This window comes from Vicugna pacos, chromosome 7 (genome assembly GCF_048564905.1).
Source record: "Vicugna pacos chromosome 7, VicPac4, whole genome shotgun sequence".
Taxonomy (NCBI): domain Eukaryota; kingdom Metazoa; phylum Chordata; class Mammalia; order Artiodactyla; family Camelidae; genus Vicugna; species Vicugna pacos.
This window is the reverse complement of record NC_132993.1, coordinates 21929521-23082953: the sequence shown is the minus strand read 5'-3', so window position 1 is coordinate 23082953 and position 1153433 is coordinate 21929521. Positions and strand designations below refer to the sequence as shown.

Sequence of the window (1153433 nt, the reverse complement as noted above, 5' to 3'; positions counted from 1 at the left end):
AAAGTGTAGAAGTAGTGGCATGGCATTCATTATTGGACTATAACAAATGAACATACTAATTAATAAGTATCACTTGTTTAGAGTCACTGAACACACACCCACCCCCTCTTCTGCTGGAATCCCCAGAGCAATCACCCCAGGAGATTTGCTCCATGTAGTCTCATTGCCAAATACTAGATGATCTATAAATAAATGTTTAACTTTATCACAAACTAGCTATCTAATGAGATCTTCTTTAACAAGCAAATTATTTTGTATATAATAAAGCCTGTCCTGTATAGATTTAAACTGAGAATCCCATAATAATGGATTTACAGCAATGCTTGAATTAATATTGGTATGATGACAAGACCAGTGTTAAATTTAGCCATCCCAGGGGAAGCATGTAAGTAGTCTTTTGGGCTTTATTGGAAGAGAAAAAGGGTTTTGTTTTTGTTTTCCTCAATTGTTTCTTTATTCAAGACCCTCAGCCCACTTCTCATTTTCAAATACACATTTTAGTCAATTAAAATACAATTTCTGTTTTAAAATGTGTACATATTAGTTTACCCAAAGAAACATTTTCATATTTAATATTATCCACAATTGTTATAAATCATGTAATTTAATTTTGCTCATTTTTTATATCTCAGAAAGAAAATGAAAAAACCCTGTTTTCTTTGCTTTCCAGTAAAGGAGCAAGAGAGCCTTTTGAAATTTCAAGACTTCTAGCCAACCACAGTGATTCTAATATAACTTAGAATGTTAGCATTCATTTAGTGGCGTGCCTGTGCTGTGTCATAGAAAACGTTTGTAAGCAGAGATTTGAAGTGCATGGATAGCAGGGATTCCACGCCTTACTGTTATGATTTATACTAGATTTTGGTGACTGTTGAATAAAGTAAATGACTCTTGAAGTCTTACCTCAGATTTGGTTTAAGTGAGTAGAATATGCCTTGACTGAAATAAAGAAAAGCATTTTTTAAAAAATCAGGTGTGGCCAATCCAATAATTACCTTTTATGGGCAACTTTTCAGTTGCTACTTTAATAACATCACTTCTCCCCACATATAGAAGACTGTTGTTCAAGCGTGTCAGAGCCCAAACCACATAGTACTGTACAGACTCACTTTTCTATGTAAGGACTCCATTAAGGTGGTGCCTGATGACCTTGCTGATCCTACTGCTACCATAGTTCTATTCTCCCCCCACAATATATACACCAAAGTCCTAATCTTGCAATAACAAACAAGTATTGAACTGGGATACTTACTGTGGTTAACAAAGCCAGTGTTATCTATTACATGTTTAGAAAAATTTTTGTAATGGTTCTTATACTAGTTTGCTAGAGCTGTTACAACAAAGAACCACAGACGAGGTGCTTTAAACAACAAAAATTTGTTGTCACACAGTTCTGGAGGCTAGAAATCCAAAATCAAGGTATTGGAAGGATTGGTTCCTTTTGAAGGCTGTGAGGGAAGGATCTCTGTTTCAGGATTCTCTTCTTTGCTTGTTGATGGTCATTTTCCTATTTCTGTTCACATTATCTTCTCTCTGTGTGTGTCTCTGTGTCCAAAATACCCCTTTTTATAAAGACATCAGTCATATCGGATTAGGGTCTACCATAGTAACTTCGTTTTAACTTGAGTACCACCGTAAAGATCCTGTTTTGAAATAAGGTCACATTCTGAGATACTGGGGGTGAGGACTTCAACATATGAATTTGGAGTAGACACATTTAACCCATAACAGTCCTTCATATGAAACAGACAGTAATTTACCATGAAATAATTAGCTAAGTGATTAAGAACAAGGCCTCTGGATTCAAATTTGATGAGTATAAATTCTGGCTCTACCTGGTCTTCAGCTTTCTGTTTCTGTATAAGCTCTTTGTGCCTCTGACTTTTTATGTGTAAGACAGAGTTGATATTATTAATACTTAGTTTATTGGGTTTTTCATGAAATCATAATTGTGTGTACACATGAACACATGTATGCATATGCATTCCTGGCAAATTAAAAAATGATTTAAAAGTGTTTGCTGTTAATATTATCAGTTTTGTATTCATCTTGTCTTCTCAAATAGATTAAAGGTAAATGCTATGTTTTAGCCTCTGTTATACTCATGATACCTTGTCACATATAAAAGACTTATTATTATTGCAAGGTGGACAGTCCTTTTCTTTTTAAATGACCTGATAATTTAAAATAAGGTATTCAGGAGGGTAAGACACTCAAATCCAATTATTTAAACAGTGTACTAGTTGAATGAAACTTGTGTCATTTTCAACTACTGTTAGAGTACATAAAAGAAGACATTGATGTAGATATAAGCTGAAGAAGGTAGTATAACTTACTACTTGCAGAGCATGGTTTTTGAGTAAAACAAATGTTCTTCCCACCCTCTTCTGTTTGATCTTAGGCTAATTGTTTAACCTTCGAAGTCTCAGTTTTCTCGGGCATAAATTGAAGTGAATAAAACTAGTTAAATTATTAAGGCTGGTAAGCATTAAATAAGATATATACAACATCTGGCAAATATCCTGTTCCATTTTAAATTCTCAGTGAGTTGTCATTACATATATAAAGTTTGGCAAAATACTAAATTTCTGACCCAGATATTCCCTAATGTATAAAATTGATATCTGACCTCTCAGGTCTTCATTACACTAAATGTTGTAATTTTTAACTAACAAAACATTCTCAAACAATATGAAACAAACTCAATGAAAAGTGTGTATTTTTTCTCATTCAAATAATATTATTAAATTAATTCTGACTGTAAAAGTGCAGTACTTGTCTTTTGGTGACTGACATTTCATTTAGCACAACATCCTCAAGGTTCAACTATGTTGTAGCATGTGTAGAATTTTCTTTTCTTTTCACTGAATAATATACTATGGTCTGCATACAACACATTTTGTTTATTCATTCATCCATAAGTGGACACGTGGGTTACTTTTACCTCTTGGCTATGGTGAATAATGGTGCTATGCTTATGCGTGTACAAATATCTCTTCAAGGTTCTGTCACACTTAAAGATGGCTAAGATGATAAATTTTGTGTTACGTGTTCTTACCACAATTTAAAGTGAAAAAAGACATATAGTCCACATAAAATTTAATTTTTGTGTATGTTCAAAAATATTCAAAAGTCTTCATCAAAAAAGAAATTTATGACAGTAGAAATTTGTAAACAGAAGTCAAACTCACCAGTGAATTTTTCCACATACTTCAAAGTATTTAAAAATTAAAATCTCAGAAATACTATTTTATAGTTGTTCTTGGTGTTTAATTCCAGGAACTCAATATTCTAGGACTATTCATTATATTTAAAATACCAGTCAAAGTCTGTGAAAACTGAATTAAAATATAATGTGATAGTCAAACAATGTTGTAGCTATCTCTTGGATAAGCACTATGACACGTTGGAGATAACGACTTGAGAGAAATATTTATACTTTCTTGTTTTTGTTTAAATATTTATAGGGGCATAACTTTTGAATGATGGAAATCTTTAAAATTAAATACATTCTTTTGTCCAAAGTGTTATTTATGAAAAGTGAAATGCCTATGGTGGATGTAATTTTTTTTTCTTTTTTGAAGTTCTTTATTGCAAATGTTTTTATCGTCGGCACCATAGTAAGGTTGAACCTATATGTGAGAATCAAGTTCAATTATGAATATATATAAAACAGCAAAACCTGTGGGACATTAAAGAAATTTTAATAGAAAGATGATCCATTTCCCTAAGAAATCCTCTTTCTGTGGAATAAATGTAAAAATTTTATTGGATTGAGACCCATGGAACCTGAACTTTTACTTCTGGTTAGCCAACCATTAAAGTATATCTTGATTGATAGCAAGTCATATATGACCCTGAGCCTCAGTTTCATCTTTTGTTATTTTATTTCACAGAAAGGATAGCTAATCAGAATAAGAAATCAAAAAGAATTTGAAAACTTAAAGTATTGTAAATTATCATTAGGGAAAATGGGACACATATATCTTATTCCATGATTCATATTATTCATAGTAATATTTTCCTTTTTGAGTAAGCTATTCCATTAAATAATGAGTCACTAAATTATTTGAGGATAGTGAGTTAATTTTTCAAACTGTCTTATGATTCTGGTACTTCTACAGTTAAATTGATCATTAACGAATTCTAAATTAGTCAAAGGCATAAAGCAGAACTACTGTGATTAGCATAATTCTTGAACATTGTGGACCCTCAGTAAATGTTTGCTGAACCAGTATTAATTGAAAATATGAAGCATTTATACTTGTACAGCATGCAAGTAACTATCTTTGTGAGAGCATAATTATATAGTTGTTTTGCTTTTGTAGACATAGCAGTGATGCAAAATAGTGTCCTGGAAAAAGTACAGGATTCAGTGTCATACAGATTTTTTTTGAATCTATTTCTTTCCCTAAACATGTGACATGAGCAAATTGTTTACTTCTATAATTCTCACTTTCTCATCTACTAAAAGAAGAAATAATAACATTATATTTAGAAAAAGAAAGATGTAAATGTAGTGTTATCAAAACTACAAATTGAAACCAGCCACCAGATTTTTACATCAATGGAAGTAAAACTTTTATGAAGATAAAGAGGCAATGGTTGTATTAATTTGAAGTGTATCAGTGGACAAGATGTTCTCCAAAGGAATTTTTGGTAATAATCTGAGATTCTGTTATATTAGAAATGGAATTCAGTCTGAATGGTAAACAAATTTCAAATAAATTTTAGTCTACTAGAAAGTCCAAAACTAGAATAGATCTTTTTTCCTATTTTAAACATAACCTTTTGGGAACCACAAAAGACCTCCCAGTAAGTAAAGCAATCTTGAGAAACAAGAAAGGTAGAAGCATCACATTCTCTGGTTTTAAACTATATTACAAAGCTATAGTAATAAAAACAGTGCAATATTGGCATTGAAAACAAACACCTAGAACAGAATAACCCAGAAATAAACTCATGTATATATGGTCAATTAATTAACAAAGGAGTTGAAAATATACAGTGGGGGAAAGGACATTTCCTTAAATAAATGGTGATGAGAAAACTGGAAACCCACATGAGAAAGAATGAAACTGCACCACTATCTTACACCATATGCAAAAATTAACTCAAAAATGAATTAAAGACTTGAATGTAAGACCTGAAACTACACAGCTCCTAAAAATTGTTTCTTATTTCTTTGTCATCACCGTGTTCATGTTTTCCTCTAGCCATCTGAATATATGCAGTGTATTGAAATAGTCCCTTTAAATATGCTAACTCTATTAAACGTGTGATTTTTACTGTTTTTCCCTCCTAATTATAAATCATACTCTCCTTTGAATTTTCATGCACAATATGTGAGAGAGATTTTTGCAGTAGCCCTCACAATAACCACCTCCCAGTGTTCGTGCTTTTGTGTGATCTCCTCCCCATGGGTGTGGACGGGTCCTGTGGTTTGCTTCTAACTGGTAGAACACAGCAAGGGTAACAGGATATACATGACTATTTATATGGAATTATGTTACAGAAAATTGTAGCTTTCTCTTGCTGGGTTCTCTCTCTTCCTGTTTCTGTGAGGAGGCATGCAGCCATGTTAGGAAACCCCACATGGTGAGAAACTACAGGCAGCCTGTAGGGATGAGCATAACCTCCAGCTGACAGCTGAGAAGACAGAAAATAAAAGCCTAAAGCTAACAATATGCCAACTGCAAGGAACTGAATGTTGCCAGCAACCAGATAGGTGGGACCATGACTTCTTCTCAAGTCAAGCCTCCAGATGAGAAACTAGCCCTCACTGACACCTTGATTGCATCTTGACTGGCACCTGCAGAGATGCAGATAAGCCAAGTCTGGACTCCTAACCTAGAGAAACAGTGAGAAGATACATATGTTGTTTTAAGCTACTAAGTTTGTGGTGATATTGTTATGCAGCAATAGATATTACACATTTTAGAGTTAGGGTTGAGGGAGCAGGTGGTACAAAAGGGAGGCAGCAACCATTGGCTGGCACACAAATGTTGTTGGTGATCCACCCACTCACTCAGTTGATGTAAAGCCGCAGCTGGATCTTCAATTACTTTCCCTTCCCCCTGGATATTCCTTCAGTTTCTCTGACTCCTGGCTAAGTATACATGCATTCAGCTCTGCAATAAATGGTCCTGGCTTATACAAGACGCCCTTTCCCTTGTCACCAAGGTGAGGGGCAACAAGAATGAGCACAAGTGTCATTCTGAAATCATGGGATTCCAGCTTGTGTTCCTGAGGTTCCAGACTGCTTGTAAGCCTCCCTCTCTGACTGCCTGCCTAGGGAATTTTGGGCTTCAGCATTATGTGTAGAGACAAACTTGCAGAAACTGCTTGGCCAGTTCTCAAAGTTATATATTATCTAATCCCTATAAAAATATAAATATAAATATATACATTTATATATAAACATATAAAAACCTAATTTATGAAGATATAAATAAATTTTCTATGTAAATATGTTGATTTCCTACTGGTTCCACTCCTTTGGTGGAACACTCACTCACTGACTGATACACCCGGTAGTTGGTGATCAAGTGCTGAATGTTGTGAATCTTCCATTTGGGTGATGGACTTTACTGTATTCTTTCAGTAGTGTTGGAGATTGCCTAGAATGCAATTAATTACTTGGATCAGTTGAATCCTCTCAAGGCTTGCTTCAAGATTTGTTAGAGTGAATACAGATCAGCTATTACTGTGGACAAAATTGAGTCTCATTATTAATTCAGTAACCTTCTCAGACCTTGCTCTGAGTTAAGAGGTCTTTCTGTCCCGGCTGATGGGAAGATGAATTCCTCCCAGCCCTATGTGAGCTCCAGGAATTGATAGTCCTACTACTTCAAGTAATTTTCTCCTTATAATTGTGCAATTTCTTTTTTTATATTACAGTCATATCAATATTCAGCTAAAACTTGAAGAGACCTCTTTGAATATTTGTACAGGTCCCCTTTTCATAATATCCTGCCCCCAAATTCTATTTGCATTAACCTACTTGATTTTTGATATTGATGCCTTCAAGAGAATGAGATCTCTTGTAAGATTGCATCTGCATTTCCCCTCTCTGCATGAGGCTCACCTCCTTTGTTTCCCTTGACTCAGAGATCACAGATCTGTCATACTTGTTGTCACACATGTGAAAATCAGTCCAGATTTCTAGTGTTTTAAGGCATTTGAGACAATCCAGTCGCCGTTACTCCATCATGGTTGGAAGCAAATTACCATTGACTCTGTTATGCATTTCCTCTTATCTTCTCTTTTTATTTGCCATCATTTATTATTGTAGGTCATTAGCTCTTTGTGATGATTATTATGCTGCCTCGCCTATTCATATTTACACCAGATAGGTATAAATAGATAAAATGCTGATACTTTTTTTGTCTATGGTGAAATCCTGGAATAGAAAGCAGAGACATTCACTGTCAAGTGAAACACTTCCTGTGACTGTCTACATATTTGTAATTGGCTGTCACAAACTGACATAAGCCACTTTTTCATTCTGAAAATGACAGGCCCTTTTGGTAAATATCAGGAGTCTTTGATGATTGGATGCAGGTGGGGTCTGGATGTACTTATCTCTAAGCGCTGCTGCTAGGTTGTGCATCACAATGAAAACAAGTGCATTTCTGCCATTTTGCAGTTCTGCCAGGAGAGCAGGGAAGCAGCTTTACATGTTGTACATGTTCAAGGTGTTCTCTTTGACCTCAAAATCACAGACTAACACCTCCAACAATATGACAATGTTTTTACATTAGGAACAACACTGTAGTTGAGCTAGATGACTGATTCTTCCATGAAGTGGAGGCATTATGGACCAAAGTGGTGTAGATCCCAAGTGCTGAAATAATAGAAACCCATGATTAGCTCACCGAGATATGCTGGACTGGGACTCTCTCCCCACGTGTGGCAGGGGCTGGAGGCTTGGAGACCTCTAGGATCTCCCCTAGTCCATCACGGGGTGCATTCTCTCCAGTACTGAGAGACTTACAGGAAGCAGACGCTTTGCTCTCCTTGATCCTCAAGAGCAGTGTGGGTCTCAGGGACCATCATGATCACTCCCCTGAGAGCAGAGAGGACCCCTCTACATCCTGGTGCAAAGACACACAGGAGCACAAACGGGTGAAAACTCCAGCTACCAGAGAGCCTTCTTTGAAATGTATTTCCATTTTGAGATCACATGTGATCTCTATGTCAAAAGAAAATGATGCAAAAATCATTAACTAATTTCCTGTATTATTTCTACCATGGCCTCTCCTCAGCAAATATTCTCATTTTTTACAACTTTATTGCGGTGTGATTGACAAATAAACGTTGTATATATTTAGGGTGTAAAAGGAAAAAAAACGTTGCCCTACTTCTTTCTATCTCTCCTCTCCTTGGTTTCCCATTTCATGTGTTTTGGTGCATTTGAAGCTGTTCCATAGGTTTAAGAGTTTCTGTTCATCTTTCTCCGTTACTTTTTTTTTTCTTTAAAGTTTGGAAACTGCCTCAGGTAGTAAGTTGAGGCAAATAGGAAAATCACCTCCTTTGTTCCCTTTTTCTTCAGAATTCACTACCTGTTGCCCAATGATAGAAAACTATCATCTTATCATTTTACATATATTGTCCTATCTTCTACATGTGCATAGTGAGAGGATAATTCTTACAGCAGTTAGTAATACTTAGGCCCGTTTTGTATTATATGAATATTCTATATTCATATTCCTGTTTTTCTATTCCAAAATACTAGCTATGTTAGTTCACTATGAATTTAAAAAATTAGATTGCTTTGTTTCTAGAAATAAGAAAAAAATAACTTCAGCATTTAAAGCAAATACATCACAAAACAGTCACAGAAGTAAGGATTTCATACGTAACTGAAGTGAATTTTTAACTTTCTTCCTTATGGAGAATTAAAGGTGTAAATACTCTATAAAAGCAAAATTGGTACCTGTGAAATACCAATTTAAATTTCACTTCAGTTCTTCAAGTGAAAAACACACATGAAGAATAACAAGTGCAAATGACACGTTTTACACGTTTTTCTCCTAATGATTTGTGGTCCTGTGGCTTCATTGACTTTCCTACCATTTGATGTTACCACTCTCTAACATAACCCACCTACCATAATAATGTTAGTAATAATTATATCCCACTGGCTTCTCTTACCATGCTTTCATGTGGCTAGTCTTTTATTGTTATTTCTTGCTGAGCTTTTTTTCCCCAGCATTTTAAATTCCCCACTGCCTTAATTTAAAGTTACTGAAGCATATAAACAAAAATATCACTTTCCTTGAAAATAGCTTTTTGAGGCTAGTAAAAATTCCAAATATCGGACTCATTTTTTGGGAAGAAAACTCTAACTCAATATTATTAGCATAAATCTTCTAATAAAAGACTTGTTTGTAGAGTATACAACAGTTTGAAGGACTACCCAGAGCTTTGGAAACTAAGCTCTAGGTAGGTAGTATTATGTTACATTGTGGATAAAATTTTACTGTATAGAGCACACTAGAATGGCTTAAGATATTTACACAGCAAAAAGAGAAAAACAGGGTAGGTTTTACTACTATCCAATTTCAAATCCAGCTTTGGGGATTTATATATTTACATACTTCTTAAAAAATGAAATATTCTCTATAAGGGCAGATCACAAGAGGCCATAAGTCATCTTGAAGACATTCCTTTGAAAAAGACAACTTACAAATGAATTATATTCAAGATCCAGAGATTTTTTTTCTAAAGAGTTATTTTGGTGATAATATTGGAAAATTAGTAGACATATGTGATGATTACACTTGTCCCTAAAATGTTATATTCAAACAAGAGCAATATTTAAGTGTGCTATCTTTATAACAGCTTAATTGAACTATAATTCATGCATCAGAAAGCTCACCATTTTTAAAGTATACAATTCAGTATTTTTAATATAATTACAAAGTTGTGCATTATCACTGTCAACTTAATATAAAAAAATTAACTCCTTCAAAAAATTCCGTACATGTTAGCAGCCACACTCCCTTTCCCACTCCCCCAAGCCACTGGAAATGACTTACCTACTTTCTCTCCCTGTGGACTTTCCTATTCTGGATTTTTCATACAAATGGAGTCATACTGTTATATAGCCTGTTATGTCTGGAGTCTTTCTTCTGATCTGTCCCCATGTCACAAGACTGCTACTCCAAAGAACTCCTCCAGTATATTCTCCAATACTACTATTCTCTCCAGTACTACTATCAGAGATCTATTTCAGACCACCATAATTTCTTATATAATTTGCTGTATTCATCTACTAAATTATTTGTTTATTATCTGTCTTTGTTTACTATCAGTCTTTAATGCTTCTCAGTAAGCTAAGTGAGAGAGAGGGAGGGATGGAGAGAAAAGAGGATGAACAGGGAGAAAATGAATTCTTGTACTTTCATCGTGTGTTACATTGAGCTACGCAATAAATACTCACTCATGTTTGGAATATATATATGAGTGAATGAATGAATGAATGGTTGCTTGCATGACTGGAAGGCTTACTATTCTGTAGTCTGTTGCCATAGTGATTTTTCTAAATGTAAATCTAGTCATGCTACTCTCAAACTTAAAATCGTTTACTCCATGACCTTAAATATGAAGTCCACATGATGTGGAATCTAAGAATAACTGTTGCATTGATTTTCACCGCTCTTCCACGTACCAGTATTTAACTCGTAATCAGCCCTTTGTTTTTTCTGTCGTTTTCTGAAAACACCATTTTATTGATCTCCATGTTTTTGTGCATAATAAAGTCACTTATAGCACTTCTTTAGACATTCACTTCCTGAAGGAAGTTGAGCAGATTGCCTACGTCTGTCACAGGGCTATTAAGTTCTATTATGATTTTTGGTTTAGAATTTGCCACCTCTGCTTCCCTTTAGAAGTTGAGACTTTCCAGGTAAAGATGGAGTCTCTGTATGCTCAGGGTCTTGTAGACTCCTCTGCACTCAGTGGACACAAAATATATATTATTAATTTTTTTTTAAATAGATGTGCTGCAACAAACACAAAAAAATGATCTGATGCATTCAGGCACTTGCAGAAGGTTTAACTTGGGCTGGATATCATTGGATTAAAGGTATTTTTGTTCTTTTTTTAGGTATCAAGGTAAATTGTAGACTTAAAGTAAGAGAGCTGATACTTTGATACTTGAGGAAGTTTAGACTTACTATTTCTGCCTTGTTATATATTGACCAATACAAATTACAGGAATTTCCAACAAAGATTGGGGAAAACATAGCCACAGAATTTCCTAAGAAAGTGGTACTTATTGCCCTCATGTATTTGGAGATGCATAGCTTATTCACCATGTATTTGGATATGCATATCTTACTCAAAAATTATTAAGAATTTTAGATATATATTCAAACATTATTATCTCTGTTTTACACTCAAGGAAATTGTTAGGCTCCGAGACATTAATTAACTTGTCCAATTTCATACAGATAAAAGGAGAAAATTCCAGAGCTGCCAAATTCTTCTGTATCCTTCTAGACCCAGACTGATGGAGTAGCCACATTACTGTGTTGAATTTTGATAGCCTCTACAATACAAAGAAAAGTGAAATGTCTGCAGACTCTTTACACCAACAGTTAATGCTTTGTCTAGGAATCATTCTTGTTACATCCACTAATAGCTTGACTGGAATAAATCACACAGCCACATTAGATGCATATATTGTTTGTAATTTTTATGTTTTTGAAGACCCTTTTATCATTGTAAGATCTCCTTTGTCTTTAGTAACAATTTTTGGCATAGAGTCTATATTAGTAAAATCTGCTATTAATATAGCCCTGCCAGCCCCCTTTTGTTCACATTGTATATCTTTATCCATCTTATTATGCTCAATCTGTATGTCTTGGAATCTAAAGTGTGTCTCTGGAGAATAGGGTTTAGTTGTATGATGTATTTTTAATCATTCTGCCATTCTCCAGCCTTTAATTGGTGTGTTTACTCCATTCCCATTTAATTACTGAAAAAGTTTTATTTGGGTAATCCATTTGTTGTATATTTTTTATGTGACTTATATCATTTTTTTCACTTTTCCTCCTTTACCACCTTCCTCTGTATTAAATAGATGTTTTATAATACATCTGTGTGAAAAAAAATTGACTTTACCCAAAGAGAGATCTGGCCTCTGCCCTTAATTCCTGGAAAGTAATATCTAAACTCTTGGAATGCCTGGCCCAATGAGAGTGACTTTGTTTATGTGGGGACTTTGAGCCCCAGCAGATAGTAACAGTGTGATTTATTATGAGGATTTTGGGTCATGAAGTATCAACTGGACCTCTAGAGCTTCTGGAGGCAAAGAAGAGCCACTTTCTCTCCTCTCTTATGAGATGCCCATTGTATGTATGTTGGCATGCTTGATGGTGTCTCTCAGATCTCTGAAACTTTGTTCATTTATCTGTATCTTTTTTGTTCTTTATGTGTTCTGCTACATAATCTTAATGATTCTATCTTCATGTTAGTTGATTCTTTCTTTTGCCAGTTCAAATCTGCTATTGAATTTCTCTAGTGACTTTTTTAAAAATTTCAGTTATTGTACATTTCAACTCCATAATTTCTATATTATTCTTTTAAAAAAATTTTATGGCATTGTTGCTGTTCTCTATTTGTTGAAACATATTCACATACTCCTTTAATTTTCTAGATATATTTTCTTTAGTTACCTGAGCAAATTTATAATAGTTCATTAAAAATCATTAAAGTTCCACATCTGGGATTCCTCAGAGACATCTTTTTTCGCTTTTTTTTTCTTGTGTATAAGCCACACTTTTCTATCTCCTGTGTCTCTCATAATTTTTTGTTCAACACTAGACATTTGAAATAATAGTAATCAGATTTTACCTAATTTGTTTGGATTTATGATTATGGCTGGTTGTTGTCATTGTAGTAGTTTGTGGATAATAATTATTTGTTTAACACTTTTCCTGGACTAATTTTTTATAGCCTCTATTATTCATCAAGTGCAGCCACTGAGGTCTATGCTTCATTGACTTCGTGGTCAGATAATGATCAGACAGTGATATCCTTAACTCATTTGAACCAGTGAGTCTCCCAGTCTTTGCCTTGGAGCTCTGCATGCTGTGAGGAATGCTTTTAGTGTTCCAGCAGGGAGTTGACAACTCCAGCTTAGCCTTCAACTTCTGCTTACATAGACCGTCAGGGTCAGCCACAGGTGAGAATTTAGGCCCTTCTCAGTACTTCCCTGTACATTCACACAGCCCTGCACCTTTATGTGATGTTTATATCCACAAGAATATGTCAAGAGCTTTCACAAGCTATTTATGGAAATCTCTTTTTCATTTAGTCCTTTTAAGACTTTTCAACAGACTGCTGTTAGATCCAGTGAGTAACATTATTAGCAAACAGTGATGTTAAACCACTGCTGCTGATGGTTTTCAACAAGTGTCCTAGAGAAAGGGCAGTTCACATGGAGTTCAAACAGAGTTGTTTCTAAGTCAGATCAAGTAAAAACAAATCCTGATAATGAAACTTCTCAAGGAACTGACAAACATGTCAAATAGTGACAGTTCTTTTCAAACTCTGTCTTGCCATTTCTAGTGACTGCTAGGTTTCCAGTTTTCATAGTTACCTTATTTACAAAGCTGTTGATTTTCAAGGCTACCACTGAGCTGAGAAGTATGGGAATAGGATAAGTTAAAATGCCACAAAGCTCACTTTTTTTAACTGAAATTTAGCCATTCTCTAGATTGTTTCAAGCTTTTGTTTAATTTTCATAGTTCTGAAAAGTGTTGATTTTGACAGTTGTTGCCAGTGTTTCATTGTTTTTGTAGAGGATGGACTTTCAGAGGTCCTGCCTCCACCATTTAGCTAACTTTGTATAAAATAATTAGAGCCAAATATGAAACATGAGATTTATATCAATCCTAAGATGCAGGCTGGAGAAAATCAAAATAACAGGAAAATAAAAGAAAAGTCAGATTCTTAGGGCTCATTTTATTTTTATCACCGACTTCAAAATGAGTGAAATAAAAATAAGTGAATGAGAGTGTGTGTGTGTGTGTGTGTGTGTGTGTATTTGATTTACCAGGTTTTGGACTCTGTAAAACAGGTCCTGACAAAATATAAAATTAATATTTTTCATGATTTCATTATCCTGAACCTTTCAGAGGCTAATGGATGTGTTTTATAAAAGCCTATTTTATGTCATGTTTATATTGATCCATATAACATCTGCTAGTCTAATAGAAATACACAATGGCAGGTTTCCTTGGTGTTCCCAACAGCCAGCAATGGAGCGGAATTTCAATTAGTCAAGTGACAGTCAGCTGCAACCCTGAAAGAATGAGATCAGATAATGTACAGAATGATGTCCTTATGTTGGTCTGAACAGCTTAATTATGAGCACCACTTATTTATTTGGTCATTGTATTATTAGAGTAGATGCTGCTTTTTCAGTGACTTCTGGAAATATCCTTTTCTTCCCCTGGATGTTTTAGTGATCTTGCATCTCAGAGTGTGATTCAAACAGCCCAGAATTCTACTGGAAATGAGAGAGATAAAGAGCAACAGGCAAACACTCTCATGCCAGCACTCCTGAGACTTTTCAGGGAGAGGAGTCTCCTTTCATTTCCTACATAATAACTGTGACTTTCATTTTATCACATGTGGTATTTAATTCATCTGGTGGTTCCTGCTCTAATCCAATCTGTGACTAAGCTATCATTTTGACAAGATGAGGTGAAAGAGGTTAGGAAAATCCTTATATTGCTATAATTTATAAATGTTTAATGTGAGAAATCTCAAAGAGAAACTTTTTCTTTTTCTCTAAGGAGAGGCATAGGTTATTATGGTGACTTTGATATTTTTAAAAATCATGTGTGCTTTGCCCATGTTTGATACTAAATGAAGATAAATGTTCCATCTATGTCTAATTATATTATGTTCTCTCTACTACGACCCAAGTAGTTTTGATGAATTTACATTTATCGTTAACATTATATTAAGATAGAAATACATGTGTGAAAATATAACTGAATAATTGAGATTTATAAAGATTGATTTTTAGTGGCTCTGCTTCAAGAATCCTAATATTCCTTACATGCCTAAATTAAATCAGACACATCTCTTTGATGCCATGCATAATAGCAGTGGTGGTGATAAAAATCTCAAAGTGGAAATCCAAAAGTCCTTTATTTCAATTGGCTTGTTTTAGCCAATTAAATGTAAAGTGACACCTGTTAATAACCACATTTGGGAACTTTACCTCTACCACTATTATCATTTACCAGATTCTTGCCCAGAGTCTCTTCATATTTTTTCCTTGAACTCATGGTGTGGTTATAATGAATCTAAAAATATCGACCTAACATAACAGCTTTGAAGAATAACTTGCATTACTAAATGCATCACTTAAACTAAGAAAATAATTTATTTCAACAACAACAAAAAACCTGTAGCAGTACCTCGGTTCACTCTTTTACAATCCATTTAATGCTGTTTTTTGTGTGTTTATTTTTAACAAACACAAATCAATATGAGACACATTCTACTACCAGTTTAAGAAGTTTGAGTCAGAACAATGTGCCCTTGCCTTAAAAGTTCTTACTATATAAACCTTGAATTTGAACTCTAAATAGGACAATAATTCCTTTTGTAACCAGCATTAATATTTTTAAAAATATGGAAAACGATTTATCTTTCTCCATGATGAGAACTTAATTTCAATGAGTTCATCATATTTTATGAACTATAGTCAAGTATTCAAATACACAGGAAATTCAATGAACTTGTGTCTTTACATTGAGAAGTAAAGTAGTTTATTATTGACGTTACTAAATAACAAAGCATGCTTTATTCATTATGTTGCTTGTGCAGTGTATGTATGTATGTATATATATATTTGTGTGTATATATGTACTGTTAAATTTGGTATTAATTTCCCAGGCATTCCATGATGATTTTTAGAGTTACACTTTCTCTCTAGGTTAGTTAGTAAATAAAATAGAGAAATACTTAAGAAATTCTAAAACCATTTACTTAAAATTACCTTATAATTGAGGAGTGATTTAGTGAGAAATTATTTCATGTTAGTTCCAAATACCACAATTATATTTGAATGCACACACATATATATTTAATATATGCATAGTCTATGAAATGCATATTACTCTAAATTAGCCACAACTAAATGTAAGTATTCAGAGATTATCAATTGCTGATAAATTACTAAACTACTTGAGGATAAATTCTACCCATAGGAATTATGAACTGAAAAGAGAAAAATTACTTTAAAATATTTTTCTTTTTCTGCACCTGTAAATGCTGCCTAAATCACTTCTGTTATGCAATAATAAGGTTGTAAAATGTCTTATTTGTTGCAGTATGAATGGGTACAGTAGACATCTCTAAAATTTTGTTGTATGGCAGATGTTTTGTACTATTCAGATACCTGATTAAGTCCTGTATCATACAGACTTCTCCAGAGAAACAGAATCAATAGGGTATTAATGTAGGTGTTTATGTATCTATTCATAATGTATATGAAATAAATATATATATCCATATCTATGCAGTATTATGTTTGTGTATCTACACATGAATACCTTACTGTGTGAGTATATATAATTGTATGCATATCTATTCATATTATTTAGAGACGTAGATATGGATATCAATATAGATTTATTTTAAGGTATCAGCTCATGCAAAGTGGCAGCTGGCACATCTGAATTTTGTAGGGCAGGCCAGCAGACTGGAAACTCAAGCAGGAGTTGGTGTTGCAGTCTCATGGCACAATTTTTCTTCTGGAATCCTCAGTTTTTACTCTTGAGCCTTCAGGTGATTGGATGAGGATTACCCACATTATCAAGGGTGATACTTATTCTCTACTCAGAATCAACTAATTTCGTTAACACACAACCACATGTTCACTGCATCAACAGTCTTCACAGAGATGCCCAGATCAGGGTTTGATTAAATCACTGGTTACTTTAGAATAGCCAAGTTGACATATAAAACTGACTACCGCATGTGCATGTCTATGAATGTAGCAAATCAAGGTCTAATTACCTTAGGCATCTGTATATGTTTCCAACCTCATTGAATTTTATCCCTTAGATGCTAAATATTTTTCTATAAGGACAGCAATTAAGTATATAGAGGAAAACGTTACACTAGTGGTACCTGATTTTTCAGGTATCAAAACATACTGCATATAAAACATGTCCAAAAGCTTTGGATTAGGTATGAATTCAAAGGTCAGCTCTGCCATATACTAGCAATGTAACTTTGAACAATTTGTGTAATCTTGCTGAACTCAGTATCTTCAACTGGAAAATAAAGATAAATATTTGCTGGCACATAATGCGTCCAGCACATCATAAGCATACCTAGCTGACGTTTTATATGCGGCAGGAAAATATTTTGTTATTTCAATTGCGTTTAAGATCAACAAAAAGATGTTTGTGTTATTTATGATTCATGATCCCTCCACTACTTAACTATCACCCCCCTACTCTGTCTTTTCTAAATCAGTGGGTTTTAATAATTGGAACATCTGTTTTCTTAGCACTGATTCATTCTCACTATAAAGAACTTTCACACTCTTAGAGGAATTTAATTGCTCACTTTGAAAGAGCTGGGGCAGAACTAAATATATTTACATGCAAAATGAAGGACCAAGAATAAGATGTTTGAAGAGACCGAAGGCTGGAGGCTGGGGAAAGTTGACTGAGAATCCAAAGGAGAGAGAACTAGAATTTTAGAGAAAAGCAATTTTGATAGAGGAGAAATGTTCAATGTTAATTGTTAATTATTATTATCACTGTTATTGTCCCTTATTCTAAAACACATTCTCAGTAAAATTCACGCTTTTTACTTTGCCTTCTGAAATATATTTAATTTTAGAGAAATAAAGATCTCATTGAATTCTGCTTCAGATTTGGTGCCATGTAATAATAACAGTAATAATAATGACAGCTTCTGGACAAGAGCCACACTAGCATTTTTGTGATGATCATTTGGTCCTGGGATGAGAAGAATAAGATAAACCAGTAAAAGAAAAGAGACAACAGAGTCTAAATAAACCCAAGTATGTACATAGAAATTGTATATATGAAATGAGGCATTTCATATTAGTGAGCAAAAGCTGGGTTTGTTCAATAATGTCAGATAAAATGATGAACTCTTTGAGAAGAGATGGGGCATTACCCCAAATAATTTCAAAATACATTATAATTTTTAATATTAATTAAAAGCCATAATTATACTAGGAGAAGATTCAAGCTCTGTAAAAGCAAGGATTTTTTTTTTGTCATGTTTATTGATGTACCTTTTATTCCTAGAAAAATAATAGGCACATGGTTGCTATTTAGAAAATATATTAAATTAATTAATAAATGCAGCAATAAACATCAGAAAGCATACTTTGTTTTAGTTTATCAGATTATTTATCCTAAAATAGATTGTCATGACTAGCCAAAATTTCTTGGGCAGCAGTTTTCTTCTACTAGTTCCAGATATAAAGTAAGTGGCTTTTGACTAAAACCACTTCCACAGAGTCCACCTCTACTCCATACTACCCAGAAAAAAAACATTTTTCTACTTTTATGGTCAATATTTCTAAATAATCCTTAAAAATCTTAGCTCTTCAAGTAAGACCTAAGAAAACTTCCACATGTTTATGGAACGCAAAGGGAAATTTCTGTTAACCGATAGATAACCTGGAAATGTAACTAGTATCATACTCCATTACCAGACAACTAGTCTTGCTTTCAGTCAAAAATTAATAAATGCTTTTAAAATCAAAAGATTGTTCAGAATGGATGCAGTTTCCAAGGTATATTTCATGGAGGCAGCAAACTGAAAATCTCAAAGAAAATGAGGCAGTCATTGGTGGAGAGAAGAGAATAGAGCTTTCAACCAAGGGCAATGAAATGAGAAACTGATAATTAAGGATTGAGTTAAAATTGGAAATTTGAGCCATCACTGGGGCTTCAGTGAAGGAAGTAATGTTGAGCCTCAAGACGTGACCTCACTTTTATAGCTTCTTTGCTTCAGAATTGCAGTGGAAGAGGGCATTCTTACTGTGTAGTTCATTGAGTTGGTGTAGAGTTTGGAGCTGGACAGATGTTTGTGTGGCCTCCTTAAACCACCTTTTGTGATGCTATTGTTTGTGAATTAATTAAAACACAGTGATTTTCTTCACACAAAACAACAACAGCAAAACCCAGTGAGCTGGCTTGGGTCCCAATTTACCTATATGAGGACTTATTTTTATTAATTAACTGAAATATCTACATCATTCATAAATGATTTATATTTATATATTATATATATTTATATATAATTATGACTTAATTTATAGAAAATTTGAATCTTAAGATATATTAAAATGTGACAAATACACCATGGATAATATATAAGACCAAAACAACAACTCAAAATCCTCAGGTAATAATTTATGACAATGTTCTATACTGGTAATGTGTTCCTCTCCACCACACCAGAGCAAGAGAAATTGCTGGCACATTGCAATAAAAAGAATCAAGTAATATTGTTTGTGTGTCTTCATAAGAAACATCAATGTAACTGCTTAAGATATTTATATTATTTTAGTATTTCTAATATTCTAATATAAAATGCCATTTTAGAACTCACTTAAAGAATGATAAAACATACTGAATTTCAATTTGCATGACTTTCTAGACCTAGTAGAAAGATTGTCATGTCCTCTTTTTAGTTTCCTCAGTTATATATACATATTTTTTAACCAAATTTCTTTGACCACCTCCTTCAATAAGTCATAATTAATATTTCGTATTCTCTTGGTTCAGGGCACTATCATACTCTATGAATTAATTTTGTTGTCCTTTAATGTGTGGTTTTCTCTTCTATTGATTAAACTGAACATTTCCTCCCAGGGCAGCATGCTTACTAATGATTTTATTTTCACTTTACATTATCATATTAAATCCAGTATTTCAGAAGAACTGAGGCAGTTTTCAAAATCAAACACTCTTACCCCTCAAAAATTGTGCAGTAACCATAGAAGTTTTGCCAAGAACACACAAATTATAATGGATAGTTAGCTATTTAAAATTTTTGTTTTGATTATAGGAAGGTTAGTGAATACAAAAGAAAAGGCAATATATGTACTAATTATAAATATGGACAAAGACAAAAAATGTTAACGATGACTCAGTTACCAAACAGCAAGCTTGAGAAATACATCTCTTATATTCTGAAGGTTTTAAGAGCCACTCCAGTACACTGTCAGCACTCTCAGGGATAAATAGTATCTCTAATTTTGAATTCATTATCCCATTACTAACTTATCTTTCCACATACAGTATTGACTTTTTCTGTGTTTGAATTTTAAATGCATGAACTGTACTATGTTTGAGTATGAGAACATACTAATTTAGTGCTCACCTTACTATCTAAAAGATTTTTTATGGAAAGTATGATTAAGTTCTGAATAAAACTTGATTTGAAGTAGTGATGTAGCAATATAATGTATATCACTAAAGATGGACAATGAGAGGGAAAAATCCATAATTTATCTTCATTCACTGGTAACATAAGGTATAGAAAAATAAGGTTAGCCTCTGATTCTTAGGAGCAATTTTCTTGGTCACAAAAAAACAGAAATAAAACAAAACAAACAAATAATCAAGCCTCAAACTAGCTATATAGTATTAGTTATTTCCTAGGCTTCAAAAGCCAAATTACAAGAACATTCAGTAACTATCTAAACAACCCAACCAAAAAAAAAAAAAAAAGAAAGAAACAAACAAACAAATAGCTCAGGTCCTGGTCAGACAAGAAAAGAGAATTTTTACTTAATTTTTTGCAATCAATACATCGTTCAATGCTATATTTTTATTCATAGCCTCACTTTTAATAAACTTTCATCTAATAAATTTCCTTTATGTCTAAGCACTATGTAGTATGCAAAATCAAGTAGAAATCTGTAATTTAGAGAAAATGATGATAATGAATAAATTATATTTAGTCAGACAATACTAATTGCAGATGCAACAATTTCCTAATATCAATTAAAAGTTGGACTATAATATTTATATAAAGTGAAAATATAGTTTATGGACTTTTCATTCTATGATCAACATTATAGGAATTATCTTTTTTTCTATTTTCCCATGATTTTCTTATCTCCCATTGTTCAAGAAGATCCTATAAAAATTCAACTATAAAGTCATCTGTTTTTAATTACTGCAGAATGACTTATACATGTAGTATTTCCTTTTTTGTATTACAGTATTTATGAAATCAGTACAATCAGAGTATCCTCTTACAGATTCTAATAATGGTCAAATGACTTAACTAGCAGAACATTACATTTCATCTACTTTCAGAAGTATAAATATAAGACTCCATTTATTTCAGCATTGAGTTAATAGATTCATGGTCAATTCTCAATTTTCTCTGTTCTATAACAGAGGTAATTTTGCAAAGATAAAAGTGAAGACAGCCAGGATTCAAGATTGTGAGGATTTTAAAATGTATACTTCTGAAAATACTGAACATTGATAAAATGATACATTAGTTCTCGGATACAAATGGACTGTCCATCTGATTACAGTGATGGTAATCAGAACAAGATGTACTTAATCCTTGCGCTACAAATGAAAAAGAGAGTTTCTTCAAGGTGTATGAGTTTATAATATTCTAGACACTCCAAAATAATAGTAATAATATGGTAAACTGGAAGGGCTAAGTGCAATCAAATAGGATTTTTTAATGCCTTTCCCAGACTGCCTACAGGATTGCTCTCTGAGTGATAAAGAGGAAAGTGCAGGGCTGTGTGAATGTACAGGGAAGTGCTGAGAAGAGCCTGAATTCTCACCTGTGGCTGACCCTGACGGTCTATGTAAGCAGAAGATGAAGGCTAAGCTGGAGTTGTCAGCTTCCTGCTGGAACACTAAAATCATTCCCCATAGCATGCAGAGCTCCAAGGCAAAGACTGGGAGACTCACTGGTTCAAATGAGTTAAGGATATCCCTGTCTGATCATTATCTGACCACGAAGTCAATGAAGCATAGACCTCAGTGGCTGCACTTGATGAATAATAGAGACTATAAAAAATTTGCCCAGGAAAAGTGTTAAACAAGTAATTATTATCAGCAAACTACTACAATGACAACAACAACCAGCCATAATCATAAATCCAAACAAATTAGGTAAAATCTGATTACTGTTATATCAAATGGCTAGTGTTCAATAAAAAATTATGAGTTGCATAAAGAGATAGAAAAGTGTGGCTTATACACAAGAAAAAAAAAGCGAAAAAAGATGTCTCCGAGGAATCCCAAATGTGGAACTTGAATGATTTTTAATGAACTTTAACTACTATAGGCCACCTATCAGAGAAAATTAATCATCTTTAGCAGTAACCCAGTGGGCTACCAATAAATGAGAGGCTGAAATCTCTATGCAAGAGAATCTGGACAACTTTATGAAAGAAGAAGTAAAATAGGATTGAATTCAATCTGATATTCTTCATTCAGTATTTCTGGGTCCACATTCATGAGGAAGTTGGTCTGTAGTTTCCTTGTCTTTCAATGTCTTTGTCTGGTTTTAATGATGGCTTCATAAACTGGAAATATTCCCTCTTCTACTTTCTGAAACAGACTATACAGATTATATCATTTTTTTACAATCTTTGGTAAAATTCTCTTGTTAGACCATGTAAGTACTGGAGATTTCATTTTCAGGAAGTTTCAAACTATGAATTCCATTTATGTAATAGGTATATGATTATCCAGGTTTATCTATTTCATCCTTAGAGGGTTTTGGTAGTTTTTGTTAAGGAATTGGTCCATTTTATTTAACTTGTGAAAGTTTTTGACTGTAAGGTTTTTTTATAGTATTTTCTTATTTTCCTTTTCATGTCTGTGGGGTCTGAAGTGATGTCCTCTTTCAGTACTGCCATTAGCCATTTTTGTCTAATTCTCTTTTTTCTGAGTCATCTGTCTAGAAGTTTATCAATGTCCATAATCCTTTTAAGAAGCCAGCTTTTGGGTTCATTGATTTTCTATATAATTTTTCTGTTCTCAATTTTATTGATTTCTCCCCTTATCTTTGGTATTTCTTTCCTTTTATTTTCCTTTGCATTAAATTTGCTCTTAATATTCTAGGTTCTGAAGGTGAAACTTAGATTATTGATTTGTTCTAATAAGATTTTAAAGCTATAAATATATTTCTCTGAAAGTGCTGCTTAATTGTATCATTGTTATTACATTTTCATTCAAAATATGTTTTGATTTCTCTTGAAAATTCCTTTTTGACCATTTGCTATTTAGAAGTGTATGATGTAATTTCCAAATATGTGGTGATTTTCCAGGTACTTTTTGTTGTTACTGATAGTTTAATTCTACTGTACATTAGACAATGTTTTATATGATTTCTACTCTTACATGTTTTAAGTTTTCTTTTATGGCCCTAAATGTGATCTTGGTGAATGTTCCATGTGCACTTAAGAAGCATACGTATTCTTCTGTTGTGTGAAGGAGCTTTCTCTAAATGTTAGTTAGGTCAAGTTGAATGATAATGCTGCTCAGATGACCTATGTACCTACTGATTTCGTGATTACTTGTTCTATCAGTTACTGAAACATGAGTGAGATCTCCAAACTTAATTGTATATTTGTGTATTTGTGAGAAAATGGGTTTTGTCTTACATATGTGAATGTTCTGTTGGAAAGTACATACATATTTGATTGTTACAGTTATATCTTGTTAGATTACTGATTTCTTTAAATTATGTAATGTCCCTCATTATCTCAGATACTGTTTCCTGTGCTGAACCCTGCTTTGTCTGAAATTAATATAGCTACTCCAGCTTTCTCTTGATAAGTATTTGCATGGTACATCTGCCTTGATCTCTTTATTTTTAACCTATTTATAATAGTACATCTAAATTTAACATGTTTCTTATAGGCAGTATATACTAGGGTCTTGGATTTTTTATATAATTCTCCAATCTCTGTTGGTTAATTGATACATAAAGTCTTTAAAATTATTATTGTAACAATTGAATTAAAGTCTAGGATTTTACTAGCTACTTTATGTTTCATTTCTTTTTGTTTCTGTTATCCTTTGTTCTATCTTCTCTCAAAATAATTTACTATTTTATGATTATATTTTATATTTTTTTGATTTATTATTGATAACTTCAAAAAATTTTAAATATTTGTGCTAGGGTTACTGATAGATATCTTTAATCAAAGTATACCAACAAATACTATTATATAGACTCATATGTTGTATTTCTCACAACAGTGTATTCTCAATTCCTTCCTCGCATCTTTTATGCTATTGTTGCTATACATTTTAATTTATTTATGCTATAACCCATAGCTCATTGCTGTTTTTGTTTTAGGTAGATTTTTTTTTAGATCAAATAAATAGTTCTTTTGTTTTACCTTCCTTTATTTAACTTTTATTGTTTTTTTTCATCTATACATGTGTCTATATAGATTCTAGTTTCTGTATAGTAACATATTTCTTTTGCCAAAGGAGGAAAAAAAAACTTCCTTTAGAAGTTTTATGGTGTAACTCTACTGGAAATTATCTCAAATTGTGTTTCTTTAAGGAAGTCTATCTTTCAGCTTCATTTTTGAAATCAGAGTTGCACTGAGTAAAGAAATCTTTGTTGCTGGAATTTCAATTCCTCTCAGCACTTTAAAAGGTTTCTCGAATGTCTCCAGGCTTGCACGCTCTCTGACAAGGTAGCTCTCGCACCACTTTGGCTTCTGAGACTACCTGGTTGAGTCTGTAACAGGAAAGCCTTGGAGAGTGTACAAATTCTGCCGAGTCTTTGGCTTCTAGGTCTTTCTTTTTCTCTTTCAAGTTCACTGTTGCCTCCACTAATTTGTTAACTCCCGTCGTTAAATTCTTCTCAACCGAGCGCAGCTACGTCTCCCAGTTAAGTGGCCACATTCTGCCTTTCCCCGCAGGTGATTGTCTCCTTATGTTTTTGGCCAGTGGGTTGCACTGTATCTTTCACTCTCAGGAAATATTTACAAATTTGTGTTTTACAATGTGGAAATTTCTATGAAAACATAATGTGAGTTATCAATCCATAAGATAGATAACTAATAGAATTTACTATCCACTTGTTATAACTTATAAATCATTGGGATGTGTCACTTAGAAAACTTTTTGACAAACAAGGCATTAGCTTGATAGACACTCCTGGAATAATGGGGCAAGGTGTTCTTTGCTTGCCCAATATTAAAGTACGGTCTTTATTTTCCTGGTTTTTTTTGTTGTTATCGTGTGACGTAAAAAAGTGTTTTGCATTCCTCTGCATTCTACCTGGAAGTTCAAGTCCAAATTCCTTTAGAAGGAGTACATAGGTAACTCAGTTAAGCTAGATGGCTGCTAGTTAGGTCCTGAATTTACTTTTTCTGATTATTTGAAAAGTGCTTTTTTCAGTCAATACCACTGATGAATTTAAAATAAAACAAAGCTAGAAAACAGCTTCAAGAACCCCAGCCACATTCATAGCCAAAGCAGGAATGTGATCAATTAGAGCTAAGCACAAATAGCTGAGTGCTGTGTTTTTCTGAGTTTTATTTCTTACCTGTGTATAGAGAATGTAACGTTTTAAGGGACGACTCTAAAATGCCCTCAATTATCTAAGAACTCTTTGACATGCTTACCTGGTTGTCACCTCAGTCTCACAATGAATAATGTTCTCAATCAAAACAGAGACTGTTTTTTTAAATTGTCTCTTGAGACACTTCTAAAAAAAAAAAGGAAATGTAGAATGCAAGCTCTAGATAACAGATATTTGTATTGTTTTCTAAAGAAAGAAAAATCTTTCCAAATACCTTTCAAAAAGAACATGTAGGTATATCTTTGATATACAGCTCATCATAGTCTGCTTGTCAACTCAAGAAGGATGAACACTATACCTGTTGTTCTTTCAGCATTCCTACTTGGCACACAATTTAGAATATGCTGTTAATTGATCTTCCACTTACTTAAAGGACAAAATAAATGCACAGCTGATTAATATAGCATTAGCGTTCTCAGTAGTTTTTAGACAGTGGTTCTCATTCACTTACTGAATTCACTGGGATAAAATGGAAATATGTTCTGTACTGAATGCTATGTAAAGAGAATTCAATTTGATTACAAGAGTAAAATATAAGTTGTATTAGAAACAGATATCTTTGATTCTTACATTTTCAAGTGAAAGAAAAAGTATTGCTTTGAAAACATAACTTATTTAGGTTAAGTATGCTAGGGATGTGTTGCCGAGTCCAAACTTGTTCTGCTCGCCACACGACAGGCCAATAAATCGGGAGATGAGGTGTGGGGGAAAGGAATAGCGACTTTGTTCAGAAAGCCAGGAGACGGAGAGGATGGCAGACTAATGTCTTGGAGAACCATCCTGCTCTGGTCAGAATACAGGCTCCTTTTATACAAAATACAAGGGAGGGGATGTGGTTGATGGTTGCAAACTTCTTGCTGCAGGCAGTCTTTGTTCTTGCAGCCATCCCCGTGGGCTAGGTCATGGTGTCCCCATAAACTTCCAACAAAACAAAGGTTATTCTCTATTACAGGTGGAGAATTGGAAACAATAAACTAGGCAGTATTATTAATATTATTAATTTGTTTTTACTTATTCTAACTTTTTTAAAGAAAGAAAAATATTTGATTACCCTGCACACTATTCGGAGTTTAGTGCTTTGGAAAAGAAATTAAGCCATCAATTTATGGGTAAAATGTAATAAAATTTTTATCATTTATTAGTTTTTACTATGTACCAGTCACTGTTTCTAGAGTTTTATATGCATTATCTCATTTATGTAAAAGACATGATATCAGTTAATAACTTTTCAAAGTGGCTAGTGTGAACGGAACATACTGCAAACCGTATCAGTAAGCAAAGAATGCGGAAACCCTCAAGTCATCAGCGGCTGCCACCACCCCCCAGTGAAGACAAGCCTGCAGCCCGGCCTCTGCAGCCACTCACAATGGTGCACCCTGAGGGGACTCGGAATAAGAAAGGACAGGATACTGGCCCTAGATAGCTAGGTGCTTGTCAAAGGAACGAATTCAATGAGCCCAAATGTTTGCTTCCTCCCATACATAGAAAAGCACTAAATTCTTTAACTCGAGATGCCTGGTTTTCTTTAGTTAACAGGCAATCTTTTAATGTTCCAACTACCTGGTCTTTGTTGTAAAGCTCCTGTATATCCTAGCTCCTCCCCTACCTCTTCGGAGCAGTCCGTCAGAGCGATCTGAGAGGCTGTCATCCCAGCTCGAGTCCTCCCGCCAAATAAAACATGACTCTCAACTTTTAGGCTGCGCTTTTATTTCAGTCCACTCTAGTGTCCTGGTAAAGGAAAAAGTTGTTATGCCAATAGGGAGATAACATAGATAGTGAGGACATTTGAAGATAGACGTTGAGAAGGTCAGCATTAAGACACTTAAAATTTTTGCGTTTTTTCTTTTTATATAAAAATGTGGATTGTTAGGGAAAATTGTCACCATATGAAAGAAAAAATACTTAAAAAAACAATCGTATAAAGGTAAAACAAATTCTTAAGTATTTAAAAAAATAAAGTTTGTATCTAGCTCTAAGGTAAATGGTATTTTAAACAATGAAGAACTTGATTTCAAATCTAGCATTTTTTTTTAATGAAATGAATTAGGTAGAGAAAACATTATTTTGTGATCTGGGGAAATATCATGAAAGTACTCTAGCTGTTTGGAAACAATCTCACCACTTCTTCGAGAGTAATTTTGATGGGTTCTGAGGGGTTCTGAAATAGTGATCTCACGAATTTTGTGTTTCAGTTAGGAGGACAGAGTTTAACATGATGAATTTATGAAACATCCTGTAACTACTCAAGATATGTCACAAGTGAGAATATAAGAGACTACTGAATGCAAGTATCTGAGCTGAGTGCTGTGGATTCTGGACAGCCAGCCAGCAGGTACTTGCGTGTGTAAGGGAGTCAAAGTAAATTTTTAGTATGATAAGAGGAGAAGGAAAAAAAGATTGTTGTGTTGCAGGGGACCGGCAAGGATGTAGAGCATTGTAGTTTGTTGTGCTCACTGTAGTAAACATATCTGAAAATTTATAAGCTACTAAATTTATTTGAAAATTAAATTGCCCATATAAACTTATTGTGGCTATCTTTGGATTTTAAGTAAAGAAAATTTTTCGTGTATTCTCATGATTATGTCTGATGGATTGCTTTGTAAAAAATAATTAGAAGAGAGCTCAATTTAAATTATCTATTTATTTATTTTTAATCGAAGTTATAGTCAGTTTACAATGTGTCAACTTCTGGTGTACAGCATAATATAGCATAGTATATATATAGTATACATAATATATGTATTTGTTTTCATATTCTTTTTCATTATAGGTTACTACAAGAAATTGAATATAGTTCCCTGTGCTACACAGTGTAAACTTGTTGCTTATCTGTTCTCTGTATAGTAGTTACTATCTGCAAGTCTCGAACTCCCAGTTTATCCCTAACCCCATCCCTACCCCCTTACTGACCCGGTAACGATAAGTTTGTTTTCTATGTCTGTGAATCTGTTTCTGTTTTATAAATAAGTTCATTTATCTTTTTTTTTAGATTTCACACGTGAGTGGTATCATATGATATTTTTCTTTCTTTCTGGCTTACTTAGAATGACAATCCTTGATTTAAATTATACCAGTTTTCTTGTTTTAAAGGAAATGTGATAATTATACACAAGGCACAGAATTTGGCAGTTGCCTTCAGTCTTTAATATTTATAATAGTTCATAAAACTTCATCCACTATTTGTATTCTATGACTAAATTTGTAAGATTTTTCAGCTCTTTTTTGTTATTTACTTTAATATTCTAGAACTGCATTAAGGCCAAAGTTTGAACTAATGTCTAAATTAAAGTAGGAAAATTCCTTTAGCTATAAAATCTACGTACTGGGTAAACAGGAGAACAAAAAGACCTTCTTAAGAACATATGCAGATTGATTTTTGGACACAGTAGCCTTGAGTTGTCTGATTAGTGGAGGAATCTGTAGATTCATTTTTTTTTCTCTTTCACAATCCTTTGGACATCAGTACCAATCCAAGTAATAAAGAATTATTTTTCTGACTCTTTTTCCTGTTTTTAATTGAGAATTGGTTGTGATTGAGAAGAATGCCTGCATAGTTCATATCAGCAAGGAGAAAACAAATTAAAAAATTGCGATTTTCCAATAGAATGAATAAAAATCATATTTAAATGCCAACCAAAATTCCATATTTGTAGCTTAGCCAGTAAAATGATAAAAGTAGAAAAGGTGATAATATGCAATCTAATTTTACTTTCCCAGACCTCAGAGCCAATGCTAATATAACAGAAGAATATTAAACTTGTTATCGTAACACTGAAGTCTTGAGGACAGATTTTACCATTTCCTGGTTTTCCTCAGTCACTGAATGACTCTGAGCTTGTTTCCTCATTTGCATAATTACACATTTCACTATTTGATACCCTCTTGATAATCTCATTGCAGATATTAAATATGATAATAATGTAAAGTTAAAGGTACCCAAACAGAAAAAGCTTCTTGAAAGCATTTGTATAGGTAAGTGAACATCATCTCTTTTGAACCTCTCCTATTATTAAAATTCGTTTTTTATTTCCAAAGTTGTTCTTATTTCAAGCCTTCAGCATTGGAATTACGGAATTTTTTTGCGTTTATCTTTTCCTCTTATTGTGTGTGACTTTTTAAAAAATTTATTACATTGGTTTCCTCTCAGAATATATACAAACTCAGCTAGTGAGTAGTTCAGTACAAGTAATACATCTATAACAATTAATTTTTATACTGTGTAGATAGGAAGATGTGACTTACAGCCTCCTTTATGAAAGATGATTATCTAGTACCTCACAATTCTTCCATATTAATTATGGATGTACTCAGCCAATGAATTTATAAAAGTAGAAATAGTTTTTAAAAAGTTTTTATCTGTGAATGGGCCTGAGGATGGGAAGAGAAATAAATGAGTATGTGTTGCTTTAAATTACAAGTTTTTCTGTGTTTTTATAAATATTTTTTCATCTACACGTGCTACTCTGGCAAAAATGAAATTTAGAAATAACATGAAAAAGGAGAGCAATACCTTTCCTATGTAAATTGATCAAGTGGCTTAGACCCAGCACTTGAAATATTATGAAATGGAACGGTCAGTATCCCAAGACACTTTGTGTGTATGGGGAGAAATGAGGCAGTTTTGTTTAGGGCGTTTATTTACACAAGGACAAAAATTGTTGTAGAACTTCACTGCTCATTCTTATCTGTTCTTATCCTTAATCTGTTCAGAAGTAGGTAAAGGTGGAAGGCTATATACAGACATTTAACTCAGTTCAACAAATCACTGATTTATTGCCTGCTGCGCGTTGTGTGTTGTGTTGTACTGGGTATTAGAGATACAAAGGTGAATAGTCATGGTCCACGCCCCCGTGAAACTAAACAGAGAAAAATATGGAGACCTGCATGAGTTGCCATTTTACCATTTTACCAGTTGCCATCTCACTATATTTCATGTTACCTTCAGAATCCCACAGAAAATTGTAACTGCTGCGTGATGGAAAGAGTAGGGCCGAGGGAAACTGCGATGGATGTGGTGGTCACAGAAAGGAGGGAACTGACATAGGGGGAGATGAATAATACCTGGCGAATGAGAAACTGACAGCCATGTGAAGAACTAAGCGACGTACTGAGAACAGGAAGGCCAGAAGCCTCACTGAGTAATACCTTTAACATATCCAGGGAGTACAATGAAGACCAGCACAATAAGCAGAGAATCAGTCGAGAGTGGCATGAGGGGAAGTCGGAGAGGCAGGCAGGGACCAGGCCCTGCAGCACCATGGAGGCCATGGAAAGGAGTTTCGATATTATTCTAGGGGAAATGAAAAATCAGTGGGGAAGAAAGGGTTAAAGTTTAGTGTTCTTTGAAAAGATGACACTACCTGTCAGTAAGGGGAGTGGATGGTGGGAGATATCTCTGTGAATTAGAGATACCAGTTGAAGGCATATCACCTTTAGTCTGATAACTGGTCAGGACAGCACAGCTGATCCCGTGATAACAAACACCACCAAAATATCAGTGACTCATAGCAACAGAGGTTTATTTTTCACACACACAGCGTTTCTGTCCTGGCTTGTCGAGGTCTCTGCTGTACGTCGTCACCATCCTCAGGCTGGAATCCAGGCTGATGAAGCATGTGTTCTCTGGAACATTGTCAATGACTCTTTCAAAAGGGAAAAAGACTAGGTAAAGCATAGTTATCTCTAAATATGTCTGCTAGGAAGTGGCAAGTCTCACCTCTGCTCACATTTTATTTGCTAAAGCAGCCGTGTGGTCAAACCTGATGTCAGTGGGACAGCAAAGTCTAATTCTCCCTCAGATTAGGAAAATGGATATTGATTAAAAGTAGTGTTGGCTACTGCACCAAACAAGAGATGGTTGGATGGTTGTGGCTTGCTCAAGGTAAAGACCATGTGATAGAAATAAGTGGAAATATTCGAGATACAATTCAGGACATGAACTAATAGGACTTGACAATGAATATGAGAGTGGAAGGAATGAGCTGACTTGGATGAAGTTTTTGGCTTGAGTACCTGTATGGATAGTGATAGATTCACTAACTGAGATGGGGAAAATTGAGGGCCAACTAGTATTTTCTTTTCCTATGAAAAAGAAAATACGAGTTAGATTCCAGCATGTCTATAAGATATATAACTGGAAATATCTTATATTGCCATCTATCTATCTATCTATCCATCTATCTATCTATCCATCCATCCATATCTCCAGTTCTGATCTCTTTCCTGGCTCCACACTTAATATCTTACTCTAGAATAAGATTAGAATACGAGATGGAATGAGATCACTGAAGGATACAATTCATTTAAACAAGAGAAGACAGTTCAGGAAAAAAAAAAAAAGGCCCAAAGCATGCATATTTTGCAAGTAGGGCACAGGAAGACCAAGGAGAAAAGAAAACTGCCTGTTAGAAAGAATGAAAGTCAAGAGAACCAAGAGAAAAGTGTTTCGAAAATAAAGGATAAGCCCATGAGTGAAAAATGCTGCTGTGAGACCGAGGAAGACGAGAATAGAAAATAAGCTGCTGCATTTAGCAACCACAGAAGGTGTTAGCAACCACGACAAGAGCAATTTCCATGATTTGGAAGGAAGGGTTTGATCTAGATAGTGTGAATACACGAGATGTTAGAAGACACAAACAAGCCCACTGGTAATATTTGAATCCCTGAGATTGGATTAACTCATCCGTAAAACGTATTTAGAGAGTGAGGGCAAATGGAACAGAGTTTAGAAAGCTAAGAAGCGACGATATTTAAGAGGAAAGTAGAGGAAGATAAGGAGACAAACAACATGAAAACAGAAGACAGAGAAGAATTAAGAAAATTAAAATAATACATCATCAAGAACCGAAAGAGTGGGCAGTTTCAACAAAGAGAATGAATGTGTCAGAAGGGAAGCTCAATCAGATATTCAATGGAGCTGATTATCATTGGACTCTCATCTTACTGAAAGTGGTTGCAGTTCTGAGGCAGAGCTCCATCCGCTTCGGCTGTGTCCCAGAGTAGGATTCAAGCAGATGCTTCAGTACAAACAAACCGTAAGGAGGAGGCCACCAATGACTAGCTTAATGTTACAGGGTGATGGAACATAAGCTAGGGTGGAGAGTGAGACTAGCATCAGATGCCAACGTGAGTTTTTTAAAAATTTTAAAGCTACGGTCTGGATAGCAACACTAAATATGCCAAACCATGACTCAGCTTTGAGGGGACAGATAAGTTTGCAAACAAAGATGCAAGGTTAAGGTAAAGTAACTGCTAGTTCAGAGTACTTCTTATATACTGAATTTTCCTAATATTTTTTGTCTTCCTACTGCTCAAAACTGACTCCTCGCATAATATTCCGTTCCCTGCCTCCCTATCTTTGACCTTCCTAGGGTGAATCTTATATATCTGGTAGTTTACTGAATTTCACCTGGACTAGAGTAAAAGATTGCAGAGGATTGGATTGTAATTGCAAATAGTAAATCGAGGCCATATTGTAAGAATCATTGAAGAAATAAACGAAAAGTAGTTATTTTGAGGTATTCAGTATGTCATAGGTGGATTTGAGGAGGGCATCTTTGGCATCTCAGAAAAGATTTAAAATTAGAGGTAACAGAGAAGGAATTAAAGAAAGACTGTAATGAGAGATAAAGGTAAAATGCATAGATAGAAGCTAAACATTAAAATTAAATTTTCAATCAATTGAAATTGAGTATAAATACTGAGGGATAGGCCTTGAAACATGTATGTCTGTGATTAGATATAGAAAATATATGAAGAAAAAATAGAGTATAAATACAGAAATCCAACAATTATAATGAAGAGATTAATATACACTATGGTATAGTTTATAAACAATATAAAATGTTTTAAAATTTAACTTAGGTAGAAGGATGAGAAAAGTAACAGAAAACTTCAAACCCTCCCCATTGGTTAAAACCCAGTGCAGTCTATTTGCTTTAATCAAATTCCCTAAATAGTTATCTTATGGGAAGTGATTACGTATAAATGTCCATAAAGTAAAATGCAAATAATCTAAACTTGCAGTCAAAATCTAATATTAAATTTCTGAGAAAGTACCCTTTACTGCAAAGAGTATTATTCTGATCATTAAACTTTATAAACTAAATCTGATAATGCATTTTGTTACTTCTGTCCCCTCTGGGTTCTTTCTCGATGCTAAATCCCATTTCTTGATATCAGAATAAAATTAAACTCATACCATAAGAAATATTCAGGCATTCAACAAACTTCTTTTGAAATATACCTTGCTTTTTGTCGCTGAAAGTATTGATATTGGCAGTAAAGTATGCCCAATAGAGGACATAGAACTGTACTGTATTACCAACTCTTAATTCAGCTGTTTATTATGAAAAATAATTACATTAAATGGTTAGTTTGTGAAAACTCAAAGGCCAGGGAATAGGACCGAATTAGCATCCATGAAGATGAAACTCATGCTTCTATTTCTCTCTTGGTATATTCTAACTGCCATATAATTTAAGAATAGTCATAAATTATATAATTGAGGTGGTATCCTACAGTTAGTCTAGGTTCAGAAAGATGGAGCAGAACTATGGAAGGGTGATTGATTCAGGATAATTTTTGATCCATTTACATAAAATGTCATAGAAATAATGACAATCTCATCAGTCATTGGAGTATGTTATTTGAGCACATTAGGAAGACATTAAATAAATTTTTGTATTCTGAAACTTGGGGAACTAAATTCTGTTAGAACAAAGGATCATATAGTTTCTCAGAATGACAAATCAAACCAAAATCAATATTTCACTACTCCAGTATTTTGCTTGTATTAAAATTGAAAATTAAGCCAATTAAAATGTATTTGAAATGTCTGGGGAAAAGGAAATGGGGAAGAACAATCATATTTGTTAAACAATAATAGAATGTAAATTTTCAATTTGAGATTTTTATTGGCACTGAGTAGTCAGTCAATAAATATTAGTATTCTGAGTTCTGCACCCAATTCTAATTTTCTCCCAACATTGTCAAGCAATGCTCAAAACACAAACTGAGTGTCCTACAATTCAACTCAATTCTGACACTATTAACCAGGAGATGACATCAGATTCCAAAGGTAAAGGGCTCGGTCCCATAAGACTGCCCCCCAATTTAGAGGTGAATTGCAAGCCCAGGCTGTTAGCTGTGCTTCTGACTACCAGGCTACAGATTGGAGGTTCCCATGAGCCCCTTGTTAGTTTTGATCAATTCTTGGAGAGTCTCATAGAACTCAGGGGACCCATCTACTCACTAGATTGCCGATTTATTGCAAAAGATGTTAAAGGGTAACAACGAACAGCCAGATGAAGAGATGTGTAGGGTAAGATCTCTAACAAAGGAGCTCATGGAATTTGGGGCCCAGGACTGTAGCATGTGGAAGCTTTCTGGTTCCCTAAACTGGAAGCTCTTTGAACCCACCCCTTTGGAGTTTTATGGAGGCTTCATCACATAGGTATGATTGATTAAGTCCTTGGTCATTGGTGATTAAATTCAACCGTTAGTCCCCCTCTCTTCCCCAGAAATCAGGGGGTGGGACTGAAAGATTGGTTCTCTTGGCAAACAGCCTCCATCTTTAGGTGCTTTCCAAAAATCACCTTGCTAACTTAAACCCAGTTGTGGTAGAAAGGGGCATATTATGAATAACAAGACATCCATTTCGCTTTCATGGGACTGAAGCATTGTCAGGCACTGAGGACCAGAGACCAAGTAGTATAACAAATGATGCTCCCATTGCTCTTATCTCTCAGGGAATTCCAAAATTTCCTAGAACCAGGCCAGGAACTGGCTGAAGAGCAAATATATATACGATAAATATGTATTTGAGATATTTGAATGACCAAATATTATAGTTCATATAAATCACAATATCACAATTAGCAATTAGTTAATTCTTTGTGTTAAGTTACATCTTATTGTAATAAATGTATATGATATACATATAAAAACATGTAATATATATAATATATTTATAATCCACCTAATTAGACTCAGAACTTAGACAAGATTCTTGTTAAAGCTAAACTATGTGCAAGTGTTATTCGAATCTATTACGTGCTTGATACATATGACTTCCGTTGTACTGTTTAGTATTGCCTGAAGTCTGAGCTCGTCTGATGCAACTAGGAAAAAGAAAACAGATCAGCTATACAGAACGTGGTTCCTGCCCATTAGTTTCAGCTCTTATACTTTATCTAAAATGGACCCTTAATATGTAAATAGCTCAAAAGTACAAACCATGGCACTAGAAATTAAGCAAAGCTTGAAATATTATTTTCGTGAGAATGTGGCTTGGGTGAGTGGGTTCTAGCTTTCAAAATGAATTGATTTCTATATATTACAATTCTTCTGTCATCTTATCTTCCAGTGTGTTGTCCAGTGTTTCAATTGCTGCTATTTCAATGAAAAATGAGTACATTATCTGCACAAGAATTCTCATTTTCAAGGCAAGCAAACCTAACATAGCTAAAACCAGTCCCTTCATTTACCAGAAACTGCCAGAGAATAAAAATAAAAAAGGATGGAAGGGATGATTTGGTATTTTGACATTCTACTTTACTCAAGATTCAAGATGACTAAAGATCTGACAGGAAATAAAACAGTTTTGAAAAGTTGGATAAGGTGACACAATTGAATCAGACAATAATATTTATAGAAAGTAGCAACTTCTGTGAATGGTCATTTATCAGAATGGATTGACTAAGTTTAGTGAGCAGGTCCAGGACATAAAGCAATAAAATAGTAGCAAATGTACAGGAAAATAATTCTTACAAAGAATATATGGGATAGTTTTGGGAAATATTTTTCAATACATTATTTCTTTCAACATTTTGAGAAGAATGTCAGGAACACATATCAGTGTTATCACTGCTTAATAAAACAGTGATTATTTTTTTTTAACTTGCCAAAATCTGCAAACCTTAGAAAATGTATTTCATTTTACATTTTACCTGCAATTTGTGGAAATGTAGCCATCTGTTTCGAGTTTATAAAACTATGTCTTCGGTCAATAAGTTCTTGTTATATGTGCACTGTGCACCTAACACTGGAGAACCACACACACACAAATAGTAAAACTTAGTTAAGTAGAATTTTTAGATTTCTTCCTCAAAAAAATCCAAGAAAAATATTTTTTAGTAAATGAGATGTATATATAGCTAAAGGGTGACTTCTCTAAATAGCAACTTTTCCACAATTCTATGAATGTAAATATTAAATAGACGTGATTAAATGAATCTGATAGTGACTGATCACATTATTTTACATTATTTCTTTCTCACAATATGAGTCAGGAAAAAGAATACCGTAAAATTTGCTAACCCTTATCCAAACCAAGGTAGGAAACTCAGAGCAATTCTTCAAGAAATTTGTCCTTTGCATAGGTCAAAAATAAAACAAAACATGAGCAACAGAAAAAATATAGAAGCAGAAATGGTTTCACAGAAAAATGTGGAGCTGAAAGTTATTCTTGGCTCTTCAGAACCTGCTGTTATTGCACTCATTTCCTTTCTCTTGATATGCTTCTCTTTTATAATCAATAAAATTTAGGTCGTTCATATTTTATTCTAAAACTGCTTTTAGTTGACTATGATGTGATAACAGAAGACGAGACTCTTGAGTGTGTTTGTGTTAAATAAAAATGCCTCAAAAAGATTGAAAAGCTTTTGGAACCATCAGAATAAAACAATAGGAGTGATGGAATGAAAGGATATGATAGAAATTCAGGTATAGGGAATCCTGCCCATAATCTCTTCAAATCACACTCAGATTATACCTGCTGTTAGGACAGGTTCTATTAGGAAATAATCTTTAACAAGCTAGAAAGAATGTGATGTAGTTGTGAAATGCAAAGAGAACTAAGAGAATAAATAAATCATATATTTACAGCATATATGGAAAACTTCATAAGTATTTCGAATATAAAGAATGTCAGATCTATCTTCACCTCAAAAAATAAAAATGTTGCCATCCTTGGGCATCTGAGATAGGGGCATTCTGAGCCCCTGAGATGGGAATACCTTGATTTTGATCTGTGATGGTGGAGAGTTTGACCTTAGGCAAATAGACGTGCTGCCTCATAGGAGATTTTTGAAAAATTGCATGAGATCTTCTGTGGCCTTTAGAAGGATCTTGAAGAAATGTTTGACTGGCTATGAAAGATCACACAGATTAAAGAGAAAAGTACCAAAGACTTTAAATAACAAAAATCAACGGAAAGCAATTGAAACATTGACAATGACAAAGAAGGAATTTTTTTCAGTAGTCCTGTGAATAACAAATTTCAAACCCATTAGAGGGATCTCGATGTGCAAACAGCCTGCATATCCCTGATACCAGTGGCAAGAGGCAGAGCCAACACAAAGTGTAAACAAAGAACAATCATATAAGTTGCCTTCAGTTCCAAAGTTTCTGTTGTCCTGAATCTGTGCACACAAATAATTTTCTGGCCTAATAAAGCCATAGAAAAAGACTTGGCTCAGGGTTCACAGAAGACATGGTTAATAAGTTGATACCTTCCACTGTCGTCTTCTGAAGCTAGTTGCCATAGGGGCCTTATTTATTATGAATTATCTTTCTGGCAATAAGGTATATGTCCCTAGATAACGTTAGGATGGTGATGAGGAATTAAGGCAAAAATAATATAGGTTTACAACCTGGAGGGTTATTGTAGAGCATGAGGTGCAGGACAATGGACTAGAAGAACTTCATTACAGATAAAATACTGGCCAACAAATTAACAAAGACTGTGTTCATGCATTTCAAGAATAAGAAGGATTAGGTTGGAAACAATCACCATCTACAGATGACTGGATAAAGAAGATGTGGTATATTTATACAGTGGAATACTACTCAGCCATAAAGAGGAATTTAAAAATGCCATTTGCAGCAACATGGATGGACCTGGAAATCATCATTCTAAGTGAAGTAAGCCAGAAGAGAAAGAAAAACACCATATGATATTGCTTATATGTGGAATCTAAAAAAAAAAAAAAGACACAAATTAACTTCTTTACAAAACAGAAATAGACTCACAGACACAGAGAACAGACTCACGGTTAAGTATGAGTTTACTCAGAGGGTAAAGTGGGTGGGAAAGGATAAATTGGGAGTTTGAAATTTACACTTCTTGGGGAGTGACGGAAATGTCAGGTATCTTGATCATGGCAGTGGTTTCATTGGTGTATAGATCTATCAAAATTCACCAAAGTGTACATCTGAAATATGTGTAGTTTACCGTACAGGAATCATACTGCGATAAAGTAAGTGAGTAAGTAAATAAATAAATAAATAAAAGAAGGAGAAGAGAAAAAGGAGAAGAGGAAGAGGACTAGAAAGAGGAAGAAGAGGCGAGGTAGAGGGAGAGAGGGAGGAAGAGGAAAAAGAAGGAGGAGGTAAGATTTGAGCTGTGTGAGGAAGAGGTACAAGCATGAGCTAAGTACAGACACTGTACAGAGCACTGTATAGTTGGGGAGGGCGTAATGATTTCTTTAACTATGAAAGGCAACTCAGATTGGGGAGTAGGGCAAAGGTTTTGGTCTTCATGCCATATTCATTATGATTTCCTGATAAGAAAGTAGTTATAAGTGCAAAGAAGAGTCACAGGATAATAGCTTCTCAGTGTGAATTGGGAGCTCAGAGGTCAACAAGTTTAATCTCCTATTAGACGCCATGTACCTATTATCTGCCTATGAGAGATTAATCTTGCAGCTTTGTTGTTGGAATGAAGAAAAGTCTGTGACTTATTTATATTGATTTATGAATGATTATATTAACAAAATTATTAATTCAAACAAAGAAGACTCCTCCCTTACGAAAGTCTCAAATTGCACAAATTAGAAATATGGTAAAATGAGAAATATTTGACCCAATTCTGTGTCTGTCTAAATAATCAAGACCATGTTCACTGCTCATTAAGTTGATTTTTCACAAATGGCCTTCATAGAAAATGCACATTATCACAACCCCAACCTAAATGATCATTTAGAGAAATCCCAGCTCAATACAACGTATGAATTAAAGGTGCTTTGGAAAGGATGCATTGCTCACTAGGCTGGAGATGGGCTTCTACAATGTAGATGAGTTACGGGAGAATTCTGAGGCTGAAGAAATCATACAGCAGTGACACAAAAAGTAAAACAGCAGACTTCACTCTTGATACCGTTCAGAACCATGGGAATGGAATTGAAGTTGTGTCAGATTTTAAACTTTACAACAGAACATAGTTTTGAACTTCACACCACTAGATAGCTGTTAAAACTTAGCTAAAATAAGCTATGTTCAGGGAGAATTTTCTGAAGGATACTTAATACAACCATTCTGCTAGATTCTTACTTACCACCAAGGGACTCGCAAAACACGCAAGGTCAGGTGCTGAACCTCAGTATTATTTGATTAGCCCCAACTTGCCACACCCCGTCCCCATTACACCTGAGCCAGACACACAGAGTGAAGGGCATGGACCACACACTGACATCCACATACTACAGGCATCACTGCTTTTACTGACTGTGCTTTGGTATGAGGAGATGAAGGACTACATTAAGGGTTCGAGTGGATATTGCTGCTAGAATTACTGTCAAAAAGCTACTGGAGTGGAAAGTATTTTCTTTATGAAGATTTTTGGGAGAAGTTTATCATTTTAGTATCATCAGTACTTGTGTCTTTTCTAGTTAATTTGTTTTATTTTCTCTTTTGGACCCTGTGAATTATATATAACTGATCATAAAGGTTTACTAGGGTTCTGTTGCTGTTAACTATAAAGTTGTCAGGGTATGTTTTTTTTATCAGCCTCAGTTCTGGTTCCATGTGATATTTCAGCCCATGTTTGTTCCCAGATCCTTTTCATCTACTTACAGTGTTTGGCATCTTGCTTCATTTCATCTATATTTTATTTACATTAAACACTTTTGTAAATCTACTTTTATCAAATAGATTTTTTGGCTAAAATGAGAGGCAAAAAGTGGGCAACTTTTCCAAAAGCAAAATTGGGTTATTTGAGGATGGAGGTTGGGAATAATGTTTAATGCAATATTCAGTATATAGCAGCATTAATAGGGAACACTTTTTTAAAACCAAAGTATAAAAGTCATTAGGAAAACATATCTAGTTGAGATCTTTCTGTTCTTTCATAAAGAAAATAGCTACTTAGAGAAGCACTTCAGTCAACAAAATACTTTTGAAATCTGATTTTTACTCAATATAATTTAATTAGAAGTAAACCTGTAGACTTTCTTGCACCATACACAAAAATAAACTCAGAGTGGAATAAAACTTAAATGTAAGACCTGAAACCATCAGACTTCGAGAAGAAAACATAGGCAGTATGACCTTTGACATCAGTCTTAACAGTAAGTTTTAGATATGTCTCCCCAAGCAAGGGAGACAAAAGCAAAAATAATCAAGGGAGACTACATCAAACTAAAAGGCTTTTACGCAGAAAAAGAAACCATTCACAAAGCAAGAAGGCAACCTGATGAATGAGAGAAGGTATTTTCAAATTATACGTTTCATAAGGTGTTAATATACAAAATATATAAAGAACTGTCAACTCAATATGAAAAAACAAATCAGATTTAAAAATGGACAGAGGACTTAAATGGACAGTTTTCCAAGGAAAACATGTGTTTCCAAGCAAAACATGAAAAGATTCTCAACATCACTAATCATTGGGGAAATGCAAATCAAAACCACAGTGAGATATCAACTCACACCTGTCAGAATAGCTGTTATCAAAGAGACAACAAAAAATGAAGTATTGACAAAGACATGGAGGAAAGGGAACCCTTACACATGATTGGTGGGAATATACATAGGTGCAGCCACTTTGGAAAACAGCATGGTGGTTCCTCAAAAAATTGAAAATAGAACCACATTAAGATCCAGCAATTTTATTTCTCAGTATTTATCTGAAGAAAATAAAAACACTAATTTGAAAAGATATGTGCGTTCCAGTGTTCATTGTAGCATTATTTACAGTAGCTAAGATATGGAAGCAACCTAAATGTTCATAGATAGATATATTGATTAAGATGTAGTGGTACATATATAACAAATGGAATACTACTCAGCAATTAAAAAACTGAAATCTTGCCATTTGTGACAATATGGATGGACCTAGAGTATTATGCTAAGTGAAATAAGTAAGAGAAAGACAAATACCATATTATTTCACCTGTATATGAAATCTAAAAAACAAAACAAATGTACAAACATAATAAAACAGAAACAGACTCAGATACAGAGAATAATCTGGTGGCTGCTAGAGGGGAGGAGAGTGGGGTGATAGGTAAAATAGGGGAAAGGGATTAAGAAGTACCAACTTCAAGTTATAAAATAAATAAGCCATGGGGATGAAATACACAATGTAGGGAATAAAAGTCAAGAATATTGTAGTCACTTTGTATAATGACAGATGGTAACTCAATCTATTGTGGTGATCATTTTCATAACACGTAACATCAAACTATCATGTGGTACCCCTGAGACTAATATAATACTGTGAGTGAGTTATATTTCAGTTTTTTAATAATTAATAAAAATAGCAAGTGAATAACAAAAAATTAACTTTAGGAAGATCATAGATAAAGGTAAAAGCTGAATCTAAATATGTAAACTTCTATCAGAAAACACAGAACATCTTTGAGACTTCGTGTCAAGGCAAACATTTTTTTCCTTTACAAAAGATGCATAAAGAACTAATCCATAAAAGAAATAGTTGATAAATTAGACTTCATCAGAATCAAAAACTTCTGCTCATTGAAAGTAACTATTTAGAAAACAAATAGGAGAGCCATAGACTGAGAGAATTTTTGCATATATGTATCTAACAAAGAATTTGACCTCCTAATATATAAGGAACTCTTTCAAGTCAATAAGATAAAGAAAACAATCAAATCGAATTCATATATGTTGAAGCTTTTCTCTTCTGATGGACTAAAGTAACTAATAATTAGAGCTGTTGTTGACTAAACATGAGAATGGAATGAAAGAAAAGAAAAATAGAGAAATGTGTCATTAAGTGTTAGATGTGACTGATAAAAATCAAAGTGCTCAAGTCATAATCTGTATTAGTCATGATCTAAAAAAATTTGTATCGTTCATGTCTAAAATGGTCTTTAATATATAGTAATATGTTAATTATCTTCAGTTATTGCTAAGATATTTAGACTTTTTAAATTTAAAATAATCCTATTTTATGTCCATAGTCAAAATATCTAGGGGAAAATAAAAACAATGGTAGTGATATGTCCTCATGGGGAAACTGTCAAATAACTGAACTTGACTCATTGTGTACTACTAATCAAGAATAATGTTGTTATGCGTACGTCAATAAAATGAGCATATTTATGTTTAATACAGCTTGTCCTATATTCCCAATGTTTTATCCCTCCCTGAGATTTTGGCCTGATTTTTATTTCTTATGTCAACATTAATTACTGGCCCCTCTCACCCACTGTACTGCCTGACAAGGAAAGTCTAGAATAGTGTTTTAGTACCTGTTACAAGAACTCTCACTCATTGTTGGTAGAAACACAAAGTTGTACAGCTACTTTGGAAGACAGTTTTGAAATTTTTGATAAAGTTAAACATAGATTTACCATACAATCCAGCAGTTGTATTCGTAGATATTCACCCAGCTGATCTGAAAACTTATGTTCAAACAAAAACCTGCACAGGAGTGTTCATAGCAACTTTATTCATGATCACCAAAACATGAAAGAAACCAAGGTGTCTAAAATAGGTAAATACAGAAACAAACCATGGTACGTCCATAGAATAACATAGAATGGATTCACAAGATATTAATTCACGCAAAAATTATGGATAAGAATATAGCTGTATTATATCTTTATGACATAACCTCACTGAAGAGGGTGGTGGGGAAAAACGTGCTGACCTAACAAACTTTGAAAACGGTGTGACTGGAAACTGAAAGCCTAAAGATAAAAGGAACTGTACATAAACAATATGAGTTAGTTAGCAGGCTTGTTTCCCATGGGGGTAAGAGTTCACCACTCTAATACCATTATACATGTATATACTGGAATTGGATAATTAAGTATACAGATAGCAGAGGGTGGAAGCCAGGTTCTTACTGTTGGAGTGGGAGGTTACAGATAAGTAAAGGAATGACCCATGTGGTAATGGTTTGGGTCAGCTGTGGTTCAGTGGTAGTTGCTCAAGATCAGGTTTTGCACCATGAAATTTATTACAACTTACGTGATTTTCTCAATTCCTGGAACTGCCGTTCAGTAGAGGTTTGAATCACAGTTCGTGAGTGGTATCGTTTTTCACAGTGTCCAAATTGAAAATGCATTGTTCATTCATGCAGTAAGAATTCAGATCATGCCCCTTAAACACTCCCAGGCATTTTATTAGTTATTACTGTATGTCCAGTATTTTGGGGTCAACCGTATATATATGTCATGTGTCTGGGGTAAGTTCATTATAGGTACTGAAAGAATTGTGCAGCCCACGAGTGCACATGCGAGAGAATTTTTTGTCCTGTTTCATACTGGAAAGAGACCTGGCACATGGAAATTCTTCAAAGTGATAGGTCCCTTCTGAGGAGGCTCTGCCACTTACGCTTGCTGAGAAAAAAACAGGTGTCATGGTGGGTGGAGGTGCGAGAATAAGGAGGATACGTGGCCACGAGAACTTTTTATGAGTTCTCACAATGCAGCTCAGATTCTTCTGCCCGCAGAATTCTTTCTAAAAAGATGGGCTCGGGAGGAGGTCAAATATCTTCTCCATAAAACCAGAATATCTTATTTAGAATGAACAGATTGCTTCTCAGCCTTGCTTGCATATTGGAATCCTTTTTGGAGCTTCTAAAATTGCCATGCCTGAGTCCCACCCATGGCCAGTCAGAATCTCTGATGGGGGTGCGGTCCAAGCATCAGTTGTTTAACACCTCCCCGCCCCCCGCCACCCCCAGGTGATTCTAATTGCATACAGGATTGAGAGCTCTTTTGATAGAGGAATGTTTAAACCCCTATGAACCTTAGCCTTCTGGAAGTGAAGCTGTTTATATGGGGGATACATATAGGATGTTGCCAGATCTTAAAGCTAAGCTTTTACAACTTTCAATTTAAAAAAAAGGAAAAAAGAAAATGGAGAAAGAAAAAAAAAAACTCACAAGCACCTAAGAGAACCAGAGAAAATGCTTTAGGGACAACCTCACATTTTATGAAAGAGTGACCTTAAAAATGCTTATATTTAATTTTTTTTAACATTTCTTGACATAATTAGGCAGGGGCATATTTCTGACTTCTAAAAGTAAAAAGTCAACCAGGGCTGGAGTTACAGAACCAAGACGAGAACTTGGGAAAGTAAAAGGGACAGGATACCGGGTTCTTTAAATCGTGCAGACTAGAGCATGTCTCTCAGGTACTCTGTGTATTCAGGAGCACATCCCTGACATCACTGGGTTCCTAAATGTAAAAAGTATAGGTCAATTGTGAAGATAACAAAAAAGAGCCTCAGACACAGGATGCCAGGAATCACCAAGCAGTACTGAGGTCTTAGGTCTAAGTAGAAATGAAACCTTAACTCTCTGAGACAACTCTCATTAAAGAAGAAAGAGAAGTGACTTACGATATTCAACTTAAAGCAGAATGAGAATTTTTAAATATTTTTATAAGCTGTTGCAAATGTGACACTTTGATTCTACACATTTTATTTCACTGTTTTAATACAGGGATGACTTGTTTTTATGATCTTAGAGAAATGAGTATCAGTGAATAAGTGGTGAATTGAGGCACTAAATGAACCTATATTCTTAAAATATAGGTTCTTCTAGGTGAGAATAGAGCTTATAAGTGTGTACATCTTAGTATACAAGCTGCTTTTTAAGATAAGTAGCATTAAGTTATCACAACCTGTATCTGAAATCTATTAGCTTAATAATTTCCAGAAATCACTAAACTGAGTATGATGTACCAAATTGGGTATTTTATTAGACCAGTGAGTCTTCTAGTACTATGAAAGATTCACTGGGTCTTTAAATGCAGCCTAAGAGAGTGTGTTTGGCCAAGAAAAGAACCACTAATTATCTGTAAACTCAGAATGATCTTTAAACTTTCAAAGTAAATGGTTCTCAGAGGGACACTTGCCCTTCTAGCTCCAGATGCTCTAAAAACTGTAACAAACTGCGAGTAGTCAGGTGTCTCCTGAGAAGTATGTTAAATTTGGATTAATATCAGTTTAGGATAAATCTCAAGAGGAATATCTTCACTCCCCTCTACTAGGTACAGATTATAATCAATCAGGTATAAAACACCTGGAACAATAAAGCACCCTTTCTCTCTCCTTGGTACTTTAGATTGATTTTTCTGCCCAATAATATACCAAACTCATTGCCCACTATCTGCCCAGTGTCCAGCTCTTAATAAATATTGTATGAATTAATCAGGGATTGCAAAAATGAATATATTGCTATCCATATCTCAAATAATTTTAGGCCAGACTCAGCAGTTGAACAATAAACAGTTAGAAAGTGTCTACTACATGCCAGGCAATGTGCTAGGTTCTAAGAGCACAGAATTGAATAAGAGTTTTATTAACCCATTTCAGAAAAAAATCCACTTTCCATAAGAAATTAATAATATTTCATAATGGCTAATAGCTATTTCATATGTCTAATTTCAATTAGAAACTCATTTTATTTCTACATACCTCAGAAAAGTATAATTGAGAAAATACTAGAACTGCTTATGACTGATCTGTTGTCAATGTCAGTATAACGTGCTGGTTAAAAGTAGGCCTCTGAGTTCACATTCTGACTTCCTTGCTAGCTGTTTGATTTTGATCAAGGGTCTTAGTATTTGTAAACTTCAATCTCCCAGTTTGCAAGGTGAGGAAATGAGGATAGTGCGTGTCTCACAGAGTCATTGTGACAATGAAATGGGGCCATCTAAAGCTGAAATATACTAACCACTTAGTAAAAGCTACTACAATTTGCATTCAATGGTGGGGCCTGCTTTACAAAACAGGGAGACTCAAAGGTGGTAATTTCTCTGCAGGCTATGTTTGCAGAGCAATTTACATAAAATTGAGAAAATGTCTTCAGTCTTTGTGCATATCAGAGAATGGGGAAAGGCATGCATCTTATGGGATATCTGAAGTGCCACCAGACTCTTGGCTGCTATCACCATTATTATTTATTACTTTATGTTACCACTTCATGAAGAGTGTGGAAAATACGTCTTATTAAACTCAGCTAGTTGCCACATTTTCCAATTTTTTAATACTGAACTGATGTTGAACAAAGAAAATTACTGCCTTCATACTCCTGACTGAAACAAAAATTCTAAAGAATATGAGATGCCTCAGTAGGAAATCTCACTGTCAGCACTCATTCATTCATTCACTCACCCATTTATTCATTTATATATGAAAGAATAGTAATGTCAATGAGGAGCATTTTTGGAGCAGCAAACATTTCTATCTCACACTAGTTCTATTATAATGATCAAATTAAAACTGAATTTATCAAAAACAAAGTTCTTTTTAAATCTCCTGCTAGGACAAGAAAGAAAAGCAGTTTGCTGCGTCAGTTGTTTCCTGAAAAACAGAAAAAAACAATGATAAGTCTGTGTCAATCAGCAGGTGATTCCAGCAATGACCTTGTGTGATGGCATGTGGTGGGGGAGCAGTAACTGTAGAGAATTTTAAATTAAACATAGGTTGATTTTTTTTTTTACCACTTTTAGAACATTCTCCATAATTAAATATATATGTTGGGAGGGGCAAAAAAGGTCACAAATTACAAATTGCAATTTAAAATTGTGAACTGCATTGCGGGCTTAAATGTGGTCCATGTAAATGCCGTGTAGCATGGGGAAGTCTCTCATGAGGTCACATCGCTGCAACAGTATTGCTCTTTCCACTCCATAGTGGTAGAATTATCATTTTGCCAGTATCTAAAGAATACATATTTATTTAATTTTAACCTGTCATTCATTTCTGAGCCCTATCATTCAGGCAATGAATGATTGAGAATTGCCAGCTCAGCCACCATTGCCGACCACCAGCGTACCTTGAATTTCCCAATCATTCTAAACTCAGTGCACTCCTCTGGGCACACATTTGCCCTGTGGGGTCCCCACATTGAAATGGCAAGATCTGAGCACAATTGGGGCAGCATTTGTAAACCTCTGCATTCTCTTGTGACTGTTTTCCCCTACTGCCTGTGCATCTTGTTAGTGCTAAGCTTGGATCCACACCATTAGAGCAGTAGCCCAGCTGCTGTCATTCTCGTTTATGTAGGGCTCCGGCTAAGACAGACCAGCTCTGAGAAAATGTCTCTGCTCCCCATTTTATCACCCAGAGACAAAAACTTGAAAACATACAACCAATTATTTGAAGTCTTCCCAAGGCTCATAGGATAAGGCCAACTTCCCTTCCAAACTCAGGAAAACAGCTGAACTAAGGTGGATAGGACAGGTCAGGGCTGATCAAATCTAACATTTAGAGAGGAAGGACCAATTACGATGACTGCTAGGAAGGAATTCAACATACCAAAGAAGCAAGTGTTTTCAATTGGTTTTCCTTTTTAATTTGAGAGAATTATAGGTGAAATTTTCCATTGTAAGCCACAATTCAGTGAGGCTTTGTTATAATTTTATACATATATCCCTGATAACATTTCAGGTAACAAAACAGAGATTATGCTCAAGATGTGTGCAGTGAATTAAAGTGTGGTACGAATTTCTTTAAATTAGCAAATAAAAGATGGAACCGTCTTTCATGAATTTAAATACACTCTAGATTATGAGAGTTTGTAGCTAATTTGGAGGCTGCTTTCTTTTACTAGGTGAATTTTAAGATTAAAGAAAATTTGAATGTTTAAATTTGGGTAGGGGAGGACTTCAACATTCGACAGGCGAATGTACTCTAAACGTTAGTTCTCCAATATGGCTGGGCTTTAGAACCATCGGGGAGATTTGCAAATTGTTTTTTGACAGTTTAAGAGTAAAAACACTAACAAATTATCACACATCATAAATTGTTAAGATGCACTCTCCCATACCAAAGAGATCAATATGGAAAAAATAGTCCAATCTAGAACTCATAAGAACCATAAAGTTGGACTTAGAGGTTTTCAGCCAGAGGAATGATCTAATTAAACTTTTCCTAGCATTGGGAAATTAGGTAGAGGAGTAGTGAATGTAAAGCCAAAATAATTGTGAAGGATCTTATTTGTCTCTCAAACTGTGAGACAGTTTCTAAAGGAAAATACTGATGGCTAGCTAAAGTTGAAGGGATTTTTTGACACCAGTTGGAGGAATAACAATCATATAAACAATGTAATTATGATTATTTTTCTTCTTTTTTTTGAGGGAGTATATAGATGATAACTGTTTTGGAAAAAAACTATACATAAATGATTTGAACTCTGTAGACTAATCAGGTGATGTGGGACAATTTACAGGCACATAAAATATGTGGAACAAAATGTCAAGGATTTATGTAATGTGTTACATCCATTTCTGTTGGTACACATCTTTTCTATCACCAAGTCATCACGTCTATTGACATGGTATTTCTTCATTAAAGAAATATTTGGACTGTGCAAAAACAAGGAAGCTACCATGTGTAGACTTCCAAGATAAATATTTACCTATTTACTAAGTATACACCCATATTGGATTCTTTATCCAAATCTATTCTAGGAATTAAAATATTGAAAGAAGGAAATATGAAGTTTAAAATTTCTATGGGCTTTGACTTAAGACTTTCACAAGTAGAAATTTATACATTCATGTTTTACATACTTACTATGCACAGATATCCTAGCATAGTAAGTGCTAGGTAATCAGCAATGAAGGAAAAATTAGTTCCCTATTCTCAAGTTTTCTTGATTCTGAACCTTACATGGTTAATCAAAGAGTGTGTCTTTGTTTTTGACTATTAGTAACAGAACACCCCACGCAAGCTGGTTTAAGCAGGAAGGAAATGAACTTGCTCACAAAACTGGAGATTCAGAGGTAGTGCAGGTGTGCTCGCTGATACATCCTGTGGCTCCAACTTGAGTTACCTCTTGTCTCTGACCTCCTCCCGGTGAGGTTATAGCAATTCTGGGCCTCATATCCATGAAAGGAAAGTCCAAAGAAAGAGAGAAAGACGGAAAGTGGTTTCTAGAAGTATTCCTAGAGGATGTCGATGAACTTTCTCAGAAAATTGCTCTGAACATCTCTGTGTGCCCAGATGGGTCCATTCCTTAGCCCAACACTAGCAAAGTGAGCATGATTACTTTTTTTTTTAACCAATTATATACACTCAGGACGTGAATATAGTCACCTTTACCTGAAACAGTGGGCCTTATAGGAGAGGAGTGGATTTCTGAACATAATTATGATTCTCTTAGGAAGACAGATGGAAGAAGGGATGTGGTTGGCAAAAAACAATGTTCACTGCAAGGAACGATCAAGACACCAGGGTTTGTGTAGGTAAAATTTGAAAAATTGCAAATAACTTACATGTTCCATCAGAGGAGGTTTTAAAAAGTATTTTATAAACAGTATAGATAAACTTTCTGTACTGATGTGGAAAATGGCTCTTAGAGCTAAATAAAAAGCAACATTATTTTTGTTTTCCATAAAATATTTAAATATATCTGAACATATCAAATACATGTGTATGAAATCTACATACACACATATACAAATAAAGATATATGGGATGTACCAATAAATGCTATTTTTAAAATATAAATATTCTGTTTTACAGATGTACCAATAAATGCTATTTTTAAAATATAAATATTCTGAACTAACTTAAAGTGAAAAAATCTCCTAGGTAATTTATATGCTAAAACATGTTAGATAATTGAGTTTATATGCATTTAATATTGAAAAAACAAAATGTTTTAATAATTTAATAATTATAAAAGCTGTTAATTTGAATAAAAATGATTATTAATAACTAAACTAAGTAAATAGATTGATTGCTAATAGGAATAATACAAAAGCACTTTACTAGGTAACCTTAGAAAGAACACAATATTCCTCTCAAGTCAATAAATCTATTTAAATAATAGCACAATTCTGGAAAACTAGTATTAGATATTGTAATTCTAGTTGGTTGAAATAGTACACGTTTACCTGAATGTTATATTATAAAACACAACCCTTACAAACTGCATTTAGTATCTAGTTGTTGAATTCAATTTAAGATACTAATTATAAGGAAGGAAATCTCCAAACCTATGAATATAAACATTATAATAACAACAATAATAATACGAAGAGTTTGAAGGAAAAACAAATAGTTGAAAAAAATGAAAGTAACTCCACCCCTACTAAAATCTTTCGCTTGTACTAACATCTGATAAAACTGAGACTCTACTTAGTTTTGTAAATGCAAGATATATAAGGAACAAAGGGTCGCTCTTGCATAAAACAATGCTGAGAATTTGCTGTTCCAGCACTATAAGTTCAAACATTTAATATGTACAACTAAGAATGTTAGTAATAAAGTTAAAATAATTAAGTAAAATTTATTCTTGTATTTTAGAAGTTAACTCGACAGTGGTAATATTTGGCTTTGACCTTGGTTTTGGCTAAATATTTATGCTAATAGTTCACCATCTCCCATGGGACTAAATGGTACTTGGAGAGATGTCAGTTATGTGTGTATGCTTGGTAGGTATGCATATGCATTATATATTTATATATATTTACAAATATGTATTATATATATATCTTTACATAAGATGTATTTTTGTGTGTGTACGTATATGTATATATGTGTGTGTAAAAGAGAGAGGGAGAAAAGAAATTCTTGAAAATTCTGTAAACTTTTAATGGTAAATAATCTCTGTAGAATGTCATCAATGGAGCCTTTATTTCCAGCATATATATTTCTATTTTGAGTGTTCTATTTTAACATTGATTACATTTCTAATGAGGAAAATCAAATGAAGGGACAGCACAGTAGACTCTGGTTTTAGAAAGTAAAGACGAAGTTCTACTTAGGGAACTTATTAGAGTGTATTCACACTGAAGCAATCATCCAATTAAGACTGAGGAGTAAGTTAAATCTCATTAGGGCAATTATTCATTTAATTACTCTGGTGTGAGCATAGCCTTGGTTTGAGAAATGTGGAACATCAGCCTGTATCTAAAGGGAAAGGAGGTCAGGGCCATCTCCCCAGCAAACCAATTTAGGACATTTAAGTGAGCTGTTCTATAAGCCAAGAAGAATCACTTTTTGAAAAATTAGCATTTAAAAGGAGAGTATGCTTAATTAGTATTGGACACAAACCCCAGACACAGACATCACCAGAGAGAGATGTCAAAAGTGAAGTATTTTTACAGTCGAATGGCCACTGGAATAGTTCAGCATCTTTATCATCCCAAGTACAAGTTGTATGTCAGGTCATTCATTCATTTACTCTTTTCTTTATTCAATATGTAAATATTTATTGGATGTCTAATAATGTGAATAAAAAATGTATGTTGTTTTGTTGTGCTGATCAGGCATGAAAGAAGGGTCAGAGAAGCCAAGAGATGGAATGGGCCTTCTCTGCAGCAATGTGAATTGTAAGGATCCAACACGCTGTCTGGAGTCGTGGATCCACAATCTTGAATAGTGACCCACAATCATTTCCTTTATTCCAAGGACTTTTATTTTGCTGTGTTTGCATCTTCATAGCTATTAAAAGGCATCTTTGTGATGCCCACCTCTGGTCCCTTAATATGCAAAAACTGAACCACTACTCAGTCTGATGCAAAAGTCTAGATATTTGCTCTGATATGCTACATGTGGGATTATACAGCTAAACTCCAAGAATATTTGCCTTGTCTCTATAATGACATTAAAATCCAAAACAAACCAAAGTTACTCTTGTTGCATTCTTTTCCCTCCCTCTCTGCTCCCATCTTTACCTTGTTATCCTGGCATTGGATTTGCGAGGATAAGCAGATGAGGTCTTTTTCTCATCTCGCTGCACCACTGAAAAGTTCATGGAATGAAATGGATCTGTTTCCCAAAAGGGGAAAATCAGAACTCTTTGTTTTCCTGCACTTGCAAAGCTGCTCAAGCATAAGGCTCTTCTTATTGACTGTGCATCTTCCATTTAAAAAGAGACTCCGGGTTTATTCTGGGTTCTTGAGATACAAAACAGGGGAGAAACATGCCGTCTGTTAACTAGATCACATGAGTGATTCTTTTTTAGCCACTGTAATCATTGTCCCTATAGAACAAAATTCAGTTTATTTCTAAATTTGTATAATACAGTTTATAAGTATACAGGTTTATAATAGCATCAATTACAAATTTTAATATAATGTTTTCAGCTAAAATACTATTTTACTGAAGTTTTAGTATACTACTTACTCAAGTACTGAATGCAGTTTAAGTCTTACCAGGATTCTGAAAAAGAAAATTATTTGTGACTTGACAGTCTCTGTGTTGATCTCCACGCCTCTGAATCTCATGGAGTATTTAATCCCTCCCAGAATTTTTGCCCTTCCCCAAATGCTGTAAGCAATCTTCTTCCCAGACAGGAAGAATAGTAAGACCCTTTCATCATTAATCCACAAGATCAGCATTAAGTCAGAATTGCTCCTACTCTGATGTTTTAACTTCTTTCTAGTAAGTAATCTCCTGCTTCATTCACCTGTATCAAAGGGAGTAGTTAAGCCTCGTTTCCAATAATATTCTTGCCTTTCTTATCTCCTTTTATCTAAGCAGCGTGGAGCATAACGTGTGCAATTAGTTGATGTCATTTTTTTATGTTTGTGACTTTAAAAAGTAAGACTACCTTTCTGGCATGTGTCCTTTTATGTAAATAATCCTTATAATGTGTATTCTGTATGTTATTTTATGTTTTATGTATTTGTACATAAAGATTAATATATAGGACCATGCAAATCAGACTGTGTTCACTGTACGTTATGGGTCGTATATGATATTGTCAAAGTCAATGTTGACTAAATGAATTTAGAACCTATTTTCTAATGTATATCTTCTCTATCAATTTTCTCCTTTTGCTGTAATGACTTACCACAATGTTGTTTTACCGTGTTTACAATGTTGAATTACCAACAGTGTTGTCTTCATGGCTTAAAACAACATAAATTTTCTGTCTTACAATTCTGTACGTCAAAAGTATGACAAGAGTCTCATCAGGCTAAAGTAAAAGTGTTAGCAGGGCTGCATTCCTTTCAGCAGGTTCTGGGTAGGATTCGTTTCCTGGCCTCTCTGGCTCTTAGAGTCACCCATGTTCCTTGGCTAACCGCCTCCTTATCTCCTTATGTCTTGACATAGCATAAGTAATGACAGTTCAAGTCTTTCTCACATCACATTACTCTGACCTTTTCTGCACCACTCTTCCACTTTTAAGAACCACTGTAATTACATTGGGCTCATCCATATAACGAATGATCACCTCTCTATCTTAAGTCCATACCTTTAGTCATGCATACAGAGTCCCTTTTGCCATCCAAGGTAATATGTTTTGGGAATTGGGATATAAGTCTCTTTAAGAGTCATTATTCTGCCTACCGCACCGCCATTGTACGTTTCTAGCAATATGGTTTCTGTGGAAATTGTACTGTCTGGCCTCTCACAAGAACTAATGGCGTCATTGCCCCTCGGCTGTCTCCTCTAATTTCTGCTGGATTTCCTTGTTCACCAGACTGAAGCACTTGCCAAGGTCTGTTGTTTAGAGCTCCTCAGATCACTGGTGCTGTCCCAGAGAGGTAACAGGACTTGACATCTTCGGCATAGTAACCAACCTCTGTTGCACCCTAAGTTTCCCCAGAAATTTCTATCATGTGTATTTCATCCAGATTTTCTCATCATTATATTCCAAACCTCCATCAAGCTCAAGTCTCCACTCACGTTGTCTCTGTGACAGTCACGGTGATATGCCCCAACTCCTCTTCAGTACAGGACCTGTATCCCAGCTGCTGGGAATGTGGTCAGCAGACACCATTTAGTTGTCAGTCCCAATTCAGCCTCCTCTCCTGGGGGCTTCCCCCTCCAGGGGTGGCTTTCACGCAGTGTCTCACTGACCTCAAGGATATAAAGCCTAACTCAGAACAGCCCTGAAAGCCCGTTCTGTACTTTCAGTGCTCCCCATGGAGTAAGCCAAGGCTATGATGGGCCTCCAGTGCACTTGGACTTTACCCTCTGCTCTCTTCTGCTCCCTTCCTTTGCTTCCATAGAGTTTGATCCCAAGAGCACCCCATTAATAAACATTCTGCAAGCTAATATCTGTTTTAGATTTGGCTTTACAGAGAATCCAAATTGCAACACCCTCTCAGAAAATGAGTTGCCTTTCATACTAATATATATTTTTATTGTCCTCATAAGTTTCAACCCAAATATTCCTTTCTCTTAAGATTTTTCATCACCCTTCCAGGCAAACTGACTTATTCTTCCCATGCTCCCTCATATCCTAGAACATAAAACCTTTATTATAAGAGGTTAAACACTAAATGTGTAAATATTACCATTCCTCTTTATCTACCACAATGTATGTTCTCTGAAAATAGGTGGTGTTTCTCTTTCTTGTTAGCTCTCTAATGTCTAACACAGAGCTTGGCATAAATATGCTTTTAATGATTGTATGAATAAGCAGTCACTTCTGCATCCATTGATACCCGAATTTAGTTAGGGTTCATCATATTACTGTTCATACCAAGTTGGCACAGCATATCAAATCTTCTCTGTGCTGAATGTGTACTCCCCCCATGCCCTACCCCCATGCAATCACACTTTCCTACATAATTTAGGAAAATGAAGAGTTCATAGGCCATGCTAGGTACGTTAAATTCTTACCATTTAGAATGCTTTTTGCAATTCTTCTACCCAATTTCTGTTTTCTTACAGGTTGCTCCCTGGTTCTGAATCACGTCTTTCCTGTCTATCTATCTATCTAGGTTGCACCTAGCCATAGTCCAGCTATGAGGGGATGGTCGAAATCTGTAATATAAAATTGATAATAGAAAAATCGCATGAGTATTGCCTACCTTTGGGTAGATCTAGAGTTCTTTACATTCTTAATGGGTCTGCTTTCTTGGGGAGGAATTTGTATTCAATCAGAAAGTTTGGAATACCAGTGACAGTTCAACTTGCCCCCTTAAAAAAGTTCTCAAGCCTCTAGCTCACTACAACTTTTCTCTTTATTTCAGTTGCTTAAGAATTAGGAATTACCTTCTATTTGTTATATATGTATATAGAAAACTTATTTTCTTCTCCTGAGCATAGTTATATTTTTCTCTGACTTTCACAGCATTGTTGACACTTTAATGCACTTTCCTGTTTATTTGTGATCTTTATCTGTTTATTTGTGAGTATGCTGGGATCATAGAGATGCAGCAACAGCTGTAAATCCCCGTGCCTGATATCTGTAAAATCCTCGTATCCAGACTGATTTTCTTCATTCATGAGTCCAGGAGACTTCTTTTGGTTGGACTTTGATCATGCTGCTTTGCTCGTTTTGTGTATTTAATCCAGGATATCTAAAAAAAAATCTTTGTACCAGACTCGGAAACACATCTAGGAGGTGTATGATGCTTCATGGGTTCTCATGTCAATGATCTCATGGTAGAATTACCATTATGTTGTCAGCCTGATATTTATCATTGTAGGTGATTATGCTGAGACTAAACTTCAAGTCCAACAAAAGTGATAGCATTTTTCTCTTCACATTGTACCCGAAGTTCAAGAATGTTGCTTTTAAATTTATCCGTACATGGGCATATTTTGAAATGTAAAATGACAAATTAAGTAAAACCATTAAGAATTTGTGTTGATTACTTCATATGGCATGAAAATAAGAACTAGGATTCACAAATATTCTGGTACTGTCTTATTTGTATATAGCATATTTACTAAATTGAAATATTACTCTAGAAATAAAGTAACTCTGAAGTCAAAACTAGAGGGAGGTAAACAAGTATAAAACTTGATAACCAGACTTCCTAAGAATGAAATAGAATGAAATTGATTTAGACAGAAAACACTGAATTATTAAGTAAAATGGCAATCAGAACTAATTTACAAGATTGAGACTCCCTCCAGCTGGACATGAAATAATTGCAGTAACATTCACAGTGTTTGGACAGAGAAATAATCTGTTGTGGAATGAGCTAGAGTTAGTGATGAATGATGTGGAGAAATTATATTTTTCCTATTTAAAGATGGGGCTACAGATGGCATTACTGACTTCTGAATATAGTAAGAATGGTGGAAAGTAACAATTGGTGACCTAGAGTTCTTCCCATGCTGAGTACAAATCTGTCTACTGATTCAGTCTGTTCATAAAGACCTTGCTATTGGTAGCTTTCTCTTTTGGACTCAGAAGCTGCATGGCACTCATCAAAGCAGGCTCCTCACTTATGAATTGTGTATTTCAGAGTCACCCCTTCATAGCTGTTCCTATATTATTGCATCAGGGATGTTCAAGGATGATGTCCTCCTAACCACAGTAAAAGAATTTTTCAGGATAAATAAGTAAAAAAAAATAATAGAAATATAGGCTCATATTTGTTTTCGGATTTCTTGTATCATTTTCCAACTGAATTGAGCACATGTGGTTGGACTTACTAGAACACACCAACTTACTACTGGTTTGAAAGAAATTAATTTAACACAACCAGTCTTACTTGGTAACGCCCTAGTCAAGTGTATCTGTGTCAATCGATCAAGGACAAGCATCTTGGGAAACAATGTTCACAGTAAGCTGGCTTGGAAAACCAGAGCATTTAAGGATGTTACAAACAAATTTAGTATTCACTTTGAAAAACCTGCATCTTTTTATTACATCCTCTTAGAATAATAACATAGTGGTGGAAATTTAAGATCGAATTATATATGAAATGTTTGACATAGAGTAGGTGCTGAAAATAACAACTGTCTTCCCCTTAGGGTCCCAAAGCAGGTAACATGTGTAATTGAGGAGGTGAAAATTAGATTATTAACGTACGTGGATCGCTATAGTTTAATTGAAAAGTACAGGCCGGAATCAAGACATGAAATTGTCCTATCCCCTTGTGTAAGGGGAAGAGGAGAAAGCTCAAAGCCAGTCTAGGACAGAGGCAAGGAGGGAAGAGCCAAGGATGATGGTCATTTGGGTAAAGAGTAATTTCTAAATATTAGTTCTGTAACCAAATTCTCTAGAAATTGCCTATAAATATGCTAACCATAGAAGCTATAGTTTCAAGTTATAGAAACAATTGTTGATTCAAGAAAGAAAAGGGTATATATTTTAGCATAGGTTTATTTAAATTCTAAGAGATTCAAAGGCAACAAAAGATTTAAATTTGTATCACTGTTTCCCAAATTTTCATCAGGCATTGGTTAGATCTCTTTGTTTTTCCGATTCACCTCTTACTTCTTATCTCTCTAATCAAACTTTTTAAATCAAGCAATTTCTCACAGGCTCCTAAGCCTTTCTTACCCATGTGAAATTTTAAAGAAAGCTGTCTCCACTTTAATTGTATTCTCTTTCAGTAAAAATCATTGGAAATAATTCTGAGCTTACATCTCTCTGTAGTCCTTTCCACTTTCATTCAGTGAGCTTATCTGAAGTGCTAGCTGGGTTCTAGGTGTGCTGCCATGGACAGTAGACTGGATATAATATAATAAACAAGGTCCTTCCAGTCAGGCAGCTTCAAATATGTAATGGGATTATTGATCCCTGTCAGCGACAGTTTAGTTATTAGAAATACATTTGTTTTAAAAGTGGATTAATCCACATGTGGTAAAGTGCTGTATTTTAAAAATGAATGTTGAAAACATCAGTCTATGTGATTGCACGCATTAAAGAAGTTTAGCATGACGATTGAAACTTTACCAGGTTTTGGGTACTTGACTTACATTATCTCTATTATTCCTTATAACAATATTATGAGTTTGGCAAAGGAGACCCTGAGAGTCTTGGCAGTGTATCCAAGGTGTATCCAGGCTGCTAATAAGTAGTACGAATAGCCCACCCTCTTTCTCCCACGTGGCATTTGCTACACTTTGCATTTGAAACCATCAATGCACGTAACAGTTCCACTGCAGAGATGCTTTAACTGTCATATTGTAGTATATTTTCTCACCCTCACCTGATTTGTACACAGAGTGCCCTTAATGAATACTGGATAAAAATTATGCTTATGATTTTAGAACATTTCGTAAACAATGAAAAACTTCCAGTGAAGCTCAGAATTGCAGGCTACCAACACAAATGAGGCCTGGGGTATGGTGTGTTATAACATTGGAAATGCCAAGATAAATTTAAGATTGGTTTGTTTTATAACTTCAATTAAAAACACTAATGAGGTTCTAATGTCACCAAGGATCAAGAAATAGAGTAGGGGAAAAAAAATGCAATGATAGAAATGAGAACTTTTGCCTGCCCAGGATAATTGTGGACAGACAGCTCTGTGATACCAACTGATGTGATAGGATTCTACTTGGCAACATTATTTCAAATGAATTATTAGAATTTTATTTTGCAATGTAGTTATTATTAAGAAATATAAAAGATATAAACTTTGTTATTTATAGTAGGATATCTGAAGATGTCTTTAAGCTTCATGCTTTCATTGAATCATTACACTTATGGAGTTTTTAAGAGATGTTCTGTTACAACTTTTTTAGTATGGCAATTCATTATGTTATATAATTTTAGTAATATGTTTTATTAATCTACTCATCAAATACTTACTGAAAATTACTAGGAAAAGGATCGAACATGATATATAGTCACTCTCCTAAAGAAGCTTATAGTCTAGCAGGTGAAATGGCACGGATGCACTGATGGAGAAAGAGAGAGAAAAGGACACAAGACAGGATAGAAAGGATAAGCATAGTTAGAGAAGAAGTACTCCTGGATGCTTCATGGTGTTTGAACTTATCCTTGAACAATATGTATTATCTTAACAATATGTATTAACATACACGGGTGAAGTCTTATAAGATGGCCAGTTTAGCATCAGATTTTTCAATAACTTGGAATGAGTCTGGATAGTATTTTTTATAAAACAGAGAATTACTGACAATTTATAAAAGAAATTTGAATATATAATCAGAATAGTAATTCAAGAAAGAGTATTGTGGTAGTTTCCTGAAGGTTGGACTCATCAGTGGAGTGGACAGTAGACAAGAAACCAGTTAACAATCCAGGTGTTAGGAAATAAGAGACTAGAGTGAGGACCATAGGAATCACAAAGGGATTTCTGGCATAAATATGAAAAACTAATAGAACAAGACTTGCAACTCACTGGATTTAGGGGTTAGTGCTAAGGGTGAAGGAGTAATTAACGAATAATGTGAGTTTTCAAGATCAATAATAACAGCAAAATGTAGAAGCTATGGGAGGAGGTGCTTCACAACTACACTCTAAGTTTGAAATGTGTGGCTTGAGTTTGGGAGGGAGGTTGGGAATGAAAGTAAGACCGATTTAGGAATTTACAGAGAGAGATGGCAACTAAGCCAGTCCGGCATTGACAACAGCATGGAATGTCCATAGAGAGTAGGAGAACGACCTCAGTGGAGGTGAGAAACGGTAGCTTGGGAGGTGAGGAGATGGAGAGACCAGAGAAGTACAGAGAGAACCTAACTAAGCACTGAGGAGCAGGAAGAGTGTTCTTAGAGGTGACTCGGTGAATAACAGGAAATGCTGCAGAGATAAAGAAAGGTGTAGCTCGGCAAAGAGCGTCAGCTCCGCAACCTCGATGTGCCTGTACAGTGTGCACTCGACCGTGACTCCGAGGATGCTTTCCTCTGTCCCCTTTGAGCCTGTGCACTGTCTTCTGGTGCCAGCATTTCCCTTGTGTCCACTCCCAACCCCAGCCTCCACTATCAGGTATTAGAAGTGTAAAGATTATGAGACCAGGTTTAAAACCAAACAAGATACACAAGTGTACATTTTTCCACTTAATATGGAAATATCACCATCCTATTCCAAACACATAAAAGAAATTATTTCCTATTTCTTATTCAGGTGGTCTGTGCAGGCTTTCTTACCCGAGTGCTGCTATGAGGTTGTAAAATCAACAGAGACTTGTCTACTAAATAACAGGGTACACCAGGAAGGGCCACTCTGGTAACTGAAAGAGAAATTTTCAGGATCGAAAGAAAGGTATTATAGATTTCTCAATTGATGGTAAACTTAGGGATTTTTTTTTTTTCTTTTGCAAGAGGTAATCTTACAAGATACTTAACAACGGTCAGATTCACCATGAGCAATAGTAGACATTATAAAGTACTCTGGCATTTTTAAGCATTTAAGTATGCTCTTTTTGTTTATAAGTGCCAGGATCAATTTCTGTTGTTATGCAGGGCTGGTTGTGTCTAGATGCATGCTTGAGAGGGTGTGTGTGTGTGTGTGTGTGTGTGTGTGAGAGAGAGAGACAGAGACAGAGTCTAAGAGCAAGAGGAAGAGGTAGAGGAAGAGAGAGGATAAGAGAAAGAAAAAAAAAGAAGGAGGGAGTCACTCTGCTAGTATCTCAACGTGCTTATTTTAAAATAGTATAATTGTAATATTTAGAGCTGTGATATCTTAAAGTATCTTCATCTTTACAAACTCTGTGCATGAAATGAGAAAGAAAGCACACTTCTCACAGGGGCTGGTTGCCCCAGCACTCACAGAAAGGAGGCTATTCATTTTTTTGTTTGTTTGTTTGTTTGGGGGGGAGGTCATTTATTTATTTATTTTTAAAGGAGGTACTGGGGATTGAACCCAGGACCTCATGCATGCTAAGCATACTGTCTACATTTTTGGTCATTTCTTTCCTGCAACATATTTTGTAATAAAATCAGGTAAAGGAAGTGGCCGGTCTCTGACTCTAAACCTGCCCTCCTGGGTGCTCTTTCCCGTCTCATTTTTATTCCAGATCTGCTGCTGTGAGCCACTGCTCTGCCTCCTCTCTTGTTCCCTTGGCCTTCACTGAGCAGTGATCAGTGATCAAGTTGTAAGCTGTCTTTTTTTTTCCTGGTTTATGAACAGATCACTTATTCATTCATTTAATCACCACTTTTGTAAGTCACATAATTGGATGAAGACAAACAAAAGTCTGAATAAGCTGCTTAGGTAGACCTCTGGATATAATTATTTATGACTTCTTGATGATGCTTTTCTTTTTCCATCTGTATCCCTTCTTTTCTATTGGCCTGACACACAAAAGAAATTAAATTATATTTCAGATAATTGATACTTCTACTTACCTTGGCAAAACCAGGAGGACCTTTATCTCATTACAATGTGAAAAACTGTAACATGATTGAGGATGTGGAAACTATCTCAGCTCAGGTTTCTGTAACTATTCTGATGATCTGAAAGCCTGTTATTAAAAACATTCACTCATTCAAAATGCACACACATTCATACTTTCAACTATTTCGTATGCTGTACTGTCTACCCCATCATCATATGTACAGAAAGTTACAGTGCAATGTTATTATTTATCAAAATAATTCAATTTCTAATGGAAAAACTAGGACCTCATTGTGAGATTAAATGATGCTTTGTGGTACCCATGGGGCGTATTTGGGTGTCTCCCGAAAGATAAATCCTGGAATGAGATATCTATGCTATCGAGAAGAAGATAACTGCATTCCTTGTTACCATTTTGTGCCTTCCCTGACCTAATAGTAGTACATTAGGGGTTTGTTCTTCTATCAATGTCAGAAGACTTCTGGTCTTATCCAGATTTATATGTGAGACGCATTGGCTGGTTAATACGTGCATGTTTTGAGAAATACTAGTTTTTAAATGGAGATTTTGAAAATTAAAATGGAAACCTCCTTACAGTACCTGAAAGTTTTACCATTTCAGATTGTTTCATTAGGATTTCAGTTTTCTATAAATACAGAGCTAGAGGCACGGATAAAATAATGGATTAGGCACAGGAGAAATAGTCTGAAATTTCGTCTCCATCAGGGCAGCTCACGATATGCCTTATTGCAAATGCACATTTACACAGTCATCCTTAAGTGCCAAGTATCTTTTGAACACGCTTTGGATATTTTGTTAGTTTTCCGTTTTGTGTGTCCTACTTCACCAAGGTAGAAGCCCAAATTTGCCTCTGTAGCCTTGCTTAGAGATACAGTATAGGTTTCTTATAACCTTTCAAAGGATCACTCAGAAGAAAGGAGCAGGAGGATGGTGGCCTTGAGCAGATTCAGTATTGCTGGAGAGGGTGGCAGTGTGCTGCAGAGAAAATTAAAATCACAAGCTTTCTGCAGTAGACACCATGCAGGCTTCCAGACCCGATGTCAGCCGTGTGGCCTGTGCAGAAGCAGCAGAATGGCTCCCATGAGCAGCACATGGCTGTGATTCAGCTGTTGCTCTTGGTGGCATGGCTTCCAAGCCAGATTTTCAGCTCCTCCTACAATTGATGAAAACGCTGTACTCTCCTTTATCAATTTGTTTTTGCTAAATTTGTTAGCCTAGGTTCCGATGTTTATAAATAAGAACCTTAACTGAACTGAGCCCCAGCGTATCGGGGAACTTGCAATTTCAAATCTCAAATGCCAGTGAGAAAACAGATCTTCTAAGCAAAGCGGACCCAGTATAATCCATTCATGAGAGGCAGTGGCGGGAAAGTTAATGACTGGGACTTTGCTGTACCCCCTCTAATGCACCCGGCTCTAGCTATTAAGTCATACCATTACACTGGCTCAGTCTTCTAATTTATGAAAGAAACTGGAAATCTATTTTATTACTCAAAATCTTCCAACTTTATAAATATTGGCCATTAAGAAAAATGTTTTAAAGCATGGTGGGATCAGAAAAAACATATCTATATTCTGGATGGGGCCTGTGGGCTTTCAATTTATGAACCTAGAATGATTTTTCATGCTGCTACCTTTCTCTGGGATATTAAGCTGAAATGACTTCTTCTGTAAGAAGTATTTCCTGACTGCCACCCATCTATTGGCAGCAGGCAGTGAGTCGGAAGATGTGACAGAAAGAGTAAAGAGTCAGACACAGGGCTAGGGGGATGGGGTGGGCAGGGTAAGCATTATATTGGAAGAGAAACAGTCATTTTTGTTTATATAACACTAGGCTATTTAAACGTGAAAATGAAAAGCCTGGATCACACTAAACTTTTTTATAAACCTGAAAACATAAAAATAACAAGAAAAAAATCCCTGAAAGATATACACACAGACACACATACTTATATACACATACATACATATATGCCAGGAGTAGGAAGCCAGATTCATTCTTGTAGAGTTAAAGATAGAAGTGGGGGGAAAAATAAATTTACTACCTTCTTATACTTCAAAGGGTACACTAATAATGAAATAGAGTCCATATTTCTTGTTGACCACTGCGTTCCCTAGTTGCACCAGCTGAGTAGAAAGTCAGTATTTGTTATATCAATTATCATGTATTTATGAGTACATACTGCAGAATAAAGTTTGCACATTCTACCGGAAGAAGTATTTGTTTAGTAGAATTTATGAAAAATAACCAATTAGAACCAGAGAAAATTTTAGACATAACCCAGAACAGCTATATCAGTTCACCTATACGAAACAGGCACAATGAAATAAATCAACTTACCAACGTCATAAACATTCTTGTGGCAGAGATGGGACAAAGCCCCGCAGACCCTGGATCACAGCCCTGACATGGCTTTAGAGCTGGAATTTGTGTTACACTCTATTAAAAAAATAAGTTGTTTTTAAATAAGCATTGATTTGTCTCTTGACCTTAATGCCTTCTAACGGGGAATTTACAAATCCAGACACTTCACATATGTGCAACAATTGAAATATTGACATGCATAATTATGCCTTACATTTGGTTTAGCTCCATCTTGATAAACAATTTTTCTACTGTTATTCTATATATGATGTTTAAAATATTAAGTTTGTCTGCATACAATTTGAATTTTTTTTAAACAAAGTGTCATGTTGGTAAGGATGTTTCAGAGATTTTCTGGAATGTTCTTTTATTATGCCTCTATGTCCCCATTTTCATATTTTTGCCATGTGCTCTCTTGTTGATTGCTTCTTTTCCAGATAATGGGAAACAATTTCCAGCCATGCACTTGCTACATACAGACTTGTATATGAGATGCCAATATACATGGCCAAGGGCTATGCCTACTATGCAGGGGATTTTATGATACAGTGTCCCCATCTTCATATTCCTTAGCCTCTCTGGGGACCATATACCACCTCCCACACCCATTCTCTTCACATAAATTTTACAGTATCATTTTAAATTATGTATTTTCTATTTCTTACCACATTGTTAAAATCTAGAAAAAATACCTTAAGTTAAAAATAAAGCAGATTATTACTTATTTTTAAAGTTTGTTAAAAAAAAATCACACCTCACGACTGCTTGCTGCCAACCACAGTGAGGAAGTAACAGGAGCCATAGAATGAGCATAAGATTTACCGTTAAAACTGGTTTAAATGCCAGTGACTACAACCTTGAACAAATGAATTCATTCTACTCAGTGAACCTCAGTGTTGCCGTTTGTAAGATGTCAATAAAGGTACCAGTTTTGCCAGGTTGCTGATAATATGAAAAATGGATCCTGTTCAAAAGTTTAATAAATGCCATCGTGTTTTTAGTCCTTTTTGTTTTATTTAATAGCAGCTGCATGACAGTACACTCCTATATGACATCAGTTCTCTTCTAAAACTATAGCTGCGTGCATCTCCAGCATCCGTTACGCTCTGTCCCCATTACACCGCAGCCTGCGGTGTGGAGGTATTGATCCATCATGAGCTCCTGGGATTGAGACCTCAGCCCTTCTTGACACGGTAGACTAGCTCAGGAGGAAACAAGTTGAGTTGTTCCAATTAAAACTCTGAACTTTCATTTAACAATTACAGAAAGAGACAGAGCCTCTCTACTTCTGGATATTTTTAACATGAGCCAAACCCAGGGCAAAGCAAAAACATGTAAAAGAGCCTGTGCAAGAGAAGCACAGGGATATAATTGTAATAAATTGTTGGCGAGCATTTTAAGTCACTGCATACCATGATTGGAGGCCATCGACTGCAAGTTATTTAGTCATATTTATGTTATTCAGCATTTACACCATTTCCTAATTTTTATGCTTTAAAAAGATTCTACAATATGCATTTTTGCCTCTTTCTAATATTGTTTCCTTCAGATTGTTTCCCATAAGTCGAATTATTGGGCCAAATAATGTAAGTGTGTTTACAGTCTTGTAACATATTTCTACAGCGCTTTCCCAAACTGTTGTGACCATTTATTCTCCTTCTCTTTATTGATGTGTGAGAAAACTTGTTTCCCTGCATTTTGTCCAGTTAGGGATTATCTTTAAGAATTGTTTTTCAGAATTGAAAGGCAAGAAATGTTCCAAATCATATATTAGTTTATTATTCCTGAAGTGTTGATTAGTTGTGTTTTGTTTTAAATATGCTTAACAGTCATTTCTTAAAAGGGTCTTTTCCAGACTTAGAGCAGGATTTTTAAATAATGACAAATTAAAAGACAAAATAAAAATATGTGTAGTATATAATTGCAATGATGTAAAAATCAGCTAGTCTTAGAAAAAATAGTAGAAGCAAACACAGTTGGATCCTGGTTTCTGTCCTTAAATTGCTGTCCATTAAACATCCTTAAACTGACTTTAGTTCATTCATATAGGATTTTCAATTAAATAAAATTAAATGAAACTTTAAAAAAATATATTAATGAATATTGGGTTTTACATTTGTCACAGGGCAATTGTGAACTTTCTCTGTAAACCACAAAATACTGTAATAATGCTACTTTTTATATCACTATTACTACTAATATTAATAATATTATGATGACAAGGATGATACTAGAACATTAGCTAAACAATTATGACAAATAAAAAAACCTAAGATTAAAAGCTGCCACCCAAATACCTCACACAATTTAAAAGAAAAAAATATTACCTGAAGATTGTTTGGAAATGAACTCCGTAAATATATAAATATACGAATGAGTTAAGAGAGAATCATTAATTATAATATTATATATAAAGCGTGCTTTAAGATGCTTGAAAAAGTAGCCAGAGAATAAATTTCAAGATGCTTGAGAACATTTTAATGTTGAAGAATTAAATCTTTAGTCTTTCTAAAAATGTGCATGCTTATCATAAAATCATATTTAATCTCTACACAATCCCAGCTGTTACCACACAATCAATGCCCACTCCTGTCTATGACCAAACGTAACAAAACTTGCATTTTTCTCTTCATCTTTAGGAATGTCATGTGAACAAATGGGTCATTCCCTCAAAAGAAACTTAATGGAATATAAGCAGAATTCTAAAATTGTTAATTCTGGGATTTTATAAGGAAGCACATGCTCTCTCTCTCTCTCTGGCTTTCACTTGCTCTTTCTCTTCCAAAACAAGAAAAAAGAAAAAAAGACTTTATAAGAGAATTTAAATTGCATGAATTCATACCTACCAAAATCCCCACAGCTGGGAGATGGGGAGATTTCCGGAAGGACAGAGAACAGAGATTCTGAGAAGGAAAAGTAATGAAGTGTATTCTCGTTAGTGTTAATGGCTGTGCATGTACTGTTGATCTGAAAAGTAAGGAGACAGCAGTTGTTTCAAGTAAACCTGGATGGAACGAGTTAAGACTATAATTTCAATGGTTATTTTATAAGATTACTTAACTCCATGCTTTGACCACTACTATGGCTCCCCCACTGCTTCATAGGTTAGCACATTGTGTGTCCTTTGTCTCTTTGAAGAGAACAAGAGATCTAGCTGCTAGCAGAACTTGTCATATCCTCTTGGGGAGATCTTAGATTTTTAGTTATCCCATTATGCATAAGAAGACCATATGTTTTGAATAAGAACACAATGAAAACTCAAAGATTAAAATATTCCACATTTTGCACCCTTGTTCTAAAGATACTTCCTTTGAGTAAGTTTACAAATCTGAAATGATTGGGATGGAGCCAGTCCAATTCTAATTAGCAATATAATTAGAACCTCTGTTAAGGTTTTATTTAATGGATTGCTTCTGATTCTTTATATAACACATTTCCTAGGTAACATTAAGGAGAAACTTTTAAGGGATTCACTATTTTTTACTATGGTAACTTATAGACATGAATCCAAAATCGTAGATATATTTTTATATAAAAATAAAAGAAATTTTGCTTGGGGCCAGTTTAATCATATTCAAATAATAAGTGTAAATGAAAAGAAATGACACAGATTTGCATTTTCTTTAGATACACCGTACAAGAGTTAAGCATATGTATCATGATGCCAAAATAAATGTGCATCATCATGTGAGGAAGAAATAAATTGGTTGGAAAGAGAAAACTAACAAGAAAGAGTGCCAAAGAAAAGTAATCTAGCCCAGTTTGTCAAGTCTATAGCAAATGGCCAGTGATAAATAACATAGATGCAGAAGACAAAGAAATGTCACAAGGCTGTTCAACTTGCAATCTGAAAAGTGAAACACAATTATATTCTTTCTAATGTTTAATATCCTCACTAAACATAGATGAAAAACTCCACACACATAATCCAGGTTATATGTTGTTAGGTTTGTTTTTGTTTTCCCTCTAAGTATCTCCTACATTCAATATTTTCATTTTGAAATACACTTTATTAATGTAAAAGACTAATAATTCTGTGATAATATCATCTGTTTACTTCATCAAGAAATATATAGCCTACCAAACAAAGACATAGACAAAAACATAGACCGTTGTGAGTTTTTAATTCATCTTTTTATTTGTTTTTTTCTACTTGAGCTTAGCACCTTCTACAGTACTCAAAACTTTGTTTTTAATGTAATTACAATGAATTATCAGTAGAAAGATACTCTTTTGAAGTAATTCTTGGTTCTGGAATTTTAAGTGTAATATTTGAAATAAATCCCCAGCTGAGTTGATCATTAAAGTTAAAAATTCATCTAGATTTAATGTCATATATATATGTGACCTTATTTCTTCATCAGAGTAATAGCAGAAAAACTTTCTTTTGTATTTCATTAAACAAAAACACCAACTCACTTAGAACACATATTGTCATTATATGTTTTATATAAATATTTCTAAATCTCAAAATCTAAAAACATGTAGATTTTTTTTCTAGCTCTAGGAAATTTCTAAATGACCACTTTATCTCAGTTGACAGAAAATTTACTAGACTTATCAAGTCTAATAATTTAGTAAATATTTTTATAACTTAGCTGGATCAATTTTCTATTTTAAATCCATTTACTTAAAAACTCAAAACAACTGAGTTTCTATTTTAATTATGTAGGAAAATTCTTGCAGCTTGTTTCAACTGCAATTGAGAGTAGATTATTAAGACATTCTTTATGCAACTTCTAATGATCAAAACTCTTCTGTAAGAGTTGAAAGAAGAGGAAACTTTCTTATTCTATTCTATCTTGGAGTACATGTTACTTAATTCCAAAAAATAACATTAGCCATATTAAATCCACTATATGATAAGATTAGTTTATGTGCCTATACATAATTAATTTATATAATTTATATGTAATTGACTTAACAATAAATACTTATATATGTTAAGAGACTTAGCTACAAGCAATCTAGGCTATCCTGTCTATTTAGTGATGCACACACATGCACACACACAGTATGAAATTCAGACTCTCTGTGTTCAGAATTTTAGAACTTCAAAAGTGAATTTACAAATGGTTACACTCAGTGGAATACAAGAGAAAAAAAATCTCCAAATTTGCATAACATTTTAAATCTGTGATTATTAAGAAAATCTCAAGGATATATTTACCATAATTAATTGTTTGATAATTTAGAAAAATTTAATAGAATTGCTAGAATCTATTAGAACTAATGAGATAATTCAAAGAACTAGCCAGAGAAAAAGCAAACATTCAAAAATCAACTTTTTCTTATGGTAAGAGAATAATATTCCCATATGCAACAACAATAAATAAGTAGGAATAAACTCAGTAAGATATATTTGGAACATATTTGATGGAAAATTTTAAATTTTATACCCACATTTTTATAAAGATTAAATGGAGATGTGTGTGGGAGAGTTGTTAGTTCCCCTTGTACTAATTTATAGGATCTGTGCAATTCAAATTAAATATCTAAAGAATGTTTCTTGAACTTAATTAATTAGTTGTAAAGCAGTCTCTAAAATAAATATGTATCAAGAACATTTTGAAAAATGAAAGCTATAAGGATACACTAAGGCCTGCCAGAGATTGAAGTGTAATATAAGTCAACAAAATTCATCTGATGTTACAGCAGGAGTAGACATACCAGACCAGTAGAATAGAAAGAAAACCTCAGTGATAGATCATGGTGTGCAAAAAGAACTTACCAGAATGCGGTAGGCAAAGTGATGTCCCCTTTCCCAAAAATGACTATGTCCTTCTCCCTAGAATGGATGAGCATGTTACCTTATGTTGCAGAAGAAACTTCATAAATGCAATTAAGATCTTGAATCTTGAGATGGGGAAATGATCCTGGATTATCCAGGTGGATCCGATCTAATCACAGGAGTCCTTAAAAGTACAGAACCTTTCCTGACTGTGGAGGGAAAGAGACTCAGTGATAGAAAGGTCAGATCAATGTGACATGAGGAAGACTTGACTCACCTTGCCTGCTTTGAAGACAGAGGAAAGGGATCATGAATCAAGAAACACGGGCATCTCTAGAAACTACAAAAGGCAAGAAAACAAATTGTTACCTAGAGAATCCAGAAATGAATACAGCCTTACAGACACTTTGATGTTAACCCAATGAGACCTGTGTTGGACTTCTGATTTACAGAATTAAAGCAGAATAAGTGTGTATTAGGTTAATGCACTAAATTTGTGGTAATTTCCTATAACAGCAAAAGAAAACAAATGCACAGAAGATATTGCAGCTTCGTAAATCCATATGGCAAAAGTATTATGTGATATATGTCACTGAGACAATAGTTTAAATTATTTTAAAAGATGCAAAATACTAGATTTCCATTGCATACCTTACGATGACAAAATCCATATCAATTATGAAAGCAAACAAACAAACAAAAAGGAAACCATACTAATTAGAAGATAATGTAAGGGCTCATTCATTTCTTCCTAGGATGGATCGGTTCTTTCAAAGCACAACAGCATTGAAAAAGTGATAAAAGAATAGAACAATAGACCATGAAAGTTACAGTGGAAAGGTATCAAGAAACAGTGTGAGAAATCACTGAAAGACAAAGAATACACTAGGAGAGAATAACTTTAAAATATATATATAACAAAGCATTAACTTTCTTAATAGGCAAAGAGCTTATGTAAATGAATGACATCAGCAGTCTGCCCTCTGTATCAGTGGATGTGGAATCTGAGGACAGGGAGGGCTGACTGACTGTAAGGGGCTTAAGCATTCCAGAATTTTGGTTTCCACAAAGGTCCTGAAACCAATGCCCCACAGACACAGAGGGACGACTGTATTCCCAATTTAACATGATCAGACCCATAAATAAAAATAGAAAAAGAAGAAAAATATTCTGAAAACTGGTTAATCCTTATGACTTGTCAGTTCCAGATTTGTGAATTCACCTACTTGCTAAAGTTTATTTGTAACCCTAAAATCAGCATCTGTGGCACTTCTGCAGTCATTTATGGATTATGCAGAGCAGTGAAAACTTTGAGTGACCAAAATGCACACGTTCCTAGCTGAAGGTGAACAGGGTGATCTCTGCCTTCTTGTTCCAGCTCTCACACTGTAAACAAGGGTCCTTTCCATGCTCTATTTAGTGCCATATTTCTACATTTTTATGCTTTTTTGTTAGTGATTTCACTATTTAAATTGGCACCCAAGTGCTGAAGTGCTATCTAGTGTTCCTAAGTGCAAGACTTGATGTGTCTTATACAGAGGAAATGCGTGTGTTAAATAAGCTTTATTCAGTCATGAGTTACAGTGCTGTTGACCATTTTGAGTACAATGCTAATGAGTCAGCAGTATGTATTCAAAAAGGTGTCTTTAAACCGAAGCATACGTACAAATACTATGTAATGATCAAGTTGATAAAAATGTTTTGACCTCAGGCTTGCAGGAACCCACTTCTGTATTGCCCCTGGGAGCAATGATTCAGTATTCACTATTTCGGTGTTTGCAACAACTTTATAAAATTAACTACTATGAATGATAAGAATCAGCTATGATTAACACTGTGGGAAATATAACAACTAAAATATGTTTAATTTTTCAAAATTAATGGCATTATCTCTTTTAAAAACATTATATAGGTTTCAGGTATATAGTGTTATAATTTGACATCCGTATACACTACAGAGTGATCACCACAAGTGTAATTACCTTACAGTTGACTCCCTACACCTGTTTCATCCACCACCTAAATGATCTTTTCTTAAATATTTACACTTAATGTAAAAAAAAAAAAGTAGATAAGATATGCAACTATGCACTGTGTGACAGTAGAAATTAGTAAAGTCATTCTATCAAAAAAAGATGGCCGTAAAATCTCTGTGTACCTTGATACAAGTCCTATTTCTAGTAATTTATTCTAAAGGTATAACCAAAGATGTAGATTCATATAGGCTCCTCTTCACTCCAATAATATTTATAAAAGTAAAAAATTACAAGTTAAATAAATGATTCACACTAGGCAATATGGTACATCTGTACAATATAAATTTTAGAGATCAATAGAAAATGTCCATTTTATTATGTTATTAGAAAAGCAAAATGCAGAACTGTATATTCAACATTATTGAATTAAAAATATATATGATGTATATATGTTATATATATGTTTATATTTTAACAACCTAAAATGATCACAAATGATGGCACTTTAAAAACTCATAGTATTTTTACTGTTTTTACATAGTATCACTATAGTGACAAATGATTTTATATTCTTTCTAATTGTTTATATTTTCTACACTATGCATATACCTTGGAAGAGCTATGTATGAGCATATACCTCATAAGACCTATTCAATCCTTAATAAGCTGAAGAATCAGCTGTTAGAACATCCATCTGAAGACTTACTAAACTCCTATAGCACTTGCAGAGAGAGAGACATCACTCTAAATCTATCACTTTTTTTTCCTGTTACAGGAGCTAACAAAGCATACGCAATGGTATCTACACTATTTTTCCCATCTTGTATTTTGGGTAAAAAATAAATTTATAGATTGTCATTATTGTTGTTGTCTTAGTTGTTTCCTTTTCCCAACTTTCCATTTTCAGTCTTCAGGAATCATTTTGATTTAGATACGTATGATACATAGGATTAGTTTTGCTTTGTGATCAACCTTGAAAATTATTACTGTTTTGATAGGCAAGTTTACCACATACATTTCTTAATATGACTGGCAATTTTCTTCTTGTCAGTAACATTTTTTGATTTTGTTTTTTCTTGTTATATTTTCCTTTTAAGTTTTTGTTTTGCGTAATTCTTCAGATATACAAGAAATTGTGTATTTCTGTTTTACTTGTTTTAATATAATATTTGAACCCTTTCCTTTTAAACAATATCTATTTCTTGCCTATTCTATAAACAATTATTGATTTTGCCTTTTTTCCTTCCTCCCTTTTACATCCAATTTAGTCAATAACATTATTTTTCTTTATCTCTACCTTTGTGCTATTAATGTGCTTATATCTCTGCAATGAGATCTGTGAGTTACTGCATATGAGGCAGTCAGCTAGATTATCTCCAGACCTTCTTATTTCCCTAACTCCATATGCCAACTCCCATTATTATCATTTATGCCATTTATGCTGGATCTATATACATTGTATTATATTCAGTTACCTTTATGCTCACCTTTGTTTCAGATTTTCAGTAAAATATATTTGGACTTTTGGCTAAGATTTCCCTCAGTGACTTCTTGTTTGGAATTTATCATCTAATTGTTTCCCAAGCAGAACTCATGCGAACAATATCCCATGAGTTTTTTTTTAAGTTGATCATATCAAAATTGTAGTTTGTCTTTTTTTTTTTAATTGAAGTACAGTCAGTTACAATGTGTCATTCTGGTGTACAGCACAATGTTCCAGTCATGTATATACATACAGATATTCATTTTCATATTCTTTTTCATTAAAGGTTATTACAAGATACTGAATATAGATCCCTGTGCTATACAGAAGAAACTTTTTAAAATCTATTTTTATATATAGGGGCTAACATTTGTGAATCTCAATCTCCCAAGTTTATCCCTTTCCACCCCTTCCTCCCCTTCCCCTGGTAACCATAAGATTGTTTGTATAAAATTCTTACATATTCAGAACTCTTTGGTTGTAACTTTCATCCTATAAGCACTACTTGACTTGATATAAAACGCTTGGCTCATACATTCTTTCCTTGACTAAATTGTAAGTGTTCTCTTTTGATTGTTTATTCTTAAGTGTAAGGGAGAGATTCTGATGTGTGTTGCCTACAGGTACAACACCAGTATAGAAGTTTTTTTATTTAGTAAATGTTATTCTCAAAATAAGGAACTATATCTGATAGGAGAAAAGCCACAAAGAAAACTAGGCCTATTTTTAGACAGTTGCACTGAAACCTGTTCTCTGAGGAATGGCTTCACACTGTGCTAACAAAAAACATACAACAGAAGCATTCACAAGCAGTTAACTAAAATCATGTTTGATTTTTCTATATGTAGATATTTAGCATGAAAGAGCACAACCAAAAGAACTTCAGTTGTATAATTTGACCATAAAGTGAAAATTCTGGCTGTATCATCATTTGAAATGTCTTTAAATATACACCCACAACTCCTATTTCCTCTGTAGCAGATTAGCTGTTAAATTATTTCTGTGGCATCATACATTCCAGTAAAAAATTAAAGGTTCCTGTTAGGAACATGTGTTTATGTAGATACATTGACAGGCCAGTTTACATCTACCCAAGAGTTTTGAAAGAACTCAAGGGTAAAATTAGGAAACCACCGGCCAAAATGCACAAACTGTAATTATAAACAACTATATTATTGAGAAAATCAGATTTTCCATACACAGCAAAGATATAAAAATCACCGTTGGTGGATTGCAGTGACTTTCTTACTAATCTCCCTGCCTTTAGATGATGTTCCTACGGTTCAGCCCACACACAGCCACAGGAGTTCTAGTCCACAAATACCATTTTGTGTATCAATCCCTGGCGAAGAAACCACTTTCTAAATAAAAGACAGGCTCCTCAGTATTTAATACCCTACTCAGTATGACATCAGTCTATTCTTCCAATTATATTTCTCCTCATTTTTCTCTTAGATTAGACCTCTTGGAAAGGTCTAATCATTGCTCATGTAATGTATAAAACGGAGTTCTGTCTTTGCTTATATCCTTTCCTATTTTTAAATTCCTAAATTATCCATTAGGTTTTCATGCCATCGCCTTCCCCTTCTCTCTGTGTGAATATCTATCATTTCATTGAATAGCCAGTACAAATCCCACAACTTCTGTGAATTATCCAAATGTTGCCCCTCTTCCTTGAGATTCTATAACTCCTCTTGAAATAGAGATAAACAGACACTAGATTTGGAAGATAAATGCTTCAAGTAGGGGCTGCTTGGACTTACACATACATCATGTTTTTAAATTTTAGAGAAAAATAAACACATAATAAAAATTCCAAGGCTCTACACTTTTATTTAGTACCATATTAATCAAGTAGTGACCAAATAGGGTTTAAGAACCAAACAGTGTTTACATTAAGAAGTCCATTATTATATTTCACTACTTCAGTAGGTCAAAGGATGAATCCGTTCTATCTAGAGGTGCCAAAATTGTTGATACACATGTAATTTCTGATACTAGCTCTTAGTAAACTAGGAATAGAGGAGGTCTTTATCAGTATGTATCTCAAAGCGAGTGTAGATAAATGTCACAAAAGTCATTGGTGATTTTTTTAAGATATTTCTGTTACGTGAGAGACAGGATAATAATGCTGCTAGTACAACTTTTAAAATGTTTTTCTGGAAGACCTAGAAACCAATGTATCCTAAAGGAGATGATAAACAACTATTTGCAGGTGATGGAATTTTCTGTCCAGGAATCCCAGAATGTTCCTAAAAATATAATGCATATTAAAAATGAATAAGCAAAATAAAATATGTCTTGTTTGTATAAGAGACAAAAATAATTTCAATTATAATATATTAACTTAACATAATTGAAATAAAAATCAATAAGGAAACAGTACTTCAATTGAAAAGGGTATAATGACATGAAAAAATCTCGTTCACTCTTAAATAAAAAAATGTCAGTTTAATCAAATAAATACCATATTTTATTTAGAGAGTAAAAATGAAAGTAATTATGCCCAGTATGGAAATAAACAAAGATCACTCAAATTAGAACAGCAAAGTCGATTTATTTACAGCTTGCTGTGACAAGGGAGTCAGCCATCATTACTTGATGGGTTTGAGTTAACAATACTGAGCCATGTCCGCATGTCCGTGGGTCTCTTCATGAAGATGATATTTTTGATATGGAAAGATAATCAAGTGCAAATAGCATTATTATAGTATGATTCAACTTTTATAATATGCATATATGTGTGTATATGTATGGAAAAAGTCTGAAAGGCTATATAGCAATGTATTACCATTTATTTCTGAATGATACAATTGCAAGTGGATTTTAATGCTTTTCAGTAAACTATGGGCATTTTACAAAGAAAATATATTACTTTTGTAATCATAGAAACACCTGTGACACTGGTTAATAAAAATTTAATACAGAGAAACCCCTAACTCTACCAAAAACATCACAGTGTTTAACTATTAGACAACAGAGAGGTACTGAAAAATATGGCTTTGTATGTGCTTTAGCTTTTTCATTCCCTCAGCCAAATGGCTTTCAGGATAGGCAGAGCAGCCTGATAGAATTTCAGTTAAGGAGGCTCTTTGGATCTGTACCTGGAATGGAACTGTGGCTTTTGTTTTGTCCCCCCATACTACTCATACCCTCAGGGCAGTTTATTTCAGTTTATGTTCCTTCAATCTGGTTGCTTACGTATAATTTGGAATTTATTGAATTTGAAAAAAAAAGACAAGAAAGAAATGGAGAGAGAGAAAAAAGGAAGGAAGGAAGGAAAGAAGGAAGGGAAAGAGGCAAAGAGAGATGGAGCGAGGGAGAGAGTTAGCCACTGTCACTTGAATTTGGCAGAGACTTGAAGGCAAACAGAAGAAAAAATGAAAGACTTCAGGTATTCCCTGTTGGAGGTTATTAGCGCGGGGCAGTTGTAGGCAGGCTAAATAAAAGCGAGCCTTCCTTTCTGATTGGTAACGGGTGTATATTTGGTTTTCTCTGGTTGGTCCCAAGTTGCAAGCAGGGACAAAAATTAGAGAAGCTATCAGTTATTAATCAAGTCCCAGTCATTTGGAGCCAATTGTTACAGGGTTATTGTTTGGCTTCCTAGATTGGTTTTCAGAGATAGAAGTCTGACTTTCTCTATGTTTGACCTACAGATAGTAGTTTGGTTTTCTAGTATGATTCCTGCAGACTGTGGGTCAGAATTCTGCGTTTATGTGTGGTCTGGGCATTGTCTGATTGTGTATTCAGTTTCTTACCAGTGTCACAATATTTGACTAGAATTAGGACACACACACTATCAGCAGGTGTGCAAATCAGTAACATTCTGGGAAGACAATTTGGTATTTTACATTGAAAGCCTCAAATTTGAAATTACATTTGAAATGGTGATTCCACATCAGAATTATGCTACAAAAATTATTAATGATACATAGACAGGGACACTTACTGCAGCATTGTTTAAAGTAATTAAAAATTAAGAGGAAAAGCTAATGTCCGCCAATGGAACAGGAGAAAGATGAGTTGAATAAATTTAGTTAATCTATAATTAAAATACTATTCATTTACTAAAAATTAAAATCATGTAAAATTATTTATTATCAAGAGGCTTTTTAAAGGATGAACATAAATTTTCTAAGCAGTCTGAAAAAAACCACAAAATGTCATTATAGATAAAAGATGAAGAGAGAGAGACTGAGAAGGAAAGAAGTTAGGAAAAAAGAGGGGAGAGAAGGACAGAAATTAAGATAGATTCTGGAAGGAAAATGATAACCTTTGGATCCTAATAACTAAAATAGAACCTTACAATTTACCAGGTGTTCTTCTAAGCATTTTACCTACGTTAACTCATTTTAATTTTCATCGCAACCTTAAAAAGAAGGTTCTTATTATACCAATGAGGAATCTCAGACCCAGCAAGATTTAAAAACTTACCAAAATTACGGGACAAGTCAATAGTGGGCTGGAATTTGAACTCTTGTCCGACTCTAGATCCTAGCATGTTATTTTCTCCTTTCTGCTGTTTGAGGTTGACCAGATGTTCTGCAGCTATGTGTTAGTTTCATCTCTCTTTAGAGAATTTTTTTTTATTGAATATAAAACCTTTTCTCACTTCAATTACATGGTGCTGTGCTCTTCAGTTTATTCCCAGTAACTAGGGGTCTCTCTAGAAACGTACTTTTTCACATTGCTTAAGTGTCTTCAGCATAGATAATGGCAGCAGAAGTTAAAGAATTTATGGAAATTACATTTAATTATTGTACACGTATGCGAAATTAAAGGACATTGTCTCTAGGACACAGTAAGGACTAAGATTGTAATAGATGACAAATAATGATTAAATAATAAATGAATATAGTAATCTATAATAGTAACTAATAGCCAATGCCTGTGGGATGCCTATCACATTAAGATAGAACACAATTGATATTTATAGCTTCTGGTGATATTTTAAAGTGTTAATTACTATACTATACACATATACAGTAGTCTACAGTTATTAAAGTTTTTTAAGAAGAAAAGCATGATAGCCACTCGTCCTTGACTTGTACGTTTTAGCCAAAACATTGGGCAGTTGGAGGAGGGTTCGGAATGACTTTTTTTCTTTGTGCTGATTTTATCTAAACAGAGATACTTTACGCCATCTTCTAAAAGTACAAGATTGTCTTTTTCTCAGCTTATCATTAATATAAAAGACAGCATTCTAAAGAAATTTGCTGCATGCTCTGGGGATTGTATAAAGGTTAGAAAAATATAACACACAGTGTAAAACAATTACTTTCTCAATGATAACATTTTGGAAAGAAGGAAAAAATATGTATTCTCATGTTATACATTAAATGTATAAGCATACATGTAAGTTTTGTGATCTCAAAAGTTTAGGTTAGCTTGCTAATTTTAATATGATATTAATGTTTTTCTATGAGTGAAATTTCTTTAATTCAAAATATTTTTTTTCTTACAGTACCTAAAAGAAGTGCAAGGGGGTCAAATACTCATTTTATAAGAGTATTTAAACTATATAAATTATTTAATTTAAAAAATGGAGTGCTCTAACACAAAATTTAGAGTTGTAGTAGAAAACAATACAAGAAATATCCAATGAAAGTGAGTTTAAATACAAATAAGCACTGCTAATTCCCAATTATAATTTTGTCTTACCCACATATGAGGATAAAAATTGGACATATATTGGATTTTAATTTAATCTTGGAACAAACAAGCCAATGATGCTAGGAATAATGAGCCACTGATTGTTCCAATTCACATAAAAATGGCTTCAGTAGGTGCTATGACTCTCAGCTCATACATATACATTTACAAAATAATCTAACTCCTCCTTGCTCCCATTCCACTCATCTGGAAGGAGATTTCATTTTCCACTTTTTAGTGTTCTCTACAATTATGAGTACCACATGGTCCCAGAAAATAGTGAAGACAAGTAATACAGCATTTTTCAAACTTTTAACAAAAGTGAAACAATTTTTTATGATATATTTATCCCATTAGAGTTGTTAGACCCTATTAATTTAGTGAATTTTTTTAATTCAATAAAAATTCTGCATATAATCCACATATGCAATGCATATGAGCTATTAAAGGTTCATGACCCACAGCTGAAGAGCACTGCTCAAATGAGTCCTATTTCTCCCACTGATATCGCCAACCTTCTAGGCACAGTGGTCCCTTGGCATCCTGTGGCAGTGTGCTTCTTTTACTTCTGCTGGATAAAGAGATATTTATGGAGGCAGGAAACCCCAGTGCTTAAGGTTCAGTCACTTGAAATCTATTATATAACTAATATACCTGACTTCCCACTGCCTAATTTCTCAGAATTGGAATAAAGTGTCTTACATCATTACCCTCGGCAGAACAGGGGAAGTGCCTTTCCCTTTCCTCCTGCTTCTCACAAACCCCCTCCACCACGGTTCACAGTGCCTGTAATAGACTCTCTTCTTAGGGTTTGGCTTTTTCAAAACCTGTGAAGCAGGAGTTTCACATATGCAAAATTCCTGATGCAAGTTGTTTTAAAATAGTTTACCTTCTGGAAGAGGGGTTACAGGAAAATATGTGAATGATTATTTTGAAGTTATCAATCAGAATTTGAGCAATTCAGTCATTTGAACTTTCTAGAACTGAGCCTCCACTTTCATTAATGAGATTTGTGAACTCTTTAATAATCCAATTTAGTGATTTTGCATGAATCCATCATTCTAAGTAGCTCAATACTACTGGTATGGTCATTTTATGCCACCTTGCTTTTAGGAAATACCTGCATTAGTACCCGTTTTTTGCTTATCTAAATAAATCTGAAGAGTATTTTCTCTTCTAACAACAGCAACAAAAAAAAGCTAAAAGCAAGAACAGCCTTCAGAATTTGTCCTGCAGGGAACATAACAGAGCCAGCACACATCCAAGCAGCTAAAGCGGCCCCACCAAGACCCTTCCCTGGGAACTACACTCGGCCTCTGAGTATCAGCCACTGTAGCTTTGAACTGTGTCTATGAGCATCTATGCTTTATCTCATTTTACTTGTAGGTTCATTATCAAGATGTCCTAAGCTAATTGCTTCTTCGAGTTAAGCCATTTCAGTTTATGAGAAGACTTCATAGGAACTCTCTACTTTTGAATAGGAGAGGCACCTCTATCTGTATATTCTCTCTGTGTATTCTTATATTGATAATGATTAAACAGCAGCTAAAATACTTATAAATTATAGAATCAGCCATATTATACATGAAATCTTACTACTATCCATGTAACTTTGAGCCACTTAATCATACTATGCTTTGGTTTTTGAATATATACATTGGGAAAATACACCTATCCCAAGGGGGTAATGATTTAAGATGGTTAAATAATATAATATATATAAGATTCCTACTACAGTATTTGTGAACTAAATGACAGAGCACCTCCTCCTGCTTATCATAATTATCATTATTTTCATTATAATCATAAATATGACTATATATTTACATAATCAGCACAATTTTTTCCCTAATACATGTCAGAAACAGTACTGGGTTAATACTAGTGCTTAAGATGTAACTAAAATTACATCAAAGCCAAATTTTCAATCACAAGTCAAAATATTGGTCTCTCCAGGGAGGATAAACTATATTTAAGATGCCTGAACAGCACACTAACACTTAAATCAGTTATTTAAATAATTCACTCTCAGGCTGTAACCTCTTTCTGAAGATCTGGCCAGAAGCCTGGATCTCCATTTTCCAAATTATGTTTGAAGGAACTGAAGTCGCATGAGATACTCCTGAGGAAAAAGAGCAGGTTTTCATGAGAAGTAACTTGGGGAGCACTGTATTATGTCTTCTTTGGAAATTCACAATGCCACAGTGCATTAACACCTCAGAGAAGATTTTCAGTGAAAAACTGTTTAATTGTGTTTATCTCCAGTGCATTAAACTATTTGACCTTGTAAATCTTTTTAAATTATGACTTTTGACATCCTTTGGAGTTACTGTTATGTAAAGATACCTAAAAATTGTTAATAAATTAGGCACATCTATATAAGAACTATATAAACCTTGAAATGTCAAGTCACTAAAGAAGTTTTAAAAATATACATAGTATCTGTGTGCATGTGTGTATATGTATATGTATACGCATATTTTAAACTTGTTAATCAGTTGTTTTTAGGAGGTAGATTTTTAAGAGTATTTATTTTTCAGTAATCCAGATTTTCTGTATTGAATAAACATTTCTTTAAAAAAATCAGGAAAATTAACAAATAAGGTATAGACTTATTGTAATTTATCTGAATATTAAAAATTAAAATCTTATCTTAGTAGTTATTATACATGTCCTAGTATGAGGGTTGTTATGTAACACAAAACGAATCTTTTGAATGAGTAACAATTATCTGAATATTTAGTATTTGTGTAACTTAAAATTTATGCCTTTGATTCTCTATTACTAATACAAAGAGATCCGTAATTTCCTAATGATCCCCACATTCTAGACACTATACAATAGAAATTCAACTTAAAATATTGATCCATGGGTCTCAGATAGTTACTTTTAACCTGTAACATTGCCTTAACAACATAGAATAAAATTGCCAATGTAAATATGACACAACCATAAGGTGCACCTATGACAATAAAACAAACACATTGATCCCACTGATTACTAAAATTGAAGAGCATACAGATTTTTCATGTGCAAAGGAAACAAACAGGGAATGACTTTTATATTATCTAAGATTTAATTAATTGAAAACCTTTTGATTCAATTTTACTTTAATTATTTTTATGGTATTATTTATCTTAAGTAAAAATTAAATAGAGCTGGTTATTTTTCCCGGGAAAAAATTTATAGCAACTTTGAGGTGCTTAAACACAGAAGTAACAAAGCATTAAGTATAATAACAAAGATTTAAATGCAATCTATCTTTTTACATAGTTCAGTAAATCAAATAAGGTGGACTATGTTGCCAGCCATTAATAGAAATTTACTCTCTAGTTGGTCAACAATATTTATGGAGTGCCCAAAATTTTGCAGTTCCTGGAGTATATAGGACAATAACAATGTTTATTTTCCTGTAATTCCTTCACATCTTACTTCTTTAAGGCATGTAATCACTCTAGGAATGATATGAAATTTTTCATAGCTGTGCATTTCACACACTTACACACATATGCTGTCTAGAAGCAAAAATTCAGTTCTTCTACATAGGCATAAAAAATATGTCTTACATGTTTTAGGTGATCAAAATCCTACAATGAAATTCTTGATCAGTGAGTACATCAACTTCAGCAGTCTGTTAGCTCTTTTCATCAGTGCCTTGAAACTGAAAGAAAATCTAAGGAAAAACTGGCAGTCTGCTCCTCTGATAATCTTTAGAATTGCCATTAATGAGGAAAGATGATATATGAGAAAGTTGCCTTCCACTACTGTTCTTTATCTAACATTAAGGTTTAGTGAGTCTGTGTGTGTGCGCTCACTCATCACGGAAAGAAGTCAGGATGCATCATTTCTGCACCACAGGAATTAGAATCAATCTTCTCTGTGAAGGAGTTGAACTTTAGACTGAAGTGTAAATCAACATTGATCAAGAATAACTGAAATCCAAAAGAGTGAAGAAATTTTGCAAGACCACTTCCCTGCTCTAAATGAGTTTAACTTCCACTGCCAAACGAAATTTACTCCAGAGCATTATGGTAATGCACAGATGAAGAGATGTCAGTTACTCTTAGGAAAGTACAAACTTTCTCAAGGATGGTGCCAGAGAAAAATTTAATTTACAGGAAGAATAAAAATATAAGGGAGAGGAGAGCCAATGAGATTTGGTGATAATTTTGGGGTTTTTTTTAATATATATTTTTATTGTATTATAAACAGTTAAGAGATCTACCGTCTTGAAAAAATTTTAAGCACACAATACAGTATTATTAACTGTACACACAGTGTTGTACAGCAGATCCCTAGAATTTATTAATCTTATATAACTGAAACTAAGATTTTCAAATGAATTTGTATAATGTTAGATTGTGAGCACTTTGAAAGCAGTAAGATTCATGAAGATCAAAGAATGTATTCACTAGGAACAAGTAACAAAAAGTTTATTATTTTTTTCCAGAATTTCTAGATTAATAAATCAAAGAACTATGGTAGAAAACAGTTTAATGAACTTCAGATAAGGAGTTTATATGAGTCTTTAAGTAAGGGAGAAGATTTGGTTGAATAACCCTTTTCAGAGAGATGGATTAACAGACTGATTTACTTACGAAAGAGGCATCTTTTGGCATTATATAAGGGCCTGGTTTCAGTCCTTTCTTGATTCATTATCAAGCAAACATTTATCACATGACTGCTATAGGTGGGTCAGTATGCTAAACACTTAGATTAAGGGGGCATACTATTATGTGGGGAGATTTGCATGTAATGAGAAATGACAGTGTTGGGGTTAAGTGGAGGGGGTGCAAGGAAAGGCTATAGAAAGTCAGCTGTTTGGCTGAGTTGTTAAGTAAAAGCAGTTTTCAGTTGGTGAAAGGGCATTTATTCTGATTAGTTAAATTAAAGAATAACAAATTAGTTGAAAAGGTGATTGAGGAGTGGAGAGGACAGAAAATGAATGGGAGGTAGTCCGGAGATTAACCACTGCAAGAAATCGTTACTATCCTATGGCTGGAGGTCCTGCAAAGGAGGGACCCTAGCCACAGGTGAGTCAGGGCTATCCTGTTGGTAGTTGGCACCACAAACGAGTTGCAGCCGTTTTTAAAGACGAAGGAGGAGGTACTTCTCTTCTGACTTCTCCCCTTCTTCCAACTTTCCTCAAATTCTTTCCCCCTTCCCCCAACAATAGCCAGAAGCAGAAGGGAGCTGGGAGGAGAAACAGGGAAACGGAGTGTGCAGGTTTGCCCTTGTACTCACCCAACATAGAAACTTGTTTGCATCTTCATGGAGCTTGGCCTTTATCCATAGATGTATGAGATGTAGTAATTTTTCTAAAGTAATGAATGGTAAGTAAAGACTGTGTTTTAGGTAAATCACATTCCAATTGTTGTATGGGTAAAGGAATTGAAGGATGCAAGACAAACCGGAGAAGCCAGCTGGAAGACTTGCATTAGTTCAGAAAAGAGGCAGGATTCAAGGGTAGCAGGATAAATGTATCCCGCTGAAAGGAAAGAGTGGGGCAGGAGTAGATTAGGCTGAGGAGAGAAGGTCGTGGTTTTAGAAAATACTCAGTTTAAGGTGTTCCAAAGGAGAAGTGCAGAATAGAGTCTGCAGCTTAAGTGCTGTCAGAAAAGAACATTTAGTTTTGAAAGCCCTTGGTTAATACAGATAGTAGTTGAAGCCATGGGTGTGGTTGAGACAATTCAGAGTGAAAAGAGATATAATGTCAGGATGTCCCCGGAATGATATCATCAATTCTAACGAGTGTAAAGAAAATCAAGTTATAAACGTCTCTGTATCATTTTGTGAAAATACAGCTTATATGGATGAACAGGCAGAGAGCAGTGGAGGTGAGCTAAGCGATCTGTGAAGGGCCCTCTTTTGTCCGCTTAGTGCCACTAATGTGCAGTGAGCTAAGCAAAGGCAGGAAGCAGAAGAAAGTGGATAAAGTCTCAACCGTTTTAAACAGATAGAGGGTGGCTATTGAGTGTGAAGTGTGTGTGAAATAACAATCCTAAAAACTAAAATTCCCTTCTGAAATTTTAGATTTTAATATGATTCAACAGATTTGTGTCTCTGTAAAAGAGATATTGCCTATGCTTTGTCCTGTGGATAATGAATATGTTCATAGATATAAAACTGCTTAGGGGAGGGAATAACTCAAGTGGTAGAGTACATATTTTAGGGGAGGGTATAGCTCAAGTGGTAGAGCACATGCTTAGCATGCACGAGGTCCTGGGTTCAATCCCCAGTACCTCCTCCAAAAAATAAGTAAATAGGTAAACCCAATTACCTCCCCCCAAAAGATTTGAAAAAAATTTTTAAAAAGACATTTAAATTCATATCTTTGACAGAATTCTTGATTTACAAATCAAGTTAATACAAATCAAGAATTCTATCTGTCAAAGAGATTATATACATATAAAATGTGTTAATATATGTGCATATGAATATACACCATTAAAGAAGTTTGCCTAGAACAATAAGTACTGATTTGAAATGCCCCACAGTAATCTGATACGTGATAATATGCAAAAAAGTTATAAAGGGAACATTTCTCAGTTCAAAACATTTTAAATTAAAGTATCTCATACAAGTAACACCTGAAAATCAGTGAAAAAAATGTAGAAGGCTATATATTTATAATCACAAAAGTGAAAACCAGAAATTTATCTGATTGGTTGATGAATCATGGAATATTTTTAAAATAACTGGGAAATCACCAGGCAAAGAAAACACCCTTCTCATCAGAGCAGTTTTAAAAGACACTAATATGTGAGTTATTTATACACACTCACCCATACATATATTTTAAGAACTACTAGATATCTTGAAAGCAATCACAAAATCAGTCTTCAGCTTAATCCTCATCTGCATTTTAATGATTTCAAAATATAGCCACATTCTAGGGCTTGAGGTTGCATATTGCTGCATTACTAGTTTCATAGCATTGTGACTTTCCATCTTGGTGGCAATAAATTCTAGTAAACAGAGCCATTAACAGAATTTTTATAGGGTCAAATGGAGCAATGGCACTAGAAGTCTGGTGCTAAGTAAAATCTGAAGGCTACTATGTTATACTTAACTATTTATTACGGCATTAAAATCAGGTCTTCCCAGGGATGTTTGAATGTTTTTCATGATCTTTTCTCCCCCTGACAATTCTAGCTTTTATGTGGCAATTTGGAAAAAAATGATTACATAAGATTTCATGAAGTTTGAAGTTTTCATTAAAATATGAGCTTTACAAAAGAATATGGCATTCTAAATATAAGTAATTAAAATTAGGTGGTAAGTAAGAATGCCCATGATCATATTTAGAAATATCTGTGTTACATTTGAATACACGTAGTAGTGATTTTGAATATGCATAACATTTGGAGCATCTTTAATTAATAAAATTCAACAAAACTAGGATTCCCTAGTTCTCTAAGACTATGTCAAAGGTTAGCTTAGTCTTAATAAAATGAAGCGACAATATAATGTTACTCTGTAAAACCACCTATAGTTCAGAAAATTGTTCTTTACTCACCTAACCATCTTTTCAGGTTGTAAAAAAAACATGTTATAATAAGTTTTGTTACACACATGTTATTTCACGTGAGCATAAAAAATGAAAAACCTATGTAAACTTAAATTTTCTATTTTGACTTTTATTTTGAGCACATAAAAATAACTTGCATCTTGAAATAACAGGCTACATCATTATCCTAGATATCTTAAAATATCAATTAGGTTTTAACATAATTTGGAAAGATTCTAGTTTGAAAATAAATTTCATGTTGTATCACTAGTGGTATGGGAAATTATTTTGGTTTGTTCATGGGCAAACATGTTCTATGTAAGCAAAATGTGTTTCTTTTAATGCAAATTAGAAAAAAATACAAGTCAAATGTCATACATATGATTTCATAGCTGTTACTATTAGGGCTGAGGATAAAGTTAAAATATAAGTTTTAGAAACTAAGTCGACAAAATAATGTTCATTAAGAAATAATAGCAAAAATGGCACATTTAGATACGATAAAAATCTTGAAGGTATAAAGGCGAATAACTGATATTGGAGAAACAAACATGTAGTTCCTTTTCTCTGCGTTATTATGAAAGAAACTGAGGTGCAGAGAGATCAAATGATTCACACAGTCTGACAAAACTCTTAAGTACAAAAGCAACTCAAAGTATCTGCCTCCTGGTACAAGTGCCTTCTGCTATAGGAGGATCAACCACCTCCCCTCTGCTACCTCCGTCACAATTGCACTAATTAGCGTAGAATTAAGTGTGAAAATTATGGGTGTACCCATGTAATTAACTCTTTCATGAAAAATCTTAGACTCTGCTTCAAGTAATCAATGCAAAACAAAACTACCCATAGATGCAGAGGTACCTACCCTCACACTTTCTAGAAACAAAATAAGTGACAAATTGTCTTAAATCACCCATGTAGTTTCTTTGTTATAAGAATGGGTGTTCATTCTTTTTAATAAGTTTTGATAAAATCGTTTTTGTATTAATTTTCTTACTAAATTAATATTTAAAATAAGCATTTGTTCAGTCTGACTTTCCATCTCTTTACCTGTTTTGTTCTCATACCTTGCATGCCACTCCATACATAAATATTTCAACAAATGGTCAACTGGAATATAATTTACATACATTTATTCTTTAAATGTATTACTGAAGCATAGTGATTTGGGTTGTGCTTACATTATTGATGTGTTTCTGCTCCAAAACAAATGCAAGACTAAAAATTCAGTAGGTGGCTAATAGCATTTGTACTGCATCTTCTATAAAACTTTTCCCTGTTGATCTTAGGAGAAATTCTTTATAAGATAATTTTAAAACTGTTTTACTCTTTGTATTCTCTTCTGAGGGATTTATAATGAGCTCTACTTTCATTAAGATGTCTCTCAAAATGTGCCAGCCTTTAACACAATCACAATTTTGATCATTAATTCCTAAATTAAGTAGAACTTAGTAGATTTTAATGTAAATAAAAATGTTCTTCTTTTTAAAGTCCATAAAAACAGAAACTTTTTTATGGATGTTCTTTTATGTGTCTACCTATGAAGTCTGTTCTGAGGTCTGTTCTCTAAGTCTGTTTCCTCATTGTCAGGGAAAAATATTCTTATTTGAGTAAGTGATATTTGTGGGAGCCCACGATTGGGTTATTAACAAATTGTAACAATACCAGCCGCTTAGCTCCTTGAAGATGTGCATAGTAACGGCCTTGAGGTTTTAGCAATGACCCAGGCCCCCGGCTATAAACGCTGGGCGTGCCTGCTGTTAGTCTTCTATCCCCAAAACAGCCTTGGGCTGGAATGGTAAACAACTTATAAAAAGCTGCAGACTCAGAGGTGAGAAGGCTGGTTAGCCAGTGACGGGTAAGATCCCCTGAGGGGGGCAACCTAAGACAGGCACAGCTGAGTCCAAGTTGTTAAGCAGCTGATTCTCATAAATTCTGCCCTGATAAGCTGAAAGGCTCAACACAATTAATGATTCACCAAAAAGGGTCTTCTGACCTTGAGCCAAACACCAGCAATAAACAAAGCCTTTGTACTCATTGTGATCCCACCCTGTCCTTCCCTAAATTCCTGCGTTCCTCCTTTGATTATACACAATAAATATGGGAGTATTTGAGAGGCTCGTGGAGTTGCCTCCTGACTCCCTCTCACTCTCTTGACTTTTCCACAGAGTCTTGAGTAATTCATTCCGTCTCGGTGGGACGTCTGCTGGCCAGAACCCACAACTGGTGATGAACCCACAGTATTTATATGTGTCAACTATATTAAGAAAATCTACAACCTATTTGACAATTTACCAAATTTTCAAAATCCAATTATATAAATTGTTTATTATGAAAGCCCAACCCTTTTTCACCCTTTTGTCAATATTGTAACCATTTTATATGTGGCACGCCCGTAGCAAGGGGAACAGAGAGGTGGAATACAAACTTAGTCATGCTGTTTGATTATTGATTAACATGGCAATTAACCAAAGTTTCCAAATCTAAAATTAAGGATTTCAGTTTAAGTTTTCCACATATAGACTATCCACAGTCTTTTAGGAAGCCAGTTAAAATTTTATTATGACTAATTAAAATCACAAGATACTGCCACACACCTTTTAGAACTTCTTTAAAAATAAAGTGACTACACCAAGCGCTAGTGAAGATGCAGAGTGATTAGAGCTCGCATACATCATTGATGGGAAGATAAAAGTGCTTTGTCACTTTGCATAATGGTTTCTCAGCCTCCTGTGAAGTTAAGCATACATGTATCATCTGACCCAGAAATTCCATTCCTAGGTCCTTACCCAAGTGAAAGAAAAATTTATTTATGCAAAACATTATGTGAATGTTCATAGCATAGTACCTCAGTTTAGACATGTATAAACATATGAATAAACACTCGTTGATGGAATACTGCTCCGCAGTAACATGGAATGCATTCGTGTTAGGCCAATAATATGGATGAATATCAGATAGTGAAAGAAACCAGCCTCGAAAGACTGTAAACCATGTGGTTAGTATATATGACATTCTAGAAAAGGTAAAACTGTAAGGACAGAAAACAGATCAGTGGTTGCCATGGGCTGGGAATGGAAAGCAGGACTGTATACTAAGGGGAGAGGGAAATTCAGAGACATGATGAAACTATTCTATATGTTGATCATAGTGCTGGGTGCTTGAATGCATGTGTTTGTCAAAACGTATAGAACTGCACACTGAAAAAAATGTGAATTTTCTGTGTATAAAAATTATACCTTAATAGCAATAAGGAAAACGTTCCTTATAGGAGTCTTGGAAGTGGTGTAGTGAAATAGGCGTCGTACTGGAAATAAGCAGTTCTGACTGCTTGACACTGATTCAACTCTTTGATAGTAGTATGGCTTCAGTAAGTTACTTCAGCTACTTGGGTTTCAGTTTTCTCATTTAGGTTTCAATAACTAACTTTTAATAACTTTCATAATATTAACACATAGGTCTATTATGAGGACGAAAATGGTATCACAGATGTGAAATTGCCTAAAATGAATTGGTTTTCCTAAAATAATGTTAGAGTGATGAAGCTTTACCGTTGTCTGGATCCATTAAAATACAGAGAACCCCAGTGTTTCAACAAAAATGTTGGTGTCATAATAAATACATGGTAAGAATAAATAATGGTTTGGTGGAATCACCTGCATTTTATCCATCAGCACCAACTGCATGAACCTGAAGTACAACTAGCCAAGAAAACAAGAGTGTATATTTTACACTTGGACTAATACTAACTTACAGGATATGAATTTTTATTGCAGAAAACAATCTTGCTTTGTGTTCCCACAAAATCTGGCAGATAATGTTTTAGAATATTCAGCATACTGTTCAGAAAGAAATGTTTTCTTACCTGACACATGGAACTTTGCACAGTCTACTAAGTGATTTGTCATTAAATAAGTGAGTGAGACATTAAATTTTAACTGCACCACGGTGACCTTAACATCTTCTTATTTACATTAGTGCCGACATTTGTGAAGCTGTTGTTTTCATCCTGCCACGCTTGAGGGGAGCTTGAAGCACCCACTGAGTTTATTTTTCTGAACTTGCTGTAACAAAACATGTTGTTGCTATCCTGAAGTAGGAGAGCACAGCTCAGAATACCATGCAGTCTTCCTCTGAACTAAATACCGTGTGATCCTTGCATTCTTGTATTTCATATTAAGCAGGTAACACTTTTTACAGCTGAAATACCAAGTGAGATAATGCAGCCAAGGCAATATCCAGGTTGTCTTGATTTTTTTGAAGCTCGCTTAAATCCCACTATGAGATAGTTACACAATTAAAATGACTTTTCATTATGGTTTCAAGCCAGAGCGTGGCCAAAGAAAATCAAAGATTATTTTTTATTTTAAAAACACCTTCCCGAATTCCTCACACAACGGTTATTGTAAAATTTGAGGTTGTGCAGTTTTTCTGCACATTAACGTTACGAAGCAGCATTCAGTATAAATAGAGGAAGTTTAACTGGGATCAACACTTGTGAAGTGACATTTCTGTGGTTACTCTGGTCTCAAGAGGGCATAATGCTGTACTGTTACATCCTCTATTATTCTGCAGTCGTATCTGATAGGCCCACCAGGCTAACGTGTGTTCTCTCTCTGATGTGTGTAATTGCCTTCAAACAGCCCCATTTAAATCTCTAATAAGCATTTCAAGCTTTACATGTACAAGGCTGAACTGTTGATTTAATGCCCCAAAACCTACTTATCCCTAAGTGTCCTGCATCTCAGGTTAATAAAAAAAAGATTTAACTTTGTCCTACTTTCTCCGTCATCCTACATCCAATCCATCAGTAAATCCTTTCAGCCTAACCTTCAAAATGCATCCCAAATCTCACAGCATCCACTATTACTATTAATTAAGCTATCACCATTTCTCACCTGCAATAATCAAATGATGTCCTCACTTCTCCAGTAGCCTTTCTATCATCTATTCTCCACATAGTCCTGATTTTTAAATATAAATTAGATCGTAGAATGCCTAGTATCTTCCAAAAAGTTTCCATCTGAGGTGAGCATAAAAATGCAGCTCTCAGATCCCTAAGTGCTGGGAGCTTGTGGACCGATGATGGAGCCAGCTTATGCCTCTGAAATCCATCATCTTATTAAGACTAGACTTTGCATACATCAGTCCCAGCCAATGACTCAGCATGCCAGAGACAGTAAGACAGACTCTTTCACAGGCATCTGCAAAAACCTACACCAAAAGAAAAATTGTACTCAATGATGAAGAACTGAGGTCTTTCTCCTAAGGCCAGAAAAAAGGCAAGAATGTTTACTCTTACTACCTCTTCAACATTGTATTGAAGGTCCCAGCACTGGAAATAATATAAGAGAAAGGAATAAAATATATTTAATTGGAAAAGAATATGAAAACTGTTTTTATGCACAGATGACATCAGTCTGTATAGAAAATCCTAAGTAGTCTATGAAATCATAAGATCTAAAAAAAGTACTTAGCAATTTGATACGATACAAGTTCAATATATGTATGTAAGTATATGTGTATAAAATTATGGTATTTCTGCATTACAGCAACAAAAATTATAAATTAAAAAAAATAAAGTATCATTTAAATAACACTAAAATAGAAAAACTTTAAAGGGATAAATTTAACAAAATAGGTGCCTGACTTTTTCAGTAAAATATACAAAGTATTTCTGAGAGAAATCTTAAAAAGCATAAATAAATAGAGCAATATTACAAACATGGATCTAAGACTCAACATTGTTAAGATGATAGTCCTTCCCAAAATTAACTATAGATTAAACAAATTCCAGTTAAAATAACTGTTTTGTAGGAATTCACAAAGATTTTATATGTAAATGGCAGTGGATCTAAAACAGATTAAATAATCATGAAAAATAGCAACAAAGTTGGAAAATTTATACTACCTGATTTTAAAGCTTATTATAAAGCTACAGTGATCAAGACAGTATAGTTTGATGTCAAGAAAACATATGGAACAGAATAAAGAATCCATAAATATACATAAATGACCAACTGATTTTCAATGAAAGGTGCTAAGGCAGTTCAATGGGGAAAGAGCAGTCTTTTCAAAAAATCATGGTGGAATAACTGAATAGCCTATAGAAAAATACAAATACTGAGCCTGACCACACTCTGTGTTCAAAAATTAACTCTGAATGGACCAAGGACCTAAATATAGTAGAAAAAACAATACAACCTCTAGAAGAGGACATTGGAGAAAGTCTATGTGGCTTTGGGTGATCAAAGACTTCTTAAGTAGGATACCAAAAGTAAATTAGGCTTCTTCAAAATTTAAAATTTGTGTTCTTCAAAAGATACTGTTAAAAAATAGAACAGACTGGGGGAAACTATATATCTAGTAAAAGATTTACATCCAAAATAAATAAATAGCTTTTAAAACTCAATAATGAGCATGAAAGAAGTCCAATAAAACATGTTGGTTTACAGAGATATTCCACCTGAGGCATATAGAAATGGCAAATAAACACATGACAAGGTACTTGGCATCATTAGTTATCAAGAAAATGCAAATTAAAAACAAAAAATGCTATTAAACGTACACTAGAATGACTAAAATGAAAAAGACTCATGAAATCAAGTGTTGGAAAGGGATGTTGTGAACTGAAGCTCACTCACTGCTAGTTAGAATGCAAAATGGTAAATCGTTTTGGAAGAAATTAGGGGAATTTATTATAATATTACAAATCCATTTACATCATGTCCCAGGTACTCCACTGTTAGGTTTTTAACCCAAAAGGAAACAATAGTCTTAATAACCAAAAACCTAGAAAGAACTGAAATGTTCATTATCTGATAACATAGGGAATCAGCTTATGTTATATCTAAACACTAAAGAAAAAGGACAAGCTACAGATAGATGCAACAACGTGTGGGCATTTCAGAAACATTCTAGGTGAAAGGAGCCAGAGGCAAGGGCTGCAAACTATACGATTCCATTTATATCAACTTCTAGAAAAGGAAAAACTATTGTGCTACAGAGCAGATTAGTGTTTGCTAAGGCAGATGGCAGAAGACATGATTACAGAGTGTTGAGGGAACTTACGGAGATAATGGAAACGTTCTCTCTCATGACTGTGGCAATAGTTACACAACAGTACACATCTGGCAAAGTCATTGAATTATATGGCTAAAATGGATAAATTTTAGTTTTGTAAATTAAATTTTAATAAAGCTGACAAAAACAAAGCAAAACAAAAAAAGTATTGAGGACCCAAAATAGCTTTTGTTATTTATTTATTATAAATTGATACTGCAAAATTTTCAGCTGTGTAATTTATTAATTTATTAGAAGATAATTTTTCTGTAAACTTAACACTGTTCTGAAATAGTTTATCAGTTTAAAATGCGCATAATATATAAATATTATGAACATAAATAAAAATATGTTTTACTGTCTTACAAAATAAGTCCACTACCCTTTAACATAAAAATTATTTTGTGAAAAACCTATATTTAAAGAACAAAATTAACTTCATGAGAATAGCATTATTTTTCTTAACATTTTTTATTGATTTATAATCATTTTACAATGTTGTGTCAAATTCCAGTGTTCAGCACAATTTTTCAGTCATACATGGACATATACACACTCATTGCCACATTTTTTTCTCTGTGAGCTACCATAACATTTTGTGTATATTTCCCTGTGCTATACAGTATAATCTTGTTTATCTATTCTACAGTTTGAAATCCCAGTCTATCCCTTCCCACCCTCCGCCCCCCTGGCAACCACAAGTCTGTATTCTCTGTCTATGAGTCCATTTCTGTCCTGTATTTACACTTTGTTTTTGTTTGTTTGTTTGTTTTTGTTTTTGTTTTTTAGATTCCACATATGAGCGATCTCATATGGTATTTTTCTTTCTTTTTCTGGCTTACTTCACTTAGAATGACATTCTCCAGGAGCATCCATGTTGCTGCAAATGGCATTATGTTGTTGGTTTTTATGGCTGAGTAGTATTCCATTGTATAAATATACCACATCTTTTTTATCCAGTCACCTGTTGATGGACATTTAGGCTGTTTCCATGTTTTGGCTATTGTAAATAGTGCTGCTATGAACATTGGGGTGCAGGTCAAGAATAGCATTATTTTAACATTTTTGCAAATCTCACTAGTGTCTGGCTTGATAGAAAACTGGATTTTCATATCTATGTCTGTATTTAATTTGTTGTGATTTGCTTATGAAGAAAATCTTGTGTTACATAAATATTTTGAGTTGGGAGGAATATTTTATAGTCTTTTTAAGTGATAGTTTCTTACAAGTGAGTTACATTGTGGAATATGAAACCCTATAAATCAACTTTCTGTATTATTGTGCTGTACTTTAAATGGATCTAGTATTACCCAGGCATACAGTACCAAATATTGGCTCAGATACAAAGAAGTAAGACCTGGTAAGCATTCCTGGTGAGGGAAAAACCTATACACACACAATGGAAACAATCTGACGTTATCTTTTAAAGCTAAACAGATATGGACCTTAGAAAAATGTCCACATCTGTGCCCAAACAGACAAGTATGGAGATATTCAGAGTGGTATTGTTTGTAATACCAAAAAACTGGAAAATTTCCCAAATACTCATCACTGAACAATGTATAAATAAATTAGAGCATAGCCACAGAATGAAGTATAAAAATATATAGCACTGACAAAGATTGACCAAAAGCTGTTCAACAACATACACAGATTTTAGAAGTGTATTGTTGGATGAACAAAAATAAATTGCTTAAGAACATACATTATATAATACCATCTTAAAGTCAGGTTTTAAATAGATAAAACTGAACAAATTATTGTTTAGGGAGATATGCCTTGTGACAACTGATAATCACAGCGATAAATAAGGAGACAATTCAAAGTCACGAGGACCTCTGAGGGGAAAGCAGGAGGATAGAATTAGGGAGGAAGACAGTATTTTCATTAAAGAGTAATGTTTTAGTTCTAAAGTTGGTATTTGTTTTATCATTAGTCCTGATTATGATTCATAATTTACATATAACTTGCACATGTGTTATATATTTTATCTATATACATGTTATTAGATTATTTTAATAGAATCATTTAGTCTTGAGGTAGGTTTAAGATATTACATTGTCCACTTCCATGATGATATGTTTTCTGAAGAGTTTTGAGTGGAGGACTTTGCATCTTCTTTATAGTCTGCTGATTATCTGCTATGGTCGTACTTATTTAAAGTGGGACGTAACATAAAGTAGTATCATATATGATAAAATTTTCTTGGTTGTATAATCAAAGAAAAAGAAGATTGGAACCATGTAGATTTTTTTTCCAAAAAGCCATAAACTATGCGCATATGTAGACATATGTCACACAATTAATTGTCTTATGACTCGTAACACAGTTGAGACTGAATCAGTGACGCATGTTCTTTCTATTGTTCTGTTAATTTCTGTTCTACACAAAGACAAGCAGTGCCTTACATGAAATATGCCCAGAAACTGCACCACAAACATTCATTTTTGTGAAAACAAATAAAACTCAGAAGCAAACTGAAAAGATTTCTCATTCTATCCATTGCATTTTATTTTGGCTTTGGGGGGTTCTTTTCAGACCCATGCAAATTCATTTAAGCGCTGGTGATGCAATACAACATTTATTTTCATGACTGCTCTATCAAATTTAACAATCAGGCAGTAACAAGAGACTATATATTTTCATGGCATTCTTTCAGGATATTAAAATATAATAACTTTGAATTCTGACCTTATTTTCAAGGTCGGATATACAGTTCACAAAAACAGCATATTTATGGTTGTGTAATAGAATATTTGATGTTATGCAGAAAAAGTTCTCTGTAGGATTTTATAGGAAACTATCACCAAAATATTTTATTTAGTAAGATCCATTGTCGAATGTGAAGTGATACAAAGAATAGATTATTGTTTGACACGCAGCCTCAGTGGAATGGTCACAATTGCTTTTTGGGCAACGTTAGTAATGTTCTTTTTTTTCTAATTATCAGCTCTTAATTTTATTTCATATTGGCTTTAATGTCTTTCAGGCTTAAGACAGCTTTGTAAGAGTTAATGTACTTTACTCTCATTATAAAGGTGCCTTTAGGAGTCATATATTTTGATTGTAGTAAGTAGGCTGTGTTATGTTAAGGATAATTATCATCGACAAATTAACACATTTGGAAGCCAATAAAGAACCAGTAGATTTATATAACTACAGATGCTCTGAAAGGGAAAGAATATGTACTCTTTAATTAATAATACAACTTTTATTTCTGGAGCCGCAATAATAAAAGAAAACCAAAAGAATTATTATAATGTGTTGAGTTTTTTCACTTTGAAAGACTTCCTTTTTTATGTGCCATCAATAGTATAAGCCTATTATGATAAATCTACTGTTATTGCCATTTATGCTCTTATAATCAAAAAAGTATATATAAAATATTAATTATATTATAAAGCACTATAAAGTGCATCATTAAGAAGGATACCATTTTTAGTTGTAGGTCTGCCACATATTCTTTCGTATCTTGCATGGACATAAATAGTAATAACAAACGATGAATTACCGTTATATTCTCCATACTCAACACTGTCATCCTAATATATGAAATGTCTCTAATACTAATAATTTAAGAGTTATTCAACTTGTGGCCCCTTTGGACTTAACACTCAAAGGCCATAATCCTTGAAGATGAGGGGTTCTCTAAAAGTGAGGGATGCCTGATTCTATTATATAATGCTGGTTCAAGAGGAGATGTTATTGTAAAAAATATACCATCCACCTGTATTGCAGTTGCCTCAAATAGGGAAGGATAAAGAACACAATCACACTTAAATGCCAAAACCCGAAAATGGTAAAGAATAATAGATCTTCTTACTAGTACAGCCAACACCCTCTGTACTTTCAAGTTAGGGATGCTTGAGGTATGTTCCTCAGTTCTTCCATGATTCTCTACGTGTATATTCATTTGTAATTCCTGAACTTGTTGGAATGCTGGATTTAACCCAGTCACTAATGTTCACTGGTCATATGATGACAATTTGGAAATTAAGCTGTGGAAGCTATATCCTGAACTTATATCAACTAAAATGAAATTGAAAAATGCTGGAAATATCAAGTGAAGAAGATGACATCTCTCCAAAAGTTTCAAACTTATGCCCATTAATAACTATTTTATTCTAGATCTAACTGAAACCATTGATATCTTCCTCACTAGTACCCCAAAAATGTTATCCAACAAATACAATTTCATGTACTAACAAACATGTACATCAGTAAAAATGAACAATTTGATTATACACTTCTCTAATTGATATTTCTAATTTGCGTAAAATGAGGTTGATACATATAATACCAAATGCAAAGGTTTTATCTGAGTTCACTTGAAAAATAAAAATGTTTTAGAATAAAGACAATAGAAAGACATTTTCCTGAATTTTCAGCTTCTTAATTATAACCTCTATTTCTCCCATTCCCCTGCATACCCTAACTCTTCACACATGCCAGGTGAGAGAAATAGACAAGCATGAACTTCAGGATTTCCCTATAAGTATATGATGGAGCACAAAAGTGACATTAGGCTGGGGAAGGAAAATTGAAATATTTCTTACTGGCTATTGGAACAATCTCCACATCAAGCATGCAGGCCTAATGCACACAGAATTATTTTCAAGGAGGTTAGACTTACTCCTAAATAAACTTTTGGAGGCTTGATCTCCGCAGAGTTAAAATCTCTGAGAGACACAATATGAAAAATCCTAAATAAAAGCATGGCACAGGGAGAAAAAAATGACTTATGTCCAATGACCTATGTCTTATTTTTTGATTTTCTATCTTTAGAAGTAAATACACTTCAGAAATTCTACTAAAAAAGATATTAGAATTTTAAATAATGTCAAAAAGTACCTGCTTTGTTGGAATTTACTAAATTTAAAGACTTGTACGATGTTTCATCTACCCATTTTTGTACAACTTTTATAACAACAGAGATTTGGAAGAGTCAAGTGCATCTTGTGAAAAAAAAATCAATAAGGTAAACTCAGATTTCATAATAAATATATAATTATGACTAAAAGAGTAAAACCACAGAATGGATAACCATATATCTAAAAGTCTTGTTGGAAAAGTCATAATTGCTAAACATTAAAAAACAAACAAAACAAAGCTATATCTACTTGTCTTTTGCACATGAATTAATCAAATTCATGTGGTAATTTACTAGACCACAGTATGTTTTTCTGGAAGAGCCTGCCTAAAATTTGGCACAGAAAGATTTTCTTTATCTCAAGACACATTAGAATAAAATTTAATACATCAGTAGAACATATTTTCCATTGTACTTACTCTATCTCCCTTAAGATAATGAACATTTTGGTAGCTTAAATTCAAAGGCTGGGATGAAGTCCAGGATGGGAGGATACAGGAAGGCAAGATGTAGGACAAACGTCTCTGTAGGTTAACATCATGCCAGAGTCCTGCAGAACTGTCTCCGGGGTTTTAGTGCATCAGAGCCAGTTCTCCTGAAGCTGACAGAAATCTCTGTGTCTCTAATTGTTATATAATTGTAGAGGAATAAGATCACCCTGCTTTGCTTTAGCAAATGGAATTTTTTTCTAGCAAGCTCGATACCAAGGTTCAGTTGAAACAGCTGCGCAGCTCTTGCATGAACCTAGCAAAGGCAGACCTTTAAAGCAGAGACCAAATTCCATGCCTTCTAAGCTCCTTTGAAATAGAAAAGAAGCACTCTCTTCCCAATATGAATAATGAGATATCCTCCCAAGGTCATTTTCAGTTGAATGAAAAATCAACTTACAGGGAGATTTTTCTACTTTTCGCTCGTAACGATCAGAATATATGACTAAAATTGAGCAGAGAACAATTGTAATATCCAGTGTTTACACCACATCCACTCTGCTACAGTGCCTCCTATTTTAGCAATTTGTAAAGCCCTCGGTCATGCAGTGTAGACTGCGGTAGGGTAGAGACCCTTAGTAAATATGTGTGGAATTATTCTAAGACTTCCTTTTTTAAAAATCCCATTTGCTCACTTTTAGCATAAGTAAAAATTATTTTTAACTACATTTAAAAATTTCAGACAGTATTGATTGACTTTTGATATAAAAGGTGGAAAAAAATCAGCATTCATGCCCTACCTAACATCTCCTGGCATCTTGATGTTTAATTATCTTGTAATATTAAAATATAAATAAAATATCATATTTATATTAAAATATAAAATTTATATTAAAATATAAATAAATAAGAACTCAGTTAAGCTACAGTTATACAGTTCTCAGGGTTACAAAAATGGATGTAATGCAGCCCTCAAGCTCAAAGCGCCTCATGTGGTTGAGAACAAAGAGATCACAAGCTAAGATGAGAAGGACTGGGTGGGGTAGCGCAGGGTTGGTTGGTCAGTTTGTGGGATGTGTAAGACTTCCCACTAAGAGATACAGAATGCTGTGCTGTCATGGCAGGTACAACCACATAATTCTTATTGTTGGCAGAAAATGAGAACATGTCAATACTAACCTGTTCTCTTTTTAAGGCTTGAACTTCCAACTTGAGCATTTCCATCCTCTCTAGGAATCTTTTTAGAAAAATTAGCAACTAACTTGAAAACTAATAGAACAAGTTTCAGCTGGAGACTTAACTTTGAGTCAGTCGTGTCTGTAGATGTGGACCACTGCATGGTCATTCTTTGTATGACCATATGTACAAATGTAGGGACCATTTGTAGCCCTAGGAGAAGGAAGTTGTTCCACATGTAGCTGGGAGACAGTGAGTTAGAACATACTATGGGATTGATAGTTCTTCCACTTCTGTATGGAACAGAGAACTTTCTAGGAATTAATGCATCAGTGAAAACAGGAATCACAGCAACAGTGAGTGTGGGGAGAAGGAATCCCAGTGACGGGCAGCGAATCTTTTTTTGTTGAACATCAGAAGTTTCTATAAAAAGTGACTTTGTTCAAAAGAATGTGTGAGAATGTTCAGACATACCTGTGCACGGGGATGCGAAAGCTTTTCAGTGGACAGAGTTCTAGAGTTGAGCGAGTTAGGAGTATGAGCCAGGAAGATAGTAGTCTTTAGTAAATGTCACCTTATTTGTACCCACAGGCAGTGGGAGCTGGAGAAATTCAAGTTACTTTAGAGAGATTCAGGTAAAACTTGACTCCTTTCATCGATTTACCCAGGGACTTCATTAGATGACTGAAAAATAAAGTTGCCCAAAGTGGAATCTGACTACCAAAGGGAGTACAGGTGGTCTCATTTCACTAACTCCAGGGAGCAGCCAAGAGAATACTTTCCAGAAATAAATATATATGGCAGTATCAGCCAAAGAACCAGTAACATACCTTGACAATTAAATTTTACCTTTTTTGCTCTAAGGGTAACCTTCCATAATTCCTTCAATTGGTAGATCTATACTTTGCAGTTAAAAGAACTTTTGGCTCTTTTATCTCTCTTCAAATTAAGACTTCGGGTACAATAGGTTTCATATTCTCATAGTAACAGCTTTCTTTTGTTACTTTGTTAAAACAGACCTTACAGTTATAAAGAATATTATACAAAGTAGGATGACTTGAAAGTTTTTTTTTCCCAAGAGATACATTTTTTGCAACTTTTAAGAAGGCACAAAGTTAAAAGACATATGGAACTCAAATTATTCTATAGATATAGAAGGAAAAATTAAAACAAATCATGATGCATTACTTTCCTGATCACAAATGCAAGACCCAGTTGTCATCCTCAGAACTGGAGCCATAACGTACCCAGTGTGGCATCCGCAAGTGTTGCCAATCACATTGAATGATAGACACATAAGTATTTGCAAGGAATCCTAGGCCACACCTGTGAGCATCCTGACATTTGAGCATCTCTTCGATAGCTTGGCTATGCGAGCAGATCCTTAGAGCAGCTCAGATAATAAAGTCCATTCAGATATTCTCGCCTCTACATTTCACCACCTGCAGCTGAAAGCACCTTTTAACAACTCTTCTCAAGAGGCTGCAGGGACCACCAGAGATAGCACACTGCCAGAAAAACCATTCACAGGAGAACCATTCAGCATTATTAGCTATAAGGCATTGATTTTATAGCTGTGCCCAAAGAGTGTTGCTTGAGAAAAATAGGAGAACATGTAAGATATTTGCCATTCTCACTCATTCCCTTATATTCATGGAAAAGGTATACTAGGAAGGAAATGGAATATTTCGAAGCTTAAAGAGGGTGAAATAAAGACATATAAACATTTCTTGAAAAGGGGAAAATTCTCTTTTGTTCTAAACAAGTGATCAAGATGTTATACCTGTCACATCTGAGATGCAAGACAGAAGAGGCACAACAGAAACCTTCCATATCTCAGGGATTGAAGATTCATTAATATCTCTTCTCATTCCTCTCTGCTCATTTTTTGTCATGAAAGGACTCTCACATGTATCTCTTTTCCTCATAAAGATAGTTACCTTAGAACACCTTTGGAGAATCAAAGGACATTTGAAAAGGAATTAAAAGCACAAAAAATAAAAAATAAATTATTGGGGAATTATTGTGTTGTTTTTGTTACCAATTACTCTTCCCCAAGGAAGGAAGGGGATCAGCATTTATTTAAGATGATTGGAAACTATACCTGGCAAAACACTGTAATGCTTTTAGTAGCAAAGTTACAAAGAGAAAATGCTCTAGTGTAGTAAAAAGCCAGTAAAGAGCAATGCAATTTGCCTTTAGGAAAAATAAATCACAAGTAAAAACGGCCTTTCTCTACTCTCCCTTGAGGATTTTTATAAGAGCATTTCATTGAATTTAAACAAGAGGATTTGTGCATTTAACAACTGTCTTAGTATACTTACAAAAGAGAAATTGATGACAGTTTTGAAATAATTTTAATATTGTGGAGGTAATTAAGAATAAGAAAGAACATTTGCTTAGATTGCTTATAAAATAAAGAATTGGGAGACATTTGAAGGCACAGCCTGGTTATTAATAGCTGTTATGGTCTAGTGATGTAATTGGAGCTGTTTTATGCATTGCTGCTGAAAATGTGTAAGCAGTAAGGTCCTGGATGAGCATTTTTAGGATGAGATGCATATAAAAGAAATTTAGATGAGCATTGGTGGGGGATGGCATTCTATCATAGAATGAGATACTTATTTGTTGTCCTCAGTATATCTGTCAAAATGGTCCTGCAAATGAGCTCATGAGCTTATCTCTTTCCAGAAACGGAAACATCCTGTGTTATACAATAAAGATCATCATCATCTTTCTGCTCCTCTTCCTCCTCCTCCTCATCAGAATGGCTGCCATTTATTGATTTTCAAATGAGCTAGCACCATACTAAAGAGTTATCATATTTTACCAGTACCATTATCTTCAAAATTTCTCTTTCTTAATTTCCTCCACAGGTAATAGTGCTAGACATTGTGATAACATGACTCCTCTGAGGGTAAAGTCATAGATTGCCTTAGAGCAATAGATGGTGACCCTGAGTTTTATAACCAGGTAAAATCTGACTAAACACTGGTAACTCAATATGTTTCAAGTTAGCCAAGCAAGATATGGCATTGGTTATTTATGTTTGGTCTTTATAGTTAGGTAGTATTCCCAAGATCAGAATGCCTGGTACATAGTGGTGACTTCCATTGTTTTAACTTGAAAACATTATTCCTATTCTCAGGTTTACAACTTTACAAGGAGTGTGGAAAACAAAGCCTATCCCAGCTTCTATAGGCAGAATTTACGTGACCAGAGTGTCATGTGTTCTCTAGATTATATGGTAGACCCTAGTCATGAGTAACTATTGAGCTGTTGAAATGCAGCCAGCCTAAAGAAAGAAGCACAGTGTGAAAATGCACACCAGATTTTGAAAATTTATTATAAAAATGAAGTAAAATATTTCATTAATAGTTGTATATTGATTACATATTGAATAATATTTAGGGTATACAAGGTTAAACAAAATACATTAAAGTTAATTGCGTCTGCTTATTTTTACTTTCTAATGTGGCTAATAGAATATTTAAAATTACATCACTCACATTTGTGACTTGCATTCAGTTTCTCTTGGACAGAGCTGTATAAACAGATACAGGATTCTGGAATAAAAATGATGCCAATGAACTGGGACGAGTGAATGAAATATCCTAGCTGTCCTAGGGAATGCACTAGGATAAGACTGCCTGGTTCAAACAGTACTGTGAAACAAGACATACAAAGTCAGAAGTATTTCAATCAATCCTATTTAAGAGCATATAAGTAGTGAGTCTTTATTTGGTCTGTACAGTTTTTAAGTGATATTACCAGTAGCTGTTACTGCTCGTCTTCATTCTGTGATTCCTTGCCCATTGTAGCCTTTCCCCAACCAGCCATTTCACTCACAGACGTGTATCTTGATCAGGAAGGAGTGCCAAGGAGAAAAACCTCAAATGCAAAATTTGGTATAGAAATATATATGTGTGTGTATGTGTGTGTGTACACACATACATATAACTTGTAAAATATGTATGTAGCATTTATTTAATATATGTAATACAAATGTAAAATGTGGCATATAAATATATATATGTATAATTTATTGATTTATTAGGGCTGGCTCAGGTTATAAAGGAATTTCTGTACTTTATGAAAGAGGTTGGGTTTCACCATGTTAACAGTAGGGAGAATACTGATGGACTTAAAACAGCAGTGGCATGAGCAGATTTTTATTTTTTTAATTGTCTTCTAGAAAGATAATATTTGCAATGGTGATCTTTACAAAATAAGAACTATATTTTATTTTCTGTTTTCTTCTAGAAAGACATTATTTTACAATGGTGATCTTTTTTTTTTAACAGTTTCGTTATAGTATGATTCCTGCACAGTAAACTACATCTATTTCAGATGTACACTTTGATGAATTTTGATAGATGTGTACACCAATGAAACCACCACCACAATCAAGATAGCTAACATTTCCATCACTCTCCAAAGGGTGCAAATTTCAAACTCCTAATTTATCCCTTCCCATCCCCTTTCCCTCCTGGTAACTATAAGTTTGTTCTCTATGTCTGTGAGTCTTTCTGTTTTGTAGATAAGTTCATTTGGGTCCTTTTTAAGATTCCACATTTAAGTGATATTTTTCTTTCTCTTCCTGACTTACTTCACCTAGAATGACGATCTCCAGGTCCATCCATGTTGCTGCAAATGACATTATTTTATTCTTTTTCATGGCCGAGTAGTAGTCCTGTATGCGTGCGCGCGCATGCGCGCGCACGTGTGTAATATATACACACATCTTCTTTATCACATCAGCTGCCCATGGACATTTGGGTTGTTTCCATGCCTCGTCTGTTGTGAACAGTGCTTCTGTGAACACTGGGGTCATGTGTCTTTTCAAATTATATTTTCTTCTGAATATATGCCCAGGAGTGGGATTGCTGGAATGATGATCTTTACAAAACAAACATCTGATCATGCCACTGCTGTGTTTTAAGTCCTTCAATGTTCTCCCTATTGTTTACATGGTAAAACTCAAAAAGCTTTGTCATAAGGTACAGAAATGCCTTTATAACCTAACCCAGCCCTAATTCTCTACACATACCTTCCCCAGTGTCTACATTCCAGCCATGAACAACCACTTCAACTTTCTTCTGGATCTTTTTACAGTTTGTTCTTTCTGCCCCAAATACCTTTCCTCCTAATCCTGTTTGCATCCTTGCTCACTTTATTTTATTTTTAACTAGCTTTAGCTATTTGTATTCCAAGATGCAGTGTAGGAACTTTCTCTATTTGGGCACCTTTCCCATTCACCTCCAATCAGAGATACATGTCTATCTTTTATTCTGCTCTGGCTACCTGTATGTGACTATATGTATCAGAACTTTTCACAGCGTTTTATAATAATCCTTTAATTTTTTTTTTAAATTTTAATGTAGACTCTAGAGTATAAAGTACTCACCTATTTACGTATTTGTGTGTATATTTATATACATGTAATAGATATATTTGTGTGTATAGATAAATATAGATAGATAGACAGAAATCTTTCGCTGTTTAACCACCCTCCAGAGGCTTTGAGCCCAGCTGTATAATCCCCTCTGCCCCACCCCAGCGACCTCACATCTTGCAGATATCGTGTGTGGACAGCAGTTGTGTATTTGAGGCATTCCACCTTGTTCTAGAAGAACTCAGTCTCTTATGAACACCGTGGCTTTGAGAGATGTCAGTCAGCCTTCTGAGAGCTGGAAGCCTAGATCCCAGCCTCTCATAAATAACCCCAAATATAACATATCCCATGGGAAAAGGGAGTTTCTGTTTGAGGCTCCCACAGTTTCCAGTCTATCATACCAGTAGTTCTTTGTGATCGCCAAAAGCTTTTATGAATTTTTCTCTCCTAGAGACCCCTCTATATGGGTCAAGCCTGAAGCTCAGGATAAAATATTTTAAAAAGAGTTCCAATGGTTGTCAGTTCATCCTAAATTTTGACTCATCTTGTGATCATTGCTTCCACAACTTTTTGCTGTCTTTAAAAATGGTAACTTTGTTATTTTTCCAACTTGCTTTAGCCTGTCCGAGGGGGAATATTGGCCACCCGTGGTCCTTTATCCTGCCCAGAAGCAAAGGTTGTAAACATCTCTTACTTGTATGCTTCCTATAAAAAGCATGTTAGGCTGCCTTCATTCTCATTGAAATCAGAGTCTTATTTAAGACATTTACTAAGTGTCTAAATGATAAATTATTGAGTGACTATATGAACAAAGAAATAGGTAACGTATTTGGCTAGACTGCTGATTTTGCTCTAGAACAGAACTGATTGGAATTCTGTGTCCTTCACAGGCAGGGTTGGACTGTGGACACTAATCACAGATAGCCTCAGATTGTTCAACTGTATTACTATTACCTTTGTTAAATAGTTTGTGTGTGGATTGAATGAGATCATTGCATGTTACAGATTTAGCAGAAGGCTTGCCTCATCATAGGTTCTCGTTATTTGGTAGTCATTCTTATTATTAATATACGTGCAACTCACTGAACTTTCCAAAAAAGATCTGAAAATCGTCACAGAATTTTTCAGATGAGAGTCACCTGATCCAGTAATTCTCTGAAATATTCTGAAAAATTTTTTAAACTGGGATTTAACAACCACCACAAATGAGGTCAATATAGAATGTAAAATCTATATTACTAAGTATTACATTAATTAAATAGTTAATCTAAGCAACTGTTTATATGCAACAAGTCATAAATAATATTGTGTGATACCAGCATGATTTATCATGTTTCCATATTTACAACATTATAAACTAGAAAAAAAATCTATTCAAGTACAACTAAGGAAAATATTTCTCTTCTGGCCTAATTTTTATCTTCTCTCTTCATCACCCATTAGTCTTGTTTTTCACACACTGAGTCTCATGCCATCTGACAAAATGGTCATTCCCGCTTGTCAGAGTCTTAGTAGCAATTTAGGTGAACTCTCTTTCTCTCCACTGTTCTCTACTGTCGTATATCAAGTGCAGAGCATACATCAGCTAGCCACTCTGTTCTGATTTGTTCTTGCACAGAAGGCTTCATTTTTCCAGTATGTCAGTAACTTCTGGCTGCAGAATAGTGAGAGATTGGAAACGTGAAGGCAGAGAGCATGGATTTTAAGATCCACTCTAAACTGTCTGGCTTTTCACAAATTACCTAACTTCTCTGTAGCTTAGTTTCTCCATCTGAGAAATAAGGTTAAAAATAGTAACCAGGAAATGCAAATCAAATGAGATATCAACTTACACCTACCGGGATGGAAAAAAAAAAACACTCAGAAAATAAAAAGCATTGGAGAGGATGTGGAGAAATTGGAAACTGTTGGTGAGAATGTAAAATGGTGCAGCCACTATGGAAAACAGCATGGTAGTTCCTAAAACCAAATTAAAAATAGAGTTACCATATGATCCAGCAATTCCACCTCTAGGTATACGTTCAAAAGAATTGAAAGCAGAATCTCAGAGGGATATTTGCCCACCCATCTTCATTATAGCTCTAGTCACAATAGCCAAGACGTGGAAGCAACCTGAGTGTTCGTCAACTGATGAATATATAAGCAGAATGTGGTCTGTATATGCAAAGGAATATTATTCAGTATTGAAAGTGAAAGAAATTCTGATGCATGTTACAACATGGGTGAATCTAGAGGATATTATACTAAGTGGAATATGCCAGTCACAAAAAGACAGATGTTATATGATTCTACTTTTATGAGGTATCCGAAAAGCCAAATTCTTAGAAACAAAGTAGAATGGTTGTTTTCAGGGGATTAGGGAAGGAGGAAATGAGGAGTTGTTATTTAATAATGTATAGAATTTCAGTTTGGCAAGTTGAAAAAGCTTTGGAGATTGATTGCACAACAATGTGAATACACTTAACACTACTGAACTGTACACTTAGAAATGGACAAGATGGTAAATTTTATGTTATGTGGTTTTTGCCACAATAAAAATAGTTTTTACAAAGTAGTATCCAGTTCATGGGGCTACTGTGAATGTTAAATAATACATGTATAGTGCTGTGTTAAAGAGCAATGGCTGATACATTATACATACTCATAATTGTCGACTAATTACTACTTTAGAGCTGAATGTCTGCTATGTCCACCGTTTCTCTTTGGTCATATGTTCTCTGTGGTTATATGGCTTGCTGAACACTGCTGAGGCAATGAATGAAGTTTATACAAATTTACTTTTATAACAGAAGAGTGCTTGCAGGTTCTTTCCATCCAGGGAGTTCACCCGTAGTAGGCGTAACTCATGGCTTAATTCCCGCTGTCAGGAACGCTTGGCTCTGCCACAGTTGGATTTCTGCTATGTAACCATTTCACTTATATTACATACAGGCTACAAAAATCCACTGACACTAAATAAAAATATAACTGATAATTTCTGTATGATTTTTTCTAGACTCACACAGTTCAGAATGGGACTTAGATCACTTCCGTAAAATGACGTATTAGTGTTTATAACAGTGTGTGAACAAGGGGTATTTTCTCTGATTTTAAACTCCACCGGGATACGTCATTCTCGATAACCTTCTGTCTCTATGCTTAAAATCTTTGGGAAAAAAAGATAAAATCAAGGTTGAGGTATTTTTCATGTTTATCTAGTTTTAAGAAAAAATGGTAACCATCAAGCACAGCTGTGATTTCTATCATGATCCGTTATTTTTGTATGTGATGCAGAATTTGTAGCTTTGTCTTGTTTGCAAGCTTACCAAGATTGCTTTTTGCCTATGATTGAGAAGTGCTTTGCAATCCATTCCTGTGTTACCTCTTCCATAAGAGCGTGTGCTCTCCTCCTGTCACTCTTCAGTCTGTCGCCATGAAATATGTACATTGCTCTGAGGCATAAATCTCCATCTTCAGTGGTATAATGGGCTATTGATGAGTAGTCTAAATTTTTAAGATGAGAAGCAAGTAAAAACCTATTCCATAAAATGTTGTAACATGCTGTATACCTGAAATAGAACTCATAGAACCCCCTTCATCATTGTAGCAGCTTTGATTGTAATCAGTTTTAAATGCTGTGTTCCACTGAAATGGGTTGATCGCACACTTTATGCAAAGTTAGAACACCCAAATATATCTCCTTGTCTTTTTTTGTCGTCACGTAAATGAAAACTTACCTCCTGCGCTTCGTAAAATCTAAAAATATTCTATACGCCCCATCAATGTAAAACAGCATCTATCCTTGAAACCTAGACCTCAACTACTCAGCTGTTATCCAGATGTTTGATGTGTCCCTTAAAAGTAACAAGCTGTAAATACCTGTAAATGGCATGTAGCTTTTACAAAAATTGTAATTCTAAAACTTCCTCATTAATTATGGCAATATTCCATTATTAATAAATCTGAATCAGTATCAGAATGTGGTGTTTTCTCTCTTACAGTGTTTCTAGAGGACTTCTAGATTTTCTCTATGTCTTTACCCATAACTTGGAATGAATTAAATTATTTTAGTTGGGTTAACAACACTGTTGTTTTGGCAGTTTGAAAAACATAACGGGACGATAAAGGTGATGTGTGTGCTCCATGTCTATTCTACAGAGAATGTTCCTGTGGCTTCCATAGGATCATGAGTTTCTTCTGGAAGTGTTCACACACCTAACTGTATACTAGATCCACTCCTGTAAAAATGGTCAACACCTTTGCCTAGAGTAAGTTAAGTGTGCCTGCTCTTGAGCTTCAGTATTTCCTACACTCATCCTTCTTTTGACCTGACCACGTAAGTTATAATGTCTATTTTGACCACATTTCACAGGAGTCCAATTCTCCTAGAAATACCAACATACCCTCCTCAAGTACCCATGATTTTCCTCTTTATCATCCATCATAGCGTATTAGGTTAGAACCCAGAATCATCACTGTTTTCTGTCATTTTCTTTCTCTGTGATTTGGATTCTGATTTAAATTTGCTTTCTATCCATTCCTGACCTTAGACTTTCTATTGGCAGAGCAATTCTCATGGGAAAATCATGTAAGACAGTTATCATCCACAAAACTCTCAAACTTTCACCTGTCACCCAGATTCCCTACTAACTAACCCCCGCCTACCTGCTTTGCGTATCATTCCTCCCCGTGTGCTGAACTGCCTGCCTCTGCTCTTCTTTGGCTATGCTTCTGAATTTGGGTCGGTTATTCCAGGCCTGTTTCTCGAGGCAGGTTTCCACCCTGGCTTCTGATCATCCCTTCTCCCGGATGGAGTTGCAGTGGTATGAATTCCCTCCATACTTCATGCCTCCACCTGTCAAGTGGCATGAACCATAAGAATAACACATGAGGATTGGACTTGAAATGAATAGTTTAAACATCTGTTTTATACACAGGGACTGTGGGATTTTGCTAAGCATAAACCACATGTATTTATTATAGCAAGGCCACCATCTCACTAGCCTATTTTAGATACAAATCCCATTTTGTTTTCTTTAAAATTATCTGCTTTTTAATCATCTTTAATGTTTCTTAATATATTTTATTGTTTTCTTGTAATGTTAGATGGCCTATTCTTATTTAATTTTCATACCTTTAGAAGATAAGTATTTTAAATGCTTTTATGTAACATGAAGCTATAAAATTGGAGAGAAATTTTTTGTCCTAAGTCACTAGATCAGACTGCAAAGAGTCTTTCCTCTCTTTTGTCCCCATTTTAAATAAATACGGGCACTTTATCCCCTTTTTATCCTCTTCTACACCTATCACGTTTATTCACAGAGTGGCAATTGCTCCAAATCTACTTAAGAGCTTATCTAGTTATTTACATATAGGAAAGTAGAGAGTATGGGGGTGATACAACCAGAGCCAGGCACTACACACAGAAAGGCTTAGTCTTATGTCTTTCAAAATCATTCAACATTATTGAAACCCTTTGCAAAACATCAACATACTTGGTGGCCTTCACATTGTACCAATATCTCTAATATTTACAGAATGAGGAAGCATATGGCTAAAATCAAGTTATTTAGTCCATTACACCTCTTCATGTTTTTTATTATATTAACCTACCTGGGATATACCACTCCAAACGTTTTTGTATGTTAATATTTGAATTATGTGCATTATAGACAGTGTAATTACATACATTAGAAATGTATATCACAAATAAGTTATTATAATTATACACATTATATATGTATATGTGAGTACATATAACACATTATGTTTACTTAGTAGACATAAGTATATATTGACATATGTGTATACATTAAAATGCTTTTTAAAAATTCCTTTAACAGTGTTGAATTTTCATGACATTCAAAATCAAACTGTCCTTTCCTTTCTCCCACCAACCCACTTCCTCAGCACACACATCTACAGGTGCGCGCGCGCGCACGCGCACACACACACACACACACACACACACACACATACACACACAAAGCCAGGGTAAGCAAAAAGTGTTTTCTCTAAGGATTAGCCAATTTGATTAAGTTGTAGGTATTTTTTCTTTAATGATTCAAGTGTTTCTCTCTACTAGAGTCCACATTAATAATGCTCATTTGTTTGTATTAAATACGTAGTATCAGCTAGAATGTATCACCTCCAAATAAAGAAAGCTATTTAAATTGGCTTAAAGAAATATTAAACTCATCTCAAAAACAGTAACACACTATTCAGAGAAAAATAACAGAACTTATGATCTCTACAACTTGACATCAAATTAGATCTAGAAGGAATCTTCTTCATCCTTTTTAATTCCATATATTATGTATTATAATCCATCTAAATTATTCATTTTGATGCTCTGTATGTGTGTATTTTTAATTTTTTGCCAGTGTGAACTCCTTCAGTCTGGTTCCTGAAATGTCCCCGTCATTTTATGAGCACTGTCTTACTCTCGAAACAAAAAGATCACTCAGACCCTTCCACTTCCTCAACCCTGCAGTCATCCTGTAAGGGAATAACTTTGATAATAATAATATTTAGAAATCAAGATTTGGGAACTAGGTGTGTTCATTAGTATTAAGGTGTCATAGGTTCTATAAAACAGAGCTGGAATATGTATATTCAAATTATTAGTTCATCCTGAAACCTCACATTTCAGTCCAGCACAGCAGGATACTTTCTTTTCTTTTTCTTAGTTCTATTCCTCTCCTCCTGCAATGAAAACCCATACTCTGAAGGGCAGCAATATATTTACTTATTTGCTGAATCCAGTTCTACACACACATACAAATAGTTTTTGAATACTGGGTAACAACAAAGACATTGAGTAAAGTTCAAGATGTTTTTCTAGTTTTTTCTATCTTAAGCCTGAGCTTATACTGTGAAATTACTTGACATGCTTTGTTTTGTTCTGACTTGTAGTTATGTCATCAATTGGATATACAGTTAGTTTCATTTTTTGTTTGTTTTAAATGTATATTTGTTAGCATCCCTGTTGACTATGTTTATTTCTAAACCATGTAAAACTTTAGCATGACTTGAGAAAACAAAACCATTCAGAAATAAATACATATATATACACACACAGTTTATTGTCACTCCTTCCTCTGTCTCTTCCATTCTCTCCCCATGCTCCACTCTGTTGGCAACAAACTTTATTTGTTTATTTATTTATTTTTTCAAACATAAGCATATGTATGCACACCCACACACTGGAAATATCTTATCAGTTTATCGATAGCTATATTGTACTGTATTGCATGAAAGTGAAATAGTTCAATCAGTCATTGAGGCATCAGCTCATTTCCTGTATTTTGTAATTATTAAAAAAAATACCACAATGAATAGCATCAAGTATAAGTATTTGTATGACTGGGGGTGTCAATTATAGTAAATTCCTATAAGCAAAATTGATAACGTCTTAGTCTACTCAGGCTACCATAACAAAAAACACAGACCTGGTGGCTTAAACAACAGGATTTATTTCTCACTGTTCTGCAGGCTGGGAAGTCCAAGGTCAAGGTGCCAGCCAGGTAGTTTTTATTCTGAGTCCTCTTCTCTTACCTCACAGACAGCCACCATCTTGTCTTGTACTCACAAGACCTCTTTGTGCATGTGTGGTGAGAAAGAGAGAGAGAGAGGGATCAAGTTTTATGGTGTCTGGTGTCTCTTCCTATAAGAGGTCGAGACCTCTTCCTTATGATCTCATTTAAATTTAATTACCTCTTTATAGCCCTTATTTCTAAATACAGTCTCATTAGGGCTTCAACATACGAATTTTGGGAGGACACATTTTAGTACACAGCAGATGTTCCAAAAGGTATTTTTCCCTGCCATGCTTTAGACTTTTCTATCATTATTTTTTTCTTTCTTTTTTTGGTAAAATATATATATATATGATAAAATGCAAAAATCTCAATTATTAATTCAATAGGTTTTAAATTATCCAATGCAAAATATAGAACATTTCCATCACCTTAAGAGATTTCACTTATGCCCTTTTCTGGAAAATATACCCCCTTCCATAGGCAACCACTTTCAGACTTCACTTAGCATCATGTTTTTGAGCTACAGCTGTTAGTGTGTATCTTCATATTCCATTGCTTTTCATGCAACAAATATAAATAATATATTTATAATATATTATATTTATATATATATAAATTTATAATGTAATATATTTATAATATATTATATTTATATATATATATAAATTTATAATATATTTATAATATATCTCAATAATGTTATTGAGATTCATCCATGTTGCAACATGCATCTGTAATGTTTTTTCCTTTTCACTGCTAAGTATTTTACTGCATGAATATAACACAATTTGTTGATTTATTTTCTAATTGATGGATATGTAAGTTGTATCTAACTTTTGGCTGCTGTAAATAAGGCTAGTATGATCATTCTTATACAAGACTTTTTGAACTCATACGTTACCATTTCTCTTGAATAAATGCATAAAAGTGGACATGTAAATGTTATATCATAGAAATATGTTTCATTTATAAGAAACTGCCAGTTTTCCAAAATGTTATACCGTTTTATGCTCCTTCTAGCAGTATAGGGTATTCTAGCCACTCCATTTTTTTAAGCAACATTTGTTATTGGTAGTCTTTGACTTTAGCCATATTTGTGTGCATTCATTTGCTTTCCCTAATTAATAAGGATTAATATTTTTTCATGTGCTTACTGGTTTCTGTACATTTTCTTTTTTGAAATGTCTGTACAAACCTTGTGCCTGTTTTTGAGGGCAGTTTTCCTTTTTACTGCTGTTCTGTAATGTTTCATTATGCAGGCTAGACATAAGTCCTTTGTCAGATAAATGTGATGGGAATCTTTTTTCCAGTCTGTGACTTGTCTTATTTATTTTCTTAATGGTGTCTTTTAATTCAATTGCTTGCCTTATCTCTGAAAGCATGGTTTAGATTTCTTCCCTGGAACATTACATAGTGCAAAGATCTTGGCAGTTTCTCAGAACACAAAGGGCAGGTGAGGGCAGCCCAAGCTTGGATTCACTCCTGACTGATCCTGGAGATGTAGAATCACTTCCATCCAAGCTGCCATGACCTTAAAGTAAGTGCTGACCTCCTGGAACTGCCCAGGAGACCCTCAGCATGACAGAGAATGTGCATAGCTTTTTTCACTGTTGACTCACTAAAATAAACTTCTAGTTATAAAGCACTGCTTGTGCAATTATGATATTTAAAGTTAGCTGATCGTTATAATCATACACTCTATATTATCAAAATAAATAAAATGATATGGAGGTTTGTTTTTCAGTAAGCTTCTTTTTTTCTTTCAAGTAACCAGAAAGAATAAAGGAATGTGAGATGTACTGGTAGGTCGCTGGGTTTTTGTGGGAATCGGTTTAGACATAGGAATGACTTCCTTTTTTATCACCAAACTGTTTCTTATATATAGCCCCGGTCACAGGTGAATTTGCCCTCTGTGTCCTCCAAGCTGGACTACTGTGAGGAATTCCAATCAAGGGTTTCTTGAAGAGCTTCTCGTAAGTCTCCCTAGTTGCAACCAGGGGAGAACACAGCATAGAGCTTGTTAACTGCCTCTGATTGTTAACAGTGTGTGCCCTGGGGGAACAGTGAGGTGGTCTGTCTCTAAATAATGCCTCCAGCTATGTAAACCTCAAGGTGCTTCATTTGATATTAATGGCTGGATCAAAACTCTTATTTACTGAAAAGCCTCTTTTAGCCACTTGAAGATGGAGAATTTTAAAAAGCTCCTACCATATCTAGGGCTTTCCCATTTTCTGTCTTTATCCATTTCAGTTTGAAAGCCAGGGTCAGGTCAGCCTGAAAAGAAAAGGTAAGCCTACATATTTCTCTCTCTCTCTTTCTTTTTTTTAAGCTACAGTGACTGCTAAGTATCGATGTTACTCTTAAGACAAAAAAAAAAAAAAGACACAAACAAAAAGCAAAAACAAAAACTGACACAAAAAGCACCATATACTCTTAGAACAATTAACCTTAAAAATTCATTTCTTTGAAGTATATACATATGAAGTGTACACAGACATATGTTTATATAATATATAAATATGTATTATCTTATATACATACAAATGGCAAAGAGTTAACAGTCAAAATTATAGCCCCCAAGTGGCAGAAATTAATGATGCTACTTATAACACATTTTGGCATAGCTGTCCCTTTGAAGCCATTTGATATCATAGTACACAGACCATAAAGTATTTATGTCCTGTGCTTTGCTTAGCCCACCCCTGAATGAGGAAAGGATAAATGCAAAAGTAAAGCCTTTCCCTAACAAATATTTTACAGGGCTGCTAACAAAAAGTCAAGAGTGGAGTTTTATCTCAGCTCACATCTCTCCTTCTTGCTCACACTCTGATGCTAATGAGCCCAGCAGTGGCCAAAAGTTCAGTAGCAAAAGCCAAGGGAATAAGGAGCTAGGGTCCTAGATGATGACACATTTAAATAGATGGTTCTTGGACATTGAAGTTGTTCCTTTAAGTAATCAAGTATAAACACACCCATATTCTGTCTGCAACAAAGAATGTAGCTCAACTAGGTAGTTTATTAATCCAAATGCACAAAAATATTCATTCTCTTTGTGCTTTTTAGTAGTAAACGAAGCATTCTAGCCCACTGATACACCATTACTTCAATAGAACAATAGAATGTCATTTTGTCTGTTTTGCAATATTTTTTCTTTTATAATTGAGCAAACTGAGGCTTGGAGAAGTTCTGTAGTTCTATATTTTATAAAACTTGTATCAAGTTATTGATTCAAATATGCTTTTTAATTCTGTATTTATAATAACTCTCTTTATATAAATAAACTCTTTATAATACCTATAGAATAATAATGCTGAAAACTGAGTCTTTAATTGTTAAGAAATTGGCAAAGGGAAGATATCAAAGATCAGTAGGTCGGAGGTTAGGAGCACCATCCATACATTTGCACTGGAAAGGCATGAAGAATGGGCTTAATTCCTGGACCTGGTCTGGCAGATGGAACTGGAATTCTAAGAGAGGTGCCTTGTTGACGTGTAGTGAATAGGAGCATTATGGAGCAGGGCTAGACTCATGGGAGGGGAGTGGGAAGGAGTGGGAAGGATAGGGTAGCGGGGAGTGTGGGACTCATCAGAGTGTTTTGGGACTCAGAACAGGTTTCAGGCTAAATTGATATTGATTGAAAAAAAAATCAGAAGTCAATTTGAATGAAATTTGACCACGGAGAGTTAGGAGAATGTATGCCGCGTACATTCGAACATAGGCTGGGATTTCAGACATACTGATGTGGTGGAGACACATCATATAGACATTTGGTTCTCAACTGTTGACTCCTCGAAAAGACCACCAGAAAAGCTTGTTGATCAATGTTAGGCTGATTAGATTTACTGCTGTAAGGGAGAACACAGGCTTGGCAGAGTCTTAATAGTCTCAAAAATGGGAAATTAAGGCAAGGGATTTGTAGAGTTTTAGGGACAGAGCTGGGTGATTTTAAGAGGGTCTTCCAAAACTAGAAATTAGTCAAACTTTGTTAGCATTTAAGATATCATAACACCAGATTGGTGGGCACGTAGAGGCAGGGATCTTGAAGCACGTTTTGATCAGGAAGCTGTTAGCCTTGCGGAGTAAACTGTTTAGTTGGTTCATATGCTTGTCTCCTAGAAGCAGGTGTTTCCTGGAGCAGGCAGCTAAATTGCTTTTGCTTGGTTCTAGGATAGTTTAATACAGGGACAGGAAATTATATTGAGTTCAGTTCCCATAGCTTAGAATAATTAAATTCCAATAGCTGTGTGTTTGTGTGTGTGTAAGTGTGTGTGAGAGAGAGAGAGACAGACAGACAGACAGACAGAGAGGAACTGAAGGAGAGATGGAGAGAAAATTATAATTTAATGAATGTGAATACTCATCATCCCCGAGTTGTTCCTGAGAGTTAACTGAAATGTAAAACAGAACTCTGATAACTCTCATATTCCTTAGTCCTGTATGCTGAGCATATGATTCATAGTCTAAAGTATTTTTCATAAATTATGACTTATAAGCATAAATTAATTAATTTGCCTGGGGCTATAAACATACATAAATTAATTCATCTGGGGCTCCAAGGAGGAAACAGAAGTATCTTTCAATCCTGGAAGGTTTAGGGAATTTTCAAGGATCAGTTTCCTATTAGTGATTTTCACCTTTTAGTTGACCATAGAGGCCCACCCTGCACTCATTATTGTTCACTCTACCAAAGCATATGGCACTTAGTTTCAGGGTGATGCCCACTGTGCTGAAGGGAAGCCCAGGAAGGAAGCATGTATGAGCTTGTAGGAATCTCTCTGGTCTTAGGGACTCCAGCTAATCAGAGACAGAGAAGGGAGAGCTGACCTTAATAATATAACCATTACTAAGTCTTTGCAAGGAGACAGACAGAGATAAGGAGAAGAATGCTTCATTGATAGACAAATTTAACACATTTAAAGCAGAAGTTTCAGGCATATTAAAACAATGTATTTTGATAGCCTCACACATTTTTCTAGATGCCTTTGGTTTTTGCCTAAAAATATACGAAGGAAACTTACTGAAAGGTATAACAAACACCAGCAGGCTACTTCACTAATGACTGTGATGATTCCACATCTCTATCAAGTACTTTGATTTTTCTGTGCTAATTGTCAGGGTTTCATATACTATCCAAGCCTAGGAAAGAAAGAATTCATCAAACATTTTAAGCATTATAAAAGCCGACTTTTATCCACAATTGTTTCACATGTCCCTAAAATATGTGTCACCAGTTGACTTTCTGACAAAAATTATATGCTCCCAAATTAAGAAAACTAGTAACTAGTAATATATTGATTTTATTCTGAAAATAGAAACTTGTTGCCTAACTACATTATCTTTGTCTAATTTCCCAAGGAACAGTCAACCTAGAAGTTTCTAGTCAGAAGCCTTTGTATTATAACTAGAAAGCAATACTGAAGTATATTCTGTTATTGGAGCTGTGCAAAGATAGAATAACTGCTTTGTCAGATAATCGCTTTAATTATCAGAACTGATAAAGAATTTTGTGACTCTAAGAGTCAAGCAAGAAGGAGCTTCTACATTGGGAGAAAGGTTGGAGTAGATCACATTTAAAATACTTAGACTTTCCTAAAGAGAATTTAATGTAAGAACTAGCTCTAAAACCTTGTTAGATAACTTGGTGTGACATCACATTTCAAAATACTGACCAGCGTGGCCTTAAGCTTTCCCACAGTTGGATCAGACTTCAGACAGGCTTCTTCCCACTTCTAGGTCCCTGGCCTCCCTTTCCTTTAGAGCATTTACTTTAGAAAACTGTACCTGTAAATTCTGCCCCTTTGAGACATAAATTTTTTAAAGGATTCTGTCAGCTTTACAACCCAGGACTGTCTTTCTCAAGGACATGGGAGCCATCTCTTTGAAGTGTAGTCATTAAGGAAGATGGTGCCCCATCTCCCTGTCTCTGTGGGAGGACAGGGGGAGCCTGACTCAAGGAGGCACCTTGGTCCAAGTTGTAAGACTATTACAAATGGTACAGTGTAACTAAAACAAGATTTCTTAAAGGGAAATAAAGCCAGAAAATTAGGTTGATTTAGGTCTTGGAGGTTCTTGATCTTGATCACCAAGCCAAAGATTTTGAATTTTATCCTAAAGAATGATTGGATAAAGAAGCTGTTGAAATATTTTAAGCTAGAGAGAAAAGTGGTCACATTTGCATGCTAAGTGCACTTGGCAATGATGCAGTGGTTTTCAAATGCTTTTACTTATATATTCCCTAAAATTATCTTGAAAAAGATATAGCAACTCATAAAGATGTTTTCTCAAAACCAATATTTTGAATTGGCATCTTGTGAAGAGGACGTGGGAAAGAAAAACCAGCATGATGTCTTGATCACAGGAGCATTCTCAGGCAGGTCAGTTTTAGGGAAAGGCACCCAAGGAATTGAAGGAGGTGGAAAATGATTCCCTGAAAATTATCTGGTTTGATGTATTTCTCCGCTAACCCTTACCACTCCCATAGATATGAATACAGCATTTTGAGTACTGCTGAGGAATAGTGCAATGGAGAATATGAAAACTAGAGACAGAGAGCAGCAGAATATTTTTATATTAATCCAGACAAAAGATTTTTAGTGCACGAAATTGGGCAGTGGAGGTAGGTTTTAGCTTTTGCTGAATGAAAAAAAAAATCACTCCAAACTTACTGGCATAACAGCCATTTGTAGTAGGTCATGAATCAGGTAAAGTGGATGATATTGGCTGGTCATGGCTTGACTTACTCATGCATCTGGGATGTGCTGACAGGTAAGCTGAGGCCTCCCTCGTCTAGGAAGGCCTCGTTCACGTATAGTGGCTACCTGTCAGTTGGGGAGATGAGGGTAACTGGGGCATGTGTGTCTCCTTATCCATCAGGCTAGTCCAGGTTTGATCATGTGGAGGTGACAGAGTTCCAAGAAAGAGCAGAAACAAACAAGACATCTGGGAAGCCTAGGCTTGAAACTGACAGAATAGCACATCTTCTGCATTCTATAAACACAAGTATGTCACAAGACCAGCCCAGAACGGAAGGTCAGGGTGCAGACACCAACCTGTGGCTGCGAAGTATTGGAAAGTTGCATTTCAAGAAGCATGATCACAGAGAAGGGTTACTTTTGTGGTTGCTTTTGAAATCAGCTGCAATGGTAACATGGACGGCACCTCTAAGATTTCAGAGTGGGACCACTTTACAAAGAATATTCTTGCAAAAGCAGGTAGGTTTTGTCAGTGGAAAGGCAGTCTAGAGAGTGGAGATGAATGAAATAGCTGAAGTTTGGTTGGTCTAATATGGTAAAAACAGACTCAGGAAAGAAAGAGTAGAGGTAAAAGATGAAAGAATGTACAAGTTTGGGTAAATTATTGGCTGTAAGAAGACAAAAGTTCTTGCTAAAATTCATTGTCGAATTTTATTTAAATATGGATTTAATTAAAATTCTTTTTAATTGAAACTTCCTTGGTCAATTAATCTATATTTAAATTTGGCCAACTTTATCATGGATTTAGAGAAACAATGAATATTAATCTATGAAAAGGCCTTGGAGACCATCTAATCCAGTTTTCTTACTTAACAGATGAAAAGGTAGAATATATTATTCTAGGACTTAATCCAGAATCCACAGCAGTTTTCATGTTATCTGACTTCCACTCAGGTGTTTAGTTTAGGTTTTTAAGGATAAGGTTTTTTTAAGGGTACAACTGCTTTTCAAAAAAGTAAAACAGACAGTGGCCTAGTCCAACACACTTTTACATAAAGATAGTGAAGTATAAAAGTACAGTCACTTGCTGAAGGTAATAGAGCTAGTTGTTGGCACAGCTAGGGCAAGGATTCATTTGCCCAAACTCTCCAACTGTCTGCCCCCTTCCTCTGCTTTGAGGCAGGCAGAGGAGCAAAGACAACGAAAGGAAGAAAACAATAAATGGTATTCAAAGGCAGAACATAAATCCCGGATGACTGCCTGAGAAATATACATATGACTGCAGCTAGAACATACACTTGTTGTGTAAACAGAGTGATAGATGTGGTTATAAACACACACACATGTGTGTATGGATGTCACTGATCACCCTGAGTTTTTCACTCTCACAAGATGCAGAGCTTCAGACTCACAGATACAGGAAGAGAATCCATCTGTGAATCTTTCATCATGCCCATTTTTGCCTTGGTCTCTTCATCAGATATGATCAGATGGTAGCTAATCAGTGCTCTGTTTAATCAGGTATCCTGATTAATAGTAGCTGTACATATTTTGCAGATAATTACATTTCCAAACATTAAAATTCAGGTAAATATCTCTGACATTAAGCCTATAGCAAACAAAATATAATTTTTCTTTGTTGAATCAACAGCCCTAATAGTCCAGGGTTATGATGAGCTTCGTTACCATCTTATTGCTGAATTGCAGTATCCACCAAGTTCCTTCAGTTCCAGAACACCACACAATAAGTAGACCTTATGTGTAAAAGAAAACGGAAGAGAAAGAAATTTCTCTGTCTGCACATCCTGTATAGAGTTTCCTGTATCTGTTTATAAATTGTACAAGTTTACAAATGCTCATTTCGGATGGTAAATAAAGACTGAGGAAGAAGAAGCCGTTAGCATCTCGATAGTTACGACAGATGGTGTTAACCATGTGAGAACGCTTGCAATACAGAAAAATAAATTGTTACACAGCAAGGGCTCTGTCTTATACAAATGCTTGGTATAATGCAAATCAATTAATCCTCAGTATTTTAAAACAACATCAAGTGAAAGATTTAGTTACCAAGAATTAGGGAAGAGTATAACAAAATTAAGTAATAAGCAAGTAAATTTAAATATTCATTCCAGATGTAAAAAAAAATAGGATTTGGTAATTCTCAGCTTTTAAATATTTTCTGAAGCTAAATGTGAAAAGGCAGTGTAATCTCTGAAGCAGACAAGTTTTATTAAAACAATAATTTTACTCAAAGTAACAGAATTTGCCTATGACTAGAATATAAGCTATTAAGAAAACCTCAAGGCAAAAATATTATTTAAAACCAGTTTCTCCTACAAGTTGCTTATGGGAATCATAAGTAGAAGGTTTCAAGGTTGAAAAAAGAGTCATATATATGTACATGTATATGTATATATGTATATATAGTTATTTTCAAAAATGAATATCAAATTTCTGATGGAGTCTTTTTAAATTGCAAAATAAGCTTATGCCCAAGAATGTGTGTATGTTTGTGGGGGCACGTACACATTCTTGTGTGTATGCTTTATGGTAGAAGAAAAAAATTATCAAATTTCTTATCAACAGTCCACGATCACTTATTCATTCAAAAACCGAGGAGGGCTGGGTTGTCCTTGTGATCCTGGAGACTTCTGTCTCTGGATGTTCTCTTTTACTCACCAGTCATTGCTATAATTAAATATTTGAAATCGGTATAAAATTTTGACAGTTTTAGGAACAGGGTACCGCAGTCAAACACATTGTCAGTCCTCCTCCAGGTAAAGTGCCAAGAGAAATATCAGATCTTACCTAGATATGGGCTCAGCTTACTAATTCCATAGGTAGAGCCTGAGATCTTGCTTGTCATTTTGGTCTAGACCACTGGGCTTCAAAAAATTTGTTCATATATCTTGTTAAAAAGCTTTTAAACCCGTGTATCCCCAAATGAATTTTTATTTTGAATCTCATCACATTTATTATTGTCGCAAAAATATAATTTCTCTAGAATTGTAAATAAATGTGGCCCCTATCTACTACAGAGAATTAACACCCACCATCAGACATTTTAAAATATATGTGGTCAAAGTTTCTCTAAATGGTCTGAAATTTTACATCCTTTCTTTTTCTCCTTTAAATCATATTTCCATTCCATTTCCTTTATAGACAGACTTAGTGTAATATTAATGCCATACATGTTTATTCTTACATGTTTTTGGTGCCACTTGTAGCTTAACTCCAGGGGACATTATTCACATGATATATATTCTTTCTTAATTCTCTGACAATAAAGTATGTTAATTGAAATTTTTTTATTTTCCAATTTTCCATAATCTTAAGGTCCTGATTTAAAAAAATTTCTTTGGAGGTCGAGTTATAATTAAAGCAATGACTAGTACACAATTAGTATAAACAATTATGTTATATATTATACTAGTTATAAATTTAAAACAATAAAATTTTATTGAAAATTAATTTAAGATAACTGGACTTTCTTTTATAATTAATTAATGTGCTATCAATTAATAGCATTAATTGCTAGAATATGACAGAGTTCGGTAGCTAATTTTCACCTTCAGATGTGAGATCTGAGATATCTTGTTTGCATAAGTAAGTAGGTGGGTCTGGAAAGACTTTTGCAGCTAGAATCTCTGAACTACCGAGTTATATGCCAAATATCCCCTAGATATCTTTTTCCAGACTCTATAAGTTTCTAGTAGTGGATGACTGGATTGGTTCTCCCTTTAATTTTGTGGGAAAGAATGAAGTAAAAATACCTGATTTGGAACATAATTGTTACTCATCATTAGTCTCGTTCACTTTTTTCAAAACCAACACTTACTTTAGTGCCTCCAAGATTTTTTTTTTTAATGCCTTAAGAGGCACACCTGTCTTTTGTACAGTATGAGATGAATACCCTAGTTTGGAGACCAGCAGACTTGTCTTGTTTGTTCTCTGCCCTCTTTATCATCCACGTGCTGAGACTGTATTGCTGTGTAGGCACCATTCACCTCATCTTTTCCAATGTGTGCAGAAGTCGTGAGGATATGATTACAATGGAAATGAAGAAGAGACAACAGAACATTCCATAATAATAAAGCCATTCTGAAAGGCAGAGTATAAATTATTAAAGGAAATGACTGTATCTTACTTTAAAATATCCAGGGACAAAATTTTTTAATTCTTCTTTAGTGATTTTAAACTTACGAACAGTCCTTCAGAACCCAAACCATTAGCAGGTAGAAAACCTTCAATATTGCCAAAAAGATGATGGAAATCAGGAACTTTTCATTAAAACAATGCCTATTATTCCAAAGATAGGACTCTTAAGTAATCTGAACTAGAGTAAGTAGCTTAGACAGTAGGTAGTGGGCTTCTACCATTTGTCAGACTAAAAGCTCAATACTAACCAGTATCAGTAACTCCCAGCCACCTAACAACTTGTGAGAGAAGAGAGAAACTAAACTGGCTCTAACTGGCCAGTGAGACAGATTTGGGCTCAGCTTTCCCCATCTGCCTTGTGAGTGTGGAGAAGATCTCTGAGGTCTCCATACTCACCTCTGGCATCATTAAATGTGAAATAATCCTGCCAACATAAAGTTCATCTAACAAATGTTCAGAACTTGACAAAATCAGGCGAGTGTTTCTTCCAGTTAAATAGGAATGAGAAGGTGTAGAGAGAATCCCCCCCTTGTAAGACAGTAGATTGACATACATGCATAGAATGACCAATTCCATCCATTCCAGGTAGTAGATCCAAATGTCAAATGTGGTAACTACTAGCCACATGTGGTTATTTAAATTTAAATTAATTATAAGTAAATAAAATTAAATTTTCAGTTCTTCAGTCATATGAACATTTCAAGTGTTTAATGGCTCCATGTGGCTAGTGAGAATCTCACTGGACAGTGCAGATACAGACCATGTCCGTCATGGCAAGAATGTTGCTTTAGGACACCATCACACAGGTGGAAAGCTATTTTCAAATTTTTATAACAGACACATGGGTTCCTTGTAATAAACATAAGAATAAATATTAAAATATATAAATATTATATGGGTAATACAATTTTATATGACTCATCCTTAATAGAAAGAAATAAACAATTTTAATAGATGTTAGCATCTTTAAAATCACATGAATATCATTTGATGTATAAAAAGATGAAATATTTCTATCAGCCTGCAGTTGAATAAATATCTAAAATTAAGCAATGTACAGGAAAAGGTCAAGTCTCTAGTGTTTAAACCAATCTCATTCTGTAAAAATAATGTGTACTAAGTCACTCACCCAATATTGAGAAATAGACAGTTAAAACAGGTAATTACACAAATAATAATTTTAATCTTGATTTTAAGCTTTTAAAGCAGGTATGTCATAGTTATCTCTTGTGATACAGATGTATCTGTGTGTGTGCATGTGTGTGTATTCATGTATATCTGTGTATATATATATTTTTAAATCAAACTTTATGCTTTACATACTCATCCAGTTTAAATGCATAATTTGAATAATTTTGATAAATGTTTGGCTATGTAACCATACCACAATCAGGTTATAAAATACTTCCTTCATCCCAAAAGTTCCAATGACCCCCTTTGCAGCCATTCCCCACCCCAACACCGGTCCCTGGAGACCGCTGATCTGCTTCAGATCAATGTAGATTAAACTTGTCTTTTCTGGTTTCATATAAATAGAATTATACAGTATGTACTCTTTTATATCTGGCTTCTTTCATTCAGCCTAATATTTTAAAGAATAATCCACATTGTTTTGTGTATTAATAAGCAGTGCCTTTTGATACTGAGTGGTTATTATTACATTGTATACTGTACTTTGTTTAATCATTGACAGGATGATTGACACAGGGTTGTTCCCAGTTTCTGGCTCTCATGAAGAAAAATTCTTGTTATGAATATTTGCACACAAGTTTTTACTTGGAAATATGCTTTCATAACTCTTGGGTAAATAATTAAGGGTGGAATTAAGTGTGGATGTGATAAGCATAACTTCAAAGAATATTTCAAGCTATTTTAAAAATGAGTTGTACCATTTTCAACAGCAATATGTAAGACTCCTGTATCTCTTCCAGTTTTAATTTGCATTTCCCCGATAACAATAGAAGCAGCCTTTCAAGTGCTTATTGGTCATTTTTATCCCTTCTGTGAAGTATGTGTTGAAGTTTTTTATTGGGCTGTTTGTCTTATTATTCAGTCATTAATGTTCTTTATATATTCTTTACAAATTCTGGATACAAGTAAACTATGCCCATTGTATAAATTATATTGTCTCTTACTTTGTAGTCTGTTTTCTTAAAAGTGTGTTTCAAAGAACAGAACTCTGCTTGGCTCCTCCTTGCTCCAGGGGAGGCTGGGTGGGTGTGGAGGCCCAGCTCCTGCTACAACCCACTAACTCCACCCTGGGGAGGCATTAGAGCATTGCCTGCTTCTGCCAGGAGGGGAATGAAGATCAGTTCCCTGTGTACCCTTGGAGATACCACCCCACAGGGGAATCTGCATGTGACTATGCCACCCGATTCCCTAAGGATAAGAGGGAAATGGGCTGGAAAATCAACCTTCCGTATTAATATGCAGTGCCTTTTGATATGAGTACTTTTTTTTTCCTGTTTTTACTTTTTATTTAGCAACAGATTGAGACCGCATAACTCTCCCAGTTAGGTTTAGGTTTGGGGGGAATTGTAATAAAGAGGAGATATGGAACACCAGTAATGGTTAAGGTCTGGACAAAAGGACAGAATGCTCACGAGACACCAACGGATCAAAACGGGTGGCCCTGGAGGCATCAGGTGCCCATCACTACATGTTCCAAGTGTGCACGACCCTGACTTGGGGCAGAGGTGAGACCAGGAAGCACCAGGTCCTCTCTTTATCCCAAGTGGATGTCAACTAGAACTTCCTACAGAAGAAGTTGGGCTTGTAGGTCTCGCCTGTTTTCTGGAGCCAAAGTCATGCTGACCACTGGTGAGAATTCAGGTGTCATCTGGGTTCGTTTACCCCCAGGACTGAACGTTTATCGCTGCCGGGTACAAGTAACTCCATCCTGAGACGGGTGGGTGCTCTCAGGTCCACTTGAAGTCTGCAGAATCTGAAGACAGGAAAAGGAGCGGTTCCATAGTGTAATGGTGAGCACTCTGGACTCTGAAGACAGGAAAAGGAGAGAGTGGGGCTTATGCTTTTCTGAGAGATGGCAAGAGCATGAGGGTGGAGGGCAGACTCCCTGTGGCGGGGGTGGGATGGTGCTCAGTTCAGCTGAGACAGGTCTGTGGCCAGCATCTTGGTTCCTTCAATGTAATTTTGCCTGTCAAGCTTTTCATTCTGGGAGTGGGCTCCAACGTCAGCTGACCCCACGGACAACAGCATGACATTCTCCCCTGTGGCCTCCTCAGACGTCAGAGGCACAGGAATACTGCTACCTTCCCTGGTCAAGTCTGACTCAGCACCAAAAACTGTTTTCAGGGCTCCTCTCCCAGCCATGTAAAGGGAGTGGTTGAAGTCGGACCCCCAGGTTTTCTTTCCCTCCATGGCCCATGTCCACCTTGAACTTGTTGGGGCTGTGCGGTTCCGCAAACTTCTTAGTCAAGTAGCTTGTGACCTGCTCGCTGGTCAGGAGTCATGTTCAGCACAAGCCTGTTGGAGAACTTGCCGACCGCTTTCCAAGGAATCACGGTCTTGGCCCCCGATCCAGAGAAGGCACCTTCAGTCCGTGGAGGGAGAGGGACGGGACCACCATCTGTGCATCAGGATGTCATTCTTGCAGTAGTGCAGCAGGGTCTCCGCCCCCACATCCCTGGCATACTCCTCCAGGTCCATGTCAGTCTTGTCTAGCTCCAGCTCCTTCTCCGTCATGGGGGGCCACCTCCTCGTTGATGCCGGGGATGAGGACCTTCCCCTTCCTGTCCTCCAGGGAGCCCGTCAGGCGATGAGATTGGTCATGGCCTCGTGGATGGAGCCACTGCACGCGTCCCAGTGCAGGTCTCTGTGCTACATTCCACCTCGATGAAAAATTAGCAGATGTGCCGTGATACAGGGCTTGTTCTTCACCAGCCAGTAGTTGTCAGAGTTGCAGACGTAGTCCCCGTCCTTGAAGAATGTGTCCTTCTGGGCAAAATTCAGCATGTCCAGGCCTTCGGAGCCAGATTCCTCCATGCCTTCTGGACAGAAGCAGACGTTGATGGGAACTTCCTGATTTGTTTTCTAAAAGACCTCCAGGGTGCTCATCCAGCAGGCTACTTGCCCCTTATTATCCGTTGCTCCTCTCCCATCCAGTTTGCCGTCTGATTCCACCAAGGTGAAGGGCTTGCTATCCCAGCCGTCCTCCAGGGCTGCCGGCTGCACGTCCAGATGTCCACAGATGCACACCGTTTTCTTCTGCAGGTCTGAGCCCAGTTTGCCGAGTAAAAGAGGAGGAAGCGGTATCTCCAAGCCATCAGGGAGCTTCTGGTTCCCGATTTCCCCAGCTGCCTGATGTCGGCGTTGGCGACGTCCATCATCCTCCAGATCTCCGCCTTCTTCTCGGTCCGAGAGGACCCACTCTGGACGGCCATGCATTCCGCAAGTTCTTGATGTAGCGAGCCTGATTCTCATCCGCGTACTTAAACAGGGCAGTGAGGGCCGACGTCTTTCCACCTGACCACAGGCCTTGGAGATCCCACCTGTGGCCACTGAGCAGGTTCCACACCACGTGTCCAGGCCACAACAGTTCGAAGTGGGGGTACAAATATTTTGTAGGTGTTTTAGCTGAAGTAGGGTAGGTATTGCCAAAAAGACTTTATGTTTTTAGGTCACATTTTCCCCCATCCTCTGGCAAGAGAAAACACTTTTCTTGACGATTTCTCTGTGCCTGTTGACAGTTCTGGGTTTCAGGTCTCTGGACTGCACTGTCTGGGATGTTTGGGAAAACCAAGGAATTCCCTGCCTTGCCTTTCTGGGGTCTCAAGGTCCCTAGGGAACACACCTTCTGCTTCCTCATTAAAGAGACTTCCTACGCCTGCTGGGTTGTATTTCTGAGGGTTTTTAGTTTTAAGGAGGAAAACTAGAGCTAATATTTCTATTTTGCCAGGAAAGATAGATAAATTTTAAAATCCCATTTATAATAGAATAAAGATATCAAATGCCTAAGAACTATTTTGTCTAATTTTCATATAATAAAAGCTATGTAAGATTTTACCTCCGAAACTACAAACTTTACTGAGTAAAATTAAAGAGGGCAAAAATAAATAGAAAAACAAATACTTTGCTCATGGATTTGAAAACTCAATATTGAAAAATGTCATTTTTTTCTGTAATGGATATATAGATTAAATGCAATCCCAATCAAATTCCTAGATGTATTTTCTGAACATTAACATGGTGATTATATAAAAAAAATTATATGGAAATTCAAATAACCTAGAGAAGTCAAGACAATGTTGAAGAAGTCATCCAAGTTGGAAGAATTATACTGAAAGATTTTAAGACCTACTAGTAGTTAATGCAGCACAATAGGTTCCCAAAGGTAGACACACATACTAGTGAAATAGAAAGCTCAGAACAGACCTGCCTATATTTATGACAAAGCTTACATATAGTGCAGTAAGAAAATGGTATTTTTAGTAAACAGTGCGTGGATAATTCTCCATCTATATGGGAAAAGTAATAATCTGTCTGTCCTCTACCCCACACAATACTAAAAAAGCCAGATATGTTGTAGATCCTTAATGTGAAAAAATATAACATTGAATCTTCCAAAAAAAAGAGAAAAAATCTTCATGACTTTGGAATAGGCAAGTATTTAATGTGCTAAACACAATATCCCCAGCCATAGAAGTACACTAATATTAAGAACTCCTTTTCATCAAAAGACTTCACTGAGGAAGTGAATAAAGAGACCACGGAGTGGGAAATATATTTTCAGCACATGTATATAGCAAAGGAATTGTATCCAGAATAGAACAAACAATAAAAAAGGCAGACAGCCCAATTAAAAAATTACAAAATATCTGAAGAGATATTTAACAAAAATACTAGAGAAAAGTATTTTCTAGGTTTTGGAATGCACATGTCTTCAAAAGTGACTTCAAGGTCCCTTCTTGGAGAGATCGCCCAGCTTCAATTATTTTCAAGGATTTTATCTTAAACCATCTAAGCTTTACTGTGGCCACAGCCTACAGGAAAAGATGATGATCCTTTAAATGTTGCAGTAACAATAAAGACTGGATATTTATTTGTTACCTTGGTAGGGAGAAACTGTCAAAATACTATATAGCTAATGCTCATAAGTAGTAAGTTGATCGTCCTATAGTTTTCAGGTCGTGTACTGTGTGTAGCTTTCTCAGGGTCTGTTTATGATCTTCTTAAACTAAGACCTCAATTTACCTGGATTGGTGACTAGCCCCAATCTCAATTCTTGTAGATATCAGCTTCCCTAAATCCAACCTTCAAAACTAGCACCAAATACCAGGTTTGTCCTTCGGTAACACACCTACTTCTGGAACCAACCTTCTAGACCTCTCTTCTGACATTTGTGAGTAGGGACCTAGAATTATCTTCTATAATAGAAAGAAAACCCAAAATCATTCACATGAGGATATGACCTAATAAAAATATGGTTTCAGTTAATAAGTTTCATGATATGTGATCAACTTGTCAGCTTAGTCTATCTCTTAAGAGATACCTGGCATAATCATGAAATTCCTAAGAGCAAAGAGAATATACTTAACTTCATTAACATTAGCCAGGAATTAGGACAAAATTATCAAGATCATTGCCCTCCTAGTAATTATTGAAATCATTTCTGAGTAAATTATATCTCAGTCTAAATAAATATCCTCTGTATTAAGAAGGAATTACAAAAAATGTTTAATTAATTTTCACTGAAACAAAGTAGTTCTGTAAAATGTTGTTCCCTATCCAATTTCCTGAAATTTGGCACTTAAATAGAACTCCCCGTATACTTTTAAACCATTACATCCTCATAACCGAGTCAATTTCATAGTTCATCACAGAACTGTAAATGACTTATAAATTCACCATTAGGGGCAATTATACATTATAGTGGTTCTGAAAATCACTGGATTTTCAGTAAGACACAGCAGACACTAAATTTGAAACATCCCTTAATACACATCATATTAAAGCACAGGAACAACTTACAAAACTGCAGTTGCTCTTAAAATTCACTGAAATTCCAGTCTTACAAGGAATGATTTCTTATCAATATTTGCAGAGCATCAGTTTATAAAGATGGCCATGCTCTACAACCGTTCAACCTCATTAAGAGGATATTAAGCTCTCTTTCGTAGGAGAAATTAAATTCAGTCTCACTATGTATCTTGCTGTGTATATATATTAAGATTTGATAACAGATGCTTTTTGGATAGGCTTAATCGACTCTAAATGGTCACCCAGGGACAAAGCCCTGAGCACTCATGAGCAAAATCAGTAGCTTCTCATCTTGTATGATGTGAGATGCTCAGAGAAATCCGCACCTGCAAACCTCCCTACCCCACTGACTTTACCAGAAGAGTTGCAATTCAGTTACTCCTCACATACTCAGTGAAAGAATGGAAGCCCTTTATGTGAGATATAAATATCATCTGACAGGGTATCATTTATCATTTTTCAATCATCTAACTATTATATAAATTAATTAAATGCTTAGTAAGACCATAGATGCTTGCTTACCCTTAGGAATGACAAATTTTGATTCGGGTAGAAACTGTCCAGAGTCCAGTGAAACAAGCATCTTTGGGCGTTGTAACTATGAAGCTTGAGCATTCAGGGGCAACTTCAGATTTGTCAGGCAGAAAGAGTAGAGAGCAGAAAAGAGGATACAGAAGGGTAGAAATAGGGACTTAAAACTAAATTTCACGTGCTTGGAAGTTGGGATATACTTTACTATTGCCCAGATGTTGCAGAATCTTCTTAGAGCCGTTGATGGATTCATCTGTTCAGTCTGTATATATGCAGATCAGTAATCGTTGAGCAGTCTGATGTAGCATTTACATGCTTATGTCATATTAAATGTAGCATTCATCCCACCTTTGAATATATGAAATTGCCAGAACACAGGAGAGATCCCAGTTTGCCTTTTCGTATGACAGGCTGGCTGCCCAAGCTCTGCTGTATGGGAGAGCCTCCTGGTTCATTTCTCTGTATTATAGAGATAGTCTTATGAACTTTGTGTCAGTTATCACTGGCATTTAAGAATATATGTATGTATAGAAGAATATGTATGTATAAGAATATATATATATATATATATATACACATACATATATATATATATATTTATATATGACTGAAACATTATGCTGTATACCAGAAATTGACACATTGTAACTGATTATACTTCAATTTTTTAAAAAAGACTGTATGAAACTTATCCTTTATCAGTGATGGTATCCAGATGAAAAAATATGAGACAAGTGAGTCCAAATTTTGTTTTTAATATCCACATTATTTTTCCCCTTCATGCTCTGCCGAAAGTTAGAAATGTCTCAGGTCTCAAAATAGGTTATGTGTCATCGATTTTTTTATATAAGAAGCTAACTTCCTAATTAACTCAAATTTAGAAATATATCTAATAGTTAAAGTTAAATTTACATTAAACCCATAAATAAAATACATTTTTCATCTTCCTCTATGCGCTATGAAACCAACGTTTTTGGTCAAGATATTTTTCTACTTTAAGCTGTCTTGTAGTTCCATAGTGTCTTGATCCCTTGACCCGGCCCCAAAAGTCATCCCATAGTTGAGCCTCTACTTCCCTTTGTGGCTTCTCTCACTTTCCCAAGCTTACCTTTGGTCCCTGGGACTGGGGATCTCTCTGGCTGAAATTAAAACAAATATTCGTTGAATATGTGAGTGGATCAGTTGGCTACTAAGAATTCAGTTCTCTGTCTAAAAATTGAAATTGATCATACTTTAGGTTTTTATGATTCCTATCTCTTGAGTTTTGCTTATTAACTGTTTCATTGTGCATGAAACAACTTAGAACTTCCTTTTCTTTAAAGTTAATATTGCAAACCCCAGCTCTAGCCTATTAAGTCATCATGCAATCTTCACAGCCTTACACTGTATGTGAGTGATATTTCAATACAATTATCAGGAAATGAGAGAAAAAGAATACTGTCTTATTGGACATCTGTGTGTAATGGAAGAGGTCTCTTTAGGTTGAAACTGTGATGAACTTTCTCTGGGACGCTGCTTTGCTCACATTACAAAGGAAGTACATCTTTCTTCAGTGTTTTTAGAGCAGAAATATGTGGATAATTAGGACACCAGAATTCTGAAACAGAAACATTTTGAGTTAAACCTCCCACTTCGGGTAAGAAATGAGTTATCTCCGCAAAGCACCAGAGTGCCTTTTTTCGCATTTATTGAGATAAACTCCCTTAATCAAAGCTTGAAATAATGCCATACTCTCTTAATTGTCATAAAGTGAAAGCAAATTGTCTGCAATTGTATTGTGGTAAAATACTCAGCAAGTGCCAATCTTATGGAAGTGACCTCACATTGTAATACAATGAGCTTACTTTTGCTTGCTTCACTTTAATTGCTATTCTAATTGTAAGAAAGAAACATAGTGCACATGGATGATGCCAAAGAACAAAAGAACATGTATTGGTTAAAGCTCAGGTTAGAGAACCAAAGCGATATATCACTAAATAATTAAGCAGTAAAACAAGATATGAATTGTTTATCTATATATAATTATTTCAACTTGATCTGAGCAAGATGCTTAATAACACATATTGGTTTTATCAAAGTAGATATCTTATTCCACCCTGGATTCCACTTACTTAGGTACTGGTAAAACTAACAGGCTATTTAAGCTGGGAATCATTAAAGCTATATTGTTTCTGATTACAGTAAGTAGGTAAGTAAGTTTAAATGATAAGAAGTTAATAGTAGTAGTAGCAACAGTTAATATTTAGTGAGCATTTACCATGTGCCACTTTTCTAAGAATTTTATATGTGCTAACATACTTCTTCTGTTACCTTATTCTCACAACAACTCCTTAAAGTATATATTATTAGCCCTCTTTTCCTGATAAGGAGACTATCTCTTAATTTGCCCAAGGACATGTAGCTCTTAGGTAGCCTGCTAATACAGAGTCAGACTCAAGGGCCTCCCATCTTAACTGCCACACTGTTCTTAACTGTATCAGTGTATACATGTTTGAATTAACCATGAGAAGCTAACTTATTATAGGCAAACTCATAAGAGAATAATTTGTGATCCAGGTGCTAATTCATTGTTTGATAACTTGTTAGCAAACTTGTGTTATTCCGTCAGCCCATATCTCTTTCTGATGGAGAATTTGACACTAACTCCAAATTAGGTTGGATTCCAATTGTTTTGTGAATATAGAATCAGAACAAGAGAGGTTAAATATTTTTAAGGGATCTTTCTATCAAGTTTCAGTAATATGATGAATAGGTCATTCATCTTGGGGTATTTTTTTAGAAAGAAACAGCGCTGTTAATCTATGGTTGTTTCTGGGCAATACTTTTTCTCTGAACATCATAATATATTCCCCCTCTGGCTTCTTCAAAATGAGGGACTAAGGATTTTTTTTTTCCTTTTTAAAACTTTCTATTTCTGGCAACAGAACATGAATTCATTTTTACTTACAATAGTTTTAAGTATCATTATCTAATTTTTATTGTACAAAAAACTTAAGTTACTCTCTTTCATACCTTAGAAAGTCAATATAATTCTATAGGTTGTAGATGAAATTCAGAAAATATTGAATCTGAAGAATGAAAATCTTGCAGAATTACCAAACTAAACATCTATTAATGACTCAGAGTCTTTGAACTTATCTTCAAATTAACAGAAATTATGGAAATTCAGAATCACCAGAAGAATCCAAAACGTAGACAATTCTATTTAGTAGAGTAAATCAAGTCATGTAAAGAGATTTGTTACAGTTCAAAATCCCATGCCAAATTCTGAATCACCTGTGACAGAAAAAGCATAAATGGTCTAGTAAGAAGGATAGAAGAAATGACCAGAGAAAGGTAGACTTAAGTAGCATCAAGGAGATTACCATTAATTTTTAGTGACATTAAGCATCTTTCCATGTGCCTATTGGTCATCTCTGTGTCTTCATTAGAAAAATGTCTGCTTAGGTCTTCTGCCCATTTTTTGATTGGGTTGTTTTTTTGTTTTGTTTTGTTTTGTTATTGAGTTGTATGAGTTATTTGTATATTCTGAATATTAAGCCTTTGTCAGTTGCATCATTTGCAAATATTTTCTCCCATTCTGTAGGCTGTCTTTTCATTTTGTTTATAGTTTCCTTTGTTGTGCAAAAGCTTATATGTTTAATTAGGTCTCATTTTTATTTTTGCTTTTATTTCTATTGCCTTGGTATAGTGACCTAGGAGAAAATTACTACAATTTGTATCACAGAATGTTTTGCCTGTGTTCTCTTCTAGGAGCTTTATGGTATCTTGTCTTCTGTTTAAGTCTTTAAGCCATTGTGAATTTATTTTTGTGAATAGTGTGAGGAAGTGTTTTTCATTGATTTAAATGTAGCTGTCCAGCTTTCCCACCACCACTTGCCGAAGACACTGTCTTTTGTCCATTGTATATTCTGGCCTCTTTGGTTGAAGATTAATTGACCGTAGGTGTGTGGGTTTATTTCTGGGCTCTCTGTTCTGTTCCATTGATCCTTATGTCTGTTTTTGTATACCACAACTTCTTATCCAATCATGTGTCAATGGACATTTAGGTTGCTTCCATGTCTTGGCTATTGTAAATAGTGCTTCTATGAACATTGGGGTGCATATATATTTTCAAATTAGAGTTTCCTCCAAATATTTTCCCAGGAATGGGGTTGCTGGATCACAGGGTAACTCTATTTTTAGTTTTTTTTAAAGAATCTCTATATTATTCTCCGTAGTGGCAGCACCAAATTACGTTCCCACCAACAGTGTAGGAGGTTTCTCTTTTCTCCACACTCTCTCCAACATTTATTGTTTGACTTTTTAATGATGGCTATTCTAACCAGTATGAGGTGATACTTCATTGTAGTTTTGTATTGCATTTCTCTGATAATTAGCGATATTGAGCATCTTTTCATGTGCTTATCGGACATCTGTATGTCTTCACTGGACAAATGTCTGTTTAGATTTTCTGCCCATTTTTTGATTAGACAAATGAATTTGAGGGCAATTCAGCCCCCTGAAAAGTGCTTTGTTGGTAAACACAGACCTCCAACTTTCACTATACCACCATTATCCTACCTTCTCTTTGCCCCATTTCTTCTACTCAAGGAACAGTTAGAATTTATCTCAAAATAACATGTGCCTTTATATCATTGCAAAGAATTTGTGTTAAAAAGAGATAATAATATGTATTTTATGGGAGAAAATTAAAGCTTGTGTCTGAGATAACAAATGCAATATTAGAATATACCCAAAGAAATGAAACGCAAATCATTTCTACTATCCCACCCAAGTATGAGCTCAGAATTTCTCCTCTTGTAAATATGCTTGTGGCTTTCTATTCTTCTCACTCGTGTTCGGGTCTCTGTACACATAGCTGTAATTTGTTGTTGCAGCAAAATTCCTGATGTGGATCAGCAAACTGTGTTTACTAAACTCAATGTGCAGTTCTGAGACATCACTGGAATTATTATAAAATGGTCAGTGCTACTTCGTGTTTATCCTGTTCATTTTCCACAGCTTCCACTGAGCTCTCTGCAGTCACTGGAAAGATATTTTTCACCACAGAGCCTTAATTAAATCCAGGAAAGGATGGGTCTCTGCTGAGGTGACCTAGGATGTCTCATCTCAGGGGACCTGTAGGTTTATGTGACAGGCACTTGCAGAATTTCACCTTGGAGAAAGGAAAGAAAATCTTGAGAATGAGTTGTAATTTTTTCCTCTTTATTTTAAATATTTGTATTTTCTTAAAGAAAATTCTTTAACATGCTCCATGGCTGTTTAAATCCATTACCAATGTTCTTTACCAATTCACTGAGGCATAATCCTTCCCATTGGTATATCTGAAAGCAATACACAAGGAACCTGTTTTGTTTAGTAGATATTCCAAGAATTTTTTGTTTACATTGATGTTTAAAATAATAAAGCCAGTAGCCACGCTGTCAGGCCTTAATGTTTATATGTGGAGATAGAGACATAGCTATAGGAAAACCAGTGTTTGAAATGAGAGGTTATTTCCATGGCATGAATGATGTTATCAGGAAATGATCCTGTTGTAATGCCTCCTCCATTTTACTGATATCTGATAGTTCACAATTAGACCTCAGGATTTTTGTGTTTTTTTTTTAATTTCTTAAGTTTAGATGAAGTGGAAGTTTCCTACTGCCTTCAAGTGTAGTTCAAATGCCTTGCTTAGCATAATATGTACCCAAAATATAGTCCCTGCCTATCTCTGTAACCTTAACATTCATCTCTCATGATTTTTTCTGTGCTCAAAGTGATCATATAATGTCCAAACTGAACATTTGGGACCAAAAGCAAGTATTGTTATTAATTATGCCAGGACAACAAGTGTAAACTAGGGTGACCCCAGAAAATGCAGGACATATTGTCACCATGTCACTTGCTCTAGACTCCATGTATCACTTATAATGTCCCAGAGACATCACTCTGTTCCCACCTGCCTATTGTTGACTGTGCTACTACTTCTGACTGAATTTCACCCCACCTACCACAATTCAGCATGCCCACGGGGCAAATTTGCTTCGAGTTCAAGTGAAGCCCCTTTTGTACCACTGCTGAGTCCAGGTCATGACTTCCCAATGGGCACATGATATGGTAAGTAGAGTATACAGCCTTTGTCCCATTAGAGATGCCCAATGAATAAATGGATGGAAACTCCATGCATTAAAATTGTAAGTCATCTCTCTTAGAGTATTGTTAAATTCATCTGGTATCCCTGAGAGGATATTTTAATGAAGAAAAGGAGAAGAAATGTGGGTATTGGTTGCCTTGTAGGAAAAAAAAAAGGAAAGACGCATCATTTTGAAATGGAAAAGAATTCAGTAAAAACATCATGCACAGTGAGAAGACTTTGCCTTCTTCACAGTTTCACGAAGGTCCAGCCCCATGTGAAGCTAATCGTTAGGTTCCAGGAGTTGGTTTATTCTTAGAATGAAGTGTTTTGTTTTAATTGAATGAGCCTAGTACTCATTTTGCATTTAGAACAGATTTCTAAATTAATTTTTTCACTCCCTCTTGTCATCAGAAAGCATCTAAGGTAACGCAATTTCCAACAATTTAAAAACAAATGGCTTCAATTCAACTGCCCTATATTTTATGCCATTTAAAAAATTAACTGTTATCACAGCTCAATGTGCCAAGTGTCAACCTTATCAAATTTCTCAGTGCCCAAGAAAATGGATGTAATTGCTTCCTCTCTTTGATATATTGTACATAATTGGCTTCCTATCACAAAGCAGCTGAAAAATATTCACAAATTCTGAAAGAACTCTGCATTTGCATGTGGATCATAGGTTCAGATGTGTATTTTCAGTATAATGTAAATTGTGACAAAAGCAAAAGTAAGTTTCAGTTGATAAAAGGAAACCAACAAAAACAAATGGAAAAATCCAGCAACACTTTTGAAGATTATTTTTAAATAAATAAAACTATTGAGGTCAACTCTATAAGATCTCTTTGACAGTTTCTGTTCCTATTAACGTAATTGCAATTGCGTGCCACTTCAAATGTTTTAACATAAATAGGAGTGTTAGTATTGAGACATAGATATTTTTTGTGCTACTTAGAACCCCATATGGGACATGGGTGCCCATAATGACATTTATTCAACTATAATTTATGGAGTGCCTGCAGTTTGCCAGGTCTCCTGAAAGAGAGTGTGTACTGCTTATTTGCTTGACTGTACCCTTATCACGTTGACTACTAGCAAGCTCCAGATACCTCAGATAGTGTCCCAGGGGAGCTGGATGGACTCACCAGTGTGAAATGCATTGCTTATCTGCTAAGGGAACGTAGCTGTCTAAAGGACCCAGCTGCTGTACTGTGGATCCAACATTGTATTTATTCCAAGGTCATACTTCCGATTAGCTGCTTCCATCAATGTAAAAACATAGTAGGGGTACCAAAGCGGTCCATTCTTGCCCCACCTGGGACTCCTCTTATGGAGGACTTTAGCTCAGAGACTCACCACTAGCCTGGCTGAATTTTCTTAGAATCCTGCAGTCTGACACTCTTTGTACACAATCCTCCATTCTTCCCCTTCTCCTTCACAGGTGTCAGACCTGCATCACTGCCTGTAAGCTCTCGCTACCTTGTCCTGGTCCCTCTCTTTTTTCCTTTACTGGCACTTCTCCCAATAAATATCTTAAATGTCTACTTCCTTCTTGACATCTGTTCTGTAAAGCCCCTGAAACACACTATATACTCCTGCCTTGAGGATTTATATCTCAAATGCTATCTGTTCTCAGGCCATATTGCATGAAACAGAACCAGGTACAAATCTTGAGAACCATGTGAATCTCTTTACCCAGATCCCTACCAGGTTTGAGCAAGCACTCCTCAAACCCTGTACTCTTGCCTCTGGGCCCCATACTGCCTCTGCTTACCTCCCCCTTCAGTGGTCCATTAACCTGAGGTTAAATGGTCCATAAACTTGAGGATAGTTACCTTTTTGAGAATCTGATGAAGTTATATAGACCCTTTCCCAGAGAAAATTACACATGCACACAAATACAAAATAAAGTATGTACTTTCAGAGGTTTTATGTATTAAGGATCCATAACTAAATGTTACTCTTCTAAAGAAAGGAAAATAGTCATAATTATGCCTGTCGATAATTATAAATTGACAGGACATTATGGAGATAATTGGTGAAATCTGAACAAGGTATAATGATTATCTAACAGTATTATATCATTGTTAATTTCCTAGTTTGATAGTTACACTGCAGTTATGTGAAATAATATATTAGTTTATAGGAAGCCATATTGAAGTTAAAAGTTAGGGGGCATCATGTCTGCAACTTACTCTGAAATGGTTCAGAAAAAAATTAGAGGTACATAATAAACAATAATAAATGGAAAAAGAGAGAAAGGATACAGCAAATATTATAAAATGTTAACATTTGGGAAATCAGAGTGAAGGGAGTTTTTAGTAATCTTGAAACTTTCCAAAAGTCAGATACCTCAAAATAAAAAGTTTTGAAAAAAATTAATCCCATGTGATACCCAAAAGCATATTTTTTTTAGTATTTTAATTAAGGCATATGGGCCAATCACCTTCATTCATTATCTTAGTCAGAAGTACACATTATAACATCATTTCTGTTGTATTCTTCATCTTAATCAGTGAGTTAGTACCTAATAACTATAAATAAATAATGGTAAGCTCTCAAAAGTATAAAATAGGAATAATGATTACAATTTTTAAGTCAAAAATAAATAAGTAAATAAACCCACAAATGAAAATCTGCTATTGGTAATTCTGTTAGAGAAATCAAGATTCTAATTAACAAGCTGATCTTTGATCAGTAGCATGTATGGATACAGGTGATTGTGTGTGTCTGTGTGTTGAGTGTAACAGATGCAGAAGCTTTCTGACTAAACCAGTGTTCATCTCTGTCTTCTCTTTCTGAGCTTTTGTTCTTTAAGCTTTCAACAATGTCTCTTGGCACTGTGGAGGTATTGCTGGGATCTTTTCCGACATCTGGCATCCACGAAACAAATGACTATCAAAATTACAGAAATTAAAATCAAAATGGTTAAAGAGAGAAGCCTAAATTGTGTTAGAGAAAGAGATCACAAATTTTGATCAGCACACAGTTTGCTAAGTAATGTGACTGAATATAGAACAATTAGAAAAACATAGCAGAAGTACACACAAAAGAAGATTTGATTCCAGATTTCCGCCTGTTAACTGGGGAGAACGAAAGGACTCCTTCAATTCTAACTGAGGCCATTCTCAACTAGCCAAAGCATGTCTATGCTTACAGTTTCCATAGGGAAAATTGCACAACCAACACACAGCTCCATGCTCTAAGTATACCATCTGTTCTCAACACGTGTATGCTCCTGTGGACATGACCCTTCTCTGAAGTTTTGTATAGACTTGTGGAATGACTAAAGTAGAGGTTAAAAAATGTGGTTGTCTTCAGTGCAGGCAATATACAGCAGTGTATGAAAATAATACATAGTTTGTGATATGGACATAAAGAGGACGAGTCTTTCTGGAAACAATAATCCAAATTAGAGACGTTGATTCTGGATTCCCCACAGAAGCAGGGTGGTTCAGATGTCCTAGGGGAAGCTGTGTGCTGCCACCCCGATCCTCCTTCAGGACTGAAGGATCCCCTGATGCTGTGTAATACATCTCAGACGTCTGTCCTCTCAGCTGACCGTCCTCTGCTGAGGAGTTACCTTCCCCAAAGAAACGCGCCCTTCCTGAAGGCATGACTGGTTGATGTGGGAGTGTATGAAAGTCCAGCTTCCTTTATAGAGTTATCATGGGGCAACTCTGATGGCCCAGTCCAGCTTCGAGGTTCCCATGGGACAAAACCTTGTTGTGACTGCACCGCAGCCCAGTTTCTACTCTGTTCATTTCCACTCTCTTCTACTTCTGTGCAGGCATTGTTCCAAGAGCCATCATCAGTTAACCTCTTGCATGCTAATATGTGTCTCGGAATCTGTTTTCCTGGAAACTGAACCTGCTGCAGTTGCTACTGAAAGTGGTTAGGGAAACAGATTCTAAGACAAAATTTTGGATCTGGGTCACACATTGCCTGCCTAGCAATGAGGACCTCTTCCTGGCAGTAAATGGAGCACTGATACACCCTGATATACTGACACACAAAGTGGTGGTGTAGTCTTAAGATAATCATTAATGGTAAACATGGATGGGGTTCTGATAGAAGGAAATAACACTGGTCATGAAAATGTATCAGGTGGATGACAAACAATACAAGAGGGCCAAAGATGAGCTCAATCACTAAGTGGGGAATAAGAGTAGATGCTGCAGGAGCTGTCAGACCCGGCCAACTTGTCAGAACAGGGATCACAAGACTGTATATGGGACTGGATTCTGAAGGTGCTGGGGCAGGAGGGCAGAGGAAGATGAGGGCAAGTTTATGAAAATGGAAACAGTTTCCTGGGATGTGTGTTTAACATCCTGACCTGGACCCTAGAAGGCAATGCAAATTTGCTGTGAGAATGGCTTCCAAAAGCCTGAAGAAACTGATGGCCACACCAAGTAAACGAGAAATGCCAGGCCTTCCATGACAGGCAATGGGAAAACCAGAGCAATCTCTGCCTTTTCTTCTTCGGATTGCTTAAGTATGCAAATATGTTGTGAATTCTGGAAAGACACTTTGGAGTTAGTCCAATCCAGCCTCCTCCCAAATGTAGGTCTTGTATGTACATCACAAATGATCGTTCTGATAATCCACTTGGCAATAAAGTTAGAAAGTGCGATTTATACTAAAATACGTATGTTATAGTGAAACAAAACAACCTCTGTCTTAAAAACAATATGTCTCTTGTAATTAGAGTATACATTTAGAATCCTTTGGTAAATCAGAAAACTAACCAATACCAATCTTTTATTTAAATCAAGATTTACCATTGATACACAGACAGACAGACAGACACACACAGAAGAGAGTTTCTCAAGAGGTTAAATCAGTTATTCTTTGGAAAAAAATATAATGTTCCCGTGGCAAATTGTCCTTTCCTTGTAGCTTGCCACCGGAAAATAGCATGTGTCACTATCTTCTTACTGGCAAGATTAAGGTGAACACAAATTAAACTGAGGATTCTCCATTTCCTCCATACATTCATATATCTTATCTTTGTGACATTTTGGAACCCTTCGGTGAGCGCTTTGAATGTGAAAGTGGAGGTGATGATTGAAGGGCCAGAGTGCAATGATAGTGCCAGGCATAAAGGAAAGCTTGAGCGCAATGACGAGGGATTCAGGGAGACTCACATCTCTCACTGCTAGCAGCTCACTTGACAGAAATATAATCAATCATCAAAATCATCAGCCTTAGGTCAGAGACAAATTTGTTCAGGCCAAGGGCTGGAGAAATCTTGTGAGAATCACCAGACCTGACTGGGCTTAATGTGCTTCACGACCAGCCCACTTTATCTCCAGTAATCACTCACACACATGCGTGCGTGCACACACACACACACCCCGACATCTCTCCAAGCATAGCATGGTGGATGGTTACCACTCAGAGTAAATAATTCTCTCTCCTCCATTGTCAAAGACCTGATATATTAGAATCTTCATCTTCCTTTATTGTTTTCAATATATTTAAAATTCTTCTTTTAAGGAATATGTCCTTCTACCTAAAAGAAGATATAATTATCTTTAAGTCTCAGTAAGATAAATATGTGCTTGGGAGCTTTCTAAATAAAATCCCTCATTTATTTATATAAAAATAATTTGTAAATATTGAAATTAACTTCAATAATTAAGCATATCAAAACCCAGACATGCAGAGAATTGGAGAGCAGTAGATGACAGAGTTGACTGACATTTGGGAGTCTGGTGATCAATTCAGTTTTAGTATTGTCATCTGAACTTAGAATTTTTGCATTTATCTCTTGAATTAAACTTCTCCTACAGTCTATCAACAGTAGTCCATTTAACCAATGTCCAGGAGAAAAATATTTTAATTAACTGCTTCAATATTTTAGATGGAAATATTTCCCTAAAATATGTTTGGATACGATGCTTTAGTGAAGAGATTTCTGGTCTAGTGGATAAGAGCACAGATGAGATGGGAAAGCCAGATTCTAACTGCCTGGTTTTCAACTTCAGGCAAGTTACTACAACTCTACGTGTTTCATTTTCCTTGACTATAAGATAGAGATAATAATAGTTTCTAATTTATGAAGTTTTCATAAGATGAATTAAACAGATTAATCTATGAAAGCACTTAGCCCATTGCCTGGAACATAGTACATTTTCAGTAAATGGTATGGCATTAGATTTTATTCCTTAGTTTAAATAATGTGAAAATTAAAGACCATCTTCGTGTAATTTGTTGCATTTATTTACTAAATCAATGTTTACTGAGTGCCAATTATGTGCCTGACACTATTCAAGGCTCTGGAAATTCACGAGCAAGAAAACAACAAAAATCCCTGCCTTTGTGGAACTCCCACTTTATTGAGGAGGGCGGGGGAAGACTGGTAATAAGTTTTTTTAAAAAATTATAGTTTGTTACAAGGTGATAAATCCTTTTGGGGAAAAGAAAATGAGAAGTAGAGGATGGCAAGACTGAAGATGTGTGATTTCCATTACGGTAGTCAGGGCAGGCTTTACTGAGAAAGTACCACTCTAGCAACAATTTGAAGGTGTTAAGGGAGATATTTGGAGGGATCATATTAGAGAGAAGCAACAACCAGTGTGAGATCCTAAGACAGGACCACATTCCAGGGACAACAAGGAAGCTAGTGTGACTGATGCAGGACAGAAAAAGAGAGTGAGGAATGTGATCAGAGAAGAAACATGGCAGCGAAAGGGGTTGTGGGTGCACATTCCTTGGATTGTTATAGATCCTTGGTTAGACTTCGGCTTTTACTCTTGAGTGAAATGGAGAGCTGCTGATTGGTTCTTAGGAAGGCTGACAGGTTCTGATTTATGTTTCAACTAAATCACATTGGCTGCTGGTTTGAGAAGATAAGATTTCAATATTGAACCCAGTAGAGACTCTGTTGCGATAATTAGCATGAGAGTCCGAGATGATGATGACTGGACCAGGATGGTAGCAGTAGAGGAAATGAAAAGAGACCAGATTGTACATGCATTTTGCTGGCAGAGCCAACAGGAACTGCTGACATGTTGGACTCAACATGTGAAAGGAAGAGAAGAGTCAAGGATGATGACAAGGATTTTGATCTAAGTAGCAGGAACGATGCATTTGCCATCAGCTAAGGTGAGAATTACTGCAAGTAGAACAAATTTTCAGGAGAAGATCAGGAGTTTAGTTTTGGAAACACTATATAGGCCGTCCTCTCTTCACATGGCAGTCCAGGACTATAAGATGACTATGCAAGCTGAAACTGGCCAAAATAATTTGTAAAACTAACAGGAAAACTATGTGTCTTGAGTTTTTTACAAAAACTTTAAAGAAAACTTTAAAAAATCTGAAAATTTTTACAAAACATTAAAGAAAACTTTTCTGTTGAAGAGTTGTAAGTGTAGAGGGAAGTGAAAATGTAAAAAAAAATAATATTCAACATACTGTAATTTAAAACATTAAAAACACTGAAAATTAAAATGTTTGTTTCCTGTAAGAAAAAAGTCATATTCAGTATATTGAACAGTGCTTATCCTCTTCTTATTGTCATATAATATGGAGAAAACATCTTTTCTGTCTTGGCAAATTGTCATATTCCTTTCCAAGTCTGGATCTCTTGTGCTTCCACTGCTGTGAAATTTTTGCGAGAGTTTCTTTAATGTGAATTTCTTTGTTGGCATCATTTCCTCTGGGACATCATCATCTTTTCCATTACAGCCACTTTCCTCATTTATGTCAGTCAATTTGCCATCATTAAGCTCCTCTGGCAGCATATCTAGAGTTTTTCAAAGGGAGATAATCTTAACAATTACAAGATCAGCTATTTCTTCTTTAAATCCATTTATGTTCTATTCTAATTTTACTTCTAGTGTTATCAGCTATCGCTTTTCCTTTCCTTGCTGCTCTTTCTTTTTTGTTGGACAGTATTCTTTCTCAGTTATCACTTTTGCAAAATAAAATGTGGGTTTATTATTGGGAGACAGGGAGGTAACACAACCACATGCTTTGCTGTCTGTGCATAAACTCAATAGCAAATGCACAGTGATCAGTTCTCAACAGACTTTGAAATAAGTGATATGATTAATAACTGATAATGAAATCACTGATGATGAAATGTTCCTGTTATTTATGTAGCAACTTGTGGACTGAAGAGCTTGCAGCAAAGTTTGTAACTTATGTAATCACTTAAGAGTTAATATACTATGGCAACTGGAATTTGAATTGTATTATTGGAAGGCTGATTTAATTTAAAGTTTGGTTACCAAAAAGTGTGTATACTGGGACCACGCAAAGTGAGGACTGCCTTATTTAGGTGTCTTTTAGATAGCCCCATGTATATGTCAAGGTGAACAATTCTGAAACTCAGGGAAGAAATCTTAGAAGGGAAGAAAACAAAATCAAAATTTGGAGTCTTTGAAAGCAGGAGACAGACAACAGTTCTGGAGCAACTTTAAGATTTTATTATCATGTTTATAATGCATTCCAAATACATAGATTTGGTGTTTTATTTCAAACACTGTGTGTCAGGGATCATCACCTAACTTAAAAATTCTCATGTCCAAGTTTATATATTCTATAGAGCACTTAATGATTTCCTGCCAAGTTGTTATTGGTAGAGTCTCCCAGTCCCTGGATTTATACTTTCTAAATTGACTAGACCACAGAGCACTCTGTGATTGTCGAGAGTGATACAAGAATGAAATGAGTTAGCTTGTATTGGGTAACTTTATTCTTTGGTTTAAAGCTTTATTTTAAGAAACTACATTATTTATGCAATTAAAGAAAATTCAGGAAGTCACTGAAATACTCAAAAAACATTTATCCAAATGCATCACAGAGAGGAAAAACCTTCAGAACTCCATAGCATGTGAGTTCCCAGAAAGATGAATCCAAGAATTGTACCTGAGCTACCTGAGTGTACGTAATAATCTTCATGAGAAGTATTTAATATAGCTTTGGGAAAAAGTAAAACCAGATAAAACAAACTATTTTGCTTTTATGACTACTTAAGCATGGCTACTTGAAACTCTCTATTTGTATTCTCATTCAAAAATTATAAATAAAACTCTCCTTTAGGGATGATGATATTAACCTCTGATGGTTTCTTTGTAAAATAATGTTGAAATGTAGCCGTATTCTTATACTAAGAAATTTGCTATGTTTTGATCTCAATAATTCAATATTAAGAATTAGAATATCCAGAACATGCTGTATAAGATCTTGAATTAGAGGGGAAAATATTCTGGGATTTTAGACAATGAACTTTGTTATTCTTCCTACCTGCCCACCCCATGTACTGGGCACGTTGATTCTGGGCACCTCTGTTCAACAAGCTGCTCTCAGTATCCTCCTGCTTCTGATTTTATCATGTCTCTTTCCTCATCATGGTGCCCCTTTCCTTTTGATGCCTTCAGATCTTTATAAGCTGCATCCTAACTATCTGAGATTCCTTCCTGTGAAGCTGCACCTTATCTTCCTCTCCTAGGCAAATCTGATATATTCTAGATCTTCCCTCCTACGTTTGCTCCCTTCAGAATGTGCCTGGCGTGTCCTAGTGCTTAAAAATTGGTGTAATCAATTGTTAGTAGCTAACAATAGATTAATACTTCTATGGAGGTTTGCATTTTAAACGCTATGTATACAGTTCAATCAAAAAGAATATGGCTCTAGTGGTGGTGTTTCCGCCACCATGGCTGACTCCTTGGGAAGATATTACTGATTAATAACCTGAATCACTGTGCAGCTGGTCTCCTTAGCAACCACTGCAGTAGGCTCTTCCTTGAAGCTTTTTTTCCCAGTCTAAACTCTGAGCGAGATCTTGAAACATTTTGCTCTTATAAGGACATTGGTGGGATTTCTTTTCCCCTGAATTTGAAATCAGAAGTCTCAGAGCTTAAAGGCAATTTCAAGGTCACTTAGCCCAATCGTTTAATTTTATAGTTGTAGGACTTGAGAACCAGATAGGTTGGATGACTTACACAGGGCCCCCAAATTTCCTAATAGAATTACTTCTTAAACTCCTAGTCTCTGTGTCTTGCCTTTCTCAAATGTAGAAAAGATGTAAAACATGTAGTTGAAATACAGAGATTTAAGCAGTGCCTCCATAGTTGCCAGTGGAGGACCGAATGCTATAAGGCCAAGGAAGTGGGTGCAGAGCAGTTACCTGTGGGCCTCAGCTTCTGTAGTGGCCTGGATTGGATTGTCACTGCGGGGTGACACTGGGTTGGATTGTCACTTTACGCTACACAGTGAGGAAGACACTTCAGTCAGAGTTTGCATTTTCAACAGTCAAGCAGCTGAGCTCGCTCTCTGACCAAGAACTATAGGAGATGAATAAATCAAGGTTAATATCCCGAAGAGTGAGATAGACACTGAAGGCAGGTTGGTATTGGGACCAAGAGCCCATGACTTCCCTGTACACAAAGAATGGCTGTGAACACCTTCCTAGGCTTCATAGAGAGCAGTTAGAGACCAGGACTATTTATTTTGCAGGGTATTTGTAGCATGTGAATATAATTCTGAATTGTTTAGGTGACAGCTCAACTCAGAGCACACCCCACAATTAATGAGGCCAAGGTCACAAGTTTATTCCTTTGAGGACAAGTTTAATTTCATTCTGTTCATGCCCTCTGACTGCAAACTGCCTCCATCCTTAGGGAGGGGGAAGAGCTTTCTCCTACTGGAAAAATAACTGAAGACTGTGCTCCCCGTCAGGAAAAGCACAGGATCATTTACACATTGGCCTAGGGCTCATTTTTTTTTCCCTGAATAAATCATTTAATTTATACCCAAACTCAGGCGAATAGAATGGTTTAATGGTTTTGTTTCACTTTATTTTAGACAATCAATCTAGTTGTATGATGAGAATTAGTTGCAGTAGGTACAAGGAAAAATCAAATTCTAGTTTTTTAGACTGAACAACTATGTAGGTATGTACAAAAATACTGGTTCTGACTCCAGAATCCCCTTAACACGTGCATTTGACTCATCAAAGAGGCAATCAAGGCTGACGTTGCCACTGAATTGAGCAGGTGTTTTAGTTCTCTTTACAAAGGGACTAAATCAATCACCAAGGAAGGAGAAAGAGAAAGAGGAAGAGAATTACAATGAGAAGAGAGAAGGAGAAAGAAGAGATAAGAGCCCAAAGACATTTTAAAACATTTTTCTTCTATTGACTTTGTAGTTTTACCATTAAGTTTATCTGTAGTTCATCTTAAAGTGTATTCAGTCTAGTGTCTGCTTATGTTACAGGATTAGGGAGGAAGCTAGTGATATTTAAGGAACCAGCTCTCCATCAACATCTAGTAAGCTCTCCTGCTAAATTGTTAGTTAGTTATTTATGTGCCTTTTTCCCTCCATGTATATTTTATGATATGTTTATCAAATTTCACACAACAATCTTATTGAAAAATTAATTTTATGAAAATAGACATCATGATAAAATCAAACTGTCCCATCAAAGAGTATGACCTATCTCTGCATTTATTCAGACCCTCTCCTATGCCCTTTACTATAATTTTAAAGTTTTCCTCACTCTCTATTAAGGTAATTCCTGTGGTCTGCTTTATACAAATATTGAGGCTTTAATATTTTAATATGAAAACAAATTTTCTGTCACCCTCAAATCGCTTTCCAAACTCCTACAGACTGTTGGTATAATTATTAAGCCAAACAAACTTAGAACAGTCTTTGAATAATTATTTTAAGCCCTTGCTGCAGAGATGGAGCCCACAGTTGGTTGTACTCTTACTTGAGTGCAAAGGCTGAGACATAGAGCGAGTATAACATCTTGAAGCCTTCACTGAGACTGCCAGTTTGCGTTGTGTTTGAGAACAAATCTCTGGCTTGGATGGATACTTTATTGCCAAATGAAGAGCAAATATAGTTCCTGATAAAATTAGCATAATAGAAGCCTGCCTGCATCCGTACAACTGATGTGATGGTTGGCTAATTATAGGTTTGGACTGGGGAAAACGTATGCGTCTAAATATATTAGAAAATATACAAATAAAGCTAACCAAAGTGTAAATCTAATCGGAGAATTGAAAAGCAGGTGCTTGATGTAAGACCCACATTTGATACTTTAATTCGTATAAAAGTAAACTGACAGAAATTGCCTGTTAATTTTAATTGGGAAAAAAAAGACAAATATTTCACAAAAATCAATGCTACTAAATCTCTGAGGCAGTAAATCTCAAATGAGAGGGCCGTGATTTTCAGGATCTCATAAAGTGCTTGGTGTTATAAGATAAGCAAAATAAGTGATTACTGAATTTCTTGAAATAAAGTAAAATGATAAACTAAAATTACCAAACATATGCTTTGTAAGGGAAGTAAAATAATTATATGGATATTAACCTCAAAATCTCCAGAATCCTAAGATGCTCTCTCTTTATCTGCAATTTTCTCTTTTGCCTCAGTTCTCCCTCATTTAGTCTTCAAGTTAATACCTACTCCTTAATCAGATATCAGTTTAGACTGAACTCTTAGCTGGAAATTCTTATTAAAAACTCTTGCCTGCTGACCAAGATTCAGTTAATATTTGTTTAATGAATGAATGAATAAATTTTAAGGAGGGAAAAGCCCAGGAATTAACTTATATCTTCCTTTTTTCCCCTTCCTTCAAAATCCCCCTTATCAATCCTCAAATCAAATTATCTGATACTGTGATTGATCTTATCCAGGTTATGTCAAGACTATTTTATAAAAATAAATGACTACATTAGTATCATTTTAAAATCCTATTATGAGGCATGGAAAAATTATGGATTCAATATACCCTTCACCTTTATAAGGTATAGCAGAGCTCAGAAGAAAGTAAGTCATATATCAAGATAAATGAAAAATAAGTAGGAAGCAGAAAGTAAGCATGGTAAACTGGGAATGATATTTCAGTTGACTACTCGGCAGCATCAGTATGAAGGAGCTTTGGTTCTAATATGAATCAAGGGACAAGAGAACTTTTGGGCTGATTCAAGTTGGGAAGCAGGGTTAGTTGCAAATATAAAGCCTGAATTCTCAAATGATAACAGTCACAATAAAGGGGTAGACTAGAGATAAAGCTTTAAAAATCTATTCATGGAGTTGTGGGAAATGTGGAGATGTTGGTCAAAGGGGATCAAGTTCAGTTATATAGGATAAATAAGTTCTAGAGATCTAACGTACAGTGTGATGACCATAGTTAGTAATACTGTACTGTATACTTGAAATTTGCTAAGAGAATAGATTTTAAATGTTCTCACCACACACACACATACACAGTAACTTATGTAAGGTGATGGATATGTTAATTATGTTGGCTGTTGTAATTATTTCACAATGTGTATATTTATCAAACATCATGTTGTACACCTTAAATATATACAGTTTTTATTTGTCGATTATACATCAATAAAGCTAGGAGAAGATGAGAAACAATGAAGCTTCTAGAACAAAGAGCTTCCCTTTCATCTTTAAATTTCTAGGCTTCTGTGATTTCTTAGCAAGGTGTGTATGTACATCTTGCTACCTATGTCTTGGTTTTAAAAAGGGAGTTACTAATTCTCATAAAAATCAAATGATTTTTTGAAAATCTTCTGTTCAGTAAAGACAAACTTTTATCTTTTGATATGAAATCTTGGAGGGAAAAAAAATTTACCCTAAGAATTCTTAATTTAGGTTCAGAATTTACAATTATAGTAACATCGCAGCCTCCCAAACTACCAAAAAAGCAACAAAATCAAAACAGAACAAAGACATTAAAACATTTGAAATAGAACTTCCTGATAAGGAAGCTGATAAGGAGTATGTATAGAAAACTCAATAGCAAATGTCACATTTAAGGGTTAAATATTAGAACTGCATATTCTAGAGAAATATCCACTATTGTTAACTTCTATCTGATAGTGTACTGGTGGTTCTAGGCAGTGTAGTGTAACAAGAAAAAGCAAAGAATTGTTTTAAGGACCAGAAAGGTAGGGAAGAAATGCTATTGTTGAAAAACTATGCAATCATCTACGTAGGAAACCAGGAGTCTCTACAAATGAATTAATGGAGTTGGTAAGAGTGTCAACAATCTCTCTGGATATATGATTGATAGTAAGAAATCATGATTTTTCTTAAATATTGGTAACAAAATGTGAGAAAATATAATATACATATAATATAGATAAGATACTTAAGAATAATTACAATGAAGATATTTAAGTTCTTTACAGAATAATTTAAATAAAATTTGAAAGACATTCTCCAAAAAGGTTTTAAATAAATGGAGATATAGCTGCTGTTATTAATAAGTAAACTCAATATTGTAAAGATGCTAATTTTATCCAAATTAATCCATAACGTTAATTGAATTGCAATAAAAATTCTGATAGCCTGTTTTGTGGAATTTAACAAGGTGATTCTGATTTTATATGGGTGCCCCAAAGGATCAAGAATTTACAAAGGGAATTTTGATGAAGTGGAACAAAGTAGGAATACTTGCACAGCCAGATATCAAAACCTATTATATAACTATTGTGAAGGCAGTGTGGTGGAAACATCATTGATGGAAGAAGAGTACCTAGGCCAATGGATAAATAAAGATCTCAAGAAGAGAATCATAGGTAAGCTTGGTATGTGATTGAGGTAACATCATATTAATGGGAAAAAACAAATTATTAAATAATTGCTTCTAGACAATTGTATGTTCACAGGTAAACTTTTAAAATTGAATCTCTGTCTTGTAAAATACATAAAAATCAGTTCCAAGTAGATTAAAGCATAATTTGATCTTATTTAGAAGAAATAGTAAAGAATGAATATTAAAAGATCCAAAAATATTATTTTAAATTACATATTCAAGGGGAAAATCTTACACACATTTATTCAGCTAGGTGTACAGAAATGTTTATATTTTTATAATAATAAAAAAAGGAAAAAAGGAAATAGCTATCAAAAGAAAACTGGACAGATAAAATTGTGATTTATCTAAAGAATAAAATAATTTGCAGCAATGAAAATGAACAAATCTGAGCTACACGTAACATTTTAGATAATGCCAGAAATACAATTATAACCAAAAAGAAAAACAAGTTTCAGGAAGAAGAATATAGTAAAACATAATTTATATAAAACTTTAAAAACTTATGAACCATGTAATATATTTGGGGAGGGCATAAACGCATGACTTATTCCAGCCAATGATCTGTTAGTGGAAGTAACAATTTCTCTTTGAGTAAAACATTTGTTGTTTGTATGCAACTCCAGAAATCTCTTTTTTTTTTTACTAGCCTGGAGGCTAGCCAAGTTCAAAATGGTGGCTACTCTGTTTTTCTGGGTCCCTGAGTGTCTACCTACATAGACTTTTACCATGAGTTAGAAATAAAAGGTTGTTTTATCCCGTGAATATAATTTGAGTGATAGTTTATTATCTAGTCTACCCTGACTGATGTACAGGTGTAATTAGCTCTGATGTGACAGAGAGACTGAGATTCTACTATAATCTTAATGTTTCTTTCCTTAAATGGAATTATGAATAGAGATTCATTACTTTTTCTCAGTTATATTTGGTTTGAAACATTTTTGGCAAAAGAACAAAATGAAATATTTGATAAACTTAGCCTTAAATAAAAAGTTGATAAAAACGTAGATTGTGTAATGAAGTAGGGAATGCCCAGAATAGTTTTGGAATTAATATTTCCGACATACTTTAGGATAAAAGCAGATATTTTAATTCTACTTTTTCCTTTTTTTTATTTTCCTTTCTCTCTCATTCAGTCCCTTCACTTTCCTCCCCACACCATCTACTAGACTAAAAAAAAATTTAGAATAAGCATTGTTCTGCGTTATCAGGCAGCATGTTCTTTCCTTGGTTCCTATACAGGAACATGCGTGGGTAGACTACTGAATCAGAATCCATACAATTTTTTTTTAAAGAAAATTATGAGGTAGATGAGGGGAGAATATAGATCAGTGGTAGAGCACATACTTAGCATGCACAAGGTCCTGGGTTCATTCCCCAGTACCTCCACTAAACAAACAAATAAATAAACAAACCTAATTACCCCCACCCCCACCCAAAGTAATTACAAGGTAGATGATGATGATGATGATGATGATGACAATTCATAAATAGCACCTCAATAAAAGAAATTGCAAATGATAAAAATTTAGGGTAACTCAGAGAAACCCTAAGGAGACGTTAGTCCTTTTTCTTGACTAACATTCTATAACTCTTTCCCTCATCATGGATGAAAAAATAACCAGTTAAAAGTGCTTCAAGAAATAACAAAGGCAGAAAAAGAAAGAGCCAGTAACACAACTGCATTTCAGAAGATGTGAACTGGTTTTACAAACCAAAAGAGTTTTGAGTCATGAAACACATTCCTTCACCCTGCAGAGCACAGCTGAATTAATGCTAATTACTTGCTTACTACTCAAAACACTTCAATTTATTTTTATGGTGTTACATTATTGTAGTATATGAACTGAATAAATAATAGAATGTTAATTCCCCATGGTAAATTAAGAAAGAAATGAGCGTAATAGCCCCCTTCAAGGAGAAGTGATAGGAGCAGTTTCACAATCCATTTATGAATCATATTTATTAGCTTCTCCGGAGGGACTTCTATTTAAAAATCAATAATTTCTTCCCAATATGCACAGTTACCTAGAAATTAGGTATATTATGCATGGGAGATTTTGTCACAGGAAGTTTTGCTATAATATAGTAGTTAAGTGCATAACTTCAGGGTCTGTCTAAACTGTACTCCAGTCCTATCACTTACTTGCTATAAAACCTTAAGTGATTATCTTTTTGCACCACATGAGGAAGACAATAATTCATTCATGTGCTTGAGGGTTTTAATACACCAAGTGCTTATCATAGAAGCTGGCACATACGTGTTAAATAAATGACATAAACAGCATCATCATCGCTGACTTGTGAATTAGATGTTATTACCAGTAGTTGATGCTCAGAGAAGTTGAGGATCTGAGACGTTAACTAACTGCTGCAGTCTTATACAGATGTAAGGAGAAAACACTAGTGTTGCCAAATTCTTCTGTATCTTTACAGAGCCAGATTATTCATTTGAATATGCACCTAAAACTGTCAGTAGTACTAATTTTGAGTAATACATGCAAATTCAAATATATACAAGTGAGCACAGTAGGTACCATTTTCCAAGATAAATTCTGTGGCCATGTTATCCCAAATCTTGATTGGAAATATATGTAATTGTTATTTATCAATCTAAGTCAAGGTTGAAGTATTAAACCTCAACTTTCTCAAGTCTCAGCTTCCTTACTTTAAAATGACCACTTAAATAACAGTAGCAGAAAAGAGAAAAAGGGAACACTTTCAATCCACTGATGGACTTGGACCCCAAATTAAACTTGGCCCAAGTGCCTGAAGTCACCAGTGTACCTTCTGTGGTGTGTGTTATGGTTCATTCATTTTTTTTTTCATTCAGTAAATATGTATTAGATGTCTGCTAAGAGCAGGGAGTTCTCTAAGGCCCTAGGCACACAAAAGTCTATGCTTACCTTGGAGAGACTCACTTTCCAAAGTGGGAGGACAATAATGAACCAAGTTGACAGTAGATTCAATAGCCCTGTGATAGAGGTAAATAGTGTGCTCAACTTCCTTCATGAAGTATATGTCTAAAGAAGTGTTCTGGATGTTTTTGAAAATAATAGTATACATGTAGACATGGAGATGAGAAACCAAACCATCTTTTTGGAGAAGGACAGAAAAATCAAATGGCTGAAAGTTGGATAGACACTAGCTATGTGAAAGAATGGTGAAAACTGACATAAAAGATGTTCTTAAATTCCACAGTGGGCTTCAGATTTATGGCCACAGAGTTGGAGGGAAACAAAAAAAGTCAAGGATGAGAGTGACATATTTACATTTACATTTCAAAAAATCACTATGACTACAACCTACAGGACAGTAAGATGAATGCGTTTCCAGTCATGCATGCAACCTTTTATTTATTTATTTCTTCTTAAGCGTAGTGTTCCAACATATGTTTTGCTCACCTACTACATGTCAAGCCATGTTACACATGATGGAGGTAACAGTGAAGAACAAAACAAGCATCCGCCCTCTTTCTCCCCCTCCTCCTCTTTGTCTCACTCCTTCCCTCTCTCTCACAAAGCGTATTGAAAACTGTTAGAGGCTGATAGTAAACAAGGATAGATAATAAACAGAATAATATAATAGATGAATATAGTAAATCACGTGGGAAATGATGAGGGTTTGAAATAAATCTCTAGTAGTAGTATTAGAGAGGCATGAGGAGATTGGAGAAGTACTTAGGAGGTAGAATTTATGGGGCATGGAGATTGACTGAAACTAGGAGGCAAAAGAGAGAAATGTATAAACGGACTAAAGTTTCAGTTCTGGCTTTTTGATGAAGTCAAGCCACTGGCCTAATAGGCGAAGTCAAATGGTTTGGTACAACTTAAGGCAGCCATTCTGAATTTCAACCATCTATTAATGGATAGCCTTTCACTCATTCGACAGGATTAGAATCATTAACTCATACCACACACCAATGCTTAAACAGGTATATTTAGAGAGGAAATGGATGCATTTGAGTTTCTTATACCAACTCTCTTTGGCTCATAGTCATCCAAGATGCAATGGACCCAGCACACAGCGTGCAAGTCTGATACCACCACCACCCCTGCCCAAAATGAGCTAATCAAACTATTATGTCAGGATCAAGTCTTTGGGGGAAAGAGGGAGGAAAGTGGGAATTATAGAGCATTTAGGAACATCCAGGAGGTGGAGGAGTCAATCTCAGTGGAAGCCCAGATCATGGTTTGTACACACAGCCATGCATACAAGTGTGGGTTTATATGGAAGAGATTTCATCTTAAAGGGACACAGCCTAGAAGCCAGGAATCTTCGAATCAGCCCATATGTTCATCTATGTTAGTAAATATTTTATATACAAATGGCAGACTCTTAAAAATGGTGCCTCTATGCAGGGCACACACCCTAGAACCAGATACAACTTTTGACTTTCTAACTTCTTTAACTTGGCCTGTAACTTTTTTTTTTTCTGAAGAAAAATCATTTCTAATCAGCCAAAAATAAATTCTTCAGAAAACTCAAATTTTGGACAGATTTTTCATCCTGTTAATAACTCTATGGCTTTCACATTGGCTATTCACTCCAAAGCCGGAGAACCAGGGATGTAATATTTTGCAGCTTTCCTTTCCTTTCCCTTCCTGTTCACATCTCCCCTCTCCGCCACATTCCCTTAGGTAAAATTTACTCATCACAACTCTGGTATCTGTTAGGGACAGAAGAGAGAGTGTAGTGGAAATATGTTTGAGTTCCGGTTTGGGGTCATTTATTCCACTTTGAATGGTACACATTGCTCTAGAATTTATCGTCTATTTATCATAGTCTTCTCTTGCTTCCCTCTCCTATACCCTCTTCAGCCACTCCCATCTTTCACAAACTCCTGTGTGGCAGACTGCCATTAGAGAGCCAAAGGGGACACCACTACATTGGCCCCCCACATATTGTGGCTTTCATTTATTCTACCCTGCTCCCTAAGGAAGATCAGTCATCTGGTTCTCAATTCCTTGCCGTGTTGACATTCAAGAGGACAGGTTGCTATAGAAGTAACCAGAGCAGCATGTTCAGAGTTTGGCCACCATTTCTGAATGGTCAGGAAAGACCTTTAAAAAGAAAAAAGTAAAAATAGAGTGACAGAAATCTCTAAGAATAAGATAAGACAGTACTCAATTTTTGAACTTAAGAAATAGAGAAATCTTTCTGGAGAAATGAACTGACTTATTGCCTCAATGAAGAGTAGAAACACACAGAGATCATATATGATGCGAATATAAACAAGAAATGTAACTTTTATAGATGCATTCTAGCCCTGATAATTAATACCCTCAAAGTAAGTGGCAATGAATATGAGAACTCATTTCCTAAATAGAATTTTGGAAGTAACTGACCTATACTTACCATAAAAATGCTTCCTTGATTCGGGTTCAGTGCATCACTGTTATATTTCTATAACCTGTTTAACATGTGGTCAAAGACAGCCAAGCAACGGGCCCAATTACTAACAAAGTGAGACCACCACCAGACAGAGTCTACAGGAGATTTTATTTCCATAAGGCATTCCCGGCTCTGTTCCAGACCTGACTAACATTTCAAGCAAGCCTGGGTTGCTTTGGGTCACAGTAATTAAGTTAATTAACAAAAGCTAATGCAGCCTTTCAAATGTGTAAAAGGAATGTATCAATTCAGAACATTTTTCTTCATTCTGGAAGCAGAGAGGGAGCACATAAAATAATTATTGCATAGCTGATGGGCAAATAATTTCCACTTGTCCTCTACTTAGTACCACTCTTTACAGTGAGCCTGAGCTCAAAGAAGGCTTGGATTTCTCTGTTTTTCTTCAAAGTAAATCTAAGAGTTATTGTCTAAAAAGATTCCTGAATTGGTAATTCGTGGAACTTCTATTAGGAGCTCCTATAATTTCCTGTGGCTATCTGTTCATTCAACACTCACATAGACGAGGGTCTACTTTATTAAAAGCACTGAGCATTATAGTTATGTAAAGGAGAATAATACATTTAAATTCATTCAGTAAGCAGTTCTTTCATATGTACTAATAAATGTTTTCTGCCACCAAAAAGTGTATAAACTAAAAGGAGGTCATTTATGGAAATTAATATTATAAAATAAAAATTAAAGTAATGTAATAAGTCACATGCTTAAATGGTGGTATAAGAAATTAGTTCAGAGATGGAAAGATTACAGCAGAAGGCAATCAAGAAAGCTGAAATTAAATATACACTAAACTCTAACCACAGTGCGTGTAAGGGATTATGCCAGATAACATTGATTGCAGAAAAATATACCAGTAGTTTACTTTTGTACAGGATATAATCAATGTCAGTGAACAAAAATAGACTCAATGTGTGAGAAGCGCCCAAGTACAAGGGAAATAATTTCTACAAAAATTTAGAAGAGCCAAGTCACCCGTTATGATGAAAGTTTTTATGTAGGAGGTAAGGTTTGGAGTAAGCTTTGATTAATAGTTGAAATTTGATAAAAATGGTACATTTTAGTTAGAAGGAAAATTTTCAGCAAAATTCCTTCATTTGAATGAAAGATTTCTAAAGTTAGCATTTGTCTTGTAGATGACACCAGAATCTAGGACCTAGGATTGGTCCCACTTGCTCAGAAATCTGATTTTGTCAACATTCCAAGAATGGGTCAGTTGCTAAGGATGAGACTCACGTTAATCAAGTTTGCAGAGCCTGAAGTAGTAATGAGAATATCAATTTATTAATTTACCAAACAAGCAGAGGTACTCTGGGAAGCCAACATCTTAAGGAAAGTTTGCCCTGTGAGCAAGAAACCAGAGCAAGAATGTAAGAGGACTTTGTTTTAAATATTCGACATTGGGTTACGTTAGTCACTTACCTCCATCTCCAGAATAAATAAATTCCAGGCAAAGTTAACCGGGTCTTTGAGTCTGCAGGTCAGTCATATGAAGGAATTGCTTGTGCAGTCAGATGCATGGGTTACTTGTCTTCCTGGGTCCCATTTATCTATACCTTCACAACAGGTCTGCTCAACAACCTACTGAAACACATTCTTTATTGGGGAGGAAATGTGTCTAATTGTATTCCAAGTTTGATATTGTTAGGAAATCCAATTAGAACTATGAACTGTTACAGCGCTTAATTCACTCCTACGTAGTAAGTAGTCTTTATTCAGAAGTAATTATGGTCATTATAAAAAAATTTCAGAAAATACTAAAGTATACAAAATGGAAAATGAAACTCTCCTTCCTCTACCCACTGCTGCCTTAATTCCTCTCCTCAGCTGTGGCTATTGTTAGCAGTGTGGGGTGTACTTTTCTAGCACTTCTTTGTATGCTTATGCAAATAAAATAGTGCATGCGCTATTTTTAATGTAATCAAACGACATATCCTGATCTCCACTTGCTTCTTTCACTTAAAAATAAACTTATGCATAATCTTCCTATGGGAAAACTCATAGTGATAACTCACTCTTCATTCGTGGCTCCATAGTATTGTATCTGCAGTTTGTAGCCCAATCTATGCATCCAATCCAATATCATTCCAATTGCAACAAAAATCCTTGTCCATTTAATGGAAACTTAGGTTTGTCACTTCCTATTAGGATGAAAATCTTTGTACATTTAGTGATCACTTGTTTGGGTAAATCTTCTCATAGGCTAAATGCCAAATGACATATATATTTTATATTTTGAAAATGTGCATAGTTTCCCTACACAAAATGGTATGAAGCATCTATATACTTCTAGCAAAAGGGGATGGTAGTCCTGATTTTCCCATGTTTTAAATAACGTGAAGTTTTAGAAATGTTTACAATATTTGCCAGTCTAGTCAGTCAAAAGGCGGCTAAATTTTGTTTTAATTGGTGTCTCTTAATTGAGGTGAGCTTTTATGTATATTATTAATCATTTATATGATGTGCATGTGTGTGTATGTGAGAGACTGGCTTTCCAGATTCAGTGCCCATTTTATTCAGTTGTTTATATTTTAAAAATTAATTATTAATATTTATTTACAGATTAAGGAAATTATGTCATGTGTATTATAAACATTTTTCAGAGTTCATTGTTTGTTTTTTAAGTTTTGTTAGCAGTGAATGATTTGGAGTTGTTTTTGTTAAGAAAGGTAAGAGGCCAGCTCTTTTTCCTCAAAACATAGCTAGTTATCCTAACCCAATCTACTGACTAATGGTTTTCCATCACTGAGTTTTAAAAACCTGCATTTATCATGTACTAAGTATCCCTTATAAATAGTTCTGTTTTTGTCCTCTATTTGATTCGCCAGCCCCCTAAGTCATTATTGCGTGGTTTTAATTAGCACAGTTTAGTATATCCTTGACAGGAGTAGTTCTCTACCATGAAAAAACCTTCTTTGGCTTTTTAAAATTATTATTACACATTTATTCATCCTAATAAAGTTTAGGAAGTTTTTTTCAAAATTGAAATCAAGAAGTAGAATGAGGAGGAGGAGAGAGAGTAGTATAGAAAGTTATGACACTAATTGATTTAGATGTATTCAGTTTACATTTGCATTTACAATGAATTGATGTGACTATTTCTATGCAAACATGAGGCATCACTCTCTAGTTATTAAAGTTTTCTTTCGTGTCTTAATAAACATTTGAATTGTGTGTACATATATCCTGTAGATTTCCTGTTAGATTTCTTCTAGGTGTTTTGTGCTTTATCATTTTAAAAGGCATCTCTTCCGTATAGGAAAGCTACTTTTTGGTGAATGTTTAATTTGACCTGATCACAGTACTGATTACTTTTTAGCTAATAATGGTCATCATTAATTTCACTCTTTCTTTCCCCTTATCTCCCAAGTCCATGCATTTGCCAGTTCTCTCATTTATGCCTCCTAAGTACCAGTAACGTTCAAATCTGTTCTGTCTTCTCTGTTGCTATAAACCATGCCCAAATCCAAACTTGTTATTCCCTGGACTATGTCATGCTCAATTTCATCCTTTACTAGAATCTGAATTTGTATATTTCACCTCTGTGCTTAAAATTCTTCAGTGGCTTCCATGCATAAAGGGGGAAAATATTCAACTTTCTTCAATTTGCACCACGGTCTCTCAGTCCCCATTGTTTCTTCTCTGTAATTCATATTTTATACCTCACAAATAGCCAACAAAACTTCGTAAAATTACTGTCTCTGGACTTTGAACTTCCTAAAGCACACCCTCAGTTATCTCTCCTTCCACTAGAATAGCTTTAACGACCCCTTTTAGAGGAAGCATGGTATCTTCCTCAAAGTTGCTCCAGTCCCACACTGAATTCTATGTATTTACTCAGTGCTCCCATAATACACTGTGTACAAATCTATTTCATATTACAGTTTGCATTATAATTATTTATTTAAACAGTTGTCAGCCAAATGTATGGAATTTTTTGAAAACAGATTCTTCTTCACATTGATCTCAGAACTCTTCCCATATGAACTTGTTTAAGTGAATGGATGAATGAAATATCAAATATTATGTTAGGCATTCAGTTCTAGCTGATGCATATACAACATTGAACAAAACACAGAAATACCTGCCTTTATTCATGTTACATTGTAGTGGATAAAGAGAGTCAATAAAAAAATTAAGTAAATATGTAGTATATTGGGAATCAGTAAAGCTTAAATAAATGGAGAGAATAGCATGTCATGGACAGAAAGTTTTAATTTTGTAATGATAGAATTATCTCAGAACTGATCAGTAGGTTCATTTCAATTAAAAAATGCAACAATTTTATATTCAAAGTTGAGAAATTGATTCTCCTTATTTCATAATAAAAATAAAATTTAATGAAAATTTCAAAAGGTGGTAGAACTAATGAATTGTAGAGCTCAGGGAGGTTGAAAAGTTATTTTAGTAAAAATTAGGGGGATAATATGGAGAATAGCATAAACTTAAATTCAATTTTTTATTATTATTGGATTTCATGGATATTAAAAATAAACCTGTCAAATTGCTGCAAAAGTGTATGAATGGCTACTCTCAATTTCTACTCTGACCTCACTGTGGGTGAGGTGCATGTGGAAGTGAGAGAGGATGCTCAGCTTCTCCTAATTTGCCTCGATCTTTCCTGTTTGTCAGAGAACGGGGTAATTATAGACATCAGTAAGGACAAATTTTAGAATATGTCCACAGACTTGAAAGTCTCAGGGAGAGTCAAGGTTAGGATTTTTAGAGGTCAGATATCTGAGAGGTTATTGAGAGACTCACCATCATGGATATTAAAATCACCAGGATTCATGGCAGGAGCAATTTTGGAGAAAACAATAGAGAAACAGGAGGTAGGAAGGATGAGGAAGACCAGTCTGGGGTTATGTGAAAAAGCGTTCTTCAAAATGTGGTCCCCAACTTTTTGTTACTCGTCCACATTGAACACTATTAAATCTAATAATAATTTTAAAATGAACTTATGTTATATACCTATTTTATTTCCTTGTCTGTAATTTATTTTTTTATTGTATTTGTTGATCCAAAACAGATTGGGGAGAAAAAAAAGGGAATGGTCCTTCGTCACAGATTGTTTGATAAGCACTGGTATAGTTGACTATAACAAGAAGGAGTTATGGGTAATATTCTAGGATGACGTGAGAAAACTGGTGGTCTATATGAAGAATAGTGACTGGTCCAAAAGTGTTAGTGAGGTAAGATGATCAACTTCCCCCAGGTTGCCTGGGACTTTCCCGATTTTAGCACTGAAATTCTCAGGTCCCAGGCAACCAGGATGGGTACAAAGAGAACATCTGCTCCACTTCACTGCTCAGTGGTACCAGTTATAAGGGAGAAAACACAGCCACCCTCTTTCAATCTTCTACTGATAATATGGAAGCCCATGGTGGGGATAGTCTCATCCAGACACCCAGGAACGGTGTGAATCCCTGGAACCATGTGACTCCCTCTTTAGTCCCAGAGGACAAGGACTTCCTTACTGCACCATAGAAACAGTAGGGAAATAGCTTCCCTCACAACCTCTGTAATGCCCAGCTCCCACCCTACTATTGCCAAGGGCAGGGTGGAAGCTGGGAAGGCACAGGTTTACCTGGAGCAAGCACAACATATTTTCTCTCATAAAGATGGCTCAGATCAAGAGCACTAGTTAGCAGTTCAAAGTTCTGCACTATCATTGACCAAAAAATAGTTGAATTGGTTAAACAATTAATGTTGGTAGGCTATTTTAGGTCAGCCCTTTTAGAATGTTGAGGTTGATCACAGCTTCTCTTCATCCAAGGCCTAGGATCTTACTTTAGCAATTTCAAAATCTTTAGGTCAGTATGATAGAGATTAACAGCACCCAAATTTGGCCAAAAACATTTGCAGCAGAAAGCCATTTAAATAACATATGCCAAGGACTGGATTTATATACCATCTGGTAAATACATCTTACCAGTTGGGAAACTGAGCTGAGAAGATGAATTAAAATAAGAAACATTGGCTTAATGAATTTGGGATCAGAACATAGATAGCTGAGTGGCCTTAAGCAGCCATTCATCAAGCAGTGGAGGTTTGGTGAATAGATATATTCGTCCAGTGGAGGGAAAATTTCTGGTGACAGGTGATGAGATCTTCTCCTCTGGACCATGCTAGACAGACGACAACAGATTTTACTTTCTAACTTTTCATTTCTCTAGACTCCATGGGGACTATCAACTTTCAGTTTGCATTTGTGACTATATGTAGTATTATTCATTCCACGTTACATTCTTGATTACATTTTAGGATGGCTGCTCTATGATAACATGTAGAGATGTATCTTAATCTTCACTCTAAATTGCCTTAAAATGGCACCATGGTATCAGCTGCCTCTGAGAAGCCTTTCAACAGGCAGAATTGAACCTCATGGTTTGGCAGCTAATTCCACACACGTGGTTCACAAGCAGTATTATAAACTCCTGTCATAGAGAGTAGCCCTGTCTGCCTTGTCCCTAAATTGAATGCCCTATCTTAGTACCAATGTAATTACCTTTCTATAAATAGTAAATTCCCATATATGCAATTCCCACCCCCATAATATAAAGCTGTAACATTCTAGCTTAGGTGGCACCTTACAGTAATTTATGGGTAATGTTGACAGTGGATCCCAACTTAAATTTGGATGTGAATTATCTAGAAATCTTATGCAGAGCCATAAGATCTGTTAAGCAGATTCAGGGGGACTGGGGAGGGCTTTGAGAGTCCACTTTTATAACAAGCATGGGAGATGCTAGTCTGACAACCACACTTGGCATAGGAAACATTTAGGGGCTTTGTAACAGGCATCATCTCCGAGTAATGCTTTTTGCAGGCTTCACAGTAGCAATCGCTCCCCCCAAAGAAATTCTACTATTGATGGTTTTCAGCAACTCAGTCTCTCTGCAGCGAACCCTGCTGCAGGCTTTTTCAGTCAGATTCTTGATATCTTTTGCCTCTCAGGAAAGTTCCTTTGAGCAGATGGATAGCTCAGGGAAGCTTAGTTAAGATCCTAGGCACTGTTGTTTAAATACATAGTGACTTTAGGCAATTTAAAAAATTTGTGTAAAATCTCAGTTTCTTCAATAATCAAATGGATGAAATAATGATGATGGTAATTAAAATACCATGTAATCCATAGGAGTGTTATCAGGAGCAGTGGATGAGGCATATAAAATTCCAACTATGTAGCACTCAATACATACACATTTCATTTTTATTGATATGATTATTATCTGGTTTGCATTATCTCATGGAATCATTATCATATCTTTTCCTCAACACTTTTCTAAATTCTGGGTTATCTCGTCCAGTTTACTTCAGCTTAAAGTGAGGTTTCAACCCCTCACGAGGCTATGCAAGAGGTTTATACTGTAGTAGCCATCAGTACCTCTTAGCAATATCCGAATTCAGACCTCAGTGAAACCTGAAACAAGCTCCAGAATCTTCCCAATACCCTTAACCCACACAAAAGCTTAGGTATCCGAACATATGAATTTTAGAAATTCCATAGTTTTCCAAGGTATAGCTAATATGCTTTGAGTTACTTAAGAAAAATACTATTCTCTGCTTAGAGCAGAACCCATCATTCAAAGCACATGTTGGCAGCTGCTAGGTGGTAGCGCGATGTTAAGTGAGAAAGGTGAGTTAGCATGAGATAATTCTGTTTCTTAGACTGTTTGCCTATCATTAGGCTGATCTTTTTTTTTTTTTCTGTGTTTAGCAACTGAAAAAGACCTTCAGGAATGGTTTAATTAATCCTTGACTCACGTCAATTTTACCCTCCACTGGGTAGGCACTAAGAATTTGTATTTAATAAAGCTCGCTTTCTCTTGGATCACCTGCTGATTTCTGCAGGAGACCTACCTAACCCGGTAATTTGTATTTCTATTTAAAATTAAGTATAACCAGCATTTAGGTGACTCCTATTAATAGACATCTCCAGGTGCGGGAACAGAGTGCCTTTCTGTGTAGCCACAATGCACTTTTGCTTTTACTGTTGGAAGTACTGACGTTCACAGACTTGCTTCTCTGCATACTCCCTGAAGAGCTTCCCCATTTTCCTGGGAGAGGAATATCATCAGGGATCCACAGCGTTTTAGGTAGCATAGTATTTTGATTTTTTTAAAATTTCATCACTTTTGGTCACAGCTGTTCCTGATTAGTAGAGTGGACATTTTCCTAAATAAGCAATAAATTCTCACAAACTCTGAGACATCCCACACCATCTAAAGTAATTACCTACATCATAGTTCTTAACTTTCTAGGGTGAATGGAAGAGATGAGATGAAATAAAAGACTTTAGAATTTATGCTAGGAGAGGTAAAATTGGGTTGATTCATAGAGAAATGAGGCAGTCCTGAAATAAGTGGCTTAACTGTCACAAGTTCCCGCTTAGACTTTCTGGGCAACTGATGAAACACAGAGAGCTGTCATCTCAGTCACAGGAAAGAAAGCCAACAAATCACTCACACGTCAGATTAAGTGCCTTTTATTCTGTCCTTACCTACCAGCCAGATTTATACTGAAACCAGTCCAGCAAATAAACCCATGGAGAGGAATTTTCCAGAGGTGACAGCCTAGAGAGGAGGTCTCGCCTACTCTTAATATGCAAATATGAACCTTGTGTTTGGATCCTATTAAAAGTCCGACATCCCAACTTGTGTCAATGGCTGGGAAGACTGGAAGCTAATGCTGGTCCAAAATTACTGGCATTGTATTTTCTCAACTCTATGCCCAAGAGCTCTAGCCAACTGATCTCAATGCTACCTGGAACATTTCATTTACTAAGGAAATTTTGGAATCATTTTAGAACAACATGCAACAGTGAGTACCACATTTACCACAATTAGATACTCAAATATTGGGGAAAAAAAAGCTTTTAGAAACCAAAATTATCTTAACTGAAATAGCCATTCATTGTAGATTTTCCAATACTTTTAACTGACTGTATATTTTTATAGAAATATTACTGGGTTTTAGGATGTTTTGACCAGCATTTTTTAATGTATACTGTAAACATCAGTATTCTCTCCTGGAGAGCTATGATCCCAGCATCAGTGAGAAAAATGTCAGTCACGCCTGTGACTGTGTAAGTACACACACAGACTAGCTGACTTTTTTGACGGATTTGTCTACTGTAAGGATTCAAAATGATCCAGCTGGTGGAATTGTCAACATGGCCTATGTATCAAATGTTGTCAGGCTCAGTTGAAAATTGAGTGTAGTTTTTTAGCATCACTAACAGTTATCTTACTAAAGCTGCCAACATGGCCACACATAGCTTGCTGGTGTCTGAGAAATTGAAGTTATAGAAGTACTATGGGACACATCTAGAAAAGATTAGAGAAATACCATGTGATATATTGATTGGAGTTGCTGTTTTCTCATTTGACACTTGATAAATAATTTGTATTTTCAGTGCTTCTTGTACCCTCAGTAAACAAAATTATGAGAAAGAAGTTTGTGATATCCCTCTGTGTGTGTTTGTGTATGTGTACTTTGAAGAAAAGAAAACATATGAATCATACAATTCACATAGGAAGAACTCAGGAAAGTGTAGCTAACTTTAATTCCAAAGTGCTGAACACACACACACACACACACACACACACACAGATTACTTAAGGTGAGAATATTTTGTTTGATGGAGAAGTTTCTCCCAAATCCACAACACATTGCTCTGTACTCTTACGCAGTTTTCACCATTTAACTTGCACTCTTCATATTTTGTCTTATAAATTTCTCTAATTATTTCGAATATCGCTTTTCTTATTGACAATAAGATTAAAAGGAAACAAAAACACTAATTCAAAAAGATACATGCACCTCAATGTTCATTGCAGTATTATTTACAATAACCAATACATGGAAGCAACCTAAGTGTCCATTAACAGATGAATGATTAAAGAAGATGTGGTGTAACAACATTGTAAAATTATTATAAATCAATAAAAAATGTTAAAAAAAAAGAAGATATGGTGTATATATACATATATATATCATGCAATACCACTCAGCCATAAAAAATAAGTAAGTCTTGCCGTTTACAACAACAAGGATGGACCTGTAGGGTATAAACAAATAAAGCAAAACAAACAGACTCATAGATACAGAGAACAAACTGGTGGTTGACAGAAGAGTAGGGGAGAGGTGAAATAGGTGAAGGGAATAAAAAAGTACCAACTACCAGTTATAGAACAAGTAAGTCACAGGGATGTAATGTACTGCACAAGAAATATAGTTAATAACTTTGAATAGCATATAATCTATAAAAATACTGAATTACCATGTTGTACACCTGTAAGTCACCTATACTTTAATAATTTTTTAAAAGTCAGTGGTAATGACTGTCTTCCATTCTTTTGTATTCCCAAGGAATTGAACAGTATATCGAGAACAGAGGAATTGTGAGTGCTGTAAATAATAAATAAATGCAAATGTATTTATTGAATGCTTCCATGTGCCATGTATGGGCACATGCTTCACCAAAGGTCACTACTTTTAACAGTGTCCTGCATATTCTTTCAGAATATACACACACACACACACACACACTCTCTTATAAAATATTATCTAATAAGACCATTTAATATACATGGTTATTTTTCTTGATTTAAATAAACAGATTGTTTTCCCATGTCACAACACACATATCAACTTCATTTTATTTAATGGCTGCAGAGTATTGTATTGTATCAGTGTACTATAACTTATTTAACCATTCCCCTGTCAATGATCATTTCCAGGTGTTTTTGCTATTACAAACAAAGTTATAATGAAGATCCTTGAACACATTATCACAGCATAATTTTGCAGGTATATCTGTAGAGATAATTCCTATCCACAGAACTGCTAGCTCAAGAGTGTGACCATTTTTCAATTGGATGAATATTGACTATTTGCTCTCAACATTTATACTAATTTAAGTGTTCCTGGTGCATCTGTACTCATACTGTTAACTGTTGCCCAACTGATAGATTAAAATTATTAAGGAGTTCCTTTCAAGATGTTTCTGGATAGTTAAATCAGGATTTGATAGAGAAACCCACAACATAACTCTGGGTTCAGGGTTCCTGGAAACTGTGTCTTTATGTGGACAACTTCATTTTTTTCCCTGTAGAAAAAATCCATAGTTTGTATCACATTTTCAAAGGAGTTTGAGACCCACTCCCATCTACACTCACAAAAGTCTATTTCCAGAAAAAAGTTTAAGAGATAGTCATTTGATTTATTTGTTTTTTACTAATTTAATCTAGTTGTGAAAGTAACTAATTTTAATTTTTTTCTAAATTCTTGATTTTTTTAACTTGCTGAAAAAAAAAAGCACACCCCAAATAAAAGAATGACATCTCTTTAATCATTATGTAAGGCTTTTTTTTAAATTTTAGAAAATGTTTTACTGATTCCAACAGTACCTGAACCAAGACTGAGTCACCAGCATTCTTCCCTCTCTTCCCTCTTTTCTTCTGTCTGCACCACAGCTCCCCTTCACAGCCACCATTTCATCCCTCCAGCCTTTGTGGACCATGCTGATTTGCTGTTTCCACCCACTCACTTGTTTTCATCAACGGTTGCGTAAGTGTATAAAGCAGGCAGCCATCTCTGTGGTATGACTTTAAGGTAATCCCCAATTAGTCAGGATAGGTGAGTTTATGCTGCAGCAACAATAACCCTAAAGTCTCAACTGTTAGAAAACACAAAGCTCCTTCAGGCTGCTTGACTTTCATGGCTCTTCTGTCTTAACATGTGCCTTGTGATCTCTGTGGCAGGACAGCAAAGAGCAGACAGAGTCAAATGGCAGCTCTTTAGTTCCAGCCTATTGGTTAGACGTCATCCTATGTCCCTGCCTACCTGTAAAGGTACTGGGATGTTTACAAAGCAAATGTAATACTTGAGAGTTACTGCCCCTGCCACAAACATCCATCCAAAAATATTTTTTAGTTATGAATTCCTAACAGTTTTGATTAGCATGTATCAGATGTTGAGCTGAGACTTGCATGTATTAGCTCATTTAATCCTCATGAAAATCCTACCATAAGTTTGAAAATTAAGTCACACAGTGGTTATATGGCTTGCTCAGTACCATCCAGAGAGTAAGCAAAAGATACAGGAATATCCCAGAAACCCAGCCGTGCACCTCCAGAGTTCCTGAGTTTACCCGCTATCTGCACTGCCTTTTCCGTATTTACATGTATGCCACGAATACTTAGCCAGGTCCTGTTATGTATACGGCACTGCAGTGTGTGCTAATAAAATACCTGATCCAGGTCCTGGGGAGCTCATAGCCTTATGAAGGACACAGGTCAATGGGGGTGGGAAAGTATTCAAGGCTAAGAGACACGCCTACCCAAAGGTAAAGGTATGTGAGAGTGTGTGGTGGGTTAGGAGAGACTGGAGTGCAGAGCATGAGGGGAGGAGCGACAAGATGTGACTGGGAAACCAGGCAGGAACCAGACTGTAAGACCTGCTGATGCCCGAATTGGCCACTGGATACCAATTACGAAATGGTAAGCATTGTTCCTGTTTGCATTTCTGTATTAAAGTCCAGTTCCCCTGAAGGAGTAGCCTCCTCTAGGGAAATCATGCTGACTGCTTCTGCCATGGTGGCTCCTCCTCCTCCTCCCATATTAGTCTCCAGGCCCCCTCCCTTAGGGAGATGCCTTCATAGTACTTACGGTTTTTGGAAACTCACCCCTCTCTTCCATCGGCCTGTACTGATTGAAGGACACATGTGGTCATGTGCATCTTTAGATCCCCAGCAGAGAGGTCAAAGTGCCATGAAAGCATTTAATTCCTTATTTTTGCTCTCTGTGTTCTCTTGAATAACAAGATATTTCTCAAAGTCTTGGTTGCCTTAGTCCAGTCGTAAAATACTGGGTTTTTTTTTTTTTCAATCTTCTTTCTTGCTGCTAAGATTTGGTATCACAGATAATATGAATGAGTAAAAATGTACAATGTGTTAGCTACTCCCTAATCATGAAAAGAAAGATAGTAAGGGTAAATAGAAGTCAAGACATGCACACTGCCTGGAATACCTATCTCTTTAAATTTAAGACAGTTTTTTTCACTCTTCATAGATGAAGGAAAAGCAGTCTTGTCAAGTTATACATCAAATAAGTGTTTTGTAAGGAAACTCAGGTTGTAGGTACTTCTCTGGAACATCATCATCTGCTACACCATTAACCAGTTTTCTCTCTTACTACTCATTACTTCCTAAACTGAATACTTTTCTCCAAATAATTGGTGTAAGGAGAATAGGTGCTTAGCTATCAGCGTCTGTCATGCTGGGAAATGTCAGCAAGATCTCAGATAAATTCAGAGTTGCAATTGGAATTGACTTCACTTGTCTATTGGCCAGAATATTCTCAGGTACTATGAACAAATACAATTTTAAACCATCTTCTGCCTTTCAGGTGTAACTGAGTTTTCCTTTCCCGTGTATTTATTAAACCACCAAAGACCTGAAAATAATTCTAGGGCATTGTCTTCTTCTGCTTTCCTAACACTTATTGTTAAAAACCTGCTGGACACCTGTACTTCCAGTGTCCCGGATGCTGTACTCTGACGGCCTTAGATGACAATGTCACAAAGATGAGTCGGCATCATTTGTAGTCTGTCCCAGTCTTTACTGAACTTCCTGACTCTGGAGACATCTCTGCGGAACAGAAACCTGAATTGTATTTAGCCTGTTGCCTCCAGCTGATTTTTGTGTTGGCTTGACATATCCTGCCTTTTATATTGTGTTACTTTCCCTGATTCTGTTGAACTGTTTGTTAAGAAGGAAATCTGATTCCCTTGGCATTTTTTTCTCTTTTTTTTTCAGGAGCATAAACATAAACACAGTGTTGGCACTTTGTCTCCCTGAGTCTCACTTCTGTCCTTCTGAGCAGTGTATCTATGCCTGACCTTTATCATTTCTCATTTGTATTCTTCTGTCTCTGTAATGCCGAGTGAAGATACTCTGTTTTATGTTATCCCTTAAGGGCTTTCTAGGAAGGGTCAGTCATAAGTGATAAAATATTGCAAACAGGTATGACTTGGTTTACTGATATGTTTCTTTAGCTCTAAGCTGTTACCTGAGAATCTTGGCACTGGAAAGGGCTAGCCAACATGGGAAAAGAACAGCCACGTTTTACAGATAAGTGAACAATGGCCTGGAGAGTAGGACTGATTGAGACATTGTGGTTCAAGGCAGAGGTGTGAACACAAGCCCGGGGAGCCAGAGTCATTTCCACCTCCGCACCATACAGAGCTGTCCTCTTGTGAATATTTGGCTTTGGGGGTGACCAGGATTCATGCCCAGGTATGTGAGAATCCAAAGAAAGACAAGAGGAAGATACACTGCCACATAGCGAAGCTGAAAAGGGGTTGGATACTCCTTTCCCCTCAGGTTCCCCGTGACCTGAGCATAGCCAGTCGAATGACTCTGTCCTGGTTCCTGAGAGCATGAAGCAAAAGGAAGGGTCAGTGAAGGATTGGTTATGGTCGCTGCAGTGGAGTGGAGAGTCCGATGGTATCATGACAAGAGTTCAGAGTTCTGGAGTCCAGTAAACAAAGGATGACTAGAGGCGATGCCAGTTGCAGAAGTGGCAACCAGTCATTGGTGATGTCCCAGTTGTCTTGGCTCTGCCTTGCCTGGGTCTTGCCATGGCCTGTATCTGGCCTTCCTGCAGGCTCCATGAGACATCCCCCACCGTTTTAACACACTCATTTTCTACTTAGGTCACCCAGAGTCTGTTTAGTTATTTGCGACTGATAAAGTAGCTGTAATAAACCCATTAGGGATGCTGCTGCTAATTCCTCTTGTCTATTTTGTCAGATCTCGCTTTTTGTATTTATTCAGATTAAATCCCCTGTCTGTTTCACAGCACCTGATACCATAGAAGGAGAAATGAAAGGAATAAAAAGGGAGGAAGGAAAGAAAGGGTGGGATAGAGGAACGGAAGGAAGTGGGAAGCAAGAGAGGACGGAAGATAGACTTCCACATTCTCCCGTTTCTGAGGCTAATCCTTCAATAAGAATCAGCACTTCTGATCCAGTAGCTCCGGTTATTTTTGTCATCTTTAGTCTCTTGCTTCATTGGTACCTTCCCTATAAACTTCAAATGCATTCAAGTTCTTTCTTACTCTTAAAAATCAACAAAGCTTCCCTTAGCTTGTCTCCTTAAATTTCCATTTTATTGTTTTCTTTTCTCCTTTTCAAATACGAAGTCTTGAAATATTAATATTTCTGACACAGCCATTAATCCTTTACAAACTGCCTTTTCCCCTTACTATTTATCCATCTTTCATTTACTCAGCATATATTTATTGGGTACTTACTGTGCTTCAGACATTGTTCTAGACAGTGGGAACACAATGTAACTGCATTTTTTTTTAATCAGTTAACCTGGGTGGAGAGAATAAATAAAAGAAAAATACTACTAATAAAAAATACAATGGCTATACAGAGACGTAAACTAGGTGGCCACTCCTGACTGAGTGATCGGAAAAGGTCTGTGTGATGAGATGATTTATAAGTGGTGTGTGCTGTACTGAGTGATAGGGAAGTGCCTTGTGGGAAATTGTTTGTGGACGGTGTGTCAGTATGTATAAGGCTAGTGAAGTCATCCATGCAAAATAGGATTTTTTCGACAAGGAAGATAGCACTTGGGGTTGTGAGTAATAGAGGAATTAATGACATATTTCAAATATAAAAGCCTTAGAACTTACTGTAGGATCTACTGGATGACATGAAGTGGGAAAGAGTGTAATCAAAATTACTCTGGACTTTTGGCTTGAGGAACTGGGTGGATATTGACTAGATGTTATACCAAGACAGACTCTGAAGAAAAGGGTTGTGAGCGGCACACTGAGCACAAACAAATCAAAATTATGATTTGGATATGTAAGTTTGAGGTGTCTATTAGCCATCCAACTAGCTCTATCAAATTAGTAATTTGATAATTTATATTATAGATACCGTTCAGAAGTCCTTAGCACGTAAATGGCATTCTAAACCAGGATACTAGAAGATAACTCTCTAAGGACAAAGAGTAAACAGAATAAGAAAAGTGGCCAAGACCAAATCCTGGATACATTCCTACATTTATATTTCAAGTAGGGGAGGTAGGTCCCCTAAAGAAGACCGAGAAGGAGCAACCAATGAAGTAGGGGACATAAACAGAAGAGGGTGGGATCCCAGAAGTCAAGAGAGGACAGAAGTAGTGAGCAGTGTTGAAGGCCAATGAAAGTTCTAAGAGAGGACAGAGAAGTAAGCACTGCATTTGGCAACACTCATTTATTGGTCGCCTTCATCAGCACATACATCAGTGGCCTTCATCAGTGTACTCTCAGCAGAACGGTGCAGACAAAAATCTGATCGGATAATGGTTGATCGGGTTGAGGAGAGATTAATAGATAAACTAGGAGTAGAAACTACTGGCAACTCTTCTGAGATACGTTTGCCTGTGAAGAGAAAAAGTAGGGCAGCAACCATCGGGAGCTGCGTCCTCGTTGACGTGCCCTGTACAGTGAGACCTTTCTTGTCCTCCTGACTCTGTCGAAGCCTTCTTCTCTCATCACTTTATCATCGGTGCTCTCCAGTATTGTATTTAAAAGGCTCTTCATGAATGATTTCATTCATGTTGATTGCTTTGACCAATTCATATACTTAATTTGCACACTTAGTTCCAGCTGCCTCCTTTCATTGAAACACAGAAGTCTTACAAGCTCCTCAGACATAACAGCTTGTCTCAGGGCAACCTCACGCCAGCTTTCTCTTTTGTGTGGTCCATATCCTGCCCACCGGAAACACTCACATCCTTTGTCCTGACAGATCCTGGGAGTGGGAGGATGACTCTCAACTCAGCAATTTCTCCTTTGCTCTGCTGGTTACAGTTAGCTTGCTTATCTCTTAGCTTTTATGTATAATATATTTTGTTATATTTACAAATTGTTATTTATTTTATTACATTTATATTTGTAATATAACTTATTATTATATATTATATATATATAAAATAAGAATCAGACAACAGTCTATCAAGTCTCCCACCTCCACCTTCAGGAGGCACCTGTGAAATTTTCCAGGTGGTCCCAGTGAAGGACCCCTTGAGGCAAGAAGCTGGAACTCTCCACATGCCTCTTTAGTGTAGTGATGGGGTTGTAGGGTTGGGATTTATAACACATTTCAAAAATCATCCTCAAAAATGCTCTTTTCCAACAATCTCTGGAGCTTTTATACCTAAGATGTGGGGAATGTATTCAAAAGCCATAAAACCTTTTTTTTAGCTAAAGCCTTAGAAAATGTTTGACTCTGGCACCTTTTTTTTTTTTGGATGATTCTCTTTATTTTATCTTGGTACCTCAACAAATACTTGCCTTTAATGTCCTTCCATGTCCTATTTTATAAAGCGAAATTTCTCATTTCTTCAGGGTCCTGGGACCTCTCTGAATCTTTTAGGGCTCACTGAGCGACAAGCAGCAGAAGCTAAGGCTGGGCAGCATGTCACCTGAAAGAGGAAACCCAGTTCAATTAGACTCTCCTTCCTTTCTTAGACTCCATAACTGACTAGTTATGAAAATTGATCATTTTTCCTGGAATCCGTTCCTCAAATCTGGCCTCTCCCTTTCATCTGGCCACCGTTGCCCTTCCTTAGACCTTCAGCTGGACCACTGAGATCCTCTTGATCACATCCTCCAGCCTCAACCCTCCAAGGCATTGTAATCGGCTTTCAGAATCGCGTATCTGCAACTATCCCTCTCTTGCTTAAAAATCTTTCAAAGACATCCCATTGCCTGGTGAATAAACTCTAAACTCCTTCACAAATTAGTCTCTAATTCCCTCTCTAGAATTATCTCCTGCCAGCTCCTTCTCACACATACACATCTCCAGTGATACTGAACTACAGTCTGCACGTAGGGGTGACAGCAGGGCACTTCTTAAATCGTGGGAAATAGAGGAAATAAGTTATCTTCTCCTAGTTAAAATCATACCACAATGGAAAACGGCAGAGAAATACAAATTCACTTCAAAGAGAGAGCATGATTTCTATTACTGTGGGCTCATCATGCCAACAGACCAGGAGAGGAAGAACAGAATTTCTGGCGGTAGCAATTGGCCCAGATTTTCATGAGATGGTAGACTTGCTGCTACATAGTGGAGGCTGAGTGGAGCAGAGAGAGCAGGAACTAACTCACTGGGGAGTTTCCTGGCGCTTTGATAGGTGGTAGTATGCGTAACGGGCCAACCACAGTCACAGCCCCCCAGGCGCGCTAGTCAAGGGCTTAGACGCCTCAGGGATGAAGAGCTGAGGACCGGCGGGAAATGAGGGGAATTTACGATGATTGGTAGAGAAGGAAGATGATAAATATCAATTCCTCAGGAAAAACTGCAGCTGCAGGTATATCTTACCCCACTACAGGTCCTTCTGTAAGTCTTTCTTTTCTTTTTTCCCCCCCCGAAATTGTGAGTGACCACCAACTTAAAGCACCACTGACAGGACAGATTGAATCTAATGGGGGTCAAAATTGGATCTGAAGTGGTTCAAGGGGTTTATCTTCCCTGCCTTCAGTGCCTCAGCCATCACCGCTATCCCAAGGCTCACAGAGTGTCTGATTAATGACATCTGATCTTACATAATGTTGCCTTGGCCCAAGGAACCCACTGTACATTTGAGGCCAGGTACAACAGTGGGCACATAACCAGAGAATCCACTGGTCCTACCAAATGTCCCAGAAGCTTCCAGCCTAATAGGATTTTGGGATGCCCTCTTAGAAGTATATCTGAGGTGCTAGCTTGAGGACTGGATGTGATCAGTCAAGATGCAGTATACACTTTGAACCAACCATGATTGGGAGATGCTATGTTCCTTATAACTAGAAGACGGGTTTGGAAACAAAGGGTAGATGTAGGAAGAAATCTTTTTATCCCACCTGGTGATTCTCTTGAGGAATTTGTGTTTTCCTTTCCTACAGCTTGAACTTTCACCAGACTAGAGATCCAGGGATGGAAATTTTTCTACCAGGAAACGTACTGAATGTCTGTTGGCACTTAAACTTGACTGCAGCCTGTTCAAACCGTACTGGTCCAATGTTCTCATCCCTTGTCTTAGGCCCTGAGTTTAGCAAAGACTATCCAGGGCTTCAATTCAGACTTGTTTGAAAATTCACTAATCTCACAATCTTATCTGAAACCTAGGTTTCAGCCCATTCGGGCCTCTGGTTATAAAATAAGAATCTCATTTAATGATGCCTAAAGACTCTGGATTTCACACTGTGCCTTGAGATGATAGTTGACTGACCTTATTCTGTCATTTGTTTTTCACTCAGTGTTTCAGTGACACTTAACGACAACCTTCTGACTTTCCAAACCTTGAAACTGCCATTGCCCCAGTATTTCACAAATACTAGAGATATATAAACAATACATCTCCTTCTCCGTGGGTCCCAGCACCGTTCAGCACGGGTGAGCATCTTAATGATTGTGATACTGCAGCATGCCCGCTTACTGTCATCAAGCTTGGCATCCCTTCCCGAGGATTCGACTATGGGGAACTGGAGCTTAACCTGGTTGCAGGAACTCTAGGAAACAGTGTAGAACATGATCCTCAGGGTTGCCCCCCTATGTGGGCGAAGAAGAAACAGTATTGGTTCAGCAATAAACCCGGAAGCAATAATCCCCCAACCCTTTCAGCCTCCTCTACTCACTAGCAAAGCAGGCTTCAGGGACAGAAGAACCTTCCGACCAAGAAGTGCAGATGCTGGCAGCGGGCACCCTCTCAGGAGGTAGGACAGAGGGGACAGGCAGGGCATCGAAAGCATCTGCTCTTAGAGTCAAAGCCTGGAAATGTTGAAGTTTTCAAGATACTTGTTCCTTGTCAGTTATCTCCCCTCCCAACAAACCCACAACTTTCACAAACTTTCTGTTTCACATTCCAAAAGGACTATTGGCATTTTCCTGATGCTTCACCAAATGAACTGCTCCAGGCCTTTATACACCGTCCACAGCACGGCTTAGAATGTCCTCCGCTGATTCCACCGGACAACTATGCGTCATTCCAGAGAGTTCAGATTGTCCCTCTTCTCAAACACATTATCTGCTTTCCTGGTTATCTTTGTGAGTAAGTCACTCCTGCCTTTCTGCTTCAGTGGAATTTCATGCTTCTCTGTATTACGGTTCTTATCACATTGTATTGTCACCCAGTGCGTATTCCCAGCTATGCCAAGAGGTTCCTCATGGCCTTACTTATCACGGCTTAGCCTAATGTCTGATATAGACTCAACAGTTATGCTCTGAACTAACGGAGTTAAAGAAATCCATGAACCTTGAGAAGTATTTTCCCTTTTGGTTTCGGTATCTCGGTGAAAAGATAGACAACCCATATGATCCAGAAGCAAGCAAAAGTTAAGTTCATTAGAAGCCGATTACCAAGTCATCATCATATATTACATACACAGTTTTAAAAAGGGTACGTGACGTCCAATTACAACAAAAATGCAAGCAAACTGAGCTCGAGAACAAATGTGCCTGAGGGCTTGATCTTTTAAATAAAGACTTAATTAAATTACCAGATAGTGACTGTTACTGTATTTCTTCCCTCCTCCCATGCTCTAGAGTCCTTATCTTCCTCTTTCCTTTTATTTTTCTCTTTAGACCTTAAAACTGTAGCATCTGAGCCCCACCTAGAATATAAGCTCCTTCAGGATAGGAGCTTTTATGTTTTTGTTTTATTATTGAATATCACAGTGCCTAGAAAAATTGCCTGGCTCACAGTAGAAACTCAAATACTTATTAGAAGATTGACTACATTTAACATTTTAAGCAATATCCATATGATGTATTACTTTGATTAAAAATTTTATCAAAAAAATACAAAAATTAAAAGGTTAGAAAACAGTATTGCTATAGGCAGCATATAATTTCTATGTTCAAGGTAACAATTTGAGTTATTTTAAAATTAAAATATATATTAATTCAATTTTTAAAATACAAATACTTGAAGTTATGAGGGGTACCTTTTAAAGCAACAAGGAAATTTAATTGGAAATATCTGTACTATGGAATGTGATAAAGAATTACCATACACACATGCACATAATAAATTTAGAACTATTATGTAGCATCTGTCGAATTTCTCATTATTACAGAGTTGTTGAAATTTGTAACCAAAAGTAACCAAGGAAAATGTATGTTCTCATTTCTTTTCTCCTTCAGTTACCCCATGTTGTTATATATATCATTTAAGCTACAGCAAGGTGGCTTGAGTTAGAACTTTCCATTTATTTGTGTATCAGCCTCTTGTCTACCATTGCTCAGAGGATATTTACATTATAATTTTGACCAACTATATACTTTCACTATCAATTTCTAATTTATTACCAATTAATTGATATAATACCAAACTTACTAAAAATCATGAATCTTCAAAAAGGAAGAAGATTTGGTGCCATTAGTAGAGAAGGAAGAATCTCTCTTTCTAGGCTGCAGCTCTTGTCTGTGATTGCCGTCCCTGACCAACTTGCTTCTCCTCTGAGCTGCAGCAATGGGTTGGGGAACGCAGGCTTCCCTGGCTTATGACACTAAGCAATTTCTTAGTCTGAATCCCCCTGAAGTTATTGTTCCTATAATGTTCTCTGTGTCACACTGTGAAACGAAGCCCTCTGTGTTAACAGCCCAAGATTTTGCAATTAATTACCAGCTATGGAATCCCTACGTGTTGCTTCACCTCTTGGAAGTAGTTGGAAAGTAGTGAGGCAAGTGTTCCTTTCAGCTTTATATCCCTTTGTTTTGAATGAAGGGGTTGGGTCTACTGCTTGGTAACATGATGGGTTTTGAAGTAAATGTCTCAAACGGAAGAAAGAATAAGAAATCTGGAAGGGGCTTCTGAATTTATCTTTTGGAAGGACAGGAACTATGAGACTCTGGAGAAAACCAATAGCAAGCTACAGAAGGTCTGGAGGACTCCAGGTTGGATTAGAGATGTCAGAAGTAACTAAGGTGTTCATCTAAGGGCGACTAAAGGAACATAAAAGGATTTGAATGGTTTGTCTTGGCCGAAAGCACTTTAAATGGAGAAAGGCAGCTTCAGTGCTTATTTATAAGCTTAGGTAAAGAATTAAATTGAATTTCATTGTGTTGTTTGATAGCTCTTTCCATGGGTTTAGCGTATATTTTACTGGATTTCATCCTAAGACTATCTTTTGACCAAATCAGCTTCTCCAGAATAAACTATTTCAAAGTAGCATCAGCCCTACCTTTCTCTAAAAGGTATTTATTCCTGTTCACTACGTAATGAATAGATACACATTTTATCCACTCCTTTGGAACAGTCACTTGCTTAGTTACATAGTAATAATCATTTTATTTGTTGAATGCTCATGTGCTATGCATTGTGTCATTTGATCTTCACATCCATTTGGGAAAGGGGCCGTATTTTCTGCAGTTTATTAACGAGGGTGAGACAGGTTAAGGGATTTGTGGATAGAAAACTCACTGATGGCAAAGCTAATACTTGAAGTCCGAACATTTTGATTAATGGAAGTTAACACTCAGGAGCAAGACTTCACCAAGCATGAACAAATTTCTTCTGAATAGCACAGGGAACTGTATACGATATTTTATGATAACCTTTAATGAAAAAAGAATATGAAAACGAATATATGTATGTATATACATGACTGGGACATTATGCTGTATGCCAGAAATTGACACATTGTAACTGGCTATACTTCAATTTTAAAAAAATTTTAAAAAATAATTGAATGAGAGGCCTTCCAAATGCATAGCTCAGGCTTCACCACAGAGGGAACCAGGATTTTGAAAAAGCCACCTTTGTAGCTAAAATTCACGGCTCTAAGAGAGGAACCCAAGTCTCATCCCACCAGTGTCTCATTTACAAATAATGCTGAAGGTAGCCCTCCAGGTCATACATACTCACAGAGGATACAATAGGACTTGCCTATCATTGTTCAGTATTGAATGAGTGTAAATTGAGGGACTGTTGGCCTCATCACTGAGGAGTGGGCAGGGCCAACGCCTTGGGGCCAAGTTTTATTTCCTCTATCCAGGGAGGGAAACAAAAGGAAGAGTCCCAAAAGAGACTGGAAAAGTCATTTTCTTTTATAAAGTTCCAAAAATCAGAAAATGCCATTCTAGCCTTTCTTCCTGGAATCCTGGCTCCTAATTAAAGTGACCCAGGATGGTTTGAAGAGCATGGCCCATGATGGTCTCCAGTGCCCTGAGCAGTGGAGAGGGAGCACAGCTAAAAGGAGGTACTGAAACATCCCAGGGTAGAGCCTGGTAGTGGGAATCTCCCACGGGGCTACTGCTAAGAGCAAAGAATGGTATGAAGCAAAAGGCAGTAAGACATCTCTGGTAGTTCCTCCCAGAGGAGACAGTCCAGTTAGGGGCTGCTTATGCATTTATTCATTTACTAAACTAACACTTACTGAGTATCCTCTCTGTACTGGTACTAAGTCCCTAGGATGCAGAGTTGATTAATTGGCCTAGATTTCAGGGAGGGGAAGAAAGCTTTCAAACCAGTGGGTGTGGCCAGCTTCTCCACTGCTGATAATTCATCTTGTATTTTGCTTTATCTTATTTTGGAGAGAAGCTCTTCTGCCCATTTCTGGAAGGGGGAAATGTATCAGGAAAATACAGTGCCTGCCCTCAACTAGGATAGGAGGAAAACCTTCCTGCTTCTCAAAACTGGATTATTTACTGGATGACCTAAGATTTTGTGCTCTAGGGGTGGAGGTCTTTTTATGATGGTTGATCAAGCATTTTTGGATGAATTATCAAACCCAGTTAAGGAAAGGGAAGTGAAGGAACAAGATTATGAAAGAAAGGTGTTTTTTTTTCTTTTTTTCTCCCTTGCATTAATAATATACTGGGAAGTAGTGACAGGGAAAAGAAACTTGGGTCCTAGAGTTTAAATCCTTGGGTTCCATTCCAAGGACAGCTCAGTCTGGGAGTGGGCCTGGGAAGAGCTTGCCAGGAGGATGAGTTACTCTCAGTTACTGAGCCAAGGTGAGCCATATTTTCAACTCTGTGTCTGGAGTGGTAAGATACCATCCAGGATTGTCAGTACAATCAGACTATGACCAGAACAGGGGAATAAGAATGGTTTCCCCAAAAAAGTACAGATATGGGCACTGGATAATTTGATGTCTGCTGGATAGTCAACCCAATTGGTATCTACTACATCTTTTGCCAAGACATATTAAATTATCTGTCCAGGGAAAAGTACAATAAATGTATTAGTCCTTTATAAAAGCTCAATAAATACGAATACAACTAATGTAAATTGAGACTAACAACTTTTAGGTATATGCAATATGTCCATTGTTAAACTTGAAAACTTCGGTTTTAAAGAAAATTATTTTTAAAAAGCATATTAAAAGCAGATGTGGAGTATTCAATAAATTGTTTTAGAATAACTAGGTAAACTTCTGAAAAAAAGTAAAAATAAAGCTTTTTCATAACTTGCAGCATAAGAAAATGGAACAAAGGTAAAAAACTTGATATCATAATAATATTAAATAATCTATGCAGGTGTAAAATATATTGGGAAGATTTTTTTCTAGATATGATATAAAACCCCAAATCCAAAACGAAAATGTTCATTAATTTTACATTACAAAAAAAAATTCATTGACAAAACTTCCATAAGCAAAGTCAAAAGAAAAAGAATTTGTTTCTTTAGAAGATACAAAGCATTGACATATCAATGAGAAATTGTCTATCAACTCAGCAGAAAAAAACATGAGTAAACAGTTGGAACAAAGGAAGGGAAGGAAGAAGAAAAATTGGGAAGGGAAAAAAGAAAAATAAGGAAGAAAATTCACAGAAGCAATGCAGATAACTTTTAAACATATTGAAAAGATTCTCAACATCACCTACCTTGAGATGTGAATTCAAACTAGGATTCCACTCCCACTCATCAAGTAGATAAAGATAATATTTAATAACATATTGTATTTGCAAATGTATATAGAACAGGACTTTCAGACATAGAATATAAATTGAAACAACCTCTGCGGAGTCTAACTTGGGACTATCAATCAAAGTGTAAGACACACTTTCATATTGATTCCCCTTCTTAAGATTTGTCCCATGTATTTACTGACATGTGTGAGAATTGGCTCTTATTCAAGGATATTCACTGTATTCCTATTTGAAATAGCAGAAGATTTCACTGGCCTTCAATACATGTGATGATTGTTTAATGCTGTGATAGGATATTATGCAGCTATGAAAAAGGTTTTTGAAACTAAAAGAGTACTGAAAGAGTAAACTCTCTATGTACTGAGATGAAATGACCTTACTTTTTAAAAATAAAAAAAGTAAAAAACAAGGTACATGTATTATGCTGACTTTCTATAGCTGCTGCTGTAATAGTGGAACACAAATTCGGAGGCTTTAAACAACACACATTTATTGTCTTACAGTTCTGCAGGTCAGAAGATTGGCACAAGTCTCATCAGGGTAACTCATATGTCGTCAGGGTTTTATTCCTTTCTGGAGGCGGAAGAGAGAATCTGGGTATTTTTTTGCCAGCTTCCTGGGATCACCCACATTCCTTGGCTCAGGGTTGCCTTCGTTCATCTTCAAAGCCAGCAACATCTCATCACTCATACCACTCTGGTGGTCACACCTCCTCTATGGTCACACCTCTGTCTGATCACAGCTGGGAAGGGTTCTCTGGTTGTCAGTATTCATGTGATCAGATTGGGGCCATCTGGAAAAACCAAAATAATCTCCCTATCTCAAGGTGCATACCTTTAATCACATCTATACAGTCCCTTTTACCACGTAAGGTAACATAGTCGCAGGTTCTGGGGATTAAAGATGGACATCTTTGGGGGACATAATACACACTCATGTGAATAAATTCTAATGCTTCTTTTAACATGAAGACTGTATATATGATTAAAAATAGCACTAGAATTTTATGTAAAATCATTAATGATGGTTGCCTGAGGGAGACAGGAATGACATAGAAGTGAGAGGGAGACTTTTTCTTTTGTGCCTTTTGAATTTTGAATCATGTAAATTATTATCTTACAAAACCTACATGCTTTTTAAAGGCTAAAATCAAGCCTCTTTGCAAAATATAAAATGAAACTATATGTGGATGGATTTCATTCCAGTCTGGAACTGTGAGTCCTAGTATTTGATGGGTAATAAATGTGGCTTGGAAACACTCCAGGGACCTTGTGAAGGAGAACCAGTGATGAGGGAGCTAAGGGGACAGCACTAGAGTGTGGTCACCAGAACATGGCAGGAATAGCAGGCGTTGCTTCATTGACCTGTTCCTGCTGCTAAGGTCTCCCTTTGTTTTTATGTCAGCAATTCCGCAAGATCCTGAAGAGGAACTTGCAGGACAACCAGCCACAGGGGAGAAATTTTTAAAAAGGGGGAGGGAGATTCTGCTTCCTTCATTAGCATTATCCCTTTCAGACTCAGTGGTGCTGGATGCTTTGATTATAAGACAGACTACAGGGGGTGAAATGAAAAAAGTTGGTCCTTCTCTCAGGTTTTGAAACTGTGGCCTGGAGACACAGGTTTTTATATAGGAAGTTAAATGCCACTGTCATAGTAGCAAAAGGTCTTCTTATGGAGATATAGTTAGTTAAAAATGACCAGAGATATTTTTCAAGTAAGGGATGCAGTCCCCTCCAAACAATCATTAAGAAAATGACAAATGATTGACTAGAAAGTTAGGCAAAGATGCCAGTAGGAAATTCAAAGATGTGAAAACACATGAAAAGTTTAGCCATAATGTTAGAGAAAATTCAAAGCAAATCAAATTTTGTGAAAAGAAACACCATTTCACACTTAGTAGATTGGCAGTTTTTAAAACTTGACCATGATAAGTGTTGACATGGATGTGGAGAACATGTAACTTTTCAGTGCAATTTGGCAAAAGCTAGTAAAGGTGAACAGACACATACACTAGGACATAGAAACTCCACCACCAGCTATGTACTGATGAAACAAAAATGTGCAAGGTTGTTCATAACAGCTTCAATTTCTACCTGAAAATGATAGAAACAATGTAAATAGCCATCAGAGTGAAAGTAGGTAAGGGAATATATACAGTCCCTAATGGAATACTGTATTACAGTGAAAATGAATGAACAAAAGGAATGAACATAATCACAGATTTATTTTTCAAACAATGGTAATTAGAGAAAAGCAACCTGTAGAAGACTACATACAGTCTGAGGCTGTCCTAACAAAGCGCCACAGACTGAGTGGCTTAAACAACAGACATTTATTTCTCACAATTCTGGAGGCTGGAAAGTCCGGGATCAAGGTGCTGGCTGTTCAGTTCCTGGTAAAAACCCTCTTCCTGGCTTACAGACAGTGCCTTCTTGTTGTGTCCTCACGTGGTGGAGAAAGAAAGAGAGGAAAAAAGCCCTCTGGTGTCTCTTCTTAGAAGGGCACTAATCCCATGGTGAGGGTCCCACCTGCATGACCTCATTAAACTTAATTATCTCCTAAAGACCCCATCTCTAGATACTGTCATGTTGGGGACTGGAGCTTCAACACATGAATTTGGTGCGGAGGGATCCAATTCAAGCTATAGCAGTGCCCTGTGTATTAAATTAAAAAATCTAAAAAACATCCATATTATCAACCCCTCTAGTAAAAGTATGAACACTTGCAATGGGAATGATGAACAGCAGTCAAAATGGTTAGTCCCCTTGGAGATTGGGGCATGGCAGGTGGGAGAGGAGAAAGAGACGCATGAGAAAATTCAAAAATATTTAAAATATCTTAATCTCTAACTTTGGTAGTTGTTTTGAGTATTTGTCATATTCTTAACATCTTTTTTTGTATCTAAATTATTTTTAAATGTTTAAAAACCACAAAGCTTTCTGTTATTACGTACAGCTTTGTCTCACATTCTAAGTTTAGTAAGACTCTATGGAACCAAACTTAACAGTTTCACTGAAAAAAAGAAACTAAAACAAATATACTACAATTAAGTTTATCTTTCAGTGAGAGAAAACTCACAAAATGATGCCTTAACCAAGACCAAGGTACCAGTTTGTGTTTCTCATATGTTACTGAAGAGATAAGACACAGACAAGGAAAGAAGTTGAGTCCACAAAATCTTTATACACCGTGGTCCTTCTGGTGTTTTGCTCTTCATTGTCAACATATTTGTCTTTCACTTCTTGACCCAAGTTGTTTGTTCCAGCTCCAATTACGACATCTGTATTTCAGCCAACAGCTAGAAGGAAAAGAGGGGAAAGGCAAGCCATTTCCCTTTATGGACACTAAACAAGAAACCTGAACAGACTGCTACTACTTGCATTCTATTAGGCAGAACTGTCACATGATTATGCCCCACTGCAAGGGAGGCTGGGAAATAGTTTATTCAAGGTCCTCATGTGCATTATTCTCAAATGTTAATTGCTGTTGTTGATACAAATTTTTTGAGAAGATTTTTTATTATTATTATTATTATTATTATTATTATTATTATTATTATTATTATTATTACAGAAAGGAATCTTTTGGATTATTACTGATCCATTTATTGATTACAAAACCAGAACCATATGACTTTTAAGTAGTGTAACATTTTAAAACAATGAAAATGCATAATACATTTAAAATACCTGATATATAACACATTTTTATCTTCAAGTGAAATAGTTACTGTTTTTCCAGGTGAAATTTACAATTAAAAGCCCTTCTTCTCAACCTTCCCCAGAAATTCCCATATAATTTGGAAGATTGCATTTATTTTAAGATGAAGTTTTTGCTTCATTTATTGTAGATATAGCTCTGTACCTATTAAATATATTAGTGTATATTAGCAAAAATGTGTTTTTTCATAAAAATGTTTGATATCTCTTTTTCAACTTTAGAAAAACTAGAAATATAGAAAATTTTCTATAACCTTATTAATTTTTAAGATCTGTTAAAGACTATGATCCATTCTATCTCTCTGCCAGTTATATTTTTGTAAATTTCTTATACCACCATTTGATCTATATAATTTTGATTTTTTAAATAAAAGTTCATTAAATTAATCATTCCTTTTATCAATGTGAAGCAAATATCTATCACCTTTAATGCCTTTTGCCTTCAATTTGACTTTTTCATAAATCATGAGCATTATGTTTATATATTCCTGATTAACTTTCATGCATCCTTAGTTAGATGCACAAAATTTGGATCTAATTTAAGGATTTAGATCTTTAAATCCCAATTAGAACCTCTAATTGTTCTAGATGTGTTTCTTATGAGCAGCCTATAGTTGGATGTGTTTTTCAAATATTTTATTTATATAAATATTTTCATAAACTATGTGGTGGGTTATTTTTCTCTCACATAATTTTATTTCTTGCTATTTCCTTGGTCTTCTCTTTTGCTATATGAATTATGCCTTTGTTCCACAGTGATTTGGAATTCATGCACTTGTAAGTCTTCAAATGATTTCCTTTAAGTTTCTCAAAAACATTATTCAGTATGTACTTCTCAAATTAATCAAAATAAGTCATCCTTTGAATATTCTTTACAAGAGACTGTAAACATAAAACCCTTTATGTTTATCCACTTTCAACTTCCCATTTTTCTTCTGCCAACACAAACTTAGTCTTTCTTGTAATAGACTGATCATTTGTACAAAAATAACCGCTATTATATTACATTAAAGTAATACTTACTTTTGAATTACCCCATTTTTGTAACCATAATTAGAACAATTATTTTAACCTTATTTTTAATCAGTTTTAATATCCTCTGTCTGCCTTCTATCTCACTGGATTTGTATCCTTGCGCTTTTAATCTCGGTTCATGTTTTGGTTGGCTGACAGAAGTCTTCCTGAGATCACCAAAGACATTCATTTTTGAAATATTTTATGTCTTCTATTTCCATCTTACATGAAAACAGTCCTCAAGGATATAAAATTCTTTGCTGGTAATCTTTTCATCTTGAATGTGTACTGATCCATGGTTCTGAACATTTTTTGGTTTCAAACATCTTTAAGAATGTGAAGAAAGGTGCAGGCCTCTACATGGAAAACAAGCACTTAGCTATTAAAAATACTAACAGAATTTTACAAGGGCTTTTATAATTCAAGGGCTGCTTGAAGTCCATACATTAATTGTCAAATTAAGAATTTCTGGAAAGATGTTTCTAAAGGGTGTATGAAACTAATCTTCCAGTCCTTTGTCAGTAACATGTTTTGCCTACTTAAATATTTATTTATAAGGGTTTATCTTCATTTTCATTGCTTATGTTGGGTTGGAGTTGTAATTTGGTTTGTTTGTTTTTAATTCCTTTTGCCCTGGGCTTTAGGAGGCTAACCTACTTTATAGAAATGCATCAATGGCTCTCTTGTCCTCTGGCTTTCTACCTAAGGGAGCCCCAGTCCAGGAAGGTAGCCCCAGGCTCCCTCCCTCCATTCTGTTGTGTGCTGTAGGTTGGCTGCCTCCCTCCACTACAGCCCACAGCTCTGGACAATGGCCCCGCTCCAGACATCTACTTTCTTTGAGTTCATATAGACACTCCCTCCCTTCCTTTCAGGCCTAAGATGACTGCACCAGTATTACCAACCAATTCTCAATCCATCTCTCTCTCCAATGATTTCTGCTGCATTGCATCCGTGGTTGATGCATGCTTTCTACTTACTGCATTTTCTCTATTTGTCTTACAGCTTCTGCCCTTCCTTATGTCAGCTTCCATCTCTATGTGTTTCATAAAAGAGGACAAGAATTGCCAGTCAGTGTCCACCATGGAGCAGCCTCCTATCCCCACCAGCATACAATGGCCCATGTGGGAGACAGGCAGCAATCACTGCCCCAGCCTCATGAAGACAGGTGAGTGGAGTCACATGATAGAGTGAAACGTTTAATAAGGAACCTCTCCGAGGTAGCCTAAAAGCATGGTAAAAACTCTGCAGATGAAGAGAATAGAGCATGTAACTGTCATATAACATTCTTACTTTTCTAATATGTCAGTTTAAGTTACTCTTTTCATATCCAATATTGATCTAGAAACTGCTGCATTGGAGTTCTGGTGGTGGACACTGATGTAACTTCTTGCTTCCTTCCAAGATTCTGCCCACTCCTCCAATCATGTGCCCTACTGCATACATGTGCGGACATGTACCCAAAACCACATACATTACCCCTCAGACAGAAAGGGCTCCACTTTTAATGTATTTCTGTGCCCTACATTTACAACTTTTCATTTAACCTGCTTTTTCCTGTTTCAGGGAACATAACATTTAAGGCAGGGGCAGAGGAATGTGTCAGTTTTTTCCATTGACCTTACATGGAAACCAGAAAAGTGTTTTTGAAGTGTTTGAGTGATTTTGTTCTTGTACGTTTGTGATTCACATTAGTATTTTTCCAGCCAATGCTTGATTATTGCTTCCATTCCAAATCTTTGGCTTTCTTCCTCCAGAAAATACATTATTCTTAGTTTTGATCCTGGTTCTCTTGTCTTCCAAAGTAAAAATTCTTTTTCATTATTTTCTTCTTTCTTGATGAATTTCTTTGAGAATCAGTTCTGCTGCTTACACTGCCAATAAAGTTTTTAATTCTATCATCACGATTTCAATTCCTTTCAAACTTCTTTTCACTTCTTTTCTCATTTCATTCCCTTTTTATCTCAGTTTTGTTGCCTTTACATCTTACTTTGTGGATTTGTTAAAATTCCTCCTATTGCATTTTATCCTGGTAATTATTTTTCTATGACTCTCTCTGCTCCAGTTCATAGATAATTCATTTTCATTAACTTACAGGTACCAGTTTTTAAAGTTTCTTCTAATCATTGACTTAGTAATGTTTTTTAGAATTTATTCTCACTGTGCAACTTTCTTCTGAAACTCCACATTTTGCTGCTGTTTTTGTTGTTTTCTGTTTACCTTTCCTCAAAAGACAAGTGACCTGACCATAGAATCTGCCAACTGGGAGAAAATTTGCATTGCCCGTGTCCCTACTGGTTTTTCACTTGGATGCTGATGAGATCCTGTTTTTAGACTTACAGCTGGAGCACTGGTAGTACTCCCTTCCTTAGCCCAGGTCTACTAGGCAGAACTGCTCATCTCCTGCAGATCTGCTGGACCATAATGTAGTCTTTCTGGGAGCTGCAGTCTCCACCATGATGCAGCCAACTGGGGAAACAGGTTTGGCAATCTTAGGCAGCAGAATGTTGAGAGGGAGTGACATAAAAGTGAAAAGAAGAAAGGCAACACAGAAATATTTTCCATGTAATAGAGCGAGGACTCCCCAGCTTTCTAACTGGGATGAATCAGTTCACTGATTCATAGGAACTGATTTAGTAAGTAGGAGAAAACTAAATTGTCTCTTCTGTGTCACTTATAGAAGGTGGCCTGCTGTTTCATGAGGTGAAGCGTAGGCAGGCCCCAGATTGTTTTTCTCTAACAACTTTCATCATTTACTGTTAGTGAAATTCGTCTGAGATTTGGGCATTTGGTTGGCTTCCAGAGTGAGTTGTTATTTGATTTTTGTTTTACTTCTTGAATTTCAAATGACAATTTGAAGGTTTTCAAATGAAAGCCAAAGTCTGTTAACTAGGCACAATGTTAAAAGGATTTGTACTGAAGTTCTTACATACGAACAGTGTATTTGTGCTGGACAAATTACATAGAGACATAAATATATATTTTTCTTGCTACCAACTACTTTTATTTAAACTATATTAGGCTCATAAAACTTTCATTATTTTTATAAGAGTAGACTTTGAATTTATCCTAGGACATGTTATCATGCTGGAAGAGCTAGTGATTTTTAGAGCACCGTGGTGTACATATAGACATAGCTCACTAAAGTTGCTGAGTAGGTTTTATAGGTAAAGGTAGTTTAAACAATTATCATAAAAATAGCATGAGACTTGTACTGAGTAATCTAAAAATATATGTTTTCACTCTGGTTTTGTTGGCACCTAACTGTGTAAGCTTAAGAAGATTGTTTAATCTACAGATTTACCACTTTCTCCCCACTGAAAGGTAAAAATATCTTCCCAAATTATTTTCCAGAATTGTGATCACACATGACATAGAGAAAATAAAGTGGTCAACAACTGCAAACTACAATAATTGATTTAATAGTTATTTACTTGAGATACCGCTAGATGACATTTACATGCCAATTTGTTTATTTGTTTGTTTAATGTTTACCTCTCCTTATTAGAATCCAAACTCTATAAAGATAGCCTTTTTGCTACTTTGATCTGGTCCATATCTCAAGACCTAATATCACTTCCTGTCCCATAGTGGGCACTGAGTAATTGTTGAATAAATAAATGACTAAGCCATCAAGGTTTTGGTGATACACACATAAATAGTTTACAGTCCTTACCTACTGAGTCTCACATTGGCCTTAACTGTAAGTTTAGAACATTCTGTGTAAATGTGTCCAAATGGAAGTTCATAAACATAGAGTAAAATGTGCTCATTAGGAACAAATTCAAATCCTGAAAAATAAGAAGCTCAAGGTACTTAGACCAACGCCTCTTTTTTTTCTTGGATCTATTTTACTTTGATTTCAGTTTCTGACTTAAAAGTCCACTCAGCTACTCTTTATTTAAAAGAAATACATTAACTGGTTCTTGCAGAGTTTACTCACCATATATAAGCAACCGACTTCTTAATATACATGATTCTTTTATCCTATAAACCCAGAAAGACTTGAAGTTGAATATCAGACTTAATCATAATATTTCACTTGGAGTCCACATTTAAGAAAATATTTTGGATCTGTCTCTATTTCTCCCTAAGTTTAAACAGCTCAGAGTCATTATCATGCTGGAAAGTTAACAACTGTCCTTCCATCTCCAAATCTTATCAGTTGTTTAAGAGATCTATTTGTTACATATATAAATATTTACCAGTTTGATATGGAAAATTAATCTCAAATTTTAAAAATTCTAAATTGATTAAATAAGGATAGCATGCCATCCAAATAAGTAATGTAAATCAACATGTCCAGCAGACAGATTGCTGTTTCCAAACCCTGGCCCTTGCTTCACACAATTATTTATCCTAAGTCTCAATTTCCTTATCTGCAGTTGAGAATAATGTTGATACTTACCTCATAGAGTTTTGCAAAATCTCAGTGAAAAAATGCAAGTAAAGAATTATAGCTCATAGTAATTGCATTTTTGAGTGCTTACTTCCTGCCAGGCTCTCTCCTTCTGTGTATGTATAGGTCATTCATTTAATCCTCAGAAAAGTCCTTTTAAGTGGGTATTACTTTTATAATTTCCAGTTTCCACGTGAAAAACTTAATGTACAAAGGGTTAAAGAGTGTGTCCACGATAGTCAGGTTGGGATGTGGAACCATCTTCAGTGGAACATTATTCTGCCTACCACGCTTACTGAAGATGAAAATACAGTGTACTACATGACTGACTAGGTGTGAAAGGAGGAAGTAAAAGGAGGGGAGGATGTTCGTGGGGATAGATAAGTAGGTTATTACAGGTGTCTAAAATGCTATACATAGAGCTGGAAGCAAAGGGCTGGATTATCTCAGGGTAAGAAATAACTAACTACCTGTAAAAATTAGATACACTTTCCCAGAGGAAATGGAAATTGTCCTGGATCTTCAAGGGTCACTGGAAGCTTACCAGGCAGCGAAGTGTGGGAAGGGTGCTTTAGAAACCAACTGGGCAATGCCAAAGAATATAATGCAAGCTACCGATTCCCTGTGCAATTCTAATTTTCTGTTTAGTTACTCAAGAGCAGTGTAAAAATGGAGTTTAGCTGGATCTTGAATTCAAACCCGAAGTAAAATGTGAGCTATTCCAGGGACACCAAGATGAACATTACCCATTTCATATGCTCCATTTCACTACAAATGAGCAGCTTTATGACCTGACTCCCTTGAGAGTCTTCAAATAGAGATTTAATTAGAAAGCATCAGAGAAACTCATCCTGAAATAACAAAGGCAGTGGTAGCCATAGGAAGACATTACCCTGGTGACAACTTGGTGTGCTCACTGCAGAGATGATTTAGAAAATGGACAAATGAGATTATCCCTGAGGACAGAATTTTGCAATATCACAAGAGATATTGGTATATGTAAACTTACTTTAGGATGATAAGTGTTTCTGAATGTATTTCATTCTCCATTATCTGTGGAAATTCATCAGAGAGAAGGTTGTAGGAGATATAGTAAAACAGAAGACAGCTCTCTGAAAATGATTGCTCTTTCTGTAATTATGAGTAATTTATTATAATTAAACATTTGCATTATATTAAGTTACCAGTGTTTATAATTAATATTTATAAATAGGATCTAAATTTTTGATTGATAAATGACTGATGTGGCTTTTGATGATTCGATCCTTATTTCATACTGTTGGTATAATTTTCTAAGTTTATGTGATCTCTTCAGAGGCAACTATTCATTATGCAAACAGTGCTAAAATGCATATATGCATGAGGTTGCAATTGCAATCTATTCTAGAATCATAGATAACCTCTATTTTAGGAATAACTGATTTTTGTCTAACAGAAGAAATGAGGGACACTTAAGTGTCTTAAATCACTTTTCCTCATGTATAAGGTAGAACTAGCTGTACGCCATACCATTTTGTAATCTTTGGTCCAAACAGCTCTTGCCAAGAGTTTTTTAATTCCTAGGTATGTTTCTGTAAATATCTGAGGCTGACAAAGCCCATATTTGAAGTAAAAATATTTTTCACCTACTGACTCATCAATCAGAGTTTGGGAGGACAACTAATAGGGTGCATGTAGAAATAAGGTGGGGGGAGTGGTTCTCAAGATGGATGATCGTAATGTTCGTAATGTAAAATAAAGGAAAAAGAAGGGAAAAAAAGGAAGAGAAGGAGAAAAAGAAACAGTAGCACATACACAGACATACAGCACCTGTTAATAATTAAAAATCATTAATGAGCTTTCATATTAAACATATATTTGAGCATCTACTATGTACCAGGCACTGAGGATACAACAGGGAACATATCTCTCTGCATTCACAGTCTTCTATTCTAGTCTGAAGAGACAGACAAGAACAAGAGGAAATTAATACTAATAGAAAAATAAAGCCAGAGAAGGATCATAGAGAAGTGAGGAAGGAGCAGCACTGGTCATGGAAGCTCTCACTGATAAGGGGTCATATCAGAAAGATGTGAAGTAGTAGAAGCAACCCATAAGGGCGTTCGATGAAAGAGCATTCTAGACAGAAAGTGTAGCTATGCCAAAGTCCTGAGATGCCTGCAGTGTTCCAGTGGGGAATCTAGCGGGCTGGAGTGTAGGCAGTGAGGACTGTAAGAAACGAGATCCTGGACCTTACAGGGGGTTGCATCATGGCGGTCTTGTTGGTTGTACTGGGGACCTAGGACCTGTGCTGTATGGTACTGTTGTCACTGATCAAATGTAGCCACTGGGCACTTGAAATCTGGCTAGTGTGACTGAATATTAATTTAAATTAAATTAACTTAAAGTAAAATTTAAATATTGATACTTGATTCAATTATTGGGAAGCTTTTATGTATGTTTCAAATAGCTTGGATATGTGAATATATTTTTTATTGTAAATTTAATCAAATCTAAATATGAATTGAGTATTTACAATTAAAATTCACTGTCTTAATTGAGATGTGGTGGATGTATAAAATACACACTGATTCAAATGTTTAACACAAAAAAAGACTTTCAAATATCTCAATTTGATAATCATACTCAGTAATCATATGGATTATATGTTTAAATGATCATATATGTAATCTGATTATAAACCATCCTACTAGGCAGAGTGTTATTAATTGTGTCAGAAGTGAATACTGATACATTTATATTTGAATAATATAATAGAGCACCTTCTGGAAAATATTTTTGAGAAAATACAGCAAAAAATAAAACATGAGCTTATTTATTAAGCAATTTCACATGCAGAAATATATCATAGAGAAGTAAATATCACAAAGATAAATCTATAAACATGTTCCTTGCAACTTAATTTAAAAAGAGCCAAATTAAATAGCCCCAAATAGAGGATACATTAAATTAATCATGAAATGTTTATACAATGGAATACTAGAAAGTAATTTAAATTATAAATGTATGTGTATCAGTATGTAAGGATAGTCATAAATTATAGAGTGAAGAAGCTGACTACCACTGTACATTCAAATTTTATAACATATTATTAAATTTCATAAAATATAAATAATTTTATATTAGTTTATTGTATTTTAATTTAATTACTCATACATTTAGCTTAAATTCTATCTTTCTGAGAGGTCCATGTCAAATTTTTAAGTGTTTTTTTATGACTTATAATAATATAGGTCATTTTTATTTTCTAAGATTACATACATTTTTGTAACATAAAGATGTTAAGAATGCAAGGAAAATTAGTGTGAAAAACTAAATTTTTATTCAGGTTTTATTGCTGAGGGACTTTAAGAGTACAATTTGAAAAAAATGCATATATGCTTCAAAATCATAGGTCATTGCTGAAGTTTAATGGTCTCCTTTCAGTCATGGAGATGAAATTTTAATAGGTACTACCTCTGGTAATAATTCCATTCTTATAGTTAAATGAGTTTTAAAACACTTGTTAACTAACTTTTGCATGTATGTCAATGAAGTACTAAGGAAACACTTCTAACACAATACTATGTAAGCTATTATATAATAATGTAATACAGGTCACACAAAAAAAGAAATTAAAATAACAGAAAAAAAAAATCAGTGTTTAGTTCAGAAGAATTCCCTGGTGCACTGAGCTCGACCTTAATTGAATCTAAGTTCTACTGGGCTTAAATAGACTGCTTTATTTCTGTTTTGTTTACTGTTGCTGGCTGTGCTTAGTCCAACTTTTGCATAAGTAAAATATCATTTGCATAAGTAAAATATCGTTATGACTTTCTTAGTGGAAAAGAATAGGGGACGTTCATTCAAGGAGTGGAAAACATTATTAAAGATTACAAGAGGCAGAAATGCGCAGAATACAAGGAAAGGATGTTAATGTAGCCTTGCTGACGATTTAGAGAGAAAAAGCGTGTGCAGGTAAGAAGTGGAAACGGATGATGGAGATCCTTAAGGATCAGTACTGAGGCCTTCTGAGACCACCGTAAAAACCTGTGAAGGCTGCAGATCGGGGAAGAGTCGTGACAGTCTCTTTGGAGACTGCAGTGATCACTATTAAAGTCATTGAAATTAATAAGACCTAAAGACTTCTTGTAGACCTGGAAGTCTTCTTTTCTTTATGTGTTAGCATATGTGCTCATGACCTACTCAACTTCATAAACTCAACAATTTTACAATAGGATAAGCCAGGGCTTAAGTAAAATGCTACCTTTTATTTACAGTGAAGCCCTTCTATTGTGCTGGTGATACAGGTCAAGGATCATAAATGCAATCATAGGCCTCCCATAAAAGGAATACATATTTTGTATATTCAGAGCTTGTGCCGTTGACCTTCAGCTTGACCCAAACAATAGGATGGTGAGATTGCTTATCCTAGGACGTATCTTTCTGACTTTCTTTAGGAAAATGCAAATATCCATCTTCCAGAAAAAACCCTTTAAGATTTTTACTTACGCTCTCTTGATCTCCTTTACCTTCACTAATTTTTTTAAGAAAAATTACCGTCTGTGAACTACTTTTAGTGAGTTATATAAACCACATTTAAGTGTAGACCAGATACAGAGTATCTGAATAGCACTAAGAACATATCTTAATCTCTCAATTTTCTAAATTATTTTGAAGATTAATCCATGTGATAGCATAGATTCCACTGAAACCAGCAAAATGTTTAATCAGAACACAAAGTTTAAATGTAAGTCTTGCTCCATGAAATATTTTTACATTTTTCTGAGATAGAGAAGAAAGAAGAAGAAAAAGAGGAAATGGGCCCTTTCAGTCTTGACTACGTTTATATCATTTTCATGTAAAATGCAAAATAAACTTGGGTTTAAGAAGTTAAGGAATAATACCTGTGTGGTTTATGCTATGACATGATGAGGCATCAAAATAAATGACTTTGCTCAAAGACTGAATGAGGCATAGCACACTCTTCGCAAAAGAAAACACAGTAAATTGCTCAAATAATCAAAAGACTACAGGCATTGAAGATCATTGAAAGACAAAGTCAGAGTCTTCAGAAAGGCCAAGGAAATGCTTCTGTTTTCAATCTCGTGTTTAAAATGATCTCTGTCCTTGTAAGCTGCGAAAAGCTGTAGCTCCAATTCTATGGCCCAGTAACCTTGTTAGCGGCTTGAGAGAGTCAGGTCAGAATTCTCACCCAATCCACCATTAACTTTTGCCATCACCATGACAACTTAGTGCTGGTTAAAAGGGCTCAAAAGCCCGTTAGCAGAAAATTAGGTTATGAGCTCTTCATTTTCCTTGTTGAAGTAGTTCCTAATCAGTTCTCTCAGCTATGACCACTCAATCATAATATAGTTTTAAATAGATTGGATGTCTCACTCAGGAGCAAATGGGAGTTCAGATGAACTCTATTTCTGTTTGGACCATTAATAACAATAAATCCACTGCAATATCAGGGACTTTATGGAGAACCTTCTTGTGGAGAAGCACAATGCATTTCACATTCCTTGAAATACATTTCGGCAAAAAGTTTGCTCAGAAGTAGCTGAGAGCTAATATTGAGCATTGCGTTGCTCAGTATAATCGTTTCATATATGCCTCCTCTCTAGCTATTACTATCTTATTTAAGTGCTTTAATTTCTAAGCATGTCAAATATATTCTCAACATCAACTTATTCAACCTTTTCTCATATGGAATTCTATTGAGTATTATTTATCAATGCCTATAGATTGTTTTATTCATCTACCTCACTCTCTTAGAAATACTGATACAGTCTACTAGAAGGCTGTGCCTCTTATGTAAGCATCAATTACACGTGGAATCTGAAAAAGCTGAACTGGCAAAAAATAGAGAGTAGAATAGTAGTTACTAGGGGCTGGGGAATGGGAGAATGGGGAGATGTTGACTAAAGGATACAAACTTCCAGTTAGAAGATGAGTGAGTACTCGGGATCTAACGCACAGCATTGTGATTATAGTTAACAGTACTGTGGCGCATACTTGAAAATTGCTAAGAGAGTAGATGTTAACTATTCTCGCCACAAAAAAGAAACAGTAATTATGTGATGTGATAATTATATTGCAATATGTCAGTGTATCAGATCAATACTTTCTACAGTGTTATTCGTCAGTTATACATCAATAAAGCTGGAAGGAAAAAAAAAAGAATCACTCTTCTGTATGGGCTATCTCCATTCTTTTCCTCTAACTCAACTTTTTTTTCCCCTGCCTAAGTCATTAGTGATCTCTTCAAACTAAATTCTTCACTTTCATCTCTTAACTGTCCTTTGTTAGATTTCCCTCCCACTAGATTTAATAAAGTCTTCTCATTTACTTCATAAGCGTTTTGGTCCTGAGCATAACTTTAATCCTGCACTCAGTTCCCCCTTGTGGGTTCTATTCTGCACTTACTCAGCACCTGCTTCCACCCGTGCTGAGAGCTGAGTGCCCTCCGTAGTTCTCTCGTGGCTGGACCAGCACACAACCCCACTTAGAATATTCTATAGAATCTTGGTCATTTCAACAGTTTCATCCTTGAACTCTTCTGACTTTCAGTCTGATATTAGCTTCTCTGAACAGAATTTTAGGTACAGATTCTCAAGGAATAATAATTAAAATCATCTAAACTGTTTCACTGGTTTACAGATGATTGGAAATAGAATACAACCTCTAAATTTCAAGAAACTACTTGTTGACTTTGAAATATCAACTTCCAAATACTTTTTTCTATATCTATATCTAAATATTATTCTAGAAACTTACTTATAAATTTAAAATACCTTTCGTAGCTATTTATTCTTTGACATAAACTGGGAGTACATAAAACTAAAAATGTCAAATATATTTAAAGTCAGGTAGTCTGCTAAGCCAACAATAGCACATTCAAGGCAGACAATATGTTTGCTTATTTAAAAAGAAATCAATATGTCCATCATATACATATGCTTGAATAAACTTGATTGATTATTCAGCCATCTCTCTGAGTGTCTAAGGATTTTTAAAAGCTTACTGTCTAGTGTCCTCTATATTCACACTCTTTACCTACTTTCCAAGGATATACAATTTATTGAGTCTAAGCCTTTTACAGGTATGAGTGTTGCAAGGATATGCGTGGAGGAAGCAGGGAAGAGTCTCCAAGTTACAGATTTCTTCCTTATGGGACAGAATGGAAACTCTAAAAGTATTTTTCGTGTGTTTTGTTTATTACATAGTTTTGCGAGTCGTGTTACTGAATGGACTTCAATTATAGTTGGTATCTTTATATGATACTTTAAATATTCAGCAACTCAGGACAGAACTGCACATAGTTATAATTCAGCCTTCTTTTAAAATGTTTTTAGCATTACTGTTCCTCACAATCTGTGTTTTTCCCTCTTCATGCTGACCAACTGTTATGTGTTACCTCCCCCACTCCATCGCTTTCCGCAAATACTCTCAATCCATACAGGACTCAGACATTTATACGTATTTATTTATTCAGAAACTATAATTTGGAAAGCTTTGAATATTCTTTGACTGACTGATAACATTCTACTATAGGTTCTTGAATTTAACAAATGACCCAAGAGCTCACCTAAAATAATGTAGCTCTAAGAGAGAAATCTCAGGTTTTAGTAAAGGGATTTGAGGGGAGGGGTGGGAAATAAAGGAACTCTACTACCTGTGTACCTAAAGCTACTCTCAACCTTACACTCTGGAGCACCCAAGGCTGTTTAAGGATAATACTTGAGGGAAAATTTTTACTCCAAACGCATTTTTCCTATCTCACAAAAAGATATATATCATTAAACCATGTAAATGGATTTTAAAACTCTCCATTTAATATTATACCAGTTCTTTTCATTTGTGTAATGAACGTAAACATAAGGCATAAAATAAATATATGGTGCTATGAGCATTTAATAAGTGACCTAAAGGTGCCATGTTACATAAATGGTAACCAGGCGTTAACCTGTGTTAACTGTTGTCCTCACCTAAAGTTTTATTTGCTTAATTAAGAAAGCATTTGTCTTGTCAAAGCTTCTTTCCTTTTCTTGAAACTTCTTTTTCTTGCTATGAGCATAATCTCATAAAGTATGAGCATGTTCTCAGTAAATGAAAGCAAATTCCCTATGACAGAAAATGGAAGATAATTAAATAGAAAGATAAGTTAGTGGCTTTGCTCTTCTTTACTAATACAGCACATTATATTTTTCCTGTGTCTGGGGAAGTACTGTTAACTCATTTCAGAATGCTTCTGTGAGTGTGGAGGAAAAGTCCAGAGTGTCCCTTCCAGCTTCTGGTGGCTTCCAGCCATCCCGGGCTTATAACCACCTCTCTGTCTCAGTAGCCACAATGCCTTCTCCACTTCTGTGTGTGTGTGTGTGTGTGTGTGTGTGTGTGTGTGTGTACGTGTGTGTACGTACTCTCCATCTGCCTCATTCTTAGGAGGATTTAGGATTTAGAATTTAGGACATTAAGAAGCCACCTGGATGACACAGTAAAATCTCCCTAATCTCAAGATTATTAGTTTAAAAGACTTTTTTTCTAAATTGACATGTAAGGTTCCAGGGATGTAGATGTCTTTTTGGGGGAGGGTGGGGGGAGTTCATTTTTTTCCGCTCACCACAGAGATATATGTTGTTTAGATTATGTCTCCAATTCCATGTGGAATCATAAAGCCTATATTTCTATAAGAGAATCTTAGTTGTTTATTACTCCAGTTTTCCCCATCTCTCCCCAGCAGTCGTTCTTATTTCCTGGAATAGAAAGAGAGAAGGGATAAAGGTACCACCTAAGTCTGTTTCTCTAATTAAGAAAATGTAAGTGTGATAGACACAGAGTTACATGCTGATAAACACGCCCTTTCCTTTGCTGAAAGAAATTCAGTTTGATTCTGAAGATGAAGCACACGGTTCCAGACAGAGACTCATGATTTGTCCCCTCCTTTCTCAGACTTCACATGGCCACATTCGACCAGTGATATAAAGGAAATCTGCAAGTCATTCCAGGAAAGGACTGTGCTCTCCCACCAAGTTCAAGCTTTGAATGTACGTACTGGGGAGGCAAGAGGTAAGCAAGAGGGGAAGGATCTAAGTCAAACCATTTTGACCCAAACTGCTGCTTTTCACTGGTTAACAGGTTTGAAGTTTGTAGTTTAGGAGTGTTTGTGATCAAGTTACTGGCAATGAATTTCTTTTGCTTGTGTTTCTAATTGATATTAATTTTATTAAGTATTTGCATGAAGATATTTCATAATCTTAGCTTTACGTCTCTACATTTAGCTGGTACATTCTGCTTGATTTTAAATGGATGTGTTTGCCACTGCTTATAGTGAGGGGAAAGAGTACACCTCTGTGGTTTTATACCTCATCCAGTTTTGGAAATATGCCTGTATGAACACATATGCCTGTGATCTATGATAAAAGAGATAAAGCAATTTGATTTTGATACTCAAAGAATTTTAAAATTTTATATCTTATTTAAAAATCTAAAGTTGATAAAAATCAAATGCTAAAAATCAAAATGCTGTCCAAATAGAAAGCTAAATTTCTAATAATGATATGGTGTTTGGATATTCATAAAGAAATATGGCCTGAATTGTCATTTTCAGAAACAAAAATCAAACAATAGTAAACAAAAGGCAAACACAGTTACATGCTATAATGGAGCTGTACAAGGTCAACCTAAAGGATGTGGCATACCTATATTCTCTTCTCATGTTGTCCTCCCAAAACAGGATCAAAATTTGGGTAAAAAATATTGGTTCAAAAAATACAATTACTGTGCATTATCTGTCACAAGATAGTGAAGTCTTAGTGATCTGGAATGCTGCTGTTGAAATACAAGTGCTGTAGTTTGTACAATACTGAACAACCATGTATAATTGAACATGGCCTCTTTTAGTTTCTATTTCCTTGAAAACAATAAAAATCACTGAGAACTCTCCATAATGGCAAAATGTCAAATGATGCTGATAAAGCAAAACTGAAATGACTGGGAAAGTCCAGAAATTGCAAGTGAAATTCAAAAGGATTTGCATTTGCTGTGTAAGTTGGCTGATGTGGCAAATCACGTTTAATGCTGACAGCTGTTAAAAAATAATGATAAATGAAGACCCAAAATAAGCAGGTAAATGAAGCAAGCAAACTAGAGCCACTGAGGTCCTAATAGATGACAAGAAGTTGTCACATGGGTTGAAGTCCTTTGAATGGTAAGAAACGTGGGAGGGAGCACGGAGGAACTGATTTACTAATCTCATGAGTTTGAACCCTGAGTGTGTATCTTGTTTCCACATTAATATTTTATCCATCTAATCTGCTCCAGCTTGTGACTGAAGTGGTATTAAAATACAGATTCTATATATTTTTAGGTAAAGAAATATCTGAATTTATACACTCCTAGATGAAACTAGTTTGAAAGGGAAATTGTTCAGGCATATGTTTAAAAGTAAATTTTATAGCAAAAATTCCAGAATAATTGGCAAACCTTAATGTTATTTCCCACTCCATCCTGGAACTGCCTAATATTGATAAACATTGACATTGGAAATCTATAGGTTTTGAGACTAAAAGAGCATTCCAGGCCTGATTCATATTGAGGCAACTACTATATACTTCGTCCAAATGTTGTCTTTCATATAAATGACAAAAAGAAAGGTATTTGGGGGAGCACATGAATGGTTTTATGAGTCAATTCAGTATTATAATAGGAATTAATGGTAAGCTTTTTCAATCAGTTCTAAGTAATTCTGTGTTACCAGGAAAGTGCACTGGATAATGGGTATCCATGTACATAATAACCATTTAAACCAGATCTATTAATAAAATAACTTCAGTGGGGATGATCGTGTATTTCCACCTGCTAGATCAAATGTCTATGAACGCACTTTGTAAACTTCAAGTTGGCTCATCAGTATGAAAGAGCACATGCCACGAAGGATTCTGGCCTGGTTTCCTCCAGCCAAGGAAGGACAGCCTTACCCATTTACTCTACTTTCCAAACAAATATTGTTATTTTTTATATATGTCATGATGTCAGAATTAGGGAAATGATGGAAAACCGAATGGAGGATTGCAAAATGAATCGATCAGTGTCATCAACCAAATACTGAATAGAAGTCCAGAATATGACTGAGAGTATAAGGTTGGTCATTGCTGCCAACATGTATCAATATAACTTATTTTTGTATTTTGATCTTATATCCAACCATCTTGCTGAACATGTTAATTCTAATTATGTTCTATAACTGACAGTTTGTTTTTTATAAAAAGAATTCCATCACATGTGATGACAGTTTTGACTTGTCTTTTCACTTGACTGATCATGTATCTTTTTTGTCTGTCTATTTAATTTATCTAATGTTGTTTGCTGATGCCACCAGTAAAAAGTGAAGTATATGGTAATAGTTGATTTCTTTGCTTATCCCTGATTGAATGAGAAAGCTTTCAATAGTAAACATATTTTTGCTGTAGAATATTGGTGGATAATTTAATATGTTTAAGGAGGTTCCTTTTCTTCCTATGTTACTGAGCATTTTAATCATGAATGAGTACTGAAATTTATCAAATACTTTTTCTATGCCTTTTGAGGTCAGATTATTTTCCTTTCATCTATTATTATGATGAATGTCATTTATAATTTTTTTAAAGCCACTTTTGTATTCCTATAATATACTTGGCTCAGTCACGATACATGATTTTTTTTATTTCAAAAATTTTCATTTTATTTTCAAATATAGTGAATATCAATATGAATAACCCATTAAAACAAATGATCTTTGAAATCGTCAATAATTATTTAATGTTCAAAGGGCCCTCAACACCAAAAGGATTAGGAGACAGAGATGATCTGTAACTTTCCTTCTGTAACATCTTCCTCAAGTTTGAGTATCAAACATGATTTTGTTTTATTTCCTAGATTTGTTGTTCTCACATTTTGCTAACGCACTTACAGATAAGTTAATGTGTATCTCGTTTACCTTTCATATATGTCCTTACCTGTATTTAAGGTTGTAGGTTAAGTCGGCTCACAATTGAGTAATGTTTTCTCTATTGTCCATGCTCTGCAAGAGTGTATGTGATAGTAATCCTGACATTTCTTGAGGCTTGCTTTATGACCACATACATGCTTAATGTTCATGTGTGCTTCCTGGGGAAAATGTGGGCTCTCTAATTGTTTCATGAAAGGCTCTATATAAGTGCATTAAATTAAGCTTACTGATTGTACTATTCAACGTTCATTTCCTTCACTAATTTGTGCTGTTGTTCTTAAAGTGATTCTTGGCATGACTATGATAATGAATCTGGCAACTTCTCTTTATGTTTTATCAATCTTAGCTTTGCATATTTTGATTGTATTAGGTGTATACAAATTTAAAATTTTTATATCACTCTGGTGAGTCAAAGAATTTTTTCGTTGTGTGGTTTATCTCTTACTCATATAAAGTTTCTTGTGGATTAGGCCTCAAGCTTGGGGGTGTGGTGCCTGGGAGATAAAATTGCTGCAGTATGGTAGTGACAACTGGATACATGGCTTCATTGTCATTTCCTGAAGAAGCAGTAGAGAGGGTAGGAGGAGGCTATCTAGTTTCAGCCTGGAAGGGACGCATGCCATTTCTACTCATGTTTCATTGGCCAGAACGAGTCACATGGCCATTGAGGGTCAACAAGGGCCTCGCCCCTGTCATTCTCCCTGAACCTGGCAGAGGGAAGCTCCATCTCTGAGCGTTCTTAATTGTGAAGTTATAAAAGGAAAGATAGAACATTATATACTAACTTTTAAAGCTTTCACTTTGAAGTAACACACATTAGTTCCACTCACAACTTCATTTTTAATTATAGAAAGTAAAGCCAAAATAGCAGTTGCATAAGTCTATCCATGTTTTTAGTTCACTGCGTGTGCTTTTGGTAGTTGGGATATGCAAAGCTCTCTAAGAAACTGTGAATAAAAGAGGACGAAAAACCCTAGTTCATTAAATAGACATATGAGAAGGGAGATATTTTAGAAAGGAAAATTCCCCTCGTTATGCCCAAGGCCACACCGGTGCCTGTTGTTTGCACTCCTAGTTCAAAGTCCACTTTTTCTCTGACTCTTTTAAGAGGCGCTTGTCAGTTTAAATTTCTTGGCTGTCAGCTACAATGGTGATGTGTTTCATCTGGCTGTGTCAAGCACGTCACTTTACTCCTGTTCACAATGAAAAGAGTTCAGCTGGCAAGGCATGCTTTGGGGAAGACTTCAAGCCAACTAAAAACCAAACTTACCTTTCAAAAAGATTCAGATTAAGTTTGACGTGAGGTATGGCATCCTGGACCATTCAGACTGCAATTAACTTTGACAATGTTCAATTGATTACACCTTTCATTGTGATTATACTGAGACTGTGCTGCATATTAAAACTTTCAGGATGTTAGCTATCCAAAATTTAGGTCTCCTTTATCTGCAACTGCAGAGGTATGTAATTTGACATTTGTCATAAAAAAAATTTATTCTTTAGAGAAAAAAATCAGAGATATCTCCACAATGCCTACAGGAGAATTTTTAGTAAATTCAAAATTATTCATTTTATTTTTAGCTCAAGCCTTACTTTCTAGCCTTATTTTCTCCCCAACTACCACAAAGATTGGCACATACCAATATACGCTTAAGTTCAATTTATCGAGGATTAAACAAACAAATAAGTCTAGAATGTGAAGAGAGTTCCAGTTCTGCGTCTCTGTCATTCATTTAGCAACACCTTCCTGCAGGGCACTCTGAGCACGCTGTCTCTACTCACGGTAGCGCTGCGACATTCCATCCCCAACAGAAGCATCTCTTCCAGGAGCTCCTCCAGAAAAGAACGAAAGTTCGTGGACATCAAATATCCAGAAAGCATCTTCTTTTATCTATTTTACTCTAACCGGGTCGCATGTTTGTATGTGCACCATTCTCTGTGTTTGGAGTGTGAGGATTTGGCTTTATCCAATTGAAGTCACTGTCAGGAACAGAGGGTGGGGAAGATTGAGGTCAGATCCAACCTAACATCGTGGCTGAGGAAGGGGAAGAGAAGTACCAGCAAAGGTGATACAAGTACAGGAACTCTGTATTATTTATTGTTGTAGCTTCCTATCTGGTATTTATAGATGTTCAACAAAAATTTAAAGGGTGAAAGAACTATGGTCTTTCATATTTTAAACTTTTGTACTACACTAAATAGTAAGTTTAAATTATGCAAAGGAAGAAAAATGAATACAGATCATAACCACTGAAAGTACATTGAACAAAACTGAGAACAACTTTTCATCGTTTTTTTTTTTTTCCCCTCAGTTCACTCCCAACCCATTTTGCTGGCCAGTGCTTTCTTAATAGCTTTCAGAGCTTCTCTGTTCCCACATAAGTGAAGTCTTCTTTCAGCTACGCATTTACTGTTGGCTCAGGAGGTGACTTCCGTGAATTAGAAAGTTTCCATTTTCTCCAGGGGAATCTTGCCCCTTAGAAGATTCTGGGAGATGTAGCTGTTTTATTGCACTTCACAAATACTTCTGTTTTTACAAATTGAAGGTTTGTGACAACCTGCGTTGTCAGATGATGGTTAGCATTTTTTAGCAATAAAGACCTTTTTAATAAAGTTATGTACATTATTTTTTTAGACATAATGTCCTTGCACACCTAAAAGACTACAGGTTAGGGTAAACATAACTTTTGTATACTCTAGAAAACCAAAAAATTCTTGTGACTCACTCTATTGTGATATTTGCTTTATTGAACGCACAATCTCTCTGAGGTGTGCCTGGATCTGATCCTGAGTAATAAATGCTCTGCCGTTGCTGCATCACTGAGTATAGTACTGTGGTCAAGAGCATGCGCTTGGCTTACAGTTCTGGCTTGAAACCTTATTATTCCAGTTACTAGATGTGAGTCTGGAGACCAGTTGTTTGCATTTCTAAGCTTTGTTTCCTCATCTGTATAAGAGTGTAATTGCAGTACCAACCTTATGGGATTGTTGTGAGAACTGAATGAGTAATTATAGTAAGGTGTTTAAAATTGTGCTCAAGTAACTACTATTATTATTTATTACAATCACCATCATCAACACTTTTATTACTGACACTACTACAACTACAACTATTACTACATTCATTATCTTATTATAGATTTGGGAAGTGTTCACAGTAGCCTTTGTTGAAGGTGATGCTATGGTGTCTGTTCAAGTCTGATTCCAAAGTATATTTATGAAATATTTTGCCCCTGACTTTTTAAATTCAAATAAAATTACATTTAAAAAAGAAATTACCACTCAAACTCAATTACCTTAGCAAAATACACGTCTTGGATTTTGTCCTCTTAACTCCGGTACATAAAAGTCTCTGTTGAAAATGGATGGAACACATTCTAGGCTAGCTTACCTATATTTCCGGCGTAGTTCACAACTCAACTCCATCTTCTGAGGAACAAATAAATTCGGGATAGCTTAAAATGAAAAAGTGGGACCAGATGTGAACTAATTTGAGGGGATAGGAGAAAACTTTCAATATCCTAACCCAGATAAAGGTTAGAACTTTGTCAAAAACAAACATGGTCTAGTTAAAAATTAAATAATATTCCTACGTTTTCCTGGAAATGGATAATTTAAGATAAAGATAAAAATATTCCTCATAACAGCTTTAACATAGTTTAAATTCAGAGCAGAGAAACTAGTTTTTCAGTTGCTGATGTATGTTAGTAGTACCCAAAAGTTAAATCAATGGTTAGTGTGTAGGTTTACACAATTGTAAAGAAATACCTTAAGTATATTTGTTTATAGATTATATACTATTATATTTAATATATTATAAAATATGTAAAAATAGAAAATAAAAAGGATACAATATTTCAAAATTTATTTTATTTTTAAAGATTTTAAATACATGTTTCCCTCATAGACACTATGATAGAAAACGCTTTGCTAATTTTGAAAATCTAGTAAAATACTTTGTGTCCACAAATTCAAAGTTTGATTCTTAGTTCAGCTGATATAAATAATTGATTTGAATGTCTATTGCAGGTAAATACACATCATAATGAGGCTATATCCAAACCAAAGAACTACTGTCAACTGTGCTTACCACATCATATTAATATTTCAGTTACATCCACAAACACTAAGTTTTTACTAAAATTGATCTGGTAAAATTTTATTTTCCCTAATACAGGTACTTCTTTTAAGCTAATTAGAAGGTGCTGCCTTTTAACATTGTTAACAAGTAGGTTGAACAACCATGGAAACATTCACTTAGAAGATTTTTAAATATGTTAGAAGATTTTATTTCTCAGTTTGAAAATCTGAATATCTTTATAGATGACACACATTTATTTTTCAGTAACAAAATCACATAATGGAAATAGTCACCATAAGCCATATCAAAAATTCGTACTCTAGAGCCCAAATTTCTCAGTAACTCCGTAACTACCCATTCACTTGTTTTTTCATTTTTTCGGTTTTATTAGGTAGCAAAGAGTTGGAAATATAAAGTAACTAACTACCCATTAAATTTTAAAATACTACTGTGCTTTGAAAGGTCACTTTTTTTCTTTAATATTTGCCTGAAACCATATAAAAAAATTACATATTTGGAAAAACTTTTCTTTTTCTAAAATAAAAAATGTATAGTTCATACCTAAGTTCAACTTTTAAGAGCCAGCACATTTCTAAGTAATACATGTGATTGTCAAGGTCATGCCTCTACTCATTGTATGGTATTTGATTTTACTATGTATAAAGATTTTAATTTTTTTAGTTAATAATTGTGACATAGTAAAGCATTTTGTACACTCTTCTTTTATTTTGCTTGTTATAATAGCTTGGCTACAAATAATGCAATAAATGCATTTCATGTAAGATGCTATCTCCTCAACCTTGTCTTCTACTCATGTTAAAAAATGCAGTCAAGGCAACCAGTCTACTGTGGTTACAGTCACGTTTTTTCTTTAAGCTGTATTTTAATTAAAATAATAATTTACTATTGACATTTTAGCCAATGCATATTATTTTGAGAGGTTCACGGAAAAAAATAATTTGAATATATCATCACCTATCAAATTTCCTAAGCTAAGACTTGTTAGAAATATGTATTTGCATCCAACTGTATAGCAAACTCCCACACTAAGTAATTTGATCCATTAGTTGCTTTTCTAAGTCTTCAGCAATATTTTCTACATATCTTTTAACGGTATGTTCTGACAAAAGAACAAATTTTAGTTTAAGTTCATATTATTTTTCATGTATTATTTTAGCAAGTTTTACTGTGAAAGAAATAATATTTCTCCAATGATATCTTATTGTTCTTTTTCAATACTAAGAATTCTCAAAAAAAGCCTTCTAAATATTTACCACTATGTTGACAATCAGTTATAGTTTATAAAGTATTGTACTGAGCATTAATGTTTTTAAAAATCACTGAAACTATTGTAGAAGTTTTTATTCCTATTTTGTATGCTTAGTTTTAAAATATATATTGTTATTCATGATGCTTTCATATGATAATTCATATCTAAAAATGAAATATTTACTTGAGATGTTGAACATTTTAAGAATAATGTTACAAATCCATGTTACAAATATTATCTTTAAATGTGAATGTTGAGGACAAACATCTGTTAAGATCTGATTAGTATATCATTGTTTTAATCTTGTTCTGTGGTTAATGAAGAAATATCAGGTCTGCCAATTTAACATAGAGATTGAGTGAGAATGCTAGCGGCAATCTGTATCAGATATTGATAAAGGGAAAGGGCTAAAGTTATTATGGTAAAAAATTTCTTGAAATTGATGAAAAACATTAACATACACATCTAAGAAGCTCAACAAATTCTAAGTAAAATAAACTCAAAGAGATTCACATACCTCATAATCAGATGGATGAACCAATGACAAAGAGAGTCTTGAAAGTAGCAAGATTGAAGCAACTCATATACAAAGATCCTTAGCAAGATTAACAACCGATTTCTCATTTGAAACCATGGTGGCCGGAAGGTTGTTGTCTTAACCAATCCGGGCTGCTATAACAAAATACCATAACCTCAGAGACTTACAAACAACAGAACATCTCACAGTTCTGAAGGTTGCAAAGTTCATGGTCAAGGTGCCAACATAATCAGTGTCTGGTGAGGTTCCACTTCTGGTTCTTAGGTGGCCATCTTCTTACTGTGTCCTCAGATGATGGAAGATGAGAGACAGCTTCCTGAGGTTTCTGTTATCCAGACACTAATCCCATTTATGAAGGCTCCATCCTCATGATTCAATCACCTCCCAAAGGGCTCACATCTTAACAGCATCACACTGGGGGTGAAGATTTCAACATAATGAATTTGGGGGGAATACAAACATTCAGTACGTAACAGTAGTAGGAGGACATATTCAAAGTGCTGAAAGGAAAAAAAACTGTCAACCATAAATTCTATGTTCAGCAACTTTCCTTCAGAATTAAAGAACAAAACGAGCATTTTCAGAAAAGCAAAAACCGAAAGAGATGAAAACTGTAGGGCTATTAGACTTGCCCTACAGGAAATGCAGAAGGGAGTTTTCAGGCTGAAATGAAAAGACATAAGATAAAGCTGAACTCACAAGATAGTAGGAAAGAGTTTTTGTATCCTGTTAAAATTAAGTTGGTACTAATTCAAATTAGAGCATTAATTTATTATTGACTATGATTCCCAGGCAACCATTAAGAAAATAACTCACAAATAAATAGTTAAGAAACAATAAGAGTATCTAATTAATAGATGAGAAAATATCTATTTAACACATGTAAAGTACTAAAGGGGGAATTAAGGAACAAAAAAAGTTATAGCATATAGAAAACAAACAGCAAATTGGCAGAAGTTCCTTTTCAGTAATTAAGTGTGAATAGATTAAACTCTCAAATTAAAAGGTAGAAATTGTCAGAATATTATTATTTCCCCTAAGGTCAGGAATAACAAGAATGTCTGCTCTTACCACTTCTATTCAACATTAATCAAAAATGTATGTGGAAATACAAGGGATCCTAAATAGCCTAAACAATATTGAAAAAGAGGCAAGATGGAAGACTCGTATATGATTCAAGAACTACAAAGCTATTGTAATTAAAATCTTGTGGTACTGGCATAAACACAAATGGATAGATCAATAGAATAGAATTGAGATTACAGAAATAAACTCATGTATCTATGTTCAGTTGATTTTACACAAGGGTGCCAAGACCACTCAATGGAGAAAGAATAGTCTTTTCAACAAATGGCACTGGGACAACTGAATATCCACCTTCAAAATAATAAATTTGCATCATATGCAAAAATTAACTCAAAATGAATCAAAGGCTAAATATAAGAACTAAAACTATAAAACAGAAGGAAACATAGGCGGAAATTTTTGTGATTTTGGATTAGGCAGTAGTTTCTTAAATATGACACCAAAACCATTAAGAATATTAAAAAAAAAAAACTTGTAGAATGGGAGAAACTGTTTGCAAACCATGTATCTGAGAAGGGCCTGAATATATAGAGAATTCTTAGAGCTCCAGAATAAAAAACAAAATAACCCAAATTTAAAAATAGAAAAAGGATTTGAATAGACATTTCTCCAAAGAAAATATAAAATGTCTAATAAGCACATGAAAAGATGTTATTAAAAAAAACAGAAAATTACAAGTGTTGGTAGTGTCAGTAAGGATGTCGAAAATGTGGAACCCTCATACATTGCTGGTGGGAATGTAAAATTTGGACAGCAAGTGTGGAAAAGTTTGACAGCTTCTCAGTAAGTTAAACACAGAATTACCCTACAACCCAGTAATACCACTTCTATGTATATACCCAAGAAAATTGAAAATGTTCACAAAAAACTTGTACATAAATGTTTATAGCAGCATTATTCATAATAGCCCAAAAGTGAAAACAATCTAAATGTCCATCAGTTGATGAATGATTTGGAAAAATGTGGTTTATCTGCACAATGGAATACTATTCGGCCATAAAAAGGAGTGAAGAAAGTCATGATACATGCCACGGCATAGATGAAGCTTGACAACATTATGCTAAGTGAACGAAGCCAGACACAAAAGAGCACCTATTGCATGATTCCATTTATATGAAATGTGCAGAACAGACAAATCCATAGAAACAGAAAATAGCTTATTGCCAGAGGTGAGGATGAATTGGGACTTTTAGGGTTTCTTTTTGTGTCTAAAATTAGGTAGTGGTGAGCATTTCACAACATTGTGAATACACTAAAAGTCACTGAATTGTATATTTTTAAACGGTTTAAAAAGAAAACTGTCCTCATGAATACTAGCCCACATGTCCTGAAATGCATTTTCACAGTCTCACCTTTGGGAGATGCCCTGTCCAGAAGGACTGTATTGCAGTGCAAGATGTTTCCCTGTCTGCTGGCCCATTAAGTCCCACCATTGCAAATATAATTAATCACCTGCCCAGAGTAAGGCAACTGGACAGCAGCAGCTGTGAGGTTGGAGAAATGACGCTGTGGTCAGCTCCCAGACACATGATCAGTTAACCTCTGCACAAGGAAGTCAGAAAATAAACGCAGGAATACAGGCAATGACAAAGTGCTGCAGAAAGAAGGCTTTATATCAGAAGCGGCAGTTTAAAGGAACCTTGAAATTTAAGGGAAATGTAATCATAACGTAAGGAGTGGACATTAAAAGCAGAAGCAACAGCATGAGCAAACATGGAAGAATGCAACAGTGACTAAAAGATACACTACGAAGAATACAGGTTTCCCTAGCTTTCTGAAAGGAGGGTATTCCTGTGAAAACTTCCGTAAGCTGAAATGGCAGAAAGTGAAGAAGCAATTACTTAAGATACGTATCTTGATAACGGATGCACAAAATAAATCGGGGTAAAGCACAGATGCTCAGAGTCACAGTTCAAAGCTATGGCGGCCTGATGCTGGGACGCTGAGTGCAGTTCCCGGGGAAGGGGCTTGACGGGGGCTGCTCTCACTGCTCCGGGTGTGTGCTGCCTCTAGCATGACCGCAAAACAAACGCGTAAAAGCGAAAATCCTCTTTGAATTTCTTTCAGTTAGTGAAAATGGGTACTGATGTAGGTCTTTCATAAAAGCAAAGTGGCTTAAAGAGAACTTTTGAAAAGCAGGGAGTAAGTATATAAACTGATGCAGGGTAAGTGCAGCTCCTCAGAGTGGGCTGTGAATTTGTGGGACCATAATGAACTCAAACCACAAACTTAGATCGTTCCTTATTACTATTGTTATTGTTACTATCAGTATTATTATTTTAATCAAAGAATACAAAATTATTTTATAATAGCTCTGTTTCTTTTGTAGAATGTCACTCATGAGGATGCTAATCTGTCATCAATGACTCTGTAACCAGAAAACTGGGGATTTTTTAGATCTGAGAATCTTAAAATTTTGCTGTCTCCCAGTATTTTTATAATTTGGATTCTCATCAGTTTTTTGGGGGAAAAAACATATTCAATCATTTTATGCTTTCAATAGAAAAAATTACAGACAGCTGGGCTTTCTTACCTTATGCTCACATTGACAAGATCATTTTCTATTTTAGGGAAAAAGCAATTTCAGTGCCTGGCATCCCTTGTTTCCTTTCTCCACTCCCCAGCTGTCCAACCTTCCAGAAAAGTATTTACCTTCAAGATCAGGATGGAACCAAAAGATTGAATACCTCTAAAGTTATCCTAAGAGGTTAAATTCCTTACATAATGATATTCAAGGAGATTAAAGAGGAAGGGAGTGATACTCTACAGGCAGATGGTAAGAAAAATTTAATAATGAGAAGGCTAGATTGTGAAGCATTATCGGACATGGATAAGAGTGCATTGAATAGCCAATGTGAGCATTGATGAGGGTATGAATTAGGGAACTGGCAGTACACATGGAAGGGGGAAGTGGAAGCAGGGAACACTGCACAGGTATTTTGGTTAATGATTGGCTATAAGACAATGAAGACAAGGAAGTCAAGTTTATAAGCCAGGGTGTTGAGAAGACTGGAGAGACTTATGTGAAGGAGAGATGAAAGGAACAAAGATATATTTCAGAAAGATCATGATTCTTATTTTAAAGCATGCTCAGTTTGAGTTATCAGTGGGAATTCCAATGGTGGGTGTCTAGCAAATAACTGTTAATTGAAATCTGATACTCAGAAAATGAATAGGAAGGATGATTTTGAATTTGAGACATAACAGTTTAGAAACAATATTTAAGTCTATTTTAGTGGAAGAGAATATTTAGGAAAATTCAGCAAGAAGAGTGTCTTCCTGACTATTTCTAAACCAGCATCATATGCTTATGCTTATAAACCCCTTAAAAATAAAAGGGAATCCCAGAAGTGCTGAAACTATTCCAAGCAAAAATTGTAGACTCTGTTCCGCTTGAACTTGTCTTCCTCTCATGCCTGTTCTGTTTTCCTGTGGATCTGACGTAGTGGATACATCTATCATTTACAAAGTTTTATTCAGGGCTTACCTTTCTGGATCTGCCAAATGTATAATTCAAGATGAAATTTCTCCCTGATTCCCTTCAAGAATTTAGCTCCAACTTTCCCTGACAGCAATTCCTTCTTCAGTGTAATATTTGTTGCCACATTTCCCTCTCTCTCCCTAATTTATTTTTCTTACTGCAAATCTTCTTAAATGCTATTCATCCCATCACTGATCATTCTCTCCTGAACCTACCCCAAGCAAGCATTTGTTTCCTACATTTGAACAAAATGATTCATGTCAAAGTCATGAATGATTTAGTATTGCCAAATCCAAAGATAAATTCTAGTGTTCATCTTCCTTGACTTTCTCAAAGCACTTGACACAGTTCACTCTTGCAAAACTTTCTTTGCTTGGCCTCTGGGAGGGACACATCATTGTTCTCTTGCTGTCTCATGGTCCTCACTTTTTCAATAGACTTCATGGGATATTCCTTCTCTTTCCAACCAGTACTCTGTTTTGGGACCTCTTCTCATCTACACTCAATCCCTGGTTATTCCATTCAGATTCATAATTTTAAATACAGTTTGGAAACTCCTGACTCCCAATTTTTACTATTCCAGATCCAACTTCTATCATTACACAAGACTTTTATCCAACTTCCTATTTAATATCTCCACTTATATGTCTAATACACTCTTAATTTTTCCCTACTCTGTTTCTGATTCAGTTTCTCTATGTGAATAGATTGTCACCAACATTAACCCAGATGCTCAGATCAAAAACATTGAAATCATTCCTGTTGCCTCTTTTTTTTTTTCACGTTCTTCATCTACTCCATTAAAGTTCTTCAGTTATACATTCAAACTATATTGTGAAATCAGATCTTCTTACCACATTTGCTGCCCCTCTCCTAGTCTAGGTCCTCGTGTCTAGTCTAGGTCCTCATAATAAATAACCTGGATTACTGACACCATATTCTACCTGGTCTCCCAGCATCTGCTCTTGACACGCTCATTCCACCACACACACAGACACACACAGCTGACTGTATATAACAACCAAAGATACCCTTTCTGAAATGACCCTCTTGATCATGCCTCTCCCTGCATAAAATTGTCCCATAGCATATACCATAAAAGCAAAGAATCTACTGTGGTTTCACACCTTGTATAATCCAACTCTTAGCTACCTTTTGCTCTAATTTCCAACCACCCTCCCTCCATTCAACTAACTTTCTAAAAATGTCGATATACATTCCTCCTTTAAAGCCCCTATTTGTCCTGCTGCCTAAAAATACTTTCCCCCAGGTGTTCATCCTGTTTACTCCCTCACTTAATTCGGGTGCCAGATCAAATTACACCACCAGAAAAAGCCCTCCTAAAGGCCATTTACTCTCCCCTTACTCTGCTTTATTTTTCTTTATAGTACTTTTCAATACCTGATATTTTATTATGGATTAATTTTTCCTGTCTTCCAAACTTTAGCATCACGGGGATAGAGAATCTTTTGTTTTGATCCTCACCTTATCCCTGGTACCCAGGATCATGTCTGCTGTAGAGAGGGCTCTCAGCTATTTGCTGAAGAAATGGATGAACAAGAGGATTATTAATAGTGTGAGTTAATATAAGAGATGTATTGAAAAAAGTCCACTTTATTTGATTGACAAGAGGCCTTTGATGACTTCAGACAGGGCAGTGGTATAATAAGGGAAGAAATTAGAAGAAATTGAATATATTTTTGCAAATATTCCCAGAGTATGTGGAGGAGGAGGGTATAATTTTGAGGATGCTAAATAAACTATTTTTGATAGGATAGAAGATAATTTTAGAAAAAATGATTTCAGTAATTTGTTTAACTTATTTAAATTTATAATTCATTTGTTTCTTATATGGGATTGTTATATCTGTAATAAAACACACTAAAACTTGAGGTAAACAAACATTGCTTTGCATATTTAACGTCCAAGGCAATCCATGAGACAGTTCTCAAAGGGAAGATACCATAAATTTCTCTTCACTGTAAGTTTGGACGCTAATCCAAAATAAAGAGCTTAAACTGTTAGGTTTTTAGCAAGTTCTTACATGGGAATCCTTGTTCTAAGACTATAATAGAGATTTAACTTACTGTTTTTCTTCAGTCAAAGGGAGCGAATAGTACAGGTGAGAATGAGTGATTGAGCAGAGTAGATCACAGAATTTGGTAAATTAGTTGCACAAGAAATTTAGTACGCGTGGGAAGAGTACAGATTACTGGGAAAATCTAACGTAAATAAGTAAGCATATTATGACTTAAACCTAAGCCTTTCGACATTATTTCTGGCCAGTGCTTTTTGACATTACACTACGTCATGAACCCTTCCTGCTGTCATTCACAACGCGCTTTTTCATAATCTGCAGTTTCAGCCGTTCTGGAACTTTAGCTGCTGCTATAGGGAGTGGTCATTTGAGTTATAACTATCTATCCTGGCAACAAAAGTGACAGTGTTATGAGGGGAAGGATCATTTATTTGTTACAGCAGTCTTACTCCCCATCTATACATCCTCCCTTTCCCAGACGCACGCACACACACACACACACACACACACCAGAAAATTCCAAAGTACTGTAGTTACACTGAAATAAACAAATATTGACTTCAAAACAGCTTTATCAATGCATGTGTTTCAAATAGATTACAAAACCACATGATGTTTGACTTTGCCCCGGTTTTGCCCCTCAAAATAAAATAATTATGATTAGGTACTCTTTCTCTGGGCCTTTGATTCTCACTACTGTTAACTGCTTGGATGCTGGGACACTGGAAATGTACATCTATCTAAGGCAACTTCGTCAGCCGAAAGGCATTTCAATTCTCTTTCCAAGAAAAAAAATGCTGCTGCACTATTTTTGTTATCTGTTCATCAAACAAATCAAATTTTGTTTGATCAGTTACTTCACATTATTAAAAGATCATGTTATAGCACAAACTGGTCATTTTGGGATAGAGAAAGCAAATTACATTGTAATTCAATGCAGGCTGACAGGTTTTAGATCAAAGACTGGTTCCTGGCAATTTTCATTAATTAAGAAACTATCTATAAACATGAGGCTTGCAATACTTAATTTGAATTCAGCATGGACCACTTTCTCCTGGTGCAAACAGAAGTGTGTCACTTACTTTTAAATGAATAAACATGTAACCAGTTCTTGCATTAAAGATAACATGCTGATTATTCTTTTAAAAATTACTTGTGTTTCAGTAAGTTCACTTTATTAGATTTTGGTGTTCATGGGAGTCAAGTACCTAGTATGTACCAGTTAGATTCCCTTTGCCCCGTGATTTCAGATAACGTGCCTAAGCCTGGCTTGTTATTACAGACAGTTATGACTGGTTCCCCAGAGGATCAGGCTAAAACTCCACATCCTTTAGTGCAAACCCAGCCCTTTGAAAGCGAAAGAAGAGCAAAGTTCACTATGGAAAATTAACAAATGTCTCTAACCCAGACAAAGTTTCTCCGTTGTCATGACATGTTTTACATGTTTCGTATTCACGTTGTATTGGAATGGGACTGTGTAAAAGAACATTGTGAAATTTCACTGGCAAAGGAGAGGGTTTTTTTCTTTATTGTGTATTATTTAATCAGAACAAATACTTTGGAGTTGGGTTAGAGAAAGCTGTGCCCCAGTTCCTATTTTGTCCATCTAGGAAATACATCAACACTTCCCTGATATGCTGGTCTTCAGACCAATTTTTATCATCTTTTATAACACTTCCAAATGCCAAAGGGCTTTGCACAGTGTCAGTAATCATCCGAAGTCATTCTTACTGAGCTTCTAGTACACCACGCTTTAGGCTTGTGGGAAGAAATCATCTATAATCAGTCAACTTGTGTTTATTTTTTAAAAATCAGGATAATAGACTATGACCTCAGATGCATAGTTAGTGATGCTAGGTTGAAGAAGTAACGTATGAGGGGGCAAATAGCAGTGTTAGATGATTTGGGGCTTAGCATGGAGGAGGGAATGAAGAAGTGGGGAAAATAAAAAGCTGAGGAGTGTGAGGTAATCTGGAAAGAGCCTGTGCTGCGGAGTTTGAGAGTCTCCCTAAAAATCTTTGTGGGAACAGTTAGAGTAACCAAATAGCAAAACCCCAAAGCATTTACAGTTAACTGGGTGACACGGTATCCTCCCTGAACTCTAAAATACAAGTGGGGGAGGGAAAATATCACCCCCAGACTCAAGATGCTCACTGTATTAGCATCTGTGTGGGAACGAGCAGAAAGATTTTGAGGTACAGGAAGGATCTAAGAACAGGAAAAGTCCATAACAGCCAACCTGCTGCACTGAAATGCACATCAGGCCAAACTATGGACAGCAGCTTAAAAAAGGAGGGGCGTGTATGAATCCTGTAACTGGTACACAAGAGGCTTATTGTAGAGTGTGAAAGCTGGAGCAGTCTAGATCCTGTGAACTCTCAAAACTGAGTAGCCAAGGCTGCCTTCTTGGACAGGGATGAACAATGGGAAGAGACTTCTGGAATATGATTGAAATTAAGCATAATGGTGGTAATAGAAAGGAAGGAAGAGAAGATTCAGATAAAAATAGAGAAGGGAAAATCGCAGAGAGCAGAATTCTCAGAAAGCTGTTGGGAACACCACCTCTCTCCAAAACCTTGGGGAACTAATTTTTTTATGGAAAAATGAGCAAGAAAAAGGATTGAAATTAAATTCCATATAATGTTGCTATATCAAAAAAATAAAGAACACATCTATGAAATTAAGACAGTAATCTAATAAGCTAAAAGACATTAAGAAATAATTCAAAGCATAGAAGAATGACATAAATCAAAATTTCAAAATATTTAAATAAGGTAACAGAACTAAGGAAAGAATTACAAAATAAAGGAGAAAATTCAGAAATGAAGAATAAATTAGAAAGAATGAGAGAGCAAATGAACAAAATAGATAATGACTTTAGAGAAATAAAACTGAAAAGAATATATTAAGAATTAAAATGAAATATATAGATAAAAATGATTCAAGAGCAAAAATATGTATTGAAGATACTTGGGGGAAAAAAAGATTTAGTATACAGATAATACGAGTACCTGAAGGAAACCAAAGCAAGACAGGAAATGCTAAAAATTATAATTAAAGAAAACTTCCCTGAAATTAACTAAACATTTGTGAAACTACATGTTCTCTGCATACCAGGGAATATTGACTAATACCAAGACGTAACTGGTAAAATTACTGAATTTTAAAAAAACAAAACAAAACAAAATGCTTTAGGGATCTAGGCTAAAAGGGTATGTGATATGTAAGTGAAAGACAATTGGGTATGTGGTAGATTGTTTGCAAAAATGGCCCAACGATTCTTTGTCACCGTTTTTCAGTCTGAGGTAGTTCTCTCTCCATGAGACTAGGCTTTGGCTAATGAGACAAAAGAAAATATTACTCAAGCAGAAAATTAATAAATACTTACACATTGAACTGTGCCATCCCTTGCTGCTCTTCAGAACTTTATGAGCATCGTGATGAAGTCTGGGTTAGCCTAATTTATGATGATAGACATATGATCCAACCATAGTCATCACCCAGCTTGACAGCACCAAAAGCCAGACGGGTGAGTAATGTTCCTGCAGGTCAAATGTGGGACCATTTGGGCTCCTATTGGGATAATCATAGCAAGGAATTGAAACCCATTGTTAGAGACTGAATGGGCCTTCCTAAAATTCATATGCTGAAGTCCTAACTCACCTACTGTGATGGTACTAGGAGGTAGGGCCTTTGGAAGGCCATTAAGTCAAGAGGGTGGAGCTGTCGTGAATGGATTTAGTGCCCTTGTAATGGCGACTCCAGAGAGCTAGCCCCTTTCCACCATGTGAGGACACAAAATGTGTCTTCAGTATATGAGCCAGAGGAGAACTTTCACCGGAGCCTGGTTATACTGACCCCCTGATCGTGGACTTCCAGCATCCAGAACTGGAGAAATAAATTTTTGTTGTTTACAAGCCATTCAGTCTTTTGTATTTTATTACAACAGCCCAATCAGACTAAGACACTCATTAAATGTGTTTAAATCCATGAGTTGATGATGGTTCCAAAAAAGGATAAAATAACTAATTGGTTTCTTGCAGGAAGTGTTTGAGAACAAATTTATTAGTGTGGGAAGTGGGAAATAAAAGGAAAAAAATGAAACATTTATCTTCCCTTATCAGGATGATTGGGTACCAAAATAATAGTTGAAGGAGAGCCTCTATGTATAGAATTATTCCATCCTGTAAGTGAAAAAATAAATGACAGCAATGGAATATCACCATTGCATAACTCCCATCAAATTAATGGATCTAGTCACAGCATTCACACGTTCACAAGTGCTCATCTCACAGAAAGAAGGACAACTAAGCAGCATGTGACCTCTAATACAAGACCACAGTATAACCTGCAGTGTTGCCAAAGGAACTGAGCCTGAGTCTAATCAGACCTCTGCATCAGCTGACAAATTGTGGGAAATACAGAGGGTAGAAGTGTATCCAAAACTGCAGGTCAGATGGACTTAGATTCTTCAAAAAAATAAATAAATTGTAAGAAAAAGTAAGGATAGAATGAAAAAAGGTAAAGTAATAGTGACATAAGTGACATATCCAAAAACCACCTCAAAAAACTAAGAGCAGAAAAAATTAAATATAGTTTCTCGGCATGTATACTTGAGGAATAAATCACCAGTGACTTAACTTGTTTAGGAATTTATTGATTGCATGCAATTTGCAAGGCTCTGTGCTACTCCCTAGAATATCTAGGGGATGAAACTCTGAAGAAATGCAAAGAGATGATTACTGTAAAAGTAAAGAAGGTAAAGAAGATGTCTGTGAGGAGAAAACTGATGCTGATGAGGTGGGACACACACAGGGCCTTCTGGTGTTTTAGGCATAGTTCATTTTCTTGACATGTATGGTGTTTACCAGCATGTTGGTCTTATAATTTATTAAGCTTTTTGTCTGTGTTGTATATTCTTCTGTATCTGTCTCATTTACATTTTAAAACTTAAAAAAGAAAAAGAATTTCTATAGATTAGTAAAAGCAACTCCATGGTAACACCCATAAATAAAGCAGGAAATCACCGTTTTTGTTTCCTTGACGTTTTCTGTCCTGGGTAACATGGTCCCTGTGCAGTTACCCAGAACTGAGTTCTTATTTCCAGACTGATTACCTGCTTTAGTTTTCCTTCTATGTCTCTAAAGATCAAAACAGACTATCAAGTAGCAAGTGCTCAATAAATATCTGTTGAATGAATTAGAGTCTAGGTTCAAAGTTTTTAACATCTCTTAAAATTAATGCTAGCTGAAGAAAAACTGTTCTTTGCAAGGTTTAAGAGGAGCTGGCCTTGTCATTTGAACTCTTCATCATAATAAGATACCCACTAAGGTGCTTTCGTGAATGTGCAGTTTCTATTTTCCTGATAAGTTTCCAGATCATCTTTATTACATTATCTTTTGCTTGCCTAAGTAAAAAAGGCTAAATCATGCCTTTGTAGAATTTAGGTGCATCAAATGAATCATGGTACAAAATATCCCTGATTCAAAGCTAACAAATTACAGCTGAAATCCCAGTGAGTATGTAGGATGAGAAAATAATGTTAAACCAATTGCGTGATCCTCACATATTAAGCCTTTCCTTGTTCTCCCAAAGGGTCATTGATATTTAGGTATTGGTTACTGTGTGTCAGTCCACAGATCAGGTAAATGCATTTTGGTTTCTACAGCGAGAATGACAAAGCATAGGACAGTAATGAAAGCGTACATAAAAGCCTGAAAATGGCTTTGATTACTTGTAGTTGCTAAAAACCCAGGAAGAGGTGAAGCCAAGACAGAGAATGTTCTTTGAGTTGTTGCAAGCCTTTGATTTTTTTCATTCTAAGTGAGCTTTCTCTTGCAATTTGTCTCTACCATAAATGTCATAAAAATGAGAGGTTCTCAGAATGACAGAACTGGGAGAAACCATTCAAGTCCCCCCACCATACCTGATCCATTCAGGAGGTTTCAGTTCTCTGTACAAGGTTATGCAATTTCTCAGGTAGAAAGATACCTCTCGGTCTCTCCAGATACCCAAACTGTGTCTCAGATCTATTTGATTCCCAATTTCTCTGATGGTTCCTAGGCATAACTCCAGAAGCAATGTAATCTGTGATCAAATATATTCTCTGTGAGGACCCTGTAACTTCTGATTGATGGTATGTAGAGATTCTACGAGGCTTTTGTTGTAAGTTGGTGACTGCCTGCAGTATCGTGTTAGCTATAGAATCCTCCTCCCTTGTGATTTCTTCCTGAGTTATCTGTTTACTTACAAAATAAAGGTGATCAGAATTCTGTGTTGAAAATTTTTTACCTGCTTTCTTTACTGCATTTTTCTGACAGTCACCCACGGCATCATCTTTCTGAGGCTTCATTAGGTTTATTACTAGGAGTACTTAGAGGAAGAAGTGAAGTAATAGTTGGCTTTTGACACTCAAAATAGGCTTTTGCAGTGAAACAATGGCCCTCTAAACAAGGATATTTTTCTCAAGAGAAGATTTTTCCAGTTTCTTTTATAACATTCTGGACGCTAATGGTGAAATCTGAAACACTCAATTCACAGAGTTCTCTAGTAATGAATGAAGTGATGTCTGGGACCATGAGGTCACCAGGCCTGCTGATCAAAGGGAAGAGGAGGCTAAGGTGTAGGTGAAAGGCCAAGGGAAAAAAAAAAAAAGGATGAAAACGCATAGTAGAGAGGATGTAAAAGAGGCAGATATGGGGGTACAGGCTTATCACACACATACCCCTGGCATAGGCTGGGACAGGGAGAAACAGCGATTAAGTAACTGAGGAAAAAGGAGGAGTCTTGACCCCACTCCCCCTTTGGAACCTTGAAAGGAGGATGTCCTCAGTACCAGAGGTTCAGGTTGAAGTTTAACATACAATAAGTCCTAACTCGCTCTTAGTCACCCTTCTAGAGCTAAGCTTCAGGTCAGGTAAACACTCTACAGCTGATTGTACTGGATCCAACACCTTAGGGCAAGTATTTTAAGACCTCTGGGCTTCAAATTCTACACTGGTTAAAAATAAAGAGACTGAGAGAAATCCTTTTTGATCTGCAGCTTTAAAATCTGACGATGGGTTTGCTTAAAAAAAAACAAAAATCTGTGGCCTTAGTTTGCTATTCAAAAAGATGTTTCTGGTAAACCTGTGTATTTCTTCTCTCTTGTATCTCTCTGTTACTTATATTTATTTTTTTTTAACAAATGATGGGAGTTAGCTGGATATATTGAGCAACAGTTTTATTCTGTAAGAAAGAAAAAATTTATGAAAGTTAGAGAATCACTATTTATCGTAATAAAGCAAACAGCATTTCTTCAAGAATCTTATAAAGTACAAAAGCAGAGATGGATCAACTAATCATATAGATTGCAGAGAAAGTAAAATAGAATATGAGCAAAATTATCTAGATTAAGAAAAGTTATGTGTGAATGTCTAAATGTATTTATGTTTCACTATCAGAAACATTTTCCGTCTATAAACCATATTCTCTCCATTTGGGAAGAAGTTTCTCCTGCAAGAGCTTTATGACCGTGGGGCAGGGGGAATTCCTACTTCTTCTTAATATGACTCTCTTCATTTCCATGCAAACAAGAGAAAAAGGAAAACCAAATACTATTAAGTGCTGGATTATTTCCTCTCTAGGCTAAAACATTTTCTTAACTAAAGCAAAGACTCTCTTATTTTTAAAATTTCTACATGACTGAATTGTCATAAATCTACCTTATAATCTGCTCAAAATAAGTGATATATTTTTTTAAAAAATCTGGAGATGTTACCGAATTCAGGTCCAGAAGGTCACCGCTCAAAAGTCAATACTTGAGAGAGACATAAATTGGTAGAAAGGAAAGTTGCTTTTAGTCAGAATTCTGACAGTCTGGGGAGATGGTGTCCTCCAGTGTCCCCCAAAGACCATTTCTGAAGATTCTGCTCAGCCATGAAAGTTTTAAAGGGAAAAGGAGAAGTAATCTCAGTTAATCATTGAGATAAGGAGTCAGAGTCATCATCGCCATCCCCCACTGTGTGCAGGCTTGTCAAGACTTCTGATCTTTTCTTTAGATGCTAGCTTGTTCACACACTTTCTTTGTGAGATTACCACCCAAGGGCAGTGAGGGGTGGGGGGTTGGGAGCTAGGAAAGAGATCTGGTCATCTGTTAATTACTTATTCTCCATTTCTGCTTCTTTGATCTAGGAAAGAATCAACATGTTAGGCAAGGTACTGTGTGATCAAAAGATTTGAAAGGTGTGCTAGGGCTGGAGATGAGTAGAGCACGGGGGCGCCTGATTTAAGGTTAGTGCCAGGACAAGAGGGGCCTCCTGCCCAGAGGTCTTTCCTTCAAAGAGCTCTTTCCTATCAAAAGCTGCTTACAAAGGGCTCCTTCATAAATATCTCCTTTTCAGTTAATGTTATTTAAGCACTGGGCTTATCTTATTATCATCACAGCAACAGAAGACTTTCCTGATGATCACATAAATGAACTTGAGGAACATCTCTGGACCCTGCCTCTGCTGGGAAGGTACAGCTCTCATTCTAATGACTTCATTTGTCCTCTGGGTCCTTGGACTTTCAAGGAGGAGAAAAAGACATAGCTTTCCTGGGGCTGCGGTTATCTGACTCATGCTTACTTAAAATAGCACTGTTATCCACCACTTGTCCTGGTCACAGCAAACATTGATAGAGATATACTTAATTGAAGGAACTGAAGGCTAATTAAGATAAATGTATAGACAAAGTAAATGAAAATTTTATGGAGGAGATAAAGTGAGACTGAAGACAGGAAAAATCAAGGTCACAATCTATGGTTGGTTATCGTCAAAGAAGGGAAAAAACATGAGATAATTGAAATGATACATATTTTATGGAAAAAGAACAATTTTTGGATGACCACCAAAAAGACAGGACATATGGTAGAAAACCTTCAAAAATTAAATACCTAACCTACAGAGAAAAAAAATAAAATAATTCAATAAAAGTCACTCACAGAAGCAGAGTAAAATAGCTAATGCAATTATTTGAATGATTAAGAATAATTGTAGACAAAAATATTTGCTATTGAGAAAAATAAAAAGAGTTTTTTCCATATTCAGGTTGACTGGCTGCATTAATCTAATTCATTGGATTGATTAATCACTTAGCTTTGTTTTTATCAGTGCAGCCTTGTGTCCTAAGGCCTTAAGCTCTGTAGGGTATACTTTTAGTCCCATTCCCTTTAAACCGAGTCTTTGAATCAATTAATCACAGAATGCTTACTTACTGGGCTCCATGTATTTGTGTCTCACAACTAATATGTGTGATTAAAATGTATTTTTCACATAAATCACTAATATCAAAACTCAACATGATTATATTTTTTTAATTTAGCTCAATAAATAACATTTATTAAACATCAACTAACTATACACTAGCTCTTTTTCACTTAAGCAGTGACCTTTTTTTGGAAAACAAACAGTGTAGCTCATTTTAAACAATTTATCTCTTTAGCCAGACATTCCTACATAACTGGTCTTCTCTAGCCTTCAGAGATCATCTTTTAATGCCCAAATTGCTTCTATCCAATTTGGTCAGAGGAAGCCAAGTCTTTGCCTCTTTCTATTTTTGAGAAATCTTAGTAAGTGCATTTGTGTTACATGCAACCTGATGGTTTCTTATTTCCCATCTTCTTAAGTCCTCCATTCTGTCTAGTTTAGATACTGTCTCTCTCCCATACTGTGTCATCCTAAACGACAACACAAAACCTTCTCTTAGTTCTTCAAATAAGTGATCACACCTGGCTATCAGTTTTATGAAAAATTTTCCACATCTTGGGCATAATAGAAAGATAAAAGAAATGCAAAACTTGAATGAAAAAGAAAAAGATAGATATTCCTAGTCATGGACCTTCGCAGGTTCTCCTACTGGATGGAGGTGACTCTCAGCCCAAGGCTACTGTCACTTCAAGAGGCCAGTTCACCAGCCACTTAGCGGCGATCCCCTCTCTCAGGTCACCCTGCCTAAAGCCTAGACTCTTACCCTTTCCGAAGTTCCTAGCGAGGAAACAAGAGCATCCCTCTGTTGTTTTATGTTATTTCATTGTTTTTATTTCCCTGGATGTAAACAGTGTCACAGATGCAACCTCATCTAAAAGAAAACAAATTCTTCATTACCATGCCTATTTCCATCAATATTTGGCTTATCTTTACCTCTAAACGTTCCCTTCTGGACTAGGATAGTGGCCTTTAATTAGGAAAAACAAAAAACTTATGAAGGTCATTCCTTTCCTCCCCAAAGTTAAGGTTAAATCTGCTCTCAAAATTGAGTTCAAAATGTCATATTCTAGACAACATGAAAAAAATTGACAGCTTAAAGCTGCTGGGTTTTTTCCCCAAATACTAACCATTTGAGCTCTAGTAAATACTTGGGTCTCATCCTGTCTATGGTACTTTTACTACATTAGAAACTGTTTACTGGCTAGTTAGTATCCAGTTGGTCCTAAAAATCCAGCTGTGTGAATGATATCAGCAGAACGTTTCTTAACCAGTTTGCATATGTCTGAGTTTATGGATGTTTTGACAGCATCCTTTCTTAGCCCCATATGTTGGAAACTTGAAAAACACAGGATGCATAAATTGACTTTAGCTGAATATTGCTGGAATATATGGAACTATTAGTCAGATCATTTATTATCTAACTGGATCTCACCTTTAAACACCATGTGAGAATTGTGCACAGCACCTTAATTGTTTTACAGCATAGAAAAAAGCCCTATACACATAAGACATCAAATTATTCACTTAATATCCCTTCTCCCAAAAAAAGAGCAAGAGAGACCATCCAGAACGTTACATAAGACAGAAAAGTGCAATTATTTTAAAATCTTAGATATTTTGGAAAAGAGCCAAATATGTAGTCTTGTTTCCTGGAAATAGTGCCCACCCCACTCAATATTAAATTTTCCAATTTACATGAAAATTAAATACAGGTTATACAGGGGGCCAAAGGCAGACTCTAACTGGGTTCTAATCCAAAGTTTGGGAATAAATATTGGTTGGAAATTCTTTTACAATTAGCACAGAATATAATGGCCAAGTCCTCAAAACTCTTAATGGAAATATCTATGCTTTGTGAGAGCCTTGAATAGATCAAGCGCAAAAATAATGGGACAATATTAATAGAGCATGTGCTTTCTGTATCATGATGATTAGAAATTTCTTATGAACCAAATCAGGAAAATGAAGAGACTATGATACTGATAACAAGAAGAAAAATCATGCAAAGAGCAATTTATCTTAACAATGAAGAGTTTAAAATATTTAATTATACAAGAATATGTCTCCAACAGCCAGTAGTTTTTAATTGATTTTCTCAAACTAGTTTATGCTTACACATAGCCCAACTCAAGCTTTTCTTTTCCAGCAATCTGTTGTAGATTTGTGATGGATTTATAAGCTTTCTCTCTATGGCTAGACCTTGTTTTTCTCCTCATACCCAAATTTCCCTAGAAAATAATTAATCCAATCTTGCCAAACCCTGTATCATCTTTACTAGTTTATTATTTTATATAAAACGTGCGGGGATTATAGCTGGCTTGGTGACAGGGAGCAGGCTTCTGCCACCACCATTTATTTTCTTCATGCATGTGTGTGTTTATTCACCCAAGTTTAATGAATAAGAATGATGGTTCTATTGGGTTTATTTTCTACACTGAGAAGATAAGAGTGAAAAGAACAAACCATGTCTGCTTGACGAGGCTAATCATTTACCAAGAGATTCTTACTGGTTTAAGTATTGAAATTTTTATGTATTAATTATACAGAGAATATTGATATTTTTATTACTAAAGGTGCTAGTAATATAACTGGTTCATGAGACAAATTAAATCATTTCCTCTTTGTTCTTTCTAGAAATTATGATGATTCATCCTAACTAAAATAGGTTTGAAAAATAGACAGACAGACAGACATGACTATTAGGTAGCTGTATCCTGTTATGGTAGGTCAAGGACTCTGTACTTACGTGGGATAATCAAACTGTCCTGTGCTGTGAAGACATCGTATCAGTCCATTCATTGGAATGGTTTACATCATTTATAATCTTTAGATCTCCTAATGAAAATTCTCTATTAGATCAACAAAGCATCCAGAATTAATCCGGAAATGGGGATGATTTGTCATATCTGGTACTCTGGACTATGTGACATACATTTTAAAGATATTTAAGATAACAGTGTAAAAACCTTAATTTGGGAGTCATATCTAACTTTAATTAAAAGGATGAAATGTGAACTAGTTAGAGAGAAGAAATCTGCTCAGTGCAAAATGATCAGAATCACAAACCAGAGACATTTACCATAAAGATGATGCTGAGAGTGTCAGAGAGATGAGGATGCTGTGGGGAAGCTTTCCAAGGACCTGCAGCACCCACTGAAATCAGCCACTTCATATTGAAAGGTAGACACCAAGGGTTTTACTTTAAGTGCCACCATATTGATAGGATAGTCTTTTGATTGAGCTTAGTTTTCTGAATTACACCCTAATAAAGAAAAAAGATGAGGTACCAATTATAAAGTGACAAAACGTTAAATGTATAAAATTAAATGTACGAATGAGGATGCTCTGAGATTTTGGGTACAATATTGAATATGTCTTTGTCTTAGTCCAGAGCCAGAGAGTTACTCGGCCTCAGGAGCTGAGTTTCCATGGAGTGGGTAAGAATCCATGAGCTCTTGAAATTAAACCTTTTCATCCTGTATTATACTCTCATGTTAAAAAAAGAGAAAAGGAAAAATAGTATATTAGTATTATAATTAGTTGTATCATAATAGAATTCATTTAATTGTGTACTTCATTTTTTTCTGATTCATTTAATTAACCTCAGGACCAAGAAAGTTTTATTTAAACTTTTTTATTTTGAAATAGTTATAGACCGAGACCCACAAGAAGTTGCAAAAATAGCGCAGACAGGTTTTCTGTACCCACCACCCAGATCCGTGGGATGGTGACATCTTACATAGCTATAGAGCTTATCAAATGCAAGAAATTAACTAGAACAGTACAATGAACTGGCCTACAGACCTTACTCAAGTCATCATTTTTGTATGTCTTTGTGATTAATGCCATGGCAGTTTATCACATACAGTGATTTATGTAGCCATCATTATAATGAAGATGCAGAACCATTCCATCACTACAAAGTGCTTACCTCATGCTGCCTCTTTAGAACCATATCCTACCTCCTCTTCTCTATCCCCTGGCAACAGTAAGTGTTCTCCATCTTTGTAATTTGCCATTTCAGGAAGACAGTATAAAGGGAACCATACACCATGTATACTTTTGACATTGGCTTTTTTTTCTGGCAGCAGAATGCCCTTAAGGTTGAACCAGTTTGTCTCACAGTAGTTCATTCCTTTTTCATTTCCAAGTAGTATTCCATTGTCTGGATGAATCACAGTTTGTTTAACAGTTCATGATGAAGGGCATTTGAGTCATTTCCAGTTTGGGGCTATTACAAATAAAGCTGTTATGAATATTCATGCACAGATGTTTGCATAAACATAAGTTTTCATTTTCTAGGATAAATGCCCAGAAGTACAAGTGCTGGGTCATATGGGAAGTATATGTTTAACTTACAAAGAAACTGCCAGACTAATTTCCTGAGTGGCTGTATTATTTATATGTCCACCAGCAATACACAAGAGGTCCAGTTTCTTAACAGCCTCATCAGCATTTGACATTATCAATATATTTTTTAAAATTTTAGCCATCCTAGTAGATATGCAGTGCTGTCTCATGGTGGTTTTATTTTTTAATTTTTTTTATTGAAGTATGGTTGATTTACAATGTTAGTTTCAGCTGTACAGCAAAGTGATTCAGTTATATATATACTTACATATATATTTCTTTTTTCTTTTCAGATTCTTTTCCATTATATGTTATTATAAGAAATTGAATATAGTTCCCTGTGCTATTAATTTGCATTTACTAAGGACTAATATTGCTGAACATCTTTCCTTATGCTTATTTGCCATCTGTATATATTCTTTGATGGCATGTCTATTGGAATCTTCTGTTTATTTTCTAATTGGATTATTTGGTTTCTTTCTATTGATTCTAGAGAGTTCTTTATATATTTTGGATATGAGTCTTGTCTAATATGTGATTTACAAATGTTTCATTTTCTTAACATAGTTTTTCCCAGAGCAAAAGTATTTAATTTTGATGGAATCCAACAATTGGATTTTTCTTTCATGGGTCATGCCTTTGGGGTCACATCTAAGAATTTGTTCCCTAATGCCAGATCATGAAGATTTCTCCTTATATTCTTTTCAGAAATGTTGTATAGTTTTACACTTCACATTTATATCTATGGTCCATTTTGAGTGAAATTTTGTGTAAAATGTGGACTTTAGGTGAAGGTTCATTTTGGGGGTGAAGGGGAATTGATGCATTTGTTCCAACACTATTTGTTAAGAAGACTCTCTTTCATTAAATTGTTTTTTCTCCTTTGTCAGAAGTCAGCTGGGCATATTTTTTCATGTCTGTGTTTTAAACAGCAGAAAAGTCAAAAGAAAAGAAGGTCCATGCTCACGCCAGCTACACAGAGATAGAAAAAATGGTCTTTATTACAGGTGGGTCCAGCTGAAAATTGGGGTGTATATTACTATATTAGAAGAGGATAATGAATATTCAGGGACAGTTAGAAGTCTCTACTGGTGCAGTTATCATTGAAAAACAAAAAATGATTCAGCAGTTTGACAGGTTTTCCTTCCCCTTCAAGTCTAGTAAGAAATGAGGTGGCTGATATGTTTGGTTACTGAGGGTCCCTAAGTCCTTTCTGCCTGCCTCACTATGCAAGCTTAGGTATTTAATTCCAACCCTTTTGCCTCCCTGTCTCCCTAATTGTGTGCTGACTGCGGTATTCTAGACTTGAGCCTGGTAGATCACCCTTGATTTATTTCAGGTAACTCTGTTTCTGTTTCACTCATAGTTCACATAGTTCATGATCTCTCTATTTCTGACTCAAGTCTGGTTGATATATCAGCTAATAAAGTGTCCATGAAATCCAATATTTTTGGATCTTGAGATTGCCTTGATTTAGATAAAACCTGATAAAACTGCTCAAATGAAACAGCCACCATCCCTATCTCTGGACACTGAAAGTTACAGGGAGAAATGAGTGACACAGATGGACGGTGAAGCTAGATTGACTCTCAAGGCAAGTGCACATTTACACTTCCACGCAGGTGCCAGGGAACCTCAGGCTGAAGCTACAGGGTGGTTGAGAGAGCAGAGATCTGCCCTTTCTCATCTTTATTGGTAGTGATTGTGTATCACTTGATGTTGGAATGGCACCCAAGGGACCCATGACATGGTTCACTCAGGTAAGAAACAACTAAACATCATTGGAAAATCTGCCATTTAATCAAATGCTGAGTTCCCAGAGAGGACTGCGCTGGTCAGCTCATAGTTGACCTGGCACCAGAGTGCTGCTGGAATGGGAGCTTGGCTAGAAGGAGGAATGAATGTTGTCAAAAGACCCATTGTGTGAAAAAACTGACATTCCTGTTACTTTATTATGGGTTTCCTTTTAAAAGTGTTCAGTTTTGTAAATGTGCACTAAGCTTTCACGAGTGACAAATGGAGAGGTAGACTGACAGAATTCTCCGGGGTGCCCTGGAAAGATGATTGTAGCTCTTATTTTTTTTAAGCATTGCAATTATGAATATTTATGGTCCCAAATCCTTTTTAAATGGCAGAAAACCGAGAAGTTAGATCAATAATAACTCTATCAGCATTCATGCTGGTTTATATGACTAGGTCCAAAAAAACTTCACATACTTACCAGTATCAAGTATTAAATCTTACCATTAATGGCAGATGCATTTTGTCACATTTATCATTGAGCTTTGACACAAATCCAGAGAGGGTGTTTAACAATCATCTTTGACTTACATTTCACTGAACTAAAAAGATGCGTTTGGTAAGGGGAGGTACCAAGAGCACTGCATTTGTGAGCAGTAAGTGGTTGAGAGTGTGGGCTTTGACGTCAGAGGAACTGAGTTCTACTTTTGACACCACCATTTAATGGATGGCAACCTTAGTGAATTGCTTAATGGTCTGCACTCAGTTGTTTCACATATGAATGAGGGTGCTATTATCAAATACTAAATATAGCAGTTATAATAAAGGAGATAGTCCATATAAATTGTTTGAACAGTTATAGAATATTTTATTCTTATCACATACTCCAATATTTTGTAAATATTTATGTATTCATCTACTCATTCAACAAATACTTAAATACCTAAGTATTTATTGTTGTAGTAGACTAGAATTTAACAGTAAATAAAACAGAAGAACACCTTTGCCCTTGAAACTTTTTTTTTTTAATGCTTGAAGTTACACTGAGCAGCCAAAATTTTGCTCGACTTACTTTAAAATCGCTCATTTTTACTGCATCGGAAACAACTGAACTTCAGTGTGCACATTATCACTAACTCTAATCAGTCTTGTCTCTTTAGAGATGAGCCCGGGAAGCTAGTCTCAATTCCAATGCTGACTTGATTTAATAGGAGAACACCTCTCTTACAAAAAAGGTCTTTAGTAGGGTCCTTGTCTGTGGATTTTGACAGACACAGGTGGTAACACCAACTGCATCGCTAAGCCCTTAGCTGTACAATAGCTGTTTTATCCATTCAACATGTTTTTAAAGCGCATGGGATAGTGTGTCACCAGCTGCATCCTGTGCTTTCCCTTGTCTCATGTTGGATGAGAGTAATGAACTTGCAACTTTTCTTAAAGAATTAAAGAACGAAAGTTATTTCAGAGAGAGGATTAAAAGCCCTCAAAAGCACGATGTTAATTACATAGAACCATTTTTCTTCAAGAGACTTGTTTTTAGAGAAAAACATATGTTGTTTTATTTTTGATAAAAAGGCGTCTTTCCTAGATCTATTTAATTGTACTGGCAAAATTTGGCAACTCCATAGGACTTTTATTTCTTTAGTAACATCTTCATTTCCTGTTTAACATGTACATAAATAATCGCTTTTATAAAGAAAAAAAACTCACTTTATCCCCATAGTTTTATGTATTAATCTAAGATTTAGCATACCTTTAATCATTGTTTCTTTTCATGAAAAATTTAAATGGCTCATTCAAGTGATCAAAATGATTACCTACTGTTCTTGAATTGCACATGTAGTTTGAAATAGGATAAAAAATATATAAGTTATTTCTAGGGTCTTTTATAATGTTTCAGTTTCTCCAGACAGAATAACGTCAGTCATTCAGAGATGCTCCTCACTTCTGCTTGTCCTCTTGCCACGTCTATTCTCATGAAATTTTTCCTTCTTTTTCCTTCCCTTGCCTCCCCCTTGCCCACTTTCCAAATGTAATAGAAAATGGAGAGCCAGGCACACCTAATTTAGGCAGTAATCAGAAGAGAAAGCTTCATTTTCCTCTTATCTCAGGACGATAAAGCAGACATAAACATGGCTGTCAGATTTTAAAATTGCTTTACAAACTACTCAATTATTTATTTTTTTTACCTTAATGATAGGTTGCCCAACATAAAAATTACCTCCTATAATCACTTATTCATCATGAATTTGTACAACCATTTCTCCGCTGATAGCTTGAAGAATCATGTACCAGTTTCAAAAGCAGAATCTACTGAATTCACAATAATCCAAATCACAAGTCAGATACCTTTGATCCAAAAAATTTTTTTTCCTGTCTGGACCATCTAGATTGTATTCATAGCTCAGAGACACTAAGAAACTGGGCAGTTCTCTGTTTTGACCAGTAAATATCAATAGTGTTAACATCACTGATAGTCAAAGATATTTTATTTTGGCAAGTTTCACAAACATCTTAACAAGATGCACTGAAGTGAACTGGGGAAACAATGAAGTCTTTAATGCTCACTCAGGTTGCCAGAGTATTTTCACTGAAATCAGATAATTTAGTCTTAAACTAATCACATCAATCTTTCTACATCTTTTCCTTCTGTCATAGATCTACAGGGGAACAAGTAGACGCATGTAGTTGACCCCATCAGGTCAGATTTTGTAGGTTATGGAAACAGAGCTGTCTTCAGCATTGTAGGTTCCTTCCCTAATATAGAAAACCACATAGAAGGAAAAATGACCAGGTAACCAACCCACTGCTGCATTTTAACGCTGAGATGATTCTGCATGGCAATATTCACCTTTAGGCTGAAAGTATTGTTATTATTCTCCTGTAAGTGACAGCCAAAGAAGCATTTTGACCAAAATATTTAAGTCATTATGATGATCTTTGGCCAATCAGCCTCCTCTTGCCACTGTTCAGTTCATCCCAAGCCCAAGAAACAGATGTCTTATTTGGTGGGTTCCTTGGCTGCCTCTCGACTTTGTTAGCGTCTAACACACTGCTCTTTTTCGTGAACGTTAAGTATTTAATATTGTAATGAGCCTTCTGTTAGGAGTTGATGTTACATACACTCGGAGTTTATCAGATTTACGCAGTTGTATTTGGCTTCACATCATTTGAAAAATTAAGCAAAACTAGGCTTTAAAAAGCTCTTCTTTTTAGAAAACAAAGGAGTGTAGCTTCAACAAGTTACTACTGGCAGGAGCTACTAATGTGAAGGGAATAATATCGTTTATTTTACTTGAGTTTATTTTGACCTTGCTATTCTGTGCATTTTTTTTTCTTTTTGGACTTATGCCATTTTCAAGAAACAGTTCATTTTCTCAAATGAAGAAAGAGATTGTGAGAAGCAGTCATTCCAGACAATCTCCAGAACACAATTTCAAGCTACTGGCCCAAAGTATTTGGCACTTTAGGCAATAATTTATCATCCTCCGTTAGACTGCCATTTGAAATCATCACAGTTTTGTTATTTTATCTTGAATATTGTGTTCTCCGGGACTGCCATTCAAAGAAAAATACACCAAAATGTAGATAAAACCAATCATTCTGTCATTCTCTGTTCTGTGTCTTAGTGGAGATGATGGTGACAGATGAAAATTCTTTGAAAGAAGGATTGCCTGTGTGTATCAACCCAAACGTAACTTGTTTTGCATTGTCAGATAACAATGCTGACTGGAGCAATGAGAAAATAAACTTGGGCAGGGGCATCCGTGGAAAAGTCCATCACTCAATTTCTACCAATAATAAATAAATGGAGAAAAAAATATATATTCATTACATGGTTGAAAGACCAGAAGCCCATAACATTTAGAAATGCAATTTCCAAACATCCTGTGAGCATTTTCAGAAGCTTTAGCTGAATATCAGTAGGGTGTTTGTTCATCCCCCAAGTCATGTTGTTATTATTTTTTCTTCCCCATGTCTCAGTGTGTCATACTTCCTTTACTGATCCAGTGAAACATAAACGTTGACAAGGTGTGGGGCAGAGCTGCTATTAAATTGACGAGCGTTTTGGGGAAGAGAGAATTTGGTGAAACAAAGTGTCTATCCTGGAGAGGCCACACTTACTGAGATAAAAGCATTTTTCAAAGCTTCCAAATTAAAGTGTTACTATTAATCAGCTGACATTATTATTAAGTCCAGATTCGCAAAGTTTTGCAAACATCTTAACAAGATGCACTGAAGTGAACTGGAATGATGAATGTCTGATGAAAGATCATAAAATCACTGGAAATACTGTTTTGCATTTTAAGGATTGTAACCTGGATCTAAATACATAAATTAACTGCATGTTTTGACTGACCTGAATGGGCTGACCAGGTGATAGTCAGACCAATAACCGAAATGGAAAAGTCAGCCTTTGTAAATTGGATCTAGTCTTCTCCAAAATCTGGGAATTGAGTGACACATGAAAGCAGACTACTTAATAGACAGTGGGTACACTTTCAATTTTACCTAAAATGAATTTATTTTCTCGACCTAGTGTTTCATTTTCCTCGAAATGAAAATAGTCACGTGACTTTCAGGATATACTTTGAGTACATAACTTTGCCAATCTTAACGCTCACAGTATTATTCTCAGAATTTCTTTCTATTTTTTGCCTGTTTTATAACATGGAGCAAAAGAAAAAATTGCCTTATAGTACAGAAGCTCTAAAGTCAGTTTAGTCTAGAAATTAATCAGGCTGCTTCTTTTCTGCCCTTGGACTTTTGTTTGTAAGTACCCCATGATACCGGGCAACACAAGAGCTAACTCTGTCTCCCATCAGACTTTCATAGAAAATGTATCTTTAGGCGCATCCAACCTCACCAACATGCTGGCTGAAAGATCCTTGGCTTCTCCTCTTGTTCTTGCTGAAAAATATCTCTAGGTCAACAGCAGAATAATTGGAATTAAGAGTACTGCAGAATTGTGTGTGTGTGTGTGTGTGTGTGTGTGTGTTATTTTCTTGAGCTATAAAATTGAAAGACCAATATGAAATATTTCAGATTGGATACAAAAGTTATCATTATCAGAGAAATTTTCAGTCTCTTCCGTGATAGAAAGCAAAACAGAAGAATTTTTCTCTTTTAACTCAATCAGTAAGAAATGGACTTTAATCTCAATTCCTTTAGATTAATGTCATATGTTAGGTATAAATTGCGAGGAAGCTAAAACCGTCCATGTTACAGCAGAGGTTAGAGAAGGAAGGGACCCTCAGAGATGAGAGATTTGAAACTCCTCACTGGAGGTCAGAGAGGTTGTAAAACAGTCACTTGAAGCAAAGCTGGGGCTCAACCATCTGTCTTTTCTCACAAGTATGGATCCTGAACATATTTATCCAGGAAGGGTGGTATTAATTCAGATTCCATTAACCAAAAATATGTTATCATTTGACCTGGTCTTTAGGTATTTAAGTTTTATGCTCTCTCTTAAAAAGTAAAACATAAAGTATATTATAGAAAATATGTTTAGCCCATTTGAAAGAACTATATTTAACTACTTTATCACATTGATTAGTTTTATATAACTAGATGCTGCTACTTACAGACTGTGGAATCACAGGTCACGAACTGGAAAGATCTCGAAAGGTCATCTGGTTTGCCCTTCTGTCTCCTAACCGCTGAAACACCCTTCTATTCATTTTGCAGCAAAATCTGCTAATGGAAAGAGGCCAGGCAGTGCCTGCAAGTATCTTGTGAGCAATCAGTCTAGTTGTCATCACTGTTGTTATGTCTCTGGGTATAACAAGACTGTCTTCTTAAAGTATCCTATAATTTAGACTTTCTCCCAGATTTGATTATTGTGTCTCCGCGTTAATACAATTTGGAGGAGTCTTACAATTGGTGTGTCTGCTTTTACTCCGTTTTACGTACAGAATTATGCCCTAAATTGTCCACGTCATTGTTGCTGTATTTTTGTCTATTACATTTAAAAACTGTGGTCTAGTTTTGTTTTATAAGTGGTCAAGGCATTTTCATTTTTATCTGATAATTTCTTGGACCACGCTGTCCAATTATATTGTACTCTATACAATGACAAGTAGCATAAATCCAGCATGGAAAATATGTGTATATTTACAAGATATAGCTATAAGTTAATGAGATCGATTGGGCGTGTGACTTGGGAACACAGTTTTATAATTTTATGACCATCCCTTATATAGTTACAGATTTATTTTCCCCCCAAACGGTTAATATTTACAGGGAAAACTGCCCTTCAGTCTTTTTGGAAACAGAGTTGCTGATACGTAAATTCAGAAATTCAGCCCTGCACAATGCTTTGCAATCATCCTATTCCAGGAGTGGATCACGTAAATTGGACTGGACTGGGAGAGCTCATAAAAGGTGTTCAAGCCAAATAGGCAAAGAAAAAGAAAAAACTCCCAGGTCAGCTACTGGTTTTTGCTAAGTGATTTTCACTTACTGGTCCACCTATAAAATCAACTCCTTTCCTCAGTCACCTGTCCTTCCTCCCATGCTCATCTGAAAGAAGGATTGGGAGGAAAGCTGAAAGGCTGACCTCCCATACCTGGTAGGCAGATGGCCCCTGCTTTACACAGTGAGTTGGTACAGTGACAGTGAAAAGAGAGAGACAGTGTACTGAAAACAATAAGCACGAGGTAAATAGGACTGTCAGGCTGTTGTGCTTGTTTAATTGAGATTACCTGTGATCAGGGCCTTGGGTTACAAGGTAAAGGAAGGACCCGTGTAGAGAAGCACAGGGAGTAGGGTTGGTGGAGAGACGGAGTCAGGGGCTCCCTTGGGTGATGATAAGGCAGGACCCTGCCACACAGAGTAGCTGATCATGGAGGATTCTGTGATTTTAAAGCTGTGTCTCTGAAACACCTAAACACCTAGGGTGCAGGATGCCTTTTTCTCTCTAAATGACCTTCAACTCAGAAACATCTGTTCTGTGTCTGAATACACAGGTTGCTGTCTGTGTGTTACTGGGTCACTTTCCTGGGGTGGGACCTGTTCTGGTTACTATTAGATGATAGTATAATCCATCCCCTTACCCTCAACTGTCCCTCTAACACCTCCAGCTATGTGGTGACATTCTACATCCTCCCTGTCCAACATCACAGCCAGTGGCCATATGTAGCTACTGACCACTTTGTGGCTAGTGTGAGTAAGGAACTGAAGTTTTAATTTTAATTAATCTAAAATTGAATAACCACTTATGGCCGTGGCTTGGAAATGGCATTGATTTGGCAACGTCACAAGCTACATTACTTTTGACATCCTGCGTGCATTAGAGGTACTCACCTCTAGGGGGAGCCCAAGGCCTTTGCTGGTACCTCTCACTTCTTGCCAAGAATAAACCCAATTTTTAGTCAGACCCTCCTTACCCAAGGAGATCAAGTGTTACTCAAGGTTGAGAATACAGATTAGAGCATTGAGCAGTGAATATGGAGCTAAAAGATTATAATGACAACGTATATCTTTGTTAATCCACAGAATCTGCATGGTCAGGAGGCAATCAATGTCTGGGGCCCTGGGAGGCAGAAGACTTGCTTTCTAGTTCCCACAAGCCCCCTGGGTGTACTCTGCTATCCTTCCTTCTCCCTCACCTCTATTCTAAGACAGGATTAAGATCTTTAGAAGCCCACCACACTTAAAGATTATGGTGTTTCATTCACGTATCACTATAAAGAAAAACAAGTTGAGAATAAATTAAATGTAAAGAGGTCTGCAAAGTTTTTTGAAAAATGCTATTGCACTAAGCACAAAGGTGCATCTGTTTTCAGGTAACCAGGGACCTCCAAGTCTCCATCCCAACCACTTTTTTTGTCAGTCCCACAGCTATTGCCCTGCTTTGGCAAGATTTCTTGGTCTTTTGGGCAGGCAGCCCAAACCAGCCCTCCAGGGTCAGTGAAGTAAATGCTTTCTCTTATTCTATCCCTCACTCCTTTTCCTCTAAGTTTGGATCTCCCTCTTCCCCAAGTCTGAATTAAAAACTGAAGACCTGGGGAGGGAGGGTATAGCTCAGTGGTAGAGTGCATGCTTAGCATGCACGAGGTCCTGGGTTCAATCCCCAGTGCCTCCTCTAAAAATAAATAAATAAATACACCTAATTACCACCCCCCCCCAAAAAGTTAAAAAACAAACAAACAAACAAACAAAAAAACGAAGACCTGGGATAGACTTTGGGGAAGGGAGGGAGGGAGGATCCAGTGGCCATGATTTACATTGTTCCTTTAAGTCAGTGGTTCTCAAACTTGGGCAGCACATCAGAATCACCTAGAGGGCTTGTTAGGCTCTATACCAGAACATCAGACTTAGCAGGACTGGGGTGTAGGCCTGAGAATTTGCATTTCTAACAAGTTCCCAAGTGATGCTTATAATGCTGGTCCAAGGACCATGCTTTGCAAACAACTGCTTTAGGTCTTGCTTTGGAATTTAGGGTCCAAACTCCAGCTGGCAATAAGTTGTTCTGGCTTCTTTGCCAGCTCTATCATGTTTGTGTGTATGTGCATAGGTGTGTTTATATTCCCAGGGGACACTTGGAGGAGCAGTTGTGGCTGAGGGCAAGATCCAGCATTTCTGAGTCCCCTGACTAAGTGCAGCCTTTAAAATACATCTTTTAATGGTGCCTAGTGACAGGACCCAAGTGTTTCTTCTACTTTCTATCCCCTTTTCTTCTTTCCATGCTGCCATCTTTCATTAATTAGACTCTACCTTGGTGATCTTATGACTTTTCATTTCCTAAGCTGTATTTCAGAGTCCAGGATATTGGCTAAAACAGAAACAAGCCAACCAGCCACTTCTGGAAGAGATAAGAATCAGAACTGTCCCCCATGACATTGCCATGTTTTCCTGTGCGCATGGGAGAAGCAGAGCCTGAGGTGATGTTTGCTGTGCTGACGGCAGGTCTATAGGACCAGGCTTTCTTCTTTGACGTGGAGGAGTTAAGGTTGAATTAGTGGTCTTAAGAGGTGATGGAGGAAGGATATGAGGCCGCCTAAGAGCATATCCTAAACAGAGATAGAGTTAATGTTGGGAACTTGGTCATCACGGGCTCCAGGGGAGCTCATCTGTGAATGGGCTGCTCATCAGAGTCCCCTGTGGGGCTTTCTCAGAATCCAGCAGCCCCAGGGGGACCTCACTCCTGGAGGGTCTGATTCAGTGGATCTCATTTCATAAATGAGAGGCCTGAGAAGACTGATTTAATACCACACCTACTGGCATAGTTGGGCCTGAAATTCAGTTGCCTGAAACAACCAGTGCCGTTTCCACATCTGCTGCCTCTCTTTAAATTTGGTGACACTAATGATTCTCCCCTCAAAGAGAAAAATCTATCTTCATCCCCTCACTTACAAATGGCAGCTTTGCTGGTGGCTGAGACTGTAAGGGAAAAGGAATTGTAACTTTCTGACCCTGTCACAACATTAAAAACTGTAGAAAGAGGAAGCCTGTATCACGCTTCCCTCTTCTTTGAGAGCAGTCCGCTTTTGTAAATAGTCCACATATCTTAGGGCTCCAAAGACATACTTTATAATAAAGTCCAGATGTTCACAGACACTCTGCAGTCAGTTTCAACCTTGGATAATTGCACTCTTCCTATCCAAGGGCAGTTTCAACAGGGTATGATGTATTTTGGTTTTGCTGTAAGTACCAGTAGCTTAAGAATTGCTGTTATAACAACCCACTTTATCCTGGCTAGTGGCTGACCTCCAGGGAGCTCAAAACATTTTGTTATTAGTTTCTTATCAGTTATCAAAACTGAGGACCTTCTGAAGGAGATAGAAAGTCTTATTACTTCCATTTTACAGATACAGCAGTCAAGGCCCAAAGGCTAAATGATGGTTTTATAGCATCATGGAATTAGGAGCCCTTATTTTTCTGGGGTCAGTGGCCTAAGAGCTAGAAATAAAAATAAAAACAAAAACAAAGTCCTGCTGTATGGAATATTTGCCATGTCATCTCCTAACCTAAAAGAAAGTAGCACTTTCTTTCTGGCAAATTTGTTATTACTTTTACTTGACTCATCGAAGAACAAAACATTTTTTTTCTTTCTCTTCTCATTTTCTTTTTTTTTTTAAATAGATTTAGGCATAAGATACTAAATACCAACTTTTTCAAAGTTTAACCTGGATTTCTTTTGTATACACAATCAGCTGTATTAAGGGAAAATAATCTCCCTGGACGTGGAGCTTTGTGAAAGCATAGATATCTGTGCTGCTTCACCATTTCGTCTTTATTCCGTCCTGTCCTTGTGACGAGTGAGGCTGCGTGTGAATGCTGACAGTCCACAGGAGGAAGAAGCAGCCGCCAGCCTCCGTGGTGAGGTCCTCCCGTTTGATCGCGGAGCTCCGTCTGCCGGCTCCCGACGTAATGCCCCGCCCCCCGTCACGCCGGTCAGAAGTTACCTGTTTACTCGTCTGAGTTCCTGGAGGGCAGCTGTTCTTCCCTTTATCACTGTTCCCCACACACGTGCAAGAGAGCCTTGTACGTATTAGGTATATGAGACCGATCGATTCAATTTGCCTCCTTAGGAACTCTGTATACTCTGTCCCGCCCCCGGTAGGCTACACCGCATGGAAGCCAGCCCGGCACTCTTTTGGGTTTCGCCAGTGGGATGCATCTGTAGGAGACCTGAGGGCAGGAGAGGGGGGCTGAGGTCAGACTTCTGTCTCCTTTCTTGAGTTGCCATGGGTAGTGCTATCCATCGTGACAAAAAAAAAAAAAAAAAGGGCCACATGACAATGTTCAAAAACATTTATGACACTTTGTACAGAAATGACAGCCATGGACTTAAAGAAATGGAAAGAGAACAAAACAAAACAAAGGCAAACCGTTTAAATGCTCTCCTTTTCAGAAACCTGACATTCATATTAGGCTGAGTGTCGGAAAACTGTTTAAGGGAATTTATACAGTTCGCTGTTAAAAGACAGATCAATGAGACTTTTCAATAAGTTCTAACATGCCCATGTTTGCATTTTCACATTGTTTGTTTTTATTTATCAGTGAGTTACACACACATATGCCTGAAGGAGACCTACTTGAGGTGGATATAAGATTACTCATCCTGAGCAGATAATCTTTCATTGTTTTTCAGAAACACCCACTGTTGCCCACAGTCAGCAGTGCCAGCCTCTGTGGTCAAGGTAAACTTGCTAGAGTCATAGGGGACTTCTCTGCTATCTGAGATGATTTGGTTCCAGGTTATTTAGCATTGACCAATTTTGAATCCTTGTTTTATCTTACTCAATGCCATGTTAAACCCTGTGTGATAAATCTCAAAAGGCATTCACAAATCACAGATTCTTAGAGATGACGTATTTCCCAACTTTGAAACTCCTTAGGGGTTCTTAGCTTTTCCGCTAACATCCGTCACAGTTGAGACCACATGGTTTCTTTATTTCTCTGTGTTCTTTGCAGCCCTTGGCATGATGACTGGCATGTTGCAGGTACTCAGCCCAGAATTGCTGGAGTAATCTAAGGGATTGTCTCATTCATACCTTAATATTTAAAGCAAGAAACTTCTGCACAGAATGTCTTAGAGATGGTCACATAGCTTGCATCTGAAACCTTGTTTAAATCTGCCTTGATAATTTGACTAAATTTGATCCTTTTTCTAAGGACAGCTCATGAATCTGGAGTCAGTTAGGTTGCTTTTTCTCTTTACTTAAGTCTTCTCTTCTAATGTAACGTGCAAAGTTCTTTTCTTTCTCTTTTTCAAAAAAACCGACAGTATCATGATTTCAATTCACGTTCATTTAATTGTACTCTAGTTTGTTACTATTTCTCTTAAACTGTGGCCCCAAATGTAACCTATAGGTTTGGTCTCATTAGTATGGGATGTGACAAATTCTTCTCATATTCTGAACACTATGCTGATTTTAATGCTGAGTGAGATTCCATTGTCTGCAGAGAGTGAGTTATTGCATGTCACACACCTAAATGAAAAGACAACTGTTAGCATTTTTTGAGAAAAGAAAGTCAGTGGTATACCAAATAACACACCATTATCCAGCTGGTCAACTGAAAAAGAGGTCCTTCTTTAAGAGAGTTTTAGGATTTTAATTCTTCTGAATAGAGGGAGCTTCTTTTGTTTAAATAGCCTTCATCCTGTGTCACAGAGAGGCAAGGTGCTGGAAAAAGCACATCATGAATACATGAGCTTTTTTTATTTGGGCAAAAATGCATTCCATAGACCGTTAAAAAAAAAAAAAACAAGTTTGAGAACACGAGGCAGCAATGTGGATCAATAAGATAGATGACATTTTTAGAATTTTTCAAGAATAGGTAGTAATTTCCACAAAGTAGACTCACTATTACTGTTATAGCCAATAGTTAAATTGAACAGATTTTGCATGCCGTATTTACTCCCTAGGAACCTAGGACATGATAAATTATATCTATTTAATTTTAACTCCTTGCTTGAGGTACAAGACCAAAACATTGGTGGAAGGATGACCCTACCATCCATGTGCATGCTTAAATGCAATTCAGTGGGGGAGGGGGAGGCAGGTTGAGTAAGACCAAAGGAAAGTCTTCTTTAGTTTACCAGACTGAGAAGTACGTATGATTGGCCCTTGGATTTATTAATTAGAGAAAGTTGTGTTAAAAACTTTTCATTTAGATCAAAGAAAAAGCCACGATAGATTCTTCATATTATACAGGAACTATATGTGGTCTTGGCCATTTAAAACCCTCTACTATACCTTAAGTCAGTTAAAACCTTCATATACTTATAAGTAATTATATTATGGTACAAAGAATCTATAGAATTAGGACTAAAAAATAGTAAAACTTTGACAAGAAAAACTATCTGAAATGCACTGTGTATCATGGACCATTTATGGGAGAAAATTTCTCCAACTCATTCTTCCAGTGCCGTTCCCAAACTTGCGGAGCGCAAGTACTCATTTAAAGATGTAGGTTCTCAAGACCCACACCTTGAAATCCTAATTCTGTAGGTCTTTAGCAGGGCTTCATAAACCACATTTTAAACCACATCCCTACTGACCCTGATGCGAGTGGTGTTCAGCCCACTCTCGAAGAAACACTGGATGAAAATCATTCTGAAAGAATTGCCATTTTGGTTGGTTTCCAAAATAACTGTTATGCTTTACCCTCAAAGTAAATTTCTGGGGGGAGTGGGTGCTAGGGAGAGAAGAAAGGCGAGGCAGATTGATGGATATTAAAAAAAAAACTTTTATTTTAAATTAATTTTAGACTCACAGATTTGTAGATTATTTTTAAAAGCCTAACTCTTAAACGGCCCCTCTATGATAATGAGCATGGTGAAATGGTAGTATACGTGTGTGGTAGAAACACGAAGACTTAGCTCCCTGTTTGCTTCTTGCCTATCTTGTAAAATGACTTGCCCACATATATTTATACAGGCTTCACATATTTTAATTTAGAACATTATCCCCATTTACTGATCTACAGTGTACACTCTTTTTTTTCATATTTTATGCTTCAAAATATGATGCCAATTAGCTTAGTAGGTGGAGGAACCATAATATTTAAATCTTCATAATATTTAAATTAAGCCTTAAAACTACACAATTTTAGAACATACTCTGAAAAGTCACTGCTAAATTTAACATTAAAAACAGTCTGTAGTTTGTACAATAATAAATAAATTTTATCCAGCCATCAAAAAGTTGAAGTTTTTTTTTTTTTTAGCCATCATGTAGCTGTGTTAGTGACCTGTGCACAACCTCTCAACAGAATATCTCCATTAAGTATTTCGATTCCATAGCATGGCTGAATTTTGTCATTTCTGCATATTCAACGTGATTTTAAATATTTATTTAGCTTAATTCAGCATGAGTCTTTTCATCCTGGATTGTAACGCTAGCCTCAGAACATACAATGATTGAAAGACGGAATCATTATGTATTAATGGTGAAAACTGAGTTAAAATATGTTTTAACACACTTGTGAATTTCTAAAGCTGACAGCAATAAGGAATAGGCTAAGAAGACATTTTCTCTTTATTATTCATATTAAATATGCCACTTTTATATTCTGTAGGCAGAATGAGACCCATAAATATGATAATTATATTTGAATACTATGTAGTCAATACGCTTAGAAATTAAATGTGTTGAAGCAACCAAATTCTTCTCTTACTGGTTGCTAGTAAAGAAATACCTCCTCAGTGGGGGACAGCCGTCACTGTTAGTTAAAAGTCCCTACTGTGTAAATTGGTATTTAGGTACTTTCTGAAAAGTGAGGGTTTTGTTACAATAGGCCATTAAAGCTTCTTCATAACAGTTACGGCCAATCACAGCAACCCTTCTGTGTTCTGGGTCACTGACCTACCCCATAAAGCCACTATTGTGCCTGTCCCGCAGCCCTGGGGCCCTATTAAAGATCTATTTCAGATCTCAGGTCCCTGTTGCTAGAAGGCACATGTTCTCAAACCCCCGTTACAATGCATGAATAGATATAACAATTTTTGAATTTGAAATTTCCATTTTACATAACACAAACGGTCTAGTTTTCATTTCTTAAAAAGCATCACAAATGTTGAAGAGTGTATGTGTGTGTTTGTGTGTGTGTGTTGGTTCAGCGGGGAGGCAGGGGAGGACTGGGTAAGACTCAGACTATTACAACTTTGAAACACTTTGAAAATCTTTTTCTTAAATTGCACACTGGACCCAGTAGAGCGCTAATAAAAGTGCTTCTCAACTGACTATCCAAACACTTTCCCTCTCTCCTCTGACCTAGAAGATCGGACCAGCCAGTAAAAATGCAGCAAGTTCTCTGCCAATTCTCCCTTTTTGCCCTGCGAAGAGTTCCCACTGTAATAGACTTCACAAACGTAGACAGCTTCTGCTCATGGCAATGCTAAGGTTGTGGGCCCAGTAAATAGCCATTAGATTAATAACTGCTCAGGACAGAAGGATGATGGCTGAGCTCATTTGGTCTGAGGGGTGTTAGCCCAGCATTGTGGATTGTACGTTCAATTCTTGGCTCAGTGAGTGATGGGTGATTTGACACCGAACTTCAATAATTTCAGCTTTGATCTTCCTGCCTGTAAGATGTTATGACACTAATGTCTGTATCTTAGAAAGGAGATCATGCGGTAGTTAACTTAAGAAACTGCTTGCACATGAAAGAATCAATCATGGCTTGCCATCCTTAAAAGTGTGAGAACACATTTATAAATGATTTGAGTGAACTTCTAAATAATATAGCAAAGTATAAAACTAAGTTGATTTGTGTGAACTTATCAGTAAGTTGTAAGTAAGTCCCTCAAGTGGTCTTTTCATTTTATTTCTTTCGTAGCATCTGAGACATTTTAAATGAGATAGAACAAACCACGAACCATGAAGGAAAAGGCACACGTTCTGTGTCTGGTCCTATGATGTACACCGATAACTTTAAAAACTGCACATTAGAGGCAACTCAGAATAAAAATTTAAACTTTCAAGCAAATAAAAAAAAGTTGACACTAATTTGAATTTACCCAAAGATATTTTGATAGCCCTCATCAAAATGTCTTTCCTAAAGTTAGGCAGGTTAGATAGCTCTCCTAGAACAGGTCATAATGCATAGCATGCTAATATCAGAAGCCAAATCAAAGGAGTCCAGCAACAGGAGTAGACTTGTGTCTAATATTCCCAGCTGACCCCTGTAGGGTTGTGTCCTGACTCTCAGGTGACGCATTCTGACCAATACACAGCTCTGTACAAGCTCCACACCTATGTGATACATGATCTTCCGCAAGTTAGCTGATCAGTCGTTCTCTCCATGTCATCATCTACAAACAGAAGTAATAATAGTACCTACCCCACAGGGCTGTTGCAAGACTTACCCCAGTACAGCACACAGAAAGCTGTCTGACATAGCGTCATAATCATAGCAATTACAATTTATTATAATTCTTGTATTTGTTATCATTATTAGGTGTCTTATCGTCACTCCCAGCTCGTAAGCTCTTTGCATCTCCACACAAGAATTAATATTTGATTTTCACATTGTTCTTACTGAAAGAAAAAGTGAATGATTGAATGAATTAAATAATCAAATTTTTTTAAAGGCAAGCCCTTGAGAAATAGGGAGTTTGTATACTAGAAGAAAACGTAACTAAAGCAGTATACTCATGTCGCCCCTTAATAGTTATTATAACCTCAGGCAACATCCCCCTTATTTACCTATTCTCTATTTCAGGCAGATAGGGATGCTTCTTAAGGAGGCAGCTGACCTTCTTGGACAAAGAGAGAGTCTTGATTGAGATAAGAGAATGGCGGTAAAAATAATAGTCCTGGGGTAGATTTTGAGGAGCCTCATTCACTTTAAAATAACTCAGAAACCAAAGGAACAGAAATTGAGAGATTAAAGTTGATCCAAAGTCTCACAGGCCATTCCTGGAGAAACAACAACACAATACAACAACTACAACAATAACCAAACACAATGTAAAATACCACAAAAGAGCTTGCAGGGTAGGCGTCAGGAGGTAGATAAGTGCTGTGGAGAGAAGCCAGGAAGAAAAACAATTCCACTCAGGGTTTAGCCTGGAAGAGGGAGGTGAGAGAAGAGAGAAGGATTTGGTGACATCAGGAGATGATCTGATATCTTGCCGAAAATATCTGGGAGGGAACAAATGCTTGTTCTCAGAATATTTCCTATCCCCAGATTTATCCCAGGATTTCTAAAGTTATTCTAGTTGATGATCAACGCATCTTTAAAAATGCAAATCAAGGAACCCGAGTGGGAAGAAATATTGGACATTCATGCATTAGTATGAATTACACTTCCTTCAATTCACTCTTTCCACAGTCTCCTCATCTCCATAAATAGTAACACAGTCCTTTCAAGTTACTTAAGTCAAAAGCCTTGGAATCATCCTTTTCTCTCAACCACATCTAATGCATCAGCAAATTAGGAATATTCTTTTCCGTTCAAATATATAGACTTTAACCAACCACCTTTCATCACCTCCACTGCTTTAGTCAGGCCAATCCATGATCATGTCTACTCTGGATCATCCAAGAATCGCTCACCAGTGTCTGTGTTTCTGCCATTGCCTCCCTGAAGCTAGTCAATCTCATATCACTACAGCAATCAGAAAGACTCAGTTAAAATTAAGACGCATTATGTCACTCCTTTTCTCAAGACCCTGTGATGGTCTCCCAGTAGCCAGGGTAAAAGTTCCAGTTCTTTCAATGACCTACAAGGCTCTTCAAGGTCTAGCACCCCCACTCCACGCCACCCCTTTACCATATCCTGCTCTAGATATGCTCCCGCCTTGGCACCAATTTCCTTGCTGTCCCTCTGCCTTAGAATTCTCTTCCCCAGGTCACTGTGTACATCAGTCCCTCCTTTTCTTCAGGCTTCGGATCAAATGTCATCTTCCCTAGCAATCCTACTGAAGATTTCCACCCTGTACTCTACTTTAGAAATGTTACTTCTTAACCTATTTCCCATCCATTTTCCGATTTTTTTCTCATCAGTATTTATCACTATCTTACAAACCCTGCATTTATACATTTATGTTGTTTATTACTTATCTCTTCTACAGAAATATAAATGCCTTGGGGACCAGGGTTGGTGTTTTGTTTTTGTCTTTGTTTTTGTCTGCTGTTATATTCTCAGCACCTACAACATCTGCTGCATTGCAGGTCCTCCATAAATAGATTCTAAATAAAGTGAGTGGTTCAACTATCTTAAATATATATTTTATAACTTAAAATCCAGCTGTAGTAGCTTCTCTAGAGGCCTTTGATATGCCTATTTGATATCTATGTGTTGTGGGTGGGGACAACTTTGACACAGAAAAGTAATTTAGGATTGAGGCATTGGAGCACAGCAAAGTATTAGTGGGTCCAAACATAGAAGAATGGGAAAAGTGGATCTCCGAGTACCTAGAACGTATGTAGAGGCTATTGGCCAACTGGATGCCATCTTGAAGAAGTTCAAGAACATTATGAGGGAAAAAAAAAACTCAGTAAGCCACATTTCATCTATTTTATAATTCTCCTTCCTAAGATTGCTTTTCCTTCCTTGGTCCAGGAGATTAGTAAAGATTCTCATTGAGCACCAGTGCTCTAGGACTCCATTCAGAATATTGGTTCCACATACAAAGAGTGTGCCATGGCCCTACACTCACCGTTAACCTGCTCTGCAGAGCCTCAAGTGGGAAGTAAGAGGTGGATGGGGGTTTGTTTATTCTAGAATATTTGTGGAAAACTGGAGTTCTATTCATCATACCTTTCCCCTTGCCAACTCCTGCTCTTTCATTCTTGCTTCTCTTGCCCAGAAGATGCCAGTGGCAGAATCTGAGAAAAGACCTGTTGGGATGGGCCAATGACAAACAGAAGGTGTGCATGGAGATGGGGTAAATGATCCGAGGCTGGACATCTTTGAGGATACCTGGAAAGCTAATTTGCCCTTTTAGAGTAATATACTACAAAAAGGGAGAAGAAATACCTCCTAGAGAAGACAATACTTAGGGAACAAAAGGAAGAAGTCATACTTTCACAGATTATTTGTGGAACTGCCAGACAGGGAACTGTTAGCTGAAGGCAGCTATACATTCATTCACAGTTATCGTCCTTATTGTCCATATCATCTTATTCAATCCAGCTTCTGAATTGCACACATAGTAAAGAGTAAAGATAGGGGAGAATAATTAAAACAGGACCCTTCCATTACTAACTTGGATTGTCTTACTATGATATTAAGTATGTTTCTGATGCTTATTGTCCAGATACTGCCAATGCAATGCTTGAAATAAGGGGAAATCAAACAAAATATAACTTACAAAAATTATCCAAAACCTGGAAATAGGCAAAAGATAGTAATGGTGATTCATCTTAGTCCAGTACTACATTTGAATTTCTGTCAACATGGCTATTTTATAGCTCTGTAGATGCAGGGGTTAATTTGTCAACTTTTATCCAGTAGATTCAAATAATGTCTGTCCAATGAAGAGATAACCTCTCAGTTTATGGTTTATTATGTCTTAAGACACTAAACTAGTTTTATAGCTACTCCTCTGATTTACCCCAATATTTACATGTATTAAGTATATATATATCAACTTCTCAAATGCTCTTTGTACTAGTTCTAACATCTTACTGGTTCTCTCATTAGTAAATAAGTTGAATAAAATCCTTGACTTGGTCATTTTACTTCTGTATGAAAGTTATATTTTTAATTCTTTCAGAATTATACTTCATAATTAATAGTCTGACAATTTTTATTAGCTCTCAAGATCATCCTATGCTCCAGTTAACTTACCTAATGGGACTTAGTACATTGGTAAATAATTTCATATGCTAACTTCAAAATCTGATACATCACATTGATCATTTGTCTTTCCTGTTTTCTATAACCACATCACCCCTGCCTCCCATCCAAGTCATGACATAGCCAATTCTTTTCTTTTAATAGGTCCCAATCCATGCTTGGCCTTCATGACTTTGTAACAAGTTATTTGTCAAAATTAGCTTTGCCTAAACTACTTAGTTAGGCATTAGACAATTAGAAAAATAAATATTTAACAGGTCAGATTTCTATTTTTTTTCTATCCTCATCGCTCTGAAAGTAGATTTGTAAGTCAAAATACAAGGCTTTACATTTATAATACACTAAATTCAACAGAGTGAAAAATACTCAGTATGTCCCATGAAGGGTAAAGTTAAAAAATAATGGCACCCAAAAGTCATAACATCATTAAAGGTTATGCTACAAGAAAAAATTTGTAAAGAAAACAGTAAAATAGAACAGTCATAAACAAGGCTTTTTTTTTTAAACAACTGCTCTGCTTTTTGCTACTATAATATGACACTTTCCAAGACTGTCAGCAAGTTTCTGAACATTTTTGGACATCATTTCTTAAGGAAATGTTTTCTTCTAGCTATGGTCAAATGTTTCTTCATTATTCATATCTCCATTAAAGGAAAACTGTAATATAGGCAAAAAAGAAGCATTCCTATAGATTATTTTACATGTAATTAAAATATTCTATAATTTGGTTTTATTTCTTATTCATCCTTTCATGAAAACTTATTGTTATTTTTAGCAATTTTGTTCTAAAAGATGGATGAAATACTGATAAGGAAATTAAATAAATGAAATGAGAAAAATTGGTAAGGTTGCATAATGGAGTTTAAGAATGTCATTTCTTCTACTTGCTGACTGAATATCAGTGTTGGCTAACATAATTTAGAAGAGTGTTAATATTCTTTCTCCACTGTCATTGGTAAATAATAAAGAATATAGAGTTAACGGGAAAGGGAATATAAATGACACAAACTTTTATTCTTCGTGAGATTTCCTGTAATATGGTATTTAAATTAAAATCCTGTTCATCTGAAATGCTAAACTTTATGTAAAAATTTCTGACAAACACTAAAAATTAAGTTATTCATTTAGTTCCTATTCATGTTCCAATGGTCATCCTTCCAGTTTAAATTTATGAGTAGTTTTCCTTAAAAATAAAATCAGTTTGTGCCAGATCAACTACCATTGATTGAGATGCCTTTAAATGTTAGCTAGTATAAGCTAATTTTTTTTTTAAATTGAGGTCAAGTTTGGTTGGCTCAAGGTCACACTAATAAATCGCTTATTGTCTACTAATGACATTTGCTGAATATTACTGTAGGCTACATTTTTAGCATTCCCTCTGGCATGCTGAGATTAGATGTGACAGTTCTTGGCCGGAATAAAACACAAGGTCGATTCTAAAGAATATAATACTCTATTTTTTCCATGCAACTTTGCATTTGCTTATCTATAATACACAGGCAGTTCGTTTTAAAGCATGGGACTTATGAACCACTAGCAGCACATGCTGAATCCTTCTTACAGGATGCCCCCCCACATTGTCCCAGCCTATATGTCTATCTCCTGAGGCCTCAGCAAAATCCCTGAGAAAGTAAACACAGTGGAGGTCAAAATGTTCCGGCTCCTACTGTAAGAGGTTGAGGGAGGTTATCCTCCCACTGCCTGGGGAGGGTGATAGATTCATCAAGAAGAGAATTTCCCACTGAGATACTGTTATAAAGGATGATTGGCATATGTAAATCTATGAGAACTATTATTCAACTCTATGATGAGCTAAATAAATTGTGTAGAACACCAAATAATGGCCATTATTTATGAACGTACTTAGGAAAGACAACCGATTGGTAAGCTTACAATAGGAAGAACAATTTCGAAATGTCACAAATTTTGCTTAGTATTTTATTTTTCTTCCTAAAGCCTTAGAAGGAAACATAGTAATAGTAACAATAACCCTCCTTTGGCCTGAGAGCCAGCTTTGCTCTCATAATCACCCTGTTGCATCCACTTACCCTGACTAGAATCAACTAGTAAATGAAATACGACTGTTTACTTGAATTTTACTCTGTATGAAATGCAAGGCTCGTAAAATTCAAGCATTTTTCTCAACCAAACATGGATACTCACTAGTTTTTAAAAAAATCTTTAAAATGACTCACAATCTCCAATACGAAGGAAACTGTCAATTTAAAAATTAAAATACAGTTGTAATTACCTTTCTTGGTATGGCTATTAGGACTGAGCTACGTGGCACAACAAATATCCTAAATGTGCAGTTACGAGTTAGTTTTGTTTTAAGCTAGGTCTTATCTAGAAAGGCACACCTAGAGGTGGGGTGACGATCCTGATTACAGGATTATATTTATCAGTAATTCAGATTATCCGAAAACTGAAAGCAATACTCTCACTCTTAATTTAAATATTATCCACAAACCACAAATACTATTAGGAGAAACTCAACAAAAGGCCAGTAAGTACACATTTCCTTCTGTGTGCAGCTCTCTGTCTGGGCAGGGGTCTAGGAAATGTTACTGTATGTTGATGAAGCCTGAGCTATGCTACTTCAACTCTCCCTATTAAATAAAGTGACTGTCAATATCTGGGCTGAAGCTCCGGAGCACAGATAGCTCTTTATATCTGTAAGGAGTGCAATGAGCCGTCCAAGCTAACTCAGCAGAGAGAACATTTACTAACAAAATGATTGTAGGGACCCATTGACTTGATGGATGTCTGGGATTGTATGGAATAGAGAAGCCCATGATGAAAATGGTAGCAGATTTGAAAGCCTTTAACAGGCTCCTTTATCCATCCTAGCGTGGTTTATTAGCATGACACAGGCTTCCTGTTTTCACTCTTTTTAATGATGCTGTTCTATGAACCAATGAATGTTTTCATTTGGAAAATAAGAAAGCATTGACATATTATCTGAACTGTGGTTTCTTTAGTGATGCCGAGGGAATAAATATGCTAATTCTGTGCTTTGAGGAATGTACTGGGAAAGGCCCATTACTTCACTGACTTCAGTGGATAATAGGCCCAGGTGAGAAAAAAAAATATTACATACCTTGGAATATTTCATTATGCAAAAGTTTGACTTGGAAAATGGAGAATTTCAGTGACACTTGGATATACATTTAGATGGTGATTTTCATATTATAGTCTCCCAAGTCAAGTTTAACTCATCATTTGTTAATTATGATACCTGAAACAGATTACCTCAAGCCTTGATTCTTCATAAAAGAAGCAATTACTATGAAAAGCTACTACATAAATCTTGGGATAGTCACAAAATCTTACACAAATAATTTTTTCATATAGGAATAAGAGACAATCTTCTTCACAAACACACAAATGTACAAAAACACATTCCTCGAGGAAACAGTATTTTCTTGGCACACCAGGGCTTTTACAGCAGGAGTTAAATCACAGCAGAAGTGCCAACTGGAAAGAGTTGTCCCTGGCTTTAAAACTGGAACGAAACAACTCTCAACATTTGCAAAACATTCCTTTATTATTAGAAATAAATTATTTGTATAAAAAATCGCATGCGTCAACCATTGCATTTATTTTTAGCACAACCCAGGGCTTCAATCCGGTCAGCCATTACAAGAAACAGATTCATTGTCTTATACAAGTTGAACAATGTGGGACGGGAACGGGAGTTCTCACAATCACAGAAAAATACTTACAAGAATAACATCAGACATGGTTTATTTCAACAGCATTTTTTTTTCACAAGCTAACATTAGTTTTCCCTTTGTGATTTTTTTTTTTTTAAACTGCTCGTGAGTAAGCAATAATTTAGCTTGACACTCATTGGTTGTATTGTATAACACGGGTTTCTTCACTCCCTGTATTGATACTTTTGGTTTGTGGCTACTTTTTGTTCCTTACAAGATTAACTATTGATTTGATTGATTGTAGTCTACAGAGATCTCCAGGAGTGAGTTTTTGGCGGTGTCACTGTTCATTGTTTAAGATCACATACCAGAGTTCTTCACATTGTATCATTTCCCTGTTTCAGATTGAATGATTGCTGTAGCTGATATATGTCGTCTTGGTAGAGGAAGCTGTTAAGACAAATTAAGACAAATTATAGTACATAATAATAAATTATTTTGCTAAAATGATTTTAAAGTTCAAATCTTGGAATGGCTATTTTTATGATACATAGTCTTTACAACATGTTACTTTAAACCATGCTGTAGGAATTCAACGATGGTAGAAACAAAAATGCAGAAGTTTTAATCTGTAAAACCACTAGTCTCATTTCTATGTTTAGCAGAAAACTAAAAATGTGAATGTCCTATTTTTTAATAAATTTAGGTGAAATTCAATTTCAGTGTGTATTTTGATTAACAAACATTTACAATATTAAAAAATGAAAGAACAGATTATAAATTATTCTATAAAATACAAAAAAATATTTTTTTTACAATCCAAATTAAAGACCTCAATTCTTTGAGTCTGATTTGATGACAAAAAAAAAAAGTTAGTCATAATTTGTTGTGCTTTGAGAATGAATGTATCTTCCATCTAAAAATAATACTCTAAGACTCTAGAAGTGAACGCAGTGAAATACCCATGTGTATTGCCAACATATGTTTGTGGCCTGGTTTCATGCAAAGGATACAAATGGAGATGTTTGAAAAAATAAATAAAGACTCAAGGAAGGAAATGAATATTTAACTGTTCTGGTACCAACTTACTATGAAGTAAAACTAAGTATTATAAAATTATTAGAAGGATATGAATAAGAAAATGTTCTAAGTCAAATTTATACTCATACTTAAAGTTCCAGAAATACAAATCTAAATCCAAATAATCCCTTTGGGTTTTTGAAAGATGTGATGGAACAAAATCTCTGTTCTAAAGTGAAAATGTGATGTCCTATTTTTCAGTGAAACTCAGAATGAATAATCATAAGAAGAAAGACAAAAAATGCAAAACACGTATGTATTTCACTACATAAATCCAATTCAGGGTGAAACAGATTTATAGACAATAACTTAGTTCTTGAACATTGAATAAGAAAATTGTAAAATCTCTTCTCTGAAATAATTGGCAATCAGACTCATTTTATTTCAGTGTACATAAACACTGAAAATTGACCAGACAAGTTCTTACCAGCAACTGAGATCATACAAAGTCCACAATCACTAAAACTACTGCAGATAGCCCAGGAAGTGCTAGCTGTAGATGTTTTTGCTATTTTTTATTTTATTGAATATTATAAGCTTTGTGCCAAAAACAGGTGACGTATCTGCTTATCTTATCTACGTTGCTCATGTTAGGTTATTAGTGTGGCACAGTAGAAAGGAAGTGGATCTTAGACCTGGTTGTAAATGACATTCTCTTTCTACAAAATGAGTGAAAGAAAGGTCACTGAACCAGGTCATCAGGCCTCAGTTTCACCACTGGTCCACAATCCACAGTGTTGGGTTTTTGTGAAGATGGAGGCAGGGGAATGGCTGTTGTCTTGGAGAATCAATATGGAATGATGCTTTTCTAGTTACCTTTACAAAAGGTAAGGTGTCTGTTACCTTCAGTGTTGTGTGAAGTGAAACAGAATGATTTTTATGATCCCTACTTTTATATTTTATTTTTATTTCTAATTTATATAATATGCTCATAGGCCTTGAATTTTTTTCTAGGAAAATAAAATCTGTACTTCAACCATGTTTTTGAAAAACTTTCATATAATCTTTGAGATGAGATGAAGAAAAAGTTTCATAAGAGTTAGAAAAACAAACCCTAAAAATATTGCTCAACTTCACGCCCTATTTAATATCTTTAACAGTGACTTAAAAATGTCAGGGATAGTTATCAAATTTGTCGATAACTAGAAAGAAAAATTATGGTTGAAACAGGAACAAGAGACAAAAGACCCTGAAGAAGATGATATTCAGATGTTAATCTTCAAGGATCATACCAACTTGAAGACTCTAAAGCTAATTAGAAATTAGTGAAGAAAATTCATACTTCACTTTTTGAACTCCTGGAAGTGACCTCCAGGGAAAAAGATGGTAGAATTCTATTAAGAACTGAGACTATGATTTACAAAAGGAACGTAATCTTCATTTTACTAATAGAAAAGGGACTCAAGGCTTTGGAAACTGATGATTTAGTCAACTTTAAAACAATGGTAAGGGGCAAACTGTGAATGGCAGATAGCTTTCGAGAATCTTACCTTTTTCCTTGCAAGAGGAAAGAAAGAAGGATGCTAAAACAATAGCATTTTTGAATTTCATGTTTTCTCTTTTCTATTAACCACAGGCCAATCTACAGGCGTATCTCAAAGATACTGCCGGTTCGATTTCAAACCACAGCAATAAAGTGAATATCGTAATAAAGTGAGTCACGTGAACTTTTTTGGCTTTCCAGTGCGTATAAAAGTTATGTTTCCACTATCCTGTGGTCTATTAAGTGTGTAATCGCATTATGTCTAAAAATACAGTGTGCGTACCTTAGACAAAAATACATTATTGCTAAAAAGTGCTAAGCAGCATCTGAGAACCCAGGGTTGCCACAAACGCTCATTTTGTGACAAAATGCAGTACCTGCGAAAAGCAATAGCGTGAAGCACAATAAAGCAAGCTATGTCTGTATATTTTCGTGACAACGGTGATAATTTTACTTTTATCCCAGAAGTATTAAGAGCAAAACGGATCAGAGACGTACATCTGAGCATCTGGTGATGAACAGGCTTACATGAAGATCAATTTTGAACACAGCAGCAGTGAATTTCCTGCGCACCCCACACTGTGTTCATAAGCTAGAGAAAGCCGATCTACCTCCAGCAGCAGCTGCTTTCATGAATTATTCACGGACATAGCCTAAGGAATACCATGTCACAGCATTTGTTAATTGGGTACAGTTGGTAAAATTCATACGTATCAACTTTGTTTCTAACTCTCTTTCCACACTTTTATGATACAACATTTGACCTTTTATGTGTAAAATGTAGTATTCTGCAAATTCAGTCATTAACATGGATTCATTTGGTCTCCCTTCCAGCTTCACATTGCTTATATTTATTCCGTGTAGATTTAGAACCTTTAAAAGCTTAAATATGAGATCAGAATGTCTGGCATTAATAAGCCATCTTGAAGAGGAAATTTCTAGTTTAATGGACCTGTAAGGTACCATGTCTATAAAGGAAAAACACTGCATGTATATTATAAATACACACTTAATTGGTCAGAAAAAAAAAACCTAACTGTAGAATAGTAGCCGTAATTATCAAAATCCTTAACGTATGGGGGAAAAAATGGGATGCTAAAACAATAGTTTATGAATTTTAAGTCTTCTCTTTTCTATTGACCACAGACCAATCTATGTTTTCATAGCAGCAATGGAACTTTGACCTTCATTCAGTGATTTACAGTTGACAAACACTGTCATCTATGTCACTCCATTGTAGTAATGGTGGTTTATCGAAAGTCTGGTAGCAGAACGTATAAGAATGTAGCAACGTGGATACTGTTCCAGTGGATAAACCAGCCCTGGATTTGCGAGAATAGGCTCCACCCATTTTGAGAGGAGGAGCTATCTGGAGTCTGTGGAGGCAAGGTACCAATTACAGAGAGTTGAATGGCAAAAGCTCTTCCAAGATTCTATTATGCTCCTAAAGACAGAAGGCACATTTCTAAAAGAAAAATATTGCATTTAAGTTACTCAAGTAATTGGAACTTTTAGAGAGTATGTGATTTTAGAAACAGTTTTGACTCAATTCAAACCGTTAGTACCTGTTGTAGAGTGAACAGAGACACAAGGAATCCATGACAGCTCATCGTGTAAATGAGCAAAGGTGGACAGTGGTTACCTGGCACGGAATTGCAGAAGAATATGTGAAGATTTCATACACTGTCCCTCTTGAATGTGTAAAGTACAATCACTTTATCAGGCCTATTTTATTCAACCCAAACCACTCCTGGAAAAGATGAACACTACACTGAAATCTCCAAAGTGCGATTTAACCCTCTTTCAGGTAGTGATTGACTTCATCTTGGTTCACCTTTTTAACTTTCTTTTACCTTCCAAAGGTGAGCATCTGTCTCCTCCAGAATTTACTGGCTTAACCTGCATACAGGCCCCCCATTTGTAACCTTTCATTCTTATTGCAGAGAAAATAGGGAAATGCACACATGCTACATAATTTCCATCTCAACATCAGCAGAAAATAATAGAAGGAAAATAAACTATGTGAGATTAACCTGGGATTGATCTTTATCAATACTGGAAATTTTCCCTCAGGGAACCAATTTATTTTGTAAAGGAGCGGGAAAAGCTAATTAATATTTGTCCTTACCACATTCCAGAGGTGACTCTGGGATTTACAGGTATTTATTTTACTGTCTGTTTGGTTGTTTCTATTTACAACCATATTATATAAGTTTTCTGGGTTGCTGCTGGTAAACAGGTGTATCTGATGAGTCATATTGAGAAGTGCCAGTATTCAAAGCGTATCATTGGCCAGTTCATTGGCATCCTACAGTGGGTTTTAACTGCACTGATGCTTTCAAGGCAGAAAAACACAGATAAAATTCTGCCCTGAAATCACCAGCAATCTACTCCGATGTCTTTGAGAGTAGTTAAAGTAACATCTTTTGGTAAAAGCTCAAATAGGCCCACTATTAGTAAACTGCTTACCTATAATCAGAGAGGATTATAACGATTTGATACCAAAACCCATCCTTATTCTACCTTCTCTTGCACCTTCTCAAGGTTTCATGCTTGCATAAGGCTGAATATGTGGGGAGTGTTTGTGAAATTCGTAAAAGGGTTCTTTGTCTACAAGTGACTAAATTTGATAGTCATAAGTTGAAGGTCATCTTCCTAGAGGATCTGGCCAGTAATTCCAAAAAGGCTGATAGTAATTGAAGCCAATAAATTTAATTAATCAATATTTATCTTCTAAGGATGGTCCAACATATGTGGCATTAGCATAGATAATGTTCATTTGGAAATCTTGATATAAGGGAAGGTTTGTGACTCTAGTGAAGACTATAAGTTACTATGATAATTAAATCAGAGAAAATCAGCTCAATGTTCCCTGTATTTTGGGTCAAAAGTACAGAGAATAGGGGATACAGCCTGCTGGAGGAATGTGAGAGGAAGAGCACATTTTTGCAAAGGGTTTTATCCTTAATTATTAAATATCTATGTTGTATTCCCCAAAGACAGGAAGCCACTCTAATGCAAAGACCTTAGCTTTTATTTCTTTTTGAACCATCCACAGAACTTTGATATATGTTTTTTCACTGTATTCAGCTTTCTGGTATTTTGCAATACATAGCCTCAGTCTATTTACTATTCTGCCATTGATACCAAGCTGGACTTGAATAGCTCAGTTAAACTCTACTGGATTAGTTTGGTACCAGTGTATCATTATCATGTGCTTTTTCAAGGATGATCATAGAAAAAGCAAGATAGGTGAGGAAAGGAAAAGTGGAGTGGTAGCTGTGGAAAGGGTCCTATTTTCAGGGTCATGAGGCTTTCAGAGAAGAGCTCTAATTACTGTAATATATTCAAGAAGGAAGTCAAGGGAAGGCAAAGAAGGGGGCCACTTGGGGAAAACAAATATGAACTATGACTTAACCTAACATGTTGGCTAACTAGTTTTCTCATTTCCCTAAATACCTAAATAACATGTTGTTTATTTGTGTAAGATCTTCCATAGCATGCTCCCAAAATACTAGTTAACGATTAAGTCTAGCGAAGAGTGAGGAATACTGAACGAACAAAAACTGGAGAATAGTTCCTAAGTGCTGAAGGATAATTTTATAAATGGAGCATAGTCGTAAGCTTCAAGATGTGTAATGCCTCAGAAGAGAGACCCTAGTGTCACATTGTGTGAAAGAGATTTTGTGTTTAAGTTATGGAGAGGAGCGTGGTTCTGACTGCTGCAATGGTTTCACGGTGTACGAGTACCACTATGCCCCTGGAACCAGGAAGCACAGTCCCCAAGACTAATTAGAAGGACGTTCAACGTACATCTGTCAGGAAGTGCTCCCGCTCTTGACCATCGGAAAGTCTACGGATGACTTACTGTTGGTTTCAAGACTCTCACAGAGTTCACTTTTCACCTCGCCATTTGGTCTGTCATTTCCTTTTTGGGTCAGTTTGCTTTGCATGGTGGCAGCTGTCACCACAGCCTTGAAGCTCCTTTTGCGTTTCTGAACGTTCTGCTCTGGATGAAAAATTATAATATAAACCTTGGGCATGTAGAGCATGCCCAGAGACACCGAAGCACTTAAACTCATGGAGACAGTAAGTGTTGTTGTCTGGATGTACATCTGAGGGAGGAAAAGAAAAAAAAATAATCAATGTTGGTAAGTCTGATCTAAGGTAAAGCAAATAACACAACCATTTTCTGAAATTATTCCAGCTGTTCTGCTAAAGGTGCATTAGAAGGTACTTGTTGAAATTGCCCTTAATTATAGTCAAGCATTCCTTTATCCTCACCTGCAAATGTGGGTGAAGTTGTATTGTTTATGAAGCCCAATTCCTTAAAACAAACAAACAAGTAGTCTGATGGAGCTTAGGTTCCGTTTTAGATTTAATTAAGCATATATAACGAAAGGAGCAAAACCAGTCTAGCAAAAGACTAACAATTTATGTGATACAGCCCTTCTTCAGGGAGCTATCACAGGGTCAACTGTTATTCTTTGCAATAAACTTCACCTAGAAGGTAAATTACTTATCATGGAAATAGAGTGGTAATGAAATAGTCCAGAACATCACTATTGTACACTATTGCTTGAATAATGCCAGTGTTTGCATCTTCACCTAATTACTTAATTCCAGCTTCCAAACCTGATAGATCACAAGCATGTCATAAGGAAAAGGGCTTGATCTTTTTTAAACAGCCCCCCTAAAGGACAATTCCGGAGGGTTTCTCAATGATTTTGCATCAGATCAAAATAAACGTGAGTGTTTTTAGAAAACGTGTACGACTTCCTCCTTCCAGGTTGGAAATGTGCTCTTTGGAGACAGGGTCCTGACATCTGCATTCTGAAAATCCTCCCCCTGTGCTCATTCCTTATCCTTATTCCACTGAAATTGACTGCTCTGGTACTTACAAAGAGAGGTCCCTCTGGAAGATTTTTCCTCCTATAATCAAGAGGTTAATGAGCTGAAAAAGCCAAACCTAAAATCACCGCTTTTGGCTTTTTCATTATGGTATGAAAACAAACAGGATAGTATTTTAAAACAAACATGATAGTATTTTAATCTTTTTTTTTCTTCCCCAAGGTTATTGAGGTATATTCAAAAAATAAAAATTGTAAATATTTAAGGTGTACAACTTGATGTTTGGATAAGCATATATTATGAAATGACCACGGCAACTTGCAGGACTGCCAGCGGCTAGGGATGAGAGAAAACCAGATGGAGTTTATCTTGTCATGATTTCAGGTAGTGTCTGTGGAAATGTGGGCTGATTAGCTGGTCTCTGTGCCCACGGGACCAGATTCACCTTAGTGACAGTAAGCGTAAAGAATAGCATCAATCCTGAATTCTACCCTTCTCTGCTGACTTTGGACCTCTGCTTAGGGCTTCACCAAACTGAGAGAGGCTCAACCTCAACCTCTGAAGTTCTGTCATTTTTACAGGATTTCGGGAACATCTATTTCCACCAGATATTTTGTTTCCTCTAAATACAACCCATGGGACTGTGATCCTATGAGACCTTGCCACATCTGTGGTTTTGGACATAAACAGAAGAGACCATCTTGAATTTTGTTACCCCAGTATCCTCGGCAGCAGGAGAGAATGAAGGAGGAACCTTGGGCTCTTGGGCATAAGCTCAGGGACTCTCAGCAGGAAATCTCTCTGAAGTCTTAATATTTACAAAAATGAATGGGGATTTTACATTAAGCTGTAAAACATTTATTCCCATATTAAAAATATCATTTCATATTTTTAAAATAGTTAATTAACATTCCATCACCTCACATAGTTACCATTTTCTTTCTTTCATCCTTTCTTTTTATTTTTTTGGTGGTACTCAAGTGCTCCCCTCTTAGAAAAGTTCGAGTACACAATACAGTTTTGTTAACTGTGGTCACTATACTGTATATTAGATCTCCAGAACATAGTCCTCTTGTATAACTAAAAGTTTGTACCTTTTAACTAATACCTCCCCATTTTCCCTTCCCTCTGTCTCTGGTAACCATTGTTCTTCACTCTGCTTCTAAGTCTGACTGTTCTAGATTCCACATATAAGCAAGATCATGCAGTATTTGTCTTTCTGTATCTGGCTAATTTCCCTTAGCATAACTTCCTTGAGGTTCATCCATGTTGTCACAAATGGCAGGATTTCCTTCTCTTTTTAAGAGTCAAATAATATTCCATTGTAGTTATATATCACATCTTTAAAAATAAAAATATTTGATCTATTTATATTTTTCATATACCAAGCTCAAAATATAATTTCTCCTAAATAACTTCAAATACTGAGGCTATAAAGAAACCATGTTTTAAGATTATTAAGAGATCTATCTCCTTTATCATATCTATGATCTTCTTTAATACCTGTTCACTCTAATGATATCTCTGAAAATATGAAGTTGCCAAATTGTATCTGGCAATCTCCCAAACCGATTGCATCCATTTTAATAAAGGATTGAAATATATTTACCTCCAAGGGTAAATACCTGAATGAGCCTTATGGTTGCCTTTTCCTAGGGTAGAATATTCCTTTTAACAGATGACAAAGCCTTCAGGTAAATAACTGTCCAAACCATGAAGAGAACTTCAGGCACCAGTAAAGAGAAAGAGACCGTGTGAAAAATCATGTCATGTAGATTACCAAGCTTACTGTTCAATTCATCTACCACTAAGGCTGTCCTTTGCTTAAGACCCTATCATGAGTACAGGACTACCCTTCAACAAGGTGACATTTAGGATTGGTTTGTTTTAAAATTTACCTCCTCCAAGAAGTCCTCCATGATAAATCTTACCTTAATGATAACATTTCAATTTTACTTCAAAGAACTAATGCATAGAAAAATAAATACAGTGGAGCACTTGCTAATGTGTAACTATGTGACTATAATCATTTACATGAAATTTGTAATAATTCATATGAAGTATGAAAGTATGGGTATAAAGTTCCTTAAAGTCTGTAACTTATATTTTTTTTAGAAATTATACAAGATTCTAGATACAATAATTACTCAGACGTTGCTCATTATTTTTAAATCTTTGAAACTCTTGAAGAGCTCCGTGATTTACACAAATCACACAGAATATGCTTTCCATAACTTTCCACTCTGTCAAATGGACATCAGAGTTGATGACGTTTTAAGTAAGAAATTCAAAATGATGAGTTATGAATCCAGATTCTAAGTTGGGCTCATGCCTCCCAGCCTCAACAGAGACATGATTCAAGTACATCCCTCAGCAAAGCAATGCATTGCTACATGTCATGGCCTCTCATGCTACCTGCCAATGAGTGAAAACCTGTGTTAAATTAGAGAGAATTAAAGATCTGCTACAATTAAGAAGGTCCTGATAAAATGTGAATATGTGCCTTTAAACCACATAAACCTCCCTAAGCTTTGCCACCCAGTTTAAGTAACTCATTATTATGAACACTCATAAGCTTCTCATGTGTTGGTTAATCCTCTTGGAATTCCTGCTCCTTCTCCAGCTAGCATTGCTGCAGAAAGGCCACGCGGGAAATAGGCTGCAGAGAAAGAGCACGAAGATAAGGAAAGGACAGAGCCAAATGCAAACCACACACGTAAATATTCCAAAGCCACTCACATAGGTAACTATCAGCTTCGTCCCCGTCAGACCCTGCCAAGTCCATTTAACTTAAAAGCAAACAAAAACCAGACAAAAACCCTCCAGACGTCAAACAGCCACAAAGTGATGGGAACACCCACACTGATGAGTTGGCTTCTTTTTCTATGTCTTAATCTGTTGGTCTTGCCAAAACGTATCATACTGCTCCAAATAGTATCGACAATAATTCATAAATACCTTCCTACTTCAAAATCTTACAAATTTTATCTGCTACCAGAAATATAATTTTCTACCCTTACTCAAAATAATTTCTGTAATATATAGTACATTTGATTTTGCTAAATGTGAAGCATGAAGAAGATTCTGGAATGCTAGCTTCCACATTAAATGTATTACTGCAGTCTATGCTTTCAGCAAACCAACTCCAAAGAAGATGCAATAAACACAGACATTGGGATCAGACAGTACTATGCTTAGTGTTCCAAGCTCTCCATTAGACACCACGCCTGCAAATTACACCATAATGCCGATCTTACTATTTGCTCTCTCCTAAAGCAACTCCCAAAACGTTTTAATGTGAGTTTGATACATGAAAAGCATCTCTACAAAAATTATACCCTAAGATCCAAAACCTTACGGTGACCAAGTATTTGTTACAAGGCCTTGGGCTGTGAATAGACTCAGTTTTTAAACTTCATCTTTGAGTATTTAATGAAATGAAAATGTCATATGTACTATAACCTCCATGAAAGCAAGAAAAGCAAAATAAGCAAAGAAATAAAATGCCACCTGTCATTCTAGAGAAACTAACCTCTTAGCATCCTGCAGTATAGGGTTCTCAAGACCTCCCATACTTAAGAAGAAATAGAAAGATTACATTAAAAGATTGAAAATGAGCACTTGATTCCAAAAAACTCATGGATTTTCTTGTATACCTGTTGAATATTCTAATTACTTGAGCCATGGAAGGAAGGAACATGTTTAAGCAGAACTGAGCATAAATTCCAGCACCACCACTTACAATTTTTTTTAAGGTAAAGAAGTTTACAGAGAAACTCTAGAGTTGCCTTGTGCTAAAAGTCCCAAGTCGACCCACCAGATGACAATCTAAACTCTAATAAAACTTTTCCAGCAACTGAGCAGATGTGAGATCTTATTTTCCTCTCTGACCTTTAATTTCCTACCAATGAAATGGGGAAAATAATACTTTTCTCATAGAAGGGTTATAGATGGAATGACATCTTTATAAAATGTTTCAAAGGCACAAAATAATAGTAGCTCAACAAAGACTATGTGCCCTCCCACTCTGAATCTAAGAGGATGCCAACAAAGCATCCTTCCAGGTACACAGAACAAGAAAGGGGCCTATTGCCCAAAGCAGTCTGGTGACGAGTTGATAGCCTTGCTCTAACTATATGATGTCAAGGAAGAGGATTTTGTAATCTTCCTTCAGAGAATAAAATTTTGCTCAAAAGTCAACTCTTACTTGCTGATGTCAAGGCCATAGTCACTGTCTATGCTACTGGCCTGGAATAGCACACCAGCTCTCTGTATCAAAGTTACCTCCTATAGAGCGCAGGAGGGAACCGTGTAATCGCCTTATAGTCAACATAAATCCACTGAGAGATGCTGACAATGGTACTGGATATGCTAATGTTACCCTCTTTTGTTCCAACCTTCTTTTATGCCCCACCTTCTGCCCTCTGTCCCTCCAAAATATTAGTACTTGGGGGAAGAGGAGTGTCTTTTCTATTATGTCCACTTATAGCCTGTCACTTCCTCTGCCTCCACAGCCCCTGGACATTTTGAACCCGAGGCAGTCAGATACATTGAAGCAGATTTAAATGCTCTCCGGATAAACCAGGGAGGAGACGGCACAACGGAGCAGGCTAACGTGACATCTTTTCAGCTCCCTCTTCATTCTCTGACCAGATCGTGTGTGCACCTCCAGGTCAACTGAATGTAGGTCATGGCTTGGAATCATTAAAGACCCTAGGAAGAGTGAGGAGGGAGGTGATTGTATTATTCCAGGAGAAAGGTCAGGCTTTTACTTTCAAGCAGCTCCCTGCACACAGAACTCCGTAGGCTCTGATAGCCAACCTGGTAAGTTTTCAACCCCTCAGTAACTAAGGTAGCTTAGATGAAACCTAACACCCCAAACAAGTTTGTGCTGTGAGATAAGAAACAGATTATTTATTCCTGAATATTTCTGCCTTGGCCCGGATGGTTTAATCTCCCCTTTGCCACGATCAGCCAGGTTCCTTTTGGCTGCTTTGCACACATTCTGATCAGTGAGAAAGCTACACTTCCTCTGTTTCTGTCTAATCTGTTGTCTATTCCCTCATCTGTGTGTCTTCCAAAGGGACACCTGCACTCACAGATTTTCTTCTGCTTTTCAGAAGGGCTTCGGCCAATGGACTTCAAAATCTTATTAATTACTAGAAGTGATTTAAACAATCATTTTAAAGATAGAGAGGTTTATGGAGAAACTCTGGTGTTGCCTTGTGGGTGGTACAAATGTCAAGTAACCCATCACGCAACAATACAAACTGATAAAACTCCTGGCAGTTGGACACAGCAAACCCCAGAGGCTATAACCCAGTGCTTTGGGCTGAGCCTAGATACTAATGAACAATCCCCAAGTTTGTATCAAACATTTTACCATTGTTTCTGTTTTGTTCAGTTCAAATACCTTGCCATACAAATCTCCTTCTCAGTCAATTCTGAGGGATCCTTCTCATCGCTCTACCATCTTTACATTGAACTACCCCAGACCTCAGTCCTTGGACATCTGTCTGGCCACATTACTCTCTTGATGCTACCATTTAGAATTATGGCCTTAAACCAGGACCAGCCTTCTGGGTGCACTACCTGTGCACAGGCACCTTCTCTCAGAAAGGCCTCACTCTTGGTTTAATGTTCTGCTATCACTGTTTGGAAATTCTTAATAATTTTTCAATAAGGAGGCTTCCATTTTCATTTTTCACTGGGCCTCACAAATTATGTAGGTAGCCCTGCCTTTAAAAACATTTATATGCCGACACATTCCAGGCTTCCCTCAGGAAACTCAGTCACCTCCTAGGTGTGTCTGACGTGCTATCTGCAACTGACAAGCATCTGAATCCCATCTTCATTCCTCAGTTTCTTCCTCACCTTAATTCCATCTTTCCAGTTGTTGGGACGAAAACATAGGAACTGTCCTTGACTCCTCTCTTACACTCACACTATCTGGAGAATAGGTTCTTGCCTCGTACAGGAAAGAATTCAAGAACAAGGCATAGTAAAGTGAAAGCAAGTTTATTTAGAGAAACACACTCCATAGACAGAATAGAGTCCATCTCAGTCAGAAGGGAAAGAGGCTTAGGAGATACATACTCCACAGGCAGAATGTGGGCCATCTCAAAAGGCGAGAGAGAGGCCAAGAGATGTGGGGTGTTTAGTTTAAAGTAAAAGCAGATATACACTCCATAGACAGAGTGTAGGCCACCCCAGAAAGCAAGAGACAGAACAACCACGAGGTGTGGAGTTGTTAAGTTTTTATGGGCTCGGTAATTTCATAGGCTAACAAGTAGGAAGATTATTCCAACTACTTTGGGGAAGGGGCAGGGGTTTCCAGGAACGGGGCCCATGCCCACTTTTTGGCCTTTTATGGTCGGCCTTGGAACTGTCATGGCACCCGTGATGCCATGAAGACTCAAGGTCTACTGGAAGTCAAATCTTCTACCATCTTGGTTCTAACCAGGTTGTCTTGTCCTCAATTGCTGTGTCATTCCTTCAGTGGTTGTGTCCTGCCCCTTCTCCTTCTGTCTCATATACATGACTGAATTCTGTTAACTCTACTTTAAAACCTTGTTCAGACAGGTCATTTTCACTACCCCGACGGGTACTGCATTGGTCCTAGCCAACATCATCTCTCATTTGGATTTTCACTATAGACATCCTGTTGATATTGATGCATTTCTCCTCTTCCTCCCTTCTCTCTGATTATCTGACTGACTTTTAACACGGCAGCTAGAATAATCTCATTACTCATAAATCGGGTCAGGTCACCCCTGCTCTCAGAATGCTGCAATTACTCTCCACTGACTGTGTCCCTACAGTGGCCTACGAGGTCCTCTGAACGAAACTGGCTTTACTCTTTCTCTCATTCATTCTCTCCCCACTGTGCTGGCCTGGCTAATCCTGGAACACACCAAGCCTTCTTCTACTTTGGGGATTTTATATGTGATAACTTGCTCCTTCACTTCCTTTGGGAAGTGTTCCTTCCAGAACTGTTCTTTCTCAGTGAGACCTTTCCTAAACACAAAGTTAAAAATTGTAGCCCCCACCAGTCCACCAGCATTTATTTCCACAGTTTTATTTCACTCCTTGGCATCTAACATTTTCTAGCATTAACCTCTATATATTTTACTAATTTAACATATATATTGTCTTTCCCTTAACTAGAAGAAAACTTTCACGAGCCCAGGGATTTTTACCTGTTTTGTTCACTGCTATAAACTCAACACCTAGAACATTGCCTGGGTGCATGAATTTTCTGTATTCTTTACGGCAGTATGAATCCTTACTCTTGAATTTGACATTTAAAAGAAACAACCCATGAAAACAATAAGTCAGATTTTAAAGCTAGAAAATATATGAAAATTTGAGGGCCCCATCCGTGCTTCAAATCAACCCCTAGGCTGGGACAGAAACTCTCTGCTAGATAAACAGGATGCTCTTTTAAACTGTAAATATGGCAATAATGGGCTGTTTTGTTCTCAGTTTAGCAACAGACAATACAAATTGAAAGTCAGTGGTCTCCACTTTGGGAATAGGAGAGCTCTGGGCTCTGCCCTGTATCCCTCCCCTACTTGAGAAACGTACAACTGAAGGTAATGCACTCACGCTATTTACAAACTTCCATAGACTCAACTCAAAGAATTTAAGGAGACAACGTATAGTAAAATATGGGCACAGCATCTGGCATACAGTAATCTATAAACAATAGCTATCGTTGTCAATACTTAACCTTGACTCTACTCTGTGAATCGGCCTCCATTCCTTACACAATAGAGACATGAGTGCTGCTCTCTCAAAATCAGCCACACATATTTTTAGCCTTTTTAATAAGGAACACACACGCACAAATATAGGCTAAAAATACTTGTTCATAAGGAAATACACTTTATACTTCTGGGAAACACATTCAAAGAGTCATAGTCTAATTTCAGTCTGGGAAAAACCACCATCCAGACTGTCGTGTCTCTCCCATCAGGCAGAAATCACAGTGCTGCTAACCCGTCCGCAGGTCAGAGACACTGCATTGTGTTTTCATTAGTGGAGCTGGAGATGGGTTTGCTCCGATCCATTTGCTGTGTCCCTCATGGCCCCTTTTGGCCAGGACACATGTTAGCAAAATGGAGAGTCAAACCAAAGGGCGAAGACTATAGATGCAGAACTGGGCTGGTTCACACGTGAGGTCTGAATCCTTAACCTCGGACTTACTGAGAATGGGGAAACCAGTTGCACAGAAAAATAAAGCCTCCAGCAATAAGTGAGATATCAGCTTTGCAAAGGGTAGGAAAAGTGTAAGGATCCTCTAAAGAGGGCAGGACAGATATTAGATTTATAATGAGTATTTATAATTAGATATACATGCTATTTAATATTTGGATTAGCACCTAATTTATTTTCTATTAAAACTTGATAGACATTTCTTAAAGTAGATCTTTTAGAGTATTATTAAATAAAATGCAGTCTTTAGTTTTCAATTACTCTCCGTAAGTGTTACTTTTAGAAACAGAATAAAAAACAGTCTTTCAAACAATGGTGCTGCATTTTCGACTGTGACATATGCAAATGAATATGAAGCCTCTGCTTGCGTGCTTATCACTTCCACCTTTGCAGGCATTTTTTTCCTCCGTGTTTCCCTCCTCAGACTCCTGCTTCCATTCTGCCTATTGGCCCTTTATCATTTCACAACAGCATGGTCAGAACTGAGAATAAGAGTAACAGAGATACCTTTAATTATTATGACTTTAACAGTATCTATTGGAACAGATACTAAATGTAATAAACAGAATATCTACATGAAAAGAACAAAAAAAGTCCAAACATTTTTATTTTATCTTTTTTTTAGAAAGAAGCAAAGGAGAAGAAATAATTACTACAAGAACAAAATTTATCGATGGGCTGTGTAATCACACGCACATACACAGACAGTCCCCAACTTTGGATGGTTCAATTTGTGGTTTTTTGACTTCACGAAGGTGTGAAAGGGATGCTCATTAAGTAGAAGCCATATGTCAAATTTTGAATTTTGATCTCTCCAGGGCTAGTGATACGTGGTACGGACACTCTTCTTGTGATGCTGGGCAGTGGCATCGCCACAGCTCCCAGTCATCCACGTGGTCAGGAAGGTAAACAAGCAGTCCACATACAACCATCCTGTGCCCGTACAACCATTCGGTTTTTCACTTTCTGTGTTCAGTAAATAACAGGAGATATTCAACCATTTATCATAAAATAGTCTTTGTGTTAGAAGACTTTGCCCAACTACAGGCTAATGTACATGTTCTGAGCATGTTTCAGGTAGGCTAAGCTGAGCTTTGATGTTTGGTAGGTTAGGTGTATTAACTGCATTTTGACTTACAATATTTTTAACTTACGATGGGTTTATGGGCGTATAACCCCGTAGCTAGTTGAGGAAGATCTGCATATATCTCCATCCGTCTATCTATCTATCTATTGCTAGATAATCCTATATTTATCATTGTCTAGAGTTAGAAGCTTTGCTGGAATTTAAATTTTAGGAGAAATTTATTTTGTAGGTGTATTACTGAAGGAAATTTGGTAATCTTACGGAAATAATTTCAACCATAGTTTTCTAAAAAGCACTAAATCATTTCAACTAGATACTTCCTCTGTAACAATAAGGCCAGAAGAATTAAAGCAACGGGTACTTCTGTGGAGGCATAGATGCTGTAGAAATACTATTTTCCCCCTGGTGATATTACTCAGTTCCCGGAAGAACCAAGAGGATTGATGTTATGGGCTGAACTGTGCTCCCCTCACCCCTTGCCCTAATTCACATGTCCAATTTCTAACCCTCAGTACTTCTGAATGTGACTGTATTTGGACATAAAGTCTTTGAAGAGGTAATTAAGTTAAAATGAGGTCTTCAGAGTGAGTCATAATCCAACCTAACTGGAGTCTTTGGAAGAAGAGGTTAGGACACACAGTCACACCAGAGATGTGTGTGCAAAGAGGAAGAACCATGTGAGGACCACCCAGAGAGAAGGTGGCCGTCGAAAAGCCAATGAGAGAGGCCTCAAAAGAAACCAGTACTGCTGACACCTTGATGTCCATCTTCTAGTGTCCTGAGCTATGAGAACCTAAATGTATGTTGCCTAAGCCATCCAGTCGGGGACAGTTTGTTATGGCAGCCTAGCAGGGGAACACAAATGGACAGTTCAAATCACTCAGAGAGCTTTACAAGCTCTGTGATTGAAGTTGTTTTGTGCTTGAACATACTAATAGAATTTCAAAGATCTCTGATATTGACCCAAGAGGTGAATGTAGGTGCTTACTGCATAGTAAGCACAGCCATGAGACCTATCAGGATTGAGGATGAGGTGTCAGCATCACTGCCAAACATCTCCTGTATATTTACCTCTCACAGTAAACCTATAGGTTAGGGACGAGTCCATTCCAGAGAATTTTCCAGAGAATTTAAATGGCATTTTCACAGTCACACAACTCATGGTGATAACGTGGAGGTTTAAACTGGTTTGGCTGACTTAGAAGCCTGTATCTTTAGCACACACCATATGCCTCCCATAGATGTATATACAGAGATGTGAAAGAGCAGTGCTATTGTGACTTGAATCCTTCCCAAGTCAGAAAACCATCCTTTTTCTAACAGAGTTGGGCCAACCTTCTTAAAAATAACAGAGTCTCAGTTAAAGCACATGAATTAATATTTAACTGAGAACTCAGAGGATTTTTTTTTAGACTGCTGTTATCCATTAGCTACTTTCTTCATTAAAAAAAAAAAAAAGAAATGTGAAAAAATCTCATTATGTGTCCTAGAGAAGCTCTGTCTTTCTTAGAACTATATCTTGTGAACTTGACAGAATTATCTAGCTGGAAATATGGACTTCAAGAGCTGGATAAATTCATCTTTTTAAATGAAGGTATTTAGCACTGAGTTTGCACTGGCCAGAGCAGAGGAGTACCTCATGGAACCACTGACCACCAGACGGGACAAAGATTCCCTATGTTCAGAAGACAAATTTCCACAACATTGTTCCTGCATAGGCACTGTTCCATTTCCACAGCCATCGGAGACAGGCTATTGACAATTTCGTAGGCGAGCAAACTGGGATTCACAAATACAGATGAATAACATATACTGAATGGAACAACAACAAAAAACAAATACAGATGAAGAGACACCAAGAATTAGCAAATACTTACAGAAACCTGACACTATGAAAGAGAAGCATCAAATTCCACAAGAATAATAGTAATAAAAAAATAGATCCAATAGAATTAATGGAAGAAGACTTTAGGATAAAAATAGTTACCACTGCAAAATTTTGAAAAAAAAAATTATCATGGGGCTCGGAGGACAAAAATTGGAACAAGGGTTACCAATGCAGCCAGGACTTGAGGAGCCAAGATTCCAGGGTCCTAGAGAGAACTGAATCTGAAATTTGTACTAATTTTTTTCTTGAGATTTTGGTGAACCTTAAGTGTGAGGAAGCAACAGCAGCTTCTCTGGAGGAAAATTGCAACATCCATAATATCTACATTTTAAAAATGTACAATGTCAAGCGTCCAGTAAAATATTACCTGCTACCAACCAAGCATATCAGGGCATAAGAACGAAGTACCAAAAACCAAAGAGGGAGAAAAAAACCAAGAGATAAAAGGCTGTTACAGATGATCCAGATACTGTACCTCAAGTTTACAAAAACTTGAACATAAATCTGTTGAAGAAAATCCATAATAAGAGAAGAGAATTTAAAGAGAGTACTGGAATATAGATATATGTATACTTAGAAATTCAAACAAAAATTATAGGGCTGAAAAATACAATAATTGAATTCAATAGATGAGTTTAACAACAGATTAGATACAGTTCACGAGATGACTAATGCACTGAAAGATAGATCAGTAGGAAATATCCACATTAAGGCCTGGAGATGATAATGAATTTTAAAATATAGAAAAAATGATTAGAAATATAAATAATGTAATAAAATTTGAATATGCATGATTATGGAGACTTAGAAATAGAAGAAAGATACACCAGGCAGAAAGAAAACAATTGAAGAGATGCTAGCCAAGAATTTTCAAAAACTGAATGATCATCTATAAAATTGCATAAAGTTACCAGATGACCATATTCTGGGTAGTTTTAACAAATTTCAAAACGTTGAAGTACAGAGTATGTAATCTGACTGGTGTGGAAGTAGGGTAGAAAGCAGAATTAGGATGAAATAAATTAGAAAAGTTGAAAAGTTGTAGGATACAATTAAAACAGGCTTCATCTATATTAGGAAAGAAAAAACTGTGCTGTAATTATTTATCTTACAAAACTAAGGAGAGGGTGACAGAGCGATAAAACCCAATGAATATAGAAAGGAAGGAAGAATAAAGTTGAAAGATAAAAATCAATAAAATAGGAAACAAATAGAAAATAGGGCAAACTAACAAAGCCAAAAACTTCTTGAAAAGACTAAAATTAACAAACTACTCACAAGGCTAACCAAAATTAAAAGGATAAGACATGGTATAAAGTCAGCAGAACATATATGTAAACTAGTTCTGGACATTCTTATCCAAAAAATAGGTTAAAATATATACTTAAAATTTAAGGGCAACCTAAAAATGTTAAAATAAAGCCTAAGGCTTCTGAACTATCAAAATGGAAAAAAAATAATAAATGAAAATTTGATCAGCTAAAAAAAATTCAAAGGAAAAGAGAAGAAACATGAGAGTATAGTAAATAGGAAATGAAATAAATTGGCAAACATAAATCAGTAATTTTCACGATATAAATAAAATTCCCCATTTAAAAAAAAACACAGATTTCAGGTTGGATTTTAAATGAGATTCCAATAAGGAGAAAATTGTATATAAAGGCTGAAAATTAACTCTTCAGAAAAGATGTGCAAGAAAAATGTAAACACAAAGAAAGATGGAATAGTAATATTAAGATGGAACAAAATCTAATTCAAGACAAAAATCTTAAATTATACTAAGAACGTATCTATCTGTATAGCTAGATAGCCCCCTAAACATTATAACAACGTGTTAAGCAACAAGTCATAAAAATGCTGGATGAAACAGACAAATCCATAATCATTGTGAGAGATTTTAATTCATCTTTTCAGAGATTTATATTTAAATATATGACATAAAATTAAGGATAAAAATAATTTAAATAATTCAAGCAACAAAACTGCCATTTTAACTGTCTTATTTTAAAATCGAATGGACTCTTCACAGAAATCCATCATGCTTTATTAGATCACCTAAAAACAAAAATGAAAACAGGAAACACACAGGCTACATTTTTTCCCCTCAAAAGGCAATCAGATTAGAATTAAACTTAACAAATAAGTAAATATTCATTTTTACTTGGAAGCTAAATAGCACCCCTGTAAGTAATTTGTATTAAAAAGGAAATGACAAACTAGATAGAAACAAGCAATGGGAACAGTACCTATGAAAATCAGTGAATGCAACCTACGTGCTCAAAGGAAAATGTAACCCTGAAACAGCAAGGTTAGGAAAAAGGTAAGTCTCAAAATTAACCACAAAACTAGTCAAAGTGAAAAAATTAAACTCAAAGATGTAGGGGAAAGGAAATACCTGAGATAAAAGAAGAAATGAATAAGATAAAAAAAACTAAAGCCAGCAGATGTAACTAACAAAACCAAGTCACATTTGGTAATATTTGATGTAAAAAAAGGAGATAAGACATGACTAATTAACACAGAAATTACAAAGAGGATATAAATATAGATACAAGTTAGATTTGCAAATTATAAAAGCAAATTCTGTATAACTTTATGCCACTAAATATGCACATCTAGAAAAAAAAAATGCAGTTTTGCCCAGGAAATAGATATCAGACGTTAAGGGAAAAAAAACTGGATAGACTGAGAACCATGGGGGAAAATCAGAAAGGCAGTAAGCACGTGAGTGACAGAAGGATGCTAACTCAGCACGGAGGAGAGGGCCAGAGTTGCTCACCCTACACCACTGAGTGAGACCAGAATAAGGAAGGTGCCCACCACAGCGCCCATTCTGTTCCCACCTCTCACCATGTGACATGTTTACATCAATACCTCTTCGGTGCATTTGCTCTTTATCAGGTAAGGCCTAAGACCTTGGAGAGTTTACAGTCCCTTTCAGAATGAAAGCTCCAAGGTTCTCAGGAAATACACTGGCAGAAACAATTTTTCTCAGGTTCAGTCTCCTGCTCTAAATCTTCGCTGGGGCCTCACTGCTGTTGGAAAGGACGAAGGCAGTGAAGCACCTCCTGTTCTGAAAAGGTGACAGTGGCAACACAGGGTCTCCACTCACCCCTTTATCTGTCCACTATCTCCTGGGAGCATGGATATTTATTACGGTGGGCCCCTTTACTAAGATTAGCCCTAAGACAAGATGAGCTGGGGAGGCTATAAATGCAACTCTATCAGAAAGGGTGACAAATCTACATCCAACCCTGCCTCGAAGACTCACAGCCCTCTCTGTGTTCCAGGCCCTAATAAAAAGCGTCTTCCATAACTTAGGGATCATGACTTCTCCAACTTCTCTGCCCCAGCAATACTGTAACCTACGCTTACCACGCACCTGCCTAGATCCTGGCCGTTCTGGACTCATCACGTCGTCATTTCTGAGAAAATCTACTTAGGGATGTCTTTAGGTGTAAGGAAATCTTGTTCCTAGGACCAGTGCTTCTAGAAGATGCAGATGAAGGTCAAAGTAGCCAGGTTTCTATAGAGCAAACACCTGGGACCTAATATTGCTTTACTTTGTACAACTGTCCCCTACCATGTCTGATATCGACACATGGGACTTCCTGGATGTCAACTGTGGCTGAAGCTTTCAGGAAAATTAAAACTCTACCCATACGTATGTTGACTTCCCCAGGTCATCATGCCTGGCCATGGTGAAGGCGTGCTGCTAATATCAGACCAGCGATCTGCTACGGTGTGTACTGATCACACAAATTGACATGAAGTACCTCACACTGGAGACCCACTTCTTTGTGGTAATGACAGCTTTCAGGAAAAGATAAAATTACTTCAAATAGGTCCAAGGCATTGAAACATCCAGCAATCACTGCCTAAGGAAGCCGTGGGTGTCACAAAACAACCAGTGAAAGGGAGAGCGTGCTTTCAGCAGATCACAACTGAAAATCTTTTTCCAACAGATAGAAACTCTATGATGTGAAAGAGAGCTTGGTTGTTCTGCCATACCACCCAAAGCTGAAAAACCTCAGCCAGCGTTAGCAAAGGCATACATACTCTGATTGAAGCTCTAGCTGTGCTTTAAGATGACCACGCCAGGCACCCGAAGAGACTTAACGCAGAGCGTGAAGGAGAGGAGCCTCTGTACAATCTTTTATGAGAAACCAACCCAAAGTCTCTCCCACAGAGTTTGGTACAGTCCCCAGGACCATTTCCTGACAGTCACACTATCTACCTGGTAGTCCTGCAAATGATACACGTTCTCAGAACAAGAGACTCATGAAGCATAGGCTTGCCAAAAATCTTTAAAATCTATTCTAGAGCCAAGAATCAATCAGAAATCCCCAGAATCTAAGTCTCCTGGGATACTGAACCCAGAGGTTATCTCAGATTTCTCTCTTTCCAAAGAGCCTAGCACCATACTTGGCTTCAATGATAAGCTGGATGTGGCTGACCCATTTCGTCCCCACACAGGTCAACTGCACCACTGCTTAGGTCTTGAATGGCCTGGCCTGTTGGTACGTAACTGAGTTTTCTCCTGCTGGGGGTCCATGTTGTTCTGTTGAGACTAAAGCCAACAGGTTTATTCCTGTAATGATCGATCTGCTTCCAAAGCAATGCAGCTCTGACATGAAATATTCCCTTGAACCATCCAGAAGAATACTCTGAATTTTCCTGAACTCACTCAGCTCATTGCCTTTCCCTCACCTATAAACCAGTTTTAGGGTGCTTTGTGACTCCTGTTCCACAGCAAACTCCTCTAAATGCCCCGCCTCTTCTTCCTGCCTCCACCCTGTGGTCTCAACTAGAAACTTCTCTCCTCCTATAAGTATTTCCCTCCAGGCTCTTATGTGATGGTTGTTTTTATTCTCTGAATCCACATTCCTCAGGGAAGGTGATAAAGATGGGGCATTCCTTACTCCCCTTTGCTGCCTGTGGATCATTACGGATGCATCCTTTGCCTCAATAGCCTGTCTTTTAAAACATCACAACATTCAGCTATGCCTACTCCCTCCTCGTTGCTCTCTCTGCCGTCATTTGCCCTAATGCATCGGATGTTCTGGCCCCGGGTCATCATAGTCTTGCTCTCTGTTCCAAGCGATGTGCTTATTTTGGATGAATTCTACATCTGTGTACGTGATTGCTCCAGTCCCCTGACCTACCATTTCCCTAACTTCCTCATGTTCTGTGCTGTCCTTTGCTACATCTCATCTTTCATGATTATAGCATGGATCTTAAATATTGTTTTCATTTCTTGTTATAAGTTCTGTAAAATATTTTTGATTCAATTTTTTGTTTTTTGATAAGAGATTATTTACATTATCTTGTATTCTCCTCTAAGTCATTCCACTTTCCACTTATAATAACTAGGGAGTTATGTTCACAGGCTTCAGCGATGTGAGCATTGTTGCCCACGAGTGACAAATAGCTAGTATCCAGGAGGGATGTTTATTTCTCATTATTCATAATGCATGTTTCCATATGGAAATAGCTTACCAGGCAGCCTATCAAGGTGCCAGAATTAATGTAGATGCATGCATACACGGATCTTTGGAAATGGAAGTGGTCGTGACTTGTTCCCAGTATTTTTAAATTGGGGCTGTTAACTTAGACCGTACTTCACTGTGGTGAAATCTGGGCTTTTCTAAGTGTGAAAATGTAAGTATTAAATAGTGTAAACTGCATTTTCCTAAATAATAAAAAAGTAAACCTAGCTATTATCAAAGTCTGTGCAGTTATAACAGCTGTTTTATACATTACAGTGTCAACATTTTTAATTAAATATTTTATATTCAGAAAATGACTTTTCACTTCTAAGTTTTTATGTTAATAACCAACATCGCAACAACAGTACTTACTGCAGTTTTTATTGCAAAGGTCCTGTAATCTAAATTAGGTGACGGGTTAAACAGGCTCTCAGTGGATGGTATAAAGATAATCGCCATGTGTAATACTATACGTATAAAATCGTATCTCAAAGGCCACGAATCAATTTATAAACAGAGTTTTAGAACATAAAGTATTCTTAAATTGGAGGACCATCTGGATGCTATTATTAAAACTGTTTTCCTAAGAGTAGGAGTAGAGAATTATGTGGATAAATTATTCCACTGGTAAACCTGATAGATTGAGTTCCAAGTATATTCGAATTATTGATGCTTCAGTCTTCAGAATAACTGCGCCCAAGTGGAACTTTTAATTGCCATGGAGGAAATGGCATTGTGTACGCTTTATTTTAATGTTATGGGAAAAAAAGTTCTTGTTTTTTTTCATTACTTTTACCAAGCAACTGAAGTGCAAAGTTATAAATATAACAGCTCATCAAGGAGAAAATTATGATAAAAAAACCCAGACATCTTTAATTGGGAAATGGGTGTGGCAGCGGTATCAGGATGGGTGCCCCTCCTTTCGTTGTAAGGAATCATTTCTGGTGGCGGTGCCTCACCAGTCAGGGGCTACTGTGATGAGAGCTAAGGTGGCCGTTTGACTGGTTTTCAACCAATATAATGTGAACAAAAATGACAAATGTCAAAAAGGTGTTTTACAGAATTTATTACAAGAAATCAAGAAATATTTCCCCTTTTTGTGACTGGGTATTTATGACAATGAGGATGGCAAAACTATAAGACAGAAGAAATAGGGATCCTGAATCACTGCATGGAGGAGAGCAGCCAGTCAAACCAGAAACAGTCTCAGACCATCATGTGACTGGGAAATAAAATGGTGTACTCAGATCGTATACTTTGAATTATTTTTCTACAGGTGGTGGACTTGTACTGCACAACGGGTTCCTCAGCCCCTCTGATGAATGTGGGATGGCTGAGCAGGGTGAAGGATAACGTCTATCGCTATGGCAGAAAAACGAAAGTACGATTTTCATGCAGACTGTAACGACTGACCTCGTCCATATAATTACTATGCTCTTACAAAGTGTCTAGTCTAGCAAATATAATCCCAAGACGTTAAATTTATTCATAGGTTCAGTGACCTCACTCTTAGGTTGGAGAAAGAAGGAACCAAGCTGGGTTTTCTATTACATTTTCAAAGAAGAATCATTTTAGGCCCTTTATATAGGTTTCAGTACCTGAGGGAGTTTGTAGAAAAGGAAGCCTATGTAATTCAGTGCTCCTGAAAGGAAGTTGGGCTGTCAAATTAATAGTCTGAAATCCTGAAGTCAGCAGCTTAGCATTTGTTCCTGATGTACAGCTTTCTCTTTTGACCTCTTTCCCTTAGCGAGTGTCATATCCGACACTGCCTCTAACCAACTTCTTTATCACTGGAAACAAATATCCCCAACCTCTGAACATGTAAGGAAAAAAAATTAAGCTACAGAATTATCATTGAGAACTCCTCTCTCACATAGTAAACTTTGAGTTCTTTGAATTTTTATGAAATCTTTGAATATTTATATTTTGTTTTTCCTGCAAAGACCTTACCCTGTATCCTTTTCAACTAATGAATTTCTGTTGTATATGACATTATTGCCCTCAATTATTTACTCTGCCTTTCCCTATAATATGATTACATATCTTTGTCCATTGTTAGAGGATTTCCAGAGCCACTCCTTGGGGAAGGCTTTCTTCTCCATCCCACCCTCACTAAGGTTCATCATGTGATATGTTGTAAACAATGAACTGTGAACAGATATAATGTGCACCAGGCTTAAGGAAAAACAGCAAGCATCACTGAGTGGTTAGTCCTTGCTCCTCCTCTTGGCCAAGAGAACGGTATCCTTCAGATGGAGGCTGTCCTTCAGCAAGGCAACTGTAATCCCTGACTTTCAATACAGGCAAGAAATAAAGCATTGCCGTTTTTGCAAACCACTGATTTTTGTGTTGCTCATTTACAGCAGCACCACTAGTAAAATCTGACTAATACATTATGGAGACAATTTTATGCAATTGAAAGCTCATTTTAATGAGAGAGTCAGAAAGCCAGTGCTAAATGCTTGACTTTGCCATCCCTAAACATGGTAACTCCAGGCCAATAAATTAACTTCTATGTCTCTTCCTCTCGTATAGAAAATAGGAAAAACTTTCCTAATCTGATGAACTAGCTGGGTTGATTGTGAATAACATATAAACAAGTTTGGGGAGTACCTTTGAGTGTTAATATTATTTAGTATTGATAACATCCCTCAAATATTTCTGCCTCCAGCTTTTCTGTGAAATATAAGAGGTAATTTAGGAACATCTTGCTTTCATGAAGTGTTAATAATTGTGATAAACAAGACAACCAAGCCAAAGAGGTAATCAGAAAACAAGATCTGGTCGTCCTGGCTGAGACCATGATCTGGGGAGGCACTCAGAAAACCCTAGTCAGGGTGGGGAGAGTAAGACTCTTCTCTTAGAGACTGGGGGAAACCAGAAATTGAGAACCAGAGGGGAGGAGACTTTCTAAAAACCTAAGATAGTGTTTATTATGAACGGGGCATTTTGAAAGCATTTCACATGCATTCTCACTTTAAATGAATTCACACAACTCTTTGAGGAGATGTTACGCATATTCTCACTTTGCAGATAAAGAAATGAGGCACAGAGATGTTTGGCCACTTGCCCAAGGTCACAATGAGTGGCACAGCTGGAATTCTAACCCAAGCAGTCTGGCTCCAGAGTCCGTGCACTTCCTGTAACCAGATCAGTGAGTCCATGACTCTGCAAAGGATAGGGAGCAAAGTTCCACAAATTCTGGGGAAAAAAATCACTGGACTCAAGGGAAGAATATAAGAGAGAACTGATAATTAATTAAGGTAAATTTGTCCTTTCCTTGCTAAGAAAACATACTGCCATCAATGCTTAAAATATGAGGAAAAGTAGAAAGTGTTAGTGAACCTTATTTGTTATTCAAGCCTGCAGTTTCTCATTAGGAAAACATTCTATTTAAAATAAATAAAAAATCAGATATGCGGATGGATGTTTATTTACGAAGATGTTCATCAGGAATTACTTATTAAAAAATTTAAAATTAGCTTGACCTAGTGGCCAAAAATAGAATGAATACATAAATAATGGTACTGCCATAATGGTATTTATAAAAAAGTTTTAATGACATGGGAATGACACAATTTAAAGAATAATATATGTTGAGACAGAATTACATTTATACTATGATCCCAAGACAGACATTTATCTCTAAGGCTGAAGTTAGAAGGACATGAGCCAAAACATTAAGCCTGATTGTTCATATGAGGCAGAATCATGAGTGATGTTTATTTCTTTCTGTTTTTTTGGTCTACTTTTAAAAGTTTTTTCCAAAATATGTTCAAATTACTTTTATAAAATTAAAAAAATAGTAGAACCCAAGCAAAAGAGACAGGTTTTTTCCTTTTGCAGACACGTGTTTTATTAAAAGACAAACAACTAATGAAAGGATAAAAATGAGATCAGCTTTTAGTGGCAACCTCTTGCCATGGAGGAAATGAGATGAAATGAACTAAGCAAACCATTTTCACCATTATCACTATCCCTTATTAACCAAATTTAGAGATATATGAAGGATTTGGTATGATTCTTTGAACATGACAAATAAAGCTAATTGCCCTCATAAAGAATTACTCTTGTCTTTGATATAAGGATTATCCTAATGAATTATGAAACAATTTTTTAAAGTCCATAGATTTTTTTATTTAGAAACATAATAACTGAATAATTTTGCAAATATATACTATCCACATATGTATTTGCTTACTGTTACTTTTGCAATCCTTTTGAATGCTAATTTGAATTTATCAATATATTTTCACAAGGTCAACAAAAATTTCTTTATAAAATATATCCTTCTTCAGAAGAACTATACATTGTAAGCATTCAGTCCATTAATATGTATTGATCTATTTTATTTGCTTATTTACATTTACTGCAAGACTAGGCAATATGAACTCAGAATTGAGCAGCACCCACTTTTTGATGAATTCCGGTGGGCCGAAAGATATAGAATTGCTATCATGTATTTTCCTTCTATTTTAGGAAATTATAATCTTCTCATGAGACTAATTTCCATTTTGGAACATTCACTCATTTTTTGCAAAAACAGTCAGTTATGACATTCAATACAATAAACTCTATATTTGTATATTGTATTTTACATGAATGCATGTTTTCCATAATTAGAATAATGTGAATATTAAGTATTTGTCAATAGATATTTGAAAGTACCTCTTAGATAATTTCCAAGTTTATTAATCTAATTTTAATAGCTGCAAAATTTCAGTCCTGTTGACAACATATATTAAAATAGTATCCTGATTTTATATATTTAGATTTTTGTTTTTAACTTGGGGACATATCTCAAATTACACTCCTCTTCACCCTCTACCCTTGCTTCAAAGTCTGAACTTTTAGCTCCTTATAATCTCCTCCTTACTTCATACCTTATATTCCTCCACATATTTATGCATATCTTTTTCTCAGGTGTTTTTACTTCAAATATAACATTTCTTTAAAATTATTCCTAAAAATGGATTTATTTAATCAAAAACATTTATAGATTCAATTAGTAAGGATTCAACCAAAGAAACAGAACCAATTCCTAAGATACAGATAAATAGATGGTAGCCAGATAGATGACAGCTCCCTAGACGGTTAGCCTTCGATATTCTTGGTCCTTTAAAATCCGTATCAATTTTCATACAAACACACCACATACAACTACGTGTGCACACACACATGTGCACACACCCTTACTGGGATTTTGATTGAGATTGCGTTAATGCATAGATCAATTTGGGGATGCAATATCTTTACAAAATTGAGTCTTTCCATCCAGGAATGTTATATATATGTGTATTTCAATTTCTTTAGATCCTCTTTAATATACTTGTATATTATTTTGTAGTTTCAATGTAGAGGTTGTATTTATTTGTCAGTTTTATTTCTAGGTATTTGATATGTTATCATAAATGGTTTCTTCTTAAAATTTCATTTTATAATAATCCATTGCTTCTATACAGAAATTAAGTTTATATTTTGATCTTGTATACAAATTCACCTTGTCCAATTTACTTATTAATTCTAAGAAATATCCGTAGTTTCTGTTGGAGTACCTCTGATATCTGTGAATAATGAGAGCTGGTTTTTTTTCCCTTTTTAAATTTTATGCCGTTTATTTGTCTTTCTTCTTATCTTGCACTGGATAGAAACACCAGTACGATAGTGAATAACTGATAGTGGGCACTTGCGTTGTTTTCCCAAATTCAGAGAGAGAATTTTCCATAATTCAACTTAAGTATATACTTGCCGCCTTTTCTGAACTATTCATCAGATTAGTGTGGTTCTTTTCTATTCTTATTTTGATAATAATGCTTCTTTAGTTATAAATGGATATTGACTTTAATGAATTTCAGTTAAGAACTGCAATTTTGTACTTTTTCTTCCTGTCTACACAATACATACTTTATTTGTTCAAATCTTATTTTCAGTCTTTCAGTGGAGTCCTATAGTTTTCTTAAAATAGGTACTACAGTTTCTTGTTAGAATTATTCTTGGGACTTAAGGTCCTATTATAAATGGGGTACTTTTTTCTTACATTTTCTGATTGGTTATTGGTAGGATACAAGAAAGATGCTGATTTTTTTTTGTTACTCATAATATCATTGTTTTGTGCCCTAAAATTTCTTATTAATGTAAGATGCACTTATTTGATGTCTTTTGATATTCTAAGGATATGATGGTTGAGGGAAAAAAAGATATTTTTACTCTTCCTTGTCCAGAACTAGAGCTCTCAGTTCTGTTTAATGTCTAATTGCATTACCCTAAATTTCTAAAAAAAAGTCTAAATAAGATAGATGAGAATAATCACCCTTATTTTGTTGCTGACTTTGTAAAGATTGCCTGTAGAATCTCATCATTATGAATGATTCTAGCTTTTTGTTTAAGATCTATGTGCTTCATTATAAAATGGGAGCATATCTTTATTATTAGTTTTCTCAAAGACTTTTTTTCTTTTAAAAAAGAACAGATTTTGAAAGTTTCATAGTTTTTTTTTTCATAATCCACTGATAGGATCACAAGGTTTTTATGATTTGACCAGTTAATTGGATATTCTGATATATTTATTATCTTCTCATTTTGAAAGTTTTAATGTTCTGTTGAATTGTTGCTCCCAGTATTTTATTTACTCTTTTATATCGATATTCATAAGAACAGTTAGTCTAGCACCTTTTAAATAACATGTATATTCTTAATAACATATGGCCTTACAATGACTAAGGCATCTAAAGAACGACTATATGTTCTTTAAAAATAAAAACACTTAGTATTTAAGGACAGGAGAGAAAAAATATGAAAATATATTCTGTAACTAAACTAAAATGTGTTTTATAATTTAAAAAGAATACATATTCTTATCATAAGTACCCACTGCATTAAAATGGTCATGCAAAGACAAGACTTTTATAAAAAACATCAAAGAATAGTTTTGACACTTAATAAATTTCTTCCATTTACCATTCTCCAGCATATCCATCTGGGATATGTTCTCGTGAAAAAAACACTGTCATTTCCTAGCCATACCAACTTTGGCAAATGATTTAATATCATCAAACTCCAATTTCCTCATCTACAAAACTGTTATAACAATGCCATCTCTAATTGCCTCACTAGATAACTGTGAAAATAAAATGAGATAATGCATGTGAAATTGCCTCATAAACCATAAAGACCATAAAGTGCTGTAGGACATTTTAGATATGTGGTGTTGACCATAAAATTTCAATATCTGCCCTTGTCACTTGCCTACGAGAGACAACAGATGCAAATAAAATTAAAATGCTGAGTAACAAGAAAAAAGACAGCGTACCTTGTATATAGGATTGGAGATTCATCAGCCTAATTATTTCTCTCTCTATTCCCTGATTCTTGCTGCTATCACCATCTACAATGATGATTCATCCAGTTCCATGGCGTCTCGATTTCTTGCATTCTTCATTTCTTGCATTCTTCACTTGCCACGTGCCCTGCACCCCATTTGTTTTAACAATAACTGGCCCCTGCCAAAGTCTCAACTTCAAGCATCCTAAGCTCTGATAAGGCTACTCTTTCAAGTCTATTCCTTTCAGTACCAATGTCAATAATTCTTCAGCCTTACAATTTCCTCCAAAACACCAGTGCTTAAGTCCTCTCTTATTCCTCTATTCCTTCCATTATCTGTCTTAGATTTCATTGTCTATCATTAAGATCATTGCTTTGAAAATACCCTCTACTTCTCTGTTCCTCTCTCCTGTCACTGCTTGTGTCCCAAAAATACAATTCCAACTCTGTTTAAGCATAACTCACTACTGTTTCTATGTCTGTACACATTGGAAAGCTAAGACTGAGCTTGTTGTTAACTAGCCTCATTTAAAATTGTTAGTAATAAGCCTCAACTTTGTCTCAATCAGCCTTCAATTCTATGAGACTGTCTTCCTCAGTTCTTCAAGAACATGACCAATTCACACACCTTTCCTCAAAACTGCAATACCCACTCTTCTCCTCACTTCTGTCTGAAAACTAGTTGTTATTTCACTGAGAAAACAGAAAAGACAATTAGAGAACTTTCACGCACTTCTCTACTATCTTCCGTAACCTACCGGCTTCTGCAATAATCATTTCTGTCTTTTCTCTGGTTACTATCCCAGGCCAGCACACTGCCTGGGCATGATTCCACTTCCTTCTCTTTCATCCCATCTGAGGACTTCCCTTCTCTCACCTACATTATCAATTTTCCCTTTTCTACTGGATGATCTTATCATAATAGAACAGGCCATCATATCCCATTTTATGACACTTGTTCTGTGAATCCCTAATTTCCAAACATTAAAAAAATATGCATTTTCATCATTTTGTGGTAAAATTCAGTGAAATCATCTCTATTAGCTGAATCCACTTGTTTCGGTCTCAGTCTCTCCAATCAGGCTTTCTGAAAGTGGTTTTCATTAAGTTCACCTCCATGTTGCCAAATCCAAATGACCATTTCTCACTTCTGACTTGATTTATGTCTCAACAACATTTGACACATTGAATAAGCCCAATCCATTTCAGCTGCTTTACTAGGACAATTTGGAATATTCTATCTCCACATTCCAAAGCAAAGCACAGATCGCCAACTAAACAGAATTTGTAAAGGAGGTATTGAAAAATTGTATATATCTTTAATACTTAGCTGACCACCCATCTTCATCCTCAGAAGGAGTTTAAGGAGGCCCAGAGATAGACTAGAGGTTGGATAGAAAATTTCCTTGGAGAATTTTCTTCCACTTCTGTAGCTTTGTCCCTCCTGGCTTTCTAGAGGAGGGTTTTACCTCTCCTGTAAGACTAGTGTAGGAGACTACACAGAAAAATGGCTTCTCTTGCAATTTTGGAGACACAGAAGAGTTGTGCCTGCCACCCAAAGGGCAAAGGGATGACTGAATTGGCCTTTGACACCAGAGACAAAGTTTAGAATGAGAGACATTAAACTCCTACCAGGTAAAGTGGGGAGTACATTTTTTCATGTGTGAGCCAGATGTGGGCAAAGAGACAGAAGAAAGATTGGAGAGAGAAAGCAAATTTCTCTGGAGTCTCCTTAAAGGTATTTTGTCCTAAAGGGATGCCCAGGGAAGAAACGGGATTCGAGAACATCTCCACAGAGGATGCCTGCCCACAGTTAAGCTGCCTACCAAGTAGTTGTGGTAGTTGGCTGAAAAGGCATCTCTCGTGACATAAGGTCAGATAGAGACGTTTCCAGGGATGCGGAGCTCTGAAGATTCCACGTACATGCCCAGTGAGAAATGAGTCAGCTCGGAGAGTAGGAAGTACCAGTCCAGGAAGACCTGTTCTGCCCTGTCACCTCTCCTCCCTCCCATCCAAGCCCTTTTGGATCTGTGAGGCATCAGAAACCATGAGGCATCAAGAACAAACTGCAAGGGGGTGGGGGAGGAACTACCTTTGTTAAGCATTCTCAGTCATGGTATCAATCACAAAATACCCATTGAAAATCATTGTTTCTCTCATTATCATATTCCAGCTAATAGTATGTAGCTGTACAGTACAGTGGAAAAGAGCACGAACCCTGAGGATAGATATAAATTTCTGAATAAATAAATAAATGGAGGAGAAAGGATAGGTCTTCTTTAAAGAAGAATTCCAGTTAATGAATGGAGAAGGAATGAGGGAAATAGACATTCATCTTTAGATCATCACAGTAGTAATCACCATAGGCAACATCCAGTCGTCAATGCTAAATATTCATTTGGGGAGATACCTTGAGACTATGCAAATATGTGTTTAAGAAAACTAAGAAAAGTATCTACCCCAAATAAAGAGTAATTAATTACACTGGGGAAAAATTAAAACTTTACAGTGGGAAAACCTGGAAGAAAACGCTTTAGTCAGATGATCAAGGTTAACTCAGCAGTGGTAAGACATATTACTACATATTTCTACGTATTACCTAAGACATCATATCTATCATATAATGCAATGATAAAGACATATGACCTGTGTGATCATCTTTCCAGTGATACATAAATTCAATATAGTCAAGAGAAAAGTGAAGGATATTTTACATAATGTCTACAAGAGCTACAAGTAACTGACAAGTATTATTCGAAATTCTCAAGGTCATAAAAGTTGAAAAAATCCTAAGGAAAGATCACAGATTGAGAGGAAACCCTTGCATACTGTTGGTGGGAATGTAAATTGGTACAGCTACTGTGGAAAATAGTATGGAGATTTCAAAAAAAAAAACTAAAAGTAGAACTACCATAAGATCTGGCAGTATCACTCCTGGGCATATATCCAAAAGAAATGAAAACACTAATTGGAAAAAATACATACACCCTAATGTTCATTGCAGCATTATTTACAATAGCCAAGATATGGAAGAAACCTAAGTATCCATCAACATACAAATGGATAAAGAAGATGTGAGATAGATAGATAGATAGATAGATAGATAGATACACACATACATATATAATGAAATACTGCTCAGCCATAAAATTTTTTTTTGCCATTTGTCAAAATGTGGATAGACTTGGAGGATAGCATGCTAAGTGAAATAAGTCAGACAGAGAAAGACCAATACCATATGATATCACTTATATGTGGAATCTAAAAAATAAAACTAGTGAACATAACAAAAAAGAAACAGACTCAAAGATATATACATGTGAAGAGGGATAATACATGGGTAGGGGATTAAGAGGTACAAACTATTATGTATAAAATAAATACGCTACAAGGATACATTGTACAGCACGGGGAGTACAGCTAATATTTTATAACAACTATAATTGGAACATAACCTTTTAAGACTGTGTATCACTGTGTTGCAGATTTAAAACCTATATAATATTGTAAATCAACTATATCTCAATAATTTTTTTAATTTTAAAAAAGAGATTAAGGAAGCATGACAGCTAAGGACAGAGTGGGATCCTGGGTTAGATGCTGGGCACAAAATAGGTATTAGTGAAAAACTGTTGAAATCTGAATAAAGTTGGTAGTTTACTTAGTATATTAATTTATTCAATTCAATCATTTTACCACAGTTATTTAAGATGTTAACATTAGAAGAAATTAGGGAAGGGCATATGGGAACACTATGAACTACTTTTACAACTCTCCTGTAAGTCTAAAAGTATGTCAGATTGAAAGTTAGGGAAAGAACAAACAAGCAAACAAAGTAAAGGAATGAATAGTTTTCCAAGGAAGATGTACAAATGGTTAATAAGCATGTGAAAAGATGCTCACCATCACTAATCATTAGAGAAATGCAAATCAAAACCAGAATGAGATACCACCTCATACCCATTAGAATGGCTACTATCAAGAAAAGAGAAAACAGCATGTGTTAGCAAGGATGTGGAGAAACTGAAACCTTTGTGTACTGTTGGTGGGAATGTTAAATGGTATAGCTGATGTGGAAAACAATAGCAGTCCCTCAAAAAATTAAAAAGAGAATTACCAAATAATCAATCCACCAATTCCATTTCTGAGTATACACCCAAAAGAACTGAAAGCAAATCTCGGAGTGATATTTGTATCCCTATGGAAATAGCAGCATTATTCATATTAGCTAAAACATGGAAGCAGCCCTTGTGTTCATCAACAGATGAATGCATAAGCAAAATGTGATATATTCATACAGTGGAATATTACCCAGCCTTAAAAAGGAAAGAGATTCTTACATATGCTACAACACTGATGAAAGTTTGAACACTATGCTAAGTGAATTCAACCAGTCACAAAAATATATATTATGATTCCACTTACATGAGGTACTTAGAGTTGTAAAAGTCATAGAGACAGAAAGAACAATTATGATTGCTGGGAACTAGGCGAGGGGAGAGTGGAATGGGGAATTACTGTTTAACAGGTATAGAGCTTCATTTTGCACGATGGAAAGAGCTACAGAGATGGATGATGGTGATGGTTGCACAACAATATGAATGTACTCAATATCACTGAACTATTCTCTTAAAATGGTTCAAATGATAAATTTTACATTGTACGTATTTTGTCACAATAAATTTTGTTTTTTTTAAAGTTGGGGAAGGGGAACTTGACCAAGGGCAGACATTTGTGAGATTGCAAATGTGCTTAGGAGTTTAATCTCAGAACAGAGGATTTTGGTAACCTCTATAAAATTTTTATATGGCAATTAATCTCAGGACTTTGCTTTTCCAATTTTTGACAAGGGCTTACAGTGAGAAAAAAATTTGTTTTTGATCCAAGATGTACAATGTGTACATATAACTAAAATTAAAATTTCATGAGACAGAAATTACCCCTTGCACCCACTACACACTCTTACATTCATTCCCTTCCTTCCTCCCTCCCTCCCCTAGTCTTCTCTCTCTCTCTCTCTCTTTCTCTCTCTCTCTGCTGATCATGACCCAATAAAGAGATTTTGTGATCCACTGAAGGGATTACAACAACCACTAATGTGACCTTATCCAAAAGCGGAAAGACAAAATTTGGTCCAGAGTATAGAGAACTACAGCTCATTATCTGTTTATCAGATTTTCATTTTTCCAAAGCCATTTCATCCAGACCTGAGCACCAGCCACCACAGTTTCTATCTCAGGTACTTTAGCGCGCGCTCTGCCCCAACGATAATTACCCTACAAGAAGGCCTCAATTTATAAAGCATTTAGTTACTTAGTGCTTGTGATGTAAATGTCACAGTTCAAATACTTGATGGAGGAAAATATGCAGTGAAGTGCACTTGTTTTGAAGATAATTTCATTTAACATCTCCCAAGCAGGGCATAATTAAGTTATTCTGTCACCCGAAATGATGGAGGCTTTAAATAAGTAACAGCTGGTTACCCCAATGATGGAGCAACTGCGGGCAGCCCTTGGCCAAAAAAGCTGTCCAGGCCCAACCCAGGCAGTAGCTTACAGACCCATGATGATGAAGGAAGTAGCTGAAATGGAAGGACATCTGGAAAAGCAATCAAACAAGTTCCTGTAGTTCAAAACATGATATTTCAACAGCATTAATGTGCACAAATATTAGTAATAAGTTCTTGACTGTCATTCGTGTACTCAGATGGGTTTCTTGTGTCCAGATACATTTAAAGTTGGCCGTTGCAAGGCAATGAGCATCTTGTTAGAGACTGCCCTCATTTTCAAATTAACTACCATTTAAAGACTATATTCAATCCAAACAAGAAATTAAATATAATTCACTCATTACTTAAAAAGTAGCGCCATGATTTTAAAAACATGTTATGGTAACCTTATTCCAAACCAATCTGATTTTTTTTATTTCCTTAAAAACTCTAGCACAGATTTCTATGGAACCAAATTTGCAACAATCGCCTTAACAAGTTAGACTTGGTTTCATAAAACAAATGTGATTAAAAATATAAATATTCACCTCCCTTTTTGGAAAGCTAAGTAAAGTTGCATTTGTGTGGACCTATTGCTAAATGTTTGTGTTTTTTTTTTTTTTTAAACTTGTCAGTGTCATTTGATCCACATGTTAACAGGGAGAAAAAAATGAGTTTGATTTATGTATTTTATTTGTCTACATATCAGAATTCTTCTTAAGTTAATATGGTTAACTTTTCTGACCTGAAATTTTGAAAGCATTTACCAGATAAACTCTCCTAATTGGTACTTTTATTATGTCACTTATTAAATAAGAATTCATCATTATTTATTAAGAAGCATTATTTAGCAAGCAAAGTTAAATAAACAGGCATTTTTAAGTGACAATTATGTATTAGGCACACAGTCTCTATCCTCAAGGAGCTTACTAGTCATGAGATAAAACAGATACAGAAATAAGAAATATCACAACAATATGCAGAAGGCTTGTCTTGAGATACTGAAGCACAAAGAATCAGCACAAGACCCAGACTGGGAGTTCAGTTATAGTTTCCTGAGGGAGATGTGACTACCCTTTTTTTAATTGAAGTATAGTCAGTTACAATGTATCCATTTTTGGTGTAAAGCATGATATTTCAATCATACACATACATACATATATTCATTTTCAAATTCTTTTTCATTATGGGTTACTACAGAATAGTGAATATAGTTCCCTGTGCTATACAGAAGAAATTTGTTTTTAATCTATTTTACATATAGTTAATATTTGCAGAGGACTAGATAAAGAAGCTATGGTATATTTATGCAATGGAATACTACTCAGCCATAAAAAAGCCATTTGGATGGATCTGGAGATCGTCATTCTAAGTGAAGTAAGCCAGAAAGAGAAAGAAAAATACCAAGCTTGGTCTTGATAGAAAAGTCAGATACAGGCGAAAAAAATAAAAAAATAAAAAAGCAGGAAGGGTTTCCAGGCAAAGGAACAGCAGGAGCAAAGGCATGAGAGTGTAACATAGCATGACAGGATGCGTTGATTCCTATAAGTAATGGTAATATGTAAGATGGTGAGTGGTGTCTGGGGAAAGAAAGCTAAAGTATTTTCACAGACGTCTTCACATGAAACATTGAAGAATGTTAAAGAGCTTGGTCTTTAAGGGGATTAAAAAAAGAATTAGCAACAGAGCTTTCTATTGGAGTTTTAAAGCTGAAAATGAGGGAGACACACCTGAAGACTCAAAAATCTTCTGTAGTTACCCTTCTGCCAAAGCAGCAGTTCTCAGCCCTTTTGGCCTTCAGAACTTTTACAAATCTGACAGACTACTAAAGATACCTAAGTGCTTTTGGTCATATGGGTTATAGCTATCAAAATTTATAATATTTGAAATTAAAATAGAAATTTAAAGAAACTATGAATTTATTTTAAACAAAGATTTAACAACATTTAGCCATTATGTATTTAAAAATTAACACATTTTAAAAACATGTATTCATATTATATTTATATAAAATATAATAAATATGTATTTATTTAAAACATGATTAAGTAGTGGCAATTTTTACATTTTTACAAATATTTTTAATTCTTGACTTGATACAAGACAACTGGATTCTTCTATATTCAATTTATGGTCATATCTTGGTTAAAGTGTATAAAGAAAGTTCACCTTGTGCACATAATATAGTTGGAAAATGGAGGCGTATTTTAATAGCCTTTTCAGATCATTATAGATAGCCTTCTTTGATACTATCCAATGACTTTACTGTAGTAGTTTCTTAAAGGTTAGTGGTAATGCAGAAACCAAGGAAATATCAATGAACTTCCATATGCTACTACATTAAAAGCCATTGGTCTATTTCGTATCCTGAATGAATCTTCCATCCATGCATGATCTTGTAACACCATGTATTTATCATCCAGGAAATAGTGGTTCACTAAGTTATACAAGCCTTTCACGTTGGCACGTTTCCTTATACAGTAGCAAAATTTACACTTGTTAATGTCACCATTGATCTCATTACAAAAGTCTTTAAGAATTGAAAATTTATCAAGCTCACATTAATAGTACAAGTTTTCCAAAATTCTACTTTTTTGCTTGAAAGCTAAAACTTTATCATTGGCAACAAATACTGTCAGTTGTTTTCCTCGAAGTGACAAGCTTATTCCATTCATTTGAAGGAAATATCTGCCATATAAGTAAGTTAGAATAACTGTAATTAGTCTGTCAGTCAGTCCTTCAAGTCAAAATGGCACTTCCTAAGAAAAGCAGCTAGTTCAGCTTGCAACTTAATCTCATGTAAGATTTCTTCCATAAGACAACAAATCATACTTTGGTAAGTATTGGAAGTACTTTTTTCATCATGTAGAAACCTGGTAAATTGAGATTTTATACAACTGATAATTCTGACTGCTTCATCAATAGCACTCAGCTGAAACTGCTTTTTTCTTTTTTTTTCCCCATAAATGTAAGTGCATGGTGGTAATAAATACAACAACTAATAATAGTTTTGGTGTTGGTGTCTTGATTCATGTTAAGATGCCAGCAGTTTTAACAAGCACTTTTGCACCAATTGTACAAATATCAAGCCAAAAATTTTAAAAGATGGTATCTTAGTATTATTATGAAAACAGGTTTTATGTCGCAGACACTTAAAATGTTTCAAAGGCTCCCCAAGTGTCTTCAGGCCACATTTGGGAAAATGCTATGCTAAAGACTCCAGTCCAAATTCCTGTGGCTAACATCTATGCATAATCTGGTTCCACTCTATTGCTGAATTAAACCAGTTTTATCACTTGAAAAACAGGTCTTTTTCTCTCACCTCCTAATTTCATGTCCTTTCCCAGTCTTCATCACATATAAACATTTTCTTCTTTCAAGATCTGGCCCAATTCATTTCCATTCACATGTTTCTACAGTATCAGATCCGGCATATGATTGTATGTTGATGGTTAATTTTATGTGTCAATGCGACTGTGCCCCAGACAGCTGTTACAACATTATTTCTGGGTATGTCTGTGAGGATGTATCCAGAAGAGATTGGCATTTGAATCAGTAAGCCTCGTGAGTAAAGAAGTGCGCCCTCACCAAGGCTGGTCAGCATTGTCGGATCTGTTGAGGGGCTAAGCAAAACAAAAAGGCAGAGGATGAATTTGCTCTCTTTGTTTGACCTGGGACATCCATCTTCTCCTGCTCTTGGACACCAGCGCTCCTAGTGCTTCAGATTCAGACCAGGACTCATACCGCCCCACCCCTCTCCCACATGTCTTCCATTCTCACGCCTTTGGTCTAGGACTGGGCCTTCAGACTGGATTATACCACTGGCTTTCCAGGTTCCCCGGCTTGTAAATGGCAGGTCATGGGACTTCTTGGCCTTCATAATCAGGTTAGCCAATTTCCATAATAAATCCTTTCTTATATCTATCTATCTATCTATCTATCTATCTATCTATCTATCTATCTGTCTGTCATCTATCTCCTATTGGTTCTATTCTCAGGATAACACTGACTAATAAATATGCTAATTATGATTTTTCTTTGGGAATTAGAATTATCTACCAAAGTAAACTGTAAAATCTCTACAGGGAAGTATTGCCTTATATGTCTTCCGATTTTACTATAGTACTTTTCACAGATTTGAGCATATAATAATAATGATATTAATAATATCCTGAATTTTATAAATCAATGTTTTTAGAGTAGGTCACAAATATACAGTCTCTGTATATGAAAATATCTTTATATAGGAAATATTATAATATTATAAATTATTTTCATAATACCTTTTATTTTGGGTAATCAATATATATCAAAGATATACTTATAATATGGAATATCAATTTATAAAGCAATGTACAACTCATAGTATACAAATATTATGATAATGTAGCTATTTATAGTGGAAAGAAAACTGGACCAGGAAAAGAAAAACTACATTTAAGTGTCCACACAGTACAGACTTAGAAAACCATATGGACTCAGAGCAACCACAAAAAGTATTTGAGTCCCTTTGTCTGTAACAGTGAAATGCTCCTTACTGTGAAATTTAAGTGAGGACATTGGTGAGAAATGTTTTTTTGGTAAACAAAGTAGTGTTCAAATGCAACCTTTTGGTTTAAGTATTACCCTGAGACTTGCACACTGATTGCAAACCAGTGTCAAGTATGACTGGATGCACAGCACAACAATTAGGAGGACTTAAGACCCATAAATGACACATTTTGAGAGTTAAATCCATAGTACTCCACTTAGCAGATGACTTGAATATTGGTTAAGTATTATGTGTGTACATATCTCACATGTAACCCATATAAAGGAGAGGGGCCTCATGGTCCGTTATTAACAATCTAACTTTGAAAGCCTTGAGGAATAATAAGGCTCTGAAAAGATGATATATATTTATACAAAGCGCTACAAAGAAAAATTTCATAAAAACCTTTAGACTTCTTTTTCTCCCCTTTATAGTTTTATTCTCATCCTCTGAAATCCTCATCTCTCTGAAAGGTACCCTTGCCAGCATACGTGTTCTATTCAATTCCTCTTTCTCCTACTTAGATCCTCTGATGTGACCATTCCCTTCTCTTTAGATAAGCCTCTGATTAAAGCACTTTTCTCCCATGCTGAGGACTGATCTCTTGAAAATGACAGCAGTATTTGCTGAATAAAGTCTTCCATCTTGGACATAAAATCCTAAAGCTTTAACAATGAAAAGTCAAGCCTCAGAGAGCTTTGCAGTCAATAATCATAGCACCTTCACCAAAAAGGTGGTAAGCATTTCTTACAGTGAAATTGAAAAAAAGAAATCCTTACAGAATAGGAACTATGCCATTGGACAAATTCTCTGGCCCCATTTTATGCAGATGGTTAAATAGGGACGGCAGCCTACCTTTTCAGAGATCTCAGTGGGAATGAGGTGCTCGTGGACTCCAGACGTACCCTTGCTTACCTCTGCTTCCTTCTCCATCTCACTCACCACGCTCCCTCACTCCCGCTTCCTGGTATTTCCTCCCAAGTAACCTTGGGACCTCAAGTCTTTGGCTCAGCATTCTGCTTTCAGAGAAATCCAAACTCACAGAATCACCATCTTTTGTAGAAAGGGCACTACATTCTAGACTCTTCACTTAGATAATCTCTAATCCTGGAAGAAGGCTGGTAGGCTTCAATTTTAAAGACAAGGAAACAGCAATTTAGAGACATTAAGCAGTACGCCCAAGGCTGTGCGGCAAATGTGTAACAGACCCAGGATGTGTGTCTACCTTTGGACCATTTAACGCTGAAGTTACACTATTTCTTCTATGCTGTGGCAATTTGGTCAATAATTGCAAACATAAATGAAATAATTGTTTAGTCTACATTTACCTTATCCATTGTGAAGTCTGAGTTTAGAAATCGCTAACCAAATTGGCTTATCTTTACATTTCAAAAGTAAGCATTGCTCTACAAGCATTAGTGCCATCTTACGAGTTTCATGAAATGATACACCATTTTATTTACAGAAACAGAATTTCCCTCTCCATAAAATGTAGACAATTTTCTCAGTGGAGCCTATCTTCTTGTTTTATTTTAATGAAACTTAATCCAGCACTGTAAATGTTCAAAAACGAAGCAAGTCCTAAAATAGTGTGTTTCTATTATCTTCATTTTACAGGGAAGAACAATTCAATCGATATTGCTGTTTGCCAATTGCGTTTTCATAAATGCTTCATGTGCTTCTTCAAGGAACTTCAGTTTAAGAAAAGTATTACTCACAAATTTAGAGTGCTTGCATCTTATAAATATGTAAATGTACAGAACTTAACAACTTTGACAAAGTTTCAGACTGTTGGAAGTAATGGGACATCATACAAACAACAATGAACTGAAAAGGGCACAGAGATTCTCCTTCTGATTCTTGGCCTGTAGCATCCATGAACTTCTGGTCAATATATTTTATTTACTCTTAGCAGCAGATGCCTTCTTTGTAAAATCAGGTTAATAATCAGAAGGACTGTTGAAAGAATAAGATGAGATCATGGTGGAAATAAACTTTAGAAATATAAGAAAATAATAACTCAGTAGATGTGGAAAGATTCTGTTTCCAGTCTAGCCTTCAATGAATTTCAGAATGTTTAAATCATTCAGATAGATTATATGTTTCCGTAAGACCTGTTTCCTTGTTTGTCTTTTTAAATTGGTGTCTGAATAGGTAAGTTGACTTCAGAGAGAAATAATAAGATAAACTATCCTTTCTTTCATTGTATAGTCTTAATTATGTAATTATCCTATAATTACACAATTAGCATTCATGAAGCACTTTTTATGTGCCAGGAACAGTACTAAGAACTTTTCATTCATTATCTTATTTTAATTTAATCCTAACACAGCCAAGGTCTTACTCATTTTTTAATTATGAGGAAATTTGAGCTATGTGGGGGACATATGATTTGCACAAGTGCCACACAGTGAATCTTACAGGCAGTCTCCACCCCAGGTTTCCTATCTCTTGAAGCCTGGTTCCTGCTACTCATCTCATGCTAGGTCTTTATTAATATGATTGGATCTTAGAAACCATATAATCATATTTAACAAAATAGAATTATTTTCATCAAAAAATTAGATTTAACTCATATGTTGAATGTAAGTAGTTTTATTATGTGACAATCATTGATTTTACGGATAAAGATGTAGATAGATTTATCGATAGGTATTCCTTATATATAAATCTCAAAGTTGAGTAATTCTGTCAGGTGGACCTCTTTTCCTTGGCAAAGCTGATATATAAGCTAGAATTCTGATTATCTGTCCATCAAAATAGTAGCACTAGCAGAAATCATAAATGAATGTTTATAGTGACAAACCCATTTGAATATTGCTTAAAATGCTTCTCAAAGTCCATTAAAAAGAAATCTGTACTAGAATAAAGGTAAAACATATGAGAATCGGCACCTGTATGTATGGGGAGGGCACGAGGGCACTGGGAAGGTGTATTGGGGTGCCATTTTGCTGAAGAAGGTTTTGAAGGTGTTGCTGTCGTTGGAGTTAGTTTTTATTTAGAGTGTATAAAATACTTTCATCTAATGAAATTGTTCTATTAGGAAGTTCCCTCTCCCTTTTTAAAAAAAAGTTAATTATATTAATTTATTTAAGAAAGAAAATGGAGATTAAAAAACATTGACTTTAAGAAACCAGAGACTATGGTACAAAATGCAACTACATTTTGACTAACAGCAGGAGAATCGGGGAGCCAAGGATCAGATCTGGAGCCCAGACTGTCTGCCACATGGCGAGTGGGGGCAGGAGCAGCCCTAGAAGGGAGCAGAGAGCAGAGGACACAAGATGGAATACTACTCAGCCATAAAAAGAATGAAAATAACGCCATTTGCAGCAACATGGATGTTACTGGAGAATGTCATTCTAAGTGAAGTAAGCCAGAAAGAGAAACAAAAATACCATATGATATCACTCATATGAAGAATCTAAAAAAAGAAAAAAGAAGACACTAATGAACTAATCCACAAAACAGAAACTGATTCACAGACATAGTAAACAATCTTATGGTTACCAGGAGAAAGGGGGAGGGAAGGGATAAATTTGAAAGTTTGAGATTTGCAAATATTAACTACTACATATAAAATTAGATAAAAACCGTATTTCTTCTGCATGGCACAGGGAACTATATTCAATATCTTGTAATCATCTTTAATGAAAAAGAATATGAAAACAAAAAAAAACAAAAAAGACTAGGGACCCTGGCTCAGAGACATTGACTGAAGTTTCCCCAGACAAGGAAGAGAGCAGCATTCACCAAAAGATTAATAAGCATATGCTAAGAAAGTAATCATTATCTTCCCCTAAAGAACAGATTTTAGCAGAAGATGGGGTCTGAGCTGTTGGGGGAAAAAAAAATCCTATGGCAGCCTCTGTGTGAGAAAAACTGAGCAGATGTGTGCATTAGCATGGGGTTTTAGCTGTGCTGCTTTGGAAGAGACAGTCTCGCTGAGTGCAGCATCTAAAGCTTTGCTCCGTCGGTTGCTAGCTCCGTGACATTGACCAAGTCCCTAATCTCTATCAGGCTGCTGTCTCATTTTCTAAATTGGAATAATAATGGCCACCTTAGAGTTTTCCACTATCAACTCTCGATGGAGGTCTCACTAATCTGTCTCTGGTCCAGACACCTCCCCTGTGGTTCCCTCTGGAAGGGGAAATGATTTAACTGATGGATAAGATTAGGCAAAGGCACTAAGACAGCACAACTCAGCTACTTCCAGCCTCTCTTTTTGGAATCAGCTGGCTGTTGGAGGCACATTCTTCTTTCTGCAACTGCTGTCACGAGGAACAGCTTCCCACAGCATGACTGGCAGGGGAGGTCTCAGCTCTGCAGACCTGCTTGCTCTCTCTTATAATGAGTCTCAAGAACCAGAGTTGATGGCCACGGGGGAAGGGCAAGGTGTCTGTTAGGAAGCCAGCATTCAGCTCTCAGATCTAAGCTGTATTTTCCAACCTAATTTACCGTAAGAATATGATCATTTTCTTTCTCATTAATAACTGTATTAATCTTGCAATTGGTTTAGAATCTACTGAGAGAAGCATGATTGTGATTCTCATGCACTAAGTCTTCTGATGGAAAGTAGTGTATGTTGTCATCATCTTTTAAAGAAGAAATCTCACCGAAGGGGCATAAAGCAAACTAACAAACTGACTTCCCTGATGTCAAACTGTTTGCTGATTCATTCTTCATTGAGAATAACTTTAACCCAGAGGCTATGCTCCAGGAAGGAGTTAATAGGCTGATAATCTCAGAAGAATGGACAGACCCTCTGGCGTTCCTCCTGAAGATTCCTTGAGGTTAAGAGGAATATAGCACCCTGTAAAATGCCCTGTTTTATCAACTTTTCTGTTCCATTCAGTTTTTCTCTAAAACCTCAAGACCCCAACCCCAAGACGGGCTCACAGTCTTTAAGACATGAGCCAGCTGTGACTCCCTTTGCCGGGCAAAGCCATAAAGCTGCTCTTTTGTTTGCTCCCAAAAGTCTGCCTCTGAGTCTGAATTTGCTTTTTTGGGGGCCGAGACTGATTTTTTGGCAACGTGACCAGTAGCTCAAATAGACAGGCGCACTACTTAGTATACGTAAACTAAATATCATTTCAAACAATCTTAGAGAAGACCTGCAAATCACATGCAGCTTAATTGTCAGTGTCACACTTGATTTTAATGATTGGAGGGGGTGCTTTTATAGCCCCATTAATGTACCACAGCATAAATACTCAGGTATTTGTGTTCATAATTCATATTTTTAATCTCTTTAAACAAACAAAATCAGTAAAATATAAATCAATAGTACAGGCAAGTAGCATACTAATTGTTTGCAGGCCCTTATGTAAGTCCGCCCGAAGGAAATGCCTGAGGAAGACAAGCAAATGCTTACCGTTTTGTTTTCCTTTATTTCAAAGAGCTCCTAGTGCATCATCAAAAAAACAAAAACAAAAACAAACATAAAACCCAAAACAACAAAACAAACCAAAAACCCACAACTCAGGTCTTCAAAAATAGAATTTGAATGCCACTGCTACTGATTGAAAATGCGGCACTTCAAACTGCACTTCTTTGGAAAATGTGTCGCTACTCTGCACAAAATGCCATGTTTAAGAAGTACTCCAAAGAAAACTGAACACTGGTGAATACCCTGTGTTGAGTAAAATAGATGACTGCTAATGAAACATATGCTCAGTTAAGTTCGCAACATCAATAAGTTCCTGTGAGTATTTACTAATGGGCTTCTTAGAATAACAAAATCATTACATTAAAAATCAATCAAACAAAAAACCAAATGCAACCTATACATACACACACACACACACACACACATATACATATATGTATATAAAATCACTGGATATTCTTTCAAGTAGATACAGCTCATTAATAATAAAAAACTTTTGCAAATTATGCTATAGCCCTGGGGCAGAGACAGTAGCTCTAACCAAAAGGTCAGGAAAGAAGTGAGAAGGAGACAATCCCACAGGCAGGACTCGGTGAGACGTCTGAAAGCCAGTGCTCTGCGAAGCAGAGGGCAGTCCGTGAGGGGGCTTTGGAACAGAAAACTGGCCGACAGCCAGCTCAGCAAGCCAAGGTTTGCCCAAACTTAACGGCAAAGTCAGAAACCAGAAATATAAATAGGAATGAAGAAAACCCAAAGGCGTTAGCACTAAGTGGGGCGAGCAGATTAAAATGCACCGATCCGGGGGGAGGCTACTGAGCCTGCAGCAATGATGGTTAACAACAATCGGAAGAGATCTGACACCGCGAAAAGTCTTGACCATTTTCCATTCTAAGTTTGCTAATTAATTGTATGTGGTGTAGAAACCAACTATCCAGAATCTTAAAAGTAGGATAGTAACTGAGGTCCCCCAGTTGAAAGATTCCTGTGACAATCGCTGACAGATTTCCTGCTAATGAATGTCAGCAAACGTAATCAGAGCTTTCTGCTTTGTAAGTTAACATTTAGATATACATTGATGTGTTGCTATGTGTGTCCACCAATAACAACTCACTCTTGAGGCGACCAGTGATGAAAAGGCCCTGTCTCTGACTAGGCATATGTGCACAGTGCCAACACTGTTTGCACAGTGACTTTTGGTCAACTCAGTCACCCCTTCAGAACACAAGTCCAAAGTCAAAGACTTCAAAACTGGAAGGGACTGAATTCGGTGGTCTTCTAACTGGGTGCCACAGGGCTCAAGAGTTCTAAGTTCCTTAATGATTGCTGGGGTGCGGGTAGCAAGCTGGAGTGACACTGTGGCCAGAGCCATGTCTCTTCATCTTTGTATTTGGTTATCTCACAAGAGATTTCATTTGTGAAATGGAGTTTTGGTATCAAAACTGGAAGGAAAGAAGAAAGGAAGGAGAGAAGAAAAGAGGCAGGAAAAGAGAGAGAGAAAGGGAAAATCTACAGATTTTACAGATCAGGCACTTGAGGGCTAGAAAGGATAAGTGACATTTCATACATTACTGGTGCACATAAGACTAATCTGAGGCCTTCTGATTCCTCCTCCATGACAAGAAGTATTGGTGGCCAATTGCTTTTTCTATAACATCTGTAATTTGTCAACCCCTCCCTCTGAAAGTAAAAATCACTCAGAGATCTGTTTCACTTATATGACTATCACTCACTGACTTGGTGACCTTGGACAAGTCATTTCACCTCGAGGCTTTCTGTTGCAGTCCTAGTAGGGTGGCTGCAGGAGAACGTGGGGTCCTGCCCTTACACAGAGCAGTGCTTCTCACCCGCTTTTTCACATTGCTGGCCCCGAGGAACCTCTTCAGACATTTTTTTTCCAATTTCTCCATAAGGAAATTTTAACACCCCAGATATACTGAATATCTCTTTATGTATTAAATACTTATTGGTACTTTATATATTAAGAGAGTAAGATATTTATGCTACTTCCCCCAAAACCAATTTTAATCCTCTGAGGGCCAGTATCACCTCTACCGAGAATGCATGAAATAGGGTAATATTAAATACCAAGTACATGGAAGGAATTCAGTAGGTAATGGGAACAATGACTATGGCCAATCTCAGCATGAGGAAGCAGTGAAGATCAGCATGGGGTCAACATCTCCCCCAAATGAAGGAGAGGAGCCGCATGCGGAAGAAGATGGAGGCACACGTGGGAAATATCACCATTTATTACATATGCTACCCATGTTTGAACTTTACATTTGCTATGTCATTCATTTTCATAAGACTCATATAAAACCCTTTAAAGATGAGGGAACTTGGGTGTAGCAAGTATAAATAAGTATAAATAAGTATAAAACAGTGGATGGAGGGGCCATCCTTCAAAGCTGGGTATGTCTGTCTCCCGAATCCAGGCCCTTCTCATTAGCACACTGTAACCTAATTTGGCACTTTTAAGATTCATCAGCCTGAATTTACTCATTTACAAAGAGAGATGAAGCACTAGGCAGGCCCAGTTCTAACTGCCCCACCCGGGCAGTCTCCTTGGCCTGCTGATGTCCCTGCCCCACTTCAGTCCTTGCAACAACTCAGAAACTAATTTAACATCTTAAAATTCTTCTGGGTGGAATGTGTTCTATCCCTTCTGAAGGAATTGCAGTATTTCTGTAACTGGTATATGTTAAACTTTAGAGTTTATACCAGAATATGGGGTTAAAGCTGCATGTACTGATGTAGAAATGTGGGTCTTAAACGATACGCGGCTGTCACCTACGATGCTCAGGGTGTCCCAGCTTAGATGGGAGGCAGGACTGGGCAATCAGATCAGCCTCGAAGGAGAAGCAGCAAGAGGGCATTTGTCAGGGCAGTTTAGGTGGGAGCTTCCTGCTTCTTGAGTGGACCACAAAGTTCAAGGGAATGACGAGAGTGCAAAGCAATAGATTTCTAGATGTGGACCAAGAAATCAAGGATAAGACAAAAGCATCCTTGAAAGGCATCCTTGATCCTGACATGTGTCCTAGAGAAAGCCGGAGACAGATTCTGGAAATTTAAAGAAGTTAGGCGGAGACCCCCAAGAGTTAGAAGATACAGCGAGAGAGGCGAGCTCTGAGGCCAAAAACATTCTCAGAATTTACCACAGGACACAAGAGTGCTGCGTACTGGGAGGGATGGCTTTGCGTATTGAAGCTGCAGCTACTTTAAGAAACTTAATTGTTTTGATGCTATATTTTTACCTAGAATATTTTCTCTTACATTAAACAACAATGATGATGACAAAACCTTGACTGTCCATGCACGCTGAGCTGTGTTGGAGGAAATAAAAGGAAGGTGGTGTCCAGGGCCAAATAGAAGCCCACCTCCTAGTCAAGACCACAAAAGCAGAGTGATTAGCATTTTGACCTCTGAGCATCAGTGGGGGCCTCAAGAGAAAGCAGTGCCTGTTTCTCAGGCCCCACGGTACCAGACCCCATCTTGGGAAGCCCCTTCTGACCCACCCCCAGGGGCAACTGAAAACTCTACTGCAGAAACACTCACCCACACCGAAGACACTGTGTCTCCAGAAAAGTGGGGGGGAAATGGCACTGCTGGCTGGCTCTACTATTTTTGCCTGCAATTAATATTAAATATTTTATAGTATAATTTACTTCTTGACTTTTCCCTCCTTACTTCTGCCCTGTTTTATACCAATGCATACAAGCTACACTTCGGCAATAAGTCCCTGTAAAAGGTAAGTCTAATGGAGATAATGTAGCTTTGGTGTCAAATTAGGCCTTTTATTACATGAAATTTGATTATGGATCATAAATTCTGTATTTATTTTGTATTAAGTGATGAAAGTAACTTGCTAATTAGAAGAAATCAAAGTTGTTGACCTATAGTGAATGTCTTTTACATTCACTCTTGGCGTAAAATAGGATATTGTGACATGAATATAAATGTAAACTTATTTTGTGACTAGATGTGTATCTTTTTTTTTCCCCCAAGTCTCCAGGAAAACAAATGTAGACATCTCCACTTCAGGAGAATTTATGAGAGATTTGTTCAGAATTCAGATCTGCTCTCTTTTCAGGTTGTGAAGTTGTTGTTTGTCCCCGAGCTCTGAATCCACCTTGTGTACACTCTGGTTGTGATGCTCCGATGGGGTCCTTGTAAACTACATTGCCTCTTGTGGGTGGAATTTCTGCTTCTTGTGCCAATAGAGGGTCTGGGAGGGAGACTGGAAGACAAGGCAGGAGGAGAAGGGACTCCCTCCTTCCTGAGGGTGCCCAGCAATGACCCTTCCGCAATAATGGTTCTGGTCTCCATTTCCTGCCATCTCTTTTAGAGAAGCCTCCTGTACTCCCCATGAGAATTCATGAAGCCAGGCAGCATTCTTCTTCGAAGGAATGAGTGGCAGGTCCAGGAAGCTCTTCTCTGTGTCTGAGCTGGACAGGGCTTCCACCTCAGAGGTCTGAGTGCCCGCTCGGAAGGACCCCTCCTCTGAGTCCTGAGGTGCCAGCTCTGTCACACAGCAAACTCTCCCCGCACCCCCAACACCCAAAGTGTGAATCTTAAACCTACAGGGCCCCTCCTCCCAGCTTCTAGGTTCTGAGAACCTAGTTTTTCTCTTTATTTCTCCAGGCCTAAAGAGTAGTAACTGATTCCTTTTTTTTAATACATCCCTCTCTGTGTTTTTTTTTAAATTTTTTTATTGAGTTATAGTCATTTTACAATGTTGTGTCAAATTCCACTGTAGAGCACAATTTTTCAGTTATACATGAACATATATATATTCATTGTCACACATTTTTTTTTCACTGTGAGCTACCACAAGATCTTGTACATATTTCCCTATGCTATACAGTACAATCTTGTTTGTCTATTCTACATTTTGAAATCCCAGTCTGTCCTTTCCCACCCCCCACCCCCTTGGCAACCACCAGTTTGTATTCTATGTCTATGAGTCTGTTTCTGTTTTGTATTTATGGTTTTTTTGGGGGTTTTTTTGTTTTTTTAGATTCCACATATGAGCGATCTCATATGGTATTTTTCTTTCTCTTTCTGGCTTACTTCACTTAGAATGATTCTCCAGGAACATCCATGTTGCTGCAAATGGTGTTACAGTGTCAGTTTTTAATGGCTGAATAGTATTCCATTGCATAAATATACCACATCTTCTTTATCTAGGCATCTGTTAATGGACATTTAGGCTGTTTCCATGTCTTGGCTATTGTAAATAGTGCTGCTATGAACATTGGGGTGCAGGTGCCTTTTCGAAGTAGGGTTCCTTCTGGATATATGCCCAGGAGCGGGATTCCTGGGTCATATGATAAGTCTGTTCCTAGTCTTTTGAGGAATCTCCATAGTGTTTTTCACTGTGGCTGCACCAGTAGTAGCTGATTCTTGAGCTTATTACCATTAGAACTTCAGCGCCCCTTTAACTTTTCATTGCCCCAACACCTTTTTAACCAATACATATATATATATTATTAAATTACTTCCTATATATATTAAATACATATATAATTATATAAAATTAATGTATATAAAACATATATATTAAATACATATATTTTAAAAACCCTGAAAGATAATTAAACAAGGCTCAAAATTAACAACTTTGATCTATCCAATATCTAGCCAATATTTTGTTACTGTTGTTCTTTTTATTTTTATTTTTTAAGTTTTTTCTTTCAGTTGGCTTTTTTTGTAATAGGGTGACACATGTGATTCTCACTCCATGAAACTACTTCTAAAAGAGGGAAAAGAGACAGAGAACTATGATTTGCTGCCCAAACACATGTAGGTAAGCATTATTGTACGTTGCAATTTCACGGGGCAAATTTTTTGTTCTTGTTGTTTTAAATGGAACCGAACACAGGACAAGAGCTGCTATCTTTAATAACTGGCCTCTTTACGTCTGGAAACTCACTGGGTCTTCAACTTTATTTCTTTATTTTTGTTACTTTTGTTATTGGTGTATGAGATAGATACGGAAACATGCATAGAGAACATTAATCTTGGATTTACAGCTCGATTAATTTTATATATGTGACACCCAGAGCCAGATATAGCTCATTTCCAGCACCAGAGGCTTCATATTTCATAAGAACTCTCAGCCGTAGATGATTCTTTACAAGGAAAGAACAAAGAAGAACAAGCTTATGTTAATGTCCAAGACAGAGCATAAAATATTTAGTGATGTCAATACGAGGCCAGTAGTTTGACTGTTTTAAATGAAAGTTATAACTGATATGACTGCTCTTCCCTCCCTACTGTAAGTTAAACAACTTTGTTGACATCTTATAGCCCCGTGTTTAGGTCCATATTTGGGAAATCATGAAATAGCTCCATTCTTCTATTCAGGAAAAAACTTTTAAAATGCTTCTTTTTTTGCCAAGGATCAGGTCAAATAGGAAGGATATCAGGATGAATCTTACATGGTCCTTGCACTGAGCGTAGGTAGCGCCAGTCATTGGTAAACGTACACAGCAAAGGACGGTACAGATTCAGTTTGATAGGGGTAAGGAGAAGGAAAGAAAGAAGGAATTTATGGGGCAGTAGGTTTGGTTCTTTCAAGGCAAAAGGAATAGAGAACATGTCTTTCAGAGAAAGCATTTTCAGGAGCAGTAAAAAAATTTAGAATACGTGGAGCATAAGGAGAGATGTGGGCTTGAGAGAAATGTACTAGGAAGTTTGGACCTAGGGAAATCTATGAAGATTTTTAATCCAGAGGGCTTTCTTTTTTCCCTTCTTCTTTTGCTTTAGTTTTAGGAAAGTAATATTGGATGTATTGGAAGATACACTTATAGGGCAAAGGGGATTAGTGGTTAGGAGATTGGTAGACTTTGGTTAGTTTAGGTGAGAGATAAGGAAGCCTTAAACCTACTGGAAGTAGAAATATGGAAGAAATAAGACCAGATTTAAGAGGTTTCTGGAAAATTTTGGGACTCAGAGATTTTGGTGACAGACTCTGTGTGGGGAATGAAGGAAACAGAAGAGTCAAGGGTCCCTGGGGTCAGGGAGTGGGGCATGAGCAGAGATGAGAAATTGAAGGAAAAGCAATGATTTCCATTTTTGATTTGTTCTCTTGAAATACCTCCTGGACCTATGAGTCGATATGCTCAGTGGCCACTGAAGATGCAGGTCTGGTGCTTAGAGGAAAGGTCAGAGGTCAAAACAGTACATTTGGGAAATGACATCAGGAAGGAGGATAAAGGAGTTTGCCCAAAGAAAGAATATTGAGTTAGAAAAGTAGGGAAATCAGAGTAAGAACAGCAAAATTTAAGACAGAGAGAAAGAGAGCAGAGCCAGCAGAAGTCACGGAGAAGGAATATTCACCGAGGTTGGAAAAGAGCCATGTAAGTGTGGTATTTTATGTAACCTAGAGGCAGTCTGGCCGGATGTGCGTCCTGGAGACCCACATCCGGGGTCTGACTCCGTTCTTTGCCACCTGGGACTCCATGACCTGGATCAGCTGCACTCAGAGTCTTCAGCACAGGATGGTATAATAGTAATTACTCCCTACGGAGAATGGGAGGCATCAGTAAGTGACCGTACAAAATACGCCCAGAATAGTGTTTATCACATAGGAATAAGTGCGAATAGGCTCCAGCAATTATGAAATACCAGAGGCTCAGTTTTTGCTAGTTATCCAAGGTCTTTCTTACATAGCTTTTAATGCATTATAATATAAATTACGAGGTACTATATAAACCCGAAGGGAATTAGACTTAATTTTAATTGCATTACATTGAAGTACCATTGTGTGAATGTTTGCTTATTTTGTAGGCCATTAAGTTATTTGGCATCTATTATGCTATCCTTAGCTTTGTTTCTTAAACCATATTTAATTTTTTTGACCTTTTAAAAATAAATCATCTTTAGTGCTGGACCTTATTCTTATAATTCCCTTCTGAATCCTTTCTATTTTATTTACACCCAGCTGGTAATAAGATATTGATCTGAGTAATGGTAAGGCTTTGTACTCACATTACATAATTTATGAATGGACCGCCAAAAGTTCTGCATTGATTATTTATTTTAAATTGCAGAATAGTTAGGAAAGTAAATGTTAGTATTCCTATTTGGCAAATTATTTAAAAAGTGAGTACAGAGCTGGAAAATGATGTGTTAAAACTCATAGAAGAGTTGAGAGAGCATGGCTTCATCATGGAGGTGCAGTGAAACGCTGACTATTCAGAAATTAGCCTCCCAGAGCTATAGCATTTCCAGATAAAGAAATAGTAGTTCAGGGTGACAGAAGTACTCGTCCCATACTGGACTACCCCTATGAACACAGCTGAGAAGAACTGAGGTCCCCCAGAGAACCCTTGGGGCACTGAGATTTTAACAATATGAAGCCTAAGAAGCCTGGGGAAAGTGGTAATGGGTGAAAAGAGAGGAAAAAAAAATAGGAAGAGCAAGTAAAAGAAAGAAGGGAAGGTAGTAGACAGATCAGCAGCAGTGGCCGGGATATAATATCGATTAGAAACAGCAGCGTAAAGGACAGATTATGTAAGAGAGCAAGCACTTGCCATCACGGGGCGTGGGTGACTCTGGACCAGCCAGATCAGGTTGGACAAGTTCTAGAGACCCAGGAAACGCCTCAGGAGATCCAAATACGGAGCCAGAGAGCAGGTACGGCTGGCGGGTGTCAGAGAGTATGACAATCAAGGCTGCTACAAGAAGGGAGAATGCAGTGCCAGTGGGGCCCGGAAAGAGCTGGAAGCAGCTCTGGGCAGACCAGCCGTCAGCAGTCTGGACTTCGGTCAGCCTGGAGGACTCGGGTGCAGCGGCAGGCCACTTGCAGCAGGAGTGACCGGTGCCTGGCAGATAACAGAGGCTCGTAAAGTGTCTTCAGGGTTTGATGACTAGACCTGGTTTACTTTTTTAGAGCAAGGCCAGCAGCAAGGCCAGATTGATTATAGTAACCATATGACCTGTAGGAATATAAACCCTTTGTCTTAATGGTGAAGAACCTGCCATTATGAGTAAGTGACTCTGTCTTCAAATATTTGGGCAGCAGGGGTTGGGAATATTCATTCCATGAGTGAAAAAAATAAAACAGATTTATAATTTGGCAATCACTGAGGAATGGGAGAAAATGGAAAACAGCTGACTGCCCCTTTAATGCGATAGCAGTGAAAGGCACAGTATAGTTCTGTAGTGAGGAGCTAAGTAAAAACAGGATGGCAGCCCATCTGTCAGGTAGGCAAATAGAATGCGACCAAACCACATGGGGTTTAGAGCCTTCCTGCAGGATCTGTTCACAGGAGAGGGGAGATGGAAGTTTCCAAAATTATCCACTTAAAGTGTTAGAGATGCACTGCAGATATTCTTTGTATATTAAAAAATACAGTGTCTACTATCAAAAACACTAAAAATCTCATTTTAAAAAGAGATGAATGTTTGTACTTAAGAAAGCTTAGTAAAATGCAGATTCTTAGTGTTCTAAAATTATTACATGTTTTATGTATGTTATATGATACATATTATATATAATTATAATATCTATAACATATAGTGTAAGGGTCCACAACAGAGCTTCAGATTCTTATTCCATGTGAGTTTTTCTTACTAAATAATTTGAGAATGCTCTTAGCTACAATTTAATGCTTACTTAACACATTTTCAAAATTAGAGACATAAAAATGCTATTGACTGAATGTCAATAATTTATAGCTTAGGGGTCTAGTATAAACACGGAGTTAGAAGGACAGATATAACTATCAAACGTGATGTGGAGGATACAGGTCCTATCTGGTCTTTGGGAACAGTTCCCAGCTCCACATGCCAGGTGGTTTCAGAGATGCTGTCGAGCAAAAGACCTTTCTTGGCCAGCAACTACAGGGATGGCCATGGGTCCCAAGTCCTTCGTTAGGACTTCATTCTTCTGACAAGTGGGACTGGTTAAAACTAAAGGAATGAGATTCAAGAACAGTGATTCCCAGGAACTGATATATTGTTCTCAGAGAAAGACTTTGTTTTTCTGCTGGAGTGGTTAAGGCGAGTGGATGTGATCTGAGATCATTAGCCTTCATCTTCTCCTGTCAGGAAGAGGAAGCCTATCTGCATCTGAGAGAAGGCCCACAGGACAAAAAGGCAGGCATAGAGCAAGGAGAGGGAAGAGATGGAGGATGGGCTCAGAGCACATGAATATGAGATGAACATGAGTTGTGGCTCTGACCAGCTTACCAGATATGTGGCTGACAGATACTGACCGAATTACTTTGGCTTTGGGAATGTCAAATATTGACGTGGCCATGCTACTAGAAAGCTAGGAATCTGGAGAGGATACAGTTACCAAATCATGATATATATTTTTTTCATAGAAGACTTGTTTTTAGCAACAAAACACGATGGCACTTTATCAATAAATATTCCAATCCTGGCATATTTACAAACTAGTTTAAATCCTTTTAACTTGATATGTACTTTAGATAGATGGTGTCAACCTATACATTAAGGAGTTGTTGTATAGTTAACCACCACGGCAAAACACAGTTACTACCCATCAAATAGCTTGGTGCTCTTCTGCCTTCCCCAGGCCCCATGCAGGTAAGGGGAGAATGTGACTAGGCTAGATGGACGACAGGTGAGCAGTGAGATGTATCACTTCCGGGCTGAAGCATTTAAGAACCAGTGCTTGACCCTCAGCTGTCTCCCTCTGTCAGTGATTATGAAGGCTATATACTGAGATAGAGGAGCCACCAGATGGAAGTATTTTTCACTGCAGAGTGACCACATGGAGGACAGTGGCTCTAGAGGGTCACCAGGGTCACCTAAGTCACAGTAGGCTTTGCATGAAAGAAAAATAAACCTCTGTTCTGATAAGCCATTGGGATTTCAGGACTGTTACCATGACATACTTTAGTCTGTCTTCACTAACATTTCCTTTTTTGTTTCCCATTTACTTTGCTCATAAGGTCAAGTTTGACAATATCTGAGTAAGACATTTTCAAAAAAGAGAGCCAAAACCTTTTTACAGAAGTACCATTTTGGAAATGTAGATGTGATTAATGGAAACTCCATTTTCAAGGAATCCTATAGATATCTGTAGTTACCAAATGTTTCATAATTAATTACTGATCAAGCTTTGCATATTGCAATTTAACAAGATACAAGCTTATTAAATTTAAAGCGAAACATTTTAGCATTCACTATAATTTTTCTATTTTCACATTCAGTTTGGGTACATCAAAACTGTCCTTCCTTGGGAACATGGACTGTTTCCCACTGATTTATTTATTTTTCCTTTTTGCTACATTTATAATGATGATATGTATGAATAGCATCAGTGTTCTGATGGTTTTGCAGCTAATAGCTTTTAATTTTTTATGTCTCAATAGACAAACAGTATGTTTTTCATCAAGCATTTCACCAATTATTTTCCAATTATCCTGCTCAAATCACGTATATATGTAATGAAATAATTTAAGATATCAATTGATTGTCCCTGGTTCATTTTTTCCAATAAAATATTTACCAGTGTTCACAAAGGAGACATGATTTTGTGCCTGCAAATTTACAAAACTCTGCTGGAAAAGAACTTATTGCCCACTAATTCCAAATAACTCAGCTTCTGTTACTAACTATAGTGCAAAATATCAAATCCACAAGCTAGCAAGTCATGATAACTGGTAGTGGAGCCAAATTATAGAGGTCTTTCAGAGGAAGAAGGGAAAATGAAGGTCTTCAGTTGTGCAGCTGGAGTCCTTTTTCAGTTTCAAATTTTCAAAGTGTAATAATGAAAAGGAGAAACAACTCTTGTCACCAATTAGGTTTCAGATTGATGGATGTAACCAAACTCTTACGAGGAGAAAACTGATTTGTTGTATAAGCAGATTTATAGACACAAAAACTATAACCATTCTGCTTTCCTTCTCTCGTCACCTAAATTTTTCCTAGTGTCTTTTTAAAAAATTTTTTTTTGTTTTTGTTTGTTTCTTTTTTTTTTTTTTGGCAGGTGGTGGTGGTGGTTAGGTTTATTTATTTATTTTCAACAGAGGTACTGGAGATTGAACCCAGGACCTCCTGGATGCTAAGTGTGCACTCTACCACTGCCCTATACCCACCCCACCTCCTCTAGTGTCTAATTGTGTAGGTTTACTAATTAATCTTATCACCAATTAACATGAACATTGACTAGAGTGATCCTGATTCAACACCTTATGAATCTCCTATTTTTTTTAATGTTTTAAAATTTCTATGTATTTATTTATTTCGAGGGGGAGGTAACTAGCTTTATTTATTTATTTTAATAGAGGTACTGGGGATTGAACCCAGGACCTAATGCATGATAAGTGCACACTCTACCACTGAGCTATACCCTGCCCTCAACCTTCTGTATCTTCTTGAATGGACATTCAGACTGTAGCTCTTTCCATGAGATTCCTTATTGAATATATATATATGGATGGGTTTCCCTCACATCTCTCCCATCTGAAGATGGTTCCTATTTAACGAAGGCAGTCCAGGCTAGTGGTGGCTTGGCAACTCCTCAGAGTCTGGGACAAGAGCAGTATTCCCCAAAATCAATGGAGCAAGAAAGGGGCAACTGCTCAGCTCTGCATTTGCCTGTAGTGGGAGGTAAGTAGAGTCAACTTAGGAAGTACTGAGTAAACAGAGCCTTAGTCTCAGCTGTTCTTCCTATGCGTCTCCCCCACCCCTCTATTTTATGACGCTTCGTTCAAACATATTTCTTGCAAAAATCTTGCCTTGGCAGTGTGGATTTCAGATCTTCTGTCTATTCTGACTGGAACCTCCCAGAAGGGGTTCTTCTTCCTTAGCAAGCCCCTTCTCACCTCTAAAATCCACAGTCATCATTTAAAGCCTCGAGAATTCGTTTATTCAAGAACCATGTCTTGAATGTCTGTTTGTGTGGCCTCTGCTAGGAAAGAAGGATGAATACATGAGAGGCAATTCCTCCGTTGAAGGAGGTAACAATCTAGTGATGAAGACAGATGCAAACTGATATGTAAAATGTAATGTAGTATATCACATGGGCACAACATACAAAGATACCACGGAAGTTCAGGGAGAGGAAGCTAATCCAACTTGAAAAGGTTCTCAACGACATCTTCCAAATCATCCACAGTCAAGTAAGTCCTTCTTCTACTTTCCCCACGGAAATATCCATGTGTCTGTGTGCACTGTAGTTAAGAAACTGATTCTGAAGCCTGGCTTCAAACTCAGGTTCTGCTTGTTGCCTAGCTTTGTGATTTCAGGCAAGTCACCTCCCCTCTCTACTCATCAATTTCTTCATCCATCTCATCTATAAAATGGAATAAGAATAGCACATAACTTACAGCATTGATATGAGGATTAATCTGGTTGATACATTTAGAATATCCTGTTAAATCAGTGCCTGACACTTAGTAAACACTCAGTTAATATAGGCAATAAATGTATAATGTTTCCTCATCTGCAATCAAAGATTATTCATATAACTATAACCATAAGCTTTGATAAATTGTAATTTTCTTTGGGAACTTTTCTATGTCGCCAAAATTCAAACAGCAGGGACTCAGTAACTCCTTGATCGATATTTTTCCTGCCTAGACTCCTGGATTCTTCTCTTTTCTGAAATGTAATTTGTTTGTATTTGCCCTCCACTCCTGGCAGTATTAAAATACTGACTTTCCTCTGGCCAGAGTCCAGGATGATAGTTGAGCCTGAATGAAGCATCCATTACTATTAACAGAAAGAGGTACATGGCCCCTCTTTGCAAGAAACACTGCCTTACACAACATCCTCCTCTTCTTCGATCCTACTATCCTGTGACCCTCCCTCAAGTTTTCCACGGTTTCAATTTGTTCAATAATAACCCCACTTCTGTCAGTCAGGGCATCCTTTCTGGGCTCTGGATGGTCCGTCTCCCCATCCCCACTCCTCAGTATGAAATCCCCTTCACTGCCATTGTCTCACTCATGGTGATACTGAAAAGCATCTGTACTGGCAGGACAGGTACCGGATGGCAACAGAGGAGAATGATTAACAAACCCTCATCTTAGAATAGTTACTGACTATGACTGAAGGAGACAATTACACTTCCAGCTTCAGCTTTTGGCCTCAATTGCATGTTTCATCAGACCTTTGTGTATTATGTATCTTTTTGGTATTGTAAGTGAATGAGGTTTGTTGCATTGCATCAGTGAAGGGTTGAAATGTAGGTTAGTTAAGCTAAATGAGTTGCCTCACAGATAAATGGTCTAGCATGTGTTTTGAGGAATGGATAGCATGCATACGGGAGAGTGTAAAGAAATTTTGCAACCCTAGAATGACATGAACTATATGACATTCTGTCCTATTGAGCAAATCAGGACAATTCGTAAATAAATATCAGACAGTAATTGAGTTTGCAAGTACTAATGTCATAGTGAATGGAGAGCATCAGTGGAAATGGTTTTACACAGACCTGGCCAACTTGATCTGTGGATGGTTGTCTCTCAGGAACACAAACCTGGATGTGGGGACTGAACAAACCCAGTAACTGTTGCTGATTCCTAACTATCCCGAGAATGGGGTATGTGTAGGTAGGAAGAAGACAAAGAATGATTTCAGAATCAATTTGGGAAGCATCCTGGAACTCTGAAGGCAGGGGCAGGAAAGTGAATATTTGACCCTAAAAGCTATTTTTAATTTTTTTTGACTTATAGTTAAAATATTGGAATAGATATGTGACTCCTGGAAGAGATGGCTGGTAGCATAAGTAACATGATACTATGAGATTTTGATTTCTGGAATGTTGCTTATGGTACCAGAAAAATAGACCCTTGAGGAGACAAAGTACATCACTTTGTGAGATTCAGAAAGTATGTATTTGTCCAGAGAATGGCTGGTATGATCATAAATAATTTAAATTGAACATGGAGGGGGGAAGTGAATAAAAGCCCACATTAAGTTGTGAAATCAATTACACATTGAGCACATTATAAAGATAAATGCAGTGTAGAAACCACAATATAACCAAGTAATAATAAAAGTAAGCATTATTGCCACTCATCGAATGCTTACTATTTCCTGGGCACTTGAAAGATATCTAATTCAATGTTCCAAGGTCCCTTTGAGGTAGGTAATTATTTCCTCCAACACACAGATTGTTTGAAATTGTGCTTAAATTTAATTGATTTGAGCCACTTGCTAAAAATCTCACAGCTAACAAATGGTGGTGATCCTGTTTGAAATCAGGATCATCTAACTCCACAATTTGTATCATAAACCATTTTGCTGTTTGGCTTCAGCGTGGTACCTAGACATTCAAGGAGAAAAGATTCAGGAAAAGGGCACAAAATGTCTTAAGTGACCACAGACTCATCCATACACAAGATATAGGTAATAAACATAACATGATTGTCATGATAATACAGGTGAGGCTTAGACATTCATAAGTACAAATAAAATCAGGAAAAATGGGACAATTGTTCCCTTTTTTGTTATTCGGACAATACTGGAATAGAAAGCTTTAACACACACACACACACACACACACACACACACACACACACTGTCAGTTACAAGAAGGAAAGAAGAAATCATCTGAAAACCCAGATTCTATTCAGCTGTAGCAACACTGCAGTCCCCTGACCAGAGAAGGACCTAGATAAGACACTCTCAACACAATCACAAAGCCACTCGGCAGCGCGTATTTATCTATTGCTATATGACTCAACTCCTTTGGCCGAAAGCAGGAGCCCTTCTAAGTTCTTTTCTAAGACAGACAGCAGCAATTTAAAAGCATTAAGCAATGACAGTGGACACTGTCCATGGGTCAGAAGAAATACTCTTAAAAAAGACATAAGTTCAAGGTTGAAAAGAAGCTCAATATGACTCAAGAGTTGATACAGCTTCCAGATGAAAGCTGATGTGATCTTAGTATTCATTGGGAAATCTATCAGATCGAGTTCCCTGATACAACTGACTTGTGCTATTCCGACCTTGGTTGGCGTACTCTGTGTCATTCTTATCAAAAAAAAATTTGAAATGGACTTATTGAACGTGGGAAATGGAAAATTAATAGGATATCTATGAAGGACTTTTGAAGGGAATAAGCACATTTAAAATAAAACCAAAATTTCAAAATGACCATGGTGGTTGTCCTCAAATATGTAAGGATTAAATTATTGCCATGTGGGAGATGGCAGATTAGTCTTGATTTTTTAATCCCATCAGTATAAACTGAATAGAGGTACAATTTAACTCAACCTAAGGAAAGACTAAAGTCATTACTGACAACTATATTACAAGCTAGCTGGCGAGATAAGAGCCTTTGGTCGAGGTGTTCTGGCATCAGGTGGACTTAGACTGGTTAGCATCAATTCTTGATGGGTCATTGGATTCAACAACCTTTAATATATTTCTCAGAGCAGACACTGATTTGTACATACTCCTTCACTACCCCGTGATACATATTTAGGAAATATTTGGACCAAGGTTTGCAGCCAGTCTTTAAACATGACTAGCTTGAAGATCTTCATTAGCATCTATGTGGAGATTTAACCTGTGGCCTTGGACTCATTAATATCACATCCTCCAAATCTGAGCTTCTTACATAGCCATGGTCAAAGAGTGCTAGTGAAGGAAACAGGTAAATAGCGACATGGAGATATTCTTAAAATTCATACATGTCAACATATTGAGAAAATTGTGTTTATTTCCTATGGGGATACCCATAAGCGGTCCTCCTTGGAAGATCAGTATTGCCTGGAGCAGCAACCCATGGTCTCCACGTATGTGGGAGGCTCAGGTGTCACCAAAGGCAAGCTCAGTGGAAAGCTTAGTATTCAGTGCTGTGCTGCCCATACAAGTCTGCTCCAATATGACCCATCACTTCCTGCTTGTCCTATGTTAAATTTCAGTGGTCAATGATGGCTATAATGAACTTTGACACAACTATGGGAAAGCGATTTGAATTAAGTGGTCTTAGCAAGACATCTCTTTGAGAATTTTAAAATGGACAAATCCATAGACAACCAGGTAATTTTATATAATACCTCTTGGGTTTTTGGAATCATTCTTCCTTCCAAGGTGGATTCTGATGAGAAAGGCTCTCTGGGGTATGCCTTTTATCCTACTGGGGAATGTTCTCATAAGGCCACCACAAAGAGTATCAAGAAGATAAACAGTAAATGCCTCAATGAACCACTGTGTTGACTGTATGTTAATAGGATCAAATTCAAGGAAGAGTGGGAAATTAAATGTGAGAAAAGGCCAAAGGATGTATCAATATGAATTTAGAAAGCCATCAGAAGAATGCAGATCATTAATAGTAGAAATAATTCTTCAGTCAATTTAGTAAAACTTCAAGTGTTAATGTAATGGGAAATCCCAATGGGACATTTCTCAGCTTTGGCTGTGAGTTAAAAAATACATAAGAATGGCAAAAAGACCAAGAGAGAAAAAAATAGGAAAGAAATCAGTGGCAAAATCACACATGGAGTTGGATCCAGAAGCATGTTGTGTACATAGAAAAGACAGAGTTAAAACAAAAATTTGAGATCCTGAGGAGAAAAACAGCCAGTATAAGAAGATGAATCTCTAGATTAGAGATCTTGATAATGCCACAGAAATGAAGTTAAAGCAGGACTTTTTTCCACATGCATTAAGATCTAATACTGGAGGATAGAGAAGCAAAGGACTGGGATTCGTTTTCTTCTCTACTCCAAAAGCAGAGGAAGAAAATGGGTCATAATGGTCTTCAAGCTACTATACCCCTTCCCAGAGGAAGTCGGAGGATGAAACTGGCCTGATCAAGTGGTAAACACAGCTCGTGGCTGGAAGGAGATAGCTCCTGGCCAACCCCATTCTCATCTGTGGCCAGTGGCTACTTTGTGGGAGGGGACCTGTAGGCTCAGTGCAGACCTCCATGTTATCCACCTAACAGGCTGGTTCAGATGGGAGCTAGTATTTGCTGGCAGCAACGTAGGTGAACACGGTGGACAAAGGGCCCTCTGCCCATCTGGGCCAAGCCCAATCCCTCGACTCTGGGCCTCAACCCACGACACTCTAGCCTCTGTGCCTCCCTTTTCATGCTCATAGCCATCCTCGCCACTCTGAGCAGACCGTAACCAGCCAGCATCTGCTCTGGCTTGTCAGGCTGTTGCTCTGCCTGGTGCCCTCAGCTTGTGAGACGGCATGGTGGATGCTGGAACCTGCAGCTGAAACACAGCCACGGGAGGCCTCGAACATTTCCACGCTGCCTCTGCACTCCTTAGAGGCAAAATAAGAGAAGGAGAAAACATTCATCCTGATCATGCCAACCACGCATCCAAAGTTGACTTGGACGATCTGAGAACAGTGATGAGATGGACGAATCTGAAATTTCCTCCACGCCGAGGTGCTCATTGCGCCACAGATGGAAAGCGCCCCGGGGCCCGTGCTGTTGCTGCTGCCATCCCTCAGGCAAGAACCAATGCGGGACACTAGGAAAAAAAACTCTGAAATATCCCTCACTGTCTGTGGCCTCAAGGTTTGAAGATAAACTCACTATTTTTATAGGGCACAACACCAAAAGCTACAAATGGTTTTCTTAATATGCCAAACGGGAGAGTTAATATGTCATTTTGTTTCAAAATGTCAATTATAAAAAGCCTAGTGTCTTCCTGTAATTACCAATTTTCTGGATTCTTGTGTTTCAGAAGATGAAATTATCTTCTTTGTTGGCTTTCAAAAATTGGACTAATTTCATGCACCCAAGTATAAGTTTGTCAATAAAGAAATTGAGTTCTAATTTAAACAGATGTGGGGACTATTTCCAGAATTCATAGGCTTTAAAACTCTCTTTACCATAATAAGATCACTCTGTTTAGAGTGAATGGGTGCAGTCCCCACCCTGAAGCTTTGGGTAATTTTCTATACGAAGAACCCCAGCGCCAGTCTGTGTAAAGGTAAAAACAGGAAACACAGCATGGGTGTTTCATCAAAGACGGAGGACACTGGACACTGAGGATACCCGAACTCCATAATCGCTTTAACTTCCATCACTGGCTTTATCTGCTTCATGTCAGTTTTAGTATTCCTTTATATATTGAACTATAGTCAGTTTACAATGTGTGAATTTCTGGTGTACAGCATGTTTCAGTCATACATGAACATACATATATTCATTTTCATATTTTTTTCACCGTAAGTTACTACAAGATATCGAATATAGTTCCTTGTGCTATACAGTATAAATTTGTTGTTTATCAATTCTATATATATTAGTATCTGCAAATCTTGAATCAGGACTTCTTAGGGAAGTTCATGAGGTCACTAACAAATCTGGACCACGCAGCTGGGAGCAGTTTGTTCCCACAGCCACTTCGCAGCCAGTGCTCACACGGCAGCATCATGTAGCTCCTCTGTAATATTTTCACAGGTTCTGGTGATTAGAATTTTGCATCTTTGGGAGGACTTTATTCTGCTTACCACAATTATTAGCCATTGAACTTTATGGCATCTATCCAAAGAACACTGGTCTCTTTTTGATATATCTTTGCTTATAATTTTGATTATGTGCACGGTACACTGATGTTTCTGTGCCTTAAATATATACATAAAGTCCTATTCAATTCTTGTAGGAAATAACATGAAGATTTCAACTTTTTGTTTGTTACTTACATTTATCTTATAAATCTAGTCATTAATCTATTACAGGATGTCACAGGTATTTACCAGACATATTTATACAAAAGAATTGTCCATTATTTATCTGAAGTTCAAATTTAATTGAACGTCTATATTTTTACTTAATAAATCTGGCAACCCTAACCTAATAACATTTTTTAAAGTAAGTTTGGGAAATGATGACATTATATTACTGAGTTGAGATGTAAAATGGAATCGTTTTTGCTTATCAGCACTTCATACAGACACAAAATATTTTAATATTATAAATATTAGTAATTTTCCTTCTTTATACGTTAACAATTCCAAATTCACTTTACTATTCTAGAGCACTGAGACTGCAGGATTTTATGATAAAACCGTATTTTAAAATAGTCATGTAACTCTTCTTTTGATATTATGATAGATGCAGTATTTCATTTTAATAATGGGAGAGGTGACTTGAAGTAGACCAATTATTCCAAAATAAAGGCAAAGTACTGGAATTGTGGAATAAGATATGAAAAAGGGAATGTAAGTTAATGAGAAAAATGGGCAATTGTGTCCATTTGTAAGCTGCTTTTCACTAAAATATACACTAACAGAAGAAACTCTGAACAAACAGAGGAATCTGAATTGTTCCTCTGGAAAACTGAAAGAATTTGTAGCATCATCTGGTAAGACCTCTTGTAGGAAACTGTGAGTGAGCAGGACACTATGGGCCTTCCCGGGACAGACCCCTCCCTCATGGCCTCTGTGTAGCTCCTCTCTGAAGTACCTAGGTAATAGTATCTGATGCATATTTCCTGAGTTTTTCAGGTGCTAAAACCACCACCAAATGAAAGAAATTAATTAATTGATGATCATGAGCACCATAACCCCCAGACTTTCTGGCGCCTAAGGATTGAGCACCATCAGCCAATCAGAGGATTTTGCATGAGCTGATCACATACCCTGAGATGCCCCTTCCTTACTTTGCCTTTAAAAATGCTTTGCTGAAATCCTTCAGGTAGTCTAGAGTTTTAGAGTGAGAGCCACCCGCTCCCCCCACACCTTGAATTCGCACCTTTACAATAAAAGCTGCCTTTTGCTTCACTCGGCGTCAGCAGATTGGCTTTGCTGCACGTGGATGAGCGGATCCAAGTTTGGCTTGGTAACAAAACTAAGACCCAAATCGAATGCTATTGATGATATTGAAATGGTTACAAATAGAAGCTGACGTTTGCTCGAATTTTTAAATGACTGAAAATAAATAATTGGTTAACAGGTTTCAGAAGGAAGCATGCTGGCACGTGGGACTAAACAGACCAAGCATCTGTGTCTTCCTGACACAGAGTATGAAACCAGCGGTGGGGTGGTGAGAATGAGAACCCTTCGATAACTCCAAATCATGTAATAGCTTTAACTTATTGTAATATTTGGAGAAAGGAAACATGTGAACCAATTTGAAAAAGAAGCCACACTTTAGGAATTTATACTTTAAGGAGTTCAAATTGAAAAATGTCCTGACTTACCTTACTTCACCTAAGATGTGTTCCAGAAATTATATTGAAGTGAATATCACTATGTAGAAAGATAGTTTCCTTCTGACTGACATTAAATTGGGGCTGTTTTCCTCTAGAAAATATATTGTTCTTGCTTTTTAACCATATATTTCACACATAGCAATCAGGAATCACACAGTTTAAGATTACTTCCTGACAGAATATATTATTAGAGTTATTATTAGAGGAAATAGGAAAAAAAAAAACCCTTATAAGCCAACTGTGTTATAACATCTCCTCTTGTACTTAGTCATATTATAGTCATTAAAATAGTCATAAAAATAATTTTACTCTAAACACAAAATCATATCATAATTGATATTAAATAATTAGGCTCTATTAAAGCAGGTGAAATGTGAAACATTTAATATTTGTTTGGGGCTAGGTCTACACTTAAAGAGTAGGGTGCAGTAGTTAAGGTAGACTTCTATGACAAGAACCTAAATGTAAAATGTCTCAAGTTCCCGAATGCATCAGCACAGAGAGTAGGGAAGGTATAGGATGGAGCCTCTCAAAGCAAGCAGGTTGATTGGCTGTGAGATATGAGGAATCCCTGTCTCACCAGCACCACCATCACCAACACTGGAATTACAAGTAGCAGCAGGCTTATCGAATAGTCATCTTGTCTGAGGAATACTGCTGCTATCCCCATTTTATAGATGACAGCTGAGGCTTACAGTATAACAAACCCAGCACATCGTACACGTATGTAGCACAGAGCACATGGCCGGACAGGGATGTATATCCCAGCAGCCAGGCTCCACACCCACGCTTGTAACCACTACACCATGCTGCCTCCATGCAGTCAGGCTGAACACAATTCAATTGCTCATGGTGTTATTTAAAATAGTGTAAAACATATAACTATTGCACGTTGTGGTCAGTTAGAATTGACCTTAAAACGTTCTCTGTGTTAGAAATATGTCCTTCATTTTACAAAATACATATGCACTTCTCTGTTTGCCTTAGAAGGTTCTCAGTCAACAGGAAGATAACTCTTCTCACCTACATGGTTATCATACTGGCATTAAGTCTTAAACTACCATGAATTTCTTTTCAAGAAAATAACCTTTCTTATTTCCAGCTACCAAAGGACTTTAAAGCACAGGGTCTCTCTCAGGATCCACAGGATGAGTGAAATTCGGGGGAAAAAAAAAATCAAATGAGAGAAACATTCAAAGCTATATGAGGGAACTTGACTGATTCTTGCTACCAACATTCTAGAATTCGTCTTAAGAGGGCTGCTGAGGAGACATAAGTTTCCTCTCTCTTCCTAAGGCACTGTGGCAGAGCGATTTATGATATTACATTAACTAGAAGTACGAGGAAAATGTGGCAGAAGGGATAAGGAACTCACTAATGTGAGGTGAAATCAAAATCAATTTCTAACAAGAGATTACTTTCCACATTAGCTTCTCTGGGGTCACGTTAAAGTCTTCCAGCCAGTGGTTCATGACTGATAAACAAGGAGTACAGATAAGTAGAATGTGCCAAAGAAAAGCAAGGTAATGCTAAACTGGCAAAAATCTGATCAGCTAGGAGATGTCCACTGTCAGCTATACCTTATAGCTCACCTTTGTTTAGCAAATCAATTTAGAAATTAATGTGGAGTGTTATGTACTGAGCGCCTTTTTTTTCCATTTTCCTGCCTACGCTATCTCAGTAAAACTGAAAGAAACATATGGTGTGAGCACATGCCCCATAGGGCTTTTTGGAAAAGTAATTTAGACGCTGGATCATACGTTTGTATCATGCTATGTTAATGTGAACCCACTTGATTAAGGTTTATGAGACTGATGACTGCCTCAAGCACATTTATCTTCTAAAATGCTCCCTGCATTCATTTGCATCCTTCACTACATATGCATAATAATTTTCATGCGCATTTGCTTAAAAATTAGGTCATGCCTCTACGTGGTTGACCATTTCCTATATAGCGGGCAATTTTCTTTACAATCAGAGCATCTCAGAGAAACTGTGAGGAAATCAAATATCCTGGAGGCAATTACATTCCCTAGGCTCTAACATTCTAAATGAGGTTGGAAGATAGACCACCTAGTCAAGCCCTGTTTTACAAGTAAGGAGCCAGATTCAGGGAAGATAACTTGCTTTAATTTATCCAGGCCACAGAAATGTTAAGGAGACAAGAACCATTCAGTCCAACTATTTTCCCCACTTCTGTTGAAACCCACTTTCTGGCACACATTGACTGAGAACTGGCCAGAAAATGTTTACCACTTTCCTGCTCAACTAATTCAGCTGAGAACTATTTGCAGTGCACTTTGTCAGGCATTGTGGGGCTGGCAAGAAGTGAGAGTCAGGAAGAACACAAAAGGATGGTGATTGTCATCTCTTTCTGAAGAGCAGTTGAATGGGAACACAATCACAGATAAAACCATAGATGCATAGACTCAGAAATGCCCAAAGAACAACACGGAGCACAAATTTGGAAATGTACAATAGTGGATGTCCAGATAGAGCATGTATCTGTTCAGAATCTGTAATGTTTTGTAAGTTAGAGAACGATTCCTGAGCTGGATAATTTGGTAAGAAAATCGGTTTCAACGAAATGAAGGGTTGTGAAAGACAAAGTTTAGGTTTGAGCTAAATGGTCAACAAGGGGTCCTTTTAGTGTAAGAAACCTTCATGGCATCGCTGATGATGCCTATAACAATTTTTATTAAGTGGTTATTCCATTATTATCATTTTAACATCTATTAGAATTCAAGCTCCACGAAGGTAAGCCACAGCTAGCTCAGTAAACACTGTCAGTATTGAGCAGAGGGAAGGTGTTAAATAAAAGTTGGTTGATTGAGTAAACATTTAAAAAACAACAAAGCGGAAGTGTGTAGAACAGCTTTACGACAGAAATCTGGGAGTCACTCTTGAGATGCAAGTCCAGGAGTTCGGCTTTTATATTATCACAGAAGCCCAAATTTATCCTAAGGATTTGATCTTGGAAGTGGGAAGGAAAGGATGGATCTAGAAGAAGTTTCAAATGAATAACCTAGTTTGCTGACAGTATAAATAGGAGTAAAAGGGAAGAGGAAGTCTTGTTAACACTCAAGTTTGGATCTCTGAAAAACAGAGATACCATTCAAAGAAAGGATGAGTTAAAATAAAGATTCAGCAGATCAAGCATAAAGGTGAAACATAAAGCAGCAGCTGAAAGCATGAGCCCTGTGTTCAGATGGAAGAGGTGCAGCCCGGGTACACCTCATTGCAGCAGTTTGCATGTAAGGATTCTTGACTTACCTTCCCTGCATCTGTAAAATTCATCTCATAGAGATGTAACGGGATCGTTTATACATGAGAAGCTTAGCCTGGTTTTTGGCACAGAGGAGGCATTCAGTAAATACTGTCTGTTTCAAACAGGATAACTTTGAGTTTTAGATATCTTAATTTCACAATTTGGGTTTTGGATGGCTTTCAGATTTTGGTTTTGGATTGCTTAATTTCACACGTTTGTACCTGTGAAAGAGCAGGGATTAAGGCAGCAGTAGGGAAAGCATGCTTATAGCAGAAGCTGTGCGAAGGTTGAGTGCTTCAAGGGGGTGGTGCCTGGGAGGAAGGCCAAAGCCAAGGGTAAGTTGAGCAGAAGGAAGAGGAGATCAGGAAGACAAACAAAAAGAGATTCAAAGCAGTGTGGTTTCCCAGAGTGCAGGGAAAGGGAAAATATAAGATGGGGGTGGAAAGGTGCAAAGCTATATTTATTAGCAATCACAGATGGAAGCATGTTCTGTATATAAAATACACTAAAAAATAATAATGTGAATTAGAAATAATTTGAGGACTTTCTTTGGAGACACGTCCCTTATAATCCTATGGTACTGACTGCCTCTACTCATTGCTGCTTTTCTTGCCACTTTCTACACACATTTTTCTTTTTCGTTCCAAATGTAATTATTTATTTCATGCTTGTCATTGTCAGTTCTTAACAATAAGGAGGCAGTATAACCAAATGTTCAATCAACTGCGGTTTGATTGGACATTTTAACATGGGGAAAGTGCTTTGTTGAAGAAAGGGCAGTGTTACACTGATAAGCTGCCTGCTGATGTAAACACTTTACAGCTTTATGACAGGCTCACAGTCTACCAATACTATTTTCAATTCATTTCAATTTGTGTGAATGAGGATTTTAGAGAAAACAGGTGGCAGGAGAAACATGGCATTTAATCTTTCCTGAGAATGTGAAATCTACAAAACTGTATGTATACGTGGGTGTGAACTGTGTATGTTTTATATACTTACAAAGGTTACGTAGGGAGCTGTATTTTACAGAATTTGGGACAAGACAGCAGAAAACAGCACATTCCTTGATATTTTTCTGTGGATACACTTGACTGAACAAATAACTTGGTGAGTCTAAAATTGTGATGAAAACATTCAACTGATAGCAATTTTTGAACTAAAATTTTTTTTTAAAAATGAGAATAACCTTAAGTCACCCTTAAAACAAACAAATCAATGCCCCTATAATTAGTGTTGTAAGTTTAATTGATTCAAAACTACTCCCTGTGAACCAGATTCAGAACACTGTCAAGTGCAAAACTTTGCAGTTTACCTCGAGGACACAATACGTGACTTTTTCAAAAGGATTTTAAAGAGAAACAACAAAATAATTGCAAATTGATGTCCTCAGATTTTATATGCAAGGTGCTCAAAGTTGCACAAAAACGAGATATATAGCAAGGAAAAAAATATTGAATGAATTTGGTCACGACCATGACAAGCAGAGGAAATCAAGATTACCCAAGAATTTGCCCAAGATTACTACAACATAAAATCCATTTCATGTCCAAATGTTATCTAACGACAATGGTGATTACATGTTTAAGTCGGATTCATAATCATCTAGAAATGATTTGACTTTTATTTTTAAAGAGCTTGCCTTTTTATTTCAACTATCAAAATTGATTTGAATATTATTTAGCAGATTTGTTTACTGAAAATCATAGTCCACCAGACAGTATTGTCCTGGTATTCTTATCTTTGCTTATATTCACACTGATTTTTACACAACTTTATTTTAAGACCGAATATCCTTCTCCTGGCTAGTTGCAGTCATCAGCAATTAAAAAGAACTGCTTTCTCTCCTTCTGCCCAGACCAGAGGGAAAGCTACGGGGTCTTTCTTGAAGTTCGACTAGATAGGAACCTTGGGGCAGCCAGGGAAGGTTCGAAATCACACACATAAACACAGACCACACAATGCAAGCACCTCACCTCCACTCTGTCTTCATCTGTTCCCAGTTCAACTGGAAATGAGTCTCTTCTTTCCACTGCCACAAGTCAAGCCCCCATATTTCTTGCCTGGGTTTCTTCAACAATCTTACCATCATCTTTTTTCTTACCCTTGCACACTATAACCCATCTGACTCACCACTGGCAGAGAAAACTCACAAGATGTGACTGTACTGAGAATACAGCCATGCTCAGAAAAGATTCAGATATACTCAAGTCCCTTGCAAATGAAGCACAGACTTGGCTCAAGTTCCACCGCGGAACGCCTGCCAATTATCTGACGAGCCTTATTTTGTGAGGAACCATATAATTTATTGTTCACGCTGGGAAATACATTTTCAGAGTAAAATGAGTGCTATTAACAACAGGGCAAATCGGGACATATGGTCACCCAGCTCTCCTTGTGACTGTGCTAAACCCAGAAGAGTTCTTCAATCACAGATTTTACGCACAACTCCCTGACCGTCTCTTTTCTGAAAGTTTAAGCCCACTGCTCCTGTTGCCTGGAAGATGGTTTCCATCTGTTTCTGCCTACCCTTTGAGGCCGATTTAATCCCCACGTCCTTTATGAAAAATTTTTCCATCCCTCAAGAGGACAGGCTCCCTTCCTTCTTTTGCTATCCTTGGCCCCAAAACTTCCAACTTGACCCTTAGCCACCATTATGTTCCTCTGCTTTGGACCAGACCTCTGTGTGCTTGGTTTGGCTCTGTACTTGGTATTTGACCCTAAACAACTTCTTACTCATCTTTGTATTTTCCTAAGCAAAGATCCTTGCATATAGCAAACATTTAAAAATACAGTCATCAGTTGTAATCTGATACTTCAATTGTGACACTTAAAAACTTATTTATTTAATATTGGCATTAACCCAAAAGAAGAGGAACTTCATCAACCAAAGATCTAGAGTCATTTAAACAAATTGAAAATGACTCACCCATTTTGGCATCTAAAAGATTTTCTCAAGGTACATATGACATACCCAAAGTCCCTAATAGGTACATTCATGTTGTCTTAGACAAGGATTTCCTGAGACCTTCATTAAACCATTCTATATGCAATGATTTCTATTTTATCTTAAATTTGTTTATTAAATAAAATAAAACCTAAGTATTTGTTAAATAAAATTAAGCCCCTCCATCAGCCATCTCCCCGTATCTCGATACTATTCTATAGCATTAACAAATTTGAACAAGTTTTATTATTTATTTGCTGCTGTTTAAATAATGCACTTGAATCTTGAGTTGCCAATTTTAGATTGTTTGTTGACTACTCACAGTAAAAGTTGAGTGATTTAGTATGTTTATGCAACCCCCTTCTTTACTGACTCTCCTTAAGTACTTCCCAATTTTTTTAAGGTATGTTACTATTTTTAATATTACAGTGTTTATAATAGTTACATTCACTTAAGTGTTAACATTTCTGTGTTTTGTTCCTAGATTCTTTCTAACAGTGTTAAGATCAATATGAAAAGCAATTGCTGTATTATGGTTACTAAATATTATTCCTTTCAGATTCCTCCAAGTAGCATGACTGGACTCATAGGGAAAGGATAAACATAATTATTAAAACCCTGCCTTTTAAAGGGTAATTGGACACTAGGGTCTAATACATCTTTTACAATTACTTTTTAAGTTTCTTTGTTTCTTCTAGGTCATATGCAATTGCCTCTAGTATCTGTCTCATATCAGATATGCTTTTTCTATTTTGTTGGATTCTCTCTGGAATAACTCATACATAAGATACGTAGGCACCGGATTTTCTGAGCCACATTTATTTTCAGCCTCACATTGATTGATAGTTTGGCTGGTTCTACAATCATAACTTTAAAATACTTTTCCCTCAGAAAGTCTTGGCTCATTGCCTTCTAGAATCCAGGGAGGCAAATGAAGTCTGATTTTTATTCCTTGTAGGAATGGTTCTCCCCTCACCAAAAGAAAAAAGTTCTTAGAATTTTCTCTCCATTAATAAAATTTTACTAAGGTAGGTGGTCCTTTCAGTTTTAAGAACTGTCTGTCTTCAGTTTGTGAAACTTTTCTTCTGTTAATTTTTTTATGCTATTTCTTCCCCTTCTTGGTCTCTTTCTTCTTCTTAAATTTGTTTATTAGCTATATTTTGGGATCTTGATTCTAGGCTCAACATGTTGTAAATGTTCCATATTATTTTCCCTTTTCTCTTTTCTCTTTTTCTTTTTGGTTTTACCTTTTATTTTACCCTCTAGCTCATCACTCTGGTCTTTAGCCCTGGCCACCCCATGTTTAAAATATTTAACTTTTTATTTTCACGTTCATAATTTTAACTTCCAGGGTCATTTTCTTATTCTCTGATTGATCTTTTCCATAGCCGCCCATATAGTGTGTCTGTGGGTATGGTTAGTATTCCCTTGACTCTATCTTGAAATGCTAATTAAAATTCTATTTAAAAAACTTCTCTTATATTTTTCTGAATCATCTCTGGTTTTGTTTTTTACACAATATTCATATATGTACTTGTCTTTTTAAATTATGCTATTGGCTTTCTTCAGCTGTCATGACATCTTTGGCTGTTAATGTATAATTATGATTGAAGGGCCAGGTTGATTGATACAGATTATTGGTGGGGTGCATTTCCCTTGGGTGGGTGGGCAGAGTGTGGACCTATGTAATTATTACCTAACTGGTTTCCCTTAAAGACTCATGGACACAGGCAAGCAAGCAGACTGGGGACCCACCACCCCTGGAGAAACTTACTCTAAGAGTTGAGAAGTTTTTCATATTTCTATCCTGTATAGATGCTGCATTCCTATTTCCCACATTTCTATGTCTGTCTGAAATAAAATTACTTCATGTTCTGCTGTTTTCTCTGAATGCCCTGTGTCCATATGAAGAGCATATGTCTACCACGGGATAGTTCCTATGCTTTAGAGTAGAATTCTGTAATTTTAACCTATACCCTCTCTACATTTAAAGTAAGAGCAGAAAGGAGAAGTAAGGGGACCAACAGGCCCAGCTATTTTGAAATTCATCTCTTTAAAAATTTTTCTGTTGGTCACTCCAACACCTCCTTCAAGTCCTTCTGTTGGCTTTAGGTTTAGAATTATTTGGGACTTTCATGGGAAGAATCATCTATGTCTCTTGAGCTATGCTTTTCTTCTTTTAATTTCTCTATAGATCAGATCCATCCAACTTTTACTTTTCGGGATTTTCTCAAATTATTTTGCCTGCTGGTTCTAAAAACATATGGGCATCCCTTGTTTTACTGCACTTCATTTTATGGTGCTTTGCAGATACTGCATTTTTTACAACTTGAAGATTTGTGGCAACCCCACACTGAGCAAGTCTATCAGTGTCATTTTTCCCAATAGCATTTGCTCACTTCATGTCTCTGTGTCACATTTTGGTAATTCTTGCACTACTTCAAACTCTCTGATTATTACTATATTTGTTATGGGGATCTTTGACGTTCCTATTGTAGATGTCTTGGAGCATCACAAACCACACCCATATAAGACAGAGATAAACTATGTGTTCTGACTCCCCCACCGACCAGCCATTCCCCCGTTTCTCTCCCTCTCTTCAGGCCTCCCTATTCCCTGAGACACAACAATAGTGAAATTAAGCTGATTCATAACTCTACAAGGGCCTCTAAGTGTTCAAGAGAAAGGAAGAGTTACACACATGTCTCTCACTTTAAATCAAAAGCTAGAAACGATTAAGCTGAGTGAGGAGGCATGTCAAAAGCTGAGAGAGGCTGAAATCTAGGTCTCTCGTGCCAAACAGTTAGCCAAGATGCGAATGCAAAGGAAAAGTTCTTGAAGGAAATTAGAAGTGCTGCTCCAGTGAATACATAAATGATAAAGTGAAACAGCCTTACTGCTAATATGGAGAAAGCTTTAGCGGTCTCTGTAGAAGATCAAACCAGCCACAACATTCCCTTAAGACAAAACCTACTCCAGAGCAAGACTCTAACTCTCTTTTATTTCATCCATGATGAGAGAGGTGAGGAAGCTGCGGAAGGAGAGTCTGAAGCTAGCAGAGGCTGGCTCATGAGGTTAAAGGAAAGAAGCTGTCTCCATAACATAAAATGGAAGGTGAAGCTGCAGCAAGTTATCTGGAAGATCCAGCAAGTTATCCAGGAGGTGGCTCATAAAAAACAGAATACCAACATAGACAGAATAGTCTTACAGCAGAAGAAGATGCCACCTAGGACTTTCATAGCTAGAGAGGAGAAATCAATGCCTGGTTTCAAAGCTTCAAAACGTAGACTGACTCTCTTATTAGGGACTAATACAGCCGGTGAGGTTAAGTTGAAGCCAGTGCTCATTTACCGTTCTAAAAAGCCTAGGGCTCTTAAAGAATTATGCTACATCCACTCTGCCTGTGCTCTATAAATGGAACAAAAAAGCCTGGATGACAGCACATCTGTTTCCAACATGGTTTGATGAATATTTTAAGCTGAATGTTGAGACCTACTGCTCAGAAACAAAAATTCCTTTCAAAATATTACTTCTCATTGACAATGCACCTGGTCACCCACCCATGAGGCACAATGAGACTAGCGTTCTTGTGCCTGTTAACACAACATCCATTCTACATCCCATGGATCAAGGAGTAATGTCAACTTTCACTTATTATTATTTAAAAAAAAAACATTTAGTAAGGCTGTAGCTGCCACAGATAGTGATTCTCCTGATGGATATGGAAAGGGTCAGTTGAAAGCCTCTGGAAAGGATTCACTATTCTGGATGCCATCAAGAACTTTCACGATTCATTGGAAGAGAGCAAATATCGATATTAACAAGAATGCGGAAGACATTGTTTCCAACTCTCATGGATGCCTTAGAGGGGTTCAAAACTTCGGTGGAGGAAGTAACTGGAGGTGTGGTGGAAATAGCAGGAGAAATAGGATTATCAGTGGAGTCTGAAGAAATGAATGAAATACTGCAATCTCATGATAAAACTTGAACGGATAAGGAGCTGCTTCTTATGGATGAAAAAAGAAAGTGGTTTCTAGAGATGGAAACTACTTCTGGCAAAGATGCTGTGAAGGTTGTTGAAATAACAACAACAGATTTTAGAGCATGGCATAGATTTAGTTGATAAAGCAGCAGCGGGGTTTAAGAGGATTAACTCCAATTTGGAAAGTTCTTCCCTGGGTAAAATGCTATCAAACAGCATTGAAAGGAAGAGTCAATCCATGTAGCAAACTTTATTGCTGTTTTACTTTGAGAAATCCCCACAGCTACTCCACCCTTCGGCAGCCACCACCCTGATCAGCCAGCAGTCATCAACATGGAGGCAAGACCCTGCCAAAAATATGATTTCCTAAAGGCTCGAGTGATGGTTAGCAATTGTTTTTTTTAGCAATAAAATACTTTTAACTTAAGGTAGATACTTTAAGAAATTAAACACAACACTATTGCATAGTTAATAGACTACTTTTTGTTATTACCATAGAAGGAATACTATGTATGTTTGTGCCAGCCCATATCTTAAACCAGAAGACAAACTAAGTATTTTCTTACATTTCTTCTAATGATGCAAATAAATCTGCTTTGCATTCATTTTAAATAGCCTGGAATTTATACTAATATTTGGGTAAAAATTTCTCTGCACTTTGGAGTGGTTTATACTAATCCATGTGATACTGCATTTAGAGATTTTTTTTTTAATTTCCCAGCATAAAAATGTATATATGGTTACAGCCAAAAGGAACTATTTGCTTGCAATCTGCTCTTCCTGGCACCCTGTGTGCTCCATGAGATATAAGCATCTACTGAATCATGGAAAATGCAATTTGAAGTTACATAAGTAAATTAGTCACTGCATTCTGTACTATCAACAGTCTGGAGTGTCATTAAAGTTCTGTCTATATAGAAAAAAAAATTAAATCTCTTTGTATGGCACTCCTCCTCAGCATTTTGAAATAAAGTCATGGTCACTATGTCTTGGAAAATATTCACATTTTAGTCTTAATCAAATCTAGTTTTCCAGCATTTCAAACATATTATGAAAGCTCAACCATTTTAGTGAGATATGTTAGCTCTAGGACTAAATTCCAGGTTGACTATACAATTGTCTGGTTGATTAATTTATTGTAACTTGGGCATAGAAAATTCAAATCCTTTGTAAACTCAGTTTCAATTAAAAGAGAGAGAGAGAGCCATAGACACACAGAGAGAGAGATGAATGTGTAAATACCACAATCTCACTAACAACCAAATGTTTAAATTAAGTGGCCCCAGATCAGTTTTCTCCAAGCCCCAAAAAAGTGAGATCATGGAAGCGAAGCAAGGTTCATTGAGCAAATATTTCTTTGTGCTGTCAAATAAGATTGGCCTCCCTCAAAGAATTGCCCTGAATGTGGAAGTTGGTAATATTTGACAGCAGTAATATGTAGCACAAATGGAAAAAAAGGAATCAGCCTGGCTAAGGCATCCTTCCCTAGAAGAGCTACTTAACAGGCTTGCCTACACTGTCCCCTAGAATCTCCTGAATTTCACTGTTTTTCTTCTGTATCTTCACAAGCGTATCATTTTAACTGACCACATAAATGAGACCATATAAATGTTTTGTTTTCCAGTTTTTTTTTTCCTTTTCCTTTGTTTTCTCCCTTCCAGAGTTGATTGCAACAGTCCGGTACGATTAATCTTGCCCAGACACAATCTACCGTGATACCTGAAATAGTTCTATAACTTGGGTCATGGTGAGACCTTTAAAGGAATCAGCTTCAAATGACTGTGAGCGAACATGAAAAGAAAACACTGTAAGGTTTACAACAATTACGGACACTCAAGACGGATACTGATCACTGTTTTCAACTTCTCTCCTTTCTAAGGGAACAAGGAAACATTAGGGGACAGTTATGGTTGCTCTGAGCTCTTCTGAAAATGGCTTCTGTTGCTGTCTAGGTTATATTGACATTTTTACCCCAGTTTCTCAGGCTGTTCTTTTCTCATCTGGATTATTCCTCAAAGCAGTAATTTTATTATTGTTTTCAGAACTACCTCTCATAACTCTTGTTAGAGTTATGCACGTTTCCATTTTAACCCAAGTATTTCAGCAGCTGCTTTCTGATGACACTTTCCCTCCTTGCAGTATGTTTTTGCTAAGTATATTGCCTCAGGAACGGCTCTCTCTCCTCTTTCTCCTAGTCCTACAGAGTCTTGTCTCCTTTTTTAACTTCTGTAAGCTCTATGATTTACACCTTCAGGCAAGCCCCTGTGTCTGAGAAATCACTTCTGGCTGGGGTGCTCCACAGACATGATCCAAACGGCTGGAGAAATGAAGGCAATTATCTGGATAAATCTGAATGTATTCCATCATTAGACAAATACTTTTGGAGAACCTATTCCGGGCCCAGTTTTAGGCTAAGTGCCAAGGATATGATGGTGAGCAAAATAAAATAAGATCCCTGCCCTCATGAAATAGAGTCTAAAAGTAATAACAGTCAATATTTAATGATCGCATATTATGTGTTAACCATATCTCACGACTCGTATCTTGTAACTCTCAGCAAAACTACCATGAACGTATCTGTTCATACAAAAAACACCATGATGGGACGAGACAATTTTTTTTGAGTCTTCCTGCCCTTCGCTAGATGGCTATGAACTGAAGTCTGCTTTAGTTTGTGAACAGGGCTGGACACAGATGGCTGGCGATTACTTTATGTTGCTTTATATCTGAGTTTGGATTTTCCAGGGAGGGTATAGCTATCTGCACAAATTTAGTTATTTAACTGCATCTTCTCAGCTAGTCTGACAGAGCCAGGATTTGAACCCAAGTCCTCCCCCTCCAGAGCTCATGCTCTTCCTTACTCCGCTCATCCACCTATGCACCCCTACACTCATCTGCCCTTAAAATCCACAGATAGAGGGGAAAAAGGTGGGGGTAGGGATGACACGGCAAAAGCATCTGGAAAATAACATCAATTCTCCTTTGATCTGTGCATTTTAGACAGAACGAGGGACAACCATAAGAATTCCTTTTTGCATTTCTCCCAAAATATTGAGCAAGCAAGCCTACGTCAGAATAAGTGAGATTGATGAAATTTTAAAAAGAGCTATATTTAGCCCATCATTTAAGTGAGAAAACTTATTTTTTTAGAAAAAAAAAAGTTGTAACGGGGATCATAATCACATGAATATAGAAGGTTCCCACTATGCCAGAGTCTAACCTAAATCATCAAAATGCATTTTGTGTTATTATATAGTATATCATTATTGTGCAAGGAACCCCATTTACTCACTCAATAGACATTTATTGAGAATGTGCTGCATGCTAAGGCTCTATGTTAAGAGACATATTCATACAGGTAAACGTCAGACAGACACTGCTTCCCATCCATGGGCTGATAAAGGATGATATCTGAAGGTGAGAGGAGGAAATAAAGGAGTAAGTGTGAGCAGAGGAAGGGGACTAAGATAACTCCAGGTTTCTGGAGGCCACCGGACAGAGGCTGCATGATTTATCTAGAAGGTGAAGGTGAAGGAATATGGGATTTTTGACAATTTGGAGTTTTCTGTTTTCTGGGTGTTTTGTTTCCATCCTATGCTCTGGCTGAAGCACTGTGTTCCTTGGAGCCTGGCGGTGTCATAACCTTTGTCTGATTATCTAGGTTCTCTGAACCCAATTAGAGAGGATAAAATACGTATTTAGGAGATTTCTGCCATCCTAATAGCCCCTAACCATCCCCCTGGGAGTTCTTTTCCTGACTGTTACATTAATTATATTTTAATTTTTTGTCTTTTCAACCCAATTATGAAAGTTCGCGTTAGTCCCTGTCCATACCTCGGGGTGTCCACCCCTCCTTTACACCAGTTTTTAATAGGAAAAACAAAGTGCTCTTATACTATGATTCAGTAGAATGCAGCAGTAGGTACAAAGCTAAGAAATGTCATTCAAATCCATTGGAAAAAATACGATTCATCTTGATTTTGAAAGCTGAAAAAAAAAATGTGGGGAAATTAAATGGTGTTTTATCACTGAATGAAGCTACATTGTAGAGAGCTGCCTGTCTTCACAAATGCTGCAAATGTCCCTTTATAACTTGACTTTACTCGAAGGTTTACTAAAACAGCTGTCTAAATTATTCAACTGATTTTACTTTTTATTCCTACTTCTCTTGTAATTTTAGAGACCTGTGTGGTTAGTTGGATTTTCTTCTGTAGACATTGCTCTAGGAAACATAATTAAATGCATACTGGGAGAAATTTTGCTCTTTTGCTCTCTTCCGTGTTATACATTCCATGTCACTGAGGTATAGTTACAGGATGCACGAATCTTTTGTTTGCTTTCTCATCTCAGACCTGACTCTTCACCATCTCCCCCTGCCCTTGAGCGTGATCTCCCCCTGCCCTTGAACCTGGCACTTGCTGGTGCTGGTGGCGTCGGGCAGCATCAGCTGGCAGCCGGGCTGAACCTTACAAGGAAGGCGGGGGGAAGCAGACTGACATAGTTCAATAATTAGCACAGTGCAGGACACAATGCTCAATAAGGATCTGCTGAATTAATAGGGGTGTGTGCGCCTGACTGTTACAAACACTTCAAGCTGATAATGTGCGGTTCCCTGGCTGAGCATTATAAATGAGAGCAGAGGACTGACCAGCTCTTTTGGGCCTCCAAAGTCAATAAAACTTAGGGAAAGCCTTCCTTTAGACATATAAAAGTTTTATTTACTTTTAGTATCTGTGTCAATAATTTTAGCAGCGTGAAAAAATAAACATGTTCAAATATTTTGTGCATTGTTTTGAATAATTAAAGATAGTTTGACAGGGAATAGAAGGAAGTGAATTTTAATGTGAAGGGGTACACATAAGTGTCTTATATTAAAAAAAAAACCTTTAGTAGCAAATCTTAGCTACTCATTATATAATAGCCCTTGATGTGGAGCTGGTCTGAATTCAGCAACTCCAAGACTAATTAAATAATTTGAGCATTTTACAACATTCTGAAAATTCCTAGAACGAGTGTTTCTTCTTGATTTCTTTAGTCTTTCCCACATTCAATCATCTCATGAATACAAATAAACTCCAATTAACATATTTTATAAATGTGTCTTACAATGTGCTTCTTTGACTTACTTTGATTTCACAAAGCTAAATAATGAAAAAAAAGAACACTGGCTAGTGTTCAGTCATATGTCTGGAGGCCCTGAAAGATCCACACCCATAAATACACACAAAAACTCCAGGCTTTCTGATGTACACACAGCTCCCACTGGCCCAGGAACCCTGGACAGCTTCTAGCCCCTGGCATCGTTCTGTGTCCATTTCATCCTGAAACTCTCACTGTCTCCATCACTGCTCCTCAAGGGGGCAGCTGTGACTCTGCAAGTTTCTGATCTGAGAGACAATGGTGATTTTTTTTCCCTATTACCTTAAAAAAACAAACAAACAGAAAACAAAAACCCTTAGTATGATGCATATTTGAATTACTAAGAACATGCAGGACCATGATTTTACTTATTCTAAAAATCAAGTCACTGAAACACTTCTCGGAATAGAAATAACATCTTATTAGCACTTATGTTTGTTCCCCCACAACCTTGGAAGTCACAGTATGAAAAGTAAGAGTAGGCCGTCATTTATAAAATGTAAAGAAGAGAAAGAAAAAGAAAAACAAAGTTGGATATCAGTGCTCAGGAGATTTTCTTTGGTTAAATATGTGTTGTCCACAAGAAAGCAAAATAAACTACCTAAGGCCCTCTCCAGATAAAATAATATATTAAAAAAGACAGCTCCAGGTTCAAACACAAAAGTACCACTTAAGCTGATGTTATTAATAATTCACATAATGTGGACATTTCCAGACTCTGAGAAATGCTGTTTTTCCCTGGCTAGTCCAACTGACCATGTCACAGGAGGCTTAATAAACTGACAGACACATTCCTCTCTAAGTTAAATTCACAAGTTTGATCCTAATACATTCCCATCTGCATGTGTCAAAATATAATGCTTTCTAGTTATTCAGTTTAGAGCCCCAAACTGTCTTATTTAATTTTCCTGCCATGTGCGTGGTCCAGCATAAAATATTCATGGGCTTCCATCAGGCCATACAAGTGAAGAAAGGTCACAGGTCTGGAACCCATGGCAAGTTTGCTCTATTCGGCAGCAGGTTGGCCGAAGTGCATCTTTCGTCTTTTAAAATTGATGGCTACATTGATCTAGTAAGGCACAAATGCTCATACTAACAAGCTCTCCAAGCATTTGTTGGGTACTTTTTCCTCCGAATGCCTTAGGATTTTAAGAGTCATTCAGGACCTCACTTGGCATGTTAGGATCTAGGAAATGTGATTGCCTCCAGGATGTTTGACTTCCTCATGACTTCTGCTGATGGAGGATGGGACAATCTTTAAGTCTTCATTCTGAGGGAAGAACTTTCTCATTTGCACATTAGGGCTGAGGGGCCATGCCTTCAGAATGCCTTCAGCCTTTGTTTCACAAGCTGGCTGTTGCCATCACACCACCCAAACCTCGGAACTCACGGTGAAAATTAGTTCTCTGCTTTTCTAGACAAAGAACTACACACATTCAGTTCGGTACATGCTGCTTTTCATATACAGATGTTCTGTACTTGCAAGATTTTATGTGGAAAAGTTAATGGAAGATTAGGAACAAAAGAAAACTTTTCCAGGAAACTCAATTGATCCTCAACTTCTAAAAAACTATAAACTGCTTATATAATTGCCCACTGCTGTTTTCTTTAATCCCTCACCATCATCCTCCACATGTGGAAAAAGAATAAGAATGGGGGCTGAAGAGAAATAGTAAGATGGCTCAGATTAAACTGAGCCATTTAGTTCCCTTTTACTGTTGCGGTTTTGCTATAAACTCTATAAACTTCCATGACTAAAACCATCATCATTATTAAGGACAGTATTTTTCCAGAGTCACGTTAGAATCGGGAAAAGAAGCATCTGTCATACACTGGGGTACCTCTGGAATAGCTCACTCCCATGAATCAGGCCTGCCTTTCTGCCTTCCTCTTTCAACGTTTGGAAATGAACAGATATATTAGCTGATAACAGAGCTGGGAGGAGAGACCTAGAAAGGGATGTGAGCTCTGTCAGTCTTCTCCTTCTCTGTCTCCTTGCTGAGGAGGACACATTAAAGTGTTTTTCATGGAAATATCAGTCTTTGTCAATATATTCAGAGCAAAGTGACCTTGAATATATAAATATAACGCACTGAACAACACATTGACGCCTCTGGAGAGAATATAAGTGAACCAAAAAGGAAGAAGGGAAAGCACCCTAAAGAAAGAAGTTAAATTCAGGGAAAGGGCTGGCAAATGCATTTCTTGCCACTTACCTTTTCTGCTGACTGGGCTGTACCAAAAAAGATGGGAATGAAAGCTAACCAAATGATGCAGGTGGTGTACATGGTAAATCCAATAGGTTTGGCTTCATTGAAAGTCTCTGGAACTCCTCTCGTTTTAATGGCATAAACAGTACAAGTGACCATCAAGAGGATACTGTACCCCAGTGAGCAAATGAGCGAGAGGTCAGAAATGTCACACTTGAGCACTCCCCTGGCGTTCTCTGGGTCTAGAGTCCGCTGTTCTCCATAGTCAATGATGATGTGCGGGGGGTCCACCACAAACCAGACACACACACCCAGGAGCTGGATGGAGATGAGGCTGAAGGTGATCACCAGCTGGGATGCCGGACTGATAAACTTGGGTGCTGTGACAGATTTCTTCCCCTGCTCAAATATTCGGTGGATTCGGTTTGTTTTGGTAAGAAGGGCTGCATAACTGAAACACATGCCAAGTCCCAGGAAGATCCGTCGGAAGGAGCAGATGATTGTATCTGGCGCTGCGATCATTAGAAAGGTGATCGAATAGCAGAGAAAGATCCCCGTTAGGAGTACGTAACTAAGCTCGCGTCCCGAAGCCCTCACGATGGGTGTGTCGTTATAGCGGACAAAGGTCACGATCACGAAGGTGGTGGCAATGATTCCCAGTATTGCCACGAACACAGGCACCACAGCCCAGGGAGAATGCCACTCGAGTTTGATGATGGGGATGAGCTGGCAGCCTGTGCGGTTGGTGTTCGGTCTCTGATCCAAAGGGCAGAGTTCGCAGGAGAGCTCATCCACCTGGTAGTTGTAGCCTTCACAGCGCTCGCAGTGCCAGCAGCAAGGGACTCCTTTCACTGTTTTCTTCCTCTCCCCGGGCTTACAGGGCAGGCTGCAGACAGACGCCGGGTGAGTGTGTTCTCTATTAGCCCACTGCATGTCTTCCACCTGTGGGCATAAAATATTAATGAGCCTTCCATTTTTCCCCATTTATAATATCCTAATCCTAGCCACAGGTTTGTAATAAATCACTGAATGCTGACAGTACAAACACAGTTTACCATAATAAGAGCCCAGCGTCTCGTTCCCTGATACTGACTTCATGAAAGTGTTAAATAATTGGGTCCGATAAATCATTCACATCATCAACTTGATGAGTGTTGTTAGTTTCCATTTACCTCCTCATTGTTGACCAATCTGACATTGGGAGAAAGATTTATGCGCCCAAACAGGTTTAAAAAAAAAAAAAAAAAAAAAAAAGTCCCATGGGAAAATGTGTTAGAACTTAGCTCAGGTATAAATGCCAGAATCCCTGAAACACTGGCTGGGATATAAACATACATATGAATAGTGATCTAAGTCTTTCCGCCATATTTGCGGGAACTCAAATCTCATTGCATCAGTTTTGAAAGGAAATGGCAAAACCAGCTATTTTAATTTCTGATAGTCCTCAGGTGTTCATGGTGATAATTATATTCTCGTTTTTGCTTTCATTTAAGGTGGAAATACACTTTTCCCTTCAGTCTTGCATTTCCATGTTGTGAAAAAGACCATGCTGAGTGAGATAGCTTGATGGCAAATGTTTTCCATTGAACAAAAGTAGGCTTAAAACAGTGAAATTGGTACAAATGAGCAAGTCCTTATGCTGTGATCTGTATCTGCTTCAGGGCCGTAAAGTTCTATCTTACTCTCTTGAATTAGATCACAGAATACGTCTATTAAAACACACAAAAAATGCCATTTTAAGGGAATTTTGCCAATCATTAACCTCTTAACCTTAAAATTTGTTTACTAAAGGTCCTGAACCCAATTCCAATGTAGGTGGTAGGAAGAGGGGGTTTCCCATACCACCAAGCGATTCTTGGACACCAGCTCAGTGTCTTGAAAGTCAAATCAATTCTGACACTATCTACGTGGAAATAGCACCAGATCCCACACAAGGCTAATAGGACAAACTGGAAGTTATGGATTTTAGGTGACGACTTATGACAAGCAGCTACTATATAAAAGGTAAGCTCTATGAAGGGAGGGATTTTGTTCACCAATGTGAACAAACAGTGATTGACATACAATGTGTCCTCAGATATTTGTTGAATTTGTGAGGAAGGAAGAACAGAAAGGGTACCCCTGGGGAAGAAGAGGCCATCTTGAAAGTACTGGGTTCTGGAAATAAAATGTTGCTCAAAGAGTCACAGAGATGAGAGCTGAAGTTATGTTTAAACAAAACAAAACAAAATGAAGACTTGTTTTCCTCAGATCAGCTCCATTAAAAACCCCAAAGAAAAATTACCATATCCTTGGGTAATCTGGCTCCAAGATGGCCTCAAATAACTTGACCTGCTGGAATTCATGCACTTATGGAGTCCTCCCCCACTTTCCATAGGGCTGATCTATATACACAATAGTATATTCCAGCAAAGACTGCATGAAGTTTCTGAGGCTAGGTCATAAATGACATTTTGGCTTCTGCCTTGCTCTCTCTTGGTTTGCTCACTCCAAGGAAATAACCAGAGTGTCATAAGAACTCTCAAGCAGCCCTATGGAAAGGAACTGAGACCTCCTGCCAACAACCAGCACCCACTTGCCATGCACATGAGGGAGCCGCCAAGTGCGTGAATTGTCTGGCCCCAATCAAGTCTTCAGATGATTGCAGCCCCCGTTGACATGTTGACTCTACCTCATGAGAGACCCAGAGCTAGAACAACCCAACTAAGCTGCTTCTGAATTTCCACACTACAGAAACTGTGAGAGATAATAAGTGTCTTGTTGTCTTAAGCTGCTAAATACAGAGTTATTTGTTACAGAGCAATAGAAAACTAACACAGCTCAAATTAAGTGTACCTACTTGTTCTGTGACCACCACCAGTATGGTTGTCTACTAAGAATCCACTGAGAAGGCAGTGACAGCTACCTCACACCACAAAATGCCCCAAAGTGTCTCGTGTCAGCGATATTCTATCATCACTGTTAAGGTTGCCCACCTTTGGGAACTATGTGACTGAGATTGTTCTCATGAATAGACTGATTGCTTAAGGATGTTTCCCTTTCTTGAATGTGGAGTGAAGAGTGGAGGGCAGAGAATTGTAGTCTCCAAGTTCAACACTTGCAGAGGGCTGTCAAATCTCCCCAAGGTGGAGTAGAGGATTCATTCATGTTTAATTTCAAACATCCTCCCAGGAGAAACTAGATGGTACTTCACATGTCCTAAGGGCACTCAAGACTATTAGATCTACCTTGTCTGTTCATCACAAAGGAAAAGCAATCTATCATAACCCTGTTAATTTACTATTAGGTTTTAATGATTTAGAAAAGGGATTTTATTTATGTATAAGATTCCATTAGGCAAGAAAAAAAAAGTTAAATTGAAAGTGGCTTCTCAAAAATATTGAGAAAAATGAAATGCTCCACTGAGTGGCTCAAACATTGATTTTATACCCTAATGGACTCTTCTAAAGTAATAAAATACTTTTTGTGAAGGTTATGTTTCAAAGCTAATTACTGTAAAACCAAAATTGCATTTTGTTTGGGACTTCTATAGATTTATAATGTTACTGTTAAAAAAAAAAAGCCAGCAAAAAAAAGAAGAAAATCTCAGAAACATTAAACTTCAAATTTGGTAGAGACCTTAAAGTTCAGCTTGTCTAACCACATGTCTAATTCTTTAATTCTTAATTCATTTTATTTTCCAGAAGGAAATAAGACTTATTAACAAAGAAATATACCTATGTTAGATATACCTCATTACAAAAGATAAATATTCATCATTAGAAGCTAAATATTACATTTTTCTTGATCAGTTTTCTGCATACTGAACTAGTGGAAAAGTGTTTCTCAAAAATAAAAAATAAAGTTGTAAGATAATGAAAAATATCACAATTTTTAATAGCTGTAAAATTTCTTCAGGTAAAAAACAATATATTCAAGCAATATATGTGATGTTTCTTGATATGATGGAGAAAACATTATGTATGTTTTAGTAAGCACGTTAAATACATACGACTTCATTTTCATCAAGGAACCCATTTATGTTATAATTGTATTTTGATGCTACAGTTGAAGTCTGGATACCAACCAACTTCCACCTCAAGGAAGGACAAATAGCAAACACTTGAATCAGGATCTTGTAAGTAACATCAATGTCTGAGACATAATTTATGTTACATATGTTGTCAAATTAAAAACACCACCACTTGAGAGTAAATTAAACTGCCTAATTTTCACAACTATGCTATAAAGCATGAACAGAGAGCACTCAGTTCTTTTGCTTTGTTATATTAAATTATATCACCTTTCATAATGAGTATAAAGAGAAGCCTTATCAGTGCATTTTTAAAATGTATTTTCCTCTCCTTTGATATTACTCTGATATTAGGATATTTTCCTTTTAAAATGCATAGTCTAACAAATGGATGATAGTTACATAGACAGACCTTCCAGAGACAAAACCATAGCCCGTTCCCATCTTGACAATGTTCACCAACAGTGATTCATTCTACAGGCTCCAGTCCAACCCATTTCACAGAACATGAGCCTTCAACTGGTTTCTGCCGTCAAACTGTATTATTGCTGCAGACAAACACACCAACAACCACGCAACCAAACCTTTCTGAGTGAGCATGCTTACATCTTAAAATCTTTAATCTTTCCAGACCAATCAATCTAGAGTAATGTTTCATAAATTATTTTAATAGACATTACTTTTATAGAATAATTTTCTTCTGTGTAGTTTTAATAACTTCTGAAAAAAAAGACCTCAAGAATGTTCCCCAATTAAAGGCCTCACTATAATTAATCATTTCCAGTATTCATTACAAAATTCTCACTCAATTTAATACTTCTATTATGATATTTTTCCCATGTGTTAAGTGGCATCTTCATCAATATGATTACTATACATGTAGGAAAATTTTAAATATAACACTTAAAGATAATTGATATCTAGTCTCACCATCCTTAATTAGCTCATTTCATCTTGCTCCATAAATAAGCATGGTATTAATAATCATTTTGGTGACTCGCTTGCCACTCCAGTATTCAAACACCCAACTCTTCATCTGACTTATGTAACAGCAGATTATATATGCAAACATTTCCAGTGGAACTGGGCATTTTTTCAAAGATTTTCTCATTAATTTTCATGTAACCAATAAGTTTAACAAGTGTAGTTAATTGGCATAGATATTTAAGATGTCAAAATTTGGTATCATATTTTGTGAATCATTGTGAGTCGTATGATTCACATATGAATGAGTACATTGCACAATTAATTTGGTAATGTAACTCAAAATAAAGTTTCTCAATATATTAGCCTACACATGCATACACATAAATATAGTTACATATAAATTTATAAATAGCTTCCTTAATACTCATCCACTTCCTCTGGGTCGTGCAAAGCTTTCTGTTCCTCTTCAAAATGGTGAGTGGGTTTAGTGTTCTTTAAAAAGCTAGTATATGTGAGAAGATCCCCAGACTGAAGTCTTAATTCTACATGATATTACAGATCTACATAACCTTGAAAAATGCAAGTACTCTTCCTATTTAAAAAGACAACTTAAAACGAAATTAAAATTTCCCTTACAATAGCATCAAAAGTAAAATTCTTAGAACTAGGCAAGTTAAATGCAAGTTGTTTTCCACTAAAAAACTACAAAATATCATTTCAAGGAAGTTAAAGATCTAAATAACTGGAACCTCAAGTTCACACATCAGAAGATTTAACATAGCCAAGATGAAGATACTCCCCAGATTGATCGCAGATAATCCCTATCAAAATCTCCTCTGGCTTCTTTGCAGAAATTGACAAGTTGATCCTAAGATTCACATGGAAACGTAAGGGACCCAGGACAGACAAAATGGCCTTGAAAGTGAAGAGTGAAGCTGGAGGAGTCGCACTTCCTGATTTTAAAGCTTACTGCAAAGCTACAGTTTTCAAGCAGCATGGTCCTGGCACAGAGATAGACCAGTCAATGAAATAAAATTGAGAGATCAGAAGTAATCTCTTAGATGTATGGTAAATTGGTTTTCGACCAGGATGACAAGGAAACTCAATGGAGAAAAAATAGTCTTTTCACCAGGGATGCTGGGACAAGACACGACTCAAAAGAATAAGCAACAACATAAAAAGAAATAAATTGGACTTCATCCATATTGAAGACTTTTATGATTCAACAAATGCCATTAGGAAAGGGAAAATACAACCCACAGAGTGGGCAGAAACATTTTCAAATCATATCTGATAAGGAACTTGAATCCAGGATTTGTTTTTTAAAACTCTTAGAATTAAACAGTCGAAAGGCATATAATCCAATTAAAAATAAGCAAGAGAAATGAAGAGACATTTCTCCAAAGAAGAAGTTTGAATGGCCAATCTGCACATGAAAAGACGTCTAACAGCATTAGTCATCAAAGAAATGCAAATCAAAACCACAGTACCCACTAGGATGGTCATAATAAAAAACACAGACAATATCAAGTGTTATTGAAGATGTGGAGAAATTAAAACCCTTTACATTGTTGGTGGCGATGTAAAATGGTGTGGTTATTTTAGACAACAGCTTGGCACTTTCTTGAACAGTTAAACATAGAATTGCCATATGACCTACCAATTCCACTCCTGAGTAATTTCAGTCTAAGAAAACTGGAGACATATGTTCGCACAAAAACTTGTACATGAATGTTCATAGCAGCATTATTCATTACAGCAAAAAAGCAGAAACAACCCAACTGTCCATTAACTAATGAATGGATAAACAAAATGTGCTTTATCTTTTCAACCAAACATTAAAAAGAAATGAAGTGCTATATATGCTATAAAATGGGTGAACCTTGAAAATATGTTAAGTGAAATAGATTGGTGACTGCCAGAGGCGAAGGAGAGACAGGAATAGAGAGTGACTACTCAAGGGTACAGGATTTCTAGGGTGGTGGTGGAAATGGTCTAAAATTGGCAGTGATGGATACACGACTCTGAATATACTAAACCCCACTGAATGATGTACTTTAAAATGGCAAATTTTACAGCATGAGAATTATCTCAATAAAACTGTCGTTTTTAAAAAACATGCATGCTAAGTTGATACAGTCAGGAAGTATGAACATTCAGTCCTCATTTGCTAGGTAAAAATAAACATATATTGCATGCCCACTCTGTTCTAGACACAAGGTTCAGTGTGGGGAATTCAACAGTGACCAAGACATGGTCCCTGGCCTCCAGAGACAGAGTAGGCAGGGAAAGAGATAAGCAAAGAGCCAGTCACGGCTCAGTATGAGACTCCCTAAAATAGTAAAGAGGTGAGGAAAGGGTTCTGCAGGAAGAGCATCCAGCAGAGCCACCACGCCCAGGCTTCAGGGATGTGTGAATAGCAACCTGAAGGATGCAGAAGAGGTAAACCCAAGAAGGGGATCTCAAGAATGCACCAAGAAAAACAAAAAAGACATTAAGACCCAGGGTCGAGTCTGTTTCTGTTTCGTAAATAAGTTCATTTGTCTTTTTTTTTTTTTTCCAGATTCCACATATAAATGATATCATGTGGTATTTTTCTCTTTCTGGCTTACTTCACTTAGAATGACATTCTCCATTATGCATTTTGCTGTACACCAGAAACTGACACAACATTGTAAGCTGACTATATCAATAAAAATATGTATATATAAAAGGAAAAAAAGACCCAGGAGCAAGAAGCCATAACAAACTGAAGACACTAAAGGTATAAAGAATAGCAAACGTATAGATTAAAGCACTGGGTACAGTGACAAGAGGTAAGCTAGGGAATAGAGAAGGTGCTAGATCATGCTAGAACCTTGTAAGCCATTGAGAGGAGTTTGCATGGTATCTTGAAAGTGGTAGTTGGGTTCCTCTGAAGGGTTATAACAAGGACAAGGATGATGAGATTTATTGTTTAGAAGAATCCTCGGGCTGCAGAATAGAGAGAAGACGACTGGAACCCAAGACTGGATACAGGTCAACCCCCAGTCGCACTGAGGTTATTGCAGAATTCCAGATGGAAGGCGAAGGCAACCGGAATCCGAAGAACGGCAGTGAGCAGGAAGGACTCAGTACGCAGCACCAGGTGTTCAGATTTTACTCTCAAGTCCATAGAGAGTGATTAAAGGATTTTTAACCAAACATGTGGCAAGCTAATAAACACACACACACACACACACACATATATATACAAATTACATATATATAATTTGGGAGATCACTGTGGTGACAGATAAGGAAAAAGGGTGATACAGAAGCAAAGATAAGAATCAGGGAAATGATGTTGTAATTCCAGGTAAGACAAGAGCCTGTGGACTCTTAGAAGCAGTGACGCTGAAGAAGATGGGATGGATTTAAGGTCTAGTAAGGAAAGGGTGATGTGAGGGAAACGAGGCACCAAAGGATGGCATCCAGACTGGTGTTTGAGAGTCTTCCTTAGCATCTCACTTACTTCAGCGTCATGTCTAATCGATCACCAGCTACGTGGCCAGGCTTGGTCTTGTCCCTGCCTAACTCCTGGAGAATCATGTACCAACCCTCCTCACTCCCCCAGGATACACTCACACAAAACCTTGTCGTCTTCCTCAATGGCACTTTCACAGTATGTAATTACATATTTATTTGTTTGACTTTCTTTTTATCCAAATAAGTAGTTTTATAAATTCTGACTTATGTTCCTTAGGATCACTTAAAGAGTTTACTCAAAATACATCTCACTGGGTCCCAGCTCTTAGAGATTACAACTTACTACGTCTGGGAAGGAGCCTCAAGTTGGCATTTTTAAAAGAAGCCCTTCTTCTTCCAAGACTTCTGTCGTGTAATTAGTGTACCATACTTTGCTAAGCACCAATTCAAATGTAGTTTCCTCAGGAGAGTAAGAACTAGGTCTGTTTTTCCGCTGTTCCCAATAGGCATCAATAAATATTTGTTGAATGAATGAGGAAGGTAAGGAAGAACTGGTTAACAGGTGATGGTGTCCTTCCCCTGAACAGGGGCACGCAAGGGAATGACTGGTTTTGAAAGGTAAAGATAAATCATGACTTGGTTCCCTCTGAGCCCTGCTGAGCTCAAAATCCCAGTGAGGCTTCCGAGCCGAGAAGCTCAGGAATCAGAGGAACACACGAGCTGTGTTCATGAGTCAGGTTTGCCTGCGGCCAACATTTCAAACGCAGTCGTATGCAAAGCAGTTGAGACTATGAATATTTATTAGAAAATTCTTACCGTGAGAAACAATGGAAAGTGTGAAGGGAAGATGACATAAATGGAGGCACGGAAGGAACAAAATTTAAGGAGCAGACTCAGGAAGAATAGTACAGGAGGATGAAAAAAAAACATGGCCAGATGGAAACCAGGGAAGAAATCTAGTCCAAGGTCCAAGAAACCAAATAGATAATTTCGGGAATGAGGAAGTGGTCCATGATGCCCAAAAGACACAGTCAAACTTCATGAGGATAGGATTTGAAAATCAAGAGTCCCTGATGGGAAAGTATGTCCCTCCCCTGTATTTCACTGTATTTCATTATGTGTTTTATTATAACTCTTTGGTATCGTATTGTGACTATCTGTTCACGTGTCTATTTTCCCACTAGACTGAGAGCACGTTAATCTCAAGGACAGATATTTTTACCTCGTGTAATCTGTATGAAGACCCAAGATTCAGTAGGAATTTGATGATTGAGAACGACATTACATACAATGTGGTAAACACATCTATTACTACTCCAAATTTATAGCTACTCTCAATTCAGGGTTTTGAATAGGATGGTAGTAAGCTTTCCTGATTCTGTGTGGTCTCTAGATTATTTCATCCATACCTTCAGAGAAGCTAATTTTGGGGAGACTACACCCTCTGACACATACCTTACAGGGATGTTGGAAAGATCTAACAAGCTAATACGTGTAAAAATGTTTTGCAAGCAGAAAATGTAAAAGAGAGTCAGAAACTCTGCATGTACCATGATTTACGACTGAGAGGCGGCACTAGAAAGAAGGTTCCCAGTCTCTACCTATAATTAAATACAGTTGCTCTGTTAAAAAAATCTGTCAACAGCAACAAGCAAAACCACCGTCTCTGGATTTCATCCACATCTGCTATTTCATGCTTTTATTTCCCCACAACCTCAGCTCCTAGTGTCGGTTCCTCCCACATGAGATGCCCCTTCTTCCACCCCAGCTCTATGCTGAGAAAACTGTCCAGGCAAGTGTCTTCTGCCCTTGCCTCTGAGGCTGGAGAAGGTGGGATCTGCAAGCTTGGATGCTGCGAATGTGTTGAGGGATGACTGTTTTCAGGGACGACTACAGAAGGTCAGACCTGCCATATTTTTGGTGAATGGGATGCACTGACATTATGATAGATTTTCACCCCAACATAGTGCCTATGTAGACATCCATGCAGTGTGTGGTATTTGTAGCAACAGTATTGAAACAGAATTTTTTTCCTTAATCTTAAATTTGTGATAAAAGTTATGATTTGAATACTATAAGGAGTGGTCATTTTAAATCATAAGCCATTGAGCTACAACTTGTGTTACTATATTCATGATTCTATTCTAGAGGATCAAAATTAGGGTTTCAAATACTTTCCTTAGGTAAAATCTTTTCATGTAAGATTAATTCATCAGAATGTTTACTATAAAAATAACTATTTTAACTTCTCAGGATGATTTGATATGTTAGATCTTTTCTGCATATTGTTTAAAAGCTTTTGCATGTTTAATTTTAAATCTTACAATATGACTTAAATATTCCATATGAAGAGCTACATCGAATACATGTGCCCACACTTTATGCTACCTAAATGCAGTTAAGCAGATCCTTCATTGCCAATAGGTAGAAGTAAATAATATGAAAATAAGCTCAGGGGTAATACTCTCAACAGGAAATTTTGTTACTTCTTAGAATATTCCTTTTAATAATTCATATTTCTTATTTTTACTGCACTAAGATGATTTATTAATGCATGCAGAAACTAAGATAATTATTCATAAAGCATTTTGTGATATTTTGAACAACAGAATAAATGTTCAGTGCAAAACACTTGTCCATTTCAATCTTAGTCCATATCACTCAATGTATATTTAATTCACACCGCGGAAATTTATAGGAAGTAAGTACCTTTAGAATGTGAGCAGACAGAGGAGTTTGGAATGAATATTTTCAGTGGAAAGCCAGGTTATATAACGAAGCAAAGAGAACATAAGATGTGATGATGATGATGACATTTATTAAGGGCTTACTATATGCCAGAACTGTCCTAAGTGATGAACATTAAATGCACATGACAACCCTGTGAGTTAGGTCCCCCACCTCACCGCGTTTAGTTTAAGGAGTCACGGAGCAGTAGGTAACTTGTCCCACATCACATAGCTATTAAATAATGGAGGGGGCCTGTAGCCACATACCCAATCACAGCATTTTATTACATGTACCTAATGGCTCCCAGGGCAGTGCATAACATATAATTGATGGGCAAAAAAAAAAAAAAACTTAAAACTAACTGCACATCCAGAAGAGGGAGCAGAGGAGGTAGGAGACTGCGGAGCAGGTATAACACAGTTGAAATAATAGTCCAGGTGAAAGAAATGTGGCCCTAGACAGGAGAGGCCCTGGACAAGAGCAGAAGAGTGGGTGAGTTTCCCGGGAATCAAAAAGAAAGGGTGAGTCAGGTTTAGAAAGGAGAATCGAAAGAATTTGGTGATAATTTGCTTAAAGGCTTTTTGCATACTAGACCCAATGGAAAAACCTTAGGATAAGATAAACGTGTTTCATGATTTGAGGATGCTTCATCCCAGTGATTCTTTCCCCCTCATACTTATTCAAGTGGAACGTTGTCTCCAGTTAAGATTCTTCCAGCTCTCCGTATGAGAGCATCAGAAAGGTTACTGTGTCCATTTAGCTTTATTCACAGTACCCCTAAATGGCACTCTTCCTGCCTGAAAGGCATTTATGACTTAATCCCAAATGAATGGATGCAAAATAAGATACTTTATTTGAATTAAAAAGAAAAACAGCAGTTTAAAAATTTTTTTTCAATTCCATACTGGATTCCTAGGGATTGCGTGACTCTATATTCTACCCACAAAGAGACAGACATGAAACTGCTAAACACCAACAAAAGCAGCTCCTGCAGCCAAAGGGGAATAGAGTTATCACACTGGGACGTGTCAAAAAAATAAACGACTTCTGAAAAAAAAGGGAGAGAACCTGATGTTGCTTTTCAGCCCTACACCTAGAAACTAAAGACTCTTCCCACAGACTGCAGTACGGAATACAAGATTGAGAGAGATTAAGAAAACGTCCCCTTGGATTCAGCAGGAGCAAAGCGATCAAACAGAAAAGAACAGCGATGAATGAGAAACTGAGCAGTACGAGAGGAGACCACAGCTGGCATTTTGGGGGGAATACGACTCACAAAGACACACTCATGTTTTCCAGAATTGTTTGTTTCTATGCTTCAGTTCATAGGACAAAATGGTAAGCAAAGCTATCAAAATACAGTGTGAAGACTGTGCTGAGAATGGGGAACTTTGAACATTAGCAAGCATAAAAGCTGGGAATTGTCTGAAACTTGTAGGGAAAGCCTACATGATATTAAGACATGTTTATTCTGACACAGAAGTGACAGACAACATACCAGAACTAAGGCAACAATGTAAGAAAAGGAGCTCTGTGATGTTAGAAGAGAAGCATTTCCAATCAGCCATATCTAGCTAAAGGTTTCCTCAATTTATAACTAAATTATGTATTCATTTATCTGAAAACATGAATTGCAGTAACGGTATAATCCACAGGGTAGGTACCAGGAATTTAAGGATGAATGAAGCAACGTCTACGCGCACAAAGAGCCAGGCAATTTAGAAGGGACTGGAATCCAACACCAAAATCATGTGATCAGATATCTGACGTTAGTGAAGCTAGACCACTTTCTTTCCTGCAACCTAGCAGAAGACTAGAGATTTGCTCTCTGGAGACGGTAAAACAGAGGGTCTCTTGTCTCTTCGATGCAAGACACCTGGCACAGCTGGGATTGGGGTAGCACACTGACATCAGTTGTGGTAAGTAAAAATATGAATGCTGAATTGTGAGTTTTCCAGGCCTCTTCCCCCACCTGGCTCAAGGAGTACTATCAGCCTCGCTTACATCCCCCAAGCAGGGGATTTGAAGATTCATCTCTGGGAGACTTTTAGATCCATCAGCCGAAAAGAAAAGGTCTACACGTTCTGATGTGACATGATTTCCCAATGACGTCCACCGTCAACAGACACGTCCGTGGGCAGAGAGCTGTCAATCAGCTTTGTCTTGCACTCTTAAATACGAATAGAATCTGAGGATCACTGGGTACGAAGAAAATCTCTACCATGAACAATAGACATTAAACCAAACAAATAAGGGCAAAAAAAGCAATGTAAGTGAGAATAAGGCTATGCCTGAAGGGGAAATCTCTAAAAGCTATTAATATCTTCAGAGTTTTTTTTAAAAATGCATACATAAAACAAGTTTCTTTAATAAAAAGGATCATTCATAGAGCATGAAATGACTCTTATAAATTAAGTCTAAACCTTTATAATTAATAATATACTTAAATTATATTAAAATTTTAATTCATAATTGATTTAATTCTAGATAAGTGGATAAATTATAATTCTGAATTATAATTTCAGAAACAGAAATGAATAGAAGAATTAGAAGGTAGAGTTGAGGTAATCGCCCAGAGAGTAAATCAAAGAGACATGGAGAAAGAAATCAGGAGAGGATTAAACAATCAGTCCAGGATCTAAAGAATCCAAATTCCAGAAAAAGAAAATGGAGTATTGGGATTATTAAACAAACAAAAATTCCTAGAAGGAATGGATAATGCATTCTAGATTAAGAGGGCCTACTGAGTGTCCAGTACAATAAAGTAGTGCCTTCAAATTCTAAAATAAAATGACTTCCTGCCTAGATTTTGGCAGTCAATTGTCTGCGCATATTATTAAAATGAAGACATTTTTATAAATGCAAGTTCTCCCAAAAAATGTATCTTCCATTGTTTTGTCTCAGGAAGCTATCAGTTGATCTGTTATACCTTAAAAAAAAGAATAAATGAAGAGGGGAAATTGAATTATAGGAAATAGAAGGTGCAGCACAAAAGAAATGTGAAGAAAACCCTTTGAATTATGGTAAAGGGGATGCAAGCTATTTAGAGACACATGATCTAAATTGGAGAAGCTGAAGAGATGTCTCTAAGAATATAAATATAGTTAACCAAATGTCCTGTGCTGAAAAGTTTAGAAGTGAATTGGTTTTAAGTATATAAAAACCAAAACAGAAACAAAAAGGAGCACTAAGCAACCAATTCTTAAATGACGATTAGTAGCTACATGAAAATGTAAGTTACGACATGTCTATGCTGGGAGGAGGATAAGATAGGAAGTCAGGTGTAAAGGAGAGAATTCATCATATTCCACAGTGAGAAGGTAACATAAACTACCACAGCAGAAGAATCAGGACCAGAAAGTAAGTGAAAGCAAGGTATTTAGAAATATGGAGTAAAACACATTAAGAAACAAAAGAGTTGAATGTGGTCACCTTTGGCCGTCTGAAAATAAGGGCAGATATATTGGGGGCTGCCATTTTCAAATGAGCCTTGTAAGACCAAGACTTTTTATAATTATATTTACAAATACATTTAATAAACATTTTAAATAAGAACAGGTTGAAATAAAGTTAACAAGCCTGACTGTAAAAGAGGAGGAATGAGAAACAGAAGGTCAAGAGAGCTAACAATGAAATGCCAACTGAAAATCCGTACAGGAAGCACTGAAGTGAAGGATAGAGTTTGCAAAAAAAATCACATTATTGACTAGAGACCAACTTGTAAAGCTTCTCAAACCACTGAGGAAAAAAATACAGAGATGGAAACAATAATAGAAAATATGGAAGAAAACAGAGAGACTATGAAAAAAATTACAGGCAACACACATTTCTAAAGGAGGAAATCAAAGCAGTTGTTATGGAAAAATATAACCAAAGATATGGGTAAAGAAAATATTTCTCTGCTGATGAAATATCTCTGTGAATGGACTGAAGGGCAACATTAATGGAAGGGACTGAAAAAAACATAAAACTTTTTGGTGGGAGGTATCAGATTAAGGAAAAGCTCAATACAAACAAAGGGAGACAAAAAATGTCTAACAAAAATTAAAAATAAAGACAGTCCTCAAGCATATCCACAACACAAATTCAAAATAAAAAAAGTGTAATTTTTTAGGAGAAACTCTTATGATCACATAATTAATAACCTGACAAGTTTACTTTCATGTTTGAGGACTAGAGGAAAATGTTTTTAGGTACATCATTACTGAGAAAATACAATGTTTTAAAAAGGCTTTATTGGGAAAAAAAAAATTGCTTAAGTAATCTAGTCTGCTGAAAACTAAAGCAAACTTGAGAAGTCCAGGAAGGGAATCATGACATAAAGATGTGACACTGATCATTGAAGTACGTGAGAAATCTACCAAAATGTGAGTAAACCTAGTTATAAAACTGGACACAATTAACAAAAATAGTTAAAAATGAGTCTAATGTAAACGGAAAAAAAAAAACCCCACAATAATCTGGATCCTGAACCCCCAAGTTTCAATGAAAATGTAACTTGCATGTGCTTTTATGGGCAACAAAGCAAAAAGCGACAAGAAAAAAAAAGTTACAGAAATGATAAGTCGATAAATTCTAGAACTCAGAGAAAATATACTTAAAAATGGATCATAAAGAAAATCTTAATAGTTTAAAATAAAACAAAACAACCTGTTTAGACCACATTCTCTGATGACAGTTTCTAGTAAAACCAGAAATAAATTAAAGTCATAAACGTAAATGCAACCACTTAGAAATTGAACAATAACTCTCTTCAAAAAGTCAAGTCAGAAGTGCAATTAGGGCCATTTAGAAATAAAAGATAATGAGAATGCTACACACAGCACTCTGTACTTAGAACAAAAATTTGTTTTCTTCAGTGCTTTTATTATAAAATAATAAAAATAAATGAACTTAGTATTCAACTCTAAAAGCTAGGCAAAAATAATAACATAAAACTAAGAAAAGTAGAGGGGAAATTAATAATAATAAAAGCATGCATTAAAGACTTAGAAGACAGAATAATGGTTAATTAATTAAAGCAACATCAAAGAACAGTTTTTATAGAATAGCCAATAAAATTTATAGATAGCTGGGAAGTCTAAATTAGAAAAAAAAAGAAGAAAAAACCAAATGCACAGCCTTAACTCTAAGATTATAGATATAACCATAGATTCCAAAAAAGGGGAGAAATAAGGAACTCCTATTTAGCATATAATTATAAAGTACATTGCAGTACTGTTTTATAAATATACCCTGATCTTCCAGACCTTGAAAACCATCTGTGACAGCTGTATTCTTCAGCTGCTGTTTTCTTCCTCTTCTTTCTCTCCTGACCAGTCCTAGAGGAGCAAGGTATTATGCCCTCTGCACCACTGGCTTTTGCAATGTGCTCATCTTAAACATTACGTGAGGACAGTACCAGCATTCAAATCCAATTACCTTTCCTCGATCCATGTCTTCTCTGAAATCCTCCTTTCTTGACACCTTGAACCCTATCACTACTCCTGCTGTCATGAATGTTGGCTCTTTTTTCTTTGTTGCAATTAATTTTTTATCCTTAATGTTTCCTGACTTGTCTTCTCTATCAGACATCCCAACCACTCCCTGGCTTCAGACATCATCGCTCTACTTCAACCCTGATCTTTTTACGCACCAGCTATTACAACGTTTCCAATGGTCTGCTGACCAAGCAACATGACACAGAGCCGAAGTATGAGAAGTAAAGCTCATTGTGTCTAAAAATGTGTTCATCATCTGGCCTTCAGGGTTTTCTTCTTGATTTCTCTAATTTTGTTCAATTGAACTTCATAGCCAGCATTAGCCACTGTATATTGTTTTTTTCTTTCATCCACCCCTTGTTTTGTCCAGCCCTACTGTAGTCGTTTATCATAATGACATGCCTTGACCACCATAAAGGGCTTACAACTGGTTGTCCTCTCTCTTGTAATCCATCTTTCACATATAAATCAGGGCTGGATAAAAATAATCTGAACATTCCCTTTATTTGTTTCCTTCCCTAATAGAAAATCACAATGATTTCTCAATTATACAAAGTAGAAATAAAAATTGGTAACCTAACTTGAAGCCCTCAAACCCTCTGCCCCAATCTGCCTTTTGAATGTTACATAAAATGCCCATTCAGGAATTATATGCCTTACTCAGTCTTTGTATCCATCTTCCTGAATCATGTATTTTGGCTTTCTTCTATTTACTCCTGTTTGCCTCTGCCTAGAGAAAAAACATCTTTCCATTTCTGGCTATCAAAGTACTACTATTCAGCTTTGCACGTAAGGAGCTTAGAAGTTGCCACCCCCTCCTAACAAGTAAATAGCTGAACAGACTGGGATCAGCAATGGTTCTAAACCCCCAGAAGAAGTGAGGTCATGGGGAGTGTCACTGCTCCCAAGAATGGAGAGGGAAAAAAGGCGAACAGGGGAAGTCACAGCTCACAGGCACAGGGAATCCCTGCAGGAATCACCGCAGAGGCCAGTGCTGGGGCAGGAAAGCTGAAGTGTGCTTGCTGGAGTCTCAGGAAAGGCCTGTTCTAGCAGTTCCTTTCACCCAACACATCTTGTCCAACTACCACGAAAAACGACAGGCACACCAAAGGGCAAAAATCCCAGCTTGTAGAGACAGAGCAAGTATAAGAACCAGACATGACAAGGATACTGAGATGATCAGATTCAGCATGAGGTTTTGGAATCAGATCAGGATTTAAATCTCTGTTTTATAACTTACTAAAAGTATTTCTCTGAGCTTCAGTCCACCTGTGAAAACAGGTCTGTCATACCTTACTTCAAATGAGGTTTTGAGGACTGAATGTATAAAACTGCATGAACCTCCTAGAACGGGATAAGTCTTGCCGGTGTAGTAAGCATCGTCCTCAGCCACATCCCACCCCCCGTCCCCGCCCCCCAACCCCGTCTCCACTTCTCTACTTGCTCTGCCTGTCACCATGGCTGCTGCTGCTTCTCTTCCCAAAATACATCTGACATCTCCCCTCCTTGCTGCTTGATGAGATACTCTATTTTCTATTTCCTACTCTAAAATAGCTACAATAAACAACATATAAATTATTTAGGAAACAACCCCAAATGTTCTATTCTGTGTATAAAAATTTTTTCCAGAAAATGTATAGCTCTGGCACGTCATTGCTGTAGTCTCATGACTGTACGATTGATGTATTCTACGTGCTGTTTTCTTTTTGGTGACATTAATCAAATAAGCACAGTGACATTTCTAGTTAATATTGAATGGCTTCTATTCAGAGATCTCTGTTAACTTAGTGATGTAGCTCTAAAAATATATCCTTTTTGTCATTTCAAAAATGGATATGGAATATTAAAATGTCAGCTTTGTTACCTTGTGTTCCCTGAAACAATATTTCCTTTTACCAAAAACAATTCTGAAAAGTGAATTTATCATATGAATGAATGAATGAATCACAACACAATACTTTGCTTTCCATGGATAGACTGCGTTGCTCTCCCAAAGCCTGACATGAACTCTCTAATACGTCCATTCCAGCCTAGTAATCTGAACTCAGACTCAGATGTTGGACTCGTAGAGGTTAACCCAACTGTACTGATTACAATATGAAACGAGACTCCATTGCATTCCAACACACAAGCTTGTCCAGGGGTTAATAGGTGATAATTATAATTATAATTATAATTGGTGATAATGCTAGTGAAAACTGCACATATGTAACTATGGATACAGTTGGAAAACAAATCAATGACAACTTATCACTCAAAACATAAGAGTACAAGTTAAGTCAAGATAAAAGCTGAACGCATTTTGTATTGACAATGGCAAGGCAGTTAGTTTCCTTACTCATCAAACCACAGATGATGTAAAACAGGCTTTACCTCCCTGCTCCCGAATCTCATAGTTCTCTTTTGTTGTTGACTTTTTTCTTCAATTTCAAATCCCATCTACTGCATGCACATGTATAATAACTTACCAATGTTTTACATTTCTAGAATCATACCATACATCGAATCTTTTCTCAAATAAGATTTTAAATGAGTTGAATTAAATAGAGCTTTCTAACTGTTTAAGTTTTTGGTTTTAATTTGAAGGACTAGAGATTTGCATTCCTGTAATCAGTAAATGTATATAAATGCAGGTGTAAGAATATAAAAAAATTTTGTAGATAAAAATCAGAACTTGTAAAGTTAAGTTTTGGAGAAACCACTAAAGAATAAATTAAACAAAAGAGTGGTATGGGAGAAAAGAACAAGAAAAAGACAAAGCACATTGGTATAACATTATCTAGAAATAGTTTTCTGCTTTTAAGGGGAAATCAGGAATGGAAATTATAGTTAATTATAATTATTTTTACAAGTCTTTAGAAGTAGTTTTTTGTTTGTTCTTTTTCTAACTTTTTTAGTCTTCCCCTTTCTTGTCCTATGTGTTATTTTCCAAGATATTAAATGATGTAACTTTGTTTAGAATACTTCAAGAACCACACAGGTTACTATTTGACATTCTTAAAGAATTCTCTGTATCTTGTTTGGGGGTTAATAGAATAAATGCAAGAAGGAAAAATTAAATTGGAATTTGAGATTTTAATTTGTGGAAATAGACTGCTCTTATTTTCAGAAGAGCATCATGGAAATGAAGAATGTGTTGCCTACAAATCAAAATGAAAGGGTCAGAGCAGTTAGAATAAATTATGATCTCCAAACTCAAGGAAACACTTAAAAACAAAACAAATACAAAGAACATAAATAAAATTATTTAGAATAGAAACATCAGTAGAACAAAACAGATGCAATTCAGCTTCTTGATAGATTCATGGGAAGCTTAATCTGGTCCACATGATTAGAACAGAGTAAGGTGCAATTTGCAGCCTAATCCCATGGCACTGTGCCACGCTGCACACAGGGTGTCCATCTCCAGATGTGAAGGAGCAAAGTCAGCAAACGATGAAAGGAGCTTCAGATGAATGGCTCGGGCCAACATATGATCGTCATGGCTTGGGTTAAGAGTGAGGCAGAATCCAATCGGGTCTGGCTAGATTTCCCCTACTTCCCGACTACCAGCTTACACAATGCCGGGAGAAGCTGTGAACCAGAGTCCCTGCCTTGTCACACGTGTACCACTCTATATCTTACTGGACTGTACCCATTAATTATTGGAAACGAACAGTTATCACAAACATCAGCATTTACTGTACTTGGTATGGGCCATATTCTTGTTAACTGTTCAAATGATTGATTACTATTTATAACTATCATTGTTTTTCTACAAAGTATTGCAATTATTATATTAATTCAAGGCAAATCATTTATTCTGAGGGTTTCTGATATTTGATACCTTAGATTATTAAAGGAAGGCTCTACTAGCATTTTGTTACTGTTATCCAGCTCTTACAGTTTTGTTTTGTTTTTATGTTTGATGTTTGTTTATTTGTACAGCTGTAAACGCCCAGATACTGTATCCTTCCAAGAGTAAAATGACTGAAATACAATCACTCTCAGAATGAATTCCACCTTGAACACTCCACTTGAATCCTCTCTGCTTAACATTTGGTGATGCTCATGAAAAGTAATTTGATTTGCTGGAAAAGGACATGCCGAGGAAAAGCCGTATCTCAAGAAACAAAAATAAAGAACCATGGCTCTGTCTATAGAACACCAAACATATCCAGCTGAAAAGTGAGTATCTTCTCATTTCTGAAATGCAAAAAAAAAAAAAATCCAGCTTGTGTGCTTTCTTACCCTTACTTCCCCAAATAGTAAACTATTTTGAGGTTAGAAACATATAGTTGGAGAAATGTCCCACTTAGTCTAAAGTTGCTTGAGTAAGAGACAAAACACTTTGTATCCATGAAATAAAATTACTTGGGGGAGCAGATGAGTGTTTGAATAATGTCAGTTCTCAAAGTGAGGCAGGCTGTTAAAAATATAAGTTACTGTTTTGTGGTTTTCAGATTGGCACCTATATTGTAAAGCTTCAAAATAGGGCTCAAGAATGGCAATGCAGCTAGAGGTGTAATGGTGAAGCAGTCTGAAAAAAAAAAAAGGATATACGCTTTTATAAATTTTAGTTAGAAACTATTCCTCATGTTTGGAGAGAAACTCCAGTCTTGTAAACATCAATCATGCCTGAGAATATTTTTTTTAAAAAAATGGAAAGATACAAAGAAAAGACTATAAATGAAATATGTTTTTTGTTCAAAACAATATTTTGTCTCTAAAGAGAGAGTTAGTTCCATTACCTTGTTCCTTAGTTTCTTTTTCTAATCAAGTATACATGCCAGGGCTTCTTCATTGGTGTCTTTAGTTTTATTTAGAATCCACAAAGATACATGAAAAAATACAGATACAATAATAAGTATCATTTTGAAGAGCAGGGTTAGAGGACAGCGTAAGGAAGAAACACAGGGAAAAAGACAAAGTAGAGCCCTGCTCTTGCCCTGAGAAATGAGCTGCCTGCAGGGAGGCTGCTCCCCTCCAAAAATGGACCAGGGACCCTTTCCTGTGACATCCACTGGACCACTGTCTCCTGCAGGACTGGCAGGCACAGCAGACCTCAGCAGTGCCTCACTGGTGAGATCTTTCTCATTAGGATATTTTTAAGAAGAAAACTTTGAAATCTAAAGACAGAGCCAAGGCAGCTGTATTAGGGTGAGACAGGGTAATGTGCAGGATCCAGTGCCCCAAGGATGGCAAACATGTAGAAAATCTAACACATGTACAGAGGCAGGCTCAGATGCCCTGTTGACACTTACTGAAGAGGGGCTGGTACTGATGCAAGACAGCCTTTTATGCGTTTTGCCAGAGCAAATCATGGTGAGTAAGGGGTGCGAGTACTGTGCTCTGGGCACAGGGGAATGGGTCACAGATAGCTGGAAAGGCAAAATAAGCCCAGTGCTGATCTTGAAGGAAGTGTCAGTTACTAGTAATTTCAACACCAGTTGAAGAGTTTCAACTTTAAAGAGATTCAAACTCCATCTCAATGACTATCATCCTGGATAATTCGTGAATGGATCAAATTGTCTTGTGACTCAGTTCCTTCTAAAATGCCATTTAAATGGCCTAACAACTTATAATGAGACAAGAGTCGGGGTGGGGGAATGTGCTTAGAATCAGAACTAAAAAATGCTCAACTGAGTTGCTGAATTCGCCCAACTGTACAGGAATATTTGAGGATAAATTGGAACTTCCAGGGCCCCACGTGGTATGAATGTAAACCATTATTTTAAATTGGAACTGAAAATTTCAATCTTGTTTTTTTCTATTGTGTAGGCTCAATGTAAGAGTAGTGAGTTTAATGCCTCTGGAAGTGACATCTGTGTCCATTTGCAACTGGATATATTACATTTTCTCTTTGAAATTCTCTTCAATCACTCTCCACTCTTGAATAGCAGAATCTGTAATTGTGTCAACAGACATGATCATTTTATGATCTCCGACAGCTGGAGCCACAAATGCAATGCCACTTGAAATCCAACCTAAAGACAGAAGGCTGTATTGTCAGAGGAGGTAAATCTGTACTTACATAGCAGCAGCAACACTTACATCCTACAATGCCTTTGCTTCATTTTATTTAGAGACATGACTGAACTTCTATTTCAGATGAAAGAACATAAAAATGTTGAGCAGTGAAGTTTTCAAATTCATATAATTTTTAGTCCATATTAATGACTATGTAAGTCATTGATTTTTAACTAGAAGTCAATTTATTAGCAAGACTTCTAATTATAATGAATTGCTCATATTCCACCTGGTTTAAACAACCCAGAAATAACATTGATCTATTTGATGGAAAGGTAGGGAAAAAAATAGAGAAAAAATTATATAAAAACTATTGTATTCTCGGTTCATAAAGTTTAGAAGGATGTTTATTTACATCTTGAGATTTCAAACAGCAGGAGGAAGTCCTTTTAGTCAGCTTTCCACTGTTACTTATAAATGAGTCAATAAATAAGTAGAAATCTCTGCACAGAGATGAAATGAACCAGCAAAATACCAAAGAGTACAAAGTAAAAACAAAAACAAAAACAAAAAAACGCCACAGATGAAATTTACTGGTCAAAACAGGTCCTTTTTGGATAAGAACACAGTGTGATGAGAGGTTAGATCTGATAGGGTAAATATTTTCTATAATAGGATTCTACAAGGAGACCAAAAATACTCTAAAGAAGCACTAAAATAATTCTCTAAGTACCATTTTGAAACTTTGTAGACAGGATTAAACAAATTCTGGGATTGATAGCATTTAGGAATCGGATGAAGGTGGTACAGCTTATTCAGTGAAGATTCATAAAATGTGCATTTACTAAGTTGGTTAAATAGGAATGTTAACCAAATACATTAATGAATGACATTACTGTGTTTAATTTAATTATCATAGCAGCCTGTGAAGTTACGTGCACTTACCCAAGTCCTTTCCATAATGTGCGTTCTAGGAAAATGAACGTTCAATACTAGGAATCAGGTTTACCTAAAACTTTATTACTCAACTTGTCCTCCCCATGACAGACTCACTGCATGATCTATGATCCCACCTGCAGTCCACACAGGGAAATATCTATTTCATTATTTCCCCTGGTTCACGCATAATTACTATCATTGGCATCTTCCATCTTGTACCTCCTTAAGGAAAAAAAATTACAGAAGTAGTAAGACAGAAACCAATGCAAGGTGTACTAGGGAAGAACAAATCTGACTCCATATTAGATCTGTCCTTTGGCTCTAACCCTGTGCTTGGTTTCCTCTGCTTAGTCATGCAAGTTCTGCAGTGTTTGTGAAAAAAAATGTTGCCTATAGCCTGAAATATACAGGATAGCCCATTCTCAAGGCTCTGACCTTTAAGGGTATAACACTTTCCCATTCATATAAAGATAAAAATTTGCAGAATAGAAAATAATGTTTGTCTTGTTGGAGGTTTACTGGGACATCATGACCTGACCTACATGGACAGCTGCAAGAACAAAGGATTCCAACACCAAGAAGTCTGCAACAACCAATCACACCCCCTCCCTTTTTTAGTATTAAGAGGAGCCTGAATCCTGCCTTGGGAAGATGTTTGGTTCTCCAGGACGTTAGTCGGCCATCTTCTCGGTCTGTTGGCTTTCCGAATAGAGTCGTTATTCCCTGCCCCAACACCTCGTCTCCCGATCTATTGGCCTGTCATGTGGTGGACTCAGTAACAAAGATGATACACCAGATTATTACCAAAATGATAATATAATGTTCTGATCAATAGCAATGGTTTGTAGATTCTTCCTTCTCTATCCACGGATTTTCTTTTGATATTCTTGTGTGATGTATAAGGTATTTTCTTTTATACTTTTAAGTAATATATCCAATTGATTTAACTTTAAAAAGGATATTTCCCAAAGCCCTGAAATCTGGCAATATGATCCAGAGGGTGCATATAAAAAAGTTAGAGGTGATAAAATCACAAACTGCCAAGCTGGATGGGTCATTAAAAGGACTGAGCAAATGTTGAGCGAGGTAAAGTGCCTTGCTGGCCAGAGTTTTATATAGGAGTATGTGAGGTGAAACTCTTGATAAAGAGAAATAAGAAGAGATTATAGTTGTGTCAAAGGCATCACCAAAACTTGGTCATTTTCTTGTGGCAAAAAGAATGTGTTCACTTCCAATTTTTCTTGAACTACTTACCAGGGGTGACTAGTAATGACTGGTTAGTCTTCTAATCTGTTTTTTGAGTCTTAATTGACCAGGGAATCCTGGCATGAGGGATAAAGAAATGTAATACTAAGTGTTTACTGTTGAAGAAATACTCATTTAATGTTAATAAGAAGTTTCAATGTGGCACATAATTTATGAATCTAAATTAGGAAATGAAACTTAGGTATAACTTATCTTAAAAATAAGCTAAGCCTTTAAGTGAGCTCTAAACATTGAAAAGACAGCTAAAACAAAGAATTACTAAAGAAATGTATGGTTAAGTGAGTGGCTAACGATTATTATTCAAAATGTATCAGTACTTCCCATTGTATGAATATGATGTTTTTCAACTTTAAAGCCCATTATAATGAATGTAGCAATCCCATAGCTCTCTTGGTACTTTTATGTATATCCCCTTGTTCTATTTCATTTAGCAAGACATTTGGCTCTGTAGAATCCAAGGCCTTGTACTCCACCTTCAGTTAATTATGACATCAATGGTATTTTTAAATTCTTGACATTCTGAACCATTCTTCTGAAGTCTCCTGTTTATATCAGAATTGCTGCTTGCCCTATGAAGTTAAAACAAGCATTCAAAAAATTTTAGAGGGGAGATAGTTAAGTTTTATTTATTTAACAGAGGTACCAGGGATTGAACCCAGGACCTTGTGCATGCTAAACATGTGCTCTACGACTAAGCTGTACACTCCCCAAACAAGCATATTTTACCAGCAACATTCATTGCCTTGCATGCTGCCCCTGAAAATACTAAGAAATTACAGCATCACAGAATATTGAGTGGGACTTTTTCTTTGCCTTAGAAATCTAAGTAGAGAGCCAAAGCTGAAAGGTGTAAGAAGAGTTGCCCCAAAACTGCACTGACTTACAGTCTAGTGAGGAGTCAGTGAGCTACCCTGAAGGCCAACCAAGATGCTTCAGAAGCACCCCACTTCCAGGGTGGATCCCCCACACCACCCTAACCCTCACCTCTCATCCAAATATGGAGAAAATCGACGGGGAGGGCATCCATCTGAAGGCATCCATCTGAGGCTCACCAGCCTTCCAAGAAGACCAATATTCATGGTAGAGGCTACTGGCTTTCTTCCTCAGAATGAGGGTTCTCCCCAAACCTCCTGTGGAAAGTGCTAATATCTGCATGAAAAGATTTTCCAGATGGGTGTTTGCTGAGCAACAGAACCTACAGGTACACTTGGGACTACCCTTAGAGAGAGGGATGGTGAGATAGCTTTTTTGGCATCTCATGATGTATGTCAGTAGAGACAGTGCTTATTGCTGGAGATTTCTGAAGGCTGGAGACTTGCTGGAGGAGCCTCAACCAATGAGATTAAAAAAAAATGACAATAATAAAGGGTCTCAGCAGTCCAAAATTAAAAGTGTGATGCTTATGGTTCTGCTTAGGGATAGCGGGTGGCTTCCAAAGGCTTGGAGAGAGGGAAGAGGATTTAATCGTAGTTCATGTGGCTCCACCTTTATGTGAAAAACCACAGAAGTTAGATAACAGGCAGGTACTGTAGGTAGGCGTTCCCAGTAGCTTCTGAGTCAAGCACTAAGACATCTCTCCTAGTCCGAGGGTTTTGATTGGAGATTTTGATCAATATCAAGGGCCAGGGGATATAATGGCTGCTGTTTTCCGAAGGGTTTCTCATCAAAGACTATGTGGGGATAAAGCTGAACTCAACTCAAAGAAATCAAACCAACTATTGACTTGGAGACCACTTGTCAGCCACGGTCACCAGCAGATGGAACCAGATCAAGTCAGAGTGAGATCAAAATGTTGCCCTACTATTGACAAGCCCCCAGTGAGAGAAGATGAGTTTAGTGTCACCTATGGCTCCTGCCTGCCCCCAACCAGGTATAGAGAGAGGGAAATAAGATGTCCCAAAAGAGAACACAAGCCTTGTACACTGCCCCCTGCCCCATTTCTGCCCAAAAGCCCTCACTTACACTTCAGTTGGCCAAAATAACAGCTCTAGCCTACTTTGGGAGTGTAAGGGGTAGAGCTTTGAATAAGATACAAGACTGCAGCCCTAAATGATGCTGAATTCTTTTTGAGAGCCAAAAATCTTCAGACAGCTATGGAATCGGCACTCGACTTTTCTTAAGAACAGGAAAAGAAGAAATGAGCAATTTTTTTATTTATACCCCCAGTAAATTAAAATTATTTCATAAACCAGTTATCATAACAATAAAGGAAGAAATTTGGCTGTTATTTTAGACTGTTTGTGGTCTCAAAACTGTTTAAAGTTTTGTGAATTTCATGACATCAAATATATTCACATTTACACTGATAGTAAAGAAGAAAGATATATTACAAAAATAAAGTATTTCTAAATGATTCACTTTTTTAATTTGAAAATTCTTCTCTATTAGCGTAGGTGATTGAGAGCTGATGTCAATCTTAAAAACTAAACAGCTTAGGGTTATTTGATTAGCCTACAAAACATGTATTTCTCTGGTTTACATGTCTTCATGAAAACTGCATGGCTTTCTCTGTCTTTTGTCCCACTGTAGACTATCATTTTTAACTAAATATATTTGTAAATTTTAAAAGGTTTTTAAAATGGCAGACTTTGGGGTAAATGGTTACTTTCCTAAATTTATTTGCGGATCATTGATCTGTCGTTTGTTGAAAACTATTATAAAAATGTACAATGCTTTCCCTTATTTCAGTTAATAATGTCTACCTGGAAGTTAAAAATGTCAACCAGGTTAAAAAAAATATGAAACTATTCTTCCATAGGATTTTAATAACATTAAAATTAGGTTTTTTAAAAGGTGGCATCCGAGCCTCCAGTGGCTTAAGCACCCTCTTAAGCACCCACAACTGTTTGTAGTTCTCTAATCAGTTGGAAATTATGACAAAGGGATTTGGATCTTAGCTAGGATGAAACACGCTAAGCAAATGTAAAATCAGTATCAAGACTGATAGTATTAAAAGGGAAATCAAGAAGTAAGAGCAAATCAAGGCTGGGAATTCCACACAAGAAACCAGAGGACGATGCCTTTGCAAATCCACAGCTGAACAGCAGTGAACCAGCCCTGTCCTCATGATTCTTAAAAATTCTGCTCTATCTTACTTCTTAAAATTATTCTTTGAAAATTTATGCCCCCAAAGTTGAGCTGCTACAAATGAGCACACAGAAGATTCAAAAGGAATCTAATAAGGAAAATGTTATTTCTTCTCTCAAAGCAGTGAGCTGTCAAAGACAGAGGAGTTTCTTCATCTAGTTTTGTTTTGTGTTTTACACAACGAAGTCAAAGCCAATGTTTCCCTAATTTGCTCCCTACAATGAAGCTGGCAAAAATGCCAAGTAACTACTGTTTGCAAAGAGTTACTTTCCAGCTTGGGTCTTTAAGAAACATGACAGGCGCCACTTAATGAAATTTTTGTTCTCCCAAGGTATACTGAACTTCTTCAAAAAGAGACAAAAATGCTGAAACAATTTTATTTTTAATTTTATTCTATCTCCAGAAGAAAGGGACATTTTATATTCAGATCAGAAATTCCAATCAAATACTGACAGGCCAGTATTCCTCAGGGAGTGTTAACATTTGTCACCAAAATTTGAGTGAAATCAGATGGTGTCCCAGGCAGGAAGCTTTTCTTAGCATCGGTCAGTTTTGCTGTGACCGTGACTGGAGAAGAGGCCAAGTAGTTCTTTTGGTTATGTGTGGTCAAGTGTGCATTCTACTTCCCCCAAAGACATAAATTATCCAAAAATGCAGTCTCATCTATTTAGAAAGGAAAATCTACTCTTGGCTGCAAAGTGTAAGGACTCTAAGCTGAATACAGAAAGGCAATTCACAGGCACCCAAATCAATCCGAGGTCTGCTAGTTTTTCAGATCTAAACAATATCAATCTTAGAAATTATCCTTTTTAAACTTCCAGTCCTTAAAAATACTTAGAATTTTCAATCAGAGCTCCAAGAACAACTGACCTCTGTAAGACAACATTTTCTCTCTCGATAGTCACCTGAAATGTGAGTGTATTGCTTATTCACTTGGATTTTAAGACCAGAACATTCTGATTTTCCTCTTAACCCTTCCTTGGCTCTAGACTACATCACATCTTCCCGATCTCCTTGATTCCTAAAGTAACTTGATATTTTCTTTTGGTTTCTATTGGCTTCTTGCCCCCTCCCCCAATCCCCTCCAGCTGCTTCTTTCTCATCTCATTTCTTCCCAATTACTACTTTGTCACATACTCACTTTTTACATTGTGTATTCATATTTTCTGGCCGTCAGTCATTTTATATTTGATTTCAGTTCACCTGCACTCCCCCACTGGGAGACAGTATAGAATAGTGTTGGATGAAAAATCCTTGCATCAGTAAGCATAGAATTGGATATGGGTCCTAGACATCTGTCAGCTAGGATATTTCTTGAATTATAACTTCAGGGCTCAAAGTTTTGAGCTACTACAGCTGCAGTAGCCAACTTTATTGTATGAATATAAAATTAACTAGAAATTAGAAATTCAAAGTATCTCCTATGCTCCTAGGAAGCAACCCGCCCACTGACAAGGACTAGAAATCTCTAAAGAAGTTTTTATAAGTGGTAACAATGAATAATTTAGTTTAGAGCTATTCCTATTACCCATTTATTGGAAGGTTGAAGAGCTCTTGAAAAATACCTTCCTTTACCACTGATGCAAAACTATAAAGCTATCAAAAAAACTTCAGGGGCAATCTGTGGCATTCTCCCCAACACTCCCACCCATAAGAGTTGCCATGACAACATTTCGTCTGGCTACCCCATCCTAGGAAAACCAGGATGTGAAAGAACAAAACTCCAACCAAGAACTCTTTCTGGAAAGTAGGTATCCAGTTAAATCCTATATTCATTCATAAATATTCCAACAAAATCTTGCCTTAAGAACATATATTTGGAGTGCTGGCAGCATAAGTTACAGCCAAATTCAAATAGCACATCACTCTTGTGATGTCTGCCGCTTCTCTTCTAAATCTAATAATCTAACAATTAATCGACAATTTTCCTCTTTACCAGTAAGACAGCATTTCATGAGGTTATTTTCAAACCACATTGATATTGCTGACCTAGGATAAGCGGTGGGCTCATGAGTCTGCTGTCCATTCCTCTGTTGGAAAAGTCTAGATGTATAAGAAAGAATAAAGCCATCAGAGACTATGTAATTACACAAAATGTAAAGGGATTTGTTATCAACAGACAACATTTTTAATAAATGCTAGGAATAAAGGAAAAGGAGGCTCATAGGTTGATAGATAAAAATAAATGGAAAATTAAAAACTTAAAATATACTGCTAGGTGGTTTCAAAGGATACCAATTTGCCCAAGGGAATCCCATGGAGACATAACAGCTGGAGACAGCAAGTAATTTGAATTTTATGAGATTTAAATGATATTAAAACACTGTGTTGAAAATAGCAGATATGCAGTATCACTGATGGTCTACATTACAGAACCAGGGTGGGACATCCATTCCACTCAGTTGGCATTTACCCCCACAAGAAACCAGAAATCTCTTCTTAAAGAAACTGAACAAAAATCTGGGAATACTAAGACATCTAGTGGGTCTGCCGGCCCTTCTCGGGAGAAAAAATCCTCTTCACCTGCCAACAGATCCGTCCCACCCTCCTCTCACCTGCTCAGAGGTCCTGGCCTGACTTCTGCAAATCAGAGATTTGGGAGGAAAAAAATAAATCATCTTTCACAGAAGCAGAGGAAACCCTTTCCAACTATCTAGGAATTTCTTTAACCAAGAATCACCAAACAGCAGAAAAGGGAAGGAGAGAACAGAAGATAAACAGACTGAAAGCTCTCTGATCTTGGAGGAAACTGGGGTATTCCACAGAATGAAAAGGAACTTTAAAAAATTATAAATAACATATTCATAGAGATTCAAGAGGAAAATATACCTATAGATACAAAATAATATGCTGTTGAAAATCAACACCAGGGATCAAAATGATAATATTCAAGACTAATAATACAGTTACTGAAATAAACATTTGGAAAGATTGGAACATAAAATTGAGAACATGTAGAATGTACAAAGCAAAAAGACAAATATAAGAGAAAATGTAACAGAGATAAGGAATCACCACACAGTATGATATTTGATGAAGAGGATAACAAAAAGAAAATAATGAGAGACAATTGGGAATAGTATAATATCTAATAAATGATATTAAGAAATGTTTCAGAGTTTAGGAGATATGAGTCTTTCTGTTGAAAAGGTCCACTGAGTCCCCTGTTTGAGGAATGACAGATGTTGCCAAGTCACCCCTAGTTTCTTACAGAGATGTTCCTTACTAGCAATACTGGATATTAGAAATGACCAAGTGGTTCCTTCAAAATTCTGAAGAAAAATAATTATCTATCAGTGCTTCCAAATCCAACCAATCTATCCATTAAGTGCAAGCCAGAATAAAGCTATTTTTTAAAGACATTTACTGAAATAGTTTTATTCTCTTGCACCCTAGCATGGGAACTTATCTAAGGACGTGTCCCCAAAATGTTGGGAGTAAATAAAGGAAAAGGAAAACATGACATTCATGAGATGAGATTCTACCCCAGAGGGAAATCAGGGGAAGCCATTTATGCAGCGAACTCAGAAGGCAACCGGTAAAGCTGGAAGCAGGGAGACAAAGAGGTTCAGAAGGGAAATCTATAAGGGGGTTGAAGGAAGACTCATGACCATAGTGGAGAGAGAGAGAGAGAGAGAGAGAGAGCGCGCAAGCAGTGGCAAACTGTGCAAGGAAAAATGAACAGAATAGTGATTGGAACAATCAGGACAAAGGTCTTTTTTAAAAAATCTAAGAATAAAGCAGATAAAAATGTGTTTGAATGTTAAGCAATAGTTTGAGTACAGGAAGGGAGAATCCTTCTGACCTTGATGCCAGCAACGTTCTCCTTTGGGTGGTCCAGGTTTAGGCAGCAGATCTTTTGGAACAGGAAATGGTGTCCTAGCCCAGAACTTAAACAGTGTTTACATAGTTAAAGTAATGTAAATGTTTCATTGTTTTCTACTTTTAGAATCAATCTAGGGACAAAGAAAGGACCATAGTTGTCCTTCCAGACAGAAAGTCAATGTTAACAACTTAAGGATGTAACCGTGAAAGTGTGGCTCCAAAAACAAAAAACAAAAAACAAAAAACAAAAAACAAAAAACCAGGCTGTATCCATGAAAAGAGAGAGCATAACAAAGTCTATATGTTTTAATAAATTCTTCTCATAAAAAGGGAGTTGAAGTATATGTCATAAGATATATGTCAAAAGGTTAGAGTCAGGAATAGAGGCTTAAGTATATTTTTTCATGGTCACAAAATTTACCAGAAGAAAAACTAGAATCTCAAAACAATACCATAAAAAAAAAAAAACAAACAAAGAACTAAAAAACAACACCAAACACTGGGAGGAGAAGAAAGAGGGAAAGCTAGCAAAAATGAACTAAGTCTTTGCCTTTCTTATCATAGTGTCAGTAAATAACTTACTAAATGAAGAATTCAAGCTATAAAATAATATGTGAAGTTATCATCCACAAAAAATGAAAAGAGATTCCCTTTCTACACTGGCTTCAGGGTCTGGAGAGGTGGTATCAGAAAATTTCAAGCAATTTTCTAAGATAAAAGCTTAGAAAGAAATTTGAAAGTGAAACTTGAAATATTTTAAATGACGCCACTAATTATCACCAATTAACCTGGCCACCAGATTCATATTTCCGGGTTCAGTCAATGATACTGTCGAGTGTGCTAACACTGAGCAGTATTTACTACCAGTCTGATAAACCATTACATCAAAAGCATTACTCCTGTCCCTGGCAGACTATTAAACTCCTTATCACTGCTGGGCATAAGTGAACTCGGTGATTTCAGCCGGAATATAGGAGCTCTCTAACAGATAACCAGGGTTTCTCATGACAGAGTGAAGGCTTAAGGAGGAGTCCAGTAAGTCTGCGCACAGACTGAGGGGATGTGGAGAGAAAGATGTGATGGATTTGGAAAGTCACGTACACTTCATGGACACACGCTGATGCTGGATGCCTTTACGTAGGAGCTAAGGATCTTCCCACGTATCCTGTGGTCAGTGATAAAACTGTACTGCCAGGACTGGCCTTTGTTTAAAATCTTAACTACTTGACTCTTCTGATGTGTTTTCTGACTGTGTTTTCTTTTTTTCTACAAAGTTAAGTCTCTAAGGGCTTCGTGATCTGAAATCCCTCAGCGCAACCAGAGTTCCATTCCTTTCATTTTCTTTTTCTTTCTTTTAATTAGACACTCACAAACTGCAGTGCACTGGTTTTTGGTTTTTGGTTTTTGTTTCTTGGTTTTTAAACAGGCTCCTTTTTGGGGGACTGTTCTGCAGACTTGCCCAGAGACCACATCTACGATCTGATGCTATCGACGGACCTGACTCTTTAAGGCAAGGAATTGGCACTTCTGTGCAGAGGTTCCCTGATGAACACTGGCTCGATTAGGTGAGGATAACATAACATGACTCACAGTCTCCCGTGGCCCTATCGAATTCCAGGCTGGGTCTCAGAACCAGCTCACTCGTTATCCTCTTAAATTCTCTGATGGTCCTTTCCCTCCTGGCTAGCTTTGAGCTACCCTACACTGTGAGGGTAGACAACAGATCCTTAAAATCTGCTACTTGACCCCTGGGTCTTGTCTTCAAATCTGAGGAAAAAAAGAAAAATATTAACCAAACCCCATGAACAAATAATCAGATGTCAGTGTGGGACTCATGAACATGTATCTGTTTATCTACACCACATTTTTTGATTTTGTAAGCCTGTGACACACTTACATTTATGAGACACTAACCCCTTAAGAGAACATTCTATGTCCGAAGGCACGATGATGAGTTTTCTTTCTTTTCCTGTATTCATGTCTCTCTTACTCTGGCAACTTAATTTCCAAGTGGAATTTTAGGTCTTGTACCCTAATACATTTCTCCCATCATCAAATCATTCTCCTCCCCACCCTCAGGCCTCTATCCATTCTTCTCCCGGAGTGGTCAAGACTAAGAAACATGCAAGGACCTACTGTATAGCACAGGGAACTACATTCAGTATCTTGTAAGGACCTATAATGGAAAGAATCTGAAAGAGAATATATATATATATAATATATATCACTTTGCTGTACACCTGAAACTAACACAATATTGTAAATTAACTATATTTAAAAAATAGTTAACATCAACAACGGAAGAATGTACAGCAGGTGGGAAAAACAAAGAGAAAAAAAGAATAAGAAACATGGTGGAGGCTGATGGCGGTAGCCATGGTCTAATGCAAGCAGATTAAATCTTGGTCAGGTGCTAGAGCTGAATCATCATGAGTAAACCATTTCTATTTTCTGAGCCTCAGTTTCCTCATCTGTAAATATGCTTAACACTTGCAAAGCCAGTGTGCCACATGGACTGGGTCCAGGATTATGTCATTTAAAAACTAAATTCCCACCAAAATTTAAAAAGTGATTCAAATGTTGATGAATGTCACTCACAAATACCAAAAGAGGACTGAATTTATAGTTCAGAGCAAAATGAAGTCATCTTTCCCATTTTCTAATGTCTCTAATACGTGCAAACATCTCCAAGTCTCTTCTTTCTTTTAAAACTCTCTATCACAGACATGGAAAGTAAACTTATGCTTACCAAAGGGGAAAGGAGGGGAGGATAAATTAGAATATGGGATTAACAGATACAAACTACTACACTTAAAATAGATAAGCAACAAGGATTTACCATATAAACAGGAACTATATTCAATATCTTGTCATAACCTATAGTGAAAAATAATCTGAACAAAGTACATATTAACTGAATCACTTTGCTGTACAACTGAAATGAACCCGATATCTCAAATCAACTATATCTTCAATAAAAAGGACAAACTCTACAGAAATTCTTCTAAAATCACCCCATACTATTTCTTGTCTCTTTTTCTCTCTTCCTTCCTTTTTTAAAAAATATTTTTATTTTCTATTCCTTGAAAATTCAGTGAAGAGTCCAACTTCATAGGCCCAGGGTGTAAACTCCCTCCAGTCTGAATGAGTAGCAGAAACTCCTTCCCTTATCATCAAAGACTAATTATAGATTAAATTTATATTCCCAGCCTCTGCCAGCTCTGCTGTTCCCTTTCCAGGTCAGTGAGGCAGTCCTCTTCAGAACAGGCTACACATTCTTTGAATCCAGAAAACTTCCAACAGCCAAAGCCTGCAGTTGCTGACCCGACAGCCCCCCCAGGCTTATCATCATTACCCTATTTTAGTAGGAAACCCTCCTGTAACTCAAAGGCCTATTTTTCTGTCTTTGGCTATCAATTCCTTAAATTCCTAGTTTCCCTGTTGGTTTCCAAGTCTAACCCCTAGGAGCAGAGCGCCTCAGTCACTGGAAGAGGGCTTTAAGTCATAAACCCATCCAGACTTGGGTGCCACATCTCCTGCCTCCATTCTGAAGGTTCCTCATTTCTTAAGATATTTGCTATATTAAGTGGCAAGGTTAAAAAACTAATGTCCCACCTACAGTTATGTAAAGGAATGTCCACTGAAATTTCCACTGTAACCCACGTTCTAAGTGGTGACTTACTAAATAAAATACACTAAGTAGGACATCTTACACTCAGGTACTAAACCCACAGAAAACTCAGCTGCCCCGTGGCACTACAGCAGAGAGACTAAATGTCCAAAAAATAATTTGGAAGTGACTTAAATATTGACTGAAGTTTCTCAGTGATTCCAAAAGATGAATCTCTACATAACCCACCTAACCACGCACAAGTTCTCAAAATCTTTTGCACCCCTCTTGAGCATGGTTCCTTCCATGGAAGGTTTCTTGATCTCAAGCATTCATTTCGCATTCTCTCTCTGTCTGTCTGTGTACCTTTGGCAATCTGCAGTTGCCTGGAAGACTCTCTTCTTTCTTGTCTCTCACAATCTCCCACCACACCAGCCCAGGTTCCTCTCTCTATGACCCTCACTCTGGTCTGCTAGATACCTTCATTTCATTCTCTGATCTTTTCAGTGTAAACCAATCAAGCTTATTTCAGTGATTCCTGATTCTCCCCTCATTCATAGACCTGATTGCAGACAGCAAAGATGTTTCCTCTTAAAGAGAAGACTAGCATGAAAACCTCTTAAGAGTCTCGTATTCATATTGCTCCTGTTACATTCAAACAACAATAGCATCATAGAAGGTTGCTTTGACACTAAAGGAAATGATGTATTTACATACATTCCTGACAGAGAAAGAATTTTTTCGGTTAAAGAAATAAAAGTAGCGAGATGGGAAGCAGGATGGGAGTTTGGCCAGAATCCTGTATCCCTCTGGGTCCCGCCTCTCGATCTCGCTCGTCCCACTCCCACTTAGCATCCTGGAGAAAGAATGGGAATAAGAGAAAGGACAAGGACGGGTGAGGGATGGCAGGGAAGAGATGGGTGTTTAGTATGAGGAATGTGCAACTGGTGTGGAGGGGAACACGGCTTAGTGTGTCTGCCGCGCCAAGAGTCGACTGTGTGTGTGCCAGGTGGTGAGGAGGGCAGAGGCAGCCGCAGAGCTCCAGAGCAGCTGCTCCTTTCTCTTCTTGCAGTCAACGTTAGAGAATCTGGGCGGTTTAGGGGCAGCCACCAGGGAGCAGCAGCAGATGGCCGCCATGCTCTAGAGGTGCACTCTTGAATGGCGAGGGCTCCAGTTACCAAAAGCAGCTATCTTTTATATGCCAATAAATACAATCCACTGAAAGGCTGCTAAAAGACACATTCATGGAAAATGACCATTTTTTATTTGAGGCTTTCATATTCTAATTTTACTAGTATTTTAAAATTATATCAGCTCTAGGACAATTATTAAACTTAAAGAAATAAAAACACACACACATATAAATTTTCTCTTCCCTTCTGGCCCACTCAAGGGAGAAATGGTCAAGTGACAAACCTAGAAGGGAGTTTTCCAGATGCATCCCACATTTACTGAGAACCCACTCTGTGTGCCACAGTACCAGGATTTTCCATGGGCATTCTATTACGTGAGGTTCGCATGTAAAGTTCTTTTTTTTAAGGAAAGGTAGAGGATTCCACTTCACACACACACACACCCAAAAAAGTTGCAAAAATTAGAGGAAACTAAATATTAGAAGTTCAGAAATATTAGAAGTAAACATAAATACACAGGAAATGTATGCAAATCCAGTTCTGACTAATTTTATATGTACCTTAATATATGTAAAAAATACTCCCACTTGGGAAAAGGACAAAGCTGAGATGTTTGCTTTGTTTTGTTTTGTTTTTAAATGTGATTTTGTGTGGCTCTTATTCTCTATACAAAATGATTATGGCCCTCACAAATAATAGCTAGCAATTCTACAGCATTTTGAAGCTTATAAAGTATTTTCACATACAAAACTCTTTTTGATCTTTAAGAAGATTCTGTAAAATAGAAGTCAGTGTACAACAGGAAGCTTCAATTCCTAGCTGAGAAAAGATTTCAGAGCTGTTAAGTGTGCTGACTGGGGTCGGCCTCTCTTCTGGAGCAGCGAACTTTTAATAAGCTAATGGCCAGCAAAGGACACCACCTCAAGGCTTTGCTGGGATACTGGTGGAACATGTCACCACTGGTCAACTAGTTTAATAGAGTTTTTATGGAAAGGGCAATGCAGTTGGTATTCTAGGAAAAGAAATTTTTCTTGCCTGTCTTCCAGGGTGCACCAAGAGTGTCTATAATTTGTCAGCTAAACTAAAAGCTCAGCCCTGATGTCTCCTGAATTTGTTCACTAAGTTACTCACTTAAATGTGCAAAATTGTGGCACTTAAAGAAATACTAAAGATTAACGTGAACCATAAGATATTTACTTAGTGCTCTGTCATTAACCAATATTATAGAAAAGATTATTAACTCAATTTTGGATTATTGTTATCCCTACCTCAAAATTATCTACATTCCTGAAAAATGAGATCAGGTCAACATGAAGTTCAAGAAAATACTACAGAAGAGACTGAAGTGTTTTATAAAAAGAAAACGTGATTATCCCATTTGAAAAACTAAGAAAAAATTGTGTTTGGGGTAAAGGATTTTTTTGTTTTGTTTTAGTAAATAAGCCATAAATGAAGGACACGCCTATACACTAATAATTTAAATGATCAGGCAGTGCTGTTAAATTATGATTGTCCCTGACAGCCATCTCTTTTTCACAGACTGATGGCAGTTCATCTTCCTAATGTCCAGTGGTCCTCGGGTCATTTCTTTACAGGGACTGATGCAAGTTATAGGAAGATATCCACACTCAAAGCTGAGATCCAAATTCCAAAGTTTGCTTTTTGAATAGATCTTCTGTGATCCCCCTTCCTAGTCCTTCTGTTCTTCATGAAAATTCTAAGACCCTCTCTCTGCCTCTATGCAGCCTGCTCCTTACCTTTAGTAAGACCTAGCCTTCATTCTCCAGAACATTCAAGATCCTTCTAGCTTAAATGTGATTTCTTCTTTAAAGCTTTCTCCTATAGTGATCTTTTTCCTAAAATCTCTTTTCTCCTGCCTTCTCATTTATTTAGGAGTCATCATGAACCCCACGTTTTCCCTGGATTCCCATATCCAATCATTCACCAACTCTCTCTTGATTCTACTTCTTTAACGTTCCTAAAAGCAGGCACACTGGAGAGGGATGTATATGCCTGTCAATTTCTTGTATGTTTCCACTTGCTGAGTGAACTTAAATAAGCAACTTATTGTTGATCCTAGTTTCCTCTTCTATAAAATGGCCATACTTAAGAGTATCTAATCACAGGGTCATGACAAAGATTAAATGAGTTAATAAATGTAACTTAGGTGGAAAATTCAACTTAAGCCAACATTTCTCAGAATGAGTTTCAAGGAATGTTAGTGCTACAAAATGCCCTTCAAATAAAAAAGGATTCACGGTTAAATCAATTTACTACACATGACACTCAATGCCCACTTCTCAGTCAGCCATGCTGCACATTAGCATGTCAAAGGGTCCACAAATTCTTGCAGGAAAACAAAACAAAATAAAAACAACTGTCCTGACATTTCCTAAACTTATTTGACCAGAAAGCCTTTGTGTACATATACAGCAGCTGTTTAAAATCCTGCAGAACCAGTATTCTGAGGAAGGCATTTGGAAAAATGCTGACTTGGACAAGAACAATGGTTATCAATTTGGAAGTTATTTCAGCTTCAGGTTTCCTATTGTCTGAGGAAAAAACATTTTTTTTTTTTTGGTAAAATAGACAACTATCTCCTAATGTTCAGAGTTACCACAAACTCTCAGAACAACGAAACAAATGGTCCTGTGGGAAGCTGTGTCATCAGCGTAGTAGAACGGCATTAACTTTCTAAGGCCAATTCTTTCTTAACAATCTCTTAAAAGATCTGGAAAAAGTTCTATTTTTCATGCAATACCCAGCAATCGCTTAGCCAGCCAGCGACAGATGCAAAACTTCATCTCGGGAGAAAAGTTTAATACACGAACACAAACACGTAAAAACCCGATAAAGAGTGGGAAGAACTCTGGGGAGCGCCAGGAACTGGATGAGCTTAAGCCTGTTGATGGAGACAGGATCAAAATGAGATCACTGAGCCTGAGTTCCCACACTTCTACCTCCCACCGTAAAACCGTTTACTGCGTACGACGTAAAAGGGCAGTAAACGCTGTGGGCTGATTGCCTCAATGTCACAGGCTGAACACAACCAAATTTTTGAGGGCACAGCAGGAATTCTGAATTCACCTTATTTTTCTCTTTTTATAGGAGCAAGAATAAGCCTCGCTCACGTTTATGGCTCACGTGTGGCCTGTTCTTCTCTCCGTGACATCCCCTAATTCTTCACAAACAGGCCTTAGCTCTCCTTTTAGAGATAAACTAGCATTGCTCAGATCACATTAGTCATCGCTACTTAGCCCTGTTTAAATTCAGTCTAACTAACAGAATCAACGTAGCTTCCCTACAGCAGAGTCCTATTTTTAAAGCATGTTATAAATACACGTGCCTGGGAGATCAAGAGGAAACTAGTATCACACTCGTTTTTAACAAGTTTTACATTTTTATTAGAACCAAGGTGAGCAGAACACCTAAGATGCAGTTATTAGCCTCTCCCAGTTTAGTTTTAGTTTTCGTAGGCTATGAGCAGCCCTGCTTCTTTAAAATAAATACCCCAAATTGAAAAAATTCACATACGGAAGACCTCTGACAGGTGAGGTCTACACTGTAGCATCACTTCTGTTGAGATGAATGATTGAGGCCTTATACTTTTAAATCTAAAAAAAACAACATGTAAACAAAACAGGAAAACGCGTGTAATATAACTCTATCTCAAGTGTTCAATTCGAGAATAATAGATCTGGAAGAAATTTTAGTGAATAACAATGTTAAATTCCTAATGTTATAAACACAGAACTTGAAGTCTCAAATATTAAGTAATAAAGTGCAAATCTATCTCAGGATGAGTGAGAGCTCAGGATAAAAACAAGTTTCCTAATTTCCAATTATGCTTTCCAGGTCATCGAAGAGCTTCCTCGGGTCTGTCTGCTAAGCCTATTTGTGCCTTTAACAACACATGAAATCACACCCCTGTCAAATATTTTATGGAGGCCATTTATAAAAATCAGCTGATTCCTTGATAAACTAGTTTAAGGACAGGCTAATCAAGGAATTTAATTCACAGTTACCAAGCTTAAAGTGGGTTCCCACTAGGAGATCCACATAGCACATGCCAACTGCAGTGTCCTTGGAAATTCCTTCTAAAATTTTTACAAAGAGATTAGATGAGTAGTCTCAAAGATCAGATAGCAGCTTAATCTAGAAGTCATGTCTGATTTTTAAAATCTTATAAATATGGCCTGACTGCAGAAAAATGCATGTACCGACAGATCTGACGGCTACAAAAGCAGTCAAATGAGAAGAAAGTACAGCAAAGCCTCGCACAGTGTCACAACAACTTAAGAAATACAAGATAAGAACAACTTGAGGAAGTCTTGGAAATTCAGGAAGAGGTGGGATTTGGTGCACAGACAGCAATATTAGTGTGATGTTGATAGAAGGGATGGAAAGTGAAGCACAAGAAGAAAGAGCATAGGTCTGTTCTCACAGACGATGATGTTAAAAGGATGTAGACCCGGGTGGTATTACTTTTAAATGAGAACGTTTCCCCTTAGACACCTTCGCTGTGACTGTTGTACGTGTACTGCAGCCGAGGTGTCACTATGCCAGTCGTAAAGGATCTGAGGTGTATGCCGCAGCAAGAAAGCTTCTTTAACTTATGTTCTAAAACTATTCTCTATTAAAGGGTTAAATATAACTTCTAAAACTGTATCAAAATGATACAGTAGCAAAATGATTTGGTTCAGTTCTGAGATAAGACATCTCTCTTCCCTGCTGTTTCTCTCTACATACAATTCAACAAATATTCATGGCAGGTTGATGCATAATTATTTTGCAGGTGTCCTTCAAACAGTGAGTAACTCAACAAAGTGTGGTACACCCATGCCATGGAATCCTACCTAGCAAATAAAAGGGACTCAACAATGTGGATAAATTTTGAGAGAACTATGTTGGATGAAAATAAGCCAAACCCAACAGATTATGTACAATATGATTACATTCACATACTATTCTTGAAATGACACATTTATAGAAATAGATGTGTCCAGGTATGAAGGGAGGCATTTGGTTGGAAGTGGGTATGGCTATTAAACGACAAATTAGGGGATTCTTGTGGTGATGGAAATGTCCTATATTTTGACTATAGTAGTAGATACATGGACCTACACAGGTAACAAAAATGTATAGACACACACACAGACACACACACAGACACACACACACACGTAAAACAGGCGATATGAACAAGATTGGTGGGCTGTGTAAATGTCAACACCCCGTTTCTGCTGTTACACCATAGTTTTCAAGATGTTATCATTGGAGGGAAAATGGAGTAAGGGGGACATGGTATCTTTCTTTATTCTTTCTTACAAGTGCACGTGAATTTGCAATTATCTCAGAATACTGTTTTATCAAAAAATGATTTGAAAAAGTGATTTTAGACCAAGTAGTCACTACTAGTAAAATTAAGTTGTTTTTCTGTGTCCTGGTTATATCTCTCTGGTGTGTATTTACGGATTTAAAGAAAGGACGTGTTTTTACATCTCATCTCCTGAGTTTATACACAATTGCACATTTCTACAACTTCACGTGGAGATAAGGATCCACGATGTCAGTGAAATTACAGGGACTTGGGGAGGATTCCAGCCTCTGGCTCTCTTTTCCTTCCTTAGTGAAAACTTTGAGAAAAGATGTCATGTTAAGCTTTTGATTCAGTGAACAGACATATTAACTTTTTTCTTTATGCTTCATGCTCTTATCAGCTACTGACCTCTATCTGCAGCTGGGGGCTACATATTTTATTCGTATTTAATACTTTTCAGTTCTTGCTTGTAATTCTTTTGTACAGTGTAGATTTTATATAACACTGATGTGCCCACTGAGCTTTCAAACGCACCCGAGGATACGGGATTCACATGTATTTTAGTAAATCTACTGTAAGAAAATGATTTTCTTACCAGTTATTCCTCTATTCTACATTATCATTTTATATGTAAAACCTTATTTTAACCTTACATATTCTATTCATCACTTTAAAATTGCACTTACTTTACTCCTCCCAAGTTACAATAAGGATTAAAAGACCATTGATTATCATTTTTATTACTTTATTATCCCCATAAAAGTCTAGAGTCACCGTCTTCCTTTGCCCTCTTTGGTGTTGGTATAAAGACACATTTTCTATTTAATGTGGTGGTCCCCTTTAGTTGCATTGTATTCTTCGATTTTCCTTTTCCAGTTATCATTTTTTCCAGCTTTCTTTTCCCTTTCTGTGTCATTTTCATTCTTATTTATTAAAACAACTAAGCCCTTAGGACTTTTCCTATTTTTCATTAACAAAGGTAGATTTGTGTGTGTGTGCCCCACTTACACTTTCCCAGATGAGCTACTAGATTCCCTGGATACTATTAGATTACCCCAAAAATCTGCCTCCAACTAGATCCAGTTAACTGAATCCAGCTTCTCAATTCTTAATCAGATTAAATCATATTTTATCCAGCACCATTTTTTTGTTCTTAAAATATCAGCATGATTATTTCTTACTCTATTGAAAATCCCAGATGAATCTCTTGATCATAATTATTGATGGGAAAATCAAACTTGACATTAACTAAAATGCATCAACTCTTTTTAGCCTTTCTTTCCAATTTGTTCACTTTGTGTGTCTGTTCTTTTGTTTATCCTGTGATAAATGTATCTTAGTAAGTCCTTTTAAATAGTTTATGGAACCAAACTCAAACCAAGCAGATGGGCAGATAAGACAGAGAGAATCTGTCAATTAGGTAAGACAGGAATGGAGTCTTAATTGTGGCCTCTGCTAAGTGATGGAACAACCTCATCTCCAGACAGCTTGCACTTTGCTGCCCAAAATATTTACCCGAAGTTAAGAGCTGAGACTATCTCTACTGAAGAGCTCACTGTAGCCTAACGACTATTAACTTGCTTTCTAACAGTATCTGAGACTATTAGAAATGTGGCTTCAAGCCATCTTTCTTCATTTCCTGTGATATTCTCTCCCCAGATTGTCCTCTGTTCTGGCAGCTCAGGATCACACTCGGTTGCCTAAATAAACTGGCCCTTTTCTACCTCCCTATGAAAACCTAGTCAAGACTCCGCATCTCCATCAATGCACTTATAACTTACACTGTGTGCAGGAGAGGCCCACATCTCTAATAGGTGTGCATCCCTACCTCGGGGTGACACTGGGGACTGAATCTGAAACACTTCTGAATCATTCCAGCTCCTTTTAGAGTAATGGTACATTGGAGACACTTTATTCTGGAATGAATGGATAGATAAACGGATGGAAGAATGGATGGATGGATGGATGGATGGATGGATGGATGGATGGATGGATTGGTGAATAGATGCTTTTACATGGCCTAAACATTCTTCCAACCATTTCTTGGCCACCGAAGTAGTTGAAGATCCAGTTTGAATTCAACAAAATTTATCCAGTCCCTCTACTTGGAGGTAATCATTGCATATTTTTAATTAATTTGATGTTTAATGTACACCTACCTAATTATGCTTTTATTATAATTGTTCAAGTATAAAGTTACCTTTAGTGGGCAATCATTTGGTATCTGGAAGTTTATTTCATTGAACCTTAAGCTCCTCAGTGGCTCAGCATCCTTCCTGGTAGGCAACAGTCACTGAATAAATAATCTGTGCATGGGCCCACTTCCTAGTCAGTAATCTTGGATGGCTGCTCCATATTAAGTCAGTATTTAGGAAATATCAGCATATTGTTCATGACACATTCAAGAAAAACTTATTGAAGCACCTACTCTGTGCTAACAAGGATGTAGTTAAACTTTAATCACCCTGATATTTGCTCAATGTGTTAAAAAATGAACTTACCAAACACTTATTTTCTCATAAGCAAAATATAATTACTGACCTCAAAATGACTTATTTTGAAAAGAACAGATTTGCAGCTAGTGAACAAAAAATATAGTTTTGACAATTGATCATCTTGTTAACACGACAAGGAAGCAGAATGAAAGTCTTTTCAGAACAGAGTATAAAGGCAGGCACTAGAGTGGCATTTAAAGCGCTATTGGAATGTAGTGAAAGGTCTCAGAGACTTGACTTCACATTCATATTCTGCAAGATGGAAAGAGCTTCATATAATGCTTGTCTCATGGTGTGAATTATCTTTTATAGGTACTGACAATTATATGACAGAGCATTTTCAAATGCAGGCAACTTCGCAAATGAGGAAACAGAGGCAAAGAGAAAATGCATGACTCTGAAGAGTCCAAGCAAAGAGGGGGTCAAGGGTCCCCTCGAATGTTGTTCCAACTCTATCCACTCCACCCTCTACCTCAAGACTTTGTCAATATTCTTTGTTATAGGAAAGCCGTTCCTCAGTGACATTAGTGAATCTAATGATTTTGGTTAAAAACTGTGGCTGTTTATCCAAAACAAAAAACCCATGAGGCCACTGAGGGGACTCAGAAATTCTCTTTCTGTATTTCAAGCAAGTTGAGGAACTCCCAGGATAGCCTGTATTTGATGTTATTATTATATTTGATGTATACAGATGACTGACCATCCACAGGCAAAGATACATATTCAATTAAAATATCATGCTATAAATACTACACGACAGCACACGGGGAAGATGGATTTAATTGGGCTAAATTCCATCAGAAATTTGCTCAAGCTTCTGGTGGTCCCTAAAGCACTGAGTCACGGAGCCCACTTTTTTTCATACCAAAATAAATATTTCGGGTGTGTCACATAGGCACAGAAAGGCTATCTTAGTGCATGCACCTCTTTTTCCAGTTACTCCCTACTCAGAACAACAAGATAAAGGCAGAGAAGACTTTTCATATGTGGAATTTTGGACTGCAGTACCCATTGCAGGTCCTCTATAATAGGCTAGTTATCCAAGCAAAACAAAACAAAATTATTATTACTATATTCATGTAACACATAATATATCACAGGCAGAATTGTAGAATCTTTGAATATGCAATTTCCTGCAATTATCTCAACAGCTCCATAAAGTAGTTATGGTTGTTTCATGCAGTTGAAGGATCTGAGACTAAAAGAGGTAAAATAATGTGCCCAAGGCTCATGAATGGAAGTTTGGAATTCAAACATCTTTCTGACTCTGAGGTCTTATACTTGACCACAGTATCCCAATGCATTCAATCTCCATGATAAGCCTATTTTTATCCCCACATAACAGGTGAGAAAACTGAGACTCAGAATTCAGGACCTTGTCAAGAGTTACCTTCTTCGATGGAGTGGCCCACACAAAATTAAATGAAGCCCTTTTCCTTTAAATCCCCCTTTCCAGTTGACCCGGTGCTGCTAACTGTGCTTGAGACATTCTTATGAAGTGACTATGCCTTACTATTTTTTGTTTATCTTCAGATTATTTACTTGAATAAAAAGAAAACAATCCCAATGTTCACAGTAGCATTATACACAATAGCCAAGACATGGAAGCAACATAAATGTCCATCAACAGATGACTGGATAAAGAGGTTGTGGTATATTTATACTATGGAATACTACTCAGTGATAAAAAAGAATAAAATAATGTCATTTGCAGCAACATGGATGGACCTGGAGATTGTCATTCTAAATGATGCCAGAAAGAGAAAGAAAAATCCCATATATTACTCCTATGTGGAATCTAAAAAAAGAAAAAGAAAAACGAAAGAAAAAGGATACTACCAAACTCATCTACAAAACAGAAACAGACTAGCAGACATAGTAAACAATCTTATGGTTACTGGGAGATAGGGAATGGGAAGGGATAAATTTGGGAGTTTGAGATTTGCAAATGTTAACCAAGATATACAAAAATAGATAAAAACAAATTTCTTCTGTTTAACACAGGGAACTATATTCAATATCTTGTAATAACCTTTAATGAAAAAGAATACAAAAATGAGTATATATATATGCATGACTGGGACATTGTGCTGTATACTAGAAATTGACACATTATAACTGACCATACTTCAATAAAAAAAGAAAACAAAACAGCAAAACAAGCAAAAATAATTGTCTCATTCCTACAGTAATCCAGAAAGAGCAGCTCTGGTTGGAAGTATAAAAAAGTCCTCAGTTATTTTAGGCCCATCCAGTAACTCCATACACCGTCTCCCTGCGGACTCGAAGCAGCATATGGCTGTTCTTCATGCAGTTCAGGCTTTGCTGTTTTCTCTGAACCTCTAGGTTACAATATGTTTTGTGATCACTAATAAGGGCTACCTGCCTCTGGAGAGCTTCAGCCTAACCAAATGGAGAGGCTTAATTGTTCAAATTCACTCTCAGGTAGACAATATGCCCTTCATGCGTGGACTGAGATTGCTGAATAGAAAACCTAAATCAAAATAAACAATTACACTAACTGACTGTAATTGCTAAGTTAAGAACATATGTTAGTTCCATAAAAAAGAAAAAAAAATTGGACCAAGAGACAATGCTTTGGAGGAAATAAAACACTTCATAATTTTCTAGGAAAAAAAAAGAATAAGCTATATGTTTTAAAATTTCTTTCACTCCATTAAGATATATTCAGGGCAAATTTGTTGCACTCATATATGCTTAATCATACACTCTTTGTGCACAAAATTATACTATGGTTGAATTCAGTCAGAAAAACTGGCTCTTTGAAAGTAAGCTGAATTCAATCCAGTAACTGGCTGATAAACGCTTACCGTTGAGAGTGTGAAATCTATTACAAGTCTCGTTTAATAGAAGGAGAGATGGAGTACCTGGGGAAGAGTGCCCTCCGCTGCCCCATCACAACGCCCACCAGCAGTCAGGCCAGATTAGGAACCTGTCTCTCGGCTGCCAGTGCAAACCATGGACACAATTTCATCTGTGTCCCTGCCTCATTGCACCAGAATTGTTGGTCTGCATGTCTGTCTATCCTTCCAGTCTGTGAGCGCACTGAAAGCAGAGTCCACATTTTCCATTCTAGTCCCAGCATTTAGCACGGAGCATGTGCACAGAATGAATTTATCCAACTCATTCAAAAATAACTGCCTGGTTGACAATACCTAACCACAGGCTACGACAAGAAAAGGAGTTACGCGCTAACCTTAAATAAAGGTTACTTTTTAAGTGTAGATACATTTGATAATGTGCTAAAGCCAATATAAAAGACAGGCAGAAATCATGGGCTATGGGGACAAATGGTCAGGATTTTAAATGAGGAGATTCTGAACTTGTGAAAGCAAACAAACACCTCTCCTAATAGGACCTTGACTTCTCTACTCACCACACTCATTCTCAGATCTCCCCTGACCATGTAGAATCATGAGACATTGGATTCATAATAGGTAATGTCTATGGATTTCATGTGGGCCAGGCTCTAGACTAAGAGCTTTATTGTATTATTTCATTTAATTCTTATTACAATGGTTTAAAGTAGGTGCTACTAATGTTTCCATTTTACAGATGATGAAACTGAGGCAAAGCACTTGTTTGGTGCCTTGCCTAAGACCTAAGCAGAACTTTACTCAGCTGGACACTTTCTAAGCAACCCCTAGTCTACCTTCAAACTGATGACTGATCCAGTTCCTATGGAGATACAGTCATTCTGTTCATTCTGATAAAATTCAGAATTCAGCCCTTGACTTATGACCTCTCCTCACCGTATAACCCACTCTCTTTTCTTCTGAGAGTTGATTCTCTCTGTTTCAGTGAAGCTAGCATGGCTGTCTAGTTACAAACAATCATAGTCATGCACGAGGAATAATTCTTACAAATTGTTTTGATATATTTTATGAGCGAAAACACAGTAATAAACATAAAATTTCTCATGCGCCATAAATGTACATAAAAGAGCAGCTTGAGATTAAACATAAAGTTTTATAATAAATATAAAACGTATATATAGAGAGAGAGGTGTGTGTGCATATGTGTACTTGTGGGTATAATTATTTTAGTTACCTTCATATTATATATTAGCACCTGTATTTTCAACCATTGAATTTTGTTATGTAAATACTTAATCATAACAACATGAGCAGTTTGGCATTAATAAAAGTCAGATAAAAAGGCGCTTCCCTATTTACTCTTATCATATGTTCTTTGTCCTGTTTCATGACAATTTATTTCACATAGGTCCACTGTCAAAGGGTTTCTGCCAAAAAGCCATTGGTTTTCAAATCGGCATCAATAAGCTGTAGCCTCATCAAAGCTATGTTTTAATAAATGCTAATTTGGGTTGCAAGACAACAAGTGAGATTTCGTCCGGCTGCTTCACGTAGTGAGCTATAGACATGTGGTCTTACAAAGGACAACAATAGTTGCAAATATAAGCTATCTTTTTGCATTGTTGAGTGAGGAACTGTGATGATAATCGGGGAGTCATTTCAGAGACAATAAATCATAAATATCCCAGTTTTGTTATTTCTCATAATCTGCGTCTCTGCTGAGAACTTTGGTGACTGATGCTGCATAAACATAGCACTTCAGGGGCTATACTTAGACCTACGGGGTGAAAAGTGTATTAAAAATGTCAAATTGATGTCTTTCAAATGGGTTCAATCACCAGAAATCACATCCACACATGTAACACACGCATAGGCAAGAATGGTACCTCTCCCCCAACTCATGTATGTCATAAATTTTTACCTTCCAGCTAGGATAAGCCATAGCTAGGAAATGAACTTAATCATACATTTAGGAAATGAACTCGATGCTCACAGTGTTATCGTAGCTTTGAGAATCAAGAAGAGGAGACGCTTTTATTAGAGGGAAGAGTGAAAAACACACAAGAACAGTAGAACAGTGGAAGAATGTGTTTCTAGTTTATTTGATGCATTCTAAAAACACCTGGCAGCCTAGACAGAAAACACCCCTGTTGGAGTGAGTCCTCGGCCACCCAGTTCCTGTAAATAGTCCCATATTATACATGCACGAGAGATGCTGTATGAATGAACTCTGAGCTGTAGCTGAGACTACAGGGCACGCTCCTTATTTCTCTATATCAGAAGAAGCCAGTGTGCATGGATAGGACACCAATGGCTTTTAAAATATGAAATAATTCCTTCCAGTGGTACACAAATGCAGCTCCAACCACCCCGGCATCCTTGTCATGCAGCCACCGCCAGCTCTGTGCCCTGCAACTTCCTGAGCCTCCCTTACCCCTCAAGTTCAGAATTGGCTTCCTGCTCGAGAGCCCCTTGTGATTGTTGGCTGCCAGAACCAGGCAGCTCTCTCCAGTATCCTCAAAGACCTCTCTCCTCGGAGAGCATCTCTAGACACACCTGCTGGAGTTCCTCCACCAGCCGCCATCCCACGAGCCATTCCTACTTGGTCCCAGTAGGAGGAGATAGAGCCCCGGGTGGGGGGTGATGGTGGTGACAGCATGGCACTGGGCTAGTAAATGCCCAGCTGCCTAGACCCTGGGACCTTGGTTTGAGCTGGGATCTCCAAGTTGTCCTCACGTGGCCACTTGTAGGAAATGCAAAATCTGTGGGTCTTGGGCCTTAATGACACCCATAGGGGACAGGGACAGCAGGCAGCCCTAAGAGCTGTTGAAAAATCTGAACATCACTTTTGGGTGCATTAAACTTCACTGGTGTTGTGATTCAAAGAGGTAATGTGAATACAGATCATGTTTCACTTGCATCCATCAGATGTAGCTGTAAGATCTCAACTTAGGGTGTAGCAAAGGTAAAATCCACTTATTTTTAAGCCCCAACTTTATCATTCATGGCACACTTTGTCATTCCTCAGCCCCAACACACAAACACACATGCACACAGAGTACAAACTTTTGAACAAGTGAGTCCTTCAGAAAAGTGTAAAATTTCCCTAAATGTGTATTTAGTCACTGAAAAGGAAACGAGATTTTTCATCAAATCCCTACAGATATCAAATTTCTCCACAGACATTTAGGACTTGCCATAACATTTTAAAGTTGAGGAAAGAGCAAATCATACATTTTCTAAAAACGTATTTACACGAAAGTCAATTCTAATGAACATTAGTAACATTGTATCCTTAAAAAGCATCTCTCCTTGAGAACTATATACATAAATACAAGTTTATAGCGATACTTGCTTTTAGATGAAGCTGATTGGTCCAGTGCCCAATGATTCTATATTCTGTACTTTTGTTGGTTATTTGATACTGGAAGATATCGTAACGTCCAGGAGCATCTCCATTTTCATTAAAAGTGACGGGTGTCCCAGCACTACCTATAAATGTTTAGAAAACAATGTTAATAACGTTTCAGCAAGATAGGCCACTGGGCTTATTTTTCACTAAGAAACAATGGCAGATAAAAATATATTGTGCATAGTAAGAGATATGAAGATTGTCATCCATACAAGGTCATTCTTGATAGCATAATGTCTCTGACAAGAAAAGAAGCCCAGACGTACCTGTAGGAAGAAGATGTGCTTCGTTACGCACATTAGAAAGTAAATGATGAGTATCCAAATTATGTAACAGAATGGTTACATAAATAAAAGCTGATAGGCTGGGTATCCAACACTGGCTACAGAGAATGACAGTTAATAGAGAAGGGTGTAAACGTCTTGAAGCAGAACAGTGAGTGTACAACATGAACTACGAACAGCAACTCAAAACGGGCAGGAGAGCGTCCTAGCCAGGTTCCCGAGAGTTTCACTTTGCTCCGACTTGAACTCCACTCTGGAGCAGTCGCCCTACTCAATTTCTCTTCTAAGCCTCTCCTTTTGCTGCCTCTGCCTGAGAGTCTATCAACAACGCAGGCTACTGTTGGGAACTTCTCGGGGGGCGAGGCAGTGATCGCTGGGAATTTCTGACTCTGCTCAGATCACAAAGTCCCCCAGTTAACCGTGACAAGTGCGATGGTGGCAGGGAACTGGAGGCAAGAAACATCGCCTTTTCTAAACTCCCATTTCTCTCGAAAGCTTCCATCTTTTTCACTTCATAGCTTCTGCTCACTTTTACTTTCCCTCTTACTAACTTTTACATAATCACGGGTTTTCAGAGTAGAAATGGATCTCACCCTGGATGTTTTCGTGCTCCATCTAGTCTCACTATATGTGTAGAACCTCCTTTTCTCTAACAGGCTTTAGATGCTGCCTCACCCCACCTCCTTCATCGTCTTGCTCTACTCTCTGCTATCTTGACAAATTCACCTGACACCATTCCCTTTTCTTTGTGCCTGTCTTTTCTCTGCAGGTCCCCTTCCCCAAGTTCTCACAGTATACCAGATTTCATTTCTGTGCTTTACTAGACAGTGTCCCCTTCTTGCTATCTCTTTTCCAAATTGTATTCTCCAAAAATATATGCTACTAATAGTTATAGATGCCAACCCCATGTATTTCCATCTTATAATGTGTTTCTTATTCTACTCGTGGAGTTTTTAAACCAATCATGGCCGAATTTGAAAACATTTATCAAACAAAATGGGTGACTTAAGGCAATAACTTGCAAATAAATAGAATCAGAATCACACAGCAGCAATTAAGGCACTTTCTTAGTATTTCATGGAGACATGTCTAATATCCTCTGTTCTCTGGAATCTAAAAGTTGAACACAGTAGAGAGTCTTTGATGAGATACCTGGTATCTGCAGAAATTAAGGCCACAAGAGATGGCACAGCATGGAGGAAAGAGCACTGTTCTAGGAGTCAAGAGTTGCACGTCCAGGCTCACTTCACTTCTGCATTTATTTTCACAACTTGAGCATGTTCCTTTTTTCTTCTCTTGTCACAGAAGGACTTAACAATGAAAATGAACATATTTTGAAGTACTGAAAGAGCTATATGCATTCTTATTATAGTTCATAGGGAAATGACTTTATATAGAAATTGCTTGATTTTATATATAAATCAAGAAAGAAATGAGAAACTTGGGAATAAAATAGGAGCTCTCCAATCAGCCATTATCTTAACTACTCCTTTGATACTCAAGTGGAGACCCATGTGTCATTATCAAAGCCTTTTCTAACTCCTAGCGACTGACCAGGTTAGCCTTCAATTCCTCAGATTCCTCATCTGTAAAACGGAAGCAACACTGACACTTTTCTCACAGAGTTGTTGGAAACATTAAATAAACAAATATTTGTCAAGTGCAAATATTTGTCAAGCACAGTGCATGGAGTAACTGGGGACAATGGTGATGACGATTCACCCCATACGTATCTCCAGTACACATCAGTGCACAGTAACAGACGAGATGCTGAAAATTCTTTAAGGGGTATCTAGACCAAAGATTATGGAAATTCAAATGGGTAGGACATTACTAGGTGGAAAAAATGCTTATCAATTATGAATTTACATTAACATCATCCTGACATTTATATACCTGACATTTTTATACCACTTCAAAAATTCTGATGTCATACGCTCCATGAATAAAGGAATATTCCCTTTTCTCTAAGTAAATGCCCCAGTGTTGCCATATCCCTCACTGAATGACTCCTTATCTCCTGCAACAACAGTCCTCGTCTTTGTTTTAGCATAATGGTACCCATGCTAGAAGACTTCCACTTCTGTAACACGTTTTCATGAATGTTCTCTGTGTAATATGTAATTCCTAGTGTGCCTGCTGTTTCTGTATCTTTTTCTGCCAACTCAGGAAAATCTACAGGAAAACAAATGAATGAGAGCTGTCTGATCACAAAAATAACTGTCTAACTTAAATACTTCAAAATCATTATTATTAGAAAGTTATGCTACATCTGGCATTGCACTAAGAGGCAACATGCCAGAGTGGTTAGAAATGTGGGTTTTGGAGCCAGATTGTTGGATTCAAACCCCAGCTCTGTCACTTATTAGATGTATGATCTCAGATGAGTTACTTGATTTCCTTCTACCTCACTTGGCTCATTTTTAAAATGGGCTAAATGTAATTCCCACCTTAGAGGGACATGTGAGGATTCAATGATTCAATATACAGGAAATAGTCAGTGAATAGTAAGCATTATCTAAGTATGAACTATTATTTCTTTTATTGTTTTACAGCAATCATGACATGTAATTCTTTTTCATTTCTAAACATGTTCTTCAGTCTTTCCCTGTTAGTAAGAAGCTGAGGACTGTCCCTCCATTCAATCAAGTCAAACCCTAAGTTAAAACCCCACATATAACTGAAACACAAAGAGTGAATGTAAACTATGGAATTTTGCTAATAATAATGTATCAATATTGATTCGTTAATTGTAACAAATGTACTACTAATAGAAAATGTTGATAATTCAAGAAACTGTGTGTGTGTAGGTGTGAAATATAGAACTGTCTATACTATCTGCTCAGTTTTTCTGTAAATACAAAGTTGTTCTTTAAAGAAGTTTAAAGAAGTAAAAGAAAAAAGATAAAATTATTTTCAGTAACACATTGTGTGTAACCCAGTATATGCAAAATGCAACCAATATAAAAAATATTAATGGAATATTTTACACCTTTTTATAAACCTAGTCTTCAAAATCCTGTGTATACTTTAAACTTACAGATCATTGCAATTCAGACTACCCATATTTCAAGTTCTCAGTAGCCAGCCAGATTAAACAGCGCAGGTCTAAAAGACTGATCATTTCAGCAGTCATTGCTCTTACCCTCCATGTACTGGGGGAAGACGTCCCTTGCTGAGCCTTTCTGATCTGGCCTCCTCTTCACCCTCAACTGGACTGAACCTCCTTCGCTAGTTTCTCCCCTAAAGATGTGTGGATCCATCCAAGTCTGACCCATGGCTCAGTGGATGCCAGAACTGGAGGTAAGACCCTAAAATAAAATTCAAACTGTTCCACTGGTAAAAAACAAACTAATAAAAAACGCCTCAACATTAAAGCCGTTAACGGGTCCTGTCTCCAAAATGTTATTCAAAATTTTTCTGTTCTCTCCACTTACTCTTCTCTGTGCTGGCCCAAGCTCTCCCTGAACACGTAGCCAGTGCCCTGTATTCACGGTGAGCAGCAACAATCCACCCTCCGCCCTGCGGCCAGAGTGCTACTATGAAACTCAAGTCAAATCATACAGCTCCTCTACTGAAAATCAGGCAGTGGCTTCCCGTTTCACTTAAAATAAAACACAAAATGTTTATCATGGCCCATATGGTCTTGTTATTTCTCCAATCACGCATTTCTAGACCTCATCTACCCTGGGCTTCTGTCTGTTCCTTAAGCACATGGAGTTTGCTCTGTATCAGGACCTCGGTGTCTTGCTCTCTCATCTTCCAGTGTTCTTCCCACTTGGATCTTTGCATGCCTGGGTCCTTCTCATCATTCATATCCCAGCTCAGATATCACAGAGACAGGCCCTGTCGGATCACCGTATCCCAGTTAACCTGTTTCCTCTCCCTATCGCTCACTCCGACACACATTAGTTATTTCCTTCATAGCACTTACAGGTAACTGAAGTTGTGGTTTATCTAACTGGTCGCTATATATTATTAGATTATAAGCCTGTGACTGTGGAATATTTTTGCATTGTGTTCACCACTCTCTGCGTAGCAGACCATTGGCTGAGCATCCAAATCCACACTCTCCTATTCCTGGGCACATAGCTGGCTTACAGGCCCTGTCTTGCCTGTAGTTATGTGTGGCCAAATGATTAGCTCCAGTCAATGGAACATGACCAGAAGTGATGGGACCACCGCTGGGTCCGTCTCATGGAAGGACTCCTAGGTGGTCTTCTGTGATCTTTCCCCCTTTGACTGGTTGGCATGGAAGTGACATGCTGGGCACCCAGGGAAGCTACGGGTTGAAGGCACAGCGCTTGTATCAGCCTGGGGAGCTCGGGAGAGCTTAGAGTTGGTCCCTGCTAGTGACCTGTTCATCCAGCCATCCGTCTGGCACCATTGCCTGAGTGAAAAACAAACCTCTGTCCCCTTCTGAGCCATCATCGTTTGTGAGGCTGCTTCTTACAGCTGGTAATCGTAACAGATCCATACCTAGAAAAGTAGCTTATCAATGAATGGTTATTAAATAAACAACTAAAACTGAGTTAAATGTGGAAATGAATGCTTCACTTCATATCACAGTATAAAGCTTTAAGAATAATATGGAGTTTTGTAACTATCAGACACATTGGCATCGATCAACCACTGTTTCCAGATTTTTCTTTAGTGTAAATACTTATTACTGCAGGGTGGGTACATGTAATAAAAGGTGGAATCCAGAATGTGAGATCATATTCCAAATTTCTCAATTAAGTCTTTGTGCTCATTTGCCTCGGCTAAAATACTCACTCAATAGGATGTTTTCATGGGGGAAAAAAAAACCCCTAAATATAAAAGTTTTAAAAGCATAGACTTATTTTATGAATTTGGGGTTGAAAACAGTTTTCTTTAACTGATTATTTTGGTGTATGAAATAAATAGGACAAGGAATGTAATAGAATGTCATTTCCAATCCTCTCAGCCAACCCTCCTTCTTGATTTTTCCATCACGAAACTGAACTGACAACAGTACCTTTTCTTGTGGAAATGTCTTTCTGATCCTTTCATTCAAGGTGCTTTAAGAATGAGAAGTGCCATGATCATTCATGAACAACGCTATTTGAGAGGTAGAAACACAACCCATAATCTCATTGATGGTACTCAAACAAGCTGACTGAACGTTTAAAATAAGACAAGATCCATTATTTAGTGATACACATTACAGGGAAATAGATGAACTAGGAGGTTTAAATAAAATCTCGGGTAAGAAAAGGGACTGGAGAGACTATTAAAATATCAAATGTCTGGTTAAAGGAAAGACATGGAAAAGAATAGGTAAGAATTAGGCAAGATTAAGTAATACATTTTAAGAAGAAATTGGGAACAAACCAAAGTATGTTGCAAAGCTCTGATTTCAGTATATTTTCACTCCCTGACAGAAAACCTCTCTTTATCTAGAGTAAGTTAAGAACTTCATTATTTCTTTTCAGGGGGGTGAGTATTTGATACTTTATATATACTTATTGGTAGGCATGACTTTCATTTTATAAGTTTTAATTAATCATTGTGTTTCTCACAGTGATGAGGATATCTATGAAGAAGAAGTGTCTATATGTGAGTGTGTGTGTACATATATTCTTGCCTTTTCAAATATGCTGTGTACTAGGTGGAGGTCTCCGACTATCTAGTCTGAAGTGTTGCTGAAAAAAAAAGATGCTTTCGCCATCTGGATTTAAAATCGTCCAATGTATACATTTGTATAATGAAAGCTTACTAGAAGTTTTAAAATTTTGCTTTTGACATTTGCATTTTTAACCTACCAATAGTTGAGTTATGGTGTGAGCTCAGGATAACAATTTGACTTTTTTTTTTTTACTATGTTGATAATCGTTTTTTTTAGCACTGCTCCCTGTTTCCAACTGACTACACAGATACTTTCCTTTTATACTAAGTTATGGAGAGAAATGGGACTTTTTATGGCTTTTCTCTCCTATTCCATTAATTCATTTGTTTGCCTTTGACCCAACATCATACTATGTAAATCACAAAAGATTCATAATAAGGCTGACCGGTATGGCAAGTCCCCATTCTTTACTCTTCTTTCCCATATGTGTTCTGACTTCTCTTTGCTTTAAACTCTTCTATATACAATTTAGAACCAACTTTTTAAGTTCCCTGAACAATCCTTTTTAGATTATGATTGAAAAATATACGACATCTATAAATCCCTTGGGGAAGATCTGGTATCTCTGTAACATCTTCCTAACCACGAGCATGAGTAGTTTCTCAGTGCAGATCTTGTCTTGGAAGATCTAGTGTGGCCTTATAATATTCCTTTCACAGCACTTAGCCATTTTCTGTAGACTTCCTCCTAGGTAATTAACATTCTCTGGTGCTATTGTAAATGGTGTCCTAAACTATACTATCTACTGTTTTGCTGCTAGTATATAAAATGCAGCTGACTTTTGTTTTTTCCTGAATTAGTGTTTTGTCTGGCTCAAGAGTTCTCAACTGGAAGTGATTCTGTCCCCCAGGGGATAGTTGGCCATGTCTGGAGGTATTTTTGGTTGATGCAGTTGGGGGAGTGCAACTTACCAGTGACTAGTGGAATTGGCCAGGGGTGCTACTACACACCCTACAATGCACAGAACAGCCACCTCCAATAAACAGTTATCTAGTTCAAAATGTCAGCAGTTTTGAGGCCAAAAAACCCTTGCAAAAACCCTCTTATTATGCTTAAAGATTTATTTCTGTGATTTTTAAAAAAAATTCTGTGTAAAGGATTGTTTTATCTGCAAACAATTATAATTTCATTTTCTCCTTAACAATTCATATGCCTCCAAACTTTTTCCTTCTCCTTTTTAAAATTCCACTATCTAGAACCTTCAATGCAATTTGGGCATGAAGTGGCAAGAGTGGATATCCGTATTCTTCTTCTAACCTTAAAAGAATATTTCTCACATTCCTCATTTAGGATTATGTTTGATCCAGGCATTTTATAGGTGTTCCTTATCAGTTTAAGAAAGTCCCTTTGATTGTATGAATTTTTATCATGTATACATGTTTAATATTAGCAATGCATTTTATGCATCTTTTGAGACAATCTTTTTCCCTTTTTTAATCTGTTATTGTAATGAATTGTATTTACACATTTTCAGTTCCATGGAAGCTTGGGATGGATTCAACATGATTTCAATAATTTTTTGCACTGTTGGATTCAATCAGCTAATATTTGATTGAGAATCTTTATATTCATACTCATAAATAAGATAGACTCATAATTTTTCTTTCTTATAGTGTCCTTTTTTTGTTTTGGTTTCAGGGTTATACTGGCCACATAGAGTAAGTTGGAAAATATTCCCTTTTTTTCCTCTCTGCAAGAGTTTATATAAAATTGCAATAATATCGTCCTTGAAAATTATTATAGAATTCACCTAAAATCACCCCAGATACCATTAAGAGAGTGAAAAAAATCAACTGTGGTATATGGAATATTCATACAGTGGAATATTACACTGCAGTCAAAATGAATGAACTGCAGAGACAGCCATAAATATGAATGAATTTAACAATGTAACACTAAGTGAAAAAAGAAGGTACCAAAAATACGTTTTACAAAGGTAGAAGTGATTAAAAGTTTTAATATTTTCATGCTTTTTTTGGGGGGGAATACATATATAAGATATCTATTTTAAGAGGTAGGAACACTGGCTCTTTAGGAGGGATGAGGGGTGGGTTGGTGATAAGAATGTATGTTTGGATATAGATTTTTGTCAAAGCCTAGCTTTGGGGGGCAGGGGAGTATTTTCATAGATGTTTATTATATTCTTTGAAATAACCAAATAACTGAATAACTAACTAAATAAATGACAGTGAACCTTGCATAGGACAATGATGAACATATGTCATGGGCCAAGAAACCAAAAGAAAAGAGAAAAAGAGAGACAGAGAGAAAGGAGAGAGGGAGGAAGAGAAGGAATAAGAGCAGAATGAAGGAAAGGTAGAAATAATGAATAAAAGAATGAAAGAAAAGAGAGAGATCTACATTAAAAAGTATTTTAAAAGGAAGGGTACATGGAAAGACAGTGCTTTAACAGTTGTGTAATTCTGTGAATTAACTGAATGCTACGCTTAGCTTTGCTATTATCCCCTTGGAGAATACAGATCCTCCCTGTAGGGCTATGAACCCAAACAAAATCGGTCATACACAGAATCGTCTTCACCCGTTTCTCTAAAGCGGCTTTTCTATATATTTTTAGATTTAATATTAGTCAAGCTTCTGTCAGAATTCCCAGTTTATACAGTATAACTGTCTGGGATTAGAATCACATTATGTGTTTAAGCCACTTTTAACATACAGTCTTTCAATGTATTTCAGAATGAATATTATGGTTCATATTTGCAGAATTACTATAAGCCAGTCAAATACAGATAATTCTGTAGGAACAGATTTCAAAGTGTCTAAAGAAATGGATAAAATATCAAGCTAGGAGAGGTCTACTCATTTCTGACAATAATTTATATATTGAATTAAAAAAGGATACCAAATCATATTTATTTATTTATAATGGACCTAATTTTCTGTAATTAAACAAACTGTCAATGTCTATTAGGCCACTGTGATAAATGTGAATTGTCTATGTTACCATGGTGATTTGAGGTGTTTCTAGTCTATACTGCATACATAATGATTTGGTGTATAAGTAAAAGAAACAGTGAAATATATATATATGTAAAAAACTCATAAATTAAAAAATGAAAGTATAGTTTCATATATCCCTTTCAGAAGCTGACCTATTAAACAGATGAAAATAATAACTATTAAATAATATATTTTATTTCAAATATATGTGAAATATTTATAAAAATTATTTATGCCTGAATAAAATATGAATAATTATCATAAAGTAGAACTCTTAATTCATATTCTCTGACCACTATTCAACAAAACTGAATTTTTAAAACATTTTTTATTGATTTATAATCATTTTACAATGTTGTGTCATATCTCAACATAACAACAAAAGCTATATATGACAAACCTACAGCCAGCAGAGTACTCAACGGTGAAAAACTCAAAAGCTTCCCACTAAAATCTGGGAGAAGACAAGGATGCCCACTATCACCACTCCTACTCAACATAGTCTTGGAAGTCCTAGCCACAGCAATCAGGCAAAAGAGAGAAATCAAAGGGATCCAAATTGGAAAAGAAGAGGTAAAAGTGTCACTATATGCTGATGACATGTTACTATATATAGAAAACCCTAAAAAGTCCACACACAAACTACTAGAGCTGATTGAAGAATTCAGCAAGATAGCAGGTTACAAGATTAATGTTCAAAAATCAGTTGCATTTCTTTACACTAATGATGAATCAACAGGAAAAGAAAGTAAAGAAACAATCCCCTTTAAAATGGCACCCAAAGTAATAAAATACCTAGGAATAAATCTAACCAAGGAGGTGAAAGAATTATACACAGAAAACTATAAACCATTGATGAAGGAAATTAAAGAAGACTTTAAAAAAAATGGAAAGATATCCCATGCTCTTGGATTGGAAGAATCAATATTGTTAAAATGGTCACACTGCCCAAGGTAATCTACAGATTTAGTGCAATCCCTATCAAATTACCCAGGACGTATCTCACAGAACTAGAACAAATCAAAATAAAATTTATATGGAACCACAGAAGACCTAGAATTGCCAAAGTATTACTGAAGAGAAAAGACAGAGGCTGGAGGAATAACTCTCCCATACTTCAGACAATACTATAGAGCTACAGTCATCAAGACAGCATGGTATTGGTACAAAAACAGACATATAGACCAATGGAACAGAATAGAGAGCCCAGAAATGAACCCACAAACTTTTGGTCAACTAATCTTCGACAAAGGAGGCAAGAATATACAATGGAATAAAGACAGTCTCTTCAGCAAATGGTGTTGAGAAAACTGAAATTTTAATGAAAGTTTTAAAAAGATTAAAGAGTTAAAATAAGACCAAGGAAGGCAAACATCAAAAACTCCTAAAGATTCAGAAAAAACAATTAAGTGCTTATGTTAATTAATTCTTGAGACAAAGAGAACTAAAACTAAAAGTATATAGTACTATTTAACAGACTCCTATATATTTCAAAACTAGAAGATATGGCCAAGCCTGCCCTCAGAGAGAAATTTAAAAAATTAAACATTTTTATTGTTGCACAAGCCCTAGATGTATTTATAGAAAAACATTTTTACAATCTTGAAATGACAGATGGCTTTTTAAGCATGACAGCAAGTAAATACTACTAAGGAAATAATCGATAATTTTAACAACATAAAATTTTAAATTTGATTAAAAAAATTAAAATAACAGTCTATTGAAATGTAACAAAGGATTAATATTCTTAACGTACAAGGAGCTCTTGCAGATAATAAGAGAAATTTAGAATTGCAGCACAGCTGGGAAATAAACAGAAAATTCTGAAAAGAAAATATGTACTATTATGGTAAGCATATGTTCAATATTCCATTTAACTAGCAATAAAAAATATCAGTGAGACATGAATGTTCATATTTGCTCCAGAAATAAATCTTATAAGTGAAGGTACGATAAAACTGGTGGGATTGGTATAATGGTGTAGCCACCATGGAAGAGGATCTGGTGATTCCTCAAAAAGATGAACACAGTTCCTGTATGATCCAGCAATTCCACCTCTAGGTACATACCTAAGAGAACTGAAAACATGTTCACACAAAAACTTGTACACACGTGTTTACAGCAGCACTATTCATAGTAGCCAAAGTGGAAACCACCCAAATGGACACTGAATGATGAATGGATGAATGAAATGTGACATATTCATCCAGTGCTCAGCTATAAGAAGAATGACTGGTGCTACAATAGGCATGAACCTTGAAATCATTATGTTAAGTAAAGAAGCCAGTCACAAAAAGTCATATATTGTATGATTCCATTTGTATGAAATCTTCACAACAGGCAAACCCATAGAGTCAGAAAGTAGCTTCGTGTTTGTAAGGGGCTGGAGGAGGGACAGAATGGGGTGAGGCTACAGATAGGCATGGAGTTTCTTTTTGGAGTGATGAAAATATTATGGAATTGGTGATAGTGATGATGGTTACACAACCTTGTGCTCAAGCTAAAAACCTCTAAATTGCATAGTTTAAAATGATGGATTTCGCAGTATGTGAATTATGTCTCAGTTTTTAAAAATTACAGATGAATATATAACATTACCTAATTTTATCCTGTTATGTGTAATATAGATGGAGAGATAGATGGATGGATAATGGACATATGGTAGCTGATGACAGATAGATAGATAGACAGACAGACAGACAGACAGACTAGGATATAGGTACATATTTTAAAAGATAAACACCAAAAAATTTATCTTTGGTTAGTGAAGTGAAAACTGATCTACATTTTCTTCTTTATTATTTTATCTATTGCCTGCAATGAATGTCTTAGTTTTATTAAAAAACAAAGAAACATATAAGCAGTATATGGTATTTGTCTTTCTCTTTCTGACTTAACTTCACTTAGTATGATAACCTCTAGGTCCATCCATGTTGTGGAAATGGCATTATTTCATTCTTTTTTATGGCTGAGTAGTATTAAAGAGAAAGACAAATACCATATGATACCACTTATATGTGGAATCTAAAAAATGACACAAATGAACTTATTTACAAAACTGAAACAGACTCACAGACATAGAAAACAAACTTACGATTACCAAAGGGGAATGGGGGGTGGGTGGGAGGGATAAATTAGGTGTTTGGGATTTGCAGATACAAACAACCACATACAAAATAGATAAACAAGGTCCTACTGTATAGCACAGGAACTATATTCAATATCTTGTAATAACCTATAATGGAAAAGAATATATATGTGTATATATAAAAATGTATAACTGAATCGCCATGCTGCACACCAAAAACTAACAGACCACTGTAAATTAACAATACTTCAATTAAAAAGAAACAAAAAAATGTATTTTCTTTAAAATATAATAAAGACAAGACCTGGAAGAAAGAAATAAAGGTATCTTTTGGTAAATACCACACTTTATATCAATGGCTAAAAATACACAGATATTAGTAGACAGAGGCAGCTCTCAGAGCAATGGTCTCCCCAGCACAATTGAGAAAAAACATTGGAAAGTCTAGTTCGATTACTCTGGTTTTGTAAAAAGAAAAAATTGCAATTCACCAACGAGTTCAGTTCAGCTCAGTCAGGTAGCTTATCGCTGAGAAAACCCCGAACAGTCCCCCAATAGTATTCCAGTATTTTTGTCTAAAAGATATTGGCACCTAAAAAAAAGGACATGTATGTTAAATAATTAACGATAGCTGGCCCTGACGTTCCTGAAGAACTTGATACCACACACTCTGGGCCTGGGTCTGCAAATACTTGGAACACTTGAATGACAAGGTCTTTTTGGTTAAAATGGAAACAACTTTGTACCAGAACAAATGGTTGAGATTAGTGTTCATGACACTGATAGTCTTGAATAATTTAACATTAAAATTTGAAGGCCTTTAAATAGCTAAAAGCAAATTGTTTTTCCTAAAAGGTATTAGGAATTCTTAAGCTTTATATCCAAAAATAATATGTGTTAAAATAACTTCCTCCTTCTAACAACTGTATGATACATATCAAGTATCCATATTAACCAGGGATTTGTCTCCATTTTACAACTAGTTTAGTTTAGCTTTATGTCAATTACAAAAGAACAATCAATTTCTCATATGTTCTAGTACATGTATTACAAGTAAAGGAAAGAATAACAATGTTATCTTAAGACAAAGATATATACTTTAAGTCTATGTCTATAGAACTTTTCCTGGTATATTATTGATCATAGTTTTATACTGGAATGCTATATAGAAATTAGTTTTAATTAAGAATAAATTTCTTGGTTCCATTTTAAAAGAGAAGTGGATATAGTATCCATGATCATTAGAGAAAGGCCTGTTGCCATTTAAAGTTCTGTTTTATGGAAACACATTGGATTAAAAGACTAATTAAGGATTTAAAAGCAAGTACAAATGTTTTAAAGTGGTTCTAAATATATCTGTGAAAATAAAAAAGTTAGTCCTATGCCCAGGCCGTCATCAGCTGTCTCTCTTTTTAATTGCTCCTGGCATTCCCACATCCCAGGCCACAGCACCACAAAAAATACATCCTGAAGAATAGCTGACCCTACCTGGGGAATTTCTCTAGGCTTTGCCTATTTCCTCCTTTTCATTCATCAGCTGAAGGGGTTTCCTAATTCCACAGGCTGTGAATTTTAGTTTCTCACTTTCCTTGTTAACTTTGTATTTTAAAAATCAGCCCCAGTCTATTTAATCTCAGTGTTGACTCAGACCGACATAGGGATTTGCCTCTCATATTTGCTAGTGACAACAAGCTCAAGCATTTCTTACCTAGTCTAGTCCTCCTAGACACTAGAATCAGGCCCTTGTCAACCTTCCCCCACTGGCCTTCCTGCTCCTCCAGGGCAATGGTACCTCATCACCATCCCCACTGACATCATCACCAACAGCATCAATAAGTCCTGAGTCCTCCTTATCTGCTGGACATGGTGGATATGCACAAACATAAGGTTATCCTTAACTGAAGTTGATCCGTGAGATCTCAGTGGTTCTATCTTTCTTTAAAGCAGTCATGTTAATGTTGACTTTTAATGATGAAATGTTAAACAATGAACATGAAGGTCAGGATCAGACATCATCTATCCAAAGGGAGAAGGGTCTAGTGGTAGAAAGAGCAAAGGCTTTGGAATCAATCCTGCCATAGCTCAGATTCTAGACATTGACAAAATCTCACTGTGTATGTTCCCTTTTCTGCATGAGGTGAATATCACCTTTATTATAAAGTAGCTGGAGGATTAAAAGGTATAATATTTTTAAAAAATAACGTTATTAATAATTATTATAGATTCCATCCCTCAGGGCCATGTCTATGAATGTAGAATAAATCAATAGCTTTGTTTGACCAAAAATTAATTAACTAAAAATTATCATTTCCTCCCCCCACTGATTTAATCAATTAAGGGTGTAAAAATTTAAACAAGTTGACATTTTGTTTTTGTCAACATGAATTCCCATTTGGAAGGAGTTAATGCCTTATAGCTATTTATGTTCGTACTGGTGATTAATAACAAATGTTTGCATTTCACTCCGTATTTAGCTCATTGAGAAATTGATCTGTTGAACACCACCAAAAGTATGAAAATGCGCTAATCAAAAGCATTAAATCCACCTAACCCTTTACTCTGAGCTTTGAAGCCCAAACGTAACAAAGCTTTAATGCAATGATCTGTTGCTGTGAATGAAACTAAAATTTCATTACATTACAGATATATTCTTTCAAAAATAAAATTTTACACCAGATAAACTTGGAGGAATCTACTTTTTTATTTCCTCTTATGAATCTCACAAACTCTGGCTTATCACTAGAATTAGCACAGGAAGTAAAGAATCATATCAAAACACACAATACGTGTGACGTGTGTGTTTGCCGTTTCATGTACAGAGAGGAACGCTGATCGCTTGCACAGCTCTGGCTGACCCTGGGACTACAGGTGCACCTGCTGGCATTCCAGACGTGCCACTCAGCTTAGCCACAAGTTGTTCACTCACTGTGATAATAAGATGATTAACTAATTAATTTGTGGCTTTACTGAAATAATATTAGATTTCCTAAATACACAGAAGCATTTGTATATCATAAAGCCACAAAACCAGAAAGTTGAATAGTGGTTATTAAGGGTTGGGGGATGAAGGAAACGGGAAGGTGTTGGTCAAAGGGTGCAAAGTTTCAGTTACACGAGTTGAGTAAATGCTAGGAATCTTTTGTACAACACACAGCCTTTAGTTAACAACACTGCAGTGCATACTTGAAAATCTGCTCAGAGGGTAGTTCCTATAAGTGCTCTTACCACACACATACAAATTTTCAAAAAAATAAATAAATAAAAGGGGCAGGAGGAAAACTTTGGAGGCGACGATTAAGTTTATGGCCTTGACAGTGATGATGGTTTCAGCAGTGTACATATCTCTAAACTCATCAAGTTATACACACTAAATACATATAGCTTTTTGGATGTCAATTATACCTTTAATAAGTGGTTTAAAAAAATTCACTACCGAAACCATAAACATTCCTCTTTTAGAAAGTTGGATATCCCAGGTTAATGGTGATAGCATTACAAAAAAATTTTTTTTGATTCATAACATGAAGTTCTAAATGTTCCAAAACAAATGTCTGGAAAGAATAAAAACAAAAATATTCTTTGGAGTTTTTATGAAGCTCGGTTTTTATTTCTCTGAAATTGCTAAATGTTTTATGCTTTCTGATTTAAATGTCTTCAGAAATTGAGCTCTCGAAAGTTTATAGAAGCACTTAACTTTATGACTAAAAAACCCTCAGAAACTTATGTAAAATATATGTTTAGTATTTTTTAGGCCTGAGAATAGCCTAGGAGAATAGTGTATATAATATGCTAGACAGCAAGATTCTGCAAGTCTCTTTTCTCTGAAGAAAAACAAAATCAGAAGCCATATTTCTGAGTTTTTTTCTGTCAATGGAAAGCTTGTAGAAATTCTATCTGTATCTGTTAGTTAACTCATAATTAATTAACTTGTTCTTATATGCTAATTAAGTTCAAATACAAAATGGGAAGTTAAAAAATAACAAAATCACAATAATGGAAAGTAGATCTTAAAAATTGGATGCCTTTTAAAAAACGTTTTTTCTTTTTTTTTAATTAAGTATAGTCAGTTAAAATGTGTCAATTTCTCATGTGCAGCATAATGTCCCAGTCATGCATATATATATATATATATATACATATATTCATTTCCATATTCTTCTTCACTAAAGGTTATTACAAGATATTGAATGTAGTTCCCTGTGCTATATAAAAGAAATTTGTTTTTTTACTTATTTTTTATATATAGTGGTTATGATTTGCAAATCTCAAACTCAATGCCTTTGTAATGATATACCCTTTTATTCATTTTCCATTATATTTAGCTTTTGTCATATGAGTTTTGAAAGTTCCTCACTTTCTCCGCGAAAATGGCATTATTGCAACAGTTGTACCAAATCTAAAGGATAAGTTGTAATGTTGCCTGGCAACAACCAATAATCAGATTGTCTCATTGGGGAAGGGGAAAAACTAATGTTCACGTTTTCTTGGTCCATAGTCTAGTCTCCTATGTATCAACAGAAGGAAACCATATCCAAGGGCCAATATCCAAGAAGATGTGCTCCATCTATTCATTGCCCTTTCAAAACCAAATTCATGTACTCGTCCTCTCTTTATCATCAAAAATGGAAGGAAGCAGAATTTCATTGAATATGAGATGAAAAGAGCTGAATATTAGTGTGAGAACAAAGCTAGTGTTTCTACTTTTTTACCATAAAATATTCACTATAGAGATACCCATGTTCATTGTAAAGACAATTTGAAAGTAGAGATAAGCAAAAGAAAGAGAAGAGAATAAAAAAGAGAGAAGAGAGTATCTCCATCATCCCACCAGCATTTAGTGACAACCATGGTCATTATCAGAGCTATGTTTTTTCTCATTATGTCTACAGCTATCTATTAAAAAACCAATCATGTAATACTATCTAATAATACTATTGATGCAGGTTTAAAGCCTGCATGAAAAGCCTTTTTTCAATTAACAGCAATTATGGAAAACTCTATATGTTAATACATAAAGATCACCAATACAACTTTGTTGGCTATGCATTTATTCTGTTTCTATGAGTACTGAATTTTATTTACCCAGTCCCATTGTTGTGGATACTTGTATGCCATTACCAATTATTGGGTCATATAAAAATATTGCCCCCCCCAAAATCTCATATTTATTTCTTTATATAATAGTTGGTTTTTAAAAAAAAATTTCTTCATTTGGATTTGCTGTATCAAAGTGCACAAATATTTCAAATTCTGATGTGAATAACTTTTAGGACTTATACATCCAAATAGCAGTACCTATAAATTACTACTAATATCTATATAATATGAAAAAGCCTTAAGAATTATTCTAGGATGCAAATACACATGCACACACATTTATCCTCTGGCCTATGTGTGTGAAGTGCTTAATGTAGACACAGATCACCCAGGATATTTCTAAAAGGCAGATTCTAACTCAGTGGGTCTGGGGTGGAGTCTAGGTGTCTCCATTTCTAACAAGCTCCCCGGTGATGTCAGCCGTCCTGACCTGCACACCACGCTCTGAGTAGCAGGAGCCTACAGACTGAACAATGTACTATTACAAGATCATCAGGAAAGCTTTCGCCTCCGCATCTGTACATCACTGATCGCTAATCCAAATTCCACAGACCCCTGAGGGGGCTATAAGTGAGCTTCCAGAAATGCTCCCACCACCTGTAGTAGTTAGTAAACAGCCTGCATGTGAAAATGCATCATTCTGGAGAGAATAAGTACTTTAAAATTCAAAGGGGTCATGACACCAAATAGCTTGTTGATGGTTTTTTTATTGTGCTGTTTGAAACGAATAGAAAAACTGATCAAGAGGTGCTCCAAATTCCATCTACACGCTAGGTCATCCTCCAAAGTTCTTTCCCAAAGAAACGCCGCAGTAGTCGACTCGCTCCCCATTTCTTTCACAGTTGCTTCCAGGTAAATTTGCATCATCAGCCTTCAGGGGAATAACTTCCATGTTGGTACTTCTGTAATAGGAATTGTGTCCCCTCCCACTGAAATGCAGCCACCTTAGGGGCAGATGGTAACGACCACTTGAAAGAGCGTGGACTGCGGTAAATAGATTAAGCGTAGAAGTGACACAGATTATGAGAGACTTCAGGGGACTGTATTTTTAAAACATTTGGAATAATTCAAATTGCTCTTAAAGTAGCCCCCTCTGAAGCTGCTGTAAGGCACGGGGACGTCAACTCAATACTGTTGATATGGAATTGTCATAATTATAACTGTTTTTTGGTTAAGGCATTAGCAACACAGCCCTGGAGAAACCAAGCATTCCTGTGTTTTTCAAATTGAGATGTTAGTTCTACTGAGAATAGTGGAACGTATGATTTCTCTTCCTGAGAGAAACACATTTTGAATTGAAAATCTATTTTTGAAACAGTCACAAAATCTGGGAAGAAAGAAGCTATGATAACCAAAAAAAAGAAAAAGAAAAGAAAAAATAAGGAAACCACAGTTCCGTAAATATACATAATCATAGAAACAAAAATTACTATGAAACAAAAATAAATAAGGACTCTAATGGAGGTGGACGGTGGTGATGGTTGCTCAGTTCTGCAAAGGTACTTAATGCCACTGTTCACCTAAAAATGATTAAAATGATCAATTTTGTTATGTATATTTTACTACAATTTTAAACACACAAGCAAGTAAATATGGACTCCAGACATTTCCAGATACCAAGCAACCAGAAAGCCAATATAATAATGGCTTGTAAACCCTCGCTTTGCTCAAAAATGCCTGTCTCCCCTTATATAGAAAATTACAACGTAGAACATTAATGTCTCCCTGAAACATGTGGCTAGAAAAGAAGCATTAGCCTGTGGTTTAGGCCAAATTTAATTTGGGCAATAATGTTCTAGCTGCCTCGAAGTCCCCTAAAGTCTCTCATAATCTGTGTCACTTCTACGCTTAATCTGTTTACTGCAGTCCACGCTCTTTCAAATGGTCGTTACCATCTGCCCCTTAGGTGGCTGCATTTCAGCAGGAGGGGACAGGATTCTTATTACAGAAGTACCAATATGAGCAATTATTCCCCTGAAGGTTGATGATGCAAATTTACCCGGAAGCAACTGTGAAAGAAATGGGGAGTCTCCACAAAGAGAGGTCATTGTCAGCGGTGATAAAATTAGCCCCCTGCTTCTCCTATCTCCTGAGCCTTGGTTTAATCAACACTTTTTCAGGAGAGAAGTACACTTTGTAAAAAATAAAATAAAAGCATTTTTACCAGATTCTTTTTCTGTAACATGAGTGTGTTTAATATCATGCTTTGAAAGAAATGATACATTTACATTTTGAACATAAACTTTTCTCAGGTGTTAAATTTTTTTTTTTGGTTTTGTTTTGTAATCCTGGAGTCCCTAAATATCACTGTGTAATTTTAACAATAATTTCTTTTCCCCATGTTATGGCTCTGTATAGAGCAGTTCCATCCAAAAAGCAGAAGAGATGCGCATTCGGTGACGCAGACACTGCCAGAAATCTTCCTACTGCTCCAGCACCAGGCAGAGAATTCCCACTATTAGCATAATTATTTAGATTAAGCAAAAGGTTATGTGTAAAATGCAACAAGATTGCTCTGGGAGGTTAACCCACTAACTTGTTAAGACATCAACACAGGTAATTGTATCTGTTAATTAGCTCAGTGCAAGAGTCTGATGGTTTGATGCATACGAACAAGCAGGTTTCTTCAGAGAGAAGGTTCAGAATACTGGAAAGTAGCCTGGGTGGGTAAGTATGGAGAGACAGCCAGAAGGCATTACAGAACAAGATACAGAGTCATAAATGGTACCAGCAAGATCAAAGAGGAATTGTCAACTATTGATTTCTAGCATGTGCCCAGGGTGACATTTACTTGCTTCATGACTTGGTCTCTCTTGCCTCTCTGCTATATTTCTAGGCTCTAGTCTAGTCCAGAATAAGTTGGCAACATCCCAGTCTAGACACTCCGGAGCTATACTCATTCTTTCCTTGGATATTCATCATACTTCACGAAGTATGGTCTTCAACTTCTGAAAATTGTCCCATGTATCTTTCTTTTCTTTCCAATCCCATGACTGTACCCCTCGAAATCTGACCTAACACGAGCTTTCTAACTGGTCTCTGTGGTCCTCCATCAAGCAGAGCGATGGCTCTGGAATATTTGTGGAATCATATTACTCAGAACCCTCCGGTGCCTCCTTACGGCCAGTAGGACAGACAGAGGTCAGTTTTGTTTAGCTGGCATTGTAAGCACCCCCACGCCCAACTTTGTACTCCCCTGGCCTCACTGCCTTTTCCATCTCACTTGACACTAAATCTCACTGCATGATCTACTCTAACCACACTGTCCCCTTAGGACACACACTAGAATGCCCAGGCACAGCATCCAGTCTCCCCAAATTGCTCAAGTTTCTTGAACAACCTGAAATGCATATCTGTCTTTTTCTCTGCTATCAACTTTCTAATCTACGTTCAAGTTCTTACCCAAATGTCACCTCCTTGGAGTTTTTTTTTTCTCCTGCCATTTGGAAATATCTTTAGCCCTTTGCTTGACTCTCTCTTTATTGTATCTATTTAATTTTGTGTAGAAGCACATCTACCGACCATGTAGGACATCGCCTACCTCAGATGCTATGAACCGTATGTGGCAAGGATGTACCCTCGCATTAGAGGGCACAGTGCCTAACACAAAGTGGATGTTTATTAACCATTTATTGAACTTATTTCCAGCAGTGTAGGGTCCAAAGGCCAAGAGAAGAATCATCTGAAAAGAGTAAAGGGACAAATTGAAGGGACTTAGAGACGATGTGTCACAGGTATTCCACAGGCTTACATCTTGTCTTCATTGTACTTTCCACGATAGTTTTCTGAATAGTCTCATTACATTTGTCAGGGGTCAATAAACCTTCTGGAAGTCATTCTCCAGAAGGACTAGCTAATTTTGGAGTTAGAGCCAAGCAAGAGGAGACACTGACAGGAGGGCAATCTTTTCCCTCCAAGCCTGGGGAGAATGGCATTCCAAAAGCAAAAAGTCAAACTGGGCTCAATTAAAGTAGCAAGACAAGGAGACAAGCAGGAGACAACAATATTAATACCAATCATAATAAAATAAATAACGTAGCAATACCCAGGTGTCCATCAGCCAGTTCCTACAGTAGTAACTTTGAGCTGAGGAGGCTAGAAGCTGGGATGTGGGCACGCTTTTCCGCCAGGAACCCCACGCTCTCTGGTTGGATGGTGTGAAGGATCATTAACCACATCTTGCTGAAGAACATTATGGATTATAAAAATGTCATCGGGACCATGCCGACAAGCCCATCTGTATTTAAGGCTGAATCCCTTTGAGATAAAAACACTCCACGTGGCTCAATGGGGCTGTGATTTCAGATGTCAGGAAACTATTAACACATAACCAGAGCATACGAGCTGTAAGAGGGCAGCTGAAGGAATGTGGGACATGAAATCTTCCCAATTGCCTCACTTAAGCCTAAGGACTCAACGGAAGAGGGCATCTTAGACAGAAAAAAAAAATGTAAAGAATGTTGTAATCTATCAGTAAAATTAATCGGAACCTAAGATAGTCTTTTGTGCAAATAATGGCTGAGATACTATTTTAGAGGGTGGTGAGGATAATAAGATAAAGATATTTATGATTGGATTCCGCCTGCTATGGGGGCAAATGTGTTTTGTGAGAATTAACTGGCATACATAACTAAGAAGAAATACTATTTCAAACTAGGATAGAATCAAGCTAGTCTGTTTTCTAATCACACGAACAAGACGGATTGATGTCTGAGAGTTAAAGAAATATTCTGATATCTATGCATATTTATCGATCTCTGTATAAGGCTGCATATTTATATTCTGTGTCTGCCTCTGTCTGTCTCTTCCTCAGTGTGGACATAAAAGAATATATATAAAGATGTGCACACATATATTTTCTGCAGTTTTTGAGCCCAGAGGCAATCAGCAGTAAACCTCTCTGATTCGACTTCTCACCAGTATGTCTGTTCTCACTTCTCACACTCGTTAGCATCCCTGTCATCTTTGAAATTGAGGAGCTGTCCTAGAACAACCTTCCTTGCACATCTTTCCCCCTTCCTTGTTCCCTTCTCCCTCTCTCCTGCTCCCGTATTCCTTATTTCAGGTGTATACATGTGAGGAAGATTCATGAGGAGAAGAGAGGCCCTGAGTTAAATTGTAGTTCCCTTCTTACTCTATCAACCTCCTAAAAACTGGAACTACATAGTCCTGGAATACGTCCTCCCAGTGTTTCATCACTTCTTACCAAGAGGGTTTTTCATTCTCTAGTGTGGATCAATATATCCTCTTATCACTATTAGCAATTTTGAAAGAAAACTGGTGTAAATGCACCATAAAATGTCATACTGACTGACTTCCTCTTTATTACTTTTATCACTGGAAGAAGACTGCATAGTCAACATCAATTTATATTTCGTTTTGAATCATGCTGTTACAGTGCTCTGTTAGCGATGGAAACACTTTGTCAGAGTTTCTCTAGCCTAGATCTCTTTAAAACCTTTTACACTGACCATCTGCTATTCTGAACTCCAAACAAAAAATACATCCACCAATCTATGAAGTAAATTCTGGTTGGCTTAAGCTCTAAAATCATATATACATTTATATATACAATATATATAAATGCATGCTTACGTATATATCTTATGTGTCTATATACATACATATATATATACATGTATATATATATATATACACATAGTACAGGTATACAAGTATACAAAATTGAATACACTGTCACTGTCATTATTTTGAACAAACTTTATCACTTAGATTAAGAATAAGAAAAACAAAAGTTATCATTTTGCCTTCATTTATTCCTTCTTCAATGCTCTTCCTTTATATAAATTGAATTTTTAGCCCATATTATTTTTCTTCCTTTTAAATAACTCCTTTTCACATTTCTTGCAAGGCTGGTCTACTGGCGACATAGTCCCTCAAATTTTGTCTGTCTGAGAAAGTCTTTATTTCTCTACCTGTAAAGGATAATTTCTCCAAGTACGGAATTCTAGGTTTTTTCCTCTCAATTTGTTAAATATTTCACTCCCCTCTCCTCTCGCTTGCATGGTTTCTGGTGAGAAGTTGGATGTAATTCTTATCCTTGTTCATCTATAGGTAAGATGTTTTCCCTCTGGATTCTCTGAAGAGGTTTCACTTATCTTTAATTTTCTGTAGTTTGAAAATGATATGCTTAAAAGTAGGGGTTTTTTTGGTTGGTTTGTTGGTTGGTTTGTTTTGGCATTTGGTCTGCTTAGTGTTCTCTATGCTTTCTGGACCTGTGGTTTCGAATCTGATATTAATTTGGGGAAATATCTCCATCATTATTGTTTCGAATATTTCTTCTGTTCCTTTCTCTCTTCCTTCTCTTTAAGCACGTGTTACAATTTTGTAGTTGCCCCACAATCCTTGGATAGTCTGTTCTGCTTTTGCCGGTGTCTGTTGTCTTTGCTTTTCAGTTTTGAATGTTTCTCTACTCAAAGATTCTTTTCTCTGCTGTCTCCAGTCTACTAATGCACCCGTCAAAAGCATTACTCATTTCTGTTACAGTTTTTTTTTTAATTTCCACCATTTCTCACCGATTATTTTTTAGGATTACCATCTCTTTTATACATTTCCCAACTGTTCTTGCCTTCTGTTTGCTTTATCCACTAGAGCCCTTTGCATATTAATCAGAGTTGTTTGAAATTCCCTGCCTGATACTCCCGGTATTCCTGCTGTGTCTCATCCTGATACTTGTTCTGTCTCTTCATATTGTGTTTCTTGCCTTTCAGTACAGCTTGTCATTTTTTTCTTGTATTAGATAAAAGGAACTGTTGTAAACAGGACTTCAGCAATGTGGTGGTGAGGTGTGGGGGGAGGGGAAGTGTTTTATAGTCCTGTGATTAGGCCTCACTATTTTTAGTGAGTCTGTGCCTCTGGACTGTGAACTTCGCAAGAATTTTTCAATTTTTTTTTTTTTCTCCTGCTGCCTTAGGTGGAGCATGATGGCTCCAGTGGGCTGGGGTTAGATGTTTCCCTGCCCCAGGTCAGTTAGGCTCAGCCAAAACCCCAGGAGGTTAACTCTGATTAACTAGTTTCCTCTGAGGGCAGGCCTTGTTAATAAAAGAGTGTGCTAGCATATTTGAGAATGATTCCTTTTCCACTCCCTGGGCCAGAAGCATAAGGAAATTTTTCTTTGATGTTTACTATGGAAACCTGATTGAGCTCCCGGAGATAAACTGAACAAAATTGCATGATCTCCCCTATGTCTGGCTCCCCCCAGCATTTTAAACTCTCAGAGTTTTCCACACTGAGCCTCCAGCAATTTATCAATAACAGGTCAGGTTTTCCTACTCTGGCGCTGGTTCCTGCAGCAGTTTCCCACTCTGAGTCTCTGCTCCTGTGACCCATGCATGCCTGTATTTGCCAGTTTGTGTCTGCATTGTACCCTATGCCCTGCTCTTTCTTGCGGGTTGCAGAAGCAATGTTGATTTTTCAGTAGGTTCAGCTTTTTACTTGTTGTTAGGGTAGAGTGCTGACTTCAAGCTCCTTATATGCAGAACTGGAAACCAGAAGTCTCACAATATATATGCTTAGTTTAATAAAAACATAAATACTATAAGCAAAGATCTGTGGCTTCAAGAAGCATCGTTATCTGACAATAAAGACACAGATACTATTAAACAAAATAAATACAAGTTAGTAAGAGACATGGGATTAGCATGGGACTGGGTAGACCTCAGGGGAGAATGAGCAAGGTCCCTTCCGTCTTCGGGAAGCTGCTGTTTGGTGCCAGGTGCCATGAGAGGCAGCTTTCAGACATCATTCCATTTAATCCTCTCACTCTTTTCAAGTAGATGGTTTTAATCTCTATTTGCTGATGAGAAAAAAATAAAGTTTAGCAAGATGATTGATTTGGTTAAAAAAACAAAAAAACAAAAAACCAGCCATGGTCGCTTGTTCACCAGGCCCTTCTCCACCATAACTTGAGATTCTGCAACCAGGACAGAAAGGTAGGTGGAGTTTGGGGAGGTGAAATGAACAGAATATATGGCAGAAGCTGAGGCACAAAGGCAAGAGAATCCAAGACCTGGTCAAGGAACTGGGATATATTTCTCTTGTGGTAAAATTGTTCCTTTTTCTATGAAGGAAAAAAATCTTCGCCAGACTTTAACCTTCTGACTCCTAGCTGTACCTCAGTGGCCAGAACAGTCACAGGGCCACCTCCAGCTGGAGGTTAGGTGAGCACATTGCTAAGTCAAAGGCAAACTGGACTGTATTAAAATGGACATGATGAGTGGACACTGGGCAGGCACTAACACTATCTGCCACATATAGGAAGCACTGGATAAATGGTAGCTCTTAATTATTACTACTGTGTTGCTGTCTAAGGCACACATTTCCCACAAAAGAACATTTCTTAAATCAGTATGTGTCTGACAATTGCTACTAGGAGAAACTCGCACAATTTGGCTTTGTACTGAAGTTATTTATCCTCATCCATGGTTATCACAGTGAAGGTGTTCTCACTGGTAGCACCACACATGATTGAACTTCCATTTCTTTTTAAATTTCTGGCTGCTTCACTTAGAATGACAATCTCCAGGTCCATCTATGTTGCTGCAAATGGCATTATTTTACTCTGTTGATGGCTGAGTAGTTTTCCGTTGTATAAATATACCACAGCTTCTTTATTCAGTTATCTGTTGATGGACATTTAGGTTGGACATGTTGATGGACATTTAGATGAGACTGACAAGGGCTTAATCTCCAAAATATATAAACAGCTCATACAACTTAATAATAAAAAACAAACAACCCAATCCAAAAATGGGCAGAAGACCTACACAAGCAACTCTCTGATGAAGACATACAAATGGCCAATAAGCACATGAAAAAATGCTCAGTATCACTAATTATCAGAGAAATGCAAATCAAAACTACAGTGAGGTATCACCTCACATCAGTCAAAATGGCCATCATTCAAAAGTCCACAAATGACAAATGCTGGAGAGGCTGTGGAGAAAAGGGAACCCTCCCACACTGCTGGTGGGAATATAGTTTGGTGCAGTAGTTTATGGAAAACAGTATGGAGAGTCCTCAAAAGACTAGGAATAGGCTTACCATATGACCCAGGAATCCCGCTCCTGGGCATATATCCAGAGGGAACTTAATTCAAAAAGATAAACATACCACAATGCTCATAGCAGCACTATTTGCAATGGCCAAGACATGGAACCAACCTGTCATTATTTTTAATATTGTTTGAGGCAAGGAATCAATGCCCCCTCATACTTGAAGTTCAAAATCAAGTGCTTTGTAATTTCTAAGAAGATACACACATGCAAATAAAGCTGTATGTATATGTGTATATGTATATATAATTGTCTGTGTATATGTACAGTTATTCAAAAGAAGAATAAAGACCATAGAAATTGTCTAATATATTGGACTATATCAGAGGACTTAAAACACTGAGAGAAATTCTAGACACCTATAGAGTTTTTCATTAGAGACTAAAACTCAGTAAGTATCAAAAACTTCTGGCCGATATTCAAGACAGACTGTTTAATATCCAGCAATACATACTTCTGTTATGGAAAAATTGAAACTGTGAATTCAACCAAATAGGAAATGCAGACCAAACCCGGGATTCTTAGATATGTTTAAAAATTATTCCATCAATCCTAAGGCAAGTAAAGAGGTCATGATCATATGCATGGGTTTTGGAAAGCAGCTAGTTGCTGTGCTGCCAAAGGGCAAAGGTCGTGTAGAATATGTAGACCATGAATATGATGAAGGCTTAGACTCAAATATTGGTTATGACACAGAAGAAGCAAATCAAATGAAATCATTTAAATGAATTTATCGAACGCGAGATTGGTTCAAAAACATGATATGCATTTAATGTAATTTTGTTTTTTTCCAGAAATATGCCTTAAGTCAATTGTGTATCTTACATTAGGTGGTATCTTGGAACAGTGTTATAATTCCAAAACTTTTCCATAAGGGCTAACTGAGAATAAATCAGATTGAACTTTATTTTTAGAATAAATAATGATATTTTAAGAATAAAGTTCAATAGTAATATATATTTTATGTTGTGCATTAAAAAATTTTAATCATAAATCATTCCAATTATATTAATAGCAGCCTCATGCTTCACCAATAAGTGTTCTTTTTTTCAACATAATCTGATTCAGTTTTGGGAAGGAATGTAGGCAAAGTGTGAGAATTCACATCATCCCTTGGTTTTTCTACTTTAAGATCTAATTTTCAAAAATTAAAAATGCCTGATGCCATGGCCATATGGCAGTGTTTCCCATGGACAGAGATGATATCTCCCCAAGCAGCTAAGACACGCTGCAAAGGAGGGTAGCCTTTCTCCTTTAGAAAATTAGTCTATTCAATCAAAATCTCATGGAAATTACTGGTTTTTTGTGTATAGCTGCTACTTCATTTGGAGTAGACTGTTGCCTGAATCTTCCTTATCCTGCAACATTGTGTATACTATCCAAGTATGATATGTTACAGCCAATATCCAAGTGCCTTCTAACTCCCACAGTGGAGAAAGAAAAATTGGTAACACAGTGAATTATTTCAGTTTAACATGCAGTTCTCAAGACAAACAGCTGGTTGTTAAAGAAAGCCTTATGCACCAATGATGATCCTTGGTGAACGCAAATGTGAACAGATTTTGCAAGTATTTTCAGTTTCACAGGTATTTTATAGGGATCTTTTTCTGATGCTAAACACTTAAATCAAGGCAAAATGTCTTGCTTAATTATCCTGGGGAAAGGAAAAAAAAAACCAATGGAAACGTTCACTTATTTTTCTTATTCTTCCTCTGAGGGTATTAACTGGCACTATTTATTTAACCATATGTTTACATTATGCTGAGTATCAAATACCTAATGTGCCTTTAAAATATGCCTCTGTACGTTCAAAGTGAGTGAATTTCTCAAAGTGCTGAGGAAACTAGCCTGGATGATTGGCTCACGGGTGTATGCAGGTAAATGGATCATAAAGTAAACGAGGGAAGAAATTCAGAAAGAAAGCTCACCCAGCCCTCCCCAGTGAGACATATTTTGTATATTCCACTAGAATTACCTGCATGTTTCTGTTGTTGCCATTCAACTGGGAGCATCTATTGCAGTGCCTGAACCATGTGTTCCGTACAATGGTAGTCATGACCTGGGTCCAGAGAGTCAAGCCCGGACAATGTCATAAAACATAACCGTTTTCCCAAAGGAAATAATTATTCTCTGTGAGAAAACTGATACCTCTCTTCTGACAGCCTTATTCAGTCCCCCATCCATTCTCCACCCTCTATCCAGCATAATAGCTTTAAAATGTCTTTGCAGATTGAGAGGGATAATGCAACTTTTCTTATTAGTATGACTTCTATTTCATGATCATTAACACTGCCTGGAAACCTCACTCCATTTCTCTGCCAGCTGGCTGTCTCTTATTTGAACTCGGCAGATTATTACCTGTCTTCTCCCCTCTACTAAGTCTCCAACTGTCCGCAACTTCCACTTGCCTCAGCTTGATGATCTTATCCCATACTTCACTGGAAAAAAAAAAGTCTTAAAGTGTAGCCCCTGGTTTTAGTCTACAACTGAATTTTCAAGATCTCTTACCCACCCCTCCATCTCTGTTTCTCTAGCTAATATAGGGGAAGTATCTGTTCCGTTAAAAGTCAAACTCACTCTACTCACTCTGGTCATGACCTCCTCCACATGCTAGGGAACCTGCCTTCGTGGATCATCACATCCTTTACTGCTTCCTTAACCTCTCCTCCATTAAGAAGGCTCCACATATTTATTAGTTCACCTTTTGACTTGGGAAGGAAGAGATGATGAGGAGGAGGAAGGAGGAAGGGAAAGGAAGGGAGGAATGAGGGAAGGAAGAAGGGAAGGAAGGGAGGAACGGAAGAAGGAAGGATACAGTATCCCCCTTTGATATCTGATCTTTCTTTAGCTACTACCTCATCTTTCTACTTCTCAAAGTTTTTGCAAGTTACCCAAAAGGGTTTCTCCACTCACTACTCCATCTTCCTTTACTCTCTAGTCCTCTAGCTTTTTCCCTCCCTTAGTACTGAAACTTCCCTTTCAAAGGTTACCGATTGCATCCTTGTTGCCTAACAGGGGGACACTTCCCAGTTCTTATCTTCCATGGCTTCTCGGTTGTATGCTAATACCCACCATGCTTAAGAAAATGAGTTCTGGGGTCTTATGTAAGTTGGAGTCCCAGTTCAGCTACATACCAGACCTGCGATCTTTTTTAAACTTCCTTATCTGTAAATGGGGATAGCAATGATTTCTCTCTCTGGGGTTGTGTGGCAGGGGGCGGGAATGGGGGGAATGACATGATATAACCCATGTAAAGTATTTGACCTTATACCTGGCAACTAGCAAGTATTCCACACTTGTTAATTTCTATCATTGCTAATATTATTAATGTTAATTCTTCCTTCATCCTTCTTTAATCTTGCATTTCCTGAAACCACACTCTTTAGAGGAAGAGAAACACTGCTCGCTCCCCTGCATGCAGTGCACGGGGCTGGTGCTCTCTGTACTGTAAGCTACTTCAACTTTGCCCACGGGTGGAAGCATTGCTGTCATTCTTAGATGAATTCTGTGGGGTGACTTTGCAAAGGGCTTGCTCCCAATGGATACTCCTGGAAAGTCTTTAAACTTACCTATGTCCTTTAATAAATCTTTATTATTTTTTTTGAGTGAATTAGCTGTATTCGGCTTTTATTGCTGCAACTAAAAATTTGAATAAAATAGTAAAATTTCTAACTCAGCTCATTCCTCTCTTCAAATTTCAGATTCACATATTTGACTATGCCCTTGATGTTCTCCCTCAGATACTTCACAGCCATCTCAAATTCAACATGTGCAGAACTGAACTATTGATCTCTCTCTCCTCCACCCCAAATGGCTTGCATCTTAGCATCTGGCGAGACCATCCACTGTGGCTTACATCAAGAACCTGGAAGCTCTCACTGAATATTCTCTTTGTCACCTTCCACATTTTCCAAGAGGTCAGCTTTGCCTGCAAAAATATCCTTTGAATTTGTCCACTCACATCGGTATTCATTTGCTACCACCCTAAGTCAAGTCGCCATTATCACACAAGTGAACCAAAAAATCTGATTCTAAAATCCCTCATCCTTTTCCAGCTTCACTGTTTTCTAATTCATTCTTCTCATAGCAAAGTCAATTTCTCAAAACCAAAATCATGTTATTCCCTTACTGAAAAATTCTCAACGGTGTCCCATTGGGGAAAAAAATTCAAAATCTTTGCCAGCACTTCCAAAGCCCTGAGTAATTTGGATTCTGGCTACCTCTTAAGTGGGATCATTTACCCCGTCTGCCATTTATTTCACCAGGAGCCTGCGTCTCTGACCTCACTACACCTGCTTGATACAGAAAGGGTTTTCTGTATCGTTTCTTTAAACATGCTGCTTCCTCCGACAGAAAGGCTCTGCTAAGACAGCATGACCTCAGGCCAAACTTCAAACACACTGTCTTCCCCTGCAAATGTCAGTGAGGAGCTCTGACTGTACTCTTGTGTTCTTCTCTTCTCCCATATCACTTATCATACTTGGAAATATCCTATTCTTGATGTGATTTTTCATTATTTATATTCCCTGTTTATCTGGTTTTCATAAGGACAATAAGAGCTCGACTTTGCTTCTTTCTAATGCTTCATGCCTAGGGTAGCTGCCTGGCACCCAGTTGCTGTCCCAAAATATCTGTCCAATGTCTGAATCCATCATTTCAGGTGGTACCACCCTCGACTGCTCTGCATTCTGCGGTGCTTCCTTTATGTGGTTCATGTCACAGCTTTAAATAGAAGGGTGGGGGAGGGAAATAGCTCAGTCGTAGAGTGCACAGTTAGCATTCACGGAGTCCTAGGTTCAACCCCCAGTATCTCCATTAAAAAAAATAAAGAAAGAAAAATAAAAGGCTTCCAATTTTGTTTTAATTTAAAAAATAAATAGAAAGGCAGAAATGATGGGACTGTCTGACAGAACAGATTCAATAGCTGAAGACCCCAAATCAAAAGCCTAATCTGGCCATTTTCTCAGATGACTACATGCAATTATGCTTCTGGATCTGGGATGGATTTGTTTGTTTGATTACAACAGGTTAGGTATTCTGAAACTCCATTATATCAAAGATACAAATAATATCCAAAACAGAAAAAATCACTGTGGTTTAAACAGTACTTTAAAATTAACAATGATTGTAATGTTTCTAGCCTGGTTATTAAGATGTGCAATCCTTCAAAGGAAGATACAGGGAAACGCTGAATTCCCACCATAGTTACTAAAGTGGTTATTGTTGTTATCTGTTATTCTTGGGTTATCCCCACAGTGACAATATAATTTGAGGCCTTCATTTGCAAATTACTTACAAAATGGTTGTGGGAAGACAGCCTCAGGCTTTTAGAAGCCACGTTAGCTTGGTGCATTTCATATTCAAATATGTCATAATATCCTCATCTCTGTATAAAAACGTGGATCCCAAGGGTGAATATCTAGATGTGATGATGGAGATGAAGGAGGAAGAGCCACTCAGGAGGGATTACATTCTTTATTTTATAGGTTTAAGATCAATCCTATATATCTCCTCTTCCCAAGGTTGGGAATCACTTTAGCTTTGAAGAACAGTTCTCCTTAGTGATGCATGCATCTCCTTAGGGACACATGCATCTCCTTAGTGACACGTGCATCCTGGCTAGTAATGAGTCAGAGGAACGCTGACCTCACCTGCAATGCAGTGGGGACCCTGAGGGATAATAAGGACGCCCTGAGGAACAGAGACTTGTGCATTGTAGGGAGGATTCTCCAAAATGCATAAGGATCACAAGGTTTAAAAAGTCGAGGGACACAAGTGATGTCAGTGTGGTTTTATTACATTCATCTCTACTGTCACCTTTTACAATCCCCCCATGACAGGGGTCTGTACAGGAGGTGAAGGTGTGAGCCTGACCAAAATAAGTTATTCAATGAAGGTGAAAGGCATTCAAATCACTTATCTGACCAAAATCTCAAAAAGAGGATAAAACTATTTTCCAATGGCATCGAATAACTAGTTTCATCTCAAATTATATTAAACAAGGTAATTCCTTTAACAGAAATAAGGAGACAATTACATTGATTATACGGACAAGAATCACAGTTCCTAAAAGCAGATATCTTATGGCAGAACCTACCTATTCATATCAAAGCAGTTCGCTCTTCAGCTGCCTCTATGGCTTACAATAAAAAAGGATTATGTTGCATATGGAAACCTCAAATAAACACAAAGTCAAATAAAAATCTGTAACTAGAATACCATGAATACTCTTGGTATTTATTTTAATATAGCTAAGTTCAGTAGGGTTGTTTGCTTTCTAATCAAAGAGCAGCCTATATTTCTGTTTATCTTCCTCAGCAGCGGGAACAGCGCTTATCTTGGTAATATCCATTGTGGGAACAAAGGGCAAATAATTGGACCTACGACTATCTCAGATGATGCAAACTATATCCTTTGATGATCCCCAGTAGATCTTACAACACAGACTGTCAACAAGTGCTCGATTTAAAGGACACAAGGCACAGTCCTAGAGTTCACATAGCAGGATCATGAGAAGGTTACAACTTCCTCCAAAGTCAAGGGAAAATACCATCCATTTCAATTAAAATGAACTCTCTCTATAATCATTTCTAAAAATAACCAGAGCCCTAAGCAGGTACATATATGTGTATTCCAATCCTTCCTATGCATCTAGACTTGAGTTGACAAGGGTGATTTTCAGACGAACCGGCATGACAATATGGTATATGGTTATAGTGAATGTCCCTGGTGAGCAGTGTTTAGGCAGAGCACTCCACCCCTCCCCGCCAAAACAGCCAAATCCCTGGGTTCTGATCTGGCTTTGCTATTATCCAGTTCTGTAAATTTAATCTTTCTTGGCTTCAGATTCTAGAATTAAAAAAAAAAAAAAGGGAATACTTTGTGCTTAAGATCAACCTCCAGACTCCACATTCTTAATCAGAATAATTACGGTAGGTTTAAGAAAATAATTAATGGTCTACAGAATTAAAATCAAAGAGACTTGCTGAGGAAAGCTACAAAATTTACAAAGGACAATGTAAGGTTAATTTTCTTCTAGACTGGGTGAACTTGTAACCAGTATTTATGTGGACTTGAAAACTATAAGTGTTTTCAATAAATTAAATCTAAAATGAAGGCATTTAAAATTATTAGCTGCTTATCAGCATGACACACAAAGAACACTGAAGTGTGAGATTTTTTCCAGTGAAATTCATCATTAAACTTTCACTAACAATGCCATCATTTCATTTCCCCTCTGTGATCACACCATCTCCTAGGCACCAATTTTAGGTTTAACAGCCTTAAAACTAGGCAAAACTAGGAAAGCTGAGAAGGCAAATCAAATGATTAAGTTTCCAAAAGTTTTCCAGGTATTTAAGCCCTGGGAAAGCTTAATCAAAGTTAATGAGGAATTTAAAACAGGAGTGAAAATTAAATCAGTAGGAAATGTTAAAGAAAAAAAATGACTCTTCGGTTAAAAAAAAAAATCCAGAAAGAGCCACAGGGAATGGATGCTAATTATCATTGACAGGAGGGAGGGACTGGCTCTGGCAAACACAGAAGTGATCTGGAGAAACAGAACTGAGAAAATGAGGGCAGAAAAGGACAAGGAAGGGAGACATGAAAAAGAGGGGGTGAAACGTAGATTGTATTTTTCCAGCAAAATATTGATTCTGCTAAATGTGCTTTTCCTAACTTTCATATTCTCATAAAGACAATTAGAATATCCTCTGCTCTTAATGTTCATTCACTCATTTATTCAACATTATTATATTTGGAGTTCAGTCTATTAGAACATCTGGCTGAGTTCTGTACCGCTAAATTCACTACCCATCTATCCTATGAGAATAGATCCCAGCTGCGTCCCATAATCCAATGAAATAAAATGGAAGATTTTAAACAGCTCAGCCTTCTTGGTCTCAGTTACTGGTTACTCATCTTGAGCCAGAGTTATCCCTGACTGATACACTAACTATAAATGATCACATGATACAACATTTTCTGCAAATATATACATTATTGCAAATTTATATTAGGCATTTGAATTGTGGTATTGTTTTAATTTGTCAAATAGTATCCAAAATGCTCAGATAACAGAAACTAACTAACTGGTCCAAATTTAAAGATGACACTTTCTTTTGCTCAGTCACAATAGGATTTATCAGAACCATCCACATAGAGTTTAACTGAATCCCAAGCTAAATATGTTTCCGAAGCATGGCACCAGAGAGTAACATAACATTAAAATCACCTTCCAAGCTAACTATATTTAAAGAAGTTCTTAGAAAATGGGCTAACCTTGGTACTCTCTTCTACTGCAGAAAATAAATATTGTGTTCAGCCATTTCTCCATGGCATTGTAACATCGATACTAAAAGGTATCCTAGTTTGCCAGTTGTCAAAGTCAAGGGACTGTCCACTGAACTCCTAGTGTTGGTTTTCTTTTGGGGAGGGAGGTTGGGATTACAAAATATAAACTAGAAATAATAACCATAAAATAACACCAAGGGGCATTACATGTTAACGTTTTGAGGATTTGGAGAGTGATAGAAGGCTAATGATGGCCATGATAATCAGAGGGAGTCCCTGAGGGACTAGGCCCCAAAGCTCGTTCTCTTCTGGTGCTCACAACAGTGAGGAATGTGAAGCATGGGCACAGAGGCCAGCCTTGATCTCCTGGGGCATCTGTTGGCATCCCCATTGGTATGTCATGTCATGGCACCACCTTGGAGGCAGAGCCCACCAGGCATAACAGCAGCCTTGAGAAGGGGTCCCAGGTAGCTGCTGGGACTGGGGGAGGGGTGAGATCTTTGGTTTTGAGACATGCTTGTTTTCACAGACAAACTGTGTTTCCTGTTAAAAATAAATAAAAATAAAAAAGGGCTGTTTCTCATCTGTTAGCGTTGCCTTTGAAGGCAATGTGTACTTAAGGAAAAAAATTCATCCACATCTGACATTGGTGGCAAGGTCTAACCTTTGCCAACAGATTAATGCATTAGCAAGGAACCCAAATGAAAAGCGCTTATGCACACAGCTCAATGGCTATGATTTAGAGATGTTCGCACAGCAATTTTTATTCACAGAGTGCTACAATATTTACTCTTCAAGACAGATCCATGAGGTACTATCTTCATTTTTTTTTTTTAGGTAAGGAAAATGAGATATCGAGTAGTTAATACGGAACCATATGGATTGAATCAGGCTGAGTCTATACACACAAAAATAATCTTTTGGAAAATTAAAAAAAAAAACCTAAAATGCTTGCTTGACATTAACTAGACCAGTGGCATGGAAATAATTTCTTAGCAATAAACCTTTTTTTTTTCAAAATAATGTTCCATACAATTCCTTATAAACAAGATAACTGCATTGTATTAGTAGAATTTTAAGTATAAATTCCTAACATTTACTGATTATTGGGGCAATTAATGTTTTTAAGAACATAAAAATTTATATCAGAGAGCATGGATAATAGTTCCAGGCTTCAATCACCCTTAGCATCTGTGAATTTCAGCATTCCTGAGCTCCGCAGACCAGAGGACCACTAGTGGTAGGGGGGGAAATGTTCGCTTAGCCTGATAGTGAAAATATCATAAATTCAATAAAATTGATACGCATGTGGACACGTAACGCAGTATGGCTGAGCTGGGAATGCGTCGGAATCCTTGAATGTAGCCATCTAATGCGTGAACCGGCCGTCCAGCCCACAGTGGGGCGCTATGGGAAGAACCCGCAGAAGCCCCACGCGGGGTGGCAGAGCCAGTTCAGGAAGGAAGGCCGAGGCGGGTTGGGGGGGGGGGGAAGCTCCGCCCTGATCCTCCTGGTAGGTCTGTTCTCTCCCAGGCGGGAAACAATGAACTGAAATGAAGTAAAGAGATGCTAATGATTATACTTGTTTTTTAAAGAAGAAACAATAGCCCGAAGCTGATGACCTAGAGGCTAGAACTCTCTGTGCTGATAAAGAGTTTAATGGAACGAGTGCTTTTAAGAGGCGCAGGAGTTCAAAAGGAGGAGGTGGGGGGAATGAAGAGAAGCAGGCAGGAAGCAATTGGGTTGATGGTCTAACGTGGCTGGGACCACAGCGTCTGAAGGCAGGTCAAGATCCCGAGGCTGCGTTACGGCTCACCGAGTCACTTCTAGAAGGCCATTCCCAACGGAAGTTAAACGTGGTGAACGGATTCCAGAAAGGAAAAGGCACTCCTCACCAGGGCCCAGAGAGAATATAAAGAGAATGGGCTGGCCTTCGACATGAGGGAGGAAGTAAAATCAATTGTAAAGGACAAGGAACCAGTGGCTGGAACCAATGAGCAGGACTGGACGAGCAGAGAAGAGAATCGGAAAGTCAGTCAGCATCATCTCACCCAGGAAGCTCAGGGTTGATTCGTCTGAAGCATACATGTCACCTGTTAGCTCTGTCCACAGTCTGTTCGATGCTTCAAACCTGGGTCAAGGTGAGTACCATGACTCTGGGTTACTCCACATCTTTGTATGAAGGCTGCCTTCTAGATCAGCCATCGTACAATACCGTGGTTCTCTGTAAAAGGGGAGTCATGGATGATGGAGTCATCCAGTGAACGGGAGGGGAGGAATACATTTAAGTAAAGAAAAAGGACCAGGAATTCCAATAATGATTTTTTTGGAAAATAATTCTTTTATTCCCCAAATCTGTGGAATAGAAAATTAAGCTGTTACAAATGGTCATGGGAACCTCCCTGGGGTAGCACTCCTGTTAAAGGAGAAGGTATATGTGATTGAGTTTTGCAAGCCAAAAATAACTAGGAAAGGAAAATGACACTCCGAGGTGGCCCTGGATTTCAGTCCTTAGTTCACAAAGTGTGTGTGTGTATAATATATATATTATATATATATATATCTATTCCCCCCCCCCGAATACAAATGTGACAGAGGTACATTACAGAATATTTGGAAAATAGGAGTAATTTTTTTAAAAAAGAGAAATAGTCAACCTTAAACCTTTCACTTAGAGATGACCACTTCCAACAGTCTAGTGTATTACATACAAGGCTTTACTCTTTCGTACATCTGTGCTTTGTTTATGAATAAAACTGGGACCCTAATACTTTCTTTTTACTTGTCAACATGTTGTATATCTGCCATTTCATGATAATCTTAAAACATTATTTTAAAAGTTGCATGAAATTCTATGACTTTAAGTAAATTTTCTAAAGTTAGAAAGTTTGGTCTTCAAATTACCCCTATTTCAAATAAAGTGAATTAATATCCTTGGTTTTACTTGCATTTACTTGGTCACTGATAAGATTGATCATTTTTAATGTTTTGGGATACTTGCATTTCTTTTGTGTATTGCCTTCAAGTCTAGGGTCCGTTTTATTTTCCTGAAGCATTTTTTCCAGAGAGCCGTCTACATATTAAATATATTAATCCATCCTGTGTCATACATATTTAAAATATCATTGACTTGTTTTTTTCCCATTAATCATGTTTTCTGACATATAGGAGACTTTAAATGTTTATGTAAATATTTTCCGTCATGGTTTTTGTTCTTGGTGTCAAGTTTGGAAAGGTCTCTTCTGTGCTACAACTATATGTACACCTTTACCAGTGGTCTCATCTAGTTCTTTCAGGTGGAATGAGCTTTGGGCTTACAGGTTGGAAGCTATTCCTAACCCTCACCTTAACCCTGTACCCTAATTTGCCTCCCCTGATCTCAGTGGTCATCTGATCTGTGTTTTAATTTCCTCATCATAAAATAGGACTAACATTAGCATCTACCTAGTAGGATGCATAAAAGTAGTTAAGTGGGATAATCCATGTAAAGTACATGGCTTAGTGCCTGGCATGTAATAAGTACTCAATAAACTCTAGAGATTAACTCCCTGCTACTCCCTACAAACTCTAGAGATTAACTCCCTACAAATGAACATTGTTGTGCCGAATACAATAAAAATGAACTTAAATTCAAATGTTTCCAAATTTGTCCCAACACTATATTTTGAATAATTCATATTGTGTCCCACTAATTTGAAATACCACCACTATTACATACTAAATGACTACAGGTGTTTGAATATGTTTCTAGACTTTTTATTGAAGTCCATTCATCTGCCTGGCTAGTAATGCAACACTGCTACAATATGAAAATCAGTATGGCTGAATAATGTTTTAATTACTTTTAGTGCAATTACCCCTCCATAATTATTCTTTTTTCGGAAAATGCCCTCGACTAATCAGGCTGCCAAAACTTCTGGTTAAAGCTCCAGGAGGGAATTAACAAAAGTATATGAAAATATTCCTCCTCTAAAGAACACTCCAAGTGCTCCCTCTGACAATTGTAGAGGAAGTCCAAGGTCAATTTTTCTGTCTAAATTTTCCCTTAACCCTCATCATTTCCTAGGTTCTGTCCAGTAAAGTATACAAAGGTCAGTACCAACTATTTTTAAAAATCAGGTTTTAAAAGCATCTTTGTAAAGACCAGATTGAAGAATGCATTGAACTTCCCCAAACCATTCCCTAAACTGAGCCTCAGGGACCCGCTGGATGCTGACGCATCACAGGACAATGGTCAGCCAACCCAAGCTGACCCTGCTTCATCCATTGCCACAAGAGAAACCAAGAACCAGCAGAGCCTCAGAACGGGTAGTCCACGTGCCACCTTTTCCTCCTAGTGCCTCTGCCCTGCAGGTTGGTGGCTATGAGCGTTTTACTTGCCTCACTTATCTGGTTAGGCATCATTCTTGCTGAGCAGGAAGCTAATGAAATGGGAAGACAGGGCCACCAGAATGGTTCCTGACACACTACTCCTTCCAAGAGAGCAGACTTAAAATCCCCCCATAGAAATAGAAAAACAAAAACAGAGCTCCTCAGCAACTTGCTTCAAATCAGTATATGCCATTTGAATGAGAGAAAGTTCCCATATCTTCTATAGTGGGCTGATTTCTGCCCCATCTCCAATTTATAATAATTCCACAGTTCTGTACACAAAGCATATGTTTTGACAGATCACTGGAAAGACCTGGTCATTGATTGCTAAAATGCCATGTCCATATTCCTACTCTCCTTGGTTTTTATTTCACAATCAATACCGTAAGACTTTCCAAATTACTCTAAATTTATATTTTGGAACCAGTTCTTTGGGTTCTTTTACTTTCTCCAGGGATTGGAAAGCTGAAAGGAAAATAAAACTGAAAAGGGATCTTTAAATAGAAATGTGTAAATTATGCTGAAGATAGAATAAGCAATGAAGAAAACTGCTACTTTTCAAATAAATTCTGGCCATCAAGTAGATTGAGGGGTGTGAAAATGACAAAAACCATAGGAAAAAGAGTCTATGACATCTTAAGACTCGTGAGAGCTAGGGAGAGGAACGCTAAGTTTAATCAGATGTATAGAAGTCAGGAAGGGAGCATTCAGAGAGTTCCAATAAAGGAAAAGATGTAACCACAGCTGAGGTTCTGGAATGGAAAAAAGCTCAGGAGATTTATTAGGCTATTCAAAAAGAACTTTCAGTTTTTCTTCTACAAATAATTTTTTTAAAAGAAAAGGATGGGAAGGCATATCTAAAGAGATCAGTAGGAATCTGTGATGACATCAAATTTTATGAGAATTTGTGCTCACGATAGAAGTACACATAGTAAAGAGGAAAATATTTGTAAAATACAGAGTTGGAAAAGCGAAAGTACATAATAAACAAAGGCTTGAGAAAAATACATGGCAGGAAATATATTCTCCTTTTCATCTTCTTCCTCCTCCTCTTTTTTTCACAGGCCATTCAGATCAGGGAAGGGCTGGAAAGGCAAATGTCTTTGTTCCTCACAGAGGGAATGATTTGTGAATGTTTAGTTTGGAGAGTCTCTGCTTCCCATTCTCTTCTGTCCTGGACAAGTGTTGATTAAAGATGGTTAGGGCTGCGGTTGGGGGGTTATATCTCAGTGGTAGAGTGCATGCTTAACATGCATGAGGTCCTGGGTTCATGGTTCATTCCCCATTACCTCCATTAAAAAAAAAAATCAGTGGTAGAGCACGCACTCAGCATGCACGAGGTTCTGGATTCAATCCTCAGGACCTGCACTAAAAATAAAATAAATAAATAAACCTAATTACCCTCCCCCACAAAAAAAAACCGGTTAGAGCCAACACTGGCATGAAGCTTGCCAGGTGAGGAGATTGTAACAGACACTTCCTAACTCTGAATGAATTGAAGACCCTCAGCCATGTTCATTTATTGGTGAACATTCTGGTTTGCCTGCAATGGTCCTAGTTTATGCCTGACTTTCTGGCATACTTATTAATAGGCCTCCTTTCTCTTTTAAAAACATCTTCATCTGGATGATAAATTATATGTTCATTTTTAACATATAGCAGAATGCCAAGGGTATTTCGCATTTAATCATTTTCAATAATCTTTGAGAATCTATGGAGAGCAGAATTAGTGCTGTAAACACTGAGATGAGCATATGTTCTAGTTTTCAAATGTGGAAAGAAAGAATATGTTGTTATGTCTAGACCAAAGAATATAGATTTGCTAATCTGAGGGACAGATTATTGTACAGATTTTTGTGATGACTTTGAGAGAGAAAAAGCAACCACTAAGAGGGAACATGGGTTCGTGAAGACTAAATGAAGTGAGATCCACCTTAATTCCTTCTTTTTCCAGGCTCCTATAGTACATGCTCTGGGTTTCTGTTGGCAGAATGAATGAGGATTTTAACAAGACTTCACACAAAGATCTTGATAGTCTTAGAGACAAAGATGGAAATGTAAATTGTCATACAGTTTGATGGATTTTAATTGGTTGGATGACTATCCCGAATAGTGTTGACTAATATTCGCTAATGAGCAACATTAACTCTGCCCTTGGCACTGTCCTTTTCAATATTTTTCTCACCAAATTGGATTAAGACATGCTGATCAAACTTACATCTGATGAATGGCAATAGCGGGTACTGAGATGTCAGAGTCAGGATCTAAAATAATCTCATCAGACAAGGAAAAAAGAGCCAAGGCTTAAAAATTAAATTTCATGGGGAGAAACAATTTCACAGGGAGAAATTTATTTTCTGAAAACCAATTGCACAAAAATAAGAGAGAACATGAGATTATGTAGTAGCACATATGAAAAAAGAAATACAGGTCTTGTTGACTGAAAATCATAGTGTGGTGAGTTGGCTACAAAAGCATTAATATCAACACCAAGAGGGTGAGATATCAATTCTAACTGGAGCCCAGCATGTCACACCCAAAATAACGTGTTCTATCCCAGGAACCTCAAGCTTAAGCAACATAGTGGCAAACTGGGAACCAGGCAGGGAATAATCAGGATAGCAAATTACAACAGTCATTTAAAAAAAGAATAATAGATACAATAGCAGTAATAATAACAGATCTGCAATCCTTTACCTGCAGTTCTGAAATTCAAAAAGGTAGACCGAAAGATGTCTAACTCAATTGTTGCCAAAGCCTGACCTAAAGTAAAGAGAAAGAGGCCGTCTGTAGTTGTCACCTATTCCAACCAAGCGTACATATTCACATGTTTGTTTGCAGAAATATTCATCTGCTTAATTATGGTATTCGGCCCTATGCCCCATTGGGGATATTACATATCTCCATTTATCTCCACATTGCCTTTTAATTAAAAATCTGATAGTAGGAACTTCAAAAAATAAATCAGACCTCAAGGGTTAGAAGTAAAGGACTGTGAACTAATAATAATGGAAATAACAACAATGATAATCATAATTGTTATAATAATTATATCAATATAATTATAAAATAACATAAAATAAAAATATAATATATAAAAATATATAATATAAAATATTATATTTAAAATATAATGATAATAATAACAATAATAATAATAACATGTAAATAGCCCTATGTGCCACTGTGCTATCACAGCATCCAGACCAGCAAGGGCATCATTGTGGCAGAGGTCAGGACCCACGAGCAACATGTGTCCACAAGAAGCAACAAGGATAGACTGTCACACTTCTGCCTTCTTCTGCACCTGCTATCGGAAGCAGAATTCATGCCCTCTGTGGATTGGGTGTACCTCCAACATACTTGGACAATTTAGGGAAAAGATCTCAAGGGAGATATAATGAACTTTATAGGATATACAGGGCTGTCTTGCAAGATGGGTCCCTTGGAGATAGCCATGATATGTACCAGGACTGGGGACAAATTCTACAATGTCACACAAGGAGAAGTCGTTACTGGGGAAACTTACAAAGACCAAAGATGGGATCAGCAAGAAAAGAACACATGGCCCTGCCATCCTCCCACCATCTTTACAGAGAAGAGGGGGGAGCTTGCATGGGCTGTTGGACACACAGTATGGGTTGCCACTGTGTTTTGCCTTTTGAAAGGGTAAGCGCATGCTTTTCAAATTTGTCATGGTAGATATTAACTTGAGTGCTTTAATCCTGCCACTTTCTAACATGCAGAAGTGTGTCTTGAACATAAAAGTTTAAAGAGATATTAGTGGGAAAAGTAGACTGCATGACCTCTAAAATACTTTCCAACTCAGAGTGTCTTTGGCTTTATGAGATGCTCTGGAAAAATATTACATATTATTAATATTTCCCCTAATCTTAGTTGGCATTCTATTAGCCTTCTTCACTGATACTGCACAGGGAATAAAGAACTTAAATGTATCAATACAGACCTTTGTCCTCCAGCCTGTTAACTGATTCACTGCAATATCAACTGCACTCAGGTGGAGCATCATTTCTACCTAACTCAAATACCACAGTTCAGTCTCTCCATCTTTCAACTCGCCAGCCTCTCCCCATTTATTTCCTTCTCCTACTCATGCTTCGGACTCAACAAAATCTATATTACAGAGCGACTGTACTGCTTACCAGACATTTGATAAACTTCAAATAGCAACAGAGTAGATTTATCCCTGTCTGTGTCATAACAACTGAGGCATAGAAAGGCAGTGTTTTTTTCCCTAGTCATAATCCTTAAACGCAGGTTATAGCATTTTCTGTGACCTCTTTGGGATTCTTTCTCCCTTAAATAAGAGGGTACATTGTCTTCCTGCGGTGGGTGCTCATGCACCTCAAATTTGTATCTATAAGTATGCGTCTATATTCAAAGAATCTCCGTGGTGCCAGCTTCACATCAGTTATGTACAATCAGACTGCTGAGTAGATCAAAGGTAGATTTCTAGGAAATATACCAGGTGCTATGCTCCATTAGATACTGAGGAAAGAATTAAGACGTAGTTGCTGGCCCCCAAGAACTAACAATATAAAAATAAAAAACGACTATAATTTAATGTAAGTAAGTATAATAAAGAAGAGAGGCACAGCTGGCCTGCTCAGGAGGGTCATGTGACCCCCGACATGTTGAAACATCATTTAATCTGAGCAGGTTACCATAGCAACAAGAACAGACACTGACCATTTACCCAAATTACATAGGTAAAGTCACCTAGCAATTGCCACTAGGTTTGTACATACCTGAGCACAAAACCTGGGTCAGGATACATAACTAAAAAAGAAAAAAATAGATGAATTGGCGTTCTGGTCACATTTCTAGGCAGAGCGCTAGAGTACATTGATGTGATAAACCCACGGATTGACACGGGTCAAGCCTTCTATCTTCAAGTTACGAGAAGAAAAAAGGAGCTTCCAAGCCGCTCATCTCAGGCACTAGAAGGACAAGCCTTAGAAGTTTAGAGAAGATCAAAACTAAACCAGTTAATTGATGCACTGATTTTTTTCCTTGATAAAGATAGTAGTGGGTGTCACTGGTTTGAAGCAGCAACATTGGTGAAACTCAAAATGAACAACCCTAAGATTTCATATTTAACGTTGTGATTTGATCACTTCTCTTTGAAACCTGCTTGTGGGGACAGGACTTACATAGACCTAAAACAATAAATAAATAAATACTGACTTCTGTTCTTTCCATTCTGTTTTTTATTTTCAAGACATATCGTTATGTGTTAAGAGCCGATACATAGGCATAGACTGGTGCCATGATCTCAAAGAAAACAAACAATATCATGGTAGAGTCCGATTCTGACGTATCTTTGGTCCTTCTGAAATTCTTGAGTAAATCCTGCTTTTCAGTCCTAAAGAGCCACTGAGTGTTATATTTATGTGAAGTTAGGAAGAAAAATGTGTCGGTCCTGAAAGATTCTCCAGGTAAAGGGAGGAAAAATAGCAATGCACTGAGAGGGGAATATCTTTATCCGAGCTTCTTAAGGCACTTTTAACCGATGGTTCTCCTCTTTCTGATAAACTAAGAGCACTCCTGAGAAGTACTCTATCAAAAACCACAAACAAAAACAAACAAACAAACAAAAAGGCTCAACAACTTTTATTTTGTAAGTGATCTTCCCTTAAGAGGTACTCAGCTACTCGGAAAATGTTATGTCTTCTCAGTGTGCTGGCTGCTGCCTTCTTTTTCACTGATTCTCAGGTCCGGTGATGGCTGCATCTAGTATCTGAATTCCAGGGATAGAAAGAGCTTTTCAAAATTGACTCATGGTGGAGTCAAGCGCGAGGTCTCCTCCTCTGTCTTCAATGTAGATGATAAAAAACACAATTTTAACTAACAATTTGAAAACTGTTTTTTATATTCAGAAAGTCTTTGCAACGCTGGAAAGCATTCTCATTAATGTTTCCCACCTGAGTACCTTTAGCTAGTCCTGTTTTTGCTTCAAATTCCCAAGGCTTCTGCTACAAGGCTCTCCATCACATTGTTTCCTAGCTTTTTTCCTTCTGTTTTATTTACTCAACCTCCCCTATTGATTCAATGAAGATTATGTGCCAGGGTCCATACCAGACATTAGAAATAAAAAAGATGAGTAAAGCATGGTCCCTCCCCTTAAGGGGCTTACAGTGCAATAGATAACACTCTGCTAGCCCATTTTCCTTCATTAGTTCAACAGCTAATTTTTACACCTCTAAAATTATCATATGTAAAGTGCATCCTACAGGAAATCTTTCCCAAACTGATATTCTTCTACCTACTGTTGTTTTTGGATACATGGACAAACGATTTATAATTAAAACCTAGAATTTCCCCTGATATAAAATTTTAAAGAGGATGCATTAAAATAAAATTAATCACAGAATTTAGGGCAAGAAGGGCTCTGCTGAGATCTTTTAATGTAATGTTCTCATCTTACTGATGGAAACACTGGTGCCTAGAGATTGAAATCATTTTATTTGCTCAATAAATATAATTGGAGCATCAGCCATATGCCAGGCACTGAAGTAGAAGCTGGTAATACAGTGATGAATGAGATTCACACGAGACTGTGTAATTAATACAAAATTATACGAGTAATTTAATTATAACTGTTGTAATGGCTGTAAGTGAGAAGTAGGAGATGCTGAAAGAGTACAGACAAGGTGATAAAGCCCAGTGCATATCCCCAGGGGCTATTTCTCTCAGAGGGTCTGTTTAAGATGGGACTTAATGTATCGGAGGCTCAACCCAGGTCGCGTAGCCAGTGAGATGCATAACTGGACTGGAACCAAAGATTCTTAAGGTACAACTGGCATATCCTCTACTATATATTGGTGGTTATTTATTGCACACTGACAATGAGATTGTCAGTAGAAGACTGTCTACTTAGTTTATAAGCTCACCTCCAGTCCTGTCTGGCCAGTCTGCTCATCCTTCAGCGAGAATGCTGACAATATATACAACCCACATTTCCTGGATCAAAGCACTTACGGCCAACATACTGAAGTTTCCAAATAAGTGGAACTTGCTTTTGAGTTATTATGTATCTTTAATACCTTTTAGATCCAGAAAAATGATTATTAAATCAAATTTATTTTGCAACAGATGATAACCAAATTGAGGAAATGCAGTACCTATAGATATATTAATATTTGTATGTGTATTTTTCCAATTATTTCTTTCCGATAATGTGGTCTTGCCATACGATACAATCTATTTAATAATGCAAATTAAGGAAGGAGTGATATAGATTTATAATGCCTGTGAGTCACCTATTTATCACTAATATACCCAGTTTATCATTTTCTATCTGCCCCGGTATAATGCCGACTAACATTATTAGCAGTGTGCTTTGCTTAGGAAGATGCAGGATTACCAATCCCGTAAATATTTGTTTCCTCCAACTTTTTGGTAATACTCAGGTACCATTTGTGGTAATGAGCGACACCCTCAGTGCTTTTCAAAAGAGCACAGTCATCTGACATCTGGAATGTTTGTTCCTCTTTGTATTATCAATTCACCCTTATTAGTTCCTACAAACCCTCTCACAGACACACACACACACACACACACACAGACACATGCATGCTTCTGAGTTAGACTACAGTCTTTTCCTTATTTCACCTATATGATTGCTTAAAACAAGAAAAAAAACATTTATTTTTAGAATTTAATGAGAAGTGATTCTGGAAGTAATACATAAGTACTTTAGAAATATTTGAAGGAACAGTGAGCAGTAGAGAAAATGTTTAGGCAGTGGTTCTTTGACTTCTTGATGCCTGTGATTCATTATGCCTCATCTTGAGCAGTTTCTTGTGCAGAACAGTCAGTCCCCGACAAATTCCCCCTGTTATTCTAGGATTCCACACCAGGTTTTCATTACTTACAAAAGTTGCTCTCGCCACTGCTCTTCTCCACCAGCTCTGCCTGCTTTGGAGAGCCGTCCACCATCTGTAGCCCCTACCCCCTGAAAGCTGCTGCCCACCTCCAGTTATCTGCCCATCACGGGAGCTGAGTCTACCAGAGCTGCTCCCCCAGTGGTCCCACAGCTACGGATGCACCCGTGACAGTGACATGTTCCCGTGAGACTGCAAACTGTACATAAAGCACCATGCATACATTTAATCCCAGCACCTGTTCCTTATCAGGGGAAAGAAAAGCTAGGCTGAAATGCAAAGACTTGGAGACTTGAAGAGTTTCCTCCAAACTGAACCCACTTGTGACAGAGTGGGCTCCTTGTCTCATGCCTGAGTACATGGACTTCCAGGCGTCACGTTGACTTGCGTTCACTTTCAGTTGCTAGACACGAATTCTTAAGAGGCAGATCCAGGAAGAGCCCTTTCAGACAGTAAATTCAGGGTTTTATGAATGGTGACCCCTTTCCCCAAATCCATATTTCTAATCAAAAATGATTTAGTATCCAGGCAGGTATTTCACAAAGACAATTTTTTTAACCTGGAAGATTATTTAGTTCTTTCCTCCTTTATTCACTGCATTTATTATTTATAGTCAATTCTCTTGGGTAATCTACCCTCCTCCCACTTTATGAATATGTTTTACTTGGATTTTATGAGCTACCCTAAACCCAATATGGAGAAATAAATTAGCAACTGCTCTAAGTATAAAGACCATCATTCAAAGCCAGGAAGTTTCACAACTAAACTGGATGTACCCTTACTAGTTCTCAAAGCATCTTTGAATTATGACGTCTTTCTTAGCACTGATCTCTTTACACTATAAATGCTCATACATAGGTTCATTTTCCCTCCTATACTACTTGATTCTTTAGATCAGGGATAGACATTGCGTGTTATGGGATCTCAACCCTACCAACTGTCTGGCTCATAATAGGCACTCACTACATGTCTGTCAAATAACTAACTGAATAAATGAAGGAGCAAATGGATTAGTGAGTGACTATTAATGTCATCTTCCCTTTACTGAAGACATAATATGAATCAGGCACTATGTTGGACAGTTTTTATAAATGATTTGATTTAAGTCTCATGATACTTAAGGCAGGTATTTTTATCCCTAACTTGCAGACGAGAAAACAGCTCCCGAGAAAGACTAAGAAACTTAGCAAAGGTTACAAATTTCATAAATGACAGCTGTAATTTGAAATCAAGCCTGTCTTTTTAAAATCCTGAGCTTATTCACTAGGACAGGGGTTAGCAAAGTATGGTCCACATTCCACTTTTTTGTTTCTTAAAGAAATACTTAGTGAATTTACTCAAATGAAGAAGAGTTAAATGACACAGAACTGAAAATGTTAGAAATTTATATACAATAAAAAGTGAATATAAATTAGCCAACTCCACGGACATTTCCTGTTAAGCATTCATACAAAAACATATTCACCTCTTTCTTATATGTAAGAATAACACACACACACATGACATGATGACTCTGGCAAAGAAAAAAAAATCAGAGATACTAAGAACATTCTCAAGTTTTAAAAATGGTGTGGAATAAGTTTTAACAGCAACATTCTACATGAATGGGAACCCCTGATTTAATTACTGTGTATGCAAAATGCCTTAATTATTAATAAGCCAATGTGTATGACACCAATATCTGTTTAAGAAAATTAAAACCAACCATGCTTCTGGAATGACAAAGTTACGGTCCACTCTCCCCTTGTCTGCCACTGTTTTAGTAAATGAAATTTTGTTGCAACACAGCCTCATCCATTCATTTATGTATCATCTCTGGCTGCTTTGGGGCTACAGTGAAAAAGTTGAGTAATTGCAGAGAAAACTGTCTAGCCTCAAATGCCGAAATATTTATTATCTGGCCCTTTGCAGAAAAAGTGTGTGATCCTTGTCCTAGGATATACTGAAGGAGCAGACCACAGAGGGTGAGAGAAATGGTGACAAAAAAAAAAAAAAAGCAGGGACACCTGCCCAGGTGAGAGATTTGATGTCTATATTTGCTGAATCCACAGTTTTATCCTATGCTCCACTCCAACACAACTGGGTTGTCGCAAGATTGAAAAACACCCAGGCAAGGTCCTAGTCTCAATTCAACCAGCCTTAGGTCAACGTCAGTGTGGTCTGCGCGGCCACCTTATCTCATACTCATGCCTGTTGGGTGCTATGGTTAACTCATTCCTGGTAAACTCTCCATTCAAGACGAGAGTGGCTGGAGTGCTGAAACTCCTCTTGAACAACCAATGAGACTGTCAAAGGGCAGAGATAAAACAATTGCCTTCTGCTCTCCATGTAAAGTGTGAACATATTAGGAAGACGCTCTCTTCTCGTCTTTTCTCCCAGGTGTCTCTTTCTCCCATTCCTACATCTTCTCTCCCTCCCCTCATCTCTCTACTTAACTGTTCATCTATAGGACTTATTAAATGTCAAGTATGTGTCATATTAATTAAATAAAAGTTAATGCACCTTTCTTAATTACACTAAGCATTTAAATATGTTACAAAGGATAGACGTTATACAACCAAGATGTTTTTGCCGAGGCAAGGGCTTAGACATTAGCTGCTTGTGTTGGAAAGTCTTACGGTCTTTGGGAGATGGGCAGGTCCCTCACTCCCATGACTCTTTTCTATCTATGAATGATGAGTTAAGGGGAGAGGGTATAGCTCAGTGGTAGAGTGTGTGCTTAGCATGCATGAGGTCCTGGGTTTGATCCCCGGTACCGTCAATAAATAAATACATAAATAAATAAACCTAATTACCTTCCCCAAGAAATTAAATCAACTGTGAATGATGAGTTAGTATAGATTAAAGATCCCCTGGGAGAAAATAAATCTGGGCTGCATTCCTTTTTCTGTACGACAGTCATTAAAACATTTCGGGGTTCTTAGATACCCCAAAATAAGGCCAGAAGGCAGGAAATTGTGACCTTCATGAAGGAAGACACATGTTGAACTTTTTCACTACTGTTCTACATTGCCTAGCACACTGCCTGGCATATAAATATTTGTGGATAAAAGGAAGGTGAGCAGGAGGGAGGGAAGGAGATGGATGGGAGTGAGGCAATAATGGAGGGAAGGAAGATAGAGAGAAAAACAAAAGAAAGTTCTTTTGAGCACACCTACCAGAAGGGAGTAGATGGTCTAGGCTGAGATTCTGGACTTAGCATCTGATTCTTGGAAGGGAAAGCAGACGGAGTCACAGCAGACTCTCGCTGATGCTGGAGTCCCTCCGAGCACCATGGGCTCAGCTTGGAGAAATGGCCCATTTTGTATATTACCATGTTGGCTCCCACCGATTTCTGCTATGACTTGTTTCTTTCTGACGATGCTATGGAAGAGAATATCCTCTTCTTCGCTTTGCTAGATAAAGTTTAGGGAGAGGGACAGAACTCTGCACCTGGAGCAGAGGCATCTTCAAGCAACACACTCTAGTTATCAGGAGAAGACGGCCCTGTTATTTGTAGACCTGTCAGACTTTAACTGCCCTGCAACTCCATCTGGGGCAGCAAAACCTAGTAAGTGGCCTGTCCAGGGACAGCATCTGAAGAGCCTGGCCTGGAGAGGTTTTGCTGCTTTTCAGCACGTGGAAAGAGATCCATGACAAGAGGGGTGGGTTCATGGTGAAACGTGACCAATACTGCAGACTCTCAGGGTTATCTGGATTGGGCAATCTGGAGAAAGCCTACACATCGGAGAACTGGGAGCCCATGCACCTTGTGTCCTGTGTATTCTGTTAGCCTGTGTTAGTCACGGGTTGTTGAAGCCTGGAAGCTGGGCATGCTCCTGTCACTCCTGATTGCCCTTCTACACTGTGAATTCAGTGGAAAGCAATGCACAGCTTCTGGACTAATGTGGTACCAGCTCCTTCAGCCCAAAGGTATGTGGCAGACCAGCCAGAAATCATTGGCTCGCCTTGTTCCCATCACAGTGCCTATCACCCCACAGTTGTAGTAGCTCACTGCTCCCTGTTTTCATCTTTGTATATCTATATATAGAGAGAAAGAGGTTTTCACCATGAAATATAATACACATAGAGAAGACTGAACAAAACCTAAGCATGCACCTTAAGAATGATTACAAAACACTCGTCTGCATAACCACCACGTGGGTCAGGAGACAGAACACTGCTGGCACTTTCAGACACCTGCTCCCCACCCCATGTATTCCTCATGGACCCCCCCATACCTTTTCCCAATCACGGATCTCTCTTCTTGTCTGAAGATAACCACTATGACTTTTAAGACAATCTTTTCCTTGATTTACCTCTTACCATTTTCACCTAATGTGCATGATGTGCATTTCTAAATCTTTCAGGGTTTTTTTCTTATAGTTGTTAATATTTTATTTCATTTTTAATAATTTTTTATTGAAGTACCATCAGTTACAATGTGTCAATTTCTGATGTAGAGCCCAATGTCCCAGTCATGCCTATATGTACATATATTGGTTTTCATTTTTTTTTCATTAAAGTAGAACTTTTAATTTTGTTTTGCCTGTTTTTCCCCTAAACCCCTAAACTTTATGTAAACAAAATCAAACACTTTTATTTCTTACTTGAATTTTATATAACGGAATCAGTTTATCTGCTTGGCTACTTTTGATTTTATTTGTGAGAATTACCTTCCCTGTTATAGTTATGGGTAATTCATTTATTTTCATTGCTGAATACTATTTCACTATAGAGATACACTGTAATTTGTGTATCTATACTAGCACTGATGAACATATGGGTTATTTCTAGTTTGGCTATTATGCACATTACTGCTATAAACATTTTTCCATATATGTCCTGCTACAAATGGGTGTGTATTTCCAATGAGTATATAACTAGGAATGGAATTGCTAGATTGGCCAGTATGAATGTCTTTAAACATAACAGAAAATGCATAAATGGTTTACAGAGCAGTTGAGCCGGTTAGACTCCCACCAGCAGTACATGAGAAGCCTTATAGCTTCACATCCTTGCCAATACTTGGTAGTCTCAGTTTGTTCAAATTTAGCCATTCTCAAAGATACTACAATCTTATTGTGGTTTGAACTTTCATTTCCTAGATTATTAATGGGATTTAAAACCATTTTAACCTTTTTTAAATTTGTGAAGTATAAATTTATATCACATATTTTTTCCTATTGGGTTACCTGCCTTTTTCTCATTGATTTGCAGGATTTTTTTTTCTTAATAGGTATTCCAGAATACATACAAGTTTGTTGTTTATATATGTTGTTTGATTGTTATATATATTGTAAATGTCCCTTCCTATTCTGTGGCTTGCGGCTTGCCTTTTTACTTTCTGAATGTGCTAAATCCAATAGGAGACATATGTTAAAGTCTTTGCATATATATATATATATATTTATATATATATATGTATATATATTTATATATGACATATACTCAGAGTACTGTCGAGGACAGAGAAAGAGTTGCCAATTAAACCTAGGAGGAATGGGAACTGAAAAAGGGTCATATGAAAGTAAATCTTGAAAATACACATTCACATTTTCCAGAAAATTAAAGGGGTCTCCATGAACAGAAGAAAGTGAGAATCAAGCTACACAGAACACAGTCTAAGCTTCACAGATGATACTTTGGGGGTAAATGTGATTGTGAAGAAAGAATGAGTAATAGAAAAGCAAAGGACCAAACCTTGATAGCCATATTTAGAGGGGCTGTCCAAAAAGAGAGAAAGAAAAAAAAAAAGAAAAGGCGGGGTAGGGGGAACAAAGAGACACGAAAGCTGAAGTATGGTCCCTGAAGCAGGAAGAAAATCAGACCAAGAGACTATCATTAACCCTCTCAAAGGCAGAACCACACCAGATGTGATGTGTAACTATCTGCGTCAACTGGGTTAGCCTGTGGGGTCCAGTTGTTTGATCAAACACTGGTCTAGATGTTTCTGTGAGGTCATTTTTAGCTGTGATTAATGTATAAATCAGTAGACTTTGAATAAAGCAGATTATGCTTCATGATGTGGGCAGATATCCAATCAGTTAAAGGCCTTAGGAGGAAACACTGAGATTCCCAGAGTAAAAAGGAACTCTATCTCCAATCTGGCTTTCAGCTCCAGACGACAACATCAACTCTTTCCAGCCCGCTGGGTCTCCCACTCTCTAGCCTGCCCTGCAGATTTTGGGTTTGCTAGCCCTTAACAATCGTGTGAGCCAATTTCTTAAAATAAATCTCTCTCTACAAATTTACATATAGTATTGGTTCTGTTTCCCTGGAGAACTCTGAAAAATACACTGGATGATCCAGAGGTCCTCAACATACCCATGCTGATGTGCAGTTAAACAGGACTGAAAGCAAAATTTATTGGGACTAAGAAATTGGTGGTAATATGATGCTTAGATTAATTTCAAAACCAATCAGGATAATAGAATTTATGAGTTTATCAATTGAAGTTATCAAGAAAAATAAGTATTTTAAATGGGAATAAATGATGCCAACATGAATCGGGGGAGACTGGTATATAAGGGTGGAATGGACTTTCTTTTTAATGAAGTATAGTCAGTTTGCGATATTGTGTCAATTTCTGGCATATAGATAATGTTTCACTCATACATATACATATGTATCTCCCTTTCCATATTCTTTTTCATTATAGGTTACTACAAGATATTAAACTTGTTGTATATCTATTTCATGTATAGTATTTTTAAGGAAGAGTAACTGCTGAGTGGTGGTGGTGAACAGGGGTTATTTAAAAAGGCAACAGAAGGGGTCTCAAAGCAAACAAATACTATGATTCCTCTCTCTTGACCTATTACTGCCAGAGAGAGTAGAACACTTGGATGAAGAATGTCTTTGAGAAAGGTCTGTTCATCATCTATTCAGTGATCAGTAGAACCCTAGGTATGACTGAGAAAAGGTAAATGAGTCTCTAAGATTTAGAAGCATATTTTCACTTAAAATAAATATTCTCTGTGTTTGAAGAAAAAGTTTAAGAGCATATTGTGCAGTTGTCCTATGGTGGAGCAGAGCTGAGCTGAATGGGAATGACAGTGAGTTTTGGAAGCTGTGGATAGAAGAAAATACAAGCCTGGTGAGATTATGGGAATGGACAGCTTATCAGCTTTGGACTACAGGTCTGTTTTCACCTGTGGTAATAATTCAACAGTTCTTTCTCTGTGTTTATGTATACTTACAACTTATATATACACCAAATATGTGAGTAGAAGCCTCTGGATTATCAGGGCTAAGTCTGTTGCTGTACGACTGAATTTGAGAGGATATAAGTGTCTGTAACAGTTGTTGGATTGACTGAATATCATTTGGAGGGGTCTGTTTTCCTCTGTTTAAGATGACATGGACAGGAATCTGTGAGGTGGGGAGGTCTCTATAGTGCAGGTTATCATAAAGAAGTTGTTCAGAGGAAAACGTAAAAGATAAGCTCTAATGGTGTAAACAAAGTAATCAAAACAAAGACAAATTTCTGTGTTGGAGCTGCTTCTGAGTTTGTTGCTACTGCTGCTAGGGTTGGCCAAAAGGACCAAAACAATATTCAAGAAGGCCCCTCTCGGGCCCACTGAAATGCAGTCTGTGTGCCTGCAGGGATGAGCCTGGATCCCAGGAATCATGGAGGTGAACATGTGAGCAGGAGAGGCAGAGTGGAGCTGGTCCATTTCATTGTCTGCCCTGCTTCAAGAACAGAGCTGGCTGGGCAGGAAGAAGTGGCCCCAACCCCCACAGGACTCCCTACGGACAACTCAAGGAATTCTACTCAATCCGAATGTAGTCCTGTAGACTACTCAGACCTTTGGAGCCTTTTAAATGCAAATGGAACCAAGAGTGATTGAAATCTGACTATAAATTAACTACTATTTGGATTTGAGTGTAGAGGAGTGTAGAAATCTTCTTCTCAGTGGCAGTTGTAGGGTAGGATGGAGAAAAGACTAGAGCCCTGGTACCCTGAGGGAGGGAGAAACGGGCTGGGAGGCCAGGGGACCGGAAGTGAAAGGCCGGGATGGGAAAGACCATGTTGCCTAATCATAAGACAAAGTCAGGATTTCCTGGGAGGAGGACCTTGACGGAAGAGTGGGAGGGCTCACACACTCTCTGCATCACAAGTCAGAAAACACCCCTGAGCACCAGCACTGTAATTTTCACACTGCCGTCTCTGAAGTTCTGCTGTAATTGTGCCAATCTCTGTAATGATGGCAGGTATTGCAGACTTGCTGTAGAAGAAGAGGCAAACAGAATGGCGAGGAAATGCTTCATCGCTGAGTCCCAAAGGCCTCCAGTTGTCACCCACCAAGGATAGTGACAGCTAACGCTAGTTTCTGTGTCCTTGCTGTCAATATTGGGCGACATGTGTTAAAGGGGTTGAGAAGCAAGCTGTCTATCTTCAAGACAAAGCATTGCTCTCTACTTGGAAGGTGTGTTCAATATGCCATCCCGGGAAGAGTGAACCCTTCCAAGTAGCACATGACGGGAAAATACTGTGGCCCTGAGCAATGAACTGAGACTATTTCAGAATCTCAAAGACTACCCCACTGCTTCTCCCAACTGCAGAATACAGAATTTCATGCCATCCTAACTGGGAAAAAAACGCTGTAATTTTTCTCTCTTCCTTACTGTGGAAGAGTTCCTTACTAACTTTGGATTTACTTAAGGTTATTTCAACTGAGTTATTCTTTCAGGATTTGATTCCCAACAAATGTCAAATCTCCAAAAAAAAAGTAAAATAATTACCTTCCAAATATCAATCTAGTAAAAAAGATGCAAGATCAGAAAATTAATAGGTCACACTTTGTAGGAGAATTCTTTTTACAGCCTACTGCTTTGTTTATTTAACTACCCTCATTAAATGATCACAAAGAATGGTAGTTCCCTCCCAAACCCTTAACAGGGAAGCGTTGGCTAGAAAAGTAAATAACTTAATAATTGCCTCAAACTTTACCACTATTAATTAGATACAGCATCTCCCCTAAAGATCACAGTAGGCATTTACTGGAATAACGAATGGCAAGATGGAAAACCAATCTGTCATGAGTGCAAAGAATCTGCTAATTTACTGAAGGTTGGTGAATAGCAGGAAGTGTTATGATCCCCTTGTGATTCATTTGCAACTAAATCCTTTTATTAGCAATGTTTATTTTCCTGATTTTGAAGGTAACAAATGCCCCTTTTGGAAAATCAAGGGGAGAGAGAAAAATACAAGAAAACAATAGTCAATTAACAATAAAGCTGCCAACCATACATACTCTTGTAATGGACCAGCATTCTTCTTTCAGTCTTTTTGTTTATATAAGTCTTATATACACCATGAATATGATTTGCATATTATACTTAAAAGGATGTTTGCTTTTTATTAAATTATTGTCATCTTAAAGTTGATATTATATTCCATTTTATTGCCACTTGTGTATTTTTTCTAACGTAGGATGCTTTAATGAAAATCTTTGTGCACGAATACTTCTTATTTCAGATTACTTGTTAGAGTAAAACTCTTGGAAGAGCTATTTCTGAACCAAAGGATAAGAAGAAAATAACTGGCAAGTTCTATTGCAGAAAGTTTTCTTTATTTTATAACCTATTTAATCTTTTGATAGCCATATAAAAGAGAATCCTCATTTCGGTGCCCTCTCATCAACCCGAAATACTTCTCCTGAATATATTTTCTGATTCAGTAGGTGAAAAATGATGTCTTAAGTTATGTTTAATCGATTACTTTTAAAGTGTAATAGTTTCCATAAATAGTTAAGTGTTTCTTCTGTGAATTGTTTAAATATGTTCTTTGTTGATTTATATTTTAGGAGCTTGAGGGAAGTTGTTAGAAATTTGTTTGACTAGTGTAAATATTCAGCATATTAATTTTTCTTTTCTGTTTGAAGGAAATATTTCTCCCAGCTATCTTTTCTTAACTTTGTTTACAGTGTTTAAAGTTTTTCTTTTGTTAAATCTATTTTTATTTCCCTATGTGATTTTTTCCCCTCGGTTCCTTTTAGAAAAATTCCCCCTCTTCTGTAGATTAGACACACTGTCTATTTTTTCAAGATAATTGATTTACATTTGGTTATTACACATAAGACCCTGATCTGGTCTCACTGTAATTATATTGGTGTATGGTTTGAGGTAAAATTTAAACTTGAGTCTTTTTCAAATAAGAAAATGCATTGTTTTCCCCAGTAATTTGTGATACCAGTTTTTATTTTTTTCCAGAAATTCAGTTCTACTATATTCCAGGATCTACTTCTATTTTAAGTGCTGCCTACATATTTAAAACATAGTACTTGTCTTTTAATTGTTATTGTTAAAATTAAATGAAACTGAAACTTGTTAATGAAATTAGGTAACAAAATTTTCCCCTGCTGACCAGATATTATAAAAAACATTGAACCTATCATGTTTAATGGTGCATAGATTTTCCCAAGCTAGATAACTGTGAAATAGAGTGTAACCAATGATTTGAGTGTAACTGTGATTAAACTTTCCAGTGTTGGAAGACACTTTTAATGGAAGCTATTATCTATATTTATAGCAGCTTCATTTTTTACTTTAGCTGTTTCTTACTCATTTTTTTCCTCATTTTTTTGCAATTGATTTGCAAAGTATTCCATTAAGTGCCTCATAACTGTCATATCTATGGAAAATTCTTAGCATGCCTTAAAGTGATCAAGAAAGCTCTTGAATGTTGAAATATACTAAGTCCTATTTTAGATCTCTGTGTCTCATCCAGGTTCTGCTTAGGCAAGCCTACTTAGATTTAATGATGCTGTCATGCATTTGCTATTAAATTATATTAGTCTGGGTCAATCAGACCCCTGCGATATGTTTGCCCCACAAGGTTCTGCGCTGGACTAGATGTCCATGCAATTTCTGTCCAGCTCCAAAGTCCAGCCAGAGGCATTTAAGCTGGCCAAGAATGGTCTCTTGCCTTGATAATATCATGTATCTGGAGGTCTAAGCTTAAGAATGAGAAACAGAATTTGTGTGGTCCTGTCTGATGCTTAACTCTAGCCTGCATCACTGGTCTTGCCTCATGGATCTCCTGTGAAAAAGTCACGATTTTTAGGCTCTGTGTTCCTACTACAATTGCCTGGCTGGGGTAACTTCTCCAGGAATGTGTAAGGTAGGGTAGGAAGGGGAGGAACTGATGTGTCTATATGCAAGAATAACAAGTTCTAGGCAGATAAACATATTATGATCCATCATAATCTGAGATCAGTAATATATGAAAATATTTTTAAAGAAAGCTTTGTTTATATTATAAGTAAAATAAGAAAAGAAAAAATGGTATCCAGACTGACGTCTTCCGTAATTTGAGAAATACCTACTTTGTGCCAAGAACAAGATCACGCACTAGAGACAAAGGGTTAAAATATATAGTCCCTGGTTCCACGTCGCTCACAGCCTGGTGAGACTGATTGGGAAGCAGTGCAAGAGCCGTGAGAGGCAAGCGCTAAGTGACAGGGAGCAGGTGGAATGGATGCCTAGCTCGGACCGCAGACATCTGGAAGACTTCCTGGAGAACGTGACCTGTGAACTGAATGAACTTTACAGGAAGAGAACTTCAGGCAGATGAAATAACACACTAGAAGGCTCAAAGCTATGAGGAAATAGCCTGTTTATGGCCCTGCAAGTATTCTAGCAACGGTCTTAATTGGTCAGTGGCAGGAGATGGAAATGAAGGGTTTAACAGGGCCAAGTGATTAAGGTTCTTACATGTCTTGCTAAGGATATCGGATTCTATCTTGGAGTATGGGGAGGTACTGGAGGTTTTCGAGTAGTCAAGGGGGGAATGCTCAGATTTGCATTTTAGAATGATTTCTCTGCTGCAACCATGTTAACTGGGGAAGGATGGGGGACACACTGGCACAAAAAGAATAGAACACTATTGTATCAATTCAGAAAAGAAATTATGAGGGTCTTACCTTTCTCTGAAGAAAGCTATTAAAGAGCTAAAGGAGGCAAAACATGATTGTTGATTGCATGGCTGAGGAGACGGGGATAAGGGTGAAGGTGTGTTTAGGATGTCCCAGATTTCAGGCTTTGGCAACCAAGGAAAACGTGATGACGTTCACAGAAACGGGGAGCGACACTGTGAGAGGAGATCTGACTGAAAGTAGATACGATTATCCTGAGTTACCCACCAAATATGCAAGTGGTTATGCAGGGCCAGGACTAGGGGGAGGTGAACGAGGGGAGTGAGTGAGGCACTCGGATGCAAACATTAAGGGCAAAAAACCCTCTGAAACCAAGATAAACAACACATTAATTAAAAAAAATTTCTTAAACCAAAATTAAGGCAAAAATCTATGGAAAAATATCAAAATATTAAAGGCAGAATCAGTACCAGTGCCATGCCGCCATGCCAGGATGCCACCTTGGAGGAAGAGGAAAATTGGGAATACCTATCCTGGTACATAATGCAGTGGCCACACCCGGGAGTCCAGGTTTTATAAGGATTGAGAGAGATCTGATAACCAGCAGCTGAGCAGGAGGTTTAAAGATGGTGTATTTTGTGGGTTTGTTTCCCCATCTTTATTGAGGTATAATTGAAAAAGAAAATTGTAAGATATTTAAAGTACACATCGTAATGATCTGGCATAAGTATAGAAGACAGAATTCCTCCTATCTAATTTAACACAGGGAGGTGTTTTTACTTATTTCTTTTTACTCTTCTTTTATGAGTGAAGAAACTTGAAGATGTTTGTTTTCTGAGATTAAAAGGAAGCTGGCAATGGAGGAAGTCAGAGCAGCGCAGGGAGAGAGGGGGCTGGAGGGATGGAGGTGAAGATGGGGATTGATGTAGATAAGGTAGTGAGTTAAGGTCTGCAGAACTAAGAAAGTTTCCACTCCGAAAGGGGCAGTGAAGGAAAACACTTTTAGTGCCCGAATAACACATCATCAGCACATCTTCCCTCTGCAGGTCACTCTTTTTATCTTTTGAAAAGTTTATAACATTGCCTCACATCTTCTGCATTTTTCCCCATCCCCAAATTTAGTGGAATTAATATCTCGGTATCCCGGGCTTATTATCTTCCATAATCCCCTCTCTTTTGAGCATCAGTCAGCAGTTACCAATGTGAAGCTTCAACAAGGGGAGAACAAAGAAGCATTAAAAACACTGTTTGATAAAAATAATAGAAGTGGTGCTTAAGTGCTGCTCACATTGTTTCAAAAACGCTCTTACCCAACCTTCAGGTGGAAATTATCCCCAAGGCTGCAAAGGCTGGATCCCCAAGTTCACCACAGTCTGCCCCTTCAAGCAATTTTTTTCCATAAAACAGTTATTTTATTTTAGTAGTAAAATATCTACTACAAAGGTGAAAAACAACGCAAGCAAATGCAGTAAATGTTTGCTATTTGAGGAAGCAGGCGATCCCTTTGTGCACGACTATTGTTTGGGCTAAGTTCCAGAGGTTCATACTAATGGAATGGATTGCAGAACTCCTTTTCAAACATGCTAAGTATCTAGGCTGTCAAATTAAAGAATTCTCCAAGGCTGGCACTTCTCTGGTCATCTTTAATTAGGCAATACTCTGGTGAAGCCCTCACAATTAATCTTAAGAGTTGTTTTCCTCCTACAGTAAATGGAAGGGGAATTTTCATAGCGTATGTAGTGGCTTGCTCTTTGTTATAATTTTGTTTAGAGGAGTGTGTTACAAGGACTGAAATAGAATAAAATTGTCCTCTTTTCCCCCATGGAAGGAAAACTAAACAAATGAACATAACTTTGCAGGAAAATTAACAAAAGAGATGTTTATCTTTTATAATACAATCTTTTTATCAATATTTAATGTACATTAAGATTATTTTTCAGTTGCGCTCCTGGCACAAAACACTCCACGTGTATCAGGGTATATGCTACTGACTAAGCATTAAGTATAGGTTTAATAATGCCTTTCCACTTCTGGGATTTATTTGGGAGGTAAAGTGTCATGTTATTTCCTATGCCTGAAATGACCCAGACTCCTCTGCCCATTAACACTTTATCCTTCTGATGCTGTGACACTAAACTTTTCCTGATCAGCTACTTTTTCATTAATTTAACAGTCACTGACTGACATAAATCAATGGATAAAACCAGGAAGCAATGAATTAATGGATCAATGTGGGCAGATTCTAAGAGCTACATGTCTTTGTGACCCCAACAGAGCCTACTGCAGTGCCTGGAACATTAGCAGGTCAAATAAATATTTACCAGGTTATTAGTTTCATGTGTATTGCACACATTGAAATATATTTGCTTCAAGAAATTCTCCCTAAATTTATCATCACAGCTTCTGAGGAGAAAAGCATATATTTCTAGCAACCTGATCCTTAAAATCTTTGAGAGACTTTTTCTGCAAAGGAAAAAAAAAATTTCTTTTGAAAGTGGTGGGGGAAGCTGAGAGGTGATTTTGGAATGTCTGGTTGCTGCCCTCAAGGCTTAGCAATCTCCTGAACCTGAGGGACTTTTATCTAATCTTAACCCTGCACCTGCCTGCCAAGCAGAGCTAATCACTTGACTTCCAGTGAATTAATGGGATCATCTGTAAAACACGATTGCCATCAAAGGACTTGAGAGGAAAAGACTAATGACAGAATGACCGGAATGACGGTAGATTGAACGATTCAACAAGGCTATCAAAATTCAGGGCAAAGCCATTTTCCATGCTTTCCCTCAATTGTAATTGTACCACTTTTATGAGGATTGAATTCAATAAAAAAAAAAAACTTATAAGAGCTCTGTTGTGCTGTTTTGTATCTGCTGGGTGGATGCCAAATGTAAATGCCCTTGCTTTCAAAAATTTAAAATGGAAAGCAGTTGAAAAATTCATGATAGTTTCATAGATGCCCAAGGACTCTGGACTTCAACGGACAGAACACACCCCTCAAGACTTTGATAAGACTACTAAATAAAAAAAGCAATTCATACATTTCTTTTTATCACCATCTTCCCCTTCTATTTCCTTTTCATTTTTCTATTACATTTTGAATTTGACTTTTATGTTTCTGCACCTTTGCATTTTTCCACCGTTGAAACAGTTGGAAAATTGTTGCAGACAGACTCCAGGATGCCATTTTCAGTGTCTGAGGAGGTTCTCCCTTCGATGTGTGTCAGTCATTTCCAGGCTCTAGATAAAGAGCCAGGGGACCCAAGAAGTGCCCTAAACCCACCGGGGGCTTGCTTGCCTGAGCTGGTTGTATCTTTCTAGCTGCAGTGCATATTTTTCAGGGCAATGGCAAATATTGGCTCAAAGGAAAGTGATGGAAAGTATTTCTCAGAGACATAAGATCTGGGTGTATTGAAAAACTGATTTTTTTTTTCCCGGGCAGTGTGCAATCTGTTCAGGTAGCTAAGTGTCGCTGCACAAAAGGATAGAGAATGTTAACTGAACCTGTGTTGGGTCTGCAATGAGACAGAAGAACATCAGAACCAAGGCACACATTGTTCAGACAGTTCATAGGGTTCTTTTAATCATCCACTTGACTTTACCCATTGACTTAATAAGTGGGAGGTTGGTGTAAAGTAGACAGAACAACAAAATATCACAATCTCTGGGCCACTAATGATTATAAAAGACTGTTTTTTATTGCGCAATGTCTAAAATAAACTATGTTGAATCTAAAGGAAATCAAGAATTCAGGAATTCAATTTAATGAAAATAAAGCTGAAGACTGTACTAGAACTGAATACTCATGCCTCAACATTCTAGCAATTAATGATTGATTTTTTTTTAAAAAAAAACATGTTTCTGAGAGAATGTCAATCTTTTTTATGTCTCACTTTAAAGTATTTCTTAGCACTTTCTCCTTTGTTAGCCCATTTGGTTCTCTTAACAACCCTATAATTAAAAAGTTATTATAACCTACATTTTAGAGTTTAAAAAGTGGAAATAAATTACAGAATTTGATAAGAGTGATATAGGGGCCTCTAGAACCCCAGGCCCGATTTAGTGCACCTGGCCCAAGGCCATTCTCACATTGTTTGATGAAATAAAAATGTCTCCTACATTTATTTTTAAGTTATATTCAGTTAAAAAACAGCTACCTAAGCTCTCAGATGCCTAAAAATAAGCCCAACAAAATGTAACTTTTTGACCAGTCATGACACAGCGGAGGACATAATGGTGTCTTCTTCCCGAGAGACCGTTAAGTGTGTATGTTCCTAAGTCAAAATCACATCCCGACTTAAGAGCAGTGAATGTGTTTCTATGCTGTCTCCCACATTATCTCATTACTCGAGGCGTCCCTCCCACTCTTCCTTCCTCCCTCCCTGCCTTCCTTCTTATAATAAACATGTACATATAACTGGTAATTACCAAGCACTTGCGACGCACTGGGCAGTGTGCTAGGCTCTCCACTGTGAACATTTTAAGGTACAGTGAGAGAACCAGGAAGCAATGAAATGAATCCGCTATTTTTGGAATCAGTTTAGTCACAGTTGCTCCCAGCTGCAGGCCCAGAACGTAGGGCTGGGCTGCCTTGAATCGCAACCACAGGCAATACAGACTCGGAGGAGCGCAGCGGCACATCAGTTCACACTGCTGGCCCATTTATAGCTCTTATCTTAGTTAGTATCACTGTTTACATACGTAAAATTATCAATTTTACTGTACTTATTAATCTTCATACCAAATATGGAAGGGACTAGACACTTCTAGTCTCACGGTTCCCAAATCTAACCATGCACCAGAGACACTGCTGGCTTTTATAAGGAATGGATTCTTGAGCTCCACCAAAGGAATCAGTATTTCCAGGAACAAAGTTAGAAAATAAATCTGTGTTTCTAGTTCACTCTCCCAGGGATTTCTGAATAAACTTTTAAAAATGGTATTGGAAAACCTTAGACTATAGTCTTGCTTTTGATTTTTATTATTGTAAGATCTAGAATTGAATTCAAATTGTCAAGTTTTATGGGAAATGCTTCGATGTAGTCTTAGAAATACCAGCAGAAGGAGAAAATTGCTACCATAGCCCACCTACTTAAAACCCCTGCCCAGCTGTTGGAGACCTTGGAGTCACTCTTTGAGGTCCAACCTGGAGCTATTCCCAAGCCCTTCCAAATATTCTAAGCATGATTTACTGTGTTAAATTTCTTCTGGCTAAAAATGGAGTGGTTTTGATTGCCTACTGAAGAATGGCAAGTGATAAAGACCTAAAGAATGACAAGGAGGTGTGTAACAAATCAGGATAAGAGACTTCTAGGCAGAGGAAATAGCAGGTGCAAAGGGCAGTGAGGTTGGAAAAGGGCTTGGCATGTTCAACAAACAAAAAGGTCATTGCTGCTGGAGCAAACAGGTGGAATGGGAAAGAGTTATAGCGGGCGATAGATCAGATCTATGCCAGAGAGATCAAGTTTAGATTTTCCCCCAAGTATACTGTAGAGTCAATGAAGAATTTCAATCAGGCGTGATCCAGTTTTAATAATGTTACTCTGGATGCCTTGTAGAAAAAGAAAGCAGGAAGACCAGTTATGAGGCTGTTTCAGTAATAGTGGTGGTGATGGTGGTGGTGGTGGTGGTGGTACTAGTAGTTGTAGGGAAGGAAAGAAGGAGTTAAAGGTGGTCCTCAGCTTTTAGCTGAATCCAAGGGTAGATTTGTGCAATTCACTGAAATGGGAACTCTTAAGACAGAAGAAGTTGGCGTTTGCAGCGTCAAGAATTTTTTTCACAAGTTGAATTTGAGGTACTCACTCAACATCCAAGGGTCTATGTCAAGAAGAAGTTGTAAGTAAGAGTCTAAAAAAGAACAATTCTCCATCTAGAGACCCTCATCTGAACCAGGTCAAACTGTTTTAGCACAAGAGTCAGGGAAAAAAACCCCACTGAGCACAGCTCATCCAAGCACCTATTTCTTGTGTTGCTTTTATCAAAGACCGTTGGCAGTACCATTCAATTAACCTTATAGCCACAGCCCTGGCGGTTTCCCCCAAATTCATGAACACTTCCTCAGACCCAGGAAGGACTAGACCTCTCCTGCCTAGCTCCTACCGACAAACAACTAAATCAGGCTGTCTGGTCACCTAGAAGCCTCTTACTGCGTGTTTACTTCATGCTTCTAACCCAGACCCTGAGACCATAAGCTCCAGTCATATCAAATTGCTACAGAAACTACCCAGAGAAGCTGACTTGCTCTTCTTTATAAAATGTTCACAGCATCACTGGATATAATGTGCCACAATGCCAATTTCCTTGTGGGTGTGTAAACTTGCCCATCCCATATGCAAGTTTTATCACCATAATCATCAACATTATTGTGGGGGGGTTTCATTTTCATAATTGTATTATGTTACGTTATGTGTATATTGAAAACTGGCTAGATCAGTCAGTCATTCTTTGAGCATATACTTTATCTTCACATAAATATATTTGTGTCCCTGAAATCTTCACAGAGAGAATACACATGGATGCATGTGTTGACACACTTACATATTTTTATATACATTTGTATGTACATATATAGATATTTGTGCACATGCCTAAATGAATATATATATAATATACATACGTTATATATATTAAACTCACATTTTCTCACAGATGTTATTTGAATTCATAGACATTAGAACATACAAAACTTGTAAGATTTCACTATCTGGAAACATGGGAGAGCCTCAACATGTTTAAATGTTCAATCTTTCAGATGACAGTATTCAACGTAAAAAAAGAGGGAAAAAAATGAACTTGACATATTTATTCAAGAATGGCAGTAAATTAAGTAACTGAGGAACTGTTTCCTCTAGGAAATTTCACTCTATTAACTTCAAACTATTTATCATTTTACATGTTGCCTGGTTTGTTAAAACTTAATTCGAGTAAAGAAGACTCTAGTAATCATTAAATATATCACTAGGAAATGAATTTTAGATAAAAATTCTATTATTCTAAGATAGGAGAGAACACAAAATTGTAAGGGCTGATATTAATTTTAATGTCACTGACAGTATATTTAGTAGGAAGAAGATGCAAGTAATATCAAGTGTTGCTTCTTTTTGTTTCAATAGTCATATAAACCTGAGAGAAATCACCTAAGAGACTAGGAAAACTTATAAAGAAAGTGATGAGGGCTCTCTAGAGAAACAGAACCATATATATATTATGATATATATGTTTTCAATATATATATTGAAAGAGATTATAAGGAATTGGCTCATGTAATAATGACGCAACAATTATGGAGGCCAATGAGTCCCCAGACCCATAGGGTGAATCAACAAGCTGGAGACCCCAGAGAGTCACTGGTGTAGTGCCAGTCCAAAGGCTGTCAGGCTCAAGACACAGGAAAAGTCAATATTTCAGTTCAAGTCTGAAGGCAGGTAAAGGCCATTGCCCCAGTTCAAAGGCAGTCAGGCAGGAGACATCCTCTCTTACTCATGCCTTCAACTGATTGGCCTATCACATTGGGGAAGGCGATCTGCTTTACTCAGTCTAGTTAAATGTCAAGTCCAAAAACATCCTCATAGAAACAGCCAGAATAACACTTGACCAAATATCCGGACTCCCCATGGCCGGTCAAGTTAACACACAAAGCTGATCATCACAGTAGTCAGCATTCCCTCAGGACACAGGATCTTTTGTCTTCACTCAAACTCCTCACGGTAAAAAGAGTGAAGCGTGAATAGTAACTGACACAGAGAGTATAAACCACTCTAAGTCTGCTCGGAAAAAGTCTTATATGCATTCCCCTCATGGCCTGATTTCCAGTGACCCCCATTATTCAATATGCTGAATCCGTACCCAGTATCTGCCATGTCAACTGCAGAAGTGGCTTAAACACTCACTGAGACCTTCGTCCTTGGTCTTTGTTACCACATGCCTACTTGGCAGCCCTACCATCAGTCTTTCTTCATAACAATCCATTTCTACACAATTACTTGATCTTCCCAAAACATTACTATCGTCATAACCCCCCACTAATCAAGAACCTATAATGGCTCACCAGAACAGCAAAGGCAGATTAACTTTCACCCTTACAGAGATGTAGCCATTATAATGTATTAGACATTCAAAACATGAAAAGTTAAAGTCCCTATATTCACTTTTTAGAATTTCAAAGAGGAGTCAGAGCTGTAAGCAAACTGGAAACGAGATGGGTATCCAGTAGCACATGGGGTGTGCATTAGAAGCAAAGTGTGTCTGCCATCAGGCATTGCGTGTCGGGGGGAAGTAGTTCCAGTGAATACTTCATTTCAGTGGTCTTCCTTCCCTTCATTAAACATTTATTTAGTTTTTCCTATGATCTAGTCTACACTAGGAATTGGTTAGGTTTCAAGACATTAAAGGCACAGCCCCTGGCTTGAAGGAACTCAGACACTAGCAAAAGGTAATTCAATAATGACAGTATCCACTTGCAGAGTGTTAACTTTAAGCCAGACATTTGCATTCTCTCGCATAGCTAGACACATAGTAGGCGCTCAGTAATAATCTGCTTGATGCAATTGCATTGGATGGATTAGGAGACATTTAAATTTAGGCATGCAAATTTAATAAACATATTTATTTTTTCCTTTCTAAAAGGCTAGCCTGATTTCTTTCTCAAAACAGTTTTTTCCCCCTTATATAGAGTCAGTCTTAAGACTCCTGGTTTTTCAGTCAAATTGGCCTAATTTAAAAATCATGTTGGCAGCAGCATTTTCCATAACTATCTGGAGTTATGAAGCAGTTAGCCAGGGAAGTGTATTTGACAGCTAAGTTATTTCTCTACAGAAATGCACTGAAATTGAGAAGGAGATCAGTTAGGCTTGTAATAACTCCTGTTTTTCTGTAATACCTTTTGCTCCCCTGTGGCATCTGGTTATGTTGTTCTCCCAGAGTCCCGAAGGTGGGTGCTGCTAGAAAGTCTGACTTCAGGATGTATCACACCCAGCATTCCAGTAATCCCTTCCTAAATACCCCAATGGAATGTCGTTTCTCACTCCCTCCTTCTGGTCACACATCCTCCTTTGTCCAAACTTCTAATCCGTCCTCTTCTCCACCTGTGCCCCTGCCCAGAAACTCCAAGAACCAAGAAAATTCATTCTCCCTGAGGATGTTTTTAAGGATCACTTTTTTAAAAAAAAAATCACTCTACTCTCATGCAGAGACAGAATATTTGAGAATATCTGTAGGCAGAAGACAGACTAAAGAAATGGGAGCAACTGAGAGAGAAAAAGCATGAGAGAGAAAAGGAGGACCATGAACAAGAGTGCAGGGGTTATTCTCAAAACTAGGCCAGCGAGCTCCTCCTCCATTGATGAAGAGCAGCAATAAACATGTCAAGGGGAGCAGGAAGGAGATAAGAGTTTCTTAAACATTTTTATGAGACGGAGAAAAGCAACTACACGAGACCTTAGAGGCTAAACGTTTTCTTGCAAGAAGGAGGGAGGAAGATCATTTGCTTGGGAAGAGTAGCAGATCATGAAAAAGACTAAAGGCCATCTCCATGAGCAACGTCTTTGGGCATCTATAAAAAGTTAATAATAGTGGGGAGAACCCAAAGGAAAGTGCATGGTACACATGTATAATGGTGAAGTCACCAGATCCTGTAGCTCTCAGCCAATTCTGGACAGGGAAGAGGTAGAAAGCTTGCACAACAGAGCTGATTCCCAAGACAGACCATTCTAGAGACTGGAAATGGAAAGGATTAGAGTGACTAACGGACAGGTCCAGGCTTGGTAGGATGAAGAGACACACAGGAGCCTGCTGGACCTGCATATAATAGGCATGTGAGCCCTCCAGGGACATGAGTGGCGGGAGGGACAGAGTTCAGCAAACACAGCCGACCGTTGGCCTCCTTCATGATGGGAGAGCAGGTCAAACCTGGCTGAGACATACAGCTGTGGACAAGTTTCCTCAAAAAGAGACAATTCAGAAAATAAGGCAGGTCAATAACCATGCTTTCTTTACATACAATTTTTTCCACGTATTTTTCAAGATAGCGTTTATTTCTATGTCAAAGGAGTGTGACACGGAATATTTGAAAATACGTGTTACCCTATATTGCATATTACCAATTTACATATTTGTAAAAAATAAAATCCACAAGACAACTATTTAATCAAAATAATAATAGACCTTAAGTTACTAGATTTTTTTGGTTAATATCTAATTAATTTTTTAGAAAAATCTATTTACCTAAAAATCAAGCTGAGAATACAAACGTATTTCTAGGAAAGACTCTTTCACAAGTTGAGTAGATCCCTTGATTTGAACAGAGATGCCTTTCAGAACTTCAGTGTGTTATTTCTATTTTCTCATTTCTCAAGGCTAAGCTTGCTCCATATAAGGAAGTTTTTAAAGATGCATTCTTTAGAGACCAATATAAATAGTTACTTTATACCTGACTATTTCAGAATCAGGTTCTAGAACAGGGGAAGAGATTTGATTCACAAAGGTCTGGGGTTTTGATTTAGAAATTCCACAGCCTGGCATGAGTCAGGTTAAAGCATTTGCGATGATGAGCTTTGTGTCTGCGCTGGTAAGTTTCGTTTGTGCTGATGAGTTTCCATTACGCTGGTTTGAGGTGGAGATGAGGACTTGTCAGGGCAGCATCTCCACTGACTACTTTGCACGGGCATCACGGCCAGTGGGAGCCACAGGTAGATACAACCAGATGCTAACTTGAGATTTCCCATCTGCTTTCCATTTCCAGTCTCTAGAATTGTTTGTCTCCAGAGTCATCTCCGTTGTGCATATGTTCTCCCCCTTCCCTGTCCAGAGCTGGCTGAGAGCTACAGGATTCGGTGACTACACTTTGTACATGTGTGCCGCCCACCTCCCCTTGGGCTCTTACCACCATTATTAACTTCTTATAGATGCCCAGAGATGTTTCTTATGGAGGTGGCCTTAAGTCTTTGTCATGATCTACTGCACTTCTGAAGAAAATGATCTTAGTCTCTACTCCTTTAAGGAAAATGTTTAGCTCTCTAAGGCCATCTTACTTTTCTCCATCTCAAAAGGAAATTAATGTATAGTCAACATTATATGCTATGTGAGAAGGTAAATAAATACCTGGCTTTTAGAATCAAACAGATGTAAGTCCCACCCCTAGACCTACTTCTTAAGAGGTAGGAGGTTTTAGGAAAGTTATCTAACCTCTGTGAACCTCAGATTCTTTTTTAACCCATAAAGTGGGTAATCTGTACTTTATAAAGTTATTATGAGGAATACCTCAGTAAATGAGATGATATATTTGAGCATTCTGCATAACTCTTGGCACACAATCCATAAACTGAGTCCTTGCAATACAGAGGCATATTTTGAAATTCTTTTAACAGAAAGTAAACATAGATTTTCTTTTCTAAACTTTACAAAGTGGCCAAGGTTGAAATGTTTATTCAATAAAGTATTCATTAGTATGAATAGTTTAAGCCCATAGGAATTCCGCTGCAATCAAATGCCAGTAACCCAGGAGGCATAGTTTGGGTATTGTACTAAAGTGAGTCATAAATGAGGTCGTAAATGATTTTGTCAAGCCTTCAGTCCATTCCCATGAAATCACGCTATTGTAGTCTTTGACAGTTGCTGTGTGTGAAAGATGACAATACAGGGCCTTGGGATCACTGAGAGACTTCACAGAGGTGTGTTATTGGGAAAGCCTTGTGATAGCTCCAGTTTACCCCGGCTGCGGGCCACGAGAGTACTTAGCTGGGCCATCTTTCTCTGGAAAAATGCCACACAATTCACTAGGCCTCCAGGGAGCTGGGAAATTACAAACAGACAAGAGACTTGAGGAGTGGGTGGATATTTTTTTTCCCCCTTCAAAGCAGCAGCTGTTAGGATAAAAGGCAATCTTGAGTCTTTAAAAAGGAAATCAAGAAATACAAGGTGTTTACTGATTTCTGTAGCAAGTTCTATTTTTCTGTCTTCCTTTACTTCTCTCTAAATTCCAATGTTATATTTTTAAAGCAACATTCATAATTTTTACTTCTTTTTAATTTAGAACACCCCCAGAATAGGAGCAGATCTGTCTCTACATCCTACAAACACCCTTTCTCACCTTGTTCTCCCCTCTTCCCCTTCCCTCCTTCCCTTCCTTCTTCCCTTCTCTAATTTTCCATCCTCCTTTACATCTATTTAACTCACTGAATCCTCAAAAGTTATCTCTGAAATAAGTAAGTAAGAACCATCATCATTCTTATGACAGATGACTCCTGACAAGGGAGTATGCGACTCAAATGAAAGCAAAATTTGAATTTTAACCAAAACTGTCACTGTATGATTATTTTAAAGGGATGACGTAGAAAAAAATAACTATGTGACTTCTAAAACCACCTACCACCTTGAAAATTACAAAATTCCATAATGTCTGATTATAAGGAATCTACCGATAAAACGTAAAACTTTTGATGGTTACAAAGTACGTTAGGAAAAACGTATGGCTATCTTATATAAAACTGAACTCAATATAATGGGGTAATACTGCTTCAACCAAAGGTGTTTGTTTCTAATGCCTTATTTTCACAAATGAAGGGAAAGAACACTTGCACCGGATGGGGATAGAGTTTTCATCCCTGAGAAGAGTGTGAGGAGACCCAAAGCTTACAGATGGCTTTTTGGTAAACTGCTTTGTGAGTGTTTGTTTTGCTGCCTTCCTTCGCTTTTTCCCTCTAGCAAACACAGGGACTAAAGATCAGTGTGGGTCATTCTACTGTCATCAAAACATAAAATGTTTTCTGCTCTCTTGAGCAGCCATCTCATCACCACTAACAGCTTGACCTTATACCCCAGTGGTATATAGCATACCCCTGCCTTTAAAATGTGTGAATCGAACTTTATCTGCAGTGATTCTTCCCTTTATCCTCTGATCTGTCACTATTTCTTTACAATGTCAAAAGCCTCAGCTTGGCTTGAATGGTGATCAAACTCAAAGGCACACAATTTGGGGTCTGATCCTGAATCTCCACAGTCAAAAATCTCTTCAATTCTGACTCAGTCCCTGCCCTTTGCCCTAGAATAGTGAAGGCTGCCATCACCAAAGCTGTGTTGTCTCTTTTCAGCTTTTTAAAAAATGGACATAATGAGGCTTAAAGAAATGAAACATTTTTGTACCAAGTTTACTATAATACATGCATCTGAAGAAACATGTTTTTTTTTTTAAATTGAAGTATAGTCAGTTTATGATATGTCAATTTCTGGTGGACTGTATAATGTCTCAGTCATACGGATACATACATATAATCGTTTTCATATTCTTTTTCATTGTAGGTTACCACAAGATATTGAATATAGTTCCCTGTGCTATACAGTAGAAACTTGCTGTTTATCTATTTTATATAGAGTAGTTAGTACCTGCAAATCTCAGACTCCCAATTTATCCCTTCCTACCTCCTTTCCACCCCCGGTAACCGTAAGTTTGTTTGCTATGTCTGTCAGTCTGAAACATGTCCTTTTGTGACCCCTTGGAAGTTTAAACACTTTCTTGGTGCTGTGGTCACAGCCTAGAACACTTACTTTGGAATTCCTCTTTGGAATTGACTTTGGATAGTTTCATAGGTCCACTAAAAAAAAAAAACACCCTCAATTTATTTTCACATTATACTCAATTGGCTTAATGTATTTTTCTTGCTCTCATTCTCTTTTTTTCTGTCTCCTGGCATGCACTCCTTCAAACGTTGATTCACTTTCATTTAATGAACATTCATTTAGAGAAAAGCTCTGTGAACAAGACCTCCCCACACCTTCATTAAAATGTACTGCCAAATATTTCGTCTTTCCGCTCTACCCACTCTCCAACGTTTAAAGAGAAAATATTTAAATAATGGAACATTTTTTCTCTTCTAGTCCTAATCCTCACCTCATTTGGTTGATCTTGTTGTTGTTTTGATTTTTCTGATGTTGGCTGTTTTGAGGAATGGCTCAGCCCAAACCTATATAATCCTAGATTTGGAAGGCTGGATTGTACCAATGGACTCCTTGGAGAAGCACATTCAGACGTGGCTAATTGATACCTGTGTCTCTGACAACATTATGCCCCTGACTGGGTATCATGAGCCATCAGAAGGTACTGGACCATCAGCTCTGCATGTAAACTACTTCCTTAACTTTGCTTCTGAGCACCACACTTACTTATTTCCAACTGGACTGCTACCTGAATGCCCCATGGGGAATTCAGCTCAACACAGCTGAAAACAGATTTTCTCTCTGCAGACCTGCTCTTCCTCTTACATGTATTTTAATTATAACACATCTATCACAGCCCCTCCACCAGATGAGCTACCCTAGATCTTGTTTTGTTTCTCTTTCAACTTGCTAAGAATTACCAAGTGCCACAGAATCTATCTCCTACCTTGTTCTTGAATATGCCCCAGGCTCCATCTCTCCTGCCACGGCTCTCATCATCGCTCACTGGATGTTTGTCATAGCATTTTAGACCTTCCTACTTCTAGGCTTTGCTTTTTCGAATCAGTCCTCCATGGGGCTATGAAGATGGTCTTTCTAAATGACAAACTGCTTTTTGTCACTCTATACTCTAATACGCCTTTGTTGCTTCTTACAGCCTTCTAGATAATCATCAAACTCTTTGCCATGGCTTATATTTAGCTACTGCTACCTCTTTCTCATTGAATCAACCAAGCTCAGCTAAGGATGCATCCATGACAACACCTTCTCTCTTCTTGTCCTCAGTCTATTTTGAGTGGTCTTCTGATGTATTATAATAGTAATCCAGGACTTATCTCTATCACAGTATTGTTACTTTAGTAATTGTTCTCTTGAGTGGGTTTCACCATCCTTAGGGACAGGGCTATCACCCAAGTTTTGGTACAGTGTTAGTGGTGGCAGAACAACGCCCCCCTCCCAAGGACGTCCATGTCCTAATCCCCAGAAACTGTGAATCTGTTACATCACATGGCAAGGGTCAGTTAGGGCAACAGGCAGAACTTGGGGCATGGGCACACTGATACACAGGTGACTGGGAAATATAGTCTATTCTGTGCCCACGAAGAAGCAAGAGTAAACTAGTGGACAGATACTGGTCCCCGATGCAGCCTCATAGCATGAAGGAACAGGTTAAGCCCTGGGACTGGTAGGGGAGATGAGGGTCTCAAGAAATTAGAATGAGGGAGGAATTTCTGAAATTACTTTCAGGAAGAATGAGGTATGACTAAGCATCTCTGACATCTATCCGAAGCTCCTTGGAGCATTTAGGGGCTGATCTTTCTTCATTTTTCCACAAAAAGCTCTGGGAACCTAAACGTGGGAAGAGTCAGGTCCCTTTTCACAAGGATGTGGAAACGGAAACGAGGATGATGTATGGATGAGTGATGTTAGGTCAGGCTGCCCGTCTTGCAGGCTCTCCCTTTATTAAAGGAACTGATTCCCTGTTTCCAGAAAGAGGGAGAAATTGAAGGGCTGGCTATAAGACCCCTCCTTTCCCTGCTCCCTTGTCTAGGGCTCGATTAGTGACAGCTGGAAGCAGATCCCACACCGCCGATGAAGGTCAAGGATTTGTATGAAGGAGCACGGCAGAGACCTTGCTCACAGTGATGCCTGCTTTATGGAACTGCCTGCATTTCTTCATTTAAAAAATTCTGTCAGTTGATTCCCTTTTGCTGTTAACTGTTGGCTTCCATTGAAAAGTTACTCCAGATCTAGAGTCCACAAAATAGGTCAGGGGTGAGAAATGGAGGCCCTCAAACTGATCTGGCTTAAAGAATAAGTCAAGCATTAGAGAGGTCCATGGATGCTAGAAGTCAGAATGCCACTGAATCAGAGCAACAGCCCAGGAATTTGTACTTATTAATGCTCAGAGGTAAACCCAAAGAGCCTCGCTGTAACAAGAGGATAATGACAGGTCAAAGAGATGGAGGGAATCAGCATTTGTATTAATAGCACCACCTGGGCAACTTTGAACTCACAGCTGTGGGCCACTGAAGGTACAGTGACACTGAAAACACTGAGGGCGGGGAGCACTATACCATGTCTGAATGAGGAGTAGGAATGAGAATGTCAGGTGGATTTTACACTTGGGGGTTAAAGAGGATTTTTACAACTAACTCTATCTTAATGCAGATCATCTAATCCATTGCTTTTCTCCTAACATCTACTGAAGTTTAGGGTAACATCTACCCTAGGCAGTAGGTGAAAAAGAGCACTGAAGAAACTGGGGTCGGGGTAGAAAACACAAGTGATCAGGAACGATAACAAGAAGAAAAAAAATCCCCGCAAACTGTTCATTTTACTAAAGGAGGGGACTATGGATAAGAGACCACCTCTGGCCTCCAGGAGTTCACATTACGTGGAGGGCATACAGGTGTAAACAGGTGTCCACGGGAGGGGATTCTGTGAATGTGCTCTTTTGTTTTCTCTTCCTGGAGCGATCCTTCATTCACTAGACCTCCTCTCAGGGGTCAGAGGAGGAGACAACGCAGTCACTGCAGTGACTGCTCTGTAACGAGACGTATCCCACCAGCTTCCTGTATCTGTTTTCCTCCTGGGCGGGCAGCTACAGTTCCCAGCTCCCTTGCAGTGAGGTGTGACCATGAATGAGTCCTGGCCGATGACTTGTGAGCAGAAGTTTTGCACGCCCCTTCCAGGCCTGCCTCTGAAAGACCTCCAATTGGGTCCCCCAGGCTTTCTCTCTTCCCTTACTGACTAGCCAGGTGCAAAGATCCAGTTTGGAACTGTGAGGCCCTAGGGAATGGCAAAGTCACTGTGGGAAATAAATCTTTCCCCAAATAAATGCATGGAGCAAACTGCCCTCCCTCAGCCTCACTAACCTGCATTGGACCATGGCATTGATAATGAAATCAGCCTTTATCATGTTAATCCCCTGAGAGTCTGACAGTGCTTAACGCAACAATTAGTTATCCTGACAAATCTGTGTATCTCAGGGATGCGTCACGATGAGCCACTGATGCTGCCTCCTTTATGAGTGTGAATGTGTATCACTTAAAGACACGTTTGCTTAAAGCACATCTTAAAATACGTGCCTGAAAAGGGGAAGCTGGAAATATGCACATATGCATCATAAGCTTCTATTTTAGAAAAAAAAATGATTTGGGATTTTGGTTATTTTAATACAAGTCTTCTGTAACCATTTTCAAAACTGATTTTAAGCAGCACTTTAAAAAGAAATAAAAAATCAATGGCAGCATGTAATGGGGCTTGGGGAAGAGAAGGAAACGAAATAAAAAGATATCCAAAGTTACTTAAATTGATGTACATTCTTCTGTGCAGCTAGAAATGGATCGTACCTCATGTCAGCCTTTATAGTCTGTGGGTTTCTCGCAGATGAGGTACATGCTGGGAAAAAGAATTGCAAAGGAAATGACAAGAGCAGATGTTTGCTCAAGACAACTGGAGATTTTCTGAAAGCATCAAAGCACAGCCTACGAGTTATCAACAGCCAGATAGATCGTAGCTAGCTAGCCACAAACCCCCAGATTTACATCTTCAACAAAGTTGGCCTTTCCAAGAGTAATCTCATCTCATTACACTCAACAATGAAAGAGAGCTATCTGCTGTCTGTGCCTCCTTTAACTTAGGTTGTCAATTACCCCACGCATAAACACACGTGGCACGTGCATATTTCAATCCAGGGCATCTCTCTTTCCAACTTGGGGTGCAAAGCACATACAATAGCAGGGACAGCCGCAGGAGGCCCTGTCTGTCCCTTCCCAGACGGACCTCACCCCTGTTAAATGTCCACAATCCTTACGCTACTTAATAATATGACTAGGAGGAGGGGGAACAGAGAAGAATTCAGTATGGTCCACTCCTTATTTAATGCACTGGCTGCAGCAGAAAGTCCACTGGCTTTTGAATAGAGACGGGAGATGATCTAGTCTGCTAAGGAGGCAGACTCGTCCAATTATTGCATTGCATATTTAAATGCACTTCAATGGGTCTCAGCTTCTTTATCTTTTAACTAGAAATAATAATACTTTCTTATAGCATTTTTATGAGAATATAATTAATGCATATTAAACAATTCTAAAAGAGTGTTTGATACATTGTAAACTGTGCCAGCTGCTATCATCATCACCATCACCACCACCACCACCATCATCATCATCAACATTGGTGGATAATGTCAAAACAAAACATAACAAAACAGTAGGGGTTAGGCTGGTTCCTGATTCTACTGGCAAACACAGATGCCTTCTTTTCCTTTTTTTTTTTTTTTGCAGATAAGCAGGCCCTCACTTCAGTGGCTTGCCTGCTAGACTGGCCAAGATACTCAGAGTCAACAGTTCTTTGCTACTCCAACCCAGAACCCTTCAGAGGCACATGGATCCAGACTCTGAAGGACATTTCGCATCTCTGTGCCTGTGTAGATGAGTAGTTCCCTGCTCTGGCCACCACTATCTGAGCTGCAAGGCTTTTCCCGGGCAGGGTGAACCAGTCTCCTACATGACCAGCTCTTTCTGTCACTTACTCCCACTTCTGACCCAGAACCAGGCTTGAGCCCTGGTCCTACTGTCTCCTTGCTGTTACCTTCCCAGAACCTCCTTTTAGGAGCTGACTGCCTTTCCCTGCTACCTAGCCTGAGTCCACTCTAATTCAGGATATGGAGGAGGGGTTGTAAAGTATCTGCCCCTACCTCCCAGAAAAATGCTCAGATTTTATGGAAGTTGGTATACCCCATTGCAGGGCTATCCAAAGATGAAATAAAGGCAAATCAAATCTAAATCTAAGCCAGGCAAACCTCCCAATCTGAAGGAAATTCTGGTGAAACCGAGTCTGGCCGCCCAAGATTTACTCCAACAGGGTGAGAAATAACTAGCTTCTGGTTTGCATGAATAATGTCGCCACTCACAAAAAATTCTGTCAAGCACTTAAAAATATAAATTTACATAGTCTCGAGACATCATGTTTTCCTCTTTAACAAAATAAGATTTTTTCCCGAAGTATATCGCAATATTTAACTAGCTATGTTCCAAAGACCATATAAGATCTATAATACAGTATTTTAAATACCATATATACTATTAGTAAACATGCATACATATTTAAATATGCTAAAGATTTTATTCAATAATGTAACTATACGAACATATAATATATAACTATTTAATCACAAAAATCAAGTAATTTTAGCTAGTGTCTAAGTATATTCAAGTAAAAAATAGTTTAAAACATCACATATAAAATATACATTCACATGTTAATGAGAACCAAAATATAAGTTTAATAAGATAGTATTTAAAATAGTCTATAAACTTCTGTGGACTTAAGTATGAGGTATGTGAGTACATTAAGAGCATATTTTAAAAAATTCTAACCATTGAAATGTATAAATTAATATCTAAGAACTATATAAATATATAAACAATACTTGATTCACAATTTTATTGCCTTAGAATAATATAGGTTTTTAAATGCTGTTTTTGAATCTAAAGCAATTTAAATGAAAAATATGGCTTTATTGAACTGGTACGAGTTAAAATCTCTCTGAAACTCTCATACAGACTTTTCTAATTGCCTACTAAAATAACTATGAACACTAAGAAAAAAATAAAAACCAAATATATGATCTTAGAAAGTACTAACAATAAGGCTAACTCTAGGATCTGGAGAGAATTTGAAAACGGCTTAAAGTGAATTTAAAGGTATCCTCCGTAGGGTGCCCAGAAAAGAGAATGCTTACTCACTTGAAAGGATGCCAGAAAACCATAGGTCCTCTCTCTGCTGTCTGCCTTCCTAGACTCCATAACCTTTAAGACATGACAGATTTTTGACCACCTGAAAACCGAGCAGCTGGGCATTGAGACCAGCTGTGAGGTATCTGGCAAGTAGTTTCTTACTAATATTATTTTATATACACTTGAGCACAATTACACCTAAGATTACACTAGTGCTTGCTTTCTGATACAATTTACAAGTTCAGAAAGAAAGGGCGGAGTTCTCTCTAGCACATTAGGAATCTCACAAACCCTTGTAGACACACAGAAAAGCGGGTTGTGCACGTGAAAATAATTTTAAGAAATGCCAAGAAGAAAATAATTGTTGAGAAGCTGTCGACTGCACAACCACTGCTTTCTGACACAGCAAGAATAATCTGTATCTGTCACTACTGCCCTGCATCCCACCCCACCCCCGCCATCAGGGCTCCTCTTCACAGATCCAGTGCCCTGCCACGGAACTCCTGGCTGTGTCCTTGCCTCCAGCACTGCTCCAGATGCTGCCTGTGCATAACCACTAATTTCCCTTTACTTCCCGAAGAAACATGGACCCCAGCTGGCTGGCTCACAGTGGGAGGAAGAGACAAGATCCCATGGCAGAGCAGTAATGCTGCAGAAAAGGAAAACATTCTCGATACTAGGATGGGGCTTGGGCTTGGAGCTCTGTACATTCCCCTATTGTCTTCTTCGTCTGTGAAAGACCAAACACAACAGTAGAGAAAGAATCACACGGAAGCAGCACACCCACACTGGCTCTGGAGAGGCTGCCCCTGTTACACAAATGCACAGGCAAGAAAATAAACACACGTGGTGCCTCCACACCCACGAGGAAAAAGAACCTGATTCCAAAAAGTCATAGAAGACCCTTGAAAACATTTCAGTAGAGGAACTAGATGGACATCTTAGAGAACTGACAGACTCAACAGGAGACAAGACGGAATAGCATCAATGATGTAGGTGCCTGTTGCCAAAACACAGCCTCCGTATCCTGCTTACCAAATTAAGACCCGACACAGGGTTTTGGATGAAGTAGAAAAGGCAGGTTTATTTCTTTGCCAGGCAAAGGAGGTAACAGTGGGCTAATGCCTCTAAGACTGTGAGCTTGCTGGGGAGAGAAGGCAGGGCGTTTTATAGTAAAAGTTCAAGAGTTCAAGGGGTGGAGATAGTTTCCACACAGATGGTATTCAGGGTAACAAATTGTTGCATAGTTGTTCCTTTTTTGCAGATGCAGCTGTCCCCTTCCCTCTGCTGGTTATGAAGTTCACCTCCAGCTTTGAAACCCTCTTAATATTCTTATATCTAGAAAAAAGGATGCATAGGAAGGGGCTCTGTGGAAAAGAGCTCTAGAGAAAAACTTGTGCACTTTAAAATCAGGTTGATAAATGCTTTCAGCCTTTTAAGCAGGCTGAGTCCTGGGATCTCTTGCTGCAGGCTGAGGCCTGCAGCTGAAACAACAGGAAACAAGGAAACCATAAGGGGTCAAGAGGAGGGCACTGAGCATGATCCCGGCACACAGCACCACAAGGGGATTGGGTGGACCACCCAAGCCTCCCTCCTCTCCAGCCCAACCCTGGTCAGCAAGATCATAAGAAAAAAACCCCTTTAAACCATTATACAGTTAAGCAGTTACAAACACCATTACAAGATATTAGATGATCACCAATGATTACAATAGGGTCCTGCTTGGTTACAAGCCTAAAACACAGGAAGTCTTAACACAGGACTCTGGGCCCTCTTTGATATGGCCCTTGGCTGCCAGTCATTCTTCCCTGCACTGACACTGCTCCAGTCCCCTGGGTCTCCTTGTTGTACCTTAAACACGCCAGATAATCTCCAAGCTGGATGAGTCTTTCCTGAGGTTGCCCCTAGACTCACCTCCTCATTTCATTCAGGTCTCTATTCAGTGTGCCCTCTTCAGAAAGGCCTTTCCTGTTGAACAGCAGCTTCCTTCACTCTTGATTGCCTTACCTTGCTTTAAAGCAGGTGGTCGTCTCAGCACTTGAGCACAAGGGCAGTCTATCATAGCCATTAAGGACCAGAGTGCAAACCCTGGAGCTAGCACTTCCTGGCTGTGTGACTTACCCTCTCTTTGCTTCATTTTTTTTTTCATTTGGTACTAACTGTAGCCCATGTGATTGGTACCCCACTCCCTCGGCACTCAGGACTCCTGCCTTTGGATGGCCTCACACTGCAGCACCTATAATCTTCAGCCAGAAGGTAGGTATCCACTGGCCCAGAGAACCTGCCCAATCTATGTGTGGGGCAGGCCAGAGGTGCCAAGGAGTTAAAATTTCAGGGAATGGCTTCCCCACTATGAATCAAAGTCTAAAATAAATATCTCAGATTCCTGAACTCCCTTCTCACTTAAACTGTATACACTAAAAGACTAGTCTCAGGGTTTGCCTCAGAGGGAACCCAACCTATGAAACCTACATTAGAGGATAATTGTGTAGATGAAATGAGTTGATATAAGCAAGTACTTAAAATAGTACCTGGAACAGAGAAAGCATTCAGCAAGTTTTAATTCTATTATTTACTGTTGTATCTCGGTGTCTAGAACAATGCCCAGTAAAAGGTATATGCTTAATGAATACTTTGTGGAATGAATTCTTTTTTAATGGATAAAAGGACTAGAGTATGACAGAACAGGCAGATGACAGAAATAAAGAACCATAAAAAAAGTGGCAGCTCTATTATAATTCAAATTAGAGGATCATAAGTGCCTGAAATGACATGACAGAAAGTCCTGCTAGGAGTCTGGAAGCAGACTTGAGAGAATATTCTAGAATATAAAGAAAAGAGGCAAAGAGGTGAAGGTGACTGGAATGAATATGATGAATAGAGAAGTCAAAGGACGAAATCAAAGCTAAGAATTTTCGAAGTTCCCAAGGAAGAAATCAACTGTTCTCTTGAGGAACAGTAAGAATATCAATGGAAGAACAGGCTCAGAATTGAACAGAAGGGGGAGAAGGTGCCTAAGCATGTATGCAAAGGGTCATTTCCACTTTCTTCATCCACTTCGTATGTCTCCACAAAAAAAGCAAGCACACGTTTGTTTGGAAGAAGCCCAGGACATTTTTTGGCCATATTTTACTAATGGAAGAAGGAGGTTCCTATGCCTTAGAAGAGAGGTCTGCCCACGTGCTCATTTCCAGTTCCCTGCAGTAGGAGACCCCTGGAGCTTGGCCCTTGGGGAAGCCGCCATCACCGGTGTGGCTGGCTGGATATGGGCTCTAGAAAGCAGATAACTTCACTAAGCCTCACACAGTAAGTTGTGTTTTCCAGTTCAGAGATCCCGCATTTGGGGGATACTGAGTGCTGGACTAGCCTTAAAGAAAGTGTTGCGTGACTTTTCATGGGATGACCTCATGTCTTCTGTGATTTTTCCTCATCCAAGAGCTCAGAGAGAAGAATTCAAGCCCCCAAATTCCACCGAACCAATCTCTCTAACAACTCACATCTAAACACACTCTGGCAATTATTTTTGGAATTACAAGAATGGGGAAGTAAAATTCTCTCAAGCTTTGCGTCAAGTTTTAAAGCAAAACAAAAGACCTTAATTAAAGTGTTAAGAAAGGTTAAGAAAATCAGACTGTTCTAAGAATCTCCACTACATTAAATGTCAGAAGACAATGTAACAAATCTAAACAGCTCTGGGCTAAAGCACAAGACCCAAGGGGTTATATCTAGCTAAGCTAAGCTAAGGAAAACAGTCTCAGACATGGAAGGGTTTAGAAAGACCATCTTTCTTTTCAGTAGGAAAAGCAAAACAAAACATGTAGACCAAATGAGAGCTGAATCGAAAGTAAAGACGAATAAGGAAGCAGCAATGTAAGAGCAATGTTTGAGTCTCTTCTATTCAGTTCAGATCATGATCTAAGGCTTATGGAACTAGTTGAGAAGATTAGCAATAGATCCACACATAAACCATACATGTGTCAAAGAAATGGTATTGGCAATGCACTGACTTAGAAGCAGAAAGAATAATGAAGGCCATGTAGCTTGAGCAGAGATTTTTTTTTTTAGAGAGCTGGAGACTTGCGTGGATACAGAATACAAAATAAGAGCACTTCTGAAGTTGGAAAACGCCTGAGCAAAGATTCAAGACGGAGATGTTATAAGGTCAGTCTGTGCAACAGTAAATATCCTACTTGGATTGGAAATGCAAGAATCACTTTAGGGAAATTGAAAAGTAAATTTGGAAGTGAATTTGCAGTACATCGTGAGGGATCCAGGGTGTCCATCCAGGAAATTTATACATCTTTTTGTATATAATGCAGAATTGTCGAAAATTTTGAGCATGAGAAGTGGAGCAGCTAAGGGGCACTAACCCGTGTATCTATGCAACAGGGAGACAGGATACAAAGCTATTACAATAGTTTTAAAAGGAGGGATAAAAAATGGAAGAAAAGGTGTGATGGGAAAAAAAAGAACAATATTTGGTTACTGCTTAAATATGAGGCTCAATATGGAGTAAGACACTGTTTGGAAGTATTAAAAGTAGGCTAATATTCAGGTTACTAATCAAATTAGAAAATTAAGGATACAGAGGTATTTTAGATACAGAGCATAAAAGGTATTAAGTTATCCACTAACTACATTTGGGAGTAATAGCTATCTAGTTAATTTAGTTACCAAATTCACCTTTTGATAATTATGTGCAATGTCTCTCATCTTGAATATAATCATTTGATAAACACTATAATATTTTATTAATGAATGTGGTTAAAAGTTATAGTTAAACTTTACATCTACTTTTAAGAATACTTTTTAGAATACAACTATTTGTCTAAAGGGACCTCAAAGAATGGAGGTTTTAGATTAATTTTTCATATTAAACCAAATCTGTTAATTGAAAAGAAATTTGTGAAAATAAAAATGGTACTATCATTCTTTAACCACGTGCTCTCCTGATGTGCTGATGGCAAGGCTTAACATGTACCAATTACCTATATTGACATCACATTTGATTATATCTGATACCTTGGCCACTATCAATCAGTAGGATGTGAAAAGAACCACTGGATATCCTGCGAGCTCGCTGTACTAACTGTAGACCTAAATTTGACCTAAATATTTACCGTTGCATTTGAATCATCTCAGAAGTTTGAAGAATCACTTTCTGGGTTTCCTGATTTCTATTTCCACCTGCTACCTTTCCAATATTTCTTTAATCCTTAATTTTCAAAACTTGTTATAAGAAGAAATTGAAAGAATATTGCCTAGATATTCCTAATGGCAGTTAACAGAAGAGAAACAAAAAGTCCATTCCAGAAATCTCTCATTTGAACTTAGGTATTCTCTGATATTTTATTATTAATATGGACCATTTTGGGGCATCTCAAAACTTCTACTTAAGGTTTCATCATTTAATGTATTCTCATATTCCACAATCTCATACCAGTAATAAGGCAGTAGAAGCAAACACTAAAATTTAGGTTAGTGTGTTTCACTAGTATATCCACCACTGTTGTAATAATCATGGTATTGTGATAAATGCATATATAAAATGAATACAAATAATTTCCCAGAGACAATGAAAATATATTATTTTTTCATTTTCTCTATCTAATAAATATCTGAAAATAGAAAATAAGTCTAAGCAATCAATTAGGTACATCATTTGCACTGTTAAGAATGGAGGCTTTCTGTTTTTCTTTTTGTTTTCTATTTGAAATGAGGGTTTTTTTTTTCATGCAATGCTGTAAAGGCTTCCTCTAAATAAGAGATAATATGCACTTCCTATTTGAGGGTTAACTTTATTTGATACGAGAAGAATTGCTATGGGTATAAAGTCTAGGAAGCTCCCATAAGGACTATCCCTCAAATAAAAGCACCACTGAAACCCTAATTAGTTTAATGTGTCAGCAGTTATTCCTTTTATACAGGCATTAACCAAAATTAACCAAATTTAGTCTGTAGTCAGAACAAATATCATCATATGTTTCTTCACCACATTAGATGTTTAATACAATTTTAAATAAACTCATTTAAAATGTAACTGAAAAACTGCAGGCAGGTTATTAAGGATGATAAAAGACCAGTTGTAAAAGAACATCTGTTGTAAAAATTAAAAGACCCATTAAGAAATCTAAGAAATTATGTAATTAAGTCTTCTACATCTATTCAGAGCGATAGCAACTATCTCTAAGTTATCTAAGAAAAATTCAGACTCCAATGAAAACATTCTTTTTATCCTCTTGAATTTTACATCTTATGTATCACTTTGAGAGTTAGAAAACCTAGACATATCCTAATTTAAAGAAAGATATAATTAGTGAAGTCATCCTCTCTAGCTAGTTAAAATGGCTTAAATAATGAATGAAGAAGGGGGAGGGTATAGCTCAACTGGTAGAGTACATGCTTGGCATGTATGAGGTCCTGAGTTCAACCCCCAGCACCTCCATTAAGAACATAAATAAATGAATCAAATTACATCCCCCCTCAAAAAAAATCATGATTGAAGAAATATTAGTCTTCTGTTTAATCAAAAATATTAATATAGCATATAGAGAGCTTTATAAGATATATTTTTAAATATCACCCATTCTACTTTATGCAGTTAGTAATTTCTGCCTAATGGAAAGCCGGGTCAAATATATTGTAGCATATCTACACATGAAAAATAGTAGTATAAGGGAAGTATTTTCTTTTTGCTTTATCATCATTAATTTTTTTTAATGAGGAATTATTGTCTTTTCAAATAACTGCTTTCTACTTTCCATTGAATCACTGTTTTCTGAACCAAAATTTCAAGGAATGGAAAATAAAATTTTTCTTAAACTAGTTAAGGAGTGAAGAATAATTCAGTTTATCTTAGAGGCATACTCAGACTAAACTAATTATGTTTAAATCATCTTAGTTACTGTCTTTTTTTTTTCTTTTTCACTAATTGACCTATGCAGGTCAATGTATTTCTGATAAAGTGAGGTAAAAACATTAGGATTATTAAAGAACATTTCTAACACTGACTGAATTGTCCTAATGGAAGTTGTAATAAAAGAAAAGATTAGCAAAGCACAAATTTTTCTTGCTTTTACTTTGTTAAAGTATTTTTCACTTTATTATACATAATACACATGGAATTGACATCATAATATATAATGTATTATGATATCATGTTATATGTTGGGCAATGAGCGGTGTTTCTTCTTAATTAAAAAAATTACTTGGTAGGAAAAATATTTTTTTTAAAGTCCAACAGCTAAATCTCATTTATAAATATAACTGCAAAAATTCCTCAATAAAATACTAAATAATAAATAAAATTAGACCTAGTATGATATTAAAGGAACAATACCCCATATCTAAAGAGTATTTATTAAATAGATAAAAGCATGGTTAGACATTAGGAAACAAAATTCTAATGTCTAATAAATTAAATTAAAGAATAAAAATATATTATCAAGTCAGTAGGTGACAAAAAAGGCATTTGCCAAAATTCATATTGGATCATGTTTTTAGAAAAACTTTGAATTAGAAATACTTTTTAGCATAGTCAACAATAATTATCAGAGATCAATAGTAAGCTTTATAACCCTAAAAATGTAATAGCTGAGGCATTTTCATTAATGTCATGGTCAAAACAAGGATGCATGTCATTCTTGAAGTCCTAACCAGTGCAATGAGACAAATAAAATAAATAAGAGGCATACGGAAGGAAGAGACAAAATTCCCTCCCTTTCAGACATGAATGTTTATCTAAAAAAAAAATTGAATCATCTGAAATTCCATTAGAAGCAGTTCTATAGTAACTAAAAATGATGCTCACAAAATCCTTATCTGAAAAATATTAATAACTTTCCAATATACCTACAATAATCACCTTAAAATATTATGGGAAAAGAATCCCATTAATAACATAAGCAAACATAAAATGTTCATAAATATACTTAATGAGAATTTTCCAGGGCTATATTAAAAACTGGAAATATTACTGAGAGCCACACACGAATTGAATAAAAAAATTTTACATCACTGCCCTGTATCGATACAATATTCTTTCCAAGTTGATGTGTAAATTCAGCCTATTTCTAAATAAAATTCCAATTTATTTTGGAGTGGGAAATTTTATAAAATATACCTAAATATACAAGAATAAAGTCAAGAACATTTTGAAACTGATACAAGTGGTGGCAACTTTTTCTACCAGAGCTCATTGCACATTAGGCATCTATAGTATTCAAAACAGTGTTGTACTAGCACAAATAACGGACAGTCAGATCAGTGGAACAGAAAATTCATAAACAGATCTAGAAAATGTCATAATGTGGTGTATGATTAAAATGGTATTTCAAATCACTGAAACAGTTGATGGCTTTTTCTACAAATAATGCTGGATGCTGGCTATACATAAATTAAAAAGTTAGATGTTTCCCTGCTATCTTGCAATATCAAATAAAGAAAAATTCAAGATTTTATTATACAAGAATGAAGTCATGAAAAAGCTACAAGAAGATATTTTTCTTAATAATTCGGAAAGCCTAGTATAGCTGCTTTAGTCTCATTAAACTGATTTCCTAGTTGAAAGATCTCAGGGTGAACAGGACATAATGGAGAACATATACTCATCAGATGTGACTATGACTAAAGGATTTATTGACATCTGCACCCAGTGGTGAGAAAAGGGAAGGGTCTCTAGCACCAACGAAAAGAAATATTTTTGGTAGTCAGTCTCCAGGCAGTGATTGCTGTATAACGAGCTGCAGAATGAAAAACAGGAATAGCATGGGAGTAGGCACCACAAGGTAGCTGTAGATCTAGGGGAAAGGCTGCATCCACCTTATTAGATTTGATGAGGAATACCACCCCATAATAGTAATGGCAGGGATCAGAAGACATGCACATGTGCATGCATTAATGTATGTCCCTGTTTGTCCCAGAGAGAAGAGCAGAGGACTGCTTCCCTGCTTCTTGGAGTTAACTTACGGTAGCCAGTGCCCCTACGAGGTAGTCCGCAGATGCACAAGTGACACTCAATCTTCTGAAACTGTTTCACTAAAATCTAATTACATTTTTGTAATTCAAATGTAACATTCACCTTAATTCAAACTACTGTACTACAATAAATTGGCATCATTTGACTTACAACTTGAGGCATTCAGATTCCAAATAATTTAGTGGAAACTTTGGAGTACAGAAAGAAGAGCCTCATTGAAAGGTAATATTTTTGGAGAACCCAGGCCTTTCACAGGAGATCTTTCATAGGACTGTCAACACGCATTCCTAAGCACAACACAACTACAGAAAATATGGAGAAAAATCTTGATGGATGTGACCTCATAATTTATTTAAATTATGTCAAGTTAACACCATACATGAAAGAATGACCTACAGAAATAAATTTGCAAAATATATGGCAGACAAAAGGTTGATGTACTTAGTCTAAAAGAGATTCTTACAAAATGAACAGGAAGCAGGGGAATACCCCGAAAGAAAAATAGGCAGAGTAATGAACAAGCAACTTGCAAAAGAATAAATACAATTATCTATTAAGTATATAAAAACTTTCAAGCCACTTAGGAATCAAAGACATGCAAACTAAAATAATAAAATAAATGTTACCTCTGGCATTGATAAAGATAACATAATAGCACCAAATTTTGGTGAATGTGTGGGAGGGTAGGCAAACTTACCCACTACCACTGTGCGCATAACCGTGAAGGGCAATTCGATGCTATCAAGAATCTTAAAGGCAGCCATTACACCTCTAAGAATTCTTCCTAAGGCAATAATTGAGCAAGTAAACAGATTGTTGTCGTCTTCTTCATATACAAAGGACACTGTGTTATTACCCAGATTCTGATGAATTATTTATTTTTCAGAGTAAAAAGCCGTTTAATATTGTAAAGACCCTGTCCTCACAGCGCACTCAAATCAAGAAAACGCAAAGATTCCTCTTTTAGATGGCACTTGCAATTCCGAAGCTCTAATCACAAGAACAGAGAGAGACACACAATAGAAGAGGCAGATGGAGACAACGGGAGTCCTATTTGTTCCTATTTGTTCGAGGGGACCCATCTGCAGGGCGATGGGTCCCCTCGAACACTAACAAGCTGGAGGCAGAAACAGGGACACCTGGGCACTGACCATCTTTCTTTCCCTGGCAGAGAAAGAAGCCTCGCTAATGCTAAATTCGATTCAAGAACCAGAAGAACCCAAAATTTGTGTATAATACCTTAAAGAGAAGTGCGCAGATGGTTAACGTTAAGTTCTTCCAGAAGGCTGATGTACAAAGGACTTGTGGCTCAGCACAAACTGAACATTTTCGCACATCGAGCACCACTCTCCTTAGTGTGGGTAGTATCAACGGCAGTTCTGTGATCTGTTTGGGAACCAGTGGCCAGGAAGGCCTCCACCAACGTATGCTGCATTAAATTGGAAACTTAACCTAAGTTACAGCGTGTTTAAATGTATGTGAACATATGGGCTCGTCTCACTAATCAGACATGTGCAACACCTTTACAACTGTGCACCTACAGAAATTGTCAATTGCTTAGATGATGTGTAAACATGACCTCCCCAAAACAGGGATCAGAAATGTTCTAGACTTTGTAAACATAACCTGCTGAGCCAAGCAAAAGCTTTTCCATTTCCATTTTGATCCATTCAATCCATCCTGTAATTTGGAAAACTTGGACATTTATTATGTTTGTCAACATTATGAATCTGTAACTGAAATCGAGATGTTTTTGTGTTTCTCTCATTATATTTAGGGAATAAAGTGTCAAATATTTCTAACCTTTGCCACTGTTTATCCTATGAGACTACATGATGCCAAAATATCTAAACAGAAATGAAAAAGTGCAGTTGGTCACTATTCTCAATAGCTTTCTATAAGAAACCAAACATGCTCATATTTCTAAATACCCAAAGATTTGTCTGATTGGAAAATGTCATTACAGCAATGCTGTCAAGTTTCTTAGAGATTCAGAATTATGTTCCAACTTTGTACTTTGATAAAATATAGTCTTTCTCGTTTTTTTCCTCTAATGATAACTGCTCATATATTAAATTTAACTCTAGACTAAATATGCATTGGCATCTGATTTTTCCATTTCTTTCTTGACCAATGGCCAGACTTTACAAAAGAGCCATTCTCAATGCCCATTAATTTCTTCATTCGTTCCGGAAGTATTTATTGAACAGTACTTAGCTAAGCACTGAAACAAGAAATGAGAATATAAAGTCAAGTCAGGACTCCTGCCCTCAAGAAAATTACAGTCCAGATAGAGGCAGACAAGTAAATGAGCAGTTCAACCTCAGCAGAGTGAGTGCTGTCTGCTGGTGAAGGGCCAAGGGGGAGGCACAAGGAAACCAACCTAATGCTAAAGAGGATGCACTCGAGTCAGGGAAGGCCTTCTGGAGGTGGCCCTTGAACTGAGTTTGGAGGTATGAGGAGGAAAAGGAGACACGTCCAAGACAGGAGGGAGAATTCCCCAGAAAATGCTAATGACATATGAGTTCTCTGAAAGATGTGAGACAGTATGATTCATTTATAGAATCACAAGTCCAGCACAGCCAGAGCAAAGGGCCTGTGTGGTCAAAAGAAAAGTAAAAGCCTTTTCAGGAAGGATGTGATTTGCTCAGCCAAGGATTTGGGACGTGATGCTGAAAGCTGCAGGGAGCCATTTCATAACTTTAAGCAAGAGAAAAATGTGATGAGATAAATGTTTTGAAAGCAAGCCCTCTGGCTGCTCTGCAGAGGATGCACTGAAAGGAGAGCCAAATAGAGAGAGGGAAATGGGATGTTATTGCAATGATCCAGGCAAGAAATCCTAACAGCTTCAATTAAGATGGGAGAGATCTAGGGGAGAGAACAGACTTGGAATATACTTCAGTACTCTAAACTGGTTCTAGAAGTCTGATGTGGAGTACCAAGTGAATGCTGTTTAACTCACTAAGATGAGAAATTCAAGTGAAGGAACGGGTTTGAAGTGAGAGATGATGAACTTAATTTTGAATGTGATGAGTTCAAAATCCAAGTGGATTAGGGCAGAATACAGCCAGACAGAGATACAAGACTTAACTTGTACAGGAGATGTCACTGAAGTCATGGGCGTGGTCAAGGTTACGGGTGACGCGGGTGAGGAGGTAGGATGTTATTCAGAAAGAACAGAAGTACCAGCAAAGCACCCTGGGAAACTCTAAATTGAGAGCAGTAGGCAGACTACAGATACCTAATTACTAGAGGAACAGATGAGGAGGAGGAGGCAGAGGAGGAGAAGAGATCTAAAGAAATTGATGAAGAGGAACTCCAAGAAGGTAAAGTGTTTCAGATGCTTCAAAGAGGTCATTTAGGATGAACAAGACAAATGTTCAGAGCCTTTAGCAATGCGGAAATCAGAGCTAAAGGAAACAGGGGTAGGAAGAAAAAGGAAAGGATGTGTAACCAGATTCCAGAAGGTTAAGGGGGTGGGGATGGGCAGTGAGGACCCATGTTCCTAATACTTTATCAGAGGAGGAAAAGGATGCAGACATGTATCAACCACTAATTTTAAAATAAATAATTAGTGTCATAGCTAATTCTTCCCCAATGTGTATTTGGCAACATCCTTTTCAAAGAGAAATGAAGTCTTTTGCAAACAGTTTTTATGAAATAGATGATAAAAATTTTTCCCCCTTTCTACCTTGATGCCAAAATTTTTAATAAAATGGTGTCAGCAGGAGAAGCAGCAGTTGGGAATTAGAGTGAACCACCTTGAAGTTTCCTTCCAAAGTTTCTCAAAATTGTGTTTGTTCAGATACCTACCATTCACACAGTACAAAATTTATGCTACAAGAGCGTAAACAAACATGTAATATTCACTTCATTGCATCTTATATTTCTTTTAAGATCGTGGAGTTCTGTTCAGTCACCTAATATTTAACACTAGTGTTTTCATTCTTCCAAAGCATTTTAAATCATCGCTCTCAATTTTCCTAGTGAAATCTCTCACTATTGCTTTTTTCAGGCTGGTAATTCTCCCACAGCCCCGTGATATAATTATTTTTGGTTCTTACTAATGTTTGTTTCTAACTTTAATAATTACGATGACTTACATTTATATAGCGTCGTTCACCCTGAGAGATCCCAAAGCATCTTTCCACACTACACACTGCTCACATAAATAAATGCCAGGCAACATTAAGGATGATGAAGACAGCGAGTCACACAATTAACATGCTGTTTACCTAGCTCCCGAACAATAAAGATGCTTCACGAGACTTGAGCTAATATCCGTCACAGGAGATGCTCCACTGAACACCATGCCGCAAGCTGATAGGATCTCTGACTGTTAACATGGGCCATTTTTTATGCTCCAGGATAGAACTCTTATCGAGTCAAATAGAATTAGTTTTGCCAAAAAGATCAATGGCTGTTTAAAAGTGCCTGAATTAAATGTGGGTACTTTATATATACTTAAAAAAAATCTTTCTTTCCTAAACTAAGTTTTTACTGCTAAACAGGGAACTTTGTGCTGGTGATTGACACAAAATGTGGCTCCCACGGTACAAATCTTGACTGAAATAAGCACTCCTTCCGTGACCTTGAACAAATTACTTAATACTACCTCTCTTAGTTCCATAGGCTTGGAAGGAAAACTCTATTATTTCTGACTTGAACTCAGCAGTTCTTGATTTGAAAGACCATGAAAGTCTGCTAAAAGATTCCTCTAGCCGCAGAAGAGTGCTGTCCTGAAACGTCACGTTATTTCAGGTATGTCCATCAACCAGCCATAATAGTTGGTAACTTAAAATTTCAAGGAAATTCTAGGGAAAAAAACACTAAGGCTAACCATTTACTACTTGGGTAACATCCTCCACAGTAAAGCACATAAAATCTTAACTTTCACTATGCAAGTGAGAAGTTGAAATTGGGGGAAGCTAGGAGATAGTGATAAATAAAACCAATAAGAGTAAGTGATTAATCTTTTATATAGAAAATGATAGCAAATATAGAAAATACTGTATTCGTACAGATTAAATTGAGAATAATAATTCTTATTATTAACAAAGTATATGCTAGACAATGTGCTAAATGTATTACATTTTTACCTTGTATAACCCTCAGAACTACCTTATTAAATAGTTATAGTAGAGTCTTAGCTTTGTTAGCAATATATTCTAATACTTTTGTAAATTGCTAAATTTTTATGCAAGCTTTTGGCCTTTTAAAACCACATTCATGTTTAATTCAATCGTTTCCTGTGCATAGCTTCACAGTGTAACCTACATTTCAATTTGCACTAAAGCTTGATTTTCTTTAAGTGATTTTGCAAAGATGACAGCATTTACTAAGCCAGTTTCAGGAACCACTTTCTCTAGTTTCTGTATATGGAACTTAGGGCAGAACTAGTCATATCTTGGCTGTGACCTGATCCAGTATAAAGCTTGACATTCTACCCTTTAATGTATCCTAGTCCCTTCCAACTGCTAAGAAACATCACTTTAAAAGCTCTCCTCTCACTTATTTTCTTTTTCGGCATCATCATGAGCAGTTGACTTTTTTTTCTTTCTTTCTTACTAAAAAATAGAGATTGTATAGCTTCAAGAGAAAATCTGCATAGTTGAGTATGCTCACCTGTTAGCTAAGGAATTCACTGCTCTGAAGCAGGTGGTTTGCTACACATCGTGGAACTTGGAAGTTGCTCTCCAACATAGAAACATGAGTTTTAGACCCGTGAATGACAAGGGTCGATTTTACTGTAATCCGTATTCACAGAAAAGAAGCAGCCAAAGCTCAACAGAACGAAGTAATACACCCCAGCCACACATCCAGTAACTGAGAGAGCCCTTCAACTGTGGTCTGGGAAACTCCAAAGCCCGTTTTCTTCCTTTTACAACACAGCATCTCCCAGCCAATCTGGCACAGTGAATGGTCTAAATTCTTGGAACTACTTTAATGAAAACTAGCTTTACTATAGTTTTGATGAGAACAAGAAAATTTTAAATCTGACTCCCAGCCTTGATTTGGAAACTAACCAGTTGTGAGGTTTTAAAATAGTCATCTTAACCTTTCTAGGATTCACGCTTCACCTATAAAAATGAACAATTTGTCATGGTTTAACAAGCTCCAAATTCTTCCTGGTCTATAAAGGTGTTACTAAGTAGGTTCACTGCCAGGAAAAGCTGTGTATGTGAATGTGTACCGGTGTATGCTGCGAGGTAATTAAGATTTGTCGTGGTTGTTACTTTTCATTTAATTAGGTCAAACGTCCCTCATGCAGTTGGATTACAATATTAATATGCTTACTAACCACTCGTGCTGTAAACATTTTAAGCATTAACTTTGGTTTATTCTACACCTATATCACCCTGATTTTAATTTACTAGGTCTAGACTTATGCTGTCTTATAATATTTGAACAATGCACATTGAATATAAGTGGGTTCCACAGTAGAACTGTACTGGGTTTATTCAGTTATAATTATCCTTCCTTTCACATAACTGGGGAAATAATCCCTCAGGTTTATGGAATTTTCTCACCCATCTCTTGATATCTCTCTAAGTTATCATAGCTAGTAGACCAGTGTTTCTCAAACCAGATTGTACATAATAATCATAGTATACGGGGAACTCAAGTATAGAGGATGAACTGAGGATCAGAGAGGCTACCCAACTTGCCAAAGATGCACAGCAGGGAATAAAGCCAATGAGATCTGACTCCAGACACTCAGCCTGACCATTGCCCTCTACTTTCTGAACCAAGAAGCTTTTCAAAAACAGATGACTGGTTACCACCTGATACCTCTTGAGTCAGAATTCCGGAAACATGTTTTGTGTTTCTGTGTGCACCGTTCCCAGGCTGATTTTAATGAGGCTGCTTCCAAAGCATGGAAATCACTAAACTAGACTACGTGCAAAAAACGAAACAACACAAAACAAAAACAAACAAAACCCCCCCTCAGTCTTCAGGTGGAAGAAATCAGTGTCCAAGCATTTGGTCGTCTGCCGGGAGCACTGGCATACAATAGCTTTGCTTAATTCAGAGATGCGCTTAATATACCTGCAAGGGTGCACAATTTTGTAAGCATCACTTGTTCTCCTTTCTGCTCACCCTAAGAACAGGCAGGATGTTTTTTCCTGCAAATCTAGTGCCAGATGTGAAAGAACTGGAATGTCCTCAGGAAGTGAGACCAGTTCAACACAAGCTGACAGCAGGATATCATGAAAAGAACAAACGCTTCGGGGGCACAGCAAACAGAAGCTAAAATCCTAACTTGCCATTTGTGAAAGTATATGAGTATCAGCAAGTTAACTTCTCTGTGCCTTAGTTTCCTTATTTATAAATAAAGAATGTATTAATAGGGGCCACTTCCCCAAGATTGTGGGGGCAGCACAGCTTGACAGTTAAGAATAGATTCAAGTCCCCACTCTGCCACCTACTTCTCTCTAAGACTAAACTCTTCATCTGTAATTCAGGAATCCCAAGACTGTCAACCTCAAAGACTAGTGAGGAGTAAATGAGATAATGCGCGCATTATTGCTACTAGTATTAGGATTGCTGCGAGGATTAAGCTAAACCTTTGCAATAAAACTGGCCCAATAAGGGATTTGTAAACATTACTTTCTCATTTTTTAACCTCAGTAGACTGTTAGGAGAACCCATACATACTGTATGTGCTCAGAAACCCACACACAATCAGAGAGATTGAAAAAACAAAGAAAGAGAACAGTTTGAAAGCATGTTTTACGACTGTAAAATAGTCCTAAAATAGTATCCTTTGGTTTCCTTTGATTCGGGATTTTAAGAAGACCTAGGTGGAAAATAGTATGGCGGTTCCTCAAGAAATTAAAAAAAGAACTCCTATGTGATCCAGCAATTTCACTTCTTTGTATATATCTGAAGGAAATGAAATCATTATATCAAAGAGATTCCTGCACTCCCATGTTCACTGCAGCATTATTTGCAATAGCCAAGACATAGAAACAACCTAAGTGTCCATTGATAGATGACTGGGTAGAGAAAATGTGGTATCAACATGTGATGGAATATTATTTAGCCTTTAAAAAGGAGATCCTGCCATTTATGACAACATGTATGAAACTTGATGGTAAGTGGAATCAGTCAGTAAAAAGAGAAAGACTAATATATGATCTTACTAATATGTGGAATCTTAAAACTGAGAGTAGATTGGTGGTTGCTGGGTGAAGGGGGAGAAATGGGTGAAGGTGTACAAACAACTCCCAGTTATAAGATGAATAAGTTCTGGGGATATAATGTGCAGCAAAGTGACTGTATTTAACAATGCTGTGTTGTATATTTGAAAGTTGCTCTTAAAGGAGTAGATCTTAAAAGATCTCAACACACACAAAACTATGTTTGGAGACAGATGTGTTCATCTTGTTGGGGTCATCACTTTGCAATATGTACATATATCAAACCATAATGCTATACAGCTTAAACTTACACAATTATATCTCAATAAATCTGGAAAAAAAGACCTAGGGCTAGCATTTCCAGGATTAACCTCTGCTCCTTGTCACAGCCTCCACCAAAAACACACCTGCTACTACTTAAAAGATCACCCTTCCCAGCTACTTCTCCGACTGTCCCACTGCCAGCTCACCGTTAATCAAACATGCCGAGCACCTTGTTCCTCACTGCCTATACTCTCGCCCTTCTTTTTGCTGGGCATGTAACCCACAAACCACATCTTCACCCAGCAAAATCTCACTCACTCCCACAAGACCTGACCAAACACTGTTTCTCCTTTCCCTACATTTCTCAGTCAGAATGCATCTTTCCCTCCGTGGGGCTCCTGCAGGACAATTATCTGTGTGCACCATCCTTATTAATTCTAGTCACCAGTTCATTCTTATATATCTTAGTATTTGACAACTTATAAAACTTGGCTTTCTACTAGATTTCAAGTTTCCTGATGGGAGTTTATCTTATATATCTTCCCTTTTTTCCCAGAGAGGCTAAACTCTTGTCTCTCATATACTAGGTATTTGACACAAATTTGCTGGAATGATATGTAGGCACTGAAGACTGCCTCGGCCATGGATGGAGGCCAAAGCAAAACTCGTCTCAGTCATGATGCCTTTGACTCAGTGTTTGGCAGACAGTAAGTAAAAGCAGGCTCTGAAAAATAAAACATAAAGTCTTTAATATCTGAAAAATAGACCAGTGCAAAACTGAACCTGGAGTGTATGTAGTAAAATTTCAGTGAAAGGATGCAACTAATTGGCAGTTTAAAGAGTCATTCTCCCATATAAAGATACTATAGTTTAATGTACTGTAATGCAGATCCAATAAAACCTCTGCCATTTTCATTTTTAAATATTTGAAGACATATAGGGTAATGTCCCAAGGATAGAAATTGATTTTCAGTGCATGTGTTAGTAAAATTATTCACTTTTCATATTATATCTTACATTGACATTTCTGACAAGTTTTTAAAACAATACAAAATTAGATTTCAATCATAATCTTACAGGAAAAAAAAAGAAAAAAGGTAAGAGGGAAGAAAGAAAGAAAGAAAGAAGGGGAGAAGAAAGACAGACAGAAAGAAAGAAAGTAAGTAAGAAAGAAAGAAAGAGAAAGAAAGAAAAGGAAAGAAAGAGAAAGAAAGAAAGAAGGAAAAAGGAAGGAAGGAAGGAAGAGAAAAGAAAAAAGAAAAGAAAAGAAAAGAAAAGAAAAGAAAAGAAAAGAAAAGAAAAGAATGAAGGAAGGAAGGAGAGAGGGGAGGAGGGAGGGATGGAGAGAATGAAGGAGAGTGTATCTACCTGAAGTAAAAACAGAGAGGAAATCCAGCCATGGCTAAACAGAACATTTTCTCCATCTTGGTAATCCTTAAAGAAATTATACTAAGTGGGAGCACCGAAATGTTTAAATACAATAATATTTGAGCTGCTTCTGTAAGAGTATAGTTTGTCTACACGTGTTCACAATGGTTTTTTCCTTCCTCCTTCATACTACAGTGCTAATGGAGAGCTATTATTAGGAGTGTGGCTCTCAGTGTAGCCCACGGGGCCCCAGGCTCCCTTTTCAGGTGATCCATCAGATGAGAACCATTTCTATAGCAATATTAACATTCTGTTTGCCTCTTCCAGTGTGTTGATATTTGTCCTGATGGTAACAAAAGGTGATGGTGGGTAAAACTGCTGGTATCTTACCCAGACGAAGGCAGCGGAGCCAAACTCCATTAGGTGTCAGTGTATTCTTCACTGCTACACACTCGCAGTAAAAGAAAAATTGCTAGTTTCAGTTGAGAGTAGCCTTGATGAAGTAGTAAAATCTATTGATTTTTAAAATCTTGACTGGAGTAAAAATCTCCTTAATATTCTGTATGATGAAATGTAAAGTGCACATAAAGCACTTCTGTTACAGACTGAAGGATGGCGTTTGACTCCAGCAGGGGTCGGGGGGAGCATCCATATGATTTATTATATGAACTAGCCACTTTTTCAGTGGCACATTATTTTTCCTTGACAAGGCTGCTGACAGAGAAACCACAATTATTAAGACTTGTGTGTATGGAAGATTTTTCTCAGAAATGAACAAAGAAAACCTGTTAGCTAAAGAAAAACTTAGAAATTTTGGCCAATGATAAAACTTGAGCTTTCGAGTGAAAATCAATGTTCTGGGAAATTTATAACCTCCACAAATCTAATCAGGCATTTCTGATCAGACTTTTCTGATTATATTGGTGGTGATATTAAAAAATGTAATGTTTTGTGATTGTATGGTAAGGTGTTCCAACAGTTGAAACAGATATGTAAACTCAATGAAAAGATGTTACACCCAAATTTCAAAATTTCCCATAGTTAAAAGATTCATTCAAACAACCACAAGACCAATGGATTTTAAGCTTATTAGTATGGTCTCAGATTCTATACTGGAATTAACTTTTTATGACATAATAGTTGTCAAATTTTGGTATAGTTATCAAAGATTATCAGAGAATGCTATTAAAATAGTCTTCCCTTTCCCTACTTATCTGTGTGAGACCAGATTTTTTTTTAATATCCATCAACCAAAACTTCATATTGCAACCGATTTTGTGCAAAAGATACAAGAATGTGACCTACGTTCTATTAATCTACATAATAGAGAAATTTGTAAAAATCTAAAACAATGCTACTCTTCTCATAAATTTTTTTCTTCTTTTAGAATAGTTATTTTCATTAAAATGTTATGTATATCCACATTAGTTGGTCTATTATTGTTATTATTTTTAATGCCTTTATTATGGTAAGATTTCATATACAGTAAACTACACATATTTGAGATGAACCATTTGATGAGTCCTGATAGATGTGCACACCAATGAAACCACCACCACAATCAAGATAGCTAACATCTCCATCACTCCCCAAGGGGTGCAAATTTCAAACTCCCAATTTATCCCTTCCCATCCCTTTTACCCCCTGGTAACCCTAAGTTTGTTCTCTACCTCTGTGAGTCTGTTTCTGTTTGTAGATAAGTTCATTAGTGCCCTTTTAATTTTTGTTATTTTTAAATGAATAAATAAATAAATACTTTAAATCTATCACTTTTAATTTCTAATATGGATGATAGATACAATGTATATAAAGAAAAGCTTTTGGGGAGGGGTTATTAATAATTTTAAGTGTAAAAGATGCTGGGGCTAAAGTGTTTGAGAACTGCTGATTCAGGAAATACCATATGTTAGGAATCCACATAATTTGATGGGAAAAAGACAAATTCTCTGGCAATGCTATTTTTCACTCTATTGAGTTTAGGATCTTTTGCTATACAGATTCAGTGATCTATATGTCATTTATTCAACAACCATTTTTTCAGTCCCTGCTATAGGCCAAGTGCCATGGAGAAAAATAGAAACATAAGACGCGGGTCCTATCATCAGAGTATTTACAGTTTCCGTCACTGTCCATATAGTGATATATCCGTATCTTTACTCCCCTTGGTCTTGTGTGTGGGTGTGTCCAGCTGCTTCATAAACGTCTTCACTGGGGACGCTGTAGTAGGTTCGAAAATGAAATCATTCACTAACCTGCACATGCTTATTAATGGTAATTACCCCCCTGTGCTCTGTTTTTTCCCCTAATATTAATACTAGGCATAAAATTTGAAGAGTTACTTTTTTTAACTTTTGAGATGGCAAATCATACTTGTGAGATTTCATTCCTTTTGATTCTATTCTGTAGTACAATCTTTGCTTGCAAATCTATTCTCCCTAACTCATGAATATTGAATTTCTTTCTATAAACTGAATGTTCACAAGATCGTTTCTTTTATCATGTGCTTTCTCCTTCCAAATATTAAATTAAATCTTCTCAATAGAAAGCAATTTGGAATATATTGTATGTATTCAGTATACATTCTGCTTAACACTTCATTGTAACTCATTGTAACTTACTGTAACTCAGATAGTAAATTTACACCTTCTGAAAATTCTTTTTTTTTGCACACATTCATTTCCCTAAACAAAGCTAAGGAAGGACTGCTTCTTAAATTCGCAAAGAGACCTTTATGATAAAATACTACAATGAGTTTTAATGTGATAATTTCATATAGATTAGGTACATACATTTGTAAACTCACCATGGGAAACATCGGTAGGGAAATCAAGAAGAATTAAGTCATATTTTTAAAAATATCCCAACCCTTGTGAATTTGACAAAAGTAATACAAACTAGTCTTCAAAATATGACCGTACTTGGGGACAAGAAGACAATCATATGCATTGCTGTGACTTTTTCGGAGACGTGACTTGCCTGCAGCTTGCTGTTGTTATTGTTTCCACTGTTTATAACTCCAACTGCAGGAATATGTGGTCGGCAAATAAAACGTTTACATTTGAATTTTAACACATTGAAAGGCATACGTTCCTGGCTACTAGCCTCATCTTCTTCGGAGGTCTTGTATCCTGCCAGTTTTACATATGTGTGTTAACCTCTTTGGCCAGTCCCTCTAAGAAGATCTAATCCCTTGATTTGACAAAGATTTTATAACGGAGACCAAACAATCTGTCTGATGGTAACTTACTAGAAATAAAGGCCTAGTAACACAGCAAGGAACTACAATGGCTCCCTCCTTTTGCCTACACCATCAAATCTAAATTATTCTGCTTGGTTTTCACTAATAGCCATACTCTGTTGCCAACATAGTAACCGATCTTATTTTTATTACCCGCCTACAAAATATTTATGGCATTCTTTCCTGTTTCTTTATGCTTATATTTCTCGTGATGCTATTTAAGGACCTATGACCCAGGAATCCCGCTCCTGGGCATATATCCAGAAGGAACCCTACTTCAAAATGACACCTGCATCCCAGGGCTCATAGCAGCACTATTTACAATAGCCAAGACATGGAGACAGCCTAAATGTCCATCAACAAATGACTGGATAAAGAAAATGTGGTATATTTATACAATGGAATACTATTCAGTCATAAAAACCGACAACATAACGCCATTTGCAGCAACATGGATGTTCCTGGAGAATGTCATTCTAAGTGAAGTAAGCCAGAAAGAGAAAGAAAAATATCATATGAGATCACTCATATGTGGAATCTTAAAAAAAAAACAAAACAAATACAAAACAGAAATAGACTCATAGACATAGAATACAAACTTGTGGTTGCCAGGGGGACGGTGGGTGGGAACGAACTGGGATTTCAAAATGTAGAATAGATAAACAGGATTATACTGTATAGAACAGGGAAATATATACAAGATCGTGTGGTACCTCACAGCGAAAAAGAATGTGACAATGAGTATATGTATGTTCATGTATAACTGAAAAATTGTGCTCTACACTGGAATTTGACACAACGTTGTAAAATGACTATAACTCAACAAAAAAAAGTTAAAAAAAAAGAAAAAACTGAGGAAAAGAGCATTTGAACTTGAAAAAAAAAAGGACCTATGAAGTTTTTCTTATTTCCTTCATTTGTGTAAAATACTACTTGTTCTCTTCTCTTTCCTTCAGTTTTGTTTCAAGTAATAAAACCACACAAATACAACTGGAGAATTATGAACTTTTCCCAGTCCCTCTCCCTCTCCTCCTTGCTCCCCAGAGATTACCACTACCTGAGGTCTTTATCATTCCTATGGATGTTTTTACTCATTTTATATACATTTGTATCTATAAAATTTATAATGTATATTAATGTTTATACATTATATTTTATAATATTTTATTGTATCCTATTATACTTTCCTGCAGCTAGTTTATACCACTCATTTTCTCTATTTGTCTAGGTTGGTACGTCATGCTAAATGGTAAATGATAGAATTCTTTCTAAGATAGGAAAAAAGACAAGGATGCTCGCTTTTACCATGTTTATTCAACACTGTACTGAAGGTCCCAGCTGGTCCTACAAAGCAGGAAGAACTAGATAGCATATGTAATGGAAAGAAAGAAGTAAGACATCATTGTTTATGCAGAAAAGCATAAGGAACCTACAAAAAAAAAACCTACATATAAAAATCAATTTTCTACTGGCAATAATTTAGAATAGAAATTTTAAAATAATTGCACTTACAAGAATAATGTATGAAATAATAATAAGTAAATTTAACAAAACATGCAAAATGTGTGCAACAGCTTTACACTGAAAACTACAAAAACTGTTAGAGAGAAATTATAAAATATCTAGCTTACAGCGGAAAAAAATGTGACAATGAATGTATGTATGTTCATGTATAACTGAAAAATTGTACTCTACATTGGAATTTGACACAACATTGTAAAATGTAACTCAGTAAAAAAGTTTTAAAAAATTAAATAAATAAATAAAAGTACAAGGCTAGAAACATAAAAAAATAAAATAAAATATCTAAATAATTGGACAGATACACCAAGTTCATAGATGAGAAGACTCAGTGTTGTTAAAATGTCAGTTGTCTCCATATTGATCTATAAATTCAATGCAATTTCAATTAAAATCAGAGCAGGCTTTTTTTTTTTGGTTAGAGATTGAAAAATGGATTCTAGAACTGATATATAGATACGAAAGACAGACTAGAAAAGCAATTTTTAAAAGTAAAAACAAAGAAAATTTTAACTACCTTTTCTCAAGACCTAATATAAAGCTACAGTAATCAAGACAGTGTTGTATTAGCATAAACATATAAATTTATAGAATAACATAACGATTCAAGAAATGGACCCATGCATGCGTTTTAATGATTTGGAGCAAAAGGATAAATGTTTGAAATGGGATATGTGTAGTTTTTTCAAAAGGTGGTAGTGAAACAACTGGCCAGCCATATTTTTTTAAGATGAAACCAGCCCTTATTTTATACCATATTCAAAAACTGAATTTCTATTGGTCATATCATACACTTAAACATAAGAGGTAAAATTATAATCTTCCAAGAGAAAATTTTTGTAAACTTGAGTTAGACACAAACTTCTTAGCTAGGACAGAAAAAGTAAGATTCATAAAAGAAAAAGTTGATAGGTTGGCCTTCATCAAAATTAAAAATGTCAAATGACACCGTTATGAAAATAAAAAGAGAAAATACTTGTATAACACAAATATCGTATACTATTCATAATAGAAAAAGTTGAAAATAATCCAAGTTCCATCCACTGGTGAATAACTAAACAAATTGTGACTTATTCATGGAAAAAAAGGCAGTGAATTACGATAAATACAACATGGGTAAATTTCAAAAGTTTTACGCCAAGTAGAAAAATACAGACACAAAAATTGCAAAATGTATGAATCTATTCATATTAATTTTAAGAGAGCAAAACTATACTGACAGAAAGTAGATCACTGCTTGCCTGGGAATGGTTTTGTGGGGGAGGGAACTGGCTGAAAAGAGGCAGGAAGAAACATTTGGGGTGATGAAATGTTCCATACTGTGATTGAACTGGTGGTTATACAATTGTATATATTTGTAAGAAAACATCAAATTATACACTTAAAATGAGTCGGTTTTATTATATGTATATTTTACATCAATGAAGCTCATTGAATAAAAGTTACTGGGCTGGAAGGAATCTTAATGACCACTCCTGAGCCTCAAGAAGCCCAGTGATGTTAATATCCAAGACTCATATATGTAATGAGCTCTCAGAACATTTACCTTTACTTCATTTTTGTTTTAGTCATTGTCTTCCAACTCTTAGAGACAGCTTTCTTTTGGCTTTTGCTGCCCAGTTGGTTTCTTCACTTTGTTTCACATTATCTGTATAGTCACAGAGAGCTGATCTGACTCCTTGAGTCCTAGTGTTCTATCAAATTATAAAGTTTCTTTGTTTTCTCTTTTAGAAAGGTGTTTTTTTTCCACTAGCAAGTTTTCCCCTGCTTCTGCAATAGCAGTTATCAGTAGAGGTGGTATGCCTTAATTAACGTAGTAATTACCATAACCATCATAATAATCAGGAGTGCAACTCGGAGCCAAGGCTGTAACGGCTCAATCCCTGACCCCACCACTTGACTAGGTAATTATGAGCTTCAATTTCCTCACCTGCAGGAACGGGATAAAAACTGTTCCTACTTCATCAGATTGCTTTGAGGATTAAGTGAGATACTACACAAACAACGCTTGGACATATACCTGGAGAGTCATAAGGACTCAGTAAACATTAGCACTTGTATCAGCCTCATATTTTCCATTAGAAATTCCAGTAAAAAAGAAAAGAAATGAAACCAATGTGATTGAATAAAGTGCCAAACTGGGCTTGCAAATGCAGGAATTGTACTCAAGTCTAATTTCAAAACTTAGAGGAAAGTTTTCCTCTGCTTCTCAGTTTTGTATGACTTTTTAATTTTTTGTTGTTATTATTACATTCTTAATTTTCTTGCTTATCTTATAATGGAGAAGTATAAAGATCATGTTCTAGGACGCTATTTCTTATACCTACAACAATCTTCTATATCACATATGTGTTTGCATTATGCATGTGTGTATGTACTTTGATTGATTTTATATTTAATTGGGGATACTTTAAAGGACTTAGATTGAATGTATTATTTAGAGAGTTACACTGGGAATACCCAAGTCCTGGCTTGGTTTAACCAATCCTTCTACAGAGGACTTCAAGGAGGTATGCACATAAAGAAAGCAAATGAAAGCACTTCATGATGATGAGATGAGATGAGATGAGATGAGATGAGATGAGATGAGATTTTATTATTAACTGGGACTTTGACCTCAAACTCCACCGTGGAAAAACTGAAGATAATATGGAGGTCTTTTTGTGCCTATGTTAGGTAAGAAAATAAACCAGTTACACTAATGGGGCCTAACTTTGAATTGAACTAAGCCAACAAGCCCCAGGCCTTCTCAGACTAGGACAGTGATCTTTGCACAGCGGCCCCATGTGAGAAAGCACTTCTGTGGTACAAGAGCTAGGTGGCCTGGCCTGTTTGCAGAGAGCATCCCCACACCTCACTGCTGCTGTTCCTGCAGGGAAGCCTCAAGCCATAGCCCTGTTTACCCATTTTTAGCCAGAAGATAACTGTTCCCAGGAGCCTAGTGGCCAAACCTCAAATCTGACCCATGCAAATCAACCTCTTTCTCCTCTGCGCATTCATGGGCACTTGATGTTACAGAGTAGAGAGCATTTACTGTCCTTCTAAGCCCATAGCTGTTGTTAAAATCTCTGTGAAAATTAAAACATGGCAACTTTTTATCTGATGCAGTTCGCTGTGCTATACTTCCACACTGCTGCTATTGTAATCTGGGAAATATTTGCAAGACAAAATATTTCTTCAGTGTTCAGCAGCATCTTGTTCACAGCGTGAACTTCAAAGAACCCACTTTCAAAAGCAGTACTTCCCAACTACAGCGGGGAGTGGTGCGGGCTCCTGTGGAGTCCTCGCTTGCACCATAAACCCTAGAAGAAGCGCTACATGGGCTTCCATGGGTTTCTACAAAGTGTTTACAAGACAACGTGCCATTTTGAAAATTTTAGAAAGTAGCGTACTTTTCAGTAAAAAGGTCTGTGACTCCAGAGACAGAAGAGAAGAATTTAGACAGAAGAGAAGATAGTGACACAAATCTCTTCTGTCTTTGGGCTTTATCACCAGTTTTTTCCTAGGCTCTCATCCTTCTCAAAATCCAGGTCTCAGGTTTAAATACAGTGATGATTTCACCATCTTCCCTACGGCATTACCCTCCACCCCCCAGCACAGTCTCTATTTTAGACTTGAAATACTTCACATAGTTGTTTGTTAACTGACTGCTTGCCCTACTAAACTGTGTCCTCCTGAGGGCAGGGACTATCTTTTGCTCACCCCTGCTGGTCCAGCCCCTAATAGAGACTAGCACATAGCAGGCATTTCATCATCTGTTGAGTGAATAACTTGAATGAATGAATGAATGGAGATTTATTGGCAATTTTAATAGGCTACCTTCAGAGCAATATCCTATCTCAGCAGCTGCTTTGATACTTGGAGCACGAAACACAGAGTTGAAAATTCTGGGTCTAGTCCCAATTCTTGATTTAGTATCTGGGAGTCTTGAATATATGACTTAACATCTCTGTTTATACATCTCTGTTGTCAAATGGCACAATAACATTCACGTGTTAGGTAGTTTAGCTAGAAATGAGCACTGGGCAGGGGGAGAGGAGGGGAAAAGGAACAACCCAGAACACAAGGAACCTGGGCTGTCAGTTAACCAGAGCGCAGGGAACCTGGGCTGTCAACTAACCAGAGCACAGGGAATCAGTCAGTTAACCAGTCAATCAATCAATTAATCAATCAGTTACAAAACCAGGATATAAAAACAGGAGGAAGGAGAGAGTGGCGCCATTTTTCTTCTCTTGGATTCGCCCGCTCCCAATTCTCGGCAGTGCACCATCTTTCACTATTTTTTTTTTAAGCATGATAAGCAAAATTCTATTAGTGAATTAATAATTCTCTCTCCCTGCCCAGTGTTCATTTCTATCTAAACTACCTAACACACGTACGTGCCCTCCCACACACAGCTGTTAGGGCTAATGAGAGAATATATGGGAAAGTACTTTAAAATGAAAAGCATTAAGATGCCTGGGATTATTATTGCAATATGGTGAGATTCAAGGTAATTAGCACTAAAAAGACTTAATATGGATACATTTAAAGTTTACCATCAAAAGAAATCTTTTACTGAGATACAAAATAAGAAAGCCTGGAGAATGAATGGTTATCAGGGGCTTCTCATCTTTACACATACATATTTGTTTGAATATGAGTCCCAAATAAGATTATTTTTCTCCTCAAATATTAATAGGATTCTGACAATTCAAAATCTATGATGAGAACAGGAAACAATACACAAAGTTTTCAGCAATTTTTTTTTCCTGAACAACATATAGCTAATTTTATTTGACCCTTCCTACTCTACATTTAGAGTGATCTGAACTCACCCTAGAATTATCTGTATTTGTGACATCAGTGTCTTTGCCAGGAAACTATGAAAAGTCTTTTTTTTTTTTTCAATCGCAGTGATTAAGTAATCATATTCCCTTATCCACAGAAGAAGTATTTAAAACCTTAGAGAACTGTCGCTGGATAATGACATGGCACTTAACATTTTATTACTAATTCAAATGATGGATAGGTTAGTCAGGTATTATTATTTAAAAGGACTCTTGAAATGCACAGGGTTAATTTTTTATGTTAGGTTGACTCTCCAAGCATAGTCCCTGGTGCTATCAAATGGAACCACAGATCACCTAAACTCACATCTGGGCTTTTCTGAATGGAGGATATAAAATCTGCAGAAGATCACCAAGATTTTAAAATAGCACATGACACTTATCTGCAACCACATCATGCCTAAATTATGATGTTCTAAAAAATGCAGTAAAGAAGATGGATGCTGGTCACAGTGCTCTATACATTTTTTATTCTTCTTGCTGTCAATTCTTAAGATTAAAAAATAATAATATAGGTAATGAACTGGCTCTGGAAATTTTTTTCTATAAATGCCAGCCAAAGATAACACAGCTCAGATGTCACTTGGTTTATCCAAGTCCCTGTTCAAAGATACAAAGTAATTCAAAAATTCTACTCTTACTCAATCCCCATGAAGTTAGAAACTTTACCTTGACATTGGCAAAGAAACATACCTTTCTTTCCATCATATCAGTTCTTCTATTTCTATAGAAAGAGAGAGAGGTAGGTGTGTGTGTGTGTGTGTGTGTGTGTGTGTGTGTGTGTGTGTGTGAATGGGTATACGTTTGCATGCCTGCACATAAATATACACACTCCATCATGAACGTAAAAGCTCTTGGAATTAGAAATTCACTTTCTAGTTAGAGCTCTTGCAGGACTTAATGCTGTTCAGCTGAAACCATCCTTGAGTCTGCTAAATATGTTATTTTATTTTCATAAACATTTTGTGTGTGGCAGTTGCCAGAAAATTTATGGACTGGTTATTTTCTGCTTCAATACCAGTGAAGCAGATTGCTATCACGCTCAAAAGCCAAAAGATGACTTCAAGTAATGCTAAAAAGAAAAAAAAAAATCCAACATGAAATGGTATTTGTTTATTCATGTATTAGCATATAATTGTCCAAAGTAGTATCATTTAAATTTTGTATCCACAGCCCAGTCTAAAGGCTGAGATGGTTCAAACTGATGAAGCACACCTGTAAAGGTTATAAAAAGAAAATTTTATGCAAACACTGAAAAAATCTCATTTTCAAACAATATCTGATAGTTTGTGCCTATGTAGAGAGACCATGTTTAAGAAGAAAAACTTTCTCACCCAAAACTACTAGTTAATTACAGTCTTTAACAGTGGGAAAATGCCATCCTCTTCCCTAACCCCAAACTAGTTTCTGTGTATTAAAAAAAAGTCAGTTCTTGTTTTGGTTTGGGTTAGAGCAAATCTAGTAGAATCAGAAAAATATACCTAACTAATTTTAATTTAAATACTACCTGGAAAAAAAGTCCTGAAATGTCAGTCTGAAGCTTTTTTTTTTTTTAATATACAGAGGGCAATAAACATGGGGATAGAAAAATCAGACAGCACTTAGTTCTGGAAAAAGGTGCAACATGCCATCAAGAAAACTGCAGTTTTCTCAAATGCCTCTTAGCACTCTAGAATTTATTGATTCCAGAATTTGTGACAGCTCTGACATGTTGTCTTTAATAGCTAAGTAAGGAAAGCAAATGTGTTTTCTTTCCTGGCTGAATAAAAGGATTACATATTAAATCCTTTTGCTAAGTCCTACATTGATGGTTTGGATATTTGCAAATTATCCTAGAGCGCTAGCTGGAAGAGTGTAATTTCTTTCTTTTTAGTGCCTAGGATTGAGACTGATGAAACTGGGCAACTAAGGAGTGTTTTTTCACGATGCTGATTAAAAGCAAAACAGTTATGAAAACGCTGTTTTCCTGGAAGGTGAAATACTGTAACTATACATTTGTCAAAATGCATAGAATGCACATCAAGAATGAACCCTAGTGTAAACTATGGACTTCAGATGATAATGATGTGTCAGTGCAGGTTAATTGACTGGAACAAATGTACCCCTCTGGTTCAGGATGTTGATAGTGAGAGAGGCTATGTGTGTGGGGCCAGGGAATATATGGGAACTCTATACTTTCCACTCAACTTTGCTGTGAAACTAAAACTGCTCTGAGAAAAAAAAAAAAGTCTATTTTTTTTAAATGATGGGAACATGACCAAGATAAAAAGATTCTTGAAAGTAGTATTTTCTTTACCACTAAAAAATTATAGGTATTGTATTAAAATTTTAATTTTTCATAGAAGTTAAACCTCATTAATGATATTAAATGTTATTATTTCATAAAATAATCCATTAGGCTTTAAAAATTAAATTCTTAATATGTGACAAAGTAAATTAAAGAATTGAATCTGATGTTAATAGAGAGAGAGAATGGTGGCAATGTGCTTTATTTCCTCTTTATCAAAAATTACAGTGAAGTGAAGCCAGGCCTTACAGAGTACAGATTATGTCACTTCATTCATATGAGCACAAGAGCCAGCAAACCCTGGCCTGTGCTGTTCAAAATCAGAACAGTGACTTCCTGTAATGACTGCAAGAGCACAGGAAGGTCTTGAGGTGCCAGCTGGGGATCTGGGGGTTTGATTGGCTGTTCTGGATACCACTTTAGGTGTTTTCAGTTTGTAAACATTCATGGAGCTGTAGACTTATTGCACTTTTCTGTATATATGAAATCCTTTTTGAAAGTAAAAAAAAGCATAAACATGGTTCTTCATGTCATTGTTTTGATTGAAGCAAAGAGGGGATTGAGATGAGAGTATGTAAATTTTTACATAAGCCTATGGCTTATATAAGGACAGAGAAGAATGAGAAGGGAGGTAAGAGAGCTTAAAGGAGCTGGGAGGAACGGCCTTCTGGATGTATTGTTAAACAGCTTAGAGTTTCCCAGTGTAACTTATCACCTAATATAAATCACAGGGACATCTAGACAGCCAGAAAGAAAAACATAAGATCTGGGGAAAGTTAGAGCTTTCTTAAGCAGGATTAAGAGTAAAGCAGAAATTCATAAATATCTTTCTGGGAGACTTGTACCGCATCCCTTTTAGCTGCCTAAATGTGTATTGTCATTTTTATTTGAATTACTTTTTTTAAACTACAGAGTTTACGGCTTTTAACTAATTCTAACATATGTTCTGTGGGCATGTTGTATATCAGTACAAGAGCTTTCTCTAGCTGAGCTGGGTGTGACCAATGACCTCTAGCTAAATTATTTGCACAGGTCATGATGTCTCTTTAATAGCCTATGTCTAAGTGAGTTTCCAGTGAGTTTCTTGACATAGGAGGTGTACTGTATTCCAGTACTCACTCCCTGAACTCTATTGCAAGCAACAGCCTCCACCTCTTTACCTATTGGGTCATTTTACTCGAGGCAAAATGGATTAGCATGGGCTTTGTGTCCTCGGATTCCCGTATCTCACCCCAAGAGATTTATTAGATGCTTTGAAATCTAAGGTGTGTAGGGGAACGTGTGTGAATGGGTGTGTATTTGGAGGGGTATCTATGTGTGTCTGTTTGAAATCCCATAAACATATATAGAAGATATATTCTTGTCATGGGGCAGAGGAAGAAACAATAGTTACTGTTTGTTGATTACTCGCTATGTGCCAAGCCCTTAAGGAGCTATGCTAAGCCCTTAAGCATGAATTATCTCATCAAATGCTCCCAATAATACTACAGGGTAGGTATGATTATTATTCCCATCCAAAGATGAGGACAGAGAGGTTTCCAAAATTTAAGTGATTTATCCAAGGTCTTACAACCAACGTGTGAGAGCTAGAATTTTAGTTCATCTTTGTCTCAATTTGAAAGCTCATACTCTTAAGCCCACTGGCTTCTGTCTTGGTTACTGAATGATCACTAAAGCAGATGGAGAATTACTGGGCAAGAAAAGAGGACAAAGGAGAGAGAAAGAAGCTTAAGATATAAAGGCATATGAAGTCAGAAAAAGGAGAAGTAAGAATTGGAAGAGAGACATAATATAAACAGCACCATTTAGGCACACAATAGACATTCCATAAATGTTAATGAATGTATACAACATATACAAATAAATGCCATAAATGTACACTCCTTAAATCTGTTAAAAAATTAAAATTTGATAATGGTTCCCTTAGCTTAGCTACAGACAAAGGTATTTATACGGTTCAGAAGAAAAGTTGTCTTGTAGTCATGACTTTTGAACACATTCGAAAGACTGAGAAAACCAAAATCCCCAAAGTCTAACAATTAGGCACCTGAATTAAAAAGAATTATCTCATTCTTAGCCTTCATTTTCAAACTAACTTCTTGATTACACTTTAATGTAATTATAAGTTAAAAACCTTAAAGAGAAAAATAATCAAGTCTCCATGATAATGTTCAGGTAGAGTCTTTCTGAAGTGAAATATCACTAGAAAATAATTACCCCTAATAACATGGGAGCTATTTTATTAAATACTTCCCTTCATTTAAAAAGTACATAAGTCTGAAGGAAACAGAAGAAACAACGAGAGAATGAGCCCCATTTGATCTACCCACACTCTTCAGATGCCCATATCAGTATGTACCTTGAGCAGGTTGCGAAAACATTCACGCTTCTGCTCCTTTTTCTAAGAAGCTGACACCGCTGGAGAAACCCTGTTGATTGTTTCCATGGCAGAAGCATCCTTTCCAACCTGTGCCTTGTTTTCATTCCTACTAGTGATCCTTGTACATAGTGCTATTTAACTCTGCTCTTTCTAAAGATTCGCAAGCCCCCTGTCCCATCCCACCCATCTCATCTGCCTTATGAGATGATCCAAGCACTAACTTCATTGTCTATTGATAAAACAGTCTCCACACATAATATGTTTATTAAGCACTTTCTGTATAGTCTCAACTTCTATTTACGTTTCATGGGAACTCTGAAGTATATATACTAAAGACTTAAACGTAAGACAAGACACTTTAAACCTCTTAGAAGAAAACATAGGCAAAACATTATCCGACATAAGTCTCAGCAATGTTCTCCTAGGGCAGTCTACCCAAGCAATAGAAATAAAAGCAAAAATAAACAAATGGGACCTAATTAAACTTACAAGCTTTTGCACAGCAAAGGAAACCATAAGCAAAACAAAAACACAACCTATGGAGTAGGAGAAAATATTTACAAAAGATGAGACTCACAGGGGCTTAATCTCTGAATAATGTATATATATTATTAACATCTCTGTGTTATAGACATGGAAACAAAGATGTAAAGAGGTTTTGTTACTTGACCAAGATCACAAAGTAGTGAGTGCTGAAACTGGATTCAAACTCTTGAGTAGAAAGCCTGTGCTTCTGATCATTCTGATAAATACAAATCACTAAACGTAAACTTCAGAAACTCCCCACCACCGTAGATCCTCTCTGCTCCTTCATCCCTGCCCCGTCCTTCATTCAAGGCTCACTGCTGCATCCCCGTTTAGACCCAGAGCCATCACTTAACCAGAGACTGAGGCCATGGCACCTCATCTGTTTCTGCGATTTGCTTATTATTTATCTCGAATTGTCGGCACATGATGAAGTTCATGGATGACAAGAATAAAGGAGTAAAAGAAGCCCAGTGCAGTGGGTGAAGTGGGGTAGGATCCAAGGAAGAACTGAGGCAATGCCACCGATTTGCCTGAAGCCTTTCTTCAACACTGGCTCCACCTTGGCCCACATGTAAGTCTTCCTATATTAAGGGAGGAAATGAGAGTCCTTGTTCTTCATGACTATAAAAGAAATTAGACTTAAAAACACCCTCACAGTTTATCACCTTACTCCGTTAGAAAACAAAAGCAGGTATAATTATACTGCTAAATTTCATGGTGGCTTAATTCACTGGACTCATATTTTATAGCCATCCTGAAGTTTCCTTAATCAGAAACTGAAAAATTACCTATTTTCAAATCAGCCTGTTTATTTATCTCTATATACTCAATATCACTACATAGGCCATTCACTTTTAGAAAATGTATAAATACTTCCAGGAGTTACTTCACGACCTGCAAACTTTTATCTTCAAAAATAAATTATATAATATACTTCCAAATTATTAATAATGATTTTCTCTATTTTATTTCCAATAAGGGAATTATCAAAAAGGATATTTATATTTAAAGTTAACAGATAGTCACTTTATCAAGTCGACTTTGCCTCATCTCTATTTACTAAATAAGTAATGTCTATCGCAAGGAAATTATGCATCAGAACTTCTAGAGTTGACATTTTATGTCAGTTTTTCCATATATTGATATTTTGCATCTAATTTTCTACTTATAAAGGTAGATAAAGCATAAAGTAGTGTCAAGCCAATTTCATCAATGGTACATATACTAAAATACTGAATTAGCTCTAGTAATGAAGTTGTCACAGTTACAGAAAGATCGTTTGGAAAAGTTAACGATATTTCTCAAAGCCTGGCGTCTAATCAAAGCACAGTGCCTAGAACAGAGGCAGCTCTCAAATGATTCTTTGTCCCTGCCTCCCTCTTTCACTTCTTTGCCTCCTATTTGTACTTTCATTTTCCCATTTCAGGCAGTCTTCTCTTGTGGAGATGATTGGACCCATCTCTTCAATTGTCATCCCTGTCTTCAATCTCTTCCTCTAGCCTACAAATTGCTGCCACAGTGATTTCCCTAAAACGCAAATCCTAGCCCTTCACTGTCCTGCTCAGAAAGCTTCCCTCTTGCCTGCTGTGTCAAGTTCAAACATCAGAGTTTGGCAGGGATTTCTAACCAGGTTCAAGTTCATGTTGCCAGTCTCATCTCCAGGCTGCTCCCACGTCACTGACTTGAATTCTTATGCTGAGGCTGCCCACTTTCTCAGAATGCATATTCTTCCCTGTCATCTGGCTGCTATTAAGCTGCTTTGTCTTCTGTGAATACCTTTTCCCACCTTGTCCACCTAAGGAATTTTCCATCTGTTATTTAAATCAGACATCACCTGCTCTCTGTGTTGTATTCTTTAAGCCCCCTTTATGTAGTTTCCTAATCTCAGCTTTATGTTGTGTTTGTACACGCACATGCCTCTATATCACTTATCAAATTGAGTTACTGTTGGGAACATGTTTGTGTCTCTCCTCTGTTCAGCTATGATATTTGAAAATTCATAGGACCACGTTTTCTCAATCTTTGTATTCTTGATGCCTAGCAGAGAGCCCTTTTATTGGATATGTTGTAGGATTCCCAATAAAATGTATGTGGGCTAAAGGAATGACTCGTAAAAAAATTAAAATAAATAAACAACTAAAAAATAGCAATAGTAAGAACTTAAAACTATGTTTTAAAAATACATCTTTATCTTTAAAAGAATCTGTAGAGAATACAGAGCCAAAGGGACCTCAGAGGTTAGTTCACTTTAGGATAATCCTCCCATCTAAAGGACCCAAGAAGGTCCCACAATCCAGAGGAAAATAGAGGCCGAGCTAGGATAAAAGCCTAGGATTCCAAGATGCATCCAAAATATGATGCCACAATACAACATATTGGTGGTGGCTATTAAATCAGGACAACAACAAAAAAGAGCAAAACTGTTATTCTGCTTTCTTAATTTTTCAATAAAACTTTGTAAATACAATTATTTCAAATACTTTTCTTTAGACTGCATTCCTAAAAATAATGATATACACTAAGCAAATTCGCTCCAAAAATATTTCACCAACAGCCACTCTCACCAAGCATATATGGAAAAACCAGTATAATTACCTTTTAATAATTACTATCATAACTTTTTAAGTCTTTGTAAATTCAGTAGGAGGAAAACAGTCTTTCACTGTTGATTAAATGGACTTTCTTTGTGAGGCTTAACATTTTTTCACATTTTTATTAACATTTACAAATTTTGCCAATTGATCTCTTGGAGATACCATAATTTGTATCAATTTAGCTGGCTTTTTAAAATATTTAGATATTATCCTTTGACACAACAACCCAAATGTATCTCCTACTTTATCTTCCATTTAAAACTGTGCTTATGGCAATTTTTAATATTCAAAAGTGTTACATTTTACTAAATGAAACAGGTCTGTTTTCTCACTGTAATTCCTTTGATTTTAAGCTTTTCCATTCAAATCTGAATTGTCTTATATCTTCTGTACTGTCTTCCTTTGTTCTTTTGCTTCTCCTTTTCACCCTACTCTGAAATAAATTCCAAATGGATAATACTCTCTTATATGGAGAGATCATAATCAAAATCATAATTGATTTTACTGTAAATTGATAATCAATAAAATGTCCTTTCCCACTGAGTTCTAACTCACCTTTATCTCATCATAAGTTCATATGTATGTACGTACATATACCTGGATAAACCACTTTGTCTATTTACCCATTTATCATTCTTATATGTTTCTGGCTATTTATATCTGGTTCCATTTATCATATGTCTAGCCTGGTAATAGCTCTATACTGGATTGCTTATTGTAGCTTAACATTATGCTTAAATGTTAAATGGTTGGTAGGATTAATTTTTTTCTTCAAAATCATTTTAGCTATTTTTACTCATTTTTTCTCACAGCTAAAATATAAACTATTATTTCAAAGTCTAGAAAATAATCCTTTGTCATTTTGGTTGGAATTATACGATGCCTGAATACAGACTTATTCAGAAAAGATTAACATTTTTCCCTATACATAGTTTTTCTGTCTACAAACAAGCAATATCTCTCAGTAAAGTTGTCTTCATATAAGTCTTTCCTTTTTTGGGGGTTCACTTTATTCCAAGACATTTTAAATATTTTTTGCAAAGAAAACAGTTTCATTTCCCATATATTAGTCAATGATTTCTTACTAGTATGTATGAAAGTTCTTCATGTTTTAATATTAATTTTCTGTTTCATCATCTTCCTGAAGTAAGTACATCTAATATGTTTTTCAATTTATTGTCTTGAGATCAGATCATTTAAAAATAATCATAATAGTACTTTTCCATTTCTAGGAGTGGTCTCTGTAATTTGTTTCATGCTTTATCACATTGGTTAAATTTTGTAGAATATTAATAATAGTGCCAATAGGACTAATCTATCTCTGTAAGAGGAATAACTATAAATAAATAATTGATTATAGGTTGAGAGCTGTGCTTTATCATGTTAAACATTTATTCCATTTCCAGTTTGTTTATTTATGTTTTTGTACTTGTAACAGAAATGCAAATTGTATTTTAATCAAATGGCTTTACAGAATCTTATATTTATCATTGTCTTATTTGACCTATTGGTGTGTTTGTAGTACATTTCTTAATATTAAGTGATACTCCTTTCCCATAGCTTAAAGGTATTTTACACAAGGAAATCTGCTTCAAAATCAGACTGCAGTATTCAGAGACTCTCACAATTGTATATTTGGAAAATTTGCAGTAAGTCCCTAAAATCAACAAGGTTTCTAAAGAAAGGAAAGTGCTGATAAATTCCATCTCTATATCAGCCTCTGTAATCAGGAAACTGTTTACATATGTTTCTTAGAATACTGAGCATTGAAACGGTTAGACAACTATCTCAGTGTGAGTTTAGACAAACTGCTTCATTCAGGGAATTCAGTCACAACATGAAGGTTTGCATTAAGTAATTCCAAAACTGATTCCTCTCTCAGATTCTCACAGATTCTATGTGATTCTTAACTGTGTCTTCGCTAGCCCAACCAAAGCTCACTCACCAAGAGAAGCAAAGGGATTCAGAGACCACAGCATCACCCCTCGCCGGTTTTCACTTCTCTTCTCACTTTAAACTGTCCCCCTAAGTCACTTATAGAGACTTCCTAAATGTCCCTTTCAGCCACAGGGAGCATCCAGGACAACTCAGTTTGTACTGCTTGCTTCTTGTCACTGATGATTTGGAACAAGTCTGACGTCCAACCTAAGTTCCACTAATAAGATCCAAGTTTCTGAAAAAGTTAGAATTGGGACTTAAAAATATATATGTTAATCTCGGCAGGTGTCCTAAATAAAGAGTAGCTAAATTCTAGAAATGTAGAAGGCTTTCGGCTCCCTACCCTGAGGACTTAGAAAACCAATATAAGGAGAATCAAACAAAGCAGATAGACAGATGTTTGGATTTCTGAAAGTTTTAGTACTTATAGCCAGTTCTTTCCTTAGACCCCTCTACATTCTGCCATGGGGTTTCTTGACACACCCTCATAAATTCTTCCTTTTAGCTTAAGCAAGCTTCAGTTGGTTTCTGTTACCTACAAAGAACCCTAATTTGTATGCTGCTGTGCCTACCCTGCTCAACTACAGAGAAGTAAGGAGATATCTCTTGAATTCTATGCAACACTTTTTCTTTATGATGAATAAGGTTCTCATGGCAACAGGAAAATCTCTGATTCTATACATGATGTACAGGATTAATATTTCATTGCCTATAGACCAGAGCAGAGTAAGGAATTGACATTGTTGCTTAAGTACCCGAAAAATCTGAACTCCTCTTCTTTATTTTATGTGTTTCTTCTGATAAATCTTGGCACTTAAAAAATTTATGGAAATAGCATTTTGTTCAAATGGTAGCAATAAAAGTAATCCTAAAAGGCAGGTCTTTGTTTCCCTCTGGCTCCCCAAGTAAAGTTTTGTTAAATAACATTGCTTATTAGGCTGTCAAAGTCTTATATGATACTTTTCTCTTAGAAATAATTTCTAAGAAAATTCATTCTCTCCTGAAAAATAGGCAGGCTTGCTTCTGTCACGTAATGAAACTTATCTACTCCACTGAATGTCCCTTTGCATTTTGGCTGTTTGGGAGGCTCAGAACTTAACGTAGTCCTTCATTCCGGTGACCAAATTTGTTTCTTCTTCCTTCAATAGTTTTGATGACGTGCTTCTATTTGAATAGCCCTATGCGTCTTTTTATCAGAAACAGGCAAGGTATCAATAATGAATGAATGCTAATAGATAAGCCAATAATGAAATTAAAAAATTAATAAACATCCTGAAAGTCACTGCAAATCAAATGATATATTTCATGATCATTTGGTTACACACAGGTCTTTTACCCTATTATTATTATTATTATTATTATTACCAGCTATTGGAACACAGCCAAGTTGCAAGCCATTAGCAAAACACAGTTCCAAGGAGCTCAGAGAGTCTCTTTGAGGTTCATACACTAAAATTCATGTATGTTACATGATTCTCTTCTGGAGTACACTCTTGTATCAGACACAGCTCTGTTATGTTTCAGTGGCTTCCTATTGCTTTCAAGATGAAGAACACATCTTAAGGATGACTTGTGAGACCTCTCATGGTCCATCTGGTCTGGTCTACTGCTTTACCCTTATCTCTGACACTCATCTCCAGATTTCAGCTGTCCCTAACGCCCTAGAAGAGGGGCATGGTTCCCTCTTATAAACTCTTAGTCCAGCACACCTCTTCCTTTAGTGCTCACTGCAGATTATGTAATTATACCTTTGTGTGCTTATTTGATTACTATCAAGTTCCCCAAGAAACTCTATCTCTCATGTCTTGTTTTGACTGTTTTTACCTGTAGTGTATCTTCAGCATCTATCATGATGCTTAACACATTCTATGTACCCAATAAATATCTCTTGACTAAATTTATGAAGTTTTATGTCTGTTTCTGTGTCCATAGTGGATTGAAAGAAGCAAATTAGGGAAGGGATCAGTTCCTAGAACTACTACAATAGCAGTCTGATGATGTAGAAGGGGAAAAAACTATAAAAGGTGGACAGAAGAGCTCAGAAATTACTGGAGTCTAGAGGCAAATTGTCTTAATAATCCTTAAACATCAAGACACTGTAATAGTCTTTAATAGCATCATTATATTACAATATGGTATAATCATTAAAGTCATCAAGGAAGGGTTAGGTTTTATCTATGGTTAAGATAGGAGAAATATAGTAATTCACCTTTAAAATAGTTGAATCCAATGTGTCTTTAAAAGATTTCCCTGCCCCTTCTAGAGAACAGCTTCAGTTATGGAAAAAATATATTCATTTGCATTCCTCATCGTACCTCTTAGCAATTTGGATAAGTACAGTGTTCCCCACCTCACGTTAGGATAAATAACCCCCTCTTTTGTAACACTCCTCTTTTGCTCCATTTAATAATTATAAGAAAATTATTTTCAAATTCCCCTTTCTATTTATATTCTTAACAAAAGGCTCAATGTTATGTAATGTGTCACCAAATTCTGCTGAAAAAGAGGATGCTTTGTGTTGAATGTAAACCAAATCGTGTCTCATGTTGCCTGAACAAAGCAAAAGAAGAAGTTTCCACTTGAATTCTAAATTGAAGATGACCTTGTGCTTTTTTGAGAAAGGCTGGCAGCTGAGGTCACTGGAGTGTATTATGATGGACAGTGCAGTGCTGCGCGTGGCTCGGAGGCATGTCCACTGTGTGGATTACAGCCAAACAGAAAGAATTAGACAGCTCAGAGCATTCTGTCATTTCAGTTGAAATAATGGTCAAAGTCATGGGCAACAACCATTACAACTTTCATGAAAGAATAGCATTCAATAGTTCCATCACTTGAGACAGGCAGTTTGGCTATTCTCTGCTGAATACTATGAATCCAGCATATTCTGTATCAATTTCTTGTGACACTTACAGAAGCAGCCTTTCTGCTTCTGCAGTAGCCACATCCCATCTACGCTGCCCTGTATGTAGTTCTATCTTACACGACACAGTTCGTTGCTTCAAATTGACCAAATCATTGAAAGAAATACAAGGAAAAAGAAGACACAGAAACTTAACACAGCACTCTTAGAATGTAAATATATAGCAGTTTCAATTCACCCCCTTTCCTCACGTCATCTCACTGTTAAACATGTTTAAATCGAGTTCACAACAAAATGTCTGCAATTCCTTCTCTAATAACGGCATGAACAAAACATTTTCAAAGAAATCTAATCTGTTGTCAGTGGTGCCAAATGAGCCTCCTAAGTTATTTCTGAAATAGTGATATTTTGATTGATAGAGGCTTATTTTTAACTTCTGCTTCTTCCAGGAGCAGCTTAATGGTAGCACAAAAAAAAAATATGTTTGAGATTTAAAAGCAGGTGGAAAAACTCACACTTCTGATTAAAAGGGGAACCGCTTCTAATCCTGTGCTTTCTACTCTGCTTGAGTAGATTCTATATATAGGGAGAAAAAGAAGAAAAAACAATAAAAACACCCTGTCACTTCTGAAGTATGTAGATACCAAAAAAAAAAAAAAAGTTTTGACTTACCATTGAAATTCACAGCTCGAATATAACCGAGAAGTTCTTTCCCATCAATGGTACTCATTCGTGGGCAAAGGCCAATGTATCCAGGGCAGAGATCTTTGTGCATATTGTGCAGAGCATAAGCCATGGAATACACGGCATCAATCACAAACTGGACCTTTCCTTCTTGTTCGTAAGATGAATCCCGTGCAATTCGCTCCAGCCCTGCAAAATAAAAAGCCAAAGCATCAGCTCGGGTTAGATTCCACTACGAGATGGCACGAGGGCTGTTTTCATCACTTGAGGCACACATAATGCAACAGAACTATTTGATTGTACTCCTGATTATTTTAGTCCTGTCCTTACTAAGCCAGGTTTTTAAACTGGGTATTAAATTTTTTTATTTGGAAAGAACAGAAACTATTTCATTAGCAACCAAAATATATAAAATAAATAAAAGATGTAGAGTTTCATTATCTTTCTTTCCACCTTATTGAGTCCTATTATACTGTACGTTCTAGTAATTACCTAGAAGTTTGGTAGTGACTTGATTTTTAAAGTAAAATGTACAGACTGTTGTTCTTTCATCCACTTCAGCTCTCAGAGCATCGTTTAATTAGTGGCCCACAGTGAGATCTCTCCACCCCACTCCCACCCCACTCCCACCCCAGGTCTGTTCTTGTTTTGAATGCGCTCAGTTTGGGAGCCTTTTTTGTAACTACTAAATCACAATATTTCCTTAAGTGAAACTGCTTATCTTTAGAAGAATCATTCAATTAATTTTCCTCTTGAACTCAACTTTTTATTTGTTTTTATTTTTAAATTTTTTCAGTTTATTGATATATAATTGACATATAACATTGTGTAAGTTTAAGAAATACAATGTGATAATTTAATGTACATATATATTGTGAAATGATTACCAAAATAAGGTTAGTTAACACGTCCACCTCACATAGTTGCCTTTTTCCCTTGTGCTGAGAACTTTTAAGATCTAATCTCTTGAAAACTTTCAAGTATACAATACTGTATTGTTAACTATAGTCACCTTGCTGTACGTTAGATAAAAGATATAGAGCTCTTGAAAGGAATTCTATTCAGAATAACTGTACCTGTTTTTAAGTGTATTTGAGGATGAGAATTGGCACTGAAGATTACCTTTAGCTTGGTGTTTTATCATTTAATATGCAACAGAAGCATACAATGAAAAATGGAAGATAAACTTGATGTTAAACTCAGATGATGTAGAATTAGTTATAATACAACATCCTTGTTTTGAAGATGAGGAAACAGACTGCGGAGGCGAAATTCCCCTTAGGACACATAGAGCAGATACGGGAACCATTCCCAGGTCTCAGATTCAAAATCCAATATTCTCTCAATCCCCAGGGAAGTGTGGTAGATGGCAAGAATGTTGGGCACTTAAGAAAAAAACTATAGAAAGGACACTGAGGGCTCATTAAGGGGACAAAAAAGGATCTCCCATCACTTCCACATCCCCCTAAACCTTATACATCTGGTAATACTTGGAGAGATCAAAAGCAAGCACTTTAAATTTTCCCATAAATCTCAGTTAGTGAACTTTAATAATCAGTCTTTACGTTCAACAAATATTCCTTTCTTCACACTAAAGTATATTTCCTCTAAATTTAGACAGATGATTTAAATTTTTTTTTAATATTTGGGTTTTTACACTGATAAAACCAGTGACTTTCTTCTAGACAGATGTAGTGGTCAACTCATTCATTTTTATTCATACAATCATTGAACAAGTTTTCCTCTGGTCTCAATCACTTGTTACACTCAGGTCCTTTCAATGCTGTGGGTCATTGCTCTTTCCCCTGAAGTCTGTCATGATGCTGAATTCGGCTCCTCCTTTCTACATGCCTTTTCAGACTTTTTGATGGCTCAACTTTCCATTCCCCAAGACTGAGTCCTCTTTTTTTCCTCCAATCTCAGAATCCATTCATTCTAAATGCATCCAACTCTTACTACTTCTATGGTCTAGAAATATAAAGTGAAATCCAAAATGTTGGTTACAGAATCCAAAACATTAGATCGACTCACAGTAATCAATTTAATTCATTGTGGAATCTAGCTTCCTGGAAAATTAGTATGCTAGGACTTTCTGTCACCTAACTTCCAGCCCACATGTTCAATTGCCTACAACATTTCTATAAAGTTTGCCTCCGTATCAAACTCATCAGATCCAAAACCAGGCTATCGCTATAGGAAATTATATTATGATTTTCCTAAAACTTCCTACCGAGGAAGTTTTGCAGGTTTGGGAGCACAAGGAGAGAGGGCAGATCTAACAAAGAGCCTCTTCAAGGTGCCAAAAGGTACATTGTCTCCTTCAACCTGCCTTCACTGCATGATCTAAGCTAAGATTAGTGTTGCTGTGGAGGTTCTGTCTTCTCCCTATTTCTGTGGGGCACCTCGTCTCCTAGGTCCTAGGATAATACGGCTTATGTCCAGAATGTCGTCAAGTGACCTGGGAAGATAGCCCTTTCAGCTTCTAAAATTCCTCTCCCACAGTTTTAACCATGAAATAAGCAATTTATGAATAAATATTGAAGAATGATCATAGCAACCACAAAGATTCAGTTATTTCTTTAAAGACCTGATCTGGTGACAAGTCATTTGTTGTTCCGGGACCGAGTAGTTTCTCAGGACGTAGGATCAAAACCTGGACAGTCCTGGGCAGACCAGCATGGCTGCTTATGAAGAAAGAGGCACATGACGAGGGAAATTTAGTAATATGGGACTGAAACAGGGTAGATCCCTAGGTCTGTAAAGAGACCTTGTGTTTCATTGATTTCCCATCATTAAACTTGATGATTGACGATGAAGACAAGGCATCCCAGAGCAGGTGCCCCCATCTTGGTTATCTTCTTACGTGTAGATTCCTCAGCGCCACTCCAGACTTACTGAATCAGAATCTCCCAACTTGAGGGCATGAATAATTTGTAATTTCAGATCACAGGTGTCTAACTGTTGGGCTGCTATGATAAATTATCATGGACTGAGTGGCTTGTAAACAAGAAGAATTTTATTTCTCACAGCTCTGAGTCTGAAAGTCCTGGCTCAGGATGCCAGCCTGTCTGGGTTCTGATGAAGGCTCTCTTCTGGCAGCCGTTTACTTATGGCAGAGAGCAGAGAGGAAGCAAGCTCTCCCGTGACTCTTCGAAGGGCACTAATGCCATTCATGAGGGCTCTGCCCTCATGGCGGTATCTAATTCTAATCACCTCCCAAAGGTCCGCCTCCAAATACCATCACATTAGGGGATAGGGTTTCAACACAGGAATTTGGGGGGAACACATTCTGTCTATAGCACTCACATTTCAGGTTATGAGGTTTGCATTGCTGCTCGGTAAACCTCTCTGCTGCACGCGCGCATGCACGCATGCAAGCACTGGCATCTTTTATGTGAGCATTACTATTTATTTATCTGATTTTGTTTTCTTTCATGGATTTTAAAGAAAAAAAGATTTCTATGTCTACATTACTACAGGGTAAACTGTGGTGAGCAGGCACTGAACTGGCAGAAAATGCCAAAGGCAAAATTGATTCAAAGAAAGTAATGACAATGAGAACACTAAGGAATTTGGAAATTTTCCACAATCCATGTGATATATGGAAGAGCTAGCTGTGTATGAATATTTTATATTTTAAAATTTGCTCTGCACCCAAATGTTCTGGACTTCATACACTAGAATTTTATTTTAATGCTACTGCAACCTCCTATCAATCTATAAAGCTATTTCTGAGCATTCAATAATTGAGATAAAGTTATATACAACACTTTCCTAATATATTTTAATATAGATACCCCAACTGAATAGACATACTCTTCCTTGGAATTCCCCCATCCAACATTTTTCAACTTCATATATAATGAGTTTATATTACTTCTCAAAGACCACAGCATCTTAGTAAAGGAAAACATCTAAATTTTCACTAGTCAAACTATTTATTTCCTTGACTAGTTATAAACCCCAATTAGCTTGAGTGAAGATTAAATACATCCAACTTTGCTTTTTTTTTTCTTTTAAAGTAAACATTCAGAAGGTTGTCTAGGGGCTGCTGCCACATGAGTCAGTGAGACTTTTTCAGAGATCAATGTATGAACGTAGCGATAAACAGAAAGACTGAACACTGTTACCATTTCTAAATTTAAAAAGAAATCACCTGATTTCTTTTCCGACCGTTTAGATAATGTGTTTTTCTATTCCCTAACACTTCAAGCCCACAACCCTTCAGATTTTACAGGAGCCAGAGTTTGCCCCCTACTTCCTGTGTTTGCTTCTGTCTTTCATCTAAAAGCGGAACTGGGGAAGCTGACAGTGACTCCTCAACTTAATTGGCTGTTAAATTTCATTATGCTGTAGTTTCTAAAGTTAGCATTAATGTGTTGTTATAAAGTGCTAAATATTGTCAAAGGCTATATGCCAGCTATCCATTTAAAACACTGATGGTAAAGTTGTGATGTGTTTTAGCATATAGCTTAAAATTAACAACATATAGCTAAGTGTTTGTGTGATGGGAAATGAAGTCAGCCTTATAAAATGTATAGTAAGATTGTTTTCTGTTTTCATTAATGAAATCTAAAACTCTGACAGTATCTCACATCCCTGGAACACAAGGTAAATTCTTATTGGTCCAGGAATACCACATGGACCTCCGTTAAGGTTTTTTGCACATCAAAGTGCATCCTTTTGAGTTTTGTTCCCTCTTAGGAAAAAGGCAGATCTGCTCAAGTTTGCAAAGTGCTATATACCTTACAATGTGAGTTCCTGAGATGAGCTTGACATGAATTTTAAATTTGTTGACTGACATATAGTTGTTGAGCTTTGCTTTCTAAGAATTTCTCAGGAGACAGTTTAGTTTTACAAACTGAGATGTTAGGGTCTATTTTCCTTTTTCTGAAATTATTATACAGCTCTTAATGTTAATGTAGTAGTGATCTAGCAAACAGTTGGTCAATTCAGTGGAAATAAAAATGTAAGTCATATTAGTCCTTTTATTCCCAAGAAAGCAAACATCCAATTGGTTGAATTTTTTTTTTTACTACAGTCTTAGCATGTAGTAGAAATAATTCCACACTAAATTTGTAGGTTAAGAAGCATTTCTTTATTTAGCTCCTCTCTGACTTTTTCTTAAGTATGCGGCAACTATTTAAAATAATTAAATCATTTTCTTGTAGTTGCTGTGGGGAGGAAGAAGAACTGGCGAGCTGATATGAATAAACACATTTATGCATATAGAACCAAATTTAAGATTTATTCTGAATTCCACAAGAACCCCATTTGCTCCACTACTTGGTACACCAGAGATGAGACTGTCACACTCTGTGTCATGCTTTCCCAAGACTGCACATGTATGTAGTAACTGCAAAGTAGGCAACACTTAAACCAGGGAGAGTCATGCCAAGAACTGCACTGCACCCTAAAAAGTAATCACTTTCAGGTGAGCAAACACGTGTCAACTTATGCTGAATTTAAACTGTTTGGGTTTCAAGGACACTATAGGAGAAGGATGGGAAAGAAACATTAACACATTCAACTGTACAGAAATATCGACTAAGATACACAAAGAAAATATATGTACCTCCCGAGCCACAGAGGGATGAAAACATGGGCCTGCAGTAAGGCAGAAAGACAAAGTGACTAAGAGGCAGCTGGCAGAGGAGAAAGAGGACTGCCTAGTCAGGCAGAGTGGTTGCAAGTCCCAGCTGCTCAACTGAAAAGGCCTGGGCCACTTTCTTGAGTCTCAGTAACTAAGCCTGGGCCTTCAACTGGGAAAGTTGCCCACAGGGACCTCCATGATGGAGTCCCCATCACTCCAGCCTTATCTGCTGGTAGCACCCCTACTTCTCTCTGCTCCACCATCAGGTCCTCGAATATAACCTGAGATCCTCAAACCACAAGACTTCACTTAGATGTTCATTCTGTAACTTTCTTCACACCTTCACAGATGTCTCCTTCTCAGCCTCCAAGCTTCAGGTAAGATGCCAACTCAAGTTAGGCTGCAGTAGTGATATTAAATAATGGGTTTTTTTTTTCAATTTAGCAGCTCAGATCAGATCAGAGAGCATCTTAAATGCTAGGTTTAAATACTGAATATTGTTCAATTGGAAACGGAGGACCAAGACTGGAACTTAAAATTATTTCTGGGAGTGATGTGTAAAGTAAATTGAAACAAACATAAGTTGAAGGTAGAGATCCAAGTTGGGAGGCAGGGCAGAAATAGGCTGAAACAGTAAAGAAGAAAAAGAATGAGAGAAAATATATTTCAGATGTCAAACTGATGGTATTTGGACATGAGATTAAATATGAAAGTAAGAGTTGGAGGCAACCAACATCTCAAGGGTTTTGAGGCTAGGTTGTAGAATACTGGCCCCATTGACAGAATTTGGAAGATCAAATGAACAATAAGTTTCCAATTATGACAGTTAAAAGGACTGATTTTTAAGATTCTGTAGTGTTGATTACACCCTTTAATATAGTCTGGACTTTATATAAAGATGTTGAATTACTTGCAGAATAAAGGTCCAAACGTTTAGAGTAATCATGCAATAGTGATACAGTTGATCATTTACTTGTAACACTGCAATGATTTATGCCGCCTTGGAGTGAAGCACCTTATGCTGTGCTGCCTTAAGAACAATGGCTTAAGAAGTCAAAGACTTGTGTTCTAGTTATAACAGTGACCAACTGACTTTGTGTCCTTGGTCAAGTCATGATCCCTCTGGTATTTATTGACTTCTCAGAAGAAACTGGAGGAGTAAACAAGATGATCAATCTGGGTCCCTCAGTTCTAAAATTCTGGATTCTAGGGCATGCTCCCTATTCCTGTTTGCTTCTTACACTGTCTAAGATCACTTGAAGATTGCATTAGGGTGTGACTGAAAAATGCCACTCAAGTCAAGTCTCCAAAACAGTCTGGAGTACCCAGTAACTGGGCAACCATGAAGACCTGGAATTCTGCACTAACAAAACATAAAATACTGAATTTCAGCCTGGATGTTTCTTCCTGCATGCTCAGACTGATTAACTGAGTATTGGGCTGCACCCCCAAGCCTGCAAGCCCTGTAGTTGCCCAGTCCCGAGACTGAAGAAAGAGTCTGGAGACAGCAACAGAGACATTGATGGTTTATTGGACAGTGGATCTTAAGCAAAACGTCCTAGAGTTACTCTCCACCACTTGCAGCAGTCAGGACATGGCCGCAGTGTTTCCTCCCTGGGGTAGAAGGAGGCTACCATTCACAGGGGGAACTGGCGTCAGGTTGGTTCATCAGTAACCTGGGAAACCAGCAGCTGGGGCTGGGGGCAAGCACGCAGGCAGTTACTAGTTAAGCCCCATAATTATGACGATTGGATAGTCATGGAGTGAAGAAGGGACTGGTAGAGCAGGGGATGTACAGAGAGCAAGAGAACAGCCACCTTGAATGGCCTGACCAGCCACCGAGTCCCTACATTGTCATTATTCTTAGACTTGAGCTTTGTATGGAATCTGGTTCCTCACAAAGCAGAGAAGTTTTCAGTCCTCTTTTGATTTAGATCTGTCAACTGAAAAAACATCCACTACCTAAAAGTTGAGAGTTATGTTTCATTTGGTAGAATTTCTGAGGACTCGAGCCCAGGAGGTAGCCTCTCAGATCTCTCTGAGGGACTGCTCCGAAGAGGCAAGGGAGGAGCCAGAATATATAGGAGTTTTGGCAACAGATACCAGGGAGTCAGAACATAAAAAGATTATTGTTAATAAAAGAAAACCAGGTATCTCAAGTTAAGGAATTTAGCGCTTTTCTATGTATGGAAAGGAGCAACAGTCTGGGCTCACTGAAATCATTCCTTTGATATGCACCTAGCTCACTAGGGCCAGTGTCCTGTTCTTTCCTATCCTGAGTTCCCTCAGGGAGCACTGTTGAGGGGCAGCAGAGGCCTGGCTGCCTACTTTTCTCCATCCTGAGTTCCCTCCACTGTCTGGGGAGGCAGTAGTGGCTGATGACTTGATGGCCGTAACATCCTTTGTTTACTGATATGGCAGGCAACGTTTTTCATTTACAGATCCAATGGTTAAAGGAATCAATTATGGAAAATCAATTATGGAGAAGTGAAAGGGAAGTGGAGGGGGCATAAATAACTTAAATGGGCAGGACTCTTAGCAGATATCTTTTCTTTGATTCTAAATTATTATTACTCCTTTTTTTTTATAGATAAAGGAACTAAGACTCAAAAAGTTGAGTAATTTACCCAAGAGCACATAGCTATAGCAGTAAATGGTAAAATCAGGTTTGACCCACCACCTCTGCCATTTACTACTTAACTTCCTCCTCTTCTGTGAAATTTTCTTTGATTCTCCCACATCAGGCTTAACTTTCACTTCTCTGAACTCTTGTTTAATGTTCAGAATTGGACCCATGATTGGCTTGTTTCCTAAGTTAAGTAGTAAGCAGAAATTGTGTGTGTGTGAGTTTGTGTGTCTGTGTCAGTGTTTGTGTGTGCGTGTGAATCTCTAATGAAGCAGGAATTAAAACTTAATATTGTAAAATATTACATATACTCTTACAAAAATACTAACAAATGACAATATCTATATTGAAGTGTGCTGAAAAGGGGAAAGACATTTCTATAACATTTTAAGCATTTTTCTGAACTACAAAAATAGTATAGTTTTGTTTGTGAATTTCAACCATACATCTAAGATAAAATTGGCATAAAATGGCTGGAATTCATAAGCAAGATGATTGGATATTTGTGATGAAAGCCAAAACTATTAAGGCTTATAAACTGATATTTCTAAAAATTAGAAGAGCATTTTCACTTTGGAGAGTAAGAGTGTATTTGTGTGTATGTATTTATATGTCTAGAGGATTTCTCTAGGAACATAACACCAAGCTCAAAAGAGAATTCCGCACGTAAGGTCCTGCTTTGCAGATTCTACAGTAGGCTTCTTCAAGGAACTGTATAAACAGATGTATTAGACTAAGGAACTAATTTGAGCCTTGCCTTATCTATTTACAAAGGGCAGAGAAAATGAGAAGATAAGGGTTCTCTGCTGAAAATCACCTGCTCTCCATCTTCTTCTGTAATTTAAATGTGGTCCCAAGAATGGGAGGCTCTCAGCTGCCTGAGGACATGTCAGGAGACACTTGTAAATCAACTAGTGAAGAGTGCTACAGCAGCCCACAGTAACTTCTTCCCTTTGTGCCTGGCAGGAATGGAAGACGCTTCAGGCAGGTGCCAGGTGTCCCCTTCAGTGTTAAATTTTCCCATGCAAATGCCCTAGGGTTTTTTTAAAACACTGAAGAAGCTAAGGTAAGTGGCAAATAAGATTAAGAGTGTATCTTCAGGCAAAACCACCAGTTTAAAAGAAAGACATTCAGAAGAGAAAGTTAATTCACAGATAAATCCCTAGGTCCCCAAACGAAGAAAAGGCATTTGATTAAATTCAAACAGTTGCATTTTTCTACATAACTATCTTAGATCATACACACTGGAGACAAATTTTGATGCAAAATAGTGTGTAAAACTGTTGATTAATAGCAGAGTTAATAGTTGAGTTTTTCTCTTTAAAGCATATTAACGCTTCTCCATTGAAGAATTCAAAATTTCCTTTAATAATTTCCCCTTCAATGGGTAGAATTTCTATGCCTGGTCTCCTGTGACAAAGTAAGTAATTCTTATCATTACAAATCCTATGATATGGCTTAAGATTTACCTTTTAAAAAATGTGGGGTTTTTTTAGCTACAGAAACAAATCACAGTCTTTGTAGAAATGTTTGGGGGAAAAGTATAAAGAAAAAAAGAAGGAATATATAATAGCCCACCATGTTAACCACCATTTGCACATTGGTCTATTGCCTTATAGCACTCCTCTTTCCCTCTTTATTTTTAAAAATTAAGATAATTATGTGTATACTTTTTAATAAATATGCAATATGCACTTCACCTATAGTGAGAAATTCCTGACATTGTAAGAAAACATGGTTTTTATAATTCTTGTATTGTGATTCACTTAATGGATTCAGATTTTTGCATTTAACTCTTGATACTTAATGTGACATTTGGTCCAAAGTAGAAATCTAACTTTAGGTTTTCTAAACTGTGAACCAATTCTCCCAGACAATTGAATGAATATTTTTCTATCAATTTATATAAAGTCATTTTAAACACATAGACTCCTATATATTCTTGGAGATATATATATATACACACACACATATACACACACACACACACACACACATGCACACACACACACACACACACACACAGAGTTTCTGTTCTAGGTCACTTGTCTCTTAATACATCAATACTCCCTTTTTTATAATTATTATAATTCTGTAATAAGTTGTACCATCTGTTCATGCAAATTCTATCAGTACCTTTATTTTTTAAATTATTAATTATTTTCTCTAATAAACCTTAGAATTATTTAAAATTGTTCGAAAAATTGAAGCTCTTATTAGAATTGCATCAATTTTTAAAATTAGTTGCAGAAGACTTGACTTAGCTGCACTATTCAGTCTTCCCATTTGGGGACACAAGATCTCCAACCACTCAAATCTTTTGGAATCCTCACTCAGAAAGATATGTCACTCCCTCATTTATTTTTAAGTAATTCCTCAGTATTTTGCGTTTTCAAGCTTTATGGAATAGAATTTTTAATTTTATTTTTAATTGGTTATTCAGGGTATAATTCATAAATTTCAATTCACCTTTAAGGCTCAACATTTTCTTCTCCCCTAATTTAAACTCTACACATCCAAGAAGGCCCAGATTACATCCTCTCTTCTACAAAACAAAAATGCCAAAAAGCATGGGCTCTGAGATCGGACAGATGAAAATTTGAAACCATGCCTCTTGAATCTCTTATCCTTTACTCATACAATGGAAATTTATACCTACTGTTGGGCCAATTAATGTCCTTTGAAGTCCAATGACCCCCATCTCTGGGCTCTCAGATAAAGTACATTCTTTACTGGGCGTGTTTCCCCTAACAAACTAATAGCCCACAACAACTGGATCATGAGGATGGAGCCCTCATGAGTTGGATTAGTGCCCTTATAAAAGAGACCCTGGAGAGCTCCCTTGCCTCTTCTGCTGTGTGAGGATGCAGTGAGAAGACAGCTGTGTGTGGACCAGGAAGAGGGCCCTCACCAGACATTGAATCTGCTGCCACCTTTGTCTTGGACTTTCCAGCCTCCAGAACTGTGAGAAATAAATGTTGTTTATTAAAAAAAAAAAAACCCAAAACCAAAAAAACCCACAACTTTCTGATTCTAAGGGAAACACCCCCAGTTAAGAATGTACTTTATCTGAGAGCGCAGAAATGGGGGTCATTGAACTTTGAACAATGTCAGTTGGCCCAACACCTATGTTGCATGCTTGTTGTTGTGAGGATTGAGATAATGTAGGACATCTGGCAAATTATATAGTGAAGAAATGGACACCATTATTTGTTATGTGGGGCTGGAAAATACTTAACCTTCTATAATGTGCAACACTTTTCCAATTACACAAAAAAAGAAATCACAATTTAAACCCAGGATATACATTCACATACTCATTCAATAACCATGAAAAGGGTAATTTAGTTCAATGATTGGGAACAACAGTTCTGCAGCCAGTCCTCCTGTGCTCAGATCTCAGGACCATCATTTACTACATCATTTACATTATTTACATTTATGGGAATTTGATTAAGTCCCCCAATATCTTATGCCTCAATTTCCTTATCTGTAAAATGGAGATATCAATAGTATCTCATCCTATAGAGGTTGCCATAATTAAATGAGCTAATATATTTAAAGCAGTCTGAAGAGCGTGTTGGAAATAGTAAGTGTGATATAAGGGGATGTTGTCATTCTTATCATCACCTTTATTAACATCATTCATTAAGCCTGTGTGATATATTAAGCACTGAGCTGGATGCAATGGTAAACAGAACTCACCTAGTCCCTGATGCCATGGAATGACACTAGGACTAAGATCTAAAGGAGAAACAGGAGCGAGTTAGGTGAGAATGGGAAGTAGGGGAGCACAAATGGCAGGTGACAGTGATGGCAAAGGCCTAGGGATAGAAGAGCCCCAGAACTTGTAGTTAATGAAATAGGAATGCTCGTGCTAAAGCCACCGTAAAACTCACCCCATTTGCTGTTTTTAAACTTCATGACACGACCTCCTAGTGGTTCTTAAAATCAATGTAGTAAGTCAGAAACAGCATATCTTTAAAATAAAGAAAATAGGCAGAAATCAAGTGCATTGCATATAGTAATGGGAAATACTGTTTCCTGAAACTTATTTCAGTTACAAAGTGTATGTTGGGTTGCCATAGACAACAAATTATGAATCTGCAGCAAAGTCAAAAACAAAAAAAAAAAAAAGGAAACTCACTGACCTAGGCCAATCTTCTTAGTTTAAAAATGGTGAAACAAGGGTAGAGGAACACTGAATGATTTTTCCAGGTCCAACAGCTCCCAAAGAGGCAGAGCCAAGAATAGAACTTTAACCACTTAATCCCATGACTCTTCCCTTTATATCATGTTGCCTCTTTTCAGCTGCATTCTTATTCCGTTTGTAATTAACTCCATTGAGGATAAGTAAAAGTTGAGGGGATCAGTAAATGAGTCTGCCCATGAGGAATTAAAAGCCTGAAAAGAGTTAATCAAATGAATTGTGGGAAGAAATGCATAGCAAGAAGGTATGAGTTAAAGTAAGGTTCTCTCTCATACCAATTTGACAAGAGTATTGGTGGAAACCAACAACATTCAAGGAACAATGTTTTTTGGTTGAAAATGCCAAAAATGTAAAAGCAAAGGATTTTATAACAGAAGCTTAAATTAAAAAAAGAAAATCAGAAGTGCCTTGAGTAAAAGATAGATATCCTTTAAATGAAAATTTCAGGGTATCTTTGTGTAGTATTGGACACCCAGATGAAAAATGAACACAATTGTGTCCTCTGTACAACGTGGTCCATCCTCTGGGTGACTGACTGGGTCTTTCACTTCTCTGCCCAATTTTAGGGGTCACGGCACAGGCGTAGGTATAATGCCAGTGGCTGATTAAAGCAGGTCGCAATCTGTCTGGGAGAGTTTCTATGCCATCCTTCATAGGGACAGGGACCAGACAAGATGACCTCTCTTGTTGCCTTCCAATTAATTCAATCAGTCTCTGCTTCCATCAGACACCTTCAGGGAGGCAAACTGTCCACTCATTCCAAGTCCTCACCAGGAATCAGTAAACACAGAGGCTGCAAACTGCGTTTAATGAATAAGCAGGATTCATCTTTCAGTCATCATTCTTGATTTACAGCTTGTTTCTAAATATTATTTTCTCTCCCCATAATCTTGAGACCTCACGAAGGGCAGGGGCTGTATCTGCCTCCTCTGAATACCAACTGGGCATAATATGGTGCCCAAATACGTCTTAGATGAACATCAACGTTTGTTAAACCAACCTGAATCAAGCTTCTTTCTAAAGAAGGGCATACATCAATAAATAATCCCAACCAGCTGTGCAGAAAGTCTCCATCCCCTCTGCTCTAATATTCTATGAAGTGCCACTCCAGGAAACTATTATGGGATATAATAAAGTACAGCTGGGAAAACTTTTGTCAAATAAACTAAAGCTATGCCTTCTATTTTTATGTTCAAATATGTGTACATAAAAGGTAAAGTCAGTAGGGGTGTTTTGTTTTTTGTTTCTCTCCACTCAGACTGGTAGGATAATTTCCATAATAGAGGAAATAGGACATCTGAGACTAACTGCACTAGACAGTGTTGAAACAACAGATCCAAGATGCGGTAAGTGTTCATTTCGAAACTCTCATAAATCTGGAACCTGTGGCTGTATTTCATCACTTCCTAAACAATCAATAAGACATCAGTATTCATTACGCAGAACTCATACACACTGTCACCTAAGATCAAAAATTGTGGCTTTTGACTAGGAACTTAGAACAGAAAGGGAGCAGATTTGTTCGAAGTCTTTTTTTTTTTTCAATCTAACTAATATAAATTGTGGTGTCCTTCAACATCACATATAAACTAAATTATAGCTCACGATTTAGTGTGAGTCCTATATGGACCTAGAAAACGTTCCAAGACAAAAGTGGAGTTCTGGTCCTGTAATCACCATAGGTCTGTTTTGGTAACCAGCTCTGGTTTCACCTTGAGAAACAGTTGGCATCTCCCATTATTACCCCTGTATGCAAATGCAAAAAATTTTTTTGAAAATATTTTCATCTTTAAACTTTCAATGCATGCAAATGCAAAAAAGAATTGAAAATATTTTCATCTTTAAACTTTCATCACATGCTTTAAATACCAAAACACATTTTGTGAGAAAAATTATAAATAGAAATTTGATATATTTAGAACCAGTGTGAAAATCATAGCCTGAGATGCACTTTAAATTTATTTCTAACAAGTCTGCTTTTTGGATTCTGTTCTCAGTGGTTTATTTTTACTCCCCAAATTATGTTACTAGCATCAAGGACTTGAGTAGAAAACAGGGAGATATGATAAAGGAAACATTTAGACATAATGCTTCTAGTCTACAAATTTTCATAAACAGCCTTCCTTTTTAGAAACTACAAAGAAGAGATAACATTTACCAGGGTCCATTGTGAGCAAACACCATGCTAGACAAGTTGGATATGTTTTTACATAATCCCTGTGCTAATTCTATAAAGCAAGTTCTATTATTCCCATTTTTTTATAAGGAAACCGAGTCTCAGAAAGGTTAAAAACCTGCCTGTTACCACAGACGTAGTGAGCTGTAAAGCCAAGACTCTAAATTAGGTCTGTCTATCCAAACTGTCTTAATTTTTTCATTATAGCTCATCTAAACAATAAAGACTGTGCCCAGGTACAGCATAACGGATTTAGATTCAGATATAAACCTGCTACCAGGTCCTTGGATAGACCTGTCTCCTTTACACCTCTGCTCTAAGTGTCTGGTCAACATTTGGCCTTTGACTTTCTATGACAGTCTTGTTTGTTCAGCTTCTCTATGAAGAATCAATTTTTAATATATGAGTTTTCTTTTTAAAAAAATTTTTTTACTTGATTTATTTAAACTAGAAAAAAAGTTCGCCCACTTCTTCCACCCCCTAACCCTCGCCTCTTGCAATCACCAATCTGTTCTATCTATGAGCTTGGTTTTGTTGTCATTGTATTTTAGATTCCGCATGTAAGAGAGCTCATGCAGTATTTGTCTTTCTCTGTTAGACTTATTTTACTTGGCATAATGCCCTGAAGGTCCATCCATGTTGTCACAAGTGGAAAGATTTCATTCTTTTTTTATGACTGAATAAATTCTATTATACATACATGTATATTATATACATCACAATTACTTTATCCATTTATCCATAGGTGGACACTTAGGTTGTTTCCATATCATGGTTATTGTAAATACTGCTGCAGTAAAGAAGGAGGTGCATATATGTTTTCAATTAGTATTTTTGTTTTCTTTAAATAAATATCCAGAGTGGAACTGCTAGATAATACGGCATTTCTGTTTTTAATCTCTTGAGGAAGATGCATACGATTTTCCATTGTGGTACCAACTTACATTCCCACCAACAACTCACAGGGCTCCCTTTTTTCCACATCCTCACCAACACCTGTTATTTCTTGCCTTTTCGATAATAGCCATTCTGACAGCTGTGAGGTGACAACTCACTGTGGCTTTCATTTGCATTTCCCTGATGATTAATGATGTTAAGCACCTTTTCGTGTACCTGTTGGCCATCTGTATGTCTTCTTTGGAAAAATGTCTATTCAGATTTCTGCCCATTTTAAATTGGATTGTCTGAATTTTGCTGAGTTTTATTGAGATTTATGAATTATTTATATATTTTGGGTATTAGCCCTTTAACCAATATGTAATTTGCAACTATGTCCCCCTATTCGGTCGGTTGCCTTTTCATTTTGTTGGTGGTTGCTTTTGCTGTGCAAAAGCTTTCTAGTTTGATGTTGTCCTACTTGTTTATTTTTGCTTTTATTGCTTTTGCTTTTGGTGTCAGACTCAAAAAAAAAATTGTTGCCAAGAAACCTTCTGCCTATGTTTTCTTCTAAAAGTTTCATGGTTTCAGGTCTTATGTTCAAATCTTTAATCCATTTAAAGTTGATTTTGGTGGGTGGTATAAAATAGCGGTCCAGTTTTATTCTTTTGCATGTGGCTATCCAATGCTCCCAACATCATTTATTAAAGAGACTGTCCTTTCCCCACTGCATATTCTTTGCTCCTTTGTCATAAATCAATTGACCATATATGCATGGGTTTATCTTTGCTCTCTAATGACTTTTCTGTTAGTCTTTCAATCAATACTTATAGAAATGAGACAGACTTGGATATGGGAGTCATCTGGTAAACCATCCTCTTTCAAAGCCAAGATTCTTAAAAGAGCATTTATGCTCCCACTTCCTCATTTTCATTCAATCACATCTTGACTCCTACAATTTGTTTTCTAGTCTAACCACAAATCAAGGCTATCTGGACAGAGACCATTAGTTGAATTCCAATATTAATCCACTACTTTTTCCATAGTATTAGAACTCATGATTTTTTATCAGGGCACATCGCTTCTCAGAACAAAGACTTAGTTTTCTAACCTCCCTTGTGGCTAAATATACCTGCCGATGTGCATGTAAACAAATATGTAGGGTGGCAACTTTTAGGAACCTTTTTTAAAAGATGAGGACATGCGCCCTTTGTCTTTACCATTTTTCAGACTTTCCTCCATCTTGATACCTAAAAGGCAACTATGAAAACTGGAACTCTATCTGCCATCCAGAACCAGGAGGAATTAGAGGCACACCCTAGAGATGGAAAACTAGCAACCTAGAAGCAAAGGTCCTTGAGTCTAGAGTAAAGCCAAGCCACTGCACCACTCCTGGACTACCTCCTCTGGATTTTACCAGAAAGAAAAATAAAGTTCTGGTTTGTTTAAGCCAGTGCTATTCTCTCTCTCTGTTATTTGTAACTGGATATTACCCGAAATGATAAACAACCACGATCTCTTTGTGTCTAAACCCAAAGACAGTAACCCACTCACCACACTTTGACTTTTAATTGCACCAGTTTTTATGAGGTATATGAAACAGCAGGAGAAATAAAGAATTTATAGTAGAAATTCCTCTCCCTGCTAGCTCTGTTATCTATGGCAAATGACTTAACCTCTCTTGATCTCAGTGCCTTTATTGGTGAATAAAGGGAAAGTGACCTCTTTCCTCAAAGTATTGTTATAAATCATAAATCAAATGGAAAGTACAATTTCTTGTGTCTTTTTTTTAACAGGATGCATGGACTTTAGAATTAGAGATTTTATACCTTTAAGTTTAAAATACCTCTCAACTGAAGTACTCCTTTTCTAGTTTCACCTATTCATTGAATTAATGGATATTCTGGTTTTCTTCAAATAAATCAGTTGTCTATTTGTAAGGAAATTTGTAAGGAAAAAAGAAACCCTTTGAAGGCACTCTCCTCTTTGTTGTTTCTAAAATCATCCCTGTATCCTGTCTGATTTAAGATACTGTCATTAATGGCCCACAAGGGCAGAGACCATGTTTATTTTCATTTATCACTTTATTTCCATGCACATGGCAATAGCTTAATGAATGTTAGTGTCCTCTCCTTTCTTCTGCCATGTAATGAAAAGTTATGAAAGATTGAGGCCCTCTATCTGCTGGTCACCTCTTGTGGCAACCTCTTGTCCTTTACTTTCTAAATACAGTCCTATAGCCAATTATGCTCCTTGATAAGAACTCATTATTCTGTCCCACACTCTTACAGCTTAATAATAAATATGAGCAACAAATCAAGCCGACTCAAAAGCTCTCTATAGTTATTATAATTAGCATGTATAGACTTTTTGTCAATCAACTAGATGTATTGGTCTCATTTAGAAAAGATTAGATTAACGTGACAAAGTGTTTTTGAACTGCATGACTGTTTTTCACAGTTAAGTTCACAGACAAAGTAATTTTCAGTGTTGTATTCTTCTCAATTTGCAAATGCTGTTTTGTGCATAGTACTGGGTCTTTTCTGCCCCCAGAATTAGGGCTACATATAATTCGGTTATAAGGGAGACTAAGTTTGTTTCCACCTCCTCTTCCTTTTGTAGTTCTTAATCATTTTTCTCTTCTAATAGCCGTCCCCTGTCCGTTCATCCCTGCCCAACAAGTACCTGATATTAGGTACAACTGATATTAGCAAGATATATTGCTTTACAAAGAGATATTAATGGCTGATGATGTTCAAGGTGTTACCACCCTGAGTTTATTTTGCTGGCATGCCTTCACTTCTGGAATGTATGTTAGCAGCATGTTGTATGTAGGAAAGAGTCACGACATTTAGGTGGCCATTTATTTCAACTATCCCAGCAATGATCCTCTTTCCAGATCTCGAGGAGTTATCTAAAAGAGGAGAGGGAGTAATAATAACTCCAGCCAAATTCTGTATTATTCCTTTTATTTTATCAGATGTTAGTCATCAGAAATTAAATATGTAAGCATATTTAGCTTCAAAGTATTCCCTATGTATAATTTTTATTAATAGAAATTCTACCTTTCTTCAAAGGTAAAAATTTACTATTAAAAATGCAGGAAAAATATTATAAAATCAGTCACTACTTTCCCTCTCAATCTAATTAAAAAATTTTATTCCTGTTATACTTACAAAGTGATGAATAAAGAGAATTTTCTATTCACTTTGATCAATTTTCCAAGTGATATCTCACTTTATTAAATACTTTACTATTTATTATGTTTTACTCCTTTCTAACTTTGTCATAAACACCTCCAGCTTCTACTTGCTCTGGCATATATAGTTATGTGCTTAAATAATTTGGTAGGCCTTTTAATTTTATTTTTGGATACTTGATCTCATCTCTTCTACATATTTATAGATTATCATACATCAATTATGCAACTCCTTCAGCTGTATTATGCAACTTTCAGTAAATTCTACCGAAATATAATTCTTAGTAACTTCACTAATATTCAAAGAACTTCCTAAAACTTATTTTATGATTAATTTCATTCTCTTAAGCCAAAGATGTCAACTGAAAATCAAATATAAATGACTGAAAATGAGGGTGAAATCTCCACCTAATTCTTTCTATTTCGAAGTATCATATTCGACCATGTACTTGCTCCCATTTACTTTCTTCAGTGAATCTTTGGTGAAGTCCAAAAAACAGATAAAGTCATTCTGAAAAAAGTAAGGCTGTTCTATCCCTCAAAAATCTCTTTCAGATATCCTTTCTGTTTATTTTATTCCTTGTTCTCCAGATTGCATGTGTTTTTAAACATTTCCCACCCTACTGATACTAAAGTCTTCCTGAATATTTCCTCTTTTCAAGAGTCACTCAAATGTCTCTTAAGCCTTAGGATGTGGGGAAATTTGTTTTCCCTTTCTACTGCAATGATAAAATGAAATACAATTACATTAAAGGACATGAAGAATGAATTCTATTTCACCCTTTAAGTGGGCTTTATCATAAGTATACAGTTAAACATACAATTAGCAGAAAAACAAGAAAGGATTTAGACTAATTAGGTCTAGACTCTAGGAGATGAGTTTACAGATTATGCCTGTGAGACAGCATTCAGGTCGATTCAGTCAATTTAAAACAAAAAAAGTAAATTAACTCAGAGACAGGAAAAATAAAAACAAAACCTGTGAATGGTTCTGCTTTTCAGCTGATGTAAATGCAGTGAAAGATAAGCTATTCTTCACATGGAAATATATTTCATATTGTCCAGATCCTATTCGAAACAATATCTGGCATTCTAACTTTGAATCAGCTGTTTCTGAACTACCTGTATGATCAAGGAACAGAGAGAAGCAGAACAAAGAGCAAAGGGGAAGAGCATCAAACATGGTACAGATGAAGGCAGGTAGAAAAATAAGACATTTTGTCTAGTTATACACTTAGTTTTTCTACACTGTGATTTACAACATACAGTCAGATAATCACTATAAACATCTTACATAGTTTATACTTATTTTGCATTTCCTGCTTGCCGGAAACCATACTGAAATCTAAGATCGTCTAATAATGTTCTAAAGACTAACAACAACAACCAAAAGTGGCAATGAAACACAATAACAGAGTAATCACTATTCAGCGCGGAGCACAATGGAAGGCATTTCTTCACTAGCTGTAATCAGTGTATAATTATGGCCCTGCAAACAAGGCAACACATAAAGAAACAGCAAGAAAGAAAGTCCTAGTCAGCTTCCCTGTTATAAATGTATGGTGTCTTCCGGCTTTTCATCTTCACTGTCCTGACAGGTGATGGGGACTCCTAAGTTCTTAGGCAGCTGTTCCCTTCATCAGGACCAGCATCCAGACCAAAGGTACAGGCTAATGTTCCACAGAAGCTATTTTTTAAAATGCTCAAACCCTGTAGAGCATGCAAATAACACAGGTTTAACTGTGAATTTGGGATTTGCAGATACTAACTACTATACATAAAACAGATAAACAACAAGGTCCTACCGTGTAGCATAGGGAACTATATTCAATGCATTGTAATAGATTATAATGAAAAAGAATATGAAAAGGAGTATCTATATATGTACTACTGAATCACTATGGTGTACACCAGAAACTAACACAGCATTGTGAATCGACTATCCCTCCATACTAAAAAAATACATACATAATAAATAAAATAAAACGTAAATAATTCAAGCATCAGGAGAAAGTAGCTTATTTGTAGCAAGTAACAAGTTTAAAGAAGCATGAAAAATGCTCTTTTTAAAATATGTGAATATTATCTACTGTCCTGACTTGTTAAAACTTTTCCATTTCAGTGGACTAGAAAATGTGAATTGACTTCTGCAACTCCAAACATTTACATTTTCTGTACAGTGACTTTCTACAGAGAAGGTTTGCTAGACAGAATATGTTACACAGACCCAGAGATCAATTTATCTCAAAAAGGAAAACAGTAAAGACTCTCTTTTAATTTATAGAGTTGAATAACTAACTTTTTTTTCCCCTAACTGGCAGTTTGGAGTATGGAATTCACTACTTCTTTCATTCCAAAATTCGTCTGTGGAAGAGCATATCCTTAAAGACATTGTTAATGAAATTCTACCTTTTTAAAAAAACAAACTAAAGATGTACATCATTAGCATAATTGAAGTGTACCCTGAAGTACACACTTTTCATTTTATAAAAATGGAGATACTGTACTTCCTAAAGAGAAATCTACTTTTATGTAGCTTCATAAGAATGCAAGAGATAATATACCCATTCACACCTACATTTTAAATTAAATGGCTTTGCATTAGTATTTATTCATGTGGTTGTATTTGTCATTGTATTAAACCATTCTATCGGCATTTTATTTAAAAGCCCGCTTCTTTTCCACGAAAACCTAAGGTTATAAGTCCTAGAGGTGAGTCAGCTGTGTTTTCAGTGGTTGCGTCAAGGTGATGAGAGAGTGGAGAGAAATTTGCCAAGTCAGAGGCCACCTCTGGAGCCAGGGCTGCACGGATGGAGGCAGGAACATATGGTGAGAACGGTTCAGAGCCCAGACAGGGGAAGGTGGATGGGGAAGGGCAGCAGTGATACCCCACAAGCTGTAGACGCAGATAAGACAGGAATGAATGGAGACTCTGTAGGTGAGACTCTGGGCCTCTGAGGAGAAGGGCTTGACATGACTTCAGAGGGGGCCACCTGTTCTGCTGGCTGCAAAATGTGAGTCCGATGCCTTTCCTATGGAGGAGGGCGTAGGTTTGAAATTTTCATTAACTCTTTGAGATCACTGGGGTCCCATTTGATAAATGACAGTGCTGGTGTTCAGAGCTCTAAATGGAGCCCAAGCACCTGTTGGGATAAACGTACATCCTAAAGTGGCCAGTTTATTAACATAGAGTGTGAGCCCACCCAAAGAATGTATCTGAGTGATAATGGCTGGTACATCTCAGACGTGCTGTTATTACGTTGGAGAGAGAGAGGAGCCAAACCAGCCAGAGAGATCTATTCAGGCCTAGCACGCAGTTCTTAAGAACACTACACTACTACATTCTTACTTTTTTAAAAAAGAACTTAATTTGAGGTGTCAGGCTCAGATAATTGAATATCTTCACTTGCTACCATCTTTCTTTGTCTATGTTTGCTTTGACTCGCATTTATAATACAGACCTTCTTTTAAGGTTATCTTCTACCTCCTGTACTATATTCATATTGTTGATGTAAAGCATTGTCTGTATTGTATAGGAGGCAGCTTTCCTAGACCAGTTTTTTTTTCCCCCCGAGTCCTGCTGTAACCAGGGAGGCTGCCAACTCCAGTGATGACTCACACATCGAGTTCTGCATGCACTCAAGTTCCGGATCAAGGAAGAGGGCATTCTTTTTTCTCCTGGTTTAGGAGTTCTGGAGGAGAAACCGACTTGTAATGTCTACCACCAACTCACGGGATTGTGTTCAAAAGCATAGTCCTTACATAATCTTTCATAGTATTTTGCTCGTAATTATTATTTGTCACCATCACATGAAAAATAGCCTCTTGGGCACAGCTTGTGCGTAAAAGAACCGTAAGTATGGTTAACTGAATTCCATTAAAAAAAAAAACTCTAAAACAGATAAACATCAATTTTAATCAGGCCATTCATCATTGCGCTGAAATTGAACATGTAATTGCAAGGAAACAAGTTTTTAGGAAAGCTGGAGAGATGGAGACAGGGATACTAAAGAAGCACACCTAAGCATTCTGTGTTCTTCCTCAACGCAATGTAGGAAGATGATGCTGGGTTTTCTGCAGAAATTAGGAGTGCCTGGTATTTGTCAATACTCTTTCAAAGGAAGCTCACAGATTATAAGGGAAATGTGTCCAGAGGGGTGACTTAAAAGATTTGTGGCACATGCAAAATGCTGCTGTCATTTCCAGAGCGTGGCAGTGTGGCAGTCTGGAGGGCCAGGTTCATGGCCACACTGTGCCCCCCCAGGAACAGAGAACCGGGGGAAGCCGAGAGGGGGATCTCAGTCTGCTCCAAGTCCTGCTAGTCTTTCCACATCTGAGCAGTATGTTTTCTTGATGAGAACTCAAAAAATTTCACAGTGACTGGTTCTCTTTTTGCCAATATCCATCACCCCTGGAAACCCAAAGTCATCAAGGCTACGTTTACACCAATGGCCCTCATGCAATGGGTGGTCCCCGGACAGGCAAGAGCAGCAACACCCGTCAGGGAACTTGTTAGAAAAGTAAACCCTCAGGTCCCACCCCAGGTCTACGGAATCAGACACTCAGGGCTGGGGCCCAGCAATCTGTGTTTTAACAAAGTGATTCTGATTCACTGTAAACTCAGAGCCTCTGTTTAAACTGTGAGCAATTAGGTGTAGACAGTCTCTGCTACTCTCAGCCCTAATCATTAATTAACCTGAACCTGGTTGTCTCCCTGACTTTCCTATCACAGCCCTGACATTTCAAGCAGTTTCAAACTAAAACACATCCACAGTTCCAGAAAATAAAGCTAATTTTCTGATTCTTTTTAAGAAGAGCTCTAACTATGTAAGTTATCAGGTGATTTTTTCCATTCCAGCCATGAACAGTATATTCACTCTGTGTAAGCTGTTTCAGTGACTGAGGGAAACAGAACCATGTTTGCCAACTGTCAACAGGAAGTCTAGCCACTGCCTCTCTCTCATCTTCTTCTCTGTTGAGGTCCACTCTATAGATTTTACACCACATTCTTCCCTGAAATATAGTTTGTACTGCAGAACACTCTTCCGTGTCCATGTTCATCCCCTATGCCCCCCTCCCCTCCCGGAAGCAGAAGAAAGTTGGAAGGAGCATGTTGTACATAATCAGGCTGCTGCACGAGGTCTGTGCACGGTGTTCCCCCAGCTCGCCCTCAGTCTTCACTTGGTCATTTGTTTTCTATTTCTACTTGGGATAAAAAGTGTCCTCTTTTCCAACTTCCTTTCTAATCAATACTTTAAAATTTAAAATAATAGTTTCCTTGGTAACAGCTACCCTCCCACTACACTTTTATCTCCTTTTGCCTGGTTTGGACTGTTCTAATAAAAGAGGGTTATGATAGAGTGATAAGGTTATGGTAGAGTGACAGGTCAGAAGGTCTGCGTTCAAGGGACGGTTCTGACACTTACAGGCTTATCAGCACATGCCACTTAAAATTCTGAGCCATAGTCTCCTGGTCCGGACAACGGGATTAATAATTATCCCTGCCCTGCATGCACCATACAACTCTTAAGAAGACCGAATTTACAAATGTGTGTGAAGTCATCATGGCCACTGTAAACCTGAGTTACTAGTGTCAGTGACAGAGCTTGTGGACTCAAAGTGAGAGCAAATGTAACTAGGACCTCAAAGCCATTATGTGTGCCCTCAGTCTCCCAAGACTGGCCTTTTAATCTATACAGTCCAAATAGCACAAGTCAAACAGGTTGATCCAACTGATTAGATAGTAAATGTTTGTGATAAAAAAAAAAACAGCAATTGTTCAGTTCTGCTGAAAGAGTTCTCAGTAGAGAAACTTCGAAAATACTGCCGAATAGATCTCCACATTTGGAGAAAATCTGGAATGAAAGGAGTCAACCTACCAAAGACCATACTATCTAGAAGAACCATGGAAAGGGATCTGGGGTCAATGATCCCACATGGAAATGTTTACTAACATAAAATAGGCTTTGTGAATTAACCAATTATGCATTAATAGATTATGGGGAAAATCACACCCATAAGAAATCGCTTTGGATCACTGACAGCAGTATAGATTTCCATCCATTTAAATGGCCCTTGAAAATAAAGCATAATATTTACTTCCCTGGGGTGTTTTTAAGTCTCAGGGATAAAATACCGCTTTGGAACTGAGAAATCACCAAAACAAAGACACTAAAATAAGAATGTCTTTGCTCTTTGTATTACTGAAATCACATAAGAAATGGGGGAAAAAACCCAGCCCTTGGCATTAACAGTGTTATAATTATCTACATAATTTTTCCTTGTATATAAACTTGAAAAAAATCAGCCTGTTAACCTTGTAAAGTGCATTTTCACAGACATCTTGCTCAGCGTGAGCTTACAACCAGTCCCAAATTGTTAGTGTCAATTCCCCAGGTTTAGTGTCCTGTAAGGTCACTTTCTTCAGTTACCAAAGATTAGAGTCCTTTAGCGAAGCAGGGTCCTGAAAGCTAACATACTGTCATCACAAAGACCTGTTTTCCAATTCAGAAGATTAATGTCTTTAATTTGTTACATAAGAAATGACAGCAAACAACAGGACACAATTCACATTGATTTTTCTTTTCTTTTTTTTCTAAAAACATCTTTCCAATCCATATCACTTATTCTAATATATGAAAATAATGAGTGTTCATTCTTATCCAGTGTGTTATGCTATACCTTGTAACTTCACTATTCTGAGATTTTTTTAAAATACCATAAAAGCATAACACTAATTTTTTTAAAGAAAGAGAAACATCAGTACTTGCTAATATTCAGTGTGTGGTCCACAAACCACCTGCAACAGAATTACCGAGGATCCTTATTAAAGTTCCTCCGCTCCATCCAGGTGAATTAGACTTGAGGGGAACTGAGAAGTTGCATTTTCACAAACACTGTTGTTGAGTCTCCCCCACACACAACTGTGTGGAACACTGTTAATCTTAGCCAACAGTTTCTAAATCACTACACATTATATTCACCTGGGGACTTTATAAAAACACCAATGGGCAGACCTCACCCCAGACCAAAGAAAATAAAGGAAAGCAAAGCAAAACAAAAAAACAGCCCAGTTAAAAAACTGCCAGAGAACCTGAATAGACATTTTGCCAAAGAAGACTTTGGGATGACCAACAGGCACATGAAACAGTACTCAGCATCACTGCTCATCAAGGAAATGCAAATCAAAACCACAGTGAGATACCACCTCATGCTTGTCAGAATGGCTGCCATCAAAAAGACAAGAAATTAAAAGAGTTGTTGAGGATTTAGAGAAAAGGGAACCCTGTGTACAGTTGGTGGGAATGCAAAGTAGGAAAATAGTATGAAGATTCCTCAAAAGTTGAAAATGAAACTATCCTACGATCTAGCAATTCCACTCCAGGGTATTTATCCTAAGAAAACAAAAACACTAATTTGAAAAGGTGTATACACCCCTATGTTCAATGTAGCACTGTTTAAAATAGCTAAGATATGGAAGCAAGCTAAGTTCTCATGAACAGATGAATTGACAAAGAAGATGTAGTATGTATACAATGGAATATTACTCAGCCATAAAAAGAATGAAATCTTGCCATTTGTGACACCATGGATGGACCCAGAAGGTATTAAGTGAAATAATTCATACAGAGAAAGACAAATACTGTACGTTTTCACTTATATGTGGAATCTAAAGAAAAAACAAAACAAAGGAACAAACAATTTTTTTTAAAAGTCATAGATACAGAGTACAAATAGGTGGTTGACAGAGGGGAAGGAGGTGGGAGGAAGAGACAAATAGGCGAGATTAAGAGATATAAATTTTCAGTTACAAAATGAATCAGTCACAAAATTATATATATATCATGTGTACACACACACACACACACGCACACATTCTATAGGTAAGGTTGCCAGATAAAATCCAGAACACACTTATTTAACAAACTTATACCAAAGAATTATTTGTTGTTTATCTGAAATATATATATTATGTGTATATATATAAATACTCCTCAGCCATAAAAAAGAATGAAACAATACCTTTTGCAGCAACATGGATGGACCTAGAGATTATCATACTAAGTGAAATAAATCAGACAGAGAAAGACAAATATCATATGATATCACTTATATATAGAATTTAAAAGATGATACAAATAAACTAATTTACAAAACAGAAATAGACTCAGACATAGAAGACAAACTTATGGTTCCCAAAGGGGGAAGAGTGGAGGATAATTTAGGAATTAAGGATTAGTAGATACAAACTACTATACATAAAATAGATAAACAACAAGGACCTCCTGTATAGCACAGAGAACTATAGTCAGTATCTTATAATAATCTATAATGAAAAGAATATGAAAAAGAATATACATATGTGTAACTGAATCACTATGCTGTACACCAGAAACAAACACATCATTGTACACCAACTACACATCAATAAAAAATAAGTAAAATTAAAAAAATAAGTAAATAAAAAGAGGGCCTCTAAAAGGTTGGTCTCCATGGTTAAACTCTTTCATAATTGGTAAACTGGCTTCTATAGTCACAAACCCCTCTCTAGACCCCCAGGGTTCCCTGCAGGAGAAAAGTCCTGAATAATAGCCACCTTTCAGAGATATTCACTATTTTGCTGTTTACAAAGCAGCTGAAAATTAAGGCAGTTTCCTCCTCAGGAAAAAGTTGGGGGCCTTTAGGCATTACCCAGTTGTCCAAATAAATGAGGGTCCAGATGGAATAAACATAAGCACAAAATCATCCACAAGTTTACACGGTGAAAGAGAAGATTAAAGTTATCAAATGTACATAACCGTAGCTGGTGAAGTGGAAACAATACAGACTGATAAATAACAATCCTAAAATTTCGGTAGCGTTCTCTCTTTACAGTCACCTCAAATTTAAAACATCAACCTAATCTACAAATAACAGTAATTTAAAATAAAATGATGAATATTTTACCATTCAACTGATAATGCTATCTTTAAAAGAATTTCAGATTGCAAGTTTTCTCAACAAGAGTAAGTTCAAATTTCAAAGACCAAAATTTATACAGAGCTAAATTCTAATTAAACCAATGACTTCAATAAATTTTAGCGAGAATGTACCTTTGTAAATTGAAGAAAGAACACAGAAAGAAATCAATCAATGTGAGGAAGGCACATGCCCATTTGAAGCATTTTTCCTTAAATGAATAAGACTCCACATATCAAATTTTACAAAAATGTCCTAAGAAGGCATATGTCCAGGAAGCAGATATCAGCATCATTTTTAAAATGGGAATTTAAAGTTCTCTCGATATTACTATAGCTTCAGATTTGGTAAAAATTAATTCACATCTTCAAAATGTGGTGTTTATCAAAGAAGGAAACATAAATGACCAGCAAATGATTGAAAAGACCACTGAGCTGGGTCTGTGACCATAATGATACACTGGGCAAGCCGGTCATCACACTGACCTACATGTCTTGCAGGATTTGGTGGTATTTACGATGGCAGGATTTAAGTTGATCATTTATCAAAGCTCCTAGTAAGTGTGTCCCATTAATAATTATAACACACTGGAGAATGGGAGTCTGCTGACTTAGTGTTGACACACCAAATTCCTTTAAGTTAAAAATGAACTGTGCATAAAATGCCACCTCCCTGGCGGTTGACAGTGTGCCCATTTCTCCATGTTGGGTCTAGGAGGGCATGCTGACCTCTGTGAATGCATGGCATAGAATTAGTTTACTAAGATTCTCCTTTTAACAGACTCTTCAGAAAGAAAAACTCTATCATAGACATTATTTTCACTACCAGCCAAGAAGTATTCAAATCATCATTCCAAGAAACATTTTTGGAGGGCCGGTTAGGGTTCAGATCAGTTCTAGACTTAGTCCTGCTCGGAGTTCTGAGCTCTGAGCTCACCATCTTGCTTTTCTTCAAGATATGCTTTCAGGAAAGAAAATGCTCTGTTCTTCCCCCTTGAGTGGGAGAATAAAATTGGACATTTAAAAATTCTAATTTGTTTACTGAAAAACAGAGATCAAACTGCACTCCAGACTATAGAAATGATCATTTAATCTGGGGGCTTCCCACCCCCACCCTAGGAGTTGTCATCAGAATTGCAGATCATTAATCCCTGAGATATTCACAGTTGATAATTCTCCCAGCTTTTCTGTCAGTATAAACGTTAGGATTTAATCAGAGTTACCACACTAAACCTCTTAATTCTTATAAATACTTCATCTGTGTTGTGATTAGCATTAGTAAAGATGGCTTAAACGGAATGGTCCAAGAACATCATTTGTGATTTGCCATTTATTATTTACATATTTCACACTTAATCTGGAATTAAAAGTACAATGGCACATATTCTTAATTTTAATTATTTATTTAAAATATCCAGTCATAAATAACATTTATATGGAACCATCAAAGACCTAGAATTGCTAAAGCATTACTGAAGAGAACGAAAGAGGCTGGAGGAATAACTCTCCCAGACTTCAGACAATACTATAGAGCTACAGTCATCAAGACAGCATGGTATTGGTACCAAAACAGACATATGGACCAATGGAACAGAATAGAGAGCCCAGAAATGAACCCACAAACCTTTGGTCAACTAATCTTTGACAAAGGAGGCAAGAATATACAATGGAATAAAGACAGTCTCTTCAGCAAATGGTGTTGGGAAAACTGGACAGCAGCATGTAAAACAATGAAGCTAGAACACACCCTTACACCATATACAAAAATCAACTCAAAATGGATTAAAGACTTAAACATAAGACAAGATACAATAAACCTCCTAGAGGAAAACATAGGCAAAACATTATCTGACATACATTTCAAAAATTTTCTCCTAGAAGAAATAAAAGCAAGAATAAACAAATGGGACCTAATGAAACTTACAAGCTTCTGCAGAGCAAAGGAAACCAGAAATAAAACAAGAAGAAAACCTACGGAATGGGAGAAAATTTTTGCAAGTGAAACCGACAAAGGCTTGATCTCCAAAATATATAAGCAGCTCATACGACTCAATAAGAAAAAAATAAACAACCCAATCCAAAAATGGGCAGAAGACCTAAACAAGCAATTCTCCAAGGAAGACATACAAATGATCAAAAAGCACATGAAAAAATGCTCAATATCACTAATTATCAGAGAAATGCAAATCAAAACTACAATGAGGTATCACCTCACACCAGTCAGAATGGCCGTCATTCAAAAATCCACAAATGACAAATGCTGGAGAGACTGTGGAGAAAGGGGAACCCTCCTACACTGCTGGTGGGAATGCAGTTTGGTGCAGCCACTATGGAAAACAGTGTGGAGATTCCTCAAAAGCCTAGGAATAGACTTACCATATGACCCAGGAATCCCACTCCTGGGCTTGTACCCAGAAGGAAATCTACTTCAGGATGACACCTGCACCCCAATGTTCATAGCAGCACTATTTACAATAGCCAAAACATGGAAACAGCCTAAATGTCCATCAACAGGTGACTGGATAAAGAAGAGGTGGTATATTTATACAATGGAATACTACTCAGCCATAAAAACCGACAACATAATGCCATTTGCAGCAACATGGATGCTCCTAGAGAATGTCGTTTTAAGTGAAGTAAGCCAGAAAGAGAAAGAAAAATACCATATGAGATCGCTCATATGTGGAATCTAAAAAACAAACAAACAAACAAAAACAAAGCGTAAATACAGGACAGAAATGGACTCATGGACAGAGAATACAGACTTGTGGTTACCAGGGGGGTAGAGGGTGGGAAGGGATAGACTGGGATTTCAAAATTGTAGAATAGATAAGCAAGATTACACTGTATAGCACAGGGAAATATACACAAAATGTTATGATAAATCACAGAGAAAAAAATGTGACAATGAGTGTGTATATGTCCATGAACGACTGAAAAATTGTGCTGAACACTGGAATTTGACACAACATTGTAAAATGATTATAAATCAATAAAAAATGTTAAAAAATAAATAAATAAATAAATAAATAAATAACATTTCCAACTCAATGTAATTTAAAAAAAAAATCACATCTTGGATTCTTCTAAATACCAAACCATGCTTCATGGTCCATGAATATATTCATTAGATCTGCAGCCAGCGGTGTGCAAATTTATCAATAACTTGCAAGTAAGAGAACTGAAAGACTGCTCCAATTTGAAGTCTACTGACAACTCTCTGAAGCTAAGACCTTTCAGTCTATCAAGCATGGATTTATTCATGATTTTTGACCTTAAGAGATTTAGGGGAAAAGTGCTAAAAAATTGAAGGTCTAATCACTGGATAAAAGCTACTCCTAGCACATGAAATATTATTCCAAAATCCATAACTGGCACTAAGATAGTGTAAAATAACAAAGGCATTCCAAATTTGCTGCCCCTTCTTCCCCAAACACCAATGTAAACTTGTGTCTGGCTTAAGCCTGATACTGTCTAAAGATACATTTTTAAGTTCACATTAAAAGGAGGAATAAGGAGATAAATATTGGGCAAGTCTATTTAATGCACAGAAGTATAGCTAACCACCGATACAGCATTTGAAAGAGATTCCGGATTGTCTTCTTTGGGGATAAAGTCACATCTGCAGAAAAAGTGCAAAAAGAAAATAACTCTATAAGGAGAATCAAGTGACATCCTGATACTCTAAGTTCTGTATCAAAGAACATCTCAGAATTTCTTTCCAGATTTACACAGCGCCAAGTCCCCTCTCTGCAGTTTGCTATGCACTATATTGGGATTAATATTTGAGAGCATTTTCTCCCATTGCGTAGTGTTCATCACCTTCACAAACGCAAGGACAGATTCGCAGTGTGTAACTAAGGATTAGCGGCAAAGGCTTCGGTGTTTGCATCTTACCAAGATGGAACAAAGACACCCAGGAAAGTTCTGATAGGGAGAAAACAGATCCACGTAAGTTAGTCCGGAAGTATAAGACAAAGGAAAACTGAGTGAAAATATGAATATATTCCTTTGCTTTGGGGAGAGGGGGAGATGTGGTTATGCCCACCTCACAGGGATAGGGTCACTTCAATAAGCTCTCCTTGCATACTCCTAGGATTAATTTGAATGATCAGTTCAAGTTGGAGGTAGCTCCAGGGATGGGCACCCTGTGCAGCAGGAGCGGTGGTAAAGAGAGCTTTGGCTTTTGAAATAAGACTGTGCTGTCTCCATGGCAACCTTGGCTCCCACCTAGTAGCAAGGGAAAATAAAGCAGCTCATGTGACAAGACTCGCTTAACTTAGGGGAACTCCTCCTGTATCTGAGGGTGAGATCGAAAGGCTTGGGGCCCCTCATACGACATCAAGGACAGATGGCTGGCATTCATACCGAAAGTCAGAGGACTTCAGAGGGCTGGGCTATTGGAAAGAGCCTTACCCACGACCTTACCTGGGAAGGTCCTCCAAGAAAGATCTGTTTCAGACAAACAGGAATGAGAAAGATCGGCGGTGATGGTAAGCTGGAGCAAAAATTCAATCTATGTGACCCTATTGGAGAACATTCCAGACACTGCTTTGACTGCATCAGAGATGCTAGTTAGGGAGCCAGAGGAGTCCTTTGGAGATGTGAAAACAGGTCAAATATACAGAAGGACTAAAATGCCAGAATAACTCATTTAGATGCCCTTTGCTACCCCAAGTGTGATCTGTGGACCAGCAGTAGTGACACCATATGGAAGCTCAGAGAAATGCAGTTTCAGGAACCACACCCCCCCAACCCCATCTGCATTTTGACAAGATCCGCACATGGTTTTTCTGCACATTGGTGTTAGAGGAGCTCTGCTCCAGTACTTAATTGACTGAACTGGGGTATTAAAGCTAAAGGTGATCTCAGGAAACTCCATGTTCAACAATCACCCCGAGTGAGACAACTAAGAGGATGGCGAATACCAAGTAACTGAGGAACAATAATCTGATGAAAATGAGCAGGATAGATACAAGGGTAAAGGGACAAGCAGGAATCAGTCAAAAGACAGTAACAATAATGTAGGCGTGATTGTACCTGCACTGTGGGGTCAGCCAAGCCTACTATCTCTTTGATTCTTAACTTGGCACATAAGAGCATAGGATGGATAAAGTATCAAGGAGCCCTCTTTGTACTTCGGGAAGTCATCCGAAGGTAGCACCTCCATCCTTTCTTCTGCCCTTCCTGCAGGAGGCAGATCTCCCAGCTGGGAAACTCAGCTACTAGTAACTAGGATGCTGCTTGTGTAGAATTCAAGGAACATTGTCTGGCAAGCAGTAGGTGTTCCGTAAATGTGGTTACTGTTGTTAGAATGAAACAATTGTTATTTGTTACCTTGACTGTGCCTCCTCACCTACCCAACCAGACACACAAAGGCTGGGTGTACTTAGTTCTGTGATAACTTAATAAACTTGTGTGAGACAGACCTGAATTTGAGGCAAACCAGCCCAAAGCTGCAGAATCCAGTCATCTCCACCATCCCAACCCAAGGAAATAGAAGCCAGGGAAACCAAGAGACTCACCCTATTGTCCCTTCAAATACATACCTAGATTTGGAAAAATCATCTCACATTACACAATCAGAAAGTTGACATACTCTTTTTTTCAAGTTCAATGTCATGATCATCCTCAGATACAAACTCTAACTTTCAAACTGTTCCTGATTTTTTTTTTTGGAAGATGATGGCCATGACGATAATGATGACTAATGCTGCTGAAAATATTCCACCTTACCAAATTACTTTGTGGTACCTTAAAAACCGTAAGATCTACAAATCTCATCACATCCTAATGCATTGCTTTGTACAGACCCAGGAAGGAGACCAGCCTCTGTCATTCATCAAAGTGTCCTTCCTAATGCATTCTAGGTTCCCCGTAGAAGTCCCTCATCTGCACACCAGGCAGGCTTCCTTCTCAATCCTCTGCTATGAAATCACAGCTTTCAGTAGATTTTCCCCGTTTTCCTTATTTAAATATTTATAAATGTAATGTAGCTATGCCCCCGTTCATCAATAGTGATTCTTCCTTTATTTAATGACAGAGAAATGTGGACCATTAAATACTGAGTTAATGCTTCTGCCTCGCTCACTGCATGATGATTTGTTTCTTTAACTGGCCTCTGAGCTTGCTGTTCACATCATCCCAAATCTGCCACCAGAGTACAGTCAATACTTGGAGGGCATGAAGCTTTATAGAACATCATCGATATGATGTCCCAGCCAATGATTTAGGAGAAAAAGTATTAAATCCTTGTCTTAAATGAACATCAAATAAATTCTAGATGAAGTAACAATTTTAATGTAAAAAGTAATAAATTGTTTAAAAGAAAGCAGAATGCAAGTATGTCTTTACTGGAGGAAGAACTTTTAAAAAGCATGACACCAAAGTCAAAAACCTTCAAAAGAATGATTGAGATATGTAACTGAATAAAAAAGACAAAAGTTGTGAAGTGCAAGAAAAAAGTCATATTTCATCAGCATTATTAATAGGCAAGTAAGTCCCTGGGGTAAGTATTTGTCACATATGATGAACAAAAGATACAACATTGTATATGGAAAAAAACTGTTTGAAATAAATAAGAAAAAACTGAGAAATGTCTGAAATAAGTAAAAAAAATTTAGTGGCAAAAGCTATAAAAAGGATATTTAAGAAAGAGAAATACAATCAGCCAATATGCATAGAAAAAGTGTTCACCCTCATTTGTGCTGAACAGATACAAATCAAAGCCACAGTTTAACACTATTATTCACCTATTAATATTCCATTCACTGCTATGAAAATATAAGTTGATTCACATTTTCTAGAAAACGAATCACCAATATTTTTCAAAAACTTTAAAAATGCGTAAATGCTTCACCCAGCAAGGCTACTTGTAGAAATTAATCTTAATTAGATGTAAAGCTGCTGCTTATTAAAGCAACCAACAGCAGTGGATATCTGCATAATGAGATACTTTGTGGCCATGAAAATTTATGATCTAAATTTGTAATTATTAATTTAAAGGTTGGTCATGATATATTGCTATATTAACAAACAAGGAGGTTACTAGGTGGTATCTTTTCTTACAATTTATTTTGTGTGAAATGAAAAGAATGACAGCTACATGTTTGCACAGGACACCAAAATATTCAGCGCTAATGTCTGTTAATAGGTGGTATTTAATGGGTTATTAAATTTTTTCTTATCTGCATTATATAATTTCCCATAATATGTTGTGTTACTTATTATAATACATGTTGGCTAAAATTTAAAATAAACAAGTATTTACTATTTGAGGATGGGGAAAGAACAGGAGCCAGTATTCAAAATATTCAAAAGAAGCTATCTCTCTTTTTGTCTGGTAGAGAAACCCATCCTTTCAGAGTGACTAGTTACAGAGGGAAGACAGGTGACAGTGGTGCAGTCCCCTTTGCTCTGGCTTGGATTCCAGTGCTTGGTCCACTTTCTCAGCTATTCCAGGAAATCCAGATGGTTAAATGTCAACATGGGTTATAATGGGCTTCTAGCGAGTGAGCGTCTCCTAATGGTTTCTTCGGCTAACGTAAGCAATATGTACTAATATACTTATTTTTGCAAGATTTCCCCTGTTATGTTAGAAGAACTTTTGGGATAGCCTCACCCCTGTGACTTTGCGGGCCCACCTCTTCATTTGGCCTGCCCACCACCTCTTCCGAACACCTACCCCAACCCCTTCAACTACAGCCTCTCCTCAACATTGGCCGTGTTCTTCTAAAGCTGGAGCAGAAATGACAGTATCAATGCAAGCTGTGCTGCAAATTGAAATAAAATCATAAAGTTAATTTTTCATTAAAAAAAGAAAAAACCTTTGTAATTTGAAATTGCAAAGGTCAAAATGTGCAGAGAATGGTGACTGACTACACACTTCAAGAAAGAATGGTGCCCATTGACAAAATCAAACCATCATGTGAATTATACTTATAGACTGGGGAGCATGAATGGGCAAACATTTTCAAGTAGTTCTTGTCAGGATTTACTGACCTTGAAAGAGAGATCCAAGGAGATATTTAGAGGCAGATCAATGGGAAATGTTTTCAAATGGTCAACTCCCTGCTATTAAATGAAAATACTCTTCGAATACATTGGTGGTTCTCTTGGTGCTCATGAGGCTCAAAATTAGTTTGGCTTTTCATTGTAAATTTTGGGGATGTCATGATGCAGTGTCCTTGAAGATAGCATCCCTGAGGCACCCACTAACTAGTAAGGACCCTGGAACCTTGTGCCTGCAGTTCAGAGACGCTACCAGCAGGTGGCAACTTCAGCTTATTGAGCAGGTAACAGCCTTGGCACAAACTGTAGGTAGTCCCACAATGTCTAGTTTCATTCTTTCTAACCACAAAAACTATTTGTGAAGATGCCAGCACTTAGAGAAAAGTAGGAACCTCTAACCATCAATGTGTATAAGTACTACAGAAAGATTATAAGATATAAGAAGTGAGGTTTTATTTTCCAATAAAAATCAAAATTGAAAAAAATCTACAGAAATTTTTGAAAGTGTCCCAGTTACTGGATACCATATTATCAATTACCTTTTTTTGTGTGTAAATTTCATAACCAGAATTTATGTTCTTCTACATCCTAAAACATAGCATTAGTTGCCTTCACGTTCTGGTTATTGAGATTTAAGCATCATTCTATGACCCCCACAACCAAGTAAACTTACGTCCTTATTTATCCCTAAGGAAGGATGCTGACCACTGTGGTCAAGAGCTACGGCCCTGGGGTCAAAGAGCCATGGGTTTAAAATTGTTCACCATTCACTTCGGTCAATTATTTAATCTTATTAAACCTCAGGTTTCCTTATCAGCAAAACGGTGTTAACAATATACTTGACTCATAGGATTCAATGAGAGAATATGTGCTTAAAGTGCTGAATTAAAACCTGTGCCTGAAGCACAGTCAGCCCTCATCAGTGCTCTAGTGTTACTCCTGATAAGTCCTTGACTGGGCACCTTTTCCTCAATTTGGAAGTTCAGATGAAAAACGGCAAGAGCTGACCCACCTTGGCTTCCCATCTCAGTCACAAAGGATGCAGGACAAGGCTGCCACATTAGCAGCGGGACCCACTCTCCCTTTTACAACTGATCTCAATCTCGGCTCAGTCTGCACTCTGTGTAATTACGGCTCTTACCAACGTTGTTTTCCATTGGCCTGGTTTGCCAGCTCCACGGATTTCCCTGCAGCTGTCTGGCAGGTGAGGGTTTTTTTTCCTCCCCCTTCACTTCTAAAACTTTAACAAAATTCTTACTTAGCAGGGTCACTGCTTCTTTTAGTTTACCCTTCTAAGCATATTCCAAACATGACCAAGACATACTGAAATGACTGTACACACACATTTTATTTTCTGCAAAACCCCTCCAACACTGTTCCATTTCATTGTCTCTTTCGTCAGTTGATTCTTCTGCCATACTCGGCCAGGTTCGTTAGCCAGTTGGAGTAAACGGTTTGTCATTAACCTATTGATCTCAGAACGTTTCCTTCCCCCTTTATCTACTGGTAGCAGCTTAAAGGGGGTTTGGCTGTAATTCCATTTCACAATCCATTCAACAAAGATGCCTGCATTTCATCCTCGTTGTGACGACATTTTGGGCTTATTCTATTTTACAAGCCCAAAACGTTGCAGCCTGAACTAGAAATAGCGACCCTCTCTTTAGGGCTGTGTTAGAGCAACTTGGCTGTGGTAGTTGAATTGCCTCTGTGTTTATAACAAGGGAAAGGAGATGGGCTGAATCAAGTTTCCAGCAAGATCTACCCTATCTATGCTAAGGCTTATTAACAGTTGGTAGGTCTTTTAGAATCTTAAGTAGCTCTGTCCTGCTCCGCTAGAAAGTGTTCTACAAGGAACTATGCACCCCACCCACCCTACCAATGAATGAATGAATGAATGAATGAATGAATATATGCATGCATACATGCATAAAGACAGGACAATTTTTTGCCCAGACTGTGGTCCCCTCACCGCTTGATAATCTCCAGGAACGTATTCGGATACCCTCCTTCCATCTGAGAGCCTGAGTGCACCGACAACGGCCAGACCATAAATGACAGCAGAACTCGGACCCACCACCCCTACAGTAATCAGCCTCTGGAGCCAAACACAGCCTCTGCAGGAATTGGCCCAGAAAACTCAGAACTCGACCAAGTCGACGTCTGTCATTGTCCCGGCTCTGCTTCCACCATCAACCAGAGAAAGCTGACTGTGCCCCCCAAACCAATCACCTCAGACGCCCCACCCCTCATCCGCCTTCATGCCAATAACATCCAATCAGAGCAAACCTAAAACCATCCTTTTTTGTTTTCTTGAGTAGGAAGCTTTCTCTTTCCCCTGCCTGTCTTTGAGCTTCTGACAAATGAAGTGACTGCGGCTGACCCTCGTGCTAGGGCAAGCTCTGAGTAGGTAACTCCATTTATTCTCATTCTCTCTCAGTCTCTGTTGTTTCCACAGTATTTCCGAGCTGTCCACGGAGGAACCGTCTGCACTGGCCATTGCTGCCGGCCCTGGGCCTCGGTCAGGTGCGGTACCCAAGGATATCCCTAGTGCCTTGCCTATCCGGCCCACAGAGATGCCGTAGCTCAGAAAGCGACCTCCGCTCGCTTTCACTGAGTTCTCAGCTGTTGGTCGTGTTTGGTTCCCAGGTTTTGTTATTGGTTCTCATTTGTTTGACATCCTCAGCAGGCAATTCCTTTTCATCCCTTTTCACTCTTTTGTGTGTGTGTGTGTGTGCTTCTGTTTGTGTTGTGCTGTCTAGAAGTGTTGTTTACCATAACACCACAGCAATCTAACCACACTGTGAAGGAGACTCACAGGGTGGAACGCAGGCGCCGGCCCTGCGAGCCTGTAGTCAGAGCCAGCATCACAGACCAGCGAGTTTGCAGGTTTTCATTAGACTAGTGCCCAGACCATCATTCCAGTTCCGCAAACTTTGCTGTGAGTCATCAATAAAAATGAATGAGGCCTTGCTTCTGTTTCAACTTTTTTTGTCCTAAGAGCTTGGCTTTGATCCGGAAACAGTGTTCTCTCCACTTTTCTGCCTGCCAGGAGGCACAGACTGTCAGGTCTGTTTTTATAGGCAGCCAACTGGTTGGAAGCCTGAGACAGAAAGTACATAGGTGTCACCTTTGGCTGTCCATCGCCAGGTCTCACGGGTCGTCTAATCTAAGTCCCCTCCTGCAAGTAGAACTCCTGCTTATACTATGAACTCTCAGTACAATCCGAATTCTTGGGCATCTCTCTCTAAATGGCGTAACTTGACTGAGGACTTTTGAGCCTTCAGAGGCCACTCGGGGAATGTTTGACTTAAACAAAATTGTTCATTTCAGAGGTGGCTTAGTGAAAAAGGGAATAAGATTTCTCAAGCCCAATGGGCAACGTTTCTTGATTGGTGTGCAGAGGCCTCCAAATGAAATTCTGACCCAAAAATTCTTTAAAAGAATCTTGGGCCAAGGCTGGTGAGCAATTTGACAGACTTGAGCAAGAGTAAGCGAGGCCCATTTCCCTGGGAAATCCATTCCCTGCTTGTCCTCCACTGCCTCCTGGGATCCAGGTTTCCCTCTTCCACTTCTCCTTCCACTCCTCAGCCATCTTGTCCTCCCTCTTCCCCTTGTCCAGACGCCCTACACCCTCCCAAAGCGTCTTCAGAGGTCCTAAAGAGCCAGTTGCCTCGAAAGCTCTGTCCCTTCCGGAGCCAGGCACGCAGGCAACTCTAGAATTCATACCTCAGATGTGAGCTGAATTATAAGCAATAATCAAGGACTTCCCTAAGCACAGACAAGACCAGCAATTAGAATAACTTAGAATTCTTTTGAGTACATATGACCCATGGATGCCTGACCTATATCAACTTACACACGTTAGTCAGAATACCTCAGATGTTAAGTCCTAAATGGCAGTAGCTGACTGGACTAACCCAAGAAGGGACTGATGGGATCTCTCCTTCCACAATAAGCCTGTGAGTCAAAAAAGGATGAAAAAGTAGGGCAAAGTCTCATAAAAGCCAGTGCTGAACATTTCCAGTAAAAATTGATCAGACCATAATTCAATCATGCAAACAGAGAAAAGTTCAAACTTTAGGACATATTCAGGATAGACTGGAAAATATCTTCAGCAATATTTGGGGGTTTAAAAAGATGCTGATGTAACAGCGATCCTCCCATCTAATTCTGTCAATGGAGTTACACCTCAAATTGGAGAACCAATTTATAAGCAGAAATTAGAATAAGAAATACCCCTCTACCTGAATGACAGCATCCTACAGAACATTTTGAAAGGGTTTGGAACAAAAATGAGACAGGATCCAAAATAAACTTATGGTCCTGCAGATCCCACGGCTAGGTAGCCTACCTTCTGACTGATCATCCACTGACAAGGACACTTGTAGATATTGGAAACCACAAAAGAAGAAGGAAGGATCACTGGGGAAAAGATTGTCCCAGCTTAAACACCATGTCGAAGAAAAAAAATCCCTCAACTCAGATAAGTAAGGATGCTCTCAGGAAGGAAAATGCACTCAATATCCTGCCTTGCCGTTAAACACTCAAGATGAATTAACTATAAATATAGGTGGTCAACATTCTGGTGAATCCAAGAGCTGCTCTTTCTTTATTAAACCCCTCCCACCTTTATGCAACCTCTTCCTCAGAGTAAACATACCACACAGGTGGTAGGTATTTCAAATAATGCACAGCTGTACCCTACTTTTCCATCTTTAACTGAAACCCTTGGGCCCTTGAATGAAAAACGTTTCTTTCTTCTGTTCATAAGGATTCTTGTGGTTATACTGCACTCACCTGGATAACTTCAGATGCCCTCCCATCTCAAAGCTAGGTGATTAGCAACCTTAATTCCACCTGCAGTTTTAATGACTCTTTGTCATCCAGCCTAACATATTCACAGGTGCTGGAGATAATGACGTGGCCATCTTTTGGGGCCTATGGTTCTGCCTATTATGACCTGGTGCCAGACTCTACAGGCTAAAATTTCCACTGAAATAGGAAAAATCGCTGGAGGAGAACCTATTAAAGTTCAGAAAGATCCAACCAAACAGCTATTCAGACTTTCTCAATATCCCTTGAAGCCAAAAGGAAAAGAAGGCCTCAGGTCCACAGACAAAAAAGTCTTATATCCAAAGTCCTTTTCATTTCCTATAGTAGCCTTTGTAGCACTTGTCCTGCCAGCAAAGAAACCAAACAAGAGAAGATACCGATTTGTTCAAGACCTCAGGGCCATCAGCAAAAGTCCTATGCCTTACTTCCCAGCAGTACCTAACCCAAACACCATCCTGCCATCAGTTCCAAATGAAGCCACTTCTCTCTGCTTTACCTTTCCCAGTGAGCCTCTAGACTGGTACAGTCTTCACCTGGAGAGAAAAACAAAAGACCCGGACAGTCATGCCTTAGGGGTTCACCAAAGCTTCCTCCTATGTTCCCAGATTCTCAATTAAGGCTTAGAAGGTCTAAACTGTGATTTAGTTATGACAGAGTATGTAGCTGATATCCTACTCTTTTCAGAGGACAATAAAGCCTTTAAAAAAGATTCTTCTTGCTTGCTCTAAGCCTTGGCAGGAAAAGACATAACATTTCACAAAATAAATTACAGTTTTGCCAAACAGAGTCCATTATTTAGGATATGAGTTGTCTATATAAAGGGGGAAACACACTCTCCTGGTAGACTAAAGACTATCCAGACTTATCCCAGTCCCCTCACAAAATGACAATTTAGAAGATTTCTAAATTTAACTGACATTGCAGATAATAGGTGCCAATTTTTTCTGGAACTGCAGCCTCTCTCTGTGAACTGGCTAAAGCCTCAAAAAGAGATCCTCTCCCCGGAGAAGACAAGACAAGCCGTCTGTAACCTGAAGGAGGCTCTTTAAAAGCCTCCTTCCCTAGGCATCCTTTACTACAAAAAGCCCTTTTATCTATCTGTACATAAGCGACCTGGACAAGTTGAAGGTTCAACTCAGTTTCCTCAGAACGTCCAAAACCCATTGCTTCCCATAGCCTCACCCTTGACCTGGCTGCCAAGGCGTAATCCCCTTGTCTCAGGCCAATAGCTTCTTCTGCAAAACCTGCCAGTGCTTCCTCTGAATTAGTTCTAGGCTCCCTGATTGATCTCATGGTTCCTCACACAGCGCAGTCACTGCCACTGACTGAGAGCAAACAACACTGCCAGCCAGTCAATGACCTTCTTACAAGACTTTGCTACTCTCTGTCTCACATTACTGTTCACGACTGCAAAGCCCGCATCCTGTCCTAACCAGAAGGGAAAAGTTATGATTATTTTGTCTAAGTTAGGAACTTTCTAAATGTTACTTGGATTCAGTAATGACCTAATGTTATGCGTGGATGGATTATATCTCGAAATGAAAACTGGGAGTTATCAAGCAGGATATGTTATCGCTAATATTAAGTTCTCCATTAGAATAGAGTCCTTTAATTGACATAAAATAAGCTCAGGTAGCAGAATTTCCTGTGCTTATTACAGTTTGTCATCCAGCCAAAGACTGAAGAAACATAGATACAGAGAGCAAGTATGCTTTTGAAATAGGACATGATTTTTGAGTGCTTTAGATCGAAAGGGGTTTCTCACCACTGTTGGGACTTCTATCAGAAATGAACAAGTTCAGGAATTTTTAGATGCTTCCTAGAGAGGTGGCTACTCTTATCTCCTGATAAAAAAAAAACCTCTCAGCAATCCTGCTCTCCTCTAATGAGACCATAAGGAATTACTCCAATGACATTTCCACTTGCACCTACATGGACAAATGGCCTTAAACAAATCAACCTGTGACTTTACTACTGTCTCTCTATCCCAGAAAAAGAACCAATTATTACCATCTGTTGATCAGATCCTAAATAATTTTAAATTCAAATTACATCATCTTCACTGAATGGTGGGCCAATTACTTGCTACCTGGAAAACAGTAATAGATATTTATATATGTAACCCAGAGAGTGTAAGGCCTCGGTTCCAACCTCATGTCATGAATAATTCTATGTATCATGGCTCTCCATGTGCCCCTACTGGTTATTACATCCTTTGTGACCAGGGTGTCTGGCTCTGTTTACTTCAAACTCATACACTCAGGAATAATACTCCAACACTTTTCTGTCCATAGGAGCCCTAATTCTATAACTCATCAAGACTTGAAATTCCAATTCAAACACAAGCTCCGAAATGAGGCCACTCTTGATTTCTTAGGCACTCTACCCAGAAGAATCACTGACTCGCTGTTTATATAAACAGTGAGAGCAGAGCTCCCAACAGTAGGACTCATATAAATAGAAAGAACAGCTAGAAGCTTAACATTAACTCTAGCAGAAGTTATCAACAATATCATCCTTAACCTACATGAAATACACATCACCCTCAACTCACTGGAAGAAGCAGTAACGGACAATCTCATTGCTCTAGATTTGTTCGTGCATCACGGTGGCCTCTGTGCCATTTACTGATACTTCCTGCTGTATGTGGGTCAATGAAGCAGACAAGGTGGGACAGCCTATACTTTGCCTAAAGAAAAAGCTTCCTGCCTCTATAATATGATCCTCATGCTGTATGAAATTCATTCTTGTAAACTGATTTGGGCAATTGGAGTCCCTGGTTCCAAAGTATCTTACAAGGACTATTAATTTCTCTGGTTTTAGCCAGAGTGATCATGATGCTGGTTTGTTGCATTTTATCTAGAGTCTTAAATATGTCTAGATTTAAGCCAGTCTCTTATCAGAAGGTAGCCATAATGGTACAACAACATGAAGTTAAAGATCTTACCATCCAATGATTATGGAGGCAACCAAGCCTTCCCTGGATGGTGATGATCTGTATTTCTAACTTCCCATGAATTGGCCAACCTCTCTCAAGTGAGAGAAATACCCAAAGAGGAAGCTGAGAGACTGAATATACAAAGGGACAATGACCAGACCATATATGCCAATAGAAATCTGACCCACAATCTCCATAGCAACCAGTCTGGGAACCAAACCACAGCCTCTGCAGAAAGCTTCAGCCAGTTTCCCTATTTTTGTTCTTACTTCCAACTCAGGACCAACCCAGAAAAGCCAAAAGTGTTCCCAAAAGCAATTACGTAGGATGCCCCACTTCTAGTCAGCTTCTCCATGTCAACAGTGTCCAATCAGAGACTACCTAGAACCTTTGCTTTCTTTCTTTTTTTCAGTATAAAACTTTCCTACTCTCCTGCCTGTCTCTGAATCTCTGACAAGTGCAAGTGGTGGTAGCAGGAGATATAACAAGCTCTGTACAGCTTTGTTTGTTCTCATTTGAGTGGTCTTCATTTATTTTCACATTTTTGTACACCATCCGCAGACAACACAGCACACCAGACTTAAGCAAGTATACCTATAATGTAAAAAGGCAATCGAGCTTACTAAGTATTAGTTCTGCCATTCAGGATTTGTGTGTTCTCGACAGTTTCTTAATATCTCTATACCTCAGTTTTCTCATCTGAAAAATGAGCATAAAAATATTACTTAAATGGATGTGGTGTGATAATTAAATCTGATAAAATATGATACATACTGATTGTCTGGCACATAGGTGGCCAATAATTTCAGGGACTATGAAGATGATGGTTTTTCGTACTTGCTATATTCTTCATCCTGGACTGTAATCATGTCTTGCCAATTGCTACCTCACAGAGATGTTAAGAAACTGCACAAACAGGGCATTATGTAGATATTATGTGTGTATATATAAAGGAAGTATAGAGAGAAATACACAGAGAATATGATTAACCTCCACATATTCATCATCCAGCTTCAACAATTATCAACTCGTGGACAATCTTTTTCATCCGTAGTCCCCTAATTCTCCCTTCCATTTTATTTTATTTGAAGCAAATCCCCAACAACATATAATTTCATTTTTAATATTCCATTATGTGTCTCTAAACAGTAAGGATGCTATCGTAAAATATAACTGCAGTATCATTATCGCCCCTAAAAAATTCCTTAATATTATCCACTACCAGTTGCTTGTACTTTGACTCTAATATGGTGAGAAGTTCAACATTGATTTATACACATTTCGATTGTTTTCACACATTTATGGCTCCTTTTTTCACTTCTGCTTTTCTTTAAGTTGGTGTTTGAAAAAAATGAATGGTTAGTAATTGAATTACTTCTCTATTTTTGTCAAGATAGAGGATCTGGAATAGAATGAATTTTGTCTCTATTAATACCTATCTTCCCTACCTTAGGTGAGTTTTCTTTACAATTTCTTGGTATTTTAATAGCCGAACAACCCAGAGTAGGTTGTGCAATATTTATTATTTAGAGCATTTTAATACAGGAAAAGGAATTATAGCAAAATGATACGACAGGGAATATGTATGAGGATTTACTAAATCAATACCATACACATTCATTTAAATATTTTCAACACATTTACCAGTCTCCTCAGAAATAATTTACCTAAGGGATGATGAGTTTTTGCTTGACTGATTCAATTGTAGGGCTCAGTTTATTCACTGAAAAATCAGTTTATTTACCGATATACAGTTACCTATAAATTGAGAAAAATCCTGTAGGTTGCATATTCACGAAAAGTCCTTCCTGATCATTTATCAGTTTCTACACACATCCTGACCACTTTTGCCATCATCAGTTTTGAGCAATTGATTTTCAGAAGCAAATATTTGAGGGGAGTGGATGAAGGGGAGGTTGTTTGAGCATTTCTGTTTTTATGAGTCAATAACTCCATGAAAAAGATTTAATTTCACCAAGGTAAGTAGAGTGTCCCTTTAAGAAGATCAAGAGAAAATACTTTAGATTCATTCTGTATAGTTATTTCATTACATGCTCTCTTTCTTTCTGTTTCTCTTGACATGATTTTTTTCCCCCAAACTATAGTAAATGCTACAGCATTTCAAAATCTTTACAAGCAATGTGCATGAAACACTTAGAATCAGAGATAATTCACCTAGTGAATCATAGTCTTTAACTCTGTCTGGGAAATAGTAACAGCAATGAAGTTTTTTAAATCCTTAAGGGTTTTTTTTTTCCAAACTGGAAAAAAAGTATACTAAAGAGAGAAAAATCTTCTAAGAAAATTGACATTTTTAACTTAATAGAAAATATATTAGTTAAATATAATATTGCCAGAAATGTCTTATTTTCAGCTGTCAAATAAAATTGGTTTCTAGATGAGCTATTTCCCCTCCAAACTCTTAGGAGCTTTAATTTGTGCTCCTCTTAGCATAAGCATGTCATAAACCAGTTAAATCTAGACTTAATTTTCTCTGGTGTTGACTTCGGGCTTCATTATCTTCTTTAAGTGAGCGACGTCAACTGCTCTGTTAAATATTTTCCAGAAAGAGCAACCAGATGATGGAATTGAAGGATACAGAGACAATCTCTTCCTGCTTTTTGTCCTTCAGTGCCAACAGAAAATATCAAATGTCAAATCTTTGAACTGTAATAATTCTGTTCTTTTTGTCTTACTCAGTCTGCCTCAGATAAATTCTGTAAGAGGGAAGATGCTCTAAACTAGTCATTTAAAATTTCTTAAGTTGTGAATTTTTACAACTCTTTTCAGAATTAATCTTGGCATGATGAAGAACCACGGTAAGGAAAATTTTCTCCAGCATTAAGACCTTCACTCTTGTAAGCCAAATCCCAACCGTATTCAAACTGAAGGAAATCAGATCAAGTTATTGAGAACTGACAAGGAAATGATAGTGAATGGCATATTGCCTAATATTCAGCTTCCCCCTGTCAGGAAACTGGTTCATATTTGGCAGAACCTAAGGCATGCTTTGCTCTTGTCTACAGGTGTGTCTTGGAATGTCACTCAGTCGATTTCCTCCACATTTGATTATTACCAACTCCTATCAATTCTACCTTTTAAAGTCTCTCTAATCCACTCAACGGCCAATGCCTTAGCTGTGGCCTTCCTTAGCTCTTACATAACTAGACCAGTTATCTGAGGGAGCTCCCTGCTTCTGTGTTCACCCACTCAGTAACTGATGCTTAGCTGAACAACCAGATCTACCCTCCTTGGGAAGAAACCAATATTAGGATGGCTAACACACTAGTGTCACACACAAAATATTTCACAGTTTAGTTTCACTACACTCTACCACATTCTCTCTCCTTACTCCTCTCCCATTTCTCCTTCCTGTTCACACACACACATATCACATCACATCACATCACCTTATCCTCCTCACAACTTCCCAAACACATAGCCCACTTTAATAACCGTTGAAGCAACACTGGATTCTTTCATATTCCTACCAATAAACTCACATGTATTATATTTATTCTGTCTACTTTCCTTTCTAAGCTGTGAATCATGTCTTAGTCTTCATTGTATTAATTTCCTTGATAAATATGCATTGAGGTGAAATTGATTCCAACAGACATATCAAAGTAGTATAATAGATATCCATAAGTAAACTATGAATATTGAAGTATCCATTAAATGATAAAAATGTCATTTCACTTTCATTTAACGTTATTGGGAATTGTGGTCAGAAATCTGAAGAGAATATGAGTCATACCTCAGCTCATACAATACAAAAGCATATTGATACACTAACAATGTAAGTAGCTTTAAAAAAAACTATAGAAATACAAGAAGAAAATTAAAATTAACATTTATATTATGTTGAAGGATGGAAAAGACCTTTCTGAGTATGACTCCAAAGACAGACATCAACTGGGAAACCAGTGTCAGTTTTTCCAAATGAAAAATAATTCTGTAGCAGTGCTGCCCAATGTAACTTTCAGCATTGATGGAAATGTTCCCTAGCTACACTGGGCAGTACAGTAGCCACTAGCCATACATAGCTATGGGACACTACAAATTTAACTAGTGAGATTGCAAGATTTAATTTTTAATTTTATTTCATGTCAATCAATTTAAATGCAATTCAAATTACTTTTAAATTTAATAGTCACATATAGCTAATGGCTGCTATTTTGGACAACACAGATCTGTAGGTACAATAAAATCTTATAGAAAGAAAATAAAAAGGCACACCACAAAATTGAAAGAAAATATGTGAAATGCAGCTGTTGGTTGAATAAATACATCATATCCTTAAATTATTCTTACATATTAGTGAAAAAATATTCTCTATTAGAAAAAAAAAAGACAGTCACAGACAATATACAAAAAGGAAAAATAAAAAAACCCAGTAAATATACCAAAAGTATTTATCAGGAAAATATGAATTGAAACATACTGACTGCTCCAACTCCTCTCTATCAACCCCACCCTATCTTCGCCCCATTCCCATTAGTCATATTTGAGTCTATCCATTCTACTCTTTCTTAACATCATTCTCTTGCTTGAGCATTTATTTTTGTGGCACCCACTGACAAAAACTCAGTCTTGGATAAATTCAGTAGTCTTCACCATGGACTACAGAAAATGCTGGAGAAACCATCCACGGCAGAGATGGTGGAACCACAGATGTGGGGTCTCGCCAGCTCCTTCTCAGCATACCCTTGCCACCCTTTACCAGCTCTCTCCCCTTTGCTCTACACTGGCTTTCATAAAACCCTTCCACTATCTCAAACTTCCAACCTCCACTCCTACTTTACAAAGAAATTGAAAATCACTGAGAAGAACTTCTCAGTCTCTGGCCAGTAACCTACACATTTCCTACCTCTCTACTTATTCTTTATCAGTGTCCCGTCTTGGTCCAAGTCTATATTTCACCCATATTCTAGATACCACCCTCTATGTTCTATTCCCTATTTTTCCTGACTTGTCTATTTCTCTCCATCTAACAAGCATTCAAGCACATGTAATTCCCTCCAAGTTCAAAGAGAATGTAGGATGCAGTGACTTAAGAAATCAGCTTCAAATCCCAGGCCTGCCGTGTGATCATGTTTAATCTGCTGTGTGATTATGTTTAACATTGTTCGTGTCTCCTTTTTCTTACCTGTAAGAGTGAAAACAACAAAACAGCACCATTTCCTCCACATCATAGTTACGAACATTGAATGAAAAATTTCCACAAAGCTCTTAGAAAATATTATTGACCATTTTCACTAGTATTGCTAATTTTGAACTCTCCTAGGCCTCATAGTCTTTCCAACCGTCCCCCATCCCCCTCCTCCCCTTCAGAGTAAAACTTAAAACTTTTTTTCCTGAACTGATTTCAGACTTAGAGAAAAATTATAAAAGTAGTAGTTTCCAAACACCTCTCACCAGGTTCCCCTAATGTTAACTACATTTCATAACCACGGTACAGTGATCAAAGCCAGGAAATTATCACTGGTACAAGACTATTAAATTAAAGACCTTACACAAGTTTCACCAGTTTTTCCACTAATGTTATTTTTCTGTTCCAGGACCCAGTCCAAATCCCTCATTGAGACTAGTTGTTATTTCTCAGTCTCCTGTAATCTTCCTTCGTCTACCTTAGTCATGACCTTAATACTTCTGAAGAGAATTAATCAGTTCTTTTGGAGAATGTCCTCCCAATTGTGTTTGTCTGATATTTTCTCATGGTTGCAATTTGAAAAGTTCTTGCATTTTTTTTATCAAGAATACCATAGATCTGATATTGTGTCCTTCTCAGGACATCATATCAAGAGATTCATGATAGCAATGTGTCAGAGCAAGACTTTCTGTAAGAATAATCTCCTCTCAGTGACCTCACTTCATTTCTTTTCTCTTGGTTCTCCATCCACTGTTCAGTGGCTTCGGTCCCCATCAACACACTGAAACTGTTCCTATCAGGGACACCAAGAACTCTCTAGTTGTTCAACTTAGAAGAAACTTCTTGGTCCTTTACTCCTGGACCACACTGGTAGTCTTGTTGCTGCTGGGTGCTCTGTCCTTGGCACATGCCCTCAGCTGCAATGACACCACACTTACCTGATTCTTCACTAACCTTTCTGGGTGCTTTTCTCAGTCCCCTTTCCAGGCCTTCTTTTCTAATATCCTACCTATATTGTCAGTGCTTTTTTCTAATGACATACTCTCCCGGGACAAGTCCATCTCCATCTCTGACGTTACTGGCCATCCATTTACAAACAATTCCCACATCTCCACCTTCAACACATCTCTCTCTCCTAATTTTTATACCTGTATATACAACTGTATTCCGCATATCTCCATAAGATCTCTGATAGGAATCATAAACTGAACATATCCTCCAACCAATCCTACAATAGCCCTAAAGTTTAGCCTTGTAAAGTAAGATTTATTTTACATTTCAGGAGAACCCCTCTGCCCCAAACCTGCTAAGCCACTATAGATCTAAACTCAACAAAGTAAAGAGTAGGTCAAGAATGTCATCTGTTCTTTGAAAGAACAGATTTTCCTTTTTATTAATGCCGTCTAAAATTGCATTCGATTTTGTGGTGGCCACATCACATAATTGACACATATTGAGCTGACTACAAAAGAAAAGTCCTTGAGTTTCTTTATAAATATTATCACTGAAGCTGTTTCCCCAGTTCTGTACTTATAAAGATAAAATTTAAGACACATTATGTCACTCCGTTGAATTTGGCCCATCACTCAAGTCTGATACATTCTGCGATCCAAACACAGTAATTCATTTATTTGTTAAATCAACATACACTGAGAAAGCACTAAAAATTCTGTGAAACACTGAACGTACTATAGTGGGACATACTGCTAGTTGTCACCCCAATCCATTTTCTCTTCTTCCGCAGTACTGCAGTTTAATCTGGGTTCCTGGACATCAGCTAGATGTCACACTTCCCAACAGAAATGTTATAGGAGCCACAAATGTGATTTTAGATTTTGTATTGCCCACATTAAATAAAGTAAAAAAAAAAAAAGATGTGAAAGTCATTTTAATAACATAACTTATTTAGCCCAGTATATCCCAACTATTATCATTTCAACATGCCATTAATATAAAACATATTAATGAAATGGTATGTTTTCTTTTTTCATTCTGAATTTTTAAATTTCATGTGTATGTTACATCTCAATTCAGATCAGCTTACGTTTCAAGGGCTCAACAGCCTCGTGGCCATGGCTGAGGCGTACTGGGTAGTTGAGAGGGGAAGAGACTATAAAGTATAGCCAGGTTCTTGCAATGAAATGTGAGTAGAAGTCACACTTTCAACTTATGCTTCATTTGCCTAAAAGAAAACTACTTGTGTTTTGGAGGCTCTTGTACAGCAGCTGAAACACCCTAGAGGACACAAGAGCTGAACAGGCAACTGCGTTTCAGGCCCCACATTTGCATCCCTCCCATCTGCAAATTTGATGAGCATGTCTTGGTTATCTTCATCTTAAACATGGGATCCAGATACAGTGAAAAAACAGGACAGAGCTCTGTCACACCCAACTGTGGACATACATACATAGCCTGTGGCAGTCCCTTCATCAGCAGCCCCCCGGTACAGTCATCCACTAGTTACTAAACTTACCTCTATTTGGAGAACTATGGGTTGGATGCAAACAGTCCTGCCATCGTGGCCGAGGATGTAGGAGTCTTATTTATTTTGTTAACCCCCATGCCTCTCCAGTGCATCTGTTGACATTTCTGGGATTATCCTGCCACCTATTAAGGAGTCAATTCACAGAAACTCCTTGATGGTTTTTTCTTTGTCACACTGTACCCCCATCATTCAGGAAAAGTGATAGTGATGAAACAACTGGGTCACTGCCAGGACTACTTACACTAGGGTGGAGGTTAACCAAGAAGGCCAAGTTTCTTATCAGTAGTGGCTGGTAGATTTCCAGAATTTCAAGGCAGAATATATTTATATCTGTGTGTGTTGGGGAATGTGTGTGTGTGTGTGCAGCAGGAGGTGGGAAATACAAAAGGGAACCTATATTCAATCTCTATTTGCATAAAAAGAACACTTTTTGTTTAGATTGCATGCCACAAATCAATAAAACAGCATTTCTGAAAATACTTTTAGTAATTTTTACATAAGACTAAGGAAAGTTTGTTCATATTGGAAATACCATTATCACTGTGTGATTGTTACTCTTTCCCAGGTTGGGGTCCCCAGTGCTCCCCCCTCCGTGAGTCACATCATGTTCTCCAATGACAGACAGTCTGGGTGAATGAACAGCAAAGGGATGTTGCAGAGTTTGTTTCTATCATTGCTTTTGCACTGTGTTATGAATTTAAAATATATATTATGGGTAAACTACAAGTGTATATGAGGAAAGAAAGAAGCCAAAGTCAATGGCAAATAACAGGTCAATTGATAAAAAACCTTTGACTCTAAAAGTTCATTGATTCACTTCCCTGAAAGTCATAACTGTTATAGGATGGCAGCTCTCTCTCACCTCCCTGTGTTGTTGATTGGAAGAAGGGTGCCTTATGAGTGAGAGGAAGGTACATCACGTAAAGGGCTGTGCCTGTTGGCATGCCAACGTGTTCCATTAAAAGGCTGCATCTGGCCACCAGTTGTGTGTGGCTCAGCCTCCAAAGCTCTATTTGACATGTCACAATAATGACTGCTAGTGACACCTGTCCCAAACTTATAGGATTCTTCATGCACTATAGCTTGAGATAACAGTAGGACTATCTTTCTAGCAAAAACTGGAATAGAAGATTATTATTTTCTTTACCTTCTTGGTTAGTGACTAAGAAATATCTTGAAATATTTCCACCTCTGGGACTTAGCAGCTCTACTATATTGGATCCTTCCTCCTTAATCCATATGTAGTGAAATTACAGAAGACAACAAATCATGTGAATGAGCATTAGGAATAGAGTCATAAAAACCTCGGTACTACAGCACTCTCTCCAGAAGCCCCCTCTTCCTCATAAGAGTAGTTTAAAAAGAATAGAATTTGGGATGACCACTTGGGCAACACTTCATGTCTATTGTGAAATCACAGTTTACAAAGTAATTATGCAAACATGACCTTCTTAAAATGTACAATAAATTAATGAGGTATTATTATTTTCTTTATTATTGTTAATATGCCTGACCAATAAACAGGAAACCTAAGGTTGAGAGACATTTAACAACTTGTCCAGGGACACACAGCTAACAAGTGGCAGATTACCAGATTTCTCAGTCCGAGTCCAGAGTTCTTGGCACAAATGACCTAAGAAGATGGCAAAAAGGCTATGCTTTTGGAAGTGTCCTTAAATTCTGTTACAGGCCTGGGAATGAGGGAACCGTGCCAAGAACAAACTCTGATTCTATGCTTTTAAATGACAACTTATAAAATGTAAACTTAAACATTGATTTAAAAAAATCAAAACTTTGAAACAGTTACACACAAATGGAACATCCATAGATTAAATAATCCCTTGTGTGTTATCCTATATTGGGCTGGTTGAACTTCTTTTCTATTTCATTTCAAGAGTTTCCATCTCTGGGAGTACAGTAGAGTAAATGTTCTTTTTCCGTTGCAAGTGAGGCAGCCATCTGAATAAGTAAGCACAGACTTGCTTGACTGTACAAATCCATGTTCAAGCATTGGTAATGTACCTACTATGTGCCCAAAGCCCAGTGAACCTCAAGATTGGGGAAGAGTCATGACTAGAACCTAGATCACTGCCTCTCTTTTGTCCAGGAGCTGGTACGCACACACATCATGCTGTATTCCCCCAAAATACCGGGATGAATGGATTGGATTCTTGGTCTACTCAGGCCTGTGCTCTGTCATGACAATGTTTCGCACCAGAAGGGATGATTGTTGTAGCATATCAATGTCATAAAGCCAGGAATGGGCATCCAAACATCTTCCACTTATCATACTGTGTAAGGAATGCATTTTCTTTGAATATATTTAGGCTGTCCTTAAACTTATTTGTATATTCAGTATCTAAATTCAAACTCCATTCAGTTAGAGCAAAAAGAAACATAATACATACAAGCAAACAAGATAAAGCTGAGTTGGAAGAGCAACTTATTTTTTCTTTACTTGTAATTAAATGGCTTACTTGCCTATATTTTTATATTTACATGTTATGTAATTAGATGTAGCCCTGATATTAACTATTCAGTGGGAAACCTTTATTATAAGAAGGGACAGCTAAATGGCTGCAGACTTTCAGTTTTCCAAACCATGTGACTATTCTTCACACAAAACTTAGGAAGAAGCATACAATGCTGGTAGTTCTATTTTACAGAAATCGTTCTTCTATTAGTTCCTTTTCTCAAGCATTTTTCACTGATTCCCTGGCTAATGGTAATAACCAAGAATTAAAAGCTACAGCATATGCTGAATGGCTGCATCACCCCATAAATCATATTTACTACCATTTGTTAACATGCTGTTTTAATTTCAGAAAATTCAATGATAGCTCATGAATTTTGCAGAATCTCAAAAAAATGATATGATTTTGTGTTGAAGACTAAAGAGAATGTTGTTAATTTTAATGCATACTGGGAGGTCACATGATAGTCTCAAATTTAATGGTAAAGCAAATTCAGTTAACTCTGCAGAAACATAAGGAGTCTTGCACAATCAGTCTCTTGGCTAGACAAGGGCAGACTAGGAATAAGGACATTTCAGAGTTTAAATCCAGTGTCTGAGATGTGCTTTCAAAACTCTTCTGCACTAAATACAGCTGGTGGAAGGAGCAGTTCAGGGGGTAATAAAGGAGAGAGACAAAGACACGTGATGATAGACAACAGACACCATACTAGAAAAATTGAGACAACAACTATATGCAAGAACCAATCTCCAAGTGATCATTCTTTGTACCCCAGGTCTTCATTCTCATCCTAAAGAATGAAACTACCTCCTGTCTCCCAATATGGAGAGCTTCCCCTAGGACACTGGCTGTCTTAGTCAGCTTGGGCTGCTGTAACAAAATACCATTGACTGGGTGGCTTAAATAATATGCATTTATTTCTCACAACTCTGGAGACTGGGAAGCCAGAGATCGGGGTGCCAGCATGCACAGGGTTCTGGTGAGTGCTCTCTTTCTAACGTGCAGATGGATGCCTTCTTGCTGTCTCCTCACATGACAGAGAGAGGAAGCTCTGATGTCTACTCCTCTTACTTGGGCATCAATGCCATTATGAGGACTCTACCCTAAAGACCTCATCTAAACCCAGTTACTTCCCAAATACTCCCCCTCCTAATACTATCACATAAGGGGTTTTGGCTACAATATATGAAATTGAGAAGGACACACTCAGTCCATAATAATGATCATTGAACTTCAGTGTGCCTACAAACCACCTGGAGAGATGTAGGAAAAATGCAGATCACCATCCTACAACACTTGAGATTCTAATTCCTTCTGTCTGGGAGGGGGCCAGGAAATACTTTCAAAGGCAATACTGAGAATTCTATTGCAAGGGTCCACTGGCCACAGTGTTAGAGATCTGCCTTGGATTAGCTTTGGGAAGAAGTGATGGCTCATAAGTCCCTGTGCTATAAAGGAAGTACTCAGAGATCAGATTGTCCTATGAATGGTAACAGCCAGAACCAGAAAGTGCCACAGAGGCCCATCTACTTAAATGTCAGCAAAGTGGTCCTGAGTTACGTATATCTGAGTAATGTACTCACTGCCCAATCCCCACTCCGACCGCTATTTCCATGACCTATAGAAAAGTACTTTTGAGCAGAAGGGAAATAAAAAAGGAAAAACCTGGATCAAACTCTCACCTCAAGCCTAAAGATGAGTTAGATGGATTTCAAGAAGGGCAGTAGAAGGCAATGGACTGCCAGTGAGGGGAATACGTCTGTGTGTAGGACAATGGAATCAGTCTGGCCAAAGAGAGCTCACCCTGAGCAAGAAGGTATCGCCCTGACAGTGTGACACCACAGCAAAGCCTTTTGAAAGAGAAACGATAACAACAAAAAAATTATGCGGATATGTTTAAATACATAAAACATTTTTAAATGTTTTGGTTCCACTTGTCTTTTCAAGTTGTCCTCCAAGTATGAATAAATGAAACTATTGATGTTTCAAAGAAAAGAAAAATGAGTTCCTTCATAGTGCTGCTTATTACAAAATTATTTATAGACTGGATTTACTCAAGCTATGTCTTCGTAAAAGAACAATGAAGTCTAATTCCTACAAGGCCAATCCCTTTAAAATAAAGACCTCCCAATAGCGACTCAAATTGCTTCTATTTCACCAGAAATATTCCAGGTTAGAAGCAGAGCCCAGGAAATGTAATAAAAAATCTATTAGCCAAGTTCCAAATGCCTAGGAACTTGTTATCAATGGCACATTGCATAGTATTTGGATAATCATAAAAAAAAGTCTGTGATGATAAATGATTATTGTTGAAATTAAAGTGAATCCTTATATCTTTTTTTAAAAATCCATTTAATTTCTTTGAAAACATGAAGTCTTCCAAAGATTTAGATTTATAATGGATTTGGTCTCTGGTGATTTGTAAGTACTGATCTCAAAATGCCCCTTTTGTCACAAAGCAGGTTCCCTCAGGAAAATAAAAATTTTGTGGATGATCCCATCCATGTGTCCTAAATGCCTCTCCAAAATTTTAGGAATTCAAAAGACAGACGTCTAGGTTGTTTTGAAGCAAGCAACTTCAAAGTGAATATATTTCTCTGCTTTAAAACACACACATAAACTCACCTCTAAAAAGGTTAGGCCATCTTCAAGGCCAAAGACTTGTTCAACATCCAGATACAGGCTGCTAAGACTGATCAATGAGAGTGGAGGCCAGAGAAGAAGTTGACAACCAGTCAAGGGCATTATCCCAGGTCTTAAAAAACATCCTCCTTGAGTCAGCTCATTCCATTTTGTTCCAAAGCATTTTTCAACCACTTGTTTAATACAATGAAAATATTATGTCAAAATCTAAGCTGAATTCTACATACTGACGTTCACAGACAATGAAACACAGCCTTCTTAGAACCATATATTAATTTCCTAGCCTGAATTACGTCTTTGCAGAAGTTAAAAAAGAAAATGCAGGAGCCACTAGTTATGACAACCAACAGATCAAAGTCCCAAATAGAGAGCGTGTATGAGAAAAATAGTATACTTAAACACTAGGCAAATAAATAAAGACAGGAAAACAAGAATTCTTTGGGGGCACTATCAGAAGGTTGATGTGTGAATGAAGGGAATAGCCACTAAACTTGGAAGCAGACTACCTGGGGCTCAAGTTTGACTGTGATGTTCCCCTGCTTCCTGTGTAACTGACAGTGAAATGAAAATTCCTGAATGACACAGCCTGCAACGCCCTACATGCACTGTCCCCTGCCTTGCGGCCCAGTCTCTAACTTGTGCAGCCCCTCCCCAGCCTTGGCACCCATTGTCTCCTCAGTCACGTGACCCAGACCATGCACATGTCACTCCTCAGACTTAGTCCTTGCCTAACCCACATTCTTAATCAGGCACCCGTTCTCTTTCAGAGCACACCTTGCTTTCCTTTTGAACATTTATCAAACATGTGTGATTACACATTTATGTAATTATTTATTTTATTTCTCTCTCCCTCATTAGACCAAAAGATTTCTGAAGCTTCCTATATGGTGACCAGCATATAGTAAATACTCAATAAAAGATGTTAAATTAATTAACCCCCAGTTCTGACACTTACTAAGCATGTTGTTCTAGCCAAGTCATCTTACTTCTCTAAGCTATCTATAAATCTTCTATCAACTATGAAGCTATCTATATTCTCTAAGTTATCTATAAATATGGGCGACAGTACCATAACCTCTATATATTATATCTGGATTATATTTACAAAAACATTTTGCAAATTGGAAACTTAAGGTATCATTATCTTTGTGACATCAAGCTTATAAACCAAAGAAGTGTTTACTTGACTGTAGTGTCTTCATTTAGTTGCTATAACACTGTACAGACATACCCAGAAAAACCTCACATTTAGTACTAATGAAGCTTGATATTTAAGGAATATTGTAGGTGGTGAATAACAAGCAATGATTCCTTGTTATGTACAGCTAAAAGTGGTGCCCCATTAAATATATCAAATTCTTTTAGGTGTATCAAAATCTTGGTTTAACACTGTTTCCTTTAATATAGTTTATGCCAAGACATCCCATAAAAAGAAACCCACTGGTATTGTTAATTGTTCTATTTATGTGAACCATTTCGATGGTTTAAAAAAACAATATAAGGTACATGCCACTTTATAATTCAAATATGTCTTTGAATGAACATGAAAACTGGAAATACACTTTATACACCAAAATGATATGACTGGCTAAACCATGAGTAGACCTATTGCTGAGCTATTTTTCCAAGAGTGGAGATCCATTCATGTTGATCTATGCACAAGTCTCACCTTGTTCCTTTTTCTATAGCCCTACAGCACTTTTTATCCAAGTGAAGGGAGCCAACCAGTGCCAGATGGGACATGACCATGCTCTCATCTTTCTGTACCTTAACCCACTGGCCTAACGGCTCCAGACAGCGGAAGATTTGTGATGCTAAAAGAATTTACTCCTGTCTGGATATTTTTGGGATTTGACTCCTGTCAGGTATTGCAACAAAGTCAAGTGATTTCAATTTACCAAGCAAGGACAAGAAATGGTTTCAGGAAAAACCAAGGTGATGAACTATTGAGCATTCAGTTCATTAGCTGTCATCCATCTTGACATCTTCATCTTTCAAGCAGTACTGCAGAAAATCAAAGACTTATAGTGCTTCCCTTAAAGAAATCCAAGAAGGAAGCCATATCCTCTTAAAGGTAAAGGGACCGTGAAGGCTATTTCAAATGGATTATAAAAGATTACCATTGCTGCAGAAGTGGACATCTTGATAGATGCTCAATCACAAATACTACCTGTGCCCTTAAACATATTAATACTAAAAATAATATTAAAAATGTGTACTGACTGAATTCCCGGAGCATTTTTTAGCTTATTCTAATCTGATATATTCTGCATTTTAATATGCAGTAGTAGTGATACGACAAATAAGTGACCTTTTGGAAATAGCATTTGAAAAAAAAGACCCATGAGAAAAAAAAAGCATTTTCTTGAAAAATCAGCCAATAAAATATGGACAGTCAGACTCCAGTGACACAGCCAAGTACTGGTAATATCACCTTCCTTCTTTTGTTTCTCTACTCTGCTTGTTCAGCACTGAGGTACTGAAACTCCAGTTTTTCTGCACTTACGTGCAGAGTTTCCTGAAATTACAGAGTAATGTAAGCGACCAAAGACATTAAAGAAATGGCTCATAGATTTTCCCCAGCCACTATTTCTTACCAAGGGTAAAGAAACTGTCCATTTTAAGTTCTTGGACACCTCTAGAGATAAAGGTGCAATGAGCATTATGCTGAAATTCGAGGTCCCACATACAATTTTATTAACACTAACAGGCGTTCTAATGCTATACTTGAATTCTCCTTCTCCTGAAATACTCAAAGAGTCCTCCTGACTTGTAGCTACTAACAAAACCCCTCTTCCATGTTTTCCCCAACCCTCAAATTCTCCAGTTAAAACATCTAAGTCATGCTATAAGAGAAAATGTTAATTCACAGCTAGTATCTTTATATTTCCTTAGTTTTACTGAAGTATAGTCAGCTTACAATATTGTGTCAATTTCTAGTGTATAGCATAATGTTTCAGTCATACATATACATGCATATAGTGATTTTCATATACTTCATCATACGTTACTGCAAGATATTCAATACAGTTCTCTGTGTTAAACACTAGACACTTGTGTTTACCTATTTTATATATAATCATTAGTATCTGCGAATCTCAAACTCCAAATTTATCCCTTGCCACCCTCTTTCCCCCCTGGTAGCCATAAGCTTATTTTCTGTCACAGCAAGTGTCTTGTAATGACTGGACCACATTGCCTACACATGAGCACTCAGAAGCCTCTGTGGACATAAGAATTACTGGAGGACAACTGAGGAGCTATTGAGGTATTGCTCAGCCCATCAGGGAAAGCCCTAGGTGCAGGTGATTTGATGGGCTGCTTCTGAAGACAGCACTGGCATCCAAGTAAGATTCTACACCTAAAACTTTTTTCCAAAGCCTTCAGCCTGAAATTCTCCAACGTATTATTAAAACTCTTATCAGCATGATACTGCCACCACCACTACCGCCATGCATTAGATGATTCTTGGACAGGAACTGCACCTAACATAAGGCAGCTCATACAACACCTGCAACAACTGTAAGCAGTTGCCATTATTTTTAATTGACAGGTGAGGAAACAGAGGCAGGAAACATGGTCTAGGTCCGTGGAATAGCGGCTACATCACCACCTAGGAACTCGTTGGAAATCAGACCCTCAGGCCCAACCCCAGATGACTAAATAAAAAATCTGCATTTTAATAAGAGTTCCTGGTGATTTATATGCATGCAAATATTGAGAAGCACTGCTCTAGGTAAACTGAATCACTGAGATTCAAACTCGGGTGTACCTAGCTCAGAAATGTAGATATTAAAACAGTCAGCTCCTCTTGATGATGTAATTACAGCTAAAGAATGAAAAACACTGAGTACATTTACACTTAGGCATGATTTTTTCATTAGCTGACAAAATCTGATATGGAGATTATAAATTTTGGAAGAGAAAAGGGAGAGCTGGGAATCAGGGAGGTAGAAGATACCCTTGATGGGGGAGTAGGAGAGAACCATGGGAAAGCTAATTGGGCTAAAAACATACTTTATCCATTTGACGATGTGGCTGAGGACTAAAGGCTGACTCTGTTGCCAACACTGTTCCAGTTCACCTGAAATGGTCCCTGACATCAAATAACCTCATCAGGAGGCTCAAGCAGTCCTCTGCTGAACTATGCACAAGGCCATTTCCTCAGGAGCCAAGGCATTCCAAATCCCACGAATAAGAATCCAGAAACCTTCCTTTGCCGAAGGTACGTCCTTACTATTCAGGTTCTTATTGCAGACAGTCAGCCCAATTTTAAGCTTTCTAGAGATACCACCTACTTCACTAAATCTGACAAATGGAAATACCTACATGAATGATACTGCATCTTTAAATGCAATTTTAGTTTTGCCCATCATATATAATAAATCAAACTATATTAACCCATCAAGTATCCATCTGGGGTTTGCTTTGATGAAATTCAAGCCTAAGAAGGAATCAAAATGTGTGTGTGTGTGTTTTTTTCCTGTGAATTAGCATCTGATCTTGAAAACAGTTTCCTCAACTTCAAGTTGGTTAAACATTTCTGCTCTAGTCTTATTTGCACTGTCACATTTTCTAAGCAAACCTTTTTGTTTCCCAGAATAGAAAGGTAAACTGTCGGTCATCCACAGATGAAGTTGTCATAATTAATTAGGTTTAGTTCCACTGCCTTTTCATTCAAAACTAACTGGGTCCCATTATTTTCCCTTGCTCTTGTACTTGAGGATTTTGGTAAGTGCCTTTCATAATATTTATTTTTTCTTAACACTTTAGTGAGAGAGTGTTTTCATCTTTTCTTGGAGGAGAATTTAGTGCTAATTTTTAAGAGTATATTTTCTTGTTCATCACAGTGTGTCACTGTAACCAGGTGACTCAAGGAGACACTCACGTTGTGTCGGTATCTATGGCTTTGAGTTTATTCTAAAACGAATTTTTGGCCATATGGTTTTTCATTGTGAAAACTTTCTTCCAAATTCCACATCAGAGTGTGACTTGTTAATGAATACATTTCCACAGAGAAAAAAAGGAACTTTGTGTACGTTTTTAATTTAAATGAAAGGGAATATAGGGCAACTCATTTTTGAAAGGAAGATTATAACTTTTCATCAAACTTTCATTTTAATAGTGAAAAGTATGCACTCACTTCATGTCACAGATGAGACTAGAGCTTCTGTTTTTATAATCAATATTTCTTTGATGACTCTAGCTTTTATCAGAGGAAGATCTGGAAATTTAATAAAGAAGATACATTTCATTTTGTGTAAGTAGCTGTGTATGTGAAGTCCTTTATTTCTGTAATAGAATGATGCATGCATTGACTGCTTTAGAATCTCACAGAACAAGCCTGAGTATATACTGTGTGATTCACTTTCAGACCCAGAGAGCCACTGTGTACTCTTCTGGTCATTTCTTTTTTTTTTTTTTCTCTGTGATTTATCATTGTGTATATTTCCCTGTGCTATACAGTATAATCTTGTTTATCTATTCTACAATTTTGAAATCCCATTCTATCCCTTCCCACCCTCTACCCCCCCACCCCCCGGTAACCACAAGTCTGTATTCTCTGTCCATGAGTCTATTTCTGTCCTGTATTTATGCTTTGTTTTTGTTTGTTTTTGTTTTTTAGATTCCACATATGAGCGATCTCATATGGTATTTTTCTTTCTCTTTCTGGCTTACTTCACTTAGAATGACATGGTCATTTCTTACAACAACTATTTTATCACCCATTATAATTTGGTTGATCAAGAAGTCAGCAAGGGCCTGTCTGAGCTATTCTTTTGTGCCTTAAGGCATTGACAGAAGTCACTTGATGGTATTCACCTAGTGGCCAGGCTGCTCCAGTTAGCCCAAGGCAGCTTCACTACATTTCCGTAATCTTGGTGGGAATGGCTAGAAGAGTAGGCACAGCCAGACCGTTGACCGCAGCACCTACATGTGGCTTCTGCAATATGGTGGTCTCAGCCAGTCAGGTACCTTACTTAGCCGTCTAGCCTTCTCAGAGAAAATGTCCTAAGAGTCCTGGACAGAAGTTGTAAGGTTTCTTCTGACACAGCCTCAGAAGTTCCAGAACGTCACTTCCACTGCATTTGTTGGTCAAACAAGCCACTAAAGCCAGACAAAATTCAAGAGGAATGAAATTAGACACTGTTTCTCAATGAGAGGAGTAGCAAATGTGCGCAGCCATCTTTGATCTCAGTGGTTAGTGCCTTTTTCCTTTGGTCCAACTAATAAGTGGAGTTGGACATGTAGATAGATAGATAAAGAAAAATGAAGACATATGAACATATGTATAATACAGTTAACTTCCAACTTAGTATGATTTAAAGGAGGCCTCACTTTCCTAAAGGTAATTCTCTCATTGAGTTCAGGCCTGAAAAATAAGTCAAAAGAATAATACAATATGTAAAATTTGACTATCCCAAAACTACTCATCCACATTAGCAGCATATACACCACCACCACCATTCCTTTTTTTTTCTTCTTTTGACCATTTATAGCTGCTTGGCACAGCTTCCTGATGCAGCTAAGAGAACAATGAGATACTACTACACACCTATCAGAATGGCTAAAATTAAAGAACAAAACCTGAAAATACCGATTTCTGTCAAGAATGTGGAGCAACAGAAGCTTTCAATCATTACTGGTGAGAATGAAAAACAGCAGCCACCATAGAATAAGATAGCTTTGTACTTTTTTATAAAACTAACAATTGTCTTACTGTATGATTCAGCAATTGCTGGATTTAACATGATGATCTGAAAATTTTTGTACACAAAAACATGCATGAGTGCTTATAGCAGTTTTATGCATAATCACCAAAAACTGGATACAGCCAAGGTATACCTTTAAAAGGTAAAGAATAAGCAAAATATTCCATTATATGGTACATCTGTATAATGGAATACTACTCAGTGACAAAAAGAAATGAATTATCAACCCACACAACTGCATTGATGAATCTTAATACATATTTACTAAGTGAAGGAAGCTGGTCTGAAAAGGCTACTTACTGTATGACTCGATTTACATGACAGCTCAAAAAGCCAGTCACTAGTTGTCAGTGGTATGGGGAGAGAGAAGGGTTGAAGAGGCCAAATACAGGAGATATTTTCAGGGCTGTGAAACTAGTCTGTATGATGTTGAGGTGGTGAATACATGGAACTTTATAGCAAGGTCACAAGAGTGAAAGTTAATGTATGATTTTTGAAAATCGGTTAGGAGGTCAGAGGATTCCAGGACGGACTGTAGACCATGACAAGAGAATCTAATTGTATTACAAATGTATGATATAACCTCCCTGAAGGGGGTGGGGATAAATGGTGCCAACCAAAGTCAATTAGAAGTGACTAAAGACAAAAGGAACGTTAACTAAGCACTGTATTCTAGTTGATAAATGTGTTTCTCATGGGGTACAGCTTAACAGTTCTCAAACTGCTATACATGGATAGCAGCTGGTGGGAGCTCACTGTAGGAGTGCAAAGTTACAGAAAAGCAAGAGGAGGAGGCTAGAATGATCCATGGGGAGAAAGATTAGAGTTTTAAACATCAGTATGACCTCATGTTTGGTTTAATATAAATGTAGATGGATTAAATATAGAAAGAATTATATATAATACATATATATATGCACACGTAAGTTAGTATATTCCCATATATTTCTAAGCTCTGTGCACTGATGAGAAGATTTGGAACTAACAACACCTCAGTAGCAGTGAGCACACCTGGCACCCAGATCTTGGTTTCTAATTTCATCCTCCAGTGAAAAGAACCAGAGCTCCTTGGAGAATATACAAGATAATCTTGGACTATCTTATCATGCCAGAAAATAAGGAAGTGGTCAAAAAACAAACTGCTGGTGGAATGTCAAAGAGACACAGGAGCCAACCTGAAAAACTCCCATGGCCAAAGATGGAACTTTTGAGCAACAAAATCAATCATGTCGTATTGGGTTTAACCCAAAGTATAAAATAAATGTTCATGAGTTCATACTGTTAAAAATCAATGATTGAATAAATGAATAAATGTATGTCTATGTGTAGGGTGGGGGAATCCTCTGCACAGAAGAATTCCAAATAATTTCTGCGACACTCTTCCCTCGCAGAGGTGGAACACAGCTCCCTACTCCTTACGTATGTGCTGCGCACAGTGACTCCTTCCAAAGAGCACAGTATGGAAAGCAGGGAAAACAGTAACTTTACAGCAGAGAAACCTGACAAACACCACTTCAGCCAGCTCATCAGAGTTAACATCCAGGGATAAGTCATGTTGAGAGCCTGCACCCTTAATACACTGTGAAGAGAATGGCACTTAACCTCCATAGCATCCTTCTCAAAACCCCGCAACTCCAGTCTAATCATGAGAAAACACCAGGCAAACCTAAACTGAAGAACCCTGTACAAAATACCTTCACCAGGATTCACCAAATTGTCAAGGTCTGAGAAACTGTCACCGTCTAGAGGAGCCTATGGGGACATGATGACTAAATGCAATGTGGATCCATGGACAGAAAATAAATACTAGGGAAAAACCAAAGAAAGCTGAATGAAGGGTGGCCTTTAGTTTAAAAGAAAAAAATGTTCTGGGAGAAATAAATATGATACTTCCTTTTCAGAGGAAGCTCATGCACCTACCCTGACAGAAAAAAAGGTTAGACACGACCAACAAATTGTTTAACCATTAAACATTTTTGTGATGTACTGCTAAAAAGTGTGATCATGATACTTTGGAGAAAAACTTTAAATGTAGTTTATCAGCCTATATTGACATGGAATAGAGAAAATACTCTTAGGAGAGAACAAAATGTTCTAAGTGGCAAGCAGGGAGCACAAAGGCAGAGCAGCAGACCCGGGGGAAACCAGGACGGCCTTCTGTGGAAGGATTCCAGGAACAATGAGGATGAAGGTTTTCAAAAAGATGTTCCTGAGTAAATAGGTCACTGAAAACCACTCTGGGCCATTATAACCTGTTTATCTGCCCACAGAAGCAAACAGTTTCTAAATCACAAATTGCCAAAAAGAAGAGGCACTCCCACCCAAAGCAATGCTATAAAAGGAAAAAGACTGAGTAAATAACACTTAACCTCTGAAAGCAGAGAGGGAGAGAAGCTACATATTGTGGTCGGCAGAATAATGGCACTCCCCAAAGATGTCCACATCCTTCTCCCTGGAACTGGTGAGTATGTTATGTTATGCAGGGGAATTAGGTTGCAGATAGAATTAAAATTGCTAATCATCTGAATTTTAAGAAGGAGATTACCCTGGATTATCTAGGTGGACCCAATGTAACCACAAGCATCCTCAAGTAGGGAAGAGGGACACAGAAGATAGAACCAGAGAGATGTCTCAGGCTGCTCGGGTTACCATTACAGAACACCACAGACCGGCTGGCTTAAACAACAGAAATTTATTTCTCACAGTTCTGGAGGCTGGAAGTTCAAGATCAAGGTGCCAGCAGAGCTGGTTTCTGGTTAAGAGCTCATCTCTTGGGTTGCAGAAAGATGCCCTCTTGCTGTGTGCTCACATGGCCTTTCCTCCGTGCAAGCATGTAGAGAAAGAGAGGAAGCAAGATCTCTCTGTCTTTTCTAATAAGGACACTAATCCTACCAGATCAAGTGCTACCCTCATGACTTCATTTAACCTTCATTATTTCCTTAGATGCCCAGTTCTACAAATAAAGTCCCACTGGAGGCTAGGACTTCAACATACAAACCTGGGGGCAACACAAACATTCAGTCCATCACAGAGAGCATCCTGAGAAAGACTTGATTGGTCATTGCCAGCTTTGAAGAAGCAAGGGGGCCATGAGCCAAGGAATGCAGGCAGCCTCTAGAAGCTGGAAAAGGCAAGAAAACAGATTCTCCCTTGCAGCCTCCAGAAAGGAATGCAGCCTTAATGATACCTTAGTTTTAGCCCAATGAGACCCATTTCAGAACTACTGAGTGAACTCCAGACCTGGAAGATAATGCATTTGTGTTGTTTTCAGGCACTGGCTGCGTGGTAATTTATTACAGCAGCAATAGGAAACTGATACAATTATAAAAAATGTAGGGGGGTACTTGGAAGAGAAAAATAAAAACATTTAATTTACAAACAGTTGCTCAAGGATGACAGAAATGATACCGAGACTTACAAGCATATTTATAAAGGAAGAGGACTGTTTATAACACAGTGCTTGACATAGCCCTGTCAGGTTCAAACAAATGAGTTCCATGTATTGTTTGGAATTTCAGCCCCCTTCCTGTTTCATTTAATGTCAATTTTGGCAGATCTGGACCTCAGTGATTAGCACAATGTCTGGTACATAGTAAGCACTCGGTAAGGAATAAATCGATTATGTAAACTAAACAGGGCTATAAAATAAAACTCACTATCGCATATGGCTTGTGAGATCAGGCACATTGGTAAAGGAAGGAAGGGAAAAGGGAGATAAAATTAATTGGAATAAAAATAGAAGTCAAATCGAAATCCAAGTGAAAATGCTAATACCTTCCTAGTGAGACATTTTTAACCATTAGCAAAGCTTCTGAGTTTCAGCTGGATCTTTGTAACATCTTGCGAACATGCATGGCAAAGATTCAACTGAACACCCACCAGCTGAAGCTGGGCTATGATTGTTCTGGCAAACACATAACCCAAAGTAAATATTGTCTTGCACAAAGATGTGAGGAGGTGGATTAGGCATTGTAATTACCATTTGCTGGGTATTTGGCTTCCTTTTTAAAGATGTAATCATTTAGATGAGACTCAGTATCTCTTAAAAAGAAGGCAATACTTCTGTGAGCTGGGGTGGGAAGAGCACTGACGTTTTCCTTTCAGTTTGTCTGTTGCACGTGCCTACAAAAAAAGTCACCTTCACCTGCTAGTTATTTATTTGAGACAGCACAGATAAAGAATCATGAACAGCAACTTCCTTCAGTTCGTTTCCTGGAACACACTATGTTCTCATATATTATTGATCAAAAAGTGATATTTAAATAGGGTCGCAATTTGTAAAATTAGCCAATAATCTTGTTATATTATCTTAGTTAATTTTATGACCGGTATTCACCCAACTGTCCTTTGTGGTAAAGTTAAAGGATTCACGTGCAGATTAACAACAGCCAAGGAAAACGAATGTATGTGTGTTCACGAATGACTGAAGAATTATGCTGTACACCAGAAATTGACACAACATTGTAAACTGACTATACTTCAAGAAATATATCTACATATACAGAAAAATAATAAAATCCAATAGCCAAGGCAGCTTCTGATGGATGCTTTCAGAACAAGACTTCTATTAATCTCCTCCTTGTCGATTGGCATCTAGTGACATAAATTCCTTTAATCAGAGCTCCTGGCAGCCAGCATTCGTAGAACAACATTTTGAGACACTGATTAGCATACCATTCCTTTGAGGTAGGGCCCCTAAATTTAAGTATACAGATCGCCTGGACTTCTGGATTCCTGGGCCCCAACAGAGAGATTCTAATTATTTAGGTCTCACGTGGAGTCCAGGAATCTATAATATTAACAAGCATTCTGGGGTACTCTGATTCACAGGTTCAACTATACGTAACCAGATCTGTTTTGCAATCATAAAAATCTGGAAAAAATGATACTGTTGCCCAAACTCCTTTCTTCCTTTTTTAAAAATTTCCAAGCCCTAGGTACATGATCTCTTTTAGTCCTCAGTCATCTTGTGACTTAGGTATTACTGTATCCATTCTGATGAAGAGGCAAAGGGCTAAGTCACTGTATTAGTCTGCGCAGACTGCCATAACAAAATACCAGAAGTTGGGTGGCTTGGACAACAGAAATCCATCCCTCACAGTTCTGGAGGCTGGAAGGCTGAGATCAGGGAGCCGGCAGACTCGGGCTCTGGTGAAGCTCTTTCCCTGACTTGCAGGGCCGCCTTCTCCCTGTGCTTATACGGCGTTTCCTGGGTGTGCTCGGGGAGAGAGAAAGAGCTGTCTCTCTCTTGCTCTTCTTACAGAGCCACCAACACTATCAGGTTAGAGCCCTTCCCCTACAACCTCATTTAACCTTAACTATCTCCTTAACGCTCCATCTCCAAATAAGCCATGTTGGGAGTTATGGTTTCAACAGGTGGATCTAGGGGAGACCCAACTCAGTCTATCACACTTGCCTATTACAACTAGTTAGTGGGATCTAGACTTTGCACCGAAATTGGCCTGAGAACACAGCCCCTACCATTTCTACCTTACCTTGCCACTTTTCCCCTCCACGCTGGGCCACTGGCAAGGAATGGACGTCAGTCACTCAGTGACAGGGACGTGGAGAGCGGCTAGGAGGAATACTCAGCCTTCAACTAACTAAGCATTAACTTTATTAAGCTTTGAAGATCACATCATAACTGTCAGCTACAACTACTTTATTCCTGCTCATTTATCACTAGTGAAGTATTTGCTCTTAGGGAGAACAGACAGACTTCAAAATGCTGTGTAAGGGTAGGAATCTGTTGGAAAGAAGTTCTTGCTGAGGGTGGGGCCTTAATGGCACTACAGGGAGGGAGATGGAAGAAAATGTGGGGAGTGGGTGGATGGATGTGGTGGGGAGGGTAGACTGTCATCACTGCCTCTACTCCTCCTCCTATGAAAAAAATGAACACAATGAGTATTAATTGTATCTCCTATTATATGCCCAGCACTATACAATACTTAAATACATACATTCTATGTATAAAATATGTTATCTGTCTCCTTCATAAAAACTTGGAATATCTTATGGATAATTAGGGCTCAGGAAGATCAGTTAAGTTGTCCGAGTCATAGCGGTACTAATGTAGAACCAGGAATTACAGCAAACTATGGCCAACGGGGCATATTATTTCTGGTTCAAGAACTTGTCAAGGAAACTTTGGAAATCTATGAAAACTCAAACTCCTTCACTAACAAAAAGCTTTACACAAAAGATAATGCAGAGGCTTCCTTGTTTTCTTCCTTTCTTTATTTATATGTAAATCTTGTCAAAGGTCTCATGCAGGATGGACCATGCATGAAGGAGGTGGGTCACCTTATACATTTTTGGAAGTCCAGAAAGAATCCTGAAAATACACAGCTGAAGTCAGGAGCTGGCTTCCTGTCTCTAAGAAGCAGGCTTCTCTAAGCCTGGCTCGCCAGAGGCTCAGCTTTTCTTACTGTGACCTGGGGCCTCTTGAAGTACAAATCAGGCAGGTAGAAATTTACCGCAGTAAAGGGAACAAAGAGTTTTTTAAAAAAATCATCATCTGTTATTATATATTACACGTGGTAACTGACAATGACGAGAAAAGCTGATGTCAAATCCAGCCTGCACTGTCTCCAGTGATCTGACTCCTCTGCCCTCTAAGGCCCGTCAAGTAGCATCACTGTTAATTTAACCTAAAGCAGCTGAAAGAAACAGAGGAGGCACGCGGTCCTGGTATTATTCCAGGAGAGTCAACCTTTTTCAAAAATCCAGGTTTAAGGTCTATATTTATAAAACATTCCATCTATCAGAAAATTGTTTTCTCTGATATCTTAACTTGGGAAAACAGGACAGATACTAGCAAACTCTATCCGTTTACTTCTAAACTGTTTGGGGCAACATTAGGTCATTTGAACAACACTCAATTAAAAATGTTGATCAATCATTACCAGGGTCAACCCAAAACTTAAAAACACTCAACAAGGTGGAATTTTATCTAATTTGTTATCAATGTAAGTATTTCAATATATAAGTGTATAAATATATAAAAATAAATATAATACAGAAATGTGTAGAAGTATATAACTATATAACACAAATATCCTGGTTCAAAGATTAGTCACGCAGGCTGGACCGTGTAACGGATAAGTCATGTGTCATGAGATTTTGCAATCTCTTTTAAGAAAAATAATTCTTTTAAGAAAACATTGTCAACACACTTTTAGATCTCTAGAAAGGTTTATTAAATGTCACCATTTAGTACAAAAGCAAAATCTAATCTTTCACTTTCAGCTCAATAAACCTACTTCCTGTAAGTTTTTTCTTCTCATTTTTTTTCTTTTCATTAATGAGGAACTAGGATAATTCACTGAGGAGGGAAAATATGAGTAGTGCTTACCCCACGCCACCTGCCCCACTCATCTCAGGCCCTTTAAGCTACTGATGGGAGAACTGCTACCATCTTGGATTCTCCTCCCTGCCCCAGCGTTACACTCTGCCATTTCCCTAGCTACACTTTTGTCTAATAATATCTAAGAAAGGAAAAACAAAATTCCATACACCAATGTCTATCTCAAAGAAAGGTGTTGTGGGTCACGTTGGGCTTCGCTGCCTAGAATCTGTGATGCTGAGAAACAAGCACATGGCGTGGCCAGAGCAGGCCACTCCACCTGTCAGGGAGAGGGACTCGGAAGGAGAGGGCTCCACTGGCCTGAGTGTATCCCCGGGAAAGTTAACTCCATCCACAAACGAGGATGAAAGCAGAAAGAGGATGTGGTTCCACCCACAATACCACACCTGTGAGTATTTAACATCAACCCCTCCAGCCCATGGAGGGGTGAGGAGTGACCCAGCCTGCTCTTCCAGGCTGCCACCACCCCCGCAACTCCCCAGTTGCCCCCAGTGTCGACCAACCCTGGAAAGTCAATATACCATCACACAGCAAATTCTCACTGAGTGGTCTTTATACAGCAGTGACCAAAACAAACAAAAATCCCCACAAAATGCCGCCCCTGTGGAACTTATACTCCAGTGGGGAAAGAAACAATAAATAACAACAGGTAAGTAAAAGTATAAAGTGTGTGAGAGAGTGAAACAGTGCTAATGAGAAAAAGTAAAGCAAGAAATGTGGAGAAGAAATGGCGGGTGTGGGAGACTAATTTTAGCCAGAAAAGACAGGCAAGAACACTCTGATATGACTTTGGAGTAAAATCCCGTGGGAGATGAAGAGGTAATACATAGAGATGGCAGGGGAGGGATGGTACTCCGGGCAGAGGAGACAATGCAAGGGCCCTGAACAATAATTTTCTAGTGTGTTCAAAGGACTGCAAGGAAGTCAGTGCGGCTGAAGCAGAGTGAATAAGGGTGAGGGTAGCAGGAAATGAGGTCAGAGAGAAGGTTCAGATCACACGTGTCACAGAAAGGATACTGATGTTTACCCTGAATGAGATGTGAAGCTATGGGAGGGTTTTCCACAGATGAGTGACATGATCTGACCTACTTTCTAGAAGGATCATCCTGGCTGCCAAGTTAAGAACTGACCAAAGTGGAGAAAAGACAGAAGCATGGAGAACAGTTAGGAGCTATTCCAAAAACCCAGGACAGGGATGATGGTGACCTGGACAGAGAGATAGCCCTGGAGAGGTGATAGGCAGTCAGATTTTCCAGTGAATTTTGCAAGTGCAGCCAACACGATTTGCCAAATATCAGATTTGGGATATAAGAGAAAGATAAGGTATGTAGGAGTCAGAGAAAGGAGAAATTTGAGGTCTGAGCAACTACAAAGGATGAAGCTGTCTAAACCAAGATGGGGAAGTCTATCATGAGAAGCAGATGCAGAGGGGGCTCTCAGGACCCAGATTCAGATATGTTCAGTTACAAAGCCTTCTAAACGTAGGCTTTCTGGCTATCATGAGTCAATTCATGGCTATAATAACTATGCATACAAATTTTAGAATACTGAAAATTTTGATAGAATTTAAAGTCATGAGATTAGATGAGATCACTCAGTGAGGAAGAAAGAAAAAAGCAGTCCCTGACTTCCAGAAACCAGCCTAATACTATCACTGAGGCTTTGACGTTCACTTGTTGACCACAGAACACTGTCTTCAGACTCTTGGTGACCGTGATGGATCAATATAAAAATAAGGCCATTCCATAATCATGTAAGAACATGGACAAAGCATCAACATTGTTCAAATCACCAAAAACACAAATATCCTATCTGTCTAACACGAGCAAATTTCTTCTTTACTAATTACAGCTTTAGCCTTGCTTCCGTCTGCCCTCCCTATACATAAGGTTTATTACAACACTCAGTCACAGAACTGTCTGACAGCACCCAATCCATAGAGAACTACTACTTCCTCGGGCCCTCCCCAAAGTCACCCATCAAAATCCCAAGCCCTATAATAAATCCTTTCTAACATCGTCTTACTAAAACTCACAGTTCTCCATGGTGTGGGCTCTCCTCACTCTAGCAAGTAACAAACAAATCCAACTTGTTCAACTGTAAGTGTGTTCCAGGCAGTATTTGGCTGGAGATCATTGACATGAGTAAATATACATACGCAAAACAAAAGAACCCTAAGGATTGGGCCCTGGAGTATTCCAATATATAAATGTGGGGAATCAAAAGGGACCAGTCAAGGACACTGAGGAGAACAGCTAGGGGCACAGAAGGTAAACCAGGAATGTAAGTGGTCCAGGAAGCCAAGGGGAGATAAAAATGATTAACTGCATTGAGTAATTTTGAACAGTCAAGTAAGATGAGGATTGAGAACTGACCATTGGATTTGGCAACTTGGAAGTTATTAGTGACTTTGATAAGGGCAGCTGAAAGGTAGAAATTATAATTGATGTAGATTCTGGAGAGAATAAGGAAGAGAAATTAGAAGCAGCAGGTACAGTCAACTCTTTCAAGATATTTTGATGTCAAAATATTATCATTTCAAAGAATAATGTAAAACTTATTGTGATAGTTGACATGTTTTGCACTAAGTCTTCAAGATTCAATGTGTAGCACATCTCAATTCGAGCCAGCCACATTTTAAGTGCTCAATAACCATATGTGGTCTCATTCAACAGGAAGTTCTAGACTTTTTCAACCACCCTCTGGACATCTCTACCTCAGTATCGGCAAGGATAACTTAAAATTCCCAAAGCCAAATTAATGATATCTACTCATCTCTTTTCCCTTTATTGTCTTTACTTAATTTCTATTTTACTTCCCTCTCTTCCTTGCTCTCCATTGAGAAAAGGGTCAGAACAGGTTCTCCCTGGAGTTCCTCTATTTCTGTCATTGTCATCACAGTTCTCACTAATTAATTTCTACCTGGACGATTTCAAAGACCTCCTAAATTGTCCTTCCTCAGTGACCTCTCCATTGGTCATCTCTTCTCCATCCTATACTCTGAGGCCAAAAGAATTGTTCAATTCAGGTCTGATGTCACTTTCTTATTCATCGGCCTTCAATGGGTCCTCTCTGCCACTGGATTAAAGCCTGAACTCCAAAGTATAACATGAAAATCCCTCATCTAGCTTATACCAACCTATCTTTTTCTTTCATGATGGCCCCTCTTATGTCATAAAGCTTAGAAAAATAAAGATGTCTTCCATTCCCGAAGTGGCTTTATCCTTCCCACCTTCTTACTTTCACTTGACTAGTTTAATCTGGTGGTTCTCAATTTTAGCATGCATCAGAAGCACCTGGAAGACTTACTAGATCACAGATCACTGAAACCACTCAGAATTTCTAATTCAGTGGGTTTGGGGTAGAGCCCAAGATTTTACATTTCTAACGAATTCCCATGTGCTGTTCTGGGATCACACTAAGAGTATCACTGGTTTAATCTGTCAGGAATGCTCTCCACTCATCTACACTTATGCAAATGCTACACTTCATTCTCAAAGGCTGGGTCTTATATGAAGTCTTCCCTGGTTGTTAAGCCAAAAATAATTTTTTTCTCTCCTTTGGGCTTCTGTATGTAGTTGGACTACTCTTGGATCATCACCTACCTTGCATTAGAGCTCATTGTAAGTGAATATTCCTTGAGAGTAACGGTAGTGATTTGTATCTTCCATAGTGCACGTCAAAGGTATTTAATAAATATTTCTAACTGAATCAAAGATGCAGACCCTGATCTCAAGAAATTTAAAATATTTCAGAACAAGAGAATGCAGTGTCTTTCTTTAAAGGAGAAAAACAAACTTAATGATTAAGAAGCAAGAACTCTATCCAGCTTTTTTTTTATTTATTCCCAAGTATTGCTAAAATCCACTTTTCTTCCAAAAGTAAATTCTCTCTCAGTTGTTTTTCACCTGAACTCAAATAATTAATAAAAGATCAGGCTAATATACAGAATGTTGTAGCTATGAACCTTACTAGTTCGAGCAATTACTTTAAGAAATATCATATCTTAAAATATTTTAGCCAGTACATCCTTTTTATTAGCACTCTATAAATTTGCTGTCACTCTGCTATCTGCAGGGAATGCCTATAAATTAAAAAATCAGATAACAAAAATAACATTGCCACACTTTTTTTAGCAATCCGTTCTGAAGGATCTGAGTAGATGCAGTCGAAATATGGACTTGGAGCTCAAGTGATTAAACTTGTAGAGAAAATTGTCTTATTTCTACTTGCCTTTCATTTACATCTATTGTTAGTCTCCTCATCTGTTCTGGAGTAGTTTTAGGCATGAGTTCTGTTATGTGGTCATATCTTCCTTTACAGCACTAAGTTGAGAGGTCAGTAAGACCAATGAATAAATTCGTAATGACTAGTCCCATAATGTAGCTAAACCTGGGAACATTTTAACTAACTCATTTGGGGGTGACTTTATGCAAGGATTTGGAAATGGAAGGAAATACACAACGATGCTCAGTCACCACGTAAAACAGGCAATGATGAAATTTCAAAGCCCTTAGATCAGGAAGGAGTTACCAGGTTCCACACTGCTGTGTCACTCTTGTTATGGGGAATGCCCATCAGACACGACATACTCTCCACTACAAGAGTCATACATTCTTTCATTTTGCCCTGTAGGGTGTAGTTCTCTTGGTTGGGTCAATTAGCTCTTGTCTCATGATATTGGGGAGATAAGCACGCTTTTCTTTCCCTCCTTTGGGAAAGTTCTCTCGGACTAGATTCTGGATGCACTTAATGATAAGCAAGCTCTTCGTAATTGCACGGTACATTTCCTCCATGGAAAAAGCAAGGTAAACTTTCTTTCTGTGGGCAGGGAGATCTCTACCGGTAAGATCATAAAAATTTACCTAATCACTCCCCTAACAGAAACTTTCTAGAAGAAGGGGCAGAGGAGAAATACAAGTAATAGGAAAAATTCTGTGGAGACCATAAACACAGCTACGTGGGATAGTACCTTGGCTTCTATCCGTGCCGACAGCCGTCTGCTGAAGCTTTGGAAAGCCTCTGAACCAAATGGTGCTACTGCCTGTGAATTCTACAGAGGCGGCAGCTACATTTATAAGCACCCATTTCCCACTTAGTCACCAAGGAAAAGGGAGTCAAGATGTTGGGTTTGCAAAATACTCAGGAAATTAATTAAATAAATAAATATAAATAAATAGTGCAAAGTGAGACCCACTGATAAAGGAAATGCCTCAACTCTGACACCTGACACATCTCTCAGTACCATCATTTATTCCCTAAAAATTGATCATTTCCATTCACAAAAAATGTTCTAATGCAGTTCATCTTAAAAAAAACAAACAAGTGGAAAAAAAAAAAAAACCAAAACCAAACCTCCCAGGTTTGACTTACACCCATTTCTACCTACACCATCATTTCTATGCTTTCCTTCAGAGCATAGCTCATTGAATGAGAGGTACAGCCAAGCTCATCTTTGCTTCTCTGCCTCATTAGTCTCATGGCTTAAATGTCATTGTATGCTGTTGATTTTCAGTTTTCATCTCCAGGCTCTGTTTCCACTACACTTTAGACTCTTATATGCAACTCCAACACTACAAGGATGTTCAATACGTATGGCTCATATGTTCAAAACAGAATTTCCCACCCTCTACACATTCAAATTGGAGCCTTCTTAGTCTTTTCCATTAAAGAAAATGATACTCCCATTCATCCAGTTATTTAAGCCAAAAACTTAATAATTATCCCTTCCCCTCACACTCCAAGGCCAAAGAGGCTGGATCTGTTGTGTGTTTGGTGGCGACTGAACCTACATAATTACCTGGTCATTTGACTATGGGGATGTCTACTGCTGACTACTACAATCCATTTTCCACAGTCATAAGTGTCTTAGTTCCAACAGTTAAATCAGGTTACTCAGAATTCTTTCATTCATTCTTATTACTCTTATAGCAAAACCCAAATTCCTAATCCTAGACTGGAAGTGTTTGCATGATCCAACTTACCTGCCCCTCCATCTTGCCTCCAACCCGTCTTCCGTCTCACTTAGGATGCTTCAGCTGTACCGGCTCCTCCCTATTCTTTGAACATGGTATATACTTTCCCACTTACCCAAGGCTGGGTCCTCTGCCTTGGGTGCCCTTCCCTGTTCTTTGCATGAAAGATAGTCTAATGTGCCCCCGTTAGGGAGAGGCCTTCCCCGACCACCACGTCATAAACATCATAAGCAACCTCTCCCCACAGCAGCTCAGTTGGTTTTCATTGTGACATACACATCTCTCTCAACACACCTCCACCTCCCACCAAACCCCTGTCCCTGTGATTTCAAATCTTGTTGGTTTGTTTACTTACTTCTGTCTCTGGTTCACCACAGCAGCTCCAATGCTGGGCACAGATTCTGGCACGTAGTGGGTTTTCAATTAAAATTTACTAAACAAATGAATAAAAGCTCAGCTTGTCCTGACCAAGTCTGACAAAGCGAAACCAGCTCTATTTCAGAAGCCACGTCACGCTCCCAGTGAATTAACTCACACTGAAGAGTGATAGACCAAGATAAGTCACATTTTCCCCTGGTTATTTGCACTTTAATGGTGGGGAAGGGCGAAGAATCAGTTTTTAGGTTTTTTTTTCAACGTATGTACACAATTAACATTTTGGAGTCAAAGCCTTAGTTTATCCCAATGTGAAAGGTATCACAGATTATTCTCTACACCACATTCTTTATTTTGTAAAGGAGATTTTATTCATGTTTAAAGCCAGTACACATTAATATTTCAGGAGGTCATGCATACTTTGAGAGTCTGATGCCAAGTTTGGATCAAAAAAATCTAGAAAAAAGTTCACATACTCAAAAAATTTACATACAATTTGAGAGAATCATGGATCCCTCGAAGTCTATTCGTTATGTACTCTGAAAATTATGGGTCCTAAATAAATAATTCCTCTATTTACTTGAATAACAAGATTCCATTTCCCTTCACAGTAAATCTCAGGTCACTGTTGGCTTTGCTTAAAATTCTGTCTTGAGCAATTTGAACTTCCCCATTGACCTTAAAGATTGAACAGAAAAAATATGTAAATTGGGGGAAGAGGCGAAAGGAAGGAATACTAACTTTTACTGGACACTAATATTGTTGCCAAAAAACCAGCCTCTGTACCCTAAGAGCCGAATTGAGATTCAGAGGCAGAGTTTTGGGAAAATTAGAAAAGAATAGCGTTATTGCTTTGCCCGGTAAAAGGGAGTCACGGTCTCATTAGAGACTGAATCCATCTTGGGATTGGTGTCCTGAGATTTTATAGAAAAATCAGATGGAACAGAAAGGTGGCAACAATTGAGACGTTTTCCAGGGTGCTGTATTTTTCTTAATCTTGATGAATTCACCCGGCATTATGGAGAAACTCTGGAGGGTCTGTTCATTTTGCTGAGGCTAATAGCCCATGACCGCCTTTCTGGAACACAGCTTCTGGGTTAAAGGGTAAGCTATTCTGCGTAGAGAATATACAGGGAGTGGAGAGTGTAATGGAAAGGTTGAGGGCTGTTTAGCACAAAAGCAGTTGAGCAAGTGAAACAGAGATGGGGGTTTGTCAGAGAAAAGAGGAAAACAAGCTGCAAGGATTTTAAGTCAGAATGAATTAGCAAACAGCTTCAGCATCAGGGGAGCTGTTTTGTTAGTTAGCTTCCTGCTCTTTCAATACGCGTCCAGCCTTCTGCAATACACCTTCCTACATTTAGTTCTCAAAACAACCCTGTCAGGTCAATAAGCCCCATTTTTGCAGATTAGAAAACTGAGGGAAGAATGAGGTCAAGCAGCTTCTATGTAAGAAGTCCATAATGGACCCTAGATTCATATCCAGATGGTAAATGCACATTCTCTATGTTGTAGCATATATTTGTATTTTTCAAATGGCTCACTCATTCTTTCATTTAACTAATGATCTAGATACTCCCCTTAACTCACTGACTTCTTCTTCTGTTCACCTTTGCTGGCTTAATCCAAGCCACATAGGTTTTTTTGCTATTCCTTAAAATAAGTTTCTTCAACAATCATTAGCTATGAGAGCAATTAATAGACCTGGTAGTACTACTGTGATATAAAATTGTTTCTATGTATAAATAAGATCTACGCCTTCTCAAGAAATGGTTTTTGGTAAAATTTTTATTTAGAAGATGATTACCTTGACTAAGATACTTGCAACACAGATAATGTTTGTTAAATTAAAGAATATAATCAATTACAGAGAAGCAATTACCAATTAAAATGACTACAGGACAAATAGTGTATAATAAAAGCATAAACATAACCTCATAAAAAATGTGCTAATATCTTACTCAGTTTGTAGATATTAACTCCAATTCTTAAAAGAATTAATAAAACTGCAACAGACTTATTTATGGAAATTACAAGCATACTGAGTTCAGATACTCCACTCCAGTCTACGTAACATTTACTGTCCAAAACACATATCTTATGTTGGGAATATTGGGGAAAATACTGCACTTTAAAAAAAATACATCTCTTCTCTTTTGCTTTTTTAAATATATATATTTTATATACTGATATCCTTTTGCTTTTCTGAAAATAAAATCACTTTTAGTCCCCACGACCTGTGAATATCAGTATGTAACTGGAAAGACTTATAAATAATGAAGCATCCGTTTGATATGGTGAACATGTTAAGATTGTTCTATGGTTTGTGACTGCAGCAATTATTATAAATCTTTTATTGGTGAATTTTCCTCTGTGGCCTTCAGCCATGCTCAGACATGTCTTTCTTATTCTATACCAGCCAGCTATTCTCTGGCTGTTCGATCTCGGCACACTACGCTGGCTGGGGCTTTGTTAATCTGAAATATTTCTAACATGCAAAAAATGCATAGAGAAGGTTATATGAAACACATGCCCCCTCCCAAGAATTTATAATCCCCTTCCCTCCCCAGACAGAACCACAACATTGAAGTTGCTGTAGCCCCTTCCCCATTCATATTTTATTTCCCTTCATATGCATCTATTTATAAGGAATATGAATATCGTGTCATACTTTTTATTTTTTCTGTCCACCACTATGCTCTCAAGATTTGGCCAATGTGGATACATGAAGGTCTAGTTCATTTGCCATAAGTCGTATATAGTATTCCACAATTTACTTATCCTTCCCTCCTTAAAGAATCATTTGTATTGTTTCCAATTTTTTACTATTAAAATCAATGCAGCAATGAATATCCATGGACACCTAGGTGAGAATTACTACAGTGTATGCCTAGAAATGGTATTACTACTGCAGAATGCAATTTTTTCAACATGACTGGATATGGCTAAATTGCCCTCCAGTGTGGTTTTACCAATGTATTCTCCCATCAATAGTGTGTAAGAGTTTGTAATTCCTACAACTTCTCTGGTGTTTGGTATTGCCAGTGTTATTTTTAAAATTTTTTCTTGCCTGATGGGTATAAAATTATATGTCCTTGATTTTTTTAAATTTGTTCTATCTTGATTACTGGTAAGCTTGAAGACTTTCATGTTTGTTGGTCATTTTCTTATCCACTTTTACAAACTGCCTGTCCCTATTCTTGTTTTTCATCCTACTTAGTGATTTGGTTTTTGTTTCTCACTGATTTGTTGGAGTTATTTACATAGTCTGGAACCTAAATTTTTGGGTTTTGTCTTATTTTGTTTTTTGTATCAAATATATATAACACAACTATCATTTCTTGGTTTGTAGCTGGATTTTCAAATTTTTCTCTTACTATGAGCAATTTTTAAGTAGTTTTGTGTAGTCAAATTAATCAGTCTTCTTTATTTTGGCTTATGCTTTTCTTCACTGTGTTTTTGAGTAAATCACTTGCTACCCCAAGGCAGGAAAAAATATATATATATTACATATAATATATGTTATATATTATATATGCAGTTGACCCCTGAACAACACGGATTTGAACAGCATAGGTCCACTTATATGTGGATTATTTTTCAATAAATACATACTAAGATACTACGTGATCCATAGTTGATTGAATCCATGATGCAGAACTGTGGACATGGGGCTAACTGTAAAGTTATAGGGTCTCGGACTGCTCAGAGGGCTGCACCTCTAACGCCCACACTGTACAAAGGTCAACTATGTATTCTCCCATGTTTCCTACAAAATTTGTTTAAATTCTGTTTTCCACGTGGGTGTCTCTAAACCTGTCTGGATTTTATTTTGTTCTAAAATGTGAGGTATAAACCTAATTCATTTTATTTTTCCATTTATATAGCAAATTACTTTATATAATCAATAATCTGTTGTCTCCACATTGATTTTTTAATACCATCCCACCATTCATTTGTCTTCCTATGCAGTCAGTTTCTGAGCTCTATAATCTATTTTGCAATAGAGGTACAAAAATAAATTAATTAACCAGATATCTTTCAGGTAGCTTACAGCTATTACTGCATTTTGAAATTTCTAAAAATGTAATGACATTTCTGTTTGTTCCTATAGTATTAAAAGATTCTGAAATAATTCTTATATCCAATGAAATTATTACTTCTAAAGTCTGTCTGTAAATGCTCTTGGATTTTCTTACAAATACACTTATATCTGCAAACAATAACTGTGTTATTTACTATCTAATTCTTATATGTGTCTCTTGTCTTATTGCATAGGTTAGGACCTAGCAAAAATAAATACTGACAGCATGCATCATTCAGGAAGAGGCAGCATTCTTATGATCAAGTTAATGTTTTAAATTGTTACTATTAAATTCAGATTTTCTCTTTCTTCCTGTATTGATAACAGAAATTTATATTTTCTTAGAAAATTGTTCAGTTAGTCTAAGATGGCAAGTTACTTAAGTTGCTTGGCATAACATGGTCAGAATATTCTCTCAGGATTTAAAAATCTTCACTAGATCTTAAAATGTATCTTTTTTTAATTCCTTGTATTGCCTATATGTGCTTCTGTGTGCCTTTTTTTAAGGATCAGTTTTACCATGGGCTTGTCTAATTTAAGATCCTTTCCAAAAAAGCATTATTTGTATTTTGTAATTTCTCTAACGTTTTCGTTTGCTATTTTATTGCTGTGTGTTCCTTTTCATATGACTCCCCTCCTCCCATTCTCTTGTAGGTTCTCTGATGTTTATTTTCTAACTGCTTATGTTGAATCCCCATTCATTTATTTTTAAATGACTTATTTTCTAATATATACATTCATAATTAGAAACTCCCCTTTAAGTGATTACTGCATCCAGAAGTTATTGTATGTACAATATTCATTGTCACTCAATTATAAATATTGTATGATATCTATTTTACTTTCTTCACTGACTCATGAATTATTTAGGAGCCTATTTTTCAATTTCCAGCTCTATGGGAGAGTTTGGGCTATTTTTTATAATTGGTGCCTAATTTTATTGAATTTATTTCATGGAATTTTGTGCTACTTTTATTGCAGTGTTATACAATGAAAATGCCAACTCACATTGGTCAGATTTTTACCATGTTTTATACACTAAACAATTTATATGTTTTAACTTGTTAAAGCTCACAAAAATCCTAAATACTAATATTACCTATAATTTACAAATGAGGAATCTGAGCCATAGCGAGATAAAGTAACTTAACCACTCAGCACAACTAGTGCATTGTGGTGCTAAGATTCAGATTTAGTCACTGAAATTCCAGAGACTGAACTTCTGACTCCACAATAGACTGCCCTGAATTCAGCATGCTTAAAGAAAACTGACGTTCACATTTATTGAGTGTGCAGTTGTATACACAAATCTGTCAGATCAACTTTGTTAACTGAGTTATTCAAATCTTCCATTTCCTTTCTAAACATTTTTGGTCTGATTAATTTATTAATTTCTGAGACATGTGTTAACAATTCCATTTGGATTATAGTTTTGTTCATTTCATCTTACTATGCTTTTTGCTTTTTAAGTTCATTTCAGTTCATAATTGTCATATCTTTTGATGAATAATTTTTATTAATTTACATTTCTCTTAATTGCTACTAATACTTTACAATAAAGTTTATTTTTTCTGATTTTAATTTACTATACCACTTTTCTTTTTAATATGTGATATATATACATATTCATAGACATACATAAATATACAACCACACATAAGTGATATCTGTGTGTAATATGCTACTTTTTAGCTAGATTTTACATTTAATCCACTCTGAGATTTTCTGGGTTTTAGTGGTTGAGTTTTACTGTAGCTACTGATATTTACATCTATTTCTACCAATTTATGTCTATTTACCATCCTTTTGGTTGTTACCATTTTTTTTCCTTTTCTCCCTCCCATCAGACTGATAATTTTTCAGTACAGCACACATACTTTTACACCTCTTGGGATTTCTAAGCTATAATTGTACTTTTATTCTTTGAATTCTTAGCCTTACATTTTTAACCTGCACAATTTTATGATGATGTGTTAGGATAATTAATATTTTTATATTTCTTCTGAACAATGTAAGGGATTTAGGAAGGCTTAATTCCAGCCCGTCAAACACATCACTGTCATCTAGAGCTTTATTTCCACCTTATTTAAAACCAATGCTAGCCACTTTAAGAAAATCATTGCTTCTTACACACACTCTATTGTTTATTTCTAGAATGAATTTCCTTCTTTTAAAGTAGGCAGCTCCTTCAAAAAGTCTAAGAGGCAAACTCTCTTAAGTCTTTACATGACATAAAATATCTTCATTTCCCTTTATTCTTGAATGATAGCTTGAATAGAGATTTATGTTTCCCTCAACATTCAAAAAATATTTTTCTGCTGCTGTTAGTCTTACTGCTGTACCATCATGGATAATGTCTTTTTTCTTTGTCATGCTGAAAGATTTCCTCTTGTCTTTGCATTTCACATTTTCACTGTGACATATCCAAGTGGACTTGCTTGTCCCTTCAGTCTTAGGACTCATTTTGTTCTATACATCCAGATTATTCTCTATTGTTATATATTTGGCTATTGCCTCTCCTTCATTTTTTTCTATGCCCTTTTTCTGGAACTTTTGCTTTAGAGTTTTATAGTTTTAGACCTTATATGTAAGCCTTTGATCATTTTGAATTACTTGTTTATATGGAAGGAGCACAACGGTATTTTTAAGGTGACTACCACCTGGAAAGGTCTTCTGTAAGAATTAAAGATCTGGCCCCCAAAATGACATGATTTGAGGTCCCTATGCATAACTATTATCACAGCGATATTAAATGATAGGAGACACCAGCCTCCTGGATATTTTGATCTCTCTAAAAAGCATGCAATTATAAAATCTTAGTTGAGACATACTGACTCCTTTACATATTTCCAGGTGTGTACGATTTTCTATGGCTAAAAGAACTCCAAAGAAGCCATCAGTGCTATACTTTTGATACAAGATAAGGAGGCAGTACTGAAACATCAGGAACTAAACCATTCAGTGAGTTTTAACCAGCCTGAGTCACTAGTTTGATGGGTTCTAAGGAAATAAAAACCTCATTTGCATAGGCTGATTTCTCACAGTGTCCCGATGCAGCTTTGTTCTAAACTCTCATCACTGTGATTTACAAGAAATGAAGGAAAGTAATAAATTGGGCACTTTCTTACCAAAACCACTGGAGGTTTATTTGAAATTTAGATGCATTGACTGGAGACGTTTATGAATTTCTGGAAATTGATGTCAATATTTTCAAGTAATGAATCATTGGTAAAGGAAAAAGAACAGAAAGTTTCTGTAATATAGTAAATCCTAGTAATTCTCTGCATTTCTTTCTATACTGCAGTATTAAAAAAAAGAGAGATTAAAGGGAGAAGTGAGGGAAAAAGATTCTGTCAAAAAAGGTTCAGGGAAACAGAGAAGGGTAGGAATGCTAACAGAGAAACGAGAGGAGTAAAAGGAAGAGAGGAAAGTCAGAGAACAGAGATGGGAGGACAGGAAACAGAGGTGATGCAAAGAGAGACAAAGATAAGGCAAGAAACCGAGGGGACAAAATCCTATCATCCACCTGTACTAGAAAGGATGCACTGTGCAAACCAGGGACACCTCCTTAAATGGAATTCAAGAGACGTAATCAATCAACAATACATCTAAAAGTAGTTATATAAAGAGTCTCAATCTTAGTAACAGTTTGCAGCAGAAGTATCATATAATCAGGACCCCAAGGATACTTACCCATCTTAAAATGTTAATCAGAGAAAAAATAAAATGTGAATATAAAGGAGTTCTAGCAGAGATGGGGGTCATTAGTGGAGGTCAGCCTCGACCCTCCAAGCCTGGGTGAGCTGTGGGCCCAAGCCCAGGCCCTGAAGCAGCAGCAAGCCCATCCTCCTATGATCTTACCCTACACGGTCCATGGGGGTCTCCGGTCTCTGGCTCCAGCTCTGCGGGCAGAGCTGAGCCCCTGGGGCCCCAGGAGAGGGCCAAGAAGAATGGCGGCGCCCAGACACCAGAAAGGGCCTGAGCTCGGCCACTCAGCCTCAGGCCATGGAGCCACACAGATCCTGGGTCTGGGGTGGCCCCGTGTCCCTAGTGAACAAGATGCCATCCCAGCCCACCCCTTAAGGAGCCTGGGAGGAGCAGAGAGTGTAAATGTTGGCCGGAGTCTTTATTCCATCAGACCTTGACACTGGAGGAGGAAAACTGTAGAAACAGCAACCCACTTTTGGCCTGTTAACATGGAGTGCCCACCAGCCTCTGGGAGGACCTACTGGTCATTTATAGTAGGTAATAGGAAGCAGGTGTTCTCAAGTTACCCACATCTTCTTAAAAGCAAACACTATATTGTACAATTGAAATTTGCTAAGAAAATAGAATTTAAAAGTTCGCACCAAAATAGACAGTGAACCATGCTAAGTACTTTTCTGAAATATCTAATCTTTCTAGATATTATCAAGGTCCCGATTTATGTTTAAGGGAGAGATAGTAAAATAACACATTTTTACAAATATCCTTTTGTTAAGATTCACATGAACTTTGTCATTTGGAAATGGACTGGGCAAAGCACCCTCTGAGCGGTATGTAGTTGTGTGTGTGCACCGGTTCAGGGGACGAGGGAGAAGGCGGCAGTGCAGGGGCCCCAGTTCAGCTATTTTTATAGTAAAACAAGATTAACCATGGTCCTATATGTTCTGTGCATTTCATTTTACTTTGCTGTGTATATAATGGACAAATGAGTCCTAAGATGACATCAAGTCTTTCTAGATGTTAAGGAGGTTGCCAGTGTGTGACAAAAGTGGAGTTAGGAAGCTATTTTGTGTATTTTCTGTTAAAAATGTATAGGAAAGGCTGTCTTCGGAAAATGATTTGTAGAAGTAAAGTTAAATTCATCCCTAAGCATTATAGATAATTAGACTTGTCCACAGTAAACACTAGAATTATTATTTAAAAGAGGAAGTGTTAAATAGACAATTTTGTGGTTGATCATGATGAAATCAAGAACTCTGTGGAGCCTTCCTGGAGATAGACCCTCTATACCCTCTGCTTCTTGTTTGCAGAAAAGCTTTAGCCTCCTAGGCCTTCCACAAGTTCCAAAGAGAAAATATATTCAGGGAAGTGAAAAAAAAATCAGAAACAAAGGAAAGCAGCCAAGCAAGACATAATAATAATAATAATTTAGCCATAAAACAATGTCAAGGACTTTCGATTTCTCCTCAAGGGCTATGGATAATATCCTGAGCCATATCCTTGAGCAGTTTTGTAGATATTAAAACCCTCACCAGGTGCAAAAAGTGAACTGCATGCTGACCACCAGCAAGTAGACCCCCAGACCAACTGAACGAGAAGGCTGATGACTGAAATTCCCAAAACAACATCCTGGTACCTCACCATTAACTCATCAGAGAGCTGTGCATGAGCTGATCATGTACCCCATCTCACCCTGTCTTTAAAAACCCGTCTCTAAAAGCCATCAAGTAGTTCGAGTCTTTTGAGCATGAGCTGCCTGTTCTCCTTGCTTGGCCCTTCAATAAACTCTGTCCTTTCCTTCACCACCTGGTGTCAGTAGATTGGCTTTGCTAAGTGTTGGGTGAGCAGACCCAAATTCGGTTCGATAACGAGATAAACTCAACCTCTTCTAATACTTAAGATTCATAAGATGTGCTATGTTCATGAATCCCTTGCATGAAGCATTTGCCAGCTGACAGCCCGCACCAAATGACACTCAGCGAATAAACCAGTCTAGGTCTCCAAATGACCTGGGTGCTTGGCCTGTGGCTTGTCATGAAAACCTGCTTCTGTTCCCGGTCTTTGGGTTTGCACAGGATGGAGGGAAGGAAAGCAGCTCTGCTGCTGTTGGAAAATTTCAACTCTCTGTCCTTAATCTTGAAGATGAGCAAACTCTTCTAAGGGCTGTTTCTACCTATCTTTCTTTTTCCTACTTTCCTGTTTTTTTCTTTTTTTCTCTTCATTCTGAAGTGCTGAGGAGGTGTGGGAAGGAAGAGATTACATGGATGGGGTCATGGAGGAAGAAAGCTATTCCCATCTCACAGCGTCTTCAGTCCAGACCTGCTCGTCTTCCAGGGGGGCCACTTCCCAGCACCAAAAAGGAATATTAGGAGCATTAATTCTTTAAACTGCTAAGATTCTGTTTAGATCATCTCAAGTAGCAGCACTCTAACTAAAAAGCCCTCTGTGTGAAAATTAAGGTGGCATTACTGCTTTAACTTGTTTAGTACAGTGTAATTAAAGTTGTATAGAAAAGGGGGAAAAAAATCCTCACCTTCTTATGGGACCACGTGAACATTTTTGAAACCGTGCATTATTCTTTTCAGTGGATGAAACATTTAAGGTCAGAGCTGTACTAGAATATCCAGATTTCCTGCAGTTGGTTTTCTGCCACTGAAACCTCAAAACCAGATATTCTCAGCAATGTACTGCATATATTACACGGGTGCATCAAAGATTTAGCACTCTTCTTGGTCCACCTCCAGGGAGCGTTTCATCACCAAAGAAAATAACTAAACTCATTTGAGCCCCTCTTTAATTTTTAAAATGAAAATCTATATCCATCAGCATATGTCAGAGTTTTCAGAGAGAGAAAACTAAGATAACTTTTGCAAAATTTCCTTTTTTTTAAACACAGTACCAAGCACTCAGATTGTAGAAAACAAACAAAAAAACTTAAAATTAATTTTTTATTAATAAAGAGAGCCTACCAAATAATTAACAAGTGCCTAGTATTATGCTAGCTATTTAGGCTTTCTACTACAATTTAAAACACACACGCGCATGTGTGCACACTCACACACATGTGTATATACACACGTAATTGTATAGGTGTAGCTTCCTTCTCCTTTGTTTCACCTTTGATAACTTTCACTGAGGAGTAGTTTTCAACCTAAATTGTGTCTGCACTATGCAGTCAATTTGGCTTTTTAATGAAACTGACAAGTCAATTAAAAACAACCACATTCACTGCATTTTTAAAAAATTCTGTAGATGAGCAAATCTACTAAGCATAGTAGTTTTTTTTTTAAGATATAGAACTTTTTATTGGGGCTTGGTAAAAGCAAAACTTATTTTAATAACTGAGAGGGGAAAACCAACTTACAAACTGTATATTAAGGTATTAGCCTAAGTGTTTTGTGTATTATTTAATTTCACTCTCACAGAGCCTTATAAGGCAGGTCTTATTATCCCTACACCCCATGTGGGGAAACTAACACTAAGAGAGTGAAATCACTTTCCCAACGTCACAGAGCTAGGACTTGAACCTAGGAAGTCCAGCTCGAGAGTCAAATGCCCAGCTACCATGTTCTATCCTCAGCCTCTCCAACTGGACACACATATGGAGTATAAGCAGAGAAACAGCATTAATGCATGTTAACTAGATGTAACTGAGGGTAAATAAGCCAAAACTGTGAATCTCTCTGTTTCTGATCTCAAAGTTTTCCAAAGTTGTCTTTGTCATGAGCAATATACTACCTACATCCAGGCTCTCAACCTGGCAGCAACCTATCTGGCTAAGACACATACAAAATTCAACAATCTCTCAAAATATAACTGGCCTCATTTATTCCAAATAGGTCAAACATTTGCTAACTATCATAACAAAAATACGTAAAAATTCAAATTGTTTTCAAAACTTTATATTCCTTCTAAGTCTGTATTTTGTAAAACTTTTGCAATTGATAATAAGCAGTTTTAGTTGAGCATTGATTTCTTAATGAGTTACCAAGTTACCCCTATTATGAATATTTGAAAATAAATGACTAAATAAATAAAAATGTGAAATTTGCCGGCATATTTTTTTTTGGTTTGTGTCTAAGGAATTGTCAGTCACTTTCATTCCTTCAGTATCATTTGCGTTGTTAAATTCCCATGTTTTTTAGAGTTCTACCCTTTTCTTTGAGTTTGATCTCTAACTACCTCATGGAGTTCTTCCCCTGAATATCTAGCATGCTTTCAAAATCAACGTGTCATCCCGAAGCTTCTAAATCTGCCTAGATTAAATATATTCTCAGTGCTCATGCAGGGGTGCATGACTCAGGGTAAATTGCAACTTTTTAAACGATACATTTTCTGACGACAAAAATTCAGACGTAGCTCATATTGGTCATCAAATCCCAACTCTGATCATCAAATTTAGAACTCATCCAATCCACCTGCTTCCTTTTACTGATAAGGAGCCTCAGGCCCTGAAAGAAAACATGACTTGTCAAAGATAATCATGGATTTGTAGCTGAGCTGCAACTAGAATCTTGACTCTTAATTTTTTTTGTAATTGCTATCATTTTTATACTGAGTGATGAAATATAATTTATATTTTATGGCAAGACAAGAAAAATTTAAACATAAATTTTTTCTTTGCCCATTTGGACCTCCTATCTTCCCTTTAGTGTGTGTTGTACATCTGAATTAACCAGACCTCCTTAGGAAATAACGTTCTTAATCTCACAGAGGGTCACAACGCTGTTGAAGATAACTCTCCTGCTTAATCTTGCAAGGTGTCACATGACCCATGACCTACTGCTTGCTTTGTATGTGTATATTTGAATTGTGTAAACTGTCAATAATATGGCACTTGACATATAACCCCTTGTCTCAAAAACTTCCCTTTCTTTTTATAGATTGACTATTGATTGATTTTTTTCACCAACATGAACATGCTATGAGCCAGACACTCTGAGTGTTTTACTTGCATTATCTCATGTAATCCTCAAAACAACCCTGTAAGGAAAGCAATATTATCCCACATTACACATGAGGAAAGACAAACTCGGGGAGGTGAATCTGTCCATCCAGGTTCACATCCTAGAAGAGTCAGAATCCCAAATCCTGTCTGTTTCACTCCAAACTCCCTGGCTGCGGTCAGCTTCTCTAGACCAATGTTCTTTCTGAGTCATACACTTCCCTCCTACGACTGCAGACTGCATAAACATAGAAATACTTTGACCATAACCATTAAACACTTCATGTTACAGGCTTTCCACAACAGAATCAACGTGTTGAAATGTATTGACAACCACACATTTTACACAAATTCTATGAATCTTCAGGTTGTTCCAACTTGTAAAAGATGTCTTCAAATCTCAAGGTAGCCAAGTATTTTATTATTCTTTATAATCTATTTGTCAGTAATTGGGTGTCATCTATTTGGATTCTATTAAATTGTTTATTAAGATGTCCAGTGCCTCTTTTCCTGAGTCACCACAGATATTATCATTATAAATCAGCATCTTTCAAACTTAGCTTTATGACAACTCAAGATATATTAAAATATTTTAGTGGGTGTCAAAAAATCTCAAAAATAATAACAAAGACAAATTATTAAAGGCCCAGAATACTAGTAAGAATTTAAATAGGCAGTAAACAGTATACACTTTTTTACCTACACAAATGAACAGAGTTTGAGATATTTATAGAGACAACTGTGAAAACCTCTTGGAGATGGTATAGCCCTGAAACAATGGGATAATTGTGGAAACTTTGTCCAATAGCAGTCCAATTTAAGCAATGACTATAGCTATGAACAAGCAATTACATGTTCTCCATCATGGTCAAAATGCACCATGTGGACCATCTACACAATCAGTTGCTCAGCAATCCAATCCATCTCATTAAGACTGCCGTAATAAAAGAATCAAGTAAACTATCATCTGGTCGTGTCATGCATAATAAATCACCAACAATTTATCAAAAATGTCTTTTCCATTCTCCCTTTATGGATATTGCCTTAGGTCAGACACTATCGCCTCTCATCTGAATTATGATATTAAGCTTTTAATGGATCTTCTTGTCTCCGATCTCATCAACCCATATTACCCTTTAATGAAGTCTCATCACCTTAAGACAAACTAGAAACTCCTTTTTGTGCTCTGGCAGATGCCTTCCTTCTGTAGCCACACCAGCCACTCTCTCATGGGAAACAGATTTTCCAGCCATGTTTAAGTCAGTGCTATTCCCAGACCCATATACTCTTTCTCTTTTCTTTTAATGTGACATTTCCCCTGCACAGGATGCTTCTCTTTCCATTACTTGGTTGACGTCTCCTTTGACACCCTACTCAAGTTTTATCTCCCCCAAGTAAGGTCCATGATCTTCCGCAGGCTGAGATACTCCTCCTCTGTGCTCCCTTTGCAACATCCACCAAACCATTTATTCCCCGATGGCATTTACCATCTCCCCAGTCAGAATGATTTCTTGAAGCCAAAGGCTATAGGTTCCCCCTGCTATTGGAAAGTAGAGCATTCCTATGAACACTTCGTAAGCTAAAACAGTGTAAATGGAAGAAGCAACTACTTTATGACACACATTGCTAAGAGATGCACAAAATAAACTGGATAAAGTACAAATGTTCACAGACATAGTTCAAAGCTATGTCATCTTGATGCTCAGGGAAGGGGCTTGGCAGTGCCACTCTCACTGCTGGGGTGGGGCCTGCCTCTATAATGCTTCCTGCAAAACTAATGTTGAACACTACTTTCACTTTTCACCTTTTCACATAAAATTGCAAATCCTCTTCGGATTTCAAGTTAGCGAATACAGGTACTAATGAAGGTCTTTCATAAAAGCGAAGCGGCATAAAGCAAACTTTTGAGAAGTAGGGGATTCCTGTATATCTTACTTATGCTTGTGTTCAGTATCCCACTGAGTGACTGGAACATGGAAAATGCTCAATTTATGTTTGTTGAAAAGGTGAATAAATGAAATAGATCAGAATTTCCCGAAAGAATCTGGCCTTAAGAATCACTTGGATGCTAATTACAAAAATGCATAGCCCCAAACTAATTCCCTGGGAAATACATACTGACCAGTTTGAATTAAGGCAAAAGATAATGCATGTCTGTTAGGTGTTCTAAGTGATTTTCAGGAGAGTGAATAGGAAAGGGAGAATTACTGTAGTCGTTTAATCTCAAGAGATAAGAAAACCCAAGTCTTTGCACAAAATATGTCTGCCCTTGGGTTGCCTACCTTTGAGGTATCCATGGGATACTCTCCCACCCCTTTACCTGGTACCTATCTGTGTGGTGCAAGGCAGCAACCACAACAACAACAAAAAAACAGCGTTCATCATTCAAAAAGGGGGGAGGGTACAGCTCAAGTGGTAGAGCGCATGCCTAGCATGCACAAGGTCCTGGGTTCAATCCCCAGTACCTCCTCTAAAAATAAATAAATAAATCTAACTACTTCCTCCCCCCACAAAAAAATAAATAAATAAAAATAAAAATAAAGGCATGAGAATAATCTACCCTTAGCTCAGAATATAAACTCAGCAAGGGGCCTGGTTATGATTTCAACATTGTTTGAATTCTTTCAACTAGTGTTTTCAATGTGGCCTAAAAATGTCATGACTCAGAGTAGTTATTTGTCGAATTGCTTCAAAATTTTATCTACACCACTGTAATTTCATACCTGGCCTTGAAACTACCTAGTTTGCCTTCAAAAACTCCACTTACTTGGCGATTATACAGTGCTTGCTGGAACTAACTTGGTGCGGAATATTTTATTCCTTGCCTCTAGGAACACAGACTAGTTCAAAAAGAAGACTGTGCCCCCACATTGCCACCTATTCTACACACCTCGTTCCTCCATCCCTGCAGTGACCTTTTCACCTCCACGACTCAGTGGAATCTTTTCTTTCGAAGATCACTAATAATCTCTGAATTGTCAAATCCAACAAGCTTTTGGTACCTGCTGGCCTCTGAACTAACAATGCAGGGCAAGCCTTTCTTCAACATCCATTCCTCATTGGCTTCCTGGTTTTCCTATTTCTCTCTCTGCTGCTTCTGGGTCTCCTTTGCTAAATAATTATTTTGCCTCTCCTGCTTCTCAATATGTTTGGTTCCATTTTGGAATCTAAACGTGTTGGTCTAGCAGCTAAGTTCTACCAAATCTAACAAACTGCTTTAGTCTCATCACACAAAACTCCTCTCCATATATCCTGTGGTCTAGACCAGCACTACTCACATAGGGCTTTTAAATTAATTAAAATTAAATGAAATTTAAAATTTCACAGTCACATCATCCACATGTTGACGGCTCACTAGCTACATATGGCTAGTGGCTACCATATTGTACAACACACTTATAGACCATTTACACTTTGGCAGAAATTCTGTTGGGTGGCACTAACCTAGACCACTGGACTACTTGACTTTCTCACCTCTAAACTTTAGTCCATTCCATTCTCTCTACCTGGAATGCTCTCCACGTACCATATCTCTTCTTATTGAAATGTGACCCTTTCTTCAAGATTCATTCTAAACGCTTAGCTCTCTCCAAAATCTTTCCTGCTCACTCTAACTGAAAGTGTTGCAGCTCTGCTCTCAACTCTGAAGTTCTCTGTACCACTCCCGCTCTCTGGTCGGTCATTACTGGTGTGAATGTCTTCCCTTCCCAGTTAGAGATGAAAGTGTCTGAAGAGTTGATATCTGCCAACTATCCCTGAGCAATTTTAATGTGCTAAGCTTCTCAGATCTTCAAAACTCCATTGTGAAACGTGCGGTATTTTAGCATATTAACATTAAGGAAACTGGTATTTAATGCGGTGAAGTGACCAGCCAAATGAAGGTTTCAAGACGGGAGGTGGTTGCCCAGGGTCACAAAGTGGTGAGCCCTGAATCACCCTGGGTTGGTCTAACTTCAAAGCCCCTACCCTTAATCCCAGGGACACACTGCTTCCTCCATCTCATTTGCCATATTAATGTCCACCCCACATGCCTCACAGTAATAGACATTGCTCCACTGGTGAATTAGTGAATAAAGCCTTATACGTATAAGATAATTGACAGTTCATAAAACTTGTTGACAGTCATAATTTATTTCTGTATGATTTCCCCAACAGCTCTGAGGCAGCTCTGCGGGAAACGTTATCTGCATTGCGCAGAGGCTGAGAGAGTTCAGAGGCCTCCTGAAATTCACATTGCTCTTTAGTGACAGGGACAGGACTTTAGCCTATGCCTTCTGCCTCCAAGTTCCATCAGCCTTTCTTTCAAACACCCTGCGGGTTCGAAACTCATCAATAATCAACAAAGACTCAAAGAGTTGCATCTCAGCATCCTGCTTTCTACTTGTCCTTTTTATTCTTTAAAAAAGATGATCATAAGACTTAATTGTTTATGTCTATGGGAGGGGAGAAGTAGTTTTGTCAAGTTTTCAGTGCTGGTTAAATAGCCACCAATTTAGATCTTCATCATATTGTTTTTGCCCTAACCCCATTAAATTAACTTGCTTACATTAAACAAAATTCTGGGAGTGGCAATTAGCAGTTTAGCTATGAATATGCATGATTATTTTAAGTCCACTAATAATATGCATGGGTCTTATCTGTAATTATATCTGCATTTTTTTTCTCTCTCTCCTTCAGGAAAGGCATTTAAAATGCATTTGGGAAATGTTTGAAAAAATTAATTCTATTACTCTTATTTTCTAGAATTTCCTTAAATGTTTTATGGCTATAATTGTTTTTTCCTTCTCAAGGCAAAGCAATATATCACAACATACATTATCATACTTGTTGACAAAATGTGATATTCAAGGAATTAATTTTATACCAGTTAAATAACAGAAGAAAAAGTTATACTGCATTTTCTTCTTTATTCTATTAATTTGTTTCATATACTTAAAAAATGTTGTGCTTTGTCTTGGATCTGCAGTTACACTTAGGATTATTATACTTCCATTTATTTCACATCCATCATTGAGCCTCATGTGTTTTTGTGTATATATGAGGTTATTTGGGGTGAAATATAGGAGGGTTAAACTTGTCAACTTCAAGCGCCTTTTCTCAGTCATGATGCAGGCTCTTTACAAAAATTATTTTATCGAATTTAAAAAGGAGACTCGAACACAATTTGCCCAAGACAACCCTGTCAGGAAAGGCAAAGGCCAGTTTTAGATCTAGGCCTGGCTCATTCCAAGCCCTACTCTGAATGACCAAATGGTTGACCGGCTGAATAGTAAATGAAAGCCCTCTTGGGTATAACATAAATGTGTCTGATACATACTCACTAAAACGTTCACTAGATGAACACATAAACAAGTGGGCAGACAGAGCTCAATACACATCAGCTTATTTACCTCCCCACCAAAAGAGAACGTTTCAAATAAACATTCGGGAGGAATACACAATTAGGAAAATGTTTCAGCGATGATGGGCTTTTATAGGATGACTCTTTCAGTAGTCTTAATGCACAAGCAATTTCCTTCAAGTCTGTAATGCCCCTAGACTTTAAGTTGAGGAGTCTGATTACCTGGAAACAGAAAATTAAAAATCTGAAATATTGTTAACTAAATAGATTGAACGGAAATTAGCCTCTTAGGACTGTAAGTGCTTCCACATAAAGCTCAAGAGATAGACACAGGAATGAGGTTCCCTACAACCGAATAATACTGCCTTAATGCCAAATTTAACTTCAGCAATTTGATCTAATGTTACATCAAGGTATATGGGGCTTCCACATGTGAGGGGTTTATACCAATTTAAAGCAAATGCATCACACGGGCAAGACTGCAGTCACAGAGAAGTGATGTTTCCTTTGATATGTTTCATTCCATGTGTTCCATACCTGCAGCCACTATGCAAACCTGTCTCCAGTCACTTTGCCACAGGCTTATTTGAAAGCATTGTAATTCTTCTCCCTGAAGTCAACCTTTCTTCCCACTTCCACTCTTCCTACAAATGGCTGCTAGAAAAAATCTTCCACAAAGACAGCTTTTATAATGAGCTCAACACCTGTTACAGCTCTCTAAAGCCTGGTGTATAACAGACTCTGAAAGTCTTTACCCCTTTCACCATCCTCGTCTCTCATATCTCCCTGAGGCAGATTCCACATCAGTTAAAAACAAAAATCCCTTCTGCCATATCTTGTATGAAATAAACTTATTTTTCTTATCTGTGCTTTTTTTGGCATGCTAGTGATCCTAATTTAGAGCTTTTGAAACTGCTTTGCACATTATTTTTGACATATTTTCATATGGGTGTACTACCATTCTGTATCAGTCAGGGTCCCAGAAGGAAACAGAATTCATCCCGGATGGTTCAAATGAAGAGATTTTAGTGAAGGGGTTCCTTACCAAAGTGTAGACAGTTAAACAACAAAGATGGCAAGGCATCTAGAGACTAGCACCAGTGAGAAGATAATCCCACCCTGCAGGTAGGAATGAAGAGACAGGAGAAGCTGCATTTCCATTAGGAGCCCGGTTAAAGCTGGAGGCATGGAAGACAGCAGCCGACAGGGAATGATAGCTGAAAGGACACCCCACAGCCAGAGCGCAGGGTCAAACAGGACGTGGAGGAGAAACATCCCGACCTCTTTCTCCTCTTGCCTTTTGTTACCTTACTAATGTTTCCTATTGGCCAAGCCCAAGATAAAGACAGAGGGGAAGAGAGTCATGGGTGTGGAATCTGTACGGAAGCTGTAGGGGTCAGCCTCCCAGGACACGGGGAGGACACAGAGTAGCCGAGAATGGATGGGGCCGTGGCAAGTGGAGAACCAGTCACTTCCAGCTCAGCTGAAGCCTTCTGAAAGGTGCCAGTTTCTGAGATCACTCACATTCGGAGTGAGAGAGCAGCTACAGACCTCCCTGAAATCACAGCTATGTGTCATTTTGAGCAGCCTTACTCGGAGACTCAGCTTCCTTCCCTTGAATACGATAGTAATACTCAGTTTATAGAATTACTCCGAATATTAAAGGAGAAAAATGTCTATAAAATGTCTCATGCAATAAGCTCTAAATAAATGATAACTACTGTCACTGACAATGAAAAATTAGTCTTAAAATAAATAAATGTGGATATATAACAACAAATTTTAAAATATATAGTTATATAATAAATAAATAAAATTTAAGTCATATTTTAGTCTTATAATACGTCTTGTAATAAATTGACTCTTATGAATCATCTTATAATAAAAGAATGAACCATCAAAGGTAGGAATCACTGAGTGTCAGTGGTCCTCTGGTAGCTCACCTCTACCCTGTGTCCCCTTGCCTTAAAAACTATGGCAGGACATCTTCAGGACTTGGCAGGCAGACTATTTCATTTTACACTAGTGACTTGGATGCCATTTCTCTTCCTTCCACTCGGTAACAGACGGTGCCCTGGACAGCAGTGACATCTGCAGCCCCAAGGGAGAAGGGTCAGCACAAATTTTAATTTTGCTTTTGGTTTGGGGCTTTCAGTCCACAAACAGATTTTTTTTTCTCCCTGTCAGTTTGCATCTAGCTTTGTATCTGACATTTTTAATGCTTTATGTATTTGGATTAACCCAGAAATTTATAGCTCTGGGTTTTTGCTTATTTTGCCTTATATCTTTAATTCAGCCTCTTTGATTTAAAAGGGAAAAAAAGGGCAAGTGAAAATATAAAATCTAGCTGTCATTTCTGTACCACTAAGGACACCAGGAAGAGGGTATTCTGCTCTTTGTGAGCTCCCTCTCATTGTAAATGTTAACATTTTAATATTTTAAATAATAAGAAATAAGAATACTAAGGGATAACCTATACAAATCTGTAGGCAATTTGACTCAACTAGAAAGAGGAACTCGAAAGCCGAGAGGAGAACGTTTATAAAGATTCACCGGAGAGAAATGAGATTCTACATTGATCTCTGCTGTGAGAGTAAAAATAAATAGATGGGTGGATGGATAGACAGATAGATAGATAGATAGGCAGGCAGGCAGATAGATAAAGGCTTTATTCTTGGAAGGTCAAGTGTCTGCACTGGGAACCGTTTGAGCCTCCTGAGATCAATTGTTTCAAGGGAATTACTGTAACAAGAGACTCTTCTGATGTTTGAATGCTGTGGCTACACTGGGGGCCATAAAAACTTCCTACTCAGGCATCCCACAGAGCAAAAGCATTTATTTCTAAGTATATAAAACAGTACCCTCATTACTGAGCCTCAATAGTATTTGTAAGTTCTCTGTGCCCAGGTACCGTCTCCAGAGGTCAAAGAGAACATTAAAGGCTATGGCTATAATACAATTAGATCAAAATAGAACTGAAGGCTGCCCTCAGGTAGCTATTTCTAATGGGAGTCAGTCACAGGACAATATAAACTACCGTCCATGCCCAAAAGTTCTCCTTGGTCAAGGAGAGACTGACTAGATAGAATCAGAACTCAAGGGTCACTTCTGATTGGCCTCAATCCAAAGCACCACAACAAAACTCAAGAAGCTTCACAGACAAATAATTACACAGCCAATTTAGGTGTTTGGATTAGGCAGATGATTCAACGTCCCCTTCATCTTAGGCTGGACTGATTCTGAATGTACAACAGAATATTGAGCCTCACTTCAGCTACACAATGGGTAGAAGAAGAAAATAAAACAAACTCGGCCTTCTTTGATTTTGATGCCGGAAGGACAAACAGAGAGGCATGTGTAAATCACTCAGACTAGCAGATCACATTAATAGCAACGTATTGTAAGATAAGGAGATACATGGGATTTCTGGTCCTGGCTCCTTTCTCTGGCCTTTAGACAAATTACTTATTCCAACTGTTTCCAGTTTTTCAATCTGTAAAAAATAATCCAGGATAAACAAGCTCTAAAACTTCTTCCAACTCTACAAAAAGCTGTTGTTTTATGTATCAAGAAGGATAAAAATACAATTTTAGGAATTGCGGACCTATATTTCTATAAGGCTGCATTTCAGGTGGGTCTGAAGCAGCTAAATGTGTATTCAAAAACTTTAACCTCAGATAAAAGAAGGACTTGGCCGGAATCAAGCCAACTTGAAGAATCCAAGTCACAGAGATGAAATAATTCCTTTCACCAAAGCTCAAATACAGTTATATTGTTGATATGTTCCACACCCATTTGCTAGATATGTATCAAAAATTTGGTTTTGAAATAGATAATAGAAAGATGACAGGTATTCTTCAAACATGTTTAAAAAAAGTTGTAAAAATATATGACTATCTAATGAAAAAATAAAAATCTGACTGGAATACAAGTAGTTTATTAAGAAAAGTTCAAGGGTGAATAACGGTATTCAAATATCTGTCATAAGACCCTAAACAATAATAAAATGAGCTGTGATGTTTCCTTTTAGCTCCCGAGAATTTGAAAATCATCACCCTCATGAGAACTGGTTAACAATAAGATATAAACCATTTACCGCTGCTATCAATTAAAAACAAAACACACAAACACACACACACAAACTGTGTTCAAAATTTCTGAGCCATTTAGGAAGATTTCCTTGAAAGATAGAGACATGAAAACATTTTCCATGACCAAAAGCTGGATGCCATTCAGCAGCAGATTAAATAAAGTAAATCAAAGAAAAGAAAAAAAAAAGAGCAGCCAGACTGACTGAATAAACCTTCATCAAAGATAGAAATATTTACATAGAAGGTTCACAACTAAACAAAATACCAACAAGCCTAACACTTTTTCAACCAACAAATGGATATCGTAGCCCAATAAGCCTTTCACTTTTTTTCTCTGCCTATTTTCATTCTTACCCAATGACTTAAAAAAAGAAAAACGGAGCACGTTCTTTGTTGAAGAGTTTATGCATAATGAGTCATAGCCCATCTCTCAACTTCAAAGTCAATTTAGCAACTAGAAATGACACAGGAGAGAAATGGAGATCATCTTCTATTAGGGAGAAATATCTTTCATTGTAGTGTAAACTTAATGAATGCCTCATCTACCAAGTAGTATATTTAGGTCATTATTCATTCAACAACTGCTCATCCAGTGCCCTCTAAGTGGCAAGCATAGTGGACACAAGGGTGAGCAACAAAGACACACTCTTTATCCTCAGTGTTCTAACAATTGAATAGGAGATAAACATCAAACAATCCCACACATAAATGTACAAGTGAGTGATTATGTAGAAGTGCGTATAGTGTTCCATGGGCATATAGCAAGGAGATCTGACCCAGACAAAGATGTAAGACAGGCTGGGGACTTTGTATCCTATTCCTGAAGTCTCACTCATCAGGAACCAGGTGAAGGAAGTAGCTCCAAGAAGAAGATGTTCTTCTGGACACCCTAAAGGCCTGTCCTGTGGGAAGCCACTGACTATATACCTCTGTATCCAAGGCTGACCCCGCTTTTCATCTGGCCTCACTGAGCATAAGCTCAATGTCATGAGAGGTGAAGCATCACCCCAGCACAAACCCTACATCATCCAACATCTTCTTCAAACCAGGAAGGCTCAGCCTTGATCCTTATCTGTGACGATAATGGCTGGCTTCTCAGGGAACCCGGTGGGACCCACTGCCCACTCCTCTACCATATCCCTATAGTGACAAGAAACGTAGTTTAAAAGCCTCAGTAAATAATTCAAGGGAAGTATTGAATAAACGCATACTTTCTAGAGTTAAGAAGCACATTTCCAACCACAAACTAAGTCCTAACTTTTAAAAATAGAGATTCCTAACAGGAGGTAGCTATCAGTATCAAAAGGCTCACAGAATCAACCCAAGATTTGTCCACAGTCCCACCCTGCTCCTTCCCGTCCTCTGTACCCTTAGAAGAGTCAGAAGAGTACTCATATCATAGTGATCTTACTCAGTACTTAGAGGTATTTGATAAAAAGCTGGGGGAAAGGCCCAGTTCTTTCACACAAGAGAGGAACTGTTTTCTGTAGTGGGAAATCATGGAACATTTAAGCATATGAAACAGAATGGACTTAAAGTAGCCTTAATAGAGAAATTAGCTTTAGATGAATTCATACCAAAAAAATCTGATTTAATTTTCAATTTTTGAATACATTTATTAATTCAAAAATGGTTTCAAACCCTCAGGAAGCAGGGCAGAGGGGCATTTCTAGCTATCTTCTACCTTCAAATGTAACCTTTCTGAAATAAAGAGAGGAAACTCAACTTAAAATCATAATAAAGGTTCTTATCTGAATCCAAAGGCAAGTTTGTTTTTCTCCTTGGAAATGAAAGCTCCTGAAAGACAGGCAGCTACATTTTCTTATTCTTTGTGGCACTCGGCACAGTATTATTTCTGTCATATAAATTGCATGGAGTGATTATAATCGCTTAGGATTTATCCCACTCCTTATAACTACAAAGTAACCCAGGTAACTCTGCACAGGTACAGTGATGTTCTGCTTTAAAGTTGGCTTTTTCCAAAACAAGGGCTCTCTCATGAAGCCAAAGTAGGTGTTATAACTCAGAGGCACGGATGTTAGGGTCATTCTGCAGACTAACATGAACTGCAAAATCAAATCTGAGCTTCCTACATTATTGCCAAGACTTCCATGTACCTTTGTCTTGAACACACCTTGAGATCAACCAGCTAAGTACCTAAACCAACAAATGAAGAAAGCAGAGCAGCAAAATTCCAGACACATTGTGCACCTCTTACTCTTTATTTAGATTATAATTTTTTCAAAGAAAAGCTTGCCTATTTTTGCAAATTTTCTGTTCTCTCCTGAGCATTTTGTACTATACAAATCTCTAATAATCATCGAAGAATTTCCAAAGGCTACAGTAGTGGGATGTGTAACAGCTTTTATGATATCAACAGTGTTGCCAAGAAGACAAGAAGAGAGGGGTGGAGAGAATGAGGAAATCCAGAAGATAAACAGGCTTCATTCATTTCTGAGCAGGCTGCATGAATTCATTAATAGCATGGTAATATAAATGAAAAGTCACTGAAACACATTTTTTTCTGAAAAAAAGTTATAGTTAAATTCATCTTATAGAGTCAAAATTTCATTATCCAAAATACATATGTATGGAGACTTTCTTGAGTAATACCTCCCACCCCTGAGTTACTATAGTTTCTGTTCACCCCGACTCCTAGATAATAACACATTTGACATGTAGAGTTAAATCTCAGATGTTTATCTAGTGTTTATTCTGAGTTGCGAGGGATGAATGTATCAGAGCAGCAAAGGGCCAAGAAAAGGGCAGGCTGCATTTTCGAAGGACAGAGAAGAAACATTCTGGAAATGTGTCCAGCCAAGGAAGACTCATTCAAGGGATTCAGACGATAAGAGCCAGGTGGGCTAATGTGTGGCCCATCTGAGTGTCTCAGAAAAGGAAGCTTGCAGTCTGGAACCTGAAATGAGCATTGGATGCATCTGGAAATCAAACCAGGCGGGATCCCTTTTTCAGGAACTAGAGCTGGAGGGAAAAGAACCCACTGGAGACAGACACCTAAGCCCCAGCAAATGAAACAGTAGCCGAATTATAAGATTCCATAAGGACAAACTGAACAATGAGACTGTGTGCCGTTTACAAGTGCACGCAGTATTTTCCTGGAGACCTCCTTGAAGCACATCTACTCTGAAATTATACTTGCTAAATACCGAGCTTCCCAGAGAGCCCTCAGGGGTAGAGTTCCCTGGCCAGAGGGCTGTGGTCCTTGGGAAACCCTGGAGCTCCGGAGTGGTTAAAGTCACAGTGACATGCTATGCGTGTCTGTCTGTGACAGGGCAAGGAAGGAGCTGATGATGAGGAACTGTGCTGAGTTTCCCCCTCTTTTGACAAATCTTACTCTCTCTTTATATCAAAATGATCAGCATCAGCACCAACCTCAGCTCCCATCACCCAAGTCTCTAGTTCACACTCTTCCCAACTCTGTCTACAGTTACCCCAGATACACACCAAAGTTATTACGAGTGGAAAGAACAATTGTTTGCCCAACCTCACAATCATCTGTACTAAAAGGTCATTTAAACATTTAATCAAACCTGCAGCCCTTGGGGAAGATGTGAGTCACGCAGCCAGCACAGTGTGCTGAAGCTTTGCGTCAAAAGCTATGGCTTTGTGTCAACCCCAGGGATGATGCAGACTGATCCCACAAAGAAGTCAGTAACAGGGATGTTTTCTGTCATTGGCCAGGGGATAAAAAGCGGGACAGTTTTCTGGACTCTACTGAATTAAACTTCCATACCAATTAATGAAACCCCTGCGGGACACATCAAGCCAGACATCCGAGAACGTTCGCTGGCCATGTATTGCGATGCAAACGAAGACTCCTGAAAAAGAGAGGGGTACGCGGGCATCCTAAACCAATATGAATTATTTGTTTTTCTGCTTCTTTGGACCAGCTACACCCCTGGTCCCTTTCACAGGTTCAAATTCACAAAAGAAGGCTTCTGTTTCATAAAAGTAGCTCAGACAAATGACATTCCTCAGGGTGCCGAACCCGGAGCTGGCAGCCAGCCCAGCCTCGGGGCTCTGGTCTGCTGGTACTTTTCTCTTCAACAGTTATCAGCCTGCGTCAGACCTACGCCTTCACTCTGGCTGGGGACAAAGAGAAGATCACAGTGGAAATCCTTCTGTGTGCTGCTAATAAGCCTATTTAGAGTCAATGAGAAAGCCTCATTTTGCACCAAATAAAGCCTTCACGAGTTCTACTGAATCAGTAAAACCGAAATGTTTCTCTGTGCTCCCTGTCCTCATTTTACATCGGTCCTGAGAGGTGATGCTCAGCAAAACGTTGGATGTGATGACCTCTCTAAGTTTCCTTTCTTCTCGAATGTCCTCTGATCCTCTGCTGGCTAGTGGGATTCAAATCTTCTTTAAATTATCAATTATTTGGTTGGATTTCTGAACTCTTCTTCAGTTTTAATCTCTGTGCTCTGCTGAATCAGCGCATTTAGAATACTAGCTCTCTCTTGGCAAAGAACTGCATGTTGCTTCCATCTAGCTTGGCTAGCACTGCCTATGTTCTTTCTGAAAGAGATGTGGGTAGGAGACCGACATAAAACACATTCCGTCCTTCCACAGAAGGCCAAGGAATGCCTTCTGAAGTGTTTCATGAACTATGAATGAAAGGAAAATTCAGACCAGCATTTTAATGGCCTTAATGATAGATATTAATCATTTCCCCAAATGAAACTACGATCCTAAGCATTTGACCACAGTGATGTAAGCAAATAAACCTGCAGCTGAAAGGTTCTGTGTGGGTGAGTGGTTTAATGGGAAGTAACAGAAGGGTGGAATGAATTCACCTATTGGTCAGAATACTAACTCCTTTCCCAACACAGCCCAATGCTGGAATGTAGTGAAGAGGCACATGAAGAAATAAGTACCACTTCTAAAAACAAGTTCTACATTCAAGCTCGATGTTTTAGCCATAGAGCATCTTGGTAACATAAGGGAGAACCAGAGCAATTTGAATGCCATTTATGAAAGATGGGCACACCAGCAACAGCCAGCATCATCACTACCACAGTCTAGAGGCCAGAAAAATTAACACTGAGCACGGATTCTTAGAGGTTAAGTCACTTGCCCAAGATCACACAGCTAAGAGGCAGTGTTTGCGTGTCTCCCAGTGAGGCTGAGAATTTTACTAGACACAGAGAACATGATAGGTAGAACACCTCGTTCCTCTTAGGTCTTAGGATTTAGTTAATAAAATTGCAAGCACATTGAACAGGTTTTCACTTACACTGCAAAGAAAAATGCTTAGCTAAATTACTGTCTGTCTGTGTGGTTAAGGAGCACACCATCACCATCTGTAGACTAGAGGGCATGTTGCTTAAAGGAACCCAGAGGTGAATTAATTTGATAAATTAAGGAGCATTCTCTAATATTTGTGTTTGATAATTCTGCAACTTACGTTGAAATACGTCTCAGTGAAAGGCTGCTGAAAAGCTGTATTTCATTTTAATTTTACTACATCAAATCACACTTTATATTCACTGACTAGAAAGTCAGCATTTAAGAAAACTGTGGTGAGTCCATTTAATATAAACAATTTGTCTGCATTGCGAATATTAACCTCCTGATTTATCTTAGAATTTTAATCCTTTTCAGATCTTCTTAAAATGAGGCATGTTCCTGTCATGTTAGATAAATCATTTCTACTTATTGATAATAAGGGTAATAGGATGCTTTCAGTGACACATAAGAGAAAATCCAATGCAAAACAGCTTTAAAATTGAGAGCGTTTATTACCATCTCGTATCACAGGAGTGGAGGGGCATTCCAGGGCTGGTTCATTCAGAAGTTCAAAGATGTCAGCAGTGACTGAGGTTCCTTCTATTTTTCTACTGTTCTACCCTCAGCACGATTTCCCTCCCGCAGGTTCAGTCACCACCACCAACCACAAGAACAAAGACTCCTCATTCCCTGAAGGATCCAAGACTTTCCCATCTATCTCACTGACCAGAACTATATTACAAGTTACCTTTTTAACTAAACACTGGCAAACAGGATAGGGCCACCATAAATGGACCAGACCAATCGGAGTTAACTGGATTACATGAAGTGTGCACCAAAGCAAAACTGTTGTTCTGGCGGTCTCTGCTGTCCAATACGATAGCCACTTGCCACATGTGGCTACACATGTTGAAATGTAAACTAATTCAAATGAAATAAAATTTAAAATTCAGTTTCTCGGTTGCACTAATTACATTTCAAGTGACCAATAGCCACATGTGGCTAGTGGCTACTCTGCTGGACAAGACCAATATAGAAAACTGTCCTTATCACAGAAAATTCTATCTCATGGTACTGATCTGAAAGAAAGAGAAATTGCTGTTGGATAAGTTATGGTACCTGTGGTACCTCCGTGTAGCAAGCAATAAGATTTATGTGTGTTACGTCTTCTAATCGTCTATGTATTCTTACCATACGTTAGTTTGGACACTAGGTTGTTAGCTAAGGATGGGAAAATTTAAATAGAAGGATTTTGAACTATCTCACATATCTGCAGGAAGGGCATTTAAGGTTCTGGTCACAGTCAGAACTCTTTTCATTTGTCATCTCTGTTCTGTCTACATGTCAGTATCATTCTTCCAGGCCAACTTTCTCTTCACAGTGAAGAACTTGACAGTCTCCCCAGCCTCACGTCTCACAGCCTCACTGCTCCCTGCCAAGGGGAAATAACATTCCTCCTTCAGTTCCAGTCCTAAATACCCTTTGGAGGGACTTTGGTGGTCCAGCTTGGGTCAAGAACCCAGTCTGAAACTAGTCAGTTGTAGTTACAGAGTCATCAGGGAGGGCATTAGTGTCTAGGGTCATAGATCAGAAATATGACTTTAAGGGGTCCACTCATGGATACTGAGGACAATTCATAGAGAAACTGGAATTTCAGGTTCCTTTCCTTCAACACGTTCCTGAAAGGCTGAGTCCCTCAGGCTCTGACAGGCCTTCTGCAATGTGCGGTTCACATAATTTCCAAGTCTATTTCACTCAGCCTTACTTATAGGCTAGCGACTCCTAAAACCCTGTCTCTATAGCAAACTTCTTTCCTCAGCTTCAGACTCGCATAGCCAAGTAACAGCTTCCCAGATATGTGCAGCTGAATGTCTCACAGATTCCTGAAGTTCAGCATATCCCAGACAGAATTCATCCTCCTCCCCTTCCCGCCTTCCTCAGTCATTCACATGTTAGGAATGCTCTCTCAACCAAGGACCCAATTTCCCAATCCAAGAATCAAGCTGTCATCCATGATTTGTCCACTCCTCAAATATTCAGTTAATGCCTGAGTCCTAAATGTATCTCTTAAAATATCTTTTATATCTATTCACTTCTCTCCCCCTCCTGTGCAGTACAGCCATCATAACCTGGGCTACCCTCATCTCTGGAGGACTTACTTTAATATCTAACTGGTCTCCTTCCCCCAGTGTCATGCCTTGCCAGTGTTACGCTACAGCCTAAGTAATCTTGCTGAAATGGAAATCCGATTATGTCACTGATCTGCTTAAGACCTTTTAGAGCCTGTCCATTGCCTTTCAAAACAAGTTTTAACTGCCTGGTGAGGCATATAAAATCTTATGTGACCTGTCCTTTTCCTAATTTCTCTATCATTTTCTCTCTTACTGTTATCCCACCCTACTCTCTACCACAGCCATATCGTACTTGTTCAGTTCTTCAAACTGCCATCCTCTCTTGTCTGCAAGTCTCTGTGCTTCCCTCTATTTGACATACTAACCCTACTGATCACTTCCTTGTCCTGTCTAAATGCTGCTGATGTTTTAGTCTTGACTTAAATGACATCACTCTTCTCCCCTACACTGCATGTGGTCTCCCTGATCATGTTCCCACTCACCAACCACAACATACTTCATTGCAGGGATGTGACTTGGTTATTCATCTTCTTAATTAAACTGTAAGCCCTATAAGGGCAAGGAGCATTTCTGTTTTGTTCGATAACATGCCCCTAACATCTAATAGTGCCTGAGACAAAGAAGATAACAAATAAGCTGAATTTAATTTATCCAACAGGTATTTTAAGGCATTTATTTGTGCCAAATGACATCTTAGGTGCTAGGATACAGTAAACAATAAAGTTCATGAAGCCTGTGTTCTTTTGGGGAAAGAAAATCAATGGAAGCCTAATAAGTAAACATATTTAAATGCAATGAATGAGCACATTCTTAACTGATACTTTAGATCATATTTTCCAAATTGCCTTCTCATACTCTGTTACCTCAGTAGAGCTAGTATGGATATATATAGTATGTTGTGCCATCCCATAGTATAAATGTGTTTTTTTTTTAAAAATACAACACTACAGAGTCATGGCTTTTATAATAATGAAACCAAATATTCCAGTTAGATTTGACTGAAAGACACAGGGTGTGTGTGTTTAGAGAATTATATTCTCATTGCCATATTAGCAGTGCAGTCAGAAATTTTAAAGACAGATAAACTACTGGAAGAGTAAATTTTATTCTTAAATTATAGTAAAGGTTCTTCTAATCTAACCATTTGTATTAAGCTTTTTCTTTAATTAAAACTGTCATTCCAACAATTAAAATATTTGTCAAATTTATGCCAAACTAAGCTCTACCATCACATCTACATGATAAGAATGAAGACCAAGAGGGCTACTTGGCCATCATTTTTTTGGCCAATTAACTAATTTCACAAACACATAAAAGGAATGTTAAGCATATGCTAAGTCCTGGGGATACAGCCTCTGCCAACTAGAAGCTTACAGACTAATCTCTTCCTTTTTCTAACCACCATCTTACTCATAAAATATAAGCTCCTAAGGAGAAGGACTGGAGAAGTTTAGAATTATGTAAAGTTTTAACAAAGGCTACAAATAACCCAAAAATAAGACTCCCCAGAAGGTTTTCTCAACTAGCCCTAGTAAATTCTGAGCATACTTCATTTGATGTCTTTTTGCCCTAATGTATCCAATTCTTTGTTCAGCTATGTAGTTCTTTTTGTTTGGGTATGTTCCTAAGCATCTGGTAAATCTCTTTTATTTTATTAAATCATTGTAGCCATTGAATGCCCTCATATCTGCATGGGTTTAAAGGACTCCCAAGGTGAAACTTCTTAGAAAATAAATATTCCTTTTGTATGTAAATAGTCAGCTCCTGTATTTATCTGTTTTGTACTCTTTTTGAGGGAGAAAGGGGATATCAAGTTTTCTTAATATTGCACCATCTGTATACTCTCTCTTGTTTTGTTTTGTTTTAATGAACTGGCTTTCTCAACTGAAGTTTAATAAGTTTAATGAGGGGAAGAACATTTCTGTCCTGTTCTAATCCTTCCCTCATCCTCACTGGCTCAAGCCTTATTATGGGTTTTCAAATAATTGGCTCTCAAAAATGTTTAACTGTCACTTGATTGCTTATTTTCCCTCATTCATTTCTGAGTCCATCCACATAATGTTCCAGAGATCATGTTTATCATTTTATCCAGAGACACATGTGACTGCCAATCAATCAAGCTAATGCCATAGTCCACTATATATTTTTCAGGAAGAGATTTCTAGACTCTTAAATTCATCCTAACTCTATAGAATGGATGTTTTATGTTATTGCCTGAAAAATGTAAGAGTTTATGTACCCCTGAAGTTCCTGATGCTTCCACAATTCCAGCAGTATTATTGCTTCTCACACCAAGTGCATCAGTGTGACCCCCTTAGAAGTCAGGGAGCTTCACAAAGAGGATTGGCCATTGGGAAAACAAGGAGGCCACTATACCAGGAAAAAATGGTGGAACAGGTCAGTGCAACTCAGCCTCTGGCTGGGAAAGGCTTTCAGAGCAGGAAAGGATTAAGGAAAGAATCAAGTGTCAAATCAGATTTCAGCCCTACCATCACCTTCAGTCAGGTAGCTCTAGACACCTCACTTAAGCCAGATGGGCCTCAACTTCCTCTACTGAAAAATGAAAGAAAGGATCAAGATGATCTCTGTGGACCTGTCCAATTCCTTTGCTCTATGTGTGTTTATGATTGACAGGGCAGTTTTTTAAGTTTCCAGAATATTTTGGGACCCCGATATGGCAAGCTTTGCAGTCTACTTTGCAGATTGCGGAGATACAGGTGCGTCTGTGTACATTTCTTTAAATTTAGTAATTAAGGTTCCCACTTTCAAATTTCCTAATGAGGAGACAAATACACACACACACACAGACAGACACACACACACACACACACACACACACACTACTGTATCTTTATACCTTACTGATCTAAATACTTATTGAAGATAGTGTATATAACACAGGCTAGCAATTGTAAATTTTTTGGATTCGAAAATGTGAAGTCTTAGTTAGATGATCTTCTTTAACCTATCTTGAGTTTATTAGTAATCTTTAGCACAGTTGAGTATCTATTAACTAACTAAACGTCAACTGCATTGGCTGCCTCTACAAACTAACTCTAACACCCGCCTGTTATTCAAATTATGGCCCAGAGCCCATGTATGTCACATCACCTGGAACTGGTCAGAAATGAAGACCGCCTCATCCCAGACCTATGAAATCAGAATCTGTATGGTACCCAAGTGCTCAGGTGATTTATGTGCTCACTGGACTTCTGGAAGTGCTATGATACATTATGGTGCTTCCTGCACTGCTTTAAAATTGCTGTGTGTGGTGGGGGAGGGTTTCTATAAGGGAATGAACAAACAAGAAAACTAACTGTAATCTAGCAAAGTGAATTTCTACAATTCAGTGCCACTGGACTCAGAGTTATAGAAGCTTGTGGCTGATAGAATCTCCATTTCTTTTTAATATAGTCCTAGGTCTACTCTTATAAGTGGAGGGTGGGCAGTGAACTGGATGAAGAGCTTTATTCTGTTCAGGACGCACTCACAAATACTATAAACACACTGAGAATATTAAAATATTAGACTTTTCTATATGATTAGGTAACAACCAATGTTATTTTTGCTTCCCTTTATAGCTGGTGATTTTAAAATCCCATAATGCATTGCTGTCATACATAAAAAAATCATAAAGAAAAAAAATTACTTTTCAACTATGTGGTTAAAAACTCTGAAGTAAGTAAATAATAAAATAAGTTGGGGATATAAAATTCAAGTATAAGTTCAAATAAAATAGACGAGGATTCTAGTTGCAATTCTAAGACTGTGTGATTTTTTTAACCATTCTCTAAACTTCTCTAGGCTCCAGTTTCTTCATCTAGAAAACGAAAGAATGATCTTGATTTTACATGCCAGTTCTAAACTTCTGAAATCTAGTGTGTCTGAAATCAATGTCCATTTTCTCATCTCAGATGCATCTATTGAAATTCGGTATGAAATCTCAGAAGTGGCCTTAAACAGTCATTCCGAGATTTCTGCTATTTTACTTGCTAAAAACAGGAGCATCTGGGCAAATGACCACCTCGTGGTGCTAATGTAAATGTATTGTCCCCAAAAGACGTTTTCTCTTGCAAGGAGCAAATGGGGATGGCAGAACACATTTTATCTCAGGGAGAGCTACCTTAGTTTCCTTTCATTCTGAATCAACAAATCCAATTGTGTAAGCCATCCCCCTTGCTTACTACCCGCTTCACTCATGTGGTCTCCCTGAATCCTGAATGAATGGGTGAGAGCTTCCACCTTTCATAGGTGCCCAAAACAGAGGATGGTGGAGAGATGGTTACATCTGAAGAGTTACCTAGTTACTCTGGCACCAGAAAGTGAACTGACAGGTCTTTCAGGAGTTAATTACTGAGCCTGCTTTTTGGTTCCCTGACAGAATTGCTTGTTTGTGGGAAGAAACAAATATATGTATCACTTTTTCCGTTACCACTATCTCTATCATCATAAATAAGAATCAACAGGCCATTTCAAGTAGCATATGTTCACTACCATTTAGCATCTGAGTGTCAGCCTTACACAAGTGAAGCAACAGCGCCCAAACTCCTGGTTGAAATTAAAACCCACCAGACAGGGAAAGGACTTCAAATTCAGTAAGACAGTGTATATGTCTGTGTGAGCAACTTGAAGGAAAGGATGATGTGTTCTTTGTATCCGTAGCAATCTCTAGCAAAAGGCAGGCTATCGAAATGAATAAACAAGTTAATGAAGAGTGAATGAATGAATGAATTCAAAAGAAGGCTTTAAGATGCTATATGGAACCGACTGGGTTTTGGGGGTTGGTCAGAGGATGTTGTTTTGCTAAGGGCGGAGCTATTTACAATTCGCGATGGAGAAATGAAGGCTGAAACAGTGTGATACTGGAGGAAGACTGCTTTTGAGGAGCAGCTGCTCTGCACAAACTCAGATCCCTGCAATACTCACTCTCCAGCCTCACTATGGAAGACAAGAGGTCAATATGACGGGCATTACAAAAGTCAAGTGAGACCTCGAAACACGAACTCTCCACGGCCAGTGAGGGTCTTGCGGGACAAGACAATGTCAGGTTAGAGACTGATGGGAGAAAAAGTAGGAGAAAGAAAAACTGAGGTGGTGAAGGGGATCAGTGGAAGAGGAGTTCAGGCAGAGGCTTGAGCTGGGAAACAGGTGTGTGAAAAATGTGCAAAAACAAGGAGAAGCGACGAAGACCCACAATTCTCAAGGGAGGGTGTGGGTGTCTGAGCCGGGAGGAGCAGAAAGGCATTAACTCAGAGAAGACGAGGGAGCGAGAGGTCAGATAAATGTCTATAAAATAACACCCATCACCACCGATAACAAGTATAAAAGAGTCCTTTTTTTCTTCTTGAGAAAGACAAAGGGAATTTTAAGTAGGATTAAGCAGTAGTAGCTTTTAGAACTCAGCAGCTCTCAGAAGCAATAATACCGACATAAATAGCTAAGTGGATGGCAGGAATGACTTCACTTTGGAATTCGGCCAGCATATCAAAGTTAACAGTAATATCACATCTTTCTGAAAGCTTTCCTAAGATTCTAGGGGGGAAAATCATCTCAGAAAACTGTACCAAGGTAATTTTAGGAAGTGGCTGCTCCTCACTGCTTGAAGACATCCTGTCTCCCGAAAATTGATAAGACAGAAGCTCTAGCCTGCTGGGAAGCACCCTCTTATCCATGTAAATACATTGCCAGTATCGCCCCCAACGGAAGGAAGCAAAAAATTAGGTTCACAGATTACCATCGGCTAATGTAAAATTTTACCCAAAACATAACCCACAAATGATGCTCTGAGTGCAGCAAAAAGGACCTTGTAGATATTCTACTTTCAGGGTTCTCTAACTTTTGGACTCACTGTGAATGTTTAAAATGTGAGCCTTGTAAGGCCAAATTTTGAAACAGACACAAATGTATACATTCATTTCTGAGTAAGATGGAACTGGGAAAACTGAAAATATAAAACGTGTTCAAATCCTGAACACCTCTAGTCATGAATAACCTGTGGATTCTTCCTCCTAAGTACACAAGGTACATTTCCTCTTTGTCCACTAATGGGCTCGTTCACCTTCTTTTCCTCCCTAAAACAGAGATGACCACTGGGTGTTGATGGCAACTGGGGGCACAAATATCTTCTCTCACCATCTGGAAACATTCATGTGTTTTCCAAAAAAAAATAAGTTAGAACATTGCATTTTCTATTTATTTCCTACCCAGAGACAAGTTATTTCAGTATTACCCACAATAGAATTTGCATGAAAATCTGTTTACTGACCCCGTTCCCTAAGGGTGCATTTGCCCTAGCACTTGGAGTAAACATCATTTTCATTGCACTAGAAATAGTTCTAATTGGACAGACTGCTACAGTTTTAGCAACACCCAAATAAGTCAAAGGAATATGAAGCAGACATGCCACCAAGTCTGGATTCTACGACAATCCAGTTCCCTATTTATGCCCGAAATACATATTCCATGTACACCATCTACAGACACTAAAAGGACATCTCTACACATCAACATTTCTTGAAAAACACGAGTTTAGAGAAACTGATTATTCTGAAAATAGTCTGTTAAAAAGCTATACGATTACTAATTTCCTACCAATTTTATCATATATATATATTTAAAATTTTTTAATAATTTTTTTAAGTTGAAGTATAGTCAGTTTACAATGTCTTGTCAATTTCTGGTATATACCATAATGTTTCAGTCATATATATATAAAGAACTGAGTTCACCCATTTCATTAACTGATAAATTTTCATGAATATGATCTAAACAACAATAGAATATGAATGTGTAGATGATCAAACAATTACACTCAGGATTCAAAACTAAGTACAGTGTAAAATATACATGAAAGAAAAACATATAAGGCGCCCTGGGTATAACCTCTCCTTTCAAATCCTTCTATAAAACTGGCTCCTCTTTATTTCCCATTATTCACTGACCCATCATGCTCAGTCTCCTCTTCCAGCTCCTGCCTGAGAGTCTTAGGTAGTCATCCCTCACTTCTGCTCTATTTCCTGAGGCAACGGCATCCCTGCCCTTGTCTTTAACTTCCAGGCCTCCATCTGCCACTCTCTAATCTGTTCTTTTAGTGCGGATCACAATGTGGGGGTCCCAGCCCTTATGCTGCCACCTGCTGGGCAGATCCATGGGGTGATCTCAGGACCAGATTCAACACAGTCCCTCCAAACCTACCATTTGTTGTCTTCTCTGTTAAGTGCTTACATCACCATTTCCCTAGACCTAGCCAGGAGAGACTTAGTGTTCAGAACCTCCATCACTTACCACCACCCCACCTTCAGTGTCAGCGCCCACCAAGTACTGTGAATTCTACTTACTAGGATTTCTATACCCTGTGTTCCTCCCCGAACGAGCACGTGTCATTTAGGCTGTAAATGCCCATCGCTGGGGCCACCGGATGGACCCTGACTGAATTTTCTCTTCTCCTCCATGATCTCCAGTCCTCCCTACATTTCTGCCAGAGCAATCTTTTTGAAACAAGAATCTGAGCAATGCCGTAGATAAAAGCCTCAAGTAATTCTATCTCATAGGTAGGATAAAGCCCCAACGCCTCAGCTCCGGAGCTTCTTGGAAGAACTCCAAGACCCTGCGAGAGCTGGATGCAGCCTGTCTCTTTATCCTCTTCTGCCCTCACTCTCTCTCACTCACTGTCCTCACTCTCACTCACTCCAGCCTCCCTGACCTCTTTATTTCCATATCTTGAACCCAAGAGGCTTGCCCTGGATCCAGCAATGGGCTGCCCTTCTTACTTCACATGGCTGATGATTCAGTTCTCACTATTCAGGTTTGGTCTCAAATGTCACCTCCTTGGCAAAGTATCCAGACCAGAAAACCTACAGTGACTGCCCGTCTCCTGCCCAAGACGACCTGGTCACTCTCTTCACATTTACTCTGTTGTATTTCTCCGAGGCATGTCTCAGCATCTGAAAGTCTCTGTTTCTTTATACATTGACTTGTTTAGTGTCTGTCTACTCACACGTGAATGTAAGCCCTGTGGGCATGAACCTGGTCTTACTTCATTTACGCCAGCTCCTGCAAAGGGGCCTGGCCCACAGGCAGCCTGAAGTCACATCCCTCCACAGGGTGGCCCTGATTTTCACATCCCCATCCTCACTCCATTTATATGGCTGCTGTAGGATTTGTCATAGTACATCTTTTATTTGAACAGTTATTTCCAAAGGAAGTAATAGAAGAAAGGGAGGACACATCAAAATGTGGGGGTTGGGGAGTAAGCAGGGGAAGAGTGTCTGATTATAAAATGCTCATTCAGTGTAGAAGATTTATGCATCTTTGTTAAAAGTACTCCTAACTTTTTATACTCTTCAACCATGTTGTACATATTTCCTTTTCATGAGTTCATCTCTAATACATACATTTTTAAATTATAGACAAAAATGGGTTAAAAAGGGATGTTTATATTAACCTTGTATCTGTGACCTTGCAAAATGTATTACTTAGTTCTAAGTAACTTTTAAAATTCCATAGATGTTTCTACATACACAATCATGTTATCTGCAAATAAAAAAGATTCATTCTAGCATTCAAAACGGCACATTTAATATCACTATGATTTGTAAGCATAAGATATAGAAAGCAGAGCATCAAAAAACCACATCTGCTGGAACTATGCAAGATTTGGGGACATAGAATGAAATAGTTGAAAAACACTGGCAGACAGCAATTTGTTCTGATCTGTCATCCTCACTACATTTGAGTTCCTGGAGAGTAAAATCATGTCTTCTTATTTGTCAATATCCCACCAAACCTAATAAAGTACTTTGCCTAAAGTAGACAGTCAATAAATGTGTTTTTTTTTTAAATAGAATTGAATACCCCAGTGTTGGTCACATGGCACCTGTTCAATGAATTCTTGTTCATTGACTGTAAGAACCAATGAGCAAACCTGTTTGTTGAATGATCAATGTAAGCTCAGCCCTGCTGAGAAACTGCAACAAGAGCTACGGAGTAGAAGATGCAATACAGTCAGCATTAACCACATGTAAACTTCATTTCTCAGGTAATGATAAAAATAAATGAGCCAAGGAAAACAATTAAGTGGCTACCTGTGCATTTCTTGATATGACTGTTCCTTTTTCCATGTGACCCCAATTTGCATCCAAAATTCTCCTCCCAGAATTCTGCGAACCATACATTTCTTCGATTATTGGCAAGAGTTCGGCTCCTAAAGTATCGATCAAACCCTATTTTAAAGAAGAAAAGCACGATCTTAATATTCTTTCAAAATCAACACCAAATACTGTCAGAACTTTTGAATAGATAATATACTATATTGTGATCAATACGTGAAAAAATATATATGTAACTAATGGGGGAGGGTCAATAGCCCAGAGACGAGGCTTCCCTTGTAGTAAAAGTCAAGGGGGGATCTGTGGACAATACCTCCACCCCCACCATTCACCATTCAGGCACCTGGCTCTAGGGATGAGCACAGCAGGAGAGCTCACTGGGTGTCATCCTTGTAACTTCTCCCTCTCCTCTCCATCTCCCAGTGGCAGCAACCAGTGACCTCACGCTGAATATTCAGAACCAACTCGGAGTTTTCTCATTCTCCTCTCTCTCCTAGCACAGCCAACGTCCCAAGCCTCTGTGCTTCTACTCGCCTCAAGATTTATCTGTCCTACGTGTTCCATTTTCAGCTAATTCAAGAAAGGAATCAGTACTAATGTCATTGTATGGGGTCATGGGTAATGCGCGAAAGTGCCAGCCTGCCTCAGATGACCACCCCATTGAAGGGAGGCCACCCGGAAAGAATGCCTTACTCCAAAGGATAACAGCAAAGGTAGGAATTTAAGTCACTGTCAAGATCATTGGAAAAGATATCTGGGAGACAGACTGCCTTTCAGAGATGCTCCACCTCTTGGCTGTTGCTTTTATTTATCCATAGAGCCAGTCCAGCATCAAGTCTTCCTTTGCTATAAAGCAAGCACTTTGCCATCCAACAATGCTATAATCATCATATATGCCCATGGAAATATGCAGAACTAAAGGGTAACTGCTAACATCACTGAGATATCTAAGGCCAACTGTAGTGCTCCTTCTCAAATAAAAATCTAATGGGTACTATTTTTTAATAAAAAATACAATATACTGGATTAAATAGTTACTGTCTTGACAATTCTGCCATCAACACTAAAAATCTATCCAGAGTCATCAATGATGGATGCATTTCATCATATGCTGGTACATACGAAGAACTCTGACTTTGCTTTTGAGCTTAGATTCACTCGGAATGAAACAAATTCTCTATGGTACATCCTTACCATCGATTGATGCTCTTTTGGGCAAAATTGTCACAGCCCCTTCTGCAATCTCCTCCTGCTGATAAACTGGTGCTATTTTGGATCCCCAACTATCTGAGCCGATCCAGAGAAAATGCCCACTTTGGTTTAATTTTTTCGCTGCTTCCAATATCCTCCTGTAGGAATAAAAAAGAAATAAAACATCCCACACTTATCAAGAAACTCTACACGTATGAATGTTACAAGACCCGCTATATCAAGTCATACATACTCAGTAGGTCACCATTGGACAACTAGTCAATCATTCTGACTGCCTGAGTCTTATCACCTGGAGGAAACAGAGTGGAGACTTTAACTCCAGCACCTGGTAAATTAGCCTTATCCTTAACCTCATTCACGTCATTCTGCCTCGTTTCTTTCAGTCTCCAGGTTTTACTCTGTAAACATTTCAGGCTGAGAAGCTAGAAGGCTGCTGTCTCACCACAGCAGAAGGCAGTCTGTAATTGAACGAGAAGGCTGCAATTCCTGTGAAATCTCACAAGACTTAACACTGAACATGAAATATGTTAGAAAAAAAGATGTGGGCTGCAAATCTGATCCACATAAGGAAGAAAAACAATTGGCACCTGATGTCGTCTTCATTGGCAAACATAATCACTGCCCGAGCATTAGGTGTTTCTAGCAGGCGCTTGATAATTTTTTCAAATTCTCCAGGTCTTGGTTCACGTGGGATTTTCTGTGATTGAGCAATGCATACACCACCTATTTTAAAAAAAAAGAAAGAAAATGATTCAGAAAGGATATTTATTTAACAAGTTTAATGAGGTTAACTACTTTATAAAAACACATGAATCAGGAAAGTATACTGTTTCTCAAAATAGCTATCGTTCTCACCTATTAAAAGCAATCACATTTGTTTGCATTATAATTTATGTACTAACTCAATGACATCAATGACTTAATCATTCATCACGGTTTTTTTGCCTCAATTATTTTTGTGGATGTCTATAAAAAAATAAAACCAAAGTGTACAAAATGTAGGACAAGAGAGAAGGAGCAGAAAGCAGGGTGATTTTAATTCATTTAACGTAAGTGCAAGGACAGGTGCCTGGATTAATAAAAGTTATGAGTATGTATTATAGGTGAGACCACCAATTAATGTCCTTTTGCTACTTTTATTTATAAGTAGATCTGCTTTAAAGTTAATTTCCTTTCTTTAGCTCATAGTATTGCAGCAAGATTCTTATGCATCAAGATAACGTTATGAGACAAGTGGTGTTTAAGACTATTTGAGACACAAGCACGTTTCAAAGATGTAAGCCCTCTGTTGATGGATATCTCCACCATGAAAATCAAAATGGCAGAAATGCCATCCCACTATCACAGCTAAAACAGAAATAACTCTTCTTCTGGCCTCTCCTTTTAAGGCAATGAGAAGCCAAAAAGAAAAGTTTAGAAAAGATCTCTGCCCTCAGCTGATGGGCTGGGATAGGAGAAGAAGAAAGAGATTTCCTCCACTGCAGTGGTGCAGAGGTAACCTATTCTAATACGAGAAGAATAAGCAATATTAGCAACAAGTTTAAATCGCATTATGGTTAAACAGGCTTCTTGAGTCACTTGAGAAGAAAATCACCATTTATTTACAGCATTGCCTTAACAGGCAAAGGCATTTTTACTTCCAAACAATTCACAATGCGTTCAGTCACCCAAACATTACTGGGTGCCATTATATGCTATGCACTGGGCTGGACACTGAGGATGCACAGACTAATCCAACAGTTAGCATCTAGTCTGGGAGAGAGGCATTCCAGTAAATTATCATGGAATATGTAATAAATTTTAGAATTAAGAGAATCTGCCACACAATAGGAGCAGAGAGGAAGGAGTAACTCAAGTGCTAGAGAGAGTTGAATTTTAAAGGGCAAATATACATGGATGTCCACACAGGGACAAAAGTGGGATACTTCTGGTAGAGGCCAAGCTATGGAAGAACCTTGCTTGATGTGGCTTATGGTAGAGACTGGCCGGGGTAGAGGTTGGAAAGAATGGGCAGAAGCAGCTTGAGAATGCCTTTGTTAGACATGCAAAATAATTTGGATTTTTATCTTGAACACAATGGGAACCCACTGAAAATTCAGAAGCAGGAGAATTACATGATGAGTTGTATGCTTTAGGAAGAAAACCTCAGGTAGCCAAACAGAACCATGTAATAGGCAGACAACTCGTGTATTATGATCAGATTTAACTTATGTGATAATTTTTGTTTGTAAAAAGCTGAGTTAGGTTGGAATTTTACACAGTCTAAATCTACTTCATATTTTTTTTATTCCTTTACCTCACCTTTTATTTGTCAGCCTGGTCAGTCTGTATTTTCCTGGAAAAAGGGACTGCACAATTAATTTATTTCAGCTGAGCAAATACTTATGAAGAACCAGCACCACATGGCATTTTGCTGTTTGGTGCCTTATGAATATTTTATTGAATTGTAGAGTGCATGACTCCCAAGTGATTGGACTTAGAAGATTAGGATTTTTTTCTTAGCCTTGAAACTCATTCACACTTTCTATCTTCACATCAGTCAAAAAAGTACACAGTTAATCCACTCATAAGCACTCATGGTCTACTACATTTCCAGAGCTACAGATATTCAAAGATTGCCTATACTCAACAGTTGTCTTATATAATCAGATGACAAGATGCACACATAAGAAAAGCCAGACAAGAATGTAAAATAATCCAATGCTAAAAACAGCAGCAAAAGATATATCAAAATATAGTAATGAATACGTAGTCCCCCAAATTGTCCAATGATTTCATAGAAGAAGAGGCCATTACATACTGTTAGAGTTTGGTTAAAATACCCGTGAAATTTAATCAAACATCCTGGCTTTATCAAAGCTATGTTTTCCTACAATACTCATTATCTGTTGTTTCAATGTTTAAAGAGATTCTCTGACTTGATTTAGACTCCTGGGGTCGGGAGGAGGAAGAGGACTTGCCCTCCACCACAGAATATGTCTATTGCACCTATTTTTTTCACACCTCACTCTGAAATAGCACTGATTGTGCACAATTCAGAGGGCACTAACTTCCCTATTCTGCAGGTGTGCCCAGTTCTGCAAGAAATAATTTTTAAACCTTGGCACTTAGGAAAAGAATGCTGTATGGAGGGATTTGGAATTGGCTGTTTTCTAGAATGTCCTGTCTCATTTCCTTGCCTGTATAAATGTTTTCCTTTGATTATTTTGTGATAAAAGATCATGTGTTGAACCAAACATTTTACATACACTCTACAATACATGTGATCGCTCCTTGCCAGTTCCAGTCACTCTGTACCTCCCTAATCCTAGTAAAAGCACTCTAAGATCACCATATTTCTGATGAGGAAACTGAGAAACAGGGGTGTCAGCAGCTAGCAAGATGTTGGAACCCAGGTTCAAAGCCAGATCCATCTGACTCCAAGACTAGAATTGTTCTCCTCACCTTGCTCATTCATAGTGGGCTATACCTACACTTAATGGTTTAGTGGATATCCATAATTGATGAATCAGATAAAGCAAATTTAAAGACTCATTTAAAAGAGCCAATGTGTCCTCTCTTATAAATCTAATTGATAGCTACACAAATACAGTACCTCTATAGAACATAAAGAACTTAGTTAAGATACTTAGAACTTACGTAGATTATAGAACTGACCTAAACTTCAGTATATACCTATTGCATCCTCAAAAATTTTCAGTTGGCCCTGTAAATGCATGTCCTCATGAAAATTTTCCTGAGGTCTCTAGTCTTCCACTTCACCTTTCCGCTGCAACAATCACAGTAATTGTATATTTTAAAAACTTTGTTACTCTTTATTCTGACCCTAGACTCTAAGCACCATGACTACTGAAGCTTGTCTTTCACATTTACCGCCACAGCCCCAATACCTGTCACTGTGCTTGGCCCATAGAGATTTCAATAAACATTTGTTGAATTAATAAATGCAATTATAATAGGCACTGCTGATATAAATAGAAATGAGACAGTTCTGCCGTCAAACACCTTTCAGTCAAGTAGGGAAACAAAAAGATGCATATAAATATGTTTTTTTAAAAACTGTCACAAAGAAAGTTAAAACAATTTTGGAGCATCAAAATTCAGAGGACGTTTTCACTGAAATAGCCTCTGCCACCCAAAATAGTTATTATCAGGGTGCAGTAAATTAGAATACCGCCTTGGCCTTAGTTTGTTCATCTGTAGGGTGGCACAATAATTTGCTCTTACTGATGCAAGAGCAAATTTATAAACAATTCCATTCATAGCTTTTATTTCTTTACCTCATGAGTGAGTAGCCTAGTGTCTCAGGTCTGAGAAACAAAAGGCCCTTTCCATGTGTGTTGGTTTGCTCGTGCAGTAAGACGTGGGAGTGAAGAAGAAAACACACCTGGGTCAGAATACATGCAGGTGGTCCTGTGTGACCTTGAACAAGTCTCTCATCTCTCAGTGTCCTCATCTCTGTGACATGGTTCATAGCAACTGTTTCCCAGGGATGTTAAGAGAATCAAATTTAAAAGGATAAAATGATTAAGTCCTATACAAATGTCGTACATTATAACCATCACTAATAATCATCATCCTCATAAACAGAAAACATCATCACCAAACTTGAGCTGAGACGATTGTATTCAGACCTAAATCGTGGGATTGTCAACAGGTCATATTCTTGAACCCTTTACCATTTTTTTTGTACAGCATTATTAAATGTCCTAAATTCTGAGACATGATATTTGCCCACTTGTCTATGCCAGTAAGTCAGATGACTAGATTTCACTTTTCACCTATTATTGGTCATCACAATGTGATTGGGCTCTTTCAACGGGAAAAAGTTACTTCCATTCTCTTCTGTGATCCCCTAATTCCCACTTTAAGGATTCCAAGTCTCCTTTCGGAGGGAGTTTATAAACATTTTGAGGATCTGGGTTGAAAATTAGAATTTAATTCTTTAAAAGAATAATAGTATGGTTAAAAAAAACTATTAATCAATTAATGGTGCCAACGATTAAGAAGCAAAAGTTGTGGAAACAATCACATGTGCTGTTTTATTTAAACATTTGTCTACAGATTATTAAGAGGCTGGATTATAAAATGTTAAGACAATATTATGGCAGCCTTAGGAGTTTGAAATATTTGCCCTTGGCCTCCACCTGATGGAGGACCAGGGAAGGAAGCAGGACTGGGTAGAGGAGAAGTCCAGCTGGCTATGGTCCAGTGACAAACTCCCAGGACCACATGGAGGCTAGCATGGCCTTCAGACTTGCTCTATGTTAGGTCAGGTAGGTCAGCCCATTATACTTCCACATCCATCAGTCACTAGATGGGGGCCAGACAGCTCTCGGCAGCCAGGCCATCCTTCAAGGACCTAGAGTGCAGCCCCACCACAAGGCAAGGGCAACAGTATCTTCACTGAATGGGAACCCAAAGGGGGACTCACCATATATAAGAACTGAGATTTATAGAGAACTGAAGTTATTGTATCTCCGAAATGATAGCACAAGCCAAACGATTAATTAAATGTCATTGTTTAATTTCAAAACTTCTCTTCAAAGAGGACTTACTGCACAAAGAAAGGCAACCTATACAAACAGTACAAAAGTGGAATTGCAGCCAGCTCAGATAAAAGAACTAGGATCCTAGAACTCCCTGTATTTCAACAGAGAAGCTTTGTTAAAGCAAAAAGGGAAAAAGATCGTGTTTTTAGTTGTTGCTTATTTTTAAGAACAAAATCTTTATCAATAATGTAGAAAGAGAAAATGAAAAAACAAGAAACAATGTCACAATACCAACTTCCAACTGTGATGGAAATTGAGGAGGATTAAATTATTAGAATGAAATTACTTACAAAACTGTGTATAGAATATTGAATGTGATTTTCTTTAAATAACATGATTATTACCAGTGTCTCAAGGTGGTTAACAATTTCTGTCATGTTAAGTTTTAAATACGTCAGATCAAGCCTCTGGTTTTGTATAACTTGCTAGATCTGCACGATAGACTGGTTTTGATACATACACAAATCAATGAAGTTACCATTTTATTAATTGTTAAGGCTATTGTTAAAAAAAATGATTGGTCAAAATTATTGGCTGACCATAGAAATTGCCTATAATCTACCCTAATAGAAATGTGATATAGTTAGTCAACTATTATATATATTATTTCTTATGAATGCATCTTCAAATAATAGCAATGAGCAAAACCAAATAACCAATTGGTGTGTTTTGTTTTGTTGTTTTTCTTAAAGACAGAAGAAATATGTTAACTCTGAAAAGTATCTGGATCTCAATTCCAATTCATTGAGAGTGAGGAGTTTCACCACCACCCCTGAGCAATTCTCCAGACATCAACCGGGTATCCTAAAATTCCACTCAATTCTGATACTATCCACCTGGAGATTGTCAGATTCCGCAGTTTAAGGATCCAAGTCCTACAAGGCTGCCCCCACCAACTTCAGATGTCAGTCGCAAGCTCAGGTTGTTACCTGGGCTTCTGACCTCAACTGGCTATAAATCAGAGGCTGCCAAAACACCCTCCTTGAGTTTGATTAATTTGCTAGCATGGTTCACAGAACTCAGAGAAACATTTCACTTACTAGATCACTGGTTTATCATAAAAGGATGTAACTCAGGAACAGTCTGATGAAAGAGATGCACAGGGCAAGGGAAAGGGGCTCAGAGCTTCTTTGCTTTCTCTGAATCTCCAAGTGTTCACAAACCCTGAAGCTCTCCAAACCCTGTGCTTTGGTGCATAGGCAAGGTTGATTAGATCATTGGCCACTGGTGGCTGAACTCAACCTCCAGCCCCTCTCCCGTCTCTGCAGGTTGGGGGATGAGACTGAAAGTTCCAACCCTCTAATCCCTTGGTTGGTTTTTCTGATAACCACCCCTAACTACAGGTTTTCCCAAAGTCACGTTAAAATAACTAAAGATAATTTATCATTGTCATCACTGAGTAAATCCAAGGGTTTTAGGAGCTCTGTGCCAGAAACTGGATAAAGACCAAATACGTACTTCTTATTATATATCACAAGGTCACAACTTTCTGCCTAATTACCCTTGACATCATTTCTTCCCATCTTTCTGGAGACATAAATAAAATAACAATTTGGCCTCATGTAATTGGTCCTTTAGTGATGGTTCAGTAAAATTTGTTCTAAGGTCTGAATAAGTGTAATCACACCTCTTGTAACAGTATTTTCGCCTCCTTATGTGGGTGTACCACTGGGACTTAGCAGAAAAGTGCACAACGTGATGAAAGTGTGTTTGTTTGTCAGCTTCAAGTGCATTTTGTGAAAGAGAGGATTTATCTCCCACATCACAGTGAAGAAAAAGCGTTATCTTTAACAACATGGATTAAAAGAGCAAAACTGCACTTAAATCTGTGCTCAGTCTCCCCACCCCCACCAAACATGTTATGCTTTTCCCTCTATCCAATGTCATGTGCACCCTTAAAGGGACTCTGAAAAGCAATGAAATGAGGGAATAAAACTCCTGGTACAGAGGGAGCATGAGCCCCATGCTATTCCTCAATATGTCCCCTGAAGAGTGGCAACAGGGACAATCCAGCATGGAAAGGACTGGCCCAGAGAGCCCCTCTCCTGCCTGTCTCTGTGTGTCCTCTCAAAGAGATGCTGATGCTCTGGAGACAGACTGGGCTGGGATAGGCTCATAGGGTCAGTCTCCATACATCCTAGGCTTTCTAACATGGCCACATCTCATCTCGGATCCAAATGCATGCTCACAGGCACACAGTGGTATGATGGTTATGAATGTCACCTCTGAGGCTAGACTTCCTGGCTCCAAATCCTGGCCCTTCTCTGATTAGCTATGTGATGCTGGGTAAGTTATGTGACTTCTCTGTGCCTCTGCGCCCCAATCTGAAGACTGAGAGGATGCTAGTATCTTCCAGATGGGTTACTGTGAAGGGATTAAATAATTACTCAACAGATTAATTTTTTCCTCAGAAGACACATTAGTTGTAAATTGTTTAAAATCAAAATTGACAAACGCCAAACAGAAATGGTAACTCACTTTCACCGTGCAATATTTACCTATAACATTAATTCCAGACACCTCAAATTCCATTCCCCAGATGTACATAGAATAAAAACTCTTATTAGAAAGTCCAGCAATGAAGACGTGAACTACAGAAGGTTCTACATTAATTAGAAGGGAAACTCGTGGCCACCACAACTAGAAGTAAACTTCTAATGTGTTGCCTCTTCCCCATCCTAAAAATTGGAAATATCTAAGGAGGCATGAGTACAGTCGGTGGGGGAAATTCAGGAAAAGAAAGAAATCCAAAAAAGCAGAAGAAAGAGAAGGAGGAGGAGGATTTTTATTTTGTTTTGTCTGTTTTTGCCATTTCCAAGTAGATTCCCAGATACTGGCGCCAACAATAGGACAGGAAGGTGACGAAAGATGAAACTAACTCCCTGTAAATGCTCAAATGCCCAATATGAACAAACTCTCTAAGAAAAGAGAAATCTCATATTTTCCAGCCCATTACCTAGAAAAATCATCATGCCAATGACCACTGGAATCAAAGTGAGCACTCTTTAAGTTTCTTACCCATTCTGGACTAGGAAAAAGATAGTATTGAACTTTGCATTAAGCTCATGACAGTTACAGATTAAAAATTAGTAATTCAGTTACAGATGAGGAATGCATCACAGAATCATGCCAGTTAAGTTAGTGAGAGGGAAGAGTGGACATTTGTGGCATCCACTCTTCTTCAATCATTCAACAAATACTTATTGAGCACCTATTACATGTCAGATAATTTTTAGATCCAGAGCCTACAGCAGTGAATAGTATAGAGTAGGTCCCTGACTTCATAGAGCTCACATCTCAGTGAGCTCTATGGGTCTTGTGAACCCTGATACCTGCAGGCATTCATCTGACATGGGATGAATAAGTGAATGGACAAGAGGTTCTTATTTCATGATATAGTGGAATGATCTAATAAAGAGATAATAAGCATATCTACATATGAAATATACCATCATTCAGGAAAAGGAAAAGCATCTCAGCATCTAAGCTATTATATCTGTATACAACATAAAGTCATTTCCAAATACCTTTAGCAAATAGGACACTCTCAACAGTATTTCAACAGCTGCTATCAGAGCTTGAAAACTAAACATTCTTCTACTCAAGGCTCAATACCTTAGCCTACTTATCAGCATTACCTGAATTCTGTTGTATATTGACTTTCAATCACTGATCTTTACTCAAAGCAGCATTTTAACAGATACTCAAGGGGGACCAACATTCTTGATCTAAAGAAGAAGGAACTAACAACCAAAAGACCATTATTATTTTCTCTGAATAACTTCAGAGCAAGAGTTGTGTCACAACCAATGTACAACAGGAACTAAGCTAAGAAGTGGACTTCAGAGAACAAAAATAAAGCACCAAAAGCACTTAAAACCCAGTCTTTCAAGCAAATGCAAGTACTTGTGTTTCTCTGGATAGTGCAAGATAATTTTCCACAGCAGGATTTGATCTACTTGTTCGAGATATATGAAGGTTAAAAATATAGATACATATTTAACTTCTTGGATTCAAATAGTACTAAGAAGAGAGGAGTGAATTGATATGTTTTTAGTAGCAAGCCATCTTACATTTTAGTTATTTAAAGGACTCTTTTAAAAAGAACTTTTAACAGCTTTATTGAAGTATAATTGATATACTGAAAAAAAAAACCTGCATGTGTTTTATGTGTACAGTTTGGTGAGTCTGGACATATGCATACATCTAAGATATAATCATCACACTCAAGATAGCAAACATATCCATCATTTCCAAGTTTCTCTGTGTCCTGTGTCCTCTTTGTGTGTGTGTATGTGTGTGCATGTGCACGCGCATGTGCATGTGTGGTAAGAACACTTAACACGAGATCTACCCTCTTAAAATTTTAAGTGCATTATACTGTGCTGTTAACTATAGGCACTACTTTGTTGAGCAGATCTCTGGACCTCATTCCTCTTGCACAGCTGAAACTTTACACCCACTGAACAACTTCCCACTTCCTCTTCCTCCCAGCCCTTGGCAGCCACCATTGTCTCTGCTTCAATGGTTTGACTGCTTTAGACCCCTCATACAAGGAAAACCAGACAGCATTTGTCTTCCTGAGACTGGCTTATTTTATTCAGCATAATGTTCTCCAGGCTATAGTACATGTTATTGCAAACAGTAGGATTTCCTTCTTTGTTAAGACTGAATAATATTCCATTTCAAGGACATTCTATATTTTCTTTATCCATGTCAATGGCCCTGTGGGTTGTTTCCACATCCTGGCTATTGTAACGCTGCAAAGAATAGAGGAGTGCAGGTATCTCCTGGAGATCCTGATTTCATTTCTTTTGTATAAATACCCAGCAGTGAGAATGTTGGGTTATGTGGCAGCTCCATTTTTCTATGTTTTTGAGGAACCTCTACCATTTTCCATAATGGTCGTATCATTTTGCACTCCAACTAACAAGGGTTCCATTTTCTCCACATCCTTGCCAACATTTGCTATATTTTGTTCTTGTGTGCTTGTTTGTTTGATAATTGCCGTCCTAACATGTGTGAAGTGGTACCTCATTGTAGTCTTGATTTGCATTTCTCCGATGGTTAGCCATGTTGAGTCCCTTTTCATATACATAATGGCCACTTGTATGTTTTCCTGGGAGAAATATCTATTTAAGACCTTTGACCATTTCTAAATTGGGTTATTTGGGATTTGTTATTGCACTGCAGGAGTTTAAGGACTTCTGTTAAAATAAATTTTAGACTAGCTTTTAATCAAAATAGAGGACAATTAATAACTTGAGGTATGAGACTCCCCATACACAAAAGAAATGAACCCTATTACCTTTTCCTTAAGTAAAAATCAATTTTAGAACAAATGGAAAATACTAATAACAATGGCATATTAAATACTAGTTCACCATGCTTTAACATCTAATCTCTCCCTCATAATATCCCACTGTTATTGAATAAGTAGGCTAAACATCATAAACTAATGTTTATGTTGAGGAAACTATCCCCAGGATCACACAGTTAGGAAGGAATCAAGTGCAGACCTCAAGACCCCAATTCTAACAGCCAAGTAGACTCATTATACTTTGCTATTATCTCATAATTGTCTCCTTGGTCATTAAATCTCTTCCATATACATAATTAAACTGCATCAGCAGGTAAGGTAGTATAATTAAAACATGAACTCCAAAGGTATACATCATCAGGGCTGAATAATTTAGGAAAATGGGTTTTGGTCTGGTTTAGGTTGGACAGAGATTTCATTCATTATTATCCTCTCAAAAGGATATCCTGCAGGGTTCTTCTCCCCATGAACCCAGGCATGCCCACCATCACTCACAGAGCATTGACTGAGTGCTTACTACACGCCGAGTGCTCTGTTGGAATCTGGAGATACAAAAATGAAGAAGACACTGTCCCTGGTCTTGAGGCACTCACAGTAAATAACACAACGTGAAAACAATATCACAATTTGATGTGAGAAATGCTACAATGCAGAGTAGCCTAAGGATATGGGACCAAGAGAACAGAGTCTAGTAACTATGAATAAGATTCACTGGCTCCTGCCAGTGACTGTAGGAATATGTAGTCAAAGAAGCATAAAAAGTAGCTCTATGTTACACTCATACACACCGGGATCAGCAAGTCAAAAAACATTTCAGAAGTGAGTTTATGATTGACTTAGCCAGCCAGAAGCCAGCAAGATTTATTTCTAATGGATACTACCAGTCAGTAGATGTGTCTGGCATGTCCTGTGAAAATGTGATGATCATTAATAATTTAAATATGATGTAATAAACACCCTGCGCTTATGTACAAAGAGGGATTTAATTTTACTATTCCACAATAAGAAACAGACAACTCACCTTGGGGTGGAAGGAACACAGAGAAAAACAATGTGAATTCCTATTAAAATGGCCACTTGAAGGGGAAATAACAAAGCATCAATTCTAAGAACCAAGGATTTGAGTTGGATTCAATACACTTTAATCACAACTAATCAAACAGTTTATACATGATTTTATTTATTTCAATGTTTAAACACGTCAGGACTTGTGAGATTAGTTTTTTTTAATTATTCCTATTACTGCAAACTGCAAATGTACAAGCTAGGGCAAAACTGCATCATTTAAGGATTCACCATCAAACACCATTTCACTGAAACCAAGAAATGTCTATATCCACAGTATTATAGGAAAAAGAGCAGGTGTGTGCATTAAATTATATTGTTTATCTAAGGGGGTTCTTAGAAAAGAACAATAAGCTTTCAATAATTCCAACATCATCCAAGCACAAAAATGAAAACTGATCAGAACTGCAAATGACAAAAGGATAACCATTTGTCACCTCAAATATTTCTGTGATATAACATCTACAATTTCCATTCATGCAGTGACTCCCAGATAAAATGCATTCTCTTTACAAATGCATTAGGTCTTAACCATACACTATATAGTATGTGAATATCTATAAAATAAAAAGCAGTTTGGCTTGTGAAAAAAAAAATCCTGAAATACGAATAGTATGCCAGAAGCACTGGTTCTATCATTAAAACATAAAGATTACTCATGACATGATATAATTTCCTCATTCCTACATTGGATCATGTTTCCTCTGTATGACCCTGGACAGACACTTAACCTCTTGCCTACCCGTTTCCTCATTTATAAAAAGAAGGATGCTTGACAGGATGATCTCAGGATCCCTTTGAATTTCAACATTTTGTGTTTCTATGAATATACCGCCTATACTGCCTGCCATGAGTCCTGTGAATTATGTAAGTTCTAATACGGGAATAGAAAGAACACCATGTAAAATACAACAGATCACTTTTTTAAAAGCCTACAAGAGGAGAACCAGAAGAGACATAAGAAAACTGGTTCACTTCAAAATTATGAAGCCTGGCTTTCACGAGTCAGAGCGTGACTGGGTAACCTAAAAACTAATTTTTACAAGAGTATGAGTCTCAGTCAGGTGCCTGGGGTCTGGAGACTAGTTTGTTGAAGCGCCCTCATTCCTTCTCAGTTCAATGAAAAGGAAGAGGGGGATCGGCATAGTCACGAGGAAGAAGGCGGAGACATCTCCACGCTGATTTGTCCACTCATAGCTCTCATTTCACTCTTCAATACTAGCCTTCCTTCTCCTCTCATCTTTTAATTTCCTTCTCTAATTTCCTTATCCTACTCCACTTTCATTTTCTTCCTTTCCTTTTCTCCACATTCTCCCCTTCCAAAAACCAGAAAATGGGGACAGGTCACCTGATGCAGCATCCTTTCAAGCCCATCTGTCCTGTGGTTCCCTAAGATTCACTACCGAACAGAGCAGCAAAAAGAACTGCTGTGTGGCTGGAGTCTGGTTAAGCATAGAAACTAGAACACATTCGTTTATCTCCACCCAAATATCCAATGAAATTGTTGAGTATAAAGTGGGGAAATGGGAAAGAAGTGTCATCAATGTTTCAAAAGCTGAAAAGCAAATGGTGGTCAAATCATAGCTAACTTACCAGAGTGGAGAAAACTGAAAGGAAATCCTACAAGACATGGGATTGCAGCTGGCACCAACAGAAACAAAGCAACTACTCCACCCAGCACCGGGAAGGCTCTGGGAATGGAGGTGCCAGAGACTCCAGAAGGTGGAGGTGAAAAGAGAACGGGGTGAAAATCTTTACGTGTTCCACCAACTCCAGTCCCTGTGCACAGAAGATCAGAGGGTCACTTTCTACAAAGGATGAACTCAAGAACACCAGCAACAACTTAGCACATTTCTATAAAGTGAAAGCCTGTAGGCTGATGGGGAGCCCCTGGTCCCCCTTGCCTGCTTAGCATCCAGACTACAACCACCTAAATTTTCACCTCCCAGACAGGAAACAGGTAGAGCCTTCTCAGGAGAAATTGGCCAAAGGGTAACACCATACTGATACTCATACATGGATGTCTTCCAACTAAATAACCATGTCTACCTCCTCATTTTGAAGTGAAGTCACAGTCAGTGAACCTGACCCACACTTCTCAAGCTGTCAAACAGCACACTGGGACCACATACATAATGTTGCATCAAACAGAAGAGAAGAACTCAGCAGACACAGAGACAAGACATAAGCAGAAGATGACTTCAACAATATTAATATCCTCAGAGAAGACATTATGTCCATGCAACAAGTACAGGAGGCTATAAAACAGAGAATAAGAAAGAGCTTCTGGAAATTAAAAAGGATAAGCAAGGTAGAAATACCTCAACAGATAAGATATAAGAGGAAGTGGAAATATTTCAGAATATAAGACAAATGAAAAGTCATCGTGAAACTAGAGGACTCATCCAGGAGTTTCAACGTTCAAACTTTGAAGTCTCAAAAAGAAATAAAGAGAGGCCATTACCAAAGAAATAATAGATCACTTCTGAGAACTGAAGAACTTGAGTTTTTAAACTGAGAACACCTATCAAACTTCTAGCAAAAAGAAGAGAGAAAGAAGGAGAGAAAGACCCACATGAAGGAACATTAACACAAGATTTTTAAATTGCTTGAGACTGGAAACAGGTTACAGAGAAATGGTATTTTAGTTCGTTATCTAGATCAAGTATAACATAATGTGCACAGTCACAGTAATATAAACACGGACTACTAATTGGACCAAAACTGTGATTGAATCCTGCCGGAAGGATTGGAGGGGGTGTGTGTGCGTGTCTTTGTGCACATGTGTGTGCAACTTGTGTATGATGGGGAGTTAAATCATCATCTTCCACAGTAGAAAGACCAGAAAGGTGAAAGTTTACAAAAATCAAGACAGCAGCATAAACACGTGATGTGGAAAAATGGAGACAAAAAAAAAAAAAAACTAAAGGAATTGAAAACAAATTTTCTAGGGGATGGAGATTCATAAGTAGGAGGAGTGGGGTACCTGACTGCTGTTTCTGTTAAGCCAAGTTGCACTGTATGGGATATTACCCAGATAAAATGCGTGCTTGGGGCTCTGCTTTTTTAAAGTCATTAAGTAGGAAGACGAAAGAAAAGAGCTCAAAGACGGCTTCCCTCCTGTTAAAGGAAGCCTCTTCTGGGTTTCTCTTCAAAACGTTTCTGCATCCTTACACCTATACCTGTATTATCTTACCTACTTGAGAGTTTTGTTTGTTTCGCTTGGTTTTTGGTTCCAGAGCAAATGCCTGCTTAAATCTTCTTAGGACCAAAGTTCAGACAACAATGCATATTGACAAAAAATAATATTTAATAAGAACAACATGACAACCCACGTTGCCAGAGCTTGAAGCATCAGTTTTCACCTCGGTCAAAGCCAACCTGTCCCTAAGTTGTTTCTGACCCAAACTCCAAAGATTCTTCTCAGATATATCAGTAACTGTTTTTAATGACATAAAAGACCTATTATTTAAACTAAACCACAACTGACATTCTATCTGGATACTATTTGCAATTTCATATAATGTTTGTTGTTACGTTAAAGAAAATGAGTTCTCCCACACAAGGATGTAACTGTCATCCAGGTACTCTTATTTGAGCATGCCAAAGACCACAGGGGAATGAAGCTCTCTGGGTGAAGTGGCCGTGGATAGAGGGGCGGACACGGGGACCCAGAGGTGGGCATTGGTGGAGGTTACTTTAGTGGCCTGGCTCTCAGGCACGTGAGTTTACAGTAACTTTGGTAGGTGATCAATAGCTCTTCCCAAGAGGAGCAGGTGGGAGTGAGAAATATACCACAGGCTGTCTGTCATCCAGACCCCTCCAGATAGGGTCTGAAGCCCTGGCAAGGGTGCTTTCAGAGGATATGAGACGATATGAAGGAATTTCTTGGCCAAATTTTAGCAATTCATCCAGAATTAAAACTTGATGGATCTAAGTGGGAGACAGATCACAGATTTCAATAATCTGTGATTCGAGTACATCTGCATATATTTTTAATATATGTTATACATTGAAGCAGTGGAAATTACTCTGTACCACACAGTTCTCCAGAAAAGCTTCGCAGTGATTTCTTTCCCTTCAGACTATGTGGTGAAAGATGAGGCCCCCGACCCCCACCCCCAGCCTCAGCACTCACAGTGGGTCAAGGCGAAACAAACAGCACCAGTGGGGAGAAAGCCCCCTTGCCAAGCACGGAACCAGGCATGGGGGGCACAGGCTAGACCCTGATTTTCACAGAATTTGGGCTCCAAGGAGTGAGAGAAATCAAAGGTATTGGATTCATAAGTCATTCCTTCATTTTTATACCAAATAATAAATATTCATTTTAAATCTCACAGATTTTATAACAACATCAGCCTGGCCAAAAAAAAAAAAAAATTGGGAATAATGATGTAACCTAACAACGTAACTCAGAAAGGGTTAAGTTCTTTCCCCGTCACCGCGCAACAGGGATTACACTGCGCAATCCCTCTGGGTGTCCCGGGTGTCCTAGATATAGTGATTTATGTGAAATCAGGTGGTGACATTGTTTTCTAGTAACTGGTTTTTCTCACCCTCCACCAACTCACATCCACAACCGTCACAAGGGTGGTATTACCTTTCTTTCCTTTTTTTTGTTGTTCTATTGAAATGATATCTGTGTGATTTATCTTTTTTGATCTTAGGGAAAAAAGTATTCACTAATCTTTTTAGACACTGATGGTGTCAATAGGAACCAGGCTCTTATCAGGCTCTAATTGGACATAGCGTTGTGCAAGGGAAATTAATGGACATGGGAGCTTCTCAGAGCTCACGATTTATGTGAGTTCAATGGGGAAAGAGAGGGAGAGAGAGGTTGGAGCCCTTCATGGGGACCAAGTCCACAGACAAATAAATACTAGCTCACAGTCCTCTGGGAAAGTCAGTCTCCAGTGAGTGTCTGTGGAACTCCGGTCGGCAAGCTCACAATTTATTTGAGAAAAGGAGAAAAATGGGCAGAGAAGAGAGACAGAAGGAAAGGGATGAGGCTATGGCGTCTGAATGAAAAGGAGATGCTTCTGACTAGCTTCGGGTGGCACGTGATGTAAGACAACAGCAAGAACTCAAATACAGGAACTGTTTCTTCCTGTTTTCCATTTATTATTATTAAGCATGAAAAATAGCCCAAATAACGCTTGGTTTGTCATTTTCAGAGCTCATAACATACATTTCATCTATTTCCTGCAGCCTGGTTAGCATTCAGTTTATTTTTGCATGGGTGCTATAGCACAACATGAGCATAAAACTGTGAAAAATAAAATAGCTCAAAAGTGTAGGTGGGCTTCTGTGAAATTTGTGCTGAATGAATTTTTAGAAAGCAGAATGCAGTACTAGGATTGCTGCACATGTGTTCTATTATTAACTACCTAACTCTTCTAAATTGGGACAGATAATAACAAGCAATCTTGTGGGAAAGCTGAAGACCTAAACAATACGATTCTGAAACCAAAGTAAAACTGTTTTGGTTAATTTTTTTTACATTCATAATTGTTAAAATATCACTGTGGCATCAAAGCGCAAAAACAAAGAACAACGGCTAAAGAAAAATCGGAAAAAGAATATTCCCCAAAACCTTACCGTCCTGGCATTAAAAACTTTTTCGACTTATTTCAAGCTTTATCCACATAAACCCATAATTATCCATTTTTGTTGTCGTGTGTACACTTTTTGTGTTTGTATTCTTCCCTGCTATTTCAAGAGAAGCAACAGAAAGAACACTTGAGTCTTCTTAAACCAAGAAGATGTGATTTAAGTCTTAGCACACATGAGTTCCTTGTATGGTCCTGACAGTCACCATTTTCTTAGATATTCAATCTTCCATGGAATTGATACAACCAATTTTACTTCTCTCCTTGTTCTTGAACATTTAGTTCCTGAGCAATAGTTCATGGGTCTAAATACCACTGCAATACACACTTCCTTAGTACAGCTTTCTTCTTCTTTTGAAGAATAACTTCATGGCAAGGTGAACATACTTGTATATGCTTTATATCTTTTGGTACTTACTGTCAAATTGCTTTCCAAAGATTTATACCAATTTATACTGTTGCCAGCAATATATGATTACACACAACCTACAGAATGGGAGAAAATATTTGCAAATGATATGACTGATAAAGGGTTAGTATCCATTATATATAAACAGCACATACAACTCAATATCAAAAAAACAAACAATCTGATTAATAAATGGGCAAAAGACCTGAATAGACGTTTTTGCAAAGAGGACATGAGAATGGCCAACAGGTACATAGAAAGATACTCAGTATCACTAATCACCAGGGAAATGCAAATCAAAACAACAATGAGATATCACTTCACACCTGTCAGAACAGCTATCATCAAAAATAACACAAATAACAAATATTGGTGAGGATGTAGGGAAAAGGGAGCCATCATGCACTGTTGGTAGGAATGTAAACTGGTGCAGCAGCTATGAAAAACAGTACGCAGGTTTCTCAGGCAACTAAAAATAGAACTACTGTATGACCCAGGAATTCCACTCCTGGATATATATCTGAAAAAAACAAAAACGCTAATTCGAAAAGAAACATGCACCCCAATGTTCAAAGCAGAATTATTTACAATTGCTAAGATATGAAGCAATCTAAGTGTCCATCAACAGACGAATGGATAAATAAGATGTGATATGTGTATGTGTGTGTGTATCTGTGTACACAATGAAATACTACTCAGTCACAAAAAAGAATGAAATTTTGCCATTTGCAACAACATGAATGACTTGAAGGGTACTGTGCTATGTGAAATAAGTCAGGCATAAAAAAACAAATACACAAATACTGTATGATATCACTTATATGTGTAATCTGAAAAATACAACAAACTAGTCATTATAACAAAAAAGAAACACGCTCAGAGATATAGAAAACAAACTAGTGGTTACCAGCGGGGAGAGGGAGGAGGGAAGGAGGGAAGGGCAGTATAGGGGTAGGGGTTTAAGAGGTACAAACTATCATGTATAAAATGTATAACTAAATGTATAAAAAATTATGTATAAGACTATTCTGTATATCTACAAGGATATTGTGTACAACTACACAGGAAATACAGCCAATATTTTATAACTATAAATAGAGCATAACCTTTAAAAATTGTGAATCACTATATTGTACACCTGCAACTTACATAATATTCTTCAATAAAAAGTGCACTAAAAATATATGTATGATTATACAGCAGCCTTGCCAATATTGAGCATTTTATGTTTAACATTTTACTAACCTATCTGAAAATGGATACCCCACCATATAATGTAGATGTTAAGTGTTAGCTCTATTATATTTTATGATAATTAGTAGAAGTTGTCAGGAGTCCTGAAAGTTCATAAAATTTTAAATTATGACCCATAGTCCTATAAAGGACTATAGATATAATTTAACTTAATCTTTCATCCATGGAGAAATTTTTGCAGCAGTATCTTTGATGGAAACCTGGCCATTATCTTAGACTCCTCACTGTGCTTAATTGCCCTCATTCAGTGTGTTACGAAGTCCTGAGTTTCAAACCCAAAATCCCTTAAGTCTGCCCACTATTCTTTGTTTCCCCTGCATGGTTTTAGTTCAAGCCCTTCTTAGCCTTCACCTGGATTACTGCAATTACCTCTTTCCCAGTATTTCTGCCTCCAGTACAATGGTTGGCACTGTGTGTGGTCTAAAATATTAATCCGATGGTGAGTATCACTCCTTGCTTAAATACTCCAAGAGCATGTTATGCAATTTTTTTCAAGACAAAATCTGAATTTTGGAACACATCATGCAAGGTTCTTCATAATCTAACTCAGACTTTAGTGTCATGTCTCACCATTAACCCCATACCCATTCAATACTCAAAAAGCTCAAGCTCTTACAAGCCTTCACCCAGACAACTATTGTCTTGCAAGACTCATCTCAGGGATCCACTCCTCCAGAAGACTTTCTTATCTCCACTTCCATCAACACAGATAAGAAACCTCTAATTGGAGCATTTATTCCACTTTATTATATAGTTGCTTATTTAGCTGCTGATTTTCCCAACTAGCTTCTTGGATCTTTCAGGTTAAGGATGTGACTTTAAATCTGAATCCTCAGTGCCCTAAAAAAGTGTGAGCTCTTATTGGTGGAGAATAAATGTCTGCTGGATTAATAAATAAATGAATGAAATGTCCAGTCTCTGCTCAACGTCTTCCAGTGGTAGTAACTAACAAACAGCACAACCTGTTTGTTTGTTGTGATCTCTAAACATGAGACAGCTTACTGTTAAATTTCTGCTACATATGACTGGTCCAACGGTCTGTTGAAATGTTCAAGGCACTGTTAAAGTATTAGGTGGCCTGAAAGATACATGAAATTGGTTAGCTTGAGTAGTTCACTAAATAGATGCTATCTTCAACTTGTATTATATATCAGTTCTACCCTAATGATAAACAAATGCATAGTAGGAAAAACTGCAAGCAAATAATTAATTAATTAATTTAAAAAATATGAGTGCTGTAAAGAAAAACTGAATTCAAGAGTGATGCAGAGCCTTAGGTCCAATCTGGCTGTCTCAGGGAGTCCTCCTTCAGGTCAAGAAATCTGTCTGAAGGAAGCGAGTCTGGAGGATGCTGCCAGGAGGCAAAGGTGTTGATGCATTTAATGGGCTCGGGCAGCTGCTTTCACACGTTTTCAGTATGGAAGAATGAGTCAAAGCAAGAGAAAGGAAGAAAAAAAAAGAAACTAGGCCAAGTGTATTTGTGTAAAGGAAGAGGTAAACAAGAGGAATGAGGGGAAGAGACACAGCATCCTATTTATTCTGTAAGCATGAAGATAATAATTTAAAAATGAGATGTCCAATACCACAGTGATTTAATGACTGTGTTGCCTCATTTGAAAGGAAGCCCTACCTTTTGTGATCTGTCTAGTGCTGCCCAATAGAACTTTCTACAATGATGGACATGTCCTATGGCTGAGCTGTCCAGTACCGTAGCCACCACCAATTTGTGACCACCGAGCACATGCAATGTGGCTGGTGTAACTGAGCACCTGTGCTTTTCATTGTATTTGATTTAAATTTAAATTTACATAGCCACATGTGGCCAGTGCCCTTTGGGGCAGAACAGAAATCTATAGCCCTACAAGCTTTAAAAAATAAGAAAAAATTTAAGTTTAAGGAGGAAGAGGACTTAAGGGGCAAGGTTGCCTGTTTGAAAGATAATGAAATCATACTTATATTGGTCTTTGTAAGTTATAAAGCACTTTCATGTGTTTTATTTAACAAGAGTATGGAAGTTGAAGATGAAAGAGGAGTCCGCATCAACAGAAGCAATAAAAAAGGAATCAGGGCCCCATGTCCCCACCTAATTAAATGTGACTTCTGTGCAGCAAAGACCTTACTGAGCCACACTGGACAGGCAGGGGACAATAGTGACTCGGAATACGGACTCTGGAGCCAGAGTGCCTGTGCTCAAAACCAGCTCTGATTTACTAGCTGTGTGACCTTAGTCAAATTACTTAACTTCTCTGTGCCTCATTTTCCTCCTTATCTTAATGAGAACAGTAGTAGTATTGACTTCATCGGACTGGCATGAGTTAACACACGCAAAACCCTTAAAACAGAGCCTGACATACATGGTCGATTACTCATAATGGGTTAGCAATTAACTAAGGACTTAGGAGTCCCACAAATGCATGGTCTTTTGGAAGGACATGCTGCTTTGGCCTTGGCTGGTCCTTATTCTGACTATGATATATCTTTGCCTCATAAATGTCAGGTGAGGTCTCAGACAGGGTCCCAGACAAAGGAAAGCACAACAGGAAACAAATAGTAATAGAAAGTGTTCAACCAAGTCGTTACTTCCTCTGATAATCCAATCCCATCACCCTGTCAGCCTAATTGTTATTCTATTTTGTTTGTACGGCTACATTTCCTTCCAACTTCTAACAGGTAACAGTATAAGATGATCATTGCCATCAATGATTAAATTTTTTCATGTGACCATAACAGCACTGTAATAATATTCATAGTCAAAATTCTTGAAGGTCCTCTACTTTTCAACTTGCAAATGGGATGTACTTTGTATTCATAATCTTGCTCTTGATTACACCCAACCCTGTTTCTGAACTTTCTCTGCTTTTCCAAGCCTCAACCATCCTCTCCCATCTGTCACTCATACACCCCTCACATCTCCTTCCTCCTCTCTCCAGCCAGCTAACTGTTTGGTGCAGGTGGATAGAAGCTTTTAAAATTTTATGGAAAGCTTTCAAGAGCAGTGAAATAATTTGTCTATAAGTAAAGCTGATATTGAACACATTAGAATGAAGGTAAGATTTAGAATACCTCAGAAGAAAAGCATTAGTTAAAATAGAGAATGATTAAAAAATAATTTCCAGGAGTGATGTGAAATAAATGAAAGATTTTCAAGGTGTCACAGAGCTAACAAGCCGCAGAATATGACAAGGGTGCCTATAATTGCTAGGAAGGAAAATGCAAGAGTATTTTTTATTCTCCTTCAAATAACAAATTCAATGATGTGCTTTGAATCAGTCGAAGAAAACACTCAGGTTGTGAAGATGCAGTGAAAAAATCATCAACTCTGGGGACTTTATAAATTAATCCTTACCTGAGGCACGCTTTTGCATGCTTAGTGTGAATTATTCTTCATAAAATTACACTGAGCAGAGAAAAAAATGTAGCTTGTAACTAGGTTAACAAACAACAGATTAATAGCATTTTATGTCAGCCAGCGATAACTGGAAAGTCAAAAGCCCAGATATGTGTTTATCAAGGATTCATAAAACATTTGTTTTAAACAGAAGTCATGTTCTGCCCTACTTTTCTTGTACTGGAAAAACAGTACTGATTATTCCAGTATTTTCAGAGGGCAAAAATCTCACCAGGACACTTGAAAAATGTAAATGTGTCTTTACAATTCTTCATTTTCTAGTTGGAAATCGAAAAAAATTCATATGAAGGGAAACACAGTTCTCCTGCAATGATCTGAGTTACTAATGAGCCCATTGCTTTTCAGACAATCTTGTGCAATATCTAGACAAATGTCTCAGGTAGCGCTGCTCGGTGACATCAGCTCACACTGCAATATATTATTCCCTGATGTGTGTAATGAATTACAAGTACTTAATAATTTATCATGGTTGCTTTGAAAGCATCACACAGCACTTAGCATCTAACTCAACAGAAAATAACTATTGACCTTTCTCACAAAAAATTCCCAAGGTTTCATTTTTATACTCACTCTGCTAATGTTCCTTTTAATCCTCTTCTTTCATTTTGCCTCTAAATTTTAAAATAGCATCTTAGTTGGAAAGAAACTTTAGGGTTATCTAGGGTCAACACCCCCCAATGTAGGAATTTCTCTAGCACCTCCAGCAGATGGCTATAAACAACTTTTCTCTTTTCCTCAGCATCTCTGAAGCACTGTTTTGCTTGTGCATTGGTAGGTCTACTACTTTGTTTGGTTTGGATTTGTTGTGAGTGTTTCCTAAAGAGTCTGTTATGTTCACTGCAGCATTGGACGTTTATTTTAAGGACAGTGGAAATCCAATGTAGTTGAAGGCTAACATTCCTTAATGCCAACACTACAGACTGGAAGGTAAGAAAGTCAATGAACACATCGTTATCCTTAGTTAATATCACATAAAGGATGTACTTTTAGTTGACAAAATAAAATCAAGGCTGACCCCACATAGAGCAAATCATAGTCAACTAATAAAGAACTAACACCGTGTTTGTTATTTAGGAGATCTTTTTGAGTACTCACAGTTGGCCAACACACAGGACTCTGTGGAAGAATTATAAAGAAAAGGCATAGTTCTCACCCTTGAAGAGCACAAAATCTGGCTAAGGAACATAAACAAGCATGTGTATGAAGTTGTATTATTGAGTTCAAAGGATTTCATGTAAACAGCATACAAAAATGCCTGGAGACTTGGAATAAAGTTTAATGAATGAGTTAATCAATGAAAACCTCGAAGAGATTTAGCTCTTACAAATTAAAATGCATTTTTAATACATATGAACTTATTTACAAAACAGAAACAGACTCATAGACATAGAGAAAAAATTTATGATTACCAAAGGGGAAATGAAGGGGGAGGAATAAATTAGGAGTATGGGTTTAACAGATAACTCTACTATATGTAAAATAAACAACAAGGACTTACTGTACAGCACAGGGAATTACATTGTAATAACCTATAATGGAAAAGACTCTGAAAAGAATAAATATATACAGATAAATATATATATATATAACTGAATCTATATATTATATATAATATATATATATAAAATATATAATCACTTTGCTGTATAGCTGAACCTAACATGATATTATAAATCAACTATACTTAAACAAAATAAAATACATTTATTAAAAAAAAGAACGAGAATGCACTGTGTTCAGAAAGGAGTGAATATTATCAGCTCACATAATGAAGAAGAAATTCAAGAAGACTGTCAGGAAGGAATTTATACAATTCAGGTTGAGAAGGCAAGTTGAGGTAGAGATGGATCCTTAACTGTTTGACTAAAGCTAGATTTGCTATGAAATGAAATGAAGGAAGAGTCCAGTTTCTAGAGTTGAACAATATCAAAAAGCAAGAAGTTAAGTGGTCTTTCAGGGTTCTAGGAATCCCATTCTGTCATTCAGGAAAGGGGTAGAACCAGGATGAACATAATGCTGATGGTGAAAAGCTCAAGATTCTTTCCCTAAGGAATTCTGTCCTGTGACCGCTTAGAAAGACCCATCCTCTCGTGGTTGCAAAGATGGAGCCCTCAGAATCACACTTAGACACCAGGCACAGCTGCAAAGTGGATTAGCCCCCTCTCCCCCAGCAGGATGCAACTGATGGAAACATACTTTCCTACCTCTTCTCAAGAAAACACTGTAAAAGGGGCAGGCTTCAAAAGCTTGTAAATGAAAGAAGTAGTGGGTTCAATTAAGTTGTACACAATCGTACAAGTATTAAGGGCAATGCAAGCAAATAGTGCATCCTGAAAATAGTTAAGAGCATAGAGATTAATATTGGATTGAGGTGATCTAGAAATTTACCCTGGCCAGGTAAAAACATAGCTGGACATATCAAGTTCTTTCACTTGCCCTAGCCTCTCTTCTGTTCACACTTAGCTGGCAACTTAATCATTCTTCACGTGTCCTCTAACCCACATCCCTTGCTACTTCCAATTAGCATCCTATACCCTTCTTTCTTAGCACTTATCACAGTTCACAGGTGGATAAACCTGTATGTATTGGTGGTTTATATAACAGGGCAGTGTGGAAGCCAAGACTCTGTATTATGGGGGCAGTTGCTAGGGTTCCAATCTTGGTTCCAACACTTATTAGTTGTAAATATATCCTATGCCTCACAATGGTTACTATAAAGGCTAAGAGTTAGAAGTGAAGGTGGCAGAACAATGTCTGGCACGTAATAACACTGCAATAAATATGGCATCATTCCCACTGGCTTCTTGAGAGCAGAGACCTTATCTACTTCATCCACCACCTCCCCTGTAGGATAGCACAGTGTTTGGGATGTAGGAGGACCTTACTGATATATGTGGAGTATATGAATAAATCATCATTCCATATTCTGTTACCCATTAAACCCTTGATATGTATGTTGATACACGTTAATTTTGTCCCCTCACTCTCAAGGACGAAGGGCAAGACATTATTCCTTTTGTAAGTCCTGTATAACTGCTCATGGCAATCACACTCAAACTTAACCAGGTACTTTTCCAACACTTAAGAAGCCAAGTTTAGAGAACTATGGGTGGAGGCAAAATCCCCCAGAGCTCTCAACTATGCTATCAAAACGTTTTTCCATTATAAAGGTATGTAAAATTTCATAATTCTAGTATATATTTAAGAAAGGCAAAGAACAGTCAATCCTTATAATTTATCAACTGTGAATCTTTCAGCCACAAAATGCAATCATTTAGCCCTGCTCTAAATCATTCATGAATATGCTTAGGGATGGGTCTCCACAGCATGCTTATGATTTTTTTAAATTGATTTTAATAATGGCATACACAGAGGTTAAACCACAGAGCTAAAAACGAACATACCAGCAATCTCTAGGCCAGAGAAAGAAGCAATACAAAAAAATTTGAAAAGTAAATAAATAAAATGCATCTTCAAATGACTAGAAATATTAAAGTCAACAGAACACTAAACAGTATGAGGTTTCTTCTCAGGGTCAGGGATAGAAATCTCAGGTCCTTTGTGTCTGCAGTTAAAGCCAGGAAGGAGACAATAACATTTACATGGGTCAAACAAGAAAGAGACTGGAGTTGGTTAGACTGGAACCATGAGTCATCTATTCTGCAGCATGATCCTTAGGCTTTGGAGAGAGCCTTTCCTTCACAATAGCCAAAATATAGAAGCAAGCTAAATTTTCATCAGTGGGTGAATGGATAAAGATACACACACACACACACACACACACACACACACACACGATGGAATATTATTCAGCCTTACAAAAGAAGGAAATCCTGCCATTTGCAACAACATGAATCTGGAGGATGCCCTACTAAATAAAATAAGCCAGACACAGAAAAGACCAATATTGAACAATCTCACTTATCTGTAGAATCTAAAATAGCTAACCTCATAGAAACAGACAAAGAATGGTGGTGGCCAGGGAATGGGGAGAAGGGAAAATGGATCAGAGATGATCCAAAGGTATAAAGCTTCAGTTACGCAAGACAAATAAGTTCTGAAGATCTAATGTGCAGCAATGTGATTATAGCTAATACTACTGTATTGTGCACTTGAAATTTGCTAAGAGGGTAAATCTTAAGTGTTCTTACCACAAAACAAAAAAGCATAAAGAAAATCAAAACGGAGGATAAACAAGGACCTACTGTACAGCACAGGGAACTATATTCAATATCTTGTAGTAATTGGAATGGGAAAGAATCTGAAAAAGAATATATACATATGTATAAATGAATCACTTTGCTGTACACCTGAAACTAATACAACATTGTAAATCAACTATACTTTAATTAAAAAAAATGGAAAATATGTGAGGCAATTTATACGTTAATTAACTTGAGTGTGGTAATTATTTTGCAATGTATATATATTTCAAAACATCAATCTGTACCCCTTAAATATATATATATGTATATATTTATATATAATTTTTATCTTTAATTTATATTTAACTTTTATTTGTCAATTATACCTCCATAAAGCTGGAAAAAAAGAAAGGAAAATAAAACAAAAGGGATTTTTTAAAAAATTCCTGATCTCAAATCCCACACTTGGAGCTCAGTTTCTTTAACTGAGAAACTATGTGTTTCTCAGACTAGAAATCTTTGACTCCATAGAGGCTTGGAGCCACATGCCAAAAGACTGTGCAAAGCCACAGGATAAACGTAGCTTATTTTTCTGCAAATTAAGTTTTACTTGAAGATTTGAGGCAGAGAGAGGTAATTGTTTTAACAGATAATAATCATTTAAATCATCTGTCTCCTTAAACAAATAGATCAATTGTGCTGTAGAATGCAAGATTTGTACGCATTTTAAAAACAAAACATAAAACTACAAAGAAGAATCATGCTTGTAGTAGATCATTTTAAGCTACCCAGGAGTTTGTATGAAAGAGGGAGACATCACTAGAAACGATTCAGAAAGAAGAGGACATAATGGCAAAGTCCACAGTTCAGCTCAGACCCACAATTTCAAGGTTGGGGTGGGACAAGGGCCAGAGCATCAATCAGACTTGCAGCTACTTGCTGACTTAGAACAGAGAGGGAAGCAAAGACACACACATGCAGACTCATATGAACCAGAAATGAATGCTGACAATTGTGTGTGTAGGAAAGAGAGCAGAGTTCAATGAATGTTACAAAGAAACTGCTTATAGGTGTCCAGATGAAACTACCATATCAGAACATGATACACATGTACAACTTCCAAACCACATTTTCCAGCGTACTAACTTTTCCAGGTACTACAACTTATTCTGTGTTTTTCTTTTTCTCCCATTTTAAATACACCATGTCCACCAATACACTTGGGAAGCAGTTTTGTCTATGAGTTCAGTGCTATCAGAGGCAATGGACAATCAGACTGAGTTACTCAAGCTAGCTGGCCACTCAGCTCATCATTCTTACATCTTCATATGAGCTTTCATGCACCTATGACTCCTACCAAGCCTGAATTACTCCATCTGGGCTGGCAACAATGTCACTACTAAGAAAAGATGAAAACCACCTAAACCAAGCTGCCTGGAATTAGTTATAAAGATACCTACCCAGGCTCACAAATAAGTTTCCGTGACGAAATTACAATGTGGTTGGCTGAAAAGGAATTCAAAAATGATAGATATTTGAACTTCAAACAGTTGATCACTCATCCTATGATATTATTCCTTAAAAACTCAATTCACCTTGTATCTGTAAGAATGCAGGGAGAGAGCTAAAGGAGCAACAAGACCAGGAGGATATTTTTCACTCCTATCATGATAGGTTGGCTCCTTGTGAAGGAGCAAGTTTCTAAGATCATGCCAGAAGTCCAGTCACATTTAACCTCATTTTATAATTAGGCAGCAGGGTTGTGGAATGGACTCTCTGACTCCCCATTATCCACTCTTCCTCCTTCCTTCTAACTGTTGAATCCCCTGAATTTTATTTAGAGAGATCTCATCTCCACTCCTTTTAGCCCCAGGTTTCCAACTAGTCTCCCATTTTTACATACCCTGGAAGCAGGCGTTAAAAACAAATAAATTTCAGTTTGCCTCACCTAAAAGAGGAGAGCTCTATTCCTGACCAGTGGCACCAAAACTGGGACTTAAAACATGTTTCATTTGATACAGTTGATAGCATTGCATTGTACATTGAAGTGTGCTAAAATAGTAGAGCTTAAATGTTCCCACAAAAGAATAAAAAGAGAGATGGATGTGTTAATTAACTAGATGGAAGGAATCCTTTCACAATGTATACTTGTATCAAATCACCAAGACGCACAATTTAAATACCTTAACAATTTTATATGTCAGTTATACTCCAATAAAGCTAAAACCATTTTTAAGTAGTTCATTTTATACATGGCATGTATCGGCATTCAAGAGAGCAGAAATCTTTAAAAAAATGAAGAAAAGAAAAACAGTGGCTGCCGCACTGGTGACTATCACCCTGCCCTCCCTGTGGCCAGCCTCTTTTGCATCTGGGTGTGGCTACAGAAGTAAGTTTTTGGTGTAACTGGGAAGGCTGTGTGTAACTTGCAGTTCATGTTTTCATAAGGACATTATTTACCCTCCACTTTGTCTCCCACTCTCCTCCCTCCTGCAGGTGGTGTGTGGCAGTTTCAGTGCTGAAGCTGAGGGCAGCACCTTGGGACCAGACAGAGGAACAAACAGAAAGAACTTGGTCTCTAATCAATGTTGTAGAGCGCCGTGCTGACCCCTCCTGGACTCCCTGCCTACCTGGAGACCATCAGGAGCAAAAGAAAGGAACTCCTATCTTATTTAAGCCAGTATATTTAGGGTCTCTTTGTTATAGCAGCTTTGCCTAACATAGAGTTCTACCTAGATGCACAGTCAGTACATGCCAAAACTGAAGATATCTGGCAATGGATTAGTGACCAGATGGCAGGGGTTGAGGACACAGATATCATGAGCTGCAAAGCTAGTGACCCGTGGTAGTAGAGTCAACTATTTCTCTTCTCCAAGCAGAACATAAGATTGTCACTCAGAGCCTATTCCAAGAACATCCTGTGGGGCATTCTCCTAAGCCACACAATGGGAGCCAGTCCAGCTGCAAAGATTCAGATGACAAAGGTGGACCGTCCTCATTCAAGCCCATTGCTTCAGATGACCTTAAAGTATAACCCCTTAATCTGAGAAAGAGAATTAAGAGTGGGCTGTGCACTGAAGCCAAAAGTAAAAAGCTGGACTCTGCAAGCTTAAGAGGTTACTTTCACATGGAGCAGACTGGAAGCAAAGAGACTTGAATTTTTGAGAAAATTGCCTTGCTAAAGAAAACAAAAGCCTAGCTAACAAAGCCAGTGACCGTTCAATCAGTAAAGCAAATCTCAGGTCCCCAGACCAGCACCAGTAGAAAGCAGGCTGTAATTGGAGAGCAGCTCCTGATGAGACACTCTCCAATACTCACCATGGACAATACTCACCACAAAAGACAAGGACTACCAAGAACAATGGCAAAAATCTCACTCCCAGAGGGCCAGTCTGGGGTGGCCAAGAAGGCCTACCAAGGACTGCCAAGCATGTCCTGCCCAGCAAAATGTGCTAACTGCTACTGACTTGACTCAGCTGGGTGCTTCCCATTCTCCCCTTTCCAACTGACGATGCTGTAGCAGACAACTCATGTTTTAGTGCAGAAGAACCGGAGCCCCATCTGAACTGACAGAAGCTGAATGTCTCCTATAAGTCCTGGACTCTCAGCTGGATGCAGTGGTTGGATGGGCTTTGGTTTGTCTCCTTTGGGAAGAAAGTATGTATGTCCTGCAAGTGGGATGAAGGGTGAGAAGGGATACTGGATGCTAGAGGAGCAAAATGTGGTAGAGGATTTTAATTACCTCCACTGTCTGTTCTCCTCTTCTTCTTTTAGGTCAAGAGCACCCAGTAAGCTGTGAACTCCCCCAGTCAAAGCCGACTCTCCTCAGCCATGTGGCTAGATTTTGGCCAATGGGATATTAATTTTGACCAATGGAGTATGCCTATAAGGGAAACTGCTTGCCCCCAACTTACTGTCTCTTTCTCCCCCCTTCCCATGAACTAGAAGGCAGATGTGAAGGTGCGTGCCACCGCTGAGTACACAGTTGGAAAAGCTCCCTAGGAGTGCAGAGCAACAAGATAGAAAGACCCTGGGTCTCTGAGTGACCTCCTGAAACAATGCCTCCTATGTTCCTTGAACTTCTTACCTAAACAATATCTATATTGTTAGAGGCACCATATTTTGCAGTCTCACTTTTATAGAACCTAAGCCTATACCCTAATTAATACAGAAGAAAATTGGAAATCAAAATGATTTGAGTACAAAGTATGTATTGTTTATCCACAGACATGAGCTAAAAGTGAGTAAATGGAAATGCCGACCCTTTAAAAAGAAAAGAGGGTCATAAGATGAAGTAGTGAGTGCACTGAAACCCAGTAGTCCTCATCAAATCTCAGCTAAGAAAATTCATGTGAATAAGTGAAACCATATTCAGTCTGAAAACACTCAATCTTTCAAAAATTGAATTGTAAAATTAAATCATTTACCTTTTATTTTACTAGTTTATAGAGGTAATAATAGGTCACTTAATCTATTCAAGAAGAAATCTCATGAAGAAGGGGCAATTCACTTGAAAAATGAATGGCCACATGCCCAAATATTTAGTACCAAATATCAGAAAAGAAATCACTAGGTAGAGAAGGAGTAAACCTTAGTGGTTAAGAGCTCTGACCCTGAAGACAGATGGACTGGTTATGTATCCTAATTCCCCAATTCCTAGCTGTCTGATCTTGAGCTCTTACCTACATTCTCCAAGCCTCAGCTGCCTTTGTTTCAGTTTCCTGGGCTTAAATAAGACAATGCACAAAGTACCCAATTCTATATCCAGCTCTCAGTAAGATTGCAGTGAATCTTTCACTGTCTCAAATTATTACCATCTGATGATAGTAAGGTCACTATTAAAAGCCAGGCATCTCAGCTTTCGATCTTCTTTGGGAATTTCTTTCTCAGGACGGTGAGTCCTGAAATATTTAACACCTTGGGCTTCAAGGAGAGGCAGCAACGCAATCAGGGAATTTATTTATATAATAAGAGTCTTAGCATGAAATAAATGATTACTGTAATAAAATAAATAAATTGATGAAAGGTCAGAATCATGGGTTTTCTTCTTCTTTCTTCTAAAAACAATTTCTAGATTTAAGAATTCCCAGTTCTCCATGCTATGCCTACCTAAATAAGGAAAACCAGGACTTTGAACTATCATTTCCTAATTGTGTGATATTGGGCAAGTCCACAGACATCTTTATGGCTAGGTTTCCTCATCTGTAATGAGGAGACAATGCTATCTAACTCACTGATTGCTATGTTAACTGAAATAGTACACACAAGATGCTTACTACAATGCCTAGCACACAGGAGGCATTCAGATAACAGACAATGGAAACTTCCCTTGTTATAGTTATTGTTACACAAAATAGTCAAATGCTGTCCATATAAGACAGTAGCACCCTCACATGAGTTTGAGACCCACTGGTTTTTGAGCACATGCTTTGTGCTTTCTTCCTGGTCACATTAATGGGTCACACTGGCCACTCAAGTATGTCCTCTCCCAATCCCCATTGATGCCAAACATTATTTTTGCAAGCCGGTTGTCCAGGGGTGAGATGCATTCACGAAACATAGATTCCTCCCTCTGTCGAGCTAAATAGCTTACATGAGACTGTATCCACAGTGCTGTTTCTTATTAGTGCCACATTCTATCCAACTAAGCTGACCATGCCAGGCTTGGCTAAGCGATAATTACAGCAGCGTGTGTCACCCAGCACCCTCCAAGACTTAATGATTTCACAAAACTAAAATTAAGTTTGCAAAGAAAATGCCCTCTGAGCCTTCAGGGAGCTGATTGGGACAATTAGTGTCATCAGCTAACCCCATATCCAGGGTGGAGCGGGGCCCGTCACATGGAGAAAAGCCTGAAACTAAAAATCATGCTTGAAACTGAAGGGAAAATGAGCCTTTTCTTCTTCTGAATTAAAACAGAACCCCCGTCTTCCACCTACAATTCCAGTCCCTCACCCCGTTTCTGTCAGGGCAGAAGGTGTGCGGCATCACTTCTTTTAATCCGTTGTTTCACCTTTATTGTTAAAACAATCAATTTTGCCCAGGCTAACATGTTTATAGAGTTTCCTTCTGCGGGTTTCTGATTATAATCACCAGCCCAGTCTGACCCAGTTTTCTAAGCTGATTTTTCTCAGCCGTGGAGCTGCTGGCGGAGTGGCTGCGTGGTTTGTCTGCCCCCGTTCCCCACTGCCGCAGGACCTGGACCCTCCTTGGCTGCATATGGTGGGCACTTCTGGGCACATCATGAAACAGTCACTCCTGCTGCCCCTCTGCACGCGGGCCCCAGGGGAGTGCGTAGGCCCAGGCCACACTGCTTAGCGGTGGCAGACCTACGACGAGAATCCACGGCCTTTGTCGTCACCATGCGGACAAGAGCCCTTGAACCTCCATAAATCGAAGAAGAAAGTAAAGAAGAACTGCAAGTGAAGGATGCGACTGGGCGGCCTCGTGGAGGTCCAGTCTTCTTCCAGGACTCCTGGCTATGCTCGTAATATTCCCTTGTAAAGTCTTGGCTGTGTTTTATGACTGTTATCCGGGTTCTTTGTTTCTTGTTCTTTATGATTGTTATTTGGGTTCTTTGTGGGTTTTTTGTTTGCTTTTCTCCTTTGTCCTTTCTCTTCCTCGGAGAATGTTTTTGACTTTGTCCAGTTGGATTGTTTGCCGCTTGGCTGGTTGTCCCGGCGAAGAGCCCAGCCCACAGCCAGTGCCCACTGTGTAATCATCACAGATTACATGATTGAAAAGGGGGCTCTGTGTATCATTATGGGCTTGCTTGGCCAGTTTTCAGGCTGTTTGCATCTACCTTGAAACAAAGGCAATGATAATGAGGCGCAGAGTTTTACACATTTTAGGTCATTATCTCCACAGCAGGTTTCTACACAGGAATGTGATCCTTGTTCAAATGCTCGCATCCATCCAAACCGGGTCCATTTGTCTCTACTGCCCCGAGCCTTCCCTCACCCCCTCACTCCTACTTCCTTCTCTGGGCAACCACAGCGCCTCTCCTTCCATCCCCCGCGATAGTTACTTCCAACCACGTGTTAAAATGGTCCACCTCGGTTTTTGTCTCCTCTACTCACTTCCAAGTTCTCTGAGAACAGTCTCCATGCCTGCTCCACCCGCAGAGCTGTCCCAGGGCTCTGCACTGCCTTCACCAGGTGCTCGGGAAACACTGGACCGAAGCATGCACAGCATGTCCAGTGGTTCCCTTCAAACTGAGCGGAAGCAATTCTAATTCTTCACTTTCTGGAATAGACTCTTGCTGCAACCAAAGCAAGCAAACTAAAGCCCTTCTTAGGATTTGAATCTGTACTACAGCAGGAGACATTCACATAATTTTTTTAATAGTTAATTTTTCCTCCAGAAAAACAGCAAACAAGATAACATGCAAATGCAGCAGCGGTGGCCGAAGCTATAAACTCCAAAGTTTGTTAGATTTACAAATAATCAATAATAAATACGAAAATTAGACCTACCTAGAAACATTTCTTTAAAAAAAATCTGTTGGCAAGTTCCTCCACTCTCTCATCAGAATGGGCATATTTTCTTCTAAATAGGTAGGATAAATGAAAACTTTCTTTTTCTTTAAAAGTTTACATTTGATTTATAATTAAAATACACTTTGGCATATCTTGCTGCAATACTTTTCTTTCTCCTTCGGGTTGGAGTGAAAATTTGACAGAATTAGGAACGCCTGTTAAACTCATGAATCATTTTCTAGGTAGTGAAATTGAGGAGATAATTTCTCTAAACTTGCAAAAATAATTTAAGTTGGAAAACAACTTTCTGAATGGTTTGATTACATAAGCAAACCTCCAAACATCCACATTCCCAACCAAAGAGAACAGCATGGCAGTCCCTCGTTACTATATTGAGAATGTTTCTATTTTTAAAGATCCGAAACTTCCTGATAATGAAGTAGTCACCATGTGGTCAAGATAACCACTCTGCAGACCTCTATGCTATGATTTTTTCATGCAGCATGTCTTTTGTCCTTCCTGCCTTATACCATTTCCCCATTTCAGACTGAGAGAGTTGCTTGAGGGCTGAGACCATCTTGCCAATAGTTCACTCTAATTGGAAGCAGTAGGTGCTTAAGCACTCATTACCTGATGGGAACCAGGGCATTAACAAGCTCAGTTTGTAGGTCAGTGCTAATAAGGCCAAGGTCCTCGACCTGACATGGGTAGACATTTGCTTCACTCTGTGACAATAAGCCAAATGCCTTGGTCTGTGCTGTTGCCCACCCAGTGTGTTGGGGGCAGGAGGTGTGGACCCTGAGGAGTATGTGAATGTTCTAGTCCAAGTCCCCAACACGACGAGGGCTGGGGAGGTGCAATCAAACACTGTGCAACCCAGAAGGATCACGCAGTGGTCACGGTTAGAAGCGGGCACAGTGAAGCTAGGACTCACTGGTTCTCACTTCTATTTCTTTCTCTAACACACTCAGTGGGAGCCACAGTTCTATTAGGAACACAGTCTCATGAGCATTGATCATCAAAGTGTACTCTCATTGGGTAGGTGAAGAGGAGTGTCCCCATCATTTTGTGGGTTTCCTATTTTGAAGAAAGGGACTCTGGCTGATAATGAAACCTAGTATAGAAGTGAAATTCAGTCAGTGGAGCAGTACGTTATCAATCACTTTGGGATCTTGTTAAAATATAGCTTCTGATTAAGTAGGTCTGGGGTGGAACCTGAGATTCTGCGCTTGTAAATAAGCTGGCAAGTGATGTCAAGGCTGCTGGGTCCTTGGACCTCACTGTAAGTAGCAAGATTTGAGAGTTTCTCAGACTGGCATGTGCACAGGAATCTGGGATCTGAGGAGTCCAAGAGCCAGGAAAAGTTTGAAGAGACTGACCAATTCTAGTGGTCAGAGTTACCAAGTTTTCAGGAATCCAGAGATCAGACCACTCACAGTCACTCAGAAGGAGAGCTCAGAATTAAGTCTCAATGAGTGCTAATGGCTCTGGGTCAGGTGCTCCTCTGTCTCTGCTACCCAGAGCAGGCAGCCAGGGATGGTGGAACACAGGGCAGGGCCTGAACTTGGGGGCACTGGTAGAAAGAAGTCACTGTAGCTGATGCTAAAGAGACAGCTGTGGTGGTACTGACAGGAGGCTAGAAGCTGATGGGAGGCAAGGAATGTAAAAGACACTCAAATCTCAGACCCTATTATAAGGCTAAGATCAGAACTGTAGAGCTGTTGCCCAAAGGTTGGAACAAGATTTACAGATAATTTTACACAAAAGTTGGAGGATGTTTGGGGCCCAGTGAGCAGCCTCCTCCATCTCAAATTAAATCGTGGTCCCTGAGTCTATTTGTATGGAACAGAGTAAAATAGCTCTTTGGGTAATACAAGGTGAAACATTATTCATTTTTCCCTCTCTAGTTGAGGTCTCCTATGTAAAAGGTAATAAGGCAGTTGAAATTAGGCTTATAGAGTCATGTTCACAGAAGTGCTACAAATCAGTTGTCCATAGGCTCAACAGAGAGTAAACAGACAGACAAACTTACATTCATATATGGATTGATTTAGACATTTGTCAAATATTTGCCAAAAGAGTATTTCCCTTGTCTACAAAAGGCATAGCCCTAATATTTTTCTTTCTGAAGGATTGATTCCACTTGTGAGTTTGACAAAAGCTTAAATATTAAATGCCTAAGCTGAAAACGTACATAAATAGTTTCTCTGTCTTTCCAGATAGCTCAGCCGACCCACTTCCTGGTCTGAATACTATTAGCATGCAAATAAAACTGAGACCCTTAGGTCAGTTATTGAACCCCAAAGATACTAATAGTCCTCATCAGAATCATGAATGTAACTGGAGCCTCTCCAGTAGACACCCAGCAACACAACAGAGAAAGCTGATACAGACCCTCTTCTGTTTACAAACACATGGAAAGTCGGATCAAACACAACCAGGATAAATACTATAACATAATCTGAACTTGAAGGTAAGATCAAAGAGTCATAAGCAAATAGGGAAGTCAAAGTCAGGATGTAAGTAGGAGCTGGGGCTGTGGCATTCCAAAAGGGTATTTATGAGAATATGGCTCCAAAGCCTGGGCCTGGAATCCTGGCCTTGGATCTTGACCCAGATGAGATCTAGAACTAAACTCGGCCCACTGGAGCTGCCCAGGCCTTGGAGGGTGGACAGGAAAAACTCCACCCCTGCCCAGGAGCCTGAGGCAAAGCCTAATCGCTACCCTAAATAGACTTAAATCATTAACGATGTTAAAAGAGCAGTAAAAAGAAATTCAGAAGTGATAGTTGCCATTATTATCTTAAATTCAAACTGTTACAGGAAATAGGAAAAAAAAAACAAACTAGACAAACTTTTTATGATCTTGCTACCCAGAGGAAAACTAAACAAAGCTAAAAGACAAACCACAGACTGAAAAGAGATAAGAGAGCGTGCATAAGATACAGACTTAATATCAAAAATATATAAAGGGTTATTGTGTGATATCATTTATATGTGGAATCTAAAAAAAATGATACAAATCTTATTTACAAACCAGAAATAGACTGACAGACATAAAAAACAAACTGTAGTTACTAAAGGGGGAAGGATGGGAGAGGGATAAATTAGTTCAAGATTGACAGATGCACATTACTATATATAAAATAGATTAAACAGCAAAGACCTACTGTATAGCACAAGGAACTATATTCATTTTCTTGTAACAACATATAATGGAAAAGAATCTGAAAAAAAAATACATGTATGTATGTATATGTATAACTGAATCACTTTACTGTACACCCAAAACTAACATTGTAAATCAACCATGCTTCAATAAAAAACAAAATTTTTAAAAAGCTTGTAAGTTAAAAAATATAATGTATATAAAGGGTTGGAGATATAGCTCAGTGGTAGAGTGCATGTTTAGCGTACATGAGGTCCTGGGTTCAATCCCCAGTACCTACATTAAAATATATATATATTTGACTTATAAAAATCAATAAAAAAGCCAAACAATCTCATAGAAAAATGAACAAAAGATGCATATTATTTCAGCAAAAATAAGATCCCAAATTCCAATAAGTGTATGAGAAGTTGCTGAAGTTCAATAATAATCAGAAAAAGGTACAAATGACTAATAACATATTACTTCATATCTACCAGGACACTATATGTATATGCATACATTATACACACATACATACAGGCCTAGAAGAATATAGAGAATTTTTTACATTGTTAACCTTGGGGAGAAAGTAGAAGAGAGGAAGAAAGTCAAGAGGAGACTTTTCCCTTTTACTCTACCTGATTCTGTATTGTTCTCATATTTATGAACTTGTGTTCACGTGTTGTAATATATTGATGGCCCCAATTAATGACCTTTCTCTATCCACAGCCTTTGCCCTGTAACTTTATAGTCTTCTTCCTTCTAACCCTGGCTGGCCTTGTGCCTTGCTTTGGCCTACACAATGCAAATGCAATGATGGTGTGTCAAGTACAAACAAGGTCTCAAAAGGCTGGCATGCTTCTCCTTGGTCCCCCTCTTCCACAGCTAGGCTTACATTTCTTGGGAAGAGCCTTGACTAGCCTGCTGGAGATTGACAAACCAGGTGGAGAAGAGTCTAGTTATCCCAGCCAAAGCTATTCTACACCTGCTTACAGACAGTTAACCACCAAACGTATAACAGCACCCAGTCAAAATCAGCAAATCTGCCTACCTGACCCACAGTGACTGCAGAAGCCTAGCTGAGACCAGAAGAAATGTCCAGCTGACCCTTAAACCCATAAACAATAAATACTTAGTGCTTTAGGCCACTGTATTTGAAGTGGTTTTGTTATGCCTTAATAGCTAATACATGCATTCCCTACATATGAGATTCTTAAGAGTAGAGAAAAGGTCTGTCCATTCTAGCAAAGGTAACCTACTGACTCGGACCTAGACACTCCAAGCCTCTACTATTAATGTCATCATTATGGTCTGACATCAAAACTTGCTCTATTTTTCCCACAGGCTGTCCGGTTTCTTATTTAGAAGGTATTTACTTTATCTTCTATGAAGTGGGAGCCCCACCAAGTGAGGCTCAAATGGAATCTTTCAGCGTATTTCCTAGCATGGTCTGTCCTGTACTTTCATCTACCCGTCATGAGCCTTCTGTGACCAATGCTGGGGGGAGGGAAAAGAAAGACAACAAACAACAAATTGCTCATAAACATGTTCTGCCTTTGGCAGCAGATGCCAAGCCAATACGAATAGGAAGAGAAATCAGAAATTCTAATCTTTCATTAAATTTGCTCCAAACTGAGTCATCTGTGACCCCAAAACACATCTTTGTGCAATATTCTTCCATATCTTGATTTAGTGACATAGATCAAGTGCTTGGTGTGGCAGAAGAGTCCAGACCTGAGCATCCACAGGCTGCATTGTCCTGCAAACTTGAGCTGTGACTTTGAGCAAGTGACTTAAACTCTCCAGGTCTTAATTTAAAAAAGAAAATTTTATGAAACAAAGAGGTTAAATGACTTATTTCTTAGGTGCCTCCCAATCTGAACATCCCACGACCCTATGACAAGCTCCGAGGCCTTCCTACCGTAAAAGCAACCTTCTCATTCCATTTCAGTCTTCAAAGATTTCGATGTCCTTTCTCTCAGTCCAAATCACTCATTGGAAAAACTTGGACTGAAATGAAGCTCTCAGGCAAAGCAAGCTGCAAAGTAGTTGCCATCAGAAGCCCCTAAGGTCTCACTGTTAACCTGGCTAAATTGTAAATGTCCTCCAAGGAAGAGACGTTAAAGACTACAGTCAACATCTTCATCTCACAAATGAGGAAACCAAGGCCCTGAAAGTTCCTATAATTTCTCACATTCCATTAAAGCAATTCAGTGAGCAGGATAAGTTCTAGTTTTATGTTTTCTAATTCCTGGCCCACCCATGAATCCATTCAAGCAAGACTTACTGAACGTTCAGCTGACGTCGCTAGGCACTCAGGATGCAAAGAGCACTAAGACAAACTCACGGGCCTCATGCAGCTCACAGTCCAAGGGAAGTGAAAAAGGAGGGAATGGTTGCCAAACCCTAACACACATGCTAAGGCAGAGGCATTTGTGGGATCCTATGAGAATCCAGAGGAAGGATTACTTCCTTTGAAGTAATCATGGAAAGTTTGAAGAAACATGGAAAGTTTCATGGAGGAGGAGAAAATTGAGCTGCATTTTGAAAAATAAGGAGTCTGTAAAGCATACAGGGCAGGGGAGGAAAAGGCAGAGAATACAAAATATGCAAAGACATTTAAAACACACACACACACCCGTGTTTGGGAGACTGTAAGCAGTTGGATAAACTTGAACCTAGGATGCAGGTTGGTGATGTAAGGAGACATGAAAGAAGAAAGAGGTAAGAACGGATAATGCCAACAAAAAGAGCTTTGACTTTTGCCTAGGGAGATGACAAGTGAGCCACTAAAAGACCATAAACAGGTAAAGGACACTGTTATCCCTGCTTTCAACACAGAAAGTGCTCCTATAAAAGAGGAGACAAGAAAGCTCAGCTAATGATGTAGAGAGAAAAAAATTGATCAGTACAGAAATGAGAGCATTGGGAAGCTAATATATGTCTCCTGCCCTTTCCACTAGTTTCTGCTGGATTTCATTCCCTCCAGCTGAAAAGTTCCACACAGTCTCACAGGGAAGGCTTTGGAGATGCTCAGGACTCCTGGAAGGGCCAGGCCTAGGACAAGAGCCCACTGCTGCTCACAGCTGGATCAGTGAATAAAGGCAGGGCTGGTCCCCAAGAGAACCATGGCCCCAGGGAATCCAGAGACCCACAAGACAGTCACAGGCAGCCCTGAAGCAGGAGTCCGACAGACCATGGGTTAAATCTCAGCAGGTGGTTTACTGACTTAATAGCTGCGTAACTTTGACAAGGTTATTTCACTTCTCCAAGATCCAGGGTCCCCATCTGCAGGATGGAGATAACAGTAACACTTGCCTTGTACCATGGATGTATTAAATGAATGATGCCTGTGAAGCACTCAGCACAGATCTGGCACACAGTAAGCCCTCCACAATCCACAATGATGATGATTTTCATGTAGCATCATGTAGTCCAGCACCTTGCCTGTTCCTAAAGAAGTCTGGAACCTGGCAGATGGTTCTAAAAACACTGTCCTCAATATCTCATCCCTTTCCTTCCCCTCTAGAGCTCTCAGAAAGAAAATACTACATTTTAAGGGCCTCTCCTTCATTCCATAGCAGCATTTCGTATATTCTTATGAAGCACATTTATGCTAAGCTCATAAAGGATCAGATCTAACCTAGGAGTAACTAATAAAATTTTTAAAAACTATTTTCTTCCTTCTACCACTGAGTAGACCCTCTTTCAAAAGTAGCAAAGTCTAGTACTAGATTTTCATGCTAGAATCAAAAGATATATTACAGTCTTATGTTTAATATGGTGGAAAAAAAAAAACCAATATGCCTAGCTTTGTTCCTCCTACCTCAGGGTGGTTTTGTGAGTTAAGAGTTGGGGTTTAAAAATGTCCATTTAGATTGGAAGTCTGCTGAATTTTCATCTACTCACTTCTTACCTTCATGAATTAAAAAATGGAAATAAAGTTAAATCTTCTACATTGCTAGAAATTTTCATAAGTCTCAGCACCATGTAAAATGTTGGCAATATCAAGAGACCAGCAATAAATACTTCTTGCATAATGCAGCCAGCGGAGGGAGGAAAGGTGGGAAGGAGGAAGGGAGGGGAGGAGACCTGTGTGGCAGCTTTTACCTACATAATTCTTCTTCAAAACTCTGAAACATTACTTATTACTTTTATAAACCATAGTCATGATGAAAATGCCTCTTTTAGAACTGCAGCCTCAGAGGAAGCCCGGAGACTTCTGTCAAGCATTTTAGATCAAAGACGTGGGTTTCAAGTTGAGGTTAATTCCCTCACTTACTAATACCACTAAAATGAGCATCACAAACAAAAGTTTAAGAAGCAAGGGATTAATTCCCTGAATTTAACTCTGTATTTTCCAGGTAAGTACTTGGCAAATGTAACATTTACAAAAATATGTTTAGTTGAGTTGAGCACCCAGGTGATTCCAACACCTAATTTCACTGAGCCTTTTTTGGCTAGTTTGTCCATCTGCTTGTTCAATTTTGTCTCATATTTCATTGATCAGACCTTAGGCTGAAGTGACCCAATGATCTGGCCAAGTCTTCTGGTGAAAAGAATAATACTCTGGGAAAATATTCATAATAAAATTTTAAATGAATGACACAAGGATGTGGAATATGATACCATTTTTATTAAAAATACATATCATGTCAAAAGGTTTACACTGAGTGCGTAAGTACAGAAAATTATCTGGAAGGATTTATACTAAGATACTGGAAGTGATTTTTCTCTGGTTAGTAAAATTAGGAATCATTTTCATTTTCTTTTTATGTATTCTCCCTCCCTTTTCTTCTCCCCACCACTTGCTCTCTCTCATTAGCATGAATTTTATATAAAAACAGCTATTTATTACTAAAATATACCAAGGGTTGCGAACCATGTATATAAATCAAACCATCAAAAACATTGGCTCAGCGTGCAAAGTACTGTAACAGGTGAGAGCAGCTGGCAACACAGTGATGACTGTCATTTCCAGTGGGGGGTTTACTATATTCCTTGCACTGTCCTGTTTCTCACAGTTTAACTTTAACCCTGTGAGGCAGACATTCTTATTATTGCTCTTCTACAGACAAGGGAAACAGGTATGAGGATGCTAAATAACGTGCCCAAATTCATATCCTTACGAAGCTGTGAAAATTCAAAACGTTTGATTGTCCAAACCAATAATGGCAGAGACTGCTCCTACTCACTGCGCTAAGGTGTGAACAAAAAGTCAAAACATATGCAAAGACATCTCCGATAGCAGTAAGCTAGTAAATTATGACAATTTACTCCCGCTTTGTTCCATCTGGATTGATATAAATGCAGCAGCTACATTTACCAACTTTGTCCAGTTTGCTCCATTTTTAAGTTATTTTTAAAGCTTTTTCTCTCTCTTCTTGTTGTTACCATTTTAAACTTCCTTAGCCTGTTAACTGGTGTGCCTTTCTCCAAGGGAAAGAGGTACATGAAGAAGATATTGTTACACAGCTGTAGAATGGAGTACAAAACAGCTGTGAAATATATTAAGGAAGATCTCTACCAGCTGATAAGTGAAAAAAGCAAAGTGCAAAAAGAGTATTTATAATATGGTACCCTTTGTGTAAGAAAGAAGTGATTACAAGAGAATACACGTGTAACTGCCCATCTGTACAAAGGAAATACGGGAAGGATTAACCTGAAACCAAAGAGATTGGATATGTAAAGGGGGTGGATGTTAAAGGGCTGGAAAGAAGGGGGAATGGGTGTTGGGTAGCAGGGACAAGGATGGAGTGACGCTCCTCTGAGAACATCATTGTGTAAAGCCACAGTTATGGTTCATACCTTTCATATACCCTCAAGCAATAAACAATTAAAACTTGGATGAGAAATAAGGGAGAAATACCAAAATGCAATACAAAAATTAACAAATGAACATCACTCTATTACAAATGGACCACACAACCATGCTGAAGAAGTGGGAGAAACTGACCCAAATAATTCTGGAAAACAATATCTTGACTGGATACTGTAGGGCTAAAGATAAAAATAACTAGATAAATGTTATAATTAAGTCAGTAAATGTGTTTCTTACAGTCGTATGAGTTAGCAATTCTGAAACTACTTTATGTGTACAATAGAATCCAACAAATAAGTAAATATATTGTAGAAAATAAGAAATAGATTTCTCACTATTAGAGAAAGAATTCATACATAAAGAAAGGGAGAAGACAGCAGTGAACCCTGAGGTAACAATATAACTGTATAGCTTTAAATATATATAAAGATAGATATACAAATAGATGTGCATGTACATATTATGCAGGTTGGTATACGTGCGTATATTTCTGAATTCTGTCCACTGAGAGGGCTTAATGACACCCCAAGAGTAAAAAGCACACCTATCACCAAGATCTCAGTTTCTAAACACCATTCTCCAACAAAAGAAAACTTCAGGTGGTTGATTCCAAGGCTAAGGCAGGGAAAACACAAATGAGACTGGAATATAGTGTGAAGCAAAAAGGAAAGAAATGCTTTAAAAAAAAAAAAAAAGACAGGGGTTATCAAGAGATCACCAATCTGAAGAAGCTCCAAAAAGCCAAAGCTGGAACAAGTTGAGTGAAAAAATAAATAATGTTTATATTGCATTATGACTCATTGACTCAAGTAAATATCCACCAGTTCACGCTCATTGATATAAATAATCAATTACCTAGATAGATGGGAGAGAAAGATAGCTTTTCCTTGCTACAGATTTCCAGGTAATAAATACTGAAGGAAAGAGAAAAACAGAAAATCACCATTAAGCAAATACCATAGTAATGACTGCTACAGAACTGAGATTCACCAAAGTATGCTAAAATCGATAGGTGAAAGTTTGAAGAGAAACAGGATTTGCATAGCCTCAAAGCGTTTTCTCTCAAGATATTTAACAAAGGGTAAGATAATAACTGTCAAGTCAAGAAACCCAGCAGAAACCATCTTAATCAAGTGATCAAAGTCAAAAATGACCAGTTATGAAGCATTTTGACATCATGAACCCCATGATATGATTACTAAGAGGGAGGCAACATCATTTCTGTGGTACTCTTGCCAAAAAATACATTACCTAAATCCAATCATGGGAAAACACCAGACACATCCAACTTGAGGGACATTTGGCAAAATAACTGATCTAGACTCTTCAAAAAGTCAAGGTCATGAAGGTCAAGGAAAGAAGAAAAACTGTTACAGATTTCAGGAGGCTAAGGAGAAATAACAACAAAATGCAAAGTAGGGGGGATTGCCAAGGTGGCAGAGTGGGAAGACGCATAGCTCATCCTCTCCCATGGATACACCGAAAATTACACCTACAGGCTGAATAATTCACACAGAATACCTGCTGAACTTTGGCGGAAATTACTTCAGAAATTCAAGAAGATTCCTCACAAAAACAAGTAGGAGAAAAAAAAGAAGAGAAAAGAAAAAGGAAATCATTGTGGGACCTGTCTGGCAGGAAGGAGCAGCAAAGAAGGATAAGTGTCCTTTCTCTGGGATGCCCCCTCTCCAGCAGGGAGGTCAGTCAGGACAGAAAGGGAGCTTCCAAGGCTTAGAGGAGAAAGTAAGAGTCACCTGGAAGACAGAACGGAGAGAAAACAGCACAAAGGGTCCTTTCGGTCCCTAGCCTGAGATGCAAGCCAGTGGGGACGGGCCAGGTCTGACTGCTGGAGCCTGGGCTCCCGCAGACAAGCCCAGGGAGAGGACTGGGGATGACTGTGCAGAGGCAGCCTCAGAGGGCTGGACTTTGGTGCAGACTGAGGCTCCACACAAAACCTACTAGAGCTCATGAAAGAATTCAGCAAGGTAGCAGAATACAAGATTAACATACAGAAATCAGTTGCATTTCTTTATACTAATAATAAATATCAGAAAAAGAAATTAAAGAAACAATCCCTTTAAAAATTGCAACCAGAAAATAAAATACTTAGGAATAAATCTGACTAAGGAAGTGAAAGACATATGTGGAGAACTACAAAACACTGATTAAGGAAATTAAAGATGACTTAAAGAAATGGAAAGATATCCCATGTTCTTGGATTGGAAGAGTCAATATTGTTAAAATGGCGATACTACCCAAAGCAATCTACAGGTTTTAATGCCATCCCTATCAAATTACCCACGACATTTTTCACAGAACCAGAGCAAATAATCCTAAAATTGTATGGAACCACAGAAGACCCAAAATTGCCAAAGCAATACTGAAGAAACAGAATGAATCTGGAGGAATAACCCTCCCAGACTTCAGACAACACTACAGAGCTACAGTAATCATAGCAGCATGGTACTGGCACAAAAGTAGACATGGATCAATGGAACAGAATAGAGAGCACAGAAATAAACCCACACACTTATGGTCAATTAGTCTTCGACAAAGGAGGCAAGATTATACAATGGAGAAAAGACAATATCTTTAGCAAGTGGTGTTGGGAAAACTGGACAGCTGCATGTAAATCAGTGAATTTAGAACACTCCCTCACACCATACACAAAAATAAACTCAAAGTGGCTTAAAGACTTAAACATAGGACAAGAAACTATAAAATTCTTAGAAGAAAACATAGACAACACATTTTTCCACATAAATCTTACCAATGTTCCCCTAGGGCTATCTACCCAGGCAATAGAAATAAAAGCAAAAATGAACAAATGGGACCTAATTAAACTTAAAAGCTTTTGCACAGCAAAGGAAACCATAAGCAACACAAAAAGACAACCTACAGAATGGGAAAAAAGTATTTGCAAATAATGTGACTGATAAGGGTTTAATTTCCAGAATATAAAAAGAGCTCATACACCTTAATAACAACAACAACAAAAAATCTAATCCAAAAATGTGCAGAAGACCTAAACAAGCAATTCTCCAATGAACACATACAAGTGGCAAACAGGTATATGCAAAAATGCTCAATATCACTAATTATCAGAGAAATGCAAATCAAAACTCTGATGAAGTATCACCTCACACAAGTCAAAATGGCCATCATTAAAAATTCCACAAAGAAGGGAGGGTATAGCTCAGTGGTAGAGTACATACCTAGCATGCACAGGGTCCTGGGTTCAATCCCCAGTACCTCCATTTAAAAAATAAATAAATAAGTAAAACTAATTACTTCCCCAACCAAAAACAAACAAGCAAAAACAATAAATGTTGGAGAGAGTGCAGAGAAAAGGGAACCCTCCTACACTGTTGGTGAGAACGTAGTTTGGTGTAGCTGTTATAGAAAACAGTATGGAGATTCCTCAAAAAAACTAAAAATAGACTTACCATATGATCCAGTAATCCCACTCCTGGGCATATATCCAAAGAGAACCTTAATTCAAAAGGATATGTGCACCCCAATGTTCACAGCAGCACTATTTACAATAGCCAAGACATGGATACAACTTAAATGTCCATTGACAGATGACTGGATAAAGAAGTTGTGATATATTTATACAATGGAATACTACTCAGCCACAAAAAATAATAAAATAATGCCTTTTGCAGAAACATGGACTGACCTGGAAATAGTTATCCTAAGTGAAATAAGCCAAAAAGAAAAAGAAAAAGACCATATGATATAATTTATATATAGAATCTAAAAGAAAAAGACACAAATTAACTTACTTACAAATCAGAAACAGACTCACATATTCAGTATCTTGTAGTAACATATAATGAAAAGGAATATGAAAACAAATATATGTATGTACATGTATGACCGAAGCATTATGCTGTACACCAGAAATTGACAAAACATTGTGAACTGACTATACCTCAATTAAAAAAGGAAAAAAAAAATTCCGTCCCTTGTATTCAACACAGTTATGAGTTTCTATTCTTCAAATACAATCAGTCTTAATTTACCGGTTTCAGCAGAGGCATCTTTCTTTTTCCCAAAGACAAGACCTCAAGAAGCTTTCTGTCGTCTCTTAGCTGTTCACGACTCACTCCAACTGTGAAAAGCCTCCAGTACATTTGATTTTCAGCCTAAAGGAACCCCATGGCTAAGCTGGACAACTCGAGTCATTTATTTCACTTTTGTCGGCTGAGGTGTTGCATTTATTTGCTTTCTCACATCATGAAAAAAGCCAGAGGTTCATGGTTCTTTTTTTTTTCTTTTTTCCACTCCTCTATCCCATTCTCCCCTATTTAACAGTGTCTGTCAGGAGGAGAGTTATCAAGAGGCAGCTCTTCAAGTTAATCAGCCCGGGCTCCAGCGCCCAGGAACTGTTTGTTACAACAGCAAAGGGAATGAAGCATATATAATGAAGCCTCCAAGCAGCAGACTAATTAATACCTCTCTCTTCTTTGAGGAAAATGACCCAATATTGAACTCCAGTGAATTATACAGCATTTTAATTTACTATCTGCTAAAAGGACGACTACTTTATAAAATGCATTCCTATTTATTCACTCTCTGATAACACTGGTAGTCATTCAAATTGGACCCCTCCCCCCGGCCAAGGTCTTAGAAGAAACGTTACCAGGACAAGTAGATGTTTAATATATGCCATTATATTCATGCCTCTGGTTTCTACCAAAGGAGACGCCATATGGAAAGGATGTTGGGTGTTGTCCACACACAGGAGCGGTCAGGAACTTTTACTTGTTGCTTCCTCCCTCCCTGCCTCCACGTCTCCCCACATCGTTATTGGTAGAGTGTTTGCAAAAATTTGCTTTCCAGACACCAATTCAGAAAACAGGCAGGAGAGAAATACTGTTGGAAATAACAAGGACAGTCTCACTTGGTAGTCAGACGGAAAACTGCTGAGGACTTACTTCAGAGACAATCCTAAACCTTGCTTTGATGCCAGTCACAGAAATGTGAAAATCTGAAGACCCCTGAGCTCTTCTGTATATTAAGACACTGGAGGTAGATGGCTTTGAATGAACTTTCTGGCTCAAAGATGATTCTGCCAATAGGCAAGTGTGGTTAGTGCTGCCAGACACAGCAAATAAAAATACAGCTGTCCACATCTCATGCAATACAGGGGACAGACCCTAAAAATCATTTATTGTTCAGTTACAATTCATGTGTAACTGAGTGTCCTGTATTTTGTTCAGCAACTTCCCTCCCTCTTCTGAGAAATCAACACGTAATGCTCTAATTTCACTTCCAGGCCTGGGTTTTTCTATAGGTCCACCACTTCCTCACTGTGGTGCTCAAACAATTTATTTAATGTCTCTAACTCTATTTCCTCATCTGTAAAATGGGATAATAATAGTAACTTCCTTATAGGGTTGTTGTGAGAAGTAAACCAAATAATCTGTACATTGCTTAGCACAGTACTGTGCATCCACTAAATGCTTGTTCTTAGTATTGTAGTGATCGTATTATTACTGTTTGCACTGAATGAAATATTATTGGAAGAGCCAACAAGCCAATGAGCAGAGTTTAGATTTTATGAGAAAGACAGGAATGTCTTTGCTGAGCAAGGTAGAGGGAGAAGAAGAATCTGTGAATAAACTGAGAATCCCTAAATTACACTGTCAGATTTTCCTGTAATCCCTTAATAACAATTACCATCAGGCTTCAGAATGAGAGATGCTTGCCAAATTTTCTCACAATGTTTCACACATTTCATTTTTCACTTCAATTCAGGATAAAGGCAGAAGAATTGGAGTGAAACAACTGAGATAAACCCACACAAAAATGAGAAGGTATATATGTAAATTAAGAACACATTCATTACTAGCCCTTAAGAAAAAGAATTGACAGTGACCTCAAGTGAAATGTTTCTATGTAGGTTTGGTTGACAATCCCTTTCCAATATTACTTATGCCTGGATAACAGCCAATATTTAAGCCTTTCTTTTAGAAGTGTCCTATCTGCCTCTCCCACCTTCCTTTCCTCAAGCAGTCTCCTAAGAACCCATCAACACCAACACAAAGGCTGTAAAATAACATTTTCCTCTTGGCTGGATGCAAAAACCAGAACAGCAGAAAGGTTCTCAATGAAAACTGTTTGAATCCCTATCAACTCATTCTTTCTGCTGACCTGAGGGCTAAAAAATATATAAATAAAAGTGGCTCTCAGTCTCCTGCTACACCAGCGGCTTCTGAAGAACATTCCCTCTTTCCCAAGAGCCAGGATCAACATAAATGATCCATTTTCTTTATAACTAGTATTCATAGGTGTTTGTTGGTGTTCCACAGACTCAGCTGAGTTCTTTTTCTTTATTTAGTCTCAAGAGATTAATTACTGCTGTCAATTCAAGTCTGTCTTCCTGTTAACAAACCCCAGTGGGGTTCTTTTCCTACTCGATCAGGTAAACTCCAGATTCAGTCATTTTAAGGATTTTTTTTTTAATGCATCACATTGCTGCCGCCTCTAAAGAATGTGTGGATCTCTATAACATTTTCCCTTTTTTACCTCTAATTTCCTTAATAAGAGACCTGCCTGACAACTTTGTCAGTTTCATTAAGTACACACTCACTTTTGTTGTAGGCAATTTTCACTATGAGTATAATCCCACTTATGACAGTAATTTTAAAAATGAACTTGAGGTGGTCGAGAGCTGAGGACATTAAATGACAACCTTTACACATACACATGTGAACTACTCAGCAGAGAGGATGAGCTCAATTAATTTGGTGATATTTTCAATTACCCCAAAATAAACGGCACTTTAAGGCAATGGGAACAAAGATGTGCATGTGAAAGAATTTTATAAAATCTAAGTTTATCACAATAAAATTAGGGCATTATTAGTTTTATTTTGAGAAGACATGGGTGAAAGATACATAAATACCTATGAAATCTGAACGTCTCCAACGAGGGAATATAATGTAGGAAAAAATGTAGTGTGAGAAGGTCCCCACTCTATTACTTACTATTAATTTATAGTCTGAACCTCAGTGTCATGTATAAGAGGCAAACAACAATGCCTAACTCAGTCCGATGTTTGATGAAGCATAACAGTGTATGTCAGACCAGCAGGCATAGTGTCTGACAGTAGGTGTTCAATAAATGCTAATTTCCATCATACGCTCTTCAGCATTCCCTTTTGAAACAGAAATATAACTGAAGATGGCCACAACGTGATTCCTTTATTACTTCCTAACATCTTCTTTATTAACCTGGTAGGAACATGAACGGGGAGAAACAGGAAGCATGTGGTAGAAAGGGATTAATAGCTTGCAATGAGGAGAGATGAATCTTGTCAGAATTCACCCTAGAACACACGAGGAGCAATGTTTATTCTTAGGCCTAACTAAACTTGCAAAGTTTATCTTTTCTTCTCATTCCTAATAGAATTCTTCACAGAGCCTAATATTACTGTGAAAAGGAATCATGAAGATAGATCTGGTAAAAGAAAAATAATCTAAGCAGTGGAGGGCCTTCTAATGAATATAGGCATCTGTCTCATCCCTGGGTAACAAATTACAGAATCAGAAGCACAGGGGTGGGACCTTGTCTGAACACTTCTTAAAGGTTCCACAGATGATTCTGGTGTCTGACAAGGTCAGACCACTGCGTTGATAGCGACAGAGCTTATGCCTGGAAAATAGGAAGATCTCAATCAGAGAGTGGAACAAAATTAGTAAGCATTGAAATGTTAGCTGAAACAAAACCAAAAAAAAAAAAAAGTAGAAAACTTATAATAGAGGAGTCCCTTCCACTTCCCCCAAAGAACTAGAAAACCATGGGATCTCCTCCCTGAAAGAAAATCATCTAGATGGAAAAGAGCCAGGTCTATTATAGTAAGGATTTTCTCTACCTGCCCCACCCTCAACCCCACCATATACTGTAGTGAAATAGCAAAGAGTCAACGCATGACCCAGTTTATTTCATGATGAAGTACATTCCATAAAGTCATCCAATGTCATCAAAACTGTGAGGGAGTGACCTGCATGGAACCTACACTTAGACTCGAAATGTATTTGATTGACTCCTTAACCAGCTTCTGAAACATGGTGAAATTTAATGTGGGCAGATGGAAGGAGAAAGCTGGAAGATAAAAGACATTGAGGGCAGTGAGCTTATAAGAGTAACCCTGGGAAAAGCCTTTGAAGGAGAGCGAAGGCTGTTAGCTCTAATTCACAGGGTCCTGTGAATCCACAGAGCTTTAAGGACTGGCTTGGTGTGATGTTTAATTGAGAGGCAGTAAGGACAGACTACAGAATGTGGGGCCAAATGCTGGAAGGAGGAAACTACACTGGCCGTACCAGAGATGGAAAGTCCCCGAGCCAAACCTCTATCAGAGGCCTGGAAGGGAGGAGAAAGATGGGATATTTCGAGGCAAAGTTTGACAAAAGTGAGGTTAAAATCATTGAAAGACTAGTTTTGATTCCTTACTTGAGAGATGACAACATTGTCCCGGGATTGGGAGAAAGTCATAGAAACTTGTATCTTCATTATATTCCACTTGAACCAATGGACTTGGGACCAAATTTTGGAGGGAAAGAGTACATTTTCTGGGGTTGAAAGATTTCCAGCAAAATGGAAAAACCTTAAGTCCACCTGTAAAATTTGCTTCTAATCATGACAATTATTTGTGTACGTGTCTTTTTCCTCTAAGGAACTATAAACTTCTTGTCATCTTCGCATCTTCCATGGTGCCTAGTGAAATGCCTGGCTCACATATCTTGAATTTAATTTGATCATAAATCATTATTTGATCAGAGCCATCTGGTCTGAGTTCTTGAGTCAGATAAGCCCAGGTTGAAATCAGCTTCATCACTTATTAGCTGAATGGCACTGAAGTAAATTAATTATCTTCTCCAAACTCAGCTTTCTCATTTATAAGATCCAATTGTTGAGAAGATTAAAAAAGATAATGTGTATAAAGTACTTACCACAGTGCCTAGCAAATTATAACCATTTAATAAATGGTAGTTCTCATTATTTTTATTATTGAGCTCTTTATTTTTTCTTCTCCACACACACAATCCATGGTATCTGATTCTACACATACATCAGTCAGCCAGAAACCCAAGTAAATCAATAAATAAGAAAAGAACACCAATCAATCTTCCAATTTTTCTATTCTGACAAGATCCCGGCAACTGGCGGTGAAGAAAAAAACAATCTGCTGCAAAGATGCACCATCTTTGTTATCAAAACAGAGTCAGATGATGTCACACTTAGCAGACGTCTTCACAAATGAAGGCAACTCTACTAATAATACAGTGCTGTTTCATTCAGTCTTCTTCAAAGACGCAAGCAAAAAAAATAAGTAAATGAAAAATATTCCCCTGGAAACAATTGAGATGCCTTGGCTTTTAAAGAAGTGTAGAAAACAGAGAACATAGCTTTAGTTATGAAAAAGTAGACAATGTTTTCTTAGAACAAGAGTGAAAATTAACAATCTAATTAATAACATTATTCTGGCCGAAAGACAACACTGTTCTTACAATGTTGGCTTAGAACTGAAAATGAAATTATTTTATAGTTTACAAAGTTATTATACCTTCAGAGTTGATGGCTATCAGGGAAGAAGTAGAGGCGATCATCTTAATCTATTTGGGGCACGCTTAAGGAAATATTGGAGCCTTAGTCTGAGACCTAGATTTGGCTTTGTTCTAGACCCAGAAAAACTGTTTGTGCATGTTACTTCAGAGACACATATAAAAAGAAATTGAATTGAATTGAAAAATGTGTGAATGGCATTGGACCATGTCTCTTCTGAGCAAATAAATTTTAAAATCCAAACTATTCCTATTTTGAAAACAGTGCCACTTAATTTTGTTCTTTTCTTGCTACTCCCACTTTCTATATGAATTGAAGGGTATTCTAGATCCGCCCTCAAATGGCTTAGCAACACTTAAAATTCAGCAAAGAACACTCACGCCTCCAGGTGGTACCTCCTTCATCTTTATGGATGACTGACATATAAACAAATGTGATGCCGAGAATTGGAGCCAGTTCTTCTCTTGCAAATATTCACACATCAAACAATTCTCCTTCCTCATTTTCATAAAGACAGTTCTGACCATATTATCATAGCTACAGGACAAAGTATATAGCTCTCAAAACTCAACTGATCTTAGTTATCTAAGTCTTTCTTTAAATGGAGATAACAGAAATCCTTTCTCTGTAAAAGGGTTAAGCTTAGGGGAAAAAAAGTGAAAGATTTTCTGGTTCATCCTAAATAGGCTTTGGAGAAAGACTTGCTAAGTGTGAAACTCCTCACCTACTGCATTTCATTGATCAAAGCATTTTGTAACACAAGCAAATGCCGAATTTTGAGAGGAATTTAAAGGGCTTGTCTTTTGGAGGTTAATTCCCTTTGCTTAATTTACCATTGATTTCCATTCTCTTTTCCTCTCTTATACCATCGCCATGTATAAGAGAATATAACAAGAGTCTCATTTGTCCGGAATTTAGCTTGAATTATTCACATGGCAGATACTCACGAGGGCTGTAAAGTGCAGGATGCGTGCATTCATCCGGATCCTGCCAACACCACGGCATCCCTACTGTGTGCCGGGCTCCGGTTAAGCAGGCAGGCGCTGGCTCGACCCCTGCCTCTGAGCACCACACAGCAGGTGCTTCCTAACCTGTCCCAGACTCTGCAGATCCCAAGATTGATGCTTTGGAATGTTCAGCTCACAGACTGTCTATCGGGAAGCACACTGATAGAGTCCCAGCAGCCTGAAGGAAAGCACTGTCCCCAGGCTTGTACACGTCCTTTTTGCTTGGCCATCTGCTGCTTAAGCACAACTGAGCCCTGTTTCCCCATCAGCTCTGCTATAGTTGCTCACTCATCTGTTCTGGTTTTAAATATTCCTCTAGGGGGAGGGTATATCTCAGTGGTAGAGGGCATGTTTAGCATGCCCAAGGTCCCAGGTTCAATCCCCAGGACCGCCGTTAAAAATAAATAAATAAACCTAATAAACCTAATAAGGCCCCCCAAAACATAAATAAAATATTAATAAATAAATATTCCTCCATATCCACAGTAGAGAAGATTTAACTCCCCAGTGGCCCCAACTATAAATGGGGAAGTTTTCTTGCTGACACCATGTGCCCCCTCTCTCCCTTCCCCAACCCTTTTCCTCTGCTTCCTTCCTCTGCGGCCAGAGGTAGTAATAATACAGCTCACATATAAAATACTAATTTTCATCGTAATTTTTGATTGCACAAAAACTATCTTGCTCAGCATGCATTTCAACCTTATAAGAAGAAGAATAACAATAATATCTATGAAGACATACCATCCGCTAAGCAATGAAAGTTACATTTCCTCCCCTAAATGGCGCTGCAAGGCAGGTATCAGGGCCAGGTAAATTGAGGCTTGAGTAGGTTAAGTGACTTGACTAAGGTCAAACAGCAAGTGATGAGACAATATTCAAACCAGCACTGTTCAAATGCCAAAGCCCAGCCTTCAAAATGCCCCACGCTGTTTCATAAAGTCAGGATGTGAGAAGCAAAGCAAAAATAAGATTATAGCACCAGGTATTTGTTGAATACAAATTTGTTTCCTTTCAAGCTTATCAGAAACCAAATCAAAAGCAGTATTTTGTTTCAGTCCAGCAAAAGACAAACACTGTAGAGTAAGTGAAAGTAGCCTGAACTTTTGATTTGTGCTACTGTGAGTAGAACTTAACAGTAGTTTATGTTTAAATGAATGCTGGTAATGGAATAGAATATAATGCACCTTAATTGACTTATGGATACTGTGTCTCTTAATAAGTCACAGTTAGCAATTTCCAATTTTAACCAATCCCCTTCAATAAGAGCTTGCTTAAAACACTTAACATCGTTTTCTTTGAACACCTGTGGTCAGAGCAAATGTTGCCTGCCACGATAACCCGATCATCTAAGCCTGCAGTAAGTGTTTTACTCCTACCACCTACGTATTTGCTCTGCTCAGTGGTTTGCCCTATAGGTCAAGCTGTTCCTGTGTACTCTCCCCCAAAAACTGAGTTTCATGCTCAGTATTCAAGATGGCTATATTGTCTAATCACTTCAACTCTACAGTCATTTCTCCATTCACAAAAACCTTCTACATCTTTGACCTTAACTTCTCTTCCTACATCTGGGAAGAGAAAAAAAAAATTTGCTAAGAAAAAGAAGATTTTGACAGAACATTTAAAATTCTCAATAGATTATCTAAATGAATAAAAAACAACTGACCTATGCAGACGTGAAGCTAAATTACTAAGTTACTTTACTTTACTTACATATTAAAACGTTATCGAAGCTATTCGATGATGTTTTTAAAGAAAAGCATAGTAATTCTGACTTATTCCAAGTGTATGTCTTTTTGTGATATGAATACAAACACTCTTGAATCTGTTCTTCCACTGTCAAATATGCCTCTTAGCACTATAAATTTTTTTTCCATTTTCTGTATATATATATATTTTTTACTGAAGTATAGTCAGTTTACAATGCTGTGTCAATTTCTGGTGTACAGTATAGTGCTTCAGTCATACATGAGCATACATATATTCGTTTTCATATTCTTTTTCACCAAAAGTTACTACAAGATATTGAATATAGTTCCTTGTGCTACACAGTATGAACTTATTTATTTTATTTATTTTATATATATTAGTTAATATCTGCAAATCTCGAACTTCCGATTTGTTCTTTTCCATTCCCCTCTTCTCCCTTGGTAACCATAAGTTTGTTTTCTATGCCTGTGAGTCTGTTTCTGTTTTGTAAATAAGTTCATTTGTCTTTTTTTTTTCTTAAGATTTCACATATAAGTGATGTCACATGGTATTTTTCTTTCTCTTTCTGGCTTATTTTACTTAGAATGACCATCTCCAGGTCCATCTATGTTGCTGCAAATGGCATTATTTTATTATTTTTATGGCTGAGTAGTATTTCATTGTATGAATATACCACAACTTCTTTATCCAGTCATCTGTCAGTGGACATTTAGGTTGTTCCCATGTCTTGGCTATTGTAAATAGTGCTGCTGTGAACATTGGGGTGCATGTATCCTTTTGAATTAAGGTTCTTTTGGCTATATGCCCAGGAGTGGGATTCCTGGATCATATGGTAAGTCTATTTTTAGTTTTTTGAGGAATCTCCATATAGTTTTCCATAATGGCTGCACCAAACTGCATTCCCACCAGCAGTGTAGGAGGGTTCCCTTTTCTCCACAGCCTTTCCAGCATTTGTCATTTGTGGACTCTTGAATGATGGCCATTCTGACTGCTGTGAGGTGATACCTCATCATAGTTTTGGTTTGCATTTCTCTGATAATCAGTGATATTAAGCATTATTTCATGTGCCTATTGTTAGCGTAACAAATTTTTGAGGAAGTTTCCCACCATACATTCTACCATAGTTGCAAAATAAAAATGCACCTCCTGCACCCTCCGTATTTTGTTTTCCTTCTTTTTCTGACTAATGTACCCTTATTCACTTATTTGCTCAAAAATGAGCTCAGAATGTTTCTCCTTCATAAAGCCCCTTCCCTGACTTCATCTGCCCCATGACCTCCCTCTCTGTGTAACCTGATACATTGTGGACAAGCTACTAATTACACTTATGTGTACAGACAAATAAGCACAAAACTGAGTGATTATTTTTTTAAAGATTGTGAGCTTCTTGAGGGCAGGTCACGTCTTTTCATCTTCCTGTCTCCATCCACCAGCCCAATGTGTGGCACTTAGAAAGTACTCAAAAATATTGTTCAAGTTAAATTAAAACTGAGAAAATGGCACTTTGTGGAACCAAAGCAAGACACAAAATACATTTCCACAAAAATAATATAAAAGATTTTATGTACCAAATAAGGAGGGACAGAGATTTCTTAACGTTCTTTGTGATTATTTCACCTTAAAAAGAAAAGAAAACAACAGAGGGTGTCAGCTTGTACCTTGAAAATCTTCCTGCAAAATAACATGATGATCACCTCCCCTTGCAAGAGAGAAACATGTATATATCACAATTCCTACACTGAGCATTTAGGGAGTGAACATGTTTTGTTCTAATAGCAAAATAATTGGAGATGGCTATTGTACTGGTCAGCATGACCCAGCCAGAAAACTTTTGATTTAGTAAACTTGTCTTCCTAACTAAAACAAGGCTAATTGGACCAATGGAAATAATAATGTGCTGCCCAAGGCTCTCCCTAGATCTTCAGAAAAAAATAAGTCAATGAGAAATAGAATTGCCTTTGGGAGAAACAAACCAGTGTGACATTGGTCTGTTCTGATGGACAAGTCATGGGACAGGGGAAGGGGAAGGGAGGGGGGAAGCACCCATTGTTCACAGACTGGGGCTGTTGGGTTTGTACTGCAACGTTTTAATGTCACTCCAAGGGCCCAACCCTACCACCTCAATCTCCCCAGGGCAGAAAAAAACAGGGTCTTACAGAGCAGAGCCCTACTCCATGAGACTGCCTCACATGACTTCTGCTGTTGGACTCACTCAACCCAAGACACAGAATGCCTAGACCATCTTACATTGTGGCCAGAGGTAAGATGAGCTTTTGGTAGTTACTGGCATTGCCTTATTTATTCACATATATTTGTTTTATATATATGTGAAAAAAATAACTCAGTCAGATAATTCTGCAAATTCAACGGATAACAGTGACTTGTACCAGAATAAGAATGCCTATCTTATCTGTGATTAGCTAAGGTTACCTGTGAATCTTTTAAATCTACCCTCCTTGGGAAAAGAACAAATAGCAATTTCAGATGCATTACATGGACCTTATCCTTCATTTTTGTCTTCCTTTAGACTATTCTCTCCCTTTTGCTCCCAAATACAAATGTGTCCCTAAAAATGCCTAGTAGTAAAAAAGCATAGTAAAAATATTCAATTACATAAAACAGAAACCATCCTCCACATTTAAAAACTTACAGTAGTTCATATATTATTTCTTTAATCCAATTCATCAAGCCTTAAATAGGTCCAACATTCATATATTGTCCTAATAAGTTTTGAGGTAACGCACCTCTCTTCAAAGAGAACAGTTCGATTCATATACAACTGGCTAAGTTTAAATGAATAAATCATAATCAAGCAAAAGTAGGTCTTGAGGAAACTGCCTTAAGCCTTCATGACTTCAAAGTTCCATTTTCAATACTCACAATAAATCTCACTTCTTGTGTGTGAATATATAAATAGTCATGCATAGTTAAATGTGCACCTACAAGTGCATACTAAATATGCAGATGTAAATGTGTTTTATGACTTCAGATTATGAAAATGTCTTACAGACATATATTGGTCTTGGAGAAACTACCATTTTGATATCCATTAGATGTAATATATGAGTTTACTAGTGTGCCACCACGGTGGTACAAAGCCATTGTCTAAGATTTATCCATTAACCAACCCAGAAATATGTAAATGCTCTAGAAATGAAAAGAAAACTGTGAAGCCGTTAAATCACGGTCAATAAAGCATGTCTGTGTCAGTCATAATCTAATCCTCCAACTCCATCAAGGGTTAGCTGCAAAGACTTCCAAATCCATTTACCACTTTTAGGTCTTCCTCTGCATTCTTGTTATAAGAATGACAAATTGCTTAGATTGGCTGACTGCTGTTGCAAGACCAAGCAAAAGCCAAGCTTTGAAACCCAAACCAATAATTATATCTATAGATGCCCAGATTAACAATCAGGCAAGGCTACACATTAAATGGTTAAACTTTCTACTCGTAGGAAGCTGGAAACATGGAACTAAAACATTTGTACTACATTGCAGTTTCTCCCACAGAATTCTCACAGAATTTTAGGAGAAACTCTCCTAAAATGTTTTTCTCATTGCACAGATTGAGCAAAACATTTCATTCAATGGCTCAATCCTGATGAGCCTTAGTGGACATCATTTTTCTAAATAAACTATTTGATTCATGCTAAATTTGTATTGGCCTTGTTAGTGGCAGCTTGTGGAAGGTTATCAGATGAAGAGAGCAAAAGCCAGCCAACAGGATAGAGACTGTGGCCAAGGACCAGTTTGTATAGACAGGGACTGGATGTTATACACAATGCTGAAAAGCAAACAAATAACCATACAAAGAATAGGAATAAGTTCATAATAATAATGGGGAACATGTGTTGAACACTTAATCCATATATTAGATATTGATAAGTGTCTTAAACATATTATCCTATTTTGCTTTCATCAGCATTTATTCATTTATTAAAACACACACACACACACACACAAATGTATACATACCACTGGATATAAAACAGATGAGGAAACTGACGTTCAGAGAGGAGTGACTCGAGATCTCACAATTACTGAATTACTGACGGGGCCTCAATTTCAGGTCAGCCTTAGTAGATGCACTTAACCAGCACCCCCCACAACAAGTCTATGAAGAGGGCTAAGTTCCAAGAAGCTGGCCAAACTGAATGTTGTAGGCAAGGGTCAAGCCTGGGACAAGCCGTCTGGGCTCACAGTGCTTAAATCCAAGCTCGGCAGGGGCACAGGGTACATCAGGCAGGAGTCCAGAGACACATTTAAGGCAGAAAAACCAAAGAGGAAACAGCTCTTGGGTAGAAATCAGGGCCCATTTTCAGATTCAAGTCACATATCAGAGAAAAGTTAGAAACAGCGATCAGAAAGGGAGCATCTCAGGATTTGCAACAAGACCCTGGCCCCTTTTGCCCCTATCTATAAGGCACCAATCTGTGCTAGTAAGTGTGTGCAAGCCTGCGGAGGTAGAGACAGGGCCTTCAGGTCACTGCAGCCAAACACCTAGGTCTTCTAGGCTGAAGACCACTCATGCTTCAAAAATCTCCACTCCCGAGTTACAAATGCTATGCTTTCCTCTTTTCCAATTATCACTATCTTCATCCCCATACATGTCTATCAGAAAAAACAACAATAAGACATCTACTTAGTTCAGTCATCTGGGAAATGCCATGGATAATACGATATGGTGGGTCAAATAATGCATTCAAAAACCAGTCAATTTAGTGGAAAAAAAATCAAATTGCTTTTTTGCACCATGCAGAGCACAAAAAAAAAATACAATTTGAATGTTGTGCTTTTCAAACGGTTGTACTGATGTTAGGTAGACATAATTACATTCACCAGGCATCTCTACACTTTGTCACCTTTGGTATATTATTTTTTAAACTGCCTTTTTTTTCTTGGAATCAGATGTATTTATCCGTTTGGGATGCTTAATTCCTTAATGTCAATCAATGTTTTTTTTTTCCCACTAAGCAAGCAAGTTCTTTGTTTTTCAGCTAAATTCTTTAATCAGCTTTTGTTCAGAAACTGTTTATTTCTATCTGCATTACAAATGCTAGATTTAACCAATCTATCAACCCAGGGTAATACAAGGAGGGATCTTGTTAGTTCGTCCTTTCCTCTCAGGAACAAAGATACTACATGCTATACGTTTGAAGAAAGGAAATAATAGGATTAGACTAAGATTGAGACCGAGAGGATGTCAGACCAAAGAAAGGCTTGTGGTCCTCCTAGAGCGTTCCCATCTAATATGGGGAATTGTAATCCATTTGTGCTGAATGCTTTGAATATGCTCATTATGCAAAAAACATTAGAGCCTAGTATATTTTGTTACCATAGCTCTGCCTACTGGGAGCTATAATTAAAGCACATTTGAGCAAATGCAATTTTATTTGTTATTAAGCAACTAAAAGCTTAGTCAACCTTGCAAATATGGCATTATTTTAGGATTACAATATGAGCTAGCCAGCTATCCAATAAACTTTATTAGGCCCTATCTTTAATAGCAATGCATCCTGTTTCGGTTGCCAGAGACTCCTATGCTCTCGAGCAGTGGTTCTCCAATCTTAGGATGCATCACAATAACCTGGAGGGCATGTTAAAACATGTTACTGAGACCTGCTTTCAGAGTTTCTCATTCCTTAGATCTGGGGTAAGGCCCTAAAATTTGCATTTCTGTCATGTCCCTAAAGGATGCTGATGCTGCTAGTCTGCAGACCGTATTTTAAGAACCACTGCTGTATAATGTCCTGGCTAGAGCTTTGGAGTCAAAACCACCTGGGTTCATATCCTGGCTCTTCTACTAATATTTATAACCTGTCCATGGGCAGGTTACTTCATTTCTCTAAGCCTCAGTTTCTTAATCCATTTAGTGAAGATAATAATACTTATCCAATAGATATGTTATGAGAATTAAATGAGATGAAAATATGGAAAGTGCTTAACCCAGTACCTGGCAGGGGAAAAAAATCCATGTACGGCAGTGATCAGTTTATTAGTATTGTTAACAGGAGAGATATATCAAGAACCAGTTCAAGGTATTTATGGCCAGCAATGTGCATCAGACTCACTTGGAGACCTTTTGTAAAATTCATGCAGTGAGCCACCTGCTCCCTCAAAGATTCTGATATAGTCCAAATTTCATTGACTTTAAGATGCCATTGATTAGAAGATGCACCATTATTTCAGGTACCACTAAGAAAGAAAATTCTACAAGTACACCAGGACTAAACTAATGAAAAGTGCATCCAGAGTTCAGAAATGAGAAAATATAAAAAACTGTACATCCTGGAACTGATAAAATGCAGTAGATACAGATGTGAATTTGGGCTTGCTTCCCAGCTTATTGTGAAGTGCAATTCTGGTTAAAAAAAACACTAACCTGGACAATGCGGTAACCACGAGGAGGACTCAAAGTTCAGATGCCTCAAAACTGAGATCCCACAGGTTGGAAGCCCCATCCTTCGAACTGTAACACAGCCCAACATCATAATCCACCATGTAATTCTACAGCTGCTAATGAAACAAAAATATCTCCACTTGGTTTGAAAACATTCACCCTCTATACTTGGAAGAGCCCTTCTCCCATGGGATAGCATTTACCCATATGATGAGAATAAATCAGTCCAACTGATGGAGCCAATCAGACCAGAGAAGAGTGCACTGCAGTCAGCAGGAAGGGGTCAGGCCAAGAGAGGTTTCTCTTCATAAACATGAATTCCAATCCTGAGATTTGAGGCATACTGGGGGAGACTTTTAAGAGAGAAAACATAATTTACATTTAGAGGACAAGAGAGGATGGTAGAAGTTACATTACTGGGACCTGCTGCGGTCATTTTTTAGTTTCCATCCTGATTTTTAAATTGTAGTTTGTGAAGTGCTGGAAAAAAAACTGATTTGGTATAACTTTTTATCAAGTTTATGGTGACTGCAACGTCCCTTCATGCTAGGAATCTTGGATGAAGGCGGGAGTAGCATATAACTTCCCTCAACTTTAATACTGATGCTGTCACCCATAGGGAAAGCATCTGTTCTGTAACGCAATGTAGAACAGGGCAATATCTTCTGACATTTTTATTTGGGAGCTCAGGATTTCTAATAACTTCAATAAATGGTCTCTAGTGGGCTCCATGCACATGAGTTAATTATAACAAAAAATAAAATAACATTCATTTTAGCTTCTGAAAATTCTAAGAATGTAAGCCCTTAACAAAATGTTGAAACAAAATCATAGCTGTATTTGCTATTTTCCACCTATGAAGATTTCATTTTATCTCCTTCCTTTCTTATGACTATCCAGTCACATCTTTAATGGAATTAATAAAAACTACTAGTTTCTACTCAATCCAGATGGACAAACAACATAAGATGTACAAGTCAGGGAGTATCAGAACATTTTTTGAAGGTCCAAATAGTGACACACTATAGCAATTATCATGGACATTTAAAAATATACAAGTTTAGATGATTTTCTCATTTTCTCTCTGTATTAGAAACACACACACACACACACACACACACACATTACCAATGAAATCTACCCTTCCAAAAAAAATTGTGTAACTTGGAAACCTCTTTTTGTCCTGGCTTATATTAAATTCCTTTCTATAGTTATATATTAAAGATTTACCACAGTAATGTTTTAAGACTGTGACATTTTAAACTTTCCATGGTTCCAATTACAGAACTGGAAATACAAATATGAAACTCAACAAAAATGTCTACATTATTTAAATGACAACACATGTAGACTGTAATTTAATATAAAACTCAATCACCTGAATAATGCCATCTAAGGCACAGTCACACTGGTCACAGAGAAAATCTGTCAACTCAAGTAAGGAGGAAGCAGCAGTATCTTTATAGGAAATTAGCTCCTGTGTTACTATAAATATAGAGGACAGTATTTGTTCAGCTGGTTCTGTCTTAAAAGGTTTAGTTGCACAATGAATACAGCCCTACCCGGAGGAAAAGACAAAGAGTGATCTCGTAATTCTTCAGTTCCATCCATCATTGTAATATCCAACTCACTCATTTGCATACACCTTTCTACAAGGGTTTATCGTTATCGAAGGATTCTTTGGGCACCTTATCTATTTTGACCAAAACATGTATAAACTTCCTAAAGTTTCATGACATCAGTGTATATGATGATTTTAAGTATTTTCAGTTCTTTGGAAGACATAAGAAAAACCTTAAGAAATAATCATTAGCAGAGGTTTGGAGATTCTGATTTGTTTTAACAAAAACATCAATTGTTCCAAGTCCTTTGCTGATTAGAAATTAGGGGATCTCACTTGATAGTCTAAGCATTTTGATATTATGTTTTGTACTCCCATAAAATGCCATTACCATTTCTAATAATTATCTGAATGTTCAACTTTTTCCAATATCCTTTTCTCATTCTTATGTGTCTATTGGGGAATCAAAGGGGTTTCCTTGCCTAAGAAGAAATATGCTAAACAGAGGATGACACAACAATTTCAAGAGGGAAGAATAACAGTAAAATGTCACTTCCTTCTTCGGTATAATTCCTAGGGTTATAGAAAATGTAGAGACCTAGCACACATCACTTTCAGAGAGATCTTTAGAAGATCTCTCAATTTGTCCTTGCGGACAAAATGGAGTAGGAGCTGAGTGCATGAATATTAAGGTGGATTAGTAACAGTTTCAACAGCTTTAAATTATATATACACATACACACACACACACACACACACACACACACACACACACACACACATATACATACATATAGTCAACAGAGGGTGCTGACTAAAAGAGTAATATCAATCTGGTCTAGGTTTCCAACATCATAGAAGGATTCTTCCCTGGGCTCCATTCGTTTTAACATTTTACATTCTCATCAAAGTCCTAGATGAGACTAGAGAAAGGACATCAGAAGATTTGTAGGCAGGCCAATGACCATATTGGATAACTGAATCAGGATTGAAAAAGAAGCTGACAGGTTAGAAACAAGGGCTATATCCAGTGAGATGAAAAGTAATAGAAATACATGTAAAATGAGACAATCAAGTCCAAAAGGACAGTTGTTTTTTACTGAATGGATAGTAGCGATGGGTTAGTAACAATCCATGAAACTAAGGCTTAGAGATTTTAGTCTATAGACAGGTTGATATGAATCAACAGTAAATGGAATGTTTGTGGAATGAATGAATAAAGGTAGTATAGAAGAATGGGAGGGGAGAGGAAAGAAAGGAAGGGGAGGGAAGAATTAAGAGGGGGAGGAGAAGGAGGGAAGGGAGAAGAAAGAATCTATATGAAAAGAAGCAAAAACTCCACTTGTCTCTGTGCAGCCCAGCCCACCCTGGAATTACTGCAGTGTAAGTATGAATGGACAAACTGCGTACACTCAGGAGTGACCTAAGACATACAGTCAAATCAACAACATTCAAGAGATTCTTGAAGGAATAAGGCATATTTAGCCTTAGAGATCTGATAATCATGTTCAAATATCCTAAGACCTTTAATGGGAAAAAGAATTGGAGGTGTTGTTTGGACCCAATAGTTACAAGCAGGACAAATAAATGGAAGGCACGAAGCAGCAGAATTAGATTATGTAAGAGCATCTCAGTGTCCCAGGATGAAATGGCTCAGTTCTCCAAGGATGGAGCTACAGGCTGCTCTCTCCAGGAGGTGCTGGAGCCCTGACTAGGAGGTCCCCGGAGAGGCTTGTGCAAAACTAATTCAAGCATCATATATAGATGATAGGACTAGATAATCTTTTAAAGTATCCCCCAACCTCAAGATTCTGATATTCAAACATTTTCCTGTGGTGCAAATCTTGCAAAAGATTTTCTCTAATAAAAAAACAATGAAAACAAACAGCCTGGAGAAGTGAACCAAGTCTTCAGGAAATCCTAAGAAAATGCTCTATTTTCTTGCGTATTTGCTCTTTAGAGAACTAATCTCCTTCCCCAGGAATGTATTAATATCTCTTTGTCCTCTTCTATACCGGCTGACTCTGGGAATTTGCACACAGCACGCTTTATCTTGCTGAATATAATAGTCCGCCCAGCATTCTTCCTTTGTGAGACACCCCTATTCACTTTCATAAATTACATGAATGGATACAAAGCGTACTTTCCCTTCTTCAATAGAGACTATTCCCAAAAGTAGCCCGAAACATGCAAAACATCTGCTCCTACACACAGTTCAATACATGATATTGATACATATTATCTCTGGGTGAATTCTGAATACAAGGTCAATTTAACACACTCCTGAACAACTCCCTCCTCCTCCCATGGCTCAGTCACAGAAAGCTCAAGGAAATCTGAGTAATTCTAACATTTGCCCAAGCAAGCTACAACTAAGCAGGTAAATCTGATAAAGCAAAACCCAAAATCTAATCTAAATTAGATAAATAGAATAAGTGTGACAAATATGTCTCTAATTTAATAAATATTTGAAAATATAAAAGTACTTTGTTTACTCTCTGCTGTACTTTAATAATTCAAAGATGTTGCTTTTCCATACTGTGAGTTCCTGGGTGTCTGAGTGCTTGTTATGAGTTTATCATATAAGCCTAGTTCTCTTTTTAACGATTGGTTACAATTATTGTTTATTGTGATACAAAGAAAGGTGACTAAAATCCCTAAATCTTGAATTCTTTCTAGTCATCCATAGAGTCTCTACCATGCACAGCGAGTTCATGTTCATAAAGACCCTCAGAGTAAACAAACTTTATTATCAGCTAGAGCTTTGGCCCCAAATACCTCTCTGGTCTCCTTGCCTGGTGAAGTGACCTGGACCTCATCTGAACTCGGCAGACTTCTCCTATCCCTTGGGCTAAAGATTAAAACAAAAACAAAAACAGCCCTAACAGCTGATCCTCGATTCCTTTCCCAACTCTAGTCTGATTCTAGTTCCTGACAAAGCTACTGATCTCATACAGATTACATCTGCCCAGGGGAGGCAGGTTTTCCTAATGGGTGAAGTCTTTCTATCCACTTGTGCTGTCCAACATGGTAGCCACTAGCCACAAAGGGCTATTTAAATTTAACTTCAAGTAAATAAAAATTATATGAAATTTAAAATTTAGTTCCTCGGTATATTAGACACATTTCAAGTGCCCACCTGTGGCCAGGGGATAATATATAGAACATTTCACCATGCTCCCTTGGACAGGGCTGCTCTAGGATGCCATTTGCTTTTGACTTTGGCCAACCTTGTTGTTGGAAGTGGACAGATTTTATCTCCTGTTGAAGATCAGAGTGTGTAACTGTTTACTCATTCAATAAATATTTATCAACTTCTTTTCTATGGATATATAACCATGAACCAAACAGATATGGTACCTGATCTCATGGAGCTTACGTTCTTACGTTAAGTGGAAAACCAACAATAACAGGTAAACAGCTAAAGGAAAGGATTATTTAAGCTATGAATTTCAGTGCTAGTGCATCTTCCTTTCAGCCTCATGGTAACAAGTTGTTTTTGTTTCATTCAAGTGAATCATCTCTATGGCAGTCAAGCTGCTTTCCCTTGACATTCTTCTGATGGCAAACACTAATGGTTTTAGGATTTACTTGAGTCTACCCTTTTGTTGTTGTTTTTGTTTGATCTTCTTTTTTTTAGAATTTCTACCCACAGCTTAATTCTTGCCTGTGTGCTTGATTCCACCACAAAGGATTCTCCAGGCTTTATAGTTTCAGTGATCACATTTTTAGCTATGGCTTCTCTTGACTGTTTCTATTCCTAAATAGTACAGCAAACTACTAGATATTTCCTCCTGGAAGACCCTACTCCCAGCTTCTTCACCTTGTCATTCTATCTTCAGAATGTTTATTGAACTAATAACTTTATTTTTTTCCCAGTGGGCCATACAATCTAGACTATCACTGCTTATACTTGAATTACTAAAAACAACCTCCCCAAAATGTTAAATGTCTCAATTTCTCTTCCTTGCAATTGATCATGCACATTAAATCGTGGTTAATCTTAAAACAATCTGTCATTGCCCCTCTCTGTCTTCTCTGTACTGGAAGGATCTCTCTTGCCACTGCCCCCACCCCCAGAAAATGTATGCCTGTGCCAAGTTCCTTTCCATCCCCTCACTGGTCAGGATCACTTCTGAGCTGCTGAGCAACCATTCTTTGCCGTGGAGCTGAGATGATCAATATTAACAGATAGAGAGCCTCAGCAGCTTGACAGCCCCATGTCTGCTGGCCTCATTTATCCCTAACAGCAGCTTCCAAAACGGCACCATTTCAAAGGACATTGACACAGCAGCCAAGTTCATTGAGGTTGGAGCTTCCACGGTCAGAGGGGCTGGCTCTGGGGCTGGGATTAGGACAGTGGAGCCTCATCATTAGTTACACCAGGCACCCTTCCCTGAAGCAACAGCTTTCCTCTTATGTCACTCTGAGCTTTGCCTTCTTGGGGTCTTTTGCCTGATGATGGCCTTTCTCAGCCTCTGCCATGGAGAGCCACCTCCAGTTCCCAGGGTTCTTTCTTCCACATTTCGTCTGCTCTGTATGTTCCTTTCCCTATACCTTCCCAGGCAACCTGGGAAAAGTGGTTGGCCCAAAGTTTGACAAAGACAAATGAATACTATATCAATTAGCAAATGTATAGCCTGTCATTAACCTACCTAGGAAACCATCTTGGCTCTCCATTATCTACAGAATCATGAACTCATTGCTTTGAAAAGATAACACTGAAACTGAATAATTCTGTTATTAAAGTGACCTTTTCATCTAGGAGTAAGTGTTATGAATAACCTATTTGGTCTCTGAAAATGCATTTGGACTTTTTTCAGGCTGATGTACTACTGGCTCCTATGACTTATTATGTACCTGCATATGTCTCCTCACTTCATCTAGTTAAAACTTTCCTAATTATCTTTCGCTCAAGTTTCCACCAAACTTCTCTTGTACAACACACACACACAAACACACACACACACACATACACACATGGGAAAAAAAGCTTTTAGAGATAATTTACTGAGTTCACTGGCACAAATGGAAGTTTTAAGAAGCACAAGAAAACTTGCAGTATTATTTTGGCAAATTGTGTATACTTTTTCCTTTACACCCACATGAAACCTACGCTATGTCCTTTTTCCATAGGATGCCAAGCACAACGACTTAATTAATTGCAGAATGACTTTCTACAGATAACTTTTGGATCAACATCCACAAACTAAAATCAGCTCAGCCTTTGAACAGAAGATCTGGTAGTGACTAGTCATTTCACCACTGGTCAGGAGGATAAAAAACAAAAAGAGCAAACTCATTACTCTATTGTGTTTTCAAACTAAATACTTAACTTCTATGTATTTTAAATGTCCAAAGAGCAAAACTGCAATTTGCGTTCATTAGTAATTGAAGCAGAACTAAAGATCCCTTATTAAAATGTCCTAGTTACTTTTTTTAAAAAGTATCTGTTTCCTTTATCAAGAGGATTAAATGTACAAAAGAAGATTCAAGTCTCTTTTATTATTATCATAACCTGCTCTAGCAATTAAGGGAAAGGAAGCTTTCCTTATTTTTCTGTCATTTTTTATTGCAGTTAAATTAATTCTTGTAGTTGTATTATGTCCTTAGTACAAGTTAACTGGTGCTTAAAGTTACTAAAGCCCAAATTTGGGCTTTTTTCCTTCATAAGTACCATTTCTATTATCATAAATGTACTAGACTCTGAGGTCTGTAGACTTTTATATTTGTTACTTTTATATTTTTCAAGATCCCTTAAAAATGTTTAAAATCATTAATATACATATATGTATACATAATATATCATACATTAACATACATAAATAATTTCACTAGATAAGATCACAGCCAATCAATGTTTAACCCACTTCTCAATACCACTTTACAGGAGCTTTAGGCCACCAGAATTAATTTCACTGACTTGGAAGAGTACAGAAAACACATGGTATTCCACAGGTCACAGGCAAATAATTGTGCTTGAATGTTTCTGTATCTGTATGACAATATTTACTTAACAAACACATGTAGTACTTGGTAAATTCGAAGATTTTTGTGAATGTTAATTCACTTAATCCTCGTCACAAACTTGTGAGTTAGGTAGTTATCATGATCCCCATTTTACAAACGGGGAAGCTGCAGCATAAGAAAGGTTAAGTGTCTAGAGCTAATAAATGGCAAATTCAGAATGTAATGCTAGAAGTCTGGCTTCAGAATCTGAGTTCTTAAGCACACTGCTAGGCTGCCTCTCAATCTTTAAAATTATTTCCAAATTTGGAATCTAATTTCAATATTAGAAATGTTAAAGCTTTCAATTCTGTAAAAAAAAAAAAAAAAGAATAGCATTCCCCCTTTCGTATCTGAAATCATTTTGTGGTTGCTCTGACACAGATACCCAAGGCCTCCCTGACCCCCTACCACGCTGGCTCAGGTACCTTCATGCTGTGCACCACCCAGCTCTGTGTCTTCCCCGATGGCAGCACACACCCCGATTTCTGCATATTCAACGCTAACTTCTTTAAGGGCAGGGAGTACATCTTTTCACAGTTGCATCTCGAACACGTTGCACTGGCACAGATGAAGCACTGTTACAAATCACCCAGCAGCCAAAGAGTTAAACTGATTTCTTATCGAGTTCTGACACCTATAATAAATAGATTTCTTCTCTTTGCCAGTGGGAGTAGACACCCATTCCAATTTTTAAATTAGCAAGTGTGTGGAAATAGGCTTGGGATTTGAAGAAAATGATTCTGTAGAAAAGCAGGTTCATGGATGGTCTACTCTCTTTTTGGTGTAAAGCTTTCAAAATTGGTGGAGGGTGCTTCTAACTTAAAGACACTAGCGTCCCTCATTTGAAGAATTGGCAGCCCAGCTGCACTGAGCATTTCAAGCTAAAAGCCAAGGAATATATACCAAGTTACTATCACAAAACACTTCTAGCGAAACTTCACCGCCAACAAACAATCACCAGCCAGCACATTGCTCTCCACAAGAAATGACATTATGTCACTTCGTGCAAAGGACATCAAAACACTCGTCACTTTAACACAGGATTTAGATACACCAGGAGAAGGCTTTCACGTATCACTTTAAGCATTTCCAGGAAAATTGCTATAGAAGCTCTTAAGGAACAATAATTTGAACCTAACTAGACTTATTAACCAACACAAACTATAACTTTTCTAAAATGCCTATTTCGTTAGAAGTGTAAGAATTTGTTAGAAAAGTCCTACTGACTCTTAGAAAATAAAGTCTGCAGAGAAATGGTGGTTTATTTGCTTTCATTCAGCAATATTTGCTCATTACATTGTTAATTATGTACCTATTATGTGCTAGGCACGCTATTGGGTATACTTATATGAATCATTTTTCTGCCAATAAAACCATATTTTTAAGTTGAGTTAGTAATTTCCAGATATTTAACAACATTAGTGAGTTTTTTGTGCGCATGGGAAGAAGAACAGAATTTTAATTGACATAAATAATTCGATATTTTATATCAAATGGCAGGAACATATGTAGGTATGTGTCAGCTTATACATGTAGTTTGGGTGTTCTGATTAACTGTTCATTTTGCTTTTCTGCCTAATTTGATCAGTCCACTGAAGTAGTCTAATTGACTTTGCCATTTTGATAGGGCTGGCCATAGGTTCATAAAGTGAGAGAGCTGAATAGACATTGGAGAACCAACCCCCCTGGACCACAAGCTCCTAAGGATAAGAACCATGACTTCTGTTGCTCTGGGGTTGGATGTATTTCCCAGCCCAAACCACGCATTGATACATGATTGAATAAATGACCCCACGTAACCTCTTTCAAATACATGAAATTATACCCCATTTACAGAAAGTTTCATAGGTACCAGACATGAAGCTGGCCATTTGGTCATTACCTTTATAATATTAACCCTTTCTAAATGCAGAAATCATATTAAGATTCTTCAAGCAAAATGATTTGAAAGTAACTAGATTAATTAACCAAGACAAGGTGTAACTGTATGAACAGCTATTAATTTCGGTGAGATTTCCTTAATTCTCTTCACTTTTCATCACTAATACTGTTTTATTTTGGGTTTTTTATTTTTACTTTTTGTTATCTTTTGGGGGTACTCTCATTATTACATTAGAAGTTAACAAAATAATAAATTATAACAACTCTGTTTCTTGGTTACCAGCTTAAATTCTCTTAACAATGCATGGTTATTCAAGCTTATCTTTTTATAATTTTGATAATATTATAATATGAAATCTGCACCTCCAATCTTGCTGTCCTGTACCCTTTTTACTATAATGCCTGTTCTCTGTCTCTCAACTAAACTGTAAGCTAGAGCAGGGTCCAGGTTCCCTTCTCTCTTTCTTGCCATCCTCACACTCTGACAAGATACACACGATGGTATCCACTCTAAGGGCACGCTGAGGAAGGATAAGATAGAACTGGGGGCTAGGAGGCACTTTTTTCCATGGTTAGAAACACGGATGCTTACTTTTCCTGCTTCTCTTGCAGCCAGGGATGCCCATGTGACACCCAGGTGACACACTTCTGGCTGGCACGGCCACTTCCCCATTCTTCCTGTCCTGAATGTATGATGCTAGACCCGCACTGTGCATTTTGGAACCATGAAGCAAAATCATGTGAAAATGAAAAGCCAATTTGGTGGGAACAGTGAAACTGAAGATAAAATAGCATTTTTCAGCAAAACAAGCAAACCAGACCAAGTAATCTCCTTCTCTGGGAAAACTGGACGTGAGAAAAAGACTTTGTGTAACTCATTGTTATAGCCAAATGCCTTCCAGCTGAGACATTAATTAAGATGGTTTAAATCCCAACTCTGCCTTTTACTAACTGTGTGACTTTGGGCAAATTACTAACCACCTCATCTGTAACATGGGCATATGTGTAATTACCATTATAGGATCATTATGAACTATTGTGAGAAATATGAAATAATCTAAAAGTAATTGGCAGAATTTTAATGTTACTCAAACAAATTAAAGGTACATGTTAATACTAAAATATAAACACATAGAAATATTTTTAAAGTAAATATTGCTTCTTTTCTCCCAAAAAAATTGCATATTAAAAAATTAAATATTTAGGGTGATAGAGAATTCAATTTTATATAAAATAATTCTCACTCTACATATCTTTTAGGTCAAGACATCTACAATTAGCATTAAAATGCACAAATACACTCCTGTGTGATTACATTAGGTAGTACTATAATTATTATAATGTAAATTTTTTATTGTTCTAATTATTGTCCCAGAAAAATAAACTACTTCCTGAAGGATAAGGATAGACTGAAATGACCTGCAGCAACTCCCAACTTTTTTTCACCGCCCCACCCAGAAACCCAAGTCATTATGAATCTTCAGTGTTTCTTTTATTAGATTATTTTCAGGATTTTAAAGCATTTCTCTTGGATCACTGAAGAAAACAGCAGGTCTCTGGGTTTTGTTTTTCTTTGTTTTAGTCATAAGCATTTTAGTTTCATTTCAACAAGATCATCATTCCAAATGTTTCTCTTTGGAAGCTTATCTTGCAAGGCCAATAAAAGACTGTGTTCCTAAGCTGAGAGATTTTCCATTTATAGTTTTCCATTACGCTTCTTAAAGGTAGATATTATTCCAATTAAATATTTAAAAGGTAGGTCCTTTTATGAAATAGCTTTTTTATTAATTCAAAACGAGATAATTATTTATACTTCTAAATCCTTTCTAATAGAGTTTGAAGTGGCCTACATCAAAAGACACAAATAGATACAGATTAAAATAAATCAAAAAATACCAAAGCACCGGAAAAGAGGACGCAAATATAAAAATCCTCATTGATGTGATTATGGACAAGATTCAGCCCTGAGCTTCCATGAGAGTAAAGAGAAAGTGGAAATACAGTTGATTAAGCAATTTCTCATTACTTTATAGAGCAGATCTGTAATCCTTTACATACTAATTCTAAGTGTGGTCTTGGTACTAAATTCCTTTAGGAATTTATCTTATATATAGGTCCTTCTTCAAAGAAAACTGAGTTTCATAATACACAGTATTTTCATCAGTGAGGCTCAGTGGCTGCTTTGAACTTCAATAAAAGTCAGTAGCACGACATTATGCCAGTAATTTTAAACGTATTTTAAGGCATGGAACCTGGAAAATAAAATATTATGCAGCAGCTCATATAGAAAGTAGATAAATAAGCACTCTTCTAATTGAAACAGAGTTAAAGGGCCTGAAGCTACCATAATCACTGATGACAGCATCTGGGTAAGGAAAAGGCCTGTGCAGCCAATGAACTAATCGTATTAGTTACACATATTAAAATGCAAATAAAATTTCCTACAGCTAATATCATACTTAATGGTAAAAGATTGCATGTTCTCTCCATATGACTGGGGACAAGGCAAAGATGCCTACCCACATCAGTTCCATTGAACATTACATGGGAGGCCCCAGCCAGTGCAAAATATAGCAAGGGGATAGAGGGGATACCAGTCACACAGACAGGAAAAGAAGAAGGAAAACCATCTTCATTCATAGACAACCTGATGGGTGTTGGGTACGCAGAAAATGCTTAAAGTCTACACAAAAAAAAAGCCACTAGAGCTAATATTTGAGCAAGGTTGCAGGACACAAGATCAGTAGTCAACAATCACTTGTATTTCTATGTACAAAGAACACAGAATTGGAAATGAAACAAAAAAAAATCATTTACAATAGCATCAAAAAACCATGAACCACTAAGAAATAAATTTAACACAATGTAGTACACTTAAAACTACAAAACATTACTGAGAAAAATTAAACAAATCTTAGATAGGAAAATTGCTGAGTATTAAATTGTGCCCCCCTAAAATTCTTATGTTGTACCCATAACTTCCAATATGATGATAGGACCTTTGCAAGGTAATTAGGTTTAGACGAGATCACGAGGATGAAGCTGTAATGATGAAAGGACATAAGAGAGCTTATTTCTCTCTCTCAACACATACACAAGAGGTCACCTGAGCACACCATAAAATAGCAGCTGCCTACAAGTCGAGAAAAAAGGAGCCTCAGCACAAAATCTACCTTGCTGGCACCTTGATATTGGACATCCCAGCCTACAGAACTGTGAGAAAATAAATTTCTGCTTTTTAAGCCACCTAGTCTATGCTATTTTGTTATGGCAGCTCACGCTATGACAATGATATACCATGTTCATGTATATACACATTCAGATGTATGTATAAATGTGTACATATTGTATATATATGAATGTGTATATGGTTAAAACAGCAAACTTTATGTTGTATATGTTTTACTATAATAAAGAAAAATATTTATTAAAAAAAATCCTAAGAAACTTTTGTCTAAAACAATATACACATTCACACATATATATATGTGAATTGATGTGTGTGCATGTATATCTAACAAAGGGGTTGTATTCAGAACTTAATAAGAAGAATACAAAAACCCATTCACAAAAATGCCAAAAGATTTGAACCCTTTATAAACAAAGGGGTACAAATGGCCACTAAATACATCAAAAAATGCATAACTACATTAGTCAACAGAAAAATGCAAATTTAAGCCATTAAGACACCACTACAGACCCCTTAGAATGGCTAAAAATAAAGACTGGAGCAAGTGAAAATCTCATACAATGCTGGTGGGCAAAATGTTACAACAACTTTGTAAATCAGCTTGGCAGGTTCTTATAAAGTTCAACATTTTTCTGTCATATGACACAACAATCCCCAAAATAATTAAACTGTATGCCTACTCTACAGGAATACCCATAGTAGATTTATTCATAATAGCCAAAAAACTGGAAAACATCCCAACTATCCATCAGTAAGAGAATGAATAACCAAACTGTCATACATCCATTTAATGGAAAACTACTCAATATTAAAAACAAATAGACTATTTTACTACTGTTACATGCAATGACATGGATAAATTTCAAAAACATTTTACTGAGCAAAAGAAGACATGCATACTACATCATTCCATTAATGTGGAATCCTAAAGCAAGCAAAACTAATCTATAATGATAGAAAACAGATCAGTGTTTGCCCAGGATTGTGGCTAATAGGAGAGGGGTGACTGCAGAGTGGCATGAGGGAACTTTTTTGGGTGATAGAAATGTTCTATATCTTGATTGTGGTGGTGATTACATAGATGTATACATCTGTCAATACTCATTGAACTTTATAGTCAGAATGGGCGCATTTCATTATGTGTAAATTATACCAAAATAAAGATTTGAAAAATGGAAATAAATACCTACACATGTTGCTGAGTCCACATCAGGTAATTGATAAGGCTGTGACAAAATGGATTGTCAATGCAATACAGCCACGCTCACCCACAGGTAAGCTAAAATGTGAGTGTGAATTCAGTTTGAGGATAAACAGAATCTTGAGTCACTGGCAGCACCAGGGGTTATCTCTCCCTGACACCCAGCTGGGAAAGGTCCATATTCTTTTCCATAGCAGTGTACATATCCCAGGTAATCAGCTCAAGAGCCAGGAGAAAGATTATGTGGCATCTTCCTCCTAGAAGAAGACAGCTGCTCTTGCCAGTGGGTACCTGAGACAGGGCTCAGGAAACTTTTGCTATGGCCAGCTCTCCAGAAGGTGTATTCTTCAGTAAACTATTTTATCTGTGAATGATAAGATGTGGGTGCATTTTTGTCACTTCCACTAATGTCACAGCCCGCTAATTCTCAATCCCCCAACTTCAAGATAGCCCCTTAGGAATTTGTTCAAAAACCTTAAGTTTCAAGATCTTGTATATATTTCCCTGTGCTATACAGTATAATCTTGTTTATCTATTCTACATATGCCTGTCAGTATCTGCAAATTTTGAACTCCCAGTCTAGCTCACAGTGAAAAAGAATGTGACAATGCATATACGTATGTTCATGTATAACTGAAAAATTGTGCTCTACACTGGAAATTGACACAACATTGTAAACTGACTATAACTCAATTAAAAAAAAGTTTTAAAAAAAACCTTAAGTTGCAACCGGAAATGATTTTAAAACATTGAAAGCAAAATTAAAGTGGTGGTTTCTATATTCTTCTTCACACAGATAAAAATTCATCCTGTCGCTTTTCTAAATGTCTTAATAAAGTTCATTTACTCTAATGATCTTACTTACAGGTAACTTGTAATGCTAATATTAATACTGATACTGTGCTTTTCAAACACTTCATGATCTTAATGCAAATCCTCAGAGGTCTATGATGGGCCTGGGAATTAGGATCCAAGAATATGCATTTTACCATCTCCCTGATGGTTCTAGTGCAGAGAGCCTTCAAACATAGTTTCAGAAATGCTGCTTTAATGGGTTCTGCCAGAGACACTCAACTTTTTATTCCTCTAAGTAGGTCGGAGTGAATTGACAGACAGCCTAGATGATAATCAAATACATATAGTGACTAAATTGACTTCAGTTTGATCAAAATCAAATACATAATCAAAGTCAATTTTATTTACTTTCTTCAAACAGTCCCCCATGAAGATTTAGCCTGACTATTTTTGCATGGGCAATATATAACTGATAGTTTACCTTGCTTCTGTGAAACAACTTTTAAATACAAATGGCATTGATTCTATAAACATCAGTACCCTAGGAAAACAACCCATAAGCAATCTTCATACTTAACTCTTAGAGAATGGCAACATGAGTTGCTTAAAAGAACAAGAAATAGCTTGCTGCTATAGATTAAATGTCTTCTGAGAAAACGTGTGAACTCCTACAGGTGGCATCTGGATGGGGAACTAGTTCCGTCTCACCCACAGGAAGAAAGTCTTTAAAAACCTTTTCTACAACATTGGGAGGAAGGGAAGACATTTTGTGCCAAGAAATTTTGCAACTTGTGCATTGGAAGAGCACTGCAACTCTTGGGAGCAATCCATATTATGTGTAACTGTAGTGTCGAATAGAACAGATAACTAAACTACAGAAACTGAGTTGATGGAGAAATATGTCAAAGTCTAAACTTTGAACAAAGGTAGACAGACAGAAACATTTCTACAACTATGTCTGGTTTTGGTCTTGAAAATGATCATTCCAACATGAGCCCACTGGGGTCAGCATGGGATGCAGAAGAGGACCGCTAAATGGAAGGGAACCAGGATGACAACAGGAGAGGACCACACACAGCTAGCCAGATACGCCTCTTAGCATCTCATGGTTAAGGGTGCATCAACACCTTAATGAGTTGAGTTGACAGCTAACCCCAGAACAACACATAGTTATACCTGCATGTAAGTTATTTACAAATTTTTCTTTAAATATACCTAAACTAATTAACCATTTAGTTGAGTTTAAACAGTTTATTTTGCAGGGTGTGGCCTCTCATTCTCAGTAAATCCTTTTAAGGACTTTATAACCATTTTCATTATTAAGAAAAAGTATTCAAACTAGATGAATCCAATCAACAATTGTAATTATGATCACGTAAGAGCACCTATTTTTATTAGTGGCTCTTAACTTTTAAGAAATTTTTTTCAAAGGAAATTCCCTGTGAGTGCTTTAATCTACAAAATAAATTATTTAAATATGAATTCAATTAAACGAGCTCAAGAATCAGATGATGGAACTACAAAATGAGATTTAAAAAAAGGATTTCACAAGTAAGGAAACAAAATGATGGTCATTATAAACTAATTAAATTAAAATAAATAAATTAGTAAGATCAAAGAACTGAATAGACAAAGCTGAACCTTAAATTACTCACTAGAGGAAACATTTGAGAAAAAAAAGTGAATGTAGAGGAAAAAATACCAAACCAAAAGCAATTATAAGGAAAAGTAGCATATATAGAAGGCAGAAAAAGTAGGTAATACAACAAACATAACAGGAAGTATTCAAAGATAGAGTGCAATTAAAGTCTTCTGATCTCAAGGGAAAAATAAATCTGTATGTTGAAAGGGCACAGGAAATTTCAAGAAAATTGGTAAGTTGTGATCGTCTGCAAGAAGGAGATTTGGCTACAAATTTTCCCTCAGCCTCAAGGATGAAAAAACACAACATAGTTATCAGTCTTGCTGTGTATTATTCTATCTGCATGTATAAGCATCGAGACATTTCTAGAATGATAATTATCAAAATTATAATGATTATTTCTGAGAGGTGGAATTTGAGGTGGGCTATCACATTTTTCTTTACATTTTCCTCTGTTGTTTTTATATTTATAATAACATGCTACTTTTACAAAAGCAATATTCATTATTAGTATGAAGGAAGGAAGGAAAGAAGGAAGGGATTTAGGGGACTATGGATTTGCCAAAATACTATTTTATTACTTTGCTAGTTACCTAATCTTCATTAAAGAAAAAAAAAAGGGAGGAGGAAGAGAAGAGAGAAAAATCATCATTAATTTTGTATTGATCACAAATCATATTTCTGAATTCCTGGGGATATCTGCTTATACCTAACATATTAGAATTTTACTCTGAGTGATTTTGTCAGATATTTATCTCCAATTTGAAGTACTGAAAGAGAGCTCTGTATTTGTAGAGACCCAACTGTGCTACTGATTAAAAGAGGCCTGTATTCCATAAATATTTACATTCTGCTCTAGGAGAGCACAGAAACAACTTAATGTGCCTGTTGCTTTCCCACAGAAACAGACTCTACTCAACAAAACCATTGTGCATCATTTTCTACATCTAATAATCTTTCCTACCAGATCTCTGGTAGACTGTCAGCTCCCCAAAGACACACACTGAACATTCTCTTTGTAACAGATAATGTGTGGCTTTGCATGGTGGAATTACTCAAAATGAAAAATAAAATTGTAAGGTAATTGACAGTTATAGTGATGATGTTGTTTCAAACCCCCTAAGGCCAGGCTGTGAACTATCTTGACCAGACATATCTCCACTAAGTTGCAGATCTAAGTGACTTTGCCAACACAATTCTGTTTGCAGTGCATCTCTTACAATTATCTACTATCTTCCCAATCCCTCTCTTGGCATTTCACTTAGAATTTTAGCCACCAGCTCACTGGAAGGCTCTCTCTTACCATGCTAAGCACTGATTTTAGTAACTCGAATATGCCGTGTTCTCTTTTTCTCCACTGTTCTCACTTAGCAAAAACCAAACCCTATCTACTCCCTACTTGCACCCTAGTACAAAAAGACACACTTGAGTTACCTGATCTCATGTAAATCTTCAAGAAAGAATTTTAAGAAAATTACTTATTTTCTTAAAATAAATTTATGACCACAAATCTCAAGAAACACCTTATCACCACCCAGTATCCTTCTATGCTTTCATAATAAATTCATTTTCCTACTCTATCAAAAATTTGTTTGACATATTTTCCTCTCATCTCAAACCCTCAATACTCTCCTTCCCTCTGCCTCTCACTCTGAGCTGATGACTTTAATTTATAGTTCACTGAAAAACTAAAAGCAATGAAAAAAAAAAAAAACTTCCTCATTTTCTATCACTGAATCTTCCAGCCTAATTGCATCTGACCCATCCACTCTGTCTTTCTTCCTGATATAATGGATGACCTCTCCTTGGTCCATGTAAGCCAACCGTCCAGAATGCCCTGGGTTCCATTCCTTCTCACCTATTGAGAATTTTGCTACTTGAATTCTTCTGCACTCCCTTTCTGCTCCCTCTTCATTTTTTCTCTCTCAGCTAGATCATTTTCATTAGCATCCAAACACGTTATGAAAAGCAAACAAACAAACCAAACTTCCTTGATCCTATTTGTCCTCCAGCTTCAGCCCATTTCTCTGCTTCTCCTTTGGGAAAGAGTGTCTCCAGTTTCTCCCATTTGCTCTTTAATTGACTCTCATCAAGCTATGTCTCCACCAGTCCCACAGAGCTGCTCAGTTCAAGGTCATTAACCACATGCATCTTGACCCATCTGCCTCCAAATTATTCAACCTCTCAAAAGTGTTAACGGATAATAGCTTTGTTCCTGAAATCCTTACTTCATTTGGCCTCCAGTGAAGGATGCTTTACTGGTTTTCTTCTTAATCCTTTGGCATTTTTTCCTCAGTTTCCATTGCTGGCTCCCCCTACTCTCAATGTTAGCATTCTTCAAAGTTCAGTCCTTGCCTTTCTTCAACTTCTCTATTTGCTTCTTCCTAGATAAATTCATCTTGTTCCATGGTGTTACATAATTACCAATAGACAAAATATTCCCAAACAGTACAGATATATATTGTCCCCATATTCCATGTTCCAACCTTTGTATTCTGTTTCCAGGCTCCCACCTGTGCCGTATGCTCACAGCTCTCCGTGTCCTACTACTGCCTATTTAACATCTGCACTAGGAGGTCTAACAGATCTTTTAAACAAACAGTCAAAGGAAAACTCTTTCATTTCTATCTTCAACAAATTCTGAACCTTCCCCAGTTACCTCCATCTCAGTTACCAGCACCATGACCAAAAACCTAAGTGTAATCTTTGATTACTCATAATTTTGATTATCAAATAATTTTAATTATCCCTTTCCCTCAACCCTAATCCAAACCATCAGCAAATCCTGTGGGCTTTCCCTTCAAAATATCCCAAATCCAGCATTTACCATCATTTCCAATGCTATCACCTTTGTCCAAACTACATCATCTCTCACCTAGACGACTACAGTATTTAATAACTGACCCCCCAGTCTCCATCCTTGCCTCCCTGTATTCTATTCTCCATTAGTCAAGTTGAACTTTCAAAAACATGAATTAAGTAGTATTATCCCCCTGTTGAAAACTACAATAGGTATTCATCCATTGACTCCTGATGGAATTTAACTCCTTACATGGTTCACAGGGTTCCACGTAATCTCGCCTTTACCAACCATTTCGACCTCATCTCCTCATCACTCCATTTCAGCCACACATGTCTTCTTATCTCCAAATACATGCAAAATTTCTATCTCTCTCAGGTCATTTACACATGCTGTTTCCTGGAATGCTCTCCCCTGATATCATCTCATGAATGGACCCTTTACATCATTCAGATATCTTCTCCATCATCAGTGTTACCAAGAGGCCTTGTCTGACCAGCCTACATAAAACATCCCCCACCCCAGCTTCCCATCATTCTCTGTTCCTTCATTCTGCTTTCTTTTCTACAGAGCACTTTACGATGTCTGAAATTTCTCTCTTTATCTGTTTATCAGATATCTTCTCCACTAGAAGGTAACCCTTCAGGTAGGGGCTCTGCTATATTTACTGCTGTATCTCCATGCCTGCCAAAACTAGTCTTGGCCCCATAGAAAGTGTTTAAGAGATATTTTCTGAATAAATATATGAATGAATGTTCTTTGCCTGCTGAAACATTCTGGCTGATTCAGCTCACTGCTGGCTGGGGGAGGGCAGGTTTTGATAGTGTTAAAGACAATTACTCTGCCTTCTACATGGGAATAGCATAAACCAAGTGAAATATCAATGTAGACAATGCCCAACCTGGGAACTTTTGAACCACTTTCCTATTTTCTAATGTCCCTTCTTCCTCACCCACTGGCATACAGCGTATCCATGCTGCCTAGTCGCTGTTTATAGGTACACGTGACCCTCATCAGGGCTCCAGTCACCTCTAGAGCTTCTCCTCCATGATGGCAGACATAGTGCAATCATGTAATGGGAAGAGGCAACAGTGCCTGAAAGTAGCTGTTCCTATGTCCTATCAGTTCAGCCTCCCTGTTTCTCCCTTTGATGGAGAGTTTCAGCAACTTCTAGGTGCTAAAAATCTTCATGAAAATGTTAAATAAATGTTAAAGCATAACAGTGATGGTTAATTTTCTGTATCAACCTGAACCGGTCATAGGGAGCCCAGTCATTTAGTTGAACATTATTCTGGGTGTGGCTGTGAAGGTGTTTCTGAGCAAGAATAACATTTGATCTGACAGAGGGAGGAAAGCAGGTTGCCCTGCCCCACGTGGGTGGGCTGCATCAAAAGTGCTGAAGGACTGGAGAGCACATAAAACTGAGTAAGACAGAATTCACTCCCTCTGCCTGACAATCTTGAACTGGGACATGGGTCTCCTCCTGTTTTCAGATCCAGCCTGACTTACATCATCAGCTTTCCTGGTTTTCAAACTGGAATTTACACCATGAACTCTCATGCTTCCCAGGCCCTCAGACTGCAGGTCTCAGGATTTCTCAGCCTCCATAACCATCATATGAGCCAATTCATCATAAAAAGTTTCTTGATACATGACGGATAGACGGTAGGTAGGTAGGTAAAGAGACAGACAAGAATAAACTCCATTTGTTCTGTTTCTCTGAAGTACACAGACCAATATAATAACCTTTGTTCATCTCTTAAGAAGCTCTGGAATCAACTTTCTCAATATGGAATAGTCTCACCAGTGTCGAGTCTTTCCTTCTTTTTTAGTAGAAGACCTTCATTGTATTCAACCAGTCTAAGTGTGTCACCTAAAATACAGAAGACACTGGAATCCTTGCTATAAAGTAGGTCCCACCTTTCCTGAAGATTCTATCTCAGAAACAGTTCCCCCTCGTCCCTCTAACAACGATGGAGAGCTGCAAACTTTTCATTCCCTTCTTTTCAGGGCCATCATTTTCCCCAGATAATCTCAGAATTATCTGTATATGAAATTAATCCAAATTCTGGGTTTGTATGGTGGACATAACAGTTGTTTTCACTTATGAGAATGAGTTGTCAGCTTTGTTCAATCTCTACCCACAGCTTTTAAAAAATAGAAAATACACTGATCACTCATGACTGTAGGAGAGATTTTATCTCAATATGCGTAGTAAAAATGCAAGAGTTTCTAATGCCATTTTGTGCACTATTTCTCTAAAAAAAGGTTAATCCTCTCATAAGAAAACATCATATCCCTTAGGAAAGAATAGTGTTTCTTCCCATCACTCTGCTTTACTTTATATTAATAACTTTTTTCATTAATTTTACTATTAACTTTTGACTTCCAGCAATGTTTTATCACTAGAAAATTCTTTCAGACAACCGTAGGGTAATATGGTAAGGATTAACATCTTAATAAAGGAAAATAACTTCTTGCATTCTTAGAAAGTTCAAGGCCAAGATAATTTTCTTATAATCATAGTTAGGAAAAGGTTTTTCATGGCTTTTAAAAAGATACCAGATGAAACTCAGTCTTGAAATACATTATCAAGTATCTCCTTAACCTAAATCCATACACATAGCTAGTCCTTAAGCAACTTTAAGAAGAGTACAGGACTCAGTCGCCAAAGATGCCCTAATCTAGAGTTCATTATAATAGATCCAAGGTCCTTAACTTCCAGTAGTCTCTGCAGATTTAACAAAGAATGTTCAGAGCATTGCCAGGATCCTACATTGCCATGAAATGTTATATTTATACCTGAAGGAGTCATTTCACCAAATTATTTTAAATTTTTAGGAGGCACCCAGTTTTTGAAGATCACCCACATTCCTTGTCAGGATGAACTGTTTCTTTGGATTTGATTTGAATGTATAAAGGTAATGAAGCAACGAAAGACAAGAAAACAAAGTCAGACAAAGAGATACGGTCCCTGCCAATTGCCTTCATTTATGTCTTTAAGGCAGATGTTTTAAAGATGTATCTGATAGTTTGATAACAAAGAGTAAATGGCTTCTTTCTGAATTTCCTCATGCAGGCTCAAATATCTAGCTAGGGTTGAACATAACCTTTAACATTAACATGATAGATGGGAAAAATTTTAGCTATAACCCTCATCTTGCTCCACTTTGCTTCTGGCCGAGTCAAAGGAGAGTCCTTCCAGAAAATCTTAGAAAACATTTGGACAAAAAGATGATGGAAGAAGAAAAACAGGCCAAAATTTCAACCATTCACATTTTAAAGCAAATTCATCTTTTAAAATACAGCACTGTTAAAATTCTCCCTCATGCCCCAGGACGTAGGTACTAAATTATCTGTGATGTATTTGTGAAAAGTTTGTGCTGTTCTCTAAATTATTGAAAACTATCTACATTTTATGTTGAAATCTAATCTCTCAGTGTTTGTTCAGATTAACTATTAAAGTAAAACATTTACTAAACCTTGGCTTTGTTTGTAAAAGCATTTCTGCTTGATTTAATTTAAATTTGTTGTTTTTAAATCAGTTAGCAGTTATAAGAACAATATTTAAAATTCCAAGGCCACTTTAAAAGCAGCCTCTATTCCCAGTTACTACAAAGCATCAAGCATTGGCCATGAGAGTGCTTTCCATGTATTTGTAAGTTGCCTTCTATGTCACATAAAGAATAGATCCATCGCTCATCCAAAAAAGCCGTTAAAAATCCACCGCTTTGATTTTTCACTCTTTCAAGTATATTTCTACCAATATCAGTGGGATAAGCCATTCTTAAAAGTCTCACTAGAAAGTCTTACATAACACATGTCACCATCAAATCTGAAATTTCTAAAGCCTATCTCTCATTTGCCTTCTCCCTTGTTTAAATTTGCCTGGATGAGTTTTGAGCCACAGAGCTTTTCCTGAAGTGACAAGGGAGACCAGTGACACAGAACTTACCAGTTTTCTTTCCCATCTCTACACAAAATCATTTTGACTTTGATTAAAGTTACTGACCACCAGGGGTTTGACCACATTGATGGACTTATTACTTTACCTGCTAGAAAATCAATTCTTTCAGTCAAGAGGGTCAATCTGATGGTGTTTCAGATATGACCTGAAATCATCTTTATCAATGTTGATGATAAATGTTGAGATAACCAATCCAAAGCAATCGCTAAAGAATGAAGTAATTCAAAACCTACCTATTGAAACCCATTATCTCTGACTACATTAATTTGGAATTTTGATTATCTAGACCTATTCTCTGCTGAGTTAGCTCCATGAGACACTAAAGTATTAATATATTTTACACATGTATGAATTTCAACTCTGTAAATACTACCCAGAATGACATTCCCTATGAAATATTAATGATACAGAAATATAAGCCCAACTCAGAATTTGGTACCTTCATTGAAAACCTACACATTGCTTATTTGACCGATAGGGCAGGAAATAAATTTACAAAAGGAAAATGGAACACTTCACTCCAAATTATATTCTTAATTTTGTATGTGTTAAATCAAATGTTTTAAAGTTTAAAATGAAGAGAACATTTTTACTTTATCACAAACTTATAGAGTACTAAAATTTCACAAATTACAGTCCCACTACTTTGGACTCATAAAAAAATCTGTATTTTTTTTTGTTGTTGAAATTTATATTTGACCCAGTGTAGAATGAATTTATTCTTCTCTGGATTCTTTTCCAACCCTTATAACATGGCCAGAGACAAAGCCTCAGTTCAGTGTTTGTATGTCTAACACTTCTCTAATATTTAACAAACTCTCTTTTTAAGAAAATTTAAATCAGGCTTAGTCTTGCTCCAGGCAACAGAAGCTAGCTAAAACTTAATAACGTCATTTTCATCACATTATATTTATTTTTATAGTTGCCTTCTATTTTCAGAAAAGGATACTGGTTTTCTATTCACAGTACTAATATAAAGTTGTCTCTTTAAGTAAATTTAGATTGCAAAGTGAATCAATTTAAAGATAACATGGAGTAATAACTATACAGGTGGTAAGCAAGTATGTCTAAAAATCATAGAAGTGGTAAAAATGGCCAGATGTTGGGAAGCAAATATATATATGAAAACCAATATATTAAAAAACATGTAAGAAGAAAACCATCTACTTGGGTGAACAAATTAATTTCAACTCCTTTCCCAGCATTCATTTGCATACCATTGTGTTAATTCTAAATGACCGCTCCATTTATGAAAGTGGGCCCATCAAAACCTTTAGCCAACAACATTTTAATAGCTTCTTGTTCAATACAGTACAAGCCCAAAATTATAAGACCAAACCCCCTAGAGAAAAAAAGGTTGTAATTCAAAAACTTCACTCAGCAAATGCTTATCGATCAGTCAGGACATCCGATATGGTGAGCCAGACTTGGGGAGGGATAGAAAGATTTATGCGTCCACTCATTATTCAAAAGCTATTTTTTGAGTCACTATGATGTTCAAAGCCACTTGCTGTATAGGATGAAATTCAAGGAAGATGCAGAGGAGGAGAAGGCGGGTGGGGAGGATCGTGAACTCAGAGAGATTACCATCTTGCTCATCATTACTTATTCCTGTCCTTGAGTTATACTAATTTTCCTAGATACTATTTCATTTTCTCACATATTTTTTTTCTGAAGTCATTGTATTATTCAGTCAGAGGTAATATTTAAGAGACATTTCCTTTGAGTGTCAGATTCTATGAAACTCAATAAGAACTTCATGGAATACAAAACAGCACAACCTTAAACCGACAGCAATGTTTAAAACCATTCTGCCGACCTGGCCTTCACCTGTTCTTTGTGAAAGAGCTGATGCTGCCCCAGAAAAGAAAGGACCCAAAATTTGGTAAAATAAAGTCACAGGATGAACTTGAACATATGCATTTAATACAACAACCCACATGCGACTCAAGGTTTAATTATATAAATTTAAATTGGTGGAAGGACGCTGCTTTCTATCCTTCCTTCACAAATATGATGCTTCCAATTTGACTAGATTTGGACATCTCACTTAGAATGGATGGAGCTGTGATGCCGTAATATCATATTTTTTAAACTACTTGCATTTATATTCTTGTCTTCCTCTTTACTCTCTGTCTGAAGCCTATGATGATTTCTTCTACAGAAAAGAAAAACAAATTTATTGCGTTCTCAGGAAGGGTGGTAGTTTTTTAATATGAAAATGGATTATGACAATCAATGCTTAAGGGACATTTTCATTTCTGATGTACTAAAGGCAGATCTCCAAAAAAAAGTTTTGGACATGCTCACACACCACTGTTTTAAAAAGTAAAAATCTTAAAGATTACAAAACTTTCTTCATACCCTGCACTCTGTGTGACAGTGTTTTCTGTACCATCTTGGCATGGAATGCTTTCCCTGTGCGTTTTAAGCTGATAATGTAACTGGCGTGAGTACTATGGCTAATCCAGCCTTACATCTGTATTGACTGCCCTCCTTTCCCCAAAAGGATTATAAAACAGCTAATCAAGCTAGTAAATACAAACCTCAGTCACCTGTGAATCAACTTGAATTGTTTCGTTACTTAGTTTCACCCAACAGTATAGAAGGAGAGGTAATATTGGGTGTCAAAGAGATTGAGCCAGAAAGCTGGTCCGATCAGGGAATGAGGGCACAGTGATCCAGCCCTGCAGGTCTCTGCTCTTTGCAATCATTTCACCAGCTTCTGGGGCCAATCCTGTTCCCCCTGCAGCAAATGAGGGAAATACGGATCCAACACGTGTCACCCCCTAACTCCACCTGATGCCTGTCTACCTCGATTCCGATAACCCACCTGGGCTCCCTCCGCCATGGCCAATCCCCCACTGGTACCACAGTTCTACTATCTACGTCTTTTCCTGTCTTGTCTTCTCAGCGGACACTCACTCGGTCTGCCAGGTACAGTGTTAGCAATGGGAAACGAAGAACAAGTCCCTTAGGGCAGGGATGCTCACTAATTCCTACAATTTTAGATATCCTGTCTCCTGTGGCAGCTTCATGTAATTTTGCTTCCTATAAAAGTAAAAGTGCTGTTATTTTTTCTTAATGTGAAAAATTTTGCAATATTCTGTAATTGCAGCCATTTGGGTCTTCAATTCCACTTAAATCGCATTTTACTACCTCGGATGTTATAATGAACGCTTTTGCTTATTCTTCTCGTGCTGTTTTTCCTTTAGTTCTTACTACAGCTGCTCTATGATGGTCTTGGGTTGCTGGCTTCCTTAATTAATTTCTCATCACATAGAATCACTGGAGTATCTTGCTAATTGGAAATGAATACCTCAAAATTATTTTTACTGTAAAGGGATGGTATTCCATAAGAGGCTCCATTTCCCTTTTATTCTCTAAACCCTCTATTTAAGGTTAAAGAATGTCTTTCCATTAGAAAAGAGAAACAAGGGGTTCTTTGTCACAAACCCAGGATATTCTTGAGGGTTTAGATGGTGAATTGATTTCCTATTGTGCAGATCTAGTGAAGCTTTCTTGTGGCCAGAAGGGCTCATACACTGACAGAGAGAGAAAATGAAACAGCCTGGAATCATTGAGGCCATTGATAAGACAGTGGACTAACTCTGGGCCGCTTATCTCCAGAATTTCTGTTAAGTAAACAATAAGGATCCCTGTGGTTTACATCACTTTTAATTGGGAATTCTCTTGGTGGCAGCCCAAAGCACCCTGTTACAGGCTCTGAGATCCCTACAGCTTCACCAGCTCACTGGTCCAATCGACGATGGATGGAAGAAGTCACAGGCTGGAGCAGGGAAGGAGGCAGACTTCCGGTGATGCCTATTCTGGGCTTCCTGATGAAGTTTTCCCTGACAGTTTTCTGTGGTTTGGTTTTCTACAGGGAACATAAACTGTCACCTTCTGCTTAGAGTCTCAGGAAAGCAGAGACATGGAGACTGACACAGTGACCTCACCTCCGCCTTCTCCCCTGGTGAAGACTCTTGGACTACGGCCACTAGCTAATGCACAAAGGGTAGGTAAGTCTGTGAACCGAAGGAAAGGTTGTAAACAGGGATGTGCTGGTAAACTGGGTCTCTGAGGGTGGGAGCAGACAGAGGGGAACCTTGACTTGTACATGGCAAACCTTGTTTCCCAATTTCCCTGGTATAAAATAATCCCATCATAGACTTTAAACTAACAACAGTTTAATAACCAGCTAACAAAATTTCTGAATATTTGACAATCAACTCTAGAAGGTCAGTGCCAGATATTAATTTAATGAGTTATTTTCTCTCTTTCCTAAAAAAAAAAAAAAAGACTATGTCCCAACAGGAGGCACTAGTGAAGGATAGCCTAGCACACAAAACTAATAATCAAGTCTTCTCTTCATGGACTTATAGTTTAACAGAAAGTTCAGCAACATTTGTAAGATGGAACTAAAAATCACTTCTAAGGCAATGTATTTACAAGGGCAAATTAACTTAAAGCAAAGTGGTATCTGAATACCTAAGACATACAGAAAATGAGTACAACAGTCATCTCACAGGGTATTTGAAAGGCCCAAGTGAGACCACGGATGAGCAGATCTTGGTAAGTTACAGGCCACTACGGATACATAAAGGATCATTCCTCATAGAGTGGAGTGAGGCTAATCCGACAAGGCAACATCTGGGCTCCCAGAACATGGTAATTGATGATGACAAGGTCAAAGATAGAAAGGCAGAATGCCTAGGGATACTGGGAAGACAGAGTAGCAAAAAAAGTCCACTGACCTCAGACAGTGGATGAATTGTGTTTACAAAGCAAATTATTTCTTACCACATCACCACTACCTTTTTTGCCCCATTTTTTATAACCAAGACTTTAACTCCTCTAATGTCTCAAAAGCTGCATCTGCAAAATGGTCCTCAAAGGATTGTTTTTAGGATATTGAGGATAAAGACCTGAATGATCTTCAGAATAGGCATCTCCAAATTTAACATGGACTTTGGGATGAAATTCTGACTCTACCACTTGCGAGCTGTGTACCTTGTGCAAGCAACTTAACTTTTTGGCACCTCAGTTTCCTCATCTGTACATAGAGATGGTAGTTTTTAACTCGAAATGTGGTTCTGCAGGTTAAATGAACTAAGGCACAAAAATGATCCAGTACAATGCCTAGCACATAGTAAGAACTCAATACCAGATAGATGGTATGACTGATTTTAAAAGCATCACATTCAAACTTTAGATTAAAATTTTTCTTAAATAGTAATGAAATAATAGGGATTTAAATTAGTGCTACTGCCTCCTTTTAAATGAGATGGTTTTAAATCAACTAGGATGCTTTCTTTCTACCACTTAAGGTGTCAACTTCACCTTATGACTGGCCTTCTTGTGCTTGAAAATCTGTTGACCAGTAGCAAGAAAATTGCTTAATACTTCCTGCACATCTGACATGGGAGGAAGGAAGGAAAGAGAGAGAGAGAGATACCCAAGGAAGAGAGAAAAGAGTCTTTCTGCTCCTCCAACACATGTCTCCTCCTATCAGGTCACATGATCATCCTGAGACCAATTTCTGTGCCAGAGGGTTAGGATATGCTGATTGGCTAGAACTGGAATGTTTGGGAAATTGGTGGTCAAATGGGAGTAAGGAAGATTGGGAGGCGCATACTAGGCACAAAAGGTCCCTATGGTTTCACAGCCATTTTCTTTACTCATCTGTTGACCTCAAACTGTAAGAAATAGGCCATTCAACAACAGACATGATTTGAACTTTGCTAACAGTTCTGATCAACATGATGTTGGCTGCTATCGACTCTTACCATTGGATTTTCCACCTCCATAAAAATGGGAGAGAAAGGGAAAATTCCATAAAAACAGAATATCTTACTAGCTCCAGTTTTGGTTGTTGCTGTGTTTTTTGATAGTGCTGATTTTCCTGTTTTATTATAATGACATAAACCAAGGTACAGAAGTTAGTTAAATATATAAAAACACATCAGCCCAACCAGCTAAAAAGGGAAGAACTTACTGCTGAATAATGGCAAAAATTTTGAATGATTTTAGTCAAATTGACTGACTGAATTATTATCATTTGTTGTAATACATCCATGAAGATGAGATCCAAAGAAAAAGATTAGGCACTTTTTTTTTTTTTGGTATCTTTTCCATGCCTTTTTTACTCACTGTTTTTGTCATACAAAACAAGCTTAGATTTTTGACTTAACACTGCCCCAGTTCTCAAGCCTCAAGTTTCTTCTTATGACAGTAACTTTTTATTATTATGATGGATGAAACCCCAAGTAATATTTATTCTATCCTATTGGGAAAAAAAAAACATGAAAATGTCCAGAAGAGAAGAACCTCTATAAGTAATAAATGAAATACATCCACCAATAAAGGGGAATAGAATCTTGGTCTCTGGTCTCCTTTCCCAGCATTACTCCTCCTGTGGGAATAAAACTATGGCAGAAATTTAAACATGTCCTGAATTCCTACATCCCAATGCTGGACACATTAAAGGGACCAGAATTAGCCTGAAATAAATTTGAAAGGAAACAGATGCTTCATGGATGCCGTATATGTCACATTTCTCTGCATGTGATCCTCATAATAAATGGATACTTGAATGACAAAGCAAGGGTAAAGGCATAAAATCATGGAAATTAAGAAACTAAGAGTGATGTGAGCCTGTGACTGATACCAGCTATGCTCCTTTGGCTCTGTGCCCTACGCATCTAAACATCTATCTATCAAAAGAACATATCCTAAAGAACAGCATGGTGACAGAGATGAATTTCAATCTGACAAACGCAGTGAACTAAGAAATGAACTATATCATAAGCCATTGCTCTTTCTCAATCCCAACAGAAGAAAAAAATCCTAAAAAGTCTTATGTTCTCTATAGGAAATATCTAGGATAAGGTGGAAGGAGTTCACTAAATTTCTGAAATACTGCGTGGCCAATCAATCTAAAGCCATGTAGAAATTATCCTTGCACAATACAGTTTTTAAAGTTTCATGCTAAAATGTAACTTTGTTCATAGGTTTTTCAAACCCTGGTTTTCTTACTTCTACTGCTTATAGAGTTTTAGACTACAAATGCTGAATAGAAAGTATCAAAATTTGTCACTTTTCAATCTATCGTTCTGACACCGTAGATACACTGCTGTATTCATTTATTCACTCACTATATCCATATGATTCACTATTGTTCTGTAAAAGAAAAATGTATATCTTGATTAATGAGATAATATGTGAAGCAAGTGTGTTAACTTTTCTAAATTTCATACCTGTTAATTTCAATAAATTTCCACTAATTTCTGCATTATGAAATTAACTGAGTGGGAACATCTAATCTGTCTTTACAACATGCTCTACTACTTTGACTACACCTATGCAGCTTTTTAATGCCATTTTGTGATCTTTTCATCAAGAGTGCAAACGTTGTCCATACCTACCACCATAAAATGGACCACCTATTTTAGGTAGCTAAATATTCTCAAATTTTACTGCAGAGTAATCCCAGGGTATCAAACTGATTGTGCCATGAGTTATGAGCACCAGAACATGGTGTTTAGACATGTACTTGCAAAAGCCTCTGCTCTGCCCCATTCTAGAGGGGGAGCATCTGGTCGATTGAGTCCTGTCACCTCTGATCTTGCCACCTCACATGCACCACCACCCACAAACCCTACACATTGTGTACTGGGGTGGCAACAACAAGAGAAGACAGCTAGAGCTATTTGCCAAGGTAAACAAAATGCAACTTAATGATATAAATAAAGACACCAAATTTTCAAACTTAAGTAACTAGAAGAAAGTCATCACTTCCAGAGACTAGAAAATTGAGATGTGGATCTGATGAGTGTCATTTGGAACTTGTTGAGTGCGGGGTGATAGAGAGGCATTCCAGTTAAAAGGTAGTAGGAAATTGGATGTGGGACACTGATACCTGAGTAAGAGAACAGGGGTAGACATATAGAGTCTGATTAAAGAGATCTGAAAGAGAGGAAGAATAATATATAGAGAGAAGCAGGAACAGAGAAAAATAAATAGAAATGAACAGATAAATATGTATGAGAGGACTTAAAGAACGTTTGAAGTTAGAACAGAGGATGAGGACAAAAAAAAGATGCATAAAGAAAAGGAAAAAGAGCAGGTGAGAGAAAAGCCTCAAAATGTATTTATTCATTATTAATTCATTTGGGGAGGGTATAGCTTAGCATGCATGAGGTCCTGGGTTCAATCCCCAGTATCTCCATTTTATATGTTATATAATATATCAGTAATTACCTCTCCCCTTAAAAAATTCCATTATTAATTCATTCAACAAATATTTATCAAGGGTCTATTCTATCCTAAGCACTGTTTGAGACATAGAAGTGGGGGAGAATATTCACATGCAAAATAAACTGGTGACTCTGAATTGGCCCCCCTTTCTTCTTTCCCCTGCACTGTCTATTCTAATTCCAAAGCCAAATATAAGCAGACAATTCAGGGTTGGGGTTGGGGTTGGAGTGCACACAGCTAACTGTTTACCCCAAATCCACACACCAGTTCTGCCTTAGGGACAGAACTCTAAGTTTCCTAGGGTGACAATGAGGCCAGCTAAAATACTAACTTTGCCAGGCTGCCTTGCAACAAGGGTTGACTTTATGATAGTTCTGCCCAGTAAGACACAAGCAGAAAGCTACAGGACATTTCTGGAAAGTTTTTCTTTTGCAGTTGCAGTACAGCTCCTTCCCGAGTGACACCTGGTTTTCTTTTTCTTACCTGGAATGACACTGTGAGTCTGGAAGTGAAGCAGCTATCTTGTACTGTGAAGCAATTGTAAGAATGAAAATCACACACTAAGGATGACAGAACTGGAAGATAGAGGGTTCCTGGAATTTCAAGGACATCCTGGAGCCACTGTACCAATTCCAGATTCTTCATCTACGGGATTTTTGTTATGTGAGGAGAGCTAATTCTTATTTGGTTCAGCCAAGGCAAATGAGTTTCTGTTACTTGCAGTCAAATACAATTCCAAATTGATTCAGGGTGGTAGTGGGGTGAGAAGGGGAGTTATCTTGCTACAAGTGATCCAAGGAGAGGTGACATGGACAGAAATAGGAATCAAAAACCATTTCCAGTCCTATTTTACAACATAGACACTGTTATTGCCACAAATACATGGGATAATTAAGCTCTACAATACAATAAGTACTACCTTATTTAGAATAATGCTTTGGAACTGTTAAGTTATCCCCGGGAAACTGTTTAGCGTTAAACCACAGAAAACTGGTATATTTAAAGACATCTAGTTGCCACATCATAACATTTTCCTTAAAAAGAAACTTTCTCCATCATTGTGCATTTATCAAGACCATCTGAGGAAGTAATGTAGGTGCCCTGAGAACTCAGCCATGTGCTGTAGCAGGTGGTGGACATTTAAATGGCATTATTTATCATAAGTAGCATTTAAGGAGTATCTTAGAGTCTCTGATTCCAAAAGTGAATGTCAATTTGGCAGGAGACCAGTGCTTTTTCAGTTATTAAAGCATAAATAGGTTTCCAACATTTTCCTTTCCCTAATTATACACATTGATTTGTCATAACACTCCCATTTTGAAGGGTATGTAAAGTCAGCTCTGGCCAGCTTGATCTAGAATCATTACACTGGCACATTCTATAACGTTGTCCACTGTAGCACAAATTTCACTGTGAAGTGTGTCCAGCCTGATGCAGCTTTGAAGCCAAAAACCTTAGGATCTGAATCGTATCTCTAGAATGTGCCAATTGTGTTACCTGAAGCACGTCACCCAATCTGTCTGAGCTTTGGTTTCCTGAATACCTACATTTTGTGAGTGTTATATGAGATCCTTTATAGACTAACAGTCCACACAAAGGCCTCCATGGCTGTAAGCTCTCTGCAAACATTCTCTCCATTCCCTTTTGCCCCTTCCTATTCTAAACTGCATTTAAAGAATTTTCATAAAGCTTATAAAGATTGTGAACGCTGTTCCTACAGAACAGATCCCAACTTGACTATAACACGAAGAGAGGGTTCCCACATAAATTCTGAAGCAAAGATTATCAACATACAGAAACCTTAAATTCTGAAGCAAAAGTTATAAACATATAGAGGGTAGTAAAAATCAATTGCACTCATTATCGGAACATCAAGCAGACCATAAGGAGAATATTTCAAGGACTGTTTCCATTTTCGAAAGACAAAGTTAGTATTATGCAATCACAAAGCCCAAATCACAGAAAAGAATAATGAGGACTCACTGTCCTTGGCTTATAGACATGGGGTGGGGGATGAGCCTGGGTACAGCCCTGAGCAGAAAGGGTTAAGAACAGAGGATGCTTCCTGGTGAATCCTGTTCCCATCACCCTGTGACCCTTACATTCACAGCTGCCTGTTTCTCTCACCTTGAACCAGTCTAGAGACAGGGAAAATGTGTCCCCAAGGAGAGCAGGGTGAGCCCCTCAGCAAGCATCACCTCCCTGATGAGTCATTTCTCCGACTACTTCACTCCTTTTAGGGCTGTCTGGCCGGCAAGGGACAGTGAGAGCAAAGCATTTATAAGTGGGACCCTCGTGATAAAACAGTAGCAGTATTTACGGATACTGAGAATTCATTTCTTTTTCTTGCAGGAAATATGAGTGATAACATTTCCCTGGCCAGCCTCAGAAATGCCAATTCATTTGTTTGTTGATACAAATGCGTTGCCTCATTCGTTCTCTCACAGGAAGGTTGAGAGGAGTAAGGGGAGAGGACAATCATCGTTATCGCCTTGTAATTATTCAGAGGATGTTTCCTTTTATTTTATGTGAGAGTGGCCACATCTGTATTATTCCTCTGTTGCCCTAATCATCCTCATAAATCAGGAAGCAAGAATCTCAATGTCCAATTACCATTCAGAGTAGATACAGGAAGGAAATTAAAGCTTTCTTTCTAAGTGGAAGAAAGGGCAATTCCAGAGCTTCCTAAGGGAACGTGCACTGTGCTGAACAGTACATTATTGAAAAGAGATAAGCAATTGTGTGATGTACAATTGCCAACACTTTCTCGTCTTTCAACTTCAGTTCTAAATGCTTACGAGGAATAATATCTTCACATTTTTCAAAGGCTGCTGCAGGAGAAAGCCACTTACGCTCACTTACATTCACAAGTATTGCAAATATAGCAGTTATTATTTAAAGAAGAGACACAGAGACAGAGCTGGAGACCAAGAGAAACATAGAGACTGAAGTCTTGGCTTCCACACTGTAGAGTGTCATGGCCAGGAACATTTCTCAGCAAAACCCTGCCATCACCACCAGGGTCCCACACCTTGCCACCTGCATCTTTAAGGACCTCGAGCCAGAGAGCTACAGCAGAAGGCATTTTTTTTTTTCCGAAGAAATAGACTTCTAAAGAATATAACAAGCCAAACCTAAACTGTTAAATTATTTTCTCTCCTCGGTAATTTTTTTCTGCCAATAAAGGTGACAGCTAAGTGATACTAACTACCAGCAAGCCAACGGCATATTAGTCACTCTAGCTGTCTAGCTGTATGTGGTATAAAAGAAAAAAGTAAACCAATCTAGTTGTTTGGACAGTTCAATCAGTGAGCCAAAGTGACAGACCTTGCAACTCTGTGAGACTGTACCTAAATTAAATATTCCTAAATAGATTTTATTCAGAAAAAAGTCCCATCTCTCTTATAGTATCACTAGAAAATCTACTACCTGTCATGGTGTTTTAATACAGAGACCTCGCTCTTCACACACACAAAAGTTTTTTAGAAAACAGATGAATTCAACCCCATTGATAATAATATATAGCTATTAAGTTTGCTGGACTAAATGCCACCATTTTTTTTAAGGTGGGAAATACATTACAAAATTAGATTCAGATTAGAATAAACACTGTAAAACAGAATGAAAAGATACGGGCCATTTTTCTCTCTCCTGCTTTTTGGAGTATTTGTTTGTTCCCTTCTGTTCCAGCTTTATAATTGAATTGAATTCTGATGAAACAGTATGTCACCCAAAACTAAGTCTTCTGTCTTAAGCAATTAATAATTGGCAACAATATTTAAATTGCACTTACCAGTTCTAACTTTGTTGTATAGGAACTAGCTGGCTCGCAGCCCAACATGATAGTGATTGATAGTTAAAACCATGTTTGGATCTTCTTAGGATAATACCACTTATTATCTTTTTCTGCATTAATGGTGGGGTTTTTTTCCAACATAAATTGGATTATGGCTGCCTAGATAGATCACTGCATGACAAACATCTGAATTCTAAGTAATCTCTGAAGCAACAGTCCTTCCACTGTAACCTATAAGGATCTTCTAGATATTTGGAGGATTTGTCCAAACCTTAATTCATTAGAAAATGGAGAAATACTTAAAGGATACAACAGAATTTCTCCTGCAAATGTTAGTTTCTAATATAAAATACAAAAATACAAAAATAAAATGAAATGACTGTAATAACACTTTATCCAACTCAAACCACCATCACCCACCTTTGGCAGAGGAAGAGATATGAAGAGATAGTGGGGAGAAGGGTGCAGGGGTGGAGGGAAAGCAAAGAATTCAGTCACTGGCAAAAAAAGTGAGTGAGACCAAATCGAGCCCACAGTTTCCAAGATCATTTCTTCTAGGAAGAAGCATGTGAACCAGGAAAGAAAGACATCAGTGACTGAGATTTTTTTTTACTAGTCAATAAAATCCCATTGATTTTAATACAAGAATACTACACCCCTCTATACATTTTATTTCATCAATCACCTACATTTTACAGCTTTTTACCACCCCTAAAGGACAGTGTAGTACAGTGGCCGGAGTTCAAAACCTAACTCTCCCACGTAATGTCTCTAAGCCTCAGTTTCCCCATCTATAAAATGGGAATAATAATATCTGTAATAGGATAACATGTTTTTAAGTGACTGGCAAAAAGCCTGCCATGAGATAGGCACACAATTTATGGCAATAACATATTAGATTTTAAAGATTCACTGACTTTCTAGAAACCCCCCTGTTCCCTTACGCTTGCATGTGCTACTATTGTGAGTAGCCACACGCTTCCGTTTAAGAGATGCTATTCTCTCTAATCCTGAGAAGGACTACTTCTTCCTTTATGCTTTCAGCAGTACTTTGGCTTTCCAAGCTGTTTCCTTCATAACAAATTTTCTTTGCTTTTGTCATGGATTGATTTCTTTATCTAGAATGGAATTTAAATGTTTGTGAATTTTGTTTACTCATCCATTATTTATAGTTTCTTACAATGGCAAAACATATTTTTAAGTCTTCATTATCAATTTATGTCAACACCCCTCCTGCTGTTTCTAGTACCACAGGGTCTCTATGCAAAGGGGACAAATGCTGAGAACACCTTCTACCTCTACAGAAAAAAAGACAGGTCAATTTCTAAACCTGGAAACGTGATTTTTAAACAGAAATTTCTCTTTCCAATAGTCACAACCACTGGCCACCTTCTGAAATCTAAAACCATGATTATTTCTCCTTCAAGTTTTAAACTATTAATTTTACATTTCAAAGGAATGTTCGCTCAGAAGCAAAAGGCTTTGATCATTTCATCAAGTAAAAACTGTAAAATTGAATTCATGGAGACAGACCAAGAAACTCTCCTTGGCTGACAAAAAAAAAATTTCCAATTTAAATCCATGGTCATCCCTCATTCAATGTTTGCACAGTTCCACGGAATCTTGTTTGCTCATTAAAGTGAGGCCCTCCATAAATAGTGGGTCTCAATGTGGCTTTTCTATCTACCATAACATCAGAATATTAAAAACCATGACATCTGAAGGGCATTTTAACAAACGATTTGGGAATTCTTCTGAGATGTATTCCTGACCATGCTTGTGACTTCAAAATATCTCTGCATCTGAGAGAAGAATATTTCAAGTGTCCCTTTTGATATGCAAGTCTCTTCTCCAAGGCTAGGACTGTAAATAAAGTAGTTGTTTAAAAGGATGGAATTTAGTCAAATATGGAATTGGTTTTAAGTCACCGCATGGCTAATCATTTGCTTGACTAAATTGATAGCTTCTCAAGTCTTAGATTTGGTTATTAGCACCTGCCACCTTCTACAGCATTTCTGGTGCTTATTCTTGTGAGGATTAAATAAGGTAAGAATAATTAATAAGACCAGCACAGGGCAGGGCACAGACTAAGCGCTCAATACGTGGCAGCCATTAATATTTTAATAGTAAATGTTTTGCAATTGCTATTAAACTGAAAGGGAAAGAGAGCTGTCCAGCATTGGCCAGCAGGAGTTCCCAGTGTTTTCCCGATCTTTTCTCAAGTCATCATTAATGATGACACCAACAATAGAAATTTAATACTTTTCTGTCTATTTTGAGAAAATAGAGCTAGTTGCTGTTGAATTGGTCTCCCTGCTTCCAGTTCTGCCCTCATTCTCTCCATTCTGCATCCAGCCCTCAAAAATCGTCTAATACGTACATCAGACCACGTCCCTCCCCTGAATGAACCCTGCAAAGACTTGACTTCATACCAAGAATAAAACCCAACTTTGTCCTGCGGGCTACAAAGCCTCACAGGAACTAGCCTCTGTCCTTGTCTCATGCCACATCTTCCCTCCTTCCAGTCACACTGGCCTTTTTCTATTCCTTGCCTTGGCCAAGCCTGTTCCCACCTCAGGGCCTTAGCACCTGCAGGTCACCTTTCCTTACAGAGCTCACCACTCGTGTCTTATGTGGCCAGGTCCTTCTTTCTACAAAGATTTCAGCTCAGTGGGTACTTCCTCAGGGGAATGCCTCCTCACCCAGAATCTAGAAAATCTCTGTCTTGCCATCCCCCTGCCCCTGCATCTTACTCTAATATCCATTCTATTTTATTTGCTTCACTTCTCCCTATGACTTTTTTTAATGTAACCAATTTATGGAGACATCTCCACTTTTGGGGATATAAATATGAAACAGTGCCATGTCACCCACCACCTCCCCTTTCTTGAGAAGAAACAAGTCCCTTATGGCATCTTGGCCAAAATCCATGGCTTTTCATCCACTTTGGGCTAAGAGCTGTCTCACTTGGGTATTAAAGATTTGGCCCCCTTCATTTTCAAAAACCCATCACAAAGTTAACTCAAAGCTACTCTGTTCGTGTGCTAGACCACAGGGTCTTACGGTAGACAGTGGAGTGAACACCATTCTTTTCACCCACTTCTTTTCTTTCCTTCAACTTTCTCAAACACTGGACTCTCAGAGAACTTCAGTCTCACCCACCACATCCAGGAGAAGAAAAGAGTTCCATGAAGTTCCCTCCCCTCTCTCTCAGTCCTGTTTGACTTTTGGAAAATGACAGTATTTTCTCCCATCCCCTGCTCCACTAAAGCATGTCTCCATTCTGAAGACACCCCCAATGCTAGTTCACTCAGAGCCCTGCTCACCTGGCTTGAAAGAGAGAAAAGGCCCTCCTACCTCCATCACGCGGAGGGAAGGGGACAGCCAGGCTCCGAATGTGCACTCCTCGAATTGCTGATTCCCACCCCCTTCAAGTCTTCTCATATGAACTGGTGAGAGTGAGCGTATTTGTAAGGCTCATCCTTATTTGGTGCCTCTCAGTAAGCACTGCTGGAGGGCTGTTCTGGGGAGCAGGAGCGCCTTGAATGTAGAGGCACACTTAGTTCTTCAGGTCCTCAGCTCTGAGCTGAAGCCCCGGTTCCAGTGCTAAAGGGGGAAATACCACTGCTCTGTAATGGTTTGCTCTCTGTCAGTCTCAGCTCATTCCCTTGTCAATCTGCACCATTTTGGTTTACCCTCAGCACCCAGGAAAGCATTTGAAACCTAGTAGGCGCTCATTAAAGATTTGGTAAATGAATCCTGTTTTTTGGACGCTTCTAAAATAAGAATTTACATCATAATGAAGCCCATAACATACTGAAGAGCCATAGTGGTTTGAAATCAAAAATATGTGCGTCCATTTTACGTATTTCTGCCCCATACAACAGAATAACCCCTTTTTTTTCTTCATGGCATCCCCAATAGAAATGATGGCTCTGCCTCCTTTTCTTCTCCAAGCATCTCATGCTGCATGGATTCCAGACCCACTGATCACCTTGGCTGTCCTTTTTCAAAGCATTAATATTATATTTAAGAAGTGTTCTCCCCAGGGGAGGGTATAGCTCAGTGGTAGATAGAGTGCATGCTAAGCATGCATGAGGTCATGGGTTCGATCCCCAATACTTCTGTTAAATAATAATAATAATAATAATAATAATAATAATAATAATAATAATAATAATAATAATAATAATAATAATAATAAGTAAACCTAATTACTTCCCCCAACCAAAAAAAAATATTTTAAGTGGTCTACCAGTGAGGAGCAGTCAGACTAGCACTTCCTGAGAGCTAGATGCTTTTGTTCTGTTAATGCAGATTACACTTGCATTAGTATTTGGGCATTTGCTGTGTGCGGTAAATTTTTTTCAGCAGAGAGTCCACATAATTGGCTCATGATACAAGTGTGGTCAGTATACCTCAGATTTTCATTTTATGGACGCAAGTCGTACCTTCACCTCCTACACTGGCTTAAGTTTTTCACATGGAAATGTTCCATCTTACATTTAGCCCCATAACTTTTCTCCTTTTTGTTTTTGCCCTTTTGTTCCAGTCTCCAGAGCTTTTTATAAATCTGGATATCATACTGAAATATTCAGTTTGTTAGTATCTGCAAAGATGACAAACGTATTTGCTATGTCTTCACTTAGACGCCAGTTTTTTCAATCATCTACAGAGGATGGAGCCGAGTCAGAGCTCTGGCATGTTCTAGGGGTGTCCATTTGGATGGGCACTTTTTTGCATATGGTTGTTCACCCACCTGCAAATCCACCTCATCTACCTAATGTTGCCCTCTTGCAGACCACCACCACCTGTTTTTGTAAAATTCTAGAGCTTTTAAGAAATACTCTAGAGAAATAAAAATGTGGTATCTACAACAGTCCCATGATCTACAGGTAAGCTCACCTTAACCTCAAAGATATGTTTAAGTTTGTATGATATGTATACAGTTTGTTTCTTTTCCTCATAAAAAGAACCAGTGAATTCGTTTCTAAACCATCACAGACTATTCTGATTAACATAAATATTGCTGTTCTGATCTTCCAAAAATCTTTGTACCTTTTTGAAAATCTGGATTGTCTGTCCATCTTCATGCTCCTCTTAAGCTCCGTAAATGCTTGCAGAACTCCCCTGCCCCCCATTTCCAGGGTCAAATCTTCATATTCCTTTAGTATTGGGGAAGTTCTGTCTGAGCCCAGAGCACTGACGATACATAGACTTTCTTCCATTGCCTCCTCATCTCTCTTAAGAATTGTATTAGTCATCTCAGACTGCCATGACATACCACCAACTGGGTAGCTTAAACAACAGAAATTTGTTTTTTCACAGTTCTGGAGGCTGGATGCCCCAGAACAGGAGGACAGCATGGTTGGCTTCTGGTGAGGACTCTCTTCCTAGTTTGCAGATGGCCTGTGACATGACAGAAAGAGACAAAAGCAGAGCAAGCTCTCTGGTGTTTCTTCTTACAAGGGCACTAATCTCATCATGAGGGCCCCACCCTCATGACCTCATCTAAACCTAATTATCTCCCAAAGGCCCCACATCCAAATACTATCACACTGAAAGTTAGAGTTTCAACCTATGAATCTTGGAGGGATATAATTCAGTCCACATCAGGAATTAACTAGTTGTTCATATTATTTATATTACTTGGCCTGCCCTTTCCCAACTTGAAGATAATTTGCTCTGCTGGAAAGCATGAAATAGAAGAAAATTAAGTTTTGAGTTTTCTTCCTTTTCTCCATAATCTATCTTGTTATACCAGCATCTCTAAGTAGTGAGCCTATTCCTTCATTATTTCTTATTCTAAATTTAAAATCTTAAAAAAAAAAAACCAGACATTTTACAGTCCAGCATTTTTCAAAGCTACAGTTTCAGAGTCCAGCACTGTGAGCCCATGTCAACACCACTGTACTCCTCTCAGGAACTTAGACCTCACAGACAAGCTCTGACAGGTCTCACCCTTTCTGCTTCAGCATTTCCCCTGATTGTGCATCCCTACTTCTTCCAGGATTCCTGCCAGTCAAACCTATCACATCCAACTCATTTTCACTGTTACTTGCCTGGCCTCTAGCAGCATTTCAGAAAGACAGTGCTCCACCTCTGCCCATCACTCACCCGGGATGCACTCTGCAACACCTGAGTTCTGCAGGCTACCACCAAAAACACTCTTCCTACCATCTTTCTAGCAATGCTTCTTAATGAAAATTGAAGCCATGTACCTTGTGAAGGTTCATTTACAGCCTCAATTTAGGGTACTTAAGAAAATCAATAGTAATCTTAATTCCCACTGGAGATAAATAGCCCAAATCTTTAACTATGCACGAACATGGGAAATTTAAGAAAATATAAAAAGACCATTTAGCCCTCAAATCATCTGTTCCTGTCTCAGAACTCCACTTTTCCCAATTTGGATGGCATCCAGATCTGGGTATGAGAGGGGATAAGAGAAAGCACTTGCGGTTTTTTTCTATAAGGTGAGAAGGATAAGAGTTTACTATTTTTAAATTTTGATTTTGCTTTTTGTTGTTGTTGTTGTTGTTTTATTTCTACCAAAGGCTGAACTGGGACAGATCTTTGCTGCACAATCTGGAGAGCTTGGATCCAAAACGTCTCTCAAAAGCTACTGCAAATATCCCTAATCAGCAGGGCTCTAGAAATTACCTTAAAGCCTTTCTTTTTTTTTTTTTTCTTTTTTTTTTGCCAATATGGTAACTTGTTTTAAATATATTTTCTTGACCACAGTGAGAGTAAGCATTGTTCACATGTGAATTATCTCCACATGGTTTTGTGCTTTTATTTGCTAGATGTTGTTTTTAATTGAATGTAGAGATAACTTATTTATATTCAGTAATCCCTTTTTTGATTTATGTGTTTCAGTTTTTGTCTCCTAGTCTGTTGCTTGTCTTTTTACTTTTTTTATAATGTTTTTCCTACCCAAAAATTGTTAAAATATTCTTCTATGTCAACTTCAAATTATTTTAACCTACAGAACCAAGTAGCATATGCTTTGATCCTATTGAAAAACAATATACTCTTTCTTCAGCCTCATCTTCCATGAACTAAAACATTTTTTCCCCTGTTTTTCCCAAAGTTCTATATTTTAGCCTTATATCATCTTTGAGACTGCAAATAATCTCCATGGCCCTTATATCAGATTTTAACACCTGTATCTCTAATAATATTAATTATAATTATAGCAATATCAAGCTTTCATTGAACCTATTATGGACCATGGACTGATCTGGTTATTTTATCTGCACCACCTCATTTAAGCTTTATAAAAATTCCATTTTATAGATGAGGAAACTTAAGATCAAATAGGTTAAGTAGTTTGCCGAAGGTTGTGCAAGCCATAAATGCTGGAACCAAAATTTAAACCTAAGAACTTGGGTTTTCTGTCTCCAAAACCCATGTGCATAATCAGGGCATTTTATTAACTATAAAGAAAATGTGCATTTCTCCTACAAACCTCTAGCTAGAAGGGACTTTCCTAAACATTAAACCACAACTTCTAAGTTTTCAGAAGTACAGTACTGATGACCCACACAACCATCCTCCCTCATATAAATTCTGGACACATACATTAAAAAGAATAGACCCCATTAATAATGAAAGCTAAAAATCACATGTGTAAACACATTGCTTTTAATCTACTCAATTATTTCCCCATAAGCACTAACTGTGCATCACAAATTATGCTGTCTAGAAGACATACCACAAAACTTAAAGCTTGGAAGATTCATTGCCATGGTCTAATGGAATAGTTTTCTAAGAGAATGAAAATTCTGAACTTCCAAGATGGAATGTTCCTATTCACTGTTTCCTCATTCCCTTAGTCAAATTGGAGGTGGACACAGAAGGCGAGCTACACAGGGACACTGCTGCATAATTAATTTGCAAATCTCTTCATCAGTTCCTCATAAGTATATTTTATTCTCATGCACTTTAATTCAGGAGCTGCAAACTGGCATTGCTCAGTAGCCAAAATCAGTCTGCAGAAAAGCCTTAACTGTTCTGCGCAAATGAGTGTAACTTCTCCAGTTGGCCAGGAGCAATACTATTCCCTACTGTATCACACTTGATCTGATGTGATACATTTATACATCTGGCCCCTCCTCTAGAAGCATTTGAGTTTATAGTCCCTAAACCGATCATGTGATTGCAAAGACAGTGAGAAAAATGCCCATATTAAAGACCTTATAATCTGAGCCTACTACAGGCATTTTACCCCTGAAATAAACTTAAGAGGTAAAGCCACTATCCCAACTGTACAATCAACAGTCACTCTGCCCTCCTAACCCTAATTCTCCTTGCTCCTTCTCCTGTCCTTCTCCATAACAAGCCCAGAATGGCAAGGTTAGTACTTTGTACTTGTTGTTGACTCAAGCTCAGACCAGGAGGCTGCAGAGTCTGATTACAAAATTGGTTACACAATCTACGTCACAGAGGTACATCCCTGACCTTCCATAAATCCAGTATTTCACCGTGCAGTGTATGGTACAAGCTCCAGGGAATAAAAGCAAAATTGCACTCACTCCATCCCTCACATAACCTTGAACACTGCTGTAGAGTGGATCATGGAGACAGAATTGGATTTTTGGAAAAGAAAAGAACTGAATATCCTAAAAATAGACTACTGTTAAGTAAGCCCATAAAACTCTGAACTTTCACTCAAGTCATTTTTAAAAGTGCTTGGTTAAGGTGAATATGAGGGAAAAAAATATCTGCAGAGCTTTAAAAGTAGAACCTAGGTGGTTATGGTCATAAACTAAAGCAGTTTTGTTTAGTTCAATTTCCAGTGAACAGCCAGGCAAAGAACTTTAGCTTTCAAAAAGAGATTTCAAATATATCTTTTTAAATCATAGAAATAATGTCAATGTTGGAAATATTTGCTGAGCTGTATTTTAGACAGCAAGTGATAGTCCATAAAAAACAATTCTCTTCTCACAATGGGGCCGAAAGTCAAAACAAGGCTGGATAATACTAGGAGCCCAGATTCCTTGGATGATCCCATCAAATCATTTCAAAGCCAAGGGATTATAATAATATTTGCATTGTTAAGGCTGTGTCTATATGCCAGCAAACATTTGATTACGTCGATGCCCTCAAGCAACTCATCAATTTAGTGAAACATTTACTCAAGCCCTTGTTGTTTGCCTACATTAACTGAGTGATTGACTGGTGTGTTTCATCGTCTGGTCACTTTGCTGTACCATGTCTGCTCTCCCTGGTCTCCTTTGGCGACTTGGAGCAGTCGCTCACAAATCTCACTTCCCATTTCTACAATCTGCAGAGTCATTACCTAGTAACAGGTCTATCTCCGTCACTACACACTGAGCTCTTGGCTCAAAGGGCACAGGCAGCTTCCTTTCCATCTTCTACTTTCAGAGTCTTTTTCAGTGTTGGGGTCTGTATAATGTGGGGAATCAGTCAATGACATGGCTATTGGCAAGCTGCCTTTGGGTTGTAATAGAAATCTGTCCCATTTCTTAATCCCTAAACATTATTTGTTTCATCCTATCTGGAGGGTCCTATAAAAAAGTTTAGTTAAGTGCTCTCCTCCAAGATGCTGCACTGTTTCCCGATGGGGAGTGGTCACCCGTCAGATGACTCCTCTACTCTGTTCTCTCCACTTGAGCCTTTCCCTCTTCCAATTACATAGGCCACACATTCCACAAAGTTTTCTATGACAATCTGACAGGTATTTTCTCCTTCTGACTTCCTCTACTGTTTACCCCAGATATTTGAGCATTCAATTAAATCTTCTGGCTTGCTCTGTATTTATCAGTATATTTTTTGTGTCACCTACAAAAAAGATTGTCAAACTCTTTGGGATTTGGACCAGTATATCTGTTAAGCTGTTAAACTGTGTCCAAAAGTTATGGAGGACTTTTTGGTGGTCAACTGAATAATAAATGGTAAGTAAAAGCTGCCCAATGTTCTTTATTTCACTCAGTTGGTAAAAGGACATCTAATATATTAAGAAAGTCAGGCCTGGAGAAGTTAAGGAGCATGGTTATGATGATACAGATAGTAAATCTCCCTTGGATCCATCTTAGTGGAAGTGGGGAAATTTCCTGTCCAGGCATATATTCTAACAAAAGCTCCTCGGTTTTCCGAAGAAGGTGTTTACCCTTTCCCTAGTATAATTGTTAAGGCATATGAGTCTTAACATAGAATCCACGATCTTAATGCAAACACATAGCTACTCAATATGTCTCATCATCTAGGTGGAAGGAGTCCTTTATCTGACAAGACTGTTTGAGGCACATGTATTCTCCACATGCTAGAAAATCTACTGCCCTCTGCAAAAGCAAGAGAAGCAGGGAACTGGGCCGTTGGACTCCCACGGTATCAACCCATTAGGGTCACATATTTGGCTGTTATTGACCAAACCAAATGGCAACTTGACAAACAGCAACCTCTGTGGGATTCAACTATGGGTCCACAGTTAGGAGGTTGTGAAGACATTTACACTGCAGAGTCCCTTTCATTAAAATTCTTGAGAGAGGGTCCTTTTTGGTTTCAGTACCAAGGACAGAACTTTCTTCCAAAGCAATAGTTTTATCTTTTCTTATGGACCCTACGGCACTTTTTTAACAAACTAGTTTTCCCTTTTTGGTTAGAGCTGAATTTGTGACCTATCCTAAGCAAGTAAACAAGTTTTGTGGTCATGTTCTTCTCCCTAATTCTATTTAATGATCGCGTTTACTTCTCCTTTTCCCCCTGCTTTAATTTAAAATAGATAAACAGAAGGATAAACCCTCAGAGAGGAGACGGAATACTGCTTGCACCTCTGCTTTTCTCAGTCTTCCCCAGTCCCAACCATTAGTGCTTTCATGCCCTTCTCTACCCCTTGCTCAACACCATCAGCTCAAAAACAGATTTTTAAAAAATTTTCACATGATGGTGAAATGGTTTTTTAACCATTTTTTGAGTTACAGGCCTCTTTGCTAAAAGCATAGATCTCTCCAGAAAAATAGACACCCTCATCCACAATGCTTGAGTGCATATCCAGGAGCTCCTGAATATCTGAAGTTGGACCCTGGTCCTTGGATTGCAGGAAATAAACCTTTGCTTGAATGAATGCACAAGCTCCAGAAGCAGCCTCCCAGGACTTGCTGAAGCCCTGCAGAATAGCGGCTCACTGAATTTTCCAAGCTCTGTCAGCAAGGCAAAAGCCCAGGCCTCCCACTCATCTAAGTCCCCCAAGCCCCCAGCTCCTACTTCTTCCTTCTCTGCCCAAAGACTATGAAATGATAGTCCCTTCATCTCTACTTGCTATGTCCTTATCCCACTTCATGCCAAAACCTTAACTGGCATCTTAACAACACTACCTGCCTCCTTTTTCTCAAAGCATGACTTTCTGCTGCATCTACTAGCCCCAGCCTCAGGTTCCAACTGCCTCATGACTTCAACAGAAGTAAGCAAGGAGCTATCAGGACCTCATAAATGAGAGGACAGAGAGACAGACAAGGGAACTTCCAGAAGCAGAGACTGAACAAGAGTGTCTCAGCCCCACAGAGCACAGGGCTCCCATGGAACCATGGCTAGACAGATGCTGAATTCCAGTTATGTGTGTGTGTGTGTGTGTGTGTGTTTGTGTTTAAAATTACACCATACATACTACCAGCAAAATCTGCCAACTCTGATGTATTTAATATATACCTAGGAATTAATAAAAAGAAGAAAATCTGAAAAAATGCCTTGACTGTGTAAAAGAAATGGCAATTACAGTTATATATGAAATATATTTACCATTTATGACTAATTACCATAAGCAAAATAAGTAGGATGGCAGTATGCATATATATTATTAATTTTATTATAAATTGCATTTGATTTGCATGCTAAAAGTTGTTTCCTGTAAGTTGGGTCCCAAGATTTGCTGCTTACAATTTCCAGCATTAAAGGAGACATTGACAGGAACCATATCTTATACTCCCTTTGTTTTTCCCTTATCATCTAAATAACACAGCAAGAGATGCCTGGAAATTAATAATCTCACTATGGGGATCAGAGTTTGCATACATATCTGAAACCATGAGAGAAAAATCTAAGACGATACGTGAGAAGGTTACAGGACATATGATTTACAGAAAAGTGGAGATGATTTGCAATAATCTGGTTTTAAAGAATGTGGGTTTTAAACTTAGCTGTAAAGAAAATCTAGCATAGGAATTTGGTGGAAGGACATTCCACTCTAGGCAGAAAAGTTGTTTTCTGTGACATAGAAAATAGTCAAGCCTTTAAAGAACTCTTTATTTCATATTAATGTACCCATTATGTTATAATGAAATAAGCTTTGAATGAACTCTTATAAAGAACTTTAAAACATTATTTTATTTATTTACCTATAGAAATATATATTCATATCTTGATGATTAATTTTTAAAAAGCCAGTGAAAAATCCAGAAGCCACAAAGCTGCCTCTAAAACTTAAATAATAATAAAAATAATACATTGTTAAAGTGGAATAACAAAATCATCAATGGTGAATGACACAACCAAACTTTATATTCCTTGCTTATATAAAGTAGTAGGTTGAGGAAAGGTATTTCTTCATCTTGGTTTGTCTACTAAAATAATGACTGCTTGGTCAGAGAACAACTAAAATGAATGATAGTTGTTAGTAAATTCATATAATCGCAATAACCATAGCAAAATTTATTACATTGTACATAGTGAAAGTGAGTGAAATGTTTGAAAGTCTGAGTTAAAGCCAAAGATTTTGGGAACTCACCAAAACCACTAGTGAACAAGAGGCGCTCTTACTGCACTTGCTCTAGCGCCCCAGGGGCTTAGCAAAGTCACCACACTGCAATCTGAGCCCCACGAGACCAGCGGGAAGGCTGGGTGTGTCGGCCCATGTCCTCCAAAAAAGCAAACACCAAGACAGGATTACATGTGAAAGAATTTTTTTAGGTGTTATAGGCTGAATGGTGTCCCCTCAAAATTCGTATGTTGAAGTCCTAACCCTGGGGACCCCAGAATGTGACTGCATCTGGAGATATTTAAAGACACCAAAGAGTTTTAAAGAAGCTAAAAGGTCTCTAAGTTAAAACAGGATCATTAGGATGGGCCTTAATCCAATAGGACTGGTGTCCTCATAAGAAGAAATTAGGACACAGACACAGGAGGAAGACCACATGAAGACGCACGGAGATGATATCTCCCAGCCAAGAAGAGAGGCCTCTGGAAAAAAAAAAAAAATCAGCCCTTCCTGAAACACCATGATCTCCAACTGTCAGCCACCAGAATTGCAAGAAAATAAATGGTTTGCATGGCAGACCTAGCAAACTAAAACATTATGGAAAACTCCTATAAGAGGGAATGAGGAGGGAGCTGGTGGAGGCTGGGAGGACCCTCAGCCCACAAAGCTGGTCTGACCTTGAGTGAAAGAGAAAGAGAAGGAAGGGTGGATGGAAAGTCTGAGACAGTAGTGGGGCCTAGGGCGAGTTTGTCGAGGCCATAGAAGACTCCTATATCTCCCAGAAAGGGGCTGCCTTGGTTCCCCTGCCATGCTTGGTCACTGGGGGAGAACCTCTTACAGGTAGCATTAGTGATGGATCTTACAGCACAGCAATTGGATTTGTCAGCTATGACACTCCTACATCTGGAAGTCTGAGCAGTGCAGTCTCATGGCTGGAAGGCCTCCATGGGTCTGGACAGTTCAGGAAGGCCCTTCCAATCAATCAGACAACACAAATGCCCATAGACAGTTTTCCAACTTGGCTACCACGTGAAGTTCCCAAACATTCTCTTTTCCCTTCAGACGCAAATATTGTTCCAGGCCCTATAGAGTGAAAAACCAGTGTAGTTAGATACCATTGACTAAAGAATTCTGGCCACATGGAAAATACTTGTCCTGCAAAATAATTGTCTTTTTTCCATGTGAGAAGACAGGCTAGCCACCCAAATTAATCATGTTAATGATGACAGTGATAACCATGCTGAGGATCTTCCAAAGCAGGAAGCAGCTGGTGGTACAGCCTAGCTGGCTGACCCTGGAGTGGGAAGATCAAAGAAGGTGTTTGGGGTATGGCTACCACACCCCACAGGCTCACTCAGCCCCACATCTTTTGAGCCAGCCTGCTTTCCTCTGGATGGAGACTGCAAATGTCTGTTTTTTAAAGCTATGAGCTCTCTAACATGCTACGTGAGGAAAAGAGCATAAAAAACAAATTTGCCTGAATAAAGGATTTGTCAGATTCCAGTCAAAACCAAAATGCAACCAAGATCATCCGACATGCAAATTCTATCCTTGTATCTCCAATACCAGCACAATCTCCAGCACAGGGGCTGAGAGTAGACGTTCAATTCATGTCAGAGGAATAAATAATGGCACATATATTGAATTATGGAGTTCTATGGTGATTAATAATAAATGAAAGTAGTTCCTGTAAATGACTGTAATTAGCATGTCTGTGGTCAGGTAAAGGAGGGAGGTGGATCACCCACTGCAGAAAGTTGCAAGGAGGCTCTTCTGAGATCCCTAGAATCCAGAGAGAGTTGACCTCAAAAATGGGGAAACAAAGTGGGGCAGAGACAGTGGACTGGGATCAGCAGGTTTCAGGGCAGGGTTGCATCTGTAGGAGGGAAGAAGCTGAGGCATTTCATTTTACTTGCCCATAAAATGCCAGTGCAGTATAATAGTTAGGGAGAGAGGGCAGAAATATACAACATGCAGGCTCCCCCAAACCAGTATCACCTCAGTTAAGATGTCTTCCTGATACTGATAAAATGGAAGTTTCTGTTCATTCATTCATTAAGTACCTATTATCAGGCAGTATGCTATGTGCTGGGGAAACACAGATTAATAAAATGTTTTCTCCATGATTAGAGAGGAACTTAAATGTACCAACAGGCAATTATAGTACAAAGTGTGAGCTGTGGTAATAGAGGTCATGTAAAAAGAGCTTCCAGGGAAAAAGAAGTGGCTGCCGTATAAATAATGGGATCACAACAAGTTGACATCTGAGCCTGGCCAAGCGGAGCACCAGAAAGCAAGGACGCGCATTCTACCCAGACGAAAGAGCTGAGAAACAGAAGTGAAGACACAGAGGGGCAGTTGTTTTGATTGAGATGAAGTGGAAAGGTACAAGGGGTGATAAGGTTGTGAGAAGGGGAAAAAAAGGAATCATTTAAAAGATAAAATCCATTCAAAATAGGTGGCTCCGGAGTCAGCTGAAGGAAATGCTGGGCAGCCAGCGACAAGGCAAGGCACTGGGCTTCTGGAAGAGCAGTCGCCGTAAGTTGCAAGAGATGAGGGAACACACGGTCCTGAAAGGAGAGTTGGAGAGTGTTGAAGATAAGCTTCATTGCTGTTCTTTCTCCTTTTCACGTGCCATGGTAAATGTCTTCTTTTAAACCCTTCCTAGGGCCCAACTTTCTTGAGCCGTGCCAACCCCTTGCTCAGAGTGGAGAGGCAAGCAGTGTATCCATGATGATGTGATGGCGCCTGAGGGAGAGGAAGCTCAGAACTCCTCTGTTTCTCCTCTGAAATTACTCCCTTGGGTACCGCACCCTCACAAGCATGCATACATACGTCTGTATTATACACACACACACACACACACACACACACACACACACACAGAGATACTTCCACATATACCCCCTCTCTGAAGCCCAAGCAAGCTAAAGAGCTGGAGATTTCCTGTCCCCAATGTAGGGTGGGCAGCCCATCCTCCCCTACCTCTACCTGCCGCCCTGGATGGCTAACATGCTTCACGGTGGAGTAAGCAAGCTTAGAAAGGCACATTTACGTCTCCACGTGGGACTTCAAATGGAGTCTATTTAAAGTCCTAGTACCATTTAGATATTAAAAGTAATTAAAACAAATCTTTCACTAGCAATTTACCTAAATTATGCATATAGTGTCTCTCTGTAGGTACTCTTTAGAACTAGAGTTTAGCTTTGAAAAAAAAAAAACAGCAAGTAATTGCCATGGAATTTAATTTAAGTAAAAAAAAGTCTGACTCAAAACACCAAATCCCTTCACGTCAAGTAGGGCAGTAGAGCTAATTCAGTGGCAGAGTCCAGCCGGGAATGGAGTCAGGCCGGCTGCAGGTTATTTAAGGCCTTAAATAATGCTGTGGGCAGAGAATTAAATAGGAACAATTTCACAATGAGAGCAGCAAAGGCTAACATTCACTGTCTGCTTTTGTGCATTGGACTTTTTCTTATTCAGTCGTTTCTTTTAATGTACCAAAAAAAGTACAAAGGAAAATATAGCAACACCTCTGTACCCACCATCTAAAATTTAAAAATTACATTTTGTCATATTTGCTTCAGATTTTTTTCTATTATTTGAAAAAAGCTACAAATAAAGTAATTTGTATTTCTGAAATCCCATTTCCCTCCCACTCTCTCTTCAGAGTCAGCCACTAGGCTGGGAATCTGGTGCACATTCAGTAATATTTTCATATTTTACCCCATTTATATGTATCCGTAAATCTTCTTTTATCTGTTCAAAGATACGACTTCAAAATCTATTACTGTTGATTAATCTGTTCCATTGCACTTATCAACTTTGAACATGCTATTAAATTTACTCTTGCGTTTTTGTTTATAATATGTTGTCTTCTTACCATCAGACTATAAGCAAAATAGAGGGACTTTTTTCTCTTTTGTTCAATAATGCATCCTGAGCACATAAACAGTGCTTGCCATATAGTAGATGTTCAACAAATACCTGCTGAATGAGCAACAGAAATTCAGTGAATTTATTTAACTTCTAGAATATTCTATTTTACTCAGTTAATTTATTTAACTTCTAGAATAATCTATTTTATGCATGCTTCAGAATTTATCCATTTCTATACTAAGGTTTATTTGAATTTTTCTTAAGTTTTTGATATTGTAAACAGTGTTGCATGAAATCCTTGAATATATATGCAAAAGTTGCTCCAAGGCATTTACCTAGAGCAGAGTTATTAAGTCACGGAATACATGTACTTTAAACTTTACCGGAGATTACTAAATTGCTCTTCAAAAAGGCTGACCACCTTTCACTCCCACTGCTTTCCTACTTGCTCTTTCACACTTGGCATTATCAGATTTTTTTTTCTTTTTCCTGTCAGGTAAAAGTAAGCCGGCATCTCACTTTTCTGTTGGTTTACATTTTCCTGATTACTCACTAGTGTGATTTAGCACGCCTTCATACACGCCCTGGCTCTTTGGATTTCCTCTTCAATGTGGGACCTAGTCATTCATCTTCTTTGCCCATCTTTCTATTTGACTATCATTTTTACCTTTTCAAAAATAACTTCTAGGAGTCTTTGGTCTGACATATATGCCAATACTTTCTACCAGCATGTGGCCTAGCTTTACCTTTGTTTGGGGGGATCTTCAATCATTCAGAAGATCTTTAATTTCAAGTGGTCCAATCCATTGTTTTTTTCATACCCTGATGTCAAAAAGATATCCTCTGATATCTTTATCCATCTATCTATCCATCATCTATGTTATAACTGTATTTCCCACATATAGTTATAAGTTTTTCACATATGCTGTCTAATCCATCTTAAATAAAAATAAATGGTGTAAGGTAGTGACCTAATTTTTTAACAACAACAACAACAAAAAAAAAAACAATGGAGAGTCCATTCTTTCTATACTGTATTCCATCACCTACCAAGGTCCCATCTGTATGTGACACTCATTGTATTCTATTTGATATATTGTTTTCCCCTGTGCTAACTCCCAATTCCAAACTGTGCCAGGTACTAAAACCTTTTTATAAATCAATATATAGGCAATTTTTTTTCTGCTTTTTTACTTGTTTCTTTCAGAATTGTCTGGCTATTCTTGCAATGATACATTAGCATCTGAGTTTTAGAATTCTGTCTACTCTCTCTCTCTCTCAAACACACACCGTAACACAACTTGGCAGAATTGAAACATCCACTATGTGAATTTAAATAAATATAATGTTATCTAACTTGTTATTCAGGTCGTCTTCTCTATCTCCCAATAATGTTTATATTTTCTCCATAATGATTTTACAAAGTTTTCTTACATTTATTCCAAAGGACCATCTAGTTTCAGTTGCTATGATGAAAAGTATTCTTTTCTTACATTTTTAATGAGCTATTTCTGGTGTGTAAGAGGAAGAGAAGCCTTATCATCAATTCTAGGGTAAGTTCACCCTTATTTTATCACATAACTATCTCCAGGGATAAATGCTTTAAACTCTCTGTCACTCATTTTTCTCAAATTTCAAATGGGAATAATAACAGTGCTACCCCATAAGGTGGTTGTGAGAGGTAAATACATTAACACACTCGAAGTTCCTGGCGCATAGTAATCCAAGGTGCATGTTAGCATAAACTGATTTTATATCTGGCAGCGTTGCAAACTCTCTTGTTACTTTAAATAGTTCATAGATGATCTTCGATTTCATTTTAATGATATTACCTACACGTAAGAACAAGCTTAGTTTCTTCCTTCTTCTTCCTTATACCTATAAATATTTCTCTTTCTTGTCTTACTATGTTATCCAAGACTAACAGTAGCATGATAAGTGGAGCAGGAAATAGGAACATTCCTGTCTTACTCTCTTTGAAAGATATATTCTGATGTTTCACCTTTAAGATTTATGTTGCCATAAATTTTTGTTAGGTACCCTTTATCAGGGGAAGGAAGGTCCACTGCATTCCTAGCTTGATGTGAGTTTTTATCACGAGTGGTCTTGATGTAAATACTTAGGTTTTCATTCATTTAATCCCAATCCTGCAAAGGTGAAAACTTTTGCAACAAAATATGTTGGGCCAGAAACCAGTACAGCCTAGACAACCTGTTGTGCAGAAAAATAAAAATTAAAAAAAAAAAAACCTTATTGGAACATAGCCACATCCATTTATTTCTGTATTAATCATGATTGCTTTCAAACTCTAATGGCAGAGTTGAGGCCTTGACAGGGTCCAAATGGCCCATAAACCTTGAAATATTTACCATCTGACCCTTTACAAAAAGTCTGCCCATTCTGCTATACATCATTATTAAATCCCTCTTCTTACAATTTTCACTCTACTTTGGGGGTTGGGGGAAGAAGCAGAGAAGCAAGCCAAAGAGGGTTTTTTTTTTTTTTAATCTCTTTTCTAATTCCCTAACCTCTGTTCCCTCAACCTCTCTCATATGTGTGGTTCTCTTCCCTCTTCTCTCTCCTTCCCACTTTCCTCTTTCCCATTTTTCTTCTCTTATTCTTTTTTTTTTTTTTGGTTTCTGTTCTATATTTTTAAAAAGCAATACAAAATCCCTTCCTCTCATTAAATCAAAAAGAAAACTGGCCAACATTTCTTCAATGTCTAGTACGTGCCAGGAGCTGTACTAAACTACTTGAGTCAAAATTCATTCACTCAACAACTACACACTGGACACCATATACCAGGCACTGTTCTAGGTGCTTGAAATCTATCAGTGAAGCAAACAAAGATTCCTGCTGTCAGGAAGCTTACCACTTAACAGAGGGAAGCAAACAATAAAAAACAAAGCAAATAATACGTGATGGAAGAAGAACAGATAGAGGAGGATACGGGGACCAGAGAGGGGGGCAGGAGTACAGTGTTGTACAGTGTGGTCAGCAGGTCCCCTTGAGAAGGTGACAACTGAGCCAAGACTCGAAGGAGGTAGAGAAGGAGCCCAGAGGCCCAAGGCCAGAGTGTTCCTGGTGTGTTCAGGGAACAGCAAGGAGGCCAGTGTCGCTGGGACAGAGGGATTGCAGAGGCCAGATGATGGAGGGCCTGGGAGGTCTTCCTCTGGTAGAAACGAGGAGCCACTAAAGGGTTTGAGCAAGGAGTTAGTTGATCTGGCCGATTTTTTAAAAGGATCATTCTGGCCATGGTGGTGAGGAAGTTTTAGAAACTGCAAGGCCATTCCAATATTGCGGGAGAGTTTATGTCATTTAAACCCCAACAGCTAGATGAGATGGCAACTATGATTATGTGCTTTTTATGGATCAGAAGACTAAGACTGCAAAAGGACAACCTATCGGGTCACACAGCTACTATAAAGCAGAGCTGCTCAAACCTGGAGTCCATCCAAGGTCAAGAGTGGTATCTGGAGTCAGACCAACTTGGACTTCACTACGGGAATTGCTTCATAAACAACCTTTATTTAATATGTGGCATAATTATTTTAAGAGTTTCATCATTTTAGATTAATCATATATTATTTGGGACTTCATAATCTTTTAGATAAATCATTTCTTTTTACTAAAAACTGCTTGGATGCTATAGATCCAGATTCCTAGGTTTTATTCTTGAATCATTTCAGAAAAAAACCTAAACCTAGATTTTCAAATATTAGGTTTGCTTCAGATAAACTTAAGGACCTCAGGAGTTACTTACTTTCACCCTAGAAATTAGGAGCTCAGCGTCATATTCCTATTCATCTACATAAAGTCTCAGATTGTATTCTTTAAACTTCACTTCACTTGAGTTCTGAGTCTTCCTTTTACAATCTGCTGACTGACAGGCACCTTCAGAAGTTCAAATCCCATCTTGCACCCTGGAAATGCTGTCTTCTATAATATTACTGGTAAGAAAGATAGTCAGATAGAGGGACTTGCTAATCAAATGTTTCCACTTATCTTTAGTGACAACATAAACAACACAAAAATAATCGTACAGATTTGATCTCTAGTCTATTGGTGTTGAGTTTTTAAACTAGCCACACCGTCTCAGGTTTACAGGTAAATGATGTTGAGAAATTTAAATGTGTGTGTGTGTGTGTGTTTACAATCAATACATGGAAATGCAGTCAAGAATTTAAATCAATCAGCCACTGACATTTATTGCATTTACTGAGTGCTTCCCTAATCCCTGGGGAACTCTTCTCAGTGCTGAGAAGAGAAAGGCCCAGATCCCTGCCCTCATTAAGCTTACAGTCCTGAAGGGAAACGAAACAAAAAATACATAATTAGAAGTATTAGGAGAGCCATGAAGGAGGAGGGAGAGGCGGCGCTGCTCTTCACATGGGAGCCAACCCACTGTGATGGGAGGGGATGGTCAGGGAAGCCTGTCCTGCGGGAGTGATGTTTCTGCTCCACTCAAAGATGGGTACAAGTTAACAAGGAGAAAAGGCAAAATGGTAGAGGAGGAAAGAACTTTTCAAGTCAAGAGAAGAACCTGTGCAAAGGGCTGAATACAGGAGTGAATCCAATGCCATGGGGGGCAAAAAGAGCAAGAAGTCTGGTGAGCCTGCTGGAAACCAGGACGGGGTGGGGACGGTGTGGAGTGGAGCTGGAGTCAGGCAGGGACCGGGTCAGGTCAGGCTAAAAAGTTTAGATTTAACTCTAAGAGCAAAGAGGAGCCACGAGGGGGGACTTTCAGCTGTGGAGCGACATGTCTAGTTTTTGTTTTTTAAAGGTCAGCCTGGCTACTCTGTGAAGAGTAAATCAGAAGGGAACAAGAGCGGAGAGCACTTTGGGGGCTGTCATGATCAACCAGAGGAGAGGCTGCGGGGATGTGGACAGAGGGGAGGCAGCGGGGTGGACAAGGTGACAGGCGCAAACCAGCAGGGGCTGTGTAAGGGGCGTGAGTGAGAAGACAGCCCGACGAGGGCCCCTCATCTTCCAGCGGGGTGGGTGTAGGGCCGGCTCACTCAGATGGGGGCACGGAAGGGGGCGCTGCTTTTCACCAGGTGTGGCTCTGTGTCAAGTACAGAGGGGTGCAGATAGGGGTGGACATCTATTTCAGCACACGTCTCCCTACCAACCTGAATTATTGCTCGTGAAAGATTGCATTTCATTGGTGTCTTTTTACTGACAGGATAAGAAGAGCATCATCCTTGCAGAGGGAGAGAAACAGATGTCTTTTGAGAAGAGCAGGGGAAAAGTTCTCAAAAGAGAAAAGTTCTGAAGGCAGAGCTCTCTCCAAAGAAGCCTGAGTGCTGTATGGGCTGCAGGGGGAGCAACAGTGTGAAACTATGATTTATGTAAAGAAATATAGATTTGGCCTTTGTCCCTGTTTCTGGCACAGAGCTCCTAAAACCCTTGTAATTTCTTAAGTGATGAGCGCGATCAAGGTGTCTTTTGTTATGTTAATGAAGTGACTTTTGGAAAGTACTAAAGATGCTGGCTGGTTGCCAGGACAGCCAACCAAGTGATTAAAGGGTTGGAACGTCCAGTCCCATCTCCTGACCACCAGAGAGGGGCAGAGGGGTTAGGGACTGAGTCCAACCACCAGTGGCCACTGAGTTAGTCAATCACGCCTATGTAATGAAGCCTCCATAAAAACCCAAGAGGAGGGAATTTGGAGAATGTCCGGGATGGTGAGCACGTGGAGATTTGGGGAGCATGGAGCACTTGAAGAGGGCATGGGAGCTCTGTGCCCTTTCTTCGTACCTTGCCCCATGTAGTTCTTCCATCTGGCTTTTCCTGAGCTATATTCTTTTATAATAAACTGGTGATCTGGTGAGTAAACAAGTTTCCTGAGTTCTGTGAGCCACTCTAGCAAATTAATCATACCCAAGGAGGGAGGGGTCGTGGCAATCTTTGATCTATAGCCAGAAGGTCAGTACAGGTAATAACCTGGGCTTGTGACTGGTGTCTGAAGCTGTGTGTGCTCGGAGGAGGGCGGAGGATTTATTCTCATGGGATGAACCCTTAATCTGCGGAATCTGAATCTATCCCCAGGTAGATAGCTCCAGATTTGAATTGACCTATTGGACACCCAGCTGGTGTCACAAATGCTGCTTGGTGTGGGTAACCCTCTCAGCACCCACAGTGAAATTGGATGCTCAGAATATGAAAGGAGAGAGAAACCAGAGTAGACCTTGAGGAACAAACCTGCGCCAAAGGAGGTACACAGGGGAGAACACTGATTACTTTACAGCTTTGCTGAGGGCTGACAATGTTCTAATGGTAACATTTCCCTTTTTGCTTTCCTTTCTTGGTGATGGGTGATGTACCTATTGATTACACCATAAAGATAACAGGGAAAGGAAGGGAGGGCTGCTTTTCTCACTCAGTTGCCTTTTTAAAGCCCTCTTCCTGGTTCCAAACACCCAAGAGGGAATGCGGAATTTACAGTTAAGGGGAAGTTGTTTCTGAGTATGATTAAATGCTCTTCATCATCCTTTCACACAAAAGCTTGCAAATACCAAGCTACTCAATTACAGAATCATATCATTTCCATTTGTAAATTATATTCTAGATTATATTATATACTAATTATGATAAAACAATTGGCAATAACGCAAAGGCATTTGAATAATCACTTGGAACTTCCTATTCAACTCCTACATGTACACCCTAGGGGCTCTCAAATGTGTTCCCCAGACCGGGAACATTAACATCAACATCACTTGGGATTTTGTTAGAATGCAAATACCGTGGACCCCACTAGAGGACCTACTGAATCAGAAATTCCAAAAGGTGAGGGGGGAACAGCAATCATTTTAACAAGGCCTCCAGGTGATTCTCTAGTGTTTGAGAACCATTGCCTTAATACAGTCCTTTCCCACCTTTTCACATCTCAGGCAAACACAGAAAGCGATGGCATTTACACAGTACCCCATGTTAAGAGGATGAAACTGCTAAAGGCTTGAAGCCACCAGCCCCAGCCCTGTTCGGCAGTGCGGGCCTGAGCACCTCAATCTAACCTTTCACAGGCCCAGCAGCAGGGAAACTCCGATCTAGAGAAACTCACACCAGTGCAGAAGGAGACATATGTGAATGTTCACCATGGCTTTGTCTCTAATAACAAAAAATCAGGACTCAACTAAATACCTATCAACAGAGAAGAATGGATAGATTATAATGTGTCTGTGCATTGGAATGCCATGCACAGTTACAATCAGTTAATTGGAGCTACGTGTTTTAACACAGAGAAATCTCAAAAACACTCTGCTGAGCCACAGAAGCAGCCTGTAGAAGAATGTATAGAGCCCAATAATTGTATCCAATGTTTGTAACATGCTGAGTAATATTGGGTATTATGCATGGCATGTCTGCATGTAGTAAAATCACACAGACATGCAGAGGGCCATAAGCAGGCTTTCTGGGGCAGCAGTCAGCTCTGGAGAAGGAAGGTGAAAGGAAAGAGAATCAGGGATGTATACTAACAGGGCTTCAAAAAAAGGCCAAAGAAAATACAGCGATAAGTTTAATTTGACATGAAGGGGAATGCGTACACTTGTGTTTCTTATACTACTTTTTATACTTTTCTGTACAAATATTTTATTTAAAAAAATCACTTGGACTCTGCTATTAAATCACCAGAGTTTTAAGGCCAACTCTGATAATAATGTCTGAACACTGGGCAGATTATTTCTCTCCCTCGGGCCCTCAGTTTCCCCATTTTGCAGAATAGAGAAGGTTTAATTCACCCTCTGTGATTTATTTTGGTTCTCAAATGGAAGAATCCCCAGCGCATCGCCTTGCTGGTCTCCATACGTAGGCTGCAGCCCCTTCAGCCCTCGTTCATTGCCCAGCTGTCCGCCCTAATAGCCCCCTGTTGACAATGGCCTCAGCAACAGGGATGGGCACTAATAACATATCACAAAGCAGGAATCATAGAACCTGTGTTCTGAGATATCTTTTTAAGGCAAAAAGAATAAAAATAGAACCAGAAAAGTTTGGCACACAGACAAGCTTTGTGGAATTTAGAAAATGACCTTGAATTTGTAAGCAACCTTGCCTTGAAGGAGAATCTTATCCCTTAGTATGGCTTTCACCAAGTGGAAGAGAGTTTCGAATCAGCATCACAGCGACATTCAACTACTGTATCCCTACTCTCTGGGCATCACCTCCACCTTCTCATCCTCCACCCTGACATCAGATATGATTCAACACGATTACCTAGCTGACTTTTTTCATGAAAGAAAGCATAGCTTCTCATTTTCCATTGATTTTTTTGAGCTTACCTCAAGTTATGCCTTACAAGAGCAACTCCCTTTCCAAATAGATTTGTTGTTGATCCTTTAAATGGGATCAACATTCCAGTAACATGAACATCATAATATTGATGAACTGTGCCCACAAAGAGTGGTCAATTTTAACTGAGTTACTATTTACTATAAAATATTTCCAATATACAAACAAGCATATCCACCACCAAGATTTGTCATATCTTTTTAAGTTTTACTGATTTTAATATTCAAATCAGTAGGCCAGGTTGAGATGGCATTTCCCATTTTGGGGTTTGTGATACCAAGTCACAAGTTTGAGGGTTCCAGGCTCCTTCTGAGGCATCTGTTCCATGTGATGGGTAGGAAACATACCTAATGCTGATGGACTAGGAATACGAGAAAAACAAATTTGGTTTTTGCTCTAAGACGTAATAGTCTTGGAAAAATCACCTTTTGGCCTCAGTTTCCTAACATATGATATGTACGAATTGGACTTTATTATTTATAAGGTCCCTCCAATCTCTGAAATCGTTTGGATCTATGAAATGACCAAAACAACCAACTGTTCTGGCCTCATATACATAGCCTCAGTCTAAGTGTTCAAATGTTTTGGTTGAAAAATGAAAAATTCATTGATGAATCATGTAGACTCCAACTAGATTCAATGCAGTCTATGTGTATACATATTTACTTACTTATATATAATGTACATATTTTAACAGATGGGAAAATATACATTGCTTTGTTATCATACCAAAAATGCCCAGTATCTGGTACATAACAGCATATAGTTAATGCTTGATTAATTAATAGGATAAAATATTAAGTCCATACTATGCCAGGGACTATGCTAGGTACATGTGACAATTTCTAATTAATCCTTACAGCAACTTTGAGAGGCAGATACTTCCTACCTGATACAGATCACAGTACTATCGAATACCAGTCAGGATTCTAAGTCTGTCTTGGGCCATTTCAGTGATAACACTAATACCCAAAAGATAGACATGTGTTTTGTAAATGAGCTTTTTAAGAGCTTCACCTTGTATATCACCCTAACAATGTCTAGTCTCCATTCAACATTTACCTACAACTGAATACTTCTCACTCGAGTACTCCCCTGATATTTTCTATTATTTATTGTTAAGAGGATATGCCGCTCTGATGATTAAAAGCAAAGCTAAAATAACGGGGCCTAGAATGAGAATTAGTCAGTGGGACACACTCAGACCCTATTCTCACACAGCTGACTCTTACCACCTTGTGGATGATTGACTTTGTGAATTATTCATGGCACCTACTTTACCTTCAGCAAACTTTCTGAACATATTATGTTCTGTACAATAACTTCATAATTTTCCTTGAAGGGACCATGAGTCTGGTCAGAAAATACAGCCAATAATGTGCCCTGGATTACAGCAAAACATCCAGCAGGGCTTTCCATACCCAAATGGAGAAGATGGCGGAACGGAGACTGGACGATGATGGGACAACCAGTAATTAGATCAGCAGCTGTACTCAAAGGCTAGTGATTAAGAATCCCAACTGCACAAAGAACTGTGCCCCAGGGTTCTGTCTTTGACCTTTGTGTGCTGCCAAATATTATCAGTGGCTTAAATGAACAGACAGCACAGTCTTAAATATGAAGATGATAAAAAATTGAGTGGGATAATAAATGGATTATATAAACCAAAATAGATTTGACAGGGTGAAGAGATGAGTCAAGTCAAACAAACTGAAGGAGATAAGTTTAAGATCCAAAAAATTAACTTCTTCAGTACAGCATTTAAAGAAAAAATTGTTTGGTGGCTACCTTGAAAGAGACAGGGGAACTTGGGTTGACAGTAAATTCAACATGAATCAACAGTATGACTACCAGAAGCTGGAACCACCTTTAGCAATAATAGCAATAAGACATTTCTGCAATAACAACAGTAAGAAAAACATCTCATAGAAGTGAAGCCAGAGGTCTGCTCTTTCTCGCACTGGTAATTTACTTCCATATTGCACATGGTTTTTGATGTTGAGTCTTAATGTTGAAGATACAGACAAAGTGGTGTTGAAACTTAAAGACATGGACAAAATGGACATTCAGTTTCTCATACCAGAAGAGTCCCATGCCAGATGAAGAGACATTTAAAAAAAAAAAGTAAAAATAAACATTTAAAAAATATTTTAGTTTGTTTAGTCTGGAGGAAAGAAGGCTATAATAGCTATCTTTAAATATTTTTAAAGTGGTGTTTGCAATGAAAATAATCTTACTCTGAAGGACCCAAAGAGGTCAAATGAGAATTAATAGGTTCAAAGAAAACAGACCACAACTTGGCATAACAAGGAAATTTGTAGTACAGGATGATGGACTGTGAGCTCCCCCATGCTGGACAGATCGCTAACAGACTGAACAGTATATTGGTGGGGTGTTGTATAGGGGACTAACGCATCAGTGAGAGTTTCCTCTCAATGAATTTTGAGGTCCCACACAAACCTGAAGGACAATGAATTCACAGTCTACGAGTTGCCTGAAAAAAAGGTGTCTATTAAAGACTTACTCTTGTTACTGAGTCTTGGCAAGATATGGTTCGAAGGTAAATCTGTTACCCACCCACTTCCCAAATATGTATACACACATGTATTTTTTAAAAATTATTCTTGTCAAAGTGGAATAAACACCACAGTCTCATTAATTCAGTTTCCACTATTTGAAATTTGTAATTATTCCGAGGGGAATAGGATCAAAGTTTCCCCATCTCCAGGGGAAAACATGTTTGCAAAGTAAATTGTTTAGTGTAAACAAGATTCTGAGAGGAAAACTTGGCCTTACATCTAGAGTCAAGAAAACACACCATTAAAAATAATTAGCTTATGATTTCTGTACAAATAAATCTTCCCCATTTCTTAAGGATCCATTCTTTATCTGAAGTCAGGTAGGACTTACCAGTTGTAACCAGCTGTTAGCACTTATTCTGAATACTGTACAAACTTGAAAATAATTAAGTTAATTTTTTTAATGCTAAGAAACTCAGCTTTCATGTGAATTGGGCATTTCCCAAGTTTGAATCAAGCCTGATTAATTCAAGTCCCTTATTAGGGACTTTTTTGATGATATGTTGCTTTGAATTCTTGATTACAGATAAGCAAGCAATGATGATATATCACTATTAACCAAAATAAAGTAATTATAATCTAGACAGTGATAAAAGTGAGTATTATAAGGAATCTGAAACTTACCTTAAAGGATCCAGCCAAATCTAGAGATCACACAAACTGGCCATGAATAATGGAAACTGTGAGTTGGCACACAGGACCCAGTGCTGTCAAAAGCATGACCAGCAGGGCCATCTAGGCAGGCGACCAATGCAGTTGCACAAGGCCCTGCACTTAGAATGGCCTTGCCCTCAGAATGGCTGCACACTTGCTTTAATGCTCTACTGTCATTGTCTTGAAAGTCTTAATAATTTTTGAGCACTGGGCCCTACAGACTATGAATGTGGTCCTGGAGACTGGTACATCATGGTAAACACGAAAGGCAAAAGCGAATGAAATGCACGTGCACTGGCAAAATCCAAAAATACTTCCATTTATTAATGAGCACCAATATCCTGTAATCAAGACACAGCCTGTTGGTTAAAATTATAAAGAATTACTTTGCTTGTTTAATCTGTAAACCAAAGCTAATTCACAAATTTACTAATTGTTTTCCTCTGCTGCAGATGTGAGCTGCCAACCAGTGGCGCCTGAGTATTCAAAAGTAATCAGCCACCATTTCAAACTCCATCAAAAAGTCATGTATCATTTTGGGAAGGCACAGAATTTGGTTATGTCTTTACTGGCGTTATAGAAGGAGTGATGAAGCAAGTGTGAATTTTAAGACAACAAACAACCTCTTCACTTCGCCACTGAAGATTAGAAGTAACAAAGAATGCTTGTAGCACGTTAGACTTTTTTAGTATTCTCTGGATTGTGAATTGCCAAAGCTACATGTGAACGAGGGAATTTTGGACCTTTGCTCAAACTGTATTTTCCTTGATGTGGGTTGTAAAGCTCCTTTCACCAGTGAAAAACATCCACTTTGAATCCACATTTATAGGACAGAAGGAGTTAACCAAAACGTGAAAGATCAAAAATAAAATCTTGTGTATATACCTATCTTCTCTTCTTCGAAATCTAATTCATTTCTGAACACATAAATGTATAAATGAAGCAATCAGGTAAAATGTCAAGATGAAACATCAAATGTGAAACCCATTCTTAGTTTTAACTTGAAATTTTCCCTATTTGATTTCAAGTTCATAAGTAGAGTCTATGCGGCCCTGGACAGTAGATTTAACAACATTTGTTCCAAAGGGCACAAAGAATATTCATGTACAGCATGTAAACTGTCCATAAAAATATCCCTATAAAAATTAGAAAAAAAACATTATCCTCAGTTTTAAAATGGTAGAACTGACACATGAAATAGATAAAAGCTTGCCTGAGATCTCTCATACGCACACACACACACACACACACAAAGTAAACCATATTTTGCAACTCATTTTCCTTTTTAATATTTTCATATTATTAGAATCTCGGTGCAAGATTACTATTATGAAATGTGTGCCTATGAAAGATATTAGTTACAATGTAATTTCAATTATAAATCATTTTACCTGGAGCTCTGTGAGGTGCAAATAATTTTTAACAAATATGCAAATTAAGAGTAGATTATATTTTCTTAATCTCATTCTGAAATTATATTTATTTATATTTAGCACTAGCTCATATTCCACAGACCAAAGAAAACTAATAGGGGCACAACCTCTGATAGAAGCAGTCTATTAAAATTATATTTTGATTTTTAAACCTGCCTTGCAAGAACAGGGTTTACAATTTCTGGAAGGAGCCATATACAAATTAAAAAAAAAAAAGTAATTCATGCAAAAAACACTTTCTAACCTATAACTTACAGTTCAGTCACCTCACTACTTTATATCTCAAGCCCTTAGTCAAATAACCGTAGATTTGTTGCTCAATTTTAAAACCTTCCTGGAGCCACGTCTTTAATTGGCGTTGTGACGTCTTACGTCATGATGTTGCGTCACCACGTGATGACGCTGTGCCATCACACACATCATCGCATATTGACACAATGTCATGGCATAATATCATCAAATTAAATTCATCAGCCTGGCCCCAGGAAGGGCGAGAGGAATTAAAAGATTTTCTTTGTTTTCTTTGCTCTTGTCACCACTCCTGGTCTGTGGGAGAAAACAGCAGGCTTCACAAATTAATTTCCGGTCTCCTCAAACTTCCCAGATCCCGAATTAGGGCTATTTGAAAGTTACAAGAGAAAGTTTATGGGAATGGTTTTCATGGGTTGTTTCTTACTTTGCCCCTTAACTAAGAGCACCCAAATCCCATTTTAGAGCTAAATATTTACATATATTAGTCTCCCCCCCCCCTTTTTTTTTCCAGATTATATGATAGGATAGTATTTGGGCTGGTGGGGAAGATAAAAACCACGCAATTCTTTGGTTCCTCATTTCTTGCTGTCATCAGCCACCTTCTTCCAATTCTTCTTCCTCCTCCCCCACATTCTTCTCGATAACATTCTGAAATAGCAAGTAATGGGCAAGCAGGCAGCAGATGCAGTCAATAGTGACTAGAAACATTTAAGGGTGGAGGGAGTGTTGACAGCTGTGATAGGGACCTTTGGCTATCACAGCCTTGGAGATGAGCATCCATTATAAACGTGGGGCATTTGGATGAGACATACCTCGTCCAAGCGTTATCCAAACCGTATCTGAATGTGATCTGAATTTACTTATAAACTCTTTCAAAAAGATGCAGTTGCCAGTTCATCAAACATGACGTGAAGTGTGTGCATACTGTCAAGGCATTACCTCTCCTTCATGAACTCAGTCACTGTGTGCCTGGCACTGTTCTAGGTATAAGGGTTCAAGTTGAGCAGCAGAAGAAGTGTCACATTGAGGAGCTCACAGATTTCAAAACAATCTGCTAAGGGTTCTAATGATGATAAGGCAGAATGTTCTGGAGACTCAGAAAAGGAAAGGAATATCTGGAGTTGCCAAAAGGCTCCTACAAGGAAGGTAACGTGGTTTTGAATCTTAAAAATGAGTAGGCAGAGGAGAAAAAAATTCCAGGCTTAAATTTTTTTAAATGGGCATATGGAAGACTCCAGAGTATTAGTAATTAGTCCTTTTGTAGATCTTTTCTCAAAATGATCCGTTCATGTAAATGCTATTTCGAGGGGTACTGACTCACACTCTGACATCACCATAATCCTTCATCATAATTACAAACAGCTTCTAGATGACTCTGAAATATACTACATCAATTCAGTAGAGTTCTCGTTGAGGAGAGTTTTCTTCCATAAGGCTAAATATGTTATTCTCTCTTCATAACCAAATAAAAATTGGAAATCAAAGTCACTTGTCTTTCCTTGAAAGCACTTGACTAGCCACAAAGATCTCGGTAACTTCTTTTCTGGCGTGTACATCAGGACGGATTAGAAGAATCCTTGTTGATGATCACCTTTTTAAAATAGGTATTGGAGAATATTTGTTTTTTATTATACCATGGGAGAAACAACTAAGGCCAGTCAGTGGGAAGCAGCTATGTACACTGACATCCTGTCTCATATGAAAGCCACTGCTAGGTATTTCTTACTGCTGCCATAATCCCCAAGAGGTGTTTAAAGACTAGACATGATGGAAGAATAAAAACTCTAGGGGATTTCAGCCTGAAAAGACTTGCCTTCATCTCTCTGAGAATTACATGACATTGAGAGGCAAGGTTTCAAACAAGTTTCTAAAATGGCATTTCTAAGCTAGACACGCACGTGTCTAGATACACATGTAACTAGATACATACAGTAGTTGCTGCCTATTAATTGAACTATTAGTTAACTAAGTAACTATTTAATTGAAACTTGATTAAATCTTTAAATGGTGGTTTTTTTATCTATGCCAAATACATATATATATATATATATACACACATTAACATATCTATTTTATAAAATACTAAAAAGCAGAGAATTAGCACATAGATTCCTCAAGACATGCAATAACAAACTCTGGGTGAGAGAGAAGAGAAAATTCCCAAATACCAATTCTTTCTTCCATATAGAACATACAAAATTTTATCACGAATCAGAATAGTAAAGAAACAAAATGTAATAAGAAATTTAACTCGAATAAGTGATATATTTTAGAAAATAAAATATAGAGAATATGAGGGAAAAGACCTGCAGAAGATAGGAACCCAAATACGACAGGAGGCTACGGAGTTAATGAACTTCTTAAGATTTGTTTCCCTGAGAATTTTGAGTGGATCTTTTTTTTTTTTAAATTCCAAATCCAGAATAAAAACATCAGCAATGTTTGTTTTTGCAGATTTATTCAGATGGATATTAATGTACTTTTCATCCAGATAGAATTTATTTTACACAACAGGTACATGTGAAAAAAAAATTTTTTTTTTGATTTGTGTCTTTCAGAGCAAAGAATCTCTTATAGTAAAATAATCACCCATAACTTGCCTACTATACAAGTTCAATGCTAGCTTTCGCAAATTGGGACCCATTTGTGCAAATATATCTCAGTTAGGTAGTGATGCAGTGGGCTTGGAGCAGGGGCTTAGAAGCGTTCACATGAGCCTGCTGCCTCCGTATTCTACACCAACATGGAGACGTATATTCTACCCCTGTATGTGAGACAGGTATGAAAAACACCTATGCTCATTCTTACTGCCCCCAAATCTTTTCTTCAACTTCTTGAGGGTTTTTCAGATTCCCATGAACTGGAGCAAAACAGTCCACAGAAAGGTTTTATATGTTGTTTACTTACATGAATAACTGTCTTTAAATTAATGAATTCAAAGAAAGGGAAGGGTAAAGGCACTTGCACTTCTTAAACCCTGCCAGCTACTAGAAATTATGTTTGGAGCTTTACATGTTGTTTAATTCAATCACATCTTTAATGATCTTGAAGAGGAACATGATGATTAACCAATACAAATGACAAAACTCAGCTGCTTGAAGTAATCCAATAGCGCATCATTTTTTAACATTAGAAAGATTAACACTTTTAAGTGCCTCTATGAACTGTGTATTGTTATTTTAAAATTCACCCAGCTTACTGTCATTTTCCTGCAGTTCCTAGGTGAGTAGGCACGACTGAGTTACGAATTTAATTAATAATGTCTGGCTTTCGGGCCCCCCTAGTGGAGTACTCAGCCCTCCACCCTTCTTCCTCCTGCTAATGCTTGTGGACATTCAAATTCTGCTGTGTTCGCCAGACCCTCAGCTACCATGTCAGGTTCCTTTGCTGCCATTTCTTCTACTACCCTTACTGATGACGTGGCCTCTATCAATGCTATCCCGGCTCCCACCTGGTCATTCCCAGAGATTGAGGGCTACAGATGCCAGTGCTGGAGAGAATGCTCTCCCCATCAGGATGGAAATGATCTACTGCTCTCCCAGACAGGATAGAGCATAGGGCGGTAGGGGTGCTTAGACTGTAACAAACTGAAGAAAGAGGTGCAAACTGAAGTTGAGGACTGTTGAACCTCTATGTTTGAAACACCTTCTTGCTCCCCTGCTTCTGGCCTTTCCCAAGGTCCCTGCTGGGGAAAGGTCAGTCCCAAGGAGTTGAGATAATCAGAGAGGCAAGGGGGACAGGCAGGTGGCTGAACTGGCTAAGCCCAGGTGTGCAGGGACTAAATTCCAGCAACTCTGATGAAACATCACGGGACCAAAAAAAAAAAAAAAAAAAAACTGTGCTACTCCAAGAAAGGAGTTGAATTTGATGCAGCACACGATACAGAGCGACTGCTGTTTGTACAAAGAGTTAATAGTGCAATGAAAGTGATAGTATGGAAGGACTCAGGAGGAATTGAAGGAAGCCAACTGTTGGAGTCAGAGCTGCCCTGATACTGCAATTATTAAAGCTGGGGTCATACTATAGGCAGGGGATGTGGGGGTCCAACCAGAGACACTCTCAGCAGGATAAAAGTCAGGATTCACAAACATATTGGTTATAAGAAATATTGGAGGGTATTGAAAGACAAATACAACTCCAAAGAATTTTAGCAAAAGAAATGGAAAGAATGGGCTATTGACAGAAGTGAGGATGTAGGTGGCTGTGGTGATGCAGATGGGGGAGGAAATTAGTTTCATTTGAGATGACAACAGGGTACCCAAGTGGAGTTCTCACGCTCATTGTCACTGAGATGGTTCCTTAGTCACAGGAGAAGTCAGAGATTAGAGATGGGGGGAGGGGAGGGCGCCTATTTCCCAAGAAGAGACCCAACACAAACCTTTTCAACAGCTATTAAAATTCCTAACCAAAATTCACCGAACCCATTCATTCATTCGTTACACAAGGACAAAAAATTAACATGTCTTTCCTTATGAAAAAGGAAATCGATTACTCTCTTTCGTACTCAAAAGACTAATCTTCAGAAAATGGCTGAAATCATTCACCACCCTGAAACTTTAACTGAAAAGCTTTGATTTGTTGGGGGGGAAGAAAAAGCTTAAAAAAAGGGATAATTCCTTTAACATTCCAGACGGCAACTTGATGACATTTTTTCGCAGAGATTCCATTAATTGGTTTTTCTTAAACGTTTAATAGTAGCGAAGGCATCACACTGAGGAAACCTTATGTCATTTATCAGCTTCCTCTCCAGAGCCCTGAGAACACCTGACGATTATTTCAATCAAATTGATCATTCACTGAACACATAATCATGAATAATTTAGTAGAACGATAGATCTATTACTTAATATAGTGCTAACCTTTTATAATGCTTCTACCCAGGGAAAGGACTAATATCCGTGTCACAGAATAACTTCTATCAGGCCCTAGCTTTTGGAGGTAACACTGTGACTCATGGAATACCTAAACACATGCAATTATAAACCACATTATGGGAAAATAGTTAACCTTTGTGTAGCATTTAAGAGTTTATAAAGTACTTTCTCAGACGTTATCTCATCTGAGGCTCAAAACAACCTTGTGAGAGAGGTGTTATTAACCCAACCTATGTTATGCGTGAAGACTACCAAGCACAGAGAGGGGAAGTGATTTGCCTCAAGCTACCTAGCTAGTAAGTGGTGGCACTGAGATTCTCTCCCCGACCCCGAATCTCTGCTTTGCCTTCAGCACCCACAGTCCTCCTGTGGCATAATCAATACCGATGCCAACGGGCTTTTTCGAACAGGCTCTGTCCTCCGCACGCAGTTGCAACAGCTCATCCGCGCTGTGGCTTTGCTCTCTTCTCTGTCTACCTCAGCCACTTCCCGCCGGTAGCCGGGGTTCGCACGTGAGCCCCTGCTGAAGGAACATCGTAACTTCCATTTCTAGAGCAAAAAAAAAAATGCTTGTTTTCTTAGGAACCAAATCGCAGGCAAGCATTTCTGCAATGCATACCCATCCTCTCTGTCAGCCAAGGAAGCTGCACATCTGGAAATAACCGGTGCCGTATTTATTCTGCGTAAAACGATTCCTGCCACGTGAGGGTTCCTGGAAACAGCAAACAGAATTCTACCCAATCAAGAATTACTCTTTATGTCAAATTCTTAAAGGAGACTCGCCTCACTGTAAGCTGATTTTGTGAGAGTTCGTTTTCCACATTCAATATTTAGCTTGATTTGAGAAATTCTCTGGAAAATTCTCAGTTAGGTTTCTCTCTCTCCTCACCCCCTCCCTCTCTCACCAAGACTGCCTATGACAGATAAAAGCGATGCTTTAGGTCTCTAATCTGCTCTCGAGAGTTCCTCATTATGCCTCAAATGTCTCCCCTTTGTTTTAAAGGATATTATCCTGCGTTAGATGCAAGCAGTTAAAAGTATCACTAGATAAAACTGACGTTTCTTTAATAGCAAAAGCAAACTCCATCCAATTTACAACAGTATGTCAGGTCCCTTCTTTACCAGCTACATAGTAAATCATTTTGTTATAATAATCTTTGTGTTCATCTCTGTCATTACTATTTAATTGTTTTACTTAACAAATAACAAGGACTCCAAGGTATCACATAACACATGCTTTTAGACAAACCTCCAGCAAAAGGGACCTGTGATTTAGGGAGAACGATGAGGGGCAGTATGATTTACAGTTGCATATATTTAGGTAACTGTACGTGTCTGATCCCATTAGACCATGAGAGCAAAGAGCAGAGAAGAATGCTTTCCCACTAAGCAAAACATTTACCCTAATATGGTCAAACTTGAGTTTTCCCCAGCCCTTCCACCCACTCATTGTTAGTCAAGGATAACTTCCCGAAACACCTGGTATTAGCAGTGCCCTCTAATGAACTGAAATTTTACTTACTTAGAATTCGTGCGCAAAAGATGTGGGTGGTTTGATAATCAGAATCACATTCTTTAGGGGAACTTGCAGCCAGAATCCCAAATTCAATTTATTAATGCACTCAGCAATCGCTAAAGGGTATGGTAGCAATTTAAGGATGAGACTTCAAACTCAACAAGAAGCAAAAAGTGTCGGGCTTAGCACTACGGCGACTCCAGGCACATGATCCAGACGAGGGCTTGTAGGGTGACTGACTATTCTGAGATGCCCACGACGGCAAGATTTCCCAGGACATGGGACTTTGGGTGCTAAAACTGAGGCAGTCCTGGACAAACCAGGTTGGTCTCCCTGGATTCAGGATGAGGGCAATTCTCCAACTGGAACTGGAACATCTATATGGGAAAACTTGCTTCTGGGAACAGACTAAAAGCTGCATCCCTGGAGCCAAAGCACGATGTTGGAGCTGGACTGGAGGCCCTGATGTGATGTACAGTTTAATACAAGGAGCAGTAAAGCTTTTACTGACCCCTCACTGAGGACAGGATTGGCCCCAGAGCCGGAGACAGGCGGAGTCTGCAGCAGAGCACAGATGGCCGGCCACACAACGGAGCCAGGAAGATGTCCAGAAGCCCTGTCCCCTCACCCGGCTTCCGTTTGGCTCTTCTGTCAGCCCGATCAGTCAGCTTTCATTCAATGCTTTCATGTAACATGTACCATTTCCTACTTGAACATGGGTGGGCCGAGTGGATCTCCACTCAGGAGATAAACACTGCACGAGAGTGACAGGACGTCCCTGCTTCAGTGCGGGAATGGTTTCTTCGTGTCATTAAAAACCCGAAAACTTAGTGCTTGGTTGGAGTTTCTATTCTACTGAAGTGCCTTTCATTGGAAGGTAACTGAAGTTCTTTTCCACTCTCTCCATGGGCAACCAGAATATCTTGCTGCATTGGTTATAACCAGTATTAAGAAACCTCCCCCTTGTGCTTAGGAAATCCTGTTTTCTGGAAAGACAGGAATCTGAGAACATCTCTTGCGACTGGGGTGGTGGTTGTGTAGTCAAGAAAGTGGGTCAGCATCGTCAACATTCAGCTCCTCCCACCAAAAGTTCCCTCTCTGGGAACCAAACATTAGCGATGCTGCTCAAAACACTGATTCATTTTCACTCAAGGAGACAACGTTCCTTCACAAATGAGTGACAATATGGTGTCATGATTGGGAGCAGCCATTTGTCCCATTTGTCGGTATAGGCTTTTGACTTGTTCCCTCACCTCTCTGAAAACTTTCCTCACCTGAAAGATGGGCAGAGTGTCTCACAATCAGCAGGGCATTTGTGAGAATTACATAAAAAATGTAGAATGCTGCATCTGATAGATAGATATTCTATCACTGGGAGATATTCAACAAATGGTAGTAATTTTCCTTTTTTCCCCGTCCAATATCCTGTCTGCCAATGAACAAATAGGTCACTTAAATTTGGAAAAAGATGTTCATTATCACCATTTATTACCAGTCTCAGGAGCAGCATGATAGGAAGGAATTCAGTTCATTTTCTTTGTCTGTTACATTTATCTTAACCTTCAAAATCTGAACGTCTTTTTAAAATACCATTTATCAGAATAAATGGATATCTGGTAGAGACAACCTGATATTTGTACTTGAAAAGTTCTAAAATGCACTTAGACAACTAATTCATCTACTCACTTACGTGTGTGTCTGCCTACAAGTAAGCTTGTTTCTACACAAGGATCATTCTATGCAAGCTCCCTTCTGAGCACCTCACTGGATTGGATTGTTCCCTCAGTAAAAATCCTGATTTTCAAGTAGAAGGGTGAAACACTTAAAAACTTCTAAAGTTGCTTTTTACTTATATCGCCAACCCAAGCATCAACTGCAAGATGACACAGACTTCATCAGCATTTTTAACAATTATAAAAATGACAGAAATCAGTTCTTTCTATAACTATGTGTAAAAGTCAATACAGTCTATCATTCTTCCCATACCCTGTCGAAGTGACTTTCCAAGTCACTAGAAACCAGGATGCATCATAGGAGCTTGCTGAAAAAAAAGGAGCTAGCACAGGGATTACTTTCCTTAATATTGGTGTTTTTACTGTTGAAAATTCAGAGCCATTTCCATATGCCAGGGGCTGGCCCAAGCACATTTATATATATATATATAATATATATATATATATATATAATAAATTGGTTGAACCCTCAAGATAATTCTGTGCCATAAAGATCATCCCCAAGCTGCGGATTAAGAAACTAAAACCTGGAAAATAGCCCAAGGTCCCAGAGCTGGTGACAGCAGAGACAAGACTTGAACCTGTGTCTGTCTGCCTTCAAAGTCCATACTCTTCAGCCATTAAACTGTATAAGGGAATAAAACGAATTTTTTTCCTTTTTGGCAATATTAAAATCTTGACCAAGAAAGATGGAGGACAAGTTAACTTCATCTTAAGGTCCTAGTAGCATTAAATGATCTATCCTAATAGGTACCTTGGTTTTACCTGCCCGCCGTCCCCCAACCCCACAATTGTCCAGATACCAAGATCTGTAGACTGTATTTTCTATGAGTTTCAGACTCTGGGTCACAGTTACTCCCCTACAGGAAATAACATTACTGCCAAAGAAGTTTTTTTCCAGATTAACTTCTTGGACTTGACGTAAGTAGTTTAAGAAAACGTCCTTTAATGTTCTTTTCATCATGACTGGGGGGAGAAAATGTAAAAGCTCTGAGTTTTACTCACTTCAAATACTGAATCTCAAAAGATTCGAAAAAATGTTCTCGTTTTCAACTCAACTCTCAAAGGTTTTTAATGGTTAATTTGATATCCTAGAGTATTCAGCAGTATCCCTTAATGAGCTTAAAACTGGACTTTGTTTCTTACAGACTTGGTTTTCAGATGATTTAAGACCACCTCATCCTGTCTTTGTGAGTTGATGTCATTAGGCTCAGTCAAAGTCAAGCATGAAGGTGAACAGATATTAATTTAAGACCATTTAAAGCTACATTCGCTGCATCACCCCCAACAAGCCTCCTTTATTAGCCACTGACAGGGCCTTCATTAGTGGGAACACATCAAAAGCTAGGTGAAAACAGCCCTGCCCAGCAACTCAGATGTCTTTCCTGTTCCTCTTATTTGTAGAGGTCAGTTCAGAGATAATGGGAAACATTGTAACTCAAAAGAGAATATTGTCTCTGAATGTAAATCAAATTAATAGATTAAAAATATGGTGACACTTGAGATTCATGGCCGAATTTTTCCATACCTTTTTTTCTTAGGGCAGAAATAAATCATACCGGCCTTCTCTCTCTTCAAGATACTTCAAATTGAGTATCAGACCCCACAACTGAAACTAAAGATAGGAAAAACAGAAACACTCGTCCTTCTGTTCAGGATTTTCCCTCTCTGTTCTCATGTGCCTGGCTTTACCATGAGTGGAATGCCACTGATACTACTGAGTGCCTCAGTTTCTCACCATTTCCTTTGATCGCTCCGTTTTTAAGTTTTCTTCTGTGCTACCGTTCCACCCATTGAGATGTAGTGAGGCTTACACTCTGTCTCCAGGACTTTGACCTGGCTTTCCGCATTGTGTCTACAGTATCCATGCATCCCTGCCCATGCTCACCTGGTTCCCTCAAATATCACCCTGTACAATCTCAGTCCACCCAACCAACCCTCTAGGTATACCCAGGCAAGCATTTTCCTTTCTTCATTGTCATCACACTTGCATTTGAATGTCTTCAAAGGCTATCCCTGTCTGAACAGGCTTTTCATTCATATTTCACTGAGCCACCTCCTTCATAGCCACAAAGAGTTCTTGTCTGCTTAACTCTTCCAAGATGCTTTGAGGGTGCTAACATATTTCCAAAAATTTCCCATTATCTGTAGAATAAAGTGCAATTCACTGAGTCTCACCTTTAAGGCTCTCCAAGGTCTCCCCATGTTTGTGGATTTTCTTCCCCACTCACTCCAGATTACATTGATCTCCTTTTCTCAGAAATGTTTTAGCATTTATATCTGTATCATTTGTTCTTGAACCGAATTATATGCTTCCTTGTACGTTTTCGTAAGGATTTTATGTGTGTTTCTTGCCTGTCCTACCCACTAAATGCTGAAGCCTTTTATCATATTTCTTTTGTAGCTTCTGGCTCAACACCACATATACCAGACACCCAACAAGTAATTATTAATTCAGCAAGACTGAAAGAATACGTGAGTAAGATATACTGCTAGCCTGAAACATAAAGAAACACAAAGAATGTTCAAAGAGAGGTAAAAAGTACAATTGAAGGTAGAAAGCTCTAGGTGTTTTTCCAGCCCACATGTTAAACCTTAAACATTCTTTTTAAGCAGGTCGTGCAGAAGGGCAAGATAAGGTCAGATGCTGTTCTAGCTTCCTTCTTTTATTTTGGCAGGGGACCAAAGGAGGTGAAGCTAGCCCACCGATTGCTTGCAAATAAGTCATCCTTCCTTTTTTTCTTTTGTCTTCTTGCTTCAAAAAATAGTAATCTCTAGAGACAGCTCGAAGAAGAGGGGAGGGGAGGTGAAGGGGGGATAAGGAGAGAGAAGTCAGTCATTCATCACTGCCACAGCTGGAGGAAGGCAGCCTTCCTCTGCCCAGAAGGCAGGAACAAATATCACTGCCTTCCAGACCACTGAGCAGAACTTTGCAGGGGATAACACTTCTAGGGACTGCAGGAACCTATTAGGGGAGAAATCACTTAACAGCTGAAGAGGGTCAGCCACACAAAAGGCCTTCAGGGTGGAAGCCCAAATGCCTCTGGGTCAGTCTGACCACATGAACAAGAGGAACAGAGTAACAGACCATGACTCCAACGTGGGCAGAGAAGTGAGCACGGGGAGAGACAGTCTACGTGCCATCAGTGAGACCCCGAAGGGGGCTGTTCAGAATGTTCACCACGGGAATCAGTTTTGAGAAGACCCTTTCAAAGGGCTTTAGAGGTCACTGTTAGCTTCAAAGTTTCCACTTACTCTTTCAGGAGAGGTGAAAGTACGGGCCAAGGAAACTTATTTGGTCTGATTGCGTAGGCTGGTTGGCTTGGCTTTCCCAAAGCCTATGAAAGTAAAGGTGACGCAGCAGAGATTGGTTTGAATAGAAGCAGCATGAAAGTACTTTGATTTCAAGCTTTAATGAGCTACCCAGGCTCTCAGCAGTCATGGGGAAGGGGCAACCCCCCAGATCTGGGACCCAAGCAAAGACCCAGCCCAAACTTTTGAGCACAAAGTCTCCCTCACACATTTCTGTGCATAGGAGAAGACCGTGCTGCTCTAACTAGACAGAAAATCCTATCGGATATGAGTCACTAACCCTTTAATTTGAAGTTTCGGTAACAAATTTTTGTCCTTGAAAAGAAGTCTTCTGCAGATAGGACTGTAACGTGAATAAAACCTTAGGTAACCAAAGGAGTATGCTTTAATTTAACTTGTCTGTTCCAGACTATAGAAGTTTTAGTAATGCTGGAATGTTTCATGTACAAATTGCCATAATGTGTTTGGTTTAATAAGACTTGGAAATGGAAGTAGTTGCTACTGATAAGCCCAGATGGCAATACAATAGTATGCTGAATTAATCTGATATTCCAAACAATATTGAGCTTTTGCAGTAATACAAAGTACAATAAAACAGTATTCTGATTGGTTGTAATCCAGAGTACAGGCGCCATTAGTGGGGCAGGGGGAGGCTTTGGGGACTTCAGTGTAAAACTCAGCCTTTTTGCCATTTATGAAAATTTAATTCCACATCGTCCATTTTTTACATTTCCAGTTCTCATTCACGCATCACATATGAGCATGAAATTGTGCAATATAGGCAAAGGACAAGGACAGCAGAGGGTCACAGATGTGTGTGCTGGAAGGGAATGAGGCAGAGCGTTGCTCCTCCTCTGGGGACACAGCTTCTGGGATGTCCCCACTTGCCCTGTTCTGAGTGATGATCCTCAGCTCTGTTCATCTAGCAACTTTGTTAAAACACCTAGGAACTGGTTCCCACTAACCAATGCTCACACACTTCACTATCATTTGAAATGAAAAGATGATTTTGAGATATGCCTCTTGAGAAACATGAAGCATCCTTCCCTATTATACAAATTGCCTCGTCGATGGAGCCATAAGCTGCCATCCCGTCTACTGGCCCTCTCTCCAAACAATGCTAGATATACACTAACTGCCTTCTACAAGTTCTCCTCCCTCCTTTTAAACATCACACTAATTCCATCCTCTGTTGGCACCTTCTTCTCTTGAATGTTAGTACCTTCAATCCTGCCATAGTTTCAAATCCACTGATACAGTCAAGCTCTGTCCAGGGCTATACTCTGATCTCTTGACTGGAAATTCTGGAATTCTGGATACTCTTCAGGAGCTCGCTAGTGTCCCATCTAAAAATATTTCCCCCAGGTCGGGTGTTCCAATAGAAGGCCAGCCTCCTCCTTTGTGTATTTTGAAATTCATTGTACTCCCAGCATTACAGGCATATTTCCTACCCCCAGATAGCCACACTTCATGTAGAAGTCCCTACTCATTTTGGTATGAAGGCTTATTTTATTTTCCCAAGATTGCTAGGGTAGGGAATTCTGCCCACAGTCAAGTTGCTGGTAAAGACCTAAGTGGCAGAGGTGGGAAGTGGAACAGTGGTAGCCAGCATCATACATTTTCACCAGGTGAGGTGTAGGCTCAACCTACAAGTTGCCCAGCTACAGACTGTGGATCCCTAATATGGGAAATAACGGGCAACAAATATTGCTTTCCACAGTACAATGTAGCATTACTTGGAGTTAAGCTTTAAATCCTTTCGAACTGGATATTCCCTATGGTGGTGTAGCTGATGGACCCCACTGCACAAAGAGCCCATGTACCAGTAGTTTACTAACATGAAATTCATGGGTTAAAATAAAATTGGTGGAAGCGCAGTAATATATGTACTGGATAAATGCATTCATATAGTTTTTGTTGGAAAGCAATGGGGGAAGGGGTCTGATAACAGTAGAGAAATCAGAAATAAATAGGGTGATTTGTCTCATTGTCCATGAGATAAATTTACCTTCCTGGGTTTTGGACGGAGTAAGGTGGAGGAGGGTAGCAGTGACCTGTAGAGCCTGCCAAGAACTTGCTGTACCTAGTTCAAGAACACAGTCCTGTCCTGTTTTTGAGGCAGTTGCCAAGGGGGCTCATCCCATTATTGGGAGAGGGAAGGGCAAGCCAACGGTATGATTCTGAAGAAGGAAGGGCAAAGGAAAAAATTACCCACTCACCCACACCTACCTCCCAAGCTCCCACTGGAGTTCAAGTTATAAAGGGCAGCACAGCTCCCTATTCATCTTTATACAAACCAAAAGCACCTGGCAGAAGGCCTTACACAGAGAAAATGCTAAGATATTTATGGAGTTGAATTGTATGGTGGCAAATACCAGGCTTTAAAAGTGTTAAAAGACTGTTTGATATGCTTAGTCTAGTCAAAAACATTGGATTTAAGAGACAGAAGCTTGGAAAAGGTGCTTGGTGGAAAGCCAGTTTGGCTAACAGACAGTTTGAGTGCCTTACAGCTGCATTAAAAGTAGAAATTGGTAAACAACTTCCCATAGGGTGGTAAAAGATTCAGCAAGACAGATCTGAGTCTCAAAGAGGGATGGGAAAGCTGAAAGAAACCAAAAATCAAGGCAGTTCGGCTTTTTCTAAAACTGAACTTTTTAAAGAGCAGTTTTAGGTTCACAGCAAAACTGAGCAGAAGGTAGAGATTTCCCGTATACCCCGGCCGCCTCGCCAACATGCACATGCATAGGTTCCCCCACCATCTGCACCTCCCGCCAGAGCGGTGCACTGGTCACACTTGATGCACCCACGTTGACAGATCATCACCCAGAGCCCACAGTTTACGTTAGGGTGCACTCCCAGTGGTGCACATTCTATGGGTTTGTGCACATTTATAATGACACGTTTCTACTGTTCAGATATACAGGGTAGTTTCCCTGTATGATATCTTAACCCTAAAAATCCTCTGTGCTCTGTGCACAAATAGACTTTGAATGCTTTCCTATGCAGCAGGAACAGAAGTCCTCCACTTCTTTTCCACATTCAGACCCACCCTGAAAACACAACAAACAGTCAGAGAATAAGAGAAGGCCAGTTTCGACTCATCATTACCAACAATGAATAAGCAGTAACGGGTGTGGCTTCAAAGAAAGCCAGGAAAACAGAAAGAGTCCACAAGGTTGAGATGAGGCGGGAGCAGCGTTAGGAAGCCCCAGGGATGCCCAGCCTGCTGCTTCTTCTCTTCTGTTCTTCCTGTTTCCTCCCATGACAACACCTGTTTTTCATGCCCTTTAAGGGGTCCCTCAGGGATCTGGGAGCTGATAGAAGCCTTAGGCTGTAATGGGGTCCTTCGCTCCAGGCTTGGCCATCGTGTCCGTCCCAAATCTGGGTTTGGCATTAGTTGAGCTGGTCTGGCTCAGGCACTATAAACAAACATCCTGCCCAAGTGGAGAACAGGACCCACACCAGTTATGCTTCAGGTTTTTTATGGATTCATAGGATGTTAGAGCAGGGAGGGTCTGGGGTTAGACAGCTTAGTCCAATCAAAGTCCTTAAAGAGGAAGAAATTAAGTTCAGAGAGGTGAAATGATTCCTTAGGGTCACACCTCCGTGGTGTGAACCAGAACAGAAGCCCTGTGTTCTGACTCCTTGTCCAGTTCTCCAGCCACTGTCCACACAGGGTATGCACATACGGTCTGCCTTTAGACAGCTTTTATTATTCTGCACTGTTCTCCGTCCATACTATTTTCCCAGGGCAGATCTTAAATGGAGCGCATGTATGTGCGTGTGCAAGTGTGCATCTGTAGTGAGCAGGGCACCTGGGCTGGAACAAGAGCACGCAGAAGTCTTAGGTGTGCCCATGTGCTCCCTCTGGACCTCTAGTGCTCTTCCAGGCAAATGCCAGGGCTTTCCATAAGTAATATTCCTCTAACCAATGTGTTGTGCCAGAGGTACTCCTCCGCCTTGAGATCTAACTGTATTAGCCTAAACCTTCATTTTATTCTCTGGGTACCTTCATGGACTTTCCCCAAATTGCTGTGATTTCCAGAGCAATTTCTAGCCTTGTGGTTACCTATGATTCCAACTTCTTCTCTAATACCAAATAGTTCCAGTTATGGACTGTTACTGGGGCAAACGTGACATTCCCTGTTCTACACTGAATGTTGAAATCAAACCCCTTTCAAAAACTCCCACCAAAAACAAAACCGCACACAGAAGACCACCACATGTACCGGAAACTTTGGGTGAGGCTGTTTACATTGAAACAGTGCAATCCACTTCAAACTGGTCAGACATTCTTGCTTTTGAAATTGCCGTCCTTCAGCAATCTTTTTTACTGGCCAGGTAACCCCCTTGGTAACCTAACTTGTTATCATCTCCCTGACTCCTCTTTACTCTTCTTTCCCAGTTCTCTTGTTCTCCCTTCCTTTTCTTTTTAGGATTGCTTGGGATTCTGTACTCTTCTCAATCTACTACCTACAGCAGTCCTTCTTAGCTGGAGTGATTTTGCCCCCCAGGAGACATTCAACAATGTCTGGAGACATTTTTGGTTGTCACGAGTGAGCGGGTGCTACCAGCATCTAGTAGGTAGAGACCAGGGATCCTGCTAAGCATCCCAAAATGCACAGGACAGTTTCCTCCAACAGCTAGTAACCCATCCCCAAATGCTTGGGGTTAAGAGATTCTTATCTTGAGAACCTTGGTTGTTGCAAGCTCTGTTCTCAAATGCAGTTCTAGTCTTATCCAAATTCCTTCCACCCACCTCAGAAAGTGGCTGTAGCTTAAAATAGCATGTTCTGACTTCAGCTGCACTAACAAGATCCAGACGAACTGTCACCTGCTCTTGCCGCCTTCCCTGATTCCTTTTTCCACTCCTCCATCTGTGCCTGCACAGCATGTCTGCACACCACCGTTCTATCATTCACCCATTTTGTAGGACTACAGCTGCTCAGTGGCATAGGTCAGTCCTCGTCAGCCCCTCTAACCCAAACCCTGGCAAAGAACCGGGATTTAATTCTGTTTGTGGAATTGAGTTTAATTTAATGAGCAGCTCCGCCATCTCAGTACCACGCCTGACAGAATGGTAGAGGCGGCAGAGGGCAGCCATAAGTCCTGTTAGACAGAGAAGGCACGTGTGCCATGGGAATGACTACGTGATGATGCAAAGCACAGCCTTAGTTGCAAGGACCACACACTGGTCCTCTCAGTGAAGAGATCCAAGATGACTAAGCACAGGGCTCCGAAGCACCCACTGTCAACAGAGGATATCAACCAGACAAAACTGTTGCCATTCCAATTTTCAGTGATGGCATCACAGCTTGCAATTTGCATTGCAATCAGGGCTATTTTAAAGGAAGAGGTGTAACAGCCTATCTAAACATTGCGAGAGCACACATAAATGCCCATTTTCCCTGACTGAGTAATGATAAATGGTACAATTATTTTAGAAATTAGTAGTCATTTTCCAAGGCTTTGTGAGCAGTTCATGAAGTAGTGGAGTTTCGAATGGTAACTTCTAGATAAACAATTGGTTAGTAAAAAAAAAAAAAAAAGAAAGAAAGAAAAAAAAAACAATGCCCATATAAAGAAAAGCATATATGAAGGAAATAGGAAATCTCACGATCATACTTCGAATCCACCAGTTTGATAGCATCTTCCAAGTACTCTTCCATCAAGCCATCCAACCATGACATACATAAGCACAACTGAAGTGATATAAGATGCAACATCACTTACATTTTTTGGAACAGTCGGTAGCAATCAAACTTTGATGCTTTCTAAAGATAAGATACTTCATCATTTTGTTTATTTAAAGAGAAAATGAAAACAAATAAAAAATAGTGGAGAGGCAGAACAAACGGCGGCAGGAACCACCCGGATTTTGCATGGCTTCATCCCTGCCAAAGCTAATGGCTCTCTGCCGATTATCCAATTACTGATCACCCTTTTTCTTGCCTCAGCTTCAGGCCACTCCCCTGGAGCAGATCCTGCTGATCTGTAGACCCAACAGCCATTTCCCTTTCCTCCTTACCAGTGGGTTGGCCACTTGCCTCAAAGCACACTGGCCCCTCAAATCTCCCACTGGTATATCCTGGTTTAGTTAGTCTAACTCAGTATTTCTCAACATTCTTTCCTTCCTTGCTTCCTCATTAAATCTTTGTAGACATTTTTTTACTCAAATGCTCCCCAAAAATCCTCCCATGAAATTCTAATACCACAGATCCACTGTACATCTGTTTCCATGGCCCTTTGAAGGCCAACAAACCACTGCAATACTTAAATTTTTTAGTCCCTGTAGCTGGCAGAATAATGGACTCCCCTGCCCCTGCAAACATTTCTACATCCTAATCCCTGGGATCTGTAAATATGTTGGGTTACAAAGCAAAGGGGCATTAAGGTTTCAGATGGAACTGAGGTTGCTATTCTGCTGAATTTGAGATGAGGAGATTATCCTGAATTATCCTGGTGTGCCCAGTGCAATCACAAAGGTCCTTAAATGAAAGGAGGCAGAAGATCAGGAGAGAGGGCATCGTGAAAAGATTAAACTGGTCATTGCAGGCTTGAAGATGGCAGAAGGAAGCTACCATGAGCTAAGGAATGCAGGCAGCCTCTAGGTGACAGGAAAGGCAAGGAAATAGATTCTTTCCTTGAGCCTTCTAGAAGGAACAGAACCCTGCTGACACCTTAATTATGGCCCAGTGAGACACATTTTGAGCTTCTGACATCCAGAACTAGAAGATAATAAATTTGTGTTGTCTTTAAGCCCTTAAGTTTGTGGTACTTTCTAATAGCAGCAGAAGAAACTTCAACCCTCCTCTCACCCCTCCCCAAACCAATTTTTGTCCCCATGGTGGCAATTCTGCCACCACTAAGCATGCACAGTCTAACTCTGTCATTGTATTTTCTATTTCCCCACTGATTGGAAATAGACTTATGACAGAATTCTGGCCAGAAAAAAAAAAATGATGGGAGGAGGGGGTCTTCTGGAGGTTTCTGAGAAAGGCTTTTTAGTTTTTAAAAAATGGGGATATTCATAAAGAGGAATTTCCTCCTGTTTCTCTATGGTCGTTGCCATCTATGTGTGATAGCTGGACCTGCTATAATGAGACAGTGAGGGCAGAAGAATGAAGAGAAAGCCCACAGGCTAAAGACAGCAGAGCAGAAAAGCAGGAAGAAGCTAAATCCTTGCCGCCTGGGTTGGATATTGACATAACCAACTGTGGAATTGACATACCTCCAACCTTCTTGTTACGGAGGAAGAAAAATGCACTTATTATTTAAGCCAGCTTTGGATCAGGTCCAAGACTTGCTATCAAAAGCAGCCTTTCTTTCCTTTACCAGAAATGAACTCATTCTGTAAGCAAAACACCCACCACCCGGAATCCCCTCATTAGCTGAAATTTAATGTGGTGAACAGAAATATTTTGAAGTAAAAGATCATTTCATTCGGAGAGATTATAAGAATGAGATACTAATTAGAGGAGATAGTTAAAAAAAAAAAAAAAACCTTGAAGAGCACAGAAGGTCCTTTTCGAGCTAGCCTTTGCCCAAATTCCCAGCCTATACTGTCTTACATACCCCATCCCATCCCCCCAGCCCCAACCCTGGATCCACGTAGCCTGTACCCCAGTCATGATGAACGACTTCCCATTGCAAATACGTACATCTCAGTCTTTCTACAATTGCACAGGATGGTCCCGAGAGCCTTTATTCCTGGCCAACACCTTTTGTCCTTCACAGTTCAACTCGTACTGGCTTCAAGGAACAACCCTGGCATCACCTCTCCCCAGAGACAATTAAACATTAGTGATCTTACTTTACTTGTGTTCCCACAGCGTCTAAGGCACATCTTTGTCTGCACTTTTCAAACTGTTAGAGCCTCTGAGGCTGCGTTTAAGTCAATACCTGTCTCTCCCCTGGCTAACCTGAGCTCTGAAGGCAAAACCTACGGTCTTTGTACGTCACCCCTGCATCTAGTTCTGTGCCTGGCCCAGAATGGGAAGGAGGCGGGGGAAGGAGAAAGAGAGGGTGGATGAATATGAGTGAGAGAGCTTGAGTTTGGAGCTTGGATGAGACACCGGGACGGAAGATATCATCTGGGGAGTCAAACACACACACACACACAGATGATAGCTCGAAGTGAAAGCTTGGACAAGACTGCCAAGAACAGATCCTTCAGAAGCATTACCACTGGGGTGGGAGGAGGCAGAGGTGCCAACAGGGAAATATAGAGGGAGCTTTGCCTGCTGTTAAAGAAGACAGTTTCCAGAAGAAGGTGGCGGTATCAGCCACAGTGGATGACGGAGCAGGGTCAAGGAGGAAGAGGGCTGGAAAAGGCCTTGGACTTGGCTTCTGAGAGACAGCCTCCAGGAGAGCAATTTCACAAGACTCAGTCGAGAAAATGGCAGAGGATCAGGAAAATAACCAGAGGATCAGCGTGTCCACGCTGAGCACATCTCCATGGGCAAGTGGCTGGATCAGAAAAGGAAGACAACAAAATATATGACTGACTTCTTTTGTTCCACATTCATACAGGCCAATAAGCCTGAAAACATTTTTATTTTTTAAAAAATTCTAATGCCTTTCCATGTCTTGGTCCATTTAGAAATAAGTCCATTAAGGATTGTACCAAACTAGCCACCGGCTGACTATCCTGCACTTTGCTCTACAAAAATGGGTTTAAAATAAAGTCCGCTCTGCAAGAGCTGGCTTGGCAGCGTGGAGATGAGCCACGCGGTGTGGTTTCAGAGTGGGCCCCTTTGCTCCAAGAGAAAGGGCCCTGTACAGAAGACAGAACACCTGAGTCCTGGTGCTAGATTTTCCGCCAACTCATTCTATGACCTTCACTAAGTCATTCATCTCTCTGGGCCTCAGTTTCTCCCTTTTGAACCTGCTTTTTCTGATCTTACTCACTGGTACCAGGAAGTAATTCAACCATTCAGTGAATAATTACCTGTTAGTTCAATGTGCAAAGCATTAAGCTTAGAGGCTAATTCTTCTAATGGAAAACCCTGATCCCTATTATCACATAAACCCCTCCTGGGAAAGGTAACAATCTGAGCTGTCATTAGCCATTAACACTAATGTGTAAATGTTTCCTTGGTTATAATAATGATGGCAAACATTTCTTAAGAGCTTACTGCATGCTAGACCCTAAGCTTAAAACTTTACATGGATTTTCTCTTCATCATCACAACAATAACAGAAGATGATTGTTATTCTCAGTTTATAAATGAGGCAAATTGGGCTTGGAGACTTCACTTGCCGAATGTTGTCGCATAGTGAGATCACTGAGTAATTGCCAGAACAGGATTCAGACCCAGGCAGTGTGGCCCCAAAGCCTCTTGTTTCAGTCAGGGTTCTCCAAAGAAACAGAACCAGTAGGATGTATAGACATATAGAAAGTGATTTATTATTTTTTTTAATTGGCTCATGCAGTAATGGAAGCTGGCAAATCCAAAATCTGCCAGGTGGGCCAGCAGGCTGGAGACCCATGAAAGGGCCCCCCAAGTGGTGCAGTTCAAGTCTAAAGACTGCTGCTGCAGAATGCCCTCTTGCTTGGAAAAAGTCAATCTTTTCTTCTAGTCAGATCTTCGACTGATTGGGTGTGGCCCACCCACATTAGGGATAGCAATCTACTTGACTCAAAGTCCCCTGATTAAAATGTCAATCACATTTAAAAAAAAAAATCACAGAAACAGTCACAATACTGTTTGACCATATATTTGAGCACCATAGCCCAGCCAAGGCAACATATAAAACTGACCATCAGGCCTGTGCACTTAACAGAATGGGGTACTTAATAACTTTTTTAATTACTAGTTCACTCCAAAACATTTCCTTTGGTTTTTGTCATTTTGATTAACAACAGAATTTTCTACCTAGGTGTCCAGACCAAAAGTTTGGGAGTTATTTCTGACTCTTTCTTCTCCCTCACTCTGCACATCCAATTGCTTGCCAAGACCTATTGATTCTCCTTCTAACAATGCTCCTATTTATCACCTCACCTCCATCCTCACCACCACAGCTGTATTTAAGACCTTGTCACTTGTTGCCTGGACTATTGCAATAACCTACTAACTCATCTTGCTGCCTACAGATGGATTGAGTCTCTCCATCCATTTTTCAACCTACTGTCGGAGGGATCTCCCTAAAACACAAATCTGGTCATGCTGCTGCCCTATTTTAAATCCTTCAATGGCCCTATCTCCTCGCTTTGGCAAAAAGGTCCTTTACAATCCTGCCTTCATTTATTTTCCAGTCTCATCTCCTGTCATTCTTCTCACCCCACCAAAAAAAAACCCCCAAACTCCTTGCAACACCCTATATAAAAATATTTGCATGCTTTTAAAATTGCCATAATCTTGGGTTTAAACTTTTGCAAATGCTGTTCCCCTCTGCCTTACATGCCAACCCCCTTCCTCCCCAAATCAGTTCAAGAAGTTATTATTTTGTGAAACCGTTTCCCGAGATTTGGGCAAAATAAAGTACTTTCATCCCTGCTCTCCCAGAGCCTCAATAGAGAATTCGCCAACCGCTATAAATAACTTCCCCTCTAGAATGTAAATTCCTGGGAGGCAGTGCTGTGTTCTGTTCATTTTGGTAACCCAAACACCTAACAACACAGTCCCTGGATATATGAAACCAGGTAATTTATAAATGTATTGGGAACCTTAGAAGAAATATGACTTCCAGAGGTTACACCTGGGGCTTTCCTCAGTTGCGGGAAAAGAAGTGTCTTATTGCCTCATAATGTAATGCAGGGCCTAGAAATCACCCAAGGTATCTAGAAATAGCAAGTAGCACCATCTTTCCTTGGGGAAAATTATAAGGTTTTTTTCAGGGGCTACAAAACTGTTTCCCCGCCTCTAAGGAGAACTGGTAATCAAGAAAGAAATAATTGCATGAGCAATGAAAAAGGATATAGGTGGACCGAGAGCTCACTTCAAGATACTTGCAAACAAAAGGATCTTCAGACAGAAAACAGATTAGGGGGTGGACTCTTTCAAGGCGCTAGGCTGAACTGCCATCTTGCTGTCTCCAGCAGCTGCACACTTGAGTACCTGCATTGTGAGAGTAGACTGGGGAAGAGGGGGTGTACTCTAGACCCTGTCTTGTTACAGGTTACAAGACATGAAGCCTCAAGTCTCCTTCATTACAGAGGAGACGAGCTCTACAGTTCTCAGGGAACACAAGACCATCAATAATCCGAGGGACGTGAGGTTGCAATAAACCTTGTATTTTATAAGTCATTAAAACAAAGTCATGACACAATTTTGTTACATCTACAGAAAGGAAGAAAAGGTAACTGCTAAAGGAGCTTTCCAGTGATTCCAGGACCCAATCACCTTGGCCAAGCCTGAAGATATTAAGAAGTGTTTCTGCCCCTTCACTCACTCACCTACCCATTCTGGTCCCTGTTTAGGAATCGCTGCTACTAAAGGCTGGTGAAGGAAACACCACCGTTTCAATAACAATGACACTCAGGCCACTGAATGTTTCAGATTAAGAACAGAATAACAAATATTTATCACATGAACATGGAAAAGCTATGGGAGAAAACAAGGCACGCCAAGAACATTGGGAACTCGGAAACATGAATCCCATCAATGGATCAGGTCCTTCTTGATCATAAAAGTGAACTGAGGGAAAAAAATGAAGGCATGTATGCTGGAGGAAGCAAATGAATTATTTTTATAATTGAGATTTTCAAAGCAATCTTGTGCATTTAGCAATGAAAATCTTTAACTCCACGAAGCATACATTGTTAGAAATGCTGATTATCTGTCTCCCGGGTCTCCAGCTACGTGCCTCTCCTCTTCCTTCAGCACCACCCAGCGCTTCCCCTCTGTTAGCCCTCCCGCAACGTTCCTGGTTAGAACCCATTGCCTCCTCCTCTGCATTCACACAGCTCATGACCGGCACTTCTACGGAGCAGCCGTGTTCTCTCACTCTGGCTCTAAGCAACTGGAGGGTAACAGTCGCGTCACATCCATCTTCGTGCTCCTCCCCAGTGCCCATCACAGTTCCTTGCCCACCGTCAGTGTGCAGTACACCTAATCCAGTGTGACCTAGGGACATCTCCTGTTGTAGCATAAATAAAATAAGCCAGAGTTCTGCTCCCATTCCACCTTCATTAATCAAGTCCTACTTCCAGCTTTTTGTTTACAAGCAAGGGAGAGAAAAGCTGAACTTACAAGTTCATGCTGCTGAGATCAAGACCCGAAGCATATGTCAGCCCACATGGAGGGCCCAATGCCAAAAGCCAGGGAGAAAATCAAAGTTTCTCCAAGGAGAAAATAAGCAGGGAAAAGAGGAGGAAACACCTTCATGCAAGGACAGGTCCTGGAGCCGTCTCACCCCAGGAATACCTCTGCTGGTGCTTTGGTAACTGCTCCAGGTTGTTACAGCTGGGCCAGGCAGCTGGCGTCGGGGAGACAGGGCACCGAGGGACAGCAGAGACACAGCGAGCCGCAGCTCGCTTTCTCCGCTGCAGGGTTCCAGCCTAAAGCAGCTCCAAGTTGCGGCAGGGAAGGAACTTTCAGCTGGGCTGAAATTCAGTTTTATTCCACTGGGCTGGCCATTTTAATAACTAAAATGAGGCTTTTCACATATTTGGAAGCAACTAAAGGACAAAGCATCTGAAGTCAAGATGTCCTCCGGAGGAGGGAGTGCAGGGAGCTGGACCATCACATGTGAGGCATTATTAGAAAAAAAAAAAAAAAAAACCGAAGTTGCTTAAAGAATTTGCTTAAAATAAAGGAGTTGCATTTTAAAAATAATGAAGTGGCATGATGGAATGAAACGTATTCAACACGCCAATTACACTGACACTTTTTAAGTCAGCTCTCAGTAACAGGGCTTTCCCAGAGTGCCTTCCTCCCTTTCAGATGCAGAGAACACCTAAGTCTTCCATAGTCTTTACAGTCCTCCAGGGAGTTTTTTTTTTTTTTTTCTTTTCTTTATGGAGAAATTAAAAATTCATTGATTTAGAAGCCACAAAAAGAACTAAAACAACCTCTCTGAAAATAGAGAATTCAGCCATGTTTAAAACAGCCAAACAAAATATTGTAGTTCTTTCCTCATGACCTGGGCTCCTCTGCCCGCGGGCCAGTCAGATAGTGGTCAGAACTGGTCCACGGCTGAGAAGGCGGCTCCTCGGCCACTGTGCGGTTTGCGCTATTTTCACAGACTGGACTCCCATTGGTGGTGGTGGCAGTGGGCGGAGTCTACGTCTTCCCCCAGATGACTGCTGAGTCGGCGGACGGGGGCTCCTATCGGTGGATGTGAAGCCCCTGGTTTAATTCCTCTGGTTCCCAACACACTCAGCTGAGAGGCAGAACAGAAGGCAGAGCCTCTTCAGAGTTGAGGAGAACACGCCACTCAAGCCTTTTCTTGTCCTTGAAAGTGCTTTGCTCGTTATCATTCAGACGGAGGCCAGAACTATTTTTGACAAATATTATGATTCATGGTTGAAATCCTATTTTTCAGGGAGATTTTAGCTCCTGTAACAATTTAACATATGTTGATAGAGCTCCCTCATGCCCGAGGCGCTGGTGAGTAAGACCAAGCCCGGATGGCTGCTACCCTGAGAAGGTCACGGTCTAGATGGGAGGCAGAGAGGTCGACAGACCAACAGCACCCGGTATGCACAGTGGTTCGCCTGCCTGGCAGCCTTTTTCCCTTGTTCCAGAAGAGCACCTCAGTTTAGCATTGAGGAATGACCCCTCCCTGTGGCTTTGACCATGTGTTTCAAGTGGGGCTCACCCCAACTTTCTCTCCCCAGCTCCAGATGGGCATGTGACCCAGGCCTGGCCTCCATGAACAGTGCCTTCCTTAGGGCCACAGTGACTACTTGAGGGATGGACTGAAACCCAACACGGCAGGGCCGAGTCTGGACCTCTGCAGGAACAGCTGGGAGTGAGGCACACCCTTCCCACTAAGGCTGCCGGAGCAGGCTGAAGGTATCCCCCAAGAAGACATAACCACCGGGAACCTCAGAATGGGAGCTAATTTGGAATAAGGGCCTTCACCAATAGAATGAAGGGAAGGAATTCAAGATGAGACCATCTTGGATTAGAGTGGGTCCTAAATCCACTGACAAGTGTCCTTATAAGAAACCGAAAAAGAGAAGACACAGACACACAGAGAGAAAGGTGATGTGACCATGGAGACAGGGATCAGAGCTATGCAGCCAGGAGCCAAGGGATGCCAAGAATTGCTGGCAGCCACCACCAGCCAGGAGAGAGGCATGGAACCGATGGTCCCTCGGAGCCTCCAGAAGGAGCCAACCCTGCTAACACCTTGATTTTGGACTTCTGGCCCCACAGCAGTGGGAGAATAAATTTCTCTTGTTTTAAGTCACACAGTGTGGTGATTTGTTACGGCAGCTCTAGGAAACCAGTGCAGCTGCTGAGCTGGCAGCCCTCTGGCCCACAGTTGCTGGCGGCCCTCTCCCCCTACCACGTGGAAGAGACCGGAGGATAAAGCCAACACATGAGACAGCAGAAGCCAGAGCTGGAACACGATGCACTCCCGTCAACTTCATTTTAAAATGTGGAGCTAAGCCTACCCGAGGTCAGTTTTACTCCTAGACTTTTTATGTTTCTGAACCCCAAATTCTCTCAGCTTAAGTTTGAGTCCTGGCTGAGACCGTGAAATAAAGGCTTTTATAAAAAACTAATAAACAGAAACTTAAAGAGAGTTGGGAGACCAGAATGGGGAGCTCTCAGGCCCTGTGAGGACAGCAGAGCCCCAGAGGGAGAAGAGGATGCCTCCTCTTTCCTGGAAAGGACTCAGCCAATGAAAAGCCCTCCCAAGTTTACTGTCACCTTCCCAACTTCCTTTTCCCCTCTATAAAAGTATGTTCCACATATAAGTGATATCATATGGTAATTTTTTTCTTTCCAGCTTATTTCACTCAGAATGACAATCTCCAGGACCATCCATGTTGCCGCAAATGGCATTATTATTTAATTATTTTTTATGGCTGCATAGTATTTCATTGTATAAAGATACCACAACTTCTTTATCCAGTCATCTGTCGATGGACATTTAGGTTGTTTCCATGTCTTGGCTACTGTAAATAGTGCTGCTATGAACATTCGGGTGCATGTGAATTAAGGTTCCCTCTGGATATATATTCAGGAGTGGGATTGCTGGATCATATGGTAAGTCTATTTTTAGTTTTTTGAGAAATCTCCCTACTGGTTTCCATAGTGGTTGCACCAATTTACATTCCCAGCAACAGAGCAGGAGGGTTCCCTTTTCTTCACACCCTCTCTAGCATTTACTGTCTGTGGACTTTTTAATGATGGCCATTCTGACTGATGTGAGGTGATACCTCATTGTAGTTTTGATTTGCATTTCTCTGATAATTAGTGATATTGAGCATTTTTTCATGTGCCTATTGGCCATTTCTATGTCTTCATTGGAGAATTAGTTGTTTAGGTCTCCTGCCCATTTTTGGATTGGGTTGTTTGTTTTCTTGTTATTAAGCTGTACATGCTGTTTACATACTCTGGAAATTACACCTCTGTCAGTCACATCATTTGCAAATATTTTCTCCCATTCTGTAGGTTGTCATTTTGTTTTGCTTGTAGTTTCCTTTGCTCTGAAAAGCTTGTAAGTTTAATTAGTCCCATTTGTTTATTTTTGCTTTTATTTCTATTGCTTGGGTAGACTGCCCTAGGAGAACATTGCTGAGATTTATGTCAGATAATGTTTTGCCTACGTTTTCTTCTGAGAGGCTTATAGTGTCTTGTCTTATGTTTAAGTCTTTAAGCCATTTTGAGTTTATTTTTGTGTATGGTGTGAGGGAGTGTTCTAACTTCATTGATTTACATGCAGCTGTCCATTTTTCCCCACACCATTTGCTGAAGAGACTGTCTTTACTTCATTGTATGTTCTTGCCTCTTTTCTCAAAGATTAATTGACCAAAAGTTTGTGGGCTTATTTCTAGACTCTCTATTCTGTTCCATTGATCCATATGTCTGTTTTTGTATCAATATCATGCTGTTTTTTTTAACATTTTTTATTGATTTATAATCATTTTACAGTGTTGTGTCAAATTCCAGTGTTCAGCACAATTTTTCAGTCATTCATTTTTGATTACTGCAGCTCTGTAATATTGTCTGAAGTCTGGGAGGGTTACTCCTCCAGCTTCATTCTTTTTCTTCAGTAATGCTTTGGCAATTCTGGGTCTTTTGTGGTTCCATATAAATTTTAGAATTATTTGTTCTAATTCTGTGAAAAATGTCCTGGGTAATTTGATAAGGATCACATTAAAACCTCTGGATTGCTTTGGGTAGTATGGACATTTTAACAATATTAATTCTTCCAATCCAAGAACGTGGGATATCTTTCCATATTCAATATCTTACAGTAACTTTTCATGAAAAAGAGTATGAAAATGAATATATGTACATTCCTATATGTCTAAAGTATCGTGCTGCATACCAGAAATTGACACAACATTGTAAACTGATTATACTTCACTTAAAAAAAAAAAGGTTTTTTTTTTTAAAGCATGCTCCTTCCCTTGGGGCTTGCCATAGTTGCAGACATGTCTCTGCTGATCCTGAATAAACCCATCTTGGCTGGAAGAATATCTATTTGTTTCAGGTCAACACTTTCTCCACTCAAGGTGTGTACAAAGGTTTGCAAGTGCAGAAAAGAGCTCAACTAACCCCTTCTGGGAATCTAAGAAGATTTCACTAAGGAGGTATCATTAATGTTGGGTCTTCAAGAATGAAAACAGCTCCAGACAGACACTAAGGATGCAGCAGTTCCAGAAGATGGAAGAGGATTCACACAGGCACGTTACAAAATGCTCCGGTCACAAGGTGCAGCACAAAAGCACAATGAGTGAGGGGAGAGAGAAGGACAGGCAAAAAATTAGGCTATTTAAAGAGCACAGTCTCTACGTCCTCCCTGCACCTTGGCAGGACAAGGACCGGAAGCATGACTGCAGGAACCAAGGTCTACAACCTCAAAAGACAAATAGCAAGAGGTAGTAAAATGAACATGAACTTACAGAGTCGAAGAACTTTGGCTCTGGAACCCATGCTATCACTTACTAATTGATTAGGTTTTCTTGGGCTGTTATGTACTTTTTTTGAGCCTTGGTTTTCCCATCTGTAAAAAAAGATATAATATATGCCTCATGGCCTAGTGAAAACTCAGTTAGATGGTACATGTAAAGTAAGCACTAATAAATATTATTTCCCTCTCCTTTCAATGAATTACTTAAGGACAACCTTGGATTGGGGGATAATAAGACAAATTGAGAGAGAGAGAGAGAGAGACTGGTAAGCAAACATTCACACTTAAGAGAATATGGTGCATGTTGGAATTTACAAATCAAAAGTAATCAGGTCAAATCATAATTTTATGTTCTTTAAATGAAAGCTACACTAAACCTAATTTTTAGAGACCAAAGTGTCAAATTACCCATTTCTATGACCCTTGACTATGTGGACCTAGAACTGTTTCTAAAATCACCATTGTATTATGAAAGCACAAAAATGTTCAGAAAACTGTATAATGATTAATGAGCCTTAGTAATGAATCAGTAACACAAGAGTATAAAAGCAAGGAGAAATGTGAGTTAAGAGGAAAATATTTAAAACCATTAACAAGAAAACTCTAAATTTAAGGTCCTCCTAGAATACAGGAAAAATAGCAATAAAGATCTCAAAATGGATTTTGTTAAAAAAAAAAAAAAGTAACAACAACCTGGGGGACACTTACCTTTTAAGCTCTTTTTCACTGAAGCATTAATTGGAGCAAAATTTTGCCAGGAAATAATTCACTTTTTCTCCCACCCTTGAAGCATCTTTTAGGGGAGTATGTCTTTTGGGACACACTCATTCCAATCTAAAGGCTCCAGGACACAACCTGCTGTTGGCCAACAGATCTTAAAGGAGCTTTATTTCAATGGCTTAGATTCCCGTAGCATCAAGTCATCTCATTTTCCCAGGTCTGGGATTTGTGATCCTATTTGTGCCCACACCAACTCACACACCTCCCAACTTTTCCCCTGACCCTGGTCCAAGTCAACCCCAGGCCTTGCCTGCAATACATTTCTATCTCATATTCCAGTTCCATCTTTCCCCTATCATCCAGTTTTTGCACATAATTTCCTTAAAGTCTGAATTCTACCATGCCACTCTCCAAACCCTTCCAAGACTCTCCATTGCTTGAGAATAAAATCTGGCTGTCCTGCCATGACCTCTGACTCTAGTCAGTCACACCTTTGACGGCTTTTCACCTTCTGTGCTGCCATCCTCCCCCCCTTGCTGGGTTCTACCCACTTTGACTTCCGAGATCTCTCTCAAATAAATCACCAATACGCAATTGTTTCTTTCTGAATAAAACACGATTTATAATCATTAGCTTGAATTTATAATGATTATCTTGTTTACTTGTTTCTTTTTAAATTAGTCTCCTCACCAGAATCTAAGCCCCTTGAGGCTAGAGATCAGAGCTGTGAATTTCCAGCCCCTAGCACAGCACAGCCCAGCCCAGCTTCACGCTGACACCAATCATTTGTCGAATGAGTCATCAATGAACAACTCCCCAGGGCCTGGAGTCAGGAGTCTGAATATCAGAAGCCCTCTACCTTCAGGACTTCTGGCAGTCGTGAATCACATCACACACTTATATGCCTGGGAGACTCAAAGCCAGTTGAAAGGGGAACAATACATTCAGCATATTTACCTACTTTCTGACTTTGCATCCACCCTATTTGTCAGACATAGGGGAGCTCTAGCCCTTAACTCAGCTTTGCCCCACCGGAAATGTAGATCCACCATCTGGTTCTGGTTCTCAGAATCAAGTTTAGCAGTCTGGGCATCAAACTGGCTGTCACCTACTTAAGCTACTGCTTCTGTTTCCCAGCCTAATCCTGGCCCCAAACTCTGGCCTCTTGGTACTCTCTCCTTCCCACATAAAATCCTATTGTAGACCCAGCCATGCCTCTCAGACCCCATGTCTCCCAAGTAACAGCAAGTAATTTGTGACTCCTTACCTTGGGCAGGGTCCCACCCTCGTTCACACAGAATAGTCTCATGGGGACTGCCAGCCTGTCCATCTACTACCTCCTCCTCCAAACTACTGCTTCCTGATGTCCTATCACCAGGACTCATTCACCCTCTGTGTGTGCATTTATTCACTCACCCGACAACATTTTTAGAGCATCTTCTAGACCTTGCAACTACTGTACTACACAAAGACTAAACGGGTTCTGATACCAATCCCAATGGTAGCCGAGGACTCCCCACACCAACAAGCAATTCTCAGGACACTGGACCCAACTGGGTGTCCTACAGTTCAATTCAACCCTGACACTCTCTCCCCAAAGAGTGTCAGATTCCACAAATTGAGGGTTCAGTCCTACAAGACCACCCCCTCAACGCTTCAAATGCCAATTGCAAGCCCAAGTTATCACCTGTACTTCTAACCAACTGGCTATAAATTGGGGGTTCCAACAACCTCCTCCTTGAACTTCAGATAAGTGAGATATACTCTCCATCTCCGAAGGAAAAGAGAGAAGTAATTAAAATCCACAGTGGTGAGATATCTGCGTGGTACTATGGAAACTGACCAAGGTCCACAGTTGCCCACTTCTCACCCTCTACTTTGTCTTGACAGATGTCTACTCAGGCTTCCCTCCTTCCTGCATGCCCCTGAACTCTGTCTGCCCCCAAATCTGAGCGAACACTGAAAAATGGACCATGTTCCCCTTAGTGGCTGCCTCTGGGAATCGGCTGACCACGCTTTCCTATTAGGCTGGTCATTTTCCCTTTGCCTACCCAAACTTCCCTTTCTGTTAAGATGTTGCTTACCCCTGCCTACCATATAAAAGAAAAGCCTTTTGTTCTTTGACTTTGTGGTGCTTGTGGATTTCTGAATTTGCGTCCTCTCCTTTGCAATCAACTTAATTCTGAATAAAGTCTCTCCTAATTTAAGTCTGGATTTGTTTTTATTTGTGAGAACACACAGAAGAGAAACCTAACTTAGTTTTGTTTCAGAGGAAGAGGAAATAGAGATCAGAGACGGCTTCCCAGAAATAATCTGGGATGTAAAGGATCAGAAAAACCTACACTGAGGGCGGGCAGGAATTCCAGGCTGAAAGGTGGCATGAGAGCATCTTTTGCTACATGGCAGTACGTTCAGGATGTCACCCAGATCCATAATCTCTTGACCTGTGCTCTACAGGGCTAGATGGAGCGCTTGCCCCACCTGCATCTGGTGCTGCTCCTGAACACCTGTGCCTGGTGAGCTTCCTCCATCCAGGTCTGTCTCTCTGTAGGGATAATTTCTGGCAAAAGTACTTCTCCTTCAGATATGTGTCCCTTCCCCAAGCAAGTCATAGACACCTCAGTTGAACTCCGGCATCTCCAGAGCACCCAAGGGATCAAGGTGTTCATGTGGATTCAGCATTTTCATGGACTCCCAGTCCGAGGCATCTCCCACTGTGGACTTAAGCTCAGTTCCTGTCCATAGCCTGAGGCAGGATGGACTCATCCAGCGCCATATCCCTAACCTAGAATAGGGCCCCAATGTACAGAGGTGCACAAATATTTCTTGAATGAAATGTCACATCAATGCTCATGACTATTTCCAGCCAAAGTAGGATTCCTTCTGGCGGTAACAGCAAGCACCATTTTGATGGGGAACACAGCGGTTGCCCTCCATGACACGAAAAACAAAAGGCTAACAATGTGCCCTGCACAGTTCTCCTTCCCTTAATAGCTCATTATGTGGGTGCCAGCCGTGATTCATGATGCAAATGTGGCCCCGGAGTCACACGGCCCTGAGTACCACTGCCACTGAAGTGTATCTGAGATGCTACAAGAGGCTGTTTTTTTCTTTTTTTTCTCACTAGTGGAACTGCCAGAAGATGTGTTTAAATCATTACTTAAAATTCCTTTCCCGACCAAACTTCTTCCCAGAGCTGTTAACAAGAAACAAAATGTGCTGACTCGAGTTTCACTTTCCTTGCCCCTGCCTTCGCCTGTGGGGCCCCCAGTGAATCATGAACTGGCTCTGACCAGGTAACGTTGAAAGAAGCAAAGAAGGGAGCCTGGGATCTGTCAAACGCGCAGGTGTTACAGAATAAAGACAGTGCGGTGCAGTTTAGCCGTGGGACGTGACCCTTGCAATAATTGGCACCTATTTCAATAAACAATTCATCTTGTACCTTTCTGATGGCACTATTCTCGACCCCTTTATTTTCAAGGAAACCATAATTATTGCTTTGTTGATAACTTATGAAGAATATCAAGGAAACACTCTCCTAATTCTCAGGCTACCTCTTTTGGGACCCACAAAAAAAGTGACAGAAGTGGATTCTGAGGTTGCTTCTTTTCTGCAGAAAGATGTTTTTATATTACGTTCTTCTATCAACACAGGGGAGTACGGATTGCACCTTAAAGCTCTCATCTTGCTGGGGTTTCCAAACAGAAGAGCTGTAACAAGAAAATGACTTTGCAAAGGGAAATAAAAGAACACAATTTCTTCGGGGCTTAAGCACAGGAGGAGAAGCACACTCTGTTGTGACGCAGGCACTCGGCTGTGAGGCAGGCAGACCAGCCGGCAAGGACAAGAGGAAACAGGGCTGGCGAACCTGGCTACAGAGGCTGATCCCTCAGGAGAAGCTGGGGAGTCCGCAGCCCAAAACCCGTCCAAAGGACCGGGACAAATGTGGGTTCAGTTCAGACAGAGCCCCATAAATCAGGGCTCAGTCCAGTAGTTATGCTTGGCGTTATGGCTGAATTGTGTCCCCCTAAAATTCGTATGTTGAAGTCCTAACTCCCAGTGCTTCAGAATGTGACCTTATTTTCATTGCGGATGTAATTAATGAAGGGTCACTACTGATATGATTAATTAAGATGAGGCCATACGTACATGAGGTCATCTAATAGGAGGCCATATTGGATTAGAGGCCCACCCTAGTCCAATATGACTCTTATCCTTATAAAAGGAGAAATTTGGATATACACACACACACACACACACACGGAGAATGCCCTGTGAAGATGAAGGCAGAGGCTAGGATCATGCTCCTACATGCCAAGGAACACCACAGATGGCCAGCCAGCTACCAGAAGCTAGGGGAGAGCCTGGAACCAGTTCTCCCTGACAGCCCTCAGAAGGAATTGACCTTGCCGACACCTCAGTATTGGGCTGCTAGCCTCTAGAACCAGGACACCATCGATTAATGTCATTTAAGTCACTCAGTTTCTTGTGCTTGGTTATGGCAGCCCTAGGAGACTAATTTCGTTGCAGTGAGAGTTAAGTAGCAGGAAAAGAATAACTCAAAACAGAGACCACACTGCTGCTGTGACAGATCCTGACCCTTCCTAAGCATTTAGATGGGGAATCTCTGAGAGAGAAACCCAAACCATCACCTGAGGCTGAACTCCTTCATTCCTGGGATAGGATGCTAAAAGGATTTGAGAAACATAAAGACAACCAGCTAGACAGGGTCAGGACTCCAGCCCACACTGGAGGCCCAGTAAACAGGGCTCTGGTCAATAGCTTCATGCATGGTCAGACCTCAACAGCTGCGTGAGTGCACGCAGAGGACAAGACACCCCCACCTGATCAGGTGAAAGAGCCGACAAGGAACAGGCAGCGTGTCATGGTTCACACCTAGGAGGCCAGCATCAGGGGCTGAGCCCCATGGCTAGGGATCCCGAGTGTGAGTCAGGGTGGAGCAACACTGTAAGTTTGCAAGGGGCTCAGGGCTTCTCGGGGGACCACCAGGTGCAGGGCCCATCATGGCAAATTATTCCAAAGCCCAGAAACTTGTAAACCGAGCTTGGGGACAAACTATTGGTCCCAGTTCAGACTCAGGAACTGAACAAATTGAAACTGCTGCCAAGGGCATGGGTGATGCTAGGAGGCAGTGACCAGGCAGAGCAGAGGCTAAAGCTGTAGAGGAAGTCAGATGCTGATTGTCTACAAGTAGATACATCTGAGGAACCACCAATAGATCAAGAAATAAGACTTATCAAAATATACATATTACACATATTAAATATATCACAAATACACACAACATTCCGAAGTTGGCATCATATTCTAAATTCAATTTTTGGTGCCGACCCTTTTTCTCAGGAAACTTTGTCCCTGTTGAAATTATTTAAATTAATTTCACTCCCTTTGAGCTGGAGGTCCAAAATCTGTCACCCTTCACTGCCTTAGGCCAGGTCTTTTTGTCATATGAGCTGCAGGAAGCCCCTCTTGGGCTCTGTGTCCTTGGGCAATGCCTCTAAATGATGCCTCCGTGAAGGCAATGATCGCATTCATCTGTAAATGTTTGTTTACATCTCGGTATCCTCTGCTAGGAAGCAGAGGCCATGATTCATCACTGAAAGCCTAGAACAAGTACGACCTGATGCATGGTGGGTGCAAGATAGATACCGGCTGAGTCAGTTAATATACAGAAGGTTCAAAAGGAAGAGGGAAAAGCATATTTGGTGAGCCTGGCATTTAATCAATTCATGCATTCAATGAGGTGCCAACACTATTCTATGTAGTATATTAGTCATGCTCAGAAACAATAGTAATAATCGGACTGGTCCCTGATAGCAAGTACAAAGGAAGTTGCAGGAATGAGAAGTACTGGCTTCTTTTTCTTAAGCATTTATTTAGGCCTCACTCTGCCTTCTTGTTTGCTCCTTGAGCAAACCAGACGCAGGCTCAGGGCAATAAGATGATTCCTGGGTCACCCATCGGTGAGGATGAGCTCCCAACACAATGCGAGATGGTGGTTGTTGACCTTGTACTGTGAGCCACACATTGTTATGTATGATTTCATTCAATTCTTATACAATTGTTACCCCATTCTACAGATGAGGAATCTGGGGCACAGCAAGAGCAGGTAATTTACCCAAGGTCTTGTAGTGAAGATATGACAGATCGGGAAGTCAAAGCCAGCCAGTAAGAAGCTCTTAACCACCCACTAGCACTGACTGGCCTGAGGGGTCGGGGTGGGCTGAACCGACAGATTACTGGCTTTGGTATTTGCCAGAAATGAAAAATTGAATTCTAAGTGGCTCAACAGTATGGAAGCCCCAAAGGCTCCCCTATAGGTTACACATTAGCAAAGAAAATGCATGTTGGGAACATCTCTGCCCTTCAGTTCCCAGAGCCTGAGTAAATCTGACCACTAGGCTCACAGCACCAATACCACCATGAATCTGGTGACAATGATCATTCAACAGAAGTCCATGAAGCACCTGTCATGCGTCAGGCACTCTGTTGGGTGTTGGGGTCTTTCCACTGAGAAAAACACGTTCTGGTGGAAGAGGTATGCAGAGAAATCGGCATTACAATCACAGTGGCAGGTGGTTCCACAGGGTTAAGCTCAAGGACTCATGGGAGCATAGCACTAAGGATGAGGCCAAGTACCTCAAGCTGGTTCTGCTACCTGAACAATCAGACCCAAGCAAACGCAACTGTCAGGTGACACGATGAGTAATATTCAACAGCCAGGGACGACAAGAATAAGACAGGGTAGAATGCGAACCATGGTGGTTGTGGAGGACTAGCAAAGAGAACAGAGAGGGTAGGTGGTCAGGAACCACTCAAAATCTCTGATCTTTCAGGCAGAATATGACTAAGTTTGAAGGTAATTAATGTATCACGCAAAGCCTTCTCTGGCTATTCATCCTACACACCAGGCAGTACATCTACAACTTTTATAATAACATATAGCTTTGCCACACACTCTGAAAAAAAAATGTATTATTATATCCATTCCTTCCACTAGGAATACCTGATACCAAATATCACTTTACGAAGAACATTCACAAGCGTTTTATCACATGATGATCACCGAGCAGAAGGCCCCTATTTTATAGACAAGGAAATTAATCTTAAAGTCTCATCATGGAGAAAGAGGGATTTAAGCAAGTTCTTGACCCCAAGGTAGGTTCCACTGCATCAAACTGCCGTTGCTTACTAAACACTTAACTCCTGGCATTAGAATCATAGGTTTGAAAGCATTTATTGAAGGCTATGTGCCATTTCACATTAATAGCAACTATTGCTACTTAGCAGTTCTTAAGCCCTAAATATTAAGAAAGGCCAGAGTGAAGAATGGCTTTGAAATGATGCTCTATTTGATCAAGTTCTGCAGTAATTGTCAAAATCATACACACTTTCTTTAGATCCCTATAAAGCTTCTGCAGGTTCGCTGCTCCTGCAGATCCAATTTGCAATTTCCTCAGCCCTCCTTTGAAGTTATTCTTGCCAATTACCTGGTGTTAATATTAATTAAATATGATTTGCAACCTGAAATATGCTGTTATCAATGGAACTCAGCTGTAGGAATATAAAGTAGGAATTTCAATTGAATTTAAATGTTTCCTTTCATTCATAGTATTTTACAACATTAATACTTTTGTCAAATTGAGTTTTGCCTGCTGGAAGTCATTTTTCCAAAGCAATGAACATCTGAGGGGAAAAGCTGCTCTTCATGTATTTTTTTTCTTTCTGTCATTGAAAATGCTTTGTTTTAATCTTGAAGCGAATCCATTGCAGTTAATAGAAACTTGATTCTTGTTTATAACCCAAGAGGAAAAAAAAATGCTTTCTTTTAAAACTGTACTGAGATAGCTTAAAAATACGATCAGTGAGCACTTTTCAGTTGTATAGTTCGAATGAAATGGCCCTTACTTTATTGCTTGACCCACACCAAAAATAAATTACATCAAGCATTTTGGCGAGTGTCAGTCATTTTACATATACAAAAATGAATTAATTAAATTGGTTTGTTGCATTAACATTTCAAATAGATTGTGCCAGTCTAATGACCTCTGTGGTCCCTTCCAACGCTGAGATTTTAAGATTCTGAACACATGTCAGACAATAGTCAGAAGCTTCCAGCATTTGCAAATTAGAAGAAAAAAGTCACGTATGGTAGAAGATTTGACAGAATCAGGTCTATTCTGCCCCCCGTAATGTCTGGGATGACAACTCGCAGGCCTGTCATCTTCAATAAGCCATTCATAAACATGATGACTGATTAAAGGAGGTGTGTTGCCACACTGTGCAAATCCACAGTGAAAAGATATAATGCTGTCACAAATTCCTTTTATCTTCAAAGATAAAGCTTTAGCTTCTTTGCCCCTTATAATGATCGTGGCAGCATTAACATTTATTATCCTGTCTTCTGTTTTTAAATAATATAGTAAGATAAGACAAAGAAAGGAAAGAAACTGTCTAAAGTCTCAAGGAAGTCATTTACTGAGTCACAAGCTACAAGTTCCAGAGCTTATGACAGAAAAACAGGAGCATATATTATTCACCTCCTTATTACAATATCAATGAAAACATCGTATCAAACCATTAAAACAAGACAGAAATAGAAGACTGTAGTCCTAACAACCGAGGGTGTGTCATATAGGTGATGGGTAAGTCTTAACAACTAGCAACAACTGAGCTATTCTCTTCCCTCAAGCCAGAAGAGAACAAAGGGGAAAATAAAAATAAATTAGGCCAGAAAGGACACTCTAGATGTCCTTAATTTCCCAGCTATCATTGAAAAGAATGACATCTTGGAGTTACACAAAGAGGGAGGTTGAACAGCCAGTACACACTGTATAGGAAGTGCACACTGTAATTCTACTGGGAAGCTCCTGACTACCTCTAGAAGCCTGGAAAAGCCAGACACTGCGATCCCACCGCCCACCCCAGTCTGGAACCCTGAATTATCCTTAGGTCACCTCATTGACCCAAGTAGTCAGGTTTGGGACAGTGAAATTCTGCAGCACTTCAAAAGGAACTTATGAACCGTTTATGTCATGGGCTTCTCTGTTAACCAAATTCTGTCTACTTATCACCCCTCTCATCTTTATTGATAACCAGTTGTCCTCCTGGTCTATCTCCCACCCCTGTCACTGGAAGTTATCTCCCTATGTACACCCTTCTTCACTACTACTCCCACTTCTAGGTATTAAATTGTATTTCCTCAAAAAGGTACGCTGAAATCCTAACCCCAGTACCTCAGAATGTGACCTTATGTGGAAATGTGGTCACTGCAGATACAATTAGTAAGGATGAGGTCATACTGGAGTGGGGTGGGGCTTTGAATCCAATATCACTGGCATCCTTATGAGAAGACACAGAGACAGACACAACAAGCAAAGAGATAGCAATGTGATAATGGAGCCAGATTGGACTAATGCATCTGCAAGCCAATGAAGACCAGTGATCACCAGCAGACACCAAGGGCTACAAGAGGCAAGAAAAGATTTTCCCCTATAGGTAGGTTTCAGAAGCATCATGGCTCTGCCAACACCCTGATTTCAGATTCCCAGCCTCCAGAACTGTGAGACAATAAGACCCACTGTTTTTAGCCAATCCGTTTGTGATATTTTATTATGGAAGCCCTAATACAACCTCTCTCAAGGACAGTCCTTGATTCTCTGCCACAGCACCACACTTTCAGCTGTGCCCTCTGGCAAAGTTCCTGTTCTCTTATGAAAATTGCTCAATATCTTTCAATATTTTCTCTAGAACTCCTACCACCTCCCACCATGGGAAACTTCAAAGAAGACTGAGAGCCCTCCCATGGCCACAAATGCATTGAGAGACGAGAACACTTCACCATATTCTTAGCTTTCCCTCGCTTAATCTAGGCTATTATTCCCACATCTTTCTTTTCACTTATACTAATGTTATTTTTTGCAGCTTTACTGAGGTGTAATTGACAAAAATCATATATATTTAAGGTGTACAACATGATGTTTTGATACACGTACACTCTGTGAAATGATTACAATCAAGCTAATTAACATATCCATCACCTCACATAGTTATTGCATGGGTGTGTATATGGTGAGAACACAAAATCAACTCTTAGCAAATTTCAAGTATACAGTATTATTGACTATTGTTACCATTCTGTACATTAGATCTTCAGAATTTATTTATCCTGTTCAACTGAAAATGTATTCCCTTGAGCCAATATCTTCCCATTTCTCCTACCCACACTGGCCCCTGGAAATCACCATTCCACACTCTGCTTTTATGAGTTTGGCTTTTTTAGATTCCACACATAAATGAGAGCATGCATTATTTGCCTTTCTGGTCTGGCTTATTTTACTTAGCATAATGTCTTCCAGGTTTATCCATGTTGTCACAAATGGCAGGATTTCCTTCTTTTTTAAGGCTGAATAATATTCCATTTTCTACATCTATCAATGGACACTTAGCTTGTTTCCAAATTTGGCTATTGTAAATAATGAAACGAACATGAGAGTGCAGGTATCTCTCTGAGATGCTGATTTCATTTTCTTTGAACATACAGAAGTGGAATATGGTAGTTCTAGTTTCAATTTTTGAGGAAACACCTCACTATTTCCCATAATGACTGCACCAATTTACACTCTCATCAACTGTGTACAAGAGTTTCCTTTTCTCTACATCTTCACCAATGCTGGTCATCCCATCCCATTCCACATATAAGTAAAGCTTCTCCTCCAAGAGCATATCTTCTGCCCTTTTAATTCTTACTCTACATGTTCTGTCTTAGTAATTACCTTTCCCACCTCAATTATCTAAACTATCAATTTTGTGAAGATGAGCTTCAGATCCACATCTCAGTTCCTGTCTTGACTCTAGGCCAATGTTCTTTGATGCTCTTCTCCACAAAGAAATGTACTAATACTTACAGTTTATTAGGTTTATAACCACCATACTTCCCATCCCAAACCAACCTTTCCATTTAACTGTCTCTTTTCTATTTGTGGTACTTGCATTTTCACAATTGCCCAGGTTCAGAGTTTCAAGACTGATACTACAAAGGCCTCTCAATCGGCCTCACCATCTTCTATTTCTCATTAGCACAGTCTTTTTTTTTTCCTATTTCTATTTTTAAATGTTTTCATTTGTTTAGTTTTTAAAGTGGCAGTTTCTTTTTATTTACTGATTTATTGGGGAGAGGAGGTAATTAGGCATATTTATTTATTTTTAATGGAAGTACTAGGGATGGAACCCAGGACCTCATGCATGGTAAGCATGTGCTCTACTCCTGAGCTATACCCTCCCCCTCAATAGCACAGTCTTAAATACACATCTTGGTAGATCCGTCTCTTATCAGTAGTTTCCTCTATTGTCTAGAAAATGAAAGATAAAATTATTAAAATCCTTTAAGGTGAAATACTAAACTACGTGTCCATGTCAAGACTTTCAGTTTTGTCTGACCTCACTACACAAACTATACTCCAGTCAAACTGTGCTATTTGCTGATCACAAATATTTTTTTGCTTTCTCCAGTAGCAATCCTATAGTCGAGGATACCTGGCTCTGAGACTGTAATAGCTAGGATATCAAGAGGTCCTTTGTCTTTTTTCATCAAATAACTCCTATCCCCTTCTCCCTGAGAAGGATCTTGATGACTAGAGAAGAGACATCACTGATGTCTGTGTTCATGACCATCATTCACTCATAAATTTCATTCTCCAAGACTCCCGAAGGACACTTTTCCTAGTCTCAGATTTTGTTAAAATGAAAAATGTTCTAATCAAACCATATAAGCAATTTATCACTAAACAGATGTTCATTTCACTATCATTCCATTATGATCTGTCAGAATTAATCAGAGATAAAACATAGGAAGCCTCAATTTACACTGAAATTTCTTAACAATCAACGTTGCTGAAGAGAGAAATTTTGAACAGAGTACAGGGACATGTACAAGAGTTGGGAAAACAGACAATTTTATTAATGGGCAGACACTCCAAAAAATGAATTTATATGTCTCTTTCTCAGTCAAGATACTAAGATTTTTTAAAACACACTATCATGGTGACAGAGATGTCATGAATGTTGTAGGAAAAGAAGCAAATGTTACAGAACTAATGAATTTTCATTAGAGTCATCAGATCATTTCAGAATGGGTTAAGTTGCCACCATTTGCCATTCCCATTAATATCATTGTCATGTAAAAGGTTTAATTTTCAGCTATTTTTGTTCTAGATAAAATCTTTGTCATTAAAATGAGGGATGATTTTGATATTTAATATATTCCATGGCATACTCTAATATGGTACTAATTTGGCCTTTTCAGTATTCTGCATATTAATTGACAGTCCAGCTCTCCTCCACTCCCCAGATAACTAAGAACTGAAATAGAATGGACAGCCAATCAAGTCACAGAACCCACAGGTCAACATGGAAGAAACGTGTTGCTCTAATCAGGGGCAGACACAAGGCACTAAAATTATTTTTTCCCATCCTAAGGACTAAGATAAAAACAGCAATGGTGAATGGTACCATCTGAATCTTTTTATGTGACAGTTACCAAAGTATAGCAATGCTCCTTAAAAGTGAAAACTAAGTATTTCCTTTTTTTTTAGTGAGACGACTAAAACTGTGATCTCACTTAACTTTTAGAACAATGCATTTAATCAGCTTCTGCAACAATTGGCAAATCATTCCTGTACTGAATTATTCAAAGTAATCTGTTTCATGCACACAGAATGTGTCCTATAGTTGAGAATGTACAGGATCAGTGCGGAAAACTTCTCATTTCAGTTCATACTCAAATAGTTTCCTTCTTTTGTTGAATTTTCACTCTGGTGAGACCTGAAATCAGCCGCTTAAATAATGCATTAACCCTGCCTTTAGAAGCGGTTGTTTTCTTTGGAGTGGGCATTTTCTCCTAAGGATAAACTTGGGATTCTTACCCGAGAAGGTAATATAATTTACCATCACTTAAAGTTCAAGTGAATGTTTTGAATTATTTTCAGAGCAACCGTGATATAATTTAAAATTCCCAAGGGCAAAGATTACAGCATCATGGATACTTACAACAGGAATGAATAATTGTCCCTTAAATAAATTAACCCAATCTGTCCATGAAGACGAAGTCTTTCCTACATTTTCTGCAACAGCACAACACTGGAACACGTGTTAAACACCCTAAATATTGTGTATAAGTTTTCATGCTCTGTTATATGCAGAAGAATATACCCCAGACATCTTCAAGTCTTTTAAGAGAAAACCTTATTCCAATAACTTTAGACTCTTTGTCTTTGCTAATTAGGGATAAGCCCAAATCACTCCCAAGGTCTTTTCCTGCGTTGAAGCTTCCAAGAAAAACAATAAATTATCAATATAATTTCCTGCAAGTTCAAACTTACTCAAAAACAGCCAAAGGGTACTTAAATTTTTCCACAAAGCATTGTTATTACTATTATAGAAAAGTATGCAAATTTTATTCAGTAATTCTCAGTAAGAACAAGTCATTGTGAAAGAACAGTAAAATACCTCCTTTCATCTGCAAAGTTATATTGTTAAGCAATCAGCAATAAGGTTTATGCCCTAAGTTGTTTTTTCTTTTCTGTTTTTTCCACATAGTAGAATGGATTTACAACCTCATGGCTAAATCTACATGTAGTAAAATGCCTCCAGAGATTTGGATGTGAACCTTGAAAAATCCTGGAAGGGGTTCATTAGCCTCCTATTCTAACCAAGTTTTCACTTCTTGCCCTTCACCTACCGTAAGCTTCAGAGTTTGAAGTAAGAATAAAACTGCCAAAAGTCAAATATGACAATAAGAATATCGCTTACGTACAGCCTTGCAGGCTGCTTCAGTATTGTTTTAAAATGATTACCAGTCTTCATCTCTCTAGTGTTGGATGTTAAATTCCACTGCCTCTTTTTTTTTTTACATTTAATGACTTGCTAATGTAAACTTCCATCTAGAACAATCAAATAGGATGTCATTTATTCAAATTTACAGTGGCTCTAATGTGCCAGCAAACTCCCTTGTCAAAACAGACACCTTTAAAAAATGTTCGCCTGAGTCAGGAGCTCTATTTCCTAAATTAGCACCAAAGTGTCACCTTGACAGACCATGAACAACAAAATCATTTATAATAAGCCCAGATTCCCACCAGAGTGGACAAACCTGGGTCAGGCATCTGTAGGAGTTCTAATTTTTCCGCACAGATCAGAGAGCGCTTGGAGATGCTCCGATTTCCGCAACCTGTCGCCTCCAAATACAATCATCTGATAAATACATGCTTACCAATCTCCCTCGAGATCTGCGTGAAGGCCTCCACGCCACTCTCTCCATAGTTGCCCTCGGAAGCCAGAGTCGACACATAATTCCACCCCAGTGCCGTCACAATGTCCACCATGGCCTGCGCTTGATAGGAGTCAGGTGGGACCACCCGAGAGAAGAAGTCATACCTGGTGTTATCACTTAGCTCCGGGGCTGTGGATGCATAGCTGATTTGAGGTATCTGCAAAACAAATGACAGGTCATTTCAACCCATGAGGAGTCTTGTCGGAAGATGGATTGTCACACAGGACACTAAATAGACAAAGCTACGCCAGAAGCCTAGACAGAGCAGCCTGACGCCTAACGAGGGTTTCAACATCCCAATGTGATGTATTTTATCACGGTCTGTGGGGCTCATTTTCTTCCAAAGCACATTTCCAAACAGCAAGAAAGAACTGAGTTTTGCTTCAGGTTTCATTGTTTTGGAAGCCAAAGCAAAACGTGTGCTTTTTGTTGTTATTGCTTTTTTTAATTCTGTACATGGTAGTTCTGGGGCAGAAAAATGAGGCAGAAATGAAGGTATACTGCATACAGGCCTCAGAAAAGGTCACCTCTGAAATCGCCTTTGGCTTCAGGACATAAAAGCTACATAACAATGAACAGAAAATTTAATATGAGATTGTTTTTACACTGGATACCATTTCAGTCTTAAGATTCTATTTTGGTAAACTGTTTTAAATATATCGTTTTGCAAGTCTATTCACTGTTTATTGATATAATCACTGAGTACCACAAAAAGATCTGGGAACGGCTTACCATGTATCTTCTAATTAAAACATCTTTCCAGCCTCCCACCCCTCAAAAAAAAAAATCACAAAACAGAAATCCATACCATAATTTCTTTAGGAAAAGAGACTATTTTCTGGCATAGCAGAGTGGATTGCCAGAAGACATTTAAAATTCAAAATCAGCGGGGAGAATGTAGCTCAGTGGTAGAGCTTACACCTAGCATACATGAGGCCCTGGGTTCAATCCCCAGTACCTCCATCAAAATAAATAAGTAAGTCCAATTACCTCCCCCTTGCAAATAAATTAATTAAATAAATTTTAAATAAATAAATAAAATTAGAAATCACATGTTGTTTCTCCTAAGTAAATTCAAACTGAGGAACATAATAACTGCATGCCACAAATCTACCCCCGAAAAAAAAACTGTAATGCAATATTCACTCATATACACAAGGGAAGATTCTTACTTTACCAGTGAAAAGCACCAGGACAGAAGAAAACGCACATGTAAAAGAAATACAGTGGATTGGCACAACATTGTAAACTGATTATACTTCAATAAAAATACATATACCAAAGAAAACAAAAAAAAAGTACCGCGGGAGGACACGCAGGCTCGACGAAGCACAGAAGATGCAGGAAATCTGGCAAACAAGATGCAGGAAATCTGGCAAACAAGACAGGGAAGAACATTTCGGCCACAGGAAACTGCATGTCCAAAGGCATGGAGTCAGGAAAGGGCATGAGAGGTCCCAGGAAGTGCAGCGTTTCACATGTTGGGAATGCAGGATACCAAGGGAGAAATGTCAGAAAATAAAACCGCAAAGCTAGACAGAAACCAGGTGATGAAGGGCGAGTTAAGTTTGACAAGGAGTGTGGATTTGATCATCAAGCCCATTGGGAAGCACAGCAGGATTGTAACCAAGGGAGCGCCATGATCACATTTTTGTTTCAGAAAGATCACACTGGCAGCAGTGGGGAGAGGAGCAATCCTCAAATTTTAGTGCCCACTGGGGCAGCCCCATCCTGAAAGGTTCTGACATAGTATATCTAGACGTCCAGAAATCTGCATTTGAATCTGCCGCCCAGAGGAATCTGATGCAGGTGGGCCCACACTACGTTTAGAGATACACTGAATTAAAGGGAAGTCGTACTAGAAGCAAAACAACCAGTTAGAAAACTGCTACCGAAAGTATAAAACCTAAACTGAGACAGTGGCCAGTGAAAGAAAGGAAGGCTGTAGAACCTAAAAGCATCTGAAAGACAAGGAAAGGGGTAGGTGATGAGGAGAAATGTGCAATGGCTCTCAGTTTATGACTTTGAGTAGACGATGTTTGCTATTTACCAAGACAGGCAGAAGAACAAGTGGAGATTGGGAACATAAAAATGACTGATTCAATTTTTGACTTGCTCCTTTTGAGGCTTCCGTGAGATGAGTGAAAGTAACTAAAAAGTGGGCAACAATATAGGGGGATCTAGAGTTTAAGAGATGTACATCTCATCACTCCTCTGCTGTCATGCTATGGTGTGAAATCTCAGAGGTCAAAATGACTTCATGATGCACTAACTTGACACTTGGTTGAAGATGCAGGTTTGACTTGTACATGAAACAGTTAACTTTGCTCTCTATCAGATCCTGCAGCTGATGTCAGTGCTCTGAGGTCAAAGAGGCTCCAGTTCCATCTTCCCACACAGGGCTGCGAACTCTGGGATCCAACTGTCACCCCCCGGCCAGATGATTCCCAAGCCACATGGAGGTTTTGACTCTCCTCTTGACATCTTTGAGAAGTCCTCAACATCTAAATAAACTTTCATAGGTCTAGAGAGTCCTACTCCATACTGATGGCCAGTGAAGTGTTTCAAGACATAAAATTACCCAGGCAGAAGTAGACGAATGTGCTTGGAGCTCTCCAGGGTACTGCAGGATTTGTTCCGCTTCGGTATAACCTGTGCCTACCTATATTGACTACAACAATGATTTCACACCCAGCTCTTTTAGGTCCTGTTCTCCTAATGCGACCACATTAACTTGCTTGTTAACATTGTGGGACCTTGAAAACCAGTCTGACCTGCCTCCTTTTTGTCCTTTTGCTTTCCCTGCCAGGTACACCAGACATCTCTTGGTAGATTATCCCCTTGATTAAGCTTTGTGCCTTTGTAGAATGGGACTGCTCAGCAAGGACGCCTATCCAAATCCCAAACCACACACAAAATCTTGGCCTTTTTTACCTTTTCTGGCTTGCTTCTGGAGGACCTGGGAAAGAGATGATGGATGATTCGGTGAGATCTACCCTTCACTACGTAAAACTTTCTCAAGGATCAAGAGCATATGCATTTCTATGTTCTAATAAAAGAGATTCAGCAGCCTGACCTTCATTTTGGAAGGAATTCTGTGCTTGTGTGGGTATGGTGTGTGAGTGTCGTTGTTGTGTGTGCCTGTCTGTCTGTCTGAGCATGTGTAGGAGGAGATAGAGGAGAATTCTATAGCAACTTCTACTGCACTATACCATTTCCTTGTTCTGTTTGGATCTATAATAATCCTTCCACTTCCTCAGCTACTCAGAGTCCAGCAGTAAAATGCCCTTACAACCTCCACCCTGCCTAAAATAATGAGCCACCTCTTTCTAAAAATGAGCACAAAGTGTGAAAATTGAGTGTTTGAAACCAAAACTAATTATCTCAAATTACTACCTTCAGTCAGTCACTTTCAGGGCTGTTTAATTAGCAGTCAGCATCATGTTTAGGATTAATTAAACAGGTGTAAAGGGTATACAAAATAAAAGTTCAGATAGGAAATGGTTGTTTGAATAATTAGATTAAGGACTTTCTCCCCAAAGTCTTGAAGAGTTTCCTCTCTGCAGATCAATGTGAGGAAAAGTGATGTGAGAGTACATGTTTGTGTTTTCATTTGTTCAATTTTTGCTATGTCGCACGCAGGCTACAATACAAGACATTAGGATACTGACCATACTTCAAGACAACTTTCAAGTTGCCTTGGAGTCACATCTCATTTTTGTTTTACTGTGGTCAACCACTAAGCATTGGCTCATTAAGCATTTTAATTTCTGTGCCAGCATCCCCAATATTTCCACTATCCTCAAATTAAACATCTACTGGCAACTGAAGTGGGAAATTTTTTTAAAAAACCTGGAATGTTTCTGTTTCTTTTCCCAACACTGAATCCATTCTAACTAATCCCTTCACCCTGGAAGTTTCAGCAACCAGAAACAAAACAACAATAAGGAATGCCGTGGGTGGTGCATTGAAGTAAGAGGGGGAAATGAGAGGGAAAAGGAGAGTGTATCAGGAGAAGAGGTGTTAGGGAAAGCATTCGCATCAGCTCATCCTTTGTTAAGATGTCACACTCTTCATAAGCCTCTGTTAACTCCCACTTGCCCAATCAAAGTGTAACATCCCAACTCTTCAGTCTTGCTGCTGAAGCCCTGATATCAGACTCTATCCCAACCTCCTTCTCAACTTCATGCCTTTGCTGCCATACTCTGATGGCATCTGCACCCCTGGCCATGCTGTTCTCTGTGTAGACAGATTCCCCTCCTCCACTTGGTGATCTTTTGCACAAGCGCAGCTCAAAAGCTTCCCCTGGGAAGCTTTCACTAACTCTCTCGGGCAGAGCTGTCTTTTGTGGCCCCTCATCCCATAGCCTCCATCATCTGCCATAAGGACCACAATTGTGTGCTGGCTTAGGAGCGTCTCAGGGACAGTCTCTGTTGACTTACTTGGTGTCACCAGCACCCAGCCGAGCAAGTGCTCAGTGAATGTTTGGAGGCAATTAATTACTCAAGGTATTGTGGTAGGCGTTGTGACACAGCCTCTTCCCCCATGGTCCTCTACCCTGCATTCCACCAAAATATTGTGCAGGCTATTCTCCACATGCCCCTCCTGGTCCTTCTCCATCCCACTGTGTGTCCTAGGAGGTTGCTTTGTGACTGTTTCACCTGGGCTCCCTCGCCTCAGGCTTTAAGTTGAATTTGGCCAGTGGGAGGCACCTACAGAAGATGGGAGGACAGGAAGAGACAGAGATCAGAGCACTGACTCCCCCATCTCCTTCCCCAATGACTTGGTGTTTCTCTACCTAAGTCCACATCTGCAACTTCCAGTGATCAGTCACTGCCCTTGTCCCTTTGGTCTTCCCACTGTTGCTAGTTTCTGAGTACTCCCCATGTTGGGTTGGGGCGTTTAACTGTGCCCATGTCTTATAAACAGTCTTTTTTTTTAATTGAAATATAGTTAGTTGCAATGTGTCAATTTCTGGTGTACAGCATAATGTCCCAGATATATATATATATATATATATATATATATATATATATATATATATACACACACATTCGTTTACATATTCTTTTCCGTTAAAGGTTATTACAAGATATTGAATATAGTTCTCTATGCTATGCAAAAAAATTTGTTTTTATCTATTTTTATATATAGTGGTTATGATTTGCAAATCTCAGACTGTCAGATTTATCCCTTCCCATTCCCTTTTCCCTGGTAACCATAAGATTGTTTACTATGTCTGCGAGTCAGTCGTTTCATTAACCTCTCTTCTATTGCCCTATGAGCTTGCCAGAAGCCTGCCAATCCACCCATTCTTCCAGGTCTGTAGAAGGGACATCCACTGCCCTGCTTCCCCATCCTCAGCCCTGCCCTAACCTCCTACCCCTTCTCCATCCACTTTCCCCTCCAGCCTCCTCCACCACTGTCCTTACAGGACATTTTCCTTTCCTTTCTCTTTCAGTGGCTTAAAGCATCAAATTGCATTATTTGAAAACACCTGTCATTTTGCCTTTTTTCCGTTGTATTGAGGTTTCATAAGAACATGTGTGCTTAAAATAAGGCCATACTTCCACTACCCAAATAAAGCATATTTGAGGCAATTAATTGCAGAACTCAAGAGACTCATCACCACATCCTTCCTTAAAAATTGTTTTAGCTTCTGCTTTTCTGATCATTGTCTTGGTTAGGAAAAAGCGCCTCTCTTTCTCCCACTACATTTTCACTCCAGCCCATAAAAGACGAGATTCCTACCCCAAATCTCACCCCTCCTGGGGGATTCTAGATGCATTATTTCCTACCTAGACCTCCACCTCTTATTTATTCTCCCCGAAGGGGAGGGGAACTGAATGAGAATCAGAGTGCTATGTTTACTGAGCAAGAGCGGGTAACGCTCTGCCTTCATTCTCTGACCTACACACACATCCCAGGTTTCTTTCTTTCCTCTGTATAGTGAGGAACAGGCAGGGCCTCCCTTCTTGGAATGGGAGCCCACCCCTCTCTGTATTCCATTGACAACCAGGTACGTGAGAGAAGCCTGAAGCCCACGCCACTGTTTGAATCAGCAGACATCAAGTCTTCTCTGCAGGCAGAAGCGGGTCCCAAGGTTGAGACATGGTGTGGGAGGAGGAGGTACCATTCTGGCCTCAAATCCACGCTAGCTGAATTCTTTCCAATCCAGCTCTTAACCAACAGCCATGTGTCTGGGAAGTTATCTGGTGTTCGCTCAGCTGTTAATAAAACTAACTACTTGATCCACATTTAGCTAGATATTCCATAAACCTTGGACTTACTTACATACTCTGATTCGAAAAGTTTAACTCAGATCTCAAGAAGGCAAAAGTGCAATTTCAAAAGAAATTCATTTACAGTTTCTTAGATGTGTTGTTAAAACTACAAACAAATACATATTTTTTTTCTTTTTAAATAGAAGGTAGCAGGTATTATTGTCCTCTAGTGTCTGTCCTCTGCTTCTTCTAGATACAACCCCAGATTTTTACCTAGGACTTGGCCACTCAGAAAAAGACTACATTTCCCAGCCCTCTTTGCAGCTATGATCATTATTGTAGTGGGAGTGTAACTTCTGCAAAGTGTCCTTAAAGAGAGAGGGCAGGTCTTTCTCATGCTCCTCCCACTTTCCTGCTGGCCAGAACTTGGATATAATGTCTAGCATTCAATTAGCCATCTCAGGCCATGCCCTAGGGGTGGCAGAACAGAAGGGCAGGCCCAACCTAGTCCAAGCCATTGTGATGTCTGGATTCCTGAAACCACCTGACTGGCCTCCTGCTTCCTTTCCCACCCCTCTCAGATCCATTCTACACGAGCAACCAAATTCATCTATTAAAAAAAAAAATTAGATAATATCAAAATCTGGCTAAAAGTCCTTCAATCATGTCCCCAGTGATCTAAGAATAAAGCCCAAACCTCTTTCCACAGGATCCTGTGATTTGGCATCTGACCACCTTTTCCCCTCGCTCACCGGATCCAGCACTTCCTTTCTGCTCCCTGACCCAGCCAAGCCCTATTTCTTCTCCAAGCCTCATGCCTATTGTTTCATACGCCCTCTCCAAATCCTTCCAGCCTTTTCTCATCCTTCCGCCTCAGCTCAATGTCTCCTCCTCCAACAGGCCTTTCCACACCACCCCATCTACAGTGGTCTCCCTGCCCGCGTTAGTACCCCATCTCCCTAGTTATTTTCTTCATTACACTGATCACAACCTGTACTAATCTGTGTGTTCTGTTTCCCCTACTAAAATGCAGATTCTCCATCAGTCTTGTTTGTGTTGTTTACAAATGCAACATGGGCTTCTGGCACATAGTAGGGGTTCAACAAATATTCACTGAAAGAAAAATGGACCATCCACTAATCAATCAAGGACTCTTTGTATTATTTTCTTTCATGCATTGCACTTTTGAGATTTTTCCATAAAACTATTTACGGAAAAAGTCACCCATTTCCCATTTCCTTTATTATGCAAAGATCTATTCATCTGCTAGAGCTTCTGATTAACATGAGATATCCGTCCTTACTAAGCTCAGGAGATAGCATTTCAGCCCAAATCGACTGAATGCCTTTTCATTCAGAGCTGTGCAGACGCATCATAGGGAAGCATACAGTGGCTACTGAGCTTGTTGAAGAGCTGAAAATGGCCGGGAAAACATAACTACCTTGGCAAACACTTTGATGACTCATGGACTTCAACCTGTCATTAAAGAGGAATAAAAATTGCATTTCTAATCAAGGACAACATTCACAGACTCTTTCATCATTTGCCCCTTCTCACGTGTCCCTGTCTGCAAGGTGGATATTCTAGAAAGGGCTGAAAGGGCTTACATCTTCCTCAGATGGACTGGGTCTCTCCCTGCTACCATCACTGAGTCTAACTGCACATGACTGACAAGGTGAGATGCCATGTTACTGAGATGCAAAGAATCCGAGGGGATTTTAGGCACTAGAAATACTCTTTCATGACCCAAGAAGATTCCTATTCCACACCAGCTGTCTTTGTAAGGTTCCCCACTGTTTGCACATTAAAATACTATGGTAACTATATAGCACAGGGAACTATGTTCAATGTCTTGTAATAACATATAATGAAAAAGAATATGAAAATGAATCTGTGTATGTATATGGGTGACTGGGACATTGTGCTGTACACCAGAAACTGATGCATTGTAATTGACTGTATTAAAAAATAAAATAAAAGATAAATTTAAAAAAAATTTTAATAAAATAAAATACTATGGTGAGTTCCACACTTTCCATGTCTGCTCAAAATGACATGAATCCCACATCCATTTCCCCCAGTTTCTGGTTTGCCAAAGACTCCTAGGAAACCAAGACACTTCTGACAAGCAATGAACCCCCAAAGCATAGCTCACAGGAAGCCCCTCAGAATCGTAGGCAATTTAAGTCTTCCTGCAAGACTTTCACACATATCTGAGGACAGATTTGCAGATAGAAGACAACTGAAGACACATCTTCACCATCAATTCCTGCCAAAAAGGTTTTTGTGCTTTTTCATCTCTACAAACAACCTCGCCCATCGATTGTCGACCTTAATGGTGGAGGAGGTTTCCGGTAGGTTCTTGGAGCGGTTCAATAGCGTCATTGGTTTTCTCCAGTGAAAGATCAGCTTGAAGCTGTGCTCTTCCCTCAGGGGGTAGTGTCTGTCTGAGCACTTCTTCAGTGATGCTGGCCTTAGCAACGGCAGCCATCACAACGAGAGCTTCCCACCACCTGGTCTTCGGATGGATTTGTTGTCACTGCAGAACCAGGTCCAGAAAAGCATAATGATTACAGCCATTAACTTTATCTTTTCAGACCTGACTGCTCTCTAGTATTAAAACTACTAGCTGCTTGTGGCAAAACATGAGAATATAATCAGAAATTGTATAAAAAGGAGGAGTGAGGATTAGAATCAATGTCCAGCACTGACCCTCCACTCTTCACACTGCTCTAGGCTTTCACGCTCCTCTCAGCTTCATTAAAATGGAGTAAAGAGAGGGAAAGGGAGAGAGGAATGTGGCGCCAAAGAGTGAGTAATAAAGAAGAGTGATGACTATCCTGCGTTTGCTTCCAAAAACATGAAGCACAACTCCCCTCGCAAACCAAGACCTGCTCAGAGAAGTCCTGCCAACACAGCAGACAGAGAGCAAGCTTCCTGTTTGTACAAGTTAATGCCAAATGTGACATCAGTCCATGACTTTCTTCTCCGTTGAATCCCCACCGTTGATTCAGAGAAGGTGTTTTGTGTTTTGATGCAATGCACCGTGGGGCTTAGCACAAGAAAAGGAGAGGAGGTCTATTGAAATGGGAAATCATGGAAGCCACAGAGATAGAGAGAAAGAATGATTTCATTGTACTGTTAATTTTATCCTTCTTCCCAATATCAGCTCATCCAGAGTAAACAAAATCTATCTACACACCCACACCGAAAGGGCCTGTGGTCAATTAATATGGTTGCGTGTAGGATGATGTTAGGACGTTTAAGGTCATGATACAGACCTTACCTCTCTCTAAAACCTTCCTTCTCACAAATGCCCAGCACCCATAACCAAGCCAAACAGAGAAGGAAGACACGAGGCCAATCCATTCACACTAGTAGATAAATAATTCAAAGATGGTTTGCTGCTGATGGTGAATCTGAAATGTCAGCGGCAAATATGAAGAAGACCAAGTCATAGGAGGCCCACTTTCTTCTAAATATGAAGACTGCCTCTTTGTACCTATGCATGCCTGAAAGTATACACATACATTACACTATAAAGGCATTTCTTGGTTTCACATAATCCACTTGGATATATGCTACTAAGTTGTAAAAGGGTATATTTATCAGCACTTTTTCAAGGCATTGTGTGAATCTAGGAAGAAAAGAAAAAAAAAGGGCACCCATGAATTCAGGTAACTTGGGGGGTTGATAAAGGGACTATTCTCAAGGCAGGGGCAGTATATAGGGAGTGGCAGTGGAAAGCCATCATCCAGTAAAACTGGAAGGGGGTAGTTGCCGCCACTGCACCCTAAGAATCAGAGGAGGAGTCCTGGACAAAGCCACTTGAGAGAAGCAACCACACCCCCTCCACCCCCACTGCAGAGGGACACAGCCAGCCCCTGGCACCCCTAGAGGGAGGGATCCAGGAAATTATATCCTGACCTGTCTGCCCTCCCTGACCTCCTGCTGACTCTCACTGGATCCACTAGAAACCAAGGGGCCAAAGAACCTATTGATGTTGTTTGAACAGAGTTGCCTCCCAGGGCAGCAAACAAACAGTATAATCGAGCAGGTGGATGGGAAGGCCAAGCAGAAGCTACCCGTCCTTGGTCTCATTTATCACTTATCATTAGACATTTTAAATAAATTGACAGATGGCGGTCCAGATATTCAGTTTTCTATTATATTGCATTTTTGTATATAACTTGATGCTTTCAAATACTTTTGGCAGAACATCTACCCGAAGACATTTTGGTTTGGCTATTGGAAATTCCAACCCTAAAACTAGGACAATTAAGTTAGCACTATCTTTTGGAAAATGAAATAAGAATGCCCTGTTAATGATTTTAATCAATTGGTAATGACATGTGACTTCTAACCTGTCTATTTAAAATGAAAGACAAGCAATCCATTAACATGAAAGAATTTACATATAGACAACTATAATTATATCCTATAAGATTAATAAACCTTTTTTCACATCTGCTAATTACATTTTGCAATGAGAAAGCACAGCAGCTCCTAAGGGAAAGCATTGTGATAATCTATCAAATCACTAGCAGTGTGGGAATTTTTAAGCCTAACAACCCTGCAAATATTCATTCAAAAGTTCCGATAGCAAGTTGGATTTAAAACCTTTATTTTTTGTAAGGTTTTCCAACTAGTTGTTCTAGTTTATGGCTTCTCCTGATCTTCAATTTTTCCTTATTAAAAAAAAGCGAACCCCGTACTTTTTGTCTAATTTCCACACATTTCAGCACACTGTGATTTCTAGAAAGTGATCACCAGTACATACGCAGTCTTACACACAAATTAAGAAGGTTAATTCAGTACACACACATTTTCTGATTAGTGGTTAAATTAAATTTAATGTCTTTTTAATAGTTACTTTTTGATTAATTCATTCAACAAATTAGCTCCCACTATGTGCCAGATGACCATGACAGGCCCTGGGGAAAGGAGCATAAATAACACTTGGTCCCCCCCACCCCCAAGGAGCAGATGGCCAGATGGAAAAGTCAGGCATCAAATAAACAATCACCCAAATAAACACTTAACAGCAGAAGTACAGGCTGCTAAGAGTAACAGAGGAACTCATCTGGTCCAGGGGGTACTGGGAAGGCTTCCCTGAGGAAATGACGTTAAGCTGACACGTGAAAAATGAGGGAGTAAAGGAAATGAACACTGAACCACAGATTGCCTCTCCCTTCAGACTTCCAACAGATGTCTAAACCACCCAATTTGTACAAGTGAGGAGGAGGGGCACGCGACTGACAGGTACTTAATTTCAGAAACTTGCCACAGGCAGAATAATATTAAACCAAAGACCACTGTTCCCCACGCTTTTTACGCATACTATTTTTAACTAGTATGTGCCTACTTGGGCTTCTCATATCATTTCTATTTAAGAAAACAACTGTGTAATTATCAGCAGGACATTGCAGTATGTTCTCATAGATTCTACAGTTTGTAGGGGTCAGGAGCGAATAAACAAATGAATGGAGAGGTGGACGATGAAAGAATGAATGAATGAATCCACCAGAAACTAAGTTCAGAGAAGAGAAACAACTTTAATGCAAGAACTCAGGAAAAACTAAATGTATACTTTACATTACTTATAAGCTCAAATATTTGTTTCTTTGGAAAAATAAAACAAGGTGATTGAAAACTAGAAAGAAATTCTCTTCTTATTTACCCAAGCAGTGAAGGCTTTGGGATAGGATTTCACAAGACATGAGAAGCAGATTAGAATTAACCCAGGAGAATAATCTGGCTTTTTTTTTTTTTTTTTGCGTACAAGATAATATACATTTTTGGCACCTCTCAGGAGGAGGAAAGAGAAATAAATGGATCTGTCCACCTCTGAAAAGTCTGCTCAGTGACCCAGGATCCCAGGGAGACCAAGAGACTGTCATTCCCAGATTTCATTATTTCTAACCGCTACAGCCAGGATTCCACTGCATTCCAGAGTAAAAGTACTTCTCTGATACCTTCTCAACAAGTTTTCAGGCAGCTTGGGATTTCAAAATGAAATCTATCTCTAAGTCCTCTTTTAAACAAAAGATAAGGAAGATTTTTCAATGAGTGGCTTAGGACAGTGAATATTTTCTGTAAAGAGGTTTTCTTACGTGAATACAAAAAAAAGTGATCAATTATCATTTGTTATTTTAGAAAAAGCAAAATTGATGCTGTGGCACCTTCTTAGCATCATTTGCTAAATCCCTGAAAAATTTACCTCTTCCACCCACTCATTCCCCTCACTGCTGACTTCAAACTATCACCTAGCATTTAACTTTCCTCTTCTGCTGGCTTCCTTGCTGTGCCATCACCGCTGTGGCTCAATTTTCCCCCCAAGCATGCCAGCACTTGAACATTAAAAAATAAAAATTAGTAATTATAACCAATGAACTGAAGTCGGTAAAACTTAAGCTGGCAAATATTCCATTTAGACTGGTACTTTGCCACTCAATAATCCATGGTCTGAATCCTGAAAAATAAGGAAGAATGTTATAAGGACATTTGTCTGTGCAAATAAGCTTCTCAACTGACAATTTCTTGGATTTTCAGTGATTATTCACTTTCATTGATATCCTGGCCTCCAACTGATTATTCATCCCCCAGGTACTGATTCTAAACAGCAAATACCACTAGGAATTTTCCTTTCTTTTATGTTGTCTCAACTGGTGAACTCAGTTATGTTACAAGAGAGTACAGATGTGGTTCAAGATCTTACTTAGAGATCCATTTAGAAAGGAAAAAAAAACACTCTGTGCCCCAAAACCAAACAGCTGACTTCATAAATGGCCATCACTGGATCATAGGAAAAGAAGGTGAAATAATGTAACAGAATCAGATTAATTATTCCACTACATATTGAAGAATATGCCAAGCACCTGTTCCTCTGACAAGCATCATCTTACCATCTTAGCATCCAAAGGGCAGCACGTGAAGTTTTCCCCAAGTGGATTGATTGGCCCTTTCTGCCCATTTTTGCCCCACCTACAGTCTTTTTCTGAGAAGCCAGTTTACTGCTCTTGATAAACCTCCTTTAGGAGTCTCCCATCTGCACACCTAACTCATGAAACACTCTGTGTGCACATGTATGTGTTCATGTGTTTGGCTGGTTTTGCCAACATTTATTATTTATTTGACACATATTGGTGAAGAACTGTGCTAAGTGTTCCCTGTCCTCATTTTACAGACGAGAAAATTGAGATCTGGAGAAGTAACTTTTTTCTGAGACTCAATAATTTGTAAATGGCAGAATGGGATCCAAATCCAGGTAATCTGACTTGCAACTTGTCTCTGGAACACCTCTACCATCCATTTTTAAACGTTTTTTCTTCAGTAGGTTTGCCTTCCTTGAGGGTTCAAGTTCCCAAGGAAGCAACCACAGCTCCCTGGTCTTACTTCTGGTCACATACACAACTCCCTCAGGGTCACAGGTCATGGTTCAGCGAGAGCTCGGACCCCACTAACCATCATCACACGCGGCATCAGGGTGAAAAGGAAATACTAACATCTACTATTGGCAAATATGAGCTCCTTCCTTTGGTTTCTATCAGTCGCTCCAGTTCCTTATGGGATGGAGGCTTCCCAACATGCTGGCCAGATACAGGGTTGATGCATAAGACTCAGGCAGGTTGGGCAGCAACCATCCAGCTCCACAATGGCAGCCAGAGCAAAAGGGGATAGTCAAGATCCCAGGGCCACAGAGAGCATGTGCAAACACAAGAGGGAGTGGGTAGCAGAGGCAGAGATCAGGAAAAGCGGAAGGAGAACGAAGACTATTCCAAGCAGAGCAGACGGCCTTTGATAGACACAATGAAAGAATATGCTTAGGAAAAGCAAACAATCCAGTGGTCTAGGTACAAGGTATCCATGAGCCCCATTCAGTCTAGTTTCCTGTTTGTTTCTTTGTTGTTCATTTGCTTTGGGTTTTCATTTCAACAAGCATTTGATAAGCACCTCCTCTTTGCCAACACTCTTACTTGGCTTCTATGAAAACTCATTCTCTCGATTTTCCTCGTAAATCTCCATCTCCTTTGCTGGCTACTATTCTTTTGTTTCTTCCTTTAAATGTTAGTATTTTTTAGGATATGGCCTAGGCTCTCTTTTCACTTCACACCAACTCCAAATCTATGCATCCAGACTGAATCTCTTTGCTGAGCCCCACACCTAAGTCCTCCTTGTCTGAAAACTCCTCTTGAGTGTCCAACTGGTATATCAAAACCACACATCCAAGACTTGTCCCATCTTCCCCAGCATAAACTGGAAGCCGACCGGTACACCCAGGGTCTCAAGTCACAGCCAGCCCAGTCAGCCTGGCTCCAAATATTTATGCATGCTGCATTTTTTGTTGCATATAACAGTTTCTATCTGCGTAGTGTTGAGTTGTCCATCTAGAGCACACAGTGTGTGAGTTTGGCCTCCCTTGCCTGGCCCTCATCTTTTCTGTATCTTTCATTGGTCAGCCAATGAAGACTTTTTCTGAAAATTAAATTTAGGTCCAAAATTCCTTAAAAGGAAAAAAAAAAATACCCACGTGATTTGGTAGGAAAGATATATTCATGCTGCAAAAATTCAATGCACCAGCACTGACTACAGAAACTGTTGTCCCTAAAGCCTTGCTGCTCAGGGTTGTCAGCAAGCTCACAGCAACAGTGTCACCAGGGAGCTTCTTGGAAATGCAGAACCTCAGACCTGCTGAATGGGAATCTACATTATAACAAGATTTCCAGGTGGTTCATGTGCACCATAAAGTTAGAGAAGAACTGCTCTCATCTAAAGCATCACGTGTCCTCAGGAGCCTTGTATGTGCTTTTGAAAACTTTCCATATCATGCTCAAAGGGATTTAAATGCATTCATTGCAGGAATTATTTTGGTAGATCTGGACGTTGTCGTCATGAGGAGATAGAAAAGTTCTCTCTAGGTTCACGTTATGAAGAACTCGGTTCCTTGAACATGATGTTCCCTTCCCCTAAGGTGAACACCACCTCTTGATAGCTAGATATTTCTTGTATTCCCACTACTCAAAAGTTATAATTCTATTTCAGGAGTCTTATGTAGCAATTCTCTGCATCAAATTTGGCATGACGTTTACTTTTGGTGTCCTGGTAAATAAATCTATAGACCGGTGAATACATCACAGCAAGTGTTGAGTCAGTAAGAGGTTTTTAATTACTTATTTGAAAATAACAGATGAGTTTTTGAAAAAAGAATTTGACAAAGGCTGCATGATTGAATGTCAAGTATAAGATGCAATGTACGTTGTTATCAATAAATTTCTCGTGGTATTCATATGCAGCATGATCATTTATTTAGGAGGACTTTTTTTTCCATCTAATTATTGTTGTTTTAGAAAACTCATGAAATATTTTTTTTCTTTTTTTTCCTTCTGTGCCTTCCTCAAGAGCACTCAAGCCCGTGTGCCCTAAGAATAAACCGGCCTTGTTTTCAGAAGCCTGAGTTTACAAAGACTGTACAGCTGAATTATCTAGAGAATAATTCCTCCAAGGTTTCAAGAGGAGGAATTGGAAATATAAATGGATGGAGAAAGAAGTGCTCAGACTCAGAATCCGGGACTCAGAATGATGGAGATCTTCATTTTGCTCCCTCCCAGTGCCCAGGAACCCAGGAACCTCATCAAAGAACCTCACTGTATGCTTGCCCTGGGAGGAATGGGTCACTGCCTTTAAACAGCCCATGGGGGCTACAATGACCATCTCTGAAGTGAACACCGCCATAGCACTGGAAACTGAAGCACAGGCCTAAAATATGACAGTCATGGAATTTCTTGACATACTAGTCAGTATGGCTCAGTGCCAGAGTCATTTGATACAGAAGGAAAAAAAGTCTCTTGCACTTGAGTTTTGAAGATCAAATGCATTCCTAACACCTACTCCCTATCAGAGGGTTGGCTTGAAAGCTGAGACTCGGGGTTATACCGTTATTCTTTCACAGATGCGAGTAGGTGATCCATGTATGTTGTTAATTAACTGCCTACTAGTGACAGTAAAACGACTCAGGATTCCTGACTTCTAATATCTGCAGCCTACCTGGTAAAACTGCTTCTCATAAGCTTCCCATATTTTTGGTACTTAAGTGAAAATATACTTTTCCTTTTTTTTATGAAGAGCTACATCTTTTTTCATAGACCATAACTCAGATATATGAAGACATTTATTGTTTTTCCAATTCTCTCCAATTTTCTAAATAATCTAAATATGTAAATGTTTTCGTAATAGTTTGCCAGACTGTACGTAAATATCACTGAGCCCTCCTTTTTAAAAAGAGGTGAAAAAACACACACACACAAAAACAAAAAACCTTTCAGGCACTTTTGTCTTTTAAAAAAAAAAATACCATTTCAACCTCAAACTCGATAAGACTTACATACCACTCTAGATGCCCTTCATTTTTCCATTCTAAGGAATAAAATTTGAAAAAATTTAAAGCGGCTCAGGGTGACATTTAAGAATAAAACCAATCTCAAATTGAGACTAAATACTGAAAAAATAGACTTTGTACACAGATAGAGTGTGACAACAAGTGGGGCTAAAAAAAGAAAGCAGAAGACACACATACAAGAAGAGGAGGATTTGGAAATGCTGAAAGATGGGGGAAATGATTTTCAACAAATAAGACTATTTTTGGAGAGGAATTAAGAAGAGTGAGAAGAAGGTTAAATACTGGATGAGAAACCAGAGTTAGAAAAATAAGACTAGAGACTGAAGGGAAGAAGATGGGCAGAAACAGCAGGGAGGCTTAAGGACTGAATATCAGAAACAGAAAAAGAAACCTGAAAAGAGGAGAGGGAGAAATGGGAGGCTTCAGCAGAGGATGGGCTGGGCAAAGAAGCCACTGTTTCTCTCCAGTCTTCCATCTTTGCTAAGGGGCTGCCAGTGACCTAATCATCTGGCAGTCATCTTTCTGGACTGGTGTAGACTTGGTTCAGGCTGGTCTTGTAATTGAGCAGGACCCTCTAGGGCCTTCCTGGGACAGGCCCCCCGCCCCTTCCCATCCTCTACCTGCCTCTTGTTTGTAGAAAAACTTTAGCTTTCTAGGCCTTCCTCAAGTCCCAAAGAATAAATTTAGTCAGAGAAGTGAGAAAATGCAGAAAGAAAGGAAAATAGTCAAGCAAGACAAAACAATACTAGTTTAGCCATTAAACAAAGTCAAGTGCCTTTATGTCCTCCTCAAGGGCTATGGATAATATTCTGAGCCATGCCCTTTGAGCCATTTTGCAAATACTGAAATGCCCACCAGGTGGAAGAAGTTAATGACATGATGCCCAGACTATGGCCATGACATAAGCTACTCCATCTTGCACAATTCCAAGAACTGGCCTCAAGGTAATGAAAACAACATGACCCTGGAATTGAAGATTAACTGTTCTTAAAACCATTAAGGCAATGCAGATCAGATCACCACATGATCAATTTCAATAATTGTCAGTATGCAGATACTAACTACTATATACAAAATAGATAAACAACAAGGTCCTACTGTATAGCACAGGAAACTATATTCAATATCTTGTAATGACCTATAATGAAAAATGCTAAGGAAAGGAATATATATAAATGAATCCCTATGCTGTACACCAGAAATTAACACAACATTGTAAATTGACTATAATTCAATAAAAAATAAATAAATAAATAAATAAATAAATAAATAAATAAAATGATTGTTGGAGCTCACTGTGCTGTTCTGCATGGAGATCCCCCCTCACTTGTACACCCCTGAAACTCCCCTTTAAAAGCTCTTACCTGCCACATACTTTCTTTCTCACAAGTGATAACATCCAATCATGCTTATGACTTTGATCATCATCCGTACTACTACGATTCCCAAACTTAGCTCTTCAATCCAGATTTCTTCTCAAAAATGCAAATCTAACACCAACTGGATAATGGACTTCCACTTAGACATTTCAAACTTACCTTAAGTTCAATATGATCAAAACTAAATGCACAGACTCATGCTTCTGGCCAAGATGAAGTAATTGGGACTAGATGTGCTCCTCCCCTCTTACTGTAAACAACTAGGAAAGTGGACCAAAAAAGTAACTACTTTTAGACCAGAGGCAGTTCAGGACTGTGATCTCTGAGAAAGGGAAACAAATGAGGTGAACCCTCTGACTGCCCTGGCTTTCTGTCTAAAGGCACCTTCCGGACTGTGGAGTAGGGAAGGGCATCTGAAGCAGAACAAGGTGATCCCACTGAATTAAGAAAACAGAGTTCAAAGAAGCTCAAGGGACAGTAATTTGTCAAAGAACCAGAGAAAAGAATGTTAAGCAGAGAAAAAGTCCCAGAAGTCTGCACAGGCTTCCCCTTGACTCTGTTGCTAAGTACTAAGAACTTTGTACACTTTAAATATATTATAATTTTATTTGTCAATAAAGCTAAAAAGAAGAAACTCACTTTAACATAAAAGTGCAAAAGGTTAGAAATAAGAAGATAAAATTATATACCATAGAAATACTAATCATATGAAAGCTAAAATAGCTAAAACTAGACAAAGACTTCAGAACTAGGAATGCCTTCTGAAATAAAGACAGACATTTCATAGATAGAAACATAATAAGAAAACATAACAATCCCACATTTATGTGAAACTAAGTATAGAATATCAAAATATATGAAGCAAAACCTGACCTCAAAGGAGAAGAACACAAATCTACAACTATAATTGGAGGTTTGAGCACTCCTCTTTCAGGAACAGATGGAATAAGAAGACAGAAAATCTGTTAGAAGCTGAAAGATTTGAACAATACTGTCAAGCAAATTGACAATACACATTTATAAAACACTCTGCCCCAAACCTATGAAGAACCTATGAAATATTTATCAAGATAGACCATATGCTGGCCCATAAAACATATTACAATTTTTTTAAAAGAATTGACATTATATCATGTCTGTTGTCTCACCACAATGTTATTAAATTAGGAATCAGTAACGGGCAGATAGCTGGTAAATCCCTCAAATAATGAGATACTTCAATGCACACTTATACAGAACCCATGGGGCAAAGAAGAAATGTATTTAAAAATTAAAATTTAAAATTTAAATGCCTACATTAGGGGAAAAAAATAGAGATCTCAAGTCAGTTAACTACATTTTGGCCTAAGTTGCCACAGAAAAGAAGAGAAAATTAAAACCAAAGCAAGAAAGACCTGGAGAATGTCGTTCTAAGTGAAGTAAGTCAGAAAGACAAAGAAAAATACCATATGAGATTGCTCATATGTGGAATCTAAAAGAAACAAAACATAAATACAAAACAGAAACAGACTCATAGACATAGAATACAAACTTGTGGTTGCCAAGGGGGTGGGGGGTGGGAAGGGACAGACTGGGATTTCAAAATGTAGAATAACATACACAAGATTCTACTGTATAGCACAGGGAAATATATACCAGATCTTATGGTAACTCACAGAGAAAAAAAATGTGACAATGAATATATGTATGTTCATGTATAACTGAAAAATTGTGCTCTACACTGGAATTTGACACAACATTGTAAAATGAGTATAACTCAATAAAAAAAAAGTTAAGAAAAAAAAGAAATCATTGCATTAAAAAAAAAGAGAGAGAGAGAAATGTGGAAGCTACAATTATATAATTATTTTGCCAAGTACCAAGGCTCTGGGAAAATCAGACTAGCTCAGGGTTTAAAATTTCATTGAATCTATGTGCAAAATTATCCACCTTTATTTTCGTTCCTCTCTTCCCTCCCATTAACCTGTGAACCCTCTGAAGCCATGAAGCGGTATTTGCTCATCGTGAAATACCCTTCGGTCCTTGGTACAGTACCTGACGCAAAGTCGTCACTGATAAACACCTGTTGAGTTGAACTGACTGAAATGTATAAAATTAAACTAAATGAACAGGGTGTGGCATTCAGGGAAGGGGGAAGTTGAAAAGATCAATTCTCTGTAAACTTTATTATCCTTGCTACTGTAGTGATTTCATGTGTTTTCCCTAATTCAAAATAAAAAGAAATACCAATGCTCAAATTTGTAGCAAAGGTGAGAAAATATTTCCATTATGGCAAGACTTACACTGATATTGGTGTTAATTCGAGAAAACTGGGAGGATGCCTATACTTTTGATTTCTCTCGCTGTATAGAAAATTTAATAAATCAACACCACTGAAAAAACCAAGTAAGAAAGAAAGAAAAAAGGAAGGAAGGAAGGGAGGAAGGGAAGAAAAGAAGATATGAGCAGAAGTCATTTCTTGGAGTAAAAAAAACCAAGTAAGAAAGAAAGAAAAAAGGAAGGAAGGAAGGGAGGGAGGGAAGAAAAGAAAAAGATATGAGCAGAAGTCATTTCTTGGAGTATGAAAATAAAAAACAAACAATAATCAGTGATATCAAAACCTACTTTTTTAAAGCCCAATAAAATTGATAAATTTCAGCTATGCTAATCAAGAAAAAGAAGTAAACATTAATTACCAATATTAGGAATAAATAGGAGGAAATTACTATAGATCCTACAGACACACTAATGATAATAAAGAAATATTATGAACAACCTCATACCAATAATTCAACAAGTTAGATGAAATGGACAAATTCATAAATTGAGGAAGTAAATTATAAAAAAAATTAATGGAAAACTTGCATAGCACACATATAAAGAAAAAAATTAATTTGTAATGTAAAACTTTGCCATAAAGAAAACTTCAAACCCAGATGGCTTCAGTGGTAAATTCTTTTAAACATTTAAGGAAGAAAAATACCAATTCCACACAAACGCTTTCAAAACATGGAGAGGGCACTCATCTTACGAGAACAACATTATTCTGATACCAAAACCAAAGACATCAAGAAAACGAAAACTACTCTCTAATATTCTTTATAAATATTGATGCAAAATTCCTTAACAAAATATTAGCAAGTCAAATCCAGGAATATACAAAATAAATAATAACAATGACCAACAGGGTTTATCCCAGGGATGCAATCAATTCACTTTATTAATAGGATAAATAGAAAAAATATATAATCATCTCAATTGATGTAGAAAAAGCATTTTGAAAAAGTCCACACCCATTCATGCTATAAAGAAAAATAAAGATGTGATTAAATAAGTAAATAATAAACTCTCAGCAAATTATGACCAAATAGAAAGCTCCTCAATAAAGAATGTCCATTGGGAAAACCATCTATCATATGTAATGCTGAAAGGCTCCATATATTTCCCCTAAGAGTGTATACAAGGCAAAGATGTCTATCTCACCACTTCTATTCAACATGATGCTAGAATCTAACCAGGACAACAAGGCAAGCAAAGGATGGATGGCTGGATGGCTGGCTAGATAGATAGATAGATAGATTGACAGACAGACAGACAGATATAATAAACAGATAGATGATACATAAATGGATAGATAGATAGATGACAAACAGATTGGAAAGGAAGAAGTAAAATGTGTTTACTTTCAGACAACATAATCATCGACATAGGAACACTAAAGAATTTACAACAAAGTTAATAAAATGAATAGGTAAATTTAGCAATGTCACAGGATGTAAGACCATTATAGAAAAATAAGTTATATTTCTATATACTACCAACAAAATTGGAAAATAAATTTTAAAAAAATACTACTTACGATGGCATTGAAAAACATTAAACACATTTAGAGGACTAAATTTCACAAAATATATACAAAACATGTACACTGAAAACTATAAACACTGCTGAGAAAACTTAAAGAAAACATAAATAAACGAAGAGACATGATGTGTTCATTGATCAGAAAACTCAACATTGTTGCAATATCCTCAAATTGATCTTGAGATCCAGTGTAACCCCAATCAAAATCCTAGGAGGCTTTTTCTATAGAACTTGGCATGCTGATTTTAAAATTGATATGGAAATAAAAAGGATCTACAATAGTTAAAATATTTTTGAAAACTAAGAACATACTTGGAGAACTGATTATCTTATTTCAAGACTTACTATAAAATTCAATAATCCACAAAGCAAAGTATTGGCATAAAGATAAAGTGATCAATGAAATAAAATAGAGTCCAGAAGTAGTAGGTTGAGTTTTTACAAAGGTACCAACACCCAAAGGAGAAAGGATAATCTCAACAAATGGTGTTAGAACAACTGGAATATCCATATCAGGAAAAAAATAAACTTTGACTCTCACACCAGCCATAAAATTTAACTTAAAGTGAATAATAGACCTAAATGTAAATGATAAAACTATAAACCACTAGAAGAAAATAAGAGAAAACCTTCACCAACTTGGATTAAGCAAAGAGGATTAGTTAGATAGGTTATAAAAAGCACAGCCCATTAAAAAAATTGATGTTGAACTTTGCTATATCCTGCCTCTCTGTGTCTCCCTCCAAATTTCCTTTGTTGAAATCCTAACCTCAAGGTTTGGTATTAGTAGCTGGGGTCATTGAGAGGTGATTAGGTGCTAAAGGCAGAGTTTCCATGATTGGGTTATAAAAGGGACCCCAGGGAGCTAGCTTGTCCCTTCCACAATGTGAGGTTACCACCTAGGGAGCAGGTCCTCACCAGACACTGATATCCTGATCTTAGAATTCCCAGTTTCCAGAACTGTGTAAAATCAACATTTATGTTTATAAACCACCCAGTTTGTGGTATTTTTGTTATAGCAGCCCAAATAAACTAAGATTTCACTAAAATTAAAACTTTCTGCTGTTCACAAAAACATCATTAGTAAAATTAAAAGGCAAGTCACAGATTGGGGAAAAATATTTGCAACATATATCTGACAAAGAACTTTTACCAGAAATTTTAAAGGACCCTTAGAAATCAACAAGAATACAAATAGCCATAATTTTAAAATAGGGAAAACATTTGAACAGAAATTTAGAAAAGAAGATATGCAAATGGACAAATCTTCAGGTAAATAAAATTAAAATTACAAGCAATGAGAAACCCTAAACATACACTAGAATGGCTAAAGATAGAAATTGACACTATCACGTGGGAATAATGATGTGAAGCAACTGGAACTCTCATATCTTGCTGGTGGGGATGCAAAATGGTACAGGCACTTGATAATAATTTGGGAGCTTCCTTAAATATTTTTAAATTGAATATACATATAGACACATATACATAGAATTAAATATATGCAAACAGCATACAACCCAGAAATTCCACTACTAAGTATATTTATCTAAGGGATGTAAAAACATGCCTACATAAAGGCTTGTATGCTACTGTTCATTGTAGCTTTATTCATAATAGCTAAAAATTTAAAATAACCTAAATGTCAACCAACAGGTGACTGGGCAAACAAATCGTGGTGTAGCAACAGAATGAAATACAAATCAGCAATACAAAGAAATAAGCTACTGATATACACAATAACAGAGATGAATCTCAAAACTATTATGCTGAGCAAATGAAGCCAGTCCCAAGACTACATACACTATTGTTCCTATTACTGAAATTTTACAAAAGGCAAATCTAGTCACTAGTGATAAAGCAGATTGGAGATCAGCTGGGGTCAGAGAAGAGTGAGGACACTACTGCCACAGGGGCAAGAGGAAACGTTTTAAATGATGAGGAAAATTCCCTGTCTTCATTGGGTTGGTGGTTACACAGGTGTACGCATTTGTCAAAACTCATAAAACAATATACTTAAAATAGGTGCCTATTATGGTATATAAACTATTCTTTAATAAAGTTGATTTTTTTAAAAAAATCAATGCCTGATCAAGTCAGATACGATACAAGAGCAATAACACTTAACTACTACAAGGATGGGCAGCTGGTGTGGCAAAACATGAATAAGTTATTCATCTAGGAAAAAATATAATGGGAAGGAATGCATTTATATGATAATTATGGTCTACTCTTTAAGCTTAGCTAATACAGTCATGCATGCAAACAGAATCTGATAGTCAGTCCTATAAAAAATAAAACATACTTCTATTTAAAAAAAAAAAATCAATGCCTGGCTTCTCCTTCCACCCCAGCTCAACACCCTTCAAAGCCAAGTCCTTCTCAAGTCATTTGAAACTTGGGTGTCCTGCTTTCCCACTCCCATCTCTCTCAACACTCATTTTCATGCAATCGCCTGTTCTGTTTACCTTCAAAATATCTCACAGCCTTAATATATCTTATCTCCACTGGCATGTCTCCAGTCCCACATCGCATTATCTCTCACCTGGATCTCTGCTGGCATCTCAGCATGCATTCTTGTCTCCATCCAGTATATTTCCCACTCTCTAGCCCAATGCAGATCTGATTATGATAGCTTTCTATTTTAAAAACTGGACTGTCCTTACCATGATCTAGAAGGTCTTACATGATCTGGTCCCTGCATACCTCTCCAACTGGTTTCAGTTATCCGATAGGACTCCACACTCCAGCCACAGTAGCCTTTCTTTCAGTCCTAAAAGGTACTATGTTTCTTCTCTCTTTAATGCCTTCTTACTTGCTGTGTTCTATGCTCATATACCCTCTTCACCTAAATCCTTGCTCATCCTTCAGACCTCTGCTCAAACATCACTTCCTCAGGGAAGCCTTCCCAGCCTCCTGCCCCCAACAGGTCAGCGCCCCCAACACAGTTGCTTGTAATGCTCTTGAGTTTCTCCTCTACTGTACATATACTATTGGAATTATATTATTATTTGTGTAGTTTATTGTTTGATGTCTGTATCTCCTGTAGGATTTAAGCTTCACAAGAACAATAGTCCTGTCCATCTTATTCATCATCATGTCTACAGTACCTAGTATTAAAAGGTTCAACAAACATGAATAAATGAATGCATGTAGCCTACAACAAAGAACAAAGGAAGATCAAGTAAACCCACAGAAACGATACAATTAAGTGTCAACAATGACCTTCTCTAAAAGTAAGAAAGTTCCTTCATCACTGACATTTTGTTTCCAAAATGAGTCCAGAGGGACCCAGAACTCCGAGTAAAATAAACAAGCCTATAAAAGGTGAATGTCATTTTATCTGTAAGGGTTTATTCGTTGTGATCTCTATGTTTTAAAATCTAAAAGAGATGGATTCATTACCTGGGATGGGACAATGCGCATCAAGAAGAAAAATAAAATGAATCTAAATATATAATGATGCAGGAATTCATAATAATACTCAGAAATTCATTGGTCACCACTGGACGTTGCTTGGGCACTAAATTATTACACTAAAAATTGATAACAAACAGGGGAAAAGGTTAAATATTTAATTTGCCTCAAAGTAGCTCAGACTAATTAAATAGTGAATGTAGGAAAATTCTTTATAGAAGAATGATATCTGATACAGAAGGAATCGTTTTTCTGATGATGACATCCAAATTTGTTCACTACCTTTAGGCCTAACTTGACTTGGTCTCTTCGTAATACGTTTCAAACAGCACATCCTGCATGGCAAAGTCAGAGGTATCTTTCTTATTTCCCAGGATCTTCCATGCCAATGGATCAATAGACTGAAGCATGGCTTGTATGAGGAAAGACTCCACATAGAGGTAAATTTGGGGACATTTAATGGAGAATATTGAAGGCCAGTACAAAGAGTCTGTGCTTAATTTGGTAGGTGATGGGAAACCACAGGAGATTTTCTTTCTTAGTGATGGTGTGACATTATCAGAGCTGTGCTTTATAAAAATAAATCTGGCAGCATATATTAAAATAGACTGGAGAATGAAGGGACTGGAGGTGGGGAGAGAGTTGTGAAGTTATTGTGAAATTTAAGGAGGTTGTCATGATGGCCTGAAGTGGGGTGAGGGCAGTGGGAATGGCAGATTCAGGAGCCAGAGGGGAAGTATAATTAGACAAAGGCTAACAGTTCTGATTAAGAAGGAAAAGCAGAAATGTATAAAATGATATCCACAGTGTGATGATTAATAAATGACTTGTGATCATGTTAATAATGACTGTTAGGATTCAGTCTGCAAGCTCCAAGCAGTCAAAAATTCACAAGAGTTTGTTGGTAAAATAAAATGTTAAGTGATTTAGCAACACTATGGCATCAGAGTCTAACCAAATTATAGAAACCACTTGAGTATTTAAAGCACAAATACTACAATACAGAGAATTTGTCACACAGGTGACAGGGGAGGGGAAAACGCAGAAGGCAGTGATATAACCCAGAGATTAGCCCCAAGAGGAAGTCACTACTATGCGTAAACCAGAGAGAGTGGGGAAGGAGATGGTGTAACCAGAGCCAGTGGCCAGGGTCACCCAATTAAAACTGAAACCCTGGTAAGCCAGTATCATGGGGGCTAAGGCTTCAGAGGAGACATAGCCACCACCACAAATGATTTTCAAAGCAGAGATGGAAGGGGAGAAATAACTTAGAATCTCTCCCCTTCTCATCTGCCAGTCTCCTACCAGTGTCCCCCATTGACAACTGGAAGCCAGCTGACAGGGGAGCCAGGGAAATGCCAACTGCATGACAGCTGTAATACAGGCAAACCAGAGGATGGGGGAGACTGTAATACAAGAGCAGGTGTACCAAGGGCCAGCACGGCTATGCAGGCCAGGGTGCAAGCCTTCAAACGTCCAGCCTAAGACTGAAGAGATCCAAGTATAAAACCAAGCAAATTCAGTAAATATTCTGTAATCTTAAATTTGAATTGGAAATACCAATGTACACGCATGATTTATTTTTAAACATGTATTTCCTAACTCCGTCTTTGAAATTGCTAAATGCAATGACAATGCAGTAGTAATGAACTTTCCTGGCACTCTCATTGTGGTCTCTAAATACCATTCCCCACTGAAAGAAAGCAAGGCCCCTTCTAGGAATCACGGATTCTAGATATACAGCCAGATGAACCTGGGACATATTATTGTGCCAGAAAGCAATGACATTACCAAGAACTAATAGTGTTGGGTCAAAGGACACTGGAACCAACAGGAAGGAGTTCCCACTGACCTAAGATGGGACAAATTTCATCAAAAAGAATAATGACTGCCATGAATTGAACACATAAAAAGTATAATAATTCGAAAATAAATTGAACCTGAATATAATCAAGTCTCCATATCAAATCAACAGTTTATATTAAATACGGAATAGAGCAACAAGTTAGGTAATATAAGAAAGCAATCCATCAAATCCAAAATGTGAAACACTCGAAAGTCTAAAATGACAAAGTGTCTCCAAGAAACCAATGATATTAAAAAAGAAGAAAGACGTAAGGGACATATCAACCAAATGCAATATGTAGATCTCGTTTGGATACTGATTCAAACAAACCAACTATAAAAGACATTTTTGAGACAATTTGAGCAATTTGAATATGGATTGGATTCCACATGACATTAAGGAATTGCATTAATTTTGTTCAGAGCAGAAAATGCAAGATAGTTAAAAAAAAAAAAAGGCAAAAGATCTTAAAAAAAAAAATTGTAGCTCTTCACCTTATAATGCCCAAAATCAGTCTGGAAGTAGTGGGTCTGAATATTAAGAAATGGTTCCCAAAGCTGACTGATTATCAGAATCATCTCAGGCAACTTTTAAAAATTCATATTCCCTGTTCTGAGATGACACTAAACTGTTCTACTGACTATCCTAAAAATCACCCAGGTTTGAATATCATACTATAAAGTCAGTAGGGCTATTTGGAGGAAAGTCCTATATTAAGACCTTCAAGCTGAGTCATTTTTGTTTACACCACTGTTACTACGTGGCCTGGAAACCTGCCCGCCAAGCACAAGGTTTATCACTCACTCTTACCAGAGGGATCCTTCTCTGAAAGTTCCTTTCTATGTAGTAAAGAAACAGTAATAATATTTACCATTTATTGTAAGCCTTCTAGGTTTATGTATCCTCTCTCTAACTTTTGCAGCAATCTTTGTAGGTAAATATCATCTCTTTTCTAGGTAAGAAAAGTGAGACACAGAAAGTTGAGTAACTGTCCTTTGATTATATGCAGCTAATGATGAAAGGCTAAGGTTTAAGCTAGAATTTATTGGATCCCAAAATACCACATTTTTTCCACGATACTCTGTAACTTCCCTAGGAAAAGCAGGGGAGGTAGATTTCCTGCCATTTACATCCTTCATATCTACATTCCTTTATATCTACATTCAGAACTTTTTTCTTCCCCAATCAGCTTGGCTGGCGGCTGCCACAGCAGAAGACCCAGCGGAAGACTGAGCAATAGCTAATATCTGAGTGAAACAAGGGAAAAACTGACAGGAAGGGGAAAGAAAACGTATGAATTAAGGTCCTATAACAACTGAATTATTAACATTAATCCTATGACTTCAAAACAACTCTTTCTTCACCATATCCAACCTGATAAATTGGAATTATTTCTTCCTAGGAATAAATGATGTGTATAAACATCCATAAGTATGTCAGAATTCCATGTGCGATGCATTTCATCGCAGGAACCCAGGTAGAGGCAACATTTTCAAGTCCTGACATCTTCAATAAATCTATAGAATCGTAGGTATAAACCAAAAAACAATTATTATGTTTTCAGTTGAAGCATAAACGGGACTTCATGCTTTTATTTACCATTCCCTGCTGCAGCTATTAGCTAATAGTCTTACTTCATGAAAAAGATTTTTATTTCCTTTGAACTGCTTTCCCCACATCAAGGCAAAAGTGTTCAATATCTTTGAGAAACCAAATTGCTGGGCGTAAGACCAAACTCCCTGTTCTCTAGTATAATTTTAGCCATCAATTCATTACACACTGAAAAATACATATGCTTTTTGTCAGGTCAAAATATTGGGAGCTTCCCAGGTGAAACTGGCCCCCATACACAGAGGGCAAGGAGAGAATGAAGAAAGAGGTAGACACTCCAGATTGGCAGGTGGCAGGTTTCATGAGCAAGGGAACTTAAACATGAGGCTTGTCTTGAGCAGCCTCAAGGTAAGTAGATCTCTGTACTGTACCAGGACCTTAAAAGTTTATGTGGTGACTTTAATGAGGTTAGGGCATGGATTCAGTCCAGATGACCTCAATAACGCATAACTCTCTCCAGGCTGCATCCTTGAAATAGCTCCTAGTGTGGGAATGGTGGGCAGATGTACATCCCAAAGACAGGGCAGGGGATGAGGAGCCTCCAAATGCCCAGGTCCAGCTTGCAGGCTAACCAGAAGTCATGTCTCCCATTGACCTCTAACACATGTAGATTAAGTATTCAAAATAACCAAAAATCAAATTCTCAAACACTTGGGCTAATCTGCTAAAGATTTCACTTCTCATTCTTATCCAGACACACCAAGAAACAGCATCTCAAGAGACTAAACTTCTCAGTAAGTGAAAATTGCACACAGTGGGGGATCTAATTCACAGACCGCAGGAAGCTAAATCAATCAGAGAATCAATCTGAAAGACTATCCTTGGCAGCCATGAATGAAGTTATTTTCCCCTGTGCCCGTGTCCTGGTAGAGAGTTTATTTCTTCCTAAACAACGTTCTGGACATCCACCAACATGACAGAGATCCTATGTCCCACACTTAGGGCTTCTCAGTGTGGCATGAAACTTAAAAATACTCTCTGGAATCCATACACTTAGCACAAATCAGAATATTTTTATAAACCAATACATGTGTTTGTGGGTATCTTGTTACTATTAATGGATTGTTCTTATCATCACCAAAAAAGAGCCTGAGACAAGGACTTGGGTTCAGGCAGTTTTTTCAAGAGGTGTTTCGAGAAAGCAGGAATAAAAGAGTTGGAAAGGTAAGATAGCCAAGTTAAAGGATGTATCATTGCCTGGTTACCACTGTAGGGACCTGAAGCTCCACTCTGTATGGGACCCACAGGAATTATAGAAAATCTACTTTGGAATTGTCCTTCTAAGTGATGGGAGTCTGGGGCATTTATTTGCCAACTTCCTAACCCACTGGTTGAGGGTTCCCTGCAAGGCACTGATTCTCCCACACTCCCAGATACTGCCTACACTAGAACATGCCCCCACGGCTTTGGAGAAAGTTCTGGAGCACTGAAATTTTTAACAAGTTCCCAGGAGATGCTAATGCTACTGGCCTGGGGACCATACTCAGAAGTCCCCAAAGGAAAGTCTCATGTTTGCCCATAAACCTGTCTGTCTTTGAAGCAGCCCAAGGCAACTGCCCTATCCTCCCTTCTGTATGGCTCCCACCTGTGAACATCCACCAGCCCCGACAAAGCCATTAGAAGGATGCTGACCACTTATGCCTTTGCGGTGGTACCTGCCTCAAAAAAACTCATGTCTCTGTCCTCCTGATACTCTCGAACTACTGTCTCAAGGTTCCAGGACCTACATTCTGGCCCCACTGTGTGAGCTGGGGTCCTTAGCAGATAGGCTGGTACCCAGGTTCTTACAAAGTTTTACACAATGATTTGCATTCTGTCAGCTCAAACCCAAGCAAGAGACCATGAACAGAAAATACCATGCCACACCTTCATTAATTCTAGTCTCCTTGCCTCTCCAACCAGATCCTGCCCTCCATATTCAAGGCAAGATTTCTCAAAAGAAGAGAGTAGAAATTGAGTTTTGAGGAAGACTGCAACTCTAACATCTGAGGTCCTGAACTCAGCCTGTGAAAATCTTGTTTGTTCGTGTCCCTTTGTTCTGATTTTTGCTTTTGTAAGACAGTGTTGGATATGTCTTTAATTAGTTTCATAATTTTTGTTTTGATTTTTAAATTTTTTTTAAATTGAAGTATAGTGGATTTACAATGTTGTGTTAGTTTCTGGTGTACACATAGTGATTCAGTTTTATATATATATATATATTCCTTTTCATATTCTTTTTCAACATAGGAAACTACAAGATACTGAATATAGTCCTCTGTGCTATACAGTATGACCTTGTTGTTTCTCTACTCTGTATATAGTAGTTCTGATTTTTAAGGTAAAGCTCCAATCCAGTGTTGTTGTTTTTTAACTGTTTGCTTTGAAAAGTCAGTCCCATTTTTAGTAGATTCACATGTAAGAGCCATATTCCAGGGCCAGGGACCTTCAGTTAATGAGGGCTTCCTTCTTTAAATCACTTTCTCAGTTCTTATCTGCCCATAGGGACTATGGTTTAGGTATCTCACTACTCCAAACTTCTAATTTTTTTTCTGATATCATTTTCTTAAAATAGTAATATGACTTACATATTTTTAGGCAATCGATTTACCACAGTTGTCATTTCTCTGTTTTTTCACTCCAGGATTCAAAGATGGGACTTTTGGTCCCATCCATGGTCATTTTGTGGTAAATGATTTTTCACATGTCTACTACTTGCTATATTACTATTATAATTTAACCTTTTATCTCTTGTTTCTTGGCATCTGTTATCTATGTTTAATTATGTTTTCCTCCCTAAATCTATGCCACTCTGAACTTTTAAATGCAAAAGAGTAATCTAAACAGCATGTATTTAGTTTTTAAGTATAGTACCATTTTTTTCAAAATAAAGAACGGTACTTTAAAACATGTCGTTTATTTTGAATTCTGCAGTCTTAGACAAAAAACAAAGGCAAATTAGAATCCCTTATGCACCACTGACCAGTCTTCACTATCTATGGCAAGGTACAAACAGCCTTCTCTGGGATCTAGCAAATCTGAAGTCTGGATTTTGAATTAAGGCCTTGCCTTGTTAAAGGAAGTGACCAGGGACACAGCTGATTTTTAGAAGATGAAGTTGTGACTCCCTTGTTCCGTTTCAAAGGAAAAGCTAAGTCTGTGTTTCACATGCTAAGGGAAAAAGACACCCCCACCCCCACCCCACCCTTTGGTGCTACCGATTCCAATTCGATCTGCTCAGGCTATAAATTTAAAAATTATTTTCACTACATTTATTCCTTTTAACTCTTCTCCTTCTCAAAGCTCTCCTATTCATTCAACCATTCCTCAAATATTACTGACCACCTATTACATGCCATTCTGCTCAATACTAGAGACGCAGTGAGACAGACACAGTTCAAGAAGCATAGGATTCATAGGCGACACAGAGAGCAAATCACAACAGCTAGTGAGAGAAGACGCCACGCCGGCAGTAAAGAGGGTGTGGGAGGGCAGATAAGAGGAGCAATCTCACATTAGCTGAGAGGTCAGGCAGGGATTTTCCCAGGAGAGGGAGTCTGAACTGAGTTTTGAAGGACAAGAAGTCTGGCTTCGTAAGTACAAGGAAAGAGCAGGTATAAAGACCCTGAGGAAGGACAGGGACTGGGTCCCCCAGGAAACTCCTCCCTGACTGCAGTGGATGGACTGACAAGCTGAATTCCAGGTTTTCTCTGGAGAAAGCAGGACACACAGCATGATTTCTCCCCAGACCCACCTTCCCTAAGGAAGACCTTTGTTGGAGCAGTAGCTGGGGTACTTTAAAAATTAAATTAACTCCATAAATCTCTACCACCTTTTTAAAAAATCCAGTAAACAGACATTTTGTTTCTACTCTCCTTTTAAATTAATTCTCTTTGATGTGTATGCTAATAAATAACAACTAATAAAGAAACATTCCCTCTAGTGCTGCAAAAAATTGAAGCCCATTTTACAGCCTGTATCAAGTGATTAATTAGGACATAAGACTCCCTAAAAGTTCTGACTGGCTAAGGAAAGAGAACATGCAAGGAAAGTAGTTTTATTGAGGCAGATGCAATCATTAAGCACGTGGACTTTAGCATCAGGCAAGTTCTGGGTTTGTGCCCTGCTCCTGGATACCATCTCTGTTCATCCTTACAGGTTATCCCTTAGATCCCCAATCCAAAAAGTAGGTTTAATATGAAAACAAATATATACGTGTATATATATGACTGAAACATTATGCTGTATACCAGAAATTGACACATTGTAACTGACTATACTTTAATTTTTTTAAAAAAGGTACATTTAACTATGAAGATTAAATAAAATTATATGTGTAATTCATTTCATAGAGAGCCAAGTATGTAAAAGTACTACCTAAGCATTAGCTGTTATTATTACTATTTTGTTTTATTATCATTATACAATCACTCTTTAAATGATTTAATTTGTGGGGAAAAAGTCACCAGTAAGTACATATATGCACAGAGCTTCCTTCCTTGAGAAAAAAAGTGACAGAAATTACTGAGAAAAGGAATGAGTGAGAAAATATCTACAGTTTTGCAATGGATAAAATTGTTCAACACTTCACCGACCAATTTAAAACAGTCACATCAGGCTACAGATCTCACCTCCATGAAATACCACCTCGACTTGATAAACTACTGTTACATAAATGCCAGTGGGCCTGATTTAGCCTTAAAACCTGCTGTGATTCAACAAAGGAAGTGTGAAAACCAACTGGAATCATTTCAAAAACTGAACCAAAACATTTTGCTATCAAAGGTAAACGCAATCAAAATAGAATTTGAATGATAAGAAAGTCATAACCATTTTAAGAGAAAAAAATCAAATGTAATAGTGTTCAGCTTGTTACCATAATATTTTGAAACATTATAACTGTCAGAGCTATGCTCATGACATTTCCTGGTCTGTTAACTGGTAAGTGTTTTTTATTATATATGAAAAAAAACCTTCAGCTCTTAACTATAAAATGTAGACAAGATATATATCTTCTAGATATATAAACTGTTTCAGCTAAGTGAAGAATCTATTCAAATTTTGGCTAGCTTTCTTCTGGGTCTGTCACACATAGGTCCGAACTTTCACAAAGACCTTGTAACAGGTTAACATTTCTACAAACTTCAGAAAGAACTTTTTAAAAATACTAAACGTATGACCAGTGGAGAAATACAATGTGATGAAAATTTAATGGGATTTTCATCTTTAACTCATCAATGGTACCACCTCTTGTATTAAAGAAAATCACTGATTCGGATTAGAGATGTTTGGTTGAGTTGGAGTTTATGTTTTCGTCATCCATTTTTAAAAAGGAAAGTTTACTCAGTAAATTAATAGGATGGAAACATTTTCAGAAAACTGTATTTAACCCATTCAAAAGAAGAGAAACTATTTTGAGGAATCTAAGCATGCCCATTTCCATATAAATAAATGTGAACATTATGTAAAACTAATTATAAATCAACTTTTTAGCTATTCATTAACGCAGGTCCACAGAAATCTCTAACTGAAAATATTCCAAGCAATTCCTTTCAGGCATTGTTTGAGCTATTACAGATGTTTGAAAATAACAAAACTAAATTTAAAATATTCATAATAAAGACTTTTCACTAATTCCAACTGAGCTTTCCCCACTTTTTCCTCCAGAAGTGACGCTGTTCTGCAGATCAGGGTGGGACCGAACCAAGGGAATAGATGAGAATAATTCACTTTGGAAGTCAGAGTTGAGAGATAAAGAATTAATAGGTAATGTATTTTTCGAAGAATGAACCAGGTATAAGACTGTTACAAGTAGTTGGGCAAAGAGCCCCTTTTACTTCATCTACAATTATTGTTCTTATTCCCAAGGAGAATTTAAATATAAGATAGGTCGTTTTCCCCACCTGGCTAGCTCCAAAGAAGTTGCCCCTCTCTGACAAATAACAGGGGAAGTAACCAATACAGATCTCTTGCCTGCTAATATCTTTGTAAACAATAATTTCTAGACAGTGAGGATTCATTCTTTTTCCTCTTCAAACCAACTAGCTCTTACACAGTGGTATGCTTATCACAGGAATTCCTTAAAAGTTCAGTGAATTCCATTGGAAAGCTAAGATTGTTCACTAATGGTACATTCTTCCATGTCAAAGCATAAAGACAGAATCAGACAAGAGCACGGAATTCTAAACTAATTCAGTAAGAGTCATAAATTATGAAGTGCTTCCACCAATATATGGTTAAGAACGTGTACCCAGTCTAAAAATGACTTAGTTATTAAAAGACAAAAACAACACAAACATCACAGAATTTTTAAAGGAGTTTTATAATTTGTGTAACTTGTGAAAATTAGGGTTATCAAATTTAATATGAACAGTTTTCATCAAGTTTGGATTTAATGAATGCAGTTGTGAAATGGGCAGATCCAATATACTGCAAACAGCCCAACTGTTAATTCATTCCACAGATACGATTCACCCTTAACAGCCAGAAGCATCCTCCTTATAGCTTGTGTACGGCAGAATGGATTGTGTCGTATTCATTCTACCTACAGGAAGGAAGCCAGCATCCATAATAGTAGCATTCAACTCTGTGCTATAAAGTACAACCCAGCAGAATCTTTATAACATAAAATGTGAAGATATTTAAAACATAAATTTAGTAGGTTGTGGCAGATCAGAGACTTCCCTCTTTCCACTAGAGAGATATATTTTTGATTCAAATCTTTCAAATCCTGGTACCTGAGATCAGCTACAAAACTTACCCAGGACTGTGGAAAAATGTGTCAACCTCTGCTGTGTACTTCTGAGACTCACTGTTTCTATAAACACATACATGAACAAGCAATGGACATTTCTATGAAGAACAAATTTATCCACTCATTTAGCATGGAGCATGTGTCTGTATTTGAAAACGTAATGGACATTCACATTTCTTCTTCCAGATAAATGTCCATAATGCAGTAAAATTCCAGTTCAATGTGCTATGAGTTCTAGCTCCCTTTTTTAATATTTCACTCCTGAGAAAATTCCCTATCACACATAAGCGAGGTCTAAAACATTCACAGTCTAAGAAGGCTTCCAGATCTACCTGGAAAAAAATTGTGTATTAGCTGGACAGAAAGTATTCAAGATTTAGAGCAGAGGATTAAAAACAAAATCACAGCATTATAATGCAAAGGGGTTTCAAGGTCATTCAGACCTCCAAGTTCAGATCTCCGTTCTGACCAAAACTAGCTACATGATCTTGGACAATTCAATCTTGCTAAAACTTGCTTCCCTCGTGTAAAAAATGAGGTTAAAAGTAGGACTGCTGTGGGAGTTGGAGTTTACACACACACCACGTATGTCAAGTCTCCAGCACCGTCCCACAGATCAGGCGTCTATGAATTGTAGCTAAACATGCAGAATATCAGGTGGACACTCTCCAGCTGTCCCTACATCCCATTTCCCCCATTATACAGGCATTATCTGCTCATGTTCTCTCCCCCTCCCTGCATTATGGGCCAGGAAGAAGCTATGTCATATTCAATTCTGTAACCTCACAATCTAACTAACACACGCCTGGCATATTATGTAAACCAATCAACCGCTACCTCTACTTGGTGATGGCAGCCAGCTCCTCCTGTATGTTAACATATTTTATCAAGTCAAACATAAAATGAAGAGTGTTCATTCCTAAATTATATTAAACTTTCCCCTTCTGTTTTTGTTAAATTTATGTAGGTGGAAACTTACTTAGCCATAACAATCAGCTGTTGGTTTTCCATTTAAGATTCAAAACTTAAAATTGCAGCGTTGTTTTACCATCTTTGGGTTTGTCTGGGTACCTTTCCAAAAATTTAATTTGCTTTGCAATTAAAAAAAAAAATACTGACAGAATTGTGGATTCTAATACCAGGCGAGTTTCTTTTTTGATTCAAAATGCAGGGCATTTTTGGGGTAAAAAAAATAAACAACTGATTTCTGCCTAGCAGTAAGATTCCCTGTTTACAATTCTTGGCTTAAAAAGTCAAGAAATGAAAGTATTTTTGCCAGGTTGTAAATCCATAGGAAAGTTACAGATTAGAGCTTGCACTAATTGCTCATTTTCTTTTTAAAAAGGAGATCCTAATTGTTCCCAACATGCCAAGATTACAGCAGCCTATTTGGCACAAATCAGAGTATTTCCATATTCCCTCCTTTTCTCTCTCCAACTGGTGGTCTGATCCCAGTCGGCAGTATTAGCAGCACCCCCAGTCTCCTCGCCACCAAGTGTGCCAAAAACAGGTAGCACAGAAGAGGTTCCACAACCCTTACTTTAACCCTTTGTGATACCTACAGTGCAGAACTGCAAAGCCCTTCTTCAATTCACCTTTTCTAAACAAATACAGCAGATAATCTAATCCCCCCGACTCCTGACCCATATCCATTCTCTTTTTGAAATCTTTTTCTCTTTGCTTGTTTGTTGGTTGTTGGTTTTTTATAAAATAAGTCCCATATACTCAGAGGCATTCCTCAGTAGCCATGGGGGATTGGTTCCAGGACCCCAGTGGATACCAAAGTCCGTGGATGCTCAAGTTCCTTACATAGATGGCTTCGTACAGCCGGCCCTCCATATCCCCGGGTTCCGCATCTGCAGATTCAACCAAATGAATTGAATTGTTGTTGACTGAACCTGCGGATGCAGAAGCAGCGGGGTCATGGGCTATCTCCTGAGCATCAAATCAGTAGGCAACCTGCAGAAACTTCATGTTCCCTGCAGGGGCCCAAAACCGGTGTTTTTACAAGCCCTCTGGGTGATCTTGATGTGCTCCCCAGGTTGAAAACACCTGCCCCAGCCCTTCAGTACAGAGCCCAGCCTGGCAGATTTTCTTCATGGCTTTTCATTTTTATAAACATGCTGAAGACTCACAATCATCTGACCAGGATTCGAATGATTTACTGTTTAAGCACAACTCTGGCAGAAGTCACATTTCTGTTTCATAATTACTGATGTTTGGGTGAATACAGCATTTGTTTCTTGGAATCTGAACTGCCTCACTAAAATGTTTTAAATTTTATGTGTAGCATACACATCCACACACAACCAAGGCAATCTGAAGGGGAAACCCAAAGGAAAAACGCAAAACATTTGTCTTTAGTGGGGAAAGGACTGAAGAGTATCCAACAGCCCCACCTACCTGAAACTCTACTCTCTAACACTCTCTAACAAGGAGGAAATCAGAATGCAGTGTATGGATGGTTCGGTGTAATTAACAATAACAGTGATGATGACAAGAGCAACATCTAGTTTGTCCTTACTGACATAGGCACTCTGTCAAATGAGCCACACAGATGGTTTAATCCTCACAACAATCTTCCCATTTCACAGCTAAAGAAACTGAGGCACAGAGATGTTAAGCAACCTGCCCAAGGTTTTAGAGATCTTAAGTGGCAGAGCTGAGACCCCACAATTTAGGTGTGTGTGACCCCAAGCAATATATACTCACTCCAGAACAATGGATTTAAGTGTCAGCTCTGGAATCCGCTGCTTGTTTTAAATTTAACAGACAGTCACAAGATAATTACCAACCCCTCATCAGCACCCTCCACTGCAAGCGTTTCCTCACTATTCTCTTCCCTCATCTGCACTGAATCTCTGTAGCCCGTGGAAAGCCCTGTGTCAGAGTAGATCAACATGGGGCCAGTGGGCAGAAGTTCGTGGGGGAAAAAAGAAAGACACGTCCTTAACTTTAGGCTCTTTCCATCAGATGTTAGAAAGAGGGCAGACGTCACAGTGGCTGGCAAGGTCAAGTGACCTTTATAAACATACTACGCAAAAGCCCATAAAAGCCAACCCACAGGCGGGGACAGCTGGCCACTCACGCTGGAAGAGCAGATTCCCTCACAGGCCCCCAAAGAAATGTCCAAATGCTATCTAGGTTGGCCGCACACTGCTTGCTGGTTGGGTGGCTCTGCCCTTTGAGGGCAATAATATAATTCTACTCATACTTACTCCCTGGTAGAGTCATAGTTTGCCAACCACAAAGGGAGAACTAATTTATGTACACTGAAAAATATATTCCATTGCTCATATGAATTCAATATCCAATCAAGACAATGTAGTAGCAATCCTACTCCATTTCAGGTTTTCTTAGTCTGCGCTATTGACATTTTGGACTGGATAATTCTTTGTTGAGAAGGGTTGTCCTGTGCATAGTAGGAAGTTTAGCAGCATCCCTGGCCTCTACTCATTAGATGCCAGCAAAACTTCCTCCCCAAGTCATGACAGCCAAAAAATATCTCCAGCCATTGCCAAATCTCCCTAGAGAGCAAATCACCCCTAGCTAAGAGCCACTGATCTATCCGCCCGTACCACAGTCTTTAAGAGGCAAGTGTAATACTTCTGTACTACAATGCAACTATTTAAAAGATACTTCATATCCTAGGTAACTGTGAGTATCTGTGGTTCACTGATGATTATTCAGACATCAAGTGCCCTGCCTTTCTGATTCTGGTGTTGCTAATTGTATTAAAATGCCCTTGGCTGAAGTGCCAGACCCTGCCTGGTTTCCGTCTCTTCCTCTTCCTTTTCCAGACACTTGGGGTCTTTGAACTCCACCTAGCTTTAGCCACACCTCCAATGTTGTCTCTCAAGGAGTGATCTTGATTTGGCAAGGAAGGACATAGCCTAATGTTCTCATAATCACTGTCCTATTACTCCCACTGTTGGTCATTAAGGCACATCTTGGTGACCCAGTTTTGAAAGCTAGGCATGTGCCTTGACCTGGAAACAAAGTCCCCACTTTGTTTGTTGACAATTTAAGCTCTGTCTTATACTTTTATAATTGATCTCATGATGCCATGATCCTCTAGAATCAGGACCTGAATTATTCTTACAGTCATGAATCAGAATTTGTGACTCTCTGTATGCCAATGGAATTGTTAGCCTAATAGTATTCTGTCTGCTCCTTGGAATTCCAAATATCACCTGCTTCGGAGTTGGCCATCATTGAGCTTCCATGACCCACCAATACATGCTCATAAGACCTTGTTACACCTATAAGATGCCAATGACTGTATTAGGCTGCTACCATGTGCAATTTCCCCAACTTTCTGAATGCCATCCTCAGTCTGCTAGTCTCATTCTATAACCCTGCCCCCTCCCTATTGCCCATCCCACCCTTGTGATTGGTTGGTGGGGCGGGGGGTGGGGTTCCAGATCCAGGTCTTCGCTCATAATATCGTTGTCTCCCTAGCTAGGCTATGGCACTCAGACCTAGACTGGTTACTGGAATTAATATTCAGTTAGCTCTTCTAGATAGCTTACTCATATTTTAGTTAAACCTCAAGCTAGACTATTGCTTTTCTAGTTAGATCATCTAAAAACAGGTGAAGATTGGGAAACCAACAGAGGATCTCCAGCGCTTGTTCACAATGGACGTAACGTTTAGGGAACATTATCCTTTGTACTTTCACATGTTTTCTCAGGAAAGCAAAGACTTTTGCAATTCTCACTCCTATCCAAACGCTTCATTGCATCAATTTCTTTACCTCGTCTCTCTCCTTCTTCATAACTACAAGTATAAAATTTAAGTACAAATAGAAAGAAATCAGAAATAAAAATAAAAAGACTTTAAAAGTGTCAAATTCCTCCCCCCCCCCCCCGGTAATTAATTTTAATTAAGTATCTGCTTGGGCTAAAAAGATGCTCATTGTGGAGGGAACCCTAATGGGTCCTACCTTCCAATCTTCTGACTTTACGGAGAGATGCTTCCAAACCATTCTAATCAGGCACAGACCCTGGCTAGGTGACAGCACTACCCACAGTTAAAAACTACATGAGGACCCATTAGAGTGCAGCAAATACTTTCAGAACTTCCCAGCAGCTGGGCCAGAACCCCCAATCCTACTTGGCTGATTCTACCAGCGCTCAGCTTGCTTAGGGCAAGTACCTAAGCCAGTGCATGGACTGGGGAAACCCACGAGCTAAATGAAGGCGCTGTGACAGCAAGAAAGATAAGTCTCAATGACACAAGCCGATTTACACACAAAGCCAACTGCTCCCAGTGACAAGAAGTGTTTTTCCAATTGCAGATCATAACCCGGAGGACTGGAAAGAATGACCTATTAAGGCTCTCTCCCCAGTGAATGCACTGAAATTAATTAATAGGTCTTGACTGCATTTTTTTTTCTTTTTAGGAATGAAGTAGAAATTTTCAGAATGCATTGCAAGCAAATAGTAAGGGTAAGAATGTTTCGTGAAACTTTTTTCCTAGATAGGTAGAGAGATTCAATAACTATTATTGAGCACCTACCATGTGCCAGGTACTTTTCTAGACAGATGCACGAATGACTTACGACAGACAAAAATTCCTGTGATGAGCATATGCTTAAAAATTCTTACGATGCGTATGTAGACTAGATAGATGTAAAATGTATTTCTCAGTGTAAGTCATAGACTTTTTTTAAGTTTTAAAGACACTATCTATATAATACAGAAGTGCCCAAGCATCCTCTCCACTACTCCTTCAAGACAGACCCACCCTGCCACATTGGGAAGCCCCAGACACGGGTGAAGTGGAAAGGACAGCTCAAGTCTTTCCCCATCCCCCCTTCCGAGTCCACCTTCAAGGTCCAACCTGTCCTCTTGAAGCCATCCTCTCTTAGCTCTGTTTTACCCTCTTCCCCTTTAATTGTGTCTCTTTCCCACAGTTCTAATAGACAAGCCTGTTGAAAGGGAAGGAAACCAGCAAAATGAAGCAGCTCTTGGCAGGTACTCCCTAGCAGTGTAACAGAGGGGGAAGTTCCATTTTAATTTTTAATAAATATTCATTGCTTGTAACAGGCAAACCATTGAAATTGTGATAGCCAATTCTCTTAGGCCTGTTACACAATATATCTCCATATATTCTCCCTAAGTCTCTTCAGAAACATCCTAATAGGTATTAACTAAGGTCCAGTTTGATACTTCTCAACATAACGATTTGCTTATTTAATTTGAAGCAGCAGTAGCTCACATTTAGTGGGTCTCTAGGTTGAGCCCAACATTGTGCTATGTTTTGTCTTCCATCTTCACAAGGGTCCTGGGAGGGAGGAATTATTATCTGTCTTCTGTAAGAGATGTTAAAACGTCTAGAAGTTAAGTAACCTGTCCATGATCATTCAACTAGTAAGTGGCAGAGCTGAAATTTTAACAAATGCCATGTAGCTCCACAGAATTACTCACTGCATCCCTGTTAAGGGCAGAATGTTCATGATGTATGAAAAAAATTATACAATCTGCTCAGAAAACTTACTCTACAAGCCTCTGCTTCCCCTTGTTTGCTCTTAATCATTCTTTCATATTTTCATAATCATTAATCAAGTCTATAAATTAACAAACCACTAGGTTTAGAAGTGAAGTGTCAACCCAAGTACTTTTTCCCTCCTTTGCTGCAACAGGTTTAAATATGTGGTTGCTCCAAACGTTGTGATACTTCTTGCACTAACTCCCTTAAAAGTCCCTAAGGTTGGTGGGAGGAAAGAGGACAGACTGTATCCAGAATGTGTGGTCTCAGGTCCCAGCCCCACACTTACATACAGCTTATGTACAGCCAGACAGCCTGGGGAAAGCCATGCCTGTTTCCTCATCTGTAAAATGAGAATAATGATGGTACTTACCTGGGGAATTGTTTGGAGGATTAAATGAGATATTAATAAGCAATCCACTTAGAACAGAGTGGGCACAGAGTAAACACTATGTATTTGTTACTCTTACAATTATCACTTCCTAAGAAGCACTAGCTCATCTCATTCCACTAAGCATTAAAGTCTCAGATTTTATGAGGAAGAGAAACAAAACAGTAAGTTCTGGATGATGGAGGAAAGAAATCTTTACACTTGAAGCTCCATAAAGACAGAGAATTATGTCTGTTCCATCTTCTGTCCCTTCATTCTCCAATTGCTTGGGCTGCTGAAAGGTGAACAGTGGATGGTATTGCCTAACTGATGCTGTTTTTGGAAAGCATTACACTTCATAAAGTATTTGAAAAGGAACCACTTTGTTTTTATGCTGATGTACGCGGTATCTTTGCCGTGCAAAACACCACCAGCATGTTTATTTACTGAACAGAGGTCAGTACCATAAGTTTGCATGAAAAAGAGAAATTCTTCTCATAACCAATGTCAAAAAAAATTCCGAAGCAATGTTGCAGCAGAGGTCTATATGCTGTTTTTAACAACTGTCTCAAATGTTTGTCAAGTGAAAAGGTCAAGTGTACATCAATATCAAAGAATATAAAGGTCCTCATTATCCTTTAGCCTGTTCTGTTGGTGAGGTAAGAACACGTTTAAAGTGCATCTCCTCATAATCAATTTCTTTACTTACAAATGTCATTCTGAACGGACATTTTACAGCTGATTAATTTTCGTCCCTTTTTCTCATTTGCAAATACAAGACCAAAATGCATACTTCTGGTAGATTTCCTTCCTGCTGACTAACGTGCTGATTTCTTACAGATCTGCTATCTACAGCCCTAGTAGAAAAAATGATCTTTCAATCTACGCTCCTGTGTTGCTTAAATATATTCATCTCTTCTTTTCCAAAATATTTTAGACAAGCAAACAACTAAACATCTGATTGTAGAAGGTAGAAAACACTGGCATTGCCTTTGTCAAAAAGTCAACACAATGAATATGTTGCACATACAAATGTACTCAATTAACATTTTAATTAAGGGTAACAAACAATAATTAAACAGATGATATTTTAATTAATTTTCTCAACTGTAAATAGCCTGGTGGAAATTATTGTTAAATCTGACTGAAATATTTCTCCTTGCAAAAACAGTGACCTCAAACTACCCATGATCAAAAACGTTTCCCTTTTGTGTACTTATATGGTCATAATGTCACAGCCATAAATAAGTTTCCAAGTAAATTTTCTCAGTGTTATCAACCTTGTTCTCTTCATGTGGCAATAGTGTAGCTGTATAAGAATTACGTCTTTCAAGGCACTGGTTTATGTCTTGTGCAAAAACATAGCACTAAAGTACCTCAAGGCTGAATTCTACAGTTAAAGAGCCACGCTTGGTTATTAAATCTAGATAAGCCATTTTGCCAAGCTTAGCAACCCAATGCCATGATATCCAGTTTTCATATTGCCATAAATCAGTAAAATCTGTTCCTGATTTTGCAACACACTAGGGGTTGCCAGTTGTGCCAAGTGGCACTACTAATTTCTCAAGGCAAAATTAGGTGTAACTCATTTTGTTTTTGAAAATAAATATGGGCCATTCAACACTTTGAAGCAGAGTGGAGTGACAGTGTGGTGAATGATACCTAAGGCATTAACCTGCAGTGATTTGTCAGGAAAACCAAATAAGCCCTGCTCTCAGGGTTGCCAGATTGAGCACTCATTAATTAATTAGTTCATTAATTAATTATTTTTTGGTTTTGTGGTCCCCTATTGCTTGGAACATGCTTAGACTAAAAGATTTTCATTATTTATCTGAAATTCAAATTTAACTGGGTGTTGTATATTTTATCTGGCAATACTACTTTTAAAAAAGTGGTACCTCTAAAGCAAATACACCTTGAGAAACATTTTCTTAGTCTCTGGTATAAGATGAGTTCTGGCAAAAAAAAAAAAAAAGAGGAGAAATCTGATGGTGGACAATGCTCTGGGCTTCTCTGGGGCCCTGGGAGGGTCCTAGGATGGGTCTGTAGCCAGCACCAAGCGAGCATGCCCAGGAGACAATTGCTGTGTATTCAGTAAGTCATATCTGGAGCTTAGAAGTTATTGATCTACTGTTTAATCCACTCTGCTTTAATTGTTTTTTAATTGTGAGTAATAAATAGGTCTCAGAGGACAACGAGCCGCCGCTTGGGGGCACCCTGTCTCCAAGGGAGACACTTGGGGTCTAGCCCAGACGCGCTGGTTTCCTGCGGCAGACTTCCTGGAAGAGAAGACAGTTTCCAGAGCTATGGCTTGAAGAGGCAACTGCTCCCAGGTATAAAAGTGAACCTCAGTAAAGAAGTAGGTCCTCATGGCTCAGGGTGGAGAAGAATAAGGGGACAGCGATGCCCACAGGCTGAGAGGCCAAGAGAGGGGAGGGCAAGGAGAACAAATTCCAGCTTTGGGAAATGCAAGTGTCCCTTCCCAGCTGAGAATTCTGAAGGGATATGACTATCAGGACAAAAGACCTCCTTCATATCCCTATTCTTCCATCAACAGGATCAGAACTGAATATTCTAATTCTAATGCAATTACTCAGATCAGATATTTCACCAAAGAGAAGTATCAATTCCAACAGAACAGAGCTAAGGCTAGGAACCCCCTCCTTTCAAAAACATCCCTCTCTTCACCTCCAATTGCTCAAAAATCCCCTTATAATTTTGGAGTCTCTCATTGTGCGGTAACTCTCTATCCCATCCCACCTTTGCAGTCCCCACATCTCCTGAGAGAAACTTCCAGAGCCTTAAAGAAGGCCCCTGGCTGCTCTTCAACTCTAAGAAAGGATCTCCAGCTTAAAAAGGAGTTCGCCTTGGGAAAAGAAGAGAACAGAAACTAATCACCTAATACCATTGTCTACCTGGAATGTAAAGTCTCAGGCAGGCATCTGTCTCTTGGTTAGATACTGTTTTTTTTAGAATGCAGTTGTCATTGTTGCTATTAGCACAATGCAATTGGCACAACCTTAGCATGAGGCACAAAGATACTAGGCACTCAGTTCGACAGAACTGAATGTACAAATGGATGGACCAATGAATGAAAATTGGACCACCCACAGGAAACCTCAGAGAGAGCCAATCACTGTTTCCCAAGAGGTCTGAAGGACCCCCAGCCCCTACCAGGCAAAGCTAGAAGCAGCAGCATCCTAGCAGAAGCGCAGAGAATAAGGATGCGCCTTGCAAATGCACCGACAGCATATTTCCAATATCCTTCAGTACACGTTTGCTGTATCTTTCAAGCTGGGCTCAAAACACCTCTTCGTAGAAGCCTCTCTGAATTAACTCCTTGAATCCAGTTTTACTGTCTTCTCCTTTTACCAGTAATGCCTGAACCCTTACACACATGTGTCAGGTCTTTAGCATATACTTTCACGTTATTTACTTAGAGAAAGAATGTCAGAGCTTTATATTATTGGTGCTCCAAATGCAGCTTGAAGAAGTGGTCAAGTAAAAGAAAATTAGTGCAGAGGAGCACAGAGAGCTCTGTTGCCTTAAGAAATAATGTGTCTACTCTTGTGCATCTTGGAACGCAAATGTTCAATACATTAATGTGGCCCCTCCCACTTGAAACTTAAAGTATGGTCCGTGAACCAGCATCACCTGGAGACTCCCTGGAGATGCAGAGTCTCAGGCCCCACCCCAGAGCCACCACATCCAAACCTGCATTTTAACAAGATTCCTCGAGTGATTTGTACACACAATAAACTTTGAGAAGCACTAACTTTCCCCACACCAGGCATGAAATCACCTACAAAGAATCTCTCTTGAATGGCTGTAACAGCACAGTCAATTCAAAGGTCTCTAATTTTGCCCAGCCGAACCTCCCAATTAGGAAGCAACTTTTCTACCAAAGGAGTTTAAAATCCTCTTCTCACTGCTTCAGTGAAATAGGAAAGAAGGCAGATCTAGAACATAGGACTCAGATTAGAAAGAACAAATCACCTCCTGGGAAACAGCTGAGGAAGAATTGGTACTTAATGCTGAAAACATTACAATAGCAGGGATCACAGAGGTAGGCAGGTCCCTGAGACTAAGGAGTGTCCTCAGACCGCAGAACAGGAGCACATGGATACACAGCAGAGGCTGAGGGTCATCACAACCAGCCCACAAAAGAAGCCAAAGGTGCAGACTGTCCCAAGTCTTAATGGGGGAAAACTGGACATTTAAATCACAGCCCCACAGGCCCATCTGTGCCTAGTGTTAGCGTTCCAGGAGCTGGACTAAGCCCTCTACCTACATTACCTCATGCAACCACAAATATAATAGACAATAAATGTTATTATCCCATTTCACAGATTGGGTAACTGAAAAACCAGAAAGATTGTGAAATTCACCCAAGAAACACTACAGAATGTGACATCACAGGACTTAAAACCAATCTGGCCCCCAACCAGACAAGATAATTCAATATGTGTGCTCTACAGCCTCCTTCCATTCAAGGTGAGCAAAGAGCACATGGTGTTCACTACATAGTGTGGACTCAGTCATTCTCAATTAACCCTTGGGTTGACTTCATAAAGTCTGGAATTGAAGAAGCCGTTCGGATATTACTGCCCACTGATGTATCCCCAAAACAAAATGGCCATCTCAGGGAGCCTAGGAGGCTGGCATTATGAAATGCTGTCTGAACAAGGTATTTTTTTTTCTTTCCCTTTTGGAATGTGCTGTATGTTACAATGAACACCAGGTTTTAGCAAAAATGAAGCACTTCCCTTCCTTGGGGAATGGCATATGGCTGGCATGACTAAGTAAGGTATACGGCCACCTGGCCCCTTGGTACAGAAGGACTTTGTGGGAGGTGAGCTCTCACTAGGGCAGGACTGGAGAATCTGCACTCTTCAGGTCTCCCAGCCGGGCCTGGGGGTCGATCTCAGTCCTCAGAGTCTGTGCTACCCCAGACCCTTCTCCAGCCCTGGCCTCTCTAGAGAAAATTACATCTTACACACTTGTACGATAAACTCAGTCACCCCAGGGACATGGTTACCCCTGAGTATATAGACCAGGAAAGTCCCCACTCACAGCACCCTGGTGAGAATTGACATCTCTTCCAAGGATCTGTTTGTGTCATAAAAGAAAAAACACCCCAAAACCCAGGTTGGGATGGTTGTGAAAACCCACATCACAGTAAGGAGTCATCGACAACATTTTTAACAGTAAATCCATCAGGTGATTTTCTGAAAGGTGTTTGGTCACACTGCAATTTCTGTCCTTCATCATCAGTGTCACCCCATATTCCTTGACTTTCTGAGTTTACAGCTCTCTGTTGGGCTTTTAAGAAATACACAGAGACTTATCAACCATTGAGCTTGTGTATTTATAGAGAATCTCAGAGAAAAGACTCTTCAGTGTGATAAAAGGTATACAAAGCACAAAGGGGGAAATGCTGCTTCCATTTAGTTTATTTTTGGGGTTTTTTTTTTTTTGGAGGTAGGAGATAATTAAGTTTATTTATTTATTTACTTTTTTTTAATGGAGGTACCAGGGATTGAACCCAGGACCTGATGCATGTTAGGCATGCGCTCTACCACTGAGCTACACCCTCCCCCTCCATGTAGTTTATGATGACAAACCTGAAGACAGGGTAGTGTGGACCTTGAGGGGTCTTTAGAAAGTTAGACGCTACCCTTTCCTTCTCTCAGCAGTATTACTTGTAAATTGCATTTTATATTCTGAATCTTTACCGGTTTCTCATTTGCATTCCAAAGCCTTTTAATTCTGCAGATCAAAAAAAGTTTTAATATCAGATGTTCCTAGGCCACTTTTAAATTACTCTTACTACTTCTCGCTTGCTAATTATTGAATTTTCATGTTTATTTTTAATCTTCAAAACAGGGAAACTGCTAACTCTCCTCTACCTCTCATCACCTTAGGGAGAGAGTGAACAAATAAAGTGCAGAAACTACAAGAACAGGGAAGACTTGCGGGACACGCAGATGCAATAGGAGGGGAACAGAGTGGATAGTTTAAGTCTTTCAGGCCCAAGTTCCCACGTGGGTTTTACCACTTACTGAGTAGACTTGAAAAGTTAATCAAACTTCTCTGTGAACCAAGTTTCTGTCATTTATTAAATCAGCATAAAACTCATCTGGCAGGTCTGGTCTAAGGGTAAGAGACAAAGGAGGTAAAGGCACAGCATAGAAATTCAAATTCTGACAAAGATGATGATGACGGTGGTGATGGTGATAATGATGATGATGATGATGAGCAAAAAAAAGAGAGGGTGAAGGCAGCAAAGTAAGGAGACAACACTGGGTACAGTTTACCCTGAAATCAAGAAATGATCATGACTGAGTACCTAGAACAAAGGAAATAATCCACCAGCCTCCTTAACAACATCATTGTGTTTTCAAAGACACTTGAGCTAGACTGTAAGTTCCACAAGGATCACGTACTGTCTAATCTGACTTCAGTTTATCTCCCCATTCAGACTCCACAGTAATCAACAACTGATCCCAGGGGAAGGCCAGCCTCCAGTGTCCTTGGGTGACTCCTCCATTCACAAGTCTGTTTCTGAGTTCTTTTCATAAATGAACGTAGGTATTATGAGACAGAAATCATTTCTTTCAAATGGAAGCACAGCTGATGACACTCAGAGAAAACAATTAAAAAGATCCCTGAAGGAATGTTCCAAAGAGGAAAACCATGAATAAAATTATTTTTCAGACAAGTTTTATAGAGCTAGAGTTCAAATGCTGTATGATACTTACGTTCTTAACCATTTGAAACCATTTGCCAGTCAAAATTAAATTATAGGCATTCCGTTTGTAGAATAACAAATCAGTCAGTCTTATTAGCATGAATTACAAAAACCTACTAAAGCTCTCAGGTTTCTTAAGGAGTTTCGCACCTCCTGTTTTCTCAATGCGAACATGAGGTCACATTAATCACTAGACCGTAACCCACTTACTTAAAGGGTATATTACATAAAAGGTCACACAACCTGCTGTGAAATACTGTATCTTTAGCATTTGGATCGCTTGGGACACTGAAAGGAAGAATTCATTAATGAAGTGTGAGGCTCATTTTATTTATAGTCCACGGGAAAGGCATATTTCATGGCCATCAGAAGTACTTCTGCAGGCAAGAAGTCACAGTGAATCCAGGCACCACGCAAAGTTAGTGCAAGTCCAAATCTGGTGTCCCTAGCAGTCAGAAATACAGTAGAGAAGAGAGAAATTTGCTTTTAAAATATTGGTAGCAGAGGTAGCAGAGAACGTGGAGAGAAGGCCAAATCCAGAACCCAGCTAGAACTTTCTAGGGAGGGACACTTTGTGCCACCAAAACAGGAGAGAAAGAGTAAATGTGGGTTTGGCTAGAGGCTGGTTTAAAGGTTTGGTGGGCACTGAGATGGTTCTGGGCAGACATCTTCAATTTCTCTGTGTTGTAATCGGAAGTCATTTGTTGAAAGACGGGAGGTGGGGACAGTGTGGTTGGAAATAGTCACTGTGGAGGCTGTAGGGGCAGTTCACTGGGACACCAAGGACTGCCAGGCAATTTGCAGTTGGTGAGAATGAACGAAGGGGAGCCTCAAACTTCTCAAGCCACTTCTGTCCCTTCTCCTGCTAGACTGGGCTCCTGAAGGTCTTCACTGACTTCATGCCACCAGCACCCAGCACAGGTCCTAGCACAAAGGAACTATTCATAAATGTCATTTGAATTCGATTAGACCTGACAGGTATCTGAATTGTCTGAGCAGAGACAAAATTTACCTACCAGAATTTTTTAAACATTTGCAAAATACAGCTGGCTCAGAAGTGAAGTCCAACATTTACGTAAAGGGAAACCCAAGGCCTAGACTTTGCACTCGAGGTGGGTCAGTGGTCCAGGGGGGGAGGCCAGGTGAGGAGAGGGCCAGCTGCAGCAGGTGCAGGGGGCCTGGGGAGCATGGATGCGAAGGTTAGGTGGCTGCCCAGTCACCTCTGCCGGACGCCACCTAGAGGGCCATGGGGTTCCGGAAACAGGATCCGGGGAATCAGCAGAAGCACCACATGACCCCGATTCTCTAGGCAAATGATGCTTTCTTTGCATGCTGGAATCAGGAGAAAAGCTTTGAGGGAAAAAACCATCATTCTGATAGTCCAGCTTTCTAGGATTGAGAAAAACACTCTTCCCTGGAACTCAGAAAAATAATAGAGCAAACCCAGCTGTCTTTCTCAGGATCCAGCTCAGTCCTTCCAGCTGCTTCCATTCCAGTAATTTATGTTCCAGCTATTCCAGTTTATTTCCTGGTTTATTCCAAAGTATTTCCATGTTGTTCCAAGTTCCAGGCTTCGTACGGGATCCCCCCCTCACTGGAAGGCCTTTCTCTCCCCCAGCCCGCCCACTGTAAACTCCTGCTCCTTCTCAGATGCCACCTCCTCCACAAAGCTCTCTTTCCCAGAGTTGAGGAGCCCACCCCTACTCAGTCCTTGACCTTGCCGTTGGGCATGGAAAAAAAACCACAATTTATTTAACCTTTGTTCCCCGTAACTTGAAAAGTCACTTGCACAGAGAAAGATAATGGGGTTTCTGTTGAAATGAGTCTTGCTGTTCACCTACTTAGCAAACAAATGACTATTTCTTAGCTATCAATTCATTCTGACATTTCCTTTTTCCAACCTGTGGACTCAATCTTGTCTTCTTTTTAAACTGATTCCAGGACCTCTTTCTATAGATACACTATTGGGTTTTGAATAAAACTTCTGAAAGATAGAAAGATTTTTAAATGAATACTGATTACTTTGTTCTATTGGGTCTTTTCTTTTTAACTCAAACAGTCTAGAAACACAAAAGTTGGTATTGATTAAAAGATGCCTAACATATTACAAAAGTCACAAGGGGTTATGGAAATAAAACTCTGCTCATTTGCCAAATTCCAGAATATTGGTATTAGAGGCACCCCTTGAAGCCTGAAGAAGGTGGCTGGAGAATAAATAAAAAGGAATGTTACTTTACTCAGCAGGTGGCAAACACAAAACTCTTGATTCTGAGAACTGGTACAGACTTGAAAATATAAGCAGGTTCCAAGAAGGAGTTAGCTATAACCCAAGGATGATAGTTCCAACATGTCATTGAGTAGAAATTAGAGCTATTTACCGTGTCAGCAGGGTGCACCCACCCCTCACTTCCCCACAAAGTGCCACTCGTATACTTGTCACAGCCGGAGCACCGAGCAGGATACATCGATTTAGTCTGATCTAACTCAGCTCGGCATTTCTGGTATCTTTATACCCTACGGTCACAGCTCTGTTGTTTGGGGAAATTTACTTTCTTGAAACAGGATACAGTTCTTTCTGTGGTTCATCTGACATAATGTTAACTGTCATCCATCATTTAAAATAAAACACCTTCCAAAATAGTTAGCTCATTGAACAAGTATGAAAAAAGAAGACACTAATGAACCTATTACAAAACAGAAACAGACTCATAGACAGAGTAAACAAACCTCTGGTTACCAGGGGAAAGTGGGTAGGAACGGATAAATTCGAGATTTACAAATATTTACTATGTATAGAATATATAAACAAGTTTCTTCTGTATAGCACAGGGAACTATATTCAACATCTTGTAATAACCGATAACAGAAAAGAATCTGAAAATGAATATGTGTATGACTGAAATATTATGCTGTACACCAGAAATTGACACATTGTAATCTGACTATGCTTCAATTACAAAAATTCAAATTTTCCCAAACACACACACAAAGTACATGAGAGAGGCCAACGAAGAGCATACCACAGCCAGTAGTTAAATGTCTTTTTAAACTATCTGTACTTGGGGAGGGAAAAACTGAGTTACCGCATGCACTGAAGGAGACATATTACATATGCTGAGACTGGCCCATGTAGAAAGGAAAAGGAAAAAGCAGAAAGACGTTATCTGGAACCACATGACAAGTTTGGTTCACAAAAGTTTTATTCACAAATTTTGTCATGCAGACTCCTTAAAATCCACTCAATAAACATAAGCTTTATAAAATGTGCATACAAATGGGCTGGAATCACAAGTCAGGAATATTTCGGGATATACAGAAAGAATGAAATTAGTCCTGTCCCTCTTGTGCTCATTTTAATTTAATATGGGATCTGTGCAATTGGAAGCAAGTCAGGAGATCTCTCAGCTTATAAGATGGGGCTCAGCACAGAAGTGGAGGGTGGAGGGAAACTGAGGACTGAGGTGCTCTTTGACAGCTGATGGCTGTTTAATAACTAGCAGTGCTACTGTTACAGGCTGTGGCTGATTCTAGCGGGGATTCGCTATGTTTATAGGGATGCCATGTCATAAGGAAGATTTCTGAGAAAAAGTACCATTACTAAGATCCTTCACCTCTCACTGACAAGACCATGTATTGGCACACACACTTCAGGACTTCTGTAAAATAACTCTATAGGGACTACTACGTGTAAACATTAAAAGTTTTTCTCCAGCATGCAAGAGCTACTGAATTCCTCCCCTAGCCCAACCCTAGAAAAGCCACAAAGGAAAAGAAAAGCACACGAATCTGAAGACCTAATATAAAGACTGTGAAGAAACACAGGAGAAAAAGATTGGTAGTAACCCAATGTGTAAGAAAAATGGCAGCCAGTATGGAGGAGGGAGAGGCAATGTATGGACAGGGAGGGGAGCAAATGTGATGTTCAAGTCCAGACCTTGATGCAATGAACTCTAAGCCAGGCATACCATCAGCCTCCCCTCCTTAAACCCACCACACATGATGCAGACTAGCACCTGGCTTTGGCCAGTACTATATGTTCTCCTTTATTAATGCAACACACAACAAGGTTTAGCAGAAGCTACAGTAATAACTGTAATTTTGAACAGAACCACACCCAAATCACAAGTATGTAGTATGAATAAGAAAACCTGTGCTGTTGCTGACACTGAAATTTAGGAGATTGGTTGTAACTGCAGCCTAACCAGATATTAACAATACACATAGCTACTTAGGTAGAGGTGAGGGATAAAAGCAGAAAACGGGGCAAGATTTACTGTACAATATCATTGATGAACATTAAAAACACGTTCACTGCAAAACAGCACAGCGTATTTAACAAGGATGCACACATATTTAAGATACCATACATTTAATGCATAGATCAAAGACCCCAGAGTGAATGCTAAAGGAGAGGAGGGAACTGAAGCAGTGATCAGAGAAGATTAAAGAGAAAGAAAATAAAACAAGAAAGGGTTTTGCAGCAATCAATGATGATGATGTGCTGTAGACTAAGGATGGTGTTAACTTAACTCTGTGGACATGAGATCTAATGAAAATAAACAAATAACATCATGACAGAGGATTGGAGGCTGAAAATGAGAAGTAATTGGCATTTATTAGAATAGATAGAAAAAATATAACGTAGCAACTAAAGAGTTTGCACAAATGAACACAGACTTTGTCAGGTCTAATGGCCCTAAAATTTCTGTTCTCAGAGATGCCCCTATTCCATCTCAAGAGAGTATGCCATTGAGGCCAGGTCAGGGATAAGAGCTTGACAGGCTGGAAGGACAGGGGATAGTACCCAGAACCGGCTTCTGGAAGGCTTGACACAGATTGTCTTTTCTATTTCACATATACAACACTCTCACTGTGGAATCCTGTGGTTATCCAAGCATTTGGTGGAGATGGGACATCCCAGCCATACTCAAAAGATGGCTGAATAAACCCTTCTGGTCTTTTCATCGCCCTCTAGTGGTAAGTGGCAGCAATGCATGGCTAGTTGGTGGTCCCCGTTCTCTCTCTGCCTCCGTGTGGCAGGCTCCCTGTAGGGCCCTACCCAAAACTAAAATGACAGCATACCCACTCCCCAAACTAATCCTGTTGGTCCCCCAACATGCCACAAAGCACACTGCACAATAGAAAGGTCGTGTGGAAATAGTGTGGACACAAGATTTCCCTCATCCAAGTTCAGTAAGAGTAAACAGTAGACAAGGAGCAAGGGCATAAATCTTGGCTGTAGCAGACCACAGAGAAGGAACTGAAACCTTTGCTTTCTGCTCTCCTGGTGAACCAAGTTTTTTGTTTGTTTGTTTTTTGTTTTTGTTTTTGTAACAGATCTGATCCACAAGGTTCTCTTTTCTAAGATTACTCATCAAAGTTAAGTCTTTAGTTACTGCTTGATAATAAGATGCAAGATAAAGTTCTCGTGAACGCAGAAAATTAATGGAAAGGAAACACTGTCTGAATGCATGCTGGATTTAGGCACCCGGCATCTATTTTTAAAGATGACCTGATTAATTGTTACATAGAATATGGGGAGAAAAGAAACACAGACAAAGCTTCTAGATAAACCACCACTGACTTTACACGTAAGACATTGTTGGAGCAGTTCTACAAAAGCTTATAGCATGATTTTAATATAGTTGTCAAACATGCCAGGAAGAATAAGGGTAGGAAAAAAAAACACTTAAGCCTCCAGGAGAAAAAAAAAAAGGATAGGGCTGAAAAGTGACCTTCAAATATATCATAGTAATTATCAATCTGGGTGTATCTCCTTAAGATACTCCTCGCTTAGTAAATCAGACTGTAGTCATTTTGCCACGGGCTTCCCCATCCCCGCCGCTGTACCTGTGTATACAGCCACTGATCTTTGGAGATGGAAAATGGAGTGGGGAGGGTAGACCTCAGCAGTAGAGTGTATGCTTAGCATGCATGAGGTCCTAGGTTCAATTCCCAGTACCTCCACTAAAAAATAAATAAATAAATCTAATTACTTCCCCTTGCAAAAATAAAATAAAATCGTTTTTTAAAAAAATAAATGGAAAATAGATCAAAGAGAGGACTCGTCTCTTCATTAAATAAGAGCATTCTAAATTAAAAAAAAAAAAAACCAAATGCTGGATATCTCCCCGAAGGACTGATGCTGCACTTTACTGCAATAAAATACGCTTGAAAGGCCAAGGCATGCTACTTTGTTATTTTTGCAAATAAAAGATGATTCTAAAAATTGACTTTGCTTCCACTGTCAGAAAGCAAAGCTACACTAAAGAACAAATACTCTAACAGAATGTAAAAGAACATATTTGACAGGGAGATTTTATAAAAGCATCGGCTAAGCATGAGAAAACTAGAAAACGATCTTTTAAAGCCTATTAACATACATCTCTTTCAAGAAAACACTAACTAACCTAACACTATAGCAAAGGAGAGGGAGCATATAGGCACTTTCTGCTTAGACAGAACCCATCCAACATTGGAGGCCCTCGGATACTTGCAGCTCGTCCTTCTAAGAAGGGTGGTTCGCGAGGTTTCCAAAGTTACGCTCAACTGAGCGTGGGAACCTGCCATTGGGACTCCCAGGCTTGGGTGATAGAATAAACTGGCTTATGTCATTTCCCTCTCCCAAACTTAATGAAATAAAACCTAGGGGGAAAAAAGTAAAACAAAAATTGATCAACACATGGCAAACAAAGAAAGGTCTCCAACCTAAGGCCATTACCTCAAAAAACAGTGAGTGAGGGAAGAGAGAGAAGATTCTGGCATGGAGCAAAGGGGCACTGTGCTGAAGGCTCAGTCACCCCGGCCACACACACACACACACACACACAGTGCTCACAAGTTACCCTGGGGCGCTGTAAAATCCTGAGTCCTCCCATCAGCAATCAATCTGGAGAGAGGCAAGCTTAGCGGACTGCCTTTTTTGCCCCCTTTGCTATGGAGAGGCTGCTGGAAGAGAAACAGCACTTCTCCAGCAAGAGAGAAGCTTATGGGCTACAGGATGAATTGAGGGAGGATCTAAGACATGTGGTGACCCCCTCCTGGGAATGGTGGTCACCACCCAAGCAGGAGACATTTAGCATCACCTGGATTACAGGTGAGATGGGGTCCAGACAGGCTAACAGCTGCCCCGCCTCCACTGGGCTGGCCTGCTCCCTGCCACACTCTCCGGAGTTAGTAAAGTGGATCAAACTCCAAAGCACCAAAGGCTGCGCTGCCTTTTCTTTGTGGAAACAAGCAGGTCTCCGTTCTGGGGAGAAAGTCAGTCAAGTTCACTGGTTATTTCTGGATGATGGGATTGGGGTCATCGTTTTTCCTTTCTTCTCTATACTTTTTCTCATTTGCTTAAAAAGATTTTATAATCAGCTTGAGATTTTGGTATAAAAGAAAAAACAATTTTTTTCTTTAAAAAATAATGAAGGCAGGAAATGAGCCTGGCATACAGCTCACCACACAGATTTTTTAGGCCCGTGAACCTGAGGTAGGGTGATGACCAGGCTACAGGGTTCCCATCTCCAACAAATAAACCCAATCCTTTTGGTAGCCTGGCCTTTGAGAGAAGCACAGGAAAGAGGAGGGAAGCAGGAAGTGTTAGGAAAAACAAGAACAGCAAAGGAGGAAACCAGTCTGTGAGACATGGAGAGCCAGGCCCATCCCAGTGCAGCTGAGGCAGATGGAGCCTGACTGCTGGTCCTAATTCTTCCCTTCTGCCCACACTCCTCCGAGTACCTCCCATCACCTGTCGTCACCAAGCCCTGATATCCAGCTTCAGTCATCTCTAGTCAGGACAGCAGTTGAAGGGGTGCTGACGTGAGAATTAGGTTACTGTGAAATGCGTGTCCATGTTGTGTGTGCATATCGTGTGCATATTGTGTGCGCGTGTGCACAGTGGTGCTGCTTAAACAGAACGGATAGATTGATTCCACTGATGACTTGACCGCTGATATCTGAAGGGAAACATACCATCTTTACTTGACTGTACTTTTTCCACCAATAAAAAATCTGTTAATAATTTCAATTAAATAACTAATCTCTCTAGGATATGAATAAACAAGACAGTCATAATAATATTGAGCATCGTTCTTCTGTCCCTGTCGACCATATTTCAATGGATCTAGGGTATCACCTTAGATTAAAAGATACACCATTATTTCATGCGTCATGATGCAAGAAAAAAATGTTGCCAAGTAAACTGGCACTTGGTACCTTCGTATCACATCATCTGTAAGACAGTTCTTGGTTTCTGGGATGTTGGAATGTGTTATCTTACAGCAGATGTAATGCAGTACCTTTCATCACACACCATCATTAGCGGTGTGATTCTTGATGAATCCCTTAACCTTCCTGGTCTGTTTCTTCAACTATTAAAGTGTTGGACTTTTATATATGCATCATGTGTAAGATTCCTTTATGTTGGAAAAACTCTAAAGCTGCAGATCTGTTTTTCTCCTGGAATTAAGACAGTCTGAGGCCCTGCGGTCTTTCAGGCTGTGAAGAGCAGGAGGTCCAGGTGGCTTTTGCTGCTTAGAAAGCCTCACAGGGCTCTGAGCCTTGTTGGTACCCCAACCTCTGCTCCAGTGGAGAGGCACTGTCCACCAGTCACCGCCGCCTCTCACCCATAGCTCCATTCCAGGCTGGTCCCCATCTGCTTTGTCCTATGCACCCGCTTCCTAATCCCTTTTCTCCCAGGCCAGAAGAGAAAGATGCAGAAAGGAGGACCCAAGGTCTCTCTCTTCCACCTAATCAAGACTCCGGATTGGATTTCTTCCAGTCAGGGAACGGTTGCCAAGGTAACCAAGTATTAACTGAAAGTAATTCCTATTCTCTCTTTTCGTTAGACTAACCATTCTTCTGGTTCCTCCCTCCTGTCTTACTAGGGAGTTAATAGTAAAAGGATTTATTTAACTAGACTCTGCATTTTATAACCCCTGCAGGCTTCCAACGGCAAACTCCAAACTGCCTCTTACTGGAGGCTTGTCTTAAATGAACCAGAACTACTTTTTCTCTTCTAAATATTTTAAACCTAATTGGTGCACAGTAAAGCAGAGCAAGTTCGAAAGGCAGTTAGAGGAGCTTCCTTATGCCTTGATTTGTCAATGTCTGAGGCTGGTATATTAAAATGTAGTTCTCGTTTTATAGCATCAAGATCAGCTGTAAATAGGAATGGTTTTTGGAAGGGACAAGGGAAAGGTCTTCCTTTACCAAGATATCTAACCCCACAGGCTTATCAGGGTTGAGAGAGAAGATTATTTTCTTTAGTTGTGTGGGTGGTGGGTGATAGGTCCAGGGTCTGGGGTACAGTGTAGCGAAGGCATGTCTCAAAGGCATCCTTAGAAGAAGGCATGACATAGAAGCCCACGGGGGGATGCTAAGTGAGACCGAGTGGCAGCTCCAAATCCACTCTATCCTTCTCCATTCTGCTGTGTGCCTGGGAGGCTGACTTCCATGAACCATACACCAGCCTGTAGAGTTTAGTCCACGGAAAGGACTTGCCAGGGATGAGAAGGCAGGAGGGAAGTACGGTTGGGATACGTGCAGCCCCCATTCTCTCCCTGCTAGGTTGTCAGTGGCTCTGTTTCTCTGTCCAGGGCCACAGCTCCTTCCAAGCAGACCTCTCCTCCAGCTCCAGGTCTCTGTGAGTTTCAGGAATCTCTTCAAGCCTAGACAGAGGCCAAGTAGCTCCCCGTACAGCTGACCCTTGAGTGCTTCTCCGACCCTTGCTGAAGTCCCTCAACTCTTAATCTCTTTGTAAATTGCCCCTGCAGTAGCAACTCTCTTTAGAAATATACATTTCTTTAGGAGTGATAATGATATTGTGATTACTTTTTAAAGTGGTCTTTACCTTTTAGAGATAGATCTGGAAATATTTCGGGATAAAATAATATTTAAATTAAGCGTGCCTGGCCATGAGTGGGTAATCGTCAAAGCTAAAGAGATCGGTATGCGAGTACATGGATCTTCTTTATAATTTTCTCTCTGCTTTGGTATGTGTTTGAATGTTTCCATCATAAAAAGATTTTAATGGGAAAAATCTCTTTTTAATCACCCCTTTGGGGTATGCTGTCTGTTCCCGCATGGAGAAAATCAGCAGGACGAACATGGCCCGTTGTACAATTTTGCTTGGAATGATCCCTAAAAAGCAAGGGTCCCAAACAATCTGTTCGTGGTCCTTTCTGAAATGGAACCAGACAGTAAGACCTCACTAATTCATCTTGATTAGGAGAACAGTTCAATAAGACTCAAAAAAGATCTATGCACTATTTTTTTTAATTTTAAATAATTGAACAGTTAATTTACTTTCAACCTCAGTCTGGCCTTCATGCACCCTCCGATGTCATAGCACCATGTTCCTTTATGCAAATCTTCATGGAAAACTTCTTTTCTAGCTTAGACATGCTCTTCCTCATTCGAACACAAAGCTCCTGGCCCTTTCCTCTCCATTTCAAAACTCCCCATCTCAAAACTCAGCTTGTTTTAACCTCTCCTTCAAAGTCTGTCTTGTCCCTTTTGGTCCAAAATGAACTCTCCTTTTTAGGACTACTATATCTCTGCTTCACCAGTCACCAGGTGGCATTGGGCAAGCACTCATCCTCTCAGTGCCTCAGTTTTATCAACTGTAAAATGGAGTTCATAACAGGATGTACTGCTTGGGATTTACATGAATATTAAGTGAGTCTGTTAATCAATGTTAGCTACTATAATTATCATTTATTCAACAAATAACATTGAGCTTCTACTATGTGTCTGGTTATTAAGTCCTGAGGATACAGCAGTGAACAAAATTAAGCCCTTGCCTTCAAGGAGCTCCCTTTTAGCAGAAGAGTCAGATAATACATAGATACAGATAAATATTAAGGTTTCAAATAGTGCTAAGTGCTATGAAGAAACTAAACCAGACGAAAAAAGACGGAAGATGTTATTTTTTAGATAAGGTGGTCTGAAATGGCCTCTCTAAGAAGGTGATAATTTGATGAAGAGGCACATACTGAAATTAGTTTTTAAACCAATTTCACTGCCCAAGAAAAATCTCTTAGATAAATATCGAAACACTGCAAATGTTTGGGAACTCTCCGTTTCCTAACTAAGTAATAATGATAATCCTGAATCCTGACAGGGATTAATAGACTCGTTAATGAACAAATTGACATTATAAACCTAGGCATCCCTTCCAAAGCTGTCTTTCACTGCCGCTTTAAATGTTATCATCTCGCCCACATTGTCTTTCTTCATATTGACCTAGTTTTTCAGATAGTGCTTTGTCATCACAACGTCTTCACATTGTTAACAGGGCTTCTCTTGCCACTACTTCACAGATTTAGCCTTTTAATTTTCTCACCTCTAATTGTTTCCTAAGAAATTGTCTTCCATCTGAATTATACCTTTAAATGGCTTTCATGCTTCCTTCCGTTTACCTGTCTCCCTTTTATAACAGAGTCACTGTCACTGAATTCTTTCACCTTCGTCCACTTTTTGACGCCCTCCTCTTTAGTCTCTTCCCTCCCATGCGTAGCCAGGAGAGGAGATTCCAAAAGAAGCTGCTAGTCCCGGGGCAGGTGGGTGTTTCTGGAGGAGAGAGAGGAAGGAGGTTACCCTGATGGGAGAGGAGGACTCAGAGAAGTAAGATCTGGATGAGAAGAAGCAACATGATCTAAGAGCCCCAGCAGCATTTTTCTGACAATTTCAAAATCTGAGAATTAATAAAATAAGGATTTTAGCAAGTGTCAGGAGGTTCACGAAGATAAATATGATGCTTACGTCCACCAGGAGAAAAACATTCCAGTAATGAAAACTGTCACCTTTGCAGACCTTTGTAAGTGGGTTAATGGAAGGAATTTTTTTCTTTAATATTCTACCTGTTTCAAATAATAGTGGACAGCTTAATCCTGAGTCCCTGCTCCTCCCCACATGAAGCAATATTTACAGGCCAATATCTGGCTATCTGAATATTCCTCTTGCTCCTTTCCTGTGATTTTTTTTTCCCCTTCTCCTTCATACATGGGGCCCAAAGTGAGTCAAGAATAGAAAACATAAAAAGCTTAGAAATTAAATGCTTAAGATTAACTTCTAGGGAATTCACTAAAGACCACATAAATTTAAAGCTTTTCTTCACCAGGAACTCAGCAACTGAGATTAATGTCCCTGCTCTCTGAAGTTGTGATGAATGAGGGCCACACAGAATCGGCCTGGTTTTTATCCTATTGCACGTCCCACTTGGGCACGGGCATTAAGCCTCCATCCAAAGATTGGCTGGTGCACAAAACATTCCCAGGGACAGTGTAACCGTCTGTGCAGGTGGCCCCCTGGCATGAGCAACACTGACTGTTCCAAGTATGAGAAAAATTAATATAAGAGAAAGGACTGCTTTCTTTTCAGTAATAATAAAAAAAAATAGTTTCATTATCTCACAGGTTAAAATAGCACAGAGAAGAAGATACCTGAGAATTCCAGCCTTTTGCTCTCTCACACCTTTATACAAAAATTCCTCATAAAAATATGCTGCATTATCCTGCTTTAAGTCTTTTTTTAAAGAAAGATCTTGATATTTCTTCTTAAATGACATGTTAAAATTAATATTGGTTCACCTTCAAGTGGCCTCTGGTGTGACTGACACATTTTAATCTTCCAGACAATACTTTTTCCTGATCAAAGGAAAGGATATTTTTTCTCCCTTTGTGTTTGGATTAAAAATTATGATCTGCAGGCATGAGCTGAACGAAATTGAAAGTTTACTTTATTAAAAGAGAAATCACTAACCCTAAAACCTCCTTTTAAAATCTAGGGACTGCAGGTTTAAAAAAAAAAAAAAGGTCTGGCATTTCCAGGGCATGTAAAAGGTGGAAAAAAGAAGATAATTTGACCAAGATGCAGGCAAAAGCGGGCTGCTGCCTGCAGAAAACGTAAGAACAATAGTAAAGCCGATTACAAAAAGCAAGTCTACCTTTTTATTATCCCCATGTCCCGGCAATTCTAAATAAGTAATGAAATATTCCTCCTCACAAAAATAAAAAAAAATTGTTGTATATGTCCTAACAATTGCTGTGGTTACTGCTGGGTTTTAATAATATAGGTGCAAACTTTAAATGAGCACATTTTTACAACTCATCTTTTAATATACATTCAAATCTACAAGTAATAGAATTCAGAGAACTCCCTTTTATGTAGCTGACTCCAGACACAGGGAGTCTCAGACACTCATATTCATTCCATGAGTCCATGAAGTTTCAGGAATCATTCCAGTTCACTTTGGGCACAGTTTGTGTCTCCAACCTTTGTTGAGACTCCATATTCCTACATTTTAATAATAGATTTGAAATAAACAGTGACAGGATATTAATTGCAGGAGAGAAACAAACTTGCATTAATTCTGCACGACCACTGGAATTTTTACATGTGTTAAAAAAAATGTAAACCAATGAAACGAGTGCAAAATGGGAGATGTATTTTTATTTGGTAAGTGCAAATTTTACTTCACACACAAATTATTTTACTGAATTTCAGTATCTTTAAAATGGAAGCCTCTTCTTTCCTACTATCCTTATTTGTCACTTGATTGATAGCAAACTCTAACGTTATTCATTACTGTCAATGAATAAAGTTTTCACCTCTTTTTCAAAAATTTATCTGAAGGTAATTAAAAAGTACCAATCCATTATTTTTTTTCCTTTTTCATACAAAGCATTTACTTCATATTTGGGGGTTTTTTTTTTAAACTTTTCACTGGCCTATACATATAATTGAAGACTGGATAAAAATATTTCTACCATCTGCATTTCTTTTATGGCCATTATTATCATACATTTTGTTTCATATGAAATAGTTTTGAAGATAATTTTGGCACATAAAGGAGGAAAGAGTCAAAAACTTATATTCTCTGAGTACAAACATGCAAGCATGCTTTGTGCACCACTGCGTTTCTGGCTTTTTTTTTTTCCTTTAGATTCTTTCTGACTTTCTAACTTTTTGTCTGAGTCTCAGTTTTAACACAACTTTACATCAAAATTGTGAGCTGGCCCAGGGTGGTGGATTCTAGGATACCCAGAAGAAAATATCTACTAGGAAGGCATAGAAAGAGGGAAAATGAGAACCAAGATGTGCATTCATTCATTCATGTATCCACTCCTGCATACATTCAATAGATAGCTAGGAAACACCCAGCATTGTGTCAAGCACTGGTCTAGGCACTAGGAATACAGCTGGGATAAGCTTCATGCCCCCTGGGAGCTTACACTGTAGTGGAAAACACAAACACAATGCACGGCTAAATTATGTACTGTGTTAGAAGGCAATTAAGTGCTATGGAGAAAATAATACATGAACCATGTTATGGGGGATTGCGAGTGTCGGGAGGCTGTTGTTTTAAATAGGATGGTTATTGGCCACTGAGAAGATGACTTGATCACACCTGATGTGGTGTGCCCTTTCCTGCCCCTGCCCCTCACCCTCAAGAAAGGCTGACTACAGGATGCCTCTTGGTAGCTTAACTGGACCTCTTGGTCCCTGAACTCTGTTTTGTTAAAACTATTATTACATTCATTCCACTTCAATCTTTTGGCAGAAAAATTTCTAAACATTTCTTTTTCACAATGGAAGACTTTTAACTTCTCAACTATTTTTTAAAGTCTCCTCCAAGGACAGCACTGTCAGAAGCAAGATGAAAAGCATCAAGGTGGGTACCAATTTTTACCCACACTTCCCTGCTGAAAGTTGAATTTAAGGTTAGAATTGAGCAAATATAAGAAATATTATTTCCTAACAAGGTAGAAAATGCTGTTTAAAAGTTTTCTCTGATGTTTGCTAACACCAAGTATCTTGCCAATGCTCACAGCTCTGAGCTGGTAATTTCCCAGTGTCAACCCATACTTCAGAAGCCCAGATTTGAATATGTGAATTACAAATGTCTTCTATCACTTAGGACAGTCAGCTATGGATGCACAGGGAGCTTTGTATTGAGAGTAATAGATTAGCCTCTTTTCCACACTTGACAGCTTTCATCCAACCAAGACTTGTGAAGATTAGACATAAACTCCCCATTTGATATAATTCAAGGACATTAGGGAATTTGTTTTGACTCCATTACCCACACTTTCCCCACTCAGACACTGATGCCTTGACATCATTAACATGAGGCAAAGATTGTACAAAGAGAATTGACTCTTAAAATAAAAAATTAATATACTCATGGGGAAAAATCAATAAATTTATACTAAGGTGTAAATGACTAGTGTCCTGTCCCTTCCTTAAAGCAGGTTTGTGTAAAGCAGAATAGAAAGAGCAGATTTCCAAAAAGAAGAACACTGATGAGTAAGGCCTCAAGCCCCGGATAGCCTAAAACCCACTAGAAAAGGTAAAATGGAGGGAACCCTCCTGAGGGTGACTTTTGTTACCACAATCAGCACTTAAATTCTAGAATACTCTCCTCCATCTCATCCCCATTCCTATTCACACTTTCCAAAGGATGCATTATTCCTATGGTGCTAACTATATTTTGAATTTCTAAAATTACTAAAAAGAAAAAATGTGATTTTCATAATTTTCATTTTAAAATCAGAAATACAGCCCTATCGCAAAAAAAAAAATTAAATAAAAGAAGTGAAAAATTTTCTTGAGAAAGAAGATAAGGCAGCGGACATTTTGTGCATATTAACCACTTCCTGGTGGACAGTGGAACCCCCTCCAGTTTTCCTTGCTGACACTGCCATTAGCCTAATCCCCAACCCCAGATTTTTGCCCTTTCAACTACCCAAGTATAAATTCCCATTTGTAAATGTTTAAGGAGGCAAGGGAACATTATAGAGATTCCTAAGCCTGTTTTTCAAGACCCTTTATAAACTGAGCCCTCAATCTAATTTGACTCCACCAATAAGTCCCACTGCTACCCTACTATTCCTCCTACTCCTCCACTTTAGTCAAACAGGATCACTCAGGGGCATTAAAATCTCTCCATTTTAAAATTACTGACCTTTGTTATAATACTTTAGTCCAGATTATCGATTCCTAACTCCACATGTCAGAGCCCTATCGACCATATAAAATGATCCCAATGCTTTCTGACATCTTTCCTGATCCATCTATCTGGATAGAATTTTCCTTCCTCTATGTATCTAGCATGTAGTCTAGAGAAAACATTAAAAACAGCCCAATTCCTAGCCATATTGACATAAAGCCTCATTCTAAAGGTCCTTTTACTTCAGTTCCTATTGCCTGATATAGCATGTTTGGATTTCAACAAAAAATTATAAGGCATGTGAAAAGATAAGGAAAAAACAACCCGAAGACACAGAGCAAGCATGAGAACCAAATTTGAATATGACACAGATTTTGGGATTATTACACTGGAATTTAAAACAATTTATAATTAAAATGTTAAAAGTTATCATGAAAAAACTCAGACAACTTGCAAGAACAGATGGGTAATGTAAGTAAAGCAGTGGACTCTGAGAAAGAATCAAAATGGAATTCTAGAAATCAGAAACACCATTAACAGAAATGAAGAATGCCTTTAATGGGCTCATCAGTAGACCAGACATGGCCAAGGAAAGAACAAGTGAGCTTGAAGATAAATCAACAGAAACTTTACAAACTGATATGCAAAGAGAAAAAAGTATGGGGGAAAAAACAGAACAGAATATTCAAGAACTGTGCAATATACATGGAATTGTAATACCAGAAGGAGAAGAAAGAACGTGGAGTAGAAGAAATATTTAAAATAATAGTGACTGAGAATTTTCCAAAATTAATGACAGACACCAAACCACATCAGGGAGATTCAGACGATACCAAGCAGAATAAAACACCCAAAGATTTCTTCATCTAAGTATATCATATTCAAACTACAGGAAACCAAATACAATGAGAAAATCTTGAAAGAAGCTAGAGAAAACAACACCTTTCCTATTGAGGAACAAGATCAAGATTAAGATTAAGATTATTAAGGAATGGCACATTTCTCATCAGAAACCATGTGAGCAAGAAGATAATGGAATGAAATATTTAAGTGTTGAAAGACAAAAATCACCAACCTAGAATTTTATATCCAGCAAAATTATCCTTCAAAAGTGAAGGAAAAATAAAGCCTTCCTCAGACAAATAAAAACTGAGAGAATTCATCACCAGCAGACCTGTATGTTAATAATTCTTCAGGGAGAAGGAAAATGATAAAGTTCAAAAACTCATATCTATATAAATAAAGGGAAAACAACAGAGAAGGAACAAGTGATGATAAACAAGTGAAGATAAAATCATTTATTTTTCTTATTCTTAATTGATCTAAAAGATAACTGTTTTCTTAAAGTAATAATAGTATCCATGTATTGGTCAACTATAACATGAATAAGTGAAATGAATTGCAGCAATATCATAAGGGAATGGAAGGGAGGAATTAGCAATACTGTTGTAAGTACACATGAAATGCAGTACATGTGAAGTGGTATAGTGTTATCAGATGGTGGGTTTAGATTAGTTTAAAATGTATATTGCAAACTCTAGAGCACCACTGAAAAAGTTTTAAGAACTGCTAAGAGAAGAGATAAAATGAAATCATATAAAATGCTCAGTTAATACCAGAGAAGGCAGAAAAAAATGGGGGGGGGGGACCAAAAAAATGCAATGACTAGAAAATAGTTATAAACATGGTAGATATTAATACAGTCATATTGGTTATCACTTTTAATGTAAATGGTTTAAATACATAAAGTAAAAGACAGGGATTGTCAGAGTAGATTAAAAAAAAAAGACCCAACTATGTGTTGCCTACAAGAAACCTACCTTAAATATAAATAATAAAAAGATCAGTGATTATTCAGGTACTAGGGGCTCAGGAAAGTCAGGGAAGGAGGACTGAGTATGTGAAGCAGAGGGGATTTTTTTTTAGGGTGATTAAACTATTCTGTATGATACTATTTTTGCAGATACATGACATCATGAATTTGTCAAAACCCACCAAAATTTACACCAACAACAAAAAATAAAAATCAGGGGATACCTAAGGCACCATTGAATAGCAAATTGAGTTTGGAATAACTGCCCTGATCCCTTCAAGCATACAATACCTTCATGCTGTTTTCTGGCTACCCAGTTTCCCCCAACACATCACCCAGTTCGGTGTGTCACCATGCCCAGCATCTTTACTAGGTAAGCAGAATGGGCAGGTAGCCCATTCATCAGAATTATGTTTCTGACTCATTTTGTCAGGGCTCTACTTCTATGATAGCAAGGAATTCACAGTTAAGACTTAACATGTTTTCATTGCTATGAACTCTCTGAGACACAGGAGCAGGAGTCTTCCAAGCACAAAACTTTGACCAAAATTGGTGATTCCTTAATGAGAAGGTTGATAGCGACAACACAAAATGAAAAGGTATTTGAAGAGACATCCAGGGCCACCTAGACTCTAGGTGCCTTTCTATTTTGTTCTTCAAATTTTTGTGTAGGAGTAAAAGGTTAAAATACTCTTGTCGCATTATATACATAAGGTTATTGTTAAGTACGGCCATGTCTCTTGAACAATTTTGACATCTTAGCCATTTCCCATCCCATTCTGTTATCCAAATGGGCACCAACGCGCTGGGCTCAGGTACACTCATCAGCTCAGGTACTAACATCATTCAAGAGACCTTGCTGTTATCTGGGTGACCAAGAAGGAGAGGACCCAGGATCCCTGGAAATGTAGTGTCTCAGTAGGAGTGTCTGTGTATACAATGTGGTGTATTTTAATCTTCCATTCTAGCATATATGAAAATTCCTACCCATTTAATCATCTTAATAATTTTCTGTCTCTTGTCATCTTTTGCGTTATGTATGCATTACTATCTATCTCACTGGGGTATTTTGAGGCTTAATTAATAATGTGCACTAATTTGAGCCATAAGAGGAGAAAGAGCTAAAGAAAATGCCTTATGTACATATTTGTACCATGGAAAATATACAGTAGTTTCATGATAAATATGCTATAATAGGATAAAACAAAAAGAGCTCTGGGCCAGACAAATGAAGGAGATGATATGGAGAACAGAAACATCAAAATGCTATAAACCATTGCTAAAGAGATAACCAGGGAAGATACCTGAGCAAAAAAAATAATAGACAAGATATAAATTAGAAGTGTTTATTATTGACTTGGAAGGAAGGGGGGAATTGGCCCTATGTCTTATTAGACATGGACACATATGAAGGTTCAAATCAATAAATGTAACAAGTATTGTGCTAGGTAGTCTCCATTGCCTCTCAAGATACACTCTCTACCCTCTCTATGCTGTCCAGAGGTCTGACCTTTATGGTCTACATTAAGGGGTACCATCACTAGGACTTCCATGAAAACCAAGTCACAGGAGAGCAGAAGGCAGGAGGAGAGTGAGACAAGAGTAGTTAATTTCTTAGCTCCCTCTCTGCTATGCTATGGGCAGACAATGGCCACATTTCTTGAGCAAAGACCACAGTTCATGGCAGACAGCCACCTCCTAAGCTGCTCCACAGGTGCCTTCAGTTAGATGAGTGGCATCATTCTATGCTTTTGAACCATCCCTTGTTAGATTCCCATAACCCTGTCCACATCTTTGAAACAGTCCCTTTGTTTATTTCTCCCCATCTGTTACTTTCCTAGACCCTGATTGATATAGGTATAAAACATACACACACAAAGAGAATATTAAAATGCATTAATTTTTTAGACAAGGACTTTTCAGTTTTGATAAAATAGATCTTATACAAAATGAGGGAAAATTGGATGTACCTCCTCTGTGGGACTATCAACTCCAAGAGTTGATGATGACTCCCTCTTTGTTCTTCTTGCTCTTTATACACAGCATATAATATCAAGGGATTGTGGTGGGCACAAAAGAAGCTTAGACAAGGGGGCTTCATTTGAGGAGAGTTTCATGAAGTGAGGGAATCTGAGCAGTACAGGACTGCCTAGAGATCTGACAGTTGGAGTTATGTCAACTCAAGACCCTGCCGTTGGCTTCCACAGTTGAGAACAACAAAGAGGTATCAAGTGTTGCACAATTCAGTGAGGGTTCTCTTGTCTATCTGTACATCTGTCTTTTCAGTCAGACAGTGAGAGCAAGAGGACAGTTTCCATCATCTCTTTATCCCCAGTTCTAGCCCATTGCTCAATAAACATCTGTCGATCTACTCTAGTTGAGAACACACAATGAGGACACAATCAACATTTATTAATGAACTCAGAACTACTTTCCAAGTCATGTTTCCTGACAAAGACAAGTACAAGCTATTTAAAAGAACATCACTTAATATCAAAACATCAAGGTCATAATAACCCCAACATCATGTACCTTGAGATGTCATATATACGCACTTTCATTTTTTCCCATTTTTGCCATTGCCAAGACCAAACTATTTTGAGAGAGGATTTATTTTTCAAGGAAAGAATGCTCATTTCAAAGCAAGCAGGAGCGGTTCTTTCACACTCAGTTTCAAAGAGGAACTGCAGGGCCATCAAAGTGAGTCTCCAACCCCTGAAGTCAGAACGTTCAATTTAGGGTTTTCCATACAAATAGCAAATGGCAGTGGACCCAGATGACCTCCGAAGCCATCAGCTAATGGGCCATAACTGGCACCAACTCCCTGATCATAAATCTGCATTTGGTGTTCACAAGTTCTCTCTTCTGAATCACGAACTCCTACACCTTCCTCTGCATGATTCTTGGGCAGATTCCTCCTTCTCAGTCCCTTCTGTGGCACATCTCCCATAGAAGAGGCTGAGCCCACAGCTTCTACTCTCATTTTCTTGACTCCTTTCATCTTTACACCCAAGCCCAATTTTTGTCCAATACAGTATCTTCATACTGCTCTCCTGTCTGCCACATCCAAGTGGCTCAGATTACATGTAGGTACTCTGTCCTGTTTTCTCAGCTGTGAAAATGACAATAGAATGGGACTAAGCAAAATCAACAGGCTCCTTTAGCTTTGATGCTATTATTCCTTCACTGAACTCATCTGACCTTGACTGCTTGGTGTCAGCCCTCCTTCTCACATCCATCTAACAGTTGTTGAGTGCCTACAATGGGAAACACCTGGTACTAGGTTCTAGGAATAAAAAAACTGTCCCTGTTCTTGACATGTAATAGCAGTTACTATGTCTGAGCACATCTACATGGGATATTTAAACTGGGCTCTTTGTATCCTCATGACAACCCTAGGATGAGGCACCACCTTATAGATGAGAAAACTAAGGCACAGATGTTAATAACATGACCCACGTCATACAACTAGTAAATGGCAGAGCCAAGAATCATACCTAGTAATGTGGTCCTAAATGACACTGCCTCTTCAGTAATAACTGAAAAGTTCTTAGGTAAAGATATGAATAAAACACTGGATAGATCTTAGCTCTGCTAAGGATGAGGGGCTACTTGAGCTCCAAGATGCTTTCCACCTCCATCCCATATCCACAGCACGGCCCCAGCTGGAGCCTTCATCATACACCCTCAGCTACACCATGCCTATCTCAAGCATTGTGCGAAGTCCCAACACCCACCTCCAAAGAGCAACCTTCAATGAGTTGACTCCTAACAATGCCTTATTATTTTGTGCCTGATAAGGTTGTTAATTTATACATATACTACATCTAACATCTTTTTTTTTTCTGACTCATCCTCACTGCCATGTTTAATCTCCCCAGCCAATCCGTCAAGGGCACCTCTAGCCAAGCTTGGTACAGTGCTTATCAAAAAGCAAGCAAACTTTGTTAATAAATCAAACAATCATTTATCCAGGGAGTCAGATTGAAACCATCCAAACCAGTCTGAGGACACTCACTGACCTTGACCTGGCGGAACCTCCCCCATCAATCCATCAGGGCTAAGTTGACCACCCTCCAGTCAGCACTCCACAGTCTCATCCCCTTGACTTGTATCTTGTCTAAAGTGATGATATAAACACTAAGCCTCTGAAGTAGTGAAAGAAACTTTTATTTTCTCATGGTTTCCATTGCCCAAGCCTTTCTATTATATTGTAAATCCAAAACTGCCATAAAAGTCAGAAACTTTGAAAGTGCCTTTGTAGGAATTTGGGTTGCAGTCAAACATGTGCCCTCAATGTTTTCTCTCCAGTGGTGGCATCTCTTCCCCTAGTACCTAACACAAGTCCACCAGGTGTGATAGGAAGACCTGCAGGTTTGAGCTATTTTCCATCACTCATCATTGTAAATGTGTTTGTGTTTTAACTGTAGGGTTTCTTAAACCATGCTGCTGCTGGGGCTGCTTTCTATAAACAACAGTAATTCTCAAGTGCCTTATCATGAATGCAGTGATTCATCTCCAGAGCTGAGAAGTGGCTTTATTTAGAATTGGCCAGAGGGGGAGGGGCATCACTATATTCCATTTGATAAAGGATCTGCAGAATTCTGTCTCCTTCATCCTGTGTAGCAGGTCTGGTTTATTCCTTTTTCTTTCTCCTGCTATAAGCATTGCATGTAAATATTTGGGGATAGTAAGCAAATATCCCCAAATCGATGCTTTACCTAAATTATTTCTTCCTAATTGGTTCAAACAAAGTGCATTTTCACACTCTCCCTGAGTCTCATCTGTGTGGCCCCGCAATGACACATGGGAGACATTAAATAAATGTTTAATTACTTTTTGCTGAACAATAAAGGGAAAAATAGAAGCCAGAAAGGGAAGGAAATAACATTGGTAGTTGCAAGTGAAAAGAAGTCAAGGTCATAGACTACGTCTCTGTCTGGTTCATGAGCTACTGAACCTTACAGGGCTCTGCACCTTTCTGTGACCTCACGTGCCAATGGATCTGCTCTTGAATTCTACTACTAGGAGAATTTTTAGAAAGAGAGCACCCAGCTTAGAGCAATATATCCCCACCGCTAGAAACATACAAGTCAGCAAATTTTACCTCTGAAAATAAATCAGCATAAGTATTGTATCAGCTATCTACTGCCATAGTAGTACTGCATAACAAACAGCCACGAAAACCTCAGTAACATTCAGAAATAAGCAATTATTGTTTATGCCTGGGTCAGCTGGAGGTTGGTTCGATGGCTCTTCTAGTCTTAGCCAGGCTTCTTTACATGTCTGCAGTCACTAGCCATTGGCTGTTATCAGCTGGCCATGGCTGGGACAACTGGAATTACCTAGCTCAGTTCCATAGGTCTCTTCTCCTCCAGCAGGTGGTCCAGGCACAGTCTCATGGATGGAGAAGGAGCTTGCTCTCAGAAATACACAGGACTTTTGAGGCCTAAACTCAGAGCTGACATATCCTCCCCTCTACCTCATTCTGTTGGCCAAAGCAAGCCACGTGGCAGAAACCAGGGACGGGATTATGTTTCACCCCCAGAAGAAATGGACTGGGAAATAAAAAGGCAAAAAGAGTGTTATAGGGAGAGATGGAGAAATGAGGCCCATGATGCAGTATATACCACAAGTATATTTACACAAAAATTAAAAGTATGTTATTTTTTTATTGATGTATAGTAGATTTACAATATTGTGTTAATTTCTGGCATAATGATTCATTTATACATATATATATATATATATATATATATATATATTCCTTTTCATATTCTTTTTTATTATAGGCCATTACAAGGTATTGAATATAGTTCCCTGGGTCCTAGTAGCTTAGCTATTTTATATATAGTAAAAACTACAGTATTTTTATTCACAAAGATGGAAACCAGGCATATTTGCAAGTCCTAAACTAGGAAACCAATCTGAAGCAAAATGCCAATTTTTTCTAATAAATGTCTAGTTCAGACATTATTTTTTAACTCCAACCTTATTGTTATTATAATTAGTTAAATATTAGCCTGAGGTAAGTAACATTTATGCTGAGAATGAATTGATTTCTTTCCTCTCTGGGTATTCCCTGTTCAAGTGGCCTGGTAAAACCCTTTTATGAGCTAATAAAAGCTTTAATCATTTTTGCAAGTCTATGACAATGATAAATTTTTCAAAGTTTTGGAGAGAAGGAGAATTGAAATATCCTATCTGATACAACAAAGATTATGAATAAATTCATTTCAGTATTTTAAATTTAGTAAAAACTTTCACATAACAGTGTTGACAAAACAAAGGCAGAAAGAGATCTGATTCTTAGATTTGTACTTCTCATCTGATTCAATTATGTAAGTTCATGTTTTGGAAATACCAACTCATTCACATCAGAACCAAGACTCACTCTGCTATATCAGAAGAAGCTTCAGATGAAAAGACGGTTGAAATGAAATTAGATCTCTGCAAAAATCAGAGTCTCTATTTCTGGGTTCAATGCCTTTGACAGTCTAACTACCTACTTTGTTTTTATCATATGAAAAAGGAGACTACTTTAATTTCACATCCCTTAACCTTCTGGCAATGAAATAGTTCTGGAGCAGCTAATGAATATAAAAGAGGTCAGTATTCAAATTATATTCGTTTATAGTTAATTGGAAAGTTTCTTTTGCTGTGGAAGACCAGGGCCTTTTCGTCTACCCATCAGCTAGTGACTATCAACCTGATGCCTTCATCTTCAAGTGGACATTGTCTTGATTCAATACAATTATGGCGCCCGTAACTTAATATGGTCCCATAAGAGATGTGCCATCATTACCCAGATTTATGGGCAGAACCACATCCATAAAATTTAGATAATTGCTTGTGTACTGCCAGCCTATTTTGCCTGTTAATATAAATAATATTCTCAACGTTAGCTACTGAGAGAACAAATTTCTCATAACTGACTTTGTACTTAATTCTGTCAGATAATCTCCTCTGCAATTTGATGAAGAATATACTGTGAACAATTTCTGACAACCTTCGTTTTTCTAGTGTGTTTTGCTGAAGAGGCCCAATCTGTTGTTTGTTTGGGGTTGTTACCACATTAAATTGATTTAGGGACACCATTTTCCATTCTTCTGTCTTCCATGCTCTGTCAACTTATGTCACATTTATTAAAACTCATGGTTTTGCATGTATGTTTCAATTTGTGGCGGCCAACTGACGAAATGCGTTTCTCCCCCTTTATTGTAAATAGTGTTTACCAACTGCTGCTACTATGAATGCATTGCCACATCGTAAGTAAATCAGCCTGAAAAGATCTGCACAATATTCTGATTAGGAAATGCTACCTGGGGCATCGAATATATGTGAAGTACCTTTTCAAATAAAAACTTGGAGGAAGTAAATAGAACAAATGCATAAAAGAGGAACATATGTTTTATGCAACCAAATTATGCATCATTATTTTGAATAGCTAACCAAAGTGCATCAGAGGTACTAAAGCTTCATTTAAATTTTAGTCCATTTGCAGTTTTTTCAGATTCCCAAGGTGGGGTGGGGGATGGGGGACCTGGCTTTTCTAAGGAGCTGAACTCTAAAATCTGTTTCTGGGAGATACTGCAAATCGTGGTCTCAGATTCCAGACTGTTCCAAACACAGCTCTCTGAGCGCCTGTTCACTAATTTATAACATATCTGCCGTCACCCGCTAGGTTTGCGCCTTATCACCAGTCTCAGGGAGCCCATCAGGGCTTACAAAGGAAAGGAAGTCTGAGAGACATAAAAATATTTGACACAAAGCCAGAGAGCCTTTTATATTACACACAGCATAGGATAAACCCTTGGTACTGCTGAAAATGAAGGTCATGGTCTGAACAAACACGGGGCCTTGGTTGCCATCCTCCCCTTCTTCATGTCATTAAAACAAAATGCCTAATTATACCTGATGTCTCCCAAAGCCTCGTGTTGGAGAAGAGGTATGGGGCTGGAGCACAGTCAGTGCATATCACTGACTTTCACTTCCATCTTCCCTATGAACGCTCAACACTGTCCCCGCTCTGGCCAGACTGACCGATACACTCCGTGAATACACCTCGTACTTCCCACCTTCAAGCCTCTCCCACCTAAATGTTACCATATTTTAAGGTCCAACTCATTTCCTATCTCCTAGCCTTCCCTGAGCACTCCGATCCAAAGTCAGTGCTCTCTCTTTAGAGGAATTACAGCTTTCCATTTTCTCTACCATCCATCTACCACATGACTTCTGTAGTCACTGTATCCCTCATAGGTTATAAACATTTTGTAAGAATAAAACCGTGTCAGAATGTTCAACAATGCCCCTGAATGGCTAACACTGTGCCTTATTCAAAGTAAATGCACAACACAAATTTGTCTTTTTGCCTTTAATATTATTTTTTACTTTTAATATTTTTCTTCTTACAAAAGTAATACATCATCATATATAAAAACTTCAAACATAAATGATAATGTAAAAGCCATAACTCTCATCACTGTCCATTCAGAAGTGTTAAGTTAACCAATTAAAGAGGAAGAGTTTGTACCACTGACCCCAGCAGGTGTTTCAGGCTGTAGTGAAGCTTCAGATTTTCATACCATTTGTTGGAAGACCTAATTCAGTCAAAACCTACTCTCCTTTATCAGTGGATCCCTGAGTGGGTTAAATCCACAGGACAAAACTTCAAAGTGAATGGGAGATGGAGTAAGTCCCCAAGCCAACTCTAATTTGAAGCCACAATCCCAGGGGATTTCAACAGGCTCTAAGTATTCCTGAGGCTTAAAGAGTGAGATAGTAGCTTTTCCTGAGCAATTGTTAATACTGCAGGTCAAGAGCAGTGGTGATGGAACATATCCTCATAATCACTTTCTCAAATATTACACAGTCTTGTACTTGCAGAGAAGGTGGGGGTGGGGATACTGTCATAGTTTAGGAAGTTGCTTCTATAAGCTTCTGCATCTCTAAAAGTTATAGTTCAGTCATCCAATAAGCTCTTTCTGCAATATCTGTTTTCAGAAAACATTTCCATCATTGATCCAAGCATCAGGAAACAGAAACAGAGAAAGAATACAGCTTAATTAAAACCCCAAGAGCATGAACATCCCATCCCTGGCATAACATGAACTATACTTGAAGCATGAGCAAGCCACATGAGACTCCATGTCAAAGATAAGCAACCTCCACTGGTGTGAGAGAGCAACCAGCAGTGAGCAAGACCAGCTCTTACCACCACCTGACCCCCAAGTTCGGAGTTCCTCCAAGGACTATGAGTCCAAGGATGTAGCTTCTACCCCAGCTCTGCCAGTAACTAGTCCTGTGCCTTTAGTAATACAACGAACTTACCTCTGCCTCACTTTCCTCCGTGTGTAACACAGCAGTAGAGGATACTAGTAAAGAATGTGGGCTTTGGAATGGGAGTTCAACAAACCTAGGTCAAACATCGTCTCTGACACAGACCTGAGGTACGACCTTGAACAAGTCAATGATTTTCTCTGAGCTTTGGTTTCTTCATCAGTAAGATGAAAGTAACACTCATGGGATTGCGGTGGAAATTAAGTCAGCTGTACGAGGGGCAGTAAACTTCAGCTGTTCTCATCACTCCTAACAGTACTGTTACTAAAAGGAAGCTGGATTAGGTTATCTTCTAAATGTTCACTCCACTTCTAAGAGTTCCTGAAATAGCGGTAGAACACTTTGAAGACAGCCCCCATCCAACCTCTAACTCTCATCGCCATAGAGATTAACCTGCTCCTTCTTCACCATAATGAAAAGGTGAGGCACCCTTGTTGACTTTGGGGCATCCCTGCTCAAGAATCAAATACATACTTTTTTTTTTAATTAAAAGCATGAATAACACTTGGAAATGGCCCCATTTCAACAAAGTCCTTGATGGTTAATCTACAATAAGTGATCCTAATTCCCTCATTTAACTACCTTTCTTGATAGACTGATTATATGGGATATAGAAAATGTGAATACCAAGTAATGAGACTGATTTTGGCAAGACTTTCAGGGAAATCGGCATAAATTACTCCTTATCACATTACATAAGGAAAGTCATTCTAAAGACTATGTCAAAAGGATTAATAAACACAAGTCAACCACGTATTCCAGGGACTGTCAGGGAACTTGGTGATTTATACACAGGTGTTGAAATTTCCTTCCCTCCCAGATTCCAATAGAAATGATAAATGGAATATAAAAATGTCAAAACACAGCTTTGCTTTTGACTTCCCTAGTATTATTAGGCATTCCAGTTACTGGGACCAAATCAAGATCTCATTGTGGATAGCTCCTAGGTTTGTCTTTGGCACACAGCCCTCACATCAGCCTTGGTCCTTCTTGTCTATATGTCTTTGCTGCTCTCACGAGTGCTTCCACCTCCACCCTATTCATTCATCCTTATCACTTTTCTTTTTTTCAGCTTTACTGAGGTATACTTAATACACAAAATATTTCACACATTTAATGAAAACATTTTGATGAGTTTGAATACACACATACACTTGTGATAAGATCATCACAAACAAGGTAATAAACACATCCGTTATCTCCAAAAGATTCGTGTCCCCTTGAGTGTGTGTGCATGTATTAAGAACACTTAGCTTGAGTTCTTCAGTTTTTAAGTGCACAACACCTTACTGTTAACAACAGGCACTACGTTGTACAGTGGATCTCTATAATTTATCCACCTTGTATAACTGTTATTTTATACCGACTGAAAAACTTCTCATTTCACCTTTCCCCATCCCCTGGAATACACCATCTGTTCTCTGCTTCTATGAGTTTGACAATTTTAAATACCTCATACAAGTGGAATCATGGCATATTTGTCCTTTTGTGACACTTACTTCACTTAGCATAATGTTTTCCAGGTCTATCCATGTTGTCACAATGGGAGAATTTCCTTCTTTTTAAAGGCTGAATAATATTCCATTGTATGCATACAGCACTTTTTCTGTATCCATTTCTCTGCTGATGGACATTTGAATTGTTTCCAAATCTTGGCTACTGTGAACAATGTGTAATCCACATGGGAGTGTAGCTATCTCTTCCAGATCCTGTTTTTAATTCTTTGGATGTATACCCAGCAGTAGCACTGCTGGATCATACGGTAGTTCTATTTTTAACTTTTTGAAGAACCTCCATACTGTTTCCATAGTGACTGCACCATTTCACATCCTCACCAATGATGTACAAGCATTCTAATCTCTCCATATCCTCGTGACACATGTTATCTTTTGTTGCTTTGATAATAGCCATCCTAACTGGTGTGAGGAGATATCATGGCTTTGATTTCAATTTCTCTGATGATTCGTCATGTGAAACAATTATTCACGTACTGTTGGCCATTCATATGTTTTCTTTGGAAAAATGTCTATTCACATCCTTTGCCCATTTTTTAAATCAGGTTATTTGGTTTTTTTGAGTTGTAGGAGTTCCTTATATATTTTGGAGATTAACCCCTTATCAGGTCAATGGTTTGCAAATATTTCACCCAAACCATAGGTTGTCTTTTCATTCTGTTGTTTGTTTCCTTTGCTGTGAAGCTGTTTTAGTTTGATGTAGCCCCACATGTTTATTTTTGCTTGTGTTGCCTGTGCTTTTGGTGTCATATCCATAAAATCATTACCAACGCCAATGTCATAAAGTCTTCCCCCTATGATTTCTTCTAGGAGTTTTACACTTTCAGGTCTTACTTTAAGTCTTTACTCCAGTTTGAGCTGATGTTTGTGTATGGTGTAAGATAGGGGTCCAATTTCATCCTTTGGCCTGTGGTTATCCAGTCCTCTCAACACCATTTATTGCAGAGACAATTTTTACCCCATTGTATATCTTTGGCATCCTTGTCAAAGGTTAGTTGCTTCTATATGCCTGAATCTACTTCTGGGCTCTCTTTTCTGTTGACCTTGTCTATACGTCTGTCCTTATGCCAGTACCATACTGTTTTAATTACTGTAGTTTGTAATGTATTTCAAAATCAAGAAATGTAGTGCACTTTCTGATTTTAAAATACATCACTTTCTTTAAGATATAATTCAAAGCTTTCCTCCTGTAAAAAGGCTTGCCTTGCTGACTCTGCCCATTTAGCCTTACTGTCCTGGAATACTGCCCACTTGTTTTTAAATTTCACAATAGTAAAATTTCATAGCAGTGACTTTGTTCATATGTTCATTCATTTTATCTTCTGTTTCAATGGGATTTTTCTCCCCCCAAAGAACTACGCTTTCTACAGGATAAAAACCGTATTTGCTACTTATTTTAAACCTTCACAATGTTTTTGATGTTTGAGTTCTTCCTGAACAGAGCTCTTAATTAATTAATTAAGCAAAGAATAGATGAGAGGGTTACATTTTTTTCTTCTTAATAATGGGCAATTATTATGATGATGATAATGACACAATTCTCCACAAGAAGATTAATTTTATAGTTCACATTCTGTTAATTTTACTTGTCAAATCCAAAAAACCCCATTATTCTCGGCATTCTGTAGTGACAAAAATTCTGAAATAATTAAGACAAGCTTCAGGCAAAATAATGGTCTCTGGCAAAGAAAATCAACAAAAACACTTTATGATGCTAATACGAGGATTCAAAGTCAACACCTGCTTTGTAGCAGAACAATCTTCAAAGGAATCCTATCAAATGTGGTTATTTTTGAGGAAAGATACACTCTGACCTGTGGTAGATCAGACTCCATGATAACGAAAAGTCTCAGGAGTGAGGCCAACTCTATGGTCCTTAAGTCTACCATATATCTCATGCCAGCATCTGCATTAATCACGACTGCCCTGGGCCAAAGCCATCAGAGGAGGCATCTGGAGTTCTGAGATGGGGCAGTCCTAAAGTCAACACTAAAGACCATGTGGTAACCAAGAGGCTGACCAGAAAAGAGATGAGCCCTTCAGAGGTAGATGATTTTAAGTTTGTGGCAATCATTCAAAAAACTGAAATTGTCAATGCATTGAGATAAGTGTGGAAGAAAATAGCTTTCAAATCAATATAATCTTTTAAGGGAAAAAAGCAAAGTCAATTAACCAAATTTTAAAAAGAAAAACAGTCTTGTTTAGATTTTCTAATGGGTAAAAAAGAAGGCAAACTGTTGTTTAAAATGGTATTTTGTCTCATCTAAACTGGTAGCGTGTAATTTCTCTATTAAGAATCGGGAAATAGTGATACTGAGAAATAGTCCCTTAATAATGTACAGTTCAGGTTTTGTTTTTACAGATGACTTAAGAGACAAAGTGGCAACTTTTAAATTAGTATGTAAGGAACTAGAGCAGGGGCATTGATTTATTTGTTTCATTGGTAACATGAATTGTAAATAATGCAATTTGATCTACTAGAGATAATCAATGGAGTCCTCTTGAGAAGACAGGATTTCAGAAATATCCTCATAGTATTATTCTTTGTCAGTAAATGTACTAGTTTTCTATGCTTCTGTAACTGATCACCACAAACTTAATAGCTTAAAACAACACACATTTATGATCTTACAGTTCTGGAGGTCGGAGGTCCAAAACTGATAGGAACAAGTCAAGGTGTTGGCAAGGCTGTGTTCCTCTCCAGAGCTGGAGGAGACTCTACTTCTTTGCCTTCTCCAGCTTCTAGAAGCCCAGATTCTTGGCTCTTGTTCCCACTTCCTCCATCTTTACAGCTAGCAAGCAACATTGCATCTCTTAACCCATTCTCAATCTCTCTCTGACCACGACCAGGAACATTTCTCTGCTTTTAAGGACTCATGTGATTACACTGGGCCCACCAGATAATCTTCTCACCTCAAGGTCTTTAAATTAATTACACCTGCAAAGTCCCTTTCACAATGTAACGTAACATACTCACGGGCCCCAGGGATTAGCACATGGACATCGCTGGGGTCAGGGAGGACATTATTCTGCCTGGTGCAGAATGTTCAGCCAAACTTATTAACAGTTCCATTGTCTGTTGCTTATGAGTACAAAATAAACATCAAAAAACAAACCTTTTAATAAAAATCAGAAATAAAAACTTAGGAAAGACTTAATTTTGAGTAGGTAAAAAAACACTTAGGAATAATGACCCAGAGGTAAGGAGACATCAAATCAGAAGGAAAACATAGGTTGTAACACAAATATTCTCTTAAATACATTGGTCAAGTCTCATCACCAATATGTTAATAAGAAGGAATCGGAAACTGCTATCAAAACCTACTATAAATTCCTTAGAGTTGGTTTGTCTTCTGTTAATGTTTAGACATAGATATAGATAGGTAGATAGATAATTGATGGATGATAGAAAAAATAAAGTATGTGTGTAAATCGTGATTTTTGTATGCAGTCTTCTTCATGGACTTAAGATCAGTGACACAAAACAAATGATTTTGGCATCTTCAGAGATTTCAGAGTCTAGATATGGTTATAGATAAGTGTCTGAATTGGGGGAAATCTTTCATTATTAGTCAAGATTCCCATGCTCATATTGGACAAAACTAGTTAACCTCACAATGCGTAAAATTACAGAATTCTGCTCTGTAGAGACAAGTTGTTTGGGATTCAGCAATCCTAATTATTCACTTGGGACTGACTGAATTCACTTCTCTAGTATAGCGAGTTCTCTCCCCTGGACATTCGCAACTTCACCTCCTTCTCCTGCCTACCCAGAATGCCCTGCCTACTCCTCCTTCCAGACTTCACTCAGGCCGCCTCCTCTAGGGCTCCTTCTATGAGCCCAACCAGAAAAGGTGACTTTCCCCTCTCTGTGCTCCTGCCACACTCTAAACTGCTCTCCTCCTGGTATTCATGCTACTGTTTTAAGGTTATCTGCGTACTTGCCTATACCCTCCTCCCTCAAAAAAATGACTGCTCTTTTCCTTGAAGGCAGATATTTGGGTTTTTTATACAGCTTTATCTTCCCCAGCACCTAAACAGGGACTTGTGCAAAAATAATAATAATAATAATAACATGTAATAAATTTTGGATAAATAAATGAGTGGATGGCAAATGAATGAAATTTAAAACTTCAATCAAAAGACACCCCCATTTACTAAGTCTCTCTCTACGTTATCATAATTTTTTTAAATTTGGGTACAGTTGATTTACAATATTATATAAATTTCAGATGTATAACAGAATGATTCACAATTTTTAAAGATTATATAGTCCATTTATAGTTATTGTAAAATATTGGCTATATTCTCTGTGCTGTACAGTATATCCATGTAGCTTAGTAGAATATATGTAGTGACATCATCTACAGTATCAGCAGCAAAATAAATAAAATATGAATAATCAGTGCATTAATATAATTTGCTTTAATCTATTTGTTTATGAATCAATATGACAGTTAATTGGGAAGGGGGGATTTCCACCCCTTGAAACCATCATTCAGTTATTACATAATACTTTTCAATCCCTATAACAAAATATTATATATCAAGAGCATATGTATGTACATAACAGCCAGGTTTGTTGGCTAATATCCTTTGGCTATTAATATTGTGTTTTATATATGGTCCACTTGCTTATACTTTATTCATAATTATCATCTTTAGTGTTACCCAATAACCTGTCTGTTAGCGTATTATAATTTGAAGGCAGTAAAGTGAGTGCTTAAGGGCACATCCTCAAGCAAGGCTGAGTTGAATCCTAACTCTATCATTTTGTAGCCGTTTGACCTTGGACAAGTCACTTAATTTCTCTGTGTCCCAGTTTCCTCATCTGCAACATAGGGATGGTGATACTAGTACCCATTTTATAAGGTGTTTGTTTAGATTAAATGAGTCATGTGTAAAGTAATTAAAAGAGTTCTTGATGTATGATACTCTGTACGTTTTAGCTTTATAATAAATATTAGTATTGTAATTATGAATTCCTGTGCTATTATTGATCATTTAGGTTGTTTCTATATTGTTATTTAAATCACAATAACATCTCTATGCATATGGATTTGAGCATGGTTATTTGGATAGTTGGTTGGTTTTACTTCAATAGGATTACTTCCTTAGAACAAATTCCCAGGATTTCTAGCCCACTTCCAAAAGGACTTCTAATTCAATTCTTAAATGCTCAAATGCAAAATTACTTAATTTATTTATGTTTACTTGTAAGCTACTTTTTAAAAAGATATTTTCACAAAATAGCAACAACCTGTGCAGAGAAACAATTGCCAAAGAAATTGGAAGGACCTAAAACTTTAGTTTTTATTTTCAAGCTTCTTTATCTCAGAGGAATCCTTAATTAACCATCTCTATGTATAAGTGAGAGAGAGACCTGTGACCAAAGAAACAATATTTTTTTCCTAGCATGCTTCACAACTCAAGATTCATTGATTTATGGGTGTATTTTGTCTTGCTTTGTTAGGGTTTTTTTTTTTTTTTCGGCTGTCACTAAACAAAACAGGTTCTTTCATCTCCCTCAATGAGAAAGGCAACATACCTGTCAGAAAAAGAAAAGAGGGAAAACAGAACAGGAAAATATCCCTCAGAGAAAGGGACAAACAATAGGAGGGGAAACAATAAAACATGCCAGAAATGCCTTTGATGTTGGCCGTCTACTGGTGGGAACCAAGCATTCAACACAGGGAGAGGTGAACAGAAAGCTGGCCATGTGACAAAGGTGACAACATCTCTTGTCATTGTTCTCATTTCAGGTGGCTCTACTATTAAGTCATTTGGGGGCACAGACAGTAGGTCTATACTCTATAAATTCACCTTCTCTAGGCAATAACACGTGTAGACTCAGTACCATTGCTTTAGCAGAGGGCATTTGAAATCCAAAGTCCAAATCATAGTATTACTCTACATTTTTGCTTTCTAGAGATGGAGTCACTAAAAGAGATATTTTTGTTTGCCTGGGCCTTATGATTCCTGACTACCAAGTAGATCATTCGTTTAACCCGTATTTATGCTATTTCTGTTCCAACGCGATGAGTGCAAACTGGACAAAAGTCAACAGGTCTTTATGTCACAATGAGCACAAATAATGGGCAGTCAGACAGCACTGAATCTGAAACCCATTTTAAACCCTGTGGCCTTAGTCCAGCTACTGAACCAATTTGAGCAGCAATTTCCTATGAAATGAAAAGGACAGCAATTGTGGTGCGTGTCCTTGTGCAGCTAAAAGAGCTCACTCATGTAAAGCACCCAGTGCACAGGTGCATAGTAAGCCCCTAATAAATATGAGCTATTGCTGTTACTGTTTCTTTCATTGAGATGCTATGTGGAGGGTTTGGTTTTTTTTGGCTGTTATCCGTTTCTAGGATTTGACCTCTGGCTTATGTTGTCCAGTGCTCAAGAAGTAAGCTATTTTCCATTTTGTGCTCTCTGATGTATTTTCAACATAACGCTGTTTAAAGAGGATTGCTCATTGATGACCTGCTCAGTGCTTTTGTAGAAATTAAAACTGCTTTCAAATAAAATGACAATATGTGGCATGGATGAAGAAAGTCGGGCCTCTTGCAAGTTCACCAAAGTGATAAAGTATCTTGAAACCACTGCTAACAGTCAGCCAGATCTTCTTTCACAGATCTGTTTCTCCACACAACGTGAGAAGCAAAGCCTTTTCAGTCTTTGCCGAGACTGCCTGTGATAAAGTCAGGTTCCGCTGGTCTGGCTATAACTCTTCCCTCCAGGAGGACCGTCGCAGGCAGATCCAGGCCTTGGTTTTGAAAACAATGTGCCACATCAGGAGAGAACTGAGGCACATGAGGAAAGGATTTCTCTCCACTCTGTCCTGAAACCATCCCTCCATCTTTCAGCGGCTTTGTTTCAAACCACGCTGCCTGTTCTTAAAAAGAACATAAATCGTGCCTCAGTTCAGAAAAGCACCAACCATTTCCCTGTTCTCCCAGCTCCCTGCACCACACCCAACCTCAATGAGCCAGAGGAACATGATAAGGATGGCGGTGCCTATTTTAAGCAGACAAGATCCTCTAGATGGAAAAACAAGTCTGCAGACAAAATACTATTTGGCTCATTATACTATTGATTTTTTGAATATTCAACTTCAGCTTTGCTTTTTTGTAGAGGTAGGTCAAAGAACCAGGAAGGCCTGAAGCTACATGTGGAAGGAATATCGTGTTTACATGTTCCTTAGAGAAGAAAAAGAAACAGATTTTGTCCTGACTTAACCACGGGCACAGTGAGGCTGAGGTGGGGGAAACAGGGAAAGACCATACAGATCTAAACCTCACCAAGCCCTGTGTGTTTCTTTGGTCTTCTACAGCGAGTCAAAAGTGAGCAGTAACTGAGATGTTCTGGATATGTGGTTCAATTCCCACAGGAAGTACCAATGCCGTTCTCTATATCCAACTACACATGGACTCAGCAAACACTCACCAGAGGCCCAGGGGAGGCCCTACATTTGGTTTTGGGGGGTGAGGAGTGTATTAAGAAGAAAAGAAAACCCCTCTCTGGAAGTGCTAACACAGTCATAGACTAAACGTCTCTGCCTTCTGCAGCCTACCCAATAGCCCAAAATTGTTCCGGAGGTGAAACAGAACTCAGATCAGTTCTGTGGCCACGATCATGATTTTAATTTTAAAAATGAGAATTCCCTTATGAAAATCTCCTTCTTGGGTTTCATTAGGCTCTCCCTTCCCCACCCCCATCCCACCTTTTCTGGTCTATGTAAGTTCACTTCTTTAGCAAATGAATAGGAGTGACTAGTTGGGAGCTCAAAGCTTTGTCCTAGCTCAGAGTTCATCCCAACTTCTTTGGTAGACTTCCAAAAACAATCAATACTTTGGGAGCTCTTACAAGTAGATAATGTCAGATTTAATTTCCACTTTGCAGCAAGATTTCAGTAAAGTTCTAAGACCTCTTACTAATCCTTGTTTTCAAATTGAAGCAACACCTTTACAACACTTTATGCAAAAGTCTAACCAGTAAAAAGGGGGTGGTACAGTGTATTGGGTTCCTAAGGGTGCTGTAACAAAGTACCACAAACTGAGTGGCTTAAAACAACAGAAACTTATTCTCTCACAGTTCTGGAGGCTGGAAGTCTGAGATCAAGGTGTCAACAGGGCCATGTGCTCTCTGAAGGTTCTAGGAAAGCATCCTCCTTGCTTCTTCCATCTTCTACTAGTCGCTAGTGATTCTTGGTAGTCCCTGGCTCCCTCCAGTCTCTGCCTCCATATTCACATGGCCTTCCCCTCATTGTGTGACTGTGTATCTGTTTCCTCTTCTTATAAGGAGGCAAGTCATTGGATTAGAGCCCATCCTTCCTAATCTAGTGTGACTTCACCTTAACTAATTACATCTCTGAAGACCCTTTTTCCAAATAAAGTCACATTCTGAGGTTCCAGGTAGACATGATTTTGGAGGAACAATATCCGACCCAGTAGATACAGGGTGCAAAAGCTACTCCCCTCTCCATTACGAGTGACTTTCAAAGGGAGTCAAAGTTAACTCAGAATCTTCACCAACTTCTCAACAGATACACAGCTTTGTCCTGTCTCGGGTCACACAGTCTGTCAGCCCTATTGCCTGTGCTGATGCTGTGCTGTATGTTTACAAAGTGCTTTCCTGTTGTCTCACTGATAGTCACAAATGCAAATACTCACCCTAAGATAGGCCAGTAGGGTGACTAGTCTCTTTTTAAAAATAAAATGAGGGAGAGGAGAAGGAAGTTTATCTTTTATCAAACACCTATTTTGTGCCAGATAGATACTGTCCTTAGTGGTTCATGGCTATCCCTTCTGATCCACGCAAAAACTTGAAGTGTTCGTGGTTTCATTCCCATTATAAAGATGAGCAAAACTGGCACTAAGCACGTTCCCCAAGGTCACCTAGCTAGTAAGTGGCAGATGTGGGACTGCTTCTCGAGAGTTCTAAGTCATGCTTTTCCATGCTTCCCTCTCAATTAAACCTTCCTAATAAGTCTTTCATCTTATTCAGGGTCAGAATTTGTGAAAATATGTTTAATGATCTTATTACATAACTCCTCTGACAGTCTAAGCAGAGATCTGGGATCCGATTAAAGGATTGACACAGAGGGACGCAGAGCCACTTATGATGACATTTGTAGGGGACTGTGGTTTTATTACTTTTTGTAGTTATTCTTTATGTTGCAATAAAACACATATGTTTTTTCCAACTGCGAAAATAGAGACAGCGTTATGCTAGTACGAACAGTCAAAAATGTACCCAAACATGTTTTGAATAGCTTCAAATACAGCAGCCCTCTGGGGTTTTTATTGTTTCTTCTTTGGGAGTGCCAAGAGGGCGCAGGGGAAGATGACTCCCTCGCACCTGGAAGAAAAGTGTGGGAATTCAGGAGGGATCACCCAGGAACCAGTTTTCTCCTTCATCTTCTGCCCAGTGTGCACATGAATAAGGGTGTGGAGAAAAATTGCTCCAGGCACTTCTCTTTTTGTCCCCAACTCATAAGAAAAAAAAGAAAAGAAATTGTCATAACCTTAAGAAAGAAAAGGTAGAAATAAACATTGCCCCAAATGGTTATTTGGGAACAAACTTTCATCTTTCAACACATCATGTTCAGCACATTCTTTGTACCTGATGAGGCATTAGGTAAAATGGACAATCTGGACTCTGCTGTTAAGCAGCTGCACCTTCACTGGGAAGCCAAAGGCTGAAAGGCTGAAAGATGCCTTCTAGAATCTGATGTCTCAGGAACAAACTCCGGCTGAGAATGTGAGTGCAGGTGTACATTTGTGTATATGTGTTGTGTGTGTATATTATATTTACATCATCAATTCTGTTTCATAAATATTATAAGAATTATCACAAAAACAGAACTTTCCAGATTCTTAATGCTTTCCATTCTGCTTGTTTACAAACAGATGTTGCTAATAGCTACCATCTATTAATGCCGACTGGGTGCCAGGCTACAAAGCACTTTCCACACACATACCTAGTCCTTGCAATAATCCTACACACATTCCTAGTTCTTACAATAATCCTACAAGGTACTTATGACTAATCCCCACTTTACCAACACAGACTCTGAGAAGTTTAAGTAGTTAAAGTCATTCAAGGCCTAGTAAATGGATGAGCCAGAATCTGGACTCGAGTTCACATAACTCCAAAGCCTGTCTCTACTTAAATAAAATCTTCACTCATTCACTTATAGAAGATCATGAACCTCTTCAGGTACCCCCTGTTTCATCCTAGACTCCTTAAAAATTAATCAGCCATCCTCTTCTTTTGCGATCCCTCTGACCTAATGGTGATTCACAGAGGTAGGATTGAGAATCCCCAACTTCAGACAGCTTTTGTCTTTTTAGCTCAATGAAGCCACAGCCTTGAGGCCATTTCCTCACAGTCAGAAAGAAGAATAAATACCTCGTAGCTAGAAACGAAATGTCTGGAGTGTAGAATTCCTTTTTAATTTTCATAAAATTGTTTAAAGGTAGGTAGTGCAAATAAAAAGGGATCGCATTAAATATTTTTAAAATTATAACATGCTAAATATAAGTTGTCAAAATGTATTAAGGTTCTGATTATAGAGTTCATTAATCAATTTATATTTTCATGGCATAAAAAATGTGGTGGCCAAGCTGCACAGTGAATGTGTGTCACATTCACTGAATTGTAGGTTAAAAAGAGCCTGAACACTAGAAAGCAGCTTTTACTCTTCTGTAATATTCTATATCCAGCTGTTTATGCAAGATTTTATGAAATCACAGAACATGACATAACAATCTCCCGTGCATTATTACACAAATCTGACGCTCTCATTTTTGCCTTCAGATGCTGCAGGCAAAGCACCAGGGCTTCACGGTTTCATCGCACAGAAGCCGTGTGGCCGGGAAAGCAGCCTCCCCGTTGTGCAGCAAGACACCAGAAGAGCTTCGTACCAGAGAGTCAAGGGTTCCACCGAGGTTTGCTCAAGTGCAGCAGCTGCCATTGGAAACCTCCTAGCCCTCAGATGCGCCTTTTCCTGAGCGTTCGGAGGGTGATAAACAGATCTTTGACTTGATTTGCCATCTGTGAATTTTAAAGCTGTTAAGGCACTTTTCCGTCTTTATTTCCGCGAGGCTCCTGATCACATTTGCTGGTGAGATGTGCTCACTAATATATTATTCAGTTCTACTGAGAAACTGTACTGATGCATCTCGGACTTGGCATCAGGGCAGCATTGCTCTTTCCTTTTCTTTCTTTCTTTCTTTTTTTTTTTTTTAAATAATATATCAAGTGAAATAAACCAGCTTGAAACTCTGGTTTTTTGGAATGGTTCAAATAATTCTTTCCATTTCTTCATGACTGATAGCTTACATTAGAAAGCTGTTAATACATTTGAGTAGAATTTGTGTTCTCAGTTCAACCCAGACTGGGGATGAAAAGACATGGAGAAGAAACAAGGCCTTCCTGGACAGCCTGAATCAATAAGTTGTTACTCTTTGCCAAATGTAGCTCCTGTACAAATGGCTTCATTTCCATTCCCCTTGGCAGCCTGAGCCTAGGTAACCACTGTTACAGGAGCTACAGGATTACACTGACAGCTGTCACACACTCGCTTTCAATAACCTTCAACGTTTTTCACTTGTCGGTTTTCTGAAAGACAAAATTGTGCTGATCTTGATTGCATGAGACCAAAAAGAAAAGAGCCATTCTATTTTCCCTGCTGCTTTTGCCTTGGTTTCTCTTATCCATGAGAATTCTGGGCCATCGGCATGGCTGGCCCTGGAAGTTATTTTTCCAGGAGTAACGACAGAGTCATCCATTCAATCAATTTAATTCCTACTTTGGGGAGCACATACTCTATGTACTGTTCTGGAAGCCTCTGTGCTAGTGAACAAAACCCAGTTCCTGGCCTTGTAGAGCTTCCACTCAAGGAGGTGGGATTGGAGGTAACAGATGGAAAAGTGTGTAAGCAAAAAAGACTGTGGAACAACAGTAGGAAAACAAAGGAAAGGCAATGGGTGGGAGCTGGGTTTCTCAACCCTGGCACTAGTCACATTTTTGACAAGATGATTCTTTGCTGTGAGGAGCTGTCTTGTGCTTGACAGGATATTTAGCATCATCACTGACTGCCACCCACTAGCACCCCGACCCCAGTCATGACAGACATTGGGAACTGTTTCTTAGGGGACAGAATTGCCCTCCTTTGACAGTCACTGGGATAGAGATAGCCAGGCTGGGGTGGGTAGGGTGAGGAGTGACAGTCTTCCAAGAGAGGTGATTCTTGAGCTGAGACTTAAAAGACAAGGAAACAGTTTTAGGATGATTTAGAAGAAGAGTGTTATTCAAGGAAGAGGAAACCAGAGCAAGGCTCTGAGATGGGAGCAGGCTGGCCCGTGTTCCCTCCCACAACGAAAGCACCAGTAAATTTCTCTCATAAAAACAACCTACAGGGAGGAGATACCAAAAACAGAGTGATCAAAGACACACTGCACAGTGACACCTAATAGAACTGAAATTTCAGAACCTTTTTCTTCAGTATACACTAGTGTTCACAGAACTAGAGAACTACTGATGTGTTAGGTACATAACTGGAGTTAAAATGTGACTTTGGGGCATTCTAACTTGATGTAAAACCAAGTTGTATGTGATATGTTTTTCTGATTTTGTTTTCCTATTTCACCCCCCCTCCTCTTCCTTTTTGTTCTAAAATGACTAAGTCTAGGACCCACTCTAGATACAGTCCTAACTGCCCAATAGTACAGAGGTTAGTCATTTCCCATTTTTATCTCTGGCTCTAAAACATGAGGGTTGCAGTAGATTTTTCCTAAAGTTCCTTCCTGGGCAAAAAAATTCAATGATTTATTTGTAAATTAATGCTAAATAATTTGGGAGTCTCACATATGTAGATGCATATTAAACATAGCATAATCATAGCAATTTACAATTAAAGCACTGTATGTATTCCAAATGTTGCAAATTTCACCGGTCCATGGATACAAATGTAGTCACATTTCCATCAATGCCTGAGTTACCAGGGCTCAGGCCTCCTTTGAAGTCTCCCTTAATCATTTTGGGGGAACTATCATTTCACATCCAAGAAGCACAAAACCAACCACTTCTGTTCCTCCACTCTGGCCTCTGTGCGAGGTCTCGCCTCCTGAGCCCAGGTAGACCTGGCTCACAGCCACGTCCTCAGGGCCTCCCTGAGATCACTGACTTTCTGGAGCCATCCTCTCCACTGTTCCTCTGCAGCCCTCCAGTGTGCTCATCCAGGGTGTCAAATCTTCCCTGGGGTCCCTGGCAGGCGAAGAGCGGAAGATGGAGGCTCCCCCGCTTCTTAAAATTTCAGGTGGTCACCTGGCCCTATGGTTCTTTCCTGCGCAAGCTTTCACACGGTCTTTCGCACACACTACTCCTTTCTAGCTCTCCAGCTGGATTCCATGTGTTTCCCTCTCTTCTCATCTCTTTCCTCACCTCCCTCCAAGCGCCCATGAACAAAACAGGCCCCTCTTTTTCCTTCTGAAATAGGTTTGTTTAGGACCACCATCTCAGGCAACTGCATCCCCACAGAGTGACTGGGCTGAAGATGCTCAATGCTGGACTCCACTAGGAGGCCCTGTTTTTTTTTTTCCTAACAGAAGAAAATAAAAAAAGTTTCAACATGGGAGAGACCTAGGAAAAATGGAGTGACTCCCAGAATCAGCCTTTAAGCCACTCAAATTGACTTCCTGACAAATGTACTTCTCCATCCACCTGCCGGATCCTACCATCTCCCTCAGCCTCTACCTGCAGGGTGAGAATAATTGGATCTTGTGGGTGATGGACAGTCACGCTGCTCCACCAGCGTGCTTGCTGATTCCTTGCAAAGCAGGATTCGCTAACCATTCTGGATTCCCTAACCTAAGCCTGCCCAAAGGTGGTAAAGATGCTTGCCCCAGTGCAGTAAAGTCATCTCTTAGAGTAGGTGATTTGAGACTATTAATCCATTTAGAAACTTTAAGCCTCTGAATTCTGAAAAATTCTTCTGTAGTCCTATGTGACTTTCCCTGGCTACCAACGGTCCTTAGTAGGGTAGCCTCATGATATATGTGGACTTCGCTAAAGAAATTTGGAGTGAATAAGTTTCTCTAATGTACATAAAAATGATTTCCCCATCTTTCTGTGTTGGATTTTTTTCCACAGCTAGATCTTCTGTAACCCTGAGAAGTTTCATTTCCTTGGAATTAATACACCTCTATAACAGCAAACGACAGAAAAAACTTCAAGGCTTATGCACCTCAAATGCACGTTCAACTAGATTCAGCAGTAGGCTTCTTGTACACAATGTAAGAAGAGAGAAAGAAAAAACCTCCAATATTCTGCAAACCCATAGAAATTTGAGATGCTTAAGTCTTTCATAAATGCTATGTGCATGAACACTGGAGAGATTGCCAGCAGGGAGTTCAAACATTGGTTGCCTTGGACATTCCCAGAAGACTTTTCTTTATCAGTCAGGGCACTGTGACATTATTTTAGACAAGAGATGACAGTAGCTGGACTAAACACAATTTAATAGCAGAGACTGACACAAAACAGATTCAGAAGCTAATTAGGAGATGGCTATATGTACATCCACGAGCATGAATGGGTGTGGGGAATGAGGGAAAGAGATGAGGCAATGAGGACTCCTAGGTTTCTGGCTTTGAGGTTAGAAAGAACGCAGCCCTTTTTTATTAAACAACAGGATAAGGAGCAGAGCTGGGGAGAAATATGGTTAGTTACACACTAATATGTATTTGCAAAATGATAAAGCAGATGGAAGGGAATTTATTTTTGATTTATAAAATGCTCATTATAATCTGATTTAAGGGAAAATATTTGCACGCACTATCTTATGCATTTGATCCTTCATTATTTTCAGAACCCTTAGTCCAGAGTTTTTTATATGTCTTGGTAAGGCAGCAAGTAATATTAGCCAGCAAGAGAGGGAAGTAATTAAATGAAGATGAAACTTTTATTAAAACACTAATCATAAATGCTCACTTATTTATTCAACATGCATTTACTGAATGTCTGCTGTGAGCAAAGTACTAGTCTGGGCTAGAGAGACATAGATAATGATAATAATATCTAACACATAAGAAGTACTAGCCACCACGCTAAGTACTTGTCCCGCCATTTAAAATGCCCACCTCACAACCCTGTGAGGAAGATGCTATGGCAATGGCTGTGTTTTATAGATGATGAAGCTGAGGCAGAGACATATGGAGTAACTTAAAAAACAAGTAGGGAGCCAGGATTTGCACCCAAACACTGAGACTCCAAAGCCAACCTGCGCTATGCCACCTCCCCTGTGGAACTCAGGATCCCTCCAGGAGGCAAACCCATAAACAAACAATTATCAAGCTTTCATAATTATCACCTTGCTTGTTCACCTCAAATCTCACAGATCTGCCATTCTTAGGCCTCCAACCCCCTGTTTCAGTACCCCTGACACGGCATGTTATCCCGGCCTCTCCTCCCCCTCACTCTGCCTGTAATCACAGCAGTCACTTGTGTTCAGTCATTTCATTAGGAAGTGACATTGAGTTTTCTGGCATGTAAGCTGCCTGAGTTTCTGTCCTTTTCTTTTTCCTGTTACTTGAGTTTTTCAATGCCTGACATTTCCTTGGGGACACAAAGTTCCCAATGCCATCCTCCATGCGAGACCCTGGAATGTCTGATAGTGTGTTTGTTTCAACATCAGGGATACAAACACTTAAAATGGGGGTTCTGCTTGGTGTGGCTCCACTGCTGCGAGAAGCCAAGGGCCAGCTCACCATCAGCCGAGGGACTTACCGCCTTTATCTAAATACAGTTCAGGCTTCTCCCCTCTCTCTGCCCCACAAGATTTAGCACCTAGAACAAAACACTGCACCTTCAGTGTGCACTCAGATTTCTGAGGAAGGAAATTCACCTTCAAACTCCATTTGAGGAGCAGGAATACAGAGCAGCTGTCGGGAAGAAGTTACCCTAGAATCAGGGCCACGTGCTAAACCAGAAAGAAAGCTCCTTATGGCCCCACCACCTTTCCCAAAGTCCAGGATATGCTGCCCTGTATGAAGCCCAGCCAAGATCTCAGTGTTGAGCGTCCGGTAAAAGAGGAACATTGAGTTGACTGAAGGGCGTCCACCCGAGAAACCCTGGGAGCAGCATCCCTCCTTCACCTGGCCCTGCTGCTCTATTTGCCACACCCTTCCCTGCCCAAGTCTGCATTCCAAACCTTCAGAGCTGGATTCAGAGTTTCCAGGGTGGTACAAGTACAGTGGACCAAGGGGATGCCAGCATCCTCCACAAAGACTTTTGTAGCAACCAAGACCAGCATGGGGGCAGGGGACGATGGGGAGTAAAGTCTTTGGGAATGCTCATCCACCCAAGGGGAAATCCCACTGAGGTCCAGTCCAGCTCCTCTGGGCCACCACAACCAGCTGGAACAGATCCATCTTCACTAAGGGTCTTCTGAACATGACATGCCAGATTGAGGAAGATATTGAGGGCTTCCCAAGAAGGACACTAAGCACCAACCTTGGACTCTCAAAAAATACCAGCTGAATGAGCGACTGTCCTATTTAACAGGGCAACAAATCAGAGACACACTGTGATTGTGGGGTCCCCATGGCCCACCAGTGTCCACGTGCATGCAGTTCATCTGCCATCCCAACTCTGAAGAAAGCTACAAGGCTCTGGAGGCCTGGTGAGCAAGCTCTGAGTAGAAACAGGAGGATTCCTAACCCTGTCAAGAGTCTGAATGTTTGACTCTGAGGACAAGGGTAAAACCAGCTACTAAATTAAAAAAAAAAAGTGAGGGCTCCTGGCAAGCCTAGAGAGGCAGAATTCTTTTCTCTGCTTTCAGGACAAACCCACAGAAACTCAGTGCCTAAATTATGGAACCACACCACAAAGATGTTAATCCTTTCAGTTTAGAGTTGCTGAAAGAAAAGCAAGAACTTAGGCATCACGAGTTAGAGGAGATCCATTCGGGGAGATCCATTCGGGTATATCCAGTCTTTAAACGTACCTATACAGGTGTATATACTGTCTTTTTACTTTGTTTTTAAAAAATTTACATTTATGATGGTTTACCTCCCAAGCCCCTATGAGTTAGGAGTTAGCTGGAAAGGTTTGGGCTCAATAAAAGAAAAACATTCTAACCCTGTGAAATATCAAGCAAAAGAGAGAACAGTGTTGTAAGGGAGTAACCGCTCGTCCAGCATTCAAGCCAAACCTGGATGGTCATTTGACCCAGATGCTTTTTTGAGAATTCTAGTAATTTGGGTGTGAAGTGAGAGTAAATGACCCCTATGGTTCCCTACAGTCCTAATATATATGAGGAAACTTTTTATTGCAAAAGTACCCAAAGATAAAGTAATCAGCGACTTTTCCTTAGTCACACAGACACTTCAACTCTACAGTTGTCTCTTGGTATCAACTAGGATTGGTTCCAGGACTCTGCAGATACCCAATTCCTCAGATGCTCACGTCCCTTATATAAAATGGTATAGTACTTGCATATAACCTAAGCCCATCCTCCCATATACTTTAAATCATCTCTAGATTTACTTACAACGCCCAATATAATGTAAAGCTACGTAAAGAGTTGCCTGCAGGTAACTAATTCAAATTTTGCTTTTTGGGACTTTCCGGAATTTTTTTTTAATATTTTCAATCTGAGGAACCATTCAGATATGGAGGGCTGATTGTACTTTCCACTGGGTGATCTTCAGCATCACCAGTAAACTCAATCTCCTGACACCAGGAGGATATAGACATTGGCTTCGAAAAGTTCCCCCTTGGTGTCATAGATAAGAGGCATACTTAAAAGGCTCAACATCTGACAAATATGCTTTTACATATTCTGTATGATGATCAGCTTAGTGTAAGTCCTACATTAGACGGAGACTGTTTCCTAAACTTCTGAAAGCCAGTATAAAGAGTATCTCAAAGGTTAATAGAGTAGAACATTCTAGATCACTAATGTTCCAGTATTTGAGATAACTGCATTAAACTAATAATTTCACTACTAGCCTCATAATCAAACATACCAGCAGCACTTATTTGGCTGAGTCAGTCTCATACTTAGACCAACAGAAAAAGAAATTTTTTCCATCATAAAGATCCCAACCTTACATAATGGTCTCCCTTGTATAAGAGTCACACCCCTATTTTTGGACTGGCAGAGCCAGCATAAAAAGTGTTATGATTACACAAATAAATACAGCACTTTGGAGGTGTTTTTAAGGACAAAAATACATTTGCAACTTTATTACTACTTTTCAAAACAGAGGCTGGACAGAGATTCCAAGCACCTTGCTTCACTGCTGTTGAAGGTGCTCCAACAGTGACCCAACTGACTACAGTCGCTTATCTTCCCAAACATAGAATTTCCCAGGAAGTCGGAGGTCTTTGAGGTCAAGTTCATTTGATTCAGAGCCTGATGATACAGCTTTTGTGTTGTACGAGCACACTAGACATGGTGCTATCTTTTAACTGAGACATAAAAACCAAGATAACAACCTACTTATATTCATTGTCAAGTTTTCATATCATTACAGCCAATGAAATAAAAACCACTTCCAACCTGCCTGCTTCTATTAATAAACACAGTGAACTTTGATGTAAATGTCAGACATGTTCACTTTAGGCTTCTGGTCAAATTTGCATGAGGATAATTAAACTCCGAGTTTCCAAATCCCCTCTGTAAATTCAATAGATATGATATATCTCTCTTCATGTACTAAGCTATTGTTTATTATTGCTCTGAACTCCTGAACAGCTGTAATTTTGCCACTCACTGGATGCTGAAGGGCAGAATAAATGTACAGAGGGATATGAGTGCTTGTAAACTTCAAACTTGATGCCACCACTGTGATGTTCCACTTACCCACATTCCTCCCGCCCTCACCACACAGCCCTCTGCTTCAACTGGCTCACTTCTCCAGACACCTAGTGACCTTCAGTCAGTTTCTCTTCCCTATATACCTTCACTGGTTAGATCTGCACTAATATGGTAGTCACTAGCCACATGTGGGTATCGAACACTTGAAATGCAACTAGTATAAATTAAGATGTTCTATAAGTGTAAAATTATACACCAGATTTTGAAGACTTCGAATAAAAAAAAGTATGAAATACTTCATTAATAATTTTGATATCAATTACCTATTGAAATAAGAATATTTTGTATATTTTGAGTTAATACATATACACTAGAAATTTTTAAATTTCTACATGTGTGGCTCACATTAAATTTCTATTGGATAATGTTGAGATAATTTTAGGCTGTCTTTCTCTAACTGAATTCCACTGAGCCTTCTTCAATTAGACATAAGTTGAATTCTTCTAATTTTCTACTTCATGTCTCAGTTTCTCTCTTTTTCAATCCCTTTGTCTTTCTGTGCTACATCCTGGGTAATTTCTCATATTTACCCTCCAAATCACCGATTCTTTCCTCACTGTGTCTAATCTATTGTTAATCTACCCATTTCATTAGTATGTTTTTATTTTTGTTCTGACACTTTGAATACAGTTTTATTTGTTGTATTTCCACACAAGCTCTAACCTAGGTTAGAAAAGGTTGGGAACTGTTAGGCAGCTCTACTGATGCTGGACACATGCATACTGTATGACCTGGCCATTCCACTCCTACATATAAACCAACAGAAATGGATAAACAATCGCCAAAACCTGGAAGCTACCCAAATGCCCATCAGGAATAAAATGGATAAAAAAAGTGTGGTATATTTGCACACTGGAATACTATATCCAATAACAAAAAGAAATCTATAAATAATAGAAAAATATAAATTAATTTCATATTTTTATTATTTTCATGTACTGAGAGATAAAGGTCATATGCAAAACAGAATATATGATATAAATTCATTTACAAATTTAAAAAAAATAACAGGCAAAACTAACTATGGTATTAGAATTCAGGATAGGATTTATCCTTGGAGTGGGGAGATTATCTGGAAGAGTACATGAAGGAGCTTCTAAGATGCTGATAACATTCTGTTTCTTGACCTAAATACTGCTTACATGGTGCATTTAATTTGTGAAAATTCATAAGGTTATATTTTAAACTTATGATTTTTATACTTTTCTATGTGTATTCCTTCAAGAATGTTGTAAACTCAAACCTTTTATCAATCAGATTATCAAAAAATATATATTTGGCAGTTAAAACCTTTTTTTCTCTAAGTTTTCAATTTCAAAGATAATAATCTTTATTTGCAGAATTTCATTTGATTCTTCTTCAAATTCTGCCTAGTCATTTTTAATAGCTTCTTGTTCCTTGCTCATGTTTTAAAAGCTGTCTTTCATTTCTATAAACATTTTAAGGATACTTAGTTTATTTTTTTACTTTGATCATTCTTATATTGAGGTCCTTGGGATATCTGAGTCTACTGTTCTTTGTTTGGTTTGGTTTTTACATAATGGCTTGTGTACTCTGTGTAACTGCTAACTTTTTGCTGTGAACTCATATATGCTGATCTCAATCCGTGGAGATTCTAAAGAACTTCAGCTATGTGTGCATTCCTCCAAAGAGGATTCTCATCAGATTTAGCCAGACATTCTGAGTCTCTTTCACACTGGAATCTTAATTCACTTGAGGTTTCCTTGAGCCTGTGTGGATAATGTAAATTTAAACCCCAAACCCTCATGAAGTCTGAATTCTCAAAAGAGACTCTTTTTATGCCTCCATTCCCAGCCCAGACAAGAACAAATAATTTGTCATAGCAACTTTCTTTGCCAGATGAGTTCTTCTAGCCATCTTTTCTCTGAGGGTACAGATCTTCAAGACTCCTGGTTTTTGCTGGTTCTTAATAAGTCCCAACTTTACCGTGCTCAAGACCTTGTCTCCCATCCAACAGTGGGAGCTCTCTCTTCATTTTTAGCCCCTATGCATCTACCTTAAATTTTTATGAGCTTGGCTACACATATTTATACGACATTCAGCATTTCTTAGCATGTGTAATTAGGAGAGTTTCTCAAAACACTCAGTCTGTCACAATACCAGAGGCAGAAGTCCACTAGGCCTTCCCTACCTGATGCTTAAAGGCTAGTGAGACAATATAGCTGTCACTCTGGGTGTTTTGGCAAGGCCCCAATCTGTCACCTCCCACCTTCACTATACCTGAATTTTATAGAACTAAAAAATGTTTGAAGTGAGCTAAGATAAGCTGGGATGTCAACCAATCAATTTTCACAATGCGTGACCACCTACCATTTAGAGGACTTGCTAAAAGGTCACCTGACAGAGAGAAATTTGCTGCCTCTTTATTCCAATGGAAAAAAAAAATTCAGGAACTATTCATTTATACAACAAACATTCGCCAAGAACCTACTCTTGGCCAGCACAGCACAAAGTGCTAGACATATAACAGTGATCAAAACGTGAACTTGATCCTCAAAGAGTTTAGCAAGAATGCCCAAAAGTTTTTTTTCTTTTCCTTAAGTGCAAACTGATCAATAAGTAGAGACTGTCTGGAGTACTGTGTTAAGAATCTGAGGACAAGTTATAGTTCAGTAGATAAAGGTGATCTGTTTAAAATGTGAATGTTACCCTGCCACATTCCTGCTTCAGCACCTTGAACAGCTCCCCAGGACCCCTAGACTAGGATCCCAACTCCTCAGTGGCCATACAGGAAGTGGCCCTGCCGGTCTCCTGGCCTTCCTCCGACACTGCTCTTCCTACTCACGCTAGTCTCCTCATGCTGGCTTCCCTCTGTTCTCCAAAGATGCCGAGCTCATTCTCATTTCAGCTCATTTGCACATACCTTCCCTTTCATCTAGAATACTCTTCTCTCTGATATCCATATGGATCCCATGCCTCATCATCTGGGTCTCAGCTCAAATGAGAGACCCTTGGAAAAGGCCCTTCCCTGACACCCCATCAAAAGGAGCCCCACCACTGTATCACTGATCTATCACATCACCCCTTTTACTATTCTCTTCATACTACATATCATCAGTACCTTACATTATCTAGGTTTTCTTTTTTTTTTTTAATGGGTTTTCTCTTTAAGTCCATCCTTTGCTTTCCCTGTAGTCTCTAAATGTAATTGATAGGTAGTGGGTGTTCCATTCACATACGAAAATAAATGAGTAAGTGGTTAACGACATCTACAAGTATAAAAAATAAGAGAGTGGCTTTCATTTGTGCCACCTAATTGCTTCCCAGAAAATAAGACAAGTAGCAAAATATCTCAATTAGGTGCAATAAATGCCATAAGGTTCAGCAGTGGCCAAAGGGGGAGTAATGAACTCTGTTGGGAGCAAGTGTGGGAGACAGCGAAAATGTCCCAGAAAAGGCAGCTTACCAAAAGACCCTGATGAGTGAGTAGGCTGTTACTGGCTGCATGTGGTGGGGAAAGTACCTAGACAGGAAAAAGAGCAAATGCAGCAGCAAGCAGGTGAGAGGCTCCTGCTTCCTTTATGCCACCACCCTAAATTCAGAGAATGCGGAAACTTCCAAAGGGTTCCAGGTTTTACCCCTTCCCAGCGGTGGCCAGGGTATCCAACCATCAGAGCCCTATTGCAGACTTTACTGCCAATTAATTGTGTGATTCTGAAGCAAGCTGCTTCTCGCTCCAGTATTCAATTTCAGCATCTGGAGAACCGGCTCTAAAAGTCCGTTATTTCCTCCTGTGTTTGCTCCAGCACATGCTCTAAAATTGCTGATACTGAAACTATGAAACTTATAAATTCATTTTGCTGGTTAATTGTTTGGGCCTGGTTTATTTTTATTCTTTAATGACTAAGAGAGAGTCTATATAATATCTATGTGTCACTCTATTGCCTGATGGTGGCTCAATGCATAAATCAATTATGAAACACAGCTCTGGATTTTGGAAAATTCTAAAGCCTTGTGCAACTGTCTGTGGCCAATCAGCCTGGATAGGCACAGGGTAGATCTGTGATGCCCACACCACAGAGCTTCTCAGTGTGGGGTCTGCAGACCACTCCATATAACCTAAAGTCCTTGTTAAAAATTCAGATTGGGAGTTTGGGATTTGCAGATACCAACTACTATATATAAAATAAATAAACAACAAGGTCCTACCTTATAGCACAGGGAACTATATTCAATTTCTTACAAAGAGCTGTTATGGAAAAGAATCTGAAAAAAATTTTATGTATGTATATGTATAACTGAATCATTTGGCTGTACACCTGAAACTAACATTGTAAATCGACTACACTTTAATAAAATATAAAATTAAAAATAGAATTTAGAAAAGAATATGAAAAGGAATACATGTGTGTATAACTGAATCACTATACTGTTCACCAGAAATTAACACAACATTGTAAACTGACTACACTTCAATGAAAAAAATTCAGGTTCCTGGGTCCAGTTATCCACCACTCTCCTAGACCCAAGTGAATTAGAATCTCTCATGAGAAGTCTGCACTGTTAATAAGAATGCCAGGTACACTCATTCTTACACACCCTCACATAGAGAGCCACCACCACTTAGCTTCACTTGGTTCTATGGCAAAAACAAAAAATAAACAAAATGCTAACAGTAACGGTGGCTAGCGCTTACTAAGCACACATTCTGTGTCATGACCTACAGCAGGCTTCTCGGACTGACTTCTTTTCTTGTCCCAACAGCGCTACATAACTTACTCAAGTTCACATCACTGTTAGTTGGGGGAGTCAGGATTTGGGTCCATGTTTCTCTGACTGCAAAGCCCATGTTCTCAGCTGCTAACTAGACCATGGTAGGATAAACAGAGTGCTTAAGAGGAGTAGCCCTGAAATATATTCAAGATCTTGTAGAAGCTCACAGTGAAAAATAATATGAAAATGAATACATGTATATTGACGTATGACTGAAAAATTGTGCTGTACACCAGAAACTGACAAACATTGTAAACTGACTACAACTCAATAAAAGAAATTAAAAAATAAAAATTAATTTAAAAAAAAAGAGGGGCAGCCCTGGCATCAGCCTCAAGGGGTTCACACCACTAGCTGTATGCCCTTGGGCAAGTTCTTTAGCCTCCATTTCCCCATCTGGAAGGTGGGACCAAGAAGTGTTCCTACCTCACAGGGTGTTGGCTGTGAAGAATAATCGAGATGATTCATGTCGTGTTTACAAGGGAACTGGGCACATCGCAGGCACTCCATAAGCATTAGCCATTACCACCCAACCTCCTCTTTCTCCCACCTTCAGGGTCCTTGGTGCCTGTCCCTGGTCCCTAAGGAGGTCTCTGGCGAGCAGAAGACAAATCTGAAGCAAATCCATCCGCTCTGCTGGCAAACAACCCATAGCACGTGTTCTACCAAGCGTGGCTCAGGAGTGTGGTCTTTGGAGATAAAGGACTGCACATTATTTGTACTTAAATGTTCAAAGGGCATCAACTCCTTTCTACACAGAACATTTCCAGCTTTGCCGCTGCTTTTCCTTTCATGCCTCCTAATGGTCCTGTCTGTCATTACAAACCTTTCAGTTCTGCTTCAACAAAGCACAAAGGGATTCCATCCTTTAATCCCTAAAATAGTTTGTCTTTATAGTTTGGCACGTAAGAGTTGGTTGCAGCTGTAACTCCTGAAACCCGGCTCTCATTATGCCAAGAACTGCAATGTGTTGCTGCATCAAAGCGTGAGCGATAACAAATGCTTTCAGGTGGTGAGAACTGCTCTTTATGACCTCTTCCAAGTGCCCTCTTGACATGGAAGAACGTTCCTGACTAACCATCAATCATCATTAGTAGCCAATGGTGATAACTGTCCAGGTGACATCTCAGCCAAGGAAGGAACCTTCATCCTTAGAATGGCAGCTACTGCCAGACTGAAATATAGAGACACAGTGAAGACTTTTTTTTTCTTCCATGGCAAAAACTATTCCATAAGTCATGTTTTTACTAAACCTCTGAAGGAGGTACTTAAAATTATTCATTTTTCTTTCTAAATGAAACTATTTTTACAGTCATGCATAGAATTTTAAATCAGCCACTATTTATGACCGCAGATATTTCAAGAGCCCAAAGAGAAGAGAGTCAGCAGAAAAAACAGCATCACCACACTCTCCTCATGCAAATCCAGTGATGCGCCCGTGAGCTTCCACGTCCATCCTGAAAGCTCCACCCAGAGGAGACAAGGCATCTGAAGTGTACAAGCCATCCGCTAAACAACAGCTGAACGTGGCAGGACCCACGAAAAAGGCAACTCATTCCCTAGCAGGATGCCTTTTGCCGCACCACGCTGAGACCTTCCTGCCTCTAAAAGGGACTGATGCTCTTAGACGCAGAACCCTTTAAACAAATGGGGAAAATATACTGGTCCCTTAAGAATTTGATCTTTTTATCAATAAATTAATCAAGCTTGAAATCTTCTCAGAAAAATCCAACTCAAAACAGTAAATGCTTGGCTTTTGGTGAAAGCCAACATACGTAACTATGCCCAGAGAAGACACCTGCTCAAGCTGTATTCCATAACCTGCTGTGAGGCCAGTCCATTCGACCCGAGGTCCAACTCCACGGTGTTTCCAGCCTGGGAGGGTGTCCAGGATGAGCTGAAGTTTGGGTGGTAAAAGCTTTGCAATCAAAAGACCTGCATGAAAGAAGGGACCTCCCCAGAAGTTCATTTTGATGGATGTGGACCTCTAATTTCCTGAAACACCAAACACATTTCAAGGACCAACACTGAGTCCGTGCCACTGTTTCAGCAAGAGCAGCTGAGCGAAACATCAACCATGCGCATAGTAACAACAAAATGTTATCAGAAATCTCCACCCTAGAGAAGGAAACAGTCTGAGTTAAAAGGGGGAGCTTAGCTATCCCGAAAGCCCCAGGACCAACACAACTCCAGGCTTCACTCTGTCCTCCAGCCTGCTCCCACTGCTCCCTAGAGCTGTCCAGGGCCTGCACATGAAACGTGAAACTACAGAAACATCTGCCTCTTTCCCTGACCAGGGCACAAGCTGCAATTGTGAGTCAAAGAAGTATTGCAAAATATTATGAATAATGCAACCATATTACAAAAAGGGCTCTTACGAGATGGATGGAATTAAAATCAAGAAAAGTGTTTACAGAATTCAAGGAACTGGAGTCCAGATGCTGAACACATTTACCCAAACTCCTAACTAGAGCAGATTCTTACGGCAACAACTTAGACAAGGAGCAAAAGACCTTTGGTTCCTCCCACAGTCTGCTTTCTAGACTAAGTTCCCAACGTGGGCCTCCCTGCTGTCACTTTGGTCACCAAGCCACACAGTCCTCCTGTCCCAGCCCTAGGCCTGTACAGGTCTAATTTTAGTCCCTACCCCTGAGGGAAGGAAGCCTTCTCTCTTCCAGGCCCCTGGGCTCCAGGCCACTGCTTCTGAAATGACTCTATCCCATCTCCTTAGAGGAACCGCTGTGCTCGCTCCATGTTCTGATGTTGACATCCAGATGCAGTATTTGGGGTGGGAAGACGTCATTCTGGGGCTTATTATTTAACTCTGATTTGTTTACAAAAAAGCAGCATCCTCACTGAGTTTGGACTTGTTTCTTTCCTGGCAAAAGTCAGATTAGTGACAAAATACCTGAAGAATTTATAACCTCCTTTGTAACAATAATAGCTGTTCTTTTACAGCACCTAGCATGTGCCGGACACCAGACACAGGCCACTTCTAACCCTCATAGCAGGTAAGGAAAATGAGGCTCAGGGAGGTTAATAACGCATCAGTGTTATTAACAATTAGGTGGTTGAAACAGGAATTTGAATCTAGGTTCGTCTAACTGAGACAGGAAGGGGGCAGGGCACAGCCATTCAAGGAATGCTACACAATTAACATCAAAATGGTGAAAGATTCAACCCCAAGTAGGCCTTGAGGCTCAGGATGCTGAGAGATTTAACTTCCAGCACATCTTGAGCTTCATTATACGCTCATTGTAATATATTAGCATGGTGCATAACATGCCCACAGGCACCATGGCAGTCCCAAGGCTAGCCACAAAAGGTCACAGAGTGGGAAATGGCCGACTTCCTGGGAATCCCAGCCCCTTCCCCAGGCTACTTAGACTGGTCTTTTCATTTATTAGCATATGAAGCCACCAAGCCCATAAAAACCAGCAACACGGCACCTAGCGGCCACCCCTTTCTCCCCCTCTTCGTAGAAGGCCCGCATTCTGTCTATTTAATGTTTACCTACTTTTAATCTGAGCACCCAACCCCCACACCACGTGGCCTTTCTCTTGCCTTTCAATGTATCTCTCTGAATAAATCTACCTTCACTCAACTGTGGCTCGCTCTTGAATTCTTTCCTGTGCGAAGCCAAGGACCCACACTTGGCAGGGCACGTCCCAGGGGCTCGACCGAGACCTGGGACACAGCCCTCCTCACGCCCCACATCTGTTTTCCTGCATCATAACCACAAACCATGTGACTGGACCATTTCACCAAACTGTCCTAGCCACTGCTCCACTATTGAGGCTGGTTCTGCCCTGTAGTGAGTCCCATTCCAGGCTGAACTTCTTACAGAATAATTGGATGTTCTTGAAACTGCACCACGTTCTCTGATCTTGAGAAAGTGAAGCAATATAGGCTGTCTTGTGTGAATAAAGATGAGGATCAAAGGGGCTTTGACAGGAAGGTGGCGTAAGCATACTGTTCCCTATTCCTCCCACAGGTATAGCTAAAAAATGGGAACATTATATTTAAAACAAACATAACAAGACTCCGAAAGGTAGAAGTCAAGAAGGTTAAAGGGATCTCAACCCAAGGAATGACTTGGGGGTGAATTTCTAGATTTTCTTCTTCCTTCGTGTATTCCAGACTAGATACTGGGGAAGCCAGCAGCCTAGAATCAACAGGCATAGAGCAAAAATTTAAAACTCCTCTCTCTAACCCAAGAGCCAAGAAAGGGGCAGCTTAGCCCCTTTTAGATAGAAAACTTTTAGATAACAATCACTCTACTCCAATCAAACACTGCAGGAAAAAACTGCAGTCCTACCTCCACCCCACCAGCAAAGCCCTAACGGGGAGGCTAGACTGTACTGAGATGTCCCAACACCCCTACTAGGATGACTTCAGAGACTCCTGAGAAGGGAGACTGGACTTTCATCTCCACCAGGCGCAATCCCCCGCAGAGGGACTGTCAGAGGAACCTAGTGGAGATGCAGGACTTTACTACCAGCACTCAGCAGTTTCTGTCCCCAGGAGCGTCAGTGGAGGTCACATGGACAGCAGTGTCGAAGTACCCCTCCTTCTCACAGCCAGAGTCGTGTAGTTTCAATGAGCAATTACAGTCTTGAAACAAATGACAAACTGGAAATATTTGTCAAAGCAGGACTTCTCAGCAAAGAAAGAGAAGACAGAAAAAAGAACCAAATGGAAATTTTGAAACTAAAATATATCATAACTGAAATTTTTTTTAAAACCCTCAATGAATGGACTCAACAGCAAAATGGAGAGGACAGAGGAAAGGATCCATAAATTTGAGGACAGAAAAACAGAAATTATCTGATCTAAAAAAATAGAAAGTAGATTGAAAAAAAATTGAGCAAAGCCTCAGAGACCTATGGGATTATAATAAAAGATCTAAAAGATTTTATTAATAAAAGACCTGGTCATCTGGTTCCCAGAAAAAGAGAGAAAAGATGGTAAGGCCAAGAAAGTATTTAGAGAAATAATGGCTGAAAACTTCGCAAACTCAGCAAAAGACCAATTCAAGCATCTTGGTGAACACCAAACGGGGTAAACCAAAGAAATTCATAACAAGACACATCATAGTCACAATTCTGAAAACAAGAGACAAAGACAAAATCTTGAAAGTAGCCAGAGAGAATGGTCCATTAACTATAAGGGGAAAACATTTTGAATGATAGAGTATTTCTCGCAAGAAATCAAGGAGGCCAGCAGGAAGTGGCACAACATTTTTCAAGCGCAGAAAGAAAAAACTATCAGCCCAGGACTTTCTATCCAGAGGAAAGATTCTTCAGGGATGACGCGCTCAGAAGGAAAACTAAGGCAATCTTGTTACTAGCAGACCTAGCCTGAAAGGATGGCTAAAGGAAGCTCTCTAAACAGAAAGATCAAAGGAGTCTTGGGACACTGAGAAGGAGGAAAGAAAAGGTAGAGAGAAAAAATGGGTAAAATGCCACACACTTGACTTCTCTTTAGTTTTCTAAATTTAATTTATGATTAAAACAATCATAAAAGAAGGAGGGGAGGGGGGGTGAGTTTCTACACTTCAGTGGAACCAGTAAAATGTCAACACCAGTAGACTGTGATAAATCATCTGTATATAAATGTAATACACAGAACCACCACTAAAAAGCTACATAAGGAGAGCACTCTATAACACAACAGATAAATAAAGATGGAATTCTATGTAATGGTCCAGCAACCCACAAGGAAGCAGGAAAAGAGCAAAGGAGAGACTGGAGGGGAGGGAGAAGGGGTGGGTGGAGGCATCCCCACCTCCTGTGCCAAGGGCACTCCTGAGTTAACTAGACCCTTTTCACAGGGGAAGAGAGTCTCTCACTGCTCAGAGGAAACTTTCAGGTGGGGACAAGTGGAGGAACCCTCCAGGCAATTCCAGAGCTTTGCCTTAGGAATTACAGTCGGTTGGTGATGTTTGTACCTGCAATCATGGAAAACTCTTGTCAAAGCCAGCAGGCTGACCTGCCAACACACCCAAAGGGGCTCCTGGTCAAGGCATGGGTCTCAGCTAACCTTCAGCACAGCAGAGGTTCCCTCCAGGGGGAGGATGGCATGCTTACATCCCAACTGCAAAAGTCACAAGTCCCACTTGGTGTGCAACATATATGCCGGAAAAAATAAATTAAGGTGGCTTTGATGAAGGTCTGATGCAGCTTGGGCAAAGGAAAAAAGCTAGTGTGATATCTGGAGCCACACCCCAAATGCTTAAAGAAATCAGCTGAGTTCAACAACAGCCAGCCTTGGGAAACTCTCCCTACCAGGTATAAAGACCTATTTTATCAGGCAACTTAACAAGCATCTTCGGTCTCACGAGTACTAAAAAGAAAATGAACGCTGAGTCCCAGTGTAGTTCAGTCTCCCTTTAACTGCTTCAGTCCTTACTCCTTCAAGGCAGGTAGGGAGCCGCCAATCTTACAGTAAACCATTTCAAAGGACCTGCCGGCCCTGTGTTTCTGGCCCCCACCCCCAACCCTGTGCCTCTCAGAAGAATGCTTCTGAAAACTTTCCATTACAGTTGCTTATCATTTTTAAGCTTTAAAAAGAGAGAAATGTATAAATATCCTCCCCAGCATATTTGTACATTTCACGTCATATTCATTATTCCAAATGTAACTGTAATCAGTTCAACATAAAAGCATCTTAATATCTTCAGTAATGGCACTGGTAATCTTAAATATTAAAATCCACACTGGGGAAAAAAGGGGGCTCTGATTCATTCCCTCCTTCGAAATAAGCACAATCGACTCAGCACCCACCTCCGGTCTTCCTTTCTCCTGTCCCTTCCTGCCGCCTTCCTTCTGCCTTTTCTCCTTCCTCTTGCTCGTCTCCCTTAGTAGGTAACAAAGAGCAGGGGTGTAGGGGCAGAGTCAGGGTTGACCCCCAAAAATCCAATTAGTCCTTCCTCTTCCACAGACTCTGAAACCTAAGGCTTTTTATAAAAGTAGTAGTTCTAGCTTTCCCAGAAAATCTCTGCTCTTTATGTTTGCCCTGTCTTTAGCCAACTCCAATAGATTTTTCCATTGAGCTCTGGTCTATAACCCAGTTTCCAAAAAGGTGTGTTTGCAGACAATACCAGGTGGATTCCCTTGAGGTTCTGGAAACCATGTTCCTTTCACCAAAAGGCCAACAGCCCAAGGAAGGCTCTCTTGTACCTGTGTCCCACTCCGACTTCCCAAGAGCGGACCTGGCACTTGTGAAAATGTGGGAAGGTTGCTGAAAACTCAGAAAACAGGGTTTCATGGTTTTTTAAATACTGTTAAATTGGAAATTAATGCCTCAAGTTAATTTGGCTCTTTCTGCCTTGCGCTGATTAGTGAACACTAAACTTCACGCTAATACTCCCAAGCCATTTGCCTGCAACGCAGGACTCGCTTTCTAAATTCCACTGATTGCAGTAAAAATATAAACGTTCACATCATCTTATGACCGTGGTTCTACAGTGTTCCTACCGGGCCTGCTCTCCTCGCACAGGTGGGCTCGTGTGTATTGTGTTAGACGTTATGCCCCAACTTTCCAGTGCACATGAAGCTAGTGGTTTCCTAAAGTAGTCCTGGAATCCATTACCATGGAAACAAAAGGTACAAAAAACAAAAGGTACAAAAAGCTGTTTTTATCTAATAGGAAAACCTGGAGGAGCTCTAAAAAGATCAAAAGTATTTTCAAAGCAAAGGTATGTATAGCAAAATCCATTCTAGCTTGGGTTAAAGAAGACTTGGGATCGGGGGAGGGTTTAGCTTGATGGTAGAGTGCATGCTTAGCACAGAGGAGGTCTGGGATTCAGTCTCCAGTACCTCCATTTGAAAAAAAAAATAAACCTAATTATACCCCCCCAGAAAAGGAATACTAAAAAAAGAAGCCTTGGGGTAAAATAACAATGCAGGTTAATAGAGGAAGAATGAGGGTGGTGGGACGACAGCGAACACACAGCATCTTTGGGAGGCTCTGGGGCTGGACAGCCGATGGACACATGGGGCTGCTGACCAAGTCTATCCCCCAAAGTGGCTAAAAAACCCAACTATCAAGGAGAGGAAACAGAAGTAGAACTCTGATCTCTTCCCACATATGTGAAAATAAATCATCTGTTGTTCTGTATCGTACAAACTTTGGTCCTAATATCTTCCAACCATTCTAGACTAGACAGACTCGATGGAAATGAATAAATCAAATGTGCTCATTGTGTCATCTCTCCATTTGCTCTAGAACTTGCTCCCATGTGTTGAGGAAATGCTGTCATGGGTCATATTTTAGCTTGGGAAAGGAGTAGGTACAAGCCACATGTATTTGTTTTTGTGTCTCAGTGTCTTCCTAAAGTCCAAGTTGTTTCACCACATCCTGCCATTAACTTCAAAGAATAATTCTGGATATGTTAGTCCTTTCATGGAAAACCTCCTGATACCTAAACTGCCCAGGCCATCTGTAAAAATACAAATTCGTCCCTTCCATCCTCCTCCTCGGAAACCGTCTGGCACAATGGGAAGCTCCCATCCGTGGTGCTGGAGGAGCACACGTTTCCTAACATTTCCCAGGAGCAGGGCAGGCACCTGGGGCCATGAGCAGTCAGATTCGATCCTTGTACCCAGGCCACTGCCCACTGAGGATGCACTGGCCAGCCTGCCTGCCATTCCAGCCACTTCCACACTGAGAGTTGGCAGCTGAGCTGAAGTCCTCTGTGATAACTTCTCGGCTCAAAGGCAATCTCTCAGAATGGCAAGGGAAAATGAACTCAGAACAGGGTTAAACTAACAGCAGGAGTGTGTTCAGGAGAAAGAAACCATAACAGGAAGGACTTGAAATCATACTGTCTGAAAGACTGTGCAAAGCAGTGATTGAAAGCACAAGCTTTTGTATCTGTCAGACCGAGGTTTGACTATGGCTTGGCCACTTACTTTCCAAGTAAGTTATCCAAGAAGCCTTAGGTAAGCCTCATTTCCTCATCTGAAAGCCACACTTACCAGATGGGATTATAATGGGGACCAAAGAAGTTCAGGCATGCTGTGTGTTTAACACAGTGCCTGATGTACAGGAAGCGCTCGGTAAATGTTAAGCTCCTGTGCTGTTACTATCAGGAGCAGGTAAAACAGTAGAAATTTTTAGCCTGGAGAACTCAAGAGTCAGAACATCAGGACCTTTGAAGATCTGTCCCAAAAGGAAAGACAGGAGCAGGGCCAATGTGTAGAAGTGATTGACAGCGACCTGTTCCTGTGTTGAGTACTGGGACGGCTTCCCTGTCCAAATGGCTGGGTGGGCTTCCCCATCCCTTCTGGAATTAAAGCCACTCCTAAAACTGTCCAAGGGGGAAGAAGATTTCAGGTCAGAATGAAGGAAAAAGAAAAAAAAATAAAAGAATGCCATTACAAAATGGAGTGGGCCAGTGTGTGGGATTGTTAGCGTCCCGTCACCGACAGTGCTTCAATGTGTCAATTCAGGATGCTTGGTTTTGGTACCTACTGTGTGCCAAGGACCCCACCAGGTACTCCCAGGGACATAAAGATGAGCAAGACATGGACTTGTTTTTTACCCTCCAGAGCACTGTACTCTAGAGGGGGGTTGGGTAGAGATGTATCTTTAACACAACTAAGAGGAACAAAATGCAGCACGGAATTGCTAGGTATCAAGGATCTTAGTAGACTAGATTCTGCTCTGGATAAAAGGCTTTAATAGAATATCTCAAAAATCCCTTCCATCCCTAAGATTCCATTATGCCAAGTATTAGGGGAACAAGGGAAAACAATTTTTTCTAATAATAAATTGTGAAGCTTCCTAAAACATTTTTGAAATGTCCATTAGTGGGTACGAAATTTGAAAACAGCAGAATTCTTCCACTGAATTTGAGCTATAAAAAACAAAGTGTAATGCAAAACTGTGTACTTTTCCTTCATAAGAACCATTTTCTAATTGGGAATAGCTTCGTTAAGGGTAAGTCTCATCATGTAGATGTGATCAGCATTATTTAGAGGTTTTTACATTTATTTCACTTCAAAATCCTAAATGTGTACCAGTTTGCTAGAATGAAATATTAATGCTATTAAACACAACGAAATTTTCTAAATAAGGCATTAAAATATTTACTCATCAACCTTGGACCACTACAGTATCTTAGATCACTGATTTAATATCTAAATTTCTTTTTATCACATGTATGCCTAACACAGATCAGTAAAGGCTGAAATTTAACTGTAATTACAGCCCCAAAATACAGGTTTTTCATTTTTAGTTCCTCATAATTCAGAGAATTCAGAGAAACGCTTAAGGGTAAATATAAGTTTGAAGCTTAAAATCCCGATTCTCCCAGCATGTGCTTAAACCCATCGCACTTCACATGCAAACCCTTGGCCCCGCACCGCTCTCAGGACCGTGTTGGCTCCGATCAGCATGGAGGAGACAGATGGGGCGTTCAGTTAAGGAGTAGTTCTGGGTTATTTTATTTTTGTTAGAGAAAGAAGCTGTGGGAAAAATATTCTCCACTTAATATATTTTACTTTCAGCGAGGTGTTAACCTCGTAAATATTAATTTATACACATGCAAAACTCACTAGTTACTTTAGCTGTATGAATATAAATGAATTAAAGTAATCCGAACTAAAAAATGGAAGTTCTAGTATCTTTGCTCCTCAGGCAGACGGGAAAAAAATCCAAGGATTTAAGATTCCATCCCAGCGGTTTCAAAGACAACAAAACATCTCCCATCAAGCTCCCGTTTAAATCAGTGGGGTAACAACAGTAGAAATTACAAGTTAAAGTCCTGCAGCATAAAGGAAAAAAATAATCATTTATGCCATTTTCAATACAGAACCTACTTCCAAGTCACTCAACATGGTTTAGACTTAGAGTATCATAAATTCTCCACATTATTTATTTATTTATTTATTTATTTTACCTTACTGAGATCTGTGACCACTTTGTGAAACAGAGAAAGTGCAGATATGGTTTCCCCCAGTTTCTTCGAGGGCCAAGGAGACAGGAAGGAGATGCTAGGACCCTATCAAGGACTGTGGCTTTCCTTACTGGAATGAGGCAAATAAAATCAATTTGCTGATAATGCATTTAATTTCTCTCTCAGCAATTAATTGTGTATCGGTGCTTAATGAGAACAGTATATACACAGTCAAGATTTACACGTGGCAAATGAAAAAAATTTTTTTGATCTTAGGCTACATGGATTTCCAAAATGCAAAAATGGGGGGAGGGGAGGGGGAGGGCTTCTCCAGGGTCCACTAGCTCCTTGCTTGCATCGCATAGCAATTCCCCTCCTTTACTTTATTTATCCCTACCCCTGATTGAGAGGGCTTAGAATTCTGCCCTCAGCATGCTCAGTACCCACTTGCTTGGATTTTAACTGAGGCCCCCACTTTTGTGTTCAGTGGGAGCTAGGGGCGTGGCCCTCCAACCCTCTTCATTTTCAGTCCTCCCAGGAGACTCTTAAAGTGGTCTTTTGAAGTTGTGTCAGAGCAGAGAGACGCTAAGCAGAAGAAATGAGGTTTCCACTTACTTCCATCTTTACATAGCTGAACAGGACTGGGCATCGGGTCAAAGGTTCATGGGATTGCCCACGCCTGGAAGAGCCCGCCTCCTCTCCCCGCCTCTGGGTTTATATACTCCTACCCACCCCTCTGGGCCCAGGCCAATCCCACATTACCACACGCAGCCTGACTGATAGCTGCAGCAGCCTCAGGTGAAGTCGGCCTCTCTTCTAAACGCTGATACCACATTATAGCCTCATTACATCGTTTTATACTATTCGTCATTATTTCATGTGTGTTAGTGATTTCTCCCCAACTCGATTCTGAGCAATGTGAAAGCTTAGAATCTTCTACTTCTTTCCTAGTTATCCCCTAGCGTGTCAGACACAACGCATATACCTCCAGGATGCTGAATAAACACCTGCTCGGGCATGGACTGGCTATTACTTGTTCCACCTGTTAAAGAATGAGAGTAAGTGGGTAATATGCTGGCATTTCTTCACCCGATTCAGCTTCTCTTGGTGGCAAAAAAAAAAGAGCTTTCACACTTACTGCATTTAAAGAACAATACTAAGAACTATTCAGCATTATCTCGTAACACTGATAGGATTCCTGCAAAGACGGCAGAATTCTGCATTGCAAAAATACCACTGCTCTTTCCCTGTGAAGTCTTTTCACAGCTGAGTAAATTACCCATGTTTGAGTAAAATGAGAACTTACCAAGGCATAGTTGATATGTGCTTGACTGAATTAGTCCCACTTTAAGCAGGTGGAGCAAGATAGGTCATCGTGTGAGTTAAAGTTTCACATATTCAGTTCCACTATTTTTCTGATTGTCCAAAAATGAATGTGACTTTCAGAGATAGTACCCATAAATCTTTTTAGTGCTTCTGTTTCTGACATTTGTAGCCAAAGGCAATAGGTATAAGTGTTCAGTGTCCATAGAAGGATAGTGTTCTTTGTCCAGAATGGGCCTGTGTTTCTGTCTGTGCTGGATCATTGCACCAAACATGGCAAAGAAAAGGGAATTCCAACCCCAAAGACAAACTTAAAGGCTGCCATCCAGCCTTGGAGTTAGTCAGCTGCTGATCCTCAACCACAACTCCACCTCTTATACCATCAAACCGAGATTCTTGGAAAGGGCCCAAAGGAGCCAGGATTTGTTTTGTTTTGTTTTTTTTCCAAAACTGAATCCTAATGGCACTTTTGTTTGGGTGCTGGTATAACCTTAAAATTTAGCACAGCTTGTCTCCGGGTCATCCAATCTTTCCCTTGGCTTTGTGTTCATTAAATAAAACTGATTCTTACCGCCTGAGTCATGGGATTTGCAAAGACCAGCAGTCCACTACTTTCTCTGCTCAGTTGGCTGGAACACGGGGTTGCTGAGGGCCCAGTCCCACGTGTGGCCTCTAGGCAAATGAGACAGCCCTGCTCCATGCCAGAGCCTATTTGGAGCGATGGATTGCATTGTTTCTTGGTCAGTGATGACATCTTTAATGCTAACTTGCCATTGTTCAAAGCAGAGCAAGCCAGTGCATGGCTGAGTATTGGAGGACAGGTAGAACTCAAAATGAATATCCCACTAACAGCAGACATCAGTATCTTCCTCCTCATTTTCATCATCATAGCAGACATTTATGGTCCTAACTAGGCATGAGGGATCTTGCTTAGGACTCTATGCACTTTATCTTATTTACCTTCATTTAAAACCTTATGAAGGAGGTACTATTAGTATTTACTTTTTAGATACAAGAAAGCTAAGATTTTGTGAGATTAACTAGCGTGCTTAAGGCAACACAGCTAATAAGCGTTACATCAGAATTTGAACTCAGAAAGTCTACAAAGCCTGACCTATTTCATATAATTCACATTATTCTGTTTTACTCAAAAGAGTAGTAAACACTACTTGATAAGTAAATTACAATTATCTATAATTTGAATAGACAGCTCCTGATGATAAATATCTACAGGACAAAATATCTCCACAACAAATTTGCATAAGATTGATAAGTCATTTTTTCTATAAATGAATATAAATGCAAAGATTCTCAGAGCCGAGATGATAAATCACTTTGAGAACTCTAATACTTAGAATTGTGACAATGTTAAATACTCAGAGGCAGAGTGTAAGAAATAAGACAAACACTAATCAAAGCTGGAATTCACTCTCAATCCGTATAAAAGGAAGCAAGGGTGAGTGGGAGCAAGAATATATCACTATCCTCACAGCACCAAGAGAGCCCAGGGTGACACTGTAAGGGACACAGAGACAGACCCATGACTTCTCCGACGCTGGGCCTAACCCATAGATCCTGGGTTATATCATAGTAAGGAACGCGGCCTCCCCAAGCACAGAGGGAGCCTGGGAGAGCCTTGAAAGGAGACAAATGGCCAACACTGAAAACACATGATCAGCCGGCTGGGCCAAACAGAGTAAATCAGCGGGGACTGGCCTCGTTCTGGAAACAGGTAAAGGTGACTTTGGACAGTACTATACCTGGCCTCCTTCCCACCCCATCAGCCTGGTGCTCATATAATGTATTTAAAGTACATAAAGAGAACACGTATATTTCTATACTATTAAGTGTGCTTAGACATGGGAAGAGTCCCAGATTACAGTTAAAAAGAGATGTCTCTGTCTTTTGCCAGAGAATGTATTGTATCAATTAAATGGGTAAATAGGCCCTTTTTCCCCACTGTGGGGAAAGAAGAGCCTCTTGTGACCCTCTGTTGATTAAGACTGCTGGGCAGTGTTATTTGCAATCTCATTGCATAATGGAAATCAGGAGGTAGCTGTCATGGTTTCTGAAGACAAATTGCTGGGAGCTGAGACAAATCGTAGCCTCTTTCGTCTCTTTCTGTTCTCAATTCCCTGTTAATGTGTAGCTTACAGTCTACGTTTCTTACATCAGTCTGCTCCACTGTCACAGGTAGTAAAAAAAAAAAAAAAATATGAGTCCAAGTGGTCATCTGAGTGACCCTGCCTTAGGAACCGTGTTCAAGTGACCATCCATTGATCGTTACTCCTGAGCCATGCATGATTTAACACGGAACACAACTTCCAAAAGGGCACACAATTAAAAATAGATCCATACAGCAGCTGCTGTGATTATGACCAATATGAACAGAAACTCAACCAGGCATGAGTCAAAAGGAAAAAGGCTGCTGCCAGACAGAACATGGTTCAACCTCATTTTTCTCTTGTGTACTTGGACTTGCTAAGTCAGCCAGCCAGTGATTTGCATGAAGCAGAGGTTCTCAAAGTGCCGTCTGTGAAACAGCAAGCAGCGTCACCTGGGAACCGTGAGAAATGTCAAGTCTCAGACCCAAACCCAAACCTACTGACTCAGAAGCTCTGGAGGCTCAGCGATCTGCGCTTTAACAAACCCTCTGGGTGATTTGGATGCGAGCTCAAGTTGGAGAGTCAGGAAACAGCCCTCAGGTGCTAAGTCTTCCCCGGAAGGTGCAACATCTGGTTGTAAAAAGCCATCTTCGGTAGAGTCTTGAAACCAGATAAAACCACCGCCATCTTCAATTTTGCTGTAAACTAAAACTTCTCTAAAAAATCGAGTCTGTAAATCTTTTTTTAAAAACTAACCACTGCAATCTTTAAGGTAAATGAGTAGAAAGAAAAGCACAGGATACTCCTTATGCAGATTTAAATATATATAACTGAATCACTATGCTGTACACCAGAAATTATCACAACACTACAAATCAACTATACTTCAACTTAAAAAAAAGAAAGAAATCAAAGTCAAGTAACCTATCAGTAAAGGATTTATTAAACAAATGATGCTCTATTTATAAAATTAAAAACCAAGCAGTCAAAGTTTTATATTCTCAGTTCCTGGAGTCACCTGGTGGTCACTTAAAATATACCAATGCCAGGGCTCCACCCCAGTTTCATTGATCTAGGGTAGGGCCTGGGCTTTTTTAAAAGCCATCCAGACGATGGTAACGTGCAGCCAGGGCTGAGAATTACTGAGGTGAATCTATCTTAACCAACATGGAAACCTCTCCCAGGCACATTGTTACGTGAAAAGGAACGTTCTAAAACATAACTATTAATAAAATCCTCCGTGTGTATAACTTTATTAATAGATATGTGTGTTTGGATGTGGTCTCTTTCCATTTTACACTATCTACTTATTCATTGCTAAACCTTTCGAAATGAGAATGTGCTTATGTCTTTTACTTATTTAATTTTTAATTTTAAAAAGTCTGGGGGTGGGAATAGCTCAGTGGTAGAGCACGTGCTTAGCATACATAAGGTCCTGGGTTCAAACACCAGTACCTCCATTCAGAAAAAAAATATTTTTTAAGAGTACATTTCTCTTTAAAAGAAAAAAATCTGTTTAGAGAAAATGTGAATTGGTAGGAAAATGAGGCAGCACATGAAAATAGGAACTCCGAAAATACACCATCTCTCCTTCTTTCTCCCCTTCTCTCTCCTTCTGTTCCTTTTTCTCAAAGAGAACAAAAGTAAATACACAAAATCCCATTTCTGTTCTATCTACCCAATACCTATTATTTCCCACACCTGGGACTGGGGGCAGGGAATGGGAGGAGATGGAGCGGGTAGAGAGGAATGGTTCATGCATGCATTCATTCATTCATTCTGCAAATATTGGCTGGGTTTCAAGATAGATCTATTCTAGGTGTTGGAAATAACAGCAGCAAACAAGACACACACGCCCTCATGGATAACACGGATATCATCCTGCCCTCCTGGAGCTTTGTTTCATGGAACAAAGAAACTGCATGTGGTCAAGAGAAGTGAGAAAAGACTTCTGGAAGTAGAGGTGGACCTTCACCCTGGGAGCAATGGCAGCCATTAGGGCTTTAAGAAGAGGAGTGGCATTACCAAGTCTGCCTATTTATATATCTCTATGACTGTGAGTTGTGCGGTGACCACGAGCAGTGCCCATTTCTCCCTGCACCCCTACTTGGGGTCACACAAAGAGAACACCCACCACCTCTCATCTGAGGTGAATGGGCTTTTTACAAAATCAAATTAGAGCTTGCTACCGGAGCCAAGGATTGACTGAAGGGGTCTATCTTCCAATTTTCCATTATCTATTTGCTATCAAGTAAGATTTAACATGAAACATTACCTCCTGTTGAGGTTATCGATTGGGCTCATTTGTCTGTCCATCTAACGAGACGAGCCTCGATATGGCAGATTTACCTGCTCAGACCTGACGGTTAACAAAGCCCCATCATCTGCGATAAATAACTCACAAAACCCTTGGCTTTATGGAAGTGGTTGCTGCAATTAGCAGAGTGTCTTGGAAGAACATAGATCTTTGAAAACACGGTAGGGTAGGCAATCACATCCAGGGTAATGGGATGCTTCACTGTACTTCACTTACGTAACATGAAAGTCAGTTTTAGCCATTTGGATCCAGGGCACTTCCACACGGGGAGAAATTATCTAGCCCACCTACAAGTGGATTTCTATTTAAAAGTCCCATTTGATTGCTTTGGGAAGTATACACTGCAGACTGACCCCCATCCTTCCAGAGTTGAATATTTACTCTCTAGGGAAAGTTAACCAGAAAAACATAAGAGAGAAAAGTTATATGTGACCCTGTCCTTTAATAACCCCGATGCATCTATGTGGACATTAATATGCGTTACCTCCAAGCATTGATGTGCTATTTTTAACTTAGAATGTTCAATCTTTGCTCAAAGTAAGACATATGATTAGTGCTTTGAGGAACAGATTTGCTCTAATTTAAAGGAGAAGGGTGGAAATGTTCTAGAAAAGGGAAAAGATCCCAGCTCTTTATAAAACATATGCAAATTCCTTGAAACTGCTTTATAAAACAAATTTAAATTATGGGCTTCCCAGTCAACATTTCCAAAAGGCCCTCTCATCCTTTTTTAATTCTTCTCAAACTACACAATCTCTGTCTGAGAGCCGGATCCGTCTTTTCTTTGGTCTCTCTGCAACACAGGAGCCCCTGAAATGGTACATTCCCCTTCGTGAATATATGAAGGATGGAGCAGTTCTGGGCTTTCTGGGTTTGCTGCTCTGCAGTTACGTGTCACGTTATCCCAATTGATCCTACTATTACCTAAACCATTAACGTGCTATAGGAATTAAACAATCACTTCGCTGACCACTCTGCCCCACGTTAACCCATATATGACACAGGTGTGCATATGTGCGTGTGCTTTAAGCACAGCAGTGCTTCTAAAAATTTCAGATCATTAAAGTCTTGTCCTGTGACTCTCAGACTTGTTTCCACTCCCAACACACCTAAGAAACATGAGACACTTCAATCAGTACAAATGGTTCTCAGGAGGGAGCTGGGAGACACACACTCACTGGGTCCTGTCCTGTGAAAAGCCTCTGAGGTAGTTTTGAGAGCCTACACACACCCCCAGGGCATGAGGACAGAGGTTGACACTCAGGGTTGACAACCACTGGTTTAGCAGAGAATTGAGTGTCCCTCAAGCCACAGGACAGCTTCTGCCCCAGGTGGGGCCTGGCGCCACTCCCTGTCCAGTTCTCCTCTGATTTTTTCATTTGCCTCTGAGCTTCAATAGGAAGATAAACAAAGATAGGGCAACACTCCTCCTTCCCTCTAGAGATGAGCAGGACCAGGTGTACCCCAGAGCAGAGGAGGTGGGCCCCAACAATGCAGCCTCTGGGAGGCTGAATGAACCTCCCCTGATGCCTGAATCCCCTTTACAAAGACCAGTCATTTCATTAAACCACACTTAGTGATCCTGAGGAAAGGCAAATCCTCCTCTGACGTAAACCCAGACACACTATGTGCAGATGACCGGTAGTCCATAACAGCTCCTTTCCTAAAGCCAGGCTTCCATTAGGAGAACACGGAGGGATAAGAGGACAGAAGAGGCTGCCACAGGAGGCAAGACGGAAGGAGAGGAAGACGGGGATGTTGGAGGACTTTGTCTCCTTCACAATTTGGCCCAGGCAGATGCTTCATGGCTTTACCAGGATCATCCAAAAAAAGAGAACTGAGACATTTGGAGATTACTTCTGATTTCAGCCCAAATATTTTCTATACAATTTTAAGCAGGTTCCCAGCTACATTCTAAAATCCCAACTAATGTTTGTTGTTGAGCAGGACATTGAATAACTTCCCAACTTGATTCATTAATCAAGACCTTGTTTACATCCCTTACGGTCAAGGTTAATTGTTTGTGTGTTTTCAAACCAAGATGCTCTGCCTTCTGTAACTCCATTAATCCAGGAATAAGTAGCAATATGTTGATATCCATGCATCTTTTTAGATTCTATGGGTCATCCGCTGTCCTGGAGGGGCCCAAGCTCCATAAAACTGTCCTAAACATTTAACTTTACTCAAGTCATAGCATTTGCTTAATCAAATTATTATATTCCAAAATGGAACTGTAAGCCAATCTCTAACGTATTAATTTGCCAATCATTCCTTTGATAACTATTCAAATATTCCATGTGTTCTCACATATGTGTTTAAACAGAATATATTCACACATAAAGTGAAACGTTTTCTATTCCATGAGTGCCCGTCATGATTAATGTAAGCGTGGAGTGCTCGCTGGAGGTCTCATATAAATCATCAAGTAAATGATAGTAGCACAACCACCATTAAGTTGTAATTATCAGTTCACATTCATGGGGTTCCAGGTTCAGCTGGAAGGTGGGCTGATCCCCTATATTCTCTCACTTACTTTTAAAAGACAAATTTTTCAAGCTTTCAAGCCCTAGTTATTCAGTTAATAAATACATTTGCTCCTATATATTAAATGCTCACTCCAGGCCAGCATATTAGTCTTAGTTATGACATCGACCATAACCAACATCCCCTCCTGGCTACAGAACTGACCTGAAGCATTCGACTCTGCCCGAAGAGTCACTGGTAATCCTCTGATCTGGTCAAATAAGGTCCCTCCAAAGTTACCCAGGAGAGTAAGGAGAGAACTGGCCAGTCAGCAAGGGAAGAACAGAGCAGAGAAAAGCCAGATCCAGACTGCATCAAAACAAAACCCACCCTTCAGGTGGCCTGAGGTTCCCTTTGGCAGCCCAAGGAGGCAAAGGACAGTTACATCCTGGTGGAATCCTTCACTGCATTTTCCCGTTAAATCCCATCCAACAACCTAACACAATGTCAACATCCCCATTTTACAGATAAGCTGATTCTGTACAAAATTAATGTAAAGAAGCTTTGAAAACCTCAACTCAGCAATTATCACCTCCACCCCACTCCTCAAATCCTTGCCTATTTTTGGCACCAGATTATAGGAATTCACAGGAATTACAATGGGATTGATGGGAACAGAATCCATGTAAAAGGGTAGGGTAATGAAAAAAAGGGGCAAGGGGTAATGGAAGAAAGGGAGAAGAGCCTCATGAAGTTTTCCTCTTCTCTAAAAGTGGGTATGGCTGAGCCATAGTTGATGTGTTAAGAACAGAAAAGAGATGCTTTGGAGCAGGGCAGGAGGGAGATCGAGTCTGAGAGGAGAAGGGAATTGGGAAACGGGCGGGACTAGACATCACCCAGGAGACAAAAATACCCTGGGGTTCAGCATCAGGACTGCTGGGAGAAATCCTGGATCCCAGGATGCGGGGGTGAACCTGGAGGATTCTGGTTCTGCATCTTGCCTCCAAGCAAGGGGTCAGTCAGCCCCAGAGAAATCACTAACAACTTCCCAGCTTCCCTTGAAAGTTTCCAGAGGTGGGGAACTAGAGCACCCTTGGCTGCCTTTTTACTCTTGTGTCCCTCTCATTTCCAAGAGGCTCCTTCTAACATCTGGCTCACGTATCTCTGGCATTGCTTAACGCCTGCGTGTGCCTCTTCAGTACTCCTTAGACACAGAGAGCTTCTACTCAGCAGCATCCTCATTTGAGAAAATTTCACCAGTCTGCAAAGGGTCCTTGAGCTGCCTCTTAGCATTCTTTCCTCTAAACTAAGGGAATTCGTACAGAAGTTGGGGGATGCTACAGGCATGAACCAGACTAGATGGCCCCCCAAGATAGCTTTCCAAACCAGAAAGCCTTTGATCCGAACACTTTCATCTCCCTTTTGAAGTAAGTTTTCCATCACTTTGTTCATTTTTGTCACAATATCTGTCACCTGTCCAACTTCTCCATATTCTTTCAATCTTTTTAAATCTAATATGCATAGAAACAGTTTCTCACAATATAAAACGAAGACTCATTAATTCAGAATAAGTTGGAAAAGTCATGTCCCACTGAGTGAAAAATCAGAGTGAAAAGTATTTTCAATTTTTAAAATTATGTCTATTACAAAAGACCACATAATGGATAGTAATAAATAAAATTAGAGTTAATGAAAGATGCCTTATAATTTTATTTTTATGGAACTTTATATTTTAAAAGTATTGTTCCATATGTTATTTCATTTTGCCAATTTTATTCAATATGCAAATGCAATTTATAGGTAATGATCATCCAAGCTAAATCAAAAAGTCTCAAATTATCCTGCTAAATTTGAACTTTTAACTCAGTAAGAATTACATATAATTATTCTAAGTCTGCATCAGAGCAGTCTGAATTAATGAGGTTCTGCTCTATTGTACCTATAATAAACCTGACAATTGTATGGCCATCTTCTAGCCTAGAGTGTCACTCCCATCTACACATTAGTAATAAATACTATTTCTCACACAGGAACTTTTGTCATAACAGTGCGTCCCACGTTAAAGAAGTTTCACCTAGTAAATTATCTTAAACCTCAAATACCATTGGAATATTTGATATGATAAATGAGCTAAGAGTTCTCTAAAAACACTTGCTTTGTTTTAAAATATGCCTCAATAAAGAGCATTATCCCAAGATGCTGAGGACTCAACATGGTACAAAAATGATCACCTGTTGGTTCCATAAAAAAAAAAGTCACAATGAATCTGATGAATTATTTTTTAAATGGAACTAAATCAACACATATAGAAACCCAGACACAAAATCCTCTCTTCGAGGAACCTGTGACCCTAAAAGGGTCTAAGAGCATCTTCACTGCTTTCTCTTCTTAAACTGCAGTTGGAGTCAGAACAATGTATTGTCAGAAAGACAATGCCTTTACCTACCTTAAAAAGTCTTAAAATGTTAGCCACCATGATGGACACGGAGCTCGCGGCAGCACCTATGACGCCAGAAATCTTGTCAGGCTTGGTGAAAATGGGCGGATCTCCATTAGCACACTTCACGTCGGAAGCGTCTTTCTCTATCAGTGCCTGCACGAACGTTAGTGACTGCTCCAAAGCGTAGGTGTCCCTGGAGCATGTGTCGAGGATCCGGACACCCAGAGTGATATTGGAGAGGAGATCAGGGTCCTTATTAATCTGGTCGATTGCATAAAGCATGGCCTCCAGTCTGTGGATCCCCTTTTCCTTCTTCAGCTCCCCACAAGGCACCCCTCTCTCGCCCTTGGCATGGACAGGGAAGAGACCCCCCAAAATGATGTCCCCATCCACTCGTATGGAATGGGCGTACTCTTGGCTGTGAGTTCTTTGCATCATCGTGAGGATCCAGTAGAACTTGGCGGTCAGGAGGAAGAAACAAGGGCAAGAGGCTGATCGCTTTCCCTCACATACCATTTTCTCCACAGGTGGTGTTGCAATCTGAGACCCAAACTTTATTCTTGCCACAGAAGGGGGACCACCTGAGGCTGCACCTTCTGGAGGCTACCATCAGGGCCCATGTGGAAAAGGCTCTGTGGGGTTCAGTAAGTGTTCTTGATTTCAATGTCACAGTGAATTTCCATCAGACCCCAAGGTTCAATTTTACTTCCAAATAAAGTCAACTTGCCAGGAATGGTGCAAAAATTAGAATAACAGCTGAGGTTCTGATGTTGGGATGAGGTCACCAATTCACGTCCTTGAAGTCAGCCCTGTAGCAGAATTATTCCTGGGGAGGGAAGAGGAGGAAAAACATAAAGGGTTCAGTTCGATGGGTCTACATTTTTCATATTTTTAAGCTCTGTTTGTACCAACCTCTTTTGTTGTTGTTGTTGTTGTTGCTTAATTTTCCCTATTCAGTAAGAAACTAATTCTTTTTGTCCCCTTATGATCTGAACACCTGGCTGCACTGCATCTAAACGGGGAGATTGATGACACTTTTGGAGCAAGGGAAACAGAAAAGTCTCAAAAACTAGGCTGATTCTCCCAAATCAGAAAGTATTTTTATTTACCATTTTATTTCAATAAATCCAATTTCCATGAAGATAAAAATCCTGTGGTTGATAGCATTATTTCTTTTCAAATCTGTTTTTACTTTCTACGGCTGTCAGAATTTAGCATTTAAATTTCGTCCACAAAATCAGGATGAAAGGCTATTTTCTGTGATGTATTCAACAAGCCAGTCATCTGTTAATGGCATTTTTTAGTGCCACAGATTTCCCAATGGGAAAAAGTGATTATTCAATCACAAAAAAAAGGCAGAAAAAAAAAAAAAACCACCCAAGGAGCCCCAAATGTTTAAGTTTTAGAGCTTGTAAAAAGATTTAACATAGAATGTCAGCAATTTCATGTAAATTACCCTATTGTTCTCCAGTAATAAAACAAAGACTTGAAAATTAAACACATAGGGTGGGATATATGTGAAGGTATCCCTGTTACCATTGTCAGGTTCCCATTAATTTGTCAGAGTGGAAGCAATGGGTGTGCGTATTGTTCTGAAGTAAGTGCTCCTTGATCCTAGAATCACCAGGAGCAAATCCGAGCTGGAGATCAATTGCAGAGCTTCTCAGTGGGGAAAACGGTGATTCCATCAAGACTAGAAATAAACATCTACAAGCAAATCTACAGAAAGAGTTTGTTCTAGGACCTCCGCTCTCAAAGAATTCCATGCCACTCTTCCAAAGGACATTTGTGGAGGTTTCACTGAAAACCAGAACTGACTTAACATAAGGGAATCTGATGTATGAAACGCACACGTAATGGCAAGGATAAACAGCTCCATCTTATTCTGGCAGGATGGTTAATCTAGTGTTCATTTCTAACCTACTTATACATATGGGTTTGAAACCTGAAATGTGGACAGTTCTCCTCCACTCTAGACAACCAACATCTGGCTGCATTTTCCATTCACTTGTTCAATTTCCAGTTCATAAAATTTTCATTCCATCCTCCCTGTCCCAAAGGAAAGGATGGTGCGTCCCTAGAGGACAACTGAACATATGTCCAAAAGCCTTCAGAGAAGGCTGCACTTTTTTCACTTTCAGATGAGCAAAGGGGGCTCATCATAGCCCAAGGCCCTGGATTTCTGAGTATATATACCTGGAGTACACTCAGAAATACAGCCAATGGCCCAGTCTGCTGAGTTAGTTCTAATCTGCCTGTGACAAGCATTTCCTGTCTCCTGGCACATACTAAGCCCTATTCTGCCCCCAAAATACTTAGTCCTTTTCTGATTTTTCTTACCACTTGACTGATATTCCCTCACACACAATTCTTCCAGCAGCTGCTTCTCCCTCAGAAAATCTGTGATTTGGCAACAGCCTGACCTCAGGCATTCCACAAAAGGAAACACTTAGAAAGTCAACTTGACTTTCTGGATGAAACCACTGAAGTGATGGACCATGAATTACACTGACCACTCATTAAGAGAAATAGGATTGTGTTTTACAGTTTCACAAGGAAGACCAGTTAGAAGATGGTCAAACCTCATTAACTCTGACCACTAATTCAGGGCTTGAGACCAAGTCCACAGGGCTGGGCTGACCCTGAACATATCCTTTCTGACAGAGCACAGAATGAATGGATAAATGAAGGAGAAATATTGAAGGGAGAAAGAAAGGGGACGTGCTGTTCTCCAAAGACCAGCCTGTCTTCATTACCCCCAAGCCACCTCCCAAAGACTTAAAACACTTCAGAGAATAATCGTTTTTCAATTATAGAAGACCCTAAACACAGTCCATCTGTTAATTACAAATCACCCTTACCTACGCTGCTCCGACAGCACTAACCCAGGTCCGCTTGCTGAGTAGTCCTAGATGTAGTAACACTGAGTTTCTTTTAGAAGTATTCATCTTTGCAATAATTTTAGTCTCTTTGGCATCTCATAGGTCTTTAAGTTAAGGAAAGATTGGGGAGTGAGTAACAGTGAGACAGGAATTGGTTTTGTTTAGCGGATGGATGCACTTCGATGAAAAATGAGAGGTTCCATTTTGGTTGATTTTTATTGGGCAGCTCACTTGGATTTTTGCTTAAGTTTCCTGCTTTGCAACATAGAATTAATGGCACACGATGTCTCTGAAGGTTGGTTTTCTTGTCAGTAAAGGGTACCAGAGCCTGCCTGCCACACAGCACACGTGGAAAGCAGTGGCTGGCGCGGGGGAAGCGCTCAGCAAACAGGAACTCTCGCTGCTAATCTAGACTGCAATTCGTTTTCCATTAACGCAGAGCAACTCTTTCCATATTTGTCCACTTGGTGAGGTTTTTACTGACACTTCTCATCACTTTAAGATTAAAATCAGAGCTACTTATAAAATGTTGAAATACAGCCGTTATTTCAAAATCTGATACGTTGTCATAAAAACTCAGACTCTTGATGGCTGGAAGGCTTAGTTTCCCCTTTAAAGTTTAAGGGAAAATATGTTTGCAAGTTTGTAGAAAACGACATAAATCTGGTTGCATCGTGCAGTCTTGCATTGCCAAATCTTGCTCTTGGGCAATTCTTGTGAGCTTTAATCTAAACTCACCTTACTTGAAGACAATGAGTTTTAACGAAATAATGACCTTTCGGTGCCATTGAGCCAAACAGCTCTACTTCCTGTTCTGTGCTGGATTTAAAATAAAACAGTTTTTCTCCCCAGCTGACCTTCCTCCGGGGTTTGGTACAAACCTCGCCTGAGCTGATGGACTTCTTCGAGAAGGTGTGAGGTCTGTGCTCCTGAAAGCGACCTCAGAGGGGAGCAGACACCTTCCACTTTTTCTCAGCCCAGAGGAGGGGTTTCCAGGATGAACCATCGAGGCTTAACCATTAAATGTCCACGCAGACCTTCTGGTTCATTCCCTCCCAGCCCATCCTAAGAACACGGTACACGGGTCCCTTGTACATCCTTAGCTCTTCCATTAACTGGCTCACTGGCCCAAGTCTGCAGCCCCCCAGCTAGATGAATCAGTGGCCTCCCTCAAATGCTCTAGCTATTTCCCGAAAGGCCAGTAATATGGACAGCTCCTCAAGGCCCAGAGCCCTGAATTCGGCTTATTTTTATTTCACTAGGTACCTTCTCTGTACCAAAATCTCAAGTGCCAACAGAGTATCTCACTGAATTTTCATACACCAGTCATTAACTCTCATAAAAATGAGGGGGAAAAGGCTCAGGAAGGTTGAGTATAGCCCAAAGCCCCGAGCTAGAAAATAGCACCACTGTCAAAATCCTCAGGTCCTCCAGGTGGGCCCTGTCCTTTGAGAAAGCACCCTTGGGGCTGCAGAGACTGACCAGGACAACACAAGCAAGGGGAACGGCCCTGCCCCTCCACTGAAATCTCTCAGAAATGCATATATCTCCAATGGTCAGCTCTTTAAGAAAAACAATGCACTCATTAGGAGGGTACAATCTGGGGGCATTTCCAAGAATCTTTCAAAGGGTTGAGAGTATCAAATGCAGTTTGTCCAAACATCTCTGCTTCAAATCAGGCTTCCCAGCCAGCCTGATGCCACAGAGAACAAACCCACCAAGCCATGAGGAGGGGGCTTTACAGGGTCTGTCACCACGTCTTCATCTTCCTCCAGCACTTGGCAAGTGCTTTTAAGACAGGACTTGGTAAAATTCCTCACAGGCGGATCATTAGCCAAGAATTGTAAACTTTTTCTCATGGAAAGGCCAAACAGCATCCCTAAGCTGGATTCCATTCAGCTCTTTAACAAAAAGGTTAAGCTGAATATTGTCATCAATTCACAAAATTGCAAATCCAGCAGTTTCTCTTGCAACAGCCCACACTTACAGCTCTTTTTGGTTGTTCTACAAAATGCATCCTATTTGTTTATCAGCTCCTCTGCTACCACAGGTGTGCAGGGCCCTGGAATCCTGGTGGAGGCAGAGTGAGGCTGGGCTAGGCAGAGCCCCACCACCAGCACCAGAGGCCTGGAATTGGATCCTTGTGTGACAGTCACAGGCTGGTGACACTGAACATGTCACTTCACCTCCACGTGTTTCCATTTCTTCATCTGTGAAATGAGATGGACCACATAATCTCTAAGGTGTCTTCCAGCTCCCCATTCTGAGGTTCTATTATTTAATAATAAGAGAACTTGAGATTATGCTCAAAACACCAGAGCAAGGCTTTGCCAGCTGAACACAATAACTGATTTTGTTTGCAAGCTGAGTGACTTTTTCCCATCAGTGAGAGAGGGCTGGGAAAGCTCTTCTCTACAAGCAGACCCCACATTAAGAAAATCCGATAGATGAGAAGCTCAACTTACTAAACAGATAAATTAGAAGATGAGTATTTGCATTACAAAAGAATTCACCACAGGTTTCCTTTAAATAGCTAAATCCCCCGTGCATTTAAAATGCAATCTGATTTAGTAGAATTCAATTTGTGCACTTTTTTTTTTTGATAACACAGCTATTGCATAAAAAGAGCACGTTTAAAGTAATGAGACGTCTCTTTTACAGTAGGTATCATATAAGAGGGGAAGGGGGTGAAATCAACATTTATTGAATGCTAAGTGTGCAGGGAGCCTCACACACATTATCTCATTTCCTTTATAAGATACACGAATGAGGTTAGCATCACAGCCTCCATTTGGGATATAAGGAACCTAAAAACAAGAAGATTATATGAATGTGTCTAAAATCTTGGCAAGAATTCAAATGCAGGACTGTGGCTATGTTCTTTCCTTTACCCCACGCCCTTGGGTGCAGCAGACCATGATGGATGTTGAGCTGACCCTGATGTGATGATGCGGGCTGTGGGTGTGGCATCCTAGGATCTGAGTAGTCCCGGATTCTAATCCCACTCCCCTCAGGACTCAATCTACAGCACTGACAAGTCATTTAACCTGGGATCAGTTTCTTTATTTCTAAACTGAAGAATGATTTCTGGCCACCTCCCAGGGTTGTGAAATCAAACGAAATAATGTGTGTCAAAGTACTTTATAAATTGCCAAGTGCCATAAGAATGAACAGGGACACTGTTAGTTTAACAATTGGTCCTCCAACTCCAATACTTTACTGCCGTATTGTGTTTAGAAGACCTGATAAAAGCCACTTTCCCATCATACTCAGGGTTGGTCAGACATTAAGTCACGTGTCCAAGGAATCAAAGGAAATCAAAGGGAAACTGGAAAGAAGGACACAAGAGGAAAAGTCAGTGGAGCTGCAACATCTGGTTGGGAAGCTGAAGTTCATGGACACTTGGAGCATTCAAAGGGCTATTTTGAAGGAAGTAGTGACAAGACATTCTTCTGTAGTGGAGAGGAAGATAGGAAACCTTCCTAAGTTGTATGCAGGATGTGACGCAGCACTCCTACCACTAAGGCTCATTACCACTGGGAAAGTTGGCTGATAAACAGCCAGAAGATGTCTATCTGTGGGTATACTTTTGCCTGGAAAAGCATGAAACTGGTAACACATATGTGCAATAACTTCCGCATACTCATCTCCAGCCTCTCCTACATCTCCCCACTTCTGCTCACCTGCTCCCTCCTCCCCTAGAGCCGGATCTCCTCCCTCCTCAGTGCTGATGGTGTCCTGCAGGTCACAATCTTAAGACGTGGCCCTCCCCTCCCCGGGGAGTGAGTAAATTCATCATAAGTATCAAATCCTGAAGATGCATTACGGTCATCCCCCAACTGGAACATCTGCATTTATAAGACCATTTCCAGGAGATCCATAACATCTTTATCAAAGAAATGCCTCTAATAGTGGTTAAGACTGGCCCTGTAACAAGCCAAAGCCAGGAGTTATTATGAGTCAGGAGCCCCCTCAAATCACTCCCACAGCAATAACCACCACTCAGAAGGCAGGTCCTGGGATAAGAATGCATCATATTCAACGTCCTTAGTCAGTGAGTTCATCACAACTTGTCAAAGTACCAAGTAGAAATGAAATTCAAAGCTAAGACTTCCTGGAACAAAGAAAGAAAGAAGGAAGGAAGGAGAGAGAAAGGAGGGAGGGAGAGAGGGAGGGAGGGGAGGGAAGGAAGGAAGGAAGGAAGGGAGGGAGGGAGGGAGGGAGGGAGGAAGGAAGGAAGGAAGGAAGGAAGGAAGGAAGGAAGGAAGGAAGGGAGATAGTTCAAATCTAAATTTCTAGCAGACAGAAACACCCCCTCCCCCTTGGGATGGAACCATTATAATCCAGGAGGCTCTCCATTCACATCCTTTTCTCCTGGTACAACATGGTGTGACTATCCCTCCTGAGCAAACAACATGATGAGTCTGGTGATGTCCAATCAGGTTCTATCAAGAAAACAGCAATAGTTTGCTAAAGCTTCCAAAGCCAGCCGCGAGCTAAGGGCCAGGTCATTCCTGTGGGTCCAGTGAAGAGATAAATCCCTGCAACCGCTTCTTTTTAAGACACTGGGACAGAGCAACTCCACTCCCTGGGCTAAAGCAAAGTCCTTTTTCTGCTGGACATTCTAACTACAGGAGAAAGATAGTGGGAAAGGAACTTGGAGGGAAAAAAATAATTGCTACCACGAGCACATGTGTACAGTGTTCTGTGCCTCCTGCCCTGAAGACAATGGAACATTCTTACACAAAGATTGGCACTAGATATTGCCAATGTGAATGTCAGCGGGTTGTTTGCTGCATAAATACCAACTGAACAAGCCCCACAGCAGCTCCAACCTGCCCAGCCAACTTTGAAAAGATCACATCTCTAATGACCTCTAACTTTCTCCTGCACTCTTTGGAGCTCAACTCTTTCTTTCATCTACACATTTTGGATTTCGATGTTTTTAGAATTATTCAAGCAATCATAATCTGCAAAGGGAGCAGGAAGGCAGAACTAGCTAGCACAACCCAAACAGAACAAATGGAGCCTAAATAACAGTACAGAGCTGTGTTCTCAGCATCTTTTTCTTTATTCTGGAGAACCTCCCTTCATCCATGTCTCCCCACATCACTGATTTAAAAGCAAAACTTCTTTTTGTTTATCTCAAGTCTGATACAACCTGTAGTTGACTCTGAAATGGGAAAATTGCATTTAAAATCGTACTTCATCTTCCCTGATGGGTAAGGCTTGTCTTTTCAAAATTATCAAACCACGTATTTTCAAGAACCAGGCAATGAATTTCACACAGCTGATTCTGTCTCCTACAGAGATCTTTCAAGACATTATTCACAAGCAAGTGACCAAGATAAACTAAAGTGGTTTCTGTAGCCATTTGCAATTATTGACAAACAATTTTCATAACGGAAAATGGAAATTACAGTCAAGTGCAATAAGCTCTTTATCCAAGATCTACCTGCTGGTGGCTCTTTTTCTCTTTTTATTTTTTTCCTTTCAAGCAAAATACCAGCTATCATCGGAATGCATTTCTCCCCTTTATGATTTTTCTTATCAATATCTCCACCACCAACCCTGTTTTCCAGTTCTGTCTGTTGGCAGGATTTGTATTCAGTCGCGGTAGTGGCCGAGAAGGTAGTGTATTCTTGGGTGTTCGCGAGACTCCCGCACCGTCAGGTCTGTGGGAAAGGATCACCCGCAAACGGCAAACAGGGCATTCCCTCCTCCGGCGGGACTCGCTTGGGGGACTGACGGTTTGGGGCTTCTGCTACTGGCGAGTGGGTCTGTTCTCACCCCAGCCATCCTGGGCGCGCAGCCACTCTCTGATCCCAGGCTCTGCAATTTGGGCCACGGGGGAAACAATTCTTCAGGGAAGCGTGGGGGAGCCGTCTTGCGCAGTTGGGTGACTCGCACACCCCTCTGCATTTCATTTGCTCCAAAGGAGCGTGTCAGACAGACGGTTGGGGGGGGCGGGGGGCTTGTTATATTTTCACCAACTGTACAAACCTCAAGGGATCTCCGAGCTGTTTGGCAGAGCAGATGGGCTCGCTCTCGGCGTGGCTCAGGGGTTCTCTCCCTCTGCCTCTATCTCAGCCCGCAGCCACTCACCCCGCCCCCGCTCCCCTCTTCCCTGCCGCATCTTCCTTTTTCTCCTCAGTTCCCTCGGCTGTTGAACCCGGGCGCCGGAGGAGCCGGGGCCTTCGGCGAAGTACCTGGTTCCTCTTACGGTTCCCGCGCCACCCGGGTATTCCGGCGCCTCCCCAGCCCCCCGGCGCTCCCGGGGAGCCGGGCTCCGCGCGCGGCCGGGCCGGGAGCGCCTCCGCCCCCGCCGCACCTGGCCGCCCCGAGCGCCCACGCCCCGCACAGGTCCGCGCCAAACTGGGGCCACGCTGGGTGTCTCGGAGGAGCTGTGGGGCGCTTGCCTTTGCTTTTTAAACTCCAGATCCCTGAGACCATTCCTCCGCCCCCACCCCCAACACAGAACTACCGTGTTTTCCCGAAAGCCACAAAAAGGGGGCGCGGAAATCCCGACCTCGCGGGGCTAACTCGGTGAACACAAACTCAGGGCAGACGTACGCTGTGCAGGGATGTGGGGTCTCGAGAAGCCCCAAACAACCCGGCTTCTCCTGCGACCCCCATCTTCCCTGGCTCCTGGTTAGACATTCATCCAGCCCCACGCTCAGGAAGGCGGGGGTTACCCCAACTCGTCCCGGAAACCTCTAACTTAGGAAATCCCTCCCGTTAGATTCGCAGAACGGAGGTACCTCGTCATCTCGGCGGGGCAAGTCCGGATTCCGCCAGGGCAGGTCCAGGAGGTCACCCGGGGCAGGCAATCCGAGGAGCGCTTTACAATCCTGCCGCCGCACGCCTCATACGAGCACCCTAGGCGCGCCTGCCCCTTCGCGTCACCATTCAGTCTCCGATTCGCCGACTAAACTTTTGGGGGACCACATCTCCAAGGCTTGGGAGTTCCAAGCTAAGCCTCCCTCTTTTCTGAACCTCTTCACTGGAATGTAATCATGGGAAGATAAGAGGGGTGGCTGCCTTGTTCTTTGCAACGTAAAATCAACAGACACCCAATCAAGCTCCAATGCCCGGCCAGCCCCTCGCCCCCTGGTGCCCACTTTCTCTCGCCCCTATTCCCATCGCCTCCGCCCACCAGTTCTCTCCCAGACTCCAGGTGTGCAAGGCCATCTACATGTGCCCAGGAAAAGCAAATCACTAAAGTGCCCTGAAAAGGAACCGTGCACCTGGCTGTCCCCTGAACGGTTTTAGGGAAGAAAACGGAAAGGGGAACAAAATCAGGGGAATTCTCCTTTTTCCGCCAGCACAGCTTTTGGGGAGAGTTTGGGAATGGGGGCGCTTTTTTTTTTTTCTTTTCTTTTTTTGCCTGTGGTTCGACACTTGCTCTTCTCTTTCTCTCTTTCCGCTGCTCGGCGGCGAGTCTTACCCTGCTCCCCGCAGAGGGCGCGGTGAGGAAGCCCGCGGGGGGCCCGCAGCTCCATGTCAGCGCCGCCGCCGCCGCCGCCGCGCGAGGCGAGCACCGCGGCCGCACTTGTGGCTCGTCTCCGGGCTGAGGGGGCTGAGCTGGCCCAGCCCGCGCCAAGTCTCTTCCATGTGAATAACAAATACTCCCACCGGCGGCCGCGATTGGTCTGCGCCCGGCGCCTCCCGATCCTCCGCCCGCGGCCATTCACCCGGCGCGGCGCGGGGAGCCGCGGCCGGGATCGCGCCCGGGATCGCCGATCGCTTCGCGCCAACCAGTCACCTCGGGAAGCGGGCGGAGTAACCCCGAGGGGCGGGAGCCCCTGGATTTCGATGTCTCAGAGCTGCCCGGGCGGTGACAGGGAGAGGGACACGGCAGGCGGATCCCCCCTCCACCGCGCGCTACATCACCTCAGTCCTTGGCGACGCGGGGACCAGAAATGTCAATAGTTCTGATTTTAAAAATCACCCATCCGCCCCGCCCACAACAAAAAAGGGAGGACCTAAAGAACGGGGATTGGAAGAGGGGAGAGTGGCGGGGAAGGTAGGAAGAAGTGCGAGCGGCTGCAAGGAGGAATATGGCTGTGAAGGAGCTGAGAGCCTCCGACTGCCAGGCGAGCCCGCGACCCGCGCGGGAAGCGCCGCATCGAGGCCACCCGGAGCACACAACTGGGACCGCGAACCCGGGTTCTCCTTCGTGAGCACCGCTCCGAAGAAGTGTCACCGTGAAAAATGCATGGTAGACGGCATATGTCCCGCCCCACGCTTTCCTGTCGGGGATGCAAAAAGTAAAGCCGTCAGCCTTGCGCTTCCCCCTGCGAAGTTTGCTCGCGCCGCGCTGCCTCTCGGCCATGCGTCCTGCCCCGCGGTTCGAACGATTGTCTCCCCGCCCCGGCCCACGGCTCTCGGGGGCGCTATCTACTGAGCCCCCGCAGCCCGAGCGGGGACGGAAGATCTGCCCGCTGCAGGCCCAGCGCCGAAGGTGGCGCGGGCGGGCTCGGTGACCCGCATCTTACTGAGCTGGTTTAAGGAGCCGCAGACGCGGGGCAGGAAATTCCTGGGGACCCGCGCCGCGCGGCTCCTGGGTTTCTGAGGGGAAACCTCGGGATTCCCTTCGCCTCCAGCCGATGGAAGCCCGCCCGCCGGGCTCGACGTGTAAGCCCAGCGGCCCTCCGCACGAGTTACCGCCCAGGCACCCCGCACCTGCCGGGGCGGGGGAGTGGGGGAGGGAGCCCCTCGCCGCCCGGCGCCCGGGGAGCTGCGGCCGGCCGGGCCTTGTGTTGGTGAGAAAGTTCCATCTAGAGGCGGCTGCGCGCAACTGCAGCCGGCGCCCCAGGCCCGACCTCCTGCCCTGGCCGCGGGGTGAGCCAGGGTTCCAGTGCCGCCACTCCCCACGGCCTAGACCGCGTGGGAACGCTGGGAGAGAGGGGGGCCAGCCAGCGCGACAAGGGGAGGATGGAGACGGGCAGGACAGGCCTCGTGCAAGGCAGACCGTCTCCTCTGGTTTGGCATCTCTGCAATGAATCATGACAGGCACCTTGGCAGTATTCTGCATATTGCTTGTCCCAGGTGGGCTGCTGCTGTAATTCTCACGCCAACTCTGTGAGGTGATCAAAATTACTAAGTCCACTCTACAGGTGAAGAAGCAAACCGAGGCTTAGAGACACAGCTGGAAAGTACTAGAGCCAGAACTAAAAGCTGCCTGGCTTCCAAGCCCCATACACTCTTCTTCTCTGAGATCGTTGCTTTTCCCAAGGCTGGCATTAGGGTGCCAAGTCTCCTCTTTCATAAAGCAACCCCTGCCCTTTGTCACTTAGAAAAATCTGCAGGTTTCCAACCCAGAAGATCTCTTCCCCTTTCATTTCTGTCTCTTCCCGCTCCCTTCCCTTTCCTCTCCCATCACCACATGAGGAGCTAGTTGATTCTAGAAGCGTCATTTTATGGCCACAACCACCTCGAGGGAGGATGGAGCGTTTGGAGAGATAAAATAGACTGGGTCCCCTGTCCTCAAGTTTCTATGTAGGGATCCTCAGTTCACTGTGAACGCACAGCACAGCCTTGAAGGGAGTGACCAGCCCGCAGTGCAGCCTGGGGCAGGGACAGGGCAAAGAGAGAAGTTCACTGATACAGAGAAGGGGCTGGGAGGGCTCATCCATCACTTGTCTGCACATGAAGGTCAGGGGACTTTCTCCTCCCCCAAGAAGAGTGAAGGTGATTTCCATAGCAGACAGCCCACCCCACCCTACACTGCAGAATGGTGACATCTGTCTCCGCAGAGCAATTAATGCAGGTGTATGGATCAGTCCCTCTCTAAACCCTTTACAGTGTGTTCATTAATACATTTGAAGGAGAGGATGGGCAGAGCAAGGCTGAAGGTACCCTGAGCCCACAGAGCTGCAGACCACATCATGATCTTCAGGGTCTGCTTGGAGGCCAGCTGTGGGTCCAGCAGGGCTGGCGCCCAGGCGAGCACAGAGGGCAGCACCCTGGCACTCTAGTGGGCCCATCTCCGTAACGAGGATGGCACAGCCGGCTGTAGCTGTGGAGGCCTGACAAGGCTGAGTGAGCCACTCTGAGCTCAAATGCCTAATGAGCGCCTTTCTCTTTCCCCTATTGATCACCACCTGTGGAGAACTAGAGTCCTACAGGCACATCGCTGCCTTTGGAGGGGGTGGGCAGCCCTCTGAGAGAGGGACAGAATTGATCTCTCCTAAGGAAAGAAGAATTTTGGTGTCCAGTTTTGCATCATCTTTAACTCTTGAAAGTCAGAATGGGGCCATCATCCCAGTCCCATGTGAAATCTGGTCAATAGGGAATAGATTCATTCTACAGATTCTGGAGTGTTTCCAGTAACTTTATCTGGTGGCCCCTGAGCAAATGACAAGCTCATACACAGGTTAGAATCCACTCAGACTGATAGCAACATCATGGCCCAGGAAGAGAGGTTGTCTCCAGAAGTCACTGGTCCCTGTCAGTAACACACGAAAAAGGCACAAGGCAGTCCAGCCCCTACTCAGCGATTCCCGAGCCACGGGCTACTACACTACAAAAGGAAACGTGCCTTTGGAAAGTGTCTGACCTCATCATCCATCCCACCCCAAATATTTATGCAAACCAAGTCTGTTTCCTGGTGGTTAATCCTCCAAGAAGATTTGCCTATAATCTTCTCATTTTCCGTTGATTTAAAACGTGAAAAACTGCCCATGTGTTAGAAAATGCAAAAAACAATGCCATATGTTTGGGGTCCATTTAACTCAAGCTGTGATATGTATTTCACACATGGAGATTTATGCCACGTTCCTGCTTTGGGGTAATCATTGAGCCTCGGAACCTTTGCAGGCTACTCACCCGGGAGGAATACTGACAGCACGAAGCTCCCACATGCAGGAAAGCTGACAGGAGAAAGTGGGAATAAAATTTGTTTCTTTTGGAAACTTAGACAATATTTTTTTTACCAGGCCATCTGCAAGTGGCGGCAAGTGTACTGTGTGGGCTTTGCTCAGTTTATGAAAGCACTGGCTACTAGAAGCAAGACCAGACATGTGAGACCGACAGACAGGGCGGGGCCGGTGAGGCTCAGGACAGCAGTGTGCCCCTCACCCCACAGTCAGCTCATGCCCGCGTTCAGGAGCCACAGGAGGGGTTCGTGAGCGGGTATCTACCACACGGTGCACATGCATCCCTGCTGACTTCATCTGGGTTCCCCCAGAAGCACCGCCTGAGACAAGGATTCAAGGGCAGGTAGCTTACTTAAGGGGTGAAGGAAGGCCCAGTCGAGTGGGGAAGGGAGCCAAGAAAAGGTGCGTTAGCAAGCCGGCTGCCCCTGCGGGGCCTGGGGATCTGTATGTCTTGCAAACATTCCAGGCAATGGGATTCTGATGACTTTTACTGAAATGGGAAACCCGCTGCTTTCAGGAAATCATTCTCCTCACAGGCAATCAGCAGGCAGTGCATTTAAATATATAAAGACTTACTTTCAAAGCCTAAGGAGGCAGACCTTAGAAATCAGGAGTCCAGGGAGGGGGGCCCCCCCGTGCTGCTCATGTATCTGCCCACAGAAGTGCCTTGTTCTTGCTTTTCCATCTCTTCTTAAACTGAGGAAATTCCATCCAGTGTTTTCTGAGGGGGGAAAAAAGACTTGAGTTCCAGCCCTAACGTTGCCATTAACAATCATATCATCTTGGACATTTAACATTTCTGCCCCTCAATTTCTTACCTGTAATCCGGGGGTGGCAAAGACAGATGCCTGTCTGGTCAGGATTCATGCTCCCTTATTGGTAGTGCGGAGCTGTCACTGGAAAGGGGCACACAAAGACACACACAGACACACAGACACACACACAGAGATATACACACACATACACACAGACGTACACACACACACACATACACAGACATACACAGACATACACACACAGACAGACACACACACACACACAGGGCCTGCATTTCACTGCCTTCCTTGCATCTAAGATCTAGGTGGGGTAGTGTAGCTACTTCTTATAGAACAAACAGGAGTGAGGCAGGTCAATTCTGGGCCAAGGAAATTAAGAAACAGATGTTTCCTCACCTTCTCTTTCCCCTTCTTCTGGCTGGAAGCAGAATTCTCCATGGTCTGGGATTGGCAGCTCAAGATGGAAGGACCCTGGGTCCTCGAACTGCCAAGCTGAGGAGTGCTGCCTGCCTACCAGAACATCCACACTGAATCGTTAGGTGAGTGAGAAACTGTCATGTGTTATCACTGAAATTTGAGGATTGAATTGTTACACACTTAGTTGTTACTGTAATAAAGTGGTGTTGGAGGAGGTCAGGAGGACGTGACCGCCGTTGACCCACAAGCTGAACCCGGGCAATCAGAGGTCCCTCTTCCCGCCCCCAGTCCTTGGAATGTGCATCTGCCTACTAGTCCCACGCTAGCAACCATTTCAAGGACGCGGCCATGAGAGAGTAAGGTGCTTTAAGCCCAATGGACTGAACATGTAACTGAACCCAGTTCAGGCCTCCATATACACTTTCAAGATTGTGCTGAGCAGTTGCCGAGATTCACTCATCTTGCAGCCTTGCATATTCCCTTGCTTATTAAACCTTCCACCTGCCAATCTGGAGTGGCCTGCCTCTTCCTTCGGTCACTCCTGCCCTCCGTGTATAGGGGCTGGTTTAAGATCTCACCCAGGGGACTCCCAAAATTGCGAGCCAACAAGTAGACACAGTAACGTCCATCCCTACTCCCTGGAAATAGAGACATCTTCAAGCCAAACAACCGTGCTAATGAGAGAGAAATTGCTTTTCAATTTTTCTTCTATAACCTCCTACAAGCATCAAAAAAAAATTATTCTTTTGAACTACTTGGGAAGGGAAATTCTGTTTCCCAGCACTGAAATGCACCCACTGTTTCCTCCCTACCTACTCTTCCCAGACCAGTCCTAGCGTTCCCCAAAATCTTCCCAAACATCTAGAGAAAGCATCCAACATCACCGGCGCAATTCAGCCACTGGTGTTTATATTCTTCTACTTTCTCTCTGAGTGCACATCTGTCAGGCTGGACTGTATTGTCTTATGGTACAGTAGTAGACTTCATTTGAGTACTTGGGAATATAGTAAGTAAGCATCAGTCACTTGAATGTTAACCTGAGAAAGAATGAAATAGCCACACCCCCTCTGCCACCACCATCACCACCCTTCACACATGCAAGTTAGCTCCCTCCAAGGCTAAAAGTGACACTAAAGTAAGGTTAAAACATATCATATTTTTTTAAGTCACTTTATAAAAATTGCTGGATAGAACTCAATCCCTAATATGATTTGATTCATATATTCCAACTCCTTGGGTTTAAAAATTATTTGAACCTTATTCTTCAATTATTCATTAGATTTTTTGTCTGAATCTCAGAAACCTGCATTCTTATAAGAAAAACACTTAAAACGATTTTTGGCAACTAGAAAGAACATAAATGTTAGGTACCAGTTACTATCATCCAGGAAACAGTTTGTATTACATTTCATATGGGTTTAAATTCGTAACAAAAACTTCTTGCGATAATCGTGACATTAGAAATGAGCAACAGTTTCATGACTTTCAGTGAGAGGACGTTTTGGCTAACTGACCAGGTACGAATAAGCAAACAAAAGTTTACAGATGAGCATGAACTCAATAACGTCCAGAGAAACTATTTGATTCTTCCCAAGGTTAATAATCAAGTAACTCATGATTACCTACTTGGTCCAGGGAACTAAATGAAATCACAGCTGCTCCATCATAAAACAATAAAATCTAGCCTGACAGACATGTAATAATATAGGGAAAACAACCAACAAACAACTGAATTCTACAGGTCAGAGTAGGGTGTTCTAGCAATTTGGGAAGGTTTTGAGAAGATAGGACCAAGCTGGTCTAGGAAGGATGGGTAGAGAGGGAATAATGATTATGTTCTAGTGCTTGTAGGAAACACAGCTTTCCCTTCCCAGGCATCTCAAAAGACTCTTACTAAAATATTGTTTTCTACATGCAGAATGTGACTTGTAGTAAGCAAATTATGAGCCCCACCTAGGTATACTGAGATACCAAAAAGGCCATGAAAGGAAGAGTTCACCTAGAAGGCAGTGTATTAGGTATTTACTGCTGTGTAACGAATTACCCCCAAACTTAGCAGCTTGAAACAGCACACGTTTGTTATCTCACAGTTGCTATTGGTCAGGAATCCAGGCCTGGCTTACCTAAGTCTCCAGCTCAGATAGTCTCATAAAGCTGCAATCAAAGTGTTTCAAGCTGAGAGAAGAGAGGAAGAGAAGCAGAAAAAGAATCAAAGAAGGAAGGAAGAAAGGAGAAAAGGAGGGAAAATTCAGGTTCTGGGAAAGAGTCTAGCCATCTGGGGATTTATTGCCTTAAATTGGAAGTGAGGGAGGAATTACCAGCTCACTTTTCTGAGATAGAGAAGTAGAGTCCAAGAGGATGTCCAGAAGCAAGCTGTGGGTGCAGTTTTCCGAGTGGGAAAGTAAGTGTTGGTAGAGGCAAGTGTGCAGGTGGAAACACTCCGGACTGCAGGCGGGAGGGCGGCCCCACAGCTGTGGGGAGCGGTGGGCCTGGGAAGCCAAAGGAGGGAGCCATGCCCAGAACGGTAGCCGGTGGGAGGGGCCAGGTCCAGATAAGGGGATGTGAAAAGTGAGAACTTAAACAAGAGATGGTGAAGGAGTTATCTTTCCCCAGGGACATGTTAATGGTTGCTCAGAACTGGGAGGGGTGTTTAAGTGCCCCATGAAAAGCCCCACGTCTCCTGGACCTGCTCACTTCTCTCTCCTTTCCTGCCCCTGCCTTCCACCCTGAGTCTCCTAACCCTACCCTTTCTCTGTCTACTTTCTTTCCTTCCCATCTTTCTTTTTCCCTCTCTTTCAGTCCTTGCTCCTTAAATGAACTTATTACAGAAGACTATTTATTATATGTTATACTTACTGAATTGAATTTCCTGTTTCCTGTTCTATGCTAAAAATATTGAGATCATTATTTGTTTAAAAATCCCTATGTTTTAATGTTTTTAATTTGTGTGGCCCTCAATAGAATTTTTTTTCCCTTCTCTAACCCTTGACTAAAAAAAAAGAAGTTTTCATGTCTCTACTTTGAACTATAATGGTTGGATCGAGTTTGTATATGTTGTCTTTGGCTATAAAATAGCACACTTGTTAGTAAATTCTTCCTTGATGAAAGGGTAATTTTTTTTTAAGTCCAAGGTTTCCAATTGGAAATAAGCATGACCTAGCAATCTGAACTGAATTAAAAATCTCTGCATATGACCTGGAGATTGAGGATTTCTTACAATGTAAAGTCAATGCAAAGAGAGACTTATGTTAAACTGGTTTCGGTAATCTATATTGCAAATATATTGCTACATCTGGACAAGGGACAGTAAGGAGTTTTATTGGCAGCAATGGGGAAAAAAATTTTAAAAGGATGATAAGAAACAAGACTTTGAGAGAGAGGAAAAAAAAAGCCTAGTGCTCCAAAGCCTAAAATTAAATCCTTTCACCTCAATTCTGGTACTATTTTAGCAGCATGTGTAGGTCTTCCAGCTGCTGCACTCTGAAGTGTGATCCTGTCACTGCCACAGTTTAAGGAGGACTGTGTCACAGCAGTGCCTTGATTAAGAGAACTCCCGGAAATACTCGGGGATCACTGGATGGTGCTTGAGCTGCCACCAGCAAGGAGGGGCCTCACCGGTCCCCACACCAGGCAAGGCCAAGACATCTGCTCAAGTCAATAAACATTTCAGTCACATCCAGTGTCCTCCCATAAGGACATTTGGATAGTTCACTGTGCTCAAGTTCAAACTAGTCAGGTGACTCAAGTTCAAACTAATCAGGTGAGGATTTTGTCAACTCTCTAAGAAATAGACAGACAATGCTACCATGTGACAGACAGTACTACCATGTCTTCAGAACAGCACTGTGTCCAACCAGAAGCATGTAAAGGCCACCATTTTACCATCTGTCAAGACCGGCCATCTTGCCAGAGTGGCTCCTTCTGAGGGACTGTTTTCAGACAAATACCTTCTCACACCTTCATCTCTGAAGCTAAAATTAAGCATGTAAGGTCAAAGATTTTCTTTTGCGAAAGTTCATAATTTCCTTGCTGGGGGAGGAAATTTGAGTCTTTCCTCTATCGGTGAAGACCACCACTCTTACTTGGGCTTTGAGAGGAGACAAAGGAGAAAGAAAACAAAAAGAGGAAAGACAGAGGTGGATAAGGCAGACAGGGAAGCCAGAAGTTTGCTTCAGAAAGAAGGAACAAAATTAAAGTCACCCCCAAACCAGGAGCATTGTTTCTAAGGAACTCAAGTTTTGCCCATCTCTAGAATCACTGAGCTGGAAAAAACTGCTGAGATGATCTTGTCCAAATCCTTCAAATCATGGTGAGGAAACTGATGTCCACAGAAGGGCAGGGACTTGCCCAAAGTCCCTGGGGAGTTGCAGGAAGAGATGGGAGTAGACACTGGCCTACTGACTCTGGTCCAGTCCTTGATCCACCATCACAGAACTTGTATGAGAAATGTTTAGTTTTACATTTTTAGATATGTATATAAAGTATATATATTTACAGTATTACAGATTTTTCTCCCTGTGTTTGTAGATTAGTCAATTCAATGTACTTTTCAAATTAAGGTAATAATATGTTTTAGACTAAATTGTGCTCTAACACTTACTGGGTATTTAAATTTACCTGACAATGTCTTAACCTCACTCAAAGGAAGTACATTCAAATGAAGGAGATAAATAAAGAAAGTGAATATTGCAATTTATTTACATTTCCCAAAAGCATGAATTAAGCATTACCTACTCTCAAGCTACAGCTTTCTATATTCAATCTTATTTTCAAAACATATGAAGAAAAGGTACGGTGTCTATAACAATTTAGACCCCTCCCTGAGAATGGGATTAATTCTGGGCAATGCCAACACAATGGCAAAGATTGCTAACACTCATCTCTCCAAGTGAACCTGATCTTAGTCGCCAGCCTTCCCACTCCCAGTCCACCACACCCTTTCCTTCAGGAGCAAAATTATGAACCTTTTAACAGAGGGACAATGATGGAAACTCTTAATGCTTAGCATATGCAGGCTTTTTCTTCGTTAATGAGGACTATTCAGATCACTAAACTGTGTCAAACCAAGCAAGTCTGTGCTGAAAGCAGCTGTATGTTAATCAGGTAGTCAAGGAAATGATTTCACAGAGTTTGCCCTTAGCTAGGATTAAGCCACCTGGCTTCTCAAGGATGGCTCTTAAGTGATCCACTTTGCAACCTCTGTGGCGTGTTTAGGCTAGTGCCTATTTGTATTAAGATGGTGAGACCCTTTGTGTTTCTAGAACTGGTTTCTTTCCACAGTCAGGGTCCAGATAGCTATGGCAAGCTATGGTGGACTTTCTGTAATGTCCTTCCCTCCCTTCTATTCCTTTCTCTGTCTTCTTAACCAACCAACAAATTCCTAATCAATCCTCATCTCTCCAAAACACAACTTATAACTAGCTCCCTCAACTCTCCCACACATTCTTAAGAGTGAATGAAATTCTGTTATCCGTTTCCTTCACTCTCTTGTTTCAAGGGGAATCCTTTTCAATTCTTGGTTACTGAAATGCACTCACATTCTCTGTCTCAATCAAAATCTACTCTCAGGAAAAGACTGAAAACCCTTACACTAATATTGAAATGAGTATAAAACATACATCTTCCATTTGCCTTTTAGCAAAGTTCTGTGCAGATGTATGCCCCAGGCCCATCCAGTTCCCGGGGCTTAATAGACTCACTAACTTTACGTTGAATTGAATTGACAATTAGCTCAATGGGCAAAATTAAAGATTTCCAAATCAAACTATTTTCATTAGAGCACTGCTAAACTGTTGCTATTGATAATAGTTCATATAGAAGGCTGCTTAAAGTCTTGGATAACCAGGTAGGCACTTGGAAAAAAGCTTTGATCGAAATATTATTATTTTAGTTTTGGTAAACAAAATAACTCTTATAATTTTCATGGATGGATTCTCTCACCAGCCAGTTAATAAACTTGAATTCAAAGAAGACATAGATATGATATCTTATTTTCCACAGCTTCTAACCTATGCCTTACCTGTAGTCAGAGTTCGACAGATTCTTACTGAATAAATGTGAGGAGAAATGACTAAAAATGAGACAGAAACATGGATGGATGGATGGATGGGTGGATGAATGGATGATAGATGGAAGAAAGAAAAGATGAGAGTTTCAGTGGTCTAGAAGGGAAATCACAGATTAAATGCCACAACTCACTTTCAAGACAAAACTCTGGTAGAGTTTCAATTAGAAGGAAATACACATATTGGAGACAGAAAAGGAGAAAGAAAAGGAGGAATAAAGGATTAGTGCAAGAAGCAGGCTGGGCAGCAGGAAACTGGTGATGATAAGAAAACCTTAATGCACCAGGGTGTCAGAAGATTATCTAAAATTTGGAAATAGGCAAAAAGAGATTCCTGGGAACCCTTTCACTGCAGGGTTGGGCTGGGCTTTTTATTGTCTGGGCCAGTTTATAACTCTGCAGAACAGAGGTTAACTTGCAGAATTTTTTTTTGGTGGAATAGATAACCAGAGAGGTTACAGTTTATGGCTCTGTTGGATATTAACCAGTTCTGTATCTCTCCCCTCACTCTTATCTTAGTATTGCCTATAAATGCATAGCCACTCAAGTGTTGAGTGAACCAGTTTTAACCTCTTACTGGTTCCCTCATTAATTAATGAGTTAAATAAAATCTTTGACAGATGTTCATTTTATATTTGGGTGAGAGTTATGATTTTCTTTTCATAAAAATCATCAAAGATCTTCATGACACAGCATTAGGGAAACATCAGGTGATTTAGGAGCTAGAACACCTGGTTCTCAGGCTTCACAATACAACCAGCCACTTGGCTTGTCCTTTTGATGTCTCGCCTCTCTGTGAGGGTCTTGCTACTTTCATCCAGGGATATTAGAGGAGTGACAAGTAATATAAATATAACTTCATATACTTCATTTGATGACAAAAGTAAATATTTACTCATTCGTTCCACCATATTTATTATGTATCTATATTATGGATTCTTCTGGACTAGGAAATATGGAGAAAAACCTTTTTTGAAAAATTCAATTATTTTCAAATTATAGGCCCATGAAAAGCCACTTTACAGTTTTTTTCTTACCAATTAAAAAAAATTTTAATGATTCTCTTTCTGTTTGAAGGGAAATTCTACACCTACACTAGAAATATGGCATCAAAGGGGGCAAATGCTTTACTAAGACTGAAGGGAGAAATAGCTTCAAAACCCAAGCTAATTACCAATACATGAAAATTTCAAGAAAATGGGGGCAATGAAAACTTTTGACAAATCTGAGACAAATTTATCTAGCTGTAGTAATTAGACTGAGGTCTACACAGAGCAAATATTATTCCCTTATCCCTTTAATAGTTACAATGACCTGGTAATCTGGGATAACCCACATAGACTGGTTAGGTTGGTTAGAATGCTGTGTTAAAGAGATCACGATGGTAGGTTCTCTTCCAAGGTGAGCTAGTTAGTTGAACTCAATTCTACAGCTGTAAGCTGTCCCATATCTCTGGTTAGCCGCAGGAGCATGTGGCTGTGTGGATTGAAGAGAAGTGTCCATAACTAGGAGTCAGACGACTGGGCTCTGGTCTAGGTTCTACCACGAACAGGCTAGGTGACCTTAGATAAGTCACAGCCCACCCTGATCCTCAGAATCAGCCTTGAGATGAAGTCTCTTATGAAATCATATGTTGTTATTGTTACCATGATTGATTTAGACAGAGTTTGCTGATAAAATCAGAGATCAGAAAATAACTTGCTAAAATGTAGCAATAAGATAAAATGTTACCTGTTTTAAGAAGTGATGTTGTAATAAAAGTATGGGGTGACTGGTGGAGGGACCCAAAACAACAAGGTCATCAAAATAAATATATGTTACTTCAGCTTCAAAGAGAGGAAAGAGTGCCCTAAATAGAGATGATCAGGACTTATTTAGACAAAAATCTTCCTAAGCTGGAGAAAGCTCACACAACAATTAACTTCAGCCTAAATCAAACCACACAGGGAAAGTGGCCCTTCCAGGGCAGTTGGGTCAACTGGGATTCCTACTTGTTAACAAAGCAGCCTCTGAATTCAGCTTGATTTCCTCAACCCCAAGCCAAATTAAGCTTCATGAAGTGACAAATTCAATGTTACGACTTTTAAAAAACTGAAGATCTTGCCCTGAGCTAAAGTGATATAATTCTAAGACTGCAACCCGTGAGGGTCTGCCTGAAGCAGGTAGCCAGCCATACCCTAACCTGCCATGAGAGAGCAAGTGTGGGACTTTGAGCAGAATGCAGCTGTAAACAGGGAAATTCTACTAGCAAACTCATTGGTCAGGCTACGTTTTAATCATATTTTTGTTGAGGCACAGCTCCCAACTACATGGTGACAGCAAAGAGGTTTCAAGGAAAGGGAGGATTTTTTCTATACGATGCAAGGCATTGATTCAATGCCCCAGTCTCTCTAGGCTCTTCGTAAGTCATGGAACTTGTGAGAGCAGCCAAGGGATATAGATGCTTAAGACATTAACACTTAAACTTACAGTAATGAGAATAATTGTTACATTTCCTTTATAGAGAGCTCTTCAAGAGAGGCTGTAGGGCACTTGCGTTTCATGTCAACTAGGATTTTTCAGAAGAATTGTGCATTTCAGTCGCCACCCCTGTCAGTAGGTTCCAATCACCAACCAGTCAAATGGTAAAAGCTCCTTAAGAGAGCAGCTGTTAAGCCCATTTGAATGTCTGAATATGACAGGATCTTCCATTTTTTAGAGGAAAGAGATTAAAACTGAGATATTGACTATTTTAGGGAACTGTCTCTGTAAAGTCATGTTTTCTCACTTATCAACCTTAGGAGAAGATTTCTGGCTGTGATCTCAGGGTCACCTGCTTTGAAACCACAGAAGAGCTGATTGAGAATGCATAATTCTGGGTCTACAGATTTACAAAACCAGTGCTTCCGGGGAATCTTCATTTTTAATATACTCCTCAGGAAATTTCTCAGCACATTCAAGTTTGAGAGACACTGTCTTAAGAGATGTTGGGCAAATAGGAACCTAAAACTAAAACCCAAATGGAACATCACATTGTTTACTACAGATCCTTTCTGACCTACATCTGCTCATCCTCTCCCCTTCTTCTCCAGGTTAGTTTATTTCATATGTAAATTCAAGAATGCTGTAATTCAGCTTTCTGGGATCATCCCCTTTCTCTCTGGTCTTCGACCTCACCACCACCACCACCACTCCGCCCCCAAGACCTTAAAACTATATAAAAGGTTATGTCCAAGCCTAGAATCACACACACACACACACAACTTCTCTTGGTTTGTGTGGGTTTGCCTCCTTCATATCATGACAAACCATAATTCAGTCGGGTTTTAGCCACTATAATCCCATTTCAGAGGATGTGACGCTGGGGCTGAATGAAGCAGACTGGCTTTGGTGGCAGGCAGACCCATCACACATCCTGTCACTGGCTCTTGGCCTTTTATTTGGATAGGATACTTAATCTGTCTGAGCTCCATTTTCCTTATTTAGAAAGCAGGAATCATAGTGTTTGAGATTGTTAAAAGGACTAAAGATAATTTCTGTATTTATCAATCATGCATTCAACATTCACTGAGCACCGACTGTATGCCTAGCTCTCTCTCTAGTCCCTCAGGACAAGAGAAAGGAAAGATCCCTGTCCTCATAGACGTGGCAATTTTAGAAAGAGGAACGAAATGGTAAACAATAAATAAATAAGTGAATTATACCCTAGGGTAGAAGTTCCAAATATAAATGGAAAAGAAAAGAAAAAGTAAGGGCAGTGTAAGGGGGGTCAGGATAGCAGAAGTGGGGAAGTGGGTCATGGCAGGCCTCTTTCAGAAAATGAGATTTAAGCTGACTTGATGGAGGGGAGGGAGGGAGCCAGAGGAAGAACATTCCAGGCGGGAGCAGCTGGAGCAAAGGCCTTAAGACAGGCAGGTGGGGTGCTTTGTGAGCTTCCCTGAGGACTCTGGAGAGTCGTTGCAGGGTTTTGAATAGAGGGGTGGCATTGCCTATTATAGGTGATGACGCACTTCAGTTATACATCCTAAGATGTTCCCTTAAGTCCAAACATTAATAGATGAGTCATTTTCAAGAAGAATAGATTCTGCTCGGGGTTACAGTGACTCGTCTTTTACAACAAAACTGAAACAGGACTCAATTTGCCAAATCGCTCTCCCACATTTGCATAACCATCTTTAAACATGAAGTCTCTGGAGAGCGTGCATATGTGTACGTGAGTGTGGATGGGTGCGCATGCACACTCTGATGCTAACATCTAAATGCTGCTGCCCCCTCTACCTGGATCTCAGGCTGAATCCCACCCTACTCTGATATTAAGACGCAAACATGTGTCCCTGGATGTGGAGCAGGGTCTGAGGAAGGAGCAATAGCTGCAGACCTCTAGTCGTGGGTCATTACACTTATGCAAGAGAGCAAAGTTCAGCTGTAGATACACACAGCTCAGGCCACTTGACACCCTAGCGAAAGGTGTTTTCTCAACTCTGCACGGCTAAAGGAGAGATGGTCCAGTGTTCCATCTGTGCGTGAAGGAAGTGGCAGGCATTTGAGGAGGAACCATATAATCTTCAACAGATTTGGAAACAGTTAGCAAGGGGGAAAGGGTATCCTCTCCCACTTCATTTTTCCACGAAAGCCTTGCCATGGAGCATCATGTATTTCGAAGAAATTTTACTACTAGAACTTGGTGGTACATTTTAGGGATCCTAGCAGAAAGAGTAGGAACTTCCCATATTTTACTTCACTCCTGATATCTTTATTGAAAGTTAATTTTTCTTTACAGGCCATTGTACTTGCTAATCGTGCCTGAATAAAGCGTAATAGAGCAATAAGGTAAAATGTGTCCCACGGAATGAATAAACACTCGGCTGTTGAATGGGGACCTTGCGCACACTACCTTCTGTTTGCTGTTCCATGACAACTGTATACTGAACTTCATGGGTGCCTTTACTATTAAAATTTCATACCCAAAGAGGACAAACGTGCACTATATTAACATGTTTATCTAATCAGAGATGAAGTAACCAGTTATTACTTTATGATAATTTCCTTTTTTTTTTTGATTCATCTGGAAAATTGAATGAAGTCAGGCCAAATCTTCTGATTGAACACACAAGCTAATAAACTTCCTTCTCTACCTCCCTTCTAATTATAATGTAATCTAAACGCTGGCACTCACCACCGTCAAGTTACATTTCTAAGGGTGTTTGCATCAATATTCAAACTGAAGGGAGATCCTTTGAGATGGAAAATAAGGAAGTTTAAATGTATTGCTTCGCCCATATAGTCAGTAAGGGCAGGACTCTGGTGGCAACATGCCTAGGTTAGAATCCAGGTCTGTGCCCATTAGCTATGTGCTCAAGGGCAAGTTATCTTACCTCTATGACTCAGTTTCAGTGTCAGTGAAGTGGGACTAGCAATAAGGATGTTAAGAGGATAAAATGAATTAATAAATAAAGCATTGAGAGCAGTACCTGATGTGAGAAGTTGCTAAATAAACAGAAAAAAACTATCAAAAATCAAATGACTCTATGACCTACTCTAACGGAAAAAAAAGGGTGAAGGGTAGACAAGAAAATCACTTCCTCAAGCACTATTTTACCAGCTGCTTACGTAGTTCACCTGGTCTCACTACATCTCTCCAAAATCCTCCTACTTGGGGGCTACGAAGGTAGCATCCACACGGGCAACTCTTAGCATGAGGCCCAAATTCTTGTTTCTTCTCCTTGTGACATTCTGTCTGATTTTGGGGAAGAATATCTCAGGCCTGCCGCCGTGAGAGGAAACTTAATATGCTCCTTCCGAGAGCTAGCGGTGGTCTTCATGGGGGCTACAAAGAGCAGCAAACCCCAGGGGTGTGAACGATAGAATCCAGAAATGGTTTTACAGATCCATGGCTCTCTGGCACCTGCTGAAATGCTGGCCCTACCATCACTGGGGGTGTGGGTCAGCGATGAAGTGGACCAAAGTGGGAGGGGTGGTCCCATATACACACAAGTGCCTGGAAATACATGCACGGTGGTCACTCACCCAGGATGGTTTGTCCTTCATCCCCTTTGCCTCCTGGAGGTGCCGCACTTCCCTGCTCTGTCTGGCACAGGCTGGTCCAGCACACAACTTACCTCTTCAGAAAGACCTCCTGTGATCAAACTAATGCCCAGACCAATGGCTGGCACACGAGAGACACCTGAAACACAGTTATACAGAAATGAAAGAATGGTCTGTTTCTTCACAAAGGCAAACAGTGCCTAGCCAGAAAAACACAAAGCCAAAAAGACAGTCTTTATCTTTTTTTTTTTTGAGGAAAGGATATAGATAACACACCTATATGATTCAAAATTCAAGCAATACCAAAGGATTTAGAGTGAAAAATCTTTATCCTTATCCCCCATTTGTCCTGTTCTCCTTCCCAGAAGCGACTGATGTTAGCAGTTTCTTGTGTGTCTTACAGAGGTATTTGCATTTGCCAACCAGTATGTGTGTGTATACATATGGGGTCTGCTCACCCCACCCTCATTTGTGACCATTGTGAACACTCTTCTGTTGTCTCTCTCTCTTTTTCTAGAGCTCTCCTAACTTTGCTTTGTGTTTTGCCTATTTTTAAAACCGAGTATAGATGAACTTACAGAATTATCAAATCAAAGAATAATTATTTGGGTTCTTTTAAATTGAAAGCGCCTCTGTTTTTTAAAAAATGTTTTTGTTTATAAAAATTTATTTTGCAACTTATTTTTCAGAAAAATCTTTGTGGCATAAATAAATGTAAAATCTGCAGATAAGTTTATGAGCCCATGACATTTGTGCGGTCTAGGATATTTTAGGGAAAGACTTAGAAATACACCTATGAAGAACGGAGGGATATTTTTATATTTAACATCAATGTGAAAGTGAATTTTAAGCACAGAGGGCTTCTTATAACAAGTAACTGCTTTTAACCTTTGACTGGGTTAAAAATCTCAATGTTCTATGTGATTCAGATCTAATTACGCTATTTGGGCCTCTAATGCCAACATTCCTTTATTTTCTACCCACACCGCTACAGGAAGCCCTGACCTCTCCCTTTTCCCCTTCCCAGAACACTTTGTTTTACATGTCCAGTTCTCCTCTCGGTGGTATATCAATCTCTATCCTCTTTCTTTATCCCCATTTTTAGACTTTCAGTTTGAACAAACTTTATTTGAGGCTCACCCATGCTTAAAAGTGGTGAACCACAGACCAGGTTAGGCTCAAAGCTGCATCTTGGAAATAGGAACCATTTCTAAATTAATTGACTTAAAGTCAATACTTTCCCACCATGAAGCCTATTACAGAAATGAATAAAACTATAATAAATTAAAGATAATTTTGCATTTTATACCGTTTGCCATATTTGACTCACAAATTTCACATTTAAATAAAAGAAGTTGCAGTTAATATAGAAAATCATCGTACAAAGAAAAAAGAAAAGTACTTAGAAATTTAATTATCAAGGGCAGGTATAACTCTCTTAAAAGGAAAATAAATTATTTTTGGCAAAAGTGTTCAAACAAGTGACTTATGATAATATTAGTTATGCAGTAAAATATGAGTGGGGTTTTTTTGGTCAGACAATTAGTAAATTGCCTTGGAAAACTTGGGTATTTCCCAACCTGTGACCAACTGAACTGGATAATATCCTTTGTACTTCGTCTCTTACTTCAGGTAGCCTATGTTTCAGACAAACTGGATAAAAAAATCAGAAAGTATAACTGTAGAGTTTTTAAATTTTTGTTCAATATCATATTTTTATATTATAGAAACTGTGTATATATCATTCAAGTATAGATGTATGTGTGTATATGTTTTTAATAATAGAAACTATAGCAAGCAACCCAATGCTTGACAACATTTCCTTGGCTGGAAGAAATATGAGAATAAAGAGTGATCCTCAAATAGAGGGTCACCCCTAGACAGGTGTTGGAACTTCAGAAAAAAGAGACAGAAAGGGGCAAATTTTTTAATCAACTGTAGGCAAGACTTATAAAGGGTGCAAAACACTGGTGTACGCAGGATAAAAGAGGGTGAGTGAGCACCAGGGCTGGATGGGCTAAAGAAGGGACCAGTCTCTGGGCTCCTGTCCCGAGCTCACAGTCGTAATGCTAATGGCCAACATTTTGACCACCACCCTGTGCCAGGCCCTGGGCTAAGTACTTTGGCACTAACTCATTTAATCCTCCCCAGACCCTCGATGATGGTATAATGTGCACACTATTAATATCTCCATCTTACGGACGAAGGAATGGGTTGCTACAAGAACTCGGATAACTCAGCCAAGATCACACAAGGCAGAAACTCAAAGCCAAGATTTGAAATTGTCTTACTCTATTCTACTGTACTGGAAAGGGTGGATTTTTGCCTTTCTTTAAAACATTCCCATAAATATTTTTGCTATATTTGACTGCAGGTACCTTATATAGTCTCTTCTCCTAAACTGTACCATTTCTTAAGAGCTAATTTCCAAAATTATTTGGGAATTCAGCATAAACTAGTAGTCGTGGATTATATAAGGATTCAAGTTGCCAAATTACTGGCTCCCTACAAATTTGTTTGTCATGAGATGCACAAGGAAAGCTCTTTTGTCTAATAGGAAAATAATGCTAACTAATCATTATTCCGTTTTCTGTGCTAAGTATTATTCTGAGAGATTTAAGTTTATTAATTGAAATTTATTTAACCTTCATAACAAACTTATGAGGCAGGTGCTATTATTATACCCAACTTATGGATGAGAAAACTGAAAATGTGCTTTTTGAAGACCTATGAAAATATGTCATCCCTAAAAAGATATGACTAAAACCCTGCAAAATAAAAGCAAATGCTTTGTAAAATATCTAGCATATAGAGTATTATTCATTCATTCATTCATTATGGTTCTATTCGTTATTGAATCTAATATACTTAAAATCTTCATTATAGCAGAAAACAACTTATAAGATAGATTTTTCTCACTTGCAGGAATTCCTGAGTATAGTCACTGTGTTTGCTGAGACATCACTGCCAACCTTTAAATTAGACAAGTTATTCATAGCCAAATAACCAAAGCAAAATTATAAAAATATCAAAATTCTCACAGGAAAAAAAAATAGAAAAAATGAGAGAGAAAAATGTTGGGGGGTTTCCCAAAGAAAAGGAAAGGCCTGTGAAGGAGCTAAAACTGCCACAAATGGTGATGTGACCAACTAAGGAGCCTGGAAGAGCTAAGGACTTTATGTTTACCATGTTCAAGTTCACTCTAACTTTAAGATGCACCAAAGAACCATGAAATAAAAGATTTGAAAGCTGATGATCCTGACCTGCTCCCTGCTGGCTGTGTGACCCTAGGCAAAGCCTTTGGCAGTCCTGTTCCCCATCATCAAAGATTAAACAAGTTGATGTATTGGAAAGTACTTTGCCACCTACACATTTCTATAGACATTGCGATACAGCCGTTGAGTCTGGCTATACCATTTTTCTCTTACTGAGGGAAGGACAATTAAAATTCAAAGATACTGTTAGAAATTTTGTTTTCTTACCATCAAGTCAGTGCAGTAATCCAACAAAAATGCTGTCGAGTAGAGATCTGCCCTAGTTTCTCAGATTTTGAAAAGCATGGATAAATAACCTGAAATTTGTAGCTGTGTTAGACACGATATCCTTTCACAAAATCTTGGACACCAGATTACTTGCAAAAGGATACCTTCTTCTGGTTGTATGGCAGGGAATGGAAGGAAATATCACTTGCTGTTAAAAGGTCAACTTTTCATGGAACAAAAACTGAAAATGGAGAGACCATCCCTCAAATAGAAGATAATACTGTCCACATGCCACTGGAATGATTTTTACTATTTCCTTTTATTTATTTATTATTTATTGTAAATGGGAAGAAATGGGGGGAAAAAGTCAACTTAGGCAAAAAAAAAAAAGGCTCTTATCTTATTCTGATTCCTATCCACCTCTGTTCATGACTCAAACTGTTCTAGGAGAAACTGTTCTAAGTGACAACAGAAAGAGGTGAAAGGGAAGAAAAAAGGGAGACGGATAAAGTTGTCCTCCAAGAATGTCGTAAGACACTAAACATTAAGGAAAAGAATTCAGACTCTCAAATGAAATAGCAGGATGGAATCCCATATTTCTGTTCCAACTCTGATGAATATGCTCATTCGTATTAATATGTTATTTAATGGGCTTTTGTCTGCCATTTGAAATCCTTTTAACAGAGTTGCTCTTTCTGGTTTATATATATTTTAATTAATGTTTTCACCTTTAATCCTCAATCTGAGGCAGCTTCAAAAAGGGTGGTATTTAAAACCTCAAAAATAATAGAAATGTTACTCTGATCAATCATTTAGTCTAAATCCTACACTTGATCTATTTGGTTCAATTACAGAGTTGCAACTAGTAGCCGTGTTCTGATGCTTTGGTGGGTATTAAGTGTAGCCTATTTAATGGAACAAAAGAAAGTGACTATTTTGAGCCATTTTATCTTAGAAGTGGCACTAAGACCCAGTCCAAGAGAGCTTGCTTCCTTCTGGCACGTATCAGAGGACTCCAGAATGCTAAATCCCCATTCATGCGAATACTCCTAGCTGCATATTTAAGGATTCAGGGGCTGGAATCCCACATCCTTGACGCTGTTTCGTCTGTCTTCTTTGTTGAACTGCAGAGCAGGGGACTGAGTTAATTATATACTCCATAGTTGATGGCACGTTGTTTTCCTTGGCTCCAGGAAAGGTCTCTCTTTTATTTTACTTTTGAATTTAGTTCCTATTCCCTATTACTGTTTGCATCTGGCCACATTTCTAATATGTCTAATGTTCAGTTGTTTCATTGGACCACTCCTACCCCATACCCACGCCCCCTCCCAATCTTGGCACTCAGCCTCCAGGGTCTTCTTTCTCCCCATCTTCACGTTTGATCACAATCTGATGTCAGAGTTAGCTCCCCAGTTTCCATGCCCCTCTGCCTCCTCACTCTCCATTTTGTTTCCTTCATCCATTGCTGGCTTGATGTCGCCGTGACTGGCTGATTAGTAACTGGCCTCCTAGCTGTCCAGGCTGGAGCTCTCCAACAAGGACAGCCCCGGCAGGAATGGCTTGGACCTTCCAGGGAGGACTTTGGCCTCCCAGAGTCTGCTGTCAGGGAATCTCCATCGAACACTAAACAAAAAAGTAATTATTTCTGAAACTCCCATGATGTGTCAGACATACTCCTATTTAAGGAATAAAAATATCTTCCTCAGTGACGTCAGGCTTTACTTGAGGGGAATTTGGAAATGTAGAAGGAAGGAAACACCTGTTTGTGCCTCCTGTTTACCAACGGGTTGCCCATCAGGATCTACTAGGTAACCGTAACATTCACGTGTTCACTAGCTCCCCGGAGTGCAGACAATGTGTACCTCCAACTCTTAAGAAAAAAAAATGGAGAAAACGTTATTTTATAGCCCCAAAATGGGATTGAGAACAAGCCTTGGTCTACAAAACGTACGGTGTTCAGATTTGTGTTCCCTTTGGGGGCCTGTTACTGGTCTGGGACTACAGTCATCGCTGCTGTAGATTGAGGGAGTCCTTTCATGTCCAGGGGACCTCTGGTCACCCACTGGACACACTGCTCTTATGGTGGGATCTTCCACATCAGGCATGTTGGCTTGGTGGTAAAATAGACTGTTAATAATTTTGTTCTCTATGAGAAAGCCTTCAAAATATGAAATACCATGGAAATTTTTTGAAACTCATTTTAAATCTTCAGTCTGGCTGTGTCAAGCAGACAAAATGTGGAGCAGCATATGTTTTTAAGTACCTCACAGCTGTCATCTTAAGAGCTGTAGATGGCTTTCGTTCAGCCAACACACTCATTTCCTGCAAATAAAGGGTTGAACAGACAAATACTCATATCTCTACATTCAAAATGCATGTGCTTGAGTACTTAGTCTTCCCCTAAATGTGCCTTTTTATTTGCCAAGGGCTTCACTTTGTATTTGCACAGGGCTTTGCGATCACCCTGGTTACTCACTCCATATGGCGATCCTGTGAATCACCTTTTCTAAATTGACAGACAAGAGAACTAAAACGCTGAGATGATGTCACAGGCTGAGGGCCCGCGGATCCTGCAGCCTCATGAGTGAGGAAGAGGAGACAGTGAAACCTGGGAGCTATGTTCAGAGACCTGTGAATCACCACCCCGTGTCCTGAGTGGATGTTCCCAGGGAGGCCTGCTAGGTGGTGAAATCTCTCCTAGCTGGCCGCGTGAAAGTAATGCTGGCCTGCATTTTTTTATGCTTTTCTCCTAAGACACTTTTTAATTACACTAAGAAGTAATTCTCAGATAATAACTCATAAATGACCCTAACATCCCTGCAATGAGTGTCTGTGGCAGAGACCAGTTCCATTTTAGCAATGAGGAGGAAACTGAAGCTCGGAATCATAGAACAACTTGGGCCCTCCCCGCACCCCCAGGCATCAGATTGATTTAGCAAAGGACCAGGCAGGTAAGTTGCATGAAGAGCATTTTGACACAAAAGATTTCAAAGCCCTTACTTACTAGCAGCAAAACCAAGAAGTGGTTACCTGGTAAACCCCAGACAGAGCTATTTGCATTGATGAGTGTCAGTAAATATCAAATGATCGCAGTAGCAATAGGAATCTGGTTGTTAAAGGGAAAAGGGTGGGGGAGGGATAAAACAGGAGTTTGGGATTAACAAGTACACACCACCATATATAAAACAGATAAACAACAAAGATCTACTGTGTAGCCCAGGGAACTATATTCAATTTCTTGTAATAATATGTAATGGAAAAGAATCTGAAAAAATATATATTATATATATGTATAACTGAATCACTTTGCTGAACACCTGAAACTAACATTGTAAATCCTTTACACGTCAATAAAAAAATAAATAAATAAAATAAAATTGAAAAAGAATCTGATTGTTCTTTGCTTGGAGCCCATCTCAAACCCACTCTGGCCATTTAAAACTTTTCAAGGCCAATCAACTCTTATTGAGGTATTTTGTTCACCTCTATTCAGAAATACAAGTTCCTTTTGTTTCTCTGCCAAAAATACAACCAAAAAAAAAAAAAAACTTCTGAAAGAAACAGAAAAAAATACAAAGCTTTTCTAGTTCCTGTGACGCATGATTAACCAGGTACCTTTTTGCATGGGCGTGCATTTATTCATTTGATTTCCCAGCTCCCTCAGGGATCCAAATTTAAAATCGAGCACTTGGGAACAACTCACAGATTTACAAGGCATTCTAGGGGATACAAGTCTATAAACTGACACATTAGCCTCATTCAGAGACTAGGTGTGAAGTACTTTTTACTGCCACAATATGGACCACAATGTTTCTAATCCAGAAATAATTTGGTATCATAACCAATATAACACTGGCACCGAAATATCTTTCATTTCCCTTAACTGCTTCCAACCCACAGAAAAGTAAATGCAATTGAGTGGAAATTGCTTTTCAAGGAGCTGTGTCTGCGCTGAAAATGTGGAGCGAGGGATCAAGAGTCCATCTCATCAGTCCAGGCTCAAGACTGAGCACTTTCTATTTGAAAACAGTATGGAAAGTTCATAAGGTGGCTTCCTGTGCTGAATGTATATGATTTAAGTAGAATGACATACTGAGTACAGTTTTTACAATAAACAAGGGTACAAAAATATAGCCTTTACTTTTCCTAAACTTGAATTTAACTTCAATCTCAAGCTCTCAGTCTTCTCTGTAGCAGAAAAATTAATCTCCCTAATTTAACTCAAATTAGTGTTTCTTCAATCATTTTGTGGATAAAATCAGACAATTTCAGGGTTTCACCCTTTCCTTTTAACCTCTTGAGAGGGAGTGAAGTTCCAGGGATTTGCATTGTCAGGCACTGGAGAGTGAGTCAGCTTCTCCACTGGCCCCCAATGAGGGCACCTCTACCTGCTGGTCTATCTCCACTGCATCCCTTGCCCTTGTGCACGGGTCCACTATGGCCTCTGGCACTTCTGCTGACAGTGAACCCTCATCACAACTTCTCTGGGCTATGTCCACAGTCCTCTCAGGGACAATAAAAATTCCCGTGGACTCTCTTCTGGGCTGCAGGAGACTCAAAACTGCTGGATCCCTTCTTGCCTAGACTAGCCCAGCTGCTATCTCTGGTTTGCTGCTGTTCCAACGTGTTTATGAAATTTGATGCACATTTAGGCTACACCTAGGAAGCAAGGCACAGGTCTTCCCTGCTCTTGGAACCCTCCAGACCAAGCTGAGCTTTCTATCATCCTCACCCAGGGCTTGGTCACTGCTAAACAAGGACTCTCGAGCCAGACTGCCTGTGTGCAAACACTGGCTCTGCCATTTACTGGATGTGTGACTTTGGGCCCATCACTTGCCCCTTAGTGCCTGTTTTCTCTTCTGCAAAATGGGATTGCATAAGGTTGTTGAGAGGGTAAATGAATTAAAATATGTAATGCACTTAAAATAATATTTGGCACATAGGAGGTACTAGAGTGTTCGGTCGTGTCACTGCTACTAGTCCATGATGGAGGCTGGGATGAGGCATCCCTTCTCCCAGAATCATATCAGCCTCTCTCACCCAGCCTTTTAGGGGAAGAGCTAGCTCTCACCCTCATTGTCTTTCCAAGTCTGTTGTCTATTGTATGAATTTTGTACTCTGAATCTTTCAGTCTCTTAACCTTCTGGAATTCAAAATACCTTTTCTCTTTCAAAAACCTGAACTTCTTCAATTTAAATCCTTGACTCTGCTGTCAGTATCAAGAAAGCATTGAACTATTGAGGTCCAAAGTCAAGAATCTGTATTCTGCACTTGTCTCTCCCCTAAGTCAATAACCCTGAACCCTGTGATCAGGTATATATAATGGAAAATTGTGAGTTGAAAAGTTAGCATTCCTCCTAATTGACCTACTAGTGTAAGCATTTTGTGGGGAGAAGAATAACAAGGTGTCTAGGCTGGCCATGCCTGTCCCATGCAACTCATGGAAAAATGCAGAAATACATTAAAACAGGTGCCACCACAGCTATCTGCAACAACACAAGAACAACTCATACCACCAAGACTGGGCTGTTGTCGCTACTGTTAGAGCAAAGATGTTAATGCCGTTACTGAAAAATTAAAATTAGTAATAATTTTGTCTGCACAAGAGCTTCGTTCTGAGCGTAAATGGCACCTTGGGAGTTGATGATTAGCTGATCTGAGGAGGATCCACTAGAAATTTATTTAAATCATGGATTTCCCATTGGGATTTTCATTTTAAGCTCTAAGTATGTTTTTGGTTCCTGAACCAGATCCTCTGGCATTAAAGTACATCCCCTGTGCATACTCAGAGATATATTGCCTTTTCCAGGCCACTAGAGCAATATTTGATGAGTTATGATCCAGGCTACAGAAGGACATTACTCACCCTGAGTCCCAGAAAGCATCCGTTTGGCTCCACAGGCTCTGAAGTTAGAGATTAAAGTCAAGTCTTCAAAAGGCTTTTTAAGAAACAGCTAAATGACACCACCAGGCATTTTAAATCAGCCTGCATTCATTTGAACGTCAAGCAGTCAAACTTTGTGCGAGAAAAGGTAACAGCTTTTTCTTAATGGTTCTGCTCTACCTCAATGCAAGATTCTTCCACCCTGATTGTCTTCATGCACGTGTTTTATGAATCAGCTTTTCAGGCGCTAATGAATCCAAAGATTCAGCTACAGCTGAGTTCATGATGATTCGTGAGAAGCAGGACCCTTGGGAATGCCCCAGGCATGGATGTTTTAAGAACTTGGATTCATTTGTGTATTTAAATGGAGCCTGTTCCATGTTTCTGTAAAACCACAAAACTATTGATCACTTTCATTGGCATCACTTCCGTTCTAACAGTCTCAGGCTGATATTAAATGTATAATTAAATGACTGCCCAATTGTCTGGTCTCAGATAATGAGAACAGCTCACACTTACAGAAGGTTCATTATGGACTATTCACCATGCTGAGCTATTTAGGAATATTACCCAATTTGGTACTGCAAACACTGCCATTTTTCGTAAGACTCCTTGAAGGTTCGGGAGCTTGTCTAAGGTCATGTGGCTCAAGAGTGTGGAGCTGGAACTAAACTCAGGTCTGTGCGGTTTCAGAGCCTCAGCCCACTCCACCAGGCCACATCACCACGTACACTACATAATCTAACCAAATCAAGATGGCTTTCGCGACTTTCAGCCCTGACAGAGCCAATGTGACTTTGACCCTGAATAGATGTTAGCTTTTCCTCCTTGAAATGTCTCTCCTTTTTCTCCTTTCCCTCTTAGCATCTCTCTTTGCCTCCTTTCACTTTACAAAACCTCTGGCCCCTTTAAACGCCATTATTCATACTCATTAGGGTCTGTAAGGCCCTTGAAAAGCTAAAGCAAGTCTTTCCAAAATATGAATATTCTTGTACAGAAAGAATTTGTTACTGTGATCCTCCTCAATTCTTAAAAAATCCTTTTTAAAAAAAGTGAAGCCCTAATAAATAAATGATGAAAAATTAAAAGCAATTAAGTTGAACAAAACATTTTTGCCATAAAAACTGGTAAATATGTATTGATATTACCTTCTTAATAGTCCATGCTTGGAATAATCTAAAGTTCCTCAAAACATAATTTGGACTGGGTGATTTTTCATTGTACATTGTGCTTAGATTAACTGTTGACTTACTGTCACTTTCATCCATTTTTCATTCTTTCATAATGTTATGCTTGAGTAGTTGTTCATCTTTATGCCATTAAAATGTAGAAATGCTGTAAATCAGTATAGAATGTCACATATAATATTGTTAAAACTTTCACAGCTTAAGTCTAGTGAGGTACTTAGAATAATTTCATCATGGGGAAAATTTTAATATTCTTTAAAATTATTACATGAATATATCTAAATGATAGGGTTGATCTGTGATGAAAACAGGTTGTGGATACTACAGGATGTGAGTGCAAAATAAGGTTTTTAGGGAAAACTTACAGGCAAAGAAGCAGCAGACGTTATGTGCTCCGCCCTCTTGCTATCCTGCCAAGAGACAGTCTTGGGTCATGCAGAGCCAGACACATCATAGAAAGTGCACCAAAGGGAGGACCCTGTGTCTGTGCTCCTTTGTATAGTTATAGAGGCATTGAAAGGGCCCAGGAAAGATCTAGACACCTATAAAGCCATGAGACCTGCATGGTGGACAAGATGGCCTTATTAGAAAAGGGGACCTTCCTGGGGTCAGCCTCTGGGATGGCCTACTCCTCTGTGAAGCTGTCTTGGATCCAGAAAGCCAGCTTCTTTTGAAGCTATTAAAAGAGGAACAGGAAAGAGCCTCCAGGAGTCTCCAGATTTGTATCTTTTTAGGATTTGAATGAATATTTTTAGCATGTCCTTGTTTCAAATAGAAACAGTTTCAAATATGTTAAAAGGACACAGTAGCCAACTTGAAGGGGTTCCCAATGGTCAGATCTGAGACAATTGGAGCAAAAACACCCAAAATGGACAGTAATGGTTATAACCCACGGACTAAAATAAGAATCCAAGAGCTCATAGTGATATAAATAAATAGAGTGAAGAGAAAATTCTTCATTACGGTAGATTTCCAACTAATAAATGTTGGATGAAGGAATAATAAAAATAGAACACCTATTTGGTAGATACCACAGTAATAATTATTTCAGACAAGAATCATTAACACATGCTAAAATCTGTGGGTGAAAATCTGATGAGACACAGGATAGTTATAGGTGACCCTCCATATCCTTAGGTTCTACATCTGCGGATTCAACCAACCATGGATGAAAAATATTCACAAAAAAAATTCCAGAAAGTTCCAAAAAGAAAACTTGAATTTGCTGGACACTGGCAACTATTTACATAGCATTTACATTGTATGCACAACCATTTACGTGGCATTTACATTGTTTTAGATATTATAAGAAATCTAGAGATGATTTAAAGTATGTGGGAGGATGTGCATAGATTATATGCAAATATTATACCATTTCCTAGAAGGAACTTGAGCATCTTAGGATTTTCATATCCATGGGCATCTTGGAACTAATCCCCTTTGGATACCAAGGGACGACTGTACAGAGTCCCAAAAGTATCTCTCCACAAGATCCATAATTACAATGGAGAAAAGAGTAACTTTTCGGAGAAAACTGGCAAACATTTAATCAACAAGCGATTAAAGTTAACATCACCAGTAATGGGGTAAATTAATGCCATGTGCCTCTCAATACGACGCATGGAAAAGGACACTATATCACTTCGTAATATTCTTGCCAAAAACGCATAACCTGAATTAAATCATGAGAAAGCATCTAAAAATGCAAATCAAATGACATTCTGCAAAATACAGGTCAATGCTCTCCAAAAGCATTCAGGTCAAAGACAGACAAAAGGAAAAAGGACCCAAGAACTGGAGGAAGCACCACTAAAGCAATCCTCCTGGGCCTTTCTTTCCACCACCACCGCCCCCCCCCCCCCCCCCCCGTTCATCCCTCTGCTGTTCCATGATGGGGCAGGTCCCTCTGGGGAGGGGGAGGGGAGCAGTGGGGGGTGGTGCAGTGCTGCCTGCAGCAGGCGGGTTAATCTGACTAATTCTGGACCAAAAAATTAGCAAGACTGAAAGTTACATTCCCCTACAGCTTTATCAGTTATTAAGCGGACATTTTGCTCTCTATCAGTCTGATTCCTGGACTATCTGTCAGTAAGTCTGAATCTAGACAGAAAAGAGAAAGTGTTATTTACTAGCAGAGTGACCGTATACTTTACTGTCCAAACTGAGACACTGCTGAGAAAGAAATGCAACACTGTTAATAATGACTCCAGGACTTCAGACGAAATCTGGGACTTGTCCCTGGCAAACTGGAATGTGTGATCAATCTGCTTATTAGGGCCAGTTTATGCATGAGCTGAGCTATTGAGAAATAGACACAGAATGGAATTTGCAGAGAAGAGTTAATACTCTGAGACTGATGGGCTGGCTTAGGCTTTAGAAAGCATGGGCCGTGTAGAATTTCCTTTTAGCTTTTAATGGTAAAATGAAACACAGGTACAGAAAACCACACATAACAAGTATATAGCTGAATGGACAATGAAGTAAACACTCCTGTAACCACCATCCAGGTCAAGAATTGCCCTCTGCCAGCCACTCCAGAAGCCCATCCATGTGCCCTGCCCAATCACAGCCTCCTCCCTCCCTCCAAAAGTAAATTCTGTCTTACCTTTTATAGTTATCACCACCTCAGATTTGTTTTTTCCATGCCCATGTGTGTATCGCTAGACCCAATAGTTTAGTCTTCCCCATTTTTAAAACTTTAAAATGTCTCTCAAATTTCTTTCAATCTACAGATTTTTCCCTTCCATTTTTTTTTTCCTTTTCCTTACATTTTATCTGATGGAGAATTCACACCATCTGGCCTGGTTTCCCGCTGTCTGGATGTTGCCGGCTGCACACTCACTCGTGGTGCAGTTCAGCACATTGCTCTGCCTTCTGTATGCCCTGCAAATTGGCAACTGGATCTGGGGAGGCTTGATCAGAGTCAGGTTCAGTGCCTCTGGTAAGTCTATAGGTGGTCACGCTGACTCTCCTTTTGTGATGTTAATAGCCACTGATGCTCATTGCCAGACCTATGAAGTTACTGGGAACAGTAAAACAGTGTTACTCTATTTCTGCATTTTATCTTCATTTATTAGATAGAGTATTTTTATAATTAGATGCTTAACACATCCACTATTTAGTTACCAGTGTACCCACTAGCATAGTTTGTATAGGATATGTTTGATTCTTCCCCCTTAAGAAAAGAAAAGGAATTCTATGATAATGAATGAGTTCCCTGTCTGCCTCTAATTTTATATCATTATGAACTCGTTAATGTAAATACATTATATGGATTTCAGTTCACTGAATTTCCTAATAAAGCTTACATTGTTCCATTTTTGGCCAGTGGAGTCCTCTTCAAGTCCACTCCTCTTCAAGTCCTTCCTTCTGACACTACTGTAGCAGTCTTTACTGGCCGTCTTACTATTTGGCATGACTAGATTTTCAAGACTAATCTTGTACATGAGAGATTTGTCATCTAGATGGCTTCTAAACATCCTTCTACCTTTACAGTGTTGAGACTGTAACATATTGAATTGGAAGCATTTATTTTTATAGTAAATCATACAATCATTTTCTCTATTGTAATTTTTACCACTCTTACGGTATTTACCAACTTTCTTGGTGTCAGAATTATTTCAATAGTTGCACATCTCTCTTTCCTACCAGACTATGAACCCCTGGAAGGCAAGGATATACCCTGTTTGTTTTTATCTCCCTCAGTTTATAGCACACTACAGATAGGAGATGAATGCTTAAAGGTTTAATTTGAACTACAAGACTTGAATAGTTTACAATCTCAAAAGACTAAACTATTGGATAAACTCTCTATTATTGAAATATAATTTGGGGTATAATCACTGATAAACCAAAATAGTAAATTATTTACTTGCTACTGTGAGGGAAAGAACAGAAGACACGCTAATACCCTGTTTCAAATGAAACATTAAAAAAAAAAAAAAGAAGAAGAAGTTAACATGTCCCTTAAAAGTTCTCAGCTCAATCCTGTCTCCTGAGAGGTTTTCAGAAAAATTTAACTACATCCCCTACATTTTATTTTTGTAAGGAATGGAAAGTGATGAGAAGGTTGAAGAATTTTCTGTCCAGAATATTGCAAATTCAGGGCCTATTGATTCCATAATTCTGCTACCATCAGATGGACAGGAAGGCCAAGAACCCTGGGCTCTTTTTAAATTTGTATTTCTTGTTGTGGGGACAGCTACAGCGGGAACCCTATGTGTTAGGGGGCTTTGCTATTCAGGAGTCAGAGGATGGAGGATGAGCAGGGAAGACACAGGGAAGCATGTGAACAGGCTTGGCCCTGCTCTTGGTCTCCACATTTATGAAACAGAGAGAGCAGACGCTCTTTCCTTCTGTTACAAGAGAAAACACATGAATAATAACGTGTTAAAATTAGTTACCATTAGTGTGTTCAAGACAGACTATAGCCATATGCTGTTATTTAAATTAAGCAACAGGCAATGTAAGTATTTAGCATTTTTTAATGAAATGGCTTATTATGGATAGCCTACTGCTCCGTGGAAAGCTGTGTAACTACTGGACCTTTTACCAGAAAACAAGACTTTTCACTCCCTAATATATGCTTTAAGAAGCATGTTAGTCTCTCAGTGCTTGAAACAGATAATAATTTTTGTTTTTAAAAAGTTTTTAGAAGACTGCTGCTTCCAGGAATACGGACTACATATTTTTCTCCATTCCTCCGAAAAGCTCTATGAGGAACCTAGACACTATATATAAAATCAACACAAGAAGAGTCTGAGTGGTGAAGAGAAGAAGTATGCTTCTCCAGATTATGGTCATCTGACTCCCCGGTTGAAGATCCACCCTGCAGTAATTCTATGTACAGATGTGTTTAACAGTGCTTTGCTTTGCCTAAAGAATGCAGTTGGGAAGTGTCTCCTTGTCAGACAGCTCAGTGGTGTGTGTTTCACCATGGGCCAGTCCCACCACTTATTGTCCTTTCCTTGGTAATCTTGAGCTAAGGAGAAACAAACTTCCAAAGAGCCTGAGTGGTGTTTTCTTTTATGCTTGCACCTTACAACTTTAGTCCAGGATTTTAGAAGAAGCATTCCAAGCCCATCAAATGACCTAGCTGTTTAATGGTAACCATTTTATTAGAAGAGTCCTAATAGTTTGCTTGGTTGTTTGACTGAAGTTTGTACTATATTTCTAGACCATGATTGCCTTTTGAAAACAAAATAACTAACCAAATGAATGAAACAAGGAATAAACACATAAATTAACTTTACAGACCATGCATCAAAAATAACTCACAATTTACCATTTGCTTTAAGAAATATCCCTGGAGGCACTGCCACCTACAAGTGGCATTATCCATGTTAAAATAAAAGACATCAAAGTTCATTTATGTGGATAGCACATAAATGCTAAAAAGGTTATGATTGAAGGTAATTTACTCTTTGACTTAATTTTAGTATCAAATGATAATCAAATAATTATCAATCTATTTAAAAAGATGTTATCAGAGTTCATCTATGCGGATAGCATTTGTTTTCAGAGCAGTATAAGTGTGTGTGTCCTTTATGATGTAATGTATCAAAGTCAACCATTTGCTGGTAATAAAAATTTGACAGGATTGAGAGGTCAGTAGTTGTGGGGGGGACAATCAGTATAAATGCTGCACTGAAGAAACTAAATATGTTTAAGAGGTATTGTTGTGTAATAGGTGTTATTGAAGTAAGTCTAGCCATTAACCTAGAAACATCAGTGACCTAATTTAAAAACAAGCCTAAAAAGAACTGTTGCTAACTTTCTTTGGTGATGTCTATAGATAAGCCTGTTTGATGTGACACTGTGTTTGCTGTGCATGGAGGCTTAGATTAGTATTTAAAAGATAAGAGTTGGTGAGAAGGTCCAGGAGAATGGGTGGGCAATACCACGAATAGAAGAGAGCTAACATGAATTCTGTGCTCCAAGTAGGACTGGGAGACTAATATTTTTCCAAAGTTGTGCTAAAATATCACTATGCACTGGACTCTGCAATAAGGTGGTTCACTGGGGCCACTCAAGACCATGTACATAACGAAATGATCACAGGCTTTGGAATCAGACAGTCCTGGATTCAAATCCTACTTACTGGCTGTGTTACTTTGATGCAGTCGGATTAGTTCCCAGAGCCTCCTTCTCCTCACCTGTAAAATGGCATAATTATACAGACCTTACAAAGCTGTTGGGGATAATAAATGAGGTAACAAATGTTAAGCACGGCAAGCAGCTCACACATATTAGGCACTCAATATATATTTGGTCTCTTCCCTTCTCTCCTCCCCATGGCAGCAGCTACAGTTCCCAGAATAATAAAATAGGGCTCACATGAGGGCATCTCACCAGTAAGGGACTCTACTGACATGAACTCAGAGGACACAATATATGGAGGTAGTACTTGCAAAGATTCATCATACACTTAGAGTTCCTAAGTAAGATAGAGGAGGTTAACCTTGACCTTCTAGCTCCTCTTTTAAAAAATATACCTTTAAATTCAGATGGTTAAGTTTGTTTCCTTAGATTACAGAAGTAAAAGTGGCAAACAAACAAACAATAGTTAGATTTTCCACTGTTTTGATTTTTTTTTTTAAACTTATCTTCTTAAAAAGGCTGTTATGGTCATACAGCAAACCTTAGTGGCCACGCAGCAGGGGTCTTATAGTTCTCTGGGATTCTAGGTAATAAAGAATCTCTCGAACTTCACTTCCCTCCCGGGCTGGTGTGGAGGTGGTATGCCCAGAAAATGTGGCTCAGCTGTGCGCATTGGCTGTTCAGTGGGAACAAAGCCGAGAAAACAAAGATAAAGGAAGCAGGACCAGGCTCTTAGGTCTGAGATGAACACCACTCCCTCATCTCAATTCTTGGAGATTCCAAGAAACCCAGAAAGGCATAAAAGGCAGCTGAGGATTGAAAGCCAGCAAAGCCACTAAGGGGTAACTGTGGTCCCAGACAATCTGACTCCCAGGTGAGGCTGCAGATGGACCAGCAGGGACCTAGAAGATGTTACTGACTATCAGAATAGCAAGTCCCAACAAGAACCATGGTTGGGACCAAATCTGGCGAGGGAGATGCTGAGCTTCTGGGGAGCATGTGCCATGTGTGGCTGTGCCTATGAGAACAGATGATAAGCCACAAAAGCATAGACGTCTATGGAGGAACGAGACAGCCCAGACAGCTTCCCCAGATGCCAGAATGATGGATAAGCCCCTTGGAGATAACAGCCAAGGGAGGAGAGGTGGAAGGAGGACTCTATTTAACAGTGATTGAGTTCCTTTGAATTGGCAAGTTTACTTTTTCCCTATTCATTTTGTTCTAAAGATCTCTATTTTTTTTTGACCACTTGAATTTTGTAACTATGTGAATATCATACCTGTCACAAACAAAACACTCATTAAGTATTTCTCAGATGTCTCCTTCTCACCTCTCTTTCAGCTGCAGGCTGGGGATTCAAATTTCCTAGTCAGCCTCAAGAGGGACATTTCAACCTTGTAAAACTTCAGGCTTTTGCTTTTTAACTGTAGAATTTCCCCATTTATTTTATCCTGTCTGTTCTCATAGAATACTTGTAGCAAAATTTTTAGAAAAACCTAATCACACATGCTTGTTTGGGAAACTGAAATAAAGGGGATTAGTAATCAACTTGTGTTCCTGATTCGCGGTAGACAACAGAGAACTTATTCCCAGTCACGTGTCCAGTGTGGCAGTGAGGTACAGACTAGGGATCCAGGGACAGCGTCTTCATCATGACAGTCCTGGGGCTTGAACCAAGTTCTTCTCCACTGAGTGTCCTTTCCCAAGGTGAGAGTGATTGGGTAAAGACTGGGGTCTCTGGTGTATACTATTTAACTTAAGGAACACAATATGAAATGCTTCATTTTACAGACTTATATTTAATCTTAACAACTGCAAAATGTAGATTCTTTCTGAAAGGAGTAGTTTAACTGCCTTCCATACCCAGGCAGCGGCTTTAACCCAATTAAGAGCCTTTCATGTCATCTTCTTTCACAAAATCTAATGTTCTGTTTTATAATACTTATGAGTATTTATTGAGCATTTATTTATGATCATGGAACTAGTCTAATAACTCTGCATAAATTAGCTCATTCGATTCTTGCAGCCCTATGAGACAATCACCATTATTAGTCCCTTTTATAGATGGGACAACTGAGGCATAGATTACATAAGGTCACCAAGCTAGTAAATTTAGAATCCATTTATAAACCATATTTAAGCTCAGCCTTTAACAAGCTTAGAACTCTTTGAAATTAGGGATTGTCTTCTATTCCCTACTCCCTAGCATAATGGGCGAAGGTAGGCAACAAATAACAGAGTATTGACTCAACAGATGTACACAAAATGATGTTAATTAAAACTGCCCAACATTTTCTTAACTAAAAAAACCAAAAAACAAAAAAGCATAACATCCTGATGTTTTAGAAATTCAACAAAGTTAATAATACACACATAACAAAACCAATAACTTGTATCCTGCTTAATGGTGAAACATAAGCATTCTGATTAAAGTCTCAAACAGCATAAATGTGCTGCTGAACAATAAAATAACTCTCAAAAAGTAAAATAAAAGACATCAATATTCCTTTATAAAAAAGATTATTGACTTGACTTGGCTTTTAGAAATATGGGAATAATATCGGAAATCTGCTGTCACCTGTCCTTTTTCTGGGTCTAACACAAACCCTCCTATTATATAACTGGTTTGCCAAAAGAATCTCACCTCATTCTGATTGCTGGTAGACTATGTCCGTAGGAAAACTGGTCTAGATATTACATCTGTGGTTAGAACCAGTTGATTTGACTTCTCTGAAACACATTGGTACCGCATTTTGATTTATTGGTAGGTTTTTTTTTTTCCACCAAGACCTAAAGTATGCTTTCGAAACAAGTATCTCATAGGAATAATTCTTGCCATATGTGATATACATTTATTCTTGAAAAGCTAGTTGTAAACTGACTAAACTGTACTTGGGAAGTTTGTTTGTTAAAGATACTCTATATTGAATCTTTTATAAAAGAAAAAACCCTCATATTTGTTACTTTTATAAATCTGTATAAGTTACACCTTTGTCAGCCTCCTCAGAAAAGATGCTGGTGTTCCCAACCTGATGCCCTAGCGATAGCGGTAACAGAACCCGGGGGCCCTTTTCAGCCTCAACGCTGCCTGGAGAGAGCCTCCCCAGGCTGATTGTCAGAGAAGTTCTGTGGCTTCTTCTCTGAGGCCCTTCTTGGGGTCCATTTCAGAACACAGCCACCATCGCTCTCAAGTTCCTGGGGGAGCCACAAAAACAAAAAGGCAAAGAGGTAGTGGGAGTGGAATTGCCTGTGCTTCACTTTCTCGGTCGCCCCTTCCCAAGCTGACTCACCGAGCCGCTTCACCTGCAAGCTGGGGAAGTGCCCAGGGCGGTGTCAGGAACAGCATTAGCTGCAACCCTTCTCCCTGACTGGGCCATGGGATTAAGTCTCAGGATGCAGCAGCCTAGCCACAGCTACGTGGCTCTTGGGTACCACCTTTATCTCCACCACTCACCCCGCCCCATGTTTTCTTTACTTCCAGTTGTGTCTAGTGAACTGCGGGAAACTTGGGGTCTGGGAATCTCCCAAGTTGAAATGCAATCTCCCTCCCAGCCCAGGAACTTCTGTGCCAGCCAGACAAGGCCTAGCAAGGGGTCCAGGGGCCGGCTTGCTCTTAACAGCCTTCCCTCGCCATTGGTGGTGAGGCCTGAGACTTAGAAATGAGCTTAAGAGAAAGAGTAGGCGGTCAGCCTGCTTGCTCCTGGATACACAGCTGCCTCTTGTGGCAGCCAAAGGAACCCTGCACACTAAGGTTTTACAGGAAGGTTTGGCACCCATGTTATAACTATGGACATTACAGACTTCTCTCTTCTGTGCCCCTATTTCCCACAAGTTCCTTGAAGAGATGGCAGATTGCTTCAAGACAAACATTAATTATATCAGAGACTATTGATTAAACATGACTATCTTATTTTCACTCATTATTCTAGGCTGCTAACATTTTGGAAATTTTATTATAATTTTTGCTATAAATATAATTCATCTTTTAGGTTAAAAGTTGTGTTCTCTGGCTTCTAAAAGTTCTAGTTACCTGTTTCTAATTAGTATAGAATATTGGATAGCTAAAAGCAGTTTATGCCTTATGCTAGAATTATTTTTTAATTGCATTTATCTAACGAGATTAATATTCTTAGTCGTTCTCTTTTTAAGAGTGAAAAGCAAAAGGCAGCGATCCCAAGAGCCGAGGCTGATGGGTACTTGCCCGTATTTTTGTGGATTGATTCCAATGGGGATAGATGGTCATCAGCAACAGCCTGAGGTGATGGCTGAGTTTTCAGTAAGGAACTGTCCGCATCTCCAATGGTCCCATTGATCATGCCATCCTCAGACTATTCTTTACTTCTTAGTAATAGCTCTTTTTCTCCTTTCTTAGGAAGAATTGATTTTTCAGTTTAGTCCTTATGACTTGGAGAAGAAAGAATATGAAGATTTTTCCCTTGAGAAGATGAAAGATCACGAAGAGAATGTGAAATTACAGGGGATCCTTATTTTTAACATCATATCCTTTCTGAAAAATCAATATGACTAAAAAATAAAAGGGCACACCCCCTAAAGTTACATGCAAATATATCTAGAAAATCAGAGAGAAAATATTTAAGCTTTGTTTAAACTGAAAACAAACAGTCTCCAAGAGAGAAAAAGAAACATGAAGCCTTTAGAGGATTTGAAGCTCCAAATATATTACTTTTAAACATATTTGTGGTAGCTTTCCAGTTCACGCTGGTGGTGAGGGGGAGGAGAAGCAGTAAGAGAAGTGGTAACAGGATGACAGTGGTAGCAGCCAACACTGGACTGTTTACTGTGTGCCTAGAGATGCATAAGCTCTCTATATGCTTTATTTACTTTAATCCTTAAGGAAGTCTCTAAGAGATAAGTCTTTATTGTTATTATTATTCCCATTTTGCAGATAAGGAAACTCAAGTTTCAAAAAGTGTAAGTAATTTGCATAAGGTCACATAATTAATAAGTGGAAAGGCAGATTTTGAACCCAGTCATTGATCTAAACACATGGACCCAGAATTTGAGGACTGAAGCAATCTTTACACAATATTTAATCCAGTCTCTCATTTCATAGATTAAGGGGCTGAAGCTGAGAAGGTAAATGATTCAAAAAGGGTTATATGGCCAAAGTTAGTGGAACAAAAAGCAGGGTGAAAAGTCAGGTTGCCTCCCTTCCAAACAGATGTCCTTCACACTATATAAACAATAAAAACAGCCCAGCCCCTACTCCTCGTGAGATAGAGCTCATATTCCAATTTTTCGAGCAAAAAGAGATGCCACCCTGTATAACACCATCAGGCACTCACTTACACACATTCATTAAGAAGGGCATTGAATAGACTAAGCAACCAGGGAGTACCTGGTTCTTCCCTCCACCAGCCCTCTTAGGTGACGTCGGTGGGCAGCGAAGGCAGAACCAGCCATGCAGGGCAGCCCTGGGAAAATTCAGGAGACTCCAGGAAACACAAGTGAGATCGACTGAGGACAAGAATTTAAGTGACCCAAGGAACTGCCATCAGTCCCTGAGAAGCTGAGAGGCCAGACCACCCAGAGCATTCAAATGCTGCAGAGTGCATAGGAAATACCAGAAATCAAACCTCCAAAGCAAAGACTGGGTAAACTAGACCTCCGTGGGAAGAAGGAAAACTGAAGAGTAGCAGGCCCAACCCGAGGACTGACCTCCCAACTCCAGGGAGAGGGACAAGTGTAAATATGCCATATTTTCCTGCCGTTTCATTACAAAACTTTTTAAACATACAGAAAATTTTAAATAATTGTACAATGTACACTTGTATATTGTAAATTTGACAATTAACATTTTACTACATTGCATTATAACACATTGATCCATCTCTCCATCCCTCTACCCATCCATTAATCTGTCTTATTTTTGATGCATTTCAAAGTAAGCTGCAGACATCAGTATGCTTCGCTCCCAAACATTCAGTATGCATACCATCAACAAGAGTTCCATACTTATTTATAGTTCTTTTCTCTTTTTGATATAAAATTTACATTCAGTGAAATGTACAAATTTTAATCCATTTATTGTATGTTGACAAAGACCTGTCTACCCCAAACCCTCATCAAGGTACAGAACATGACCATCATCCCAGAAAGTTCCCTCAGGCTCCCCTCCAGACAAAACCCATCCCCTGCACTAGAGGCAACTATTGTTCTGATTTTTGCACTATAGATCAGTTTTGCCTGTTCTAAAACTTTTTCTTAAATGGAACAATGCTTAATGGAAAAGAATATGAAAACAAATGTGTGTATATATACATATATATATGACTTAAACATTATGCTATATATCAGAAATTGACACAACATTGTAAACTGACTATACTTCAATAAAAAATAAATAAGTAAAATTTTAAAAACAATAAAATGGAAATGTACTTTATGTATTTTTTCCTGTAAGGCATCTTCTTTTATCCAGTGTAATGTTGTTGAGATACACGCATGTTTTTGTGAGTACCAGAAGTTCATTCCTTTATATTGCTGAGTAATATTCCATTGCATCTTACATATCACAGTTTATCCATTCTCCTCTTAAAGAACACCTAAGATGTTTCCCATATTCAGCTATTATTCATAAAGCTGTTATTAACATACTTGTGCAAGTTATGTATCTTTGGATAGACATATCAATTAATTTCCCTTAAGTAAATACCTAGGAATGAAATTTCTGGGTCATTTGGTAGACATATGTTTAATTTTATAAGAAACTGCCAGATTTTTTTCCCAAAGTCATTGAACTAGTTTACACTCCAAACAACAATGAACATAAGAGAGTTCTGGTTGCTCTGTACGCTCACCAGTGTTAGGTATTGCCGGTTTTTACAGATGTAGCCATTCTGGTGGCTAAAATTAATTCACATAATTTTCCACCCATTTTCCCCTCCTATAATGCTGAGGGGGAAAAAAGTCATTCTTTCCATCTTTAATGCTCATAATAGCGTTACTCACTGGACACTTGTTATGATGCTGTGCTAAGCACATGACCCCATTGTACAGGAACTCCTCTATTATTACCATTTTACAGATGATGCTACTGAGACTTAGACAGTCATTCCATTGAGGCCACACACCAAGTCATCGGTACCCCCTGTACTTGCCTGACTCTGACGTCCATGGTTTTAACCTTCCTGCTGTATCACCTCCCAGGGCTGGTGCTAGAAGAGAAAAGATGTCACACTTGGAGTCACTGCCTCTCCTTTCTTCTGGATAACTAAGTGTCCTCCCATAAGGCCCACAAGTCCTCGCAGGTTAGTATGCGAAATAACTGGAGCAAATTCAAAGCTTAATAGGAATCCACGGAGCCACAGGGAACCCACCTGCATGCCTGTGAGAAACTGAGCTCCGGGGCCACTGCACCATGCACCCTTCCAGCCGGCCCACAGCCTCTTACTGGCCACCCTCAGGGTGCCTGACACTGTGCTGACTCAGGATTCCAGAAAAAAAAAAAGAGCACATCTCTCAGAACCCAGGATTCCACTGTTTTATGTACTAATAAGAAGTAACACTGCTTTCTTATCATTTGGATTTTTTATTTCATACTTACTAAAATAATTATTTTTATATTTAGAAAAAGGTGTCAAGTGAGCTGATAGTCACCAGATCTGATAGTTTATAGAACCTTTGCATTGGCAATATAATTTCCAGACCAGTCAAAGAATGCCCAGGTTTTATTAGCCTTGCCACTTTAAGTAAACTCATAGTTTAATTTTCTCCCTCAACTAAATCACATGTTGCTGGAAGGTAAGGAGTTACTAGTCAAAGATAGCAGGAAGTTTCTGAGAAATTCATGTTTGATGCCTTAATGATAGGCCTGAACTAGGCGTCACTGGCCCTACTGGCTTCTCTCATTGCTTTAAAACTCTATCCCTTGTCTAAGGGATGTGATTTTTCTGCCTTCAGGGGTCTTGCCTGGCCCGCAATACAGAGCCCTTCTGCACATGTCTGGGGAGGAAACATACCATAGCCTCATCTGCTAATGGGACTTCCTCCCTTAAGAACCATGGAGCACTTGGTTTTGCTTTACAAGAAAGTAGAGAATTTTAGTTATTCCTCCAACAGTGAATTCCTGATCACTAACATCAAATGTTGTCCTAGTACTCTGTTCCTCAGCCTTTCTTTGAACATAATAACTTCTCAATGCTGAATCACAGAATAACATTTTTGAAGAGTTTTTTTTTTCCCTGATCATACAATCCTACTTTTTCTTTCAAATTCTGTTAAATTTCTTAGTACAGACTGGATTCTCTTCATGTGCAGCATGAGCGTTCCAATAGACCTCTTCTATCAAGCCTGGGGTTACATTTTTCTTTATTGAAATAATTATTTCTTATAAGCATTCAACCCATACTATGTTGACCATGTCCTTCCACATGGAATGTATTGCTTTTTCAATCGTAACCTGGGAATCATTCGGTACCCGTGAGGGACAGAACAGCCCCCCATCCTCAGCTCCCTCGGAGTCCCAAAAGTTTTGCTCCCATAGAATGCTGGCAAGGCCCACATCTGAACCGCACGCAAAGAAGGCAGCGGGCTGACCACCAGTGCTTTCCACATTCTACTCTTCTCTGGTCACCTGCACCTCACTCGGCCTTCATGGAACTTGGCCGTGCCAGTGAATTCTGCTGCGGCGCAGCGTGGAAGCCAACCTCCAAGAGCGTGCAAGTTTGTGAGCGGAAGCTGCACACACCACGATACGCTCTTTTATTCAGCTGGGAGCAGTCTGGCCGAGTAAGCCTCTGAGGCAAACACAAACTCTCATCCTGCGTTCGGGTGAGGTGTGCTTGCTCTTGTCCTGGTCTACCAAGCACCCTAAGCATGGAAATCATTCTTTCCGCCTCCTATTCCTTCTATTCACATTGTACCTCTTGATAACTTTAACAAACTCTATCCTTCCATATAGACCCATAGGCTTTGAGATGCTACAAAGGATAAGATTTTTGAAGATAGTTTTAACCATCTTTTGTTTAAGTTAAACTCAACATGTAGTGCCAGTAGTGTACATCATCTGATTGACGAGGGGACCGTATGAAAAGCAGTGATCATGTGTGTGCTGCAAAGCCAGTGACACTACAGCCCTACGGCCACCCAGGTCAAGGTGTAAAACACAAAACACGCAAACAAAAACAAAACAGCTCATCTAGACATAAATGAATTATGGAAGGAACAGCCCTGATTTCGAGAAGTATGAGGGCTCATCTCCTCTGAGTCTACATACTCTCTGGAGAGAGCAGATTCAGCTGCCATTTCAGAGATCATTTATACACATAAGTGAAAATTATCTTTGAATTTTTCTCTTTCCTGTTATACAGCTGAAGTGGAAATAAATTTAATGTAGGTTGAAGCTCAAAGGCTAGTACCAATGTACATTGCTGGAAATAACTGGGCCTTAGAGTTATGTTTATTCCTCTATGGCGAAACAGAATTTTTTTTTTTGGAGGAGGATTAGTAATTAGGTTTTTATTTATTTATTTAAATGGAAGTACGGGGGATTGAACCCAGGACCTTGTGCGTGCTAGGCACGTACTCTACCACTGAGCTATACCCTCCCCCCTGAGAATTTTTTTTTTTAATTTAAGGGACTACTTAACATACGGTTTCCAGTGGCAGCCTAGAAAAGTCTTAATGACATGCATTTCTGCAACAGAAATAAGTGAAATTCAAATCTATTAGTAGATATTTAGACATGTTACCAATTACTCCAACTTTCCAAGTAATTAAAGAAAATCTTACCTAAAACAAATGAAAGATTAATCTTGAAAATAGAAGTAATAAACAGCTCCTTAACTGATAAACTCAAGGTTTCCTTTTGTTTTTCCCAGTTGTCAACATTAGCCTTCTTTCCATCTTTAAAATATTTACTGTAGTTGAATTTTCTATGCTTGTCACAAGAGTGTTTCACTTTTATTAACTTATGTTCTCCAAGAACAATGAGTTAAATGAGTCCCACGTATTCCATTTTATTTACAACCAAGAAGTCATCATCAAAAGATAAAATTGATGTCGGTGACCAAAAACTATTAGGTGTCTAATCCATGTCCCAACCTTTTGCTTATCCTGTTAAACCACCCTCTCTTTCCTTTTGTACTTCAATTCAGTTCTTTTCATTCATCCCTATGAACTTATTCAATCAAAATATTTCTTTGATCGGGTCCCCAGAACAGTGACAGCTCAAAAGCAAACCATCTCTCTTCTTTTAGTTCTTTTATCATCTTTTCAACTTACATGAGAACCCAGAGGACTAAAGGAAAAAGTTTTAAAGAAAGCGTGACTATTTTTTTTTAAGTTTGACTATTCTAAACCATTTGCTTCAGCCAGAAAATCAGTTCTTTCATCATGGATTCTCTCAAGTTACGTATCTCTTGTCCTTTATTTGGTTTCTTTGATTTTATGTATATGACATGGTGCTGATGGGGGCAACTACCTGGAATAGTTATATTCAACTTAATGATCACTCAATTACTTAGAGATATTTCCTGGGCAATTAATCAAGAGAAATAATTTCTGATATTCTATGGAATTTAATGTGCCATCTTACATTTTAAGTGGTCAGCAAATATCTGCCTTATGAAGGATGAACAGAAACACTTTTGAGGGCTGTGAACTTTAAGTCCTGCTCTCACTGTTTTTAATTTGTAAACCTCAATCTACCTTCATTAAATAACAGAGCTTCTACTAACTAAAAAAACAGAATTATACAATATCTGAATTAATTTCAGAAGATTAGCATGAGGCATTGTGTTTGATTTATGATGCACAATGATAAAGAATAATATATCACAGAATAGGAAAAAGTCAGGTAAGACAATAGCAAATTGCTCTTAAGTGTTGTTTTATCCTAAGAAATTTGGATTTGCATATATCATTTTCAGATTTCTGTTAACACTACAAGCAAAAGCCTACAAGGAAGGATTAATTATACTATTTGTGTGAAATCTAATTTCTACAAAGCACTTTACAGTATTTGGATGAAAGCAAAGTGTCAGAGAGAATTATCAAAGTAATCAAATAAATTAAATTGCTAATTGCATATCCCTTTTAGTGAGAAATAATTCACTCTGTTAAAGAATGACATGGAAGTAAAATTGCAAAATTTAATGTTTGTAATTTGGGGGATGTTTTTCACTCAGCTCAAAACTGATAAACTGGTCATTGAGCACTGCTGTTAAAGTTGAGGCTTTAATCCTTTTTACCCCCCCAAAGACAAGCAATAAACCTGCTTAAAAGGGAGTTATGCCAAGCATTTAAGCACCATGCTGTTTAAAAATGAAACTGAAATCAGACTTACTACAAGTCAATGTAGAAGGCCTTTAAAGGGACCACCCAGTTATTATGTGTCCGTCCCTTCTAGTTTTAGGCTATGGTGGGCTGGGGTCTGACGCTTGCTTATATTAGTTTCCAGGGCTGCTGTAACAAATCATCACAATCTTAGTGGCTTAAAACAACACAAATTAATTTTCTTACCGTTCTGGAGGCAAGAAGTCCCAGTAGGCTAAAATTAAGGTGTCAGCAGGGCTGTGTTCCTTCTGGAGACTACAGAAGAATCAATTTCCTTGCCTTTTCCAGCTTAGAGACTTCCCACATCCTTTGGTGCATCAACCCCAGCTTCTGGCTCTGTCATCACACCTTCTCTGGCTCTCCTGTGTCCTCTTCCAATTATGACCCCTCTGATTACATTGGACCCACCTGGAGAACCCAAGATATTCTCCCCATGTTAAGAGCCGTAATTTAATCACTTCTCTTTTGCTCAGTCCTTTTTGCCATATAAAGCCATTATATTCATAAATTCCAGGGGTTAGGTGTGAATATCTTGCAGGCAGTTGGAGATGGAGCGCTCATAATTCTGTCAACCTTACCTGGGGAGAACCTGCAGGCTAACAGCTGGGAGGTGAGCCAGAAGAGGCAGCGCCACTGGGCAATCTGTGCTCCAAGACCAAGTCGGAGCAAAGGATGCCTAGTGTTTTCCATTGACCAGATGATGTGGGAAACATGAGTGAGAGAGAAAGGATATTCAGGCAGTATAAGGGGAGACAGGCCTCAGAAGAAAGAAGCCAAATATCACCTTCTCCCAGGCATTAGAGAAGGAACAAGCAATGAGGTAGACCAGTGCTCCATGAGCTAGACCCAGTGCTCTTCAGTCTGAGGGCAGGTGCTGTTGCACAGACCGTTAACCAGTCTACAGTGTTGAGGACGGACAGAAATTGAAAGGAAGCTTTTTGAAAATTTTCCAGCAGTTTGACAGAGTGATTTTAGGTTGTAGAACGTGATTATTTAAAATTCAGGTTTATATTTCATATGTCTTTTTTTATTTCATTTTGCTTGCAATCCATTTCTATTGTATATTTTCAAAATTACTGGTCCACGGCAGATTGGAAATAACTGGAGATTATTGTTCCCATTCTCTTTCTTTTTCTTTCACACACAAAACCTCATTCTTCACCATAGCTGGTTTTTCAAGCAGCGCTCAGCTAGATGAGAAGTCACCTGGAAATCTCCAAGGAGCTAGAATCCACTGTAAACACCTGCCAGGCACTCCAAGGAGTTACACACCAACTCATGACACGATCAATTCATTACGAACTGTCCCGGCCCCCTTCCCCTTTTCCCATCCCACGCTCCAACCCCAGAGGCTGGACAAGCTAGGAGAAGGGCAGGACCACTTTCAGGAAATTGGAAAGAAGCCTGCCACACCCCGTCCTCTTAAAGTTTTTATCATTACAAGGGACTAGACATGTTAAGCACTGAATTGAGAACATACAATATGGTTTAAAATGAATAAAGAACCTTTTCATTGTATAACAGTGATCAGAAAATTCATGAGGTCAATCCGAATTTTCGTCCAAGGCCAGAACAAGCCCCACAGAACCACTTTAAAGAAAGAGTTGACAAGAATAGAAGTCACTTTATGGTTTCATCCCTCAAGTCATGATTGTTCAATCTAATAATTACATAACTCTTAGAGATAATGCAAGTCTTAATATAGAGCCACTCATGTAATGGTTTAAGGCAGGGTTTCTCAACCTTGGCAATATTGCCTATTGAGCTGGATAATTTTTTTTGTTTGAGGGGCAAGGGGAGCTGTCCTGTGCATTATAGGATGTTTAGCAGCATCCCTCATCTCTAACCCCTAGAACTCCCACCCCAAGTTGTGACAACCAAAAATATCTCCAGACACAGCCAAAAGTCTGCTAAGAGGGCAAAACTGCCCTGGTTGAGAACCACTGATGTAAGAGAAACAGTAAAATTCTTTTTCCTTTCCCCACCCAGTAATTACCTCACTACCAAAATCCAAAGCATCTAAATTCCAGTATTCTACACTCATTGCCCATTCCAGGCATATTCTTTTAAATTCAAAGTCCTCTGAGAAAGGACATCTAGCGGTTATCAGTCATTGATACTCTACTGGGTCATCAGATTTCTTCCTTTCACAGAATGGCCCATTTATAATATAGTGGTTGTCTGAAGCCAAGGTCAGAGTAAGTCACAAAGAGCTGGGAAAGCCTGTTTGTTCCTTCCATTTTCAAAACATCCCTTGATCTTAACCCTACCCCTACTATCAATTCTCTCTTTCAGGAACTCCACTTCTCACGTGTATTATGACAGTACGTTTTTACCATGTCCTCCTGCACCAGTTTCATGTCCCTCAGAGTCATCCTCCACATTGTCCTTGGAATGATCTTTCTAAGCATGCCATGTTCCAACTCATAAGTCATTGAAGAACTGCCATCATCCAGAGGAAAACATCCAAATCCTTAACAAGGTGTACTCCCTAATTGCATCCATACTGAATAATTTCTATCCCCAAGTCTCTGCCCTTGCTGTTCCCTTTCTCTTTCTCTCTCTTTCAACATCCCTTTGTTTACTAGAAAACTCCCACTCGAACTTCCCATTTCAACTCAAGCACTCAAGTCCTTGAAAATCCTTTTCTGATTCACTCAGCAGCGATCCTTTCTCCAGGATCCCAGATAACAGTGAACATGTCTTTAGTGTAGCACTTACCTCTTTCTGTTAATGATTGTTTTACTAGATTTTTTTTTTCTCCACTAGACCATGGGTTCACTGAAGATAAAAACCAAGGTCTATTGTTTTCCTGAAGAAGTTCATGACATGGTTTATAGAGCCCTGTGTGATCAGGCCTCTGTGTTCCTCTCTGGTCTTATCTGGCCACACTGTCCATTTGCTTTCAATTCCCACACCACACAGGCCTTTATTCAGTTTGAATTCATCATGTTCTGTCCTACCTCCAACCCCTCCACCTCATCTTCTCTCCTGTTTGCTGTGCACTTTCTCTTTTCCTCCCTTGAATGCTGTCCCTGAAATCTCTGCTCATTGTCCTCCTCTCAGCTAAATGTTACTTCTTCTAAGAACTTAATCTGCATTTTCAGACCAAGGGAGGTACCTCTGTTTCACTCTTCCAAGACATCCTGTGCCACTTACTGCGCCATTTTGCACTTATTACAATAGAGTTAGTGTGACTCATATCCCCACACTCAGGTATAAGGGATGTGCTGTTACTTTAACTTTTTTCTAAGTAAAATTACATCTGATTCTGTACTTCCCACTCACCAATGTAGGGGGAGAAAAATCAAAGTCAGTCATGTTTTGGCAAAGCTGCTTCAGTGCAGAACTCTGGAGGCCCCTGGAATGCCTAGGACTTGCAGTAAGGGCCTCTAGTCTTTAAGCCACTGTGGCCCATGGCCACTGCTGATAAACTCATCATCCAGTTTGTGGTTCATTCAAAGACAGAAGGTTCTAGTGCGTCATGCCAAGCTTTAGGGCTCCATCAGGCTGAATGTCATGGCACCTAGAGTTCTATCACCCAGGTGGTAACCTGTAGCCCCTTTCCTCTGAAGACTCTAAAACCTTCCAATATGCCACTGCCCCCAGGATTGCAGCTAGTGCTTCTAGCCCTCCAAGCACCAACATCACCCCTAATATTTGCAGGGACCAGGCGAGAGTCAAGTAGAGGCTTATGTATCATACGTCCAAATATTTTCAAAGTTACAAACCAAGCCAACAAGCTATTAAATGAGCTCTATTGTTCTATGCTAACATATATGCTTTCATAATTTCCTGGAAGGCTGTGTTCAAGTTAAGATTCGTTGGGTTCCTCAGTGCCCCATACTGGAACGTGGTGGCCTAGTCTTAATTGGTCCTTACCGCATACCCCCAGCTGTATCCCCCACTGTGAGGGGCCTTGTGAACTCTCCAGTCTGTAGAATGAAACTTAGTCACACCCTCACAAATAGCCATCCTTTGGCCGTCCTTTGGCACTAAGGGTACTCAGCTGATGGCAAAAGAGGATGGGCCAGAAGAGGTTCCAGAAGGTGAGGCTGTTTGGATTGAGAATTTAGGGCCCCAGGCACCCAGAATGGAGTCTAGAGAAGAGTGCTCAGGGTCCAGGTGGGCATAGTCCCTTGGATCCGCAGACTCTTCAGGAGTGACTGAAAGAGGGCCAAAGCAGGATCCTGTAAAGTGTGGGGGCCCAAAGCAGGGGCCTCTCTTACCTGGGCCTGGGGCAATCCTGAGACCAGATCCTTAGGCCTGGCTGGAATTAATTTCTCAGCACACAAGAAGAGGCACCAGAAAGTAAACTTATTCTATATGCTAAATCAATTAAGAGTTATACTATCAGTATTAATTCAACTTATATTGATGTGTGGAAACCAAGAGAAAAGGCCATCAAGATGTTGCTAAGCAAATAAACAAAATCAGTGTTTCCTTAAGTTTTATTTAAAAAAAAAATATCAGCTCTACTAGAAAAAAGTACAGTGTTCTGTAATGAAATGTTTGAAGTACATATTTTTAGGCAAATTTTTTCTTTAATGCAGAACTTCTCAAAGCCTTTAATATAAGAATATGGTCTGTGAACCTCCAATAGGCAAATAAAGTAAGGTGATATTTTCCACACTTGTATGGATGTGTGTGTGGCTGCATGTGTGCACGCACACCTGGGCACACATGCGTAATATATCTCTTGGCACTATTATCAGTCAAAGTTCCTGAGTGCAAGTGACAGAAACAAAAGAATTAAAATGGAAGATTATCACAGGAGTCTTCAAGGACAAGGCTTGGAAAGCAAGTAGTCTGGGCAGTAGAAACCGCAGCAGTAATAGCAACAATCCTTATGCTACTGATACTGAAATAAATTAATTCCCAACAATTTCCACTTCCTTGTACCACAGAGAAATGCTCACAGATAATAAGTGAAAAATCAAAACCAGGATGCAAAAGTACATGAGCCCAAGTTTGAAAAAAAGAAAGAAAGAAAGAAAGAAAGAAAGAAAGAAAGAAAGAAAGAAAGAAAGAAAGAAAGAAAGAAAGAAAAGAAAAAGAGAGAGAGAAAGAAAGAGGAAAGTGAGAAAGAAAGAGGAAAGTGAGAAAGAAAGAGGAAAGTGAGAAAGAAAGAGAGAAATGTACAGAAACAGTCCTAAGAAGGAAATACAACAAAATGTTAACAGTGCTTTTTTACTGGGTAATAGAACTATAGGTAATTTTTATTTTAATTATGTACATGAGTTACATGTGTAATTATAAAAATAAATATTTTTAAAACTAGTCTTTCCAAATCTAAAAGAAAAATTATTCTAATGCCAAAATTTTGTGGCAAACTTCCTGTCCACAATTTTCAAATTCTTCCTGATTTCATAAACTCTGATAATGAATCTTTCTAATCATTAGATGATCATTTACATTCCATATTACCTGAGAATTTTTGAACCAATAAACATTTTTAAAGCTCTTTCTTGCCTTTTATATGAGTAACTAGGATATTATATAGAAATCTCAATTCTAGTAAATTATTGACATTAATTGTATACCAAATCCCTATTGTCAGTAATTAGTAGAGTTTCACCACTAGTCAGCACTATTGGTAGAACATTGTAACAAGGAACTCTAGATAAGGCTTGCAAATAACATCAGATAATACAGCTTCACAGGTAATTTCACTTTTTCCAAACAAAATTACCTCTTTATTAAAATAGCAACATAAATATTAACAAATGTGCTCTTTATTAAAAAGAAATCAGGATTAACAGTAACAAAACCCTTACAACACTATCCTAAATAACACCAGTCAAAAATGAAATAAAAACAGTAATTATAATCCATTATTTTTTAAATAGCAACAATTAAGAGACTACATACCAAAACTTTTGAGATGCAGTCAGAACTGTGCTCAGAGGTAAATGTATAGCCTTATGTGTCCTATTATTAAATAAGAAAGAAATAAAAATCAATGAACTAAGTTATTAACTACAAAGAAACATTCAGAAAACAACAAAATAAATTTAAAACGAAGAAGGAATTTTAAAAGACTAAAAGTTACATTAATGATGTGGAAAATAGAAAAAATAGGTAAATGTTCCTTTAAAAGACTGGCAAGTCTAATAAAAGAAAGAAAAATGCAACTAAATAGGTTAGAAATGAGAAAAGAGCTACAACTATAAACATAGAGAAAAATATTTTTAATTATAAGATTATATATGAAAGACTGCTAACAGATTTTTTAATTCCATGAAAACACATAATTTTCTTTAAAAATGTTATTTTTTAAAATTGATACTCAAGAAATAGTACTTTACCTGTCTAAGCCAAAACCATAGAAGAAAATTTTAATTTTTTTCAGAGAATTATCTTCTACTCACTTACCCTGAAAAAAGGTTGGGGCTATAGATGACTTCCTCCAAACCTTCAATGAATAGGCAATTCCTATACTCCTAGAGCATAGAACGAAATTTTTTGAAACTTTATAAGATAGAATTTTAAAAATGTAAAACTACAGTCCAATCTTATTCATGAATACCAATGCAATTATCCCAAATAAAATGTAAGGATCTGATTCAACATTATTATACGAAAGTAGAAAAAATAAAAACAACACATGATGAACTAGGATGCACCTCATGCAGAAATACTGTAAAATTGAGAAATCTATTAATATAATTTATTATAACAATAGGCCATATGATCATCCTAGTTGCCCAGAATATGTTTAATATAATTCAACAACAACTTCCAATAAAATGCTTAGTATACTTGAATAAGGAAACTACTTCCATAGCTTGATAAAGAATTCTATTTCAATCAAAGAGCCAACATTAAAAGCTGGTGAAATGTTAACGGTATTCCTAAAAAGGCAGGAATTAGAGAAAAATTAATACCATCATTTATTTAACATATGAGGTATTAATATTGTAAAGGAAGAGAGACAATTACCATTAATTACACTTCACAATGATTGTCTACTTAGAAGAAAATCAACTAGAAGAATTAATTAAAGAGTTCAGAAAAGTGACCAAATACAGAAATCAATAGCTTGACCAACAAGGAACAACCAGTTACAAAACATAATGAGAAAATGATCCCAGCAAAGATATAAATTACCTAATAATATAATTAACAAGAAATATTGAGGATCTACAAAATTATGGAGAAACATATAGGAAGCCTTCAATAACCTTGACATGTGACAAGTTCATGAATGGGAAAATTAATATTACAAAGATGGAAATTCTCCCCCTATTAATCTTAATGTTAAAGCAATTATAAACAAAATGCCAATAGAATGTCTTTTGGAAGTTGTTTAAGATAAAACTAAGGTTTATCTGGAAGAATAAATGCACAAATAGAGCTGAAAATATTTGGAAAAAGAAAGAGTAATGCTTACTCCATTAAAAAGTTAATCACAATAAAGAATATTATGAAATGACAATAATTAAAACAACATGGTTTAGGAACAGAGAAGGATACAAAGAAATAAAAAAAATAATAAATTCAGAAACCACTCCAAGCATACGTTAAGAATTTAATCTTTGATAAATGTAAGATTTTCAAAACAATGGAAAGGGAGTTTTTAATAAGTGATGATGGACAACTAAATAAATATTGAGAGACTTAATCACATCTATATCAAAAATAAATTCCATTTGGAGTAAAGATTTAAATCTAAAAAAAATTAAGAGAAAGAAGAAACATAAACGAATATTTATATAACACTGAGATGGAGAAGACTTTTTCAAACACATCACCAAAAGCAGAAATCATGAAAGAAAAGATTTCTCTAAATAAAAAATGTAATATTTCTGTTTGTCAAAGGCATCAGGAATTAAATTGGTAGATATATGACAAGGAGCAAAATATCTGCAGCATATGGAATAAACAAATGGTTAGTGGTTTTAATATATAAAGAGATCTTACATAGCAATAAAAAGTGAACTCTCAACAGAAAAATTAGCAAATGTGTTCATTTATTTCTTCAACAAATATTTATTGTTCACCTACTATGCTCCAGGTACTGTGCTAGAGGCTGGGAATACAACGTTGAAAAATCTAGACATCCTGACACAGTCTCTTCTTTCATTCATTCCAGTATGGGAAACACACACACACACAAAAGTAAATAAATAACGTTACACATTGGGAAAAGGAATTCAAAGAAACAAAGAAGTGAGATAGTAAATGGGAGGACTATTTGCAAACCATGCTCTGGGCAGGCCTTTCTTAAGATGTTGTATTTAAGCAGTTATCTAAAGGGTTGTGGTGTGGGAGAGGTTAGCGAAGAAGAGCAGCTTAAGCAGAGATAACAGCATTTTTAAGCCCCTGAGGTGCAGAAAAGATCTTGGCATGTTGGAGGAACCAGTGTGTCTGCATCATAGTGTGCAATAAAGAGAGGGAGCATAGATAGATAGGGTTGGAGAGATGGGTAGGGGTCAGATAGTGGAGGACTCCATGAGTCATGGTAAAGGATTTCGATTTTATCCTACTATGTACTCAATTCAATTGAGGAGTAAGGTCATTGTTGCCACTCTATCAAGAATGTATTGAAGTGGGTCATGGGTCAAGAGTGGGAACAGGAGAACAGGTAGGCTGGCTATCACAATGATCAGGTGAGAAAAAAACCGTGTTCAGGATTAAGTGATGACATTGAAAATAGAAAGCAGCAGACAGATTAAAGATATATTTGAGGAATAAAATGGATAGATTTTGCTGGTCTATTTGAGGGAAGAAGAGGTCATGAAAACAATCACGGATGATGCATAGGTTTCTGACTTGAACAACTGGTTGGATGGTGGTGCTCTTTACTGTAACAGGGAAGATGGGGAAAACAGGTTCAGGGTGAGAATGAGGAATTAGATTTTGGACATGTTAAGTCTGGAAGATCTGAGTTATCCAAAGGATGATATTAAGCAAGCAATTAGATACATGAGTCTAGAACTTAGAGGAAAAAGTCAAGTGGGAGACAAATTTGTAACTCATTAGCATAAAGCCAGTACTTAAATCCATGGAAATTGCTAAGACCCTCTTGGGAAAGAACATAGAAAGAAAAGAGGGACCCAATGGAGGTGAAAAACCTCACCTTTTCCAAGTTATGCAGGAGAAAGAGCGTAACACTAGGAGTGAGCAGTGAAGCAAGAAGAAAACCAGGACAGAATAGTGTCTTGAATATGAAGCGAGAACATTTAAAGAAGCTGAGAGTGGTCAAGGTGAGGACAAGGAAGTATCCTTTTGGATCAGGTAATATGGAAGTGACTGGTAAGTTTTAAAGGGCACTTACAGGAGTGGTGATGGGGAAGTCACATTGTGAATTGAAAAGTGAATAAAAGATTAGAAAATGAAGACACTCTATAAGGATAACTCCATAAAGAAGTTTGGTTATGAAGGAGAGCTGAGAAATGGCTAATAGATGGAAAAATATGTGCCCAAGGGGAAGTTTGGTTAGAATGCAGGACACTGGAGCGTGTTTGCAGACTGATGAGAGTGATCCATTCAAGGCAGAGATTGATAATGCAGAAGCAAAGGGAAAACCTAAGGAGAAAAAGTCCTTGAAAAAGGCAAGAAGGGTTAGGATCCAGAGCACAAGAGGAGAGGCTGGCCTTTGAAACTTCCTCCACAGTCACAAAAAGGAAGATGGTTACCAAGGTAGCCGGGTTGCTGGCGGAGGAGTCTTGTGCTGGGAAGGTGAAGTTTGTATGTAACATCTTCTATTTTCCAAGGGAAATTAAAAGTAAACAGGGAGGAGAAAATTTTGAGGAGACGAAAAGGTATAAACAGTAATTTCAGAAGTGGGAAATTGAGACTACAGTAGGAACAATAGCACCAATCTGAGGTTTGAGATAATGGATTCAAAGCAAAACTAGTTGGCCGTGTTGCATGATTTTCTTAAAGAAAATGCCCAGTTGTCCCAGTCAGGCCAATGAAAGGCAGATGGTAAGGTTCATCCAGAGCTGGGATTTAACCAGGAAAGTAAACTGGAAGAAACTGAGGTTTAAGACTGCTGAGAGCACTGTATTTCAAGGAGGATGAATTTAGTGATGGATCATGGAATCTAGGATAGACAAGGAAGGAACTGAATCCAAAACAAGGGTGATAAAATAGTGGGGGAAATGAGGTTAATGAATTAACTTTCAGTGGACAAGGGGTCCGGAAGATGGCGACCAGAGTGGAATGTCTGATAATGTATTAGCTCAGGCCCTCCTAGAAACAGACAGCAAGACGGGGCTCAACTTGCAAGAGTTTTATTGAGGGAACATCCGTGGAGGATAAAGGGAAGGAATCAGGAGCAGGGCGGGGCCTTCACACAAAAATGCGAGTCTGACACCTAGGAATGCAGGAGGGGTCTGGGCAAGAAGAGCCTTAGCCTGCATGCGGCGCGGTTCTAAGAAAGTTTCAGTCAGGCCGCTGAGAAGTCCCCGCGCCACAACTGCGCATTCGAGGAGTCCAGCGGCCTGCAAACACCCCGACTGCGCTCAGGCAAGGACTGGGAGAAGCACCCGCCTCAGTGCGGACCCAGCCGTGGATCCCCTGGGATAACAGTCTAGAACCGTGGGAGCAAGGCTGATTCCGAAGGAACGAAATGGTCACTGGGGATGAAGTTACAAGGAGGGGACTGGATGTTGTAGTTCAAGATTAACCAGTTACGCATCACACAACTCCAGATAGTGTGGGATCACCCAATAGTCACTGGGGTTTGTACACATTAAAACCATCTTCTGGCGGGGGTGGGGAGTGGGGTGGGGAGTGGGGTGGAGCACGTCAGCAGCTGGTTGATGATGGGATTTGAGTTGAAGACTAAACTGGGAGCGAGTCTTTGAAGAACTAATAATGAAAGAAACTGACTAGGAGCTTGATAAATGACGAGGAGGAGGCAAGGAGGATGGTATTGTCCAGCGGCAAGATTCTCAAAGAAGCCGGGATTCTGGCAGGCGGGACGAGGAAGGAGTGCTCTGCGAGCAGCAACGACTAGCAAGGAGGCCATCCTCCCCACCCGCCGGCCCTAAGGCACACGGTCCTCCTGAGGGGCTGCGTGGGAAAGAGTCCGGGGGAAGCGGGTTCCGGTAGAGCACGGGGTGAGGCGAGGCCTGCCAACAGCTGAGGGCCGCGAGCAGTCCCGAGCGCTCCGGCGGGGCGGAGAGGCGCGCCGCGGCGAGGCCCGAGGTGCTCGGGCCGTGCGGGGCGGCGCGGCGCTCAGGGCGGCGCGGGCTTCCCGAGGCCGCGGGCGGCGTGCTGGCGCTCCCGGGCGGCGCCGCCGCGGAGCTTGGCGCGGCAGCTGGCGGCGGCCTGGCGCGTGGTGACGGCGCCCGCGGGCGGGCAGCGGCTCCCCGGGGCGGCCGGGCGCAGGGCAGCGGCGCTGCGGGGCGACGGCTTCCCGAGGCTTCGGCCCGCACGGGCGGCAGCGGTCCCCAGGGAGAGAGACAAAGACACGCCGGTTAGAAGAGGACCAACGCCCCGGCGCCTCCCAGCTAACCGAGGAGCCGCAAACCCCGACGCAGCGCGATGCCATTTCCGCCCAACACGCTGTGTGTCACGTAGACACGGGATAAACGTGGACTGATCACAGGAAAGCAACACTCAACCGAAGTGTCATAAAACAGTTTTTAAGTAATTTAGTAAAACGTATCAAAACCCTTAACATTTTGAATACTCTGACTCAGATATTCTAGTTTTAGAATTTTCCCTTAAGGAATAATTATGCAAAATTTCCATACAGGGTCTTCAGTGCAGTATCTATGAAATAACAGGCAAAGAAAATGAAAAAAAAATTACAGAAAAACTGAGCATATCCTACACCCAACAATGTGTTCGGTAGATTAGTCTTTCTCTTATCGTTGATACTAACCTGCTAATAAATAATGCTAATCTAATCATATGAAAAGGTATACTAGATAGAACGAAAAGTCAGTTTCATCCCCATTTGTAGTGTGTGAGGATGTGTGTAAACTGATGTGTGTACATGTGTATACACACACAACACACCACGCATGTATAAAGTAACGGAGAGAAACACTCCAAAACTTTAAGTGGTTAACTTCAGGTGATGAGGCTGCAGGTTATCTTTATATATTTCCTAAACTGTATACAATAAGCATATTTTTATAATAAAAAACAACACAAATTAACTTAATAAAAGGAATTTTAGCACTTCCTTATGTACCCATTCCATTCTAACTTCCTAAATCAAATTTACGAAAACAATCATTTTATATGGCGTAGCAAAGCAGTGGACATCAAAAGATACTAAGAATGAATGAATGGTTCACAGAAGTAGTTTATCTTCCTCAAAAATTCTGAGTAAATCACAGTATTTCAGAGCAGTTTATACCTTAAACATCATGCAGTTAATTAAAACCACTGTCTTTTGTGAAGTTATACCTTATTTCACTCTATTAGGCATTTCTACCTCAGGGAGAAAAAAAAAAGCTTTCTGGGCTTCTAACAAATTCTAATAAACTTAACTTGTAATCTCCACAGACTTGGGAACACAAAGTTTGCTTTAAAAAAAATTATCATACTTTTGGAAAAAATGTTTTCGATAATACCAATGTTTTAACAGTGCATTCAATAATTTTCTCTTTAACTTTAAAGAACTTGGTAGGAGTAAAGCTAAAATATTACAATAAACTAGACTCTAAACTTTACATCTTGGTCTTCCAATCATAACAAATTTAAATTTTTAGCTCTTATTAATACCTAGGGAATCTGTTTTGCTACACTGTATCCCCCAAAAATGTATAAGGATGATAATAAAATTATACTAATATAACATAGGGATGGGATTCCAGGGCTTTGATATTAAACTGATAGAAAACCCATTAAAACATAAGTTTCAATGATATTTTAACCAAAGTGACCTCAGAGTTGTCAGACTGATTTTACTTAAAGATGAGTAAATCCAAGTTTAAGATGTTTATTGGAATGTCGCTTAAATAGATGATGACCTAATCAACCACACCAATCTGCAGGTTTCCTTCCCTCTGAAGGTACTGGATGAAATTATCATGTCTCAGAACATACCTTCAGTAAAAAATTATCAGAAATAAAATATACAAAAAAAAATCCTGTGAGACCAGAAGTTCATGTTAACCAATTGTTTGAAGAAGAAGGGTGTATGAGCTTTTTATAAAGTAGTATCTTTCCAAAACCCTTATTTGACACCAAGTGATTTAACATAATTCAGTACAAATAAGACAGAAAAGGATTTATTTTTGTTGCTATCATCCAACTTTCATTTGGTTTATCATCCATACAGCAATTTGAATTTAATTCAATATTTTTGAGTGCCTCTTATGTCAGACACTATAAGAACAAAAAAAGGTAACAAGCGATTCCTTCCTTTGAGAAGCTCTATCTAGAAAATTATCTTCAGATTATTCAGATAACTCCAACCCTGGGGCTAACCTGAATCCCTAAATCTCCCACAGTCCTGCCAAAACTTTTCTTCTCATATTCTTCAGATGAGCTTTCTAATTTCCTGTCATTCCTTTGCTCAAATTCATCCAGAGCATCCTATTGTCTCCACACTAGCTAAATTATTAATTTTTAACCTTAAAGGGGAGTCAAGTCTGAGATTCTGATTAAAGATACTGGCTTTGTCCTCCAGAAACATGCACAGAAGTGCATACACCATATACTTTATCTCACTGCACTGGAAGCTGATTTCCTGAACATAAGCAATATATAATAATAACACTTACAAAGGATTATGCCTCCCTCACATTATTATTTTCATGAGAGAAAAATGATGACTTACTGAAAGAAACTTTTAAGATTTTAACTGCTCAATAGTAAATCTCAGTGAGATTTGCCTTGAATTGAAATTATAATATGGTCTTTGACATAACAACACATGCATCATCTCTAATTATCAATTGTAACTTTTTTTCTCCATGGCAACAAGTACTGAAATCCTTGACTCATAAAGGTACATACAACCAAAGCAGTATTCCATAGAATGCTTTGTCATGTTAAGGTAGCCTGTGTACTAGAACACTAAATTACTCCAAGAATTTCAAGTCAAAGTCAAGTCACATTATTTCCTCCGCCTTCAAGTTCAATTAAGACCTGGAAAGGCAGCAAATTTCTTTCTGTCTAGTAGAGAAAACCATCATATTCTGCCCCTATTTCTTGGCAATACCTCTTGGAAAGGTGGTGACAGCTGCTGATACGGAAAGTAACAAGGCAAAATGACATGTGGCTATCCCTTCCTCATAAAAGCAGGAAAACCATGATGTGTGCCTGACATCACAGGTGTACATCTGCCCTCAGAATGCTTTCATTTTTCCCTGCCATCTGAATAATTATTAGAGACAGAGGGAGAGGTATTACTTTGAAGATGCTGACAGCCTTTCCAGTTTCCAAAGAGTCCTAAAATGAAATTCTTCATCGGAGACATCAGAGAGCACATGAAAACATGAAGCCTGATGCACTGAGAGACATCAATAGTTTCATCCAGCTGCATGATGAACACATATGGCGTAGTGCCCATTTTTTCCCAAATCTGGAATGAATGATACCATTTGCCAAGCACTGCCTCAGTTCTCTTTCATGGAACATAATTAAGGAACTTTGCGCCAAACAACTGGACTCTCCACTCCCCTAATAAAACACGACTGGTTCCCACCTCTATGCTTTTGTTCTTGGTATTCCACCCATCAAAAAATGTTTTCTCCCTCCTCTCATGTATTTCAATGCTGTCCATCCCTCAAGACCCAGACCAAAGCTATTCTAGTGAGCTTTCCCTGATTACTGCAGTCTGAAATGATCTATCCTTTTTTTATGAACTCCCACAATGTATGCTATCTATGACTGTTCTCAAAGTGTGGTTATGAGACCACCAGTTCCAAAAATGCACCATAATCTGTATTTTTACAAACACCAGAAAGAGCTGTGGCAATTTCTCCACCGTTTTCCTAAACTATTTTGCCATTCTTAAAAGAATAACTTACCCCCAGGTAGATGGAGAGGGGAAGGCTGGCAACAATGCTTACTGTTGCCAGGGTGACAGATTGACTTATCTCAATTATTCCTTTCTGTACTCATTTTCACACAAAGTTTGACTTGTCAAGCGTGTATCTGCCAGATCACTAATGTCATTGTTGACTGCTGAATTTACCATCATCATACCTCCACGCCATGATTGAATGATTGTTCAATCATTGCCTCCCAATTCCATGGCCATCCTATTATTCTAAGGATTCAGATGTTGCAACCATTTTCAAAATAAAAATGAAGGTAAGCTGATTAGATAGAAAGGTCTACAACTGACATCATCTACTCAAACAGGATATAAAATCATCTACATTCTACAGCTGAGCAGTAACTTGAAGATTATCTCTTCCAACAGATTCACATTATAGATGGGGGAAATGTGGAGAATGGGGTAGTTTGGAACAAGAAACTGAAATTTTTAAAGTATCAAAATCTCAACAAAATGGTAGCAAAACTGTGCAGAGCCAAAAGGGATTGTCCTAATTGGCTCATGGATTCAACACCTAATGATAAAGGCAACTAAGGAGTTAAAAGAATAAGGAATTAAACAATGGAAATAACTCAAAACGTAAAAGATTATATTGATCAACCATCTAAAGAAATGGCCCAAAAGACGGTCTTTGACACAAAGTGACCAAAATTTAACACGTTACATTTATTAATATAGTTATAATTTATTTACTACATGCCAGGCATTGGGCTAAGTGTTTTACCTACATTAGAGCAATTTTGTTATACTCTAAAATAGGGGGGAAATGTGCTAAAGGAAACAGTATATAGTAACTGTAAGAAAAGAAATCAAGAAAGCAAGAGCTGGCCATCTGTCTGTATTCTGGTCTAGTACAAAGGATGCTCTGAAAATTGATGAGTATCTGGTCTGAACAGCAAGTAAATTCCTTTGGGAAAGGTGAAGGTATCATACTAACAGAGCTTCCTGACACTAGTCACCAAGAGCTGATTCAATGCTCATGAAGAATTTAGTTTTCCATATAGAGTTGCCTACTTGAAGAAAATACACTGAATCATAAACATGAGAAGCCAAGGGGCCCAAAACATCTCATTACACATTGAAAAACTAGCATGTGGTATCTGTCCATCAGTATCTACGAGGCTGGCTACAGTGATACAGTCCTCAAGCACCCAGCCTCCTTGCTGATGAACTAATAATGGGCCTAGATGAACCAACAGGGCCAGCCTTAGAAAGCAGTGGACATGTCAAAGTCACTTGTGACGCCTAGCAGTGAGTCTAAACCGCCCTGTCTTGCTGTTCCCCATCTTCAAACTACAAAGCTATGTAATTTCAAACACATGCATGCAAGAAAGAATCATTTAATTTGAAACGGGAATAACGGACAAAGGGGGAACAAAATAGTGTTGTTTCTCCATGTTCTAAAGCACTACCTTGTGCGTTTAGAGCTTAGTTTTTACAGCAGAGAAGGCTGAAAATTCGTTTTTTTTTTTTAATGGCACCAATAAATATTTGTTTCATTCATTAAAAGAATTTTTAACCTAAGCAAAAAAGAAAAAGTTCAAGTAGAACTTGGACATATAAACTTTTATCAAAGAATAAATATCAAAACATTTGTCATGTCCACAAATACATACAATTTGCAGTTAACTTAGGGGCTTTGTTTCTGTTTGGAGTGTTTTGTTTGTTGGTTTTTATTTTCTGATGACATTTCCATAGGAGAGAGATCTATATAGATACAGCAAAGTCCTAACATGAATCACAATTAGTTCACAATGTCACATCAACAATTCCAAAGTCAGAAAGCAGTAAGAATCATTAGGACCCTGTGACCAGTGCAGAGGGAAACACACAAAAGTTGCACTAACGCCGTGAACCTCAAGGATACAACCTTACTTCTTCTACTACCAAATTTTAACTACTGTGATATCATTATTAAAATATACTTTTAGTCTGATTAACTTTTTTCTAATCAATAATGGAGTTATAATTAATACTATTTTCAAACAGAATTACTCAGTAAATAATACATGGAGAAGTACTGCCATCTTTAGGGAGAATGCAGGATTACTGACTAATTACCTAAAGTAAAATTCAAACATAAGTTCTTGACCTCAGTGAATCCTATCGTGGACATTTGGCATGGGACACATTTTTTTTTAATAGATTTGTCTTTTGCAATAGTTTGGTCCAAAAGGTCTAAAATCCAACAATTATAAGAGGCCCATTAATCTCTGAAAAATAAAGCAATAATTGCACTGACAGGTAAGTTAGCCAAAATAAATCCTAAATGATCAAAATTAAGGGTATATTTTTATACAGAGGACAATGAGTCAACTCAAGAAGATTAAAATATACAGTCATAGACTGTTTTGAGAAACGGATGAAAAATTATTTGTTATTTGCATATGAGGCTGGAGATTTTTAAATTTATAAAATAAACATCTGTGGTTTAATATTTATAATATCACTGCTTATCACTAGCACTGAGATTTTAAACTGTTTTGTACATAACATACAGGTTTTTATACAAGTTTAAAAGCAAATGATGTCCTTGAAAATTTCACCTGCCATTTCTTTCTCAAATAGAAAATATCCCAATCAGCTATTTTTCATAACTAGCAATAATAATTATAGATATTTTACTCATTATTTTTTACCTCAACACTTATCATGAAATAAATCAATGACCATGATCTCTTTTTGAAAGAAATGTGAAATACATTATGTTACGCACGAGGTACTCAATATGCTAGATACAAAGAACAATTTGTCTGTTCACATTAACAAAAACTGGTTATCTAAATGATAACCAATACAGTTTAAAAAAATGGAAAGTTCATGGGCCAAGGGATAAAAATATCTGGGTTCCACAATTTTCAGACATATTGTTTAAAAAATTAAAAAAAAAACAACGAAGGTACAGCAAAGTGCACACAGTATGCTACCATTTGCATGAAGCAGAATATATACATTTACATGGTTATATATACATAAAACATCTCTTGAAAGCCCAAGAAACTGGTAACTTCTTGACCCTGGGGAAGAGAATAAGAGAACCGAGAGATGGGGTTGGAAGAAAACTTACCTTTCACAGTACATCTTTTTGTACTGTTTAATTTTTTTAAACACGTACATGTTATTACCTACTAAAATAATCTTTAGGAGATAGCTGGTCTCTATTCCTGACTTCTTCATTAGCTGCATGTGTGATCTTCTACAATCACTTACCTCAATTTTCTCCATTTTAAAATGAGGTTTTACTAAATCTCGAGAGTTCCCATCTATAATTCAACAGAATTTTGGCTCAAAAGGAGGTACATACAAAATGTATATACCAGGTGGCTAAATAAAATGGCTATAAAGCTTACTTTGCAGTGACTTACATACATGATATGATAATTATTTCAGCTCTGCCTGCCCCATTCCTATCAGGCTATAAAAGCAGCACAGTAAGCAACAGAGTTTGGGAAGAAATTTTGTATTTGTGAACTAGACTATGTTTCTCTTCTTTCTTTTTATTCTATATCAAAAATTAAAATCTGGTTAGTCCTTTTTTATATATATTCAAACTATTAAGATAAAGACTCTCAAAACATATTTTGATAAATAAACAAATATTAAAAGTAATTATAAAGAGGTAGAATTTGGTGGGTAGAGTTTAAAAATGGATCCAGAGACAGGAAGAAAAGCTGAAAAATCACAACTATATTCCCATAAAATTAGCCCAAGAATTTCCTAAAAATCATCCATAATCGTCATAAACATAAAAGATATTGGCAGACCCAGGGTAGCCAAGAATAGAGCAATAGAAGGTTTAGACCAGTAAAAGTAGGACATGAAGAGGACACTGAAAAGAAACTAACCAAAACTGACTGACACCTGAAGAAGAGAATAGGGCAGGCCTGATGATCCACCCATTCAGAACCCTACATGCTGCAGAGCAAAACTGTTAGTCTTGACTCTCAGAGGGCTTAGAGTCTACTCATGGGGACACTGTAATTAAATAACAATGCAGTAATAACACAAAGGATCAAAGTGAAAAATAAACAGCAAATGTTATGAATTCATCAGAGCAAGAAGTCACCATGGCTTGGGGCCCCAAGAATAGATTCATAGAAGAAACAGGACTTTAAACCTGTGTGTTAAGCAAAATGATGTTGGTAGCAAGGACAAAGTAAAGTCAGCAAGGGGAGTCAGTTCTGGTAGTAGGATGATAAATTTAGTTTTAGTCATAGTTTGACTTTTAAATAGCAACTTGGCAAAAAAAATGTTAGAAACTATTTTTCATATATTGGGTTGCCAAATTTTCTTGGTAGAATGCTATACAGGAGTGATGACAGGCTAGAGATACGTCAAAAGTGACTGAATAGGATACAAAATTAATATGCATCTAGATACAACTTTCAATAGGGCAGGGCTCTGGTCATACTTATACAGGACATTTGGCAACCCTCTTCCAGTATTTTCTTGCAAATGCCTAGTATTATTTCCTATCACAAACTTCATTCTTGGGAGTCAGCTCCACCCAAAATACATAAAACCAGGGAATCAAGAGGTGCTGGTTTTACTTTTCCATTGATTAAGACTGTGAATTGGGTCTGGTTGATGAAACACAGTACTGTGCGTTTTACTACAAGAAAAAATATCAAAACAAAACAAAAACTATCTTCTCTCTCAGTGATCTAGTAATCTTATAAAGCTAAATCTTATAAAGCTAATATAGAACCACATAATAACTTTGGGCAAAATATGCGATATGAATTCAAGGTATTATAGAGAGAGTGTGTGTGTGGGGGGGGTGTTGTTACTGGCAAAATACTGATAAATCTCGTAAGAAACTTCTAAACAAAATTTCTCTCTCAAACACTGGCATAGAACAAGAAACAATATCAACAAATATTTTTAAAAAGGTTATTAAACAAATGAAGTTTTTAATGTAGAAAATATAAATTCTAAAATTCTATTCTATTGTTCATTTTTGTTACAATCCTTCAAACAGCTAAATACACATATTACTCTTTTTTTTTAGTAATCTCTTACTAATTTACTAAGGTGAGAATGAGTATATAGAGGCTTACTAGAGGGAAAAAAAATCAATGTTTAGGAACAAATTTATTTAAAATAAAAAGGAAGACTGGAAACAAGTATTAGTTAAAAGTTTATGATCTAAAATAATTCTGTGCTATAGTAATGTGCCTTGTGTTATCCTGACATGGCTACGGGCTTATGCTGATGCCTATGGTTGATTAAAGTTCGAATAACAAGAAAAATAAACCATTTTCAAAGCATTAGAACAGCAAATTTTAAAGGTTTCTTTTTCTCATTTTACTATAGATTTTGAAATTATATTAAAATGTTGTTTTATTATAGTTATCCTCTTCTAGTTCAAGTCTGTCAGCATTTCTATGATTGACTTCAGTTTTAAAGGTCATATGACTCATCCATAAAATTTGCTCTATTGAAACCTAACACACAGTGGTAATTCTTCCCTTTAAAGGCAGATTTTGAAAGTTAATCAAAAGCTGGATAGCTCAAATGGCATACAGACCTATGCTTTCAGTATTAAGTCACTGGTTTTGATCCCAAGCAGGGCTGATTTCTTAAAAGTCATTCTGCATACTGTCCTAAAAGTACTCATTGGCCTAGATAGGGTAAATAGGCTGCTTCATTTCAGTTCTGAGGGAACAAAAATCCCCACTTAAACTCTAGTGGTTATCTAGATGGTAAGATCTAAAGTTTTATTTATTGTCAGGTTCTCCCTTCACAAAGGAGGTAAAAAGAAAGAGAGAGAAACCTTCGAGGGCCCTCCAGGAACATACATGACAGTGAAGTATCTAGTTTTCATTAATGGTTATTTTAAATATTCACCAGTCCAAAGAGTGCATCCTAGAAAAGTAAAATTACTACAATTTATTTCAATCATCTGTTCAATGTTTAATGGCATACTTTTCCCCTTGGAATCTGGCTATGGATACTAAATCACTGAAGTTTATCATATGGATTATGTCAGATTCTATTAGTTTATCCAGATGGTTTTCTCTTAGTTTTCAGAGACAGTTTCTGCCTTAGTCAGAGGCATAGGGACTAAGTGACAACTCCTGGACAGACAGACCCAAGCTATGGGACTCAACAAACACATTTTGTTCAGTCCAAGAACACTAATAATAGCTTATTTTAAAAAATAAGATAGTTTCTTTTTAAAGAAACAATCTTTTAAAAATAGGTCTTACAGATTTTTGAAAAAGCCTTCTAAATACAATATATAGATTAGTTCACATTGCCTAATGCTATTATAATTTAATTATCCAGCACTTGTTAGAATGGTATCAAATACACGTTATAGTATAGACGCCATATGTGGGGGGGTAGGGGTGGCGGTGGGGAAAAGACAGAGAACCAGTGCGCTAACCAAACATCATTTCCCAAAAGAAAAACTGAAATAGGAAGGCACTGATCTAAATTATACAATAAACAATAAACTAAGAGAATGTGAGAATTAGTATGATATATTGATTCTATTTATTCTTTCCGGTAACCTCTTTGAAACCTATGGCTTCAACAACCACACGTACATGGATGACTCCTAAATCTTGAGTCCCCGGGCAATCTCTCCTGACCTCTAGTCTGTATCTCCTACTCACACTAAGCATCTCCAGTTAGATGGCCCACAAGCACCTCACACTCAACACGTTTGTAGACTTTAATCCAACGCTTCCCCCAGGAAAGGTGTTCCCCCTCCCGTGTTCCATATCCTGAAAAATGGTACCATCCACCTGCCTAGCCAGAAAGCCCAAACCTGGGAATCATACTAGACTGTCTTCATCTCTGCTGTCTGGGAAATTCCACTTCTGAGATAATTATAGTATCTGTATCCATCTCCATAGTCTCAGTGCCATTATCTAAATTGAGGCCCTGATCACTTTTTACTTAAATTTCTGAAACTGGCTTCTATTTGATTTCTCCACCACAAATCTTACCCTTATCCCATCTCCAATTCAGTCTCCTCAGTGCTATCAGATGCCCCTGGCTTAAAATCCTTCCACAACTACCCCTAATTTTGGAAATATGATTCTAACTACTCACTTGGTATATAAGATCTTTCTTGCTTTGGTCGTATTCCTTTCTTTAGTCTCCATGTGTTCTCATGTCCTCTCTATCTACATGGAAAGTTTTTCTACCTAGCTAACTCTTAAAACTTAACTTTCAAATGATGAATCAATTATGGAAAGCCTTCACCGACCACTAAGTGTGCCTTAATATTCCACTTCAGTGTATCTTTATAATGTATTCTTCTTCCTCAGCACTTGAGAGAAGAAACTGTATTTCTTATCTCTATAACCCTAGGACCTAACTCGGTGCCTCGCACAAAGCAGGAGCTCAGTATGTCTACAGAATGGATGAAGCAAGTCAACCTAAGACAATGAAATCTGAAGAAGACTTACGAAATTCTGACTTTTGATACCTGAGCAGGCTGCACGGGGAGGGGAAGTTTAATTTGCTTATTATTATCATCTGTCTCTAGATAATATTTAATTTTTTTTCATTTTCCATTCAATAAAAGTTTGCTAAATTAAAATCTTTAATCTTTAAAAGGCAAATAAATACCTCATTTCAAACACAACTAGTCCCACAAACAATAAACACTTTAATTAACACGATATAAAGGCCTGCATCACTCAAGAGGCTAAAAAGGAATCTGGGTTAACTCAACTTTGCAAATACCTGTTTGCCTGCATGCCTAGGACACTACCTATGCATTAATAACAGGTAAATCTAGCTGCCACCATCTACAGCCCCCAAATCAACTGTAGTCATATCAGTATTAGTTAAGTATGGGGTAATATAATTGTTGACTCCCATTCTCAGGGAAATAAATGCAAATGGCAGAAGGGAGAAGCCCATTACTATTTCACAAAGGCTAGAAGTACTGACCAAGGTCCATGAAAATGCAGGCAGATTCTAGGACCCTGTAACTTTTCTGCTTTTACTATCTCCTGTTTTCCTATACTAATAAGCTAGCTATAATCCATCCACTCATTCGACAAATGTTTTTTAAGGATTACTATGTCCTAAACATTGTGCTAGGCACAGAGTCTACATAACTCTCTCCAGTCTCTCACATAAACCTCTCCCGTGGGAAGAAAGACATTAAACAAATCAATGCACAAAGATAAACATAACTAAAAACTGTACTGGATGACAACAGGGAAAGGAACATGAAACAGAACCACAAGAGAGACTACTTTAGATTGTCTCTATTTAGAAGTGACATTTAAGCTAAGACCTGACAATGAGTAACTCAGTCAAGCAATGAACATACATTAACAACAGATCTGTATTTTAGGAAAGCAGTGTGACAGCAGCATGGAAGACAGATCAGACAGGTGGTCAATTTAGAGACTACTGCAGTAGTGTAGGTAAGAGATAAGAGTCCAAACTAAACTACTAAAGGTGGAGATGGCAAAGAAGAGACAGATGTGAAAAACATTCAAAGGCAGGATGGGCAGGCACTGTCACTAACCAGGTAAAGAGTCTAAGAGAGAGAAAGAGTCAGGGTATTTCTTAGGATTCTAATTAGCCCAGGTAACCAGGAAGGTAGGAATGTGAATCATTGAAACCGGTAACACATAAAGTAGGAGCAAGTTTAAAGGGAAGACAGTAAGTTTGATTTACTGAGTTTCTGTTCCTTTAAGATATGGAGAAACATCCATGTGAAGATACCTGACATGTAACTTTGAAAACAAATGGTCTTATAATTAGAACAGCCAGACTAAAAAATAAGTCTGGGGTCATCTTCACAGAAGATGGAGGAAGATCAGAGTTCACAGGAGCATCAGTTTGATAAATATTTATCAATATCCACCATGTTCCAGGTACTATGCTAGGTGTTAGGGGTATAAAGAAAAGACAGGAGTCCTACACCTAAGATGCTTATAGCCTAGGGGAGAGACACAACTAGATAATTTCAATAGAACTCTGATCCTTCCTCTCTTGCCACTGGCTTTTATTTTGTTACTAGGCCTTTAAATGTGAATCAGAGTTTCCTTACTTTTTCTTCTTTTATACTCTGTCACATTCCTCCATTCTTAAAGCATCACTTACTACTTCTGTTATTGAATGCTTACTGTGTGCCAGGAACTATCCTAGGCCCTGGGGAAGTAATGGTGACCAAGGCACAGGTCTCCTAAGAGCTTAACGGAGGAGGGAGACAATGAAACAGACAATTACAGTACAGTGAAACAGTGCTAGGCCAGAGTAGCATGAGAGCACATGGACGTCTGACAGTGAAAGGAAGGCGCAACAGATGGCAGTAACTAGACTGAAGGTAGTCTGGAAGGGAAGTTCACTTTCTGGCTGAAAGGAATTTGAGCATGTTTGTAGGTTGAGAGTGAGAAGTTGGTACAGAGGGAGACAGAGATGGGGAGAGGGAAGGAAAGGAGGATTGCTGGAGGAAGGTCCGAGAAAGATTAACAAGGGTAGAAGTATTGGACTTGGGGAAAAAAAAAAAAGAACATTTCTTCATTCAAAGAACCAAAGAAGGAAGAGAATATAATTGTGATGCAGAAGAGGAGCATAAAGAAATCTCCTCTGCGTTTTGCTATGATATAGGCAAGGTTGCCTCCTATCAAGGAAACAAAACAGGACTGGAGGCTTTGAGGACAGTGCAAAAGTTCTGAAGTAGCAATGCGAGAATGGGTAAATAAAATAACTAACTAATTCTAATTCCTATGACTTGCGAGTGGAATCAAAGTGAAGTGTGAGCTGCATTTCACAGAATTCAATAGGCATGAATTAAACAAAGGTAAATCTTAAAAAAAGAATTACCAAAATATCATTAAATGTACACCCACATAGTGTGTAACTGATTATGGATTATTTATCAGAGTATGCAGTCAATACAGCACTCCCGTAAGTTTGAATTTGTCACCACTACTTAGTAACAACAGCAGCAGCTAGGCGGCACAAACAAAAAGTCAAGAAACAGAAGCCGGCAGAAACAGAAACAGAGGAACTCACAGACAGAGAAGCTATATAGGTCAGAAGATGAGGTAATGAGAAAGCTTAAAGGCAAAGACATATTGTGTACTAATGATAAGCCTGAAGATAACTGATGTAATGTCCTTCCTTTCCTTCCTTCCTTCCTTCATCAGTCCCTCAGCACCTGTTATATGCCAGGCATCCTGTGAAACATTAGTGATACAAAGAGAAGACCTAATTCTTGCTTATAAACTCAGAATATATTCTTGTACCCATAGCCTAGTGTTACAAAAAGTCATAATAAAACTGAAAGCTGTTCTGAGTTTTGCTACTCAAAATTATTCATTGTTCTAAAACATTAATCACAAAGAAGCAAAATTGTATCAAAAAGTTCAACATATTCTTGAACAATCAGCAAAAGGTACTGCCAAAAATGGCAGCAGATTAAAGACCCATAAAGTAGTATGTTCTAACTTAATAAACTGCTGTCTATCTTGGCCTTATCACAGATGTTATGTCTGACTTTTCCTTAAACGGTTGGATTAATACCAACAAAAAGGCAACAGACATCAAATGGCAAAGCAAGATAACCAGAAACTATTTGGCAAGTGCCAGAAAGTATTTTGGCAGCAAACTGATAGCAATTTTAACGATCACTGTAACAGTATTAATACATACTTACTGAGCTCTTGAGCCAGGCATTGTTCTAAGTATATTACATACAATATACCATTAAACTTTTATAAATTCCCACAGCAAACCTACCTATAAAGTAGTTTCTTATATTATCATTTTACAGATAAGAAAACTGAAGCTGAGGAAAACTAAGTAACCTGCCCAAACTACACAATTAGTAAGTAAAGGAGCCAGGACTGGAACTCAGGTATGCATGACTCTTAAAAATTCATGCTTTAACTACAGTGTGATTCTGTTTTCCAGACAAATGGAATAGTGCCAGACACATGATGAACACTCAGTAGTGCCTGTCACCAAAGGAATGAATGAGAGGATATAAAGCAGCTACTGCAGAGTAAGCCCAAATGTGGGAAATACAAGTTGAAGAGCAAAAGTGATACTCTAAGGATTCACTATATCACCAACTCAAATTGTGCAGCAAAATTGTGGGTGTCTAGAAAATAGCAGTGACTGACAGAATGGCCTAAGATGCTGTTACAGGAACGGTAATGGCTCTTTTTGAGTGAAAACTTCAGGATGGCTTTGAATCTGCAAAGCCAAAGATGGTCACAGCCACCAGGCAGTTCAGAGAAGGAACTGCAGGCGCTGATTAGAGAACTGTTTCCCACTTATTCTCAGTATGGAAAGGACTGTTGGTGCTGTATTTACGTAATAGTCAAGCCCACAGGTTACCTTTAATTCTATCACCTTTAAAATGGAAGAATATCACGTGCACTGGAAAGATGATCACATTCTAGAACTATCCAGATTCCTCTTTGAAAGACTGGCACAAAAAGATTTTTTACCAGGTCCAGGGCCATGTTTTATGCCACTGACTCTGCCACCATGATCACCAACAACAGGACCAACAGAGAGCACTTGTCCCAGAACAGCCAACCTCTGAGGAGCAACCTATGGCCAGCAACCTACAAAGATGCCTAGCATGGGAGATTTGCCCGACAGACAACATACCAAACTGAACCAATCAGATTTTGTCTGACAGAAGTCTGAATTCAAGTTATATGGAGAGGGAAAGTAGCTGAAAGACAAGAAGTCAAGTAGGGGAAGTAATAAGGCAGTTACATAACCACACTAAGAAATCAAATGAGGTCTTTTTTTTTTTTTAAAGTAAAAGCAGAGTCTCAGAAGGGACAACAGCAGCAGAGAAACAATACTGCTGCTGCTAAGAGGGCAACACCCAGTCACCAGAGTTGCATTAATTTTTCCACTTTAATACCTAGTTAAAATCTACACAGTGAAGCCAGTTTGTACAATTACTCCTAGATTCCCTTAAGGCCTGGCCACTTCTTTCTCTCTTATTTCTCCACACAATGCCTTCCAACAAACCTCTCTTTACTGGCTACAAACCAACTAAATCTCTGTGCTAACAACAACAAAAAGGGTAGCACGGTATTTGTATTCATATGTGTGGGTGCACATGCGCTCACACACCAGCAACTAGATGACATGGCAAATTAGTGGTGGCTGGTCATCCAAGTACTGAGGGTCTTACTTCCATCTTGTAGAATCTGTGGTTTGAAGACACTGTGTTCTTTAACTCTAGTTAACTGTTTTAGAAAGAAATGACCTTCAAAGAAGTATCTTAAACCTTAAAAATTAACAATTTATATCACTAGAATTATACACTTAGAGATTAAAAAGAGATCCACGACAGTTGTAGGCAACAAAACCATCTCCTTTAAAAGTTTCTTCCTCTTATTAGTGTATGTTTGCATCCGAATTTCATGACAAATAAGCGATTTTTTTCACTCACAATCACAAGAAACAATAGTTGACTAGTCAAGATACCCAGGCAAAGAAATGACAAATTGGAAAATTATGAAAATATTTTGAGGCAAGTTTTTTAACTTGAGGATATAAATATTGAAGATGATTCACAAATTTCACTAAGCATGTTCTTGTCTAACTTTATAATAGCCCCGGGAGTCTATTTTACATCCTCGCCTGCCCATTCAAAAGGGAAAGAGAATGAAGCTCAGAAAGTCTCAAACATCTACAACTGCCCAGTATGTCAGATTCCAAGGAACGCAGTAAGTATCTAATGAGCAAAAGGCATGAAAATGGCATGGCCACTCTCCTACAGCTTAGATAAAAATGACCCTAACAACCTATGTGTCAAAAATCCAATACTACTACCAAAAAATCCTTTCCCTAAAAGTTAATTGTTTTCATGTAATTCAATCACGTGTACACACAATGTTCCTAGTGCTTCACAATTTTTTTCCTTAGAAGAACAGTATTTCTCGCTGTTTCTTCCAAAATAAAAACTACCAGACACAACTAGGTACTTTGGCGTTTAGGCCTCTCAAAGCATTGATTTAGCCAAGAGGAGTCTCAGCTTTTTAAAACATGTATTTTTGCACAGCTTAGGAAGTCTGACTAAAAGCCACAGTTCCATTTCTCAGGGCTAATTTATTTTCAAGGTAATCCCACAGATAGAAGGAATTAATAACTAATATTTGAAAGAATTGTAAAGAGTTCTACGCACAAAGGGTTCATTTTGGTGTAATAATTTCTCCTCTGAACATAACATCATTATATGCTCTTGTATTGAAAGTGTTACCAGGTTATACAGAGCAGGACACCCAGACAGATTACAAGTTACTATTGCTCAAGAGTTCAAAGTGGGGTTTTTGGTTTGTTTTCATTTGACTACTTTTTTTTTTTCAACCACAACACTCTACTGCTTAAACTTTACAATATTTTGTGTGCCAGGAATATGCTCAGCTACCTGACATAAATATTTGAGTATCAGAATCATTAAGAAGCCACACAGCCCAGGTGCTGGAACCCCAGCACTTGACCTGCAGTTCAGGGTATGAAGATTCCTCCAAACCTAGGGATAAAGGTTCTCTGATGTTGCAAATTATCCCTCGACACAAAAATTTTTTAAATCGTCATCTTATAGTTAAAAAAGCAAGATCAAGAACAGGCGGGTGTGTAGGGAAACCTGCTCAACTGATAATTTAACAGTATTTGCACCTCAGCTGAAATCTGGAGCACTGCCATTGATGACTACCATTGGCAACTTCTGAAAAGTAGCGTTTCTTCTTATCTCTTCATGACACATTCACCAAAAAAACTCCTGACTTAGCCCAAACTATGCTCTCCTGAAGAATCTACTCTTTCCACAACTGAATGTGTGCTTTTAAATAGTACTGCATACCTACTTTAGTTTCATAGAAATATTTCAGCTATATTACTCAATTAATATTTGCTCCATGTCAATATTTTACACGACCAAAACGAAAATATTGTGTGACAGAACAGATACTAATGAGAATTTTAAGACAGATGGGTCATTCTAAGAAGCAACGACAAAAACAAAGCCTAATTTAAAGAAAACATGCTTAAAACTACCTAATATCCTTTTCAAGACAAATGAAAAGTTTATGAATAGGAATGATAAACTAGTAATATCTGATTAGAAGAAAACTGGTAGCAAATAATACAGTTGGTTGTCTGCACTGTCCCAATTAAATACAAAAGCAGCAGAGAACGTAGCAATAAAGTTCTCTCTTCTAATGCACACATTTCCATTTAAATTTAAAACTTCCACACTTGGATATACTGTGAAAATCACTTACAGTGATCATATCAAACATTTATTGTTACATGACAAGGCCCATCCTGTTTTATGTGTACTTTTCATTTTATCCTCAGAACCACCTATAAGGTAAGAAATATGATCCTCCTTTTGTAAGTGAGGTAACTAGGACGCAGAATGTTTAAGTAACTTAACTTGCACAAAGTCACATAGGAAATAATCTGTGGATCCAAAAAATTCACCAACTAATCCAGCTCCAAATCATTACACCAAGTTGCCAAAAAGTAACATACTGAACGTGATCTGCAAACCATAAAATCTGCAAATACAAGATGCACTAATTAAGGGCACGTGCTTTGTAGTACGACTTAGTGTCAGGTCTCAAGTCTGTAATTCACTAGCTATGCAAACTTGAGTAAATCACTGAACTTCTCTATGCTTCAATTTTCTATTCTGTAAAGTGGGGATAGTGAAGGAACAGTTCTTACTTCACAGGGTTGTTGGTGGATTAGGGGTGTTATGCATGTAAAGGCTAGCAAAGTGCTTGGCATACAGTAAGCACTCCATGAATGTTCATAACTACCAGCTAATACTAAGAATTCTCTTTATTATCATACACTCTCATTTGAGTACTAGTGGTACTTCCTAAAATAAATTAAATCTATCAATATTGAGTAAGAGTTTAAGAAATTAAGGCCCGAAGTCTCAAAGTATATGACAGCACAATTTTGAGATGGAAAAGGCTACTACTTACTTTAATATCATTATCATTTATTTAAAGTGCCTGGGTATGCATGAAAACGTGCTAGGCACTAAACAAAATGATCAAGACATAGTCCCTGACTTCAAAAATACATAATCAAGTAAATTAATTCTGTTCAGTGGACACAAACAGCAAAACCTCCAACCTTCAGGCATTTTCCAAACCAGATGCATCTATGGTGTTCATTAAGTTCCCCTCTGCTTATGGTGTGATAGTGGTGAATATATGTAGAGAAAGAAATTTGAAAATAAATGATAAACCTGACAAATCAAGTGTAGAACAATAATGATTCAGGAAGAAGTCAGCTGACTTTCCACCCTCTTACCTTCTCAAAAAAAAAAAGTTTTTAACTATCTTGGTACTAATGATCTCTGTTAATTACAGAAGAAAAAAAAGGAAAGAGCTAGCAGCTCAGAACAGAGGTCAAAAGGAAAGGGTGCAGAAACAGAGTATAAGAGAGGATCCATAGGCTCTTTAAAGCAAACTCAGCAGAACAGCCTGATGACCGTAATAAAGCAATGTAACAAATACATATTCCTAAAAAATGTGAAAGTACTTTCCAACAGTACAAGCAATCTGTGTTAACTGAAAACTTGGCTCACAAATAAAACTAGGCTAAAAATTAAGGATGGGTAATTTATATATTCAAGAATATATACTCTTCAAGGTTTTCTTTCTCAAGTATGGAGTAAAGAAGGGGAAAAAAAGAGACATGAACCCAAAAAATGATTACTGTGCATTCAAGGTATACCTGCATGTTCTAATGAACACCTGCAGTGTCAGCCATACCTCATCCACCTCTCACTAGCACTATGTAAACCTCTAAATTTGAAGTGCAAGCCATACCTTTTACTGTTTCTCCTCTTCCACCACATTTAGGAGTAAAAGATATCTTCAGGAAGGAAGATGGGTCGAATTCTCTAGGAAAACTCTGAACTGATCAAACAGCAGCAAAGGTGGATATAATTTGTAGCCAGAGATAGGTCTTAATATAAAATAAGCAGTTTGATGGTTGTTTACCTGCTTAACTACCCGGCCCTACAACAACAACAAAAAGTGCTATAAACATCTGCTTATATAGACTACATACAGAAAAGCTTCTGGCACTCATTTCTTAGGCCTCTTCTCCTCAAGAGCCTCAAAGCGTGAACCTCTGAGATGACAAAGCTGAAGAGTCGAAATAAAACCAAAAAGTAAGGATGAAGACCAGAAAAGAATAGGAAGAACAAAGAGTTTCTAATCACTTCTTGTTACTTCTACCTTTCTTAACTGGTTCTAGTTTAGTCTCTAACTCTTACATCTGCCATAATCCATTAATTTGGCTACTATGATTAAAATATTCCCTCTAGGCCCTTTCTGAGACAAGTCCTGACATAGTGCTGTTTCTCTCTCTATGACCCTGATTAATCTTTTACAGTGCTTGGAACCCTCAATTCCACCTCCTAAATTCCTTCTCTGTGGCCCTAAAGTTATGACAGAGGAGACAAACTGTGAATGTGCCCGTGGACACAGGTGAGTGAGAGAATTCCAGCAACTGGGCTCTCCTCCACCAACATCAGGCCATTTCTCTTTCTCCCCTACAGTATTTAACAAGTAAAGCAAAAAGGAAAAGGCTGACAAACAGATGAGAAGCTGCAGCAAGGAACTACCCTTAGCTTTTTAGGAATCCTCGTAACTTTCCACTTGTTATAGGTACTTAAGGAAACTATTTTCGGAATATGTCTTGCGTGAAGGAATGCATAAAAGATAACACCTTGCGAGAGTCAAACATACAGGTTTAATAATGTGCAACTAATGAAGATGGTTTATAAATGAAATAACACCTACACATTTAGTTCCCTAAAAATATTAAGCTATTAATCATTAAAGTTAGACCTATTAAGTATAAGTTTTCCATATGTGGAAAAATAAATCTGTTTTTAAATTAAAGAGAAATTATCACTCTAATTCTTAAAAATACAACTATCAGGATAAAATTCAAGTGGAGCTGCTCATAGTCACTGAATAAATTTAAATTTGATAATAAAACATTTAAGTTTCAACCAATGCACCTTTGTTGAAGCACATTTAGCTGAAATAACTTTGAGTCGGGTTTATTTCCATCACATATAGTACATTTTTCCAACAAGAGCATGTACATTCAATATAGAACATTTCCAGCAACAGTTACAGTCTTTCTAGTTTCCTTTCACAGTATATTTTAGTGCAAAGCACTGGGAAGAGTAAATGTTTTTCTAGCTATAGAAGCATTTTATTATGACCTTGTGGATCTTCAACATTTTAAAATTTTATACAAAAAGTATATAGATGGACAGGGTCCCTCCTAAGTACAGGTGTGAACCTATATAAAAAGCATGGTATATTCTCTGCTGTACCTTTTAAAATTATAATTTGACAAAAAATTACTAAAAAATAAAATACTACCTAAAAAGTACAAAATATTGATACACAAAAACCTGCCCAATATTTCATTAAAGATAGATGTACTTCTGTTTTCCCTAAAATCTTGATTACAAAAATGGACAAAAATTCATTATTTTCCAAATTTTACAGTAGGAATCAAATATTATCTAAAGTGGTCATTTAAGATTTTACTTGGGAGAAAAAAAAATCAGGGTTTACACCCCCATCTTCCTTTTTTAGCAATATTTAAAGTATTATAAGTGGTTGTGCAGGGATTGTCTGTATCCATAAAATATCAGTAAGCTATTTACTATCTTCATATTAACCTTAGTAAGTGTGTGGTCTTTAAAAAAAAAAGCTGAAAAATTAAGTTGCATCTATCATTAAAGTGCTTTGTATAAAATTTAAAGAAAAATAGGGGAATGTTTAATTTTCAGAAAAACCTCAGATGTTTACAAATGAAAAATGTGATGATTCATGGATGAAAATGAACTGGAACTTTCCTGTACTATATATTTAAGAATGAAACTTTCAAACACTTAAGTGCTGGAGAACAAGTTAGAAATAAATGGATGTAAAAATAATTACAAATATTCAGTAGCCTAAATATTTATATGTTGATATTAATTTGTCTTTTGGTCCTAACACTCACTAGGAAATTATGTATCATACAATCCAGACAAAAACTTTGCCAAAGAAAGTGGAACAAAACTAAAATCACTAAGATAAAAAGTCTTTGTTAATTAAAAATCACCAGTGGTGATATTTTCTTCAGGTTGTTGATCGCTTTAATCAACAAATTGTTTGGAAAACAAAGTTTGCAACATTTTTGCAGAAACTGCAGACCAAATACACAAGGGTGGTTAGCTGATGGACTGTGATGACAATGTGTAATGTGACAGCTACCTGAAAGTGCTGGAAGAGGCAGTGCCTTAGAAACAAGTGGTTAGATGGTTATTATTTTAGTCAGAAAACAGCAGTTACAGTCAAATATTTATCAAAATTTTTTCTTTTTTTCCTCATAGTACCATTTGAAGATGTTTAGTGGTTCTAACACCAATTTAAAGTCTTTCCACAAAAATGAACTCCAAACCTTTCCGTACATCACTTGAAGTTATCTGAGGAGAAATGGGAATAAATGAACACTTTTGAGTTTACCAATAAAACCTTGTTTTTAAAATTATACAATAGTAAATGACTTCTAAAAGACGGTTTCATCTCAAGTTTTCCACACAAATAAAAAACTGTGTGATAATCAAACCACGACATTTAACCTACTTAGCATTCAAACTAAGTATATTGCTTTAGAACCTGAATCCAAAACTAAGAACTAGTTAAATATATTAAATGCCTTAATACAAGGGACACAGGTACTGAAGGTAAACTTTAAAAATATAGAGAGACTTGCAAAAACAAGTACAGGGGTCTACTCTTTATTTTATATTGCATTTTAAAAATCTATATTTGTTCCAAAACCCTCTAAAAAAAAGTAGTACTTTTTTCTTTCTTCCCTATAGGGAATTTACTTTTCTTGCAACACACAACCACAAAAAAAAAAAAAAAATCCCTACTTAATAATATTCACTATGTTGAAATGATCACCAAAAGTTTATTTAAACAAAAAGGTAAAAATAAGAGGATTTGGGACCTAAATAATCACTTTTTCCATAGATCAAAACTAAAAACAGTAACTAACACATACTCCCAAGGAGAATGAAAAATAATCCAAACTTTTATCAAGTTTCCCCTTTTGCCTGGAAGCACTATGTTAAACGTAAATAATAAATGCTAATCATTCTAAATTCAATTTGGGGATTTTTTTTCTGAGTGCAGCACTTTATTTAGCTGTCACAGATTAATTTTTACAATAATTACAGTGCCTCAAAATACTTTTTTCCTATAATTATCACCTTCACAAATTCATTCTAGTATATTTAACTTTCCTACAATGTGTTAATTAGTAGACTAAGTCACTGAATCAAATTAAACCTGTGCAAAGTTAGTTAAACAGAAGACTTCTATTGTAAACATAAGCCAATATAAATGTATGTATTTTACAACATTGAGAGGAAAGCACTGACCCTGTGCCATCTACCTATAACTACATTGCATCGTCCTGTGGAAGATAAGTTCTGCAGTTAACTTTTGTTCCCAAGCCACTGGAATAAAGGTCACTGAAGAGGTAAATGCAATATGCACATCACTCTTGCAGTTCCCACTGCCATAAGATATATGGAAGCAAACATGTGTTAAAATGGAACCAGCTATAAATTATGGTCAAATGATTTTTTTAGTTCGATGGGGGGAAAAAAGCAAAACTCTGTAACTGTTCCTCACCAGACAAGAGCCTTAGATCTTGTACTTCGGCCTTTGGTTTTGTTTCCTTCAGGTGAATTGGAAGCATTTGCCTTATGAGTTTTCTTATGATGTTCAAGATAAGTCTTTTTGGCAAATGCCTTTCCACATTTATTGCATCTGTGAAGAGAAAAGTTTTTTGTGACTTTTACTTCAATACCAACGTCAGCTACTTCATACTTTTTACTAGGAGAGTCAGAAGTGCCATCATGTTTTGAATCACTATGTTTTGCTTCATCCCTCGAAGGGCCTCTTTTTGCCACTTTATTGAGAACAAAATCAATGGGCTTTTTTATAGCTCTGATCTCTAAACTGGCTGTTATTTTCCCAAGATAACGGGATGACTTTTTATGAACCACAGTTATATGTCGTATCACATCACGCTTCCGACGAGTTTCGTAAGTGCAAAGAGGACATTTGTAGAATTTAACGTAAATGTTATTCCCATCTGTGTGCAATTCAATGTGTTTAGTCAAGTTCTGTTTGGAAGTAAACTGACGTTTACAAAGTTTACAGTAAAGTTGCTTAAAGTCAAAGCCAGCTGAAAGTTTTGGTTTCCTGGTTTTCTGCTGGCCACCTGCAGCAGACGGACTAGTTGATTTAGGGCTTTCAGAGTCTTGTTTAACTTTATTTTTCTGTGCTGCCGGTGTGTTCTTTTTTTCATTTGAATGATTTGTTCCCTTTAATTCATTCTGTGGAGAATGGGTAATGGAAGGGGGTGAAGATTCTACAGAATCTGCTGGTTCAACTTTAACTTTTATTTCTGAACTGTTGGCAGTATTATTGGGGCCTTTCTCTCTTTTAGAGTTTGTTCCAGAAAGAGTTATCTTGTGGACAATTTGCATATGTCTTTTAAGCATTATTTGTGAACTATATTTCCTCTTGCAAAGAAGGCATTTGCATGCAGTTAAATTGTATTCAGCCTTTGAAGACGACTTTTGTTTTCGAGTCTTAAAAGATTTTTTAGGAGAAACAGAATCCAGGAACAAAGGTTGCCCAGGCTTTGTTGCTATATCAGGAGTAATTGAATCCCTCCTTAGTCCTCTATGAACTTCATCAAAATGCCTCCTTACATTCGCTTTTGTAGCAAATGATTTACAACATACTGGACAACTCCTACTTAATGGAACTAGAACATTCTTACTGCGTCCTTTAGAGGACTGGTTTGGATTCTTTCGTGTTTCAATGTACTTTTTTAGTTCTTCCATCTTTTTCTTGTGTACTTTTCGAATGTGACGACGAACACCTCGTCTGGAATTGAATTCTTTTCTACAAAGACAACATATCAACTGGTGACCAAAATCAGAATTGTCAGACGTTTCCAAGTCAGCCTGTGATTCCTGAGGTTGTTCATCAGGTGGAGGTGCAACTTCATCTGCAACAATCTCAACGGGAGGGGGCTCTACAGTTTCCACCTCTGTGTCTGTAACTGGAGCTGTTTTAGACTGTTCAGTACTACTTTCTTGTATTTGAACTTCAGTCTGCTCAGGAGTACTGCTTGACTCTGTGACTTCAGTAGGATTATCAGTCCTTGAAATATATTGAAACACTGCATTTTGATTAGTTTCTATGGGTTCTAGCTTAATGATATATTCTCGCTTGTCCACACTTGGATATATGGCTTCTAGGAGATCGTTTATGGCTTGGCTTTGTTTATCATTTACATCAGGAAGGTCTGTTAAGGAAAAAACAACATTTTAATCTGAAATAATTAGCCTGCTCTAGCTCTCTAATACTTTTAAATGTATTATGAACCTCTGTCTTAAAATTTATTATATTACTGATTTGCACTTATTTTTATACGTGCATTGTCTACTTTTCAGTACTTTATGAGGCTAAAAACTAGTATTAATTAAACCAAAATGTGCTTTAATTTAAAATCTCATCATGGTACACAAATGTTAAGAAACAGATGCAATCTGGAGAGCTAAGTCTAATCTAAAGGCCTTTAATATAAAATACTTAGGCACCTGGGTATCCTAAACAATAACATTTTCATATTTTCAGTCCAAACTTTTTAGGCTAGCAAAGGCAAATCAAGGTTCTCAGAACTCAAGATGAAAAAAAATCATGAAAAATGTTACTGCATGTAAAAATAATTTTTTTAGAAAACATAATAGCATTCCTATTAACTTAATCCATAATGAATAATCTAGTATAATTGTATAGGGACACCTGAACATCTTACAGGAAATGAAAAAGAAAGATTTACAGGAAAAATGTGTAAACATGAATCACATGATCGTCATGTACAGAAGTGTCTGCTTAACTCAGTCCTATTACATGCCTTCTTAGCAGGGCACAATTTTATTATAACAAATGATTAAAAACTAGATTTATTCCAAAAACAAAGCTAGTTTTATTTACTTGTGCAATAATTACACCCTCTAAGCAACCTAATATTCCTGTTGTAACAGTTGTCTAACACTGGTTATGTTTCTAAATACAATGCTAAAACCTAGCTATAAATACAGCATCAAAAAATCTGACATCTACTTAGAAATCAAGAAATGACTAATTACAGCTCTACTAGTCTACTCATCTTTCTTTTTAATAGATGAAGTAGTGTCTATAAGAAGAAGAACTCTTTCATAAAAGTATTTCTAGAACGAGTATTGCAAAGAAGAGTTCACAATAATCCAGCAAATCCATTCACTTATCTCCCTCCCTCTACAATTCAACTAAACTTCAGTCCACACTAAAAAACAACTACTAGAAAATGAACTTCCTATTAGTTCTTTAATTAGGATGTTAGATTTGAAACTAATCTCTATAGACTGCCTTTTCATTTATATCTCAAGGATAAAAATAAGTACAGTTAAGATCTAACAGTGGTAGGAAAAGTTTCCAGACAAATATGAAATTTTTGTTTCATCTATGTCCTGCAATATACTTTAAATCAGTTTCATGCTAATAACTAAAGCAGTGCTTTTGATATTTGAGGTTTTGCATTCCATTCTCATCCCAAAAAGGTTAAGTTTAAAAATGCACAAAATCCACAATGCAACTGTAATATCAAAATGACAAAATAAGTACTATATTTTGTAAGTCCACAAAGAGTTAAATCCCTGAACAAGAAATAATGAAAGTAACCCACTACTTATTACAGTATGTTAAGGAATTTACACTAGTTCTTTAAAGCAAGAAAATAATACATTACATATACTGAACTTAATCATACAGAGACCATACACTTAATTCAGCATACACTTGGTTCCAAAAAGACTTTGTTAGCCTACTACCTGCCTTCAGATCTCAAGCTAACACAAACTAATTTCTAATAAAATGATTTATCTAAGACATTTCACTGAGAATAAAACTGATCTTCAAATCAAGACCCAGAAAACACTAGAAAGAATAACAAATATTTTTTAATGTTCTCTGCAGTTCCCTCCAAACTAACTCATTTACTCATCCTTTGCTCTATTTTAAACCTTCTCATTTACTTAAGGAGAATCTAAGTAAATAATGAGTCATATTTGGCAACAAGTTGTTACATTCATATAAACATTCAAAACCAATATCCAATATTTTAATACAAATAAATATACTTATAAATCTAATCTTACATGTCTTTAGTAAAATCCAAATGAAAAACACTAATATGAAAATATTTAAGAAACTGAATGTAATATTGAGTCAAGAATTTTACTTTATTCTCCATCACTAAATTATCTGTAACTAGGTACCAATACCATTTTAACACAAATGCATAGTTGTAGTATAAAAATACACAGTAAAATGCATAACTGAATATATGAAGAAAACTTACTGTCATCCATCTGGAGACTTGGTGGGCAGTAGAATTTTTTATGGGTGATTAAATTTGGTAATCCTCTGAAGAGACTGCGGCATAATTTACATTCAAAAATAGTATCCACATCTTTTAATAAAATATGTTTAAGTTGTTTAGTTCCTGAGGGAAAAAAGAAAAGAAAATTTAACACAAAAGGTAACTCTAACATGTACTTTTAAAATGGGTAACTACTGTTGACAATCCAAAAACAATCTTCAAAAACAAATACAGACACTGCAATTTCTACCACGCTATACTCAGAACTAAGTTACAAGCTAAGTTCTAAGCAAAATCCTACTATCATTTGGGTATTAGGACAGCTGAAATTAGTGGTCTTTTTCTAATTCAGGAGCCATCAATTCCTGAGATATCTTAACAATGGTTCCAACACCTGGTTGATCATCACAATGACCTGGGAATAAAGATGTACAAGATCCACTCCTGGAGGTTCTGATTCAATAAACCTGGAGTGGGGGAGAAGAATTAAATGCCACCCTCACTGAAGTTTTGGTCTGGTTCTTCCAGCTCTCTTTTGCATTAAGAAGTGAACACGAAGTAATACATTTCCCTTGATTTCTTAAAGAAGGTCACAACTGTGCCACAGGATTGTCTGTGACTTTCCTTTTAAATTAGCTCACATTACTTCAGGTTCTGGGCCAACATGGGATTATAGCCATTTAGTGTGATAACAGAGAATCCTTGTCCATGGTTTTGAATTTTGCTTAGGCCTCTTAATACCACTAGAAATTTATTCAAAGCCTTTCTCTCTCACCCTAATTGCAATTAATATTGATATAATTACTAGTTTAAAGCCTGTCTTCTCAACTAGATCATAAACTCCAAAGCAGCCAAGACCAAGCCTGTCTTATTTACAGCTACAAAGTGTTCAGCTCTAACAATGCTCAATAAATATTCGTTGAAGAAATGACACTGATCAAGGGAATCTGAGCATTATGACAGTAGATCAAAAGGCAGAGAAAAAATAAATGGTAACAAGTACTCTTTAAAAATCTTTAAAATAAAAACATCTACCAGGAATAAAACACTAATGGAAGGTCTTCTGTCACTACTTCCTACAGTCTTTGACACAGGTAAACTAACAAAATTGATCTGCACTGTGAACTAATCAATGAGCCTTGTAAAAAAATGATTAATACTGACTTAGAGAGGAAAAAAAATTAAAGAGGAAAAAAACAAGTGTCTTGAAAAACACCTTTAAGGCTAGGTACACCGTGTTCCACCATTCAACAAGCATTAGACTACTAAACTCTGGGACTACTAGAGAATAAACTCAATCTCAGTAGCATAATTAGTATTGTAGGGTACATAAAAGTTAAATATTTCTGATTCAATCTTTTGCAATCTGTTTACATTTAATTTTTGTATTAACCACCATTTTCCATTTTATCATCATTTTGAAGACAGGTCAGCCCTCAGAATTCTTTTTTTTTCCTTAATGGAGTTCCTAGGGATTGAACGTCCACTAAGCACACGCTCCACTACTGAGCTATATCCTCTCCCCCAGCCCTCAAAATTCTACTGCAAAAAGATTATCAGGTTATCAGAACTTTCCTAAGTCTTTAGAGATTCCAATTCTGATATTATCTAGTTGTGTGACCTTAAAGAGCTATACAATCTTTGCACTTCGGTTTATCCATCTTAAACAAACAAACCAAACCAAATTTATCTTGGAGAATTATGAAAGAAAATGTGAATCTAAATTCCAGAAGAATTAAATTATACATCCAGGTTTCTACTGAGAAAAAATATATATAAATAGTGAAATAATTTCCCTAAATCCAATTCAAGGTTTGAACCACTAGATCATATTACTACAAAATCAGAAAACGTAAATTTTTAAAAATTTAAAAATTCAGATGATAACTTAGGTATTATTCTTTATATAAAAGTACGTTCACATACATTTCCTCGTAGTCCATTTCGCATTACCAAATACACTGGCAATAAACTGCTAATATATTTAGTTTACAGTTAACCTCGTAAGTGACTCACAAACTATGAGAGATAAGCTGATGATAAAAAATACTTTAGATGAACCTCTCTAACTGACCTACATATAGTTTTCAGTAAGTGTAGGTCGGTGCATTACCAGATGGAAGAAAACATACGAAAATTTTGCACACTTTAATTCTAAATTGAAAGACCAGTTAGACCAATTCTACAATTTAATTCTGCCTTTAAAGATAGTTTAAAAGGACTGAAAAGGGACACGGAAACAACCTGAACTTGGTTTAACTTAAGAATTCTACTAAGATCTAAATAGAAATTATAACATGAAGTTACACATAAAAAAGTTACTTGTAAAAATTTAAGACTGCATCCCTAAATCAAACATATCAGGTTCTCTTAATCAATCATAAGAAAACAAAAACAGTACCAATTTCTCATTTAGTCTTAGTTACAGAGTTAGTTATATTCAGTAAAGAGTGTATATTTATTTCCAATAAGCATCCAAAAAAAAATTGGCTCTAATCTTGACTAATCAACCTTAATCATCAATCACAAATGCTGCACCACCCTCATGCCACCTACACACATGCACACATACAAACAGTTGTGCTGACCCAGGCATACCAAATTTCCTTTAGGTCCTTGGATTCACCAAATTTTCTCTCACTCACCTTTCAGGACTTCACCTATGTTTTTTTCTCTCTGCCTATAACATTCTCCCATTTCCCTGGTCTGGCTTATTTCTAGTAATCCTTCAGATTCCAGGTTAGATGTCACTTCCTCCAAGAAGCCTTCTCAGAACCCTCCTGTTTTTTTTGTTAAGAATTCATCCCCTATATTCCCAGAGCACCTTATATATCTATATTATCCCGCCATCTTATAATTAGTTACTTTTCTGTATCCCCATTAAACTGGAACCTCTAAAAGGCCAGAGAAGATAATCTTTAATACTCATCACTGTATCTCAGCATTCAGGACCATGCCTGATGAGCATTTGTTAAATGACATATTGGAGAGTCCTCCCTATGTTTAAAAACTTCCCTATAAATAAGATTTTTTTAAGTCAATGTAAAGTTGACTGCTAAGTTAAAAAAGGGACCTGAAAGGTTTTCCAATTCTGCTTACATATTTTACAAATGAGAAAAATAAGATGTGCCCCCATTCCATAAATACAGACAGAAGTTTTTTCCTGAGTTAGTTTCAGTCACCCTTTAAGGTTTTGTTGTTTTTCCCATGGGATATAATGGCTTTATTCTAATCAACTATCATTTTCTGATTGCTTCGCTCACTTAACGATTAGATACAGCCAACTAACTGTGCCTCTGTCAATAGTTAAAACTTTCTATAATTTGAAACAGCAGACAAGATCATTCAAACAGCAACAAAAGTTCTTCCACAACTCTTAACTGTGAGAGACAGCCATGCTGCCTTACTCCTAACTATTCCTTTCCCTCTATTAATAACTCTCTTTCTTGCCTTAGGTTTTTAAATTATCTTAGACGTCACACGTACTGCTACACAGATCATTAATCAGTATCTTTCAAAAAACAAGCCCTCCAAAGAGAAGGCTTCTGATGCCTAGAAATTAACTAATTAATGAGTATTTCAGATTCTCGCACATAATGGGTGCTCGATAAAAGTTAAACCTCATCAAGGGTTTATCCTGTGCTATCAATTAATGTCAAACACATTGTACATACTGATAAAAATGTTTAAAAGATTTTTTTCAAAAGGAATCAGTATTCAATTTTACATTAGTTTGGATGGCAGTCACCTGACATAACGTAATTCTAACTCCTCTGTGCTAGACAAAGATAAGTTTTCATTTTTCTCCCTTAATATACTGATATGTTGGTCAATGGCCCTTTTAAGTTGTGGCAATAATGATTTTTAAATGATATACTGCTTGCTTTATTCTTGACTCACACTTAAGTTCAGTTTCTTGAGGATGACTGTTTAACCACAATACTATCTCAACACTGCAAGCAAATCTGTAATTCCTGTCACACCTCCTGAGTTCCAAGACAGGTATGAAGGAAATTTCTAACTGATCATCTTTAAGATAAAAAAATTAAGAAAGTTGAAACTGTTATTATAAAACCACCACCTACAAGGGGTGGTTAAAAAAATTACTAATTATGGAACACTGTCACATACTAGAATAAATTTATAAGTAGAATATTATTTTGGTGCCCAACTAGTGAGTCTTGATTAGTCTAACACACATTTATTTAATACCTATTAAGTACCAGGTACAATGTTATTCATGGAGACATGAAAGTGAAGGATAAGATATGTGCCCCTGAGACAGTCCCAGACTAATATAAATGGCTGCTCTCCTAGGAACATAGCCCCAGATGACATGCTTTGAGGATGAATGTAAGAACAAAAAATAAAACAAATAAATCTAATTTTTTTTATTCATCCCCAAAATATCCAGTCTAACTTTAAATTTCTACAACTGCTATGTATCATCAACAACAACAAAAAATCCCCGTCATATAATATGGCACTCTTTTATGTATCTCTAATAAATCATACTTTCATCCCAAGTTTTTGTGTATAGAGTCAGGACTGAGGCATCACCAACCAGTCACAGCTTACACTAACTGCAAGAAATGTTGCTTTAAGCAGTAAAAAAACAAACAGTCTTCTAAGAAATTAAATGACCAAACTTAAATTTAGTTAGATAATGACATAGCAAACATCACACAAAGCCAATTCTCATTTTTCACTATAATTTATTCCTCCTTAAGATTCAAAAAAGATGCTGTTTCTTGCACACAGTAGTAGTGCATTCTATAGGCAGCAGCCTTTTTCTATAATACAGTTGACCCTTGAACAAAAACAGGAGTTAGGGATGCCAACCCTTCACGCAGTCAAAAATCCACAAATAACTTACAGTCCTCCTTAAACTCACTTCCTCCATATCCTCAATTCTGCATCCGCAGATTCAACCAACTGAGGATCGTCTGATACTGTAATATTTACTACTGAAAAAAATCAGCATATTAACGGACCTGCACAGTTCAAACCCATGTTGTTCAAGAGTCGACTGTATAATATTGTAAAAAGAAATAATATATATTTTAAGAATTCAAAAAAAAGATGTCAACTTCATATTAAAGACCAGTTTTGAATATTGGACAAAATGATTATCCTTCCATTTTCCCATTTTTCTGTTTCTAACTTCAGGGCATTCCACAGCTAATCTGTCTCTACCAGAAGACTAAGAAAGAATATTAAGCTCAATTAAGTCAATTTTATAAATATCTCATGGAAGTACACCTTTTTTCGTTATTTAAAATTTTCTTTCCACTTGGGGCCAGAAGTTAACAGAAAAAAGTCAATATAAAATAAGGAAATTTGAAGACAGAGAGTCACAGACATAATCCTAGAAGGACTAACACAACCAAGAAATGACTCCAGCAAAGGGCAGGGCACACTCAAGGTAGGACCTGAAGCCAGGATTCAGAGCAAACACCTACAGAAAATCTGTAGGTGGGGCAAAATAGGTAGCCTTCTAAAAAAATGAGGTATCTATCCATGGACAGATAGATGTCAAACAACAGTGGAAAGTACTATTAAAAAAAAAAGGTACTTAACTATGCAGAATCAGCTACTGTCTGTATCAGGAAGAAAGTGAGGGCTATATGCTCATGTATGTTTAGAAGGTCTCTGAAATAAGATACATACTCTGTAGCAGTGCTGCCTGTGCAAAGAGACTTATTTCTGTTTTTCTGTATATCCTTTTATACTTCTTTACTATTATATTTTTAAATTGCGGGTACATATTACTTATTCTAAAAAGAAAAATCAATTCAAATTACAAGTCAAGCAGATGGAAACAAAGAGAGATCAGAAGTCAAAAAGTATGTGTAATTTAAAGCCAGGAAAACAGTCCAAAGCAAAAGCTGAAGTGTGAAGCAAAGAGAATGGGTCAAAATTGGTCAAGCAGTCAGTGTAGCACACATGGGGTTGGGAGGCCTAAAACTGTGTCAACTCCTTTCTTTAGCATTTCATAAACTCCCAGCTTGGGCAGGAATTAATACCAGTCATAGACAGCTAGCCCTGTGTAGGCATGAGGTGGTAAATCTCTTAAATAGAGCTGATACAGGAGATGAAGACAAGTATCTGAGCTTGAAGATAAAGGCAGCTATCCTAACACATTACTACTGCCCAACCTGGCTTAGCTGCTGAAGGTTAACAAGAGCAAAAGCACAGACTTCGAAGCTCTATCTTCAAATATCTGTCAGATATAAAACACCACAAGAATAGTTCTTTAAATGCTATGTGTGTGAGTGTGCGACCCAGCTGTAATGGAAAGAGCCTAGAAAGAAAAGAGTCATCATCGAAAGCCTGCTTGGGAGCAGAGTGAGACTGGGAGAAACTTACAAGATGAGAAGGGATCTCAGACCCTAAGACATGTGGCCCAAACTTCCATCTCATCCTTCCAAGGTCTCAGTCAGCCAAGGCTTAAATACCTCAGTGTTAAAGAAGAGCTACCTTAGGAAACTTGAGATTATCCAGATATGTAAGAGATTATTATCTTAAGGAAATTAAAATTACTTAGTTATGAGATATACCACACTAATGAAGTAAAAAGAATTCCTTCTTTAACCCAAAATTTGTTTCTTTGTACTATTCAGCATATTTCTAAATCATCTCTAATTTAAACAACTGGGTACTTAGAGAATTTAAATTACAGTATTTTCAAAATTTGCCTTTAAAAAAAAACTCAGAGGGCCAATTTGGTGGGGACATTTAAGAAAGAACATGCTACCCGTTTCACAGTCCCTTTATCTTCAGACAGTAAGAAAAAAATGGCAAACACAGAAAACAGATATGACCATAGTGCAATGAGAAAACCAGTAATTCCATTTTTAAATATTCAACTTCCAACGCTTAAAAAAAATACAGATTTTGGGTACAGGATCTTGTTGAAAGGTATTTTTTACAAGACAAAGCATGAATGAAAGAACCAATTCTAACTTCTTAATCAAATAACACTATAATAAACTGAAGCAGTATAAAACAACTTCATTAATTCCAAGTTATGAATTTTTTAAAGAGATACCTATACCAAGGAATATGACTAAATGTGAAGCTATTATCTTCATTTCCATAATATGAGAAAGAACAAACAGAATTTTTATCTCTATATTAAAAGTAGCTAACAGAAACTCTTACTACAAATAAAAACTAACCATTCTTCTATTATGCCAGAAACATACTTAAATACTGCCTCTGATTAGTAAAATTTTAATTGTATTTACCATAGGAGAATTTGACCTGTCAGTTATTTCTATTAACCAAGGGCAATTATCAAAACAAAACACAAGGTAAAATAGGTTATACCACCATCCAACATGAGCACAGGCATACAGTATACACATAACACTTACTGATTTAAATAGACATAAAAGTAATGCCATGAGGACTATAGATTAAAAGTGTAAGAAATGAACCTTAGAGTCAGAAATAAACTTTTTATTTTAGATTAAGGAACAATCTATTTCTTAGAATCCTAAAATAAATTAAATATATGCTATTTCCCTTTACAATGATTTTAAAAAAGCATCTCAAAATACTTCTCATCAATACAAAACAAGTGGTTGCATATAAATTATCTTTTCCTTTGAATCTGAGAAATTTTTCATTAAGATGTAGTAAGCTTTAAAATAACAAAAAAATTCTAATCCTTTAAGTGTCCACCAATTAGATGTCCATTAGTTATGTGTATTTATTTGCTTGTTTATTTTGCCTTAACAGTCTGCAGTGTCAGAGAAGCCAAATCTACAAGAGGTGGACAAGCGGATGACAAAAATCACAGCAATCCACGATCTTACTGATAACACAGGAGTTCTAGCAGTTCTCCATCCTTTATATGTAGTGAGCAACACCTATTTTAAAGCACTGCATTGCAACTGCACAAATATCCTTAGTATACATCCCTTACTACAGTAATCTAATAGAAAGAAAAGCTAAACAAATGTATCCGAAGATACCAGGGCTAGAGTGAGACTTTTTTCTGTCTTGTCTGTTAAAAGATATTGAAACTCCAGGCTTAGGTAGGAGAGGGTGAGTCACATAAACAGACATGATAAAGTAATTAATCTAGAACAAGGGACATCTCAGACATTCTGAATAAATAATCTACTCTGCCAAAGCTCATTAAAACCCTGTATAATTTACTACTGCCCTTTGAGAGTTTATAAAGAACATGTCAAAAAATAACAATGACTCTTAAAGAGAAAGAGCTACTTTACCAGCAGATATACCACATATTTCTTTAAACCATATATCTTTAAAATATATTTTAAAATTTAATATATAACATATAGTACTGGAAAAGAATGTCTAATCAAGTCAATATTTATTCATCCACTTTTTAAAAATAACAAAAGTATTCTATAAAGAAAACCAATGTATATATTTTATTTTTTAAAATTATTTCCAAGGATTTCTAGGTAGTTTTTAACTACTATGTGACGATTGAAAATACATCCTAAGACAATCATACCTGATCGAAAGCACTCAATTATTTGTTGAATACCAGATTTGGATGTCTGTAGTGGTTGCTGTAACAAAGGAGCATCTCCAGGTTCCAGGATATAAACTACATGGAAAACAAACACCCACCCCAATCCCCACAAAAAAAATGGTTATTTAAATCATTTACTATTGAAGTAAAACAATAGTTTGCTATAATTACATTAATGACAATCATACATTTTTGTATAAATTTCACCATCATCTTTATAAGGCAAAATAAAATAACAGGGAAAAATAACTAAAATTTTTCTGAATTCAAGGTGAAATTAAGGTAGTAAGATTATGTATTAAATTCAAATGCAAAAATCTTACTATTTTGGCATTATTATGTACATATTAGTCATGTTTGCCTTTTTATTCCCCTTGAAGAGGAACTACAACATTGAACCAAAATTCCAGGGCAATGATAACTTAGCCACACCTCATAAACCATTCCAAAAACCATCCCACTCTGGACAATCTAGTACAGCTCCCTGGGCAATTATGAGAGCAAAACTCAAAAACCACTGCCTAAAGAAAGAACTGGCCAAGTGCACAGTGGTAGATGTGCAAGAATGTTCACTGCAGCACTTGCAGCACTGTAAAGAACTGAGAAAATTTCAGACAACTTAAAAATCTCTCAAAAGGAACCAAATAAATTATGACATATCCACACAATGAAATCCCTCATGGCTGTTACACAGCATGAGCTAGAGCTATATGCACTGACAACAAAGGATGTCAATAACACACTGTTAAGCAGAAAACAGGTTATAGAATATGATCTCAATTTTATTAATATATATTTCAAAAGCTACAGAAAGAAAAGAAATTTCATGTATATGTGCGTCTATGTATAAATGTTAGTATAAACACAAAAAGTCTGATGGGATACCAACAAAACAAAGGTTCTTTCTGTCAGGGTGGGTTTGTTTATACACGGCTGATTTTCACTTTCCGCCTCACACTTCCCCACCTTGGGGTTTTGGAAGTGTGCTTTTTAGAAAGAACGCTTTATTATAAGTTAAAATAATATTCCCACTTTAAAAACTTTTCATTTTCATACACAGAGGTCTATATCATCCCTGCTTTCCAAAATTCTCAGATTAACAGTATAAATACACATAAACTAGATTCTGGTAATAAGAAACAGGTAACTGAAAAGGAAAACTGAGTTCTCCATCAGGTATCAAATAAGGAGACAGTTGTGGTGGAGAAAAACCAGTCACCTTACCTCTTTTTTCGATATGTTACAACGTTTTACCATCATAACCCAAGATCATCTGCTCAATGTGAGGAGATAAGGAGGGGTTACCTCAGTGCTGCTACTGCTTCATGGCCTGGGCTTGGAGTGCATTTAGCTGTCTGATAAGGGGGAGAAAGACTGCTATGCTATATGTATAGACACAGCCTGAGATTCTCTTTCAGGCTTCTGTTCTTAAGTTCAGTGCACACAAATGGGAGGAACTATGTCTCAGGACCAAATCATTCCATTAAGTAAAATTTTCCCAATTTTAAGAGACAGTTTGGGATATTTTAAAGAACATATACATGAACACAACTCATTTTGAGGACATCTGACATTGGTACTAACTGCAGTGATTAAGAACAGAAGACTCCAGACCTGGACTGACTGCACTGAAATTTTTTTCTGCCATTTACTAGATACAACTAGGGCAAATTACACTCTCTGATCTCTCCATTCTCATCCCTAAAATGGGGATAATAAAAGTAAATGATACAGTTGTGTGAGAATTCAATCAGGTAATGCAGGTAACTGGTTAAATTAGAGCCTGGGATACAGGAAAGGCTCAATAAATGTTCTATCACAATCACCATCATCTACAAATCAACTGGTCTCCTGAAACCAAAAACTGAAGAAATCTTTTCCAAAATCTAAGAGAAGCACAATTCAATCCCTTAGAGAAACAACAGCAGAAGTTTGTAAATAGACTGATGATATCATTTATTTGGATTAGATGGATCTCTTTCCAGTACTTGTACATTATAACAACCAATAACTGACTACAAAAAATAATAACTACAAAAGATAGGCTAGAAATTATACAATTTCAAAGAAGAAAAAAAGCTCCAAGGTCTGGCTCTGTAAGTGGCAAAAATTCTAGACAGGAAGAACGAAAAAAAAAAAAAAGTAATAACTAAGGAAGGAATATGGGAAAAAATGGAAACTTCTCCTTAGAGCCCCCTTTCCTCATTTAGGTTCATGCTCCAGAAAACTTCCTATAATACTCTTCCACTTCCACATGACAACATCTGATTTTAAAGCTAGAGCAAAATTTTGTTACCCATCACCATCACTGCTACCACCAAAATAAACATACATCCCAAGACACCATTCAAAATAACCCCAGGGTTGGTTTAGTTATGAGTGGACACATTCATTTGGTATACACATCTGTGTAGTTCCCACTGTAAGAAACTATTCTTTCTTCCTTTGAAAACATACTTGTAACCCTAAAAAAAAACTTTCTATGTTAATATTTTATGAAATTTCTTCTTACATATCCTATAAGCCCTCCCAAGATCAGGTTACATGACCACGTAGAAAAAAATAGCATCTCCCTCCAGCCAAAAATCACAAATGCTCAGAAGTTAACATCTTTCTTTACATCCTCCCAAGAACACACTTTCAAGTATAAAATGTCCACTTTTCCAAGGATCTCTGCTACCTTAAAACAAGTCCCTTAAAGAGTCTTCTACCTATGATGTCGGGGATTTCCTTACAAATAATAGAGGTTGAGGGAGCAGTTGGAGGGTGAAGAGAATTGTGGGGAGGGGAGAATATAGATGAAAAGAGACTGTCCACATATTGATAACTGATGGAGTTGTGTTACAACAAGTTCCTTATACTAGTCTCTCTACTTCTGAATGAAAATTTCTATAATCAAAAACTTTCTTAAAACATAACTAAAAACAAACTTACATACACTGACAGGCTTATAAAACCACCCTTCGCTACAAACTGATCCATCCTATCAAGGAACACACTGAGCTCATTCAGGAACTCAACTCATAATCCAAAGGAGGACAGGCCTCTCAGGAGAGCCCATTAAAAGAACTTCTCAAACATCATGTGGTCTTCTTCCCTCCATCTGAGGGCATCCTCTTTTAAAAACTACCATAACATTGTCCTCTCAATATTGGAAACATCCTCCCACTTTGGCACACCCTTCCTCTGAAATAATGATGATTAACTACCCCATAAGTTAAACTTCCAGCTTTCTACTGAGCTAAATCCTCAAACAGTGTTTAATTCTAGCTAAAAAACCAAAGAAAACACCAACTACTTTCGACCTGACGGTCTGAAAAATAAACTGCATGGGAAAGTTTCTGGAAAAAGAAAGCTGAAATTTTTAAATTAATGCAACTTATCTGACTTCGTGTTAATGAGGGAGAAAAAAAGAGCAGAAAAGTCCCAATACACACTTAAAAGTTCAACTCTGGACAACCTCCTTAAAAGGACATTAAATTCTCTACAAAATTTTAATTACCAGCATACACTAAATAAGGTATGGTCACAAATAACCTTATTTGTTTACCTGTTTATCTCTTCCCACTCAAAAGTTCCACAAGGGAACGAGCTTATCTGTTTTGTTCACCACTTATATCCCCATTGCCCTGAACAGTGCCTCGCACCTAACAGGTGCTTGATAATGATTTGTCAAAGAAATAAAGGAATGAACAAGTAAATTTCTTCCTAATCAAGATGTTTTGATAAGATGATTTAATTAATTCAGCTTAAATGACTTGAAGTGTTCTGAGAAAAAAACTAACAAAAAGTCAGTGGAACATAAGCATAAAATATATTCACAGCTTTCTACTTCAAAACCAGCAAATTCCATTCAATATTTGGTAAAATTAAAGTGATAGAGCTTCACTTCAAGTACAGAAAATACACAGTAGAAAGGGTACAGAAAATACACAGTAGAAAGGATGGTTAAAAGTTAGGTAGGTCAGGGAGCAGCTGAATACACTGGATTCCATCCTGGAAGTGCCTGTTTTATTATGAGAGGTATTACTTTCAGCAAATTAGGGGATAGGGTTATAGTACAAAAGTTATTCTCATCCATACTGAAGTTTTCTGAAAATAGTTCTTCCCCTTTATCATTGCCATTTTTCCCATTAATCAAAAAACTACTTTAATTGAACCCTACTATGACAAACCCAATTACGTTAGTGCAGTTAAAAATCAAGCAAAGTATTAGAAAGCCCTAATAACTTTTAGGTCAAAAATAATGATAAACAACTGCCTCTAAACTAGAATAGAATAATAGCCTTTAGTTGGTTTAGTGGCAATGTGTATTCAAGAACTCCTCTTCAAGCTGTACCTCTAAATGTCTGTTACAAAGCACATCAAACTTTGATTTTTTTATTTTGCAATACAGTGTGTTCTGCCCAAGAAGTTTCTTTAAGAGGTCGCACTTAGCAAAACCTGTTTCTCCCAACAAGTTAAGTTTAACAAACTTTTTTTAGCCCAAACAAAACTCATTTTTAGGTTTTCAGCACTATTTAAGCATGAGAAGCTTCCAGTTTTTAAAAGTCTGAAAGAAACAACTTTCACAAAGATTAATGCTAGTATTCTACTATCCATTTTTCCCCTTCTCTTCAGTTTTAAACATTCACAAAGCTTGAGGGTTATACTACTAACTGCAGGCTGCCTTGAAAGAGAAGGAAAAGGGATTGAGTGAGTGATCTTGTGGAAAAGACTGAAGGTGACACTTGCAGTACTTTTTTTAAGGGATCAAGTTGGGGAGACCTCTTGTTTGTACAAGTTTTTAGCTTCATAACTGGTTTTATGCTGGGGAAAATTATAGCTTGCTTAGTTAAGAATGACTTCTTGGGCAGGAGGAAAAAAACACTAGAAGAAAACAGATGGCAGAGTGGCTCTGATGCACGGCAAAGTAACTGGAGAAGAAAGGGGTGTACCTGGTTCACAGCATCCGTGATGATGGTGGTCAGTCTGACAGTATTTGTCCCTTAAAGGCATTTTCAGTGGGCGCGACCTACTTTCCTTTCACTGTAAGAAGCTCTTCATTGCGGCTTGGCTGTTGAAAGAAGCACAAATCCGTCACTCACCCTGAACTTCCTGGGGGGGCTCTGGCTGCATTTTCCAGAAACGTTCCCTTCACCCGCCCTCAGCTTTCCCTCCACCGACTAGCACCTTCCTCTCGAACTGAAAAAGAAAAACGCACGAAGGCTTCTCCAGCCCGAACTCCGGCACAGGTTCATCGCCCTACCCGGAAACGCAGCCCCAGGCGCGCAGCGCAGGGCGAGGGCCTGGCCGGCTACGCGGGCGGCGGCGGCGGCCTCGCCTTCCCGGGCGGGCGCGCGCGGAGACGGAGGCGCGGAGCGCGGCGGGCACGGCCGGCGCCGGGGCCCGCGGGGCGGGGGGCGCGACGGCAGGGGCGGCCGGGGCGGCGGAGGTGCAGCTCCCGCCGGCGAGGGGCCCACGCCGCGCCCTCCCGCCACGCACGTGCGTCGGGGTCTCCCCGGCAGAGCCCCCCGTCCCCCCGACCAAGTGCGCCCAACTTACTGAACTCCTAGGGTGGGCCGGCGGGCAGGCGGAAGGAAGGCAGGCAGGCCGGGCGGCCGCGGGGACAGCCTGGCGTGGGAGGCGGCTTCGGGCCCCACCTGGCGCAGACCCCGCGGACCACGCGAAGGGACCGGGGCTCGGGCCCGACGCGTTCCCAAAGAGTCCCCGCCGGCGCTGACGCGGAAGCGCCACAGCTCACCACGTCCCTGCGCGGCCCGAGGCGACGGCGGCGGCGGCTCACGGCGTCCCTCCGCGCTGTGGAGCTGGGCGGGCGGGCGGCGCGCGGGCGCAGGCAGTTGACAGGAGGAACCGCCCCGCAGCCGCCGCCGCCGCCACCGAAGGAGCCGGAACCGGAGCGGGCAAGACCTGAGGCGCCCCTCGCCGGGGCAACGGCTGCTGCCGGAGCCCGGCTCCCCCCAAGCGCCGCTCCACCTGCAACGGTCCCTCAGGCTTTTGGAGAGGGGCGGGGAAGGATGGGGGTCTCCCCCCACCTCGGGCCCTTTTTGGTAGTAGTTGTTTCAGGAAACTTTATTAAGTCAGTCTCTCGCTTCCTCGGTCTCCCCCTCCCCGAAGAGCCTGAGCTACCGCCGCGGAGCGGGTAGGAAGGGGGAAGCAGAGACTCTCCGGCAGCGACAGGGAGCGACTGACTGACCCCGGACGGAGATGGGGCGAGGGCAGGAAGTGACAAGCTCTCGGAGTGGGTGGGGGGAGTGTGGCCGGCACGCCCGGGAGCGCCGCGCGCATGCGCTCGGCCCGGCGCCCCCGCCGGTGGGGAGGCGACGCGCCGGGGCCGGGCGCGGGGAGGGAACCGTGGCGGGTGGCGCGGGGGCCGAGGCTGGGGTTTCGGGCCGGCCGCTCGCCCTCGTGTTCCCCCGCTGGCGGACGGGGAGCCGAAGTCCTCGGCTTCGCGGGCCGAGAGGTGCGAGGCCCTTGGTGCGGCGATTGCGTCCGGGAGACGGGCTCCTCGGCAACCGAACTGTTGCTATCGCTCTTTTGGTGGAACCGAAACGGGGAGGTTTAGAAAAGCACGGGAGGGAACTGTAGGAACAGGCTTCGCAGATGCGCAAGCCGTAGTGGTGATCCCGAAAAGGTGGTTAGCTCTTTTATAAGTGTACAGGTGGAGTTTTTTTTTAACCCAACAATTTCCAAAGTGTGTCTCAGCACCTGGAGTTTTTTTAGCAGGTTCTTGGGAGGAAAACAGTCTACTAATGGAAGATGGGTATTGATTGCAGCTGCGCTTCGCTTCTGGAGCCTGAAAGTGAAGTTGGGTCACGTGGGCTGTACGCACTTTTTCGCCTCTTCAGCGCGCTCAGCCTGCTTGGAAAATCCCCGAAGATTGCAGTGGTCTGTCAAATTCAAACCTGTGTGCGGCAGAGCCACCGTCTCCGCCTCATCGCCCCACCACAGCTCCTCAGACGGAATTCTTGCTCCAGAAGCAAATACGAGAATTTTGAGGAAGAAAAAGCCCGTTGATTTTTATCTCCCTTACCAACCCCCAGCCAAGATCCACTGAAAACCTTCGTAGTTGTCTAACTTAAGTTGCCAGTTTTCTGATCCCTGGAAAAGAAAGTTTAGTAAATAGGCTGCATATATATTTCGGAAGAGCAAACGAGTGACTGAAATCCGTTTTCAAAATTCAGAGTTAAGTTTGTAGTAGATCCGTTACTGTAAAAATATTGAATGGAGCGTTTTGCATAGGTCTTGAGGGGTTGTTGTAGTTTGATTATAGGTGTGACAGGAAAAGGATGGAAAAATTAACTACTTAAAAGGAATTCTAGGTACTGACATTCTACACACACACACACACACACACACACCAGCTAGTCACACTAATACGATCATTTTTATGTCCCACTGTCAAGAAGCATCACAGAACATGAAAGTAAAATGTTACGAAATGCCACAGTTTATAACCCAACGTAAAATAAAGTTCATCCACATGATGGTGTTTGTTTTTATAATATGTTTATAATAAATTGTATGCACTCTGCTGAAGCAAAAAAAAATAGAAAATGTGACCTTTAATAGTGGAATTTTGGTGATTTTATTGAACACTGGAGATCTTTGGTAAAATTTGAGGTGCAATATTTTCTTCACTTTTGGAGGATCTTTTCCTACTTTTAACCAAATTTATCGTGGGTTTAAAAAAATTAATGTACAACTAAGTTTTCATAGACGTGAAAAGGCATTGCTTCAGGTATGTGCGTTATAAATATTTGCTGACCAGGTGTGAATAAAAAATGTCTAGTTGCCTGAGTAAATTCAGTGTTATTTACACTTCAAAGTGATCATAACCAGAGTGTCCTCAGAATTGCTAATAGAGTAAGTTTTAAACGATCTTTAAAAAATTAGAATTATAGACAAGATTAGGATGTGCATGTGGGTAAAACATTGAACACTGAATCACAGAATTTTAAAGATGAAAAGAACCCACCAAAGTCATCTAGTAAACCTTACTTTATAGAGGAGAAAACTGAAATGCAGAGAGGTTAATTGATTTGCTGAAGGTCACATAGTAACAGAACTTACTCTAAGACCAAAATCATTCCCTTCTGCAAAATAACAATACTAGTATCTGACATGTATTGAGTAAGTATGTTTTACTCTCAAGCATTAACTCATTTAATCCTATCAACAATCCAGTGAGATGTTATCGTCCATTCTTCACAGAAACAGGGAAAGAATGGTTAGATAACCCATCAGTGTTACAGCTGAGAGGCAACTGAGCCAGCATTTGAACCCAAGCGATATGGCTCTGGAACTCATAACCTTAGCCATTATGTTATATTCCCTGTATGGTGTTGCCTGCACTATACCATAGCTTGGGTCTTTTGGATCACGTTGTATGTGGAAGATGAGTCGACAGATCAGTCATTTGTGAAAAGTATCCAAAATGCTATGTACAAGTCCCTAAAGTGGACGTGGAGTTATTAAACTCACAAGAATTTGAATTTCACAGGGCTCTAAAGTTAAAGAGACTTTGAACATCATCTAGAATTATCACCCTTCCTCTAAAAACACTGTGCACAAACCATCACAGAAGAATCGTCTTCCCTTTCACTGTTCACTGCAGCAATCTAGGTGACATATCATTACAGCTTTAAGGAACTTTTTGATCCCTAAAGTCTGGAAGTACATCCTAATGATTAACCTAAGACCCCTTTTACAGTTTAAAAATATTCTCCAATCTTTAAGGCTGAAGAATTCTACTGCATATATATACACACACATACCTATACACATATACATACTATTGCTGCATGACAAACCACCCCGGAATCAGTACCCTAAAGCCATGTTATGTGCTCTCTGGCCTTGTCTGGGATCATGCACGTAGCTACTGCAGTCATCTGGCAGCTTGACTGGGTGCACTTACGGCTGGCAGTGGATTGACTTTTGACTGGACCTCTCTCTTTTCCTTGTAACCTTTCATCCCCAAGATTAGCCTGGGCTTCATACTGTGGCAGCACACCAAGCAGATGCAGAGTGACAACTGCAAGACCTCTTGAAGCAGAAGTTACTTGACATCACTCCCACCACATTCTATTGGTCAAAGTTAAAAGGCCAGCACAAATTCAGGAACTGGGGAGATAAGTCCCCCTTTTGATGGAAGGAGTAGCCAAGTCACATTTCAAAGGGATATGCATATAGGAATGGGAGGGATTATTGTGATGATTTTTGCCTACAGTCTAATACAATATGTAATTATTTCAAGAATGATAGTAGAGAATTAAAGCTGCTGATTTTTTATGCTTGATGATGCCTTTATAGCAAAACAAAGAAACACTAGTGAGACTTGTTCTTTAAACTGACTGGGTCAATTTGGTGGCCTTGTGTAGATAAACTTTGATGATCCCTTCATTTTTCTTATCATTTTGTTGCCATGCCTTACAGGCCTTCCATGCAAATGCATTTCAGAGACCATTTAAGTGAATTCCATTTTTTTAATGCTTTTTGCTGTAGTGGAGTTTGTTCATAAGTAAGTCTCTATTGTAATCTAATAATAGCTAATGATAGTTTTGTCACTTATTGAACTCAGAACAAGTGCTTTCTAGTTTTTCACTGAATCCCTACAAAGATTCTGGGTTAGATATCCCATTTTACAAATTCGAAAACAGGTAATTAGTGTTTGAGCTAAGATTTAAACATAGGTCTGTCTGAATCCAGGTCCTGTGCCTCAAGTTAAATATATTCTGATCATTCCTAAAATTTAATCTCCAGCTCAGACCTATCCCTGCAGCCTCTAAGCTCTATTTCTAACTCCCCTTCAGGGAGACCAACTGAATTTCCCCAGGCATCTCAAAATTAGCAGGACCAAAACTGAACTTATCTTCTCACCAGACCTGTTCTTCCTCTTCCAAATTTTAATCAACAGTGTTGCTATCTATTCAGGCTATCAAGGTAGAGGCCTTGGAGAGGAGCACGTGCAAAGATGCAAAGTAATGCAAGTTACCTGTGTCCAAGGTATCTCATCTCACTTATCCCCAACATCTAACCTAGTACCATAAACGACTGGTTATACCTCAGAAGGGTCTAGGAAACGGCATCTTCTCTCCATGTGCACTATCAGTATTCTCATCCAGAACCTCATCTCTGAGCCACTGCAATAAGTACCTCCGTGGTCTCCCTACCACCATCTCTCCCTCACTCCATTATTCCACACTATCAACAGAATTATAGTCCAAACAAATGTAATACTGCTTCCCAATTTAATATCTCTGTTGACTGCCAGTTTTCTACATGATGAAGTCAAATCTCAATAAGAGCCATTAACAGAAATAGCATGTTTGGGAGTCAGAAAAATCTGGATGCTAGTCCCATCTCCACCCACTATTCATGAGTTTTGTCTCTCTAAGCAAGTGAGAACCTCTCTTGAGCCTTAGTTTCCTCAGCTGTATGCTCCTTTCAGTGTTGTGGGAAATCAGTGAATGAAGAAAGCACCCAGAAGGACCCAGAACACAGTACAGGCATAACAATAATAAGTACTTGTTACTATACTCATCCCTCCCACAACTTCACAACTTTTTGCTCCAAACACACTGGATTTCTCACCCATTGCAGAAATCAACAAGCAAATGGTAGTTAAACTGGGTGGGGTGAGAGTGTGGGACACAAGGGAATTTTAGAGAGAGAGATGATAGAGGTGTAGGTTATGTGGCTGTAACCATTAGCTAAAGCAACTATTAAATAATAGAATGGTAGGGAAGTGCACTTGTTGGGGTAGTGCCAATTTTGGGGTTACTGGCCATTTTAGAGATTTTGACTTCATGATCATTACATGTACATTTGCTTTGTAATAATTCAGTAAGCTGATAGTTATTTTTATGTACTTCTGTGAATGTATATAATATTTCACAATAAAAAGTTTTTTAAAGCAGCTGGCCTAGGTTTTAATGCTTCTGAGCTACATCTGGCATAAATTAGAAATGTTCAAATAAATTGAACTTTTCAAGGCTTTGTGCCTTTGCACGTGCTGCTCCTCATGCCTGGAAATATCCTTCCCCTCCACCTGGAAAACTCCTACTCATCCTTCAAGACCCATTTTAGACGTCACTTCTTCTCCCACAAACAAACAATTGCTCCATTTTCCTGCTCCTGTAATACATCATTCTGATTAAATGGCTGACTCTCCCATTAGTCTGAATTTGTCAAGAAACACACCATAACGTATTCCTCTTTGTTTTGCCATCATCTAGCCCACTATGTGGCACATAATAGGCAAGCATTAAAAGTTACTGGATGGGCTTGAGTGAATGAATTTTCATTTCAATTGGGCTAAAGAAGAAATATTGACAACATTCATTCTCTACAATAAATATCATAAGAAAAAGTGTAGTGGGGAAAATCAATTTTAGCAGTTTAGTTTAGTTAGGCCTTTAACCTAATAGGACACTCATTTTCAATGTAGAGAACAACCATACAAGGTCAATTATAGGAACCATTATTGTGTAGAACTAGCAATTTCTGCTTTTTTAGAGATCATTTTTTATTTTTTTAACTTTTAATTTTGAAATGATTTGAAATTTATAATCAAATTGAAAGAACACAAATAATTCCCATACTCTACCCAGATTCACCAATTTTGAACATTTTGTCATACTTGATCTCTCTCTCTCTATCCATACACATATCTGATTTTTTGAATGATCTGGGAATAGGTTCATACATATATCCTGCCCCTTTATCCCTAATTACTTCAGTGTGTATTTTCTGAAAGCAAGGAATCTATCTTACATAAGCACAACACAGTTATCATATTCAGGGAATTTAACATTGATGTAATACTTTTATTTAGCCTACAGTGTATGTTATAATTTTGTCAGGTATCCTGATAATGCCTTTTATGGATTATTTTTCTCCAGTATAAGACCCAGTCCAGGATCACATATTGCATTTAGTTGTCATGTCTCTCTACTCCCCCTCAACCTACAACACTTCTTCAGCCTTTCTTTGTCTTTCATGACAATGACATTTTGATTAATATAGGCCAGTTGTTTTATAAAATAAATCAATTTGCAGTTGTCAAATGTTTCTTCATGCTTAGACTGAAATTTTACATTTTTTGAATGGAATATGTGGTGAGTCTCTCAGGGAATCCCATCCAGAGGAATGTAATGTGTGGTTGATAGTAATCTCTTTTTTATTGAGATATAATTGACGTGTAATAGTATATTAGTTTCAAGTGACAACACAGTAATTCAATATGTGTACATATTGCAAAATGATCACCACAATAAGTCTAGTTAATATCCACCAACATAGAGTTACAAATTTTTTTTCTTATGATGAGAACTTTTAAGATCTACTCTCATCAACTTTCAAATATACAATATAGTATTATTAACCATAGTCAACATGCTCAACTCTACATCCCCAGGACTTATTTATTTTATAACTGGAAGTTTGTGCTTTTGTACTTTTGACTGCCCTCACCCATTTCACTCACCCCCAGCCACACCCTATGTCTGGCAACTACCGATCTGTTTTCTGTGTCTATAAGCTCAGGGGGTTTTTGTTTTTGTTTTTGTTTTTGTTTTTTAGACTTTACATATAAGTGAGAGCATAATTTCTAAAATAATTTCCACAAACTGATCACATTTTTAATTTTAAATTGACAATTTTTCCCATTCAAACTTTATAATTTTTTCAAATGAAAGGTGTATATTTTGCATCTGAGAAATCTGTAGAACTAGAGCCTATCCAGATAGAAGGTATTTTATAAAAAGTCTGGTTTATTTCTTCTACTTTCAAGTCATCAGATACTGACAGTCAGCAGCCTGTTAATAAAACAATTTCAGTGTTGTAACTGTCATACATGGAGTAAGGAAAAAGTTAGATTGGTGAGAATTTTGAAAAAGAGCGTCAGGGACTTACTCTCTCCGCTAGGGCAGAGGAGTTTCTAGTTAAGAGAAAGATCTACAGGATCCAGAGTGTCAGATACTCGGTGAGATCTGCGTTGCTAGGCAGTACTAAACCATCCAGTGACACCTACATGCTGGAGTGAATATCTCTGTTTTCAGTGCCATAGAATGACGCTTTCTTCTTGGTACTTTGTGGGGGAGTACCTAAATCTAGCGTCACTCTTTTCTAAAATAAGTGCCTTTATGAAAAAATGAGCCAAAGTTCAGTGTGTTTCTAATCATCTTACTGCTTTCAGAGAGATGGTGTGCCAACTGTCAGGAATGGCAGTTTCATTTATGGGAACAAAGTTACTTTACCTTTCTCAGAATTTCATTTTTAAATGAACAATGGCTATGGAATATTCAAAAATTCCCCCATCCATGTTAGTTCTCTTTTTTTAATCACTTGTGAAACTGAGAACTATAATACCATAAAGTAAGAGAAGATCTAATTGAAATCCCTTGTTTTTAATCCCTATCTTTCTAGTCTTAGGAAGCTCATTTTAAACACACAACCCAAGGAGGTGGGATATAGCTCTGTGGTAGAGTGCATGCTTAGCATGCGTGAGGGCCCGAGTTCAATCCCCAGTACCTCCATTTAAAAAAATAATAATAAATAAGTAAATAAAGAAACCTAATTACCCTCCCAACAAAAACAGAACAAAAAACCAAAACAACACACAACCCAGCCAGATGAATGACGATGCAAAATAATGCACAAATCAACTAGATTAGTAAAATGAATGTCAACAGATTGTTCAACTTAAGTGCTGTATTTTTTTTTTTTTTTGGAAAACACCTGAGACATGTGTATCTCATCTAACTGTCCCTTAGGATTTAAAGAAAACAAAGAACTCATGACTTTTGGGAATAAAAAAAGAGTCTACAGAAGATATTTTATATTCTACTTGTTCATCCCTGCATCCACCTTGTGTTAAAAGAGAGGGTAAAAAATTCTGAGGAAAAAGTATAAAGAGATGGCGAGGGGAAAGGAAAAGTTAACTAAGATTTGTTGAATCACTACTCTGAACCAGACACCAGGCTGGGCACTTTACATTCATTACCTCACATATCCGCAGAACAAAAACATTCAACAGCTCTGTATCAGCCTTCATATGTTCCCTGAGCATGGAGATAGATGAGGAGAGATACATATTCTCTCCTGTTGTTTCTTCTGTGACCTAGGAAAGGATCACTTTGCCCCGCCTAAAGTGCTCTAGCTCTGATACTGACACGAAGGAGACAGTAATGTTGTTGCAGGTTCAGAGGAATTGTCATTACACTCCCAGGAGAAAACGTCTGGGACACTCCTGGCTATCGATCTATAAATCCAGTATTTGGCAGAAGCATAGTTGCTTCACATAAACCACACTTAAAACACTGGGTTCTGTTTGGACACTATACTTTAAAAGAGATATAAACAAACAGAGGCACATTCACTGGGAGAATGACCAGGAAAGGGAAAAGATGTGAAATCATGTCCTACGAGGCATGTTTGTACAAAGTGGAGAAATTTCACCCAGCCACTGAAGACTTCAAATACATTTAGGGTGTCAGATGGAATGGACATATATTCCCATATACCCATCCTTGCTGGGTGTCAAAAGTGCAGGGAGGTCAATTTCAATACAATAGAATTTTCCAACCAAAATATCCTTAAATGGAATGGATTGCCTCAGGAGGTGATAAATTCCCTATCACTTGGAAATGTTAAAACTTTGGCAAGGCCCTTGGTAGAAATTATCATAAAGGAGATTCAAACTTTAGATGGAAGATTGAGTTTAAAAAGATGACTCTGAAGTTATTCCCAATCCAGACATTGTGCAAAAATGACTGGTGACTGAACCAAACCTTCAAGCCTCCAAACTCATACAGTAAATCGAAACAAACATCTCCCACATAAATCATGCAATAAGAAATCACACTCTTCAGGGGGTTGGGTATATAGCTCAGTGGTAGAGTGCATGCTTAGCATGCACGAAGTCCTGGGTACAATCCCCAGTACTTCTATTTAAAAAAAAAAAACTCAAAAAAAAAAAAAAGAAAGAAATCAGATCTTTCTTACTCCTCCTCATTGAAAGTTAGAGTATACGTTTAACTCATTGGTTTATTTCATAAACTGAGATAAACCAACAAGTTGACCTGTTAATGCCGACACTGGGATCAGGCATCATTAGTTCATCCTCTATAAATAAGGATGGAATTAGAATATTTTGATTCAGTCATGTAACAGATATTTATTGAGTACCTACTATATGCCAATAACAGTGCTAGGGAATGGGATAGGAGACATAATGCTGAACAAAAAGACATGTCTCTGTCCTCAGGGAGTTTACAGCCTAGTACAACTGCTGTCTCCCTACAGATCATATGAAGTCTACTGTTTTCATGTACCTGCTTTCATTAATGTACTTTGATTAAAAATGTCAAAGTAATAAAAAAAGAAAAAACATTTCCTTCTATTAAACATTCAGCAGAAAAATCATGATTATCAACTCAGAAGGACTCAATTTACAGAATTCAAAAAACCATATTTCTACCAAAAATGCATTACTGCTTATACTTATGGAGTTAGTACAAGTACACATAATATGCAAGAATGTTCTTTGCTATGATTAACTTATAGAAACAAATTAATTTGCATAAAATATGACTCATTAAGAGAATATAATTACTTGAATAATCAAAAATCATTTATGAAAACTAGCTGACGTTTTGCAGTTTTCAGATGGGTTCTGTGGTCTAGATCAGCATTAGAAAGAAAGCTTTATGGTTAGTACGTCTAGTGCTTACATATCCCAGTAATTTGATTTGCTGCAAAAATAAATTTACAGTTGAGCTGGATGTTTGGTAGTAGGATTTAAGTTAGGAGCTAGAAAGAAACTTAAAAGATTTAGTTATGTGATTTAGTTAACTGATATGAACAAGGATAACACACGAAAACTCTGAAGGGTTAAGGGTTAAACTATGAAGCCTTAAGTTCCTGCCTTATACGGAGCCACATTGTGAGCAGATAGGTTCCTATATTCTTGCAGGCCTATTCAGAACTTTTTGCAAACAAAATGATAACTGCCTTTGTAATCGTGGTTGATTAAATTAGTCATCGTTTCATGAATCATAGAAAACATTATACAGTCTGGGACATAGTAGGCACTCAATGAACATTTTTGAATGAATGAACAAATGGGCAGAAGTAAAGGTAAGCTCAGAAGTGGAGTAACAGGGATTAAACTCGTTAACTCATTCAATAAATATTTTCTCATCTCTATTAATAGATCAGGCACTGTATATCAGAGACTGTTCTAAGGTCTACCCCTCAAGAAGTTCACAATCTAACTGAAAAGACAGATACTAATACAAAAGCCACTCACTGAAATGCAAATTTATATCTTGCATATTATATGCATAACATGATAAGTGGTATGAAAGAGGTATGGTGCTACCAGCTCCTGGCAGACCATCCATAGCAGGTCAGCCAACTCTAAACTCAGCATCCAGGCCGCATGGGAACTGAGGGAAAATCACAAACACAAACAAAATTGCCTTGCCTGTGCACACCACAGCACACTTTTAACTATAGTAAGCACCCCGCCACGTGAGTGCGAGACTGCCCCGCACGGCAGTTTCCTCCCAGGATCCCAAACAGCGAGTGAAGCAATAATGCATCTACTGTTGGCATTCCTCCCAGCTTATCGAATATACTTGCCCACAGTGGGTGAGGCTAGATATCAGCGTGTCTCCTCTCCCCTCAGAAGTTTCAGGACTTCGGAATAAAGAGACAAGAATTTGTCCAAAAATCTCCCTACCCACATTTCTGTCTGTTTGTTTCTGTGACATGCAAATATATATTTGAGGGAATTTGAGACTCCTTTAAACAGATTTAGAGACACAGGGGTCACAGTGAATGTTAACAATAAGGGTTGTTTTTACATAATCTATATCATTTCTAACTTACATATTTTAATGTTGTGTAACACAGCGGTATCTATACTGTGAAAATTATGTATTAAAAATATGTAATTGATAATGGTCTGTTGTTTTTCAATCTTTATGTTCCCAGAAGCCTGTCAAATAGCCTTCTTCATAGCTTCTTCTAATTTGGCATTAATTTCCAATCTGCTTTCTTCCTCTTTGCCTATCTAAGGTTACAGTATCCAAGGATTGGATGCAGTGGGATTTTAAGACAGGAAACATTTTGTGTGTGTGATATTTCATCACTGCCTGTTTGATATCATAATAAAGGGAATTAGTCTGCCTTGTACTAACGAGTAAGACTGAACTCATCTGTACAAATATCACACTTCCTCATTTTCTCCATCTCAGCTGTCTGTAACAGTTTGGTCAAGGTTCCCTCCCTCTTTCTCTTATCATATACAAATAAGTCTGATCTGGTATTATGTATCCTAATTCTAGTTTTGTTTTCATTTCTACTTGTACGTGTGCTCTTTCATTTTCTTATATTTCTTGTACAAAGGAGTCTCCTACTTCTCTTAAAGTCAAACTTTTTCATTATAACAAGGCTCAAGCAGGTGACCCCTTCAGGATATCTTATAGTCTAGACACCCCCAGGCATTTACACATTGAAAGACATTATTTTATAATATATTACTTTCCCTTTGTTTCCCCTTTATATTTGGCTTAGGTTATTATATTGATTTTTTTTGGAATTCTATGTGTGGATAATTTATATTACTTATGACTTTCATTTCAGGATAATAAAGGAGGCATCACGAAACATTAGTTACAGAAATGGGACATTGGATCCGAGAGCGCTGAGACTCTTTGTTTTATATCATATCCTCATCCACCTCGGGCAGCAAGCCTCAAGACCTGGGTACCATCAGAGACCTGGCTATCTGCTCTGCACTATGGCAGACTCTATGATCTCAAGTGAGTAGGCTTGATTCTTGATATGCTAAAGGAATTTAAATAACTATTTTCTAGCCCAAGCCTGGTTTCAAGATTAAAGAAGTCAGGTAACTTCCCTCTCATCCCCAGAGCAGTAAACCTCAAGGCTCAGCCTCAAATGCGGAAGGTGATAAAATTCATGATTTAAAGGACAGATTAAAATGTGTTATTTTCAAATGATTGCGAACTATAAATATTTTAAGCAGGGTCAGAAGTAACAAAATTATGTTTGGGTTCGACAAACTCCAGATGCTGTGCAAGTAATTGATGGTGAGAGGCTCATGTATTGACTCAAGAGAAGCCCCTTTCTGGTTTTCTCTGGAATCTAGTGCAAATGTGGCCAGTATTCCCCACTGCTCCTCCACAGTGCCAAGTATCATTAAACTCTCAAATTCATCTAGCAGGGGAGGACATAGCTCAAGTGGTAGAGCACATGCTTAGCATACACAAAGTTCTGGGTTCAATCCCCAGTACCTCCTGTAAAAATAAATAAATAAACCTAACTACCTCCCCTCCCCTCCAAAAAAGTCATCTGGGACCTTAACGGATTAACAGCATACTAGTATAATTTATAAGGACATCCAGCATATAGTTGGAGAGCGGCTTAATATCTTAAGGATCTAATTCCTTTATATCCTAAATTTGTGTATTGATTGTCTCCAAGTAACATGGTTGCTTGACTGTGGTCTTGGTCTCTGCACCTTCTAGCTAATGAAGGCAGGTCTTGAAATGGGCGTCCAGTTGCTGCTGCATGAACTAGGAAACACAGAGGCTTGATGCATCCTTGCTTCCTCTGAATCCTCCCATTTTATTTCAACTTTAATATAGGATTTAATGACGTTGAATTAGATCAAATATCAAGACATCTCCTATATTCTCTTGGGGTATTATAGCAATAAGAGTCACATGGGCCCATGTGAATTGTTTCATGAACACTGTGTAACTGATCCAGCCACCAATATGGCTACGACGTTCCAGGCTGGAGAGAAGGAAGGTGTCATCAACTGCCTCAAATTATCTGGGGGAGGAGGTGAGGATAAATTGTATAGGATGGAATACTTAAGTCAAGATGGTCAAAAAGAAGGGATTCCTGAGAAAGATCATACAATATGTTCAAGAGAAATATTTAATAAGAAAGAATATATATCTATTTCTACTGGAAATGAAGAGACAGAAGACTGGATGTACAAGATTTCTTTGTTTCTTTCAGACAGAGGATTCTGTGATTCATTAAGAATTGTAACAAAAATAAAAGATTTTAAAGTTTTTTGGATCATTTGCTGGTTGATTATTTGATGAAAATTGCTGGTTTACTCAGTGTCCCTTAGGAATGCATGCTTTCTTTGTTCTGACCAGTCACCTATTTATAAAATGGACCATCTTTGTGAAACATGCCTTCTTAAATACAGATTTGGCAATCCTTTGCTTACTGCGTTCGTTTTCTAGGAGTGCCATACAAATAGCACAAACTGAGTGGCTGAAACAATAGAACTTTATTGTCTCATGGTTCTGGAGGCTAGAAGTACAAAATCAAGGGGTCAGCAGGACCATGCTCTGAAGGCAGTTGGGAAGGATCTGAATCAGGCCTTCCTTCTAGCTTTTGGTAGTCCTCTGGGTTGTGGAAGAATAACAGTCTTCATGTAGTGTTCTCCCCGGGTGCATGTCTCTGTGCCCAGATTTCCCCTTTTCATAAGGACTCCAGTCATGATGGATTAAGGATCCACTCTGCTCCAGTAGGATGTCATCTTAACCAACGACTCTGCAAACCCTGTTTCCAAATAAGGGCACATTCTGAGATCCTAGGGATTAGGACTTCAACATATAACTTGGGGGGAGGGGGGAGGACACAATTTAACCCACAACATTTACCTTTTCTCTTAAAGCACTCATGCTTTTATGGCTGTGGGAAAGGAAGTAAAGCAGTGGTTTTGATTAGTGGTATGGCAACTGTGAGTTCTAGTTTCAATTTCTAAGTCCTCCTGCTTATTTTTCTTCTTGATTTTGAGGAAGAAAAATATCAGAAATCTTGGACAACTATAAGTATCCTTAAGTCATTCTGGGTGTTTTTCGTGAGAAGTAATAGAAGAGCAATAGAGATATGACTATTTGTTATGGAAAAATATGCAGAATTACCAGCCAAATTTTACAGTGTCAAGAAATTGCTGCTTTTAGATTTGAGCATATGTGCACTGCTGATCTATACCTTAGCTTCCCGCTGACATCTTCCTCAAGATTAAGAATCTTCAAAGCAAAACCCAACCCGAGCAAAAATATGAAGTGAAGGAGAATTGCCTTTTGGCTATTCCCTTCTCCTCCTTTCTGTTTCCTCCCTTTACAGGGCCTGCCTCGAGCACTTCACTCTGTCTTATTTGCCTCTCCCGGCCAGGGTCCTCTGGGGTCCTGTAGACAGTCTGCCAACCTTGCCATTCGGCCCATTCTGCCACGACCATTCAGGTTGTGTTATTATCAATTTACCTGCAGAAATATGCCCATTCTGAATGTCCTCAGGATCAGACTCTTTAAAATGCCACCTCTGATCCCACTTTGCGAAACTAATGAATTTGATTCATGATCATTTGGTAGTGGGAGACAGATAAAGAATCCTTCCATTGCTTGTAGGTAAATCTGTGCTGTAAAAAAAAAATCTGAACAATGCCAGATGACTCTGTTGTATAATTCAGCATAGTGTCTTCTATTGGGATTCTCAGGCAGGGATAACTATGTACTTTGCAGGGTCCAGTGCAAAATGAAAATACAGGGCCCTGAACCAGTGCCCCAACCCACAGGGGACAGGCAAGCTCTAAAGGATTGTAACCTCCACGCCGGTACATGCTCAGTGCCTGGACTGGGGATGTTCCAGAGGGCCCCTCCAAGTCACCTGCCAAATGTACAGGGTGCTGCCTGCCCAGAACACCACAGGGCATACGCCAGATGCTGACCCTCCTTGCATCTGCATCCAGGCTGCCGCCAGAGGCAGAAGAGAGCAACAGAATGCAGGTTTTCTCTCTGTGCTGCGGAGACCTGGTTGCCAGAACAGGCAGAGGGTGGCAGTGATCATGGGGTGAGAGTGGGGAGGAGGAGGCAAAGCAGGCCTAGGGCACCAGGGGGCAGGGAGCAGGCAACCAAGAACCTGTCCAGGGAAGGCGGGGGCGGGGGGCACTGTGTGTGAGCCAAGGCTCCACATCCCCAGAGAATGTTTCATTGTCCCTCCAGAGTTCTCTTACAAACCACAAATTCGAAGATAAAATTACTAGAGTTTCAAGACAGTAGCCACAGAGCGTTAAACCCCAGATGCAGTGGCCCCACAGAAAAGGGAGCAATATTTTCATGCAAGTAGATCTTTGTAGTGGTCCTTATGGCATCATAAGGACACCAAGACATCGTGCAGTGTGGGATTTGGGATAAAAAGATCCAGATTTGTGTCCTGACTTTCTGATTTACTAACTAAATGAGATTATTAGTAAATGTTTCAAAACCATGCTCTTAGCATTTATGATGGTATTGTATAAGGTGGTATCCTATACAGGTTAAATTAAATAAGTGTGACAGAGATGCAAAGTAGCCACCAAAATCCATCAGGCTCATCTCGGGGTACACAGCTAGCCTGAGTTTCCTTGTCTCTCTCACAGATAGGTGGAGCCATCTGACTAAGTTCTCAGACTGTGAGTCGAAGTCCCGTATGCCACTCCCAGGCCAGGCCCCGAAAATCTCCCACAGCTCCTTCTTTACACCCTTCCCTTCCTGCAGGCTGGTTGTAAAGGATGGTGAGGCCTAGAGGCGGGAATTCTTAACCTGGGGTACATGGAGCCCCCAAGGATCTGCAGATAGAATTTGGAGAGTCTGCGATTTAGATGAGGAAAGCCTTGAAATCTTTATTTTCACTAACCCCTATTTGAAATGTTGCATTTCCTTTCATTATTAGTAGGGGCAACAAAGCATAGTACTATGAGCAGTTACTGATGCTGTCACCAATAAAAGTCACCAACAGTACAGCTGTTGGATAAATCTCAAATACTATGTATGCTTATCACTACTTTGACATTATAATAGTTATTAGATCCACTGCTAGATCTTCTTATTTAATGCATTAATTAAAAGCACATATATTACTGTATCACAAATTAGTTCTTTTAAGTACTTTCATAACCATGTTTCAACATAATGTTCATTATGTAGTTTACATACATAATGAAGTTCAGAGGCTTGACCAGACTGACTAAGCGGTCCATGGCACAAAAAATTTAGGACCCTGGTAGGATTATGCTAAGGAGAAAAAAAAATCTAGACACAAAAGGCTATTTACTACGTGATTCCATCCATATGACATTCTGGAAAAGGCTGACTTATAGGGACAGACATCAGTGGGGGAGGGAAGGAGACTGGCTACAAAGGGGACACAAGGGTACTTTTGTACTGATGGAAACATTCTAGATCTCAAATGGGACGGCAGTTACACAACTGTGCATATTCGCCAAAACTCACTGAATCGTACCTCCAAAAAGGGAGAAATTCACCGTATGTAAATTATACCTAAACAAACCTGACTTTTAAAAAGAATCCTGCTAAAAAACAGCAGAGCCACAGATAAGTGTAGCCCTCATGAGACCACGAAGGAGAGTCACCCACTGACCTGCACAACCTCCCAGAGCCGTCATGTGAGAGAGGAAGAAACTTCTACTGTGTTGAGTTGAGTTCAGGCTTAGGTCTACTTTTTACCACAGTTTAGGCCACCCTGACACATTCAGTAAAAGTATTGCATAAACTGTAACACATAATACATATGTTAAAATGAGAATATGTGTGTGCAAGTCCTGACATTGTTACTTCGGAGGTTTTGCATAATCTGGACAAAGACTTGCCTTCTCTGTACTTCAGTTTCTTCATCCATGGGACAGATAGAATTGATTACACTCTCCTTGCAATATGTTGTAAAGATGAGGGACAAGGTAGATCTCAGATTAAAGCACCCAGTGAACGAAGAACTGTTCTTTAAGCAGCCACCTCCTCTGGGGGTGTCTGGAGCATTACCTAATGCACTTGTAGTCCCAGCCTTATAAAATCTAGTGTTACACTTTCCTTTGCACAGCTATTTCTTGAGATGTAAGCCCCCTTCTTTATCAAGTGACTTTCAGATCTGAGTTAGATGGGATGTGCAAAGCCATGCAATCCAACCCTTTCACTTCCTATTTCCACTTAGGGAAACAAAACTAAAGCGACGTATGGCTTTAGGTTCTGAGACACAGAACTGGCAACTAAGATGCAGAGATGAAAGAAAAGGTCCACATTCTGAGTCAAAGCGACAGCTGTTGAGGGGAAGGCGGCATCCCATGGGGCTTGTGGGAGCTGCTGGGCTGGAAGGTCACAAGAGGGAAGAACTTGAAGAGATGAGGTCACAATTTGGGAGGCTACAGTTTTATTCAGAGTAGGCTACTCTCTTCCTTTACATCCTGAAAGCCAAAGAAAGGCGATCAGGAAGATCGAGGATCCCCAAACTCTCTTCTTTAACTACACTGGGGGCTACAGATTGTCTCATCTAAGAGTAGGCCAAGGACTAGATTGGCCAAGTGCCTGATGCCACTTCAGAGAATGATGCTAGGTCTGAGAGAAGGTTAGTCCAGGAGAGGCAACCCACATTTCCACTGTTTGGAGCAACGACGATGCATGAGTGTCTGTGGATCGAGATGACACTGCTGAAGGGGTCTATGTGCCTGAGCTATCTTACTTTAACCGCACTGAACAATTATCCAACAGCTGATTAACTCCAAGTGATGTGGACCCCAAGTGAAGTGGCTGGGGCTGTGGCAAAGGTAGCTGTGGAGTTCAAGCCAGGTCCCCCACACTAGCAACTGTGCAAAGAGGAAGCCCCTCTCAGCACCCTTCAGAGAATCAACAAACACACCGCAGAGAGAACAGCACTGGGTAGCTACTGCAAAATGCAAATGTACAAGTGCCAGTCACCATCAGCAGAGTAGTAGCTGCTACCTCATTATAGGCCATTCTACAAGAAGACCTCTGCCCCTGCCTTTCCTACCTGCTTCCCACCCCAGCACCATAGGGGAAGAAGTGAGAAGGCAGAGGTAAGGGATGGTGCCTCCAACAGCATCCACTGTATGTTCTCTGCCCACTCCAGTCCACCAGGCTACAAACCACTGCTCCAGCTTCTACCACCAACAATCACCTCTATTCCCCTTACCCACTATCTCTACCAGTAGCAAGCAGCCAAAAGTCTTACCTGTATGGGCATGGGTGTGGCTGGAGATTTGGGCCAAGTACGAGTTTAATATTTTAAAATGGATAGCACTGAGCCTTAAAACATGGTTGATAAACCATTCTAATAATTGCATGTCCTTAAAGGTGTGGAATTGCACCAAAATGTCTCAAAGGAGCCCATTCCCTAGAGACAGAGCATAACTCAAGAAGGTAAAATCATACCATGTTTATACCCATAATGAATTGAAACTTTTTGACAAAATGAATCATAAATTGACATTGATTGAGCACCAAGTACATCCCACGCACTAAGTTTATTTAAACACGATCTCTTTTACACCTAGAACTTCCTCACTGAAATAGTCCCTGAGCCATGATAAGCTGACTTATTCATTACAATTCCAATGACAAAAGTATTGGTTTGCTATTAGACCTAAATGTTTAAAGACATTTTAACAAGTACACTTACTGATCTGGATGGAAATCATTAGTGTGTCATGAATTAAGAGCATGAGGTAGAAACAAGAGGTTCACGGGATCTCAGAGTTCTGCCAGGCAACTGCCCATGAGGGCATTAATTTATCAGTTAATGGATGCCCCCATAGCAGAAAACATGGAATGTGCAAACTGTTTCTTGTCACTAATGTATTTAATTTGTGGGTGATCAGTATTCATTTGCAGAAAGTAAGGCTATCAGCCCTGAGACATATGTCAGCACAAAATACAAAGTCACAACCAATATTAACACCATTCTAGCTTTTGCTAGATCTGATGGAGCCAGGCCAGTAATTCTTAGACAACAAGACGGGGTAAATCCGCAAGCATTTAAAATGTACATTCTCACATCAGATGGTTGGAGAATTATTTTGTTTGACATTACTGATGTCACTGCTTGCCTCTGGGTTTCAGTGGTGATGATGGTTGTGGTGTTTTGGTTTCTTTTGCTTTTTGTTTTCGGCAACCCAAAGGTTCATGGTGAAATGACTGACGGAAGCAGAACATGGAAACTCAAAATTAAGGATAACTTCATCATAATCCTTCATCAAACACAGTAGGGAAAAAAGGCCCAAACTGCACACTTAGCCATTGTTATGAGGTGAACTGTTTCCCGTCAAAATTCAAGTAACTCTTGACACCTAAGAATGTGACTGTATTTGGAGACAGGGTCTTTAAAGAGGTAATTAAGTTAAGATGAGGTCATTAGGGTGGGCTCCGGTCCAACATGACTGGTGTCCTTATAAGAGGAAATTTGGACACAAACACAGAGAAAAACAAAAACCACATGAAGACACAGGGAGAGGACAGCCAACAGCAAGACAGAGAGAAAGGCCTCAGAAGAAACCAACCTTATTGACACCTTGAACTCAGACTTCTGGCCTCCAGAACTGAGAAAATTAATTCCTGCTGTTTGAACCATCCATTCTGTGGTACTTTGTTACACCAGCCCCGCCCAGCAGACTAATACAGCCATCATTATTTTTCGACTATAGATTTCACTTAAAATCATAGCATTGTGCCCAAAGCATCAATTAAGTGCCCAAGTATCAATTATCTAGTCCAAACTTATCATTGTATGTATAGTAATAGGAACCAGCAGTATTGAGTGCCTGCTGTGACACAACATTATAAACTGACTATACTTCAATAAAAAAAATACATATATACATTAAACAAAAGAAATGCAAATCTCAAGCCCCACTCCAGACATACTGACTCAGAAACTTGAAAATCTCTGTTTTAATAAGCCACCCAGGTAATATGGATGTGTACATATGTTTTACAACCACTGCTCTATAATAAATCTTTTTAAATCTTGAAAAAGTCTTTAAATACTAAACTTGAAAATCTCTAATCAGCAAAATTATTTAAAAGGGAGAGTTGTCAGAATGACCCAAGCCGATTACAAAATCATGTTCTGTCAAAGACTCAACACCATCAATTGAAGTGACCCCTGTATTTTAGCCTCTTGGGTACCTTTTAATACCTAGAGGCTGTAAGCATTGAGAGAGAACAAGCTCCTCATTAAATGATTGTCTAATTACAAATAATTGGCACTTTAATCTTTTGTCAAAGTTTTGATTTCCCACTCTCTTAAGATAAAAGTATCATTTCTATGAAAAGATCCTCTTAAAGCATAAGCTATTCCACATAGCATTCTGAAATCCAAACGAGGAACATACCAAAATGTTAAAAGCGCTTCTCTCTGGGCAGAGGAATAATGGATGAATTTTATTCTTGTCTTTATATTTTTGTACTAATATTTTTTTTAAATATGAGGGTAAGCTCAGATAAACATATGAGGCTCCATTAAACCTGAGACAGATCCATCATTCATAATGTCTGTAGCCGGATCCACTATTCATAGGCGAAGAAAGATTTTTATTTTCAGTAAAATGTATTTTCAATAAACAAGATTGAACAGAGACTTTTTCCCCCATCATTTTTCTTTTTTTCTTTCTCCTGTGTGACAGATGGACTGACTATATTGCAATGGTAATTAGGAATTATTCTAGGGGAAAAAAAGTCCAAACAGATTTATTTTAATTGTAACAGAGGTTTTTTTTAATGTTGAAATGTTTTCTACTCTGAATAAAGAGTATGTTTTGGAACCTATAGAGAAAATCTTTATAATACAGAGAGTCACTATATATAACCCAGTGTCGTGCTTAATGGTCCTCAGCTCCGTGGGCTGTTACTCTCTTCGGTTGATTGGCAGTTACATTGCAATGAAAAGGAATTCATATTTCAGCCACTCACTCTTTATTGCAGTAACTGGGGTTGAAGTTTTTTTATTTTCCTCACTTTGATTCTTTAAGATGTGTTTTCCTTAACACAGATCTATTGTTTTCATTTTTAAATGTTTTTCACTTAGATTTCCTTTAGGTACTTCCTGTGAATTTTATGGGCCTCTGTTCTTACTGCTGTAGCTGTCATTTCTGAAATCAATGAGGCAGTGCCTTTTATAGGGCTGACTTGTACCAACCTAGTGAGCTGGAAGAAAGTTTGGCGTTCTATTTCTCTACAATTTTCTACCCAAATAATGACCCTGTATGTAATGCTGCTAAACTAGCTTTTTGAAATCCTGAATATGGTCTTTTCCCCTCGTGTTCATTTTTGTCACTTCCCCTATACCGTGATGTTGTCTTTGCCCGATGGTTTAGTAAAGGAAGCACACAGTCAGAGTCAAAGCCCTGGATTAAGTCCAATTTCTGCCACTTACTGATTCTATCAATCACTTCTTTGCAGTCCACATTTTTCAGCTATAAAATGGGAGTAATAGTAACTCCATCACAGGGATTATAAAATAATAGTGAGACTATCAAATTTTAGAGTAATTATGTTTATTTTTTTCTGTGCTGATTCAAGTGCCCCAAGTAGCATGAAGTAGCTAAAAACTGGAGTGGAAAGAGTAAAATTCAAAAGAAATAGTATATGCCTTCAGAATTAAGGAACTTATCCTGGTCATGGTCTCTCTGCCATATACACTCCCTTCAATTACATACTGCATGGTTTTTATCAGCTCACAGTATTTTTCAGGTGATTTTGTTGGGAAGGTTTTTTACCAGGCCTGGGAGGAGTTTCTATATTGAGTTTCTAGGGTAGGGGTGGAGGCTGGTGGTTAAAACAAAAAATCCTAGAAGGAAACAAAGTTTTCTTGCACTTCAGCCATCTATTCTACCTGTCTCCAAAAATCACTGGTACATCCTTTCCTCAAGCCAGTTGGTGGGTAAGATAGGGATTCTGAGATAGGGTCAAAAGAGATGGATAGCTATGCAGGTGTACACATAGGTATATATAGGGTCACATAGTTTCCTGGGGATAAATGGAGTATTAGAAGGTAGGAGTAGGTGGACCTTGTGGAATGGGTGAAAGACACAGTCCCAGAGCAACCCTGGGTTTGAGAAGTCAGATAGCACCATGTGCTTAGGGAAGTCTGGCTCTTACGGCAACTAGAGGAGAACAAAAGTAATAGGTCTAGGCCACTAACGTGGGAATTTGAAATGAGTTTAACAATAACAGGGTGGTTGGTGGTTAAGTACAAATACAGGAAGAATTTCTATGTAGTGGTTAATCTCTCCTATTCCACTGTGTTCTTCCCTCTGCTAATTAAAACCTTTGTCCATCAGAGGATACTTCGGTTACCGTCTATTCTCTTTTAAAAATCTGTTTGCTATTTCCCAGAATTAAGAAGTGCAATGAAAAATAGCATTCCATCAAAAGTACAGATGGATTCTGCTTTCGTTAAGAGAAGAATGAGAAACCTTTATGACACTGAAGACTCAACACATCCACTGCAGACATTACCCACCCATGTGCAGAAGGTAACAATACTCACTTTATAAGGATGTTATGATGATGAATGGGACTAATGCTTATAAAGCACTGAAAATACTGAAGTCTAATCAATTTTGATATATTTTTCCATAAAGTTTGTGTGTGTGTATGAGTGTGTGTGTGTTTTGAAAACACCTTGTAAAGAAAAATGACAGTGTCCATTTTGCTGGTCCAAAAGACAGAGATTACAGTGCTTTTTAAAAAATTATAAGGAAGCATTACTATCATCTATTCTAAGAGCTGCAAAGAGTTTTATGTTATTTAGGGACTAGTGGACTTACTCTGTTTGTTCTCTTATTAGACCCTACCAAGAGCAACAAAGAAAAATTCATTCTTTGACTCTAGAAAAACTTACTAAGCACCTACTAGGACCTATACTGGGCTCTGGAGATTTGACTTTATTAATAAGACCCATGATTCCTGTCCTCAATATAGAGAAGTCTATCAAAGAAATTCTCCCTCCCCTTCAAAATGATGGAAAAGGAAACTGTAATCATGTGTTTCAAAGTTTATTCTGTGGTCTATGCAACAGAGATACAGTTTGCTCATAAAGAGGAATAATTCTGTCCATCTATCTGTGTTAGTTTAAAAAACATACTTCCAGATCCAAATATTCCTGAAGAGAAAATGTTTGAACTAAAAAAAAAAAATTCAAACTGTGAACTTAAAAAAAAAATGTGATTGACACAACATTGTTAACTGACTATGACTCAATTTAAAAAAACCCAGAACATATATGAAGAACAACCAAGGAAGATTATTTAATAGATTATAAGTAATAATGTTGAATTAAATATCAACTTTAATGCTATTGAAATAAAACCAAAGAATCCTCCAAGAACAAGTTTTGTCCCTGATAAGCTGCCATTCATGAAAATAAGCCCTTGAAAAGTAGCAGTTTGAGGGCCATCGTGATGACTAGCAATACCAAATAAATAACAACCATTGTGGGTAATAGAGGTTTTATCTCCCCTAACATGGGTGTCCCAGGACAAAAGTTCACCTCTGTTATGTAGACTCGTCTGTCAATGAATCTTCCCAGGAGAAGATACTGCCACACGATGGGGAGGGCATCCAGCCACGTTTCTCACCAATTGGTCCACACCCAGGGCCTCTCAGATGCACGCCACTGAAGATGCAGTAGCTTTTGCATTAAAATAAAATAATCATTTCCACCAAGGTTAACAATATCTTATTCCGGATACAGGAGTAATTTAGGAAACCCAGCAGCACCCTCACCAATCCCATATGTCACACACAAAATGACGGTGCTTTTTAATACAAGGAATAGACCAAAATGAGCCTTCAATTAGACATTAAGCCTCCGAAATCAAAGACAGTACAAATCCTTTAAAGCTACTAAGTTTTCCACAATAAGGCAAAATATCATGAAATCACCAGCATCAACAAACACTTCTTCCAAGTCTATGATGAGTAAAGCATAACGCATCATGTTAGGGATACACAGAGAAATGAAACACAATGTCGGCCCTCAAAGGGTTTATAGATAATTGAGAAAAGAACACAGACTCTAGAAATGAGGTGAAAGACAAGGTAGCATGAGGCAAACTACAGCACCAGATGAGCATTAGATCTAAGGGGAGGGAGGCAGCTTTTAACTAAGGTCCATTATATATCTATAAGCCACTCACTGACCAACATGTTCTACAAGTCACGTGCTTAATTTGGGTTTGAAAACAACAGACTCTATCATGAAGAAATAATCCAGCCTTTAAGCAAAATTTCAGGCAAAGAATGTCGCAAACCATTATTCGTCACCATTGAAAAAGTGGAAACAGTCTAAATATTTAATAGAGTTTTGATTCAACTATACAGAAGGATTATACATAGCAATTAGAGGAGATATTTACAAATCATTAGAGAAAATACTAACTCCAGGATACTAGTATACCAGCTAAAAAGAAGTAGAGAAATTGTTTATGTCTTATGATCTCAACTTTGTGCCTCAAAAAAACTATGAAATATTACACTAAGTATTTACTCTGAAAATCAATCAATAAAGAAAATCATTAGGCACTTACTTTGTCTTTTTAGAAGAAAAAAATTTATGAGGGTAAGTTCTTCTATAGAGAATAATATAATAAATAGAGAAAGAATAGAATTGGAAAATCACCATTTGGCAATCCCCAATGAAGTCATTAATTCTGGCACGACTCAGTGAATGCTAACACCATTAGGTGAAAGATGATGGGGGACTATATAGTATTTAAAAGCGCCAAAATTTCACTCCACAGATTACTTACCAATCACAAAGAGGGGGAAATGGAAGGATGCGGCTGCACCACTTTAATTAGGGAATCAGATAGCATGGCTTCTAGTGAGACCACCTGGTATTATACGCCTCTTGACATGAACTAATATGAGCTGCACAGCATCACCTATGAAACAGTCTTGCCAAAAGTGTTAGCCATGGCCTTAGATCTAACCTCCAGTTTGTAGGGAACACAGAGCACAGAACAGGTTAAATGGCACTCGGAAGAAATGCTCACCCACCAAAATCCGAGGCACTCTACAAGACTGGGCTCTTCCAAAGGTGATGTCATGAGAAGGGACTAAAGAAACGTAACAACCCAGATGCCACCCTTGACTCTATCCTGGTTTGCAAAACCAAGCAATTATAAGCCCCATCTAGGGGAAACTGAGGACATTTTAAATACAGATTGAGTATTAGGCTATATTTGGTAACTATTATTAATTATCAAGATGATGTTATGGTTGTTACATATGAGAAAGTTTTATATTTTGGAAAGTAAAGAAGCATGGCTCATTCTCATAAAAGGGAAACAGAGAGAGAGAGAGATGGACAGATTTACAGAGAGACAAACAGATCCAGAGACAGAGAAAGGAATTATTTAAGGCAAATCCTAATAATTGTTGAATCTAGGTGGTAGGTATATGGTTCCTTGTGCTAGCCTTTCATTTTTTTCTATATGTTTAAAATTTTTATCATAAAAACTTGAAAAAATATATATAGAAAAAGACTAAGAAGAAACATACCAAAATATTGACAGTAGATATATCAGCATAATTATAGGTGATTTCCCTCTCAATTTAAAAAATATTATTCTGTAATTTCAAATTTTTATTAATTATCACTTATTATTTTTATAATCAGAAAAAGTAAGTAAAAGAAATGCAGGCATTAAGTAGAATAGTGTGTGAAAAAATAAAAAGCCCTAAACTTCTCCATGTAAGGCAATTGTGATGCGGGCTATTGTTGCTTTGGTTCTGACGTTATTCAATACATAAATAGTTTCCAAAAGGAAGTTCAAGGCATATGAAGTCATATTTCAAATAGTATCTTGGCAAAGCAATAGGGAGGGCTACAAAAACAGGCCAACTCAGACATGCACTGGCCACATAGTTCATTAATAATGAGGACATTTTTTAAGTCTTGAAAAAATTCAATCCAGTAACTCGGGAAATTCCTTTCTGCACAACTATTCAATAATAGAGAAGCCTAGAAAGCAGCAAATGGCAAGGAGGAACAGCAGTGGAGAAATGGGGGAGATCTTGGAATGATAATGGAAAACAAATTAGAGATTAGTTTCCAGTGACCTAAGTAAAAATCAGGTCAGTGCTGATTTGGGCTGGGCGTCGAGGCAAGACTGCCTTTCCTCAATGCTTGCTGAGACCATCTAATCCCAGGTAATGTTCAAATTGGGGACATAAGAAACCGGTGAACAGGAGGTCTAGCAAAGCATATAAATAGGAGCCTTCAGGGATTCATTTATTGAAAAAAAAAGCAAGAAATTAAATATGCAGAACCTGCCAAGAGGTGAGAGAGTAAAGAGATAAAGTTACAAAAATATGTAAAAGTTATTAATGCCACGAAGAAAGAGGAAGCATTTAGCCCGGAGCTAAGAATAATGGTATTAAATAAAATTAAGAACTGAAAAAAACTGCAGTAAAAATTATTTAAATGATGTCGCTGGAACACCTCTTACTACTTGCCTTTAGATGCTACTGAGCAGTTTAACGGTCATATTCTCCTCGCACCGGTGACTTGCATGGGTTCATGCTCTTCCCTTTTAGTCAGACAGCGGCTTACACTGCGAGCCCTTGAATAACAGTCTGGTGCAGTGGGGCCCAAATCCTTCTGCACTTGAGAGGCATCTGGGAATTTCTAAAGTCCCAGCATCCAGGTTGCATCCCATAGCTGTTAAGCCAAAAAAATCCATGAATGGGAACCAAGCATCAGGATTCTTAAAGATCCTCAGGAGATTCCAACGTGCAGCAGAGTTTGGGACATACCAGTCTGCTGGGCAGAGGCAAATGCTGGGAGCTGTACTGATTATAGAATTCATGCTGATTAAAATACTGTAAGCAAAACCTCCCCCACAGTGCTAACAGCTCAGTCAAGTCATGATGTCTACACAGGAAGAGGCAAGGACTGTGAGACTATAGGCAGAAAAGGGTAGAGGGTTGGGCACCAGGAGTGGAAGCCAGTGAACTGTCCCACAGGTTCATCTCAGTGAGAGTGTTGTAAGGGCTGATTCCAGACTAGCAGAAAATAAACAGAATGTCTTTTTTCACCCTTTTTTAATGGATAGCGATCATTAACAGATATACTCTGTTACTGTTTCAAACCAATTGCATTAAATTTTTTTATCCCTAATTGATGTTTGTTTTATTTCAGAATATCAAACCCATTTAGAGTTGTTTCCATTTCTTTTTCATTTTCTGATAGAGTTTATTAATACTTTCCACATAATAATTTGGAAGCTTTCTTAAATCACTGTAATTTTTTAAAAATACATGAAGTGATGTAAGTGTATGAATTTGGAAATGACTTCGAAAATACTATGACATTTATTTTACTTGAAAAGCATATAATAAGCTATATTGTTTATTTGGCTTTTAAAGAAAATATATAATCTATGCTTCTATAGTCTGTATAAGAGCCCAAAGATTATCTCCACTTTCGCAAATATTTCCCTTCATTAAACGAAATAAAACCTGGATGCTCTCTTCTCTGCTTCCATCCCAGTGTCCACTAGCCTGTCTCTAACCCTCTCTTCATTCTGGTCCCTCCATGGTCCCCATCCCTCAGTGAGAAGGAATTTCCCAGACCACAGTGAGGAACTTAACCATCTAATTTGGGCTGGAAGCAAGATTGGTGTTTCCCACAAACAGCCACGTCCTCACCACCAAGCCTGATCAATCTTAGGGAAATGGAGGGCAGACCTTAGGTCTTAGGGCTGCTTGTAACCCATGGATGCTTCCATGTCCTTCCTTGGATGAACACTAAGAATGGATGCCAATTCATCAGGATCATGAAGTTATGATAGGACTGGAGAGATAAAGGCCCAGACACTGACAGTCCACTGAAGCCACCACCAAGAGAACTCATTTTTGCTGGCCTCCATAATATTTTTGGCTGGAACAGGCAGTCTTTTGGTTAAAAGCATTAAGTCTTCTTTTGCTTGAGCCATGATTGGATTATTCTGTTTGCTTTATTTATTCAAACTCAATGGAGCAAACACAAGTAGTCTGGAGGGGAAAGGAGTATCTCAAACACTAAGATAAGGACCCTTCACAGCCTTGCTATGAATAGAGAGACCCAAGACTACCAGCAAAATAATTTTTGTTATTCTCATTAGATCACTTTTCTAAATCCGTATTCTGCAGAGCTACCACTTATCTAGAGAAAGAATTTCAAACTCTTCAGCATGACACCTATGGTTCTTATGATCTGGTCCGACCTTGTTACCCAGCTTTCCCTCACCTTTCTTCAATGCCAGCACCCTTCTCCCTGCGAGCCATCTCTCAGGTCTTCTGAACATGTTGTACTAACTCCCAACCCTTTGCATTTGCTTGAGCACAATGCTGCAGTATGTTTCTACATTTTCTCATTGTATTTTAGAAAAGCAGTTTAGTGACAGATAGTGAGTGCTTTCCATTTCTTAGCTGTACATTCAACAATTTTCTTTTGGCCCTAGTTTATTAGTTTTATTTTTTACTTCTCAAATAAAAAGTTAATGTCAAAAGTTATGGAAGCAGATGCTTCCAAAAACAGAAAAAGCAGAGCACCTGAATACACAGTCCTCAAATATGCAAGAAATATATATCTAAAATATCTAAAATAATAGGCAAAATCAACAACACAAGTTATGCTCTACCTAACAGTAAGCTTTTCCTTTTTAAATTTTTTAAATTTTAAAAATCTTTTTTAACTTTACTTTTTGATTTACAGTGTTGTATTAGCTTCTGGTATATAGCATAGTGACTGAGTTATACATATATAAATATTCCTTTTCATTTTATTTTTCATTATAGGTTACCACAAGCCACTGAATATAGTTCCATGTGCTATACAGTAGGACCTAGTTATTTATCTACTCTGTACATAGTAATTGATATCAGCCAATCCCAAACTCCCAATTTTTTTAATGAAGGTACTGGGGATTGAACCCGGATCCCGTGCATGCTAAGCATGTGCTCTACCACTGAACTATATCCTCCCCATAAGATTTTCAAACAGCAAAGAAATATGTAAAAAGAATGATGACTACTTACTGCTCAAATTAGTGTAGTATAAGCTTTTTCCAATTTGAAGTATTAAGTTACTGACTTTCCAAATAATCTCAAAGAATACTTTAAAATTTTAAAGTATCTTTCATAAACCACATTATAGCACAATGAATAGATTTCTCAATAAGAGAACAAAAACCTCCCTAACCAGGTGCCTTCTCAAAAAATCAAACTTAGAGAAGTTATCCAAATTTCTTTTAAAAAGACAGTTCACAAAAGACATACAAAAATAGCCTAAACAGATGAACAAATATTCGATGTCACTAGTAATAAAAGAAATTTAAATTAAAATGAGATCCATTTTTGCTGTCCGAACTGGCCCTGGCTTTACTGTGTAATTACATATTACACACAACCACACACACACACGCACACACACACACATTTAGGATTATAACACATTCTGTTTTTTCAAAGTACTCACAGCAGCAAGGGTAAATTAGATATTCTCAAACACTGCTGGTAGATGTAACTTGGTTCAGTCTTACTAGGAAATGATTTAGCATTTTAAATTATCTATCCTGTGGTCTTATAGTCTTCTAAAATTTAAATTTTTAATAATTACATAATATTTCATTAAATGTACATATCACCAGTTATTTAATCATTTTCCCATGATAAGTATGTAGATTTTTCCTGGGGTTTTCTACCATAAATGCTGCAATGAATATTTTTACATAATTCTGACAATATCTCTGATTATTCTTCAGATAAATTCTCAGAAAAGATAATACTAGATCAAGAGATAGACTACTTTTTAAGGTTCTGCTTTTAGCCAATGCTATACACTGATGGTTCTTTACAAAGCTAGAAGACAGGCCCCTCAGGGTGGAGATATTTGTCTGCTTTGTCAAATGCCATAACCCCAGCACCTAGAACCACACCTGGCACGTAATACACTCTTAATAAATATTTGTAGAATGAATGATTGAATAATATTTGCATATATCCAAATTTTGTCATCTACCCTTGTAAACTTCTGGGAAGACATCCCACTGCTATCTTACTAAGGAAGGCTGCAGGCTCATTAGCATTTGGTCAAGACATACCAAGTATAGATACAGAATTTGGAAAGACTTGCCCAATCATGCTGTTTTCTGTTTTAAAAGAGACAGTAGAACTACAGCAATGAGTTGCTGAAGGCAACTGTCAAGATGGATGCTCCAGTCTACTGTCTTTGCTCCCAAATTGATCTCTAGATTCAATGCAATTCCAGCAAAAGTCCTAGCAAAATCTTTGCAGAAATTCATACATTTTACTGTAAAGCTAAGGAATCAAGATAGTGTGGTGTTGACTAAAGATAGACATATAGAAAGAGAATATAGGCAATAAAGATAAACATAAAAAGACAATGAAACAGAAGAGAGTCTGGAAATAGACTCACACATACATGGTCAACTGACTTTCATCAAATATGCCAAGACAATTAAATAGAGAAATAACCTTTTCAAAAATGAGGTTGTAGAGGGGTGGAGGGCGGGAAGGGATAGACTGGGATTTCAAAATTGTAGAATAGATAAACAAGATTACACTGTATAGCACAGGGAAATATACACAAAATGTTATGATAACTCACAGAGAAAAAAATGTGACAATGAGTGTGTACATGTCCATGAATGACTGAAAAATTGTGCTGAACACTGGAATTTGACACAACATTATAAAATGATTATAAATCAGTAAAAAATGTTTAAAAAATGAGGTTGTAAAAATTGAATATCCATATGCAAAAATAAAATGATTCTGAAGCCTTACCCCATATCATATACAAAAATTAATTCAAAATGGGTCATAGACCTAAATGTAGAAGCTAAAGCTATGAAACTTCTAGAAGAAATCATAAGAGAAAATCTTAGTGACCTATAATTTCTAATACAACACAAAAACACAAATTCTAAAAGAAAAATATTGATGACTTGGACTTTATCAAAATTAATAACTTTTGGCCTTCAAAAATCACTTTTGGAAGAATGAAAACGTAAGCCACAGTCTTAAAGAAAATATTCATAACACATATCTGGCAAGGGACTTGTGTCCAGAATAAAAAGAACTCTTCTAACTCAACAATAAGAAGATGGACAACTCAAGTTTTATTTTTAATGAGCAAAAGATCCAAACAGAAAGTCCATAAAAGAAGATAAATGAATGACAAATAATTAGTACGTGAAAAGATGTCCAATATCATTAGTCATTAGGGAAACCAAGAGATACTACTATACAATCTCTAGAATGACTACATTTAAATATTGACAGTTGACCAGGATGTGGAGAAACATCGTTTTCTGGTGGAAATGCTAATTGATTCAGCCACTGTGGAAAACAGTCTGGTGGTTTCTTATGAAGTTAACATAACACTTAATCGTATGACCCAGCACTTCCACTCCCAGGTATTTACCTAAGAGAAATGAAAACATAGATCTACACAAAGACTTACACTTAAATTTTCATAGAAGCTTTAGTCATAATAGCTAAAAACTGGTAACCATCCAAATATCCATCAACTGTGAATGGATAAGCAAATTTTGATATATCTGTATGATGGAATAATACACAGCAACAAAAAGAACAAGCTATTGTTACAGGCAGTGATTTGCAAAAGAATTATGCTAAGAGATACAAAAGATTCCATTTATATGAAATTCTAAAAAAAGATAAACCCATAGTGATAGAAAGCAGAGTATTGGTGGAGACATATGAGCACTTCTCGGGATGATGTAATTGTCCTATGTCTCGATGGTGGTGTCTGTTGCATGATTGCATGCATTTTTCAAAATTCACTGAATTTTATTGTATGTAAATTATATCCCAATAAAGCTGATTAAAAACTCTTCTGATAATAGCTTCTATTCATTTTTAAAAACAGGGGCTGAAAGTAATATTCTGATGTGGATGGGGAACTGGCTTCATAAGGATGGGAGACAGAGGGGCAAATACTAAGGGGTAGAGATGTGCCAACAACAGGGTTTCTTCCCTGAGAGATTAGTACTCAGCTCAGTCTTATTCGATACTAACGTAAAGAAGGTGATTGCATAGGAAGCAGGGTTTGTAGATGATCCTTAGATTTCCTTCAATAGCACATGTCAAGTGAATGAAGATGAACTGCTGGACGATTTCACACTGCATGAGTAAGGCTTTTTTAAGAAAAGCAATTCAAATCTACATTAATAATACCACATGGGCTCAAGTTATTTTCCTGGGATACTTGGTTTCCCAAATTATTTATAACTTTTGTAGACGTGATAATGGTATTATGTTTTGAAAAAATTCTTTATCCTTTAGAGGTAAATACTAAAAAAACTTACAATAAAGTGATATGATATCTGGGATTTGCTTTCAAATCATCCAGTGGGGTGAGGAGAAATAAGAGGTGAGTGGTTAGGACTATAAATGAAACAAGACTGGACATGTATTGATAATTGTTGAAGCTGAGTGATAAGTACAGGGGATTTACTTTTCTATTCTCTTTATTTTGTGTATGTTTGAACATTTGCATAATAAAGAGAGGGTGTTTTTTTCCCCTAAGTTTCCTGAGGAAAAAAACCTCGGCCTGGAGTCATCCTGGACTATGCTACACAGTCCATAAGGGTGTAAAGAGAAGCTGAAAACACACTCTTCAAGTCAAGGCAATGGGGTATGGCAGAAACACCGAGGAGCCTATTCATTCTATGCCAGGGGCCTCTCTGGAGGATTTGATCTGATGGGGTGGCAAGTACAGCAGGTATCACCTGGTAGAGGCGATACCCAAAATCTGGTGGGTATAAGCTTATGATTCTGAACTAATTTGGTTCTGTGCTATTTGAACTAGGACCCCAGGCAGGGCTGAAGGTGGAAGAGACAATGTTCAATACCGTAGGGAGGAGAGGAAAAGCTAGGTGAACTTCTGGGATTCCTGCCAACGAGAAATCATTTGGGGAATATCTATAATCACTGGGAAGGCAAAGTTTCACCACATCATGCCAACGGGATGCTCTGAATTATAAACCCAACAGAATGCTTGGATCAGACAGAGTATAGAAGACAAAATCATTCCATCCTATACATTAATTGCCAAAAAATATGATTAGAAATTCAAAAAAAATCCAGAGAAGGGTAATTAACTATTTTATTAAAAACTCAAAGAAAATATATGAAAACAAGAGACCAACAGATGATAAAAATTGGAGACTTGAAGGTTGCAAACTCACAGAGGTATAAATAGTGTGACAGGGACATTTACGCTAAGTCCTAGAATACTAGAACACGTGAATGCCACTTAAAGATTTAAAAATGTAATTTAATTCTAACAAAAAGAATTATACTTCATAAGAATGTTCTAACTAAGAGCATGAAGATGTTTACCCAGGGTTCAACTGCCTTTAAGGAAAACCAGAAAGGAATTTTCCTGGACTAAATGTTTATTCAGTAAGAAAGATAAATAGTTCTACATATTTCAATATTTCTGTTTTTAGCCAGACCAACAGAATATTCTTGGTCACATACAGAAGTGCTTGTTCCTCAGTTTGCCTGTGTATGTGGGTGAACGTGTGTAAAACATACATGCTTCGTATTGCATATGAATTCATCAAATGACACTGTTAGAAAGGAAGTTGGGATTGTTTTAAATAACATGATAGAGAATGAATCTTTTTATCTTTAATTTTCTTAAAGAGTCTTAAACCTTATCACAAGGAATATATAATAATAGCAATAATCATTCATGGTTACCAGTGCAAAGATGCATAGGTATCTTTTAATAGGCTGCATCACTGAATCGTTACAAGAACTCAGATCTATGTTAAATGTTCTTATTACACACAAAATAATAATAATAAATAAAGAGGGTAAGAGGAAGCATTTGGAGGTGATAGCATGTTTATGGTGCAGATTATGGTGATAACTTCACAGGTGTACACTTATCTTCTAACTTTTCAAATTGTATACATTAAAAATGTACAGTGTTTTGTATATCAATCATACCTCAATAAAATAGTTTTTTAAAAGGCACAACCACATGCCACTACAAGATATAGTTCTTAAAAGCAAAAGACTCATTAAACCCATACTCTTACGGTCAATTAACCTACAACAAAGGAGGCAAGAACATACAATGGAGAAAAGACAGTCTCTTCAGTAAGTGGTGCTGGGAAAACTGGACAGCTACATGTAAAAGAAAGAAATTAGAACATTCTCTAACACCATATACAAAAATAAACTCAAAATGGATTAAAGACCTAAATGTAAGGCCAGATACCATAAAACTCCCAGAGGAACACACAGGCAGAAAAGTCCTGAAATAAATCATAGCAATATTTTTTTTGGATCTGTCTCCTAAAGCAAAGGAAATAAAATCAAAAATAAACAAATGAGACCTAACTAAACTTAAAAGCTTTTGCACAGCAAAGCAACCATTGACAAAATGAAAAGACAACCTACTGACTGGGAGAAAATACTTGCAAATGAAATGACCAATAAGGGGTAAATATTCAACACGTGTAAACAGCTCATACAATTCAACATCAGAAAAACAACCAGATTTTTTTAAATGGGCGGAAGAACTGAATAGACATTTTTCCAAAGAGGAAATGCAGATGGCCAACAGGCACATGAAAAGATACTCAACATCACTAATCATCAGGGAAATGCAAATCAAAAGTAAACAGTGCTTTTAAATAGTACATTCTGTTTTGTAGTATAGATACGCCAGAGCAAAAGAGAGTACAGATTTCTAAAATTATTAAGTTTTCCACCTTCACAAAGGAAGTATATACAATTATTAGAAAAATCCAAGTGAAGTATATTTTATTTTTACCAACTGGCATAAATGCAAAGTAATAAGACTTCTTAGGGTTTTTTTCTTTCCTTTAACGATAAGTTAATGTCAAAATAACTGAAGAAAAAGAACTTCAAATTATGATCCTTTCTCCCTTCATATCAAAGCCAAGGATTTAATCCTAGTTATTTCAGCAGATAACATATTAAGTCAAAACAAAGTAAATTAAAATTCATTCTCTGGAGGGTACATTTTTATCAGATTAAAGTAAGACAGTAAGTTATGCATCAGGTAAGAAAAAACATGCTTTCAGAACAATTTGAAAGGGAAGTACTTTTCTCCAGTTGTGAAACTTCATAACTACTTATTTTAAAAAATTGGTAGTTTGATATATTCCATCTCTTTTTAATTTTACAAGTAATATTGATATATTCCATCTCTTTTTAATTTTACAAGTAATACATTCCAGAATCATGTAGTCTTCTACTATGTATGTTTAAAATAACTATCTTCAAGGCAAAGAATGAAATCAATTATATGATGCAGGTTTATTTTTGGTTTTAATAAAGTTAATAGGATTCCCAAGTAACATTTATTACCATTATTAATATAATACTGGATTCCCTAAATCTTGCCTAAGAGGAATATAATGTAAGTATACATAAATGTAAGTAACATAAAATATTTTTGTGCCTAGTATTGTATATTATATCTGATCCTTACAAATCCATGCAAATGGTTAGTATCCTCATTTTATATATAAGAACACAGGGTCTTAGAGAAGTTGAGCAACCTGCTCAGCACTGCATTGCTGTCAAATGGCCAGATGGAGATTGGAATCTAGACCTTCCATTGTTTCTATGTTATTATGCATATTTACACTCACATCAGTTAACACATGGCCTTTGGATTATTACAACTTTAATGCAGCAGTGCTGCTAGGGAACAATTTGTTATGTCCCCAAGACACCATCGTTAAAAAAATGTTCTATTCTAAGACTGTTTTTTTGTTATTTGAAACTTAATTAGAACATAGATTCACACTGAATTATAGAGATACTACATTACAATATTACAAAGGGTGATGGAGGCAAATGTTCTGGAGTAGCAAGCACTTCTGAATATTATAGTTTACAGTTAACTGGAAATAAACTATTCAATAAAGATATTATATCTATCAATGCATACATTTGTTTTAAAAAAGAATTGTTTTATTATCATGACTATATTGAATGTTCCGCATGCATGTGGTAATCTCGCCAGATTGACCAGATTGGGAATGCATGTGTGACATGATATCTCATTGTGGTTTTGACTTGTATTTCCCTGATGATTAGTGATGTTGAACACCTTTTCCTGTACTTGTTGGCCGTTTGTGTATCTTCTTTGGAAAAATGTCTGTTTGGGACCTTTGCCCATTTTTAAACTGGGTTATTTGGTTTTTGATATTGAGTGGTATGAGTTTCTTATATATTCTGAATATTAACCCCTTATTGAATATGTGGTTTGTAAATATTTTGTAAATATTTTCTCCCATTTCATAGGTTTTCTTTTTGTTGATGATTTCCTTTGCTGACCACAGCCTTTTAGTTTAATGTAATCCCAGGTGTTTATTTTGTTTTTGTTGCCTTTTCTTTTGGTGTCAAAGCTAAAAAAATCTTTGACAAGACAGATGTCAAGGAGCTTACCCTCTATGTTTTCTTCTAAAAGTTTTATGGTTTCAGGTCTCATGTTCAACTGTTAATCCATTTTGAGTTGATTTTTGTGGATGGTGAAGATAGAGGTTACAATTTCATCCTTTTGCAAGGGGCTGTCCAGTCTTCCCAGCATCATTTATTGTAAAGACTATTCTTTCTCTATTTTTGGCTCCTTTGTTGCAAATTAACAACCATATATGGATGGGCTTATTTCTGGTCTCTCTGTTCCACTGATCCATGTGTCTGTTTTTATGCTAACACCATACTGTTTTGATTACTATAACTTTGTAATATAGTTTGAAATCAGGAAATGAGAGGTCTTCAACTTTTTCCTCTTTCTCAAGATTGCTTTGGCTTGAAATTATGCATTCCTGGTACATCAAGTTTTTTAGTTCAGTGCCAACAACAAACCACTATGCACTATATAAGCTGGGTATATATCCAAAGGAAATAAAACATTATCTCAAAGAGATTTCTATGTTCCCATGTTCACTGCAGCATTACTCACAATAGCCAAGGTATAGAAACTAGAGAGTAGACAAGTGGTTGCCAGAGAACTGGGGCAGGGATGAGGGTGAATAGGGTAGGGAGAGGTTGGTAATAGGGCACAAACTTTCAGTTATAAGTAGAGTAAGATCCATGAGGATCTAATGTGTAACATGGTGACTACAGTTCATAACACTGTATTACATAATCAAAACTTGCTAGAGAGTAGAACTTAAATGTTCTCACCAAGCAGGGAGGGATGTGTGCGAGGTGATGGATGTGTGAATTAGCTAGACAGGGGGAAATCCTTCCACAATGTATACATATATCAAGTCATCACACTGAATAATTTAAATATCTTATCATTTATGTGTCAATTATAACTCAATAAAGCTTAAAAAATAATCAAAGCATAATTTCAAACTGATCTTCACTGGTAAGTTTAAACCACCTAATCCCTTTGTAAAATCCCTGTCTTTGGGAAATGATATGATCATCTATGTTCCCAAGTAGATCAGCACACTAACAGTGTGATATTTTGGGGGGAAACTCCACTAACAAAGCTCACTAAGCTCCAGTGAATAATGAGATTGTGATTCTGTTCATACTTACATACAGTTTTCATAGCAGCAGCAGAAGAAGGAAAAGGAAGAAGAAAGAATAAAAGGATGAAGAAGGAAGAGAGAAAAGAAGAGGAAAGGAAGAAGGAAATATAAGAGGAGAAAAAGTAGGAGGAAGAAGGAAGACAAAGAAGTGGAAGAGGCAAAAGAAGAAGGAAAAGAAGGAAGAGATGGGAGAAGAGGAGGAGGAGGGGAGAGGAGAATCTGCCATGACTTTCTAGCTCCAGATCATTATTTGCAGTTCTGTTCACAGGTATCTGGAACACTCCAGGCTTTTCTGGGTACTTGAACTACATAGCCCTGCCAGATCCTACTTGGGGACAGACAAGAAAACAAACATAGCCAAGAACCAAGTCATCTCTGTCCTTAAATTCAGACGCTGCTACCAGAAAGCAGAGACTCTACACCATAAGTTGGAAACTGCCACATTAGACAGAATAAAGTCCACATTACTAAGAGGTAAAACAGAACTAATATTTATTGAATACCTACTGTGTGTTAAACCTTACATTAGGTTCATTACAAGTATTCTATCATTTCATAACATTAATATTATTATAGCCATCTTACAGATTGGAAAACTGAGACTCAAAGAGGTTAAGTAGCACTCCCATGGTTGCACCACAAGAAGGTGGCAGCCCAGAATTTAATCCCACTTAATTCTTTTCATGCTTATCTCCTACTTAACTGCCCTGCATGTATGGTGCTAGTTAGTAATATATTCTAAATAGCAGCAGCTCAAGGTTTTCTTTTCCCTGCCTCTCCTTGAGAAGAGCTGACATGGTCAGAAGCCAGAGTCACTACCATTGAGCTAAGGGATTATGGACTGGTTTTCAGTATGAGTCAAAGACTCTTGGGTCAACGTAGCTTGCTACCTCCATTGGATTCCTTAACTTTAGCTTCCCATTCCTGGCTCCTCGCTTACTTAAACTTAAATATAATGTGACTAAAACTATTTGAGGAGAGGGATAGCCATTGTGCCGTTGTCCATGGTCCTGAGCCACTGTGTAGGTTAGGGTTACTCCTCTGGGAGGTAGATGTGGCTATGGATGAAGGATTGGACACAAAACCAGAAAGGTCTAGCAGAACCAGATGTCGTCCAAAGGAAAGGAATCATTGAGTAGGTAGCTTAACCAGCACATCCAATAGAACTTTCTGCAATGATGGTAATGTTCTAATTCTGCACTGTTCAGTATAGTAGCCATTAGCTACATGTGGCTATTGGGCACTTGAAATGTGGCTAACAGATGAGTAACTAAATTTTTAATTTTATTTAATTTTAACTAATTTAAATTTAAATAGCTGCACGTGTACTATATCGGACAGCACCAATTAGATCATTAGCATTGAGCTGTTCCCTGAAAATGCAAACTTCTGGGTACCATGCCAGATGTACTAAGTCACAATACCTGGAATGACTCCAGAGATGTGCAATTTTAACCAGGAAATTCCTGTGCTCACTGACATTTGAGACCCTCTATCCTGCCGGGCATTTGTGTCAGCCTTCTGAAGCTTTTCGTTTGGGCCCACTGATGCCTGCCACTTTCACTTCAGTTCCCGAGCTGGTCCTGACCTAGGAAGTCTAATAGCTCAGCCCCACTGTCAGCCCTGACTTTACACCTGGGACCCAGTGGTTCAGGATGGGTGCTGAGCAACCACATCCTTCCACTGCATCCCCAAATTCCTTAAATATCAACATTAAGGGACTCATGACACACAAACTCTAAGCACCTACCTGACCCTGCACTGAGTCACAGGACTCTCAAATTCATATGCTTGTCTCCCTCCCCATTATTTTTGATAGTCCAGAGAAGTAGGCATTTGTCTTGGTTTCTGCCTCCTTATATCCCCTGTTCTACACTAAACCCCTCTTTTTGTAGGGCTGGTGCCTTCCTAGTCCCCACCAGCCTGTCTCAGATGAATCCTCACCTTTTCAATCTCCATCCACAGTCAGCATGTGGGGCGAGCTCTCATGACATTGACCACTACCTTTCTGACTTTAAAGTTAAACTCACTTAGAATGGATGTTGACATTCTGACGAATGACTAATTCATCCATAAATCTGATTTATCCTTGAACCAATTCTCTTGAAGTGCCAGTTCTCTGTAGCTGAGTCCTCTTCTCCAAGTGTCACATACTGATCACATGATCCAGCTTCCAGTGTGCTATACCTCAGCGCCCAGCTGAGTTAACTATTTTAAATATAATAATGGAAGTCAGAGATAAAACTAAATAATTATTTTCAAGACTGAAAATTCAATATCTGTTAAAGCTTTCAGGCCCCATGTCTTCCCTCTTCTCCCGACCCCACCACCACTCACACATACCACACAAAACTTACACTGATATAACACTTTAAAAACAATTTCCCAGCATTGTTGTGTTTGAACGACAGAATGTACTGATTGCTACACTAATTGTTCCACGTAAATCAAGCCTCCCTACTGCAGCACAGTTCCCTCCCTCACCGACCCTGGGCTTGGTCATGTGACTTGCTTTGGCCAAAAACATTTTGCAGATGTGATGCAAGCAGAGACTTGATAAGCACTTGCGCATCAGGACATGTCTTCCAGGAATCACTGCCGTTGCCATGGAAGAAGCCTGGGTTCTGCTGCTGAAGCAGCCATGTGGCGAACTGAGGCATTCCACTGCCAGTCCCAGCTGACTGCCTGTTCAGGGTGAGGCCATCTTGGATCAACTAGCTCCAGATCAAACCCCCAGATCACTGGAGCTGCATGAGCAACTCCAGAAAAGACCAACAGAACTGCCCAGCTGAACCCAGCCTGAAGTGTGAGCAAACAAATAATTTTGTTTTAAGCTGCCAAGTTTTAAAACAGCACGTTACTTGGCAGCAGATAACTGACAGATGGAAAGATCCTAGGAGTTATTATTATTATTATTGCTATTTCATAAATTAGGAATATGAAGTTCAGAGACATCAGGTGATTTATCTAAGGTCTTGGAGCTAGAAAGCAGCAGAAGAGGGTCTGGAACTTCAGTCTGTCCCTAAGTTCAGCACCTCTGCACCACTCTAAATTCTGTCTACACAACCTCCATTCAACTAGTAAAGGGTCATCCATGACCCTAGTCCTCCCCAGACCCCGTTTGCTGACCTAGTTACCAACCTTCCGCAACCCTTAACTGAGGATGAGAGTCATCCCACCTCCCTCCTGGCCTGCTGGTGACCTCACCTTGTTATTTTCGTTCTGCAAAAACTAAGGCCAGGAATTATTTTAAGGGAACCACTTGAACATAGCTAATGTATTTTAAGGGAACCACCTGAATATAGCTAATGTATTTGAAGGGAACCACTTGAATATAGCTAATGGAACCATTAAAAGCTACTTTACCTGCAAAGTGAGTATTCTGATTTACAGTCCTGACTTAGGTCATCATAATGGAGAAAAGGGGAAACAAACTTACTTGGTCTAGAGGAAAACAATAAGAATTATCTAAGGATTGAAAGAAATTCATTAATGCAAAACAGATTGTGGAATCAAAGGTCTTATCATAGAGAACATTATGGCTAAATTCATTGTTTAATGCAAAACTGAAGAACGAAATGGACTTAAATGACAAAACTGTGAAGATGCACCACAAAGCTGAATAAAACTTTAAAATGGAAATCTTGGGGTAAACAAGGTTCTGACAAATATATTATGAAAGAGTCTCACCTTTTGAGAAGTCTGTACATGAATTACCAAAAGGATAAGATGTGGATAGTTTTATCCTTCATTTCTTCCCCAAATTCTTGAATAACATCATCATGCCCACTGGGCTGATTCCTGGATTTAGTTCCAGATGAAGCAAATGATTTGAAAGCAGTCCTGCTTCTCAGCTAAACATGTATTTACTTTGCCATCAACAAAGAGCATGTTAACTAGTCTTCCAAGTTTTACGCTTAGGAGTCCATAACTTAATTTCAAAATTAAAATGTTCATATCTGAATGTCAAACGGAAAGCATCCGGCATAAATAAGTGAACTGATCTCCAAGTCATTTGAAGAATAACTCTTAGTGTGACGATGTGAGGTCATTATGAAAACTGGCTCATCCAGAGGGTTCAAACAACAGAGTAGATAAAACTTGTGAATAATAATAATAATAAACCAGCGTTCTCTGACACATTTATTTTCCTGCAGTCTTCTGCCCACCCAATGGAGTGTGCCATCACACAGGCGTGTCAGGCAGCCCTGGGTGCCTGGCTGGCCCACGGCTTGTTCCAGTAGAACTTGGGGGCCCATGTAATTTCACTCAGGAAAGGGAAGAAGCATGGGCTTGGGGGAAGCACCACCGCCTTTAACCCGCTGTTCAACCGCTCTGCGGCTCACGGTTCTCATCTGTAAAAAGTGGGTAGACAAACTCAGGCCTCCTGCTTCACTGAGTTGCAAGCACAAAAAATGTAAACATGCTTTGAAAAAATTTAAAGTGCAGAGCAAAACCAAAGTGCTTTATATCTGGTGAAGAGTATGAAAAGGCGAGTCAGCTGGTGATGGCTCACATAAAAGCAGGGGCGTTTTAAAACAAAAAGGACCTAAGAGGGAGCTGAAATAAAGATCTGCTACCTGCGAAAATAAATGATTGCAATTATTCTGGGGTTCTCACACAAGAAAATAATATTTTGAAAAATTGTCATGTTAAATTTACGCTACCCTTGGGTGACTTCAAACTATGCAATTTGCATTTAGTCCATGCTTAATTATACCCTAGAAGAATTCCTCTAATTCTCATTCATGCCAATATCCTGCAAAATTTAATATAGATCCACTTACAAAGACTTATGCATGAAGCTAATAACAACAAATCAATCATTTCTCTTTTTTCTCACCTACTTTCTGAAAAATGATTTTCTTTCTTCTGCATAGCACAAGGGTTCCAAATTCTGTTTACATACAAGCCACACATTTTTTTCTTCCCATACCATATGCACTAATTTCACGTGCACCAATACTGAAAGAAGACTGTTTTGTGTTCAAATTAATCTATTTCATCCAATTAAGGAAATGTTTTTAATTTTACTTCATCTGGTGCTTTTCTTATATACCCCATGTATTTAACACTTGTTTTAGCATTTTGGGAGGAACACACTTATGAACAAGAGTCTCTGCATCAAGGAAGCTGATATTCTAACCAAAAAAAAAGGTAAGAAAAAAGCAAAATGATACTGTAAGGCAGAATAGGAGAGCTTTAAAAGATCTTTAAAAGGCTCTGGGTGGCAAAGAAAGGGATCGTATCGTGTCTTGCCAGGGTGAGGTTTCAAAGGGTCGCTTTCTAAATAAGCCTCAAAGTAGAAATAGACATAGAAAATAAAGGATGCACTATTTGCCAAAAATCATGTTGTCTGCAAAAATAATCAAGGCAGAGGTGGGAGAAGGAGGAAGGACAAGTTTAAAGGCTTTGAGGTGGCAAAGCGAAGAGCGTGGTCAGGATCCAGTGGCAGTGAAATCTGGTGGTGGTCAGGGTATCAGTCTCTACGAGGTCAGGAGAGGAAAGATGAAGCAAACAAAACTAGCTCTGCTTATTTTGAAGAGCCCTGATTGTCAGGCCAGCGTTCAGGATATCAGAGGGTCTTCAACGAGTAGAAGGCAGGAAAACATGATATTTCACCCACACAAAACCCTAGTTCTTTCTATTACACAATCATTAACACAAATAATTTATTAAATGATGAAATCCAAGGTACATGTTTGCATTGAAGCCCTGATCAAATACTGCTTTACTATTTTACTTATGTATTTATATTATTGCCGCCTATACTTTTCGTCGGCATTCTATGAAAAGTGTCGTCATACATTTCACGTTGTGATAGTCAAATGCTATCCGCTTACTCAGTATTAGGAAAGTTTCCCCAATACCCAGTTAATCCTTGAAGAATTGAGTGTTATGGTGCCGATGCCTCCCCCCATGCCTTCTCCCCAGCCCCGTAGTGGAAATTCCACATATAACTTATAGTCAGTCCCTCCATATCTGCTGCATCCACTTCTGCATATTCAACCAACCATGGATCATTCAGAGAAAAGGAATAGCAAAAAAAGATTTGGACTGATGATTAAATTTTTTTCAGAAATGATAGGACACCTTTCCACAAATTGAAGAAGCATAATGAATTCCAAGTTTGATAATAAAAAGAAACCCATCATAGAGAAAGCATAGAAGAACAAAGACAAGGAAAATCTCTTAAAAGCAACCCAAGAGGAAAGACAACTAACCTTCATATGAAACACAAAGACAGCCACAATGAAAGTCAAAAGACTATGGAACAGTATTTTCAAAGAGCTGAGAAAAAAATAGCTGACAGTCTAGAATTGTAAACACAAAATGTTTTCTTTTAAAGGGGGGGGGGGACAAAGAAAGATATTTTCAAACAAAAATAGACTGCTACCAACAGAATACAAGTTGTCCCCACTGCTACAGCATCAAAGAAAGCCATGCAGCCTAGATCAGCCCAAACCCAGATAACCCAAGATGCCTGCCCGTCAGTAAATGCTTATTTTTGGATGCCATTGAGATACGAGGTTGTTTGTTTTGCTACAATAGGTAACTTATATAATAACACAATTAGATTATTCCAGGAAGAAAAAGTTATTTCAACATTAGAAAAACCAATTGCCACAAATTCACATAGCAAGTACAGAAAAAAGCATTTGATAAAATTTGACATCCATTCATGACTATTAAAAAAAAGTAGCAATGGAAGAGCTTTCTCTGACAGATATTGACCTATTGTGAAGCTATAGCAAAAGAGACTGTGTGGTTTTTGTACAGAAACAGTCAAATGGAACGAATAAGAGAGTCCAGAAAAGGATACACTCATAGATATAATTTACAGCTAAGAGAGGTAGGAAAGGAAATTGGACAAAGGAAAATAGGCAGATCAAATATTTTCAACAAGTGGTGTTGAAACAATGGGGCCTCCATATGCAAAAAATAAAAATGAACTTTGACCTAAACTTTGCATCTTATGCAAAAGAAAAAGAAGAAGGAGGAGGAGGAGGAGGAAGAGGAGGAGAAAAAAACATAAGCTGTAACAATAAAGGTTGGTAAGTTATACATTAAATAAGAATTTTGCTCATCAAAAGACCCTATAAAACGTGAAAAGCCATAAAGAAGGAGAAAATATTTACAACCTATATAACCAGCAAAGGACTAATATCAAAAATATATGAAGAACTATAGTTAACAAAAAAATAGTGAGGTTAAGAAAGAAATTCCAACTAGCAATGAAAAGAATACTATTTGTTTTTGTTCTTTTTTAAAACTGTGGACTTGCTGAGCTCAGTGATCCTCAGAGATCATCATCCTAACTATTGAATCACCTGTTTCTCAGGTGAAGCCACCAAGACCCAGGGAGCAGAGAGCTGGCTGTGTAGCATGTCCTGTGCCCTCTTCCTTGTTGCTTCCTCTTCAAAGATCTCTGCACCCCCAAGACTGGTTCATGTTGGATTTTAGGTATGGTCTTATCACCCCAGCAGTCCCTTTTTCCAACTGAAAGTTCTTCACTTCAAGAAGAGGTGAGCATGCTCAATGACCATAGGACCTTCTGCAAGCTAAGCACGTGCTCTACCACTGAGCTATACCCCCCATCCCCCACTTGGAATATTTTAAATTACCTAGTCACATAAAGCCAAAGAAAAATATCCACTGAATTGCAGCTGCTGGAGTTTGTCCTGAACTCTATTTAGGTTCTCCAAAGAGAAGCTTGTTTTGTGCCGCATTATTTTTCTCTCCTCTTTGTGAGCCAGATTCAATTTGTCACTACTTGGATATTGAACACTTTTCGCAAATTAAAGAGAAAGTCACCTCAGGCAACTCTCAAATACGGGCTTATTGGAGACTTGATGATACTGCAAATCATTAAAGAGCTTAGGTTCTGTTCCACTGCCCTCACTGATCAAATAGAGGGCACTGCTTTGAAGCCAGGAAGGACCCCTGGGACTGACCTAATGCTTTTGCCTTCAGCTTCTGAAGTTTATCACATTACTAATGTTTGAGCCTCTGGATTCTGCTGGCTAGTTTAATCATCTTGAAGTACGATAATACTATTAATGCTGTTAGAAATGATTTAGCCTCCTTTGTATTAACTGCTTGCCTCTGCTTGATTCATTCATTTTATTTATAATTTTGCAATTACAAGTTTTCTTCTCATAACCTTTCTCTTCCTGGTCATTCAAAGTAAAGACCATACTATCCTCCTTCTTTTATGATAATCTGTTGCTATGGAAATAGGGTTTCCAAACGGGGATTACTAAGGAAAGAAAAAGACTATTTTTTCTAAGAGAAAATGTGTGTTCAAATACAATCTTTTAACATACAATAACATAATAAATACACAATTATTAATTGAACATTACATATCTAGCAAAGTGCTAGGTCCTAAGCAACTTACAAAGTCCATAAAATTGTGTTCCAGCTGAGGAAATAAAACACATGTATACGCAATGTAAGACTGTTTATAATTCAGATGTTAAAAAAATACGTTTGGGATCATAAAAGCAGTTAAAAGAAAAAAGTCAGAGTAGACTAACAAAGGTAGATGGGCTTGATGTGAAGAAGCCAGTAGAATAAGGCTTTAAGCCAAAATCAGGAATTTTAATTTCATATTTAGAAGTGAGATTTGGAAAGCAAGTGTAATGTGATCAGCTTGCTGTCCAGGGAAGATAATTTCATTTGTTCCCTTGGTGAACATTTTCTGAAAGTCTAATTGGCAATGGGTTCTGGGCTAAGTGTGAGGGCTGGGACAGTAGAAAATACTGAAACAATGTATCTTGGATCAGAGGTTCCCTAGAAGCAGAGCCTGAGACAAGAATTTGGGTGCACATGATTTATTTAGGGAGTACCTTAGGGAGAGAGAGAGTAAGAGAAACAGAATAGGGCTGGAGAAGGAACTAGGCAAAGATGTGGTGTCAGCAAGAGACTGGCTTCAGCTTGATCCCTGGGAAAGCTCTGGAACGTGAACATTCCCCACAGAATTGGTCCTACCTTGAGGCAGTGAGAAAGCCTTTTGTATACCCCTACTTGGCAGCAAAAGGCTGGAGACTGCCCCCAGGGAAAGTGGGTGGGTATTTACCAAATGAGTTAACTCTCTTTGAACAAAGGGCAATTCTTCAGACAAGTGAGCAGGAGGGAGCTGTTAGAAGCCAATGCTCGCAACAGTTGGGGAATGGGTGCCCTTGCCTGCTAATAAAGGATCTCAGTGGGAAACCAGCAGTGTAAACCATGTCTTCAAATTATTAAGAGATATTAATTTTGAACTTAGAATCCTATACCTGGCCCACGAGCCTCTCTGAAAGAATTACTTGAGGGCAATATTGTAGCAACAAAGTAAATGAGTTCAAGAAAGAGGAATGTGTGGTCCAAAAGGAAAAAAATGTAAACAAAGAAGTATATAAAATGTCTAGCTAATTCGAATCATTCCTAATGCAGAAATCAAGAAAAAAACTGGGAGCAGAATTCCAGATGATTATGTAAGGCAGATGGTAGTACAGGATGTGGAGCAGTAAAGCCAAAGTATCCCACGGTGAATAGCAGAGTATCTGGAGAAGAAAAAATAAACACCAGCTCTCTGGGCCTGTGCTCTCCAATTTGGCTGTTATGGCCTGACTGCATCCCTCAAAATTCTTACGTTGAAGCCCTAACCCTCAGTAGCTCAGAATGTGAACGTATTTGGAGACAGGGCCTTTAAAGAGATGATTAAGTTAAAATGACATTGTTAGGGTGAGTCCTGATCTAATCTGACTGGTGTCCTTGTAAGAAGAAGACATGTGGATACACCAGCGACACCAGGGATGTGCACACAGTGGAAAAGCCAGGCGAGGACACAGTGAGAAGACAGCCATCTACACGCCAAGGAGAAAGGCCTCAGGAGAAACCAAACCCTGGCAACAGCCTGATCTTGGACTTCCAGCTTCCGGAACTATGAGATAATACATTTCTGTTGTTTAAACCACCTATGCTGTGGTATCTTGTTATGGCAGCCGGAGCAAACGAATCCAGTAGTACTCACTGGCTACACATGTCTATTTAAATGTACACTGGTTTAGGAGGGAGGGTGTAGCTCAAGCGGTAGAGCTCCTGCTTAGCATGCATGAGATCCTGGGTTCAATCCCCAATACCTCCCCCAAGAATAAATTAAAAAACCTAATTACCTCCCCCCACCAAAAAAATTATTAAGAAGTACATTAATTCAAATTAAATCAATTAAAACTTCAGGTCCTCAGTCACACAAACCACATTTCTAGTACTCAATAGCCACATGTAGCTGGTGGTTACCCTACTAGACAGCGTTAGAGACAGAAGACATTTCCATCATCACAGAAGTTTCTATTGGACACTTCTGCTCTAGAGAGTGAAGTTAAATTTTAAGTTTAAAAATATAGGATAAAGACTTAAAGGATAATGATTAGAAAAAAGAGAAATAAAAATTAAATGCAAAAAATGTGATAATTCCAACAAAAGAGCCAAAAGAATAAAACACCAAGAAGTAATGACAAATATAAATTGAAGTGGTGGGAAATATAACTGACCATAGAGATAATCATAATAAACACAATTACAGCAAATTCTCCCTTTAAAAGACAGATATTTGCACTTTGGGTAGAGAAGGAAGGGAAGGACGGAGAGAGGAAATTATGTAGTAAAAGTAAAAATAGATGTATGGAAAATAAACAATTGCTAATAAAAAGAAAGTACAGCAAATGTGACAATATTAATGTTAAAATAGGATTCAAGTTCAAAACAGAATATTTTATACTAAAAAAGGTGCTCTCAATCATGAAGACTGGTAACTCTTCAAAATAGAAGGTAAAAATGACAAATCCATGAATGGCTACATTCAGAGTGGAAACTTCCTACTCACAAATGGAAAATATACTCTTAGATCAGTAACAAGATTTTTTTTTCAAGATTTGATACATGTCAGATCGCAGGTAAAATGTCAATAAATTCCAAACGTCAGAAGTTTTACAAGCCACATTAACTGACCACATCACGATAAAAAGAGAAATTAATGAAAAGAGAGAACCAGAATATTTATCAACTGGGAAATATTTTGAACATCCTTCTAAATAACTCCTAAAATAAAGAGGAACTCAAAGTGCTATTTAGGAACACTATTTTTTTATTTATGTCATTTAGAAACATTATTTATTTGAAAATATTTATTTAGCAAAGAATGACAGTGAAAGCATGTGTTCAGTCAAGATTCCAAGTTGAAAGCAATAAAAACCAACTCTGGTTTTTATTTATTTATTAACAGGACAAATGATTAGCTCACAGAATCAATGGCTTGGCATTAGAACTAGACTTAGCTGCACAGTTTGAGCAACACCCACCACAGTGCCACTGAACCAGTCTGGGAAGGACAATGCTGTTGTCACCACCAGGGGCCAGCAACTGCATCTTGCACTGACTCTGACAGCCATGGATGCTGAGACTGCCTCTGATGGTCCTGTCCCAAGAACTTGGTCTTGCTGCCAATGCCACTGCTGTCACTTCTGTGCATTGCTAACTCTCAATGCAAAACTGGGGTAGTGTACCCATGACTGGAGCCTAGATCATGCGTCTGTGTCCATGCTACAAGAGAGAATGACGTTTTCAGCCTTTACAGAGAAGGCAGGCTTTGCCTCCCACTAAGATTTACCAATTCAAGAGCAAAATAAGCCCAAAGAAAGCAGAAGAAAGCAATTAATGAAGACAAAGAGAAAAATTAACAAAATAGAAAACAAAAATTAGATTTGATTTTTGAAAAGATAAGTAGGAAAATTTTATCACGCCTGATTAAAGAGAGAGACAACAGAAACACCTGTTAAGATAAGAAAAGGAGCAAACCTATAGATAAGAGTTTTTATTTTAAAAATAGTATCACATACTATTTTTATGTATCACATACAAGTTATTATCAATAAATTTGAAAACTTAGATTAAATGGATATTTTCAAAGAAAACATAAAATAATTGACTCAAAGGAAGATACAAAACACAGAGAAATCAATAACTGTTGGAGAAAAAAGAAATGTTATTTTAAAAGTCTATCCCTAAAGAGGCATAAAGAAAAATCAGATGACTTTACAAGTGAATTATAGGAAAATTTTAAGGGAAAAACAGTGATTTCTACTTTAGACAAACAATTCCAGATTGAGTATAGAAACATAAAGAGTTTTTCCATTTCATTTTACAAATTAAATATAATCCTATTACCAAAACTGGATCAAAATTGCATGCTGAAAAAGACAGTTATTGTCTTATTATTCAAAAATGTAGATGCAAAACTCCTAAACCAAATATTAGTAAATTAAATGCAGCAGTATATTCAACATACATGTATCATGACCAAATACGACTTATTGCAGGACTCCCAGGATGATTCAATATTAGGAAATCCCATTAACAAAGGAGAAAATATCAGGGTTTTCTCCGTTTTGATAGATATAAAAAATGCATTTGATAGAATACAGCAGGCTTTTTGAAATAAAAATCCCATTCTAAATTTTAGAAAATCTTTTATGAGGTAGGAATGGAAGGAAATTCCTTTTCCTAAATAGAAGTTAACCATCAGAAACATGCAAATTATTTTTGAAGGTGAACCACTAGAGACATTCTAATTGAAGACAAGACCAAGAAAATGTATCAGATGAAAGTTCTTGGGTTGAAAGAAATTGCCTGAAACCAATTCTGACTAATTTTATACAAGGGGAAGGAGAATTTATTGGAGCACTTTCAGAAAACTCTCAAAATCAACTGGGAGCCTGGGGAACCTAGCAAAACAGACAGGAATTACTTGGTCTCTGGAACCAATGAATTTCAGTTTTTCTTGCTTGCTTACACATGGGTCACTTTCTTCAAGAGCCAAAGTCCTAGGACAGTAAATCCAAATGGCTAAGCCCAAGACATGGGCTTGCCCCTTGGCTATGCAGGTGCACTGATGGGAAAGATCTAATTTTAAAACTGTCCAAGGGCCCCTTCTACGTCCATAATGGGAAAGCAGGGTCCCAGGATTTACCATTCTTCTAAGACTACCCACAAGGGAGAGAGAACTCTTCAAAATCAGTCAATCAGCTAACCAACCAATCAACCAATCAATCAAGGTGCTGTTAGCAGGAGAAAAGGGATGCTAGGGGGAATTTTTTAAGAAAAAGGAAATAATTGGTACAGATCTCAAAAGGAAAAAGTAAACATTCATTTGGAAATGATATAATTGTCAAGCTAGAAAATTCAATAGAATCAACTGAAAAATATTAATATAGTATTATATTTGTATAGATAATTAATAAAAGTTCACTAAGGTGGCTAAATACATGATCAACACAAAAAAAAATCAATAAATTTTCTACATATTTGCAATAACCAGTTAGAACATATAATTAAAAAAATATACATTCACAGAAATAGCCCAAACTGAAATGTCCAAAAACAATCTTAATGATAAATGCATAAACTCATGTAAATAAAAATATAAAGTTTTTCTGAAGCTATACTGAAGAAGGCCTGAGAAAATGAAGAAATATACCGTATTTCAGAATGGGAAAACTCAAAATTATAAAGCCATTAAATTAACCTATAAAATCAATATAATCCCAATCAAATCCAAGCATAGTTTTTTATGGCACTTACAAGCTTTTTATAAAGTTCATCTGGAAGAGAAAAATGTATAAGAACACATTTGAAAAGATCAATGAGAGAGCATTTACCATACCAGGTTTCAAAACATAGAATGTTAATGATTAAAACATGTGCTGCAGGCAACAGAGGACACAAGGAAAGCTAGCAGCAGCCACATATTCATAATTTCTGTGATGATAAAGGCAGAATTTTATATTAAATGGCATTGGTACAATTGGCTAAGCATTTGGAAACAAAATTAGGTCCCTATTTCCTGTGTTGTGCAAAAATAAATTCCACACAGATGAACGAGCTAAATGTAAAAATGAAACTATAACAGCATCCTAAGAAAGTACAAGATTATTTTAATATAATTTTGAGGTGAGAAGTTTTTTTCAGACCCAAAGGCCATAGACTGACCATTTTACTACATAAAAATTTTAAACTTTTAAATAATAAAAGGTACCTTTTAAAAGATTTAAAAAAAAAGCCACAGACTGGGAGAAAATATCTGTAAGAGCTCCACAAATCAGTAAGAAAAGACAAACAACTCAATTTAAAAATAGGCAAAGGATAAAACAAGTATTTCACCAAAACATTTCACACCAAACGTGTGGAAAGATGCCTAGTATTACTATTGATCAAAGGAAGGTGAATAAAAGCAACAACTGAATATTTTTTACAGTCAGATTTACAAATGTTCAATATTCAGTGTTAGTACTGAAATGCTAGGAAATGATCTTTATGGAAATATAAATTGGCTATAGCTTTTTGGAAGACAATTTGGCAGTGTCAATTGAAAATTCAGATGCATGTACTCTGTGACCCAGCAATTTTACTCTTAAGTATCTGCCCAACCAAAATATGCTCTCAATTATGATACAATATATGTAGAAAGATTTTTGTAGCAGCACTGCTTATAATGGCCCCAAACTAAAAATAATTGAAATGTCCATTAGTAGGAGAAAGGAAAATTAAGCCTGTATATGTAAAATTATGAAGCAGTTTGGAAGAATCATATGGACGTGTATATACTGATATGGAAAGTGTGCTAAGATCTATTAAGAGAAAAAGTCAATTTGAGTGAACTGTATGACCTTATTTATGTTAAAAAATCGAATCCTATAGTTTTGTTTATGAACCTATATGTACATATAAATTCATAGGAAAAGGGCTAGAAAGATGCACACCAAAATTGTTTGTGGTGATTACCTTTGGGGAAGGGGAAAGTGTTGACGGAAAAAGACTTTCATTTCTTACTCAACTGTTACGCCTAACATTTTTACAACAAAAGTGTGCTGGTGTCTGCTTAAACAATTGATTACCATTTTCAGAAGACGAAAAATCATTCCAGTGGCAGAGGGGAGGAAAGATTAAAGAAGAGCAAGATCTTCTTTAGAGACAGGAAGACAGAGAGAAGGATGCCATCATCGCGCGAGCAAGAAAGGATGGGAGCCCCGAGTGGGCAGTGGCACTCAGGATGACGAGGACAGAGATTCAGGAGAGATGGGCCTGGAACTGGTGATTGTCCAGGTGTGTGCATGAAGAGGGAGGAATACTGCAAGATATATAAGTTTATGGGGCAACTTAGGAGATGGAGGGTGTCCTTTGTCGAAAAAGAAAACTGGGGAGAGAAACAGATATGGAGAAAATATAATGAGTTCAGTTTAGGCAGATTTGGGGGGTGCTGTGGAGTACTCAGATGGAGGTGCTCCTTGGACATGAACCTAGAAATATAGACACAAGCAATCCATACATAGGTGGTGCCTGAAGCTATGGGCATGGATGACAGCCCCGAGGAACTGCATACAGACCGAGAAGAGCAGAAACCCAAGCAGAGAGCCCGGGAACACGCTGACCTCTAAGGGGCGACCAGAGGAAGAGGGAACCATAAGGAAGTCTGAGGAGAAATGACCGTGGAGGCGGAGGTGAACTAAGGAAAGGGAAAGTTGAGTGGGGAGAGAATCTGGAGAAATGGTCAGAGCTTTCCATCACCAGGAGGAGAAGCAAGACCCAGGAAGTGTAAAGGTCACAAGTGAGGGTCAAGATCAGCTTCAGTGAAGAGGGTGCTAATGCCAGACCGTGGAGGCTTCTGGGGAATAGGCTGTGAAGAAGGGTGACTGCAGGTGGAAACTTCTCTTACAAGGAGTGCCGTGACTTTGTCATTTCCAAACGTTCTACAGACAACGTATATTACCATTATAATTAGGGAAAACAAAAATAATACTTTTTAAAGGAAAGGTGTTTTAAACTAAAAACCTTAAATGATTATGACAGGAAGTAGAAGTGTACGATATAGACAGAGGAGGACACAGGATCAGGGGAAGATTTTTTTTTAAGGTAGGAAATTTAGTGTGTGTATCAACTGTGGGAAGATGTAAGAAGAGTTCAGGGAGACGACTGAGCTGGGTCACATGGTCACCAATGAAAAGGGAAGGGTGAGCACCAAAGCAGCAGAATGGGACCATCCCTCTCATTAAGGCAGAAGAGAAGGGAAAAGAACAAGGGCAGACCGACACGTATTTCTTGGTAGAGGAGGATTTTGAAGCTGTTCCATCTGATAACCTCTCTTTGGAAAGCAGGGCAAAGGTAAGCCCTCTGAGTTTCACAAGGTCAGGAATAGAGGGTTGAGGACTGAAGGGAAATTTTTGAAAACCTACTGAAGACCCCGGACATCCTGAAGAATTGCTAGACAGTACAGAGCATTAGTTGTCAAATACCTTTATTCTATGTTAAGAAACACATTTTATGTTGTGGCTCAGCACACACATTTATATATATGAACATAACTAACACAATACATTCATGAAACAATACTTACGCTTACTTTTTGAGATGAATGTTTTCTACTTTATCCTAAAAAAAAAAAACTCACTAGATCGAGCTCATGATCTATCAATGAATTGCAAGTTAAAATTTGAAAAACACTAGTATAGAATACCTAACTTCAATTGCATTTAGTCAGTTTTCCTGCTCCACTTACTTGATACAGGACAAGAGGAATCAAGGCAGATGTATTAGAAGGATGAGAGTTGACAGATTCTAGGATAACAGCATGGGACCGTCGAAAAGCGGACACCAGGCTGGATAAGGAAGACAGAGGGGTCGAATGAGAACAGAGAGGGCCAGGAACTGGAGGTGTCGGTGTAACTTAAGAATAGGCTTGGTGAGCATTTGAGAGCAAAACAGAGGAGAACTAGTTCTTAGACCTAAATGTCAGGTGATTCTGGGTGATGACAAGGCCCAGGTGTGACCCTGAGTTTCCGGATGATTCGTGGAAATAGACGACAGGGATTGAGAAATTGGAGAGAGGAGACCACGAAGTGTTTGTTGTAAAAGTGTAGGCATACTGTGGGTGTGGCCTAGGTTAACTGGTAGAGAAGACGAAAAGCTCAAGAAAAATGTCTTACACCTGTACTATCCAAAAGGATTTTGTCCAGTGATGGAAATGTTCTCTACCCACCCTGTCCAGTTCAGGAGCTACGAGCCACATGTGGCTATGAACACCTGAAATGTGGCTAGTGAGAATGGGAAACTGAAATTCTAATTGTATTCATTTTAATTCATTTCCATTTTAAGAACCACGTGTGGCTAGTGGCTACAGTAGTAGGTGGTACAGTTCTAGATGAAGAACCACCAGGAAGACATGTAGTCAATTAAAGTACCACAGTGAGATGAGTCCAAAGCCCTGGGAACTCGCTGATGTAATGTAACCTATTTATCTTACTTAACAGAATGTTGAGGACACGGAAATGTCCTGTAGAGATCCAGAATCCTTGGTCTGCAGAGGATATAAAATATTAGGGCAAGAGTTGTGGAAATACAATTTATCCATGTAACGAGGTGCATAAACCAATGAGCAGACAAATCCCTCAAGAGAGCAAATTGGAGGTAACCAGCAGTGCCTCCTAAGACCATTGCCATTCACTGCTGGGAACTTGTCAATTAACGACGTGGAAAAGGGGCTGAGGGGCACGGAAGGACTTCATAAAGGGACTGAGGTTTCATTGGTGTAGACATCTATCAAAATTCATCAAATTGTACATTTGAAACGTGTAGTTTACTGTTCAGGAACCATATCACAATACAGGTGTTAAAATTAAATAAACAATTTTTGTTTAAATAAACTTAAAAATTTGTTTAAATAAAAATAAAAGGATTGAGGAAGAAATTTTAAAATACTTCCATGACTTCTAGAAAGATCTGCATATTTATAGCACTTACTCTGGCTCAGCTGCTGTTCTAAATAATTTTAATTTTCCCGTAGCTTTATAAATGGTCCCACTATCTGGTAGGACAAGTCTCCCATCTTGCTCTTCTTCAAGAGTAGTATGGCTGTTTTTGGTTCATAGCTCTTCCATATAATTTTTCTAATCAGTTGTTCAAGTTCCACCAAAAAAGAAAAAAAAATCCCTATTGAGATTTTAATTGGAATTGCACTAAATTTATAAATTAATTCGGAAGAAATCGATGTCACATGATTCTTAATCTTCGAATATATGAAATAGTATACCTATCCATTTATTTAGATCTTCTTTAATGCCTTTGTATGGAGTTTTATAATTTACTTCATAAAGACTGTGTATATCTTTTGATAGTTTTATTCATAAGTAACAATATTTTTGTGCTATTACATGGGGTATTCTTTCTTCTGTTATATTTTCTATTTGTTGATGGCAAATAGTTTGTATACTAACATTATATCCAATCAACTTTTTTTTTTTTTTAAAGGGGGAGAGTAGTCTGAATTGGGTTATGAAGCCGCTGTATAGGGTACCTCACCTCAGCCATTGAACTCACTCCGCTGACCGTGAGTCTGTTCCAAGCTCTGGCTATGGAGGCATCCGCCAGGCCCCTCCGAAGGGTGGGGTCCACAGCATCTCCTGTCCAGTCTGCCCTGGCACGGAGCCCCGTTTCTGGGAACTCACCTCCCCGAAGCTCAGGGAGAGCCCTGTTAGGGCCGCTCCTGGCCCTAGTCTCAGACCTTCCCAAGGGACACAGAGTAGAGTGACTAATTGCACTCAGCACATGGCCCCATCGATGAGCTTCCCTAACTTCTTAATTCTGTAAAAAGCTTATAGATTCTTTGAATTTTCTGGGTAGAGAATCATATTATCTGTAAATAATGAATTTACTTCTTATTTCTTGCCTTACTAGGAAGCCAATAAAATGTTGATGAGAACTGACAACAGTGGATGTCTGCCTTTTCCAGGTCTTAAAAAGAATGCTCCTAAGATTTAACCAATAAGAATAATTTTCACTGTAGGGGATTGTTGTTGTTTTAATACCCTTTATCTGGCTAAGAAAATGTCCTTCCATATTTAGCTTCACAAGATTTTTTTTAAGTCAAATGTTTTTCCTGAATCTATTGAATTTATTTTTTTCTCATTTAATTTCTTGATATGATGAATGGCATTTATAATTATTTGAATGTCAAATCACCCTTGTGTCCTAGAATAAACCCAATTTAATCAGGATGCATTAGCTTTTTTTATACACTGCTGGATTTTGGCTTATTAATATTTAGAATTTTTTAATGTTCAAGAATGAAATTGGCCTGCAATTTTCCTTCCTATGCTAACTTTGTCAAATTTGGGGTTTTAAATTTACACCAGGTTCAGAGTAAGTGAGGAAATGTCTCCTTTTCTATATTCTGGAAGCATTAGAAATAATGTGATTATTAAAATTTGGTAAAACTATCTGGGCCTGGTATTTTTTGTGGGAAGATTTTAACTATTTCATTTCCTTTTTCTATCTTTTTCTGCTTATAAGTTTGAAATTATGGAATCTATTTCTATTCTTTTAGCAGTAACCTTTGTAATTTTTAGATTTCATTTTTATTTTTATCAAAGACACTTGTGGATATAGCTTAGAGTCAAACAGTTCTTTGAATTTGTTCTGGAAGACTGCAGTTTCCTAACCCCTCCCCACAGCCCCATTTCCTGATTCCCAAAGGTAAATCCTTTCAATTTTTTAATTGAGTCTTTTGATATTTATGTCCATAGCTCTACATAACATGCTTATATTATTACTTCTTTATTTTTCTGTTTCATTACCTATTGCCTTCCCACCTTGGAAAATGAGAACTTAACACACTTTCACACGTACTCCATATCCTCTCATAAACCTACCATGTACGCACCAACACCATCATTCAATCCTCACAATATAGTTATTTGAATTTCAGATAGGGGCTGCTGTACACAGATTCAGTACCTACACTTCAGTATATAGGTTTTAATATACTCCACTCCCAACTGTGCCTGCCATCGCTCAGCCCAGAAGTCATGTGAATGATCATACCCAGAGGAAATCCTCAGGGTGAGGAAGGAAAGCTGGAGGCTAGACTCTTTGTAGAAAACCTTTCGACCTCTCCTCCTTTTGCGCCCTCACCTAACCTCCATCTCCAGGAGGTTCAAAATGACACCAGCTTCGGGACCTTTTGAGGATCCCTCAGCATCAGTAGTGCTTCTCAAGGTGCCATTTATTTCTTCCAGGTACACATTGCCTTTCTGACAGTTTCTTGTTGCTATCCTTTTATGTTAGTACATATGTTATGTTTTTTCCCCTTCCAGTTTTATTGAGATATAACTGACATACAGCACTGTGTAAGATGTACAGCAGCATGATATGACTTACACACATCACAAAGTGATCATACATGACTTCTTCAAGCAATTTCATACATAATCAATTTATATTCTGCCTCTGGTAATTCTGAAATCTGAAGTTCTTAGGAACCTCAGTCATTTTTCATTGTTGCCACTGACTCCTCATGCAGCTTGGAACTCGGCTTTTCCAGGGTGTCGAAGATAGTTACCACTCATCCACCTGCTTTCCGCCTTCCTAAATTTGGCTGCTCTGGTCTCCTCACTTGCTTCTATAGGCTTGTATCTTTTAAAAACATCCATTTATTGTCATGCTTGTGATTTGGGGAAGGGCATGAAAATAAATACATACATTCAATCCACAGTGTTTAACTAGACATTCTCCATCCTTAACATTTTCCTTCATATTTATATAAAAGCCTAATGTTAATCAATACCATAAAATTCCTCTCTGAATATCCTTCCCAATTTACACATTATTTTTACCCCTCCCCATTTGTATGGTACTGTTGCCTACAATGTTTAACTCTAATGTTTTAATCCCCACAAATTATACATTATTATTTTATATAGCTAAGATTTCTTAGGTTACCATTTTCTTTTGCTCACCAGACCTTCTTCTATTTCAGATCTTACTTCTGGAGACTTTTTTCCCATTCCTTTAGAATAGCAATCTCAAAGTGTGATGTATGGATCTATAGGGTCCCCCAAGACCCTTTTAGGGGTCCACCAGGTCAAAACTACTTTCATAACAATACTGAGGTGTTATTTGTCTTTTTCACTGCATTGACACACACATTGAAGGTACAAAAGCAATGATGGGTAAAGTGCAGCTGCCTTGGCACAAATCAAGGCAGTGGCACCAAATTAGGCTAGAAGTCATTGTGTTCTCCACGGCCACCCACTCACCATAAATTTTCTAAAATGCAGTTTCACTTAACAGTGTGCTTGGTGAAGCAGAAAAACAATATTAATTTTATTAACTCTTGACACTTAGGCAATGTTTTTTAATAGTCTGTGACCACATGGGAAGTACCAAAAACACTTCTGCTGCATACCAGAGTATGATGGTCAAAACACTTGTGTGATTGAGTTTCAAGCTGGCGTATCCAGTTTTTTCATGGGACACCATCTTTACTTAAAAGGATGACTGACAGATGAACTATGGCTATTCAAGCTTGGATAACTGGCAGACATTTGCTCAAAATTAAACGAACTAAGCCTGTTAACTTCTAGGAAAACAACTGACAGAATTTGTTGCCAATGATAAAATTCCAGTATTCAAGCAAAAATCAGAAGTTTAGAAAACTTTTACTTCCCACCATGAGCTTCTCAGTACGCGGACTTTTCTAACAAGATCAGCAGTGATGTTAATGAGTGTGATTTTTGCATCAATGTTTGGAAGATCTGCATGAATCAATGAATCAGTATCTTCCAAATCACCAGTCCATGATGTTACAAAATCATCCATAAGTAAAAGATCCATTTAAAGTTTAACATAGGCAAATAAATTTTAATGTAACAGAATATGAAAAGTTTACTGATTTGGCTTTCAAATTCCACATTGCAACTAATCACTAGAAAACTACCATTTGCTGAATTTGGGTGTCATATCAAGAATAATATCCACCATTACCTGAAAAAGCTATGAAAATACTTCTCCCTTTTTCTGCTACATATCTGTGTGAGGCCAGATTTTCTTCATACATTTCAACCAAACAACATATAGCAATAGAATCAATGCAGAAGCAAATATGAGAATCCATCTGTCTTCTATTTATGCAGACAATAAAGAAATTTTCAAAAATATAACACAATTTCTCAGTAATATTTTTGCTTTGGAAAATAAGCTATTATTCTTAAACTATGTTACTTATGTTAACATCAAATGAGTTTTTTTGAATAAATTAATGAAATATTTTAAATTTCTGTTTTAACTTCTAATATGGTAAACATCAATAAATATAACCTACATATACAAAAGCACTTTGGGGTCCTCAATAATTTTTAAGAATGTAAAGGGGATCTGAGAGCAAAATACTTGTTTTAGGAGTTCTTTAATTGAGGATGTGTTGTAATAAATTCTCTCATATTTTCCATCCCCTTGTCTTCCTGTGCTATATTCTGGGTAATTTCTTTTAATCCTCTATCAATAATTCTCTCTTCAGTTGTTCAGCCTGCTTCTTAACCAATTCACTGATTTTGTTAAATTTCAACAATTATATTTTTCATTTTGGAATTTCTCTTTGGGTCCTTTTCAAATCTTCCCACTTGTTTTGGGTAATTCCTTATGGGTTTCTCATTTCTTGACTTAGCAGGTTATTTCTTTAAACATTTCATACATAATCACTTGATATTTTCCATCTGACAATTCCAAAATCTGAATTCATTAACACTCAAAATCTTTTGTTCATTGTTTCTGCTGACTTTCCTCATGGTGAGAGGGAGGCTTTCTCTTCTGTCATTTTGGTGATCTTTGGTTATTTGGCAGATTTTAATCTATGGGAATCCCAAGGGCCCACTGAGGTTGCCTTCCTCTGGAGTAGGTTTTCCCTTGCTTCTGCTGGGGGCCTGGGATGCTAGACCTGGGGCTACATTATCCCCCTTCCAGGGTCTGAACTAACATAAGAATCTCAGGTTCCACTCAGTCACCTTGCTTTGGGCACAGCTTAGTCTCCTGATCACATTTGCTTACTGCTCACTGCATCTCCTACTCAAATTTCGGCAAACTATTCTCTCTTTCTTCACCATTGGAAATTTCTTCCATTTCCTACAAACCTAGCACTGCATTTGAAATTGCCAGGTTACTTAAGCACATATATATTGTAATAGAATCGAAACCCAACTTCATTTTTGCCGCTCACTGTTCCTTTGAGCTTTACCTTGCAGAGGTAATGTTTCCTTGCACCGGGATGAAGAAAACAGTCTTGATTCAGAAATTAGAATGTCCAACTCTGTATAATAATTATAACTCTGGGCTTGACTTGGCAGCAAATCTCCTCCTCTCCCAGACTGCTTCTGCTTCAGGCTGGAAGCCTTTCACGAGAATGAGGGGCTGACTGGCTTCTCCCCTAATTCACTGCCTTGTGCTTCTCTTCCCTCTTCCCTCTTCCCTCTTCCCTCTTCCAAACTGAGTGTTGATGTCTTCAGGGTCAAAGTAGGAGGATGGGGAAGAGGAATGGGACAAAACGTTCTCACTTAGCTGATACCCCCATGAGCTGAGGGTTCATGAGCTCTTTAGAAGTTACTATCAATGGACATCTTTCTCCTGCAACGTCTAGCCCCAGGTGGGTGCATTTCTAACCTGAGTGCTCGTTATCATTCCCCCCTTAGACTTTGTACCCCAGTGGTACATAACCAGCCTGTATCTTCTATTTCCTTCTCACCTCTTGCAGATGGCGGCTCTAAGAGAAACCCCCCTGGCTCTTTCTCCCAAATGCCCACATCTAGTCTTTTTGAAACAATGAGGCAGCCCTGGGGACAAAAAACAAAGCCAATTCCTCTCCACATCTTCCCCAGGAGTGGTTAGTCAGCCCTTCTCGTGCCCTCTAGGTTTTCAACATCAGAATCAAACCCAGCCCGCACTCATCAAGGCTCTCCAGGAGGTGCCATGGCCTGTGGGACTAGAAGGAAGTGTCTCCACCTGTGCATTTGGTGGGGGGTTGGATAGGAACAGTGAACCGCGTATCACACAGTTTTCTTCAAAGATATCCTCCTCACTAATCCTTTTCTCACTCCATGCAATGACCCTTTTTCATATCTTGCCCTACGACTCCACGGATGCGGTTCACAGAATTTTCTAACTTTCTTTGGTATCCATCATATTGGTGTTTCAGTCAAAACTCAGGGGAAAGAATTTCACTCCAACAGCCTGTGACTCATCAGTAAGCATGCTTTACCCAGGAACTAGCTGAGCGTTTAGTACACCATGCTGGAGGGAGCAGGAGCATGTTCTAATAAACTTAATTAACTCATTTAAATTTTGTAAATGTATGATAGAATGCCTTCAAAATAAGGCTGCAGTATTTAGTCATAGGCTGAAGGCCCTGAGCTGTGAAGAATAGTGCAGTCCCGCCCACAAATCAATGTCATTTCTGGAAAATAATGATCAAGTATACTACAGCGAAGGACCTGCCTTCTTCATTATGCATCGTGTTCCAAGTCCCCTGTTACATGAGTATGTCTCAGCCCACTTCTACCTCATTTGGATGCACGTAAGGCTGTTTTTTTCCTCCAGATACACACTGCATGATTATTTTCCGCTCGAGTAAGTGAACAGCTTAATTAGCTCCTTAATTTGATTTTAAGAGCTGAAAAAGATAAGTAATAGTGCGTTCTTTTTTTTAATATTCTAAATAATCACACTTTGTGACTAGTTCTTAAATATGCAAACTGCACAAAAAAGAACAGCAAAAAACCAAAAATAGCAACATCTACTAAAAGCAATTTTTGACAATTAAGAGGATTTCTCTTGTTTACATTAGAGAAGTAATAGTACAAAAGTAATTGAACACATGCCAGAATAATTAGCAGCTCTTGGCTCATTTAAATTATGTGCACATTGCCATTTTAATGCATTTTTTAAACACCCACTTGCAATCCTATTTTATTCTTGGAAGAAAATTAATAGCTTTAGACTAGGTATGACTAGTAAAACCAAATTTGCTTCCTGTTTTCTTGGAAAACATATATCTTCCTGGCTTTATAGACCTACTTTTAATAATAATTAAAAACATACAATAATAATAGTTGAACTTTGGATTTATATGATAATTCTGCATGCAAACTGAAGGTTTTCTTTTATGGAAGATAATGCTGTAAGAATATTATGTTGTTTTTTTGTGCTCATTATATAATGTGTTGATTCTACGGATCATCTAATATTAATAATAAGAGGATTAAGAATGTGATTTTCTTTTTTCAGGAAAATACCCCACTGGCTCCCTAGAAACGAATTCAGGACAGGAATTTTACACATTTTCTTCTAAATTTAAGGTCCCTGATGATTAGTCCCAAAGTAGTGATTAGCAAGAAGGGCATGTATAAACATGTTTCTCATCCTAGGAGATAAAAACAGGGAGCAGAGAGAGGAGGTAACCACTTCTCCTTCTGAAAACATAAGTGCGGAAAATTTGGTCATAAAGACAGCAGACCCACTGATCTGAGAGCTAGAATCCAGACCAACAAAATCCTTGTCATTAAATGTTATAAAACACATAGCCCAGCTAGTATCATGATATGCCTCATTCAGACTTTAGAAAATGGGGAACACACACATTGACACAACCTGTCTGCTCTGGGCCCCGACTACATGCCTTGGGAAAGCACAAAAGTAACTATGACATGACCTGGGCCCTGTAGGGGCTTCCAGTCTATTGAGAGTTATGCCTGCTGCACAGGTAATTATGGCAAGGTAAAGAGTTGGACACTCTCTAAGATAGAATCAGACAGAGTGCTGAGGAAATTCATGGAGGGTGCTCTTACTTCTGCAGGGAGAGACCAGAGAGGGCAAACACAGCCCTCAACCATGTGGCCGAGTAAAGCCGTGAAAGTTTATGGACCCCAAGAGGGGCCCCTTCAGCCCCAAGGGAACATTTGTCACACTCATTCACTGGGCAGGACCCCAGTCCCACTTCATTCATACCAAGGTTTGCACAAATTATGCAGAAATAAAAGAAGTCTATATCTAGCACAGAAATGTCTATAAGCAAAAGAGAATGAGGCAAAGTCTGAAAATATGATCAGGTTACCAAAAGGATAGAAGCAGGGACTCTGATCAAGTAATTAATTAGCCTGACACGTGGTATTTTACATGGTGCCTCTTTAGCTCTAGATTCAAGTCTTAAATAGGATATTTTAGCAGGTGTGATCTGGTCGTGCAGTGTTAGGGAGCTGTCTTGTCAGAGAGGAGACTGCAGGTCGTATGCAGTTTCCGTGCTCTCTCGCACGCAGAGAATGAGGAAGGACTAGTCTGTAAGCTGAGTACAAGTGGGTAGAGGAGACGGTATTGTTAACTCAAGAAGATCAAGGCTTTCTGCCTTCCAATAGTATATACACTTTCTTCTCTGCCTTGAAAGAAAAAAGACTAATTACAACAGTGCCATCTTTATTTTTAGGGGCTTATTCCCTTCACCTGATGATCTACAATCAAGCTACAGTTGTGGAGACCAGAGACATCACCAATGTCCTTGAAATTATGCATTCATCATTTTCAAAGTATGTGTGCAGTAATCATATTCATATTAGTTTATCACTTTTGACAACAAAACGTGTATAAAATATTCTCTTTAAAACTAATAATTTTTGTGAAAGTGTAAAGATCTGATTACATATTTTAAAAATAGTTCTTCTAGCACATGTAGCAACTAGTTTGTGAACTGATTTAATGTGATATGTCAAAATTATTCAACATTGTATCTTTGATCCATGCATGTAATCACACTGATTTCAGTGGAATCTATCTTCAAAGGGCCAAAGGTAGACTCACTCCATAATTATCTTTACCAATCCAGTTGCTACATTTATTACAAAAGCCACCGCACTTCTCATACTGACCATTTGAAACTTGGAGTGCATGCTTTATAGTCCACTGAATTTCTTCCTTCCATATACAGAGTAGGAAATCTATCACAAAATTGGTAATATAAAATTACCAGGGCAATGATTTATCTGAAATGATTACAGTGAACGTCCCTGAATGTCTCAGAGGGAAATACAAGTTTATATTTACTTCTTTAGTATATAACCTCCCAGAGAGTAAAAGACCCTCCCAGGGTCTCTTATTACCAATCAGCAGTAACACCGATAACCCTTTGGTTTTTGTCCCAACCTTCATGATGCTTGTTTTGAGCTTTTACTGATTTCTCCCTAATCTTTTCCCAAAATCTTCTACTTGCCTCGGCGGTACCCTTGGTCCATAGTCCAACAGTATAACATGAACTTGATTAGTTGCTTAACCACAGAAAAAAGGCACTTTCCACTTCCGAAGCCAGAAGAAGATGTAATGAAACAACCAGTACCGAGAAAATTAAACCAGTTCACAGCACTCTTTTCCAATGAGGCAAATTACTCAAGCCCACAACAAAAGAAACTGAGCAAGATGACATACCATCTCTTTTTGTTATTTTTCTTCAGAAAAAGACTATGAAGCCTGGCATTTCATTATGGATGTACACATGAAAAAGAGCCCAGGGCTCTGCCCAGGGGAATCAGAACTGGTTTAGATTTGTTTAGCTATTGAAATCTGCCATCCGGCACAGTTTATCTGCAAAGTGGATGTCTATTTAACTAGGGACAACATGAATACTCTAGGACCCAAAAGACTCTGAAATGGAGCTCATATCATTCCATTTTTTTTTCTATTACAAGAATTTACTCCTTCTACAAAAATGAACTCAAAATGGATCATAGCGTTAAGTGGAAAACATAAAACTATAAAACTTCTAGAAACAAACAAACAAACAAAAAGACAGGAGAAAAACTTCGGGCCCAGGAGTAGGCAATAGTTTCTTGGATTTGACACAAAAAAACATGACCCATAAAAGGAAAACTTGATAAACTGGACCGTATCAAATTGAGAACTTCTGCTTGCAAAAGACCATGGGAAAAGGATGAAGAACCAGCTACAGCCCGGGAGAGAATACTTGCGAATGACATACCCAACAAAAGACTAGTACCTAAAAAATATTTTTAAACTCTCTGAATCTAATGGTAAAAAAAAAAAAGTCCAATCCATTAGAAAATGGGCAAAAGACATGAAGAGGTATTTCAAGGAAAAGGATATACAGGTGGCAAACAAGCACATGAAAAGGTGTTCAACATCATTAGCCCTCAGGGAACTGCAAATTAAAACCAGCCACAATGAGATATCACCACACACCTATCAGAATGGCTAAAATAAAAAAAAAAAAAAAAGAGCAGCACTATCCAATTCTGGTGAGGTTGCAAGAAGGAAAAAAAATGGATCACTCATAAATGACTGGTGGGAGTGCAAAATGATACAGTCATTCTGGACATTTTGGCAAAGTGGCAGGCTGAGTGATGCCCTCCCCCGCAAGGCGTCCATGCCTTAATCTCCAGAACCTTTGAAAATATTACCTTATATGGCAAAAGAGACTTTGCAGAAGTAACTAAATTCAAATCTTGAGATGGGGAGATTATCCTGGATTGTCTAATGGATGCAATGTAAACAAACATAGGGCTCTTATAAAAGGGAGGCAAAACATCAGAGAGAAGAGAAGAGAATACACTGCAGAGCTGGCTTTAAAGATGGATGAGGGGCCATGATGTGCCTCTGGAAGCTGGTGGGAACAAGGAAGAGATTCTCCCCTGGAGCCTCCAGAAGGAATTAGCTCTGTCAACCCTGTGAGACTCGTGACTCGGACGTCTGACCTCCAGAATTATGAGAAAACATTGGTGTCATTTTAGGCCACTAAATTTGTAGCAGCAATAGGAAACTAATACATGAAGTTTCCTATCAAATTAAACATAGAACTACCATATGACACAAGAGTTGTACCCTTGGGTGTTTATCCCAGAGAAATGAAAAACTTGTGCTCACAGCAAAACCTGTATACAAATGGTCAAAGCAGGCTGGTTTGTAATAGTCAAAAGCTGGAAGTGGCCCAGATGCCCTTCCACAGGTAGGTTAAATAAACAGGGGTACCTACATACCACAGAACACGCTACTCAGCAGTACAAGGGAATGAACTACTGATGCACAAAACAACTTGGATGATTCCCAAGGGAATTATGCTGAATGAGAAAAGTCAATCCCAAAAGGTTACAGACTGTGTAACTCCATTTGTGATTCTTGAAATGGCAAAATTATAGCAATGGAAAACAGATTCCAGATTCCAGACAGAAATTATGGTGGGAGGGAGGGAGGTGGGTGTGGAAACAAAGGGGCAACTCGAAGGCTCCTTGTGATGGAATCGTTGATGATCTTGCCTATAGTGATGGATATACAACCTACACATGTGATAAGACAGTATAGAACCCAATACACACACACACACGTGCACGCACGCGCGCGTGCACACACACACACACACAAGTACACATAAAACTGGGGAAATCTAAATAAGAAAGGAAGATTGCATCAATGCCAGTATCTTGGTCATAGTACTGTACTACAGTTTTGCCAGATGCTACCAGTGGGGAAAAATGCGTAAATGGCATATGGGGTTTCTCTGTATTATTTCTTGTAACTGCATGTGAGTCTACTATTAGCATTTTCATAGAAAAGTTCTCTGTCTCTGTGCAATCATAGTACATATTCTAAAGGCAATAAAATAGTATGAATAAAGTAAGTAATAGTTACTGAGTGCTGACTCTCTGTAAGATTGTGTCAAGTCTTTCTCTGTATACAAACTCATTATCACTCTGATCCTCTTAGGTAAGTGCTAGTTTTGACTCTATTTCTCAGTTGAGAAACTTGAGTCATGGAGAACTTAAAGACACATAAATCATAAATAGTGCAACTTGACTTGACTAGATAATCTTATTTTAGAGCCTGAAGCCTTAACCACCATTCTCCAAGAGATAGTTGATAGGAAGGTTTTGGTAGGGCAGAGCATTCAGAAATGGATACGTGGCAAAAAATAAAAGCAAGTCTTTATAGAGTATTAAATCATATCTGACTTAAGGATAATTTTCTTCAATCACTAAAAATTTTAAATACCAATATACAATTATTTGTAGTAAATACAAGTAGTTCTACAAAAATGCTGATGGTATTTGGTTGTATGAGGGACATAAAACATCTGTTAAAGAAAAAGATATTACTTTAGTATACTGAAAATAATTAATGCCTTTTTTATTGAAATTTTATTGAGATTATTGTAGATTCACATGCAGTTGCAAGAAATAATACAGAGAAATCCCAGGTACCATTTACTAACTTTTCCCCACTGGTGGCATCTGGCAAAAATGTAGTACAGCATCAAGATACTGGAATTGATACAATCCACCTTTCTTACTCAGATTTCCCCAGTTTTACTTGTACGTGTGTGTGTGTATTGGGTTCTGCACAGTTTTATCACATATGTAGGTTTGTAGAGGTTTGTTCATGGGGTACAGATTAGGGACAGACAAATGTGGCAGGAGGGAGATGGGTGGCTGTGGGCACAAAAGGGCAAAATCAGAAATCTAGTATCCAGATGCTGAGGATAGATCTTAAAGCTACAATTGTCCACATTTAGCACAAGAATTTTGCTAGGATAATACTAGAAAGTCCAGCAACTTGCCAGAAATTGTGGAAGAAGTGCCTGAATTCTGATTATGACTCAGCCAAAACCAGGTTTCTGGTTTCTCTCTTAGGCTCAGCCATTAACAGTGAAAATGACCCAGTGTGACCCAGTGCCACATCAAGTAAAATATCTTGGAACACACTACGCTGTCATCAGCATCCACCTTCGGCTTCCTTACACTTGAAGGCTGAGTCTTCCCACTACATGCAGCAATTTTACAGTCATCATGACTAGGTGTGCAACTCTTTCCAACTGCTATGAAGTCACTATTATCTCTATATTATAACGGGGTAAACTGAGTCCTGGAAATCAGGATTATTTTCTCCAGTACCAAAAGAATTCAAGTTTCCTTCCCAATATTCGACAGATTATTGCACAAAAAAGCAGCCAGTCGTACCTAGGAAGCCAGACAATGAGGAGATCCAAATCCCTGAATAGACCTGAAGACACAAGGTGGCTAGGGAGTGACAGCTTTTCACAAGTGTAGCTTCTCTTCCCTTGACCTTGACCCCTGGGCCATGATCTCTCCTCGCCTGTGCCTTCACCAGACAGTTGTTTACACTGCCAACAATTCTGTCACATCCACAGGGAAAAAAAAGAAATCAGACTGGCCCAAAAAGAATTCCATCTGCAAACTCACCCTCATTCAATGAAAAGTTTAATATCCAAGCCACCACTTGGATAAAAGTCTAAAAATAAAACAGCCTGGTGAGATGTACAGCTCTGTTTGGCTTCTAACAATATGTGCTTTTGGCCACAGTGCAAGGCTCCCAAAAGAACAAGAAGAAATCAATCTCTTATCCCATTCTTAGTCCTCTTGGGGTTGCTCGAACCCCACAAAAAAAACAGGGGGATCCCAGCCTCTGTGACACCTAGGCATGCAGTGAGGAAGATGGAGCACGCTATATGGCTGTTGCATCTCTTAAACAAGAATAATTTTTCAAAGGATACAATGGAGGATGATGAAAGAATAAAGATGGCACTCTTTAGAGCCAGCGACTGTGTCAAAAAAAAAGTGTGCTAACATTTAGCCAATATATCCTTCACTATTGACTATTTCCTTGTTCATTTCAAGACATTCATTATCGTTTCACCCGAGTGCCATCATTTTGTAGTTCGTTGCAAAGAGATGCATTCAAATGACACCCACTCTAGTTCATTCTCAAGATCAGATGAAACTTCCAGGGTGTGAGAAGCAGTTCTCTGTATGCAGAAAAGCTTTCATTATAATATACTTCTGCTGGTGTTTTTTAAAGGGGAGCAGTAGCTGACAAGATCCGTAACATTAAATCAAAGCCCAAAGTACAGCAAGAGAGGAGACTCCAAAATCAGGCTGTGCATCGCATCACAACACTGACATCTGTTGGCTACAAGTGTACCGAATCTTTGTCTCCCTTCTCTGCGGCTGCAGAACGGGTCCTTCTAAACCAAATCTCTTACTGGCCTTGAGCCATTTGAGGTATGTTATGTCCCTTATTCTTAAATAGATTGCAAAGTCATGTTCATGGCTTCTCGCATTAGCCTTCAACTCTCTCATGAAACAAGACTTTATGCCACTTTAATTCTTTGCTAAAACCAAAATCAAACATCCGTGTATGCAACAGCCCCACTAATCCCAGCATAAGCTACATAAATGAGAACTGTCATTTTACTGATACAATTTTGAAGTGCAAATTATGAGGAAGATTACACACACGTTTATTGACAGGTCATGTGTCCCCAATGTAAACGCCTCCTGCCATTCACTCTGCTAACTATTCTCTCCCCCTTGACTCTTCTTTTTAATCCTCCTTTCTTGAACCCGTCCCTATTGTGTTCTCTCCCCTGTGATCCTACACCCTTCCTTTTTCTTCCTTTGCCCGTTAACTGTGAGGATCCACAAAGACTCTCTGTCCAGTCCTCTGGAGCACTTCTTCTGACACTCAGTATCAAGATGACTGTATCTAAGCACATGGCTCAATATTCCATAGAATAAGAACTCCCTGACCTTTCCTCTCCTGTATCTCCTGAGGTTTCAATGACTTAGAATAAGAGGGATTACTTGTAGTCCCCTCTTTAATGCTATCATATTCATATCTCTAGCTGTTAACATTATAAAAACTGAGCTAGTGTCCCCCCTGCTGAATCACCACCCCTTCCCAACCCCCTCCCCATTTCTATCAGATGCAGCCCCTTAATTGCAATTGGATGTGGTGCTGTGGCTGGCTTCTCTTCTCCCCAACAACATTCCTTATCCATTCCCCTAACAGGAGTCCTGACCCTTGATCCTGCTGCCTCTCACCTGGACAAAGACAACAGAATATTCATCCTCTTCCATGACACCAATCACCGTCTATGTTCTAAAGACTCTCACATCCCCTTCTCCAGCCTAGACATTTCTCCTAAGCTTCAGACCCACAGAATCCATAACTGGTCATTTTCACTTGGATACCACTGCTTGTCCCTATGCTATCATATCCAGTCAATCTCAGGAGCTTAATTAATTGGCATGTTGACTCCAGCTCCTGGGTGTTTCTTTATTTCATTCCTGTCTCACCAACCCAACTGTAGCAGAGACCACTGTCTGACCACCGAAGATTTGTGCTCCTGTCCGGTAGTGTGGAACTGTCTCAGGGGAGGAGCTGTTCAGACAGAAACTACTTCCTAAGCCTTAGTATCTGGGCAGGGGAGGAGGGCATATGATGAGTTCTTGCCCATGGAATGTAAGCTGATGTCACTTGTACTACTTGGGATTCACGAAGCAGACGTACATCCCCAAGGCTCCTTCCCCATCCACCAGCTGAGTGGAGTAGACTCACAGGTCTTAGAGGATGATGGGGCCATGAGATAGGGGAGCCAGGTCTCTGAATGAACACTTGGAAGGCTGTCTACCGGGAAGACACATATTGGGCTGTGACACAGCATGAAACAAACTATTACTGTGTCAAGCCACTGAGAATTCTGGGCTTATCTTTTCCAGTACCTAAAGCACTCTCCGACACTACCTAGTTCAGGCCACCATCAGATTATTGCAGGTGACTCTCAGCTGATCTCTGCGCCTTCAGTCATGTCTGTGTCCCCCTATAGACTGTAAGCCCCCAGAAGGCAGAGTCCACCTCTGCTGGTTCACATCGCATATCCCCACCACGTGGCACAGCGCTTCCTATGCAGTAAAAATGACTAGGATCCTTTCTTCCTAATGGTTCCCCAGCTCATACTCTCCACTCTTGGTTTTTACTACTTAATGCCCCTCTCCCTCTTATACCAACCCACACACTCACTCACACCCACACTCACAGAGGGTTGACTTGAGCCCTCCTTCCAATCCTCACGCTGACAATGCCCTCAAATCCCACCCCTCCCATTCCTTCCTACCAAGGCCCTCCCCTCTTTCAAGTTGCTTACAGCTCAGCTGCGAATTTTTGTCTGACTTTATCTAAGACTGATTATCCCAACACTTAGTTATCCCGTTGTGTACCTTGTCCTAGACTTCTGCTGGCATTTGCAATGAATCCTTTGTGTCTGACTACACTCTTATCCCTCCATTGTGCTATGTTCCCTTGGGGAAGAATCAAGTTTCACTCTTTTATTAGAGCTCCTTAGTGAATGCTCAATAAACACCATCCACTGAATCCAATAATTTGCTTTCTATAATCCTCTATCTAGCATCTTTTAGGGCACCTCTGGGTCCAGCTTTTTTTGTGTGAACTTCAATTTGAGGGATTTTAATAGAAATTACACATAAATCTAAAATGAAATACAGCATTTACAAAAAGAAGTATCTCTCTATTACCTCCTTTGTGACTATGTAGTTTTCCACAAAGGGGAAATCGATTGAGCGTGAAATTAGCAATTAGGTCAAATGTATAATTATCATTCATAACAAGGAATAGTAATAATTTAATGTCTATTAAACCAGTGCTTGGCACATAGTAAGTGCTCTGTAAACATCTCATTTAATTCTGACAACAACACTATAAAGTGGTCTCCTTGCTTCTGAATTCTATCAGTTTCTTCCTGAGCTTCCTTTCTTAAAGAGCCCATAACTGAGGAAAGGGACTATGCTTGAGACATCGGAAAGGCTCCCTGCCAAGGACTTCCAAAAGACAAGGGTTTGTTGAGCATGCCAGAATACAGCTGAAAAAGAAGCAACAGGGGTGACCAGCCTCAGAGAAGACTCTATCTTCATAGGGTGGCTGGTGGGAAGCTTCAGGGAAATCCTGGATGTACAATGCCTATTCCTAATACAGATGCCATCAACACCATTGTAATTTACCTTTCGATAGGCTCCATTCATCACACAGTCAGTCAGTATCGGACACGTGGTCTGCCCTCTGCCCATTGTCATGGGTCATCTAAAGCACAGGGAAGCTGTGTATGCAGCATTCCTGGGAGGCTGGTACATAGGCCAGCCCAGGACCAAAATCTCTTCAAACCAATTGATTTAGCACTCCTCAAAAAAGGCATAACCCCAGCTCTCAAGGAAATTTGTTTAAGCTTTCAGGCGTGCCTCACCATGCTTTTGAAAAATAATTTTTCATTTATGTGCTGTTACATTATCACTCTGTGTGCAGGTATCATACATATTGTGCTGCATGAAAATAATTGATGACTCATGAGTGACAGAGTAATTGGCACTACCCTGGTTATTCAGCTATTTTTATGCATTATAATTACCAGCTTCAGTACGCTAGACAGAATTTAATGTTTTTGAAAATTAATATTATTGAAGGACTTGATACAAACGAATGTAGGGTTCTTAAATTTAACACCTGTCTCACACTGATAGAGTTTCATGTTGTTAGCTATTTATTAACATTTTGTTTTAATCATTTCAAACCCTTTTATAAAGTTGCAGAGACTGCAGCTCATGTCAATTCAGTACAACTGAATTCTAGCAAGTCTACAATCTGGATTAAAGTTTTCAGTAGTAATATTATTACCTGTTTTATGCTACGTTGAAGACCTAGAATCTTTTGCCTACTGACCTGCACTACAGCTGTGAGTGTCTTGAAAGCAAAAAAAAAAAAAAAAAAGGAATCATTTATGTACGATCTCAGTAAGTGCCTGATGTGTTCAGTCTCCATGAAATATATTAAATAAGCAGAATAATATATAAAACAAATAAAACCCTAGAAGAAATTCCATCTTCTGCACCATCATCTAGCTGTGATACAGGAGCCAAGCCTCCCAGGATAAAAGACAAGGCTATAAGCTGAATCTGGCTCTTAAAATCATCCCACCTAGGGTGACGGTACCCAGACAGGATACCTTTCCTTATGCCTTTGGTTGTATAAAGGGAACTCCTCCCCTACCTCCATTTTTATATGACTTAATCACAGTCTCCTAAAATGCTTATTACTTCATGAAACCTGGTTTTCTTCACACTGTTATAAATAATCCCTTTGTGTATGCCAGTCTCTTTCTTTCCTCTTTCATTCTGTCTACCTTTGTATCTTTAACAGACCAGGAATTTTACAGGTTTGTTAACTGATGCTGTTCTTCTAAGCAGGTCTCTGCTCTGCCACAGTCCCCCACGCCCCATTGCTCATACCCAAAATGAACTGCCAGGCCAGATCAGTCATCTGGGTGTGGCTTCCCTAACTATTCATCTCTCTCCTATCTTCATTTTCCCTCATCCTTCCCTCCCAATCCATCTATCTTTTTTCTCTTCCTTGGCAGTTGGTTCTTAAAGACTTAATACTTCAGTGCTTAAACAGTCCTTTTAGTTGCTGGTTCCTAATGCAAGAACTAGATCCATGGACTCTCTCTTTTTTTTTAACCTTATTACTTTCTTTAAAATAATAATTGAAGTTACGTTCTACTCCTGTGGCTCATGAATTGCTTTTATTTTTTTCCTGTGAGTTAGCAAAAGTCCCTTAAAAGAAAATTATTTCCCAGCCGCAGTATAATGGCTTAACAGATATGAATCAAAGAATCCCAGCATATTTTACTATTATTAGCTTTAAGAAAATTAAAGTTAGAAAAGACAGGGGTAGAATCAATCTTGGATTTAGAAACAAAATTTTAATATTTCTTCCCAATCAGATTAATAGTGTAACATAATTTCAAGTAATTGACTGCACTGTTCTAATATATAATAATCAAAGTGCCAACTTGATTAACTCCCATGAATTTGCATAGAAAAAAATACTTATTACCTCAGACCAAACACAAAAATTAACTCACAGTGGATTATAGATGTAAGATTATAGTTCCCACTATAATTAAGAGCTAAAACAACAAAACTCTTGGAGTAAATCTTTATGACCTTGCATTAGGCAACAGTTTCTTAGATATGAAACAAAAAACACAAGTAACAAAAGAAAAGAATAGATCAATTGGACTTCATCAATGTTGAAACTGTTGTGCTTTAGAAGACACCATCAAGGAACAGAAAAGACAACAGACAGAAAGGGAGAAATAAGAGCAAATTATACATCTGATAAAGGTCTGGTATTCAGAATATATAAAGAATTCTCACCACTCAACCCAATTAAAGGTGGGCAAAGGATCTCAATAGCTATTCTCAAAAAGATGATACACAAATGGCCAATAAACCTATAAAAAGATGCCCAACATCATTAGTCATTAAGGAAATACAAATCAAATCCAGTAAGAGATACCACTTCATGCCCACTAGGATGGCTCCAAAAAAGATAGACAATAACAAGTGTTGGCAAGGATGTGGGAAAACTGGAACCCTCAAACATGTAAATGGAATGTAAGGTGACACAGCCACGCTGGGGAACAGTCTGGCAGCTGCTCAAAAAGGTAAACATAGAGTTACCTTATGACCCAGCAATCCTACTTCTAAAAGTCTGAAAACATACAATGAAAAAATTTGAGTATAACTGAAAAATTGTGCTCTACACTGGAATTTGACACAACATTGTAAAATGATTATAAATCAATAAAAAATGTTAAAAAGAAAAGAAAAAAATTGAAAACATTCATCCACACAAAAGCTTGTACAGGAAGGTTCACAACATCAATATTCACCAAAACCAAAAAGTAGGAACAACCCAAATGGCCGTTAATGATTAATGAATGCATAAACAAAATGTGGTGTGTTCATTGCAATGGAATATTACTCAGCCATAAAAAGCAACTGATTTATACTACAACATGGATGAACCTTGAAAACATTATTCTGTAAATGAAAGAGGCCACAAACAAAAGGCCACATAGTGTATGATTCTATTTATATGAAATATCTAGAAAGGGCAAGTCCATAGAGACAGAAGGCAGATTTATTATTGCCAGGGGCTGAGAAAGAGAAAAATGGGGAGTGACTCCCAACAGGTGTGAGACTTCTTTTGGGAATGATTAAAATATTCTGACGAGATCGAGCACGTTCGGGGTGGTATGGCCAGAGATGAGTGATTACAATATTCTGGAATTAATGGCAATGGTTGTACAACATTGTAAATATGCTAAAAATCACTGAATTGTATGAAGAGTGAAGATTATAATATGTAAATTATATCTCAATAAGATGTTATTCTTTTGTAAGTGCTTATTGCTTGAAAGTGCTTTGTGCTCTGATCAGCGAAGAAGTTTCCAGAAATGGTGACTAGGAGGTGTCTTAAGATCCAGAGGGAACATTGTTCCATTCCTGAGTGCCAGGGTCTTTGCCCTGGCCTTCCCCTTTTTTCTCTACTTAATTAAATCAGAAAATAGACTGTGTAGTGAAGCTACTTCAGGAAAATTAACTTCTCCTGACCTCAGTTTTCTCAGATAATCACCCAGGGGAGTTAGAACCCAAGTGTTAAGAGTACACATCAGAGTCATGCAGAACTATTTCAATCCCAGCTCAACCAGATGGGAAACTTTGGTCATGTTATATAACCTTGCCAGGCCTCATTTATTCTCACTGTAAAGTGGGCATAATTATACCCAATTATACCCAGATTGTAGAGAATGAAACAACATATAAAGCATTTAATGGGGTCCTTGAGGGGGCGTAAGCATTCTGCCGCTTTATTAGCACAAAATCCCCTTCTAGTTCTAAAACTCCCTGAAATGTCTAATAGAATTACAATTTAAGCAGTACATGTAATAAAAAATAGTAACAAACACTAGAATAATAGCTTACCTTGACTTGACATAGAGCTTAAAATAATAAGAAAAAGTTGAAGCCCTCCTGTCATTCTGTACAAACACCTCCATTACAACGTGTCCTTAAATGCCTTTTTCCATCTTCTGCCAGTTGCTTGGTTTCTCAAATAAAAGAGAGCTCCCAGTGATAGTTCAGTTGTTTCTGAATACACAAACAATTTCCTTCCATAATCTGGCTAGAATCTGGGCCGTGACTTTCTTATCATACTTAACATTGCTCCAGGGGTCATAAAATAGAGGGATGTACAAGGTAGGTCTGTGGTAAGCCATGGTGACAGATTCTGTTCTCTCTGCCCCTTATGTTCTGAGTCAGAGACAAGACACTTTGACGACGGCTTAGAGATTTTTTTCCTACTCATTTTGATACCCGCATGCTTGAGATGCTGCTTCTTAGATTGCCAAGCAAACATTATTGACATCGTTTGCAAAATGACAAAATTACAGGGACATCTCCACTGACTGTTTGATAGACTGACTTCTAGCCCTCAAGGTGTCTTCCCTTTCCTTCAAGCAGTAATTTATCTGAAAGTTAATGAGCAAAAGAATTTATCTAAAAGTTAATTAGTTCCCCCACTGAGCTAGCCTAGTGGCCTAAGTTGAGGGTGAAGAAAAGGGAGAAATCATGTAACTTACCCTAAGTACCGCCATTGATTTTCTCTATTTTCTCAGAAATAATACTAAAAAAGTCTCAGCGATACAACTGCTAGTAATAATAATATTATTGAAAACAATAACAATGACAACAATAAACTCCGGCAAGCAAAACCCCTTAGACTGAGTTGTAAGATAATAAGGTCTCATTTCATTTCTAAATGAATACATGCTACACCAAGAATCACAGAAGCCTGTGATTAAATCTAGAGCCATTCAAATCCGTCTAAGCCTGTGAACACACTATGAAATAAAGAGCATTCTAATGTCCATAGGTCAGCCCATCTGTAGTAAATCCGACAACCTGGGGGAGGGAGACAGCAGATACGTACTTGAGATAACCCCTCTATAGCTTATTAGGGTTTTTACAGGAAGCTGGTCCTTCATTGTCTAAGGTTCCCATGGGGAAATAACAACCCTTGAACATAAGCAAACGGCACATTACGTTGAATCATAATCTTGAATAAATGAAAATGACACCATTCAACAAATTACTCCATAGTACTAGTAACTGGTAAATTATGCAGGCCTCATCAAAACAGATGACATGCACAATGACATTAAGAATAACATTACTCCATCTTGATCTTGTTTTGCCATCTGCGAGACTCCACACAGTTAATGCATCCTACCGTGACACTATTCCATCAAACTGGAGTATCGCATGTAGGTCCACAGGCTTTGTGATATAGACATTTTTAATAGAGAAGTTGATTCAGAAAAGGAAAGCAAAACAAATTCTAGAAAACTGGGGACATATTAAAATAAAACTGTTTGGCATTCACATAGAAGACCTATTATAAAGCCTAGGCATTTGCGTGCTTTTTTGAAAGGCAATGGACTCCAGAGCCAGATGAGCTGGGTTTGAACTTTGGTTCTGCTCAGCTGTATGCCCTTGGGCAACTTAACTTCTCTGTGCCTCAGTTTTCTCATCAGTAAGATGGGAACAGGAATAGTACCTGTCTTGTAGGGTTGTGAGGAGAATTAAATGAGTTAACATGTGGAAAACACTTAGAATCCTGTTTGGTGCCTGGAAAGTGCTATACTGGAGCACAGTTCTCTTCTTCTGTGAGAATGAATTATTTACCCAGCTCCCCACCCTCCCACACAGACTGATTATTCCCTGAATATAGTACCCCAAAATCAAATGCCCAGACCTCATAAAGTACTGAAAAAGTAGTTCCCAACCTTTTGACCTCTACGAACGCCTTTGATTTTCCTTCTCTACAAACGATGTCTTAAAATATTTTATCTACTGAAATACAATCATTGGCTAATCATTTACTTGTTGAAGAATATCTAGGTTCCTTCCAATTTTGAGCTATTGCAAATACAGTTGTTATTAACATTCACATTCAGGTTTTTGTGTGAACATAAGGTTTCATTTCTCCCAGATAAATGACCACGAGTATGATTGCTTGGGTGTATGGTAGTTGCATGTTTAGTTTTGTAAGAAACTGCCAAACAGCCTTCCAGGGTGGCCAGGCCATTGTACTTTCCCAGCGGCAATGTAAGAGTGATCCATTTTATCCACATCCTCATCAGCATTTGGTGGTGACATCATTTTTCATTGGAGCCATTCTGAGACTCATGTGGTAATATTTCATTGAGGTTTTAATTTCCATTTCTCTAATGGTTACTGATGTTGAACATTTTTTCATGGGCTTATTTGCCATTTATATATCCTCTTTGGTGAAAGGTCTGTTCATATCTTTTGCCTACTTTCGAATTGCATTGTTTGGTTTTTACTGCTGAGTTTTGAAAATTCTTTACGTGTTCTAGATACTAGTCCTTTATCAGTTATGTGATTTATAAATATTCTCTCCCACTTTGTAGCTTATTCTTTCATCCTCTCCACAAAGTTTTTCAAGAAGCAAAAGTTTTTAATTTAGTGAGGTCCAATTTCTACTTTTTCCTTTTATGAGTCAGGCTTTTTGTGTCAAATTAGAGAGCCCCACAGCAGGAGTCACTGCACGAGAACTAGGGTGACCAACTCATTCAGGTTTGCCTGAGACTTTCTTGGTTTTAGCTCTGAAAGTCCCACAGCCTGGGAACCCCCTCAGTCCCAAACCAACCAGGACAGCAGGTCGCCATAACTAGAACCACTGAGATCCTGTCTCTCTATGCACCAAAGCAGCCTCAGCTGAACAGCAGAGGGGTTAGTGCCAGGAAGACAGCACATCTTATGACTTAGAATCAGGACGTGATATCACTGACACATGAGTAGTTGTCATGCTCCCACGTCCTGACGTGCACACACAGTAACTTTGCCATTTCCTCTCTCACTACGATGAGTATGATGCTTCGGAAAGGCAAGCTAACAAAGAAAGAGAACTCTCCTTACATGGTCAACTCACTGTCCTCCGCTGCCTTTGGAGTCTGTCCCAGAGGTAGCAATTCTCACAATTCTCATCCACATCCTTCCTCATCTAGTTCAACCCTTTGAGCCAGGAGTCCTCAGTGCTGGCTGCATGCTAGATTGCCATGAGGAGCTCTTCAAAACTACTAATGACTAGGCCCCATCCCAAACCAATTAAATGTGACTCTCTGGGAGTGAGAGGACCCAGGCATCTATTAGTTATAAACACCCCCCACTCCAGGTGATTCCAGTGTGCACCCAGGGTTAATACTGTCTGCTGAAGACTCTAAGAGTGTAAACCACTGCAGGACAGGGATGAGATCTGTTTGCCAGCACCATAGCCATGGCATTGAGCACGGTGCCTGCATATAGTAGGCATCTGATATATATGTGGTCATTTTAAAAATAAGTGACTGATACAGAAATGATCAACGACTGGGGCCAAAAATCATTGACTTTGTCTCTCCTGGTTGGAACCGACGACTCAAATTAGGTACCAGATAAACTGCAAAATAAGCTTCCCTGAAACCAGACTGTCCCCAAACCCTGCCCAATCTCCCAAAAAGTTGTTGGAGTAGAAAAGCCAAAAATGGGCAGAGGATCTAAACCAGCAATTCTCCAGTGAAGACATACAAATGGTCAATAGGCACATGAAAAAAATACTCAATATCCCTAATTATCAGAGAAATGCAAATCAAAACCACAATGAAGTATCACCTCACACCAGTCAGAATGGCCATCATTCAAAAGTCCATAAACGATAAATGCTGGAGAGGGTATGGAGAAAAGGGAACCCTCCTACACTGTTGGTGGGAATGTAGTTTGGTGCAGTCATTATGGAAAACAGTATGGAGATTCCTCAAAAAACTAAAAATGAACTTTACATATGATCTAGCAATCCTACTTCTGGGTATATATCTGGAGGGAACTCTAATTTGAAAATATACATGCACCCCAATGTTCATAGCAACACCATTTACAATAGCCAAGATATGGAAGCAACCTAAATGTTCATCAACAGATGACTGGATAAAGAAGTTGTGGTATATTATACAATGGAATACTACTCAGCCATAAAAAAGAATAAAATAATGCCATTTGCAGCAACATGGATGGACTTACACATTGTCATTCTAAGTGAAGTAACAGAAAGAGAAAGAAAAATACTATATGATATCACTCATATGTGGAATCTAAAAAAAAAAAGGACACTATGAACTCATCTACGAAATAGAAACATACTTGCAGACATACTAAATAATCTTATGGTTCCAGGGAAAAGGGGTGGGAAGGGATAAATTTGGGAGTTTGAGATTTACAAATGTTAACCACTATGTATAAAAATAAATTTAAAAAAACATTTCTTCTGTATAGCACAGGGAACTATGTTCAATATCTTATAACCTTTAATGAAAAAAAATGAAAATAAAACAAAAAAAATCCGTGATCGCATCAATGGCCATTTTCATTCCTATCATTTCACAGATAGATATTTTGGCTCTGGGACAGTGAGAAGTGGATCCCATCTCCAGGTAAGTTATAGCACCTGGCAGCATCAGCATCACCAGGGAGCTTGTCAGAAATGCAGATTTCTGGGCCCCATCCCCAAACAACAGAATCAGAATATGCTTTTTTAACAACATCTCAGGTCATTCACATGCTCTTTAAAGTGTGAGAAGCACCTAACTAACCCACAGGGCTGAGAGAATCCACTGGCTCCACTGGGAAAGTCCTTGGCACCAGGAGATGTAGAAAGGGAAGTGAAGAGACCCTCAGATGAGGTTGGGGGAAGTGGTGGAGCCACACACACCCAGAGACCAAGTCACACCTTCACAAAACCTCCAAAGTATCTGAGGACTTGAATCCTTAACTTTTCAAGTGTAAATCTTGAGCTTGAAAAATTGGTGAGCAGGCAAATTGATACAGCAAAGGAGAACAACCTACAGACACAATATAGTGTGATTCTTTTTACTTCCTGAAGGATCTGGGTGAAGACAGCTCCATGAACAGACACCAGGTACCCTCCTGAGGTGGGCTGAGGAATGTGGCCACGTCTCTGAATTACTTACGGGCAAACTCTTCGGAGTTTGCTCAGGAAGGCAGGGTGGGTGGGACTTCTTGCTCCCTCCCCCACGTGGCCAGAGCTCTGTACTTCCCAGATGACGTCCACTATGCTGGGCAGTCTTCTCAAGGCACCAAAGAACAGCACCAAGATCCCTTAGAAACCTTTGCTTGTCTGTCCCCATGTCAAGTAGTTTAGTTATTAGCATATCAGCATCTTCACCAACGTTTACAATCGGTGGCTATTATTTTCATCATTTACTTCATCCTAAAAGCAGCCTTCCGTGGAGTTTGCAAGGGATGGCTGGGGTCACCTTTTCTTTTGTATAAAAGGGGGAACTTAACACCTGCAAGGAAATGATTTATTTTCGATTCAAATTCTAGATACCTTTTATGCAATTTTCTCCAGATTCTAATGATCACCTACACAGCCTTCCCTGCAGAGGTGAGAGCTGACAACTGCCAGAAGTTCACAGAGAACAGCTCCCAAACCAGGGTGAAGATCAGGGGGAGGAGCTAAACCCTCCACTCACCCCATCCTAAGAGCCTCTCTGCCCTCAGAGTAACCCGACAGTGCTCCATAGACACAGAAAACACCAGAACGGCAGATCTCAGTTAGAAACTCTGTTGCCACATTTATGCTTTGCCCTGCTTTTGCCCTTGATGAAATTGCTTAAACTATTTTCTGCTTTACAACGTCATACACAGAAAAACATTTTTCATGCCCGGGCTCCGGCTCGAGGCAGTTTTTGCATTCTGCAATCAGGAGGAAATTGATTAATGTGAATGTTTTAGCTGCAGTTGTTGTTTGTGTATAAACTTTTGTTAAAACAAGCACGGCAGAATAAATGACCTTTATGTAGACACCTATTAAGGCACTAAAAGGCTTGGCTACATTCATCTGAGACGCGTACACATAACGAGGGGAACAATGAGGGGATCAGCAGCTGCAAGGGGTTGAATTGAACTCTTCAACAATAGAAAAGTTTTTCAGGCCCAAATACCAGCAATCAAAGAGAATTTTTGCAGATAATCCGAGAGAAAGAAAATAATAAAATTTAAAAAAAAATGCTAGCCAACTTTGCACCAGTTAGCATAAGGTTGCCGTCTGAAACATGTCAGCTTAAGAGCAGACCGTACCACCATTCATTGGCCCAACTGCAGTATTCAGAACTGTTTCCCCAAATAATCCCAGATGGCATGCCACAAAATTTCAATTCATTTTAAAAGCTTTCTTTGCAGTTATTATGTGATTGAAAGTGCAAAAGCAAGTTGCCATTCTCATGGCACTATTTGCATTGGCTATTATCCCCTGAAATCCCCTTTAAACAGCTACATTGTCAGCCCATAGGCCTCATTTAGAACTACAAAAAAAGCCCAGATTAATTCGATCAAAGAAAGAGCCAAGTACAAAATGGACTTTTCAAACTGTATCAGAGTGGGTTCGCTTTACAGATCGCTTCGGGGCAAGAACCGCAGGGGAAAGACAGGCCCGAAATAAAGCTTGGGGACGAAGCGAAATAACTCGGTTTGGCTCCTCTGATTTACTGGAGCCCCTCGAGGCGAAATCTCCAATTAAAACTTCTTAGAGGGAAATATATTTAAATATAAATGCTGACGCGGACGCCCGCAACGTGCAGCATCACATTTGTGTCCTTGGCTTTCGGCCACAATTCTCGGGAGTCAGTGGGAAGCCTCGTGTGGGTAACCTGGGGAGTTAGCAGGCATCTCTCAAGTCTCGCACGCTAAATAAGCCAAAGGACTTTGCGCTGTAAACATTTATACCCGATTGTTTTCACCCCATCCCCAGAGGAAATGTTTTAAGTTACCATAAGACAAGAAATCGCTGGAAAACAAAGGAAACCGGGGGTGACAGCATTTCTTTTCACAAAACAAAACATGCTAAGATTCAGGTTGAATTCCGGGATGAGAAGCATGCTGCAAGCCTGCCTTCTACAGGCAGGCTGATTGGGGCTGACGCCACAGGGTTCGTTGGTGGGATTTAGTCTCACCTGGGGGTCTGGAGGTTGGGGAGAAAGCTGGGGTGAGCCAAGCTGGAGTTTGGGTTTCTTAGGGACGCTCCATTAGTTTCCTAGGCAGGGTTAGCAGCGTCCGTTTCCACGGGAGATGGTGCAGCGGTGCTGCAGCCGGCCAGCTGCCTCCTCCGTCTCTGCCCGAAGCGGTTCCCTTCAGCCGCTGCTTTTGTGCGCTGAGAACATTTTACCGAGGAGAGATCGGCTGCACAAAGGTAGGGCTACAGGACGTGTGCAGCAAGTTGTGCAATTGACTCTTCAGGGACCGAGCAGGGCCAGCTGCAACAAATATGAAAGTGATTTGCACGAGGGAGGAACGCGGGGCGATTCCAGCCGGTTGTTTCAGTTGTCTTTTGCTCGGGGAGGGATGAACGCAAAGTCCTCCTGTTCCCAAAACCCACCCGGCAAACGAAAGGGCATCATATTGCTCTTATCACATCCCATATAATGTTTAGAAAGGGCACGCTTACCAAGGGTCTCCAACTCTAAAGCTCCGGTCCTGAACTTCTTGGTTCTATGCTCAGCTAGAAATGCACAGGGTTAAGTTGTTCAAATTACACGTAGGTGTGCACCCCCGCACAACTAAATCCTCATAATCATCCTGAGAATTATCTAGAGAAAACAAATGTGGACAAACTGCAAATTGGAAATGTGACCACACCTCCCACCTCTGAAGCCAGGAAGACAGGTAAAGAAGTAAACGGTGAACACTTGCAGGAAAGGGATTACAGACTCATTGCTTTCAGGAAAGGAGAACACTCAGTTTTCTCCCAAATATTCCAAATTAATTGGAGTCTTCTCTGGATGGTCCTAAATTTTAAGTACAGTAACATGGTCCAAAGAAAATTGGTTTTTTGAGAGCTGAATAAACTGAAATTCTTCAAACCTAAACCTGTAAAGGAAAAGGGAAAGATAATCATGTCTCCTGATTCCTTAGAGAAAACTGTGCCACTGGAGAAAACACATTCACGGTAATCTGTTTCCAGTGAATTTCAATAGCCTGTTACCTAGTCGGAATGGAAATGTTTCCTGTGACTTTTTATGTAGGTCTCACTGGAGCCCTAGATGAAACACAATTACTTTCCTTGCTGGTAAATGTTTGTCTGATGGTGAGTCAAAAATATTCCAGGCAAAATAAGAAAGGAAGATCAGTACCTTCTCGTTACCACTGCCAGGTTTCAGAGACCCGTGGTAATCCGCTGTTTAAGAAAAATCCTTTGGGTTTTTTTTTTTTTTTTTTTTTAGGGGAGTAGGGGAATAAAGGAAAGTTGTCGTGGTACATTGTAAAAGTCTCAACTCTTTGTTCAGAGATCTGAATTCTGGTTCTGGCTCTTCCTCTAACAGAATGACCTTGGGCTAGTCACTTTCTCTGCTTACTTTTACCTTTTCCTTCCTTACCTTACTTTTCTCATCTATAAAATGAGAAGGCTAAACTAGATGATTTCCAAGGACCACCCCAGAAGTAACATCAAAGACTGATGAGAATATTCCTCCGGAGATTGCAGACCATAGTGATGTAATGGTTCTCAAATAAGTCCCTTATGGTGTATCCTTTCTATATAACAGAATAGGTCCACTGGCACAGGATGGGGCTTGGAAGGTTTTGTCTTTGCCTACTAGAGGTTCTGGTCATCTCCACGCTACACATATGAATGAATGTGGTCAATAGGAAACTAGCCATGAAGTTTCCGGCAGTTAGCTGCACCAGTAGATCCCAAATTTGAATCCTCCATGGGAAAGCCTAGTTTACCTACCTGGCCACTGAACCCAGGCTGTTAGTCCTCTAGAAATAGCCTCTACCTTTTCTTCAGTCAAAGAGGGAAACAGGATGCCATTTATACACTGAAAGATATACCTTTTAGGAATTTTGTACTTATTAAGAAGTCTGGTTTCATCATAAATATCTCCATTACAAATATCACCATCCAAGCAGTCATTCGAAAAATATTTAATGAGTGCCTACTTTGCACCAAGCACTATTCCAGGTGCAGTAAATACAAGAGTGGAATACAAGAGACCCACTTTAGGGAGAAGGACACATATAGATTGAGAGTGAAAGGATGGAAAAGGATATTCCATGCAAACGGAAAAGCCAAAAAAGCAGGTGTAGCAGTCAAAATGTAGAATAGATAAACAAGATTGTACTGTGTAGCACAAGGAAATATGTATAGGAACTTGTGGTGGCTCACAGCTAAAGAGAATGTGACAATGAATGTATGTATTTTCATATATAACTGAAAAATTGTGCTCTACACTGGAATTTGACACAGCATTGTAAAATGACTATAACTCAATTAAAAAATGTTTAAAAAATAAAAAAAAAACCAAGAGTGGACAAGAATGACAAGGTCCCTGCTCTCCTGGAGCTCACACTCTAATGGGGACCAAGGAGAGAAAATACATGCCCAAAAATAAAATTAGAAGTGGGGTGATAGGGCAGAAATTGCATGGGCTACACTAGATTGAGTGGACTCTTTAGAGGAACTAGCCAGCATAGATCAGGGTGAAGAGCAGTCTAGGCACAGGGGTCAGCAAGTGCAAAGCCTTCAAAACTTGGGACAGAAAGAAAGCCAGTGCTGGAGGAAGTGAGCGATATAAGATAAGGTCAGAGAGATGAGCAGGAACCAGATCATGTACATCACTGGATTTGATGCTAATTACAGGGCAGAGCATAACAGAGTTTTATGCAGGGTAGTGACCCAGTGGCCACAATCCAACAGCACCTCCCTTTGTGCCCACACCCTACATCCCTCACGTCCAACTTGCAGGTTTTTCCTAGGGTCTCCCTTTCGAGGCAGACCTCCTCTGCTCCCAGATATGTGAGGAAATGAATGCCCCATGGGGTGAGATGGCAGCTGACAGATAAATTCTTCTTCCTTCCACCACCATATGGACTGCTCTGAAAAAAAAAATCAAAGCCTGTCAGAAAATGATCTCACAAGACCGAGAAATCAGGGAGGAATGTATAGCTCAAGTGGTAGAGCACATACTTAGCATGCATGAGGTCCTGAGTTCAATCCCCAGTACCTCGTTTAAATATAAATAAACCTAATTACCTCCCCCTCATAAACAAGCAAACAAACAAATAAAAAGATTGAAAAATCACTTGTCCTGTAGTCACATGGTTTTTCATAACTGCAAGGGAGCTTGGCAAATGTCTTTTAGCTTGAGGCACAATGTGCCCACTCAAATATTACTAACGGAGAAGAGAATAAATATTGGGAGACAATAAGCCAGCTCTATGACATACTGTAACTGTAAAATCATACCTGCCATCACCCAACTCCCAAATGAAGACATTTCTTATGTTAGCATTTCTAGACATTACTGTAGTAAAAAAGGCACATGGATTCAGCTTTCTTTTGAGAAATAAGAATTCACATTTTTCATGAGTTTTTTTAAGGGAAAAGGAGGGAGAAAAATACCCTGGTTTTACCAAGGACTGTTACATGTCAACCACTGTATCTGCATCTGTCATCTCATTGACTGTCCACAAACAGGTGTGGTAGAAGGCCTAACTCTCTATAATAGTCAGGATGGGCTAGATTTGATGCAGTTTATGAGCAAACTCCTGGTCACTTTTTGGAGAGGGATAGGGAAGTGAAGAAATCACACAAGAGTTGCTGTTAGTCAAAGAAAGGGACATGGCCATGCCTACCTTCTAGCAGGTGACCAAGTGCCCAGGAGAACTGGAAACATCAGTGACTGATGGTCCAGGGTTAGAAAGAAGCTCTTTGAGGCCAGAAGCACTGTCTCAGTATCTTTGTATCTAGCATCTGGCCCACATCCTCATACATCCAAGGAGCCCGATAAATGTTTAACTAAAATTGTTTGCCAAATGGAAGTTTTAAAATTCCCCCAAGTCTCCCATATGAACCTCAGTCATCTTCCTAGAACCACTCCTCTCCTGAAAGAATTAGCTTCTGCAGCGTTTATTCCTAGAATTCTTTGAGAGTGAAAAGATAAGAACTTGCTGAAAATTAGGTTCTGCCCAACTTCATCCACACTGCCTGCTGCCCAGGGAAAAGGTTCCCCGAGACAGTGTGGACACCAGCCCTCTAGTGGAGGAGACACTTATTTTGGCTTTCACGCTGCAACACAATTTGATGTGTGAAAATTCTGTCTTTCATTTGCCCTTTTACAAGGAAGTAATCACAAATGTTGTAATGGGAAATGCATTTTCCAATGATGAGGTTGTACAGCAGACTAACCACTTTTGCTTTTATGAGGAACCAAGTGCTGGTGTTGTTATTAGAGACTGTCAACTAAATAATTTAAACTGTGCTATTTACGTGAGCCCCTAATTACTGCTGGGATTTGTACAGTAGGATGGAGTTAATGGTCTTTTCTGTCATTTCTCTTCTGTAATGTGATGACTTTTGTGAGCTTCCTCCTTCTAATTGCATAAAACAACTAAGCACTCTGTTAAGGAAAAATGGGTACCTAAATAATGAGTCAAAACCCACCTAATTAAGACATGACTGCCAGAGCTGAGCCCAGAGCTGCTTCGGGGCACACTTCTAATCATTACTGGATGTCTCAAAAACCAACTGCGCATTAGTGTGTGCCAGGGGACATAGCCAGTATCATCCATCCATCCAAATAGCTTCATCAGTCCATTCCCCTGAGCCTCGAGTGTCAGGACTTTAACACTGTAAGCAATGCAGTGCGGCAATTAGATCATCTGATACCACATTTTGAAATAAATCTTATTATGTGGGTTCTCATTCCACCTCTCAGCTCCTCTTTTCTGGCCTGGACTCTGACCCGAGGCTGTTCATGTCAACAGCAAGAGGGTGGAGAGAGGAGTGTGTCGGCCTCCAGGAGTAGGACCAGGACAGAGGGCCACAAAGGAGATTCTAGGCTCATCAGCCTGCTGGAGCGTGTGAAGAACAAGGCCAGGAGGGCGTCATTACAGAGAGCAAGGGCAGGCAGAACCTAGCTGCAGGGGAGGATGGAGATAGGAAAAGATTACTTCTCCATCCACTTAGGGGACTTTAAAGCACTCAGTCCGCCCTGAAGACAAAACAAGATGACCAAGATTAGTGGCTCTGAAGTCAGGGCTGAGAACCGGAATGGGGAGAGGCTAAAGTTGCTGGAAGGAGCTGTAAAATGCTTTATTTATACTTTTACCTGGAAATTCCTTACATATATATTTTGTGTCTTAAAATCTCCTTGTATTGTATGAAAAGTTTGTGTAGACAAGCTTTGACAGTCTATTAATTGGGTAATTCCTACACTGCCACCAATCATAATTCTGTGTGTGTGTGTGTGTGTGTGTGTGTGTGTGTATTTTATTTCCTCCCAAACTGCTCAATATCTGTCTTTTTTATCTTAATTAAAAACTCTACATGAATTCTTCATTTTGAAAGAGGGGAGTCTGTGATTCCAGCTGAGGGAAGAGGGAAGTCAATGCAGAGCTTAGAACACACTGCGTCCCAGGTGCTCATACTTCCGATGGAAACCCTGCATTGATCACATGCAGCTGGAGCTCAAGGATGATCTCGCAGCCGGAACACAGAGTCGGAAGTCATGCGTGGTGGTAAGGGAACTGGATGGATACCCAAGAGAGCTTGAGTGATAAGAGAAGATCAAATATAGAACTCGGGTGAACAGCAGCATTCTCTGGCAAGTGGAGGAAGCAGAGACAAGTCACAGAGGTAAGAAAAAGAGGAAATCACAAGAGGAAGAGGAGGTATTGTTCCCAAGGAGAGAAGTTTCGGGAAGGCATGATTCATGGTGTCAGAGGCCACAATGATCAAGCAGATCATGGATCTGAAAAGAGAGGCTCTTCTGTTCGGAGGTGCAGGAAAGGGAACGCCTAGAGAAGAAGACAAGTGGGCACATCCCCTATAACCACAGGGTAAAGTTTGTGGATTCTACACCTTGTTTGGATCATGGGACAAGGATTTTGCAAGGAAAATCCACCTGGGGAAGCCTTCGCTGTAGGGAGGAGCAGGCAGAGGGGGACCATTTTATCACCTATGCTAATTACTAATTAATTTGGGGACTGTGTCCGGACTTACAAACAGGACGCTCCAGCTCCAGGCCTCAGATCTCCCAGGACCAGGGATCCCCAGAGCCCCGGGCCCTCCAAGGACATGTACAGCTGGCTACCTTCCCATCACTGCCCTCACCAGATGCATTCTCCTCAAGCTGCCATAACAAGGTACAATCTAGGTGGCTTAAAACAACAGAAATTCTTTCCTTCATCATTCTGGAGGCTACAAGTCCAAAATCAAGGTGCTGGCAGGGCCGTGCTCCCTCCAAAGGCTGCAGGGAAGAACCCCCGCGTCTCTTCCTGCCGTCTGCACGGCAGTCCTGGTGTTCCTGGGGCTGTTGCTGCATCACCCCGATCTCCGACCTCTGTGGCTTTCTTCCCTGTGTCTCTGGTGTCCTCTCATCTTCTTATAAGGACAACAGTCACTGGATTAAGACCCCCTCAAATCCTCATGACCTCGTATGACCTCATCTTTATGAATTACAGCTGCGGAGACACTAGTTCCAAACATTCTGCGTTCCAGGTCGCCGTGAATCTGGGGAGCACTGTTCAGCCCGTTACACTGAGTGTGTGAGCACCTCCCTAGGAAAACCAGTCACAGCCTGAAGAGCGGGACAAGCTGCCGAGTCATTTCTCTCCCTTCCCTCCACCTCTTCAATCCCCCTTTTTCCTCAACCATGCCCCCTGGAGGGATGGGCAGCGGTTCCAGAGGGGTCTTGTCTGGCCAGGCTGTCTGCCTTAACCGTCTGTCATGAGAAGTGTGCTGGCCCGCTGTGCACACAAGCAGAGGCCCTGAGTCCCCGCCCGATGGACTCAGCTGTGTGGTCTGTCCAGCCCCTGCTCATTCTCAGACCCAAAGGCTGGCTGCACATTCAGATCCTGACCTTTAGCTCTGCCCTGATGCAAAACTTACCTCAGCTCCATGAGATGCTATCTTCACGCGTTGGTCCTTCCCTAACAGCCATGGGGACATGGCCCAGGGTTACCACAGGCTCACTCATTATCACTCATTGTGCCGGAAGACCTCACTCAACCTAAGATGGGATGTGTTCTTCTGCTTTAATGCTCGCATCTCCCTGTCCACTTACGCAGGACTTGAAAACTCTGTCTTGTATAGACCGTTAAATGGAACTTTTCCAGGCTGCACTGATGATAAGTGGTATCGGATAACTGCCTGTTATCAGGTGGGCATATTGGATGACACTTTTTTTAAAATGGCCTGGCCAGATCAGAGCTGAATGCTCTCTTGGGGGCGGGGACAGCATATATTTGGAGGATTTAATAAAGCTCTAACTTTAGAATAATTTTAGATTTACAGAAAATTTTCCAAGACAATACAGAGTGTTCCTATATACTCCACACCCAATCTTCCCTGTAATGAACACCTTGCATTAGTTTGGCACATCTGTCAAAATCAATGAACCAATATTGAGTTGTTATTATTAACTAAAGTTCATATGTTATTCGTTTTTCCTTAATTTTTACTTCGTGTCCTTTTTCTGTCCCCAAAGCCCACCCTGAATACCTTATTACATTTAGTCAGCACGTCTCCCTCCACTTCTCCTGATTAATTCTCCTGGCTGTGATAGTCGGGATGCTAGCTTTTACAGTGGCTCTGCGGTTTCAGACTCAAGATCCATGCGTACCCCACGACCTAGACCCCCAGAACCCATGAGCACGGGGAGAAAGTCACAGGCGCAGACATGGGTCACTCAGGGCGATCCAATCTGCACTGTTTACAAATGTCTACAAAACAAATAAAATAACTCTTACAGTGGTATGAGGAGTGGCATCTTGTCCTGTAACAAATGGTACCTTGGTTTGTACAGCGCAAGAAGAGGAACAGGAAATGGATAAGGAATAAAGCCACATGGCTGGGAAGGAAACTTCAGAAAACTGCCAAGAGGACCTGTTCTTATCAGCGGAACAGAGAGCAGCGTGAATCCCCTGAGGGCCCAGAGTAAGGCCAGCCAGGGGCAGGGACAGACGCTGCTAGTCCACCCCTCCCATGGGAGCAGGGACACAGGCAGTTTCGCCCCAAGAGTCTTCATTCTCCAAACAGATGGTTAACTGGGAGGTTGTCCACAGGGATGGATCAGGCTCACAGAGCCCCTCCCATGTGCCATCAGGGCCAGGGACCCCCAAGGATATTTGCTTCCCAGAACCAGAGGTGCCTGTCAGGTGGGGACACCCTCAGGTGGCAGAAGACATGAATTCTTCTGTTCTCTATTTCCATCAGCACAGTCTCCATTTTATCTCCCTGGGGAACAGAACTGCCATCTCTCTCCTTGTGTGGGGCCAGGTCAGCCTCACACAGTGAACATTCTGCTGCTTGTAGTGGAGGATGGGGAGGAAGGAGACCTAACACCTGGGAGAGAAAGGGGTAAATAACCACTTTGAGGCCTGGGAAAGGAACTGGGGGGAAGGGGGCAAAAACAAACAGGAAGTACTTTTCCCATTTTTCCCTCATGGCCTCTAATTATTCATCACCCATTTTTGCCTCCTCGACCCTCCTAGTATTTTTTTGCAACTTTACAGAGATATAATTCACATACAAAACAATTCACCCATTTAAAGTGTACAATTCAGTGGCTTTTAGGGTTTTTAGTATATTCACAAAGTTGTTCAACTATCACCACTATCTAATTCCAGGACCTTTTCATCATCCCCCAAATAAACCCTGTGCCCATTAGCATTCATTCCCATCCTTCCCTCCCCACTTCCCAGATCCTGGCAACCACTAACCTGCTTTCCGTCTCTATCGATTTGCCTGTTCTGGACATTTCATATAAGTAGAATCATACATTATGTGGCCTTTTGTGTCTGTCTTCTTTCACTTAATATGTTTTCCAGGTTCTTCCATGTTATAGTTTGTATCAGTACTTCGTTCCTTTTTATGGTTGAATAAATGCACCATTGGATGGATATACCACATTTGTTTATCCATTCAACAGTTGACAGACATGTGGGTTGCTTCCACTTTCTGGTTATTATAAACAATGCTATTATGAACATTAGTGTGCAAGTTTTTCTACAGAAGTATGTTTTCAATTCTCTTGGATATACACCTAGGAGTACAATTACTGGGTCATATGGTAACTCTGTTTAACTTTTTGAGGAACTGCCAAACCATGGCTGTACCAATTCTTTCACAAGAATAAGAGATAAACTTCTCTGTTGTTTAAGCTAGTGTTCTTTGGGGTTTTGATGTACATACAACTGAGTCTAATTATAACTGGTACACTTGGCAATTAGGTCTTTGGTGTTTCATAAATAGGTACATATGCTTTAATTGCTAGGGTGTGTCTTGTCTGCCCAATAAGACTGGATGTAATTTGAGGATGAGGATCACATTCTTACGTTTCTGCATCTATCACAGAGCCCAGGATGGTGCCATGCTCCAAACAGGATTAACTTAAATACTTCTAGATATATGCATGGGCTCACGCTGTCTAAAGAACATTGTTTAGAAAAGAGGATCACCAGCTGTCTCCCTCTGTGAGTAGTGAGAATATCCTTTTTTTGACAACCAGTCACTGAGCTGCAACTTCTGTTCTACCTTTTTAATTACAGAACTTTATGTTTTCTGTTGAAATGTATTTGGAGAGACACTAGGTGTTGCTGGTTTCCCATGAAAAAGAATTCTGCTAGGAATTACCCAGTAATGCTGGAAGCCCTTATTACCAACAGGTTAGGAAGAATTTTGATTTTCCACTTTCACTTGTGCCAAAATTCATTCCAAATAAAATATTTACAAAATAGATAATGTGGTAGGCAGAATAATATCCCCCCCACAGATGTCCTTGTCCCAATCTCCAGAACAGGTTACATGGCAAAGGGGAATTAAAGTTGCTAAGTGACCTTGAAATACGGAGATTATCCTGGATTATCCGGGTGGGCCTAATGTAATCACACGGGTCCTTAAGAGTGGAAGAGAGAGACAGAAGAGGGTTAGAGGGAGATGTGGCTATAGGAGAAAGGCACAGAGGGATCTAACATTGCTGGCTCTGAAGATGGAGTAAGGGGACCGGTATCCTCCAGAAGCTGGAAAAGGCAAGAAAACAGATTCTCCTACTGATCCTCCAGAATGGAACAGAGCCCTGCTAACATCTTGGGAGAAGGTAGAGCTCAGTGGTAGAGTGCATTCTTAGTGAGCATAAGATCCTGGATTCAATCCTCCAGTAACTCCATTTAAAAAAAAATGTTATGTGCCTGCTGACACCTTGGTTTGAGCCCAGTGAGACATCCTTTCAGACTTCTGACCTCAGAAACTGTAAGCTGATTAACTTGTGTTGTTTTAAAGCCACTAAGTTTGTGATAATTTGTTATGGCAGCAAGAGAAAGTCAATACATATACTAATATTTTCCCTACCCCATCCTTTGAAAAGTATGAATCTACTCAGGAAGACAGTGAGATGGGAAGCCAAAGTGGGTGTAGGTGAGAGTTCACCAACATATACTTAATTTATCATTGTCTTATGGTATCTAGTATATATGATGTCAAACAATAATAATTACATTTTATAGTACTTTACACTTTTCTAAGAACTTTCAATATACTGTTTGATTTGATTAATAAACAAACAGAAAGTCATCACAATAACTTTGAGAAGCTATGCAAATGAATTGCTCCCCTTTTGGACAGACTGAAAAACACTGAGTCACAAAGAAGTTCCCAGAGACAGAGAATGACAGAGTCAGCATCTTGTTTTTCTCTTTTCCAAGAGTGGTCCTCAGCCTTTAATATCTTACTCTTTCAAAGAACTTGGGTCCAGGGTGCTAGAAACCAAAAGCCCAATTTCCTAAGGACATCTGTACGTTTGCAGGCATTCTACCCCCATATCTAGCACTTACAGAAAGAGTTCAAGGACATTAAGTTCGTTGAAAGTTTCTACCTTGGGCTTATAAACAATGACCTGAAGTCTGGTAGGTAGCAGGCAGGTCTAGGTACTCCAGACCTAATGTTGCACCACTCATGGTTCCCAGAGCAAAAGGGAACTCTCAGACTGTAGACTCCTCCTTCAAGGGAGTCCTCCTCACTGGCTCTCCCCTCCTGCCCAGCCTGCACCCTCCTCTGAACCCTGCTGGCCAGGGGTTCACCATTGACTGACACTATGAATCTTTGGCTTGAACTCATCCCTCTGAACTGTCCCACACTGGATGCCAGAAGTAGAAAACTCTACCCTGTCTGTGGCCCCTCAAAGTCCAACTCTCTACACAAGTCAGACATTCTCTAGTTCATCTCACTTGCCTTCCCAGTCTCCAATCGATGGCCCCACTTCCACCTTCCACCCTCCCCATGCTCTTCCCTTCCTTCCTTCCTTCCTTCAATGAGTACTGAGGGCACATCTACTCTGCATACTGCACAAGGCGCCTGGCACGAAGGGGTGAAGAGCAGGCCCACTCCCTAGCCTCCGGCCTTGACATCTACAGGGAAAAGCACACATACATCAGACAACAATCTAAGAGGGGGAAACACAGGGCACCTGCACTCAGTTAACAAGGAGACTGGCTCCAGCTCCCTTAACAAGCTTGGATTTGGTTATTTTAAGGTTAGTGATGTCATTCTAGAGGGACATCAGAATGTAATGATTAAGAACCTGGACTCCGAAGCCAGACTTCCCGAGCCCAAATCCTGCACCTGCTGCTTGCTAGCTATGGGCAAGTTCTTTAACCTTTCTTTGCCTCTGTTTCCTCAGATACGATGATGATAATACCTCATAAGGTATGATTAATGATGATTAAATTAATAGCATAGAGACGCTCTTAAATCAGGTCTTTTACATGTATATACAGTACCCAGTATAGCACTTGCCACACAGAATTATAGTCATTAATCTTTGAACCTATATCCTGTGCTAAACACTGATACAGTATATTTCTCATTAGACTGAAGCCATATGAAGTTGCTGTTGTTACGGGCTGAATATCAGCAATTCCACATGTTTTAATCTTAGCAAATGTTATTACATAAGTGAGATCACTGTCTTTTCAGCAGAGCGGTGGGAGAGTGAGCAGATGAAGGGAAAGGAGTGACTGGCTAAGGAAGCCACAGAAGCCGGAAGAAAGGAGGTCTCTTCCGTCCTTGATCAGTACAGCCAATAAAACAGGTCAGAATGAAGGGTGGGAGGACTCGTAGAAAGTGAGCAGATGCTACAAGATTACCTCAAGCAAAAAGCAAAGCACCAAATTATAACGCGTATTGTTACCATTGCACGGCATAAAGGCAAGTATTCCTGTGGACGGATACTGAAGGGAGCATCAGAATGAAAACAGTTGCTGTGTTACAAAGCAGGAATATATGCGTGAATGTTTAAAAGTTTTTCAAAATCTTGTTGTAAAGTGATTTAAATTTGATGAGGCTGAGGGCTCTTCGTGATAAAACCCATTTTTCCTTTGAATTCTTTGACACCGTCTCTGCTGGTTTTCCCCTCCTTTTCTGGTTGTTCCTCATCTGCCTCTGTGTGCTCTTTCACTCTGCCTACTTTTTAAAAGTTAATGAAACATTCAATGTTAATGAAATACTAAAGGGCTCCACCCTAGGGTCCTTGCTGTAGAAGAAATGAAATACTTATACAGAATGGGGGGATGGTAAGGAAAAACTGATTGGAAATGGATTGGAATCGAAGATATTGGTATAAACTTGCAATTTTTAAAGAGTGACATGTGTGTGTATAGCTGCATGTGTACACGTGTATGTATTATATATGCATGTATGTCCTAAGTCAGTCTGCTGGAAGGACCTAGAAACAAAGAAACCGCAGCAGCAATGAGCTCATGTAGCTCATAGATATTAGTTTCTAATGCCAGTCTCCACTAAAAAGAACCAGGAATCCCCAGAGAAATAGCTGATTCCAAGACTAGGGCATAGAACCAGAAACATGTTTTCATGCCAGAAAATAAGACAATACTCCGTAAAATGATGGGGGCATATCACAAGAACACAGGAGTTTTAGGGGACTCTTACCAAATCTGGGGAAATTTGAGCCAAAATAATTAAGTAAAATAGCAAGTTATAAGCCACTGAAAAATAGAAATCCATCAGTCCACACTAATAGTAAATAAATAAGTATTAAATAAGTAATGGAGAAAGCAGGGCTCTTGCTTAGAAAATGCTAAGGACCGAAAGCTAAATGTAGCAGCAGTTGCTGGAGTTGGAAAATCATTCTTTTTCAACCATCATAGCAAAGACTGGATTATCATAAGTTGATGTTAAATTTAGGGGGGAAATTTTGATAAGAAGCAGGATATCTGCATGGACTTAAAAGTGTCTCCCCATAGATTGTGTATTAGTAGCAAAGCAGAACATTTTAACTATACAGTGAAGAAGTCAGACACCTTACCTGAGTATTGAAATTAATATCACCACACCCCAGTGTTCATAGCAGCATTGTTTACAACAGCCAAGGCATGGAAGCAACCTAATGTCCATTGACAGATCAATGGATAAAGAAGTTGTGGTATCAATATACAATGGAATACTACTCAGCCATAAAAAGGAATGAAATAATGTCATATGCAGCAATATGGATGGACCTAGAGATTATCATACTAAGTGAAGTCAGTCAGTCAGAGAAAGACAAATATCACATGATATCACTTATATGTGAAATCTTAAAAAAATGACACAAATTAATTTATTTAGAAAACAGAAATAGACTCATAGACATGGAAAATAAACTTAAGGTTACCAGGGGGGAAACAGGGGAGGGAGGGATAAACTGGGAGTTTGGGATTTGTGCATATGAAATAGATAAACAACAAGGTCCTACTGTATAGCACGGGGAACTACATTCAATGGCTTTTAGTAACATGTAATGAAAAAGACTATGTATGCATACAGATGTACCTGAATCACTGTGCTGTACACCAGACACTAACACAACATTGTAAATCAACTATACTTCAATTAAAAAAATTAATGTCACCAATGAGGAACAGATGGTAATTTGCCTCTGGGAGTGATACCCTGAGAAGAGCACATAAAACAAAGAATGTTGCTCACCATCCAGTTGTACAAGGTTTAAGTCACTAGCCCCTATAGTCAATGACACCCTCGGAGGGATTCAGGATGAAAAACAGATGAAGTGCTCTGTGCTTTGGAAAAACAGGTCTCTTTGACAGTGAGATGTGTATCTCAGGAAGTCTTTTTGAACCCAGATTCTTGCATCTTCCCAAACACAGTAAAGCACTAAAATCAATAACTAAGATATCTATTCCTCGTGACTAGCAGTAACCTTTTACCAAGGTGTATGCTTGATCACATATTGTCCCCAACCAAAAATCATAAATACACTGGCTTCTCCCCTTTCCCTTTAGATCAGTCCCCTCGGAGCCATTGAAAGGCTGTCTCCTGAGCTACAGTTCTCAGTAAGACCCTGAATAAATCTTAAACTTACAGTTCTTATGTTATATGTTTTTCTTTCAGTTGACAATCACAGCATCACAGACACAACATTCTGGCAGGGAATGCATAATCTGAATTTAATCATGAAAAAGTGTCAGCCAAACTCAAAATGAGGAACCTTCTATTTTAAAAAGTGGGGGAAGGCTGTATTCTCTTAAAATGTCACTGTCATAACAGACAATGAAAAGGTGAGGAACTATTCCAAATTAAAGGAGACAAAAGAGACGTGACCACTAAATGCAGTATGTGATCCTGGACAGGATCCTCTATTAGAAGGGAAATCCTATAAAGGATATTACTGGGTTAACCAACACATTGGAATGCAGATGGTGGATTAGATTATAGAATTGTACAGACTTTAAATTAACTGAAGATGATAACTACATTGTAGTTACATAAGACAATATCCTTGCTCTTAGGAAACAGTCACTGGTAAAGAGCAAAGGGCCAGGATGTATGCAGTTTATTGTCAAATGACCCAAAAAAAAATATATATGTGTGTGTGTATAGAGAGAGAGAGCAAAGGATAAAGCAAATAGAACACAATGGGAACAACAAATGAGTCTAGGTAAAGAATATATGATTGTCCTTTGTATTGTTCTGGAAACTTTCCAGCAAATATGAAATTATTTCCAAAAAGGTCTTCTTAAAGTGGGTAAGCCCCACTGTCAGCCCACTTCACTTTAAACTCTACACATCCCCCTGAGTAATCGTATGCGCACGATGCCTGTGTCACACCACAGACACCCAAATCTTTCTCTCTACTCCACACTGGACTCTTGAGTTCCCAAACTCTATGACAGTTGAGGGGACCTCCAATTAATTAGTGGGAGCAGCTAACGTAAGTTTAAGGTGATTTGGATAATGGAAAGCTTGAGAGCTCTGCATTTTAGTTCTTAAATTATACCCCTACTACGATAACTGCTGAATACAGAAATGTTCTATGTCTCTGAATAACCTCTGACTTTAAAAAGTTTTTACCTGCATCATTACCTTAACAGTGATATTTTCCTCTACTTTTTTCCCTTCCTGCCCTTTGGGGTTGGGAAGAAAAACCCACAACATAAACCAAAGCACGTGCCATTCAATACTATCCTCCGAATCCTCATGGACTATTTATTGCCCGTTCTCAGAAATATTTGAAAATGCACTGAAAGCTGCATCTGTCTGCATCTTGTCTTTTGTAAATGACCTCACGTGTAAATTCACCAAAGAAATAGTACATTAAAAAAAAGAAATGTTTGAGGAGTTATTCTGTTTTCCTGGGTCTTTCCTGTGTATACATGTTATTAAACTTTGATTTTCTCCTGTTAAAAAAAAAGTTTGAGTTCTCTAACTTTTTAGACATCTCTACCCAAGTGTGCCCTGAACGTAATACCCTTCACCCTGAAGTCATCTCCTTTCTTCTCTGAGCTGGGCACCATCCCACTCCTGGTTGCTCAGGTTGGAACCTAGGAGTCACACCCCCTTTGCCAGGATCTGGGGACAGGAGGACACAGAACCTGCTGGCTCTAGAGCCACGTGTGTCTGTTAGAGCCGTGGCAGAAAAACAGAAGCTGTGCATGCCACCCACTAGACTCACCTCCTAATTCCAATCTCAGGGAGAGCCTCAAGTCCCTCTGGAATCCTAGTTGCAAAAGAAACTGACAAACATTGTTTTTAGCTTTCTTGTCTCTGCAGTTCGGGAAGACTGAATCAAAAGGAAGACAGAAAGAGTGCTGAATGAGCTAATCTGCTGTATCTGCTACATGTCCCCACGCCCATTCTCACCACCACTGCCCGTCCATGTGGCTAATGCCAGTCGGTCCTAGTCTTGCAAAGCTCCATGTAAGTGTCACTTTCACGTTAGTTCCCTGATTCCTTGCAGACTGAGTTCAATGTCCTGTCTTTCCCTTCTACGCCTCCATTATAGCACTTGTCACACTGAGTTACAGTCATTAATCTTTGAGCCTATATCCTGTGCTAAGCATTGATACAGTATATTTCCAGTGCTCAGCACAGTGCCTGGGATAAAGTAGAAGTTCATTATATGTTTGCTGAATTGAGCAAATAGTGATATAACCTCAATGTTCCAGGCTGCCCCTGCAAGTAGGTTAAAATTTAGGTTCATAAACACCAGCACCCATGGGTGGGGGTTCCTGGGTAAGTTATCCTAAGTTGGCTGCATCAACAGCACCACCCTCCTGGATCTCTTCCTTTTCCCTTCTTGCATCTCTTTAAGAGACCCAGGAACAGCAGCAGGAGAGGAGAGGGAAGACTCGGACATCAAGAGAGCGGCTGCCTGCGGTTCCCGCCGTCCCTTGGCCTCAGTCCTGAAGACTTCCTCAGAGTCTCCTTGAGAAATAAGGTAATGGAGGTGCCTATTCTACAAACCCCTCAAGTACAGGGGTCCCTTAAATATAGGGGCACATGGCCAGAAGCTCCCTGCAGGGGTGCTCAGCTGCAGCAAGACCTGAGGCCCACGGTTTGCCTTGGCGCCTGAGCCTTTGAGCACCTGCCACATCCTGTATCCTCCTTTTCTCAGTGATCTTCCTCATAGCTCTGGAGAGGATTCCCTGATGGTACCAGGCCTAGCTCCCGAACTCCTCTAACAACCGAAAGAAGCTATTTTACCTAGAGTCAACTCTAGTCATATTCCCAGAGACCTAGAGAAACAGCGCATCCACTGAAATGGCCAAAGAGAAAACTAGTGGGAAAACAGCACAGTAGGGGAAAGCAACACCGGGAAACACTAAATCTCTCACTCTGAGCGTGCAAGATTGGTATCTTCTGTCTCATGTTCATTCTTTCAGCTATTTATTGAGCACTTAGTATGTGTCAAGTTATGACAAGTCCTCAGAGCACAAAGATGAGTGGGGCCTGGGACATGACCTTGAGGAGTTTAGAGAGTTGTCAAGGAAACAGAGAAGTAAATATTAAAATGAAAGTACAAGAAACGACTGTGCCAAGATTGTAGGAATGAAGTGCTGAAGTACCTCCGGGAAGTACCTGAGCATCCCTGGGTGTCAGAAAAATCAGCCTAGAGGGAGTGATGTTGCAGCTGAGTTTGAAAGGACAGGACCATACTGCAGAGGGCTGCATTGGGGTGGGTGGGGAGAGGAGGGACTTTGAAGGTGGAGGAAACCGTGTGCCTAAGGATCCTAGGTTTGGGAAATAAAAACTGACCAGGTGATCCAATGTAGGTGTTCAAAACCAACACAAACAGACTTGGCCTCCAGACTCCTCCAAATCTCCCCTCAGCTGGCTAAGGCTCCAATTTTGGCAGACATTCCAGTGGACAATACATGATGCTCGACATGGATGCCCACCCAAAGGGGGATGAAATTCCCCAGGCGGAGGCTTCGTTTTTAAAACCTGACAGCCATTGAACTAAGAGAAAGATAACAGACTCTGCTCTGAACACTAACCCCCAAAATAATTTGGCTGTATGGGCAGCACAGCCTCGCCTCATAAAAAATTTGCATGTAATCTGCATTTAAAAACATATTCATATAAAGTGGTGTCAGTGTTCAGACTCATTCTCTCAGATATGAAAGAGAATGTTTGGTCCCTCGGAGGTAGCCTACAGGGATAGATGAATTTACAGTGAACCAGAGATGGTCTCCTTGCTGAAGTCAAGGAACAGGGTTTCCTACTCATGAGGGTCACTGGCCTCCAAGCGGCCTTCACTCTTGTGGGCTCCCTGCCCTGTAGGTTTGTCAGAACCTTTGCTATTTAGGTTATTCAGGAGATCTGGGCCCCAGGAAACACAGGCTGGCACTACTCAAACTCACATAAAACTGAAAGTCCGTTTCACAATTTTCCATGTGAAAGAGCTCTGCTGTTACAAAAGAATGAGGCTTTGGAGAACTTACAGGGCAGTTGGTTGCCACTGAAGAGATGACCACCTGCACAAGGACCCCTCCAACCCCATCCCAAGCCAGAAACACAGCCCCTGAATTCCTGGAGCCCCACGCTGTCAGGATTCCACGCTGCCCTCTGCTGGGAGACGGCACAGACAGCAGAGAGCTGGGCCACTTGGTTCAGATTAATGTGTTTGAATCCCAGTCCTGCCTTCACTGACTCTGGGCCTTGGGCAATTCATCCTGTAAAGCCTCCATTTCCTCATTTGCAAAACAGATTTTCTTCACAAGACGGTTGTAAGGATTAAGTAAAATAATGTAGGGAAAATGCTAGCCTCCAGCTTCCTAGCAGGCACCTGATAAAAGACAGTGGTTATTTTTCCTTTTGTTTACAGCAACAGTTGTGGCTAAGAAACACTGGACTTAAATCCAGAAGAACTCAGTCTGCCAATTCTGTCAATTCTTGGGGGAAAAAAAAATTAGTGTGTTTTAGTACCTACTTTATTTCAAATACTGTAGTGGTTCTTTATGTACTTAATTTCTTTTTAATCTGAGAACATAACCCTAGAACAGGTATCATTATTCCCATGATAAGAAAATTTAGTTCAGAGAGATTAAGCCATTTATCAAGGTTACAGAGCTGGCAGGGCATTGGACTGAGATTCCAACTCAGAATGTCAATCTAGTTCCTTGCTCCCAAAACCATCAATCGGAGGTAAATAGGCTGCCTGGGAGAAGCAGGGGAAGAGACTGGAGAGGAGAGTCAAGGAGGGTGAAGATTGGGCAAAGTAACCCATTCTTTAGGATTCTACTTCCAATTTCCAAAGCTGTTTCCCCAGCTTTACTGGAAATTATGGTTGGAACACCCTATAGTAATAGCTGATACCCACCTCTCGTTTTGTTAGAATGATACCAGTTTCAAAATTAACAGTCATCTGGAACCTGGGGGACAGAGCAGGGAGCTCCAGGGCTCTTATGAAAAACCAGTGTTGCCTGTTCAGCTCTATAATGTAGCAACTTTGGCTGCAACTTACAGTTGGAGACTTTTTCTCCATTTGAAGCAGCCCAGCTCAGCCAAGAGATCAGTCTCTCCAACCCTAGCTGTCAGCTATGGAGACAGGCCCTGACCCTCCCACGTCCTAAAGACAGGCACATACCCAAACTAAGCTGGCTTTGGGGTTAATCAGACTTGGTTCAGACATCTACTTGTTACATGATCTTGGGCAAACCTAACCTCTCAGGCTTTGATTTCTCATCTGTGAAATGGGGGATAATAACACATGCGAGGAGTAAATGATATAATGGGTGTAAATGGCTCAACAAGGTGCTGGCACCCTTGACAAGTTACAAAGACAAAAACAACCCTGGGACAGCAGCTTCACAAGACAAAGCTGAGAGCCTCAGAGCTCTGGGTAACAGATGGGGACTTAAAACATCAAGGGCGTGATTATACAGATGTTTATGCCCCAGATCAGAGGTACCCAATAGGACAGACAAAAAAAGAAAAAAGCAGAAAGCTGCAGAGTTATCAACTTGCCTTCTCGTCCTTTTCTCCCTCCATCTCTTCTTCTCAATGACAGTCCTGAATTGCGTGGTAATTAACAAGTACAGTTCAGTCTCATTTTCTTATCAACACATCCCATGCACTGTCTGATATTCTGGGACGAGAGCCCAAGGAAAATTTATTTTCCTATGTCCGATCTAAATTTTTCCTCTCTCTCCCTTTCCTTTCTTAGAGTATCTAGCACAGGCAAACCAGTCAAATAAGTGGAAGATGTATCTGAGGGAAGGGGATGTGGAGATAAGGAACTTGTGTCCTTATGGGTAGGAAGGCACCAAGTCTTTTCCTTTCAGCTGGGAGCATTCGCCGCCTTCTGTAAATCAATACGTAAAAGTATTAATCAGAAACTGACTTGCTTCTTTGCTCATTTAATATCTTCTCAAAAGTCAAAGCATGGAATTATTCGTCCGAGGAAAGCACGTGTGACTATGGATCTTTCTATTCTGTCCTGAACCACCGAGCAATAACAACAATCACAGTGTATCCTACATTGAAGGGGATCAGGTGAGAAAATTAAGAGATGATGATGATAACGATCATTTAGTTTAGCAAGACGTTCTGAGAAACTTTTCCAGGATACCATGAACCCTGAAGTATAAGAAAGCACTCATAAACAGATTACTTCTAAAGTTTAAAGCAGTAATTATGGAAGTTTCAAGCCGGCCCCTTAAACCCATGAGAAAGCTTTTTCCAGCATAGCTGCCTATACCCAAACACATACACACAATTCCAGGCTAAAAAAATTGTGCTGTAATTGAGGCAATTAAAGCACTGAGGTATTCCTCCCCAGATTCAAGCTTCTGGACAGATATAATGAAATATTACTATCCTTTCCACATCCTTTTCATTTACCATTTACATTCACACTTTGTTTATCCACATCCTTTTCATTTACCACTTACATTTACACTCTATTTGTGTCCAGATCTAAATGCCATTAAGGAAGCACACAGGTCAAGTTGGTCAGGTTTAATGATTCCATGGTTTATGTTATTATCATTGAAATACATCACTTCTGCTCTGTTAAGTCTGCTTACTGGAGATAGTCCAGGCCACCCAGGCTCCCAACCAGAACATTTAATCAAGGTCTTTTGTACCCCAAACCCTTACAAGATTGCTATGATGAAATAACAGAAAGATACATTAGTCAGTGGCAAAGCTTTGGTCTTTAGGGTCCAAAGATCTCTACAACCGGCAAGGACACATAGGGAAAAGCAAAGAATAGGGAGGTGACCCTGCTTAAGCCCAACTTTTCTGAGTCCCTCCTTTAATAGTAACACGTGTGGGTCAGATGAAGCTCGTGGACTGAAACTCTATTACCTAAGTGAGTGAGCAAAGTACCCTGGTGACAGTTATGCCCCAACATCGTGGCAGCAGGGATGTGGAGATTTGGCCAGAATGCTATCCACCAAGTAGCAAGTACTCCAGCCCGGCCTCGGCTGAACCTCCACCACTTTCCCGTGAGAGTCACAGCAACCTTCTGGAATCCTCTGCAGCAAATCTTCCTCTTCTTCCCTGTCCCTACAAAGGCAGAAACAGCTGAAGGAGGGCAGGAGGAGCTAATTCTTTGTATCTAGGCAGGACCAGTTTCCTGATCAGACCCCTCTCTGTAAGAAGCTAGAATTTTTTTCTTAATGAAGTACAGCATTGAGGAAAAGATAGCAAAGTCATTCACTCACAATCTCAGGCCAGCCTTGGGCAGACAAGTTCAAGCAGAAACAAGTGTGAGAGGTCTATTATAACACTACCAGGCCAAATGCAGGTCACCCGGGGAATCCCTAAGACCCAACCGGTGCTCGGGGCTCTCTCTAGGATGGTCACAGGCTGTGTGTTTTGTCCAGAGTGATTAGGTCATACCCAGCCCTACCTAGACCAAGCTTCCTAATTCCAGGATGAACTCACTGCTCCTCGGCCCTCTGGACTAGGGAACAATCTGTCACTATTTCAAACTTCTTGGTCCCTCTCCAGCCTGGATTTATGGCCCCGGAGAACTGGGGCAAGAGGGGACCAGACATAAGACTGTGATGGCATGGAGTGAACAGCTGGTCCTTGTGTGTGTTTAGAAGTTAACTGGACTCCCTTTGGGGTCACATGTACTCTGAGCTCTGCACTAGGGGTACGATATTAAAACCAACAACAACAAAAATCTTATTTTAAAAGACTCTCAATTCCCCAGCTCTTACACCTCTCCATCCTAGCCCCTCCACCCTCCCCTCACACACACACACCACCACCACCACCACCACCAGAAGACACTGACCCAATACTTTTAGTATCTGTAGGGCCCAAGGATAAAATAGCATTAATGGCATTTGGCAGAAAATCCCATTCCACACTGAGGAGTCCTCCCAGTTCAACACAGTGAAGAAATGACAATGTAAGAGAAGAGGCAGGAGAAACCAGAGCCTGTCCCTTCTCACATAAGAGGCACAGAAATCTGAGGAGTTAGTGCAAACGGCATCATCTTTTGCCAGAAGACCACCAACTACCACTGGTTGGGAGCCGCATGATTACTTGTTTCTCCTCTGGACTGAAGTGCAAGATAGTCAGGATGGCTGTGAGCGTCTGCTGGCGGCCCAGTGTGTCTGGCAAGGTCAGGAAGCGGTAGATGATGTTCTTGAGGTACTCCAGGTTGGCTCCCTCCCGACTCTGGTCCCTCATGTTCTTTTCGATGTGGCTCTGCAGGGCAGCGACCTCCTCCCGATGCCGCTCCCCCTGCTCCAGCAGCCGATCCTGCAGCCGATGCACCTCCACCTCCAGCCTGTGTTTCTGCTTCCTCAGCGACGTGATCTCCACCTCCTTGCGGGCCAACTGCTCGGCGTACAGGAAGAAAGTGGGCTCATTGGCCGCTGCCAGCTGCAGGGCTTGGGTCAGGCTATCTGGGGAAGACGTGTCACCGGGGTCCCCAGGACCCACGCCGCCCACAGGGCTTCGGCGTCCCGGCAGCCCGGCGGACAAGGCCACGGAACGCAGCTGCTCCAGCTCCAGGTCCTTCTCAGCCAGCACGGCCAGGGCGCGGTCCCGCTGCTTGTGCAGCTCCTCCTCCAGCTTCAGCGTGCGGTCCCTGAAGTCCAGCTGGCTCCGCTCCAGCTCCTGCCGGTGGGCGTGCTGCAGCCGGGCCAGCTCCTGCTTCCAGTCCTCGGCCTCCTGCTGGTGCTGGCGCTCGAGCTCCTCGCAGGACAGCCGCAGGGAGATGTACTTCTCCTTCAGCTCTGCAAGCTGCTCCTGGGCTTCCTCCAGCTCCTTGCCCAGGTTGCCATCTCTGGCGTTCTTGCTCTTGAGGACCACCTGGGCCCGCATCTTGTACCTCTCAAACTCCTCCTTCAGCTGTTTCAGCTCCTGCTGGTAGTAGAGCGCGGTGGCCTTTTCCCCGTCGGCAGCCTCTGAGCTGGGCATCATCTCTAGGTCACAGAGCTTCTCCACGTCCAAGGTCACCTGGCTCTTCCGGGCTGCAACCTGCAGCAGCCTCTTCAACTTCTCCATCTTGTCCTTCAGGACATTGACATCCAGGCTGGAATCCTCTCCATGGCTGTCCAGAGGGGATCGGCTGGAGGCCGCTAGCGCCAGCGTCTTGTTCTCCAGGTCCAGCTGCAGGATGCGCTCCTTCAGCTTCTGGATGGCCAGCTGGTCCTTCTGCTTGGCTTTCTCATATGTGCCTAGCAGCTCCGACACCTCGGATATTTGATTCTCCAGGGCTGCCACCCTCTGCTCTTCCACCTGTGATTGCTGGCGTAGCTGATCCTCGGCAAGGGCCGTCTGGAAAACAAGGGAACAGGTGGACATGCAGCCAGACAAGACATGAGGCCGGATGGCAAACTGAGAAAGCAAGAAAGGGGAGCAAAAGGGTCACGGGGTGGAGGTAGCCTGGTAAAAATGGGAACTGGGAGTTCTCCTGTTGATTTGGGAGCTAACCGAAGTTCCTATAACCTGTTTAGGTTCTGCTCCCAGACTTACATCTACCAAACAATATTATGAATCTTTGTAGATCTGCCGCTGTTCTGTGTTTCCACTTTCTCCTCTCATACACCAAGCTCATAAACAAAGTGTGTTCTTTGTTAACCATGTGCTTCCCCAAATCCCATGAAGAAATCATATGACATCCTTTTCTTCTTTCAATATTCCTAGAAGTTCAAAATTGAGTTGGATCTCTCCCCACACTGAAAGGAGGCACTATAAAATAGCATATCATTCCAGATGTGGATTGCCTTCCATATCAGTAAACAAAGGAAGTTGCAGCCATCAAGCCAGCAGCCCCTGCAGCCGCCCCTCAACTGTGCACCCTGAGGATTCAGGATGGAGAAAAGCAGGACCCTGGTGCTAGACAGTCAAGGTACATATCAAAGGAATGATTTCAATGAGCCCAGACTCTGCATCTTCCCATACATAGAAAAGAGCTAAATTCATTAACTTGAGATGTCTGGTTTTAATTAACAGTAATCTTCTGATGTTCCGACTACCTGGTTTTTGTTGCAAAACTCCTATACAGCCTGGCTCCTCCTACCTCTTCAGAGCAGTCCCCGAGAGCTATCTGAGAGGCTATCCTCCAGGCCTAAGTCCTCACATTTGTCCACCAAATACAACAAAATTAATTCTCAACTTCTAGGTTGTGCTTTTTTTTTTCCAGTTGACACAGACAAGGCAAATGCTGACTGCAAGCAATTACACGAAGTTATTTTGTCTGAGAAAATTCTCTTTGCCCCCTTCAGTCACTCACCTATAGGCATATACCGCTGCCTATACAGGCATATATCCCTGTAAGCATACACTCTACTTTTCACTGCACCGCTGCCCCTCTACTGCTTCACAGAGCACAGCTGGTAAGATGCCAATGCCCAGATGTTCAGAGCTGTCTGGCTCCAACCCAGCCTACACTCAGAAACTCCACACCGTCAGAAGCACACTCCTCTGACACTGTCAACACCACACAGAAAAGGATATCCCAGGACTCACAAGTGAAACTTTCCAAATAGCGTGAAAAATCGACAGTACTGCCATTTAGTTCTAACTACCAGACGAGAAAAGGAAAAAAAAAAAACCCTAATATTCCCCCACTTCAGGCTAAATGACTAATGTTTGAAGATGATGAAGATAATTACCTTCCTCATTTCCTGTTGCAACTGAGCCTGGAAATGGCTCTTAAGGCAGGCAGCCTCTTCCTGGAGCTCCTGCAGCCGGGGGTCAGGCCGATTCTTCTCCTCTCGAAGAGCCTGCAGCTGGCCTTTCAGCTCCTCCACCTCATGGGTCAGCTGCTTGGTCTGCAGTTCAAACCCCTCCATCTGACCGGCCGCATAGGCCCGCCCAGCCAGGGCTTCCCGGGTCTCTTCCAACCGGAGCTCCAAGTCCTGACGCTGAGTCCTCTCCTCCTGCAGCAGTTTCTGGAGCTCACGCAGCATCAAGGCATGGTCACTCTGCTCTTGGGCCCGATCGTGCTGTTGTGTGATAAGTCGGGCTTTGGTTTCTGCTATTTGCTCCTGAAGCCCCTTCAACTCTCCCTCCAGACGACCCCTCTCCTCCTCTGCCTTTTTACTGGCATCCTCTAAGTCCTGTTTCATCTTCTTTTTGTCCGCCAGATAAGAAGCTTCCATACGGGACTTCTCCTGGGTGACTGTAGCCAAAGAGCTGGTCAAAGTCGCTAACTGAGTCTTCAGCTGGTGCAGTCGTTTGTCCACCTCCCCACCCCCAGACGGTCCATCCCCACTACTACTGCTAACACCACTCTCCGACCCGCTAGCCTCTTCGAACTTTGGAGGTGGCGGGCCGCGGGCCAGTCTGTCATCTTCTACCCCAAACTCACCCTTGGTGCTGGTGAGACTGGCCGCAGTATCCAAGCTGGTGGCGGTCCCAGTGCTATCCTCGCTGTGAGTGGAGCATCGGTCATCCACGGAGTCAGGAAAGGTGAGGCCTTGAGGCTGGACACTTGCGAGGCCCACATCCGCCTCGTGGGATACGGACAGCACCTTGATGCTGGCCTCCAGTGCCTCTTTCTCTTTCAGTAGGCTTTTATAGGCGCGGACTACATCCTTGAGACGTGCCTGGTACTGGAGGAGCTGCTTCTTCTGAGTTTCAATGGTCTCCAGCAGGTCCTTCTTGCTTGGGCCGCCCCCGAAATTCATCCCAAACTTCTCCATGAGGGTTCAGGATGGGTTGCTCCACGTCAGCGTTCGGACAGCCTGGGAGAGGGTCACGAAGCCGCTGGCGGGGGCTGTAACCGACGGGGACAGTGTTGTAACCGACGGGGACAGAGTTGTCCCCGCAGCAGCACATCCACTCCTCACAGCTGTACTATACCGGATGCTGGGCGGCGGGGCAGCCTGGCAGAAGCGCCTGCCAGGACCCCTGGCTGGAGGGCGGGGTCGGGTCCTATCCTAGAGGCGGGGCGACGGTGGCACCAGAGGGGCACACTGCCAGGGCTCGCCTGCACTATCCCAGAAGCCGCTCCACGAGCCCTGCTCGCCCGGGCCACAGCAGCACGCAACGGCTCTTGGCGCACGATCTGCCGAACGTTTAAGCTAAGCGTAGCCCCATCCGACTTCCTAACTCTAGCGGCGCGACAACGGCGCTTCCGGGTCCGCTGGAAGTGACGACAGCAAGACGCCTCAGGTCCCGCCCCCAGGGGAGCGAGGTGGGCGGGGCTACTTCAGCTGGTGGATTGGAGGCGGCCTGTTGAGAAGTCAGCCCGGGTGAGAGCTGTTTGCTCCCCATCAGAGCAGAGAAAGCAAAGTAGCGTACACAGGAGTGATGCTGGTTTCGAGAGGGAGCCTGAGCTTGCCCTAGGGCTATGATCAAGGAGGGACCGGGGCGACATCGCACTGAGTCTTTACTGAACACCGGAGTAAGGGACAGGCCCCCAATGTTTGTGGGCTCAGTACATTTGTCCCTGAAGAGCAACAATTAAGACTCCCATTTAGATCACGAAAATGGCAGCCCTTTCTAGGACAGTATTTGGCACCTAGTAGGTGTATAGTATAGTACTTATTAGCACCCTTTCTGAGTTCTGCTGAGTTGATTCAACAAATATATAGAGAGGGCACCCTATAGCCATGAGGTCCATCCTAAGTACCAACTACATTTCAGGAGCTTCACAGGGGTTTTGCTATTTAGTCTTCACAATAATCCTGCTGAATGGGTATTATTAGCACTATTTTACAGATAGAGTAACATGAGGCACAGAGAGGTTAAGTAACACGCCTAAGGATGAGTAGTGATTTCCCATCTAACTAGAGATGAGGGAAACAAGCACTGCAGGCAGAGAGGAAAACTTGCAAGGACTCCAGGGGGATCAGAGAGCCTGTCTCACCTGGGCAAACACTGAGAATCATTTCAAGGAGTAGCTTAGAGTATATGGAGGAGGTGACAGCAGATGAGGCTGGCACAATAAATGAGGACCCAAATTAAGGTATTTGAAATTGATCTTGGATGATAAGACACTAAAGGATTTTCATCACAAGAGTGGCATCAAGTCTCATATGACATTGTAGAGACACCAAAGTGCAGAAGGCCATTTTCAGTCATGGGAATGAGAGAGTAGTGAAACAGAGCAGTAACAGGGATGGGAAGAGGCTAACTAAAAGAGCTAAAGATGTAGAATTGACCTGACTTGGGCACCACCAGTTGTGTTATTATATCAGGGCTCTTTTAAATGTGCCCTTCAACCTTGTAAAAGCCTTCTTAGGAATGCAAGTCTAGGACTGAAAAGTAAAAAAGTCATGTACTCACTCATACCCGGTGCGCAGACTCTTTACAGACTTTGAGGGTCAGGATGGAGCAGACCCAGTTTCTTAGTAGCCCAGATAACATCCAGCTGCATCATAGAAAACATTCAAGATGCATTACCTCATCATTTTAATCTTCACCATAACCTCATGAGACAGGACAGATACTAGTCTCCTTTTCTAGATGAGAAAATGACAGGTTGTGAGTATTGTTGAAGTCAAGCCCTCAACAAAAAAAAAAAGGCAGAACTGAGATTTGAACTGAGGCCTGCAAAAATGGCACATAGTAGACACTCAATAAATAATTGTTAAATGAGTATATGAAGGAATAAGGAAGGGTCTCTGATTCCCAGATCACCTTACCATGTCCAGTCCATAAGCAATTGATCCTAGAAGCCCACTGGGAATCCTGAAGAGGCAAAAGGCCTGCCCCTGCTCCACTGAGCAACCAATTAGGCCAATCAACCCAGCCAACATTTCTTAAGCATATGTTAGGTGCCTGGCATTGACCCAGTCTCTGACACAGAAGAAATTTAAATTAATTCCTACGTTGCTATTTCCCCCCAGATGCTAAGATGAGTGGGGAAATAACTTGTTAAGTTCTTTGGTAAGAGCCTCACAAAATCCTAGATAATTGTGCATTAAAAATCTAGGTTCCTAGGTCTGCGGCAGTGAGAAAGGAGCTTCAGAAAGGCTGCCTGGTCCGACTGAAAGGCATTGTTTCCAAGGGCCATTGAGGCGAACTGTGAAGTTCTCCACTATGCAGGAGTAGGGTCTACGATCCCACCACCCGGAACTGGGGCTCTTCCACAGGTTCTGCTGATTGGGGCTCTATGGAACAGGCGTTTTAAGGAACCACGAAGGCCAGCTATCACTCGGGCATCTTCTTCCACCTCTGGAGCACTCCTCTGGAGATTCTGTGGTCACTGAACCACTTGCTACTTTCAAAGTCCCTCGCTGGGAGCCGAGAGGACAAAAGAGGGCTAAGACACCAGCACAGAACTTCCGCTCCCTCCCCGGGTGGGTGGTGCACACAGTCAAGGCTGCTAGTTACCAAGAGGTAAACCGGAGAGCAGAGCGGACTGGAAGGAACAAATCAAAACCCAGGGCCAGCCACTGAAGATAGGGGTGGAGGGCCGTTATGGAGCGTTGTAGGCTTTCTTCGGCCGGGTTGCCGATTCAGCAGCCACAGACCTGACAGACGCGCTAGAAACAGTAGGAGACCCAGACCCTTTCCATCTTTAAAGTCGGCGCGCGACCCGGAGAAGCTGCGGAGATTCACTCGGCATGGGTGTCTCCCAGAGTCGGGGCCCGGCGGGGCGGGGGCGGGGCTAAGGGCTGGGTGGGGCGGGGCCATGGCGGGGGCGGGCCCGGGGTGACGTAGGGCGGGCCAGGACGCGCGGAGGCGGCGGCGGCACCTCCTCCTTTTGCTGCTGCGCCCCATCCCCCAGCCGCCGGCCGGTTCCAGCCCGCACCCCGTGTCGGTGCCCGCGCCCCCTCCCCCCGGCCCCACCATGGGCCTCACCGTGTCCGCGCTCTTTTCGCGGATCTTCGGGAAGAAGCAGATGCGGATCCTCATGGGTGAGGCAGATCGTGCGCGCGGCCGGGACAGGAGCGTCGGCCCCCGCGCAGCCCTCCCGCCCCCGCATCCCTCCAGCCCAGCTCACCCGGGTCTCTGACCCCGAGTCACCCAGCTCCTAACCCCCTGGGTCCGCTACTCTCGGGTAGGTCGCAGTCTGCAGCATCGCCCCCGGGGCCTGAGACCAGAAGCTGCGGGCCTGGGTAGGGTGAAGCTCCCTCAGCCCGAGCTGGGCTGGCAAGAAGGGAGGATTCCGCCCTTGGAGACGACTTTTAAAAGGAGCGCGGCCCTCCTCTTGAGCCTCTTATCCCTCAGTCCTTTGCCACCTCTCGCCCGCTTGGGGGACAAGAGTTGGCGCTCACCACCCAGCCTGCCCCCGAGGCCCCGAAGGTAGATAACAGCGCGCACCTGGAGGCTCTCCGCCCCCGTCACCATCAGCTGTCCTGGCCTCCCCCGTTCCCTGGGCTCTAGGGGGCTCCCTCGCTCCCATCTCCATTCGTGTGTCCCTCTTCGTTGCAGTTGGCTTGGATGCAGCGGGCAAGACCACAATCCTGTACAAACTGAAGTTGGGGGAGATTGTCACCACCATCCCCACCATAGGTGAGTCCGGAGGCAAGGCCGGGAGAAGCGGGAGCGCGGAGGCGGGCCTTCTCAGGATTTGTTGCCCATTCTGCCCAAGGCCCTTATCTCTTGGCAGGGAGCTGACCCTGACATCAGATACTGCTACCTGAGAAGTGGGTCAGGGTATCTTTACGTGCAGGGTGGTGCCGAGGAGGGTTAATTATGACCTAGCCCCGCCCCGTCCGTGGACTGGGGCCCTCTGGGATTCTCTTCCTTTGAGCCTTGATCACTGCCTTCTGGTTTTGTGTCCCTGCTGAATCCACAGTTTTCGTGAGTTCCTTCCTAGCAGGACTTTTTTCTCCTATTTTTCCCAATCAATCTGCAGGCTTCAATGTGGAAACAGTGGAATACAAGAACATCTGTTTCACAGTCTGGGACGTGGGAGGCCAGGACAAGATTCGGCCTCTGTGGCGGCACTACTTCCAGAACACTCAGGTTGGGGCTCCTCAACCCCAGGGGAAGAGGTATTAGGGTTAGGAAGACTGAGCTGATGGCCTAGGCCGGGAAAAAACCCTTACCTCCTTCTCCCTGCTTTTTTGCTAGCCTCTCCTCATCCTTCACACTGGCCTGTCTTCTGAGACTTGGCCACCTTAGACTTCTCCTGAGAAGCAGAATTCTGAATCCTCGCTGCCTGATTTAGCTCTCATCACATGTCTTTCCCTGTTGCCTTGCACATCTTGTAGCTAGACTGCTCGCCTGAGGGCAGAGGCTGTATCCTTTGCAGGGTGTCTTCAGTTTGTGCTAGGACATCTGCAGAGCTGTAATGGAAGTTTACTAGATGAGAAGGGTTTAGACACAATGAAAGATGAGCAGGAGAGAGAAAGAGCCAGATGAGAATGTGTACGTCCCAGACACCAGTGATCACTCCTCCTTTCTTCCTTCTCACCCAGGGCCTCATCTTTGTGGTGGACAGTAATGACCGAGAGCGGGTCCAGGAATCTGCTGACGAACTCCAGAAGATGGTGAGCACCCAGCGCCCGGGGTCAGAGGGGCCTCCATGCTGGTGTGAGAGTCAGGAAATTCCACAGGCCTTGAATGTGTGTCCCTCTTTGTGGACACAGTCATAGGAAGTAGCTCACCCTGTTTTGAATTGAGGTCAGGTAGAAGGTGTAGGACTTACTTTTTCCTTGAATTCTCTCACATCTTCACACCTGGGTCTGAGAAGTTGGTGAGGAGAGGGGAATTATACGTGGTGGAAAGAAACACCCTCTTACTTTATTGCTTTTCCATTTGGAAACTTTTGTCATTTTGACAAGGGCCAATACTCAAGTTAGAAAAAGGCCCTTTCTGGACTTAAGGCCAAAACAGCCTCAAGCTGATTTATAATTCTCTGTCTTGTGTTCGGCCGTAGACGACACAGTATTCTATTGTTCCCACAAATAGGGGGCTCCCCTACACAGCCGGGAAGAGGGAGCCAGGGGGCCCCCCTGGAACCTCAGATTCCACCCCCTTCGCCTCTCTTAGCTGCAGGAGGATGAGCTGCGGGATGCGGTGCTGCTGGTGTTTGCCAACAAGCAGGACATGCCCAACGCCATGCCCGTGAGCGAGCTGACCGACAAGCTCGGGCTACAGCACTTGCGCAGTCGCACGGTGAGGGCCTGCCTCTCCCGAGGGAGCCCCAGGCCGGGGCAGAAAATAAAGTCATCTCCTCTTCTTCCCTGCTCCTGACCTCTTTCTTTCCTTCTCCCCACAGTGGTATGTCCAGGCCACCTGTGCCACCCAAGGCACAGGCTTGTATGATGGGCTGGACTGGCTGTCCCACGAGCTGTCGAAGCGCTAACCGACCAGGGGCCGGCCCCTGCTGCCCAGAAGCTCCCGCGTGCATCCCGGGAGGACCAGACTCCCGGACTCCTCAGGCCGTGCCCCTCCCTCCCAGCTCCTCCTCCCCGGCAGACACAGGCCTCTGCTCCGGCTCCTGCCTGCATGTTCTCTCTGTTGTTGGAGCCTGGAGCCCGGCTCTCTGGGCACGGAGGGGTCCACTCTCCTGCCTGCTGGGACCTGTGCAAAGGGGCTTCCAGGTCCAAGGCCCCTTCTTCCAAAGGAGGAGCAGAGATCTGGGTTTACTTTTGTTTTTTCCATTTTGGGTGTACCCTTGGGGCCAGGTGGGGAGGGAAGGTGAGGGCTCCGGGTGGTGCTATGATGTGGCACTGGATATTGAGTAATAAATTTGCTGTGGTTTGTACGTGGTGTTGTCCATAGCCTAGAGGTGGGGGGCTGGGTTGTTGGCTGTAAAGAGACAATATAGGGGAGGCTCAAAGCAGCTAAGGGTGCAGGTCCCACCCCCTCCACTGAGTGGGTGCGTGCTTGCGTGCGCGCGCGCGCACACACACACACAATCACTGCCCTCATCTAGCCCAGCTCCTCCGTCCTCATTCTCGAGGCTGGAAGTACTTTAGGGGCTCCAGTGGAAGAAATCCCATTCCTTCCCCAATTCCAAGGAGCCTTTTCTGAGGGTAGCAGGCTCTGCCTTCGTGGTTCCATAGGCCACACAATCCCGTTTCCCATCCATCTCCCAGCTACTTAGAGCAGTGGTTCTTAATGATGACTGTGCACATTAAAATTTGAGGGGCAAGGAATACTTATTAAAAATAAGAGTCCTGAGGTGCACTTCAGAAAATGTGATTCGGGGGAGGGTATAGCTTAGTGGTAAAATGCATGCGTAGCATGTACAAGGTCCTGGGTTAAATCCCCAGTATCTCTGTTTAAAAATAAATAAATAAATAAATAAACCTAAAATTACCTCATGAAAAAATGTTTTAAAAAGGAAAAAGAAAATTTTTTTAAATGTGATTCATCAGAACTGGTCTGAGGCCCAAGAATATGCATTTTGGTGTTTCTACCACTCGTAGCCTATTAGCCTTATTTTATAAAACATTGGTAGGGCCTGGGGGATTACAGCCCCTCATTGTGCACCCCTGAGACTTTCTACCTGTGAAGACCTCACCTACGGGGAAGAGGAAGATGCGTGTACTGGACCAGGGCTGTGGGCTATTCAAGTATGGCTCATTCTGCCCATTTCTCTTTGCATCCTAGCAAAGCTTAAACAAGACCCACTATCACCATGATAATTTCTTTTTCCCTTTGTCCCTTCTTATTTCATGTCGGTTTCTCCAAGTTCTGGGGTGGTTTTCTCCATGGGCTTTGTAGGTAGTGAATCCTGGAGGAGGTTGACCAGCAGAGACTCCTTTGTCAGGGAAGGGCGGGTACCCTTAGGGGCAGCCCTGGCTGTCTGCCCAGCAGCAGTGCACCTGGGGACTGTGAGGAGGGTGTTCTGTGCTCCCCCAACCTGGGCCATTCTCCTTACTCTGCTCCTGAGTCAGCCCTTCCTGACTGACACGAGTAATTGGATTCTTGCTGGTTACCTAGGGTTTCTGCACACTCCCTGAAAAGTACCCTCTGAGACATTTTGGTCTCATTCTCCCAAGGGCCATAAAAGTTAATAGATTTTTCTTGGATATCTTGAATTCTAAAAACACTTGAGCCCCGTGGGATCCAGGCAGAACCCACTTCTAAAGAAGAAAGAGGCTGGTTTCTATCCTGTGATTGAAATGAGAAACAGAAGTGGAGAAGGGGAGGGACTTGCCTGAAGTCACAGGTGGTCACTGGCACAAGCTGAAGTTCTGCTTCCCAGTCTTAACTCGGTGCCCTCGGTGCCTGGAGTGAGGTGGGAGGATAAAGCCAGAGGCCCCGGGCCCACTTCCTCTGGCCCGTGGATTGGTGTTGCTGAGCCAGTCCTTTCCCCTCTGTGGTGGGATAAGAGGCAGACCTCACAGTCACAATGCTCCCGGGTCACAGAGGCACTGGGCCCCAGGCCGGCCTCTGCCTGGGAAGTTCCCTCTGGGAACATCTTCTGGTGGGTTCTAAAGGCCTGATTCCAGGCCCTATGGCCTGTGGAACCTCACCACTGGGGGGAAGGCTGGGCCGGACGGAGTCATCACCTGTGGTGCCGGCCGCATGGACGAGGTGGAGTGGATGCCAAGACAACCCAAGGCCGAGGACCTAAGGGTTGGGCTCATCAGCTGGGCAGGATCCTACCTCACTTTTGAGACATATAAGAATACGGTCACTGCTACTGCAAAGGGTTTGGGCCGGAGACAGGTAACGAAGCAAACCTGCACCGGAACCATTTTTCCCAGTGGCCAAGCGGGGGGGGGGGGGGGCGGGGGGGAGATGGGGGGAGCACTTTTAACCTAATGCCTTACTAGCCTCTGCCATTGCCGGGACAAGCCAGGCTCATCTCCCTCTCTCTAAGCGTGTTGCATGAGGTGAAGCCTCAGCCCTGGCTTTGCTACCTTGTCTTGCTCTGGGTGCTCCCAACCCTCTATCCCAGCACAGAATGATTGCGTTATCACAAAAAGGAGAGGTGGAGAGCCCAGACTAGTAGGCAGAATCGTGGACGTCCAGGGGAAGTTGGATCAGTGGAGTTACTGCAAGGTCTATGTTTCCGTTCTGGCTATAGTTTGAGAATGGGATACTCTAGAAGCCATAGGAGAGTTGGTCTTCATTTGAGAGAGTGATGTAGGCACCTCCAGGCTGGTGCTACAGAGAGGCAATAACAAATTCCTCCCACTTAGAACAAGCTTGATGACAGCTGAAGCAGATTATTGCATCTCGGCTGTCTGTGCTTCCATCCTCATCCCCGGAGCCCAGGCCTGCCTATAAGAGGTCTTGCTTTTCTCCTGCCATGTTGGAGAGGTGGCCTTTGGAGGTGGACATGTTGGCTAAGTGTGCTGTTCAGGGGCAACAATGAGAAGAGAGAAGTAAGACTTAAACCAAAGCATTTATTGGAAAGTTAGGTTTTTAAGGAAGTGATCAAGGAAGAAAGAGGGAGTTTTACCTTCTGTTGCCTGAAAGAGTTGGGTATCTAGAACTACTCTTGGAATCTTGAGAAACCTTATAGCTCCAGTGTGGAGGTGCCCTAAGATCTTTGATTACCATGGGTTGAGAGGGTAGAAGAGTGGACAGTAAGGAGGCCGATGTGGAGGGAAGGTGGCTGTTCTCAATGAGGGTGCTGGGGTGATACAGGGGGTGATGATCGTGGACTCCCCAGTCTAATCTCTTGGCAGTACTGATTCCCCTCTTCTTCCTCCTGATTCCTCCAGACCTGGGAGATCCTAGTGAGCAATGAGCATGACACACAGGCTGTGGTCCGACTAAGAAGCTTGCAGGGCCTTTACCTTCTGTGTGAGGCGAATGGTTCTGTGCGCTATGGTCGGCCAAGTACAAGCCATCATGGATGTTTCCTACTCCGTTTCCACCGCAATGGTAAATGGACCCTCCAGTGCATAATCAGTGGTCGTTATGTGGAGTCTGATGGCGAGGATGTTTTCTGCACTTCCCGGGTCCTCTCAGCGTACCACATGTGGACCCCCCGGCCAGCCCTGCATGCCCATGTGATCCTCTACAGCCCCCTCAACCACTGCTACGCCCGGGCTGACCCCACCATAGGCAGAGTCTGGGTGGACACACCAATTCCCTGCCTGGAAGAATGTGGCTTCCTGTTGCACTTCCAAGATGGATGCTACCACCTGGAGACCTCTGCACACACCTTCTTGTCCCACTTAGACCGGCTAGTCTCCCAACCCTCAACACAGACAGCTTTTCACATGCAAGTGCGGCCTGGAGGGCTTGTGGCACTGAGCGATGGGGAAGGAGGCATGTTGTATCCACAGGGCCCACGCCTGCTCCTAAGCCTGGGTTCCAATCCACATCGGGGCGAGGAGTGGTTCATCCTCCAGCGCTGCCCTACCTGGGTCAGCCTCAGGTCAAAGACTCGGAAATTTCTCTCCGTCATCTACGGCAAGTGTTAGGTCCAACACAGCCACAGAGGGAGGGAGGGCTGGAAGAGGAAATTGTGTTTGGGATCAGTGAGGATTCTGAACCTACTGATAAGGAAGATCCTGAGGTCCCAAGAGGATCTCTTGTGCCATGGAGAAGGCCTTTAAGGCAGAGGCGTGGCTTTGAGGGGAAAGTGACCTGGGTCTTCTCCAGCCTACTATGGTCCAACAGAAGGTGATGAAGGCTGAGGAGAGAAAACAGAGGGAACGACAGCCAAAAGTATGGCGGAGGAGCTGAGACTAGACTCAGGCTTCTCTGACATGTTCTTCCTCCACAGATATTGAGGTGTGTGCTGCCTCTGAGCATGTAATCCCAGTGTCCTTGTTCCAGTTTGAATGTGATGGCGAGAGCCCCAACTTGCAGATTCGTTCAGCCAATGGCTGCTACCTGGCCCAGGTAAGCCCTTGACTTTCTGAGCAGGGGACCCCTTAAGCCCTGAGGTCTCCCTCTCTAGACACACTTTTTCCTTCTTTAAGGCAGATAGTCAGATGGTGAGGTGAACTATGGAGGCTCTTGTCAGTAAACATTCATTTTCATCCAGTGGGCCCACTTTCATCCAATAGGACCTCTTGTTTAAAAAAATAATCTTAAAAAAACTTTATCAAGGCATAATTTACGTACAATAAAATGCACCCATTTTAAGTTTACAATTAGATACGTTTTGACAAACATGTATACTTATGCTATCATGTCACAACCATATCACAAATTAGAGAATATTTCTATCACCACAGAAATTTCCTCTTACCCATTTTCAGTCAGTTTCCCTCCACTCTGACCCTCCCCACTACCAATAATACATATTCTGTGACTATAGATTAGATTTCCTTTATTCTGCAAATTCATAGAAATGGAATCATGCAGTGTTATGGTATGTATGCTTCTTTCGTTCTACATTTTTTTTTCTTTTTGGTTCATGCAAAGCTCTCTTTTTTTATTAATTTATTTTTTAATTGAATTATAGTCAATTTACAGTCATTTCACATGTTTTTGAAATACAGCCATGATGTCACATGTATCAATAGTTCATTCTTCTTATTGCTGGATAGTATTCTATAATCCTACTCATAGACACAAACATAATTTGCTTACCCATTCACTTGTTGATAAACACTTGAGTGGTTTCCAGCTTGGGCTACTATGAACAAAGTTGTTATGAACATTCAAGTGCAAGTCTTTTTGTAGGCCTATACTTTCAGTTATCTTGGGCAAATACCTAGGAGTGGAATTATTGGGTCATATGATAAAAAGTGTGCTTAACTTTTTAAGAAGATATAGGGGGAGGGTATAGCTCAAGTGGTAGAGCACATGCTTAGCATACAGAAGGTCCTGGGTTCAATCCTCAGTATCTCCTTCAAAAAAAGGTAAGTAAACCTAATTATCACCCCTACCAAAATAACTTTTTAAGATATGAAGCAGTTTTCTAAAGTGATTGTACTATTTTACATTCTCGCCAGTAATGTATAAGAGTTCTAATTGTGCCACATCTTCACCAACACTGGGTATTATCTATCTTTTTGATTTTAGCCACTCTAAAATTAAAAGTGTAATGCTATCTTATTGTGGTTTTAATTTGTCTTTTCCTTATAGTTAATAATGTTGAGCATCTTTACATGTGCATATTGGCCATTTGTATATTTTCTCTGATATACAAAGTGAGGTGTCTGTTAAAATTTTTTATGCATTTGTTATTGGGTTGTTTGTCTTATTATTGAGTTGTAAGAGCTTTTATGTGTTCTGAAATCAAGTCCTTTGTCAGATATATGTATTGTAAATGTTTTCTCCCAATCTGTGGCTTGCCTTTTCATTTGCTTAATAGTGTCTTTTGAACAGCAAGTTTTTAATTTTGATGAAGTCTAATTTCTCTATTTTATAAATGGTTAGTGCTTTTTTTTGTCCCAAGACATTATTGCCTACCCTAAAGTTGCAAAGAATTTCTCCTATGTTTTCTTCTAGATGTGTTGTAGTTTAGATTTCAAATTTATGTCAACGATCCATTTTGAAATGATTTTGGAATCTGAGCCAAGGGTCATTTCTTTCCATGTGGGATACAGCACAGACTGAAGATGTGGTAGAGCTGAGACCACAACATATTTTCCAAAAAGCATCTGAGATCATAAGCGTACCCTGGAAGAGTGAAAAAAGCTAGTGGGTGTGTTGTGAGAAAGAGGGTTTAAGAATAAAAATGATTGGAGGAAAGCTGAGATTTTGGGTCCTTGCTTCCCTTCTCTTTTCCTGATATTTTTTCCAGAGGCGTCATAGGACAGTTTTGGCTGATGGGCACCCACTGGAGTCTGACACCTTCTTTCGTATGCACTGGAATTGTGGCAGGATCATCCTACAGTCTCCCAATGGACGCTTCTTGGGCATCGCACCCAACGGCCTGCTGATGGCCAATGCCACCATTCCAGGTGAGCGAGCAGACCCCTGCCAAGTTACTCCAAGTGGGAGATACTTTCAGAGGAAGCTGGGGATATGCTAGAAAGACCACTGGATTTGGGGTCAGAAGATTTGTATACTTGCTGAGTCACTGAATTTTCATCATCACTTGGGCAAACCACTTCTCTGATGCTCAATTTCATTGTCTCCATCATCAGTGGAGGTGATAGCCAACCTGTCTGCCTCACAGAATTATCATGAGGAGTAAATAGATTCTCACATCTCAAAGGAAGAAAGACTATTAAAATTTCTTGGCCTCCGTGCTGTACTCAGGGACTTCACAAACATTTCACAAGCACCTTGCATAAGACCTGGCACATAGTAGGTGTTCACGAAATAGTAACACCCTTGGTGCAATTAGTGCCCCTCTTCCTGTTTCCATCAAGGAAAGCATTTAGAGGCAGCCCATCCAGATAGCTCCTTCCTATTTCTTTCAGGCCCAAATGAGGAATTTGGGATTCGATTAGCCAACCGTCCCTTCCTTGCCTTGCGGGGACGGTACGGGTACGTGGGCACCTCGTCCGAACACGACCTCCTGCAGTGCAACATGGATCAGCCTGACTGCATTCACCTGCTGCCCTGCCGCCAGGGCATCTACCACTTCCAAGGTGAGCATCTGCTCTTCCTCACCCCTGGGTTCACTGGCGGGCTCGGCCACCGCCCCAGCTCCGACTTCAGGGCCTGCCCCTCAGGACTTGCTTATCATAATAGGAAAAACAGAGTTTCTGTTGGTTTTCACACTTCAAGGCCCCCAGAGTGGCTGGGCAGAATGGAAAGCAGCCCTCCTGGGTTTCCATGGAGGGTCCTGCCAACACAGGCAGGGTAGGGCAGTCAGGGAGGGCTGGCATGCCCCCTGAGGGCCTCCTCGGAGGTGGTACTGTGGGCGACTCCCCTGCAGAATGGCCCACCAACCTGAGCTCTTCCCCACCCCAGCACAGAGTGGCTCCTTCTGGTCAATAACGTCCTTTGGCACTTTTCGCCCTTGGGGAAAGTTCGCCCTCAACTTCTGCATAGAGCTTCAGGGCAGCAACTTGCTCACGGTGCTGGCACCCAACGGCTTCTACATGAGATCAGACCGAAGCGGCACCCTGGTGGCGGACAGCGAAGACATTACCAGAGAGTGTATTTGGGAATTCTAGGTAAAGTAAAGTGGGTAAGGACCTGGGGGTGGGGGAGCAGGAGGAGAAGAAAGGAGGGTGGGGAGGCAGGTAAGGGCAAGATCAAAATATGGCAGGCTGACGTCTGTCCCGCAGCTGGATCAACTCCAGACGTTTCTCCAAATCTGTGCTTTTCCTCAGGACTGCTAAACCTAAACCCGCTGGGGAGAGGAGGATCTAGGGTTCTCACTCTCGTGTCCTGCCAACACGTGTGCTTGCAAGCAAGCCTGCAGGGCACAGGACGAGGTATACTTGTGAATCTAGCTCTCTTCATTGAGGTCCGGAGTTTTGCCCCATTTGTAGGGAGGTCAGATAACTTTGGGGGTATCCTTTCCACCCTATGCACTTTCTATTCCCACAGCGCTGGATCCCTGGGATGCGGATGGCTCCCAGATATCTATCTGCGGCACTGACCCTTCTAATCTCACCTAACATCATACCTTTCCAACTTCCTGATTGACAGTTGGCTTGACTTCATCCTGCCATCCCCTCAAAATCAGCCTTGTCACCCTCGCCTTCAAAGGTGATTCTTCCTGTCCTCCCTATGGCCATCGAGAACACCACCATCCTCTCAAACGCTCAGGCTCAAGACTCATCACCGCCTCTCCTTCCTCCCTTTCATTCCTTTCACCAAACCCTGAAATGGGAACTTCCTTAGCAATGCCTCTTGAGTGCCTGCTCCTTCTTAATTACCATTGCCAGTCACTGCAACAAGGGCTCCCCAGCAGCCCTCCCTGTCACCAAGCCCATCCCCACCCCATCTCTTCTCCACAACAAGTTCCCTTTCCTAAGGTGCTGCCTTCATTCAATCATTCCCTGCTCACAACTCTTCAGGGCACCTCACTGCTCTTAGCCTGGCCCCTTCACAACTGACATCTCTTTCCTGGCTTGGGAATTCATGAAGATGTTTTGGAAAGAGATTCAGTTTTCTGTTTCTGTTTTTGCTTTAACAGAGGTACTGGGGATTGAACCAAGGATGCCATGCATGCTAAGCATGCCCTCTACCACTGAGCTATACCGATCCCTGCAAGAGATTCGGTTTTGATATTATATAGACCTGGAACCAAAACTAGCAAGGCTTGGTCCTTACTAGAGCTCTAACCCCACAGAAATTGCTCTAACACTTCTAGGCCTTGCTTTCCTTGTCTGCAAAATGGGAGTAATATCTACTACATAGGGTGGTGCGAGGATTCAATGACCTCATGCATCTTGACAGGGATCCCCATAAATGTTCACTCTTTTCCTCCATTTTCTACCAGTTTTCTACATAAGCCCTTAACTGTGGCCAAATTGGAGAAAATAAAACGAAATTCGGCTGGATCTCTTTTCTTACCTATCCCATGAAGCATTTGGATTGAACTAAATTTCTCAGGCTCCCTCAAGGCCTAGCATTCTAGTAGATGGTGTAGCAAAGTGGTTAAGAGCTCATTTCTGGACTCCAAACTGGGTTCTAATTAGGTTTTAGAAGTTGTATTTTGGCCTTGGGCAAATGAACCTCTCTTTGGGTTTTTGTTTGTTTGTTTGTTTGTTTGTGGGTGAAATGGGAAGACAGCAATTATCTTGTGGGATTGTTCAGTTTCATGAAATGATGATAGTGAAATGCTTAGTACACAGCCTGCCACCCAGCACCCTCTCCCCCCATCAGAAGCCTTCCCCAACTCAATTTGAATTCTTAGTAAATCTTTCCTATTAACTGTAGTCTCCCTGTGAACTCTAATGGTATTTTTTTACATCATTCAGTTGATTTTTAAAAATCATTTCTATTGCCTTTTCCTATAAGTTAACCTCACCTATGTCCTTGTGATCCTTCATCCAGAATGGGACAAATCGCTTTATTCTCTCTCTTCCCACAGGATCTCACCAGGTTTTCTCCTAAAAGCTAGAGATCAGCAAATGACCGACTGAAGGTTTCTGTTTCCTCTTCCCTCCCCAGGCCAAAGGGATGCCACCTACCAAAATCCAAATCCTACAGGAGAAACTACTCCACTAAACCAAACAGGAACCCCAGAGTCAAGATCCACGAGAAGAATATCTGTTACACAACTTTTCCCCCCCAGTTTAGCAAAACACCTGTTTCGAGCAACAATACATCACAAAAGGCCACCCCCAAGACCCTGGTGTGCCTCTGACTTGAGAGCAGGGGTGTGGATGTGGGTAGAGACCGAGGCCCCAGGCCACTCCAGCTGGGTTCTATCGAGAAGAGGGGAGACTAAATGGTAACTGTCCTTCCACTGCTTCTCCTCATGCCTACCAGAACCACTAGACTTTTCCCAGTGACCCCATGAGGAGCCAGCCTTGCCAAGAATCCAGACATGAGTAGATGTCCTTTTGGTTTAGAAAGAATGAAGGATTACTAGTCCTATGGGCACAGGGTAATGGTGGTAACATCTTATGCCTATATGACTCACCCTCCCTCCAAGTTTACCAACTATCCCGCCTTTTCATTACCGTTGATCCAGTCAGTTGGGCACAACAGGTACCTTCCCCATCACTGACCACCGTTTACAAGGAGCTAAAGCGATCTGCCCGTGACCAGGGCCTCTGACTAAATTCTTCAATTAGAGTAGATTCTAATGTTCACTCTTTCCACGAAACAGAGCTTCCAAAATGACTGTCATTCTTGCACTATCTTCATAACTTTGGCCTTTATCTACCTACCATCTGCCCTATTAATGTGTTTCTTGACACAGGCATTTAAGTACATTTATTTAGAAAGGGGTATTTTAATCGTAAAATAGAAGACCAGAATCACTTGCCATAAATAGAGTGACTATAAAAATAAATACAGTGAAAACAAAGCGATGTTATCAAATCTTAGTTAGATTTCTCTCCCCTGACCAAGGCTCAGAACCTGAGGCTCCCTTTCCCTCTGTTTAAAAAAAAAAAAGTAGATTATGTGGGAGAATATGGCTCAGTGGTAAAGCGTGTGCTTAGCATGCACAAGTCTCCAGTACTTCCATTATAAATTAATTAATTAATTTAAAAAAATCGAATTACCCCTCTCCAAAAACAAACAAATAAAACCAGGGGGAAAAAGTTAGATTAGCCACTCTTACAGAGGTGCTAAAGACCAGGACCAGCATGAAAACTTGCTCTTTGATGCAATAAGAATTGAAAAGGAATTGAAAAAGGAAGAATTTTCTTATTACTGACTCAGTATTATGTAAAGCAGCAACCACACAGCTCCTAAAAGGTTCACAAATACCTGCAGTGATGCCTGACCCCTATTTGAGAAAAAATTGCACCATCCCATAATCAGTGCTGGGTTTTTAAGTCCATTGAGAAGAGAAGCTGGAACTAGAATATAAGAGAGATTCCGTTTGGATAAAGGAAAATGATGTCAAGTTTCTCCTTAAGAAACATGAAAGACTCGTGTAAAAATTTAATCCAAGAAGTGATGGTTGCTAACACTAGAGAC

General features: G+C 38.4%; 5 protein-coding genes, 3 long non-coding RNA genes and 2 pseudogenes across 21 annotated transcripts; 4 read left to right on the top strand and 6 right to left on the bottom strand.

Annotated features, from left to right (window-relative positions):
* Positions 1–126926: 126926 nt before the first annotated feature.
* Positions 126927–131409, bottom strand: LOC102534578 (cytosolic non-specific dipeptidase pseudogene; annotated as a pseudogene).
* Positions 131410–254287: 122878 nt separating this feature from the next.
* GRM8 (glutamate metabotropic receptor 8) lies at positions 254288–934320 on the bottom strand. Of its 3 annotated transcripts, XM_072964560.1 has the most exons (12): positions 934272–934320; positions 934030–934174; positions 919698–920517; positions 796784–797000; positions 627081–627216; positions 626476–626630; positions 625258–625395; positions 510017–510217; positions 390108–390244; positions 339702–340637; positions 260645–260891; positions 254288–254663 (listed from the first exon to the last, which is right to left on the bottom strand). In XM_072964560.1, the coding sequence occupies exons 3-12, from the start codon at positions 920205–920207 to the stop codon at positions 254614–254616; spliced, it is 2727 nt and encodes a 908-aa protein (XP_072820661.1). In that variant the 5' UTR covers positions 920208–920517; positions 934030–934174; positions 934272–934320; the 3' UTR covers positions 254288–254613. The 3 variants fall into 3 exon arrangements, with proteins under 3 accessions (XP_072820661.1, XP_072820662.1, XP_072820663.1); XM_072964561.1 differs by lacking the exons at positions 934030–934174; positions 934272–934320 and adding an exon at positions 930021–930331 and having other exon boundaries at positions 260590–260891; XM_072964562.1 differs by lacking the exons at positions 934030–934174; positions 934272–934320 and adding an exon at positions 930021–930331.
* LOC116278801 (ATP synthase F(0) complex subunit C2, mitochondrial pseudogene) lies at positions 694041–694556 on the top strand (annotated as a pseudogene).
* Positions 934321–984906: 50586 nt separating the features above from the next.
* Positions 984907–1028177, bottom strand: ZNF800 (zinc finger protein 800). Of its 3 annotated transcripts, none has more exons than XM_072964556.1 (6): positions 1027241–1027528; positions 1026634–1026752; positions 1021676–1021771; positions 1013158–1013301; positions 1009368–1011060; positions 984907–986058 (listed from the first exon to the last, which is right to left on the bottom strand). In XM_072964556.1, the coding sequence occupies exons 2-6, from the start codon at positions 1026692–1026694 to the stop codon at positions 985872–985874; spliced, it is 2181 nt and encodes a 726-aa protein (XP_072820657.1). In that variant the 5' UTR covers positions 1026695–1026752; positions 1027241–1027528; the 3' UTR covers positions 984907–985871. The 3 variants fall into 3 exon arrangements, with proteins under 3 accessions (XP_072820657.1, XP_072820658.1, XP_072820659.1); XM_072964557.1 differs by lacking the exon at positions 1027241–1027528 and adding an exon at positions 1026869–1026950; XM_072964558.1 differs by lacking the exon at positions 984907–986058 and adding an exon at positions 1006386–1008148 and having other exon boundaries at positions 1027241–1028177.
* Positions 1027547–1029501, top strand: LOC140697347 (uncharacterized). The gene is made up of 2 exons (XR_012074299.1): positions 1027547–1027611; positions 1028473–1029501. It is a non-coding gene; the product is annotated as an uncharacterized lncRNA (long non-coding RNA).
* Positions 1029502–1041022: 11521 nt separating this feature from the next.
* On the bottom strand, positions 1041023–1112047 carry LOC140697345 (uncharacterized). Its single transcript, XR_012074297.1, has 3 exons — positions 1111329–1112047; positions 1110838–1111137; positions 1041023–1041316 (listed from the first exon to the last, which is right to left on the bottom strand). It is a non-coding gene; the product is annotated as an uncharacterized lncRNA (long non-coding RNA).
* A 1440-nt stretch (positions 1112048–1113487) lies between these two features.
* On the bottom strand, positions 1113488–1126945 carry LOC140697346 (uncharacterized). The gene is made up of 2 exons (XR_012074298.1): positions 1126849–1126945; positions 1113488–1113757 (listed from the first exon to the last, which is right to left on the bottom strand). It is a non-coding gene; the product is annotated as an uncharacterized lncRNA (long non-coding RNA).
* A 4678-nt stretch (positions 1126946–1131623) lies between these two features.
* GCC1 (GRIP and coiled-coil domain containing 1) lies at positions 1131624–1144308 on the bottom strand. Of its 8 annotated transcripts, none has more exons than XM_072964548.1 (6): positions 1144165–1144308; positions 1141702–1141738; positions 1141100–1141339; positions 1138386–1138561; positions 1135766–1136871; positions 1131624–1134425 (listed from the first exon to the last, which is right to left on the bottom strand). In XM_072964548.1, exons 5-6 carry the CDS (start codon positions 1136795–1136797, stop codon positions 1133130–1133132), a joined length of 2328 nt encoding a protein of 775 aa, XP_072820649.1. In that variant the 5' UTR covers positions 1136798–1136871; positions 1138386–1138561; positions 1141100–1141339; positions 1141702–1141738; positions 1144165–1144308; the 3' UTR covers positions 1131624–1133129. The 8 variants fall into 8 exon arrangements, 7 of the variants coding, with proteins under 7 accessions (XP_072820649.1, XP_072820654.1, XP_072820650.1 ...); XM_072964553.1 differs by having other exon boundaries at positions 1138386–1138470; XR_012074296.1 differs by lacking the exons at positions 1141100–1141339; positions 1141702–1141738 and having other exon boundaries at positions 1131624–1132190; positions 1132930–1134425.
* Positions 1139790–1142763, top strand: ARF5 (ARF GTPase 5). Its single transcript, XM_072964555.1, has 6 exons — positions 1139790–1139962; positions 1140480–1140560; positions 1140907–1141016; positions 1141472–1141543; positions 1142046–1142171; positions 1142275–1142763. The coding sequence occupies exons 1-6, from the start codon at positions 1139896–1139898 to the stop codon at positions 1142359–1142361; spliced, it is 543 nt and encodes a 180-aa protein (XP_072820656.1). The 5' UTR covers positions 1139790–1139895; the 3' UTR covers positions 1142362–1142763.
* A 6-nt stretch (positions 1144309–1144314) lies between the features above and the next one.
* Positions 1144315–1152125, top strand: FSCN3 (fascin actin-bundling protein 3). Of its 3 annotated transcripts, XR_012074294.1 has the most exons (8): positions 1144382–1144679; positions 1145684–1146380; positions 1146697–1146815; positions 1148671–1148830; positions 1149296–1149466; positions 1149792–1149997; positions 1150157–1150261; positions 1150969–1151084. XR_012074294.1 is itself a non-coding variant. In XM_006202255.3 (7 exons), exons 1-6 carry the CDS (start codon positions 1144536–1144538, stop codon positions 1149995–1149997), a joined length of 1497 nt encoding a protein of 498 aa, XP_006202317.1. In that variant the 5' UTR covers positions 1144315–1144535; the 3' UTR covers positions 1151949–1152125. The 3 variants fall into 3 exon arrangements, 2 of the variants coding, with proteins under 2 accessions (XP_006202317.1, XP_072820648.1); XM_006202255.3 differs by lacking the exons at positions 1150157–1150261; positions 1150969–1151084 and adding an exon at positions 1151949–1152125 and having other exon boundaries at positions 1144315–1144679; XM_072964547.1 differs by lacking the exons at positions 1150157–1150261; positions 1150969–1151084 and adding an exon at positions 1151869–1152125.
* The last annotated feature ends 1308 nt before the right edge of the window (positions 1152126–1153433 follow it).

Coding starts and splice junctions, on each gene's coding strand:
- ZNF800 (XM_072964556.1), bottom strand. CDS start 1,026,694: ATGCCTTTAAGGGACAAATACTGTCAGACTGACCACCATCATCACGGA. Junction 1,011,061..1,013,157: donor AAGTCTCCAGATGGATGACA/GTAAGTTTTCTT, acceptor TTTCCTTAACAG/ACCTTCCTGATGTAAATGAT. Junction 986,059..1,009,367: donor AGATCTAAGGCTCTTGTCTG/GTGAGGAACAGT, acceptor TGCGGGCCGAAG/CCTCGGGAAGCCGTCGCCCC.
- GCC1 (XM_072964548.1), bottom strand. CDS start 1,136,797: ATGGAGAAGTTTGGGATGAATTTCGGGGGCGGCCCAAGCAAGAAGGAC. Junction 1,134,426..1,135,765: donor TGCAACAGGAAATGAGGAAG/GTAATTATCTTC, acceptor CTTGTTTTCCAG/ACGGCCCTTGCCGAGGATCA.
- ARF5 (XM_072964555.1), top strand. CDS start 1,139,896: ATGGGCCTCACCGTGTCCGCGCTCTTTTCGCGGATCTTCGGGAAGAAG. Junction 1,140,561..1,140,906: donor CACCACCATCCCCACCATAG/GTGAGTCCGGAG, acceptor ATCAATCTGCAG/GCTTCAATGTGGAAACAGTG. Junction 1,142,172..1,142,274: donor AGCACTTGCGCAGTCGCACG/GTGAGGGCCTGC, acceptor TTCTCCCCACAG/TGGTATGTCCAGGCCACCTG.
- FSCN3 (XM_006202255.3), top strand. CDS start 1,144,536: ATGGACGAGGTGGAGTGGATGCCAAGACAACCCAAGGCCGAGGACCTA. Junction 1,144,680..1,145,683: donor AGGGTTTGGGCCGGAGACAG/GTAACGAAGCAA, acceptor TGATTCCTCCAG/ACCTGGGAGATCCTAGTGAG. Junction 1,146,816..1,148,670: donor ATGGCTGCTACCTGGCCCAG/GTAAGCCCTTGA, acceptor TATTTTTTCCAG/AGGCGTCATAGGACAGTTTT.
- GRM8 (XM_072964560.1), bottom strand. CDS start 920,207: ATGGTATGTGAGGGAAAGCGATCAGCCTCTTGCCCTTGTTTCTTCCTC. Junction 625,396..626,475: donor CAAAAGAGCATCAATCGATG/GTAAGGATGTAC, acceptor TCTTTAAAATAG/GGTTTGATCGATACTTTAGG. Junction 260,892..339,701: donor CAGCCCAGTCAGCAGAAAAG/GTAAGTGGCAAG, acceptor TTCCTCCCTCAG/ATGTACATCCAGACAACAAC.